This window comes from Pogoniulus pusillus, chromosome 16 (assembly GCF_015220805.1).
Source record: "Pogoniulus pusillus isolate bPogPus1 chromosome 16, bPogPus1.pri, whole genome shotgun sequence".
Taxonomy (NCBI): Eukaryota; Metazoa; Chordata; class Aves; order Piciformes; family Lybiidae; genus Pogoniulus; species Pogoniulus pusillus.
The window spans coordinates 21,765,890-22,919,322 of record NC_087279.1 but is presented as its reverse complement, the minus strand read 5'-3'; the positions used below and the strand labels follow the sequence as shown (position 1 = coordinate 22,919,322).

Genomic DNA, 1,153,433 nt, shown 5'->3' with positions numbered 1-1,153,433 from the left:
CTATGTTTATGTTCTTGTTCTGACACATCTCAGCAAGCCTATGAGTGCAGCAGACATCACCACTGTTTCCTTTTCACAGCCTAGCATCTAATTCTTTCCACCAAAAACATCCCAGCTGGGCTCAGACCAGCCCAAAAGAGAAGACAACTCAGAAATACTACAGTACCTCCTGTCTCAGCCCTAGCTTAAATTTCCCAGAGACTCAACATAAAAGAACTGCAGAGCAGCCCTGTGGAGAGGGCCCTGGGGGTCCTGGTGGCTAACAAGTGACCCATGGCACAGCAGTGTGCCCTTGTGGCCAGGAAGGCCAATGGGATCCTGGGCTCTGTTAGGAGGAGTGTGTCCAGCAGGGCAAGAGAGGTTCTTCTCTCCCTTTACTCTGCCCTGCTGAAACCTCATCTTGAATACTGTGTTCAGTTTTGGGCTCCCCAGTTTCAGAGGGACAGGGATCTGCTGGAGAGGGTCCAGCAGAGGGCTAGGAGGATGATGAGGGGACAGGAGGGCATGGCTGATGAGGAGAGGCTGAGGGCCCTGGGGCTGCTTAGTCTGGAGAAGAGAAGACTGAGAGGGGATTTGATAAATGTTTATAAGTATCTGAAGGCTGCCAGGAGTGGAGGACAGGCTCTGCTCACTGCTCCCTGTGACAGAACAAGGAGCAATGGGTGTAAGTTGCAGCACAGGAGATTCTGCCTCAACACAAGGGGGAACTTCTTTACTGTAAGGGTCCCAGAGCACTGGCACAGGCTGCCCAGAGAGGTTGTGGAGTCTCCTTCTCTGGAGCCTTTCCAGGCCTGTCTGGATGTGTTCCTCTGTGATCTGTGTTTGATAGGATTGTCCTGCTCTGGCAGGGGGGTTGGACTCGATGATCTCCTTGGGTCCCTTCCAGCCCCTAACATCCTATGAGCCTGTGATATATAAAGCTAACAGAACCAATACAGTTAGAGGATGTCTTCCCCTCTCCTCTCTTTTGGAAAGAAAGGAATGAGATGTAGAGAGGAAAAGGTAACACACCCCCAAATAAATAGTCTCACTTCCATTTGGAAGTTAAAAGAGAAAACTTGAACAATAAATAAATGTATTTGAAGCAGGGGAGCTACAAAGAGGTATAGGGAAGGGAAAACAAGATACAAAATATATATATATATAGATATATATATATACACAACCAGATTGATGGCAATGGGTTTGTCCAACTCATGTAAGGATGGCCATGTGGCAAAACAAAGAGCAGCAGCAGGCAGGGCAGGAGAGAGTGAAACAGGAAGTTCTTCTAAGTTTTTATAGGGGGCTAGACAAGAAGTGAGAGTGGGCTAAGCACTAGACCTGGGGCCAGGTTCAGACCCACCCCCGGAGGACCTAGGAGCAAGTTCAAGACCATCCCTCCCAGGTGGGTTAAGCCTTTACACCATCCCTAACACCTGCAGGGATTGAAGGAGACAAATGGATAGATGCACATGGTGCTACAATGAGCCCCAGGAATGAGCTGTGACATGTCACAGAAACACAGAATCAGGCAGGTTGGAAGAGACCTCCAAGCTCAGCCAGGCCAACCTAGCACCCAGCCCTGGCCAATCAACCAGACCATGGCACTAAGTGCCCCAGCCAGGTTTAGCTTGAACACCTCCATACACAGCAACTCCACCACCTCCCTGGGCAGCCCATTCCAATGCCAATCACTCTCTCTGACAACAACTTCCTCCTAACATCCAGCCTAGACCTGCCCTGGCACATCTTGAGACTGTGTCCCCTTGGTTTGTTGCTGGTTGCCTGGCAGAAGAGCCCAACCCCACCTGGCTACAAACTCCCTTCAGGGAGCTGCAGGCAGCAATGAGCTCTGCCCTGAGCCTCCTCTTCTGCAGGCTGCACACCCCCACAGGGCTGTGCTCCAGGACCCTCCCCAGCTTCATTGCCCTAAAAAGACAACTGAAGGGAAAGTAGGGAGATGTAATAAAACCACTGAAGAAGTGGGATGGTGCCTGAGAGAGTGAGAGCCTCTCAGAGAGGAAAAAGATGAAATATAAATGCTAATAAAAAATGGAAGAGAGAAGCATTTTACCCGCAGCTCCTGGCACCTCTGGGCCCTGTGAGACAACTAAGAGTTGTTTCCCCAGCCTGTGTGATGCTTCAGCAGAAGCTGACAACTGAGGGTGCAGCTCAGGGCAGAAGTTTATGTAACTCAGGAACACACAGCACTGATTTTCAAACCCAAGGGGACTTTGGTGCCTGTCGTTGGCGTCTGGGAGAAATGTTTTCCCCTGAACTGGATGATTGTGTTTGATGTGACATGGATGTGACAACTTCACGTGTGAAATAGCACTGCCTTGGCTGAATCCTTGCAAGGCTGGTGCAGTGGGTGCAGCTTGGATCCTATCTCAGCAGCACAGGAGACAAGAATTGTGTCCTTAAGTCACAGGCTCACAGGATGTTAGGGGCTGGAAGGGACCCAAGGAGATCATCGAGTCCAACCCCCCTGCCAGAGCAGGACAATCCTATCTAACACAGATCACAGAGGAACACATCCAGACAGGCCTGGAAAGGCTCCAGAGAAGGAGACTCCACAGCCTCTCTGGGCAGCCTGTTCCAGTGCTCTGGGACCCTTACAGTCAAGAAGTTCCCCCTTGTGTTGAGGCAGAACCTCTTTTGCTGCAGCTTACACCCATTGCTGCTTGTCCTGTCACAGGGAGCAGTGAGCAGAGCCTGTCGTCCCCCCCCCTCCCTCCTGGCAGCCTTCAGATACTTATAAACATTGATTAAATCCCCTCTAAGTCTTCTCTTTTCCAGGCCATCTCAGCATTTTACACTTAACAGATATATTGGAAGGTTTCTGCTCTTGCACATCTTTAGCTCATCTCAAGGAAACATCTTTGGGAGGACAGATCAAATATGACAGTAGATGAGGAGCTCGTTCTCTAGCAGTGATTTAGCAGTGTAGGAAGCCTCTGGAGCCCAGGTTGCAAAGAGGTGCAGGGGAGGGATTTAGCTCATGAAAACCTTTACAGGGAGACGTGAATGAAGATGGCAGCAGTCTGGCATTAGGCAGACTCCAGGCTGTGCCCTCCCCTGTCCCTGCACACACATTGCTATCATGGCTCTGCAGCGTGCTCCTGCTTCCCTCCTCACCTCTGCAAGGTCTTTGGAAGAAAGCTATGAAAAATGAATATGGAAGCAATGCAGGGATGGGATGAGATGAGATGGGCTGGGCTGGGGTGGGCTGGGGTGGGGTGGGCAGGGTGGCATTTCTTGTAGAGGAAGCAAAAAGCAGGGGAAAAACCAACAATGAGACTCTAATGAGTTGTCCCTCTCCCTCCTGCATTAGCACACAGCTGTTTAGATGCAGTCGGTGCCAGCAGTATGCTTCCCCTAGCCAGCAGACGGGTCTGAGCTGCAGGAGGCAGCCACCAGTCCTGTTGCTGCTGCTGCTGCTGCTGCTGCTGCTGCTGCTGGGAGGTGTCAGATGCTGCTGAAATCCGGGAAGCTGAAAGCACCAGCAGAAGTGGGAGCACAGCAAGAGCAAGAGATGCTCTAGGTGATAAAAGGCCTCCTGGCAAAAAAGGTGCTGGTGATTGTGGGCTTTAATCACCTTGGCATGGTGGGTACTGGGTGCTGAGCTGAGAGGAAATGGCTACAGTGGTGGGGACAGGAGCCCTCCAGCATCCCCAGGGCACCAAGCATGTCCCTGCTTAGGGAAGCACCAGCTGAGGTCATGAGTCTCTTGTTTGATTCCAGGTGGCATTTGCTTATGTAAACCTGAATGCTCCTCATCTTCCCAGGGTGGAGGAAGTTTGTATCATCCAACGTTAGGTGGCAGGAACCATGCCTGGCTTCTCCCTCAGGGCCAAAGCCAGATGCAGGGCCCATGGGGATGCTTAATGCACAATTCACCACAGACATCAGCTTGCACACAGCACAGACTCCAAGCACTGTGGTCCTCTGACCTGCTCAAGGAGCTTAGGCTTTTGTCAGGGGTCAGAACTGGGCTGTAGGAATTGTTTCCTTGCATGAACTGTTTGTAAAGACTGGGAATCACAGTGGGACATGGTAGTGCTGCAGGCTGCTGCACCACTGTGCTCACCAGGAGGTTCACAAGAGGCACTGTGCACAGAAATGTGCCACACTGTCACCTTCTGCATCACCCCAGGAACGACATGGGTGGGGGCAAGCAGGCTGTGATGGTGCCAGTGTCTGCTTGAGAGCAGATATTCATGATGAAATGAGTTGTAGGATATTATTAACCCCACTTTATTTTTGTGTTGTTTTGGTTTTGTTTCTTTTTCTTGTATCTCTGCTTTTCTGGCAAGAGGGACAGGGAACTGTTGGAGCAAGCCCAGAGGAAGACATAAAGATGCTCAGAGGGCTGCAGCAGCTCTGCTATGAGGATAGGCTACAAGAATTAGAATCATAGAATCAGCCAGGGTTTGAAGGGACCACAAGGATCATCTAGTTCCAAACTCCCTGCCATGGGCAGGGACACCCTACCCTAGAGCAGGCTGCCCATAGCCTCATCCAGCCTGGCCTGAAACACCTCCAGCCATGGGGCCTCAACCACCTCCCTGGGCAACCCAGTCCAGCCTCTCACCACCCTCATAGGGAAGAACATCCTCCTCACATCCAGTCTGAATCTCTCCTCCTCCAGCTTTGCTCCATTCCCCCCAGTCCTCTCACTCCCTGGGGCTCTGCAGCCTGGAGAAGAGAAGGCTTCCAGGAGACCTTATAGTGGCCTTCCACTATCTGAAAGGGGCTACAGGAGGGCTGGGGAGGGACTATTGACAAGGTCTTGTGATGACAGGATGAGGTGTAATGGCTTTGAATTGGCAGAGGGAAGATTCAAAGTAGATGTTAGGAAGAAGTTGTTTGCAGTGAGGGTGGTGAGACACTGGCACAGGTTGCCCAGGGAGGTTGTGGAGCACAGAAGCACCCAATGTGATCACATTGGGTGCTTCTGTGCTCCACAACCTCCCTGAAGGTGTTCAAGGCCAGGTTGGATGAGGCCTTGAGCAACCTGTTCTAGTGGGAGGTGTCCCTGCCCATGGCAGGGGGTTGGAACTGGCTGAGCTTTGGAAGTGTCTTCCAACCTAAACCATTCCATTCCATTCTATTCTATTCCATGGTATTCATTCCATCCTATTCTGGTCTGTGACTGGACAATGCTGTTTGGTTAGTTGTTAAAAATCACTTTTGTGCTCATGGTGGTTTAAGGATTCTGCAGTTACATCTGTTTAAGATGCAGAGGTCTCTTCTCAGAGCTGCTGTGTTCTCCATTTCCCCACAGCCTGTGACAGAGCCAAGAGGGTCTCTCATGCCTACAGAGAGCTGATGCAGTTCCTTTGCAACTCTGCAGGTGAAAACGAGCTGATTGCACCTGAGAGCCTGGGATCAGGCTCAGCCCTGGCTAACAGGTGGCTTGCCCTCATTTGCAAGCTGAGATAGGCAATATTAGCAGCATGTCAAGACAAACAAAAAGCCCCAAACAAACAAAACCCAACAGAAGAAGCAGGTGGTGCCTTGTAATTTGCAGAAGACAAAACATCTTCCTGAGGCTGATTTTCACCACCCAGCTCTATGCAACTTTGCATCATCCTGGGGGGCAGAATTTGGGTCCCTGAAGGGGGTGGGCAGGAGGCTGCTGCCCTGGTGATGCTGTCAGGTCTTCATGGTCTCCATCTCTCAGCTGGTGGCTGCCACATGCCCAAAAGCAGCCATTCTGGCTGCTCATTGTCTCTGCCTTAATCACCCTGCGACGTTAGAAGTGTTATTAATATCCCTGCGCCCAGCTGGCTCCCAGCCACTGTCCCCAGCTTCCCATTGAAGCTGCTTGCTCAGACCAAGTGGCTGCACTTGGTATTATCTCAGAGACATGACAGAACCAGGGAGACAGAGCAGATGCTTTCCAGCAGCAAATACCCAGGCTACAGGCTGCTGAAGTCCATGCAGCACTACTCTTACTGCTAATAATCTTTGGATGGGGATTTAAGTAAGGTAATTACTGGAAAATAGAGCTTTTTCTCCCAGACCCACGTTTGGCATGTGACTCAGGCTCTGGGCTGCCTCACATTTATTTATTTGTCTGGAAGAGAAACGTGTAGGAGGAGGGTGTGTGGGGGTGGGAAGCGTGGCCTGAGGGCCAGGCTCTGGAGCACCGCCCTGCATCCTTGCCCTGAGCCTGTCTCCCAGACGAGGTGCCTGTCTGATGGACCACGAGCCTCTGTCCTACCAAGGCCAATCTGAGCAGATGGGGAGCCTCACATCATCTGAATTGCAGAGGGGATGTCAGGTTAGCTGTGCCTTGTAGCGTGCAAACTTCATTCTCTCTACTCTTCTGGATAGCATTTGTGAACAAGAGACACTTTGGCAGCATGCTGGATTCAGGTGAAAACCTCTTCATTTCCACACTCAGCTCTGTGAAATGGTTGGCCTTGATTTCTGGTTAGGTGCACACTTTGTACACTGCTGTCACAGAATCATGCAGGCTGGCAAAGCCCCTCAAGAGCACCAAGCCCAACCTAGAACCCTACTCTACAAGACTCACCTTAAACCACAGCCCTAAGCACCACATCCAAACCACCCTTAAACACATCCAGGGTGGGTGACTCCACCACCTCCCTGGGCAGCTCACTCCAGTCCCTGACCACTCTCTCTATGAAAAACTTTTTTCCTAATGTCCAAGATGTCAGTAGATGTATTACAGTAGATGTATTCTGTAGCTGGGCAGAAAGATAGTAGCTGAAGATGAGGCAGCAGTGTGCCCAGGTGGGCAGCAGAGCCAATGGCAGCCTGGGCTGGCTCAGGAGCAGTGTGGGCAGCAGGACAAGAGAGGTTCTTCTGCCCCTGTGCTCAGCACTGCTCAGGCCACCCCTTGAGTGCTGTGTCCAGTTCTGGGCTCCTCAATTCAAGAGAGATGTTGAGGTGCTGGAAGGTGTTGAGAGAAGGGCAGCAAGGCTGGGGAGGGTCCTGGAGCAGAGCCCTGTGAGGAGAGGCTGAGGGAGCTGGGGGTGTGCAGCCTGCAGCAGAGGAGGCTCAGGGCAGAGCTCATTGCTGTCTGCAGCTACCTGAAGGGAGGCTGTAGCCAGGTGGGGTTGGGCTCTGCTGCCAGGCAACCAGCAACAGAACAAGGGGACACAGTGTGAAGCTGTGCCAGGGCAGGTCTAGACTGGATGTTAGGAGGAAGTTATTGGCAGAGAGAGTGATTGGCATTGGAATGGGCTGCCCAGGGAGGTGGTGGAGTCGCTGTGCCTGGAGGTGTTGAAGCCAAGCCTGGCTGGGGCACTTAGTGCCATGGTCTGGTTGGTTGGCTAGGGCTGGGTGCTAGGTTGGCCTGGCTGAGCTTGGAGCTCTCTTCCAACCTGGCTGATTCTCTGATTCTCTGTGTTACATACACATCTGCTTTGTCAGTAGATGTATTTATTTTGCCACAACTGCTGCAATTTTCCCATCCCTTGTGAAATTGAGAAGCAGGGCTCAGACCTTGGAAGCTGAGAGCCACCAGTTTTGTCCCTTTACAAGCTACTTCTCTGAATCCTCTGCTCTCCTGTCATCAGAACCATCCTTCTGTATCACGGATTCACATTTGAAGTAGCCATTCTTGCGTTTGAAGTTCTCTTACTCAGGCAGCAATTACTGCTGCACTTAGCATCTGAATCACCTCAGTGTTTCTCTGGTGGCTTCCTGTTTCTTTCTGCCATGCTCTGGAAGACCTCAGCGGCTGCGCTGCTGCAAGCCTGCCGATAACAGGGTGTTCTCTTAATTGACAGTTGACATCTCCCCTCTCTGCCTTATTGCTTTGGATCAATTTGTTCACTGGTTTTATCCACACAGTTAATGATCTTATGAGCTCTTATGATAATTGAGGTCCCCTTTCTGAAGGGATCTTTTTGGCAAGACGGAAGATAAGGACAAAAGTGCATGTGATGCTCTGTGGATACAGCACATCTTCCTGTCAGCTCTGTCACTGCTGTCCCCACTGCAGCTGCCAGTGCTGGCCTCAGCTCAGCAGGAGCTGGGACACACAGGAGGATTTGCTGACCTACCCAAAGCAGAGCTGAGCACTCCGTATCGACATGTTTCACAATATTGTCTTGTGCCTGAAAATATGAAAGGTCTTCAGGGCAGGGAGTTTTCAGGGGGAGGAAAGAGCCAACATTGCAGATGCTAGCATGGTTGAAAATGATAATCACCACAGAATCATCATAGAATTGACCAGGTTGGAAGAGACCTCCAAGCTCAGCCAGTCCAACCTAGCACCCAGCCTTGCTGCCCTTCTCTGGGCACCTTCCAGCACCTCAACATCTCTCTTGAATGGAGGAGCCCAGAACTGGACACAGCACTCAAGGGGTGGCCTGAGCAGTGCTGAGTCCAGGGGCAGAAGAACCTCCCTTGTCCTGCTGCCCACACTGCTCCTGAGCCAGCCTAGGATGCCATTGGCTCTCTTGGCCTCCTGGGCACACTGCTGCCTCGTCTTCAGCTACTCTCTACCAGCATCCCACAGTACTTTTCTGCCTGGCTGCTCTCAGCCACTCTGTCCCCAGCCTGTAGTGCTGCTTGAGGTTGTTGTGGCCAAAGTGTAGAACAAGTTGGCCTTGTTCAGTCTCATCCCATTGGCCTCTGCCCACCCATCCAGCCTGGCCAGGTCCCTCTGCAGGCCTCTCCTACCCTCCAACAGCTCCACAGCTGCTCCTAGCTTGGTGTCATCTGCAAACTTACTGATGCTGGACTCAATCCCCTGGTCCAGATCATCACTAAAGATGTTGAAAGGGGCCAGACCCATCACTGATCCTTGGGGCACACCACTAGTGCTTCAGAAATCACACTTTTCTCAAATGATCTTTGGTTTCAATATGTATTTGAGGAGTAGGGACCATCTATGTTGAAAAGGGCCATGGTCTCCATCCCCAAGCCCAAGTACTTCAGAAGCAAAAGGAAAAGAAAACAAAAAGGAAAAGCTAGAGAAGAAAGCCTGGGGAAATGTGCAGTGCACCAAAACTCCTCACCCTGTGTTAAAACCTTTGCATGTAGGCACTGCAGTCCTGTGCAAGGACTCACCCTTGAAGTTTCATTTCTGTAACCTATGCACAAAATGCATGGCAAAAAAGGGAGACATTAGAAGCTTCAGAGACTGTCTTTTCCCTGCAGATCAAACCTCTCTGGCCCAGAGTAAATCGGTCAGGAAGCAGGCTCCTGCCCCGTTAAGGATCAGCAGATGCTGGGAGAAGGCGGCAGGCAGCTCCGCAGTGCTCCGCAGTGGAACGAGGAGCGTGGGCGCAGCGCACGCTCCTGCCTGCAGTGCTGCTCCTGCCTCCCGCCTCTCCCATCCCAGCAGCTCTGAGCCAGGACACTGCTGGCTTCTGAAGAGTGTGCCAAGTATTTCCCAGAGACGTTCAGCTGTGTGCACAGGCAAGGAAATTACAACCTTTTGTCTGCCTAACTTTCCTAAGGAGTTTGTTAAAAGCTGTCTGCAGGATCCCATCGTTAGGTATAATTAACGAGCGTGCAGTGCTCAGATCAAAGCTGCAGCAATTTGTCCTTCCTCTTGCAACCAGCAACCATCTCCAGAGCTCCCTTGAGTTGTTCCATCTTTATTAAATGGGCAGGACCTTGGCTGCTGAGGTCTGATAAATCAAGGGCCTGGATGGGGGGGCTGAGGTGCAAGTGTGCATCTCCAAACATTCAATCAGTCGCCAGGATAATGAAAGGAGGGCTGATGATTGCAGAACCCCAGCACATTAACTGGCAAGGAACAACAGGCAAGTTTATATTCCCTCTGGCTGAGAAGGTAAATTGCATTTTCAAGTTATGACAAACTTGACATTTGTTATTATCTATTATTATAATATTTATCTCCTTTAAAGTATCGTTCAGAGGCCCCAGCTGTGGCCAGAGCCTGACCATGCTCTGGAAAGGTTATATTTTAAATCTCTGACATTCAAGATAATATTTCCTGCTGTCTTGGTTCTGCAAGCTCAAGCAGAAGTCAGGCTCATTGGGAATATGTCCATCTGAGCTCATGGAGGCTGAATCTCTCCACCTCCAGCTTTGCTCCATTCCCCCCAGTCCTCTCATTCCCTGGGGCTCTGCAGCCTGGAGAAGAGAAGGCTTCCAGGAGACCTTGGAGTGGCCTTCCACTATCTGAAGTGGGCTAGAGGAGGGCTGGGAAGGGGCTGCTGACAAGGTCTTGTAATGACAGGATGAGGTGTAATTGATTCAAACTGGCAGAGGGGAGATTCAAAGCAGATGTTAGGAAGAAGTTGTTTGCAGTGAGGGTGGTGAGACACTGGCACAGGTTTCCCAGGGAGGTTGTTGAGCACAGAAGCCGCTTGGTGGATGTGGGGAGGCCTGTGGATGTGGTCTATCTGGACTTCAGCAAGGCCTTTGACACTGTCCCCCACAGCAAACTGCTGGCTAAGCTGTCAGCCCGCGGCTTGGATGGTAACACTCTGTGCTGGGTTAGGAACTGGCTGGAGGGCCGGACCCAGAGAGTGGTGGTGAATGGTGCCACATCCAGCTGGCGGCCAGTCACTAGTGGTGTCCCTCAGGGATCAGTGCTGGGCCCCATCCTCTTTAACATCTTCATAGATGATCTGGATGAGGGCATCGAGTCAGTCATCAGCAAGTTTGCAGATGACACTAAGCTGGGGGCAGATGTGACTGAGCTGGAGGGCAGAAGGGCTCTGCAGCGGGACCTTGACCGCCTGTACAGATGGGCAGAGGCCAATGGGATGGGGTTCAATAGCTCAAAGTGCAGGGTGCTGCACTTTGGCCACAATAACCCCATGCAGAGATACAGGCTGGGGTGGGAGTGGCTGGAGAGCAGCCAGACAGAGAGGGATCTGGGGGTACTGATTGATACCTGCCTGAACATGAGCCAGCAGTGTGCCCAGGTGGCCAGGAGAGCCAGTGGCATCCTGGCCTGCATCAGGAATGGTGTGGTCAGCAGGAGCAGGGAGGTCATTCTGCCCCTGTACTCTGCACTGGTTAGACCACACCTTGAGTGCTGTGTTCAGTTCTGGGCCCCCCAGTTTAGGAAGGACACTGAGATGCTTGAGCGTGTCCAGAGAAGGGCAACGAGGCTGGGGAGAGGCCTCGAGCACAAGCCCTACGAGGAGAGGCTTAGGGAGCTGGGGTTGTTTAGCCTGGAGAAGAGGAGGCTCAGGGGTGACCTTATTGCTGTCTACAACTACCTGAGGGGTGGTTGTGGCCAGGAGGAGGTTGCTCTCTTCTCTCAGGTGGCCAGCACCAGAACAAGAGGACACAGCCTCAGGCTGCGCCAGGGGAAATTTCGGCTCGAGGTGAGGAGAAAGTTCTTCACTGAGAGAGTCATTGGACACTGGAATGGGCTGCCCGGGGAGGTGGTGGAGTCGTCGTCCCTGGGGCAGTTCAAGGCAAAGTTGGACGTGGCACTTGGTGCCATGGTCTGGCCTTGGGCACTGTGGTAAAGGGTTGGACTTGATGATCTGTGAGGTCTCTTCCAACCTTGGTGATACTGTGATACTGTGATACTGTGAATGTGATCTTTGATCACATTGGGTGCTTCTGTGTTCCACAACCTCCCTGAAGGTGTTCAAGGCCAGGTTGGATGAGGCCTTGAGCAACCTGTTCTAGTGAGAGGCGACCCTGCCCATGGCAGGGGGTTGGAACTGGCTGATCCTTGAGGTCCCTTCCAACCTAAACCATTCCATTCCATTCTATTCTATTCCATGGTATTCATTCCATTCTATTCTGGTCTATGACTGGACAATGCTGTTTGATTAGTTGTTAAAAATCACTTTTGTGCTCCTGGTGTTTTAAGAATTCTGCAGTTACAACAAATGTTTAAGATGCAGAGGTCTCTCCTCAGACCTTCTCAGATGAAAAATGTCCATCTGAGAGCATGGGGGAGTGTGAGATAGAATATGAAAGACTACAGGTATGTGTTACAGAAACATAGAATCATAGCTTCATAGACTTAACCAGGTTGGAAGAGGCCTCCAAGCTCAGCCAGTCCAACCTAGCACCCAGCCCTAGACAACCAACCAGACTATGGCACTAAGTGGCTCAGCCAGGCTTGGCTTCAACACCTCCAGGGACAGTGACTCCACCACCTCCCTGGGCAGCCCATTCCAATGCCAATCACTCTCTCTGCCAACAACTTCCTCCTAACATAGAATCACTGAGGCTGGGATAGACCTCTGAGATCATCAAGTCAAGCCCATGTCCTAACACCACCACATCAGCTAAACCATGCCAATGAGTGCCACATCCAATCTTTTCTTAAACACCTCCAGGGATGGTGACTCCACCACCTCCCTGGGCAGCCCATCCCAGTGCCTACTCATCCTCTCTGTGAGGAAGTGCTTCCTAATATCTAACCTAAACTTCCTCTGGTGCAGTTTCAGGCTATGCCTTCTTGTCCCATCACAAGTTGCCAGGAGAAGAGCCTGTCCCCAGCTTGACTACAACTTCCCTTCAAGTAGTTGTAAAGAGTTGTAAGGTCCCCTCTAAGCCTCCTCTCCTCCAGGCTGAGTATGTTTGCATCCTCATTTTTCAGCTCAGTTAGTGTTTTGCACTAGACAGGTAGCCAGGATTAAAGCATGATTTTCCTGAGCATTTGCTGCTAGTTTTTCAGAGAAGATTCTGGGCTGGCAGCAATTTTTAGCTGCCCACTCCAGACTCAAGCCTGTTATTTTATATCCCAAATTCTGCAGTGTTTCCATGACACTGCGTCCTGCTGACTATGCCAAATTGGGATGGATTATGCAAAATTAATTGCCTGTATTAATTTTGATAGCCAGGAGATGATTGTTGCTAACTAGGAAGACTGTTTATTAACATTAAAACTCACCAGAAAACTTGTTCACAAGGTTCAAAAATGCACAGGTGGGAAATTTATACATACAGGGCACAGGCAAATCTAGAGCACTTAGCTATTAAAGTGGCACACTCAAACACTACACTGGAAGAGGCTCTTAAGCATTTACTCACAATGTAGAAATCAGACAGTACCCAAAGCATGTGGTGGGGTTGCTGTCAGAGTTTTCTAGGCTCTTTTCTCAAGAAGATGGGGTTCTGGGCCCCTCAATTCAAGAGAGATGTTGAGGTGCTGGAATGTGTCCAGAGAAGGGCATGGAATGAGCTGACCAGGGAGGTGGTGGAGTCACCATCCCTGGAGGTGTTCAAGCAAAGCCTGGCTGAGGCACTTAGTGCCATGGTCTGGTTGCTTGGCTAGGGCTGTGTTCTAGGTTGGACTGGCTGAGCTTGGAGTTCTCTTCCAACCTGTTTGATTCTATGATTGATTCTACCATTCTATGAACTGGCTTCAAGGTGAATCAGTTACATCTGTGGAGAACAGAATCATAGAATCATAGAATAACTTCATCTATGGCTACTGAGCATCATACCCAGGTACAGCTTTCAGCGGGGATGTCCTCCCTGTGCTGGTGTCCCAGGAGCAGACAACCCCCTGCTGCCTGTTCCTTTCTGAAGTTTCCCAGGTGCAGCCAGGACTGAGTGTTCATTTTTATGCTTTTCAGGAGAAAAGCCTTGCAGCAATGACTAAAAAGCCAGCAGCCTCGATAGCACAAGGGGGCTGCTATGGATCAGTCACTTAGCACTGGCCTGCACTCTGTCTTTTTGTCACATATGAGTCCCCTCTCCCCTCAGGTTGCATTCCAAATGAGAGGGTTTATTATCTCCTACAATCTGATTAAAACAAGTGACAAAGCACTGCACAGCACCTTGTGGTCCTTAATCTGAACTTCATTATGGATTGCCCCAGAGAGTAGCTCAACCTCCCTCCTGGCAAACATTTGCAATCAAACACTGCAACCATCCAGGTCTGCACATTGCAGCCACATTGCTGTGCTACAGCAGCAAAATACACAGCACTGCCCTTGCCCCTGACAGCTGCCCAGCTCTGGCTCCATTTAGGGACAAGCTAAACCCAGACTGCCAGTGAGGCATCATGTAGCTTCATGCATGGAGAAATAGGAGTGAGAGGTCCCTTTTGCAGCTATGTCCTTTTGAAAACCTGGAATGAGCTGAACTGCTCACACTTTTCCCAGTTTTAAACCACACCATCAACATCTGGTTCATTTTATGGAAGTGCAATGAACCATTCATTGCCCTTCCATAAAAGCATAATAGTAGTAGTAGTCGTGGTGGTGTTATTGTTATCATCATCACCATCATCATTATTATCATCATCTCACTATTATCATTATTATTTTCATTATTATTATTAGTATCATCATAATTATTCTTGTCAGTAGTATACCTCATCCATGCTCTTTGTTAATAGCTCCAGCACTCATCCCAGGACAAGCTGTTTGCTTGGGATAAAATTAAATTTGTGGATGTAGCAAACCCATTGGTGTGGGAATGCAGAGTGAAGAAGGATGTGGGAACGGAGTGAAGAAGGATAACAACAGGTGGATGCTGACCCTGGTTCCCCCCAGCTGCTGGCTAACCTATCTCAGATGAGATAGATAACAGACACCTCGGTAATGAGGAAAGCAAGGTGTGGTTTATGCTGATGGAGTGGGCTGTCCTTGACTAATTATGCTAACGTGTACAGACCTGTCAGCCTGACCTCAGTGCCAGGGGAACTGATGGAGCAGGTTATCTTGGGGGTGATAAGAGCGCACCTGAGGGATGGCAAAGGGCTCAGGTCCAGCCAGCATGGGTTTAGGAAGGGCAGATCCTGCCTCTCCAGCCTGATCTCCTTCTATGATCAGGTGACTGCTTGGTGGCTGTGGGGAGGCCTGTGGATGTGGTCTGTCTGGACTTCAGCAAGGCCTTTGACACTGTCCCCCACAGCAAACTGCTGGCTAAGCTGTCAGCCCGTGGCTTGGATGGCAACACTCTGTGCTGGGTTAGGAACTGGCTGGAGGGCCAGACCCAGAGAGTGGTGGTGAATGGTGCCACATCCAGCTGGCAGCTGTCACTAGTGGTGTCCCTCAGGGATCAGTGCTGGGCCCCATCCTCTTTAACATCTTCACAGATGATCTGGATGAGGGCATGGAGTCAGTCATCAGCAAGTTTGCAGATGACACCAAGCTGGGGGCAGATGTGGCTTGGTTGGAGGGCAGAAGGGCTCTGCAGCAGGACCTTGACCACCTGGACAGATGGGCAGAGTCCAAGGGGATGGGGTTCAATAGCTCCAAGTGCAGGGTGCTGCACTTTGGCCACAACAACCCCATGCAGAGATACAGGCTGGGGTGGGAGTGGCTGGAGAGCAGCCAGACAGAGAGGGGTCTGGGGGTGCTGATTGATACCTGCCTGAACATGAGCCAGCAGTGTGCCCAGGTGGCCAAGAGAGCCAGTGGCATCCTGGCCTGCATCAGGAATGGTGTGGCCAGCAGGAGCAGGGAGGTCATTCTGCCCCTGTACTCTGCACTGGTTAGACCACACCTTGAGTGCTGTGTTCAGTTCTGGGCCCCCCAGTTTAGGAGGGACATTGAGATGCTTGAGCGTGTCCAGAGAAGGGCGACGAGGCTGGGGAGAGGCCTTGAGCACAGCCCTACGAGGAGAGGCTGAGGGAGCTGGGATTGGTTAGCCTGGAGAAGAGGAGGCTCAGGGGGGACCTTATTGCTGTCTACAACTACCTGAGGGGAGGTTGTGGCCAGGAGGAGGTTGCTCTCTTCTCTCAGGTGGCCAGCACCAGAACAAGAGGACACAGCCTCAGGCTGTGCCAGGGGAAATTTAGGCTGGAGGTGAGGAGAAAGTTCTTCCCTGAGAGAGTCATTGGACACTGGAATGGGCTGCCCGGGGAGGTGGTGGAGTCACCGTCCCTGGAGCTGTTTAGGAAAAGACTGGATGTGGCACTTGTTGGCATGGTTTAGCTGATGTGGTGGTGTTAGGTCATGGGCTGGACTTGCTGATCTCAGAGGTCTATTCCAGCCTCAGTGACTCTGTGACTGTGATTCCTTGGTCTACTACTTTCATTTGAGGCTGTTAGTCCTTTGTTCTCAGCTAACATTGTCTTAAATTCTGTATTTGGCAGGGGCTTTTTATGAGACTCCTTCAGTGACCTACTTTGAGTTTAAAATAACCTTATTAGTAACACAGCACTGATAGTTAAGCCTTCCTACATGCAATTTGTCTTCAAGGCAGTGCTCCAACCCCAGGTAATCTTCACAGCAGCTGTGAGGCAGGTGCTCACTGCAGCATTTTGAGGCAATTCTGTTTAAAAATGACACAATGAAACTTGGTTGATTTTTAAGTCTGCTTTCTACCTCTTCTCTTTTTTTTCCCCCAGTTGTTTCTTTTTAAAGTTTAATACTAAATTCTGCTGGAATCAGGAGGTTATTAAAGGACAAGGAGGTAATGGCTGTCCAGCATTTACTCATAGGGATATTTCATATATGAGCAGCTAGAGTAGGCATAAAACATCTGCTTAGTTGTTACTGGCCCCAAGACCATTCTCTGCACTTCAATCCGTCAGAGGCTCTTTCAGGTGATTTCACACAATGAAGCAGACAAGAACGAGCTGGAAACCCAGGAGACTATTCCCAAGGTCCATAACTGAGAATATGGCTAAGCACTGAATAGGTGAAAGAATTGAGTCTGTTATTTGGATGTTTGTTTCTTCCAAGGTTCCTTGCTAAGTCCTACACTAAACCAAATACCTTGCTTATGCTGGTGAGGGGCCTGGAGCACAGCCCTGTGAGGAGAGGCTGAGGGAGCTGGGGGTGTGCAGCCTGCAGAAGAGGAGGCTCAGGGCAGAGCTCATTGCTGTCTGCAACTACCTGCAGGGAGGCTGTAGCCAGGTGGGGTTGGGCTCTTCTGCCAAGCAACCAGCAGCAGAACAAGGGGACACAGTGTGAAGTTGTGGCAGGGCAGGGTCAGCCTGGATGTTAGGAGGAAGTTGTTGGCAGAGAAAGTGGCATTGGAATGGGCTGCCCAGGGAGGTGGTGGAGTCACTGTGTGTGGAGGTGTTGAAGCAAAGCCTGGCTGAGGCACTCAGTGCCATGGTCTGGTTGATTGTCTAGGGCTGGGTGCTAGGTTGGGCTGGATGAGCTTGGAGATCTCTTCCAACCTGGTTGATTCTATGATTCTATATGGGACCATTGCATATAAACCTTCCCTGACCACCTCTCAGCTGAACACCAGGTCTTGCCAGACTTGATGTTCCTTTGGAAAGAAGCTAGAGAACAGCCAGGGGAAAGGCACTGCTCTATTTTGCTGCTGTGCCTGCACTGCAGTTAGGTCTGAGTAATTGCCAGAGCAGCCAAAAATCCCTTTGCTGTTGGGTTTTTGGACAATGGGAAAGCAGTTGATATGCTAGCATAGGCTTTAGCCTAGAGACAGGCTTGAATGTCAAGCTGAATGGGGACTCTGTGTGTAATCAATGATTCATCTGAACAGCCACTGCATTGGCACATGTTAAACAGCCACAGGACCCGAGCCTCACTATGGAGCACTTGAATGGGAAGTGAGAGGAAGAGCTCCCCTGAGCCTGATGCTACTCGACTGGGCTCTCTGTTTCGAAGCAACAGGGTGATGTACTCAAACAGAAGAGAGTTTGATTTGTTTATGCCTCTATCACAAAGAAAAGAAGTCTTAATTTTGTGTATATCCTGTATGCCCTGCCTGAGGGCCTGGGCAGATCTGAGAGAAGATGTAAAACTGGGGGAGCTCATCTTTCCAGACTGAAGTGAGGGTATTGACATGCTGCCAAAGCATACTTTGCTCTGTGCCTCTATTGCATCTGAATTCTCTGGAGGTCAACCTTAGGATAAGAAATAATACACTTTGTGGTTCACTGCTGCTTGAGTCTGGAGGAGAAAATACCTTTACACAGCACAAAGTATCTTCTCTCTGCACTAGCCAGTATGTGACACCCCCAGGAGTGTCTACCTGAACCAGCTGCAATGAGAAACTGATCTCCTTCCATTTGCACAGCAGAGACTGTAATTACTCCTTATTAACAACCTCCCCTTATTGCATCTTTAAATATTTCTTGAGGAGATTTGCACTTCATGTGAGTATAGAATCACAGAATTGACCAGGTTGGAAGAGACCTCCAAGCTCAGCCAGGCCAACCTAGCACCCAGCCCTAGCCAAGCAACCAGACCATGGCACTAAGTGCCTCATCCAGGCTTTGCTTCAACACCTCCAGGGAGAGTGACTCCACCACCTCCCTGGGCAGCCCATTCCAATGCCAATCACTCTCTCTGACAACAACTTCCTCCTAACATCCAGCCTAGACCTCCCCTGGCACAACTTCACACTGTGTCCCCTTGTTCTATTGCTGGTTGCCTGGCAGAAGAGACCAACTCCACCTGGCTACAGCCTCCCTTCAGGTAGCTGCAAACAGCAATGAGTTCTGCCCTGAGCCTCCTCTGCTGCAGGCTGCACACCCCCAGCTCCCTCAGCCTCTCCTCACAGGGCTCTGCTCCAGGCCTCTCCCCAGCCTTGCTGCCCTTCTCTGGACACCTTCCAGCACCTCAACATCTCTCTTGAATTGAGGAGCCCAGAACTGGCCACAGCACTCAAGGTGTGGCCTGAGCAGTGCTGAGCACAGGGGCAGAAGAACCTCCCTTGTCCTACTGTAGCAGCTCATGCCTGCTGCAAATTCAGGGGCATATGGAGTTCTACTTGATCAATCCATATTCTATTTAATTCTTATCTTCTCCTGGTCCTTTGCACTCAGCCACTGTGGGAGGTGGACCTCATCATGAATCACTACACACTTAGAGGGAAGGAAATTGATGAATAAAGTGATTCCCATATGAAAGAGCCAGGAAGTTGTTCTCCATCTCACAATGTTTTCCAAGTTTTCATCCAACTCAAAAAAAATTTGGCTTGTTAAACTGGAAGCAGAAGTCAGCTCAGAGCAACTGAGGTAATTTATTTTCACTAAAAAGAAATCCTTTTGGAAAGATCTTTGCATGGAGAGGACGGAGTTGAAGAAGACTTCCAAAATGGAAGTTGTTTCGAAATGAAAATCAAGGTTGCTCTTCATCCAGACTGTAGCATCCATGAACCTACCTTTCATTGGTTTTGTTGGCAAAGCTTTTTGCTGCAGGTTTCAGTTTTGTTTCATCAGCTGGAAAAAATCCCGAGAGGATTTGTCTGGTCTTTGTCTCACTGAGTTTAACAAGAGGTAGAATAAGTGGACAAATCAGGAGGGGCCATATGTGAGGGCACCTTGCCCAGGCCTCTGGGAACGTGGCCCATGCACACTTCCAAAACTGACTGCTAAGCACTGTGGCATTTGCCATGAATTGAAGGTTTATATCAAAAGAAGGAACCTGATGCTTTGCAACTCAGCTGCTTGGAGACATCCCTCACTACAGGATCCCCACTTGTGTCCACAAGAGCTGCAGTTGCTCCCTTTGTGGGGATGGACATATCCCTGTGCTAGTTTGAGCCTAGCTGGGATATTTTAGTGAAAGGAATTAGATGCTAGGCTCTGAAAAGGAAACAGTGCTGATGTCTGCTGCACTCAGAGGCTTGCTGAGGTGTATAAAAACAAGAACACAAACATAGATAACAGAGTTTCTCTCTGCCTCTGGCTGCCTTCCTTCTCTCCCTAACCTGCTGTCTGTGTGACTAATCCCTCTGCTTCCTAACCCCCCTGGCTGATTCTCCAGACTCACCTTGAATGTAAGGCCAAAACTGGGATAAGGTAGAGATGTGGAAGGGAGATGGAAGGGTGGTTGGGAGCCCCTCCTGGGGACTCTGGTTTCTGGGAGGGCTGCTGTGTTGCTGTATTACCTTTATAATTCACATATTTCTGTCTGTAGCTGTATAGATTGTAACTCTCTGCTTGTATCTTGTGCTAAGCTGTGAAGATAAAGCTTCATTCCTTGACTTCCAGCTCGGCTGAGTCTAGTCTGGGTGATTTCATAAGAGTTGGGGGGCAGGTAACACCCAAACCATCACAATCCCATAGCATGGCTTGGCAAAAAGCCTTTTCCAGGCTGCTCCACTCTCAGAGGCAGAAGGCAGCCTATGCAAGAGATGTGTGACCACTCTGCTGCTCTCTGGCTTGGTTTCTTCAGGCAGGTCCTTGTTATGGAGGGGTAATTAATTAGTGCAAGATGATTGTTTCCAAATTTAATATTGGTTGTTAATTTTGATACTCAGAACTCTCACTACCCCTGACTACTAATTTTAATAATAATCAGTTCTTCACACAGTCATGGAAACTTTATACAGACAATAACATAGCAACCTGAAATAACTTGCAAATATAATCATTAATTGAACTGGAAGAGGAGATTCTTGTGGCCAAATACCTCTTGCCCACTAGATGGGCTTAAGGAGCTCATTTCTGCTTATGGCAGAAGGCAATGGTGAATTACAAGAGGCTTTAAGTATTTACTCACAAAATAGTATCTCCCAACTCGTGGGGTTAGCTACAGCTTCAGACAGTACCCAAATGCTTTCAGGGAATTCTGTTACTGTCTTGTCAGCTGCTAAGACTTGATTCTTCTCAGGCTTCAGAGTGCTGGGAAAGGAGGCAGACTATCTCTGACCTGGTCCTCTGGGTGTTCTTGGAGGTCCCTTCCAACCTGTTTGATTCTATGATTCTATGATCTGTGTATCCAGGGCTCCTCATCTTGGCAGTGTACTTTCAGGTGTAGGCAGGATGTCTTGTGATGTGCAGTCTTAACATCACATTGGCTATGCAGGCCAATAGCATGGAGGCATTTAGAGCCTGGTCCTAGTAAACTGAAGGCAGTGAAGTTACCAGGCAAACAAACTCAGAACACCAGAGTTCATTGCTTTGTGGCAGAGCTAGCTTAGAGCTTGAGCATAATGATGCAGAAGGCAATGGCAGAATCACTGCCAGAGGTAGAGAGCACCAGCAGCAGACAACAGCAGGCACGAATGCAATGGCAGAGCACTTGTGTTTACCTGCTTATCTCCTTTCATCAATATAGCCCAAGACTAATGGGCCTTTGGATACAGGATAGCCAATTAGAATGGCAGTTAGCCAAGCTTGACCATATTAGGTGAAGCCATAGGCTTGCTTTACCCAAATTTGGGAACAGCATAGGCCTTGCACAAGGCAGGCACAAGCTGAGCCTGTGTACTTTGTTTACCACAGGAGCAAAACAAGTCTGGCCAGGCCAGAGTCCTTAGACTCAGTGGCTCCAGGTTCTTTGTCCTCTTTCCCACAGTTGCTTCTCCCCAAAACAGAGGAGGGAGAGCAGACAAACATGCCTGGGCAAGCCAGGACATGGATAAGTCTCTTTTGGGCTATCAGGCCTACCACAACAGTCCTGTGCTATACCTTCAGAAAGGCTTTTGGGAGATGTGTCACCATGCTTAGAAGCAGAATATGGCACCGTGACTCACTCCATATAAACCTGCTAGTCCTAAGCACAAAGAAATGCATAAAAGTGTTTCCTGGGAAGTTTATTCCTCTGCTCACAGACCTGAAGCAAATGCCATGGCACCACATAACCCTTCCACTACGCTGTGCATTCACTTTTCCCTCACTGCTGCTCTGCAGGTAACTTAAAATGGAAAATATCTGCAGGAGACCTGGTATTTTCAGCAGTGCCACGGAGTACCAAGTGCTTTGGAGAGCTGACCCCTCAGACTTCCAGTAACATCAATAAATTGGCTCTCCTTGAAAGCCCTATTAGCATTGCATTCTCACCCTTGAAGAGCTCTTGGAGTGGTTGCTACATAATGGCAATTAGAGCGCCCCATAGGGCTTAATGAAAACACCTGGCGCCTGCACCGAGCTGCTTTGGCTGCAGCCAAACGCCTCACTCTGTGTTTACCGAGGTGAGTTAACACCAGGGCTAACATTTTCCCTGACACAGAAATTGCCAGGGAGCGCAGGCAAGGCGTGTGGAGCCAGGCTCTCCTCTCTGCCCTGTGGAAAGCAGCAGCTGGTTGTTTAATGAAGGAGAGCCAGGGCACAGCCGTGTGCCTTGAGGCATTCAGAGGGGCAGAGTGTCCCAGGTTTGGGCTGATCCCTCCCCCCGGGAAGAAAATTCACAACGCAAACCCCCCTACTTTTTTTGAAAGTCAGGGAAAGATGAAATTGTATTTTCTTACAGTATAACAATGTAAAGAGAAATAATAACTAGGGAAGGAAAAAGGAAAAAAAACAATACAATAACCTTAAGGGAGATGGGGGAGGGGTCAGGCGGTGGCGAAGCAGCAGAAGCAGCAGCAGCCAAAACAGCAGTGGGGGAAGATAGGCGAAGCTGCAGCAGCCGAAGCCAGCAGGAGAAGGGGGAGAACAAACTGTGCTGCTAGACATTAAGTTCTTGATGCTCCAATGAAATTAAGTTAATTTATCTATTGTTGCCATTTATGTGGCCTATCCCTGGAATGTTCATCTCTCCCCTATGTCTGAGCTAGAGGATCAGCTCAAACGGCCACACAGAGGATTATAGAATCATTAAGGTTGGGGAAGACATCTAAGATTGCCAAGTGTACAGGGTTAACCCTCCAGCATGAGTAACATTGAACCTGACCCTAGGTGGTCTTGATGCCCCAGCCGGGGGGGGGGTCTGCACACTACCAGGTGGTGGTTAGCCCACTCCCCCTTCCTGTCTAGAGATCCATAAAAGCAGGGGGACTGCCTGTCCTCTCTCTCTGTGCTCCCTGCCTCCCTGCTTGCCAGCATCACCATCCTGTTCCTGCTTCTCTTCGTTTCACCACCTGACCATCACCCCCGAGGTGGACAAAGCCATCACCACCAAAATCAGGGTGTATTTACACATTTTGTGCTTGTGTTTTCCCTTCCCTACACCTTTGTAACTTCCCTACCTCAGATACCTTTTTAATTTGTTGTTAAACTTCTCTTTTTAACTTCCAAATCAGAGTCAGATTATTTATATGGGTGTGCTTTACCTTTTCTGTGCTTGCCTTTTCCTCTCTCTCCATCCAATCCCTTTCTTTTGAGAAAGAAGGGGGAAGAGGGAAGGGCACTCTAGAAATTGTTATTTGGTTCTATCAAATACATTTGAGTCTCTGGGAGTTTAAATCAGAATCTAGACACCAAGTCTGACCATCAACCCACCACCACGCCCACCAAGCTGTGTCCTGAAGTGCCACATCTACACAGCTTTTAAACACCTCCAGGGATGGTGACTCCATCACTTTCCAGGGCAGAACATTCTATAAGCAAATGAGTCAGGCACTGTCTGCGCCACCACCTCTGTCTCAGTTCTAATTTAAAGTTCCACAGACTGAAATAAATTTGATAGAGCCAATAACAATTTATAGAGTTCTGCCACAAGAAGCTCCTGGCCAAGCTGGCAGCTCACGGCTTGGACAGATTCACACTGTGCTGGGTCAGGAACTGGCTGGATGGCAAAGCCCAGAGAGTGGTGGTGAATGGGGCCACATCCAGCTGGCAGCTGGCACTAGTGGTGTGCCCCAGGGGTCAGTGCTGGGCACAGTCCTGTTCAATATCTTTATTGATTATCTGGACCAGGGGATTGAGTCCTGCATCAGTAAGTTTCCAGATGACACCAAGCTAGGATCAGGTGTTGATCTGTTGGAAGGTAGGAGAGCCCTGCAGAGGGACCTTGACAGGCTGGATGGGTGGGCAGAGGCCAAACAGGATGAGATTGAACGAGGCCAAGGGCAGGGTTCTACAGTCTGGCCACAAGCAGCACTACAGGCTGGGGCCAGAGTGGCTGAGAGCAGCCAGGCAGAGAGGGACCTGGGGATGCTGGTAGAGAGTAGCTAAAGATGAGGCAGCAGTGTGCCCAGGTGGGCAGCAGAGCCAATGGCATCCTGGGCTGGCTCAGAAGCAATGTGGCCAGCAGGACAAGGGAGGTTCTTCTGCCCCTGTGCTCAGCACTGCTCAGGCCACACCTTGAGTGCTGTGGCCAGTTCTGGGCTCCTCCATTGCAGAGAGATGTTGAGGTGCTGGAAGGTGTTGAGAGAAGGGCAGCAAGGCTGGGGAGGGGCCTGGAACAGAAACACTATGAGGAGAGGCTGAGGGAGCTCGGGGTGTGCAGCCTGCAGCAGAGGAGGCTCAGGGCAGAGCTCATTGCTGTCTGCAGCTTCCTGAAGGAAGGCTGTAGCCAGGTGGGGTTGGTCTCTTCTGCCAGGCAAGCAGCAACAGAAGAAGGGGACAGAGTCTCAAGTCGTGCCAAGGGAAGTATAAGCTGGGTGTTAGGAGGAAGTTGTTGTCAGAGAGAGTGATTGGCATTGGAATGGGCTGCCCAGGGAGGTGGTGGAGTCACTGTGCCTGGAGGTGGTGCAGCAAAGCCTGGCTGGGGCACTTAGTGCCATGGTCTGGTTGATTGGCCAGGGCTGGGTGCTAGGTTGGACTGGACGATCTTGGAGGTCTCTTCCAACCTGGTTGATTCCATGATTCTATGATCACCTTTCTGCTGGCAGTGCTGCCCAGGGACCTTCTGTCTGGGGACACCAAAAGCTGCAGAGCTGCCTTTAGCCTGCTCGAGGCAGAAATCCCAGAGGGCCTCTATGGGAGAGAGATTGCATCGAGACAGACACGGAGGAAGCAGCATTAATTTAAACAGAAAATGAAATTAAGCAGAAAATTTGAGATGAGGGAGATCACTGGCTGTCTCAGCAGGAAATTACTGTCCCTTAATGTAGTTAAGCAGCCAGGCCCCAGGGCCACGAAGCAGATAGCCTTAGATGCCCAGAGCGCAAGGAGGTTTGTGAAGTGGGGTGCTGGGGGTGAGTGCAAGCACTGCAAAGGGCATCATAAACAAGCAGAGCTGGACAGTGAGCTGTTGAATGCTTAGAGGTGGCTGGGATTATTTAGCCTGGAGAAGAGGAGGCTCAGGGGTGACCTTATTGCTGTCTACAACTACCTGAGGGGAGGTTGTGGCCAGGAGGAGGTTGCTCTCTTCTCTCAGGTGGCCAGCACCAGAACGAGAGGACACAGCCTCAGGCTGCACCAGGGGAGATTTAGGCTGGAGGTGAGGAGAAAGTTCTTCCCTGAGAGAGTCATTGGACACTGGAATGGGCTGCCCGGGGAGGTGGTGGAGTCGCCGTCCCTGGAGCTGTTCAAGGCAGGACTGGACGTGGCACTTGGTGCCATGGTCTGGCCTTGAGCTCTGTGGTGAAGGGTTGGACTTGATGATCTGTGAGGTCTCTCCCAACCTTGGTCATACTGTGACATTGTGATACTGTGATCTCCAAAGCTTCAGAGATGTTTCATCCACTTGTTTGCAGGAGGCTGGTGGGGCTCAGCCGATGCTCCAGCACCAGCAGATTACAGGCACTGCGTAGCCCCTGGAGGCCCTGATGTGTGTGGTCACTTCCATGCTGGGCCAGAGTTGGTATTCCCTCACAACTCTCAAGTCTGGACGCAGACAGCTAAAGACTGGGATGGCTTCACCTCTGCAAACATGACTCAGCAATGCCCACCCTCACCTTCACAATCAGCTGCTCTCCTTGGTGCTTGCTCAGATTGGCACTTTCAGGGCAACCAGCTGGCGGTCAGTGCTGACACTGCCTCCTGTGCCATCTCTTCAGGAAAGGTGCTGCAAAATGAGCTCTTCTCTACCCAAGGATCTGACACCTTTACCAGGTTCATTGGGCTGTGACACCTAAAGAGAACCTCATACTAACCCCCTCTGCAGGGAAGACTCTAAAACCCTCCAGCTCCCCAGGAGTTGTAGAAATCACATCAGAGAGTACAGCTGCTGAAAGACAAGGGCTTTCCTCACTACTTTCCTTGGAAGGTTTGAAACACTATCACAGTATCACAGTATTATCAGGGTTGGAAGAGACCTCACAGATCATCAAGTCCAACCCTTTACCACAGAGCTCAAGGCCAGACCATGGCACCAAGTGCCACGTCCAGTCCTGCCTTGAACAGCTCCAGGGACGGCGACTCCACCACCTCCCCGGGCAGCCCATTCCAGTGTCCAATGACTCTCTCAGGGAAGAACTTTCTCCTCACCTCCAGCCTAAATCTCCCCTGGTGCAGCCTGAGGCTGTGTCCTCTCGTTCTGGTGCTGGCCACCTGAGAGAAGAGAGCAACCTCCTCCTGGCCACAACCTCCCCTCAGGTAGTTGTAGACAGCAATAAGGTCACCCCTGAGCCTCCTCTTCTCCAGGCTAACCAATCCCAGCTCCCTCAGCCTCTCCTCGTAGGGCTGTGCTCAAGGCCTCTCCCCAGCCTCGTCGCCCTTCTCTGGACACGCTCAAGCATCTCAATGTGCCTCCTAAACTGGGGGGCCCAGTTGAAGACAATGGAGAGACAGCACAAAAACAACCCTGAGCAGAAAGAGCTATAAAGCAAAATAAATGGGTATATAAAACCAGTCAGCTTTGTTCATCCAAACATGCAGCACAGCCCAAGCCCAGAAAATCTCTGAAGGCAGAGTGGATTAGTGATAACCATCAGGAAGATGGAACAAAGTATATAATTGAAGACAGCATCATCTTCATCACAGAGATAACTCAGCTGGTAAAAATGTCAGCTAAAATGCCTCCTCCTTTTCCTCTCTAGGTCGATGTTTAATGCATGTTTGCTATTAGCAGTGGCAGGTGAGTTGGAAAAGGTCTTCTGGCATGTTCCAAGCTTTCTGTGATGCTTGGACATGTTTCACTTAGCTTCGAGCTATGTTCGTGTTCATGCTAGCAATGCCTCTTCCATATCACCTGAAACACACATTCCTGAAGTTGAAATTGGTCAGATATTTCTGTACATGAGTGCTTGAGTGCTGAAGATCTAAGAACATGCACAGCACATATTGTAGTAAGAGAAATAGCAGCAGCCTAGTGCTATTGGGGACAGAGTGGCTGAGAGCAGCCAGGCAGAGAGGGACCTAGTGGTGCTGGTAGAGAGGAGCTGAAGATGAGGCAGCAGTGTGCCCAGGTGGCCAAAAGACCAATAGCATCCTGGGCTGGCCCAGGAGCAGTGTGGGCAGCAGGACAAGGGAGGTTCTTCTGCCCCTGTGCTCAGCACTGCTCAGGCCACACCTTGAGTGCTGTGTCCAGTTCTGGGCTCCTCAATTCAAGAGAGATGTTGAGGTGCTGGAAGGTGTTTGGAGAAGGGCATCAAGGCTGGGGAGGGTCCTGGAGCACAGCCCTGTGAGGAGAGGCTGAGGGAGCTGGGGGTGTGCAGCCTGCAGCAGAGGAGGCTCAGGGCAGAGCTCATTGCTGTCTGCAACTCCCTGAAGGGAGGCTGTAGCCAGGTGGGGTTGGGCTCTTCTGCCAGGCAAGCAGCAACAGAAGAAGGGGACAGAGTGTGAAGTTGTGCTGGGGGAGGTCTAGGCTGGATGTTAGGAGGAAGTTGTTGGCAGAGAGAGTGATTGGCATTGGAATGGGCTGCCCATTGAGGTGGTGGAGTCACCAATGCCTGGAGGTGTTGAAGTAAAGCCTGGATGAGGCACTTAGTGCCATGGTCTGGTTGATTGTCTAGGGCTGGGTGCTAGGTTGGACTGGATGAGCTTGTAGGACTCTTCTAACCTTGTTGATTCTGTGATTCTAAGTGCTTAGCAAACACAATGGAAATGAGCAGAGAGCACTGAATACTTACAAGAGCTCCTCTGGAAGCATTAAAGACCTCCTTAAAACTATGTGTTTTAAGTCGTTCTTAGGTGAGGACTTGGCAGCTTCTTTTAAGGAGGTAAAGCACAAGATGTTCAATCATGCATTGTGAGATCCAGAGATGCCAGTGAAACATCTTCCAAAGAAAGACTTTGTCAAGATTCCCTGCTTGCTGCCTGCTGCCTATAGGCAGACAAAATACATCTTCATCCCAGCCTTATGCTCGGTGGAGATTTGGATTTATCATACCTTTCTCTGAGTTCATGTTGGAAGGCAATTAGTGAAAGAGCTCAAGCAGAGGCCATCAATATTGCTCTGCTTGATTAAAAAACCCATCTGGAGCTGGCAGTGAACTCTCCTGCTATTGGCAGGGGTTACTTAGTGCATCACTGCTCCTCTGCAAAGCTCTGTGTTTCCTCCATTATCACAGGGTGAGATCCCTGTGGGCAGAAACTGGGGAGATGGTTTAAAAAGTGGGTAGGAAATGGTGTGAGACCATGACACCTGTCAAAGAGATCAGCTCTCCAGGCTGCTGGCTCCCTGCATCTTGGTACAACACTTTCAGCAGAGAGGCTTTAGCATCCAGTGGAGTTTAGCTCAGCATTGACTCCTTTATCTGCCTAGCATGATAGCTGAGGGTGAGTTAGCTGTGTCTCCTGTGCTGAAACCCAGAGCTCTAAGGACCTGAATAGGACAAGACCTGTAGGGAGAGGCAGCACCTTGGTTGACATCATCCAGTTCTGAGCTCCTCCATTCAACACAGATGCTGAGATACTGGAAGATGTCCAGAGAAGGGCAGTAAGGCTGGTGAGGGGCCTGGAGCACAGCCCTGTGAGGAGAGGCTGAGGGAGCTGGGGGTGTGCAGCCTGCAGAAGAGGAGGCTCAGGGCAGAGCTCATTGCTGTCTGCAACTACCTGCAGGGAGGCTGTAGCCAGGTGGGGTTGGGCTCTGCTGCCAGGCAAGCAGCAACAGAAGAAGAGGACACAGTGTGAAGTTGTGCCAGGGCAGGTCAAGGCTGGATGTTAGGAGGAAGTTGTCAGAGAGAGTGATTGGCATTGGAATGGGCTGCCCAGGGAGGTGGTGGAGTGGCCGTGCCTGGAGGTGTTGAAGCAAAGCCTGGCTGGGGCACTTAGTGCCATGGTCTGGTTGACTGGCCAGGGCTGGGTGCTAGGCTGGACTGGCTGAGCTTGGAGGTCCCTTCCAACCTGGTTGGTTCTATGAGTCTATGGCTCTATCTCCAACAGCTGGAAAGAGGCAACACAAGCTCTTTCTCAGCTCTGACATTTTACTGATGTAGGCTGTGTAGGCTGAGCACTGCAAAGAGAACAAAGGGAGGTAGGGACAAAACCCACCTTAAATGAGCTTTTATTTCTATGTTGCTCTTTTACTGGGTCCAGTTTATCTTTGGAGCTCAATTTCTATCCCAGAAGAAGGGCTTGCAGACCTGAAAGCATACCTGCTTGTCTCAGGTGGGCCAGCTGCTCCGTGGTACTGCCTCTGCTTACTGCCTTTCTCCTAATCATGGGTTTGCATGCATGAAGAAACCAAGCTAAAATCTCTTGCCCTGTTCCTCTCAATAGAAATTTCAGACCCAGTGAAATCTTCTGCTGCAGCAGTGGGGGAAAAGCCACAGTGAAACTTCTCTGTCTGTGATTGGTAGCCCCAATTTATCATGCTGGGGATCACTTGAACTCTAACTTTCCCAGGCAGAGCGTGATGGTGGTCAGCATTCTGAATGGTCAGGCAAGGCCAAAAGATCTATTTCCCCTGGCAAGGAGGAGAAGGAGAAGAAAAAATGGGGAAGAAGATGAAGTTAGACACAATGGATATGGTCTCATCAGTACTGGCTTTAGATGTGGTTCCCATTTCCATTCAAAACAATGGATTCCAAAGAAAGCTACTCCCAGGAGTGGAGCCCTTCAAAGCTGAATCACGTTATTTTGGGTGAATCACTGAGCCATTAACAAAGGAAACCAGCTTGATTGCTTATTTTTAAACCTGCTTTTCTCAGACTCCTCTGGAAGTGGAATTTCACAGCTTGCAGCCCAGCCTTTGCTCACTGCCTGCAGCCACCTGCCTAGCAGAGCTGTGGAGCAGCACCTCCATCACCTTCTTCACTCAGACACTCAGACAGGGCCACATTACCCCTCACAGCAATATAAAGGCTATTTTTCACCAGGGCTAGAGCATTATTAAGTCCTTTCCAGCTGGAGGCTGGTACATTTCCTTTCGAGGTTCAGAATGCAAAGATAAAGAACGGGGGGGGGGAATTCTCTTTCAATCACTCAGGCCTTGGATTTGTTCAAACACTTGGACACAGATTTAGCTCTGCCATAACAAGGCATGGCTACTGTTCAAGTGACCCATTTTGGCTGCAGGATGCTCCTCAGTCCTAGGGACTCCAAGCTCATCTCTGCTTCTTTGGTCACTGGGGTGGGGCTGCAGGGACAGATGTGCCCCCTGTGTGTTATTAGCTGCCACAGTGCTCCCCTGTGTTATTCCCTCTATGTTACTGTGATTTTTTTTTTATGTGTAATGCTTTACTGTAGGTTTAGACTGCCCTATAAACCTCTCTGAAATTGCAAGACCTGAAGGAATATGCTGCAAAATAAAGAGACTACTTTCTTCCCAGGACAGCTCTACCTGACCATGAGCCAGTCTCTGTTTGCTGTCAATGTCCCCTGGCCCTTCTAAACTCAAATATCATAGAATCATAGAATGTCAGGGGCTGGAAGGGACCTTGAAAGGTCATCTGGTTCAGCCCCACTGCCAGAGCAGGATCACAGTATCACAGTATCACAGTGTCACAGTGTCACAGTATCATCAGGGTTGGAAGAGACCTCACAGATCATCAAGTCCAACCCTTTAGCACAGAGCTCAAGGCCAGACCATGGCACCAAGTGCCACGTCCAGTCCTGCCTTGAACAGCTCCAGGGACGGCGACTCCACCACCTCCCCGGGCAGCCCATTCCAGTGTCCAATGACTCTCTCAGGGAAGAACTTTCTCCTCACCTCCAGCCTAAATCTCCCCTGGTGTAGCCTGAGGCTGTGTCCTCTTGTTCTGGTGCTGGCCACCTGAGAGAGAGAGCAACCTTCCCCTGGCCACAACCACCCCTCAGGTAGCTGTAGACAGCAATAAGGTCTGCCCTGAGCCTCCTCTTCTCCAGGCTAACCAATCCCAACTCCCTCAGCCTCTCCTCGTAGGGCTGTGCTCAAGGCCTCTCCCCAGCCTCATTGCCCTTCTCTGGACACGCTCAAGCATCTCAATGTCCCTCCTAAACTGGGGGGCCCAGAACTGAACACAGGACTCAAGGTGTGGTCTAACCAGTGCAGAGTACAGGGGCAGAATGACCTCCCTGCTCCTGCTGACCACACCATTCCTGATGCAGGCCAGGATGCCACTGGCTCTCTTGGCCACCTGGGCACACTGCTGGCTCATGTTCAGGCAGGTATCAATCAGCACCCCCAGATCCCTCTCTCTCTGGCTGCTCTCCAGCCACTCCCACCCCAGCCTGTATCTCTGCATGGGGTTGTTGTGGCCAAAGTGCAGCACCCTGCACTTGGAGCTATTGAAGCCATCCCCCTGGACTCTGCCCATCTGTCCAGGTGGTCAAGGTCCCGCTGCAGAGCCCTTCTGCCCTCCAGCCCAGCCACATCTGCCCCCAGCTTGGTGTCATCTGCACACTTGCTGATGACTGACTCCATGCCCTCATCCAGATCATCTATGAAGATGTTAAAGAGGATGGGGCCCAGCACTGATCCCTGAGGGACACCACTAGTGACAGCTGCCAGCTGGATGTGGCACCATTCACCACCACTCTGTGGGCTCTGCCCTCCAGCCAGTTCCTAACCCAGGGCAGATCACACAGGAATGCCTCCAGACAGTTCTTGAGTATCTCCAGAGAGGGAGACTCCACAACCTCCCTGGGCAGCCTGTTCCTGTGCTCTGTCACCCTCACAGGGAAAAAAATTCTTCCTCAGGCTCACTTGGAACCTCCTATGCCTCAGCCTCCACCCACTGCCCCTTGTCCTGCCACTGGACATCACCAAAAAGAGGCTGGCTCCAGCCTCCTGCCACTCAGCCCTTACACATTTATAAGCATTAATCAGGCCATCCCTTAGTCTCCTGCTCTCCAAGCTAAAAAGTCCCAGCTGCCTCAGGCTCTCCTAAGGAAGGTGTTCCCCTCCCTTAATCATTTTGGTGGCTCTGCCAAAAAAGGCTTGGGATTTTAGGGATTTTTTTTGTGTGAAGCAGAGTTGAGAATCCTTGAGGTGTCCCAGCACAGATGCTCACCCCCATGCCTGTTGCCTGGAGGGTTTCTCTCTCCAGCTATAGCTTGTTTATGAAGGTAGTGGGCATGGTGTTATGATGTTACAAGGATATGCTTTTCAAAGACATGATTTCAGGTTTGCCATGCACGGAGTAGTAAAGCATCACACAAGCAGCATGGAGCTTTTGCCCAGGGGATGAATAATGCTGTCATCCTCCTGTTAACACCCTTTTCTTTGTGTTAATTGTCACTAAGTGCTGAGAAAGCAAAGAAAATGCCAGTGCAAGTGGAATTCAGAACAACTGAATTCACAGAGCACCTTGGTCATGTAAAGAAGCAGGAGAAGCAGATGTAGAGCCTGATACGCAGTGACCACATCTCTGTGTTCCTTCATTGCTGCCTACACCTGAAGGGAGGCTGTAGCCAGGTGGGGTTGGGCTCTGCTGCCAATCAAGCAACAGAACAAGGGGACACAGTCTCAAGTTGTGCCAGGGCAGGTCTAGGCTGGATGTGAGGAGGAAGTTGTTGTCAGAGAGAGTGATTGGCATTGGAATGGGCTGCCCAGGGAGGTGGTGGAGTCACTGTGTGTGGAGGTGTTGAAGCCAAGCCTGGCTGGGGCACTTAGTGCCATGGTCTGGTTGCTTGTCTAGGGCTGGGTGCTAGGTTGGGCTGGCTGAGCTTGGAGGTCTTCCAGCCTGGTTGATTCTATGATTCTATGCTTTTGTGATGGTTTAAATTTGACCTTTGGCTGTGCTGGGAGAGAAGTTAGAGATTTCTACCTTCTGTAGCCCACAGAAGCAGGATGGCTCAGCCAGACACAATGACATGGAAATCAAAGCTTGATCTCATGAGACCACCTCGTGAGGAAGGGAAGGGAGCAGAGGCACTGAGAGGGCTCTTTAATAATAGATCTGAGACAACGGTGCAGGATGTCATGTGGAGGGATCTTCTGCACTGAGGGATGATGGAAAGAGAACTGGCTAAGCTGTTTTCCCACCATCTGTTATTAAAGCATCTCAGTTTTGCCAAGATCCTTCAGTTATCTACAGAAGCCTCCCTACAATGCTGCTTTCCTCTCTTTGAGGGTGCTGAGGATCCTGCAGGGCTAAAAATCTGTCTGGACCCTTCCACTTTTGCTGAAGAGCACTCAAAAACATGCTCTGATAGGAGCTTTGTGGCAAGCCAGGCTGTTGGTCCTGCTGCCCAAGGACACTGGAACGTGGCACATCTTGGGTCACAGGTGAGGGGACTCAGATGTTTGTTAAGGGAGAGGAAAATATAGAGGAATGATGGAAAGAGAACTGGCTGAGCTGTTTTCCTACCATCTGTTATTAAAGCATCTCAGCTTTGCCAAGATCATAGAATCACAGAATCAAGCAGGTTGGAAGAGACCTCCAAGCTCAGCCAGGCCAACCTAGCACCCAGTCCTGGCCAATCAACCAGACCATGGCACTAAGTGCCTCAGCCAGGCTTTGCTTGAATATCTTCAGGGATGGCAACTCCACCACCTCCCTGGGCAGCCCATTCCAATGCCAATCACTCTCTTTGGCAAGAAGATCCTTCAGTTATCTACAGAAACCTCCCTACAATGCTGCTTTCCTCTCTTTGAGGGTGCTGAGGAAGCTGCAGAGCTAAAAATTTCTCTGGACCCTTCTGCTTTTGCTGAAGAGCATAGAGCACTCAAAAACATGCTCTGATAGGAGCTTCGTGGCAAGCCAGGCTGTTGGTCCTGCTGCCCAAGCACACTGGAACGTGGCACATCTAGGGTCACAGGTGAGGGCACTCAGTTGTTGAGGGAAAGCAAAATGTAATTAAATATATATATATGTATTCCTGACTTGGCATTTTAACTGACAAAGCTGCTTGGGAGATGAATATTTGTCCTTCAACTCATGTTAAAAGGAATAGAAGTCTGGGACACAGTAACTGGAGATCAGCCAGGCAAAAAAGGACCTGGGGGTACTGGGAGAGAGGAGCTGAAGATGAGGCAGCAGTGTGTCCAGGTGGGCAGCAGAGCCAATGGCATCCTGGGCTGGCTCAGGAGCAGTGTGGGCAGCAGGACAAGGGAGGTTCTTCTGCCCCTGTGCTCAGCACTGCTCAGGCCACAGCTTGAGTGCTGTGTCCAGTTCTGAGCCCTTCAGTTCAAGAGAGATGTTGAGGTGCTGGAAGGTGTCCAGAGAAGGGTGACAAAGCTGGTGAGGGGCCTGGAGCAGAGCCCTGTGAGGAGAGGCTGAGGGAGCTGGGGGTGTGCAGGCTGGAGAAGAGGAGGCTCAGGGCAGAGCTCATTGCTGTCTGCAACTACCTGAAGGGAGGCTGTAGACAGGTGGGGTTGCCAGGCAAGCAACAACAGAACAAGGGGACACAGTTTCAAGTTGTGCTAGTGCTGGATGCTAGGAGGAAGTTGTTGTCAGAGAGAGTGATTGGCATTGGAATGGGCTGCCCAGGGAGGTGCTGGAGGCACTGTCCCTGGAGGTGTTGAAGCCAAGCCTGGATGGGGCACTTAGTGCCATGGTCTGCTTGACTGGACAGGGCTGGGTGCTAGGCTGGACTGGATGATCTTGGAGGTCTCTTCCAACCTGGTCAATTCTATGATTCTATGCTAAGGTTGAAGAGCAGAACATGACAAAATAAAAAGCAAGGAGAACTGACTGAAAGAGGAGCAGAGTGGCTGCCAGGATGGTGTCACAGAGCTGGCAATGCAAACAGCTTCTTTGAGTACACTTGTGATCAAAATCTGCTGAAACCCATTGGTCACACTGGATTTTAATTAGTCTGATGGCCATGCCTAAAATGCTGTCAGCTTTATCAATTAGAAATCTCATTAGTTGTCCTTGTTCTGTGGAGCACTAATTCCTGAAGACCATTCCAAAGCCAACCCTACATTACTCATGCAGTGTATGGCATTTAAATATAGAAAATGCTTCAGGTCTTAACTCTGCAGAACATAACAAGAAAGTTTCAGAGGTATTATTTGACCAATTTGTTTTGCTTAAACTGTTTTGTTTTCAAACAAGCTGCTTAGGCCACATTGGACTTCCACCACTGCTTTGAAAACCCCCAGGATCATTTCTAGGGCTATTTGCTTTGAGAGTGGACATGCCCTTTTCTTTTAGGGGTCACTGACTTTGTCTAGAAGAGAATCATAGAATGGTTTAGGTTGGAAGGGACCTCAAAGCTCAGCCAGTTCCAACCTCCTGCCATAGGCAGAGACACCTCTCACTAGAACAGGTTGCTCAAGGACTCATCCAACCTGGCCTTGAACATCTCAAGGGAAGTTGTGGAGCACAGAAGCACCCAATGTGATCTTTGATCACATTGGGTGCTTCTGTGCTCCACAACCTCCCTGGGCAACCTGTGCCAGTGTCTCACCACCCTCAACCTGTGCCAATGTCTCACCACCCTTGTCCTGTCATCACAAGACCTTGTCAATAGTCCCTCCCCAGCCTTCCTGGAGCCCTCTTCAGATACTGGAAGGCCACTACAAGGTCCCCTGGAAGCCTTCTCTTCTCCAGGCTTCAGAGCACCAACTCTCTCAGCCTGTCCTCATAGCAGAGCTGCTGCAGCCCTCTGAGCATCTTTGTGGCCTCCTCTGGACTGGCTCCAACAGTTCCATGTCCTCCTTGTGCTGAGGGCTCCAGAACTGCCCCCAGGACTGCAGGTGGGGTGTGAGGAGAACAGAGCCAAGGGGCAGAATCCCCTCCCTTGCCCTGCTGCCCACACTGCTCCTGCTGCAGCCCAGCACAGGGTTGTGTCTGGGCTGCACTCACACTGCAGGCTCATGTTGAGCTTTTCATTATCCCAGACCCCCAGGTCCTGTTCCTCAGGGCTGCTCTCAGCCATTCCTCACCCAGCCTGGAGCTGTGCTTGGGATTGTGCCCACTCAGGTGCAGAACTTTACACTTGGCTTTGTTGAATGTCATAAGGTTGACCTGAATCCATCTCTGCAGCCTGTTCATGTCCCTCTTTCTTTGCTTATTTCATCAGGCACATTTTTTTTTCCTCTACATATGTTTATTGTTTTCCATTCAATCACCTACTTATCCATCCTACCCATATTGGTAGCAAAATACTTTGTTCCTTGATGCAGTTAAGCTTTTTTTTTCTCCAGCAGCCTACCTTCTTGCTTGTGTTAAATGCCAATCATGTCATCAGGCAGCTGTGGTGAAAAGTACCATAAATTAAGGAAGAGCTCTGATCAATTCAAGGTGAAAGCACCCCAAAAGCTACCTTAAGACTAGAAAGTCTTCCTTGGAGATGCTCTGTGTTAGAAGGCCATGGTCTGGTTGATTGGCTAGGGCTGGGTGCTAGGTTGGACTGGATGAGCTTGGAGGTCTCCTCCAACCTGGCTGATTCTGTGATTCTATGATTCGTCAGCAGCTGTACCTGTGTACAGGCTGGATGTTAGGAGGAAGCTGTTGGCAGAGAGAGTGATTGGCATTGGAATGGGCTGCCCAGGGAGGTGGTGGAGTCGCTGTCCCTGGAGGTGTTGAAGCAAAACCTGGATGAGGCACTTAGTGCCATGGTCTGGTTGACTGGACAGGGCTGGGTGCTAGGTTGGACTGGCTGAGCTTGGAGCTCTCTTCCAACCTGCTTGATTCTGTGACTCTATGTGGCAATCAGTGGTGACACTACTCAGGTTTTCAGCTGTGAAGAAAATCCAGAAGTTTGTTTTCACTCTAAAGAGAAAAAAACAACCCAACCCAACCCACCAACCAAAAAACCCCTCAAAACAACCCACAAAAACCAACTCCCCCAAACCAAGCAAACAAACTCCCCCAAACCCAACAGGAAACTAACCTGATTTTTTTTTCTGTAAACATGTTTTGTGTTTCCATTGGGTTTGGGAACATGGGAGCCTTTCTGCTCACTTGTATTGAGTCATGTAGTTCTGAGACAGAGCTACCTTCTGCTTCCATAACACAAAACCAGCTATAGTCTGGCACTTACCCTATTATTACAGCTAATATTCTGCTTTATCAAAGTCCAGGTGAAACAGCTCCAAGCTATTATGAAACAAAGTATTTTGACACAATGGAGAAATGAGTAAGTCAAAATGATTCACTTGAGATTTCAAAGTCTTCATCCAAAGCCATCTTTAAAAGAGGAGAAACCTGCTACTTGGGAAATGCTCTGTTATTTATTAGCATAAAATCAGAGCTTCCTTCTGCCAGCTCTCTGCTGGGCTGCAGCAAGAGCAGTGTGGGCAGCAGGGCAAGGGAGGGGATTCTGCCCCTTGGCTCTGCTCTCCTCAGATCTCACCTGGAGTCCTGGGTGCAGCTCTGGAGCCCCCAGCACAAGAAGGACATGGAACTGCTGGAGTCAGTGCAGAGGAGGCTACAAAGCTTATCAGAGGGCTACAGCAGCTCTGTTATGAGGACAGACTGAGAGAGTCAGAACTCTGCAGCCTGGAGAAGAGAAGGCTTTGAGGAGACCTTGGAGTGGCCTTCCAGTATCTGAAGGGGGCTACAGGAGGGCTGGGGAGGGACTGTTGACAAGGTCTGGTAATGACAGGACGAGGAGGAATGGGTTTAAACTGGCAGAGGGGAAATTGGAAGTAGATGTTAGGAAATTCTTTGCAGTGAGGGTGGTGAGACACTGGCACAGGTTGCCCAGGGAGGATGTGGCTGCTCCCTCCCTGGAGGTGTTCAATACCAGGTTGGATGAGACCTTCAGTGCCCTGTTCTAGTGGGAGGTGTCTCTGCCTATTACAGGGGGTTGGAACTGGATGATCCTTGAAGTCCCTTCCAACCTAAACCTTTCTATGAGTCTACGACTCTGTAAATACAGCCTAGAGGAAGGGAACCACGTTTCCCAAACTGGCTTTTCTCCTCTGGCTCCTGCAGAGAAAAGCAGGAGGCAGTCAGTAGATGGTGGTTTGGTGCTTCAGTGGCTGTAGCTCCTGCACCAGGAACACCTGCTGGCCCCAGGGCTGGGTCGGTGCCACTCAAACGCTTCTAGGTGTGCTTTCAGACCACAGGGCACCACCTGCACTGCTGCTAGGAGTCAGCTCTGTAAGGGAGGTGAGATGACTTGGAAAATGATCATGAGGTTTAATCTAACTGCAAAGATTTTCTTTACCTTCAGAAAGGTTCAGGTCCCAGCTCAGCTGATGCCCTTCAAGATCTATGGTGAAACGTCCAAGAGCAGCGATGATCATTAGGTAAATGATCCTCCCTGCATGCAGAATAAGCACAGCAGTTAATACACTCCACCAGTTAAATTTACTTTATTGTATTCCACACAGCCCTATTTACACTTAAAGCCCCAATTTGTTCTCGTCTACTAGAACACATATTGATCTTTTTCAGTTTCAGCACACTGCAGAGCCTCTGGCAGGGCTATTTACATAGCCCTGCTGCTCTGCAACCTGCTCTTTGTGGCTGGACACTGTGCTAGCTTGAGCCTAGCTGTGTTCAGTTCTGGGCCCCCCAGTTTAGGAGGGACATTGAGATGCTTGAGCATGTCCAGAGAAGGGCAACGAGGCTGGGGAGAGGCCTTGAGCACAGCCCTACGAGGAGAGGCTGAGGGAGCTGGGATTGGTTAGCCTGGAGAAGAGGAGGCTCAGGGGAGACCTTATTGCTGTCTACAACTACCTGAGGGGAGGTTGTGGCCAGGAGGAGGTTGCTCTCTTCTCTCAGGTGGCCAGCACCAGAATGAGAGGACACAGCCTCAGGCTGCACCAGGGGAGATTTAGGCTGGAGGTGAGGAGAAAGTTCTTCCCTGAGAGAGTCATTGGACACTGGAATGGGCTGCCCGGGGAGGTGGTGGAGTCGCCGTCCCTGGAGCTGTTCAAGGCAGGACTGGACATGGCACTTGGTGCCATGGTCTGGCCTTGAGCTCTGTGGTAAAGGGTTGGACTTGATGATCTGTGAGGTCTCTTCCAACCCTGATGATACTGTGGTACTGTGATATTTCAGTGAGAGGATTAGATGATAGGCTCTGAAAAGGAAACAGTGCTGATGTCTGCTGCACTCAGAGGCTTGCTGAGATGTATAAAAACAAGAACACAAACAGATAACAGAGCTGCTCTCTGGCTCTGGCTGCCTCCCTTCTCTCCCTAGCCTGCTGTCTGTGTCACTAATCCCTCTGCTCCCTAACCCCCCTGGCTGATTCTCCAAACTGACCTCAAACGTAAGCAAAGTCTGGGATAAGGTAGAGGGGTGGAAGGGAGGTGGAAGGGTGGTTGGGAGCCCCTCCTGGGGACTCTGGTTTCTGGGAGAGCTGTTGTGTTTCTGTGTTGCTTTTAACTTGAATAAGTAATTAACTTGAATAGAATGTAAATATAGGTAAGACATTTGATCACTGCCTGGGCTTTGAGCTGCATCTCTCTCTCTAACCTAAACTGATTAATCCACCTGCTTCCTAACCCCCTGGCCAAGCCTTCATTCTTCCTTGGGCACAAGGCAACGTCTGGGGTAAGGTAGAGGGGAAGGAGAAGGTGGAAGGGCAGTTGGGAGCCCCTCCTGGGGACTCAGGTTTCTGGGGGGGCTGTTGTGTTTCTGTATTACCTTTTACTTTGTCTATCTCTATCTATAACTGTCTATGCTGTAACTATCTGCTTGTCTATTGTGCTAGCTGTAAATATAAGCTTCATTCAATGTCCAGAGCTGGCTGAGTCCAGTCTGGGTGATTTCTAAAGTCGGGGTTGGGGGGAGGGGGCAGGTAACACCCAAACCACCACATGCCCCTAGCCTTAATAAATCCCATCCCATTGGCCTCTGCCCACCCATCCAGCCTGGCCAGGTCCCTCTGCAGGGCTCTCCTACCCTCCAACAGCTCCACTCCTGCTCCTAGCTTGGTGTCATATGCAAACTCATTGATGCTGGACTCAGTCCCCTGGTCCAGATCATCAATAAAGATGTTGAACAGGACCAGGCCCAGCACTGATCCAACTGGCACCAGAGTCTTCTTTAGAGCATAGCAGCAGCCTCACTTGCCTGTAATAGAAGAGCTATTTGCACACCTGTGTGCACTATTCAGCAACACAACAGTTTCTGAGGAAACACAGGGGTTTGTTTGCTTAGTATCTGCAATAGAGTAGTTGACCCTGCAAAATCCACACTGGGGGCTTAGCACTACATATGTCACTGTCACTGTCTAATCCCATGCTCCATGGAAAGCTTTGCTGTGTGATGCAAGAGCTCACTGCTGTCTACCCTTTAAATTGACTCCAAGGAAGCACAGAAGACTAATGAGCCCTTGGGCAGCTGAGTGCTTGCTCTTACACAGCTGTCCCTTTCCTTTACAGTTGTATATTGCAACCTACTCAAAGGTGGCTTGCAGCATTGCTAAAAAACCACGATGGTTATGGCCAAAATTGCCAAAGTTGCCAAAGTCTTTGGCAAAAACTGTGAGTTTTCAGCCCAGACAGCCAACCTCATGCTGTTATTGCCAAAGTTGCCAATTTTTTTGGCAAAAACTGTGAGTTTTCAGCCCAGACACAACCCTGTGCTGGGCTGCAGCAAGAGCAGTGTAGGCAGCAGGGCAAGGGAGGGGATTCTGCCCCTTGGCTCTGCTCTCCTCAGACCCCACCTGGAGCACTGTGTGCAGTTCTGGAGCCCCCAGCACAAGAAGGACATGGAACTGTTAGAGTGAGGCCAGAGGAGACCATGAAGATGCTCAGAGGGCTGCAGCAGCTCTGCTATGAGGACAGGCTGAGAGATTTGGGGCTCTGAAGCCTGGAACAGAGAAGGCTTGGAGTAGACCTTGGAGTGGCCTTCCAGTATCTGAAAGGGGCTACAGGAAGGCTGAGGAGGGACTATTGACAAGGTCTTGTAATGACAGGATGAGGAGTAATGGGTTTAAACTGGCAGAGGGGAGATTGAAACTGGATGTTAGGAAGAAGTTGTTTGCATTGAGGGTGGTGAGACACTGGCACAAGTTGCCCAGGGAGGTTGTGGAGCACAGAAGCACCCAATGTGATCAAAGATCACATTGGGTGCTTCTGTGCTCCACAACCTCCCTGGAGATGTTCAAGGCCAGGTTGGATGAGTCCTTGAGCAACCTGTTCTAGTGGGAGGTGTCCCTGCCTATGGCAGGGGGTTGGAACTGGCTGATCCTTGAGGTCCCTTCCAACCCAAACCATTCTATAATTCTATAAAGATGACCAAAAAGAAGTGGCAATGATGTTTTATTTGGCAAGCAGATTTCATGGCCAAGCAACCCACAGATATCACACCTCAGGAGGAAAAAAAACCCTTCCTTGTTGTGTGCAGTTCAGATCTCTGTATAGCCTGACAGTGCCAATTGACCAAAGCAAAATCCCTGTCAGAACCCACAAGACTAACATGGACTTAAAATAATCCTGTTGCAATGCACACAAGATGGCAATTTATTTCCAGAATCAGCAGAGCAACTCAGCTTTCTAGGGTGTTAAAAAAAAATGAAATGTCTGTGTGGGGACAACCCATACTTTGCTAAATGAAAATGGGATTGAGGGGGAAAAAAAAAAGAGAGAAATATCCTGAAGGATCCTGGCTATAAAAATAAATCCCATGTAGGAAGCTGCACTGATAGAAGAAAAACACCCAAAATTGACTCTTTCACACTACCAACACTAACAACCACTTGAAAAAAAAAAAAGGAACCCTCAGTGCAGCTCCCAACTCCTCTCTGAAAATAGCAGCAACAGCAAATTTGAATCTCAGCGTCGATTACATGGGAGAAAGCACCACCATAAAAAAACCCTTCCCAAAGCTGTTACAAAGCTTGAAAAGGCAACAGGATTTCATCATCACTGCTAGAATGTCTGCTTCTATCAGTGCATGGGTCACAGAATTTCTTAGATGGGAAAAGCCCTTCAAGCTCCTTGTGTCCAGTCATTGGTTTCACACTGACAGGTCCTTGACTAAACCAAAGCCTTCAGCACAACATCTCAGCACTGTGGTTGGAAAGGGCCACCAGGGTCAGCCAGTCCAACCTTCATCCCAGCAGCCTTCATCACCAGGCTGGATGGGTGGGCAGAGGCCAATGGGATGAGATTTAACAAGGCCAAGTGCAGGGTTCTGCACTTTGGCCACAACAACCCCAAGCAGCACTACAGGCTGGGGACAGAGTGGCTGAGAGCAGCCAGGAGGAAAGGGACCTGGGGGTACTGATAGAGAGTAGGCTGAAGCTGAGGCAGCAGTGTGCCCAGGTGGCCAAGAGAGCCAATGGCATCCTGGCCTGCATCAGGAACAGTGTGGCCAGTAGGACAAGGCAGGTTATTCTGTCCCTGTACTCAGCACTGGTCAGGCCACACCTTGAGTGCTGTGTCCAGTTCTGGGGCCCTCAATTCAAGAAAGATGTTGAGGTGCTGGAACATGTCCAGAGAAGGGCAACAAAGCTGGTGAGGGGCCTGGAGCACAAATCCTATGAGGAGAGGCTGAGGGAGCTGGGCCTGTTTAGCCTGGAGAAGAGGAGGCTCAGGGGTGATCTTATTACTGTCTACAACTACCTGAAGGGGCATTGTAGCCAGGTGGGGTTGGCCTCTTCTCCCAGGCAACCAGCAATAGAACAAGGGGACACAGTCTCAAGTTGTGCCAGGGGAGGTCTAGGCTGGATGTTAGGAAGAAGTTCTTCACTGAGAGAGTGATTGGCATTGGAATGGGCTGCCCAGGGAGGTGGTGGAGGCACCGTCCCTGGGGGTCTTCAAGAAAAGACTGGATGAGGCACTTAGTGCTGTGGTCTGGTTGATTGTCTAGGGCTGGGTGCTAGGTTGGCCTGGATGATCTTGGAGGTCTCTTCCAACCTGGCTGATTCTATGATTCTATCACCAGACCATAGCCTCAAGCACCACATCCACTCTCCTCTTAAACACCTCCAGGGATGGTGACTCCACCACCTCCCTGGGCAGCCTGTACCAGTGCCTGACCACCTGCTCAGGAAAGAAAACTTCCTCCCAACAGCCAACCTAAACCTGCCCTGATGCAACTTGAGGCCATTTCCTCTTGTCCTATCATTGGTAGTTTGGGAGAAGAGACCAGCTCCATTCTCACTACAACCTCCTTTCAGGTAGTTGTAGAGGGCAGTAAGGTGCCCTCTCAGCCTCCTCTTCTCCAGACTAAAACCCCCCAGCTCCCTCAGCCTCTCCTCACAGGCCATGTTTGACAGAGCTCTCCTCAGCCTCATCACCCTTCTCTGCACCCACTCCAGCACCTCAATGTCCCTCCTGTGCTGTGGTGACCAAAACTGGACACAGCACTCGAGGTGTGGTCTCACCAGTGCTGAGCACAGGGGCATGAGCACCTCCCTACTCCTGCTGGTCACACACTGCTGATCCAGGCCAGGATGCTGTTGGCCTTCTTGGCCACCTGGGCACACTGCTGGCTCATGTTCAACTATTTGGCCACCAACACCCCCAGGTCCTTTTCCTCCAGGCAGCTCTCCAGCCGCTCCTCCCCCAGCCTGTAGGGCTGCTGGGGGTTGTTGTGGCCAAAGTGCATGACCTGGCACTTGGCCTTGTTAAACCTCATGCATTGGGCTCAGCCCATGGCTCCAGCCTGTCCAAATCCCTCTGCAGAGCCTTCTTACCCTCCAGCAGATTGACACTGCTGCTTCACTTGGTGTCATCTGCAAACCTGCTGAGGGTGCATTCGATCCCCTCAGACAGGTCATTGATGAAGAGATTAAACAAGACTGGCCCCAAAACTGAGCCCTGAGGGACTCCACTTGGGACAGGTCAGACCCTGAGAGCTGCTGCTTCTCCTGAGCTGCCCATTCCTAGGGATAAACCAAGATATAAGGGTGACTATAACCACTGTGGTGTGTCCCAAGCAGGACTGAACCCTGAATGTCCCATCTGAGCTGGAAAAGAGAATCTGACATTGAAAAATAGGTTAGTTTCCATTCATAGACATTGCAAGCAAATATACTGGGGTGACTGGTGGGGCTGGTGGAGGCTCTGGAGCACAGCCCTGTGAGGAGAGGCTGAGGGAGCTGGGATCGTTTAGCCTGAAGAAGAGGAGGCTCAGAGCAGACCTCATTGCTCTCTGTGACTACTTGAAAGGAGGTTGTAGCTAGGTGAGGTTTGCTCTCTTCTCCCAGGCAACCAGTGACAGAACAAGGGGACACAGCCTCAAGCTGCAACAGGGTTTAGGCTGGATGCCAGGAAGAAGTTCTTCACAGCAAGAGTGATTGGCACTGGAATAGGCTGCTCAAGGAGGTGGTGGAGTCACCATCCCCAGAGGTGTTTAAAAGGAGAGTGGATGTGGACTTGATGCCATGATTTAGTTGGTTAGATAATGTTGGGTGCTAGGTTGCACTTGATGATCTCAGAGGTCTTTTCCAATCAGATTAATTCTGTCATTCTGTGACCATGATCCTTGGAATTATCACTCCCTATTTTTTATGCTGTTTTTTGAAGGGACTTTGCACAAATTCCCTGATGTTGCCAGCAGACTCATTACCTCCTCTGGAACTCCATGGCTGTGGAGTGCCTTGCTATGGCCTTCTTCCCAATGAAGGCATTTTCACAAATATGCCAAATGTTTTTAGAGTTTCCCTTTCTCTCACCCATCTCTTACATCATATTGCAGTCTCAGGCAGGAGTGAAAAAATCCCTTTGCTCATGTGCTGCAGAAAAGGGCCCCAGCAAGGACCAGGCAAGGCTGATCTACACCAGCACATCCCCTCTGCAGCTTGCATCCACACCAACCACTGGGTCAAAACTACTACTCCCTTTGCCATAGAATGTAAGGGGCTGGAAGGGACCTCCAAAGGTCACCTGCTCCAGCCCCTCCCCTGTCAGAGCAGGATCACCTAGAGCAGATCACACTGGAATGCATCCAGATGGTTCTTGAATATCTTCAGAGAGGAAGACTCCACAACCTCCTTGGGCAGCCTGTTCCAGTGCTCTGTTTCCCTCACAGAGAAAAAAGGTCCCTTTCCAGACCATTCCAGAGAAGAGGAAAGAAAGGCCAAAAAAAGAGAAGGCAACATTTGGATCACCTCAGAGGAGTTGGTTCTGACCTTTCCAAGCCCATCACTCTGATGGAGAGTGGTTCCCTTACCAGTCTTGATCTGCTACTGGGGCCACAACAACCCCATGCAGAGATACAGGCTGGGGTCAGAGTGGCTGAGAGCAGCCAAGCAGAGAGGGATCTGGGGGTGCTGATTGATACCTGCCTGAACATGAGCCAGCAGTGTGCCCAGGTGGCCAAGAGAGCCAGTGGCATCCTGGCCTGCATCAGGAATGGTGTGGCCAGCAGGAGCAGGGAGGTCATTCTGCCCCTGTACTCTGCACTGGTTAGACCACACCTTGAGTGCTGTGTTCAGTTCTGGGCCCCCCAGTTTAGGAGGGACATTGAGATGCTTGAGCGTGTCCAGAGAAGGGCGACGAGGCTGGGGAGAGGCCTTGAGCACAGCCCTACGAGGAGAGGCTGAGGGAGCTGGGATTGGTTAGCCTGGAGAAGAGGAGGCTCAGGGCAGACCTTATTGCTGTCTACAACTACCTGAGGGGAGGTTGTGGCCAGGAGGAGGTTGCTCTCTTCTCTCAGGTGGCCAGCACCAGAACAAGAGGACACAGCCTCAGGCTGCACCAGGGGAGATTTAGGCTGGAGGTGAGGAGAAAGTTCTTCCCTGAGAGAGTCATTGGACACTGGAATGGGCTGCCCGGGGAGGTGGTGGAGTCGCTGTCCCTGGAGCTGTTCAAGGCAGGACTGGACGTGGCACTTGGTGCCATGGTCTGGCCTTGAGCTCTGTGGTGAAGGGTTGGACTGGATGATCTATGAGGTCTCTTCCAATCCTAATAATACTGTGATACTGTGATAACTCCTCACTCTACTACTTTCTGGGGGTGAAACTACTCATGACTGTGATGGAGAGCAGTTCCCATACCAGTCTTAGTCTGCTACTGGGGATGAACTCCTCACTCTGCTACTTTCTGGGGGATGAAACTGCTCACGATTGAGAACTTGTGAAAGATGTAGAAATAAATCCCTGTGTACTTGTGCTGCTAACACTTAAAATATGTCCCCAGAGCTTTGCCTAGAGAAAGTCTGAACAAGCCATCATGTGGTGACAAGGTAATGACCACTCTGGTCTTCATTTCTTGGTCCTTACTCTGCGTGCCCAGAATACAGCGGCACGCATCAGACCTCGACATGACAAAGCTTCTGAGAACATTTCACTCTAAGTAGACATTTAAATCTTATATTAGTATCAGTGGGACATAGGCAGCTGCTTAAACACTTTATTGAACAGGAACAGACTTAAGCAGGCACTTACATGTTTGGCTCCATCAAGACATAAAGCAGCTCTGAAGCGAATCAATGAATTTCCCCCTCTCTGTGCGTGCATGCATAAAACATGCACCTGAGCTGCACACTAAATCAAAGTGCACTTTCTCCCCTGGTCTAACTAAATTCTTGTTTGCTTCAGGCTCGCTTTCTGCCAGGTATTTTTCATTTCAACTTCACTAACAGGCACAGCAGGCTTGGCTTCAGCCTCTTGAACAAAGTTATTGTGACGGGCGCAGCGGAGCAGGCTCTGCGGGAAGGATGGAGAAGAATGGGTGTGCAGGGGCCATTAACAACAGCAGCTTGCCACAGGGGAGTAAAATAAAGTAGCACAGGTGTGGAAATTAGAATCATCAATCTGTCTGTAGATCCAGGCTTCTACCAGGGCTCAAATGATCATAGAATTGTAGAATCCAACAGGTTGGAAGAGACCTCCAAGCTCAGCCAGTCCAACCTAGCACCCAGCCCTAGACAAGCAACCAGACCATGGCACTAAGTGCCTCAGCCAGGCTTTGGCTGAACACCTCCAGGGATGGTGACTCCACCACCTCCCTAGGCAGCCCCTTCCAGTGCCAATCACTCTCTCTGCCAACAACTTCCTCCTGACATCCAGCCTAGACCTCCCCCGGCACAACTTGAGACTGTGTCCCCTTGTTCTGTTGCTGCTTGCCTGGCAGCAGAGCCCAACCCCACCTGGCTACAGCCTCCCTTCAGGTAGTTGTAGACAGCAATGAGCTCTGCCCTGAGCCTCCTCCTCTCTAGGCTAAAGACCCCATCTCCCTCAGCCTCTCCTCATAGGGTTTGTGTTCCAGGCCTTTGGTGAAGCTTTCTAAAGCACACCTAGCAAATGCCAACCAACACCTATCTGGTTTTCAGCCTGGCTGGCTGGTGGATACACACACAGAGGTGCCCACCAGCTTTGTTGCAGCCAAGGCTCTGTCAGCATTGCCATTATTAAATCCTGGTCTGAGAGTTTTATAACTTGCCTGTGAAAATTTACTGTGGGCTCAGAGCTGACATTTAAAGCCTCGGCTCAGAAGAGATTCATTTTCAAAGTGTATGTTTGAATGTATGTGGCTGGGTCCTGTCAGAGCAGCATGGAAATAAAGGGGAATTGGAAGTTGACAGGTTGTGATACTTTTCCTAGTAATAAACATTTTCAGGCCCCTGGGGAACCTTCTAGGTTTGGGTTTATTGAAGGCAGAGACTTTGTTCTCGCTCCCCAAGGTCATGACCAAACCCAGCTCATTCATTTCATATCAGGCATTGTATCTGGGGAAAGAATTTGACCTGATATGGCAGGTGTCAAGGGGGAATCACTTCACATGCACTGTTTTTGTCTTCTCAGCTTCCTAAGAAGTTCAATCTTCTTATTCAACAAAAAACCATGCAGAAGATATTACAGTATCACACAGCATCACAGTATCATCAGGGTTGGAAGAGACCTCACAGCTCATCAAGTCCAACCCTTTACCACAGAGCTCAAGGCCAGACCATGGCACCAAGTGCCACGTCCAGTCCTGCCTTGAACAGCTCCAGGGACGGCGACTCCACCACCTCCCCGGGCAGCCCATTCCAGTGTCCAATGACTCTCTCAGGGAAGAACTTTCTCCTCACCTCCAGCCTAAATTTCCCCTGACACAGCCTGAGGCTGTGTCCTCTTGTTCTGGTGCTGGCCACCTGAGAGAAGAGAGCAACCTCCTCCTGGCCACAACCACCCCTCAGGTAGTTGCAGACAGCAATAAGGTCTCCCCTGAGCCTCCTCTTCTCCAGGCTAACCAATCCCAGCTCCCTCAGCCTCTCCTCGTAGGGCTGTGCTCAAGGCCTCTCCCCAGCCTCGTTGCCCTTCTCTGGACACGCTCAAGCATCTCAATGTCCCTCCTAAACTGGGGGGCCCAGAACTGAACACAGTACTAGCAGGGACTGGATACCTCCAGCACATATTGCCCACCACTGTCCATGGCAGGAGGGAGATGGAGCCCCATGGGCAGCAGACTACAGGTAAAAGTCACTCAGAAGGTTTGTGTCAGGCATCTGTACTCTCACAAGGACAGAGGAGCAAAGATAACCTACAGTGCAAACCAGGATCCTTGCACTGGTGGCCTCCACTTACAGACTGGGACCCAGCTCTGTCAAAAATGCATGTGAATACTTCTTACCACGGTTCTCAGGTCCTTGCCTGCACTTTTACTCTTCCAAAAGGATAAAATCAAAGATCCATTGCTTACAGGGTGCCAGCAATTAACATTTCTGATGTATGCAGGAAGGTCTTTTAAGTCCTTAGTTGATCCCACACTCTCTAAGAGGAGTATTCCCTTTTCCATGACAGCACTAATAAAGCCTAGAAGGTCAGACACTGTTCCTGCTCCCACAAGTGATTTATGTGCTGGTACCCTTAAATCAAGAAGGTTCCTCTGCAAACTGTGCATCTTCACAAGATCCTGGCACAGCACCTCAGTGAGACACGGTGACACTGCCACTGGTAGCTGAAGCAAGACCAAGGTTCCAACCTTCCCTTCTGCCACTGGTACCTGAAGCAAGACCAAAGTTCCAGCCCTCCCTTCTTCACCAATACCGATGCTCTCTCTCTTGCTGCCTTTGTGATGCAGCCTGACCTCTCATGGCATTCTTGCTGGGTGTGCATCTGCTTTCCAACATTGTCTTCCTGCCCCACTGTCAGAGAACACGTTGGGTGGAGCGCTATGGGAAGATGGTTCTTTGGTCACCAATATGGTTAGATGGTCAAATCCACTTTATTTCCATGATACAATGACTTATATGCACTTCTAGCAAGAGGCTGCTCCACCAAGATTGGTTACAGTCAGAGGGTCCAGAGTTACTTGTAAGGCATAGATAGGTCAGCATACCATAACAATCTGAGGGTCAGCCTCTGGGGCTGGCTAAACTCTGCCCACCTGCAGCTGCACTCCACCCCCTGCAGCTGCATGTGGGGGGAAGCTACCCTGTGCCTGCTATCTAAACTCCCAAGATGGATTCAAGGACATTCCCAGCACGGGTTGCTCATGGTTTATCAATTCTTGTGTGCTCTGCTAAAAAGAATTTCTCCAACACCCCACATTCTTCTCTAATGGTTTCCCTTGATGCAAATTTGAATCCAGGCTGCAGCAGCCCTTTTGGAGAAGCCCCTTTGCCTCCCAGACTAGTGTAGTCATTTTGTGTCTTATGGTTGCTCATGAAAGAACTAATTTAGCCAAGGCCAATCTAAATGACAAACTAAGTTTTTCTCTAGTGGGCATTTAAACTTTTGCAAAAGCAGAGTGATTGTAAAGACAGTTTAGAGCCAAGTGGCTGGCAGACAACTGTATTTGTCACTAGGGAGACAAGGGCCATCAATCTAACCAAATTGCTGTGTCTCTATGAAATACTTGGCAATGATCAGGCAGTGGAAAAAAACAGAAAACAAACTGGAGGCTTTTCAGCCTCAGCCTTGCAGGAGTGAGAATAAGAAATCTCTTGTTGAGCCTTTCCTTTTGCCATCTTGGGCTGTGCACTGCTGGAGCAGTCTGACGTTTGCTGCCCACCCAGCAGCAGCAGCCTGCACCAAGGCAAGGGCTACACTTCCCCACCAGCTGGCTGCAAGAGAGCCAGGAGGGACCTTTCCAGAGCCTGTCAGGAACAGCATTCCTTGGTGTGATGGTTTGGGTGTTCCCTGCCCCTCCACACTTTGGAAATCACCCAGACTAGACTCAGCCAGCTCTGGACATTGAATGAAGCTTATATTTACAGCTGGCACAGTATACAAGCAGATAGTTACAGTATAGACAGTTAGAGACAGAGATAGACAAGGTAAAAGGTAATGCAGAAACACAACAGCCCTCCCAGAAACCTGAGTCCCCAGGAGGGGCTCCCAAACACCCTTCCACCTTCCCCCCTACCCCTCTCAACCTTACCCCTGTCCCGAGGAAGAATGGAGGCTCGGCCAGGGGCTTAGGAAGCAAAGTGAATTAGTCAGAGAGACAGAGGGTGAGGTTAGAGAGAGAGAGATGCAGCTCAGAGCTCCCCAGCAGGAGTAGTGCCTTATCTATGTTTGGATTCCTGTTCTTATACCTCTCAGCAAGCCTATGAGTGCAGTAGACATCACCCTTGTTTTCCTCTCACAGCCTGTAATCTAGTTCTGCTCACCAAAACATTCCAGCTAGCTCCAAACTAGCACACTTGGTAGCAGCTCAGTGGCACAAGGGCCAGGAGCTCACTTGCAGTCTGTCACACAAGTTGCACAGGAACCAGTCCTGCTGCAGAGTTCTTCCTGCTCTAACAAGTAAGAATGATGGCAGTGAGGCAGGATAGAGGAACTCATCCAGGTTTTCTGAGCTGCAGCCACAATTCATCTGAGTGCCTTGGAGCTCCCAGGAAGGCAGCAGCAATCTTTCTCCCTCTTCCAGGTGATCTTTCCTTGCAATCATGCAAGGCCAAACTGCAGCCACTTCCAGGCAGAACTGCTCCAGCCCTGCTGCCCTGCTGCTCATCCCTGGCAGGGGCTCAGCAGACCTTGCCTGTGGTGATGAGCATGGCGTGCCCAGCTCAGCACACCAGAACCAGTGTGCATGTCATGTGAGGATTATGAGGGTTAGCTGTTTAAATCTCTCTGCCTGTTAACAAACACATCCCTCTTCCTCACGGTACTGGCAGTCACCTGATTAAATCCTGCTGATTTGCATGTGCCCAGCACCTCCCTCTGCTGTGATGGGCTCTGAGTGGACCAGTTCATGGCAAATGTTTTCTGCAAGGTGTCCCTGTGCCTGACAACCTTCCACCAGGGCACCCAGACACTCTTCAGCCAAAATGACCACATCAGAGACAGTCATAGAATCATAGAACCAACCAGGTTGGAAGAGACCTCCAAGCTCAGCCAGTCCAACCTAGCACCCAGCCCTGGCCAATCAACCAGACCATGGCACTAAGTGCCCCAGCCAGGCTTGGCTTCAACACCTACAGGGATGGCAACTCCACCACCTCCCTGGGCAGCCCATTCCAAATGCCAATCACTCTCTCTGCCAACAACTTCCTCCTAACATCCAGCCTAGACCTCCCCTGCCACAACTTCACACTGTGTCCCCTTCTTCTGTTGCTGGCTGCCTGGCAGCAGAGCCCAACCCCACCTGGCTACAGCCTCCCTACAGGTAGCTGCAGACAGCAATGAGCTCTGCCCTGAGCCTCCTCTGCTGCAGGCTGCACACCCCCAGCTCCCTCAGCCTCTCCTCACAGGGCTGTGCTCCAGGACCCTCCCCAGCCTTGCTGCCCTTCTCTGGGACCTTCCAGCACCTCAACATCTCTCTTGCATTGAGGAACCCAGAACTGGACACAGCACTCAAGGGATGGCCTGAGCAGTGCTGAGCACAGGGGCAGAATAACTTCCCTTGTCCTGCTGCCCACACTGCTTCTGAGCCAGGCCAGGATGCCATTGGCTCTGCTGCCCACCTGGGCACACTGCTGCCTCATCTTCAGCCAGGCATTTTGCTAGTGCCAGTTGCAGCAGTGTTCTCAGACACACCATTCAGTGACCCAGCACCAGACTACTTTGCGGTAGCAACACATTCTGCTCATATTTACTGGTCAGCCTGTTCCCACAATGAGGTCAGAGCAGTTCTGTCCCTGATGTAAAGTAGCTGCAGAGTCCTGTGGGAGTCTGCTGTGCTGAGTTGCCCTCCAAATGAGGTTTAATTAATGGCTCATGCAGTATAACTCCTGTCTGCTTTTGCCTCCTATTCCCTTGCCTTGCTGAGTGTTGGAATGCAGTTTCATTTCAGGCAAGCTCGCTCAGCTTCTCCACACTTGCTTTCTTTTTCCTCCTTGTCCCAAGTACTCAGGGCTGACAGATAAGGGTTACTTTGAGCATTATTCATAGAAACCCAGTCCTTGCCCAGCCTTCTGCTATAACCCCATCCCCACCCTCTCCCTCTGGCTGCCAATCTGATTTGTAAGCGATACCAATAGTCTTCTTACACCGCTTTTGTCTCACTTTGTAACTCATCCTCCCCTTGTGGCACACTGTCAAACACTTCCCTGAAATCCTGATAGATGATGTCCTCTACTACAAACTTATCTGGAGATGCCCCAGTGTACTCCCAGAATTCAAACACATTTGTCAGGCAGGAGCCTTCCCGCATGATCGCAGCAGTCACTCACAAAGTCCTGGTGATACCTGCTCCAGGCTTGGAGGGCATCAATCCTGCTGCAGGTTTGCTCTGGTTTTGGTGCCTGTTGTCATCTCATTGGGCCTTGTCTTTCAGATGGTAAGAAAACAAACCAGGAGGGGTAGATGGAGAGTCACAACCACCAGGTACCGAATGCTGCTTTTCCTACTCTCAGCAAAGACAAATTACCATTCATAGATTCATGGAATGGTTTGGGTTGGAAGGGACCTTAAAGGTTATCCAGTTCTAAACCCCCTACCACAGACAGGGACATCATCCACTAGACCAGATTGCTCCAGGCATCGTCTATCCTGGTTTTGAACACCTCAAGGGAGAGGGTATCCATGACCTGTTGGGGCAACCTGTGCCAGTGTCTCACCACCCTTACTGTAAAGAATTTCTTTCTAATATCCAGGCTAAATCTCCCCTCCTTTCAATTTATTCCCCCTCATTCCACCACTACAAGCCCATGTAAAAAGTTTCTTCCTGGCTTTCTTGGAAGCCCCTTTCAGGTACTGCAGGGCTGCTCTAAGGTGTTCCCAAAGCCTTCTCCTCTCCAGGCTGAACAACACCAGCTCTCACAGCCTGTGCCCATCAAGGAGTTGCTCCAGCCCTCTGGTCATCTTCATGGCCCTTTGCTTCCACCCAAACTGTCCTTTCCTCCTTGGAGATTTACACATCAACATCAAACTGGATGTTAGGAAAGGGTTCTTTGCAGTGAGGGTGGTGAGGCACTGACACAGGTTGCCCAGGGAGGGTATGGAGCACAGAAGCACCCAATGTGATCAAAGATCACATTGGGTGCTTCTGTGCTCCATAATCTCCCTGGAGATGTTCAAGGCCAGGTTGGACGAGTCCTTGAGCTACCTGTTCTAGTGGGAGATGTCCCTGCCTATGGCAGGGGGTTGGAACTGGCTGAGCTTTGGAAGTGTCTTCCAACCTAAACCATTCCATTCCATTCTATTCTATTCCATGGTATTCATTCCATTCTATTCTGGTCTATGACTGGACAATGCTGTTTGATTAGTTGTTAAAAATCACTTTTGTGCTCGTGGTGATTTAAGAATTCTGCAGTTACAACAAATGTCTAAGATGCAGAGGTCTCTTCTCAGACCTTCTCAGATGAAAAATGCCCATCTGAGAGCATGGGAGAGTGTGAGATAGAATATCTTTCATCACATTGGGTGCTTCTGTGCTCCACAACCTCCCTGGAGATGTTCAAGGCCAGGTTGGATGAGTCCTTGAGTGATCTGTTCTTGTGGGAGGTGTCCCTGCCTATGGCAGGGGGTTGGAACTGGCTGATCCTTGAGGTCCCTTCCCACCAAAACCATCCTGTGATTCTATCTCACTGGCACCAGAAAGTGTGAAACAGCTGCAATCAGGGAACATCAACAAGCTGGTGTGGAAAGGCACATCTTCAGAGGGACAAGACCTCTGCAGTGCTCAGTGCCCTGAGGGATCCTGATGCCAAGAACCCTTATGGCAGACCAGCAGGGAAGTGGTTAAGAAAGAAACATCTCCAAGATGACAAACAGCAGAGCTGGAAAACCTCAGAAGCCCTGCAATATGTAGGCTGGCATATGTTGTCTCCTCATATGGTTGGTTAGGTTATACTGTGAGTGATGATGCATTTGCATGTCGAAGTCACTGTAGACATTAGAAGTGCCATCTGTATCCTCGTGTGACAACTGTCCCTTGTCAGAGCCTGTCCTACATGCACTGCCTGAAACTACCCATGTCACTTCAGTAGTTGTTGCTCCCTGGAAACCATTACCCAAACTGTTCTGGAAAATTGAGCAGGCTTTTAGTCTTGCAGTGCTTTTCTGGTTCTTCTCCCTTTCAGGATATTTGAGCCACTTGTGGATACCATCACTGGTATCCAGCATAGTGCAGACCCTGAAATACATTAAAAATCAGGTCCCAGTGCTCTGGTTCCTATCTGCCAGGCCTACTTCCATTGCACCAGCAGTTTGGATTGGCTGATTAGGTAGAATGAGGGCAAAGAAAATCAAAGCAGAGTATTCAGTGTATCTTCCGTGGAGACCTTTGCTGCTGCTTAGCAGGAGAAATGGGTTGCATCAGTTCCTTCAGAGGGGAGAACTGCAGCCATTTCCCTCTCAGATGTGAGACAAAGGCTCAGTAAAGACATCTTAAATCATAAAATTCATAGAACCAAGCAGGCTGAAAGAGACCTCCAAGATCATCCAGTCCAACCTAGCAGCCAGCCCTAGACAATCAACCAGACCATGGCACTAAGTGCCCCAGCCAGGCTTGGCTTCAACACCTCCAGGCACAGCTCCACCACCTCCCTGGGCAGCCCATTCCAATGCCAATCACTCTCTCTGACAATAACTTCCTCCTCACATCCAGCCTAGACCTGCCCTGGCACAACTTGAGACTGTGTCCCCTTCTTCTGTTGCTGGTTGTCTTGCAGAAGAGACCAACCCCACCTGGCTACAACCTCCCTTCAGGTAGTTGTAGAGAGCAGTGAGGTCTGCCCTGAGCCTCCTCTTCTGCAGGCTGCACACCCCCAGCTCCCTCAGCCTCTCCTCATAGGGCTGTGCTCCAGGCCCCTCCCCAGCCTTGTTGCCCTTCTCTGGACACCTTCCAGCACCTCAACATCTCTCTGCAATGGAGGAGCCCAGAACTGGACACAGCACTCAAGGTGTGGCCTGAGCAGTGCTGAGCACAGGGGCAGAAGAACCTCCCTTGTCCTGCTGCCCACACTGCTCCTGAGCCAGCCCAGGATGCCATTGGCTCTGCTGCCCACCTGGGCACACTGCTGCCTCATCTTCAGCTCCTCTCTACCAGCACCCCCAGGTCCCTCTCTGCCTGGCTGCTCTCAGCCACTCTGTCCCCAGCCTGTAGTGCTGCTTGGGGTTGTTGTGGCTAAAGTGCAGAACCCTGCACTTGGCCTTGTTCACTCTCATCCCATTGGCCTCTGCCAATCTTTACACGCTCCAGAATGGCTTTTGGTAATGAAGAGTTTCTACACCATCTCTCTGTGCAGGCTGTACCTGAAGACAGATGGAACCTCTGCAGGATGAAAGATGAAGGTATTAGTGCCTCACCTATCTGATGATTCCTGTAACCCGCTGCAAGGACCAGGCAGAAAGGGCATCCTGTAGTGCAGACCACACTGACTGTCTGGCACATCCCACATTATTTTTGGACTTGATGATCTTGGAGGTCTTTTCTAACTGAAAAAAAAATGTCTATGATTCTATGAAATACATTCCAGGGCTTTTGTGTGCTGCCCATATCATGGTGCTGACAGAACCTTCCCAGAGAAGCTCTTAGCATGCATCTTGGTGTGCCTTCAAGAATAGATCAGGCATATGTGGGGCAAGCCCAACCTGCAAGCTACCTATTACTTTTTATGTGTGTTATATCTGGAAGTCATTGCCCAAAAAGATGAAGGCAAAGGCAAGACATGGCCTGCATTGGCCCCTTCTGTACTTGGCCTAGGTATGGATAAGTGCTCCAAGAACAGGGCTTACCAGGGTTTGGTGGCACCCTGCAAAGGCTGGCGTGTGACATCCTTTGATCTTTAATGAGAGCAACAAGGAGCAAAGAAGAAAAATAGGTTCTTAGAATGCTCCTCTGTGAACCCTTGTATGCAGCTCATGGTGGGGACCAGCCCCAGGACAGCAGCCCATTGCTGGGACACAGCTGGATGCTCTGCCTCTGCTCCCTTCCAGCTCTCTTGAGAAGTCTGAGCCCCCCAAGCTCAGAAGGAAAATGGGTTCTCAGAATGCTCCTCTGTGAGCCCTTGTACACAGCTCATGGTGAGGACCAGCCCCAGGACAGCAGTGCATTGATGGGACACAGCTGGATGCACTGCCTCTGCTCCCTTCCAGCTCTCTTGAGAAGGCAGCTGAGCCCCCAGGCTCAGACACAGCTGCTTGCTTGCTGCCCCTGAGGGACTGCCTTCTCCATCTGCTTCACAGACGTGCAAGGTGGGTGCAAGTCACTGGATGGAGTGGATAGCTTCACGTAGCTTGTGGGGGCAGTTGGTGTGGGAAGAGAAGAGAACTTCAGCAACAGCTTACAAATGGAGTTGTAATGGCAAGCAAACGGTGAGCGTCGTCGCTGCATCAGAGCCTCCCAACCAGGCTCTTGGCCCTGGAAACCGATGCTGATGGATCCTCTGCATTAAACCAGCTAATCAGCAGGTAGCTGCTTTGCATTTTACACACGCTCCTCGTGGATGTGCCTTCCCTGGTGCAGCAGCTCTGTGGCGTGTCTGGATGGGTGTCACACTCCTCTGACGGACAGGCTACCCTCGGATCACCGCAGGCATCGCTTCAGCTCTCCGTCAAGTGACAGGTGCAGTGAGAGCAATTAAACAAAGAAGCCTAATGGGAATGTTCATCTCCTCCCTTCCAAATGATGATAGATGGCAGGGAAGGAGATGTGAAGGAATATTTGAGCATGGTCCCTGTGCTGTGTCTATGGCTGTGAACAGTTTGAGTTCACAGAGAGTTTAGCTGGCATAGTATCACAGTAGCACAGTGTCACAGTATTATCAGGGTTGGAAGAGACCTCACAGATCATCAAGTCCAACCCTTTACCACAGAGCTCAAGGCCAGACCATGGCACCAAGTGCCACGTCCAGTCCTGCCTTGAACAGCTCCAGGGACGGCGACTCCACCACCTCCCCGGGCAGCCCATTCCAGTGTCCAATGACTCTCTCAGGGAAGAACTTTCTCCTCACCTCCAGCCTAAATCTCCCCTGGCACAGCCTGAGGCTGTGTCCTCTTGTTCTGGTGCTGGCCACCTGAGAGAAGAGAGCAACCTCCTCCTGGCCACAACCACCCCTCAGGTAGTTGTAGACAGCAATAAGGTCTCCCCTGAGCCTCCTCTTCTCCAGGCTAACCAATCCCAGCTCCCTCAGCCTCTCCTCATAGGGCTGTGCTCAAGGCCTCTCCCCAGCCTCGTTGCCCTTCTCTGGACACGCTCAAGCATCTCAATGTCCCTCCTAAACTGGGGGGCCCAGAACTGAAACAGGACTCAAGGTGTGGTCTAACCAGTGCAGAGTACAGGGGCAGAATGACCTCCCTGCTCCTGCTGACCACACCATTCCTGATGCAGGCCAGGATGCCACTGGCTCTCTTGGCCACCTGGGCACACTGCTGGCTCATGTTCAGGTGGGTATCAATCAGAACCCCCACATCCCTCTCTGTCTGGCTGCTCTCCAGCCACTCCCACCCCAGCCTGTATCTCTGCATGGGGTTGTTGTGGCCAAAGTGCAGCACCCTGCACTTGGAGCTATTGAAGCCCTCCCCTTGGACTCTGCCCATCTGTGCAGGCAGTCAAGGTCCCACTGCAGAGCCCTTCTGCCCTCCAACGCCTCGTGGCACCAGCCAGGAACCAGGCGAGCCTGCGGCTTTCCACTTGCGGTACAAAGGTTTCACCTCCTCATCTTTCTCTGCTCAATCGATTTCCTTTCCTTGCTTACTGTCTCCAGTGTCTACAACCCAGCAAAACAAACAGCACTGAGCAACAGTTTCATTACCTGTGTCCAGGGCAATACTGAGGCTGGGTTTTCAAAAGCTCTTGTTGGCTCAGGAAGAGTTTACTGAAGCCATTTGGGTGTAGGACCTTAAAATTGGACGTTTAACTTTCCATGCAGGAAGTTATTTACCTCCCAAGGAAATCTCCTCCCACAGGTTTGTCAAAGCTTGCAAAACATCTCTTTGTTTGAAGGCAGCAGTTTGGAGCAAAGTGAGTGATATCAGCCCCACTTTGGATCAAAGGCTTGAAGAGACATTATGGTGACATTTCAGCTGCTGTCATCTCACAGTATCACAGTATCACAGTATCACCAAGGTTGGAAGAGACCTCACAGATCATCAAGTCCAACCCTTTACCACAGTGCCCAAGGCTAGACCATGGCACCAAGTGCCACATCCAACCTTGCCTTGAACTGCCCCAGGGACGATGACTCCACCACCTCCCCAGGCAGCCCATTCCAGTGCCCAATGACTCTCTCAGTGAAGAACTTTCTCCTCACCTCGAGCCGAAATTTCCCCTGGCGCAGCCTGAGGCTGTGTCCTCTCGTTCTGGTGCTGGCCACCTGAGAGAAGAGAGCAACCTCCTCCTGGCCACAACCACCCTTCAGGTAGTTGTAGACAGCAATAAGGTCACCCCTGAGCCTCCTCTTCTCCAGGCTAAACAACCCCAGCTCCCTAAGCCTCTCCTCGTAGGGCTGTGCTCAAGGCCTCTCCCCAGCCTCGTTGCCCTTCTCTGGACACGCTCAAGCATCTCAATGTCCTTCCTAAACTGGGGGGCCCAGAACTGAACGCAGTACTCGAGGTGTGGTCTGACCAGTGCAGAGTACAGGGGCAGAATGACCTCCCTGCTCCTGCTGACCACACCACTCCTGATGCAGGCCAGGATGCCACTGGCTCTCTTGGCCACCTGGGCACACTGCTGGCTCATGTTCAGGTGGGTATCAATCAGTACCCCCAGATCCCTCTCTGTCTGGCTGCTCTCCAGCCACTCCGACCCCAGCCTGTATCTCTGCATGGGGTTGTTGTGGCCAAAGTGCAGCACCCTGCACTTGGAGCTATTGAAGCCATCCCCTTGGACTCTGCCCATCTGTCCAGGCGGTCAAGGTCCCGCTGCAGAGCCCTTCTGCCCTCCAGCTCAGTCACATCTGCCCCCAGCTTAGTGTCATCTGCAAACTTGCTGTCAGCCCGCGGCTTGGATGGTAACACTCTGTGCTGGGTTAGGAACTGGCTGGAGGGCCGGACCCAGAGAGTGGTGGTGAATGGTGCCACATCCAGCTGGCGGCCAGTCACTAGTGGTGTCCCTCAGGGATCAGTGCTGGGCCCCATCCTCTCTTTAACATCCTCTTTAACATCTTTAACATCTCATTCTAGTGACCTTGTGCAAATCAAGCAGAAACCTCTCCATTTCCTGTAAGGAAAATGCCCAGCAGCTGATTCTCTGATGGCTGAATAAGAACTGAAGAAAGCTGCTGTGAGGAAGACATTGAGGATATGGAATGGTTGGAGCCAGTCCAGAAGAGGCCATGAAGATGCTCAGAGGGCTGCAGCAGCTCTGCTATGAGGACAGGCTACAAGAGCTGGGGCTGTGCAGCCTGGAGAAGAGAAGGCTTGGAGTAGACCTTGGAGTGGCCTTCCAGTATCTGAAGGGGACTTACAGGAAGGCTGGGGAGGGACTATTGACAAGGTCTTGTAATGACAGGATGAGGAGTTAGGGGTTTAAATGGGAAGAAGGGAGATTCAAACTGTATGTTAGGAAAGGGTTCTTTGCAGTGAGGGTGGTGAGGCACTGGCACAGGTTACCCAGGGAGGCTGTGGAGTCCCCAACCTATCCTGATCCCTGGGGTTGTTCTTTCCCAGGTGTCAGACTTAACACTTACCCTTGTTGAGTTTCATTCCTTTTCTCCCTGCCCATCTCTCCAGCCTGTCCAAGTCTGGTTGAATGGCAGCACAGCCTGAGGACTGTCAGCCACTCTGCCCAGTTTGGTGCCAGCAGCAAGCTTGCTGACAGTGCACTCTGTGCCCTCATCAAGGCCATTGCTGAATATATTGAACAGAACTGGTTCCAGTACTGACCCCTGTGGGACTCCACTAGTTACGGGCCTCCAACTAGACCCCATCCCAGTGACCACAACCCTCTAACTTCTTCTGTTCAACCAGTTCCCATCCACCTTACTACCTAATCATCCAGACCATGCTGCCTCAGCTTAGCCAGAAGGATGCTGTGGGAGACAGTGTCAAAGGCTTTACTGAAACCAAGATAAACCACATCCACTTCTCTACCATCATCTAGCCACCTGGTGATGTCATAGAATCAACCAGGTTGGAAGAGACCTCCAAGCTCATGCAGTCCAACCTAGCACGCAGCCCCATTGTCCAAAAACCCATCAGCAAAGGGATTTTTGGCTGCTCTGGCAATTACTCAGACCTAACTGCAGTGCAGGCACAGCAGCAAAATAGAGCAGTGCCTTTCCCCTGGCTGTTCTCTAGCTTCTTTCCAAAAGAACACCAAGTCTGGCAAGACCTGGTGTTCAGCTGAGAGGTGGTCAGGGAAGGTTTATATGCAATGGTCCCATATAGAATCATAGAATCAACCAGGTTGGAAGAGATGTCCAAGATCATCCAGCCCAGCCTAGCACCCAGCCCTAGACAATCAACCAGACCATGGCACTAAGTGCCCCAGCCAGACTTGACTTGGGTACCTCCAGGCACAGTGACTCCACCACCTCCCTGGGCAGCCCATTCCAATGCCAATCACTCTCTCTGACAACAACTTCCTCCTGACATCCAGCCTAGACCTCCCCTGGCACAACTTCACACTGTGTCCCCTTCTTCTGTTGCTGCTTGCCTGGCAGCAGAGCCCAACTCCACCTGGCTACAGCCTTGTCTTGGGTTCAAATGCAAGTTCCCAGAGACTCTAATAAATTTAATAGACCCAATGACAATTTATAGAATTTGTAGAGTGTCCTCCCCTCTTCCCCCTCCTTTCCCAAAAAGATAGGGATTAGATATAGGGGAAGAGAGAGGTAAGCACACCCAAATAAATCAATCTCGCTCGATTTGGAAGTTAAAAGGAAAAGTTTAACAATAACTTAGAAAGAAGGTATTGGAGGTAGGGAAGTTTACAAAGGATAGGGAAGGGGAAACAGCAAAATACAAAACAAAGGGATGGATACAACCTGAGCAACGTGATGGTGTCTCTGCCTCGTGGCTGCCACGGGGTGTGCTGGTATGCAGTGTGTGTGTCGAAAGGGAGCGAAGCAAGAGAGGAGCAAGGAAGCCCCTCTGTCTTTTATAGGACAGAAGTGGGGGGAGTGGGCTAACCATCATCTGGAGTGTGGCCCACCCCTGGGGAGGGGCCAACACCCCTAGGGTCAGGTTCAGGGTTACTCCCCCCTGGAGTGTTAACCCTATACAAGCCTCCCTTCAGGTAGTTGTAGACAGCAATGAGCTCTGCCCTGAGCCTCCTCTTCTGCAGGCTGCACACCCCCAGCTCCCTCAGCCTCTCCTCACAGGGCTGTGCTCCAGGCCCCTTCCCCAGCCTTGCTGCCCTTCTCTCGACACCTTCCAGCACCTCAACATCTCTCTTGAATTGAGGAGCCCAGAACTGGCCACAGCACTCAAGGTGTGTCCTGAGCAGTGCTGAGTCCAGGGCCAGAATAGCCTCCCTTGTCCTACTGGCACTGTTGCAAATAGTGGCATGCTCAGGTGCCCAGCAGTAGGAGTGGGTTAGACAGATAATTGCAAATTAGCTCTCTGTGGCTGAGGTATTAAACCCAGCCACAGCTCCCCAACCACCAACTCATGGCTCCCTTTAACTTTGGATGAGCTGTTCAATGGTTATTAAGCTTGGTGCACTTGCTCCTCAGCACAGAATTGTCATAATATGTCACCAGAAGAGAGTGCTTGAGGAAGAATAGACTCTGCTGACATGCAAGAGGAATGAGCTCCCTGGGCTCTCTGCAGCACCTTCCATGTGGCAGGCCCAGAGGCATCTCCAGGCTCAGAGGGAAGGTGGCAGGAGCCTCTCCATCACTGCCCGCCTGGGGCTGGCGATTGCCGTGCCGCAGGGGCACGCCGGAGTCAGGATGGCAGAAGTCAGATCAGTTATTTGCAGAGTGAGTCATAGCAAAAGCAATTGCTTCCAGAACAAAAGCCTGCAAGGACATAGGGAAGACTTGGGAGTTAAGTAAGCAGTGGAGGAAGCAGTGGGAAACCACTGAAGCTGGCTGGGAAGTTGCTGATGTCTTGGAGCCACATGGAAAGAGGAACAGAGCAACATGATGAGATCACAGAGTCACAGGAGCATCCAGGCTGGCAAAGCCCCTCAGGATCACCAAGTCCAACCTAGAACCCTGCTCTTGACCCTACCTTAAACCATCTCCCTAAGCACCACACCCAAACGACCCTTAAACACACCCAGGGTGGGTGCCTCCAGCACCTCTCTGGGCAGCTCATTCCAGTCCCTGACCACTCTCTCCATGAAAAACTTTGTCCTAACGTCTGATCTAAACCTGCCAAGTCTTGCCTTGAGGCCATTCCACCTGCTGCTGGGGACATGCCGGGGGGGTTGTGCCCAGAAGGGGGCTAGGGAGCAATCCTGTGCCAGGACTGGCATGCCAGGGCTCCTGCTGCTGTTCCTGGTGGGCCACAGGTCAGATGGGAGTGGTTGTGGCCCCAGAAACTTTCAAGCTTGGACCTTTTTGGACCACATTTCTGCGGGCTGGGATTTCCCTTTGTCCTCCCCCTGAACATGTGGAGCTGAGCCTCAAACCTGAGCAGGGCAAAGGAACTGGTGACAGCTCCTGCTTGTGCCTGTCCCTGTGCCACAGCAAGAGTTTGTCCCCTCCATTGGCACTGAGCTGGCATCAGTGCTCCCCAGTTGCCTGTGCTCTCCTGCACCCCCTGCAGTGGGCTGGATCCCAGCCCTTGCCCACTGCAGCAGAGCCCTCACAGCTGTGTGGGCAGCACAGAGCTCTGGCTGTGAATCCAGGCTTGTGCTGGGTTTGTACCCACTGCTGCTAGCAGGGGAAGCCCAGCTGCTTGGATGGTGTCCTGGCTGGGCTGCTCAGGGGGTGCTGGATTCCTGCTGCCAGCCATTGGTGGCTCTTGAGATCAATTACCTGTGAGAAGAGCCCAGCAGCCTCTCCACAATGTCCCTTCAGGTAGTTGTAGGCAGCAGCAAGGTCTCCCCTCAGCCTCCTCATTTTCACACTAACCATCCCCAGCTCTCTTAGCTGCTTCTCATCAGATTTATTCTCCAGGCCCTTAGCCAGCTTCATTGGCCTCAAGATGAACATCTGGAAATGGTGAGCTGGGAGATGGCACTGCTTGGGGCTGAACAGCAGTTGTCCTGAGAAGAAGGAAACAGGAGATTGCCATTGCAGAGTGAAATCTGCAGTTTCCAAAGTGTCTACTTCATCTAAGATTTTTTTTTAAGTATTATTGCTTTAAGTATTAGTGCCAGGAGGGTGGAGCCAGGCCCTGCTGGGTGATGCTCAGTGCCAGGACAAGGGGCAATGGCAGGACAATGGGTCCTGAGGCATAGGAAGTTCATAGGAAGCTGAGGCATAGGAAGTTCAATGGAAATATGAGGAGGAATTTCTTCCCTGTGAGGGTGACTGGAACAGGCTGCCCAGGGAAGTCTCCCCCTGTGGAGTCTCCCTCTCTGGAGATATTCAAAACCCACCTGAACATGTTCCTGTGTGATCTGCTCTAGGAGCTCCTGCTCTGGCAGGGGATTGCACTGGATGAGCTCTGGAGGTCCTTCCAGCCTCTGCCATTCTGTGATTCTGATAGCTAAAGGAGTTTGGCTGCTCAAGCAGCATGGATTTCAGGGGCATGTGAGCAGCTAGGAGCACAGACAGCCCATATGCCTGTGCTAGTTTGAAGCAAGCTGGAATGTTTTGGTGAAAAGAACTAGATAATAGGCAGTGAAAAGGAAAACAATTGTGTCTCCTTCCCTCATCAGTCTGGCTGAGAGTTCTGGGAAGAAGAAGGAGAACATTTGATAACATTCTCCATTTTGTCTTTCACTCTGCTTTGAGCTTCAGACCTAGCCACATCTCCTTAACCCCACTGCCACTAACCTTCCTTCTTAACCTCTTGGCTGCACCTCTCTTCTTCCTGAGAACTGGGGTAAGGTTGAGAGGGGCTGGGGAAGGTGTTGGGATGGTTTGAGAGCCCCTCCTGGGGACTCAGGTTTCTGGGAGGGAAGTTGTGCTTCTGTATTGTTTATCCCTTGTATATTTCTGTATATAACTGTATATACTGTAAATAGCTGCCTGTATATTTGCTGCTGTACAATAAATAGCTTCATTTATATTCCCAGAGGCCTTTCTGAGTTAGCTGGGGCAAATACAAAAGTGGGGGTGGGGGGGGTGGGTAAGAGCCCAAACCATCACAATGCCTCAGTGCACAGAGACCCCCCTTGCACATCTGGATCCACATGTGGTACCCCTGAGCTGTGCAGGCTGTGCCCATTGCCTCTCTGGCAGTGCCCCCTCCCCGAGCTCCTTAGCAGATGTGCCTTGTTACTGCTGGAGCTCAGGGGCTGCCCAGCCATGCAAGCTGCATGCCACTGCCATGAGGAGGTGCCTGGGGGAGCCATCTCTGACCTGTCCACTTCTTCTCATGCAGAAGCTGCAGTCACAAAAGGTTACTCATCTCATCTACCAAACAAATTTCATATCAAATCATCTTTGCCCAGGGAAGGCAAGGACAAATAACATGTACTCTTACGCTTTCTGTGCTGGGAGGGCATTGATTCCCTTAGGCTAACTCACAGCAGGAGCTCAGGTAAGAAGCAGGGACTCCAGTTGTTGGTTCTATAGCTTTTGTGCCATTTTCCCCTATGTTAAACAGAATGTTTCCTGGGGAAGCTCCACTCTTCTCATGCTGAATAACAGCTTAGCAGCACTGCATTCTTCCAAGAAAAGCAGTATTGGCAGCTCTATTTTAAGCCTCAGACCAACAGGCCAGTAGGAGCCCATGAGCAAGGTAAGCCTTTGTGGGGAGGGCAAAGCACTGAGATATGTATTATGCTGCTTGAACCTGTCAGCTGAGATCACAAAAGCCCCCAGAGTGAGAGGCACATTAACTAGAGAGCCAAGAAAACTCCTTCTGCTTCATGAAAAGTGCTTTTTCAGCCTAACATGGCAAGGCTGTGTCCAGTGCTGTGTCCAGTTCCAGGCTCCTCCAGTCAAGAGAGATGTTGAGGTGCTGGAAGGTGTTTGGAGAAGGGCAGCAAGGCTGGGGAGGGTCCTGGAGCACAGCCCTGTGAGGAGAGGCTGAGGGAGCTGGGGGTGTGCAGCCTGCAGAAGAGGAGGCTCAGGGGTGACCTCATTGCTGTCTACAACTACTTGAAGGGAGGCTGTAGCCAGGTGGGGTTGGGCTCTGCTGCCAGGCAAGCAGCAACAGAAGAAGGGGACACAGTGTGAAGTTGTGCCAGAGGAGGCCTAGGCTGGATGTTAGGAGGAAGTTCCTGGCAGAGAGAGTGATTGGCATTGGAATGGGCTGCCCAGGGAGGATTGTGGAGTTGCTGTGCCTGGAGGTGTTCAAACCAAGCCTGGATGAGGCACTTAGTGCCATGGTCTGGTTGATTGTCTAGGGCTGAGTGCTAGGTTGGACTGGATGAGCTTGGAGGTCTCTTCCAACTGCTTGATTCTATGAACATTTACATATGATCATTTAGGTACACTCGTGTAGTCCATCTCTGCCACATCCAAGCATAAGGTCACTGCTAACCCAGGTCCCTTCCCACCTCTGGGACCTCAGCCACAGCTGACCTCAAGGCCCAGAGCATCCAGCTGGCTTAGGAAAGCAATTTTTTCTCATTTTCAACCTAAGTTTGATTGATTTTTGAATTTCTTCTCCCACTGCTTGATAACATAAGTGCCTGCTCTTGGAAAGTAATAAGGCAGGTTTGTAATGCTTAGAGAAATGAGCATCTGTTTAAATAACTGCAGACAGACTTCTCATGAAATTGAGTCTTATAAGTGCTTGTTGGAAGCTCATTAGAGCCCTTCTGGGCCATGTCTACCCCCAGAGCTGTAGAGGAGGATCCTTTTGGTTGTCTTGAACAGGCAGTGGATGAGCAGCAGTGACTAACACTGCTGCTGTTTGCATGCTGAAATACAATGGTGCATTATTGCCCAAGCCATGGAAAGGACAAACCTGCCCTAAGCAATAGAGCAAAGTGGGAATTTCATTTTCCCCTTTGGCAATGTTGTAGCCAGGCTGATGAGGAGCTGGAAGCAATTTGGTGATGAGGATGCTCACAAATTTAAAAAAAAAAAGAAAAAGGAAGAACCAGAAAAAGCAGTTCTGAGCAATTGCTGTGGGGCTTTGCATGCCAAGCTGCTGAGAGAGGTGCTTGTCTGCTGCCCTGACAGTCAAACTGACCACTTGTTCCTGGTCACAACAACCCCAAGCAGCACTACAGGCTGGGGACAGAGTGGCTGAGAGCAGCCAGGCAGAGAGGGACCTGGGGGTGCTGGTAGAGAGTAGCTGAAGCTGAGCCAGCAGTGTTCCCAGGTGGGCAGCAGAGCCAATGGCATCCTGGGCTGGCTCAGGAGCAGTGTGGGCAGCAGGACAAGGGAGGTTATTCTGCCCCTGTGCTCAGCACTGCTCAGGCCACACCTTGAGTGCTGTGTTCAGTTCTGGGTTCCTCAATTCAAGAAAGATGTTGAGGTGCTGGAAGGTGTCCAGAGCAGGGCAGCAAAGCTGGTGAGGGGCCTGGAGCAGAGCCCTGTGAGGAGAGGCTGAGGCAGCTGGGGGTGTGCAGCCTGCAGCAGAGGAGGCTCAGGGCAGAACTCATTGCTGTCTGCAGCTACCTGAAGGGAGGTTGTAGCCAGGTGGGGTTGGGCTCTGCTGCCAGGCAAGCAGCAACAGAACAAGAGGACACAGTGTGAAGTTGTGGCAGGGGAGGTCTAGGCTGGGTGTTAGGAGGAAGTTGCTGGCAGAGAGAGTGATTGGCATTGGAATGGGCTGCCCAGGGAGGTGGTGGAGTCACCAATGCCTGGAGGTGTTGAAGCCAAGCCTGGCTGAGGCACTTAGTGCCATGGTCTGGTTGGCTGGGTAGGGCTGGGTGCCAGGTTGGACTGGCTGAGCTTGGAGGTCTCTTCAACCTGGTTGATTCTATGATTCTGAAAGTAGGTTCAGGAGAACTGAGCCTGGGATGGGCAAGCACTGCCAAGTCATTCTGCTGTCTCGAGATGTGTTCTGCCCTTGCAGGCATTTGTTCTTAAAAGGGGATTACAGGGTAGTTCTAGGGGATAAATCAAATTATTATTGAAGTGCACATCAAGACAAGTTGGTGATCAAAGTGAAACAAGTGCTGTCACACAGAGGGAGCATCTAAATGCAGCGTGATAAGGGCAGCTATCCCTGACCTATTTAAATGCTTCTGGCCTTGGGCAGCAGAGCTTCAGTAGAAAGGAAATGCACAGCAGTACCCAAACAAGAGTCACTTCTGCAATGCTAAATGTGCTTCAGAGCTAGAATTATCTTTAATTCTGGTTTAATCACATTATCCCAAGTGTATGGTACACTGAAAAGTAAAAAGCCCAGCAACTTTATTACATGCACCAGGAGGGTATGCTAGGATAAAAATCTACAGCTGTGTGTAGTCACACATTATGTTGTTGCTGATATCTCTCTGGTTTGCCTTCCTTTTTGAGACACAACAGCTTGTAATTACATTACATTTCCTGGATAACACTGATGAGTAATGTCCCAGTTCAGATGCAAGCTGAAAATATGAGGGCAAGGTGAATTTCAGCCCAGCAGTGACAGTGCTCTGGGTCTCTGGTGCAGTTTAGGGCCATGAGCTACCTGGGGCTGGAGGACTTGAGAGAGTGATTGGCATTGGAATGGGCTGCCCCTGGAGGTGTTGAAGCCAAGCCTGGCTGGGGCACTTAGTGCCATGGTCTGGTTGATTGGCCAGGGCTGGGTGCTAGGTTGGACTGGATGATCTTGGAGGTCTCTTCCAACCTGGTTGGTTCTATGATTCTATGACTGTGATAGTTTTGGAGTTCCCTGTCCCCCCACTCCTATGAAATCACCCAGACTAGACTCAGCTGGCTGGCAGTTAAGGAATGAAGCTTTCCATTCACAGCTTAGCACAAGATACAAGCAGAGAGTTACAATATCAACTGCCATAGACAGACATAGACAAGTTAAAAGTGATGCCGAAGCACAGCAGCCCTCCCAGAAACCAGACTCCCCAGGAGGGGCTCCCAACCACCTTTCCACCTTCTTTCCACCCCTCTACCTTATCTCAGAGTCTGTCTTATGTGCAAGGTGACGTTGGAGGATCAGCCAGGGAGGGTTAGAAGCAGGAGTAGTTACACAGAAGCAGCCCAGGGCACCAACTGCAACAGACACACACACACACTGACACTCCTGCTCTGCCTTATCTATGTTTGATTGGGTAGGGCTGAGAGGTTGCACTGAACGATCTTGGAGGTCTCTTCTTGATTCTATGATTCTTTGATTGATTCTATGAAAGGCAGGGAGGGGAAATAAAAAGAGCTGTATCAGCCAGGCACTGCTCACACTGTGAGCGTGACCCAACACTGGAACAGGCTGCCCCTCAAACTCAGAAATGCATTCCTGTGTGATCTGCTCTAGGTGATGTATCACAGTATCACAGTATCACCAAGGCTGGAAGAGACCTCACAGATCATCAAGCCCAACCCTTTACCACAGAGCTCAAGGCCAGACCATGGCACCAAGTGCCACGTCCAGTCCTGCCTTGAACAGCTCCAGGGACGGCGACTCCACCACCTCCCCGGGCAGCCCATTCCAGTGTCCAATGACTCTCTCAGGGAAGAACTTTCTCCTCACCTCCAGCCTAAATCTCCCCTGGCACAGCCTGAGGCTGTGTCCTCTTGTTCTGGTGCTGGCCACCTGAGAGAAGAGAGCAACCTCCTCCTGGCCACAACCACCCCTCAGGTAGTTGTAGACAGCAATAAGGTCTCCCCTGAGCCTCCTCTTCTCCAGGCTAACCAATCCCAGCTCCCTCAGCCTCTCCTCGTAGGGCTGTGCTCAAGGCCTCTCCCCAGCCTCGTCGCCCTTCTCTGGACACGCTCAAGCATCTCAATGTCCCTCCTAAACTGGGGGCCCCAGAACTGAACACAGGACTCAAGGTGTGGTCTAACCAGTGCAGAGTACAGGGGCAGAATGACCTCCCTGCTCCTGCTGGCCACACCATTCCTGATGCAGGCCAGGATGCCACTGGCTCTCTTGGCCACCTGGGCACACTGCTGGCTCATGTGCTGTGGCAGGGGAGCTGGGCTGGATGAGCTTTCGAGGTCCCTTCCAGCCCCTGCATTCTATGATTCTATGATAAGCTCTGATACCAGAAAGCAGAATAGAACAACAGGATTGCAATACCCTGGGGTGACCAGGCCTGTCCCCCAGGATGGGAGGAGAGTCTCTGTGGTCTTCTTAAGGGAATCTACCCAACCCCCCTGAACTACCAGTGTCTGCAAGTGGGGCTTCTGCCTCTCTTGGCAGCTGTGGCATCCTCAGGTCTGGCAATAAAGCAAGCAAGGCAGTGACCTTTGCATGCAAAGAGCTGCACGGATATGTTATAAACTGATGGCTAAATCATAGATCCTAAACTGCTGCCTTGCCATCTGAATCACAAATAGCTGTAAGGGGTACAGCAATGAGCAGAGTGGATTTTTCTCTAGCTGACCTCCCCAAAGATGCCTGCATCTGTGTAGTTCTGGAACCCCCAACACAAGCAGGACATGGAACTGTTGGAGCAAGTCCAGAGGAGGGTCGTGCAGATGCTCAGAGGGCTGCAGCAGCTCTGCTATGAGGACAGGCTGAGAGAGTTGAGGCTCTGCAGCCTGGAGAAGTCTCTTTGAGGAGACCTTATAGTGACCTTCCAGTATCTGAAGGAGGCTACAGGAGGGCTGGGAAGGGACTATTGACAAGGTCTGGTAATGACAGAATGAGGAGTAATGGTTTTAAACTGGCAGAGGGGAGATTCAGACTAGATGTTAGGAAAGGGTTCTTCGCAGTGAGGGTGGTGAGACACTGGCACAGGTTGCCCAGGGAGGTTGTGGAGCACAGAAGCACCCAATGTGATCAAAGATCTTTGCAGTGAGGGTGGTGAGACACTGGCACAGGTTGCCCAGGGAGGTTGTGGAGCACAGAAGCACCCAATGTGATCAAAGATCACATTGGGTGCTTCTGTGCTCCACAACCTCCCTGGAGGTGTTCAAGGCCAGGTTGGATGAGACCTTGAGCTACCTGTTCTAGTGGGAGGTGTCTCTGCCTATAGCAGGGACTGGCTATAGCAGGAACTGGCTGATCCTTGAGGTCCCTTCCAACCTAACCCATTCTGTGATTCTATGCATGCAAGCACTGCGTATTTGTTGCTGCAGATCTTGTTGTAGCTGTGTGATTGTCAATGGTCTGTGGCTCCAGTCTAAATGTCAAACAGACCTGGAACATTCCTACATTGTTCACAACGCATAAGTTAAGGTATTTAAAGTGAAGTCCCCTCAGGGTGACTTTTTGTGCACGTTAGGTTGTGTTACTCCTCCTGTGCTTGGGATTTTAACGACTCATCCCACCTTGCCCCACAGCTTCTGCCAGGCACTAACTGCTGCTATGCTCCTAGCTGAAGGGAAAATGTGAGGTGAAAGGGCATTATTGCAGCCTCTGTTGAAGGAGGTCTAACACTGACTCACCAAACTCATACTTTAGGTCACAGATCTCTGGCAGTCTTCTTGTGCTTCAGCTAAGTGCCCCAAAACAGAGCAATTACTTGCTCAGAACTAGATAAGCCACAGTGCTGAATAATGACTGAGAGGCAGGGGAATCCTCTTCCCATAGGCTGTGCTGTGCTCATCCCACTGATGAAGAAGAGCTCACAGCAGCAGGATGACTTCTGCCCCTGGTGTTGAGTTTCCAGCCTGGCTACATGCCTCTGCAGGGCACGGATGAGTCACTCTCCAGCTCACCACTGGAAGGGGCATTTCTTTATGCACAGATGATGTTCAGGCAACTGCCTGTATTTACTTGTTTCTTCACTCCTGGCTCAGGCTGGGGCAGCAGAAAAACACAGAGAAAATCTTTTCTGTTGCTTGGATGGTTTTCTTTGTAGATATCCTACTGGCAAGGGTAGGGGAAATCTTCTTTGGGTTTTCATATCAGATTCAAGGTAGAGCTGAGCATGAATTCCCTGGAAATAGCAGGGCCTCATAAATAAAGCTGTTCATGGGAATGGACTAGTTTTTGCTGGATTCTTTAGCTCAAAAGAGAGAGGAAAAAAAGCAGATCTGAAACCATCCCAAGGTTTTGGGGCTGATGTTTATTACATAGCAGAAAATCCTGCACTTCATCTTCCAAGTGCTGTTCACATCAGCTGTGAAACTGGCTGTAGAAATGAAGAAAATTAGTAATGGTTGATACTGAATCATAGAATCAAGCAGGTCAGCAAAGACCTCCAAGCTCAGCCAGGCCAACCTAGCACCCAGCCCTAGACAATCAACCAGACCATGGCACTAAGTGCCCCAGCCAGGCTTTGCTTAAACACCACTAGTGATGGCAACTCCACCACCTCCCTGGGCAGCCCATTCCAATGCCAATCACTCTCTCTGACAACAACTTCCTCCTAACATCCAGCCTAGACCTCCCCTGGCACAACTTCACACTGTGTCCCCTTGTTCTGTTGCTGCTTGCCTGGCAGCAAAGCCCAACCCCACCTGGCTGCAGCCTCCCTTCAGGTAGCTGTCGACAGCAATGAGGTCAGCCCTGAGCCTCCTCTTCTGCAGGCTGCACACCCCCAGCTCCCTCAGCCTCTCCTCATACTGAGAGGGACAGCTTTCAAGAATACAAGTTAATAACCAAAGGGGCTTGCCCACTTTCACGCAGAGTTGTGTCTGGGTGGTGACACTTAGCCACAAGGTTTGCAGTTGCTGTGCATTAAGTATCTATACAAATGTATACACACATAAGTATTGTATGTGTGTGCAAATATACAGACAGATACCTCACAAAGTACTCTTTGAGCAGATGCAGCCTTCTGAAGAACTACCAGGATACAAGCCTGGATCCTGACCCCATGCCCACATCATAGTAGCTCCAAGTGCAGGGTGCTGCACTTTGGCCACAACAACCCCATGCAGAGATACAGGCTGGGGTCGGAGTGGCTGAGAGCAGCCAGACAGAGAGGGATCTGGGGGTGCTGATTGATACCCACCTGAACATGAGCCAGCAGTGTGCCCAGGTGGCCAAGAGAGCCAGTGGCATCCTGGCCTGCATCAGGAATGGTGTGGCCAGCAGGAGCAGGGAGGTCATTCTGCCCCTGTACTCTGCACTGGTTAGACCACACCTGGAGTCCTGTGTTCAGTTCTGGGCCCCCCAGTTTAGGAGGGACATTGAGATGCTTGAGCGTGTCCAGAGAAGGGCAACGAGGCTGGGGAGAGGCCTTGAGCACAGCCCTACGAGGAGAGGCTGAGGGAGCTGGGATTGGTTAGCCTGGAGAAGAGGAGGCTCAGGGCAGACCTCATTGCTGTCTACAACTACCTGAGGGGAGGTTGTGGCCAGGAGGAGGTTGCTCTCTTCTCTCAGGTGGCCAGCACCAGAACAAGAGGACACAGCCTCAGGCTGTGCCAGGGGAGATTTAGGCTGGAGGTGAGGAGAAAGTTCTTCCCTGAGAGAGTCATTGGACACTGGAATGGGCTGCCCGGGGAGGTGGTGGAGTCGCCGTCCCTGGAGCTGTTCAAGGCAGGATTGGACGTGGCACTTGGTGCCATGGTCTGGCCTTGAGCTCTGTGGTAAAGGGTTGGACTTGATGATCTGTGAGGTCTCTTCCAACCCTGATGATACTGTGATACTGTGATGATTCTCCTCTTGCTCTACTCTGCCCTGGTGAGGCCACATCTGCAGTACTGCATCCAGTTCTGGACCCCCAGTTCAAGAGGGACATAGAACTTTCCAGGCCTGTCTGGATGTGTTCCTCTGTGACCTGTGTCCTGCTCTGGCAGGGGGGGTGGACTCAATGATCTCCTTGGGTCCCTTCTAACCCCTAACATCCTCCGAGCCTGTGAACTGCTTGAAAGAGTCCAGCACAGAGCCGCAAAGATGATGAAGGGAATGGAAGATCTCTGTTATGAGGAGAGCCTGAGGGATGTGGAGCTGTGCTGCTTGAAGAGGAGACTGAGAGGTGACCTCATTCATATTTATCAATATGCATAGGGTGAGTGCCAGGAGGCTGGAGCCAGGCTCTGCTCAGTGATGCCCAACATCTCTGTTAATAGGAGAGCCTGAGGGAGCTGGGGCTTGGAGCTTGGAGAAGAGGAGCCTGAGGGGTGACCTCATTCATGTTTATAAAGATGTGCAGGGTGAGTGGCAGGAGGCTGGAGCCAGGCTCTGCTGGGTGATGCCCAGTGACAGGACAAGGGCAATGGGTGGAAGCTGAGGAATAGGAAGTTCCTTGGAAACATGAGGAGGAATTTTTATCCTGTGAGGGTGACAGAAGACTGGAACAGCCTGCCCAGGGGGGTTGTGGAGTCTCCCTCCCTGGAGATATTCACAACCCACCTGGACACATTCCTGCTCTAGGTGATCCTGCTCTGCAGGGGGCTTGGACTGGATAAACTTTGGAGGTCCCTTCCAGCCCTTGACAAAGTAACTGTGAAGATAAGGTGATCATTGGCAATGTAGCTGTGAAGATAAGGTGACCACTGGCAATGTAGCTGTGAAGATAAGGTGATCATTGGCAATGTAGCTCTGAAGATAAGGTGACCACTGGCAATGTAGCTGTGAAGACAAGGTGACCATTGGCAATGTAGCTGTGAAGATAAGGTGACCACTGGCAATGTAGCTGTGAAGATAAGGTGATCATTGGCAATGTAGCTGTGAAGACAAGGTGACCACTGGCAATGTAACTGTGAAGATAAGGTGACCACTGGCAATGTAGCTGTGAAGATAAGGTGACCACTGGCAATGTAACTGTGAAGATAAGGTGACCACTGGCAATGTAGCTGTGAAGACAAGGTGACCACTGGCAATGTAGCTGTGAAGATAAGGTGACCATTGGCAATGTAGCTGTGAAGATAAGATGACCACTGACAATGTAGCTGTGAAGATAAGGTGACCACTGGCAATGTAGCTGTGAAGACAAGGTGACCATTGGCAATGTAGCTGTGAAGATAAGGTGACCACTGGCAATGTAGCTGTGAAGATAAGGTGGCCATTGCCTCTAGTGGCCCCCATGGAGATGCTCCTGTTCAGAGCAGAAGCTCCAGGCTGAGTCTGGCATGCAGATGCTCACAGAGAGGTAACTTTGAGCACATGGCCCCAGGGGCATGCTCAGGAAATAAAACAGTGCTGAAACAATGCGTTTGTGTTAAATAAAAATGCTGGCACTTAGTGAGCCTCATCTTTTCCTGTGAGAGAGGAGTGGAGGAAGATGAGCACTGTGTTTATCATGCTGAAGGCATTTCAGGCTTTGACAGGAATGGAAATGAGAGGAAGGGAAGGAAAAGGATGGAGGTAGGGGAACAATATTCAGCCTAGGGAACAGCTTGCCAGCTTCCTCCGGGAGTTGCAGGAAGAGAGAGATGTTCATTAATGGATAACTGCCACTGCTCTACTTTTCAGTTTTAACAAACCTTCTGATGATAATTGCAGACTTTCTGTATTTATAGAGACCCAGTGCGTGTGTAGACAATAGCATCATCCCCCAAGTCCTTGCTTCTGCTACCACACAAACTCTGCCACTGTCTTTCATGCCCTTCATTAAACTATGAAAGGAGATGGGCAGTGTATAGCCATGCCATTGCCCAGCAGTAGGAAGGGAGCATCAGAATTAACTCTGGCTAAGGAAAGCCAAAGTGAAACCTGAAGAAAGAGTTAGGAAGAAAGGTAGGCAGAGCTGTGCTCACACAAGTTCCTGCTGTCAAGGCTGGCTCATGCTTCTGGGAATGATCAAAGCTGGGGAAAAAAAACAAACAAATGAAAAACAAACAGAGAGGATGATAAAGATACAGAGTTAAGGCTCCAGAGAAGGAGATACACAGCCCATAGGAGCTTTGTCTGCACTGGCCATGACCAGCCAGGCAAAATTCCTATATAGTCATTTTCATTCTTTGTCATCGAATCATATAACCAACCAGGCTGGAAGAGACCCCCAAGCTCAGCCAGTCCAACCTAGCACCCAGCCCTAGACAAGCAACCAGACCATGGCACTAAGTGCCTCAGCCAGGCTTTGACTGAACACCTCCAGGCATGACAACTCCACCACCTCCCTGGGCAGCCCATTCCAGTGCCAATCACTCTCTCTGACAACAACTTCCTCCTAACATCCAGCCTAGACCTCCCCTGGCACAGCTTGAGACTGTGTCCCCTTGTTCTGTTGCTGGTTGCCTGGAAGAAGAGCCCAACCCCACCTGGCTACAGCCTCCCTTCAGGTAGTTGTAGAATAATGAGATCACTCCTGAGCCTCTTCAACAAATGAGCACCTTGGTGGGATAAAAAGCTGAGCATTTTAAACTGTCTGTGCTCAGCAGAATTAGTTGAGAGTCTCCTGTGTGGATTCATGGAGGTAGAAGGGGCAGAAAGCACTGCAGCAGATAACCATTATAGGACATGTAGCATGTACCCAGATCCTGCTCTGGGGAAGGGCACCTTTATGGATGCATCTAAACTCTTCTTGGCCTTCCACTAAACACTTTCCCCCTGAATTCCCCTGGGAGGGGAAAAAGAAAGCTGAAGAGAATTGATGCTAAGTAATTTCTTCCAACGACTTGCATCCTCATGTGCTTTAGAATCATAGAATCAGCCAGGTTGGAAGAGACCTCCAAGCTCAACCAGTCCAACCTAGCACCCAGCCCCACCCAATCAACCAGACCATGGTGCTAAGTGCCTCAGCCAGGCTTGGCTTCAACACCTCCAGGGACAGTGCCTCCACCACCTCCCTGGGCAGCCCATTCCAATGCCAGTCACTCTCTCTGCCAACAATTTCCCCCTAACATCCAGCCTCGACCTCTCCTGGCACAGCTTGAGGCTGTGTCCCCTTGCTGACAGCTGACCCCGATCCTGCTCTGTTGCAGCACACCTATCTGGTTGTAGCTAAACCTCTTGGCCTTCCATCAAACACTTTTTTCCTGAATTCCCCTGAGAAGGGAAAATAAAAAAAGCTGAAGAAATTTGATTTTAAGGAATTTCTCCCAAGGCCTCACATCTTTATGTGCTTTCAGGTGCCACAGGCTCACAAAATCAGTCAGCTTCATAGAGCAGAGAGTCTTAGGTTGAAATGCCTGTGAGACTCCTCTCTTTAACAGTACACCAGCACATTTGCTGTGGATTGTGGACACACTCTCCAAAGCTCCTGGCTCCTGGCTGTCTCAGAGTTGTAAACCAGAGCAGTCATCATTAAAAGGCACTTTAATCTTGGCTGTAATTTTTATACTGCAAAAAGCATTTGGATGATCAATTTGCATTAAAATAAGTCATCTAAAACATGGCACCTGCAGCCTTGGAGCTGCATTGGAGATTAACTGCAGCCAAAGGGCTCTGCAAAGAACATATTTGGGGAGGTCATCCCTATTCCTGTCCACCCTCAGGGCCCACTGGCAGTTTTCTTGTGCTTTTGTATTTTTTACTGCCTTGTTACAAAGCCATAACCACCTCTTTGCTGCAGCCAGCCCGAGCACATCTCTGAATCTTCCCCTTTCTGTTTACCTGAAGCAGTTTCAATTCATATATCATTTCATAGATCAATTCATACATCACAGAAGGCACCCCAAAAAAGGTCACCACGGCACCTGAGACATCAAATGCCTTGTTTGATCTTAACATGTGTGAAAAGAAAGGGCTGTAGCCTACCATCAGCTTTCTACGTGCTTATAGACCCACTATAGTAGGTCCCTGGCAGCAGGGAAGGCTCTGGGGCATTTTTTCTCTCTGGAAAGCAGTAATGTGAATAAATTCACACAGATGAAGTCCCATAGCTTGAAATTGCTTCTCTGGCTCTGAAATCTAATCATTTTCATGTTCTCTGAGTGACCCTAGCCATCTATGGCTCTTGCTTTTAGAGTGATGAACTTTTATCACCAGCACTTTGGGACGCAGACACAGTCCCTTTGCCGGGGGTGCGTGGGAGCTGCAGGGAAAGCTGCCCTGTTTTGCTGGAAAGCCTCTGGATTCTGATGGCAACAAATCCACTGCAGCAGAGAAGGCAGAGCCTTGCATCCTCCAGAAGTGCTGTAGAGGTTGCTTTGCAGCCAGTCACCGTGTGCCGCGCTGGGGTGACGGCGCTCGTCACCTGTCCTTCAGCAAGGTTATCTAATGATAGTGCTTTATTGATATTCCTGATGGCCACAGAAGAGGACACTTGGTGGCAATTCTTCAAGAATCAGTTAAAAATAGCAGCAGAGCTAGAGGGCTAGGCAGGAAGGCTGCAAGGAATCTTAGAGAGGGTTGCTTGCCCACATCTGCAGTCTCATTTCTGAGCCTTTGGTGGCTCAAGCATTATTAGTTGATAAACACCACCAGAGTGAATGATTCGCTGTTCAAGTTAAGGAGGCTGTGGGATGAGGAGGAACCTCACCTGATGGGATGGGGAGGAACCTCACCTGCAGAACTGATGGTGTGTTTTCTCCTTTCTGCAAATCTTAAGCACTTCCAGAACTAGCTTTCTGTTTCGTGTTGCCTTCCTCAAAAGCTGTGAGTGCTTCCAAGCCAGCAGGCATTGCCAGTTGTACTTAGTGTTTGTCCACTCCATCATTCTTCAGCTTGCATTGTAATGACATTACCAGAGGAGGCTGTTTGAAGTGGAAAGGAACTCATGATCTTTCTTTGCTAAGATAAAAGCATTAAAGGAACCCGAGCACAGAAGGTGAATACATTATTATGGGATGGCATCTCTGAGCAGCGAATAAAATCATAGACTCATAGAATCAACCAGGTTGGAAGAGACCTCCAAGCTCAGCCAGTCCAGGCTAGCACCCAGCCCTAGCCAATCACTAGACCATGGCACTGAGTGACTCATCCAATCTTTTCTTGAAGACCTCCAGGGATGGTGACTCGACCACCTCCCTGGGCAGCCCATTCCAATGCCAATCACTCTCTCTGCCAACAACTTCCTCCTCACATCCACCCCAGACCTCCCCTGCCACAACTTCACACTGTGTCCCCTTGTTCTCTTGCTGCTTGCCTGGCAGCAGAGCCCAATCCCACCCGGCTACAGCCTCCCTTCAGGTAGCTGGAGACAGCAATGAGGTCTGCCCTGAGCCTCCTCTTCTGCAGGCTGCACACCCCCAGCTCCCTCAGCCTCTCCTCACAGGGTTTGTGTTCCAGGACCCTCCCCAACCTTGCTGCCCTTCTCCAAACACCTTCCAGCACCTCAACAGCTCTCTTGAATTGAGGGGCCCAGAACTGGACACAGCACTCAAGGTGTGGCCTGAGCAGTGCTGAGCACAGGGGCACAAGAACCTCCCTTGTCCTGCTGCCCACACTGCTCCTGAGCCAGCCCAGGATTCCATTGGCTCTGCTGCCCACCTGGGCACACTGCTGCCTCATCTTCAGCTCCTCTCTCCCAGCACCCCCAGGTCCCTCTCTGCCTGGCTGCTCTCAGCCACTCAGTCCCCAGCCTGTAGTGCTGCTTGGGGTTATTGTGGCCAAAGTGTAGAACCCTGCCCTTGACCTTGTTCAATCTCATCCCATTGGCCTCTGCCCACCCATGCAGTCTGGCCAGGTCCCTCTGCAGGGCTCTACTACCTTCCAACAGCTCCACAGCTGCTCCCAGCTTGGTGTCATCTGCAAAGTTACTGATGCTGGACTCAATCCCCTCATCCAGATCATCAATAATGGTGGTTGTTGCTCTAGCTTAGTGTCATTGGCAGAAAGCCAGAGCTGCCACTTCACTGCTGCCCTAGTCCAAAATGTGTGACCCCGTGGACCACTTAACAAATGTGTATTGCAGTTTGTTGTCTTGTTGGTAGAGGGAAGGGATGCCCTCCTTTGCCCTTTGGCTTCCTGCCCCCTGCAATGGATCAGAGCATGTCGGGGAAGACAGGGAGGAGGTGCAAAGACAGGTATGTCTGCCTGAATGCTCAGTTCCTATTGCATTCATGCTCAGTTCATACTGCACCTGTGGGTTGATGACATTGTTTTGTACCACTTTAAAACTGTGGAAAATAACGTGGTTTCTGTTGTGGTTTGGTATGTATGCAGTGCTCTGGACTCAGAGCAGAGGTCTGCGTGACAGGGAATTGCCTGGTGTGGAGTGAATGTAAATCACAGAATGGCTTGAGGCAGGAAGGACCTTGAACATCATCTAGTTCCAACCCCCATGCCAACACCTCCCCCTAGACCAGGCTGCTCAAAGCCTCACCCAGCCTGGTTTCAGGCAGGCACATCTCCCCCTAGACCAGGCTGCTCAAAGCCTCATCCAGCCTGGTTTCAGGCAGGCACATCTCCTGCTAGACCAGGCTGCTCAAAGCCTCACCCAGCCTGGTTTCAGGCAGGCACATCTCCCCTAGACCAGGCTGCTCAAAGCCTCATCCAGCCTGGTTTCAGGCAGGCACATCTCCCCTAGACCAGGCTGCTCAAAGCCTCACCCAGCCTGGTTTCAGGCAGGCACATCTCCCCTAGACCAGGCTGCTCAAAGCCTCACCCAGCCTGGTTTCAGGCAGGCACATCTCCTGCTAGACCAGGCTGCTCAAAGCCTCACCCAGCCTGGTTTCAGGCAGGCACACCTCCTGCTAGACCAGGCTGCTCAAAGCCTCATCCAGCCTGGTTTCAGGCTGGCACATCTCCTGCTAGACCAGGCTGCTCAAAGCCTCACCCAGCCTGGTTTCAGGCAGGCACATCTCCTGCTAGACCAGGCTGCTCAAAGCCTCACCCAGCCTGGTTTCAGGCAGGCACATCTCCTGCTAGACCAGGCTGCTCAAAGCCTCACCCAGCCTGGTTTCAAACACTTGGTCTTAAAATGCTTGCATCCCCTGACAAGAGCAGAATGTTTTTTCAAGGGCAAGAGCATGTCACAGTGAAACATTGCTCCCCAGGCTTCCAGTGGTGAGGCAGAGGCAACAGTGGTTATTTCCCTCCCTGTGTAGCTGGACTGAGGCTGAGAGACCTCAGGCAGGAGAGATTTCAGCATTTGCTTTCTGCTTCCTCCATGCCATCCCCAAGAGCCCCTGGGCAGCAGGCTGGGTGCCGTGGCTCTGAGCAAACGCTGCCAGCTCACCAGCAGTCCCACACACGTCTGTGCCAGTGGGGCTGAGCCCCAGGAGCCCTGCACACCATCTCCTGCTTGGCTGCTTCAGCCCTGCCAAAAGTGAGGTTTTGGCTCAGAGCAGCAGGAAGGAGAGACGTTTCCGCTGGTAACGAGACCCGCTGCAGGATGAAAACCACCCTGTATCCTCCCTAGCCCCTGCATCAGTAGTTTTTAATTGCTAAATGATTTTTTTCCCCCCTTTTTAGAAGTCTTTTATCTGTTTGTCTTCCTTGGCTGCCTGGAGCCTGGCGCCAGGCTGCTGGCCGGTGCCGTTACACAACCAGCGCCAGCCGCCTGCCTCGGGGGGGCTCACCCTAACCCAGATGTGTCACATGAAAGTTGGGCTGGTGGCACTGGGAAAGGCTTCTGCCTGCTTCCTCAAAAACAAACCTCCCCAGCTGCCTCCTGATAGTAGAGCTCAGAGTGATGCCTGCACAGTGCTCTGAGCAGCTGAATGAAAAGGGAGGTTCTCCTCCCTCTCTACTTCACCCTGGTGAGACCTCATCTTGAATACTGCCTTCAGTTTTGGGCTCCCCAGTTGAAGAGGGGCAGGGATCTGCTGCAGAGGGTCCAGCAGAGGGCTAGGAGGATGATGAGGAGACAGGAGGGCATGGCTGATGAGGAGAGGCTGAGGGACCTGGGGCTGCTTAGTCTGGAGAAGAGAAGACTGAGAGGGGATTTGATAAATGTTTATAAGTATCTGAAGGCTGCCAGGAGTGGGGGACAGGCTCTGCTCACTGCTCCCTGGGATAGGACAAGGAGCAATGGGTGTAAGTTACAGCAAAAGAGGTTCCACCTCAGCACAAAGGGGAACTTCTTTACTGTAAGGGTCCCAGAGCCCTGGCACAGGCTCCCCAGAGAGGCTGTGGAGTCTCCTTCTCTGGAGCCTTTCAAGGCCTGTCTGGATGTGTTCCTCTGTGATCTGTGTTAGATAGGATTGTCCTGCTCTGGCAAGGAGGTTGGACTCGATGATCTCCTTGGATCCCTTCCAACCCCTAACATCCTGTGAGCCTGTGATTCTGGCTGCTGGTTTACACTGCTTTTCAAACAAGGTTTGGGCAATAAGGAGGAAAGATGGAAACTTCAGCACTTGGAGGCTGAAGCATCATCGCCCTCCCTAGTGTCAATCACCAGGTCTTGATCAACTGAACTGCTCAAAGTCATTGATATAAACTGATTTTTGTTGAGCTCTCCCCATAAAGTCCATAGTAAAACACTCACAGATTCACAGAATCACAGAATCAATCACAGAATCACAGAGTATCTCTGGTTGGTAGAGACCTTCAAGATCACCCCATCCAGCCCAGCCTTTGATCCAGCACTGCAAGACCACCACTGAACCATATCCCCAAGCACCTGCTCCACACAGCATTTGAATGCTTCCAGGGATGGTGACTCCACCACTGCCCAGGGCAGATCATACCAACATCTGGTAATCCCTTCAGTGAACAAATATTTCCTGACATCTAGTCTAAATATCACCTGGTGCAGATTGCTTCACGTGGAATCATAGAATCAACAGGTTGGAAGAGACCTCCAAGCTCAGCCAGGCCAACCTAGCACCCAGCCCTAGCCAGTCAACCAGACCATGGCACTAAGTGCCTCAGCCAGGCTTTGCTTCAACACCTCCAGGGACAGTGACTCCACCACCTCCCTGGGCAGCCCATTCCAATGCCAATCACTCTCTCTGACAACAACTTCCTCCTAACATCCAGCCTAGACCTCCCACAGCACAACTTCAGCCTGTGTCCCCTTGTTCTGTTGCTGCTTGCCTGGGAGAAGAGCCCAACCCCACCTGGCTACAGCCTCCCTTCAGGTAGTCATAGAGAGCAACTTCCTGAAGGGAGGTTGTAGCCTAGAGGGGGTTGGTCTCTGTTTCCTCTAGTCCTGTTGCTTGCCTGTCCCTCTCTCTGCTCCAACCAGTCTCCTTTCAGGCAGTTGTAGAGAGCAATAAGGTCTCCCCTCAGCCTCCATTTCTCCAGACTGAAGGGCTCAGTCTTTCTTTTCTCACACAAGAGAGAGCCATGAGGAGAGGCTGAGGGAGCTGGGGGTGTGCAGCCTGCAGAAGAGGAGGCTCAGGGCAGACCTCACTGCCCTCTACAACTACCTGAAGGGAGGCTGTAGCCAGGTGGGGTTGGGCTCTGCTGCCAGGCAAGCAGCAACAGAAGAAGGGGACACAGTGTGAAGTTGTGCAAGGGGAGGTCTAGGCTGGATGTGAGGAGGAAGTTGTTGTCAGAGAGAGTGATTGGCATTGGAATGGGCTGCCCAGGGAGGTGGTGGAGTGGCCGTGCCTGGAGGTGTTGAAGCCAAGCCTGGCTGGGGCACTTAATGCCATGGTCTGGTTGACTGGATAGGGCTGGGTGCTAGGTTGGCCTGGCTGAGCTTGGAAGTCTCTTGCAACCTGGTTTATTCTATGATTCCCTGCTGATGCCACTGAGTATGGGAAGCCACTTCTGTGCCCAAAGCAAACTAGAACAAACTAAGACAAGAGCAGCACTTGTGACAAGTGCATGCCAAGGCACTTTCAACTCAGGCAGCAGATATATGATACAGGGAATGATCCAGGAAGAAACAACCCTTGAAGCCTAATGCAAGAGCAGAAGAAACCTCAGGATAAATTGCCAGATGAGTCAATAAAATTAAAAGTCAGACCCAAATTTACTAGAAATCAATGACTCCTCTCACTGATGCAGTGGATAGGCTCTGAATCAGACCATACATGCACCTCTGAGGCAATTTGATGGATATCAGAAATAAGTCTGCTAATGAGAATATTAGAAGAAAAACAAATCCAGCTTCTAAACAGCATCCTGTGATTAACTCCTCCATGCACTGCATAATGCAAACAAGTCTTTGGCTCCCTAGATAAGGGTACAAATGAGTTTAAAAGGAAATTGCATTATCACCAGCTCCAGCCCTGCATCTCACCAGGTTATTTCTCATCCTAAATAATGACTCCTCCTCCTCTTGTAGTGGGTTAAGGAACTTCCCACACACACTATTAAGAATTTACCAAACCAGCTCATATGGCTTGGAAGTAAGCAGAGGCTGAACAGTGTGGCCAGTAGGATGAAGGAGGTTATTCTGCCCCTGGGCTCATCAATGGTCAGGCCACACCTTGAGTGCTTTGTCCAGTTCTGGGCCCCTCAAGTCAAGAGAGATGTTGAGGTGCTGGAAGGTGTTTGGAGAAGGGCAGCAAGGCTGGGGAGGGTCCTGGAGCACAGCCCTGTGAGGAGAGGCTGAGGGAGCTGGGGGTGTGCAGCCTGCAGCAGAGGAGGCTCAGGGCAGAGCTCATTGCTGTCTACAGCTACCTGAAGGGAGGTTGTAGCCAGGTGGGGTTGGGCTCTGCTGCCAAGCAAGCAGCAACAGAAGAAGGGGACAGAGTGTGAAGTTGTGCCAGGGCAGGTCTAGGCTGGATGTTAGGAGGAAGTTGTTGTCAGAGAGAGTGATTGGCATTGGAATGGGCTGCCCAGGGAGGTGGTGGAGTTGCTGTGCCTGGAGGTGTTGAAGCCAAGCCTGGATGAGGCACTTAGTGCCATGGTCTGGTTGACTGGACAGGGATGGGTGCTAGGATGGACTGGATGAGCCTGGAGGTCTCTTCCAACCTGGTTGATTCTATGATTCTATGATTTTATGATTCTGTATTTACAGCAAAGCTACATTTAAAGGCATATATACACAAGATATTTACAGGGAGTTACTCTTATATACAATTTAGTAATAATACAGAATTCCAAACTCCCTCCCAGTCAAAGAAACTGCCCAGAAGGGACTCAAAGCCACCCTCTCCCTTTACCAGACAGAAAACAAACCAAACAGCAAAGCTTACTTTGTTATCTGGAAAGGTCAGCTGGGGTTAGTGGAAGAGATTAGAGAGAAGAGATCCAGCGCTCAGGAGCAAAGAAGGCAAAAGAGGGACAGGTTGTTTGCACTTTGACTCTTTATCCCTTTCACCAAACCAATGAATGACTTTATCATTGTCAGTAGTGAAGGGGGCTACAGGAAGGCTGGGGAGGGACTTTTGGCAAGGTCTTGTAATTGCAGCACAAGGGGGAATGGGTTTGAACTGGCAGAGGGGAGATTCAAAATAGATGTTAGGAAAGGGTTCTTTGCAGTGAGGGTGGTGAGACTCTGGCACAGCTTGCCCAGGGAGGTTGTGGTGCACAGAAGCACCCAATGTGATTGAAGATCTTTGCAGTGAGGGTGGTGAGACACTGGCACAGCTTGCCCAGGGAGGTTGTGGAGCACAGAAGCCCCCAATGTGATCAAAGATCACATTGGGGGCTTCTGTGCTCCACAACCTCCCTGGAGAAGTTCAAGGCAGGGTTGGATGAGTCCTTGAGCAACCTGTTCTAGTGGGAGGTGTCCCTGCCTATGGCAGGAGGTTGGAACTGGCTGATCCTTGAGGTCCCTTCCAACCTAAACCATTCTATGCTTCTGGTACACTTTTATAACCAATGATCTAATTTCTCTCATTAGAATGTTCTAATTAGCCTCAGACCAGCACACCTGGGAGCATAAGAGACAGTCTATGCACTCAGGGCACATCTCAGATACTGGTTTCAGAGGGTGGGGTGCATGGAGCACCAAGAGATGCAGTTCAGAGCCTGAGATGTAAGGTATTAGAGATCTTGCCTGAGATTGTGAAGGGACTGTGTGACAACAAGCCTGGATTTACCTGGAACTGAAGCATTTAGGCTTCAGTGAGGGGGCTGGAGCACAGCCCTGCAAGGAGCTGTGAGTTGTTCAGCCTGGAGAAGAGGAGGCTCAGGGAGACCTCACTGCTGTCTGCAACTACCTGAAAAGAGATTGTAGCCAGGCAGGGGATGGTCTCTTCTCCCAGGCACCCAGTGGCAGAACAAGAGGACACAGTCTCAAACTGCACCAGGGCAGGTTTAGGCTGTCCATTAGGAAGAAATTCTCCATAGAGAGAGTGGTTGGCATTGGAATGGGCTGCCCAGGGAGGTGCTGGAATCACCATCCCTAGAGGTGTTTAAAAGGAGACTGGGTGAGGCAATTTAGTGACACAGAATCATGGAATCAACCAAGTTGGAAGAGACCTCCAAGATCATCCAGCCCAACCTAGCACCCAGCCCTAGACAAGCAACCAGACCATGGCACTAAGTGCCTCAGCCAGGCTTTGCTTGAGCACCTCCAGGGATGGTGACTCCACCACCTCCCTGAGCAGCCCATTCCAATGCCAATCACTCTCTCTGCCAACAACTTCCTCCTAACATCCAGCCTAGACCTCCCCTGGCACAACTTCACACTGTGTCCCCTTGTTCTGTTGCTGCTTGCCTGGCAGAAGAGCCCAACCCCACCTGGCTACAGCCTCCCTACAGGTAGTTGCAGACAGCAATGAGCTCTGCCCTGAGCCTCCCCTGCTGCAGGCTGCACACCCCCAGCTCCCTCAGAGGATCACGGCAAGGAGATGAAGCTGACAGGAAGGGAGGGAAGCTCTGAAGCCACCAGGCAGAGGTGAAGCTGGGATCATGCCTGTGGTCTGACATCCTGCAAGCATTTGCCTTTCAGTCCGCTAGGAAATTCTGCTGCTCCTCTGCTCTCAGGAGCAGGCAGCATGGAGCACAGGATACAGATGGAAGCTGATTTGCAGCAGTATGGGATTGCAGGGCCAGCCTCCAGGCCTGAAATTTCACAAGCCACTTTGGACAGACTACATAACTCTCCTGCAAGCTTTTCAGCCTCTGGCTGCCTGCTCAGCTACTCCAACAAGAGAAAGGGAAAACAACTGCTGTGTGGAATGTGCCTCCCAACAACACTTCTATTCCTAGAAGAGGGTTCCAAGAAGAATTTGTGAGTAAACTGGCTGGAGGCAGCTTCAACTCCTGTAGTGCTGGCACACATTATGACACCTCATGGCTGACCTGACTCACAGGTGCTTGATCCTTGCCAGAGCGCTGCCATTAATATCAGGATGAAGAAGATAAGAAGCAAAGCAGGTTGAGACCCACTCCCTCCCCACAGCCCTGACTCATCCACTCCCTCAGCCTGCATGGAGAGGCACTCAGAGTATGGCTTTTTGTGTCAAAAGCAGTCTTTTATTTAGCTGTAAGCAAGAGATGCTCTGACCTGTCTGGGCTGGGGTGGGACATGCTGGTGGGTGATCAATGCATGACTCTGATGCATGACCAAGTCAACCAGGCTCCTGAGGGTACAGCACATCAGCTGTCTCTGCACACAGACTCCAGCTGAGGCAATTTACCTCCCAGTTTAGGAGAGCTGAGGGGGGTCTGCGTGAGCATCAGGGGGACGCATGCAACCTGCTGTAACTGAGTGCTTCTGGCAATGGGAGGATGGTGCTGGCAGTCCCAGTGAGCCCGAAGCCTGGGGAGGGAGATAACTCAGAAGGATGACAGGATGACTGACAGCACTGCTGCTGCTGCTGCTGCTGCTGCTCTACAGCCACTGCACCACAGCTGGGACTGGGTCACAGAACTGCAGCAATCGGAGAATCAGCCAGATCTGCTTGGGAAAGATTATCTGACCCACCCCCCCTGGCAATAATTCACAGAATCACAGAACTGGAGAGGTTGGGAAGGACCTCCAGAGATGATAGAATCAGAGAATAGGTTAGGTTGGAAGGGACCTCAAGGATCAGCCAGTTCCAACCTCCAGCCATAGAAAGGGACACCTCCCACTAGAGCAGGTCGTTCGAGGCCCCATCCAATCTGGCCTTGAACACCTGCAGGGAGGTTGTGGAGCACAGAAGCACTCAATGTGATCTTTGGCTTCATTCCTTAGCTCCCTGCTGGCTGAGTCTAGTCTGGGTGATTTCGTTGTGTGTGGGGGTGAGCAACCCCCAAACCATCGCAGTGTCGGACCCTGATAGTGGTAGCAGAGCAACAGGAGGGAGTTAAAGTCTCCTTTTGGATGCTGAGCTTGGTTTATTGTGAGCAGTTTGCCAGGAAAGGTTAATTTCTGGCAGCAGCCTCAGGAAGGCAGACAGGTTGAAGACCACTAAGCTCTGGGAGGGGAAATCAGCTTCACAGACATCACAGTGTCTGACCCTGACAGTGGTGGCAGAGCAACAGGAGGGAGTTAAAGTGTCCTTTCAGATGCTGGGGTTGGTTTGTTGTGAGCAGTTTGTTATCACAGTACCACAGTATCATCAGGGTTGGAAGAGACCTCACAGATCATCAGGTCCAACCCTTTACCACAGAGCTCAAGGCCAGACCATGGCACCAAGTGCCACGTCCAGTCCTGCCTTGAACAGCTCCAGGGACGGCGACTCCACCACCTCCCCGGGCAGCCCATTCCAGTGTCCAATGACTCTCTCAGGGAAGAACTTTCTCCTCACCTCCAGCCTAAATCTCCCCTGGCACAGCCTGAGGCTGTGTCCTCTTGTTCTGGTGCTGGCCACCTGAGAGAAGAGAGCAACCTCCTCCTGGCCACAACCACCCCTCAGGTAGTTGCAGACAGCAATAAGGTCTCCCCTGAGCCTCCTCTTCTCCAGGCTAACCAATCCCAGCTCCCTCAGCCTCTCCTCGTAGGGCTGTGCTCAAGGCCTCTCCCCAGCCTCGTTGCCCTTCTCTGGACACGCTCAAGCATCTCAATGTCCCTCCTAAACTGGGGAGCCCAGAACTGAACACAGGACTCAAGGTGTGGTCTAACCAGTGCAGAGTACAGGGGCAGAATGACCTCCCTGCTCCTGCTGGCCACACCATTCCTGATGCAGGCCAGGATGCCACTGGCTCTCTTGGCCACCTGGGCACACTGCTGGCTCAGTGTGCAAGGGATCAGACTCAGCCAGCACAGATTTAGGATGGGCAGGTCCTGCATGACTAACCTTATCTCTTTTTATGCACAAGTAACTGCCTGGTGGCCGTGGGGAAGGCTGTGGCTGTAGTCTGCCTGGTGAGAGGCCTTGAGCACAGCCCTATGAGGAGAGGCTGAGGGAGCTGGGATTGGTTAGCCTGGAGAAGAGGAGGCTCAGGGCAGACCTCATTGCTGTCTACAACTACCTGAGGGGAGGTTGTGGCCAGGAGGAGGTTGCTCTCTTCTCTCAGGTGGCCAGCACCAGAACAAGAGGACACAGCCTCAGGCTGTGCCAGGGGAAATTTAGGCTGGAGGTGAGGAGAAAGTTCTTCCCTGAGAGAGTCATTGGACACTGGAATGGGCTGCCCGGGGAGGTGGTGGAGTCGCCGTCCCTGCAGCTGTTCAAGGCAGGATTGGACGTGGCACTTGGTGCCATGGTCTGGCCTTGAGCTCTGTGGTAAAGGGTTGGACTTGATGATCTGTGAGGTCTCTTCCAACCTTGGTGATACTGTGATACTGTGTGATACTGTGACTTCAGCAAGGCCTTTGACAGTGTCTGCCATAACAAACTCCTGGCCAAGCTGGCAGCCCTTAGCTTGGACAGGGGCATTCTGCACTGGGTTAGGAACTGGCTGGATGGAATGCTCAGAGAGTGGTGGTGAATGGTGCCACATCCAGCTGGCAGCTGGCACTAGTGGTGTGCCCCAGGGATCAGTGCTGAGCACAGTCCTGTTTAGCATCTCCAGTGATGATCTGGATGAGGGAATTGAGTCCAGCATCAGCAAGTTTGCGGACAACACCAATCTGGGAGCAGGTGTGGATCTGTTCGAGGGCAGAAGGCTCTGCAGAGAGCTCTGCAGATGGACCTGGGCAGGCTGGACAGATGGGCACAGTCCAGTGTCAGGAGTTTTAATAAGTCCAAGTGCAGGGTTCTGCACTTTGGCCACAACAACAGAGTGGCTGAGAACAGCCAAGCGGAGAGGGACCTGGGGGTGCTGGTAGAGAGTAGTTGAACATGAGCCAGTAGTGTGCCCAGGTGGCCAAGAAGGCCAATGGCATCCTGGCCTGGATCAGGAATAGTGTGACCAGTGGAGTCACCATCCTTGGAGGTGTTTAAGAGGGGGCTGGCTGAGGCACTTAGTGCCATGGTTTAGTTAATTGGGAGGGTTAAGTGATAGGTTGGACTGGCTGATCTTAGAGATCTCTTTCAACCTGGTTAATTCTGTGGTTCTGCAGCTCTGGAAGCTGTGACAAGATTGCTGTGCTGTGAGTATTTCCCTGACCAGCTCTCTACCCTTGTCCACATACAGCTCAGGCAGCCTGGGGCCGCATCCAGAGAGGTGCAGTGATTGATTTGTAACACATTTATTCAGCTCAACATAATTCTGTGCTAAACACACCAAAACCAAACCCCCCCCCCCAAAAAAAAAAAAGTCAGAACCTGCTTACTGCCATGATTTCCTGACACCATTTGGCAAAACATCAGAGCTTGGATGCAGGTAGCAGGCGCTGAGCATGGCTAATAAATGTGGTGATCCTGCTGCGGCGTGCAGGGCCTGGGACAGACCCAAGGCTGGGATGGCACAGGCAGTGGCCTCAGTGGCCCCACGCTCCTCAGAGAGCAGACTTCTGAAAGCAGACAGCACAGTCTGGGCTCTAATAGTTTGTAATTCACTTGCAATTTCATTCCTCCAATTAGCCATCAGTTGTGCATTAGGTTCCCTAGGATCTTTGCAGTGCTGTCACTTATTAGGCACTGCTCTGGATTCATATTTATTGTTATTGCTGTGATTATTATTATTCTAATGGCTACTGATAGAGTTGTGCTTATTTTATGTATCATGAACTTCAGTATATTAGTATCTGAGGCAGCACTAGGCAAGGTCTGGAATCACTGCAAGCTGCAGCTGTTACAAATGCTGTCTGCCCCATCTAGATCTAGATCATCTATTTCTGTATCATATCTAGATATAGATTTGTATCTATATATGTATATCTCTGTATCACATCTATATCTACATCTATATCTGTCTCTGTATAGCCAACTGCCACTGCCAAGTCCACCCTAAACTATGTCATAGAATCATAGAATCAATCAGAATGGAAGAGACCTCCAAGATCATCCAGGCCAACCTAGCACCCAGCCCTGACCAATCAACCAGACCATGGCACTAAGTGCCCCAGCCAGGCTTGGCTTCAACACCTCCTGGGATGATGACACCACCCCCTCCCTGGGCAGCCCATTCCAATGCCAATCACTCTCTCTGACAACAACTTCCTCCTAACATCCAGCCTAGACCTCCCCTGGCACAACTTCACACTGTGTCCCCTTCTTCTGTTGCTGCTTGCCTGGCAGAAGAGCCCAACCCCACCTGGCTACAACCTCCCTTCAGGTAGCTGTAGACAGCAATGAGCTCTGCCCTGAGCCTCCTCTTCTGCAGGCTGCACACCCCCAGCTCCCTCAGCCTCACTTCACAGGGCTGTGCTCCAGGCCTTTCACCAACATCGTTGCCTTTCTCTGGACACCTTCCAGCACCTCAACATCTCTCTTGACTGGAGGAGCCCAGAACTGGACACAGCACTCAAGATGTGGCCTGACCAGTGCTGCAGTCACCTGTATTCCACTATCTCAGCATCCCTCTATATCTGTATCTTATCTATATTATTATCATTATAATTAGCTGTATCTGTATCTGTATCTGTATCTAGGACAGTATATATATAGCTAGATCTGTATCTGGAGCTGTGCCTATGCATCTATGTCTAGATGTATCTATATGTATCAATATCTAGTTCTATGTCTAGATCTAGATCTAGATCTCTCTATCTGTATCATCTCTCTCTCTGTCCCTATATCATCTATATAACCTGTATCATCTCCATCATCTCTATCAATCTATCTGTTTCTCAAGCAAGGCCTCTTAACACTCAGATCTCTTTGCCAGTGTGATCAGCCCCTTCAGAGAGTGTGTGGATTCCCAAGCCCCATGATTTTACTCAGCAGATTTCACATTCTCCTTTGCCTTTTTCAAAAGTTGAGATTCAAATAACTAAATAAAGAGCAGAACAAATGCCCAGCAGGGCACAAATACAACACCAAGAGAGGTGAATGTCTTAGCCACACCTCTGCTCCTGGACCAGTGCTTTTGGCCCTTTGGAGGCTCAGGCACGTGCTGGCAGGGTTGGTTTCCCCTGGCTTATGCTCAGACATGTGTGTGCCACTTGTGCTGTATCTGTATCTGCTCTGTGATCAATATGAGGAAGAATAAATAGACCTGTCAGTTAATTTCAGAGTGGAAAACATTTTGTTCCAGCATCTCTCCTTCCTTAAGGCAGTTGAAATAGAGGAGGTTTGATTATTTTTATTCAGTGCTGGAGGTTACAAGACAAATTAAAATAGCAGCACGTTCCAAATGAGATTGCAAGGCATGGATTGAGCTTCTTTCAGTTGATTTCTCTGATGGGAATATTAAACGGAGCTGAGTAGGCAGGGAGTTCACAGGGCAGGGAATTGCTCACAGGAAAGCTTGCCCTGCAGTTCACTTAGCCTCCTGCAGACCCCAGTTAAGCTGCTGTTCTCAGGGTCTGGCAAGCTGCAGCTTTGGGCATTCTGGACTGAATGTCTGCAATGTTCACCACTTGAGGGTCTGCAGCCCTTGTAGGGATCACAGAATCACAGAATGTCAGGGGCTGGAAGTGACCTCGAAAAGTTCATGCAGCCCAACCCCCCTGCGGAGCAGGGTAACCTAGAGCAGACCACACAGGAATGCATCCAAGTGGGTTTTCAATATCTCCAGAGAGGGAGACTCCACAGCTGCTCTGGACAGGCTGTTACAGTCTCCTGCCACCCTCAAAGGCAAAAAATTCCTCCTCATGTTTATATGAAACTTCCTATGGCTTCCTGAGCACCTGATGTAAAGCTGAGCTGGGATACTCTCATAGAATCATGGAATCAACCAGGATGGAAGAGATCTTCAAGCTCAGCCAGTCCAACCTAGCACTCAGCCCTAAACAATCAACCAGACCATGGCACTAAGTGCCTGTCAGCCCATGGCTTGGATGGCAACACTCTGTGCTGGGTTAGGAACTGGCTGGAGGGCCGGACCCAGAGAGTGGTGGTGAATGGTGCCACATCCAGCTGGCAGCTGTCACTAGTGGTGTCCCTCAGGGATCAGTGCTGGGCCCCATCCTCTTTAACATCTTCATAGATGATCTGGATGAGGGCATGGAGTCAGTCATCAGCAAGTTTGCAGATGACACTAAGCTGGGGGCAGATGTGGCTGGGTTGGAGGGCAGAAGGGCTCTGCAGTGGGACCTTGACCACCTGGACAGATGGTGGAATGGTGTGGTCAGCAGGAGCAGGGAGGTCATTCTGCCCCTGTACTCTGCACTGGTTAGACCACACCTTGAGTCCTGTGTTCAGTTCTGGGCCCCCCAGTTTAGGAGGGACATTGAGATGCTTGAGCGTGTCCAGAGAAGGGCAACGAGGCTGGGGAGAGGCCTTGAGCACAGCCCTACGAGGAGAGGCTGAGGGAGCTGGGATTGGTTAGCCTGGAGAAGAGGAGGCTCAGGGCAGACCTTATTGCTGTCTACAGCTACCTGAGGGGTGGTTGTGGCCAGGAGGAGGTTGCTCTCTTCTCTGGTGGCCAGCACCAGAACAAGAGGACACAGCCTCAGGCTGCACCAGGGGAGATTTAGGCTGAGGTGAGGAGAAAGTTCTTCCCTGAGAGAGTCATTGGACACTGGAATGGGCTGCCCGGGGAGGTGGTGGAGTCGCCGTCCCTGGAGCTGTTCAAGGCAGGACTGGATGTGGCACTTGGTGCCATGGTCTGGCCTTGAGCTCTGTGGTAAAGGTTTGGACTTGATGATCTGTGAGGTCTCTTCCAACCTTGGTGATACTGTGATACTGTGATACTGTGATACCTCCAGGGACGGCGACTCCACCCCCTCCCTGGGCAGCCCATTCCAATGCCAATCACTCTCTCTGACAACAACTTCCTCCTAACATCCAGCCTAGACCTCCCCTGGCATGACTTGAGACTGTGTCTCCTTATTCTGTTGCTGCTTGCCTGTCAGAAGAGCCCAACCCCACCTGGCTACAGCCTCCCTTCAGGTGGCCTATGAAGTTATTTCTATGTTTTCTGAGTTCTCTTTCACAGTTTGTCCTGCTCCAGAGTTGTTTTGTAGTGTTAAAGTAGCTTTTGCAAGGTACCAAATAGTTGTGTGGTTAGCTGAGATTTTTTTCCCCAGCTTTTCATAGAATCATAGACTCATAGAATGTGCCTGAGAGAAGGGAGCAACCCCACCTGGCTACAGAGAGTGCACAATGGAGGGTGAGTTTGCCTCACAGAAGTCTGCAGATACTGCCTCTGGCTGGAATTCAGCTGACTAAAGTCTCCCAAGTCACATCTTGTGTACTAAGATGCTCTCAGTCCTTGCAGAAGTAATGGAACTGGAGTTAAGAGTAGCAGATGCTGAGCTCTGCTGAGAACTGAAGAAGCTTTATCCTCTGCCCAGACAATCCAGCATAGAGCAACTGCTTGCTGCAACAGAGACAGATTTCAGCCCAAACTCCTCCTGCTTTGTGCTCGATGCATCCCACTCCAGCTTTCCTCTGCCCCATCAGGCTGACTGGACTCTCTGCTTCTCTTGTGTACATAAAATCTCCATAGCAATACCTTGTGTGCTAAGATGCTTTTGCAGAAGCAATGGATCTGGAGTTAAGAGTAGCAGATGTTGAGCTCTGCTGAGAACTGAAGAGGTTTTATCCTCCACCCTGACAATCCAGCATAGAGCAACTGCTTGCTATAACAGAGACAGATTTCAGCCCAAACTCCTCCTCCTCTGTGCTCGACGCATCCCACTCCAGCTTTCCTCTGCCCCATCAGGCTGGCTGGACCCTCTGCTTCTCTTGTGTACATAAAATCTCCATAGCAATCCCTTGTGTGCTAAGATGCTTTTGCAGAAGTAATGGAACTGGAGTTAAGTGTAGCAGATGCTGAGCTCTGCTGAGAACTGAAGAAGCTTTATCCTCTGCCCAGACAATCCAGTGTGGAGTGACTCCTTGCTGTAACAGAGACAGATTTCAGCCCAAACTCCTCCTGCTCTGTGCTTGGTGCATCCCACTCCAGCTTTCCTCTGCCCCATCAGGCTGGCTGGACCCTCTGCTTCTCTTGTGTACATAAAATCTCCCAAGTCATATCTTGTGTACTAAGATGCTCTCAGTCCTTACAGAAGTAATGGATCTGGAGTTAAGTGTAGCAGATGCTGAGCTCTGCTGAGAACTGAAGAAGCTTTATCCTCTGCCCAGACAATCCAGCATAGAGCAACTGCTTGCTGCAACAGAGACAGATTTCAGCCCAAACTCCTCCTGCTCTGTGCTCAATGCATCCCACTCCAGCTTTCCTCTGCACCATTGGGCTCTCTAGACATTCTGTTTCTCTTGTGTACATAAGAAAGCCTCCCCCCAAAAAAATAAAGCAGCCAATTTGTAGAGCTCCAATTTCCCCAGCTCCAATTTTAGCAGTATTTTCACAGTCACCATTGTGCCAGAGCTCCACATGACACAGAGAAATCTCCTAGGTCAGCGGCTCGGAGAGAGAGTCTAATTTTACATGTAGGCAACTTACATAAGCGTTGGCTAATTAAGAGAAGTGTTTGCCTATCACCCTCCCAGGAAAGGAAAAAAACCACAAACCCAGCCACAGTGCTTGAAAGATCCCTTAAAGTTAAACCAAGAGTTGCTCAGAGCTGCCCTTTCCCATTAAAGATGCTGAGGAATTTTGACAGGGCCACATCAATATTTAAAAATAAGACCAAGTGTTATGTTTGAAAACAGAGTGAGAAATGTGTGGGGTTTTAAGGAGCAGGAGGCTGGGGCTGTTAGCACCTCTCCAACAGAATCTCTGAAGCACTTGAAGGGAGCCAATTAAATGAACAGGGCCTTTTTTGTTTGCTGCTTTTCACCCCGTAGAAGTAATTTGGCTGTCCTTGCCTGGTGATTTCAATGGAGCTGAACCAGTCACCAATTTGCCAGCAAGAGAGAGTCAGTACAGATTCTAAAAGGCCTCGGGTTTTCACTCCACATGAATAATTAGTGGGATTGCTTTTGGAAAAGGAGCTAAATTCTGTGATGCATCTTCAGCCAGCAGGGAAACATAGCAACGTAGCTGCTCCTGGCTGGAGGGTGGAGTGCCAGACAGCACGGTTCTGGGCATGGCAGGGCTGGAAGGGCTCTAGCCTGAGACCTCTGCTTCCTCATGATGGATTAACCCAGACAGAGTGAGGGGGACAACTGCAGGGTGGCTTGGCAGAGTAAGCAGAGGATGGCAGGGCAGAGTAAGCAGAGGATGGCAGGGTGCAGTAAGCAGAGGATGGCAGGGTGCAGTAAGCAGAGGATGGCAGGGCAGAGTAAGCAGAGGATGGCAGGGTGCAGTAAGCAGAGGATGGCAGGGCGCAGTAAGCAGAGGATGGCAGGGTGCAGTAAGCAGAGGATGGCAGGGCAGAGTAAGCAGAGGATGGCAGGGTGCAGTAAGCAGAGGATGGCAGGGCAGAGTAAACAGAGGATGGCAGGGTGCAGTAAGCAGAGGATGGCAGGGCAGAGTAAGCAGAGGATGGCAGGGCGCAGTAAGCAGAGGATGGCAGGGTGCAGTAAGCAGAGGATGGCAGGGCGCAGTAAGCAGAGGATGGCAGGGCACAGTAAGCAGAGGATGGCAGGGCAGAGTAAACAGAGGATGGCAGGGCGCAGTAAGCAGAGGATGGCAGGACACAGTAAGCAGAGGATGGCAGGGCGCAGTAAGCAGAGGATGGCAGGACACAGTAAGCAGAGGATGGCAGGGCGCAGTAAGCAGAGGATGGCAGAGCAGAGTAAACAGAGGATGGCAGAGCAGAGTAAGCAGAGGATGGCAGAGCAGAGTAAACAGAGGATGGCAGAGCAGAGTAAGCAGAGGATGGCAGAGCAGAGTAAACAGAGGATGGCAGGGTGCAGTAAGCAGAGGATGGCAGGGCAGAGTAAACAGAGGATGGCAGGGCACAGTAAGCAGAGGATGGCAGAGCAGAGTAAACAGAGGATGGCAGGGCACAGTAAACAGAGGATGGCAGAGCAGAGTAAGCAGAGGATGGCAGAGCAGAGTAAACAGAGGATGGCAGGGCACAGTAAACAGAGGATGGCAGGGCACAGTAAGCAGAGGATGGCAGGGCGCAGTAAGCAGAGGATGGCAGGGCACAGTAAGCAGAGGATGGCAGGGCGCAGTAAGCAGAGGATGGCAGGGCGCAGTAAGCAGAGGATGGCAGAGCAGAGTAAACAGAGGATGGCAGGACACAGTAAGCAGAGGATGGCAGGACACAGTAAGCAGAGGATGGCAGGTTTGCACAGAGTGGTGGTGAGAATGTTGTAGCAAACAGTGAGTATCATTGCTCTTGGTAGTAAAGGTAAATGTATATAGTAAAGGTAAATTTATAGATGGCAGAGAACCAGCTGCTGCTCCATACATGGCCTGGATCAGGAGCAGTGTGGCCAGGCAGGGCAAGGGAGGTTCATCTGCCCCTGTGCCCAGCACTGCTCAGGCCACACCTTGAGTGCTGTGTCCAGTTTTGGGCTCCTCAATTCAAGAGAGATGTTGAGGCGCTGGAAAGTGTCCAGAGACACCTGGAGCACAGCCCTGTGAGGAGAGGCTGAGGGAGCTGGGGGTGTGCAGCCTGCAGAAGAGGAGGCTCAGGGCAGAGCTCATTGCTGCCTGCAGCTACCTGAAAGGAGGCTGTAGCCAGGTGGGGTTGGGCTCTGCTGCCAGGCAAGCAGCAACAGAACAAGGGGACACAGTGTGAAGTTGTGCCAGGGGAGGTCTAGGCTGGATGTTAGGAGGAAGTTGCTGGCAGAGAGAGTGATTGGCATTGGAATGGGCTGCCCAGGGAGGTGGTGGAGTCCCTGGAGGTGTTGAAGCCAAGCCTGGCTGAGGCACTTAGTGCCATGGTCTGGTTGACTGGATAGGGCTGGGTGCTAGGTTGGCCTGGATGAGCTTGGAGGTCTCTTCCAACCTGGCTGATTCTGTGATTAATCAGTCAATTTTAGAGTGTCAGAATTTAACTACAACAACAACAACAGTTCAAATAAATTGTAGCTGATCACTACCTATATTGCATCCTGTTGGTAGGCTTTGGGAACCATCCACACCACAGCTTTTTGCCTGGCTCTGCTTTCAACTACAAGCTTTAGCTTCAAGCTGCAGGGTAACATGCCCAGCAAGCCAGCTTTCATCCCTTATTAGTATCTTCTTAAACAGGAGGTGAGCTGCCTGCTCATTGCAAAACATTGGCAGAGGCTGCTGAAAGTTTTCTCTTGCCACAGCCCTGCTGCAGCAGCACAGGTTGCCTTTCTACTTCAGTGATTCCTGGTGCTTGCAGGCTTGGCTGAGCAAAAGTGTTGTTCTCCTCCTCCTTTTGTTCTACCACTATCATTAGGGGCTTCCAAACCCTTGCACCACTGCTGACAAATCTGGCCACCTTCACATGCTTTATAGCCTTTTTTCTTTCCCCGAGGTTGCTGAGTCCACTTCATTAATCATCTTTGTTCCAGTTCATTCTGCTTGATAATTAAGTCCATTTATTCCAGCCAGCTCCCTTCAAACACAGAGAATTCATATGTATGAAGGATACCTCTCAGCAGTGAGGAGGAGAAGCTGCTGAATGCTTTAGTCACTTTGGCAGCAGTGAAAAAGGTCATTTTTGGCTTGCTTGCAGGCACCCACCAGGAGTCATAAACTAAGGAACATCTTTTAAAACCATGACAATAATTATTCTCAGACTTTTGTTTTGACTAACTCAAATCTTTTGCTTAGGTGACTTTACTACAAGTAACTGACATTGTTGTTACAGCTTCACTTTCTTCACAGAGAATACCTTCCCTAGAACATCCTGAACTGTCTCATTCCTGCAGTCTGCTCTGCCACTTCTTTTCCAAGAGAGCTTCAGTCTGTGACATCTTATGCCTGTGAAGGTGGTTTCCCTTCCCAGAGCTTAGTGGTCCATCAACCTGTCTGCTGCTTCTGGAAATTAACCTTTCATAACATGGAATTAACCTTTCTGAACATGAGCCAGCAGTGTGCCCAGGTGGCCAAGAGAGCCAGTGGCATCCTGGCCTGCATCAGGAATGGTGTGGCCAGCAGGAGCAGGGAGGTCTTTCTGCCCCTGTACTCTGCACTGGTTAGACCACACCTTGAGTCCTGTGTTCAGTTCTGGGCTCCCCAGTTTAGGAGGGACATTGAGATGCTTGAGTGTGTCCAGAGAAGGGCGACGAGGCTGGGGAGAGGCCTTGAGCACAGCCCTACGAGGAGAGGCTGAGGGAGCTGGGATTGGTTAGCCTGGAGAAGAGGAGGCTCAGGGCAGACCTTATTGCTGTCTACAGCTACCTGAGGGGTGGTTGTGGCCAGGAGGAGGTTGCTCTCTTCTCTCAGGTGGCCAGCACCAGAACAAGAGGACACAGCCTCAGGCTGTGCCAGGGGAGATTCAGGCTGGAGGTGAGGAGAAAGTTCTTCCCTGAGAGAGTCATTGGACACTGGAATGGGCTGCCCGGGGAGGTGGTGGAGTCGCCGTCCCTGGAGCTGTTCAAGGCAGGACTGGACGTGGCACTTGGTGCCATGGTCTGGCCTTGAGCTCTGTGGTGAAGGGTTGGACCTGATGATCTGTGAGGTCTCTTCCAACCCTGATGATACTGTGGTACTGTGATAACAAACTGCTCACAATAAACCAACCCCAGCATCTGAAAGGACACTTTAACTCCCTCCTGTTGCTCTGCCACCACTGTCAGGGTCAGACACTGTGATGTCTGTGAAGCTGATTTCCCCTCCCAGAGCTTAGTGGTCTTCAACCTGTCTGCCTTCCTGAGGCTGCTGCCAGAAATTAACCTTTCCTGGCAAACTGCTCACAATAAACCAAGCTCAGCATCCAAAAGGAGACTTTAACTCCCTCCTGTTGCTCTGCTACCACTATCAGGGTCTGACACTGCGATGGTTTGGGGGTTGCTCACCCCCACACGCAACAAAATCACCCAGACTAGACTCAGCCAGCACGGAGCTAAGGAATGAAGCTTATATTTGCAGCTTAGCATGATTTACAAGCAGATATATGCACAATAGTTACAGTTATATACAAGTTAAAAGTAATGCAGAAACACAATACCCCTCCCAGGGCAATCAGATTGCCAGGAGGGCTCCTGACCCAAACCTCCTCCCCGCTGCCAAACTCTCCCTTGCAGAAAATAACCAGATCAATCCCCACAGATCTGTCTCAGCCCTGATTTAACTTTCCCAGAGACTCAAATATAGTTGATAGAACCAGTAACAACTTATAGGATGCCCTTCCCCCTTCTTTCCCAAAGAAAAAGAATTAGATGGAGAGAGAGGAAAGGTGAAGCAGACCCAAACAAATAATCTCACTGTGATTTGGAGGTTAATAGAAGGGAAAAAACTTTAACAATCAATACAAGGTATTTGAGGTAAGAAAGTTACAAAAGGTATAGGGAAGGAAAAAGAGGATACTATATCTATATACATATACAGCCAGATTTGCTGGCAGTGGTTTTGCCTGCCTCATGGGTGATGGCCACATGGTAACACACAGAGTAGCAGGAATTAGGATGGTGATGCTGGCAAGCAGGGAGGCAGGGTGAGAGAGAGAGATAGGAAGTTCCTCTGTTTGTATAGGGATCTTAGGCAAGAAGGGGCAGTGAGCTAACCACCACACCTGGTAGAGCTCAGACCACCCCTGGGAGGGGGTCAGGACTACCTGGGGTCAGGGTCAAGACCACTCCCCCAGAGGAGTTAACCCTTTGCAATATCTCAAATGATCAATCTGGAGAGATTTGAGGTGAGATGTCAAAAAGATGACAAGGAGGTTAGAGGCAAAAGGGTTAGGTGGGATTCAAGAGTCAAGGCAGAGGCAACCAGACAGACCTGCCAGAGAGAAGGAACAGAAGGGAGAGCTGAGCAGTGTGTGAGCAGTGAGTGTCTTATCTGTATTTTGACCAGTCGTGTTGCTCAGCAGAAGAATGAGGGATACAGGATACTGCTGGGATTTCCTTTCTTCTCATAGCTACAGGCTGGGGACAGAGTGGCTGAGAGCAGCCAGGAAGAAAGGGACCTGGGGGTGCTGGTAGAGAGTAGCTGAAGATGAGGCAGCAGTGTGCCCAGGTGGCCAAGAGAACCAATAGCATGCTAGCCTGGATCAGGAGCAGTGTGGCCAATAGGATGAGAGAGTTTATTCTTACCCTGTGCTCAGCACTGCTCAGGCCATCCCTTGAGTGCTGTGTCCAGTTCTGGGCTCCTCCATTCAAGAGAGATATTGAGGTGCTGGAAGGTGTCCAGAGAAGGGCAGCAAGGCTGGGGAGGGTCCTGGAGCACAGCCCTGTGAGGAGAGGCTGAGGGAGCTGGGGGTGTGCAGCCTGCAGCAGAGGAGGCTCAGGGCTGACCTCATTGCTGTCTACAACAACCCAAAGGGAGGCTGTAGCCAGGTGGGGTTGGGCTCTTCTGCCAGGCAAGCAGCAACAGAGTGAGAGGACACAGGCTCAAGTTGTCCAGGCAAGGCAAGGCATGAATAAGCCTATTTTTTGAGCCTTATGGGCCCTCCATGACAAGTGTGTGAGCAGTGAGTGTCTTATCCACTTTTGACTAGTTGTGCTTCTCAGCAGAAGAATGAGAGTAATGTTGGGTTTAGTTCCTTTCTTCTCACAGATAAGGATTCACTTTCTCTCAGTAAAATATTCCAATTAGCCTCAAACCAGCACAGATGTAAATTTATGGGAACCTTTCTTTAGTGCAACTCTTTTCCAGGTTTTGCTGGCTGGAGAGAGATTTAAAATGAGTATGAGCTAACAGCTGATCTTCCCTAAGGTCTACCTGACCTTCTGTGGCATTCCTCATTGGAATGCACCCTGCATCCATCACTTAATTTCCAACCCAGACAAAGCACAGCAGCTCCTGCCCCACCTGGCTCTGGAGCTCTCATTACAATCACAGCCTGAGTATTAAAAAGAGACAAATACCTCTGAGATCCTTGTCAGTCTAATACATTCTTACTAGAACTAATAAAACACTCAGAGTTTCATCGATGCAGACTTACACTGTCTGCAAAAATATCTCTTGGAAGTGATGATAAAACTATTCACATTCTCCCAGCATCAGCAAGTTTGCAGATGACACCAAGCCAGGAGCAGGTGTGGAGCTGTTGGAGGGTAGGAGAGCCCTGCAGAGGGACCTGGACAGGCTGGATGGGTGGGCAGAGGCCAAGGGGATGAGATTGAACAAGGCCAAGGGCAGGGTTCTACACTTTGGCCACAACAACCCCAAGCAGCACTACAGGCTGGGGACTGAGTGGCTAAGAGCAGCCAGGCAAAGAGGGACCTGGAGGTGCTAGTAGAGAGGAGCTGAAGATGAGGCAGCAGTGTGCCCAGGTGGGCAGCAGAGCCAATGGCATCCTGGGCTGGCTCAGGAGCAGTGTGGGCAGCAGCACAAGGGAGGTTCTTCTGCCTCTGTGCTCAGCACTGCTCAGGCCACCCCTTGAGTGCTGTGTCCAGTTCTGGGCTCCTCCATTCAAGAGAGAGGTTGAGGTGCTGGAAGGTGTCCAGAGAAGGGCAGCAAGGCTGGGGAGGGGCCTGGAGCACAGCCCTGTGAGGAGAGGCTGCGGGAGCTGGGGGTGTGCAGCCTGCAGCAGAGGAGGCTCAGGGCAGAGCTCATTGCTGTCTGCAACTACCTGAAGGGAGGCTGTAGCCAGGTGGGGTTGGGCTCTGCTGCCAGGCAAGCAGCAACAGAAGAAGGGGACACAGTCTGAAGTTGTGCCAGGGGAGGTCTAGGCTGGATGTGAGGAGGAAGTTCCTGGCAGAGAGAGTGATTGGCATTGGAATGGGCTGCCCAGGGAGGTGGTGGAGTGGCCCTCCCAGGAGGTGTTGAAGCAAAGCCTGGCTGGGGCACTTAGTGCCATGGTCTGGTTGATTGGCCAGGGCTGGGTGCTAGGTTGGGCTGGATGAGCTTGGAGCTCTCTTCCATTCTGGTTGATTCTATGATTCTATGATTTTGTGCTTTGTGTTGTTGGTGTATCTGTGAATTGCCTCCAGCACCAGAAAGCAGAGAGAGCAGTAAGGCTGCTGTGGGCAAAGCCCAGCTGAATTTGCAGGATGCTCTGTGTGGTTTTCTTGGAGTATCTGTATTCCTGTACATGGAGAACTCAAATGACAGCAGGCATCATACCAGGTCTGCCAAAGTGAACTTTAATCTGTGCTTCCCACAGATGACAGGAAGAATTCATGACAAGACCTCTGATTTATGGTCAGCAATTCAGTCCTTGGGAAATCTGAGAATTACTAATATCCAGAGGAATTACACAGATTTAAACCAGTGGTGATATAAATCAATGGACAGGGCTGCATAGGCTGGAGATCACAGAATCAGAATTAACCTGGTTGGGAAAGACCTCTAGGATCATCGAGTCCTAACCTAACCCTTCTAATTAACTAAACCATGGCACTGAGTGCCTCATCCATCTGCCTCTTAAACACCTCCAGGGATGGCAGCTCCACCACCTCCCCAGGCAGCCCATTCCAATGCCAATCACTCTCTCTGACAACAACTTCTTCCTAATCATAAAATCATACAATCACAGAATGGTTTAGTTTGGAAGGGACCTCAGAGTTCACCCAGTTCCAACCCCCTGCCAGAGGCAGGGACACCTCTCACAAGAACAGGCTGCTCAAGGACTCACCCAACCTGGCCTTGGACATCTTCAGGGAGGTTGTGGAGCAGAGAATCACCCAATGTGATCTTTGATCACATTGGGTGATTCTCTGCTCCACAACCTCCCTGGGAAATCTGTGCCAGTGTCTCACCATGCTCACTGCAAAGAACCCTTTCCTAACATCTAGTTTGAATCTCCTCTCTGCCACTTTAAACCCATTACTCCTCACCCTGTCCTTACATGACTTTGTCTATAGACACTCCCCAGCCCTACTGTAGCCCCCTTCAGATACTAGAAATCCACTCCAAGGTCTCCTCAAAGTCTTCTCCAGGCTGCAGAGCCCCAGCTCTTGTAGCCTGTCCTCATAGCAGAGCTGCTGCAGCCCTCTGAGCATCTTCATGGCCTCCTCTGGACTGGCTCTAACAGTTCCATGTCCTTCTTGTGCTGAGGGCTCCAGAACTGCACACATTACTCCAGGTGGGGTCTGAGGAGAGCAGAGTAATGTCCAGTGTAAACCTTCCCTGGCACATCTTGAGACTGTGTTGCCTTGTTCTGTCACTGACTGCCTGGAAGATGCCCTGCTGGTTCTGCCTGCAGCAATAAAGAGAGGAGAGCTGAAGGGGGAAGGTAGGTTAGATACCTTCAAGCTATCAGGCACCTCTAAATGTGGTAGAACTCATGAATCAAAGTAGATCTGTGACTTAAACTCTACAGGAAAGATCTGGGATGTGGTGAGTGAACCTGCATTCTAAGCCCCTTGCTATGGGCAGCTTGGTAGAGTAGTGTACAATTAGGACCATAGACATGACACCAGCCTGCGACTGGGAAAGGCATTCACGTTTTGGGCAGCTGTCACCCACCCAGCTGAGGCTTGTGACAGAATCACAGCACTTGACAGGTTAGAAGGGACCTCCAGAGCTCATCCAGTCCAACCTCCCTGCCAGGGCAGAATCACCCAGGGTAGTTCACACAGGAAGACATCCAGGTGGGTTTGAAAGCCTCCAAAGAAGGAAATTCCACAACCTCTCTGGGCAGCCTGTGCCAGGGTTCTGGGACCCTTACAGTAAAGTAAGGGTCCCCCTTGTGTCACAGAGAAGAGGATGTCTGCAGTCCCTTTAATTCCTAGTCATAGTATCATAGAATCAAGCAGGTTGAAAGAGATCTCCAAGCTCATCCAGTCCAAGCTGTCACCCAGCCCTGGCCAATCAACCAGACCATGGCACTAAGTGCCTCAGCCAGGCTTGGCTTGAACAAGTCCAGAGAAGGGCAACAAAGCTGGTGAGGGGCCTGGAGCACAGCCCTGTGAGGAGAGGCTGAGGGAGCTGGGAGTGTGCAGCCTGCAGCAGAGGAGGCTCAGGGCAGACCTCATTGCTGTCTACAGCTACCTGAAGGGACATTGTAGCCGGGTTGGGTTGGGCTCTGCTCCCAGGCACTCAGTGACAGAAGAAGGGGACACAGTCTCAAACTGCACCAGAGCAGGTTCAGGCTGGATGTTAGGAGGAAGTTCTTCATGGGAAGAGAGATTGGCATTGGAATGGGCTGCCTGGGGAGGTGGTGGAGTCACCATCCCTGGAGGTGTTTAAAAAGAGGCTGGATGAGGCACTTAGTGCCATGGTCTGGTTAATTAGAAGGGTTAGGTGCCAGGTTGGAGTCCATGATCCTAGAGGTCTCTTCCAACCTGGTTAATTCTGTGATTCTGTGATCTCCAGGCACGGCGACTCCACCACCTCCCTGGGCAGCCCATTCCAATGCCAATCACTCTATCTGACAACAACTTCCTCCTAGGTCCAGCCTAGGACCAGCCTAGACCTCCCCTGGCACAACTTGAGACTGTTTCCTCTTCTTCTGTTGCTGGTTGCAGTCAAGTGGAGTCCATCAATGCCACCCTCATTCAACGGAGCTCCTCCATCCTATCAAGGTAAGGAGATCCCTCAAGGGCTGCTTTAGCTGAAGACTGGGGAGGGAACATTACAAGCAAAAATGATTTTCATAGCTGAATTGGTGATGGCAGAAGGTGGCAGTATTTCTGGCTGGCTAACATGAGGAGCAGGAGGTCTAAGGTCTAAGCTGTGAACTGCTTGCATTTAAAGCCACATTGTTTGATGTTTGTCTTTGGAGAGGCATAGATCTGAGCATTTTATTCCAGTAGAGAAGCTAAGTTTACACTCAGGCATTTGGCTGATAGAAGTGTTTGGTTGTGCAATAGGCTTAGGCTTTGTTGCAGAAACCACATGCTTGGTGAGGAGAGGCTCAGGGGCCTGGGGCTGCTTAGTCTGGAGGAGAGAAGAATGAGAGGCAATTTAATCAATATCTATAACTATCTGAGGACTGGGGGTCTGGAGGTGGGGTACAGGTTCTGCTCACTGCTCCCTAGGATAGGACAAGGAGGAATGGATGGAAACTGCAGCACAGGGGGTTCCAGCTCAACACGAGGAAGAACTTCTTTACTGTAAGGGTCCCAGAGCACTGGCACAGGCTGCCCAGAGAGGTTGTGGAGTCTCCTTCTCTGGAGCCTTTCCAGGCCTGTCTGGATGTGTTCCTGTGTGCCCTGAGCTAGATTGTGTGGTCCTGCTGTGACAGGGGAGCTGGGCTCAATGATCTGCTTGGGTCCTTTCCAGCCCCTCAGATCCTGTGATCTCATCACCTTTATCCATTTTGTAACCCAAGCTTTCATCTCACAGTCCTCTGGGAAGCACATTGCTTAGAAAAGCAGGGTGAACTCTTCAGGAAGTGTCCTGCCTCCACTTCCTCAATCTTACCTGTGACTGACAGAAAGAGAGGTATAATGAGGCATTAAAAAGTCAGCTCATTATGCTTCTTAATTAATTATGATTTGCCTATTGAGTTAATGTCCTTGCAAATTATTCTGCAGGATTTGTGGTTGCCTATTCCAGACATAATTGCATTGTTTATCTTAGAGAGCTGTTCCACAGGGTTCTGGTAAGCTGAAGGAACTTGTTAATTGTGATGATGACCCATGCACTAAGCTGTTAACTGTGATGATGACCCATGCACTAAGCTGTTAACTGTGATGATGACCCATGCACTAAGCTGTTAACTGTGATGATGACCCATGCACTAAGCTGTTAACTGTGATGATGACCCATGCACTAAGCTGTTAGTTGTGATGATGACCCAGGCACCAAGATGTTAGTTGTGATGATGACCCATGCACTAAGCTGTTAACTGTGATGATGACCCATGCACAAAGCTGTTAACTGTGATGATGACCCATGCACTAAGCTGTTAACTGTGATGATGACCCATGCACTAAGCTGTTAGTTGTGATGGTGACCCATGTACAAAGCTGTTAACTGTGATGATGACCCTTGCACTAAGCTGTTAACTGTGATGATGACCCATGCACCAAGATGTTAGTTGTGATGATGACCCATGCACTAAGCTGTTAACTGTGATGATGACCCATGCACTAAGCTGTTAGTTGTGATGATGACCCATGCACTAAGCTGTTAACTGTGATGATGACCCATGCACTAAGCTGTTAACTGTGATGATGACCCATGCACTAAGCTGTTAGTTGTGATGGTGACCCATGTACAAAGCTGTTAACTGTGATGATGACCCTTGCACTAAGCTGTTAACTGTGATGATGACCCATGCACCAAGATGTTAGTTGTGATGATGACCCATGCACTAAGCTGTTAACTGTGATGATGACCCATGCACTAAGCTGTTAACTGTGATGATGACCCAGGCACAAAGCTGTTAGTTGTGATGATGACCCATGCACTAAGCTGTTAACTGTGATGATGACCCAGGCACAAAGCAGTTAGTTGTGATGATGACCCATGCACTAAGCTGTTAACTGTGATGATGACCCATGCACAAAGCTGTTAACTGTGATGATGACCCATGCACAAAGCTGTTAACTGTGATGATCACCCATGCACAAAGCTGTTAACTGTGATGATGACCCATGCACTAAGCTGTTAGTTGTGATGATCACCCATGCACTAAGCTGTTAGTTGTGATGATGACCCATGCACTAAGCTGTTGACTGTGATGATGGCCCATGCACAAAGCTGTTAACTGTGATGATGGCCCATGCACTAAGCTGTTAGTTGTGATGATGGCCCATGCACAAAGCAGTTGCTTGCCTTATCCTTTCTTGTCCTCAACTTCCAGCCATGCAGGCAGTTTGCAAAACACCCCAAGCTGCCTCTTTGCTTCTCAGGTACATTTTTTTGTTCTAGAAGCTTATTACAAATATCCTAAAATCATTTATAGAATCATAAAATCAGTCAGGGTTGGAGGGGATCACGAGGATCAACCAGTTCCAACCTCCCTGCCATGCCCAGGGACACCCTACCCTAGAGCAGGCTGCCCACAGCCTCAGCCAGCCTGGCCTTAAACACCTCCAGCCATGAGGCCTCAACCACCTCCCTGGGCAATCCATTCCAGCCTCTCACCACTCTCATGCTGAAGAACCATGAGGCAGGGACACTTCACACTAGACCAGGTTGCTCAGAGCCACATCCAGCCTGGCCTTAAGAACTTCCAGGGGTGAGGCTTTGACCTGCTGCCTATGCAACCTGTGCCAGTGCCTCACCACCCTCATGGGGAAGAACTTCCTCACATCCAGCCTGAACCTACCCACCTCCAGTTTTACTCCATTCCCCCCAGTCCTGTCACTGCCTGATAGCCTAAAAAGTCCCTCCCCAGCATATTAGTAGGCCCCCTTCATACAATGGAAGGCTACAATAAGGTCACCTCAGAGCCTCCTCACAGAATATCAGGTTGGAAGGGACCTCGAGGATCATTTGGTCCATCAAGACCAAGTGCAAGGTCCTGCACTTGGGCTGGGGCAATTCCAAGCAGTAATCCAGGCTGGACAGTAACTGGCTTAAGAGCAGCCCTGGGGAGAGGGACATGGGCTTGCTGGTGGATGAGAAGCTCAGCACGGGCCAGCAGTGTGCATTTGCAGCCCAGAAAGCCAAGCAGAGCCTGGGCTGCAGCAGCAGAAGTGTGGCCAGCAGGGCCAGGGAGGGGATTCTGCCCCTCTGCTGCACTCTGCTGAGACCCCACCTGGAGTGCTGCATCCAGCTCTGGAGCCCCTGGGACAAGATAGATCTGGGAGTGCTGGAACATGTCCAGAGCAGGGCCAGGAGGATGCTCAGAGGCTGCAGCAGCTCTGCTGTGAGCACAGACTGAAAGAGTTGGGGCTGCGCAAGCTGCAGATGAGAAGACTCCCAGGTGACCTTCTTGTGGCCTTCCAGTGTCAGAAGGGGGCTACAAGAAAGTTGTGGAGGGATATTTTAGGCTCTGAGGGAGTGACAGGACTTGGGGGAATGGAGAAATACTAGAAGTGGATAGAGTCAGATTGGATGTTAGGAAGAAGTTCTTCAGCATGAAGGTGGTGAGAGCCTGGAAGGTTTTGCCCAGGGAGGCAAAGCCTCATCCCTGGAAGTTTTTAAGGCCAGGCTGGATGTGGCTCTGAGCAACCTGATCTAGTGTGAGGTGTCCCTGCCTGTGGCAGGGGAGTTGAAATTAGATGATCTTTGAGGTCCCTTCTGACCCTGACAATTCTGTTTTTATCATTCGTGTGCTGTGTCCAGTTCTGGGCTCCTCAATTCAAGAGAGATGTTGAGGTGCTGGAAGGTGTCCAGAGAAGGGCAACAAAGCTGGTGAGGGGCCTGGAGCACAGCCCTGTGAGGAGAGGCTGAGGGTGCTGGGGGTGTGCAGCCTGCAGCAGAGGAGGCTCAGGGCAGAGCTCATTGTTGTCTGCAACTACCTGAGGGGAGACTGTAGCCAGGTGGGGTTGGGCTCTTCTGCCAGGCACCCAGCAACAGAAGAAGGGGACACAGTGTGAAGTTGTGCCAGGGCAGGTCTAGGCTGGATGTGAGGAGGAAGTTGTTGTCAGAGAGAGTGATTGGCATTGGAATGGGCTGCCCAGGGAGGTGGCGGAGTCACTGTGCCTGGAGGTGTTGAAGCCAAGCCTGGCTGGGGCACTTAGTGCCATGGTCTGGTTAATTGGTTGGATGCTAGGTTGGCCTGGATGATCTTGGAGAACTCTTCCAACCTGGTTGATTCTATGACTCTATGATTCTATGATTTCTTGGGATGTAGACTTATGTGCTATAATTAATACCCTTTGTATGTTGCATTTCTAGGTCTAGTATCTAGGCTCCAAGCTTCTCATATTCCAGCCCATGGGTTAGATATATTATAGCTACCTGTGGCTGTCAGAAAGCAGCACCACTGAATTTTAAGCTATTTCCCAGGGCCACAGGAAATAAACAGGCCTGATTAAACTCTTCCAGAGGAGAGCAATATTCCCTGTGAGCATACACACATCATCCATCTATGATGACTACTAATTAACAGGGCACATATTGCTGCTACCTGATACTGCACAGAGTATTGCAATGAGTGATTAAGTTTAAATAGCCTGATAATCGAGTGCAAATTAGGAAGGGATGGAACTGGGATGCTGGAATCATTAAAAGCCCAGGCAACCTCCATTTCCTACAGACAGAGGCCTTAGTGGTGTTCTTTGGTGCTTGACCATGCTATCTGCAGAGGAGGTAGTGTGAATGAAAGGCAAAGGCAAGGAGACAACACCCACAGAGACACAGGGGAACAGTACCTTGTGACTCCCACCTTGATGCTGCCAAAGCTGCCTGTCCATACAGTTCAAAGAGCAGGAGGCTCTTACACGAAGCTGCCAAGGTTGTCTTGGCTCTTCTTGAGAAGTGGATCTGATTCACTCCTGAAGGCCAGCAGATGTCAGATATGTGCTCCACCAGGGCCTGGGACCATGCAGGGCCTGATGCCAAGCCACCTGGTGCCTCTTAGAATCATAGAATCAATCAGGTTGGAAGAGACCTCCAAGATCATCCAGTCCAACCTAGCACCCAGCCCTGGCCAACCAACCAGACCATGGCACTAAGTGCCCCAGTCAGGCTTGGTTTCAACACCTCCAGGGATGGCGACTCCACCACCTCCCTGGGCAGCCCATTCCAATGCCAAGCACTCTCTCTGACAACAACTTCCTCCTAACATCCAGCCTAGACCTCCCCTGGCACAACTTCACACTGTGTCCCCTTGTCCTCTTGCTGGTTGCCTGGCAGAAGAGCCCAACCCTACCCTTCAGGTAGCTGTAGACAGCAATGAGCTCTGCCCTGAGCCTCCTCTTCTCCAGGCTAAAGCCTCTACTCCAACCCAGTTGCTTCCTCCATGTGTACAGCTGGGTTGTAAGCCCTACTCAGAAAGGCATTAACAGGCTTTAATCCAGCTGTCTTGATGCCTTTGGTGAGCCTCTGAATATCTCCTGGGGAAGGAAGCTCTCAGCTTGCATTTATCTGGCTGAATGAGGTGGCATAGGCAAATTCAGGTAGCACAGGCAAGTTCAGGTGGCAGCTTTCTATGAGTTAGAGTCCATCTCTAAACCAAAGCATGAAGGCAGCTCCAACTTTTGAGGTTTTCTCTGCTATGCTTTTTGGTTCTCTCAACAACATATGGTTTGATAATGGTTTGGCTCTTCAGCCTGGAGAAGAGAAGGCTTCCAGGAGGACTTGGAGTGGCCTTCCAGTATCTGAAGCGGGCTCCAGGAAGGCTGGGGAGGGACTATTGACAAGGTCTTGTAATGACAGGATGAAGAGGAATGGGTTTAGAGTGGTATAGAGGAGATTTAAACTGGATGTTAGGAAGATGTTGTTTGCAGTGAGGGTGGTGAGACACTGGCACAGGTTGCCCAGGGAGGTTGTGGAGCACAGAAGCCCCCAATGTGATCTTTGATCACATTGGGGGCTTCTGTGCTCCACAACCTCCCTGGAGGTGTTCAAGAGCAGAGTTGGATGAGTCCTTGGGCAACCTGTTCTAGTGGGAGGTGTCCCTAGGGTTTGAGGTCCCTTCCAACCTAAACCATTCTCTGATGCTAGGACAATGAGACACGTTAGGAAAAAATTCTCATTGAAACTCTCTTTATTTCACCTTTCCCCTTCCCCATTCCCAAGATCAGGCAGATCTGCTCAATCCTTTGCTTCTTCCAGTGGATCACTTCTGCTGTCTTGGCTCTTCCTCACATCCTCCTCCTTTCTTGCAGTATTCAGATGCCACTGTTGTGGGCAGAGGGACTCACTGTGCTGAGTTCCGTGGGTCTGAGCTATTTCTGAGCCTAATTAGCTTGTCAGCTCTCCTTGGCAAAACTTGTTAAGTGCCTGCTGAAACAAAACACAGAGCAAAAGCTTTGAACCTTTAGAGAGATCCCAAACTGGGGGTTTGGCACACCCCTCTGCACATCAACCCTTCCTCTGGCACCTGCCTTGTCTCAAGCTGCTGCACAAGACGTGCAAACGTTTTATTTTGCTCTCTGCTGTCAGCTGTTTTCCTCCACATCATTTACTACTTCAAATAACACTTTGAAAAAGGAACTCTGATGCCTGCTTTCAGATGGAAGGTGACAATGCCTGGGTGAAACCTGTTCAAGCACACTGACAGGGAAGCTGTAATTTCAGGATGGCAGCTTTCCTTCTGCAGGCACGAGATTTACTGCAGATAAATGGGACAAGAGAGAAGTCATTTTAGTCACAAGTCCCAACAGGTATGCAAGGAAATACCCTGGTAGACTGTTGAGAAGGTACCTGAGATGTTATTTGTGCAAGTGCTCTCTTAGCAGTGTATCTACCTTCCTTCTAGCATGGCCAGATGCCTTCATAAGTTTTATTCCAGGCAATCTCAAAGAGATGGTTCCTTGTAAGATTTAATCTTACATCATCAAGAGCAGTGTGGGCAGCAGGGCAAGGGACGGGACTCTGACCCTTCTGCTCTCCTCAGACCCCAACTGGAGTCCTGTGTGCAGTTCTGAAGCCCCCAACACAAGGAGGACATGGAACTGTTGGAGCCAGACCAGAGGAGACCATGAAGATGCTCAGAGGGCTGCAGCAGCTCTGCTCTGAGGACAGGCTGAGAGAGTTGGGGCTGTGCAGCCTGGAGAAGAGAAGGATTGGAGGAGACCTCATAGTGGCCTTCCAGTATCTGAAGGGGGCTCCAGGAAGGCTGGGGAGGGACTATTGACAACGTCTTGTAATGACAGGATGAGGAGGAATGGGTTTGAACTGGCAGAGGGGAAATTGAAACTGGGTGTGAGGAAGAAGTTGTTTACCATGAGAGTGGTGAGACACTGGCACAGGTTGCCCAGGGAGGCTGTGGAGCACAGAATCATTGAATCTGCTTCACAACCTCCCTGGAGGTGTTCAAGGCCAGGTTGGATGATGCCTTGAGGGACCTGTTCTAGTGAGATGTGTCACTGACTATGGCAGGGAGTTGGAACTGAATGGTCCTCGAGGTCCCAGGGAGGTTGTTCAAGGCCAGGTTGGATGAGTCCTTGAGCAGCCTGTTCTAGTGGGAGGTGTCCCTGCCTATGGCATGGGTTGGAACTGGCTGAACCTTGAGATCCCTTCCAACCTAACCCATTCTATGATTCTGTGATCCAACCAAAACCCCCAAATAAAACAAGAAGAAAGTAAGAAAGAAGAAAGGGTGCCCCAAGCATTGGCAGCTCTTTGGCTGCTTGATAGTAGAGCTTATCTCTTAAGAGGCCATGATCAACCTGTTGATTGCTTTGGTGAGGAAAGCACACAGGGCACAAGGGGAGTGCTGGCAGCCCGTGAGCACGCTGCCACTTGCACCAGGCTTTACCATAAGCACTCTGAAGAGTACTTCCAGTTATTTTAAATGACTTTATTCTCTGCATCCCCCTGAACTCTGATCACTTGCAAATTGAAGTGCCCTTAAAAACTTTAAGTACTCCATTAATTTTAAACAGCTCTAAGCTGTACAAGCCCAGAAACCCAAAGCACTCTTGAAATCCGAAGCGCTACAATTAGTTTGAGCCACTCCAAAGTAAAACAAAGATGGAAAAGTGGGGTTTAAAATCCATTTCCCCCCACCCCCCTGTGGTGGAGGGTTGCACAAGCCTCAAATGTCTATGTTTACAGACCTATTCATGCCTGGACATGTTGTCCCCCCGAAGGGTGTTGCCCTGCTATACTTGGGGTAAACAAGTTAAAGGGGACAATGGGACACAGTAGCCTTGGTGCCTTCCAGTCTGGGCTGCCTCCTTGAAGGTTGAAGTAAGCAACGTTACATAAGCCCCACGTGCCTAGGGTCGGGAACCCACCTGAGCCCTCTCCATATTTGGGGGTACCGGACCCTCGGACCTCACCTTCTTTGGTATGTTTTGGCCTGTTGCCAAGCCCTTATTGGACAGAAGTGTGGCCAAGGACCATCAATGGCGGGGTCAAAACTCATAAAAGGGACAGTTCAGTGTCCCTGCTACCTACCTACCTGCCTACCTACCTCTCTGCCTCGCATCTTGCCTCTCGCTCCTTGCCACCCTCTACCTAGCCGCTCCCAGCCGCTTTTGGGGACCACCGCCGCCGCTGCATGACTCCAGCCCATGGCACCAGCCCAAGGAACTGACCAAGGCGCTCCTGGCCAGCCGCCGCTCCAGCCTTGACCGTACCCATGGGAGCTCCAGGCAGCACCCCAATAACCCCTGAGCTGAACTATTCAAACCCACGATATTGGAGACCATCAAAACTGACTCCAGCCAGCGAGTAACTGAGTGAACTCGATCTAAGCCAGCATAAACTCTCAATAGCTTTCCAGTGGCACTTTCATGCCACAGACTCACTCCCTAAATCCTTTCAAACCTTTGCTAAATTCCCAATGTGCTGTACATAGACATTCTGTCTAGGTACACCTGAGGGGAGGTTGTGGCCAGGAGGAGGTTGCTCTCTTCTCTCAGGTGGCCAGCACCAGAACAAGAGGACACAGCCTCAGGCTGCACCAGGGGAGATTTAGGCTGGAGGTGAGGAGAAAGTTCTTCCCTGAGAGAGTCATTGGACACTGGAATGGGCTGCCCGGGGAGGTGGTGGAGTCGCCGTCCCTGGAGCTGTTCAAGGCAGGACTGGACGTGGCACTTGGTGCCATGGTCTAGCCTTGAGCTCTGTGGTAAAGGGTTGGACTTGATGATCTGTGAGGTCTCTTCCAACCCTGATAATACTGTGATACTGTGATACTGTGATACTGTGATAACCGCATACAAAGAACGTGTGTGGGGTAGCTGTAAATAAGTTTGGGGAGGGGAGATTCCCTGTGTATATAATATTAAATGATTTAAACCCTTTTAAAATTCAGGCTCATATTTCATTCCCCCAAAACCCCAGATGAACCCCTTCACGACACCCCCCCATTCATATTTTCCCTTGCATTGCAACAAACAAGAGCAGAGACTCAACATCTTCAGCCCACAAGGAAACCCCCAGAGCATTCTGAGAACAAGACTTCGTCCAAACTGGTGAAATGAAAAAGAAACCACTTGGAAAGAATTCAGTAATGCACAACAGAAAATGCAGCTGCCGTGGCCCTCCTCTCTGGCCAAGCCTCAGGAGCAGGCAGGCAGGCATTATGTGTCTTTCCCTTTGCTGATGACTGCTTGTGGTGGAAGGTCCAAATTATACCTAGAACACATATTCAAGTGTGCTAGTCTGAGCCTAGCTGGGATATTTTGGTGAGAAGAATTAGATGCTAGGCTGTGAAAAGGAAACAATGCTGATGTCTGCTGCACTTATAGGTTTGCTGAGATGTATAAGAACAACATAAAACATAGATAAGAGTCTCTGTGAGCATCTCTATCTGTCAGAGTTGGTGTCTGTACTTTCTCCCTGGGCTTCTAACTAATCACTCTGCTTCTAACCCCCCCTTGCTGATATTCCAAACTCACCTTGCAGGTAAGGCAGACTCTGGTGCTGCACTTCTCTCTAACCTAACCTGTCGTCTGTGTAACTAATCCTTCTGCTTCCTAATCCCCCTGGGTGACCCTCCAAACTCACCTTGAACATAAGGCAAAGTCTGGGGTAAGGTAGAGGGGTGGAGAGAAGGTGAAAGGGCAGTTGGGAGCCCCTCCTGGGGACTCAGGTTTCTGGGAGGGCTGTTGTGTTGCTGTATCACTTTTACCTTGTCTATTTCTGTCTGTAGCTGTATATAGATTGTAACTCTCTGCTTGTATCTTGTGCTAAGCTGTGGATATAAAGCTTCATTCCTTAACTGCCAGCCAGCTGAGTCTAGTCTGGGTGATTTTTCACAAGAGTGGGGGGTGGGTAACACCCAAGCCATCACAGGCTGGCCTGCATCAGGAATGGTGTGGCCAGCAGGAGCAGGGAGGTCATTCTGCCCCTGTACTCTGCACTGGTTAGACCACACCTGGAGTCCTGTGTTCAGTTCTGGGCCCCCCAGTTTAGGAGGGACATTGAGATGCTTGAGCGTGTCCAGAGAAGGGCGACGAGGCTGGGGAGAGGCCTTGAGCACAGCCCTACGAGGAGAGGCTGAGGGAGCTGGGATTGGTTAGCCTGGAGAAGAGGAGGCTCAGGGGAGACCTCATTGCTGTCTACAACTACCTGAGAGGAGGTTGTGGCCAGGAGGAGGTTGCTCTCTTCTCTCAGGTGGCCAGCACCAGAACAAGAGGACACAGCCTCAGGCTGCGCCAGGGGAGATTTAGGCTGGAGGTGAGGAGAAAGTTCTTCCCTGAGAGAGTCATTGGACACTGGAATGGGCTACCCGGGGAGGTGGTGGAGTCGCCGTCCCTGGAGCTGTTCAAGGCAGGACTGGACGTGGCACTTGGTGCCATGGTCTGGCCTTGAGCTCTGTGGTAAAGGGTTGGACTTGATGATCTGTGAGGTCTCTTCCAATCCTAATAATACTGTGGTACTGTGATACTGTCCCAGAGGCGCAACTCGTTGCTAGGTCATTGCCTAGATTCAGCCAGATCTAAAGATACATAAAAGCAGGGAGACTTCCTATTCACTTTCTCTGTGCTCCCTGCCTCCCTGCTTGCCAGCATCACCATCCTGTTCCTGCTTCTCTTTGGTTTACCACCTGACCATGACCCACGAGGTGGACAAAGCCATCACCATCAAAATCAGGTTGTATTTACACATTTTGTGCTTGTGTTTTCCCTTCCCTACACCTTTGTAACTTCCCTACCTCAGATACCTTTTTAATTCATTGTTAAACTTCTCCTTTTAACTTCCAAATCAGAGTGAGATTATTTATTTGGGTGTGCTTTACCTTTCCTCTCTCTCCATCTAATTCCTTCCTTTTTGGGAAAGAAGGAAGGGCAATCTATGAATTGTTATTTGGTTCTGTCAAATACATTTGAGTCTCTGGGAACTTAAATCAGAACCAAGACAATTTCAAACAGGAACTCCCTCTGCTTTTATAGACCTTTAGACAGGAAGGGGGAGTGGGCTAACCATCACCTGGCAATGTTCACAGTATCACAGTATCACACAGTATCATCAGGGTTGGAAGAGACCTCACAGATCATCAAGCCCAACCCTTTACCACAGAGCTCAAGGCCAGACCATGGCACCAAGTGCCACGTCCAGTCCTGCCTTGAACAGCTCCAGGGACGGCGACTCCACCACCTCCCCGGGCAGCCCATTCCAGTGTCCAATGACTCTCTCAGGGAAGAACTTTCTCCTCACCTCCAGCCTAAATTTCCCCTGGCACAGCCTGAGGCTGTGTCCTCTTGTTCTGGTGCTGGCCACCTGAGAGAAGAGAGCAACCTCCTCCTGGCCACAACCTCCCCTCAGGTAGTTGTAGATAGACCCAACCCTGGGGAGGGGTCAAGACCACCTAGGGTCAGGCTCAAGGTCACTCCCCCTGGAGGGTTAACCCTGTACATCGTGTCCATGGATCTTCTCAGACAACCTCCTGGATCTGAGCTACTCAAGCAGCAGAACCTTCCCTCATCACCACCACCAAGGGGCTGGGACTGTGCTTTTCCTCATTGACACTTCTACAGATACTTTTGGGTTACACATACTGAGACTAACCAGTGAGCAAACTAACTCTCTTGGCTGAGCTTTGTGAAAGTTCATGTTTGGCCTTTAACCTTGCAGTTTGTGCTGGGAGACTCTCCAGTTGTTGAAATCTCCTGCAGCCTTTCCTACACCGTTTAAAAGTAACCTGACTGCAGAGACACAGCCTGCAGAAGGAGTTTTACCAACCTCGTAACAGAATCTGTCTGTGTTCATTGTAAATAAGTCTGGGGACATTTTCTTTATCTAGTTGACAAACTACTTGATAAGTTTTGTATCAGCCTCATTACAATTCACTTCTAACCCGGGTTCAGACCTCTCCTTAACACTGTTAAACTCCTGAAGAGGCTGGAGCCGCTTCCTTGTGCCCACCAGCAACAGAGCCTGGGCTGCAGCAGCAGAAGTGTGGCCAGCAGGGCCAGGGAGGGGATTCTCCCCCTCTACTCCGCTCTGGTGAGACCCCACCTGGAGTACTGCATCCAGGTCTGGAGCCTCCATTACAAGAAGGATGTGGAGATGCTGGAGTGCATCCAGAGAAGGGCCAGGAGGATGCTCAGAGGGCTGCAGCAGCTCTGCTGTGAACACAGACTGAAAGAGTTGGGGCTGTGCAGGCTGGAGCAGAGGAGGCTCCCAGGTGACCTTCTTGTGGCCTGCCAGGATCTCAAGGGGGCTACAAAAAAGCTGGGGAGGGACTTTTTAGGCTCTCAGGGAGAGACAGGACTGGGGGGAATGGAGCAAAGCTGGAGGTGGGGAGAGTCAGCCTGGCCATGAGGAGGAAGTTGTTCAGTATTGATAGTGGTGAGAGGCTGGAATGGGTTGCCCAGGGAGGTGGTTGAGGCCCCATGGCTGGAGGTGTTTAAGGCCAGGATGGATGAGGCTGTGTGCAGCCTGCTCTAGGGTAGGGTGTCCCTGGCCATGGCAGGGGGGTTGGAACTGGCTGCTCCTTGTGGTCCCTTCCAACCCTGACTGATTCTATGATTCTATGAGACGCCGTAAGCTGCCCTGCTGATGCAGTATCTGATAGGTGCTGCTTGCGAGCACAGAAACCTTCCTCCTGATTTCCATCTGGACTGATGAGAGGCTTCATCCCTGAAAAACAGTACTGAGACTCTGATAAATATTTTATTAAACCCCAGATGAAAGGCAGGCTTGATAAGGGCCTGAAGTTATTGGCAGGATGTATACACACAGTGTTAATGTTCCCACCCTTGGCTATTGCTGGCACAGCCTCATGCTCTGGCTCAGATGCTGACCTCCATTGCTACCACATCCCTGATGAGTGAGCCCAGTCATCTTGAGGCCCACAGACCAGCTTCCTGGCCCACAGACACCAGAGCTAGTTATAGAATCATGGAATCATGGAATTGCCAGGGCTGGAAGGGACCTCAAGGATCATCCAGTTCTGACCCCCCTGCCGTGGGCAGAGACACCTCACACTAGATCAGGCTGTTCAGAGCCACATCCAGCCTGGCCTTAAAAACTTCCAGAGATGGGACTTCCATCACTTCCCTGGGCAACCCCTTCCAGGCTCTCACCACCCTCATGCTGAAGAGCTTCTCCCTAACATCCAATCTGAATCTACCCACTTCAAGTTTTGCTCCAACCCCCACAGTCCTACCACTACCTGACACCCTAAAAAGTGCCTCTCCAGCTTTTCTGTGGCCTCCTTTAGATACTGGAAGGCCACAAAAAGGTCTTCTCAGAGCCTTCTCCTCTCCAGGCTGAACAGCCACGACTCTCTCAGTCTGTCCTCATAGCAGAGCAGCTCCAGCCCTCTGCTCATCCTCATGGCCCTTCTCTGGACACCTTCCAGCACCTCCAGATCTTTCTTTTAATAGGGGCTCCATAGGTGTGGCCATGCAGCTGTGTGGAGGTGTGCAAACCAGTGGGGATGTCCAACAGCTTTAGAGCTGATGGAAGCTTTCAGATTTCATAGATTTTGCTGCTATAATGTCACTGCTTTTTGTGTTTCTCCCATCCTGCCTGTGCACTCTTTGTCACCCCCTTACTTTGATAGTAAACCCCCAAAGAGCATCTTTGGCTTCCACCCTGGAGGTATTTGCTGTGGAGCAGAGGAGATAAATCCTGTCTCACCAACCTGATCTCCTTTTATGATCAGGTTACCTTCCTGGTGAATGTGGGGCAGGCTGTGGGTATAGTCTACCTGGACTTCAGCACAGCCTTTGACACTGTCTGCCGCAAGCAGCTCCTGGCCAAGCTGGCAGCTCATGGTTTGGACAGATTCACTCTGTGCTGGGTCAGGAGCTGGCTGGATGGCCGAGTCCAAAGACTCGTGGTGAATGGTGCCACATCCAGCTGGCAGCTGTCACTGGTGGTGTTCCCCAGGGGTGAGTGCTGGGCCCAGTCCTGTTCAACATCTTTATTGATGATCTGGAGCAGGGGATTAAGTCCAACATCACTAAGTTTGCAGATGACACCAAGCCAGGAGCAGGTGTGGAGCTGTTGGAGGGTAGGAGAGCCCTGCAGAGGGACATGGACAGGCTGGATGGGTGGGCAGAGGCCAAGGGGATGAGATTGAACAATGCCAAGTGCAGGGTTCTACACTTTGGCCACAACAACCCCAAGCAGCACTACAGGCTGGGGACAGAGTGGCTGAGAGCAGCCAGGCAGAGAGGGAGCTGGGGGTGCTGGTAGACAGCAGCTGAAGATGAGGCAGCAGTGTGCCCAGGTGGGCAGCAGAGCCAATGACATCCTGGGCTGGCTCAGGAGCAGTGTGGGCAGCAGGACAAGGGAGGTTACTCTGCCCCTGTGCTCAGCACTGCTCAGGCCATCCCTTGAGTGCTGTGTCCAGTTCTGGGCTCCTCCATTCAAGAGAGATGTTGAGGTGCTGGAAGGTGTCCAGAGAACAGCAGCAAGGCTGGGGAGGGGCCTGGAACACAAACCCTGTCAGGAGAGGCTGAGGGAGCTGGGGGTGTGCAGCCTGCAGCAGAGGAGGCTCAGGGCAGAGCTCATTGCTGTCTACAACTACCTGAAGGGAGGCTGTAGCCAGGTGGGGTTGGGCTCTGCTGCCAGGCAAGCAGCAACAGAAGAAGGGGACACAGTGTGAAGTTGTGCCAAGGGAAGTATAAGCTGGATGTGAGGAGGAAGTTGTTGTCAGAGAGAGTGATTGGCATTGGAATGGGCTGCCCAGGGAGGTGGTGGAGTCACTGTGCCTGGAGGTGTTGAAGCCAAGCCTGGCTGAGGCACTTAGTGCCATGGTCTGGTTGATTGGGCAGGGCTGGGTGCTAGGTTGGCCTGGCTGAGCTTGGAGGTCTCTTCCAACCTGGTTGATTCTATGATTCTATGATAAGTTGTGATGCTTTTATAGAGGGAGAAGGAATACCTTGAGAGAGCTTTGTGCAAAGTTTGCCCAGTTCCTGAGCTCTTTCTGCTCCTGACACAGGCATTAGAGGACTGTGCTGCTGTAGAAACATTCACTCTGCAGTTAAAGCTGCTTCCAAGTGCTTAGGTTGACTTACTGGCTTCAGTGATGCTACATTCCCCTGCACAAGTCTCTGCTGGTAGTTGCAGTGAAGAGCTATGAACTTAACCCCACCACACAGCCTCTGCTGACAGCTGCACTCCACACTGAGCTGTTCTGTCATATGTGGCCATCAAATCCCAGTGCTTAGGCTTTGTCTGAGCCAGAGAGCCCCAGCAGCCACCAGCCTCATCCCCACAAGCAACTCAGATTGGACTGAACACAGACATTGCTCTGTATTCCTTTATGCTGTGAACCTTTCCTTCTTTTGCATCAAATACATAAAATGCTGCCTCTCCTTACACAGTTCCTGCTCTGCTCTCAGAATGGGAATGAAAATGTGGTTACTGAGTGCTGCACAGGCTTCCTTCTCTCAGCACATTCTGCTGGGCACAGAGGACATAGTCTGCAGTGTTGTCTCTGAGTGTCAGCCACCAGCTATGATAGGCAGGGTGGAAAATGCCAGCCCTTATAATCGCAAGGTTGCTATGGACAAGACACTTCAGTTCAAATGAGCACCAAAGAACATCTGTGACAGGTTCCTGGCATATGCTGGGACCCTCTTCCTACAAGTGGGAGAATATAAGAGCTGTAGCTGCTCAAATGCAGCTGAATAGCAAGATGAGATGGCTGCAGCTCCATCCCACCTGGCAGCTTGCCCATGGCTGGACTGCATAAGAACCAGAGCTGAGAGCTTGCTTTTGTAGATACAGATTTTCCAAGGCCACAAAACAAAAGGAAGTCTCAAGGGATCACAGAATCAGAGAAGCAACCAAGTTGGAAGAGACCTCCAAGATCATCCAGTCCAACCTATCCAACCGAGATCATCCAGTCCAACCTAGCACCCAGCCCTGGCCAATCAACCAGACCATGGCACTAAGTGCCTCAGCCAGGCTTTGCTTCAACACCTCCAGGGATGGCAACTCCACCACCTCCCTGGGCAGCCTGTTCTATTCACATTGGGTGCTTCTGTGCTCCACAACCTCCCTGCAGGTGTTCAAGGCCAGGTTGGATGAGGCTTTGAGTGACCTGTTCTAGTGGGAGGTGTCCCTGCCTATGGCAGGGGGTTGGAACTGGCTGACCCTTGAGGTCCCTTCCAACCTAATCCATTCTGTGATTCTATGCATGAGATCATCTCTGGCAGCTGAGACTCCTCTGAGACTCTCTACTGTGCACTTCAGGCCCCCGGGCTGGCTTGGCAGAGCAGAGCTGGGTGCTGGGTGCTTTGTCAGCATGGCAGGGGTGACAGCCAGGAGGGTCCTGCAGCCAAGCTGCTTTCTGCTAACATCTCATCAAAAGGAAATAGCCTTTTGGCAAGGCGTGGGAGGAGCTGACGGTGCTGTGCTGCACCAGGGACAACTCACACTGTGATCTTCAGCTGCTGGAGGAGAGTTAGGGATGACTAACATGTAATAAAGCAGCACAACAGGTTTGGCCCCCTGGTGAAGCCTTTGATTTCAGTGGCAGCCATTGACAGATGAAACAGAGAGATGCTTCACATGCTTAGATAGAGCTGCCTGAACACTATCACAAATAGAAACTTCAAATAGACTTTTCCTCATCCAAAGAAAAAGGAAAGGATGAGACATAAGAGGCATGCAGGAAAGCTTTGGGGGGATCTATCTCTGCTATTTGCTTTGCATTTGTTTTCCCAGACTTTCTCAAAGTACTGTTTCTCACACAGTAAATAATGCAGGGTCTTTGAAATTAGTTAAACAAAGAACTAAAATGCAGTCATGACTTCCAAGAAGCAGTATCAAATATTTAGATCCCCCCCCCCCCCTCTTCCTAAAGTTGATGTTTTCCATCACAGGATCCTGTGGCCTCCTGTGTGGCTGAGCAGTGCAACACTTTTCATCTCCAGTCAAAACAACCAACAAATAGTTTTGCAACCATCAAATAGTTTTGCAACCCTCCCTGCCAGCGGGAAATCTGCTGCTTAAAAGCTCTCTCTACTTTCAGGCTCTGATCTCTCTGCTGTGTTCAGCTCAAAAAGGGGAAAAACACTGGGGGTTTGGTTTTTTTTGGGGGGGGGGAAGCAAATTTTCATCTCTTTGGGGAGATTTTGGCTTTAGGAGTTTGGCATCTCCACTTGCCTTTGGCACAGCCCTAGTTCCACGGGTACATCAAAGTCAGACTTTGAAACCTTCTGCCCTGCAGTGTCCCCTTGACTGCACTCAGGGAAAGATGTGGTAGTGGAGGAAAGATAGACTCATAGAATCAACCAAGTTGGAAGAGACCTCCAAGCTCATTCTCCAAGCTCAAAATAGAGAGGAAAAAAAATGGCTCTGAAACCACCTCAAAGTTTTGGTGATGATGTTTATTACATAGCAGAAAACCCTGCCCTTCATCTTCCAAGTGCTGTTCACATCAACTGTGAAACTGGCTGTAGAAATGAAGAAAACTAGTAAGGATTGATACTGAATCATAGAATCAGCCAGGTTGGAAGAGACCCCCAAGCTCAGCCAGGCCAACCTAGCACCCAGCCCTAGACAAGCAACCAGACCATGGCACTAAGTGCCTCATCCAGGCTTGGTTTCAACACCTCCAGGCACAGTGACTCCCTGGGCAGCCCATTCCAATGCCAATCACTCTCTCTGACAACAACTTCCTCCTAACATCCAGCCTAGACCTGCCCTGGCACAAATTGAGTCTGTGTCTGTTGCTGGCTGCCTGGCAGAAGAGCCCAACCCCACCTGGCTACAGCCTCCCTTCAGGTAGCTGTAGACAGCAATGAGCTCTGCCCTGAGCCTCCTCTTCTGCAGGCTGCACACCCCCAGCTCCCTCAGCCTCTCCTCACAGGGCTGTGTTTCAGACCCCACACCAGCTTCATCACTCTTCTCTGGACACATTTCTGGATGTGAGGAGGAAGTTGTTGGCAGAGAGAGTGATTGGCATTGGAATGGGCTGCCCAGGGAGGTGGTGGAGTCGCCGTCCCTGGAGGTGTTGAAGCCAAGCCTGGCTGAGGCACTTAGTGCCATGGTCTGGTTGATTGGCCAGGGCTGGGTGCTAGGTTGGCCTGGCTGATCTTGGAGGTCTCTTCCAACCTGGATGATTCTGTGATTCTATGATTTCAGTATCTCAGTATTTCAGTATCTACTTGTAGACAACAATGAGGTTACCTCTGAGCCTCCTCTTCTCTTCAGACAAGACTTTGGTGTCAGGGTGCCTGGACCCCCCCAACTAAGACCTGCAGCTTGTGATCCACAGGCTGCAGAAAATGAGCTGCTTGGATGGAAATAGGACTTAAAGCTCTTTAGCCACAATCAGCTGCTAGGAAGCAAAAGAAGTGAAAATCCATCATTGTTGAACAGAAGCCAAATGACTGAAAAATCACTACATGTGCCAGCTATTGAGTGATGCATGATGAGGTGCTTCAGCAGCTGATCATGGAAGAGATGAAACTACCCTGTGGAACAGAGGGAAGGGGAAAAGCAGAAGGATCTGTTGACACCAAGAACTCTCTCCCAGAGAAGAGACACTGCTGTTGTTGCACTGAAGTAACTTAAAAAGAAAACTATTGAACCTGATGTTGGAAAAATTGAGGTCTCAGTTCTGTAGGCAGAGCTCTGACAGCAGTGGCTGCAGTCTCCAGCTGTGCCTTTGCTCTAATAAAAGATCCTGTGTTTTACTGTAAAGCCTGAGGAAAACATTGCCACTGTGAGAGGATCTACCTCATCACTTATGAGCTTGCTGCTGTGGCCAGCAGCCCTCCCAGCACACAGTGGTTTGGAAGTAATTGACTCAGGACCCCTCTGTATTTGCCCTTTAGCCATTTTATACCTAATTACCCATCCTCAAACCTAACTCTCTCTCTCACAAATTGATTTCCTCAGCACCATGTCCCCATGCTTGCCAAGGACAAGTGCCACAATCTCTTTCAGGGCATGACTTTACCTATAACTTGAAGAAAATGTGCATGGTTTCATCCATGGGCCCCTCAATTCAAGAGAGATGTTGAGGTGCTGGAAGGTGTCCAGAGCAGGGCAGCAAGGCTGGGGAGGGGCCTGGAGCACAGCCCTGTGAGGAGAGGCTGAGGGAGCTGGGGGTGTGCAGCCTGCAGAAGAGGAGGTTCAGGGCAGAACTCATTGCTGTCTGCAGCTCCCTGAAGGGAGGCTGTAGCCAGGTGGGGTTGGGCTCTTCTCCCAGGCAAGCAGCAACAGAACAAGGGGACACAGCCTCAAGTTGTGCCAGGGCAGGTCTAGGCTGGATGTTAGGAGGAAGTTGTTGTCAGAGAGAGTGATTGGCATTGGAATGGGCTGCCCAGGGACATGGTGGAGTCACTGTCCCTGGAGGTGTTGAAACCAAGCCTGGATGAGGCACTTAGTGCCATGGTCTGGTTGACTGGATAGGGCTGGGTGCTAGGTTGGCCTGGATGATCTTGGAGGTCTCTTCCAACCTGCTTGATTCTATGATTCTATGATCCCATTCAACTAAGCAGGACCACCAGCCTCTGCATCAAGGATCTCTCCTCTCCACCCCAGCACAGGTCAGCAACCAGCCACATCTGATGGGATTTCATGCAATTTTTTCCAGGTAAGCATTAAAATACTGCTTGCCTCGAGGTCAAGAGGTGCTTTTTGTGCAGCCCCCACTTGAAACACCCCCACATCCACTGGTCTTGGGCAGTGGAAAGCTTTTTGGCTCCTATTTAACTCACTTTGTGGGGCTGTGTTGATGTTGCACCTAACTGGCCTCTCGAATGTTACATTGTGGATTATAAGGGCAAATATTTGGCAGAAGCTTAAATCAACATTATTTCCTTTATTAAGCAAAATTGTCAGCTCATTATTAAACAAAAAGAGAGAGGGAAAAAAAAACTGATTAGGTTTAGAATCACAGAATGTCAGGAGCTGAGAGGGATCTTTGAAGCTCATCCATTCCAACCCCTCCTGCCAGAGCAGGATCGCGCTAGAGCAGATCACACAGCACCACATCCAGGTGGGTTTTGAATACCTCCAAAGAGGGAGACTCCACAGCCCTTCCTGGGCAGCCTGTGCCAGTCTTCTGTCACCCTCACAGGGAGAAATAATCCTCCTTGTGTTTACCTATCTCCTCTGAGGACAGCCTATGAGAGTTGGGGCTCTGCAGCTTGAAGAAGAGAAGGCTTTGAGGGCAATTGTAGTCAGCAGGCTACAGGTAAGGGTGGGGAGGGACTTTTGGCAAGGTATTGTAATGACAGGATGAGGAGTAATGGGTTTAGACTGGCAGAGGGGAGAGTCAAACTGGATGTTAGGAAGAAGTTGTTTGCAGTGAGGGTGGTAAGATGCTGGCACAGGTTGAGGGTGGTGAGACACTGGCACAAGTTGAGGGTGTTAAGATGCTGGCACAAGTTGACGGTGGTGAGACACTGGCACAGGTTGCCCAGGGAGGTTGTGGAGCACAGAAGCACCCAATGTGATCTTTGATCACATTGGGTGCTTCTGTGCTCCACAACCTCCCTGGAGGTGTTCAAGGCCAGGTTGGATGAGTCCTTGAGCAACCTGTTCTAGTGGGAGGTGCCCCTGTCTATGGCAGGGAGTTGGAGCTGGCTGAGCTTTGAGATCCCTTCCAAGCTAACCCTTTCTGTGATTCTGTGATTCTGAAAGACATCATCTTTTAAAGCTATAGGCTGAGGCAGTTCTATAACAGTTTTGCTGCTGTTATTATCCTCTTAACCATCACTTCCCTATAGAAATGTTCTTTGCAGTGAGGATGCTGAGACTCTGGCACACGTTGAGGGTGGTGAGACACTGGCATAGGTTGCTCAGGGAGGTTGGAGTGGATGATCTTGGAGCTCTCTTCCAATCTGGTTGATTCTATGATTCCATGATAGAATCAGTCAGGGTTGGAAGGGACCACAAGGATTATCCAGTTCCAACCCCCCTGCCATGGGCAGGAACACCTTACCCTAGAGCAGGCTGCCCACAGCCTCAGCCAGCCTGGCCTTAAACACCTCCAGCCATGGGGCCTCAACCACCTCCCTGGGTAACCCAGTCCAGCCTCTCACCACTCTCATGCTCAACAACTTCCTCCTCACATCCAGGCTGACTCTCCCCACCTCCAGCTTTGCTCCATTCCCCCCAGTCCTGTCACTCCCTGAGCGCCTAAAAAGTCCCTCCCCAGCTTTTTTGTAGCCCCCTTCAGATCCTGGCAGGCCACAAGAAGGTCACCTGGGAGCCTCCTCTGCTCCAGCCTGCACAGCCCCAACTCTTTCAGTCTGTGCCCACAGCAGAGGTGGTTGTTTTTCTCCCCAGATGCTGAGCCCAGGAATATTTCATTAAAAAACATTTGCCCTTCTGCATAATTATGACCATTTTTATAATGTCCATTTGGTAACAGGCCAACGACACAGTTTGGCTTCTCTTCACCTCTAATATGTCTTAAAGGTTCTGTTTCCTTACTGCTCTTTCCTCAGTAGCTGTAGCCAGTCTCCTGTACTCTTTTCCTTCCCTTATCTAATTTATTCAGTTTCTAATTTCCACATTTCACTAATTGCAAGTTTTCTTTTTTTAATCCCCCCCCCCCTTTGTTTTCTGTTTAGACTCAAACATTTCTCCTTTCATTGTTCCTCTGAGACACATTTGATTTCTGTAAACATCCCAGGGCTCCTCTGCCAGAGGAGGGCCTGGGGCTGGGGCTTTCAGGGACTTTCACAGGTACACCAATAACACTGAGCACAAAATCATATCAGAATCATAATCACAAGCCCTAAATCCATCAAAGTCAGGCTTTGAGCCTGTCTGCCCTGCAGTGTCCCCATGACTGTGCTCGGGGAAAGATGTGGCAGCAGAGGAATTATAGAATCATAGAATCAAGCAGGTTGGAAGAGACCTCCAAGATCATCCAGCCCAACCTAGCACCCAGCCCTGGCCAGTCAACCAGACCATGGCACTAAGTGCCTCAGCCAGGCTTTGCTTCAACACCTCCAGGCACAGCGACTCCACCACCTCCCTGGGCAGCCCATTCCAGTGCCAATCACTCTCTCTGACAACAACTTCTTCCTAACATCCAGCCTAGACCTCCCCTGGCACAACTTCACACTGTGTCCCCTTCTTCTGTTGCTGCTTGCCTGGGAGAAGAGCCCAACCCCACCTGGCTACAGCCTCCCTACAGGTAGTTGCAGACAGCAATGAGCTCTGCCCTGAGCCTCCTCTGCTGCAGGCTGCACACCCCCAGCTCCCTCAGCCTCTCCTCACAGGGCTGTGCTCCAGGCCCCTCCCCAGCCTTGCTGCCCTTCTCTGGACACCTTTCAGCACTTCAACATCTCTCTTGAATTGAGGGTCCCAGAGGCTGGATGTTAGGGGGAAGTGGATGCTAGGTTGGACTGAATGAACTTGGAGGTCTCTTCCAACCTGACTGGGGCTGTGATCTTCTCAACTCAAGTGAAGAAGTAACTGAACAGCCTCTCCAGGAGCCCACTCATTATGATGACCTCTCCATACAGAACAAACCTGATTAAAGGCAGAGTTACTTCCCTGCAGCTTCAGCAAGGCCAGCAGGTCGATCACATTTATATCAGACACTGCGCTTCGCCGGCGAGCTCTTGCGGCAGTAAATGTCAGCATGGCTGCAGCCCAGAGATCCACAGAGCCACTGGAGAAGTCAAACAGAAATGGATCATTTCTTGTGGTTTGACAAAGCTTCTTCCCATTGACATTTCTCCCTAGGCACTTTGAGCTCTGGATGCAGTGCAGGTTGTGCTCTGTGATCAGGAGAAATGTTTTGTCAGCTCAAGTGTCTTAGCACAACAGAGAAGCAAGCACAACGCAGTGGGTTTGGGGATGTGCTACCTTCCCCCATGACACTGGAGATGCTGGTATAGACATCTTCATCTCCACTAGTGGCAGGGCCTCCTTTCACAGCTAGGGAGACAAATCAAGACTGCTGAGGCAGGAGCTATCAGACACATTTAAGGTACCTATCATAAAAGGAGATTGACCGCAGCCTGGAAGCAGCTGCTCTGCTCTCTGCAAAGGACGGTCCCTGTTTATAAGGAGCCAGCAGTTCCAGTGACAGATGGCTCAGAGGCTGCTTGCAGCAAAGCTAACAAGACAGTCAAGGCCCCATCAGCCCCTCCACTCTTTCTACTGTTGCAGATTGCTGTCTGCAGTTGTCTCCTGCTTCTTCCATCCCTTTGCTGCTCTGAAACAGCCCCTGTGCTGTGAGCAGTGTCACTGTTGGTTTACCACTGTGGCTACACAGGCTGGAGACCTGGGAGGAGTAGAGCTTGGGCATTTCTTCTGCCTCGCTTTACAGCCCCAAAGCTGACCTGAAACTTCCATACCACCTGCAAGACCCAAACCCTCCATGAGATTGTAAAGTCTACAGTGCAGTATATTAGCAACATATCACACATGCACAGAATCACTGGCTCAGGAGCAGGGTGGGCAGCAGGACAAGGGAGGTTACTCTGCCTCTGGACTCAGAACTGCTCAGGCCACACCTTGAGTGCTGTGTCCAGTTCTGGGCTCCTCCAGTCAAGAGAGATGTTGAGGTGCTGGAAGGCATCCAGAGAAGGGCAGCAAGGCTGGGGAGGGGCCTGGAGCACAGCCCTGTGAGGAGAGGCTGAGGGAGCTGGGGGTGTGCAGCCTGCAGAAGAGGAGGCTCAGGGCAGAGCTCATTGCTGTCTGCAGCTACCTGAAGGGAGGCTCTAGCAAGGTGGGGTTGGTCTCTTCTCCTGAGCAACCAGCAACAGAAGAAGGGGACACAGTGTGAAGTTGTGGCAGGGGAGGTCTAGGCTGGATGTGGGAAGGAAGTTGTTGTCAGAGAGAGTGATTGGCATTGGAATGGGCTGCCCAGGGAGGTGGTGGATTTGCCATCTCTGGAAGTGTTCAAGCAAAGACTGAACTTAGTGCCATGGTCTAGTTGATTGTCTAGGGCTGGATGTTAGGTTGGCCTGGATGATCTTGGAGATCTCTTCCATGCTGGTTGGTTCTGTGATTCCTCTAGAAAAGTCCTATTCCAGCAGGTGGTTTGCAGCAGCTTTTTATTTGGTAGGTTGCACAGGCTCCAGCACAGGGATGTTCTCATGACTGACAACTGCTCACTAAACTTCATGTTTTGTTTACTCATCTTCATCCTTGTCAGATAAAATTAAGCTTCAAAACACCTTTTAAAATGTGGGACAAATTCAGTATATCATTAAGTGAAGATTCATTATCTGTGTGGCATTATTAAATGTATATCTTATACCCTTGTTATCAGCAGTTCTTTGTAAGTTAATTGCCCAAAGCTTTCCTGCACCAGGAACAGTAATGAAGCCTCCAATGGGTTGTAAACAAGCAGGGTGGGTTATTTTTTAACACAGTGAAGTGCTTGGATCGATGTTTTAAAGGCAGAAAGTGAAGAGCAGTTGCAGGTCTTTGAAGAGTAGGTGTTGTGCTTGCATTTCTAGAGCCTGGCTGGCTCCCTCATCGCTGTGCCCCTGCACTGCTCTTACAGACAGGGTGCCAACGTGGCTGTGTGAAGACAGTGGCTCACCAAAGCCCCCACGGGGCCTGTAAAGCACAGGCAGCAGCAACTGTTTGTGGTCTCATCTGTTGCCATGACTGGTCAGGTGCCAAGCTGAAATTTCAGGCATCATCCTGCATCCAGTGCTGAGCAGCTGAGCCGACTGGTGAGGCACAGCCCAGCAAGGTATGGCCAGCTGCACCTGGGGCATTTGTGGGCCATCAGGGAACGTACCCAGAAAAGCAGGCAAAAATAGAGAAACCACATGAAAAAATATTCCAGTGCTGTTCTTTGACCAGAGCAACACAGAAAGTGGAGAAGCTCTCAGAGCATGAGAAGATACATATTTTGGAAGGAAAATAAACCAACAAACCCAGTAAACAGTAGCAGTATGGGGAATGCATTGCAGTTCCCTGTGAGGAAAGTGGTGGGTCCCATCTTTGTTGTGTGCACCTGCAGAATGCCAGCACTGAAATGCTTACTCCACCTCTCTGAGCAAGCTGCACACCCCAGAGGGCATCAATCCTCTGCACGTCATGGGATCATAGAATCAACCAGGTTGGAAGAGACCTCCAAGATCATCCAGGCCAACCTAGCACCCAGCCCTAGACAATCAACCAGACCATGGCACTAAGTGCCCCAGCCAGGCTTTGCTTGAACATCCCCAGGGATGGCAACTCCATCACCTCCCTGGGCAGCCCATTCCAATGCCAATCACTCTCTCTGACAACAACTTCCTTCCCACATCCAGCCTAGACCTCCCCTGCCACAACTTCACACTGTGTCCCCTTGTTCTGTTGCTGCTTGCCTGGCAGAAAAGACCAACCCCACCTGGCTACAGCCTCCCTTCAGGTAGCTGCAGACAGCAATGAGGTCTGCCCTAAGCCTGCTCTTCTGCAGGCTGCACACCCCCAGCTCCCTCAGCCTCTCCTCACAGGCTGTGCCTCTCCCCAGCCTTGCTGCCCTTCTCTGGACATATTCCAGTATCTCAACACCTCATGTGACACAGCCTATCTCAATAAATACCGGGGATGGAGAAGCTTTGAATCTTCTCCTGCCTCCATGTGACAGTGACATCAGGAAAGGCTGCTCAGAAACCCTGCTGTCCTCTGCTCTCCCTGGCTGCAGGGGCGATGCTCCACTGAGAGGACCAGGAACAGCAGTTCCTCAGCCATGGGAAATTAGGCAGCAAGAGCCAGTCCACTTAAGGATGCTGTAACATGTGCTCTGAGAGCTTGATAAGCTGCAGCACTATTTAGCTGGTCATCTGCTTCTTGTTTCAGAGGCAAAAGGGCAGCAAATATTCAGGAGAGTGGCCTTGTAAGACCTCCCTTTTGCTCACCTACAACTCTAACACTCTCAAGAGGTGAAGGACAGAAGGAAGGCAAGAAATAACCATGACACCTTAGTATTTTTTTAGGCAGAGAAATGTGCTCTCTCATATGTAGGATATAGAACATAAAATGAAGTTGTCTTTGCAGTGCACAAAAAGACTGCAGGGAAGCCAAGCAAGCATCCAATGAACCATCCTGAGCTTAGCATTTTTAGTACTCTGGTATAATTTACTGCCTCATAAGAGGTGACTTGACCAGAGCCTGCACATGTCTGTGCAGGAGGATTACATGCTGTCACCCAGCAGAAAATGGCACAAGGAGATGGCAGCTGCAGCCAGGCAAAAGGCTGAAGAGACTACACTAGAGGTTTAATAGAAGCAGCATTTGATAAGCTGTGCAGGTATGCCAGCCTGCACTGGGACTGGGGATCCTGAACTAAGGCACTGCAAAAGTGCAGAGCTGTTCAGACAGCAATTATTGGGTGAAATTCAGGTTTGGAGGCTGCAGTCAGTACTGGAAATCCATTCTTGTCACTCGTGACCTAAAGCATTTGATTGCGTCCTTCGATTTCACCTCAGGCAGTGCTGTCAGGGGGCAGGGAAGGTAGGGCATATTCCTCTCCCTCTGCAGGGAGGTGTCCTCCCTACCTGCTCTTGTTTTTCTGATCACCCAGGAGCATGTACAAGCTGAATAGCCCCACATAATAATGGTGGAGCAGCCCTCTGGGGCTGTTCTCACTGTCTGTGGTAACAGACTCCCTTCTGCACTCACAGCACGACACTGAGAGGCGATGGGATCCTGTAGGGGAAAAGCACAGCACAAAGCCTGCTCAAGGACAGCTGGCCAGTGTGGCACAAGTGCTGGCTCCTGCAGTGATTAGGCAGCCTACTGCCAGGTTTCTGTAGTCATGGGTGCTCCCAGTGAAGAGCTCCTTCTCTCCCCCTGCACTTCAGGCTGCAGAGATTAACTGATAGCAGAGTTTTTCCAGATGTTTGATATCTAGTGAGCAACGCTGCTTTGCTTCTCCCCTCTGTCACTGCTGGTCTCCCTGGGGCAATAGTTTGGCTGTTTTCCCACTGGCAGATGTGCTTGAAACTCTGGCTGAGCCCAAGGAGCAACTTGTCTCTCTGACTGCCATCACAAATACTACTAGATTCATTTGGCTGAATAGTTATTTCCAGCTCCACACACTCATTGTAAAACACTCCTCTGCCTTCAGCAATGGTGCTAACCCTCCTGCAGCTGCTCCACATTGGTGTGAGCTGTTGCTTGTGGTTTTCACATAGTGTATTTTGCCAGCCCTGCTTCCACAAGCTCTCAGAGAGGCTAGCTGGCCTTCTGTGTGCTGGCTGGACACCGAGTTGGGGTTACTACTCACATAGCAGTCATGGCATGGTGTCGAGGTCTGGAGAACAGAGATTAACAATGTCTCTGTCCAGAGCAGCAAGATCTGTCCTTAGATATTTCTGTGTTGTGAAATTAAGGTGCAAGTGAGACCAGACAGCACCACAAAACTATTTATTAAAGGATAAAGTTGAACAAAACAGCAGGAGAGAGAGAGAACAGCAGAGAAAAAGGGAAGAAGCAGGGAAGGAAAAGAGCAGGGATTACATTACCCTCAGCCACAGATGTGTCAGGGAGAGACAGGCATGTGCACAGCCCAGGGATGTTCTTCTGTGGAGTTGTTCTGCAGGGGTTGTTCCTTAAATTCTTCTGGTGGAGGTGCTCTGGTGGAGGTGGTCATCTTGTCTGGCATTGCTCATGTCTTTTACACAGTTTGTCTAGATCAGTGTCCAGGTGCAGCTCCCCAGAGAATCTTCCTGTGTACTCTCTCTGCCCCTTCCCTGTGCTGCTTACCTGTCCATAGCCCAAATACACAGAAGCCTTTTCTCTTCAGGGTAGCTGATGGAAGGTGTGCACATCTTGGGCATTCAAGCCAGGCTGAGGTCCGGGAAGTCCACAGAGGTGCTGTATCCCTGCTGATTTGCATCCCTGAGCTTTCAGCCAGGCACCTGGGCTGAGTCTGGGAAGTCCACAGAGATGCTGTATCCCTGCTGATTTGCATCCCTGAGCTTTCAGCCAGGCACCTGGGCTGAGTCTGGGAAGTCCACAGAGATGCTGTATCCCTGCAGATTTGCACCCCTGAGCTTTCAGCCAGGCACCTGGGCTGAGCCTGAGAGGGTAACAAAGGCAATCTTCATCTTTGCTGATGAACAAGGGAGAGATGATTTAGACTCTCACACATGGGCTTACAGTGTGCATGCAGCACAGTACACATACAGGCAATGCATGCACCACAGTGCATATGCAGCAGGTGGTGCAGAGCATGTGCAGCTCAGAGGACATACAATAGTGAGCAGGCAGTGCAGGACACAATGCAGGCAGTGCAGGGCATGTGCAGCTCAGAGGACATACAATAGTGAGCAGACAGTGCAGGGCACAATGCAGGCAGTGCAGAGCATGAGCAGCTCAGAGGACATACAATAGTGGGCAGGCAGTGCAGGACACAATGCAGGCAGTGCAGGGCATGTGCAGCTCAGAGGACATACAATAGTGGGCAGGCAGTGCAGGACACAATGCAGGCAGTGCAGGGCATGTGCAGCTCAGAGGACATACAATAGTGGGCAGGCAGTGCAGGGCATGTGCAGCTCAGAGGACATACAATAGTGAGCAGGCAGTGCAGGACACAATGCAGGCAGTGCAGAGCATGAGCAGCTCAGAGGACATACAATAGTGGGCAGGCAGTGCAGGGCATGTGCAGCTCAGAGGACATACAATAGTGGGCAGGCAGTGCAGGGCACATGCAGTGAAGCATGCATGCAGGATGGTGTCTGTACAGCATGATGCAAAGCACATACTGCAAGGTGCTGCACATACAGCACAATGCCCAAGAATGCCTCTAGCAGGCATATACCTGAGGGGCTCTGGAGAAGCTGAACTTCCAAGTAGACTGAGTCCTGAAGGCTGTTACAGTCAGGCTGCCCTGTGCAGCTGGGTGTCTTTCCACCTTGATTCCAGCACATCTGAGGATCACATTTTCTTGTTTGTCCTTACAGTCTCACCATAATGATGTGGGGCTGACTGGAGCTGTTTTCTTCTACCATGTAGCCTAAAGGGATGCACACAGACATGGTCTCCCTGCTCTGCACACAAACAGCTGCAGTATGTCAGCTTGCTGGAGACTATGCCAGTGAAGCAAATATAGCACCAAGTGTTCAAACAGTGTCTCAACCCTGCTCTTCAAACCCTGCTGTTCAGAAGACCTCTGTCTCGATCAGCACAATCCTGTTGGAGAAATGAAGCTGGCCCTCCAAAACTGCCCAAGTTTAGGACCTGTACTTAAGCTATGTGACTGACTGATGCAGAGACAGTGGAGAGGCTCCTGGTGGAGAAGCTCCCACCAAAACTGATGGGGAGCTGGTAGGTGATGTGGCTGCAAGCTGGGCCATGCAGAGCATATGCAGCCCTCCAGGCAACACCATATGGGAAGAGATACATCAGCCCTAGGAGATTAGAGAGGCTGTCCCTGTTCAGTACCAAGACTTTGCTGGTGTCACAGACCAGCTGCTGCAAACCACCTGCTGAAATAGGACTTTTCTATAGGAATCATAGAATCAAGCAGGTGGGAAGAGACCACCAAGTTCAGCAGGCCAACCTAGCACCCAGCCCTAGACAATCAACCAGACCATGGCACTAAGTGCCCCAGCCAGGCTTGGCTTCAACACCTCCAGGCACGGCAACTCCACCACCTCCCTGGGCAGCCCATTCCAATGCCAATCACTCTCTCTGACAACAACTTCCTCCTAACATCCAGCCTAGACCTCCCCTGGCACAACTTCACACTGTGTCCCCTTGTTCTGTTGCTGCTTGCCTGGCAGAGGAGACCAACTCCACCTGGCTACAGCCTCCCTTCAGGTAGCTGCAGACAGCAATGAGCTCTGCCCTGAGCCTCCTCTTCTGCAGGCTGCACACCCCCAGCTACCTCAGCCTCTCCTCACAGGGCTGTGCTCCAGGCCCTTTACCAGCTATGTCACCCTTCTCTGGACACCTTCAGTACCTCAACATCTCTCTTAAATTGAGGAACCCAGAACTGGACACAGCACTCAAGGTGTGACCTGAGCAGTGCTGAGCACAGAGGCAGAGTAACCTCCTTTGTCCTGCTGGCCACACTGCTCCTGAGCCAGCCCAGGATGCCATTGGCTCTGCTGCCCACCTGGGCACACTGCTGCCTCATCTTCAGCTACTCTCCACCAGCACCTCCAGCTCCCTCTCTGCCTGGCTGCTCTCAGCCTGAAGGTGTTCAAGGCCAGGTTGGATGAGTCCTTGAGCAACCTGTTCTAGTGGGAAGTGTCCCTGCCTATGGCAGGGGCTTGGAACTGGTTGAGCTTTGAGATCCCTTCCAAGCTAACCCTTTCTGTGATTCTGTGATTCTGAAAGACATCATCTTTTAAAGCTATAGGCTGAGGCAGTTCTATAACAGTTTTGCTGCTGTTATTATCCTCTTACCCATCACTTCCATATAGAAATGTTCATTTCTTTGTGTACCTGTGTACAAACATACACAGCTTGATATCACCCCAGGATCAGGTTTCTTAGTGAAGGGGAAAATTTTGCATCTCACCTGAAAGATGCTGCTCACCACAGAATATACAGAGGGGGTTGGTGGGGTAATGGGAAATGAAAATGCTGCACAAATGTTTGGAAGAGATCCAACATGATGCTTTGAAAACCTGTTCTGTTGCTGCTGCTTTGTGAGATGTCAAATGACTTAGAAGGCTGAAATCTGTGCAACTCAGCACCTTTCCCATCAGTAAATTAGAGTATCAAAGGGTAATCAAACTATGAGAGGAGGTTTCCATGGTGTAAAGAGGCATATTTCCCTGCATTAGTATCCTTTTAAGGGACAAATTCACCCAGCAGTTGCTTTAACAGCTTGTACAATGAGCACATGAGCACAGCCAACACAGCCAGCAGAACAGACCCAGACCTCTTGCTGCTCTGGAAAATTGCTTTCTCTGTGCAGACTTCAGGAGCTTTTTCAGTCTATGATTTTACCAGGGCTATATTTGAGCTGCATTTCTCTGTGAGGCTGGATCAGCTCTGTCTCATTTGAGTGAGCACATCCCCAAGGGCAGATGGCTGCAAAGGGGTGCACTATAAGAAAGCTTTCTCGTTTGCCTCATCAGGAAAGTTGGAGTCCATTGAAGGATCACAAGTGACCCATGGCACTGCAGTGTGTCCCTGTGGCCAAGAAGGCCAATGGGATCCTGGGCTGTATTAGGAGGAGTGTGTCCAGCAGATCAAGGGAGGGTCCCTTCTCCCCCTACTCTACCCTGCTGAGACCTCATCTTGAATACTGTATTCAGTTTTGGGCTCCCCAGTTGAAGAGGGACAGGGATCTGCTGCAGAGAGCCCAGCAGAGGGCTACAAGGATGATGAGGGGACTGGAGGGCATGGCTGATGAGGAGAGGCTGAGGGACCTGGGGCTGCTTAGCCTGGAGAAGAGAAGACTGAGAGGGGACTTGATAAATGTTTGTAAGTCTCTGAGGGCTGCCAGGAGTGGGGGACAGGCTCTGCTCACTGCTCCCTGGGATAGGACAAGGAGCAATGGGTGTAAGCTGCAGCAAAAGAGGTTCTGCCTCAACACAAGGGGGAACTTCTTTACTGTAAGGGTCCCAGAGCCCTGGCACAGGCTGCCCAGAGAGGTTGTGGAGTCTCCTTCTCTGGAGCCTTTCCAGGCCTGTCTGGATGTGTTCCTCTGTGATCTGTGTTAGATAGGATTGTCCTCCTCTGTCAGGGGGTTGGACTGGATGATCTCCTTGGGTCCCTTCCAACCCCTAACATCCTGTGAGCCTATAAGGAGGGGTGAGGTGGCAGCAGGGCTTCTTTCTGTGGGTGCCAGCCAGTCCACCACGGCAACCTCTTGTCTGCTTGTAGGGAATGTTCTTCACTGACTTTCCAAAGTTGTCCCAGACCTCCTGAAGACAGCAGCCTCCACCAGCAAAAGCAGAGCCATGGGCTTCTTTAGGTGTACACTGTAGTGCCCTGCTGCTGCATTCCTCACTTGTCCACAAAAACGTGTAACAGAGACACTGAAACATCTGTGTGGTTCACAGTGGAAGGCACAGAGCTGAGTTTCTTTGTGTTGTTGTTTGGTGTTGTCAAACTTGGCAAGAGGTTGGTTGAAAGAAGCTTTCAACCTCTTTGAATTGGTGAGAACCTGAAACTTTCCCAGGGAATCTCTCCAGGAATTTCACAGGGAGGCTAGCTGTGGTGGTGCCCACACTGACAACAAACAGGTCATTTGGAGTGGCCAAAGAGGAACTGCTCTAAGAAAACTTAACCAAATTTGACCCAGCAGTTGCTAAACAACTCCAAAAGCTCCCAAGAGCTCTTCTTCCAACATCAAGATGCTCATCATCACTTCCAAAATCACCACAGGAGAAGCAGCCCTTTCCTAGGTGTGTGATCTTAGTCTGAGGAAATCACAGAATCACAGAAGGGCAGGGGCTGGAAGGGACTTCCAAAGCTCATCCAGTCCAACCCCCCTGCCAGAGCAGGATCTCCTAGGACAGATCACACAGGAATGTGTCCAGGTGGGGTTTGGATATCTCCAGAGAGGGAGACTCCATAAGCACCCCTGGGCAGCCTGTTCCAGGGTTCTTACAGTATCACAGTACCACAGTATCACCAAGGTTGGAAGAGACCTCACAGATCATCAAGCCCAACCCTTTACCACAGAGCTCAAGGCCAGACCATGGCACCAAGTGCCACGTCCAGTCCTGCCTTGAACAGCTCCAGGGACGGTGACTCCACCACCTCCCCGGGCAGCCCATTCCAGTGTCCAATGACTCTCTCAGGGAAGAACTTTCTCCTCACCTCCAGCCTAAATCTCCCCTGGCGCAGCCTGAGGCTGTGTCCTCTTGTTCTGGTGCTGGCCACCTGAGAGAAGAGAGCAACCTCCTCCTGGCCACAACCACCCCTCAGGTAGTTGTAGACAGCAATAAGGTCACCCCTGAGCCTCCTCTTCTCTGTCACCCTCACAGGGAAAAAATCCTCCTCATGTTTAAATGAAGTTTCCTATGCCTCAGCTTCCACCCATTGCCCCTTGCCCTGGCACTGGGCATCACCCAGCAGAGCCTGGCTCCATGCTCAGGCCCATACCCTTTACATATTTATAACCACTGATGAGGTCACCTCTTAGTCTCCTCCTCTCCAAGCAGCACAGCCTCAGCTCCCTCAGGCTCTGCTTGTGAGAGAGATGTTCCATTGCCTTCAGCATCTCTGTGGCTCTGTGCTGCACCCTCTGAAGTCCCCCACCCTCTACTTCTGCAAACACTTTTGCTCTTGCCAGCTGTGTTCATAGAATCACAGAACCAACCAGGTTGGAAGAGACCTCCAAACTCATCCAGTCCAACCTAGCACCCAGCCCTGACCAATCAACCAGACCATGGCACTAAGTGCCCCAGCCAGGCTTGGTTTCAACACCTCCAGGCACAAAGACTCCACCACCTCCCTGGGCAGCCCATTCCAATGCCAATCACTCTCTCTGACAACTTCCTCCTAACATCCAGCCTAGACCTCCTCTGGCACAACTTGAGACTGTGTCCCCTTCTTCTGTTGCTGCTTGCCTGGCAGAAGAGACCAACCCCACCTGGCTACAGCCTCCCTTCAGGTAGTTGTAGACAGCAATGAGCTCTGCCCTGAGCCTCCTCTTCTGCAGGCTGCACACCCCCAGCTCCCTCAGCTCCTCCTCATAGGGTTTGTCTTCCAGGCCCCTCAAGTTAAGCTCCTGGGTGGGACAGTTGACAGGCTGGATGTTATTTGCATCCTGCCTGATGGCCACAGCAGAGTCCCTGTGAACAGCATCATCTCTGGCTGCTGAATTAACAGCAGAGACATTGCAGAGTGCTGCTCTCCAGCCGTGCCACCAGCAAGGATGCTCCACAGCACCCGAGAGGTATCACCGGGAAGCAGGCAGGCAGTATTTGTGTCAAACTGTTGATATGTAAGCAGGGAGCATGCTGTGCATTTAAATCACTTGCACACTAAATTTGGAACAGGAATCATTAAATATTTATTCTGTGCCTAAAATACTGCTCCAGCGTCCTACTTAGTGACATTACATATTAATTCCCATAGATTTCGCAGCGCTGATATTGTGTTTAGTTTAAAACAGTGGCTCTGAGGCATTCGTTGTGACTGGGATGCTTAAGAGAAAGGGAAATTCCTGGCCCCAGAGGAATCCCATCTAGCCACTTCTGTAAACCTGAGGAAGTGGCTTGTGTGAAGGGAAGTTTGAGGGTTTAGAATTACCAAGGGGAGAAAAAAAACAACAACCCCAAACCGCTAGCTGGAAGTGTTTTGTGATCTGCTAAAGAGCAGTAAAATCTGCCCTTGCAGCAGGAAGGTACTTCAAAGCACAGTAGAAATTAGGAGTTGTTCTCTTAGCAATGGGAGTCCTGTACGTGCAAGAGAGGCAATCACACACAGAATCAACCAGGTTGGAAGTGACCTCCAAGATCATCCAGTCCAACCTAGCACCCAGCCTTAGCCAGTCAACTACATGTGATGGTTTGGGTGTTCCCTGCCCCCCACCCCCCCACTTTGGAAATCGCCCAGACTAGACTCAGCCAGCTCTGGAAATTGAATGAAGCTTATATTTACAGCTAGCACAATAGACAAGCAGATAGTTACAGTATAGACAGTTAGAGACAGAGATAGACAAGGTAAAAGGTAATGCAGAAACACAACAGCCCTCCCAGAAACCTGAGTCCTCAGGAGGGGCTCCCAACCACCCCTTCACCTTCCCCCTACCACTCTCAACCTTACTCCAGTCCAAAGGAAGATTGGAGGCTCGACCAGGGGGGTTAGGAAGCAAAGTGGATTAGTCAAAGAAGCAGCAGAGAGGGGTCTGGTTAGAGATGCAGCTCAGCCAGTTCCCCAGCAGAAGTGCCCTTATCTATGCTTTGATTCTTATTTTTATACCTCTCAGCAAGCCTATGAGTGAAGTAGACATCACCCTTGTTTCCCTCTCACAGCCTGTAATCTAGTTCTGCTCACCAAAACATTCTAGCTAGCTTCAAACTAGCACACTACACCATCTCACCAAGTGCCTCATCCAGTTGTGCTAGTTAGAAGCTGGGTAGAATGTTTTGGTGAGAAAAAAACTAGATCATAGGCTGTGAAAGGAAAACAGTGGTGATGTCTACTGCCCTCAGAGTCTTGCTGAAGAAGAAAGTAAACATTAGATAGCACTCTCACCATTTTGTGGCACTCTAGCTCTGGCTGCTGACTGAGCTGCATCTCCCTAACCTCACCTGCCACTCACCTTTGCTTCTTAACCTCTTGGCTGAACCTCTTTTCTTCCTTGGGACTGGGGTAAGGTTGAGAGGGGCAGGGGGAAGGTGCAGGGGTGGTTGGGAGCCCCTCCTGGGGACTCAGGTTTCTGGGAGGGCTGTTGTGTTTCTGTATTACCTTTTACCTTGTCTATTTCTGTCTATAACTGTATATACTGTAAATATCTGCTTGTCTATTGTGCCAGCTGTAAATAAATAGCTTCATTTATATTCCCAGAGCCAGCTGAGACTAGTTGGGTATTTCTAAAGTGTGGGGGGGTGGGGAACACCCAAACCATCACACCAGTCTTCTCTAATCACTCAGCCAGAGCATAATTGCTACAGATTGACTGCTGCCTTCCCCAGGTGCTTTCCTGAGAGGTGAAGACCAGCTAAAAACCAAAAACCTTTAAAACTTAGAAATAAGCAAAGAGGGGCACTTTGACTTGCAGCGACCCCAGGGACAGCAATCAGGCACTAAACAGCAGCAGCAATCCAGCCCAGGCTTTTGCAGGAGCCCTGTGCATGCTGGAATAGATCAGCTGCAATTATTTCCAGGCTGTGTGCTAGCAGAGTAGGGTGCATTTAATAAATCTCCCATGGTCCTCCTATCTTCAATAAGCCACAGTCACTTTTAATTATAGACACCTCAAAAGCTGGAAGCCAGAGCTGATTGTGCAGCAAAATATTGCTACAATCCTCTCAGCACTGCTTGGGAAAGGATTTTGGTGCTGAACCTGACACGGATGTGATGCTGCCAGCCTGGCCAGAAAGTGGAGATAAACAGCTCACTTGTGCATTTTGCTGAGTAGCTGCAGACACTGAGTCTGCCCTCTCTCAGGGCCTGCTGGGGCAGCCTAGCTTGGTGCTATTTATTTTAACACCTGCTGTAATAAACCCTAGGAAGAGGCTTCAAAGACCAGAGCCAGTGTCGGAGCTAAGCACACCCTCGGTGGCAAGCAGCCTCTGCCCAAGGCCAGAGGAGGAGAGCAGTGGGGCAGGGGGGCCAGGGTATGTATAATGTTGCCTACCATGGGTACGTTTCCACATCTCCTGACCTGCGTTACTAAAGAACACAATTCAACCTCTCCTCCTCTGCCCCTGCCCTGATATGCCTCTCACGGTTCATCACCCAATCCCTGCCTGCAGTGTTTGCTCTCCCGATGCCTTGGAGCAATAGCAGGCACCTGGGAGAAACACATGAGGTGGATCATCATGAACATCAGCCTCAAGGCACAGGCTGACGGTGCAGAAGGTCTGCAGAAGGTAGAGGCCTGGGGAGCAGCAGCATTGCCTTGGGAGGCCAGGGATGCTTCAAACTCAGCCGCCAGCACCCCACACACAGCCACAGCTGCCATGTGTCTAAATTCAGTGACAGAGGGGAATAAGCACTCCCACCTCAGCACAGACAGCTATTTCTGACTCTGGAGCCTGGCTGCTGTGCAGCTCTCATTTCCCTGCAGATGCTAATCAGGTCTGGAGAGAAGCACCCAGCACCTGCAAAGGAAGGAGCAGCAAGGGGGAAATGATGGCTTAACACACTGTTTTGAAGGACTGAAATCCTCTCTCAGAGCATCTTCAAACAAACTACTCAGAAATAGATTAGGAGGTGACCTCGTTGCAAGCCCCAGTTTCCTGGCAGCTCTGGCAGAATGGGCCACTCTGTCTCTCCTGGCAGGAGGGACCTGCCACCTCCCAGCAAGCAGCTGCCACCAAGCAGGACGCACATAGAATCATAGAATCAACCAGGTTGGAAGAGACCTCCAAGATCATCCAGTCCAACCTAGCACCCAGCCCTAGACAAGCAACCAGACCATGGCACTAAGTGCCTCAGCCAGGCTTAGCTTCAACACCTCCAGGCACAGCGACTCCACCACCTCCCTGGGCAGCCCATTCCAATGCCAATCACTCTCTCTGACAACAACTTCCTCCTAACATCCAGCCCAGACCTCCCCTGGCACAACTTCACACTGTGTCCCCTTCTTCTGTTGCTGGCTGCCTGGGAGAAGAGCCCTACCCCACCCGGCTACAGCCTCCCTTCAGGTAGTTGTAGACAGCAATGAGCTCTGCCCTGAGCCTCCTCTGCTGCAGGCTGCACACCCCCAGCTCCCTCAGCCTCTCCTCACAGGGTTTGTGTTCCAGGCCCCTCACCAGCTTTGTTGCCCTTCTCTGGACACCTTCCAGCACCTCAACATCTCTCTTGAATTGAGGGGCTCAGAACTGGACACAGTACTCAAGATGTGGCCTGAGCAGTGCTGAGTCCAGGGGAAGAATAACCTCCTCCCTTGTCCTGCTGGCCTGAGCAGTGCTGAGCACAGGGGCAGAATAACCTCTCTCGTCCTGCTGGCCACACTGTTCCTGAGCCAGCCCAGGATGCCATTGGCTCTCCTGCCCACCTGGGCACACTGCTGCCTCATCCTCAGCCTACTATCCACCAGTAGCCCCAGGTCCCTTTCTTCCTGGCTGCTCTCCAGCCCCATAACTGATCTCATGATGGAGGGAAGTCTGACCCTCAACTGACTGGAAGCTGCCCTCTGAGATGGCAGTTTGCTAAAGAAACTTTCATGCCTGGGATGTGATACAGGGAGGCCTGTGCTGGAAATACCCAGTGTGCAGGGCAGAGAAGGGGCTGAGCAAACACTACAGCACTGCTAAGAGAAACTCCAGACTGCAGCAGTGACACCCAAGCTCTGGCACTGCCCACAGCTGGGCTGGCTGAGTCTCCTGCAGTGCCTTCCTTCTCCATCCCACGCTGCCTCACTGCGAGGGGTTAAGCAAGGGCAGCAGCCCTCACCGGCCCCTGATCTGCTCCTGGCACAGCCCCGATGCAGCCAGCATCCCAGTGTAAATATTAGCTGAGCGTGCATGAACAGGTGAGAAGAGCCCCAGTTTAAGGCATCCTGTTCAGAAAACACAGCAATCTAGCTAACACTGTTACCAGGACACGAGGGTTGTTTTCTGTGCTATTTCAGGAGGCAGTGAAACAAGTGGAGCTTAGGACACACCAGGATTCCTATTTCCCCTCTGGAATTAGTGTAAAAACAAGCAGCAGTGTTTCACAGTGGCACTCTGTTCATGCCTAAAAGAAAGGATGTGTTGCTTGAACCTACCCACTCACAGCTCCCTTTATCCACAGCTGCTGTTCTTTAATCTGCCCAGCTGTAAGGTGCAAGCCGTTGTGGCCCTCACAGCATATGCTCAAGGACATCATAGCGAGTCCTCAGGAGAAGACACTGGGTGCTACTTGTTGCACACCCTAAATCAGGCTGACCCCCAGCAGCATTTCTGCTTCCTTTCTTCATCTGCTGTTGCAGTGTTTCATTTTTATGAACTGGAAGATATTTTAAGCAGATTCTTTGCCACTTACTTTATCTCTTCTTTTTCCCTCCCATTGTTGCCTGCTATTGTACCAAAATCTGACTTGCCTTGCAAAATTGCTTTTCCAAAACATGAGGTACAGCCAAGCAAATACTTCCTGTCAAAGGGCCAGAGTTGTGGTGAACAACAGCCAGGAGAACAAATGATCACAGATATCAGACTCCTACAAGCACTGTGCGCAGCAGCCAGCAGGCAGTGTGGGATTCCTGAGTGGATGGCACTGGATGGCACCCAAAATGGGGAACTGGTCTCAAAGTGAGGCTGAGCTACAGTTGAGCTCCCTGAACAACCCTCCAGCATATTCAGATCCATACTCAACATACTACAGGCAAATCATCCCTGACTCATTTAACCCACACCATGTGAGCTGGGTGAGGGACAGAAGCTAGCAGCTGTGGTGGGTGCCTAGCAGGGAGAAGCAATGAGCACCCAGCACCTTGTCTGGCCCTTGCACTTTCCAAACCTCATGCTTAGTGCAAGTGATATTCTGTGGCCATGAGGGATCTCAGAAGAGGCTGAACAGCACATGAGATGCACTTTTCTTTCTCTTTTCTCTTCCAGACTGTCTCTGCAACTCATTGCCTTTGGTGCACAGAGATTCTCCAAAGGAGCTAATTGCCTCCAGCCTTCATAAATATTCTGGTTTAGGCCTTTAACTGGGATTAATAAAAGGAGTGTGAGTTTGTTTGCTTTTCATCCACGTGAGCCTCCCTGTGGGAGCTGTTCAGTTAAGCTCTCCCAGATGGCTGCTTGAGATGGAGTTTGCTCTTTCTGAGGGTTTCACTGCCTCGGAAGGCAGTGCTGCAGCACCTGGTGCCACACACAAGCAGCCATTCTCTTTCCAGTACAAGGACCTCTGCTCCAGCTCTGCTTTTCTTTATAGCCATCTCCAAATCATTACCTACACCAATTTTCCCCTTCGAGTGGGAATAAATGGAGAGAGGGGTATGGATGCTACAGTAGTGAGTTCTTCTATTATCAGCAGTTTCCTCCCTGTGGCACCATACAAAACAGAAACACACTGGAAAGGTTTCACAAGATACTTCTCACACCCTTTCACTGAGGCTGCTGCCAGTCTCTGGGGCCACCTGAGATCTCCTTTGCACAGCTGCAATGGTTTCACCCAAGAGAGGCAGGAGGTGTTAGGTGGTCCACAGGGATGGCACAGGCACTGCCTGGTGGGCAAGTGTCTGCTGCTCCTTGTTTCTCATGTAAACAGGAGCTAGCACAGGGGTTGAGTATTCCCACACAGTGTGTGCTGCCTGTTGCTGGAACCCAAACCAAAGCTGGCAGTGCAGGTGCTTCAAACCTTATTAGGTAATTGTGAGGGGAAGTGGTTCAGAAGCAGCAATTAATTTGTGATTCTGGGAGCAAATAGGCAGGGGCAGATCTTTCAGAGCTGCTGCAGCCTGCAGCAGGACCTTGACCGCCTGGACAGATGGGCAGAGTCCAGTGGGATGGGGTTCAATAGCTCCAAGTGCAGGGTGCTGCACTTTGGCTACAACAACCCCATGCAGAGATACAGGCTAGGGTCGGAGTGGCTGAGAGCAGCCAGACAGAGAGGGATCTGGGAGTACTGTTTGATACCTGCCTGAACATGAGCCAGCAGTGTGCCCAGGTGGCCAAGAGAGCCAGTGGCATCCTGGCCTGCATCAGCAATGGTGTGGTCAGCAGGAGCAGGGAGGTCATTCTGCCCCTGTACTCTGCACTGGTTAGACCACACCTTGAGTCCTGTGTTCAGTTCTGGGCCCCCCAGTTTAGGAGGGACATTGAGATGCTTGAGCGTGTCCAGAGAAGGGCAACAAGGCTGGGGAGAGGCCTTGAGCACAGCCCTACGAGGAGAGGCTGAGGGAGCTGGGATTGGTTAGCCTGGAGAAGAGGAGGCTCAGGGCAGACCTTATTGCTGTCTACAACTACCTGAGGGGAGGTTGTGGCCAGGAGGAGGTTGCTCTCTTCTCTCAGGTGGACAGCACCAGAACAAGAGGACACAGCCTCAGGCTGTGCCAGGGGAGATTTAGGCTGGAGGTGAGGAGAAAGTTCTTCCCTGAGAGAGTCATTGGACACTGGAATGGGCTGCCCGGGGAGGTGGTGGAGTCGCCGTCCCTGGAGCTGTTCAAGGCAGGACTGGACGTGGCACTTGGTGCCATGGTCTGGCCTTGAGCTCTGTGGTAAAGGGTTGGACTTGATGATCTGTGAGGTCTCTTCCAACCCTGATGATACTGTGGTACTGTGAAAGCAATAAGCTATAAAGGACCTTGGGTTGTGCAGCTGTGTTGCATCTTGAAAACGAACTGCTCAACATTCTGTGTCCCTTTAACCCAGTCTCTGCTTTAGTATCCTGGGCAAACAGTGAGACACAGCAGTGAAATATCAGAAATGGCTTAGCTAATGCTCTCATTCATCTGCATTTGCCCACTCGTAATGGGTAATTGCACAATTACCCACCGTGGAATAGAGCCACTGGAAGTTACGCACGTATCAAGTTCATGACGCTCCACTTGCGTCGCTTCTCTTCCTGCACCATGCTGGTTGTTGTGCAGATGCTTTGCTGGCTCACCCAGCCCTGTTTCAGGTCATTTTCTCGATGGACACTTCAGGGTTCAGATGCTGTTCATAGAATCATAGAATCATAGAATCAACCAGGTTGGAAGAGACCTCCAAGATCATCCAGGCCAACCTAGCACCCAGCCCTATCCAATCAACCAGACCATGGCACTAAGTGCCTCATCCAGGCTTTGCTTGAACACTTCCAGGGACGGTGCCTCCACCACCTCCCTGGGCAGCCCATTCCAATGGGAAATCACTCTCTCTGTGAAGAACTTCTTCCTAATATCCAGCCTATACCTACCCTGGCGCAACTTGAGACTGTGTCCCCTTGTTCTATTGCTGGTTGCCTGGGAGAAGAGGCCAACCCCCACCTGGCTACAATGCCCCTTCAGGTAGTTTTTAACAGGGAAGTTTCAACACCCTGTCAGCCCCTAGCTCATGCAAAAATACCACAAAGCTGGGTACAGGGAGGCCAACATTGATCAGGAGGATCCTACTCCTCTTCTTGTCATCTTGAGTACTCTGACCAGAGAGGGACCTGGGGGTGGTGGTAGAGAGTAGCTGAACATGTGCCAGCAGTGTGCCCAGGTGGGCAGGACAGAAAATGGCATCCTGGCCTGTAACAGGAGCAGTGTGGCCAGCAGGATGAGAGAGGTTATTCTGCCCCTGGACTCAGCACTGGTCAGGCCACATCTTGAGTGCTGTGTCCAGTTCTGGGCTCCTCAATGCAAGAGAGATGTTGAGGTGCTGGAAGGTGTCCAGAGAAGGGCTGCAAGGCTGGGGAGGGGCCTGGAGCACAGCCCTGTGAGGCAAGGCTGCGGGAGCTGGGGGTGTGCAGCCTGCAGCAGAGGAGGCTCAGGGCAGAGCTCATTGCTGTCTGCAACTCCCTGAAGGGAGGCTGTAGCCAGGTGGGGTTGGTCTCTTCTGCCAGGCAAGCAGGAACAGCACAAGGGGACACAGCCTGAAGCTGTGCCAGGGGAGGTCTAGGCTGGATGTTAGGAGGAAGTTGTTGGCAGAGAGAGTGATTGGCATTGGAATGGGCTGCCCAGGGAGGTGGTGGAGTCACTGTGCCTGAAGGTGTTGAAGCCAAGCCTGGATAGGACACTTAGTGCCATGGTCTGGTTGCTTGTCTAGGGTGGGTGCTAGATTGGACTGGGTGGTCTTGGAGGTCCTTTCCAACTTGGTTTGTTCTATGATTCTAAGACCAGGAGGGATTCTTTTTTTTTTTTTTTGCAGCTGGGGGTGCTCTATAAAGCTGCTTTGCAGTAGGATGCAAACAGCTGCAGGTGGGAGATGTTTCAGAGGAAACCAGAGAGACCTCCCAGGAGAAAAAAAAAAAGTGCTTTGCAAACAGAAAGCAAAAGGCCTGAGACTTTTTGACCTTTCTTCTCCCCTTTGTTCAGGAAAAAAAGCATTAATGCTGTAACCATACATTCAGACACAGCCACTGGGAAAACATGGCTGTGTGAACTAAGGAAAGAGAGTGTAGATGATTCTGAAGGAGATATGTCCCTGTTTCTCTGGGCCCCCAGCACTTCCAGATGAACCTTGTCTAACCCATACCTGGATGTCTAGTCAAGTCAGGCCCTCAGCATAGAATCATAGAATGATTTAGCTTGCAAGAGACCTCAAGGATCAGCCAGTTCCAAACTCCTGCCTCAGGCAGGGACACTTCCCACTAGAACAGGTTGCTCAAGGACTCATCCAACCTGGCCTTGAACACCAGACCTAGGAAAATGCCCCATTCTGCCAGCCATCCTCATTGTCTTCCCTGCAGCCAGCACTGCCACTCACACAGCAAGGTGGCCACCATCACCATGTGCTCAGTTCACACTGTTCATCCCAGAGTGCCAGCCAGGCTGCAGGTTCTCCTGATACAATGTTGGAGTGGCTTCTGCCAGCTTTTGTCAGCCCATGGGTTGGATCAGCAGTCTTGGCAGCAGCTTTGGAGAAACTGGGTCATAAAGAACCATCTCTGGAGGTGGTCTTAGCTGAAAGCAGTAGCTGGGCAGAGAAAGCTGTGAGGCTGTCCCAGCTTTAGACATCTCCACACTGGTGTGCAGCATTTATTTGGCTTGCTGACTGTGCTGCTGCAGAAAATGCAGCATTGCCTTCCAAGAGTTGACAATGAGTTATGGAAACAAGAAGGACCTGAAGGTGAAGCAGGACTGGAGCTGTGTCTGCCTGGTGTGTTGGGTTCACATCAGCACCTGGCATTTGCAGGAGCTCATCTCCACCCCATGGGGTCCAGGGCTCACTGGAAGCAGGCATCTTTGCAGGAGGAGAGGGCTTGGGACTGAGCGACGGACAAAGAATGTACCTCACTAAGACATCCCAGGCAGCACACCCTCCAAGGAGCTGGTCTCAAGAAGACTGAGCAGCAGATGTTGCCAGGCAATGTCAGGGATGAAAGATACCAAAACTCACCCTTTCAAAACAGGATTTCCAAAGGGGAGCACAGGCAAAATTTGCAGAGCTCTGGCAGGTAAATCCAACACAAACGGGGACAGCTGTTTTCCCCCCTGTGCCAATTTTTCAGCCACTTCTTGTGGCTTTCAGAAGTGCAGTGGCCTGAAGTTGTTTTCCAAACTGTGTACAGTTTTGGAGCCCCCAACACAAGAAGGACATGGAACTGACAGAGCAAGTCCAGAGGAAGGCCATGAGGATAATCAGTGAGCTGGAGCAGCTCTGCTATGAGGACAGGCTTTAAGAGTTGGGGCTCTGCAGCCTGGAGAAGAGAAGGCTTTGAGAAGACCTTGTAGTAGCCTTGCAGTATCTGAAGGGGACCTACATGAAGGCTGGAGAGGGACTATTGACAAGGTCTTGTAATGACAGGACAAGGAAAATGGGTTTAAACTGGCATAGTGGAGATTTAAACTAGATGTTAGGAAAGGCTTTTTGCAGTGAGGGTTGTGAGACACTGGCACAGGTTGCCCAGGGAGGTTGTGGAGCACAGAAGCACCCAACGTGATCTTTGATCACGTTGGGTGCTTCTGTGCTCCACAACCTCCCTGGAGGTGTTCAAGGCCTTGAGTGACCTGTTCTAATGGGAGATGTCCCTGCCTATGGCAGGGGGCTGGAACTGGCTGATCCTTGAAGTCCCTTCCAACCTAAACCACTCTATGATCTGCTACACCAAGCTTTTCATTAGAAGAAGGCAAGAAGCTCAAAAGCCCCAGCAGATGTGACAGTCCTGCAGCACGTGGTCTGCAGCAGCAGCCGTCCCCTATCCCGCGAGCGAATCTCACAGCCTCATCACCTCGAATCAGTGTTTACCTGTTCTCCCCAAAAGCAGAGCAAACACTTATTAGCATGTATAATAGGTGACAGGTATTTTGACACTCGCCAAATAAGCCCTGCTAATTGAGCAGAAAAACACAAGCCTTGACAACACCCACCCACCGCTAATACACATCTACACGCAGGCAAAGCTTCCTCCAGACCTGAAAGCCACTGAAAAGTAAGGTGTTGAATGCACACAGACACACACACACAGACACACAGAAACACACACACAGATACACACACAACCACAGACATAGACACACACACAGACATACAGACACACACAGACATAGAGACACACAGAAACACACACACAGATACACACACAACCACAGACATAGACACACACACAGACATACAGACACACACAGACATAGACACACACACACAGACATACAGACACACAGAAACACACACACACACACACACAACCACAGACATAGACACACACACAGACATACAGACACACACAGACATAGAGACACACACACAGACATAGAGACACACAGAAACACACACACAGATACACACACAACCACAGACATAGACACACACACAGACATACAGACACACACAGACATAGACACACACACACAGACATACAGACACACAGAAACACACACACAGATACACACACAAACACAGACATAGACACACACACAGAAACACACACACAGATACACACACAAACACAGACATAGACACACACACAGAAACACACACACAGATACACACACAAACACAGACATAGACACACACACAGAGACATACAGACACACAGAAACACACACACATAGACACACACAGACACAGACATACACACAGACAGACACACACAGAGACACACACAAACACATAGACACACACACACAGAGACATACAGACACACAGAAACACACACACAGATACGCATAGACATACACACAGACACAGAGACACACACAAACACACACACACATACACACACATGCAGACACACACAAACACACACACATAGACATACACACAGACACAGAAACACACACAAACACACACACACACATACACACACATGCAGACACACACAAACACAGACACATAGACATACACACAGACACACAGACAGACACACACACAAACACACACACAAACACAGACACATAGACACAGATGCACACACACAGATAAGCATAGACGCACACACAGACACAGAGACATACACACAGACACAGAGACACAAACACACACACACACATACACACACATGCAGACACACACAAACACAGACACATAGACATACACACAGACACACACAGACACAAACACAGATGCACACACAGATACGCATAGACGCACACACAGACACATAGACATACACACAGACACAGAGACACACACACAGACACAGACACATAGACATACACAGAGACACACACACAGACACAGACACATAGACACAGACGCACACATACAGATACGCATAGACGCACACACCGACACATAGACATACACACAGACACAGAGACACACGCAAACACAGACACATAGACACACACACAGAGCCACATAGACACACACATGCAGACACACACAGAGGCACATAGGCACACACACGCAGACACATAGACACGCACATGCAGACACACAGAGAGACAGATAGGCACACACACAGAGACACATAGACACACACATGCAGACGCACACAGAGGCACATAGACACACACACGCAGACACACAGAGAGACAGATAGGCACACACACAGAGACACATAGACACACACATGCAGACGCACACAGAGGCACATAGGCACACACATGCAGACACACAGAGAGACAGATAGGCACACACACAGAGACACATAGACACACACATGCAGACGCACACAGAGGCACATAGGCACACACATGCAGACACACAGAGAGACAGATAGGCACACACACAGAGACACATAGACACACACATGCAGACGCACACAGAGGCACATAGGCACACACATGCAGACACACAGAGAGACAGATAGGCACACACACAGAGACACATAGACACACACGCAGACGCACACAGAGGCACATAGGCACACACATGCAGACACATAGACACACACACACAGACATATAGACACACACAGAGACACATAGACACACACACACAGACACACAGAGACTCACACACAGACACACATAGACACACACAGAGACACACACAGACACACAGAGACACAGAGACACACAGACACACACAGACACATAGAGGCACAGAGGCACACAGAGAGACATACAGACAGACACACGCAGACAGACACACACAGAGACACACACAGACACACACAGGCACATAGACACACAGAGACACACACAGACACATAGATGTACACACAGACACACAAGACACACACATAGACACACAGAGACACACACAGACACACAGAGACACACAGACACACAGACACACACAGACACATAGAGGCACAGAGGCACACAGAGAGACATACAGACAGACACACGCAGACAGACACACACAGAGACACACACAGACACACACAGGCACATAGACACACAGAGGCACACAGAGAGACATACAGACAGACACACGCAGACAGACACACACAGAGACACACACAGAGACACGCACAGGCACATAGACACACAGAGGCACACACAGACACATAGATGTACACACAGACACACAAGACACACACATAGACACACAGAGACACACACAGACACACAGAGACACACAGACACACAGACACACACAGACACATAGAGGCACAGAGGCACACAGAGAGACATACAGACAGACACACGCAGACAGACACACACAGAGACACACACAGACACACACAGGCACATAGACACACAGAGGCACACAGAGAGACATACAGACAGACACACGCAGACAGACATGCACAGAGACACACACAGAGACACGCACAGGCACATAGACACACAGAGGCACACAGAGAGACATACAGACAGACACACACACACACACAGAGACACCGAGACACTCACAGAGTCATACAGACAGACACGCACAGGCACACAGACACACACAGACACACAGAGACACAGAGACACACAGACACACACAGACACATAGAGGCACAGAGGCACACAGAGAGACATACAGACAGACACACGCAGACAGACACACACAGAGACACACACAGACACACACAGGCACATAGACACACAGAGACACACACAGACACATAGATGTACGCACAGACACACAAGACACACACATAGACACACAGAGACACACACAGACACACAGAGACACACACAGAGACACACACAGACACATAGATGTACGCACAGACACACAAGACACACACATAGACACACAGAGACACACACAGACACACAGAGACACACAGACACACAGACACACACAGACACATAGAGGCACAGAGGCACACAGAGAGACATACAGACAGACACACGCAGACAGACACACACAGAGACACACACAGACACACACAGGCACATAGACACACAGAGGCACACAGAGAGACATACAGACAGACACATGCAGACAGACACACACAGAGACACACACACAGACATGCACAGGCACATAGACACACAGAGGCACACAGAGAGACATACAGACAGACACACACACACAGACAGACATGCACACACACACAGAGACACCGAGACACTCACAGAGTCATACAGACAGACATGCACAGGCACATAGACACACACAGAGGCACACACACACACACTAAATGTCTCCACTGATTCATCCCTTGGAGCTGCTCCTGAAGTCTTCAGCTCGCTCCAGGTAATCTTCAAAGCAGAACACCACGATATCATTACACGTGTAATAATTAGTGACTTGTGTGAAATATTTATTAGCAGTATTGCTTTTCAATTAAGGCTGGGGGTGCAAGAAGAGCTGCTTTGGCACAGAGCTAACACAGTGAGAGCCTCAAGCCTGCAGGGATTCGTGTGGCTCGTGAGGCCACAGGGACCAGTATTGTCTGTGTGGGGCTGAGGACACAACAATGTCTGTGTGGGGCTGTGGGGACACCGAGGACACAGCAGTGTCTGTGCGAGTCTGTGGGGGACACCGACAGACAGCGGTGTCTCAGGAACACCGTGGTCAGTGTGACACCTGTGTGCGGCTGTAGGGATACCGAGGACACAGCAGTGTCTGTGCGAGTCTGTGGGGGACACCGACAGACAGCGGTGTCTCAGGAACACCGTGGTCAGCGTGACACCTGTGTGCGGCGGTAGGGATACCGAGGACACAGCAGTGTCTGTGCGAGTCTGTGGGGGACACTGACAGACAGCGGTGTCTCAGGAACACCGTGGTCAGCGTGACACCTGTGCGCGGCTGTGGGGACGCCGAGGACACAGCAACGTCTGTGCGAGTCTGGGGGAGACAACAACAGACAGCGGTGTCTCAGAGAGCATCGTGGTCAGTGTGACACCTGTGTGTGGCTGTGGGGACGCCGAGGACACAGCAGTGTCTGGGTGGTGACATCGAGGAGGCAGTGGGTACAACCAAGGCACGCTGGTGCCGACCGCCGGCCGAAGCCCCTGCGGCCAGCGCCCCCCGCCCAGCGCCGGCCATGTCGGCGCCCCCCGCAGCGCCGCGCCCCGCGGGCCCCAGCGGGCATGCGCGGAGGGGTCGCTGGCTCGTGCTCGCTCTCCGCCTCTGCCCCCCCGCGCCGTGCAGCACCGCGGCCAGCGCCCGCGCGCTCGGGGCGGGGCGGGGGCGGGGCGGGGCGGGGCGGCGCGGGGGCGCGCGCGGGCGCGGCGGCGAGCGGAGCCGGAGCCGGGGCAGAGCTGCGCCGAGCCGAGCGGAGCAAGCGTAGCCCCTGAGCCGGCCCGGCCTCGGCCGAGCCTAACTGCGCCCGCCGCGATGCTGGACCCGTCGTCCAGCGAGGAGGAGTCGGAGGAGATGGTGGAGGAGGAAAGCGGGAAGGAGCCGCTGGCGCCAGCCGCGGCACGGCTCTCGCCTAGTCGCCCCGGCGAGGGCCCGGGAGGCGGCGGCGGTGGCGGCGGTGGTGGCGGTGGTGGCGGCGGCGGCGGCAGCGCGGGGCTGCAGCCGGGCGGGCGCGGCAGCAGTGCTGCGCGACCCGCCAGTCCCAGCCCCTCGGTGGCCAGCGAGAAGGAGAAGGACGAGCTTGAGCGGCTGCAGCGGGAGGAGGAGGAGAGGAAGAGGAAGCTGCAGCTCTACGTCTTCGTCATGCGCTGCATCGCCTACCCCTTCAATGCCAAGCAGCCCACCGATATGGCCCGCCGGCAGCAGAAGGTACCGGCGCGCCGACTGCCCTGCCCTGCCCAGCCCTGCCCTGCCTACATGGCCAGGCCCGGCCTCCACTGCCCGCGCCCTGCCCCGACCGCTCCCCTGCTTGCGGCTTATCACCCACCCCTGCCTGCAACTCATAACCCACCGCCAGCTGCTCCCAGAGTGACCCTGTCCTCCTGCTCCCTGGCAGCAATCATCCTGCCTGCCTAACCCCAGCCCACTGTCGTAACTGCCCTTTCACCCTTTTGCATGCTCCCCTAAATACCCTGCTGCTTGGATCCCTGCCTTACCCCACTGCGCCTATCCTGCTCTCCAGCAGCCCCGCGGAGGCACTCTTCAGGCCTGCAGCCACCCGGGCATCCCAAGGGCAATCCTGGCACAGGGCACCTTGGGCCTGCACGAGTGCGGTATGTTGGCAGCAGAAGCCCTGTCCTGGGGTGCAGGGAAGCCCCTTGCTACCTGTCCATGCTGCTCCCTGCTGTGGTCTCCTGCATGAAACCGAAGTGCTGACATATGGCACCGCTCCTGGTTACGCAACGTCAGAATTGGGGAAGTTTGGGTTGTTGGCCATGTAAGCGTTGTGGAAAGGAGAGAAGTAGGTTACGCTGTTGGAGAACACCAAGTGCGTGTCCTTGCTTCCTGCAGAGAGACTCTGCAACTCCATGCTTGCTGCAAACTTTGCTCAGTTGAGAGTTTCAGCACTGACTTGGGGAGTTTCCGAGTCTCCCTTCAACTTCTTGCAAGTGTTTCAGCATGGCGAGCTCCCTGATGCTGGTTTCCTGGCAAAACGTGGCAGCAGAGCTTTGTGATGAAGTCGTTGCTACCATCCTGATTCTTCCTCCCTCAGTGCGTCACCGCGGCAGGGCTGTGCGCTGCTCCAGGCAGAGCAGGGCTGGAGCCCTTCACCTGGGCTCTCCATCCCAAGGAGCCTTCTTGGAGCTCTTCTCTGCTGAGGCAAAAGCTCATGGGCTGTGGCAGAAATTAAGTGAAATTGGGCACCTTGCAGTCAAATGCAGCTAACTTTTTCCCTCTGGCAGCCAGAGTTAGGTCTGTGATGGGATGTAGCTCTCTGGAACAGCTGGCTCATGGGATTTTTTGTTTTCAACTGAGCTTTTTTAGATTGCAGTTTTAGACTTGATGCTGCTCTGTGTTCACAAATGACCTTTCCAGATCAGGCAGACTCCTGGCTGTATTGATGCAAACGACATTCAGTTCTGCTACACCACAGGACTATTATTAGTCTTTGCAACATACGGAGGTAGGAAAGTGTATCCGTACTGCACGCAGTTTAAAGGCAATATAGGACAATCTGGTGTTGCTGGAAGGGTGAATGATCTGCTTTTGTTTGCTGAGCAAAGTGCATAGCTGAAAATATAGCTAGGTTTGGAAGTGATTTTTTTTTTGCCTCTCTCTATATTTTTCTCCCCTACAGCCCTTTTCAATAGATTTTGGATTTCCAGAGTCATCTTGGCTTTTTTTTTTCTTTTCCTGTGCATTTTGTATTAGAAAAATATGATGGAATTTAAGTAATTGCCAGTGTTGCAGAAATACAAACGAACAAGCAAGCCCTGCAACTGTCTCTTACATAAAAAAGTGAGCTGAAATTGAACAGGAGTTTTTCCAAAAGAGCAAGCAGCTGCCTGCAGAAGGATGGCTGGGAAGAAGGGTGGATTCATAGTCCCTGAAATCAGAGTACTGTGCTATGAAGAGACAGAAAGAAGAGAGGGAAAGAGAAAAGGAGGGAATCAAGTGCGGGTGAAACAAAGAAATGAGGAGTAGTGAGGAGGATTATAAACTGTCATCAGTACTCAGGGGAGTGGGGAAGTTACATAGGATGTTGGTAGGATGTAATCTGTGCTCTGTGAAATGAACATAAGGGAATTCACCTGAGTTATTTATACAAATAGCTAAAATAGGTGTGTTTCTGGCACTTGCCATCTCCCCTCAATCTTAGCAGTGAGATGGAATTGAGAAAACTAAATTTAACTTAACAACAAATTAAATTCACCCTTTTAAAGGTGAATTCATTCTGGGTTTTGGCCTTCTGTGTAACCTTGTGTTCAGTAGTCATGTTTGCTCCTGGAAGTAAATTCATGCTCTTTTCCCTTAGCTCATTAAAGTCAGCTGGAGGACTGACAGAGCCTGGAGTTGGTTCCTAGGCTCCATGTGCTCCTCTGTTTTTCTTGCACATCTCTCTGGGAAAGCTCAGTCTCACTCCTCTGACTTGAGGAGGGGACCAAAGAATGAAGGTGTGAGACTCATTTCCTCTTGGGTGTCAACTTCTGACATGGTGGTCTGCCATGCAGAACGGTCTCTGTGGGGACTCTGGGTTTTGGTGGGCCCTCACCAGCTGCTCCAAGACTCACAAGGCTGAAGTGAATGCATTGTGCTTCTCAGAAGAAAGGTGGGAGGAAAATAGGTTTTGGTTCTGCTTTGATGGGTGCTGGTACCTCAGTTTCCGTATCAGCATAAGAGAGATAAATGCACTGCAGAGGTGTTTTGGCAGAGCTGTACAGTGGTGAGGCTTGGTGACCTGTCCCCAGATCTGCTCAGCAGGTCCTGCCTGCTGCTGGGAGGAAGAGGTCTGGCTTCACCTGATCCAGCTCTCCCCTGCAGCACAGGTGATGCTGCCACCTCTGAGCACAGCCTGAGTAGGGTGACCATGGCTTTGCAAGTGAGGCTGTGACCTTGCACAGCAGCTGCCTGGTACAATTCAGTTTCTCTGGGCTACCTGATGAGATCCAGTCCAACTCCATGGGGCCTGAGATGGGCTGCATTGCCTGCAGCCCTCACCGAGCTCCTGGAGCTCAAAATGCTTCTGTAGCTTCACCTGTTTTGCAGTTTTCTCGGAGAAGAAAGCAATTGATTTTGTTGCAGTCGCAGCACTGAAGTTCTTGCCTGGCCTGAGGATCACCATGGTGCCTCCCCTGAGGTGTGTAATCCTTCCTCCTTGATCCTGTACTGCTGCCGTATCAAAGCTGGCTGCTCCCCTGAGCCCCGGGGGGGTACAGTGGTGTAACACACGGGCACCGCAGGCACCGGGTGTGTGGCAGCATGCCTGCCTGTAGTGCTCGGGAGCTGGAACATGAAGCCCGGTATTTTACAGCACTCATGAACCACCTCGGAGTAAAAGGAAGTGTGTACTTAAGGTACTGTTGCAACAGAATGATAATTACATGCTGTTTGAAAAAGTGTAGCATATAGGAGAGCAAAGGGAGCAGAGGAAATGTCTGAATGGACATCACAGCTGGGTGTACACCACACGTAGGCATGACAGCCTTGTTTGTTTACATCAGTAGCACACTCTGTTGCAGATTTCGAGATAAACTCAAGCAAATGCCACTCAGAGTTGGTATTTTTCTGATTCTGACACCCCAGAAATCTCAGCAACAGAGCAAAAATAGCTTTTTAGATCAGTGTGTTCAAGCCTACACTTCTGATTCAGGTTTGTCTTGATGTTTATGTGGTAAGGCTTCAGTTGAGTAACTACACATCTGTGATGCCTACCTGGAAATTCTTTTGTTTACATCTCACCAGTGTTGCTTCCTAAGGGAACTTTACAAAGAAGGACTTAGTAGCTCCCTGCCTATGCTGTCTTCCTGCTTAGATTCAAAGCCACTACTGAATTCCAGTTGCATTTGACAAGCAAACAGTGGCCTGCAAGCTACTCAGCCCTAAAAAGCTTGGTAAAGATAGAAAGATCCAAGGTGGGAAGAAGGTGGCAGTGTGCAGGCAGCCCTTAGTAGACACTTGAGAATCTGAGCAAGAGATCTGCTGAACATGTGGCCCAGGAGGAAAAGCCTCCATCAGAGCTTACAGCTTGGCAGAGACTGAAGGCTCCAGCCTTGCAATGCAGCTCAGGAGGAAGGTGGCTTTGCCAGATCTCTTGCCCTCAGAACAACATGTTTTAGTACTGCAGATGGCACTTAGCTTGGTAATTGCCTGCCCAGGATGTATTTAGTGTTTCTCTCACTCATGCTGACTTGTTGGAAGTAGAGTTGAGATGACTGACCGGGCTCTGTGCCTCTTCCTGCTTGATCCCAATTGTTTGAAGCCTTTGAGAGGAAAGCTGGGGAAGTCAGGCAATGTGTATGCCTCAGTTGTGATGCAGAACAAGCACCCATGGATGTGGGGTTTACCTCTTGCTGAATACCTCCAAAGCACAGCAGCCAAAAGGCACAGCACAACCCAGGAATCAGAGTTTGCTCGTTTGAAATAGAGTAAACTTAGAGATCTCCAGATTTTCAGCAGCTCTTTGAAATCACTTAATTGTGAAAGGGGCAGCAGTAACTTGGTAGGAGATAAAACACGGAGAGCACCTTAGGTCAGGCATCACTGCAGTCGTGACTGCCATCACCTCTCTTCCTCCCTGCAGAACGAGAGAGCAGGCAGGCAGCAGGTGGGAGAATAAATCGGTTCCCAGTGGGATAAATGTGGGTTGAAAAGAGTTCCAGCTTAGTTGCAGATTACTGGAGCTACTCCTGGGAGAAGTGGCTTGTGATTTGGGTCCTTGTGTAAGCCTGCGGGATGACGTCGTCGGGTGCATTAGCAAAACCCTCAGTCAGATTCAGCAAAGCACTTAAGCCTGTGCTTTGCTGGGCTGTGATTGATTTAAGCCCGGTGCTTAATGCAGAACAGGTCTGAGGGATCAGAAAGTGATAAATCAGTTACGAGGCATCTTAAAATATCAAATTCCAGCCATTTTGACATGTGTGCAGATGCTGTGGCAGTTAGGAAGATAATAAAGATCACAGTATCACAGTGTCACCAAGGTTGGAAGAGACCTCACAGATCATCAAGTCCAACCCTTTACCACAGAGCTCAAGGCCAGACCATGGCACCAAGTGCCACGTCCAGTCCTGCCTTGAACAGCTCCAGGGACGGCGACTCCACCACCTCCCCGGGCAGCCCATTCCAGTGTCCAATGACTCTCTCAGGGAAGAACTTTCTCCTCACCTCCAGCCTAAATCTCCCCTGGCGCAGCCTGAGGCTGTGTCCTCTTGTTCTGGTGCTGGCCACCTGAGAGAAGAGAGCAACCTCCTCCTGGCCACAACCTCCCCACAGGTAGTTGTAGACAGCAATAAGGTCTCCCCTGAGCCTCCTCTTTTCCAGCCTAAAGATAGGGCAGCTTTCCAAGTAATCATAGAGTCATAGAATGTCAGGGGCTGGGAGAGACCCCAAGAGATCATCTGGTCCAGCCCCCCTGCCAGAGCAGGATTGCTTAGAGCATACTTCTCCCCGTCATGGGTTTGGGTTGTTCCTCTCGTGCCATATTTACACGAGTTCTGCCTTATAACTACTAACAGGTTGTTCTTCTGGGACAGACTATGACTTAGGTGGTGTTGGGACTTGTTTTAGCAGCTTTATGCAGGGTTTATGATCAGATTCTAATTTGCTGACCCCAAGGAACCCCTGAGGGTGTGCTTTGCACTTCTCTGCAGGAGAGGAGAGCTAAGGATGGTGCTCTGCTTGTTGTCTCTCTGTTCCTCGGTTGCTTTCTAGCAATGTTTAAGAAGGAGGTGTAAGATCAGGCAGATCTCAAGTGTGATCGGGACCCCATGCACAGTTCCATAGTTGCAACAAAGTTTGCAAGATAATTATTAGTGCTATGCCCATAAAACCCTGGGAAAGTAGTTAGGGGCTGCCTGTGGTGCTTAGCTGGCTCCATGTGGGAATAGGCCACTGCCAGCACCCGATGAGAGCTCTGTGTGTGGCAGGACTCTCAGCTAGGGCTGTCTCTGGGCCATCTCTGTGCTAACCCTGAGGTGAAGACGAGCCCAGCTGCATTTCACTCCTGCTTGCAGTGCACTGTCGTGAGGAAGGAGGTCTGACACGTCTGAGATGTGGTGTTGGTGGCAGCAGGGAGTGCGGAAGGTGGGAGCTGTGCTCAGGTTGTCTGGAATCTGCAGTGAATGGTTCTTTTCAGTTAAAACACTTCTAATTTATTTTGCCAGTGCCTTAGCTTGATTTAATTCTAGCAGATCTTAAATATTTTCATACTTTGATTGTTTATGTACTTATTGGATTGGGAAGCAGGTAATTAAAGAGGCTGTGAGCTTGCATTTTGGCTGTCGTAAACCTTTGCCTGGCAATCCACTTTTTGTGGGTAGCACTTCTTGGGCCAGGGATGTGTACTGAGGGCAGTGAACACTCGTCAGATTGTGCAGTTCCAGCCCCTGCTAAAGCTTGTTGTTTCCATAAGTTATTATTTATGGCCTTGCTTTGCATAGTCTAGACGCTGTCCCTGAAGCACTTTGCCTTTTGCACAACTTGTAATTCCTTCTGCTGAGTGATGAGTCACTTGTTCTCTGTTCACCTAAGTGGGAAATGGTCATCAAGTTGTTTCCCTACTTAATTTCTTTTTGTTAGCAGCAGCAGTACATAATGTGTTTTTAGTGTGGTTTAGCAGCAGGAACCCAGCTGTGATGGTTTGGGTGTTCCCTGCCCCCCTCCCACTTTGGAAATCGCCCAGACTAGACTCAGCTGCTCTGGAAATTGAATGAAGCTTATATTTACAGCTAGCACAATAGACAAGCAGATAGTTACAATATATGCAGTTATAGACAGAAATAGACAAGGTAAAAGGCAATACAAAAGCACACCAGCCCTCCCAGAAACCTGAGTCCCCAGGAGGGGCTCCCAACTGCCCTTCCACCTTTCTCCCACTCCTCTCCCTTACCCCAGATCTTTGCCTTATGCCCAAGGAAGATTGGAGGGTCGGCCAGGGGATTAGGAAGCAGGTGGATTAGTCACACAGATGGCAGGTTAGGTTTAAGAGAGATGCAGCCCAAAGCCCAGATAGAGAGTGACTCTGTTATATATGTTTTTGTTCTTATTCATCTCAGCAAGCCTATGAGTGAAGTAGACATCACCACTGTTTCCCTTTCACAACCTGGAATCTTAATTCTTCTCACCAAAACATTCTAGCTAGGCTCAAACTAGCACAGCAGCCATCCCAACGCTGCTACTAGCAGTGGATGTAGAGAGCCCTTACAGCTACTGCCAATGCTTTAGTCCAGGGGAATAGAAGGCAAACATCCTATTTCTATTCAATTCTGTAAACCTGATTAGCATGCCAAGACCCATCAATATAGTATAATCAATAAAGCTGTTGCTTGGTTGGTATGGATGTGAATTCAGCTGGGGGCAGCACCAAGGTTTCACCCACACAGTGATTTCTAGCAACTGCTTATCTGTTAGGGTGTCTTAGAAAACTGAAGTAGTGGAGTTCCCTTAAAGCAGTGGATGAGGGGGTCTGCCCTGGGGGTAAATAGATCCTCTCTGTCACCCAGGAGAATGGGTGGCTCCTCAGAGGTGAGGTTTCATGGGTGGCCCCTCAGAGGTCTTCCCATCCTGGCCAAGGACCAGAGTGAGATACAGTGGAAGGCGACACCTCTCTTCCCAGTTCCTGGAAAGCATCATGCAGGCACAGGAGAACAGGCAGAGTTTGTCTTCTTACCTTGGCACCTCCACGCAGCAGGTGACATCACCAGTTCCAAGTGAGTCAGAATTGGGACAGCCTTCTTATAGGACATGCTTTGAGGTCCAGAAGCAGGGTCCAGCTGTGTCTTCATGAGGGTGGACGAGGGAAATGCAAGAGATGGCAGGTTCCTGGGGATTTTCCCTGTGTCATTACCTTGTAGGTACTGAAACAGATACACAGAGCATCCTAATCTGCTGCTTGCTTTGGGAGGAGCTGTTTGTGAGCATGGGATATATGGGGTGCTTTTCCCAAATTTTCCCGTGGATCCAGCATCCAGGAAGAGAAGGCTTTGAGGAGACCTTGTAGCAGCCTTCCAATATCTGAAAGGGCCTACAAGAGGGATGGGGAGGGACTACTGACAAGGTCTTGTAATGACAGGACAAGGGGGAATGGCTTTAAACTGGCAGAGAGGAGACTCAAACTAGATGTTAGGAAAGGGTTCTTTGCAGTGAGGTTGGTGAGACACTGGCACAGGTTGCCCAGGGAGGTTATGGAGCACAGAAGCACCCAATGTGATCGAAAATCTTTGCAGTGAGAGTGGTGAGACACTGGCACAGGTTGCCCAGGGAGGTTGTGGAGCACAGAAGCACCCAATGTGATCAAAGATCTTTGCAGTGAGGGTGGTGAGACACTGGCACAGGTTGCCCAGGGAGATTGTGGAGCACAGAAGCACCCAATGTGATCAAAGATCTTTGCAGTGAGGTTGGTGAGACACTGGCACAGGTTGCCCAGGGAGGTTGTGGAGCACAGAAGCACCCAATGTGATCTCCGATCACATTGGGTGCTTCTGTGCTCCACAACCTCCCTGGAGATGTTCAAGGCCAGGTTGGATGAGTCCTTGAGCAACCTGTTCTAGTGGGAGGTGTCCCTGCCCATGGCAGGGAGTTTGAACTGGATGATCTTTGAAGTCCCTCCCAACCTAAACCATTCTGTGATTCTTAAACTGTATGCAAGTGCAGTGCCTGAATGTCTGATGCAACAGTGTGAAATTGTTGTCTGAAAAGGTGCTTTCAGTGATAATATTTGGTATTGTTTGTTCATCTTTCAGACTCACAAAGTCAAATGTTTTCTAGAATATAAATGCCCGGTTTGTAGCTGTCGTTGTTCCAAGCCTGTCTTTCTAACTCACTCTTGGGTTGGGAGCTTGGACTTTTAGTAGCATGAAGTATATAGTGGCTCTTTGTGAGGGGACATTAGTACAGGCCAGCTCCAGCTTGGAGGGGCTGGAAAACTGCCCTGACACACAGCTCAGTGGCTTGAGCTGTAGGACTGAGTGACTTGACCCACATGCTTCAGGACAATTGTGTGACCATGATTATTTAAGTGCTAAACATACTCAGATTTAGGCTGGAGGTGAGGAGAAAGTTCTTCACTGAGAGAGTCACTGGACACTGGAATGGGCTGCCCGGGGAGGTGGTGGAGTCGCTGTCCCTGGGGCACTTCAAGGCAAGGTTGGACGTGGCACTTGGTGCCATGGTCTAGCCTTTAGCTCTGTGGTAAAGGGTTGGACTTGATGATCTGTGAGGTCTCTTCCAACCCTGATGATACTGGGATACTGTGTGAAATGTGTATGTGAATATGTGCCCATACTCATATGTGTATGTGAGTGTGTGCCCATACTCAAATGCCAGTGTTTGATGAAGCAATGTAATGAAATCTAGATGTGGCCATGTTTTTTCCTAGCCCAAAGGGTGGGTTTTTTCATTATCATGGTGCTGCAGTGTTCATCTTTGAGGACTGAAGATGTAGTGTGCAGATCTTGGTGGGAGTTGGGCTCTTCTCCCAGACAACCAGTAACAGAACAAGGGGACACAGTCTCACGTTGTGCCAGGGGAAGTCTAGGCTGGATGTTAGGAGGAAGTTGTTGTCAGAAAGAGTGATTGGCATTGGAATGGGCTGCCCAGGGAGGTGGTGGAGTCACCATCCCTGGACGTGTTCAAGAAAGCTTGGATGAGGCACTTAGTGCCATGGTCTGGTTGACTGGATAGGGCTGGGTGCTAGGTTGGACTGGATGATCTTGGAGGTCTCTTCCAACCTGATTGATTCTGTAATTCTGTGATCTTGAAGGAACCTGTGATGGTTTGGGTGTTCCCTGCCCCCCAACATGTTGTAAAATCTCCCAGATTAGACTCAGCTAGCTCTGGAAATTGAATGAAGCTTATATTTACAGCTAGCACAATATACAAGCAGATAGTTACAGTATAGACAGTTATAGACAGAGATAGACAAGGTAAAAGGTAATACAGAAACACAACAGCCCTCCCAGAAACCTGAGTCCCCAGGAGGGGCTCTCAACCACCTTTCTACTTTCCTCCCACTCCTCAACCTTACCCAAGATCTTGCCTTATGTTTAAGGTAGTATGGTCATCCAGGGGGTAAGGAGGCAGGTGGGTTAGTCACACAGATGGCAGGTTAGGTTAGAGAGTGTTCAGACCAAAGTCCAGAGAGCAACTGCATTATCTATGTTTGTGTTCTTGTTCTTATACATCTCAGCAAGCCTATGAGTGCAGTAGACATCAGCATTCTTTCCCTTTCATAGCTTTGATCTAATTCTTCTCTCCAAAACATTCTAGCTAGCTTCAAACTAGCACAAACTGCACTGACTTTGCCAGGACTTTGGGCCAATGCCACAATGCATTGGTGTAAATACCCTGGCAAACACTGTACCCTTGCAGCACAGGAGGTTCCACCTCAACAGAAGGGAGATCTTTACTGTAAGGGTCACAGAGCACTGACACAGGCTGCCCAGAGAGGCTGTGGAGTCTCCTTCTCTGGAGTCTTTAAAGGCCTGTCTGGATGTGTTCCTGTGTGACCTGAGCTAGATTGTCTGGTCCTGCTCTGGCAGAAGAGTTGGACTCGATGATCTTTTTGGGTCCCTTCCAATCCCTAACATCCTGTGAACCTGTAACCAAGGCTTGTCTGCTAGTGGTCCTGCAGTGGCCTTTTGTGGTCTCATGTGCTAAATTAGGGTGGCATTTAACAAAGGGCAGGGCACTCTGTCTTCAGAATATGATGAGACAGTCTTCAGATCAAGCTTTGTGTATAGGCTTCCTGTTTCTGCCTCCTACTCTCTTCTCAGATGGGATTTAGATCTGCACTTGATGATTTAGGATGAACACCAGGTATAAAATGGATCTGGTTCTGTAGAAGCATGGAGCAGAGTGACCCTATCCCTGCCAGCCCATCACTGTCTTCAGCTAGAGGAAAGATCTTGGGGTGGTGGGAAAACTCTATAAAGTTTTTGGTAGTGGAAAAGAAACACTTGTCTGGAAATTGTTATTGCCTGACATACCTCTGCAGGAGAAAGAAGCCTGCATCCAAAGTGGCTGTGGCGCTGTGGCGTGCACAGGCTCAGCTTGGTCCCTCAGAGAGGGGCTTGAAGAAGATCATTTGGGTCCTAGTTGCCTGTGTGGTGTGGAGGAAAGGCTGGCTTCTGAGCTCACGCTGTGAGGAACAGGAGCTTTGTTGAGAGTTTTTGTTGAGGCAGTCTCACATGTTGCCTTGTGAAGAACATCAGCAGCGTCTGCTCTGGCGTCTGACTTTGATCCCAAGCACCTGCTGAGCTGGAGAGGATGGCTCTGGGAGTTTGTGGATCCTGGGAGTTCGTAGTAACCGCTGCTGTCTATTAGTGGCAATGTGTTTGCAATCGATGAGGTGTGCAGGGCACGCCAGCTCCTGTGGGAAGCAATTCTCCCTTCCCTGGGGAATTTATCATGTTACCAGGCCAGTTGATGCTAAGTTGGTATTGCCCTGAGATACAAGAGAATGTGTGTGGGAGGGCAGGAGTTTTCCATTTGAAGCACAACATGTGGCCACAGCTGCATTGTGGGGTCCTTAAGCTGATAAAGTCCTGCAGCTGCACTGTGGGGTCCTTAAGCTGATAAAGTCCTGCAGCCCTTTCCATGACTGTTTCACAGTCTCTTGCTTTCCTTAGAGGCACTTGGAGGGGTACAGTGATTTGCTTCCTTCAGGAGGGATGCAGATGTGTGCTTCTGCCGACAATGGACAGACAGGAGGGGACAAGCTGCCTGGTTAGTGGCACCCTGGTGAGATAAAAGGACTTGGGTTTGATGTTTGGCTCTCACTGGGAACATAAACCGATGCTCCTAAATACAGCACCATGCTGACTGGAATGGGATATGATATTTAGTTCAACCAGGGGGGCAGATTTGGATCTATATGGAGAATACATATTTCTGTACAGGACTTCATTGTCCTTTCTGCCACCCGTCTCATTTCCAGTGGAAACAAACCTTTATCCTGAGGAGAGATTCAGGGTAGCCCTGCCCAGCCAGTTGGCCAAATCCTGCAGGGAAGAGGTTTCTGGGCTCGCTGTGGCCAGCCTTGGCTCATAGCTGGCGCAGGTGGCCGTGGAAGGGGGAACCTCCTTGATAAGAAGCCAGCCCGTGTGCTGTTCAGTGCTTCCTTGGATGTCCCTGTCTGTTGGGTGAGGACAAGGTAGGAGGAGGCCTTCGAGTATTATATTTTAGGCATAGCAAATGCTGAATGATTTGGGAAGAGGTAAGTGAAGCTGTTCAGAAGTTCTGTTAAGACTTCTGTTGATGCTGACAGTGGTTAGCTATTGCCAGAAAGGAGTTTCACTTGGGTGTGCTGTGGGAAGGGTCAGCTGCTCTAACACCTCACCAGCAGGCGGTTTGGACAGCTGGGAGGTGATGCAGGCATCCCACAGGCAGAACGACAAATTTCCTCTAAGATGCCAGCTATCCCTTCCTGATTCATGGAGAGAGCAGGGATGCTTTGCATATTGCACATGCCGAGCTTGCTTTTAGTGCCTACGCCCTTAGATTTCCCCTCCCTCCTAACAGACGGCTCCCACCCCTCTTGCAACCAGAGACGACAGACTCATCGCTGCCTCGGAAGGAAGCTAAAGGGGTGACGCAGCGGGAGCCAGCTGCTGCTACCTGCTCGGTGACAATGCAAGGATGAAGGAAGGACGCAGCCAGCGCTCCTTCAGCCACAGGAGAGGCTGCGTGACCTGCCAGCAGTGCGCGCTGCAAACACCAGTGCTGTACCTCCCACCCCCAGCACGGCAGACCACCCTCTGCCAGTGAGACCTCTAGGCAGAAGCCATCTGCTGCTGTTATCTGGGGATGTGCAGCTGTCTGAGCTGCACGGGGTTGGTTTTTGGTGCATAGCCAAGAGCGAGCTGGAGTTAGGACTGCAGAGACTTTGTGTGTGCTCAGTCAATCGCGAGGGCAGAGCAGCTCCCGAGCGTGAATCGATGCTGATGTTCTGTGGCACGAAGGAGCAGGGAGCTAGGAGAGGCATCAGGCCTGGCTGAGGGAATTTGGAGATGGGAAGTGATGGCTTGCTCCTTCCTTTTCTCAAGCCTTTGATGCTTCTGTCTGTAAGTTTTGCCTCTTCAAAAAGGTATCTGTGAAGGAGCCCAGGGCAGGGTGCTGCTCACAGCTGCAAGGTGCGGCTGCATTTTCCTTTCCCATCTCTCACTTGCTTTGCAGCTGGCATGGCCTGAGGCCTTGCAGAAATGATGGGGAATAGTACTGTTCTAGCCTTTAGCTCTCTCAAGAGAGACCTTATGTCCTCAAAAAACTTAGCTTGGTCATGCAGTGGTGATTTATCTTGGCCAGGGATCTGCCGGGTACAATTTCAGCTCATTGTTGGGTTCCCTGGACTTGAGTGGTGCCTTCAGCTCTTTAAAGATGTTGGCCATGATGCTGCAAAGACCCTGTCCATGCCTTCAGATAGGATCTCATGGGTTTTATCTCTTCTGAAGGCTCCTTCTTCTCCAAGACCTCTTGTGGCATATTTCTTCATGGCCTGAGCTGTGTGCCTGGCTGGGAGAATATCTTGCAGCAGTGAATGTGTTTGCGTCAGGCTAGCTGGCATGGAGAGGGAAGGCTGGACAGGGAATGACACCAGAGAGCTTGTCCTTCAAATGGCAAGCTAGCTGCATGTGTTGGCTCCTGTAAGACCAAGACATGGGCATCCCCCGAGTGTTATACCAGCACAGGAGGGGCTTACATGTCTGCAGGGCAGTTGTGTTCCTTGCTTTGAACAGAGCAAGCGTGCCTGAAGCACAGGTAGGGGACAGAAGGACATTAGAGGATGGGAGAGGTAGTTTTGGTGTCTGAATTCTAATTTCAAACCCTCTCTGCTTGCTATTTAAGGCTGCTACAAATGTGTGTGTGCTTATGCAAGGGTTATGAACTCAGCAGGGCAGCAGGCTGTCTGTGGGTGCTGGGGAGCAACGTGGTTAGGGGGTTCTCAATTACTAGTGGCAGCCACTGAACTGCCTGGATTCCAGTGTCACACATTGGTGGCTGGTGTAAAACATATGTTTCTAAGGCTTTGTATCACACAGTATCACAGTATCACCAAGGTTAGAAGAGACCTCACAGATCATCAAGTCCAACCCTTTACCACAGAGCTCAAGGCCAGACCATGGCACCAAGTGCCACGTCCAATCCTGCCTTGAACAGCTCCAGGGACGGCGACTCCACCACCTCCCCGGGCAGCCCATTCCAGTGTCCAATGACTCTCTCAGGGAAGAACTTTCTCCTCACCTCCAGCCTAAATCTCCCCTGGCGCAGCCTGAGGCTGTGTCCTCTTGTTCTGGTGCTGGCCACCTGAGAGAAGAGAGCAACCTCCTCCTGGCCACAACCTCCCCTCAGGTAGTTGTAGACAGCAATGAGGTCTGCCCTGAGCCTCCTCTTCTCCAGGCTAACCAATCCCAGCTCCCTCAGCCTCTCCTCATAGGGCTGTGCTCAAGGCCTCTCCCCAGCCTCGTTGCCCTTCTCTGGACACGCTCAAGCATCTCAATGTCCCTCCTAAACTGGGAGGCCCGGAACTGAACACAGCACTCAAGGTGTGGTCTAACCAGTGCAGAGTACAGGGGCAGAATGACCTCCCTGCTCCTGCAGAGGCTCAGGCCTCTGAAACCTCTGTTGCAAAGTTCCTGCTTGGTGCATATTTCGTGCAGAAGGATGTGTGTGATAGAAATTCTTCCTGCAACCTCATCTCTGTAAACTCTCCTCTGTTCCTGTCTCACATCAGAATATTCCTCTCTGCACAGAAGTCACCCCAAAAGTGAATCAGATCCTGCTGAGCAGGGCAGTCTTCCCACCACCTATTTATAGAGCATGCAATTACCCTCCATGCATCTCAGAATTCTAATTGCTTTTTTATTGCTGTTTAGCAGTGTGTTAAAGGTTTTTGAATGCTCATGCCTTGTTTTCTCATTAGCTCTATTTATTTCTCTTTTGGCTCCCTTCCTCAACCTCATCAAATTTACCATCTCCTTGCCTTAGGGACCTTGAGCACTTTTGCCACTTCTTACTTGTAACCTTTCTGGTGTTACTGCTCCAGATGCTTTGTGTTCCCCAGTCCCACACTGACCTGCTCTCAGGGCCCATCTCCTGGAGAGGACTCTGTGCCTACTGTGATGCCAGTGATCCCTTTGCTGGGCAGGGATGGCTCAGGCAAGATGCCTTGCTGTCTCCTAAGGCAGGGCTGAGCTGGTTAGCAGGAGGAGGCTGCCCAGGCAGTTCAGGGCAGCTACACGATCTGGGAATGGGGAGTGATGGTCAGAAGTATGGAAAGGAGCTGGTAATAGGGACTGTGAATTAGTAAGCAGGGTGAGAGTTAGGCACTGTTGCTTGAGGTCTTCTGTGTGGATTCATTTTTGTCAGGGTGGCCCTGGAGCTGCAGCATCACCAGAAGTCCCCACATGACACGGCCCCTCTCTAAAGCTACAGTGTGTGGAGCTGAAGGCACTTACAACTGGTACCACTGGACTGGATTTGTAATGCTTTTTGTGTATCCTGTACCCATTTTCATCTATCTGCTGTCTCTGATGGAGCATGTCCAGAGCAGGGCCAGGAGGATGCTCAGAGGCTGCAGCAGCTCTGCTGTGAGCACAGACTGAAAGAGTTGGGGCTGTGCAGGCTGGAGCAGAGGAGGCTCCCAGGTGACCTTCTTGTGGCCTGACAGTATATGAAAGGGGCCTACAAAAAAGCTGGGGAGGGACTTTTGAGGCTGTCAGGGAGTGACAGGACTGGGGGGAATGGAGCAAAGCTGGAGGTGGGGAGAGTCAGCCTGGATGTGAGGAGGAAGTTGTTGGGCATGAGAGTGGTGAGAGGCTGGACTGGGTTGCCTAGGGAGGTGGTTGAGGCCCCATGGCTGACGGTGTTTAAGGTCAGGCTGGCTGAGGCTGTGTGCAGCCTGCTCTAGGGTAGGGTGTCCCTGGGCATGGCAGGGGGGTTGGAACTGGCTGCTTCTTGTGGTCCCTTCCAACCCTGACTGATTCTGTGATTCCCATGACGTTTGTGCTTGTACAACATCTGGCACTCTGCATAGACAACTGAGAGCAAGCAGTAGCCTGGGTTTGTCTTGTATGGTCTGTGAGGGCAAAGTCCTTCTCGATGTTATTTGCTTTTGTTGTAGCCTTGTTGTGTGGCATTTCCATAGTTTGAATTAATTATCCCCTAAGGTGCTTGCTTGCTCACAGTTGTCCAGGACTTTATTGCCCTCCTTTTGTGTATTGAGGAGCCCACACAGCTCTGAATCATCAGTTAATGTAACCGTGGTGCTCAGTGTTTGTTCTTCCACGTCCCTGATATATACAATAAATGAAACTGGTCTTAATACCCATCTGTGCCTCCCCTTTGGGCACCTGTCACGTTCCAAAATGCTTCCTCGCTGCGCACGGCTTCGCCACTCAATCCTAACAGCATTTGTATTGACCTGGGAGATGAATATTTGATGTAAAGTTGTATCAGAAGCCTTCTCACCCTGTAGGTAATGCGTGGCCAGAGCTTGCCTGCAACAACCTTAGCACATCTGCTAAGTGTGGTGTCAGCTCAGCAAGGACCTGGTGACTGAGCTAAGCAGCCTCTGGCACTCTGTAGGTCGCAAGCTTGAAGCAGTGAGTGCCCAGCGCTGCCAGCCAGCATCCCTCCCTGTGACCTGCTGGTACCTGTGACATGGGCTGTGCAGAGCTGCCCTAGGCTGTTATCCCCACTAGTGGGCTCTAGCCAGGGGCAGGGTTTTGTTAGTCAAGAAAGAGAAAGTTAACTCAGCTGAAACAGAACTCCCTGGTCTTGGAAAGGTTTGCTGCCTCAAGTTCCTTGTGCTCCTGAGTGAAAGAAGAGGCAGAGCTTGGCAGGTTGGTTACTACTTGGGTTGGGACTTTGGGCTAGGTTAAAGGCTCAGCTTTGCTGCCTCAAGTTTCTTGTGCTCCTGAGTGAAAGAAGAAGCAGAGCTTGGCAGGTTGGTTACTACTTGAAGAAGCAGAGCTTGGTAGGTTGGTTACTACTTGGGTTGGGACTTTGGGCTAGGTTAAAGGCTCAGCTTTGCTGCCTCAAGTTCTTTGTGCTCCTGAGTGAAAGAAGAGGCAGAGCTTGGCAGGTTGGTTACTACCAGGGTTGGGACTTTGGGCTAGGTTAAAGGCTCAGCTCCCTGGTTGCTGCTTTACAATCCTGTGCAATTCACCAGATTTGTCTTAATCTGCCATCCATCAAAAGGTGATGAGGATTTCTTTTTCCTCCATGTATTGCTGGAAGACAGAGCTTATGAGATGCTGAATTAATTGCATAGCACAGGATGTGCACATCCCTGCGAGCACCAGAGCTGGGCCTGGTGACAGTGGCTGTGCTGTAGCTCAGACATACACAGACACTGAGCAACTTCAGGCTGCCTCTTCTATCCTCTGAGCAGCCTTTACAGCTGCTCCCTTTTACAATAAGACAATTAATACTCTTGCATAATTCATGCTTACAAATTGTATGCACTTGATGATAAAAGGAGCTGGCATTTAATTTACACACATGGGACTTTGTATAGATCTGAACAACTCTATGCACAATAGCTGTGTACCCTTTCTTGCTCTCTGCATTTGGGAGGGTGGGCAGCAGGCTGCCCAGTGATTCCATAAACAGGGAAGTGCATGGCTTGCCCACAGCTTGCTCCTCTGTTGTTTGCTGAGCTTGTCACGGGTGTCACCATCCTTCAGGACAGTGCCTCAGGGAGAATTTCACTGTAATGCAGAAGCAGGGCAGCAAAAATCTTCAGACTTGCTGTTTCACTTCTCTCCTTGCTTTTAATGCTCTCCAGCTCAACTGCATCATGAAAGGAAGGTAGCCTGGAGCACTGAGCCTGGGTTTGCATTGCTGAGTGTTTGTGCTCCAGCCGGGTGCCCTCAGGATGCGTATCCATGTGCTCCTGCTGCTCTTGCTTAGGGCATTCTTGCTGCAAACTGTGGCCTCCAGATGTTTGTCCCATGGGGATTGCTGAGGCTCACAGGGACAAACAAAATGGGACTAACAAGAGGTAGGCACTTAAATTAGTGTAACAGTTCAGCTGCCCCCCATGTAAGCCCGTATGAGGAGAAGAGCAGAACTCCCTGCTTCTTTCCTGTCAGCCAAATGCATAAATGGAGTGGCCAGCGAGAGGCAGACGGCTTGCTATTTCTGTGCCCTTGTGTTTGATTGCTGCAGGTCTGGGAGGGAGCTACAGCTGCTCCAGTAGTGTGGCAAATCATCTCCATTTATCTCCTGGTGTTCCGCCTCGGTGCTGTCAGATGGCCTCTTTGCATTGCGTCTGCGTTCGGACTAAGCGCATCGCAGTGCTTTTGCCGTTAATGTGTAGTGCTGAAGGATGGCACTAAAAGGGGTTTCTCTTTTCTCCCTTGGTATTCTCTTTCTTTTCCTTTAACCAACTGTTTCATTTGCTGAATAACCCTGCTGCTAGTGGTGATAATCTCTCCTTGCCGTGGCTCAGGAGAACAGATGTGCCGTTAGAGCTGACGTTCTTTTACCTCAACAGGCAGAGATAGATTTATTTCTTTGACAGGTCTGGTCACTTGCTTTGCTTTTTCAAGGTGAAACCTGTGATAAATATTTGCTTTGGGGAGAGAGGCACAACCACCTCTTTGAAAAGATTAAGGCCTGTCAGGCAGCAGCCCTCATTTCAATTAGACATCAAAATGCAAATCATCTAATCTTCTGAGTGTGTCAAGGTGAGAGTAGAAAGGAGTTGTGCAGCCCAGACAGCAACCCTGTGCTGGGCTGCAGCAAGAGCAGTGTGGGCAGCAGGGCAAGAGAGGGGATTCTGCCCCTTTACTCTGCTCTCGTCAGACCCCACTTGGAGTTCTGGAGCCCCCAACACAAGAAGGACATAGAAATGACAGACCAAGTCCAGAGGAGGCCACCAAGATGCTCAGAGGGCTGCAGCAGCTCTGCTATGAGGACAGGCTACAAGAGTTGGAGCTCTGCAGCCTGGAGAAGAGAAGGCTTCCAGGAGACCTTAGAGTGGCCTTCCAGTATCTGGAGGGGGCTACAGGAAGGCTGGGGAGGGACTATTGAAAAGGTCTTGTAATGACAGGATGAGGAGTGAGGGGTTTAAACTGGCAGAGGGGAGATTCAAACTAGATGTTAAGAAAGGGTTCTTTGCAGTGAGGGTGGTGAGACACTGGCACAGGTTGCCCAGGGAGGTTGTGGAGCACAGAAGCACCCAATGTGATCTCCGATCACATTGGGTGCTTCTGTGCTCCACAACCTCCCTGGAGATGTTCAGGGCCAGGTTGGATGAGGCCTTGAGTGCCCTGTTCTAGTGGGAGGTGTCTCTGCCTATGGCAGGGGGTTGGAACTGGATGATCTTTGAGATCCCTTCCAACCTAAAGCATTCTATGATTCTATGACTTAAATCCATTCTACGACTCAAGGTGAAATCCCTGTGCTTTTTGATTGTTCTTGGTTAGTTATGCTGACTAGGAATGGGGTGGGGTTAAATCAAAACTGTGCAAAGGAGCCCTTCAGTGATATCTTTTTTTGTCATGTGTTAAAAGGCTTGCTGGCTACATGTGGTGCTTGCTCAAAGGACTCTCAGCCCTCTGATGACACAAAAAATGGCTCTGAAAGTTGTGGCTGCAATGACATCTCCTCCAGTTTTAATAGCTCTGTTATTATTCACTTTTGCATGGTGTGGCAAGTGGTGGTGTGTGAGCTGGGCTGAGGCATGCCTGACACAAGGGTACAAGCTGTGCTTTTGGGTTAGCATCCCTGCATCATGTCAGTGGAAAATGTGGGGGCACAGTCACCCCTCTGCCCCACTTACAGTACCCCAGTCACTGTGCCCGGGGTACACAGCGCGAAGCCATGGGCTTGGTGTAGAGGATGTCTCATGTTTTGTCTTCCCACCTGTCTGCTGATGCCACTGGTTTTGTGCTTTTTGACCAGAAAAACAAAGCCTGGAAAGTTTTTAAGGTGGCATCACTGAGGCACATCCTGATTTGGGCATCCCAGCCAGCAGGGCTTTTCAGCATTACCTCCCAGAGCTTTTTCTTACCCAGTTTATTTCATGGGAGGATCTTGAAAAGCAGGCACATTTTAAAAGAAGGAGGAAAAACAGGCAAGTGGAACGTGGGTGTTGTGGCCATACCTCCCCAGGTGCCCATAGGACCCTAGGCCCAAATGCTGAGGTTGCTGTGGAAAGGAGGGGGAACTTGTTACAGGACAGCAGGTGACAGGAGCAGCCCCACTGAGGCCAGCAGCAGCTGCACGACTTGGATGGGGCAGTAATGCTGTGGGAGGCCACAGCCAGAAGCTGCTGAGCATCAGCATCTAGAGAAGCAGTTGGACTTGATGATCTTGAAGGTCTCTTCCAACCTCAACAGTGCTGTGATTCTTTCACTAAATAATAGGACAAGGAATTTTCCCCATGATGCTGGTGCCTGTGTAAGATAGAGTGTATGGAGCCAAGGAAACAGTTTGCTAAACCAGAAAGGAGCTCATTAACCCCGAGACTTTGGGAGCTGAAGGGGAGAATTGGTCACATGGATGCTTGATATGGAGCAAGTAGGTGCTTGGGAGGCTTTTCTTCCCTTTGCTGACTTTGAAAGGCTGAATAGGAAGACTCTGAAATATTTTCACTCTCTCTGCTTGAAGAGCTAAGTTACAGTTTTACAAGAAGTAAATGTAAAGGAAAGATGATGTAAAGATGAGGAAAAATGTTTTCCCTGTGAGGGTGACAGAACCCTGGAACAGGCTGCCCAGGGGGGTGGTGGAGTCTCCCTCTCTGGATATACACAAACCCTGCCTGGATGTGTTGCTGTGTGATCTGGCGTAAGTGATGCTGCTCTGGCAGGGAGGTTGGACTGGATGAGCTTTGGAGGTCCTTTCCAGCCCCTGACATGCTGTGATTCTGTGATTTCTACTCTCCAGTCTCTCTTCTTCATGTATCTGCTTCTCCATCTGCCTTCTTAGCAAACATTAATGAAAAATTGGGGGTGAGAAGCAGCAAAAAACAACTTGGCCCTGTTGAAACCCTGTGTACAAGGTCGTGGTTGTTTATGTAGCAAATCTCACAGGGCTTGAAGAACGTCCTTGGTGTCATCTTGTGCAGTTTATCAGGGGTGTGTGTGGAGTCACAGCACTGCTTTGCACCAGAGATGGTAACCATACGCTGTGGCTGTGCATCCTGCCTTTGTACCCAGCCTGGGTGGCTGAGGTTTGTAGATGCAAGGCAAAAAATAACCCAAATGGGGATTGTGCAGCTGTTTTCCTAGCAAAACAATGAGCTATGGTTGCACACAGACCTTGCATTAGACAAACTGCTGCAGACAGAGAAGCTCTATGGATGTCTGTGTTCTTGGGAGATGGACCTTGCCTGCAGGTTATTTGCATAGCACCCCAGGTGCTGAGCAGCTGGTGAGTCCCCTGTGGCTAGCAGGTCTCCCTCAGCCCTATGGGGTTTTTGCAGAGCAGATCTGGGCATTGTACTTGGCAGTTGGGGGCTGAGCCAAGGTGAGAAGGGCTGCAGACTGGGAGGAAGAGGCAAGGAAGCAACCTTCTGCATCACGAGGGCTGCTGCTGAATCACTGTTTACGCTGCTTCTGTACCTGCTGACTTGGTGCATGGAAATAGAGTAGCTCTATTTTTAGTTCTTACCTTGTGCATTCATGCACATGCACACTGAAATTAGGCTGTTCGTGGTGGAAGCAGTTTCTTGCTTAGACAGGGAAAGTCTTTCAGAACAGTGGCACAGTAACAATTGCTGAATTTGTCCCTTCTTAACGTTATCTGCACGAGGAAAGAGTTGGGGAGAGCCTCTGGCTCATTGTCATGGTAAAGTGGCATGGGATGGACCTGAGCTCCTCAGAGCTGCATCTTGTCCTTGGCGCTGTCCAGCTGCAGACCTGCCCCACTGCCTTTCTGGCATCAAAACTGCAGCTGCCAAATTTGATTCCGTATCCTGCTGGCTTATTTTTCCCTCTCCCTCAGAGCTGATTTTGTACCTAAAGATGATCTATTAACTACTACATGTGTTTTGCTTTGCTGCTGTCAGTTTTTACTCCTCTGTGGTTTCACAGGCTCACAGGATGTCAGGGGTTGGAAGGGACCCAAGGAAATCATCGAGTCCAACCCCCCTGAGAGAGAAGGACCACACAATCTAGCACAGATCACAGAGGAACACATCCAGACAGGCCTTGAAAGGCCCCAGAGAAGAAGACTCCACAACCTCTCTGGGGAGCCTGTTCCAGGGCTCTGGGACCCTTCCAGTCAAGAAGTTCCCCCTTGTGTTGAGCTGGAACCTCCTGTGCTGCAGCTTCCATCCATTGCTCCTTGTCCTATCCCAGGGAGCAGTGAGCAGAGCCTGTCCCCCACTACTGACCCCCAACCTGCAGATGTTTATAAACATTTATTAGATCCCCTCTCAGTCTTCTCTTCTCCAGACTAAGCAGCCCCAGGTCCCTCAGCCTCTCCTCATCAGGCAGTGCTCCAGTCCTCTCACCATCCTTGTAGCCCTTTGCTGGAACCTCTCCAGCAGATCCCTGTTCCTCTTAAACTGGGGAGCCCGAAACCAAACCCTACTCAGTTTCCTTTGCCCATCTCATTGCTCATTGATGCTAGTGGAGCAGTATTGAGCTCTATCAGCAGAAGAGTAGGTCCCAAGATGAATCCAGCACATTTGTGTTGGCAGGAGCTGTGTGTTGGCTGTTACCTGCTGCTGCAGTTAATTGTGTTGTGCAAATAGGCACTACTTTTGCATATGAGCTGGGATGCTGAAGTGAGGTAAAATGGTGAGCTGCCAATGGCACAAAATCACACAGATTTCATTGGAATCTGGTTTACTTTGCTAGTGCTGCAGGAGTGCAAAGGTAGCTGCTGGTGGAATATTCCAGTGACAACAAGCCCTTCACATCCTAGTCTTAGTGAGATTGACAGTGGAATTTTGGGAAGAGAAGAAATGAAAAGTGCTTTTAAATGCCTCTGTCATCCACATGGCAGCAGCTCTGTGGCACTGTCTGTCCTCAGCTGCTGTGGCTTCAGACCCTGGATGGGATTTTCCAGAGCTGATGAGATTATTTGCTTTGCTGATATTAGTTAGGAGATACATTACTCCCTCACTGGCATCCTCCTGGGGTGCAGGGTGCTAGTCCCTGGCACCTGGGAGCTGCTGTTTCTCAGATGAGTGAAAGGATGCAAACTGGTGAGTGCTGTGTCCAGTGCATACAGGGAACATGACAAAAAGCTCATCAAGATTCTTGCCTTAAACCCCCTCCATCTAAACCCTTAATGCAGTATTTGCATCTGTGGTGTTCTTTCAGCTGCCCTCTGTGGGTTGCTGTCAAAAGAAAGTGGGAGGGGAAACCCTGCTGCTCTCAAGTGGTAGGCAAGGTTTAGCGTCAGCTGGTGGGAATTGCAGCTTTGACCCCAAGATCTCTGTAACTTTGGTTTCTGGAAAGTCTGGTGTCTAAATTGCCATCTCCCAGCACATCTCATGTGCTTGCAGCAGAGCCTGCAGCACTCTTGCTTTCCTTACCCAGCTTGTTCAGAGAGTCAATATCCAGAAACTATCATTCAGATCCATTTCTCAAATAACAGTTAACTGTGCTGTGAGAGTTCAGGTTGGCCAGAGGGAATGACATAGTCACTCTGGTGCTCAGTCTGACCCAGCAATGCCTGATGGCTTTTGGCTCCTTGTCTGCCCTTCGTCACGACTGTGCCTTGGCACCCGCCCTCAGCAGAGCACAGTGCCCTTGCGAACCCCTCGCTGGGTGAGTTCCTCCTCTTGTCTTGGGGATTTCAGGCATGAAGCAGCCGCTCACATGGCTGCAGGATTGCCCTCTGCCTCTGGAGCTGCACATGGAGCTGCTGTGGGTTTGTGTGGCACTGGCTTGTGCAGTCATTTTGAAACTTGGTCAGGACAGAGCTTTGTTTCTTCGCCCTTTGTGTTTGCCACTCCGACTTGTGAGCAGGCTGCCAGAACACATGTGCGGCTCCGAGTGCGTTGGCCTCACCTGCACTGGTTTTGCCACTTCCATTTGTGGCTGCTCTGTGGAGGGACATCACCAGTCTGTCCTGGAAACCTCTGTGGCTAAAGGTGGGGGGAAAGGGAAGAAGGGAGCTGAGTCTTCCCAGTTTAAGAGGGGCAAGGATCTGCTGGAGAGAGTCCAAGGGAGGGCTACAAGGATGATTAGAGGACTGGAACACTGCCTGAGGAGGGACCTGGGGCTGCTTAGTCTGAGGAAGAGAAGACTGAGAGAGGATCTAATAAATGTTTCCAAATATCTGAGGGCTAGGGGTCGGGGTGGGGGGAATCATAGAATCAACCAGGTTGGAAGAGACCTCCAAGATCATCCAGTCCAACCTAGCACCCAGCCCTATCCACTCAACCAGACCATGGCACTAAGTGCCTCATCCAGACTTTTCTTGGACAGGCTCTGCTCACTGCTCCCTGGGATAGGACAAGGAGCAATGGGTGTAAGCTGCAGCACAAGAGGTTCCAGCTCAACACAAGGGTGAACTTCTTTCCTGTAAGGGTCCCAGAGCCCTGGCACAGGCTGCCCAGAGAGGTTGTGGAGTCTCCTTCTCTGGTGCCTTTCAAGGCCTGTCTGGGTGTATTCCTGTGTAGCCTGAGCTGGATTGTGTGGTCCTTCTCTCTCAGGGGGGTTGGTCTCGATGATCTCCTTGGGTCCCTCCCGGCCCCTGACATCCTGTGAGGAGAGATGAGAGGAAGGTACTTGTGTTGAAGGAGAAATGCCATTTGCTCTTGGTTCACCTGCCTGCAAAGAGATGAGGATCTTTGGTCTGTGCCAGGGTACTTCCTCTAGCATGTAGAAATAAGGTGGAGCAAGGGATCAGAACATCCAAAGCATGGGATAGTGCTACCAAAGGATAGGGGTAGGTACTGAGTGGGAATCTACTCAGATCCCTCTCCCAGGCATTGGATTGTGGTGCCTTGTACCTTATGCTCTCAGTGCTGTAATGCTGGTGCAGAAGGACATGTTCCTCCTTCCTGGTTCCCTCCTTTCTTATAGACCACTGCCAATCTTATTAATGTCTCCTTAGAGGAGCAGGCTTAGAGGGTTATTGCTAAGTTTGCATTGAAAAGCATATTTGTTAGGTAGGTTTTCCTTAGCTTTTTAGAGATGTATCCACACTACTCTGTTTTGGGGGAAGAAACACTGAAGGTTTGGGCACTTCATGTCCTTGTTTGCTGGACCCCAAACTGGAAGGCAAATCCCTTTGAAGATGGTTTAAAGCCAAGCATCATGAGGGTGAAACCATGTGAAAAGAGCCTCAGTTGTCCCCAAGGTTTCTGTCTCCAGGGTTATTCAGAGATTTGCAAATTGGAAAGGTGCTGGAACCAGCTGCCTTGATGTTTAGTAGAAAAGTGATGGTTTGTGGTATCTTACAGATAACTGCCTGGGCACTATCCTACACTGGTGGTACTTTCCCGTCGCCAATGTTATCAGTGGCTACAGCTCCTTTCTTGGCTAATAACTATGCACTTATATAAGGTACAGAGAAACCAAATCTAGGGGAAGAAAAGCTGTGCACAGTCTGTGTGGGGAAGATGCTCCTGATTCAGTACTGGGCTCTAGCTCTTTCCCCACCATGCCTGAGGCAATGCCAGCGGCTGTGCTGAGGATGCTCTGGTGCTTGACACGGGGTACGTGACACCTTGTCAGACACCTGCACAGAGGGCTGGTGGGTCAATACCTCCTTACAGCAAATTCATGTGGATGGCTTGCCTTGTTGCTCTCTAATTGCCACCTCCTTGTTTCCTATCTGCATCCAGTAAGCATGCTGCTGCGAGAGTTAATTACTCTTCTGGGTCAAGTGCTGTGTTGCAGTCCGGGCTGTCAATACTAATGGTTTCATAGAAATATGAAGTACCACTTTCCCTTCCCTCCAAGGACTCTGAGATGCAGTGTGGACTATAATGATAGTTGGGGGCAGAGTGGCTGGAGAGCAGCCAGGAAGAAAGGGACCTGGGGGTACTGGTAGAGAGCAGCTGAAGATGAGCCAGCAGTGTGCCCAGGTAGCCAAGAGATCTAATGGCATCCTGGCCTGAATCAGGAGCAGTGTGGCCAGTAGGACGAGGGAGGTTCTTCTGTCCCTGTACTCAGCACTGGACAGGCCACACCTTGAGTGCTGTGTCCAGTTCTGGGCTCCTCAATTCAAGAGAGATGTTGAGGGACTGGAAGGTGTCCAGAGAAGGGCAACAAGGCTGGGGAGGGTCCTGGAGCACAGCCCTGTGAGGAGAGGCTGAGGGAGCTGGGGGTGTGCAGCCTGCAGAAGAGGAGGCTCAGGGCAGACCTCACTGCTCTCTACAACTCCCTGCAGGGAGGCTGTAGCCAGGTGGGGTTGGGCTCTTCTGCCAGACAACCAAAAACAGAACAAGGGGACCCAGTCTCAAGCTGTGCCAGGGGAGGTCTAGGCTGTATATGAGGAGGAAGTTGTTGTCAGAGAGAGTGGTTGGCATTGGAATGGGCTGCCCAGGGAGGTGGTGGAGTTGCCATGCCTGGAGGTGTTGAAGCAAAGCCTGGATGAGGCACTTAGTGCCATGGTCTGGTTGACTGGCTAGGGCTGGGTGCTAGGTTGGCCTGGATGATCTTGGAGGTCTCTTCCAACCTGGTTGATTCTATGACCCTATGAAAGAGGCTGGTGTTCATGCTTCTCCTTCCAGTGAGGTGATCAATAGGAAGAGCAAGAACAGCGAGTGGAGGCAAGGTGTTTTATCCGGGTTCAGCCGCATTTTGTCCTCAGTGCTCCAGCTCTGGCATTACTTTCTGTCTTTGTCTATCTTTCCTGGGCTTCATCATTCTCGAGGTCACTACCAAGAGCTGTGAACATGGTACATCTTTTCTATGTGTGGGCTCCAGTGGTCAACTGCTGGTGATGGTTCCTTGCAGGAGGCTTTCTAGTTTCGGTTGTGTTTTTGTTGCTCTAGAGTAAACTCACATTCATTCATAATTAAAGTAAAGGGAATGTGCCCCATGTGTGTTCAGCTTCAGGTTCTGTGGTGTACTTGTAGTGATGAATGTTGTGGGACTGTGCTCTGCTTCTCTTTGCCTAGCTGGAGCTTTTGCTGCTAGCTTTTGTCGTTGGCGTAACTGTGCCGAGCAGGATGAACTCCCAGGTGAGCGCGAGAGATCTGTGCTAAATGTTGTGCAGAGATCAAATGGGAGAGCAGGGAAGGGCTTGGTACCAGGCTGTGAGAAAGGCCCTGCCACTGAGGTGCCCCAGCCCTGATCCTGACTGCTTTGCAGCTTCTTTGCCACTGGTGCTCTGCACAAGTTCCTGCAGAAGCTGCAAAACTGAGGTACAGGTGTGTCAGAGGGGCCAGTGGGATTTCAGTGGAGATGGGGAGGGTTTGGTGGCAGAAGGATGGTTGGCAGTCACCTTTCCTGGGGAGGCAAGGAGGATGAGAGGTGTCTTAGCTCTTCACAGTGTAGCACCTACTGTTTGGCACATGCCTCTGTGTTGCTTGACACAGCTGCAGGTGCACATCTTGGCACTTAGATCAGGGCTTCATCTGCTCTCAGCTGGTCGAACCAGGCTAAAGGAGACAGGATGTGCTGGAAGGGGGCTGGATGCAAGGGTTGATGCTATTCCCCTGTCCTCCCAGGGGATTCATGGAACAGAGCCATACTTAATTGGACTTGCTTTCAGAAAATAGCCTGACTTGTGTTGCTATCAACACTTTACAACAAGAAGCACTGGATGGCAGGCAGAGTGGAGATAGTGCAGACCCACAGGACCAGCAATACTCAGAAACTGAGAACTGGGAGGCAGGAGAGCTGTTCTGTGAGTTGAGGGGTGGTGCCAAGTGACTGCTGGCTACTCCCACTGGCATGTCATGGTGCTGGGACTGATGGATTTCCCCAAGGCACCCTTGTCAAGCTAAGCAATCTTTGTTGAAAGAGTGGAACTGCTGTGTGCAGGGTTAAATTATGTGGCTTTTTCTCTGGAGCAGGTGGAGGAGGCTTTGCATATCATATAGGATTTATAAACCAAACTTAACTCCACTATGGGCTGAACCTTTATTGCATTAAAGTACAAAGTAGAGTGGAAATTAGCTTACAGACTTGGACTTCTCTTGTTGGCCTTCCTCCTGTTGAGGTCTGGATGTTTTTGTAACCAGGGATTTGTTGTTCCATTCAGAGTTCCTGTACAAGGACTTCTGATCCCAGCTGAGTACTCTTTGGACTTCTCTGCTGTTTTTCTCTGCAAGCATTCAGCAGAGTTTGAGGCACTGCTGCTGGCACGTGCAGAACGTCTTGTTTCTGTCCTTAAAGTGCATCCTAACCTCAAAGCTGCTCTGTCTGCAGCTTGAAAAGCCTGTGCCCATGTCCTTGCTGTCATGCCACCCAGGCTTGTCCAAAGCTGCATGTAGATTGGTCTCTGAAAAGAGCTTTCTGGTCCTGGCCACAGATCTAATTATGGTTACATCAGGGAATAGAAGTATGAAAAGCCAAGTCATTACTTCAACTTTTAGCATTAAAGGTCAAGTTCAGTTGATTTTTAGTCCTTTGACATCAGCAGACTCCTGTCTCATACACCTGCAACTTTGTGTGTGTCTACCAAGGCACAGGAAGGGGTGTGGAGATCAGGCACCAGCAAGACCAGGCTTTGCTTCCAGGGCTTTTCTGGGAAGAGAGGTAGGAATGACTTGGCTTTCTAGGTTTTTTTGAAGTGAGGGCCTGGAGCCACCCTCACTGTCAGTGGGGTGCTGGGGATTCAGCCCTGTACTGGATGGGAGCAATGAACCTCACTGTTGGGGACCAGCTCCTGGAGATTCATAGAATCAACCAGGCTGGAAGAGAGCTCCAAGCTCAGCCAGTCCAACCTAGCACCCAGCCCTGGCCAATCAACCAGACCATGGCACTAAGTGTCCTATCCAGACTGTGATACTGTGATACTGTGACTTTGCCTCCAGGGACGGCAACTCCACCACCTCCCTGGGCAGCCCATTCCAATGCCAATCACTCTCTCTGACAACAACTTCCTTCCAACATCCAACCTAGACCTGCCCTGGCACAACTTCAAACTGTGTCCCCTTCTTCTGGTGCTGCTTGCCTGGCAGAAGAGCCCAACCCCACCTGGCTACAACCTCCCTTCAGGTAGTTGCAGACAGCAATGAGCTCTGCCCTGAGCCTCCTCTTCTGCAGGCTGCACACCCCCAGCTCCCTCAGCCTCTCCTCACAGAGCTGTGCTCCAGGCCTCTCACCAGCTCAGTGGGAGTGGGGCTGGCTTCCAGGCCCTGTGGCACCAGACCTGTGTTTTGGGAGGGTGTGGGCAGAGTGCTTCAAAGAGGTCTGAGGCCCCCACACATGGACTGGGGCATGTGCAGCAGCCCGGGATGCTGCCAACAGTACTGCGGGCTTCACATTCATCTCCTGTGTCTGCAGATCTTGGAGTGAGCTGCAGATTCTTCTGTTAGTGTTTTGAGGCTGTTTCCTTCAGTTCCTTATTGAAATCCATGTGGTTTTCCTCACTTCAAAAGATCATTTGTATCAGGAAGCTAATGATCACAATACCTGCCTTCCTTTGCCCCAACAAATATGACAGAGCTGATATGAATCATTCTGTTGCTGATTGTAAAATTGCTACCTTCAGGCACATCTTTATTTTAGGGTTGGATTTTTTTGGCTGCCACAATTTATAAGAGAAAGATAGTTGGAAATTTTCTCCTTTAGTGTATAGTTTCTACAGCTCTGAAGTCTCTTTATCAAGTCAAGCTGCTTTGGCTGCCAGGCTGGAAAGAGCAGAAGATTAGAGTGCCTTTCTTTCCACCCTCCCTTTAATATGCAGCTGTGCATATAAATGTATTGTGGTTTTCCTGGGGTGAGAGAAAGCCATAAAGGTTTCCTGGTGGGCTTCTGTGTTGCTCAGCTATTGTAGTCCTTGCTGCAGCAGACACAGAATACCCTTTCCTCAAAGGTATTGCTCATCTGTTTTAAGCCCCACTCACCTTCCTGTAGTTCCTGGCGTGGTCACTGTGGGACTAAGGACCTTCCTAGCACTGAGCTGCAGCAGCTCCAGCAGAGCTGGCACATGCAGGGTTCAAAGAATGTGGATTTAGGCTGTTAGTTTTTGGAGTGAAACCTCAATGGGATTTTAATGCAGCGTCATGTGGAAACACAAAAGGACTTTTTGGGTTGGTTTTTTTTTTTGGTTGGTTTTGTTTGTTCCATTTTTAGCATTTTTTCCCCCTCCCACCTCTGTGGGGAAGACATAAATGCCTGTCTAGGAAAGTCAGAGAGTATCAGAAATGCCACCACCATCTGCCCACCTCCCAAACGGCTGAGGTCTGTGTGCTCGGTGAATGACGACAGCGAGCCCTGTCAAGGGTATGGCTTGTATTTAATTCTGTGCAACAATCCCTTTAATCTAGGATTATATCCAGTTGTTTTCTTCATGCAGGCTGTATGCTGTCAGATAAAAGCAATAGCAGCTGGGAGGAGAAAAAAAAAAACCCAGCTTCAAATGATGGCTGAAAACCTTGAGTATCTGCAAACGCTTTTGTCAGAGGCGTGGACCTGTCTCACCAAAAAACAGTCCAGGCAGGTGCAGGGGCTGCCAGGACCCTCCAGCTCTGACAGATGAAGACCCTGTGAAGGCAACTGGTTGCAAGTGGAATGGTAATTGCTTTCCCCTCACTGAATGAAATCTTCTCTGAGGCGATTACACAGATTAAAGCTTCCCACTGCAATGTACCAGAATAAATATAGCCTGCACCTCTTGCGGGGGCCGTTGCGCAGCAGCGTGGGGCTGCGAGCTGCCTTCTGCAAGGTGTGCTGGGGTAGCTGGAGTCAGGAGCAGAAATCTCAGGAAAGCAGGAATGGAAGATCATCTTTATCCCCTGAAGCAGGATTGAGTGTGCCCAGCTCATTCTTGGTAGCGTTTGTTCAGCTGGTCCTGCCGACGATGCAGGGACACAGGGACGTGGGCTCCTGGACGTCTGCATCCTTACTGGGGCAGGGATTTTCCTCAGTATCCAGCCTAGCCTCCTGGCTGTAACACATACCTTTCACTTCTTGCCATGGACACAGGAAATCAATTCTTCCCTTTCTCTGCAGCAGATTTTTCCATGTTTCGAGGACTCTTGCCCTCTCTCAGAGCAGTTCTGTGTTTCCCTTCCCCAGGCTCACGTTTCTTGCCTTGCTCACCTTCTAGGGGGACCCTCGAGTGGCTGGTGCCATTGGTGTGGGTCTGCCTTGCTTCAGAAAGAGGAGAATGCTCCCTGCTCCCTCTGCCTGCCTATCTGTGATGCTTACAGTGCAGTACAGCTCCCTTTGCCTGCAGTTCTCTCCACTGACAGCTGAACAGCATTGTGCAAATGACTTAATGCACCTCCAGCCATGCACTTTACATTTTAAGTTAAGCTATTCCCCTCAATAATGGAAACGTTTTGCCAACTTGGTAATTGGTAGTAGATGCCACTTTGACCAAGGTGCAAGGGGAGACTTTGCTATGCCTACACAAAATCGTTTTCCTTGCTTATCACAGCATGATTTAACTACCTGGTGGTGTTAGTGCTGCTTGATTAGGTTATGTGCTATGTAATTCCAAGTGCAGTGTGTGCATGGTAGCCACATAACACAAATTAAACACCTCTGAAGGGTACAGGAGTCGTACATGTGAGAGTCATAGAAATCCTTTTCCACTCTAATTAGCTCCTTTCCAGAAGAAAAGAAAAAGGCTTTAAAAAATGCAGCTCACTCCAGTGTGTAGTAAAAGATAATGTGTTGTGTGGGCTTGGACAGTGCCACATGCTGGGTGATACAAAGCTGTGTCTCCATCCTGCAGCAGTTCACTTCCATGAAGTCTGACATTTCCAAGGTGGTTGGCAAACCTGATGTGGGCAATGATGGGTACAGCAGGAGGGGAATGCCCTTCCCTGCACCCAGCAGGTCCAGACCCCTTCAGCTTGAGCTTAGGCTCCCCTCCCAAAGCTCAGCATCAGTCTGTGCCCGAGGGACACATATTTGTGTCCTTCACACAGCCCTGTGAAAGGTGCTGCTCTTGGCTTTTGTGGATTATTACATGAAGTCATTTGAGTTACAAGCACCTTGGGGCTGATTGGATTTCTTACTGCTTCCATTCTGCACCAAGTGGTACAGAGAGGCCATAAGGGTTTGGTTGTCATCAGCAGAAAGAAGCCCTGGAGCTGACCAGGGTGCAAATGGGAAGAGGCAGTTCCCTGGGAAGCACAGGCTGCTCTAGAGGCATTTTTAGCCAAAGAGATTGGGGTGAGCTGTAGGGGAGCACTCAGTAGTGCTTTGAGTTGGGAAGGTGATCTCAGCACCTTCACTCCCTAATGAATCAACGTTGGGGGAGGAGGGGGGTGGGAAGTAAGTGTTTCTCCAGCTCAGGGCTAGGTAGTTTAATTCAAGGTCTGTTGCTCTCACCAGAAGGTCAGGCAGAATTTAATGTATTCAGCCAAGTTGCTTGCTTAAGTGAGGTGATGTTGTTAGGCCTGTTTTCCTGGAGCCCAGATTTCTCTGGTGTAAGTAACAGGATGAAATGATCTGTTGCTATCTGAGGAGAAATGAGTGGTGGAGGTGGTGGGGAGGCACTTCAAACCGACAGGGGATCTGCTGTGAGACTTGGTGGGTTTGCTGCAAACTGCTAAGGGCCAGGGATGTGCCAGCAACTTGTCTGGTTTGGCACACTCAATAAACGGCCACCACAGGCTCAGCACCTGCTTAATGAACAGTTCTGAAGGAGATAACCTTGCCATCTAGTTTGTCTGCTCTCAGGGGACTGTGGTTTGTGTCTGGCTTTTTCTCTAAAGAAGGAAGATCTCGAGGATGAATTTTCTCTAGGCTTTCACATAACTGATCCCCCAGGGATAAGAGCTGGGCCCAGTCCTGTTCAGTATCTTTAGTGATGATCTGGAGTAGGGGATTGAGTCCAGCATCAGTAAGTTTGCAGATGACACCAAGCCAGGAGCAGGTGTGGAGCTGTTGGAAGGTAGGAGAGCCCTGCAGAGGGACCTGGCCAGGCTGGATGGGTGGGCAGAGGCCAATGGGATGAGACTGAACAAGGCCAAGGGCAGGGTTCTGCACTTTGGCCACAACAACCCCAGGCAGTACTATAGGCTGGGGACAGAGTGGCTGAAAGCAGCCAGGCAGAGAGGGACCTGGGGGTGCTGGTAGAGAGGAGCTGAAGCTGAGGCAGCAGTGCCCAGGTGGGCAGCAGAGCCAATGGCATCCTGGGCTGGCTCAGGAGCAGTGTGGGCAGCAGGACAAGGGAGGTTCTTGTGCCCCTGTGCTCAGCACTGCTCAGGCCACCCCTTGAGTGCTGTGTCCAGTTCTGGGCTCCTCAGTTTAGGAGAGATTTTGCAGTACTGGAAGGTGTCCAGAGAAGGATAACGTGAGGGGGCTGGAGCAGAGCCCTATGAGGAGAGGCTGAGGGAGCTGGGGGTGTGCAGCCTGCAGCAGAGGAGGCTCAGGGCAGAGCTCACTGCTGTCTACAACTCCCTGAAGGGAGGCTGTAGCCAGGTGGGGGTTGGGCTCCTCTGCCAGGCAAGCAGCAACAGAACAAGGGGACACAGTCTCAAGTTGTTCCAGGAGAGGTCTAGGCTGGATGTTTAGAGGAAGTTGTTGTCAGAGAGAGTGATTGGCATTGGAATGGGCTGCCCAGGGAGGTGGTGGAGTCGCCATACCTGGAGGTGTTCAAGCAGAGGCTGAATGGGGCACTTAGTGCCATGGTCTGATTGATTGGCTAGGGCTGGGTGCTAGGTTGGGCTGCTGATCTTGGAGGTCTCTTCCAGCCTGGTTGATGCTGTGATTCTGTGATACCCAGAGGCCTCAATGACTTGCAGTGATTGCTGCCATGATGGACTTCAGTCTGAACTGCTGGACCATACTGGAGGATGTAAATTAGTAAGTGGCAGGTGGGATTTGTTTCTGTGAGGGTGCAATGATTGTGTCCCTGCACTCTGCCAGAAGGCAGTGTCAGTAAAAGCCACTGTATTTCCCATGGTATGATGAATTTACAAGAAACAGAAGTAAACAAAACTGAACCCACCACAGCCATGTGGTGCTGGCCTTGAACAAGGGCAAGCAGAATCTCCTCAGATCCTGAACTTCAAGGTGTCTGAAAACCACTGGGGTGTCTGTAGGAAGCAGAAACCTTAGAGAGTAGGTTGCACAACAAGTACTTTACAGGTTTCTTCCAAGATGTTCTATATATTTACCTGGGAAGCAATAATACTGCTTTCTAGTTGCTTGCTACAGAGCTATGCCAGTGAAGTTAGATATAGCCAAAGAACCTCCAAAACAACAGCTTCTGGTTTTAAAGCTTTCTGGAATATTCTAATGAGAGACATTAGATCATTGGTGGTAAAGGAATAATAATGGTAAAGTTTGTATCATTCACTGGCTTGCTACAAGGGATGAAAAGACAAATTGTCAATAATTCTTTCTACTTTGCTCTTGGATGCTGGATCTCATACTGTGATCTTCATAGTGTGGCCAGCAGGGCAAGGGAGGGGATTCTGCCCCTGTACTTTGCTCTCCTCAGACCCCACCTGCAGTCCTGTGTGCAGTTTTGCAGCCCCCAACACAAGAAGGACATGGAAGTGTTCGAGCCAGTCCAGAGGAGGCCACCAAGATGCTCAGAGGGCTGCAGCAGCTCTGCTATGAGGACAGGCTGAGAGAATTGGGGCTCTGCAGCCTGCAGAAGAGAAGGCTTAAAGGAGACCTTATAGTGACCTTCCAGTATCTGAAGGGGGCTACAGGAGGGACTATTGACAAGATCTTGTAATGACAGAACTGAGGGTAATGGGTTTGAGCTGGCAGAGGGGAGATTCAAACTAGATGTTAGGAAGAAGTTGTTTGCAGTGAGGGTGGTGAGACACTGGCACAGGTTGCCCAGGGAGGTTGTGGGGCACAGAAGCACCCAATGTGATCTTTCCCTGGAGGTGCTCAAGGCCAGGTTGGATGAGTCCTTGAGCAACCTGTTCTAGTGGGAGGTGTCCCTGCCTATTGCAGGGGGTTGGAACTGGCTGAGCTTTGATGTCCCTTCCATCCTAAACCATTCTATCATTCTATGATCTGTTCACTTCTCTCTGTAATCTCTTCCACTAATCTTGGCTAACAGATAACACCAAAGCCTTGCTGGTTGTTTGCTATGTGGGAGAGGAGGAGGGTGACTTTGGGCCCCTTCTGGACTTTTCCTTTGTCCAGGGAGGGAGATAGGATTTCTGTATTATTTCTTTCTTGTGTGTAATTGTAGATACCTGTAAATATATTGTGTATATATGCTTGCAAACTGAACCCTGCTGTAAATACAGCTTCATCTTAGCTGTCTGAGCTGGTCTAGTGGATTTTAATGGGGGAGAGGGGGAGAGTTCTCACCCCACCACATCTTCCATCCCTGTAGAATTAATGTGCACCATATTGTTTGTCTTGTTATGCTGAGTCTAAGCCCTTGCTCTTGCGTACCTGTACTTCTCTTGTGAGCTATCCTATGTTTGCAGCCTTAGTGCCCCATCCCAAGGACCTCAGTGGTGCTGGCAACAGCTGTTCATGCAGCATAGCATCATAGAATCATAGAATCAGCCAGGTTGGAAGAGACCTCCAAGATCATCCAGTCCAACCTATCCCCCAGCCCTATCCAGTCAACCAGACCATGGCACCAAGTGCCTCATCCAGTCACTTCTTCAAGACAGTAGCTGCAAGAAACTCTTTGGTAGCCACCTGCTTTCTTCCAGCTTGTTCCCAAAGTCTGTACCCACCCACCATGTCCAAGGGTAGAGTTGTGCCATTGCTAACACCTCACTGGCTGTTTGCACCACTCCAGCTCTGACTCCCTACCCCAGTGGGGATCCAGCCCTTCTTGGAGCCTGTTGAACTCGAGTCCTGCCTCTTCTCTCGTGCATGCAGTCACTATGGTTTGTGTGGTACAGCAGCTGGGACTGACTTAATGCAGTGCTGCACTTATCAAAAGCAATCATCAGCACAGGAGGCTTTTTGGTTTCTTGGCTGCTGCTTCTGTCAGTAGTTCCTATTAACACTAATGGAAATCAGACTCTGGCATCAGCAGCACAACACCCCCTGCGTGGTGCTCTGCTGTCTGACAGCATGATGCTGCAGGATTCACAAGAATGGGACTGTGGAGGTAATTCCTTCTGCGTCACACAGAGCTTTTGCTGTGAGGGGCCTTGCTGTCACTCCATGCTCACTGTGCCAGCTTCATGCTCTCTTGTTTTCTTTCTCAGGGAATGTTAACGCTGATTCTCCAGGCACGGACAATAAGGCAAGCAAAGTCTTACTTCTTTTGAGCTCCAGCCTCTGACATGGTGCTTTAGAAGGCTTCTCTGTGGCCCTCTGTAGCTACAGGGAATGCTGATCTGTCTTCAGCAGCACAGCAGCAGCCCCTGAGCAGGGAAAGCAGCCTGCGTCACCCGTTCAAATAGCAGCCCAGAGGCAAGGCGACTTGTGCACAGCCTCAGCAGCTGATTTGTGTACAGGCTCAGCAGCTACCAAACCCATTCAGAGCTCTCCTTGGCCTTCTAAACAGGCTGCTGGGTGCCTTGCTCTTACTGACTTATGTTGGCCAGACATGAGTCTGGACTGCTCAAGAAAAGCACCTTCATTCTCTCATATGCTTAGTGTACATCTGTCTGCTGTTAGCCTGCAGTGTGGCAAAGGCATCACCAGTGGTGTGCCCCAAGGATCAGTGCTGGGCCCAGTCCTGATCAATAGCTCCTCATCCTCTGGATGAGGAGACTGAGTCCAGCATCAGTAAGTCTGCAGATGACACCAAGCTAGGAGCAGGTATGGAGGGTAGGTGAGCCCTGACGAGAAACCTTGCCAGGCTGGATGGGTGGGCAGAGGCCAAGGGGATGAGATTGAACAAGGCCAAGTGCAGGGTTCTACATTTTAGCCACAACAACCCCAAGCATTGCTACAGGCTGGGGACAGAGTGCCTGAAAGCAGCCAGGCAGAGAGGGATCTGGAGGTGCTGGTAGAGAGGAGCTAAAGATGAGGCAGCAGTGTGCCCAGGTGGGCAGCAGAGCCAATGGCATCCTGGGCTGGCTCAGGAGCAATTTGGGCAGCAGGACAAGGGAGGTTCTTCTGCCCCTGTGCTCAGCACTGCTCAGGCCACAGCTTGAGTGCTGTGTCCAGTTCTGGGCCCCTCCATTCAAGAGAGATGTTGAGGTGCTGGAAGGTGCCCAGAGAAGGGCAGCAAGGCTGGGGAGGGGCCTGGAGCACAGCCCTATGAGGAGAGGCTGAGGGAGCTGGGGGTGTGCAGCCTGCAGAAGAGGAGGCTCAGGGCAGAGCTCATTGCTGTCTGCAGCTACCTGAAGGGAGGCTGTAGCCAGGTGGGGTTGGGCTCTGCTGCCAGGCAAGCAGCAACAGAACAAGGGGACACAGTGTGAAGTTGTGCCAGGGGAGGTCTAGGCTGGATGTGAGGAGGAAGTTGTTGTCAGAGAGAGTGATTGGCATTGGAATGGGCTGCCCAGGGAGGTGGTGGAGTTGCTGTCCCTGGAGGTGTTGAAGCACAGCCTGGATGAGGCACTTAGTGCCATGGTCTGGTTGGTTGGCCAGGGCTGGGTGCTAGGTTGGGCTGGCTGAGCTTGGAGCTCTCTTCCAACCTGGCTGATTCTATGTTTCTATGATTCTGAGCTAGTTTTATATTTTTTCTGATGCTCTCCTAAAGATTTTTTTGCTTGTTTGTTGTAGCTGGGTGGATTTGGATTCATATTGCTTGCCTGAACCTCATTTGTGTGAAAATTGTCTAAGAAGTTAATTAAATCAGATGGCTCAACAAAGTAGTGCATGGTTTGAAAGGAAGCAATGCAGGTGGTGAATCTGAAATTGGTTTTGCCCCCTCAAGTTAAGAGAAGCTTAAGAGTGCCCCAGGAGAAAGAAATGGAGTTGGAAGAGGCACACTGTAACGTGAATGACCTGAGCCCAGCAATTCTGTGGTTGGATTTGGGAAGCTTTGCCAGGGAGTACATACTCCTGATGAAGGCTTTGACTTTTGAGTCACTGAGATTCCCCCCCTCCAGGCCTGGAGCTGTCCCTTTGCTTTGCAACAGGCAGTGGTGCTGAAGCTCTCAGGTTACTTTTATTTCCAGCTTCCCTGGGTTTTCTTTCCGAGATTTCTCGTGGAGGAAGTTTGCTGCTAGTTGTTGCAAATTCGTGGCTAGTTGTTGCTTGCCACAGCATGCATAACCTCTGGCTTTACCAGCCAGGTGGCAACCTGGCAGCTTTCTCTGCTGCCTGGGTCAAGCCAAGTGCTGCAGCCTGGCTGGGAATGAACTGGAGATAGACAAAAAAAGGTTTGCAGTGCTTTGTTCTTGGCTTCTCAGTGTGGGCAGGGTACTTGCCCACTCATGTGACTGAAGTCTCTGGAGTTTGGAAAGTGCAGGAAAGGAGTGGCTGAACAGCAAACCAGCACTGGCATCACTGAACAAACTCTGCCGGTGGGAAACCACTGCTGCACTGCACGGAACCGACTTGTTCATGCCTCTCTGCTGCTGCTTTCCTTTCAGGCATGGCCCAGCCTTGCCCAGCTTCCTGGACAAAACCTGCCTGGCTGCAGCTCACTGTGGCCCTCTCCTTTTTTATAAGGTTTGGTGCCATACCAGAGGAGCTGCATGAACCAATCAAGCCCTACGAGAAGAGGCTGAGGGAGCTGGGGGTGTGCAGCCTGCAGAAGAGGAGGCTCAGGGCAGAACTCATTGCTGTCCACAGCTACCTGAAAGGAGATTGTAGCCAGGTGGGGTTGATCTCTTCTCCCAGGCAACCAGTGACAGGACAAGGGGACACAGTGTTAAGCTGTGCCAGGGCAGGTTTAGCCTGGATGTTAGGAAGAAGGTTTCCCAGGGAGAGTGATTGGCATTGGAATGGGCTGACCAGGGAGATGCTGGAGTCACCATCCCTGGAGGTATTTAAAAGGAGACTCTGTGAGGCACTTGGTGCCATGATTTAGTTAATTAGGAGGTGTTGAGTGATAGGTTGGACTTGAAGATCTGGAAGGTCCTTTCCAACCTGGTTAATTCTGTGATTCTTGGCAGTGCCTGCCTTTACCTTTGCACCCCAAAGACTCCTCCCCGTGTGGCAACATGCCTCTTCCCTCACCCAGCTGCCCGGGAAGCTTGCTGCCTTATTCCAAGGGGTGTGAAGGCATGTGTAGTGTCGACAGCCATCACTCAGGGCCACCTCCTCCTGAGCAGGCTGTGAGGGCCGCTTTGGCAATATGTCCTGGGGCCATGTGCTGAAGGAGAGGCGAGAGCTGGCAGCGCCGGTGCGTGCCCATCACTTAGCACCAGCAGCCAAACTCCCAGTTCCTCTCATTCAAATATTTTGGGGCACTTTCAGGTAAAATATCTGCTTCCTAGCTGCTCAGGTCTGTGTTTTTTTTATGCAAGCAATGTTTCAGTTCAGTAGTTTTCTGTACCATTTGCACAGGTAACAGTTATCTCTAATTCCTTGGCGTAGGCTAAGTCTTCTAATAGGAATGTTTGAGTTATGAAAAAGCAGGAGTTGAAAAGCAATCTCTGCCGTAGGCTGAGGTGAGCTGGAGCTGCTGGAACTGTGTGTACATGTAGGGTACAGCGTGGGATCTGTTTTGTGGTATTAAAGCACACAGGGTCCTCTGCTCCAGCTGCTGCTGAGCTTTGGGATCTGCCACCGGAGCAGACCTGCTTCCAGGACACAGCCTGTTCCTCCTGCTCGCCAGGAGGAGCAAAATGAGAGCAGTCATTCCATGCATTATGCTCACTTTGGGAGCTTATTTTACCACTTTTTGTAGTTTTGACTCTTGAGGTCTCCATGACCTCTTCCAGGGCTTCTGAGAGCAAGAAGTGAGGCTCCAGGATGGAGAATGCTGTAGGCAGGTTCCATCACAGCTGCCTTTTACACAGAACAGTTTGATTTTGTCTTTTCCTCTTTCTGCATGCCCACGTGTTTTCTGCTCCCACAGAAACTCCTCTGAAATTACATGCTTCAGATCTGCAGAAGCTGTGTTGCTTTTTTGTGGGGGTTTCAATTTGTAGTCTTGATGTGCAGACAAACTCATTACCAGATACAGTAACAGGCAGTTCTTCCATCCTGCTCTTTAGGATTGTGCTCCACTGTTCATGCACATCTTGCTTTCCTCCCGTTGGCCAAGAGAGCCAATGGGATCCTGGGGTGCATTAGGCAGAGTGTGTCCAGCAGATCGAGGGAGGTTCTCCTTCCCTTCTGCTCTGCCTTGGTAAGACCTCATCTTGAGTACTGCCTTCAGTTTGGGGCTCACCAGTTGAAGAGGAACAGGGATCTGCTGAAGAGGTTCCAGCAGAGGGCTATGAGGATGATTATGGGACTGGAGCACTGCCTGGTGAGGAGAGGCTGCGGGACCTGGGGCTGTTTACTCTGGAGAAGACTGAGAGGGGATTTAATCAATGTTTGAAGGCTGGGGGTCAGGAGAGGGGGGACAGCCTCTGCTCACTTGCTCCCTGGGACAGGACAAGGAGCAATGGATGGAAGCTGCAGCACAGGAGGTTCCAGCTCAACACAAGGGGGAACTTCCATACTGGAAGGGTCCCAGAGCACTGAAACAGGCTCTCCAGAGAGGCTGTGGAGTCTCCTTCTCTGGAGCCTTCCAAGGCCCATCTGGATGTATTCCTGTGTGACCTGAGCTAGATTATCTGGTCCTGCTCTGGCAGGGGAGTTGGACTCAATGATCTCTTTGGGTCGTTCCAGCCCCTAACATCCTGTGATCCTGTGACATAAAGGCCATAAGACAACTGGGTTTGGGACTTGGACAACATATTCTAGGAGTGTGCTGGAGAGGGTATTTGTTCTGCTTGTTACGTCCCCTTCTGCAGCAGGTCACTGCTCTTCTACCATCGGCTTGTAGCTCACACACACACACACACAGTATCACCAAGGTTGGAAGAGACCTCACAGATCATCAAGTCCAACCCTTTACCACAGAGCTCAAGGCCAGACCATGGCACCAAGTGCCACGTCCAGTCCTGCCTTGAACAGCTCCAGGGACGGCGACTCCACCACCTCCCCAGGCAGCCCATTCCAGTGTCCAATGACTCTCTCAGTGAAGAACTTTCTCCTCACCTCCAGCCTAAATCTCCCCTGGCACAGCCTGAGGCTGTGTCCTCTTGTTCTGGTGCTGGCCACCTGAGAGAAGAGAGCAACCTCCTCCTGGCTACAACCTCCCCTCAGGTAGTTGCAGACAGCAATAAGGTCTCCCCTGAGCCTCCTATACTGTCCACGTGCACACAACCTGCAGCAAGCGAGGAGTAGCAACAGCTGATCTTATGGGAGGGGGATGGCAGGAGCAGAAACAATGCCAGCAGAAATGCCCAGAACCCATCACTCAAAGCCCTTAAAATATCCTGCATTGAATCTGAAGAGGAAAAATCACACTCTTCTTTTTGAGACAGCCTTCTGTATATTGCATTGCACAGAGAGACTTAAAGCAGCTTTCCTAGCTTTAAATGAGAGTTTTAAATGTGTTGTTATGTGGTTTTGGATCTTCATGCAGGGCCATACACAACTGTTTCACTGAAAACTGCCAGACTTGTGACAGTTTGGGTGCTACTCAACCCCCCTCACTCTTATGAAATCACCCAGGCTAGACTCAGCTGAGCTGGAAGTTAAGGAATGAAGCTTTAAATTCACAGCTTAGCACAAGATACAAGCAGAGATTTGCAATCTATTCAGCTATAGACAGAAATAGACAAGTTAAAAGTGATGCAGAAACACAGCAGCCCTCCCAGAAACCAGAGTCCCCAGGAGGGGCTCCCAACCACCCTTCCACCTTCTTTCCACCCCTCTACCTTGCCCCAGACTTTGCTTACGTGCAAGGTGAGGTTAGAGGATCAGCCAGGAGGGTTAGGAAGCATAGGGATTAGTTACACAGAAGGCAGGTTAGGGAGAAAAGTGCAGGCAATAGAGTGCCACACTGGGTTATCTATATTTGTGTTCTTGTTTTTATACATCTCAGCAAGCCTATGAGTGAAGCAGATCATAGAATCATAGAATCAAGCAGGTTGGAAGAGACCTCCAAGCTCAGCCAGTCCAACCTAGCACCCAGCCCTGTCCAATCAACCAGACCATGGCACTAAGTGCCTCAGCCAGGCTTTGCTTCAACACCTCCAGGGACAGCAACTCCACCACCTCCCTGGGCAGCCCATTCCAATGCCAATCACTCTCTCTGACAACAACTTCCTCCTGACATCCAGCCTAGACCTACCCTGGCACAACTTCACACTGTGTCCCCTTGTGCTGTTGCTAGTTGCCTGGCAGCAGAGCCCAACCCCACCTGGCTACAGCCTCCCTTCAGGTAGCTGCAGACAGCAATGAGCTCTGCCCTGAGCCTCCTCTTCTGCAGGCTGCACACCCCCAGCTCCCTCAGCCTCTCCTCCCAGGGCTGTGCTCCAGGCCCCTCCCCAGCCTTGCTGCCCTTCTCTGGACACTTTCCAGCACCTCAACATCTCTTTTGAATTGAGGGGCCCTTTTCACAGCCTAGCATCTAATTCTTCTCACCAAAATATTCCAGATAGCCTCAAACTAGCACAAGGCTTTAGGTAGGTAATATGTAATAGTGGAACCAAACTTGCTGTCCTGCTTTTAACTCAGCTAGCAGCTGAATCCCAGCAGCCCAGTTACAACAAAAGGGTCTTCTCCTTCCCTGCACTTCTCTTCTGGAGGAAAGCAGCCAAGGAAGCTGGAATGTCAGCTGAGATAGGGAAAATAAGAAGGTGGCTGGTGGCAGCCAACATGGCTTCACAAAGGGCCAGTTGTGCCTGACAGATCTGGTGGCCTATGACAGTTATGGCTCTGGTGGATATGGGAAGAACAACTAACATCATCTCGCTGGACTTGTGCAAGGCATTTCACACTGTCCTGCATGACATCACAGTCTCACAGTATCACCAAGGCTGGAAGAGACCTCACAGATCATCAAGTCCAACCCTTTACCATAATTCTCAAGGCTAGACCATGGCACCAAGTGCCACGTCCAGTCCTGCCTTGAACAGCCCCAGGGACGGCGACTCCACCACCTCCCCGGGCAGCCCATTCCAGTGTCCAATGACTCTCTCAGTGAAGAACTTTCTCCTCACCTCCAGCCTAAATCTCCCCTGGTGCAGCCTGAGGCTGTGTCCTCTCATTCTGGTGCTGGCCACCTGAGAGAAGAGAGCAACCTCCTCCTGGCCACAACCTCCCTTCAGGTAGTTGTAGACAGCAATAAGGTCACCCCTGAGCCTCCTCTTCTCCAGGCTAACCAATCCCAGCTCTAAGATGGAGAGACCTGGATTTGATGGATGGCACTCAATGGATAAGGAACTGGATTATGGTCTGACTCAGAGGGTTGTGGTCAACAAGCTCAATGTCTGAGTGGAGGCCAGTGACAAGTAGAGTTCCTCAGGGCTCTGTTCTGGGTCCAGTGCTGTTTAACATCTTTGTCAGAGACATGGAGAGTGGCATGGAGTGCACCCTCAACAGGTTTGCTGATAGCACCAAGCTGCGTGGTGCAGTGGACTCACCTGAGGGAAGGGATCCATCCAGGAGGATCTTGGCAGGCTTGAGAAGTGAGCCAGTGCAAAATGCAGGAAGTTCAGCAAGTCCAAGTGCAAGGTCCTGCCTCTGGGTTGGGCCAACCTCAGGCAGAAAGACAGGCTGGGGTGGGTCAAGAGCAGCTCTGAAGAAAGAGCCCTGGGGGTGCTGATTGATGAGAAGCTCACCGTGAGCCGGCGCTGTGCTCATGCAGCCCAGCAGGCAAATTGTATCCCAGGCTGCATCAAGAGGAGTGTGGCCAGCAGGGCAAGAGAGGGGATTCTGCCTCTTTGCTCTGCCCTTGCAAGACCCCATCTCAATACTGCATCTGGTTCTGGTGTCCCCATCATAAGAGGACACAGAACTGTTGGAATGAGCTCAGAGAAGGGCCACAAAGATGCTCAAAGGGCTGGAACACCTCTGCTGTGGGGACAGGCTGAGGGAGCTGCCTCAAGAAGAGAAGACTCCAGAGAGACCTTATAGCTGCCTTCCAGTAGCTGAAGAGGCTGCAGAGGGACTTCTCCTAAGGGTCTCCAGCAGTAGGGCAAGGGGGAATGGCTTGAAGCTGAGGGAGAGTAGGTTTAGACTGGATCTTAGGAAGAAGTTCTTCAGAGTGGTGAGACTGGAATAGGCTGCCCAGGGAGGTTGTGGATGCCTCCTCCCTGGGGTGTTCAAGGCCTGGCTGAATGAGTTTAGTTGAGAGATGTCCCTGCCCGTGGCCTTCCAACCTAAGCCACTCTATGATTCTCTATTGCAGGCATATCAGACTACACAAAGGGAAAACAGAAAAGCAGAGGAAAAGGTACCAATGCAGAGAGCAGATGAAACCACAAAAACTGCCAGCACCACATGCAGACTGAAACTGCAGCAAAAATGATGAACCCCAGCCCAGAAACTGGGGAAGAAACACAAAAACCCTGGAACAGGAAGCTTTGGGAGCTACGGAATCCATCACAAGTCCCATAATCCCCAGGCAAGCCCTTCCCTGTCATACAGTGAGCTTGCTGGTAGTGTCCCTGGCTGCAGGCTGGGCTGCAGATGTGTGCTGGTGAGACAGGCTGAACTGGGCCAGGTCTGACTGCATTTGCTCTCTGCGCCAGGGAGCCAGTAGAAGATGTTTTTGTAGTTGGGTCCTGCTGCGTGGGGCTGGGGATGTGGTTCTGAGTCACAGTTGGGCAGCTTTGGGGAATTTGTTTAGCTCTAATTAAACTTGGCAGGAGGCAGAAGACATTGAGTATTCCAGCTGTAGACACCAAGGGCAGAGGGGCAGTCACTCAGGAAGCTAGGATGTCCCTCTCGCTCTGCCAGATGCCCCCAGGCATGGCTCCAAGCACACATTGGGGGTGGCATTGTTTATTCCATTCTAGCAGTGGCTTTACTGTGGGGAAGGTCCAAGTGCCATATGTTGCCTGGACACCTCTCCCTGGAGGTCCCTGTCTCCAGCCAGTGATTCCCCAGCAGATCATAGAATCATAGAATCAACCAGGTTGGAAGAGACCTCCAAGATCATCCAGTCCAACCTAGCACCCAGCCCTATCCAGTCAACTAAACCATGGCACTAAGTGCCTCAGCCAGGCTTTGCTTCAACACCTCCAGGGCCAGTGACTCCACCACCTCCCTGGGCAGCCCATTCCAATGCCAATCACTCTCTCTGCCAACAACTTCCTCCTAACATCCAGCCTAGACCTCCCCTGATACAACTTGAGACTGTGTCCCTTTGTTCTATTGGTGGTTGCCTGGCAGAAGAGCCCAACCCCCACCTGGCTACATCTCTCTGCGTTGCAAGGTTCAGACTGATCACTGCAGCCTCCAGAGCCATCAGCCAGCAAATGGCCTTTCTCTTGACCATGGTTATCTAACTCCACACCTAATTTGATGCAAGCAGCTAATTGTCCTCTCTGCAGATGCCAGCATGGGGCCTGCGCACACTCGATGTGATTTCCCCAGCTACATTGCATCTGTATTCTCAGTCAAAACTGAGCAAATGCCTCTGCTTCCTCCAGCCTCCCCTTTGAGTGAACATGCTCTGCACCTGCAGCTCTCACTGCTTGCTTCAGCTAACCTATCCACCAGGACCTGGGAGTGCTGGTGGATAACAAGTTAAGTATGGTGCAGCGATGTGCCCTGGTGGCCAAGAAGGCCAATGGGATCCTAGGGGGTATTAGGCAGAGTGTGTCCAGCAGATCAAGGGAGGTTCTCCTTCCCTTCTGCTCTGCCTTGGTAAGACCTCATCTTGAGTACTGTGCTCAGTTTTGGGCTCCCCAGTTGAAGAGGGGCAGGGATCTGCTGGAGAGGGTACAACGGAGGGCTAGGAGGATGATGAGGGGACTGGAGCACTGCCTGGTTAGGAGAGGCTGAGGGATCTAGGGCTGTTTACTCTGGAGAAGAGAAGACTGAGAGGAGATTTAATCAATGTTTGAGGGTTGGGGGTCAGGAGCAGGGGGGACAGCCTCTGCTCACTTGCTCCCTGGGACAGGACAAGGAGCAATGGATGGAAGCTGCAGCACAGGAGGTTCTAGCTCAACACAAGGGGGAACTTCCATACTGGAAGGGTCCCAGAGCACTGAAACAGGCTCTCCAGAGAGGTTGTGGAGTCTCCTTCTCTGGAGCCTTTCAAGGCCCATCTGGATGTGTTCCTCTGTGATCTGTGCTAGATTGTATGGTCCTGCTCTGGCAAGGGGTAGGACTCAATGATCTCCTTGGGTCCCTTCCAACCCCTAATATCCTGTGATCCTGTGAGCTAACCTTGGTTGATATGTCCCCAGGAGGGTCTCATCCTGTCTTTGTGCTGCAAGATTTGCCTCTTTCCTTCTCAGCCTCCTGACATAAACTGGGTCCAAAGACTAAGGTTGTGGAAAGAAATGGGATAGTTTTAAGAGCACCTTTGCTTAAAATAAGTAATAACAAATCTCCTCAGGGGTACAACGTTCAGGTAGTGTTTCCTGATGGCTGTGGTGGAGCAGCCTTCATTCTCAGCTCTTTCAGAGGCATAGCAGCCACCACACAGAGCTCTGTTCCTTTGTCTGTGCCTGGCAGTGGGCATGGGAAGTTGTTGTTGAACTGTTCTGTTTTCTTGGAGCAGTTTACTGCCTCAGAAAAAAATTACCTTTTACCAAACTTTTTATTCCAGCTCCAAACAATGTGCCCCTGTAAAATCAGAGATTACTCACTTTAGCAGGAAATGTGAGGAGGAGGAGATGCACTACAGTTTCACACCTTTTCTCTCTTGCTTTTCCATCTAGAAACAAGTTCTGTTCTGGCTTGATGGCTTGACTGAACCTTTTTCAAGTGCTGTCTGGGAAGGAGACAGCTTTATCTTTTGCTAGAGCAGAGAAATGTTTGGCTCTTGAACAAATATTCTTAAAACCTGAGGAGTTTTCTTTCTTTTTGTTTGTTTGCTGGAGAAATCACAGCACCTGCACTGAATGAGGGAAAACTTCAAAGGTGACAAGTTCTAATGGCCTGGCTTAGGAACTTTACTCTCTCCCCACCACTACTGAAATGTACCAGAGCAGCTCAGAGAGCTTGGAAGTGAGCTGAAGCTCGATTTACAGCAAAGCTACATTTCCAAGCATACATACACAACATATTTACAGGTATTTACAGTTGTACAATTGGATTACAACTGCATGATTGTTGGAGCCCTCAACACAAGGAGAATGTGGAACTGTTGGACTGAGTCTGGAGGAGGCCAGGAAGATACTCAGAGAATCATAGAGTTATGGAATCAACCAGGTTGGGAGAGACCTCCAAGCTCATGCAGCCCAACCTAGCACCCAGCCCTGGCCAATCAACCAGACCATGGCACTAAGTGTCTCAGCCAGGCTTTGCTTCAACACCTCCAGGCATTGGTGACTCCACCACCTCCCTGGGCAGCCCATTCCAATGCCAATCACTCTCTCTGACAACAACTTCCTCTAAACATCCAGCCTAGACCTCCCCTGCAACAACTTGAGCCTGTGTCCCCTTGTTCTGTTGCTGCTTGCCTGGCAGAGGAGCCCAACCCCACCTGGCTACAGCCTCCCTTCAGGTAGCTGCAGACAGCAATGAGCTCTGCCCTGAGCCTCCTCCTCTCCAGGCTACACACCCCCAGCTCCCTCAGCCTCTCCTCACAGGGCTGTGCTCCAGGCCCCTCACGTTATCCTTCTCTGGACACCTTCCAGTACTGCAAAATCTCTCCTAAATTGAGGAGCCCAGAACTGGACACAGCACTCAAGGTGTGGCCTGACCAGTGCTGAGCACAGGGGCAGAAGGACCTCCCTTGTCCTGCTGCCCACACTGCTCCTGAGCCAGCCCAGGATGCCATTGGCTCTGCTGCCCACCTGGGCACTGCTGCCTCAGCTTCAGCTCCTCTCTCCCAGCACCCCCAGCTCCCTCTCTGCCTGGCTGCTCTCAGCCACTCTGTCCCCAGCCTGTAGTGCTGCTTGGGGTTGTTGTGGCCGAAGTGTAGAACCCTGCACTTGGCCTTGTTCAATCCCATCCCATTGGCCTCTGCCCACCCATCCAGCCTGGCCAGATCCCTCTGCAGAGCTCTCCTACACTCTGCGAGATCCACAGCTGCTCCTAGCTTGGTGTCATCTGCAGCCTTACTTATGCTGGACTCAATCTCCTGTTCTAGATTCTCAATAAAGATATTAAACAGGACCAGACCAGCTTGTTACATGGAGGAGAGTCAGGAGTTTAGTGATGAGAATGGTACAAAAGTGACTCCAGTGCTGGTAGATGGAGGTTACATTTTTGTTACAAAGGGACAAGTCTGATTTTACTGTTGGGAGCTCTGAAGTTTCAGTGGGGATCCTTTAGCTGTGCTTGTTCCATGGGTTTGAGCCAGCATGAGCCCCTGTACACATGAACCAGAAAGGGTGATTAGCTGCTGTGGTATGTAAGGTCTGCTTGCACTGGGAACATTAGGATGAAAATAGTTCAAAGAGTGATTTAAAAGGCTCTTTCTAAAAGTAGCTTGCCTTTCTTCCTGGATAGCTCACCATCCTGCTCTGAGAGACTCTCAGTCTTTTCATGTGTGTAGCCACTTCTGGAGAGAAGTGAAGTGCTGTTATCCTCCTTTCACAAGCACAAGATGCAGCACAGAACAACAGACAGCTGGGCTGTTGGAGACTAAGGACTTGCCTGGGTCCTGGGACACTGCCCTCCTCTCCTGGAGACCCAGCAGCATGGACCAGCTTGTACTCCCACCCTATCCCTCAGCCACTTTCAGGATTTAACCAGTTTGTGAGTATTTAGTTGTCCTTACTTTGTGTTTGGGCCTGGCCTAACCTCTAAAGCAGTCCAAGAATCAAGATGCTTGGGTAGTACTGTCAGCAATGTGGGTTGCCAATCTTCTGAGTACTGTGCTGTCCAAATAACACTGACCAGGGTGGTGGGAAGAGGTTCTCCACTGTTACTTACTTTGTAGGAGGGGCTCAGAAGTTGTCTCTGGTCACCTGGACACTGGCCACATTGACCATCTCAGTAAAACTCCACCTGGAGTACTGCATCCAGTTCTGGGGCCCCCATGACAGGAGGGATGTGGATGTGCTGGAGTGTGTCCAGAGAAGGGCCACGAGGATGCTCAGAGGGCTGCAGCTCCTCCAGCAGTCAAAGCAAACACAGCTTGACCTGCACCTCTGACCCTTGCTAGCAGAATTTTCTGGAGAAATCTGTGTCAGTTGTTGTGTTTTATTCCCTTGAGACTTGGAGTTGATCAGAAAGGGACTGGAGGGAGCAAAGAAGGTGTTTGGGCTGGAGACAGGAGCAGGAGAGAAGCCAACGGCAGCATCTCACCTGGAGGAGACCTCAAGGAAATAAAGGGATTTGTCTCCTGCCTTTGAGGCAGGCAGTGTTGGGGGACTTGGCATGCTACTCTGCCCCTTCTAGACAGCCTCTGTCCTGTTTGCCTCCTGGTTTTATTTACTAGCTCTATCTCTGCTGGTGTTTTTATGGGATTGTTTTTTCTGTTTTATGAACAGAACAGCCTCACTTTTACCACAGGCAGGATGATGCTGTGCTTTCTGCTGAGAGCTGCCAGATCATGATGATGTGGTTGTTTGCAGCAGAGCTCACCAGGCAGGGCTCCTGGCACAGCAGAAGTGGCCCAGGAGGTTTCTTACAGCAGCAATTGCCCCTCAGCCCATGCTCAGTCACTGGCTCAGTATTTCATCATTAATACCAGAGTTGGGGCTCTTCAGTCTGGAGAAGAGAAGGATTCGAGGAGACCTTATAGTGGCCTTCCAGTATCTGAAGGGACCCTACAGGAAGGCTGGGGAGGGACTATTGACAAGGTCTTGTAATGACAGGATGAGAAGGAAGGGGTTTAAACTGGCAGAGGGGAGATTTAGGCTAGATGTTAGGAGGAAGTTCTTTGCAGTGAGAGTGGTGAGACACTAGCAGAGGTTGCCCAGGGAAGTTGTGGCTGCTTCCTCCCTGAAGGTGTTTAAGGCCAGGTTGGACGAGGCCTTGAGCAACCTGCTCTGCTGGGAGGTGTCCCTGCCTATGGTGGGGGGGTTGGAGCTGGGTGATCCTTGAGGTCCCTTCCAACCTAGACCATTCTATGGTTCTATTTCTTGCTTGTATTTTGTGCTGGCTTCTTCATTCCGAGATCAAAGTCATGTCTTTGTTGATCAATAAAATAATAGAGTATGTATCTGTTTGGTCATACAGAGAAAAATACCCAGCAGGGCCAGATTGGTCTATGGCATCTACTGCAAACTCACTCTGCTAATAGCTTGTTTAGGTAAAATAAGATCAAAGTTGGGAGAAGTTCCAATCTTTCTGTGCTTTTGTTGGGTGGCTTCATCTTGGGGTTATTTGCTTGCACACCAGCTGCAGAGGAGGAACCAGCCAGGAGAAGAGAGAGACCATCAGGAGATGGAAGCTCACAGACAGGAGCAGAAATTCTGCACCTGTCAGAGCTGCCTTTTCCAGTAAGTTTGGTTGATCTTAGTGTAACAGCAGACCTCGTGCAGGGAGGAGATGCAGACTGGCTTATGAGCATCAGATGGGCACACCTGGTACAAAGGTAGCAAGGGAGGCAGGCAGTGGCAAGGTATCTTTTGATGTGCCTGCCTCTAGGCTTGCCTTGTGGTGGCAGGATGCAGAAGGAAGGTGTAGCTTGGAAAGCACAGAGAAGGTTGTCATGGCAAAGGCCCAGTCCCAAATCCTGGATTTACTTTCCTCTTCTACCGTTGTGCATCACTGCCTCAGAAAATAGGAGCATCCCTAATGTCTCAGGTCTTTGTGTGTGTCAGAGGAGTGTGCCTAGCTGGAAGAGAGGATCACAGAAAAGAGATGCTCTTAGGGATTGAGAGGACAAAAAGAGCATCCATGTATTTCAAAGAGAGCATCTCTGAGCCTCTGCTTTGTCTTTTCTGATAAACCTGCTACTGGCTGTAGTCTGGAGCAGAGGAGAGGAGAGATCTGCTCTGCTTGATGTAGAGGCTCTGTGACTGCAGCTGATCTAACAGAAGGGTTTGATGTTTTACTTTCCTGTTTCTTATCCAGCACTTGAGCCTCTTTAAAGAAGAAATGTTCCATCAAGTGCCAAAATCATTTAGCACTCAGCAAAGCTGCTGGAGTTTGCTTGTAATAAGAGAGATATGAGAGGCACTGGCAAGGATTGGAGTTGATGCTGTAGTAGTAGAGTGGCTGGGTGGTAGCTCTGCAGCTGGGCAGAGGAGAGGGTTTCCTTTCCTATGCAAGCAGCTCTGGTGAGTTTTCTCACCCCTGTGGTTGTGTTGCTGAAGCAGACATTTACCATTAGGTTGGGAAGTAGTCTTCTTGGATTGTTGGACTGCTTGGGTGAGAGGTTGGTTCAGTCTCTGAGCTGCAAATCAGTGCTGGGATGCTGTGTAAGCACCCGGGAGTTGTTTGTGTTGCTTGTGTCTGAGCCCAGCCTGGCCCAGGCGAGTGTTGCTCCTTGGAGGGTCCCTGTTGCTCTGACCCATCCCCATGGTTGCAGGTGGGCTGAGCAGGCAGAGCATGAGCTGCTGCCTGCAGGAAGGGCTGTGTGTGCCCTTCTCTGTCTCATGTGTGTAAACCCAAGCAAGGTGATGGCACAGATGTTTTATTCTGCAGCAAATCATCTGGGGACCTCTTCTGAGGGAGGAGAAGGTGTCAGCAGGGTCAGTGGCTGGTGCTGTACAAAAAGGGGTGAGCAAGGCTGAAGAGAGCAGGCAGTGTGGATGCACCAGGGCCTGTAAATCATGGCCAGAGCCAGGAGGCAGCAAATCAAGCACCCATGAAGAGGGAATTGCACAGACAGTGGTGGATCAGTAGGCGTGTGCACAGTGATCCACGTGTGGGCAGGCTGTGAGCGCTGGCTTGCTGTTCCCGAAAGATGCATAGTGGCTAGCAGAAACCAAAGCACAAGGAGCTCTCTGTGGCAGCAAATATTAAACCTCTCAGAAACAACCACAAAAACACACTGCTGGACAGCTGGGAAAGGCTCCTTGAGACTGGCAGTCAATACTGCTCACTTACGTTAGCAGCACAAAGCCAGCAGTGTTCAGCTGTCTGCAAAGCAGCCACCTCTGCCCAGGAGAGCTTGCAGCAAACACCCCAAATGTCACCCCCGGCGTTGTCCTCTCTCCTGCTGAGGGGAAAGCAGCATCAGTGCAGGGAGAATCTGATGTGTTTTCCCAGTGCAAAATAACCTGAGGTTTGGTTTTTTTTCTCTAGTCCCATGCCCATGGCATGGGGCTTCTGACCCAACCCTGGAGGACAGTGCTGAGCTGCTCTGGCACCTCTTTCTCTCCTTCTCACATTATTCATGCCATGGCTGGTTCTCAGAGCATGGAAGCTGTGATGATGAGGGATGCTTTTTAGGCTGGTTTAGCTTTTCCCTACATCACCTGATGCTGAGGAGTAATAAAGTATTTATTAGATGTTACAAAACCAAACCCAGAACAGCAGCAGAGTGAGCAGTGAAATCCTGCTCCTTGGCAGTGGTTCCTGCACAGCTCTGTGCTGCTCTTGCTCCTTGGCAGTGGTTCCTGCACAGCTCTGTGCTGCTCTTGCTCCTTGGCAGTGGTTCCTGCACAGCTCTGTGCTGCTCTTGCTCCTTGGCGGTGGTTCCTGCACAGCTCTGTGCTGCTCTTGGTCCTTGGTGGTGGTTCCTGCACAGCTCTGTGCTGCTCTTGGTCCTTGGTGGTGGTTCCTGCACAGCTCTGTGCTGCTCTTGGTCCTTGGTGGTGGTTCCTGCACAGCTCTGTGCTGCTCTTGGTCCTTGGTGGTGGTTCCTGCACAGCTCTGTGCTGCTCTTGGTCCTTGGCAGTGGTTCCTGCACAGCTCTGTGCTGCTCTTGGTCCTTGGTGGTGGTTCCTGCACAGCTCTGTGCTGTTTTTGGTCCTTGGTGGTGGTTCCTGCACAGCTCTGTGCTGCTCTTGGTCATGTGCTGTAAGCTGGTCTCTCTAGACAGAAGGCAGAGGTACTTCCTCTGGGAATGACCTGGAGGCCCCAGCTGAAGCAATTCCTTTGAGGCATGGGTGACACTCGTGGGCTGGACCATCAGAGACTGGTGTGTAGCACTTTGGTGCATCCTCACATCCTGGCTGCAAAGGAGACCCTTCCAGTGGCATGTATGGGTGCAATGGCATCAGTGCAACAAAAGGCCTAGTCCTCAATCAGAGGTGTTGAAGAATGGCAGTAAAAGGGATCCCCTCTCCACCAGAGGAGTGCCTTTTGCTTGAAAACCTTCTGCAGAGGTCAGACCTGAGTGCAATTGCAGCAGCTGCCTCATTGATGGATATGGTTTTGTTAGTTGGTTTGAGTGTGCTCAGCCATGGGTGAGTTATTCTGTAGCCTGTCACTGGCAAATCAATGGTTAGCACTAGAACACCTGGCAGTCTGCAACCTAGGATGGCCTCTCTTTGTAAGTCTTACAAAGGTGGTTCCTGCACAGCTCTGTGCTGCTCTTGGTCCTTGGTGGTGGTTCCTGCACAGCTCTGTGCTGCTCTTGGTCCTTGGCAGTGGTTCCTGCACAGCTCTGTGCTGCTCTTGCTCCTTGGTGGTGGTTCCTGCACAGCTCTGTGCTGCTCTTGGTCCTTGGCAATGATTCCTGCACAGCTCTGTGCTGCTCTTGGTCCTTGGTGGCGGTTCCTGCACAGCTCTGTGCTGCTCTTGGTCCTTGTCGGTGGTTCCTGCACAGCTCTGTGCTGCTCTTGGTCCTTGGTGATGATTCCTGCACAGCTCTGTGCTGCTCTTGGTCCTTGACGGTGGTTCCTGCACAGCTCTGTGCTGCTCTTGGTCCTTGGTGGTGATTCCTGCACAGCTCTGTGCTGCTCTTGGTCATGTGCTGTAAGCTGGGTATGGTCCTGCCATAGCGTAGTGAGGGTTGCAAGGAACTTCTGAGGAGCTTAAAAACAGGGCTCCCTCCAAAACCAGTTCATGGCATGCAATCAGGCTGGGAAGACTCACAAGGCTGGAGTTGCCAGAGCATCTCTGAGTGGCTACCTCAGTGCTGGACCAGCCTGTGGTGGTTTGGGAGTTACCTGACCCCCCACTCTTGTGGAATCACCCAGACTAGACTCAGCCAGCTGGAAGCTAAGGAATGAAGCTTTATATGCACAGTTTAGCACAAGATACAAGCAGAGAGTTACAGTATTTACAGCTATAGACAGACATAGACAAGTTAAAAGTAATATAGAAACACAACAGCCCTCCCAGAAACCAGAGTCCCCAGGAGGGGCTCCCAACCACCCTTCCACTTTCTTTCCACCCCTCTACCTTATCCCAGCATTTGTCTTATGTGCAAGGTGAGGTTGGAGGATTGGCCAGGGGGGTTAGAGGCAAATTAGTTACACAGCAGCAGCCCAGGGCACCAACTGCAACAGAGAGACACACACACACACTGACCACCTCCCACTGTCTTAGCTATGTCTGTGTCCTTGTTTTTATACATCTCAGCAAGCCTATGAGTGAAGCAGACATCACCAGTGTTTCCTTTTCACAGCCTAGCATCTAATTCCTGTCATTAAAATATTCCAATTAGCCTCAAACCAGCTCACACCCTCACTGCAATATTGTGCAAGAAACTCTTCAAAACACTTCTGAGCCTCTCCTGTCTAGGAGCTTCCAAGGCATGTAATCTGGGGCTTTTGGGCACCACATGCTGTTGGTGTGCATCATACAAAGCCTGCAGAGACAACTGTCCTGCGAATGCAAGTCATCTTGTTTTCTTCACACATGCAGATCTGAAAGTTTACTTTCAAAGAGTGAAAATCTGCACAAGTTGTTCTAGGGCTTGGAAGTGCAGTACAAGGAGGAAGTTCTTCACAGAGAGAGTGATTGCCATTGGAATGGGCTGCCCAGGGAGGTGGTAGAGTCACCATCCCTGGAGGTGTTCAAGAAAAGACTGGATGAGGCACTTAGTGCCATGGTCTGGTTGACTGGATAGGGCTGGGTGCTAGGTTGGCCTGGATGATCTTGGAGGTCTCTTCCAACCTGCTTGATTCTATGATTCTATGGGGCTGTTTAGCTTGGAGAGGAGGAGGCTAAGGGATGACCTCATTAACTTAAGGGGTGAGTGCCAGGAGGATGGAACCAGCGCCGTGGTCTGGTTGATTGGGTAGCGCTGGGTGATAGGTTGGACTGGATGATCTTGCAGGTCTGGTTGATTCTATGATTCTATGACAAGGAGCAGTGTGTGGAAGCTGAGGCATAGGAGGTTCCCTGTGAACCTGAGGAAGAATTTTTTCCCTATGAGGGTGACAGAGCACTTGGAACAGGCTGCCCAGGGAGGCTGTGGAGTCTCCCTCTCTGGAGATACTCAAGAACTGTCTGGATGTGTTCCAGTGGGATCTGCTCTGGGTGATGCTGCTCTGGCAGTGGGGCTGGACCAGATGATCTTTCAGAGTCCCCTCCAGCCCCTGACATTTTATGATTCTATGTAAATCTGAGACCCTGCTTTGAGCCCATCCATAGAATCATAGAATCAACCAGGTTGGAAGAGACCTCCAAGCTCATCCAGCCCAACCTAGCACCCAGCCCTAGCCAATCAACCAGACCCCATGGTCTTTTCTTGAACACCTCCAGGCACAGTGACTCCACCACCTCCCTGGGCAGCCCATTCCAATGCAAATCACTCTCTCTTCCAACAACTTCCCCTAATATCCAGCCTAGACCTCCCCTGGCACAACTTGAGACTGTGTCCCCTTGTTCTGTTGCTGCTTGCCTGGCAGAGGAGCCCAACCCCCACCTGGCTACAGCCTCCCTTCAGGTAGTTGTAGACAGCAATGAGCTCTGCCCTGAGCCTCCTCTTCTCTGGGCTAAACAACCCCAGATGACAATCCATGATGCAGCATGCAGTACCCAACTCGAATCCACCTAACACTGTCATATGGTGCAGGCCCTAAGCTATGGGCAGCACAGCTGTGCTTACTGCACCTGCTCAGACACAGCCAAGCCTACTGCAGAGAGGATGGGTCAGTGAGGCACTTTGCCTCACGTGGATGCCTTTTTTTTTCAGGGAGCATTTCTGTGGCAAACAGCTTCTATGGTGTAGGCAAAGTAGAGTGGAGACAATGTGCAGAGCTGGTGCCAGGTGTTTGCTGGCTGGAGCAGCTCTGGAGAATGTGCCACGGCTCTGCCTGCTCAGGTTTGCATTTGCTCTGGGTCAGATGGAATCTCTGCAAGAACAACACATAAAAAGCAAGCTGCTGGTGAGCATTTGTCTCGAGGAGGCTGGTGTGACACTCGCTGAGATCAGCCTCAAGCAGCTCCCAGGAATTGAATCCACGATTTGCTTGTGACTGCAGTGGAGACATGGCACATGCCAGAGGTTGTTCTGCCCTCTTTCTGGGGTTGCTAGGCATTGCTGGACTCTTCCCCATCGTTTCACAGGATCACAGGCTCACAGGATCTGAGGGGTTGGAAGAGACCCAAGGAGGTCATTCAGTCCAACCCCCTGCCAGAGCAGGACCACATAATCTAGCACAGATCACAGAGGAACACATCCAGACAGGCCTTGAAAGGCTTCAGAGAAGGAGACTCCACAACCTCTCTGGGCAGCCTGTGCCAGTGCTCTGGGACCCTTACAGTAAAGAAGTTCCCCCTTGTGTTGAGCTGGAACCTCCTATGCTGCAGCTTCCATCCATTGCTCCTTGTTCTGTCCCAGGGAGCAAGTGAGCAGTGCCTGTAGCCCCCCTCCTGAGCCCAAATTTAGTCCATTTTGGCAATGATCTCTCTCCAGCAAGCTTCTTATAAAAAGCTGTGCACTCCCCTAAGAGTACCAGCCTAAAACTCTATGGGTACCCTGCCTGCTACCTGTGCCAGGAGTTCATCATCGCTGACTCAGCTACATTTTATTTTGCCTGTGTGTATCTGGGGCAACTTAGATATTGCATGCCTCAGATAGAGCCTGTGAAACTCTCTGCTGCACACACACCACAGTGTTAACTTGTGAGAGTTGACCTGGGTCCAGAGTCACTATATGGAGCAGAACCAGAGGAGGCCACAAAAATGGTTAGAGGGCTGGAGAACCTCTGCTGTGAAGAAAAGCTGAGAGCTGGGCTCCTCAACTCAAGAGAGATGTTGAGGTGCTGGAAGGTGTCCAGAGAACGGCAACAAAGCTGGTGAGGGGCCTGGAGCACAGCCCTGTGAGGAGAGGCTGAGGGAGCTGGGGGTGTGCAGCCTGCAGAAGAGGAGGCTCTCTCAGGTGGGGTTGGTCTCTTCTCTCAGGCAACCAGCAGCAGAAGAAGGAGACACAGTCTCAAGTTGTGCTGTGGGAGGTCTAGGCTGGATGTTAGGAGGAAGTTGTTGGCAGAGAGAGGAATGGGCTGCCCAGGGAGGTGGTGGAGTCCCTGTCCCTGGAGGTGTTCAAGACGAGCCTGGCTGAGGCACTTAGTGCCATGGTCTGGTTGATTGGCCAAGGCTGGGTGCTAGGTTGGCCTGGTTGAGCTTGGAGCTCTCTTCCAATCTACTTGATTCCATGATCCTATGATTCAACTTGGAGAAGGCCAGACTCCAGGGAGACCTTACTGCAGCATTTCAGTACTTAAAGGGGCCTAGAAGAAAGATGGAGACAGACTTTTTAGCAGGGGCTGCTGTGACAGGGCAAGATGTCACGATAATAGATGGAAAGATGACAGATTTAGGATAGAGATAAGGAATAAATACAAGCATTTGGAACGGTGAGACAGTGGCACAGGTCACCCAGAGAGGTGGCAGATGCCTCATCCCTGGCAACATTCAAGGTCAGGTTAGATGGAGCTTTGAGCAGCCTGATGTAGTTGAAGGTGTCCCTGTTTACTACAGGTTGGGTTGGTCTAGATGATCCTTGAAAATCCTTTCCAGCCCAAAGCATTCTGTGATTTTCTGCAGCAAAGTGTTCAGCAGTCTCTGTCAAATGCTGTTCTTTCTTTAGCAGCTGTCAGGCACTAAAGCAGGTTGTAGGCAAAAGCAGTGAGGACTGGGAAAGCAAACCTCTTCCATTCACCACTGCACTCCTGCTTACTCCCATGTCTCTGCCAGGGGCACTTCCCACTAGAACAGGTCACTCAAGGACTCACCCAGCTTGGCCTTGAACACCTCCAGGGAGGTTGTGGAGCACAGAATCACCCAATGTGATCGAAGATCTTCGATCACATTGGGTGATTCTGTGCTCCACAACCTCCTTGGGCAACCTGTGCCAGTGTCTCACCACCCTCACTGCAAACGACTTCTTCCTAACATCCAGTTTGAATCTCCCCTCTGCCAGTTTAAACCCATTCCTCTTTGTCCTGTCATTGCAAGACCTTGTCAGTAGTCCCTCCCCAGACTTACTGTAGGTCCCCTTTAGATATTGGAAGGCCACTTCAAGATCTCCTCAAAGCCTTCTCTTCTCCAGGCTGCAGAGCCCCAACTTTCATAGCCTGTCCTCATAGCAGAGCTGCTGCAGCCCTCTGAGCATCTTCATGCCCTGCTCTTGACTGGCTTCAACAGTTCCATGTCCTTCTTGTGTTGGGAGCTCCAGAACTGTACACAGTATTCCAGGTGGGGTCTAACAAGAGCAGAAGAAATCTCTGCCCCCACAATCCTTACATGCAAGGAGCTTGCAACCCAACAGGGTTTCATCCCCTGCCACAGCTGGTGAGAGGCTGTCCTGGCATACTGAAGGTACCTGAGAAGTGCATTGTGTTGGCTCCTTAGTAGCCACTCTGGGCCTGCAGAAGCTGTTGGCTTGCTTTATGTGGATTTCTAGCTGATCACTGGTGCCTCAAACAGCAAGAGATAAAATAATGCTCCTGCCTTTACAGCACTGAAGTTCTCAGGTGAGCATGCAGGGCATGTTCTCTTCTAGGCCCCTGGATGGGTCAGTGGCATTGCTTGGCCCTGCTTTAAAGTGTGACACAGGGGCTGAGGCTGCTCCCCTGCCTCTGCCGTGCCTCCTGGCTGGCTGGAGGTCTCTTCTGGGGCTTGGCAGCGATGCCTTTGGCAGCTGACAGGAGAGAAGAGGCACAAAACAGGGGATGGAGCATGCCGGGCAGACTTCATTGCCTGGTGGGTCTGGCCACCCTCTGCTTCCCCGCTGCCGCTGTGCTGCGGAGCTCGGTTTGAGATGCAGGCAGCTCAGGCTGACTGCGTCCTCGCTGATGGCCACGGCAGCGGCAGCGGCAGCGGCAGGGGCAGGGATCGCTCCCGCAGCGCTGCCTCACGGTCTGCTGGCCATAGCGGCAGACAAAGGCTCCTGCGAGCCAGGCCCGGGCTGTGCTGCAGCCTGCTGCCATCAGCGGGGATCGCCTTTTTCCCTGGGTGAGGAAAACACCCAGAGCTTGGGGGCGAGGAGAAGGCAGCTGACAGGCTGGGGGAGCCAGATGCGATGATTCATTTCCGCAGTGCCCAGCAGCGAGCTGTGCGCTGGGAGCTTCTAGGAACTGCGAGAAGCATCCCTCCTTTCGGAGGTAGCCCGTGCCGTTCTGAGCAAGGGGCAGAAGCTATTGCTGCTAGGTGGCATTAGAGGCGTGGAGGTTGTCCTAAGAGATAACCTGAAAAGAAGCAGATAGAAAATGCCGTGCACGTTTTAAAGACCCTGAATGAAAAGCCTCTTAGCCGAGATTATCAGTGCTCTTAGCCTGTCTTTTCTTGCACCTCAGCACGCTGGTGGCAGCGTTACTTGTAGTTTTCCTGCTTCTCTCCTTGGTTTCTTACAGCCTCTGCTTCCCTGTTGTCTCACAAGGGTTGCTAATGCAAAATCGTTAATACTTTTAATTAACATCCTGCTTTTCTCTCCTTCCACGTAATTAAATGCTTAATAAAACCAGACCTAGCTCCTTCCCACAGGTGTCTCCAGCCTGAGCTCACTACATTGTCTTTGGCTTCTCTTACTGCTGACACAGTTTTCTTTGCAATTCCATCAGGACCCAGATAAGTTTGGAGCCTGATGTACGTCTGCTGCTGTGCGTATTGCCTCAAGGGCTCATGCTATCTAGAGTGCTATTGGCAGCCACCACAAAGGGCTTAAGGAGCCTGACGTGGCAGATGGACTCTCTGGAGACAAAAATTACATCCTGCCAGCCTTAAAGCTAGGGGGTTTGTGATGGTTTGGGTGTTACCTGCCCCCCTCCCCCCACCCCACTCTTGTGAATAATCACCCAGATTAGACTCAGCTGAGCTGGAAAGCAGAATGGAGCTTTATATTCACAGCTTAGCACAAGATACGAGCAGATAGTTACAATCTATACAGCCAGAGACAGAAATATACAAGTTAAAGGTAATACAGAAACACAACAGCCCAGAAACCAGAGTCCCCAGGAGGGGCTCCCAACCACCCTTCCACCTCCCTTCCACCCCTCTACCTTATCCCAGACTTTGCCTTATGTTCAAGGTGAGTTTGGAGAATTGGCCAGGGGGGTTAGGGAGCAGAGGGATTAGTCACACAGACAGCAGGTTAGGGAGAGAAGGGAGGCAGCCAGAGCCAGAGAGCAGCTCTGTTATCTGTGTCCTTGTTTTTATACATCTCAGCAAGCCTATGAGTGAAGCAAACATCACCATTGTTTCCTTTTCACAGCCTAGCATCTAATTCTTCTCAACAGATTATTCCAGCTAGCTTCAAACTAGCATGTTGCAGACTTTGCTGCTTGTTCTGATTGCTTGCTGCAGGAACTGTGGCCATAGGCCTGCAGATCAATGTGATCAAGGCCTTGCCACACAGGACTCCAGACGATTCAGTGTGCATTATGCCAGAGACAGTTTTGTTGCGTTACAGCTTGAATGTGTAGACACTCAGCCAGTAGAGCACACCCTACACGTTAGCATAAGTAGTCAAGGACAGCCCACTCCATCTGCATAAACCACACCTTGTTCTCCTCATTAACAAGGTGTCTGTTATCTATCCCTTCTGAGGTAAGGTAGCCAGCAGCTGGGGGAACCAAGGTCAGCATCCATCTGTTGTTATTCTTCATTCCGTTCTCACATCCTTCACTTCGCATTCCCACACTAGCACAGGGTTTCAGCAGTGTTTTTCCACAGGGCCCAGTGCAGATAATGCCCAAGACTGAGGTGGGTCAGGTTAGAGGGATGGTCTTTGCTCCAGCCCTGTGATGCTGAGCCTTGTTGTACATGCTGGACTCTGTGAGGCGTGGGGTGCTGTTTTGGGAGCGGGAATGACCCCACTTTCCATAATCTGCAGGGATGGCAAAAGCCATTCCACCTTTTCTGAGGTCTTGCTTTATGTCACTTTGATGAGCACCTCTCCGTAAGCATGAGGATAAACTAATCCCAGATTATCACCTCACACTGGTGCTGTTCACTAACCCCCCTCAGCATGGTGTTGCAGAATTAATTACCAGTATTCATGATGTTTGTTACCACAGCCCCACGTGGAGCATCATCCAGATCCAATAATATTTACCATTATGTTCTCCAAGTGGTCCCTCTCCTGCTTTTTATCACTAGCTGTATTTAGCAGCCCTCATTATGCTTTAGTCCTTTGGATATCTGTAGTTTTTCAAACTTTATTCAAAGCTATTTAGATACTTAGAACCATTCATTTCAGTTTTCTCTCCCATTTTAATGGCCTGTTTTCTTCTGCTGGCATGCAAGTGGGGAAAAAAACAATGCACTCTTCTTCAGCCCTTTTGGTCATTAGTAAATAGTTGTCCTAATTCTTACTGCTTTCTTTTCCCTTTGAGTTTGAAGCTGTCACATATATGTCTTGTTTGTGTCTTTCTCTCCCATCTAAATTAATTCTTAGCCTCAAACCAGAAGCAGTCCCGTGGTTAACCAGGCACAACTACATTTAAATCCCTGCAGCCCTTCTTTAGAATGCAGATAACATTCATGTTGATGTTGTGCTGGCAGTGCTGGTACATGAGTTATGTGCCTGCTGTGACTCTGTCTGCACTACAGGCTGAAGAGGTGGGGTTTTTTAGCTCTATCTGGTTTTAAACTGACAGTTAAATTGACAAACTAATGGCATGTTACCTTACAAGGCTGGAATAAACCCTTATAAACTTCCTACTGATGTCATCGTGCCAAAATTAGAACTGCCTTGCAGGTTATACCAGCTGTACGCTGGACAGAAACTGGTTTGAGCAGCAGAGGCAGCAGAGAAAGCACTTTCTAGAATAAAGAGAACAGATTTGCCCTTGTGTGATTTCTTTAGCATTAAATTCTTTCACCACTGCTCCTGACTGATGCTTTGTGTGTGACAAGCAAGGAAATAAAAAGTCTCAAGGCTCTGGAGTGCTGATGAGTGTCATCTTCATCAGCCAGCTTGCAAAGCTTGCTGCTCAGTGATAAAACCTCATCTTCTGAGATGCTAACTGGGGAAGAGATTGCACTGGAACGGTTTTTCCAGGCATGCAGACAGCAGCTTGCTTTTGGCTTCGGTGAGTCTGAAGCAGTAAAAGTCGTGTGCATTTTGTGGTGTCAGAGATGTTTAGGAATTAAGTTCAAGGTGGTTTTAGGTGCACTCTGGGCCACCTGATCTGATGGAGGATGTCCCTGCTCACTGCAGGGGCGCTGAACTAGCTGACCTTTGGAGTTCCCTTCCAACCCAGATCATTCTATGATTCATGATGCTTAAATGACCTTGCCAGGTTGTGTGTGTGTGTGTACCCATGTGTGCCTTATTCCTCATCTGTTGCTGCTGCCCCCAAAGGAGAGCAGAAGTGCACATTATAAGTACCCCAATAAGACATTGCAGAAGAATTAGCGTTTTGGGGTTTTTTTCCCTCATGCATCAATCTTTCTTGACTAATTTTCTCCATCTGGCTTGTTTTGCAGATAAGTAAGCAGCAGCTCCAGACAATCAAAGATCGTTTCCAAGCCTTTCTCAATGGAGAAACCCAAATTGTGGCAGATGAAGCATTTATAAATGCCGTCCAGAGCTACTACGAGGTAAGGAGAGACGGTACAGTGTCTGTGTGAGTCCCTGTTCCCACCCCTAGTCACAGATGGGGTTGAATTCTAAACAAATGGATTGTCCTGTATCAAATAGCACAAAGCAAAGGCAAGTGCAAGGCCTCTTCTGTCTGTCCCAGACACCACAAGGGTCGTGAGGGTCAGGGTTTGTGTGTGCAACCATGTGGCGAGCGTGGCAGCCCCTACCCTGGCACTGCCGATAGTCGACACAAGCAGCAGCCACCTTCAGATTGATGCAGTGCCTCTTCCTTCCATGCAAGTGCAAGACCCTACTACAGCCAGAGCCACTTACAAACAGTGCATTAACATAAGCCAGATGATGTACAGCCCTGTTTTTAGCAGACTTTATGCCTTGTTTTTCCCATGCCACCTGGCCTGTTATCTCAGACAGTTCTTCTCTCCCACGTGGGAGACATCCTGAGCTCTGGGAACCAAGGCTAGTTTTTTCTCTGCATACAGCTCATTATTTTCCTTCTTATATGTCTTCTTGTATTCCCACACTACCCCATGCTGTACTCTACAGATTGATTAAGGAGAAGGTTGTCCTTCCTTTAAGCTGAAAAATACCTTTCTGATGCTTGAAAGCAGTGCACTCTAAAAAGGGAAGATGACACAGCTTCAAACAAATGTCACATATTGTATGCATAAAAATTCCCAAGAGAAAACTGGGCAGCACCTTCAGTTCTTGCTGCAGCTTTTCCATTGTGTCTCAGTGGCTGTGGGCTTTCCAGCAAGAGCCTTGTCTTCTCTGTTTGGTATGACAAGTCCTGTAAAGCACAGAGGGGAGGAGGAAGATGTATAGCTAGAAAATGAGAAGCTACCGAGGAACATGAAACATCATTCCTAATTCTGCAACAGGATTACTATGCAATTCTATGTTTGCACCTCTTTGTATGCAGCCCATTATGCTGCTTTTCATCTCATTTCTCAAGAGGAAAGAGAGAGCTTCTGCTTTTGAGGGAGATCAGTGTTTGTGATCTGTATGAGGAGCGTCGCTTACTTTTCTTGCTAGCCCTTCCGCAAGCCATTTCTCTTTCTCCCTAGAGCTGTTCTGTCATAGAAGGTGAAGAGTTTGAATTGCCTAGGTGAAATATTTCTCTGGCAGTGGAATCTGAGGGGGGGACCAAAATCAGATAAAATTCTCTTCAGTTTTAGTGACTCTATAAAAAAATGGGAGCAGCTGCTTCTGTGTAAGGAAAGCACAAATTAGCTCTGGATTAACTGTATTAAACCAGCTTAGCAGTTACTGCTTCATCATTCTCTGTGCAGAAAGGAAGCTGAGAGTAATTTACATCTCTTATCAGAAAAGAAATTGCAAAGGGATCATCAGTTTATCACAGCTTCACCAAACAGATTCTCTTAGAAAATGTTTTCAGAATGGCCTGAGCTGCATTTTAGGATGTCTGTTCCAGTAAAATTATTAAGCATGAAAATGAAACTGCTTAAAAACAGGCAAAATACATCCTGGTTTCATTGGTGGGTCTGGCTGAAAATGTGTCCTGAGCAGCACCAGAAGCTACATGCTGTATTCTTACCCCAAGGGATCAAACTTACACTGAGCAGTTGACCAGGACTAGATGTCTGTGTCTGCAGTTCTGCTGGACACTCCACTAGCCCTGTCCTGCTTAAAACAGGCCACAAAAGGCATAATGCATTGCTCTGAGTCCTTTAGCACAACAACTTTTTCTAGCTGTCGGTCTCCTCTAGTTTACAGCCATGTACTTTCAGCTTCTCTGCAGCTGTAGCGTGACTGCCTGTGTCTTCCTCAGCACCACCTGCAGGGGCTCAAGGTAAAGCCTCTCTGCCTCCCCACACTGCCTCATCAGCATTCCCTGCTAGTGGTGTTTTCCTTCCTCTCTTCTCTGCAGAGTGCTGCCCACCCTTGGTTGAGCCATCCTGCAGTCACAGTATCACAGTATCATCAGGGTTGGAAGAGACCTCACAGATCATCAAGTCCAACCCTTTACCATAATTCTCAAGGCTAGACCATGGCACCAAGTGCCACGTCCAGTCCTGCCTTGAACAGTCCCAGGGACAGCGACTCCACCACCTCCCCGGGCAGCCCATTCCAGTGTCCAATGACTCTCTCAGGGAAGAACTTTCTCCTCACCTCAAGCCTAAATCTCCCCTGGTGCAGCCTGAGGCTGTGTCCTCTTGTTCTGGTGCTGGCCACCTGAGAGAAGAGAGCAACCTCCTCCTGGCCACAACCTCCCCTCAGGTAGTTGTAGACAGCAATAAGGTCACCCCTGAGCCTCCTCTTCTCCAGGCTAACCAATCCCAGCTCCCTCAGCCTCTCCTCGTAGAGCTGTGCTCAAGGCCTCTCCCCAGCCTCGTCGCCCTTCTCTGCACACGCTCAAGCATCTCAACGTCCCTTTTAAACTGGGAGGCCCAGAATTGAACACAATACTCAAGGTGTGGTCTAACCAGTGCAGAGTCACAGCATAGAATCATAGAAGCATAGAATCAGAATCAACCAGATTGGAAGAGACCCCCAAGATCATCCAGTCCAACCTAGCACCCAGCCCTAGACAATCAACCAGACCATGGCACTAAGTGTCCCATCCAGGCTTTGCTTGAACACCTCCAGGGACAGTGACTCTGCCACCTCCTTGGGCAGCCCATTCCAATGCCAATCACTCACTCTGTGAAGAACTTCCTCCTAACACCCAGCTTAGACCTCTCCCAGCACAACTTGATCCAGTTCCTGCATATCTCAGAGTTTTGTGCAATTAACCATCCCTTAAATGGATGCTATTTGGGAATTAGCATCTAGAAACTGATTCAGAAAGCCACCTGGTGGCTTGGAAAATGCTAAACCTGGGCGTTTTGCTCAGCAGAAACTGGCCTTCTCTGTGCAGGACATGACTGGTCTTTCTAAGGGGTCTGCTTTGGAACAGTGCAGGTTAGGTTAGTAACCTGGGGAATGATGTATTTCTGCTGGAAAAAGAAAGAGGTGAAGGTGGTGGTGTGGGTCAGGAGTGTGTTTGCATAGCCACATTCTGCTGTTCTTGTTGCTGTCATGGGATAAGCTTGTGGTTGTCAGTCTTAGACTAGTTCGTAGGCTGCTATCAAATGAAAGATTGAGTGATCTAAGCAGACTGTGTTGCAAAGCATTACTGTGCCTGCAGGAATGCTGCAGACTCATGTGTGAAAGACAGGCACAGCACACTTCCAATAGGTGATCCAGGAGAGTTTGTCTCATGTCCTTTTACTTCTAATGACTAAATCTTCATCTGCCAACTAGCACTCTGCAGCAGTCCCTTCAGTGAGTACCATGGAAATGCTTTGCTAGACCCATTTCCATTCTGCTGCTGGCAGATAGAGTTGGGGCCACTCGTGACACTGAGGGCTCATCTATGGATGCAGCAGGAGATGCATGACCCAGTTCATAGAAGCCAGTTCTCATCTGCATGTGCTGCTGTAGCATTTTGCATCAGGAGTCATCCTGGCAGTCCTACTAGGCAGTCTTGCAGCTGAGCAAGTCACTTGTTACCTGCTAAAGAAAAGAGCTCACTCTGCAGGACAAAACATCCCTTTTATCTCTTCTTTTTTATCTTCCTATTTCATGGCCTTTTTCTGCTGCCTTCTGTCTGACTGATGCTCCCACACACAGAATCACAGAGCCACAGAATTAACCAGGTTGGAAAAAGCCTCTGAGATCATCCAGTCCAACCTATCACTGAGCCCTTCTAGCTAACTATGGCACTAAGTGCCTCATCCAGCCTCCTTTTAAATACCTCCAGGAATGGTAACTCCATCACCTCCCCGGACAGCCCATTCCAGTACCAATCACTCTTGCTGTGAGGAACTTCTTCCTAACATCCAGCCTAAACCTGCCCTGGCACAACTTGAGGCTGTGTCCTCTTGTTCTGTCACTGAATGCCTGGCAGAAAAGCCCAGCCCCACCTGGCTACAACTTCCCTTCAGGTAGTTGTAGACAGCAATGAGGTCTCCCCTGAGACTCCTCTTCTCCAAGCTGAACACCCCCAGCTCCCTGAGCTGCTCCTCCTCTACCAAGCCCATCCCTCCTTTGTTGGCTGCTGCTCTTCCCCCTGGGGTAGAGGGTAAACTGGTGCTGAGGGAAGCTGGGAAATTAGGTCCCTCTGCTGACAGTGGCATCAGCCTAGCCACAGGCATGAGGACCACAACTAATAGCTGCTGCTGGTGCTGGCATGTGTGGGAAGTCATTAGTGCTGTCACACGGGGTCAGGCCAAAGGAGCCTGCAGGATGAGTAAAGAGGGGAGGTGAGAGTTGAGGATGTTGCAGTAGGGCCCTTTGCTGTAGCCTCCCACCCTGTCCAGCTGTCAGTGTGCTGAGACCTTCCTGGGCTGTGCTGCCAGCTTGGATTCTTATAGTTCTCATCTATTACCTAAATAGTTCTCATCTGTTACCTATCTATTACCTATCTGTGTGCCCCCAGATGCCATCACTCATATTTAGGTTCTACAAGGAAAGAAAATGTGTGCTGGTATGACTTCAGTGTGGGCCTAACAGACTGCTGGTGGCATCCTGCTTATCTCATCTGCAGAGTGCCTTCACCAGCACAGTGAGGCTGGAAGGAAACAGCCCAGCTCTTCCTCAGTACCATTTCTGGGCTGGTCTTGGAGCAGAATCCACTGCTGCTCCTGACAGCTGCCTGTGCCACCCAGCATCTGGGAACATAGAGTGCCATGTTGCTGAGTGGTATATAAAAAAATCCATGATGTCCTTAGGTCATCCTCAAACTCTTTAATTATTGAGAGCTGACAGATACACCCTGGTGCTGGCACAGCTTCTTCCCAGCCTGCTGTATTCATCTGTTCTCAGCATCATTAATAAAACAGCAGTTCTTGCTGGGCAGTGATTGCTCTCTTGTGTTCAAGGCTTGGGAGAGGAGAGCCAACACAATATCCCCCTGTCCTTTTCTCACCCTTCAGTTCTACATTGCTCCTATGGCATTTCCTGGTGTGCAGGGGTCTGTTGTGTTTTGACCCTTCTGCTCCCACTCCAGTGGGAAAAAGCATCTTCAGCAGATGCCTTTTCCCTCCCTTCTGCTGTCAGTGTCCTGCACCTGGCAAGATGCTTTCTCTGCAGAGCCTTCCCAGGCAGCCTCAGCCCATGCTAAACCATCCTGTGCTACTTCAGCAGGGCCAGAGCAGGCAGGGATTCAGCCTCATGCACCTTTCAGATCACCAGTTACCTTGGTATTTACCCATCAGTATGCAAAGTTCAGGCCATTCCTCCTTGTTCTTTCTTGGAGTGTTTTAATGCTGCTCTTGCAGTGCTAGTTGCCCAGGTTGGAAAGAGAAGTGGGGACACAGACATTATTTAACTGAAGGCAACAATCAATTAATTAATACAAAGTCATTTCTGTCATGTGGCAGCAGGGCAGCCTGCAAAGATCTCGTCTGGTGCAGTAGCTTAATATAAGCACTGGTCAGAGGTTTCCTAGGGGCTTGTCTACCAGGTTAAATTCAGAGCAATGCTGTTAACTTCAGCAGGATGGCTGGGCTCCCTCTGCCAGGGCAGAACTCGGCTAGGTGAGTGCAACTGTGCAATAACTTTCCTTATTAAAACCTTTGGTGAAGCAAAACGTACTCCTGTTTTCCCAAAGGGCATTCCTGTATCCAGTGAGGTGCAGCCAGGACGTCAGAGGAGCCTTAATGGCATCAAAATGTTCCCATTTGAGTGGACACAAAGCAGAAGCTTCACCTGGTTTCATTATCACAGTATCACAATATCACAGTATCACCAAGGTTGGAAGAGACCTCACAGATCATCAAGTCCAACCCTTTACCACAGAGCTCAAGGCCAGACCATGGCACCAAGTGCCACGTCCAGTCCTGCCTTGAACAGCTCCAGGGACGGCGACTCCACCACCTCCCCGGGCAGCCCATTCCAGTGTCCAATGACTCTCTCAGGGAAGAACTTTCTCCTCACCTCCAGCCTAAATTTCCCCTGGCACAGCCTGAGGCTGTGTCCTCTTGTTCTGGTGCTGGCCACCTGAGAGAAGAGAGCAACCTCCTCCTGGCCACAACCTCCCCTCAGGTAGTTGTAGACAGCAATAAGGTCTGCCCTGAGCCTCCTCTTCTCCAGGCTAACCAATCCCAGCTCCCTCAGCCTCTCCTCGTAGGGCTGTGCTCAAGGCCTCTCCCCAGCCTCTTATGCTTCATAAAGTGCAGCTGGAGCCTCTCTCCATCTGGCCACACGTGGTTGAGCGAGGAGCTCTGCAGGCAGTTAGCAGATTGCTTCAGTAGGTCCTGGTTTTGCTCTGAAAGGAAAAGATTTTATTCTGGGTCTTTTCTAGTAGTCAGCAGCAGGACCCTAGTTGGTGGCAGTGAGGGGGAATTGGCCTCTCTCTGCGTTTGAACTGACGCCACCTGACAGCACCTCTCTGCGGCAGGTGTTCCTGAAGAGCGACCGTGTGGCCAGGATGGTGCAGAGCGGAGGCTGCTCGGCCAACGACTCCCGGGAGGTCTTCAAGAAGCACATTGAGAAGCGAGTGCGGAGCCTGCCGGAGATCGATGGCCTCAGCAAGGAGACCGTCCTGAGCTCCTGGATGGCCAAGTTTGACGCCATCTACCGCGGGGAAGAGGACCCCCGGAAGCAGCAGGCCAGGATGACGGCGAGCGCTGCCTCAGAGCTCATTCTCAGCAAGGAGCAGCTCTACGAGATGTTCCAGAACATTCTGGGCATCAAGAAATTTGAGCACCAGCTCCTGTACAACGCCTGTCAGGTAAGAGCTTCCTCCCGGGCTGGGCAGCAGTGGAAGGCGTTTTCCTGGGGCAGGACTTGCCAAGGGGAAAATACTGCTGGTATGGATTGGAAACCTCTCTGGACAGACTCTGAGGGCTTTCCCTAGGGAAGGGGATTTTGGTTCCTGGTGGCACTACCAGTCACATTCTGGCAGTCCCAAGTGAGCCTTCTCTTGCTCATTGTTGTTTTTTTCCTCTTGGTTTGTTGCTTAGGGTTTTGTGCAGATGTTTTAGAAGGTCTTTTATATAAAGTTTTCTTTCCCTAGGGAAGGGGTTTTTGGTTCCTGATGACACTACCAGTCACGTTCTGGCAGTCCCAAGTGAGCCTTCTCTTCCTTGTGCTTGTTTTTTTCCTCTTGGTTTGTTGCTTAGGGTTTTGGCAGATGCTTCAGAAGGTCATTTGTATAAAGTTTTCTTTCCCTAGGGAAGGGGATTTTGGTTCCTGGTGGCACTACCAGTCACGTTCTGGCAGTTCCAAGTGAGCCTTCTCTTGCTCTTGCTTGGGTTTTTTCCTCTTGGTTTGTTGCTTAGGGTTTTGGCAGATGCTTCAGAAGGTCATTTGTATGAAGTTTTCTTTCCCTAGGGAAGGGGATTCTGGTTCCTGATGACACTACCAGTTATGTTCTGGCAGTCCCAAGTGAGCCTTCTCTTGCTTGTGCTTGTTTTTTTCCTCTTGGTTTGCTGCTTAGGGTTTTGGCAGATGCTTCAGAAGGTCTTTTATATAAAGTTTTCTTTCCTTAGGGAAGAGGTCTTTGGCTTCTGGTGACACTACCAGTTATGTTCTGGCAGTCCCAAGTGAGCCTTCTCTTGCTTGTGCTTGTTTTTTTCCTCTTGGTTTGCTGCTTAGGGTTTTGGCAGATGCTTCAGAAGGTCATTTGTATAAAGTTTTCTTTCCCTAGGGAAGAGGTCTTTGGCTTCTGGTGACACTACCAGTTATGTTCTGGCAGTCCCAAGTGAGCCTTCTCTTGCTCTTGCTTGGGTTTTTGATCTTGGTTTGTTGCTTAGGGTTTTGTGCAGATGTTTTGGAAGGTCTATTATATAAAGTTTTCTTTCCCTAGGGAAGGGGATTTTGGTTCCTGGTGGCACTACCAGTCACATTCTGGCAGTCCCAAGTGAGCCTTCTCTTGCTCATTGTTGGTTTTTTCCTCTTGGTTTGTTGCTTAGGGTTTTGTGCAGATGTTTTAGAAGGTCTTTTATATAAAGTTTTCTTTCCCTAGGGAAGGGGATTTTGGTTCCTGATGACACTACCAGTTATGTTCTGGCAGTTCCAAGTGAGCCTTCTCTTGCTCTTGCTTGTTTTTTTCCTCTTGGTTTGTTGCTTAGGGTTTTGGCAGATGCTTCAGAAGGTCATTTGTATAAAGTTTTCTTTCCCTAGGGAAGAGGTCTTTGGCTTCTGGTGACACTATCAGTTATGTTCTGGCAGTCCCAAGTGAGCCTTCTCTTGCTCTTGCTTGGGTTTTTGATCTTGGTTTGTTGCTTAGGGTTTTGTGCAGATGTTTTAGAAGGTCTTTTATATGAAGTTTTCTTTCCTGAAATCCTAGAGGATTGCTGAGATGGGAAAACTTTGTTCCTCCATCTCTGTGTCCTTGATGAACAGGTCTTTGATGGTGCCTAAGTGGGCTGTTTTGCTGTGACTTTCTTGTCTTTCCTCTTTCCCATCAGCAATCTAAATGACAGAGAAACGTTCCTCAGCCTCCAATAACCTTATTTGTACTTGAAGCTCAGATGCCCCCGGGGTGGATGTCTTATGCAAACTCACTGAGCTTGTATGGATTCCCCTTAAGTAGAGGGAGCCTCTTTGATCCCTGAGTGCCTGTGGTGGAAGGAGAGAGCATCCCAACCTCCCATGCCCTCAGGGTGGCTCTGCTTGCACTATGGTTTCCCAAACTGATTCACACTTTTCCCATTCCTCTCTTTTTCTCCTCGGCTAAGAGTCAGTTCCCCAGATCCTTGGAGCTGGGAGTCTGCAGTGCTGCTTGCATTCCTGGCAGCTTTTGCAGAGCGCTGTGTGTGGCTGTCCAGGCTGTTGGTGACCCAGATTATAGTCCCCTGCTATCGGATATAAATATCCCAGGCGGGATAAAGGATGGCAGAGTCACGGGGAGGGTAAGGTAATGCTGTGGAAAGTTTTCAGAGGAGGAGCAGACCTCAATCTCTTCCCTGTAATTCAAGGCTTCTACTCCTGACTGAAATTAATACATTTGAGACCAATTCTGCCTGTCTTCTGTCTAGACATTTCCAATTCTTGTCAAGACATACAAAATTATGTTTGATCTGGTTTTTTCTTTTCCTCCTGTAAAGAGTTTAATTATCTCACATTTGATCTTCTTCAGCTCAGACCTTAGCGGCAGAGTGGGAAGAGGCTAATAAATGTCCCTGAGTAAAGGTGTCCTCATAGCAAAAAGGCAACAGCAAGGACTGCATCAGCCCTCATAAATTGTGTTTACAAACCAGATTTTGTGCCTCCATCCTCTGCTGGAAGAACTGTGTGTTTTTTAAACCAGACCCATAATGTTTTCAGTGATGTGCTGAGAGCTGAGTCAGTTCTGCAGTGTTGGGGGGGGGGGGGTTTAACTTAAACCAACTCAAGCCCTAGGTCTCTCCTTTTCCCTTGGCCTGTGCTTGGCTAAGGAGCTTGGGTGGGTTTGTTTGAGTGTGTGATCTTCTTCCTTTCTGGTTCTCAGTGGTGCAGAAACAATACTTAATTATAGCTGCCCTGATGCCTGCTTATGAGAGCCTTTCTGGCTGACACCACAAGCCCAGTGGCTGCTCCTCACGAGTTGCCCTGTTGCATCAAGCAACCTGTTTCCTTCAGTAGGTCCTGGTTTTGCTCTGAAAGGGAAAGATTTCATTCTGGGTCTTTTCTAATACTCAGAGAGAGCAAACCTGCAATTTAAGCTTTTAGAGAAAGAGGTAATTTCTGTTGAAAGCAAGTATTAGCACGAGAGCTGCTCTGGTTTTAATGCCTGGCTAGTGAGGATTAGCTCTGCAGAAGGGAGAGCCCTTTATAGCAGGCACGGCTCAGAAGCTGCAGGGCCAGCACTCATTCAGCTGTGTGATACTTTCCTGGGGTACAGTATGAATGGTTACTGTGCTGTGCTGCTGGTGCAGTGTGGTGGAAGCCTGCCCTGTGCAGAGACCAGGTGGAAGCAGCTTACTGCTGCTCCTGCTCCCATTAGGTGATGCAGGGAAGGCAGCAGCAAGCACCTAGGGAAGCTGCAGGCTTTGCTGCTAGCTGTGTGTGGTGGGTTAGGAACTCTCCTCCATACACTATTGAAAGGTACCAGACCAGCTCAGTCGGCTTGGAAGTAAGCTGAAGCTCTGTTTAGAATCAGAATCAGTCAGGGTTGGAAGGCACCACAAGGATCAGCCAGTTCCAAACCCCCTGCCATGCCCAGGGACACCCTACCCTAGAGCAGGCTGCACACAGCCTCAGCCAGCCTGGCCTTAAACATCTCCAGCCATGACGCCTCAACCACCTCCCTGGGCAACCCAGTCCAGCCTCTCACCACTCTCCTGCTCAACAACTTCCTCCTCACATCCAGTCTCAATCTCCCCACCTCCAGCTTCACTCCATTTCCCCTCGTGCTGTCAATAGTGCCTAAAAAGTCCCTCCCCAGCTTTTTTGTAGCCCCCTTCAGATCCTGGAAGGCCACAAGAAGGTCACCTGGGAGCCTCCTCTTCTCCAGCCTGCACAGCCCCAACTCTTTCAGTCTGTGCTCACAGCAGAGCTGCTGCAGCCTCTCAGCATCCTCCTGGCCCTTCTCTGGACATGCTCCAGCATCTCCACAGCCCTCTTGTAATGGGGGCTCCAGAACTGGATGCAGCACTCCAGGTGGGCAAAGCTAAATTGTCAGGCATATATACACAATACATTTACATATATTTACAATGATGTACAAATCAGCAATACAGAAATCCAAACTCTCTCCCAGACAAAGAAAACACTACCCACAAGGGGCTCAAAGCCTCTCTACTTTCCCAGACTGACAAACAAAACAAGCAGCAAATCTTATGCTGGTTCTGTTAGGCAAGACTAGAAGGGAGATATAAAAGCAGAGTGAGGAGGAAGTGAACAGATCCAGTGTCCTAGACCAGAGTGGGACAGACTGTTGCCATTTTGGCTTTCCATCCCTCTCAGCAAACTCATGAATGCTGTAGACTTCATCATCATTTTCTTTTCACAACCAATGGTCTGATTGCTGTCATTAAAATATTCCCATTAGCCTCAAACCAGCAGGCTTTGCTTCAATGCTACCTGAGGTCATGTCATCTGGGCTATACCAGAGGGATCTCTGGAGCTCTCTGGCCACACTCAGTCCTTAGGAGAGCAGCAGCAGCTGCTCTGCACTTCTGTCCTTGCAGTGAATCACCAAAATTGCTGTTGACCACTGCTCCTTCCCACAGGAGCTCAGCCCTCACTTGCAGCCAGTGTGCTGCAGGTATGGGTAAAACCTATTCATCTACAAATGGTTCTGCCTGCTTAGCTTGTATGGGGAGTTCCTGGCAAAAGCCAGTGGTGCATGGCACTTGACAAGCATGTTTTCTACAGCAGAGCTGCAAGGCAGGGCAAAAAATGATGTGCAGTGAGCAACGATTCAGTAAGCAGCCCCTTATCCCCGTGAAAGCTTCCTCCTGATCTCTCATGATGAAGTCTTGGCACCAGCCCTGAAACAGGATTTTCTTGTCCTTTTCCTTCCTAGACATTAGTAGCAAATTGTTTCCTAGCCCAGAAGTTCTTGATGCTTGCACAGGGCAGATTTCAAAGCCATAGCAGCAGCTGGATGCCTGCTTGCTGCAGGCTCGAGATGCAAACAAAGCCCTGGACACTGCCCTTCATGGCTTGGAAACTCTTCTGTGCCATGGCCCTTTGGACTGTGCTGAGCTGCTCTGCACTGACACATCTCTGATATGAGAAGTCTGTCAGAAATTAGGCAACCAGAGGCGCCTGCCAAGGCTGCAGCACTAAAGCCAGACACATCTGGAGGGAGGAGAATTGTGTGTACAGCACTGCAGCAGCCCAGATGGACTGGGGGTGGGAGAGGACCCAGGACAGGCACGGGCAGGAACAGCTCCCTGCTTTCTGTGGTACCTGTGTGCTATGGCCAGGTCTGGGACATGCTTCTGCAGGACTTCTTCCAGATGCTCACTCTCTCCCCAAGCACAACCACTTTGCATGTTCATACACTTGCATTTGCAGCATCTGTCTCTCCCTGTTTGACAAGCCATCTTCTGTAAACATCTCTGCTCTGCCAGGCTGGCCTGAAATGAGCAGGGAGCTCCCTTCCCAGGTGGGTTTGCAAGCAGCTCTCAGCTTGTGCCCACACTCAGAGTGCAGATTGCATCCGTTTGCCTTGGGATGCTGACCCCATAACCCCTGCAAATGGTTATTGCCACTGTGCTTTTTAGTTTCAGTCCAGATCACACTTTCATAGAATCACAGAATGGTTTAGGTTGGAAGTGACCTCAAAGCTCAGCCAGTTCCTACCTCCTGTCATAGGCAGGGACACCTCCCACTAGAACAGGTGGCTCAAGGCCTCGGCCAACCTGGCCTTGAACCTGGCTTCCTCCAGAGAGGGAGCAGCCACTGGGCAACCTGTGCCAGTGTCTCACCACCCTCACTGCAAAGAACTCTTTCCTCCTCGTCCTGTCATTACAAGACCTTATCAATAGTTCCTCCTCAGACTTCCTGTAGCCTCTTTCAGATACTGGAAGGCCACTCCAAGGTCTCCTCTAAGCCTTCTCTTCTCCAGGCTGTAGAGCTCAAACTCTCTCAGCCTGTCCTCATAGCAGAGCTGCTGCAGCCCTCTGAGCATCTTTGTGTCCTCCTCTGGCCTGGCTTCAACAGTTCCATGTCCTTCTTGTGCTGGGGGCTCCAGAACTGCACCCAGGACTCCAGGTGGGGTGTGAGGAGAGCAGAGCCAAGGGGCAGAATCCCCTCCCTTGCCCTGCTGCCCACACTGCTCTTGCTGCAGCCCAGCACAGGGTTGCTGTCTGGGCTGCACTCGCACTGCAGGCTCCTGTTGAGCTTTTCATCAGCACAGACCTCCAGGTCCTGTTCCTCAGGGCTGCTCTCAGCCATTCCCCACCCAGCCTGGAGTTGTGCTTGGGACTGCACCCACCCAGGTGCAGGACCTTACACTTGGCCTTGTTGAATGCCATGAGGTTGGCCTGGGCACAACTCTGCAGCCTGTCCAGGTCCCTCTGGATGGATCCCTGCCCTCTAGCATGTTGACTGCCACACAATTGGTGCCAGCTGCACACTTGCTGAGGATGCACTGATTCCTCTCTCTGTGTCACTAATGAAAATGTTACACAGCACTGGTGCCAGCACTGACCCCTGAGGGATACCACTTGGCACTGGTCTCCAGGTGGACATTGTGCCCTTGATCACCACTCTCTGCCTGCCACCATCCAGCCAATTCCTTATCCAGCAGTGCTCCACCCATCCAGACTGTGTGTTTCCAGTTTGGTGACCAGGATGCCATGTGGGACAGAGTCAAATGCCTGACTCAGGTCCAGGTAGATGATGTCAGTTGCCCTTCCCGTGTCCACTGTTGCTGTGACTTCATCATACGAAGGCACTACATTAGTCAGGCAGGATCTGCCCTTGGTGCAGCCATGGCTGGGTACCACCATTTTTGTCAGCCAGCCTAAGCAGTGCTCATTTGTCTCCTCGTGAAGACACACTGCCTCTGTTGGTCCAACTCTTGTCTCATCAGAGCTCCTCAGAAGTGCAATTTAGATCTGTTCATTATTAATTTGATTGAACCTTCTGTTGCCTGTTCCATAAGCACAAAATACTTTGTATATTCTGATTATAAATAAGCTTTAAGTAAAGGAAGACACTGTCTGGCATTCTTCTGGATGTGCTGACATTCCAGCATTCCTGGGACACCATGCAGGCTCCAGCTGTGCACCCGTGGGTGACTTACACATTTGCTTTCCTCCCTTGGGCAGCACACAGGCAGCTCCTGCTGAAGCTTACTGCAGACCCTGGCTCGGCAGTGTGTCCTGGTGCCAGCCACAGGCTTTATGCTGAGACTGAGCAAACCTCTGACACAACTCTGAAGGCAATCACAAGCTTCCCAGCAGGTGGTTGGCATGATTATGTGGTCAGGCTTTGGAATGGGCTGCCCGGGGAGGTGGTTGAGTTACCAGCCCTGGATGTGTTTAAGAGTGGTTTGGATGTGGTCCTTGGGGATAGGGTTTAGGGTGCACCTCGTTGAGTAGGGTTATAGGTTGGGCTTGGTGATCCTCAGGGTCTTTTCCAACCTGATTTGAGCTATGCTCATTTTGACCTAAGCTTGTCTGCCATGCAGAGGAGGAACTGGGAAAGGGAGCCTTTTCCCCGGCAGGCTGTCTGGATGCCATCACTCTGGAGAACAGCAGCACCCTGCTGATAAAGCAGTTTGTCAGTCAATCACCTGTGCTTAGAAGATCAGAGCCTGTCAGCTTCTGCCACTGCTCCTGTTGGCTGGGAGTGAAGAGGCTGACTGGTTGGCTGGGGGTGAAGAGGCTGACTGGTCTGACATTCTCTCTATTCCTTTGGTGGGCAGGGTGGAGCTGTCCCAGAGGCTGGGCAAAGAGGGGTGAGAAAGCTTTGCCTAGTTATTGTCCTCCTACAGCATGAACAGGAATGGTGCTGAGAGCCCCAAACACTTCCTTGAACTCTTGCAGTCAGGAAGAAGATGCTTTTCTCTATTTGTCCTCCTGTGATGGTTTGGGGGTTACTCACCCCCCTACACTGTTGAAATTAGACTGTGTGGTCCTGCTCTGGCAGGGGGGTCGGACTCGATGATCTCTTTCAGTCTGTGCTCACAGCAGAGCTGCTGCAGTCCTCTGAGCATCCTCGTGGCCCTTCTCTGGGCACACTCCAGCATCTTATCCCTCTTGTCATAGGGGCTCCAGACTTGGATGCAGTACTCCAGGTGGGGTCTCAGCAGAGCACTGCAGAGGGGGAGAATCACCTCCCTCACCCTGCTGGCCACAATTCTGCTGCTGCAGCCCAGGCTCTGTTTGGCTTTCTGGGCTGGCTCATGATGAGCTTCTCATCCAGCAGCACCCCCAAGTCCCTCTTCTCAGGGCTGCTCTCCAGCCACTCCCTGCCCAGCCTGGAGTTGTGCTTGGCATTGCTTTGACCCAGCTGCAGGACCTTGCACTTGGTCTTGTCGAACCTTGTGAGGTTGGCTTGTGCTCACTTCTCCAGTCTGTCCAGGTCCCTCTGGATGGCATCCCTCCAGCCTGTCTGCTGCACCAGACAGCCATCTGGAAGTTAAGGAGTGAAGCTATATTTACATCTTAGCTCGATTTACAAGCACATATATATACACAAATATATACAGTTATATGCAAGCTAAAAGTAATACAAAACCACAATACCCCTTCCAGAAAATTAGAGTCCCCAGGAGGCTTCCCACCCAAACCTCCTCCCCCCTGCCTCTTTCCCTCCCTTCAGAAAAAAACAGACCAATCCCCATATATCTGTGATGGTTTGGGTGTTCCCCACCCCCACCCCCCCCCCACTTTAGAAATCACCCAGACTAGATGCAGCCAGGTCTGGACATTGAATGAAGCTTATATTTACAGCTAGCACAATAGACAAGCAGATAGTTACAGTATAGACAGTTAGAGACAGAGATAGACAAGGTAAAAGGTGATACAGAAACACAACAGCCCTCCCAGAAACCTTAGTCCCCAGGAGGGGCTCCCAACTGCCCTTCCCCTACCCCTCTCAACCTTACCCCAGTCCCAAGGAAGAATGGAGGTTTGACCAGGGGCTTAGGAAGCAAAGTGGATTAGTCAGAGAGGCTAGAGAGAGGGATGCAGCTCAGAGCTCCCCAGCAGGAGTAGTGCCTTATCTGTGTGTGGATTCTTGGTTTTATACATCTCAGCAAGCCTATGAGTGCAGTAGACATCACCACTGTTTCTCTTTCACAGCCTGTAATCTAGTTCTGCTCACCAAAACATTCCGGCTAGCACCAAACTAGCACAATGCCTCATGTGAAAGATCTGGAGAGATCTGAGGCAAGATGTAAAAAAGATGACAAGGAGGTTAGAGGAGAAAGGGTGAGGTGGGATTCAAGAGTTAAGGCAGAGGCAACCACACAGACTCAGCAGAGAGAAGGAACAGAAGTGAGAGCTAAGAAATATGTGAGCAATGAGTGTCTTATCAATATTTTGATCAGTTGTGTTTCTGAGCAGGAGTGATACAGGGTACTGTTGGGTTTTTTCCTTTCTTCCCACAGCTGAGGATGTAATTTCTCTCAGTAAAATATTCCAGTTAGCCTCAAAGCAGCACACCTCCTGTTACCTCTCAGTCACTGAATGCATTATGATCATATCACAAGGGTGGGGTTGCCATTCACTTCTGAAGTGGTGTTTTGTTTGGGCAGAAGGAAGAGGATTTCTGAGAGCATCTATTGTTTTAATGCAGTATCCCCAGGTGGTGTGAGATAAGTCTCTTCTTAATGTGGTAGTGGTGATATATCTGGAGCCGAAATAGCAACAGAGCAAAAGGGATTGATGCAGTTGGAAAGGCTTTAAGCAAACAGGGATGAGAAGTGTTGTAGCAGAATGGTTGTAGAGATAAATGGTGGTGTTTAGTACAACCCCTGAGTAGAACATTTTCAGTAGCACACAGAGGCTGAAGGTTTTGGCATAACACACTGTGTGGCTTGGTGTTTCTGCTCCCCTGGAGTCAATGTGGGAATTGAGTATCTGCTCCAGCAGGGAGCCACTGTGCTGTGTGAGAGGCATCATGGAGGAAGAAGCATGTTTCAGCCTTGGATTTCTGGTCCAGAACCTCTTGGCAGGCATAGCTCTTCTGCTTTGTAATTTGTAGCTGTAGAAGGGTCGAACAGGAGCTCTTTTCTCTAAATTCCAAGCAATTCCCAACTTGATTCTTATCTGCAGTTGCCCTTCCCTGAAGCACGAGCCTTGCACTTCCCACTCACCTTTATAACAGCTGAGCTGCAGAACCATCACCAAAATTCAGGCTGTGGTGTTCTCCTCATCTTGTTCTTCCCCAGCCTTAGGGCAGTCACTTACTTTTCTAGCTCAAGCTGTGGTTGGAAGTCGTTTTTAGCTCCAGTGAGCAGAGGGGGAGCTAATACAGTGCTGTTCAGCTAATCCAGCAGCAGCAGCTGATGTCCAGACCACATCTATGATGAGCTGCACACTTCCATCCTCCTGCTTCAGAGATAGCACAGTTCTCTGGTCTGTCACTGCAGGTCTGTTTGAATTCCCAGGCTTCCCAATCAGACTTTCTCTTCTTTCCTGGGCCTGCAGTGTCCCATGCACTGTGGCATTCTTTTATAAATGGGCATAAAACTTCTGCAAAGCTTCCAATTGCAACTCATTCTATTGAAGATTAGATCTGAAAACAAAGAGCTAAAACTATGTGTGCTGGTTTGAGGCTAATTGGAATATTTTAATGACTTTATGGCACCAGGTCTGTTGTGTTTCTTTCTGCTTGTTTATGTATTTACCTCTGGTGTGGGCAGAAAAACATGTCCAGGCAAGGCAAAGCATGAATAAGCCTATTTTGGGGCCTTTGGGTGCACCATAAGAATTAGTCTGCTGAATTCCTATCTGGAGGGGTTCAGCTTCCAAACCTGCACAGTGTGCATGTTGAATGTGCTGAGTGACACACAGCAGGACATGGTTGTGTTTTCTTCAGCACTTCTCCCTGTCCATCCAGGTACAGGCAAAACAGCAGAGAAGTGTGCACGTGTGGCTGACCTACAGCACAGCCCAGGTCCTGCTCTGTTTGGTGGCTGTTTCACAGGAAGAAATTAAAGTCTCTAACCCAGTGCAGTTGTAAACTGTTTCATGCATTTTGGGTGCCTGGGATTTTTGGTTAGGAAACATTTCAACCCAAATGTTGATGACCAGAGCTGACTTAAAACTAGAATTTGCTGTTTTGGCATTTATTGTTGCAGCTGAATTAGGACACTGTGTCCAAAGGTTGACATTTCTCACAAAGCTGAAAGTTCCCCTGCCAAAGAAATTGGTTTCAGAAGTGTTAGCAGAAAAGATATTTGTGATTGCTGTCCTGGATCAAATGTTTGATTCTAGCTCAAGTCAGTATTAGGGGTGCTCTGCTGAGGTGGTGTCTCATCTTCTGCCTCTCTTTCATCTCTGTAGTTTAGAAGGTTTCCCTGAACTTTGTTTCTTGACTCACTCTTGAGCCCATTGCAGAGATGCTGCAGTGGCACTTGGAAGATGCAGCCTAAGTCAGTGCAGAAACAAGCAAAGACAGAATCCTGTGAGGTTCTGTAACAACTCAGGTGGTTGGCTTCAGTGTAAATGTTTGGTTTGTGTGTCCTCCCCAAACCAAGTATTCCTACCTGTGCCTTGCAGTGAGAATTGAGCCCTGGGATTGTGCACAGCGTGGAGTTGCCTGTCTGTGCACATCTCTGTGTCACTTCAGTTCAGAGATCACAGTATCACAGTATCATCAGGGTTGGAAGAGACCTCACAGATCATCAAGTCCAACCCTTTACCACAGAGCTCAAGGCCAGACCATGGCACCAAGTGCCACGTCCAGTCCTGCCTTGAACAGCTCCAGGGACGGCGACTCCACCACCTCCCCGGGCAGCCCATTCCAGTGTCCAATGACTCTCTCAGGGAAGAACTTTCTCCTCACCTCCAGCCTAAATCTCCCCTGGCACAGCCTGAGGCTGTGTCCTCTTCTTCTGGTGCTGGCCACCTGAGAGAAGAGAGCAACCTCCTCCTGACCACAACCACCCCTCAGGTAGTTGTAGACAGCAATAAGGTCTCCCCTGAGCCTCCTCTTCTCCAGGCTAACCAATCCCAGCTCCCTCAGCCTCTCCTCGTAGGGCTGTGCTCAAGGCCTCTCCCCAGCCTCGTTGCCCTTCTCTGGACACGCTCAAGCATCTCAATGTCCCTCCTAAACTGGGCTTTAGGTCAGATCACTCCCTTCTCTTCCATGGTCATCACTTCTAAAGAACATAGAGCAACTCTTTTTCGTTCTAGCATCATAGAATTGGTCAGGGTTGGAAGGCACCACAAGGATCAGACAGTTCCAACCCCCCTGCCATGCCCAGGGACACCCTATCCTAGAGCAGGCTGCCCACAGCCTCAGCCAGCCTGGCCTTAAACACCTCCAGCCATGGGGCCTCAACCACCTCCCTGGGCAACCCATTCCAGCCTCTCACCACCCTCATGCTGAAGAACTTCCTAACACCCAGTCTGAATCTACCCATTTCCAGCTTTGTTCCTTCCCCCCCTGTCCTATCACCACCTGACAGTCTAAAATGTCCCTCCCCAGCTTTCTTGTAGGCCTCCTTCTGAATCTGGAAGGCCACAATAAGGTCACCTGGGAGCCTTGTCCTCTCCAGACTGAGCAGCCCTAACTCCCTCAGTCTCTTCTCATAGGAGAGGTGCTCCAGCCAAAAGAAGAAGGGGACACAGTCTCAAGTTGTGCCAGGGGAGGTCCAGGCTGGATGTTAGGAGAAATTTGTTGGCAGAGAGAGTGATTGGCATTGGAATGGGCTGCCCAGGGAGATGGTGTTGAAGCAAAGCCTGGCTGAGGCACTTAGTGCCATGGTCTGGTTGACTGGACAGGGCTGGGTGCTAGGTTGGACTGGCTGATCCTGGAGGTCTCTTCCAACCTGGCTGATTCTATGATTCTCTGATCATCCTCATGGCCGTCTTGAAACTGAATGCCTATGAAGTGTCCATCTGCAGTTCTGGGCATTTAAGCATTAAGGTTAGCTATAATCATCACCCCAAACAGTGGGAGGTGTGCTTCAGCCCCAGCAAACACAACATCACGAGGGGATGGTGGCAAACCAGGGCAGCTAGAGGGCTATAGGCAAGGATCAAGGAGCCTTCATGAGCTCCTTTCTCCAGAGCTGGATACCTGGACAAGTGGCAGCTTTTGCCAACACAGCTGTCCCCCTTGCAAATCCCCAAGGCACCAGCCAGAACCTTTGGCTTCTTTTACACCCCTCTTACAGTCCTACAAAACACCTTTCAGTCACTCTGCCAATTTCCACACTGTGAGCATTATCCCCACCCTGCACCTTAAAACAAAGCCACCACCAATAAAAACAGGGTTTGAGATGATCAAACCCCTCCAAATCCATAAAGCATCATAGTCTGTTTTCAGTAATTCAGTATTTATTTCCATGGAAACGAAAATGGCAGCCTGGAGCCTTCTGCAAGGTTGTAATTACTCCTGTAGCAGCCAGTGGCAGCTGCAGCATGTGCCTGTCAGGGCTGGAGCATCTCCCACTGACAGTGGTGATTTAGAGCCTGATGGGGAAGTGAAAAAGGGAAGAGCCTTGGGAAGTGAATGAAGTTCTCCCCTTCAGAATAATGAGGTGCAGATACACGTGGTCCTCTGGGAAGGAGGGGGAGTTGCCCTTCTTCCTCAGCTTGGGCTGTGGTGTTGGTGTGGAAGGGCAGAGGAAACGAGAGGGACAGTGCAGCGCCAGAGATGGGGCAAGTGTGATGTCTGCCTCTGCTGCACCCTCAGCTGGACCCCCCTTCTCTGGGAGAGGTTTGCTGATGGAGGTCTGTGATGGTTTGGGGGTTACCCCTCCCCTCCCACACTTTGTATTTGCCCCAGCTAACTCAGACGGACCCTGGGAATATAGATGAAGCAATTTATTTACAGCTAGCAGAATTTACAAGCAGCTATTTACAATCTATACAGTTATATACAATTATATACAGAAATATACAAAGGATAAACAATACAAAAGCACAACTCCCCTCCCAGAAACCTGAGTCCCCAGGAGGGGCTCTCAAACCACCCCAACACCTCCCCCAGCCCTCTCAACCTTACCCCAGTTCTCAGGAAGAAGAGAGGTGCAGCCAAGAGGTTAGGGAGCAAGGTTAGTAGGAGCAAGGTTAATGAGATGTGACCAGGTCTAAGGCAAAGGCAGAAGAAGAGACAAAATGGAGAAAGTTTACTTCTTCCCAGAGCTCTCAGTGAGACTGTGAGAGAAGTTGACATCAATTGTTTTCATTTCACTGCCTGTTATCTAGTTCTGTTACCAAAACATTCCAGCTTGCTTCTAACTAGCACAAGGTCATCCAGGAAGTACAGAACTGTCCCCTGATTGTCCCTGTTCTGCCCCACGCAGTGCAGAAGCAGTGGCTCTGCATGTGGTGCGTTGTTTAGTGCCGTTACATTAGGAGCAGAAGAGATGGTGGTTGAGAGGGGACATCTGCCTGCTTCAGCACCCAGTCTTCTCCAGCCTCCCAGTGGAGAGTTCAGCCTCTTGGAATGGGACGTGGTGAACCTGCCAGCAGGGTGCCGTGGTGCTGCTGGCTTTTATGGAAGGGTGGGTGGGAAATGCTGCAGTCACTCTCTGCCAGGGTGGGACCTGCTCTCCCGAGCTGTTGCCACCGGGTGTCTGACTTGCACAGACATGTGTGCACCTACATGTGCATCCATTAGCTGTGGGATCGGCTTACAGTCTGTGCTGTTACAGAGTTAGAGAGCAATCTTGCCCCCTGTAATTAAATTTAAAGCAAATTAGCTCTTCTATTAAACAAAATAAATCTGATGCAGCCCAATGCTGTGTTCTCCAGCTATGGCTGATCAATCGCTCCCGCAAAGAGCAGGCAAACGCTGCTGAGCAGATGGTCTTGGCTGAGGCATGGTCAATTAAACTAATTAAAGATGCTTTCATTTAATCAGAGGGTGTTTTAACCCTGTTAGCTGCCAGTTGGGGACGTATGCTTTCGTGTGCTAGGAACTTCCAGTCCTGGCCCTACTGTGGCCATCTTCTGGGTTCACAGCCCCTTTACAGAAAGCAGGCAGCTGTCTGGCAGAGAAACGGTAACGTCAAGCCACCAGAGTGAAGACTTGCAGAGGAGAAGTCAGTTGGTTTCTTCTAACACTAACCAGAGATGTTTATTAGGCTGAAGAAGCCTTCTGCACTGAATCCTTCCCACGCTCCCTCCTGCCAGCCTTCTCTCTGGATTTAGGGGTGTGGGTGCCTCTCTGCAGCCTAACCAAGTGCTGCTTCGTTCCAACAAAACAAGCAGTGGCTTCTTGTGGACAGAGAATGGTTTCAGCATCCAGGCAGGTTCTGGGGTGGAGAAGCAGCTTCTTATTTCTGCTCTCTGCTGCCCTGCAAAATGTTTTAATGCATTATTTGCTTCAGAAGTCTACAGAGGCTCCTCTGAGCCAAAGCCCTGATTTAGTTTGCTTGAGAGATCACTTAGTTGGTAGTGGTCACAGCTGGGCACCCTCACCAATTCCTGTCCCCCCTTTCTAATCTGCTGTGCTGCTCCTCTGCCCTCACTGTTAAGAGTGACACCACTTGTCAGCAAGGTGAGGATGAGAGAGCTCTTGGTCCAGTGGAAAATCCTGCAGAACTATCTCTAGAAGCATCAGTAGGGAAAACCAATTCATGCCAAGCACTACTGACCCCCTCCCTGGGCAGCACCAAGGGGTGCAGCATGATGGGACCCACACTCCTCTGCACCTCCAGCTGCTTGCACAGATTAAATTAGAAGCAGATGGCCTTTATCCAGGGGCCATATGGGCAACTTCATGCATCAGACCAGATCTGTCCTGCTCTAGCAGTATTGATCCTTGCAGGTACATTAGGGCAAAGTCAGGATGATTTTGGAGATGTTCATCCTTTGTGAAAAGGTTTTTATGCAGGTATTTAGCCAGGGGATTTTCTGGTGCAACATCAGCTGAATGCTCTTGGTTGTCTGTGTGGACTGATTAATTTTTGCAGTTTAAGGTTTAAATTACCATCAAGCTCTCTCTTCAGTTTTATTTTTGTTTCAATTGGCCCATGAATACTTTTCATCATCTGCATTCATGCTGCAAAGGAATGCATAAAAAAACAACCATGGTTACCTTATAAAATATCCTTGACTTGACATTTTCAATCCACCTTAACCCCTCTATTTGGGGATTACTAATTGTCTGCTTTCACTGAAAATCTAGGTGTTGGCTGACTTTCATGCTGCTTAGCCAGATTAATGTGGTGGGGTTTTTTTTTGGCCATGAAATCAGAAGGCTCATTTCAAATGGATATTTATTAATATGATTCAGTTTCCCTGCCACCACCTTGCATTTTGGAAAGAATAAGTTGAATGGGGAATTACTGGCTCTAGATAAGAGCAACTGGGGAAAAAGGAGGAAGGATTGAAGTAGTTGAGGATGTGCTAATCTGCTGATGCTGGCATTTGCAGGCTACCAGAGGTCTCTGGGAAGGGGAAACACTTTGGCCCTAAGGTTATTAACTGGGTGGCTGCTGCTTTTGCAAGTGCCTGGCTGCTTCCACCTCTGAGCTTTATTTTAGGAATAGGGGTCAGGAAGATAGGAATCACAGAATCAAGCAGGTTGGAAGAGACCTCCAGGATCATCCAGTCCAACCTAGCACCCAGCCCTGGCCAATCAACCAGACCATGGCACTAAGTGCCTCATCCAGGCTTTGCTTCAACACCTCCAGGCACAGTGACTCCACCACCTCCCTGGGCAGCCCATTCCAATGCCAATCACTCTCTCTCTGCCAACAACTTCCTCCTAACATCCAGCCTAGACCTGCCCTGGTGCAGCTTGAGGTGTGCCCCCTCATGTTCTGTTGCTGGCTGCCTGGCAGCAGAGCCCAACCCCACCTGGCTACAGCCTCCCTTCAGGTAGTTGTAGACAGCAATGAGCTCTGCCCTGAGCCTCCTCTTCTGCAGGCTGCACACCCCCAGCTCCCTCAGCCTCTCCTCATATAGCTGTGCTCCAGCTGTACAGAGGGAGATGCTGAAGCAGTGGGGAGGGTTTTGCAGGAGCTAGAGAATTAGGAAAAGTTCTTGAGCATCATTAAGGTTGATGACATTTGAGAAGTATAACTTCAAACTCCTCCAGTGGACAGGTTTGGGATAGCACAAAATTCAGATGCTGGAGGTGTTATTGGCAGAGAGGAGACTCCTAAAAGAAATGGAGAAGGAGTTGTTGAATTCAGGGAAACCATTCCAATGCTTCAATGAAACCTTGGAGTTGCTTTCCAGTATCTGAAGGGAGCCTGTGAGAAAGCTGGGGAGGGACTAGTGACAAGGTCTTGTAATGGCAGGATGAGGAGTAATGAGTTCAAAGTGGCAGAGGGGAGGTTCAAACTGGATGTTAGCAAAGGGTTCTTTGCAGTGAGGGTGGTGAGACACTGGCACAGGTTGTCCAGGGAGGTGTTCAAGGCCAGGTTGGATGAGTCCTTGAGCGACCTGTTCTAGTGGGAGGTGTCCCTGCCTATGGCAGGGGGTTGGAACTGGCTGAGCTTTGAGATCCCTTCCAACCTAAACCATCCTGTGTAAACCCCAATGACCTCCTAGGGCATGATGGCACTTTGCAGAGTGGCCCAGCCTGAAAATACCTGACCAGTCTGCCCAAGGAGCCCATCAAACACTGTACAGCACGGAGGGCAGTGGGCAAGGGCAATACATAAAATCAGCTGTTTATTGTTCTCTAACTATTGTACTCTTTATTGGAAGAGATGAGCCAGATTAATAATGTAGGGCTTTTTTTGGCTCATTTGCCTTGTGCATCTGACTGAGTTAGGCACTGAGGGTGAATCAGTTTCTCTACTTAGGGACTGTTCATGGAGGAACTCTCTGCTAAGTGGAACAATTTGTGAAGCTGACTTTATACTCCTAGGGGAAAATAAAAGGCTCTCAGCATCCTCATGTCTGCATAGCAGAAGACACTTATGTGAATATTAAGGACATGATTTAGTAGTGGATTGGCAGTGCTGGGTTAATAGTTGGGCTTAAGGATTTTAAAGGTTTTTTCCAACCTAAAGGATTCAGTAATTAGAATGATAGAATTAAGCAGGTTGGAAGAGACCTCCAAGCTCATCCAGGCCAACCTAGCACCCAGCCCTGGCCAATCAACCAGACCATGGCACTAAGTGCCCCAGCCAGGCTTGGCTTCAACACCTCCAGGCAAAGTGATTCCACCACCTCCCTGGGCAGCCCATTCCAATGCCAATCACTCTCTCTGACAACAACTTCCTCCTAACATCCAGCCTAGACCTCCCCTGGCACATCTTGAGACTGTGTCCCCTCATTCTGTTGCTGCTTGCCTGGCAGCAGAGCCCAACCCCACCTGGCTACAGCCTCCCTTCAGGTAGCTGTAGAGAGCAGTGAGGTCTGCCCTGAGCCTCCTCTTCTGCAGCCTGCACACCCCCAGCTCCCTCAGCCTCTCCTCACAGGGCTGTGCTCCAGGCCCCTCACCAGCCTTGCTGCTGTTCTCTGGACACCTTCCAGCACCTCAACATCTCTCTTGAATGGAGGAGCCCAGAACTGGACACAGTTCTCTGATATTGCTTAATTTAAAAGATACATTTTGAAATATTTTCTATTCCTTTTTTCTATAACATTTCTCCCCCCAGAATAAACTAAAACGTAACTGTTATGGATGAGAGTGTGAGGTTTAAGTTGGGCTTCCACATGGTGTAGTTCCCAGAGGTGGGACTTGAGTCTCATAATCCTGATTTTGAGCAGCCTCCCTTGCTTCCCTGACTTGGAATTCAGTGCAAGCCACTCTGTGTAAAAAGCAATTCTTCAGCATGTCCTGTGTGTTATTAGGAAAGGAAAATGTCACTCCTCCTCTCTGTCTTTTCCTCCACTAGAGATGGTGAGCAGAAGATGTGACAAAGAAGTGACCCCATTGGCTCCTTTTGGAGAATGTAGTCTTGTTTTTTCCTTCCAGCAGCATTTGTTCCCAGCAGTCCATGTTCCTGTCAATCATCTTGGGAGGCCTTGGGAGACAGAAGGAGTGTTATCCAGACCTCCCCCTCTTCAAGCAAGGAACTGCTAGCTGCAAAAGAACCCATATGTGATGCTTATCTTAAGGAAGGCTGGAATACTTGATAAGACGTAACTGGAGCATGACCCTGCTCTGTGTTAATGCCTTTCTTTCTCTTCCTTTCATAGAATCAAACCAGGTTGGAAGAGACCTCCAAGATCATCCAGCCCAACCTAGCACCGAGCCCTAGGCAATCAACCAGACCATGGCACTAAGTGCCCCAGCCAGGCTTTGCTTGAACAGCTCCAGAGGTGATGACTCCACCACCTCCCTGGGCAGCCCATTCCAATGCCAATCACTCTCTCTGCCAACAACTTCCTCCTCACATCCATCCTATACTTCCCCCGGCACAGCTTGAGACTGTGTCCCCTTGCTCTATTGCTGCTTGCCTGGGAGAAGAGTCCACCCTCCACCTGGCTACAGCCTCCCTTCAGGTAGTTACTGGAAACACAATGCAGCCATTAGCATTTTGGGTTGTAGGTAGGACTTTGCTTCTCGTTTGAATTCCACAGGGAAACATCAGTGCTCAGCCCTCCCTCACCTGTTTTGTCACTGCAATCCTGTTGCTTCCCTGGGGACCTTGCAATGCCTATCTCCTGAGCTAACATGGGATGATACCCCTGTGGTTTCACAGAGCAGGTCTTGGAGCTGGTCATGCTGGAGCCTTGTGGAAGAGCTCTCAGGGCTCCATTGCAACCAGCAGTGTCTTTGGGAATGTAAAGTGAAGAAGGATAATAACAGGTGGATGCTGACCTTGGTTGTCTGAAGTTGTGCCAGGGGAAGTATAGGCTGGATTTTAGGAGGAAGTTGTTGGCAGAGAGAGTGATTGGCATTGGAATGGGCTGCCCAGGGAGGTGGTGGAGTCACCATCCCTGGAGGTGTTCAAGAAAGGACTGGTTGAGGCACTCAGTGCCATGGTCTAGATGACTGGGTGCTAGGTTGGCCTCGATGAGCTTGGAGGTCTCTTCCAACCTGGTTCATTCTATGAAGATACTATCCAAAGAAATGGTAAAGTCTTTAGTCAGATTACTATCTAGCCCATATTGTCTTAACTACATGAAAAAGATGCCACAAAAGACTCATACTTTAAGCACTTCCCACTCCATCTCAGCTTATGCTCCCTTCCCAAAACACATCCTGTCACCTGTAAACACATCCTACTTGCATGTGCTCACATGGCACAAAGGAATGCCATAAAGAGAACTCAATGAGTGTGATCTCTTTGCTGTCTACAGCTACCTGATGGGAAGTTGTAGCCAGGTGGGGTTGGTCTCTTCTGCCAGGCAAGCAGCAACAGAACAAGGGGACACAGTCTCAAGTTGTGCCAGGGGAGGTCTAGGCTGGATGTTAGGAGGAAGTTGTTGGCAGAGAGAGTGATTGGCATTGGAATGAGCTGCCCAGGGAGGTGGTGGAGTTGCCATCCTTGGAGGTGTTGAAGCCAAGCCTGGCTGGGGCACTTAGTGCCATGGTCTAGTGGATTGGCCAGGGCTGGGTGCTAGGTTGGACTGGATGATCTTGGAGGTCTCTTCCAATCTGCTTGGTTCCCCCCAGCTGCTGGCTGCCTTACCTCAGAAGGGATAGATAACAGACACCTCGGTAATGAGGAGAACAAGGCATGGTTTATGCTGATGGAGTGGGCTGTCCTTGACTAATTATGCTAATGTGCAGGTGTGTGCCTTGTGGCCTTGAGGGGATATATTGAGAGCCAAATGATCAATAAAGCTCTCTGGCATAATTCACATTGAATCATCTGGAGTCCATGTGGCATTGCCTTTGATCACAGTGCTCTGTGGGGCCTTGACCACACTTCCTGCAAGCAAGCAAGCAGCTAATTCTGCAGCAGTGTCTGGCTGGGGAACCTGGGCTGCTTTTCACTGAACTCTGCTAGCTTCATGTTGCACCCAACTCTTTCAGCTTTCGTTTTGTCATCTTTGAGAGCTCATTCTTGTGGCATACATCATCCACTAAGTGAACACTTTAGAAGTTCTGCATTAATATTTTAATGAGTTTTTCTCTAATCTCCTTTCTGAAAGATGTGCTTTCTCTGAGGCTGCTTTACCCCCTTGCAATCCATATATGCTCAGCATTCCAGGAAAGAAAATCATGTTCTAAGAAAGATGTGTTATTCACCAGCCCTCTCCCCCACTCCCTCCATTCCATTCTTCAGACTGCCAGGGTCATTCACCAGTCCTCTCCTCCACTCCCTCCATTCCATTCTTCCCTCTCTCTCTCTCTCTCTCATTCTTCTCTCTCTCTCTCTCATTCTTTTCTCTCCTCATTCTTTTCTCTCTCTCATTCTTCTCTCATTCTTCTCTCTCTCATTCTTCTCTCTCTCTCATTCTTCTCTCTCTCTCATATTCTTCTCTTTCTCTCATATTCTTCTCTCTCTCTCATTCTTCTCTCTCATTCTTCTCTCTCTCTCTCATATTCTTCTCTTTCTCTCATATTCTTCTCTCTCTCTCATTCTTCTCTCTCTCTCATTCTTCTCTCTCTCTCTCATATTCTCTCTCATTCTTCTCTCTCTCTCATATTCTTCTCTCTGTCTCATTCTTCTCTCTCTCTCTCATATTCCTCTCTCTCATTCTTCTCTCTCTCTCTCATATTCTTCTCTCTCTCTCATTCTTCTCTCTCTCTCATATTCTTCTCTCTCTCTCATTCTTCTCTCTCTCTCTCTCATTCTTCTCTCTCTCTCTCTCTCATTCTTCTCTCTCTGTACTTTGCCAGACAAACTAAACAAGCAGCAAAGCTTATGTAGTTTCTGTTAGCCAAGATTTGAGGAGAAATGTTAGAGCAGAGTGAAGAGGAAGTGAACAGATCCAGCATTCCAGACCAGAACGAATTCATAGAATCATAGAATCAACCAGGTTGGAAGAGACCTCCAAGCTCATCCCAGTCCAGCTTATCACCCAGCCCTGTCCAGTCAACCAGACCATGGCACTAAGTGCCTCATCCAGTCTTCCCTCTCAGCAAACCTACGAATGCTATAGACTTCATCATTATTTTCTTTTCACAACCAATGATCTAATTTCTCTCATTGAAACATTCCAATTAGCCTCAAACCAGCAGACCTGCATTCCCTACATGTCATTCTTCAGACTGCCAGCATTTCCCTGTTACTTGACGAATGCTTCATGCCACACCTTGGGATCATAGAATCAGTCAGGGTTGGAAAGGACCACAGGGATCATCTAGCTCCAATTCCCCTGCCATGGGCAGGGACACCCTACCCTAGAGCAGGCTGCCCACAGCCTCAGCCAGCCTGGCCTTAAACACCTCCAGCCATGGGGCCTCAACCACCTCCCTGGGCAACCCATTCCAGCCTCTCACCACTCTCATGCTCAACAACTTCCTCCTCACGTCCAGGCTGAACCTACCCATCTCCAGCTTCACTCTATTTCCCCTAGTGCTGTCATTAGTGCCTAAAAGTCCTAGCCAAGCTTTTTTGTAGCCCACTTCAGATCCTGGAAGGCCACAAGAAGGTCACCTGGGAGCCTCCTCTTCTCCAGCCTGCACAGCCCCAACTCTTTCAGTCTGTTCTCACAGCAGAGCTGCTGCAGCCTCTGAGCATCCTCGTGGCCCTGCTCTGGACACACTCCAGATGTGATAGACATGTGTCATTGTCACAAAGAAGGAGCTTTGAGAGTTGGATGGATCAGACCATAGTACTGCACAAACAGAAAAGACAGCTGGCTTATTCTTCCAGTCTGCATCTAAAATAGGGCCAAAATGAAAAGAAAATGGGTGTATTTCTTAAGAGAAATGAAGTGCCAAGAATTCTCTTCTAAAGGATATCAAAGCAGGCATATATTTGCTCCCACTGAGCTGTCTGTAAGTTGGGAAGTGATCAGCAAACTAGATTCCATGCATTTCAAAGGCTCAGCCTCAATATCCCAAACTACAGGGAATGCAACTTATGTAAGCTTTCCCTTACCCCTATTCCAGTGTTGGGTTTTCATATTCCATATACTATGTTTTTTTTCTGGAACATCTGATTCTACTCATGTTTCATGAGAAATTAGAGTGCAAGCTCAATAGGGAATTAGATCCAAGACAGCTTCAAATACAGCTTCTCATGTATTTAAAAGGCAGCTATAATAGCTTAAAGCTGTATTAAAACTGTGCTGGCCTTCATTGTGCAGACTTTGTTGTATAATGCAAGGCAGCAGTGATGTTTCCTAGCAGGAGCAATCTGTGCATGTGGTTTTCATGTGTCACAGCCTTTGGCTCAGGTTTTTTTTTGTCTCTGAAATAGAGGACAGTAAGATAGGGAGGTGGTGGCAGGATATTCTTTGTCATTCAGTGTGAAGTCTTTGTGGGAACGTCATTGCCACCAAAGAGAGAAAATTATGGCATCCCCTTGTTCAGCAGAGAGTGGGATGGTGTGACAGCCATTCCCTCCAAAGAGTGTTTTGAGGTTGAAGGCTACATGGAACTGAAGTTCCTGTAATATGGGAAGATCTAGAAGGCAGCAGAGAGAGCTGTAAGTCTCTCTGGGGCTTGTGCAGCCAGATTCCAGTTGGGCTTCAGGGGCATGTGTTCTGCTGTAGGTGTGGTAAAATTGGAAACTGGTAACCATAGAATCAAGCAGGTTGGAAGAGACCTCCAAGATCATCCAGTCCAACCTATCCCCCAGCCCTAGCCAGTCAACCAGACCATGGCATTAAGTGCCTCGTCCAGGCTTTGCTTCAACACCTCCAGGCACGGTGACTCCACCACCTCCCTGGGCAGCCCATTCCAATGCCAATCACTCTCTCTGACAACAACTTCCTCCTCACATCCAGCCTAGACCTGCCCTGGCACAACTTGAGCCTGTGTCCCCTTGTTCTGTTGCTGGTTGCCTGGCAGCAGAGCCCAACCCCACCTGGCTACAGCCTCCCTTCAGGTAGTTGTAGACAGCAATGAGCTCTGCCCTGAGCCTCCTCTTCTGCAGGCTGCACACCCCCAGCTCCCTCAGCCTCTCCTCACAGGGTTAGCTGTGGTAGGCAAGTGAGGAGCTTTTAATGTTAAAAACTGATAGGTATGGTAGGGAAGTGAGCAGCTTCCCAGCATGGCTGCATGGCAGCTCCAAGTGCAGGTGGCTTAAGAGAGCACATTGTGGAATGGAGGTCTGAGTCCGAGCCCCATGGTGCGACTCTGACACTGAGCTCCCAACCGTGACCAGTTCTGCACTTTGGGGGCTGTTGGGAACTGGGGCAGCTGAGCTGTGTGCTTGTGTGCTCGTGCTTGAGCCTTAAGCCTCCCTTAGGGCGTGCAGAGGGAGAAGCAGCTGAATTGCAGGCATTTCCCACAGCAAAGGAGAACAGAGTGCAGGTGTGTAATCTTACTGTTCTATTTGAGCGTGCAGCCAGGAGAGTAAGGTTTGTGGTGGGAAAAGGCACTGGGAATGAGGCAGGCATTGACAGTGACCTATGGATTATGCCAAGACTTGGACACACAGACTTTGCTCAGTGCTCTGCTGAATTTTGGTTACACACACCTGCTCGTTGTCGTGGGTGCTGGGACGTGCCCCATGCTCATGTCTGCATCCTGACCTGTGTTTACAGCCATACTGGCAACAGCAGCAATATTGCAGGTCTGTGCAGTCATCATCAGTCAACAGGAAGGGAAATTGGGCAAGATCTGTACTGAGAGTATTTTGCTCCAACATAAAAAGGTAAAAGGCAGAACACAAAACAAAGATCAGGTCACCAACAAAGCTGGAAGGTCTTGGCAGGTAACACTGCAGTTCCTACTGGAGATGCTGGAGGGAGGCACCAAGTGTAAGGCTTTACTCCTTGGCTGTTCCTTAGCAGAAGGAGCATCATCAGTGATGGGTTTTCTCGTTCCCAGCTTGAGGACCATGAACTGCAGACTGTTGTGGAGCTAGGTCACAGAAGAAGCTAGTTAAGTCCAGAGGTGACAGCAAGAAAGTCCTTAGAGTGGTTTCAGTTATAAAATTCTAATAGTAGAGTAATGAAATGGCCTCTTGTTTATTCTCAGTGCCAGCCATTTATCCTGCTGATAATTCTGCCACTTTGCTGGCCAGCTCATGTTGTGCACTGTTGGTGAAACGAGCTGCAGGCTTCTCTCTAGCTGCCATTGATCACAGGATGTCAGGGGTTGGAAGGGACCTCCATAGATCATAAAGTCCAACCCCTCTGCCAGAGCAGGACCACTCGCTCAGGTCACACACATCCAGATGAGTCTTGAAAGCCTCTAGAGAAGGAAACTCCACAGCCTGGGGACCAGGGGGTGCTGGCTGACAGGTGAACATGAGCCAGCAGTATGCACAGGTGGCCAAGAAGGCCAATGGCATCCTGGCCAGTATCAGGAGTAGTGTGGCCAGTAGGACCAGGGAAGTTCTTCTGCCCTGCACCTTGAATGCTATGTCCAGTCCTGGGCCCCACCATCTAAGAAAGATGTTGAGGTGCTGGAAGGTGTTTGGAGAAGGGCAGCAAGGCTGGGGAGGGGCCTGGAGCACAGCCCTGTGAGGAGAGGCTGAGGGAGCTGGGGGTGTGCAGCCTGCAGCAGAGGAGGCTCAGGGCAGAGCTCATTGCTGTCTGCAGCTACCTGAAGGGAGGCTGTAGCCAGGTGGGGTTGGGCTCTGCTGCCAGGCAAGCAGCAACAGAACAAGGGGGCACAGCCTCAAGCTGCATCAGGGCAGGTTTATGCTGGATGTTGTGAAGTTCATGACAGAGTGAATGATTGGCATTGGAATGGGCTGCCTGGAGAGGCGATGGGGTCACCATCCCTGGAGGTGTTTAAAAGGAGCCTGGATGAGGCACTGAGTGCCATGGTTTAGTTAATCAGAAGGGTTAGGTGATAGGTTGGACTTGATGATCCTCGGAGTCTTTTTCAGCCTGGTTAATTCTGTGATTCTGTGACCCCAGCCCTCAGATACTTACAAACATTGATTAGACCCCTCTCAGTCTTCTCTTCTTCAGTCCAAACAGCCCCAGGTCCCTCAGCCTCTCCTCACAGGGCAGTGCTCCAGTCCCTTCAGCATCTTCATAGCCCTCCTTTGGACTCTCTTCAGTAGATCCCTGTTCCTCCTGAACTGGGGAGCCCAAAACTGAGCACAATATTCCAAGTGAGGTCTCACCAGGGCAGAGTAGAGGGGGAGGAGAACCTTGCTGGATCTGCTGGCCGCACTCCTCTTAATGCACCCCAGGGCAATCCTTCTCCACAGGGCTGCTTAGCAGGAGTCTTCCATGCCCACATGCAGAGCTGAGGCTGTGTGCTAGTTAGAAGCTAACTAGAATGTTTTGGTGAGAAGGATTAGATCACAGGCTGTGAAAGAGAAACAAGGGTGATGGCCACTGCACTCATAGGCTTGCTGAGAGGTATAAGAGCAAGAATCCAAACATAGATAAGGAAGTTGCTCTCTGTCCAGGCTCTGGGCTGCACCTCTCTAACCTCACCTTTCATCTCTCTGATTAATCCACTTTGCTTCCTAGCCCCCTGGCTGAGCCTCCATTCTTCCTTAGGGCACAAGGCAACATCTGGGGTAAGGTTGAGAGGGGTGGGAGAAGGTGGAAGGGCAGTTGGGAGCTCCTCCTGGGGACTCAGGTTTCTGGGAGGGCTGTTGTGTTTCTGCATTACCTTTTACCTTGTCTGTTTCTGTCTCTAATTGTCTATACTGTAACTATCTGCTTGTCTATTGTGCTAGCTGTAAATATAAGCTTCATTCAATTTCCAGAGCTGGCTGAGTCTAGTCTGGGTGATTTCCAAAGTATGGGGGGGTGGGGAACACCCAAACCACCCCAGGCCAGGGCTGATCAAGAACTGGCTGGATGGCAGAGCCCAGAGAGTGGTGGTGAATGGTGCCACATCCAGTTGGCAGCTGTCACTAGTAGTGTTCCCCAAGGATCAGTACTGGGCCCAGTCCTGTTCAATATCTTTATTGATGACCTGGACAAGGGCATTGAGTCCAGCATCAGTAAGTTTGCAGATGACACCAGGCTAGGAGCAGGTGTGGAGCTGTTGGAAGGTAGCAGAGCCCTGCAGAGGGACCTGGCCAGGCTGGATGGGTGGGCAGAGGCCAATGGGATGAGATTGAACAAGGCCAAGTGCAGGGTTCTGCACTTTGGCCACAACAACCCCAAGCAGTGCTATAGGCTGGGGACTGAGTGGCTGGAGAGCAGCCAGGAGGAAAGGGACCTGGGGGTACTGATAGATAGTAAGCTGAAGATGAGCCAGCAGTGTGCCCAGGTGGCCAAGAGAGCCAATGGCATCCTGGCCTGCATCAGGAACAGTGTGGCCAGTAGGACAAGGGAGGTTATTCTGCCCCTGTACTCAGCACTGCTCAGGCCACCCCTTGAGTGCTGTGTTCAGTTCTGGGCTCCTCAATTCAAGAAAGATGTTGAGGTGCTGGAAGGTGTCCAGAGAAGGGCAACAAAGCTGGTGAGGGGCCTGGAGCACAAATCCTATGAGGAGAGGTTGAGGGAACTGGGCCTGTTTAGCCTGGAGAAGAGGAGGCTCAGGGGTGATCTTATTACTGTCTACAACTACCTGAAGGGGCATTGTAGCCAGGTGGGGGTGGCCTCTTCTCCCAGGCAACCAGCAATAGAAGAAGGGGACACAGTCTCAAGTTGTGCCAGGGTAGGTATAGGCTGGATGTTAGGAGGAAGTTCTTCACAGAGAGAGTGATTGGCATTGGAATGGGCTGCCCAGGGAGGTGGTGGAGGCACCGTCCCTGGGGGTCTTCAAGAAAAGCCTGGATGAGGCACTTAGTGCCATGGTCTGGTTGATTGGTTAGGGCTGGGTGCTAGGTTGGACTGGATGATCTTGGAGGTCTCTTCCAACCTGGCTGATTCTATGATTCTATGATTCTATGAGAAACCAGCTGCAGACTCAGATGTGGTTTCAGGGAGAAGCTGTTGACACTGATTTTATTAACTCAGGTGATGCCTCTTACGTCCGATGAAATGTCCTTGGCCAAACGCAGCACTTTATGTTATGCTTCATATTCACATTAACCCCACCCCAGTGCTCTTTATGTCTGATGCAGGATGAATTATCAGTTCCTGACTGCTGCACCCACTGTCTCCTCGTGGCTTGAAGTCCCAGTTTCTGACCTTCCCTCCCCGTGCAAACCCAAATCCTCAAAACCACGAACTATCGAGCAGCCAATCTCAGTGGCTTTCTAACTCAGTTCTTCAGTCCCCCTTTCTGCTCTTGCATTTTCTCTTTGCTTGACCTTTTTTCTCCCTAACAGCAGATTTTCTCTGGGAACTGTTGTGGTCAGATGGTTAAGTAGCAATTGAGTGTAAATTAGCTGTGCCTGCCACTGTCAAAATGATTCCAAAATGACTTCTGCGGAGGAGAGCGGCTGCCAGGTCAGACAAGAGCAGCAGGGCTTGGATCTGCTTGGAGGGAGGAGAGTTAAAGAGGAGGATACAGGTTAGACTAATAGAAGAGCACTGCACTCTAAATATTGCTTTCTGTGTTAGCACAGATCTGTGATGAAAATGGTGGTGACCACGGGTGAGTATGCAGCAGCAGTATTTGGGAATGGACCTGATTCAAACCCTGTGCTTCACAGGCTCACAGGATGTTAGTGGTTGGAAGGGACCCAAAGAGGTCATTGAGTCCAACCCCACTGCCAGAGCAGGACCACACAATCTAGCTCAGGGCACACAGGAACACATCCAGACAGGCCTGGAAAGGCTCCAGAGAAGGAGGCTCCACAACCTCTCCGGGGAGCCTGTTCCAGGGCTCTGGGACCCTTACAGTAAAGAAATTCCCCCTTGGGCTGAGCTGGAAGCTCCTGTGCTGCAACTTCCATCCATTGCTCCTTGTCTCATCCCAGGGAGCAGTGAGGTGAGCCTGCCCTGCCCCCCCCCCCCACCCCTGCCCCCCAGCCTCAGGTGTTTAGAAGCATTTCCCATGCTCTGCAATGCTCATGATGAGGACTGCCTGGTTTCCTCGAGGCTTGTCCAACAGCTTTCCTCCAGGAAGTCCCTGCTGCATGCATGGTCCTCATCCAGGGGAGCCAAGAAAACTGGCCACCAGTTTTGCTGGTGGTGTGGCTAACTGATGTGCTGCTCTTCTCCCTGGGCTGCAGTGGCTGCAGCCTTGATGCTCCCCCAGCTCCAGCTAGTCAGTGGCAGGAGGTGCCTCTGTTCCTTTCCCCTGCATTTCCTTTGCCAGCCCTCTAACCCCTGATCTTTGTTACCACTTCACATTCAGGGTCATTGCCTGGTCAATCCATTCTGCCTTTATGTATGGTGATGGCAGAACAGCTGAGGATGTCTGGCAGCCACTGGAAGTCTTATTTCTGCTGAAAATAGCCAAAGATACATTCAAGGAGATCATTTGGATCATTAAACTTTTCTGTTGTAATGCCAGGGCAGTTCCATCCATTGTTTGGCTAAAAGCATAGGCAGCATCAATGAACAAAGAAGAGAATCTGTTCCTATCCCAAACACAGGGTCAGAAACAGTGGCAGTGTGATGGCAGAGCCCAGTCTGAGCATCACTGTTAGTCAGCTTGACTCTTCCAAACAAGAGGCATTTCCTGCATGACAACCAAAAGACGTTTTGCTTAGCCCAGATCAGTAATTAGCAGCCTCACACATGTCAGCCACTGCAAGTCAGTAGCTCTCCCTGACACCTGGGAGAGTTGGTGACTCAGTGCCTTGAGTTTTGCCTCCTTTACAGCCAGGGGGGCAGCAGATGCTCGAGATGGTTTAGGGAAGGGCAGCACAGGGTGCAAGGACAGGAGAGCAACCGTGTCTGCCCCTCTGAGGCTTCATGCCATGTCACATGCTCCACTCTCCACTGTTGCATGACATGACTGGATGCCAGAGGAAAGTGCTCCTGTGCAAAGACACAGGGTTCATAAGAATCACTAATGACAAAACAACTCCTGTGCAGAGACTGCTGAGGGGAGGGGCTGTCAGGTGGCTTGACAGTGTCAGTTCAGTATCTTCATCAATGACATTGATGAGGGGACAGAATCTGCTCAGCAAGTTTGCTGATGGCACCAGACTGGGAGGTTTGGCTGATGCAGCTGAAGGTTGTGCTGCCATCCAGCAAGACTTGGCCAGACAGAGCTGGGCACAGAGGAACCAAATGAGGTTCAACAAGGACAAGTGCAGAGTCCTGCACCTGGGGAGGAATAACAAACTGCACCAGTACAGGCTGGGAGGTGACTGCTGGAGAGCAGCCCTGTGGAGAGGGCCCTGGGGGTCCTGGTGGAGAGCATCCATGGCACAGCAATGAGCCCTTGTGGCCAAGAGGGCCAATAGGATCCTGGGGTACATTAAGAAGAGTGTCCTGCAGATCAAGCGAGGTTCTCCTCTGCCCTGGTGAGACCTCATCTTGAGTACTGCCTTCAGTTTGGGGCACCCCAGTTTAAGAGGACCAGGGCTTTGCTGGAGAGAGTCCAGCAGAGGGCTACAGGGATGATGAGGGGACTGGAGCACTGCCTGGTGAGGAGAGGCTGAGGAACCTGGGGCTGCTGAGTCTGGAGAAGAGAAGACTGAGAGGGGATTGAATCAATGTTTATAACTCTCTAACTCACTGAGGGATGAGGGTCAGGAGAGGGGCTGCAGGCTCTGCTCACTGCTCCCTGGGATAGGACAAGGAGCAATGGATGGAAGCTGCAGCACAGGAGGTTCCAGCTCAACACAAGGGGGAACTTCTTTACTGTAAGGGTCCCAGAGCCCTGGCACAGGCTGCCCAGAGAGGTTGTGGAGTCTCCTTCTCTGGAGCCTTTCCAGGCCTGTCTGGATGTGTTCCTGTGTGCCCTGAGCTAGATTGTGTGGTTCTGCTCTGGCAGTGGGGTTGGACTCAATGGTCTCTTTGGGTCCCTTCCAACCCCTGATATCTGTGATCCTGTGATGCTTTTGGGTCCCTTCCAACCTCTAAAATCCTGTGATCCTGTGAGGGGTGCCCCTGAGCGTAGGAAGACAGAAATGGGTCTAACAAATTCCTGCTGGAAAAGGGAGTACATCTCCATTGATGGCATTCAATCAGATGGAACTGGAAATGAACAGGGACAAACTCTGCTGTTGGCCTATGCCAACATGATTCCTGCAGAAGGGAAGAGCAGTGTGGTACAGCAGCTAACAGCAAATAACAGCAAGGGATGGGTTCAGAAATTTCACCCAGCAAAACAGAATCCAGCAGGAGAAGAGAACATTGCCTTTTAAAAGTGACATTAGCTGTCTGCTGTAAAGCCATCTTCAGGCTGAAATGATGCCTGCCTTAAAACTGAGCTAACCCCATCCCTCTGACCTGACAGCAGCTATCTGTGTGAGAGCTTTTCCAGCTGCCCTGGAATGTCTTGATGTGAAACCTTCCCAGCTGCCTCTCTTGGGGAGGAGGTATGGACACAGTTGAAGTGGAAATGAGGCCAGGCCAGTCCTGTATTGTTATAGCTGTTTACCTGCTCTTTTTGCCAGTGTCTGAAACATCTGTGACACCCCTGCTTTTCTCAGGGTGCAAGTTGGTAACCTCCAAGATAACTTCCAGCAAACTTTAGAGGAAGTTCAGCTCCTTTTTTTCATCCTTCCCCTCCTCCTCCCTTTTCATTTTGGTTTTCTTTCTTTCTGCTTCAAGAGGGCTGTCATGGAAAGCAAGCAAGGAGGAAGTATGAACTCTAATAAGTGTTAAAGCAGGAGTCAGACTTGCAATAAGATTAACAAGGTGCCCAAGAAGGTGGTGACTGAGTTGTGAAGGGTTTGCAGAGTGCTGTGCATGATCAGTGCCTTGGGGGCATCATCTGAAGAATGTCAAGAGGTTGGAGTAAGCAAAAAGTACAGAATACAGCCACAGCCTCTGTGAGTATGCTGAGGTCTTCAGCCACAGTCCCAAGCCTTTGGCACACTTGAAGGTTTGGCTCTTGCAAGAGAGCATGAAAGAAGAGCCAGGCTTTGAAGTCTGTGTGCATGAAGCCAGGAGGAAGGCAATGCCAGAGATGAAATGAAGAGTGTGTATCTTCACAAACAGAGTGAAGGGGAAGAGTGCTGAAGAAGGGATGGGGGAGGGTGTTTTGGGATCTGATCAGTGTAAATTAGGGACTATCCACCCCTGTGGGCTGTTGAAGAGACTGCAGAAGGTTTGATTTTCAGAGCACCCTCTGAAAAGACTCTGAGGACAATTGTGCATGAATGAGCCTGAACTCAAGGGCAGTGCTGAGGCTAAAGTGGCTACTCATGTCTTAGCTAAATAGGCAGAGGGACCTCAAGAAACATTGGGGGATACCTCCAGGCACAGTGACTCCACCACCTCCCTGAGCAGGCCATTCCAGTGCCAGTCACTCTCTTTGTGAAGAACTTCCTCCTGATACCAAGCCTATACCTCCCCTGGCACAACTTGAGACTGGATGGTCTTGGAAGAGGTTGGAGGTCACTGTCTACAACTACCTGAAGGGAGGCTGCAGCCAGGTGGGGGTTTGTTCTCTTCTCCCAGGCAACCAGCACCAGAACAAAGGGACACAGTCTCAAGTTGTGCTGGGGAAGATCTAGGCTGGATGTGAGGAGGAAGTTGTTGGCAAAGAGAGTGATTGGCATTGGAATGGGCTGCCCAGGGAGGTGGTGGAGTCGCCATCCCTGGAGGTGTTGATGCAAAGCCTGAATGAGGCACTTAGTGCCATGGTCTGGTTGCTTGGCTAGGGCTGGGTGCTAGGTTGGACTGGATGAGCTTGGAGGTCTCTTCCAACCTGGTTGATTCTATTCCATTCCATTCTATTCCATTCCATTCTATTCCATTCCATTCCATTCCATTCTATTCTATTCTCTCCATGATTTTCGTATTTGAGCTATAAGCATTGTAGTTTCCAGAATACATTTCTCTTTAGGGTTTTAGTATTTGAGCTGTAACAAAGTGTTGAAACTGCACCCAGAGAGGGGTACCCATGTGTGAGAGCATTCCCTGGTTCCCAGAGAACTCACTGGAACAGTTACGAAGTAGGACCAGGATGCACAGAGCGCTAGGTACTGCGTGGTGCTGCAGATGAGGTGATGGCAGATGAAGGGACACTGCTTTGCCAGACGAAGTTTGTTACAAATTCCCATCTGCTTGGAAGCAGAAACTATAAGGTTTGTGCTGTGCAAGTAATTATTTGTTATATGTTTTTAAACACGAAATTCAGTCCAAATGGCAAATATTTTCAGCGTGCGTCACTGCGCAGTTAAGAGAGCTGCCAGCAGCATAAACCTGAGTAACTCTGCACCAAGATAGGGGTGGGCATGAGAGGTGATTACCTTTCAGTGTCAGCCTTGCAGACCAGCTCTTGCAAGAAGTGTCCCATGGGCTGCTTTTGGAGGGTGTCTGCAGAGAACACGGCTCACAAAGAGCAGTGGCAGTTGTGTGCCAGCAGCGGTTGCCCTGCTGATGGTGGCAGGGAGCGCTCTGGGCTGTGGTGGCAGGGAGAGCACTGGGCTGTGGTGGCAGGGAGAGCACTGGGCTGTGCTAGCACACAGAGAACAGTGAATAAATTTGAAGGGAAGAATCTCCTTCTTTGCCCATTTTCCCCTCCCCACATTCAGGAGCTTCTTCCTTCTTCAGCTAGTCATAGAATCAGTCAGGGTTGGAAGGGACCACAAGGATCAGCCAGTTCCAATCCCCCTGCCATGCCCAGGGACACCCTACCCTAGAGCAGGCTGCCCACAGCCTCAGCCAGCCTGGCCTTAAACACCTCCAGCCATGGGGCCTCAACCACCTCCCTGGGCAACCCAGTCCAGCCTCTCACTGCTCTCATGCTCAATAACTTCCTCCTCATGTCCAGGCTGAACCTACCCATCTCCAGCTTCACTCTATTTCTCCTAGTGCTGTCACTAGTGCCTAAAAAGTCCCAGCCAAGCTTTTTTGTAGCCCCCTTCAGATCCTGGAAGGCCACAAGAAGGTCACCTGGGAGCCTCCTCTTCTCCAGCCTGCACAGCCCCAACTCTTTCAGTCTGTCCCCACAGCGGAGCTGCTGCAGCCCTCTGAGCATCCTTGTGGCCCTTCTCTGGACACCCTCCAGCATCTCCACATCCCTCTAATAGGACCTCTATATTACATCCCTGATAGGGGCTCCAGAACTGGACTCAGTAAGCGTCTCCTGCTTGCATTGAGACAGCATGAAAAGTGGCTTCAGAGAAGATGGAGAGGGTTGCTGGTTTTCTTCCAGTGGTATGTGGCAGAGGTAATCTCATGACTCTTAATGTTCAGCAAATGCATCCCATGGAGCAAGCCTGCATGATTTATAGCCTGGGCAGATTTGGGATGAGTGAAGCATTTTTCACATTTCCAAGGAACTGGTCGAGTAGTTTCAGCAGCATTTTACCCTCTACTCTAAATCCTCTCCAGCAAATGTGAGAGAATGGATTTGAAATGGATCTGAGAACAGCTTAAGCTTTTTAGCTTGCAGAAAATGCAGCAAGGAAAACTGTCTGGAAATTAATGCATTTTCTGGGGGGGTTGGGATCTGCTATTGATTTTGCTCAGCCTGTAATTCAGTTACTCCCTCAGCTTTCATGCGAGGTTGCAGTGTGATCCTCAGTTGATTTCCTTGCATCCGCAAAACAAAGCAGCACAGGCAGATATCAGAGCGTTTCCCAGCTGTGCCACTTCCCAGCAAGAGCACTCTCACTCTCCTCCACCCTTCCTTAACAGCTCACAGCATTTGGGTCACCAGTTCTGTCAGAGGCTGCTTTTTGCTGTTGCTTTTCTCTGCAGCTCCAGCTGGAAGGGAAGGGGAATGCAGAGGGCTGACTTTTTGCACAGGTATGCAACTAGGGCAGCAGTCGTGGTTGCACACGAGTTATTTTTTGCCCATGCCCTGAGCACAGCTTTCCTCCCCTTGATTTTCAGAGATTTGCTTGGTTAATAATAAGGAAAAGAGGGGAAGTTTTCAGCTGTAGGTTTCATGCATGTACGTTCTGGGGGTTTATAGCCAGTAAGAGGGCGGCTCCAGCAGTGCAGTTTTGACCTGGTTACAAAGCAGAATGCAAAAGAAGCTGAATCCCACGAGAAAGCTTCAAGCATTGCTTTCCTCTTTAATCTCTTCATTGGGATGTTTTCTTAATTTCCAGAATGAACCTGAGCAGCTGTCTGAGATGGGAGTGCTGTGGGCTTACAGTTACATTTGCACTCGGGCTCGCCTCTGAATTCCAGCTGTATATTCTGCTCTAGTCTCATGCATGTCCTTTCTGCTTATCAAGTGTGTTACCCTCTTAAGCTTAAAGGGAAGACTATGGGTAGAATAGAGATGAAATGGAATCAGAGAACAGGCTATCACTTTATTTTTGCAATGCACTGCAATTTGGCAAGCCCCAAGAGACCTCGACAATAGCAATGACTAAAGCGCTGTGCTCTCAGAGCGTCCAATATTCTTACACTAACTCTGTAAGCAAAAGCCTCCTGCCCTGGTCACAGCCTCAAAGGAAGGAGGTCATGCCTGGCTGAATGCAGTTCAAAATGAAGTGCCTTTCCTCAGAAAGCAGGAGAGGAGAGTGCACCTTGAAGAGGATGTGCCTGGAAGAGTGACTGTGCAGCTACTGTGAGACCTGACCCAACACCCAGCCCATGCTCCAGCCTTATATCACAGAACACAGAATTAGCCAGGTTGGAAAAGGCCTCTAGGATCATCGAGTCCAACCTATCACCTAACACCTTCTAATTAACTAAACCATGGCACTAAGTGCCTCATCCAGCCTCCTTTTAAACACCTACAGGGATGGTGACTCCACCACCTCCCCGGGGAGCCCATTCCAATGCCAATCACTCTCTCTGGGGAGAACTTGTCCTAACATCCAGCCTGAAACTGCCCTGGCACATCTTGCATCCTCTTGTTCTGTCACTGACTGTCTGGGAGAAGAGGCCAACCTCCACCTGACTACAACCTCCCTTCAGGTAGTTGTAGACAGCAATGAGGTCTCCCCTGAACCTCCTTTTGTTCTCCTCAACCTCCTTTCGTTCATGGCACTCTTCTGAGGAGGACTGTGCCATCTCCCCCAGCCCTGTTGTTGATGGCACTCTGCTGAGGAGGACTGTGCCATGCCCTTCAGCCCTGTTGTTGATGGCGCTCTGCTGAGGAGGACTGTGCCATCTCCCCCAGCCCTGTTGTTGATGGCACTCTGCTGAGGAGGACTGTGCCATGCCTTCAGCCCTGTTGTTGATGGCACTCTGCTGAGGAGGACTGTGCCATCTCCCCCAGCCCTGTTGTTGATGGCACTCTGCTGAGGAGGACTGTGCCATCTCCCCCAGCCCTGTTGTGTATGGCACTCTGCTGAGGAGGACTGTGCCATCTCCCCCAGCCCTGTTGTGTATGGCACTCTGCTGAGGAGGACTGTGCCATCTCCCCCAGCCCTGTTGTTGATGGCACTCTGATGAGGAGGACTGTGCCATGCCTTCAGCCCTGTTGTTGCCTGCCCTTCTGGGGCAGGCTGCTCCTTCCAGAGTTTGGGTGCTGGATGCTTCTTTGTCTTCTCCAGCCGTGTTGCACTCTGGCCTGTGCCAAAGCTGAGGTCGTCCGTCCCGGGTTGGGATGAAGTTGCTGGGTTTAACCACACAGAATAATTAGCAAGCCAGTGTGAACAACAGCGCTCTGCTGATGGGATGGGAAAGCTCTGCCTGGAGGCTCCATCCGCACGGAGCTCTAGGGAACGATAAGGAGGCAGAGAGTGAAGCCGGCGGTGGGGACTGGGAGCAAGGCAGCGATGGGTCCTTAAACACAGTGCAAGAGGTTCAGGGCAGCGCTGGGCTCTTGCCTGCCTTGCCCCCGCCCCAGGCAAAGCGCCGGTGTGGCTGCGGCACGGTGCCTGCCGCGGCCGGGAGCCGTGCGGGGCTGCAGGCAGCGCTCCGGGCGGCTCACCCCGAGCTGCCTCCCGCAGCCATCTCCTGGCGAAGGCTGCCTGGGGCTGAGGGCTGCTCTGCACGGACGGACAGGAGGACACCTCGCCCCCCGGCTCCGCCGGCCGCCGGCTCCCCTGCTCCTGCCGGGGCGGCAGAGCAGCTCCAAAGCTTCTCGCAGCGACGTTACACGTGGAGAGGGATGTTAACGGCAGGGGTGCGATTGACTGCCTCTGAGGCTGCTCCATTTACATCGGCTCCCGCCAGCTGCGGCTCCCTTTAACGCTGCCCTTTAACGCTGCCTGTCCACAGTTCCTGGGGTGCATTAAGAAGAGTGTCCTGCAGATCAAGTGAGGTTCTCCTCTGCCCTGGTGAGACCTCGCCTTGAATACTGCTTTCAGTTTTGGGCTCCCCAGTTGAAGAGGGACAGGGATCTGCTGGAGAGAGTCCAAGGGAGGGCTAGGAGGATGCTGAGGGGACTGGAGCACTGCCTGATGAGGAGAGGCTGAGGGACCTGGGGCTGCTTAGTCTGGAGAAGAGAAAATTGAGAGGGGATTTAATAAATGTTTATAAATATCTGAGTGCTGGGGGTCAGGAGCATGGGGACAGGCTCTGCTCACTGCTCCCTGGGATAGGACAAGGAGCAGTGGGTGTACATTGCAGCACAGGAGGTTCCAGCTCAACACAAGGGGGAACTTCTTGACTGGAAGGGTCCCAGAGCACTGGCACAGGCTGCCCAGAGAGGTTGTGGAGTCTCCTTCTCTGGAGCCTTTCCAGGCCTGTCTGGATGTGTTCCTGTGTGACCTGAGCCAGATTGTCTGGTCCTGCTCTGGTAGGGGAGTTGGACTCAATGATCTCTTTGGGTCCCTTCCAACCCCTGGCATAGGTCATAGAATCAATCAGGGTTGGAAGGGACCACAAAGACCATCCAGTTCCAACCCCTCTGGGACACCCTACCCTAGAGCAGGCTGCCCTCAGCCTCATCCAGCCTGGCCTTAAACATGTCCAGGCATGGAGCCTCAACCACCTCCTTGGGCAACCCAGTCCAGCCTCTCACCACTCTCATGCTGAAGAACTTGCTGGGAGCCTGTGATCCTGTGCTGATACAGCTGAGCTTTTAGGCTGTTCATTTTCAGCTGCAAATCACTTGGTTGTGTCTGGCCTTTTACAAATGTTTGCAGTGTGAGTTAACATTTTCTACTACGTGCAAAACACACCCTGGGGGAAAAAATATAACTGTTCTTGCTGCTGTGCACCAAGATCTGGCAAGAGTCCCCAGAGCCTTGGTGCACTCTTACCTGAGGGCTGTTTGTGTTTTACAGCTGGTGGGTCAGAAGCTGAGGGCTGGAGCTGGCTGTGTGTTATGGTCAGGAAAGCTGTTAGGATTTATTTGGCTGCCCAGCAAAAGGAAAATGTTTATTGTCCACAGCGTGGTAAGAGTCAGCACTGCTGGCACGGCGTAGATGTACTGCTGCTGCGCACCTGCACAGTGCGTCAGTGAGAGCTGTGGAAGCTGATGGCTCTTAGCTTAGGGAGCATTTGAAACTGTGCCATGCTCAGAGGGCTGCAGCAGCTCTGCTATGAGGACAGGCTACAAGAGTTGGGGCTCTGCAGCCTGCAGAAGAGAAGGCTTCTGGGAGATCTTAGAGTGGCCTTCCAGTATCTAAAGGGGCTACAGGAGGGCTGGGGAGGGACTATTGGCAAGGTCTGGTAATGACAGGACAAGGGGGAACGGGTTTGAACTGGCAGAGGGGAGATTCAAACTAGATGTTAGGAAGAAGCTCTTTCCTGTGAGGGTGGTGAGACACTGGCACAGGTTGCCCAGGGAGGTTGTGGAGCACAGAAGCACCCAATGTGATGTTCGATCAAAGATCACATTCTGTGATTCTGTGCTCCACAACCTCCCTGGAGGTGTTCAAGGCCAGGTTGGATGAGGCCTTGAGTGACCTGTTCTAGTGGGAGGTGTCCCTGCCTATGGCAGGGGGTTGGAACTGGCTGATCCTTGAGGTCCCTTCCAACCTAAACCATTCTATGATTCAGGGACTTTGAACCCCAGGACTCTGAAAACCCTTCCTTGTTCTCATAGAGGGATGCCTTCTGCTCATCCTCCCATGCCTGAGCAGGGCTGTCTGTGGTCTGTGCCCAGCAGCTGTGGTTATTTATCTTGATGAATTCTCTTGCAGGATATATGTAGTCAAGGGTAAAGGACCAAACATCTCAGCTTTGTATCTGCCCAGGCCCCATCTGTGGCTCCTCTATTCATGGATGTGCTGAGTGAGGGACAGGGAGGTGAAGGAGTACAGCTACAAGGGCAGCTCCCAAGCTGCATTCACCATGACACTGATCTTTAGAGCTGCCTGGAAGCCTTGACATGTCCACAGATCCATTGGTGCTGAAAACCCCTGCAAGGTGGCCAGCCTATGACAGCAGCCTGCAGCTGGGACAGCAGGAAAGGAAGGAAGCACAAAGCACCACCAGGATGTTGGTGGCTCATCGCTGTTGAGATGTGTCTCTCCCTGGAGTAGTGCCCTGTCCTTTGGGGTGCACTCACAGCCCCACTCAGTGCCTGTGCTCCCATGTGTGACTGCACCAGGTCTAGCTGGAGCTGGTGAGCTTTGGCACAGCTGGAACTGGTGAGCTTTGGCACAGATGTGTGTCAAGGGTAAGCCAGGCAGGCACCAAGCACAGGTCATGGTGGGATTGTGCAATATCCAGGCTATCCCAGCTTCACAGCTGCCACAGTTTGAGCTGGTTGGAGTAAAGCCTGCACAGATGTGGGGGGCACTGGCACTGTGCTCCCCAGGCTGCTGTGCAAAGGGAGGTGGAGCATCCTGCCACACTGTGGGAGCTGCTGCTTCCAGGCTGAAGTGTTTTATTCTGGAGTTATTATAGTGTGTGCAGGCATAAATTATTCATCACACATTTAATATGAACACGTAATAGCATTTTCCATGTAGTGTAGATGGCTTTCTAGGCTGGCCATCCTCACCAGTGGGGTAATGAGGGTGGTGTAGCCCATGGGAGGACTTGCCCCATCTGCTGAGATCTCCCCCTGCGTGGTACCTTGTGCTGAACTCCTCTTCCTCTTGCCTTATGGACTAGCTGCTTTTACAAGCAGCACACTTGTTCTTCCCCTTGTTTATTTCTTCATAGCTGTGCCTCTTGCCACTTTTCTGTGTCTGCTTCAATTCTTCTCACATCTTTGATCTTAATACAGGTGCCAGAACATCTTGCAAGGGTATTGTGCAGGGTTAAATCCCACACGACAGCTTGGAGCTCCACATGGCTGTGCTCAGAGGTGCCACACATCCGTTTGGTGCCTCTGGTTCTTCGGAGGCAGAATAGGTCCTGTTGGCTCTAAGGAAAAGAGGTGGTGGATGTTCCAAATTAGCAGAGCTAGGATCCAGTCCCTATTCCTTGTGGGTTTTTTTCATGTTTTGAATACTAATTATTTAAAAAAGAAGTGGCTTTTCTGAAGTGCAGTGATAAATTAGATAGGATTGGTGTGGCCAAGGGTATTGCTGCTGTTTAAAACTGCCCCCAAGGAACAATTCTCTGAGACCTTTGAGTGACTCTGAGCACAGCTGTCAGGATGCTGTGCTAATAAAGGTATTGACCTTTTAATCACCATAATATTGCAATTAGTATAATAATTATAATAATAATGATTACTTATTAAACTTTTTTTAGTGTTGTTGTTATGTATTGGCCCAAAGTATTTAAGTATTTAAGTATTTAAGTTGAAGAGGGACAGGGATCTGCTGGAAAGGGTCCAGCAGAGGGCTAGGAGGATGATGAGGGGACTGCAACACTGCCTGATGAGGAGAGGCTGAGGGACCTGAGGCTGCTTAGTCTGGAGAAGAGAAGACTGAGAGGGGATTGAATCAATGTTTATAAATATCTGAGGGATGGGGTTTGGGGTGGGAGGTGGGGACAGGCTCTGCTCACTGCTCCCTGGGATAAGACAAGGAGCAATGGATGGAAGCTGCAGCACAGGAGATTCCAGCTCAACACAAGGGGGAACTTCTTCCCTGTGAGGGTCTAAGAGCACTGGCACAGGCTGCCCAGAGAGGTTGTGGAGTCTCCTTCTCTGGAGGCTTTCCAGGCCTGTCTGGATGTGTGCCTCTATGATAATTGGGATGAGTTAATTGCAACTAATTCTAGGTGCTTGGAATCGAGCAGTGGTTTGTTGTTGTGCGTAGGAAATGCAGGTGGTTCTTGTCCTGTTAACTGCTGTGACCCTCAGCACATGACAAGCAGTAAGGAAACACAAGCAAGCTGAATGTACTGATCTGCCTCGGGCTGCATCAACCAGCCGGAGCTCCAGTTTCTCCTGTGCTGCCGCAGCTCAGTGTGTACCGCGCACACGCCTTCCAGCAGCCTTATGCAATGCCCTAAGAAGAGGGTATTAAGGCATGCTCAGAGGTCGGAGCCTCTGGCCAGCTTAGGTTTTAAGCCCTTTTCGTGTCATACACCTCTCATGGATGATCTTGCAGAGGGATTTGAAGGGTTCAGAAGTTCTCTGGCCACAGATGGAAAGGATGTGCCTGTCGAGTGGAAGTGCTTCGCCATCCCTTTTCTTCACAGCCTGCAAAACATTTGCAAAGGCAGGCAGTGCTTTCTTCCTTTGCCCTCCCTGTTTTGCTGAATCTGGTGTTTCATTTTCTTTGATTTATCATTGCACATGAATCTGGAGGTATCTTTGCCCAACCTGCTAGAAATCTGCATGCTGTGTTTGCTTGTCTCAGCTTTCCTCAGCCCCGCAGCGCAGCCTCGCAGAGCTGCAAAGGGCTGTAGTGGCAGGCAGGCAGGCAGGCAGGCTGGTAGCTGAGATGGCACAAGGGCTGTCCACTTCTGCTGCCCAGCATCTGTGCTGATCACCTGCCTGCCCTGGCTGCACAACCACCCATGCTGGGTGGTTGGGCAGCACTCTGCAGAGGAGCAGCATGTACCCACGGGTGCTGCTGCTGCCAGCAAGAGGGGCATGGGAGACCTCTGCCTTCAAGTGCCACCAGCACTCCCCTGAAATATGCTGGAAACCAGCTCAGCTGGTGGCATCAGCAGGAGTCCTAAAGGCAGCCTCTAGACTGGAGTTAACGTGGGAGTGGATCTCTGGTGAGGCAGGCAGAGTCCCGGCGCCTGCTGTTGGATGCAGTGGGCAGAGCCCGCGCAGCCCAGGTGGCTGGTGAAGCGGAGATTGATGGCAGTGTTGTAAGACTCAGTGCTTGGCCAAGGAGGAGCTGCTCTACACCCTGGGGAATATTTCCACCCATGAGTCTAGCTCATCCCTACAGTTTGTGAACCGTGAAATAAGATTTCTCTTACAGAGGGAAGCGTCAGCCCTCACTGAATTATCCAAGTCCTCTCTGTTGCTCTAAACCACACATTCCAGGACCCCCTGGCCTCTCTCTCACGGCAGCAGTGGTTCATTAGATAACCCAGAATAACAGGAGCGGGCACCCATCTGTGGCAGACAACCAACAATGTGCAGCCACAGCTGGAAGCAACTAAATTTCTACAGCAGGGCTGATTTTCACCTACACAGGAGCAAAAGAGTGTGGGGCCTTCTCCAGGAGGAGAGGTTTCATAGAATCATAGAATCAGTCAGGGTTGGAAGGGACCACAAGGAGCAGCCAGTTCCAATTCCCCAGCCATGCCCAGGGACACCCTACCCTAGAGCAGGTTGGCTACAGCCTCAGCCAGCCTGGCCTTAAACACCTCCAGCCATGGGGCCTCAACTACCTCCCTGGGCAACCCATTCCAGCCTCTCACCACTCTCATGCTCAACAACTTCCTCCTCACCTCCAGCCTGACTCTCCCCACCTCCAGCTTTGCTCCATTCCCCCCACTCCTGGCACTCCTTGACAGCCTCAAAAGTCCCTCCCCAGCTTTTTTGTAGGCTCCCTTCAGATCCTGGCAGGCCACAAGAAGCTCACCTGGGAGCCTTCTCTTCTCCAGTCTGAACAGCCCCAACTCTTTCAGTCTGTGCTCACAGCAGAGCTGCTGCAGCCCTCTGAGCATCCTCCTGGCCCTTCTCTGGACACACTCCAGCATCCCCACATCCCCCTTGTGATGGGGGTTCCAGACCTGGATGCAGTACTCCAGGTGGGGTCTCAGCAGAGCAGAGTAGAGGAGGAGAATCACCTTTCAGGGGGTTTGTCGCGTTTCAGGGTGCTGGGGCCCTGTGCTGTGCAAAAAGGTGTGACTGATAGGAGGGAAAATAAACATTTTGGTGAAGTAGCTAAGTGTGGGTTGTAATTCCTTGAATTTAAAGGAATGCTACATCATGCTGGAGATACTCTGAATGACTCTGAGCCTAAAACAATGATTTGGGGAAGGCTGACTGGCCAGAGGAGAGGTGGTCTTGATCATGCCTGTCACACAGTAGCATTGGGAGAGCGATCCTTCTAGAATGCATGGGGATAGCACAGTATTGGCATCTGAAGAGCTGCTGGAGAGTACATGGCCTGCTGGTTGCCTCCAGCTCTTCCAGAATGCTCTCTTGGACCACATGAGCAATGACTACTGAATCCACAGTCAGGCTGTGCTGGTGCTACCAGGCTGGCTGGCATGAGGAGATGTGTAACACAAGGAAGCTGGTTTGGTTTCCTCTTGGCTTCCGTTCCTGATCTCCAAGGCAGCTGCTGGTCCATGGGCTGTAATTTGCCACTCAGAAGATTAACATATCACCCAGGTACCCTACTGAGGCAGCTTAACATCCTGACTGGGGAGGGAGTGCTGAGATCCAACTCTGCTTTCAGCTGCAGAGACAGTGGCAGAGGTCAGGACCTGAAGCTCTGAGCAGCCTCCTTGACTCTTTGCTGCTCGTGGAGAGGAACATTTGCTACTGGTGGGGAAAAAGATGCTACAGAGCAATCAGTCACAGTGCCCTGCAGCATGTCTCAGGAAGCTGGTTCATGGTGCACTCTGTCCTGTCTCTTGTCACTTTCTCTTCTACAGCAGTTGCTTTCCTGTAACAAACAGAGGGCTCCCATGCAGTGAGTCACTTTGGGGGCCATGTGTTTGCTTCAGCTGGAGCACCCCATGCTGCTTCTGCTACAAGTTGTGAGTACAGGCAGGCTGATAGATGAATTATTAATTGATGGGGGCCTATAAATTTTTCAGTATTCTCTCTCATTGTGCATCACAAAGTGAAGCCCCCTTTTATGAGACACAGATCTCTCCTAAAGCCCTGCATCAAAGCTGCAAAATTGTCACCCATGTTGTGATCTTGTTCAGCCTTCATGTCCGCTTTGAAATACTTAATCAACCATTTTGCTGAGCTGCAGGGCTCCCAGCATGTCAAAGGATGAGCTCCTTGAAACCTTCTCTTTGAGGCTTTTGGCACCTCTAACCAAATACATGACACAGGTGTTTTGACTCTGTTAACTGTTTTGGAAGGGCTTAAACAGGTCGTAGAAAGGATATGAGTGGGTCACAGCTTTTGTCTTTGTCTTCCACCTGTGGGAAATAATTCACAAACTGAGATTTTTCAGACCCTGCAGCTGCACAGTGGTGTGCTGGACACAGGGGCAGAGAAAATTAGTGTTGGAGACTTCTAACCCTATCCCCAGCCGGGACAGCCCCTGCTTGGGAGCAGCCTGTCTGCTCCTGCCTTCAGTTACACAGGAGGGATTGTCTGTCCCCAGGTGCCAGTGCTGTCACTGGGGGGCAACCAGCACAAATGGTTTTGTGGAGAGCTGGACTAAAGGCATTCATTTGTAGAAGGTGAAGAGCTTGGGTTTGTTTCTGTTGCCAGTGCAGCACAGAGCAGCCTGCTGCAGCTCAGCGTTCACATTACCAGAGCATTTAAGCTGTGGTTTTCCAGAACCACGTCACCAGTGCCTTGTCCTCTGCAGGAGCATATGGCATGGAAGGACAGCTGGATTCAGGACCTCCTTCTAACCTTTCTCAAATTGAAGGGAAGTGCCTTCAGACAAGATCCAGTTATCCTTCAGGAATGTGGATGCTGTAACAATTGCTGCCCTTGCTGGGAAGCAGGGATCAGCATTAGCAGTGACTGGCAGGAGGGATTCAACTGTTAAATGGTCCCAGTGGTTTCTGGCTGGGGCTGATGCTGTCATACCAACATGTGCATGGCACATAGCATAAATGCCAGGCTGATTGTTGAAAGTTGGATCTCTGTGTTGTCATTTGAGCCTTGTAGCTCACAAAGTTGTTTCATTACAAACCTTAGTGATATACAACAACAAGAAGAAGATGATTTCCAACTGTGCTGAAATCAGAGCACGAGTATAGCTCCCACAGCATGTATAGCTCACCTCTGTTTGCTGGAGTGTCACCAGCAATGTGTGTTTGATAGCATGGCCAGATCCACTCTTCTGTCACTGGCCAGCTGAGTGCTGTGGACAGCCTGTCACCAGCACCACTAACACTGTGCCCAGGCTGGGCTGGTCAGCCCTGGCTGCAGCCCTGTAACTGATAGCATGAGAGTTGCACCCTGCTTGGTCCCCTGGCAGATTGGTTTGGTTTAGGTGTTAATTTGAGTAGAAGTGCTTTGGGCAGAGCAAAGAGGGAAGAGGAGGGCAGCCTATGCTGCCCCAGCATCACACTGGGAGCCAGGGCTGTGATTAGAAATGGTTTGGCTGTAAGCTGTGATAAACTGAAGTTGAAGCATTAAATATAGAACACTTTGGCTCCAAAACAAGAGGAATTTAAAGTCTCCCTTAACACTGTTTGTGTCCTTGAACTACCTCCAGCGTTTCCTGGGGTGAGTGGAGGAGAGCCTGGGCTCCTGGTTTAGGCACTACAAGGCTTAGGTGGGCGATACGTGGGAGGTCTCTGACACAACAAACAAATAGTTTAGGCGTGGATTTGGAAGGTGCCAGTGTGTCTTACTGCAGATAGTATGACTTAGGCTGGTTTGTTTCCCTCTGCTTCTGCCTTTTAAGAGTGTAGAGAGGTTGTCTCCCACCCCCCTGGGATGACAGGAGTAAAAGTCTCACAGTGAATTTGTTTCAAGGTCTTGGAAGCAAAGGATCTGCTTCTGTGGACCAGCAGCTGGGTCTTCCTGAAGATTAAAAATGTCAGACTTGCATGATGAACACTGTTAATTAACCTCTTTCTTTCCTTTTCTAGTGCCCATTAAAAAATATTCCCTAGTAAGTGTTTATATGTAAAAAATTGCAAATCATCTTGAATGTGCCCAGAGAAGGGCAGCAAGGCTGGCAAGGGGCTGGAGCACAGCCCTGTGAGGAGAGGCTGAGGGAGCTGGGGGGGTGCAGCCTGCAGAAGAGGAGGCTCAGGGGAGGCTTTATTGCTCTCTACAACTACCTGAAAGGAGGTTGTAGCCAGGTTGGGGTTGGCCTCTTCTCCCAGACAATCAGTGACAGAACAAGAGGACACAGCCTCAAACTGTGCCAGGGCAGATTTAGGCTGTGGACGTTAGGAAGAAGTTCTTCATGGAAGGAGTGATTGGCATTGGAATGGGCTCCCCGGGGAGGTGGGGGCAGCCTGGAGGTGTTTAAAAGGAGGCTGGATGAGGCACTTAGTGCCATGATTTAGTTAATTAGAAGGTGTTAGGTGATAGGTTGGACTCGATGATCCTAGAGGTATTTTCCAACCTGGCTAATTCTGTGTTCTGTGATATAAGGATGGAGCATGGGCTGGGTGTTGGGTCAGGTCTCACAGTCACTCTTCCAGACACATCCTCTTCAAGGTGCACTCTCCTCTCCTGCTTTCTGAGGAAAGGCACTTCATTTTGAACTGCATTCAGCCAGGCATGACCTCCTTCCTTTGAGACTGTGGCCAGGGCAGGAGGCTTTTGCTTACAGAGTTAGTGATCTTCTGCAAGATCTTTTCCTTGCAGTTCATGGATCACCAGGAGTTAAAGCAGACACATGGCCCACACCGCCTTCAGCCGTGGTCTGGCAGCATTGCAGGTCAGCTCTGAGTTCCCCTGAGAATCTGATTTAATTTTGGGGATTTTTTTTTGTGTGTTGGGTTTCTTTTTCATTTTGATTCTTTTACTTTAGCAACTGTTAGACTACCATCGATAATCTCTGCAGGGCAAGCAGAGAGAACTAATGTCGTACGCGGGTAGAAGTATGAAAACATCTAATTTACCAGCAGGCAGTTGGGTAATGATCAGTTGAGAATTGCAAATTACATATGTCATATAGCTGCTGAAGAAAAGCCCAGAGCATGTGACAAATCATACAGCTGCTGAAATTTATAATACTTTTCACATTTAATTGACTGGGGCAACCTCATGATTTATATCTTTGCTTTATTCCTAGCCAACCCATAACGCAGTCATCATGCAGAACAAAACTAATTCACTTTCCCTTTGACTTTGTAAATCATTTATGTATTTGGCTGTCAAGTGTTTGAATATAAAGTGGGCATGCAGATGGCAGAAAATAAATAGCTCGTTCTCCAGTTAAGAAATTGAGTTTTAATGGTATTAAGGTCTGTCTTGCTCCACGTGGATGTTCAGCCTTGCTTCGGTAGCGTGCTTTGCGTTTGCCTCTTGCCTTCCTTCACAAAGTGTATTTTATGGGCACCAGCTTTGCTCTCTCAACAGCCTCACGTAGTGTTACGACTGTGTAAAATGCACTCCACTTGCTTTGAAGGCAGCAGGAGCCCTCCCCAGGCTCAGCAGCAGTAAGTGGCTGAGCTGCTGGGCTGTTACTCACAGTCGCAAGAATCTTAGTCTGCTTGAATGTGCCAGGTGGACACGCAGGGGCTTCATCAGTATGCAGTTGGCACTAGGGGTGTCCCCCAGGGATCAGAGCTGGGCCCAGCCCTGTTCAGTATCTTTGTTGATGATCTGAACCAAGGGATTGAGTTCAGCATCAGCAAGTTTGCAGATGATACCAAGCTAGGAGAAGGTGTGGAGCTGCTGGAAGGTAGGAGAGCCCTGCAGAGGACCCTGGACAGGCTGGATGGGTGGTCAGAGGCCAAGGGGATGAGATTGAACAAGGACAAGTGCAGGGTTCTACACTGTGGCCACAACAACCCCAAGCATTGCTACAGGCTGGGAACAGAGTGGCTGAGAGCAGCCAGGCAGAGAGGGACCTGGGAGTGCTGGTGGAGAGGAGCTGAAGATGAGGCAGCAGTGTGCCCAGGTGGGCAGCAGAGCCAATGGCATCCTGGGCTGGCTCAGGAGCAGTGTGGCCAGCAGGACAAGGGAAGTTCTTCTGCCCCTGTGCTCAGCACTGCTCAGGCCACCCCTTGAGTGCTGTGTCCAGTTCTGGGCTCCTCCATTCAAGAGAGATGTTGAGGTGCTGGAAGGTGTCCAGAGAACAGCAGCAAGGCTGGGGAGGGGCCTGGAGCACAGCCCTGTGTGGAGAGGCTGGGGGAGCTGGGGTGTTTTAACCTGGAGTGGAGGAGGCTCAGGGCAGAGCTCATTGCTGTCTACAACTACTTGAAGGGAGGCTGTAGCCAGATGGGGTTGGGCTCTTCTGCCAGGCAAGCAGCAACAGAAGAAGGGGACACAGTGTGAAGTTGTGCCAGGGGAGGTCTAGGCTGGATGTGAGGAGGAAGTTCCTGGCAGAGAGAGTGATTGGCATTGGAATGGGCTGCCCAGGGAGGTGATGGAGTCTTTGTGCCTGGAGGTGTTGAAGCCAAGCCTGACTGAGACCCTTTGTGCCATGGTCTGGTTGATTGTCTAGGGCTGGGTGCTAGGTTGGACTGGATGAATCTTCCAACCTGGTTGATTCTATGATTCTATGATTCTTCCACACATCAGAAGAAAATATCTTCTTGGCCACAGCAGTGACTGCTTTTCCAGAGATCAGTTTTCACCACAGAGCTCTCCTACAGAATCTGAAAATACAGCCTGGGAAGATCTCTTTCCTTCCCTTTAAATACCAGCTTGCCTGGCTTGGCCTCGCTAATTAACTTTGAGAAGCACAGCAGAAAATAGCTATTAAAGGAGCACCTTACCCACTTGACCACAACCAAGGAGGCCACTGAGGGTGATTGTTGCTTCCTAAGAAAAATCATCCCCTGCAGTCAGACCTTTCCCTGGCATGGCTTTTGTCACCTGTAGCATCACCGGAGAACAGCTGCACAATCAAGATAGCGCCGAAGCGTGAGGCAGTTCGACAGCTCACAGTTATCAGTGCACAAAACCAGCTCTCCTCCACAGCAGCATCCTCCATTGCTAAATTTAGGGTGAGAGTTATTTTGGGCAGCTGGTGATTAACCTCAATTACTGTAGCTGGGATGGAATTCAAACAGTGCCCCCTCTTTCTGAGTTGCAAAGAAATGGGAGTCTGTACCTTTCCTACGCTTAGCGAGGCAGCTCTTGGAGATGTTTGCACACTGGGGAAGGTTTCGCCATGAACAAGCAGGGACAGCTGTAGATATGTTAGATTTATTAGTAACAACATAGCTGAAGGTATGAGAGGTGCTTGTGTGGCAAATGCAATGTGCCACGTTCTTCAGCATCCCTACTCCAAGCCCTTCAGCCTCCTCCCTGGTGAGCTCCATAGAGTTGGTTGTGCCTTTCCTATGCCTAGTGAAGCAGCTCTTGGAGATGTTTGCACACTGGGGGAGGTTTCTCCATGAATAACTGGGGATGGCTGTAGATATGTTAGATTTATTAGTAACAACATAGCTGAAGGTATGAGAGGTGCTTGTGTGGCAAATGCAATGTGCCACGTTCTTCAGCATCCCTACTCCAAGCCCTTCAGCCTCCTCCCTGGTGAGCTCCATGGAGTTGGTTGTACCTTTCCTACACTTAGCAAAGTAGCTCTCAGAGGTCACACACACACACAGAGTATCATCAGGGTTGGAAGAGACCTCACAGATCACCAAGTCCAACCCTTTACCACAGAGCTCAAGGCCAGACCATGGCACCAAGTGCCACGTCCAGTCCTGCCTTGAACAGCTCCAGGGACGGCGACTCCACCACCTCCCCGGGCAGCCCATTCCAGTGTCCAATGACTCTCTCAGTGAAGAACTTTCTCCTCACTTCAAGCCTGAATTTTCCCTGGTGCAGCCTGAGATGTTTGCACACTGGGGAAGGTTTCTCCATGAATGACTGGGGATGGCTGTAGATATGTTAGATTTATTAGTAACAACATAGCTGAAGGTATGAGAGGTGCTTGTGTGGCAAATGCAATGTGCCACATTCTTCAGCATCCCTACTCCAAGTCCTTCAGCCTCCTCCCTGGTGAGGTCCATAGAGTTGGTTGTGCCTTTCCTGCGCTTAGCGAAGCAGCTCTCAGAGATGTTTGCACACTGGGGGAGGTTTCGCCATGAACAAGCAGGGACAGCTGTAGATAAGTTAGATTTATTAGTAACAACATAGCTAGAGGTATGAGAGGTACTTGTGTGGCAAATGCAATGTGCCACATTCTTCAGCATCCCTACTCCAAGTCCTTCAGCCTCCTCCCTGGTGAGCTCCATAGAGTTGGTTGTATTGTCAGGGAGGTTGTAGAGAGGTAGGCAGTGGTCTCTTGTCACAGCTAACGACAGGATGAGAGGGAATGGCTGCAAGCTGCGTTGGGGAGGTTTAGGCTGGATGTTAGGGGGGAAAAAAATCATGGGAGGGGTTCTCAGCAACAGGAAAAGGCTGTCCAGGGAGGTGGTTGAGTCGCCGTCCCTGGGCATGTTTAAAAGCCACATAGATCTGGCAGCCATACAGACCTGGTGCCTGGGACATGGTTTAGTGACAGGCTTGGTGGCGTGGGCAAAATGGCTGGACTTGATGATCTCAGAGGTCCTTTCTGGCCTGGAGGGTTCTGTGATTCTGTGCAAGGTGCCAGTGGTTCATGGCTCTGCACTGGGTTTGGGAGCAGGATTATGCAGATGAAGGCGGCAGGTTAAGTGGTGCAGCTGATGTCAGTGAAAGCTGTGTGACCCTGGCAGAGGTCACTGAAGCTTTGGTGGATGTGGGTCGTGGTCAGGACACTTGGTAGTTTCCTTCCTCATTCAAGTCGGTAATGGAGGCTAATCAAAACTTCAGCTTTCCCACAGTCTTCACCATAATGGATGCCACTCTCTGGAGAGTCATCAGTGGTGAAGCAATGTGCAAACACGTGTGTGCACATGTGCAGAGCTGCACAAGTGTGAGCAAGAGAGGGCAGCTGCAGGACGCACAGGCAGACGCCCAGGAAGATGCTGTGGAAAGTGCTGGGGACATGTGGTGCATTTCAGCCCGCCTGGGGAGTGCTAATGGCTGAGCTCATCATTCATCAGGCTGAGAATTGAAACTTTGGTTGGTGCTGTAGCTGTAACTTTCCAGACTGCACTGCACCAGCCAAGCCTTTGTCTGTCAAGCAGTTTGTCTCCCGAGGAGGATAAAACCCGGGGAGGTGGTTAGCGCAACCCAAGCCAGCCAGGACAGCTCATTTGTGTGTAGCAGTCAGAGGGACAGCTGAATGACAGCAGGTTGTGGCAATTGCTTTGCCTGATGGGCAGAAGGGGTCAGTACTTTGCAAAGTGGTGTTTATCTTGGGGAGCAAGCTCTGAAGTCACATTTGCTCGAGGAGGCGAGCCAAAACGGTGAGGCTCTGCACCAGACTGGGCTTAGTTTGGTGCTTCTTGGCAGCACTGTGAGCACCTTACTGCTGCACATTTTGCTGTGGCCACCCCAAAGAGTGGCTAGCCTGGAAAGCAGCTCTAAAATTGCCACCTCATTACAGCAGCTGTCAACTTCTTTGTTGATTTTGTGCTTTTCATTGTTCAGTAATTTATGTCTGTGTGTTCCCACTAAAAACAACAGCTCTGCCCCGAGCCCTACCAATGGGAAACTGTTTGCAGCAGTTACTGTGCCCCTTCCACGTGTTCTGTAATTACTTGCTTAACTGGTAGAAACAACATTTTCCCCTCAGAAGATATTTCAGGGCCAGACAGACACCGAGCACTGACCCTCAGAGCTGTGGGCAATGTGGCGCAAAGCAAAATAACTAAGTCAAATCTGCTGAGGGCTGCAGGAAAAGGAATTGCACAACTTGGGTGGAGGCACAGGGATGCAGCAGTACCAGGGAAAGAAAATAAGCAAACGTTATTGCTGTGCAGTTCTGCTGAGCTGCCTGCTGGAGTGTTCTGGATGGCAAGCAGGAGATGGTGACCTGCACCTGCTGTGTGTGTCCTGCCCTGCCGCTGTGCTGCTGTGGCTTCCCAAGCAGCAGCAGCAGCAAGGCTATAGCCTCTGGAGGGCACTCTGCTTTTCAAGCCTCTAGGGTATCACTGGACAAGGCTTACTGGCTCACAGGGTGAAGTGGATGTGAGACCTCGGGATGAGGATGCTCAGCCCCAGGAAGCAGCTGGCCAAGCATCAAACCAGGGTCTGCACAGCCCCCTGGTTATACCTGCTTTGGGATGGTGAACATTATGTGTGTGCTGTGGTGGGGGCTCTTTCCCAGAGCAGAGCCCATTGCCACTCCATCTATGCTGTACTTAGTTGAGGCTGTAATACAACTTGTGCTAGTTTGAGGCTAATTGGAATATTTTAATGAGAGGAATTAGCAATAGAACAAGGGGACACAGTCTCAAGTTGTGCCAGGGTAGGTATAGGCTGGATATTAGGAGGAAGTTCTTCACAGAGAGAGTGATTTCCCATTGGAATGGGCTGCCCAGGGAGGTGGTGGAGTCACCATCCCTGGAGGTGTTGAAGCAAAGCCTGGCTGAGGCACTTAGTGCCATGGTCTGGTTGACTGGATAGGGCTGGGTGCTAGGTTGGACTGGATGATCTTGGAGGTCTCTTCCAACCTGGTTGATTCTATGATTCTATGATTCTATGATTCTATGATTCTATGATAGGCTGTGAAAAGAAGACACTGGTGATGTCTGCTGCACTCATAGGCTTGCTGAGGTATATAAAAACAAGGACACAAACATAGATAAGACAGAGTGTATGTCTCTGTCTCTCAGAGTCTGTATTTCTCCCTGGGCTTCTTCTGTGTAGCTAATCTGCCATTGGAATGGGCTGCCCAGGGAGGTGGTAGAGTCACTGTCCCTGGAGGTGTTGAAGCAAAGCCTGGACGAGGCACTTAGTGCCATGGTCTGGTTGATTGGCTAGGGCTGGGTGCTAGGTTGGACTGGATGAACTTGGAGATCTCTTCCAACCTGGTTGATTCTATGAATCTATGATTCTAATCCTTCTTCTTCTAACCCCCCTTGCCAATCCTCCAAACTCACCTTGCACATAAGGCAAAGTCTGGGATAAGGTAGAGGGCTGGAAAGAAGGTAGAAGGGTGGTTGGGAGCCCCTCCTGGGGACTCTGATTTCTGGGAGGGCTGTTGTGCTTCTGCATCACTTTTAACTTGTCTATTTCTGTCTATAGCTGTAGAGATTGTAACTCTCTGCTTGTACCTTGTGCTAAGCTGTGCATATAAAGCTTCATTCCTTAACTGCCAGCCAGCTGAGTCTAGTCTGGGTGATTTCATTAGAGCGTGGGGGGTGGGTAACTCCTAAATCCTCACACAACTGCTCGTGCTGAAGAACTGAACTGCTTGTAGAGTTGCTGCACTGGTTGATTATTCACCTTGACTTGCCTTTTGCTTTTGCACAGCTGGACAACCCAGATGAACAAGCTGCACAGATCAGACGCGAGTTGGATGGACGTCTTCAGATGGCAGAGCAAATTGCCAAGGTAAAAAAAAAAAGGCTTCCCTGTTAATAAGCTCTTCATATAGAATCACAAAAGTAGTTTGGTGCAGTCCCCAGGTCCTTCTCTCACAGGTTTCTTCTCCCAGTTAAAAATTATCAGATTTTTAATTTGAAGTGTTAGCAGAGTTTTAACTACAAACTGAACAACAACTGCAGACAAAGGTATTGTGATGGGCAAAGTCCCTTAGGAATCCTCAGAGGTGGGGGAGATATTGTCCTGAAGTGCTCCAGCTAGATCTGCATGTACATGTCTGAGCACTCTTTGTCAAACCTCTGTGTTAGGGACTAAGGCATGTAAAAAGGACCCAGGAGTTGCCCTGACAGAGTTTGTGCCATTTGCTGGCCTACTGGGAGCCACAATTCCCTGCCCTTAGGAAGATGCTGCCTCAGTAGAGATGCTCCAGAAGTGTTGTCCCAAACAAGTCATAGAATCATAGAATCATTCAGGGTTGGAAGGGACCACAAGGATCAGCCAGTTCCAACCCCCCTACCATGCCCAGGGACACCCTACCCTAGAGCAGGCTGCACACAGCCTCATCCAGCCTGGCCTGAAACACCTCCAGGGATGGGGTCTCAACCACCTCCCTGGGCAACCCATTCCAGGCTCTCACCACTCTCATACTGAACAACTTCCTCCTCATGGCCAGTCTGACTCTCCCTACCTCCAGCTTTGCTCCATTCCCCCCAGTCCTGTCACTCCCTCAGAGCCTAAAAAGTCCCTCCCCAGCTTTTTTGTAGGCCCCCTTCAGATACTGACAGGTCACAAGAAGGTCACCTGGGAGCCTCCTCTTCTCCAGTCTGAAGAGCTCCAACTCTTTCAGTCTGTGCTCACAGCAGAGCTGCTGCAGCCCTCTGAGCATCCTCCTGGCCCTGCTCTGGACACACTCCAGCATCTCCACATCCCCCTTGTGATGGGGGCTCCAGACCTGGATGCAGTACTCCAGGTGGGGTCTCAGCAGAGCAGAGTGGAGGGAAAGAATCACCTTCCTCACCCTGCTGGCCACACTTCTGCTGCTGCAGTCCACACTTCACTTAGAGCAGTCAGGTTACCAGCACCATGCAGATGTCACTGCCATTTGGAGCAGCAGGCATGGGACCTCTCCACAGTTTTCATGAGGCACACAGCCAGACTGCCTAGAGACTCCTCTGTAAGGAGGCAGCTCTCTAGCTAAAATCACACCCTTACACAGCACAGATTCATGTGGCCTCTGATGGATCATAGATGAACACAAACCCTCAGTCCTGGTGACATCAATGTGGCTGAATTTGTTTCCTTGCCTCTTTCTAAGTCACCACTAAAATCTCATGGGCCTGAAGCCTTCAGACTGTTCCTGAGAATCAAGAAACCATTACAAGAAGGAAAATCAGAGATATGTAGTTCAAGCTATAGGCTTCCCTTTCAGCAGCTGTTCCCCCAGCACTGAGCTGTGTCCAAATTGTTTGGTTTCTTTTTCCTGAGGTAGTATCAGAGCCGTTTGCAGCCATAGTGGTATCCCTGAGCCTGAAAAGCAGAGTGATTTCATTTATAGGCAGGTGTTAGCAAGGATGCTGGCAACACCTGTTCAGCTAACTGCACAGTAATGCTTCCACTGAGCAGCTACAGGCATTGCATCTTTGGGGAGGCAGGTCCTGCTTTCCCCCACTTCACTGACAAAGACAGCAAGGTGGCCAAGGACCAGGTGGCCAGAGGATGGCTCAGCGAAGCAGCGAGCCGACTGCAGCTCCTTTGTTCAGCAGCTGGCCCTTTGCCATTTGACTGCCAAGAAAACCCATGGTGTTTTTTATCTGAGCTGCAGTGTGAGCCCCTGCACAGAGCACAGCTGCCCTGCCTCTGAGAAAGGCAGCTGGGCACTAGGTGCCAGGGTGAGATTGCCTGGTGCCATCGTTTTGTTGTCTCTCTCTGGCATGGGGGACAAGAGTGTGCTTGGTTCAGCAGCAGGCAGCAGTGGCAGCAGCTGCTTGAATTATTTTTTGCAGGTGAGAATTTACCCTTTTCAGTCTTTCCCCTAGGATGCTAAAAACAAACCATGCTGCTGCTGGCCCTGTGTGAGGCAGTCAGGGGAAGGCCCCCAGCACAACCTGATAGTTCCCCTGTGCATAATTCATCTTTCAAAATGCAGCTGTGCGGGTTGCAGGCTGGTGTGGAGTAAAAGTGACTTAGCTGTGATCCACTTGACAGGTATTGATATTTAATCTCTTTCACAGTGCTGCTGCAGGCTTTCTCTCCAGAATGTCAGGTCCCTTCAGCACCTGCCTAGAAGAAACCTTGTTCTTTCAGGTCCATGAATACTATCTTTTGAAGGCATCCAACTGACCTTTTGAGTCCCCTGTATCCTCCTTTCTGGTCAAGGTTGCTTTTCCTCTGGCATAGGGCAGGCTCACAATTCAGCTCAGGGAAAGGATAGCATTTCCAATTTTATCTCCAGTTTGCAGCTTTTAATGCAGATTGACTGCCCAGGGAGGCTTAGAGTGCTGATGAAACCAGCCCTGAGGTGGCCTTCTTGGAGATTTGGTGCTAAAGGCAAATTAATACCTCGTTAATAAATGAAGAAATTCACCATGGGACATTTGTACTTCAGAGACAACAAAGGCTGTGGAGTGTTGTGACCTTGAGGAAGGCACTGTGCACACCAGCTTTCTTGCCTCTGGATGCTGAGGCACAGCTCTGGGGCTTTTTACTTCCTCGTGTATCTAAGAGAGAGCAGCTCAGCACAGTGCCAGTGCAGCACTAGGCAGGGTTCCCTGCTGAGCCTGACTTCATCAAAGCATGTAAGCCCAGCCTTGGAGCCAGCCAGCTCGAAGATCATGCTGGAAGTCAAGCAGATGTTTTAGAGCTGAATGTGGACAGGCTTTTCACTCTGCATGTTGTGCTTTTCCAGCAGCTCAGTGAGAGCAGCATTACAGCTGCAAGCTTAGCAGTGCCAAGGCATCACTCTGTTTTTCTCTGCAGTAGCAAGTGCTCTGGTCTCCTTTGCTGTCTTTCCACCCATCCAGTCACCTGGCCTCAAGGGCAAGGGGGATGTGTATGGGTAACTAAATAATACCAGAGTAATATGTCTGTTTGGGGTCATAGAATCATAGAATGGTTTAGGTTGGAAGGGACCTCAAGGATCAGCCAGTTCCAACCCCTTGCCGTAGGCAGAGACACCTCCCACTAGAACAGGTTGCTCAAGGCCTCATCCAACCTGGCCTTGAACACCTCCAGGGAGGGAGCAGCCACAACCTCCCTGGGCAACCTGTGCCAGTGTCTCACCACCCTCACTGCAAAGAACCCTTTCCTAACATCTAGTTTGAGTCTCCCCTCTGCCAGTTTAAACCCATTCCCCCTTGTCCTGTCATTACAAGACCTTGTCAATAATCCCTCCCCAGCCCTCCTGTAGGCCCCTTCAGATATTGGAAGGCTACTCCAAGGTCTTCTCAAATCCTTCTCTTCTCCAGGCTGCAGAGCCCCAACTCTTGTAGCCTGTCCTCATAGCAGAACTGCTGCAGCGGGTCAGACCCACTCTCTATCCTACTCTACTGGTCATTCCTCTGAGTCTCTTAACTCAGCATCTCACCACACTTGTCCCCATTTCTGGTCCTTTTCATGCTCCAAGTACATATGGAGATGACTTCTACCCTTTCTAGATTGTTCCTTCCTCCAGATTTCCCCCAGCTTTACCTGCAGCCTGGTGGGTGAGTTAGGATCACATCTGCATCTCTGCATTCCAGTTAGACCCAGCCCTGGTTAAATTGTTATGTGTCACTTCAGACTACCTGTTCTTATCCTCAGTGTGAGAAGTTGCTGGTGGCACACAGTGAAATGTCTCAGCACACTTCAGAAGAAGTTTGTGGGGCCAGTGCTAAAATTTTAGTCCCTGAAGAGATGAACAGCAGCAGAGTCAACAAGCAATAATGTTTGGACATAATTTCTTCAGCAATAGTTCTCAGAATCTACAAAACAGTTGTGGGTTTTTTTTTTCTTGGGGGTGGCTTGTAGCTTATATGAGGCATAGGCAATAAACCAGACTGATTAGGTAGTTTATCTTATGCCAGGTCTAACTTGCATGAAGGAATTGCTTCCCGAGATTGAGACTGGAAACAGAAGACTAACTGCTTAGTTAAGCAGCAAGGGCTGCTGTGACCAGTGCCTGTAATGGGTAAGCTATTGAGGACTGATGCAAAAACCAGCAGAGTACTTTCTCAGCATCCTGATGACAGCCTTCTAGAAGAAACATGACCTTGTTTTCTCATCTTGCATACATTTTATGAACTGCATTTTACAGTGCTGTGAATTACCACTAAGATACTTTGCACAGCAGCCTCAAGTTCCCTGGCTGCAGACACTGCTTTGCAGTCGTATGCCTTACACAGTCTCTTATAACCCACTGAGAGACATTCAAACCCTGAACAGATTCAGGGACATGGGCAGAGTTGTCAGAAGGCATAGGACTGAAGCCAGTGATGCTTACCAAGCTGGAGCATGTGCAGCAGTTCAAAGCTGAGAACACACATGAGGAGCATCACATCTTGCTCTCAATGTCACCTTTGGTTGTAATGCTTAAAGATCCTGTTAACAACAGGCAGCTTTGGAAGGTCTCACAGTGCAAAGTTGTCTGGTTAGAGGGAGACATGAGCATAGCAAGTCATGAAAAGGCTGGTTTACTCCTTTGTCCTGCTGGAAGAAGGACCACATATGTCCACATACCCATTGCTGGTTTCCCCCTCCTTGGGTTCCTTTCACACCTAGAAAAGTAATGAAGCCCCAAAGTGTTTTAAAAAGAGTTGGCACCTATGAGAGACTGGTCAACAGCTGCCTGGCTGTCAGCATCCTTTGACTCATCAGTAAATTGCTGTCAGACACAAAGTTCAGCTCAGGCCTGACCTGGAGTGTCCTCTCCTACGAGGAGAGGCTGAGGGAGCTGGGATTGGTTAGCCTGGAGAAGAGGAGGCTCAGGGGTGACCTTATTGCTGTCTACAATTACCTGAAGGGTGGTTGTGGCCAGGGGGAGGTTGCTCTCTTCTCTCAGGTGGCCAGCACCAGAACAAGAGGACACAGCCTCAGGCTGCGCCAGGGGAGATTTAGGCTGGAGGTGAGGAGAAAGTTCTTCCCTGAGAGAGTCATTGGACACTGGAATGGGCTGCCCGGGGAGGTGGTGGAGTCGCCGTCCCTGGAGCTGTTCCAGGCAGGACTGGACGTGGCACTTGGTGCCATGGTCTGGCCTTGAGCTCTGTGGTAAAGGGTTGGACTTGATGATCTATGAGGTCTCTTCCAACCTTGGTGGTACTGTGATACTGTGATACTGTAGTCGTGAGTACATATATGTGAAGAAGGCCATTAGCAGAGAGAGAAATCAATGCAGTGCAAGCGTGGGCAAGGAGCAGTACAGCTGGATAAGTACCAAGCAGTAGTTCTGTGGGAAGCTAACAATAATGTTTCTCCCTTACACAGGCAGAAGCTTTAATTTGTCCTCTACTTTGTGGGAGCTCTGTGCTCTCAGAGCTCTCTGCATGTGCTGCTGGGGTGTATAGGGTTAACACTCCTGGGGGAGTAACCCTGACCCTGACCCTAGGGGTCTTGGCCCCTCCCCAGGGGTGGGCCACACTCCAGGTGATGGTTAGCCCACTCCCCCCACTTCCTGTGGTATAAAAGAGAGAGGAGCTTGCCTCAGTGGTAGAATTCTTGCCTGCCATGCAGGAGACTCAGGTTTGAATCCTGACCAATGCACCTAAAAAGGGGAGCAAGGTGAGAGAGAGAGCAAAGACCAGAAGCAGGAAGCCTCTCTCTTTTATACCACAGGCAGTGGGGGGAGTGGGCTAACCATCACCTGGAGTGTGGCCCACCCCTGGGGAGGGGTCAAGACCCCTAGGGTCAGGGTCAGGGTTACTCCCCAGGAGTGTTAACCCTATACATGGGGATTCACAGGAGGTCGCTGGCGGCCGCAGCCATTGACTCTGTTGTTTTTGTTTCCCCCTCCAAGGAGCGCAAGTTCCCTAAGTTTGTGTCCAAAGAGATGGAGAACATGTACATCGAGGAGCTGAAGTCCTCTGTCAACCTGCTCATGGCAAACCTCGAGAGCATGCCTGTGTCTAAGGGAGGCTCCGAGTTCAAGCTGCAGAAGCTAAAGCGCAGCCACAACACCTCCATCATTGACATGGGAGAGGAGAACGAGAACCAGCTTTCCAAGTCGGACGTCGTCCTGTCCTTCTCCCTGGAGGTAAGCAGCAGCCAGCATCTCACTGCAAACCCTTAGTGGCTAGAGGGACTTCCCCCCCACTCTTGAAATTTACCAGCCCAGCTCAGGTGGCTGGGAAGTAAGCTGAAGCTGTATTTACAGCAAAGCTGCATTTACAGGCATGTTGTGGTAGTTTGAGGCTAGCTACAATGGTTTGGTGAGAAAACTAGATCACAGGCTGTGAAAGGCAAACAAGGGTGATGTCTACTGCACTCATAGGCTTGCTGAGAGGTATAAGAACAGGAGTATAAACATAGATAAGGCAGTTTGAGCATAGCCTGAGCTCTGAGCTGCACTTCTCTTTAACCTCATCCTCCATCGCTCTGATTAATCCACCTGCTTCCTAACACCCCTGGCTGAGCCTCCGTTCTTCCTTGGGGCACAAGGCAACATCTAGGGTAAGGTAGAGGGGTGGGAGAAGGTGGAAGGGCAGTTGGGAGCTCCTCCTGGGGACTCAGGTGTCTGGGAGGGCTGTTGTGTTTCTGTATTACCTTTTACCTTGTCTATTGCTGTCTATAACTGTCTACTGTAACTATCTGCTTGTCTATTGTGCTAGCTGTAAATATAAGCTTCATTCAATGTCCAGAGCTGGCTGAGTCTAGTCTGGGTGATTTCCAAAGTATGGGGGGCCAGAGAATACCCAAACCACCACACATATGTACACAAGATATTTACAGGTAGTTACAATTAGAAATAATGCAGAAACCCAAACTCCCTCCCAGACAAAGAAACTGCCCAGAAAGGGCTCAAAGCTACCCTCTCTCTCCAGACAGACAAACAGCCATAGAATCATAGAGTGCTTTAGATTGGAAGGGACCTCAAGGATCAGCCAGTTCCAACCCTCTGCCATAGGCAGGGACACCTCCCACTAGAACAGATTGCTCAAGGCCTCATCCAACCTGGCCTTGAACACCTCCAGGGAGGTTGTGGAGCACAGAAGCACCCAGTGTGATCTTTGATCACATTGGGTGCTTCTGTGCTCCACAACCTCCCTGGGCAACCTGTGCCAGTGTCTCACCTCCCTCACTGCAAAGAACCCTTTCCTAACATCCAGTTTGAATCTCCCCTCTGCCAGTTTAAACCCATCCTCCTTGTCCTGTCATTACAAGACCTTTTCAATAGTCCCTGCCCAGCCTATCCCCTTCAGATACTGGAAGGCCACTCTAAGGTCTCCCAGAAGCCTTCTCTTCTGCAGGCTGCAGAGCCCCAACTCTTGTAGCCTGTCCTCATAGCAGAGCTGCTGCAGCCCTCTGAGCATCTTCATGGCCCTCCTCTGGACTTGCTCCAACAGTTCCATGTCCTTCTTGTGTTGGGGACTCCAGAACTGCACACAGGACTCCAGGTGGTGTCTGATGAGAGCAAAGAGGCAGAATCATCAAAGCTTACTTGTTATCTGTTAGTGGAAGATATCAGATCGGAGCAAGGGCTCTGAGACAGAAGAGGGACAAATTGTTTATACTTTGTCATTTTATCCCTTTTAGCAAACCAATGAGTGATATAGACTTTATTATCATTCTTTTAGAACCAATTATCTAATTTCTTTCATTAGAATATTCCAGTTGGCCTCAAACCAGCACAGAAGTGAAGTTAGATGGAGAGAGGTCAATAGAAATCTCTTTCTCATCTCCATAGGAATGGTTGCTCTCTGAATTACTAGAAGCTTTCCCTGTGGTCATATACTGTGTCCTTTCTGGTGTCTCACTGTCTTGCTGGAATAAACTATGTGAGATCAACTGTCTGGCATTTCTTGCTGACATGTAACAAAAGCCTCAAAACTCTGCATTGTGGTAGTGAGTGAAGCACCTTTGAGATCATCGAGTCCAACCTATCACTGAACCCATCTAACTAACTAACCCATGGCACTAAGTGCCTCATCCAGTCTCCTTTTAAACACCTCCAGGGGTGGTGACTCCACCACCTCCCTGGGCAGCCCATTCCTATGCCAATCACTCTTTCTGTGAAGAACTTCTTCCCAACATCTGTTGCAGAATTAGCTGCTTGCTTGCCTGCGGGAAAGGTGGTCAAGGCCCCACAGATCAGTGTGATCAAAGGCAGTGCCATGTGGGCTCCAGATGATTCAATGTGAATTATGCCAGAGAGCTTTATTGATCATTTGGCTCTCAATATATCCCCTCAGGGCCACAAGGCACACACCTGCACATTAGCATAATTAGTCAAGGACAGCCCACTCCATCAGCATAAACCACGCCTTGTTCTCCTCATTACCGAGGTGTCTGTTATCTATCCCTTCTGAGGTAAGGCAGCCAGCAGCTGGGGGGAACCAAGGTCAGCATCCACCTGTTATTATCCTTCTTCACTCCATTCCCACTTTGCATTCCCACAGATATCCAGTCTAGACCTCTCCTGGCACAACTTGACACTGTGTCCCTTTCTTCTGTTGCTGGCTGCCTGACAGAAGAGCCCAACCCCACCTGGCTACAGCCTCCCTTCAGGTAGTTGTAGACAGCAATGAGCTCTGCCCTGAGCCTCCTCTTCTGCAGGCTGCACACCCCCATCTCCTCACAGGGCTGTGCTCCAGCCCCCTCACCAGTCTTGGTGCCCTTCTCTGGACACCTTACAGCACCTCAACATCTTCCTTAAATGAAAGGGCCCAGCACTGAGTTATTGCCAGTTAGAGATGTGACTGCACTTCCCTGCACACCTTGCTCCCACTTTGGGAAACTGTTAAAACTTGCTGGGGTTTGAGTGCACCCAACAGATTGGTTTGCAGTCTGTGTGGAAATGCTGTGCTCTGCCAGCTTGCTCTTTGCCTTGTGTTGAGCACTGACTTTCTTCTCAGCACTCTGTTGAGCAGTTTGTCTGTAGAGCTCAGGGGAAGGCAGAGTGCTGCAGGGGCCTGCTGCTACTTCTGACATGGGCTGTCTCAGTCCTGGAAGAAGTGTTGCTGCAGTAGCTGTTTTCAGACAACTTAATCATTCTGTGCAAATGTATCTGGGGTCTAGGCAAGACTTTTACCCCAAGGAGTCATCAGCACACCCATACAGGATTGTTGTTGTCTGTCAGCGAGTGGGTTTATGCTATGTTGTCAAAACAGCTACCAGGCTGGGGTCAAAAATGTAGGATGCAGGAAAATAGAAGTATTCTATTTTTGTTTGTTTTCCTGTTTATTTCTTTTCCTAAGGCATCTCTTATTATATGTATCAAAATGTGCCCATGCAAAACTTAATGCTAGCTGTTCAGTCTCAGAGTTTAGCTCATTAGATAGCTGAAGCCACTCAGTCTTATTTTAAAATAGGGCTATGAACCCAGGAATGATGCCTGCAGCAGCAGCAAATCAAGCCTGAATTCTCAGCATTCCCACAGGGAGGAGCAGGGAACTATCACAAAGCAGTAGAGCTCTCCATTGCACAAGCTCTGCACGAAGGGACTCGCCCTTACAGCCGAGTGTGTCAAACACTTTGCTCCAGCTGAACCCCATCTGGTGGGGAGCAGAAGCTCAGTGAAGCAGTGGCTGCAGGAGCTGGCAGGTCTGTGCCCTCCACTCTTGCTGCAAGAGAGCTTTAACTGAAAATATGTTCTCATCAGAGGCTTTGTGGAGGTCTGTGTGCTGGGCAAGGGATCCTCAGCACAAGGATGAATCAGAAGACCTGAGGAGAGGAATTTTAAACCTCTGCATATATACTTCATAGATTGCTGTAATGAAACATGAGCAGAAACTCCCACAGTGTTCTTGTAGACATGCTTAGGTATGTGGATGTATTGGGAAAAGAAAAAAGGTAATTACCTGATAGAAACTTTGATCAGAGAATCACAGAATCAAGGAGGCTGGAAGAGACCTCCAAGCTCATCCAGGACAACCTAGCACCCAGCCCTGGCCAATCAACCAGACCATGGCACTAAGTGCCTCATCTAGGCTTGGCTTCAACACCTCCACAAACAGTGACTCCACCACCTCCCTGGGCAGCCCATTCCAATGCCAATCACTCTCTCTGCCAGGAACTTCCTCCTCACATCCAGCCTAGACCTCCCCTGGCACAGCTTGAGCCTGTGTCCCCTTGTTCTGTTGCTGCTTGCCTGGCAGAAGAGCCCAACCCCATCTGGCTAGAATGTCCCTTCAGGTAGCTGTAGACATCAATGAGCTCTGCCCTGAGCCTCCTCTTCTGCAGGCTACACACCCCCAGCTCCCTCAGCCTCTCCTCACAGGGCTGTGCTCTAGGCCCCTCACCAGCCTTGCTGCCTTTCTCTCGACACCTTCCAGCACCTCAACATCTCTCTTGAATGGAGGATCCCAGAACTGGACACAGCACTCAAGGTGTGGCCTGAGCAGTGCTGAGCACAGGGGCAGAAGAACCTCCCTTGTCCTGCTGCCCACACTGCTCCTGATCCAGGCCAGGATGCCATTGGCTCTGCTGCCCACCTAGGCACTCTGCTGCCTCATCTTCAGCTCCTCTCTACCAGCACCCCCAGCTCCCTCTCTGCCTGGCTGATCAACCCCCAGCCTGTTGTGCTGCTTGGGGTTGTTGTGGCCAAAGCATAGAACCCTGCACTTAGCCATGTTAAATCTCATCCCATTGGCCTCTGCCCACCCATCCAGCCTGTCCAGGTCCCTCTTTGTGGCTTTCCTGCCCTCCAACAGCTTCACAGCTGCTCCTAGCTTGGTGTCATCTGCAAACTTGCTGATGCTGGACTCAGTCTCCTCATCCAGATCATCAATAAAGATATTGAACAGGGCTGGGCCCAGGACTTATCCTTATGGCACACCACTAGTGCCAGCTGCCAGCTGGATGTGGCACCATTCACCGCCACTCTCTGGGCCCAGCCCTGCAGCCGCTTCCTGACCCATTTCAGAGTGAAATACAGAGTGATGATGAGATCTTAACAAAAATGATTTCTTACAAGAAGGCTGGAGAGGAACTTTCTACCAGTGTCCGTAGTGACAGGATGAAGAGTTCAGTATAAATAGCTTCAATATCAAGAAGAAAACCTTTACAGTGAAAGTGATGAAACTGGAACCGGTTGCCGAGAGAAGCTGTGGATGCTCCACCCCTGGATCTGTTCAAGATCAGGTTGAATGGGGGACTGAGAAACCTGACCTAGTGAAAGAGCTCCCTGCCAATGGTCTTGTGGTTGGACAAGATGGTCTTCAAAGGTCAGACCCCAAAACTATTCTGAGATTAATCCTAAAAATAGGCATTTGTCACAAGCTGAGCAGCTGGGTAAGGTTTTCTCCTGGATTTCATGTATTAAGACCACCTCCAAGTGGGTTTGTGAGACACATCTCCTGAAACTTGGTATAGCCCTGAGCACTCAAGGGTTTCACCAAGTCCATATACAGTCAGAGGGAAGCCTGCTAGTCTCTGTACAGTGGTGTGGTCTCCACTGAGCCTGAGCAGCAGCACTATCTGTGCCCACCTCTTATCATGGACGTTCAGTAGCACATAGAGGACTCTGGTGCTGCATGGCCCTGCGGGGTCAACATCCAGAGCAAAGTCTGAAGGAGGCTGCTCCTTTTACACTCCTTTGTCTTTGCCCTGCAGGTTGTCATCATGGAGGTGCAGGGTCTGAAGTCACTGGCCCCCAACCGCATTGTGTACTGCACCATGGAAGTCGAAGGAGGGGAGAAGCTGCAGACTGACCAGGCTGAAGCCTCAAAGCCAACGTAAGTTTCCCTTTGCCTTTTGCTCTCTCCACATGATCACCTCTCCCCTACCTCTGCACTACCGAGTGGCTGAGCAGAGCTCTGTCACTGGCTTGGTGAGGCCAGAGGGGACTCAAACTCAGAGGAGAAATGTGGCCTTCCATGTATGCAGAGTGTTGTCCTGTGACTAAGAACGGCACATAAGCCCTGGCTGAGAAAAACAGTGCTAATGACAGGCTTATGTCCCTTGTAACCTCTTGTAGAGACAGAAATGTGTGTCTAAACATAAGTGCTTGGCTAAGTAGGGATGGAGTTAAGCATGTGCTTAGATAAATGCTTGCCTGAGTGTGAGTCTGAATCAGTGCCATCAAGCATAGGTACATAATCTCATCCGCACTATCAGGGTTTTGGTGGTCCTATGAGAAACAGGAACAGCTGGTGGGGACACACTTCAGCAGCCACAACCAGAAGTGGGAGAGGGGAGCTGGGGAAAGCCTCAAGACAGCCAGTTAAAGCCTCATGTGAAGTCTCTCTGCTTTTGTCCAGTTCAAAGACAGAAACTTGTTCTGTTCTCTTTGCCCTGGGTCCCCAAGTCCTCAGCCTTGGCACCATGTGTGGCTTTTCCATCCTACCTAGATAATGTTATAAGTAGTGATTGATCTTTCTTAATTTGTCTGCTGGGCTGAGCACAATTTGGAAGGAGAAAATGTTGAATTGCTTATTTCCTTTCCAAGCTGTGGAATTAGTTACTTTGGGGCACTGTCTGTAGTCAGTTCCTCTCTGCTTCACTGCAGAGATTTTACACTGAAGTTCTCCTTGTACGTCCTCACGGTGGAGAATTGCCAAGGCAAGATGAAGCTTCCTCCAGCGGTTGGGAGCAGTGCAGGAGGGGTCGTTGCTGCTCTGTGTTCCCATATTCCATTCCCTCTGAGTGACTACTCCCCAGCAGCATTTCACCAGGAGCTTGGCAGGCTCGTGGAAAGAAAGCCAAAGCCACCCGACTGCATTAAACGTGAGTGCACAAGCGCTGCAGGCAGGCAGTTGAACCCCGCTGATGCATCAGGAGAGCAGAGCCACAGGCAGGCTGCCTTCCCTCTATGGTTGCCCTCCCGTGGAGGCATAGAAACTGCTGATGCCTTGTGCCCTGCACTGAAATCTGCAGTAAGTGGCTTAAAAACAATATTCCCAATCAGGGAACGTGCTGCAGCTTGGCTTACTTTTCAAAACGCTTCAAAATCTGCCACAAAGGAGGAAGTAGGAGAGCTATGCTTGGAGGAAAATTTCCATCAGAACCTGCAGTTGTCACTATTTTAGGTATTTTTATTGCTTCACTGGAGAAAGTTGAGCTCTGTTTAGGGGAAATTACTCCTAGCCATACTGAAAAGCACACTTCTGCTGGGTTAGCCTTGCTTGTTTAGCTTGCTCTCTTCATCCTACTTTTGCTGAAGGAGACTGCCCTTTCTTATGCAAGCTCTCTTGCTGTCAGCCAGAGAGCCACTTATACAAGCATTGTTTTGGAAATAAGGGCTACAGGAGTGAGCTCTTTAATCGAATGGGTCTTTTTATCATAATGAAATGTACAGTGTCTGGGCACCAAGCCATCAGCCCTCGGGAAAACGCAGCCAGTTCTGAATGCTGCGGTGTGGGATGAGTTATGCAAGTCCCTTGCACTCACCTTCTCTGTGCACTGGCTGCCTGGAGAATCAGAGAATCAACCAGGTTGGAAGAGACCTCCAAGATCATCCAGGCCAACCTAGCACCCAGCCCTGGCCAATCAACCAGACCGTGGCACCAAGTGCCCCAGCCAGGCTTTGCTTCAACACCTCCAGGCACAGTGACTCCACCACCTCCCTGGGCAGCCCATTCCAATGCCAATCACTCTCTCTGGCAACAACTTCCTCCTAACATCCAGCCTATACTTCTGGCATAACTTGAGACTGTGTCCCCTTCTTCTGTTGCTGCTTGCCTGGGAGAAGAGACCAACCCCACCTGGCTACAACCTCCCTGCAGGTAGTTGTAGACAGCAATGAGGTCACCCCTGAGCCCTGCTTTTAAGAGCTGGGGGGGTGGGTAACTCCCAAACCATCACAGGTGGCAGCAGGGTTAGCAGCCACGCACACCAACTGACCAGGTGAGTCCTGTCTGAGGAGTGTGGCTCTTGGGGCAGCAGTAGATATTGCTCTTCTGTTTCTTCTCAGGCTCCATCTTGGATTCCTGACATTTTAAGCCAAATCCTTTCGTGTCAGGATTATCTGCCTCAGCACGGGTACAGGGGATGGCACAGATCCAGAGAAAGCCAGGCCTGAAATAGCAAAGGGTTATTTCAGATCAGCCTTGCCATGTATTATTGGTAATGCTTTTAATAAGTTGTGTAAGAAAAAGCCTTTGTGTTACGCCCTAACCCACAGATGCCTCTACAAAACATCCCAAATCCCAGTGTGAGCAGGATTTCATGGGATCACAGGATCATAGGATGTTAGGGGTTGGAAGGGACCAAAGGAGATCATTGAGTGCAATCTCCCTGCCAGAGCAGGACCATACAATCCAGAACAGATCACAGAGGAACACACCCAGACAGGCCCTGAAAGTCTCCAGAGGAGGAGACTCCACAGCCTCTCTGGGGAGCCTGTTCTAGTGCTTTTTATGCTTTTTTGTGCTAGAACTGCGTTGTTGCAGAACACTGAGGGGTTTATATCCCCCTGCTTCCCCAGGTGTTGCCTGGTGTCTGCCCTCTGCAAAGCACAGTGGTTAGCTTGCTCCGCACAACTCACGCCCTGCCCGTGCAGGAGCTGTGTTAGCAATGCTGCTGTTTGCACAGGCTCAGAACAGCACAGAGGGTCCAGCCACAACACCTCTGTCCTGTGAACTTTAGAGATACATTTAAGCTGTGACCTGTGCTTGGAGCAGTCAATCATAGAATCAACCAGGTTGGAAGAGACCTCCAAGATTATCCAGGCCAACCTAGCACCCAGCCCTAGACAATCAACCAGACCATGGCACTAAGTGCCTCAGCCAGGCTTGGCTTCAACACCTCCAGGGATGGTGACTCCACCACCTCCCTGGGCAGCCCATTCCAATGCCAATCACTCTCTCTGACAACAACTTCCTCCTAACATCCAGCCTAGACTTCCCCTGGCACAACTTGAGACTGTGTATTAAAAGCAGTAAAGAACTGGTGGGCAAAGAAGCTGGCCAACATTTCTGGGCATTCTGGGATGCTAAAGAAGAGTTGGAGCTGTTTAGTTTGAAAAAGAGGAGGCTGAGAGGAGACCTCATTGCTGTCTACAGCTACCTGGAGGGACATTGTGGAGAAGCTGCTGCTGGTCTCTTCTCACAGGTAATTGGAGACAGAAAAAGGGGAATAGCCTCAAGGTGAGACTGGGGAGATTTAGATTGGCTGTTAGGGAAAAGTTTTTCATAGAGAGAGTGGTCAGGGACTGGAATGAGCTGCCCAGGGAGGTGGTGGAGTCACCCACTCTGCCTGTGTTTAAAGGGTGGTTTGGATGTGGTGCTTGGGGCTGTGATTTAAGGTGAATCTTGTAGAGTAGGGCTCTGGGTTGGACTTGGTGATCCAGCCTGAATGTTTCTGTGGTTCTGTGTGGGCTGCCTCTCTGACTCTGGAAGTTTCTTTGTTTTGAGGCTGTATGCCCCTGCCTTTCATAGAGGCCTCCTCAGTCCTAGTGCAGTAGCTCAGAGTATGAGAAGCAAGCATGGAACTTGTTATTTTTGAAGGAGGAGAGAAGACTCTTTAATGCCTGAGCTTTGTTTTTCGCCATGCCATTTTCTTCCGTATGTGCTGTAGGGCAGGGCTGGAGAGTGTACACTCAACGAGTCTCATCTGACTCCATTTTTAAGTTGTTTGTCATGCCCAAGAGCTTGGGCCTTGTGCCCTCTCCAGAAATTCACTCTTGATAAAGTAATGTCTTTATGAAGTTATAAATCTCTCCATCTCCATTCCTTTAGCCACCGCACTATGAAACAGAGGTGCCCTACTTTATCTTTGTGCTCACTGCTGATGCTGCTCCCTGGTTTCCTTTCAAGGTGCTCTAACAGCTCAGCTGCTTATCTCTGCTACAACAGGCTGCCCTTCTTTGGATTCCTACAACAAACCTCCAAGCTTACCACTCAGTTAGGGTCTTCATTTCAAATTAGTGTCTTGCATCCATCAGAGGCCCCTGCCTGCCTGTGATGCAACAGGAACTCCATAGCATCCTTCCGTTCAATCATGTCTCCTGGGAAATGAGCACTGAGTGGCAAAGGGAGAAGCCATGCAGGAGGGGAGGGTAATGAGCAGGGATGTCCTTTCTGTCTTTGTGGAAGGGGATAATCTGGTCTTTTCATTCTGGAATCCCCTGCCTCAGGCCCTAGAGTTTGAAGCGATGCTCAGTGGTTGTGCAGAGTAGGAGCATAATAGGAGAGTTTTACTGCAGGCAGTGTTTTGCTGCCATGGTTAGCTGGGAGATGCTGTGAACACTTCCCTGGACTCTTGTGAGGCTGCATCTGGAGTACTGTGCCCAGTTCTGGACCACTCAGGTCAAGAAGGAGAGTCCAGCATAGAGCTACAAAGATGATGAAGGGAATGGAACATTTCTGTTATGAAGAGGGCCTGAGGGAGCTGAGGCTGTGCTGCTTGGAGAGAAGGAGCCTGAGGGTAGACTTCATTCATGTTTATAAAGATGTGCAGGGTGAGTGCTAGGAGGCTGGAGCCAGTGAGGCCCAGTGGCAGCACAAGGGGCACTGGGTGGACGCTGAGGCACAGGAAGTTGCATGTAAACATGAGGAATTTTTGCCCTGTAAGGGTGACAGAACACTGGAACAGGCTGCCCAGGGGGGTTGTGGAGTCTCCCTCTCTGGAGATATTCAAATCCTGCCTGGGTGTGTTCCTGTGTGATCTGCTGTAGGTGATCCTACTCTGCAGGGGAGTTGGATTGGATGAGCTTTGGAGGTCCCTTCCAGCCCCTGACATGCTGTGATTCTGTGTGGCTCTGTGATAAAATGAGAAAGGTTCTTTTTGTGACTTATAAATTGCAAATAAATACTCCACATGCTGTAGAACTAATTTAACTCCACTAAAACAAAGTGGCTTGTACTGATGTGAAAAACAACAGAGTTTAGCCCATGATTCATGTTGTGTGTCTCTTGATGCAGCTATTGGTGCTGTGCCTGTTAGGTCTCTCGCTGACAGGTGGTTCTGCAGCCCCAGAGGTTGCCCACCAGTCTCAGCATCACTGTCCTGACAGCTGTGGCAGCCTGATGGACTCTGAAGACAGGCAGAAGAATCAGCTGCCTTAGACTTACCATGCTCACCTGAGTGCTCTCAGCCCATGCTACACTCAGAGCTGTTCATAGGATCACAGGATGTTAGAGGTTGGAAGGGACCCAAGGAGATCATCGAGTCCAACCCCCCCTGCCAGAGCAGGACAATGCTATCTAACACAGATCACAGAGGAACACATCCAGACAGGCCTTGAAAGCCTCCAGAGAAGGAGACCTTGCAGCCTCTCTGGGCAGCCTGTTCCAGTGCTCTGGGACCTCCCTTACAGTAAAGAAGTTCCCCCTTGTGTTGAGGCAGAACCTCTTTTGCTGCAACTTACACCCATTGCTGCTTGTCCTATCCCAGGGAGCAGTGAGCAGAGCCTGTCCCCCCTACTCCTGGCAGCCCTCAGATACTTATAGACATTTATCAAATCCCCTCTCAGTCTTCTCTTCTCCAGACTAAGCAGCCCCAGGTCCCTCAGCCTCTCCTCATCAGCCATGCCCTCCTGTCCCCTCATCATCCTCATAGCCCTCTGCTGGACCCTCTCCAGCAGATCCCTGTCCCTCTGAAACTGGGGAGCCCAGAACTGAACGGTACAGCACAGCAGAGCTCAGGCAGAAGAGCTGTGTGGCTACAGGATTTTAAGCACTCCTTAGCTAGTTAACTTTCGTGCCTAGCTGAGCCCTGTGTAAGCAGAATTCATGGTGCTGGGTGGAAGAAAGCCCACAAAATCAAGAGGTAATTTTAGGAAATAGCTTTTCATTAATTTTAGCTTGCCTTTCCAGTTGTATGGCTTCTTTTCACAGCTGTGCAGATGTTTACAGCTCTTCTCCTCAGGAAACCTCCAGGAGCATTATGTGTGTGTCTAAGTAGCTGACTGAGCCCTGGAAACAGCTGACATCAGGCACTGTCACTTCTGAGATACAGTCCTCATCCCTGCCGTGAGGCTCTAAGCAGGGGCTTGGTCTGCCCCAAGACATCTGTTGAGGGAATGTCTTCCAGGAGAGATCTTTGGCTTTTCTCTCTGTGAGCAGAGTGCAGACACTCTGTGTTGCTGAGCTAAAAGCTAACAGTGACAGGAACTTGAGGGGAGTTGCTTTTAGCCTCTCTGTCCCAGGCTGAAGGGTACAAAGCAGTGTCCGATCCCCCACACAAGATTTCTTCACCTGTAGTGTGTCTGGGAGCCAAATTTCTGATGAAACTGTGCATGTCTTTGCACCTGAAGGGTTCTGCTGCTAGTTTGGTCTGACCTGCTCTTCAAATCCTCTTTTGTGCTTGTGATAATATTTCCATAATGGTCCTGAGATTTATGTTACAACATTCCCATTTCTTAAAGTGGAGGCTGTGGACAAGTCATTAAGCACAGCAAAAAAAGCACTACAAAGTTATTACCCAGGTGCAAGCCTGTGATCTGTTATGGGAAGTCTTCACACAAGTGATTTATTGGCCTTTTTAATTAGGAAGTCAGAACTCCTCCTGCTGCTTCCTTCTAGCTGCTCTGCAGGAGTGGTTCTTGCACAGCTCAGCAATCAGGGACCATTGAGGGACCAAAATTCTCCTTTAGATTAAGCAGGTGAAATTTTCCCCAGAATAAAAGCAAAGCCCCATAGAGATTCCTGCACCTTCAGTGGCACTCAGATGGCTCCATCACCAGGGTGCAGCCTCCCAGAGAGTAGTGCAGCAGTGCTGGGACTGTAAATGGTGAGCCCAGGCATGGTCCAGCCCCCAAAAGCCTTAACACAGTCCCTCCTCTCTCCTGTTACTGTAAGTGTTATAGGAGAACCTGTGTTGAAGAACACAGACTTGTTCACAGTCTCAAGCTGTGCCAGAGGAGGTATAGGCTTGATATTAGAATAAGAGAATCAACCAGGTTGGAAGAGACCTCCAAGATCATCCAGTCCAACCTAGCACCCAGCCCTAGACAATCAACCAGACCATGGCACTAAGTCTTTTCTTGAACACCTTCAGGGATGGTGACTCCATTCCAATGCCAATCACTCTCTCTGACAACAACCTCCTCCTAACATCCAGCCTAGACCTCCCCCAGCACAACTTGAGACTGTGTCCCCTTGTTCTGTTGCTGGTTGTCTGGGAGAAGAGCCCAACCCCACCAGGCTACAGCCTCCCTTCAGGTAGTTGTAGACAGCAATGAAGTCACTCCCGAGCCTCCTCTACTTCAGGTTAAACCACCCCAGCTCCCTCAGCCTCTCCTCACAGGGCTGTGATCCAGGCCCCTCACCAGCCTTGCTGCCCTTCTCTCAACACCTTCCAGCACCTCAACATTTCTCTTCAATTGAGGAGCCCAGAACTGGACACAGCACTCAAGCTGTGGCCTGAGCAGTGCTGAGTCCAGGGGCAGAAGAACCTCCCTTGTCCTGCTGCCCACACTGCTCCTGAGCCAGCCCAGGATGCCATTGGCTCTCCTGCCCACACTGCTGGCTCATCTTCAGCTACTCTCTACCAGCACCCCCAGCTGCCTCTCTGCCTGGATGCTCTCAGCCACTCAGTCCCCAGCCTGTAGTACTGCTTGGGGTTGTTGTTGCCACAGTGTAGAACCCTGCACTTGGCCTTGTTAAATCTCATCCCATTGGCCTCTGCCCACCCATCCAGCCTGGCCAGGTCCCTCTGCGGGGACCTTGGAGGAAGTTCTTCACAGAGAGATTTGCCAGGGTTGCCTAGATCACGCAGGGACCAGAGCAACGCTGTGACACCAATATGATGCACAAGTCAAACCTTTATTGCAGCTAAAAGCAATGCTTATACAGAGAGCTAATACAATGTGTATAATTCTGATAGGTTGCACAACAGATTATGGGCTGTGCACACAGCCTAGCAGCAAATCTGCCTGACTGCCCCCCCTTAGTCCTCTCACACAGCTTACTTTGCAGCTTTTCTGCCAACGTTTCAAGGTTGTTTTCCCTGAAGCTGCACTCCTTATCTCATATCCTTCTCTGTGTCCTAATGTTACCCCTCTTGCTCTCTTATTTCGAGTCACTCAGCGCTGCCCAAACCCCAACAGCCATTGGAATGGGCTGCCCAGGGAGGTGGTGGAGTCGCCACCCCTGGAGGTGTTGAAGCAAAGCCTGGGTGGGGCATTTAGTGCCACGGTCTGGTTGATTGGCCAGGGCTGGGCAATAGGTTGGACTAGATGAGCTTGGAGGTCTCCTCTAACCTGGTTGATTCTATGATTCTATAGACTTACCTCTTGCTCTGGTGACAAGTGCAAGTTCTGGCTGTGTTTGCCTTGACCTTTAGAGCATACACAGCATTGCTTCCACATGGGTTCTCTGGTGTCTCGGAACGGGTTGAGCTCCTGCACCTTCGCTTGCACAGATGAGTGTCTCTGTTTTCTTGCCAGCTGTCTTAATTCCTTGAGTGCTCCTATGCACTTGGGAATTATGTATTCCTGTGCTAGCACCTACATTCACATCTAAGTATTCCAGGAGGTGTGATGATGCTCAAGGCAATTTTCATCGACACCCATCTGCTTCATCGCTCCTCTGCATGTGACCTTAAGATGGGATGGTAAAGACCAAAAGGGCATTGCAATGAGAGAGATTCAGTGATCTGAAATAGTACTAAATTAAGAGGAGGAGTGCAAAACAGAAGCCCTAAGATACATTCAGTGGTCTTTTTTAATGCTCATGTTTGGTGTCTTGAAATAAAATTAGGCCATGCCTTAGGGAGACGTCCAAGAGACCTCCAAGCTCATCCAGTCCAGCCTAGCACCCAGCCCTAGGCCATGGCACTAAGTGCCTCATTCAGGCTTTGTTTGAACACCTCTAGGGATGGCATCTCCACCACCTCCCTGGGCAGCCCATTCCAATGCCAATCACTCTCTCTGCCAACAACTTCCTCCTAACATCCAGTCTAGACCTGCCCTGGCACAGCTTGAGACTGTGTCCCCTTGTTCTATTGATGGTTTCCTGGCAGAAGAGACCAACCCCACCTGGCTACAACCTCCCTTCAGGTAGTTGTAGACAGCAATGAGCTCTGCCCTGAGCCTCCTCTTCTGCAGGCTGCACACCCCCAGCTCCCTCAGCCTCTCTTCATAGGGTTTGTGTTCCAGGCCCCTCACCAGCTTCATTACCCTTCTCTGGACACCTTCCAGTACATCTCTCTTGGACTGAGGAGCCCAGAACTGGACACAGCACTCAAGGCATGGCCTGACCAGTGCTGAGTCCAGGGGCAGAATAACCTCCTGAATGAATCCCTAAGCGGTGCTGTACCCGAAGCAGCTATACTGATGAAGCACATACAGTAGGAAGCCCTTGGAAAAGCATTTATGTTTTCAGTTCAGACTTCCCAGTATAAGGTTTCTGGGCTTACATTTCCATTTCCTCCTGCTGAGCTTTTCTCTTCCAATTGTGCTATCCCAGTATTAAGCGAGAGCACAGGCGTTTGAGTAGCAGTCTGCATTCAGATCACGCTAGGTAGTCGCGCTGCCTGTTTGCCCTGTGCATAACCCCACGCCTGCCGTGAGCAGCGTTGCCATCAAGTCTTACCCCAACCAGCCACGGGACTGCTGCGGCGGAGCACAGCCCGAGAGCAGTGTGGTCCTGGGAGGTGAGGCAGGGCTGGGCGAGGCATGGCAAAGGGACATCTCTGGGGCAGGAATGCCATCTCGTGGCCGTAAATAGCTATTATGCGGTTAAATCCACCTCCCATCCCTTCTCGCAGCTTCTCCCGCACATCAGCTATGCTTAGGAAACACATCGCACTGAAACTGAGCTCTGTATTTCCCGTACAGCACAGATCATCCTTTTCTGGGTTCCCAAAGCTGTGCCGTCAGCCTCAGCAGCTCTTCTTGGCTGCGGTGCCCTGACAGCCGAGTGACACGGTGCTGGCACAGGAGCGGGGTCTGCAGGGACTGTGTGAGAACCACAAGCAGATCAAGAGCAGACCTCCCCAGGCTTTGCTTTGCTGCAGCCTCCTTCAGCTTTACCCTGTTCCTTCTGCACCTTGCACACTCAGGCGCAGATGTGATGCTCTCCCAGACACATTTCTGTCTCAGCCAGCAGCCCTTGCCTTGCCGTAGCCAGTTTGAGGATGTGGGAGTTGCAGCTCCTGGATGGTGCCTTTTATCAGCTGTCTGGTTCTGTCGACTGCATGATGTTAAGCAAGATGTTGTCTGCACACACGACACCTAACATTGTGTCTCAGAGCCTTGGGAATGAAAAATGGACAGTCCATGGCATGCTGGAGGTTGGAAGGCATCCTCAGCTGCTGCTAGGAGATGCTCAGTCCCTAGGGCTGTGCTGTCTCTGCTCACCTTTTGGGTAACACCAGAGTGTTTTCTGAAGGGTTGTTTGGAGGCAAAATACCCCCCTTTTTTAAACAAAAGAATTACTGCTGGTGCTTTTTTTTTAGCAGAGGGAGCATTATATGCTCAGCAGGGATTAGAGTGTCGTGAGAAATGGTGGATTCACTCAGAGAGCCCCTGGGTTATCCCATCGGAGCAGATGTCAGTACTCTGTGTGGAGGCTTGGCCTCACTTGGTGTAACATAGCTCCAGGGGCAGGCAGGTAACAGCCACCTCTGCTGGTGAGTGCTTGCAGGGATTGATGACTTGCTGGTCACCTGCACAGTAGCTGCACTGGTGAAACCAGGCTTTGCCACCCTTACAAAGTCTGCTTGGGAAAGTCTAAGAGGAATCAAATCTGTTTGTGCTGTCACTCCCACTTCAGCTCAGCCTCTTCCGAGTGGATGGGACTGAAAGCCTGTTCTGCTAGCAGAAAGGGAGGAGAGGAAACAGCATGAACAAAAATAGTCCCCATTGTCACTCTGTGTCTGATCACTTTGGTTGTCCTGATCTGAAGATGAGTAAACACATCCAACTTTCACTGTGGGAGGAATCTCAGAGGAGGCTGAGCAGCTCTTGAGAACTCAATCCGTTTGCACAGGCAGAGCAAGAAGGTGCCTTCCTCAGCACCTGAACTCTATTTCTTAGCCAAGGACCTTTTCACAGGAGCAGAAACACAGAAGGTTCTCTCCATCTATGTATAATCTTGGAGGTTTTTCATTTGGGGTCTTTTCTGTGCCCCCTGCACATCTCCAGCACCCCTCTCTAGCAGTGGAAAGACAGGGGTGCTCTTAGGGTAGGCTTCATTTCATCTGCTTGCTGCCTCTGAATTGAAGTGAGGCAAATGAAAGTCCAATTCCACTGAGTATTAATTAGATCTCTTCTTGTTACAGTATCAGGATTCCAAGGCAGGTGACACAGCCACATGTGCAATGTATTACAGTCCCTTAAATTTGTGGGTTTCCACAAGTGTGATCAATCTCATATCACAGTATCCTCTCCTGACAGCTAAAGATTCAAATCCTTTCCTGGAAGCCATAGTTCCATTCAAGGCCCTCCGCAGCATGTGAAACCCCAACTCAGTCCCACAAAACCCACCAAAGGCATTAAATGACTTGCTGCTTGGCCAGGGGATAGCTGCTGCTGGGGGGGGGAACCAACACCTGCTGTACTTAGAATCATAGAATCAGTCAGGGTTGGAAGGGAACACAAGGATCATCTAATTCCAACCCCCCTGCCATGGCCAGGGACACCCTACCCTAGAGCAGGCTGCCCACAGCCTACAACTACCTGAGGGGAGGTTGTGGTCAGGAGGAGGTTGCTCTCTTCTCTCAGGTGGCCAGCACCAGAACAAGAGGACACAGCCTCAGGCTGTGCCAGGGGAGATTTAGGCTGGAGGTGAGGAGAAAGTTCTTCCCTGAGAGAGTCATTGGACACTGGAATGGGCTGCCCGGGGAGGTGGTAGAGTCGCCGTCCCTGGAGCTGTTCAAGGCAGGACTGGACGTGGCACTTGGTGCCATGGTCTGGCCTTGAGCTCTGTGGTAAAGGGTTGGACTTGATGATCTGTGAGGTCTCTTCCAACCCTGATGATACTGTGATACTGTGATACCTCCAGGGATGGGGCCTCAACCACCTCCCTGGGCAACCCATTCCAGCCTCTCACCACCCTCATGGTGAAGAACTTCCTAACATCCAGTCTGAATTTGCCCATTTCTAGCTTTTTTTCCATCCCCTCCTAGTCCTATCACTACCTGACAGCATAAAAAGTCCCTCCCCAGCCTTTTTGTAGGCCCCCTTAAGTTACTGAAAGGTCACAAGAAGGTCACCTGGGAGCCTTGTCCTCTCCAGACTGAGGAGGCTTCCTCCACAATGTGATGCACCCTCTGAGCACGGCAGAGCAGGCAGTGTGCACTCTCTTCTTTGCTGCCTTTGCTCAGCATCCTGCTTTGCTTCTGACTCAGTAGTTTTTCATCTTCCAGTAACAGTATCTCTTCAGATGATGTATTGCCCACTGGGTTAAGTGTTTTAGATGGACTCAGCTGACCTCATCTGAGGTTTACATTGAGCCACAAACCAGTCTGTAACTGTCTCCAACCCAAGATCCCCAAACTGGCTGTGGTTCAATGCATTCTACCACAGCATCACAGGATGTTAGGGGTTGGAAAGGACCCAAAGAGATCATCGAGTCCAACACCCCTGCCAGAGCAGGACCACACAATCTAGCTCAGGTCACACAGGAACACATCCAGACAGGCACAGAAAGGCTCCAGAGAAAGAGACTCCACAAACTCTCTGGGCAGCCTGTGCCAGGGCTCTGGGACCCTTCCAGTCAAGAAGTTCCCCCTTGTGTTGAGCTGGAACCTCCTGTGGTGCAGCTTCCACCCATTGCTCCTTGTGCTATCCCAGGGAGCAGTGAGCAGAGCCTGTCCCCCTGCTCCTGACCCCCAGCACTCAGGTAGTTATAAACATTGATTAAATCCCCTCTCAGTTTTCTCTTCTCCAGACTAAGCAGCCCCAGATCCCTCAGCCTCCCTCATCAGGCAGTGCTCCAGTCCCCTCATCATCCTCCTAGCCCTCCCTTGGACTCTCTCCAGCAGATCCCTGTCCCTCTTCAACTGGGGAGCCGCAAACTGAAGGCAGTACTCAAGGCGAGGTCTCACCAGGGCAGAGGAGAACCTCGCTTGATCTGCAGGACACTCTTCTTAATGCACCCCAGGAACTGTGGACAGGCAGCCTGTCCCCCACTACTGACCCCCAACCTGCAGATGTTTATAAACATTTATTAGATCCCCTCTCAGTCTTCTCTTCTCCAGACTAAGCAGCCCCAGGTCCCTCAGCCTCTCCTCATCAGCCATGCCCTCCTGTCCCTTCATCATCCTCATGGCCCTCCACTGGACCCTCTCCAGCAGATCCCTGTCCCTGTTCAACTGGGGAGCCCAAAACTGAGCACAGTCCACAAGATGAGGTCTCAGCAGGGCAAAGTAGAGGGAGAGGAGAACCTCTCTCCATCTTCTAGACACAGTCTTCATAATGCCCCATGCCAGTGCCATGGACAACTTGTTAGCCACCAGTGAACCACTGAAACATATTTGTGTGTGGACCTGCATACCGTGGGTCTCCAGCTGTGTGAACCATCTGGGGCCTCTCTTGGAAAGCCAGGAAAAGGCCTGAACTCTCCTGTTGCCTTTGGGGTTTTTCAGAAACCAAAGGCACAAACCCAGACCCTGCTACCTGTTGCCACCACCCGTGAGAGCTGCACAAAAAGGCACGTTTCCCAAAGGCTCTGGGATGCCCTATTCCTTTTTACTGTGACTTTATGATCCAGCTGGTGCAGATGTGAGCACCTGCCACCACCACACACTGTGGGCACATCTGTGCTGTCACAATGCCAGTTCAGTGCTCCCAAGGACAGCTGAGCTGCCAGCTCTAGGTGACTTTGCTTTAGCAGGGGAAGGATGAGATGTTCTCCAGAGGTTCCTCCCAGCCCTTACCACTCTGTGATACTCTGTATGCAGCCACCTGGCTGCTGCAGGAAGACAGATGCACTGGGTGCTGGGTGAGGTGGCTGTGCCCCTGTGGGGATGGAGCCAGCTGCATGACATGTTCTGCATTCCAAAGACATGCTCCTGGCCCGGGAGGAGGCAGCACTGCTGCTGATTCTGTTACATTTAACAAAGGACAAGAGGCAGATGGCTTGACAAATTAGTGCAGATCTGATCAACGTGCAGGAATCACAGAATCATAGAATCATAGGTCTCTGGGAAGGGGAAACACTTTGGCCCTAAGGTTATTAACTGGGTGTCTGCTGCTTTTGCAAGTGCCTGGCTGCTTCCCCCTCTGAGCTTTATTTTAGGAATAGGGATCAGGAAGATAAGAATCACAGAATCAAGCAGGTTGCAAGAGACCTCCAAGCTCATCCAGGCCAACCTAGCACCCAGCCCTGGCCAATCAACCAGACGATGGCACTAAGTGCCCCAGCCAGGCTTTGCTTCAACACCTCCAGGCACAGTGACTCCACCACCTCCCTGGGCAGCCCATTCCAATGTCAATCACTCTCTCTGTCAACAACTTCCTCCTAACACCCAGCCTAGACCTGCCCTGGCACAGCTCGAGACTGTGTCCCCTTCTTCTGTTGCTGGTTGCCTGGCAGAAGAGACCAACCCCACCTGGCTACAGCCTCCCCTCAGGCAGCTGTAGACAGCAATGAGCTCTGCCCTGAGCCTCCTCTTCTGCAGGCTGCACACCCCCAGCTCCCTCAGCCTCTCTTTGGAGGACTTTTTTACTTAAGCAGTAGACTTGTGGGGATGAGGCAGAAGGGCAGCACCTCCCACACAGAGGAGGATGCTGCTGCATGTGTTGAGCATAATGCACACTGGAGCAAACCCACCAAGGGCAGGTCACAGCTCTCCCTTTACAGACAGTTTTGCTTCCATTTTCTGGTGGTTTTCATGGTTATCTGATGCAAGCTGGCAAGCAAACCCACTTCAGTAAATCTGTCTGGAGCAGGAGAAAAGCTGTCCTCTGGCAGTTTGGAAGCCCATGAGAACTGGTCATAGATCATGTTTAAATGTCAACCCTGTCTAAAGCACATCACTCTCCAGCTGCTCCCATGTTAGCCTGCTGACAGGCTGAGCTGGTTAGCAGGGCTGATTCATGGCCCAGCAGTATAATTCAGTTACACTTGTTCATTATTTATAGGACTCACAGACATTGATGTTCTGGCTTGATCAAGTTACAGGGGCAATGATGAAGGCAGGGTTACTGCTTCAGATTAGTCAGTGGCTAAGGACACTTGCTGGAGACCACAGTACTTGAGAGAGTTGAATGCATTCTCATAGAATCAACCAGATTGGAAGAGACCTCCGAGATCATCCAATCACCCAGCCCTAGCCAATCAACCAGACATTGATTAAATCCCCTCTCAGTCTTCTCCAGACTAAGCAGCCCCAGGTCCCTCAGCCTCCTCTCATCAGGCAGTGCTCCAATCCCCTAATCATCCTCGTAGCTCTCTGCTGGACCCTCTCCAGCAGATCCCTGTCCCTCTTCAACTGGGGAGCCCAAAACTGAAGGCAGTACTCAAGATGAGGTCTCAGCAGGGCAAAGTAGAGGGGGAGGAGAACCTCTCTCAATCGGCTGGACACACTCTTCTTAATGCACCCCAGGATCCCATTGGCCCTCTTGGCCACAAGACACACAGGATGTAAAGCACTCCACATCCCTAGAATGAAGACAGTTGCTTCTGCAGTGATCTCATGGCAGGAAAAGATCACTTTTCCCACAGCAACAAGGCAAGGAGCCCAGGTGGTCTTCTTGCTTTGTCTGCAAATTGCCAAGGACTGAGTAGCATCAACCTGAAGGTTTGCCAGGTGATCACCAACATGCTGTTTGAAGCAGCTGACAGCAGACTGCTACCAATGGTGCCACTTGCCCTCCATGTGCCAGTAAGGACAGTGCCTGTGAGAGCTCCCAAATGCTCCTGAAATCAGATAGGTAAGGCTTCAAGTGCTCCATGTTAGATGAACCCATGGAGGTAGTGCAAGACAGGGCTGACTTTTGTTGCACGTTGTTTACTCATGCCCTCTGGGTATGTGTCCTTTCATGCTCATTGAGAAAAAGCTCTCAGTGCTGCAGGCTGTTTGGTTAGTAACTGTTGGCAGCTTTAGATGAATGTGTGGGCACAGAGTCTGCAGTGATGTTCTGCTTATTTAACTTGGGAAAGGTAAAACAAGGACACAGCATTTGTCACCAGCACCTGGGGAATATCTCATCCTCTGGCTCTTTGCAGCCAGAAGGTTCATCTTGAGTTTCAAGCCAAAGTAGAAACTCTGGAGTTGCAAGTAGCTCCTACTGCTATCACTGAAACAGCAGAGATGCCGTAATTCTAACAAAGTCCTGAGGCACAACAGCACTTCTTGTTTAGTTCCAGGCTTTGGGATGCACTGGACAATAAGTGATGGGCTGTTGGATTCATGTGGGGTTCAGATAGTTATTACAGTCTGAACTGAGAAAGCACTGTCAGGAGTTTTCTGCTGGTGTACTTGTCTGTGACTGCATGTATAAGTGTGTGTTTCTTCTTTGGCCAGAACACTATAGAACCATAGACTCAACCAGGCTGGAAGAGACCTCCAAGATCATCCAGCCCAACCTAGCACCCAGCCCTAGCCAATCAACCAGACCATGGCACTAAGTGCCTCACCCAGGCTTTACTTGAGCACCTCTAGGGGTGGTGACTCCACCACCTCCCTGGGCAGCCCATTCCAGTGCCAATCACTCTCTCTGCCAACAACTTCCTCCTAACATCCAGCCTAGACCTGCCCTGGCACAACTTGAGACTGTGTCCCCTTGTTCTGTCGCTGCTTGCCTGGCAGCAGAGCCCAACCCCACCTGGCTACAACCTCCCTGCAGGTAGTTGTAGAGAGCAATGAGGTCTGCCCTGAGCCTCCTCTTCTGCAGGCTGCACACCCCCAGCTCCCTCAGCCTCTCCTCACAGGGCTGTGCTCCAGGCCCCTCCCCAGCCTTGCTGCTGTTCTCTGGACACCTTCCAGCACCTCAACATCTCTCTTGAATGGAGGAGCCCAGAACTGGACACAGCACTCAAGGGGTGGCCTGAGCAGTGCTGAGCACAGGGGCAGAAGAACTTCCCTTGTCCTGCTGGCCACACTGCTCCTGAGCCAGCCCAGGATGCCACTGGCATACTGTTTGTCGCTGTTGGCAGATGCGTTGTTGCTTTGAGGCATCAGTGTGAGCTCTGACAAGAAAGGATGGCTACTTCATGAGAAGATTTTGTCCAGAATGGGTCCAAAGGCACTTTCCCAACAAACAAACTCCTGCAGTGATGACTTCCTTCATTACTAACAGTGGAAGTGGCAGCTTTACACCGTTAGCCTTTCAGAAGGTCCCAGTACCAAGCTGCTGTCCAGAGCTAATGTTCTCAGCAATAATTTAATACACAGCCCAGATAAAGTGTGTACTGAGATTGAATACAAATGATGCCTCAGTGCCAGGAATTATGGCCTTATGCTGAGCATCACTATGGCAACTAATGACATCACTGCAGGCTTCAACCTGCACAAACCCCAACTTCTGAAGGTTGCCTTTGTTGGCATGGATCTTTTCAGGTCTTTTGGGGGGTATGGGGGCATAAGCACCACGGGCATGGTGCAAGGGTTGGCTGTGTATGTTTGCTGCCATTTGAAACGTTTATTCCCTTTGTGGTTAGTGTTGTTCCCATGAAGGAAACCTAATGAAAATTACTGTTTGTATTTGGTGAGTAACATTTGTTGATAACATATGGTCTGGGAATGCTTCAGCAAATAAGAGCTTTTTAATAGTAAACAGAGATATGAGTTCTATAAAGCAGATGCTGTCAAAATACACAGCCTAAAGTTAGATATGTTCTTACTTTTGCCTCTTGCCCAAAGCAAGATTATCCTCCTGATTTCCCTGCTTGTGACAATGCAGGGATTTTAAGAGAGAAAACATAACCTGTGACTTGAAGCTGCAATTAGCAAATAAGGCTGTGTGGTGAGTTTAGGAACTTCCCTCCCACACCCACCCACCCCTCCCCTCCCAAAGAACTAAAATTTATCAGCTCAAATGTCTTGGAAGTAAGATAAAGATATATTTTACAGCAAGCTAAATATACAAGCATATGTACAAAATATATTTGCAGTTACATACATAGAGTCATAGAATCAACCAGGTTGGAAGAGACCTCCAAGATCATCCAGGCCAACCTAGCACCCAGCCCTAGACAATCAACCAGACCATGGCACTAAGTGCCTCAGCCAGGCTTGGTTTCAACACCTCCAGGGATGGTGACTCCACCACCTCCCTGGGCAGCCCATTCCAATGCCAATCACTCTCTCTGACAACAACTTCCTCCTAACATCCAGCCTAGACCTCCCCAAGCACAGCTTGAGACTGTGTCCCCTTGTTCTGTTGCTGCTTGCCTGGCAGCAGAGCCCAACCCCACCTGGCTACATAGAATAGAATCATAGAATCATAGAATCAAGCAGGTTGGAAGAGACCCTGAAGATCATCCAGTCCAACCTAGCACCCAGCCCCAGCCAGCCAACCAGACCATGGCACCAAGTGCCTCAGCCAGGCCCCACCTGAACACCTCCAGGGATGGCAACTCCACCACCTCCCTGGGCAGCTCATTCCAATGCCAATCACTCTCTCCGCCAACAACTTCCTCCTAACATCCAGCCCACACTTTCCCCAGAACAACTTGAGACCGTGTCCCCCTGCTCTGCTGCTGGTTGCCTGGGAGAAGAGCCCAACCCCACCTGGCTACAGCCCCCCCTCAGGTAGTTGCAGACAGCAATGAGGTCTGCCCTGAGCCTCCTCTGCTGCAGGCTGCACATTGGGTGCTTCTGTACTCCATAACCTCCCATAACTGGCAATCTGTGCCAGTGTCTCACCACCCTCACTGCAAAGAACCCTTTCCTAACATCTAGTTTGAGTCTCCTCTCTGCCACTTTAAACCCATTCCCCTTTGTCCTGTCATTACAAGACCTTTTCAATAGTCCCTCCCCAGCCTTCAGATACTTGAAGGCTACTATAAGGTATTCCTGAAGCCTTCTCTTCTCCAAGCTGCAGAGCCCCAGCTTTCATAGCCTGTCCTCATAGCAGAGCTGCTGCAGCCCTCTGAGCATCTTTGTGGCCTCCTCTGGACTGGCTCAAACAGTTCCATGTCCTTCTCATGCTGGGGGCTCCAGAACTGCACACAGGACTGCAGGTGTAGCTCACAATGAATTATATTTAAAAGAAAAAATACAAAGAAAGAGGGGAAAAAAGACCCAAAGAGAATCTTTTATCCACTAGTTTCATGCTGGTCCTCTGCAGGATCAGATGTTCAGGAGCATCCTCTGTGCAACAGTGCACTCTTCCCAGGTCTTTTTTCTGCCCTTTGCCTTTGGCCAAGCTGTTCTCTACTAACAAAAGCAAGTGCATGTTAGGAGTCTTTTGCTTAGTTCTGCCTGGAAGCTTCTGTCTGGCTTTATTTTAACAAGTTTCTTGGTTTTGAAGTTGTAGAAATAAAGCTTGAAACACAGCTGTGAAGTCTCAAAGATAAAGGCATCAAGTCTTTTTACCTCTTAGTATAGATGCTACTTTCAGAACTGATTAAAGCTTGCAAATAGACATCAGTTCAAGTTCCTTTTAACTCTTCTTCCATGACTCTCTTCAGTCAGTGTCTGCTTGCCAGAGGAAAATGTTTTCCTCTATCTCAAAAGCCTCAGCGGAGGTCATTTGATATGTAGGTGCAAGAGGCACCACTTGTGGAGGCTCCTGATGAGCCTGTTTAAAAGGCATGGTCCTCAGGAAGATGAACAGATTTGGTGTTTCATGGCTTTATTTTCCCTGTGATCTCTCTCAATCAAAAAGAGACCTTACACCTGCTGTGTAAGATTCAGGTATCTTTAAGAGAACCCCAGGAGCATGCTCAGCAGTGCAGCTCAGATGAGCACTCAAGGATGTCACAAGGCAGCAGGTCCAGCTGTGACATGCTGCTTTCTGAGATGGGAAAAGGGCCCAGAAGGAAAGTCTCTGAAACAGAGTGCAGTGAGCTGTGGCTAGACTGATGCTGTGTCCCCAAAGCTTCCCCAGATATCAGGGATGAGAGAAGAAACCTCTAGCGTGATGTGGTCAGGCCCATCGCCAAACCTCCTTCCAGCAGCCTACGGTGCTGCTGCAATTCCCACACTCTGGTGGGGAAGGTCAGCTGTGGGATGGGTTCTCCTTGGAAGACTTAAAAAAGCAAGTTTGACCATAGGCATCAGCAGACTGGGACTGGGACCCTGTGCTGCGAGGTGTCGCATGGAATGAGTTCATGTTCTCTGCACACTCAGGCAGCCTGCACTTGCAGGAGCTTCAAGATGTCCTCTAGAAACAGGCAAGTCAGAGGGAGTTTCATGTACTGTGGGTCATTCAGCTTCCTTAGTGCTCATTTCTGAGCCATGGGGAGGCTCATGGAGAAGAGGAGGCTCAGGGGTGATCTTATTACTGTCTACAACTACCTGAAGGGGGATTGTAGCCAGGTGGGGGGTGGCCTCTTCTCCCAGGTAACCACCAATAGAACAAGGGGACACAGTCTCAAGTTGTGCCAGGGGAGGTCTAGGCTGGATATTAGGAAGAAGTTCTTCACAGAAAGAGTGATTGGCATTGGAATGGGCTGCCCAGGGAGGTGGTGGAGGCACCGTCCCTGGGGGTCTTCAAGCAAAGCCTGGCTGAGGCACTTAGTGCCATGGTCTGGTTGATTGGATAGGGCAGGGTGATAGGTTGGACTGGATGATCTTGGAGGTCTCTTCCAGCCTGGTTGATTCTATGATTCTATGATTCTATGAGACCATCCAGGGAATGGCTCATGGGTATGACCAGCAGTCTTGGTTCAGTGTGCAATTGGAGGAGTGGCCACTTCCTGCCCGCTACTGTCGCATCCCCCTGGAGCTGATTTGCTTTGCAGTTCCAATTAAGATTACTCCAGATTACTCCATGGGCAAGAGGGCTGGGCTGGGACTCAGAAGAGGACCCAGGTTAAAGCACTGTGAGCTGTTCAAGGCAGGATTGGACGTGGCACTTGGTGCTATGGTCTAGCCTTGAGCTCTGTGGTAAAGGGTTGGACTTGATGATCTATGAGGTCTCTTCCAGCCTTGGTGATACTGTGATACTGTGAGCCTGGAAAGAAGGGTTTATAGCTGAGATAAAAGCAGAGGCATGACTGATGACAGATGTCCTAGGCACAGCTGTCCTCGATGCTCAACTTCTGTTGCGACTGCACAGGCCATCGCTGCAGGACACACATTGTTCTTTCTAAACAATAAAGTTCTCTGCAATTTGGCTTCATGCTGCTCCCAAATACGCTCTTTTTTTCCCCTGAAGAACCACCATGGGTTTTCCAAACATCTGTCCCACACTTCCCAAGGAAGATAATGAATGCCCTTGTCACTCAGCCCAGCCGCCTTGGCTTGTGCCAGGCCTGCAGGACATTTTCAGTTAACCGTTGCATGCCCAGGTGGAAGCGCTGCTGAGCAGTGTCACACTGAACATCTCTGTCCTTGTTTTCACAGCTGGGGCACCCAAGGAGACTTCACAACGACACACGCACTGCCTGCAGTGAAGGTGAAGCTGTTCACGGAGAGCACAGGAGTGCTGGCTCTGGAGGACAAGGAGCTTGGGAGGGTAAGGAGGTGTTGAGTTTAGTAACGTTGCCTTCTGGCCCTGCTTTTGGAGAGAAATCTCTCCTGGATGGAAATATCTTTGGAGCACAACGTGCTCTGCTTTTTTGCCAAGCTTCAGGAGGGGGGAAGAAAAGCAAGCTCCTCACTGCTGGGGAGGAGTGCACCTCGCATGCTGGCTTTGTTGTGAGCTTCTGATGGCAGCATTTCAGCTGGCTGTGCCTGCGCCGCACAGGCAGAGAGCTTCTGTGCCGCACTGGCGCTCCGGAAAGCCTTACAAGTCGCTTACGGAAATGGACATTCCTGAGGCAGAAAGGGGGATTATGCTGAAGCAAAAAGAGGGGATTTAAGTTTGGCAAGAGAGTGCTAAGCTGCTCTCATATCTGCTGAGCAGCCGGTGTATGGCTTGAGCATTTGAAAGCACTGACTGCAGTACTCACTGCAAAGGGCTTGGAGTCCTGGGGATTGTGGCCGAACTGGCAGCTTCAATGGGGCTGGACACAAGGGTTCATTACCCCTGGTGTAATAGCAAAGAGCTCAGATTCCTGGGTACTGGCCACAGAACCAACCTTCCCACTGTCATAAATAACAGGCATAAACTTGCATTCATGCAAGTTAAGGCTTTAATAGAGTTGCAGGAATCAAGCAGTGTACAGGCCTGGGTGCGTGGGGAGGCTCTGCTCTACCCTAATGCACAGCCTTTGCCTTCAGTTTGCTCTTTTTATGCCCTATTCTATTACAGATTCATTACTAATTCTAAGGAAAGGTTGGGTTTTCCTTATCAGTTCTAAGAATGGGAGGTGTTTCTTCCACACATGTCTCTTTTTATCCGGTGGTCCCTCTGGTGGTCTTTCAGTGATGAAGTAAGGGGTCTTCCTCAAGTGTCCTTACCATGAGCTCCAAACTAGTAGTGTTCTTTGTATGACTCTTCCTCAGTTTGCTCATGCACAAAGGCTGTCTCTGCCACCTGCCTCCCTCCTCCAGCAACCTTTCTAGTTTCTAATTATTTATTGCTGTTATCTTAAGCCAAGTGTATACTCTTGTGATGGCTGTGCAAGGAGGAGTGCAGCTCCACTCAAAACCCCCCTTCCTCCCTGTCTGTGGCCTCTTGCCATGAACTGATCGGATCAAACATGTATTTCTCACACCACCTCATCTCTGTCCCTAAACCAGCACCGTGGGACTGCTGGCCCTCCTTCCCTGCAGCCCACAACTCCACAATATCTGTGGACAGCAATTTCTGTGGCTTTGGGATGCTTCAGCTAGTCTCTGTGGATGTTTTGCAGCTCTATCATTTGTGTTTCCTCAAGTGTAAGTGACAGCAAACTTCCTGTCCTGCCTTCTGCAGGTCTTCAGAGGTGTGAGATCAGCATGGAAAAGGCCCTGTGAGATCAATGGGGGGTAAAGAAAGGCTGCATCTTAACACATAGGCTTGGCAGCTCCCAGGTTACAGCTCAGTGTGGCCTGAGCGATGTCCAGGGGCAGGGTGGGCTCTGTCTGCAACACGTCTTGCCCTTCAGCTTGCCTTTATGGCTATGGCCAAGAAAGCCACTGGTCCTGTGGCAAGCCCAAGTGCAGGATTTCCAGTTGTGAGCTATCCTGTTGCTATATTTCCTGCTGTCCCCATGCTGTACTGTGCCTTTGCACAGGAGAGAGGGTGTCTGCACAGGAAAGAGTGTGCATCTGCACAGGAGAGAGTATGTGCACAGGAGAGTGTGTGTGTGCACAGGAGAGAGTGTGTGTGCATTGGAGAGAGTGTGTGTGTGCATTGGAGAGAGTGTGTGCACAGGAGAGAGTGTGTGCACAGGAGAGTGTGTGTGTGCATTGGAGAGAGTGTGTGTGCACAGGAGAGAGTGTGTGCACAGGAGAGAGTGTGTGCACAGGAGAGTGTGTGTGTGCATTGGAGAGAGTGTGTGTGCACAGGAGAGAGTGTGTGCACAGGAGAGTGTGTGTGCACAGGAGAGTGTGTGTGCACAGGAGAGAGTGTGTGCACAGGAGAGTGTGTGTGCACAGGAGAGAGTGTGTGCACAGGAGAGTGTGTGTGCGCACAGGAGAGTGTGTGTGTGTGCACAGAAGAATGTGTGTGCACAGGAGAGAGTGTGTGCACAGGAGAGTGTGTTTGTGCACAGAAGAGTGTGTGTCTGCACAGCAGAGTGTGTGTGTGCACAGGAGAGTGTGTGTATGCACAGCAGAGTGTGTGTGCACAGCAGAGTGTGTGTGTGCACAGGAGTGTGTGTGTGTGCACAGCAGAGTGTGTGTGCACAGCAGAGTGTGTGTGTGCGCAGGAGAGTGTGTGTGTGCACAGCAGAGTGTGTGTGCACAGCAGAGTGTGTGTGTGCACAGCAGAGTGTGTGTGCACAGCAGAGTGTGTGTGTGCGCAGGAGAGTGTGTGTGTGCACAGCAGAGTGTGTGTGCACAGCAGAGTGTGTGTGTGCACAGGAGTGTGTGTGCACAGAAGAGTGTGTGTGTGTGCACAGAATAGTGTGTGTGTGCACAGGAGAGTGTGTGTGTGTGTGCACAGCAGAGTGTGTGTGCACAGGAGAGTGTGTGTGTGTGTGCAAAGCAGAGTGTGTGTGTACAGGAGAGTGTGTGTGTGTGTGTGTGTGTGCACAGCAGAGTGTGTGTGCACAGGAGTGTGTGTGTGCACAGGAGAGAGTGTGTGTGCACAGCAGAGTGTGTGTGTGCACAGAAGAGAGTGTGTGTGCACAGGAGAGAGTGTGTGTGCACAGCAGAGTGTGTGTGTGCACAGAAGAGAGTGTGTGTGCACCGGAGAGAGTGTGTGTGCACAGCAGAGTGTGTGTGCACAGGAGTGTGTGTGTGCGCACAGGAGAGTGTGTGTGTGCACAGCAGAGTGTGTGTGCACAGGAGAGAGTGTGTGTGCACAGCAGAGTGTGTGTGTGCACAGAAGAGAGTGTGTGTGCACAGGAGAGAGTGTGTGTGCACAGCAGAGTGTGTGTGCACAGGAGTGTGTGTGTGCGCACAGGAGAGTGTGTGTGTGCACAGCAGAGTGTGTGTGCACAGGAGAGAGTGTGTGTGCACAGCAGAGTGTGTGTGTGCACAGAAGAGAGTGTGTGTGCACAGGAGAGAGTGTGTGTGCACAGCAGAGTGTGTGTGTGCACAGGAGAGAGTGTGTGTGCACAGCAGAGTGTGTGTGCACAGGAGTGTGTGTGTGCGCACAGGAGAGTGTGTGTGTGCACAGCAGAGTGTGTGTGCACAGCAGAGTGTGTGTGCACAGGAGAGAGTGTGTGTGCACAGCAGAGTGTGTGTGTGCACAGAAGAGAGTGTGTGTGCACAGGAGAGAGTGTGTGTGCACAGCAGAGTGTGTGTGCACAGGAGTGTGTGTGTGCGCACAGGAGAGTGTGTGTGTGCACAGAAGAGAGTGTGTGTGCACAGGAGAGAGTGTGTGTGTGCACAGCAGAGTGTGTGCGCACAGGAGAGAGTGTGTGTGCACAAGAGTTTATGTGTGTGCACAGGAGTGTGTGTGCACAGAAGAGAGTGTGTGGGGAGGTGGGGGCAGCCTGGAGGTGTTTAAAAGGAGGCTGCATGAGGCACTTAGTGCCAGGGTTTAGTTAATTAGAAGGTGTTAGGTGATAGGTTGGACTCGATGATCCTAGAGGTCTTTTCCAACCTGGCTAATTCTGTGTTCTGTATTCTGTGCACAGGAGTGTGTGTGTGCACAGGAGTGTGTGTGTGCACAGCAGAGTGTGTGTGTGCACAGGAGTGTGTGTGTGTGCATAGGAGTGTGTGTGTGTGCACAGGAGTTTATGTGTGTGCACAGGAGATTATGTGTGTGCACAGGAGTGTGTGTGTGTGCACAGGAGTTTATGTGTGTGCACAGGAGTTTATGTGTGTGCACAGGAGATTATGTGTGTGCACAGGAGTTTATGTGTGTGCACAGGAGTGTAGGCCTTTTTTTCTCCTCTCAATCTTGCAGAAGAGGCAGAGTGCCTCTGGACTTTCCTTTATTCTCTTCCTGTCCTGCTCCCGTTGTGGCAGAGATGACCCCACTGGGCTGCACTGCTCCACCTGAAGACCTGCAATTGCTTTGCTGCACGGCATCAAAGTTACCCTTTCAGTGCTGAGTGAAGGGTTGGCCTAGATGAGCTTTGAGGTCTCTTCCAAGTGGATATATTCTGTGATTCCATGATCATAAGCAAGCCTCCTCCCTCAGACAGCCTGGCACTCCTGCCTTTATCCACGGAGGCATGCTCAGCAGAGCTTTTCACCCAGCCAGCTGCGATGCCATCCAAAGCTTTTTTCCCCCCGAGTGGTTACACAGGGTGTAGACCCCTTTGCTTTTCTAAGTCTTGTTTCCATGGCCAGCCGTGAGCAGTGCTGACTTTGCTGGTCTCGGGAAGCAATTAGCTGTGCATGTTGTTGTGAGAGAGATGTCAGGCCCCAGAGCAACTCCTCTTGCCCTGGGATGCTGATGTGCCAGCCCCACCAATGCGCTTTCATTCCCAGTCCAGTGGGAAGCTGTCCCTTGGCTCCGAGCTTCTGCAGGCTGAAGGAGGTGTGCCAGCAGTGGTGAGCAGGGGGAGCCAGGCGGTGCTGTCCCCTGGCCCGTGGCCACCAGTGCTCTCAAAGCTTCAAAGGGCTGCTTGGTGTGCCCAGAGCGGGCGGGGGGTGACGCGTGGCTGCTCAGGCTGCATCAGGATTTCTTCTTTAGCGGGGCAATGAAACCAGGAGCGTCTTAAGCTCCCAGTTTAGCTGTCAGAGCGGGCATGAACCTGTGTACTCAGAGTGAGGAGGGAAGCAGGTTTTGTACACAAAGCTGGCCATGCCCAGCTGCCCTGTGGGAAGTGGCTTTGTGCTCTGCCAGGCTTGCACAATGCCCACTTTCTGTTGCGAGCGTGAAGCTGGCAGCCAGCCGGCACTCCTGCTTTTGCCACTTCTATTGAAGGGAGAGCTGGAAAATGCTCCCAAGCTCTGAGCTGGTGGATGGGCAGCTGAAGGCATGGGAATACATCCTGGCCCTATTGAAGCTAGTGGCAAGGCTCCCATGGACTTCCTCTGCTGAAAGCGAGGAGGGGAAGAGCCAAGAACTACAACAACACTAAGCAAAGTTTGTGCAGTCTTTGATGACAAAGAGTTAGAAATCAAAGCAGAGAGCATCCCAAACACCCTGCGTGGCTGCTGCCTCACCAAGACATGTGGTTCACTGCAAGTCTACGTGCTTGCATGACCTGCCTTGCAGCGGGGAGGGGGGCTTGGATGCTGGTCAGAGTTTGAGTCCATCCACAATGTCCCATGTGAAGGTTTCACTCCAAATGTGGGATTTTGTAGCAAGAGTGATGCAGTTGGTGTTGCTCAGTTAGAGCCTACGGAAAGGCTGTGCAGGGACTGTTTACAAGGGCTTGTAGCAATAGGACAAGGGGCAATGGTTTGAAACTAGAGGAGGGTAGATATAGACTGGACATCAGGAAGAAGTTTCTTTTACTGTGGGGGTGGAAAACCACAAAGATGTTGTCCAGGGAAGTGATGGAGGCCCCATCTCTGGAAACAATCAAGATCAAGCTTGGTGGGGCTCTGAGCCAGCTGATCTATTTGGGGCCATCCCCAGTTCCTGCAGGGAGGTTGGACCTCTGGAGGTCCCTTCCAACCAGGCACTTAGTGCCATGGTCTAGTTGACTGGATAGGGCTGGGTGCTAGGTTGTGCTGCATGAGCTTGGAGGTCTCTTCCAACCTGGCTGATTCTATGATTCCATACAGCATCAGATTCCTGGCAGACAAGGCATTAGTCTAATACAATAAAAGTTGTGATAAGTAATGTTGATGAGTAAGAGTGAGTCAAGACTCCACTGATGTTAACCTCAGGCTTTGGAGTAGGCAATAAAATGAATGTTTGAATCATTCACCAAAAGATAATAGCATCAAGGGTATTTTGGTGGAGAACAGCTCCTAGGTTGTTGACTCAACAGTAAAGTTGCAGAGCAGAGAAATACAAGGTTATATCTGGGCTGGAGTTTGACAGGAGCATACAGCACGCTTGAGCTATGAATGAGTGACAGCAGCACATCAAATAGCTGCTGCTCTTGAACTGTGTCTGTACTGCCATTAGTGAAATCATTTGTTTGCAGAAAGGTTGATGGATTTAAAGGAGATTCATCACACTGCAGGACAGTGCAATCTTAAATTAATTTAGAAGCATAGAATCAGTCAGAGTTGGAAGGGACCTCAAGGAGCATCTAGTTCCAGCCCCCCTGCCATGGTCAGGGACACCCTACCCTAGAGCAGGCTGCCTACAGCCTCAGCCAGCCTGGCCTTAAATACCTCCAGGGATGGGGCCTCAACCACCTCCCTGGGCAACCCATTCCAGCCTCTCACCACTCTCCTGCTGAACTTCCTCCTCACATCCAGTCTCAATCTCCCCACCTCCAGCTTCTCTCCATTCCCCCCCAGTCCTGTCACTCTCTGAGAGCCTCCCTTTAACTTTGTTGCTTTTGCCATTTGCAGGTTGTTCTCCACCCAACTCCAAACAGCCCAAAGCAATCAGAGTGGCACAAAATGACTGTTTCCAAAAACTGCCCAGATCAAGACCTGAAGATCAAGCTGGCTGTGCGAATGGACAAGCCTCAAAACATGAAGCACTCCGGGTAAATGCTTGTCTCCATCTTAACTCTTGAAGTCTCCATCTGCCCTTTTGAATGCACATTAGGAAATGCCTTTTTTTTTTTTTTTTTAAGGTCCTGGAAGAGAAACTCTATTCTCAAGTTTGCAGGTGGTTAAAAGAAAGACAAATACAAAACTGGCGTTAGTTCAGTCATCCATGAGGCACTTTACATATTAGAATCATAGAAGGGTTTAGGTTGGAAGGGACCTCAAAGCTCAGCCAGTTCCAACCCCCTGCCATAGGTAGGGACACCTCCCACTAGAACAGGTCACTCAAGGCCTCAGCCAACCTGGCCATGAGCACCTCCAGGGAGGTTGTGGAGCACAGAAGCACCCAATGTGATCTTTGATCACATTGGGTGCTTCTGTGCTCCACAACCTCCCTGGGCAACCTGTGCCAGTGTCTCACCACCCTCAACCTGTGCCAGTGTCTCACCACCCTCACTGCAAAGAACTTCATCTAGTTTAAACCTCCTCTCCTCCAGTTTAAACCCATTACCCCTCATCCTGTCATTATAAGACCTTGTCAGTAGTCTCTCCCCAGACCTCTTGTAGGTCCCCTTCAGATAGTGAAAGGCCACTCCAAGGTCTTCTTGAAGCCTTCTCTTCTGCAGGCTGCAGAGCCCCAACTCTTGTAGCCTGTTAGGCTTGAGGTGAGGAGAAAGTTCTTCACTGAGAGAGTCATTGGACACTGGAATGGGCTGCCCGGGGAGGTGGTGGAGTCGCCGTCTCTGGGGCAGTTCAAGGCAGGACTGGACGTGGCACTTGGTGCCATGGTCTGGCCTTGAGCTCTGTGGTAAAGGGTTGGACTTGATGATCTGTGAGGTCTCTTCCAACCCTGATGATACTGTGATACTGTGATACTGTCCTCAAAGCAGAGCTGCTACAGCCCTCTGAGCATCTTTGTGGCCTCCTCTGGACTCATTCCAACAGTTTGATGTTCTAAGCATGGACTTTTTACCACACAGCAGCCAAAGAGTTCACCTTTCAAACAGTATTCCTCAGGAAATTGCTGGGTTAAGGGAATCTTAGGTGAGCTGCCTGACTGTTGTTGAGAATGGTGTCTTTTCTTAAGTTACTCTGTGCTTCCCTCTATTGCCTTCTCAGAAGGGAAAGCACAGTGCACCTTCCACTTGAAATAGACTCCATTGTGATTATCATTATTGATACAGAGATAAACACACTTAAGCACTAGTTGGTTAGTCTAAGCCTTCTCAGAAGGGAAAGCACAGTGCACCTTCCACTTGAAATGGACTTAATTATGGTTATCATTATTGATAGAGAGATAAACATACTTAAGCACTAGTTGGTTAGTCTAAGCCTTCTCAGAAGGGAAAGCACAGTGCACCTTCCACTTGAAATAGACTCCATTATTGTTATCATGATTGATACAGAGATCATCACTACATTTCAATACTAGTTGCCTGGTGTAAGCCATTGCCAAGAGTAGGTCTGAAGATCTGGAAGGTGAAACAATTAACTCCTGCCCTCCAAACATGAGGGCTTTCACCTTTGTGCTGTACAAATGGAATCATCCTTGGGTAGATCTAGCTAACATCACTGGCAAGCTTCTTTCTGTCTGCTCTTCAGAGCTGAGGGTGTAAAAAAAATAGAACCTCTCCAGGAAAGTCACTGTTTTGATTAAGTCTTTCTGCAGTGCATTTTCTGGTGCTGTAAAAGTGACTTTGTTTCATTCTTATTTTCACAGTGTTTTGTTAGATTCAGTCTGTTATTAGATGGTTTGGATCACTCATCCTTTTTTTCTTCAGTTCCTCCTCCTCCTGTTGTCATTGCTGGTGAGATCAGAGCCAATAGCAGCCACGTGTGAGGTTTGTTTCTCCACCATGATCACAAGCAGCAAAAGCAAGAAAGGACAGGGGTTTATTTCCTTCACCACAACTGACAGCCATGGACCTGAGCAGTCCTGGGTTTTCTTAGGCTTTCATCAATTACCATCTGGTTTGCAAGAGGCTGCTTAAACCCCTGTGCTTTGTGATGCCAGCTTGCTATCAGAACTGAGGTGGTCATTCTGGTGGTGTTAGCAGCAGTAGCAAAAAAGGACAGTTATTACCCTGTCCTTGATGTAGCCAAGAGCTCAGCACCCACATTAGCATGACCTGGGAGTTTTGGGGCTTAAACACTCACCTAGATTATGCTGGATCTCTTCTGGCCTAAGGAACCCCTAAGGTAACCAAAAAGGATTTTATTTCTCTATTTATGGAGCTAGAACCAAAGTAATCATAGAATCATAGAATCAGTCAGGGTTGGAAGGGATCACAAGGGTCATCTTGTTCCAACTCCCCTGCCATGGGCAGGGACACCTCACACTAGATCAGTCTGGCCAGAGCCTCATCCAGCCTGGCCTTTAACACCTCCAGGGATGAGGCTTCCACCACCTCCCTGAGTGCTGTAAAAGTGACTTTGTTTCATTCTTATTTTCACAGTGTTTTGTTAGATTTGATCTATTATTAGATGGTTTGGATCACTCATCAACCCGTTCTAGGGTCTCACCACCCTCATGGTGAAGAACTTCCTCCTAATGTCCAGTCTGAATCTACTCATTTCTAGCTTTGTTTCATTCCCCCCAGTCCTATCACTACCTGACAGCCTAAAAAGTCCCTTCCCAGCTTTCTTGTAGGTCCCCTTAAATACTGAAAGGCCACAATAAAGTCATCTGGGAGCCTTCTCCTCTCCACACTGAGCAGCCTCAACTCCCTCCGTCTCTCCTCATAGGGGAGGAGCTCCTTAAAATGCTGCATAAAACATAGTGATGCTGAATGGAGTCCTGGTGTTTATTTTCAGTCTGGTGTTTCCACTGGTCTTGCCAGTGCTCCTATTACAGTGTCACAGTGGCCACTTTGTCATATAGATTAAATGCTGGGTTTGGCTTTACCTTTTAAAGTTCATTCTTCTATTGTATAAAACAGTAAATTCCCTCCTCCTTAGAAATCACAGTCATAGAATCAGTCAGGGTTGGAAGGGAGCACAAGGAGCAGCCAGTTCCAACTCCCCTGCCATGCCCAGGGACACCCTACCCTAGAGCAGGCTGCACACAGCCTCAGCCAGCCTGGCCTTAAACATCTCCAGCCATGGGGCCTCAACCACCTCCCTGGGCAACCCATTCCAGCCTCTCACCACTCTCCTGCTCAACAACTTCCTCCCTACGTCCAGTCTGACTCCCAGGGAGTGACAGCGCTAGGGGGAATGGAGCAAAGCAGGAGGTGGGGACCTCCTGCTTTGCTCCATTCCCCCTAGCGCTGTCACTCCCTGACAGCCTAAAAAGTCCCTCCTTAGCTTTTTTGTAGCCCTCCTTCAGATACTTAAAGGCCACAAGAAGGTCACCTGGGAGCTTGCTTCAGTATCTGTAGCCAAGGAAATGTCTAGGAATTAGTCTTAAGCTGTTCAGTGGGGTGTCCTGCCCAGTGGATACTGGGAACCTGGATACTGGTTTTGATGCACTAAGTGTCCCTCTGTTTGACATCTCACCTCAGGCAAATGGTTTTGTGAAGGTTTAATGCAGTGTTTGGGGTTTCTCTCCCTTAATTCTTCCTTTATAAATATATTCTTCACTTATCTCACCATGTTGTTGCTGTTAACTGGCACTAAAGGGCTTCTAATTTCAGAGCAACTCATGAAAGAGGACACTTAATGTGTGGCATTACTGTCTGTGGGAGCTTTTTGTGTCCCTTTCTTTGCAGGTTGTTTGGGCTAGAAGTGAAGGTATTCATGAAAGCTTCTTTGGTTAAGAGTTGCAATGATTCCTGCTTATGCATTAACTTGACTTTCTAGGTATAAAGAAAGCATGCTGAAAAGCAAGAGAAGAACATATCCTCACTTGTGTGCTGAACTCACCTCTTCTGTTCTCCTAGGTATTTGTGGGCCATTGGTAAAAATGTCTGGAAGCGATGGAAAAAACGATTCTTTGTCCTGGTCCAGGTAACAGATTTAACTAGAAGTGATCTTAAATCACAAGATGAAATATTTAGGTCTTTCCTCTGGCTGCTGTTAGTGCTGTGTAATCGATGCTGAGCTGTGGTTCTGCCTAGGGTGTCTGTTGAGTCCTGGATCTTCTCTAAATGGGTATGTCTTCTCAAGGGTATCCTAGCTGCAGACCCCTAGCCATGAGTTTCCTGGTGCACATGAATCATAGAATCATAGAATCAAGCAGGTTTCAGATTCTCCAATAGGTAAATAATACATGATAAAATCTACTGAAGCTATGAAACCCTTGACTAGTACTTTTCTTTAAATATTAAACATTATTTTTGAAGCTGTTTGCACTATGTACAGTTCCACACAACAGTTTTCCTGTTAGAAGGGAAATATGCCATCCTCAGCCAGGTTTTTGTTTGATGTCCATGAATACCAATAGTATGTAGAATCTTTTATTAACTGTAGTAGTTCAGGATAAACTCTATGCAAGTTCTCTAATTATTTAATTCTGTGTAAAGGGGAAGTAAACAATTCTGAGCCAGAGCTGCAAACTTCATGCTTGTTACTTGCTAATGCAATTTAGTTTAAAAAAGAGGAGACCACCTCATTGCTGTCTACAACTACCTGAAGGGACATTGTGGAGAAGCTGCTGCTGGTCTCTTCTTACAGGTAATTGGAGACAGAACAAGGGAGAATGGCCTCAAGCTGAGGCTGGGTAGGTTTAGATTGGGCATTAGGAAGAAGTTTTTCATGGAGAGAGTGGTTAGGCACTGGAACGAGCTGCCCAGGGAGGTGGTTGAGTCACCCACCCTGGATGTGTTTAAGGGTCGTTTGGATGCAGTGCTTAGGGATATGGTTTAAGGTGAATCTTGTAGAGTAGGGTTATAGCTTGGACTTGGTGATCCTGAGGGTCTTTTCCAACCCAGATAGTTCTGTGATTCTGTGATTCTGTGATTCAGGTTGGAAGAGACCTTCAAGATCATTCAGTCCAAATAAGTGCTTGGTGAAATGGAGAAGTGATTTTAGTGAGGAGTTAATGGGATGAGGAGAGACTTCTGTCTGTCTTGGCTGGAGGTACTTAAGCGCAAATGCTCTCTTAGGAGCCTCCATGTAATGTTTGAAGTCTGTTGAGGTGTGTAGAAGTCTCATCACAGGCTACATCAGATTCAGTATATTGTTCTTGACATTCATTCTGCCTTCACTTTCATTGCTGCCTCTCATTGTCTGTAGCTCTCATCAGTCTTTTGTAACATCTTTGCTTTCTTCCTTTCTTCATTTCTTCCTTTCTTCCTTCTTCTGGCTTTGGATTTGGTTTGGGGGTTGTAGCTTTCTGCTCTCCCAGTTTAGGTAGACCTATGTGTTTGACTATGGTTAAGAATTGCAAAAGAAACGTGCAGAAGATGTCCTGTGTGATCTAAAAAAAAGGTAGGCATTACTTGGTGTGTTAGAGTGGCCCTCCAAAGGCCAATTGAAACTGCTTTGTTGGCCACAGAAGTGCAGGGGTCCAGTCTGAGCAGCTCCATCTTCACACCAACCTGCTAAAGCCACAGAGTCCTCTTGGGTCACTCAGGCTCTCCCTTCTCTCTGGCTTCCTTAGGGTATGTTGTCCCTGAGTATGAGACATACAGGCTTTGTGCAGGGTCCTGTGGTGAAAGCATGCTCTGATGGAATAACATGAGATCCAGCTGGGATCTTGTGCCAGCTTAGATCCAAAGTGATCATGTCAGAGGGTGAAATCCTACTGTCAATGAAGCAGATGTTAGATCTGCCTCAGAACAGCCAGGAATTCACCTGTGTCTAAGAACAGAGGTGGTGTAAACCAGATGCACCAAGCTCCACGTTTGGGATGGAGCATGTTTGTGTACCAGAATGGGGAGGAGTCGATGCAGCTCTTCTTCCACCTTACACAGCTGGCTTCTCTGCTTCTAAATCTGGTGTAAACTGGTTAGTTTGATTTGAGTTAATCACAGAATCACAGAATGGTTTAGGTTGGAAGGGACCTCAGAGATCATCCAATTCCAACCCCCCCACCATGGGCAGGGACACCACCCACTAGAACAGGTCGCTCAAGGCCTCATCCAACCTGGCCTTTAACATTTCCAGAGAGGGAGCATCATTAGTCCAAATTCAACTGTCACAGTAGAAAGCTTAATTGCATTCCCTGTTTGTATGTCACTGCCAGGTGACCTGTGTGGCACATAAGAAAATCCATCCTGGAGAGGTAAAAGGGATTTGAAACGTGTGGCACAGGTGCTAGGTCTCTAAGAGGAGCCTCTTTGGAGAAACCACTTCAGTGTCTAGTCAAATAACCAAGTATGACCAGGAGGGACAGTTCAAGTTCATTTTGTACTCCAAATGGAATCAAATTTGTCACAGAAATGGGTAGTGTAGAGCAGCCACAGGAGATGCCTCCATCTGCCCAAGTAGTCTATTTAAATTTAGCTGAAAGTGGTGGGTTTAGGATCTGTGTAATCCATTCCTAGAGGCAGCTGGTTTGCAAATGCACCCTGCAGGGGCTGGCCAGGTCCCTGGCAAGGCAGGGTGCTTTGCACATCACAAGGGAACCCAGCATCTTGCAGAGATAGACCACTGGAGGCAAATTCCAGATTGTCTCCTGGGTAAGAAGCAAGCAGAGGCCATAATGAAAGAAGCATTATGCAATGACTCTGGTCTTGGGCAGGGATTGAAGGATTGGGTTTGTCTGTATGTTTCCTTTATTATCCCCTGAAATGAAGTTAAAAGCCTGTATTGCTTTTCCCTGAGAGACAGTTCCTTCCTGTTTGACCAGGTTCTCAGACCCTTTTTATACATTCACAGAATCACTGAGGCTGGAAAAGACCTCTGAGATCAGCAAGCCCAGCCCATGACCTAACACCACCACATCAGCTAAACCATGCCAACAAGTGCCACATCCAGACTTTTCTTAAAAGCCTCCAGGGATGATGACCCTGGGCAGTCACCACCTCCCTGGCAGTCCATCCCAGTGCTTAGTCATCCTTTCCACGAGGAAGTGCTTCCTGATAGCCTATCTAAGCTTCCCCTGGCACAGCTTCAGGCCGTGCCCTCTTGTCCTGGCACAAGTTGCTTGGGAGAAGGGCCTGACCCTCACCTGTCTACAGCTTCCTTTTAGGTAGCTGTAGAGAGTGATAAGGTCTCCTCTAAGTCTCCTCTTCTCCAGGCTGAACATCTCCAGCTCCCTCAGCCTCTCCTCATAATACTCCCCCGCCAGCCCCCTCCCCAGTCTTGTTGCTCTCCTCTGGACACGCTTCAGGACCTCAACATCCTTCTTGCAGTGAGGGGCCCACAGCTACACACAGTGCTTGAGGTGAGGCCTCCCCAGTGCCTGTCCAGGGCAAAATGACATCCCCAGTGCTGCTGTGAAGAGGGATCCTCCAAAGCAGAGAATTCTCTTTCATAAGATAAATAACTCTACTGATGCTCCTCTGCACAGGTTTAGCTGTGGACTCCCTCCTGTCTCTCCTGGCCAACTGCTTGCAGTTACTTCTCCAGTTCTCAGTTCCCATCTATTTTTCAGCTTGCTGAGGAACTGAAGCTCGGAGTTATTCCATGTTTTCTCATGTTACTAGGTCTGCCTTCGTCAGTTGGCATGGAAGAGCAGGATTTGGCCAGAAAAGCAGTTCATTTGAATAAGATGAGCAGACTTTTGCCCTCAGAGAGTCTCTGTAGCCCACCTCAGAAATTCCAGCTGCCACTGCAGCTTCTCTGTTATGTTACCGTTTGCTCAACATTTGGTGCAATGTAAAGTGTTCTGCCGTACATCAAATATAAACAAGAAACACTCTCTATGCAGTCCCTCAGATGTAGTTGGAGCATATTGAACATGTCAGCAGGCAATAAAGATGGAATAAAAATACTTTGCTGTCCGTATGTTTGTCATTTGCTTTTCATGCAATGCAAAGGATGGGTGCTGATATGAACAGGGATTGGCAGCAAAGGTGTTGATGTCCAGGATGCTGTGAACTCTGCTAAACCAGAGACAGGAGATAATCCCCACAGGAAGGTGTGCTGACTCCGTTAAATAAAGAATGGGCAGGGAGCAGCCCCTCTTTCAGCAGATTGCTCATCTGCACCAGGCTCTGGCTTGCACCGGAGCTGAGAGATGGAGTCCAAAGCATGAAATCCGTTTGGGATGTAGTGGTCTGGTCAGACTGTGATGCTGCCAAGAGGGCAAGGCAGTATGTTTGAATATAGCTAAGCATTTCCTTTCTGATCTCTTGTCCCTGTCCCTTACCTGAAGCATTTTCTATTGCAGCTCTGTCTCCTCTGCCATCCCCAACTGTGTAACCTCCTTCTTCTGGTCCTGCACCCTCTCATGCTCCTCTTTCCCCATTTCAGAGGGACACTGCCTCAGTTCCTTCAGTGCTGTTGGGTGGTAGAGCTCTGCTTTCTGGTACCAGTGGTTAAGAAGTTCATGATAATAACTACTCAGACTCTTCATAACTATCTAAACAAGGCAACAAAGGTGCCAAACTGCATGGGCGGCCCCAGGGAGGAAGGTGTTGATGGCAGTTTATCTCTTTTGTGCCAGCGATGGCTCACCGGTATGAACGAAGGGTCTGCCTGCATGTGTGGGAAAAGGACCTCTGCTGGGGGCATTTCCACTGCCGTTTGGCTTGTGTTAGTCCTGGAGAGAAGGGGAAAGGAGCAATAACTGCCTTGTCATTTGGGTGGAATAATCCCTCGCACCTTCTGTGTCTGTATAGCTGCGAGGGCTGTACAGAAGTGGAGATGGTTTGTTTGGGTGTAACAGATGAGAGCAGTTCCTTTGTGCCGTTTCTAGGACCCGGCCTCCCCTCTGCAGTGCATGCGTTGCTGGGTGGACTTGGTTCAAGCTCTCCGGGGAGGTTTGCAGCATGGCACAGCTGGCGGTGCTGATGCCTGCACTCCTCCAGCATGCACTCCTGCATTAAGAGGAGGTAGTTTTCTCCTCCGAATGAATCGCAGTCCTCTCTGAACGCTGCCCACCCTTCTCGTAGACACCCTTTGAGATGAGCAGCAGAAGAGCAGAATACTGATTAGATGTAAATTACATGGCAGAGACTCGTTACTTGCCTAATTTTAAATCCTGAGATATGCAGTGTGAAAGTGATGGCAGAATATGGCCCTGAGCTTGGATGGAAATGGTCCGCAGCATCACAAGTGAGGAAAATGCTTCGTAAAGGCAACAGTGAGGCCAGTGGCAGTGGTAAGCCAAAGCAGCAGAGCAATTTAGGGCAAAGTTGTCTGTGACTGGTTAAGAAAGAAACTGTGCATCCATCACAGAGCTTTCAAGTATTTCCTGAGTTGCTGTATCAGCTGCCTGAGCACGGTGTACAAATCTCAGGCAGTTTGGCAGCTAGAGCCTTGGTTGTGCAAAAGCTGGAAGTTTTGATAGCTGACAGAGCTTGTATTAATTCTTTGCAAGGTCTGCTGTGCTGCACTGGCAACAACACAGCTGTTGGTTCTGGTGGGTTTGCTCGGCTCTGCGATAGGAAATGTCATGTAACGATTCTTAAGGGCAAGTGAATTAATTGCATCGAGATTTCAGACTGAATCTCTTCTCCCCTTGTCATAACCCCGTCCCTGCGCTCTGGCAGCATATGGGAAGTAACACTCCATGGTACCTGGATAACATGTCTGTTGAGTAGCTTGAAGCAGTCTTCAGCTGATTGTGTCTGATGGTGTTTGCAGAACGTTGCTGGAACCAGATCAACTCTCTGCAGATTAAAACCAGTTGCAGTGTCTATGCCTGGATCTATTGTTCCAGTGACAGACTCTCTGAACTCATTATAATTTAGACTAACAGTGACAGTTCCTGCTCTTAGCAAAACTCAACTGACTCGAGAGCAAGTGAAATGAAGTAAGTGTTCAGTAACTCCAAATAACCAACAGGATTGGAATGTAATTCAGCAAAACTGCGGTGCCCTGCACCGCTGGTCATAGAGTGTGGTCCTCGAGTCAGAGCAAATGACCCGTAGCTGGTCCTCATAATCATATTAAATTATGTTTTCAGTTAGACCCTCGCTGAGAGCTGAGCACAGGCAGTTGTAGAGAAACCTGGAGTGCAGGATAAACAGATGCCACAGCTTGTTCCACCTGGCTGCGGTAGGTCCTGCATGCCCGGTCTGTACTCGAGGGATGGCTTCCCATCGCACAGCCCTGCCCGAGGAGAGCCTCCTGCTTGAGGGAAGAAGTTAGGACAACTGCTAGGTGCAATTGCTTAGGGCTGGATGGGTGTGCTGAGATGTGAAAACTCTCGTTTTCACATTTGTTTTCTTTGAGCTATCTCATTTCCTCTGCTCATTTGTGTCAGGAAAGGGCTTGGGAGGCAACATGCAGCTGCAACCAGAGGACAAGAGTCTCCCGTCAAAGAGGAAAGCTGTATTACAAATGGCAGTATCTTAGCACAGTTTCTCTCCCTTGGGACAAAATGCACGCTGTTAGTCCAGGAAAGGGCCATCTGAGAATTCAACCCAAGTGGGGCTGCGTTATGTCAACAGCAGGAGAGGGGGAGGCAAATGACTGAGCTCGGAGTCTGAGGCACAACAATTAACAGGTTTGAGCAGGATCCTGGGGAAAGTGGTGCTCACCAGAGCAGGAGTCTCTGGTGGAGAAACAAGGACAAAGTCAGGACTGTTTAATACATATCTACTGTATTTATTAGTCAGATTATATAGCTGGTGACAGAATATGGTCAAGTGCCAAGAAAGTCAGATCTAATTTAGCAGCCTGAGAATATTGAACTTAGGCATTTGGCTCCCGCTGTCTGCTTCCCCTTTCCTGAATTTCTTTGTCTTCTCTTTTTTTCCCCCACTTTTTTTTCCTTCTATTCTTTTGTCTCAAATAATTTCTCAAAGCATTTTCCCCCTTTTTTTTTTTTTCCTGATAATGAACCAGCCAGGGCAGCCTTGAATTATTTTCCTTCTTTTAGTTTCTCTCAGTTCACCATCCTTAGATGCTCCTTTCCTGGCCTTCATCAAGTCCCTGGATGAAATCCCAGCTGCTTTGTGAGTTTATCCCTCACTGGGCAGAGATTTCTCCTCTATCTTCCTTCAGTTTCCTCTCCGTATCTGTGTTTTTTCCAATTACTCAAACCATTCATCTTGCCCATCCCATCTGCTCGCTCACTCTCATACTCAGCTATGGTTCAGTGTGAACTCAGCAGGCTGTAGGATTAATTTCTGCTATTAACTGTTTCCCTTGTCTGGCCACTTCTAAGCTTCTGCAGAAAGCAGTCTCTGCAAAGCACAGTATTTTTAGAGGGCTGATGAAAGGCAAGCTGCCATCTCCACTTGACCCTATAGTGCTGTTCAGCGATAAAGCATGACCTTGACTCACTGAGCTTTCTAGAACCTCATTTTGTCTGATTTTGCTTTACCATCACTTGTAGATGGAAGGAGCCAGATTGCACTGGCAGCCAGGGCATTGGCTTCAGCATCATTCTGAGCTTGGGCAGTAACTGCTCTAGGCATCAGGACAGATAGGTTGGTATGCCAGTGCTTGAGGTCAGTAGCTGGAGTTGTTTAGGTTCAGGCACTCAGCATGGCACAGTTGGCATCTTTTCCAGAGGCCACCGATGGCTGTCTCTTCCCTCCAGGCTGATCCTGGCCTGCCACCTGCCAGCAGGCTCCTGAGTGGTCCTAAGCTTGAGCTTCACAGAACTGTATGAGCAGAAGAGGAGCAAGGCGTGAACTCAGACGGGCTTATCATACATTGTAAATCTCCCTGTGGATTTCTCTTAAAGGTGCCTTCTAATAAAGGTGTAAGGCAGCTCTCCTAAGGAAGTCATCTGAGTGTTAGCAGGAGAGACTGGTTTGCTCTGCCTCTGTCCCAGAGTGGCTGTACCAGAGCCTTCTATCTGCACCCATCTTTTATAACTTTGAACATCAGAAGAATAAGCTCTGAGTGTGTTACTGTGCATTACTGTTGTGTTGCTGTTGTTGACTAATTAATAGGCACAAAGAGTTTTTCCTACCTTCCAAAGATGAGCGAAATTATTTTGACATGAAGAGCCTGAAATTCAAACCTCAAGCTCAGAGTCAAAGAAGAAACAGAACCATTGGATGAATTTTACCTGTTGCTATGGAGCATGCAGGAGAGGAAGGCAAAAAACCCCCAAACATTCGTTGTATTCATGTTTTCACTCACAGCTCAGGAATTAAGTTTGTCACGCAGTCCCTGAAGCTCAGGCTGTCTAACAGAGAAATCAAATCCTCACCACTCAGCCGAAATCTCCGGGATCTTACCATAAATAAAGCACATTCGAGGGTTTCTCCAGGAGATGGCAGCAATATACTGCGAGTGCGGCTGAATGAACGCTGCGGGAGCCGTCTGAGTGTTGTGCTGTGGGGCACTAGGTTATTTTTAGACGGCTTCGTGTTAATCTTTTGGATTTGTGTGTTGCCGGTACGGTGGTGTGCATTCAAAGTTCAGAGCATGGAATATGCACTGGGGTGCTCCTGCTATTGGTCTGTTACTTGTCAATCTTTCGTCAGTGCTGGTAGTTTTAAGGAGGATGCAAGATGCTTAAAGCATCGCTTTTAGTCTTACTCCCACAAATGTGTTAATGATAGGGTTTATTCTTAGGTGGCTTTTGGAGCTGTTCCTGGAGGAAGGCACGGTGCAGGCAGGGCTGCTGAGAGCGGGCTGGCAGCTAGCGGGAGCCCATAGAGGGCAGCAATAAGCCGAGCGCCGGCTGGGAGACGCTGTGCCCATGGATGGGTCCCCTGACTGAAATAAGTGGCATTTGTATTACTGATCGATGCCACCAAAGTGGGCGCCGCGTGTGTATTCGTGGCCGAGTGATTTGCCTAGAGTTTGAAGGCAGAATTCCCCAGCCCACTCTCTGCCGTCTCCCAGAAGCTCTCTCAACTTCTAAAACCCGACGAGCACCCCCACATCCATCGGCACTGCATCCACCGCCCCCCACCAGCGCTTTAAAGTTTCCTCCAGAGGTCAAGAAAATGTCCAGAGACATAAAACTGCGTCAGGCGTCCAGGATGTGACACAACCTTAACAAAGTCGTTTGAAATCGTTTGACAGTAAATTTCCCCGTGAGTTCCTAGCCTGGGGACACGGAGAATCCTCTCCTCCCTGGACGAGCTCCTGGCCGACCGTCCAGATTGCAGCACGCCGAGTACGCGCGGGGTCTTGATGCAGCCTGATGGCCTCCTAAAGGCGATGCGGGAGCCTGGCAGAGCCCCCGCAGCTGAGTCGGCTTCCGTCAAGAGCTTGACATTGAATGTATCGTGTCATGCAGATGGTACCTCAGAGGAGTGAGAGCTGCCATTTACAGCACTGATGACAACAACTGCCGAGATCAGTGGGATCTTAAGATTGCTTTAATATGACTGGCACCTAGCAATTTAGCTCACATTGTTTGTGACAGGGTGTCACTCTTGCACTTGTCTGGGGATGAATGATAGAGGGTTTTAGAGCGTGGAGCTTCCTCTTACGGAGGAAATTAAACCGCTGTATCTACTGATGCAGAGAATTAGATGCCTGCTGCAGCAGGGTGTGTTAACAGAGAGCTTTAGCAAAAGCCTGGTTGAAAGTTTAGTCTGTCTGGTATGGGCAGCAACCATCAAAATTACCCCCACACCTCCTGGGTGTCTGTAAATGTGTATCAGCATGCAGCGTTTGTAAGCACTTTGGATTGCCTTCTTGTGACCACCTGGTGCCATCTTAGCTTTGTGATTTTCTTCAGGTTAGTCAATATACATTTGCCATGTGCAGCTACCGGGAGAAAAAAGCTGAACCTCAAGAGCTGCTGCAGCTCGACGGATACACTGTGGACTACACCGACCCGCAGCCAGGTATGGGGATACTTGTGGCCAGGCACCGGGCTTGCTGCTGCACCCACAGGTGCTCATGCTCCCCGTGCTGCCTACAGCTCCCAAAGAGGAGTCCTCTCCCTCTCTCCCTGCTTACAGCTGAACTGTGGTCAGCATTATTAGAAATGCGTTTGTGCTTATGCTGAGCATTAGCTGTGCATGACTTCACTATAAATAGATCTAAGGAACTCTGCTAGGAGTTGCACCAGAGAGGGGAAAGGCTCAGTCTCTTCTGGGGAGCCTGAGTTAGACACTGAAATCACAGTACTGTTTGATTGTTAACTGAATGCTCAAATCAAGTAACGATCCTAACCTGTGCCCTCAGGTTGTATTCCCTAAATGAAAAGTTAGCAGCTATGTTTGTCTTTATTATAGAAAATATTTCTGGGGCCAAACCAGCATTTTTGCCTGCCCTGTTTTCTCTCTGATGGATGAGTGAGTGGAAGGGGCAGGCACAGGAAGCCCTCTGGTACCTGGGGGTACCTGTTGAGTGGTGAGACCGTTCAAGTGGACAGCGCCACGTTTATTTCAGTGGGGTGATGTGCTGAGCATGGTGATCCTCGCCGTGCCCTCAATAGCAGTATTCCCACAGGAGATGAAGAAAGGCACAGTAGGCTGGTTGTGGAGACTGTGATTCCAGGTTAATTCCCATGTTGGGGAGATGGGAAGATGGGCACTGGATCAGGGCCAAGAGAGAAATAAGCACATCACCCAAGCACCTTTTGTGCAGTCCAAGCACTGATGCGCTTGGTCTAATGAGAAACCTCCTGCCACATGCCCTAAACCCCCATTTTCAATGGGGCTCCAGCAGTGCAATTCACGTGGGCCCGGCACAGATGGGGCTGTAGGTGAGAGAAGCAATTAATGCCAGTGTGGTGGGGCATATTGTTGGGAATGGTAATATTAAATGTAGTGATTCTATAGAATTGCCTGAATATTATACACTGGAACATAAGACATGGACAGGGGAGAGTGCAGGAGCTCAGAAGTGCTGAGTTGAGATAAAGTGGAAGGTTGGAATGAGCTTAGAGAATGGTGTAACAAATAGAAACCAATGTCAGGCTGCAGCCTGTGGTTTTCACCTATCTCTGCTGACTTAGATTGCTTAGGCAATGCTAATTAGTCTATGCTAATTAGTATGTAATTTCTAACACAAGTTCATGTAACCGATTCAGTAATTGCAGCACAGGGCCCTACCTGGGGACCTGGTGGGCTGTCTTGCAGCTGAGTTTGATTCAGGCAAGGGGACCGAGCTCAGCTGAGATCTGGGGACACTTGGGGTGGTGGCAGGCGGGTGGCTGGGGAGATCCTTTTGCTGGCCTCAGAGCCTGTGAAACTCTGTCACCACTTCCTCTCCTGACAGGTTTGGAGGGCGGCAGAGCCTTCTTCAATGCGGTGAAGGAAGGAGACACGGTGATTTTTGCAAGTGACGATGAGCAGGACCGCATCCTGTGGGTCCAAGCCATGTACCGAGCCACCGGCCAGTCCCACAAACCTGTGCCGCCCACTCAAGTGCAAAAGCTAAATGCTAAAGGAGGAAATGTGCCCCAGCTAGACGCCCCAATCTCTCAATTTTGTAAGTAAATAAGCTCTCTTACAGAGCAGAAGTCTTTGACAGCAAGATTCTCTGCACTGATGTAAATCAGTATTTGCTTACATGTTTCTGACTCCAAAAGGAATTGGTTGGGTTTTTTTCTTTCCTTTATCATTAAGCTGCTTTTCCCATCAGTGGATCCAGAAGCAGATAACCTGTTTGTTTAGCACAACCAGACCCAAGAAGCAAAATTCCTTGGGGAGCTTGCCAATGAGTGTTTTAAAGTGCAATACTTGATGAAGGAGAGACTGGGATCGAAGAGCCTGAGACGACTCAGCTTGCTTTCTGCAAGGCGCATGTTTTACCCCCACACAATCAACTGCACGCCCAGATCAGAGCGATTCATTAGTGCCATTAGCTGTCTGTCAAAGGCATCACGTGCTCAGAACTACAGGTGCAAATCTTGCAAGTACGAAATGCACACACAAAAAGAGGTCTCCTGTTGAATATTCAACTGTAGGAAAGCATATGGTATTTTTAACAGGTTGCTTTGCAGGCCAGTTAGATGTGAATTTAAAGCAATCATCTTTTAAGTCATAGCTGTGCTGCATGTCCTGTGCAGTTAGACCCAGTTTGCTTCATTTGAAATTTAGAGCAATTTCTTTTGTCTTGCAAATGTAATTTGATTGTAAACCAGGCAAATGCCTCCTCCCTCAATTTTTCCTGAAGGTCTGGAGCCCCCTTTGTTATGTAACACGTTAGCAGTTCTTGCTAGTTTCAGCAAAATTTAAGAATTAGTATCATTAAATACAAGCAGAATGAGGGAAAATGGTAAATATTAGCAAATTCTTCTAATTAAATCAGATTTTAACATTTAAAATAGTCTCTGTAAAGCTGTTCTGGAGTATTTGGTTGTAAAGAACTCAGAAAATCTGTCCCTTGCTTATCTCTTTTATGTTGGTTTAACTTCTTCATGCCAGTATTTATAGAAAATAGCAATGCAAGGCATAGAGCTGTGTGTTCCATGTTACAGCTATCTCTGCTGCTGCTGTGGGGTTTTTGTATCCTCTTGCCTCCTGCATCATTTGGACTCCCTCCTGCCTCCCATTGCTACTGCCGTCGTGGAGGATGTAGCCCCATGCGGTGTGCTAAACCACTCTTCGTCTCAGTCAGATCACTGCCTTTGGGGCTGCAAGGTGTTAAGGATTGGGGTCGGGAAGGAAGGATGCCTCTCAGGAAAGGAGGTAGGAATTGGGCTCTTGCAGACGCAAAGTTTGCTGGCTGTGATGAGTCTCCAGACCTGGCTGAGTCATGCTGACCTGCGAGCAGTCCCAGGGCTGATAAGTCTCTCTGCCCAGGTTTTCAGATGTAGCCGGCACAGGTCCTTCTACAGCTGCTTTTTAACATGCTAAAAGCCCTTACAGTGTAGCAAGGGAGAGCAGCAGAGAGGTGCTGCTTCTGCCTCCCGCTCCTAAACATGCAGCGCTGAAGAATGCTGTTAGTGTGCCATTGGTGCAAAGAGGATGCACTCATCCCGGCGTGATCCCTGCGGGTTGAGGTTAGAGCAGCAAGAGAACATCAAACTGCAGAGGCACTTTTCCTTCCAGTCTTCTAGTCCTGCAGACATCAGGCCTGGAGCGTTTTGCTACTGGATTTATGTTTCTGGACTTTTTACTTCTCTAGACTAGTATGTGGGGTCAGGGAAGAGTCCTTTTCCCAAACACATAATAATTGTCTGGCAGCAGCAGCAGCAGCAACAAAGTCTTCCAGGAATGTGGAGAGAGGGGATGCCCAGGCCCATGGGCCTTTGAGTTACCATCCCCATGCACAGCCAAGGTTGTTTGTGTAGGGTGAGCTGAACCCCCTGCTTAGGCTACCTAGGATGGAGAAGAAGCAGCTGGCTTTTCTTAGTCCTTGCCAGTGGTCTGTGAGGTTGGTGACTGAGCTCAGGAGTCTTCTCTGCATCTCACTACAGCCGAGCACATCCACCAGAGACTTGTGCTGCTCATGGTCTTGCAGACCTGTGTCAGCCTGACTCTGCTCAGAGCAACAGAGATGTCACAGCTTGGACTGTGGCTTTTCCATCTCACTTGTCTGCCAGGATGCAGGGATCCCTCGTCCTCAACTCTGGTGAAAACAGCTGAGACTTCACTCCTTGGTCCTTCCAGGGCATCTGAAGGGGTTAAGATCTGAACCCAAATTTCTTTCACTTGTTCTCATGCCAGTGCTAGCTCCAAATCTGGATCATTTCGCTTCTCTTATGCCACCACCCTCTTAACATCCACAATGTTTTCCCCATAAGCTTAGCAGCTTCAGGCTCCCCTTTTTGCTCCAAGCAGTAGGAAACCCCCTTGGGTGTGTTGTGCCAAGGCCTGGAAGGGGAAGAACAGTTGGCTCATCAGTCTGATCATGACTTGGTACTTCAAGCATGCTCCGGGCTAGGGTTCTTTGCCCTTAGTCTTCCTCCTCCTCCCTTAGGTCTAGATCCCTCTGGCAGCTCTTTGTGCATAGGACTTTCATCGTGCAAGAGGAGGAGGGCAGCATGCCATAGTACACCTGCCTCTCAACAGCAAAGGCTGCTTGCTTTCCATATTTCAACATTTGCACATGGCAGTGCTCACTGCAAAAGTCATTGGACTCAGCAGTTGATAATTAGAAGCAGAAGTGAGTCATGCATGTCACACATGATGGCTTGTTGGGAGTCTTAATGCACAAATACATATCTCAGTTCCCTCAGTCTTGAAATTCAAACACATCAAGTATTGCATTTTTAAAAGGGTCTTGGTTTGTTTGGGGGTTTTGGGGTTTTCTTTTTGCTTTGGGTTTTTGGTTTTTTTTTGGGTTGAGTAGGTTTTTTTGGTGGGTTTTGTTTGGGGTTGGTTGTTTGTCTATTTGGGGTTGGTTGTTTGTCTGTTAGGGGTTGGCTATTTGTTTGGAGTTGGTTGTTTGTCTGTTAGGGCTTTTTTTTTTGCCTGCAGAAAGGTAAGGACTTGCGTGAGATATTTTAACCTTGTACATTTATCTCTATACCTGTCATCATTTTTGTGCTTGTTAGAGGCTATGGTGAATGAGGATGTGCAGAGAAGTAAATGTTAAGCCATTTGAGAAGTAACTGTTGTTCTAGCTTTCATGTTGTAGCAGTCCAATATGGCACTTGCATGCACACGCAGAGAACTCCAGCCTTCCGCTCCTGGGATGGAGCTGTCTGTTAAACAGAAACTCGGCTAGAGTGGATTTTACTGCTGGGGGAAATTTGGGAGGAACAGTGAGCTCATTTGGTTCCCACCTCTTCTGTCACTGCAAATACAAGCTTTGAGCAGTACTCAAAATTCCCACCTGCAATTCCATAGCAGCCCTTGGCTTGGAAGTAAACAGACAGCTCTGAACCAGGATGGAGTTTATTTTATTTGCCATTTAACTCCTCAACAACAACAACAGCAAAAATCGATCCTGCTATTGGTGACTTTATGTATGGCTCTACAATTCCTTTCATGTGGGTGAACAATACCTGTCAGAGGGAATAGTTTTGCTTTTGGGTTTTGGGGTTGGTTTTTTTTTTTTGGTTCTGTTTTGTTTTGCTCCGATTGGAAAGCAAACCTCCATTCACGCCAGAGCTGTGCTTTTCTCCAGTCTTTGCATCATAAAGGGGGAAAAAAAAAGAACAAAACCCCAAACCTGTTCTTGTTTGCTGTTGAAATCGTGCACAGTATTCCAGCCAACGGTGCTGCCAATACATATTACACCTTTTGGCAATATTTAAGTTACATAAAAGTGGTCACTTGTCTGAAAGCACCAATCTTTGTTCCTTCTGTATTAGCCATGCAGCCAACAACCTCCCCAAAAGTGCTCAACCTTCTGGTTTGGTTGGTTGTTCATTTCTCTTTTTTCTTTTTAACCCTCTTTTCTTTTTAACCTGAAAGATTGGTCTGTACTTGTTTTCACATTCTCACTTGTTGGTTATATTTCAGTTTTTAATGTCTATTTCTATTTAATGACTGTTAATCACACCATATACTAAGAGTTGGTTGCTTTGAGAATTTGTAATGATTTGTTCCCCCGTAATACGTAGCGAGGTTTATTGAGCTGCTTTAAGACATTTTTCAGCTGTAAGTGGATTTTTTTTTTTGTTGTTTGGTTTGGTTTTCTTTTTTGTTTGTTTGTTTGTTTCTCGGTTGGTTTGATTTCTTTAAGTTTCTTTTTCATTCTTTGCTTGAACCCAAATATTTAGCTGCTAGGTTAGGGCTCCTGTCTGCTTTCCTGAGCCTTGTTGCTAGTCTTTATGTTATTCTGGTTTGTTCCTTCTTACCCTGCTAACTTCTAGCTGGACTCAAGGGTAAGTGCTTCCCTGTAGCTAGCACAGCTCAGATAATCAGACCTAGATTATCTGACACATGCAATGTGCTTTTTTTCTCCTTTTTTTTTTTCTTTTCTGTTTTCCTCTTAAATCTTTCTCATGTTTAGATTTTGTAGTACAAACTTTTCCATGTTATTTTCCTGAATTGAGATTTGAAATGTAAGTTTCCATACTGAAATTAGGATGCATGTGATGTCTGCATAATTGCCTTCTCTCCCTGGCTTTCACATTGGCATCAATTGATCCTCTTAGTAAAGCCAATCATTAACATTTCTATTTTTTTTTTTCATTCCAAGATGTAAATATTAATTAACATCACAATAAAACTGTAAATAATACCTTCTTTTGTTTCATGGAATTTACATCTAGTTGACTGCTTCCTGCCTGAAAACAGATCATTTTGCACTCTGACAATATCCTTTCTCTCCGTGCCGATGAGTAGCTTGGTGCAGCGCACCAGTGTGTGTGGGGCTAACCATGGACACCTCAGAGCGTAGAAAGGTAGGGCAGGAGACCCTCAGAGACCTAGGCAAAGCGTAGGACTCTGCAGCAGCCCCCTAAAAAAAAACCCTTGTGACAACAGTCTTGAGCTTTGGTAGCTCCTCCTCGCATCAACTCAGTAGGGAATGATTTTGGCAGCACGTAGCAGTTCTCTGGGTCACCCTGGTTTTGGAGATGCTGACCTGCTCCGACTTAAACGCATTAATCACGGAGGGGTGCTGCCACTCCCCCAAATTAGCAGAAATTAACGTTTTAGCGTGGGTCTCAATCAACAATCAAAACCATACTTCCCAAAGAATAAGCCAGAGGAATTCTTATTTTATCTTCTCCCACTGTAATACCTACTTTGGAAAAGATAAAAGCCCAAACTCGTGCCGTAAAAGAGCTTCTCCTTAGTCCTCGTTCAGTCTTAAATCCACCCAGTACAAACCCGTTACTGGTGTTAAAGGCTGCTTCTCTAATACCTGGTGAGTGCCTGCTTTCCTTTAGGAGGGAGTAGCATCAGTGGGTCATGAGAGCTGGCAAATATGTATCCAGAGTATCTGAATGCAATCATGAGAAGGAACAGGCGGTGTCATCCCTCCTGGCCATCAAACAAGACTCCTTTTGCCTTTTTTCTTTATTTCCTTCCTTCTTCCTCCTTTCGTTTCTGTTTTCTTCTTTTGGTTTGTTTTTTTTCCTCTCCCCTGTGCGTGAGTACATGTGTGTGTGTATAAATACAGCAGGCAGAATTCCTTCTCAGCAGACACTTTCTTTTTTCTTTCATTTTTTGGGGTTTGGGGGGGGGGGGGGGGTGTTGGTTTTTTGTTTGTTTGTTTGTTCGTTATTTTGTTTGGATTTTCCAAAGAACATTTTTATTATCACTTACCAAAAAGTTAAAAAAAATTAATAATATTAAAAAGAATCAACAACAAGAAGAGGAGAAAAAAAAAGATTAATTGGATGGAAATACAGATTTTTGCCACTTTGAAAGAAAGAAAGAAAGAAAGAAAGAAAGAGTGAATGAATGAATGAACTTGGGTCTGGCAATGTTACATGTATTTGCACTCCCAATGCATTGCTACCCTATTAGAGTGTTAGTTTTGTGCTTTAATTGCTTCGTTTATTTTGTTTGTAGATAGTTAGAGGTATCATGAGAACGCTGCTGTGTCTTCTGTATTGTCAACTTGCAGAAGCTTCGTTGCAGGAATGCAGAATTAAAACGTTCATTCGATTCTTACATGATCTTGCATGGATTTGCAGCCAGCCTGTAAATCACTTCTACGTGCTTTAAGAAGCATGGGACTCTTAACTTATGAAATACAAATTCACAGGTTTCCAGTCGTGCATTTCAAAACCCGGTTTTAAATAGCTGTGAAAGTGCTGTGAAACAATGTTTGCTGTTGCAAAGAGCTGCTCTAACACCATGTTTCTAGCTGGTCGCACAAGGAAGGCTGCAAGTGCTTGCCACAAATTCTTTCACCTTGAACTCCCAAGCATTAGCTAGCTTAGATTTCAATTCAGTGCCTCTCCTGTCTGCTGGTTTACAGCAACATTCGTTATCATTTGTTAACACTGTAACTTGAGTGGAAAATAATTTTGTTTGCGGCAGGGGAAGAGCCATAAAGCACAGGGATAAACAGCCAATTAAATGTAAAAGCTATCTCCTAAGGTGGGATAATATGAGGAAGGGAAGAAAAACAGAGAGCTCTTAGATATCCAGCTGAGAAGCGAGTTCAGCTGGCTGCAGCGGCTGCAGCTTGCCGTGGGGAGGAGGTTTGCACAGCCCCAGACGCAGGTACACACATCACAACACTGTTCAGAGGTGGCAATGCTGTGGTATACAGCAAGGAGGTGACTTGGTAAGTCACCAGCCAGCCACACGTACGCACATGACAACACTGTTCAGAGGTGGCAATGCTGTGGTATACAGCAAGGAGGTGACTTAGTAAGTCACCAGCCAGCCACATGTACGCGCATGACAACACTGTTCAGAGGTGGCAATGCTGTAGTATACAGCAAGGAGGTGACTTGGTAAGTCACCAGCCAGCACTGCCAGCAGCTTGCTCTCCAGCAACAGCCTGGCATTTTAAGTCCTAGCACAGAGTTATTCTCCCTCTCCAGAACACCAGTATTTGCCGATGATGCCTCTGGCTTCATACAGCTGAACAAAAAGAGGTTTCTAGATGCTCCTCTGGGTATTTCTTTCCCGAGTCACATCCCAAGCACATCCCATAGCTCCAAACAAGTGGCCAGAGCAGGAGGAGACCCGTGCAGGCAGCAGGTCAGGGCAGGCGCTCCAATGCCCGCCTGCCACGCAGCATTGCCAGCAAGCGCCGCGCGGGCTGGAAAGCTACTCCTGCTTCACCCAGCCAGGCCAGTGAAGAGTTTTCTAGAAAGATCTGTAAATGAATAGCTGCCATCAATCATTGTCATTCCTTTATTTCATGTCTCCTGATGAGGTTGACTAGTGTCATTGTTTGTTACTGTCCAAACCACATCTTCATTCTTGTAATGTCAAGCAGATATGACAAGCACACATTTTCCAGATGAGTAAGATACAAAGTCACCTTTTAATTTACAGTTCTTTGGGGTTTTTTTGTTTGTTTGTTTGTTTGTTGGGTTTGGGGTTTTCTGTTTGGATAAGCAAACGTGTCGTAAAATTCGCTAGCTGTTCAGTTGCCTTTGGTATCTAAGGCAAAGTCACTCATGAACGTAAAGAAATAAATCTGGAGTGCGAAATTCTTACACTGAAATGGCTACCTAAAGCCTTTTGTAACAAGAATTCTTCCGTGGAGCTTGCCCCCTGCTAATATCTTCACTGCTTTCACAGCAAAAATCTGCCTAAATTATTGCTGAAGCAAATTAAATGCAGAGGGTAAGAAATACGTTATTAACTAAAAGAAAAAAAGAGAGAGATTGACCCCTTTGGTCTTTTCCCTTTTAAATAACAGATAAATAGTGAGAGGACCAACTGGTGGGACAGCCCTTTGGTTTTCCTTGTGGTGGTTGTAATCTTTGCGTTCCTGAAACCGGCAGATTTTAAAGACTCTGGTTTCAAACGCTTGTAGGGAAGGGGCTAGTTAATGGAGTCAGTAGAAAACACTACCAGGGTGAAAAGGAGCAAGAGAAACCTGTCAGTGTTAAACCCCTCCATAACGTCAGTGTCCAAGTGTTACATGAAAGGCCAGAGTCAGCAGTTTCCCAGAAGGAAGGTTGGTGGAGTTTGTGTTGCCCATTTCCCTCTGCTGGCAGCCTCCCACCCGAGACCACCATCAAACACTTTTCAGCTGCAGTTGTGTGCAGCTTGTCTGAATTTGCAAGATAACTTCTGTGGGTCTGCAGCAGCATTTTGGCTGGGGCCCCAAACAAAGAAGCACCAGCGAGCTTGGCACAGCACGTTGGGAAGGGATTGTAAATTACTGGAGCATCATATAACTTTCTTTCTTTGATTTCCCAGTTCTTTTTAGTTGGAATAACAGAGCAGGGTCAAAAAAGCAACTGTATTTGACTGGACCAATTAGAACTACTTACAAATGAGCTGTACAGTTTGGATGTCAATATTGGGCATTCTCATTTTGAACTTTGTTTATAATCTCATTCAAACTGAACAAGCTCTTTTCAAAGAGGGTAGAATGTGCATGAAAGTCATTTCGTTTACAGATGTAGGTATTGTTTTAGTTCACAGATCAGCTGTCTGCCATGGAATAATATATTTAGATCTATCTTCTTTTTTCTCTTTGGTTTTTTGGTGTTTTTTTTCCTGGTGTTACTGAAGAAGTTTAATGCCTTTGATGTCATTTGATTCCTAAATTTCATTTACAAAAAGCGAGACCTTTGGAAAAAAATCAGATGCAGAAATCAACTGCATGTTGCATGGGGTGATTAGATCTAGAAAAGACTGGATGAGGCATTTAGTGCCATGGTCTAGATGACTGGATAGGGCTGGGTGCTAGGTTGGACTGGATGATCTTGGAAGTCTCTTCCAACCTGGCTGATTCTATGATTCTATGATTATTCAGTAAGGGAAGGTGAGTTTAGTGTAAGATTGTCCTTTGTAGCCTGCTCCTAGTTGTTCTTCAGAATTTTAAACATCTGGCCAAGGCCAAATAATCCATTTAAGAGAAATACACGTGTATATTACCAAAGACATCTCCTGTCCACACCGTGCCAGCTTTATCCCCTGGGTGGGCACCCACCCAGCTCTGCAGCTCTGCCAAAGCAATGTAGGTTGACCATAGCAGAACTGCAGCACTGGGCTGCTGCAGAGAGTTGCAGCTGCTCATCTTCCTTCCCAGGGCCAAAAGCCACCTTTCAAACCACCAACTGAACAGGAGTCATAGAATCATAGAATCAACCAGGTCAGAAGAGGCTTCCAAGATCATCCAGTCATACAGTTCATACTTTTTTTTAAGTCACTTGAGCTCATGCAGAGTCATGTCTGATGCCTCTCTCTTCAGGTGTTTTGTCTGAGGTGGGGAGATTTGGAGCAACAGGCTTTTGAGCAGGTGCCAAAGAGGATGCCCAGTAAGGTGTGACTTCAAAGGGTTACTGAAAGTTAAATTGCCCCTGGTTATGGACAGTTGTGAAGGCTGCTTAATCATTGTGTCTGTTGGACCAGTTGGTGGGGAGCTGTCTGTGGCCTTGCCTTGGACAGGGAGATCTTAAAAAGCCCAGGACAGACTCTCAGCTCTGTAGAAGCCAGGAGAGCTTGACCTGGTTCACACCAACCAAAAGTCCACTCTGTGCCCACCTTGCCCAGAAAATGTAAAGTGAGGAAGAGCTTATTAGCCTGGAATAAAAACAATAATCATTTCAAGCATGCTTTCTAGCACATATGCTCAAAAAAAAGTTCACCAGCTAAAGGGCTAGAGGACTCTTCAAATTTCCAGCTGATTTACTCAGCTCTCGGAGCCTCGTTGGCTGAGCAGGACGATTGACAGTGTATCAGGGCTTCTAATTGAAAAATAATCAAATCTCTGAGCGAAGCTGGCAAATGAAGGCCTCCAGCCAATTTGTCAGCTTGCAGTCAACTCTGAGGAGCCAGGCAGAGCAGCAAGCCATTAAAAATAGTCTTCATATCTGTTAAAACATTTTGCGGACACTAAGGATGGAATCGGAACCAGCACAGACAAACTCCTCAGGAGCAAGCACAGTTGGCTTGATCTTGGCCCCGAGGGACAGAGATGATGGGGCAGGAGGCTGGCAAAACAGACAGGAGCCAGCCCATACCCTCAGCCGCAGGGCTGGGTGGGCTTCGCATCCCAAGCCCAGGGGTGCTGGAGAGGTGCGATGGAGGTGATGCATTCATCAGAGAGGTTGTCCCCATCCCCCAAGCCAGCCCTTGTGCTGCCACATCGCTTGGCACCTTCAGCAGCTTCTTCTGTCCCCATGTTGAATACACGGAGCTGCCAGCGGAGGGGGGACTGGGGACCAAGGATGGAGGCAACGGGACCTGGCACACGGAGCAAAACAGGGTAGCAGACCCTCAAAAATTAACCAGCTGTAGGGGAAAAAAAAAAAAAGAGTGTTTATTCAGCAGGGTTTTAATGAGGAAAATTGCCAGCTACAACTGAATTAAGTATTGCTAGCAGCTAATTGAAATGTTACATGTTTTAATTTGTCTGATTTCTTTCCAGTGGGTGATGTTATTTATGTAGTTTGTCTATAGCTAACGACAGACTATACAGAAAATTTAAAGATCGCTTCCAACGCTCAGGAATAATCTGAGAGCACAAGACAGGAACGATGTATTTAGGAAGAGCTGCCATCCTTCACAGCTTAGTATTAAAGAGTAAAGCATATATCAGAGAGCACTGCCTGGTTATCATTTAAGGATCTTTAGTTTTGTTTTGTTGTAACGAAGGATTTCTGTCTTTGCTGGTAAAGAAGGATTTTGTTTTAAAACAAATACAGTTACCGCATACTACCCTTGCAGAAAACTGCATTTTTGTGTCCTTTCAGCCACATTGTTTCAAGGCCACCCAGTTCCCTTAGGAGGCTATAAACAGGCAAAGGATTTAAATCTTGCTTTCTTTGTCGAGGATTTGGCAAGAACCCATATAGTAGGAAGCTGAGCATAGACAAAACCGAGTGAAAGGTGTCCTTTAATTCCCGGGCTGCTGGTAGAACAAAGCCTGCTCCCAGCGGGGTCCCGGCTGGCCGCACCCCGGCCGGCTTGGCGGCTTCATTGCAACTGCTGAATTCGGTGTATTTTTAGTTAACCATGTTGAGATTAATTAATTAGCCCCTAGGAGTTAGTGCCCGTAAACGTCACCCAAAGCAGGGGAAGTGTGAATACGTTGAGGCAGTTAATTCACCCAAAAATGGCAGCTCAGCATCCGGGCAGAGGAGGTTCAGTCCCTGGGCCGGGATGAGTGGCAGCTCCGCCGCGCTATCAGGTTAGCGCCTGAGTGACAACAAACTGCATATCAAGTTAACTTCTGGCTCATGTTTAAAAGAGCATCTTTTTATTTCAGGGAGGTAGCACTGAAAGTTGCCATTAGGGAAAATACTGCCATGGGGGTGACAAACGTTGGCTTTTGGCTAAAGAGCAACTGATGTGGTACCTAGAAAACCTCGGAAACATAAAGCGCTGCAGCCGTAGCTGCAAGAGAGTGGCAAAATCTGGTGTAATTAACCACAACTACCTAAATAGGAGCTAATTTACCTCTGCCAGCCAAAATCCTGTTAACTCACAACGTATTGTAAGATACAGAGTAAGTTCTCGGGTTTGTGTTCTGGTGTTCAGCACAGAGTAAATGCACTCTCAATGAGCAGTTGCCAAGATGCTAATTCTCAAAGGTTTTTGCCTAAATGCGATACGACAGTGCACAACTGATGCAAGTTGACAATGGGAGGTGAAAAGTGTACTGTATAGCCTGCAAAGAGAAAAGTTAATGGCAATGTAAGAAAGAGGAGATATTTAGCTTTCATGCTTCATACTGTATTATTTTTTTTCTGTTGTATTTGTCAACTAAAATGTCTTATATCTCTCTAAATGGTGTCTTTCTCTATATGTATAAATGAACAGATGCAGATAGAGCTCAAAAGCATGGCATGGATGAATTTATCTCTTCCAATCCCTGTAACTTTGACCACGCTTCACTCTTTGAGATGGTTCAGCGCCTCACTTTGGACCACAGACTTAATGATTCCTATTCTTGTCTGGCAAGTATATTCTTTGGTCTCTAGTGATATAAACAACAAGCAGCAAAGTCAAAGCTAGCGCGAGTGGGGGCTAAACGCCCTTTTGCTGGAAGAGTGACTTCTGTTTACACCAGGTTTGAACTTGGCCCAGAGGTATTTTCTTTTGAGAGGCTACCTGCAGTGAACTGGCTGCTGTTCTTCTCCAGTTGCACTGTCTTTGTCATTTCTGTTTGCAATGCTTAAAATGTTTCTTCCTTGAAAGACAAACTTCCGTGTGTGGATGTGAAGTGGAGAGTAATGTTTTGCAGCCTCCCACACTGCCTTCCAGAGTCTTCTGGAGGAAAGAACAGGGGGAAAATGATGATCTGCCACCACCTCCCATATCAGTGGAGTCCCACCAGGAATAACAGTGGCCCAGCTTTGTGTTTCTTTTACGAGCAGGGAACCCAAGCAGGCAACAGATGGGACTAGGTGGATAACTGCAGTGCTGCTGCAGTCCATCCATGCTCATGTAGTTAGTTGCATGTCTGTCCTGATTACTTTTACTAGCTCAGGTTGCAGTTCTCAGCCCACTGCTCTGTAACATGGTCTATAGGACAATGGCACTGAGATGCTCCAGGAAAGCTTGCAGTGCTTGGGGACTCTCAGGGCATAACTGACAAATAACCTTTAACAATGCAACTTGAATAATTAATTTTTAGCAGTTTCAGTCAGGAGGATGAAGAGGCTCTTAGTTTTAGGAGAAAACAATAGGATGAAGCCTTTCTAGAAGGGCCTAAAATAGAGGTCCTGTGCTGAATATGGACAGATCCTGAACTGTCATCCTCTTAGTGTTGCACAGAAACCTCCACATTGGGGTGTCTTTGAGGGCTTCTTCAGCAGGGGGACCACTCGGTGCCAGTAGTCTTCATCTTTTGCCAGCTGTGCAGTCCCTGGATCTGGGGCTCTTCAGTAGCTTGCTATTACAAGCAGCAACCTGGGAACACAACTGAGCAGCTGACAGTGAGGCTGTCAGTCTCAATTCTGGTCCTCCATGTCCCTCTCCACCATGGTGCTCCTCTCACCTGCTGTGCTACTTGCACCACATGCAAGAGCTGATCACTTGGGAAAGCTAAGACCCAGTCAATGCCACTAGTGATAGTGAATTGTCACATTCCTGACAAAAGGCAGGGCTAGGAGGAATGGTTGTGGATGTCCTCTGAGGTAAGGTTGGGGTGGGGGAAGGCGGAAGCTTGCACTTTACTTGCAGATACCTAAGTGGTACAAGTAGGCTTGGTGGGAGCATTGTCAGACCTGCAGCAGGTTTCTCACCAGTTCCATTGAGGTCTTTGCTCCAGCAGGCAGTGAATTTGGCATGCAGCTTCTGCTCCCCACGCATGGCTGATCCTAGGAAGACCATCCCCATCCATGCATGTGTGACAGGTTGGCTTGCAGCTGGTTTGTCTCTGTGCAGTCTCGGGCCTGGTGAGAGAGCCATTGAATTAAATTGGTGGAGAGGTGCAAGGCTGTCACTGAAAATGATTAACAATGTTTCTCTTCAAGAAACCCACCAGCCACACTTCTTGTTACTGAGCTGTTTAGGCCCTTGCTAGAAGCTACTGAAGTGGTGGATCTCCCCTCAGCACCAAGACTTGTGCCTCACCGCAGCAGAGCATCACCAATTAACCATCTTCTTTCGAATCACCTATTGCAGAGTGTTATGGAGAAGAGAATAATCATCTGTGATCACCTGTGCTTAGATTTCACATGCTTCTTTACTTGTTTTAATATGGTTTTGTCCTGATTATGGCATAAAAAAAAAACCCAGACTGACCTCAAAATCTAAGTTCAACTTCAAAGAGCTCACATAGCTCTCGATATATGTGGGACATTGGTGATACCACTGCACTGACTTGCCTGGAGGAGTGGTGACCCCACGGTAAGCCTGCTCTGTCCACTCTTTGTGCTGCTGGGCAATTGTTATTCTCCCTACAGGACGTTTCCACGCAAGCTCCCACAGAGTTTTGCATCATCACACCTCTTCTTGCTCTCAAATGTGGACCTGGAAGTGCCAAGGAAGGCTTTCCCAGACATAGTGGCTTACCCTGACACAGAGGACAACTTGGCATCACCTTCTTTCCATGGAACCAGGTTAAACAACGTTGTTCAGCCCCCCCCTCACTGGTGGGTCCAGGCAATCCTGTGAGAATAAGCAGGCTGGCTGAGCAATCACAGATGTGTGGAAGTGATGTTTGCTGGCAAAGAGGACCAACCATGCTGGAAAAGGGGAAGAGTGTTTTCTGCAAGCTGCAGGCTGCTGCGCATCATCTGCAAAACGGTAGCACAACTGCACTCACAGCTCTTCCTGGACCTTTGGGAGGGGTGTGCAGCTCTTCCAGCTCAGTGTGCATCCTGCACAAATGCAGGCCTCCATTCCTTTAGCTTGGATGTGTGTACTGTTTCTGAGACTACCCTTCCTCTCTTCCCAAGATTTCCCACCCGCTGCTGGCATCGGGCTGATGCAGCCAGGTCCCTGCCGGAGCTGTATTTCCCATGATCAGTCAACGTTGGTGGGATTCACATAATGCAGCATAGCATGGGCTGAGGAAAGGTGGTCCCCCAGCCTGCCCAGCCTAGCCACGATGATGTGAAGGAGTCAGGTTAAAAAGTTCATTAAGCAGGCCACGAAAATTAAATTCAGCTTTCCCATGGTAAATAGGAAAATTCAGCTACTGCAAAGTGAAAATTTTCCCTTAAAAAAATCTGTTTCTCACAAAAGCTGCATTTGGCATCAGAAAAATTGCCAGTGTTTCACCAGCCCTGACCAAGCCTTTGCTTTACCCAGCTCCAAAGCTCCCATTGCACACCACGCTGGTGCCTGGGACATGCATTCCCATCTGTGTGCAGTTCAGCTCGTTGAACACTGTCAAACTCCCTGTGCTCTGTAGCCTTCCTCCATTGTCCCCTCCAGGTTTCCTTGTGCTATTGAAGACCATCTGGGAGACCACACTGAGCTACACCTAGCTGCACTGGGGAGAGACACCCGGTGTGTCATCACTATCAGCTGCGTTTGCCAGACTGGCTGGTTGTCAGCTGGTTGTGCCAGGCAAATCTTAATCAAGAGCCAAGATCTGCCTGAAGATGTGGGAGATTTATCTGAGTACCACCTTTCAACAAACCTTAGATTTTTTTTCTGGCACTGTGGGTAGCAGCATTTACTGCTCCTTTGGAACCCCATTCAGCAGCAGGTTTCTTATTTCCTACCTCTGCCATGCAAAAGAAGACCACCTGGTGCCTGTGGGCTCTGGATCTCTTTGCCCGTAGTCTGCTTGCTTGTGCTCTCATGAGATATGAGGCTTATCACAGAACCTCTGAGCTTCTGCTCATCCTTCCTCTCGTTGAGCCGTGGCAGCGATCTTGAGTGTTTGCCCCCGTCCCTTCTGTCTGCCTGAGGACCAGCACTTCTCAGACTGCAGCACAGGAGAGCAATATGTGGTGCTCCAGATCACTGGGTCCAGCCTCCTGCTTCCTTTGCTGCAAATTCTGAGTTTGATACTTGGCTCCACTGAAATCAGTGCTAGCCTTCCTACTGATGCCAGTAGGGCCAGGATTTCTTCCCCTAGGGAAGACTAAGTCCTTTGTCTGCATTAGGTGATTGCTGCACTTCTCCCTCAGCAACCCAATGCAGGCTGTTTCCTATTGCAGAACAATCACGGCACTGCTGTATTTTTTTCTGTGCCAAAAACTTCTGTGAGGAGAGGCAAGGTGAAGAGACAGTCAAAGGGTGTAACAAACAGACAACATAAATCCGGCACCGAGCGTAGTGCCCCCAGCCACAATGCAAACATCAATACCTTTAGAAGCGGTGAAGACAAATATACCCCTCCCCAAAAAAATAACCTTCCAGAGTGCCATCCCATCTGCATTGTTCTGTGTCTTCATTTTGAAATGTGCACTTCTAGTGATCCCAGCTCTGTAGCTACTCCCTATATCTATCATTTTCCCCTCATTATTTTAATTCTTTTCTCAATCTGTTTTGGAGTTGGCCCAATAAGGATGAGCAAATTCTTCTCTATGTCTTTGAGCTCTTAATTGATATTTCTTCAACTCTTTTCAAAGCAGCTATTTTGGCATCTAGAAAAGATTTGGTGTCATCTGAGTGGTAGAAAATATATTTTAATCTTTCACAGCAGTGTTGTTTCTAAGATGTAGCATTTGGGGTAACAGATGGGGTGGCAAAGAAGTTGCCTATAGGGGCAGTGCTCTGCCTCAACTACTCTCCCGCCCGCTGCAGGAACTTTTCAATTAAACGATGAAAGATTTTGCAGCTTGATGCATTCCAGAGCTGCGTCTTAGCAATTGTTTAGCACCCAATTTTCCATGTAAATATTGATGGTTTTGCAGCATTTTGCAAAGCAGCCTACAAGAATAGTCTTGTTCTAGCTAGCGCCTTTCCCCAAGGCAGAGGCGCGCTCCTCTTCGACTGTCCCAGGACGTTCACCAGAGCTGTCCCCTCTCCGGCACAGGTGGCCCTCTCGGGAGCCTGGGCCATGCACTACAAGCCACCTGTCCCTAGGCCCTCAGGACTGACAGACAGAAATAATCTGAGGTTTCTGGATGGATAAAGACACGCTGCTCGTCAGCAGAGCTTCCCCTTGCTTCAGTGCCGAGGAGCTGGGCGATGGCAGAGCACCAGCATCACCAGCGGTACGCAACAAGGACAATGGGAAACGTCGCTCTCTGATACTGCAGAGCTACCTTCCTCTGTCTACAACACATTCCTGCCTGCCAGATGCAGGAGAAGTCATTATTCAGCTCTCCCCAGATCAGTCTTCTCACTCCTGGCCAAATGCGCAATCCCATCTCCAAAAGGCAGCTACTGTTTCACGCCGTTTGAATAACCAAACCTTTGTCATCTCTTAAAGGTGTACCTTTTTTTCCCCCCCCTTTTTTCCTCTTTTCACTAGGCACTGACATAAACTGGCCTAACTTTTCAGCATTTTAAGTGACATTTCCCTTGAACGGTAGCGTGATATGTTGTTGTTAACGGTTGCACCGAGTGTATGCTGTGTTTTAGGTGATGATATACAGGTTGTATTATTTAACAGTGACCTCTCTCTTTTTTTTTCCTTCATGTAGCCTTAGGTTTGTATTTCTTTTATTAGAACAGTTGACCACTGCACCTCCAAATCTGATAGCCTTCGCATTTAATAACTCATATTTAAAATCAAGTCTCTTTATTTCTAAACAGGGCTGGTTTAGTCCTGGCCAGGTCTTTGTGCTAGATGAGTATTGTGCACGTAATGGAGTGAGAGGCTGTCACAGACATCTCTGCTACCTCAGAGATTTGCTAGAGCGCGCAGAAAACGGAGCTATGATTGACCCCACCTTACTTCACTACAGCTTTGCCTTTTGTGCATCACATGTTCATGGCAACAGGTAAGGAATTCTTCTTGGCTAGCAGCTGCCTGCCAGCAAGGGATGACTTTGTCAAATATAGGTTTCCTTGGATAATGCACAACAGTCCCCAATTTGTTTTCACAGTGGATGTTTGGCAGCAGCGCTTCTAGTGGCGTAGTCTGTTTGTTTGTTTGTTTCGTTGCTTGTTTAATGTAAGCAATAAAAATGCACATAGAGGATCCAGAAATGAGGGGGTTTAACTTTCTTACCCAGGAACCTGCTAGATGCAGTTCTGGACAAGCTAGAGTCGAAGTACACGTGGCTGTCAAAGGTTGAATGAATAGAAGCAAACGATACGCTGTACTGATTTAATTGCTGCGCGAGAGGATCTGACAAGTTGCAGCAGTGAAATTTTCAGCAGGCTCCAACTTCAGTGCTCGGAAGGGCTTTAAGCCCTCAGGCACCCATGTCTCATTTAAAGTCCGCCTGACGTCAGTTTGGAAGTTGCTTAGACATAATGAAAATTTCATCTTGCTGCTGTTGCAAAGCAGTTTGAGCTTCAGCAGCAGCCCGTTCCTTCCTCTCAAACGTGGCAAACCTTTGGTGGGGGGAGCTGGAGCTGTGCTTTTGCCTTCTCCGTTTGCTTTGTGGACAGCTGTAGCACCTAGCGCAGCTTCTTTTTCTGCTGTTCTCTGCTAAATTACTTTGGGATATCGCTCTCCATCTTGCATATGCTGCTGAAGGAAGGAATGCTATCAAATGATGATGTTTTCATAATTACAATAATGGTAAATACATCCTGAATTATGACACACATGGCCCAGGTTTCACGTTGCAAGGCTGCTGCTTGCTTTTGCAGTTACTTTCATACATCTTGTCATGGAAACCGAGTTTTTGCTTCCTTGGTTTCTTTTTTAGTTCTGACTTTCTTTTGCTTGTTTGTTCTTTCTTTGCCAATTGTTACTTGATTTCAGTTGTTTCCTTTCAGTTTAATTTCCTTTTGGTTTATGTTGAGTTTTTTCATGCTTTCTTCTTGTTTCTTTCACTTTTGCTGCTGGCCTTGCACCCCCACACGTTTCAATCACTCCCCAAAGCCAGCTCATGGCAGAATTACTTGGTGGGTCACAGCCAAGTGCAGAAGGCGAGGGGGGAAAAGTGTCTCATGCCCCTGCCACTGAAGCAGAGACAAAAAAGGATTCCAAAAAGGAGTCCAAAAAACGGAAAGATTCCAAAGCCCAGCCGAATCCAGAGCCAAAAAGGTAAGCAAAAGCGCGCAGTGCACAGCAATGTGTTGTAGAGGGCACTGGGCTCCCTGGTCACTGAGCACACTGGGCAGTTTGCATCATCCCCGTGGCATGAGGAGACCTATGGCAGCACTAGCATTTGGTCTGACACTCTCCTGGGAGCTGGATGGCATTTGGGCACCCAATTCTTGTACAGGGTCAGGACACTGGGTTTTACAGGTGCGTGTTTAGGAGATAGTTCACACAGCATGGAGGCGATGGGACTGGGCAGGTGAAATTGGCTGCCACGATTGCTCCTCTTTCAAAGGCAGGGCTTGTGCCAGCAGGAGGCTGTTGTGAGACAGGACCTGGTTCAGAGCCCTTTTGGCCCTTTTGACACAGAGAGGAGCTCAAGTGTTGGTTATATCTATCCCATCTTCACAGGGTTCAACATTACCAGAGCTGGAGCCTTCTTCTGAATTGGTGGCAGGAGGTTTCTGGTAGCACTGGCCAAGGGAACACCCCATCATTGCCTCTCCAAGGGGCTGGAGAGCTTTGGGTTCAGGGAAATGCCTTGCTTTAAAAACTGTGTGGTGTGTCCTGTGCCTGCTCAGCTTCCCAGAGCTGCGTGTAGCTGCTGCACCACACCAGGAGACTACTGGGCACTCTTTAAAGGGGCAGCTCGGCTGTGGATGGAGTCTTTGAGTATGAACTGAACATGTTCCAAGAGCAGAATAAGATGTTGTGTGATGGCTTAGGTGTCTTTAGCTGCTGGTTGACTTCTCATCAGAAGGTTGAATGTTCATATTCCTTCTTGTTCACCGCTGTCTCTGTGTTGTCTGGGGGCTGTGGCAGGCTCTGTGGTGGAGCTGCGCGGCTGTGGCATCGCACTTTGTCCCCAGGGGCAGGCTCTGCACAACGCCTGGGAGTTTGGTGCAAAGTCTGTGGATTCTGGCTTTTGCTATCATACGGTCACAGAGAGGGACCACGGGGGGTCTGAGGGAAGACACAGCTCCATGTCTACGCTCAGAGAGCTGAGTATCAGAGCAGAGGAGTCATGATGTCTTTTCAGGAAGCAGTTAAGGACTCATGCGTCGTGCGTTTGCAGGCTGGCTGGCGGAGAGCAAGGAAAAGCCAATATTTACTCATGCAGTCTTTAGTGACAGTTGTGACGTGTGTAAAGCTGGGGTCTCTTTAGCTAACCCCTTTATCTCCCACCTGCTGAGCCTATGCATTGCTCATTGTCATAGGGTTGGCCCTGCTCCTCCCCAGGAAACCTGTAGCTCATGGAGGAGCTGAAAAGTTGCCATGTAAAATTCGTAGAGGCGGGAGCGCACCTGCCCCAGGACCTGGCTCCGTATCCAGCAGAGCATCTTGGAGCAGCTGCGCCTTGTGTTGTTGTCAGCATGCACAGCTCTCTGGGAAGAAGTCAAGTTAGAAGACTTTTTTCCACTCAACGAAGGCTTCTTCTATCCAAACTGAGAAAGTGTCACTTTTCTTTACAAAAGGAAGTTCCTCTGCTTTCAGACAGTAAAAAACCCGAACGGGTGGTTTAGCTTTCCCCAGAATGAGGTTGGCTGTCAGTCAGAATATGCCACCCAGTAATGAAGGTTGAGCAGGGAGATAATTTCATGTGGCTATCAATCTCCTGGACTAGCAGCAGACAGTGATGGAGCTGAGGTGGGCTGTCTGTTTGTATCGTGTTTGCGTAAGGTCAGGCAGCGAGACAACAGTCGCTCGCAGTCAGCGGGGAAGTGCAGGCAGTCTGTGGTGCGGATGCTGAGGACAGCCTGAAGGTCAAGGCTGACAGGATGACAGGCGTCAGCATGGGGACGATGCCTCCTCGCTTGTCCGGCTCCCGCCTCAGTGGCACAGCCGCCACACTGCAGCTAGGATGGTAGCAGGATGGCTGCTGGTGGAAATGCACCTCCAGCTTGGGGATGACCCTGCAGCCGCAGCAGATGAAATGGTCAAAACGGGATCCAGGGGGACATTTTGGAGCCCTCTTGCTACCTGTGTCAGGGTTTGGTCTCCCTGCCTCCTTTGGGCTCGTGTAGCTTATTCAGACCCCTGAAAGCCCAACATAAATCTCTCCAAACCAAGTCTGTAAATCACTGCTACTTGCGTGACGGTCCCCTTAATTTTTCTGTTATGTTCATCCTTCTCCAAGTAAAAATAGAGTTAAATGTCAATTCCTTGTCCTAAGTTTCACCTCCTGCAGATACCTGAAGGCTGTCAGGAAGACAGGGATCAGCCAAAGTTGCTTGCTGAATACCTATATGGTTCTCTGCTACCCAGGTACTGTCTCTCCACTAAGACTGAGGAACTCGAGGCTTTTTGACTGCTGTGGTCACTAGGGAGTTGATAGCAGGATGCAGGATTTTGTCCACAAGGTACCACTGGATGCCTTTTGTAAAATCCTGCCATTATGAAAGCTCTTGGGATTTTTTGATGCGTTTACCTAGGTGACAGATAAGAAAGGCATAGAGTTACTCAAACACCCAGCAACACACACCGGGTGTTTATTGATGTGTGTTTGCATTTGCTACCACCACCACAGTGATGAGACTGTCACTTTCCTCTCTGGGTAGTCTCCCAAACACCAGTGAAGGCAGGAAACTGGAATGGTTTTAAGAAGATGTCATGATTTGGGGTAACATTCTGAAAGATTTCACATGATCACTCCAGTCTTTCTCTGTCTTCTGTTTCCATGTTTGTTGGTGTGCCCACGCTGGAGGGCTCTCTGACACACAGAGAGGTGACGTATTAGAGGAGCCTCACTGCTTCCATCTGTGTATGGGAGAGGCCCTGGGGAGCAGAAAGTTGAGCTCACCTTACCCAGACCCAAAGTCAGCACCAAAACATTGATCGGGGACTCCGGCCCCTTTTGAAGGAGTGGCTCTGAAGAGTGGTCTTGGTTTTGCATGTGCTGGTTTGGGATTTACACATGTAATAACTTCAGTTTTAAAGTTTAAACCCCCCAAAAAAAAGCTTCTTTCTATACTCCCTAGCCCCAAACCTTTTAAAATAAGACTGAAATACTGAATGTGAGTGTTAGCAACCCTTGGGCTTATCAAATCAAGATGCTGGACTGCATCTCCTCCAGTGTAAAAGCACCTGAACAATGTCATTTTGTGTGAGTGGATAGATGGCAATTTACCCAAGGTCCAAGTAAGTTCCAAGTCTCTCTGTTCATCTGGTGCATTAGCGATGTGACCTTTCCTCTGTAAGCTATATTTTACAGCATCAAACTTGTTTTCAAGAAGTAGCAGTTTCATTAGCCAACATGAGCATCAGCTTTCATTAGTTTTTCACAACTAGAAGCTGGCAGAACTGTTGTTGCTGTCATAGACCTGGAGGAATTGGAAAACCTGAGTAGCATCACTGTAATTTTTTCTGTTCTGTTCTAAGACAAATCTGGCTGTTCCACATAAATGCAAGATTCCCTTTACACCTAGCTAAAAAAACCCAAACAGCACGTTCTTGGTCCCTCAAAGGAAGTAGTGGATATGGGAACGCTTTATCACAGCAGCTTCGTGTGCTTCCCGTAGTATTTTGTGCTTAGTTTCCAGATCTCGTTCAGAATTAGCAGCCTGGGTGCGGTAAGGCAGGGTAAAGCCTGGCAGGGCATGATACCCTTAACCTTTCGTTAGGTGCTGTCTCCGTGTCCCGGGCAGCTCCGCCGCAAATCCGGGGTGACACAGTGTGCGTTACGGCTGTCTGTCGGCTAGGATCCGGTGTCTGTGCTGAAGGGTGGTGGGTTGCCAGCCACCAGCAGAGCACCAGCTCCGTGCGGACACTGACATGATTCATTACAATGGGTGTGGGATGGCAGTGCTCAGAAACCATCCGGTTCAGCCGCGGTGCGTCACGGGTGCAGATCGCACACGAGGAGCGATGCGCCGTGACTTGGCTCGGCGCTGCGCTGTGGAGGAGAGCCCAAGCCAAAGGAAGGCAGGAGTTGGGAGGACGAAATGGCTCCCGTGCTCTGCAGCATCTTGAGCAGGCTGCCGGGGTGCGCCCAGGAGAGCGAGAGGAGGGTTGGACTGAACAAAGGGCTTTCAACCAGATTTTGCTGCGCGGTGTGAATCCCCAGAAGAAAGGGGAGTCAGGGAAAATCGATGCTTGCTGAATAAACTTTGTTGGGTTTTTTTTTTCAAGGGGTATGAACAGGTGGGCTCTTTCAGGTCAGATTTGCTGGGGGAGATGTAGGGGGCAGCCGGCAGGCAGCTGTGGTCCTGCCCACCTCCCCCAGAGCCGGTCCCCATGCAACCGGTGGGACTTCGCGCAGGCAGTTCTTCCTGCGAGGGATCCTTTGAAAGCCTCTCCTGACACATGCCGTCCAAGGCACTAATCATCGGTGTTTGCTGTATAGCTCATATGTGCTGCACCTGGCAAGCAGCAAGGGAGCTGAAGGCAGCACGTGTTTTAGATTGGAGTTGTTACTCCAAAAATCAAATTATTTGCCTCAGTTTTTGACATTGGGTTGTTTCCTTTTCTTTTTTTTTCTTTTTTCACTTGGTTCTTCATGCCAGGGCTCACAGTGCGTGCAAAAGATCTGTTTGCTGTGCCTAAGCAATGTTTGCCTCAGTTAAAAAAGAAAGTCTAGACAAGTTAAACATAAAAGGTGTAAAAGAAGATAAGGTCCTTTCATTTAGAAGCCTCCACGGTGTTTCACACAGGCTTATGTCAAAGAGATTAACCCGCTGGAGCTAGAGTGTATGTTTATAATTGCATCCAAATGCATGCTATTGCTTCAGATATTAGTCTTTGTTTTAAAGAAAAATCATTTTGATATATTTGTTGTAGCAGCATCAGTAGCCCTGGGGGCACTGGGTATAATTAGAAAAGGGCATGGGGTGGGGGGAGGCAAGACTCGTAGAATAAAGCAGTGGCCTTAGGATCCCAGGTCCTAATTATAATTTATAATTAACCCTGGAATTTGCAGAACCCATCGAAGCTAAACAAGGACTATCATATAATTTTTTTTTTTTTTTGCTATTTAAATGGCAACCTTTTTTTTCTTTTTTTTTTTTTTTTTACCCCCATTTTTTATTTCTTTTTATTTCACCACCTGCTTTGTTGATGCTGTTTTCTTGGCTTAAAACTTAAAAACAAGGGGGATTAGGAAAGTGGCATTTAAAACTTTCCATATGAAATATTTACAGTGGGAATTTACTAGTTTAGAGCCAACACAGTGAATCTGCAGCAGAAGGAGTCATCTGAAACTTGTTTACTTATAATTAAAATTCTCCTTATTTATTTTTCTTGCCTTTTTTGCCCTTCTGCTTCCCTCTGTGCCCACAACTTCTGCCATACACCTTAAAGCATCCCTGAGCAGGAGCTGTTGAGAATCAGATGAAATGGTGCCTCCACAAAGGTGGAGATGCTTGTGTGATTTGTTGACCCAAATTCGTAGACTCAAACTCGTACATCTGTAGGTACCATGCACCTACAGAACTTTTTTTGCCCCTGTTGCTCTCCTCTCATCACAGCTTCAGTGCACTAAGGGTTGTGTGTGCCAGCATCCATTTCCTCCAGCTGCATTTTAGCCAGCCTTGCTGCAGCATTGCTGCTCACTGGTGGAGGAATTGATGCTTCTGTCCCTGAGCTCAAAGAGCAAATATCAAAGTTGGTCCGGGGACCTTGGCTGAAACCAGAATTGCCAAGAAACATCAGAATGAGCTTCTGCTGGGGATTTTTTTTCCAGCCCCATCAGCCACATACTGGAATTGTCTAGAGCACAGAAGTGAGTCTTAAATCACAGCGATGCTGAGCTCCATACCCTTTGTGTTCTTGCAAAAGGGAAAATAAATATGTTCCCTCAAAAAGATTACATTTTAAAAGTGTATTTGACTTGAATATTTAATTAGGTTTCAAAATTATCAAGCTAATAAATTAAGTGCAGGGCTTTGGGTAGTGTTTTTCCAGTTCTATGTATATCCTGCATTTGTCACTAATTAATGAGTTCTTAATGCTTCAGCTTCTGGGAAGATGAGCAACAAAGATTAACATAACTACTAAGTCTGAAGATGTGCAGCTGGGTTATAGTATTTGAAATTTGACAAAACCATTGGAAGTATTATTGTTTGTGACATGGCTCAAGATGGGGGATTGTGAGGAAAGCAAAGATGACAGAACTGGTGCTAACCACTGTGACAACAACTTGAAAAGCAGCCGACATGACATCTTTCCTATCATGCTGCCGAAAATGTCAACTTTGTGAAGGACAGTGAGAAAATGGTTTGCCGAAAATTTGAAAGGTAGATTCAAGAGATGCTCATCATGTCAGATGCAATATAGTCCACAGCTGGGTGAGAAAGGGAGTCCTTGCCATGGTGATGGCTCTCAGTTGGCAGGCCCTTCCAGACATCCACGCTGCTCCAAAAATGGCTACAGCTGACCTGTAGATTGTCTCAAGTTTGCAGCAGCGTGATACGTGAGAGCAAAGCGCGTTTACACCGTGCAGCGGGCCCTGCCTGCAGAGCCACTGGGTTTGGTGTCCTCCTGGCTCACAAACACCCTGCAAAGGGTCAAAACATGGGGATTAAGATTATATGGTCTATGTAGTCAGTGGGCATCCCTTGGGGCATTGTGACTTGGGTGAGAGCTGAATTGGCCGGAGATTCCTTCCCTGGGGCCCAGCATTCATCTTTGTGTGAGTCGGTGTTTTCAAAGTGATGCTGCTGGAGCTTCCACTGCCCAACCAAGAGGTGACTGATGCTGGTCAGCTGGTTTAGGTGTCTACTATGAGTCATTATGCTGTGAATGCTAAAGAACGAGCCCTGGCAAAACTGAAGCCCTTCAAATACAGTGAGAAGCTGTGGTTCATGGGAGAGGGCTGCAACCCAACCCGAGCTGTCAGATCCTGCCATTAAATCTTGCCGGTTGAGGTTATTGACCCAGCAAAGGGTAACATAACTTGCAGACCATTTCCAGTCCAACAGCAAGTCGCAGCCAGGGCAGGCAGCTTTTCCTACCTCGTTTGCTAGCGCTGATACAATTAACCTAGTGACACTCCGAGAGCTGTTATGGGTGCAAGGCAAGAACCAAATGCCAAAAGTCAAACAAGGTCTTCAACCCTGCCCCTCTGTGTACAGCATTTGTTGCGGTCTAAGTTATCTGCTCCTTTGCTTGGGAGCAAACCAGCACTCTGGGGTGGGCAGCATTGCAAAACCCACGAACAGCTCTGTCTGAATATTAAATATTTTATGGAACTTTGGAATAAAAATACATTAAGCATGTTCAAGACATTAATTTTTGCTTGATATCTAATTTAGTTGTTTTTTTTTTTTCTTGTGGCTTGCTCATTTCTTCAAAATAACTAGTCCTAATTAGGTACTAATGAGACCAGATCCATACTTCCAAACTTGTTTATGAAATGTGTTCCCCAGCTGAGACATTTTATCAAAGTTTCAGCCTAAATCTCTTTTTTTTTTCTTTTTCTTTTTTTCCCCCTTAATACACAAATGAATTTGGCAAATACTCAAGTAAAGATTTCTGATTAAAATGCTGTTTAAATTTAAATGCCTGCCCTGGTATTCAAATCTCTTTCTGTGTCCATGCTGCAAGTTTTATTAAATGTATATTTAGCTTTAAAATGTTGCACTAAAATACCACGGGTGGTTTGCAAGTTCCTCTTCCAAAGTGCTTGTAATGGTTTATTCACCTGCGTTGGAATATCAGAGTTCATGTTTATGATATTAAGAGCTTACTAACTGCAGGGTCAAGGAGAAGTGGTTGCACAGATTTTATAGCTTCCAATTTTTTGTAGCCTGTTGGTTGGTTTGGGTGGTTTTTGGTTGTTTTTTAAGTTTAGGGCCTTTGATTCTTTAAGAGGAAAATAAAGCCAACCAATTAACCCCTGACAGGAGGTTCATTAGAAGCTTTGTAATCCCTTGCCAAGTCTTTTGTATAGCCAAACCAGTCTAGTACTGTGGATTTATGCAGCTTAGGCTGAACACTGGAGGAGGCCTTTAAGTAAGAACATTTGTTCAATTTTAAGATGTCTTGCATTACCTAAAGAGTGCCTGTGCCAGCAGAGTTGCCCAGGAGTACACAAATCCATGGACTTTGCTTGCCGGCAGTGGGAAGCGGCGCGGTTGATTGTCTGCCTGGCTGATTCCTTTGGTGGGTGGCTTAGACTCGCTGCCTCCTCTCACCCGGGATCCTGCTGCACGGCAGAATCTTGCCTTGTGGGTGTGGGGAGAAGGAGGGGGTCCTTTCCAACCATAGCGATTCATAGCGATTAGATGTTGTGCTGAGGGATTTGGTTTAGTCAAGGACTTGTCAGTGTGAAACTAATGATTGGACTGGAGGAGCTTGAAGGTCTTTTCCAATCTAAGAAATTCTACGATCCTGGGATTGCTGCTTGCAGCTCTCGGATGGGTTGGCACCAGCGGAGATACGGGGTGGAAGAGCACAGGGACCAGCGCATCATCCAGCCCCAGGAGAGCTTCATCAGTGTTTGCCTGCACACTGTGCTCTGTGAAAGATGAGCAATACCCCCCAGGCAGCGGGACCTGGGTGTCTCACAACACACTCCTGTGCACTCCTGAAATACCAGAGCGCCCTAAGTGGGCTGAGAACACCTCTGTTAAAACGTATGGACGTGGTACTCCGTGCAGATCGCAGTGACGTGAGAGGGAAGGCGCTGCGCTTTCCAACGCAAAATGCATGCCACTCCAGCAGAATGTATTGCAGAGGGCTCACTTCAAGAAATCCCAGCCATGGGGTGATTCAGTGGTTGTGAAGGAGTGCAGAATCTATGTTCTGTTTGCATATGTGCCTGTGGTCGATACTCTTTGATGCTATGAGTTGGGTAAAAGTAGCAGCTGAATTTCCCTAGGGAAATTCACTCCCTGGTTTGTCAGCAGTGGACCAAATCCTTCAGTGAGAGCTGGCACTGTGCTCCCTCTCATATACCCATATGGAAAAGGGCATTCTGCTTTTTCCAACTTCTCTATCTCAGAAAAAAATAAAGGGGAGGGAAGCTCACATCCAGACTATCCCTCTGAGAGAAGATGGTTTTGCCTTTGTTTATTTGTTTATCTTTTTGTGATCCCTTGGCAGTTGTCCTGCTGTGACCATCCACGTCTCAGTGTGGTACATCCTCTGTCCCAGGTCTCGTAGTTGGTGACATCTCTTCCCAAAAGGGCAGTGTGGTGTGTGCTGTGAGGATGAGTTACCAGGGTGGTGAGGTGAAGTCTTTGTCATTCATGGCATTTCCCCTGCAGGCCTGACGGGATAGGAACTGTGACCGTGGACGAGAAAGAGCGCTTTGAAGAGATCAAGGAGCGGCTTCGCTTGCTTCTGGAGAACCAGATCACACACTTTAGGTAAAGGCAGAGAACCCAAGCTGAGTGTGAGAGGACTCATTTCCTCCCAGCTCCCTCCTATACCCAGCAAAACCAAAAGGCAGGTTTTGAAGGCATATGGGAATTCTGTCTAAGTGGCACAGACCCACACAGGGCAGTGATGCTTCCACTGTTGCAGGCCTGTAACTGGAGAGTGATTTTAAATGTGTAACCTTTAAAGGATCTTTAAGCCATTTCCTTCTCACAGGCATGGTAATAAACTATAAGAACAGTACAAATCCCTCACCCTCTTATTTCTCTGTTCCCTTCTGCTCAGATATTACGTGTTTCTTTTCCCTTCTCCCTATGATACATCACTTACAACCCAAAGTATTCTGCGATTCTGTGGTACCATCAGGCAGGGCTTTCTGCAAGGACATCCTGGTTACAGAAAGGATGGATGCTGCCCTCTCCAAAAGGGTTGCATTGCCCCCAGGAGTGAGGACATTGCCCCCAGCACAGCAGCCGGGTCCTGGGCAGGCTGTACACATCTGCATGCAGTCAGGTGATGTGCAAATCCACACACCTGCACTTCCACACGCAGAGTTCCTGTGGGAGCCCCGAGGAGCTGCCCCTTCCCGGTGGTGGCAGCTCAGTCACCTGCTTACCTACGACCAGCTGCATTGCCAGGACCGTGACTGGAAGTAAATGTCCCTTCCAGAGAGGCTTTTTTGTCCCTTTTCTTTACAAGAAGATGGTATTTAACTCTCCCCTGGGAGACCTAGGAACTCCCCAGGTGACACCCAGACTTAGTAAGCTGCTAAAACTATCACCTTATTACTACCCCATATTCCGTTTTGCTGCCTTAGGGCGCACACCACCAAACCCTTTGAGCAAGTTACCTAGCAGAAACCCTGCTCATTCCGAGCAGAGGGACTAGAGAATTACCTGGGCATATGTAGGAAAGCCCCTTTGTAGCACCGTGAAGGCACCTGCTCTGATGTTAACACGATGTGGTTTTTCTAGGTACTGCTTTCCATTTGGCCGTCCAGAAGGTGCACTAAAAGCTACTCTATCGCTGCTGGAAAGGGTAAGCTAAAGAACGACAGAGAGTAGTTAAAATTACCTGTGTTCATGCATCCTTCCAGCCAGAAGAGCTTGGAGAGCTGTCAGTTTTGCATAGCACATACATAATTAACGATAGTGAGTACTGGAATGTGGGGGTTTAGGTGGAGTTGTTACCTCTGCTGCTTCAGCTCAGGGGCCAGTGTGTAGCCTGGCCGCCAAAGGCAGCACAGCACAGCCTGTGTCTGTGCTGGTGGACAAAGGCGGAAGATCTCGCTGCCAAGCAAAGCCTTGTAAGTGATGCCTGGCTGATATCTGCTGAAATTCCTGTCTTAAGGCAGGATTGTTCCCCTTGAGCACAGGAAACCTGCTCACAGTCATCCTCCCCATCGCTATTTCAGCCTTCCTGCTGCCCCAGCATCCTTCTCACCTCTGCTAACTGTAATATGGCCAAGCCCAGACTTAAACCCAAGTCAATCAGCAAAGCCTAGGAAGGGTTTGACACTAGGCAAGTTATGATAGATCTTAATGTCATGTCCTGGAATATCAGAAGCATAGATTTTGGAGCATGCCTTAGGATATAGATGCAGAAGTGGAATAATACAGCAGGGATAGGTCCCGCATCTCAAGCTAGCTAAGGTGACCTTGTAGCGGATCCTGTATATTGTACGCATACTCCAAGAGCCACAGAGCACTAGAGCAGGAACAGATACATGTGCTAGGCTTGGAGAAAAGCAGTCCTGCCTGCCTGATGCCACAACAAATCAGATTTTCTTGTGTCAAGGTTCTGATGAAAGACATAGTTACTCCAGTCCCTCAAGAAGAGGTAAAAACAGTGATCCGTAAATGCTTGGAGCAAGCAGCTCTGGTCAACTATACTCGGCTGTCAGAGTATGCCAAAATTGAAGGTAAGGCTCTTTCTTTGTGCAGTTAGAATTTTGTGATGTTTCTAGGTGGCAGCAGTGGCTGGGAGCTATTTAAAAGAAGCTCATTTGTTATGTGTGTTCACTTGTCAATAAAACTGATGCCATTCCGAATCCTTCTTCGTGGCGTTGGCTTTGGAAGCAGTTAAGAATGGGAGCTATGCAAAACGTTTCTTTTTCTGGAAAAGAGACAGGAAACGGTTAAAAGGAGCTGTGGCTTTTGTTTTTTGTCGTTGTCTGATCGTTAGTGCATTTGGCCAGTGGTGTAGTGTTCAGACTCACGCCGTGGTTTTAAAAAGCAAATCGAGAAATGCTTGGGATGTCATCTTACAAGATGAGGGTACAGTGTAGCTAATTGCTTGTGACAGTGGACTTCGGGAAGCAAATGAAAAATAAGAAGCTGGAGAACTCTTTAATCTATGTTTGATCATTTGTAGCCAATTTAAAATGTCTTTTTTTTTTTTTTTCCTTTTCCTGGGAGTGTTTCATTGTCTTTGCAGTATATACGTAGCAGTCATTGATCAGTGATCCCAGACTCACATCAGATTTCTTTCTTGTCACTCTAAATCTGGCATAGCTGATATTGTTGACCTTTTAAATTCTGGGAGGGTAATAACCAGTGACCAGAGACACATGTAGGCATCAAAAAGGCATTTTCAAGCTTGCTGGAGGATATGTGTTAGCAGAAGCTCTACGATCCAGTCATTCTTTATATGTTAATCAGTTTTATGTTGGTACCTTGTTGCCTGCTGTCCCCAACTTGAAACTCCCACCCAACTTTATCCGAGTTCCCGACTGCTTACACCTGTGTGTTCCAGATGAATGGTATGTTCTGCTCTAGACTTTGGGTTTCTGTTGTGTGTGATGTGAAGCTTTCCCACAGCTGAGATTATCGTTGTATGCCTCTAGGACAATATTGAGAGGAGAGGAAAAAAGAACCAGAACCCCAAACCAGAACCAAAACACAACACCCCAAACTCCCTCTGATTTGTTCTTTGTTTACATGAAAAAAATTGGGTTATTATATGACAAATTGTCCAGGTTCTGTACATGACATGTCCTCTCTTTTTCCATTTTTTTCTGTCTAACGATGCAAATTGTGTACCAGTGGTAATGAATTCATTGTTATGCATCCAGTGAGAAACACTTAAGAATTGGGCACTAAAAGGATGTTTATCAACTCTTGACTTGGTAATGAGTGACGAAAATAGAGGAGGAAGGAAGGTTTCATAAGCACTGTATTATCAGGCAATTTATCCAAGTACTCAACTTCACAGGACATTTTAATTGGTGTATTCTGTAAAATGCAATGTTTAAATATACTTGACGAGGCTGGAGAAGGACCGAGAATCAAAAGCAGCTTTTCTGTTGATGGATGCTTCTACCCAGGGCTGGCTCCCTTAGGTTCTCTGTGTAAATATCACTAACTCGTTGGTAAGATTTGCTCTCTTCTTTCAGATAAATCTATGCAAAAACAAACTTTATGATCTGTAAGTAAAAATGCATTCATTTCCAAAGTAGAACAGTTAGTGTGTACTTTTCCTTTTGTGCCTCAATTCTTCTCGGTTGTGTGGATTATCTGCCCTCTTTTTCGCACTGTGACTTTTAGGTCTGGGAATACTTTGAAGCAACAAACCTATTTTTTTCCAGCTACCTTTTCAGAGAAATAGTTCATTCCACACTACCTGCTCTCTTCTGCTTTCCTCCTCTTTTATCCGTGGTTGGCCACAGCCACTTTTTGGGTGCTGTCTCTATAAAAGTGGTTGTCACACCAAGCATGCTGGGATTGTTAACTGGAACAACCCAACATCTGCCGGCTGCATGCATCAGGTTTTCTCTCATGAGCATAGACCACTACTTGCGCAAAGGCTTCCTTAGAAGAGCAAATAAGCAATTCGCCTTGGTGGGACGCGTCTCTGTGCCGTACGGGGCCTTGAAATCTTGCATTTAAAAGCTGACACTTGAACAGCCACAGGCTTGGAGAGAGTTGTGTCACTTATGTGGAAGCAGATCGGTGGCAGCAGTGCTCGAGGCTATGCTTATGAAGAAATACCTGTGAGAGCCTTAGATACTGAAGGCTGAAATCCTTAGTATCTTGGAGCCTTAAACCAATGATACTCTATTTCCCTCTATTCATGACGTTTTGATCATTATATTCTTGCAAACGGTTCTGAGCAAACCTCTAGAGTCATGGTCACAGCTTCTCTTGTGACTCATGGGCATGCCGAATGGTTAATCCAGTAAATCTCCAATTTTAACCTTCCTTTTTTTTTTTCCCTTTACTTTTCCTTCACCCCACCCCCCACCCCACCCCGTTTCTTCCTTTTATTCTGTGTGTATCCCAAAATACTCTACGGCTACTTTCCTTTTAACCTAATAAAAAGTTTTCCTCTGACCTATAACCTCTTACCTTTGACCTAAGCCTCTTGCATGCCCAAATCCTCTTTTATAGGGAAAAAGAGAGAAATGTATGAGCATCCTGTCTTCTGCTTGGCCTCTCAAGTGATGGATTTAACCATTCGTGAGTACCTACCACCCTCCTCTCCATGCTGTCCTCACTCTTTCTGTTTTCATTACCTCAAGAAAGTCCAGATCCAAACCAACTCACTCTCCTTGCTTCAAGTCCTTTAGCATTGGCTTGTCTGTTGCTTCTGTCTGTGAAACCCAGTGTGAGAAGTCCAGTCACTTTTTAATCAACCAGGTTAGGCAATGAACCCATCTGTTTGTGATAAACTCAGATCCGTCTGTAAGTTTTTTCAGTTCTTCTTTATGTCCGTGACCTGAATGCATTTTTACTTTGCTTCTGTGTAACCCCAATTTGTAAAGTGCTTGTCACTGGTACACAATCAAAAGGTAGCAGCTTCACTGGGGAGAAGTGAGCTAGAGGTCAGATAAAGGACACTTGGAAAAAGCCGTCCCTTTTGCCTGCCTATTGAGATCTTTGCCCAGTCCTGTGTACGAGATGGTATGAGGCTGTCCTTTCTCTGTACATCAGATCTTACATGTCTCCTGTCTGTTAGCTCTCGAGCGGAAGGATGTGCTTTATACTCACTCTCCTCCTCGCTATTTTTGACTGAGTCCTTTGCACCGAGCTCTGGAAGGGACACCCCAGCCCCGCTGTCACTTGGAGATCCCCTCCGTGTCCTCAGAGCTCGCCCTCTCTGGTTTTCTCTTTGTGCAGCGTTTTCTTTCACCTCCGTGAAAGGAGCTTCTTTTGGTAACCCCATGCTCTGGGGGGGCGGGGGGCGAGTCGGGGCGACTTCTCTTCTTTCAAATGTCATGTATCACGCATAACTGGGGGGCTGTGCGGTCCACTTGCTCATTAATCCTGCATATCTGTTCTTGTTTCTCTCTTTTCTCTCCTTGTTGCTTTCTCTCTTTCATATAGAGAATCAAAAGGACGCAGGTGAACAATTGTATATGCATTATAAATTGCTAGGACTGTTGAGTTATATTGATTTTGTTTTCTTTTCTTATAGCTCCTTAAGATATGTACTCCTTCAGGCTGAAAGTGGAGATGCATTGATACTTAAGGAGTTAATTTGTGCTGTCTGCGTAATCTCCTTTTCCTCCTTCCTTAGAATAGAGCCTAGATTAGAAACACCTCATAGAAATGTAGTGCCCTCTTAGGAGACACTTTGAGAGGAGAACATAGCCTTTGTAAAGAGAAACCTTCTCCAAAAGCACTGCAGCTCATTTTGGGTGAAAAGATGTCGGTGATTTGGCCATTAACTTAACACACCTAACACAGCACATTTATAGCTAAACTAACGTTCATTTTTGGTTGTCATCCCTTCTGTTTTATGGCCTGATGGGAGGACTGGGGGGTTTTATTTCTCTTTTTTATTTTAGTGTTGTGTTAATGTGTAAAAAACTACCTGGTGGGACAGAAGTTGTGTTTGTCTCTCGTTTATAACTTGTGGTGACATGTAACAAGGCAAAAGGCTCAGCTCGAGTGCCCTTCTCTTCAGAAGGGAGGGTGGAGCTCTGCAGCCCCTGTTCTCGTTTCTGTTGTATCCCAGAGTCCTAGTTTGAAAGTCTTTGAAGCCTGAACTGTTCACTTCTTTTTGTGAGTAGATTGTTCTGTTTCTGTGGATTAAAACAACAACAAAAAAAAAGGAAAGAAAAACAAAAACCAAGGACAGAGGTAGAGTTGGTTTCAGCTCTGGTTGCAAAGGGAAATGGCTTTTCAAAAGGTTCTGCCCTGGCTTCCCCAGCTCTCCTCACCTCAAAGCTGGCCCACGATCTAGAGCTAATGCCTGACATCAAAATGAATTTTCAATGCAGGAAAAAAACACTTATAAAACAGAGAATGATTTTTCCTTATGGCTACAAGAGGTGCAAGTAACCCAGCAGCAAATAGAACAATCCCAGCCGTGACCATTACAGCGAGCGCAGGCTGTTGTGCACCAAGCTCTTGTGCACCAGGCTCTTGTGCACCAAGCTGTTGTGCACTGAGCTGTTGTGCACTGGGCTCTTGTGCACCGAGCTCTTGTGCACCGAGCTGTTGTGCACTGAGCTCTTGTGCACCGAGCTCTTGTGCACCGAGCTGATGTGCACCGAGCTGTTATGCACCGAGCTGTTGTGCTCCGAGCTCTTGTGCGCCGAGCTGATGTGCACCGAGCTCTTGTGCGCTGAGCTGTTGTGCACCGAGCTCTTGTGCACCGAGCTCTTGTGCACTGAGCTGTTGTGCACTGAGCTGTTGTGCGCCAAGCTCTTGTGCGCCAAGCTCTTGTGCACCAAGCTGTTGTGCACTGAGCTGTTGTGCACCGAGCTGATGTGCACCGAGCTGTTGTGCACCGAGCTCTTGTGCACCGAGCTCTTGTGCGCCGAGCTGATGTGCACCGAGCTGTTGTGCACTGAGCTGTTGTGCACCGAGCTGATGTGCACCGAGCTGTTGTGCACCGAGCTGTTGTGCACCGAGCTCTTGTGCGCCGAGCTCTTGTGCGCCGAGCTGATGTGCACCGAGCTGTTGTGCACTGAGCTGTTGTGCGCCGAGCTCTTGTGCGCCAAGCTCTTGTGCACCTAGCTGTTGTGCACTGAGCTGTTGTGCACCGAGCTGATGTGCACCGAGCTGTTGTGCACCGAGCTGTTATGCACCGAGCTGTTGTGCTCCGAGCTCTTGTGCGCCAAGCTGATGTGCACCGAGCTCTTGTGCGCTGAGCTGTTGTGCACCGAGCTCTTGTGCGCCGAGCTGTTGTGCGCCGAGCTGTTGTGCTCCGAGCTCTTGTGCACCGAGCTGATGTGCACCGAGCTGTTGTGCACCGAGCTGTTGTGCACCGAGCTGTTGTGCGGTGACTGGCAGCAGCAGCCCATCATGTGCTCACAGTTCAGAGATTCAGAAGGACATTTCTGTGGCCCAGCTCATTTTAAAATAAAACTGCTGCTTCTCGGTGTTTGGAGTGACTGAAAGGACACAGAGAGTTGTGACTCTGCTCCTTCATGCCCACAGATCTCCCATTGTCTTCAATGAAAAATATTCAGGCAAGGTCAGCAGGGCTCAACTTGAAACCAGTTCCTCAGCTTAAGTGGAGCCGAAAGTGTCCGGGTTTTTGGCCTGACTTTTTATTTAGTTTGCCAGAAGCAAGAATAAAAATGAGATACTATTAAAAAAAACCCTTCTTAACCACACAAATGTCACCCTTTGATGTCCTTTCTCCTGGAAAGTATGTAGTCTCTTGCCTTGCTTTAAAAATATTGATTTGAAATAGGGCACTAAACAGAACACTATGCTAAAACAATTAAAGATGAATGACTTGTTTTAATTATTAGTCAGATAAAGCTACTAACACCCAGATTAATAAGTGCAACCTTTTAGTAAGCATTCGTCTGCTTATTTATGTAAGTCAGGAATCCATCAGTCCTTTAGAAATGAATCATTTCTCCATCCCTTAAGCAGAGGCTTTGTGAAATGTGCTGCACTGCGCTGTGGTGCTGGGGGATCCCAGGAACCCAAGTGCTACTTTGCACTGCAGAAGTTGGGTTCAGTCAGATCTGGAGGTGATGCCAGCCAAGGTGATAGCTGTCAGCTTGACAATTAGTGTAAGAGGCTTTCTTAAGTTTTCAGAAGAAGTATCTCTCATACCGTGATTTGGTTTTGGTCTCTCTAAAGAGAGGCTTCTTGTGCTGCTGCTGAGTTGGTGCATAGAGATGAGAAGCAAAGGAGATGCAGGGATGGAGGCAGCTTACATCGCTGCTTGGTGCCAGGGCAGCTGAGCAATGGGGCACAGACTGCAAAAGTCAAGTAAGTGGAGAGAGATGGACCCACTGAAGTCTTATTGCTGTGCTACCAAGATGAAACCAGCTACCCTTGGGCTATCCAAAAATGCCAGCTTTTTACTTGTCCCACAGACTCCTCAGCCCTTGTGCAGAGCTCAGGGTGTCCAGCATCACACCAGGCTGGATGGCTTCCACCATCCTCCCTGGATCTGTCTGTCCCTCCTGGCCAGGCTGGTGGGGAAGTCTGACTTCCCTCCAAAACCCACCCAGTGATGCAAAGCCAAAACCAGGTCAGTGCAGGGATCAGAGACAGACACAGTCCCCATGCAGAGGCAGCCATCTCTCAGATGCCTGCATCAGACTGGTGTGCACCTGCCAGAGAGGGACTGAGAACAGCAGCTTCAGCCACATCAGCCTGGGCTGGCACCAGCCACGGAGCATCTTGCACATAGCACTCGACCCAGCAGGCAAGGAAAATATCTTCAGCTAAGGAAGCCTCTGCAGAGAGGTTGGGTTTTGACTGGAGCAACACATCAGGTTGTTCAGAAGCAGTGGTATTTTTCTGGGCATTCATACTGGGCCTCCTCACAGTCCCCAAGCTCACTTTGTTTCAGTCTCCTTCCCTGTTTCTGGTTCTCAGCCTGGCAAGTTCTGTGCACGCATCTGTAACCCAGTGAGTGCACTGAGGAGTTAGGGCTAAGCTGCCTGTGGATTAACCTGGTCCCTGTCAAAGAGAGGTCCTGTGTGAGCAATCACTCTCAGCATTTGTGATAAACCACAAAGCTTAAAGAGAAAGTAGAAATATGACATTATCCAAATAAATAATAGATGCAGAATGTATGAAAACATCAGTCTTAGTATGTGGGAGTGGAGAGTGGAGGTGTTAGTAGCCCATGAGCTTTAAGTCAGGTGTAGCTGCAACCTGTCTTTGAACAGCTGCTTTATTTGTTCCACCCCTGAAGTGGCATTCGGTTGCATTTAACGAAGAATCACTTTTGAGATTTCCTCTTGCCCTTTCAAAAACAGGGTCTAAAGCAGCATGGATGTTATTACAAGAGCTTCAGAAATCACAGGGATCTGCACTGTGCTGTTATCTTTCTGCAGGTCTCTTACCAACTGCAGAGCAACTTGGTGCCAGAGGCAAGAGGTAGAATTTGGGTACACAAAATTCCTTGCTAGGCTGAATAATGAACAGAAAGTCAGGAGTTCTGCTTTGCCACTATGCTGAGTTTTGAGAGCTAAATTAGAATCTTTCTGAGTTGGAAAGGACCAACTCTGTGAATTTTGCTTACTTTTAAGGCAAAACATCTTATTTTGAAAGAGAAAATGATACAATCACAGAAATCCTTTTTGAGAAACACACCAATTCATGCCATGGTTATAATAAAAGGCTGCTTTGCCTCATCCTCAGGCAAAGTCTGTTATTCTCCATAGTTATCTTGAGAACAGCAGCTCTATTTTATCATTTCCATGAGTGGCTCACAAAATGAGCACACACATAACACTGGCAGACTAAAGCCTTTAGCAGAGGTCAGATCTTTTAATTATGCACCAGGAAATCATTGAATCAGTGGCTATGCTTTTTAAAAGACACCGAAGATCAACAGCACTCCTCTCCTACTGCAAGTGCAATCCTCACTGTCGCTGCTGTGCTCATAGCCCACCTAGCAGAAATCACAGAATCACACAATTAAATCATGATACTGAGTGAGAAATCTGTAAGTTGGAACAAAAAGCAGACCACGACAGACAAGGAATTGTATGTAACAGGGATGGATGCCCAGAGTAGCACAGATATTCTAATGTACCTGTTAAACTCACTGCAGGCTGAAGCTTATTGCAAGCATGACCCCAGAATTTGCCAAGTAATTTGGCAAATTCTGCAAGTGTTCTATTTGCAAGTATCATGCAGAAGCATAAAGACCTTTGGTGGAAGTTTGTCTGGGAAAGCCCTTTGTCAGGTTTTTAGTAAGGGAGAAACTGCTTCTGCTGCTGATTTCAGTGATGGAGGTGTTTAGATCTTAGTCCATGTGACACACGAGCAAAAAATACAGGAGTATTTCTGATGCTGAACTGTCTGTGGCAAGGCACTAGAGAGGAAAAGGACAGGGAAGAGAGAAAATCCCAAGTGAAGGAAAACCTGCCACGGTGCTGCAGCTGATCACAGGCAAGTGCTGTAAAACTCATCCAGCCTCACACATCTCCCTTGCTCCAAGCAGGAGCTGAGTTGCCCAGAAAAAGGGACCTCACATATGATTTCCAAGACCCAAATCCAGAGAAGCATTTAAACTCCAGTGCCTCACAGGGCTTTGCAGTCACAGCCCCATTTCTGTTTAGGGAGGAAATGGATTATTCTCCTTATCCAGACTGTAATCTTTTACGTTTTCTTCCAGTAAAAAGATAACAAAGAAAAGTATAGGAAGGGACTCACAAGACCTTCAATATCTCTAGGAGGAGCAAGAATTCTTCCTCTCCTCTCCTTCAGCTCCAGGTTGTTTTGCAGCCATCATGCAGCCCTGGATTTGGGTCTGAAAAATGTAACTGAACAAAAGCTCAGCATATTTGTGCAGATTGGGCCAGGTCAGAATTACATCAAGAGTTTGTGGCTTAACCTGCTGTAATCCCTTGTTTTCAAGAGCCAGTGGAGGCAGGGAGATGCCAGAAGCAAGGCTGAGGTGCTGGGGGGAGTCTCTCGCAAACTCCCAGAGAAGTGAAAGCCACCCTGGAGCACTCTGCTGACAACTGCTCAGCAGGAGCCTGCTCCAAGCTGTTTGCTACGTGCTGCAGTAGCGATTCGTGAAGTCCCAGTGCTGCTGCATCTCTTGGCTTTTCCTCCTCTTCCTTTGCTGGTGACGACTTTTCCCTAGCACAGAAAACACTGGCAGAGGATCAGCCCCATCCCATACTCTGTGGGTCTGGAAGTCCATGAAGTCTGAAATCTTTTTCGATGGGTAGCTATTTGGGATGCAGGAGCTGGATTCACATTTAAGGGTGCTTGAGGGTCACAGCCCTATGAGGTGTGGAAAATCTGGGATGCATTTTTTGTTTTGCTTTGACGCTTCTAGGAGCAGCTCTTCCTCTTTGTCACTCTCAACTTTGGAGCCCAACAGATTCACTTGGTGGGAAGGGGTTCCCACCATGCAGCTGCCAGGTGTGAATGGGAGACGTGCAGTCCCCACTCCCCATGGTCCCTTCCCATCTAGGGATGTTCACACAAACTGCTCTCAGGAGCTACGGGCAGTAAAATGTTCTTCCTACATCTACATGTTGAGCTCAGGAGCCATCAGTGACGAGCCAAATTGAATTCTTGCTTATGTTTTAAATTGGAGTGAAAGCTGTTAGGCCAGTGCCCAAAAAAACAGTTATTTTTGCCACTTCAGGCTGAGAGGTTTGTTTCTGGGGACAAAGCCACCCCTGGTAAACATTGAACAAGGATCAGGATGACTCTAGAAAAGAACAAATAGATTTGTTTTTCCTGTTACCAGAGAACAACAATAACAAAAAAAGCCAGAAATCAGTAGCTTGAATCTGAGAGCCTGAAATAAATCATTATACAGCTTAAGAGCCTAAAAATATGTGTGTGTGTGTGTGCACGTGAGCATTGTATGTGTGTTTATGTATGTGTGTGTATCTATCTCAATGCATGGAGAGGGGAACCAGCTTAACTCATACTCTTTACCTAACGGTTTACTTGATTATTCTTTATTATACTTTGATAAATGTTATAATTCTGTGACAACTGAAAGCAATCAGAAATCTTCTTTGCACAAGCCAACCGATTCCACCCCACCCCACTGGAAAATGCAATCAAAATGGCAAGGACTTTTGGCAATAGAATGTCCAGATAAATATGCCAGATTCCTCGCAAATGGCATTATCAAAAATAGGCACAAGGCTGCTAAAAACTGTTATTAAATGGGACAGGAACTATTGTGTTAATATATTCACAGTATATAATTTATTCCCTGGAGTGTATGTAAAAGGAAAGGCTATTTTCTTTGAATTTTTCCTATGCTGATATTGTAAACTATATGACAGATGGGTCAAGTCCTGATTGCAGTATTCTAACATTTGGAATAGCAAGTAACATATTTGATAGAGCTGGCAAGTTTTTATATATGATTCAACCCAGAATATAAAAGCCACTAGAATTTCCAAGTTGAAAATAATTAAATGAGCTGGAAACGATCAGGAACCACACATTTTTAAGTGACAGATTTAATTTTTTTTTTTTACATGTTTAAATTGCACGAGAATATTTTATAGCTCCCTTTAACCAACAGTGACGTTTAATTCTGAACCGCGGAACTGATATTTGCAAAGCAATTCATTCCTGCGGCTCGTTATTCTGTGGCTAAATCACAGTGTCACAGTATCACCAAGGTTGGAAGAGACCTCATAGATCATCAAGTCCAACCCTTTACCACAGAGCTCAAGGCTAGACCATGGCACCAAGTGCCACATCCAACCTTGCCTTGAACAGCTCCAGGGATGGCGACTCCACCACCTCCCCGGGCAGCCCATTCCAGTGTCCAATGACTCTCTCAGGGAAGAACTTTCTCCTCAGCTCCAGCCTAAATTTCCCCTGGCGCAGCCTGAGGCTGTGTCCTCTCCTTCTGGTGCTGGCCACCTGAGAGAAGAGAGCAACCTCCTCCTGGCCGGGGCGCTGGCTTCGAGTCAGCGCTTTTCACCTTTGCTGAATGCCAGTTTTGACTGAAATCACCTGTTTCACTTTCCCCAAGTGCCTGCCTGAAGTGCAGATTCCTCCTCGCGTTGCATCTTTTAGCCTTCTGATTGCACAGTGCCGTAGGACATGGGAATCCGTTGGCTTCTAGAATATTGTGTTGTCCAATGGTGTCATCCCCGTGTACCACCTCTAGTACCGATAAGCAAAAACCCAGCAGCTTACTCCATTAGTAGCCGACCATTTCTGCTCATGTTCCTTTCGAAGTTCCCATCTTTATGTCACTGTTGACGAAGTCATTTGTCTCTTTACTTTTGGCGTCTCTCTCTGTCATGCGCAAGCAGCCCGTCCGTCCAAGCCTAAGCCGCCGGCTGGGCCACCATCATCTCCTCAAACGCAGACTAACATGATAAATCATATGCTCAAAGGCATGGCCAAACAGCCGCCAAGTACTGTAATAGTCTTCCTTCCTTCTATTCAGTGGTTCGCTAGCCTAGCAGTTGCTTGCGTAGCGCTAGAAAGCTAGTTCTGATGTGCAGCTCCATGCAAACTACCTAGCGTGACGTGGTAGGCTCTAGAGACTTAGAGGTAGCATTTCTTTCCAAATGTCCACATTTTTTTTTTTGTCTAGCAGTGTCTGACATATGCAACATTTTCAAATATCAACGTCAGCACAAAATAACATTGTTGTTGCATAACATTTTGCATGAAAACTATAAATATGTATGAGCTTTACATGATGTTGGATGAAATGTTTGATAAGTATATCGTATACGTTTCATGTAACTGTCAGTGCTCCAGCTATCTTAGCGGAATATTCTGATGTATAGTAACTTAACCAGGGAAATATTTAAAATAAGAGGAAAAAAAAAATTAAGATTGACATCTGCTGGCTGCCAAAGTTGTATAAGCATCAATATTTTCTTTAAAGACAGCATCTCTGAGCAGTTGTTCTTATTAACACTTTTGTCTTTTAGTTGTATTTGAGAGCAGATCAGTGTTGCAAATGAGAATGGGCCTGATGCTGCTCTGATCAATGGAAAAGCTTCCCCTTGGCTGTGGAGGTGCAGGAGCAGCCAGAGCTTGCTGAGGGATGTGTCTGTGCGCTCCTTTTGCAAATGAAAGACGTTTCCACTTCCTGTAGCTGAACCGAATGGGAGAAAGAATGAGGAGTTAACCAACAGCTCTCCAATTTCACTGTTTGCCCAATAAATTTTAGAGAGGGGAACCTGGACTTCTTTTTTCCAGTCTCAAATAATAGAAGAAACAAAAGGGAAAGTGGAGAAGAGACTCTCAGGACCCCCATGTCTGGCATAAGTCGGCAAAAATGTTCATTTGCTTGGTGCTTTGCCACGTTGCATCTCTTAGCCAAACTGAGCCTCTGCAATGCCAGCCCCCAGCTGGCCAGGTTGCTGAGCTCCTCTGAAAACCAGCCCGTGGACCCTTCACTGGCCTGTCCCAAATGTGTGAAATATCCAGCTTTGCTTTGCTTTGCTTTGCTTTCCGTGGGAAATTGGTTACCTGTAACAAATATGAGGAGAAACTAGGAGCAGGCAAGATTTTGAGGGGAGTGAATTAAGTTCTCAAAGCTCACTGAGCCTTCAGCAAGGCAAAGACTTCTCCCTAGGTGACCCAGTAGAGTGGCACAGTGCCACCTGTGTCCAAACCATGTTTCAGAAGACCTAAACACTAGCGAAAAACTCATGCAGGCAGGAGGCTGGAGTGAGCTGCCTGGCCAGAGCCTTGCATTCTGGCTTATCTAGGCACCTTTGGACATTCCAGGGTGGTTGCTGGTAACCATGCTTCAGTGCACAGCATTTTGCTGTGGTGGGGACTCAGGTCTGTTGTCCACTCTGAATTGCAGATTCATTTGGCTCTTTGATTTGGGGCACGTTGCCCACTTTCGCTATCCTGGAGAGACCAAACTGTACAGCGGTGCATAGGTATGGTGTAGCTACCAAAGCGCAGCGCTGTGCTTCCCTCTGGCTGCACTGGAGAGCCAGGATTGGCACCGGGCTGTTAACCAGAGGGACACACCTCTGTACTTAACACGGTGATGTGCTGCAGGATAGCTGCATCCCCAGGCACGGACGGGAAGAGCAAGCAAGGAGACGTCCCAATATGAGCTATGCTATCCAAGCAATCCAATTCTTTATTGAGAGCATCAGACTCGAAGTTACAGAGCACATACTTTTCAGTTAGGGTGAGAAAAGTGAGCACACACAGCATGCAACGTGGTGCTTTTCACTAGCATTTGGTGCATCTAAATGTTTGAATATGCATAATCCTCCCTACTTGCGGTTACTGCAAAAGCATTTAGTGCACCTAGATATTGGAATTTGCATGGTCTTCCTATTTCTCTCCTACTCTGGACACAGTCCCACAGAAGCTCTTTATCAGAAGGGTCAAGGACAAATTCCTCTGAGCTTCTTCACACACAGAGCTGTGGTTTACTGCAGTTCCAGTGCTCAGACCTCACACCCAAGGCTTGATTGTACAAGCTTCTATAAACTCGTGCCCCCTATTTTTCAGCCAGTTCCCAACACCCAGAGAGCAGGTCTCCTGCTCCACTTCTCCCCAAGGACATCTTACACACCTCAGGGAAGCGATCCATGGCGTCAGCTCACAGAAACCTTTTTGGTTGCCCTCAGCCAGCTCTGCAGAAGCTGCCTTTCAATCAGTGAAAATTTTTCTCTGTATTATTTCTAGTGGAATACTCCAAACGCTCCAGACTGATAGTGCCTCGGACACTTAACGTGTTCTGAACAATACAAATTACCTGGAAGTGTCATCAGAAAACACTGCAAAATAGCTCAAGGCAGCCAAACACCAAGCTCCAGGATTTAAACTCTTTGGTTTGTTTGCGGGGTTTTTGCTGTAAAGTTGCATCTGTTTTCCCATCTCAATCTTACCTGAGAACACCTAGTGCGGGATTTATCACCTTCCACTCCCTCCAGCATGCGTAACTCCTCGATCTTTGTGGAGTTAAATCCTGGAGCAAAGGCAGACCTGCAGGTTGTTGTGGTTTTTTTTTTCCCTTTCAGTAGCAGGTGACATTTAAATCGCTCGAGTCTGACGATTTATTAAAAGTACAGACAGATTTGTTTGAGTTGATCTTCAATTGATCTTCAGATTCTTCAATAATATAGGCATGCTTTCTATAATGGCATCATCTCCATTGAAGGATACATATTGTTCCTATATTAGCAGCCAGATGCTGTCTTTAGGGAATGCAATGTTCTTATTTGAGCTAATAAAGTGGCACCATCTCACCATAAAGCAAAACAACTCTGACAGTATTGTGAGATTTGGAGCTGGAGCACTGTATTTTTCATAGTATAATAACGAATGTGGCTTTCTGGTTTGCTCAGTACTAATTATATAAGCATTTAACATATGCATGAAAAGATCTTTAAAGCTGCAGAATATTATGGGAATTTGATTTTTTTTTCCTTTTTCTTTTTTATTTCTTTTTTTTTTCTTTCTTTTTAAACCTCTAAAATAACTTTACTGTACGCCTAGCTTTTCATTCTGCCTCCCTTTTAACTCAAGTTCTTGTACTACAGAAAATGTAGGCCGGTTAGTCACACCAGCTAAAAAGTTAGAAGACACAATCCGCCTGGCAGAGTTGGTAATTGAAGTCCTACAGCAAAACGAAGAACACCATGCGGAGGTGAGCAGCGGTGCCCGGCGAGGTCGTGTGTCATCCCCCCCCCTCCCAAGGTCTTAGCAGGCTCCACTGGCTTGCTTTGTATATTTGTGTGATGTCTTCCCTCCTGATGCTGGGTTGTCTTCTTCAAAAGCCAAAACTATTCGGAGACGGTGGTGTTTGAGCGTGATGAAGGCAAAGTCCAGTCCAGGATGACTGTTTTTTGCAGAGGGGTGGGAGGGCTAAAGGAGGGGCTCGTTAAGTTATGCTCTCCTCTGCGTCAGTCTGCAGCCTTTCATAGAGTGCCAGCAGGAGCCAAATCTGGCCAACTGCGTTCATCACCAGCTACATACAAGAGCAAGGCTGTCCACTTTTCAGAAAGGTTGTATTTCCGAGTAGCATCCTGTGTTTGTGCCTCCAGACAGCACTAGCATGGCCCCTGCAGCAGCTTGCTGCTCCTGCTACCCAGAGCTGGAGCAAGGAAAGCCACCACAAACCAAAACCATTCTGTTTTTATCCCTCTCTGAGTGTTCAGGTTGTTTCCAGGGATTTCCCTGGGCCCCTGCAGTACATGATTAACTCACCTGGTTTCCTCTTGGCCTCTTCTGCCTTGGCTTATTCAGAATACCTCAGTTACTGGTCACAGAGGTTAGGATGAATTATTCTCCATTACTCATTATTTGGGTTATCTAAGGCCTAATGCAACTACTTTTAATTCTTCAAAGCACTTTAACAAAGAGAGTCATGTTTTATATCCACCGAAACCATGTCATAGTCAAACACAGACCACAAAATGGTGAGGCTTGATCCTGGAAGCACTTAACCTCACAGGCAGCTGACACTGGTGGCTGTAGTCCTGCTCTCAGCCCAAGCAAGTGACGCTGTGTAAGTATTTTCAGGATTGAGCCCTCTGTTCTCTATAAATCTGGAAAGTTAATCAACTTGGAATTCAGAGTGAGCAATTATTGGTTATGCCTGTAGGTAATGTTACACTCATGCACTATTTTCTCTTTTCCTTCCCATTTAGGTAGATAGATAGGTACATAGATAGATAGGCAGGCAGATAGATAGATAGATAGATAGATAGATAGATAGATAGATAGATAGATAGATAGATAGATAGATGGTAGATAGATAAGCAGATAGATAGATACACAGATAGATGATAAAGATAGATAGGCAGATAGATAGATGATAGATAGATACATAGGTAGGTAAATAGATACATACATAGATAGGTAGGTAGGTAGGTAGATAGATAGGGAGAGAGAGAGAGATGATAGATAGATACATAGATAGATACATAGGTAGATGCGTAGGTAGATAGATAGATACATAGATAGATGATAGAGAGAGATAGATGATTGATAGATAGATAGATAGATAGATAGATAGATAGATAGATAGATAGATAGATGGATGTATAGATAGATAGGTAGATAGATAGATGGATGGATAGATAGATAGATAGATAGATAGATAGATAGATAGATAGATAGATAGATAGATAGATAGATAGATAGATACATAGGTAGGTAGGTAGGTAGGTAGGTAGGTAGGTAGGTAGGTAGGTAGGTAGGTAGGTAGGTAGGTAGGTAGGTAGATACATAAATACGTAGATAGATGAGAGAGGTAGATGATAGATAGATAGATAGATAGATAGATAGATACATACATACATACATACATACATACATACATACATAGATGATAGAGATATAGATAGATAGATAGATAGATAGATAGATAGATAGATAGATAGATAGATAGATAGATAAACAGATAGGTAGGTAGATAGATAGATAGATAGATAGATAGATAGATAGATAGATAGATAGATAGATAGATAGATAGATAGATAAACAGATAGGTAGGTAGGTAGATAGATAGATAGATAGATAGATAGATAGATAGATAGATAGATAGATAGATAGATAAACAGATAGGTAGATAGATAGATAGAGAGATAGATGATAGAGAGAGAGAGAGAGATGATAGATAGGTAGATAGGTAGGTAGACAGATAGATACATAGATAGATGATAAAGAAAGAGAGAGAGAGAGAGAATATACTCACTGTATTTTGCATTAAGAGCATTTGATAACTTCAGTCACCTAAAAATCATGCCAGTGTATATTACATTTGCAGTATAACTTAACTGATAATACACAAGAATCCACAACACCCAACTAATGCCTGATTGCATATTTAAATTTCCTCCCTGTTTTTCTACTGTTCATTCAATCTTGGATGATCCTGGCAGGGGAAAGAGGTATGTGACTAAACCCAACGAAACGAGTCACTCCTGTCATATTCCGTGCATGCCCTCTCAGTGCCATGTTTCCTACTGGGATTTTACCCGGGTTGCCCTCGCTTCCATAACTTTTGACCGAGGAATGTAACAGCAACTTGGAGTCGGCTGCTTGCAGAGCTGGTAGCCTGACACAGGAGGGTAAATGTGGCATAGCAGTCCGGTCCATGCATGTAGCAATGAGTATCTTTTACGAGCGCTGCAGTTACATCCCAACACAACCCTACCTGCCTGGACTCTCTCCTCAGCCTGTTGTTACCTCTGTCGTTTTGCATTCACCTGACCTCTAGAACACTGTGGTAGAGGTGGATTCAGTATTACACCGGTGCCTAGAATGGTAGTGGTCTTCCTCTGGTTTTGTCTGTATGTGCCTTGTACTGGATATACAGTATTTATATGTAGAGAGAGAATATATGGGGTGAGGAGGGAAATCAAGTGCATTTTTACAACAGCCAGGGGTGCTCGAGAGTGCTGTGCTTGTGCACCACCTCCTGCAACCCCTCCGAGGGTAACGAGGGTTTTACCCCGCTCATCGCCAGCATGGGCTCCAGGAAGGAGCTGGTGTTAAAACAAAGGTGATATCAACAAGAGTAGACTTCTGAAAGAAGCTGTTACAAGGCTGGTTGCATTTAGCCAGCCACGTTGCCAAGATCCTCACCAGGAGGAAGACTCAAACATGTTCTCCAGCACCCTTTGTGTCAGAAGCTTTTGATTAGAGACAGAAGGTTAATGCCATCACAGACAGGAAACATCTTAGTCCCTTGTTCTGAATGGTGACCTGGAAGGGTGAAATGAATCTCTCTCCAGAAGCCCAGCACACTAATGGTACATTATTGAATCCCTATCCTGAGGGTGGCTGTGGCATTTCAGCAGTGTGCAAGCAGCAGGCCAGCTATCTGCACACTTGCAATTGCACCCAGAGGAAGAGAGAGAGAAGAGGCTGGGTGCTGTGTCACTGATTTTTATTATGCAGTTACAAGAGCATGTTATATTCTCACTGTGCAGTGAGAATTGCTGAGGTATTGCATTTTTTTCCCCTCAAATTATTCCAGGTGAGGGTTTTCTGACACGGTGTCCATCCATCCATCCGGAGGAGGTTCCACCTGCAAGGTGCAGTTTTTTGGTCCACTTTGGATGTGAAGCAAAACCAGTAAGCTGCACCACTTGCTGAAGAAATGCCCTCGTTTACTAAAAGCCAACCCTCTTTGCAGTTAAAGCACCCCCCTTTTTTTCCCCATGTGGACATCCAGGCAGAGATGAGAAGATGGTTCCTAGCGAGAACCCAGGAAATAATACTCAGGGCACGGCAAATATTCAAAACCCTGTTTCAACAGAGGTCCTGTGGGCAGTCAGTTGGGTTTGCCTTACCCAAAAGAGAGAAGCAGACCAGCCCAGGAGAAATACAGCAGAAACCATGTGCCTACCTCTGTCTGTAGTCTGTGAGAACAGCAGGTCTCTGTCATTGTGCCATCTCTCCCATCAGATGTCTCCTCGCTGCCTTTCTGTTCCTCTGGATGACTGATGGCAAATGCCAGAGACCTGTTTTGAAACCTGTGCATTCTGGAGAGAGCCCAATAGGGGGCTGCAAAAAATGATGAGGGGACTTGAGCATCTTCCTGATGAGGAGAGGCTGGGGGTCCTGGGGCTAGAGAAGACAGAGCGGGGTTCTTACCTGTATCTGAAAAGCAAGTGTCGAGAGGGTGAGACCAGGCTCTTCACTGGTGCCCGGTGACAAAGGACAGTGGGCACAAACTAGAGCAGAGGAACCTCCCCCAAAACGTGAGGAAAATCTGCTTTCCTGTAAGGGTGCCAGGCTGCCCAGAGAGCTCGTGGAGTCTTCTCTGGAGAGATTCCAAACCCCTCTGGATGTGATCCTGTGCAGGCTTGAGCAGGCATCAGGAGCAGACATGAGTCTTGATGTTTTCTCTCTCTATGTATACATATGTGTATATGTATATATGTATTTTAACTCCTGGAGGTCATACATATATACATGTGTATCCATGTGTAAAACATACACTAATAGGTGTGTTTGGCTAGAAAGCACACTTTGCTTTTCTTTTGTTCCCCTCTACATTGTGTCTGGAGCACTGCAGGTAAGTGGATGGTAAATCAAAGCTATGTTACCATCTTGAAGGACATTTTCAAAGTATGATGTTACTGCTGCCACTGCAGGAAGGTGCTGCTCACTGAGGCTAGGCAGGAGGAGGAGGAGGTTAGGAATCCTGATGTAAGTTAGGGACTTTCAGAACTAAAATATGACTTTTTCCAGCTAAAGAGAAACTATGTTTGGCCTTTATTATTTTTTTTTCCACAAATGATCACATATTTCTCATCTTCATTTCTCTTAAGAGAGGTTTGGGTTTTTTTTTCCCATCCTTTTTTCATGGAAGCAGATTTTTACTGCAGGATTGAAATGTTTATGATGGAATTTACTGCAGAAGATATCCTTTGACCTCCTCTCTTTTTCTTCCCCACAAAATGCCAGTTGCCACTGGTCTTTCCTAATGATTGCTCTTTGCCTGCAGACCTGTGGGCAATATCTGATGGGGACACAGTGTGGCAGGCCCTTGGCAGTCAGGGGCACAGCCATTGAAAACACATCTGTGCAAGGACAGCTTTGGCACCCTCCTTGAAAACCTCAGATGAGCACTACTCATTTTAAGAGCATCCTTCACAGCTGCGTGGCTCAGCATCCACTCCTTTCCCAGCTGCACTCTGAGGAGGAGGCTCGAGCAGGCATCAGGAGCAGACATGAGTCTTGATGTTTTCAGTTCCTGTGCATTTTGCAATGGTTCAACACGTCCTGATGCAGCACTACCAAACGTTCAGCCCTGCACTCAGTTGGACACCAGGACCAGATGAGAGAAGAACTGAAGAGCATTGCCACATGTGCTCAGCCCTCCAGGCTCCTTTGCCTCATTCTCAGCTTGTACACAGTAATCACTCTGCAAACACCCAGGGCCATCATTACGAATGCTCTTGAGCTCCCCAAGCACCCCAGGACAGGTCTTGCTGCAGTGGTGGCTGATGACTTCGTCCCCATTCGTGAGGCTGGGGACAGTTTGCAGATGAAGGAGCCCAGTGTAGCCGCACTGTCGGCATGCCATGGCCACAAGGACACCGTAACTTGTTGGCATTGCTGCTGCAGGCACAGCGTTTGCCCAGCCTGCCCCTAGGTGCACTGAAGCCATGCCTTCATGACATAGCCCTCCTCATCCACATCATAGAATCACAGAATCAACCAGGTTGGAAGAGACCCTCAAGTTTGTCCAGGCCAACCTAGCACCCAGCCCTGTCCAGTCAACCAGACCATGGCACTAAGTGCCTCAGCCAGGCTTTGCTTGAACTCCTCCAGGGACGTCAACTCCACCACCTCTCTGGGCAGTCCATTCCAATGGCATCTTCACTCCCATGACAGGATGAGCCCAATCCTAAGATTAATTTGGGCATTAATTGGTAATTTTTGTTATTTTTCTATCTTGGATATGTTCTGGATGCATAACACCCAGCACCATGTCCAACCTGTCCATGTCTTCAGACCAGTTTTATTTCAACGCATGGAATAATAGAATCATAGAATCAGTCAGGGTTGGAAGGGACTGCAAGGATCATCCAGTTCCAACCCCCCTGCAATGCCCAGGGACACCCTACCCTAGAGCAGGCTGCCCACAGCCTCAGCCAGCCTGGCCTTAAACACCTTCAGCCATGGGGCCTCAACTACCTCCCTGGGCAACCCATTCCAGGCTCCCACCACTCTCATGCTGAACAACTTCCTCCAAACATCCAGGCTGAACCTACCCACCTCCAGCTTTGCTCCATTCCCCTTAGTCCTGTCACACCCTGCTAGCCTAAAAAGTCCCTCCCCTGCTTTTTTGCAGCCCACTTCAGATACTGGCAGGTCACAAGAAGGTCACCTGGGAGCCTCCTCTTCTGCAGACTGAACTGCCCCATGAGCAGGGACACCCTACCCTAGATCAGGGTAATGGCAAGGAAACGGTGGAACAAAGGAGTGGAAATAATCCCAAGATAAAAACCCTGCCAGTATCAGTGGCAGCTAAGAATTAGGGGCAAAATAGGAAGAATTAAAGAGGTCCATGGTAGTAACCTGGCTGGGTGCACTGCTCCCCTCTCCACATCCAAGTGAACCAGCAGCTAGAATTGTACTCTGCACATCAGTACAGTTCTTCATCAGCAAATCAAAACCAAACCGTGAGAAATTCCATTCTGCTTATTTATGTCTACCCCTCCCCAGCTGGCAGTTCCTCTTCAAATGGATTCATCTATTCCCACTCTTACCCATTTCAGTTCCAGTCTTGCGCCTATGCAAGAAGTTTCTTTCACTTGTGAAGTGCCAGGAAGCTGTTTCTTAGATCTTTTTAAGTCCCTGAGTAGTTTCCTATCACTTCAAAATGACAGCACACGGTCCTAACCACAGCACTTCCCAGCTTGCATGTTCCCAGCCAGAAGCAATTACTAAACACGCATGCATGCGGCCGCAGCATTCACATCTGAGCCGTGTACGATGTGAATGCCACCTCCAGAGACCCCCGCACACTCAGTTCCAAGGACCCACGTGCATGAGAATGAGTGACTTCACTGGTATTTTTTGGTTTTCAAGTTTAGATACGTTGGGTGTGGGGTTTATTTTTTGTTTGCTTTGAATTTTTTTTTTTCCCCTGCCTCTGTAAAAATCTAGGCTTGCTGCAGACCTTTTATTTATCTGTTTGTTTTCTCTTGGCATGTCGATAATAGAGCTTTGGAATCAGTTTCCTACTTAACAGCATTATGAAGGTGGTAGTGTCTCTAGCTAAGCATGTAAAATGAACAGTGCTGTTTACTGGTGATGCTTGGACTACCTCTAAAGGAGAGTGTGAGTGATTCTTAAGAGAGTTTTTAATGTTGTAGGCTTCTCCTTTTTTTTTCAAGACAAGTAGAAGCAGTGAATCCAAGTGAAATTTAAACTGTTGAAAACCACAACAGACAGCCCATCAGCATGGTGAAGAAACTCCCAAATTTCTATCCTTCAGAATGAGTTGCTGTTTTGTTGGTTGTTGGGTTGTTTTGGTTTTTTTTTCCTGATAATGAGCATAATTAAAGATGAATGAAGTCGTTTATTGTAAATTGAACAGGTGAAACTTTCTCTGCCGTGTTACAGCTGCGTGCCTTTACGGTGGAGCTCTGAACAGATCCTCTGCAAGAAGAAGAAGCCTTTATGTTAAAATAGCAGTCCCTAGCTGCTGTGAGGAGCACTCTGTGCAGGCTAGCACTTGAAAGCACTGTTCTCTTTACAATAAAAGTAGTTTCCATGGGATGCACTTCTTTTAACTTTGTTTTTTCTTACTTTTTCTTTGTTTCTTGGTTGTTGTTTTTTTTTTTTCATGAGATATGGGGGCCTAACATCTTTCCTTTTGCTCCAATAGAACTAATACACTTCTTTGTTATCTCTTTCTACCAACTCTGAAGGCCTTTGCTTGGTGGTCAGACTTAATGGTTGAGCACGCGGAGACCTTCCTGTCACTGTTTGCAGTGGATATGGATGCTGCGTTAGAGGTGCAACCCCCAGACACCTGGGACAGCTTTCCACTCTTTCAACTCCTAAACGATTCCCTCCGTAGCGACTGTATGTATTGTATTTTGATCATTTCTCTTCCAGTGGGCAGCTCAGGTTACTGATAACACTTTCAGCCTCTCCGCGCTGCACAGCGAACTAAGACGGGTAGAGATTTGCAGTGCATCCTCTGTTAGCATCAGCTTGATTTTGTTCCATCTCCACTAGGAAAAAAAGCACATACACACCCTTTAAATTGAATGTCTCAGTCAAAGAGGAGAAGCTGAGCGTTTATTTGCTTCATCTTCTCAGGACTCTTGGTGATGGCTGCCTGAGAAGCAGGGAATTAAGTAGTCTATCTCGCTGTCGTTAAATGTGCCTGTTGGTTTATGTGTGTGTACTGCATGTATTAGCATGGCATAAACCAGTCCCTGCCTTAAAAGACTGTATTGAAGGGAGGAAAATATTACAGTAAATGGAAACAGGGGCAGTTCAGAATAGTGCTTTGGACAATAAAGCTCTGCTTCAAAGCACGGTGTGCCTGTGCCTTCAAACCCTGGGAGGATTTGTTACTCTCCCGGGTGGTCTGAATGCTCCCCGGGGCACTGGCAGCAGAATTGGCCTTGACTCCAGCGAGGTCCTAGACCAAGGTACCAGGGACTCATCCTCAGAGAGCAATTCCCAGCATTGTGGGAGTGAGTAACCAAAGATTAAGTGATTCTCCTACCTGCTACAGCCATAGTGTTTGCCATGCTGTCTTTCTTATGTCCATTTTATTCGCAGGAAGTAATACTGTGTTTGTAAGTCTCACGTGAATGGAAAAGAAGATCCGTTGTCTGTTTATTTGTTTGGAGTAAGAAGCCATTCCTGCTGTCTTTGTTGTGAGCTGGTGCCTGATGCCAGCTCCTGTTATGTCCTTGAAGTTCTTCCTGTTTGCTGAGAGATTCGTTGTGTGATGAAGTGCCACGCTGTGGTTTGTTGCAGAGGTTTTAGCAACAGGAGTGTCTTACTATACTTTTATTTATCTATTCTAGATAATTTGTTGAATGGAAAATTCCACAAACACCTCCAAGACCTGTTTGCTCCACTTGTTGTTAGATATGTCGATCTGATGGAGTCCTCAATTGCACAGTCAATTCACAGGGGCTTTGAGCGGGAGTCATGGGAGCCAGTAAAGTAAGGAAACCTCCTTTGATACAATCGCAATTTGAGTGCAAATGGATGGAGATTCGCAGAGATGAATTAGCAAATGTTAGACTGGACATGCAGAAAGTGCTGTAGGTTTTCTAGTTCGATGCTGAAAGTAGAAGGCCTTATCTCTTCAGGATTTTCAAGTTAACGAGGGAAATGGTATTTGCTTTTTTGAAATGCATTGCTGCCTCAGTTTGAGCTTTTGGACATGGAAGCACGAAAATGGGAAAAACCTCCTTAGCAGGCATGGCTTTTTGGATCCCGTTCTAAAAGGCCTTTTCCAACACTGCTTTTGAACTTGAATAGCTCCTTTTCAAAACAAAAAAAAACCCCTCTTTCACTGTGTTCAGCCCAGCCCTATAACCTGTGTAAACCATTGATACACTTATTCTTCCCCATACTCATTTTTTTCCATCCCTCCCACGGAGGGACAATGTAGTGTTGTGATTCTCGTGTCAGCCCCAGGGCTGATGGCTGCACCTGTCCCAGGGTAGCCCTTGCTGCAAGATTAGGCGTGCACAAATCACAGTGAAATGTGGTTTCACAAGCAGAATCACTGATTGAATTTGGAGAACTAGGAATTTACCAGTGAGAAATGAGTAGCCTGAGAGAACCTAGAGTGAACTCAAGAGCTGGTGACTGATAAAACTGTGGTGTGTGCTTTGGATTATTCTTGGTGTTTCACAGGTTTGGAAGCATTGCTGACCCCTGTCATGCTTGCTTTAAAATGCCATGTCAAGTCCCAAGGAAAAGAGTTGAGTTTTCCTTCTGATAAAGGTATTAAAACCCCTTGCAAACAGCATGACTCTGACAGTGCCTCAGACAGGGGACTGGGAGCAGGTGACCTCTGGAGAGACTATTTTCCCTGCTTGTTTGTGATTCTGTAGGCGAAGTTCAGTGGTGCTGTGCTCTTGGAGGTTGCTGTAGAAAGGCAATGTGTGGTCTTTCAGGACTTTTCACACCAAATATGTTCCATTTACAAGGAAGAGATTTTGTTCAGCAGCCAGCCTCCCATATGCAACCTGGAGCCTGAGTACCCAGGTTTTTTCCTTTCTTTCTTTTACATCCTCAGCATCCATAAGGGCTCTGCCTGCCAAATCTGAGGCCTTTTCTTGACACCTGATCATCCCCTCTGTTTTGAGTGGGGCTAAGTGGCTGGCGTTCAGGAGGCTCTCTTACTTTCCATTTGCTGTCTTTGGTCTGCAGGCTAACAGGATTCAAAAATCCTAAAAAATCTTGTTTCAAATAAGCAGATGTGACCCAGAAAACACACAAGAAATAGATCTTTCGAGTAGGAGAATGCCATTTTTACAGCCAGTCCTTCAAGCAGAATTGCACTTTGAAGTTAGCATTCACTTTCGTTTCAGAGCTCTGCTTTAGTAACAACTATGTTTGTATTTCCTGGTTTCTTATGAAACAGAGGCAGTTCATTCCATGGACCTGTCCACCTCAGTCAAGAAGTCAGTAAGCAATACATTCTGGTTTTTCTTTTGTCAGAAGCTGACATCGTTTTGGCTTTTAATGATCTTAGTGGCTTAACGATAGATGCCCGTAAGTACGTGGCTGTGGTACTTGCCTGGCAAAATGCTTTGTCCCTGGGTGTGCCTTTACCTATCGTGTTCAAGTTATTGTTGATAGTTATAAAAGATCTTTTCTTAGTTCTCCTGTAACAGTTACTCTGTTCTGGAATGGCCTCAGATTGCTCCAGGGGAGGTTTAGATTGAGCATTAAGAAACCTTTCTTTACCGAAAGAGCAGTCAGGCATTGGAGCAGACTGCATAGGGAGGTGGTGGAGTCACCATCCCTGGAAGTATTCAAAAAACAGGTAGACATGGCACTCCAGGTCGTGGTGTAAAGGGCCATGGTGGTGTCAGGTCAATGACTGGACTCAGTGAGCTTAGTGACCTTTTCCAATCAAACCGATTCTATGATTGCAGCATGCTTTGAGCGTTGCAGTTTCAGACGAAAGCCCTGGACGGACTTGAGCACTTACAAGATCTCCAGAAGGAAAGTGGGTGCTATTCACAAGGAGCTTGTGTCCATCTGGTGAACAGATACACCAAAATGATTATTTTTTTCACTAGTTAGCATTTTGTTCTTGTGTCTTGCACACAAGAGTGCAAGCTGCAAACGCTGCTTTACTGCCATGAGAGCTGGCAACAAAAAGCGCCAGCAGATGCAGGGAGGTGGCAGGTACAGTGCAAGGAAAAGAAGGCTGTCATTCCTGGGCTCTTAGGACACTTTTGGTGTGCTGCTCAGAACTGAACGTTAAAACTTCTTCCTCTTTTGCCTTCTGAGCAGAATGCCTTCTCCTCTTTGTCTGTCTGACAGTGATCGTGCAGACAAACTCAGCTCAGAGACTCATTTTGTTCGATTCCTCCTTCTGGATCTGCTGCCTTCTCATGTCCGTGCTGCAGCACAGTTGAATTTTTGGCCACTGATTCTCAATTACTTTGGACCAGCCTATTCCCATCCAGGACATCACCTCCAAGCAGAGGTTTTTTGGGTTTTTTTGAACTGGCAACACTGCAGTTTGTGTTTTCATGGGTCTCCTCTGCTTTGAAGGAAGGCCAGAAAAGGCAGATAATTGTGGTTGTCCATTCCACCAAGCTTGCAGTTGTCCTTCCTTGGATCTCGACAGCAAACCATGGGAAAGAAATCTCCTTAACTCCCGTTAACCAGGAAATTATTCCACTATATACAGCATAGTCCTTTGCAAGAGTTTCTCTATGCTCATGCTTGCAGTCAAGGCTGAAATATGTAGCCCTCCATAACCTGACCAGATGGCAGTTTGCAAGCATGTATTTCTTCTATTTTCATTGCTGAATACTCTGCACTTTATGCTATGAGGAGTTAGGTATAGAAATCACAAACGGGGAGAGAGATACTGCTAAGTATTGAAAGCATTGAGTTTTGGGGGGGGGGAAGCATCGATGTAATGTGCTCATGAGGGCTATGTAATCTGCCTCTGCAGAGCTGCTGAATTTGCAGGGGGTCCGTGCCCTATAGCTAGAGCAGCTGGTGTGCTTGTATGAATCCACGCAGAGAAATGTGGAACACTTGTCCTTCGCACAGTCATCCAAATACGGAAGATACAGAGTAGGTCTGTTCTCTGGTGAGTTGAGAGGTCTTGGAAAAGTAGGGTTTGCAATGGGTTGGGGTTTTTTTTTTCATGCTAGCTTCTCAGAGAACACTGATGTATCTTGCAGCCAGCAGACACGTACGTGTGTGTGTGTGTGTGTGTGTGTGTGTGTCTCTCTCTGTGTCTGTGTAGAAAGATCTCTTGAGGAGAATGCTAAAGCTGGTGCACCGACAGCCAACTTCGACTGCTTGACAAGGGTGTTACTGACTGCCCTGTGGCTGTCTCTGCTGCACTGTACTCCTGGCTTTAGCATCTATTAACGACTCACTAACCCTCTGCCAATTATTTATAGGCCTATCATTAATATAAATGTGTGTGATTGTGCTAATTGTTTGCTGAGGTTGTATTACTACAAGATGCTAGTGAAAAATGTTTCCCCTGAAAAGGCACACTGTGGTAGTGAAAATGAGTCTCTTTGTTACTACAGAGGAAGAGCACAGATTTGACTGCCTACTTCGCTATCAAGCTCTTTGCTTCGCATCAAGGGCATTGACAAAGATTTGCTCTTGAGCATTTGCTCAGCCTAGGCAGCAAGGTAGTAAGTGTTTATAGTGATGGAAGAGGCAGGAGTCTGCCTCTTCCCTCACTAAATCATTTCAGGCATCCCATAGGAGCTGAGCATTTAAGTATGGACAAGAATCTCAACTCAGTGATTTTTCTGCCCTTCTTTTAATACCAGGGCAGCTCTACAGGGGCAGGCCCCATGCAATTGGACTTGTGTCCTGTGATCAGTGCTACAGTACAGCGTGAGCGTTGGGATGTTGTCCAGGGGCACGTTGCCAGTCTGTTTGTGCTGAGAATTGCCCAGCAGACAGTACAGGTGAACACCATTTCCACAGCTATCAGGCACAAATGGGAGTGAATCAGTAGCAAACAAGCAGCACAGCTCCAGAGCGCGTCTTTTACCAAACCTATCAGGATCCAGCCCTGAGTCGTCTTAAATCAGACAGCCCTCATCTTGTTGATGCAAATGCCCACATTCCCTGCCTGATGGCTGAGGTTATATTTAGCCATCTATATTAAATAGGCATGGCTGGCTTCTAGAAACAGTTTCCCATCTTGGACCTCTACTTTTATGGTCTGAGCAACTGCAGGCTGGAACATTTGTTGGTAATATTAATCATTTTTTTTACAGGTCTCATTGCAACTGTTAGTCAGATAATTAGATTGGTTGAACCTGCAAAACTGTGCATGTCAATTCAGGGGGATGGTTTTAAAATTAGTTACTGTATGTTAAGATGATGTACTCCATTATTTTGCTGTTTTGTTTCATTTTCAGGCTACTAACTTATTCTTGCAACATATCCTTGCATCAGCAAAATAATGTGTTGTATGAAAGAAATATGTTTCTGTGTGAATATAGTATACTGTTTACTCTAGAAGTCATATTTTATTAATACAGTGTTTTTATTAATATAACACTGTCACTTCTTGAATTTTAATATTAAAACCAAAGGTCCTCTGATTTATGTATTTACCATCTGGCTAAGCTATTTAAGTTGCTTTTCCTTATACATTTATATGTTGTCCACCTCTTGCTATTTCTTTATTTATTCCATATCAGTATCTAAGCACATGCACTGCCATTTCTGAAGAGTTAACACTCTCTCAATCACTATGGAGTCTGTGTCTCATTCAATAATCACATCGTCTTAACAGCAGATACAGTATGAATGGAAACAATGGATAGCTTTGTTACGTTAGTAAACTCTCCTGCCCCATTACTGCCTGACAAAGAGAACAAGCAGACAGCATGAAGTCAGAGCTGCTGAGGAACTAGAGACAAAAGAAAGCAAGAACATACTCCTCTCTTTCTTTTTAGTTTTGTCACTGAAAAAAAAAAAAGACTTATTTTATTCACAGAGGGAGGAGGAGAATAAAGCCACTCTGGAGACATTCAAAATCCACCTGGATGCATTCCTGTGTGATCTGGTATAGGTGCTCCTGCTCTGCAGAAGAGTTGGACCAGATGATCTTTCAAGGTCCTTTTCCAGCCCCTGACATTCTGTGAAAGCCTATTCCCCATCACTTGCCACCAACAAGAAACTGAGCTCTTGAGGGGTGAGGTTCAAATCTTCTGTTGCATTAGGAAACGTTTATTCAGCGTAGCCAGCTCAATTTTGATATATAACATTGGGACTTTGATATATAACACTGGGATTTTGATATATAAAATTGGGAATTTGATATGTAAAACTTTTGATATATAAAATTGGGATTTTGATATATAAAATTGGGAATTTGATATGTAAAACTTTTGATATATAAAATTGGGATTTTGATATATAAAATTGGGAATTTGATATGTAAAACTTTTGATATATAAAATTGGGATTTTGATATATAAAATTGGGACTTTGATATGTAAAACTTTTGATATATAAAATTGGGATTTTGATATATAAAATTGGGACTTTGATATATAACATTGGGACTTTAATATATAAAATTGGGATTTTGATATAGAAAATTGGGACTTTGATATATAACATTGGGACTTTGGTATATAAAATTGGGAATTTGATATATAAAACTTTTGACATATAAAATTGGATTTTGATATATAAAATTGGGACTTTGATATATAACATTGGGACTTTAATATATAAAATTGGGATTTTGATATAGAAAATTGGGACTTTGATATATAACATTGGGACTTTGGTATATAAAATTGGGAATTTTATATATAAAAATTTTGATATATAAAATTGGACTTTGATATATAACGTTGGGACTTTGATATATAAAATTGGAATTTGATATATAAAACTTTTGATATATAAAATTGGGATTTTGATATATAAAATTGGGACTTTGATATATAACATTGGGACTTTAATATATAAAATTGGGATTTTGATATAGAAAATTGGGACTTTGATATATAACATTGGGACTTTAATATATAAAATTGGGATTTTGATATAGAAAATTGGGACTTTGATATATAACATTGGGACTTTAATATATAAAATTGGGATTTTGATATAGAAAATTGGGACTTTGATATATAACATTGGGACTTTAATATATAAAATTGGGATTTTGATATAGAAAATTGGGACTTTGATATATAACATTGGGACTTTAATATATAAAATTGGGATTTTGATATAGAAAATTGGGACTTTGATATATAACATTGGGACTTTGATATATAAAATTGGGAATTTGATATATAAAACTTTTGATATATAAAATTGGGATTTTGATATATAACATTGGGACTTTGATATATAAAATTGGGAATTTGATATATAAAACCTTTGATATATAAAATTGGGATTTTGATATAAAATTGGGATTTTGATATATAACATTGGGACTTTGATATATAACATTGGGACTTTGATATATAAAATTGGGATTTTGATATATAAAATTGGGGTTTTGATATATAACATTGGGATTTTGATATATAAAATTGGGAATTTGATATATAAAACTTCTGATATATAAAATTGGGATTTTGATATAGAAAATTGGGACTTTGATATATAACATTGGGACTTTAATATATAAAATTGGGATTTTGATATATAAAATTGGGACTTTGCTATATAACATTGGGACTTTGATATATAAAATTGGGATTTTGATATATAACATTGGGATAAAATTGGGATTTTGATATATAAAATTGGGACTTTGATATATAACATTGGGACTTTGATATATAAAATTGGGATTTTTATATATAAAACTTTTGATATATAAAACTGGGATTTTGATATAGAAAATTGGGACTTTGATATATAACATTGGGACTTTAATATATAAAATTGGGATTTTGATATAGAAAACTTGCAGTAAGAAATGGAGTTTAAGATATGACTCAAGGAATTTGCTAAGATTTTCATATTCCTTGAAGGACATAGTGTATAATTTGGTAAGTTTCCAAGAACCCAGGCAGAGCTGCCTGTACAGGAACTAGTGTAATCCAAGGGAATGGAAGAGACCTCCCTAAGGTGCAGTCACTGAGAGCACCGACGTTTGAACACTGAAGCTGTGTCCTTGTACATCGATGGAAAAGCTTTCAGTAGCTCCAGCAGCACAGGGTGAAGGTGAAATTCTCAAGTCCTGATATTGAGCCCAAAGAATGATTCAGTGAAGATGGTGTCCAAGCACCTGGCCTTGTTCCTCGAGTGGGGCTGTAAAGCTGTCTGTGGATTGTGCCCCAGCGTACTGTGTAGTATTACTAGATTAAGCTTCTGAAAACAGCTTCTGATTCCCAAGTCCTGGGACAATTTTTATTTGCGTAAAATCTAACTGTGATGGCATAGTCATTAAACCAGAATTAGACCAATTATAACATCCAGGGACCTAGCACACTAAAATACATCAGGTGTTTTTGAACACTTTGGGCATGATGAGCTGCTACACCCCAGTTGCTTCTAGAGAATTATGTTGCATTAAATTGTTATGCTATACCCCATTTTAAAGAGCTCTGCTTGCTTAGTAGTTTTGTGTCTGAAGGCATGATGCCCAAGTGGGCTTTGCTTGCTGAATTAACTTTTGAATGTCTTAATTACCCCAAGACAAATTTCCACCCAATAAAAATATTCATATATCACTCTTGGATTTCATAGAGCCATCAATGATGTAAGTTGAAAGTAACCTTAAAGATCATCTAGTTCCAAAGCCCTGCCATAGGCAGGGATGGTTTCCACTAGACCAGGCTGCTCAAAGCCCCATTCAGCCTGGCCTTGAATACTTCCAGGGATGGAGCATCCACAACATTCTGGGCAACCTGTTCAAGTGTCTCACTACTCTCATAGTGAAGAACTTCTTCCTTACACCTAATCTAAGTCTATCCTCTCTCAGTTTAAAGCCATTACCCCTTGCCCTGCTTATTAAGTTCAGTTCATTCAAGTGCATGAGTAGAGCTGGGCAACCTGCGGGACCCATTTTCTCCACACCCAGGAAATGCAAGAGCAGGATCAGGGCAGAGATCTACACAGAGGAAGACCCTTGAGCTTCACCATTTAATTGCTCCAGGAGAGCACATCTTTGTTCTTTGTAAAGTACAAAATAAACAGAGGTTTTGGATTGAAATCACAACTTTTGGACTTGACGGCAAGAAAGATTCTCAAGGACTTCTGCAGGGCTGAAATCTCAAACCCTGTGTTTATCATTTTGAGTCTCCCAGTTCTCCAGCAGATCTCTTAGTTTAGCTCTTTCATCCAACATTAACTAGTGTAAGAACTCTACAGGCCAGTGTTAAGAGCTGAGGCTCACTTCCTTACAAGAGAGCTTTTTCTGAGGGAAGGCTGCTCTCTGCAATCTGAAATGGTGTCGGGACTGAAAGTTGAGTTCTTTTCCGGGGGTGTTTGAGTATACTCTGTTAATTTGCTACTTTGTGATCCTTTTCATCTTTTATTTTTTACCTTTTCAGTAACTTGCTTTATACTGCAGACTGCAAACCCAGTACACTTGAGCTTCCATACTCATGCTTCTTTCTGAAACGTTTTGCTTTAGTTTTGAACTGTCCTCATGCCTGTGAACTTTGCAGATTCGTTTATGAGTGTCATGTGCTTCTGCTACATCTGCATTGTCACTGTTATGGTATTTTTTCTTTCTGTCTGTTTCTTCCACAGGAGTTTAACAAGTAATCTGCCCAATGTGAATCTACCAAATGTGAATCTCCCTAAAGTACCAAACCTACCAGTTAACATCCCACTAGGCATCCCACAAATGCCTAGCTTTTCTGCACCGTCATGGATGGCTGCTATTTATGATTCTGAGTGTGTATTCAGTTCAAATTAGATCTCATTTAAATTTAAAGTCATCTTGGCATGGATATGTATTGTTTGTTTCTCTGCATTATATAAAACTTTAAAGAGTGATGCAGTTAATTAGATGTTTTCTGAATGAGCCACGAGTGAATTTCTGGCATGTGTATTTTGAGGGTTGGGGTTTTTTGGTTGGGTTTTTTTGGGGGGGTTGGTTTTTTTTTTTTTCTTTTTGGTATAAATCTTGAAAATTTATCTGACTCCCACTGAGAGTTTGAGCAAGTATCTGGCTTAACAAAATAGCTGTCAACAATGGGGCATGACCTGAACAACATATGAACCACTGAGCGTAGAATGCGACATTATATGTCTCAGCAAAGAGTTTTGCCCCAAAGAGGAGATGATACAATTTCATTGCCAGTCAACCATTTTCTGTGGACCAGATGTAGATCTAAAAGTGAATTTTGTATAAACCAAGCTCTGTGTTCTCCAGATAGTTGGGGGTTTTTTTCTTCTTTTGTCTTGATTTTGATGAAATGGATTAACAAAGACGAGCGCCCTGTAACAGTTTTTATTCATTCTGGGAGAGGCCCCAGAGAGCAAACAAAGCTCTGCAGCCATAATTACAGCCTGAATAATGCTGATGCCAACCAAAGAAAGACATTTTCAGTGTGAGCTGTAGATTGTGACCTGGTGTCAATGCGGTCAATCCGTAGGAGCCTTGAGCTCTGTGCTCCCACTCCATGTCCAGGCATCCCAGGGTGCACAAGTGGAGCTCGGGGAGGGCATACCACAGATCCTGAGCACAGATTAGACAAGTTCTCTTCTTTAAAGCAGCTTTCCCTTAAATGTCCCTGCCACCAGGCAGTGTGAAGAGGGGCCTAACCTGAATCTCATCATTTGAGATAGCTCATCATCCCAATATATCATAGAATCAACCGGGTTGGAAGAGACCTCCAAGTTCATCCAGTCCAACCTATATATCCTAGCAGGGGAGCTGAGATCTTGCCAGTTCTCCTTCTGAATTCCCAGATGATTATTTAGGGTTAGATGTAGTATTTTGGATTACATAGGGTGGTCTCAGACAGCACTGCACAGATGTGTTGCTTTTTCCTTACCTTCTTTTCAATGAAAAGATAAAACTACCTCCTCTACCGTTACTGAAATACCCTCAATTACACGACAAGATAAAACTACCTCCTCTACCGTTACTGAAATGCCCTCAATTACATCTACACCTGGAGTCCACCAAAACACCTCTGCCATTAGCCTCATGCAGGCTGTATTGCAGAGCAGTGGTGATGAACCAAAGCAAAGCAAACATCTAATGGTCGATTTATATAACGAGTCTGTTTAAATCCTCTTAAATATTAGCACGCTCATTTATGCTTCAAAGCTATACAACTCATATTCATGCTAAGATAGCTCTATTAAAGGCTAGCTTAGGCAGTTGTCTGTAAAGAGTACTTGAAAGTTTTAACCTTTCTCTGTGCATGCTTTGTGGTATTGCCTGCGAAAAGATAAGAATCATGTCATGTCAGAAAATTGGGCAATCCCTCCGAAAACCCTTGGGCATCGATGGTACATCCCAAGCTGCTCGCCTGAGTAGAGTCCTTGTGGTGCTCACAAGCAGAACCTTAACAGTGCATCTTGGAGATGAATGTGCTGTATTGTTTCCTAGCGTGGAGCCTGAGCAAAAATGAGGAGAAAAAAACAAAGGCCAAGAACAATGCTGCTAAAATTCTGCAACCCAACCGCTGCCGTCGAGTTGCTGCCATAAATAGCGACCGGTGTTATTTGTGCACGTTTGGTGACTTCAAACAGAAACCTGGGCAGCTCCAAAACTCAGTGCCCGATGTTAAAGCTCATTTATGCCCAAGCACAGGTTTGAAACAGGCACAGCTAAAAACTGGCAGAAGATGAACGTTTGAGATTGTCGTTCAAACTGGTCCCCTGGTTAAAGGAAATGCCTGATTCTTTATCTTTTCATCAACCTGGTTTCCTTTTACTCACCTTCCCCTCCATCAAGGACATGTTACCTGTTGCCTAGTGTCAGATACGTTTCTCCTACAACCGAGACGATTCATTCCTTTCCTCATTAATTCTGTTAGCACAGGAGCCCAACAGGACCCCTCTAGCATGTTGGGACCAGGGTTCTCGCCTTGCAGTAGCCGTGTGTGCATTAGCTCTGACCTCCTCTAGCATTAACTCAATGCGGCTGGCATCTGTCACAATAGAAACACCCTCCCTCACCTGTTTCTATAGATGATGTCAGCACAAGTGGTAATGCATGGTGTGTTAAGTATCTTCTAAATTACCGTGTTAGCACTAGTGGTATGCGAGGAGGGGGTTGAAACTCTTGAGGCTCCCTTGGCAATTGTTCTGGGGGGCAAAAAAAAAATGAGGGAGAAGGAGAGAGGGAGAGAAAAGAGCTACGGATGCATCAATTCCTTTGCACAAGCAGAGTGCAATCCAGTTCTGTATTTTTATTCTGTAAGTGGAGGTTTGAGATATAATTATACTGTGAAAAGAGCCGGTGTAGCTACACACTGCAGGACCAAAGACTTCCATCTGGGCAGGGGTGTGGGAACGAGAATATATGCTCGGGAGAGAAATTCAGTTTTGTGACAGACCAAAGATGTTTCGAAAATCATTCCTTTTAAAGATGGATAGTTGTGGCCCTTTGATTGATGCCTTTGCAAGAGGCAGATCTCTGAAAAGGTAGGGTGGTCAGTCCTGCCAAAACTCCTGGACGTGTCTAGTGCCCTTAGTCCAGTTGATTTACCCTGATTTTTTTTTCAGCTGTTCCAAAGTGTGCCCTCGCTCACCACTTGTTAGCACTGACCCTTACCTGGAAATGGGGCCTCACCAGCGGGGGGTGGGAGGGAACGAGGCAAACTCAAGGTATAATTCAGAGGTGGGGGAGAATTGCATGAAGCCCTAACTCTTAATAACTGCATACAGTCTGGTATGGCAGTTATTAGTGATTGGGGATTTTCTACCACAGTTTCAAGCCTTAATTCTTAATAATCACCTACTTCAATGTGGTTATTAACTAAGGCTGATTTTTACCATACGCACATTCTTCCTGTTAATATGTGTAACTCATAACGTTGTCTTACTCATCTGGTCTGGAAAGTTTTGTGGGTTATGACAGCAAGGTAGATTAGGCAACTGTATGGTAAAACTCAAAATCCTGATGGTGGAGATTGCCAGCATTGTCCTGTGTATGAAACTGCTGTCTGCTCTACACTCGTTGCAGGGATGGTCTCCACATCAGGTTACAAAGACCCTGGTGCCGCTTATGACTTTTGTTCTCGTTTTGCCCTGCCAGCAATGGATCAGGCACTTCAGAAGATATGTTCTGGAAACTTGATGCCCTACAGACCTTCATTCGGGATTTGCACTGGCCTGAGGAGGAGTTTGGAAAACACTTAGAGCAGCGCTTGAAGCTTATGGCGAGCGACATGATCGAGTCCTGCGTTAAAAGGTGCGTGCCCAAGAGCAAACTACTCATGGTTCTCAGAGAAGCTCACTGGATGCAAAGGGATTTTTTTAATGTCTTGTGATCAGTTAAGTTTCATTTCACTCACCATGTATTAGTGGCCCCAGCCCACCTCTGCCCAGCACAGCTGTGAACTATGGACTCGCCCAAGCATTTCTCTGTTGATAGAATCATAGAATCAGCCAGGTTGGAAGAGACCTTCAAGCTCAGCCAGTCCAACCTAGCACCCAGCCCTAGCCAATCAACCAGACCATGGCACTAAGTGCCTCATCCAGGCTTTGCTTGAATACCTCCAGGGACAGCAACTCCACCACCTCCCTGGGCAGCCCATTCCAATGCCAATCACTCTCTCTGGGAAGAACTCTCTGTCAAGACTCTGCAGAGTGCATATTCACAGTAAGGCAATAAATCACCCATTCTTTCAAGCTTTATGGGCTATTACTTCTTTTCAGTGCTGCACATGCAGCCAAATCATCTGAGGCACAGGAAGTTTCATATAAACATGAGGAGGATTTTTTTCCCTGTGAGGATGACACAAGACTGGAACAGGCTGCCTGAGGAGTTGTGGAGTCTCTCTCTCTGAAGATATTCAAAACCCACCTGGACATAGAATCATAGAATCATAGAATCAACCAGGTTGGAAGAGACCTCCAAGATCATCCAGTCCAACCTATCACCCAGCCCTATCCATGTTCCTGTGTGATCTGCTCTAGGTGATCCTGCTTTGGCAGCGGGGTTGGACTGGATGAGCTTTCAAGGTCCCCTCCAGCCCCTGACATTCTATGATTCTACTCTAATTGTAAATGCAGTTTGGTGTCAGTGGGGTTGAGTGCTGAAGGCATAGCCCTGAGTAAGATCCCAGCACCCACCTAAAAACCACAGATCTGTTAAAAAAACAGTCCAGAAAGTGATCCCAGACAGAGTATAGCTTGGCACACAGGCTTCACATCTGCTGCTGCCACTTGAGAAAAGCTGTTGTATCTTCAGCCACATTATAGCATATTCACCTGCAGATCTTCCAAAGCAGAGAGATTTCTTTTTAACAACTTTCTAACCTACAGGCAGCTGTCATTTTGAAAGCAAACTGTTGAGGTTAGATTTCCAGCCTTTCCATGGTCACTTACGTCCATCCAGCATCAGAAGTGATGAGGCAGGAGGAAGAAGTGAACGTTGCATTCCACTGTGCAGAAATCAGTAGGCAAAGACACAGACCAAAGGGAAAATGGCTGTCAAATGCAGCTGGTCCATGCTAATATTAGCTGCAGTGTGTGGTGGCACAGTTCTGTACCAGGACTGCTGGCCACCATGCCAGTGTGAGCATGGCATTTCTGTTCACGTGTTCCTCACAGCCTGGGTGTGCAACGGCACTGCAGGAGAAGGCACATTCGGTCCTGGAGATGTAGGCAGGAGGCTCACCCACTGGAAGCCAGGCAGCTCAAGCCTTGCTCTTACCATTCTGGCATAAACCCCAGTGTGTTCTGAATGCAACAAGATGGTGGAGATTTCTTTGGCTTTGAGCAAATCCTCTTTGGCTGCATTGATTCGAGATGGTGGAGATGTCTTTGGCTTTGAGCAAGTCCTCTTGCTGCATTGGTTCGAGATGGTTGAGATGTCTTTGGCTTGGAGCAAATCCTCTTTGGCTGCATTGATTCGAGATGGTTGAGATGTCTTTGGCTTTGAGCAAGTCCTCTTTTGCTGCATTGGTTCAAGATGGTTGAGATGTCTTTGGCTTTGAGCAAGTCCTCTTTTGCTGCATTGGTTCAAGATGGTTGAGATGTCTTTGGCTTTGAGCAAATCTTTTTTGGCTGCACTGGTTTGAGATGGTTGAGATGTCTTTGGCTTTGAGCAAGTCCTCTTTTGCTGCATTGGTTCAAGATGGTTGAGATGTCTTTGGCTTTGAGCAAATCTTTTTTGGCTGCACTGGTTTGAGATGGTTGAGATGTCTTTGGCTTTGAGCAAGTCCTCTTTTGCTGCACTGGTTTGAGATGGTTGAGATGTCTTTGGCTTTGAGCAAATCTTTTTTGGCTGCACTGGTTTGAGATGGTTGAGATGTCTTTGGCTTTGAGTAAGTCCTCTTTGGCTGCATTGGTTCGAGATGGTTGAGATGTCTTTGGCTTTGAGTAAGTCCTCTTTTGCTGCATTGGTTCGAGATGTCTTTGGCTTTGAGCAAATCCTCTTTTGTTGCATTGATTTGAGATGGTTGAGATGTCTTTGGCTTTGAGCAAATCCTCTTTGGCTGCACTGGTTCGAGATGGTTGAGATGTCTTTGAGCAAATCCTCTTTTGCTGCATTGGTTCTTTGGCTGGCACAAAGGCTGAACTTCAGCTGTCCTCCAGTTGTCAGAGTGTCCTCTGTGAGCAAACCCAGTGCTGGAGCTCTGCTCTCTTCTCTGCCTCCTGCACCACCAGCAAAACACTTCCTCTTCATTTGTTTGCTTTAAATTGGAACCAGGGCACCTTTGTTGCAGCTGCAGTGCAGTATAGATGTGATGATCTGCAGAAGTCAGACCAGGTTAGCTCAGCTGAGGTGACTGGGAAGAATAAAACAAGTTTCCAGGTACACCAGAAGAAAGATTTCTATGCTTGGAAGCCAGGACTTTTTTCCCCCAACTGCTTCAACCTTTCTTCAAATATGTTGTCCCTCTGTAAAAGCCTGGCCCAGCCTGTACTGCTATGACTATATATAATGGTTCTGAGCATAAGTAAGTAGGAACATGCTCATCTCTGCGAGGAGATGGAAAATCCCAGTCACTTTGGGTCCTTTCAGTAATTATCAAGATTCTAGTCCCCAAGTCCAGGCTAAATCTGGCACTGGTAATTAAATCAGTTCAAATGCCACTGCTGATGTAAACCAATATGCTGCCTTCCCTATTTATATCACCTGCAAACAGGGCCTGGCTAAGGTTTCTTTAGCAATTTCAGTTTGACACAACATTTTTCTTCGCGTCTGTCTCTGAACTGTTGAATACCATGGAGGAGCCACCCTGCCTTCCACGCTGGGTTGTATTTCAGTGCTGTCAGGGAAGCAGCCCTTGCAGGAAGGCCTGCTTCACTAGGAATTTGGGCAGAAGGACCTTTGTACCAGCTCAGATCTGATCCCAAGAATGGGAGTTTCACGTTCATAAATGAGTTTTCATTTGCATAAGCCTTGGGGAATCATTCAGGATCAGTTATTCCTGAGCTGCAGCTGATATTGTTTGTTATTTCCAAACTGAAGCTCCTGTGTTAATTGGTTGGCAGACTCTGTCTGATGTGATAATTGTTCTGGGTGGGTTGGATTAGTGAAGCACCTCTAGAATCTACTGAGGGGCTCCAAAGAAAGGCAGGGTAGTGCTCATCATGCTGCAGAGTTTCTTAGAGTCACAAATGCCTTAGTGTTTTAAAATATGATATGGATCACAGGCCCACAGGATGTTAGGGGTCGGAAGGGACGTCCAACCCCCCTGCCAGAGCAGGACAATCCTATCTAACACAGATCACAGAGGAACACATCCAGACAGGCCTTGAAAGGCTCCAGAGAAGGACACCCCACAACCTCTCTGGGCAGCCTGTGCCAGTGCTCTGGGACCCTTACAGTAAAGAAGTTCCCCCTTGTGTTGAGGTGGAACCTCCTGTACTGCAACTTACACCCATTGCTCCTTGTCCTATCCCAGGGAGCAGTGAGCAGAGCCTGTCCCCCTCTCCTCGCAGCCTTCAGATACTTACAAACATTTATCAAATCCCCTCTCAGTCTTCTCTTCCCCAGACTAAGCAGCACCAGGTCCCTCAGCCTCTCCTCATCAGCCATGCCCTCCTGTCCCCTCATCATCCTCATAGCCCTCCGCTTGGACCCTCTCCAGCAGATCCCTGTCCCTCCTAAACTGGGGAGCCCAAAACTGAAGGCAGTACTCAAGCTGAGGTCTCAGCAGGGCAGAGTAGAGGGGGAGGAGAACCTCCCTTGATCTGCTGGACACACTTTTCCTAATAATAAATCCCTAACGGGATCCCCAGGATCCCATTGGCCTTCTTGGCCACAAGGGCACATTGCTGTGCCATGGGTCACTTGTTAGCCACCAGGAACCCCAGGGCCCTCTCCACAGGGCTGCTCTCCAGCAGATCACCTCCCAGCCTGTACTGGTGCAGTTTGTTATTGCTCCCCAGGTGCAGGACTCTGCACTTGTCCTCATTGAACTTCATCTGGCTCCTCTGTGCCCAGCTCTGTCTGTGCAGGTCTCTCTGGATGCAGCACAACCTGCAGCTGTCTCAGCCAAGCCTCCCAGCTTGGTGTCAGCAGCAAACTTGCTTAGCAGACTCTGTCTGTCTATGCCCTCATCAATGGCACTGATGAAGATGGTGAACAGGACTGTCCCCAGCACTGATGCCTGGGGGACATCACTGGTCACAGCTCTCCAGCTGGACCTGGCACCATTGATCACCAGGGGATCCAATCTCTGCAGTCCTTGGCCTAGCAAAACTCTCGCTGTAACATGGTTTGTAACTGCTGGAGATATCAAATCTGAGCTCACCAAAACCTCAGGGGAGCAGTGAGCTGCAGGCTCTTGCAGTGTGTGTGTTCATACCTGCACAGCTGCTCCTGCATCTGTGTTTCTTTAGGGAAACCAGGTCTGTGAACTCAGGAGATAATCAGAAACTCTCAGCAAGCAAATACAATCCTGTAGACCTAAAAATGCAACAGGTCTGGCAATGTCCTTTCAGTCAGGTGTTGGTAGTTACTGTTGTAAAGCAAGAGGAGTCTCCTTTAATTGTCAAGCATGCTGTTTGTGCTAACAAATCAGTTCATGCACCCAAATAGTCATTTCATAATAATAAATGAAATAATCATTTAAATAATTAGCAGGTTTTATTTTCAGTGGAGTGTTTGGAAGGTGTTTTCATTTGGCAGCCTTATTTTTTTCCTCTTCCCTCAAAAACTGGGGCACCTCCTCCTTGTAGTGGGTTTTTAGTGGATGTTTGGAGGATGTTTTCATTTGGCAGCCTAGTTTGTGTTGGTTTCCCCCTCCTCTCAAAAACTGGGGTTTAATCATTGCACCTCCTCCTTGTAGTAGGCTTTTAGTGGATGCTTGGAGGATGTTTTCATTTGGCAGCCTGGTTTGTGTTGGTTTTTTCCCCCTCCTCTCAAAAACTGGGGTTTAATCATTGCACCTCCTCCTTGTAGTAGGTTTTTAGTGGATGCTTGGAGGATGTTTTCATTTGGCTGCCTCGTTTGTGTTGGTTTTCCCCTCCTCTCAAAAACTGGGGTTTATTCATTGCACCTCCTCCTAGTAGTAGGTTTTTAGTGGATGCTTGGAGGATGTTTTCATTTGGCAGCCTGATTTGTGTTTTTGTTCCCCTCCTCTCAAAAACTGGGGTTTAATCGTTGCACCTCCTCCTAGTAGTAGGTTTTTAGTGGATGCTTGGAGGATGTTTTCATTTGGCAGCCTGGTTTGTGTTGGGTTTTTTCCCCCTCCTCTCAAAAACTGGGGTTTATTCATTGCACCTCCTCCTTGTAGTAGGTTTTTAGTGGATGTTTGGAGGATGTTTTGATTTGGCAGCCTGGTTTGTGTTGGTTTTCCCCTCCTCTCAAAAACTGGGGTTTATTCATTGCTCCTCCTCCTTGTAGTAGGCTTTTAGTGGATGCTTGGAGGATGTTTTCATTTGGCAGCCTGGTTTGTGTTGGTTTTTTCCCCCTCCTCTCAAAAACTGGGGTTTAATCATTGCACCTCCTCTTTGTAGTAGGTTTTTAGTGGGTACCTGGAAGTTGTTTTCATTTGGCAGCCTGTCTGGGTTTTTTTTTACCCTCTTCTCAAAAACTGGGGTTTAATCTTTGCATCTCCTCTCTTTAGTCGTTTTTTAGTGGAGTGTTTGGAGGGTGTTAATTACTGCACCTCCTCTTTTTAGTAGGTTTTTAGTGGGAGCTTGGAAGATTAATTCCTGGAATAAGTTGGTTTTAATGTTTTCAACCTAAAAAAAAAATCATTTCTGGATGGTTGATGCAAAATCTTCCTACAGGAACAGGTTGCCCAGGGAGGTTGTGGATGTCTCCTCCCAGGAGGTGTTTAGAGCTGGGTTGGATGAGGCCTCGAGCAACCTGATGCAGTGGGAGGTGTCCCTGCCCATGGCAGGGGAGTGAAACTAGATGGTCTTGAAGGTCCCTTCCAGCCCAAACCATTCTCTGTGATTCTCTGTGAAGTTATAAGTGTGCATTGGCTCTGCTGTTTGTAACATCATCACACAGCACAAGGAAGCAATTGTTCCCCTGAAGCCACTGCACACTTTATAAGCAAGCATAAAGGAAAGTGGGTTCCTTGTTCAACTGGGAGATCAGTTTTGGGTAGCAATTGTGCTCCAACCCTCCCAGCAGCATTTGACTTTCTGATTTCTTGGCCTCTTCTCAGTCTTGTACTCTGCACTGGTTAGACCACACCTTGAGTACTGTGTTCAGTTCTGGGCCCCCCAGTTTAGGAGGGACATTGAGATGCTTGAGCGTGTCCAGAGAAGGGCAACGAGGCTGGGGAGAGGCCTTGAGCACAGCCCTACGAGGAGAGGCTGAGGGAGCTGGGATTGGTTAGCCTGGAGAAGAGGAGGCTCAGGGGAGACCTTATTGCTGTCTGCAACTACCTGAGGGGTGGTTGTGGCCAGGAGGAGGTTGCTCTCTTCTCTCAGGTGGCCAGCACCAGAACGAGAGGACACAGCCTCAAGCAACACCAGGGGAAATTTAGGCTGGAGGTGAGGAGAAAGTTCTTCCCTGAGAGAGTCATTGGACACTGGAATGGGCTGCCCGGAGAGGTGGTGGAGTCGCCGTCCCTGGAGCTGTTCAAGGCAGGACTGGACGTGGCACTTGGTGCCATGGTCTGGCCTTGAGCTCTGTGGTAAAGGGTTGGATTGATGATCTGTGAGGTCTCTTCCAACCTTGGTGATACTGTGACACTGCAATACATCATTGTGATTTTTATTGTTAGCAACTTGGGTATGTTTAACAGCAACTGAAGCATCCTTTTCTCCTTCCCTTCGCAGAACCAGGATTGCGTTTGAAGTCAAGCTGCAGAAAACCAGCCGATCAACAGATTTCCGAGTCCCTCAGTCAATATGCACCATGTTTAATGTCATGGTGGATGCCAAAGCTCAGTCGACAAAGCTTTGCAGCATGGAAATGGGCCAAGAGGTAAAAATGCAGGTTCTTCCTCTCACAGCTCTTAAAGGCAACCTCATGAAATTTCCTCTCTCCTGTCGCGTTAGTTTCAGAGACGTTCTGTCAGTTGCGGATTTAGCCTTCCATTATAGGTTGAGCAGATGAATATGCAGGGAGTTGATCTCAAATAAGTCTAATGAATATAAACTTTTGGAATCCCTGTCACTTAGGAGTGGCTTTTCGCAAGGACTGTGGTATGCATAAGGTATTTTTTAAGCTTGGTTGATGCATGATGACCATACGTATCGAGTCATTAACTGCACCTTGGAGCCAGGTGTTGGCAATGCACTTTCTGTATGTGACTATTTCCCGTAGACAAGCATAAGGAACACAGAAGTGCCAAGTTGTTGCTGTGGTGCTTGTAAGGAGAAGAAAAAAATCAAAACCGACCAAAAAAACCACAAAACAAAACAAAAAAAACCCACCACCACTGCCCCCCCACACACACCAAAAATAGATAACCTCCAAAAGCAGATTGCAATTCCAGCCGCTGTGACTTCATTGAGGACCTGTAATCAGCACACTTGATGAGCCTAGATTCCCAGGTTCTTAATAACAGAAGCTGCCAAACAACAAACCTGTTTGCATTAATGGCTGATACTTGTTTTTTCCTTCTGAAGCCAGGTCGAAGTTCACTGCTCTGTGAATTAAAAAGACCTGGTAAATTGGACCATATTAAGTGCGTTGAAATGATTGTTTTGCTATGGTGGCTTCCAGCCAAATTAAATATTCATATACCAGTCTAGGATAAATTCACAAATGCTGTTTGACTCTCCTACCCTGCTGCTTGTCAGCATTTCCTGCATAAGACCTTTTGCTACAACTTCCCCTGGTCAGATGTTGCAGTGAATCACTGCAAGTCGTTTGGGGTTTGTTTACTTTTTCAGTCAGGAGAGGACTTGCTCCAAAGGCCGCTGGATGCAGCAGGGATCCATGCCCTGATGTCAGTGGGGTTTGGATGAGATCCAGCTGTTCTTTTTGCTTTTATTATGCACATTTCAGTTAAGATACTTTATTTGTGGCGGTCACGTGGCGAGAGAGGTTTCATACTGCTCATCATCAGGTTCTTCCCTTGTGCTCCAGGTCACCAGAGGCAGATCTTGAGTGGGCTTTTGCTGTCTAAGCCTGGACGTGACCTTCTCTACCATTTTCTGTTCTTTATCCATACCCATTTATCTCCCCAAATCTCTCAGCCTGCAGCTGCTGCAGCATCAGCCCTGACAATGCCCTGCCAGCCAGGAAGGGCCATGGTTGCGATGCTCCCCAGTGCAAGCCAGAATCAAACCCCATTACGCTAGCTGTCCCTGGTTGGTGGGGATGTTTTGGAGGTCAAGCAGACTCCAATATCATGACAGAAAAGCTCATTGCATTCATAAAGCTATCAGGTTAAGTATTCAGATGGCACGAGGCTGGTAACATCAACAGTGTCTGAATATGGTGTGACCAGGCACACACACTGCATCTTTCCATGCTGACTCGTGATGCTCTGTGCTTGCCACAGTTTCCTCCAAACCTTGAGCATCAATCACAACACACATTCAGCCTGAGTCAAAGTGCAAGCGAGAAGGGAGCAGGCGGCAGCGTGGTCGTTTCTCTGCCAGTCTCAGCTGCAGCGGGGGTTAGCTCTGCAAATCTGCCTGTGCCACTTCAAGAAGGTGTTTGGTACGGCAGCTTGGAGACAGCCTAGCTCCTGTGGCAAGCAGCAGTTGCCAGGGCATGAGGTTTTTAACAGATAGCTGAACTAATAGACCTGTAAAGCAGATGTAAATTCTCAGTGCATAAGTTACTGGTTAGGGCTGCAGAATTTTATCCATCCTCCCTTTTTCTTTTCTTCCTTTTAATGAGTGCTCCTGCCTCCCCCTCCATTCACTCATGCCACTCCATATTTCAGCTACCTCCATCTTTTCCTCTTGAAGCTGTCTAAACCTGTGTGCTGAGATGGCTCTGCTGGAAGGGTAAAAGTCCAGATATAGACCAGTTCTTACAGTGGAGGTGAAAACCACCCTACCTGTAGTAGTCCCTGGAGGAAATGATGAGACAGATGGCAGAGGAATGAGAAGCCTCCATAATTCTGGGAGCTGGGTCTGTGCATCTCTAAGTCACTCTGTTCCCCTGCCCCAGCGTGTAGCAGCCACACAGCTCTGCCAAGGCCACCTGCAGCCCAGCTGGGGAGGGACAGACAGGGAGGAAGGGACAGGCAGAACTCATTGATGGGACCTTCCATCAGTTCCATGTGGCTCCTGAAATACACGGCGCCTGTGCAGGCAGTTCAGAGGGCTCACATTGCCCAGCACAGTGTTCAGGCAGGGGTGTTTGCCCAGACCCAGCTGAAGACGTTTTTACTGGAAACAAACCACTGAGTTTTCTGCTAGTGCAAGCTGTGTGTGGGCAGAGACTCAACACTTCATTTGACCTCACTGCTGCTGTTTCCCTCCCACCCTAAGGGTCTTCCTTTGAAGACTACCTTCAGTTACGCTCACTTTAACAGATACTCGAATGCCTTTTGCAAGCATTCCCCAGTGAAACAAACACCCATCATTTCATTTCCATTTCCTTGTCTCTAAAGGCAGCTGTTAAAACATTTGGTAAACATACTTTACCATCTTAAATATTTATTTTTCCTCTGAATTTTTAATACATCTAAGGGGATAAATGTATGTATTAAATGTTTCTCAGTTGGTCTAGTATGTTTCTATTTAATATCTAAGGTCAGATGGTCCTTAGAGAAATACAACGTACACACAATCTGTTACATGACAAGGCAAGATACTCATCACATAAAGTCAAGTTGAATCATTGTAGTGCACTGATTATGGATTGTAATAATTCAGCTAATAGAAAGCTGTGATGAACCCATTGGAAACCTGGGGCTGTGCTGGCTAAAGCAAACCAGCTATGTGATCTTTAACCTCAGGCATTTCCATAAGGAATGTGGAAGGAGCTGTTGGAATGGCTGGTTTAGGTGCCAGGTGGCTGTGAAAGCAGCACCCAGCAGCCGTGTTCCCAACCACCACCTCCTCTGACCCCGTTCTGGCCAAGGCTCATTTTTTGAGGTGGAGCCTGTGGCACAGGCAGTGCAGGGTGCACGTTGCTGTGGCTGCCTGGGGCAGGACCCGCAGCCTCACAGGCCCAGTTCCACATGGTCACTGGCCCTGGCTCCAAGTCTGCCCCAGGGATTGCAGCTGCAATGGGAATGAGGCACCAGAGTCCTGCGACACCGCCTTGGTGTGTGCACAGGGTCCTCTCCTGCTCTCCAAGCTGCAGTTTTGTTCCATCGGGGCTCTTAATTTGCTTTTCAAACAAGCTTTTAAGTGACAAGGCACCACTCAGTGCATCCCAGTGTGTTGTTGTGCATGTAGCCAGCCATTTTTCAGTTAAAACTCATGACTTGGTGAAAGCAGTTAGCTAAATCCTTGGTTGTGAGGTCTTACACCCACGCAGAAAATGCAGTTGCAGAGGGAAAATGTAGTGGGGAAGACACCCCCCAGTACCCCAGTATATGCTTCTTCATCTTCTTTAAGAGCTCCTGGATGTGTATGCCAAGGACATCAGCAGCTCCTACCGGTACCCAGCTGTTACAGGTCCCCATCACCCTGCAGCTACATCCACAGCTGTGCTGGGAACTGCCAGTTCAATCCTGGGAGCTGATAAATGTTAACTCTGCATTAGACAGACTAACCATAACTAGATCCCACAAGGGAGTTGTAAGTGTCTTGACCTGCAAGGCAGGACATGGAAGTGGGAACTGCAAATGCAAATAGCTCTTTTCAGCGTGTGTTTGTTCCTCTGAGCTGGCCCAGCAGGTCGCAGCCTGTGGCATGGCAGCACCAGCCTGGGTGAGGCTCTGAGCGGCTCCACCCGGGACTTTGGCTGGGATGTGCTGCACCACATACCCTGCCCTGCCTGTCCTGCCCTGCAGCAAGGCTCACCCCACCAGTGCATCCATCCCTGGTGAAGGCTGTGCCCCGATGCTGAACCCAGCCTGTCACCAACCACCTGCCTTCCCCTGCAGAGTGACATAAAGCCATGAGACTGTCAGCGGTTAAGAGCAATCCAGTCCCTCCCCACTGTTCTCCTGCAGGTCTCACAGGTAGCAATCTCTGCTATTTCAGTGAAAGGAGGTTTTGATCACATTTCATTTTCCATTGCTTCTTGTTTCTGTGCATGCTGCTGCTGTTCTCATATGTCCCTTTTTTTAAAAGATTTTGGTTTATTTATTGTTTATCTTCATATGTTCTTTTTCCTGTCTTTTGCACTTTCCTCTTTATTTCTGTCCCAAACCATCTGAAAAGTTTGCTAAAGAGTGGGTAAGTGTGTCCTACTTTTATTTTCTTTTTCCCAAATTCCTGTATTAATATGTTGCTGCCATAGGAAAAAAAAAAGAATCCCCCAGCCTAGAGCAGTTCAGAGACCACCGATCAGACACTGAAACCAACATCTAGCATTGGTAAAGCCTTGCAGTCTTCCTTCCCAAAGTCTGATTAGTATTTAAAGCAGATTTGTCTCTTTCAATGTGATTTGATGTTAACATTTTAAAACAATATTAATGCCAAGTGGTAATGAATATAGTGACTAGCACCAGTGCTTGAAATGTTTGACTGAAAAATCACATGTTTTGTGTTGGAAAGCAGTCATAATCAGTATTTTCTCAGTCCATTGAAAATAAGAATATACTGTATGTTTTCACTAATTAAATCTTGTATTGGAAACAGGTCTTATCTAAATTAGTAGAAGACTGTATTTTAGTACCTATTCTAGCCATATTGCAGCTGAATGCATCAGAGCTCCCAAGCTAAGCAAGGTTTGGCATGTGCAGAAATTGGGTGGAAGACTCAGAAACGCTGATGCTGCAGGCACTGGCATTGGTCAGCCGGTTCTGAGCTCGTGCCACGGGATCTGCTAACACCCAGGGCTCGGGGATGCCCTGCTACTGGCTTTTGCATGGGACATGAAAGACTCCTTTTGGTTTGTTGGGTGGTTTTTACATCTATCTTAGAGCCACTGGGCAAAGCACTTAATGAATGCTTAATTTGAACCAACGTGCCTGCTGAACCCCGTGTGTTAACACAGGTTCAAGTGCTTTGCTGCGGTAGATGGGAAGGGTGCAATGTCATTCCTGGTGGTTCCACCCACTGCAAGCTCCCCTGGAGCAGCAAACCCTCCCCCGTCCCCCTCCAAGGCAAGGGCTGCCCGTTGCCCTCTGGCAGCAGGTGTATCGCATTGTGCCGTGTGATCCGTGTGCCAGACAACCAGCATCATGTCCACAGAACTGAAGCGAAAGGACTTCAGGGTCTCTAGGAGCACCGGGTGCTGGTGCTCACTGGGATGGCAAAGCCTCCCCTCTGACATCTGCTCGTGGCTCCTGGAGCTGTGGGCACACAGAAGAGGGCAGGGTCTGCCCACGCTTGGCAAACTGATGTAAGATCCTCCTGAATTCAGGGTCCCCCCCCGCGAGTTTAAGCCATCGCTGGCCACTGTGGTGGTGCACAGGGCAATAAGCTACCTAAATCTTTGCTTTACTACTGCCTATTGTGGTTTACCAGGGGAAGAGGCTGACAACCGCAGAGCTCCTGTCTGTGACCACTGCTAATATTTTCCTTCCCTTCTCCTTTTATTTTTCTTTAGCACCAGTACCATTCAAAAATAGACGAACTAATTGAGGAAACCGTCAAGGAGATGATAACACTCCTAGTGGCAAAGGTAACCTTGGGCTTCAGGTGCAGCGATTCACTGTTAACATCGTGGTTTTAATACGTGCCTTTCCATTAAAATGTGACACATGAAGATGTTGAATTGGCTTCTTGTTTCTCACAGGCAAGATCATACATCTCCCAGTCCTTTCATGGTGACTCTTTGATGATTAAGAACTGCGTGAGATGTAATAACTCTGCTAGCAGCATTGCCATATCGGGCCAGAAGCGGGTTTGAGGAATGGGTGTTACGTTAATGGGGTAGCACCCCATGGTCAGCATCGCTCCGTGACACCGAGGGCAGCTGCAGTCAGGGGGTGGCACCTGCTAAATGCTGCTGTGTAGCTCTTGGGGTGGCACGCAAAGGTGGCCACCACTCCTACACATAAGGTTGTGGGGACAAACTCACTTGTGGTGCGCAAGATCGCCATATGCTCTTCTCAGAAATTAATTTAGAGGTGACAGTAGTGGGAAATACATTCCAAACTGTCAGGTTTAATTGTTTAGAAATTGTTTTTCATCAGAGTGAGGTCCTGTAGCTCAGCTGTCAGCATTTCCCATGGGTTGTTGTGTAGGTCTGGTGCGCTGTGCTAACACAGAGGGGAACTGGTACGTAGGGAGAAGGATGGTGGGGTTTGTTTTCCTCTAGTTTCAAACTTTCTGAGAACAAGTCATCCCTATTATACAGTGAAGACCTTTAAACATAATCCACCAACATATGCCAGTTCGATTCTTCTGCAAGAATACCCAGCTAGCTGCATGCTTGACACTGCATACTGGGAGCAAGAGCCACCAGCTTCTCGCCTGGAGGGGCTGTGCTGGCTCCCCTGCCTCCCGCACCCACTGCCTGTCCCCAGCATCACCCTTGACATCCAGGGGTGGTTCCCACACCACATGGCACCCAAAAGGCAATGCTCTTGTTCAAGGCAGGATTGGACGTGGCACTTGGTGCCATGGTCTGGCCTTGAGCTCTGTGGTAAAGGGTTGGACTTGATGATCTGTGAGGTCTCTTCCAACCTTGTTGATACTGTGATACTGTGATACTCTTCCTCCCCACTCCCCAGCCACCGTGCTCTGGGACGCGTTGTCCGTTCCTTGGGCAGTGCTGAGAGCTCCACTGGCTGCTGTGAGGCTGATGCTGATTTCTACACCCTTGCTCACTTATTAAAAATAATTGTAGTACTTTTTTTGTCTTCCTAGTTTGTCACCATTTTGGAAGGAGTCTTGGCCAAACTGTCTAGATATGATGAAGGAACTTTGTTTTCTTCTTTCCTGTCATTTACTGTAAGTACAAACAGTATTTTCCTTTCTCTTTCTGTTTGGTTTGTTATTTTTGCTCCTGAGTTGTAGTCTCAGGTTCTCCCAGAACTAGAACAGCTACATAGTAATTCTTTCATGCTGGAACGTTTGAACACTGTAACCCCCTCATGAACAGACAAACAGACCTGTACGCAGATACAAGGTGTACAAACATGTGAGGTGCACCGGTGTGGTAGCACAGAATAAAACCATCTCCAGTCATCATCCATGTTGGTGGAGTTTATACTGATGAGGATGAGTCTGAAGATGTGAAACAAAAACCAAACTATTGCACTGTACACAGTTTCCCTAGCTGCCACCTTGCATGATGGGTGCATCGTTCTCAGTACTTTGGCCATAACAGTGACCACTTGGAGAGCAGCCAGGCAGAGAGGGACCTGGGGGGACTGGTCAACAGCCAACTGAACACGAGCCAGCAGTGTGCCCAGGTGACCAAGAAGGCCAATGGCATCCTGGCCTATATCAGGAATGGTGTGGCCAGCAGGACAAGGGCAGTCCTTCTGCCCCTGGACTCAGCACTGGTCAGGCCACACCTTGAATGCTGTGTCCAGTTCTGGGCCCCTCAATTTAAGAGAGATGTTGAGGTATTGGAAGGTGTCCAGAGAAGTGCAACAAAGCTGTTGAAAGGCCTGGAGCACAGCCCTGTGAGGAGAGGCTGAGGGAGCTGGGGGTGTGCAGCCTGCAGCAGAGGAGGCTCAGGGCAGACCTCATTGCTGTCTACAACTCCCTGAAGGGAGGCTGTAGCCAGGTGGGGTTGGTCTCTTCTGCCAGGCAAGCAGCAACAGAACAAGGGGACACAGTCTCAAGCTGTGCCAGGGCAGGTTCAGGCTGGATGTTAGGAAGAAGTTATCCACAGAAAGAGTGATTGGGCTGCCCAGGGAGGTGGTGGAGTCACTATCCCTGGAGGTGTTTAAGGTGAGGCTGGATGAGGCATTTGGTGCCATGGTTTAGTTAATTAGAAGGGTTAGGTGATAGGTTGGACTCAAGATCCTAGAGATCTTTTTCAGCCTGGTTAATTCTGGGATCTGTGATCCTGTGATCCACCCTAAATAGTCAAAACCAAAATAAGGTGCACCTAGGAGTGCCTTTGTGATTGTAAAAGAGAACAAGGTAGGGGAAAATGCCCCAAGGTGCCTCGAATACCACATGTCTCCTTAACATTGCAGAAGCCATCCACAGCTCATTCCATTATGTATTTCCTAGCAAGGTACAGGACAAGGACTACAGCTGTGCAAAACCAGACTCAACATCCATCCAGGCTTTAGCAGTCTGAGCTTACTCCAGAAAAGTGTTGTGAGCCCTTCTTAGGACAAATACATAGCAGCTGATTTCCAAAGGCTGTCTGAAATTGCATGGCAGGAGATTCATGAGAGTATCTCTTTGCAAGCCTGGCTCCTCTTAGCTCACACAGAGGTGTGCACCCAAATGCACGTGTCTGGGGTTACTTGAAAAGCTGCATTAACACCTTCACCCACCATCTCTGCTGCCTGCACTTGCAGCCTGTCCTGCACTCACTTGTTCACAGAGACTGGGCAGGAGGCAGAAGGTCTCTCCAAGAAAGGCTTGCCAAAATCTCCATCAGAACTTGTCTTAGCTACTTGCAGTTGTCTGTTGTGTGCTACTCATGGGCCCTTTTTGCTGAGTTTGAGGCAGTTTTGTAGGATACTGCAAGACACTGCTCACAGGCAGCTGTGTGCACAGCGAGGCTGGCAGCTTGTCTGAACCACCATGAGGGTCAAATGGAGTGTCCTGACTTTCCTGTGTGCCAGAGGCACTTTGCTCTTCAGAAGGAGGGGAATGGAGAGTGTCTCTATCACTGCCCCACAGTGCAGCTGTTCTGCCAGGATAACCCCTGTGCTGTTACATCCCCAGGGCTGTGCCCAGCTCAGCTCAAGTTGATGCAGGGTGTGGATCGAGCTGAGTACCTTTCCACAGTGCTGCAGAGGGTTAGGAGATGCTGGCGTGCCAGCAGCGGAGGACGTGGAGGCGGCAGCTTTCCAGGCATAGGAAGTACCAGCATCAGCCCGGGTAGACAGTGCAGCCCTTTCTTCTCCATAAATCCAAGCTGTTCCTCAGCTGATGCTGTATTGCTCTCCCCATATCCTACTGTTTACCCTGCTGAGTTCTGCTCCCTTTAATTGCTGAGCAAACCCCTTGCCCATGTCTGGGCTCTGGGGATGTGGCATGTAGGTGCACAGGGTTCAAGCATCCTTACTCTGCTGCACCACCAGCAGCAAAACAGCCTGTCCCACTCTAACATCCCTGCAGCCTTTGAACCTGGCCCTACAGCTTCAGTTTCCTGAATTTCCACCTGGGAAGGGATGTGCATCCAAATAGTTAAGTGCGTGTGGTGTGTGCCTGTCCTCAGGAAGGTGCTGGGCCCTTGCTCCCAGCAAGGAGTCTGGGGACACTGCCAGTATTGCTCCTTTTTGAGCAAGGGGCATCTCTCTCTTGGGCCTGCTTGTTTGCTGAGAGCCATGGCCAGCACCAGCCACAAGAGGAGGCTGAGAAACAGCCCCGACCCCTTTGGCACAGGGCTTAGAAAGTCTCCCTTGCCTGCAGTAGTAATGTGATTTGCTGTGTTTAGTCTTTGGAATGATAAATAGAGAAACTCTCTCTTGTTACAGCATGCTTGCACCACCTCCCACGTTTTCTCTGTCTGAACAAATACAACAAAGTGTGATGGTCCAAGCCACTGAGCTCTAGAAAGCATTAGTCTCCCACCTCCTTCCACCGGCGTCTTTCAGTGCGTGTTTGCTAGGCGCTCTGCAAGTGACATGTAACCGGGGGTCTTGTGACAGACAGTTTTATCACCTAGTGGGATATCCTCATTTCCAATTCTTGCCTCGAAATTCAAGATAAAATTAATGCATCTGTTGTCCTAATAAATTCTCACTAGCCACTTCCCCTCGCAGAGGGCTTGGAGAGGAAAACACTCTTCTAAATTTGGCCGGACTCTATTTTGTTTTCTGCTTGCTGCCACATTTAAGTGCGTCTCGGAGGCAGCAGCCCAGGCCTTGGCTGGACATCTGCATGTGCAGATCCACTGAGTCACAGAGTGACAGCTGCTCAAATTCCTTTTTTAATCTGGGTGGCCCCTGTGAGTGGAGAGCTAAACCTACTGTAATTAAGACTAAAGACTCTGTGTCACCTGAGCGAGGCAGAAGTAAAAGATCTTATTTTTGTTCTCTGCAGAGTCTGTATGGTAAACTGAGAGCTTTGGTGGCAAAGCCACATCCTCCGTGAAGAATGGCAGCCTAGCAAAAAAATCACACAACATCCGGCGCCTGGGAAACGTCTCTCAGTGCAGCCAAATCTGAGTTCAAAGAAAAACAAGTAATTATGCTGCTTAAAGGGGAGTGGGCAGGAGAAGCAGCTCAGTTTTTTGTGGGTGGACAGGGGGAGATCACCGGAAGCCAACTGAGTTATTCTTGTCACCTCTTGGCTTTGGGAGGAAGGTGGTTTGAGTTGGTGATGCTCAGCTGGACCTGAAGGAGCTAAACCCGTGCTCAGCTCACAGGTTTCCGGAGGTGCCACCGCAGTGCTTCATGCCCTGTGTGGTATAGGAAGGTCCATGGCACGGTGCAGCCCTGAGTGCTTGACCCCAGCTCGGATTCTGTGGGCTGCTGAGCTGCAGCATTTTCCAAGCTTTCCTCTGGTTGCTTAGCTTTGCTGTTCAGCAAAGGAGCTGGTTTGGAGCTAGCTCGGGCAGCCCTGCCTGCGGCTGCTCCACGCCGGCGTGGGTGTGCCGTGAGTGCCTGCTCCTCCGGAGCCGCAGTCGTTGGCTGGGCTCCAGCTGCCTTCACGCATGGAGGCTGGGGCTCCTCCACTCCTGTTCAGCAGGAGCAGGGGATAGCACTTTGCTACCTCCCAGGAAAGTTGTGAGGATAAATGCAGCGAAAGGGCGAGGTGTCCAGACGGATGGAAGCATGGATACCTGCAGGAGAGAAGAGCCTTCGCTCTTTGCTGGGAGCGAGGGCTTGGCGCTGATTTTGCCACCTCCTTCCTAAACTCGTGTGCTGGGACATGCCCTGTCCCCTCCATCCCTTCCAACAGCCAAACCCCGGGTCGCAAGGCAGTGGCAGGCGCTCGGCGCCCTCCTCCTGCCCTTCCCTCCGTTCTTGCCCCCCCAGCTCGGCAGTCGGGGCGCTGCCAATGCTTGCAGCGTTCACCTCGGCAATTACCACCAGTCTGGTCTTTTGTATCGCCTCATTGTGCTTAATTATGCACCCCCCACACACACCATATGAGTGCTTCCACCCACTCTCACATTCTGTCTCACACATACATTCATTCTCTCATTCGGGACACATAATTTATTCATCCCAAGATGCAACTGTGTGCGTTTTATATTTAGGCTGTTTTAATGGTAGCTTTAGAAATATTTAAAAGCAGGTGAGCTTTTACACCCAAACAAAGATGGCCGGCAACACTTCCCCTCATTAAAAGCAGAAGCGTTGTAGAAAAGCCCAGCCCTACTCTTTCTAGACACAGTGCCTTATGCTACAGTGGGAAAAAAAGGTCTCTCTGGCCAGCTGGGCATTGCTCAGTTGGAAAAGTTGTCCCCTGACATCTGGGGCCACCCCGTCTCCTGTGCCAGGTGATGTGCAAGCCGACTGCATGGCAAACAGGAAGCAAAGGTGCTGTCTTTTAGCCCCCGCTGGCTGGTGAGGACAGCGCAGAGTGCAGTGTCCCCTCTCTGATACCCTCCCTCAAGTAACATCTTTTTAAAGGGGTGGAGAATTTTAGGCTGGACATTAGGAAGAATCACAGAATCGCAGTATTATCAGGGTTGGAAGAGACCTCACAGATCATCAAGTCCAACCCTTTACCACAGAGCTCAAGGCCAGACCATGGCACCAAGTGCCACGTCCAGTCCTGCCTTGAACAGCTCCAGGGACGGCGACTCCACCACCTCCCCGGGCAGCCCATTCCAGTGTCCAATGACTCTGTCAGTGAAGAACTTTCTCCTCACCTCCAGCCTAAATTTCCCCTGGCACAGCCTGAGGCTGTGTCCTCTCGCTCTGGTGCTGGCCACCTGAGAGAAGAGAGCAACCTCCTCCTGGCCACAACCACCCCTCCGGCAGTTGTGGACAGTTCTAGACGGAGTGATTGCCCACTGGAATGGGCTGCCCAGGGAAGTGGTGGAGTCCCCATCCCTAGAGGTGTTTAAGAGGAGGCTGGATGAGGCACTTGGTACCATGGGTTAGCTAATTAGGAGGGTTAGGTTGGATAGGTTGGACTCGATGATCCTAGAGGTCTTTTCCAACCTGGTTAATTCTGTGATTCTGTGATCCCAGGAAACTAACATTGCTCTTCAGGGTCTGGGGAGCAGAAAAGCTTTGGGGTGCTTCTCTGTTGTAGGGCATGGGCACACCACCCCAGCACAGTCTGTGAGCTCCTGCCAGCATGGGGGCCAGCAAAACCAGGGAAGTCAGGGGAAGCACGCCGCATGTGGAACTATGGGCAGGGGGCAACAGTAGTGTCCTTTAAGCGCTTTCCGATGGCTGCTGCGCTGCCATTGTGCCCATGCTGCCCTGCCAGGGAAGCTCCCATGATCCCCAGGATGCAGGTGCCAACGGGAGAGGCACGCATTGCCTTCCGAGGCACGTGGCATCGGGCAGGGAGTGAGGCCTGCAAAGCAAATAACAATGTCTACTTCTGAACCCCCTCTTCCCCCGCTCGCTGAAGTAGAAGAGGGAGAAGCATAACTCCCACACTATCATCTGTTGCTATTAGAGCTTTAGCAGCAGTAAAGTTACCTCTCATCAAAACAAAAACAACAACAAAAATACCACCACCCTCGTCTAATTCTTTTAGACAGGAAACGTAGTTTTCATCGCCCTTTTCCCCTTATGCTGTCCCTAGACTTGGCTGGAGAAGCTCTTACAGGTGTTCAAAGAAAAAAGCCGAGCCCCTGGTGGTGTAAACTCTCTTCTTGTTCCTTTCACAGGTGAAGGCTGCCTCCAAATACGTGGATGTACCCGTAAGCACTCTTTAAACAACTTCTGTCACGGTGACTCGCGTCGCGCTCCGGTTGGCGGCTTGCGTGGCAGCCCACGCGGTGTGCGTGAACAGCCCACGCGGTGTGCGTGAACAGCCCAGATTCAGCCGTGGGTTCTAACATTTGAACTGGAAAGAATATCTCCACCCTGTTAATAATGAGCAGTTACCCTCTTAAGGAGACCTACCAGGCTGATTAGGCAATAAATTGCAGATGGTGTCAAAAAGGTGCCATATTTATGCAATTGGCTTGAATCACTTTTTAAGAAGAGAGAAAGAGGAGGGGGGGTTGGGGGGGTGGAAAGGAGCAGTGCATTCTGTTAATTCTTCATTTGGACTTGTACAAACAGAGTATAATTTCCAAACAAAAAGGTCCAGGCATGTAAGAACTGAGCCAACACACATCTAACACATTAGCTAATCTATTTTATTTTTGTTCTTCTAATTGTTGGTTTGTTTTACTCTCTCAGAAAAATGACTTCTCTTTTCTTTTTTTTCTTTTTTTTTCATTACTTTGAGGAAAGTGGTGATGAGCTAGCAACATGTGTTTGCAAAAATTGGTAGTGAAAATAGTTTGGGGTTTATTTTCCATTTTGCTGTAATTGGCATAGGAAAACTGTACATGGTCTCCTCTAATTAGACCTCGATTCATGAGCAAAGAGAGCCCTTAACATTCTTAGACAGAGCACTTAACTTGCCAGAAATTTACATTTAAATCGAGTGGAAGTGTAATATAGGGATGTTGGCTGGAATAAGGGGTTACTGTAGCATTTGCAGGCAGAGAGATCCTGAGCAATTACAAATGAGAAAGAAGGAGTAGATCTTCATGTGCCACACCAACTCCTGCCTTCAGCTAAACCAGGCGCCATAAGTCAAGAATAATTCAGTTGACTTTGGTGGCCTCTGCCTATTATCTTTGTATGGACTTTTAGCAGGGATGCAATTGCTCTTCATGCTCTCACTTGAGAGTGTGATAAATTCAGCAGGCAGTGGCCTTCCAGTATCTGAAGGGAGCCTACAGGAAGGCTGAGGAGGGACTATTGACAAGGTCTTGTAATGACAGGATGAGGAGTAATGGGTTTAAACTGGCAAAGGGGAGATTCAAACTAGGTGTTAGGAAAGGGTTCTTTCCCGTGAGGGTGGTGAGACACTGGCACAGGTTGCCCAGGGAGGTTGTGGAGCACAGAATCACCCAATGTGATCAAAGATCACATTGGGTGATTCTGTGCTCCACAACCTCCCTGGAGGTGTTCAAGGCCAGGTTGGATGAGTCCTTGAGTGACCTATTCTAGTGGGAAGTGTCTCTGCCTATGGCAGGAGGTTGGAACTGGCTGAGCTTTGAGGTCCCTTCCAACCTAAACCATTCTATGATTCTATCTGTGCTCATGGTATCCATCTCTTTGGCCCAAAAGAAGTCTCTCCTTCCAAAGTGCCCAATCTTTAGCCCAGCATGAGAAAGACAAACTCTTAAACACTAAGAGATCTTCCTTGGTTTGAAGTGTCCTGGTGCAGAGATTGGCATCCATGGAGTAACAGAAAAAGAAAAGAGATATTCAAAGCATTAAAACAGGAGAGGTTCAAAATTCATTTCTAGCCCTAGAAAATGTGGACATCCTTCAGCTGAAATTCCTAGTTGTTTGAGTGCACCTCAGGAATTTGAGCACACAACAGATATTTTAAGTAGCTTTTAGAGCAAAGTGTGAGGTTTTTTTTTTGTCTGAGGCCTCTGCATTCTTGGAAAATCATGTATCCCCAGGGAAGCAGCCTCAGTAAAATAGCCAAATTCTGCCTAACTGTTAGAAGCTTTCCCAAAAGCTCCCTCCTGGGAGGTCCTCAGCATCGTGGCCATCCAAGAGGAGCAAGGCTTTGCTCCCGCGTGCGGAGGCGGGATTTGGGAAAGTCAAGAGACGACTCAATATGAGTTAGCTACAAGACAGACCCGAGTTTATTGCAAGCATCAGGCTTTTATACCCCAAGCACCAACGTGCATGTAAGCGCGAGCACGTTCTTGCTATCCAGTGATTGGTGCATCTAAGGGTTAGTATTTGCATGATCCTCCTACTTGTGGTTTCTTGCTAAAACTAGTCCCTCTTTCTTCCCAGACACAATCCCACCAGAGTTGTTTATCTAAAAGCTCGAGGATGAGTGTCCTTGAGCTTTATCACATACACCACTGCAGGCTACTACATCCCAACATACTCAGAACTCATGTCAAGGCCTGGATTGTACAAGACTTCCAGGCACCCATGTCCCCTATCCTTTAACCATTTCTCAACACCCGTGCATGGAGCCAGTTGGACACTCCAATTCTTTGCATAAAAGAAAGCACAGATCTAAATTATTTCTTTTTCACTGCTCCTCCACCTTCCCCTGGAGCTAAAGCCACACTGCAGGGGTTCCCTCGACAGCCCCAACATTTTTTTGCAACATGAAATGAAGCACTGGCTCCACTCAGCATCCAGACCTATGCAGGACAATTCCCCATGAACCCTGAGTCACTGCCCTTTCTGAAAGGAGAAAGAAAACCATTTTTGACTAGAGGACAAGAGGGGACATTCTGATTTTGAGCAGAAAGCCCTCAGTTAAATCGAAGTCTGCAAATGCTGTTGCAGTTGTCTGGGCACAAACCAATCTGTTTAATGCCACCTTGGAACGGGCACGATCAGCGTGCTGAAAATTGCTTGAAAGTGTAACACTTGACTACTGCCACATTCATGTTGTCCTCATTGTTTTTCAAATTAATACCTTGTCATTGTTGCAGTAGGTGTTAAGAAATGTTACTGGCTTCCCAAGGGCCAAGCACTGGCCCTTTGCTTGATAATTGTTTGCTTTGTATTAAAAAACTCCCTTCCTCCTGCTTTCCAAACTGTCCTCATTTTCACCCTGGAAATTACACAGATGTGTTAACTAACTTCAATTTGCAGCGGCTGACAATCGTATCTTGCAGAGAAGTGATACTCTGTGATCTGAGGTAAATCACAGTAATGGAATCTAATGACACTGGTTATTAACAAACTTACAGTGTGCCATGGGAATTTAAGATTGTGTGGCAGGTCTTGTAATGACTCTTGTTACAGTAGTTTAATGGCTTTCCTTTGAGGTAAGTTTGATTCCAACATATCAAGCAGTGTGAACTCAAACAAGAATTTATTGGGGTTTTTGTTTTCCTGTCCACCTGCTTCAGTTCCCATTTTCTTTAATGGAATGCTGCTATCCCTGAATTCTTGCATGCTTCTAAGTTATGTTCTGCAGAGAGCCACAGAGGTGTGACAGCGGAGGAAAGCTTCCTGCTGTTCAATGGCAGCTTAAACCTACAAGTAGACCTCAGTTCCCTGACTTAACCATTTACCCAATTTATTCATAAGAGCAGAAATAAATTTGACCTGAAGTCAGGGGGCTAAACAGAAAAAGAAAGGCTGATTTGGGGATGACTCCGGCAACAACAGCTGCTTGCTTACACAGCTCTCACACTAGAAGAACCAACAGCCCAGTTTGAAGGTTCTGAGGGTTTCTGCCTTCAGAAAGGTTTCTACCTTCAGAAACCTGAGGGCTTGCATAGAGAAGATGACCCAGAAAAATAACAAGTCCCTATCCCAGCTGGACTTACTAGGTCAACAGCACCAAAGGCAGCAAGACAACTTCTCAGTGTCGATACGCTGAGGAAGAGCTTTATTCCTCTGACCAGCTGCTCTAGCCGAAGGAAGAGAAAGAGCAAGTATCTTTGCATGGTCTTGTGCTGCACGCAGTGCTTTCCTGGCCATGGGACACAAAGCAGCAGGACTTGGTGTCCATCAGGTAAGGAAAGGGCAGACTGCAGAAGGACAGCAGGAGGTGGAGGAGAAGTAGATGCAGCAGCCTAAAGCTACACAGAGGAGCTGCTCCCTGTGCCGCTTATTCATGTTTCTCTCTCTCTCTCTTCTTCTCTCCCCCATGCAGAAGCCGGGGATGGATGTTGCTGATGCCTATGTGACATTTGTCCGCCACTCTCAGGATGTCCTGCGTGATAAGGTCAATGAGGAGATGTATATAGAAAGGTTATTTGATGTAAGTAAATGCCTTCTCCTCCTTGGACGCCAAGCAGGAGAGATCCAAAATGTGACAAAATAAGACAGGAGGATAAGTCACATTTTGAGAACATTTATCGGTTATAGCTTTAAAAACTAAATAAATCTTTCCTTTCTTTCTGACTAAGGCTCGTATCTGCTCTCTGCCTGCTTGAAACCTCTACTCTAGTCTACTGTGTTTTGGTCTGTCTGCAAGTGGATTTGAAGGGAACAGCATCTTCTAAGAGAGCTCTTTACTGTGTTTAAGCTTGCAGAAAATCTCTCTCTGTAACAGAACATCTTGGTCATTGTTCTCGTTGCTAAAATTTGAGCCAGCATTGTGGCAGATGCGTTTGCTGAGGGCCATCTCTTCTGCACACTTTGCAATGAGCTTCATTGACAGGCACTCCAAAACTGGCAGCAAATTAAGAGTATTAAATTTTGATTTTAAAAGCTAACCAAAACAGAGGTGATTAGGAATGGACTTGGCTATTTCAGGAGGACCATCTTTTGGTGTGTGACACCAAAGGTGAGATGTGGTCTCCTGGATTAAGATGGCAGGGGAGGCGCTGGCCTGGATGCCCAGAGCTATTTTTCTGTTGCATAAGATAAGTCCAGCAGACTGGAAGAGAACAGTGACCTGTGATGCCCATTTGTTTTGGATTTGGATGCATGTTAACTGATATCTCTGTTTCTGTTGCTCTTGTTGCGTTACAGCCTTTCTGTCCTTGCAGCTGTTCTATAGCAAAGGTTTTCTGTTATGGCCAGCCTGTAGCATTAGTCTTTCAGTCTCCTCTAGGGTATTTGTCTATATACTGATTTCTGTTTGAAGCAGCTTCTCTTCCTACTTTCCTTCCTTTCATCTTTCAGCAGCACCATTTCTCAGCCTCCCACCTCTGGAACTGCAGCAACCTTCCTCGCTTTCTCTACTCACTCTTTTGCTTCCTCGGTGTGCAGAGAAAGCTGCTTTCCTTCCCAGCCAACCTCCTCCTCCACTCAATGCCTCTCTTTCTGCGCATTGCCTGTCCCTCAGAAACCTCTTCCTCCTTTACAATTCCCACTCTTTCTTTCCTCCGTTCCTTATCGGATTAAAATGGAACTTATCTCTCATGTCAAATGTTTTATCACATTATATCAAGTGGCATGAATTAGAGTCAAATAATCTTACTGTGTACATCTACTAGCATGACCCATATCCACTGAGAATGCCTCATTCATGCACGGAGCACGGCCATGCCTCCTCTGGGCACCAGGCGTGCTGGCTCCGGGGAGAGTTTGCAGCGCAGAGCACCAGCCACAAATCACCCATCAAGCAGGCATGGGGAGGCAAAACAAAACATAAAACAAAAGCCTGTCGCTTCCATCTGCAGCCGGCCTGCCAGTGCATTGCTCGTTTGTGTTGAAATTTATTCCATGAGCAGTTACATTTCCAGAGCTCATCTGGACTGTTCTTTTCAATGCCCACACTGCCTTTTCCCTCATCCTTTCCCTGTGATTCACAGTTGGTGTGTTTGTACCCTTTGGGCCATTATTGCCTATTTTCAAAAGGCTGTAATTAGCACAAATATTGATTTCAGTTTGATCTGCTCGCACTTAGTTTTACCAAGCTGTACTTTAAACAGTTTAACAGTTGACATGAAAAAAGAAAGGAGAGAAAAAGAAAAGAAAGAGAGCAGCTACCTTGGTGGGAAGCAAAAAGTGCAAGATCTTTCTTTCCCTCCCTGCTTTCCTCATGTCTCCCTGGTGCATGCAGACTGAAATAATCAAGAGCAGGATTTTCACATGGCTCTGCTTGTCCTGCACACCAGCTGCAAGTGCATGGGAGCTGTTCCCGTTCCCATTCCCCACAGCTGCAGGGCAGTGGTGGGACCCGATGGTACCCGATGCCAATTCGCACATCTCGCATATGTGAACGTGTGCCTGTTGGAGAGGTGAGCTGGGGGGCCCTTAGTTCTCAAGGAGAGAGGGAATGTGCCAAGCCACAGACAGCCAAAAAGTAGGCTTATGTTTTGAGCAGTTGTGTGTCGTCTTTGCCAGGTTGCAGCTGAAGTGAATTGCTCCTGAGGTCAGGTCTCAGCACAGCTGAGGTGGTGCTGGTGGGTCAGTAGCAGCACGGTTTATGAGTGTGTGAGAGTCATCTGGACCCACACCCCATTTAAACTGATGCTGTGTGTTCGCCTCCAGGAGCAGATGTTTAACTCTCTTGTCCTGAGCTCAGCCACAGCTTTGCAGCCCTTCGTCCCACTCACCTCATGCAGCAAAGCACCATGGCCAGAGGATCCTTAAACTCCTTTGGTCTCTGCAACTCTCCAACCAATGGTTGCATTTTCCAAGGACATTTCAGGTGCTAGTGACCTTATTAATCAGACAAGGAGGAAAACTCGAAAATGGTATTTATGATGCTGAATTAGACTTGAACCTGATTTTCTTTTCACTTCCCCCAGCACGGCAGAGGAGCAATCCTCTTAGCTGCAGTTTCTCCAGGCAATGAGATTATTAACACTTTCGAGGCTGGTTCCTTGGCTGGCTTAGTGCAGCAGTGCTGGCTTAGCCCAGCCAAAAGCTTCATCCAGTTTTAGGATGTTATATGATGCTACATGCAACAGCGACAGGTAAACAGCTGAAATCTGCCTGCAGGCAGTTGCTGTGCTCTCACCAGGATCACATTAGAGACACTTTTGAGTTGGGGCCATATCCCCTTTCTGTGCAGCCACCAGGAGTGCCAGCACAGAGGCACATAGTAGAAGGTTGCCTCTTTCTTGCACGTTCAGTGAGGTTTGCAGCTCCCAGGATATTACTAATCTCCAGGCAGCCCTGCCCAGTGTTTCCATTTATTCCTCCTCTGTTTCCTCCCAGGAGCAGAGGCTGCAGAGTGTTAGGCCATGTCCCAGCAGAAGTTGGGTTGATGCATCTCTTTTAGCATTTGCCATGATGTCTTAGCTTGAAACCATCTCTCTTCGCCTGCACCCTGTGCCCTGCTTGCACTTGCAGAACAGGGCTCTACCAGTCTTGGTGGAACATGACTGCAATATTTCTGTGTGGTCTGTGTGTTAATCCTCTTAATTATGCAAATTAGTCCGGGGAGTTCCCCCTCCTCCCCCTTCCCACCCGAAAACCAGATTCATCTTCATTTTAAAAAATCTGTATTCTTGGGATCATTGAATTAACAGATTGATTGTGGAGTTCTGCTGGTAATCAAAACCTAACTAGCTTTTTGGCAGTGCTGTTTACTGCAGAGTAGCATGACTTATTTACTTGGCCTGGCTTGCCAATCCCATAACATTTAAAGCTAAAATGGTGTAGTAAGGCCCATTGGTAGAGAGCAGCGGCAGCAGAGAGGTTTCAGAGCAGGGTCGTGGCACCTGCTCCCTGCCATCCTGAGCATGGCTGTGGGTCCTTTGGGGTTTAAACCACTGTGCTACTTTACACACAATGCAGAAGGTGACAAACTCTGAGTAGTGCCTGACAGAGAGCAATTTCATTGTAGTGACTGGCAGAAAGTAAACTTTTCCCCCTTTTTCCCCAGGAAGGGGGCAAAGCTGAGCTGCAGAATGTGACTGTTCATAGGAGCAATGGGGCAGAGGCAGGCTGATGTTCCTTAAACAAGGGAAAGTGCCTTCAGAGAGATCTTGTGTCTTCAGACCAATCCTGCAACATTCCAGTCCCTGGTGGCTTGGGACACAGAATTTTGTAGGGTCAGAGTCTATATATCTGCAATGAGAGTTTCACTTGTAAGGGCTCTGCCCTTTAGTGGAAGTTATTTATAGCTGTGTACATGTGTATATCTTTATACATACCCTTAGATATTCACAGTATAGAATCATAGAATCAACCAGGTTGGAAAAGACCTTCAAGATCATCCAGTCCAACCTAGCACCCAGCCCTACTCAATCCACCAGTCCATGGCACTAAGTGCCTTGTCCAGACTTTTCTTGAATTCCTCCAGGGATGGTGACTCCACTACCTCCCTGGGCAGCCCATTCCAATGCCAATCACTCTCTCTGTGAAGAACTTCCTCCTAACATCCAGCCTAGACCCCCCCCCAGCACAACTTGAGAATGTTTCCTCTTGTTCTGTTGCTGGTTGCCTGGCAGAAGAGCCCAACCCCACCTGGCTACAGCCTCCCATCAGGGAGCTGCAGACAGCAATGAGCTCTGCTCTGAGGCTCCTCTTCTGCAGGCTGCACACCCCCAGCTCCCTCAGCCTCTCCTCACAGGGCTGTGCTCCAGGCCCCTCCCCAGCCTTGCTGCCCTTCTCTGGACACCTTCCAGCACCTCAACATCTCTCTTGAATTGAGTGGCCCAGAACTGGACACAGTACATGTGTGATCCAGAAAGGCTATGACTGACTAGTCAATAGCATGAATGCCAGCCTTTCTTCCTCATGAACTGGTGAACTCTAGTGTGAAACACAGTGAGAGCATTTCCTCCCCAGCCACAGGCCAGTAGCACATGCACAAAAGGCTACTCAACGTGGAGTGAGCTCCCCAAGATCCTGCAGATCCCAGCATCCTGATGCAGTCCCTAAATAGCACAGATGGCATTTTTTTCTCTCTGATGATTAATTCAATATCTTACTCAAAAAAAAACCAAAAAAACCAACCCCCCCAAAAAAACCCTCAAAACACCAAAAAAAACCCCCATGCTTTTGATATGAGAGATCAAAACACCAAGAGAAGCTCCTAAGATTGCAAGGACCTAAAAAAAAATTTAATTTCTTTTTTTTTTTTCCTCCTTGTACTTCTTGAAGACACCAGCCTGAGTAGAAGATAAGGATTAAACCAGATGTGCTTAGTGCTAGTTCATCTGCTTAAATCTAGCAGTCCCTGAGATCAGTGATTAAAAAGCCATTCTCTAACTCTGATGAAATCCACTGCAGTGGTAATGCTGCCTCTGATCGCTTTCTTATGGGCCTCATGTCTGCCTAAACCGGACACAGAAAACATTTCACTGGAGATGATACATGGATTATATGGGTCAATTATACACTTAATCTGCCTTCTGGGGATTAAACGTGCATAGATTGACCCTGCGTATTTGGCTTGTCCTTGGCAGTTATCAGATCAGGAAGGTTGCCTTTACCGGAAAGTCTGGTAAGAACTTAATCACGCAGTGATCCAGCTCGCTGAGGTGGCAGCAGCCACCCTGCTTTTGCAGAAGGCAGTTTTACCACTTCACTGTCACTCTGTGTGTTCGGCTTCCTCGAAGGTCTGTGCCGCAGCCGGGGTTCCAGAGGGAGCATTTTCTCCTGGAACGAGGGAGCGAGCGAGCCCCTTCGGCTCCGCAAGGCAGGGCCGGGTGGGGGTTATTGTCTTATCATAGAATCATAGAATCAACCAGGTTGGAAGAGGCCTCCAAGATCATCCAGTCCAACCTAGCACCCAGCCCTAGCCAGTCAACCAGACCATGGCACTAAGTGCCTCATCCAGTCTTTTCTTGAACACCTCCAGGGACGGTGCCTCCACCACCTCCGTGGGCAGCCCATTCCAATGCCAATCACTCTCTCTGTGAAGAACTTCCTCCTATCATCCAGTCTAGACCTCCCCTGGCACAACTTGAGACTGTGTCCCCTTGTTCTATTGCTCATTGCCTGGGAGAAGAGCCCAACCCCCCCACCTGGCTACAATGTCCCTTCAGGTAGTTGTAGACAGTAATAAGATCACCCCTGAGCCTGCTCTTTCCCAGGCTAAATAACCCCAGCTCCCTCAACCTCTCCTCATAGGGTTTATGCTCCAGGCCCCTCACCAGCTTTGTTGCCCTTCTCTGGACATGCTCCAGCACCTCAACATCTCTCTTGAATTGAGGGGCCCAGAACTGGACACAGTACTCAAGCTGTGGCCTGAGCAGTGCTGAGTACAGGGGCAGAATAACCTCCCTCGTCCTACTGGCCACGTCCAGGCAGGCATAGCAGGAGAGCAGTGGGGGGGCACTGAAGGGTTGCTCTGCCCTGCACCATTCTCAGTGCAGAGGGTGCTCTCTGAGCAGCAGAGGAAAAGCCATGGCTCAAGTATTAGGGGAACCAGCAGAAGGCAGCTTGTCCTCAGGGAGGCACAAGTCCTCGGCTGGAGCTCTGGTGCCAGGTCCTGTCCCTCAGGCTCAGCTCAGCTGGGTTTTTAGGAAGCCTCAGCGACATGTCCCCAGGCTGCTGCTGCAGCTGGTGGATTTTTGTTTCCTTTCCCCAGCTGGGAGCGCAGCAGGATCGCCGGGCCTGAGGCCACGGCTGAGGACTGTCCTGGCATTTCCCAAGGTGGCTGCCCTGGCTGTTAACTGACTCGTGAATATCAGGACATGAGTAACAGGGATGCAGGGCACTGCCAAGGCTCCACTTCAGCCACATCCTCATGTAAACTTTCAGGCACCTGACCGAGCACTTCTCACTGGTTTGCTGGCGGATCCACGGGCACGTCCCTCAGCACCTGCTGGTCTGGAGCCTGATTCCACGCCACAGTACGTGGGAAAATTGAAAAGGGCACGTGGACAGCTAGGCCATTTAATTCAGCAAGTCCTCTGCAGACACTTGGGCATCAGCTTATTCTTAGAATCAAAGCTTTTGCCTTCACTTACCCACTTGAATTTTGGCAGCTCCTTCAAGGCTTGCTTACAGGATCATGGCATTTCTTCTAGTGTAAGCCTTGCATGGCACAATCAAATGCCAAAAGAGAGCCCTTCTCACCCTCCCTTCTCCTTCCCCTCCTTGAACCCAAAAGCCTGGTCGTGAGTCAGTGGAGCTACTCACTGTGCGTTAGGATTACTCACAGGAGGATGGGTTGCAGGATCAGGGGAAGAACGGATATCAGACTGCACACCGGGCTCCCTGCTAATATCTGCTTGGAGCCGCACTCACCGCTTTCTCTTAGACAGACAACAACCTGTTTCCCCTCCTACGCAGCTAGACTGCTCATTAGGGCACTAACTCTCTCCCACTCCCATCCTGATATGGCCTCCACTGAGCTATTTCTTCTGCCTTGTTTTTTGCCTTTTTTTTTTTCCTCTTTCCCCCTCTCTCCCCCTTCCCGGGTGAGTTGTGAAATGAAGACAATTAGGCAGACTGATCCCAAGGAAGTGCAGCTTGCTTTTTTTCTCCCATGCATCTTTGGTCCAGGAGCCAGACCAGCATAGCTTTTGCTACAGAGGCTGCTGCAACCCTTGGTTGGCTCGGAAGGGTTCAGACCTGGGTCTGGTGTCCACTGGAGGGACCTTTGCAGTGAGAAAAAAATAATTGCTGTGGCAGTTGTCTGTATAGCTTCTAGGAAGGGACAAATTCTCTTTGTCCTGAAGGAGCACAGTGTGCATTGTCTTTCTGCATCTTCTTTTCTTCCCAAGTGCCCTCCCAGAGCCACACAGGAGTGGTGAGAGGAGCTCAGCACCGACACCTCTCTTCAGAGCCCAACCTCATCCTTTTATACTCCCATGCGTGAGCTGCCAGTTGCAGCAAGCATGGACTCGCATGTGGCCTCTTGCCTCTCCTGCATTCCCCTGGCTTCTTTCCTGAAGTGCTCATTCAAGTAGGCTCCATTTAATTTATTTTAGGGAGAGTCTTAATAAAATAAGTCCTAGATCTGTCACTGGATTTTACGTGCTTGCAAGGGTTTGGGGGGTTTTTTCCCTCCTAAATGTCTTTATCGGAACAGCTTTTCGTGTTCCAGTAGACATTTGGTTGAAGACAGTTAATTTGATTTCTTTTCCAGAGGAGATTTTCCATTAATCATCCTAAGAAGGCAGACTGATTGCTCCGTTACTTTAAGGTCAGCATAGGCTTGCTAGCATCATCCACACAGTGCCTTTGAGCATCAGAGACCTTTGTTTTAGGGCCAGTGCTGAGTGAAAGATCATTTATTCCCCAAAAGATGTGAGCAGCCAAGGCAGGCTATGGGGAAGGGGGGACCATTGTGCTGTACTGCAGGCAGCAAGGCATCCTGAAGCCAGAAAGAGCCTTTTTCTGAGCAGCCAAGGCAGGCTATGGGGAAGGGGGGACCATTGTGCTGTACTGCAGGCAGCAAGGCATCCTGAAGCCAGAAAGAGCCTTTTTCTGAGCAGCCAAGGCAGGCTATGGGGAAGGGGGATACCATTGTGCTGTACTGCAGGCAGCAAGGCATCCTGAAGCCAGAAAGAGCCTTTTTCTGAGCAGCCAAGGCAGGCTATGGGGAAGGGGGATACCATTGTGCTGTATTGCAGGCAGCAAGGCATCCTGAAGCCAGAAAGAGCCTTTTTCTGAGCAGCCTCTTTGCTCCCTGATGGGGAGCTGCCCGTACACATCTACGACTGAGTACTCTTAGTGCTCTGAGCCGAAGCTGCCTTCCAGCTTCCTTTAAGAGGCCTTAGCTAATTGTAGCTCAAATCTTGTGGGTTGTGAGGGAAGAGACCCTGAAGGTGCTGATATTCCCTGTGAGCCCTGACCCAGGCAGGTGCCAGCTGAGCCTGGGGGTGCGAGGAGCGTGGGAAGGGCTGGGATGTGCCGGCGCACACAGATGTGCGGGGCTGAGCCCCTCGCTGCTGGCAGCTTTGCTGCCTCCCTCCGGGCCTTTGCCCAAAGAAACTCACGGTGCACGCAGGGGTGACCAACGGCCCCTGCACGGACAATGAGGAATTGTCTGATTTCCAGCAGCGCCTCCAATCCCCCTTTTCCTTTTCTTCCCCTGCAACCCAACCCCACACAATCACTGCCATTGCCTGCGCCAGCCAGCGGTGCATGCCAGATTAGCCGTCCCAGGTCACTTCGTTTCTCTTGATCTGCAGCTCTTTCCTTTCCTGGTGCTCCTTTAAACCTCACCCTGGATGTATGATATCAGCATTCAAATATGCTTAGCAGGACTCAGGCAGGCAGTGTGTATTCTCCAGTGTGTAACCCCAGCAATGATACGAGGGATGCTTCTCCTTCCTGCACTCACAAAACCCTCAGGACTGAGGTAGCTGGGCAGCCTCTTCCAACTTGATTTCATTTTGCAGCCACAGCCTACCAAGTCCCACTTTGTGACAGCTTTCAGTTAATCCCAATGACAAGTACAGTGCAAGTACTCCACAGCCTGCAGTACTGTACTGCATCTTCTTCATCACCTTGGCATCCAGTTGTACCATCTTTGCTCTAGCAGGGCACTGGAACAGGGACAGAAAAAGAAGCAGCACACTGTGTGGATGTTGTATTTTACTAACCTGCTTTGTACAGAAGCTCAGATTTTAAGGTGTCAACTTCTTTTCTTTTTCTTTTCTTTTTGAAAAATGGAAATAAGCAGAGAATATTTCATAGGTTAAAAAAAAGTATCTGAGAACTAACATCCATGCAGAACTGGGGTTGTGTGTCTGTGCCTTTGTGGGTTTGTTTTGGGTTTTTTGTGTGTGTGCAGAAGCTCTTTCATTTACAGAAATCAAGGTCTGCAAAATACTGCAAAGCAGCAGGGCTTTGGGGGGGGATTTATTTGACAGTTCCCAACAAGTGCTGTGTGAGTGGACAGAAGGCTCAGCAGCCAGACCCAACCAGTCGTGCCCAGGGCTCTCTTCAGAGCTCAGCCTCCTGCATGCAGGTACATGGGACACTGTGTGCCATGTAATGGCAGCGTGCTCCAGCTCAGTCCCCTGCATGCAGGTACATGGGACACTGTGTGCCATGTAATGGCAGCGTGCTCCAGCTCAGGGATGCACATAGGCATATCATAGAATCATAGAATCATAGAATCAACCAGGTTGGAAGAGACCTCAAAGATCATCCAGTCCAACCTATCACCCAGCCCTAGCCAGTCAACTAGACCATGGCACTGAGTGCCTCATCCAGTCTTTTCTTGAAGACCCCCAGGGACGGTGCCTCCACCACCTCCCTGGGCAGCCCATTCCAATGGGAAATCACTCTCTCTGTGAAAAACTTCTTCCTAACATCCAGCCTATACCTACCCTGGCACAACTTGAGACTGTGTCCCCTTGTTCTATTGCTGGTTAACTGGGAGAAGAGGCCAACCCCCACCTGGCTACAATGTCCCTTCAGGTAGTTGTAGACAGTAATAAGATCACCCCTGAGCCTCCTCTTCTCCAGGCTAAACAGGCCCAGTTCTCTCAACCTCTCCTCATAGGATTTGTGTTCCAGGCCCCTCACCAGCTTTGTTGCCCTTCTCTGGACATGTTCCAGTACCTCAACATCTTTCTTGAATTGAGGGGCCCAGAACTGGACACAGTACTCAAGGTGTGGCCTGACCAGTGCTGAGTACAGGGGAAGAATAACCTCCCTTGTCCTACTGGCCACACTGTTCCTGATGCAGGCCAGGATGCCATTGGCTCTCTTGGCCACCTGGGCACACTGCTGGCTCATCTTCAGCTTACTATCTATCAGTACCCCCAGGTCCCTTTCCTCCTGGCTGCTCTCCAGCCACTCAGTCCCCAGCCTATAGCGCTGCTTGGGGTTATTGTGGCCAAAGTGCAGAACCCTGCACTTGGCCTTGTTAAATCTCATCTCATTGGCCTCTGCCCACCCATCCAGCCTGTCCAGGTCCCTCTGCAGGGCTCTCCTACCTTCCAACAGATCAACACCTGCTCCTAGCTTGGTGTCATCTGCAAACTTACTGATGCTGGACTCAATGCCCTCGTCCAGATCATCAATAAAGATATTGAACAGGACTGGGCCCAGCCCCAAGGATTGGGGCTGCCCTGTCTCAGAGAGGAAAGGAGACACCTGCTGGGTCTCTGAGCCTGCAAACCTGCAATGCCTGCCTTTGCTTGGGCATGGAGTGTACCCAGTTAGGCATGGAGTGATGCTGGTCCTGACAGCACCTCTGATCTCTCTTACACACTGTGTTCAGTGTATAGGAGAGATAAGAGGTGCTGTCAGGACCAGCATCACTGACCTTCCTTTCTGAGCACTGGCCACCACATCCACTCATTGAGCCAGTGTTGCAGTAGGTTTTCCAGTGAGATCTGCCCCAGGGAAGAAAGCTTAGGGCATCAATGTCCTGGCCTTTGGTTCTGTGCCCTCCCCTCTACCAGGAATGAGAGTATGTGACCGTAGCCTAGGCAGAGATGTTGGTGTCTGGCAAGCAGAATAGCTACCCTACTATACTGCTTGTGAATGCCCACATGGGTACAAGCCATTACATCTGCAGCAGCAGAGCTGTTTCTCCTCTGGTCAAGGTGCAGTACCACCTGCAGGTCCCTTTTAAGCTCTGGCTGGCTGTGTACCTGCCATGGGAAAGCTTTACTCATGTGATGAGAGCACACAGATTGCCTGCAGAGCCACTGATGAGTGGAGTAAACAAACCTGCTCCCACTGTGGCGCAGGGAGTCGCAGCTGCACAAAGCACACATAAGTGCTACCTGCTTTTGCGCAGCGCTGAAAGCAGGGACTGTTGGAGATGATCTTCTTAGGCACGTTTGTTTGCTGGGGACCTTGGCCCCAGTGACACAGAAGGTATCAGCCCTCCTTTGCCTGCACAAAAAGGAATAAGGCTATTTTTGAGTTAAGAGTGGAGAGGAATTTCCAGCGAGGAGCATGCAGGCTAAGTTGTGCCCCTCTGGCAAGCTGGAGATTTGTACGATCCCACCATCACAGGCAGAAAATGTACCCAGAAGGAGGCCCACGCCTCCCTCCCATTAACACCCGTGGCACCGACCCGCCGGGCCCAGCGAGGCCAACTTCCAGCCAATTAAGGGTGAAGCAGCAGGCTGAGCGCGCCCCGCTGCCGAGCTCCCCGAGCAGTGGGTGATCTCAGGTGCCATATGTACTGCAAAAATCATGCCGTGCGTCGCTCTGCCCGGGTCTGCGCCTCGCCTTTCCTTCTCGGCGCTCTTCCCTCTTCGAAGGCAGAGCTCTCAGGCGACTCAAAGCTTTTTTTCCTGGATAATTTTTTTGTGAGGGGGGGGAAAGGGGAGGTGGAAGAAAAAAAATAATGTAATTCGGTGCTGCCATTTGCATCCTAGACAGATGATGAGTTGCTCTGGCTAGCAGCTTAACCTGATTATGCAATGCTGGGACTGTGACTTTATTAAATAATAATACAAATTATTTTCATATCGAGCCCCCTTGACTTTGGCACTTCCTTGTATAGCTACGTTGTCAATGTGAATGAATCTTTTGTAGTTGAGGAATACAAAGTAGGACAAAAGGCATCCAGAAATCACAGCGCTGGGGTGGATGTTGCCTGCACCCTGTGTACTTCTTTAATAGAGAGTCCCTTTGGCTTTGTCACTTCCTTGTACAGCTACCCTGCCAATGTGAATGAAATATTGTAGTTGAGGAGTAAAAAAATCATAGAATCCTAAAATCACAGAATCATAGAATCAGTCAGGGTTGGAAGGGACCACAAGAATCATTTAGTTCCAACCCTCCTCGCCATGGAGAGGGACACCCTACCCTAGATCAGGCTGGCCACAGCCTCATCTAGGCATAAAGTAGGACAAAAGGCATCTAGAAATCACAGCACTGGGGTGGATTTATTTAATATCTGTGAACTTCTTTAATATCTAAAGTCCCCTTGACTTTGTCACTTCCTTGTATAGCTACGTTGTCAATGTGAATGAAATTTTGTAGTTGAAGAGTAAGAATCATAGAACCAGTCAGGGTTGGAAGGGACCACAAGGATCATCTAGTTCCAACCCTCCTGCCATGGGCAGGGACACCCTACCCTAGATCAGGCTGGCCACAGCCTCATCTAGGCATAAAGTAGGACAAAAGGCATCCAGAAATCACAGCGCTGGGGTAGATGTTGCCTGCACCCTGTGTACTTCTTTAGGATCAAGTCCCTTTGGCTTTGTCACTTCCTTGTATAGCTACGTTGTCAATGTGAATGAAATATTGTAGCTGAGGAGTAAGAATCATAGAATCATAGAATCCGCCAGGGTTGGAAGGGACCACAAGGATCATCTAGTTCCATTCCCCTCTCCCTCCATGGACAGGGACACCCTACCCTAGATCAGGCTGGCCACAGCCTCATCTAGGCATAAAGTAGGACAAAAAGCATCCAGAAATCACAGTGCTGGGGTGGATGTTGCCTGCACCCTGTGTGTACTTGCAGTGCGAGCATTATAGTGATGCAAACAAAATCCCAGGAGGGGGAAATAAACAGTACAGCCACTTATGTCTGTAACAGTTCGGTGTGAGTGTTACCTGAGAGGCTCTGAACAGATATACCAGGCTTTGATAGAATAAAGTAATAAAATTTAAGGGGGAGGGGGGGGAACGAGCCTGAGATTTCAGGCTATTTTTGTTCAATTTTTAGCACTTTGCTGGATCTAGGTTGGACTCAGTGATCCTGAGGGACTTTTCCAATCGGGATGCTTCTGTGGTTCCGTGATTCTGTGATCTCTAGAATTTAATGTGGAGTTTCATAGAGAGGTTTTGCTCAAAAGCTGAGGGTTGTGTTGCCTCTTGTGAGGACTGCTGGCCCAGGCAGCACTGGTGGAGCCCAGGCAGGGCAGGTGGAGGGTTTGTTCATGCAGGCAAAGTGCAAGGGTATAGAGTGCAGGGTTTGGCAAATGGTTCATGTACCCCAAACACTTTTGCTTTGTGTGCTCTGTTTCTGAACACGCCAAGCCAAAGACCCTATGGAGAAGTTAAATTAGCACAATGCAATCTGTTACCCAAACTTAAAGATTTCTTTGCTGCAAAAGAAGATACTTTCCTAAAAAGTGTGTGAATCTGGGCTGGGGGGTTGGGGGGGAATTACCTTTCTCATGGCAAACCGAGGGCTGCCTGCAGCCCCTATGGTGCTTTGCTGTTGCGTGCTCCCTAGGGCCGCACCGAAAGACCCACTTTTGATGTCTACTTTTTGCATCCCTAACAAGAGTCTCTGCACTTAAAAAGAATTGTGGAGCATAAAAGCTGCCTGATGACAGGGTGGTGTCATTATCTGGCGTGCGGCGGTGTAGCAGGCTGGGAACTCTGTATTTACTCTTTGCAGATCGTGTTCTGTTATTTCCTAGGCCCTGGCAATAGCAGGAGAACATCTGATATATACAATATTGGTGTGTATCCAATTGTTTGTGAACATCCCAAGTTTTGAAACACAGTCGTGAGAGAGGAATATAAGCTTAAGCTTGAAAGGCTAAAAAGCAGAAAGCCCCACACGTAAATGCTATTATGCACTTAATGAGGCAGGGGTTTAAAAAGAGAGAGAGAGAGAGAGGGAGAGAGAGAGAGGAGGGGGGAAAAAAAATCAGCCACACAAGTTGGGTTTTATCAAAGAAAATGTATAAATAACAACCAGTGATTCAAACTGCCTCACAAAGGGAAAAGCAAGGACGGGAAGCTAGCACTTCACTTGTGGCATTCAGATAATAGTATTTACTACACTAATCTTTTTGGGCTTAGCAATTGACAATCAATATATTATCATCAGCAAGCGCTAAGGCAAACAAAAAAGCTTCCATTTCTTTTCTTTCACTGCGCTCTCCTAAGTCCCTTAAATTTAATTAAAACCGGACAGCTCCCTCTCTAGCACAAATTAGAGGTAAATTCATATTAAATATTTGTTCTAGGGGAAAACAAAAGTGTCAGCTTGCGCTGCTGGGTTGTTGAGTTTGGGGGTTTTTTTTTCCTGCCTCTCTTTTTTTTTTACACGCAGAGGGGGGAGGAAAAAAAATGCCAGCTACTCAAAGTTAAAATAAAGTCTCTCTCCCTCCCTCCCTGTCTCCCAAGACTACTGTCTATAACATGTTGTTCCTTATAGAAAGTGGGATATGGTGGCATTTGCTTGATTAACTTGCTCGACAAAAGTGACAGCTGCTGTGGGTGCATGTAGCTAAGCTGCACAGCGCAGTTCCGCCTTTGTACATCTGTCAGCAAAAAAGGAGGAATAAAGAGTGAAAAGAGACAAATTGGTCCCAAAAGGCAATCCATTCAACTCAGGAGGTTTGCTCTATTCAAGCACTCGCTGGGAATCTCAAGTGCTAGGTAGCTTATTCAATTTCATTCATTCTTTAGAATGAGCCCACAAGTGTTTAATTTCTTATTCTGTTGAATAAAAAAGGGGGAGCTTTTTATTTTTTTTTTTTTTATTGGAAGCATTAATTGTCAGACTTAGCTGATCAATGCCCCTGATATTAACTCATTGCTTATTTTCTGGTTAGCTGTGTGCTCTTAGACACACGGCCACTAAACTTCATTTCCCTGTCGCGGGCAGCGGCACACCGATTTCACTGCTTCCCGGAGCAATGTTCGCTTCCCTCAGCCTTGGCTCCTGCCAGGCCTGGGGGAATGGACCAAATCCTTGGCAGGTGTAAATCGAGAGCCACTGGGTTATTATTGATGCCACCCGTGGCCACGGCTGGGATGCAACTGAGACAGATGCTCTTTGCCTGGGAGGGGGTTAGCCACTGACCTCACTGCAGGTTCAGCCCCCTGCAGCAGAGGAGAAGGGTTCATAGCCCAAAAATGCTGATCTGCCTTTGGATGGCTCTTCTGGACCCGTGGCAAATAGCAGGGGAAGGGGAGCCTGTAAGAAGGGCACCGTGGAGTGATCCTCAGCACAGAAGATGGGTTTGGTTGAGTAGTGGGAAGAAAAATTGATGACCATGCGGTGTGGAGTCACAGCATGGGCAGGGCTCTCTTTGCCACCCAGAAAACATAAGCTTGCATGGGAAAGCTGTGCCTCCTCCTTCACTGTGCGGCAGATGCCCAGCTCCACTTCCTCATCAATACTCAGGACCAGAGCACCTGTGTGCCTGAGGGACCATGGCTCTTCACCCACCTTGGCTGTGCCATATTCTCAGGGGCCACTGCTATGTATCTTAACTCAAGAGCTTCAGACACTTTGCTGTCACCAACATCCTGTCCCTGTTTTACTCCTACTCTCCTGCCTGGAGATGTCACATCTTCTGCAGCAAGGCAAAACTCAGGTTTCCAAAACACAGCCTAAGGAGTAGCCCAGGCTCAGCTCTGGCAGCCTGGCCAAGACCTTAGTAGCACCGACAAGAAGCAGGGCAAGAGGCACACTTCATCTCACCACTAGTCTCATCCACATCGGTGTTCCAGCTGAGCTGGCCTTCAAAGGAGGCTCTCAAGCTGGGATCATGGATGCTGCCACGTGTGTTCAGGCTTGCTGGGAACATCTCTTTTAATGAAAAGAGTAGGACCCTGCCTTAGCCATGAGGCTTTGTACTGCCTGGGATCAACAGCAAGAGAAACATTGAGGGAAGGTGGAGAGGAACACTTTGGTGGCCACAGAAGATTGGAGGGACAAGAATGGGCCACCCAGCAGCCTGGGCTTTAGTTGGAGGCCTGCAGCCAGCTTCATGTGTATGGAGCACGTCACAAGCAAACACAAGAGCACGGCCCCATGGACAGGCAGACTGCACCAGAGGAGCTCCTGCACCCACTTGCTGAGCACTTCACGCAACTGAGCTTCACGCAACAGCGGCAGCTGTGTGCACAGTGCTGATGCCCACAGAGCGTGGTCCTGAGGTGCTGTGGCTGCATCCCTACCTTCCTCGTGGAGATGACACCTGCCAAGGGGAGGTGGCTGCTGTGAATGCATGTGACAACGCCGAATACCCAATTTGATCTTGGAGCTGCCCAGGATGGTGATGGACGTGGCCCTGTCAACTGTCACCTACTGTCAGCAGTTGTAAATCAGCACAGCCCCACTGTGCTTTCCACCAGCTGAGCTCCTGGCCCATTGGATGGGGACACAAACAGCAGATACACAGGGTCGGTAGTCCTTTCAGTTTCATTTTTTCCTGGCTGGTTGAGTCTCTCTGAGAGAGGGCTACTACCTGAGAGCAGGTTCAGCTTCCTTCGGGAAATTAAGACTCACACTCAGCCCACTTCCCCTCTGCCCTCCCACCTCTGTGGTCCCCTCACTCCAAGCTGGCTGGCTCAGGGATGCTGCAGTCCCCACCTTTGAAACACCTTGAATTCAAGGCTTCATTTCAAAGCTGCCTTTCAGCCTTTCAAAACAAGTCCACGTCTCGGACAAAGAGAGGGAGCCAGCCGGCGTTCGGAGCCTCCTTCTGCAGGCTGTGCCACAGTTTTAAATAGATTTGCCCTGCCTGGATTGGTTCTGGTTGGAAAGGGAGTACTGAAATGAGAGGTCAGAGGGGAGAGTTACTATGGTAATTGAGTAGTATCACCAGTAGTTTTGCTCTTATGAGCATTAAAGCACATCATAATAGACAAACAACAGTGGTTAAAGCAAGCAGGTAGGATTACTATGTTCTTTTGTCAGAAGTATATAATGTCTTGTAGTCAGTTTTAAAGACTTCTCAACCCCCAAATCCACCCAGCAGTCACCTGCTGGGTAATTTTGTATGCCTAATCTCTAGCCCTTAACTACAAGCTTTCTGCTAATTTGAGGCAAATGGGTATTTTTGACACTAAATAGGGCAGTAAAGAATCCCTGACCTAGAAAAACTCCATTCCGAGGCACTGAGAGCAGAAAAAATATTCTTTCAGCATCCTTGTGAGACCTTTGGAATGACATAAAATAGCTTTGACTAAACTGTGCTGCAGCCTTCGATTAATGGTTTGCTGAAACTTGCTGAACATCCCTACTACAACTTCCCCCATAAAACTTGTCACTTCAGATTGCCATCAGCCACCACAACAATAATCATTTCATGCCTATTGCTAATTGCAAGCACAGCTGAGGCTCAGCGGGGTGCTCTTGCACAGTCCCAGGCCTTTATACCAGCCTCAATCTGTTGTATGGCACTTGTTCACACACAAAAAAACTACCAGTAAAGGCAGAAAGAGGCAGAGTCACAGGTTCCTTGTAATCCCTCTGCTACCCTGCTGACAACCCAGCCCTATAAGCATTCCTGGTTTTGTCCCACTCTTTACAAAAGCTGAAGTGACCTTAAGCTACTAGGATGTAAGCTTTTGAATGAAGAATACAGCTCCTTCAGGTGCCTTAAGAAGCAGTGTTGCATCTGGCTTACAAGATTCTGTTTGCAGCACCCCCGGGGTGAGCTGTGGCTTCCTGTAACATGTAAAATATGAGTGTGAACTCAAGGTTCATGGCAAGGAACAGGAGGTCATGCTTCCATTCAGCTCACACCAAAGAAGACGGGGGTTTGCAGATGTTCCTGGGTATGTGTAATGACACCACCTCCCGGAAAGCACAGGAGCCCAGCACAGGGCTTTTCTTCTCGATAAAATGTGCCACACTCAGTGTGTTACTTGCAGATTTATTCATATCAATTTATGTATTCAGAGACAAATTTGCTATTTCAGCAACTTATTGATCATACTTTTGCATTAAAAAAAAAAGGAGGGGGGGGGTGAATATGGAAACTCATTGCTCAGGCTGGTTGGGGTGTTGGATGGACAGCCATGGAAGCCCAGCCCTTGGCGTGATTCACCTCTGCCCATCCAGAAGCATCCCAGTCAGCCCATGGCCTGCCTCATCTACCCAAGCTACCAGATAGCAAGGAAGGTCACTATGAAAGATGGGGAACAAGAAACCTAACCTGGAAAAGGGATTAAATTCCTGGCCCTGCAAATACAGTATCTACTTGCTGTTACTGCGCTTTGATAGCACCCAAAGAGCGCCTATTTGCATTCCCTCTGCTGTTAGCCAGGTCACACCACGCAGCAGACAGTGAGGCCTGTGGCATGCCTCTGCAGGAGCCCTGCTTCCTTCACTGCTGGCATCCCAGCAGATGTGTGGCATCCACTAGGATGCAGCTGCTACTGCCAGTCCTCTCCCCCATGCCCTTGTCCTCCGAGTGCTGGGCAGGGATGCCAGATAGCATCAGTTATATATGTGCACAGCAGTGAGTTAGTTAAATGTGGAGTTGAGTGTCACAGGTTTTGGAGCATCAATGAGGTCTACTCATTCTTTACAACCAGGTGTGAAAAGTTGTCACAAACCATATTTATAACAGTTGCTTTAGTGTATCTCCTTCCCTGGGGATATTCAAAACCCACCTGGATGTGATCCTGTGCCACCTGCTGTAGGTGAACTTGCTTGAGCAGGGAAGGTCAGACTAGGTGATCTGCTGCGGTCCAAGTGCTCATGCCACAGCTTAGCTGGTGCCTGGGATCCAGAAATGTGCCTAAAATGTATTGTGCCTCATGGCAGGTCCCCAGAGTTTGGTATGTGGGTTGTATGCTCTGCATCTTGTGTACAGGGACAAGCCAGAAGGCTGGAACTGGAGCCCTGCACTCCCCAGCATGTACCCCGCTGCCCTTTGGGGAATGGCACAGCCACCCAGAGGGAGCAAGGTGGCCTGTGTCCCGACAGGACCACACTGTGCTCTTTTGTCTGAAACCATCACGCTTCTGTTTCAGAGCATTTGGCTTTGTTGTTGTTTTTTTAATAATATAATGATATGCAAATGTTTTCTTCTTTGGTAGGTTAGTCATGAATCAGAGGGCTTGTGCGTCTTATAGCACATCAACACTAGTGATAGCTAAAGGGAACATTTAATTTATGGGCTAACTTATTTTTATGAATATGCAGGGCTTAAATTCAGCAGTTGGTGTGTGCTCTATGAAGTGACGTGACGGTTTTGTGTATCAAGATCAATGAATTAGACTTTGTCTTTTCCTCAGAAAGCAGAAAGTCTTTGGAGTAACTTAGCTCTGAGAGAGCTCCTTTCATGCCGCCGAGCGGTACGCCTGGCTGAGCCCTTGTGAGCCAGTGCTCGAGAGGAGAGGGGGACAACTCAGCTTCAGCTCAGGGGCATCTCTGTCTCCCCAGCAGCCAGCGTGTTGGAGTGCCCAGCAGAAACAGAAAAAACGTTTGATGATGCTTAATCTGAAGGTCTCAGAGCAGCAGAGTTGCCTTGCCCATAACCTCAGTGCATGGGTTGTATTTCTCTCTCAGCTCCACGTAGCTGCGGGATGGCATGGGGCAAACAGGAATGGCAGGATCTGCCCCCGCCAGAGACTTCTCATCTTGTCTAGAGGTGACATAAACACGCAGCAGATCGTTGTGTGGAACAGGAGAGGCAGCAGTGGAAGGGAGAGGGCGTGTGTGTGTGTGTAGCATACGGTAGCTTCATTGCTCTGGGGGGTTTGATTTAAAGGGATGATGGAAGGAGGTGGTTGGGTGACCTGGGCGTCCATGTGCCAGCGCAGCCCTGGGTCACAGCTAATGTCACTCAAGAGCATGGCTCGTCTATGCATGCAGAGAAGTGACCTTATAAACGTGAAGGATTTCTCTCTGGTTTGCCCACATGGGCCCCCAGCATTACAAGAGACTGCAGGCAGATCCCCCAGTGACAAGCAGTTACTCTGTGTCACCCCACCCAGATGGCTGCTGACTGTCTTGGGTCATTGTCCCAGAGCCCACAGGCAATTGGGGCTCTGTGGCGATATCCTGGAATGTTCTGCTCTCTCAGACTAGTCTGAGGGATTGGAAGGTATGAAGGTCCACCAGCCCTTCATGTCTGCTACGCTGGTCAGTCCCACACCAGCTAACCAGGGTTCTTCAACTCACAATTCAACCCCAATCTGATGCCAGAACCTCCAGTGACAGCTAACAGTATCTGAGCCTGACTTCCGTTATGGAGAGAGCTGCTGCTTGCCTGCCTCAATTAGTTTCATTCATGCTCTTAGCTCTTGTCAGGCCTCCATCCTGGAGATGAGGGGCCAGCAGGAATCGCTGCTACAAGTTGCAAAGGATGTCAGCATCCAGTAAAAGATCACCACCATTTGGTGACTCTTCCATCTCTTTATTTCCTCCATTTTAGTAAGAGGTGATGTAGAAATAGAAGTACAGGAACACGCTCATTGAAGTGGGGGAAGAGCCCTCCCTGTGAAGCATGACTAACCTCTGCTGTCTGCTTCTGGTGGAGGGGAGTAGCTCCCAGGTGTGGTACTGTACGGTTCGGTCATCGAGCCCACGTGTTTGTGGTGCTGGGCTGAAGACATTTGCTTTGGTGTGCCTGTGCTAGCTTGTGGGTACTGCAGGAGTGTCTGTGGGCCCCAGTGCTGCCAGCTAAACTCTGTTGGAGCCACACGTCCAGCAGTGCCATCTACCCTCTGCTCACAGGCAGGCACTGGCCCCTCGCCTGCCATTGAATGGTAGGAGGGTTACAAGTCACCAGCCTCAGCACTGAAATTACAGAGTAGTCAGCTGTGCCTCTTCACCTGCTGCACCAGCAGCTCCAGCACTTCTGCTCAGACCTCCAGCCGCTGCTGCAACCTGGGAGGGAGGCCACAGTACCTCCCTCCCACTGTTTTAGGCAAGCTGGGAGGAAGCTGAGTTTCAGACTAACCTGGCTAGTGTTCAGTCAGGTTTTGCATACACCGGTCCAGTAGTCTCTCTTAGTCTGTAAGTCGTTCTCGATCAGTTGCAGCTGATCTGCAGTGCAGGTTGTGCTCTCTGTGCGTGTAAGGCAGACTGCAAGGGAAGGGTGCGACTGCACGCAGAGGCGTGATGGCTTTCTGTATGCAGACCACTTTGCAACCAGCCGTTGTGCTGAGTGCCTTGGGCAGGTTTTGTGATCCCCCCGCCTCCACAGCCCCTGCTTTTCCTTCTCTCGAGGGCTCGCTGCTCGTCTGTGTGGCGTCAGACGTGCCATGCCAGCCCTGCGTGAGCAGGGCGCTGATCCACAGCCCACCGGAGCCACCCTGCGCTGCGGGGCTGGCAGGCTGCTGCCACACAGCTGCAAGCCTTTTTCACAGGCAGCAACATTTCAGCCATGGGAGGGGCCCTGTGAGTTCAGCAGCTTGAAACCAGCTCGGTTTGTTGCTGCTTTGCCCTTTTTCCTAAGTGCGAGGGTAGCAGCAAAGCGCTGCCTGCGCAGCCCGGGCAGGCGCCTGCAGGTGCTTACGGCACCGTCCTCACCCGCAGCCAAACCTTGCCCCGCAGCAGCCTCCCCTCTGCTCACCGTCAGGGAGCCAGACTCGCTCCGGGGCTGGTTCAGTTTGAATTCCAGGACGGTAAGTAGCCTGAGTGTGGGTCTGACACACGTAAAGGCAGGACTGTGCTCTCACTGCGGGGGAAGAACGGGTTAAAAATTGGACTGGGCCAAAGACACACCACTGCTGGCAAGTCCCATCAACGGCAGAATCAGACGACAAAACCCTGGTGGCGTTGCTGGCGGCCGTCGCCCCTCCTATTGCGTTTGTTGTTATTATTAACGTTAAAAAGCTCTTGCATGGAAATTCTGTGCCTAGGAGGGTGCCTGTGTCACATCCCCCCCTCCCTTCTAAGTCTGTGGTAGTCCATGAAGAGGCTGGCTGGCGGGCAAGGTTGGTGCTGACTGAGTGCTGGGTGCAGCCCTGGTGATCCAGGGCACAGCACGCAGCCCTTACGTGGTTGCTGGAGAAGTCCTGTCTCTCTTGCAGCAATGGTACACCAGCTCGATGAGTGTTGTCTGCACCTGGCTGACAGACCGCATGGACCTGCAGCTTCACATTTACCAACTGAAAACTCTCATTAGGATAGTAAAGGTAATCATCTGCCCTGTTTTCAACACCAGTTTGCTGTCAGAAGCAGCTCGTGTGCTTGTGTGTGTGCGTGTGTGTGTGTGTGCCTGCGTGTGTGTGGCATCTTCTCTTAGGAGAACTGTCACTGGCAAGTAAGTGAAGCCATTCATTAACAGTCTTTAAAATGAAGACATTTGTGTATCGCAAGGGATTAACAGAACCTTGACGTGCATAGAGATGCAAAATGCAGGTGTGCAGATGAGAACAAAGTAGCTGCTTTCAGGGAGAAGGGAAGCTCTCTTGCTGTTTGACCCTGCGTGCACGGTAAGTGCACCACAGTCGGCCGTTCTGTGGCAAACCGTGTTGATCACACCGATAAACTCCAGCGTTAAAATGGGTTAAATAAAGCAAAAGTTTTTAACACTGTTTTACTAGAAGCATTTAAGCCCAGCTCTGGCTTGTGATTATCATCAGAATGCAAATGAGGATTGTTCTCATAGTTAATTGAAGTAGTTTTCTTTTACAATGGGTGTATGTAATCAACTCCAAGAGATCACAAAGGTGAGATAACATACCCCGAAAGTAGCATTTTTTTCCCTGGAGTGCACGTGTGTGTGGTGTGTGTGTGTGTGTGCCTGTATATGTGTGTGCCTTGGACTAATGATAATTATTTCAGTGTGAAATCACAGTGGTTTACATGAAATAATAAGATCACAGAAGGGGGTAAATATATTTTTGATCATTTTAGGTTCTATCTAATGCTTTTGGGTCTAGTATTTTATAATGTTTATGGTCTTGTGTGCAGTGAACACATTGAAGGCATGAATAAATTAAAACCAAAACGTATTAAATGTGCTCTTCAGAACTGAAAACAACAGGCACAGACAAATTATTGCTACTTGTCAGCTAGCTGAGGAAAGCTTTCTTCCTCGTGCTTTATTTATACCAATATTGCATTCAGAAGCAGCTACAACAAATCCAAGGACTTTCTGAAGCAGCAGAACAGTAAATAGTTTCCACACACAGCACACAGAGCAGAAATAAATGACCTATGAGGCCAGAGTCTTATCTCTCGAAGTCGAGAAGTTTTTCCACACAAATTCAAATGAAAAGATATTAATTGTAATAACAAGGGAAATAATAGAGCTAACCATGGAAATACAATCCCAGTCTCAGAACTAGGTGAAGAAAGAGAGGTTTAAGAAACACATACTGTGTGCTGATGTTTATACATCAACAATTTTCTCTGGTATCCTGGAGTTAGTTTATTTAATCCCAGTACTGCAGATAGGATTGTTTAATGTGGAGCATTCTGGGACCGTGTATCACATCTGTGGTTATGGGCAGTAAGTGTGAAGAGAAGAAACTGTCACTAAGGGCAGGATGAATGCAGCCAGACACAAGGGAAGATAGTTGGGGCCAGAGCCCTTATTTAATGCTTCAGTTTAGACCCCAATGTACCATGAGCAGAGCTTTCCTAAGCAGCCCCCGGTACAGCCCTGCTTTGAAGCCTGAGCACAGCCACACAGCCTGGCCAGCCCTGAAGTCACAGAGATGGAATCTGTTGTTGCCCAAGGCACCCTGAAGGGACCTCTGCCATGGCAAAGCAGTGGCTAGCGGAGACCCCCCCACTGCAGCCTCGGTGCTGCCCAGCATGACACGAAATGCCCCTGGGGCCAGGACTTACCCTGGCTTCCCAGCATCTTCCATTAGTGGCCCCAAACCCTGGGCGCAGGGGCAGGGTCTGACCCCTGCAATGAAGCCGGTGTCAGCCCTGACCTCTCTGCTGTCTCCTCCCTCCTCCATGCCTCTCCCCACTTCAGAAAACGTACCGGGATTTCCGATTGCAAGGCGTGCTGGACTCCACCTTAAACAGCAAAACCTACGAGACCATCCGGAACCGGCTGACGGTAGAGGAGGCTACGGCATCGGTCAGCGAAGGCGGAGGGCTCCAGGGCATTACCATGAAGGACAGCGATGAGGAAGATGAAGAGGACGACTAGGGAAGCTGGCCCAGAGGACCAGCTGGGGGTTGCCTGGTATCCGTGCATGTACCTCGTCTGTAACTCAGTTAGCCACATTAGGAGTTTTTCTGTCAGCTCTAAACGCCCATGAGAAGTTTACCAATACAATGCCATGTTAGCTGTGCGGTAATAAGAGTAGCACCTCTCTTTGAATCATCGGTTTCCTGGTTTCATCTCTATATGTTCATAAGCAATATGGAGCACCATTGGTTAATACTGTTAATGGAAACAAGAAACTACATAGAGAACATGCTAGGTGTGTCCCTGTTATAATTAAACAATGCTTCATTAATGTACTGTATATACATTGATGGTAAATTGTCGTGAAGATGAGTGAATCGAGTCCTTCCATTTCTTTGTTTCTCTTCTGTGGATGCCAACTGCTTAAAATTAATTAAAAAAAAAAAAAAAAAGGTTAAAAAAAATAATACAGCTTTGTTTTTAAAAGAAGAATGAGTCAATTACAGATGATTTTTTTTTTTTTGTTCTCTCTGTTCATTTAAAAACCAGAAAACAAACAAACCCAGACAGCCGTTTGAAATCATTCTGCATCCTTGTTAATGTACCAGGCTCTTCCCTTCAATATGCAGTTAACTCCATAGAGGCTACATCCCAAAGGATTAGTCATTCTAATTGCCACAGCAGATTAATCCTATCATTATGGATATCTCATGCCACATTACAAGTCCAAAGCAGTTGTTTTATGTTGACGTTTCCCTCCTCCAAATGTTAACGTTTTGGTTTGACTTTCAACTAACCGCCTATGTACAAAGACAACTTTAATTACGACCTTAGACTATACAAATGTGTTTATAAGAATATATCGGATATTTATTTCAGTAGGCTGTAACCAGCATTTCCCATTCCTCTGTTTCACAATGGGTTTTCTATCTTGTCATGTACATTGCATTTTGACCGGTTAACTGCATGTCCATCCGTCCCCTCCTCTGGAGCTTTTACTTTCTGTGTAAAATAGTGATCCATCTTGCTTTTTTTTTTCTGCCTTATATGAGCCGACAGTTGTAAAAGTGTGAGAACTGTGGCTTCTCAATAAATAACTATTCAGATGTCCTAAGAATAAATTATGGAGTCTTTTTATGTCTGCCTTAGGGAAATAAATCAATAAAGTAAAATTACCAGCTGAGATGTAAGAGCCCCCACCTCTCGGAATAAAGGCGTTTTCTTTTCTCATGGCTGTTTTTACAGTTTATTAATTAAGAAGATCATAGGATCATAGCATCAGTCAGGGTTGGAAGGGACCACAAGGGATCATCTAGTTCCAACCCCCCCTGCCATGGGCAGGGACACCCTACGTTAGATCAGGCTGGCCAGAGCCCCATCCACCTCCCTGGGCAACCCATTCCAGGCTCTCACCACTCTCCTGCTGAACAACTTCCTCCTCACATCCAGCCTGAATTCACCCACCTCCAGCTTTGCTCCATTCCCCCCAGTCCTGTCACTCCCTGATAGCCTAAAAAGTCCCTCCCCATTTTTTTTTGTAGGCCCTCTTCAGAAACTCAAAGGCCACAGGGAGGTCGGCTGGGAGCCTCCTCTTCTCCAGTCTGCACAGCCCCAACTCTTGCAGTCTGTCCTCACAGCAGAGCTGCTCCAGCTCTCTGATTGTCCTCGTGGCCCTTCTCTGGATGTGCTCCAGCATCTCCACATCCCTCTTGTAATGGGAGCTCCAGAACTGGATGCAGTACTCCAGGTGGGGTCTCAGCAGAGTAGAGGGGGAGAATCACCTCCCTGGCCCTGCTGGCCACACTTCTGATTCAGCCCAGGCTCTGGTTGGCCCTCCGGGCTGCAAGTGCACACTGCTGGCTCATATTGAGCTTCTCGTCCAGCAGCACCCTCAAGTCCCTCTCCTCAGGGCTGCTCTCCAGCCACTCACTGCCCAGCCTGGATTTGTGCTTGGGATTGCCCCAACCTAGATGCAGGACCCTGCACTTGGTCTTGTTGAACCTCCTGGTTTGCTCCCCAAGGTCAGGGTGGGACAGACTGTCTGTTCCTCACATTCCTGCACTCACCTCCACAATTGTTTCCACCATTATCTGCACTCTCTGTCCCATGATTTGTCACCACACATCTGATCAATGGTTTGTCCTGATACAACCCTTCTTGTTTGGGCAGCCTTGCTCAGCACCTTCCACCAAAAGGCCTCAGTTTGTATTTTATCTTCTCCCAAAGCAGCCAACAGCAGCAGCATGCAACACAGGGCAAGCCCTCAGGTGAAATTCCAACCAAAAACTGAATCCTGCTAGCCTGTGTTTCAGTCAGTTTTTCAGAGGGAAAAGCCTAAGAGCTGCTGTCCTTCACCCCAAGCACAGCAAACTGCTGCCACCCCAGGGAACAGGGACAAAATGTTCCCCACTAACAAATAAAGACAGGTAAGTGTTGGGAAAATACCCATCCTGGATGAACCTACCTGGTGTGATGAGCCTACCTGGTGTAATGAACCACTAAACTAAACCATCTTCCAGTGCCCAAGAGCCTGGACAGCTGAGAAGAGGAGGGGGCCTCTGGGAAGAGCTTGTGAAAGGGGCATTGAGTCCCAAATGGGGCTGGGATAGTTATGGAGCCTGCAGCACATTTCCCTGCAATGGTGAATCTTTGGGTCCGTTTCCTCTGTGGCAGTTTAGCACCTGTCTCTAGAGTGCTCTGCAGCCTCATCTGGATGGCCATACCCTACACATTCAACACCTACCCATGATCTAGGTATGCCACCCCTCTTGGAACTGGGACATCTGCAAGGTACTCACTTTGTGAGAGAATGGCAGGTATATCTAGCACCACTTAGGTGTTGCCAAGCCACTTGAAGCACTGGAATAGATGAGTTTTGAACCCTGGCTGTAGCCCAGCAGACCACTTTTTGATGGCTTCACGATGCTGATAGAGTGAAGCATTGGCAGGAAAAGTTCTCTCTGAGGACTCAGGCAGGAATGTGGCCTCTTGGCTACTGACACTGGAAGCTCTTCCCCTTTCTTACCCATACACCAGCTGCGCACTAACTCCCAAGGGGAACTGAGTCAGTAGTTGGGAGCTCAAATCATGCTAGTTCTACTAAAGCCAGTTCAGGTGCCTCTACAAGCCTGTCGCTGAGCAGCATACAAAAACTCTCTAATCCTGACATTGTTATGCTTGGAGCCTTAAGCTGCCCTCCTTGAGCCCTCACGGAACCTGCCTAACAAAACAAAAAAGGCCTCACATGACATAAAGCAATGACCAAGACACAAGCATCACCTGGTCCCTTCTTTCTAGGTGGTGGAGATTCACTTGAGACCCATGCATACATGCCCTCTTCATCCTCTCCTTCAGCTGTCCTCAAGGGCAACAGCTCCAAGAGGAGCTCAGAAAGCCTTACCTGGGGTGGTCATCAGGCTGGCAGCAAAGGACACTGGAGGAGACTTGAATTTGTAGTCCTACTCTCAGTCAGGCAGAGCAGAGCTGGAGAAACAGCTTGATTCTGCTCTGGAAATGGCTCCCTACTTTTTTTTTTTAACATGAAATATTTATTGGGTAAAAACACAGCCCACTTCCACCTGCCACCTTTCAAAACAGTGAGCCCTGCTCAGTTTTTTGAATGAAAGAGTGTGGGCGCAGCCTTCAGGAGATGATCCTTGGCTCTGCATCACTAACACACATAGGTGCCTCCCTGAAGCGGCGGTGATGGACACCCTCGGCTGGGTTTCTGTCATCAGCAGTCACCCCGCAACCTCTGGCAGCAGCATTTTGTGTGTCCTCAAACCCCAGCAAAGCACCTCAGAGACTCCCTAACGACCCTGAGGAGATGTCAGGCTTGACCACACATTCAAAACAAGGAAGCAGTTGCCAGCTTACTGCTTTTTAAGGAGTTTGGATCCAAATGATGAGCTTCAAGTTACATACTTCAGTGTGAGCGAGGAGAAGAGCTCATGTACAAGCAGTGCTGCAAAGCAGGAATTAACCTCCCACTCCAGAGCCTGCAGCCTGTGTCTGAGCAAAGGAGCACATTGTACCCTGATCCTCACTGCCTTTAACCTTGCAAATGGTTACGTGAGTGCTGGTAGTCCAACCCTGTCCTGCGTGGGGGTGGCATTGCGGTACCAGGAGTGGGAAGTGTCACCTTGGCTTAATGCTGCAAAAATGTTGAATCCAAAACAGTTTAGTTTTGTCTGAAAAACACAGCTCCACGTTTAAAGCCATCTTGGCCACAGACTGTGCTTTGGCCAGGACTCAGGCTCCCACAGAGCAAAGCTACAGCATCTAAAAAGGCTTGCTGATGAACAGGAGCACTCTGGCAAACCCAGCCGGGGAATGCAAAGGTCTGCTGCTGATTTTGCTTCAACCCATCGCTGCGGCGGAACAAGCTCCAACAGTCAAAGGACTTTCTGCCAGTACAACTGCACCTAGCTGGAGAATCTGCCAGTACAGTTATGTCAATCAGTTTGGGGGAAAGAGGGAAATTTCATTCTTCTGCCAGCAAAATTTTAAATGATAGATCAGGCCAAAACTTCTCTTGTATTTACAGGGAAGTCCAGCGAAAATATCCCTTTTTTGACAGACTTACTTAAAGCATGTGGCATGGAAACTGAAAATGCTATCAACTATTTGACTGACAAGTGTCAGCAGCTGTTCATCCAATTTGTTTTATATCTCAGCAACTAACAGATTCTTTCCCCTCTGCTGTAATGCATGTCTCCCGGCCCATAGGCATCTTAGAAATTGCTTTTCTGTCTTTCTAGTGACCAAAACGTCAAAAATATTAGCAGACAATTTGTGTTCAGAAGCATAAAGAGGCACGCAGCAAAGCGAAGATGATTTCATCAACGTTCAGGCTGCCTTCCTTTTTAAAAAGTCACAGCAAACCTAAGGCAAAAATCACCTCCCTCAGCTTTAAAAGAAAAAAATCATAGAATCATAGAATCATAGAATCAACCAGGTTGGAAGAGACCTCCAAGATCATCCAGTCCAACCTAGCACCCAGCCCTGTCCAATCAACCAGTCCATGGCACTAAGTGCCTCATCTAGGCTTGGCTTGAACACCTCCAGGGATGGTGACTCCACCACCTCCCTGGGCAGCCCATTTCAATGCCAATCACTCTCTCTGTGAAGAACTTCCTCCTAACATCCAGCCTAGACCTCCCCTGGCACAACTTGAGTCTCTGTCCCCTTTGTGATAGTTCGGTTGTTCCCCACCCCCACACACTTTAGAAATCACCCAGACTAGACTCATGATACTGTGATACTGTGATCTGGCTCTATAAATATGAATGAAGCTTACATTTACAGCTTAGCACAACATACAAGCAGATATTCACAGTATATACAGTTATATACAGAAATATAGAAGGTAAAAGGTAGTACAGAAACACAACAGCCCTCCCAGAAACCTGAGTCCCCAGGAGGGGCTATCAACCACCCCTTCACCTTTCCCCCTACCCCTCTCAACCTTACCCCAGTCCCAAGGAAGAATGGAGGTTTGGCCAGGGGGTTAGGAAGCAAAGTGGATTAGCCCAAAATGGAGGGTGAGGTTAGAGAGTAAGATGCAGCTCAGCCAGCAGCCCAAGCAAGAGTGGTTATCTATGTTTTTATTTCTTGTTCCCATACATCTCAGCAGGCCTATGAGGGAAGTAGACATCACCCTTGTTTTCCTTTCACATCCTGTAATCTAGTTCTTCTCACCAAAACATTCTAGCCTGCTCCAAACTAGCACACCCTTGTTCTCTTGCTGCTTGCCTGGGAGAAGAGCCAGCTTCAGGTAGTTGTAGATACAAACAAAGCACACAATAAATCCGCACAGGTTCAATCATCCACTGCCAAGGGGGAAAGCAGCCACCTAATGGCCAACCAAAAGACAGCTGAGCCAGACTCCAACCACTGAACTTTGCCTGTGAAGTTCACCGTTCTGCATTACCACCACCACCACCACTGCTTGTTCATGAAGCTGCTCTGTGACATTGTGGCTCAATAGAGCCAGCCCTGATGTATCAACTTGAGTCCAGCTAGAAGAATCCCTTAAGCCACCCCACTGCCCTGGGTTAGTGTTGTGCTTCCCAAAGAGGACACCTTCTGGGTGATGCTTCAGTCAGTGATATGAACCCGAATGTGGTGTTTGGAGGAGTCAGTGGCTGGCAGCTGGGGCAGGAGCAAAGCATTTGCCTCTGTACTTTTCCCACTGAGATAGGGCTGAGCTCAGAGTTGTGTTTAAAAGGAGGCTGCATGAGGCATCTGGTGCCATGGCTTAGTTATTAGGTGTTGGGTGAGAGGTTGGACTCGAGGATCTCAAAGATCTTTTCCAACCTGCTTAATTCTGTGATTCTGTGATTCTGTGATTCTCAAAACCCAACCACCTTCATCTTAGCTCTAGCAGTGCTTTCAGAAACTCTCTGATCCCTGGCTGCATGTAAGTTGCTGTTATTGAAGCTGCCACCTATTCAGAACTTGCTGAACTAACAAACCTGTGTGACACCTTCCTCCACTGAGCTTCATTCAGTGACAATTCCTTTATCTGAGCATGCTTAGGCTCTTAAGCTAAACCTGAAGTGCTATTTTCCTCAGCCTTTCTAAATGATAAATATTCCATTTCGAGTTGTAAATCTGCATTTGTTGTAACTATGCAAAATATGGGAGAAAAAAAGTGCAGAGATTATATGCAATCTGCCAGCAGAGTTGTGTGCCATGAGGAAAATGCCTCACAGGTCAAAACAAAGAAAAACACTGAGCAACAAATTAGTTGCAGGCAGTAGCTAATATGGAGATCAAAAGATTAAAATCAACATGCAACGATGAAATCACTGGAATAATAGGAGCACTTAAGAAGATTAAGTCAATAACAGAGTCCAGTATAAGATAAAAATAAGATTTTGATTATGCTGTAAAATTTGATATTGGGAGAGCAAAAGCAATTACAACCACGACATGCTTTGCTCTCCCTGCCTTAGACCATCTTGGCTCATTTCCTATGCAAGGAATACAGTTGTTGAAATAAACAGAAATGTTATGACTCAAGTGCTCGATTCAAAAACAAACCAGGTGGTCAGATCAGATTGGGGACTGACAAGAGGGGGTCTGTAAAAGGAGGACTTGTTGCGGATCCCAGAGGACACGACAGCTGGGGGGAACAAAGGCCACACCGTTTTAGGACTGCGTTCGGCAGAGAGAGCTCCGCAAGCAGCTGATCTTGGGGGGCTGTCCCAGGCTGTCAGCTGGAGAGGAGAGGCACGCACTGGAAGGGCAGGAAGAAAGAAATAGCTCAAAGGCTTGAACTGAAAGAGGTGGTGAACTCTGGTAACAGAGGAAGGTTTTCTTCCATCCAGCTACAACAGCAAAGATTGTAGCTTTTGATTTGCAATGTACATCAGAGGCAGAGGAATTGGCAGCCTCCAAGCTCATCTAGACCCTCACATGGAGGACAAAAACATGTCCCATAGCCATGTTCATTGCGCCTGGGGGATCATCCAGTAGCACGGCCCAGTGGTAACTGGAGTAGTGACCTGCACCGAGGGGCAACTACTGCTCAGTGTGGCACATCTACCCTTGGTCAACCCAGCTGTGTACACAAGAAGAGATGAGCCAGTCCCTCCAACACATACTTGCCACAGCCATAGGACACGACCCTCACCCACAGACTACAGGGTTGAAGGCTCCTCAGGGAGAAATGGTTACGCTAGACAGGTCCTCCTCACTCAAAAAGCCTCAGAACCCTCAACTTCAGCATTCTGCATTTCATGACAAAGTGTCTAAGCAGCTCCCCTGCTCCCCAGAGATGATGATTTGTCTGGGATTTTCTCTAAATCGGGTTTTCAGCATCACTAAATCCAGCCCCACTCCAAAATCACAAGCTGGGCTCATAATTAAATCAAATAAATAAATGATCAGCTATTTTTACAGAATTTGTGGGTGTTCTTGAACATTCAGGGAATACTTGGGTCGTGCATTGAAGTTTTTTCCTGCAATAATGAGGTCTGAAATTCTAGTCTGGGCTCTGATTACTGGTGAGATTTTTAGTGGTTCTCCTAGATTGTATTTTCTGGGATGAAAACTGCACTTTTCTTGTGCTCGAGTGGTACAGCAACACTTTCACTGGTCAATCTGGGGGTTTTGCCAAGCTCTGCGTGACTTGACCATCCTGACCAGGATGGGATCCTGAAGCCTCGCAAGTCCTCCATACCCATCAAGAAAGAGGTAAGATAGAATCATAGAATCAGTCAGGGTTGGAAGGGACCACAAGGATCAGCCAGTTCCAACCCCCCTACCATGGCCAGGGACACCCTACCCTAGATCAGCCTGGCCAGAGCCCCATCCAGCCTGGGCTTAAACACCTCCAGGGACGCGGCCTCAACCACCTCCCTGGGCAACCCATTCCAGCCTCTCACTACTCTCATGCTCAACAACTTCCTCCCCATGTCCAGCTTGAACCTACCCATCTCCAGCTTTGCTCCATTCCCCCCAGTCCTGTCACTCCCTAAGAACCTAAAAAGTCCCTCTCCAGCTTTTTTGTAGCCCCCTTCAGAAACTCAAAGGCCACAAGAAGGTCACCTGGGAGCCTCCTCTGCTCCAGCCTGCACAGCCCCAACTCTTTCAGTCTTTCCTCACAGCAGAGCTGCTGCAGCCCTCTGAGCATCCTCCTGGCCCTGCTCTGGACACGCTCCAGCATCTCCACATCCTTCTTGTAATGGAGGCTCCAGAACTGGATGCAGTGGTGCTATCCACTGTCACCTCAGTACCTCACAGCCCATAGAGTCCTACTCTGCAGAGGATGGGGACATCTGTGACAACAGATCAAACCAGAGCAAATAAAAACCTCAAACGATGTCACATATGACATACTCAGAAAGACTGGCCAGGACCGAGCAGAGCTAGCTGCAAAAAGATGGAAGGATTGACTTTTGACAGATTCTTACTCTGTTTGAGGTCTTTTCATTGAAAAAAAAAAGCAAGTGATTTTGAAAATGAGATGTTTTCTCTATCTCATTAAGGGGAGAATAATTCAAAACACGTGGGGTTTGTCCCACTTTTTTTTTTTTTTTTTTTTTTTTTTGCCATCCTTCTTTCAAGCAAAAAAGAGAAGGAATAGGAACACAAAACTGAAGTGGGTTTCTACCCATTTTCACTGTTTTTTGCTCCTCTTTCTGAAATGTTCTCAGTAGGAAAGTGAGAACAAGGCCATCCCCCCATTATATTCTCCTTCTCTACTTCCTCCTACCTTTTCTCCTAAATAGAAAATAAGGGGGGAAAAAATAAACCAACCAAACAAAATTAAAAAAAAAAAACCACACCACAAACCCAGGAAAAGTTACAGGCTCCCACTCTTTCAAAACAAAAAAGTACAACGTCTCAAAATGTTAGGAAAGGACATCACCCAGCTTCAGCACTCAGAAATTCAATACAGCACTGTTCCACCGCTGCAGTGTAAAGAATGATTGTTTCCAACAATAAGGATGGAGAACGGTGCTCACCCCTTCAATAGCTTCTTGTTTGCCTTACTGGCCCAGTTGACTTCAGACATGATATGGACCCCACCAACACCTTGATTGCCTCCTGGGCCAGAGCAGTCTCGCACCAGGAACTAGACTTCACCCAAGATGTCTCTCTCCACTCCTCACAGCAGGCAGTGCTTTTGGGGCACAAAGCCTAGCTGGGATCGAGCCGTTAGTTACCATTCCTGTTGACAGGCAAACTAGAATAGGCTCTGGCTCACTTTCTCCAAGCTGCGGAAGGAGGAATGAGCCGAGAAAAGAGTTCATTCAATTGCTTCTGTTTGGCAGCTCTGCAGGACTCTCTGCATAGACAGAAAGAGATGTGGCAAGTAAGGAGATGCCATTTTTAGACTTACATAAGCCAGTTTGATTGCCATTGAGGCACTCCAAGCAGCTCCTAACACGGTGCCCTGCAGTTGCTCTGCAGTGAGGCTAGATTTCAGACAGCTTTAGGAGCAGGTCTGATACTAGCTCTTAAAATTAGACTCAGGTTAAAAATGTCGATCATCTGCCATCACTAAAGGAGTCGGTCAGCACAGTCAGGCAAAGATTCTGGGACAGTGTGCTTCAAAAATCCCACTAACCACATTCGCTCTGGGATCCATACAGTGCTCCAAAACCTATCTCCCCACAGTGTTTCATTAGTTGAAAAAAGTAAATCCTAAAACATCAAACACATTCAAATCCACTGCTTTCATAGGTGCAGCCATGTACGTGTAACTCGGTGACTGGGGTGAAGAGTATTCCGGAGGGACTCGGCACCTCTGCTCCAGCTAAGGCGGCCTCACCATGCACTGCCCCTGCCTCAGGCGTAGCTACATTAGTCTCCATTAGTCTCTTAAGAGTTCTGCAGATGACAGCGACTGCCTATGGGGGCTGCCTTTATGGTATTTCTATTACTCCAGGTGCCATGGTTTCAAAGAGCTAACAACTCCAAACTTTGCAATCCTGATTTCCTAATTCATTGCCGGCTACTTTGTCCAAAGTTTCTGTCTTTGACCACTGCGAAGCAAACTCCAAACACCTTGGGGTCATCCCTGGGTGCCTTAGGAGGTGTAAATTGCTGCCTTACACCAAGCCAGACACAAATCCAGTGTGGTTGTGCCATGGTCCACACAGCACTGCAGCCCAACTCGCTTCCCAGATTGGCCCTGGACCCTGCCACTGCATCTTACACCTGCCACAAAGCTACAAAACCCACATCGTAAGCTGTGCCCTCTGCCCAGCTCAGAAAGGCAGCCCCATCCTAATTGGCTGGGCTGGTGCCTCGCTTGGTCATCCACAACCTTGTGCTATTAAAAAATAAGCCAACAACAAGCATTTACAGAAATATGTGTAAAAAGCAAAGCAGTAAAGAAATCAAAGCCACCATTTCAGAGAGATCGAAGCATAATGCTAATAACTTTCGGCAGCTTCCACTGTGGAGTTTAAGCAGCTGCCAAGTTAAATAATCAGGAAGATCCTAAGTTATCATCCAGTGGACCATAAATGCTCAGTGTCGGCTACCCAGGCAGGGGTGGCCCAACGGGCGTGGGGAGCCTGGCCGGGCCTGTATGACCCAGTGCTCCCCAGCTGGCCAGGACGGGCCCTCTGGAGCCCCTTGTAGAGTGGATCTGGTTATGTGGGGGTAAAAGAGAAACCCCTGCCAGTTTTCGATGTCATCGACCGGGGAGCATTTTGGGCTGGGGCTGCCGGGCACATATGGGGCAAAGCGATGAGAACAGGCATCGTATGAGCCCCGGGTCGAGCCCGGAGAGTTTCGTGATGGGGCCGGTCCCGTCCCAGCCAGGCGAAAACCGCAGTCGTTTTTCTGGGGAGGGAACGGCGCAAAAATAACCTTAGGAGCGATCGCGTCTGCGCTACGAGAGGCTTTGCGACGTAAGCCTTCTAGGGAAAAATCCGCAAAGCGTTTCTCCCCTCCAGACGTCGGGGGTGAAGTATTAAAACCCCACGGGAGGAGCAGAAAGAGGCACTGAGACGGGATTCGGCAAGCCCCACGACGTGCAGCCTCTCCTGCCTGCCAAAGCCGGGCTGGGCCACCTCTAAACCTCTAACAAGCCGCCAGCCCCGTTCGGCGCTGACGGCGAAGGCACGGCGGAGGGCCGGGCGGCGTGGCCGGGGCAGCTGTCTCAAAGTCAGTCACTTGTGATTTGCTCGCCGGAACAGCAGAAGTCAAATCGATAGAGACAGCCTCCAGCTGTGCCTAAACCTGTGATTTCAATTAAAATACTGAGCTCCGATGCCCGGCTCCTGGGTAGGATCCCAAAGAACGAATGCACAGGGAGAGCTGTACCCCGGTTCTTCACCGGGCAGGAGGCAGCGGCACAGTCCGGCACAGCCCGCATCGGAAGCCGCTGCCCGGCCTCGGGTTCCATGGGGGCCGGTGCACGGGTTGCCCGCCGCCGCTCTTCGCCCCCGGGTGCACCGAGGCCTGCGGCACCTGCACCCCCGAGGAGGGCGGTGGGAATAGGAAGTGCGGGCCGGCAGTCGTGCCCTCCTAAATGGAGGCAAGCAGGGAGAGATCCGGCCCAGAAAACAGCCCGGCGAGGAAGAGGGCGGCGTGGGGAAGCTGGCAGCGAGCTCTCGGCCCCGGCTCCGCAGCCCTCTTTTATCCTGCCCGAAATCATCTCGTTTACAGAAAATATTTGTTTGCACTATTAGTTTGTACTGGAGTTAATTACTCAACGTGTGAGCGGGGAGTAATATGGATAAAAGCAGCCCCAGTGTTTATTGTGTGGGTGAGCTGTTGAGCAGTGCTTGAATAAACTGCAATTAGGGTTAGATAGAGATTAATTAACATGTGAGTGGCAAGGTGTAAAATAGTTCCCAACCCTCCACTCAGTATAATCTGCAGGCGAGGAAAAAGAAGTTTGTGGAGGCTAATTAAATACTTTGCTAAAGCCGGCGAGCCCCGGGAGCGAGCGGAGCCCCGCCGCCGCTGCCTGCCTACTGCTCGGCTCGGCTCCCCGGGGCTCAGCCGGGCTTTCTCGCAGCATAACTACCGGACGCGGCTTGTGCCGCTGCATGTGGCTCTCCGCAACCCCGTCCCACTCTCTTTCCCCCCAAAAGCGGGATGCTTTCCTCTGTCCTTCACACGCTGACCCATCAAACCCAGGCAGGGAGGACGGAGTAAACAGGGCTAGAGGGATGCCAACACCTGGAGCTCCAGGCAGAGGGACCCTCCGCGTGTCCCTCTGCCGGAGGCAGGGTGTGCCCTGGCCCCGAGCGCGGCCCAGGCAGCCTCGGGGCAAACTCTTCCCTCCGCCCGTCAGCAGCCCGGGGCGGTCGCCGCTGTCAAAGTTTGTTTCTGGAGCGTGTTGTGGTTCGCAGGTGAAAGAGCCTGTCTGCAAACAGCCGGCAGCGAGCTGCCCTGGCGGGGAGAGGAGGCGCGGCTTTGTCAGCGCCGCACAAAACCCCCGAATTCCTCTAAACTTTCTTAGGCGTGCTAGGGAGGAGGACAAAAAATATATATATATATACGGGCCTTTTCATTGCTTGCTTTACCTCTGACCAGGCTCAATCTAAACCCTTTCGCTCCCCCCCCTCCACCTCCCCCGGATAATCCTCCCCTTTATTTTAGAAACACACAAAACCAGGTTCCACGCAGCGCTATAGTGGCTACAAGTGAAAGAGAACTGAGCGCCCTGAATCGCCGGGGGAAAATTGGTTCGGCTGAATAGCCCGGGCGAGGGATAGGGAGGCTAATCGGGGCCAGGGGAGGTGCTGCTGCTGCAGCCGGGCCCCCCAAAACAGGTGGACACGGGGCTCCCTCAATTACCGCCTCCTCGCTTCTGAGGTTTCTGCAAATCCTCCCCTCCCGCATCAAGTCGTTTTAATTGGAGTGAGCAAGGGAAGAACCCCCGGCATCCAGGCGCTATAATGTAGCCTCGCCTAGTTCTTTTCTTTCTTTCTTCTTTTTTTTTTTTTAACCGGGGAGGGGGTGCTGGTGGGGGGGTAGTGTTGGGGAGTGTCACGACCAGGGCTAAAAGGGAAGGGGAGAGCCGCCCGCCTGACCTCCTGGGACGCGGGCACCTCTCAGGGGTGACATTTTGGAGAACTCCCGTTCGCAGCGCACGGATCCTTTTCTTTTCTTTTTTAAACCAGCGAAACCCCAGCGCTGGACTCGACACCCTCCGCGTTTATTTAAGGCTAATCACCAGCTAGCCTGAGAGGGGTGGAATTAAACTTAGTTTAATTAACATTAATACACTGTCCTAATTAATGGGTTGGCTATTAATTTATACATGCTGGGGAGGCTCGCAGATAAGTGACAATTTATTAATTATCTTCCAGCTCGGTTGCAACGGAGCTGATTGCAGATGGGTTGCCAAAATAACTCGAGCATGGTTGCGTGGTAGTTGCTTTAGGAAAAAAAAATCATTCTCCTCTTCTTGAAAAAAAAAATAAGAAGAAGAAAAAAAAATCCTCACGCTCACTCGGAGTGGCTCTTCTAACCCCAGCAAGAACTGGAGCACTCTTTTCCACCCAACTTGTGAATCGCACTTGCCTTCTAATTTGCCACATGCAAAACGATTCCTCTGCTTTGCAAGTTGCTTTTTAAGAAGGGAGAGAGAGAGAGAAAAAACCTAGCTCGCACACGAGCGATTTGTGCTCTTAAACTGGAAGGAAATTGTGCGTGGAGGGGGCGGGGGGGGGGGGGGGGGGGGGCTCTTTTTCCTCTCTGCCCCAACCCACCGCACTCCAGCCCGGCGCCTCGGCTAGGGGAAGATCCATGGTGGCATCCCCATGTCATTCTGCTCGAAGTGACTTCATGTGATGTCAGCTTTAAATGTACGAGACCGTGATCTGACGCTCAGGAAGATGTTTGCTATCAAAATGTGACTGTGGCCACACTGCGCTGCTTGGATGAGTCTCGCCGGAGCTGGGCAAAGGTAAGTGGTCCCAAGGCGAGCCCCGCCGTCTCTCGCCGTGCCCCCCCGCCCCTGCCCCCGCATTTACCGCACCGTGGCCATCGGTGGGGCTGGGCTGGGTGGCATTGAGCTGGGGAAGGCTTTTCTTTTTCTTTCTTTTTTTTTTTTTTTCCCCTTTTCCTTTTAATACTAACAAGGTCTAGCTTGCATGTTACTTTAACGTGTTCCGCTTAATGAGCAGTAATCTGGTACCCTACGTGCCATTGTTCTTGGATATGTTCATTTGAATGTAAATAGGGAGGGGGTGCTGGGGAGGAGGGGGGGGGGCGACGACGACGACAAGGGGGTGTGGGGGGAGAACAAGGTGCTTATTAAATTGATTTGTCTCCTGGCTTTTCTGGAATGCAGAGCCGAGAGCAGGAGCAAGTCGCTGCTCACACCAAGTTCCCGCACGGAGGAGCGACATGGCAAGCTCGGGGTCGCTGGAGACGGTCATGCCTTCCTCCTGCCCCCGGCACGATGGCAGGGCCGCCGCCGCTAACCCCTCCAAGACACTGGCCTTCTCCATCGAGCGGATCATGGCCAAGACGTCGGAGCCCAAACCAGCCTTCGAGCAGAGACACGGCGGGCCGGTGCCGGAGCCCGGGCAGGAGCCGGAGCCGGGGAAGAAGCCGCTGAGCCTGTGCTCGCCCCTGCCCTGTGTGATCCCTATCCCGCCGTTGGGCTACGAGGTGCCCTCCAAGACTCTCCTCAACTATTCGGAGCTGTGGAAGAGCAGCCTGCGGGGCGGTGCGGGGCTCTGCAAAGCCAACTGCGGCGTCTGCTGTAAGGCAGAGCTCGCCCTGGGCCAGCCCAGCGGCCGTCTTATCAAGCCACAGGTCATCCACCAGGCCGGGGCTGTACCGGCAGCCCCTCGTTCTCTCTACTACTTCAACTACCTGGACGCCGCGTACCATCCGGCCGACATCCTGCACGGACAGCTCTTCCCTGCCGGCCTGCTGAGTGCCCCGCCACCGGGGGGGCTCTCGGCCCATCAGAAGCTTTTCTTACTGGAGAACGCCAAGCTGGCGGGGCTGGCGGCCGAAAAGCTGCCGCCGCCGCCGCCCTTCGCCCATAAAGAGCGGCTGCCGGGACACCTGGATCAGGTGATGAAAGAGGCGGCGGCGGCGGAGCGCGGCGGCCCCCCTAAGGGTCATGCCAAGCTGGGAGGCGGCGGCGGGGCGGCGGAGGGCAAGCCCAAGAACTTCACCTGCGAGGTCTGCGGCAAGGTAAGGGGGATTGCCGGCCGAAGAGCGTGAACCGGGGTGGGAGGCCAGGGGACCTGCTGTGCCTGACCTCGCCTTTCTGGCGCTTCCCCGCAGGTGTTCAACGCGCACTACAACCTCACCCGCCACATGCCTGTGCACACGGGGGCCAGGCCGTTCGTGTGCAAGGTCTGCGGGAAGGGCTTCCGTCAGGCCAGCACCCTGTGCCGGCACAAAATCATCCACACCCAGGTAGGTGGGGGGCAGCCGGGGTGCGGGAGGCGGCGGGCTCTCCCCCGCGCTCTCCTCGCAGCCTCCCCTTGACGGGCCTCTCGCCCCCCGGTGCAGGAGAAACCCCACAAGTGCAACCAGTGCGGGAAGGCGTTCAACAGGAGCTCCACGCTCAACACCCACATCCGTATCCACGCCGGCTACAAGCCCTTCGTCTGCGAGTTCTGCGGCAAGGGCTTCCACCAGAAAGGTGAGCCGAGCCGGACCGAGCCAGGGGGCCCCCGCGGGGCCCTTACCCATCATTAGCGGGGATTAAACGCTGCGAGCCCTGCCCGGCTGGGGGAAGAGACGGGCGCGGGCAAAGCCGCCGCCGCTCCCAATTACTTTCCTTCTAAGCCGGGCCACATCGCCCAGCACTGCTGCCGGTTCTCCCTAAATGCTTTTTAAATGAGAGGTGCCGGGCCTTGGTCCTAATCCAGAGCCCTCCATTTGTCGCGGGTCACCGGGCTGACCCTGCCTCTCATTTGTGCCGTGCCAGTTGCGCGCTGCTCCGCCGTGACGCGGACCGAGTTTGACAAGTCGGACGGGGGTGCGGGGGGAGACCCTTCCTAACGCCCACCACCCTGTCCCGCCCTGCCTTACCTGTGCGCCGTGCGACCCGGGCACCTTCAGATAACCCCTTTTATGCCTTTTTCCTTCCTCACAGGCAACTACAAGAACCACAAACTGACCCACAGTGGAGAAAAGCAGTACAAGTGCACCATTTGCAACAAAGCCTTCCACCAAATCTATAACTTGACTTTCCACATGCACACCCACAACGACAAGAAGCCCTTTACGTGCGTCACTTGCGGGAAAGGATTTTGCAGAAACTTTGATTTAAAGAAGCACGTCCGAAAGTTGCACGACAGCGTCTCCAGTGCTGCCCCGCCACCGCCGCCGCCGCGGGACCCTGGGCGCAGCGGGCAGAGCTAAGGGCCTACCACATCGCCTCACTCGGACCTGCTCCATCAGGCCACCATTATTTATCCAAACCAGCCTTCGTTTCTCTGTCTTTTCCCTTGCGAGCTCAGCCGTCGGTAGCAAGCGATCCCGAGCCGCAGTTGTACATAAGAGGAATCTTATTTAACGGCGCATCCGCCGCCGGAATGGGCCAGGAGGGGCCGGGCGGGCCGCCCCCCACCAGGACAGCGCTCTTTATACGTGTCTGTAAATCTTCATTTTAAATGTACACTCGAATAAGTAAGGAATATATATATATATATATATATATATATCTCATGGGACAATAAACCGGCCCTTCGCAAGTGTGTCATTTCCCAGCTCGGCCCCAGTCCGAGCGGGGATCGAGCTGAACGGCGCTAATCCCCCAAGTAAACGCGGTTTGCAGGAGCTCCGGGAGCAGAGGCCGGCGGCAGGGAACCGGGTCCTACCGCTCTAGAGCCTGCTGTGGGTTCCGGTGGAAACAGAACGAGGGCGGGAGGGAACCGGGCGGCCTCAGAGGGCTGCTGCGCTCCGGGAGAGGGGCAGCGGCTGTGTGGGACCCCGTCCGGCAGCGCAAAGGGCGGCTCGGAGTTTCCCAGCGCTGCTCTCCGGGGTCGGTTCATTACAGCGTGGTTAAGCCGCTCCTTGAATGACTATCTTTTCCTGCATGCAGATGAAATGATCTCACGCTTGCTTTGCGAGTAATGACCCAAATTAAGAGAGAAAACACAGACCCTTCAAACCACATTACATTAATTTAATCACTCCCAGCAGGCCTCAGAAACTCTTTTTGATCAGAATATGGATAATCAAGCAGTTGGATTACACTAAATATTCCCTTCTCCTCTCCTCCCCTCCCTCACTTTTAATATGCAAGTGTCTATTCCGGCCACGTCGTTAGGAACAATATTATTCTATCGGAGAGAGGAGATGGAGCCGGCCGTGAGTGTGCGTGCTGCTCGGGCCGGGCTTGCCAATGAAGAGGGGAACTAGCGAGGCACCCAAATGCCTGGGGACGGCGTAACAGCCAATTCACCTTTCTCCGCTTTATTGAGTGGTTAAATGGTGAGAGGCGAGGACGAGCACAGCTCGCCGCCGAGTGCAGGACTGAGAGCCGACCCCTCGCTCCGGCTTTCTGGATTCATTATCGAGCTGCGACGCTCCGCGCTCCCTGAGGAGCAGGATAGGTTCGGGGAGCTGGCGAACTCCGTGCACCCGCTGCCGTTTAAGAGTTTCTCGGGATCTGTATTTTCAAGTGCTAGAAGTAACGTTCTGATGGTTTGGGCCGAGTGAGGAGCGGGAAAGGATGGCCAGCGAGCCCGACAATGGGAAAGGATGGTGCCAGAATTTGTTAAACGATTTGGAGAGAGTTTCAGGTTAAAAGAACAATAAATACATTTTCAGGAAAGAAAAAAGGAAAAACGCAACCCCCGTCGCCCTAATTCACCGCTCTGGGAAGTGTTGACGGGGGAAAGACCGACCCCCAGGCGCAGGGGCCATAGCTGAATCCCTTGTAGGCAGGTCGCGGCTACACGCAGCCAGTAAAGCCAGGCTCCCTCGCGGCCGCGACAGACGGGGCGGGAGAGCCCACGGGCCGGGGGCAGCAGGATGGGCCTCCCCCCCCCCCCATCTCCGTGAGGACACTGCAGAGGGAAGCTACGGCAGGACGAGGTCCCGGAGAAAGGGAGCTGGGAGCGGCGGGGGGGCCTGCGCAGCCCGCGGAGCCGGTCCTGCTGCCAGGTCCGGGGGATGCGGCACTTCCTCCGCACCTCGGGCGCTGGGAAGAGGTCTGGGCTGCCAGCCGGGAGCTGAAAGCGGGAGCCAGGCGCGGCTGCGGGCCCCGCAGACAGTGTGCAGGCTGCTTCCCCAGCCCTCCTGACGGGTGAGAGCAGTGTGAAACCTGCTCCCGGGAAGGCAACTAGGGAAGCGCGTTCCTTCCTCCTTTTTATAAAAAGCGACGTTGTTTACAGAGCCGTCTGTGAAAGGGGGAGAGGCATCTTCGTCACAACTGAGGGCATCCTCGGGGCACTCCAAAGGCCCGCCGCACCGGCCGCCGTGGGGTGGGTTTGGTCCCCTCGCCCCTCCTGGGGAACAGCGGGCAGACCAGCCCGGGCCGGGTGTCCCTCCGGCTTTTCCCGGACCTTGGACACACTGGGAAGGGCCACCGCAGCGCTCTTGCCACCGTCCGGCCCCAATCCTCCCCCCTCCCTTCCCCAACAGGGGATTTCACCCGGATCCCGGCACACACAAGCCGCAGATCGCGGGGGAGGGGCGGGTCTGTCAGACACACACACGCCAGAGACTCCAATTATCTTCTCCCTCACAAGATGTTTCTGCTGTCCACGACTGCTCACACTTCGGCACTCTTGCCAGCAAGCCTCAATAATAACACAAAACCCGCATTAAAAAAAAAAAAAAAAAGAAAAGAAAAGAAAAGAAAGAAACCAAACAACTCTCCCGGCGCCGCAGCCGCGCACACAACAGATTGAGCGGTGCCGGTGCCTCGGGGGGGTTAGAGGTGCCTCTGCGCAGAGAGAAACGTGCCAGCATCTCCGGGCTTCCCCTCTCGGCCCGCCCGGCCCAGCTCGGCGGTTCCCGGAGCAAGCGGTACCCAGGTGCGTCCCGCCGGGCCCCGGCAGCGCGCCGGGCACCGGGAAGCGAACAACCTAAAGGCAGCTGCGTTGCCCTTTTCCCTGCACTCCGCTCTCCAAACGTCTGAGCAACCAGTTTGCTGCTAGAAACATGTTAATTGCCAACGGAGCTCATTAAGGCATGCACATGCAAAACACAGCGAGGGAGATTAAATGGACAAAAGCGCAATAATGAACTGTCAACAATCGGACCCATCTACACGACCAGGAGCACTCAAGAATGAGGCATTTAGAGGCAACAAAGGATTGTCTGGGACAGGAAGAAAGGACGACCTAGACTTTTGTTTAGTCAACACAATTGATTACAAATGAGAGATTAACAGGATAGCTTCAGAGTTTTTTTGAAGGAGGCAGAAGAGAAAAGTCCAATTAAGTGCACCGAATGTTAACTACATTGATTTCCACGGCCAGCCCTAGAGAAATTCTCATTAAACCATCCCTGGCGATCCCTTTTGGAAAGTAATTTGTCTCCCTGATGGAGCAGAGAAAGGGAGCCGTGTAAAGAGAAAGAAGCGCTAGTTCTTGGCACAATGAGCTTAGGAGACACACTGGAAAGAGCCAAAGGGGGAGTTAATGAGCATCTGACAAGCCGCTTGGACCCGGGCCTGGAGAGCAGCGATGAAAAGATGGAATTGGCCAACAACTATTCTTTATATCAAACATAAAAAGGCCAATCTGAAACAGGGCTGCTCAAAGCTGGTGGGGAAGAAAAGAAAGGCCCCCACTGGGGGGTGGAGTGGAGCGCTCAACTGCCCCATTGGGACGGGGAAAAAATACTCCGTTGGCATGTCCCTCTCCCAGGCGAGTGGAGCTGGCGGACCTCAGCACCACCCCCGGGCTGGGCACGGTCGAGGGGGCCCAGCAGCCCCGCTGCAGCCGCCCCCGTCCCGGAGGTGTGTGCACAGCCCTACTTCACCCCGCTGCGACTCTCGGGAAAGGGCACCCCACGCCAGTGGAGATGGGTACAGTTTAAGAGGTTATCCCGCAGAGGTAGATCACCGGCTAGCCCAAATCACAGTGCCCCGGCTCTGCCCAGGAGACAGGCCCGCCCTGAAACCCGCCTTCTGCCCCAGCCCCGGGGCTGCAGTCACCCACCTGCGCCGACCCCTTCCGCTGCCCCGTCGTGTAGACGCGGCTCGCCTGGAGGCTCTTAAATCAGATTAGAGCTCGTTAATAACAATTTTGGCGTAAGTCTGTATTGACTTGGGTTTAGGAATGGCTTAGCACTTTCGCTTAAGTCAACACTACGACTAAATTGACACATGCCTTCTCCAACCCGCCCGGTCCCCGCGGATGCCCAGGTGCCAGCAGGACAAATGTCCTTTTCACGCTTTGACCCGTTTTAGGGAAGTATTTGCATTAATTTTAAGCGAGCCTGCCGAGCCTCAAGTGTGCCAGCCCGCCCCTGCGTGTCACCCACGAGGTTCCCTCCACGGAGGCGTTTCGCAGGCGCAGGGTTGGGATGGGAGCATTTCTGCTCCTGGGCATCGCCCTTTCCACCTTCCAGCCCTTCTGGCCCTTCTAAAGTGCCCGATGGCGCGGCCAATGCCCACTCCCTAACACCTCTTTCCCTCTCCACCTCTTTTCTCAGGCCTCCTCTACCCCTTCAGATTTGGATCTCGGACACTCCCTGGAGGCCCGGGGCTGATCTTCCACCCACGCCCGAGCTCCGCGGACAGCAGCTGTGCCCGCAGCCGAGGGGAAAGCGACACGGCGGGTTCCACCGCCAGCATCGCCCTTCAGCCAGCGGCCACGACGAGGCTACGGGCTCGCCTGACGCGTTTGACCCAGCAGCAGCCCGCATGAGAAAGGGACAGCCATAGGGCAGGTAGGCCCTGGGGCTGTGGGGCAGAGTGGGCGAGCAGCGTGCCACGGCTGGGCGAGATGGGAGGGGGCTGCAGTGTTGGTGAGGGGCTGCTTGGTGACACCCTCATCCCAGGCGCTTCTTCTCCCGCGGGTTCCAGAGAGCAGACCTCACACCCTGGTTTGCCCCAAAGCATTTGCATCCCATCGCTTCCCTCACTGACGCCCTCCCCACTTGCTCTAGGGCTGCCAACCCTGTCGCTGTCCCGGGTAGACCTGGCGTGGTCAGTCCTGCCCTCCTGCAGGCTTAGCGAAGTACTCGCCAGCATCTGACACCATCCATCATCAAGGGTCCTTGGCAAAGACGTAACAAGGGGGAAAGCTCTCACCAGGTGGCCTTTACTTTCCAAGAGACCCTTCCCCACCTCTTAACCCCGCTCCTAGCCGACCCCCACCGCTAACCCTGCCTAGTTACAAGCCGCAGGCTCATATTCATAGTGATGTCATTTATCTCTTGCAGTTGCATAAATTGATGAACCCCAAAAGGCGAGCCAGCACCTGCCCTCAGTTTACAAAAGCAGGGGGAAAAAAAGCACCAAACCACACCAAAACATGGCGGGGGGTGCGGGGGTGGTGGTGTAGAGCGTTCCGTCTTGGGGCAGTCTTCTTTTCCCTGGCTGGTGTTGAGGTTGCGGCCGGGCCGTGAGGCTCAGCCCTCGAGAAGCCCCGGGCCGGTGCCACAGGGCAGTAGAGCACCGGGAGCTGCGGCTGAGGGAGGATGAGCAGCCTCCCAGTGCTGGTGCTGAAAGCCACCGGTGCTCTTAAAGTTTGTCAAGATCTGCTTTCAACCCAGTAAAATCGTGTTTAGTCACGGAAACGCCTTGTTGTCACCAGCGGGGATGGGAACATAATGCTGTCAGGCACGGAGCACCGAAAAAGGTAGTCTACTTCTAAAGTTCTGAATTTGTAAGTTAAAAAACCCACAACGTTTGACTTTCCCTACAAATATTTGCATCTTTGCCGCCTTCTGCGTCTGTAGAAGAGCGGTCTGGCCCAGGGCAGGAGCACATCCAGCTGATGGAGCAGGGACCGGGCACCTGCCCAGATCTGCTTCTCGGACCCGGCTTCGCCTTTTCCTGGCTGGTCACTGAGGTTTCGGAGCATCCTTCAGCCCCCCGCCAAATAATACATTCCCAAACAAGCGCCGCTGTCTCCTTTCCATAGACAAGATCGTTATTTGAAGGGCTCAGGCACTGAAATCGTCCAGGGAGCACCTGAGATCTGCAATCGCGTTCCCAAAGTCCCGCTAACTGTCTGATACTCCTGCTACTGTCTTCCTCGCTGCTCTCAGTTGCCAAGACATTTCACATAAATAGAAGCTTTCTGATTTATAATCAGCCTCTTCCTTCTGATTCATTATGGTAATGAATTATGATATTACCAACATTGGATTATCGCACCACTGAATGAATCCAGCAAAAGGAAGCTGATTGTAGAGGGAAAAGCCAAGTGTACCCGTAAACTTAATAAAAAGGGAAGTCCGAGAAGTAGTGTAAAACGCTGCACTCTAAACACCGTTCACAGATGACAGGGAATGAGACGGCTCCGGTCACATACACAAACCTTTCGGATTTACGGACACATTTTCCACCGTTATGGTTATTATTAACGTTTCCACAGAACCAAACCCGCTGACCAAAGCTTCCCTGGGAATCCCGGCGCCGTTAAGTGGGAGAGGACACACACAAGATGCTTCCCGTCCCTTCCTCAGCCACCGCTCCCAAGGATGCGCATTCCCAGTGCCCCAACACGTCCCGGAGCCCGTCCGCCCACCCAGACCTGCCCCGCGCTCTTTTCACACTGCGAAACGACAGGAAAATGCTCTTCCTTCCCCGCCCGCCTTCTCTTTCCTAGAGCTGCCTGGCTAAGGCTTTCCCCCCGTCGGGAGCAGCTCCAGCCTCGGGCAGGCTCAGCAAAAGCCCTGGAGTGGAAGCGAGCTGCCGGTTAAGCCGCGCCTGCCAGAGCTGCGGTTCGCTCAGCGAATTGTCCTGCGGGAGCTGTGGCTGAGCAATAGCTACAGCCCCGCCAGTAACGCCAGTGGGAGCACGCACAAAATAAACGGGTAAAGAAATACGAGCCGGAAACCTGAACTACTTTTCCCACCACCGCTGTGAGGCAGGTACTAATTTACTGTGGTTTCAAGCTATGTAATTAGTCCAAGAGACTGCAATTTATCTAAAGGACAGCAACATTTCCCTTTTATTAATCTGCAATAGATTTGCAAAATAATCTTACGGCAGCTGGCTCTGCTCGAATCTGTTTCAAAAGTGTGATGTAAATACCGTCTCACACTATTTTGTTGCCTATTAGGGCTCCCTAGTAGGTGATATGACAGAGTAAGGAGAAAGAACACACATCTATTTTTAAGATTACCATCCTTATTGACAAAACTTAGGGGGAAAGAGAGTGTACTTGTACCTGTTTGCATTAAAACCAAATGGATGGAAAATAACTGAAATGAAAGAAGACACAGCTGGAAGGTTAGGTACAGAGTGGGTACAATTTAGAGCATTTTCATGAGCTGCTGCTGTTGTGATTAAAAGGAGTAGCATATTCCCAAATTTAAGCACCCTATTTATGGCAAAGACAAAGAGCTTCAGACAGCAAGAGGAGGTACTAAAGAACTGTGTGTTTTTTTCCCACCTGTTTCCTTTGCATGAGTTCAAGTATCTCTATCCATATCTTGCTAGTAACCACATACCTGAAGTAATTTAGCTCACAATTCTTGTGAAACAATAGGAAGAATACAAATAGTCAATCTGAAGTTCATCACACTTGGATTTTTCAGCAGCAAACTTCTGACATCCTCATCTTGATTTAGCAGATCAGAATCTCAGATCACCATCAGATGAAAAATCATTCCCTAAGCAAGCATTTATCACTGGCCTAGACCCTCTTTGCACACTTGGTCACAGCAGGCACTAGGTTACATCCAACATAAACACACACACGTAACACTGAAACCCAACAGGCTGTGACTACAGGATCAAAGCTTTATTTCAGCTATATATCCATGGAATATAATCAGAGCAAACAGAACGTTATTGTAATGAAGACCTCAGCATTACAAACATGTTAAAACAGCTTGCATTTGGGGTGACACAGAAGGTCAACCTGTATCTGCACACTATTCAAATATACAGAAAACTGCCATCATGGAGTAACAAATGTTTTCTTTCAGAGGTAACATCTTAAAGTGCATCATTTTTCAAACTTGGTTTTTACTTTTCAGCACCAATAAACTCAAACCGGAGCATCTACATCCCTGATCTACCCTACATGAATGAGTAAGACAGAAATTAAGAACAGGAAGATCAGCCTACAGCCTAGCTCCCAACATGTATGAAAATACAACCCTGAATAAATACAATCAAGAGGATACCAGAGTAAGTGTCAAATATCATGCATCTAAACCCTCTTATTATTTAATGTGCACTAGCAAATTAAATTGATAGGCTTGAGGAAGATTCTGCAGAGTAAGAAGTTTCTTATCCTAGGGAAAACTAACATGCCTTCTGCTACTGCCCCCACAGCCAGAATAACTGAGAAAGCAAAAAGCTTGAGAAAGTGATGGTAGAGGTGACAAGATGGGTGAACAGGCTGTGCTCCTGGGTTAGTACTGTGGTTACTCATCTCTGCATAAACCTAAAAAAAGATGACTAATTATTTCTTCTTGTAAGATACCCAAAGATTAACTTAAGAGCAGGCAAAACCTTTGGTTTTCCTCACTGTTGTTCTCTCAATTGCTTTCCCCACCCACCATGAAAGCACAAGAAGCAACTCTTAGGCTCTTAGGACCACCACAATTGGTGCATAAATGTCTTTTAACAAAACAGGGCAAGCAGCAAGTTAAGAATGCAGAGTAACAGGTTATGTTCTGAGGTAAAAAACACCCAAACATTTACCTAAGACGGTAAGAAATTATGATATATATATACACACACACTATACAATGTAACATATGTATGGAGGGGGGTTATAAACAGAACTTGATGTAAGATAGGGTATAACTACATAGAATCAATACATTTAAAGCCACAGCCTTGAATTGACGACTACTCATTCAAGATCACATTTAAAGCAAACATTAAGCCATATCAGTATCAATCAGTTTGGGGGATGCTTTGCTTAAAATACCTTTCAGTATAAGCAATATTTGCTTTCTCATATTTGTATCTATCAAAAGGCAAGTGGCAAGCTAGCTCAGGCATAGGAAATTAAACTGTGTTCTCAACAAACCCCAGTGTAACAGGAGACACCATATAATCACGTTCCCTGCCACTGCGGGGTTTGGCACAGAGCTTGGGGCAAGAAGCACAGGCTTCCTGCACCTCATGGCCATGCTGTGCTCCTCCCTGCCCCAGCTGCTGGGTTATTCTGCATCAGATATAAATAATCACATCAGCCTACAGGCCTAGTCTCTGAAAGCAGTCACCTACACACATACCTGCCTGAAAAGTTTCTCTTGATTTTTTTTTTCTGCTTCTGGACATGCTCCATTATTAACTATATATAACAACATACACTTATCTATATATTACATGAACTATTGTTCCTAAAACTACTCTGCAGGGTGGGAAAGAGAGTGATTTCCTTCTTTGAGAAAAAGACCATTTCACTTTAACATTAATTTTGTTGCCCCGAACCAAATAACCAGAAGCACACTATCTGGGCAGTTAACTGCAGCACAGAAACGACACTAACGGTGCTTGCAGGTGCATTTTCCAGCAGCTACAGAATCCTCACCCATGCAGCTGCCATGCCTTCACGATCTGCACACTTTACTTCCCTTCCACAGGAAATGAAAAAGGGCAAGGAGACAGCATCTGCATTGTGTCCCAGCGTTTAGGCGGAGTAGAAAGCGATAAAGACCCAGATTATTCACACATAGAAAGTACTTAAGGGCTGAGAATTTGGTTTAAGTGATTTCCCTTCCCAAAGACCAGGATGAATCCTAGCCTTTGTTAGTAACTGACTGCTCATGCATCCCTTCACCTTCTGCATCATGTCCAATAGTTTTTCCCTTGTCTGCTCAACTGCTTCCAATTATTTCCTTTTAAAATGTGAGATCTACAGTTCTAAGACCCATACACATTCCTGCTAAATCAGACCGAGAACCAAACAGTGATTTTACAGAAGAAAATATTACCAAGTTGTCTCTGTGACAGAACTGAGTAGGTATAAAATTACAATGGTCTCTATGCCAGTTTTTTTTTTAAGCCCTCTGCTTGGAGGATGAAAGCCTAATTTGATATTTCTGTAGTTATATAACAGTTCTAATATTTTGTGACATTTTGTATTGTGACACTATAGATGAAATTGTCATCGGACTGACACCCTTTACTGTTTATTCCTTAATTACAACTGTTAACAACACTGCAGAGAAGCGTGCTAATCTGCCATCACATATTATGAAAACAACGTTATTGTTACAAACACCAACACCCACTCAACAGGAGACTTCTAAGATGGCAGCTTCTGTAAAAACTTATCAGTTTAATGGACACCTCAATAGGAAAAGTTTTAAATGAACTCTCAGTATTCCTGCGGAAAACAGAACGACAGTTTTACATCACAGCTGAAATCCTGATTTTATTGTGGCAGTGACTCTTCATGCTCCATAAAGATGTGATTTTATTTTTAATAGTAGGGTGTATCTCCATGAAGCATAGAGATGCACAGGTCAATTCATCAGTAACCCAGAAAACTTTGCACTCATTACATTTTTATGCTGGCAGAGGTAAAACTTCTTACTCCTACTTGCAGGTCAGGGGTGCGAGTATGTTGCTGCATATGAGGTTTAATTTTAACACTATACAGACTCTCATGCAAGTTCCTCATTAAAAAAATAAGGGAAAGAAAGAAAGAAGTATTCTTTTCTAGGCTTGCTTTGCTATAGAAGGGATGAAATTTCTGCAGCCCAAGTCAAATACCTGAAGGACCTTCTACTGGTCTGATACCTTTTAAAAGCACTGCGTTACAGCAGTGACATTTTCATGCCCAGTCAGCCCACTGTACAACCAAAACCAACGATTCTGCACCTCTACAGGAGGAAGCAGGAGCTCTTCAGTGGCTGAAAATATCACCTCCTCAACTTCTATATGCTTGGTTCTTGGACAACCACTAGCAGCTACTATTAGTTTCTTCCAAACTTTTCATGCCCAAGTCAAAGTCTTCACTTGTAGATTATACCAAAAGAAAACAGCATTAAAAGCAGTCTAAAAGTAGCAAAACATCCTAGAGATTAGTTTCCTTTTTCTTGTCTTTACTTGTCCATTGGACAGGAAATACAGAGTAGGCTGCAGGAGGATAGGAAAAGCAGCAGTGGTTACTGGAGTGAGGTGTAAAAACAATAGGAGTAGCAATGACAAAAATCAGGGAAAACAAGACATGGAAATTCAAAGTGTGTCTTCTACAACTGCTATCCTGAGGGTTTTCACAGACTCCTAAACCAAGCTTACTCAGTGAGATGCAAACGGCCTGCCTATACTGTGAACGGCAAATTCCTCCTTTCTCCCTCATCCACAAAGAGGAATACAGCACAGATAAACTGCAGCAAAAAAAGACAATGTGTGAATCTGTCTTTGCTTATTGCACCTATATGTAAAAGCAGAGGATTAAAAACAACCCAAAACTCTTTTCGTACTGAAAAGGCAATTGCTTTGTTTGGTTTCTATACATCAGTATTTCTCACTTTTCATCCTAAAAGCTCTTTTGAGGATTGTGCTTCTAATACAGAACAAAAAGGAATTGCACACAACTCAACAAACAAACAATCCAACACAATTCATTTGCATTTAAACAATTTACATTACAACTTAATGGCACGATACTCTGTTGCCTGAGCTGGGCGATCTTGTCTGTTTAAGCCATACATTACAAAACAAAATGAAACTAGAATGTTTATTTTCGTGACTCTTCTTCTGGGTAGCTTATGTTCTGCTTTGTAGTTTTCATTTTCTTATAACCAATAGGAACTTCTGCTCTTCCTAAAAGAAACTGTTCCCACTTGGGAAGAGATTCTTTTACTGATGCCCAATAGAGAGTCTGAGAAGGATATAAGAAAAAACAAACAAACAAGCTTAATTTCAAAATCTGTGTCAGCCTGTGCAAAAACAACACAGCTATGCAATGCAGTACTAAATCTTGCCTGATGAGTGAAGCAATTCAGAGAAGAACGATGTACTTACACACGAAATTTCAATCACTTGCACGATATCAAATACCAGCCTGGAAAGCTTTCGTTCTGCAGCATGAACTGTGAAGTGACTGAATGTGCCCTCTTGTGGTAAGCAACAGATTCGTTTAAACCCTCACAGTACCTTTAATAAAATACTTCCCCTGATAACAAACTTTCCCACAAGCAGCTTTTATATCGAAGTACATATGTTAGTGGAATTGAATCCTGAAGTGGAAAAAAAACCCCAAACTGTTTAATGTTATAAACGAAAAGTGCTATGTAAATTGGTTATCCTAGAACAGCTTGCTGTAATGTCGTTCAAAACATTTGAGTGAGATTTCAGATGTGATAAATCCCTGATGAAGTAATCAGCTCCAGCACTTGCAGCACAAATAAAAAAATAAATCTGAAAAAAAGCTCCATACTTATCCTGTGCCTCTAGGAATCCTATTGGGGATGATCTAGCTTTTCCCTTGCATTACCCCATGCCTCTGAGTGCTAACTTTAACTTCTTTTTACCTGTGCAGTGGACATGCCACTCATCATTTTTGTGTTGGCAGCCTAAGGATAATTCTGTTGTTTAAAGAAAAAAAATGGAGTGCTCTAATTTCTTCCTCCTCAATTTAATGTGATCAAAGAGCTGTGTTAAGTCAATACCTCCATCCCTCTACCAATCTATTTTCAGACACTGATACCCATTCAGAAAAAAAAGAACCCCTTACTTCTGTAGTAGAAAGCATTTATGGCAGGTATGTATTAAGCCTTTCCTTAAGTACATCGTGCAGAAGAAGCGTATCACAAAACTGAACATCTCCCTGCAGAGGATTAGATTCCTCACTAATCACTTTGATCCTCAGATGTAACTCAGATATAACTACGGCTCCTGAGGATTTACAAAAATATTTTCTTCAACAGATTTACTCCAAGAATCTTTTTTGACAAGCATATGTGCTGTCACACAAAACTACTCCGACTTAGCAAGCTGGGGATCCGTTATAGCCATAACTTTCAAAGTATATTAATACAGACACATATATGGCTGAGTGAAATATGCTCAGAAGTGTTTTGGAACAAAGCACGTACAAGAATTTTGAACCATGAAAGAAAGTTTTCTTTTTCCCACTATTTATAGCACTCTTCTCTAGAAGTATAAAAAAGGCTGAACTAGGATCTTCTCCTTCAAATAGTAACTCTGTTCTCTCTAAAATTCAACTGCTGCTGCAGAGTAGACTTCTCTGCAGTCATAAGCAACTGCTTTGCCTTCTCCAGTTTGCCCGGACTTGGGTCTACATGCTGCGAGCAGCTTTAACACCTAGCACAGGAGAGAGGGAAAAGCAGTCCAAAACTGATCCAAACAACTCTTAAAAAGGTGTCTTGAAAGTTCTCCAAGAGTCTAAAGCTGCTTCTGAACACAGTTGAAATATGTTCGGTATTAGTAGCTTGGCATCTTTCTTCGCATCATTCAAGATAGAGGTATCTAGGGAAAAAAATGCACTCTTTTGCCTAAAATCTCTAAAATAATTTAGGAAAAAAACCACTGAACAGGCTTGCTCAGCATGTCCCCATCACAGGGGTAGGAGCAGGCTGTTTACAAAATGCAACTGCAGACAAATACCTCTTCACGGCAACTAGACCAAGAAGTGATGCTTCTCATTTAAGTAACAGCCTAAGCATTACAACACTTGCTCAGGAATGCTCAGATCTACACCTTTCCCCTATGGTGTCATAGTGGAAGGCACTCTGCCACTGTGCCCGTGGAAACTAAGTCACAATACAACAAAGAATCCACAGACTAGTGGTGCAAGTAACAAATGTGGCCTGTAGTTAAGATGTTCAGCTCGCATCAGGAAGAGCTGTGCTCCAGTTCCTGCTCCCAGGACTGTTTCTGGCATCACTTATTCAACATCACATAATACTGATAAAACAGTCTTGAGAACTGAACTTATGTTGTATGAGGATAATACCTAGTTCTTCGAATAACTGGCTGCTCTAGATTTTTACCTTTAAATAATGTTTTAGGGACTACAGGTTGAGAAGTAAAAAAAAATGGAGTATTCCTGCTGCAGTGGTACTTTTCCTAAGGTCTCATGTAGCCATAAACAACTGAGAAGTGGCAGTTTCTCTGTTCATGCTGATAAACTGTTGACCCTGAAATGTAAAGATGACAATCTGTAGCAAACTGAAAACAGGATGATCATATAAACCAGGCTAAGATGACACAGTAAATACAGTTATCTTCTGATATTCAAACTATTCGTTTTCATATTTGACTTGATTAAATACAAATTTGTATTGATCTGAAAGCTGCTAATTCTTTCCACCAGAATGCTCCAGAACCTAGGGATTTTGCCCCAGAATTTAGGTTCAGCTTGCTCCACAGTACACAGGCCTTCGGCTATACCAGTCACTGGATTTTAAAATCAATTATTTTCACTTAAAGAACATGCTTCAGGGAGGGGAAAAAAAAAAGGCAAAATATTTGGTAAACAGCAAATGAAAAGACAGAGTTCTAGAACTTACTTCTAATTTAACAGTATCGGGATGTGGAAGTAAACACACTCTTTCTTGCAGTTTTTTTTCTGCTGCCTTTATATCCTAAAACACAGGCAAAGCACATTTTAAACACTGAGACTTTTAAAAGGAAAATGCACACTCACATAAAGACATTTAATTAAGTACAAAAACCCACTAGAGCTAAACTGCACTCAGATAACAGCACTAAAGTGAAATCCTTTCTGTTGAGTCATTCTGAAATCCAACTTGTACCAATAAGGCTGACATCCTACAGTTTCTAAATACATTTGCTCTACCTTTTTGATACAAGAATGGATTTCATGACCACAGAATACTGTTGCTGTAAACATCAGTTGTTCTTTTTGGAGGGTAGGGTCTAAAGAGCTGAATTCTATTCTCTAAGACTTCAGAAAATCGAGGGGAACAGAATGGTTATCTCTGTGCTGCAGGAAGACTGAAGGATGTATTCTAGCTACTGTAACTGTAAAGTAACTAGGCAAATTATGTGCAAGATACTCCTCAAGACAAAGATGACTTGCTAATATGCATGCATAACATGTGCACAAAAATGTAGAGCTGCAGCAAGCTGTTCACCAGACAAACTTGGATGACAATGCACCTCACAGAGCTTTCTTTAAAAAAAACCCTAGTATTTGGGTTTCTGCGTGTCCAGTGGATGTGTGCTGGATCCAGAGAGGCCTAAATGACTGTGTTTTGTTTTGAAAAAGAAACAACCCAAAAACAACAGCAACAAGCAAATCAAAACATTCCCCCAAACTAGCCACCCTCCCCCTTTAAAGTTCTGACCCATTCTTGTGGGCTTAGTTCCATACCCAAACATTGAAGAGATTGAGTGGTGGGCAGATGAAGAGAGACAGAAAGGGACGTGGGAGTGGGGTGTGAAGAAGCCAAAGCTGAACAGAGTGGAGGGGGAAAAAAAGTATAGCAGATGGCAGAGTTGGGAGCAGAGAGCGGGTGTGAAGAGTACAACAGAAAAACTAAATGAGAGAGGAAATTCCCCAAAGGGACTTCCCAAATATTCACCACCACTGCCACTGAAAATAAGAGTGAGATTCTGGAGAAGCATATCCACAAGAGAGACCAAACATGATTACTCGTACTGAATAACAGCCAATCTGAATACATCAATAAGCAAAGGGTAATCAACTCTAGTTTAAAAAACATGACTCAAACTCAGTAGAGTATGATTAATAAAAGCAAAAACCAGCCTCACTGGTAGCTGAAGTTTAGCTTAGTGAGACGGATACACTCAGATCATTTACAGTGTTCATCTCATTTCATTAATTCCTTTTACAGCATGACTGCATTCTCTTGCACATAATTATAGACCTAATCCAAGCAAAACTGTTCTCCCTTTTCGACAGCAAAGTGCACACCCTCATAAGCTAAAGGGTGTCTGAGAAAGAGCAAACTAAATCTCAGCTTTATTTAAATCCTCAGAAGTAGCAAGTGGCTGCCTGCTTTTCAGGTGAGGAAAGATTAACAGGATAAACACGAAGGGGAATAAACACGAGCAAAGATGGCAGCTATCTGAAGCTTAAAGTAACAGAGGACAACACAGACTTTAAGTAACCTAAACTAGAAATTTCTCTGTGACATGTAGTTTGAAGATACACCACAGATAGCACCAAACTAAGCTCCTATCAGTACAGTCCAGACCAAGTCTGAAGAAATTAGCACACTGAAAAAGAGGATCAATCAGCAATGTTCACTTCAGTCTTCCATGAGATTTTCCTCCTTTCCGATTCCTTCTTCCTAATTGCTGTGGGAATTTTCACAGGAAGGGAGAACATCAGTCAAGATGATTATTTCTTTATACATTCATTTCAGTCATTGGAATGTTTATGGTGATAGGAAATGAGAGTCTTTCAGGCAAGAAAGGAGACAGCAGTTGTGCATATATGTTTAGTAGAGAAGGTCACTTTGGCATAGCCTAGATATTGGACGTGTCTTTTTGTTGATCACTCTCGTTTGTGCGTTGTGCAGTCTATTGTCATTCAGAATACTGATTTAATGACAGACAGTGAAAGACATTTTTGCTGGAAGGTGTAGCATGCTTTAGAAAATAACTGGAACTACTGCAAGATTAGATGGCATTTCTTGTGAGTCTACACAACTGAAAAGGTTTGTATGAAAAATAAATTCCCATCAGTATAAAAATAAATACATCAGCAGTGTAAAATTGCTTTGGAAATAAAACAGCAAATCTAACATGTCACAGCACTGGAAAAAAAAAAAGAGAGCATCTTACAGCTCTTCCCCTAAAACCACAAGGACTGGAACAAAAACAATTCAAGACCCTTCCCTAGAGGTAAAATAGAATGCATGACACATGCATCACTTTTGGGGGACAAAATTCAGCTGTCACATAAGTGATATCAGTCTGGCAGAATCCCACTGAAATAATTCTCGAATTACATGCCTGTGAATGAAAGCAAATTTGGTCTAAATTACCTTCCCAATACTAATTACTTTACAGCATACTCTTTATTTCCTACTTCATGTTACAAGCTGTTCTGACAGAAATACACATTTCTAAATAGAAGAAATATTATCGACAAACAGATCTAATGAATGAGACTACAACAGCCTAATTTCTGCTTTTATTCCAACAACATTATAGAAGTACCAAATGACACAGATTTCCCTTATCTGCAGTCTCCCTCTAAAGACATGGAGGAAGATACTCTGCTAATTATGTTAAAATGCTGAACAATTGCTTAGAATGTTAAAATTTCAATTGAAAAAAAAAAAAGAAATAGCTCCCTGTTTCCTACTGATCAGAAAATAATGTTGAAATGCTTTCCTCCACATAAGTATCAGCTAGCAGAGAGAAAGCAAAACGCCTTTTGCTATGATCACATACTCCAAACAACTGATTTTGCTTACACGCAGGAAAACCAGAAATGCAAATAAAAAAATAACACTTCATCATGTCCATGTATTTTTGAGTAGGCCAAATCAACAACTCTCCACATGGTAACTGTGAAATGTACAGTGCCTGGTATCAGGAACAATATTCTGAAGCTGGCACATTAATCAGTCTTGTTTTCAAGCTTCTCATATATTATTCTGCATAGATTTTTTTTTTCCACCACCCCCCCCTCCCTGTTTTCTTCTGTTATCAGAAAGCATCTGCAGGAGTGCATGCCTGTTAAAACTAATATAAAATTAATAGATTTAAACTGATTTATGCTACTTTATCCTGCAACAGAATTTGTTTTGATACATATGTTTTTGTCTTTTCCCCGTACAAACACCAACATTTTTGACACTTGAAAGGAACAATTTCGAGGATGTGACAGAAGACGGCAAATATCTGTTTAACTGCAAAAATATTTACACTCTGTATATGTTGGAGCTATTGTTAACATCTCCAATACAACAAGCCTTCAGCAGGCAGAAATATGCACTGCATTTATTATATTTGCCTGTCTATGTAAACTGAGAATTTATAAAATAGGAATATTTTATTAAAAAAAAAAAAGCTATTTACAACATAAGAATCTATGCTAAAATGCACATGGAAAATGGGAGTCAGCATGGCTGAAATTACTAAATCGACAGAGCTTGAACTACAGGAAAAATAAACAAACCATCCACTTCTCCCCAGCCTCACACTGAAGCATCTGTACTCATTGCAGAAGGGTTTGGCTGTCCCAGGCCAAAATGCACCAGAGTCCATGCTGAAAAGTCTTCCTTGTTACAGAACAGTTAAAGTGGCATCCCCAGTCAACTCTTCTGCCTGATCTGCCATTCCCTAAACATAACTTCAGTTTAAATACAAAGAGGGCCTGCAGTAGAATTATACCCAGCCAAAATGTGAACATTTTAGATCTTAACCAGCCTTTGAAGGAATAACTAAAAAAAAAAACTCAGTGACACAAACTGATCTTGTAATTTTCTAGAGTAAAACTTATTTATTGAGGGTGCCCACTGCATGTATTGTGTTTGTGGAAACAGTAAGTATATATTAAAAAAAATGTATATTCTGCTATTTCCTAACAGCAGAAAAGCATTTTTCAGTTGTGTGCTCATGTCAGTAGTTAAGTGTAACCTCTTCAAACTGAGATGCTCAAGCCACAGGTTTCAGGAAAGGTTTCAGTATTCTGGTCTCTGCCATCAAACATAGATCTTTTTGAATTGCCCATTTTCAAAGATCTACTGAATTTATCTAAGAAAAACAAACCTTACCTAATTATGACAACAGGTATGCAAAACAGCTATCAACATTGCTAACAGTACCACTAGGAAGAGCCAGAAACACCAAACACTGCTTTTACAGACTTGCAAGCAGGATTCTTCAAGTCATTCTACACCTTTTTAACAAAAAACATTCAAGTGAGAACTTCTTCCACAACTTCACACAACCATAGTGGGAGAACAGCTCCTACCCTAGACTAAAAGCATTACAGGCTAGTCAGCCTCTACTTCCAAACATAGTCCTGTATCTTGAATCAAAGTGTAGAGGTGTTGTGAGTCTTGTCAGACTCTTAATCTCTTTTCAGCAGATATGCAATAGCATGTTGTTGCATTTCTACATGTACTTAAAAAAAAGAGAAGGTAGTAGCAGCTGCCACCACAAGGCCCATGTAAGAAGGGCATGGGAAATAGGTAGTGATGGCATCAGATAATAAAGACTTGTCAATTAATAGTTTTGGTCAAGTTCCAAAAAGAGGGAACTGTGTATAGGAGAGTCCAAATGATAACTATAGAGCAAACACTTAAAAACATTCTCTCAGCTACATAACCTTGACATTTCAATGCAGTTCACGGTAGTTGCAGAAACTTACATTTAAAAGTGCTGCATTTCTTTTATGAGCTGCATCAGCTGCTTGAGTTTGCCATGTCTTTTTAGTCTTTTTGTCTCCTCGATAAGTCTCCATCTGCTGTAGCAGCTCTAATCTCTGAGACAGTCTACAAAGGAAAACATTTTGCTAAGTGGGTAGAACATTTTGCTCAGGAGCTAGAAAATAACCTTTTTACCTTACTCAGTTTTCTCAAAACTATGGGGCTAATTAAGCCGGCTGCAGGGTGGGTGTGCTGGGGGAGGGAAAAGGTACAGGCAGACACCACCTGCTGTGCTTGTATGACGTTATAACGTTGCAACCAGCAGTCCTCATATGCTAAGGTGCTTGGAAGCACCGAATCTCCCAGAACAGTAAAGACAGGGTGGGTTGGGGTGACTTGATCTGTACCACTCTTGCTCATTGGCAAGTACAGTTCTTACAAGAAAAGCAGATTTTTCTGAATCATTACTGTATTTACTTCACAGTCTGAGTTTACAGGGCACCAAAGAACCAATTCTATATTCGAGATGTAGAGAGAATCTAATTACCTTCCCCGAATAGGAATTTAATAGTGACAGGAGGTTAACAACGCAAATCTTAAATCGGCACCACCACTGGAAGTCAAAAACCTCATCAGCCTAAATACTCTCACGGCAAGCCAGGACGCTGATTCTAATAGTTCGTGAAGGAAGAGTGCCACCTCCTGGAACACCGACCCCATCCTGAAATGCCACTGTGCTCTGTGCAGTGCACGGATCCACTGCTCACAGGATGCTCCAGCAAGACCAACTGCTGCGAGGCAGGCCACAGTGCTGAACAACTACTTACATCTCTTCCTGTCTCCTAGTAAGGTGAAACTCCTGAGCCAGATAAGATGACATTTTCAGCTGTTCGCCCCAGCTCTGCCACTCTATCAAAAGGAAAACCAAGTGAAATTAGCATCTTCCAAAGACATACACGAACATACACTTTTCTCTATTAAACAAGCTGCACACATGCCACTTTTACACCAGCTATCCACAAAACCTAACCTGCCACGTTAGGCTCTGAATACATGCACACCGCTAACAAACATGCACTACGTGGCTTAGGATTCAAACCATTTTATCAGAGAGCTAAAATGTGACTTTCAAGTCTCAGACTCAGCATTCTCAAGTTTCAGATGCTTACAACGGCACATGCTCACATAAATTTGTGTGCTGTTGCTTACACTTGTCATTTCTGGGTTTTGTCATGCAACCCTGAGCAGAAAGTTTTACTTTCAAGTATCATTCATAACTACCTCTCACAGATACAGCACTCCCTTCACAGGACTCTAAGCATAAGCACAGGCAACTTAAGCTACTAAACCAGTTTAATCTTTGAGTGCTTGAAAAGCTCAGTGCAAACTTCTTGAACTCAGCTCCCTAGTACTGATGGAATATATGGAATAGGTGATGGAATATACAACGATTAGCTTACAGTCTACTGATTCTTCTTTGAGCTATAAATTAGTTGCCCAATGCATGTAAATCAAGATCCTGCAGCACTTGTCAGATGGCTGTTTTACAGCCTATTTTGTCACCTCAGAGGTGACTGCACTGTTAACAGTTACATAAAGTTAGCTAAAATGAAGGAACCTGCCACAGGTTTACAGTGGTGGGAAATCACAAAGACCTGAAGATGGGAGAACGCTAGGGAAGGCCTCTGCCAAGAGTCACACTGACTTTAAAGCTGCCTACAGGTGCACTCAGCACTTGAGCAGAGACGCACCCTTCAACACAGCTGGCCCACTGCTGATGCTTCCTCTTTGATTAACACGGAACACGTTCCCGCTGTGCTCCTTCCCCCAGCCAGAGAGCTTCACTCTGCGAGTCCAGGCAAGACCCCTGCTCGTATGGCAATGCCTTTACTGGCAGGACAAACTAAAGCTCGGGCAGCAGAACCGCATGCACCTCCTTTCTCTCGGGGAGCCCACCAACAGAGACAAGCACACAGTGCGAGCCCCCTCTGCACCAAGGGAGCTTCACACAACTTCATCTACAGCTCCCATAGTCAAGGAGTGAGGTAAGCCGGGCCGGGCCACTACAGGTAGGCTCCCTCAGCAGCCCCACGCTCACCCTCTGTGTCCTAGGAGGACGCTCAGGCCGAGGGACGTCAGGGACGGGCACTGACCCCTCAGGCCGGCACCACAGGGAAACGCGGGAGAAGCGGGAGAAGCGCGGCCGCGCAAGCCAACGCGAGCAGCTGCGGCGCGCCAGAGGGCGCGAACAGGAGCCGCCCTCAGCCCTACCATTAGGGAGGGGAGGGAGGGAAGATACACGAGCCCGTCGGGATGTACCATTCCGTAAGATTAAAAGAAAGGAATATGGGGGGGCAAAAACCCCGGTTACATAGACAGACCTAATTTACCTGTAGCCTGGGTAGTTTCGAAAGGGAAAACGATCACCCACTATGGTTTCCTCGAAGCCTTATCCCACCCCCCCTCCGCTGCCATGGAGACAGCCGGAAAGGCGGCGCTAACCCGTACATGCTGACTGGCCCCGTGGCGCCTCGGTAGGCGGACCCAGGCAAGGTCGGGATCGGCCTTCGCCACTGGGGTTGGGCGAGGCGGGGACGCAGGGACCAATCATTGCCGGCCGGTGGGCGGGCCGCGGTGGAGGGCGGTCCCTTGGAGGTGTCGGCAACGTGGAGCGCCGTGGCGGAGCCTTTGCGCTTGGGGACTGGCGGGGGGCGGTAGTGTTTGGGTACAAGCCATGGTAAAGTTCATCTTTCGAACTGCCTTCCGCGCAAGCAGGTGATATTTGGCAACAGCAGGGACAGAATTCTGGGCTGTGCGGCCCAAATAAGGCTGCGAGTCGATGAGTTGCTGCTGAAGAGAGGCAGATCGGGTGTCTGGAAAAAAACCCCACCACTCACACTGTCAGGCATTGGGATAAACTCCCAAGGGAGGTGGTAGTTTCCTCTACATTAGACAGTTTCAAGGCCCAGCTTGTCAGGATGCTGAGCCATCTCGTGTAAAGCATTCTTAGCCTGAAAGGCTGTACTAGATGATCCTTGAGGTCCCTTCCAACCTGGTGTTCTATCAATCTGTGAATCCCTTCCCAGTAACACGGAGTTGCTGCTGAGTGTTGAACTTCGTTTCCTGTTTTTCCTCCTTCCCTGAGGCGGTTCATCCCAAGGCCGCGATGTGTTGCTTTAGGAGGGCAGGCAGGTTTGAAGCGAGCTGCTGGTGTGCTGGAGAAGGCACATCGCGATGCGTCTGTCGCGGGAAGCCTGCTGTGGGTGCCAGCCGGGCTGTCCATGTGCACTTCCAACCCCTCTGCTGTGGTCTTGCTGTCTGTGTTTGAGAGCAGAATTTCTCCCAGGCCTAAAAAACTGAGCTTACTGCATCTGATTCTAGTGCTTTATAGTCAAGCTGTCATCAAAACATACCTTAAGAAACCCACAATTAATCCACTTTTTTTTTTTCCCCCCCAGTGAATTGTTTGTCCCTCGCAGAAGACACAAACCAAACAATTCTAAGTGAAATGCAGCTAAATGTTCACAACAACCCCAAGCAGTGCTATAGGCTGGGGACTGAGTGGCTGGAGAGCAGCCAGGAGGAAAGGGACCTGGGGGTACTCATAGATAGTAAGCTGAAGATGAGCCAGCAGTGTGCCCAGGTGGCCAAGAGAGCCAATGGCATCCTGGCCTGCATCAGGAGCAGTGTGGCCAGTAGGACAAGGGAGGTTATTCTTCCCCTGGACTCAGCACTGCTCAGGCCACACCTTGAGTGCTGTGTCCTGTTCTGGGCCCCTCAATTCAAGAGAGATGTTGAGGTGCTGGAAGGTGTCCAGAGAAGGGCAACAAAGCTGGTGAGGGGCCTGGAGCACAAACCCTATGAGGAGAGGCTGAGGGAGCTGGGCCTGTTTAGCCTGGAGAAGAGGAGGCTCAGGGGTGATCTTATTACTGTCTACAACTACCTGAAAGGGCATTGTAGCCAGGTGGGGGGTGGCCTCTTCTCCCAGGCAACCAGCAATAGAACAAGGGGACACAGTCTCAAGTTGTGACAGGGTAGGTATAGGCTGGATATTAGGAAGAAGTTCTTCCCAGAGAGAGTGATTGGCATTGGAATGGGCTGCCCAGGGAGGTGGTGGAGGCACTGTCCCTGGGGGTCTTCAAGAAAAGACTGGCTGAGGCACTTAGTGCCATGGTCTAGTTGATTGGTTAGGGCTGGGTGCTAGGTTGGACTGGATGATCTTGGAGGTCTCTTCCCACCTGGTTAATTCTATGATTCTATGATTCTATGATTTCATTGATACCTGACAGATTTACAGATGTTTGCAGCTGCAGGAGATTTCAGGGCTTGTCTTCCCTGTTTTCTTTCTAAACATTGTCTGGTCTTAGTGTTTAAGATGCCACACCGTAAGCATCTCTTACTGCTGATCAGTTTTTGCTTGTGCTTCTTCATCTCTTTATCTTTTCCATTTTTTTTTCCATTCTCTGATCTTATATTTCTGCAACAAATTCATATTAATTGACTTCATGATATCTAATGAAATAGAAGCTCTCTAATGCCCTTGTCAACTTATCCCTGCCTACTGCAGCGGTCAGGATAATGAGTATTTAAGATCTTACTTTTAATTGTGTGTTAGTTTGAGGCAAATTGGAATATTTTAGTGAGAAAAATTAGATTATAGGCTGTGAAAAGGAAACAGTGGTGATTCACAAGGCTTTGTAATGACGGGACAAGGGGTAATGGATTTAAACTGGAAGAGAGGAGATGTAAGGAAAGGGTTCTTTACAGTGAGGGTGGTGAGATGCTGGCACAGGTTGCCTAGGGAGGCTGTGGCTTCTCCCTCCCTGGAGGCATTCAAGGCCAGGTTGGATGAGACCTTGAGCAACCTGTTCTTGTGGGAGGTGTCCCTACCTATGGCACGGGGTTAGAACTGGATGAGCTTTGAGGTCCCTTCCAACCTAAACCATTCTATGATTCTCATAGGCTTGCTGAGATGTATAAAAACAAGAACAAGACATAGATGAGGCAGAGCAGGAGTGTCTGTGTGTGTGTCACTGATGCAATTGGTGCCCTGGGCTGCTTCTCTGTAACTAATCCTTCTGCTTTCTAACCTCCCTGGCCAATCCTCCGAACTCACCTTGCACATTAAGGCAAACTCTGAGATAAGGTAGAGGGGTGGAAAGAAGGTGGAAGGGTGGTTGGGAGCTCCTCATGAGGACTCTGATTTCTGGAAGGGGAGTTGTGTTTCTTTATTACTTTTCCCTTGTATATTTCTATATATAGCTGTATATATTGTAAATATCTGTTTGCATATTGTGCTGAGCTGTAAATATCTCACAGTATCACAGTATCATCAGGGTTGGAAGAGACCTCACAGATCATCAAGTCCAACCCTTTACCACAGAGCTCAAGGCTAGACCATGGCACCAAGTGCCATGTCCAACCTTGCCTTGAACTGCCCCAGAGACGGCGACTCCACCACCTCCCCGGGCAGCCCATTCCAGTGTCCAATGACTCTCTCAGGGAAGAACTTTCTCCTCACCTCCAGCCTAAATTTCCCCTGGCACAGCTTGAGGCTGTGTCCTCTTGTTCTGGTGCTGGCCACCTGAGAGAAGAGAGCAACCTCTCCCTGGCCACAACCACCCCTCAAGTAGTTGTAGACAGCAATAAGATCTCCCCTGAGCCTCCTCTTCTCCAGGCTAACCAATCCCAGCTCCCTCAGCCTCTCCTCGTAGGGCTGTGCTCAAGGCCTCTCCCCAGCCTCGTCGCCCTTCTCTGGACACGCTCAAGCATCTCAACGTCCCTTTTAAACTGAGGGGCCCAGAACTGAACACAAATATAGAGCTTCATTACTTAACTTCTAGCTCAGCTGAGTCTAGTCTGGGTGATTTCATTTAGAGTGGGGGTGCGGATAACTCCTAAACCATCACAACTTGTTTGTTTGTTTGTTTGTTTGACATTGTGATTTAAAGATGAGACTTCCCAAGGAATTCTATGGAGAAATAGGAGTCCATCCTGGTTTGTTAAGGTTGTGAAAAGTCAATGGTTGCAGTCTAACTAAATTTATCGTACACCCTAAGTGTTTCCAAGTTCTACTTCGAGCTACACCACTTCTTTGTAATGGAGGTGATCTTTCTTTCTTGTAGCATTTAATGACAAATTGAAGGTTGGTTTACAGAAACCCTTTTATATGCCATTTGCAGAGAGAATGCAAAGAGCATTTTAGTTAAGCTACAGATACTATCAATTGTTCAGCGTTGTGGAAAGAGAGGCAGGATGGAAACCATAATTTCTCAATGACTGCTTAGAATCATAGAATCAACCAGGTTGAAAGAGACCTCCAGGCTCATCCAGTCCAACCTAGCACCCAGCCCTAGCCAGTCATCTAGACCATGACAGTAAATGCTTCATCCAGGCTTTTCTTGAACACCTCCAGGGACAGAGACTCCACCACCTCCCTGGGCAGCCCATTCCAATGCCAATCACTCTCTCTGACAACAACTTCCTCCTGGATGCAGCCTAGACCTCCCCTGGCACAACTTGAGACTGTGTCCCCTTGTTCTGATGCTGCTTGCCTGGTAGAAGAGACCAACCCCACCTGGCTACAGCCTCCCTTCAGGTAGTTGCAGACAGCAATGAGCTCTGCCCTGAGCCTCCTCTTCTGCAGGCTGCACACCCCCAGCTCCCTCAGCCTCTCCTCACTCCAGGGCCCTCAGCAGCTTCGTTGCCCTTCTCTGGACACATTCCAGTACCTCAACATCTCTTTTGAATGGAGGATCCCAGAACTGGACACAGCACTCAAGGTGTAGCCTGAGCAGTGTTGAGTACAGGGGCAGAATAACCTCCTCCCTTGTCCTGCTGGTCACAGTGTTCCTAATCCATGCCAATTTACAACCAATAATCTAATTCTCTCATTAGAATATTCCAGTGAGCTCTAAGCTAGCACAGCATCTTAGCAAAAAACCCCACACAACATTCTTATAAAAAGTCCTTTCCTCCCCAGATATTGTATCTTCATTAGACACTTCTAACTTTATGTGAACTTCACAGAATCAGAATCACAGAATCAACCATGTTGGAAAAGACCTCTAGGATGATCGAATCCAACCTATCACCTAATGCCTTCTAATTAAACCATGGCATTAAATGCCTCATCCAGGTGCCTTTCAAACACCACCTCCAGGGATGGTGACTCCACCACTCCAGCGACCTGGGAGTGCTGTTGGATAACATCCACAGCACAGAAACATGCTCTTGTAGCCAATAAGGCCAGTGGGATCCTGGGGTGTATTACGAAGAGTGTGTCCATCAGATCAAGTGAGGTTCTCCTCCACCTTTACTCTGCCCTGATGAGACCTCACCTGGAATATTGCCTTCAATTCTGGGCTCTCCAGTTTAAGAGGGACAGGAATCTGCTGGAGAAGGTCCAGGGGAGGGCTACGAGTAAGATTAGGGGACTGGAGGGCATGGCTTATGAGGGGAGGCTGAGGGACCTGGGGCTGCTTTGTCTGGAGAAGAGAAGACTGAGAGGGGTTTGAATCAATGTATTTAAACATCTGAGGGCTGGGGGTCAGGACTTGGTGGGGAGGGACAGGCTCTGCTCACTGATAGGGCAAGAAGCAATGAGTGTAAGTTGCAGCAAAAGAGGTTCCAGCTCAACACAAGGAGGAACTTCTTTACTGGAAGGGTCCCAGAGCACTGGCACAGGCTGCCCAGAGAGGTTGTGGAGTCTCCTTCTCTGGAGCTTTTCCAGGCCTGTCTGGATGTGTTCTTGTGTGACCTGAGCTAGACTGTGTGGTCCTGCTGTGGTAGGGGGGTTGGACTGGATGATCTTTTAGGGTCCCTTCCAACCCCTAACATCCTGTGGTCTGTGTCTATTGCCCAACTGTGTCAAGTGTACACTTTGACACCAGGGTGGTCTTTCTCTTGCTTGGTCGCAGCCTGCAGTAGAAGTGTGACACACGAGATTGTGTTCTCCCTGAGTGCCTGGATATGGATTAAGGACTTACTGGTAGCACTGAAGCGTAGGCATCATCAGCCTAGGTTCTCCTGAAACCTGCAGTTTCCTTTTACTCTGAAAAATCCCTTTTCCTCTGGGCGAAATGGGTGAGTTGTAACACTAGGTGGCACTTAAACACAGCTTAACAAAGCCTCGTGTCTTGCAACACAGAAACCCAGTCAAACACATTCTGTTCCAACATGCAGTTAATTATATCCTCAAAATGATGTCTTGGATTGATATTACTAAACAAACATGTATAAAATGTAATTACAGGCAAGTGAAAAAAAAACAACCCAACATTGTAGGCTTCTAATTGCAAGATATGTTGGATTTCCCCCCCCCCCCCCCCCCCCCCCCTTGTAATATGCTACACACCTGTGTGCAGTTTGTATAGCTAGTATTTTATTTTGTCATTTTTACTAACATTTAGAATGGCAGGATTTAAGCTTTATGTGCTTTTATTTGCTGCTAGCAGTTTTTTTTTCTTGCCATATGTCAGTGTTGGAAAAATGGAAAATTTTCTGTGTTGGGATTTTGAAACAGGAGTACTTGAAAGAGGAAACTATAAGAAAAGAGAGGTTTATATTAAACCACTTCTAAAGTTTGTTGGTTTTTTTTAAAATGTATACATATAAAAAATATATATATTATATTTTATATATTTCTTTTCTTAGTTGTTTTGCTCTGTTCATAGAATTAACCAGGTTGGAAGAGACCTCCACACTCATCCAGTCCAACTTATCACCCAGCCCTATCCAATCAACCAGAGTATGGCACTAAGTGCCTCATCCAGTCCCTTTTAAACACCTCCAGGGACAGTGCCTCCACCACCTCCCTGGGCAGCCCATTCCAATGCCAATCACTCTCTCTGCCAACAGCTTCCTCCTAACATCCAGCCTAGACCTCCCCTGGCACAACTTGAGACTGTTTCCCCTTCTTCTGGTGCTGCTTGCCTGGCAGAAGAGCCCAACCCCACCTGGCTACAGCCTCCCTTCAGGTAGTTGTAGAGAGCAATGAGGTCCCCCCTGAGCCTTCTCTTCTCCAGGCTGCACAACCCCAGCTCCCTCTCTGCCAGCCTCTCCTTATAGGGACTGTGTTCCAGGCCCCTCACCAGCTTCTCTGGACACATTCCAGTACTTCAACATCTCTCTTGAATTGAGTAGCCCAGAACTGGACACAGGACTCAAGGTGTGGCCTGACCAGTGCTGAGTACAAGATCAGAATAATGTTCCTTGTCCTGCTGGCCACACTGCTCCTGATCCAGACCAAGATGCCATTAGCTGTCCTAGCCACCTGGGCACACTGCTGGCTCATCTTCAGCTACTCTCTACCAGCACCCCCAGGTCCCTTTCTTCCTGGCTGCTCTCCAGCCACTCTCACCCCAGCCTGTAGTGCTGCTTGGGGATGTTGTGGCCAAAGTGTAGAACCCTTCACTTGGCCTTGTTCAGCCTCATCCCTTTCTTTACTTATCTTTTGGAGGTATACCTCTATTGCTACAGTGGCTTAATATCCTCTTGGAGGTCCAAAGTCTGTATCTCCATATATATTTCTGAAGTGATACCATTGCTAAAATACCCCAGGCCTGAGGAACAGTGTTGAAAGCTGTGAAATCCCATCAGAGCAGCTTGCAGCCATGGTCTTGTACTTTGGCAGGTTTTCCTATCAACTGCAGAAGTGATTGGAAGTCAACTGCACGAGCCCTGTATGAAGCTGCTTTGACTTACAACAAGATAAAAAGGTGAAGGTATGCAAGGAAACATCTTTCCAGGCTAGGAGCAAGCTACTAATGCAAAAAATGGACTTGGAGTTCCTTTTTGACCTCACGTTCCAGTATTCAGGGAGTTACTGTCAACCTTAGCATTGGAATGTCCCATTCCATTTTATGTTCAGGGTTACAGATGGTTGTCTTCTCTGGGGTAGTCCTGCAACAGCCTTCCCAGGTAGTTGTAGATACAGCAGGAAACTATATTCTAACCTAGACAACTCTTCAGGCACTTTACTGGATACACCCACTTGGTATTGTGCTAGTTTGAAGCTAGCTAGAATGGTTTGGTGAGAAGGATTAGATCACAGGCTGTGAAAAGAAAAACAGGGTGATGTCTACCTCACTCATAGGCTTGCTGAGATGTATAAGAACAAGGATCCAAACATAGATAAGGTTCTTCTTCTGGGGGAGCTGGCTGAGCTGCATTCTCTCTCTAGGCTCTCTGCCTTCTCTCTGATGAATCCACTTTGCTTCCTAACCCCCTGGCTGAACCTTCATTCTTCCTTGGGACTGGGGTAAGGTTGAGAGAGGTGGGAGAAGGTGGAAGGGCAGTTGGGAGCCCCTCCTGGGGACTCAGGTTTCTGGGAGGGCTGTTGTGTTTCTGTATTACCTTTTACCTTGTCTATCTCTGTCTCTAACTGTCTATACTGTAACTATCTGCTTGTCTATTGTGCTAGCTGTAAATATAAGCTTCATTCAATTTCCAGAGCTGACTAAGTCTAGCCTGGGTGATTTACAAAGTGGAGGGGGGTGGGGGGGGCAGGGAGCACCCAAACCATCCCAGGTATCCTCAAGGGGACACATGCCCTAAGAGGTGCTTCCCATCAGTAGTTTCTGTGATGTAGCTACTTCAGTTTGAAGATTTCAGGAAAATTGTTTGGCCCTTAAGTAATAACATAAAGCCTTCTCTTAAAAAAACCCAAAAACTAGAAGTCTACAGGCCTCAACTGACTCCAGCAGCAGTACAGGTAGTAGGATGTTTTACTAGTAATTATAAAAACTATTTACAGTAATTAGCTTGCATCTAATTGCTTCCCAGCATGTTAGGATAGTAAATTACAGCTTTATTTCAAACAACTGTTGCCTGTTTTCCCTAAACTGAACACAGGAAACCCAGTGAAAATGAGCACTTGGAGAACCACCATTCTCAGTTCCTGTTTGGAGTATGTGGAAGGGGGATGCTTAGCTTTGATCTCACAAGCAGCACTTCACTTAGCTGTGTAGGCTACATCTCTCTTCCCCTGTGCACTGAGAATATTCATCCTGAGAGCAGCAAGAGGCTGCGTGTGAACAGAGGGACAGAAGTACACCTTTTGGCTCTGAAGCAGGAGAGTCACATCAGATGATTTATGCATGAGAAGGCTGATTTTCCTAGGCTCTCTCCCTAATCAGTGCAGAGAGATAAGCTCTCCTTGGCAGTGATGCAGGGCATGAGGCTGAGCATTTGCAGTTGCTCTGAAGGACCAGAGGTCTGTTCCTCTGTGGCCTACAGGAAGGCTGAGGAGGGACTATTGACAAGGTCTTGGAATGACAGGATAAGAGGTAATGGGTTTGAACTGGCAGAGGGGAGATTCATAATAGATGTTAGGAAAGGGTTGTTTGCAGTGAGGGTGGTGAGACACTGGCACAGGTTGCCCAGGGAGGTTGTGGCTGCTCCCTCCCTGGAGGTGTTCAAGGCCAGGTTGGATGAGTCCTTGGGTGACCTGTTCTAGTGGGAAGTGTCCCTGCCTATGGCAGGGGATTGGAACTGGATAATCCTTGAGGTCCCTTCCAGCCTAAACCATTCTATGATTCTATACAGGAAGCTTTGAGAAACTGGCATCCTGCAGCTGAGCACTATCCAACCATAGAATTCCAGGTTGGAAGTGACTTCAGGAATCATCTGCTCCAGCCTCTCTTGGCAAAAGCATAGTCTAGACATGATGACTGAGCACCCTTGTCCAGCTGAATATTAAAAGTGTCCAGTGTTTCAAAACCAACCATGGCTTATGTCTGTCACACCCTAGTGAAGGTTCATTGGAGATCCTCCAGACACATCTTGCCTGTCAGCCTTGTCCTGTTTTGAGATGCCTATTTAAAACTATAGCAGGTTTACTGAGGAGCAAGTTCCTGCCCACTAACATTGGGCTCCTCACTTCAAGAGGGACCTAGAACTGCTTGAAAGAGTCCAGCACAGAGCTGCAAAGATGATGAAGGGAATGGAACATCTCTCTTAGGAAGAGAGCTTGAGGAAGCTGAGGCTGTGCTACTTGGAGAAGAGGAGACTGAGAGGTGACCTCATCAGTGGTAATGAATATGTCAAGGGTGAGTGCCAGGAGGCCGGCACCAGGTTCTTCTGGGTGATGCCCAATGACAGGACAAGGGGCACTGGGTGGAAGCTGAGGCTTAGGAAGTTTCATGTAAACGTGAGGAAGATTTTTTCCTCTGTGAGGGTGACAGAACACTGGAACAGGCTGCCCAGGGTGGTTGTGGAGTCTCCCTCTCTGGATATATTCAAAACCTACCTGGATATGCTCCTGTGTGATCTGGTACGGGGGATCCTGTTCCGGCAGGGAGGTTGGACTGGATGAGCATTTGAGGTCACAGTATCACAGTATCACCAACGTTGGAAGAGACCTCATAGATCATCAAGTCCAACCCTTAAAGGTTGGACCCTTAAAGATCCCTTCCAGCCCCTGACATGCTGTGATTTGTGTGTATCCAGTCACATGCAAGAACTGTTGGTTACTTAAAGTCTTCCAACTGCTTTCCCATCCTGCTTTGAATGGACTGAAGTATTCAGCTTTGTGTCCACTCTTGCTCTGGGATGGTGGTAGACATTGTCTTCACTTTTAGTCCATTTGGCTATACAAGTTAGCCTATACCTTATACACTATAAGTAAGTAATGCAATTGCCATCTGGTCTTGCATTAAAATTGCCTTACTCTGTAGCGATGATACATCTACAGAAGCAAAAAGCACTTTGAATTTTAATATATATGCATTTGTGTGACTGTCAAGATGCCTGATATTAATAGCCTGACTTCTACTCTAAGCAGAGGTAGCAGAAATCACACCACCTTCAGAGTTCTGCACAGTTTCCTTGTGCGCCGCATTCTCAGCCCATAGTTTCCGCCTCTAGCTCTCGCCATACCAACCTGAGCAGGAGTGTTCTGCTTTTTATTTCAGCTTAGATTTCAAATGGTTTTATTAGCAGCTTCTTCAATCCCTGAGAGAAATTAGAGAGGCAACAATGCTTGTGTTATTGCATAACACCAACATTTACTGAAAATAAAAATAACTGAACTTGCACAAGAAGCCAGTTCCCAATAAACCCTTTTTTTTTTTGGGCTAGGTTGTTGTTGTGAAGGTTGAGCTTTTCATTTCTTACAGAAAACCCACTCTTTTTACAGAAAGGTCAGTCAATCTTTTTAGAGAGATTTAATAAATGACTTTTCCCCCCTTTACCAAATTTAGTCTTTTGTTGAATTGTTTCAGTTCCTATTAAAGCTTCACAAAAATATACCTTCTATTGTATTGCTTCTAATAGGTTTCTCAGCCTTATAACTGTAATAAATTTGTCAGTCTAGCTTGGCTGAACACTGGACTTGAAAAATCCTACCACAACAGATTTCTAAACCCTTTCAAGAAGTTTTTACCCTTTCTTTCAACACATTTTATATACTCAGCAATTCAGTGAAAATAACCTTTCAGAGTCATTATTTAAACTCCCTTTCTTGGCGATAGCACAGTCGAGTTATTTGATCAGTCAGTCAGAAAACCTGAGTCCTGTTCCTGTCTCTACCAGGGTGGATTCATAGTCTGAACCAACTTGCTTAAAGCCAATGTTTTCTTAAGTGTTCATTCAGAGGGAAATGACCAACTTGACCCATACAGGGCCTGATTTTCAGAGTAGCTGAGTGCTCAGAGTAGCAATTTAAATACTTTTGAGTAGCACCCTTAGCACTGCCTGGGGAACAAAAATATTGTAATGCCATCATGTTAGAGAGCCAGGAATGAAGACTCTCAGCTGTAGCTTTTCTAGCAGTTTTAAAAGGATATATGAATATCTTCTTTTGCCTTAACTGTGATGAATTATGCAAAAATCAACATTCTGTATGAATTTTTCTATCCAGGTGAAGATTGTTAACAACTATGAAAGCTGTTTATTAACATCAAATCTCACCAGAAAACTCATTCACAAGGTTTGAAATGCAGGGTTTGGAAATTCATACACACAGAGAACAGGCAAAACTAGAACACTTGCTTCTTAAAGTGGCAAATGCAAACATTAGACTGGAAGAGAAGATTCTTGCAGTTAATTATACCACTTATCCACTAGATGGACATGGGATGCTCCTTTCTGTTTATGGCAGAAGGCAATTAGGGAATTACAAGAGGCTTTAAGTATTTACTCACAAAATAGTATCAGACAGTACCCAGACCACATTGAGGAGTTGCTGTCAGTGATCTTGTTAGAGGCTTTGGAGTTTCCCAGGCTCTTTTCTCAGGAAGCTGGGAGTCTATAGCATAGTCTCTGACCTGGTTCCTCTTGATTCCTGATTCAACAGAAGCCTTACGAAGGGACAGGCAGGATGCCATGTGCAGTCTTGGCACAATGTCAAGCTGGCTGATCACATGCAGGTATTTAGAGCCTGCTCTGGTAAACTTGAGTCAGTGGAGTTTCCAGGCAGTTCAAGATGCAATGAGGCAGCAGCAGTACCTGCTCATCCCTTTTTATCATAGAATCAACCAGGTTGGAAGAGACCTCCACACTCATCCAGTCCAACCTAGCACCCAGACCTATCCAGTCAACTAGGCCATGGCACTAAGTGCCTCATCCAGTCTTTTCTTGAAGACCCCAGGGACGGTGCCTCCACCACCTCCCTGGGCAGCCCATTCCAGTGCCAATCACTCTCTCTGTGAAGAACTTCCTCCTAACATCCAGCCTAGACCTACCCTGGCACAACTTGAGACTGTGTCCCCTTGTTCTATTGCTGGTTGCCCAGGAGAAGAGGCCACCCCCCACCTGGCTACAACCTCCCTTCAGGTAGTTGTAGACAGTAATAAGATCACCCCTGAGCCTCCTCTTCTCCAGACTAAACACCCCCAGCTCCCTCAGCCTCTCCTCATAGGGTTTATGCTCCAGGCCCCTCACCAGCTTTGTTGCCCTTCTCTGGACATGTTCCAGCACCTCAACATCTCTCTTGAATTGAGGGGCCCAGAACTGCACACAGCACTCAAGGTGTGGCCTGAGCAGTGCTGAGTACAGGGGCAGAATAACCTCCCTTGTCCTACTGGCCACACTGCTCCTGATGCAGGCCAGGATGCCATTGGCTCTCTTGGCCACCTGGGCACACTGCTGGCTCATCTTCAGCCTACTATCTATCAGTACCCCCAGATCCCTTTCCTCCTGGCTGCTCTAGATTAGCCAATCAGAATGGCACTTTTCCAAGCTTTACCATGTTAGGTGAAGCCAGGGCTTTCGTTTTCCTTTCCTGCAGTTGCTTTCCCCAGCACAGTAGGAGAGGGAGCAGGGGAACATGTCTGGGCAAGCCAGAGTCCTTAGACTCAGTGGCTCCACATTCTTTGTCCTCTTTGCTGTGGTTGCTTCTTGCAGCAGAAGGGGGAGGAGAGCAGAAAAACATGTCTGGGCAAGCCAGGGCATGGATAAGCCCATTTTTGGCCTATCAGGCTTAGCATGACACTGACCTCTTTCCTCCACTTGGCCTCTGTGAAATTTGGTTGTTGGGTTTGGGTGTTGTCATGTTTTTTATGATTTGGTCTTTGGGGTTTGTTGGTTGTTGTTGTTTCCATGAGAGAAATGACATTTTTATTTGAGAAACACAAAATACTCTTTGGATAAACAGTTCTTCAGGACACATTTAAAAGGTTGAATGAATGAATGAATGAATGTAAGCAGAGTGCAACAAAACCTTTAGGACATTAATAAGCACACTAAGAGAGGAGAAGCTAGCAGCATGATCAGACAAATCTAAGAAAAGCATAGAATCAACCAGGTTGAAAGAGACCTCCAAGATCATCCAGTCCAACCTATCACACAGCCTTAGCCAATCAATTAGACCATGGCACTAAGTGTTTTGAACACCTCCAGGGACGGCAACTCCGCCACCTCCCTGGGCAGCCCATTCCAATGCCAATCACTCTCTCTGCCAACAACTTCCTCCTAACATCCAGCCTAGACCTGCCCCAGCACAACTTGAGACTGTGTCCCCTTGTTCTGTTTCTGGTTGCCTGGGAGAAGAGACCAACCCTCCCTGGCTACAACCTCCTTTTAGGTAGTTGTAGACAGCAATGACATCACCCCTGAGTCTCCTCTTCTCCAGGTTAACCAACCCCAGCAATCAAAGTATCTCAAGCCCTGGATCAACTTTGCTTTGTAACAGTATGTGAAGAATAAATGGCAATGCATCATATTTGCTGTGTATGGATGAGTGGGAAGAGAGAGAGGCAAGGATTATCTAAGTAATATAAGAGTGTGGTTAACACATATTTCCAAGGGACACAAATAACCTGCACCATTCCCAAATTGCAGCACATACTCTATCCTGCTGTTTAAACTCCCTTCTCAGAGTTGCTGTGATGGTTTGGGAGTTACCCACCCCCCCACACTCTTATGAAATCACAATCACCCAGACTAGACTCAGCTGGTTGGAAGTTAAGGAATGAAGTTTTATATTCACATCTTAGCACAAGATACAAGCAGGTAGTTACAATATATACAGCTGTATGCAGAAATAGACAAGTTAAAAGTAATACAGAAACACAACAGCCCTCCCAGAAATCAGAGTCCCCAGGAGGGGCTCCCAACCACCCTTCCACCTTCTTTCCACCCCTCTACCTTATCCCAGAGTTTGCCTTCTGTGCAAGGGGAACTTGGAGGATCGGCCAGGGGGGTTAGAAGCAGAAGGATTAGTTACACAGAAGCAGCCCAGGGAGAAACACAGACTCTGAGAGCCAGAAACACTCACTCACTCACTCACTATCCATCTATCCATCTATCTATCTATCTATCTATCTATCTATCTATCTATCTATCTATCTATCTGTCTATCTATCTATCTATCTATCTATCTATCTATCTATCTATCTATCTATCTATCTATCTATCTATCTATCTTATCTATGTTTGTGTTCTTGCTTTTATAGCAAGCCTATAAGTGAAGCAGACATCAGCATTGTTTCCTTTTCACAGCCTATCATGTATTTTTTCTCACTAAAATATCCCAATTAGCCTCAAACCAGCACACCTGCCCATAATCAGCAAATGGAGGAAAACATAGACTGCCTCACTCCTCTCTCCTTCAGTGGGAATTGTTCAGCTGAGCTTCTTGCAAGTCTGTTATGGATCACTCTACTTATTTGACCAGCTGCAATTGTTGTGGTGTGTTTCTGGTCACTTGAGATCCATAAAAATGAAGAGGTATTGAAATGACTTTTGAGATGATCTTGTTTTGTGAGAAGAGATTAAAGTCTTTGACGTGTTTGTCAAAACAAAAGCAGGAAGAGTATCTGATTGTTTTCTTCTCACATATGAGTAGTGCTAAAGTCAGAGAAGAAAAGCTTTTAGAAGAAAAAGATGGAGCTAGCAGAAGGACAGATGGATGTAACAAATAAACCTTCTCTGGAACAGAGGAGTATGAGGAAAGTGCTTGAGCGTCAAATAAGCAAACTTTCAGGACAGCCTCCTAGACAGAACAGTGAGAAAAGGAGAACAAGAGAATTAATTAACTTCAAAACAGGGGGGACAGAGTGGCTGGAGAGCAGCCAGGCAGAGAGGGACATGGGGGTAGTGGTAGATAGTAGTTGAAAATGAGCCAGCAGTGTGCCCAGGTGGGCAGGACAGCCAATGGCATCCTGGCCTGGCTCAGGAGCAGTGTGGGTAGCAGGACAAGGGAGGTTCTTCTGCCCCTGGACTCAGCACTGCTCAGGCCACACCTTGAGTGCTGTGTCCAGTTCTGGGCTCCTCCAGTCAAGAGAGATGTTGAGGTGCTGGAATGTGTTCAGAGAAGGGCAACAAAGATGGTGAGGAGCCTGGAGCACATCCCTGTGTAAGGAGAGGCTGAGGGAGCTGGGGGTGTGCAGCCTGGAGAAGAGGAGGCTGAGGACAGACCTCATTGCTCTCCACAACTCCCTGAAGGGAGTTAGTAGCCAGGTGGGGTTGGTCTCTTCTGCCAGGCAAGCAGTGACAGAACAAGGGGACACAGTCTCAAGTTGTGCCAGGGCAGGTCTAGGTTGGCTGTTAGGAGGAAGCTGTTGTCAGAGAGAGTGATTGGCATTGGAATGGGCTGCCCAGGGAGGTGGTGGAGTCGCTATCCCTGGAGGTGTTGAAGCAAAGCCTGGCTGAGGCACTTAGTGCCATGGTCTGGTTGATTGTCTAGGGCTGGGTGCTAGGTTGGCCTGAATGATCTTGGAGGTCTCTTCCAGCCTGGTTGATTCTATTATCCTATGAAGAGAGACCTTTGTAGGTTTGTGACTGGGATTCAGACATGGTTTACTGTGTGACCATCAGAGGGAAGCCAGACTGGCAGAGCCTTTCCAGTGGCAGGTGGCAGGTCTTTCATAGCAGCCACATTCTGCTGAGCAATGCTCAGCAGAAATTCCAGAATCCCACCACCAGCACTGGTGTCACAATCAGCTGCTAGTCATCTCAGAGAGAAAACTTGGAAATTAAAGCTCCAAGTCACCTGCTGCTCTGTGCCTCTGTTTATGAGTAGTATTGCAGGGAGAAAATAGGCAATAAACCATTTAGTGCAGAAGTTCTGCAGGCTGCTTGGCTTTGCATGCCCAGCCAGCAGCCTGCTTGCAGTTGCCATCAGTGCTACGTAGGTGCATTCAGGCAAGGGAAGGAGAATGTCTTTAACAAAACAGCTCTGTCTTGTGAAGCTCTTCCTGTCTGCGTGGGCTTCCAAATGTAAACTTCTATTTGCTGTCATCTCCCTGTGAGCTTCAGAGTAGAAAATCCTACATGACATTATTTGTGGCTGGCTGTATGAAGCCATTTCATAGCCTAAGGCACAGAAAGGCAGGTGAACTTCAATTTTAGTTTCTGAGTTGGTTTTCAAACGCTGTCAGTTTAAAATATTAAAACAACACCAAGTTCTAACAACACACTCAGATTTTCTTGCCCCACTGACTGGCTTTGGCTTTCAAGAGCAGGTCTTTATTGGTGATGAGAACTACAGACAGCACTATAGAGTGGAGGCTTTAGAAATAACTGGCTTAAAAAATGTCAGTGCTGCCATGAAGTTGGAAAGGGCCAGTGCTTGGGGTTCTGTCATTTCTGTTTCAGCTTAGCAATAATGTAGTAAAGGAGATTATCTTTGGAAAGATGAACTGTGTGAATGGTGCCACATTCAGTTGGCAGCCAGTCATTAGTGGAGCTCTCTAAGGATCAGTGCTGGGCTCATTCCTTTTCAATATCTTTATCGATGACCTGAACCACGAGATTGAGTCCAGCGTTAGTAAGTTTGCAGGTGACACCAAGCTAGGAGCAGGTGTGGAGCTGTTGGAGGGTAGGGAGCCCTGCAGAGGGACCTGGTCAGGCTGGATGGGTGGGCAGAGGCCAATGGGATGAGATTGAACAAGGCCAAGTGCAGGGTCCTGCACTTTGGCCACAACAACCCCAAGCAGCACTACAGGCTGGGGACAGAGTGGCTGAGAGCAGCCAGGCAGAGAGGGACCTGGAGGTGCTGGTAGAGAGTAGCTGAAGATGAGGCAGCAGTGTACCCAGGTGGGCAGGAGAGCCAATGGCATCCTGGGCTGGCTCAGGAGCAGTGTGGGCAGCAGGACAAGGGAGGTTCTTCTGGCCCTGTACTCAGCACTGCTCAGGCTACACCTTGAGTGCTGTGTCCAGTTCTGGGCTCCTCAATTCAAGAGAGATGTTGAGATACTGGAATGTGTTCAGAGCAGGGCAGCAAGGCTGGGGAGGGTCCTGTAGTACAGGCCTGTGAAGAGAGGCTGAGGGAGCTGGGGGTGTGCAGCCTGGAGAAGAGGAGGCTGAGGACAGACCTCATTGCTGTCTACAACTCCCTGAAGGGAGGCTGTAGCCAGGTGGGGTTGGGCTCTTCTGCCAGGCAACCAGCAACAGAAGAAGGGGACACAGTCTCAAGCTGTGCCAGGAGAGGTCTAGGCTGGATTTAGGAGGAAGTTGTTGGTAGAGAGAGTGATTGGCATTGGAATGGGCTGCCCAGGGAGGTGGTGGATTTGCTATCCCTGGAGGTGTTGAAGGAAAACCTGGCTGAGGTACTTAGTGCCATGGTCTGGTTGCTTGTCTAGGGCTGGGTGCTAGGTTGGGCTGGCTGAGCTTGGAGGTCTCTTCCAACCTCGTTGATTCTATGATTCTAGTAAGTTCAGTAAGAAATCTTAAAAACCAAACCAACAAAAGAACAAATACATTCCAAGGAATGAGAAAATTCCTTTCCTTAGGGAATATAATATATTTTCTTCATGAAACCATATCACAGAAGGATATGAGTTAATGATTCGCTTTTCAGGTCCTGAAATGGGCATGATTGACAGAAGGTGTAGAGCTAAAGCAGTTTCTATCAGCTTTCTAAAGAGCAGGTGCTTCTGATTAAGTGAGGCTTCTGCAGTCATGCTCCAGGTATCTGGACGTAGCTATGCACATATGCATACAGCTTTCAAGTCTCCTTTCACAGGAGTTTGGGAGGCTGACCAGTTGCAGCCAAGTTCTACACCAAGTTCACTAGTCTCAAAGACAAGACAATTCTAAGAGATTTGTGAAAATTGGTGGAGCAGCCAAACAGAGAGGGATCTGGGGGTGCTGATTGATACCCGCCTGAACATGAGCCAGCAGTGTGCCCAGGTGGCCAAGAGAGCCAGTGGCATCCTGGCCTGCATCAGGAATGGTGTGGCCAGCAGGAGCAGGGAGGTCATTCTGCCCCTGTACTCTGCACTGCTTAGACCACACCTTGAGTGCTGTGTTCAGTTCTGGGCCCCCCAGTTTAGGAGGGACATTGAGATGCTTGAGCGTGTCCAGAGAAGGGTGACGAGGCTGGGGAGAGGCCTTGAGCACAGCCCTACGAGGAGAGGCTGAGGGAGCTGGGATTGGTTAGCCTGGAGAAGAGGAGGCTCAGGGGAGACCTTATTGCTGTCTGCAACTACCTGAGAGGAGGTTGTGGCCAGGAGGAGGTTGCTCTCTTCTCTCAGGTGGCCAGCACCAGAACAAGAGGACACAGCCTCAGGCTGCACCAGGGGAGATTTAGGCTTGAGGTGAGGAGAAAGTTCTTCCCTGAGAGAGTCATTGGACACTGGAATGGGCTGCCCCGGGAGGTGGTGGAGTCGCCGTCCCTGGAGCTGTTCAAGGCAGGACTGGACGTGGCACTTGGTGCCATGGTCTGGCCTTGAGCTCTGTGGTAAAGGGTTGGACTTGATGATCTGTGAGGTCTCTTCCAACCCTGATAATACTGTGATACTGTGATATTTCTAGAAAAAAAGAAAGGCTGATGACACCAAACTGGGTGGAGTGGCTGACATGTGTTAAAAAATGCCCTGCGCTTTTCCTGCACGCTCCACGAGAGCAGAGCGCCACGGCCAGCCCCCATGGCATTGTGTCTGCCTGTCACCCAGGGAAATGGGAGAGCACTTTGTGGCCATGTTAGGAAGAGTCACTGATCCAAGCTAACCTGGTCAGATGAGCAGACATTCATAGAATCAAAGAATCAGCCAAGTTGGAAGAGGCCTCCAAGCTCCTCCAGTCAACCTCTCACCCAGCCCTAGCCAGTCAACCAGACCGTGGCACTAAGTCCCCATCCAGGCTTTGCTTCAACACCTCTTTGTTCTGTTTCCCAAAACTCTCCTCTTAAATCCCCAGCTGGAAAGAAAACTGGGTGGAGTGGCTGACAGCCCTCAGGCTGTGCTGCCATTCAGCCAGACTTAGACAGACTGGAGGGGTGGGCAGGGAGAAACTTAATGAAACTGAAGAGGGGCAAGTGTAGAGTCTTGCACCTGGGAAAGAACAACCCCATGGAGCAGCATAGATTGGACACTCACCTGTTGGGAGGCAGTGAAAGGGAAAAGGATCTGGGGGTCCTAGTGGATGGGAGGTTGACCATGAGCCAGCAGTGTGCTTACAGCCAGGAAGGCCAGAGCCATTCTGGGGTGTTATTAGAAGGGGTTTGGTTAATGGATCAAGAGAGGCTCTGCTTCCCCACTACTCTGCCCTGGTGAGGCCCCATCTGGAGTGCTGTGTCCAGTTCTGTCTCTGCCCAGTGCAAGGGCACAAAACTGCTTAAGTCCAGTGTAGAGCCACAGGAATGAAGGGAATGGAAGATCTCACTTATGAGGAGAGCCTGAGGGAGCTGGGGCTGTGCTGCTTGGGGAAGAGGAGTCTGAGAGGTGACCTCATCAGTGGTTATAAAGATGTAAACTCTGAGCGCCCAGAGCAGGGAGCCAGGCTCGGCTGGGTGATGCCCAGTGACAGGACAAGGGGCAATGGGTGGAAGCTGAGGCATAGGAAGTTTCATGGAAACATGAGGAGCATTTTTCCCCCTGTGAGGGTGACAGGGTACTGGCACAGGCTGCCCAGGGAGGTTGTGGAGTCTTCCTCTCTGGAGATATTCAAAACCTGCCTGGACGAGTTCCTGTGTGATCTGCTATAGGAGATCCTGCTCCAGCAGGGGAGCTGGACTGGATGAACTTTCAAGGTTCCTCCCAGCCCCTGACATTCTGTGACTCTGTGAGTCATGGGCACCTGATCAGCCAAGACTCAGCACCTTCCAGTTCCCAGCAAAGATCAATGACTGTTCTCTGGAGAGCCATGGAGCCAGGCTCGGCTGGGTGATGCCCAGTGACAGGATAAGGCACAATGAGGGGAAGCTGAGGAGGATTTTTTTCCCTGTGAGAGTGACAGAACCCTGGAGCAGACTTTCCAAGGCAGCTGTGGAGTCTCCCTCTTTGGAGATATTTAAGACCCATCTGAATGCATTGCTGTGTGATCTGCTCTAGGTGACCCTGCTCTGGCAGGGGGTTTGAACTGGATGAGCTTTGGAGGTCCCTTCCAGCCCCTGCCATTCTGTGATTCTATAAGGAGACCTCACCACATGCTAGATGTCAGAGGGTCCCTGCAGAATTTTTTCTTACCAGCTCAAATCCATAGGGAAGCAGCTTCTTTGGTTCTGTTATTCATTGAGCTGTTTATCTACTTTTTTCTTTTCTTTATTTAAAGCAAGTGAGATGAAAGTAGTTCATATAAGCAATCAGGTAATCTGTTGCTTACGTACAGCCTCCTGTATAAATCAAGCCATTAGTGAGCTGCCCTAAATTTCCTCTCTGGAAATGGCTCTCTGTAATTGGCTAATCTCTCAAAATAATTTGTGATACCTTTTTCATGCATTGTGCCAACTGGAATATCAAACAGGGCTGATGAAAATTGTGCTTCCCCTGTTCTATTCAAAACTTGTAGCTCATTACTTTTATATACTTTGAATTGTCTTAGACTTACAGACTCTGAGGAGGGACTATTGTCTCTGCACTAGAAGATGCACAACCAAGTGGAGTCTCTGCTCATGCACTAGAGACTGTGGGTGTTACCTGTAGGAAAGGTCAGGAATGTATTGCTAGGATCCATGGCCTAAATCCCACATGCCATGCTGAAGGCAGCAAGGTACATCACCAAGAGGTGCTGAAGGTACCTCCTAAAAATGTGAGGGATGCTGCTGGACGAGAAGCTCAACAGGAGCCAGCAGTGTGCACTTGCAGCCCAGAAAGCCAGCCAGAGCCTGGGCTGCAGCAGGAGAAGTGTGGCCAGCAGGTCGAGGGAGGTGATTCTCCCCCTCTATTCCCCTCTGCTGAGACCCCTCCTGGAGTACTGCATCCTGCTCTGGAGCCCCTATTACAAGAGGGATGTGGAGATGCTGGAGTGTGTCCAGAGAAGGGCCAGGAGGATGCTCAGAGGGCTGCAGCAGCTCTGCTGTGAGCACAGACTGAAAGAGTTGGAGCTGTTCAGTCTGGAGAAGAGGAGACTCCCAGGTGACCTTCTTGAGGCCCTCCAGGATCTGAAGGGGGCTACAAAAAAGCTGGGGAGGGACTTTTTAGGCTCTGAGGGAGTGACAGGACTGGGGGGAATGGAGCAAAGCTGGAGGTGGGCAGGTTCAGCCTGGATGTGAGGAGGAAGTTGTTGAGCATGAGAGTGGTGAGAGGCTGGAATGGGTTGCCCAGGGAGGTGGTTGAGGCCCCATGGCTCGAGGTATTTAAGGCCAGGCTGGCTGAGGCTCTGTGCAGCCTGCTCTAGGGTAGGGTGTCCCTGGGCATGGCAGTGGGGTTGGAACTAGATGATCCTTGTGGTCCTTTCCAACCCTGGCTAATTCTATGATTCCATGATTCTAATCTCTGGCAGTAAAGGATAATTTTCAGTGTAACTTGATTATTATTTATCAAGCACTTTTGGACACTAGAAGAATAATTCCTGGGGCACATTTCCCACCTGAGATATAGCATCAAATTAAATATAGTTTTCATTTAAAATCAAAGAGCAGATGAAGAAAAGAAGCTGTAGGGATTCATTCTGAAAGGGAACAGAGTAGTATTTGAAAAATGAAGGGCCAGTAAAGTTGGAATGGTACAAGGCTGAGGGAGCTGGGGGTGTGCAGCCTGCAGAAGAGGAGGCTCAGGGCAGAGCTCATTGCTGTCTACAACTACCTGAAGGGAGGCTGTAGCCAGGTGGGGTTGGGCTCTTCTCCCAGACAATCAGCAACAGAACAAGGGGACACAGTGTGAAGATGTGCCAGGGGAGGTCTAGGCTGGATGTTAGGAGGAAGTTGTTGTCAGAGAGAGTGATTGGCATTGGAATGGGCTGCCCAGGGAGGTGGTGGAGTCACCATCCCTGGAGGTGTTGAAGCAAAGCCTGGCTGGGGCACTTGGTGCCATGGTCTGGTTGATTGGTTAGGGCTGGGTGCTAGGCTGGCCTGGGCTCTTCCAGCCTGGTTGATTCTATGATTCTATGATTCTGAGAGAGGGCAGTAGAGGATACCCAGGGAAAGTGATAAGGAACAACAGACATTAATTCTTGCCAGAATCTGACAGTTTGCAGAGTAGGCACAACCTGAACCAGAGATTGTATCCACATCGTTGTGTTTACTCCTCAATTTAAACTCCTTTGCATAAATGTCTAAGGATAGGGTAAAGAGCACCAGACATAAATAAAGAGGAAACCTGTCTCTTTATTATGCACCCACACACTGCTGCTGCTGCCACACATGGGTCCACAGCGAAGGTCCCAGGGTACTACTACAAAAGAATAATTACTACTCCTCATAAATATCTTTGTCAGAGGACTGAAATAGATGCACCTAAAATTGCTCAGGAAAATATGCAGGGATGCTGAGAGCCAAGATTTACTGAGAAGGTGACAGTAAAATCTTGGCTCTGCTAAAGTCAAAACGAACTTTGGCAGTGGCTTCAGTAAAGCCCAGGTTTTTGCCCTGAGAATCTGCCCAGACCAGCTGCTCTCCCTGGGTGTCCTGAGAGTGTCTCCTGCCTGAAGGGGCTCCAAGGAAAGGTGTGCTGTCATGATGGATTTTAACAGGCCTGTGTGCACCAGGATTGCTCCTTTTGTGAACACCCTACACTTCCCAGCTCTGCTAGTGATTCTCACAAAGGCAGATCCTGTGGCTGGATGCTCATGGTTGCCAGTACTTGCACTGCACCTCATGAGGGAGAACTGGCCAAAAAATTCAAGTGCAGGGGATTTTTGTAAAAAAATGTTGATCAGCTGTATGGATAGCACCAGAAAGTGACTGCTGTGAAAAATGAAACACTTGAGCAGGATCAGTGCTGGGCTCAGTCCTGTTCAGTATCTTTATTGATGATCTGGATCAGGGGATTGAGTCCAGCATCAGTAGGTTTCCAGAAGACACCAAGCAAGGAGCAGCTGTGGAGCTGTTGGAAGGTAGGAGAGCCCTGCAGAGGGACCTGGCCAGGCTGCATGGGTGGACAGAGGCCAATGGGATGAGATTGAACAAGGCCAAGTACAGGGTTCTACACTTTGGCCACAACAACCCCAAGCAGTGCTACAGGATGGGGACAGAGTGGCTGAGAGCAGCCAGGCAGAGAGGGACCTGGGGGTGCTGGTAGAGAGTAGCTGAAGATGAGGCAGCAGTGTGCCCAGGTGGGCAGCAGAGCCAATGGCATCCTGGGCTGGCTCAGGAGCAGTGTGGGCAGCAGGACAAGGGAGGTTCTACTGCCCCTGGACTCATCACTGCTCAGGCCACACCTTGAGTGCTGTGTCCAGTTCTGGGCTCCTCCATTCAAGAGAGATGTTGAGGTGCTGGAATGTGTTCAGAGCAGGGCAGCAAGGCTGGTGAGGGGCCTGGAGCACAGCCCTGTGAGGAGAGGCTGAGGGAGCTGGGGGTGTGCAGCCTGCAGAAGAGGAGGCTCAGGGCAGAGCTCATTGCTGTCTACAACTACCTGAGGGGAGGCTGTAGCCAGGTGGGGTTGGTCTCTTCTGCCAGGCAAGCAGCAACAGAACAAGGGGACACAGTCTCAAGCTGTGCCAGGAGAGGCTAGACTGGATGTTAGGAGGAAGTTGTTGTCAGAGAGAGTGATTGGCATTGGAATGGGCTGCCCAGGGAGGTGGTGGAGTCACTGTGTGTGGAGGTCTTTAAGCAAAGCCTGGATGAGGCACTTACAGCCATGGTCTGGTTGGCTGGATAGGGCTGGGTGCTAGGCTGGACTGAATGGTCTTGGAGGTCTTTTCCAGCCTGGTTGATTCTATGAGTCTATGTAATCACTCTTTTTTGTTGTTGCTTGGAGTTTGTTTTGTTGGTTTGGGGGTTTTATTTTGGTTTTGTTCATGTTTTTTTTTCCCCTGAGGCTTTCCATTCTCTGTGCCAATCAGAAGAACCACCCCAGGTCCTTATTTGGTGACATCCTACTGAGCAAGCTCAGGAAGTGTGAGATAGAAGAACAGGCAGTGAGGTGGATTAGCAACTGGGTCTGGTGCTGAGATAGGACAAGGAGCAATGGATGGAAGCTGCAGCACAGGAGGTTCCAGCTCAACACAAGGGGGAACTTCTTTACTGTAAGAGCACTGGCACAGGCTGCCCAGAGAGGTTGTGGAGTCTCCTTCTCTGGAGCCTTTCCAGGCCTGTCTGGATGTGTTCCTGTGTGACCTGAGCTAGATTGTGTGGTCCTGCTGTGGCAGAGGGGTTGGACTGGATGATCTCTTTGGGTCCCTTCCAAGCCCTGACATCCTGTGAACCTGTGATTTCTCCAGCCACTTTACAGGAAGTGCTTCAGCCTTTTGTTCTGGCCATTTAGGAGAAATTAATCTATTAAGAGCATGAGCAACATGGATGAGAAATGTGTTTTAGTGTCCTGTTGAAGAAGCTGTATCTTCAGACACTAACAGAACTCCTGCAAAAGGTGGATTGAAGGTACTGGCTCAAAGATGTTGATGGTTTGGGTGTTCCCCTTCCCCCTCACACTTTGGAAATCACCCAGACTAGACTCAGCCAGCTCTGGAAATTGAATGAAGCTTATATTTACAGCTAGCACAATAGACAAGCAGATAGTTACAGTATGGACAGTTGGAGACAGAAATAGACAAGGTAAAAGGTAATACAGAAACACAGCAGCCCTCCCAGAAACCTGAGTCCCCAGGAGGGACTCCCAACCACCCTTCCACCTTCCCTCTATCCTTCTCAACCTTGCCCCAGTCCCAAGGACAATGGAGGCTTAGCCAGGGGGTTAGGAAGCAAAGTGGATTAGTCAATGAAACGGTAGAGAGAGGTGAGGTTAGAGATGCAGCTCAGAGCTCCCCAGCAGAAGAAGTAATTTGTCTATGTTTTGATTTTTGTTTTTACACATCTCAGCAAGCCTATGAGTGAGGTAGATATCAGCCTTGTTTTCCTTCCACAGCCTGTAATCTAGTTCTTCTCACCAAAACGTTCTAGCTAGCTTCAAACTAGCACAAGGTGGGAATGAGAGCAGAGAGGTCCAGGTCTGTGGCATCCCCACTGCATTTGGCCCTCAAACCTGTGTAGAACTTTATTGACTCTGACGACTGTTAGCAAACTCTGGGTCTTGTTCCCAAATCTGTCTATTCCAATACAACAGCAAGAGCAAAGCTCCTGCTACAGCCATCACTTGCCATGTGAGCAAATGCAGTGCATGGATTATTGATAACCATGTCCTAGGAAGAAGCAGAGCCCTCCAAAATATCAGCAGTTTATAGTAACATCTAAACAAGGAATTACAGTATCACAGTATCATCAGGTTTGGAAAAGACCTCATAGATCATCAAGTCCAACCCTTTACCACAGAGCTCAAGGCTAGACCATGGCACCAAGTGCCACGTCCAATCCTGCCTTGAACAGCTCCAGGGACGGCGACTCCACCACCTCCCCGGGCAGCCCATTCCAGTGTCCAATGACTCTCTCAGGGAAGAACTTTCTCCTCACCTCCAGCCTAAATCTCCCCTGGCACAGCCTGAGGCTGTGTCCTCTCGTTCTGGTGCTGGCCACCTGAGAGAAGAGAGCAACCTCCTCCTGGCCACAACCTTCCCTCAGGTAGTTGTAGACAGCAATAAGGTCACCCCTGAGCCTCCTCTTCTCCAGGCTAACCAATCCCAGCTCCCTCAGCCTCTCCTCGTAGGGCTGTGCTCAAGGCCTCTCCCCAGCCTCGTCGCCCTTCTCTGGACACGCTCAAGCATCTCAATGTCCCTCCTAAACTGGGGGGCCCAGAACTGAACACAGCACTCAAGGTGTGGTCTAACCAGTGCAGAGTACAGGGGCAGAATGACCTCCCTGCTCCTGCTGGCCACACCATTCCTGATGCAGGCCAGGATGCCACTGGCTCTCTTGGCCACCTGGGCACACTGCTGGCTCATGTTCAGGTGGGTATCAATCAGCACCCCCAGATCCCTCTCTGTCTGGCTGCTCTCCAGCCACTCCGACCCCAGCCTGTATCTCTGCATGGGGTTGCTGTGGCCAAAGTGCAGCACCCTGCACTTGGAGCTATTGAACCCCATCCCATTGGACTCTGCCCATCTGTCCAGGCGGTCAAGGTCCTGCTGCAGAGCCCTTCTGCCCTCCAGCCCAGTCACATCTGCCCCCAGCTTGGTGTCATCTGCACACTTGCTGATGACTGACTCGATTGATAATGAAGCTGGGATTAGCTGTACAGAGAAACTTCTTAGTGCTTGAGCAGTGCCTGTTTGTGCTGTACTCTGCCACAGCTCATGCTGCAATCTTATAATGAGGCCACTTTATACATTATTAATAGATAATATGAGCACCTAACAGATAAGAGTAACATGGGTTACAAGCTCATCAGCAGATAGTGCTCTGTGGCAGTAATAATCGACCTGCTGAACTCTGTAATCACCGATAACAATTGAGACCTATTGGTGAAAATATCTATTAGCTCAATTCTTGCTGTTATAAAAGTGAGTTTAATACAAAACATGGCAGTAATGGGCACAGAATATGAGATCCCTTTTTAAATACTGTTTTGTCTTTCAGCACTTGCTCAGGCTTGACAGGATCTTTCTGTAAATAGGAAATGTGGCAGCTGAAACTCATGGACAAGGAGAGGGAGAGATGTATTTCTTGTCTACTGCTGCATTGTTAGGAAGCTCAGGTTTTGAGCTGTGCAGAGGCAACAATGGTTCCATGAAAACCACAGTTACAGCAGTGCATAGAACAGCTGTGCAAGTGAGTTTGGTTACATGAAATGGCATCCTCTGGAATTCATCCCCCAGCAATCACCATTCCATCTTGATCAAAGCATAGCCCATAACTATGGGTGAAGAATTGTAGAATCAGGCAGGGTTGGAAGGGACCACAAGGAGCAGCCAGTTCCAATGCCACTGCCATGGGCAGGGACACCCTACCCTAGATCAGCCTGGCCACAGCCTCAGCCAGCCTGGCCTTAAACACCTCCAGGGATGGGGCCTCAATCACCTCCCTGGACAACCTATTCCAGGCTCTCACCATTCTCATGGTGAAGAACTTCCTCCTCACATCCATCCTGAACCTACCCACCTCCAGCTTTGCTCCATTCCCCCCAGTCCTATCACTCTCTGAGAGCCTAAAGTCCCTCCCCAGCTGTTTTGCAGGCCCCCTTGAGATCCTGGCAGGCCACAAGAAGGTCACCTGGGAGCCTCCTCCTCTTCTCCAGACTGCACAGCCCCAAGTCTTTCAGTCTGTCCTTATAGGAGAGCTGTGCCAGCCCTCTGAGCATCCCAGTGGCCCTTCTCTGGACATGCTTCAGCACATCCACATCCCTCTTGGAATGGGGGCCCCAGAACTGGCTGCAGTACTCCAGGTGGGGTCTTAGCAGAGTGGAGTAGAGGGGGAGAATCACTTCCCTCCACCTGCTGGCCACACTTCTGATGCAGCCTAGGATCTGATGCTAGCCCAAGAGCTACATATCTAAGTGGGACGATGGCTTCCTGTGCCATCCTGGTCACCAGGTACCTCATACCTGCCTTGGATCTCAGGTTCATGTGGATATCTGAGAAAGACTTTAGGGTTTGTGTGCTTAAAGCAAAAATCATAATTGCAGAAAGGCTAAAACTGCACTCTTCTGAAGCTTGTTTGCTTCTGAATTGCCTCAAGTCTGGGGCTCAAAATAGTGCTTTTGTGCCATAGTGTGAGCTGTAATAGGTGTAATGACATGGTGTGAAACCAGTCATCATCCTGTTTTGCACAAGTTGGAAACGAGTTTATAAAGCCCAGCAAGAACTTAAGAGTAAAAATGAAATAGTTGGAATTCTTTTATTGGGAGATCTTGAGCCATTCAGTTCTGGAAGACTACAATGTCCCCAGTGCTGTGGAGATGCCACCCTAGGAAGGCTGTGGATTTGGTGCCATAATGTTCCAAACCCAGTGCTGACTTTATAGCTTTACAGCTTTCTATATACACATTCTCATCCTCTCTGAGAAGCTGAACAGCAGTGGTGCTACCTGCTCTGTGCTGTGGCTGGGACAAACACTTACCTGTGGGTATGCAGCTGGTCTTTAGCAGAGTAACTGCAGGTCTTTCTTCATACTGCTCTTCAAGAGCATCCTTCACCAGTGTGCTGGTATGAGGCTAATTGGAATGTTTTAATGAGAGAAATTAGATCATTGGTTGTGAAAAGAAAATAATAGTAAAGTCTGTATTGTTCATTGGTTTGCTGAGAGGCACAAAAAGCCAACATGTAAACATTCACTCTCACCTGAGGCTGTGTTGCTGGATCTAATCACTTCCTCTTAACTCCTATCTGCTCTAACAGCTCTCTTCTATTCTCAGCTAACAACTAACACGTAAAATTTGCTGGCTTTTGGGTTTGTTTGCTTGTCTGAGATAGAGAGGGAGGAAGAGTGGGTAGCTTTGAGCCCTTCTGGGCAGTTTCATTGTCCAAGACGGAGTTTGGATCTCTGTATGAAAAGCTCAACGTGAGTCGGCAGTGTGCATGCACAGCCCAGACAGCAACTGAGTCCTGGCCTGCAACAAGAGCAGCATGGCCAGCAGGGCAAGGGAGGGGATTCTGCCCCTTTGCTCTGCTCTTCTGGGACCCCACCTGGAGTCCTGTGTGCAGTTCTGGAGCCCCCAGCACAATAAGGACATGGAGCTGGGGTTGTTTAGCCTGGAGAAGTGGAGGCTCAGGGGTGACTTCATTGCTGTCTACAACTACCTGAAGGGAGGCTGTAGCCAGGTGGGGTTGGGCTCTTCTGCCAGGCAAGCAGCAACAGAAGAAGGGGACACAGTGTGAAGTTGTGCCAGGGGAGGTCTAGGCTGGATGTTAGGAGAAAGTTGTTGACGGAAAGAGTGTTTGGCATTGGAATGGGCTGCCCAGGGAGTCTCTGTCCCTGGAGGTGTTGAAGCAAAGCCTGGATGAGGCACTTAGTGCCATGGTCTAGATGACTAGATAGGGCAGGGTGCTAGGTTGGACTGGATGATCTTGGAGGTCTCTTCCAACCTGGTTGATTCTATGATTCTGTGAACTGTTAGAGGAGCCAGTCCAGAGAAGGCATTGAAGATGCTCAGAGGGCTGCAGCAGCTCTGCTCTGAGGACAGGCTGAGAGAGTTGGGGCTTTGCAGCCTGGAGAAGAGAAGGCTTCCGGAAGACCTTGGAGTGGCCTTCCAGTATCTGAAGGGGACTGCAGAAGGGCTGGAGAGAGACTATTTATAGGGTTTTGTAGTGACAGGACGAGGGGCAATGGGTTTAAACTGGCAGAGAGGAGATTCAAAGTGTATGTTAGGAAGAAGTTGTTTGTATTGAGGGTGGTGAGACACTGGCACAGGTTGCCCAGGGAGGTTGTGGAGCACAGAAGCACTCAGTGTGATCGTTGATCACATTGAGTGCTTCTGTGCTCCACAACCTCCCTGGAGGTGTTCAAGGCCAGGTTGGATGATGCCTTGAGCAACCTGCTCTAGTGGGAGGTGTCCCTGCCTATGGCAGGGGTGTTGGAACTGGCTGAGCTTTGAGGTCCCTTCCCACCTAAACCATTCTGTGATTATTTTCTACTAGCATATAATTGTAAATATTTATGAATACAGGTAAATATATTTATATATATATATGTGTAAAATAAAAGATATTAATATATATAATAAAATATATTAAACAAAATAGATACTATATACATATATAACACATATAGATGCTTGCAAGTTTTGCCATGCTCTCTATATAGCTTTGTCTTACTTCCAAGCCATCTGAGCTAGTCTGGTAAATTTCAAACAGTGTGGGAGGCAAAGTTGCTAACCCACTGCAACTAGAACCCAAGTCAACAAAGGAATGAACAGGAAGGATTTTAGTGAATAAATTGGCTTAGCTCCTGATATTACAGCAGTAGATAAAATTAAACAGGAAAAACCCTGAACCCAGAAGAAACCAGAAGAAACCCCTTCCCTGGAGGAAATAGCTTTTTCAGTCATTACACTGGGAGTGACATGCCACAATAGGATTATGATGACTGCAAATGCACCATATTGAAATAAAATGAGTTTAAAAGGCAGGAACAATATCGTCATCAGGTAGCTTTCTTATAAGGTGGAAAATAACTTTAATAACTTTATTGCTGGAAGTAGCCTAAAAAATAGAAAGACTCTCCTCTACACACCCCTCACCCCCACCAAGACAAGAGTGATTCTATTAAAAGCCAGACCTTTGGGTCTAGAAGGTTCTCTTGGTGTTCCTAGCCTACGAAAAGCATAGGCTATGGCATGCAGCTGAAAATCAGCACTGCAGGCTGGTGAAATCTCATTCAGAGAGGGCTGTACTTCAGAGTACAGAACCAAACAGGAATGTTCATTATGTGGCCAGTTAATGAATAATGCTGCCTGGGAAGGATGCTGAGAGTGGCACAGGAAAATCAGTGAAGATTGAAATCTCTATGAGCACAGGCAGAATCATAGTATTGTAGAATTAATCAGTTGGAAGAGACCTCCAAGCTCACCCAGTCCAACCTAGCAGCCAGCCCTGTCCAATCAACTAGACTGTGGCACTAAGTTCCTCATGACCTGGACCAGGGGATTGAGTCCAGCATTAGTAAGTTTGCAGGTGTCCAGAGAAGGGCAACAAAGCTGGTGAGTAGCCTGGAGCACAGCCCTGTGAGGAGAAGGCTGAGGGAGCTGGGGGTGTGCAGCCTGCAGAAGAGGAGGCTGAGGACAGACCTCATTGCTGTCTACAACTACCTGAAGGGAGGCTGTAGCCAGCTGGGGTTGGGCTCTTCTGCTACCAGGCAAGCAGCAACAGAAGAAGGGGACACAGGGTGAAGTTGTGCCAGGGGAGGTCTAGGCTGGATGTTAGGAGGAAGTTGTTGGCAGAGAGAGTGATTGGCATTGGAATGGGCTGCCCAGGGAGGTGGTGGAGTCACCATCCCTGGAGGTGTTGAAGCAAAGCCTGGATGAGGCACTTAGTGCCATGGTCTAGATGACTGAACAGGGCTGGATGCTAGGTTGGGCTGGATGAGCTTGGAGGTCTCTTACAACTGACTGATTCTATGATTCTGTGATTATTCCTCCCCAGGTGCAGGACTCTGCACCTGTCCTTGTTGAACCTCATTTGGTTCCTCTGTGCCCAGCTCTGATCCTTTCCAAGGCTCACTGAAATATCTGTGACTTTATGATGGTTAGCTTTATAGCACTGTGGAATGTGGACTTCCTTCCAGGAGGAGCATAAAACCAGGGATCACCAGGAGAAATAAAGGCATAAAAAGTGAGGGTGGGGAAGGATTCTGAATGCCCCTTATGTATGAATCTGGGTGTAATTTGAACAACTTGCTGTCATTTATATTAAATCACCATCTTCTTGGTGCTTGACATTTTGGAGCATGCTCTTTTTTTCTTTTTGTCATATCTTTTTTGTGACAAATTCAATTTTAATATCTATATTGGCAGTTACATAGTTAATCTTCCTGGTTCCTGAATATAGCAGCACAACATGTTTCAGAAACCATTAGAGATGACAAATCAGAGAACAGTCATTGATCTTTGCTGGGAACTGGAAGGTGCTGAGTCTTGGCTGATCAGGTGCCCATGACTCACAGAGTCACAGAATGTCAGGGGCTGAGAGGAACCTTGAAAGTTCATCCAGACCAACTCCCCTGCTGGAGCAGGATCTCCTATAGCAAATCACACAGGAACTCGTCCAGGCAGATTTTGAGTATCTCCAGAGAGGGAGACTCCACAACCTCCCTGGGCAGCCTGTTCCAGTATTCTGTCACCCTCACAGGGGGAAAAATGCTCCTCATGTTTCCATGAAACTTCCTATGCCTCAGCTTCCACCCATTGCCCCTTGTCCTGTCACTGGGCATCACCCAGCCGAGCCTGGCTCCCTGCTCTGGGCGCTCAGAGTTTACATCTTTATAACCACTGATGAGGTCACCTCTCAGACTCCTCTTCCCCAAGCAGCACAGCCCCAGCTCCCTCAGGCTCTCCTCATAAGTGAGATCTTCCATTCCCTTCGTCATTCCTGTGGCTCTGCACTGGACTCAAGCAGTTCTGTGTCCTTCTTGCACTGGGCAGAGACAGAACTGGACACAGCACTCCAGATGGGGCCTCACCAGGGCAGAGTAGTGGGGAAGCAGAGCCTCTCTTGATCCATTAACCAAACCCCTTCTAATAACACCCCAGAATGGCTCTGGCCTTCCTGGCTGTAAGAGCACACTGCTGGCTCATGGTCAACCTCCCATCCACTAGGACCCCCAGATCCTTTTCCCCTTCACTGCCTCCCAACAGGTGAGTGTCCAATCTATGCTGCTCCATGGGGTTGTTCTTTCCCAGGTGCAAGACTCTACACTTGCCCCTCTTCAGTTTCATTAAGTTTCTCCCTGCCCACCCCTCCAGTCTGTCTAAGTCTGTCTGAATGGCAGCACAGCCTGAGGGCTGTCAGCCACTCCACCCAGTTTTCTTTCCAGCTGGGGATTTAAGAGGAGAATTTTGGCAAACAGAGCAAAGAGGTGTTGAAGCAAAGCCTGGATGGGGACTTAGTGCCATGGTCTGGTTGACTGGCTAGGGCTGGGTAAGAGGTTGGACTGGAGGCGCTTGGAGGTCTCTTCCAACTTGGCTGATTCTTTGATTCTAGGAATGTCTGCTCATCTGACCAGGTTAGCTTGGACCAGTAACTCTTCCTAACATGGCCACAAAGTGCTCTCCCATTTCCCTGGGTGACAGGCAGACACAGTGCCATGGGGGCTGGCCGCGGCGCTCTGCTCTCGTGGAGTGTGCAGGAAAAGCGCAGGGCATTTTTTAACACATGTAAATTGTGTTGAAACAAATCTGCAATGTGTTATTTTTGTGTTTAAAACTGTGTCAAAACCACAGATGTTGTAAAACTATACTGATACCCTGCATGAAAGCAATTAGAGAAGTTTGTAGTGCGCCTCGTGCTTTCCAAATATATGACTATGAGATATGTGAACCTATCAGATGAATAAATCCCTGCCTACTGCACATGTTCTTGTGATGAAAAAGAGAAAAGATTGAGAACGAGTGAACTCATGAGGCAGCAGTGTGCCCAGGTGGGCAGGAGAGCCAATGGCATCCTGGGCTGGCTCAGGAGCAGTGTGGGCAGCAGGACAAGGGAGGTTCTTCTGCCCCTGTGCTCAGCACTGCTCAGGCTACACCTTGAGTCCTGTGTCCAGTTCTGGGCTCCTCAATTCAAGAGAGATGTTGAGGTGCTGGGAGATGTCCAGAGAAGGGCAACAAAGCTGGTGAGGGGCCTGGAGGACAAACCCTCTGAGGAGAGGCTGAGGGAGCTGGGGGTGTGCAGCCTGGAGAAGAGGAGGCTCAGGGCAGAGCTCATTGCTGTCTACAGCTACCTGAAAGGAGGCTGTAGCCAGGTGGGGTTGGTCTCTTCTGCCAGACAACCAGCAGTAGAACAAGGGGACACAGTCTCAGGTTGTGTCAGGGGAAGTATAGGCTGGATGTTAGGAGGAAGTTGTTGTCAGAGAGAGTGATTGGCATTGGAATGGGCTGCCCAGGGAGGTGGTGGAGTCACTGTCCTTGGATGTGCTCAAGCAAAACCTGGATGGGGCACTTATTGCCATGGTCTGGTTGATTGTCTAGGGATGGGTGCTAGGTTGGCCTGGATGATTTTGGAGGTCTCTTCCAACCTGGTTGATTCTATGATAATGGCACTATGAGCTAATGCAATCATCTTAGCTTCATAATATAAGAGCAACATCATTGCTAGGAGGTCAGTCACATTTCTTAAGTGCATGCAGGATCTGTAGCCTGATATTAGACAATCCACCTGCATCTTTTCTATTGCAGAAAGGGAAAAAATAATAGGGGGGAGAAAATGAGGAGAGATTTACTTATGGCCAATTTCATGGGCTGCAATGAATTTCCAGGTCAGTAGGAGACTTTCAGGCAGAGGCATAACATAAGTCTAACAGGCTCAAAGTAAGAGGCTGTCTAGAAAATTTGATTTAAGTAATAAGGAAGCTTGCTCAAAGCACTGAAATTCAGGAGGCAGAGCCCTTTAGTTTGCTGAACTTTTTAGAGGTTTTATGGTGGTTTTCCCCTCCCCCCTCTCATGGTGTTTTTTTCATCTTGAAGATTTCAAGCAAAACTCTCATGGTGTTTTTCATCTTGAAGGCTAACATTAAGCAGAACTGAGGCCATCCTTTGCTAGTTGCAAAGTGTGAGGCTCTTTCTGTACCTAGCTAAATAAGGTGTTAAACAGCTGACCCTCTTTACGCTGTGTCACCTGCTTTTATGCAGCTTGCTATTACAGCCACAGTAGCCAGGAGCTTGTTTTGGTCACAGTCACACCCATGGCATTTGAAGAGGCTGGATGTTCTGCAACTTGATGATCTCTACAAATGTCACTTCGCAGTGCTGTGAGTGAAATGATATTTCATTTCCATGGCATTAAATGATACTTTAAATTGAAGCTACGGCTTGGACTCGGAATGTTGCCTGAGGATCGGACTCAGCCTTCATCCAGCAGTTCTGACACTGAGCCAGTACTCTTTGTGATTCATAGAATCAAGCAGGTTGGAAGAGACCTTCAAGATCATCCAGTCCAACCTAGCATCCAGCCCTGTCCAGTCAACCAGACCATGGCACTAAGTGCCTCATCCAGGCTTTGCTTCAACACCTCCAGGGATGGCAACTCCACCACCTCCCTGGGCAGCCCATTCCAATGCCAATCACTCTCTCTGACAACAACTTCCTCCTAACATCCAGCCTAGACCTCCCCTGACACAACCTGAGACTGTGTCCCCTTGTTCTACTGCTGGTTGTCTGGCAGAAGAGACCAACCCCACCTGGCTACAGCCTCCTTTCAGGGAGCTGTAGACAGCAATGAGCTCTGCCCTGAGCCTCCTCTTCTGCAGGCTGCACACCCCCAGCTCCCTCAGCCTCTCCTCACTGGGCTGTGCTCCAGGCCCCTCACCAGCTTCGTTGCCCTTCTCTGGACACGTTCCAGCACCTCAACATCTCTCTTGAATTGAGGAGCCCAGAACTGGACTCAGGACTCAAGGTGTAGCCTGAGCAGTGCTGAGCACAGGGGAAGAAGAACCTCCCTTGTCCTGCTGCCCACACTGCTCCTGAGCCAGCCCAGGATGCCATTGGCTCTGCTGCCCACCTGGGCACACTGCTGCCTCATCTTCAGCTACTCTCTACCAGCACCTCCAGGTCCTTCTCTGCCTGGCTGCTCTCAGCCACTCTGTCCCCAGCCTGTAATGCTGCTAGGGGTTCTTGTGGCCAAAGTGCAGAACCCTGCACTTGGCCTTGTTAAATCTCCTAACATTGGCCTCTGCCCACCCATCCAGCCTGTCTACATCCCTCTGCAGGGCTCTCCTACCTTCCAACAGCTCCACACCTGCTCCTAGCTTGGTGTCACCTGCAAACTTACTAATGCTGGACTCAATCCCCTGGTGCAGATCATCAATAAAAATGTTAAACAGGACTGGGCCCAGCACTGATCCTTGTATTTGAGTGTTAGGATCTGGAGAGTGAAGCTATGTGGTGCTGATGGGCCCATCAGGCTACATGTAGGGGAAGGTCTCCATTTGTTTTTCTTCTCTGCTTTTCTGTTCTTGACTGTCTACTGCTGGAACTTGATAAGCACCTTGTTACAGAAAATTGATCCTTTATCTAGTACATGCAGGACACTCCCATCCCATCCCTCTAAAGGGTTAACTCTCCTGGGGAGTGGTCTGAACCTGACCCCAGGTCCTCCTGACTCTTCCTTGGGGAGGGGTGGATATTGAACCTGACCCCAGGTGTAGTGGTTAGCCTACGCCCCCACTCCCACTTCCAGTCTAGGGCCCCTATAAAAACACAGGAATGAATTTCCTTCCTTCCTTCCTTCCTTCCTTCCTTCCTTCCTTCCTTCCTTCCTTCCTTCCTTCCTTCCTTCCTTCCTTCCTTCCTTCCTTCCTTCCTTCCTTCCTTCCTTCCTTCCTTCCTTCCTTCCTTCCTTCCTTCCTTCCTTCCTTCCTTCCTTCCTTCCTTCCTTCCTTCCTTCCTTCCTTCCTTCCTTCCTTCCCCTCCCTCCTTCCTTCCCCTGCCTGCTTGCCTACTAGCAGCATCCTTTGTTCCTGCTGCTCTCTTTTTTAACCAGGTGGCCATCCTTCCACATGGTGGGGGACAAACCCTTCCTGATTCTACCTCCATTCATTGCCACTCATCTGGTTGTATATATATGTTTTTGTATCTTCTTTTCCTTCCCTATACCTCTCTGTAACTCTCCTACCTTACATACCTTTTATTTATGGTTGAAGGTTTTTTCCTTCAAAGAAAGACTCTTTTATTTGGGTGGTTTACCCTCTTCCCCTCTACATCTAATTCCTTTCTTTCCAAAGGGTGGGGGGAGAGGGGAAGGCATCATATTATTGTATTGGTTCTGATAGATATATTTTGAGTCTCTGGGAAATATAAACCTGAGCCAAGACATGCACCATGAGGAAAGCTCTTTGCAGAGCTAAACCAGCCAGGCTTTCTGGAAGAGATCACCATTTTCCTTTCATGCACTGAGAGAGCACTAAGGATCTCATTTTTATCCTGCAATCAAGCTTAATGGTTCACCCTTTACTGTTCCCTCTCAGCAAGGAACTGAAGAGGATTGCAGTCTTTCCTCTCGCTCAGACAGGAGGAGCAAGCAGCATCTCAGAGCTCTGATGTTGAACTACAACTCTTGCTGTGCCATGTGCCAAATGGATCCTATTTTGAAGCAGCATTCTCTGTCCTTCGTGGTAATTGTCACTGTCACTAGGATTTGGTGCCTCACTAAAAGTCTGTGAGAAGGAAGCTCTCAACCAGAGGATGGGACCATGCTGAGCACCATAAATGCCTGTGAGACATGCCAATTTCTTCCTCTGCCAGTCTATCAAATCTTCACCTGTGTTCCACACACAGGCTACTGATTACCCAGAGTGAAGTTCAACGTGAGGCAGCAGTGTGCACGCACAGCCCAGACACAACCCTGTGCTGGGCTGCAGCAAGAGCAGTGTGGGCAGCAGGGCAAGGGAGGGGATTCTGCCCCTTGGCTCTGCTCTCCTCACACCCCACCTGCAGTCCTGAGTGCAGTTCTGGAGGTCCCAGCACAAGAAGGACATGGAACTGTTAGGGCAAGTCCAGAGGAGGCCACAAAGATGCTGAGAGGGCTGCAGAAGCTCTGCTATGAGGACAGGCTGAGAGAGTTGGGGCTGTGCAGCCTGGAGAAGAGAAGGCTTTGAGGAGACCTTATAGTGACCTTCCGGTATCTGAAGGGAACTACAGGAAGGCTGGGGAGGGACTATTTATAGGGTTTTGTAGTGACAGGACAGGGCATAATGGGTTCAAAATAGCAGAGAGGAGATTCAAAGTGTATGTTAGGAAGAAGTTGTTTGCATTGAGGGTGGTGAGACACTGGCACAGGTTGCCCAGGGAGGTTGTGGAGCACAGAAGCACCCAATGTGATCAAAGATCACATTGAGTGCTTCTGTGCTCCACAATCTCCCTGGAGGTGTTCAAGGCCAGGTTGGATGATGCCTTGAGCAGCCTGATCTAGTGGGAGATGTCCCTGGAGGTTTCCTCTGTTGCCTCAATGTCTTGTTCCCCCACAACTAGCTTCTGAGGGCTTGTGTGATGCCAGCTAGCAGGACTGCACATTGCTTTTTGCACACATGGGATGCCTATGGCTAGAGCAGCATTGCATTTTGTGGGGCAGCACCAGAAGTAGCCATCAGCTGTTTCATAGAATCATAGAATCAACCAGGTTGGAAGAGACCTCAAAGATCATCCAGTCCAACCTCTCCCCCAGCCCTGTCCAGTCAACTAGACCATGGCACTAAGTGCCTTATCCAGTCTTTTCTTGAAGATCTCTAGGGATGGTGCCTCCACCACCTCCCTGGGCAGCCCATTCCAATGGGAAATCACTCTCTCTGACAACAACTTCCTCCTAACATCCGGCCTATGTGCTCACTCCAGGCTGCTGGTATCATCCCCTGGTGAACTCAGAGAGAAGTGGGACCCATAAAGCCTAAAGGCTGCAAAAATCCAGCTACATTTCAGAGGAGGTGTCTGGCCCTCACTTTTTCTGATGGGACATAATCTCAAATCCTAAGAAACCAGCAAAACAGCTGGTGGAGGGTTGTGCCACATTCCCTTCTATCAAACCTTGGGCTTCCAGCCAATAAGGGTATCATTCCAAGACAAAAGACATATACCTTCTGGCTTGCTTCTGATGTTGACTCAGAAAGTCTCTCTGTCAGCAGCTCCTTAGATCAAGGAACAAAGCATTCCTTACTAGATCCTATGTAAGAACACCCTGTGACATGGGACATACGAGGAAGGCAGGTTGAGTTTGGGAGTGACAGGAATGATGGGCTGTACAGAAAGCATGGCTCACAGACACAGGAAACATTGGGATCTGCTCCCATAAGAGACAGGGAACAAATGCAGCAGCTTTTCAAAATTCAGAAGCGTAGCAGAAACCAGTAGCAAGGCAGGCATCAACTCCTAAACATGGATTTCAAGCCATAAGGAAGATAACAACTTTAGAAGAGAAACTCAAGCCCAGTGACTGTCAGATTAATTGAACACAGTGTCAAGAAAGATTGCTTTGTGAAGTGTTGCTTCTTAAAGCCTTACAAAGGCAGAAAGACATCAGAAACATTGGTTGGCAGCAAAGAGGGAACAGAAACCACAAGTGATCAATAAGGCAGTTGCCAGCAGGTGGGGGATGACACGACAATGTGTGGAGCACTTCTTGGAGCTTCAAGCAGCTAAGTAATAGGTCTGGGACCAAACCATTGATCGAAATCATTTTTATGTTGCAAAAGGTCTTGAAAGTGCACCTTCTGGCATTTGAATTCATCGAGGAGAAATGCTGCTATTATTTGTGCCTGCTTAGCATGACTGCTGGCAGCCTCTGGAAGCCTTCAGGGCTGAACTCGTTAGCTATTCATTGCAGAAGAAGTTGGGATCTCCTGATAGCACCAATTAATTCAGGCACGTTGTTAGTAGTGGGAAGTGTGGCTAAAGCGAAGTAGTAATGAACTACTCGCTGTGTGTTGTCACTGAGGATAGGTCTCAGCCAGGCCTCTTTGGCAGCATAAGCACAGAATCCAAGTACTTTCTCCAAGGCTTTGCCTTTTCTCCTCTCCTCCGCTGCCACCTTTGTTGCTCATCATGACAACTCAGCAGAAGCAGGGACTCACGGAGAAAACAGCTCACTGCATTTATGTGCAGTTTAGGGAGCTGCTTATAGCAATAACTTGGAGAAGAACATCTGCCCTACATCTGCAGCCAGCTCTGCCCTGCCTGTTGGCCATGCTCATGCTGATCTGGCTGGCAGCAGGGTGAGGGCTCCACCTCAGGGCTGCTGCTATCTAACAAAATGCCATTCTTTCATTTAAGAGGTATTTAAGGGGCTGCCACTGGCATGCTCAGAGGGCCCCATCGCTGGAGGTGTTTAACGTCAGGCTGGGTGAGGCTGTGGTCAGGCTGATCTACAGTCCCTGGCCGTGGCAGGGGGGTTGGAACTAGATGATCCTTGTGGTCCCTTCCAACCCCTTATCTCCTGTGATGTGATCCTGTGACTTCCAGATCACTGACCATTCCTGGTGCTCTCCTTTTGCCTGTCTCCAGCAGGGCTTTGGCTTTCTCCTGTGTGATTTTCCCTCTCAAGAGGAGACAGTTTTAACTGTGCTGTGAGTAGGCTGTGAGGGTTTGCTTACCTAGTCCCAGGTTAGATCTGCCAGGCCTGTTTGCCTTTTTCTTGCAGCAGGCTTCTGCTCAGCTTGCCAGCAGCTTTGTCTTTCAGACATTTCCTGTACAAGTGGCTTTTAAGCAGCTTTCTCCTATTCATAGAATCAAAGAATGGTTTGGGTTGGAAGGGACTTCTAAAGGTAATCTAGTCCAGCTCCTCTGCAATGAGCAGGGACGTCTTTATCAGGTTGCTCAAAGCTCTGTCCCTCCTGTTGTTGCCAACCCACCTACTTGGATGTGCAGAGGCTGCCATCTTCTCCATGGATGTGACAGCCAAGGTAGGCACAGGAGCCTCTCTTGAGTTCCCAGCCACAGCTGCCAGTCCCTGACCTGAGCACCATGCAGAGGGCACTGGGGTAGAAACTCCCAGGACAGGCTTGGCAGGCAGGGAAGCAACTCCCTCCCCTCCCCTTCCATGTCCATTTGCTGCTGGAGCAGCACTGTGGGTAGATGCTCTCTGTGAGCTAGTGTTCCTGGATTGCAGCACATGAGGCACTGATCTGAGCAAGGGCTGTGGGAAGCACACTGCAAGTTCAGGGGCTTTTGCAGGAGTCAGCAGGCTGTGCTGCTGGCACTGTGGTGCCACACTAATCACAGTCCCCAGCTACTATCCTCTGTGCCTGCTTTGGGCCCAGTCAAGAGACATAAGGACTTTACAGGTGAGAGTGCAAGAACACACCTTGAGTGCTGTGTCCAGTTCTGGGCCCCTGCATTTAAGAAAGATGTTGAGGTGCTTGAATGTGTCCAGAGAAGGGCAACAAAGCTGGTGAGGGAGCTGGAGTACAGCTCTGTGAGGGGAGGCTGGGGGTGTGCAGCCTGGAGGAGCCTCAGGGGAGACCTCATTGCTGTCTACAACTACCTGAAGGGAGGCTGTAGGTGGGGTTGGTCTCTTCTGCCAGGCACCCAGGGACATAACAAGAGGACACAGACTCAAGCTGTGGCAAGGCAGGTCTAGGCTGGATGTTAGGAAGTTGTTCTTGGCAGAGTGATTGGCATTGGAATGGGCTGCCCGGGGGGGGTGGTGGAGTCACCATCCCTGGCCTGGGCTGGATGAGGCACTTAGTGCCATGGTTTAGTTGATTAGAGGGTGTTAGGTGCTAGGTTGGACTCGATGATCTCAAAGGTCTTTTCCAGCCTGGTTAATTCTGCGACTCTGTGAACACCAAAGGCAGCTGGCAGGTGCTGGGGCAGTCCTAAGCTGCACACAAACCTGTCAGCAATCAAACTCCCTTATTGATGCAGTTTGTCCATGGCCGGGGTGGTGGTGCAAGTATTGCTCTGGGGGCTGTGTGCTGCCTTGTTGCTGAAGGCTCCATCAGCCCAGGCAGCTGCTGTGCCCACAGACGTGTCTGTGCCTCACTGCCAGCAGCGAATCTGCCCAAGAACACATCCACAAAGCTTTGTGCTTTCCCCAGAACAAGGAGGAGAAGCAAGGCAAGCACTCAGTGCAGGGGTGGGACAGGAGGGGCACTCGGAGCTGCCAGGGCCTTGAGGCAGAGCAGAGAGCGCTAATGGATGTGAGGGTGGGGGGGAGGCATGGCTGATAACATGCCCCAGCAGAAACATTTGCTGCTTTAGCTCTGGATTTGGAACCTGGCCATCTCAGGCATGAGGGAGGACTTTTGCCTGTTCTGCCACAGCTCTGGGGGCAGTCAAGCAGAGATGAGATGCAGGTTATCGCAGTAAATCAGGGCACAGTGGCTTGCTGGAAGGCTCTCTGCCTCCACAGACAGACATCTGCTGATAAACCAGAGCTAGAGCTAAGGGAGGGCACACCCAAAGGAGCTGGCCCTCAGCTCCAGTTCTGGATGGATCACAGATCACAGGCTCACAGCATGTCAGGGGCTGGAAGGGACCCAAAGAAATTGAGAGCAACCCCTCTGCCAGAGCAGGACCAGACAGTCTAGAACAGGTTGCACAGGAACACATCCAGACAGGGCCTGAAAATCTTAACAACCTCTCACACAGTATCACAGCATCACAGTATCACAGTATTATCAGGATTGGAAGAGACCTCACAGATCATCAAGTCCAACAGAGCTCAAGGCCAGACCATGGCACCAAGTGCCACGTCCAACCTTGCCTTGAACAGCTCCAGGGACGGCGACTCCACCACCTCCCCGGGCAGCCCATTCCAGTGTCCAATGACTCTCTCAGGGAAGAACTTTCTCCTCACCTCCAGCCTAAATCTCCCCTGGCACAGCCTGAGGCTGTGTCCTCTCGTTCTGGTGCTGGCCACCTGAGAGAAGAGAGCAACCTCCTCCTGGCCACAACCACCCCTCAGGTAGTTGCAGACAGCAATAAGGTCTCCCCTGAGCCTCCTCTTCTCCAGGCTAACCAATCCCAGCTCCCTCAGCCTCTCCTCGTAGGGCTGTGCTCAAGGCCTCTCCCCAGCCTCGTCGCCCTTTCTGGACACGCTCAAGGGCAGCCTGTTCCAGAGCTCTAGGACCTTACAGTCAAGAAACTCTTCCTCATGTTGAGGTGGAACTTCCTGTGCTGTAGTTCATACCCATTGCTCTGTCTTATCACAGGGAGCAACTGAGAAGAGTTTGTCCCCTTCCTCTTGACCCCCCCAGCCCTCAGATATTTATAACCATTGATTAGATCTCCTCTCAGTCTTCTCTTCACCAGACCAAACAGCCCCAGCTTGCTCAGCCTCTCCTCATAGGGCAGTGCTGCATTCCCTTCATCATCTTCGTAGCCTTGCGTTGGACTCTTTCAAGCAGGTCCCTGTCCCTCTTGAACTGGGGAGCTCAAAACTGAATGCAGTAGTCCAGGTGAGGTCTCACTGGGAAAGAGTAGATGGGGTGGAGAACCTCCCTTGAATGGTGCAATAATCCCCTTTCCAAAAGGGATATTAATGGGTCACAACAGTCTGGAGAGGACCACATGTTGTGGGGGCAGGGAATTCATGTGGCCGAGTCAGGAATGGAATTATTGTATTTTCCCCAAAACCCACCCCCAAAACTACATACAGAGATTAATTTAGCTTTAACTAGCAGATTCAGTTCGGTTGAGAAGATCTACAAGGATACCATAGGTAATTTGGCTATTTGGAAGTCAGAAGTTGGAGAAAGGCTAAGCTATTAAATGATAGCATTCCCCACTTAATAATAAAGCTGAGCCCAAGTTACTCACAGGTGAGTTGGCTGGCTGAAAGGAAGGGTGGTCCAGCTGCCTGTCCCCTTGCTCTCTTTCAGAGGGTCTGAGGGTCCTTAAGGCCTACTGAGCCTGCATAAAGGGTGCTAATGGGTGGAAGTCCTTCGGAGCAGAGCGCCAGGGGCTCCTGCTGCAGAGTCTATCCAGCGGGGGAGAAGTCTAAGGCGTGAATGGACTCCCAGGCAGGGGCAAACTCTAAGGCAGGAACCCCTAGGCGGGAAGTCCCCCAATATTTATGCCCCGTTCTAGCCAAAGAGCAGAGTTACCACTGCCTAGGTGCAAAGAGCACAGCCAATCCCAGCTCGATTGCAGCGCGGGCACTGCCCGTGTCCCCCCTTCTTCACGCCTGCAGGGCAGGGTGGGGGGGAACAGGTCTTTTCAGGCCTTTTCCTCTCCCATTCAAACCACAGAGGGAGAGGAATTTAGGGGTATACAGGACTCCAGGACATGAGCCAGCAGTGTGCCCAGGTGGCCAAGAGAGCCAGTGGCATCCTGGCCTGCATCAGGAATGGTGTGGCCAGCAGGAGCAGGGAGGTCATTCTGCCCCTGTACTCTGCACTGGTTAGACCACACCTTGAGTCCTGTGTTCAGTTCTGGGCCCCCCAGTTTAGGAGGGACATTGAGATGCTTGAGCGTGTCCAGAGAAGGGCGACAAGGCTGGGGAGAGGCCTTGAGCACAGCCCTACGAGGAGAGGCTGAGGGAGCTGGGATTGGTTAGCCTGGAGAAGAGGAGGCTCAGGGGTGACCTTATTGCTGTCTACAACTACCTGAGGGGTGGTTGTGGCCAGGAGGGGGTTGCTCTCTTCTCTCAGGTGGCCAGCACCAGAACAAGAGGACACAGCCTCAGGCTGTGCCAGGGGAGATTTAGGCTGGAGGTGAGGAGAAAGTTCTTCCCTGAGAGAGTCATTGGACACTGGAATGGGCTGCCCGGGGAGGTGGTGGAGTCGCCGTCCCTGGAGCTGTTCAAGGCAGGACTGGACGTGGCACTTGGTGCCATGGTCTAGCCTTGAGCTCTGTGGTAAAGGGTTGGACTTGATGATCTGTGAGGTCTCTTCCAACCGTGATAATACTGTGACTGTGATACTGTGATACCGTGGTGGAGAGGGAAAGAGTTTATGGGCAGGTCTTTAATAGTAGATCTCCACCATCAACTGACTGAGAGACAGCTCCCAGCTGAGCATTGCTTGGAAATCTGAGCTCTAATTAAAGCAGGCCTTGGATCTCATCATTCTTCCTGCACGCCTGGGACAATGAAATACTGACTGGTGCATCTGTTCTCTCTGTGTGTGTGTCTGCTTGACGCAAATAAGGCAGAAGTCTGTAAATACATCAAAAACCATACTTTATTTTATGTATAGCAATACAATTTACATATTAAATAACACTATAATAGAATGATCTGATATAGTTCAACAGAACAAAAAAAAAAGAAGATTCTTCAAGTTACAAAACCCCCCTGAAACGGAAAAAAAAACCCACCCTAAACCCCAAACTGAACAAAAAAATCTCCCTCAAAACCCTCCCTCCCACCCTCTCCCCAAACCAAACACCACATTTGTTTATTTTTTTTTGTTTTGTTTTTAATCTTCTTTTTTTTGTTTCCTGAATGGATCAATGAGACAAACGTATCCAGTGACTGGGCTAAGTCTAACTCCTATTGCACACACTGACAATGGAATCCAAACCAAAAATGGAACCCAAAAAAAAAATGATTTAATATATATAGATATATTAAAAAGAAATGAAATCCAACTTTCACAATCACTGCCCCCAAGAAATGACATGTGTGGAAATCTGTTTGTTGAGGGGTTTTGTTTTTGCTTTGGAGTGGGATGATGGTGTCTCACTACCTGGGTACACAGAAGGTATGTAGTTCACATAGCCACCACAGTAACTAGGAAGGAGGTGAAACTAGAAAAAAATTAGCTTTATATGAAAATATAAAATTCTATGATTATATACCATAGATACAAAGTTCCCAGAAGATGCTTATCCAAGCAACAAAATATTTACAGGTTTAATGACTTTGCTAGTTTAAAAATGAAAGAAAAGAAGACAGGGAGTAGAGAAGGGGAATGCTTCGGTCCTTAGAAACGATGGCTGCTTGCTAGTTTCAAATGTTCTAACAAAAACCCAACCAAAAAGGTCACTACCCCAAATGTTGGAGAGTTGTGACGTTGTATAAAATTGACTATCTCCTCTTTTGGAGACGTTTTAGTATTCTTTAAAACTCAAGACATTGTTCTTGAAATTAATTCTCCTCTGTAGAAAACGCTTCCCTTTGCAAATAGTTAACAAAAACACTAAAAACAGTTTGACAGCTAAGACAAAGTAGAGGCCAAATCTTTTCATTACACTTCCTTCTCTTTATTTCTTGTTGTTGTTGTTCTGTTCCTTCTCCTTCAATCATAGAATCATAGAATTAGCCAGGTTGAAAGAGACCTCCAAGATCATCCAGTCCAACCTAGCACCCAGCCCTAGACAATCAACCAGACCATGGCACTAAGTGCCTCATCCAGGCTCATCTTGAACACCTCCAGGGACAGCGACTCCACCACCTCCCTGGGCAGCCCATTCCAATGCCAATCACTCTCTCTGACAACAACTTCCTCCTAACATCCAGCCTAGACCTCCCCCAGCACCAACTTGAGACTGTGTCCCCTTGTTCTGTTGCTGCTTGCCTGGCAGAAGAGACCAACTCCACCTGGCTACAACCTACCTTCAGGTAGTCGTAGACAGCAATAAGTAAAGCCAATGTAGTTCACATTGTTAGGATGGCAACAAAGAGAAGAGCAGCAAAGGGATAACAATAAGAGTTGAGTTACATCTGTAGGGAAAAGGGGGAAACAAACCAAACCCTAACCAAAAGCAAAACCAGGGAAATAAAAAGGAAAAAAGGATAGAAAAAAACCCTCACTGCAGTGGATTAACAAATGGGTATCTTCCCTTCATATAAAAATTCACTGGCACCACTTGAACAGAAACTTCAGCAGACAAGATCTGATGTCAAAAGACATGAATTTGAGAGCGACTGCTAAACCTTTAAGACAACTAGCTTTAAGTTTTATTGGTTTTGTTTTGTTCCTTGTTTAAATCAAGTTGGTTTTGTTCTGCTGAGAATTAGTAGTAGGCATCTTTGGTAGAATTGGTATTGATAAGTTTGGTTTTTTTTTCAGCTTTGAAATAAAATACATCAGCTCAAAGGGAAAGAAAGATTAATAAGAAGGCAGTTGTGCTGTGTCATATTCTTCTCCTAATGTTCCAATGTGTCACTCTGGGTTCAAGCCATTCGAGCAGTCAGAAACTGGATAAACAACTGAAAGTTTGCAGATCCTGTAAATGATTCCACTAACCTAGAACAGACCCACAGTACAGCAATGGTCACACACCAGGAGTATTTGAAGGGGCTTGGACTTTTGTGTTTCCTGTTCCTAAATTCATGTTTGGAAAAGAGACACTAATGTGAAATTCTAGGGACAAAGGCTGTTCAGAATTAATCTTCTTTAGACCTTGGCCCTGCAGAAGAATTGGTGCTTAGCCTGCACAGCTGAGCAGTCCTGCTGCCTCTCCCAGACCTGCCTGCTGATGCCAAGGAGTGTTGGTAGGGTGGGGCACTCGCCCAGGTATTTTAGCTAGGAGGCTGCCACAGCAGCTTTCCAGGCATTCCATCTTGGAAAGCTTGGCAGCTTTCCTGGGCTCAACGCACAGAAGTCTCTTATGCCTTTCCCGTGGTCTGCAGGCGCAGTACACATGCAAGACATGGAGCAATGCTAAATGCAGACTGGGGTACTTCAGGCCTTCCTTTCCTTGTTTCTCAGGGCTGGTGCTGAGGACCACGTTTCATGGCAATGGGTTCTCTCAGGTTGCAGGCCTGCACATGGTCTGGGAACTTCTGCTGCTTGAAAGACATCCCAGTCAAATGCCAGGGAGTGGTACGGTGCAGAGGAGGGGGTGGGGTATGTCAGTGTGACAAAAGCAAAGTGGCAAAATGCAGAGAGAGGGACTTTGGCCAGACACTCATCAGAGCATCACGGCACACATCTCTGAACACAGACTTGCTCCTTCTGTCAGTCTCCCTCGGTCCCAGGGAAGGGAGCAAATCCATGTAAGAGAGCAGAACTGCAGCTGCTTACAGTAGGGTAGATTTGGCTCTTCCACACCCTTAATCCTGACCTTCACGAATGACTCCTAGCTTCATCCACTGCAAGCCTAATGCCCTGCTAGTAGCTACTGGCTATCTGACTGTCAGCACAGCACTTCACACTCAGCTTGAGCCTCCTTAAGGAAAAAAAAAAAAATCCATGGAGAACTCATAGAACATCAGTGTCAATTATTTCCCTGTGGATTAACCCCCAAGCAGGTATTTCAGGTGTGGAAAAACGGCAAAGCAAATGCATGGATTTCCAAAGCATCTACCAAAGTTCAAGCCCCACAGCCTTCTAGCACTGCTCTTTAAAAACTGAGAAGGTAAGGGATCAAACCAGGATATTCAGGCAATGTGTCATGAACCAGTTATCTTCCATCATGCCAGTGACATGAAAAGTAATCAGCTGAAAGTACTCAACAAATCCAACCCTCTTGATGCCTGCAGTAATCTTTGTGTCACTTAGTGCCTGTCAGGGTTTGGATCCTTAACTTCTCCCTACACCCCCCCAGGAACTTAAGTAGTTCAGATTGAACTGATCCAACTCATCAAAGTCCCTTTGTACTACTGGCCAGAATTGTCTAGGGCTGGGATCACTACTGGAGGAAAAAGAGGGGACTCCTCAGCTTTAATGCTGATGCACAGTGGTCAGCAGACCACTCAGCAAAACCTTCCAGCCCTTCCAGGCGGCAGAACTTCAAACATTAGTTAAGCAGTTCTCATTACTGGGTTGCAGGCCAGTCTTAACCCCTAGCAGACATGAACTGACTGCCTCCTCGGTGCTGCGTTGTCCCAGCTGCAAAGGGGATGCAAAGTACAAAGCATTCTTTGGAATCATTTTGTGCATCTTTTATTTGGAACAGCTGGTGCTGGACATGGGATTTTCCTTCCTGAAACCACAGCTATATTGTACTGTTCAGCAGTAGCAGTTCTTTGGATCACTTGGATGGAGGGATTCAACAGACTGAAAAGTGAAAGGTGACTGTAAAGAGTTGCTGATGAATTCTTAAATACTTTGGTGCTGGAATTAACAAAGTGTATCCATACTAGGACATCTTTCCCTTATTAAAAAGCAAAGGCCAGATGTTAGCACACAGCAGTTTGCACACCTCCTCTGCTCTCAGCGAGGCTGCATCAGCTCACTACCTCTCGAGGTTCCAAACCAAAATACCTACTCTCAATGTAACCTTAAGCAGTTTGCTTTCAGCTTCCTTGTGTGTGAAAATGCACAGAACCTTTCTCTTAGCTTAGCTTCCTCCTTGCCCTCCCCTTCAACAAAAAGAATCATAGAATCAACCAGGTTGGAAGAGACCTCCAAGATCATCCAGGCCAACCTAGCACCCAGCCCTATCCAGTCAACCAGACCATGGCACTAAGTGCCTCATCCAGTCTTTTCTTGAACACCTCCAGGGACAGAGACTCCACCACCTCCCTGGGCAGCCCATTCCAACGGTTTTGCCTTGCCAAATGTCTATTTCAGTGAGAGTGGACTGGCAAAAATGAGTAGGTTTACATTTAAATGGAAAAAAAAAAACCCAACCCAAACCAGAAGAAAATGCTGGAACGTTTTGACAGCTCCTGAAAAATCACAATGCATGTTTTGTGCAGCTGAAATGAAAGAGACTAACGCTAGCCGTAAGGGATAGTAGTGCCTTCATCTGGGCACCAAGCATCAGGATGGATGAATTGACACATTTCCTTCTCCAGGCAGATTCAGTGACCCTTCCCTACTCAGCTGAGCTACGAAGATCATGATTAGCTTTGACTTCCAGGAGGATTAAGCACATGCTTACTCCTTTTGTTAAACAGAGATGGACCTTGTTGTAGGGTGCCAAAGCCAAAGGGAGCCAGTGAGGATATATACTTAAATGCTCCAAACCGGAGTCCAATTATTCATATTGCCTAGGGGAAAGCATTTTATTGGCCTTGGAGGGAGAACACAACAGGCTAGGGTGGTGCTAAAGAATTAGTCTGGCAAAAAAAAAAAGAGGGAGAATGTAACTTTATAGGTAGTTTTTTTTTATTAGTTTGCTTCACCAGTAAATATGGATCAGTACTTTATGTTTTAGCACTAAAGTATGAAAATTACACACCTGTAAAAATGGCATCTAACAGTTATGAAATTAAGAAACGCCTGTCATCATGTAACATACCATTAGGTGTGAGGTCATAGGCAAGAAATAGTAAGGAAATTAATGTGTTTAAAATATTGAATAGCTTAGTAATGTAAAATATTGCTCCCCTTCAATATATCTGGAAACAGGTCTGATTTGGGGGGGGGGGTGTAGTAGATTTCTGGCTGTATTGGCTCTGATGAGAGTGAAATGAAAACACTTTGCCATCGCAGGGCTGGTTGAAAACTCAAATTGCCATTTTTTTTCTGGCTAGGTGGGGAAGCTGTGACATTTTAAACCCCAGACCTATCACTGCGTCCCTCATATCAATTACACCTCATTGGTAATTCTCTTGTAGGTAATTTATGTACTCCATGTGAAGCAAGTCTTAGGCCTGTAAGTGTACGAAACAGCAACTGGAAATGATACAGAAGGAATTGTTTCAGCTCCACAAGGCTACTCCACCTTCACTCTAGCTAATCATCACCTGCCACTTTTGTCACCAAAGGATGAACACTGCTCATCCCCTCCACTGGAATGCAGAATACCATTAGCAAAACTGTGACATGATCATTAAAATAATAAATATGGTATGAAGGGGTAGAGTATTTGTCGTAGAGAGAATCCATCTGGCCCTAGCATTCAAGATTTAAGATTGGAGGGGTCACTGTAGTTAGCAAAACTTCACTGCATGTAGACGAAAGAGAAAAAAGCAGATGCTTGTTGTCATGGAATGTCACATCAGGGCTTGTCTTGTATTAGGATATTATAGGCAGTAACACTGATCATATAGTGCAAACTAGATAAAATTGCGTTTCACTGTGTGAAATAAACAGAGGTGCAAATGCTCAGTAGGATACCATTAAGACATAAAATGGCAAAAAATAAATATCAAAACTTTTATCAGTGTAAAAAAGTAATTGGGTTATTGTATAACCTAGAGTCTGGCAAAAAAGGCCTCAAAAAAGTTCGCTCAGTCTTCAGAAGTTCTACAAATTAAGTGCCTTTTCAGGTTTCCAATTAGACAAGAGACTCCATGCTTTCTGCGGGATCGGATTCGTCACTGGCCATCACAGCACCGTTTTTGTCCAGTGTCATGGGACCATTTCCGTTTTCCTTAGTGCTGACCAAGCTTAGCATTGCCTTATAAAGAAACTGGTACTGTTCCTGGAAAAGAAAGGACAGGTGATTTCAATCCTTTCGTAATGTTCATAAATCAGTGGCACTTCACATTTGGCATTTCCAAGGAAGGGCACAGAAATTCATTACTAGAAGCATGCGTACAGCAAAGGACAAGACCTGGGCAGCAATTACCTCTGTTAGGCTGGTTTAACTCTGTCAACCCCAAACCTCCAGTTTTGGGCAGATGATATTACTCCTGATACATTATTAAACATTATAGGAGGGCAGGACAGTGCCTGAGCCCTAGATCTGGCAGAGCCATGCACTGAGGCAAGGGTGCTGCACACTGAGTTAACAGTATCACAGTATCACACAGTATCATTAGGGTTGGAAGAGACCTCACAGATCATCAAGTCCAACCCTTTACCACAAAGCTCAAGGCTAGACCATGGCACCAAGTGCCACGTCCAACCTTGCCTTGAAGTGCCCCAGAGATGGCGACTCCACCACCTCCCCGGGCAGCCCATTCCAGTGTCCAATGACTCTCTCAGTGAAGAACTTCCTCCTCACCTCAAGCCTAAGGTCAGGTTTAAATAGCAGAGCTTAACTTACCTGACCACACTAGGTCAGGTTTAAATAGCAGAGCTTAACTTACAGGGCTGGCAGGGGATGATGACAAGCTGAAAGGCCACTCTCAGCTAGAGCTGCCTGAACAGTGCCCCTCCCCCCATCTCTGTACAAGAAATAAGCTTAACTGCAGGGCAGAGACTTACAGTGTGGGTTTGAGGTGTATAACAAAAGACAACCATACAAAACCAGCCCAAGTGTGAGTTCTGCTTGGTACAGTTGCAGTAGGGCTTGCTAACACATGCAACATGTGTTTTGGTTCATGCTTTTTGGTCTCAGATGAAAACCTTGCAAACTACCCATTTATATTCCATTTAAAGACTTACAATGTCTGTAAATACTCCAGGCCGCATCAGATTTATCATCTTTGCCACCTGGAAAACATCGACAGCATTTTCATTCTCCAGCTGCTGGGACAGGGTGGTAAGGGCACATAGCGTTCCTGCTGACACAGCTCCATACCTGCAAAACCACCCAAAATGCTGTTACTCAGAACCACACACGAGCACAAACACAGAGTCATGAACACGTTGATGCATGTGGTGGGAGGTCCAATTTATACCTCAAATACATACCCAAGACCTGTCCTAAACACCTGCCTGAATACCCACCTTGCCCTCCCCCACCCCTTCTTTCTGGGTTGAAGAAAGCAGGCAAAGGCTTGGTGCCTCTCAGTCTATCACAGCCAACATATTTGGCCTTGCTTTGCAGCCTGCTTTGCCTTTGGTAAACACAGGTCACAGATGGTAGGTATGTGCATCTCCCTTTGTTGGTGACATAACTTAGGACTGGTTCCAGGGGTGTTTTGTCTGTTGCTGTTGGTCACTGACACTCATCAAAATGCCTCAACCCCTAGCCAACTTGTTTGTTTGCTGCTGCCACCTTTGTTTTGTCTGCTACCCGTTTGCCTTGCATGCCTTGCACTGCCTAGCTGGGGACTTGCCTCCCCCATGAAAGGCAGCCCTGACCCTGCCTGTCTTCCACGCTGAGCCAAGGGACTGGAACAGCTTGCCCCACACTGGGATATAGTTGCCCAGTTGAGCTCAGCCAAACCCATGTCTGTGTACCTCTGGCCAGGTCTAGGTGACAACCTAGCAACAAGTTGCACCAGACGCTGCTCCAGACCGAGGGCTGACTCTGTTGCTATACACAGCACCCAACTGGACTGCTTCAGCCTGCAAACCTGAATCCTGCTTTGCCCAAGTGGCTGAGCACTTTGATGACCTCCTGAGAGCTACAGAAGACTTGCCTTGTGTTCATAGATCTTCCCAGATCTGCTCAATCTGAGCTACACAAGCAGCAAAGCCCCACTGCACCATCACCGCGTGGAAGGCCACCACGGGGCTGGGACTATATTCTTCCTCCTTTATACTTCTATGTATACTTTTGGATTACAAATACTGAGACTCTAACCAGTGAGTAAACTAACTCCCTTGGCTGAGCTTTGTGAAAGTTTAAACAGCAGTTTGTGCTCCAAGACTCTCCAGTTGTAAACATTTCCTAAAGCCTTTCCTAAACCATGTAAATTTAACCTGACTTTATAGATACATCCTGCAAAAGTAGTTTTACCAACCACATAACAGAATCTTTCTGTGTTCATTGTAAATAAGTCTGGGGACATTTTCTTTATCTAGTTAATAAACTACTTGATAATTTTTGTATTGGCCTCATCACAAGTCACTTCTAACCCAGGTTCAGAACCATCCTTAACACTGTAGTCTTAATTCATAGAATCAGAATCATAGAATCAGTCAGTGTGGGAAGGGAACACAAGGATCATCTAGTTCCAACCCCCCCTGCCATGCCCAGGGACACCTTACCCTAGAGCAGGCTGGCCAGAGCCCCATCCAGCCTGGCCTTAAACACCTCCAGCCATGGGGCCTCAACCACCTCCCTGGGGAACCCATTCCAGGCTCTCACCACTCTCATGCTCAACAACTTCCTCCTCATGGCCAGTCTGAACCTACCCACCTCCAGCTTTGCTCCATTCCCCCTAGTGCTGTCACTCCCTGATATGCTGAAAAGTCCCTCCCCAGCTTTTTTGTTGGCCCCCTTCAGATACTGGAAGGCTACAATAAGGTCACCTGAGAGCCTCCTCTTCTCCAGACCGAACAGTATTTGCCTACTGTAATTCACCTTTGTGTCTATTAAATGCTCGTTTGCTACTGGCTAAGTTTGAGTCACTTGAATCTCTAGGAGAAATTCGGTGGCACACCAGTCAGGTCAGGATGTCTGCAGCATTCAGCCCCGAGAGCTGTATCAGCAGCAGAACGTGAGCCACTTCAGAACACCCAGTGCAACCCTGAAATCAGTTCTCAGATGGCACTCGGACTTTGAAAGCACCTGCATTATAGCCGAGTGGATTTGAAATTCATTAGTGGGAGCTCAAGCAAAACACAAACGATTAGAGAGAAATGAGACTCTGCCTCTTCCTCCACATCTGACAATTACAGAAGACTAACAACGGCTACGAGGTGCTCACCAGCAAACGGGGCACAGCTCAAAAAGTCTTCCTCAGGTCTGACTCATCGGCAAAAGGCAGCAGCCCTGAGCTGGGCACCCAGGAGACATTACCAATTCTGAAGAGTTGAGCTGTGCTGTCACTTCCTAAGAACCTGAGCAGCGGTTATTCGTCAGGAGCACAACTCAACGTGTGCCTGAGATACTGCTCAGGTAGAAATCTCACTGCTGCTAAATCTCTGGGCACGTCTGAATCACAAGAGCAGCACTGGGGCATGGCACAGAGGACTCCAAGCAGCAAGGGCTGTGTGCTAGTTTGAAGCTAGTTACAATGTTTTGGTGAGAACTAGATCACAGGCTGTGAAAGGCAAACAAGGGTGACGTCTACTGCACTCATAGGCTTGCTGAGATGCATAAGAACAGGAGTATAAACATAGATAAGGCAGCTCAAGCACAGCCTGAGCTCTGAGCTGCACTTCTCTCTAACCTCACTCTCCATCTCTCTGATTAATCCACTTTGCTTCCTAACCCCCTGGCTGAACCTCCATTCTTCCTTGGGGCACAAGGCAACATCTAGGGTAAGGCAGGGGGGTGGGAGAAGGTGGAGGGGCAGTTAGGAGCCCCTCCTGGGGACTCAGGTTTCTGGGAGGGCTGTTGTGTTTCTGCATTACCTTTTACCTTGTCTATCTCTGTCTCTAACTGTCTATACTGTAACTATCTGCTTGTCTATTGTGCTAGCTGTAAATATAAGCTTCATTCAATTTCCAGAGCTGGCTGAGTCTAGTCTGGGTGATTTCCAAAGTTGGGGGGGAGGGGCAGGGAACACCCAAACCATCACAGGCTGGAAAGAGTTTCTGAAGAGCCTTCACTCTCCTCTGCTCTCCCAGTACTCTAGAGACCAAAGCTGTGTCCTGGCTGTGCTCTGTGACTTAGGGAAGCCTGTGTCCAGATAGGCTGGAGGTTGAGCAGGGAGAAATTGAATGAAATTCAACAGGGGCAAGTGTAGCATCTTGCACCTGGGAATGAACAACCCCACAGATCAGTACAGGTTGGGGACTGACCTGTTAGAAGGCACTGAAGGGGAAGAGTATCTGGAGGGTCCTAGTTGATGGGAGGCTGATCATGAGCCAGCAATGTGCTCTTGTGGCCAGGAGGGCCAATGCCATTCTGGGGTGGATTTGAAGTGGTTTGCTTAGTAGATCAAGAGAGGTTCTGCTCCTCCTCTACTCTACCCTGGTGAGCCCATATCTGGAGTACTGTGTCTCAAGCAGTACTGTGTCCCTCTTGAACTGGAGGGCCAGAACTGCTTGAGAGAGTCCAGTGCAGAGCCACAGAGATGATGAAGGGAATGGAACATCTCTCTTATGAGGAGAGCCTGAGGGAGCTGGGGCTGTGCTGCCTGGGAAAGAGGAGACACAGAGATGACCTCACCAATGGTTATAAATATGTAAAGGTGAGTGGCAGGAGGCTGGAGCCAGGCTCTGCTGTGTGATGCCCAATGACAGCACAGGGGGCAATGGGTGGAAGCTGAGACATAGGAAGTTCCATGGAAACCTAAGGAGGAATTTTTCCCCTGTGAGGGTGACAGAAGACTGGAACAGGCTGCCCAGGGGAGCTGTGGAGTCTCCCTCTCTGGAGATATTCAAGACCCATCTGGATGTGTCCCTGTGTGATCTGGTACGGGTGATCCTGCTCTGCAGGGGGCTTGGACTGGGTGAGTTTTGGAGGTCCCTCCCAGCCCCTGACATTCTGTGATTCTGTAGATGTGCCCAGCTGTAAATAGGGACATCAGTGCTGACCTGCTCTGTAAAGTGCTCAGAGAAGCAGAGAGGAAAACTGAAATAATCAGCAAGAGCTGCAGTGCCATCTGGTACTGTAAGATTACCGCTCAGATTTTCCACAGCACTCCTGTGGAAACCATGACATATGCTGACTCCATTTCATATGGGTTTTGCAAACTCAATTTGCCTAGATATAGGAAGCAGAAATCAGATCACAAGAGATCTGCTGTATTTGATGAAGAGTCTATAGAAAGGCTCCTGCATCACTGGAGAGATGGCTGTGACTGGTCATCTACAGGGACAGAGGACAAAATGGACAGTGCCTGTGCCTGGTAGGACACAACTAAATGCCTCTGAGGGTCTAATGGCCTTATTTTCACTTGGGCTGATAACCTCCAGCTCCCAGCAATCAGAAGGCTCCTCTGGTGGAAGATTATTCAGCAGATCTTAGTCTCTAGCTGCCTACATATGGGCAGTTATATTTAAAGATCTTGACAACTGCCTCAAGTTGGAATTTCTGAATGTCTTTGCAATGCTGTTACTGAGTTCATCCTACCATGTACTGCCTAAATACCACATGAATTTCCTATCTGCAAACCCATAGAGTTGGAATTAATCTGCAGATGTAATTATTAGTGGATTATGTGACATAGTTGTTGCACGTAGAAAAGGGAAATCTTCATTTTCAGCTACATTTGCTTAGGCTCCAGTAAAAAAAAAAAAAGCAGAATCCACATTATGTGTTTAGGCAGAAAAATAAAATCATTGAATAGGACAAATAAACAAAAAAAAAAAAGTAATTTAGAGAAAGAATGACTCAGCACTGTTAGGAATGTGATTTTGATTATTATATATATATAAAATATCTTTTTTTTGGCTTAGCATGAAATGCCCAAATCAATAATGGTTCTAATTTTGTAAAACATAATCTTAAATACTGCAAGGGTAGCAAAACCTCACTTCAGACTACCCACAGCATGAATATTAAAACTAGCTTGGAATTAATCAGTGCTTGCAAAAAGCAACAGAGCTTACACTGCGCACAAGCCTTACAAGGAGAGGCTGAGGGAGCTGGGGGTGTGCAGCCTGCAGAAGAGGAGGCTCAGGGCAGAGCTCATTGCTGTCTCCAACTACCTGAAGGGAGGTTGTAGCCAGGTGGGGTTGGGCTCTTCTCTCAAGCACCCAGGGACAGAACAAGAGGACATAGTCCCAAGCTGCACCAGAGCAGTTTCAGGCTGGATGTTAGGAAGAAATTCTTCACAGCAAGAGTGATTGCCATTGGAATGGGCTGCCCGGGGAGGTGGTGGAGGCACCATCCCTGGCCTGGACTGGATGAGGCACTTAGTGCCATGGGTTAGTTAATTAGAAAGTGTTAGGTGATAGGCTGGCCTCGATGATCTCAAAGGTCTTTTCCAACCTGGTTAATTCTGTGATTAGCATAGCAGGAGATGGTGGGAAAAAACTACTTGCTGCAGACCCAGGCACCATTTGCAGGAGTTGGTTGGGGAAAACCTGTTGCAGCAGCAACACTCTGGTGTGAAGTGAAAGCTCCCCCAGCAGCAGATCCGAGGTTGTGATCGCACATCAGTACAAAGGCTGATCTGGCCACTGCAATACTGGGGTGTGGTGACAACATGTTTGTACAGAAGGTGAAGATTTCCAAGACTTCCCCACTGAGTGTTTTGTGTAGCAATGACAAAACACCTAACAGGGCTGTGGGTGCAGCAGCTGCTTACACTGGCTCAGTGTCTGCTCTACGGGCAACTCGAGTAGTGTCAGAAATTGGGCTTCTGTGGGATTTTAACAGCACAATGACCCTGGGAAGTGCTCTGCCCACCAGGATGTCTTCAAAGAGATCCTGTTACACCTAGGCTCCAGCTTTACTATTATATTTTGCAGCTCCATAATATGTGCAAAATAATAATGGGCAATGCAGTATTTAGTGCCCTTGTAATGGGGCACTCAAGCATAGCTGGCAAGACAATGCTCAGCACTGCACTACAAGAGAGACAATACTGGGGCATGCTGGCCCTCTGTTAGTTGGCTCCTTCCCTCCTGCTTGGCGTCATATGGGCCCCTTGGAGTGTTTTTTGAGGAAGGAGGAGGAAAAATAAATCTGCTGTCATTAAAACTGGACCCCTTTTCACAAGAGACTCCTGCTGCTCATTGCCAGACACAGCTGAGACGAGCTTGTTCTGTCTTACATACACCTGAGGTGCTAGACTGGAGCTCAGGCTGTTTCCTTCAGCCCATATTGGGCTGCATAGAGTCTTATCTGAAACAGGTTGTAGTATTTGTATTGTATGCTTACAGGTGCAAAAGAGTCCAAAATGTTTACAAAGCAAATGGCCTCACATTCTGAGTCCATCTAACATTATGACCAATGTAAAAATGTCACTAAGCAAAACGTATTTGGCCTCAGATGCCACTTGAAAGCACATCTCTGGAAATGTAAGCATCTTGAACTTGTTCCCTATAGCAGTAAACCCACCCACTCCATGCAAGAATAGACATCACCCCTAACAAGTGTTCTGTGGCTGAGTAACTCCTTGAACATACAAATAGGAGTAAAAAGATGACATACTCATCATGAACTATGGTGGGGCCATCCCTTGTTAAGGCCTCTTCCTTGATTACATTGATAAGTTCAAAGGTACTGCTTATGGGAGCATCTGGGTTTGGCCATTTAGGACACTGAAAGTGGCGGACTTCCAGAACGTAGTCATCCTGTAACAAAAGAGCAGCCTGGGTGTTAGCTACTTCAGTTTAACATTTATCCACTCCAGGTAGAAAGAGGGAAGTGCCTCACTACCAACTGAAGAGATGCCTTCTTCTTCCAAACAGTTTGTGTAGGAAGAAGACAGACACGCAACGCTGGCATCCCTTACAGTGAAATAATGCAGCTTTAACAAAATGTTCAACTGAGAAAAGCTTCTGTGTTTTGAGTCCAGGGCTTATAGCCATAGAAACCTACCTCAGAGACCTTACAGCCCAAAAGTCAAACAAGAGAAGACCAAGCAAAGAATTAAAATTTAAAAGGGCTTTCAAACAAAGGTTTTACAGCAAAATGCAGTTGCAGTCTAGACGGTGAACTAGAGGTAGGTTTAGAGCTCAGAAGAAACTTGCTTATGTAAACCTTTTTAATTAAGACCCCTAAATGAAGTGTAAATGCTGAATTCTACAAGCAGAAATAGAGCAATTGGGGTACTTTACAAAGAACGATTCAATCGAGTGGTTTCAAAATGAAACCCCTTCCCTTTCAAGTAATACAAACAACTAATGCTAGGATCTCGCCAGCTAGAGCAATCTACCTGCAAGCAGGCAGGAGCAAGAGCCAACAAGAATACCTCCCCCTGCCAGCAACATCCATGCACATGTGTTTGCAAGTAAATCTTTTTCCAAAGTGTTTCTGAACTCTTCTTCTGCTTCCATATTTAAATGACATCAGCAGCATTTTGGTGAAAAGCCAAGACCCACATTTGGAGCTTTATGTTACCTGGGTAGCTTCAAGGATAAAGTCATGGATGATAATTTGCTCTTCGTTAGAGAGGCACAGTCTGTCTTTGCTGATAAGGGTCACAGTAAAGGCCTCACAGTTCATAGATTCTTCACGACTTGGCCAGTACACAAACTCATCTTCTGCCTGGAGGAACGAAACAAAACAATATTGCAGCCTTTCAGATACCTTGCCTGTGACTGACAAAAATCCAGTGGATCAAAAAATTGGATTGATAAACACAGGTGATCAGGAGTTGACCTTTAAAAAAGACTTCTGTCTAAACCAAATTGACTATTGCAACAAGCAGCAAGCCTGTTGGATCCTTCCTTTGTGTATCCAAACAAGTAACATCTGCCTTTTAATTGGTTTCATAGGGAAATAGTTATCTTATATTTAACCTTTATATTATATCCTGGGTTTTATTACCACCAGCCTACAGGTTTTGCATTTAAGTCAGATATCTGTTTAGGAAAAACCTCACTGACCTTTAAAAAAAGGCACTGCTTACTATTTTTAATTTGCTTCTATTGTGATCTAATCCAAAATTCAAGGTCTGTGGATCAAGTCTAGGTAGAAGATTGATGGATACTTATGTAGGGCTTGAATTTTTAGGAGTGAAGGGGAAGGAAGAAACTCAGATATTCTTATCCTTTAAAAAAAAAATCCCTGGCTTAATGCAAGTTCTCCATCAAAACTCCTCTGCTGAAGGAACACTAAAATCTCAGCGAGACTGTGAATGGTTGAAGAAGCTCAGTGCTTAAGTAGCCTAACTGACAGGATGTAGATAACATCCTGTCAAAGCTATTCCTTAGAAACATAACTGTGAATTCCTAATTTACTGCAGAGAAAGGAAATTAGGCTCTGTCACCACACACATGCAAAGCCTGTTCCTCCTCCTGGGCTTTACGGGGTCTGCTGTCCCTGCGGCATAAGCAGAGAGGCTACCCTGGCAGCATGCACAGCACTGTGAACAGCCCGTGAGAAAACACGAGCTGCAAATCTTCTTCATCCTGCTGAGGCCATGAGCACGTCTCCAAAGCAGGCTTATTTCTGTGGGCCTGGAGCTTTGATGCACATGATGTGCAAAATGCTGCTTATTCTGAGAGTGAGACTTAGAGTCCTGTGTCCCCTGAGCGCCCTGACAACTCTGCCCTCAAAAAGCAGAGGGGCCAGCAAGCAGTGGACTATCGCTGGGTGCTGGGGGAGTGATCTCTGTGGCTACCTGACAGGTTTTCATCTTATCCTTTGGCATTAAACATGCAGCAACCTAATGCTGTCTCAGTCCCGTGCCACCCCTCCTTGCCAGCCAACACAACCCACACCGAACACTGAGCCAATGCAGAGATGCCACTGCCCTGCCCACCAGCTTCCACCCTGGGAACAGCGACGCTGAAAGGAAGGACCATGTGTCCCTGCAAGGGATGTGGCTGAGTTTAATGCTTCTCCTTTACCTTTTAACCACTATTGCTCTCCAGAGCAGTTTCATGTACTCCTAAAGACAAGATCAGTCTCTTCATTTCCACCTGACACACTTCCATTTCATTAGCACCTTCTGATTCGATCGGATTTCTCTGAATGCTCTTTGCCTTGCAGTGCCTGCAATCCCTTTCATCACACCACACATAGGAAGCATATTGACTGCTGCCTCCTTAGTAGCCCCTCATGACTGCTATTTTCTTGCTGTAATGAAGGTGTTTTCTCTTCCACTCCTGGCTACAATCGCCTGTTCACCTCGGTGATGCGTGCATGAAAAAACGAACCATTTAGTTCTTAATCCTTTTCAACGTGCCCTCTTGAGATGTGCTAGCAAATCTGGAAGTACTGATTAGCACTTCACCTGTGTCTCCTCATTCTCTCCCTCTCATTATTTCCACTTAAATTAACATAGGTGTTTGCTTTTCGCTTTCATCAAACCCAGCATTTGTAACCTTGCACAGCCACGCTCTTGTGTGGGCTGAGTCTTAACCTCCCAGGCAAATAATCACAGAATCAGCCAGACTGGAAAAGACCTCTAAGATCACCGAGTCCAACCTATCACCTAACCTTTCTAATTAACTAAACCCTGGAACTAAGTGCCTCATCCAACCTCTTCTTAAACACCTCCAGGGATGCTGACCACCACCTCCCCGGGCAGCCCATTCCAATGCCAATCAGTTTTTCTGTCAAGAACTTCTTAATAATATCCAGCCTAAACCTGACCTGGCACAGTTTGAGACTGTGTCCTTTTGTTCCATCACTGAGTGCCTGGGAGAAGAGACCAACCCCAGATGCCTATAGTCTCCTTCCAGGTAGCTGTAGAGAGCAATAAGGTCTTCCCTGAGCCTCCTCCTCTCCAGGCTGAACAATCCCAGCTCCCTTACATTCTGCTCCTTTCCAAGTCTTCACCCATGGCCACTGTGCTAGTTAGAAGCAAGCTGGAATGTTTTGGTAAAAGAACTTGATAACAGGCAGTGGAATGAAAACATGGTGTCTCCTTCTCTCACAGTTATGCTGAGAACTCTGGGAAGAAGAAGTAAACTTTCTCCATTTTGTCTTTTTCTTCTGCCTTTGCCTTCACACCTGGTCACATCTCATTAACCTTGCTCCTACTAACCTCTTGGCCGCACCTCTATTCTTCCTGAGAACTGGGGTAAGGTTGAGAGGGCTGGGGGAGGTGTTGGGGTGGTTTGAGAGCCCCTCCTGGGGACTCAGATTTCTGGGAGGGGAGTTGTGCTTTTGTATTGTTTATCCTTTGTATATTTCTGTATATAATTGTATATAACTGTATATATTGTAAATAGCTGCTTGTAAATCCTGCTAGCTGTAAATAAATTGCTTCATCTATATTCCCAGGGTCCGTCTGAGTTAGCTGGGGCAAATACAAAGTGTGTGTGGGGGGGCGGGTAAGAGCCCAAACCATCACAGCCACCCAGTAACCTCAGTGCCTTGTGTCCTACCAGCCAGGTAGCCCTTAGGAGCTCCACAGAGGTCATCATCACCAGTGTGCTGCCTGTAAGCACTGTGGTCCATCCAGCTCAGGAGGTCTTTCCCAGAGGTGAGGGCAGAAGGGGAGAGCCACAAATGGGCCCCACATCTTGGAACTTGTCTTTTGGTAACAAGCTTACAGCAACGTTTGAGACAGTGGGTCAAAACCTGAGTTTTTCTTTCCTCCAGGAAACAGCCATAGCCTGTAGGTGAGTGAGCCCGTGCTGGTGGCCAGCTGGGCTCAGTGCCTGTGGCACTGTGGAGGGAGGGACACCTTTGACTCACCAGGCTCTGGTTGTCTGGCAGCATGACGATGATCTGCGCGTTGTGATCCCAGATCATTCTCCAGAAGTCTTTAGTTGTATGTGGCAGTGGATGTTGGGTTATGATGAACTCGTTGCTCCTGTAGTAGCCCTTTTGCAGCAAAACAAACCACGCAGTTATTTACTACCTTCAATACTTTCAAAGCATTAATTTCATCTTTGGGGACACATAATGACCCTGTTTCGTTTTATTCCACAATATTTGCACACAGGCTGTAATTTTGCAGCTCCATTTTCATTCTGAAGAGTCCCTGTTGTTTTCATTTACTCTAAATCCCAGTATTTATTTGCCTGTATCTCATGGCAATACACACTCCACCTAAATGCATCTTGTGTTCAATTTTTTTTTCAGGCACCAATCTTTAATAAAACACCCTTAATAGCTTTACATTATGGGGAAAGTGTTAAAATCTCATCTGTTAATACACAGCCATTACATACAGAATTAAGACAATTACAGGCATCTGGTATTTAGCACCTTAGAATTGATTTTACTTTGTAATTAGGTGTTGGCTTCCTCACCATGATATAAGAGGCATTAATGTAATCTGTTCCCTTCATTCCAGGCAGCGGTGCCAAGCCCACTCTAGCACGCTCAGCTGTGAGGGTTGAAGAAAGGAAAAGGAAACAAACAAAGGAAGGAAGGGGAAAAAAAAACAATCAAAGTCTGGTCATGGCACAATGCAGAAAGTAAGAATTTCTCAGACGTTAACAAACCAAGCAGTGTGCAGCTCCCATCTCCCGCAGGAGCAGGCCAGCACTTTAACTGTGTTAAAGCACTGCCTGCTAGCACAGGATATAAAAGAGAATGTTGCACAATATTCCCACAAGGACAAAGTAATTTCAGGAATCAAATTTTACTATAGCAAAGATTTTCACAGCAGGCTGAATTACCAAATAACAGTATATGCAGGGATAACAGGGGATTTCAGGTAATTCTTGGCTCTAGCGTTCCATTTGTCTCCAGCAGCACACAAACCCAGCTCATGTAGTTTGCTTCCCCTCCTGCTCTGTAGCACTACCATCGCTTAACTCCTCCCAGCTAGAGGGTGAGAGAATCATAGAATCATAGAATCATAGAATCATAGAATCAAGCAGGTTGGAAGAGACCTCCAAGCTCATCCAGTCCAACCTAGCACCCAGCCCTAACCAATCAACCAGACCATGGCACTAAGTGCCTCAGCCAGGCTCTTCTTGAAGACCCCCAGGGACAGTGCCTCCACCACCTCCCTGGGCAGCCCATTCCAATGCCAATCACTCTCTCTGTGAAGAACTTCTTCCTAACATCCAGCCTATACCTACCCTGGCACAACTTGAGACTGTGTCCCCTTGTTCTGTTGCTGGTTGCCTGGGAGAAGAGGCCACCCCCCACCTGGCTACAGCCTCCCTTCAGGTAGTTGTAGACAGTAATAAGATCACCCCTGAGCTTCCTCTTCTCCAGGCTAAACAGCCTCAGCTCCCTCAACCTCTCCTCATAGGATTTGTGCTCCAGGCCCCTCACCAGCTTTGTTGCCCTTCTCTGGACATGTTCCAGCACCTCAACTTCCTTCTTGAATTGAGGGGCCCAGAACTGGACACAACCTCCAGAGAAGAACCTCTTCCCTACGGGGTAATCACCCAGAAGCATGTGTGTGCTCTTCAGCAGATCTATGTGTGCTAGTTTGAAGCTAGCTAGAATGTTTTGGTGAGAACTAGATTACAGGCTGTGAAAAGGAAATAATGCTGATGTCTGCTGCACTCATAGGCTTGCTGAGATGTGTAAGAACAAGAACACATAGATAAGGGAGTTGCTGCCTGTCTCTCTCTGGACTTTGGGCTGCACTTCTCTCTCTAACCAAACCTGCCATCTGTGTGACTAATCCATCTGCTCCCTAACCTCCCTGGCCAACTCTCCACACTACCTTGAGCATAAGGCAAAGTCTTGGGTAAGGTAGAGGGGTGGGAGAAGGTGGAAGGGTGGTTGGGAGCCCCTCCTGGGGACTCAGGTTTCTGGGAGGGCTGCTGTGTTTCTGTATTACTTTTTACCTTGTCTATTTCTGTATATATTGTAAATACCTGCTTGTATACTGTGCTAGGCTGTAAATATAAGCTTCATTCAATTTCCAGAGCTGCTGAGTCTAGTCTGGGTGATTTTCCAAAGTGGGGCAGGCAGGGAACACCCAAACCATCACACTGTGCTTCTCTGTGTTTGAGGGCTGGGCTCAACAGCATCCTCAAACCAGCTGACAGGTTTCCCAGTGCCAAACTGAAATGATGGCAGCTGCGTGACACAACCTTGCATGGACTATTTCTGTCCTGATCACATCTGGTGGTTTGGACAGCTTAAGACACAGAAGAGGGTCATGAATATGATCAGGGGACTGGAGCACCTCCCCTCTGAGGACAAATGTGGAAAATTCACTGCAGCAGAACGCAGCTGAACATAACATTTAATGAACAGTGATGCTGTTCATTTGCAGTTGAGATACTCCAGATGTCTACCTCTTAAAATGTCTGGACAGTAAAAAAAAACAACCCAAAGACTACTTTACTGGACACTGGACCCATTGTCGTGTGATCTGGTATAGGTGATCCTGCTCTGGCAGCAGTGGGGTTGGACAAGATGATCTTTCAAGGTCCCTTCCAGCCCCTGACATTCTGTGATCCTGTGACAGACTGACAGAGTTGGGCTTGTCAAGCCTGGAGAAGGGAAAGCTCCAGGGAGACATTACAGTAGCTTGCCGGTACTTGAAGTACAGGTTGGACTCGAAGATCAACTTGGGTCCCTTCCAACCCCTAACATCCTGTGAAAGATGGGGAGGGACTCTATCAGGGAGTGTAGTAATAGGACAAGGGTAACAGTTTTAAACTGAAAGAAAGGTAGATCTAGACTAAGCAAGAAATTCTTCATTCTAAGGGTAGTGAGGCACTGGAACAGATTGTCCAGAGAAGTTGTGGATGCCTCATCACTGGAAGTGTTCAAAGCCAGGTTGCATGAGGTAAACTGGTCTAGTGGCCCATGGCACGGGGGGTTGGAACTAGGTGAACTTGATGCCATCCAGAGGGGTCTGGACAGGCTGGAGAGGTGTGTCCAGGCCAGCCTCATGACATTCAACAAGGCCAAGTGCAAGGTCCTGCACCTGGGTGGGCGCAATCTCAAGCACAACTCTGGGCTGGGTGGGGAATGGCTGAGAGCAGCCCTGAGGAACAGGACCTGGGGGTCTGGGCTGATGAAAAGCTCAACAGGAGCCTGCAGTGTGAGTGCAGCCCAGACACAACCCTGTGCTGGGCTGCAGCAAGAGCAGTGTGGGCAGCAGGGCAAGGGAGGGGATTCTGCCCCTTGGCTCTCTCTCCTCACACCCCATCTGCAGTCCTGGGTGCAGTTCTAGAGCCCCCAGCACAAGAAGGACATGGAACTGTTTGAGCCAGTCCAGAGTAGGCCACAAAAATGCTCAGAGGGCTGCAGCAGCTCTGCTATGAGGACAGGCTGAGAGAGTTGGGGCTGTGCAGCCTGGAGAAGAGAAGGCTTCCAGGAGACCTTGGAGTGGCCTTCCAGTATCTGAAGGGAGCCTACAGGAAGGCTGGGGAGAGACTATTGACAGGGTCTTGTAAGGACAGGAGAAGGGTGGTGAGACACTGGCACAGATTGCCCAGGGAGGTTGTGCTCCACAACCTCCCTGGAGGTGTTCAAGGCCACTGTGGATGAGGCCTTGAGTGACCTGTTCCAGTGAGATGTGTCCCTGCCTATGGCAGGGGGTTGGAACTGGCTGAGCTTTGAGGTCCCTTCCAACCTAAACCATTCTATGGTTCTATGACTTTGATTTTTATTAACAGACCTCACAGGGGACTGTATCTGTGCCATGAGGTACTTTGTGCTAGCTTGGCTATCACCTCTATGTCCTGTACTCTGGGTAATGTGATGGTCATGAGCTTGTGCCCATGCTTTGCTGGTGCCAATTTGTACTGCTTGGTAACTGTGCAGATTCCATATTCATGACGCTGAATCTGTGGCCTCAGGCACTAAACACCCTCAAATCTGGGGAAGGCTCACACATGAAATTTGAGTGTAGCAGCTGAATTTCAAGCAACTTTTGCTAATCACACTGGGAGATCTCACCTGAGCTGAGAGCAATATCAAAGTAACTCTCTCAGTATCCCAGAGATTTATCCCCCACCTAATTATTCAAGTTTTTAAGCACTTCAAATTAACATTTCACTTGGACAGTCTATCTGGCTGGCACTGTAACTAGTTTCCTTTGTTCAGTCTCAGCAGGATAATTCTGAAAGACAAGACATCTTGGTCTGAACAAAAGATTACATTTCTGCTTCCTAGTGGCTATGCCTTTTCATGCACACCACTGGAGGAATGCAGTACAAAACAGTTGTGCCTGGCAGTAATCAAACTGAAGATGTGATCTTACACGGCACGACTGATGAGTTCCTGTTCTTCTCTTTGTTGCAGTCTTTCTGAGCACTGAAGCATTCCACGTATTTTGCATTACACTGTGTAACCAGCTGAAAGAGAAGCAAGTGGCAAGTCAGTCCTCACGGCACACTAAACAAAGAGAGGCTTCTTTGCCAACTCCTGCGAAGATGCATCAGTAGGAGAATAAGCTGAATTGTTAAACCTGCTTAAAGTACTCAAGATGCAAACTGTCCTGCTCATACAACATGCTTAATGGAGAAAAAAGAGCTCTGCTGCACTCAGCTCCAAAACATCCTGACAAGGAAGTTCCAGAGAAAGGTATTTCAGAGAACACTCCGTTTAGTTGTCTTTGCAGGTCTCAACAACACAACTTTTATGTTTTCTTCTGCAATAAAAGCCAGATCATTCCTCTAGAATGTCTTTTTCTGCCAGGCCTTTGAGGAACCCATCATGCTAGTACCTGAGATTGGAGATCACAGTATCACAGTATCATTAGGGTTGGAAGAGACCTCACAGATCATCAAGTCCAACCCTTTACCACAGAGCTCAAGGCCAGACCATGGCACCAAGTGCCACGTCCAGTCCTGCCTTGAACAGCTCCAGGGACGGCGACTCCACCACCTCCCCGGGCAGCCCATTCCAGTGTCCAATGACTCTCTCAGGGAAGAACTTTCTCCTCACCTCCAGCCTAAATTTCCCCTGGCATAGCTTGAGGCTGTGTCCTCTTGTTCTGGTGCTGGCCACCTGAGAGAAGAGAGCAACCTCCTCCTGGCCACAACCACCCCTCAGGTAGTTGTAGACAGCAATAAGGTCTCCCCTGAGCCTCCTCTTCTCCAGGCTAACCAATCCCAGCTCCCTCAGCCTCTCCTCGTAGGGCTGTGCTCAAGGCCTCTCATGATGAGGTCTCTTCCAACCCTGCTAATACTGTGATACTGTGATACATGCTCTGGTTTGCCAAGCTCATTCTGGGCTGCTTATGAGGCAGGAAAACAAGTCAGGGAGGCAGGTTTGTATTTAAGGATTCTCCCTGTGTATGGGGAAACTCTTATCAGAGCAAAGAGAGTGAAGGTGGCTTTTCCACCTCCTGCACCAGCCACTCATTACTCAGAGTAATTTTACTCTAAGATGGTTGAATGTAAACTACTGTACCAGAGCATGAGCTCTTTAATGCTGGCTTTGTGGTGGCAACAGAAACAAGAGAAAGATTTAATAATTGCTGCTTGTCACATCCCAGTTTCAAAGGCATTCTAAACAAGACAGCACCCAACTCATCTGTGTACTGGCATGTGTATAGTTGGGTTTTTTTTAATACAGACATCTTTTTTCTTCTGCTGCACTTTGTGTGCAAATGTGTGTGCTTGTGCTTGCTTTTTTTGTTCAGCAATTAAGCATCTGGAATGTCTTGACTGATGGAGAAGTACTGAGATTTCTGCAAGCACATTCAGTCTGTTCGTGGTTTGAATAGCTTGGCACCTGGTATAACTCAACAGTTTCAGTTCCTTAGGTAGTTAATAGCTGAGTGAGCTTAGCTATGAAAACAGATGTCAGGTACAACCTTCTTATGATACATAGTCTCACAAAATATTAAATGCATTCAAATAAAATCCAGTCAGAAAAAAACTTAGGTTTCAATTAGGAGATCTGGGAAATGAAAAAAAAAAAAGAACCCAACAACCCAACCCAAAAAAAACTCTTTGGCCAGGATGAAAGCAGCTATGGGAAAAGCAGCAACCAAAGTTATTAGCAGTAAGACAGGCACGTTGTGTCTCCTGGCCTTACAACATTTACAGTTCTTTATCAAGTGCCTAAAGAATAGCAGTGCTAAGAACCTCATTTTCTGTCTTTCTCCATGTGTATGCATGAGAGCCACAGTTTGGAAGAAGACTTCCAGCCAAGTCTATCAGAGACTCACAGTATCACACAGTGTCACAGTATTATCAGGGTTGGAAGAGACCTCACAGATCATCAAGTCCAACCCTTTACCACAGAGCTCAAGGCCAGACCATGGCACCAAGTGCCACGTCCAATCCTGCCTTGAACAGCTCCAGGGACGGCGACTCCACCACCTCCCCGGGCAGCCCATTCCAGTGTCCAATGACTCTCTCAGTGAAGAACTTTCTCCTCACCTCCAGCCTAAATTTCCCCTGGCACAGCCTGAGGCTGTGTCCTCTTGTTCTGGTGCTGGCCACCTGAGAGAAGAGAGCAACCTCCTCCTGGCCACAACCTCCCCTCAGGTAGTTGTAGACAGCAATGAGGTCTGCCCTGAGCCTCCTCTTCTCCAGGCTAACCAATCCCAGCTCCCTCAGCCTCTCCTCGTAGGGCTGTGCTCAAGGCCTCTCCCCAGCCTCGTCGCCCTTCTCTGGACACGCTCAAGCATCTCAACGTCCCTTTTAAACTGGGGGGCCCAGAACTGGACACAGTACTCAAGGTGAGGTCTAACCAGTGCAGAGTACAGGGGCAGAATGACCTCCCTGCTCCTGCTGACCACACCATTCCTGATGCAGGCCAGGATGCCACTGGCTCTCTTGGCCACCTGGGCACACTGCTGGCTCATGTTCAGGCGGGTATCAATCAGCACCCCCAGATCCCTCTCTGTCTGGCTGCTCTCCAGCCACTCCGACCCCAGCCTGTATCTCTGCATGGGGTTGTTGTGGCCAAAGTGCAGCACCCTGCACTTGGAGCTACTGAACCCCATCCCATTGGACTCTGCCCATCTGTCCAGGTAGTCAAGGTCCCGCTGCAGAGCCCTTCTGCCTTCCAACTCAGTCACAACTGAGTCACAACTCAGGAACCTCCAAGCCCCCTTGCAAACAGGGAGCCCAGTGGTATGCTTCAAACCAGTGTCTGTGTCTGCTTTCTCACCTCTGACTACAAGCGTGTTAGCACTGATTTCCAGCAGTGTAGCTAAGACTATTGAGGACTCAACTTCTCAAGATGCTGTGCTAATCAAGTGTTCTGGTTTGGTTCCTTATCTCTGACAACTGACAGTGAAGTCAGGCCATACCTAAGAGAGTAGGGAAATTAAGTCCTTCTGGATGGCAGTGATAAGCCTTACCTTAAACTGTTTTTCTAGTCGTGTCTTCCCTCCTATGCCAGGTATGAGGATGCTGTTGACATAACTATGCAGCTGGTTTGCAGACACTTCAGTCTCTTTCCCAAGGATGGCTTCCAACAAGGCATCATGAATAAAAATGTACTGCTCCTAGAAAAACAACAGCATGTCACGTAGGAGCTTGGAATAAAATAAACAGTTGGCTTTAAGAGAGGGGTAGAGCACACTGAAAGAAAGGGTGTGCAAAACAAGCCACCCATGCAAACACTGCCAGGTCCAGAATAAACAGTTACAAGTGTAGCACATACAACCAAGTAAATCAAAGGCAAAAGCTGAAGTTTGTGGTCTAGGAAGAGAGACATTCCAGTGCAAAAAGGGCCTGGTGATATATTCAGTTTTCACAGGGATGTAACTGTAAAATCCATTTTCTTTTTGATTACAACATAAAAATGGCTTTAAACTCAATCCCGCTGCAATCTTTACCTCTGTCTGGACGAGGTAGTTGCGCTGTGTCCTGATATGTTTCAGGAAACCCAGGACATTAACTGTGCTTTTGTCTTTTATCTGTTGCAGCATACTGTCTATCACAATGTAGGTACCAGTCCTGCCAACACCAGCACTGCAGAAGACATAAGAAAATCCCATGTCACACAGCTGGACCAAAGCGAATGTTCACCACAGCAGAACAGAACTAAACAAGGATTTCTGTTCACAGACTCTGATTTCCTTGCCAGTCCCAACCATGAAAGTTTCTAAACAAAATATTTGGGGTTGCTGGGAATTTTACCAAGTACATATTTTGTGGCCTGACACTTGGCTGTCCTGTCTCCACTGCTGCTGTTACTAGGTGTTGGCTAGAAGAAGCCACAAAGAGATCCACCCCATGCCAAACTGCTGCTGTCCTGGACCACCAAGTTGCTCCAGGGTGTTGGGCTTCAGTTTTGAGGTGGTAAGGCTTAAACTTTACAGTGGAGCTGTAATTCAGCTCTGGAAATGCAAGTGATACCAGCACTATGGAAAGGCATAAAAGTGGGGTAATCCTGTGGAGGCAAGACTCCTTGAAGAGGAGCAGGGTGAGCAGGGTGGTCTTAGGCCTGAGAGAGAGGACTGAGAGCAAAACTCTTCAGAGCTTCCCAATTTCTGCTCGGGAAGGAGCTCTGCCTCCCACCATCCCCTGCTTTTGGTTATGGCTATGGCTCCTTCATACACGGTGAAGATAATCACATCCCTTAGGGGAATTTAAGGGAAATCCTCTGTTGACTGCAAGTTCCAGTGAATGTTAGTGTGCTTCAGTAGCAATCACGTGCCCAGCTGTCCATCTGTTCACATGGCTGGCTGCCAGCAGAGGTGATCCTGCCCTGCCCATGCACTGAATGGGCAGGCTACAAACAAGCTTCGTACGAGCAGCTGCGCAACCACATCCATGCAATCAACGCTCAGCAGCTCAGTATCACAACACAAATGCAACTGGGAAGCTTTTGCATGGGAGCTGTCTGAAGATGTAGGTGAAGTAAGCTGAGATCTCCCTGCACGCTCCTTGTGTGTTAATAAAGTACGACGTTTGCCTTGGCTGGCACGTAAGGAAGGGCACATGCTGCGCACAAAGAGTTAATCACAGCCATCCTACCTGCAGTGCACCACCACTGGTCCCATGTCCGCGGTTCTGGCTGCAGAGGATCTCCTAACGAAGGTTAGCACAGGCAGAGCATACTCTGGCACACCCATGTCAGGCCACTGAGTGTAGTGGTACTGAATAACCGTTCTCTCGTTCTGCCGCCCTTTGGGGTTTCCTTTCTGACCCTGCGTGCAATGTGTGCACAGAAGGAAGAGAAAGATGAGGGAGGGGGAGCTTAGAAAGATACTCAATCCTCTTGGCTTGCTCAGCTGGAAAAGTGCTGGAAGAAATCTTCTGCAGCTCTGCCTCCTGCTAGGTGGAGACAGAGTTCAGTTTAAAACCACATGTGGGGACAGGTAATGAGGGCAGCAGCTGCGACACCAAACCAGCGGTGAGCTCGAGAAAATGAAGTCACCTCTTTCCCCAGGTCCCTTGTCATCCTGCCGTGATTTACCCATTTCCCACCCACCTGCTACTTCGAGTTGCCTATGCAGATGCTGAGTTTTGCTCCTGCCTCCTACACAAAGCAGAAGGCACCTGGATGAGAGCAGTGAAGGCTTTCTCACCTTCTTCATCTTTGTGTTCCTGACTGTAAAGCGGCGCACAGTGTAGCAGGCGTGAACGTTTGTGCTCTTCAGCGTGACGATGATGTTGCCATACTCCTCGCTGTTCTCCGTCGGCCAGTACTGGTCGCACTTTCTCTGAACAAGGACAGAGTTGAGTGGGTTGGCTAAGGGTTTGACCTGCTGCTTTATAGTTGCATTTAGAGCTTGTTAAAAGTAAAGCCAGATTGTGGCTAGCTATGTTAGCATCTCTGCTATGAGGACAGGCTACAAGAGTTGAGGCTCTGCAGCCTGGAGAAGAGAAGGATTTCAGGAGACCTAACAGTGGCCTTCTAGTATCTGGAGTGGGCTACAGGAAGGCTGGGGAGAGACTACTGATAATGTCTTGTAATGACAGGACAAGGGGGGATGAGTTTAAACTGGTAGAGGGGAGATTCAAAGTAGATGTTAGGAAAGGGTCCTTTATAGTGAGGGTGGTCAGACACTGGCACAGGTTGTCCAGGGAGGTTGTGGCTGCTCCTTCTCTGGAAGTGTTCAAGGCCAGGTTGGATGAGGCCTTGAGCAACCCATTTTAGTGGGAGGCGTCCCTGCCTATGGCAGGGGGTTGGAACTGGATGAGCTTTGAGGTCACTTCCAACTGTATAGGGTTAACACTCCTGGGAGAGTAACCCTGAACCTGACCCTAGGGGTCTTGACCTCTCTCCAGGGGTGGGCCACCCTCCAGGTGATGGTTAGCCCACTCTCCCCCACTTCCTGTGGTATAAAAGAGACAGGAGTTTCCTGTCTCTTCCTCTTTTGCCTTGGCTCCCTGTTGACACACACACCCATACTGCATACCAGCACACCACGTGGCAGCCACGAGGCAGAGACACCATCACCTTTTCTCGGGTTGTATCCATCCCTTTTTTGTATTTTGCTGTTTTCCCTTCCTTGTCCTTTGTAAACTCCCCTACCTCCAAATCGAGTGAGATTGATTTATTTGGGTGTCCCTACCTTTCTCTCTCTCCCTGTCTCTTGGGAAAAGGAGGGGGAAGAGGGGAGGGCACTCTATAAATTCTATAAATTGTCATTGGGTCTATTAAATTTATTAGAGTCTCTGGGAACCTGCATTTGAACCCAGGACACCAACCTAAAGCATTCTGTGATTCTATGTTACCCCTCTGTCACGATGGTTACATGAGATACACCAACATATATCATCCCAAACCATTTAAAACCAAATTCATCCCATGCAATTCGGGGAGGTGGTAAGGAGTAATTTCTAAGAAAGCAGAAAATCCTCTTACTCTTCCTTTTTCAACAAGGTTTGTGATCATGACAATGATTCCTGTATTTTGTTCCCAAATCATCCTCCAGAAATCTTCAAAGGTAGACTTTAAAGGTCCCTGGGTAGCAATGTAGGCTTTCGCTTTGTTGTAACCCTTCAAAGAAAACCATAATGCCAAGTGAGATGAAAGCAGCATCGTGGCAGACATATTAATATTTTAAGGGTAACAAAGAAAGGTGCCTTTCTCATTCAGAATAGTAGCAAAATTATCAGGTGAAGTTGGCAAACACAACCACTTCTCAAGTGGCAAGACTCCCTCCTTGTGGAAGGGCTCAAAGTTAGAGAAGAAAAAAACGATTCAAGCAACTTACATCGACATAATTAGCATTAATGTAGTCACTGTGCTTAGAATCTTTTCCTGGTAAAGGCCTTAGCTTCACCCTGCTGTGATCATCTGTGGGAGAAAAAACAGACCAGCAAGGCATTATGGAAATAGTGCAGAACTGCAGGTAAAAAGCCCATTTCCTAGGCATTGGAGTAGCAGTTATTAATACACAGAAGAAATTGGTCTTGGACAGAAGTCAAGGGGGAGGTGGGAGTACCTGCTCTTGGTCATCTGCTCAGAGTAGCAGGTTTTCATGCTTCACATCCCCTAAAGCATGTGGTTCATGCTGGGACAGCTTGTTTTGAAAGGACACTGGAGCCTCAGCAGCATGATCTCTAGGATCATCCACATGACAGAGTGTAGTGTGATTCACAGAGCCAGGGCTGTGTAACACCATGCAGGGACAGTGGCTAAGCTCTCACAGGCAGCAGAGCTGCTTTTGCTTGGCTCAGTGTCTGAACTCATTGTCCTCCACTCAGTGCTGAGCTCTGCTGGCACTGGCAGCTGAGTGAATGTCCTCATTCCTTCACTGCCTTCATCACATCAAGAGGATTCACTTTAGATTACACTCTTCAGCTCCTCTTTTTGTTCCCCGCAAATGCTTGACTTTGGATCAAATCAGAAAGAAACCTGCAGTCCCTCTCTGGCTCCTCCTGCAGCAGCATTGGGCTGTGAGGCCCTCGCAACACATGCAGAGATGAGACACCAGCTAACTTTAAGCACAAAGAATCTGTTTTCAGTTGCTTTCCTTGAGCATCAACGAGGAGAGAGAGGTTCCTCCAGAGGCAGTCTGGAGGACTGGAGTGTCTGCTCCAGTTCTCCTCCAGTGGTACTTTGCACTTTGACTAGAGGGACCAGACATCTACGTCTAAAATCAAAGTTAGGACGACCACGATGATTCCCTTTGCCTGAGGCTAGATGGGAAGTCTCTTGCAGGTCTGGCACCTTGATTACTTCTGAGAATCTGTTAGAGACATTTCCTCCTCGTGCCATCAAAAGTATTCAAGATTTACTGCAATGTTTATGAACATTGTGAACTTCTTTATCCGCAGCTTCCCATTTTTGTTCCTAACCCACAGCGACTGCTGCAGCTGTCATTTGCTCCACATCAGAGAATGATATGGAAAAAGTTACCCCATTTCCATCCCAGACCTGCAATAATCTGCATTCTAGAGCAGAATCCAGATTTGCAGTTCCCAAAGGAATATGGGCAGAGCCAGCAGTATGCTACAAAGATCCCTGTTTGTCCAAGTCATGCACACTGCTGAAGCAGTTTGAAATACAGCACACCTCCTGTAAGATTTAGCACCTTTGGGATTATAATAAAGGAATCCCAGGGACCATCAATCAAACTCTTTTGCTCCACCATGCACTTCCTTTAGATGGGCAGAAGAGCCTATCAGCAACTTATCCATTATCCCTCCACCAAATTTCATACCAAACCAATACTTCAAAAAGTACACTTGGACCCATCAAACTGCAAACTACTTTAAAACAAAAAGTGGAGCCAAACCCTGGCCCCAGGGAAGCGAAAATGTCCACTGCCATTAGGAGGGAAATGATCTCCCAGATGCACTTTCAAGTGTTTGTTAATTACTGTGCAATAAGGTAACTTGAAGCCACCTGCCCTCCCAGTCACACACAGCAAGAAGAGAGGGACTGTTTGGGTTGATTCTCTGTGTTTACTCACAGGCTAAGATGTTGATGTATCTGTTCTTGTGCTTGTTGTCAGGGTGGTTGGAATGCTCTGCAGTGATGTTCATGTCGGCCGTACAGCGCTGCACTTCCTATGCGTAACAGTCATTGGAATGGAAAATGGGTCAGTCCAAAACATTTCATCTCCTTTTAGAACAGCTTGCAGAAACCATGTTTTAAATATCGATATCTTATTGATGGATTGACCACAGAATCCTGCAGGATTATCCTGTCATCGTGTCCTGCTTGAAACAAACTGTGTTATCTGCTCCCTGCGGTATGTTATGCTCCTTTCTGCAGGCTTGGTGATGGAGGCACTTTGGACACCCTAAGAGTTGACTGTCCCCTCTTACCAGCAGTCCATCTGTCTTCTGCACTGCATCTCCTGTGATGCCCCACTCTGCCCTGTCTTGGGAAGGGAAGAGAGTCCCTTAAAAGCAAGAGTTTTAGGAGGAAGTTCACAGAGAGAGTGATTGGCATTGCAATGGGCTGCCCAGGGAGGTAGTGGAGTGGCCATCCCTGGAGGTGTTGGAGCAAAGACTGGATGAGACACTTAGTGCCATGGTCTGGTTGATTGGCTAGGGCTGGGTGCTAGGTTGGCCTGGCTGATCTTGGAGGTCTCTTCCAACCTGGTTGATTCTATGATTCTATGATAAGAGTGGCCGGTACAGTGTAAGAAACTAAGCACAAACCCCAGTTCAACAAAAGGCTTTGACCACTGGACAACTTCTCTTCTTATAACCTCTCAGAACAGAGTTTTCTGACATTTAAGTTTGGCACTGACCTTTTGTTAGTTCTCTGCAGAGAGATGCCTTTTATAAAATACAAATAAAACAGATCTCTGCAGATAACAGTGAGTGCTTTAAATACCACTGCTAGGACACTGATTAACAGCCCACCACACAGTCAACAGGAGGAAAGCTGGTATCCATCTACACACACATCCACAAAGCTGAAAGAGGCCAGGCTTGCCAAGGCATTTGTGAAGCCAGAGATGCAGATTTCTCTCTAGCTGAGTCTGTAAGGTAGATACCTAATTCCCACTGATTAACCTACCCCTTTACTTTCATTGTCCAACAACAGAACATCTATTCCTGAAACAGCTAAGGCCATTCTTATCAGCAGTGTAAATATTCTTAGTTAAACCCCCAGATTTTGGGGAACAAAATCCAAATCGATATTTGGAGTTCACAAAGTTGTGGAAGAAATGACATTTATTCAAGTCTTTTGTGAGCCCCAGAAACTGCACCAAACAGAACCAGTTCCCCCCAAGGATATATGGGGAAGTGCCAAATTACTTTGTACTTCAGGCTTTAAAAATAACAGTGTAGAAGCTGCCCGAGAGGGAAAGTCATTAGGAGCTTGCAGCTGCTCCAAAGATCACGAGCTAAGTGACAGAGAAAAATTATCAAGAGCAATGCTATACAAACAGCAGATGTAACCCAGTTCAACATTATGCAGCCATCTCACAAAGGACCTGCACAGCAATTTTGATAAGTTCCCCAGCATTTACATTTCAGAAGTGCAAAGTATACTGAAGGCTTGAACATTTTATAGCTTTTATATTCACAGGACATTCCCAAATAACAATGGCTTCTCTCTTTCCCCCTCCTCTCCAGAGGGAGAGAAGTGCTGCATTCAAAGAGCTGAGCTGAGCAAAGAGAAAGAGGAATGAAGCAAAATTCTCAGCTGGCCCTAATAGAATTTTCATAGTTCCATTTCTATCACAGAAATAAAAAAACCCTCCACATTACAGAGTGTGCTTCCCCTAATTCTGCCTGTCAGCTCCAGTAAGCAAGAGACTTTTGATTACACAATGGGCAGGATCAGTTCAGCCTAAGCCATAACTGGAGGAGTAATATTACTTACATGTTAGGTTGATTTGATGTAATTTTATCTCTTTTTTCTTTTGCATTTAGAAATCATGTAACATTATTGCTCTGCCACTGTAGGTCACTCCTGAAAACCAACCTCCTGCTTCTGAAAAGCCTCACTTCAAACCCTACATCACCACAGATTTCTTTTCCAGAAGTTATTAGCATTGAAACGTTGATGCCAAATGCTGTAGAATTTAATACAGATGAATCCAGTAAGGTTCTGTGGAGAATACTCTAAAAAGTTATAGAATTTAATAGGGAATTACCTCCCTGCTAAGGAATTTTCTCTGACAGTTTAAATACTAGATAGTAAATGTATCACTTTCTATTAAATTCTATAGGATTTTTCCATAAGGGAATTATTGGTGAGGTTAATCATTTTAATTAACCTTTTTATGTTGATGCTGACTGTTTTCTCAACAGTACACATTTCCCAGCTGGCCAATATGAAGTTAATAGAAGGGGAAGATTAAGCTAAGATGGTGAAAAACACAGCAATGGAAAAGAAGGTCTGATGCTGTGAGAGCATCTGAAAATGGCTTTTCTTAACACATAACATTCTAAATGATTTTTAATACTCTGGGAAGCTGCTCTAATGGTGGATTCCTGTGTCTGCACACTGCAAAGCATAGCTAAAGGAGAGTGTTCAAGGAAAGCTCCCTGTTGCCAAGGCACCTCAACTCTTTTTATCCTTTCAAAACTCAACATGGAACAATAAAAGGCCATTTTGACTTCACTTTCCACAGCCCAGGACACAACTAATGCTTTAGGATGAAGAGATTGTTGAACGTGAAGGTGACTGAGGACATCCTCCAGCTCTGTGTGTGTTGGCTACTCAGAATGTTTGGCTGTGCTGCAAAGACAGATCAGGCTGAGAGCAGGGCATTGTTATCCACACTCTCTTACCCTCCTAGGTTCATCTCTCCAAATTCTACTGGCAAATTACTAAACCACAGGCTCCCCTCACCAGACAGTAAGGCATAAGTTAACATTCCTTTGTTATTAAAGTCAAAGGGGTTGCCTTTCATCAATCTACAAAATGCTGCTGGAAGACTAGTTGCAGCCTGTTATCTATGGCCTCTGTTCAGAGCATTGTTCACCCTTTGGCAGAAGAGGACAGACTGGTGTTAATAAATATCACCGTGGAGAAAGCTCCAGAAAGTAACCAACCTAATCTCTACAGGGCACAGAGTGGCTGGAGAGCAGCCAGGCAGAGTAGGACCTGGAGGTGCTGGTAGATAGTAGGCTGAAGATGAGCCAGCAGTGTGCCCAGGTGGGCAGCAGAGCCAATGGCATCCTGGGCTGGCTCAGGAACAGTGTGGCCAGCAGGACCAGGGAGGTTCTTCTGCCCCTGTGCTCAGCACTGGTCAGGCCACACCCTGAGTCCTGAGTCCAGTTCTGGGCTCCTCAATTCAAGAGAGATGTTGAGGTACTGGAAGGTGCCCAGAGAAGGGCAACAAAGCTGGTGAGGGGCCTGGAGCACAGCCTTACAAGGAGAGGCTGAGGGAGCTGGGGGTGTGCAGCCTGCAGCAGAGGAGGCTCAGGACAGACCTCATTGCTGTCTACAACTACCTGGCAGGAGGCTGTAGCCAGGTGGGGTTGGTCTCTTCTGCCAGGCAACCAGCAACAGAAGAAAGGGACACAGTCTCAAGTAGTGCCAGGGGAGGTCTAGGCTGGCTGTTAGGAGGAAGTTGTTGGCAGAGAGAGTGATTGGCATTGGAATGGGCTGCCCAGGGGACGGGTGTTGCCGCCGTCCCTGGAGGTGTTCAAGAAGAGCCTAGATGGGGCACTTAGTGCCATGCTCTGGTTGATTGGCTAGGGCTGGGTGCTAGGTTGGACTGGGTGAGCTTGGAGGTGTCTTCCAACCTGGCTGATTCTATGATTCTAATTATTCCACTTTACCACATTTACATATATTACATATTTACTTGCCCAGCATTTTCTCTTGCTTATGTAAGGGACGCTCTGGGATTTCTAAATCTTACTGGGTACTAAGTCTTTAATTTGCATTTAAAACATCACCATGATTATATTATTATGGTAACTTAATTTTTCATGCAGGTCACCAGGGTCAGGTCTGATCCCAGTCTGCTCAGTGCAAACACCTCTCCAATTAGCACAAAACTACCACTGGCACTTTGGAGTAGGACAGATAGCATCCATAGAACCACAACCAGAAGGCTCAACCACAAACCCTTCAGCTCTGGACTCTTTCTTTAACCCCATCGAGTCTCTTCCCCTGCTTTTGCCAGCAGCTGGCTAGCACACTGCTGCTCTTCACATCTGACTCTGCAGCACACACAGAGTGGCCAAAGATGAATGGATACAGGCTCTTACTCTGTCCTTTCAACTTACCACTGACAACCCAAGAAAGTAAAGTACATGCTTGCAAATGACTGTTAGTTACTGGAAAAAAGTGTTCTGGTCTTTGCTATTATGCCTAATTTACCTTTTAATTATATTGTCCATGCTAATGCTAATTGGAATTTGATACACCCAGGTTTAACGACCCATTTGCATTGCCTTTCTGAAACAAGTTAGAGATTAGTTCCTTCTAAACCTCAAAGAATTTCCATTTAAGTGTAAAATCAACTGCTCCAGCCTCTTGCTGGCAATATAAAGGTCTGGGCAAGAATTTTTGCTACAGTGACTGAGCAGGAGCTTGCTTTCTTGATTTGTCTAAGGCATAAGTGCAGTGCTGCTGTTGCTTCCCATTACTTCAGTCTGATGTCCTAGCAGGGGCTGAACTGTGAAAGCCTATGAATAGCAATGAGGAGGAATCATGAACAAAGGAAAGATCCTAATCTGAGGGACTAAATTAGCAAAGATGCAGATATTATTGTCATATTCTTCCAGCGTGGAGGCAGTGAGTTCATCCCCCCCTGAAATCACTGCTGATCTATTATTTTAAGCCCAAATTAGAGAATTCTGTGGTACTGCTCTTGTGGTTTGTTTTATCACAGCAAACATGAAGACTGGCATGCCAACAGAGACAGCAGATAGTATCTGAAGATATCCCACAGGAATGGAGTAGATCTTTGCAGTAATTTAGCACTAGTGTAAACTCTCTGATGGCACTCAAGGGAGAGGTGAGCTGGGGACAGCCAAGAAAGAAGGGAAAATATACAAACCAAAAGGGCTCCACACAGGGATAACAGTGGAGATAGCTAAAAAGTCGTGTAAATGAATGAGAGGAGAGGATAGTGGAGGATTATCTGCTTGAGGTATGCTGCCCCTCCTTAGGCAGAGTCTAAGTGAAACCTTGCAGCACCTGTGCAGGGCTGTGGCTCCTTTTGAGCAGGGCTTCCAGGCAGAAACGTTGGGTATGGCTGCAGTACTGTGGTTAGGAACAGAAAGCCCAGATGTCTGAGCTCCTTTTATTGCTTCTTTTCAACCTTACATCTTAATTCACAATGCCAGTTTCTTAGTGTAGTTCAAGTGGTGAGATAAGAATCAAGAACTCCGAGAAGACCTTCTTCTGCAATCATCCTTCCTCCTCCAGCTTCACAGTGCTGCTTCCTTTTGGTTTCAGTACAGCAACTGAGAATACTTCTAATTATGGCAATTTTGGGCCAGGGTTATAAAACATTCCCCAGTGCAGTAATGTCTGTTAGCAGCATGCTTTTGAAATGGCATCTTCCACTGCCAAGTTCCATGGTGTAGATGCAGTTATGAGCATGTGTCTGGTGTTAAGCTGTGTCTAATCTGTAAAGGATGGCAGTATAACTACACAGTGTTTTTAGTGTCTCAAGAAATGTGCAAAGTGCAGCCTTATCTGTCTTCAGTGCAGCCCTTCTCTGGAGAATTACATTCTGAGGTCACCGGTTAAAAACCACTGCTGACCCCTGCCTGGAGCTGGAGCAGCAGCAGCAGCAGCAGCAGCAGCAGCAGCAGCTGCCATGAGAATAGCGTTAGCAAATCCCTGCCACATCACTGGAGATATAGATTTATGCTATTTTCTTACATTTTAGGACATTTAGAAGAAGGTGCCACTGGAGTATAAAGATATTTTCAATTTATGTGACGAGGGAGCTAGACAGCCTGCCTCTGAGTTCAGCGAGGCTGTTCAGACTCCAAATTGGCAATGAATCATTGCACTCACACGGCCAGAGGCAGGAGAGGTCTGCCGAGATTGCATTCACCCACTCTAATCGCTCCCGCAGCAGCACTGACCAACCCGCTCCAGAATTAGGGAGGAGGCAAATAAAACTGCCTGATCTCAGAAATCCAGATGCTGCATTGTACTATAAAAATTCAGTTAGCTTTGGGGTGGGGAATGATTTCTTGGCTTGCTGTTCCTTTTGCAGAGTGAAAGGACACTGTTTGAAAACCTCACTGTGTTACTGCAGTAACTGGCCAGGGGGAGGGAGAGCAAAGCTTTGCTGTGGGAGGTGGCTCTTCACCCTCTTTTTGGTACAAGAATTCGGAGGGAACGTGCCCTGTATAGGCAGGCTATCAGGGGAACAGCAGATGACAAGTGTGAGGTGAGTTTTAAAGCTGAAATCCAAAAGGGATTTCAGGCACCACCGTCTGCTAAGTCTGACTTCTCTGCAGGGCAGACTGCTAGACGCTGTCATAAAGAGCAGAGATGGTGAACGTCCTTAAAGGAGCAGGTAAGAACAGTCTGGATGAGAAGAGCATATCTGGATTTCCAAAATGGTTGTGAAAAGGCCTCTCAGAAAACACTACCTGAAAGATTGATCTGTCTTGGAGGGAAAGAAAATGACACCAAGCTGGGGGCAGATGTGACTGGGCTGGAGGGCAGAAGGGCTCTGCAGCAGGACCTTGACCACCTGGACAGATGGGCAGAGTCCAAGGGGATGGCTTCAATAGCTCCAAGTGCAGGGTGCTGCACTTTGGCCACAACAACCCCATGCAGAGATACAGGCTGGGGTCGGAGTGGCTGAGAGCAGCCAGACAGAGAGGGATCTGGGGGTGCTGATTGATACCTGCCTGAACATGAGCCAGCAGTGTGCCCAGGTGGCCAAGAGAGCCAGTGGCTTCCTGGCCTGCATCAGGAATGGTGTGGCCAGCAGGAGCAGGGAGGTCATTCTGCCCCTGTACTCTGCACTGCTTAGACCACACCTTGAGTGCTGTGTTCAGTTCTGGGCCCCCCAGTTTAGGAGGGACATTGAGATGCTTGAGCGTGTCCAGAGAAGGGCAACAAGGCTGGGGAGAGGCCTTGAGCACAGCCCTACGAGGAGAGGCTGAGGGAGCTGGGATTGGTTAGCCTGGAGAAGAGGAGGCTCAGGGGAGACCTTATTGCTGTCTACAACTACCTGAGGGGAGGTTGTGGCCAGGAGGAGGTTGCTCTCTTCTCTCAGGTGGCCAGCGCCAGAACAAGAGGACACAGCCTCAGGCTGTGCCAGGGGAAATTTAGGCTGGAGGTGAGGAGAAAGTTCTTCCCTGAGAGAGTCATTGGACACTGGAATGGGCTGCCCGGGGAGGTGGTGGAGTCGCCGTCCCTGGAGCTGTTCAAGGCAGGATTGGATGTGGCACTTGGTGCCATGGTCTGGCCTTGAGCTCTGTGGTAAAGGGTTGGACTTGATGATCTATGAGGTCTCTTCCAACCTTGGGGATACTGTGACACTGTGAAATCTGGGCTTGTACACTAACAGCTTAGAGGTGCGACTCACTTGCCCAGGAACTGTCAGTGTTCAGATTTCATCACAGGGTCCTAATCTATTAATGAATGGACTGCAGAGGAGATAAAATGTGTTTGTGATACAAAATTATTCAGGATAATTAGCACAAAAACTGTTTGTGAAGGGAAGCAGAGCAATCCTGAGTGGCTGAGTGATGAAATGGCAAATGCAATTCAATGGAGATATATGCAAAGTGATGTGCTTGGGGAAAACAACCCTAACTATACATGCTGACAGGATCCCAATTTGCTCTTGCCATTCAGTGAGGAGACCTTGGGGTCACAGCTGGTAGTCTTCTGGAGGTGTCAGCTGAGTGCTCAGCAGTTGATAGAAAACAAATAGTATGTTAGGAAGAAGGAAAGTAATAGAAAACCAAACAGAAGACATCACTGTGCTCCTGCAAAACTCGGCAGCAAACCCACTCATTAAATACTGTGCACAGTTTGGGCCTTCCCATCTTGAAAAGGAATTAAAAAGCACCACAAAGAGAACAAGCTACTCTAAGTCCAGAAGGGTTTCCTCAAACAAACAGTTTAGGCTTCTTTGGATTTGAAAGCAGATGATTAAGGGGGAATATGAGGGAGGCAGATGTGACCAGGCACTTAGTGCCATGGTCTAGTTGATTGGCTAGGGCTGGGTGCTAGGTTGGACTGGATGAGCTTGGAGGTCTCTTCCAACCTGGTTGATTCTATGATTCTATAATCATATGAAACATTTAAGAGAGCAGGGATGTAGTCTGTAATGCAAAAACCAGGAAGCACCAAGAGCAGTTCTTAGGCATGAGTTACAACCAAAAGGAAGTCTGCTCTTGTGAAACAAATTGTGGAATTCATTGCCATAGGATGCTTTGGACACCAGAAGTCTAGAAGGGTTCAGGAGGCAACTAGAAATGTATGGAAGATGGGTCTATCAAAGACTATTGAAGGTAATGATGCCAAGACAATAATGACAGGAAGGCTGGGGAGGGACTACTGACAAGGTCTTGTAATGACAGGACAAGGGGCAATGGATTTAAACTGGCAGAGGGGAGATTCAAACTAGATGTTAGGAAAGGGTTCTTTTCTAAGTGAGAGTGGTGAGACACTGGCACAGGTTGCCCAGGGAGGTTGTGGGTGCTGTCTCCCTAGAGGTGTTCAAGGTGGTGAGACACTGGCACAGGTTACCCAGGAAGATTGTGGCTGCTCCCTCCCTAGAGGTGTTCAAGGTGGTGAGACACTGGCACAGGTTACCCAGGAAGGTTGTGGTTGTTCCCTCCCTGGAAGTGTTCAAGACCAGGTTGGATGAGGCCTTAAGCAACCTGTTTTAGTGGGAAATGTCCCTGCCTATGGCAGGAGGCTGGAACTGGCTGATCCTTGAGGTCTCTTCCAACCTAAACCATTCTATGATCCTATGATTCTATGGCTAGACAAGGAGTAGATGAATCTCTGGCTCAGGAAACCTCTCAGTCACCAATCAGTCTTGCCACCAAGTCCTGCCCCTGTGCCTTCCTGTAAAAGAGGGGCACCTCACCCTGTGTGTCATAGCTAGAGGGTGCAGTAGCTGCCTGCATGTCAGCCACACAACCTCCCTGAATGTTTTTCAGGCTTAAGGTGAGCAAATTCCAAGGCAGCACACAAAGGGTTGTACTTCAGACCAGCACTGGCGAGGCAGAATCGTGGACTTGATTTTAAAAAGCTATTTGCTGTTCTGTATTAAATTGGTCCCTGTATTTCTAGTTTATTCCAAAGATTGGAAATTCATGGGACTCAAAGGAAATCTTAACAATTCTGTATATACAAGAAAGCTCAGCTATCACCAGATAATAAAGATGCCTACCTGGGCTATGATTACCCAAAGGGAATAAGAATTCATTTTAGATGTACTTTCCAAGGAAAGATTTGTGAGTTCAAAGTCCTTCTTTCCCTGCAAGTAAAATGCTTCCTAAGCACATTCACAAAATATTTAGCTGTAATTACAGCTCATTTTACAAGAAGGAAGGGCTATCCACACAATTTACTTTCAAACAGATCTTCTGCCTGTAAAAATCAACCCAATGCAACACACTGCCAAAACCAAGCAGTTCACAGGCTCACAGGATGTTAGGGGTTGGAAGGCACCCAAGGAGATCATCGAGTCCAACCCCTCTGTCAGAGCAGGACAATCCTATTTAACACAGATCAGAGAGGAACACATCCAGACAGGCTTTGACAGTCTCCAGAGAAGGAGACCTCACAACCTCTCTGGGAAGCCTATTCCAGTGCTCTGTGACCTTTACAGTAAAGAAGTTCCCCCTTGTGTAGAGGCAGAACCTCTTTTGCTGCAATTTACACCCATTGCTCCTTGTCCTATCCCAGGAGCAGTGAGCAGAGTCTGCCCCCCCCGCTCCTGGCAGCCTTCAGATACTTGCAAACATTTATCAAACCCCCTCTAAGTTTGCCCTGTATTTCAGGCAGTGTGTGTGTGCCTAGCTCAGTCTTTCTTTCCATGGGTTCCACTAGAAAATACTGAAGAAATTTGTCAAGAAATTATAGATCCTTTTTTCCTTAAAAAAAAAAGCCCCATGTGCTGCCTATCTTTGGGAAGATTTATTTATTCTGCAGTATTGATCACATCTTTTCTTTTTTAGCATCTCCTTGCCATCTTGTTCTCTCTTCCTCTGAGATGTAAAAAACAGATTTGTTTTTTTCTGGGTGGAAAGCTCACCTGACTGCAGAACCTAATACCTTTCAGAAGCTCCTTGGGCACGAAGGCATGGTATAGCTGTGGTACTTCCCACCTGAGGCTGGCAGCCTGTAACATTGGGTTTTGTTTCAGCTGGAACCCTACTGTTTCTCTGTAAAACTTTAGCCAGGTCTTCACTGGAGCTGGCATATGCAATTCCAGTTGTACCCCATGGCTAGATCTGACCAGACATGAGAAGTTACAGCACTATCCACTTTCAGCAGCCCCTGTACAAACGCAGGCTCAGGCTCATCTATCCCTCAGTCATTTTCAGAACTGGGATTCTGATCTCCAAGGCATTTCTGACATTTGAGAAACATTTTCCCCGCAGGCTCTGTGAAAAATCCTGGGTTTCACTCTTCATTCCCCTCCCCATGAACCATAAGGAAGAAAATCGAGGCAGAATGTAAGCAATCAAAAGGAGCCGGATGGTTTAGCCCAGACAGTGATCGCCTTGTTCCTACTCCTCCTTATTCTAGGAGTAGATTTAATTTAGTCTTTAGGAAGCCGAGACCTCAGCTATGGAGACGTACATCTGGAGTAGCTACACTGACTTCAAAGCAGCCACTCCAAACCTTAAGCTGGCACGGAGAACAGAATTTGGCGCGCGCAGCGCAGTCGGAGGAGTTTAACTTCCCTTCGGAGGGGACCCTGCGCTCCCCAGCACAGAACTAATTGGCCAAAGCCATCCCTCTGACTGGCTGCCACGGCTTGGCACTCGCGGCAGGGAGCTCCAGGAGGAGAGGTAAAATAAGGCTATTAGAGCAGTGTTTTGCTTTGCTAAAACACAGGCAGAAGGTGTCCAACGTTTGTTAATAGCAGTGATTTTGCGACAGCTGAAGCAAAGCCTGCTTAAAGCCAGCCCAAGTTTACAGATGTGTCGCTGATTATTTGGAATAATTAAATGGTGTAAAACCCAGCTGTGATGAATAGCACTGGGGTCACAATTCATAAATAATTGAGAGGAGTGAGTCACATTTGATCATCCTGATCAAATTCTACTCTCTGGAGAATAAATGTTTGTCCTGAATACCATCAACATTGTTAAATGCCTCAATATTCCTGCTCAGCCAGCCAGCCAGCAGTCAATTGAACTAAATCACTTTAACACCTTACACATTTGCCTTCCTCATGAATACAAAATGTTTCTAACTCACACGACGGGTTTGGGGCATCAGACAAAGCAGCCACTCTTTATAGACACTAACCAAACAGCACCAATAAATGTTTTAAATGATCCCATTAAAAACAATTCCTGCGTATAGCCTCGTCTGTACTGCAGTAAGTGAAGGAGTCATGGATACTGGGCCACCTATTTTGTTTCACTGCCTTGTCTGTAAGTAGATCTGCCACTCCGTTTCCCATGCAGCACACAAACCACAAGTCCTTCTGCTCGTGGGGAGGCCAAGAGCACAGCTCCACGCAGCATCAGAGTATCATTGAATTGTTTTGGTTGGAAGAGACTTTTTAGTTCATCAAGTCCCGCTGTGAACTTAGCACTGCCAGGTCTACACTGAACAACGGCCCTCAACACCACATCTACATGGCTTTTAAATACCTCCAGGGATGGTGACCAAAGCAGTTCTCTGGACAGCCTGTTCCAGGGCTTGATAAGCCTTTCTGTGAGTAATTTGTTCTAAATCCAGCCTAAACCTCCCTGAGGTTCTTTCCTCTTGTCCTATCGGTTGTCACTTGGGAGACAGGCTGATCTCCCCACTTTGCTCCTATCTCCTTTCAGGTAACTGTAGACAGCAAGAAGGTCTCTGTGTCCAGTTCTGGGCTCCTCAATTCAAGAGAGATGTTGAGGTATTGGAAGGTGTCCAGAGAAGGGCAACAAAGCTGGTGAGGGGCCTGGAGCACAGCCCTGTGAGGAGAGGCTGAGGGAGCTGGGGGTGTGCAGCCTGCAGAAGAGGAGGCTCAGGGCAGACCTCATTGCTGTCTACAACTACCTGAAAGGAGGTTGTAGCTAGGTGGGATTGGGCTCTTCTGCCAGGCAAGCAGCAACAGAAGAAGGGGACACAGTCTCAAGTTGTGCCAGGGGAGGTCTAGGCTGGATGTTAGGAGGAAGTTGTTGGCAGAAAGAGTGATTGGCATTGGAATGGGCTGCTCAGGGGACGGGTGTTGCCGCCGTCCCTGGAGGTGTTCAAGAAGAGCCTGGATGATGCACTTAGTGCTGTGGTCTGGTTGATTGGCTAGGGTTGGGTGATAGGTAGGACTGGGTGATCTTGGAGATCTCTTCCAACCTGATTAATTCTTTTCTTTTCTTTTCTTTTCTTTTCTTTTCTTTTCTTTTCTTTTCTTTTCTTTTCTTTTCTTTTCTTTTCTTTTCTTTTCTTTTCTTTTCTTTTCTTTTCTTTTCTTTTCTTTTCTTTTCTTTTCTTTTCTTTTCTTTTCTTTTCTTTTCTTTTCTTTTCTTTTCTTTTCTTCCCTCAGCCTGCTTTTCTCCACGCTAACCCACCCCAGTTCCCTCATCTGCACCACATGAGATTCGTGCTGTAGATCCTTCACCAACTTCATTGCCCTTCTCTGAACATGCTCCAGCACTTATTTCCTAGCCCTCATCTTGCTGCTCAGTATTCTCAAGTTCATCAGTGACTGTGATTAGACTGAGTGAAAGAAATGCCTAAAAACTAGCAACAGTTGCTAGTTTTGTGCTTATTAAGGCCTGACTCTGAAGCCTCTTCTCATACTGGGTGGTATTTACCGTGCTTGCACAATATGGGTTTGGTAACCCAGAGGTGGAGAAACTTCTTTAATTTAATTGGAATTATGTCTAATTTGTAGCAGATTTATAGGTCAGAAGATGTCCTAAACAGGTACCAAGATACAAACCTGAAAACAGTCACATTAGGTAAATGTCACCAATTAAATCTTGAAGCTCATTTTATCCTGGTTTTACTCAAACAAAAAGACCAATGACTTCAACAATGATCTTTCTTGCCTGAACAAAGCATGAGCAAGGACTCCAGCAGCTGACCCATAGTTTGGGTTTTCATATAATACCAAAATCCACTCTTACTCACAGTAAGCACTATTTCACTCCTTTGAGGCTATTCAGGGGGACATGAGACTTCTGGGTGTGACTAAGAGGAGCAAATTCTGGGCCAGCAAGACTAAAATAAACTGCAGAAAAGCCTGGACTTGAAAAACAAATGCTTGTATCTTTGTGTTGCTCCTGGGGGATTGTAGGCAGCTTTGCCTATTTAATAAAAGACTAGGATGGTCCTGCATCTGGGGAGGAATAACAACAGGCATCAGCACAGGCTGGGGATGGCCTGATGGAAAGCAGCTCCATGGAGAAAGACCTAAAGACCTCAGAGTGCTGCTGGACAGCAAGTTCTGCATGGGCCAGCAATGTGCCCTTGTGACCAAGAGAGTCAATGGCATCCTGGGGGGCATCAAGAAGAGTGCATACAGCAGATTTAGGAAAGATCTTCTTCCCCTCTACCCTGTCCTGGTGAGGCCACACCTGGAATAGAGTGTCCAGTTTTGGGCTCCCCAGTTCAGCAGAGACAAAGACCTGCTGGCAAGAGTCCATTGGAGAGCCACGAGGATGACTGGGGGACCTGCGCATCTTCCTTACCAAGGGAGACTGAGAGCCCTGGGGCTGTTTAGTCTGGAGAAGAGAAGACTGAGAGAAGATCTCATCAATCTGTACAAATATCTGAGGGGTGGGTGTCAAGTGGCTGGGGCCAATTTCCTTTTGGTGGTCCACAGTAGTAAGCCAAGGAGCAACAGCTACAAATTGGAGCACAGAAAGTTTCAGCTCAACATGAGGAGAAACTTCTTCACAGTGAGGGTGACAGAGCCCTGGAACAGACTGCCCAGAGAGGCTGTGTAGTCTCCTTCTCTGGAGACTTTTAAACCCCACCTGTAGGTGTTTCTGTGTGAACTATCCTGGGTGACCCTGCCTTGCAATGGGGTTGGACATGAGGGTCTCTGGAGAACCCTTCCAACCTCTGTGGTTCTGTGAGAGCTCCACCCTTAAAGGCATCCAACAATGAAAGAATCTATGAGAGAATCTACAGTACATGAGCAGGAACCCAGCATCACCTGGGAGTCCCTGTTCTCTTCTCATCTGTGAGGAGACAAACTGTTCTGAGCTTTTGAATCACCTACATCTGAGATAGCTGGAATGAAGTGTGAACTGAACTTGTAATATCCATTAGTGTAAATATTGGTTTAGATTAGATCAGATCTCAGCAATACTCTGAGTGAAGCTGACAGGGGTGGATTGTGCTAGTTTGAAGCTAGCTAGAATGTTTTGGTGAGAAGAAGTAGATTATAGGCTGTGAAAGGAAAACAATGGTGAAGAACTTGGCTCACAGTCTTGCTGAGGAGTATGGGAACAAGAAATGAAAACATTAGATAACACTCGCGCCATTTTTCTCTCTCACTCTCTTGGCTGAGCAACATCTTACTCCCTAACCTCACCCTCCATTTGGGCTAACCCCCACTTTGCTTTCTTAACCTCTGGCTGAGCCTCAATTCTTCCTTGGTACTGGGGTAAGGTTGAGAGAGGCAGGGGGAGGGTGAAGTGGTGGTTGAGAGCCCCTCCTGGGGACTCAGGTTTCTGGGAGGGCTGTTGTGTTTCTGTATTACCTTTTACCTTGTCTATTGCTGTCTGTAACTGTATATACTGTAAATATCTGCTTGTATATTGTAGCTGTAAATAAATAGCTTCATTCATATTTCCAGAGTCTAGTCTGGGTGATTTCTAAAGTGTGGGGGGCGGGGAACACCCAAACCATCACAGGCACTAAATATGTGGTGGTTAGAAAGCATCTGTAAATGTCCAACAGTCCCACATTGCTCATACCCGGTGGCAGATTGCTATTTCCCTATTTCTTCTGACACTTTTGAGCACTTCATTGACCTGACATGACAGTGTCACACAGACGCCACATTAATGCTATTAATGCTATTAATACACAATTAGCTTTAGGAAAACAATGTTTCATTGGTGTATTGTTAAATCATACCTCAAAGTCTTCTGAAAACCCATGCTGGTTATTAGAATACAGCTCACTGATGTGTTTGACAAACTGCTTGACTGGAATTGCTTCCATATCATCTGTGGAAAGAAAGAGATATATTCAGTTGCCATTTGTCTCATACATAAAACTTCATGAGAGAAAATATCTCCACTCGATACCACTCATCAGATCTGAGTTCCCAGGGGCACAGCTAGGTCAATATGCAGCAGTATGAAATCCTGATGAATCTGACCAATTCTGAAGTAAACTCTTGATGTTATATTTCTAATTCTAAGTGCTACAACAATGCATATGAGAACCTATTCCCTGGGAAGCTAATTTACAAAGTTCATTTGAAGTTCAAGGATCACTTACTTCTTGTTGCAGTTTCAAAGTGGATGTGGATGGGCTGAAGAACTGAATGACAACTGAAGAGACTCAGAATATCAAAGTACAAGTTGACAATTGCTCCCAGGAAGTTTTTACCAGACTAAACAGAGGCTTTTCTCCTGAAAAGTCATTAACTTTTCCCTTTGTACATGACAATGCAGAATCCAAATGGACTTATCATGGAACTGTCTGTGAGCAAAGGAACAGGCAACACAGCACCCACACTAACTTGAGTTGTCTCTCATGCCAGGCCCTATGTGTGGGAATGCAAAGTGAAGGATGTGAGAATGGAGTGAAGAAGAATAACAACAGATGGATGCTGACCTTGGTTCCCCCCAGCTGCTGGCTAACTTATCACAGAAGGGATAGATAACAGACACCTCGTTAATGAGGAGAACAAGGCGTGGTTTATGCTGATGGAGTGGGTTGTCCTTGACTAATTATGCTAATATGTAGGCATGTGCTCTACTGGCTGAGTGCATATACATTTGGGCTGTAATGAAATAAAGTGTCTCTGGCACAATGCACATTGAATCGTCTGGAGTCCTGCGTGGCAAGGCCTTGATCACATTGATCTGCAGGCCTTGACCATGGTTCCCGCAGCAAGCAAGCAAACAAGCAGCAAATTCTGCAACACCTATTCATGACATTGAATATGTATTCTACTGGACCATTTGTTCTTGCTCAGCACACTGAAAATTCCATCCAATGTATCAATAAATCACCCACAGACATCTTCTTAAAAGAAGGAATTCAAAGGCTTGAACTGAAGACAAAGAAAACTGTTTCGAACACCTGGGATTCTGGACAGATTCTAACAAAATCACAGAATCATGGAATTGGCCAGGTTGGAAGAGATCTCCAAGATCATCCAGGCCAACCTAGCACCCAGCCGATCCAGTCATCTAGACCATGGCACTAAGTGCCTCATCCAGGCTTTGCTTCAACACCTCCAGGGATGGAGACTCCACCACCTCCCTGGGCAGCCCATTCCAGTGCCAATCACTCTCTCTGCCAACAACTTCCTCCTAACATCCAGCCTAGACCTCCCCTGGAACAACTTGAGACTGTGTCCCCTTGTTCTGTTGCTGCTTGCCTGGCAGAAGAGCCCAACCCCACCTGGCTACAGCCTCCCTTCAGGTAGTTGTAGGCAGCAATGAGGTCTGCCCTGAGCCTCCTCTTCTCCCGGCTGCACACCCCCAGCTCCCTCAGCCTCTCCTCAGAGGGTTTGTGTTCCAGGTCCCTCACCAGCTTTGTTGCACTTCTCTGGACATGTTCCAGCACCTCAACATCTCTCTTGAATTGAGGAGCCCAGAACAGGACACAGCACTCAAGGTGTGGCCTGACCAGTGCTGAGCACAGGGGCAGAATAACCTCCCTTGTCCTACTGGCCACACTGTTCCTGAGCCAGGCCAGGATGCCATTGGCTCTCTTGGCCACTTGGGCACACTGCTGGCTCATCTTCAGCCTACTATCTATCAGTACCCCCAGGTCCCTCTCTGCCTGGCTGCTGGGATGTAGGATGGCTGCATTATTTCCCTCTCCTTCTCCCCTCCAAAAAAAGGCCTAGATGCTGTTATCAGCACCGCTGGTGTTGGTGAAACACTGCGCTCGCCAAGAGTCATTAGTTAATATTTTCAGTCTGGCATTTAGAAAACATAAATTGCCATACAACTGTGATGACTTTCAGCACGTGAGATAATCTATTGCCTGATGGCTACTATTGTCTGCTTGCACCATTTTATGGCAACTCTCTGCTATTTATTTATTCCATTTAATACCCTCCTGAAGATCACCTCCGGTTTATGTTTACTCGGCGGTGTATTTTTGCAGCCATATGGTTTGGTGCTACAGCTGCATTATAATCTGGATTCTTTTCCTTTCATACATCTACATTATGATAGAAAAAATCCAAATATTTCTACAGATAGTTAGCAAAATTTAACGATAAATAAATAGATGTGACATTTACTGTATTCAGAGTGAAAGATCTTTGGCAGCTAAAACCCCTAAGCTGTCACATATGCTTTTCTTAGCAAAGGGTATGAAGATCTGTATGTGCAAATGAGGTTCTACTTTGGCAGGAATTATATAGATCCCTGACACTACAATTTCTTTCCAGCTGATGGCAGTTAATATTGACCACATCATTACTTCACTACTCTTATCCTGTAAGGTGGCTTTTGGCATCAACCAACACGTTCAGATTTCAACCATCTCTCTTCTCTCTTATTTACCAGAGCCAATTGTTAGAGATAGGTTTGCAATCTGATCACCTCCCAGTATAGTGATGCTACTTTAATTAACCACATGCTCTTTTACTGAATAATAAGCAATTCAAACTGTTTGACAAGAGTAGAGTATGCTTATCTTAGCAAAAAGCTGCAGCAAGAGGCAACGCTGGCACTTTAAAATCTTGCAGTGATAACATTTATTCTATGGAATATTGAGAATGTCATCATCCTATAACAACATTTGTATCACTCTTTTTCCAGCCAAAACTTTGGAGTGGAATGTTCTATAGGAACAAGAGCCTGGAAAACAATAGCAAGAGCCTGGTAAAATGTTGGAGAGATTCTTGCTAGCAGAGGACACAAAATGATGAACATGAGCAATCTGTGCTAGGAACGTCCTTGAGCCCATCTTGGGAGTTAAGATACCAGGCCCTGGGTAGCACCCCCCACATGCAGCTGCAGGGGGTGGAGTGCCAGCTGCATGTGGGCAGAGTTAGCCAGCCCGAGCCTGACCCTCAGATTGTTATGGTGTATTCATAGTAGTAGTATCATAGTATCATAGTATCATCAGGGTTGGAAGAGACCTCACAGATCATCAAGTCCAACCCTTTACCACAGAGCTCAAGGCCAGACCATGGCACCAAGTGCCACGTCCAATCCTGCCTTCAACACCCCCAGGGATGGCGACTCCACCACCTCCCCGGGCAGCCCATTCCAGTGTCCAATGACTCTCTCAGGGAAGAACTTTCTCCTCACCTCCAGCCTAAATTTCCCCTGGCACAGCCTGAGGCTGTGTCCTCTTGTTCTGGTGCTGGCCACCTGAGAGAAGAGAGCAACCTCCTCCTGGCCACAACCTCCCCTCAGGTAGTTGTAGACAGCAATGAGATCACCCCTGAGCCTCCTCTTCTCCAGGCTAACCAATCCCAGCTCCCTCAGCCTCTCCTCGTAGGGCTGTGCTCAAGGCCTCTCCCCAGCCTCGTCGCCCTTCTCTGGACACGCTCAAGCATCTCAACGTCCCTTTTAAACTGGGGAGCCCAGAACTGAACACAGCACTCAAGGTGAGGTCTAACCAGTGCAGAGTACAGGGGCAGAATGACCTCCCTGCTCCTGCTGGCCACACCATTCCAGATGCAGGCCAGGATGCCACTGGCTCTCTTGGCCACCTGGGCACACTGCTGGCTCATGTTCAGGTGGGTATCAATCAGCACCCCCAGATCCCTCTCTGTCTGGCTGCTCTCCAGCCACTCCGACCCCAGCCTGTACCTCTGCATGGGGTTGTTGTAGCCAAAGTGCAGCACCCTGCACTTGGAGCTATTGAACCCCATCCCCTTGGACTCTGCCCATCTGTCCAGGCGGTCAAGGTCCCATTTTACCCTATCCATGCCTTGCATGTAACTCTGTACCCTCTATATGTAACCAATCTTGGTGGAGCACACCTCTTGCAAGAAGGCATATAAGTCTGCATCACGGAAATAAAGGGGACTATGACCATCTAACTATACTGGTGAACAAAGGGTCACTGTATCCAGGTGCTCCACTGGCAGTAAAACAGTCTTTTCTCCCCTGAAAAATAAGCCACACATCCTAGATTCCCTTGGAAATAACTTGTGCTCTGATAGCAATTTCACATATCTTCCCAGGAAAAGTTCCACAGTTATAATTTGGTTTTCTTTCTTCAGTAGCCTAGCTCAGCTGAGACCAACCAAGATCAGGGCTTCACTGCAGCAGACCAGTGTGTCCAATTTAATTTTGCAGAAGGCAGAATTTAATTTTAATTGTGATCTGTGAGCCAAAAAACACATTAGAGATAACGTGCTCTCTGGTCCATTGAATCCCCACCAATTTCAAGGATGGGTCTGCACCAGAGATCCAGGGCACAATATGGTTATTTCCCTTTTGTCATCGTCGCTGCATGGTGGCAGTATGTCTCCACCTTTACAGCCAATGCTAAGTCACTTCTCTGCTCTTCACTAGCCTTTATTGTTCTGCCTCTTTTTCTCTCCTGCATTTACACTTCTGCTTTCCTCCAGAAGGATTAACACAATGCAGCTTCTTACTGTGTCCAGTTTTGGGGCTCTAAATTCAAGAGAGATGTTGAGGTGCTGGAAGGTGTCCAGAGAAGGGCGACAAAGCTTGGGAGGGGCCTGGAGCACAGCCCTGTGAGGAGAGGCTGAGGGAGCTGGGGGTGTGCAGCCTGCAGAAGAGGAGGCTCAGGGCAGAGCTCATTGCTGTCTACAACTCCCTGAAGGGAGGCTGTAGCCAGGTGGGGTTGGGCTCTGCTGCCAGGCAAGCAGCAACAGAACAAGGGGACACAGTGTGAAGTTGTGCCAGGGGAAGTCTAGGCTGGATGTCAGGAGGAAGTTGTTGGCAGAGAGAGTGATTGGCATTGGAATGGGCTGCCCAGGGAGGTGGTGAAGTCACTGTGCCTGGAGGTGTTCAAGAAAAGCCTGGATGAGGCACTTAGTGCCATGGTCTGGTTGATTGTCTAGGGCTGGGTGCTAGGTTGGCCTGGATGATCTTGGAGGTCTCTTCCAACCTGCTTGATTCTATGATTCCTAACTTTGAGCCTGACATTCTCCTATGTACCTTTGGTAAATAAGCACTTTTTTCCTCTGACTGGCATGAGCTATTCTGAATGGCATCCAAGTTGGCTGCCAGGGGTGGCATGGAATAGAGGACATGAATGTTCGCCAGGGCTGGGTGATAGGTTGGAGTGGATGAGCTTGGAGATCTCTTCCAGCCTGCTTGATTCTATGATTCTATGTGGCAATGTGAGCAGCGACTGAACATGAAATAAAATTAACAGGAAATATTGTTAGAATCATGTGCAGCCCAGACACAACCCTGTGCTGGGCTGCAGCAAGAGCAGTGTGGGCAGCAGGGCAAGGGAGGGGATTCTGCCCCTTGACTCTGCTCTCCTCACACCCTACCTGGAGCACTGTGTGCAGTTCTGGAGCCCCCAGCACAAGAAGGACATGGAAGTGTTGGAGCCAGTCCAGAGGGGGCCAGCAAGATGCTCAGAGGGCTGCAGCAGCTCTGGTATGAGGACAGGCTACAAGAGTTGGGGCTCTGCAGCCTGGAGAAGAGAAGGATTTGAGAAGACTTTGGAGTGGTCTTCCAGTATCTGAAGGGGGCCTACAGGAAGGCTTAGGAGGGACTATTGACAAGGTCTTGGAATGACAGGAAAAAGAGTAATGGCTTTTAACTGGTAGAGGGGAGATTCAAACTAGATGTTAGGAAAGGGTTCTTTACAGTAAGGGTGGTGAGACACTGGCACAGGTTGCCCAGGGACGTTGTGGCTGCTCCCTTCCTGGAGGTGTTCAAGGCCAGGTGGTTGAGGCCACCTGTTGTAGTGGAAGGTATCTCTGCCTATGGCAGAGGGTTGGAACTGGATGATCCTTGAGGTCCCTTCCAACCTAAACCATTGCATGGTTCTGTGATATGTACAGACCCAAAGGGACAGGTGGCCTAAAGCTGGGCTGTGCTGCCATCTTGCCCTCTGCTCAGAGGCACAGGAAAGCAGCTGTGCATGGTCTGTTACAGCAGCCAGTGAAACAGGAAAGCACTACAGCAGTCTGGGCCTGTACTTTTCTATTTATGAGCTCCAGCTCTAAACTCCCAGCCAGGGACACAAATTCCTTTAGCTGGGATATGTCCATGCTCAGCCATGGGTGAATTGGCAGATCTCCAGCAAAATCTATACCAGCACTCTGGAATGGCATCTGCTTTGATATCACCTTAAGATAGCTGTGACCTTCCCTGAGAGAAGCAAGAGCTGTAGCTAGCTGTACAGAATACAGCTTTCCTCACACCATCATCAGCCCAAAGGCTTTGGTTAAGCCTTCTTTCCATCTTAAGACAAATGGACCTCAATGGCTATAATTCCTTTAGTCGATTGAAGAGATTAATGGAATCCTATAATGGCTAATTAGGAGCCCTCATAGCTCTTCCCTGCATATTCCCTTTTGCACCATATACTTTTCTCCATCCAGAAGCTAGAGTGACATTTGATAGTCAGTATGATGCTTACATTTTACAAGACCTAGACATTACTCAAAGAGAAGAGGGAACTGTTTTAACAACATACCCTCACCTCTAGCACCCCAGCTATAATTACAGTTCTGCCTAGCTCGGGTTTGGCCATCTGTTTTATCAGTGCCAATAAAGTGATTCTGGAGTTATGTCACTCCAAAACAGGAGCTGAACCTGGCACCATATTAACCCTTTGTGTTGTGCAGAGAATGAGGTAATCTTAGATGGACAGAGGAAAAAGTCTCCAGAATTCTTAAGTGCTTGTATATGTTGTCATTATTATATATTAATCATAGAATCATAGAATCATAGAATCAACCAGGTTGGAAGAGACCTCCAAGATCATTGAGTCCAACCTATCACCCAGCCCTAGCCAGTCAACTAGACCATGGCACTGAGTGCCTCATCCAGTCTTTTCTTGAAGACCCCCAGGGACGGTGCCTCCACCACCTCCCTGGGCAGCCCATTCCAATGCCAATCACTCTCTCTGTGAAGAACTTCTTCCTAACATCCAGCCTATACCTACCCTGGCACAACTTGAGACTGTGTCCCCTTGTTCTATTGCTGGTTGCCTGGGAGAAGAGGCCAACCCCCACCTGGCTACAATGCCCCTTCAGGTAGTTGTAGACAGTAATAAGATCACCCCTGAGCCTCCTCTTCTCCAGGCTAAACAGGCCCAGTTCCCTCAACCTCTCCTCATAGGATTTGTGTTCCAGGCCCCTCACCAGCTTTGTTGCCCTTCTCTGGACATGTTCCAGCACCTCAACATCTTTCTTGTATTGAGGGGCCCAGAACTGGACACAGTACTCAAGGTGTGGCCTGACCAGTGCTGAGTACAGGGGCAGAATAACCTCCCTTGTCCTACTGGCCACACTGTTCCTGATGCAGGCCAGGATGCCATTGGCTCTCCTGGCCACCTGGGCACACTGCTGGCTCATCTTCAGCTTACTATCTAACAGTACCCCCAGGTCCCTTTCCTATAATATTATAACCTATAATATTATAAGCTATAATAATATAGCTTATAATAATGTGCTTTATAATCAGACACTGCTAAAGCTGACAGATGTTGGGGGGGGGGGTATGTTTAACTATAAAACCACAAACCCAAAGGAGATCACATCCTGCCACCAAGGGAGAACGTCAAGGCTGTCATGTTGGCTTGAAAAAAAGCGATTGCAGAGGAAACCTTCACTTGCATCTCACTTTTAAAGCAATGGCAAATGGCAGTGTAGGATACTCAATAAATTCCTTCAGAAGACAGCCACCTTCAAAAGAACCCCAAAGTGTACAGAAGCAATAAAGTTTGAACAGGGTTACCTTTAAACTTTGGCTAATTAGTAATCATTCCAGGAAGGATTTCCCCCCTATCTCCCACTTAATAAGCTGCCTTTGTAACGTTAAAGCAATAGGGACCAATCTCAAAAGAAAAATGGGATACTGTATCAGAGATGACATTTCCACATAATAAGATCTCAGATTCATTTTGATTCATTTACAGCCTGAGAGCTCACTGGGTAGTTTAGTAGCATTGGATTGGAATAGATGGCTTGGGGTCAGGAATTAATCCAGAAGGTCAAAACCAAAGTGCTTCCTTATCTTACCTTTGTCTAGTTTGGAGATTTGGTGTTTCTGAAGACCAAATGTTTGACAAAGAAGTCTTGGTAAGAAAATTCTCCCAAGTCTTTCATTCTGTTTGTGAACTCTGTCTGGTTTTCAGCTGTTGTCTTACCCAGTCTGCTAAATCCCATATACTCTGTGTATCATATGCCTTACTTTTAATGTGAAAGCTTGTTTCATTTGTTAGCTAGTCACTGCACTCCAGTCTTTCATTTCCAAAGCCACCTGGATTCATCTGCCAGAGCTGTCGTGTGGCTTGGGCCCATCTGCTCCAACAGCAGCCACTTACTGAACTGCTCAGTGCCCTGTGCCATCCCTTGCATCTCAGAAGCGCCTCCATCAATTCTCAGTGTGCTCTTCACAGTTGGCTTCAGCCAAAGGACAAGGGGATTCTCCCACTCCCTTCTCCCTGCCTGCCTGCGGGGCTGAGCGGTGATCTGAATCAGTCTGCTGCTCTGGCTGATGAATATAAGAAGGGATTAATTGATTTGTGGGGAAGAGGAAGAAGGATTAGTTGTCAGTGGGGTAGATGAGTTGATCCTACTCATTACCATAAGGAACAGGAAAGTGACACTGAAACTGTCCTTTCTGAAGGCAACACAAACTGAATATGGTTGTGACAATCATGAAACCAGAGGCAATGTTAGTGACATTAATCTTGGGGAATTCACTTCTAGTCACATATCCTTACAGACCTCTGCTTCTGCAAAAATGCTTTCCTGATGGGAAAGAAGTATTGACCAGTAGCCTCACAACAGGATAGGATTGGACCTCTTAACTCACTGAAAACAACATATCTGGCAAATGATATCCCACACCCATAGCAAACAGCACCTTCCTGTTCTCAGCAACACTCAACTTGGGGATGTCAAATCATCTTCCACCCTCTTATTCTCCACTGCTGGAGAGAACACTGCCAGCAATCCCAGTATTTCAAAACATATGTTTATTTTATTGTTAACCACATTTAGTGGGGCTCAGGAATCACTTTTCTCTAAAGAAGGATGGAAAAAAAGCAGTTACCAATCTCTTTTCAGCGCTCCACAGCAGTAAGACAAGGAGCAACAGCTACAAACTGGAACACAGAAGGATTCACCTCAACATGAGGAGGAATTTCTTCACAGTGAGGATGATGGACCACTGGAATAGGCTGCCCAGGGAGGTTGTGGAGTCTCCTTCTCTGAAGACTTTCAAAACCTGCCTGGATGTGTTCCTGCATGAACTACTCTAGAGGATCCTGTCTTAGCAGGGAGGTTGGACCTCTCTGGAGGTCTAAGGTTCTGTGATTCTGTGGAACACCTATCATCAATATTTAGGATCCATATTACTTATAACTGAACCTAACAGACATTTCTTAAGTTACAATAAGTGTCAGAGTGAAGGCTGCAGAGCTTTGGCAAAAGCTTGCCTTCAGATGCAGCACTGTAACCAAGTAACCACATGGAGTGCAATTCCAACAGATTCCAACAGCCAAACCCTGTGCTGGGCTGCAGCAAGAGCAGTGTGGGCAGCAGGGCAAGGGAGGGGATTCTGCCCTTTGTTCTGCTCCCCTCAGACCCCACCTGGAGCACTGTGTGCAGTTCTGGAGGCCCCAACACATCAAGGACATGGAACTGTTAGAGCGAGTCCAGAGGAGGGCCATGAAGATGCTCAGAGGGCTGCAGCAGCTCTGCTAAGAGGACAAGCTAAGAGAGTTAGGGCTCTTTGGCCTGGAGAAGAGAAGGCTTTGAGGAGACTCTGGAGTGGCCTTCCAGTATCTGAAGGGGACACACAGGAAGACTGGGGAGGGACTATTGACAAGGTCTTGTAATGACAGGATGAGGAGTAATGGGTTTAAACTGGCAGAGGGGAGATTCAAACTAGATGTTAGGAAGAAGTTCTTTACAGTGAGGGTGGGGAAACACTGGCACAGGTTGTCCAAGCAGGCTGTACATGCTCCCTCCCTGGAGGTGCTCAAGGCCAGGTTGGATGAGTCCTTGAGTGACCTGTTCTAGTGGGAGGTGTCCCTGCCTACGGCAGGGGGTTGGAACTGGCTGAGCTTTGAGGTCCCTTCCAACCTTAACCATTCCAGGATTCTATGATTGTATGATTTCCACAGCCAGCAACAGACCACTCATAGTCCAGATCTGAGTAGAATTAGGCAGCTGTACCATGCAATAAGAAAGTGCACACAACATACAGTACTAAATGGGGATGTAAAGCCCAAATGTCTGTATTTGATCTGTCTCTGGTGGCTGATAGCAAAGAATATTGGAAGGATTAATAGCATACCCTTGGGAAAAATTCTGCCTCAGCAGAGCATATTGAAAAACTACTGTCAATTCCACTGAGGGCAGGTGTTCCCTCTACAGAAAAGCTTAGACAAAATTCTCTGACCCCACAGTTTGAGTGCACACCCTGAAATGCACACACAAGCATCACAGACTTCAAGTGCAGCTCAAATTTTGAGACTGGCCTCGAGGGTAATCCCACAGATAAATCCGGGTGTGATGGTTTCAGGCTAATTGGAATATTTTAACCAGAGAAATGAGATCACTGGTTGTAAAAGGAACATAATGATGGAGTCTAGATCATTCACCGGTGTGCTGAGAGGGATAAAAGTCAAAATGCCAACCATCTGTCCCACTCTGGTCTGTGACACTGCTTCCTTTTGCTCCTCCTTCAATCTCCTCTATGTCTGCTTGTGAATTTTACTTTGCTGTAAACAGAGCTTCAGCTTACTTCCAAGCTGTCTGAGCTGCACTGGTTAATTCCAATAGTGTGTGTGTGGGAAAGTTCCTAACCCACAACTGGTAGACAGTAGCTGAAGATGAGGCAGCAGTGTGCCCAGGTGGCCAAGAAAGCCAATGGCATCCTGGGCTGGCTCAGGAGCAGTGTGGCCAGCAGGACAAGGGAGGTTCTTGTGCCCCTGTGCTCAGCACTGCTCAGGCCACACCTTGAGTGCTGTGTCCAGTTCTGGGCTCCTCAATTCAAGTGAGATGTTGAGGTATTGGAAAATGTTTGGAGAAGGGCAACAAAGGTGGTGAGGGGCCTGGAGCACAGCCCTGTGAGGAGAGGCTGAGGGAGCTGGGGGTGTGCAGGCTGGAGAAGAGGAGGCTCAGGGCAGACCTCACTGCTGTCTGCAGCTACCTGAAGGGAGGCTGTAGCCAGGTGGGGTTGGGCTCTGCTGCCAGGCACCCAGCAACAGAACAAGGGGTCACAGTCTCAAGCTAGGCCAGGGCAGGTCTAGGCTGGATGTTAGGAGGAAGTTGTTGGCAGAGAGAGTGATTGGCATTGGAATGGGCTGCCCAGGGAGGTGGTGGAGTTGCTGTGCCTGGAGGTGTTGAAGCCAAGCCTGGATGAGGCACTTAGTGCCATGTTCTGGTTGCTTGTCTAGGGCTGGGTGCTAGGTTGGCCTGGGTGATTTTGGAGGTCTCTTGCAACCTGGTTGAATCTGTATTTCTATCTGCACAAACAGTGAGAAGGCAATACAGTAGGGAGGGTTCATTCTAGGAGATCAAAATACCTCCTGAAACCCTTTAAGGCTGACAGTCACTGACTTCAGGAGCTAAGACAAATGATAAATTAAAATAAATGATAAAATTACTAAGAGCTGCTTATTGAGGACCTTATTCCTCAGTAATGCTCACGGGTTTGTTATCTTGTGTCTACCAGATCCCATTTTCAATAAGAACACCTTCTGGAATGGAAAGGCACAGAAAGCACTACAAAAACACTTGACAGTCCTGGGTAGGTGGGCATGCTGACAGAAGAACACAGAAGGCCTTCCAGTGAGATAATTGCTATCTATTTGTTATAATCATGTCAAATGAACACAAGGGCAGGTTTCTGATAAAGGGGAGACCTATGAAAAAGCAGAATATGAAAAATCACCTGTGTAATATTGTAGCTACATTCATCTCTCTTGCTTCCAGATTTAATCTACCACAAATGCTATTAGCCAGGTGTCAGTCAGGAATATGAAGATGTTAATGATAAAATTTTATATGTGTCAAAATAAGAGCTCAGTTTAAATCTGGTTGCACAAATCTTAGATTGGGTTATCATTAATTATAAATGCAATAGCAATACACTTCTTCCCTTTAAGCAAAAAACCAATTTCACTCCTAGAGAATGAAATAATGGGAACCTTCCTTTAGCACAGACATTAAACATGATCTTATTTGGCATTGCCTGCTAAGGAACACAATTTTAATCTCACACATTTCTGTCCTGGGGTCCCAGTCGTGCCATCAATTACATACATGCCTTACATTTAAGCCATCAATTACATACATGCCTTACATTCAAGCATGGAGAGGCTCAACTCCAGGGCTCTGCAGCCCAGCGTGATGGCTCTCATAAAAGGATCTATCCACATTCCACAGGGCCACCACAAAAAGTCAGGTTTGGGTGATTCAGCCAACTGCTGAAGTCTTCATTACAAGTCCCATGATGACACACCATACCATAAATTCTTCAGTGTGCTGCAGCAGTAGCAGTTTGTAGCAGAGAAAAAGGAAGGTTCCCTAAAATACCTTGATATTTTCTTGGCTGTGTTTGCAATACTGCATCCATGAATTTAATTGAAGCTGAAGATAGGTACAATTCACAATATGGTGCTGGAACATAAATCCACAGGGAGCAGAATGCAGAAATAAAGTCTTAAATAGCTGAAGAGCTCTACCCCTGTGCTCAACGAAGAGCTTTGTGCCCTTGAGAAAGAAGTCCTCAGCTGCAGTTAGCGCTTTTCCTTGTACCTTGCCAGTCTCTAGCACAGAAGACAACTGTGCATGGCCACTGTAGTGGCTACAGACATGTCCTGATGCTCTGCTCTTGGGATGCAACTTGAGACAGCTACATCTTGGCAGAAAATGCAGCTTGGTAAAGTACCAAGCCTCTGTTGGTAACCTGCAATTTCCCTGTTACAGTCTCTTAGCGCGGATGCTACCAGAAGATCTCAGAAGCACAGGAACTGAGCTTCTGCAAAATGCACTGAGTCTAACCACTGATGGTTGTCAGCAAAGGATGAAGGCAACCATGGTTATTGGAGGGATAAAGAAGCAGGCTTCAAAATTCTGCAGAGATTTAGCAGAAGTTAGGAGTTAATAAGGTGAATGTTTGATGGACTCCTTAAATCATGAGAAGACAGAGGGAACTGAGGGAGGATCATGGCTGTGTTGGCCTCATACCCGTACATAACTGCATGAGGGGGACAAGACACATCTTCACTGCAATGTACTTGTTTCCTGAGTCATTTTTGAAGAAGCATGACAGTGTTTCTCCATCAGATTCTGCCAATGGTTATTTTAAATACAGAATTCATCAGCTCCAGTACTAGTTAAAAAATTAACTTGCTGTCCTTCACACTTAACAACTCTATGCACCTTGATCCAAGTGCTGGAAGGTGCTTCTCAGCCTTGCAGTCTAGGCACAGCTGAAATGGCTGGCATCACAGCTGAGACATCTTCCTTAGACTAAAAATGGTGAAAGACATCTGGAATGATGTGCTAAATGAATCAGCTGCATTGGCCAGCCATTGTGCTCTTTATGAGCCATGTTTCCATGGACTGTGGGCAAGATGATGCAGAGTTTTGAGTTTTGCCACGGGGCCAAGCCTCAGCTATCTCTGTGCTGATCTCATAGGTCCTGCTGACATGAGAGCCACAGTGTTCATTGGCTGGGCAAGGAACCAGTGAAGCCCAAGCAAACTCCAGAACAATAACAAGGCCAAGTGCAGGGTTCTGCACTTTGGCCACAACAACCCCAAGCAGCGCTATAGGCTGGGGACTGAGTGGCTGGAGAGCAGCCAGGAGGAAAGGGACCTGGGGGTACTGATAGATAGTAGGCTGAAGATGAGCCAGCAGTGTGCCCAGGTGGCCAAGAGAGCCAATGGCATCCTGGCCTGCATCAGGAGCAGTGTGGCCAGTAGGACAAGGGAGGTTATTCTTCCCCTGGACTCAGCACTGCTCAGGCCACACCTTGAGTGCTGTGTCCAGTTCTGGGCCCCTCAATTCAAGAGAGATGTTGAGGTGCTGGAACATGTCCAGAGAAGGGCAACAAAGCTGGTGAGGGGCCTGGAGCACAAATCCTATGAGGAGAGGTTGAGGGAGCTGGGCCTGTTTAGCCTGGAGAAGAGGAGGCTCAGGGGTGATCTTATTACTGTCTACAACTACCTGAAGGGGCATTGTAGCCAGGTGAGGGGTGGCCTCTTCTCCCAGGTAACCAGCAATAGAACAAGGGGACACAGTCTCAAGTTGTGCCAGGGTAGGTATAGGCTGGATGTTAGGAAGAAGTTCTTCACAGAGAGAGTGATTTCCCATTGGAATGGGCTGCCCAGGGAGGTGGTGGAGGCACCGTCCCTGGGGGTCTTCAAGAAAAGCCTGGATGAGGCACTTAGTGCCATGGTCTGGTTGATTGGTTAGGGCTGGGGGATAGGTTGGACTGGATGATCTCGGAGGTCTCTTCCAACCTGGTTGATTCTATGATTCTATGAATACACCACCCAGGAGCAGGAAAGCTGTGAAACAAAGGATAGGAGGAGGGTGGAAGTAGAATCCGTGTGGTTCCATTATTTGATCTCATCTAAGTTGCGCAGCGGTGCACGTCTGCACTGCTGTCATGGAGCAAGTCTTGGCAAGGGGAAGAAAGAAAACTGATAAGGGATGCATTTTGTTTTGCAGTGCTGCAAAACACACAGGTCTGCAGGTATGATGCTGCTGTTATTTTTGCTTATCCAACTCTGCTGAAAAAGATAAAGTCCAGAAGCATTTTAATCAGATACTGACTCAGCTGGGAGAAAACATCAGGGAAGAACAGGAGCTGGTTTGCTGAGAAAGAGAACTTAACAAGACCAAACATTACAGTGAGGGGATCCAAGCAAAGATGATAGGGACCTGGCCAAAATCAACTGTGTGAGGAAGAAAACAGAGAAGATAGCAAAGATGGGATCAGGTTTAACATGGCCAAGTGCAAGGTTCTGCACTTTGGCCACAACAACCCCAAGCAACACTACAGGCTGGGGAAAAAGTGGCTGAAGAGCAGCCAGGCAGAAGGGGTACTGGTAGATCGTAGCTGAACATGACCCAGCAGTGTACCCAGGTGGCCAAGAGAGCCAATGGCATCCTGGCCTGGATCAGGAGCAGTGTGGGCAGCAGGACAAGGGAGGTTCTTCTGCCCCTGTGCTCAGCACTGCTCAGGCCACACCTTGAGTCCTGTGTCCAGTTCAGGGCTCCTCAATTCAAGTGAGATGTTGAGGTGCTGGAAGGTGTTCAGAGAAGGGCAACAAAGGTGGTGAGGGCCTGGAGCACAGCCCTGTGAGGAGAGGCTGAGGGAGCTGGGGCTGTGCATCCTGCAGAAGAGGAGGCTCAGGGCAGAGCTCATTGCTGTCTACAACTACCTGAAGGGAGTTTGTAGCCAGGTGGGGTTGGTCCCTTCTCCCAGGCAAGCAGCAACAGAACAAGGGGTCACAGTGTGAAGTTGTGCTGGGGGAGGTCTAGGCTGGATGTTAGGAGGAAGTTATTGGCAGAGAGAGTGATTGGCATTGGAATGGGCTGCCCAGGGAGGTGGTGGAGTCGCTGTCCCTGGAGGTGTTGAAGCCAAGCCTGGCTGAGGCACTTAGTGCCATGGTCTGGTTGATTGGCTAAGGCTGGGTGCTAGGTTGGACTGGGTGATCTTGGAAGTCTCTCCCAACCTGGTTGATTCTATGATGCTATGATATGGAGGAATAATTTTGCTGGGTGAACTGGCAGGGGAGTTTCAGAAATCTGCCACTGATTACAGATGCGTTACCGTCAGGCGCAAGGCTTGTGTGAGTTTAGATTTATACCTCTGTTGTACTATCCAGTGGGTGCCTTGGTTAATGATAGCTCCTTTGTCCTGTGTTTCTCTAGATCAAGCAGTGCAGATAATTATGAATAATGACAGTGATTTGGATCTCAGAGCAAATCTGCACAGATAAGCACATGCCTATGGGTGATGTGGCTTTGTGCGCAATAATTAAGCGTGCATGCCATGGGAGGTGAAATAGAAAATGAGCAAAATCATTCCTTTGCAAGATGTTTTTTTTTAAGGTTTTGGACCTGAAAACCTGTACTGTGTGCCTACTGCAGGTGGCTGGCAGATTGATTTTTGAGTTCACAGACCTGAGAAAACAGAGGGTTTGCCTGAATGAGAGCAGAGCGTGATGCTGAAATGAAAACAGAAGCTACCTCGGAGCATGCTGGTGTGCCACGGAACAGAGCAGTGACACGAAGAGACATCGAGGTGTATCAAGATGTGATTGTGCCCAGCTCCCAGACACCTGGCAAAGCCACCCCACACCTGGGCCAGGACCAGCCATCCCAAACCTCTGCTTCCTCCAAGCGGCAGCTCACTGCATGCTGTAGATGGGCTTTGGCGAATCTACTAAACGTCTTCAGATGTACTGCTCTAAATTGCCACCAGTGTTGCTGCTTGCTCCTAATTGAGAGTAGAAGCTGGTCCACTGAACTGGAGGAGGTCCCATAGGGATCTGCTGAGGTTTCTTTTTCAAGGACAGGGATTCACAACCTAACAAGGTTACTCTGAAAAACTTGCTTCTGTGAAAACACTTCTTATATTCTGCTTCTAGGATCAACATGGCAAGTAAGACTTTCTCACACCCTCTGGCAGCTTCCAGAGGAAAAGTTCAGAGGTTTATCATTTCATCAGCTGCAACCAGTTCAAAGAATTTTGTCACTCAGTGTTTTAAAGGCAGTTCAGTGGGCTGCCTATGTGGGAGCAGCAGCTGACGTCAAAGACTGTCATTTAGCAACAGGTATATGGAGGGAACAGGCTTCTTCTACTTCTCCAAACAAGGAAAATAATTAGGAGAGCTTCAAGATCTTTCCAGGCAGTATCTTCCATCTTTGGTAAAAGCCAGCATAGCTGGAATTTATCTCTACCAGCTTTGAGTCTCATTACAGACTCCCTGTACAGGTAACAGTTAACACATACACACATACAGAGGCACTCCAGAGAATGGCTTTGGTGGCTTGAATAGCTTTACTGTCGGTGTCATGATCTTCAAGTTCATTAGTTCATTGTCTATTAAGGCTTTCTGGGCATGATTCAGCTTTAGAATAAAGCACCCCCACTTGGATGTCAGTATGCAGGTGTCTAAATGTCCATTTTACCCACAAAAATCTCATGGTTAGGTTGGGAATTCAAGAGATGGATTCAGCTTTGCATCCAACTAGACTAACCCTCTCTCTAAGGCCCAATTCTTCATGTGCTTTAAAGCTCATCAGCAGTCCTTGCAGATTTTAAACTACAAAGCTTCTTGAGGTGTCATGCAGCACTGGCTCAGCAGGTGTCTTAACCTAGGGTGGCCAGCTTTTTCTGAGCACTGCTGGGGCTGAGCAGACCCCAGTGAGCACTGCAGTGATGGCAGCACCACGTCAGTGCCAAAGCTGCTTGTTCTAGTCATGGGAAGATGTCCCCAAAAGGCAGTGTTCTTTTGTTCTCACTCACTGGTGGTTACATGCATTAGTGAGTGCTGGGGAGACGTTAGTGCACATGCTGGCCTTAGAGCACCTGCCAGGTGCAGAGGTTCAATGCAACCTCCTCAGCCTATGTTACAACATCTAAGAATGCCAGCCAGTCTTTAATGGATTGACCATCAAAACATCCCTGTGGAAAAGGGAAAAACCAACGTCTCAACAACACAGGCTGCAGCACACACCCCCAAAAATGGAGCTTTCTGCTGTTGTTCTCTTTATCTGAGAAAATATTGTCTCAATAACAGTAAAAAGCTATACACTGGCCAGAGACTTCTCTCTGAGGGGAGAATTTACCTCCTCCCACTCTCTTGTGTTTGGATACTGCTCTGTGGAGTTCAGGCTAGCACACCCTCCCTTCTCTCACAAGCTCTAAGGAAGTATCACAGAAGAGCAGGCATGCTGGGACCACTAAACTGACTGCTTGAAGCAGCCCCCACGGCACAGTGCTTCTGCTTTTAGAGTACCTCCTGGTAACAGAGTTCTCCAACTGTTAGGGATCTTTTGTGAACACTGACTGCAAGTGGTCAAAGACTAAAATCTCCTATCTCCTGACACCCTAAAGGAGAAGGGGAAAGGTGTTTTTTTTGCTAAGGAAATGAGGTGGCCAGGACACACATCTTAGTCTGCTGAAGAAAGGAGAGGAGATGATACATGTTTTCTTCTATTTTCAGTGGCACAGCATCAGACTGCAAGGCAAAGTGCCTGAAGTTTTCTGTAGGAATGTAATTGCCAACCTTTCATACTAGCTCCCATGGGTACTTTGAAAGACTCCTTCTAGAAAGAAGTCACACATGTCTATGAAATAAAACCAAGGCAAACATAATTGAATTCTCTCCCTTTTCTAGGAAGCATGTTTCTTAGTGTCTCAAAGATGTCTTTGAATGGGTGTGGGGTTTTTTTTTGGTAAAATGAACATAATTAGCTGCAGATTGAATCCTAGAATAATGACACAAATTACAGAATATGACAAGGAAACTTAAAACACCTCGAAGCAATAAGTACAAGCATTTGACAGCCTGAGGTCAATACATTTTGAGTATCTTAATGCTGCCTGTTAAACTTAGCAGCATCAACCAAGGCAGTGGCTGCAAAGGCCACTGTAACACCAAGCTGCAAAGGCCACTTTAACACCAAGCTGCTCTCTGTCATCACGGCTTAAAGGGAGCTGGGTCCTGCATTTATTAATTCCCAGGGGAAATGCTCCATGAAGAGAGAATAGTGCTCAATTCTGCTTCCAGCTTCTCTCTCAGAACAGCTGAGAGGAGAATTTGACCTTTGGTAACTCGATTAATACCAAATTAACGGAAGGCTTTGGACTTTACTTGAGATTGTTTGCTTATCCTTGTGTCTCACTCCCCTCCCCGACACCCAGCAGTGGTGCACTGAAAGTGAGGCGCAAGACCCCAGCCTTAAGAGAGCAGTGGAGCTACACATCCCTCCTATACAACCTGTCCCCGTGGAGCAGCTGCTTTCACCCTGGATGCAGTGCCTTAGTGTTTTTAAGAAGCGTTGCTCATGTTTTTGACATTTTACAAAGGTTGCTCTGAAATGTCTATGAAAACAGAGTGGGAGAGCTGCCTATGCAAAAACAAAGCCTTGGCACTCAGAGTCCCACTGCAAAGCACCTGAAGTTAAACGAAGCATCAGCGACATAACAAATTACTAAAGAAACCCAAGTGTTTGATTTATCACAAGCAGAATCTTTTTTTTTTTTTTCCTTTCTATAATTAAAACAGACTCCAAGCAGCACAAACACAGGAGATTAAGCCTGTCTTACCTGGGATAGGTATAATGGGAATACTTTCATTGGGGACCACACGGGGGGAACTGCTGTCCTCCACATAGAAATGGGCAGTCTGAAAGCACTTTCTGTTGAAAAGAAAAGAGAGAGAGGAGAAAAAAAACAACAACACAGATTCAGGCTGTGAAAAACTGCCCTCTGGGGGATAAAAAAGAAGAAGAAAACCAAAGCTGGAAACTTTTGCATGTGTTCTTCCCCATTTCCGTTCCATTTCTGCCTGCATCCTTTCAGATGTTAGTTTTAAAACACTAATGTGTGGCAACATATGGGCAGCTTCTACACCTGCAATCCTAATTCTGGATTCTGCCGTGCTTTCTTTGGTTGACATCTGATATCTGGTCATCATAAATGCCTCTACACATCTCTTTTTTTTCTGCCAAGCACTATTGGATACAAAGTTATACACGCAAAAGTTAGTGGTTTCAAACACATCGCTCAGACACTCAGCACGCAAGAAACACATTCAGCATACAGTTCAAAACAAAACAACCCACCTAAGACACCAGAATTTCCAGAGAAAACACACCCACTGTAAAAGTTTCTGCTGTGGACCAGCCAACAGACAGGGATGTAGCATCTGTAACTGCTGCATGCCATGATGTCCTGCTGTAAAAGTCATCCTCCAAACATTATGGGGCTTGCTTATGTTTGTTTTTCAGCACCCAAGCCAAATAACCCTCATCCCATCCTCCTCCTGCAAACTCCTATTACACATGCTCCCAAGAAAAAACACAGCAGGCACTTAGCTTGGGCCCCAGGACTCGTCTCTGAAAAGGCCTATCAAGAATAAGAGAACTTAAATCCACCTGACCCTGTTTTACCTGTATTTAATGCAAAGCAGAGAGCACAAGCTGGTCATCACAGAAAAGGTACTGAGCAGAATAACATCAAGGGATCCGAGGAGACTCTGCATGGTGATGTTAACTGAGGCAGGGTTTTCCAACACCAGCGTCACTGCTCATTGCTGACTTAATGAGCTGCTTGAGGCTGGAACTGAATATTTAATGAGTCTTGCTTGGTGTGAGCAGCTATTGTGGCAGGAGAAGGGTCTGCTCTCGTCTGTCGGGGTGCTTAACAACAGCTTCCCATGCTGAAAGATCTCCTGCACTGCAGCCCTTAGTGAACTTCTCCTCAACACCTGGGCTAAGTTCACAAGCAGCTTTGTGAGCTGTGCCTTTTCTCGATGTGCTACTTCCCTTGCTGACATATTTGCACATAGTGGCTTCTAAGTTGGTGCCCAGCAGCCTGCTCCCCTGGACTTTAGGCGCCGTGCAGACAGAAAGCCCACCCTGCACAGCCAGCTTTGCTGACTTGGTCGGACTAATTTGTGCTACTTTTGCTTTCAACATCCACAGACATCAGAGTGCAGAATGTCACTGAAGATCAAACCACTCTCCTAGGCAAACCCAGAACCTAAAATAACCACGGGTGCTTGCTTTCCATGCGTTTGTGCTTTCTGCTGCACACTCACAACGCTCTGTAATGCAGGCACAGGCTATGGCAGCACAAGTGCAACTTAAGACAGTAGAGGAGCAGGAGAGAGCAGATTTCACAGCATGCAGTAATCGTCTCGGAGCAGCTTTCTACTTTCAGGCACGATGTCTTGCATGGTGCTGAACTTATTTGTTTAGTGAGCATGCTTTTGTTAAGGAACACCATAAGGTGAATTCACACATAAAGATGCAAGATGTGCAATAGTCTCCCAGCATTAAAAGATATCACTTGAACTCCCTCCATTCTACTTGCTCCTTGTTCTCTTTTTTAGGGGGAGGCTTTCTTTTTTTGGCAGCCTTTATTTTGGACAATGCACACCCTGGGGGCACGCAGCAGAATAAATCAGTCACACATAAAGGAGAAAACTATGAATATGAAACAGGCAAAATGCTCCTGATTTTGATGTATTTGGGGCTCTTTCCCTGGAGTTGATACAGCAACAACAACAACCAAAAAATCCTTGAATGGCTTCTCCTGGTAATGAAGGCCTTAAGAAGGTGTTTGATAAGAAGAGAGACCTTTACACAGGGATTTACAGGATTTTTTAGAGCTGATGATAAGTAAGAAAAGCAATTATTTTTTGTTAATTTGTTATTTTATACTCTGAGAGGCTCTGATAGGCTGGCATTATGGGGCTTTTTTATGCAGTCATAAGATAGCTTTTTCTTAATAGCCTCAAAACATTGTGTTGGGTAATCACGTTGTGAGATACTGTAAAACTCATGATGGCAATAACTGAATACCCAGCCCAGCATATCTCTGCTCAGCACAATCTTGGAATACCAATGTAGTAAATGAGCATTTCACATTGCAAAGTTTTGTTACAACCATTAATGTCATTAATAATTTGTTCTTGGAAGACTTTCTGCAGCTGTTTTTAAAAGGCAATCACCATAGAATTCGACTAAAGGTTTCCTCACCCAGGACACTAAAATGCACTCCTCTCTTACGTGTACAGATACATAATGCAGCACACTCATTCCTGTACCATATGGATACTGGTGCAGTCAAGCCTCTCAAACCCTGCTTTTTCACTTGCTCAGAATTACTGTGAGTATTCCAAGCTTAGCCTCTATGGCTGGCATAGGCCACTGCAGCCCTGTCCTGGTGACTCCCCTCATGTCTCCATGAGAGCAGAAGACACCACTGATGGCTAAACTGCATCACCCTGTAAAAGACCTTGTTTGATGTGTGTCACAAATGCACAAGTTCCAGCAAGTTCAGATCACAGAATTAATCAGGTTGGAAAAGACCTTTGAGATCATCGAGTCCAACCTATCAAGTTCTGCTGACTGGGTCTGTTTCCTACTCTCACATCTCTCCTTTGCGTGGATCTCAGGGTGCCAGGCAGATGCTGAGTAAGAAAGTGCCCAGGCCCAAGAAGAGCCTTTTGCAAACTCGCTGTCTAGCTTGTAGTAATAAATAGTGATAGCTGGGATCAAGGCTACTAAGAGGCATTTCATACAATGTAGTATCTGCCTTCTCCCCTAGTTTAGGGTGCTCCTTTCTATCCCACGGAGTTTCCCCTACCCATTACCTTTCTCTCAGGATACAAACCTCACATGGCAGCAGTTGCTAAGGCTACAAGAGGCTGCAGTAAATCCCTGTGTACAGGGAGGGCTGGATAAATGAAAAGGATGAGAGTAGAAAATAGCTTGTTTCAAGTCACTAGAGAAGCAGCCATGAAGAGAGGTGTGTGGATGAGGGCTACAAAGGGTGCAAGTCTACAACTGCTTTCAGGTAAGCACATCAGCCTGTAACTTTCACCCTCAGTGTGTAGACATCTGCAGGTGTGGACATCTGCAGAGGAAACCAACAGCGTCAGCAGAAAAGAAAACAAAGCCCAGAATTTCTGTATTTCTTTTTTAATACAAGTAGTCTTTAAGGACTGGGCAACTAAGATTTGCCAGTGTCACAAATGGTTATTAAAACCTTAATAAGCAAGACACTGATTTTAGAATAGTTCTTGCATTTCTGCAGTAGAGGTTGAGGAAAAGCAAATCCCTTCCAGAAGATTTCAGACAGTGAAACACCAAAGAGTCTCTTGGCCCTGAAACACGCCTGTGTGCAATGAAGCACACCATTTTCTCTAGCCCCATATGTTTTTTTGACTCCCTTTCCCTGAGGTACAATAACTGTGTGAGATTGTGGTGATCAGCCACACGGTTGTCACATATGGACCGAAATGCAGAAAGTAAAACACTGTGAGATTAGCATCCCCCCCAGAGACGCAGCAGAGGCAGGGTCTAGAATGCAAAGACAATGGGAGGAAGAACATCTCCCTGCCCAGGATCATTTTGCAGAGATACTGCCAGTTAGTTATTAAAGTAAACTAACAGGATGCAAGGTCCAGAGCAGCAGCACCTTATTATCAAGCTGAAAGCATAGAAGTATGCCAAGAGATGGCCTGATTAGCTAGGTTAAATGCTCATTGCATCTCCTCTGAGCAAAACACTAGATTAGCTTCTTTAGAAGAGATGCCTCATGAGATTTTTGACACTCCAAACAGGTTTCCTTGGTTTTTAGTTCATAAACCTCAAGCAGCTTCTCCTTTATACTCATCTGAAAGCAAGAGGGAGAACAGATCATATAATGGCCTGGAAGCATAGATGTATTTTATTTTTGTGTAGAAGACATCACCTTAGTGTTTAGTTAATACTGCCTCTAATACAGACACACAGTGATGGGAGGGCTGGGAATAGCTCTGTGGGCAGTGTTTGGCCTTTACTGCTCTGTTCTCTGTCTGACACAGGCAGCATCCCTTGATCTGTGATGACAGGCGAGGGATCTGCTGTGCTCTGGAGCAGCTGAGGCAGGAAGAGAAGGAGCAAGGGATTATTGTGAAGGGGCAAGTGATTGCCTCTGCTGCAGCTGGTTCAAACCACCTGGGCAGTGGCTGAACATAGGAAAACCAAGGGGGAGTGCTTCACTTTCTGGGGACATCCAAGAGCCATGTCCAGCTTCACATGCTGAAGCAATAGGCACATTCATTGCTTCTTTTGTTCACTAGGGATCTACTCCTCAACCCCTTGCAGGCATTTCTTTTGGCTAGAGCAAAGGTTTCTGTTTCCAAAGCTAGCCAGATTTATACTGCTTTATTTCTGTAATATCATTTAAGCTCCCAGTTTTTTTGCAACTACTCTCTTCTTGGGTCATTACCTCCTAAAGCATGACCAATTTGGAGGCTGATGTCTTGAAAGCATCCTGGAGGCCTATTCTCTACTGTGAGAGTAGAGCGAACCTGGTCCTCTGGGTATCCTTCCTCCCAAAACAGCCTGCTACAGATAGGAGCTTTGCAGAATGTGCCTTCATTAACAAAGGGGCCAACAGTCCCTGCAGCCACCCTAGTCTCTCACACAGTTCTCAGCTGGTGAGCAAAACAGGATCAAAGAGGAGACAAACTAGAATCCATAACAGACTTCTGAAACAAGGCTGCACAGAATATGGCTCAGACTTTGTCAAATGCAACCTGGATACAGGCACTCATTCACCATGCTCCTCCACCACAGGGGAGTTTGCAGATAACTTGCAACAAGGGATCCAAACAAAAGAAACGATCCCCTTCGCTACCCCTGCACATTGATGCTCACTTTCGATAGAAGAAAAGATGCTTCAGATTCTTGTTGAACTGTTTTGCATGTTTTCCAGGAGACACAATTAAGATTGGTTTCTGCTGGCACCAAAACCTGAGCACGTATGCAGTCAAGTGTACTAGTAACACATGGCTCTGCACTTTAAACTAGCTCCACTACTCCTTGGCAAGCATTTGTCACTGTCAGAATTGGCAATGACTCCTCAGAAAAGAGCTGCAGACTATGGAACAACAGAAGCACTGCAAATCATGACCATGTCACCAGCAGAGCAGTGGATGGGAGCCTGGACAACAGCTGTCTGCAGCCTGCACTGCTCTAGCTGGGGTCATCAGTCACTGATTTTTATGAGCAGTAAAACTGACTCAAGCGTTAAGAAGAAAAAGAGAAGAGAGAACCACATGAAAAAAGCTGATCTTATAAATATGAATAAGTGACCAGCATGCAGCAGTGATATTACATTCAGTCTATCAAAGGGACATCTGCATTTACTTTTTTTTGGCTAGAAAATGGCTTTTATTGCCCCAATTTTCTACAATTATTTTCCTTCCCAGGTCTTAATGCTTAATGATCAGAATTCAAAAGCCAGGTTATAAAAGAACCTCTGCTATGCTGGAATGCTAAGAGATTGCAGGCTGATGGAACTTGAGCTTCAGGAGGATGTACAAAGCAGGAATGCATAAAACCAAGAGAACAAAAGCAAGCTGAGAAAGGAGGGAAATTTCACTACAATAATGCTGATTCTCCTGCAAATCCCTTCTGAAGACAATTTGCCTTCTTGCCACAAAACAACTTCTGCCTGCAATCTTCTTGAGCAGTGTTAAGCACTGCACAAGTAACGTGAGAGGTTTAGATGGTACATGGAGAGGTTTCAGAAGTCCACAGCTTGCCAAGTCCTTGGCATCCTTTCCTAGACAGAATGGTGTCTGTCCCTTTCATGGACTTCTTCTGAGCAGGGGAAAACTCTTTTTCACATTTGTGAGGTTTTGTGCACCCACACAGCCCTGCAAAAGCTAAAAGCAGCCAAATGCTAATCACCAGTCCAATCGCTCACAGCCACACATTCTGCAGTAGCATGGAGAAATAAAGACAAGGAAAAGGCTGGGAAAAGACAGATGGGGAAGAAAATAGAAGGTGGACAATACTCTGAGGCAGTGTTTCTTATGAAGAACACACCACTAGAAAAATTGTCCATCTGAAAAGGATAATCTGCCAGCAAGATTATGGATTTCTGACACAGACAGCTAATTTAATATTTATGGCCTAAATTTGCCAGCTGACTACACAGCTCTCCACAAAATTAAAAGCTCTCTTCTCCCAATCCTCTGAGATCCTACCATGCACCAGAGATCAGACACCCATTTGTATTACACACGGTATCAAATTCAAGCATTATAGAGGAAATATTCACTTTAGAAAGGTATTCAAACAATTGAATAGTAAAGAAATGGTAAGACACCCCAAGATGACCTGCTCTGAAGCCCTCCCCTCTTCATCAGCCATGCAACCAGAAAGTGCCCAGCTGGCCAGTGCAAAAATGCACTTAGAAAGCTCTTTAACTGCAAATTCTAAGTGGATAAATCTTAGATCTGATAAATCTGAGATCCTACCATGCACCAGAGACCAGACACCCATTTATATCACACATGGTACCAAATTCAAACATTATAGAGGACATATTCATCTTAGAAAGGTATTCAAACAATTGAGCAGTAAAGAAATGGTAATACACCCCAAGATGACCTGCTCTGAAGCCCTCCCCTCTTCATCAGCCATGCAACCAGAAAGTGCCCAGCTGGCCAGTGCAAAAATGCACTTAGAAAGCTCTTTAACTGCAAATTCTAAGTGGATAAATCTTAGTTTAACTGAGCACAAACATTTTCCACGCTTCCTTGTCCCATCTTCCTGGTGTCCCTGGAGAACAGCAAAGGCAATGGTCAAACCTCATTTGTGATGCCACTTGGCCCTGTCACACTTGGTAGCTAATTACTCTCCTGGTGACCTCTGACAGGGCTAGCAGCATCAGACTTCCCCTCCTGCTTTAATCAATACTCACAACAGCTGTGTTGGATACACTCAGCAGTTTTACAGATGATTGAATGGGTTTACTCATCAGCATTTTCTACTGCTAGAGAACAATGCATTACCACTCAAAAAGTTTCCTGTCTTCAGGCAGAAATGGGATGGAGAAACCTAGAGGTGGTACCTTAAAATGGGAAGCTTGATGCATTAATTTTCCTCTGCCTGAGTCAGTTGGTTATTTAATGCAACATTCATGCCAAAGACTAGAAAATCACAGAGAAAAACAAAGGCATGTCTTTCCCAATCAAAGCACACCTTAGGCAGTTCCTATAAAATGTGTGCTTCCACTGCCCTAAACATCATGTAATATTAACAAGGAGCCTAAAACTTTCTCACAGAGTGAAGCTAAATTTAACCAAGTGAAGAGTTGTTCTGTAATCACAAGAACTGCAGCAATCAATGAAGATTGCCTCTTACTAGAGTGAGGCTTTTAGTAGCACCTCTAAGAACTCAAAATTGGGCATACTTGATATTATTATTTCAGGACACGAATTCCCTTTGGGAGGAATCTCAGGGAAGGGAAGAATAAAAAGAGGGTGGCAAGCTGAGAGGTTAAAATGCAGGATTTTTAAATGCAGAGTGCAATTCACCTGGACTGAAATCCTGTTACAGGAAAACAAACATGGAGATCATCTTATCTAAGCGGGGACAGGAGAAACTAAGTCATTCTTTGGAACATTCACCTATTGTCCCTAATTATTCCCACCTAATTACTCTTAAAATGGAAGAGCCCTGTTCCTTTGCAAATATATTCTTTCCTTCCTCTGAATAGGAGGAAAGGGACCTGGGGGTACTGGTGGATAGTAGGCTGAAGATGAGCCAGCAGCGTGCCCAGGTGGCCAAGAGAGCCAATGGCATCCTGGCCTGCATCAGGAACAGTGTGGCCAGCAGGACAAGGGAGGTTATTCTGCCCCTGTACTCAGCACTGGTCAGGCCACACCTTGAGTGCTGTGTCCAGTTCTGGGCCACTCAATTCAAGAGAGATGTTGAGGTGCTGGAAGGTGTCCAGAGAAGGGCAACAAAGCTGGTGAGGGGCCTGGAGCACAAATCCTATGAGGAGAGGCTGAGGGAGCTGGGGGTGTGCAGCCTGCAGAAGAGGAGGCTCAGGGCAGAGCTCATTGCTGTCTACAACTACCTGAAGGGAGGTTGTAGCCAGGTGGGGTTGGCCTCTTCTCCTGGGCAACCAGCAACAGAAGAAGGGGACACAGTCTCAAGTTGTGCCAGGGGAGGTCTAGGCTGGATGTTAGGAGGAAGTTCTTCCCAGAGAGAGTGATTTGCATTGGAATGGGCTGCCCAGGGAGGTGGTGGAGTCACCATCACTGAGGATGTTCAAGAAAAGTCTGGATGGGGCACTTAGTGCCATGGTCTGGTTGACTGGCTAGGGCTGGGTGCTAGGTTGGCCCGGATGATCTTGGAGGTCTCTTCCAACCTGCTTGATTGTATGATTCTATGACATACAATTTTTTTAGGTACTCCAAGCCACTCCTTACATCTTCCTAAGCATAACTAAAAACATGCTAAAAATTAAAGTGCAGATGCACATCTTTTTCCCCCTGTGTTCTGATGGCTCTGCTCATCTTCAGGGAGAAATGACAGTTTGTCAAACAGAATGAAACACTCCATGGGAAGCTTTTTCAACAGACATCTCCACCTGCACCTGGGCTAAAGCTCCATGGAATGATTAGGAAGATTTCCCAACGCTGCTGGAGATATTTGGGGCCAGGATAAAATATTAAAAGTGTGATTATTTAATTTCTCTTGACATCATCATCATGTATTTGGAGGGTGGGCTCTTTTCATTAGCCATTTAAAAAGAAGGAAAAAAAACCCCTCAGTCACTTCAAAAAATGTTTATGGGCTCTCTGCTAAGTCTGTTTAGAACACAATTAACAAATGGCACTAAAAGATACCTTTGGAAGCAAAGCACAAAGGAAAAGAAAAGAGCAGCTGGCACCAAGAGCAGAGAAGCAAATTATTTAGTACCTGGCAGATAATGAGAACACAAAATACACTACTTAATGCTACTGCTCTGTACGTCACCTCATCATGCTAATAGAGACAGACCGGGTGGCAGCCAGCTGGTCCTCCTTCTCCACCCAGCTCCTCGGAAGCAGAGATTTGTGAGCCGCCAAATAATAAACCTGGACAGAAGTCTTGGAGATCATTAATCTCACTATCAATCAACCCCTTTGGAGATTGGCTTCTTGCTGCTGCTGATACTAATCTGGTAGTGACTGTTGTGGTAGGCCTAACAGACCCAAAATAGGCTTGTACGTGTCCTGCCTTGCCTAGGCAGGTTTTTCTGCTCCACCAGAGAGGCAAGCATGGGAAATGGACACAAAAGAGCCTGGAACCGCTGAGTCTGGCCTGCCCAGGGTCCTGTGGTGTAAGGGGCACACACTTAGCTTGTGCCTGCCTAGTGCAAGGCCTGTGCTGTTCCCAAATCAGGGACAAGTGAGCCTGTGGCTTTGCCTGATATGGTAAGATTTGGCTAACTGCCATCCTGCTTGGCTGTGCTGTGTCCAAAGGGCAACTAATCTCAGCCCACATTGATAAAAGGAGATGTGCAGGTGAACAACCTGCTTTTGCTTCCCTGCTTTGCTTCCCTGCTCTGTGCCTGCTCTCTCTGCTGTGCCCAGCCCTGCTGCCATTGCTCACTGCCTTGTTGCTGCCTCCTGAACTCCACTGCCGCCAGTTACCAGAGCAGACCCTGGATGCCTGCACACGATCAGCCTGTGTGGCCAGCTGGCATCGTGCTGAGACTGCACCACATCTGCCTCTGCACCTGCAGGTCCTGCCTGGAATCCCTGGACATGTACACAGGTGGTCCAGAAGAAGCCAGGAGACAAGGGCAGAGATTGTCTGCATCCTGTCCCCAGAAGCTGGGAAGATTCAAGCCTCAATGTCCAACAAGGCAGAGTCCCCTGACAGCATTTGGGCACTGTCTGGGCTGTGGCCAGCCCCTGCAAGTGGGCAATAATAATCATCTGTGAGTAAATGATTAAATGCCTCTTTGTAATTCTTCACTGCCTTCTGCCACAAGCAGAAAGAGCTCCTCGGGTCCAGCTACTGGGCAAGCAGCACATTGACCGCAAGCAGCATTTGACCACAGGAATCTTCTCTTCTGGTTTAATTAAATGCTTATATATTTTGCTGGTTATTACTAGATCTGGATATTAGCCACAGAATGTTTCCATGACCGTGTAAGAGCCAAAATATTATTACAATCAGTGGTGGGGGGGGTGGTGAGAGTTCTGAATAGCAAAATTAATAAACAATATTAATGTTGGAAGAAATATCAGCTTGCACGAAGTCATTTTCCCCTCTGCAACAGCAACTTGAGAGCTCTAGGGAAGACTGGAGTATGTGTGCCTGAGGAACTGCTTTAATGAGTTTCTTGCATGCAAAGGTTAACAAATGTGACAAGGAAACAAAAGTATCAGAGACAATAAACTACCATCCACTGAACCAAGCTGCTGAGAAATTCCACATTGTGCATTCTGCTGCAGTATGCTGAATATATCTCTAACAAGCTCTGTAAAAATACCCCAGTCAGACCCCAGTGACCTGTCTCAGATGCCAGGAGACATATAGGCATGTTGGTGTGAGCTCTGCCTGCTCCAATACCCCTTACCTACTGGGCTGAGTACCTCAGGCATAGCTCTGTGTGAATAGAGCCATAGAATCACAGAATCAACCAGGTTGGAAGAGACATCCAAGATCATCCAGGCCAATCTATCACCCAGCCCTGTCCAGTCAACTAGACCATGGCACTAAGTGCCTCAGCCAGTCTTCTTGTGAACACCCCCAGGGACGGTAACTCCACCACCTCCCTGGGCAGCCCATTCCAATGCCAATCACTCTCTCTGCCAACAACTTCCTCCTAACATCCAGCCTATATTTCCCCAGGCACAACTTGAGACTGTGTCCCCTTGTTCTCTTGCTGGTTGTCTGGGAGAAGAGACCAACCCCACCTGGCTACAGCCTCCCTTCAGGTAGTTGGAGACAGCAATGAGGTCTGCCCTGAGCCTCCTCTTCTCCAGGCTAAACAACCCCAGCTCCCTCAGCCTCTCCATGTTCCAGACAAGCAGTTTGGTGTGAACATATCCACTGAGCTCCCTTCATCAAATGCAACAGGCCCACATCAATTAGTACATCAGAATAAAACCCCTTTGTATCAGTGGAACTTTCCAGGTTGAAAGAGGTTGTCTGCTTGAGAGAGTCCAGTGCAGAGTCACAAAGACGATGAAGGGAATGGAACATCTCTCTCAGGAGGAGAGGCTGAGAGAGCTGGGGCTGTTCTGCTTGGGGAAGAGGAGACTGAGAGGTGACCTCATCATTTGTTGGATATAATAGTGGTACACTGAAGCACAAGTTGTGGGCAGGCCAGTAGAAATGTAAGATCAAAGTGCCTCAATATGACAATCAATGTTTATCAATATGTAAAGCTGAGTGCCAGGAGGCTGGAGCCAGGCTCTGCTGGGTGATGCCCAACGACAGGACAAGGGGCAATGGGTGGAAGCTGAGGCATAGGAAGTTCCATGGAAACCTGAGAAGGATTTTTTTTCCCTTTGAGGGTGACAGAACCCTGGAACAGACTGCCTGGGGGGGTTGTGCAGTCTCCCTCTCTGAATATATTCAAAGCCTATCTGGATGTGCTCCTGTGTGATCTGGTATGGGCGATCCTGCTCTGGCAGGGGGGTTGGACTGGATGAGCTCTGGAGGTCCCTTCCAGCCCCTGACATTCTGTGATTCTGTGGTTTTCATGAAACCCCATGCTATTTTCTGTGATAATGTTCCTAAAAATTAAATAGGAAAAGCAGCAGCACTAATATCAAACAAATAAGATCCTGGCTGGGGCACTTAGTGCCATGGTCTGGTTGATTGGCTAGGGATGAGTTCTAGGTTGGACTGGATGAGCTTGGAGGTGTCTTCCAACCTGGCTGATTCTATGATAATTAATAGTGTAAGAAAAATTTCATTAATGCCAAAAAGCAGCAAGCATTATTAAGCATATCTAGGTATAATAAAGGGGAAAAAAAGAGTAAGTTTTAAATTACCATCTGCACAGACTAAATAAAAATGCTAGCAATACTCTAAGCAAGTTTCAGAGGCAGAACCCACTACACCACAAGACACAGGGAACTAGAAGGATGATTCTAGGAGTGCCTGAAATGGAAGTGAGGAAGAGTTCTCTTTTCATAGCATTTATTAAGGACTTTTTGGAACTTTCAGGTCTGTAACCCATTCAAAGCACCTTGAATTTCAGTGCCAAGGAAATACCAATTTATCAGACAAAAAGGCATACCAAGAAAGTTAGCATCAAGTCTACTGGCAGGCCTCCAATCACATAGAAACATCAAGAACTGAACAATCACAAAGTAACAGAAGTAGAAGAGCCTTTGCCTTTAAGGAATCAATCATAATCAGTCTGAAAACGAGAAGCTGCTTTCGTCCTCATGACAAACTCTTTCCCAGTAAGTGCATGCTTGGGCAAATAGATTATTGCTTTCCCATTGTCTTAATCAGTGTGTAGATACAGCTAACAACAAAACAATCACAGGAGGAGAACATTTTGATTCAAGATAGAAGTTCAGTGCAGATAAGCAGAACAGGAGAAATTCAGCCAACCTCTGTTAATTATTAGATCCTCTAAGACCAGATATGGTTTAATATTTTTACTATTTATAGACTATTCTCTTTCTTTGTGCTAGTTCCAAAGCTTTAATCTACCTTTTGTTACACTCTTTATAACCTTACAGTGTTGATAAATGCAGGACTGGTGAAAAGGAATAAAAAAGCTCGCAAGAACTGCAGTTTGCATCTTTAGCTAAAGCATACAAATGCTTCTTCATTATAGAATCATAGAATCAACCAAGTTGGAAGAGATCTCCAAGATCATCCAGGCCAACCTAGCACCCAGCCCTAGCCAGTCAACCAGACCATGGCACTAAGTGCCTCAAACAGGCTTATTTTGAACACCTCCAGGGACAGCAACTCCACCACCTCCCTGGGCAGCCCATTCCAATGTCAATCATTTTCTCTGGCAAGAACTTTATCCAGCCTAGACCTCCCCTGGCACAACTTGAGACTGTGTCCCCTTGTTCTGTTGCTGGTAGCCTGGGAGAAGAGACCAACCCCCACCTGGCCACAGTCTTCCTTCAGGTAGTTGTAGAGAGCAATGAGATCACCTCTGAGCCTGCACCTGGAACCATCAGACACTTGCTCAGAAGCAGACATGCCCACTAAAGACAAGTTCTTAGCCCAGAGTTTCCTCTTCTTGAGGATCATGAAGTGATACGGCTGCACAGGCAGGCACTAAGCTCAAGAACTGCAGGAGACACTTAGTGCCATGATCTAGTTCACTGGATAGGGCTGGGTGCTAGGTTGGACTGGATGATCTTGGAGGTCTCTTCCAACCTGGTTGATTCTATGACTCTATGATTCCTAGGTGAAATGCGCACTGCTGACACCTCTAGCAAGTCAGATTAATTTTCCTCCTACTTTATATATGCATTTCATTTCCACGTTCTGATGTGATCTTTGGTGCCTTTTGCTGCCCTATAGTGTAGCAATTACAATGACAGCTAGCTTGGGAGCAGAACAGACAGCAATCACTACGGCAAACAGAGGTGCAGGTATGCAGGCAAAGGGCAACTCCAAGATCCTACTCTCAGACCCACTTCCAACTACTCTCTACTTGCAACTGAGAACTGTAGTAACAAGTCCCTGCTTAATTCCAATATTTCAATTCAAGGACTTTTGTGAGCTAAAAATGTTTCAAATGCAGACTAAACAGCAGAGTATTTTGCCACTATTTCTGGTAGTTTTGTCCCAGACATTTGGTTTCAGATCTGTGATTTGCTGTCGAGAACACACAAGTGTGAAATCCTTGTTGATCCGTTTATTCATTTGCCTCCTGGCTGATCGCTGCCATTTTGACAGAACAGATAAATAGACTTGCTCCTTGGGTTATTTTTCTGTCGTTGTTTTTGTTTCTTCCTTCCACATGCTTCTCCACCAGCTTGGAAATACAGCCCCAGCTTCCTAGATGCCGCGGTAAGGTCCTTGTCACTCCTGCACCCTCACTTCACATCCTCCACCCTCCTTTTAGAGACTTGTTAAGCCAATTTCACACAATACTCAGGTTGTCTGAAATGCCACAAACAAACTCTCACTGTAACAGCTTCTGCAACTCCATCTGCCAGATGAAAATGATACACAATATTTAGAGAACCTATTTTTGAGCAATTCAAATCCAGTGAACGCTCCACATCACTCTTTAGGACGTGAGATGTATCTGTGACAATTGCACTTGGTTACTCCAGGCAGCATTTAACTGTTTATCTACAACACATCTCAGCAAATCATCCAAGTCATAAACAAAGACTGCAATTTGGAGAGGGAATGACTCTTGATCATTCTTGTTGAGGCACTGGCAAAGGTAACAGCTTCAAGTGATTAGGAGAAAAAGCCTTGTAAGATCAGCACAAGGTTTTCAACGCCAAGTAATTTCAGCAGGCTAACAAATGAGTCCCTTTTCTCCCAGGAACGTGTAGCAGAGCACAGAGCACTTAATTGATGTGCCCTTTTATTGCAAAACATAGTGGGTCCCTCCAATTTGACTAGAGCAGTGGGATGCAGCAAGACCAGGAAAGAGCTGAAGAATGCAAACTTGGCACCACACAGTAACTGAATGTTGATTCATGGAGACGTTCAAGCGGACAGGTCCCAGGCTCCAAATTATGCTCTGCTCTTGTATTGCCCCCATGTGATTATGGCAACTTTGCTTACAATTTGCTGCTCACTCTTCTAATTGGATTCCTGCAAAGGGCAGTTTGCTGTGCCACGAGCTTGTCACTTTATATCCTGCTTTAACTCCAAACCACTCAATTAATATGAAATCCCATTTATTAGAAAAGCATTTGTTTCTAGCCCTGCCATGCCATCAGCAGCCATCTCATTAATATTTATTCCCACAAAGCAGCCCACTGATGTTAAGATCTCCAATACAGCTAGTAACTTTAAAAGGAGAAAATATGTGGAGCCAAGAAGGTCAAAAGAGAACATGAGCTGTAACAGAAAACATTCACCCCGAATGAGTTTAACTCCTTTGTCACAGAAAACTGACTAAACACAGTAAGTCTGGCTGAGAGAAATCACAGTGCTAAAGCTCATTCAGTCACAAGACAAAAAAAATTAGGAGGTTGCCAATGCCTCTCTCTCTAGGGTGGGGAGTTGCTGTCTGGCACATGAAGGGGAAAAGATGCTGGAAGAAAGCATGGAAGTGGAATGCTCACCACTGCCTTATTCCTCGCAGGAGCTGAGCTGTCAACTTTCCAGGCTTATAAAAAAATCCAGTGAAGAAGTGTGGACAATTTTAAACCCTGGCCTAGGGTTTGTTCAAAGCCTCTTCTCTGCAGCATCCTTTTCTGTGCTGAACACAGAGTAAAATTAGTACAGTCTGTCCCAGCTTGACAGTGCAGAAGCCAGCGAGACTCCCGCCCATTCACCATCCAAGAAGAGAAGGAGGAGAGGGCTGCAGATGGATTAAGGGTATCAGAAAAGCTGGTATAAAGCTCAGGGATTGTCTTGCACACTTTCAGTACGAGAAAATATTGCCAAGAAAAGATAGACCATCCAAATGCAAGCTCAAATCCTACAGACAACACTGCAACCCTCTGAATTCTCAGAGTAGCAATAAACCACAGACCTTTCATTTCCCTGTGGGCCAAGTTGCAGCTTGAGTTCTCACAAATGCTGGTGAAATGGGAGCGTTCCTTGTGTGTTTGGAAGCACCCAGCTGCTTTTCAGGCTGAAAGCTCCCAAGAGTGAGATTACACATTCAGACATGGTGAGATGAAGCAGTTGCTGAGAATGTATATCAAATACTGTGATTTCTTCTCTTCTACTCCCTTATTCTGTGCATCTTAGAATCATAGAATCAACCAGGTTGGAAGAGACCTCCAAGATCATCCAGTCCAACCTAGCACCCAGCCCTAACCAATCAACCAGACCATGGCACTAAGTGCCTCATCCAGTCTTTTCTTGAAGACCCCCAGGGACGGTGCCTCCACCACCTCCCTGGGCAGCCCATTCCAATGCCAATCACTCTCTCTGTGAAGAACTTCTTCCTAATATCCAGCCTATACCTCCCCTGGCACAACTTGAGACTGTGTCCCCTTGTTCTATTGCTGGTTGCCTGGGAGAAGAGGCCACCCCCCACCTGGCTACAATGCCCCTTCAGGTAGTTGTAGACAGTAATAAGGTCACCCCTGAGCCTCCTCTTCTCCAGGCTAAACAACCCCAGCTCCCTCAACCTCTCCTCATAGGATTTGTGCTCCAGGCCCCTCACCAGCTTTGTTGCCCTTCTCTGGACACCTTCCAGCACCTCAACATCTCTCTTGAATTGAGGAGCCCAGAACTGAACACAGCACTCAAGGTGTGGCCTGACCAGTGCTGAGTACAGGGGAAGAATAACCTCCCTTGTCCTACTGGCCACACTGTTCCTGATGCAGGCCAGGATGCCATTGGCTCTCTTGGCCACCTGGGCACACTGCTGGCTCATCTTCAGCCTACTATCTATCAGTACCCCCAGGTCCCTTTCCTCCTGGCTGCTCTCCAGCCACTCAGTCCCCAGCCTATAGTGCTGCTTGGGGTTGTTGTGGCCAAAGTGTAGAACCCTGCACTTGGCCTTGTTCAGCCTCATCCCATTGGCCTCTGCCCACCCATCCAGCCTGGCCAGGTCCCTCTGCAGGGCTCTCCTACCTTCCAACAGATCAACACCTGCTCCTAGCTTGGTGTCATCGGCAAACTTACTGATGCTGGACTCAATCCTCTGGTCCAGATCATCAATAAAGATATTGAACAGGACTGTGCCCAGCACTGATCCTTGGGGAACACCACTAGTGACAGCTGCCAACTGGATGTGGCACCATTCACCACCACTCTCTGAGCTCTGCCATCCAGCCAGTTCTTGATCCAGCACAGAGTGAATCTGTCCAAACCATGAGCTGCCAGCTTGGCCAGGAGCTTCTTGTGGCAGACAGTGTCAAAGGCTTTGCTGCAGTCCAGGTAGACTACATCCACAGCCTGCCCCACATTCACCAGGCAGGTAACCTGATCATAAAAGGAGATCAGGTTGGTGAGGCAGGACCTGCCCTTCCTAAACCCATGCATCTTGAATAAAACTAAGCTGTGGGGACAACAGGTCTCTTTCTAAGCAGTCTCCACTTATTCCTTTAAACTATACAACAGGGAGCTTGTTCCATGTCTCTCTACGGATGCAAAGTCAATGAAGTTGAACTCTAACCTTCTGCTTCCAGAAAGAATTGAATTAATTCCCTACAGCATATCAGCACTGCTTCTGAAAAGGCCCAGGCTCTGCAAAAAACAGATGGAAATGAAACTTATGGGCCTTTAAAGACACCAAGCATTTCCCTGCAGTGGCAGCGTAAGAATCTTCTTCTTCCCATCAATTTTTTCATTAAGCAGAGCACACATGGCAGCTCCCTGTGTGGCACCACTCTGGGCTCACCCCATCAGCATAAAATCTTGCAAAGCTATCACCTCAGCTTTACCACTGGGATAACAATGCTTTCATACCTAGAATTAGAAAGAGGAATTGTCCCAGCCTGGTAAATCAATGTGCAAGAGCAGACAACTAACCCCAATACTACTGGAGTTAGTGCATGGCAGTGTGAGTGCAGCCCAGACAGCAACCATGTCCTGGGCTGCAGCAAGAGCAGTGTGGGCAGCAGGGCAAGGGAGGGGATTCTGCCCCTCTGTACTCTGATCTTGTCAGACCCCACCCAGAAGTACTGTGTGCAGTTCTGGAGCCTCCAACACAAGAGGGACATTGAACTGTTGGAAGGAGTCCAGAGGAGGCCACGAAGATGCTCAGAAGGCTGTAACACCTCTGCTATGAGGACAGGCTGAGAAAGTTGGGGCTCTTCAGCCTGGAGAAGAGAAGGCTTTGAGGAGACCTTCCAGTATCTGAAGGGGACCTACAGGAAGGCTGGGGAGGGACTATTGACAAGGTCTTGTAATGACAGGAGAAGGGGGAATGGGTTTAAACTGGCGGAGGGGAGATTCAAACTAGATGTTAGGAAAGGGTTCTTTGCAATGAGGGTGCTGAGACACTTGCACAGGTTGCCCAGAGAGGTTGTGGCTGCTCCTTCCCTGGAAGTGTTCAAGGCCAGGTTGGATGAGGCCTTGAGCAACCTGTTCTAGTGGGAGGTGTCCCTGCCTAAGGCAAGGGGTGGAAATTGGATGATCCTTGAGGTCTCTTCCAACCTAAACCGTTCTATAATTCTATTTCACTGCCTAATTTCTTCCTATAGATTGTTCTCACATTTGCTACAGGGGCTGGCTTAGAGACCCTGAGGAAGGACTCCTGTTGCACTGCTGTTACCTCCCTGCTCTTGTTTTCAGAACCACAGTCCTGGATATTTTGAAGAACAAATGCATTTTGGATAGCAGCAATGCCAAGCCTCCAGGCTCTCGCTTTGACAATTAGAGAGCTGCAGAGCCCTTGTAGGTCCCTGGATACCACCACCACATTATGTGGAATGGAAGATTCTCACTTGCCCATCTTCTTGAAGCTCTTTGTATGAGAAGTGAAGTTACTCCTTCTCCCACCATGAGCTGAGCTGACATTTTTACCATCAAGAGAGTGGTGCAGCTATGAAATGCCCAGTCACTGCTGAAGTGGCACTGGGGACCTGGTGCCAGGTCCTTATTCACAGTCACTTCTGTAAGCATATAAAGAGGGGTTCTGCCCTCCTGGCTGCAGCCAAGTGCTTCACATGGATTGGCTTTGCAGTGATAAATGTCATGTTCACAACTGGGTTTGCAACATGAAAGTCTGTAATTTGCTTTCCGTGGACCCGTGCTTGATTATCAGGAGAGTTAGAAGCATTCACTGAAGTCTAATGAATAGAATTAACACATAATTTAAACAGGGACTAATATGTATGCAAATGAGAGAAAAGTTAAAACCAAGAGTTCAAGCCATAATTTCAGAAAATGTAGACTGCATGCTTATGAAATATAAATGTTTCCATTCACCTCCTATCTTTACATCTGTGTTCACTGCTTTGCATCTGAACAATAAGATGCAGCAAGCCCATTCTGATGGTTTTTAGACTTGAACTTGGGAGTTGCAAAATGGATTATATTGGAACATGAATAATATATATGCTAATTAAAGGCTCCACTTAATGACATAAATAAAGACAAAGACCAACACAGGCCAATTTCCATTTGCAAATTTCCTAATTATTGCATTTTCCTTTGCAAAGCCAAAACTTTATTTCCACAGTCTCAGGGAAAAGGGAAAAAAAAATAAAGACAGACATTTGCTTCGCTCAAATTATACATAAAAAAACAAGTTTCCAACTTTTTTTTATCCTTTAGAATTGACCTCCAGAGAGATAAAGCCTCGATGGACTCAGTGTTATGTATCACCCAAGTCAGACTGCAGTGATTTGTGCATGTAAATGATGTCACTTAATTATTAATTGTTAATAGATTTTTTGTCTGTTCAAGAGTTACTCCTGATAAACAAAAGGTGTATACTTCACTAACATCTCAAAGCATGTTCAGAGTAACTCTGGCAGAGGTAAACCAACCCAATTCACAAGAGATGTTGAGATACTGGAATGTGTTCAGAGAAGGGTGACAAAGCTGGGGAGGGGCCTGGAGCACAGCCCTGTGAGGAGAGGCTGAGGGAGCTGGGGGTGTGCAGCCTGCAGAAGAGGAGGCTCAGGGCAGAGCTCATTGCTGTCTACAACTACCTGAAGGGAGGCTGTAGCCAGGTGGGGTTGGGCTCTTCTGCCAGGCAAGCAGCAACAGAACAAGGGGACACAGTCTCAAGTTGTGCCGGGGTAGGTCTAGGCTGGCTGTTAGGAGGAAGTTGTTGTCAGAGAGGGTGATTGGCATTGGAATGGGCTGCCCATGAAGGTGGTGGAGTCACTGTGCCTGGAGGTGTTGAAACCAAGCCTGGCTGGGACACTTAGTGCCATGGTCTGGTTGCTTGTCTAGGGCTGGGTGCTAGGTTGGCCTGGATGAGCTTGGAGGTCTCTTCCAGCCTGGTTGTTTTCCAATGGTGGTTAAAAGCTGGTCTCAGAGTGAATCACTGTGCAGAAAGACATCCATTTAAGTGATAATTTGGTCAGAAGGAAAATAAACCCCAAATTTGAGTCTTTGGGGAACACAACATTTGTCGCTGAGAAACGTTTTGATTCATTTCCTTTTTCTTTTAACATTGCCATGTTAAAAAAAACAAAATCAAACTGAGCTTATTTCTATTACTTTACACATGTCACTTTGTCAGAGTTTTCAAAACACTTTTGTTCTGGTTTGGAAAAGACAGGGATTTCTAATCCCTGAAACAACCTACCCATTGGGAACCAGGCAGGCGAGCCACCTACGCCTGTGTCAGCTTATGAGCTAGAACCCAAATGGATTTTAACCTGTAAGTCAACAGAGTAAAACACATGCTGTTCAGAGCAAGAGAGGAAATGTTTCCTCCTGAACAAACAAACTCAGTGCTCTCCAGTGAACCAAATGAATTCTCCTACATGCAGCACTTGTAACAGCAGCACAACATGAGCTGCTCTTCCAAGGTGGTGTTGCACAGGTTTTAAGAGGAATAAGATTAAATCCACCCCTGCTTGTTATTGTTTTAGTAGTCTGATGATTCCTGCTATTAATCCAAGCAGTTAAGATTGCTAAATGGATTTAATATTCTTAGCCTATAATTTTACACTCAGACCACATCATGCTGTGAAATAGCTACTGCTAATGCTCGTCCAAATGCTGCTGTGGGACTTAGGACAGCACAGGACCCTTCAATAGCTATATTTTATGGTTACAAGGAGAGAGAAAGAGATATAATTTATCTGGTGGCTGTAGTTAATTCACAGCTTCACAGTAGAGGTATAGTGTTCCCTCTAGCTACATCTTCTTCTATTATAGGATATTTCATTCACAGGTTGTCCAAAACATTCACAGAATCATAGAATCAGTCAGGGTTGGAAGGGACCACAAGGATCAGCCAGTTCCAAGCCCTCTGCCATGGGCAGGGACACCCTACCCTAGATCAGCCTGGCCACATATTCATCCAGCCTGACCTTAAACACTCCAGGGATAGAGCCTCAACCACCTCCCTGGGCAATCCATTCCAGCCTCTCACCACTCTCAACCTTACCCCAGTCCCAAGGAAGAATGGCCAGGGGGTTAGGAAGCAAAGTGGATTAGTCAGAGTGATGGCAGAGAGGGGTGAGATTAGAGATGCAGCTCAGCCAGCTCCCCAGCAGAAGTGAGACTCCCTTATCTACGTTTGGATTTTTGTTTTTATACATCTCAGCAAGCCTATGAGTGAGGTAGACATCAGCCTTGCTGTCCTTTCACAGCCTGTAATCTAGTTCTTCCCACCAAAACATTCTAGCTAGGCTCAAACTAGCACACATGTGGGATTGGTGACTCCACCACCTCTCTGAGCAGCCCATTCCAGTGCCTGACTCTTACTGGGAAAAAAAAAATTACCTAATGTCCAGTCTAAACCTACCCAGTGGCAGCTTGAGGCCATTCCCTCCTGTTCTATCACTACTTACCTATGAGAAGGGACCAGCACCAACCTCCCCACAACCTCCTTTCCTTTAGTTCTGGACCTACCAATTTGTGAGTCGACTGCTGCCACAGCTGTATACACACTTTAACATACACTTGTACACACTAAGTCTATTATAGGAAAGAGATAAACTAGCAACAGATGGAACAAGAATGATTTAACATCACAGAATCAACCAGGTGGGAAGAGACCTCCAAGATCATCCAGCCCAACATAGCACCAAGCCCTAGACAAGCAACCAGACCATGGCACCAAGTGCCTTATCCAGGCTTTGCTTGAACACCTCCCGGCATGGTGACTCCACCACCTCCCTGGGCAGCCCATTCCAATGCCAATCACTCTCTCTGACAACAACTTCCTCCTAACATCCAGCCTAGACCTCCCCTAGCACAACTTGAGACTGTGTCCCCTTGTTCTGTTGCTGGCTGCCTGACAGAAGAGCCCAACCCCACCTGGCTACAACCTCCCTTCAGGTAGTTGCAGACAGCAATGAGCTCTGCCCTGAGCCTCCTCTTCTGCAGGCTGCACACCCCCAGCTCCCTCAGCCTCTCCTCACAGGGCTCTGCTCCAGGCCTCTCACCAGCTTCACTGCCCTTCTCTGGACACCTTCCAGCACCTCAACATTTCTCTTGAATTGAGGAGCTCCAGAACTGGACACAGTTGAGAGGAGGAACAGAGAAAGGAGGCATCCATTTTCTTATGAAAAGTTTGTGGTTATTTTTCCCCCCAAGTGACCTAATTTCACAAAAAGCATTTATACAACTTGTTTTTACAGGCCAGAGTGCAAAGATTTCTGTAGCAGTTTAAGAGCTCCCTTTTGGTTCTAAATTATAAATGAGAGAGAGGAACTTTCTGGACATTGTTCTGAATATAGAGTGCATGTGCAGGGCATTGTGAAAGGAAAATCATGATAAAGTCTCTGTCATTCATTGGTTTGCTAATTGGTATTAAAAAAAACAACATATATCACAGTATCCCCAAGGTTGGAAGAGACCTCATAGATGATCAAGTCCAACCCTTTAACACAGAGCTCAAGGCTAGACCATGGCACCAAGTGCCACGTCCAATCCTGCCTTGAACAGCTCCAGGGACGGTGACTCCACCACCTCCCTGGGCAGCCCATTCCAGTGTCCAATGACTCTCTCAGTGAAGAACTTTCTCCTCACCTCCAGCCTAAATTTCCCCTGGTGCAGACTGAGGCTGTGTCCTCTTGTTCTGGTGCTGGCCACCTGAGAGAAGAGAGCAACCTCCTCCTGGCCACAACCACCCCTCAGGTAGCTGTAGACAGCAATAAGGTCACCCCTGAGCCTCCTCTTCTCCAGGCTAACCAATCCCAGCTCCCTCAGCCTCTCCTCGTAGGGCTGTGCTCAATTTCTCACTCTTTGTTCCCATTCCTTCTCCTTTCCACCACTCCTCTGTGCATGGCTCAATACTAACCTTGACTGATCTAAAGCCTTGCTGGTTTTCTACCTTGGGGGAGAAAAGAATCGTAGAATCTTAGAATCAACCAGGTTGGAATAGACCTCCAGAAGTTGGTGTTGGCCCTTTCTGGCCTTTCTTTGTGCAGGAGGGAGGACTGGATTTCTGCATTATGATTGTAAATAATCATATCTAAGTACATGTAACTATGTTTTGTATAGACGTGCCTGTAAATTTTGCTTGCTGTGAAACACAGCTTTATCTACCAAACCTTCTGAGCTACTCTGGTGATTTCAATTGTATTTGGGGGATAATTTCTCAAGCCACCACAATTTCAAAGTCATGTAAGACTTTCCTGCAGAATACCTTTCAGAGGGCCTAATGGATGGGTAGAAGCCAGTGGCACCTTGCATCCCTTTATCAGAAACCCCATTCTCCTCCTGGCGCCTGTGAATCACTTCTTAGAATCATAGAATGGTTGAGGTTGGAAGGGACCTCAAAGATCAGCCAGTTCTAACTCCCTGCCACAGGCAGGGACACCTCCCACTAGAACAGGCTGCCCAAGGTCTCATCCAACCTGGCCTTGAACACCTCCAGGGAGGGAGCAGCCACAACCTCCCCGGGCAACCTCTGCCAGTGTCTCACCACCCTTACTGCAAAGAACTTCTTCCTAACATCTAGTTTGTATCTCCCCTCTGCCAGTTTAAACCCATTACTTCTCATCCTGTCATTACAAGACCTTGTCAATAGTCCTTCCCCAGCCTTCCTGTAGGTCCCCTTTAGACACTGGAAGGCCACTCCCAAGATCTCTTTGAAGCCTTCTCTACTCCAGGCTGCAGAGCCCCAACTCTTGTAGACTGTCCTCACAGCAGAGCTGTTACAGCCCTCTGAGCATCTTCATGGCCTCCTCTGGACTTGCTATAACAGTCTGTGCTACTGTGAGGCTAGCTGGAATATTTTGGCAAGAATAATTAGATGAATAATTAGATGAATAATTAGGCTGTGAAAAGGAAAGAAATGGTGATGTCTACTTCACTCACAGGCTTGCTGAGATATACAAAACCAAGAACATAAACATAGATAACACAGTGGGTCTCTGTTGCAGCTGGTGCCTGTACTTTTCTCCCTGGCCTGCTTTCTGTGTGACTAATCCTTCTGCTTTCTAACCTCCCTGGCCAAGCCTCCAAACTCACCTTGAACATAAGGCAAAGTCTGGGATAAGGCAGAGGAGTGGAAAGAAGGTGTAAGGGTGGTTGGGAGCCCCTCCTGGGGGCTCTGGTTTCTGGGAGGGCTTCTGTGTTTCCATATCACTTTTAACTTGTCTATTTCTGTCTATAGTTGTAGAGATTGTAAATCTCTGCTTGTATCTTGTGCTAAGCTGTGAATACAAAGTTTTATTCCTTCATTTCCATCTGGATGAGTCTAGCCTGGGTGATTTAATAAGAGTGGGGGGGCAGGCAACTCACAAACCATCACACAGTTCCATGTCCTTCTTGTGCTGGGGGCTCCAGAACTGCACACAGTAGTCCAGGTGGGGTCTGATGAGAGCAGAGCTTAACTAGCACAACAGAATGCTAGAAAAAATATTCATTCAAGCTGCTGCCTTGTAAACTACTGCCTTTAATCCACTTACTGCCCAGATAAAATCTTGTTCCTTTCTTCAAGACCTCACCATTACAGCAGGATTGGGAAAGGCATTTCCAGGAAAAAAAACACAAAATAAACTATCTGCAATTAATCCACTTAATTAGCTTCACAGCAACAAACCAGAAAGATCAATTGCAGCTGTGCCACAGATCTGTCCTTGCCTGACCTCAGCTGCCCTTGCCTGCTCCTCTCTCTTCAGAAGAAAGTATCTCCAGAAATGGTGGGCAAATATCACAGTATTAGAATACCACAGTATCACCAAGGTTGGAAGAGACCTCACAGATCATCAAGTCCAACCCTTTACCACAGAGCTCAAGGCTAGACCATGGCACCAAGTGCCACGTCCAGTCCTGCCTTGAACAGCTCCAGGGACGGCGACTCCACCACCTCCCTGGGCAGCCCATTCCAGTGTCCAATGACTCTCTCAGGGAAGAACTTTCTCCTCACCTCCAGCCTAAATCTCCCCTGGCACAGCCTGAGGCTGTGTCCTCTCGTTCTGGTGCTGGCCACCTGAGAGAAGAGACCAACCCCCACCTGGCTACAGCCTCCCTTCAGGTAGTTGTAGACAGCAATAAGGTCTCCCCTGAGCCTCCTCTTCTCCAGGCTAACCAATCCCAGCTCCCTCAGCCTCTCCTCGTAGGGCTGTGCTCAAGGCCTCTCCCCAGCCTCGTCGCCCTTCTCTGGACACGCTCAAGCATCTCAATGTCCCTCCTAAACTGGGGGGCCCAGAACTGAACACAGCACTCAAGGTGTGGTCTAACCAGTGCAGAGTACAGGGGCAGAATGACCTCCCTGCTCCTGCTGACTACACCATTCCTGATGCAGGCCAGGATGCCACTGGCTCTCTTGGCCCCCTGGGCACACTGCTGGCTCATGTTCAGGCGGGTATCAATCAGCACCCCCAGATCCCTCTCTGTCTGGCTGCTCTCCAGCCACATCTAAACAAAGCAGCAAGCAGTTGTGGCAACAGCAGGTTTTAACTTGCTGCCTTGTGCATCAGCCTCACCTCCTTTAGGGGGTGAATTCTATGCTTCTACAACTGAAGCACATATTCTGCTGTTGTTCGACTTAGGATTGCATGCTTGACATTATCTTTTGGAATAAAGGTGATGCAGATCCAGGCTCCCACTGAGTTCAGTGGCCATATCCATAGAAGTGCCTGCAGAAAAGATGTTCACACAGTTGATCCACGTGGTACAACCATGCCAGGAGCTTAGGAACACTCAAGAGTTTCAGAGTGTGAGTTCTCGTTGAAAGCAACTGTTAAAAAGGATGACAACCCAGCAGACACCAGGAGTGCTGGCACTGGATTCACAGCTGTGAAACCTTGGTTCTTCAAGCAATTGCCCTTTCCTGTCTCCTTTGCAAGAAAATACTTTCACAGAACAACCTCTTCAAGGATATCTAGGCTGAGTTACCCTGGGTGTGAGAGGTGGCCTTCTGCTGGGACTCACTACTGACGACAGGCAGTATGGACACAAGCAGCACAGACAGTGTCTTTGGTAACACACCACAGGTCAGCTATACCAACCCCTTCTCTCTTGTTTTGTTCTCAAACTTCAAGTCATTGTTACACTCTCAACTCTTCCCTTCTTTTAGGCTCCCTGCTGCAGGAGAACAGATGGAACAAAACTCCAAACAGATTTTCTTCCACCAACCTGCAGGTCTTCTGACACAGTCGTCCTCTGCAAGCTGCCTTTGCAGTTTCTTTCCTGCCCATTTGTCTCTCTCTCTCTCTGAAGCTAGAGCCCTCCCTCTCAACTCCTCACAATTTGTAGATGTGCGTTTTTATTGGTTTCATGTCATTCACTTTAAACACGGTACATTTAAATTGTGTCTTCCAAATGCCTTTTCAGCCTTCTAGTCTGTGATTTACAGGACAATTTATCACACTATGCCATTCCTCCTCCTCCTCCTCCTCCTCCTCCTCCTCCTCCTCCTCACACTTGCATGTGTGCTTTAAACCTCACACTGCAGAGCTGTGGAGAACAGGCCTCGAAGCTCCTGTGCAGGATCAATGATTCCTGTGGTGCTCCTGTTGCTGCTGTAAACTTGTTTTGGAACCTATAAATGACAAACACTCTGTAGACCACTTCTTTACTGTCTTTCCTATCAGGAACCTTTTTCTAATGTCACACCTAAAGCTCTTTGTTGCTACAATTTAAACCAAAGACTTGTCATCTCCAGCACAATGGGTGCAGAAGATCATGGATTGCTTGCAGACCCCTTTCATGCTGAAGAGCTCTCTGCTAACAACCCTGCCTGCCCTTGTGCTTTCACAGAATCATAGAATCCACCAGCTTGGAAGAGACCTCCAAGATCATCCAGGCCAACCTAGCACCCAGCCCTAACCAATCAACCAGACCATGGCACTAAGTGCCCCATTGTGCTAGTTTGAAGCTAGCTAGAATGTTTTGGTGAGAAGAACTAGATCATAGGCTGTGAAAGGAAAACAATGGTGATGTCTACTCCCCTCAGAGTCTTGCTGAACAAGAAATGAAAACATTAGATAACACTCTCACCATTTTGTCTCATTCTGGCTTGGGCTGCTGACTGAGCAACATCTTACTCCCTAACCTCACCTTCCATTTGGCCTAACCCACTTTGCTTCATAACCTCTTGGCTCAACCTCCATTCTTCCTTGGGACTGGGGTAAGGTTGAGAGGAGCAGGGGGAAAGTGCAGGGGTGGCTGAGAGACCCTCCTGGGGACTCAGGTTTCTGGGAGGGCTGTTGTGTTTCTGTATTACCTTTTACCTTGTCTATTTCTGTATATAACTGTATATATTGTAAATATCTGCTTATCTATTGTGCTAGCTGTAAATAAATAGCTTCATTTATATTCCCAGAGCCGGCTGAGTCTAGTCTGGGTAATTTCTGAAGTGTGGGGGGCAGGTAACACCCAAACCATCACATCCAGGCTTTGCTTCAACACTGCCAGGGACAGTGACTCCACCACCTCCCTGGGCAGCCCATTCCAATGCAAATCACTCTCTCTGCCAACAACTTCCTCCTAACATCCAGCATAGAGCTCTCCTGGCACAACTTCACACTGTGTCCCCTTGTTCTGTTGCTGCTTGCCTGGGAGAATGGACCAACTCCCACCTGGCTACAAGCTCCCTTCAGGTAGTTGCAGACAGCAATGAGCTCTGCCCTGAGCCTCCTCTTCTGCAGGCTGCACACCCCCAGCTCCCTCAGCATCTCCTCACAGGGTTTGTACTCCAGGCCTTTCACCTGCTTTGTCACCCTTAGGCATATTGCACAAGAACAACCACAGTCCTCCTTTATTTACACCTGGAGTCGGAGTGGCTGAGAGCAGCCAAACAGAGAGGGATCTGGGGGTGCTGATTGATACCTGCCTGAACATGAGCCAGCAGTGTGCCCAGGTGGCCAAGAGAGCCAGTGGCATCCTGGCCTGCATCAGGAATGGTGTGGTCAGCAGGAGCAGGGAGGTCATTCTGCCCCTGTACTCTGCACTGGTTAGACCACACCTTGAGTGCTGTGTTCAGTTCTGGGCCCCCCAGTTTAGGAGGGACATTGAGATGCTTGAGCGTGTCCAGAGAAGGGCGACGAGGCTGGGGAGAGGCCTTGAGCACAGCCCTACGAGGAGAGGCTGAGGGAGCTGGGATTGGTTAGCCTGGAGAAGAGGAGGCTCAGGGCAGACCTTATTGCTGTCTGCAACTACCTGAGGGGTGGTTGTGGCCAGGAGGAGGTTGCTCTCTTCTCTCAGGTGGCCAGCACCAGAACGAGAGGACACAGCCTCAGGCTGTGCCAGGGGAGATTTAGGCTGGAGGTGAGGAGAAAGTTCTTCACTGAGAGAGTCACTGGACACTGGAATGGGCTGCCCGGGGAGGTGGTGGAGTTGCCGTCCCTGGAGCTGTTCAAGGCAGGACTGGACGTGGCACTTGGTGCCATGGTCTGGCCTTGAGCTCTGTGGTAAAGGGTTGGACTTGATGATCTGTGAGGTCTCTTCCAACCCTGATGATACTGTGATACTGTGAGATACACCAGCCTGCTTCAAATCTGGGTTTGATTTTCATCTGCAGCACAGCTGAGGAGAAAGCACTGATTCAAAATGCAGATGCAGGCTGGACACGTGTGGCACAGGAAGCAGCTGGTTTCAAACAGCTGGCAAGAAGTAACTTGCTATTGCAATTGCATACTCTTCAGAATTCATTTAAGGCGATACAGGTTCCTTGGTAACCCAGACTCAAATTTACAAGGACAAGGGCTGACCTAGGTAATAGTAGGTATTCAGGAGTCACTCTGCTAACACCAGTGCAACTACTCAGATTTAAATCTGAAACAAAAACTAGACTGTGCTATTTTCTTGAAACGGGACATTCCTGGGTCAAAATGTGCTTAGAGGTTCTTGGTGCTGCTCCTGCTCCTGTATAATTAGGATTAAAAGTACTATTTTCTGAAGACAGCCCTGTGAGGGGAGGCTGAGGGAGCTGGGGATGTGCAGCCTGCAGAAGAGGAGGCTCAGGGCAGACCTCATTGCTGTCTACAACTACCTGAAGGGAGGCTGTAGCCAGGTGGGGGTGGCCTCTTCTCCCAGGCAAGCAGCAACAGAACAAGGGGACATAGTCTCAAGTTGTGCCCGGGGAAGTACAGGCTGGAAGTATAGGAGGAAGTTTTTGGCAGAGAGAGTGATTGGCATTGGAATGGGCTGCCCAGGGAGGTGGTGGAGTCACCATCCCCCCTGGAGGTGTTCAAGCAAAGCCTGAACGAGGCACTTAGTGCTGTGGTCTGGTTGACTGGACAGGGTTGGGTGCTAGGTTGGCCTGGATGATCTTGGAGGTCTCTTCCAACCTGGTTGATTCTATGATTCTAGGATATCCTGATAGTTCAGGAAATCACCACTGATCTGCACTTAACATTGGCAAATCCCTCTTTATTTTCTCAAGGCAAAAATGACTTGCTTGTCAAGTGTCAGCTCACTGCTAGCCTCACCAGTAAGGTAACCCAAATCTTGCCGGGTTCTGGTTTACAAGAAAAAGTAAATCTAGTGTTAATTAAAGAAGAGTAAAAGTAACAGGCATATAATGAGAGAACATGCCCCTTTCCACAGTCTAGCTCTTAACAGATCATCCAGCATGCTTAAAAAAACAACTTTCCATCTGCAAATCTGTCTCTCTCTCTCTCTCTCTCTCTCTCTCTCTTTTTGTCTAATGAGCATGAGTTAGGCTGTTCAAAAGCCCAAATGGGCATCTCAGGGCCAATTCAGCAGCAGGGGGTCTGTTACTATAACAACTGACAACTGTGATTTCTGAAAGGCCCTGAAGTAGCCATTTGGGAGACAGTTATTGAAGGAGAAGTTGCAAAGGAATGGCAGGGTGCGAGGGCTCAGCCACTCTTGCGCGCAGCTGCGCTCACCTACCTCAGCCCTCCACGCACAGAGGAGACCTTGGTGCCCCAGCACACCTGCAAACGGCTGGGCTGGATCCTTTTCAGCTCACTACAAGAGAAGATAAAAGCCCACAAGCGGACACCAGGAGGAACAGCAGCGGCAGGCTGTGATCCGGCGCTAGTGGAGCTCCTTGTGGGCGCTCCCCTCCTCACCCCAGGCTGTGCCTTGCTGGATGAAAGAGCACGGATGCTGCCAGAGAAGTCTTTGCATTGATTCTCCTCGTAATGGAAGAATGATGAGCGCTTAAAGAATGATACCAACAGCTAGAACAAGCAACTGGCAGCTCTCCTAAGCTTCAGGCTTGAAAGCAAACTGCCTGCCATCAACACAAAGGATGAGCTTGGTTCCCCACCTTGGGATAAGAAGGAGCTGACCATAGGAGTGCTCCACTTTAATGAAAACGAGCAGCACTTTGAGGTACAGCACACAAAAGGGCCCAGTACGGAAAATCAAACACAAATACAACCTGGATCTTCTGCAGTAAAAGCTGAAATGCTTTTTCTGCATTGCCTGGGTTGAAGCAGAGACAGCAGAGGACCCCAAATCAGGCCAGGCTGCACACCACTTGTCCTGTGCCCATGCCTCTGAGAATGTCTGTCATCATACAAAACTAGATGTGGCCATTGCCAGAGGAGAATAAAGGCATGCCCTGTTCAGCATGAGCAGGGCACATCTGGCCACTAGAAAGGAGATAAAACTGCAAGAGGAGTCAGGCATGCCACTCACCTCCACACTTCTTGTTCCCCTGGGGTGTTGCCTGTCTCCCGGCTTAGGAAATCTCTTGCCCTTGTTGGCTAATTCTCCTCACTGCCTGTGATGGCTCAAGTTGTGTTCTGGGGCACTGCCATCCCCAGGCTGAGCACAAATGCCTGGACGTGGTCCTCAAGCATCCCTGGAGGCAGTGTCAGCATGAACATCCCCATCCCTTCTGCTCATACCTGCCTTGTGCTGGTCCCTCGGTTGTACTGCTAGAGCTCTGGACTGGGAGCTAATCTGTTTTAAATCAGGGCACAGAAGTCTCTCTCTCTCTTTATTTTTTTCCCCAAACATGGATTATTTCTCAATCCAGCTCCTCACACAGTTGTACAAACATTTGCATTGGTATCACAGAGGGCAGAACAAGGGCAGAAATGGAGGAGGCTGCCTGAACCACTGCTGCTGAAATAAATACTCATGCAAGTGCACCCGAGGCATTCTTAAAATCAACATGCAAGCTCTCAGACACTGTTAGCACCTAGCATCCTCCACAAGGAAGAATCTGAGCAGAATCAGGAATATTATCCAGTAAGCTGAGAGCAGCTTTTATCACTGTAAGCAAGCAATTTTACAATGCTCTGTAAATCGGCAATGTTCCCTCTTCAATCAGTACAGTAGATGAACCAAACATTGGGTACTCATAAAATAAAACCTAGAGATATGTTCAAATAACAATTTCAGCACTTCCCACAGTCCACTACAGGACGAAGAGAAGGGCAACAAGGCTGGTGAAGGGCCTGGAACACAAACCCTATGAGGAGAGGCTGAGGGAGCTGGGGGTGTGCAGCCTGGAGAAAAGAAGGCTCAGGGCAGAGCTCATTGCTGTCTACAACTATCTGAGGGAAGGCTGTAGCCAGGTGGGGGTTGGTCTCTTCTCTCAGGCAAGCAGCAACAGAAGGAGGGCACACAGTCTCAAGTTGTGCCAGGGGAGGTCTAGGCTGGATGTTAGGAGGAAGTTGTTGTCAGAGAGAATGATTGGCATTGGAATGGGCTGCCCAGGGAGGTGGTGGAGTCACCATCCCTGGAGGTGTTGAAGCAAAGCCTGGCTGGGTCACTTAGCGCCATGGTCTGGTTGACTGGATAGGGCTGGGTGCTAGGTTGGACTGGCTGACCTTGGAGGTCTCTTCCAACCTGGTTGATTCTATGATTCTATGAAGCTGGGCTTTTTTTCCACACTGAAGTTTTAACACTGTCTTAGCCATGGTGCTGTGCATGTTCTCCAGAATTTAATACCAAAAAGGTGGTTTCCCAAGGTGTGGTAACTACAACAGTCCTTGGCCTTATGTTGCAGTTTTCATTTCTACATTGCAAACTGATTTACAAAGATAATTGACCAACCTTCTTCAGTGCTGTTTTACCAGTGACAGGCTCAGATGCTGAAATACTGAACAGCCGAGCTTGCTCTTGGTGAGGTCTTTGACACAGAGTTCAACAACAATACTGTCAAACCGTAAGTGACTTGGCCCTGGGTCACAGAGAAAATCAATGATTGAGTCAGAGAAAGAACCCACATCTCCTGGTGCTCAATGTGATTTCTTCTGCACTGCCAGAGATGTACGAGGCTCTCGCCATAGGAGCCACCCCAAGGATTTTGTTCAGTTCAACAGGATGCTTAACAAAAATCTAAGAGAGCTCTTACTGTCTACTGAATTCCACAAGGTTTTGCCTAAGGAAAATTAAAGGCATCTTTTTCCCAAGCTGTCTCATATATACACATGACTATAAACAAGCAATGCAAGCTTGCTTGCTCTTTGAAAGGCAGCAGCTGTGTTGTTCCAAAAATCCCTCCTGAATGTAAACATATTAGCACTGTATAAACAGCTTGATTTAATAAGAAATGCAATACAATATTCCCTCTTTGTCTTTGGGATCACAATGTTGATGGCAGCAATAATTCAGAGGTGAATTATGGTATCTGTTCAAAAGGAAGGAAAAGAAAACTCTCCAGCTATAGTTGTGAATTAATTTCTCCCTCTCAGCTGAAAATGAGAAATAGCTATAATTTAGTTCCCATTTAAAAGTTGCTGTTGGCTAAACTCTAAAATTTTAATTGCTTCTTAATATTCTCTCCTTATTTTTCCCTTGGAAACCACAGTCTATAGCATTGCAGTGTTTAGATTAAAAACCTAGCCAGTGGAAGGTCACCAGCCACTCCCCAAATATGTTGTTTCCCCTAAAATAACAGAACTTAATGTTCATCAAAGGGTTTTAATTGATTTCCCATCTCTAGTCGCCCTCTTGCATCCCTCTGTGAAACAGAAGGTGACACTGACCCTGGGTTTCCCTTGAAGTGTCAATACTCAGGACTTGTTCAATTTGCAACAGAGTGTAGTGGAATTCTCAGAAAATATATGTTTGAAGCTCAGCATGCTACAGAGATTCGCCTTGTTGCAAAAAAAAACAACTCCAAACCCCAAGTCACACTCAATCCCTAAATAGTTTGGAGGTCACCACCAAACACACACTGCAATTCTCAGGGCTGGTAGAAAAGGCTGTGAGAGTAACAGGAGCAAAGGCTGCAGACAATCCATGTGAAATTTTAAACTGACCTTGAAGAACTGCAGAAGGATGTCATGATACTGAGTCTGGGTATAAAATCACAGATGCAAAACAAATGCCCTGAGATGCAGAACTGCTGTGCTTGGGAAGCTGCACCTCACAATGCACATGTTTTAACAGGCTCTAGAGGAGTTGGTAGTGCTCCAGCAAAAGATCTCAGTGTCAGTTCTCAGAAACACTTAGTTGTGTCCCTGCAGTACAGAACCAGCACGAAAGGAGTGAAAGCACAGAAAGAACCAGCACTGTGCCGCTGCGGGAGCGAATGGAGAATCTACACAGTGAAGCAAATGAGGATCTGATCTCCTCATTTTTCAGCCTGCTAAGAGTCAAATTATTGACTCCATGCTAAAAGAAATCAGTTTCAATCACTAGAGGTCCTGAGAGCAACAGTCCTCTTCATTGTGCCCATGACAGCTCAAGGATCAGCCAGGCTAGCTTTTCCTCAAGAGGAATCAAAGATGCACAGAAGCAAACTTAAACTACAGCCATCATTGTTCCATCTGCCCAGGAAGCTCAACTGCCAACGAACCCCAGCAGACATTGTGGCTCCTGGTCACCCCGCGACAGTGCTCTCCTCATTGTTCTGGGATAAAAGGCAGCACCATTTTTGCAGCTTCATTATGCTGACCTAGTTTATTTTCCACTCTGCCAACTTAAAATGACATAGTCCTCTTTGCACAGCAGTGCCATTAAAAGTACCACATTCAGGGAACTTTAGTAGAAAGCTAATTCAGAGCTGCTGCTTGCCTGCAAGCTCCCATCCATTTTCATTACTGAGATGGCCACCATGTTTAAAAGATGGAAGTGACCACTTCTCAACATCAAACATATCCTGTCACCATTTGGTTAGGATCCACATGGGAAAGAAACTAAGACAAGAAAATTACCTCTGCAAATAAGAGAGAATCGCTCATAGAATCATAGAATCAACCAGGTTGGAAGAGACCTCCAAGATCATCCAGTCCAACCTAGCACCCAGCCCTAGCCAGTCAACCAGACCATGGCACTAAGTGCCTCATCCAGGCTTTGCTTCAACACCTCCAGGGATGGCGACTCCACCATCTCCCTGGGCAGCCCATTCCAATGCCAATCACTGTCTCTGACAACAACTTCCTCCTAACATCCAGCCTGTACTTCCCCCAGCACAACTTGAGACTGTCCCCTTGTTCCGTTGCTGGTTGTCTGGGAGAAGAGCCCAACCCCACCTGGCTACAGCCTCCCTTCAGGTAGTTGTAGAGAGCAATGAGGTCACTCCTGAGCCTCCTCTTCTCCAGGCTAAACAACCCCAGCTCCCTCAGCCAGATCTGTGCTCAGAAACAGCACAGATTGTTTCCAAATATATTCAATTACAAGAAGCCTCTAATGAACACAGCATGGAAGCTCCAGAGATAAAGACAGGAAAAGCTTCATCAAACAAGGACTGCTTCCTATCTCTCTCCTTTTCAGATAAAGAGAAAACAAAGCTTCCTTATGACAAGACATCATCACAAAAACTTATTGCTGTATCACAGAATGAGTTACAAACAGAGATAAAGGCTTTGCCCAAACTTCACAAGCAACATTCCTAGTCCTGATTTTGGTCCCTGGATAATTGGGCATCGATGCAATGCAAACAAGCAGAAGGCTTCTCTCTGCTTCATTGTTCCACTTATGTCACCTCTGGTCTCAAATCATCTAATCCCACAAATGCTCAAAAAGGCAAAAGTGAAAATATCATTTGTTTTACCCTCAGAACGTACTGCCAAAGGGTAACTGTGTCTCTTTTGCATTTTCTACTTCTCTGGGTTTTGTTTTGTAACGCTTTTTTCTCACACCAAAACAAAGAACTGCAGTGCAAAAAAGGACCCCTTGGTCCAGCACGCCTGTCCCCTTGAGGGTTAGCCTTTCATAACAAGTGTTTCTCTGCTGTGCACTTCAGCACCATGTTTCCCTCACTGAAAAATCTGTCTCCAACTCGTTTTCATGCCATTTGCTTTGATGGTGTTATTTAGCAAATTATTCCATATGTTGCCCATTACATGTTAAGCTAAGTATTTCTCCCCGAAAATCCACATCACTGTTCCTTTCAAACTCATAAATTAGACTCCACAGTGTTTGAGGATCTGTTTTAAAACAGTCACAGGGATAAGCATTTTGTTTTTCCTAAGGAAAGGCAATCACACTGAAAAGGGCACACAAAATGCTGTGTTGCCACTTCAGTGACATGGTCTGTACAACGTGAAATGTTACCGCGTGGACAATTTGTGCTCTATTTGCTTGTTGATTTATCCTCTCAAACATGAGGATATGTCATGAGGCTGGTGAGAGGCCTTGAGCACAGCCCTACGAGGAGAGGCTGAGGGAGCTGGGATTGGTTAGCCTGGAGAAGAGGAGGCTCAGGGCAGACCTTATTGCTGTCTACAACTACCTGAGGGGAGGTTGTGGCCAGGAGGAGGTTGCTCTCTTCTCTCAGGTGGCCAGCACCAGAACGAGAGGACACAGCCTCAGGCTGCACCAGGGGAAATTTAGGCTGGAGGTGAGGAGAAAGTTCTTCCCTGAGAGAGTCATTGGACACTGGAATGGGCTGCCCGGGGAGGTGGTGGAGTCGCCGTCCCTGGGGCTGTTCAAGGCAGGATTGGACGTGGCACTTGGTGCCATGGTCTGGCCTTGAGCTCTGTGGTAAAGGCTTGGACTTGATCTATGAGGTCTCTTCCAACCTTGGTGATACTGTGGTAAGTTTACTTTTTCTGTACAGCCTCTGAATTTGTTCAGAAAACCCTCAGAACTACGAAGGTGGACCCAGGAGTGTCTTTTGCTGACTGTTCCTCAGTAAACAAACTTGATTTGTTTCTCATCTTTACCAAGAACCTTCGGCTCCTGCATGACATACTTTCTAACTCTGTATTAAATGTTAATCTCCACCTTTTTTCAGTATCAATTATACACCAAAAAAATCAATCCACTGCTGTCAAGGGTATTAATGACACTGCTCATAATTCTACCCAAGCCAGTGATGGATGTTACACACTTGTGCATATTATAGAGAGCAGATAAGGACCAAGTATTGCCCACATGCAAAAGAACAAACATCGCTGGAAAAGTAATTTGGTTTCAGTTGAAGTCTCCGTTCCTGTATCTTCCTGGACTTAGGTTGGTTATCATGAAGCAAATAATTTTTTTATGAGGTAGACAGTTAAGAATTTTGAAGATAAAAGGTATGTAATTAATATACTATGATTTTGGACTTGACTCATGCCATGATCTATAGCAGAAGCCATATTTAGAATAGAATAATAGAATAGAATCAACCAGGTTGGAAGAGACCTCCAAGATCAGCCAGTCCAGCCTAGCACCCAGCCCTACCCAGTCAACTAGACCATGGCACTAAGTGCCTCATTCAGGCTTTCCTTGAACACCTCCAGGGGGGATGGTGCCTCCACCACCTCCCCGGGCAGCCCATTCCAGTGTCCAATGACTCTCTCATTGGAAAGTGAAGAACTTTCTCCTCACCTCCAGCCTAAATTTCCCCTGGCACAGCCTGAGGCTGTGTCCTCTCGTTCTGGTGCTGGCCACCTGAGAGAAGAGAGCAACCTCCTCCTGGCCACAACCACCCCTCAGGTAGTTGTAGACCGCAATAAGGTCTGCCCTGAGCCTCCTCTTCTCCAGGCTAACCAATCCCAGCTCCCTCAGCCTCTCCTCGTAGGGCTGTGCTCAAGGCCTCTCCCCAGCCTCGTCGCCCTTCTCTGGACACGCTCAAGCATCTCAATGTCCCTGCTAAACTGGGGGGCCCAGAACTGAACACAGTACGTCTATTTACAGTAAAATCAGAAATTTAGTAGAGGTTTGGAAAGATTTAGATAGAGTCTGTGGCATGGAAGTGCCACTGGTAAAATTACTGATAGCCTCTGCTGCTCAGTTACTCACTGGCTGGAGCCACAGCCTTGGTGATCCCAAACGTGTGTAGCAAAAGCCACGTTGTTGACCCTCGTGGGTCTGAATAGTTCAGTTCAGGGATTATTGGGGCGCGCTGTCTGGAGGCTCCACGGGCATGGCCAAGCTGGGAACGACGGGCTGGGGCGGCAGCTGGCCCGGAGCGCCTCAGTGGAATTTTCCCTGGGCCGATGCGAAGCGCCGTGGGTCAGAATCATGCAGCGGCAGTGACCCCAAAAGCGGCAAAGTGGCTAGGAGCGGCGGGTGGAGGAGAGGAGAGGTGGCAGGAACACTGAATTGCCCCTTTTATGAGGTATGACCCCGAGTTTGATGGTCCTTGGCCACAATTCTGACCAATAAGGGTCTGGCAGCAGGCCAAAACATGCCAAATAAGGTGAAATCCACAGGTCCGGTACCCCCAAATATGGATAGGGGTCAGGTGGATCCCCATCCTGAGCACGTGAGCTTACATAACGTGTTTACTTCAACCTTGCAAACAGGCAGGCCAGACTCAGAGGCACCAGTCTTATTGTGCCCCTTTGTCCCCCTTAATTTGTTTTCCCCTGCTTTGGGCAGGGCGACACCTTTTGGGGGGGGCAATGTGGAAGAGTTTCTCACCAGTCGAGGACATAAAGTCATAAACATGGGTAACTGGCGCTGAGAACATCCTTGGTTCCCAGCGGGGCTAGGAAATCGAGATGTAAACAACTGAGCACCCCACACACAGCTGCAGTGGGCAGAGACTAGATAACCAAGGGGCTGGAGTGGGTGGTCTGGGAGGCTGACCCTTAGAATGTTGTGATAAGTTAACCTATGTGCACATTACATGTAACCTTTCAATTATCACCTGTAACCAATCTTAAGCTGACCCTTAGAATGTTGTGATAAGTTAACCTATGTGCACATTACATGTAACCTTTCAATTATCACCTGTAACCAATCTTAAGCTGACCCTTAGAATGTTGTGATAAGTTAACCTATGTGCACATTACATGTAACCTTTCAATTATCACCTGTAACCAATCTTAAGCTGACCCTTAGAATGTTGTGATAAGTTAACCTATGTGCACATTACATGTAACCTTTCAATTATCACCTGTAACCAATCTTAAGCTGACCCTTAGAATGTTGTGATAAGTTAACCTATGTGCACGTTACATGTAACCTTTCAATTATCACCTGTAACCAATCTTAAGCTGAGCACGCCTCTGGCTAGAACGCATATAAGTCACTGTATCACGGAAATAAAGTGGATTTGACCACCTAACCACATTGGTGAACAAAGAGTCATCTTCCCATAGCGCTCCACCCAACGTGTTCTCCAACAGGGCAACATGTCCAGGCATGAATAGATTTGTAAACACAGCCATCTGGGGCCTGTGTGACCCCCACCACAAGCCTCTAACTCCGTGTTGCTGTGCCAGTAGATACTTCAGGGATGGTATTGCTGCTCTTTGAGCAAATGAAACACTAGTTTTGCAGTTACTTTTCTAGATCCATTAGCGACATTTCAGGGAATGGAAATGTTTTCCAAACAATCAGAGGTACCAACATCCTTCTGGATAACAGCTGTTAGCATTTTATTTCAAAACCTTGCCTCCTCAGAAGAGCATTTTGCATCAATGCAACGGAAGTGTTACCAGCTTGTCATTACAGTGCTTCAGGATATAACACATCCTTCAAGGGCTTGCCTGGTGTAGATAAGACCAAGTTTAGTCCTTCAAATGAAGAAAATATATTGAAGGACAGGACACTACAATGGGATCATGGGATCATAAAATCAGAGAATCAGCCAGGGCTGGAAGGGACCACAAGGATCAGCCAGTTCCAACCCCTCTGCCATGGGCCCCAGAGCAGGCTGGCCACAGCCTCATCCAGCCAGAACTTAAATACCTCCAGGGATAAGGCCTCAACCACCTCCCTGGGCAACTCATTCCAGCCTCTCACCACTCTCATGCTCAACAACTTCCTCCTCATGGCCAGTCTGAACCTACCTACCTCCAGCTTCCCTCCATTCCCCCCAGTCCTGACACTTCCTGAGAGCCTAAAAAGTCCCTCTCCAGCTTTATTGTAGGCCCCTTCAGATACTGAAAGGCTGCAATAAGGTCACCTTGGAGCCTCCTCTTCTCCAGACTCAACAGCCCCAACTCTTTCAGTCTGTCCTCGTAGGAGAGGTGCTCCAGGATCTGCAGAACCTTTTCAATTCCAGCTTCTGAACTCATATCACTGCAGTTCTATTAACTGCCTTACTACAACGATGTTAATGACTTGCAAATGTTAATGGTAAAGATTTTCACAAGACTATTGTCATCTGTTTATTAATATCCTTTCAAATGTTCCCAGCCTCAACAATTTGGCCAATCAATTGTCAGTGAAATGAAAGTACCAAAAACCAGCTTGGTAGTGTGAAAATTGATTCTGCAAATACAATGATTGTTGGACTGCTACTTCTCATCAAGGACAATTTTCTGTGTTCTATTTCATCAGATTTTGAAATAATTCCTAAACATATTCTATGAGACTAATCTCTGATTAACTTTTACTACCAGACAAATGAGGTGTCTTTGGGTTCTGGTTCTGGCAAAAGAAGTTGCTGTCACAGAATCATAGAATCAACCAGGTTGGAAGAGACCTCCAAAATCATCCAGCCCAACCTAGCACCCAGCCCTAGCCAGTCAACCAGACCATGGCACTAAGTGCCCCAGCCAGGCTTTGCTTGAAGACTTCAAGGGACGGTGCCTCCACCACCTCCCTGGGCAGCCCATTCCAATGCCAATCACTCTCTTTGTGAAGAACTTCCTCCTAACATCCAGCCTAGACCTCCCCTAGCACAACTTGAGACTGTGTCCCCTTGTTCCGTTGCTGGTTGCCTGGGAGAAGAAACCAACCCCACCTGGCTACAACCTCCTTTCAGGTAGTTGTAGGCAGCAATGAGGTCTGCCCTGAGCCTCCTCTTCTGCAGGCTGCACACCCCCAGCTCTCTCAGCCATTCCAGCACCTCAACATCTCTCTTGAATTGAGTAGCCCACAGAATTGGACAAAGCACTCGAGGTGTGGCCTGACCAGTGCTGAGTACAGGGGAAGAATAACCTCCCTTGTCCTGCTGGCCACACTGCTCCTGAGCCAGCCCAGGATGCCATTGGCTCTCTTGGCCACCTGAGCACACTGCTGGCTCACCTTCAGCCTACTACCTATCAGTACCCCCAGGTCCCTTTCCTCCTGGCTGCTCTCAGCCACTCTGTCCCCAGCCTGTAGTGCTGCTTGGGGTTGTTGTGGCCAAAGTGCAGAACCCTGCACTTGGCCTTGTTAAATCTCTGCCCACCCACCCAGCCTGTCCAGGTCCCTCTGCAGGGCTCTCCTACCTTCCAACAGATCCACACCTGCTCCTAGCTTGGTGTCATCTGCAAACTTACTGATGCTGGACTCAATCCTCTCGTCCAGATCATCAATAAAGACCAGTGTCAATTTTCATTTACTCTAAATCAAATGGATAGAGTTTTGTTGATGCTGATCATAGTCTCCACCACTGCACCAATGCCCACTGGTGTAAAACACAGTATGTCTTTGTGAGAGGCAACCTTTACTTCCAAGATCTTGCAGGCTGCATTTCTAACTGTTCACTAATGCTACAGAACTCCTCCTTAGAGCATTGCTATGTAATGTGAAACAAGCTTATCCTTCTTTCTTTGAGCACAGCCAACAGAAGAAAGGAACTGCTTAAGATTACACAGGAGGTCTGCAGCAAACCATTCACAGAAACAAGCTTAGTCTCTCTGGGCTTTTCTCCCATGATGACCTTTTCTGAAGGCCAGGACAAAGATATCTTTTCATAGGTATATTAGAGGGACTAATTGTGAAAATACCTGCCAACCTTACAGCTGGCTTTACTATTGCTAGAGCTCTATCAAGCTCATTTTCATGACACAAAAATCAATATTTAAGTCAGCAGAACAGTTAACCCCCAGAGCCATTCTAGCGTCCAGAGTTATCCAACGCATCTATCACTGTAACGTCTAATGAACTAAAGAACACAGGACCACATTAAAACACACTAGCTGAAATGTGGTTTAAATTATAATCATTTTCCAGTGGAAAGGAAACAGGCTCACCTCCAGTAGACAAGCACAGCAATGAGAAGAATGAGGCACACGAAGGTCAGTGCTGAGACCACAATAAGAGGGATGATCCATTCCATTTTACCAGGAGAAGGTCTTGTGGCCATGCTGGAACTGTTCTTGTCAGCTGTGTGTTAAACACATAACAAAAACAGTCACTAAGTGGAAAGAGAATTACTGGATAGAAAAACGTGTAAGAAAAACAAATAGATTGTCCATTTTACATGGTACGAGTAAACAGAGCAAGGATCTTCTAGATGCAGGGTGGAACTCCATTTGTCTTTAGTCTGAGACATGAGAGCACAAAAGTCTGGTGTTTATTGCCACATATGGCTTGGATTTTACTGCTGCCTTTAATTACAGTCTCACAGAAAATTTTGGGACTCTATTGTGCAAGCATCTATTATCAGACGCAAGGTACCCCAACAAGTAACTTAACCCGGGCAGGTAAGAAAGTAAACACCTTGCTTGGTCATCAGTGCATGCAGAGAAATGCACTCTGTTTCTCCACACCACAGGACAGCCCTGTTTGCAAAGCTGAGTGTAATAGTTCAGAAATACATTTCTTGGTAACCATCTTAAAATAAAAAAGCCTCAACATGTTGGGTGTCATGTCACATCATTTGCAGGATTGGCACAATCTGCTGAGTTACTGCATAAGAAAGCACTTTTTAGCATATGGATTGTCAAGATGGATGGAAGGATGAATGGATAGGATGTGTTGTAACTGACAGAAGAAATCATTATGCCACAGCTTTTGAACAAAATTAAAGTTGGTCAATACTCCGAGATTTGGCCGAGCAACTCTGTTTCACTTTCACATGACATCTCGTTAAAATCACTGTATCACATGTAGGATGACTCTCTAGAGGTTCTCTAAGTACTGCAGCCAATGAGCACAGACACACTATCACCACATTTGAGAAGAGATCTAATTTGTGCAAATGAAGGTAGACTTGACGAGCAGAAACGGTTTAGCCCTGAAATAGAGAAGCGGATTCCGCATCTTGCTCGTGTTTCCTAACAAACAGGCAGGAGTCGATCAATTGCCTGTCAACAGGATGGAACGGGAGAGGATTAGTGTAAACAGCTTCAGATTTCAATGAGGACTGAAAGACACACACTTGAGTTCTACTGCTTAGCCCCTCTGAGTCTTTCCTCACCAACGTGCTCCCCTTGTTCAGTATTGTATTATCGTATCTTCTGAAACTGCTGCAAAATCCTACCAGAAGAACATAATTGCCTTTTCACCACAGGCAGGCAAAACACAGATAATTGGAAGTCACCAGATGTCACATAATATGAAGTCATACTCTATTTTAATAGCATTTAGATTATGCTCCTCTATAGGCAGGAGTAAAATTCAACTAACATGGAAGTAAAGGTTAATTGTAAATGCTTTTGCCTGACTGCTGAAAACAGAGCAAGGCTGCAGGCTGCTGCAAGCCCAGCAAGAAATCTTTCTAGTTTTAAGAAGTAGGCTGATGGAGGCAATGCCCTTTAGCAAGCAGTCTAAATGAGGTGATAATCAGAAGGATGTTTGGGGGAAAGTGAACGTGCAGTGTGTATAGAAGTGATGAAAAGAGAGATGAGTGGCCAGTTGTCTCCAACTCCGCTAAGAAAGGCTACCGAGGTTACCAACAGTGCCACTTCAAGGAATGGGCACACAACCCTGTGCCTCGAGCTTGTGGTGAGCTTCCCCCTTCACACCTTACTAATAATACACAACACACCCTTTTTAAGACAGGTCTTTGATTTCCTTGACTAGCAAAGAATAAGGGAAAGAAGACCCCAAAAATTAGAGTGAAGACTTATGCTCTCTATTTGCCAAACTTGCAAGAACCATAAGCCCTGAGGCATCGTTTTTTATCAGTGCATTTCAAAGCATTGAAGAGCACGAAAAAATGAAGCCCCTGAGGTGTTACTAATCAGAATGGTACAAAGGACAAAGCAAAAAAAAAAACCCAAACCACTATGCAGCATAATAAAACTTCCTAGGAGAGCTAAACACTTCCACCACCTTACATCCGATAGGGTGTTGCTTTGTTTCTCTCCAAGGACAGTATTCTGTTTAGTTTCACCTCCCAAAAACATATGTTTCTATTTGCATGGGAAGAAAATTAAATTCCATTGTAAGCACAGCATGGGCTGGAGTCCCAATGCACACTATTAAATTCTGCAGCGCTCACAATGCTTCTCTTAGTCAGTCTACTGTGGAGAACACACTCAGCTGACCCTGCCAACTCCCTCTACCACAGATGTGAGGATAAGAAAACGTTCAGTATGCTGAGAACCAGAAGAGCAAATGTCATTCCTGCATGCTGATGGCTGGCCCTTAAATTCCATTTGGGAATGTCCAACCAGCGATGTGCTTCAGAAAAAAGAGACTGCTCCTATGTTGGCTTTGAAGAAAAAGTCTTAGATGTTTTCCACTGCTTAAGTAGTTGAGAGAGCTTAAACATACCAGTGCCAAAAAAAACTGTAACACAATGACACTTGGGCCAGAGCTGTCTCTCGAGCGACACAGCAGAAGGGTCTAAGAAAAGGCAGCACACTGGGTAGCTTGAAAAAAGAGCTGAGGAACATACAAATGAAAGATAGGACAAATCTGGGCCTTTACAGCCTCTCTAACAAAATACTACAAAATAAGAAATAGTCAGCAAGTCATTCTTTTCCAAAGCAAGAATGTTGAGCCTCCATAGTGTCAGTAGCATAGCCTTGTAACGGTGCCCACCATATGCTGTACTTGGGAGGGGTGGGGGGGTGGAAAAGCTTAAAAAATGGACCAGGAAGCTCCATTTTTGCTAAGAAATGTAAACAGTTTCCAGTGGCATATGCCTTCGTTGAATTAATTCAGTTTGCCTTTTACTGGCTTGGAATTCATCCCAGTAGGAAGGAATAAAACTTATTACAGCGTATCTGTTTCAGGAGGTCCCACACAATACAAACCCTGGCACTGCTGAATCCATTCCCGCGTCTGGAAAAATCTGTAGCTCCTGTGAACCACCCACTGAGCAGTTCCATCCATGTCCTGGATGGATGGATGAGGCCCTGACACAGAGTATTAGAGGGCATTAGGCAGCGAGGGAGGCTTTGGCAGCACAGCTCGAGCACAAAGGTCAAGGCAAGAAAGCGGCATTCTACAATTTGTGCAATGTACTCTTTTCCTCTGCATTCTTGGTAATTGGTTCCTGAGAATGGAAACATGTTTATTTCCCTTTAGTAGCACTGCTTGCTATAATAAGCAGCCAAAGCTGTACTAAATAACCTAGCTAGCTTTATCATCCCTTGCCCTTGCACAAACCACCAGGCCAAAGTCCTGTTTGTTGTACCGTGGCAGATACCGCTACCTACGACAACACAGGTGTTCCGCAGGCCAGAAGAAAACCCCTGCTGCTGCACTGCCTCCAGCCACCTGGGCTTGCATTTCCTTTGAGGAAAGGAAATGTTATGGATTCACACAAAGGTATCAAGTCATTCTGGAAAATAGCACTGGTCATACTATTCACCTACGAAAAGGCAAACACGCACGCTCTGAAAAAGAGGACTACCTCTGGCACAAGCTCATGTCATTGTGAAGCTATTTTCTTCCCACTTATTTAAAGGCATCCCTGCAGCGGTCATAGGCACAGGCTGTGCACAACTAAGCATGGCTTTCCACTGCTTTGCAAACAGATGCCAATCATATTTAATCCTGATGTCAGACAGCTGAACTTCATACTGGCAAACATCAAATAATTCAGTCCTTTTATTTTTCAAGCCATTCTGCTGTTTGCTCCTGTAAGTTGTCAGGCGAAATGGCTCAAGTGCCACATGAAAATACAGCTTAATAATCCTTGCCATGTATGGAGAAAGAAAGAATTACACAGATGTTTAATTATCTTAATGAGGTTATCCCCAAAAGGCTTTTGTAACCTCAGACCTGGCAAAGACTGTTCTAAAAACCAGAATTCGGTCTCTGCTAAAAGCATACTCCAGGGCTGAGCTTTATCCCTGCACATCATGGTGTCTCTACAAAGCCTTCTCATGGAAGGAACTCAGCAGAAGTGGGCGAGTGCTGAGGGATGGGAGGACCTGACTGGATCAAGGGCCAAACCCACATCTCTGTTCTCAGTTCCAGCTCACCATACAGGCAGAAGCCCCAACCGGACAGCTACTGCTTTGCTCACAACGACTCATTTGTTATCTCCTGTCAAAGGATCTGTTTAACTGCCCAGCCAAGCCAAAATTCTCTGGGATAGTATCTACTCTAGCCTGATTAAACTGCATCATGCTGGGCTTCTTTTTTTCCTTCCCTTCCATTGTTTTTTTTTTACCATAGAGCATCACTTTAATTGCTGTTTGTCTAATTTTCGGGTTTCAGAGTCACGGACAATGCCGAGCAGCTGCGTGTGTAACAGTTGCAGATCAAAGGTACAATTAGTCTGATGTGGGCACCAAAACAGAGAGGAGGATGATGGGGAGAATGAAAGAGGAGAATGCAAGCGAGCGTTCAGTGACAGAGGAAAATCATTAGTGCTGGCTGATATCACCACACAAGAAGAGGCCAGTGCCACTTGGAAAATAATGACATGGCCTCAGGAGAGGTGTGTGTGTGTGTATGTGTGTGTGAAATAAGCACTAAAAGAAAATGAGCCTTGCTGTACTAATTGGCCTCACACTTTCCCTGTAATTTCTCATGTGTTCCCTGTTCTCCTCTAATCATCCACGCTCATGAGTACTTCCCCATTCAGTTATCTCCTTACAACTGCTAATTTGATGCTATACAATTAATTTTACAAGTGTACATTCTTATGAAACAATTTTCTACTCTTCAAAATGATTAAACTTCCTACTCACAAAAACGTTTTTCAAACCTGGACAGCTTTTTATAACTGCTTTCCTGGAGAAGAGATACATCCAAAGAAGTCTCTGCCCGATATAGGGTGCGGGAAGCCAACGGGTTTCTTTCTGCTCACTGTGGAAATGGTCTTCAGCCTCTTTCAAACTAGATGTTAGGGAAGGGTTCTTTCAAGTGAGGGTGGTGAGACACTGGAACAGGCTGTTTCCTTCCAGTGAGGGTGGTGAGACACTGGAACAGGCTGTTTCCTTCCAGTGAGGGTGGTGAGACACTGGAACAGGATGCCCAGGGAGGCTGCGGATACTCCCTTCTTGGGGATGTTCAAGGCCAGGCTGGATGAGGCCTTGGGCAGCATCACTGAGTTTGCAGATGACACCATGTTGGGAGCAAATCTGTTAGAGGGCAGAAGGGCTTTGCAGAGGGACTTGGACAGGCTACACAGATGGGCACAGTCCAATGCCAGGAGTTTTAACGAGGCCAAGTGCAGGGTTCTGCACTTTGGCCACAACAACCCCAAGCAGAGATCAAGGCTGAGGACAGAGTAGCTGGAGAGCAGCCAGGTGGAGAGGGAGCTGGGGGTACTGGTAGATAGTGGCTGAAGATCAGCCAGCAGTGTGCCTAGGTGGCCAGGAAAGCCAATGGCATCCTGGCCTGGATCAGGAACAGTGTGGCCAGCAGGACAAGGGAGGTGCAGCCTGTTCTAGTGGGAGGTGTCCCTGCCTATGGCAGAGGGCTGGAACTGGATGATCTTTGAGGTCCCTTCCAACCTAAACCATTCTATATTCTATTCTATATTCTTTCAGCTGTCCTGTGTGCTAGTTTGAAGCAAGCTGGAATGTTTTGGTAAAAGAACTAGATAACAGGCAGTGAAATGAAAAACAATTGATGTCAACTTCTCTCACAGTTACGCTGAGAACTCTGGGAAGAAGAAAGACTTTTTCTCCATTTTGTCTCTCACTCTTGCTTTTGCCTTAGACCTGGTCACATCTCATTAACCCTGCTCCTACTAACCTTGCTCCCTAACCTCTTGGCTGCACCTCTTTTCTTCCTGAGAACTGGGGTAAGGTTGAGAGGGCCGGGGGGAGGTGTTGGGGTGGTTTGAGAGCCCCTCCTGGGGACTCAGGTTTCTGGGAGGGGAGTTGTGCTTCTGTATTGTTTATCCTTTGTATATTTCTGTATATAATTGTATATAACTGTATATATTGTAAATAGCTGCTTGTAAATTCTGCTAGCTGTAAATAAATTGCTTCATCTATATTCCCAGAGGCCGTCTGAGTTAGCTGGGGCAAATACAAAGTGTGGGAGGGGCGGGGTAACCCCCAAACCATCACATCCTGATACTCAAAAATGCTTCCAGCAATAACCTCTTGGCTTTGCTGGTCATTGTCCTGATTTCAGGTATATCTTGTTATAGAAACCTTTAAGTCCCTTTCTTGCTTATCTCTGGAGTTTCATTGAACTCCACTGTTTGTGTAAGCTAGGTCAGGTGTGCCTGTGCAAATCACAAATATCTGTATTTCTGTGGAAAATAATTATGCTCAAGCAACTACTCCTAGGCTTTGTGCTAGTGTTTGGCTGATGGGCCAATACACCAGCTGTGGCTTTGGTAACCTAGATCCAGCCTGGTAGGAAAGCTCCTTCTGCATTCCTAGGAGTCTTCTCAGAAAGGTATTACTTTGAACAGGCCATCCAGGTCTTACTCAGACATCTTGAGCAAAATATCTTGGCAAATTCTAGGTTAGGCAGACCTCAGCTATCCACTGCAAAAGCATGGTCAGATGAGCTGCAAAGAAAAGGACTTGCCTGAACAGTCTCACACCTGGTACAGAGAGATTCACACTGAAAGGCTCTATCCCAAAGCCAGTAAAAACCTCCTCAAAATGTTGAAAAACACTAGACAGCCCCAATGTCTGGAGAGGGAGTGGAGTCACCAGGTTCATGACTTCTCCAACCTGGAGGTGGACAGAGAATGAACCTCTACTCTAAGAAAAATGTCACACAGGAGCTCTCCTTCATCTCTGAATAACCATTCTGACTTTTTGCTGCTGAGTGGCCTCTTCTGTACACTGAGGGACCTGGGAGAGGGTTGTCTGGGATGCTGAAAATGTGGTACACCTTCTTCTCCTCATCTTGGGTATCACACAGTATCACACAGTATCACACACAGTATCATCAGGGTTGGAAGAGACCTCACAGATCATCAAGTCCAACCCTTTAGCACAGAGCTCAAGGCCAGACCATGGCACCAAGTGCCACGTCCAGTCCTGCCTTGAACAGCTCCAGGGAGGGCGACTCCACCACCTCCCCGGGCAGCCCATTCCAGTGTCCAATGACTCTCTCAGGGAAGAACTTTCTCCTCACCTCCAGCCTAAATCTCCCCTGGCGCAGCCTGAGGCTGTGTCCTCTCGTTCTGGTGCTGGCCACCTGAGAGAAGAGAGCAACCTCCTCCTGGCCACAACCACCCCTCAGGTAGTTGTAGACAGCAATAAGGTCTCCCCTGAGCCTCCTCTTCTCCAGGCTAACCAATCCCAGCTCCCTCAGCCTCTCCTCGTAGGGCTGTGCTCAAGGCCTCTCCCCAGCCTCGTCGCCCTTCTCTGGACACGCTCAAGCATCTCAATGTCCCTCCTAAACTGGGGGGCCCAGAACTGAACACAGGACTCAAGGTGTGGTCTAACCAGTGCAGAGTACAGGGGCAGAATGACCTCCCTGCTCCTGCTGGCCACACCATTCCTGATGCAGGCCAGGATGCCACTGGCTCTCTTGGCCACCTGGGCACACTGCTGGCTCATGTTCAGGCGGGTATCAATCAGCACCCCCAGATCCCTCTCTGTCTGGCTGCTCTCCAGCCACTCCGACCCCAGCCTGTATCTCTGCATGGGGTTGCTGTGGCCAAAGTGCAGCACCCTGCACTTGGAGCTATTGAAGCCATCCCCTTGGACTCTGCCCATCTGTCCAGGCGGTCAAGGTCCTGCTGCGGAGCCCTTCTGCCTTCCAACTCAGTCACATCTGCCCCCAGCTTGGTGTCATCTGCAAACTTGCTGATGACTGACTCCATGCCCTCATCCAGATCATCTATGAAGATGTTAAAGAGGATGGGGCCCAGCACAGATCCCTGAGGGACACCAGAGCCTTAAGGGAGATTTAACCAAGGTAAATTTGGGTGAAACAGGTAACTTTTCCACATATCTTTTCCCCCAGCTAACATGTGCTGGTTATTCCAGATGTCATTTCTTACACATGGAAGCCAGTTTTGTGAAAACAGAGTTATCCTCCCTCTGTATAAAAAGATGGAAAAAAAAAAAAGACAGAAAACCTAATTTGCAGAGTCCTTTCAAGACTTGTCTTTGCATGCAGTCTTCAGGCAGGGTCATTTCAAGCCTCCAAGCCTGCAGGTGAGCTGAGTTCTCAAAAGAGGCTGTCTAGCAGGAGGCAAAGCTGTACTGAACCACTTCCAGTGACAGTTCTCTGCATACCAAAAAGAGAAACCACTGCAGACTAAAGGGATACAATTCACAATAACCAGTAAGTACTTCTTAGCAATATTAACAATATTTCCCCATCTCATTGATTTTCATCTTTTTCATCTTATCTTCACCACAGAATAATATCCAATCTAATAGCAATACCTTTGTGGTGAGCCAAGAAACAAGACCAACTACTCATCCTGCCTCCAATTTATTATGGCTGATAATAAGCCATGAGGCTCTTTCTAGATCTCACATGAAGGATATTGTACTTGGACCATCCAAGAATCTGACATATGAGAAACAGGGAAGCAGAAGGCAGGAAGAACTGAGAATGACTATATCAGAGTCATATTCACCCAGACAGATTGAATTGCTGGGGTTTGAACCTAAATGGTGCTGAATTCTTACTCCCAACATTACAAAGCATGTCCAGGACAAATTCTCCCCTTCCTGATGAAAAGGGCCCCTCAATTCAAGAGAGATGTTGAGGTGCTGGAAGGTGTCCAGAGAAGGGCAACAAAGCTGGTGAGGGGCCTGGAACACAAACTGTATGAGGAGAGGCTGAGGGAGCTGGGGGTGTGCAGCCTGCAGAAGAGAAGGCTCAGGGCAGACCTCATTGCTGTCTACAACTGACTGAAGGGAGGTTGTAGCCAGGTGGGGTTGGTCTTTTCTCCCAGGCAAGCAGCAATAGAACAAGGGGGCACAGTCTCAAGTTGTGCCAGGGGAGGTCTAGGCTGGATGTCAGGAGGAAGTTGTTGGCAGAGAGAGTGGTTGGCATTGGAATGGGCTGCCCAGAGAGGTGGTGGAGCCACTGTCCCTAAAGGTGTTGAAGCAAAGCCTGGATGAGGCACTCAGTGCCATGATCTGGTTGACTGTCTAGGGCTGGGTGCTAGGTTGGGCTGGATGATCTTGGAGGTCTCTTCCAACCTGGTTCATTCTATGATTCTAAGTGATTAAGCCAAATGGCATGCCGAAAGCTGCCTGACAAGCATCTCTCACCATATTCAGTGGGAGCACCAGACTTTGAAGAATATTTCCAGTGTAGGAGTAAGAAAAACAGAAGTAACAAATCAACACAACCTGGTGCAGGTTCCTTGGCTTCCACATTGCTAATCTGCTCTCTCACAGAACAGTTATGATTCACAGCATTAGAGTCAGGTCAGCATTTCTGTAACAAATGCTATTAAAGATTGGATGTAGCTTTGTTTTTAAATTGGTTCTGAGCTATAACAGAATGCACAGTGTCTGCATTCTTGTGTTTATGAATGCAGGGGAAAATTAACATAGGTTTGTTTTTTTTTTCCACACTACTCTTGAGTAGCTTTGATGGGAAAACAGAATTACAGAATAGTCTATAGATTACCAGAACAAACAATAACAGTAAAACAAATAATCAAGCAAACAGAGAGAAAAGTGCTCTACCTTATAAATGCTGTGGTAATACACAGAATCACTCGGCAAACTCATCATGGTACTGAAATCTCAGCCCTTGCTCTGCAGATAAACCCATACACATGTACTCCATTTGCTCCTCGCAGTTACAAGATCTGTTTTCCCCACCAGTGCCTGCAGCTCCCCAGGCAGAAACATGTGCACACGCAGTGGACTTCCTGCACAGCAGGTTTGGATCGCTGTGAGATACCTGTTTACACAGGCCTGTGCAGCAAACTCTGACCACACAGGGCTTGCTGCCCATGCAGATCATCAGGGCAGGCTTCCAGAAAGTCCTATTTGCTGTGCAGTTGGTAGGCACACAACCAGAGTTGGTGTGTACAGGAGCATTCTCATCAAGACAAGCAGAAAATACATGCACTCTGCCTGGCTAAGGTTTATTTTTCATAGGGGGGAAAAAGTGCAAAAGGTGCCTTGTCTTGGAAGATCATAGCATGTAGACTTTGTAGTGAGAAACAAACTAGTGCAAAGCTGGGAGCCTGTGGCTTGGACAGGGACACACTGTGCTGGGTTAAGAACTGGCTGGATGGCAGGCCACAGAGAGTGGTGGTGAATGGTGCCACATCCAGTTGGCAGCCAGTCATTAGCTGTGTGCCCCAGTGCTGGGCCCAGTTCTGTTTAATATCTTCACTGATGATCTGGATAAAGAGATTGAATCCAACATCAGTGAGTTTGCAGATGACACCAAGTTGGGAGCAAGTGTGGATCTGTTAGAGGGCAGGAGGGCTCTGCAGAGGGACTTGGACAGGCTGCACAGATGGGCACAGTCCAATGTCAGGAGGTTTAACAAGGCCAAGTGCAGGGTTCTACACTTTGGCCACAACAACCCCAAGCAGCACTACAGGCTGGGGACAGAGTAGCTGGAGAGCAGCCAGGTGGAGAGGGACCTGGGGGTACTGGTAGATAGTAGCTGAACATGAGCCAGCAGTGTGCCCAGGTGGGCAGCAGACCCAATGGCATCCTGGGCTGGCTCAGGAACAGTGTGGCCAGCAGGACAAGGGAGGTTATTCTGCCCCTGGACTCAACAGTGGTCAGGACACACCTTGAGTGCTGTGTCCAGTTCTGGGCTCCTCCATTTAACAGAGATGTTGAGGTGCTCGAATGTGTCCAGAGAAAGGCATCAAGGCTGGTGAGGGGCCTGGAACACAGCCCTGTGAGAGAAGCTGGGGGAGCTGAGGGTGTTTAGCCTGGAGGAGGCTCAGAGGTACCTCACTGTCACCTACAACTACTTGAAGGGAGGCTGTAGGCAGGTGGGGTTGGGCTCTTCTGCCAGGCAAGCAGCAACAGAACAAGGGGACACAGTGTGAAGTTGTGGCAGGGGAGTTCTAGGCTGGATGTTAGGAGGAAGTTGTTGTCAGAGAGAGTGATTGGCATTGAAATGGGCTGCCCAGGGAGGTGGTGGAGTCACCATCCCTGGAGGTGTTTAAAAGGAGGCTGGATGAGGCACTTAGTGCCATGGTTTAGTTAATTAGAAGGTGTTAGGTGATAGGCTGGACTCGATGTTTTCAAAGGTCTTTCCCAACCTGGTTAATTCTGTGATCCCATATTTGGGAGACTATCTCAAAGCCAAATCAGGGACAACCCTGCAGATAAATGAATGTGGCTTACAGCACACATAGGAACCTTTCCATGAAATACGAGCTTGGCACGGCACCTGGACTTCCAAATTAATTTCACACTTATAGTTCAGCACATTTCCCTTTGGGTTTTTTTTTAAGACTGAAGTCTTAATTCATCACGTCAGGGGGATAACACTTCTCCAAATTTTGTCTTCCCGTAAGCAGTACAAGGAACAGGAATCTGTCCCAATAAAAAAAAAAAGATGATTCCTTTCTCCCTTCCCCCAGCAGCACTCTGTGGGTTGGGTCCTGTGACAGCCTGCCCGTCGGATGAAGCCATGCACCACAGAAATGCTGCACCTACTGGAACCCAGTAAGGACTGGTGTGGGAATGCAGAATGCAGAAGCGTTGTGGGGTGCAGGCGCAGGAGAGCTGTGGGCCACAACAACCCCATGCAGAGATACAGGCTGGGGTCAGAGTGGCTGGAGAGCAGCCAAACAGAAAGGGATCTGGGGGTGCTGATTGATACCCGCCTGAACATGAGCCAGCAGTGTGCCCAGGTGGCCAAGAGAGCCAGTGGCATCCTGGCTTGCATCAGGAATGGTGTGGTCAGCAGGAGCAGGGAAGTCATTCTGCCCCTGTACTCTGCACTGCTTAGACCACACCTTGAGTGCTGTGTTCAGTTCTGGGCTCCCCAGTTTAGGAGGGACATTGAGATGCTTGAGCGTGTCCAGAGAAGGGCGACGAGACTGGGGAGAGGCCTTGAGCACAGCCCTATGAGGAGAGGCTGAGGGAGCTGGGATTGGTTAGCCTGGAGAAGAGGAGGCTCAGGGGAGACCTTATTGCTGTCTACAACTACCTGAGGGGTGGTTGTGGCCAGGAGGAGGTTGCTCTCTTCTCTCAGGTGGCCAGCACCAGAACGAGAGGACACAGCCTCAGGCTGCGCCAGGGGAGATTTAGGCTGGAGGTGAGGAGAAAGTTCTTCCCTGAGAGAGTCATTGGACACTGGAATGGGCTGCCCGGGGAGGTGGTGGAGTCGCCGTCCCTGGAGCTGTTCAAGGCAGGATTGGACGTGGCACTTGGTGCCATGGTCTAGCCTTGAGCTCTGTGGTAAAGGGTTGGACTTGATGATCTGTGAGGTCTCTTCCAACCCTGATGATACTGTGATACTGTGATACTGTGAAAGGAGTGAAGAGAAGAGACAACAGGCAGATCCTTGTAATAACAGACCTTGGTTCTCACATGGAGCTGGCCACCTTATCTCAGAAGGGGTAGATAATGGACCTTCGCTAACGAGAATAACAAGGTGTGTACTTATGCAGATGTGGTGGGTCGTCTCTGACTAACTATGCCAATGTGTAGGCCTGTGCTCTACTGGCTGAGTGTATAAATTCGGGCTGCTAATGATCAATAAACAGCTCCTGCATAACTCACAGTGCCTCGTCTGAAGCCCCTCGCGGCTGGCCCACCACCATCCTGGTTTATGGGCTTGTTTGCCGTGGTCCCGCCGACAAGCAGCCTGCAACAGACTGGGAACTGTGACATCTCCCAACAGGCTATGCTGATAAAAACAGTTTCCCCGAAGGTCACTCACCTGGGTTAATGGTGATGAATTTGTTTTCTGAAGGGTACTCCTCTGGAAACCTGTCCTCCTTTGAAGGAGGTCTTTTTGTTGTCTCTGGTCTTCTTGGGATCTTCCCCAGGTACAGTTCGTTGGTGAACGCTGGCGGCACTTGGGTGGAAGGGAGCGGCTGTGGCTGAGCGTCTGCTTCGGCAAAGCTCTCCTTCTCAGCGCCTCCAGCCGTGGGGACAACGTTTTGGTCTGACTCTTCACTCGATATGGTTTTATTTCCCTCCTCCTCAGCAGTCCGGTTGGGGGAGGCTGTGGCCACGCTGGGCTCCGTGCTATTGTGTGCCTCTGCGGCTGCCGTTGCCCTGGTTTTCTCCTTCTTCTCGGCATCCTTTTCTTCCTCTTCCTCATGCTCCCTTTCCCCATCTTCGCTTTCACTCTTTTCATCCTTCTCCCCCTCCTCAGCTCCTTCACTGTCCTTGCCCAGCGCCGAGTCCCGCTCCGGCCCGGGGGAGGCGGCAGCAGCCTCGGTGGCAGCCACCACCGTCCTGCCTGCCTGTTTGCTGGGGGCAGCCGCCGCGGGGGGCCGCGTGGGCCACACGCTGCTGGGGAAGGAGGAGATGCCACCGCCGCTGAAGCCCAGCCCTGCCAGCAAAGTGCTGGTCACCACTGAGGCCACGGTGGCCTGGCTGCCGCTGGAGGAAGGCCCCATCCCCGTGGCCATGGACACGAACGAGAAGGGGAGCCCTGAGGAGGTCCAGGTGGAGGAGCCGGAGCTGATGGGAGCCATGTCGGCTGAGGATGCAGGAGATGCTGTGGGCTTGAGGAGGTCACCAGCACCAGAGGGGAAGAAAACAAAGCAGAGAACATGAGCGGAGGGCCCCAACATGCTGCCCAGAGTAATTTTTCTTTCACTTTTCCCTCCTTTTCCATGCCCAAACATGCCATTCTGGTTGCTATTCTCTTAAGACTGAGAGACTCACACCAGCTGGGCACAGGACCAAACCAGCAATGGGACGTGTCACAGAGCTACAGGGCAAGCCAAGGAGGGAAGAAAGCTCCCTGCATTCACCCCTTTCAAACTATCATTATCATCAAAAACCTCTTTATCCTTATCTGTACTTTACAGTGAGATCTTCTCCACTCACGTCACTGGTGACTTGTGAATAACATCCCCTTTCAGGGGTGAGAAGGATGCAAAGGAGTGTAATGAGTTTAGCTGCATTACTCACAGTGCTTTAATCCTCAGAATACAGAAGTTTAAAAATACAGCCTTACATAAGGGCTGTCCCAAAATAAGGGCTGTGCTGCCAACGTGAGCATCCGTGGCTGCTGGGTGTGCTCTGACAGGGAACTCTGGCACAGAGTTCACACACACATTGTCAAGGCCTCGAACATCACTATTTTTATCTCCTCAATTTACCCACAGGCATCGTCTTCCTAAGGGTTGGTGCTGCCGGGAGGTGTCACTCTCATTAGAAAAGACCCGCAGCACAGCCAGCTGGGGACTCACAAAGGACCTGGAGAACATCGGTAGCCCTTTGGCAGGTCAACACAGCCTCTAACCAGGCCCACCAGGCTGTGGCACTCATGTATAAACTCATCATTCCTCACCAGCAGACAAATAATTAACCTTCCTGAAGCACACGTGGAAAAAGACACTGAAGTGAGTCGACTAAGGACAAGGAACAACTCTGTGTAAGACCTGGGGCAGCAGTTCTTCCTGGCTAGCCTGACCATGCTCCCTCTGGCTCACTGAAAAATGTCTCACCCTAGTGAGTTCATCAGCAAGAGGAGCATCAGCTGGAGAGGTACACATCGCAAGGACAATAGGTGCTACTGAACATTACAAAGTGTTTCTTTTTGGGGCTGAACATTGTGACTTGTTTCTGTACCTTTCTGCAGTTCCCGGGTTTTAGTCAGCCTGTACAGCTGAAAGGCTGCTACAAGCCCAGAAAGGTTGTTTTCTCACACCAGTTTTGACCCGCTGCCATCACACAGAACCTGAGATCTCAGAAGAAAACCTGTGCTTCAGAGATTTCAAGCCAAAACTTGAAATAAGCATCTCAACTTTCAGATACTTATCAGTGTGAATCCCTAAGGCACCGTGAGATTTGCTATTTGCTGGCATGTACAGTCTCAAAGCTGGACCAAGTATTGGAATTGGACAGCAGATTTTGTATGTCTAGAATACCTCTATATGGCATTAAATAATGATTAATCAATTAAATTCAAGCCTTGTACGTGTTATTTGCTTACCAGGGAGTACATCAAACCAGAACAGAATAAAACCAGCAGCAGTGTACTTAGAGTAAATTCTACAGTATGAATCCAGGCCATTAAGGTGACTGCAGAATTCAGCATGCCAAGTGCCAAGAATTTCAGGCTATGGATAGTTTATGTTAAACAACCTAAAAAGGTTTCCCAAACTGAACTAATGTATTCCAGTTTTACTGTACGTGCATCAACATTTCTGATTCTGGAGCACAAAATCAGTGTCGGTGACTCATTACAGTCTGGCTTGAAGTAAAACGAAAACAAAGAGCTTCTTAAGGACTTATTCAGACAATGGCAGGCATCCTTAAGGCACCAGAAGAGCAAAGATGCTGTGTGTGGAGGCTTATTCTTACTGCATGTACTTCTGGCTATGCAGTTAATAAAATCGAATTTGTTTCCACAGTCATTATTAAAGTTACAAATCCCCTCTACATGAGCTCAATACCTACACGGGAAGAGTTTCTTAGTACTTGACCCCGCAGAGCTCAAAGCCTCTTGGTGTCTGAAGCCAGAAAAGCCAAGCCCTTCCAGCAGTGCGTTACAGAACCTTGCCGTGGCGAGTGCCCACCAGCATCTCCCAAGGACAGCTCGGTCCTGCCGTGCATTCCCAGCCCCGTGCTGCCACCTGGTGGGAACACCGCCCCCCCGGCGCCCCCGCCCCCGCTACCGCCGCCCACCCGTGCTCCCCCGTCACTTACCACTCCTGTTTTCACAATTCTGGTCCCCTCGAAAATTCGAGTGGTGTTAGCTGAGAAACAAAGAAGAAGGGCGAGTCAGCGCGCTGGCAGGAGGCACGGCCGAAGCTGCTGCACAGCTGCTGCAGGGGGCTGCTGCAAAACGGGCTGCACGCACGGCTCTGGAGCAAGGGCAGCTCAGCTGGTTTGCAGTCACCGCCTTACCTGCTGCGTGTATCTAAAGGCGAATTCGTTTGTCTTTAACAACTCAGGTCTGCACTGCCATAAAACACACGCCCTCCTTCCAACGCAAGTTGGATCAAACGTCCTTAACTTGTCTTTGTCTTATGTGACAAGAAGGAATGGCCTCATGTTTCAGGGGAGGTTTAGGATGGATATTAGGAACATTTATTCACAGCACTGGAAAAGGCTGCCAAGGGAAGTGGTGGAGTCACCATCCCTGGAGCTACGTTAAAGGACGTGCAGATGCGGTGCTGAGGGACGTGGATTTAACGGTGACCTTGCAGTGCTGGATTAATGGCTAGACTTGATGATCTAAAAGGTCTTTCACAACCAAAACAATTCTATGGCTTACACAAGAAGCATGAGCACCTGATAATAGTTTTTTCTGCCCTTCTGCTAGTACTACCATTATTTGTTGCTATTTGTCTCAATTACAACTATAATTAGCCTCTGAAGAATGCTTTGAAAGTTCAAGTGGGTTTTTTTTTCCAAGTTAGACCTTGAGTACAGCCAAAAGTCAGAAGAACAGCTCCTTTTGGGGAGATACAAAGGGAAATGCAGCATCTACTCCCACTGCATGTGTCTATCACTTCCATTGCTTTGAACACCAGGTTAGAGTGCTCAGAGAGTATCTGGCAAAATTGTCAATACTAATTTACTCCTAACTGTAATTAAATAAGCATTATGGTCAAATCTCAAAGAACTTTTCCAATCTATTACCTGTCAAAAGAGGCCATAATCAGTAACATACAATGTTCTGAGTTCTGCCAGGCACTTAAAAGTGAAGTACAAAACAGTGCTGAGCTAGTAAGAAACTAGGAGCTACATATGAGATGGACATTTCTTGTCTGCAGTGTTGCTAACACTGTGCATGACACTGCCACAGACCTAAGTTTGGTCCAGCACCTGACATCCTTCAGATGCTAAATACTAGCAGAGCAGGATTAAAGTATCCACTCTGAAGACCACTTCTGTTATTTTGTTCCATATAGTGTGGGTCTGTTCTTAAAGATTTAATTTTTAAACTCCCTGCTTGCTTTGTTTTTCTGCTACCCATTCTGAGGTTTCTATATCCGTAAACTGGAACGGGAGCTCCTGAGCATCTACTTCTCCTACCAAATCTCAACTTTCATCAGAGTTCTCCAATAAACTTAAAGGAAATTCATGACAAAGGGCATCTTAACCACCCAGTTCTTTTCCTTTCATGTAAATATACACATTCTGGAAAACACTGAGGTTATGTGCATGGTAAAACCTGAATGCCTCCACACATGATTTGTCAAGGTAAGACTAATCTCCTTTCTTCTTTTCTTTAAACAGACACCACACACAAATTCACATTCCACTACAGATGTGCCTCTGATGCATAAGCATCTGAAAACTAGTAGCAAGAAAAGCTCTGAATTCTCCTAAACTCCAACAAACCCTCCAAGCAGTGGCTTGGGCAACCCTCTCCAGCACTTGAAATGGGATTCTGATGAAGTCACCAGCCGCAATCTGAAATGAGCATTGTCTACAAGCATTCAAACATCTTCTGAAATCATTCCACACCACATTGCACTCTGCAAAGGAAACGTTCAACCAACAAAGAGTCATTCAATGTAAAAAGAGGTATGTGGGTTTTTTACCTTGAAAGAGCATAGTCTGGCTAAAGTCACTACGCATTTCATTTCGGCAAACTGCTTGAACTCTGAACAGATAAAGGATGTCAGGTGAGACATGGCTAATGATGGCCTTCTGTTTAAAAAAAATAGATATTATTCAGTTTTTTACCCCCACAGTACTGTCCACGATGAGTTTGAAATATAAAAAGCATTGTGCTAACACAGGACATTTATGCCACGTAAGACAAACTTATTTCTACACAGAAATATTCCCAAGGCCCCTGAGAGAGGGCAAGGCCAAAGTGATGCACTCAGACTCTGCCCATGAGAAAGAAATGAACACATCCCCGCACAAGATTCTTGTGACAGACTTCACACCTGAAAGTCTCTGCCTAAAACCTAAAATCATTTGACCTTGCAGGAATTAAAATAAGATTTTTAAAGACGGAGAGCCAAGTCCCAAACAGGGGATAGGGCCAGGAAAGTTGCTGCACATTCAGACTGACTACTTAGTTTGCAACAGACCAGCCATGGCAATTTGGTGCTGGTGGACTGCATGACACAATGGCATGGCATCCTGGGCCAAGATGTGTATTCTTAGACCTGAGACACTGCCCTGCTGCCTTCCAGATACTCTTTCGTGTTTCTTTAGTCCACCACTGCATCAGTTCACGTCTTGCAGCAGACGTCGGCAGTAGCTGTGTGGGTCACTTGAAATACCAGTGATTTGTCTAGCTCTGTTCAAGGCAGGACAGCCAAACTATCTCTGCTAGAGCACTGAAAGCAAATCACACTTTCCTCTGAAAAAGAGTTTCTTGATTCCCTTGCCCCTAAAATAGACTAAACTGTCATTGCTTTCTTAACCTCCAAGCTCTGCTGCACAGCACAGGGTCTCACTGCAATTTACTTCCAAGCTATTGCTCCATCACATCCCCTGCATTTTTAATTGTTTCTTTCACATGAAACAGGATGCTTTCACTGTGCCCACCTCAGTTTTGCTGATTAAGGCTCTCCTCGTTATACCTCATTAAAAATTCTCCCTTAAGAGTGTAAAGTTATGACAAGAGAGAGGTTACAATGCATCATAACCTTGGGTGCCTTTCAATAGGTTCCTATTCTGATTTCGTGAGGCACATCGGTCCCTAATGTGACCCAGATAACAATGTCTAGTGGGGAAATTGAAAATATAAATGGAAATGAAGTAAAAGAATCTTCATCTAAGGGAATAAGAGAAGTATTATTGTATAACTGATTGAATGGGCCCAGAGGACTGTGCATTTGGAGAAAAAAAAAATATGATAACAGTCATTAGGAATAACACTCTGTGCTGCTGCATTTTTCATGTGCATATACAATTACTGGTTTCATTATTCTAGAGGCTTTCTTTGATTAACAATAAATGGAGGCCTTTCAAACCTGAATATGTCACTTCGATTTTGTATGCAGAGAATGTTAAAGACTGGTACAATACTTGCTTCCACTTAGACAAGAATGACAAGCAAATCAAATCCTAAGTGGAGGAGATAGATCAGTCTTTCCATCTGTAATGGAACTATCTTGCTCTTCTCTCTTCCTTCCGCTGCCAGACTTAGGCAGCGTTTGTACAGGGCCACTTCACAGTAACCTTTTAGCCCTGGACCATGCAACTTCTACTGCTGGCAGTACTTGTTGCCAGAAACTGCTCCAAAGACTGCAAAGGGCTATGCAGAGTGAAAAGCCTGAGCCTAGGAAGAGATTTTGGGGGATCAGACTTCTCATGTAAAGATCTGTGAGCTGAACAGAAGCCAAAAGGTGTTCACAGCCTGACTATTTCCCAAGGCAGCTGCTTCTCGGCAGCAGCACATGAAAAAGTGTCTACAGATGTAGTCCTTTATGCACTCACAAACTATAAATCCAAACCCCAGTGTTTCAGATAGTCTGTTACACAATGTTCAACTACTGCTGAAGATTTTAACAGCAATTCATTGTCAGTCAAGCACTACCCTGTCTATAAGGTCACAACTGCTTTTCTCCTCTAACTCCTTCCACTGAGAAAACAGCAATGTAAGGACAGCTAGATACAATGTCTGTGATTGATGCTGTGGTTTTACCAGGTCCTTGTCACTGTCCTTGGTGAAAGTCTTCTCCTTTTCATCTTCATTTTTAGTCCAGCTATATGAGATCATGTAGTTCATGATCGGAGGATGGTAGATGGTTTCTGGTTGGTTCCAGGTTACAAGTAATGCCGTCCTGTTCACAGGCTGCACTTTCATGTTGACTGGGGGAGTGCTGCAAGCTAAAGAACAGAAGGAAAATATATTAAGCTTTCTTAAATAAAGGAGAGAAAACAAACACAAAGAACTGTGCCTGGCTGACTCTAAGAGCCAGTTTTTTCTTCAATGCCCCTGCCTACAGTAATAGCTTAGATGGCAATCCACTGAGACCAATGGGATTTAATACCACCTGCAGCTGCTTTCTACTCTCCAGGGTGAAGAGAGCAAGAGAACCTATTCTCTGCAGGCAGGTTGCTTAATTTTCAACTTATTTTCAGTCCTGATGTTTGCACATACACTTTAACTTGGTCACTGAAGAGCTCTGCAATGTAACATTAAGAACTCAAGTCGAACTGAACCTCAGCTTCCCTGGCCCACAATTTCCTGCCATATGAAGGGCATAACTACACTCCAGTATGACCTGCAGGCCCTGCAAGTTGTTTCAACCTCCTAAGATGTCACCACTACTGGACCAATAATTACTTCCATCATAATCTAGTATGCTGTTCACATGAGCAGAGATTACTCTACACTCCTCTTATCTATCTTTTTTGGTTTCATACATTCCCAACTATGTGTCAGAAACGTATCACCAGTGCAGGGATGAGTGGCACTCAGTGGCCCTTGGCCATCTCCTTCTTCTGGCAGGCATGGGAGCCCACCAGCCAGCCTCTGAAAGCTGTGCCTCCCTAACCCTGCCCACATCAAGGAGGCACTGGTTACTTCTCACTCAAGCCACATCAACAGAGGAGCATCTTAGTTTTCAACTTATTTTCAGTCCTGATGTTTGCACATACACTTTAACTTGGACACTTAAGAGCTTTGCAATGTCACATTAAGAACTCAAATCAAACTGAAGCTGAACTTCCCTGGCCCACAATTTCCTGCCATATGAAGGGGATAAGTACACTCTGGCGTGTTCTGGACCTCTGAAGATGTCGACACTATTGGATCAATAATTACTTCCATCATGACCCAGTACATTGCTCACATCAGCAGAAGCTACACTCCTCTTTTCTATCTTTTTTTGTTTCATAGATTCCCAATCATTTGTCAGAAATGTATCACCAGCACAAGGCTCACAGGCTCACAGGATGTTAGGGGTTGGAAGGGACCCAAGGAGATCATCGAGTCCAACCCCCCTGCCAGAGCAGGACAATCCTATCTAACACAGATCACAGAGGAACACATCCAGACAGGCTTTGAAAGTCTCCAGAGAAGACTCCACAACTTCTCTGGGGAGCCTGTTCCAGTGTTCTGTGACCCTTACAGTAAAGAAGTTCCCCCTTGTGCTGAGCAGAACCTCCTGTGCTGCAGCTTCCATCCATTGCTCCTTGTCCTGTCCTAGGGAGCAGTGAGCAGAGTCTGTCCCCCGACCCTAGCCAGCCTTCAGCCTTCTAAGTCTTCTCTTCTGCAGACTAAGCAGCCCCAGGTCCCTCAGCCTCTCCTCATCAGCCATGCCCTCCTGTCCCCTAATCATCCTCCTAGCCCTCTGCTGGACTCTCTCCAGCAGATCCCTGTCCCTCTTAAACTTGGGAGCTCAAAACTGAACACAGTATTCAAGATGGGGTCTCCAGCACAGGATGAGTGGCACTCAATGGCCCTTGGCCATCTCCTTCTCCTGACAGGCACGGGAGCCCACCAGCCAGCCTCTGAAAGCTGTGCCCCCCTCACCCTGCCCGGAGGCACTGGCTGCTTCTCACTCAAGCTGAAGTCGGTGGCCACATCAGCAGCAGAGCAGCTTAACCCGCGGGCAAAAACACAGTTTGTGCTTACTGCAGACACCAAACCCCGAACTTCGGGAGGGAGGACCAAGCCCAGGCGCAAGCCCAGCACCTGCAGCAGCAGAAGCAGGCGTTGTTGAAGGCACGGCGATGTGAAGGTCAGGGTACCGAACGCGGAACACTAGATGGCACTCATATGCTACCGAAAAAGCGCATCCTGCGCTTCCCAACCGCTCACATCTCTCCCCAGCCCTAAAAATCATGTCTAAAACACACAATTCAAGACAGAGTCTCACATTCTCTTCCCCAATATAAACTCTGACCCAAGAAAAATCACTTGCAATGACACCTGAAAACATGTGCCATGGCAAAGGAGCTGGTCTCTTCTGCCAGGGAAAGCCAAAGTGTCACCCAGCCCATCACGCTGAGGCTGTTTGCAGAATTGTTTCTCCCAGTAGGACTTTTCCATTTAAAGCCAACACATTCAGCCTGTTTGTGCTCTGCGGGTATGTGAGTGCATGTATATTCGGCCTTTATTTCACTTCTAAAGAGTCCTGACAGCACTGAAGGGGAGAAATGTCTGTTCCTAATGCCTGGACTTGCAGGCTGGTCATGTAGCTCTGCTGTTACACGGCTGAAATAGCTCCAGTTCCTAAATAAAAATGATTAAATGCTGTAAACACCAATATTGCCAGCACAATGGAAAAATATCTGTCAAGTATATTTGTGCAGTTGTAACTCACATTTTGTAGCTAGCTCGGTGGAGAGAACATTTATTAGAGGTGGGCAGGAAAGGTCTTTGCCATTCGCTTCTGCCATGAGTGCAGACAATCTTGCAGTTTTGCTGGAGAACTTTCTGTGTGAACCAGAAGGATGATCCAGAAAAGCACACAAACCCTGCAGTATCTCTGACCATCCACAAAACAAGTAGGAGTTTCTACTGGCACTGAGTTGAAGGGACCAAAATGGCATTCTGCTGGCAACGTCACAGAGCTAGAAGCAACACACTGGCCTGCTGCCCACAGACCCCTTCTCTCTGCAGGGCGCCTGCAGGGCCGTGGTGCTGTAGAGCACAACAGGAAGGTGGCCAGGGCTCAATCAAGAGGGTACAGCTGAAAGAAGTTGCTGTTGTCACTATTTACAGAGCTCCACAATCCTTGGTATGCCTCTCCATGCTCACCTCTTTCCGCCGAGATGGTCAGATCAATTCTCACTGACATCACTGTTTATTGATAACTGCACCAATAAATCAGGACTGCCCCCTTTGAAGCCCTTTGTCATCACAGAATTATGCTTCAAAATGCCAGGCCAGCCTTTATCTCTCCATCTAATCAAATCCTATCAGAGACAGGAGTGCAGGGTGAAGGACTACCCAGACCTATAAGTCTTACCCAGTCCTCCTCCTTCAGGAGGACATGCAGGGATTTATATATTTAAAGTAATCATGCATCAAATTGTTTTAGTAATAATTCAACCAGGTAACCTTCACAAGAGACTAAGAGATCTACTTTAATTGCAACCCCCCTCTGAAATCAGCCAGCTGATTTTCTGCAAGGACCACAAGCCATCCTAGGGAGGGTGAACATTCATGTCCTCTATTCCATGCCACCCTTGGCAGAGAAAAGAAGTGGTTATTTCCCAAAGGTAAATAGGAGACTGTCAGGCTCAAAGTTAGGAATCATAGAATCAACCAGATTGGAAGAGACCTCCAAGATCATCCAGCCCAACCTATCACCCAGACCTGTCCTATTAACCAGACCATGGCATTAAGTGCCTCATCCAGGCTTTGCTTGAGCACCTCCAGGGACGGCAACTCCACCACCTCCCTGGGCAGCCCATTCCAATGGCAATCTTTTTCTCTGGCAACGACTTCCTCCTAACATCCAGCCTAGACCTCCCCCATCCAGCCTGTCAAGGTCCCTCTGCAAGGCTCTCCTACCCTCCAACAAATCCACACCTGCTCCAAGCTTGGTGTCATCTGCAAACTTACTGATGCTGGACTCAATCCCCTGGTCCAGATCATCAATAAAGACACTGAACAGGACTGGGCCCAGCACTGATCCTTGGGGGACACCACTAGTGACAGCTGCCAACTGGATGTGGCACCATTCACCACTACTCTCTCAGGGAAGAGACCCTCCCTGACCCAGCACCCTGATCCAGTGCAAATTCATGAGCACTTTCAAGGAGCTGAGTGACTCCAACGACTTACCTGAGAGATTTTGAAGAGGACAAACCCCATTCACAGCCTGCTAAAGGGAGACTAAATTTACAGCAGTGCTCTTTCACAGGAAATATTACACATTTTTTCATGACTTGGTATGACTTTGTTCCAGTTACTCCAAGGCACATAGCAGTACCTGAAGTAATTAAGTAATAACCAACCATTTCTCTTCAGTCACTTCTCTCTCTCTCTCTCTCTTTTTTAATGGCTTACAAATGGGCAAAAAGAAATCTTTTTTTCTCTCAAATGAAACCTATGGTTTTATTAATTTAACCAAACCTGCTCAGGACACAATGGAATTAAAAAAAAAACCACACCAAAAACAACAAAAAACCCTCCACTTGATCTAATAATTCAATGTGATGATTTAATTAAAGTGATACATAATAATGTAGCAATATCTGAAAAGGAAGGAAAGAAGTGTAATGATTTGACCATCTCTAAAAGAACTGGTGTTTTAGAATCACAGAATCAGTCAGGGTTGGAAGGGACCACAAGGAGCAGACAGTTTCAACCCCCCTGCCATGGGCAGGGACACCCTACCCTAGAGCAGGCTGCCCACAGCCTCATCCAGCCTGACCTTAAACACCTCCAGCCATGGGGTCTCAACCACCTCCCTGGGCAACCCAGTCCAGGCTCCCACCACTCTCATGCTCAACAACTTCCTCCTCACATCCAGCCTGAATCTCCCCACCTCCAGCTTTGCTCCATTCCCCCCAGTCCTGTCACTCCCTGACAGCCTAAAAAGTCCCTCCCCAGCTTTTTTGTAGGTCCTCTTCAGATCCTGGAAGGCCACAAGAAGGTCACCTGGGAGCCTCCTCTTCTCCAGACTGAACAGCCCCAACTCTCAGTTTTCCAGAGCTCTACTTTTCCTTTCAACACTCTGTGTGCCTTGGATTTTGGAAAGAAGATTAAAAGAAGCACAGGTTCCTGGCCTTTTCTTTTTCCCCCTTCTCTTTTTTCTTTCAGATATGCAGCCAAAGGACAAACAGAAATACACAGAGGTTGGGACATGGAGGGAGAAGTCTGCATCTTCCTCTAAAGTGGAAAAAAAAAGACATACTGAAAAGAAAGGTCAGATTTTCCTTTTCATTTTTCGTTTGTTTGTTTAAGCTAGGCTAAATAAGCAGAAAGAAAAAAGGCTGTGAATTTGGGATGGCTGAAGAAAAAGAACTGAACTCACTAAGCAGCAGCATCTCACACTGAAATAGCAGACCTCAGCTGCTTTCAGGAAGAAGTATTACTAATGCTCTCCCTTAAAATCAGACCCTAAGGGGTAACAGAAGCATAGAATAGAATCATTGAATGGTTTAGGCTGGAAGGGACTTCAAAGCTCAGCCAGTTCCAAGCCCCTGCCATAGGCAGGGACACCTCTTACTAGAACAGGTTGCTCAAGGCCTCATCCAACATGGACTTGAACACCTCCAGGGAGGTTGTGGAGCACAGAAGCACCCAATGTGATCAAAGATCACATTGGGTGCTTCTGTGCTCCACAACCTCCCTGGGCAACCTGTGCCAGTGTCTCACCACCCTCACTGCAAAGAACCCTTTCCTAACATCTACTTTGAATCTCCCCTCTGCCAGTTTAAACCCATTACTCCTCATCCTGTCATTACAAGACCTTGTCAATAGTTCCTCCCCAGCCTTCCTGTAGGTGCCCTTCAGATACTGGAAGGTCAATAAAAATATCTGGGGAGGGGCTTTCAGGATGTCTTTTTGTGATGCAGTGCAATACTGAATGTAGACCTGACCTCACAAAGCTCTAGCAGGACACCAAAGCCACCATGCCCTGCCCCAGCAGACCACTGAAGGCAGAAAAACCTCACTAGGGTCACAAGGGTAGATGCACACAACAGGCAAGTACCATGAGCATGCCTCACAGCAGGCAGCAATGTGCTGAATGGGACACATCTTGGAGCTCTTGGAGCGAAAACAAGAGAGGGACAGGAGATGCTGGAGAGGCTCCAGTGGAGGGCTGAGAGGATGATGAAGGGACTGGAGCACTGCCTGATGAGGAGAGGCTGAGGGACCTGGGGCTGCTTAGTCTGGAGAAGAGAAGACTGAGAGGGGATTTAATATATGTTAACTATCTGAGGGCTGGAGGTCGGGGCCAGGGTGGGGACAGGCTCTGCTCACTGCTCCTATGACAGGACAAGGAGCAATGGGTGTAAGTTGCAGCACAGGAGGTTCCAGCTCAACACAGGGGGGAACCTCCTTACTGTAAGGATCCCAGAGCACTGGAAAAGGCTCCCCAGAGAGGTTGTGGAGTCTCCTTCTCTGGAGACTTTCAAGGCCTGTCTGGATGTGTTCCTCTGTGGTGTGTGCTAGATTGTACGGTCCTGCTGTGGCAGGGGGGTTGGACTGGATGATCTCTTTGGGTCCCTTCCAATCCCTAACATCCTGTGAGCCTGTGAGAACAATCCCCCTCGCCCTCCTGTTGGGGATGACCTGAACAAACACACTGGCTCCTGCCTATGGAAAAGTTCTGCAGAACAGGCAGGGCTGCATGGGTGCATCAGGAGGAATCACAGAGTCACAGAACGTCAGGGGCTGGAAGGGACCTCCAAAGCTCATCCGTGTAGAGCAGGATCACCCAGAGCAGATCACACAGGAACACATCCAGGTAGGTTTTGAATATATCCAAAGAGGGAGACTCCACAACCTCCTTGGCAGCCTGTTCCAGTCTTCTGTTGCTCTCACAGGGAAAAAAATTCCTCCTCACGTTTCCATGGAACTTCTCATGCCTCAGCTCCCACCCATTGCCCTTTGTCCTGTCACTGGGCATCACCCAGCAGAGCCTGGCTCCATGCTCTGGGCACTCACCCTTCACATCTTTATAAACATGAATGAGGAAGCCCTCTGACCTGAGCAGGGCAGCCTCAGCCAGCGTTTCCAGCTGCTGGCTATGTGTGGGGGCTATCTGGGAGCTTGACACGGTCATTGCCAGGGAAGGTAGGGGGCAAACCAGCATCTTGGCTTAGCTTTGTCTTCCCGGGCTCACTCAAGCCAGGAGCAAACCTGTTTGCCACTCACAGACAAATGTAGCATGCTAATACAGCCCTGAGTGCTGGCCAGGCCAGCCAGGCAGCAGAGAATTATTTTCTTCATGTTAAAAACATTCCAACGGCCTGGAACAACAAAATTAATTAAACAACTCTGCATTATTCATCTCTCCCTTAATTTGATTTGTATGTTGTATTTGGCTACGTAACCTCCATGAGGCTTTCCTAACTGAAGCCTGATAAAGCTTTATCCAAAAGCTCCTGGCAGCTCCATTTCAGAGAGATGAAAGGCAAACAACAACAACAACAACAACAACAAAAAAAGGGCTTATTGTTTAGCAAAAATTAATCACTGATATTAAGATACACCCAGGAATGCAGAAAGGGCATAGAGGGGAACGTGACAGTTTGGGGTTGTCTTTATTCAATCACTCTGCTTTTCCCTTTCAAAGGCAGAAATGCAAACTCAGCCACACTGTCTGGGTTTCATGGTGCTTTTGGAATCTGCTACCTGTGGTTACAAAAAGAGCTATTCAGGGAAATTCTGAGAGAGCACAAGAACCATGCATTTGCTTGTTTCTTGAATGCTTTCTCCCTGTAAAACAGGTGCCTCCTAGGAGGAATCCAGTGGCACAGGGCTCAGAGGCATTTATAACGTCCTCTAAAGCTGTTCTAAGTTAGCTCTTCCATACATAAAAATGTCAACACTTTAAAGGTAGTTATTTCTAGCTGTGCTATGCCCTCTTTTGGAAAAAACTCTCCCTCCTGCTGCATGTCTCATAATGCAAAACTGTCATTCCTCTTCTCAGTGCTGTGGGACAGACGTTGTGGGATGAAACCCTGGCAACTTTCAGCACGGAGAAGGAACATGCCAGTGGAGTCCTGAATCCCTCACAGTGAGATCAGCAGGGATCTGCTAAGGCAATTTATACCTGAAATGAATAACTACTGGCACCAGGATATAGCCACTGGCACCAGGATATGCCCACAGGCCATTGCTGGATCAAAGTCTTGTTTGGCTGGAGCTCTTGGCTGTAAAGTGAGATGTCAGCACAGGGGTTTCATGCCCTGGACAAACTTGGTGGCCAAGCTTTTGGAGGAGAGAGGATGCTCCTTTACCCACTAAGCAGTTGGAGAAGCCAGTCCTGCTGAACAGACAGACCACTTGCTGCTGCTGTAATAAGACCCAACTCAGCCACAAGTTTCTCTTCTCATTTAAGAGAAGCCTGAAAACTGTGGTAAGTTCACTCAGCTTTGTAGTCCCCAGGAACCCAACTGAAGACAAGATGAAAGTGATGCCATGAACAGAGAAGGGAAGAAGAATACTTTCAACTATATAAACACATATAAATACACAGATACATATGTTCCTCCTCATCATTAGACCCTCAAAACTTCAAGTAAACTCTGATATGCAGAAAGATGAACTATATACCGAAATCACAGAACCTGCACTTGCTTTCAGTGCCATGCCGACAGTGCCATGGTAGGAGAAGTGATACAGTGCCAGATTCACAGTATCACAGTATCACACAGTATCACAGTATTATTAGGATTGGAAGAGACCTCACAGATCATCAAATCCAACCCTTTACCACAGAGCTCAAGGCCAGACCATGGCACCAAGTGCCACGTCCAATCCTGCCTTGAACAGCCCCAGGGACGGCGACTCCACCACCTCCCCGGGCAGCCCATTCCAGTGTCCAATGACTCTCTCAGGGAAGAACTTTCTCCTCACCTCCAGCCTAAATTTCTCCTGGCACAGCCTGAGGCTGTGTCCTCTTGTTCTGGTGCTGGCCACCTGAGAGAAGAAAGCAACCTCCTCCTGGCCACAACCTCCCCTCAGGTAGTTGTAGACAGCAATAAGGTCTCCCTTGAGCCTCCTCTTCTCCAGGCTAACCAATCCCAGCTCCCTCAGCCTCTCCTCGTAGGGCTGTGCTCAAGACCTCTCCCCAGCCTCGTTGCCCTTCTCTGGACACGCTCAAGCATCTCAATGTCCCTCCTAAACTGGGGGGCCCAGAACTGAACACAGCACTCAAGGTGAGGTCTGACCAGTGCAGAGTACAGGGGCAGAATGACCTCCCTGCTCCTGCTGACCACACCATTCCTGATGCAGGCCAGGATGCCACTGGCTCTCTTGGCCACCTGGGCACACTGCTGGCTCATGTTCAGGCAGGTATCAATCAGCACCCCCAGATCCCTCTCTGTTTGGCTGCTCTCCAGCCACTCCGACCCCAGCCTGTATCTCTGCCCCCAGCTTGGTGTCATCTGCAAACCTGCTGATGACTGACTCCATGCCCTCATTCAGATCATCTATGAAGATGTTAAAGAGCATGGGGCCCAGCACTGATCCCTGAGGGACACCACTAGTGACTGGGCTACCTTGCACTGGTGTGATTCAGCTGGAGATGCTTCAGAAGAGATTCTGATCCATAACAAACACCAGCAGCCTTTGGGCTGTTGGGTTCAATCTCAGAGTTCAGCCAGGGCTGTACTCCCAAGAGATAACAAATAGACTATGAGGATCACACACAGAGACAACACAGGTTTCAACGCACAGAGAAGTGCTAAGAGGCATCCTTAGAACACTGTTCCCCCTTCTCCTATGACTAAATGTTTGCAATATTTTGGCTTTACTTTAGTGTACACTGCTCACTTCTCAGAGTGCTTATAAACAGCATTATTAATTTATAAGGACAACTGCTTTAAAGTGAAGCATGCATTTTTCCTTTACCTTTGCCTGCACTTCGCCAGCAGGCATTTGCAAGCTCTGGAGCATGCTGTGCACACAAATATTTGTGTTGATCTACTTCAATCCACAGGCAGAATGTAGCTAGGAGACAGACTATTTATCTTCCCTGCTCTTACCTTCCTCTATGCTTCAAACAGACAGGGTTGTTTCTTAAGGTGTGAGAGACACTGACAGCCGCTGCACTTGTTTTATGAGCCCAGTGTAAGAACCTCCTGAGCAAACTGGCAGGTGGGGCACTTCTGATAGAGGGGCTCTGGACAAGCTGGGGTTTGCCCCTGTGTTGCATGCCTGTTTCCTGAGGTGAACACAGAGCCAGCCAGCATTTGGATTCACTCCTGCATCGCTTTCCTTGTAGCATTTGAGTTTCCATGGCGTCACAGCAACAGACCCAGTCCTCCTGAAAGCCACGGATGGACTCTGTGGGGTTGGAGCCCAAACATTTGATATGTTTGACAATTACTGATTCTACAGCTGTGGCCCAAATCCTTGGCAAGTGCAGATCAGCCTCGCACCATCAGCTGCCAACAGTGGGCTAAACTGATGCCTGCCAAGGATCTGCCCTGCAAGTTTAGTGTTTGTACTGCACACAAGCAGGCAGGCACACAGAGGGCAACCTGTGTTTAAAGTGTACACCTGTGTCCTTATTTACACTGTGCCTGATGCAACGTGTGACCACGTTCAGTGGCATGTGTGACCACGTTCAGTGGCATGTGCTGTGTCAACAGAGAGACAGAAGGATCTCCTGCCAGAACAACATGTATTTACCATGTTAGCCAAGCCACCCTTTCCCAGTGCCTTGGCGAGGGCTGCTTGGACAGGGGAGCATAGAAAGAACAAGCCAACAGGGCTGGTGGAACATCCCAGTGTGTGACTGAGGGATGCCCAAAATCAGACCAGGAAAACAGGTTCACTTTCATAGCTTCTGGAGACTTTTTCCAACATAAGAGATGGGCTGCAGGCACTCATGGTCCAAAGCAGTGTCAAGATTGAAATTAAAATCAGTACTTCTGCAGGCCAAACAGCTGGACTGGAAGGTTGGCAGTGCAGAAAGGAATCCCCTGCAGGTGTAAATGGAATAAATCATCAAGCTCCCTTACAAGCACTCAGCTCCTCCAGCTTCAGTGGCAGCTGTGAACTCAAATCATACTTAAACTTTCACACTGAATTTCTCTTGCTCTTTTGCTTTGGGGTCTTTATAATCTCTACACAAGTGCAAGTTTTCATTAATAACTCCACTGGCAAGCTGTCTGCTGCATCCAGGCGCAGACACACATGCTGCTCCCGTTACAGCCACACAGAAGTCAGTACTAGTGAAACCAGAACCTTGCAGAACAGAGCCACAGCAAGTGGAAGCACAAGACCTATGTCAGGTATGTCACAAGCCCACAGGATGTTAGGGGTTGGAAGGGACTTGAGATCACCCAGTCCAACCCTCCTGCCAGAGCAGGACAATCCTATCTAACATAGGTCACACAGGAACACATCCAGACAGCCCTTGAAAGTCTCCAGAGAAGGAGACTCCACAACCTCTCTGGAGCCTATTCCAGTGCTCTGAGACCCTTACAGTAAAGAAATTCCCCCTTGTGTTGAGGCAGAATATATGTACCACATCTTTTGGTATCTGATCCCCCCTTAAAATGGGTCAGATGATTTTTTTATCCCTAAACACTTTGCCTTCCACTTGACTGATCTGAGACTCCTCAGAAGGCAGCAGCCTTTCCTTTTCTGCTTTTGCATGATATGCTCCAAGACAACTGCATAGATGAGGACCCAGCACTGCAGAACAAGATGTGGATGAGCTGGAAGGAATGAGATACGGAGAATGAACACACTGATTTCTGCCTAAAATGTGATTACAGCAGGTACTTGAGGTGCACAAGAAAGGAGACTCTCCCAGCAACAGGTCAGTACATTTACTTGGAGCACTGAGGCTCAGTGGCAGCCAGGCAGATCTGTAGTGCAAAGAAGATGCAGAGCAGGCAATTAGCAGCATGGTGTTACCAGCCTCAAGTGCAACCTTTTGCACCGAGCCAGTCTGCTGCAGCAACAGAAATGCTAATAATGATCCAGAGATTTATCTGCACCTGCAGATTGTGCTAAGGTGCTGGCCTGATTAAAGGGGAATGGGAACCAGGAGAGGACAATCTTCATAACAAAATGAAATAAAAAAGGAAAGTAGAAGAAGAATCCCAGTTAACCAAGGAAATGTGGGAGAAGTTGTTCATTTATAAACCCTCCAGGATTCTTCTAAAGGACAAGCTGCAATAGTACACATATTGTAAATTAAACAAAAGGGCTCTTGCTTATTTCCATTTTCCCTAAGATACTTAAAGAAAATAAATAATCCTTGTTTTGCTCTAGCAAGCCCAAGTTAGGAGCTCAACAACGTATCATTTAACATTTCCATTTACTGTGTTGTTGTTTTGGGTAGATTACACTTACTGCTACAGAGTATTCTGTGGCCATTTGGGTTTGACTGAAATATATAAATGGCATTCTGCAAGAGCAGAACTTTTCTGGCCTCCCAGAGAGAACCCCAGGGCATGAAGAGACTGCAAAGTTGTTTTGAAAGGGTTCTCATAAAACATGGACATTTAGAAAGCAAAACCAAATTACTGGGAGTAATAACAGAGGCTATAAACGAGACAAAGAACTTATTCTCATTCAGAAACACTGCTGCCAATGCTCTAAACTATCTGCCTCAAAATGGTGATGTCACTGCTCTGAATCTCCAGAACTTTGGAGGCTGCTGCACTGGAGGTGCACTCTAAGGTGACGGTGCCACAACTGTGCAGAAAGGGCAATACCTTCATTGGAGGCTTCATTTAACTTCAGACATCATAAGCTGTGAAATAGTATCACACACAGTACCACCAGGGTTGGAAGAGACCTCACAGATCATCAAGTCCAACCCTTTACCACAGAGCTCAAGGCCAGACCATGGCACCAAGTGCCACGTCCAACCCTGCCTTAGTGAATAAGAACTAAACTGCTTTGTGTGAGCAGAGCTGCACCTTTGGCTGCAGGTGGATAGCTGCATAAGGAAACTGAAAATCATGAACTTGCACTATTTATTACTGTAAATATTGGTTTAGATTAGGTAGTACACAGCAAAACTCTGGATAATACAGAGGAGTGGACTGTGCTGGTTTGAGGCTAATTGGAATATTTTAATGAGAGAAATTAGATTATTTGCTGTGAAAAGAAAGTAAGATGATAGAATCATAGAATCAACCAGGTTGGAAGAGACCTCCAAGATCAAGCCAGCTGGGTTAGTCTGATTAATCTAGTGGAAGGGGGAAACTCCAAACCCACTACAACTATCTGCCTTGAAATGGTGATGTCACTGCTCTGAATCTCCAGAACTTTGGAGGCTGCTGCACTGGAGGTGCACTCCAAGGCAATGGTGCCACAACCATGCAGAAAAAGCAATACCTACACTGGAGGCCTTCATTTAACTTCAGACATGAGGAGCTGTGAAATAGTGAATCATAGAATCAAGCAGGTTGGAAGAGACCTCCAAGATCATCCAGGCCAACCTAGCACCCAGCCCTAGCCAATCAACCAGACCATGGCACTAAGTGCCCCAGTCAGGCTTTGCTTCAACACCTCCAGGGACAGCAACTCCACCACCTCCCTGGGCAGCCCATTCCAATGCCAATCACTCTCTCTGCCAACAGCTTCCTCCTAACATCCAGCCTAGACCTCCCCTGGCACAACTTAAGAATGTTTCCTCTTGTTCTATTGCTGGTTGCTCAGGAGAAGAGCCCAACCCCCCTTGGCTACAGCCTCCCTTCAAGTAATAGCAGACAGCAATGAGCTCTGCCCTGAGCCTCCTCTTCTGCAGGCTGCACACCCCCAGCTCCCTCAGCCTCTCCTCACAGGGCTGTGCTCCAGGCCCCTCATCAGCTTCGTTGCCCTTCTCTGGACACCTTCCAATACCTCAACATCTCTCTTGAATTGAGGAGCCCAGAACTGGACACAGCACTCAAGGTGTGGCCTGACCAGTGCTGAGCACAGGGGAAGAATAAGAACTAACGTGGTTTGCTTGAGCAGAGCTGTACCTTGGACTGCAGGTGCATAGCTGGAGCTGCAAAGCATGCAGGAGGGAAAATCCAAGTGTCTTTTATCCACAGTTTAGTGGCATTAAGTTACGAGGACTTGCAAACTGTGTGCCATTACTGTGCAACGAAGAACACTGCTAGAGAAATGTCCCAGCTGTTCATTTAGAGTCCAAAGCTAAGGAAGTTTTACTAGAGTGAATTTATGACTGCTCATTATTTAACTTAGTCTAAGATCATAATTAAAGATGGTACTCTAAGGCGAATTCCCACTGATGGGAAACAGCATCATTTGAGACTCCAGCGAAGAGTAATCAGACACCTTTGGGGAAGTAATCAGGCATCTGTGAAAGAAAACTCTGATGTCAAGAGCCCCTCACATGGGATGCTTGTTTAAGTGTTGTAAGGCTTGCAGCACATTTAATGAGACTGAAAGGTTAAAGGGGTTGTTTTTCAGCATTGAAAAAACATAAAGAGAAAGAGACATTTGATGGTGGTAATCAGCAGCAAAATAAAATGGGCAAATACTGTTGCATATGAGGTACATCTCAACAAGGAAATGAAACACCTTTTCCTCCAGATTTTCCATGCCTACACCTTTACTGAAGCAGGTAGTATTTTGTAAATACATCTCTGCTTGATGGGACAACATGTGAAAGTAGTAAGGAGCAAGCAGACGTAGGTCCTTGAACTGGATGGAGTTTATGTAAGGATTCAGTTTGTCCCTGAAGAGCCATGTACACTATCAAACTGAGAAATAATTAGCAGTGCCTCTAGCACAGCTGCTTGAAAGCAGCCCACCAAAAGGCTGGAGCACATATGTGATGTGACAGAGTGACACAGTCCTAAGCCACAGAGGACAGGCCAGAAGAGAAAGTCTGGAGAAGAGAAGACTGAGAGGACATCTCATCGATCTGTACAAATATCTAAGGGGTGGGTGTCCAGTGGCTGGGGCCAATCGCTGGTCGGCAGCAATAAGCCAAAGAGCAACAGCTGCAAACTGGAATATAGAAGGTTTCACCTCAACATGAGGAGAAACTTCTTTACAGTGAGGGTGACAGAGCCCTGAAACAGGCTGCCCAGAGGGGTTGTGGAGTCTCCTAGTCTCCTTCTCTGGAGACTCTCCAAACCTAACTAAAGACCACAGAACCAACCAGGTTGGAAGAGACCTCCAAGATCATCCAGGCCAACCTAGCACCCAGCCCCGTCTAATCAACCAGACCATGGCACTATGCCCCATCCAGGCTCTGCTTGAACACCTCTAGGGACGGCAACTCCACCACCTCCCTGAGCAGCCCATTCCAATGCCAATCACTCTCCCTGTTAAGAACTCCCTCCTAACATCCAGCCTAGACCTGCCCCAGCACGATTTGAGACTGTGTCCTCTTGTTCTGTTGCTGGTTGCCTGAAAGAGACCAACCCCACCTGGCTACAACCTCCTTCCCATCCTGCCTGGATGCATTCCTGTGCGAACCACCCTAGGGGATCCTGCCTTGGCAGGGAGGTTGGACTTGATCTCTGGAGGTCCTTCCCAACCTCTAAGGTTCTGTGATTCTGTAACAGGAGGCAATTTTAATAGAGACAGTCATGTGCAAAAACTGACCCAGTGTCACTGATACTTACAGTGACTGATGAATACAGTGCTGGTTTAACACATCTGTACAGAGAACCTCTAACTTCTCAACACTTTGTATAAGTCAGTACTGCAACACTGCTGAGTGACAAACTTCACAGGGCTTATCACCTGCATGGTTTCACAACCCAGCACGATCCACTGTACACCTTGAATTCCTCAAAGTTTCACCTTGAAAAATATTGTTGTGTGATGGTTTATTATTCATCCTCCAGTCTCTACAGTCACACAGCTGAACAGTATTTATCCTGAGTGGTATATTTCAGAAGTAAGGAACTGCATGGGGTTGGGTTTTTTTTTGTGGAACAGCTCCAGGGTCAACTTAAAAATTAAGCTCAGCTCCTGGGCTTCAATTGAGCACAAGTCTTAGGCATATCCTTCTATCCCAGGCATACAGACAGTCCTCATGAGAGCTGCTTTAAATCTGCTTTTGTCAACAGCAGGAAAAAATGAGATAATGAAAGCAAAGCAAACTCTTCTTGTTAAACTGCAGGGAAGCTGGTGTTTTCACCCCCAAGTGAAGAATTAGCCCTCTACACTATTTCAAATTAGATGAAATATCACAGAATCACAGCATGTCAGGGGGTGGAAGGGACCTCCAAAGCTCATCCACTCCAAGCCTCCTGCAGAGCAGGATCGCCTAGAGCAGATCACACAGGAACACATGCAGGTGGGGTTTGAATGTCTCCAGACAGGGAGACTCCACAACCCCCCTGGGCAGCCTGTGCCAGTCTTCTATCACTCTCACAGGGACAAAGTTCCTCCTTGTGTTTAAATGAAACTTCCTATGCCTCAGCTTCCACCCATTGCCCCTTGCTCTATCATCAGGCATCACCCATCAGAGCCTGGCTCCAGCCTCCTGGTACTCACCCTGCTCATATTTATAAACACTGTCACCATCTTGTATTCCAAGGATTGAAAACACTGCGCCTTTGTGCTAGTTTGAGCCAGCTGGGATATTTTGGTGAGAAGAATTAGATGCTAGGCTGTGAAAAGGAAACAATGCTGATGTGTGCTGCACTCACAGGCTTGCTGAGATGTATAAGAACAAGAACTCAAATATAGATAAGAGAGTCTCTCTCTGGGCTTTTTGGGTTGCACTTCTCTCTCTAACCTGCCTGACTAATCCATCTGCTTCCTAACCCCTCTGGCCCACCCTCCAAACTACCTTGACTGTAAAGCAAAGTCTGAGGTAAGGCAGAGGGGTGGGGAGAAGGTGGAAGGGTGGTTGGGAGCCCCTCCTGGGGACTCTGGTTTCTGGGAGGGCTGTTGTGTTTCTGTATTACTTTTAACTTGTATATTTCTGTCTATAGCTGTATAGATTATAAATACCTGCTTGTATCTTGTGCTAAGCTGTGAATATAAAGCTTCACTCCTTAACTTCCAGCCGCTGAGTCTAGCCTGGGTGATTCTCCAAAGTGTGTGTGGGGCAGGTAACACCCAACTATCACAACCTTCCTTCATGGCCTCTTTAAAATTAAAGAAATTAAAAAAATAAAAAGGAAGAGGAAGAAAAGAGCAACTGCAAAACAAAAGGCTGGTAACATTCATACCAGCTACCAAACCGCATCCAAATGTACTGACAGTTTGGCTGACCTAGAATAGCCTTTCCCAGAAGATGTTTTCTTTACCAAGTGCCACCACTTACAGGGCTTTGCTAAGGAAATGCTCAGAAGGCTGCCATCGAGTGAGAAACAGCTTTCCTCCAGTGTATCTGCAGGTTATGCTACTGGGCACAGCTCTGCGACCCGAGATAGCTTCGATAGCTGGGAGCTGTTTGGTGCCAAAGCGTTAAGGGTAGGGTGTTTGTCAAGGGGCAGTGGCAGAGCTGCGCCGCTCCCTGCTGAGCTGAGATTCCCTACTCACCAGGCAAGTCTGAAACTTATTCTGAGCATTATGCAAATTGTTCTGGGCACATTTTCCTCCAGAATAAGAAAGACTTACATAAGGAATGCTACGCTGTTGTCTAGATTAGCCATACTGCCCACGGACTTAATGGAGTGTGACAGAGGAAACAGGCTGCAAAAACTCACACCGACAAACCAGCCCAAACTTCCCCTCCACAGCTGAAGGCCATCACGAACCATATCATCCTGCAGCAAGTAAAAGCCATTTTCCTGACCTTGACTCTTTCTGCAATGCACAGAGGTAAGTACAGGGGAGGGCAGACAAGAGGCAAGGCGTGACAGCCAGTGGTCACGTTGCTTAATGCAATGTGGAAAGCACTGAGATGCAACCAGGAGGTGTGCAGGAGAATCTGCATAAAATACATTTGTTATGCAAGCCTCCACTTTCGTATTTGTATGCTAGGCTGGCTGGGAAGTGCTCTGCACGCTCAGCTCCTCAGTACTTGGGCATGAATAACACTATATAAAGAAGTACTGTATTTACTAGCTGAATAAACAATAGGTTTTGCTTTCACTCAAGTATTACGACTTCAACTCATTTTAGTTATATGTCAGTAGTTCAGAATGTGCAGTGGACCAGGCACATCATCACTGTTCACCTTTGTCAAAAGAGGGGCCAGAAACATCCACGTTGTTGTATCTCTGGAACAGCTATAACTCATCCCTGTAACCTTTGGAGAATACGCTACAATCCATTTTCCGTTAGCGACACAGCAGCAACCTATTTATTTTTAAGTTCATGAACAAAATGCACCTATTTTCAGTCTCCCCTGGTGTGCACACAGCCCAAAAAGTGACAACTTGACAGAGCCGTTACAAAAAGGCTGCCTGCCCGGCCATTAGCCTCCTATAGCAAAAGCTCAAGGGGACAAACCAAATCACATCCCACGCTCTGTGTTGTGAGACCACGGGAAATGCATGCCCACCACCTCAGGGGCTCACCTCAGCACTCATAAGCTCAAATTCCTGGCAGGCAAACCCACAGAGCATTATGGTATCTGGATGTGATGGGAGATGATCTGCTCAGGAAATCGGGGACTGAGCTATCTAACCATTGGTCAGGCCACACCTTCAGTGCTGTGTCCAGTTCTGGGCTCCTCCATTTAACAGAGATGTTTTGATGCTGGAAGGTGTCAAGGGAAGGGCAGCAAGGCTGGGGAGGGGCCTGGAGCAGAGCCCTGTGAGGAGAGGCTAAGGGAGCTGGGGGTGTGCAGCCTGCAGAAGAGGAGGCTCAGGGCAGACCTCATTGCTGTCTACAGCTACCTGAAGGGAGGTTGTAGCCAGGTGGGGTTGGGCTCTTCTCCTAAGCAACCAGCAATAGAACAAGAGAAAACATTCTTAATTTGTGCCAGGGGAGGTCTAGGCTGGATGTTAGGAGGAAGCTGTTGGCAGAGAGAGTGATTGGCATTGGAATGGGCTGCCCAGAGAGGTGGTGGTGTTGCCGTGGTGAAGTGGCCTCTTCTCAACCTGAATATTTCCATGATCCTGTAATGGTTGTGCAGCTCCCTTTCTCCTGCAGACTGGCTCACATCATGACAACTAAGCCATATGTGTTTGGTTGAATCTGAGCCCTTAATCTGACTTCTTAAAGACCAAAGTCAATGAGAATCTTCCCAGTTATTCAAGTGTTCCTTTGGCACCAACACTTCTGATTTCAATATCATCCCATTAACTACAGACCTTAGCATTTGCTATGCTCTGGCAAACTCATGGGATTCAGCTATTTACTGTGGGGCTGAAAATCACCCAAAGCATTTTTTCATAATCTTAAAAACCATCCAGTGAGGTGAGGAATAGGCAGGCAGATGGCCAAACCAGTAAAAGCTTCTTAAATATTACACCACATATACCAGAAGTATTTTGGCTGCACCCAAAATACAGACTAGTTGGTTTTGTCACTTTTAACATAATGGAACCTATTAACTTCCATCACTATTTTGGGTAAGTAATAAGGGCAGAGGATAACTGCAGAAATAAATATTGACATGTGTTGCTGAAAACTGCAGGCCAGAGCATCAGAGCAGAGTAGGTTTTCTTCACTCCCAAGATCTCCCTCTCACCTTTGATGTAAATTCTCTGTCCCAAGGCTGCCTTTAATGTGCATGAGGTTTGTGTACGTGTATATTACACATATAAAAATAAGCATGCTCACAGAATAATGAGCCCTGAGAAATCCACTCCTCCAGCACTCTCCTGGGAGGGTGAGCTTGCTGAACACAGCTGTTTTCACAATTCATGTCCTCTACAAACTACACTCTCTGTGCCTGGCCAGGTGAAAATGCCAGGCACAAAAGGGAAGCTTGTAAATCTGCTTAGCTGTTTCCTTCTGAGAAATTGCTCCTCTCCTCCTTAACTCTACTCAGAACTGGTTAAACACCAGGTATTTTTTAAATAGAGTGAGGTTTAACAAGGTTAAGTGCTTGCAGGGTTCTACACTTTGGTCACAACAACTCCAAGCAGCACTACAGGCTGAGGACAGAGTGGCTGGAGAGCAGCCATGCTGAAACAGACATAGGGATGCTGGTAGTAGTTGAACATGAGCCCCAGCAGTGTGCACAGGTGGGCAGGAGAGCCAATGGCATCCTGGCCTGGATCAGGAACAGTGTGGCCAGCAGGACAAGGGAGGTTATTCTGCCCCTGTACTCAGCACTGCTCAGGCCACACCTCGAGTACTGTGTCCAATTCTGGGCCCCTCAATTCACGAGAGATGCTGAGGTACTGGAACGTGTCCAGAGAAGGGTGACAAAGCTGGTGAGGGGCCTGGAGCACAGCCCTGTGAGGAGAGGCTGAGGGAGCTGGGAGTGTGCAGCCTGCAAAAGAGGAGGCTCAGGGCAGAGCTCATTGCTGTCTACAACTACCTGAAGAGAGGATGTAGCCAGGTGGGGTTGGTCTCTTCTGCCAGGCAAGCAGCAGCAGAACAAGGGGACAGAGTCTGAAGTTGTGCCAGGGGAGGTCTAGGCTGGATGTTAGGAGGATGTTGTTGTCAGAGAGAGTGATTGGCATTGGAATGGGCTGCCCAGGGAGGTGGTGGAGTCACTGTGCCTGGAGGTGTTCAAGAAGAGCCTGGATGAGGCACTTAGTGCCATGGTCTGGTTGATTGGCCAGGGCTGGGTGCTAGGTTGGGCTGGCTGAGCTTGGAGGTCTCTTCCAACTTGCTTGATTCTGTGATTCTATGATTCTAAATACAGGTCACTCCTCCTACCTAAAACTATTCAAGCAAAATAAAGGTAAATAAAGGTAGCAAATTATACTTTTTTCTAGTCTAATTTTATCCAGCACACATTTCTCTCAGTTTTTTATGTGCTCCTGTAGCCAGGGCTGCCTGTGTCAATGCAAGGACTGCAACCTTCCTCCATCCAGCTCAGCATCCAGCATGTGACAGAAGCAAGCACCAGCTGCTCTATAAAGGCACATGCAACGTTTTAGCCAGACTTCAGAAACTAATCACCTGGCTGGAAGGAAGAGGTCTTCTCCCTCAGTCACCATTACCAAGAGATTGATACAAACATTAAATTAAAAGGTGGACAGTTCTTCAAAGGTCTTGTTACTGCAAAAAACAAAACCTTTAACCACATCTGGATACTCTGTTCCCACTTGAACACTCAATGAGTCTGTGCTAGTAGGGCCAGAATTTTACCTCTGACCTTGCCCTTTCACGTTTCCCTTTTGTCAGGCATCTTTAAGGTCCTACATCCAGCTGGCAGAAATGGGAACATTTCCAGTTTGATCTTCATGGCCCTTGGGGCTTTATTGCCATGGCTCCTTTTGACAGCAAGTTTCAAAGATGGTTAGAAGCACCCAAAGGATTCGTTAGTTTCTTGACACATACCTACAAGCAACACCTGTATAACCTGTGTTATTTCTTTGGCAGTTCACACCTAACCTCAACACTACCTGATGATGAAGCAGACAAAACCATTTCTCCCGTTAGTCAAGTGAGCAATTCTTAAGTGTCATCTACCTTTGGAAGCCTCTGTGCCAAGTGGATTTTCCAAGATGTCTGTCATATCTTGGCTCCAAGCATCCTTCACAGCAGACTTAGACACCTTCCTGTTGTTCAGGCTTTGCTGCGGTCGGAAGTTATTCCTCAGGTACTCCACGGACTTGACGTGGTCTTGCTGTTCAGTGGTGAAGATGGAGTAGAAGGCCTCCAGCTGATTGCAGCCATCATGGCAGGAGAGAGAAAGAACATTAATCAGAAAAACAATGTGGTGAAATCTGGGTGGCTGATAAGAAGGTAAAATGGCAGGAAGTAAAATGCTGATGCCAAGAGTAATAAACTGCAAAGGAATTCAGGCTGCCCACTGAAATCACTGCCAACTGCTTTATCTCTGCACAGGGCTTATCCTGCCCAACGAGGGAAGGGCATTCTAGCAACCTGGGGACGTCTGTACTGGGCAAGGAAACATTTCAGACCCATTGTCTGGAAGAACAGAATCAAAGGATCATAGAATAAGTCAGGGTTGGAAAGGACCACAAGGATCAGCCAGTTCCAATCACCCTGCCATGCCCAGGGACACCTTACCCTAGATCAGCCTGGCCACAGCTTCAGCCAGCCTGGCCTTAAACACCTCCAGCCATGGGGTCTCAATCACCTCCCTGGGCAGCCCATTCCAGGCTCTCACCACTCTCATGGTGAACAACTTCCTCCTCACATCCAGGCTGAATCTCCCCATCTCCAACTTCACTCCATTCCCCCCAGTGCTGTCACTCTCTGATATCCTGAAAGTCCTGCCCCACTTTTTTTGTAGGCCCCCTTCAGATCCTGAAAGGCCACAAGAAGGTCACCTGGGAGCCTCCTCTGCTCCAGCCTGCACAGCCCCAACTCTTTCAGTCTATGCTCACAGCAGAGCTGCTGCAGCCCTCTGAGCATCCCAGTGGCCCTTCTCTGGACACACTCCACATTCTTCTTGTAATGGGGGCTCCAGAACTGGGTTTACTTTTATTTTTGTTGTTTGGGGTTGTTTGGTTTTCATTTATCATAGAATCATAGAATCAGTCAGGGTTGGAAGAGACCACAAGGATCAGCCAGTTCCAACCCCCCTGCCATGGCCAGGGACACCCTACTTTTGATCAGGCTGCACATAGCCTCAGCCAGCCTGGCTTTAAACACCTCCAGGCATGGAGCCTCAACCACCTCCCTGGGCAACCCATTCCAGGCTCTCACCACTCATGCTCAACAACTTCCTCCTCTGGCTCCAGAACTGGATGCAGTACTTCAGGTGGGGTCTCACTAGAGCAGAGTAGAGGGCAAGAATCACCTCCCTTGCCCTGCTGGCCACACTTCTCCTGATGCAGCCCAGGATTTGATTGGCCCTTTGGGCTGCAAGTAATGCACTTGATGCACTTGAAGCAGTTTCGATGGTGCCAACTAATAGGGCTTCAGGTTACTTCATGAAAGCTACGAGAGCTCGGTTAGCAACTGCTTTTTCTGAAGCCAACTCTCTCAGCTTACGCACAGCCATGGCATTAATTGAATTTTTAAACTTTGAGAGAGAAGTTTTAAAACATTTTCCTCTGCCATGCTACCTTGGGGGAGGTATAATTGCATTTTAACAACTGCCAGTTCAAACGTGCTTTTTAACCTCACCCTTTCTACGTGTCAAAGTACATGTAAAGTAATTTCAACTTCAGTTTGACTACAGAAAAATATTCTCTCCCACAAATGAGAAATTAATTTATCTGTAGCTGCCAGAAAAGCAAAAAAAATAATATAATAATTATAAGAGCTGCAGTCAAGGAGCTCCATTCTTGCTCCTCAAGGAGTACAAGAGCTTCCATTCAGAAGAAGAAAGGAAAAGCTGTTGTAAGCCTACTGCAGACACAGGGAAACCCGATCTAAAACTCAGAGTCCTGTAATTACAAAACATTAAAGCCTGATGTGAGGTTTTCTAAGGGCTGGCTATGCAAACGGCAATTAAAAGTACTGAAACCATCCTAAGCACAATGAGATAGTCTGAGGTATGCATTAGGAGAGATAATGCCGCGCTTTGGGTCACTGAATGCACTTAGCTTTACAATGCATCTGCAGGGTGACACAGCTTGTCTTGCTTTGTTGTCTAATTATCGGGGAAGATGAGGATGATGAAGCGCTGGGAGTAAAATAGGGAAGCCTCCGCAAATGGACCACTTCAGTGCTGTTCTTTTTACGGCAAGGTATTTGGCACAAAAGCAGGGATTTAATTGGAACGGCAACAAAGCTTAAACAATATCACTTTCCTCCTCTGGGATTACAGGCTGCTTCGCGGGGTTTGTGATAAAGAAGGTTAAACTACGGCAGTGGATTACGTTGCAGTGTTTCTGGTAGAAGAACAAATAATAATCATGGCAATAGCAGGGTGGTAGACTCTTAAAATACACCCATCTAGAGCTGCCCACGGGAGGAATACTACTGTTTATTCTACATGTGTTGGAGCATCACTCCTGGCTACAACTACCTGAAGGGAGGCTGTAGCCAGGTGGGGTTGGGATCTTCTCCTAGGAAAGCAGCAACAGAACAAGGGGACACAGTCTCAAGTTGTGCCGGGGGAAGTATAGGCTGGATGTGAGGAGGAAGTTGTTGGCAGAGAGAGTGATTGGCATTGGAATGGGCTGCCCAGGAAGGTGGTGGAGTCGCTGTCCCTGGAGGTGTTGAATCAAAGCCTGGATGAGGCACTTAGTGCCATGGTCTGGTTGACTGGATAGGGCTGGGTGCTAAGTTGGACTGGAAGAGCTTGGAAGTCTCTTTCAACCTGGCTGAGTCTATGATTCTATGCTTTACAGAACGAGCATATTTTAAAAGTTTGTTTTGAGTGGCTTATCCCAGAAAAATAAAAGGAAAAACTAACTCCAGCAGGACAGCTTCCTAAAGCCAACAGTCTTCCAGTGTCAGAGTACACTTAGCTGGGAAACGCCTGACTCCATCTAGCCATTACTTTATTGGGAGTGTTCCTCTCCAGACAAATCCCAGACACTGCCTCTATTTGCATTAAAAGCTGCTGTGTGCTAATTTTAAAGATTTGTGCACCAGCTCTTTGAGCACATAATGGCAGCTTTACTGTGATGTAAAAACAGTTAAGCATGGAGAATTAATGGAAAGATGTCTTTTCTAATGTAATTAGTTCAAATTACTAAATCTGAGCAGAACTGAAATCGCTCACTTTACTTTGAAAGGAAAGTGTTCAATTAAAAAGAATAGAAAGGAACTCCATGTAAATATTTACATCACAGCTTAATTTAATCTTAACTAAAACAATACCTAATAAATCACTGAGAGGAAACTGGGTTTCATGGTGTACTGTCTTCTTAGGGCTGACGGCTCATGTTCAGGAACAATATTGCTTAAGAGACAGAAAAGAACCACCCGAACCCCACTGACACTTCCTCTTTTGTCAACAGAAGCATTTCTCTTGCTCTTACAACGCCAGGTTTCGACAACACTGTCTGGAAGAGGGCAAATCAAGGTGTGAGAAATATATAGAATCATATGTTTGATCCGATCAATTTGTGGCAAGAGGTCACAGACAAGGAGGAAAGGGGGGTTTGAATGAAACTGCATTCCTGCTTGCACCCCCATCTCAATAAGCTTAAAGATAAGAGTAATTAGATTGGCGAAGGAGGGAGGCATGTGGAAGAGACAGTCTTTTGCATATTTAAATGGAAATGCATTCCTCCTGGTGCCACCTTTCCTGTATGAGCAAATAGAAGAACCAGGACTTTGAAGTTCATGAGGAAGACACTTAAGCAAGACCCCTTACTTCATCAAAGATTACCAGAGGGACCACCGGATAAAAGGAGACCTGTGTGGAAGAGACATCTCACATTCCTAAGAACTGAGAAAGAGAACCCAACCTTTTCTTAGAACTTAGTAAATATGTAATAGAATAGGGTATAAAAAGAGAAAGCTGAAGGCAAAGGCTGTGTGTTGGGGTAGATCAGAGTCTCTCCTCGCACCCAGGCCTGTACATTGCTTGATTCCTGCAACTTTATTAAAGCCTTAACTTGCATGAACGACAGTTTGTGCCTGTTATTTATGACAAAGGGATTTGCTAGCAAAATCAACACACCTGATGGTAAGAAATAGGCACAGGCTTCCGAAAAACGATCCACTCCACAATCTCGCTGCACGGAGGAGTCGTCAGCGAACCTGCGTAGCGGTAGTAACTCCCCAGCGAGGTCGGCAGGAGGTCCCTCAGCACAAAGGGATCCAGGAAGGTCTCCTTCTCTGCAGGGAAGATTGACAAGTAGAATGACACGTGTTTTTTTTAACATATTGTGATGGTTTGGGTGTACCCTGCCCCAACACACTTTAGAAGTCACCCAGCTAGACTCAGCCGGGCTTTGGGAATATAAATGAAGCTATTTATTTACAGCTGGCACAATAGACAAGCAGATATTTACAGTATATACAGTTACAGACAGAAATAGACAAGGTAAAAGGTAATGCAGAAACACAACTCCCCTCCCAGAAACCTGAGTCCCCAGGAGGGGCTCCCAACCACCCCCTGCACCTTCCACCTGCCCCTCTCAACCGTACCCCAGTCCTAAGGAAGAAAAGAGGTTCAGCCAAGAGGGTAAGAAGCAAAGGTGAGTGGCAGGTGAGGTTAGGGAGATGCAGCTCAGTCAAAGCCCAGCCCGAGAGTGCCAAAGATGGTGAGAGTGTTATCTAATGTTTTGCTTTCTTCTTCAGCAAGACTGAGGGTAGTAGACATCACCATTGTTTTCCTTTCACAGCCTATGATCTAGTTCTTCTCACCAAAACATTCTACCCCGCTTCAAACTAGCACACATATCTTTAAAACAGACATGACACTGATAGGCAGCCTAACAAGGTGAGGAAGGCTTCCTATCAGGAAGAGCTGATTATTAAAAGAGCAGGCAAAATGCTGGTCAGTCCTATACCCAACAGGAGTTTGAATGTGTGCAGGTGTGAAAAGCCCTTGCTGTCCCAGGGGGTTATGCTAGCACAGAAATAACACCAGGTTCAGTGGTTTCAGCATGCAGTAAGTGGCTCTTCAGCTTGATGTAATGCACCCATGCTATTCCCACCAGCGCAGCAAAGGGATGTGAGGAGAGGGTCGGTTCCTCTTGTGCACTGCTGAGATGGAGGAGGCAGAGCCATGCTGCTCAGACAAACCTCTCTGGGAACTGCCAGTGGGGTGAGCTGAGGAGCACTGCTGAAAGGCACTTCTGAAGTTCAATGTGCTACTTGAAGTAGCATCCAGACAGTGCTCATTTAAGACTGCCTGCATCTGGCCACACAGGCATTACCAGGGGTGCTCTTAGATGCAGTCAGCGCAGCACCAGAAATGTTTCAGGGATAAAGACTCTTCTCCTTAATCCAGGCCTTAGAATCATAGCACCAAGCAGGTTGGAGGAGACCTCCAAGATCATCCAGGCCAACCTAGCACCCAGCTCTAGCCTATCAACCAGAGGTTGAGGTGGTGGAAGGTGTCCAGAGAAGGTCAACAAAGTTGGTGAAAGGCCTGGAACACAAACTTTATGAGGCTGAGGGAGCTGGGGGTATGCAGCCTGCAGAAGAGGAGGCTCAGGGCAGACCTCATTGCTGTCTACAACTACCTGAAGGGAGGCTGTAGCCAGGTGGGGTTGGTCTCTTCTGCCAGGCAACCAGCAACAGAAGAAGGGGACACAGTCTCAAGTTGTGCCAGGGGAGGTCTAGGTTGGATGTTAGGAGGAAGTTGTTGGCAAAGAGAGTGATTGGCAGAGAGAGTGTCATGGTCTGGTTGATTGGCTAGGGCTGGGTGCTAGGTTGGACTGGATGATCTTGGAGGTGTCTTCCAACATGGTTGATTCTATGATTCTATGACCATGGCCCTAAGTGCCTCATGCAGGCTTTGCCTGAACACCTCCCTGGGCAGCCCATTCCAATGCCAATCACTCTCTCTGGCAACAACTTCCTTTCTAATATCCAGCCTATACATCCCCTGGCACAGCCTGAGACTGTGTCCCCTTGTTCTGTTGCTGGTTACCTGGCAGAAGAGACTAACCCCCACCTGGCTACAACTTCCCTTCAGGGTTTGGGGATAGTTTGAGGATAAACTATTTCCTCTGAGAAGCTCCTTGGATAGCCAGAAATCCAAACCTAAGATCTGACAGCATTTAGCTTCAAACAGCAGCGATAAGTTGATAATATTTAACACTGTGAAGGTAAATAAATAAATGAACAGGGGGGAGAGCTGCAGGTGAGACAATTTCCCTGCCATCCCTCAGCATTTATCCTCTGCAATTTATGTTGACTCACAGGCCAGAGCATCTTCTCAGCCTGTGCAAAGGTGTTCACTGCCTCAGGGCATGCTGACATGCAAGGCTCTCCCATACATCTCTATTCCTCACTTTCTACATTCTTTGTGCCTCAAACACGAATCCACATTTGTGTAGCAGGAACTCACTCCTCTCTCCATCTCATCAGAGCTGCTGAGCAAGCCCACACCCCCTGCAGCAGAGTGGAGAGGTAGGTAGGCTGGTGATTGACACACACATCTTCCAAAGCCAGAAGGAAAAGAAAAGGGATGAAGTCTGCAGAATTAAATTCCATAGCATCCCACAGTTTCCTGGAAGTCTTAATAAAATCAAGAGCTGCCTATACCTCTGCGAGCAGCAGCCTGAGAATCAGAGGGACTTTTTTTCTTCCACTGCTGCTGCAAGGTGAAAATACCTGATGCACTTCAGGCATCCTCTATTCTTCTGAACAATGTCAACAGGTGTGCAGTGTTTTCATAGCCTTTAGCATTCCAAAAGGTGAGTAATTAGAATGAAGCCAAAGTGCACACTGCAACAGAATACTGCAGTCTCTTCATTGACAATTCTTTCCTTCTAATCCATGCAGACATCACCTACTTTGTATGTCCAAAATGGAAACAAATAATGAGGGGCCTGGAGCACAACCCCTATGAGAGGCTGAGGGAGCTGAGGGTGTGCAGCCTGCAGAAGAGGAGGCTCAGAGCAGAGCTCATTGCTGTCTACAACTACCTGAAGGGAGGATGTAGCCAGGTGGGGTTTGATATCTTCTGTCAGGCAAGCAGCCACAGAACAAGGGGACAGAGTCTGAAGTTGTAACAGGGGAGGTCTAGGCTGGATGTTAGGAGGAAGTTGTTGGCAGAGAGAGTGATTGGCATTGGAATGGGCTGCCCAGGGAGGTGGTGGAGGCACCGTTCCTGGAGGTCCTCAAGAAAAGCCTGGCTGAGGCACTTAGTGCCATGGTCTGGTTGATTGGCTAGGGCTGGGTGCTAGGTTGGACTGGATGATCTTGGAGGTCTCTTCCAACCTGCTTGATTCTGTCATTTTGTAATAAACCACTTTTTTCCCTTTTCACAACCTATGTCTGGGGAGGGAGAGGAGTGGAACCAAACCAAACGTGCTTAGATGATAAACAGTAAAATATATATGATTGGCCAAAGTTCAAAGAGATTCTAATCAAGAAGTCATAATCACAGCAAAAGGTCGTATTTAATTTGATTGGCTTATTTTTATGCAGGAAAAGCTGGTTAGAAAACCTGCAAATTCAGGCACAGGATTTGGTTTGGGAATGCAGCTCACACACACACATATCCTTGCAGCAAAATGACAAGGGGCTTTCTATTTCAGAAACTGCCTCTCTCCACATGGAAGCTGAGCACACAGTGGGCTGCTATGAATCTGAACAAGTATTTGAACTTACAAATATCCTCTTTGCCTTGACAGCCAGTGACTATGCATGGAATAAATGGGAGGCAGGGGCACATTTTCATAGAATCAGTCAGGGTTGGAAGGGACCACAAGGACAGAATCATAGAATCAACCAGGTTGGAAGAGACCTCCAAGATCAGCCAGTCCAACCTAGCACCCAGCCCTATCCAGTCAACCAGACCATGGCACTAAGTGCCTCATCCAGGCTTTTCCCCAACACCTCCAGGGATAGCAACTCCACCACCTCCCTGGGCAGCCCATTCCAATGCCAATCACTCTCTCTGCCAACAACTTCCTCCTAACATCCAGCCTAGACCTCCCCTGGTACAACTTGAGACTGTGTCCCCTTGTTCTCTCGCTGGTTGTCTGGGAGAAGAGATCACAGTATCACACAGTATCACAGTATCACAGTATCATCAGGGTTGGAAGAGACCTCACAGATCATCAAGTCCAACCCTTTACCACAGAGCTCAAGGCCAGACCATGGCACCAAGTGCCACGTCCAATCCTGCCTTGAACAGCTCCAGGGACGGCGACTCCACCACCTCCCCGGGCAGCCCATTCCAGTGTCCAATGACTCTCTCAGGGAAGAACTTTCTCCTCACCTCCAGCCTAAATTTCCCCTGGTGCAGCCTGAGGCTGTGTCCTCTTGTTCTGGTGCTGGCCACCTGAGAGAAGAGAGCAACCTCCTCCTGGCCACAACCACCCCTCAGGTAGTTGCAGACAGCAATGAGGTCTCCCCTGAGCCTCCTCTTCTCCAGGCTAACCAATCCCAGCTCCCTCAGCCTCTCTAGTTCCAATCCCTCTGCCACAGGCAGGGACACTCTACCCTAGAGCAGGCTGCCCACAGCCTCATCCAGCCTGGCCTTAAACACCTCCAGGCATGGAGCCTCAACCACTTCCCTGGGCAGCCCATTCCAGCCTCTCACCACTCTCATGCTGAACAACTTCCTCCTCACGTCCAGCCTGAAGAGAGCTTTCCACTTGTGTTGAGGAAAAAAACGTTTCAGTTCCAATGAACAATTTAACTCTTCTTAACTTTTATACCGTTTTATTTAGGATGATGGAATCACTTGAGATGCTGGATGAATGTTCTGTGAGAAACTGAGAGTATGGAGTGTCCCTTTATCAAAGGCTGGCAGGAGGACGAAGCTCATTTTATGCTTTCAAGGATTTCTGTGCCATATGCTGACAATATTATATTTTAATAATTAATTGTTCATCAAAGGAAAAAAAAAAAGATGAAGAACAGGGATGCTAAATTCAAAGTTATTCAAATTGCAGGCATGAATAATGCATGACTTTTATATTAAACACACACTGTATTAAGTAGTCTACATTTCATCCAACTCTGTCTTTCATTTTTAAACATTCTGAACTACAATATGAATAATCAACCAAGGGAAGCTTATTTAGACAGAGAAATATACCTTATTTGAATGCAAACTGGAAGTATCCAGCTATGATTAAATTCTGGTTATCAATTAGGGTGGCTTTTTTTTTTTTCCCTGAGCATTTGGGAAGTCACAATCAGCTGTGAAAAAAAAAGAGTATGTTTCTTGAGGAAAAAGTAGCTTTCCTAATCCATGGTTAAAGTAGGGCAGGGTGTACTTGAGCTAACTCTTCATGGCTGTGAGCAATGCTTTGAGTTTTCATTAATGAATTCCAAAGATTAAAAACTTTAAAAATACATATAATTGGATTAAAGTGACTACTAAAATAGATTATGATCAATTGGTTACTTCTGGGCCCAGTCCTCTTCTTCGGGGACACAGTCTCAAGTTGTGCCAGGGTAGGTATAGGCTGGATAGTAGGAAGAAGTTCTTCACAGAGAGAGTGATTGGCATTGGAATGGGCTGCCCAGGGAGGTGGTGGAGGCACCATCTCTGGGGGTCTTCAAGAAAAGACTGGATGAGGCACTTAGTGCCATGGTCTAGTTGATTGGATAGGGCTGGGTGCTAGGTTGGACTGGCTGATCTTGGAGGTCTCTTCCAACCTGGTTGATTCTATGATTCTATGATTCTATATCTTTATTGATGATCTGGACTAGGAGATTGAGTCCAGCATCAGTGAGTTTGCAGTTGACACCAAGCCAGGAGCAGCTGGCAATCTGTTGGAGGGTAGGAGAGCTGTGCTGAGGGACCTGGCCAGGCTGGATGGGTGGGCAGAGGCCAATGGGATGAGACTGAACAAGGGCAAGTGCAGGGTTCTGCACTTCGGCCACAACAACCCCAAATTGCTCCTCTCTTCCTTAACTCTACTCAGAACTGGTTAGGCACCAAGTATTTTTTAAATGGGGTGAGGCTTAACAAGGTTAAGTGCTTGCAGGGTTCTACACATTGGCCACAACAAGCAGCACTACAGGCTGGGGACAGAGTGGCTAAGAACAGCCAGGCAGAAAGGGACCAGGGGGCACTGGTAGATAGTAGCTGAACATGACCCGGCAGTGTGCCCAGGTGGCCAAGAGAGCCAATGGCATCCTGGCCTGGATCAGGAGCAGTGTAGCCAGCAGGACAAGGGAGGTTCTTCTGCCCCTGTGCTCAGCACTGCTCAGGCCACACCTTGAGTGCTGTGTCCAGTTCTGGGCTCCTCAATTCAAGAGAGGTTGAGGTACTGGAAGGTGTCCAGAGAAGGGCAGCAAAGCTGGTGAGGGGCCTGGAGCACAGCCCTGTGAGGAGAGGCTGAGGGAGCTGGGGGTGTGCAGCCTGCAGAAGAGGAGGCTCAGGGCAGAGCTCATTGCTGTCTACAACTACCTGAAGGGAGGATGTAGCCAGGTGGGGTTGGGCTCTTTTGCCAGGCAATCAACAATAGAAGAAAGGGACACAGTCTCAAGTTGTGCTGGGGAGGTCTAGGCTGGATGTTCTGAGGAAGTTGTTGTCAGAGAGAGTGATTGGCATTGGAATGGGCTGCCCAGGGAGGTGGTGGGGTGATCATCCCTGGAGGTGCTGAAGCAAAGCCTGTCTGGGGCACTTAGTGCCATGGTCTGGTTGATTGTCTAGGGCTGGGTGCTAGGTTGGACTGGATGAGCTTGGAGGTCTCTTCCAACTGATTGATTCTATGATTCTATGATTTACTGGTAGGGTCTCAGAGCACTGGAACAGGCTCCCCAGAGAGGTTGTGGAGTCGTCTCCTCTGGAGACTTTCCAGGCCTGTCTGGATGTGTTCCTCTGTGATCTGTGTTAGATAGGATTGCCCTGCTCTGGCAGGCGGGCTGGACTTGATGATCTCCTTGGTTCCCTTCCAATCCCTAATATCCTGTGAAAAGAAGGGCTTCTAGGGAAGTGAAAAGCAGAATTCTGTTATTTGAGAATTACACTTTAAATGGTATATTTGTGCCAAATATCCAGTGGCTTTGATGGGGGTTCCACTGATCTGTTCTGTGTTTAGTTCTTTCAGGTGCCTATGAAAAGTGAGCTATTGATTGCCTTCATGAAGCACACAAAGGTCCCTTCCAACCCCTGACATCCTGTGAGCTTGTGATTATGCTTTAACAGCCTAACACTTTTGAAAAGAGACCATTCCTTGGCATCAGTTCCATCTAGATGCACAGTGCAGAGTTTCAGAGACCAGAGTCACTAACAGTTCATGTGAACCTTACACGAAAAGGGAGTCTATGTCCCATGCTTTCAAGGGTAAGTGAAACAGTACATGCCATGACATTGTCTTCCTAACAGCCTGAGATGGTTCTGAAAACACCATTTTGAAGTCATGCTGCCTTTGAAATGTCCATTTGCAACCAGTTATTGTTGTGGCATAACTGTGAGGAGAGTAATTGTGAGCTAAAGCAACAGCTTTCACTAAATATGGCAGAGATATTTTCTTTACATATACATCCACTCATATGTGTGCATACAGAATTCCTACCAAACAGGAGAGAACAAGCTTGGAAATGATACCAAACTCTTGGCTCCACTGTCTTTTATGACCAGCTCTTGCTTTCCATTTTCAGTGCGTGGAATGGGCATGAGCTGCGCCCAATAGGATGGGAACAGATTGAGTAGGGTAAGGAGTTTCTAAAAGGGAGAAAGTGAACAAGCCTGGGAATTACACAATCTGCAAGACAGGATTTCCTGACAGGAAATAACTGGCAAAAGTAGTAAAACACACCAATGAAAACATGCTTCCACCTGCAAATACCTGTGAAGCACTGCAGTCAATGCTGCAAACAGATCCATGAGCCACTTACTCGTTCTTGCAACAGAAACCAGAAGCTCACACCAAAGCAGCCTCTCCTGCTGTTCCCTGTCCTATTATCTCAGCACACAAATGCAGATGGCACCCAAGCATTAAAATAAACAACCAGGAAATCAGAATATCAGAATCCCAGAGATCATGACCCTAATGATGGGCCTCAAACTAGAGAACATTGCTCTGGGAAAGCAGCAATAAACATACTGCTGTGGCCACCACTCCCTGGCAATGCAGGGAAGAGTTCAAAATATCTACAGGTGCTCCATTGCAGGGAAGAGCAGTGCTCAAAATATTTAGAGGGGCTCCAATGCAGGGAAGAGCAGTGCTGAAAATATCTAGAGGGGCTCCAATGCAGGGAGGAGCAGTGCTCAAAATATCTAGAGGGGCTCCAATGCAGGGAAGAGCAGTGCTCAAAATACCTAGAGGTGCTCCAATGTAGGGAAGAGCAGTGCTCAAAATACCTAGAGGTGCTCCAATGCAGGGAGGAGCAGTGTTCAAAATACCTAGAGGTGCTCCAATGTAGGGAAGAGCAGTGCTCAAAATACCTAGAGGGGCTCCAATGCAGGGAAGAGCAGTGCTCAACATATCTAGAGGGGCTCCAATGCAGGGAAGAGCAGTGCTGAAAATATCTAGAGGGGCTCCAATGCAGGGAAGAGCAGTGCTGAAAATATCTAGAGGGGCTCCAATGCAGGGAAGAGCAGTGCTCAAAATACCTAGAGGGGCTCCAATGCAGGGAAGAGCAGTGCTCAAAATATCTAGAGGGGCTCCAATGCAGGGAGGAGCAGTGCTCAAAATACCTAGAGGGGCTCCAATGTAGGGAAGAGCAGTGCTCAACATATCTAGAGGGGCTCCAATGCAGGGAAGAGCAGTGCTGAAAATACCTACAGGTGCTCCAATGTAGGGAAGAGCAGTGCTGAAAATATCTAGAGGGGCTCCAATGCAGGGAAGAGCAGTGCTGAAAATACCTAGAGGGGCTCCAATGCAGGGAAGAGCAGTGCTGAAAATATCTAGAGGGGCTCCAATGCAGGGAAGAGCAGTGATGAAAATATCTAGAGGGGCTCCAATGCAGGGAAGAGCAGTGCTGAAAATACCTACAGGTGCTCCAATGTAGGGAAGAGCAGTGCTGAAAATACCTACAGGTGCTCCAATGCAGGGAAGAGCAGTGCTGAAAATATCTAGAGGGGCTCCAATGCAGGGAAGAGCAGTGCTGAAAATATCTACAGGTGCTCCATTGCAGGGAAGAGCAGTGCTGAAAATACCTAGAGGGGCTCCAATGCAGGGAAGAGCAGTGCTGAAAATATCTAGAGGGGCTCCAATGCAGGGAAGAGCAGTGCTCAAAATATCTAGAGGGGCTCCAATGCAGGGAAGAGCAGTGCTGAAAATACCTACAGGTGCTCCAATGCAGGGAAGAGCAGTGCTCAAAATACCTAGAGGGGCTCCAATGCAGGGAAGAGCAGTGCTCAAAACACCTAGAGGGGCTCCACTAGATGCAGTGCAGCCAATTATTGTGACAGTCAACAAACAGCAATACTTTGTTTACAGCACCAAGGCTCTTAAGAAAGTGTTCACTCTAATATTTCCAAAGGAAAAATTAGCAAGTACTGCAGACTCATTGCTGGCAATTAAGACAATGAATGTGACATTTAAGCTGCTGAGTCTTCCACGCCATAAAAGGACAATGTTGTGTTTTAACTCTTACATTCACAACAAGACCATTAGCAGAGCCAGCTGTTACATACCTGACTGTCTGACGTCTACCTCATGGTCCTTCTGCCCTAGCAGCAACATGAAAAGTGAGCCTGGTCTACCTCCTCACTGTTCTGCAGGGGACCAAGGGCCGTTTTCCACACAGCCCAAAGGCAGAGCAATTGCAGGCTAGCCTTAGAAATGTGGCCTGTTTACACTCTTCATTTGTCAAGGCACCACCAATAGTTGTAAACTAATATGGTCTTCTGAGCAGGAGAAAAAAGACAGATCTTAAAACAGATCTCAAGCCAGGCAGAAAGGGAGCTGGGGGTACTGGTAGAGAGTAGCTGAACATGAGCCAGCAGTGTGCCCAGGTATCCAGGAGAGCCAATGGCATCCTGGTCTGGCTCAGGAACAGTGTGGCCAGCAGGACAAGGGAGGTTCTTCTGCTCCTGTGCTCAGCACTGCTCAGGCCATACCCTGAGTACTGTGTCCAGTTCTGGGCTCTTCAATTCAAGAGAGATGTTGAGGTGCTGGAACGTGTTCAGAAAAGGGCAACAAAGTTGGTGAGGGGCCTGGAGCACAGCCCTGTGAGGAGAGGCTGAGGGAGCTGGGGGTGTGCAGCCTGCAGAAGAGGAGATTCAGGGCAGACCTCATTGCTCTCTACAACTACCTGAAGGGAGGCTGTAGCCAGGTGGGGTTGGGATCTTTTGCCAGGCAACCAGCAACAGAACAAGGGGACACAGTATCAAGTTGTGCCAGGGGAGGTCTGGGCTGGATGCTAGGAGGAAGTTGTTGGCAGAGAGAGTGATTGGCATTGGAATGGGCTGCCCAGGGAGGTGGTGGAGTTGCTGTCCCTGGAGGTGTTGAAGCAAAGCCTGGATGAGGCACTTAGTGCCATGGTCTGGTTGACTGGACAGGGCTGGGTGCTAGGTTGGACTGCATGATCTTAGAGGTCTCTTCCAAGCTGGCTGATTCTATGATTCTAGGAGACAGCAGTAAGGTGTCCAGCAGCTCCTGCAGTTTGCACAAGCTGACACCACCAGGTACCACAGGAGCCACCAGTGGAACGTGCTGCATTCAAGGACTGACTTGCCCAAAGCACGTTGTGTAAAATGCTGGGTAAGACAGATCTGAAGAACTGTAACCAAACCACTGTAGATTAAGAGGCTTCTTGAGATATGCAGGTAAACAGCACACAGCTATCTGTGATCAAAATTCCCTTCCCATCTAACAGAAGCTTGGATTGGAGATCACAAGAAAGTAACTGCATGCCAAGTCCATTTATATCTCTTAGAAAGCTTTGGGACTTTTGTCATGTTTCGCCGTCAGAAAACAGGAACTTGGCTGCATTGAAAACAATATCTTAAAAGGAGCTTCCTTCCAAAATTAACCTATGTGCAGTGCCTGATAGGTGGAAACGTTACCCAGCTCCACTTTGAACAACTGAAATCTGCAACACCAACATGAAGAGCTTTGAAAGCCTCCCAAATTTGTTAAACAGCGTCACTGCCAACTTCACGTTCGCCGTGAGCCAAGTCATCCTAAAGCTCCTGCATCCAAACACTGGAAAAGCAAACACACAAAAACAACCAAAAGGACACTGTGCCACATGCCCACTGAGCCAGAACTCCCCAGATAAAGCAGGCTGCACACGAGAGCCAGAGCCCAGGCTTACAGTGCTGACTTTAAAGATGAGCTTACAAATAGTCTATGTTACTTAACTGAAAAGGTCAGCAGATGAGTACTTGCTGTGTAAATACAGCATGAAAAGCAGTTGCTGTCAGGCCTCTGGACTCAGGGTAATTCTTGTCATTTATTGTGCAATTACTTTTCTCACTTTTTTTCTTTTTTGTTTTAATAAAACAGAGCCTCTGCTGAAAAATATCAAGGTACTGTAAGGACAGAGAAGGCACAGCATGGTGGGGAGGAAGGGAATAAGGTAACAGCATAGACCTACAGTCTAATTTAATATGAGACAACCAGTAGGTGGTACCAAAAAGAGAAGGAAAAAAAGGTAGGTTTCATAGAATCATAGAATCAGCCAGGCTGGAAGAGACCTCCAAGATCCTCCAGGCCAACCTAGCACCCAGCCCTAGACAATCAACCAGACCATGGCACTAAGTGCCTCAGACAGCATTTGCTTCAACACCTCCAGGGATGGTGACTCCACCACCTCTCTGGGCAGCCCATTCCAATGCCAATCACTCTCTCTGCCAACAACTTCCTCCTAACAGCCAGCCTAGACCTCCCCTGGCACAACTTCACACTGTGTCCCCTTCTTCTGTTGCTGGTTGCCTGGCAGAAGAAACCAACCCCACCTGGCTACAGCCTCCCTTCAGGTAGTTGTAGACAGCAATGAGGTCTGCCCTGAGCCTCCTCTTCTGCAGGCTGCACACCCCCAGCTCCCTCAGCCTCTCCTCACAGGGCTGTGCTCCAGGCCCCTCACCAGCCTTGCTGCCCTTCTCTGGGCACCTTCCAGCACCTCAACATCTCTCTTGAATTGAGGTGCCCAGAACTGGACACAGCACTCAAGGTGTGGCCTGAGCAGTGCTGAGCATAGGGGAAGAAGAACCTCCCTTGTCCTGCTGCCCACACTGCTCCTGAGCCAGGTCAGGATGCCATTTGCTTTCCTGCCCACCTGAGCACACTGCTGCCTCAGCTTCAGCTACTCTCTGCCAGCACCCCCAGCTCCCTCTCTGCCTGGCTGCTCTCAGCCACTCTGGCCCCAGCCTGTACTTGGCCTTGTTAAATCTCATCCCATTTCCATGCCTGTTGCTGGTCTCAGGATTAATTATTCTCACTCCTCTTGAAATAGAACTTTATTTTACATTAAATAAGTAAAATAAAATTCTGAACTTTTACTGCTTATCACTGCTGATGCAGAGCTTGGCAGAGAGGCTGTTGCCATTGTAGGCTGGGATAAGGATACTCCAGGTTTCACAAAACCTACCCCGAGGCAGAGGTACACACAGAGCCAAGGCCACAGGGACATAGAAACTAAGAAATACAGAATGGGTCCAGCAATAGGAGGAAAACAAAATTATGAGAAGATGTTTAGAGGAGAAAAGCATCCCTGGAGCAAGCTACACTGTGGCAGAGGTAGGGTGAAGTAAAGTAGAGGCAGATAGAGAAGCATGTAAGCTGAAGATGAGCCAGCAGTGTGCCCAGGTGGCCAAGAGAGCCAATGGCATCCTGGCCTGCATCAGGAACAGTGTGGCCAGTAGGACAAGGGAGGTTCTTCTTCCCCTGTACTCAGCACTGGTCAGGCCACACCTTGAGTCCTGTGTCCAGTTCTGGGCTCCTCAATTCAAGAGAGATGTTGAGGTGCTGGAACATGTCCAGAGAAGGGCAACAAAGCTGGTGAGGGGCCTGGAGCACAAATCCTATGAGGAGAGGTTGAGGGAGCTGGGCCTGTTTAGCCTGGAGAAGAGGAGGCTCAGGGGTGATCTTATTACTGTCTACAACTACCTGAAGGGGCATTGTAGCCAGGTGGGGGGTGGCCTCTTCTCCCAGGTAACCAGCAATAGAACAAGGGGACACAGTCTCAAGTTGTGCCAGGGGAGGTATAGGCTGGATGTTAGGAAGAAGTTCTTCACAGAGAGAGTGATTGGCATTGGAATGGGCTGCCCAGGGAGGTGGTGGAGGCACCGTCCCTGGGGGTCTTCAAGAAAAGACTGGATGAGGCACTTAGTGCCATGGTCTAGTTGATTGGATAGGGCTGGGTGCTAGGTTGGACTGGATGATCTTGGAGGTCTCTTCCAACCTGGTTGATTCTAGGATTCTATGATTCTCACAGCTGCTGCAGTGGAGCCAGAGCAAAACTGCATGTTCTCAGACTTCCTCACCCCTCTCTTGTCAGCAAATACCCTCAATCCCAGCAGCAAAGCACCCAGCTCCTTTCCTCTTCTGATGTTTAGTTCACCTTCAGCATCCACCTAAATTTTTAACTTTAAACAACTGCAATCTTCTTTTTGTTAGTTTGAATTACCTTTTGTGTTCAGTATATTAATTCTGTGTCAGCTCAGCGGTCTTTAGTCAGCTGTGACCAGCACTGCTCTCTGCAGAGCAGACAGGTGAAGGACCAGAGATTTTCAACACTTCCATCACTTGTTCTTTTAAATGATACAGACCCCTGCAGCTACGTGCAGAGCTGCCCTATATAAAGGTGTGAACTTATCACCTCTGCTCACATCTTCATTTCCCACTTCCCTCCTCCTCCCCTTTGCTCCACAGCAACTGTGTCCTGGCCTCTTTCACGCGGCTACCCTGACTGTGAACACAAGAACAGATTGGAAAACAAAAGAATATATCCAGATCATCCCTGAGGAAAAAGAAATACTCCTCCACATTTCCCTCTGAGTTCAGGACATCGTGCTGCTCTCCCTTTGATGGCCTTCCTCGTTCCAAATTGGGCTGCTGCTTCCTTCAAAGTTTAGTCTAGAAGATGCGGTCCCACGGTTTCACATCTCACCCCTCTCCCTCACATCTCTTCTCTGCAACCCCTGGATACTTGGTGTAGACAGCAAACAGCTTGTCAGGTGGTGTTATGGTTAAAGTTAAAACCAAAAGCAAAAACCTGTCATGCTGCTAATGGTGTTTTCTTGTTGTTATGCCTGCTGGAGTGATAGATCCACAGGGTAACTAACACTGTCGAGATTGCTTCATTTTTAGTGCTGATTTATTTTAGCAGCTTATTCATTGCCTTTTCTTTTTTATTTATTTGGGCTTTTTTTTTTTTTTGCCTAGAACGTCTGGAGAGAAGTGCAACATATTTGTCTTCTATCCTTTTTCATTATTAAAACAGAGTATCTGCTTCCATTCTACCGTGCTACAGGCTCCCCAGTAGCCCCTGAAACTTTGCTGGTCACCACCAGCTTGCCCATCTCCACAGAGACCTACAATAACACTCTCTTCCATACTCAGCTTAAATTATGGCATCTTAATAATACAAAGGAAGAAGGAAAAAATAAGATTTGTTTCCAAACCCCCTTTCAGATAAACAAAGGCTCCTCTCTTCCCCTCACCCCACCCCATGTTTGCAAACAAGCAACAGATGCCATCGATTCGCTTTGTACCTAAGCTTTTGATCTGGCTGCACTTTGATTTTCAGTGCTCATTTTTGACAAGGAAGGGAACAAGAGCCCCATTTTGGTGACATTAATAGAGGCTTTTCTGCTGTGGTAATTTCTTTGTGCTCTGCTAATAAGGTTTTTTGCTGATCTGTGTAGATTCTTGGTGACAAAGGCAGAGAACAGGACAGAGTGACAAAACATGGTTTCCATCACCATGAAAGATTTTTCCCAGGGTCTAGGGGTAGGGTGGGCTACTGCTCCTTCTGTCATTTGCCTGTGTGGTGAAACAGGACTGCAGTGCATCTGTGCCCTGGAGCATCTGTGCCCTGGCTGGGAGAAGGCAAATGCTGCATAGCCGCCAGCTCTGGGCACTGCCCTCAGAACTGACATCGGGACAGGAGACTCATTTTAATGCCTTTCAAGCAGCTGGTAAGAACAAGGAAAAAGCATCTCTAGGAGGCTTACCTACAAAATGGTACCAAAAAGGGCAAACCAAAGACAGTAGAAGTAGCAAAAAGCAGTGTTTCTGTGCTATAGCTCCATCCTGCTAGGTGTTTCTCTGAGATCTTGCTGAAGCAGGCAGCAGACAAAAGCTTTAGGAGCCATTTTAATGCAAATCGACTGCATAAAACATAACCTGGCATTTCACATTCCCCTGTTGCCACAAGGGCACAATTAGTCTCTCGGAGGTCTTTGGGAGTCTCTTCTACCCTTGCACAAGAGCAGCTCTGTCCTGCCCTGTGCTCCTGAGCATCATGAGGAAGGACAAGGAGCAGAGAGGGGCTCAGGGAACTCGGCTGACCACGTCGGCAGCAAACCAGAGGCAGTCTGATCTGCAGCACCAGACTGTCCCATATGTAGCTCAAGTGCAGCCAGGTACCCGTTATTTTATTCCTTTGCCTAATGAGCCACCTTCAACTAAGGACATGCATCACCCCACCAGAACCAGCACTGATAGAGACCTTTCCCATCAGCTTTTGTGATGAGAAAAGCATTTGAAGGGGAGCTGGAAAAGACCTCCAGCAGTCAGAACGGAAAGATGCTAGCCAGTCAGCAGGAGACAATTCCTGTCACGTCTGCCCGTGCTCCATCCCTTCCGCAGGGAGAAGGCTGCACGCCCCCAGCTGTCGGTCCCCGGCGGGCCCCGCGGCAGACGCGCACTGCTCGGGGTGCGCTGCGCAGCAGGGGAAGCAGGAGTGCCAGTAGCAGGCACCTCGCTGGAGGGAGGTGTGACAAATCCTTGGCAGAGCACAACACCGAAAGCAATCTTAAAACCAGCAACAGGCTTCTGACAGCTCTGGAAAGAGCCTCCTCGGCGCTCGTGTGCCTTTACAGCGCCTTGCGAGGGTGGGTGCGGGAGCTGGGGACCGCTGATGTGATGGGAACATACTGCTCGGCAGGGAGGCGAGGGGCAAACCCGAAAGCTTTACTGCAGATCCAAACATTTCAGGTGGTTTGATGGTTTTCCCTCCAGCTAAGGAACTTTATGTGCTAGTTTGAGCCTAGCTAGAATGTTTTGGTGAGGAGAATTAGATTGCAGACTGTGAAAGGGAAACAGTGGTGATGTCTACTGCACTCATAGGCTTGCTGAGGTATAAGAACAAGAACACAAACACAGATAACAGGTGTTCAAGGTCTGGGCTTTGAACTTTTCTCTCTCTCTAACCTAACCTGCCATCTTTGTGACTAATCCATCTGTTTCCTAACCCCCTTGGCTGACCCTCCAATCTTCCTTGGGCACAAGACAATGTCTGGGGTAAGGTAGAGAGGGGTGGGAGAAGGCAGAAGGGTGGTTTGGAGCCCCTCCTGGGGACTCAGGTTTCTGGGAGGGCTGTTGTGTTTCTGTATTACCTTTTAACATGTCTATTTCTGTCTATAACTGCATATACTGTAACTATCTGCTTGTACATTGTGCTAAGCTGCAAATATAAAGCTTCATTCAATTTCCAGAGTCGCTGAGTCTAGTCTGGGTGATTCACAAAGTGCGTGTGTGGGGCAGGTAAGACCCAAACCATCACACTTTATATGGATGCTCATGTAAAATTGAGCTTAATGTGGCATTAAGACTCTACAAAATTACACCTGAAGAAGAAGAAATAAAGCAAACTCTGAGCAGCAACTAAGCCTGTATTGATTTTTATGTGGGCACTTCTCTATCATCGTTACTAAGCTGGTGACACTGTGAAGGGCATAATTATTTATGTTCCATCAAATTAGTAAGTAATTCAAATCCCTGACGAAACCTCAAGAAAAAAAAATTGCTTTCACTTCCACAGAAAGTCTTTCTGACACTGAATTGTTCACCTACCCCTGGAAGGACACTGTAGGAATGCAAAAGCTTCAGAGGAATAATGAAAAGCTATGCAGGGAAAAAAAAATCAAAACCCAGCTCACCACTTCTGGATGGGGCACTTAGTGCCATGGTCTAGTTGTTTGGCCAGGGCTGGGTGCTAGGTTGGACTGGATGAGCTTGGAGGTCTCTTCCAACCTGGTTGATTCTATGATCATGCTCTGCTTTGCCTGCAACAACTTTTAAGACAGACAGAAATCCCTTCAAGTATTCGGGTACTGTCTGATACTATTTTGTGAGTAAATATCCAAAGCCTCTTTGTAAGAAATTCTGTAACTAGATTCTACTGTGCCTTCTGGCACAAGGGAAGGGCAACTGATGTCATCTACCTGGACCTGAGTGAGGCATTTGACTCTGTCCCACATGACCTCCTGGTCACCTAACTGGAAAGACACAGACTGGATGGGTGGAGCACTCACTGGATAAAGAATTGGCTGGATGGTGGCACACAGAGAGTGGTGATCAAGGGCACAATGTTCACTTGGAGACCAGTGCCAAGTGGTGCCTCTCAGGGGTCAGAGCTAGGACCAGTGCTGTTTAACATCTTTGTCAGTGATACGGGCAGAGGAGTTGAGTGCACCCTCAGCAAGTTTGTAGATGACACCAAGCTGTGTGGCACAGTCGACTTGTTAGAGGGCAGATGCCATCCAGAGGGACCTGGACAAGCTGGAGAGGTGAGCCCAGGCCAACCTTAAGAAATTGAACAAGGCCAAGTGTAAGGTCCTACACCTGGGTGGGCACAATCTCAAGCACAATTCCACACTGGGTGGGGAATGGCTGAGCGCAGCCCTGAGGAACAGGACCTGGGGATCTGGGGTGATGAAAAGCTCCACATGAGCCTGCAGTGTGAGTGCAGCCCAGACACAACCCTGTGCTGGGCTGCAGCAAGAGCAGTGTGGGCAGCAGGGCAAGGGAGGGCATTCTGCCCCTTGGCTCTGCTCTCCTCACACCCCACCTGCAGTCCTGAGTGCAGTTCTGGAGCTCTCAGCATAAGGAGGACATGGAACTGTTTGAGCCAGTCCAGAGGAGGCCATGAAGATGCTCAGAGGGCTGCAGCAGCTATGCTATGAGGACAGGCTGAGAGAGTTGGGGCTCTGCAGCCTGGAGAAGAGAAGGCTTTGAGGAGACCTTGGAGTGGCCTTCCAGTATCTGAAGGGGACCTACAGGAAAGCTGGGGAGGGACTACTGACAAGGTCTGGTAATGACAGGATGAGGAGTAATGGGTTTAAACTGGAAGAGGGGAAATTTAGACTGGATGTTGGGAGGAGGTTTTTTAGAGTGAGGGTGGTGAGACACTGGCACAGGTTGCCCAGGGAAGGTTGTGGCTGATCTCTCCCTGGAGGTATTCAAGGCCAGATTGGATGAGGCCTTGAGCAACCTGCTCTAGTGGGAGGTGTCCCTGCCTACGATGGGGGGTGGAGCTGGATGATCCTTGAGGTCCCTTCCAACCTAAACCATTCTATGATTCTATGAGTCTGTCTTAGCAGCAGAAAGGAGCCTCTCGAGTCCGCTAGTGGGCAAGCGATATAACTGAAACTAAGAACCTCTTTCCAGTTTTAAGCTTATATTTGCTAGTTATTTCTTAAGTGTGCTAGGCTGTCTATTCCCTGTCTGTATAAATATCCAAACCCTGCATTTTGAACATTGTAAATAAGTCTTTTGGCAAGATTTAATCATAGGATGGTTTAGGTTGGAAGGGAACTCAAAGATCATCCAGTTCCAACCCCCGCTGTAGGCAGGGATACATCCCACTACAGCAGGTTGCTCAAGGCTTCATCCAACATGGACTTGAACACCTCCAGGGAGATTGTGGAGCACAAAGGCACCCAATGTGATCAAAGATCACACTGGGTGTTTCTGTGCTCCACAACCTCCCTGGGCAACCTGTGCCAGTGTCTCACCACCCTCACTGCAAAGAACCCTTTCCTAACATCTACTTTGAATCTCCTCTCTGACACTTTAAACCCATTCCCCCTCGTCCTGTCATTACAAGACCTTGTCAATAGTCCTTCCCCAGCCTTCCTATAGGCCCCCTTCAGATAATAATTTTCATAGTTATTAACAGTCTTCACCTGGATATCAAAATTAATATAGATTATTAATGTTGCATAATTTGTAACACTCCAGCCAGCAGAGGATGCATGGATATGGTCTAATTTAAATGCAAGGCCATCATCTATATGTTCATATGTGTTCTTGACTTCTACATAGAATCATAGAATCAACCAGGTTGGAAGAGACCTCCAAGATCACCCAGTCCAACCTAGCACACAGCCCTATCCAGTCAACCAGACCATGGCACTAAGTGCCTCAGCCAGTCTTTTCTTGAAGACCTCAAGGGACAGTGCCTCCATCACTTCCCTCACATTGTAGGCATGTGGCCCTGTATTGTGAGGGCCACCTCAAAACAACATAGGCATGGAAGCATTAAAAAAAAGGCAAAGAAACTTAAGGTTTCAATTTTTGCCCTTTTCCAGTTCCCTTTTGTCAGCTCCCAGCTTGATCCAGACGCTCCAGCCAAAAACCACAAGAGTTTTCCACTCTAATTCAGCCAAAAAAATCCATGTTGCCTTAGGGTCCCAGTTAAATGCAGCCAAATGGAAGGCAGGAAGAACCTTTCCAGATAAATTCATAAAAATAGGCTCACACAAGACCTAAGTAAATTACATCAAGAAAAGAAATGAGTGTCTGGAATAAAAGCTCGCCTCTTAACTATTATTCTATATAATAATGTTAAAAGAGAGAGAGAATATGGATATATGAATATTTGCAGCCTGGGGGGGCAAGCAGAGCCTGGGCTGCAGCTGGAGAAGTGTGGCCAGCAGGGCCAGGGAGGTGATTCATCCCCCCTACTCCGCTCTAGTGAGACCCCACCTGGAGTACTGCATCCAGTTCTGGAGCCCCCATTACAAGAAGGATGTGGAGATGCTGGAGTGTGTCCAGAGAAGGGCCAGGAGGATGCTCAGAGGGCTGCAGCAGCTCTGCTGTGAGCACAGACTGAAAGAGTTGGGGCTGTGCAGGCTGGAGCAGAGGAGGCTCCCAGGTGACCTTCTTGTGGCCCTCCAGGATCTGAAGGGGGCTACAAAAAAGCTGGGGAGAGACTTTTGAGGCTGTCAGGGAGTGACAGGACTGGGGGAATGGAGCAAAACTGGAGGTGGAGAGATTCAGCCTGGCCGTGAGGAGGAAGTTGTTGAGCATGAGAGTGGTGAGAGGCTGGACTGGGTTGCCCAGGGAGGTGGTTGAGGCCCCATGGCTGGAGGTGTTTCAGGCCAGGCTGGCTGAGGCTGTGTGCAGCCTGCTCTAGGGTAGGGTGTCCCTGTCCATGGCAGGGGGTTTGGAACCAGATGATCCTTGTGGTCCCTTCCAACCCTGACTGATTCCAAGATTCTATGAATATTCTTCACTGAAGCATTCCATCAACATTTAAGTTACAGAGAACAATTTCTCTGAACAATTACTTTGTAGGAGGAAATTCCCTAACTCAAGCCACCAAAAAAGCTTTCATCAGAGCCTTTGAAACAGGAAGGAAAGAAAGATTTCCTTTTTTTTTTTTTTTTGTTTCTTTTCCCTCCCTGAATGTTTTGAAAAGGAAACAAGCCATTGAAAATAGATCAAGTGATTTCCTTGACTTGAAACACCAGCAGCCTGCTGGCATGCTGAGCAAAACAAAACCAAACACCTTATATATCCACCCAGACTTGCCTGTGGGTAGGCAGCACCAAGAAGGACTGATCATTATGTGGTAAGGGAATCATAACCTCAGGACCATGTCACATCTCTCCCCAAACAATTATTTTTGGGAATGGAATAATAGTCTTAGGAGACAGCAGTGTAATTATGCACCAGTTGCTGTTTTGGCTGCAGCAGTGAGGAGCAAGAGAGAGCAGAGTAAAAGTTGCGACGGTGTCCCCGGTTAGGGTGGATCCCTCCCCCAGTAAAATCAACTCACCACAACATGGATTTTTTTGGAAAGTCAGGGGAAAATGAAATTGTATTTCTTACAGTTTAAATATAACAGTATAGGGAGAAATAAACTACTCGAGAAATAGAAGAACCTTAACGAAGGTGGGGAAGCAAAAGCAGCAGCAGCCAAAAGAGCAGCAGGGAAAGATAGCAGCGGGCGTAGCAGAAGCAGCAAGGGGAAGGTCCAAGCTGTGCTTCTAGACATAAAGCTCTTGATGCTCCAAAGGAACGATATTAACTTATCCAGTGTTGCCATTCCCTTTTGTTCCCCAAAACAGCAGTGGGGGAAGATAGCAGCAGGCGCAGCGGAAGCAGTGAGGGGAAGATAGCAGCGGGTGCAGCAGAAGCAGCATGGGGAAGATAGCAGCGAGCACAGCAGAAGCAGCAAAAGGAAGGAACAAGCTGTGCTTCTAGACATAAAGCTCTTGATGCTCCAATGGAATTATATTAACTTATCCAGTGTTGCCATTCCCTTTTGTTCCTCAAAACAGCAGCGGGGGAAGACAGCAGCAGGCGCAGCAGAAGCAGCATGGGGAAGACAGCAGTGAGTGCAGCAGAAGCAGCAAGGGGAAGGTCCAAGCTGTGCTTCTAGACACAAAGCTCTTGATGCTCCAATGGAATGATATTAACTTATCCATTGTCGCCATTATATGTCCTCTCCCTAGAATGTTCACCTCTCCTCTATGTCTGAGCCAGAAATCTAGCTCAAATGCCCACAGATAGCTAAAACATTGTTGGTGTTTGCAAGGGGGTGGAAGTCTTGAAATAGAAAGCAGGTTGAAAACAAAGCTTAAAGAAGATCCTGGTCCACAACCAGAGAGGTTGTGAAGTCTCCTTCCCTGGAGCCATTCAAGGCCTGTCTGGATGTGTTCCTCTGTGACCCGTGCTAGATTGTGCGGTCCTGCTCTGGCAGGGTGGTTGGACTCAATGATCTCCTTGGGTCCCTTCCAACCCCTAACACCCTGTAAATGGCAGCTTGACTTGAGTGTCAGGCTAATGTAGCCACTGAAAAATCCTTGCAGCCCAACTCATCCTTGCTTTCTTTTGGCCAGCCTGTTTTGTAACCCAGTGGGAGCTAGATAATAACACCTAATTTTGCAGAAAACAACCCGTTTTCTCAGCTCAGTGTGGTGTTTTTATTTCACAGCAGCACACTGCAATTTATAAACAGCTAAACCTATGGAAAATTCTTTAAATTGAGGACTTTATGGTATGTTATTATTTAACCCCTGTTTTTCACTTGCCTTTGCATTTATTAGCGTTCCCTGTCGCAATGTTAAATGGCTCTGGGAGCAGAGCAATTAATCCAAAATCCTATTTGTTTTAATCCAACACTGTCAACTACTTTTAAGTTTGCAGTCAAGAGGAAAAAGAAAAAAAAAAAAGAGTTTGTTAAGGTCTGCAGCACCAGCTAATGTCTAAAGACAATCCTGAGAAAAGGTGCAGAGATGTTTTATCACGGCGCTAGAGATGGGACGGAGATTTATTACAGTACCTAGCACCATTCCAGCAGCTGCCTTTTGAATTACAATGAGACTATTAAAACTTTACAAATCATCATATTAAAACCTGACAAGAGTACTTTGGGAACTGCAGCATCTTGATGTCATTGCTAACCATTCATTAACTTTGATTAGGTTTTGGGACAATTCCTGAGGAAAAAGAAAACAACCCTGGTTACAGAAGTATAAAAGATATTCATGTTTATTTCAGTGCCTGATGGAAGTTCAAAGATAATAGAATCATAGAATCAAGCAGGTTGGAAGAGACCTCCAAGATCAGCCAGGCCAACCTAGCACCCAGCCCTAGCCAATCAACCAGACCATGGCACTAAGTGCCTCAACCAGGCTTTGTCATGGTCTAGCCTTGGGCACTGTGGTAAAGGGTTGGACTTGATGATCTGTGAGGTCTCTTCCAACCTTGGTGATACTGTGATACTGTGATACCTCCAGGGATGGCAACTCCACCACCTCCCTGGGCAGCCCATTCCAATGCCAATCACTCTCTCTGCCTACAACTTCCTCCTAACATCCAGCCTAGACCTCCCCTGGCACAGCTTGAGAGTGTGTCCCCTTGTTCTATTGCTGGTTGTCTGGGAGAAGAGACCAACCCCCACCTGGCTATACGCATCAGAACAACCAAATGATCATATTCATGTCAGCACTAGAAAGATGTTCATCATCTGCTGCAAAGTTTACTTAATTTTCCTAGATAGTCAATTTTCTGTTTCATTATCAGCTCCCTAAATTCAAAAGGCAAATAATTTATAAACAAATAGAAACTTCTGAGAGGAGTATTTTTAGAGCAAAGAGAAGACAAATAGCAGGACTGGAGCATCAATGCTGCCTTCGAAGTGCTAATATGAGTGATCCATTGTGGTGGGGTTTGATTGATAACTTAGGTATTCCAGAGCACTGACTGAAAAGAAACAAATTGTTTACTGTTAACCCCAAACCATTTCCAGGTAACAAATGACTCCGATCTTTACCAATCAAATAATGGCTGTGATGCCCTTAAACATCAGTGAATGAGGAATGTGCAGGCTGGCTACGTCCTCCCAGGGGTGACCTGATCCCTTAAGGATGATATTCCCTGCCCTTCTCCCCTTCCTAGCAAGAAGAAAGTTTAAGCGGCTACTTACCGTGATGTACGACGCCCTTCAACCCGTGGATAATGGGATCCAGTGCTGGATTGTCCCTCTGACTGACCTACATGCAAAGGATACAGGATTGGTTACATCTATTCTGGCATCAGGCAGAACAGTCTCAGTTTAATCTTCTAAAGAGAGAAAAAAAAAGAGATGTTATCTAACAAGCCGCTTAGCTCTCACATTTACAGTGGCTCTTCACCAAATGCCAAAGACACGTGGAGTGATAAAGTAAAGTAGGGAAGGTTAAATCAAAAGAAAGCACCCTCTGAATTCATTAAAACATTAGCCACGTTATCAGCTCAGCAAAGCCTAAAACGAGGGAAAAATGCAAGCTGCTGCTTCTCCATCTCCTGCTTTTCATAGAGGAAAACTGCTGTGAGAGGGCCTGGGGAATAATCTTAGGAGGAGCAACTGAAGGAGCTTTGGATGGTTAGTTTGAAGAAGATGAGGCTGAGGGCAGACCTCACTGTTGTCTACAGCTACTGAAAGGACCTTGTGGAGGGGCTGCTGCTGGTCTCCTCACACATGTAAATAGTGATAGAACAAGAGGGAATGGCCTCAAGCTGCCACTGAATAGGTTAATCATAGAATCAAACAGGTTGGAAGAGACCTCCAAGATCAGCCAGGCCAACCTAGCCAATCAACTAGACCATGGCACTAAGTGCCCCATCCACTCTTTTCTTGAACACCTCCAGGGATGGTGACTCCACCACCTCCCTGGGCAGCCCATTCCAATGCCAATCACTCTCTCTGGGAAGAACTTCCTCCTAACATCCAGCCTAGACCTCCCCTGGCATATCTTCACACTGTGTCCCCTTGTTCTGTTGCTGGTTGCCTGGCAGAAGAGACCAACCCCCACCAGGCTACAGCCTCCCTTCAGGTAGTTGTTTAGATTGGACATTAGGAACAAAAAATTGCTAGCAAGAGTGATTGGCATTGGAATGAACTGCCCAGGGAAGTGGTGGAGTCACCAATCCTGGATGTGTTTGAAAGTCATTTGGATGTGGTGTTTGGGGATATGGTTTAGGGAGCACTCTGTAGAGTAGGGATTTTGGTTGGACTTGGAGATCCTGAGGGCCTTTTCCAAACAGAATGTTTCTGTGGTTCTGTGACAGACAAAACTTGGACCAGCTCAGCCCTTACTGATACAGAAACACATCTGGAGCTGCCACTGAAATCAGTGAAGCTGGGTCCCTTTCAGCAGTAATGGAGCTGGGGCTTGGCATCTCGTTGCTATTCATGTTTTTTGCATTCATTAATTTTAGTGTCATTTGGACAAGAGGAGGGGAAAATAGCTTTGAGAGAGGATCTAGTTTTGACAATGTAATTGCCTGCATTGCCAGACCAAAACCTGGTATCCTGCTGTACTTCTTCTATCACCCAGTAATCACCTGTGCTCACATGAGACCCAGCACTAGGGAGAGGAGGGGAAGGGGGCAGGAAAAATGAACACTGTTGAGCTCCACAACTTCCAAATTAAACCCATCACTTCAGTCACTTTCTTGTGACACAGCCAAGGAGTTTAGAACCAATAATGCAGCATTTTTTAACCTTTTGCCTCTTCAGAGGTATTGAAGGGATAGCTCACAATCTGTGTGAACAGATTCCATTATTTAAGATACTTGCTGATTTACTTTTGGGAAATAACCACTGGCCTGTACCCTCTGCCATCTTTTCTGGCTTTTTAGTTATTTGGTTTTGCTTCTTTGGGGTTTTTTTGTGTGTGTGCTTTGTTTCTTGTTGCCTTTTTTTCCTTTTCTTATGTCACCAGTCAGTATCAGAAGCCTGAGCAGTGTGGACAATTTTTTTGCATGCACTTCTCCCAGTGGGTGAACATATCAAATCCAAAAGAGCTCCTCTGTATTTTGCTGCCTGCCTGTGATCTTAATGTCATGAAAACCAGAGTTTAGTTCCTTTAAGGCTGTGGATTAGCCTCTGAGGAAATGAGTAGTGACAAAAGGAGAAACCCTTGAGAGAGGACCTTGTGCCCAGCGGGAAACACACTGTTGTATGAAGTGCAGAACCATCTTGGGAAGAGGACAGCACTGACTGCAGCAGATCCAAGGCAGGTACTGTCATAAAAGGATCATGAATTTTAGTGGCCTGAGGAGAAAACTGGAATTCATTGCCCATGTTCCACAAGCACAAGCATGTCTCTTCTCACCCTTCCTCCCCAAGGCTAATTAGGAATCTTAGAAACCTCGTTATGGTCTTATCCAACAGCAAACCACCTTTCCTTTTTCTTCTGATCTGGCCTTTGAACTACTCTGCTGTGCTCAAGACACATATCCATGCTCATCTAGAGGCAAAATGGTTTGTGTGCTAGTTTGAGCCTAGCTGGGATATTTTGGTGAGAAGAATTAGATGCTAGGCTGTGAAATGGAAACAATGGTGATGGCTGCTGCACTCATAGGCTTGCTGAGATGGATAAGAACAAGAACACAAACATAGATAATGCAGAGAGTTTGATCTCTGGCTTTGGGGCTGCACTTCTCTCTCTCTCTCTCTCTCTCTCTTTAACCTGCTAATCCTTCTGTTTCCTAATGCCCCTGGCTCACCTTGAACTTAAGGCAAAGTCTGGGGTAAGGTAGAGGAGTGGGAAGAAGGTGGAAGGGTGGTTGGGAGCCCCTCCTGGGGACTCTGGTTTCTGGGAGGGCTGCTGTGTTGCTGGATTACTTTTAACTTGTCTATTTCTGTACAAAGCTGTAAATACTGTAAATCTCTGCTTGTATCTTGTGCTAAGCTGTGAATATAAAGCTCCATTCAATTTCCAGCTGCTGAGTTTAGGCTGGGTGATTTCCTAAGTGTGTGTGGGGGGTAGGGAACACCCAAGCCATCACAGTTTGTCTTGGCTTGGTGTTTTCACCGGGCACAGACGATCCTTTCGTCATCACAGGACTCCAGAACTTGCCATGATCAGGTAGGGGCAAGATATGCAGCAGCAGTGAAATTAAGAAAGTAGCAACAGCAGCTCTGAAATATATACAGCTTAGATGTTACTGGCAGTGGTATTATTAGCCCGGAAGGCTGTAAGCTCTTTGAAGCATGAGCTCTTCTATGTCCACTTTGCATTCTGTATAAATAACAATCACAGTATGCTGAACCCAATGACCCACTTTGTAGGTTCTGTCTAGCTTCTGGCAAACCAACAGCAAGCACAGCAAAGTGCAGAGATGCTGCAAGACACATTCCTGAATCTTTTTCCATTTATTCCAGGTTTTCCAAGCCATGGATACCACAAAACAAAATTAAATACTACTACCACTACTACTACTACTACTACTAATAGCAGCTAACAGCAATTTAGTATAAGACTATAAGTAAACCCCCCACTGGATGTGAACAACTTTGAATTGTTTGCTTTACTATTTCAGTTACTTTATTTCTTGTTTCCTTGCCACAAACTGCAAAGAGTTTCATCTGCTTTGTTTTTATTTATTTCTGGTGACAGCTGCAATAATTTTGAGGAAAGCAAATAGATGGGAAGAATCCTAAAGGTTAAAACTCTTCCTTTTGGGATTTTCTGTCAAAGCAGATCAATTTTTAACCTCAGCCTTGGCTGTGCTGCTTTAATCTGCTGAGGTGGCATGTCTGTAGAGATCCAGCCACACAATCGTCTTGATAGCGTATTCTGCAGAGATGCTGTGCTCCTCAGCAGCACGACATCAACAGCTCTACTTAGCACTTTGGGGGGCTGGAAAGCAAAGCTCAGTGTATCTGTAACCATGTTCTCTCAAAAGGGGTGGGGAGTGGGATCATAGAATCATAAAATCAACAAGGTTGGAAGAGACCTCCAAGATCATCCAGTCCAACCTAGCACCCAGCCCTATCCAGTCAACCAGACCATGGCACTAAGTGCCTCAGCCAGGCTTTGCTTGAGCATCTCCAGGGATGGCGGCAACACCACCTCTCTGGGCAGCCCATTCCAATGCCAATCACTCTCTCTGCGAACAACTTCCTCCTAACATCCAGCCTAGACCTCCCCTGCCACAACTTCACACTGTGTCCTCTTGCTCTGTTGCTGGTTGCCTGGCAGAAGAGACCAACCCCCACCTGGCTGCAGCCTCCCTTCAGGTAGTTGTAGACAGCAATGAGGTCTGCCCTGAGCCTTCTCTTCTGCAGGCTGCACACCCCCAGCTCCCTCAGCCTCTCCTCACAGGGCTGTGCTCCAGGCCCCTCACCAGCTTTGTTGCCCTTCTCTGGACACGTTCCAGTATCTCAGCCTCTCTCTTGAATTGAAAAGCCCAGAACTGGACACGGCACTCAAGGGGTGGCCTGATCAGTGCTGAGTACAGGGGAAGAATAACCTCCCTTGTCCTACTGGCCACACTGTTCCTGATGCAGGCCAGGATGCCACTGGCTCTCCTGCCCACACTGCTGCCTCAGCTTCAGCTACTACCTACCAGTACCCCCAGGTCCCTCTCTGCCTGGCTGCTCTCAGCCACTCTGTCTCATGTCTCTTTAAAAATCACAGGCAAACAAGTACCACTTGTGGAGATGTCAGTTCAGGCCTGTATGGGATATTGTGTTGTTTTCTTTCCAGATGTTTTTCCTCTTTTAACCTTACACACACACACACACACTATTCTCCCACACTTCATGACAACTGTTTCAGGATCTTGATGAAACCCTTAGAAAAGTTTTGTCATTTTGTAGAATGGTTTAGGCTTCAGAGCACAACTTCTCTTACATCTTTTTTTCTTTAACTTCTTAAAGAAATCCCAAACAACTACCCCCTGATTTTTATTTTTCACATCCCCCCCCCCACTCCCCACCCCACTTCTCTGTATCCTTTTCCTGCCTGCATTCATAGAGAACAGGAGGGTTCTGAAACCCAGAATGTCAAGCTCTATCGCCACTGTTGCATGTCTCTGGTTTAGCTGGCCTGGAGCTACCACACTGGTTGAGATCAGAGATTTATCCACAGAAGAAATCTGTCTCTGACAACAGCTGATACTTAAAAGAAAGGAAGAGGGGAGAAAAAAAAAGAGGTAAGGAAAAAAAGGACAAAAAAGTGTTCTTCTGACCTCCTTTACGACTCCATGTCATGAAGTTTGAGCTTTTATCTTTCTACAAACTCTTTTTATCTTTCTCTGTTATATAATCTGGATTACAGTAGTGTTGGGGTTTGGTTTTGTTTTGGGTTTTGGGTTTGTTATTATATGAGTATATCCTAAAGGAAAACAGCAGTGAGTTGTTCAGTCTTGACTTTACATGCCACCTGTATGCTTTAGCCACTAGGGAAGGACAATGTGTCTGTAATTGGGTCTTAGCACTCTGGCTTCATGCAACACGAGTTACACAAATAAGTACATGTGGCACTTTGGTACATGACCAAGTGGTCATGGAGGTACTGGCACTTTGGGACATAGTCTAGTGGTCACAGAGGTGCTGGATAGAAGGTTGGACTTGATGGTCTTGGTGGTCTTTTCCAACTACAATGATTCTATGATTAGAATAGAATAGAATCATAGAATCAACCAGGTTGGAAGAGACCTCCAAGATCATCCAGGCCAACCTAGCACCCAGCCCTAGACAATCAACCAGAACATGGCACTCAGTGCCTCAGCCAGTCTCTTCTTGAACATCTCCAGGGATGGTGACTCCACCACCCCCCTGGGCAGCCCATTCCAGTGCCAATCACTCTCTCTGACAACAACTTCCTCCTAACATCCAGCCTATACTTCTCCCAGCACAACTTGAGACTGTGTCCCCTTGTTCTGCTGCTGGTTGCCTGGCAGAAGAGCCCAACCCCACCTGGCTACAGCCTCCCTTCAGGTAGTTGTAGACAGCAACGAAGTCAACCCTGAGCCTCCTCTTCTGCAGGCTGCACACCCCCAGCTCCCTCAGCTTCTCCTCATAGGGTTTGTGCTCCAGGCCCCTCACCAGCTTTGTCACCCTTCTCTGGACATGTTCCAGCACCTCAGCATCTCTCTTGAATTGAGGGGCCCAGAACTGGACACAGTACTCAAGGTGTGGCCTGAGCAGTGCTGAGTACAGGGAAGAACAGAATAGAATACCATAGAATAGTACAGCATAGAATAGAGTAGACTAGAATAGAGTAGAAGAGTAGAGTAGAATAGAATAAAATAGAGTAGAATAAATAGAATAGCATAGCATAGAATAGAATAGAATTAACCAGATTGGAAGAGACCTCCAAGATCATCCAGTCCAACCTAGCACCCAGCCCTAGCCAGTCAACCAGACCATGGCACAGAGTGCCTCATCCAGGCTTCTCATGAACACCTCCAGGGATGGCAACTCCACCACCTCCCTGGACAGTCCATGCCCAACAAAGCTGAGGAAAGGTTTTCTTTTCCTTGTGGGAAACAGGTAACGAGTTTCCCTTTCCTCCTTCAAGAGGCTAAACCAGAAAAAACATCACAAATGCCAATTTCTCAAGCACAGGAATTTCCCATGCAACCACAAGCCTGCTATGCTGCTGGTCTTGAGCATGCTGCAAGGAGTATTAATGGACAGATGGAAAACCATCCTGAAATTGCCATAAAATACCCACACTGTCACTACTACAAATGTTGTTTCCCAAGCAAGATGCTTTTGCTCAAGACTGACTAACACTCTACAGGTCTGCAGCGAAGAGGATAAATAATGCTTGCCTGCATCATTTGTAATTGAAAAATGCCTGTAATCCTCTTCAGCAGAAATAAACACAGCAGAAATAAACACAGAGATATCATTAAGCAGCTCCTTGTGCTAACAAAGCTCTCACCATAGGGTAAATATGGGATGAAAATGACATGAGGAAGCAAAATCTCTTTGTTTAGGTGAAGTCAGTATCTGGTGCCCATGCTGTTCTGAGTGAAATGAATGGCCTGACGTTAACACAATGAATACAGCAGGCAGATGCAGTGCAGGGGAAAGTAATGCCCAAGTGACCCCATACCCCACTCATAAAACAGAGATGTTCAAGTGAAGTCACGGTAGAAATCATTACTCTAGACAGGTTGCATTTGCTTACAGCTCCTGCACCTAATGCAAGGACTTAGAAATGATTCATTCCCTGGTGAACAACAAGGCTGATCAGTCATGAACTCTATCGACAGCAGCGTTAGCACCTCTCAGCAGCACAGCCTGTTGCTCCTGTGCTTTAAAGTTCAGTTCCTACAGCCTAACCTTCAAAGTCCATAGGGCAGGAGACAGGCCAGGGAGCTAAGCACCTCCTCAGGATAGTTATTAATACTCCTAAGAGGAAAGTTCCAGTGAAGTAGTGAACCAGTAGTGTGATAAGAGAGTAGACAGCTCCACAGCCAGGTTCACCATACTGGTATGGGCACCAAGGCACAGCAGGCAAAAACAGTCTTTAATGGGCAAGGCAGCACTCTATAGAAGGCCCCTGTGCTGTGGCAGTAACTAAGCTCAGCATGTTCCAATGAGTTAAAAACCCCCAGACAATTCTCACTCTCTGTCCTCCACTGTACATTAAGCAGCTGAGGCATTCCCTTCGTCTGATTGGTTTATAGGACAAACTCAGAACCTCCTGAATCTTACAGACCCAGCAGAGCTGTAAAGTGTTAAAATTTATACCACATGCTACATAATTTAAAACATATGCTAGAGTCAAACTCCAGGACCTGTCTTCCTGATGGAAACCGTTCTAAAATGCAGGGGAAAAAAAAATGATGTCTCACAGACACAAAAAACTGTGCTTACAGTGCCTATTTTAGGAATAGCAACAAAGAGAAAGGAAGGATCCCCCAAAAATACACAATGAGGCAGTGTTGTGGAGGGCCTGTAGGCTCGAAAATAGGCTTATGTATGCCTTGCCCTGCCTGGACATGTTTTCCTGCCCAAACCAGAGGTAAACACATTAGATGGATAAAAGGGGCACAACAGACCTGGTGCCACAAGGTCTGGTCTGCCAGGACCCCTGTTTGTAAACATGTTGTGTAAGCCCCCCACACGCCCAGCTCATGTCTGCCTAGTGCTAGGTCCGTGTGATTCCCATATCTGGGAGAATGCAGGCCTGTGGCTTTTGCCTATTATGGTAAGGTTTGGCTGATTGCCAACTTGATTGGTCATTCTAGTGGCCAAGGGCCATTAATCTCGGCCCACATTCAATAAATAGAATCATAGAATCAACCAGGTTGGAAGAGACCTCCAAGATCATCCAGTCCAACCTAGCACCCAGCCCTATCCACTCAACCAGACCATGGCACTAAGTGCCTCAGCCAGGCTTTTCTTGAACAGCCCCAGGGACGGTGCCTCCACCACCTCCCTGGGCAGCCCATTCCAATGGGAAATCACTCTCTCTGTGAAGAACTTCTTCCTAATATCCAGCCTATACCTACCCTGGCACAACTTGAGACTGTGTCCCCTTGTTCTATTGCTGGTTGCCTGGGAGAAGAGGCCACCCCCCACCTGGCTACAATGCCCCTTCAGGTAGTTGTAGACAGTAATAAGATCACTCCTGAGCCTCCTCTTCTCCAGGCTAAACAGGCCCAAATAGGGGCACACAGGTAAGCAACGTGCTTGGACTCACTTGCAGCTCGGCCTCTCCCGATGGCTTGGACTCCCCTGTTTGTGTACTCACTTGCAGAGCTCACTTAAGCCTGCCTATATACCTGTGAAGCCCATAGTCTCCCAGCAGCCGTGCACACCTTGCACACCTGCTGCCTTGTCATTGCCTGGTAAGCGCCATTGCCACTAAGATAACCAGGAGCAGACCTACTTGTCTGCACACGATTGGCTTGCTAGCCAGAGTTACATCATGATGAGACAGCATGACCATCCTTCTCCTGCGCCTGAGGTCCTGCCTAAGAATCCCTGGGCAGAGCATCCAGAAGAAGCCAGGAGACAAGGGCAGAGATTGCATCTTTCACCCGGAGAATAAGGTCAGGGACTGTCATTTTCCCCACAAGCTGTGAAGAATCTCCTTTCCCCTTGAAGTTGGGAAGATTCCAGCCTCAAAGTCCATGGGCAAAGACTCCCCTGAAGTTTGGACATTAGTAATAGGCTGCGACATAGCCCTGGAGGGTGATTGATAATTAATAAGAGTTGTAAGTAACTGCTTTAATGCCTCTGTAATATCTCTTGCCTCTGGCCATAGAGCAGAGCTTTCAGCCCACTCTGATGGGCGAACAGTATATAGACCCCAAGCGGCATTAAGCTGCGAGGAAAACTCCTCTCTCTGTTTATAGTTTGAATGTTTGCTAGTTATTAACAAGTTACTGTAGATATTAAGCCTAGAACGTTTCCATGACCGTGTAGAATCTTTTTAATATTAAATATACGGTGGTTGGGGGTGGTGAGAGTTCAGACTATTAATAAATATATATTTTTATGGAATATTATCTCGCACCAATTAATTTCTCCCCTCTGCCACAATCGGTGTAGGCGGCAGAATACCCCTCTGCGACAGGCAGCTAGAGAGGCTATACAGGACTGGATGATCTTGGAGGTCTCTTCCAACCTGTTTGATTCTATGATTCTATGATCAGATTTTACCTTCAAGACCCCTGCCCAAAGTGCCAGACTCTCCCCATTTCCCATTGCTCTGGGCAGCCTCTCCAAAAGCCAAGTTATCCTCCCACCAACAAGAACGAGAGGGGCCAGGGTGGGGAGCACCACAAGGCTCTCTAACGATCACTGGTACCAGCCACCCTTGTGAAAAGTAGGTGAATATTAATAGCTGGAACACCTCAGGAGTAGGGAATATATTTTCCCTTTTATAATTATGTTTAAATAGATATGTTGTACCAAAAAAAAAAAAAAAAGGGCACAGGGTAAAAAAAGACCAAAAGAACCCTCACCTATTCAGGGTGATAAAAAATATACATTTTCCTTTCCACCTTAAAAAAAAAAAGGAAAAAAATTAATAATCTGGCATTCAGACTTATTAAACTGTCATAAATTTGCAGCAAGTGCTTTCAAGCTCATTAAGTGGGCTCAGAGAGAGTGTTGCAAAGCATCTCGGAAGGCAGGAGAACGCTACAGCGCAAGGCACAGCGGCATGCGTTTTGTGCTAGTCAAAGGAAAATGAATGGCAACAATTTCGTGATACAGTACCTGAGCCTTTCCCCTCCCAATAGTGATATAATTTACTTTTCTCTCCCTCTGCAACATTTGGCCCTTGACTTGGAAGCTAAATCTTCAATCTATCAAGCCTTACCCATCTGCTAAGTAAAATGGCCAAGACAATCTGCATGCCTTGAATTCGATATAGCCAGCTGCTCCCAGAGCGCCGTGGCATTAGCATCCAGAGACCATCCTCTTCTGCTCTAAAGGACGGTGTCTGCCAAGGATGAATGACTACATACTTAACCGTGGCAGCTGAAGCCAGTGACAATGGCTGACACAGAGAGATGCCAATGTGTCAAATTCTACTTTCAATTACAGCAGTGAAAGTCAGGGGTAATATTCCCCCAACCAGGCGCCTTCCGCTCCCATTCAGCCTGCGGTTAAGATCTATAGCTCACCAGCCAAGTACTCAAGTCTCCAAACACTCTGTACAAACAGCTACGAAGAAAAAGAAAACTATTCTAAATTAACTAGGTTGCAGAGATTAAATTGTCCTGTAGGGTTTCAAGACAATCAACATGGTTAAACAATTTATTCTCTTATCAGCTCAGCAATGTTGGAGAGATGCCAGTCCTCAGTCTCTATGGGAAAGGACCTGATTTTCGCTGTTCTGTTCTGGTTTAGAACAGAAATGGGAAGAATCCTATTAATGCAAACATTATGCTACACAGTATGTATTTTAACATCACTGCCACAGGATTTTAAACCATCCAAGACAATCACACAGTCAAAAGAAACATACTTTTCTTAGCAAAGGAGAAGCACTGGGGATATCGCCTGTTAAACTCTGGGGACAGACTGCCTCAGCGCCAGCTAACAGCTGGGCTAGGTCTACTCCTAACCCTTCTGAACAACGATGCCTGAACTCTGCATTGGTCTGCAGCACTGAGAAAGGATCCACATCCTGACTTTGTGGTATGCACCCTTTCGCTCTGCACAAAGCCCATTGTCCCACCTCCCTCTTCTCTCCCTTTTGAAGTCCACGTTGTAAAATCTGGTAGTGGATAAATATATCACTTCTTAAATATGTCTGAGTAAACGGAAGTGAAAGATTTCAGCCAGCTCGGGAACGTGGATGATCAGATATGAAAAGTTTACATGTGCTTTGCTTTGAAATACAGTGGGAAATATTTACTTGGACCTTTTCAGGAGGACTGAGGGTAAGAAGAGATATTGGTCGGCACCACAGCACACTGAGCAATCTGTGGAGCTAAGAAAATGCCTGCAGAGCTCCCAACACAGTTTTTCACCTTCACAAGCACTAAATGATCCAAGAATGATATATTCCTGCTCCTCCACAGATGATATTTTCTTCCATCTCCCCCATATATGCTATAATTGCACATCTCCCATACGAGCTGATGCAAAAGGACAAACCTGGCCAAGAGCCTGCAGCCTGACAGAGGTGAGCTGGGAGGCAGGAAGCATTTGCCGTGTAACGAATGGACTGCCCCAAGTAAGCATTCTGCAGAATATGTTTGTAGGGGAGAAGCAAGAAATGGGAACAGCCCCCTTAATACTTCAAGCTGCTGCTCATGTGTAAAATCAGAGAAAATAACAGGTACCCAGGCAAGATGTGACACTAAACCTTATGCTAGCACACATGCTATTTCACACAGATGCTGCCATGACCTTTGATTTTTAAGAGCGTGCATTAGAGCTGAGTCTGCCCTTGCCTGCGGCAACTGGTTTCAGGTTCAGTGATTTGAAGGCAAATTATGTTGAATTAAATCTCAGTTTTGGCCTTCAGGTGTTAATAATCCTGCTATGAATGAAAATATACCGAAGCCACAGAGGTGCATATCCTGGTGGAAGGGGTGTTCCTAGATGTCTCATTCACTGTGTTGTTTGAAGAGAGGAGGGAAAAAAAAGTTAATGAGTCTTCCAATCATTATTTTAAATAGAGTAATGGGTGTGCATTGATCCTTCTAGCTAATTCCACTTTGAATAATACATCATTCTGACTGAAAGCTTGCTAGTGATGTATTAACTTCATATTTCATCACAGCTTTGGAGGGTATCTACAGTGAGGCATTAACTAGCGGTGCCAAAGAGGAAGCTGCACTTTTCCCTTCTTTTATTTTTACCTTGAAAGTCCAAAAAAGGTTTTAAAAGCTATCAAAGTGACTTTAAGGTCTGGTGTTCTGGCTGTCACTCATCCTTGCTTCAGTGCAATGCAGTTGCTTGTAGCCACAGTTCCTCTCTGCCTTGGCTCATCCTCTCCCTCACTTTGCACCTGCTGCCGCTGGACTTGAGTTACTTGCAGACATCCAGCTTAAGAGGGACAGGGATCTGCTGGAGAGGGTCCAGCAAAGAGCTACGAGGATGATTAGGGGACTGGAGGGCATGGCTTGTGAGGAGAGGCTGAGGGACCTGGGGCTGCTTAGTCTGGAGAAGAGAAGACTGAGAGAGGATTTGAGAAATGTTTATAAATATCTGAGGGCTGGCCAGGAGTGGGGAACAGGCTCTGCTCACTGCTCCCTGGGATAGGACAAGGAGCAATGGATGGAAGCTGCAGCACAGGAGGTTCTGCCTCAACACAAGGGGGAATTTCTTTACTGTAAGGGTCCCAGAGCACTGGCACAGGCTCCCCAGAGAGGTTGTGGAATCTCCTTCTCTGGAGACTTTCAAGGCCTGTCTGGATGTGTTCCTCTGTGATCTGTGTTAGATAGGATTGGGGGTTGGACTCAATGATCTCTTTGGGTCCTTTCCAACCCCTAACATCCTGTGAGCCTGTGATCATGGGACAAGCATGGGGCAAACTGGTCACAGATCAGCAACGTCCAGCAGGGATATGTGAAAATGCAAGAAGCAAAAAAAAGTCAGTTTTAGACCACAGGTTGGCTGAGATATCAGTGTCACAAGAAGAGCAAAGGGACAGGACAGGCTACCTCAGAAGATCCTCCAGCAGAATTTCAGCAGAACATTGCAAGGCAGCATGCTGATATAATAGACTGCCTCGGAAAAGAGCAAGCGTATGAAACTCGGAGGCAGAGTTAAGCGCTACTTAATAACTCAAGTCAGAGTATGTTGTGTTTGCGCACACTGAGTGTCTTTGTTAGCAGATAGAAGCATTGATTGTGCATTGTACACAGGCTGGCAGCTGACTGATCAGCTCACCGGGCTGAGGAAGGCTGTGCAGCCTCCCCCGCCCGCAGCATTACCTCCATTCACCGCCACGAGATTTGCAACCGCCAGGATGGCAAGGAACAGCCAGCAATGTATTTTCCTTTCTTTTCGTAAGCCACTTGTCAGCCTAAACTTCACACACTCCATTGATAAGGCAGGCATTAATTTCCCTGAAGTATTCCTGCGTTTTGAAAGCACGATGCAGCTAATTTACTGCAAGTGAATAGCATATTCAATTAACAAATTACTGAAAGACCTTAATGCGCATATAGCTGAGCAAAACCACAAGCTATCTGCAGCCCAAAAGCACAATCTGATTAGCAGCAACAGTATATCTGAGATTACAAAGCTCTGCAAACGACGAAAATGGAGCTGCAGCAGAGAGGAGAGACAGCTTCAGTGGCAGATTCTCAAAGCTGGGAAAGCTTGATTGATAGACTGTGCCATCTGCAGCTGCGCAAAAAAAAAACCCAAGTCTGGAGTAGCTGCAAGTTTATTTAAAGCAATTTTGGTGCACTGAGCCTACTTGTTCTCCTTTGAGAAAATAGGATGATTTCTTCGTGGAGCGTGTAGTCTACTTATTTAAGCAGCAGTGTGCAAGATCTCTCAATCCTACCAGCAGTTCAGCTGGAAAAAATGACACACCAGGGGGTAACATTTTATCAGGATGGAGGCTATTTTATAAAAACTGCCATCAGTTATAAACTCTTCTTCACCATCTGAGGTACCAAAGGAAAAAAAAAGAAAGAAAGGAAAAAAAAAAAAGAGGAGCCCCTTTGAGGTTTCCCACAATTTGCATGATTTACAGGAGTTTTTAGGTAAATATAACTAACTAAATTCTATATATATATATATAAACATTTCAATATATAAATGTATAAATATTATAGCCAAATATAATATATAATATACATCATATAATACATTATACATATTATATATATTATATAGAGTATGTACATATTATATAGAGTATGTACAGATTAGGTTAGGTTTGACAAGGCCAAGTGCAGGGTTCTGCACTTTGGCTACAACAACCCCAAGCAGCACTACAGGGTTGGGACAGAGTGGCTGAGAGCAGCCAGGCAGAGAGGGACGTGGGGGTACTGGAAGAGAGTAGCTGGTAGATGAGGCAGCAGTGTGCCCAGGTGGGCAGCAGAGCCAATGGCATCCTTGGCTGGCTCAGGAGCAGTGTGGGCAGCAGGACAAGGGAGGTTATTCTGCCCCTGTGCTCAATACTGGTCAGACCACACCTTGAGTCCTGTGTCCAGTTCTGGGCTCCTCAATTCAAGAGAGATGTTGAGGTGCTGGAACATGTCCAGAGAAGGGCAGCAAGACTGGTGAGGGTCCTGGAACACAAACCCTTTGAGGAGAGGCTGAGGGAGCTGGGGGTGTGCAGCCTGCAGAAGAGGAGGCTCAGGACAGACCTCATTGCTGGCTACAACTACCTGAAAGGAGGTTGTAGCCAGGTGGGGTTGGGCTCTTCTGCTACCAGGCAACCAGCAACAGAACAAGGGAACAGAGTCTCAAGTTGTGCAAGGGGAGGTCTAGGCTGGATGTTAGGAGGAAGTTGTTGGCAGAGAGAGTGATTGGCATTAGAATGGGCTGCCCAGGGAGGTGGTGGAGTCACCATTCCTGGAGGTGTTGAAGCAAAGCCTGGCTGAGGCACTTAGTGCCATGGTCTAGATGACTGGCTAGAGCTGGGTGCTAGGCTGGCCTGGATATCTTGGAGGTCTCTTCCAACCTGCTTGATTCTATCTCTCTGTGAAGAACTTCCTCCTAACATCCAGCCTAGACCTCCGCTGGCACAACTTGGGACTGTGTCCTCTTGTTCTGTTGCTGCTTGCCTGGGAGAAGAGATTGACACCCACCTGGCTACAGCCTGCCTTGAGGTAGTGTAACCAAAACAGAAGTCATCTTTCTTTTTCTTCTCCTCCTGGCTTGAATTTGGTTCAAATATTTGTAGCTGACAAAATAGATCTTCAGCTTTTGGGTTTTTTTTAATAAAACTGTGAAATCTGGTGGCTAAACAAGAAAATATGCTCAGCAAACTCTAAAAAGTAGAAGAGAACAGCTCAGATGGGCATCTGGAACCTCAGTATTTTGCAGGGCTTTGTAATTTAATTGCTCCACATAAGCTTGCCTAGAATGCAGCAGAGATTTCACAGTATCACAGTATCACCAAGGTTGGAAGAGACCTCACAGATCATCAAGTCCAACCCTTTACCACAGAGCTCAAGGCCAGACCATGGCACCAAGTGCCACGTCCAATCCTGCCTTGAACAGCCCCAGGGACAGAGCCTTTTTCCCTCGTTTTCCAACCCAGAAGACTTGGGTGAGACAGGACCCAACAATTGCCCCTTTAAAATGAAGAAAAGGAGTTATCTTTTAATCATTCCACATGAAAAGTTGTTGGGTTTTTTTCCCTCTCCCAGCACTGCCCTCACCTCACTTCCCCACAAAAGCAGTGGCTCCCTCCAGCCAGTGCAAGATGACTGCAGGCAGCAGCTAACGAGTCACAAACACAAAGGATGCAGAAATGTCAATGAAGTTACACAGCCACTACCACACCTCTGCTCACAATGAAATCAGAAATCCAGTGAAAACAAAAGGGTTGTGGGGCAGATTTTTAAAATGATTATTCTTATTTTATTAATTTCCTGCTGTGAAACATCAGGCTCCAGCCTACTTTGCTGGCCAATTCTTTTTACCTCGTTTTTAAGGAGGATGGTGTGGGCTGATCGATTGAAACTGCTGAGGGAGATTTTTGCTACAACTAATTAACAACTAACTGAAAGAGTTGGGGCTGTGCAGTCTGGAGAAGAGGAGGCTCCCAGGTGACTTTCTTGTGGCCTTCCAGGATCTGAAGGGGGCCTACAAAAAGCCAGGGAGGGGTTTTTAGGCTATCAGGTACTGACAGGATTGGGAAGAATGGAGCAAAGCTGGAGGTGGGGAGATTCAAACTGGACGTGAGGAGGAAGTTATTGAGCATGAGAGTGGTGAGAGCCTGGAATGGGTTGCCCAGGGAGGTGGTTGAGGCTGCATCCCTGAAGGTGTTTAAGGCCAGGCTGGCTGAGGCTATGGCCAGCCTGTTCTAGGGTAGGGCATCCCTGCCTATGGCAGGGAGGTTGGAACTAGATGATCCTCATGGTCCCTTCCAACCATGACTGATTCTATGATTCTAATTCCTCATATCTAATGTAGCAGCCATGGGCTGGGAGTGCCCTCAGGTCTCCAGGCATCTTGTACCAGGCAGTACAAGAACCCAGTGTTAGACCAGTGGTGTTCATTAACAGCTTTCTGGCCCAAGATGATAAATCTGTTGACTATGATACATTTTTGTATTTGAAATTCTCTTTCAAGCAAGTACTTCCATTTTTACTTCTCTTTTATATATTTTCAGTGTCATTTAAGTTCTTGCAGATGTGTGCAGCTTTGCAAAATGTTATGAACTCGCATGGTGCTCACAGTGCCTAAGGCAGCAAGCAGCAGCTAATCCTCAGCTTCCTCACTTCTGCCTCCGCTCTCATTTCTGAGTTGCCTCCTTCTTCCCTCACCCACCTGCCACATCCTCCTCGCTCCCTCTTCCCACCCAGTGAGCTGTTTCTGTCTCCTCCAACACTAAAGCATCCTCTCTTCCCAAACTGTTCCACATATCTTCTTCGCACACCCTTGCAAAACTCTGCTACCTCTTCTTCTCCACCCACTACCTCCTGCATCACCAAGGAAGCTGCTCTGTACTGCCACCCTCATTTGGGCATCCTTAATGGAAACAGGAGAAAGAAGTAGTCTTGGCTACTGAGGGTGGAAAGTGGGCCTGTCCAGGGGAAACCTGGGATGCCAGCAGCTGGGGTACCATCTGCACCCGCTGCAGGACTGTCAAGACCTCCACAGCTAGCAGGCATGAAGTTCAGGTGCACCAAGAGCCACATCTTTGAGTCAGGGTGGGTACCAGCAGCAGGGCACTCAGCACTCACAGCAATAGAGCTCTGAGAAGTAAGGAGAGATGAGACAGTCTTCTCTCAGTCTCCTTTAAACCACTGAATTCAGAGTGGCAGGATGTGGCCTGCAATTTTCTTCTCAACTGCTTCTAAGCTACTCAAGTTCCTGCAGCAACAAAAGTACAGCTCAAACCTCCCCCTATTTCACCTGGTGTAACGCTACACACAACAGTGAAGAGCATCTGTCAAGCTGTTTATTTTTCACTTGCTTAGAATGACCCAACATCTCACTCAGCTCCTTACAAAAACATTTCAACAAGTATCAGGGCTCGTATTTAAAGGGAAGGGGGAAATTATTGTGCAGGAAAAAAAAGCACTTAGAACACAAGTGCATTAAAAGCCTGGGAAACATTCTGTTTGTGGCAGCAGTTTCTTCCTCTTGAAACACAAAGAAACACAAAAACTAACATGACATGTGTGCTTGTTTCAGGATGTTCTACATTTCAGCAGTGGCAAAGTGAATGCTATTCAATCACTGTGAGTAGCTGATAGTCTTAAAGCCACAGAACTCCTCAGGATGCTCTAAGCCTTCATGCATCCGCTCCATGGGCTTCTTCTAGCTTTCCGGTGCTCCTGTGGAGCATGACCCATCTATGGAGGGGGTTTTCAAGCTCTGTCTCTGGTTGGGAAGTCCTCCTCCTACACAGGATGTAACTTCAAAATTGCCAGAATCTCAAAATCTCAGGGAAAAGTACAAGAAAAGAAATAAAATGCAACTGAACACAGTTTAAAACAGGACTTAAAACACGCGTAGAACAAAAGGTGCTCTTTGAACAAGTCTAGTCTGACCCAGAGCAATGGAGATGCTTCCTGCAAGTGGGTGTAGAGAGGAATGCCCTCAGGAAGAGTCTTCCGTCTCCTCTCCTCGCACACACTCTGTGAATCTGCTTTTCAGAGAGCCTGCCTATTAATCTGAGATATTTACTTCCTCCTTTTTTACCTCTCTTCACACCCCAGTGCTTTGCTGCCTGCGTGTCCAGCAATCACACATGCTGCTTAAGATCCCATCACCAACGCTGTGGCCACTCAGCTGGAACATCCACCAGGCTCCCGGCTCATGCTTTGCCACAAACCAGTTTTGGTAGCCACCTCTAGAACGTTTCTCATCTCTGTTCTCAAAAACTGGCAGGCTGCATGGTCCTTTGGCATCACCACCCACGAATGACACAACAACCTCCGTTAGGCTTTTCTCTGCCAAATGCCTGAGCTTCATGGAGTGAGCTAAACCCCAGTGCTCCGTAAGGGCAATCCTCAGAAGTCTGGCACGGAGGCACGTGTTCACTGCCAGGCTGCACAGGCAATTCTCACCAAAATGCCTGAGTCCTAGCACAGTTTGAATTCTGTCCCAGCTATAACATGCATATGAGGAGCACAGCACTGATGGCTGCTCTGAGGATGAGAGACTTTCCAGAGCAAACTGAAGCAAGCACCAGTGCTCAAAAGCTTGATGCTGCAGCATCCTGTGTTCCCTGGTGCCTGGCTTGTAACTCCAGCACACTGGCAGGACACATCTGCATTTGCAGCTCCATGTACACTAAGGAAGGCAGCAAACGCTTTAACACATGGCATGAGAAGGTAGGCATTAAAAAATCTCTTGTTTTCAGGGGTAAGACACTAGTTATATGCCTCAGAGGAAAAGCAAGCAGTAAAAGAAGCAAGTGAGTGCTTCCTAAAAGGTAGGCACAGGCTGGGCACTTAGGACATAACTGCAGCATTAAAAAAACCTTGCTCCTGACACAGGAACAGCTGACAGAGATAATCTCCATGGCTCAGCAAGAATTTATGTAGCCTTTCAGCAACTCCATTAGACAGGTGTGGTAGCAGCCAGCTGTATTGCATGCACAGAACAAGCTTCTGAGTGCCCATATGGCCCTGCAGCACACCGAGGTGGTGCCACCTGCCCGGGCATCACTCCTCTCTCCCACCACCATCTGTCTGTAGAGATGTATTGGAATCAGCCTGAGGTAATGCAGAGCGGGTCTAGGTAACAAGTGAGTTCAGAGTCAGAAACGATGGGTGTTTCCATCCACAACACAGGGACCACCAAACAGCTCTAACCAGACAGGTTTAGAAGCCAGCTTTGCTTCTGGCCTTGGATTCTGTGCCCAAGTTATGAGAAGAGACAAGACGAGCCATAGGGCAGGGTGGGCCACGTGCTAGCAGAGAAGGTAAGCTTATTAGATGAACCATACTAAATCTCTGCAGATACCTGGAACAGCAGAAGGCAACAGTTTGCTTAGCCATATCACCAGTAACGGGCTGGCAGGAAGCAAACACTCTGAAACATTAACCTAAAGTTCCATTTGACTGAGAGCACTTTGGGAGAGTACTCATCAAGACTGGCTCACCCAGGATGGGGCACTCTCTGGCTGCTCATGTGTCCCATCAAACGCAGCAGAATACAAAGGCATGTGTTTTCAGCAGATGAGAACACAAAATGCATGGAAAAAAGCCTCTTTGAAAAGTGATTGATGTTGTCTAATCATGTTTCACACTGGAGCATTTCAGATGGGCCAACCAGATCCTGGGCTACAGCAGGAGAAGCGTGGCCAGCAGGTTGAGGGAGGTAATTCTCTTCCTCTGCTCTGTTCTGGGGAGACCCCATCTGGAGTACCGCATCCAGTTCTGGAGCCAGAAGAGGAAGTTGTTCAGAATGAGAGTGGTGAGAGCCTGGAATGGGTTGCCAGCACCAGAACAAGAGGACACAGCCTCAAGCTACACCAGGTGAGATTTAGGCTTGAGGTGAGGAGAAAGTTCTTCACTGAGAGAGTCATTGGACACTGGAATGGGCTGCCTGGGGAGGTGGTGGAGTTGCTGTCCCTGGAGCTGCTCAAAGCAGGATTGGATGTGGCACTTGGTGCCATGGTCTGGCCTTGAGCTCTGTGGTAAAGGGTTGGACTTGATGATCTATGAGGTCTCTTCCAACCTTGGTGATACTGTGATACTGCCCAGGGAGGTGGTTGAGGCCACATCCCTGAAGGTGTTTAAGGCCAGGCTGGATGAGGCTCTGGGCAGCCTGACCTAGGGTAGGGTGTCCCTGCCCATGGCAGTGGTGTTGGAACTAGATGATCCTTGTGGTCCCTTCCCACCCTGACTGATTCTATGATTCTATATTTTAAATCAACACTATTGGTTGGAATCTTTCCTGAATAATATCTCTCAAGAAAAACTCTGCTTTTAGTGGCTTGCACTAATGTCCAAGTTTGCTTCAGGCAGACAGGGAAAGTCAGTAGCTGTCCTAAATAAGAGATGTGATCAAAGCAAAACAATTTGTGATGTGCTGCTAGATTTCAGGCTGATCTCAGGCAGGCTGATCTCGGGCAGGCTGATCTCGGGTAGGGTGCTCCTGCCCATGGCAGTGGGGTTGGAACTAGATGATCCTTGTGGTCCCCTCCAACCCTGACTGATTCTATGATTCTATAAAATGATGTTAGAAGTTTTGATAGGATCTAGATATGATGAAGAAGGTTTTCCAGGTGGCAAGGTAGGCAAAGAGGAGGAAGAAGCAAGGAAATGCTACGCTGACTGCTTCTAATACACAGCCCTGTGCATAATGCTATACAAACCACACCAAAATAAATTTACTAGCTTAGCTGTTAGGGTTATGGAGCTTTGCTTTCTAATCAAAGCTTCCCCACATAGCTGTTTTTAAATATTGATCTGGTAGCACGATCCTGAGGGAAAATAAATATCAAAAGGGGTGATTTAATTCAATCACCCTGATTTCTGCATAATAGGATCTTGTTTCTTCGAAAACCCAGAAAGCAGTAACTTAAGTGAAGCTTACAGATCAGCTAATATATTTACAGCCTCAAAATAACACCAGACACACCATAAAATGCACTGAGATCCAAAGTTAATCTCTTTTAGCAATATTCTTGCAGCAAGTAAAGATGAATTTTACGCTGAAAAAATCCATTTTGTCAGGAGCAAGACTGAGCTTTCTAATAACCAAGCTACTTTCTAATGTGGTACATCACTTCACTTTACTCATAAAGAACAGTTTGCCAAACCTCCAGTTAGGCTTCATTTGATACAGCACAGATGCTGCAAGCCCAATACCTTCCTCCAGAAAGTCTCTTCACTCTTGGTAATAACTGCACTACAATGCATTTTGGACGGGCAGAAACGGTGCAGTTACAATCAGCAGCTAAATACTTTGCTGATGGTATCAGGCAGGCAGCTTTTATCTGGCTTCTCAGTGCTCCCAGAGCTGTGAAACAAAGACTGTAAGCTCACAAGAAAAAATCCTGCTCCATCTTGCAGGCCTCTGAAAACTCACTGTTCAGAGGTGCTGTGAACAGATTTAAGCAGTCTTTATTTAACACATATTTCAAATGTTGGCATTGAATAAAATGGTGATTGGCACTCTTGTCTCTCATCTATCTCCAATGGAGCTCACTGTGCTTAAAGCACAGCCCAGCTTCTTTGCTGGTTTTCTTCAGGGAACTCTGATTCAAGCACACCTCAACTTAAAACAGAAGTTTTAAGTTAATATCACTCAGATTGGCACTATTTAGCTTATTTCAGATTCATCACCTCAGTCATAGAATTGTAGAATCAAGCAGGTTGGAAGAGACTTCCAAGATCATCCAGCCCAAACTAGCACCCAGCCCTAGCCAATAAACCAGACCATGGCACTAAGTGCCCCATCCAGGCTTGGCTTCAACACCTCCAGGCACGGCGACTCCATCACCTCCCTGGGCAGCCCATTCCAATGCCAATCACTCTCTCTGCCAACAACTATCTCCTAACATCCAGCCTAGACCTCCCCTGGCACAACTTCACACTGTGTCCCCTTGTTCTGTTGCTGCTTGCCTGGCAGAAGAGACCAACCCCACCTGGCTACAGCCTCCCTTCAGGTAGCTGTAGACAGCAACGAGGTCTGCCCTGAGGCTCCTCTTCTACAGGCTGCACACCCCCAGCTCTCTCAGCCTCTCCTCACATGGCTGTGCTCCAGGCCCCTCCCCAGCTTTGTTGCCTGTCTCTGGAATTGGAGTGGTGTGCTTCTCAGTGAATCTCAGAAGTAGAAGACACACCTGAGAGCTAGTAAAATTGTGTCGTAAAAGGGTTCCCAGGCTTACATATCCTCATCTCCACCTCACAAACTCGAAGATTTCTGATTTAGATTCACAAGAGGTAAAGCATCAGATGCAGGGATTGCTCTGGGCAAGCTGCCATCTCGGCTGCAGAATTATTTTGGGGGGTGATATGCCATCAGCATTATCAGCTAAGCCATCAGCCATACATACAAATGTCTACCTCTGTACAAAGACATAAAGAGAGCTACCAGACTAGACTCTGATTTACTCTCATTGCCTTTCTCTGACCCCTGGAAAGAAAAGCACGGGCTCAGAAAACCCTTGATAATCATCTCTCCCACAGCTGTCCTGCAGCACAGAAACTACAGATGACAAAAGCCAGCAACAACTCGACCCTCCGGCAGTAACCTGTAACACTGCCTTTGCAGCCATTCAGGACAGATTGTAATTAAATTAGTGAGGGATATTTTCCTGCATGCTTGCTCTGCATCATGTGTAATGGTTAGGAATGGCACAGGAAACCACACATATCACTGGTAATGACTGGGGTGGTGCTTGCACGGACACGCCAACCTGACACTGACCTGTGCTGTCCCCAGAAGGGCTGGGCAGCTCCCTCTGCTCCCAGCTGCTCCTCTTCCCTCCTTTTGCATACTTCTGTGTTTTCTCTTTGCTTACAATCCAGGAAAAACGCCCTGACATTTCAGCCAGCCCTGTCCTGTAACTTGGCTAAGGATGGATGGGGTGGGCAGAATTAGGATGACTCATAACCACCTCTCCGGTGGTACCCACACGCCACGTTCCATTTACTTGTACAACGCCAGCCCTAAGTGATTCTTACATCTCACAGCAACCTATTAATGAGAAGAGACTTTGTGAATGGAGTAGCTGGGTAAACACTTCAAACAAATACATAAATTATGCATAGTCAGTATACTTTTTTCTACCTCAGGGATCAAACTGAAACGAGACTAAAGAATTATGCTTTATTTGTATTAAAAATGTATTAGCTGCTGTCCGAGCAGGTTTCCTACAACATTTGGTATGCTACCCAGGAAACTCTGTCTGAAGCTTGCATTGTTTATTATTGCCAATGCTAGGAGAAACTTGGCACTGTTCTATCAGAGAACTACAGTAATAATTCTTCAGGCAGAACAGCTTAAATTTAACAAGAATAACTTTTTCATCTGAGCCAGAAGATCTGAAGGCAAAGGAAGCCCCAATTTTTCCCATCTATTTTATACATTCAGGCTTTACAACCAATCTCTCTTTTATGGTGTGAAGTGAAACAAGGCAATCATTTAGGAATAGAAATAGATCCTGTGCTCACCTTCACTTAGAATGTGCCATAACAATAACTGGTAACCAGAGGCGTACAAAGACAACACTTCCATGGAAGACACAGAGGATGAAAGCAAGTGTAATTTTTCTAGGGGGTAAAGCCTGTGAAAAACAGTACCACAGTATCACCAAGGTTGGAAGAGACCTCATAGATCATCAAGTCCAACCCTTTACCACAGTGCCCAAGGCTAGACCATGGCACCAAGTGCCACGTCCAGTCCTGCCTTGAACAGCCCCAGGGACGGCGACTCCACCACCTCCCCGGGCAGCCCATTCCAGTGTCCAATGACTCTCTCAGGGAAGAACTTTCTCCTCACCTCCAGCCTAAATCTCCCCTGGCGCAGCCTGAGGCTGTGTCCTCTTGTTCTGGCGCTGGCCACCTGAGAGAAGAGAGCAACCTCCTCCTGGCTACAGCCTCCCCTCAGGTAGTTGTAGACAGCAATAAGGTCTCCCCTGAGCCTCCTCTTCTCCAGGCTAACCAATCCCAGCTCCCTCAGCCTCTCCTCGTAGGGCTGTGCTCAAGGCCTCTCCCCAGCCTCGTCGCCCTTCTCTGGACACGCTCAAGCATCTCAATGTCCCTCCTAAACTGGGGGGCCCAGAACTGAACACAGCACTCAAGGTGAGGTCTAACCAGTGCAGAGTACAGGGGCAGAATGACCTCCCTGCTCCTGCTGGCCACACCATTCCTGATGCAGGCCAGGATGCCACTGGCTCTCTTGGCCACCTGGGCACACTGCTGGCTCATGTTCAGGCAGGTATCAATCAGCACCCCCAGATCCCTCTCTGTTTGGCTGCTCTCCAGCCACTCCGACCCCAGCCTGTATCTCTGCATGGGGTTGCTGTGGCCAAAGTGCAGCACCCTGCACTTGGAGCTATTGAATGCCACCCCCTTGGACTCTGCCCATCTGTCCAGGCGGTCAAGGTCCTGCTGCAGAGCCCTTCTGCCCTCCAACCCAGCCACATCTGCCCCCAGCTTGGTGTCATCTGCACACTTGCTGATGACTGACTCCATGCCCTCATCCAGATCATCTATGAAGATGTTAAAGAGGATGGGGCCCAGCACAGATCCCTGAGGGACACCACTAGTGACAGCTGCCAGCTGGATGTGGCACCATTCACCACCACTCTCTGGGCTCGGCCCTCCAGCCAGTTCCTAACCCAGCACAGAGTGTTGCCATCCAAGCCATGGGCTGACAGCTTAGCTCTGCAGAACTGGGCCACATGTGGACTGGAAGGATGGGTGTTGGGAACTGGCTGAAGAAGAGGTCTGTGTATTGAAGCGCAGCTAAGCTGCAGTAGTGTATGTGAAGAAGCTCAAAGGAATTTGTCCTTGAGCCTTCTGATAAGCAACTTCTGTGGGACTGTGTCCAGATTAAGAGGGAAATAGGAGGAACATGCAAAGTCCAATCTTTAGATGTACTGCATTGCATGCTGGGTTTGCACTAACTGGGTCTCACTAACCTAAAAGTCTATGATCTGTAACTTGAAGCCTGATGCTCTCAATAAACGTTGGACTGCCTTGCAAGCTAACTCATACTGAGTGGTCTCTTGGCTTTCCCAAATCCCATCTGCAGATGGGGGCTTCTGGTTGGTATGGTGCATTTCTCCATCTGTGCCCCATGGATGTAAACCACAGGTAACATACGTGCTTGGTCCTCTGAGAGAGAAGTGGATCACAGAATTGTTTAGGTTGGAAAGGACCTCAAATCTGATCTAGTTCCTACTCCCTGCCATAGGCAGGGACACCTCCCACTAGAACAGGTCACTCGAGGCCTCATCTAACCTGGCCTTGAACACCTCCAGGGAGAGAGCAGCCACAACCTCCCTGGGCAACCTGTGCCACTGTCTCACCACCCTCACTGTAAAGAACTTTGTCCTAACATCCAGTTTGTATCTCCCCTCTACCAGTTTAAACCCATTACCCCTTGTCCTGTCATTACAAGACCTTGTCAATAGTCCCTCCCCAGCCTTCCTGTAACCCCCTTCAGATACTTGAAGGCCACTCCAAGGTCTCTTGGAAACCATCCCTTCTCCAAGCTGCAGAGCCCAAACTCTTGTAGCCTATCCTCATAGCAGAGCTGCTGCAGCCCTCTGAGCATCTTCGTGGCCTCTTCTGGACTCGCTCTAACAGTTCCATGTCCTTCTTGTGTTGGGGGCTCCAGAACTGCACACAGGATGGCTACAGAAGATGTTTTTTGCAGAAAAAGAAACTGAAGTAAATTTAAAGAAGAGGTAGATAGGCAGACAGACATAAAATATGATCTTCCTGGAATCCAAGCTGGATGTTTAACAACAGGAACGTATCAAAAGTATTAGCTCTGTTTGGGAGAAAGGAAAGGAGATGAACATACAGCTTTATGCCTCCCTTGACTCTGTAACTAAGACCAATTCTAACAAAACTCTCCAAAGACCTGGATAGCAAAAAATAGATGCTTGATATCCAGTTTCTTTCTCTCTCTCTTTTTCCTTAAACAAAGAAAGGTCAAGTAAAAATGCACCAGATTTGGAACTTATAAGAAGGCTGAGGATGAAGCAACTGTTGCTGTTACAGAGAGGAGAACTTGCAGTACAGAAAAGCCACATTCAATGGCCTCTCAATGCTCAAAGACACAAAGAGAAACTCTACAAGGGGCTGTTGTAGTCCCTTTAAAGCACCAACAAGCAAATGATGGGAACTTGCGTGCAGGCTGAGGGTCCAGCTCTCACGGAATCCTGCTCTAGGTCTGCTTTGCGATGCTTCATGCAATGAAAGCTGATGCATCCACAAAGCACACCAGAGCAAAAAGCACTACTGTAGTTAGGGAACTAATTTGTTTTTCAGTCTAATGGTTATAATCAACAGACTTCCTGAGTATCAATCTTTCTGAGCCACAGAGGGGGTGAGATTTTAGACTGAAGACTGTAATTTCTACATATTAGATATCTCAGTGTCATTTTCAGGAGCCTGGTAATGAAAACTCCACAAGACATTTTCCTGTCAATTTAAGGATTTTTACAGCACAGCTACCAAAGTGATTCTTTATACTTTTTTTTTTTTTTGGGTGTTGTTTTAGACAGGATATTTTTAAATCAGAGAGAAGTAAATCACTGTGTTTAAGATGCTGACATTAAATACTATTAATATTCGTAAACTGACTCAGCTTTTGAACATTGAAGGTGAGAGGAATGAAAGGGAGGCAAAAGAATACACAAATGCATGCTGGGCAAGCTATTGAAATAAACCCAGTCCAATATAAGGGGACAATCATAAGAGTTAAGGCTAATAAACTGGTATATAATTTAATGAAGCAAGTTAATAATGCCACCCCACTTGGGATTAATTATCATACATTAATCAATTAATAAGCATTGGGATAGCAAAAAATCTGCAAGTCAAAACCACTTCCAGTGTTGTAAACTGAAAGATAGTGATCCTGACATTCAAATGAACATTAAACTAGAGAAGTGCAGGCATCTATTCCCCATGCAGTGCACGCAACCAGCTCTCATTAACTGTTACAACACATAGCTTGAGATACTGAGCAGAGACTCCACACCACTCACACAGAGCATGATGCAAGTTTCTAGCATTGCCCAGCCCTGGGGGTCAAAGTTTCTCAACAGCAGGAAAAGTTTACATCTCCTTCTTAGCATCAATAATTGTGATGCTTCCATTAAATAAATCAGAGCAATGGACTGCCATCCAAGCAGTGCCACCCAATGAGATCTTGTGCTGCCATCCAAGAAGAGCTGGGCAGTATGAGTGCAGGACAAAGGCTGGCCACATGAAGGTCAATAAGGACAAGTGCAGGGTCCTGCATCTGGGGAGGAATAACAGCAGGTACCAGTACAGGTTGGGGGCTTCTCCGCTGGAAAGCAGCTGCGTGGAGAAAGACCTTGGAGTGATGGTGGACAGCAAGTTCTGCATGTGCCCTTGTGGCCAAGAGAGCCAATGGCATCCTGGGGGGCGTCAGGAAGAGTGTGTCCAGCAGGTCTGGGGAGGTTTCTTCCCCCCCTCTACTCTGCCCTAGTGAGAGCACATCTGGAGTACTGTGTCAAATTCTGGGCTCCCCAAAAAGAGTCCAGCAGAGAGCCATGACTGGGGGACTTGAGCACCTCCCCTGTGAAGAAAGACTCAGAAACCTGGGGCTGTCTAGTCTGGAGAAGAGAAGACTGAGAGGAGATCTCATCCATGTGTACAAATATCTGAGGGGTGGGTGTCAACTAGATGGGGCCAATCTCTTTTTGCTGGTCCACAGCAGCACAAACTGGAACACTGAAGGTTTCAGCTCAACATAAGGAGAAACTTTTTTGCAGTGAGGGTTACACAGCCCTGGAACAGGCTGCCCAGAGAGGTTGTGGAGGCTCCTTCTCTGGAAGCTTTCCGAACCTGCCTGGATGCATTCCTGTGTGAAGTACCCTGGGTGATCCTGCCTTGGCAGGGAGGTTGGACTGGAAGTCCCTTCCAACCTGTAAGGTTCTGTGATTCTGAGACTGTGTTTTATCACAAAAAAGGTCACTCAATAACCCATCACCACTGTTAGCCACCTCCACTGCCAATGAAGAGAAGAGACAGCACAAAGTTATGATCTCAGACTTGGCAGCTGAGAAAGCATTTACAGTGCATTTGGAAATAAACCATTTATACATATATATATATATATATGTAATTTTAACCTTTAATTAGAGATCTTTCAGACACTTCAGAAGTTGCATTTATCTGGATATCTTTGAGGTTAAAATGAAAACAAGTCATAAACTCTGAGCATTTGGGTATTGTGCTCTGCACTGTAAGAAGTACTGCAGGATGCTGCTTTCTGTACAGCCCATATTTAAAATAATCAACCTAACTAAAAGGCTTTAATTGAAAGGACTGCATTTTGGAGGTCATCTGACACAAAATCTGGCTTCCTGCTCTTCTACCTTATTGGAAAGTACCACGGATGAGTTGTTAGAGCTGTAGAGAAGAAGGGAAAGGAAGATGATTGCTTGGGCACTGAAGAAGATAAGTGTGCATAAAGTAGATTATCTTTCTACATTGCACAGTCAGCCTGTGGATAGAAAAGTTTCAACACAGCAGGTTGCAGCCATCATGATCTAGAGACTGCAAATGCCTCTTGGCAGAACATAGGCAAGCAGAAGTGGAACGATGTGTTTGCTTCCAAGAACGATCTGTTTCAGCCGCCCTGTCAGTCTGTCTGCCTCCAAATCCAGCCCCGCTTTCACTCACGAATTTGTACTTCATTCCTTCAAGCACACTTACTCAGGCTGCTCAGGCTGCTGTGTGAACACCTCTGCTCTCAGCAGTCCTAGACTTAGCCATGTGGACTCATTCTGATGACAAATGTGCAGCCATGTGAATAAGAAAGCCCCAACCCACGGTTACCCTGCAAATCAAGCAATCTTTGTGCATGAGATGTGAAATGAGAGACTACCAGGAACCTCTGCACAGCAACCCCAGCAGCAAAGCTGCTGGTGTCCACAGACATCAAATTTGGAGTACTCAAGATTATTCAACGTTGGAAAAAAAAATCCACATAGAATCAGCCAGGTTGGAAGAGACCTCCAAGATCATGCAGGATGCAGGACTCTTCAACAAGGACAAGTGCAGAGTCCTGCATCTGGGGAGGAATAACAAACTGCACCAGTACAGGCTGGGAGGTGATCTGCTGGAGAGCAGCCCTGTGGAGAAGGACCTGGGGGTCCTGGTGGATAGCAAGTTCCCCATGGCACAGCAATGTGCCCTTGTGGCCAAGAAGGCCAATGGGATCCTGGGCTGTATTAAGAGTGTGTCTAGCAGACCCAGGGAGGTTCTCCTCCCTCTCTACTCTGCCCTGCTGAGACCTCATTTTGAATACTGTGTTCAGTTTTGGGCTCCCCAGTTGAAGAGGAACAGGGATCTGCTGGAGAGGGTCCAGCAGAGGGCTTCGAGGATGATGAGGGGCCTGAGAGAATGGCTTATGAGGAGCCTCTGATACTGTCTGCCACAACAAGCTCCCGGCCAAGCTGGCAGCTCGTGGCTTGGACAGATTTACTCTGATATGGGTCAAGAACTGGCTGGAAGGCTGGGCCCAGAGAGTGGTGGTGAATGGTGCCACATCCAGTTGGCAGTTGTCACTAGTGGTGTGCCCAAGGCATCAGTGCTGGGCACAGTCCTGTTCAATATCTTTATTGATGATCTGGACCAGGAGATCGAGCCCAGCATCAGTAAGTTTGCAGGTGACACCAAGCTAGGAGCTGCTGGAAGGTAGGAGAGCCCTGCAGAGGAACCTAGACAGGCTGGCTGGGTGGGCAGAGGCCAAAGGGATGAGATTTAATAAGGCCAAGTGCAAAGTTCTGCACTTTGGCCACAACAACCCCAAGCAACACTACAGGCTGGGGACAGAGTGGTTGAGAGCAGCCGGGACATGAGGGGGAACATGAGGGGGAAGTATAGACTGGATGTTAAGAGGAAGTTGTTGGCAGAAAGAGTGATTGGCATTGGAATGGGCTGCCCAGGAACGTGGTGGAGTCACCATCCCTGGAAGTGTTCAAGACTGGATGAGGCACTTAGTGCCATGGTCTGGTTGACTGGCTAGGGCTGGGTGCTAGGTTGGACTGGATGATCTTGGAGGTCTCTTCCAACCTGGTTGATTCTAGGATTCTATGATCAGCAACCCTCTGCCGTGAAGAGAAAGATTACATGCTCTGAAACATGACACACATGTGCAAAAGTATGGATGGGAATTAAGTTGAAGCCTCATCACTGAGCACTTTAAACTCAATAATCACCAAAATGAAATTAGATATGTATCATTTTACTCACAGAGCTATTCCCCATCTGTTCTCCCTCTTCCTTCTTTTACATAACACATTCAGAAACACTCGCATTTCCCAAAGAAAGTTTCAGCAGAAGTTGAAGCAAAAAAGCTGAATTTTGAGCTTAATTTTTCTGAATGGAAAGGTGGAATATATTTCTTAGACACTTTTCTATGAATGTTTCTACCTAAACTCAACATCTAGTCTAAAGACTTCAAGTACAATTTTTTTGACCAGTATGAATACCTGTTGTTAGTCACCCAAATATCATAGAATCAACCAGCTTGGAAGAGACTTCCAAGCTCATCCAGTCCAATCTATCACCCAGTCCTGCCCAATCAACCAGACTATGGCACTAAGTGCCTTATTCAGGTATTTCTTGAACACCTTCAGGGATGGAGACTATCTTTTGGCTGAAGAAACCATCTTTGCAGGCCGTTCAGTGCCATTCACATACTGAACTCAACCCAAACCCAACAGGCTTTAGGAAGCTTTCACCATTTTCTGCTGAAATTCTCCACGACTCAAGATCATTTTTGGTTTATTGATAAATTAATTTCCATTTATTTACTGGAAAACCAAGAAACTTCTTTTCTTTTCCAGAGATGCTTCATAGAATCATAGAATCAACCTTTCTTTCCTCTTCTTCATTCTTCTGATAAAATAAAGAACCACATCATTTTTTTTAGATCATAGAATCACAGAACCACAGGTTGGAAGAGACCTCCAAGATCATCCAGGCCAACCTAGCACCCAGCCCTAGCCAGTCAACCAGACCATGGCACTAAGTGCCTCATCCAGGCTTTGCTTCAACACCTCCAGGGATGGTGACTCCACCACCTCCCTGGGCAGCCCATTCCAATGCCAATCACTCTCTCTGACAACAACTTCCTCCTAACATCCAGCCTAGACCTCCCCTGGCACAACTTGAGACATATTTCTACACATCATTGTATGCTCTGTTGAAGCTGTTTCTCAGGAAAAGGTAGTCTCAGTACTGCATTTACCATCTCTGCCTACTCGAATTTGCTCTTGTGTTAGGCTAGTTTGAGCCTAGCTGGGATATTTTAGTGAGAGGAATTAGATGCTAGGCTGTGAGAAGGAAACAATGCTGATGTCTGCTGCACTCATAGGCTTGCTGAGATGTATAAAAACAAGAACATAAATAAAGATAACAGAGATGCTCTCTCTGGCTTTAGCTGCATGCACTTCTCTCTAACCTGCTAATCCTTCTGCTTCCTAGTTCCCCTCGCCAAGCCTCCAAACTCACCTTGAATGTAAAGCAAACTTTGGGATAAGGCAGAGAGGTAGAAAGAAGGTGGAAGGGTTGTTGGGAGCCCATCCTGGGGACTCAGGTTTCTGGGAGGGCTGTTCTGTTTCTCTATTACCTTTACCTTGACTATTTCTGTATACAGCTGTAAATACTGTAAATCTCTGCTTATATCTTGTGCTAAGCTGTGAATATAGCTTCTGTCTTTAATTTCCAGCTGCCAAGCCTAGTCTGGGTGGTTTTCTTAAGTGTGGAGAGGCAGGTAACACCCAAACCATCACAGCTAGCTACTAGTATCTCTTATTACTCTTCAGCTATTTAAAGGCTCTAGTATTCACAGAATCACAGAATGTCAAGGGCTGGATCATCCAGTTCAACTCCCCTGCCAGACCAGGATCACCCAGAGCAGATCACACAGGAAAACATCCAGGCAGGTTTTGAATATCTACAGAGAGAGACTCCACTGCCCCTGGGCAGCCTGTTCCAGACTTCCATCATCCTCACAACGAAGAAATTGCTCCTCAGCTTCCACCCATTGCCCCTTGTCCTGTCACTGAGCATCACCCAGCAGAGCCTGGCTCCATCCTTCTAGCACTCACCCTCTGCATCTTTACAAACATGAATGGGGTCACCTCTCAGTTTCCTTCTCTCCAAGCAGCACAGCCCCAGCTCCCTCAGGCTCTCCTTGTAAGAGAGATGATCCATTACCTTCATCATCTTTGTGGCTCTGAAGCAGTTACTGCTTTCACTAGTAACAACTAGGAGTTTTAAATAGCTGTGACACTTCCAAGAAGCTAGGAACATGGACTTCAGCGAGTAAGAGCATGCTTCACATTACTTTGCTTTTCTTCTCTTCCATGGAAAGCTACTAACAAACAAACATACTTTTGGACAAATATAAATCACACTTTCCAAAGGCACTGAGTTAAGTACCTTCAGCCTGCACACATTTTCATGTTATGGAGACAATAAAAAAAAAATCTCTGTGCTAATTACTAAATAACACTGCAAATCAATAATAATAGTTTTATTATTCATAAGCCACTATTAATAAAAGGACCATGAGTTCTAATGCAACCATTAAAAGAATTAATACTGTAATTTAATTTTAGGGTCTTTACATGTATCTGAAGTCTATTAAAATAAATGAAAAGCCTCTCAATGACTCTGGATGATGCCCTGCATGTTAATGATGCTACACAGTATTTGCACTACTACAAATCACCTTTAAGGTATTGCATTGATTGTGCTTCATGTAGGTAGAGCTAAGGCCTGAGGAAACTTCCCTCTTAGTTATCATTTTCAAAATGAAGGTAGTTTTGCTCAGACTTTCCAAAAGCTTTGCAGCAATGGAGAGGTGGAACTAGGGAATTGCCAGAACTTGAGATGGAGAAATGGAAACCTGGTCCACTACCTTTAGATAATCAAGTAACTTTCATTAGATAACTTTATCCAGGTTGGAAAAGACCTGCAAGATCATCCAGGCCAACCTAGCACCCAGCCCTAGACAATCAACCAGACCATGGCACTAACTGTCTCATCCAGGCTTGGCTTCAACACCTCCAGGGATGGTGACTCCACCACCTCCCTGGGCAGCCCATTCCAATGCCAATCACTCTCTCTGCCAACAACTTCCTCCTCACATCCAGCCTAGACCTCCCTACTCAATGGCTACTAAATTTAATGCACTTATTATTTGGGTATGACAGAAAACACATGAAAGTCAATGAAATGGTGAGACCTCATCTTGAGTACTGACTTCAGTTTTGGGCTCCCCAGTTGAAGAGGGACAGGGACCTGCTGGAGAGGGTCCAGCAGAGGGCTATGAGGATGATTAGAGGACTGGAGGGCATGGCTTGTGAGGAGAGGCTGAGGGACCTGGGGCTCTTTAGTCTGGAGAAGAAAAGACTTAGAGGAGATATAATAAATGTTTAAAAATATCTGAGGGCTGGGGGTCAGGAGGGAGGACAGGCTCTGCTCACTGCTCCCTAGGACAGGACAAGGAGCAATGGATGGAAGCTGCAGCACAGGAGGTTCCACCTCAATACAAGGGGGATCTTCTTTACTGTAAGAGTGCTGGAGCACTGGAACAGGCTTCCCAGAGAGGCTGTGGAGTCTCCTTCTCTGGAGACTGCCAAGGCCTGTCTGGATGTGTTGTTCCTCTGTGATCTGTGTTAGATAGGATTGTCCTGCTCTAGCAGGGGGGTTGGACTCCATGATCTCCTTGGGTCTCTTCCAACCCCTAATATGCTGTGAGCCTGTGAAAAGGAATTAGGGGGAAAAGAAGGGCTTCTAGGGAAGTGAAAAGCAGAATTCTGTTATTTGAGAATTAGACTTTAAATGGTATATTTGTGCCAAATATCCAGTGGCTTTGATGGGGGTTCCACTGATCTGTTCTGTGTTTAGTTCTTTCAGGTGCCTATGAAAAGTGAGCTATTGATTGTCTTCACGAAGCACACAAAGGACCACTAGCAAAAAAAAAATCAGACAAAAAGCAAGGCCACAATTACTGTTTTGCTGAAGAACAAATCTCTGTTTTGCTGAAGAACAAATCTCTGCATCTGCGAGTTCGCTGTACATACAAAGTCGCTTAGACTCAAACACCACTCACAGAGATCTAAGAGTTAGAAGTGCTACCAACAGCCTTTAAAAGAAAAAGATGTTAGTGCTGGAATGGAGAATTATGAATGGCATCCCAGAAAAGGAGCTGTAGAATGCTAGATTTTTGTCTCACATACTTTTCAAAGCCCTGTTAGTTCACAGAATCAACCAGGTTGGAAGAGACCTCCAAAATCATCCAGTCCAACCTACACCCAGCCCTATCCACTCAACTACACCATGGCACTAAATGCCTCCATCCAGTCTGGAACACCTCCAGGGCTGGCAACTCCACCACCTCCCTGGGCAGCCTATTTGCTGCCAAGTCCCTAATTGCCTTTAAAGATCTAGCCCTGTACTGCTACAGCTCTTGAGTGATCGAGGTATCAACATCGCTCATCATTATGAAGCTAATTTTAATGATGAAAGCATTGCTGAAAGTTATTTTCAAATTCATTTTTACTTTAACTTCTTTAGAGATGATTTGTCTGAGCACCTGAAATGCACTAACTAATCACTGACAGTTTTCTTTGCAAATAATAAAATAGATTTATATGCCCTCCCTGCAGGAGCAAGGATTCCATCACCTCCTCCTGAATTTCCGAGCTATCGAATAGTTGATGAGTGCTCAGGGAATCAGTGCTGTGTCTTTTCACAGCAGTAATCAAGGAATGAAGCATTCTCTGCCATAATGAATGTACAGCAGGCCCAAAAGATGAATTATTTCAAAGTGCAAAAGCAGTATTTTTGTTTTGAATGTGTTTAAGTTTGGCTTTAATAAAGCAAGTGGTGAAGTGTGCAATGAATTACACCCTTAGATGGTTAAAACAGAGCCCTGTGATATGTCTTAATGCATTTAATCCAAGCAACTACTCATTTCAAATGTGACTTGTAAATAGGTCTTACAAGTGTATAGTTTGAACAGATGACTCAGGAACCAGTGAGAGATCCTTCCACTCCTGGCTTGCTTCAAAACCAGCTCAGCCTGACAATTAACCAAGGCCTGGAGCCAGAATGTCATTAAGTACAAGTTGAACTCTGTGTGGGCTGAAATTAGGCACGAGCACCAACTAGTCAAGATCGTTTAAATGAAAACTGAAGTGCCCCTGCTAGACTGGGAGCTGCTGCATGTTGCAGCAGAGTGCTGGGGCTCATGCAACTTCTGAGGATCCACAAACCACTGAACCCCTGCAGATGAGTCCTGTCGGTTGCTGCAAATCCAGAAGCAGCCCAAGAGGATACTCCTGGTGAGAGGTGACTGACACGGGGAGAATGCTGAGTGCTATGGTTGCTGCAAATCCAGAAGCAGCCCAAGAGGATACCCTTGGTGAGAGGTAACTGACATGGGGAGAATACTGAGTGCTATGGTTGCTGCAAATCCAGAAGCAGCCCAAGAGGATACTCTTGGTGAGAGGTGACTGACATGAGGAGAATCCTGAGTGCTATGGTTGCTGCAAATCCAGAAGCAGCCCAAGAGGATACCCTTGGTGAGAGGTAACTGACATGGGGAGAATATTGAGTGCTATGGTTTGTGCAAATCCAGAAGCAGCTCAAGAGGATACTCCTGGTGAGAGGTGACTGACATGGGGAGAATCCTGAGTGCTATGGTTGCTGCAAATGCAGAAGCAGCCCAAGAGGATACTCTTGGTGAGAGGTAACTGACATGGGGAGAATACTGAGTGCTATGGTTGCTGCAAATCCAGAAGCAGCCCAAGAGGATACTCTTGGTGAGAGGTAACTGACATGGGGAGAATGCTGAGTGCTATGGTTGCTGCAAATCCAGAAGCAGCTCAAGAGGATACTCCTGGTGAGAGGTGACTGACATGGGGAGAACGCTGAGTGCTATGGTTGCTGCAAATCCAGAAGCAGCCCAAGAGGATACTCTTGGTGAGAGGTGACTGACATGGGGAGAATGCTGAGTGCTATGGTTGCTGCAAATGCAGAAGCAGCCCAAGAGGATACTCTTGCTGAGAGGTAACTGACATGGGGAGTTCCATCTTCCACTAGCATGAGCTTAATTTTGAGAGGAAGCACAAGTAATGCCAATGCTGACAGAAATGGTTCTGTTGTTTTTCCCCAGAAGAACTTGTCAGGAAGCAAAGAAAAATCGCTGGCATTCTCCTGTTTGTCTCCAGAACATTTTGATTTTGGCTGCAATAACAACTCAGTTCTCTTAAACAACAAAAAAGCAGGACCTTGTTAGCTCACATTGCTGTTTAACACTCTGAGCTCCTCTCCTTCTTGAAACATGCTGACTTATTTTTCCCCACAATCATTCCCACCTTAAGAAAAAACAGCTATTTTTCCCACTAATTCCTCCACCCTCAAGAGGCTTTCATGTAACTATTACACCTGGCACCAGCATGCTGGAGCTCCATTCTGCCCTTTCCAGCTTGTTTCAGCTGAATAGCTTTCAAAATAAACTGAACTAAAAAGATCTAAGTCACTTTGCTCCTCTATCACACTCTCTGGGCCCCAGTGGTGATGAGAGAGGATCTTGAAGGAAACACCACAGCACGGTGCAAGGTTTTGTTTGCCTGCTGTCTGGTTTTTGCACCGGTGAGGTGCTTCATTCTGCCCCAAAGATGCAGCTCCTGAACAAAAAGTCTGCAGGAATTTTCAGCAGAGCCAAACCATCTGTCACTTTGTGATTTGCTGCGCTCCCCTGTATGTACAATAGTCCCCAGCAAGATGCTCGAAGTGATGCTACAGTCAGAAAAAGACCAAGTATTATGGGACCCTTTTCCTCAACATATCTATTAACTGTATCACTTTTACTCCATGTGAAAAACAGCTTTTGGAGCCCAGTCAGAGATTTCAGGCCAGCACACAACTTAAATTAGAAAAGACCTTCAAGATCCTCGAGTCCAATCATTAGTTTCACACTGACAAGTCCTTCACTCGAACAAATCCCTCAGCACAACATCTAATCACTATGAATTGCTCATTTCATCTCATCGCATTCCAGTTCCGGGCTCCTCAGTTCAGAGAGATGTTGAGGTGCTGGAAGGTGTCCAGAGAAGGGCGACAAAGCTGGTGAGAGGCCTGGAACACAAACCCTATGAGGAAAAGCTGAGGGAGCTGAGGGTGTTTAGCTGGAGAAGAGGAGGCTTGGGGCAGACCTCATTGCTGTCTACAACTACCTGAAGGGAGGTTATAGCCAAGTTGGATTGGGCTCTTCTGCCAGACAAGCAGCAACAGAACAAGGGGGCACAGTGTGAACTTGTGCCAGGGGAGGTCTAGGCTGGATGATAGGAGGAAGTTGTTGGCAGAGAGAGTGATTGGCATTGGAATGGGCTGCCCAGGGAGGTGGTGGAGTCGCTGTCCCTGGAGGTGTTGAAGCCAAGCCTGGATGAGGCACTTAGTGCCATGGTCTGGTTGACTGGCTAGGGCTGGGTGCTAGGTTGGACTGGGTGATCTTGGCAGTCTCTACCAGCCTGGTTGATTCTATGACTCTATGATTTGCAAACTGAGAATACTGCTACAGTGCTATGGTACGTGAGACCCTCTGAGTTCTCTCCACAATGAAATAGAGAGATGAGCAATTACAGCAGTTGATATATGCAAGAACTGCTGCCTGGCTTTAGCTAGCCATATTTTTTCTTTGTCAGGTCAGCTAACGTGCAGCATGCAAACAGAAACAGCATTCATAAACAGACTTTACAACGAAAGCAATGAGAAACCCACAGATTTAATTAGCAATTACAACAAAGTTCCAAGTGCTTCAATTATCCAAGTTCAGAACCAATGTACTTTGCCTGGAAATTGCCCCTGAAACAGCGAATTCAATAAGGAAAATTCTTACATAGTCCAAGTTGAATTATTTAAAAAGGAGGAAAGAGGGTTCTTAATTATTTAATGTTTCACCAATAATTATATAGCTCAGTATAATGTTCACTCACTGGAGAACCTGATTTTCAGAGGAACATTTGTGAACATCAGTCAAACAAAAAACACCTGCCAGACTAGAAACTCACTCAGTGCACTACATATTCTTTCCAACACAGCATTAACGCATTAGCAACAATCCAAGCCTTGACTAAATGGCAAACCTATCCAATAATTTGTGTGTTAAAATATTTACATAGCAAAGCAGGCACAATTCAGTTCTCTAATGTCTTTGTGACAAACACTATGACCTCTATGATGTTTTTTGTTTGTTTGTTTTGGAGCTGTGTTCTACATAAATGAGTTAGAGATGGAAGTGCAGCTCTGGAAAACAGCAAACTATGAAATTATTGCTGGAATAGTTAAAGCTGCCATTCAAAAATGTGGCTATGGACAACTTGGGGCCATTTCAATCAGAAGTTACTAAGAATCATTTTTAAAAGACAGCCTTTAAATTAGCTACATGCAATATCAGCCATGGCAAACTTTGGCACATAGAATCGACCGCGTTGGATGAGACCTCCAAGCTCATCCAGTCCAACCTAGCACCCAGCCCTAGCCAATCAACCAGACCATGGCACTAAGTGCCTCAGCCAGCCTTTGTTTCAACACCTCCAGGGACATCAACTCCACCACCTCCCTAGGCAGCCCATTCCAATGCCAATCACTCTCTCTGACAACAACTTCCTCCTAACATCCAGTGTATGATTCCCCCACGACAACTTGAGGCTGTATCCCCTTGTTCTGTTGCTGGTTACCTGGCAGAAGAGACCAACCCCACCTAGGTACAGCCTCCATTCAGGTAGACGTAGACAGCAATGAGCTCTGCCCTGAGCCTCCTCTTCTGCAGGCTGCCACCCCCAGCTCCCTCAGCCTCTCCTCCCAGAGCTGTGCTCCAGGCCCCTCACCAGCTTTGTTGCCCTTCTCTGGTGACACGTGTTCCAGTCCAGCACCTCAACATCTCTCTTGAATTGAGGAGCCCAGAATTGGACACAGCACTCAATGTGGCCTGAGCAGTGCTTGTGGGAATGCAAAGTGAAGAAGGATGCAGGAAGGGAGCGAAGAAGGATAATAACAGGCGGGTGCTGACCTTGGTTCCCCCCAGCTGCTGGCTACCTTATCTCAGAAGGGACAGATAACAGACACCTCGGTAATGAGGAAAACAAGGTGTGGTTCATGCTGATGGAGTGGGTTGTCTTTGACTAATTATGCTAATGTGTAGGTGTGTGCCTTATGCCCTAAGGGATATATTGAGAGCCGAATGATCAATAAAGGTCTCTGGCACAATTCATATTGAATCACCTGGAGTCCATGTGGCATTGCCTTGACCACGTTCCCACAGCAGGCTAATCAGGGTTCTGCAACACCTGAGCTAAACCAGGTATTTTGCAACAAGTGCTGAGTGGAGGGGAAGAACAACCTCCCTTGTCCTGCTGGGTGGGGAGCAAGGCTAAAGGAACACCAAGAATTTCTGTACAAAACTGCCTGCAAATGTTATTCCACACTGCGGTTCACCAGCTCCAGCCTACAATGTGCAGCTGAGGGAACTAGAACGGCACCTTGAATGGCAACTACATTGGCTCTGCAAAACCCTCCTGATGGCCAAAATAGCAGTTGCTAAGCTGAAGCCCTTGGATCTGTCTTACACGGGCCAGAATTTTGCACATGCCCTTCCAGAACGGGGACTTTGGGCTCTACAAATCTTCCTTACAGCTTCCTGTCTTGGAGCACAGCTACCCAGAAGGAGGACCTGATACACTCTGAAGTTTAACGGCACATCACCGATTTATCATTTCAACCCAAAGGCAAGGGAAAAAAAACCACCAGGAAGGGAAGCCATTTCCTTGCAGCCGCAAAACAGGTTGTCCCTGGGTCACTTTGCCAGAGAATTACCTTACCCCTACACTCTGGAAGAGATCAGTGACTGTTTTATCAGTAATGGCTTCAGATTTCATGGCTCCTGGAGCAGAGAAGCCCAGCTGCACCATCATCCTGACTTTACAGCCTAATGTCCTGTGGCCTGCAGGGCTAGAAATGATGAAAAGTATAGATTTCTGCTTCCCTGAGGGGACTGCAACACTTGATTGTAGTCTTAAAGAGCCTGAGGTCTCCTACAATCAAAGGTAGCTTTTTTTAACAGCATTACAAACTATTTTAGGGTATTTTTAGTGAGTTTAACAGCTCCCTTGGAACAGTGCAAAGTGGGACCTGCAGTAAGCGCAGCACCTGGCTTTGCAGGTGGGGCAATACAAAATACAGTCCCACTGCAATTTTAGGATCCTCTCAAAACAGCCTTTACGGAATTAGTGTCACATACAGAGTAGGAAACGGTGCGAGGCGTGGCGGTGCTTCACGTGGCTTACATGAGGCACATCAGGGTAATCCAGCAATTAAATTCCAGCCAGAGGAGGTCACAAGGCTCACTGCACACCACGGCGTAACGCACGCTCCTCCTGGCACAGCACAGGCATGTACCGAGCAGCCCTTCGCTGCGGCAGGCGTCGGGTAACAGCGCCTTTGGTTATTCTGTTTCTAAACTTCTGTCTTGTAAGGCCAAATTCAATTTGCTCAGTGCTTCCCACAGCACATTAAGATTAAGAAGTCTGGGGAACCATCCTGCTATGCCACTGTAAATTATCACAGTCGCACCGACTTTACCTTAACATGAAATGCCACAGAGGCGCTCGGGATTCAACGGCGACGAATTTAACACGCCTGCTTCCACTGGCCTGATGTCAGCAGAGTTAGTGCAACTTATGCAATACAAGGATCTGTCTTTTTCTCCTTATCAAAGCATTTGATCAAAATCAGTGACATGGAAAAAGACAGCCTTACTTAATTTGAGCAGGAGAGTCAGGCTTGTCACTCTAACATCATAAGAAAAAGAGGGAGCTATTTGCATACGGGTACTTGCATATTCTTTTTTATCTAGCTTCACAAGATAAGTTAATTTTCTTCTACAATAAAAACTAGTGTGAAATGTTATGGAGGATGAGCATTTTCCATTCCCCTTCCCTCCTTTTTCCCCTCTGCCTTTGAAAAAAACAACACCTTGAGATATTTCAAATCTTCATTAGCCACTTCTCTGCTGCGACACCACGGCGGGAGGGAGTTGCTCCAGCTCCCTCCTGTGCTAGTTTGAAGCTAGATAGAATGAGTTGGTGAGAAGGACTAGATTACAGGCTGTGAAAGGGAAACAGAAAGATGTCTACTTCACTGATAGGCTTACTGAGAGATACAAAAAGAAGAATCCAAACACAGATAAAGCACTTCTCCTGCTGGGGAGCTCCGAGCTGCATTTCTCTCTCTAACCTCACCCTCCGTTTTTCTGATTAGTCCACTTTGCTTCCTAACCCCCTGGCCAAGCCTCCGTTCTTCCTTGGGACTGGGGTAAGGTTAAGAGGAGTAGGGGGAAGGTGAAGGGGTGTTTGGGAGCCCCTCCTGGGGACTCAGGTTTCTGGGAGGGCTGTTGTGTTTCTGTATTACCTTTTACCTTGTCTATCTCTGTCTCTAACTGTCTATACTGTAACTATCTGCTTGTATATTGTGCCAGCTGTAAATATAAGCTTCATTCAAACTTTCCAGAGCCGGCTAAGTCTAGTCTGGGTGATTTCCAAAGTGTGGGGGGTCAGGGAACACTCAAACCATCACAGACAGTATTAGTTCTCAGGCAGAAAAAGCTTTCTGCATTTATGCTGAATTATTAAAGAAAAAACCTAATGCAATGAATCTCTCCCAGCAATTCAAACCCCCCAACTTAGCGCTGATGCTGCGACTCCAAGTCCTGACATCCCAAATGACAGTCAGAAGGCTAAGCTCTGATTTAGAGGTTCAAGACCTGCCAGTTCAAAGCAGCAGAGGATTTTATGAATGGCTTAGGTTTTCCAGTAATTTCTTTCACAGGTTTTTGCTATGCAAATTATTACATGGAACATGACCTACACCTTTTACCTTGTATATTTCCGTCTATAAACGTATATACTGTAAATATCTGCTTGTGTATTGTGCTAAGCTGTGAATAATAAGCTTCATTCAATTTCCAGAGCTAATTAACAATCACTCAAAATCAATTTGCCCCACGCTGGAGTGCCAAAATAAAAGATGTGATGGTTTGGGTGTTACCTGCCCCTCCACACTTCGGAAATCACAGTATCACAGTATCAGAGTATCATCAGGGTTGGAAGAGACCTCACAGATCATCAAGTCCAACCCTTTACCACAGAGCTCAAGGCCAGACCATGGCACCAAGTGCCACGTCCAGTTCTGCCTTGAACAGCCCCAGGGACGGCGACTCCACCACCTCCCCGGGCAGCCCATTCCAGTGTCCAATGACTCTCTCAGGGAAGAACTTTCTCCTCACCTCCAGCCTAAATTTCCCCTGGCACAGCCTGAGGCTGTGTCCTCTTGTTCTGGTGCTGGCCACCTGAGAGAAGAGAGCAACTTCCTCCTGGACACAACCACCCCTTAGGTAGTTGTAGACAGCAATAAGGTCACCCCTGAGCCTCCTCTTCTCCAGGCTAACCAATCCCAGCTCCCTCAGCCTCTCCTCGTAGGGCTGTGCTCAAGGCCTCTCCCCAGCCTCGTCGCCCTTCTCTGGACATGCTCAAGCATCTCAATGTCCCTCCTAAACTGGGGGGCCCAGAATTGAACACAATACTCAAGGTGTGGTCTAACCAGGTCAGAGAAAAGGGCAGAATGACCTCCCTGCTCCTGCTGACCACACAGACTAGACTCAGTCGGCTCTGGGAATCAATCCACCCTCAATCTCAAAAGGAAAAAAAACCCTGTTCCTGACTCAACGTGACAAAAAGCTCGCGTTGCTGAGTGCCACTGCCACGTGGTGTGACCCACCAGCCACAGCAGGCAGCAGCTTCTACCCCAAGCTGCAGCTCTCCAGCACGTCAAACCAAGAAGGGAGCGAAGCGAGCAGTCACGCTCCTGAGGATGTATTTTAAGGAAGAGGATTCATTAATTCACTCATCGGGAAACCTTCTCTGTTCAGGAACTTGTTACTATGACAATTTAGGAGAAATTGCTACGGATAAGACTGATGAAACTTATTGATTAATTTTCTCTCCAGCTCTGTTTAAGTCTTCTCCAAACAGAACCAGCTCGTATGAGTTTGTTAGTATTCCAGAGACCGCAGCAACGCGCCTCGGCAGGGAAAGAAAGTTCCCATGATGAATGTGTGCTCCGATCTGCGTCTGTAAAGCAGCTATAAAATCAGAACAATTCATGCAAAATTCTTCCACGATGTTTTTAAATATACTTATTTACATTTTAAATCACACACAGACAATAACGAAGTATCTTTCACTTAGACAGGTGGGAACAAGGAAACAGATGCATCCATTAAGCTTGAAACAATTGGATGTATTAAACAGCGCTCGGCGAATGCTTGGCTTTATGGATACAGCCTTTGCTTAAACTTACTTGGAAAAACACAGCCATGGCTCCTACTACCCTGTTTTCTAGAACTGCTGTTCCAAAACTGTCAAAGTCATCGGGATTGTAGAAGTAAATCTGCATCTGTAAAAATGGAAAACAGCAAAATCACATTAGTGTTGATTCATGCTGCTCTCAAATAAGGCAATGCACACAAGTCGTCTGTAAAGCTGGCATTATGAATCTGAGATAAAGGAATTCTGCTGAACAATATTGTTTAACTAGCATCTTGATTAATAGCATGACTGCCCTACTGGGACAGTAACCAGGGAACGGAGTAAATGCAGTGCATTTTAATACCAAACCTAAGGATAAATAGTGTGGTCAGTCTGTTTATATGGTAAACCTGGTGGTTTTGGCCAGGATCTCCTCATTTCTTTCCTTGTTGCAGCCTCATCTGGCCTTTCAGTATCTGAAGGGGGCCTACAAGAAATCTGGGAAGGGACTTTTTAGGTTCTCAGAGAGTGGCAGCACTAGGGGGAATGGAGCAAAGCTGGAGAAATTTTCTAGCCTATAAAGATAGACAATAATACATTCTCATGAGACCAAAACTGCAGTCTCTCAAGTCCATCAACTGCAGCTCTAATAAAGGCATTGAGTTACCTCTCCCATGAGGACAGACTGAAAAAGTTGGGGCTGTGCAGTCTGCAGAAGAGGAGGCTCTCAGGTGACCTCACTGTGGTTTCCCAGTATCCGAAGGGAGCTTTTTAGGCTCTCAGGGAGTGACAGAACTAGGGGGAATGGAGCGAAGCTGGAGGTGGGGAGATTCAGACTGGATGTTAGGAGGAAGTTGCTCAGCATGAGAGTGGTGAGAGCCTGGAATGGGTTGCCCAGGGAGGTGGTTGAGGCTCCATGGCTGGAGGTGTTTAAGGCCAGGCTGATCTAGGGTAGGGTGTCCCTGGCCATGGCAGGGGGACTAGAATTAGATGATTCTTGTGGACTCTTCCAACCCTGACTGATTCTATGACTCTATGATCTCTTGCTCTGTTAAATGTGCTAAACACATTTACCTCAAAAAACAGAGAGACTTTCTGAAAAGAGTTTCAATGTTTAGAGCAATTCCTTCACTCCTGAAGCAATTTGTAAGATAAAAGTCTGTCTCTGTAGCAATGCATTTTTATGAGCCTCTGATATTCAGAACTATCAGTTCGGGTCAGACTTCTCCCCAAGTTCAGTTGTATTTCCTGACTTGTATTTCCAAAGCATTAGTATATTGCAACATTTAAGAGACAAACCCAGACCATCAAGACCCCCATTCAGTCTTTTCTTGAACACCTCCAGGGACAGCAACTCCACCACCTCCCTGGGCAGCCCATTCCAATGCCAATCACTCTCTCTGACAACAACTTCCTCCTAGCATCCAGCCCAGACCTCCCCTGGCACAACTTCACACTGTGTCCCCTTCTTCTCTTGCCGCTTGCCTGGCAGAAGAGCCCAACCCCACCTGGCTACAGCCTCCCTGCAGGTAGTTGTAGACATCAATGAGGTCTGCCCTGAGCCTCCTCTGCTGCAGGCTGCACACCCCCAGCTCCCTCAGTCTCTCCTCACAGGGCTGTGCTCCAGGCCCCTCACCAGCTTTCTCATCCTTCTCTGGACACCTTCCAGTACTTCAACATCTGTCTTGAACTGAGGAGCCCAGAACTGGACAGAGCACTCAAGGTGTGGCCTGAGCAGTGTTGAGTACAGGGGCAGAATAACCTCCCTTGTCCTACTGGCCACACTGTTCCTCATCCAGGCCAGGATGCCACTGGCTCTTGTGGCCACCTGTGCACACTGCTGACTCATGTTCAGCCTACTATCTACCAGTACCCCCAGGTCCCTCTCTGCCTGGCTGCTCTCCAGCCACTCTGTCCCCAGCCTGTAGGTCACTGACTCTAGAAAATAAAAAAGCAATCCATTCCTGGCTGTAAAAAGAGGAAGGGACCCATCAGGCTTCTCTGCCACTGGCCCCTTGCCTGAACCTGTACATTTGCACCTGCTTCTTTGCCCCACATCACCTGTTACCTGGCCTATCCAGGCTTGTCCAAGTAATCTAGGTGGTAAGAAACAGCCACACCATACATCGCTAACTAGAGACATAAGGGCTGGCTGAGAGTGACCCTGCCTCCCAGCGCACTGCCGCCCTGGCCCTTGCTCCATCCTACAAGTCTGAGCACATGCAAATGCTCTGCTGGCACCAGTAACTTCTTGGGGGCTGTTTTCTTTCCCCAAGATGGTGCTGCACGACAAATGCAAGTGCTATTCCATATTCTGAAATGGTCTATATTGCCAGATGAAATGATTCCCTTTTATCTGGCTCAGATGTGTGACTACTCATATTTACTGACAGCCAGGTTTCTAGCTGTATCTGTTTGCTGTAATGTATAATGCTGGCAAAGCACCTACATGTCTAATAAAACATCACCACATAGAGAAAAGGCCAAGATGAAGATCAGTCTCTCCAGAGGTGGAGGTACTTTTATCAGCAGGAGGATAAAGTAAGTTCACACTCCAAATGACTCACACACACACACACACACACACACAATAATGTCTGGCACTCACTTTAGCTTCATAAAACTTGAAAGCAATTTTCTACCACTAATTTGGTCTTTCTATTTTCCAAGTATATCCACACACAACAAAGTTGGTGGTGCCTCTGGGTTCTGACAACTTCTGCTTTGAAGAAAGGCAGACCAAGGTACAGCCACTGATGTAGAAATTAGAAACAGTTTGTTTCAGGTGGAATTGTACTCATAAGTCATAGAATCAACCAGGTTGGAAGAGACCTCCAAGATCATCCAGTCCAACCTAGCACCCAGCCCTAGCCAGTCAACTAGACCATGGCACTAAGTGCCTCAGCCAGGCTTTGCTTGAACACCTTCAGGGATGGCAATTCCATCACTTCCCTGGGCAGAACATTCCAAAGCCAATCACTCTCTCTGACAACAACTTCCTCCTAACATCCAGCCTATACTTCTCCTGGCACAACTTGAGACTGTGTCCCCTTGTTCTATTGGTGGTTGCCCAGGAGAAGAGACCAACTCCCACCTGGCCACAACCTCCTTTCAGGTAGCTGTAGACAGCAATGAGCTCTGCCCTGAGCCTCCTCTTCTGCAGGCTGTACACCCCCAGCTCCCTCAGTCTCTCCTCATAGCGTTTGTGTTCCAGACCCCTCACCAGCTTTGTCGCCCTTCTCTGGTGACACGTGTTCCAGTCCAGCACCTCAACATCTCTCTTGAATTGAGGAGCCCTGAACTGTACACAGCACTCAAGGTGTGGCCTAATTGCTTAAATTTAGCCAGCAGAGACAAAAAGCTCAAACGCTCACAAATTACATCCTACTCCCCCTTAAAATACAATCTAAAATTAGGCATACCTTATACAAAACACTGCACTATATAGTCCTCACAGGAGCTTATGAAGAAAAGCATCACTGAGTGAGTTCAGCACATGCCAAAACCGTTTTGGATCAATTCTGTGGCTGGCGTTTTAAGGAAATTAATTTTTACAATCCTCTTTTGGATAGCAGAGCAAAGGGCTTTGGTAAAAAAGTGCTGCATTCAGATCCCTCGTCTCAGCAGTGCAATTTCCCAGACTAATCAAGAACCAGGCTCTGCCCTGATTACCATACACAGTGAAACATTTTACCACTGCTCCCTGGTGTTTCTCCAGAGAGCCTGGCTCCTCTTTCTGCATCCATCAAGTCGAGGGGAACTGTCTCGTATGAAAAATTATCGTCATCTGTCATACAGTAGCTTCCTTATGTGCTCATACAGCTAGAAGGAACATTTTAGGGGTAGAATCTCCCAGGAATGGCTATTATATAATTCACACAAGCATTCCCTGCAAAAACAATGTTAAGAAGATGGTGAAGTTACATCCTCAAAACTCCACGGTTCAGGCTGCTCATAAAACCAACACCTGGACACCTCTGAGCATTACTATTATGACAGCGTTATAATGATGGGACCGCAGATTGTTCTCTTCCACAAGACAATCTCAGCTGTTTTCCCTAATTTCCAATAAAATGTAAATATATCTAATGTATTTTTTCTTCTTTTCTCCATAATGCACCTCATATTGAATGCATTTATCAGTAGATATTCCAGGGGTGGCGTGATGGTCTTTATGAACAAATTGGGAACAAGACAGTTAACCATAAAATTAATTTCACTGCGTACTTAAGTGGTCTAAACATGCCAGAAAATGTTCATTATTACTCCTTATTATATAATTAGGATATACAATGTATGGTGAATTTTGCATATAAATTACTTTGACTGTCTCTGCCTGGTGCATACAAAGCAGCAGCACAGGACGCAACGAAGGGGCGTTGAAGCTGCAGACAATGTGAATCTGACTTGGACACTGGAATGGGCTGCCCGGGGAGGTGGTGGAGTCACCGTCCCTGGAGCTGTTCAAGGCAGGGTTGGACGTGGCACTTGGTGCCATGGTCTAGCCTTGAGCTCTGTGGTAAAGGGTTGGACTTGATGATCTGTGAGGTCTCTTCCAACCCTGATGACACTGTGATACTGTGACTTCCAGCATGCTGTTTGTGAAGTGCAGAACCAAGCTGGCACATCCCCCCCTGACCTGTGGCAGGGCATGATTTCAGCACCACGAACATTGTTTGCTTGTACACTTCTGTGTGTTGTTCCACAGTAGTTTCTATTTTCCATAATCAAAACCAACCAACCAAACCATTGTTAAGGGCTCTGAATCGTTAAGCAAAGGAAGACACTGAAATATCCACTGTAGCTTCTTTAGTATCACACAAACTGGCTGAAGTCAGAATACTCTTTCCTATACATCCCTGCTGATGGTGCTCCAAATAGCCTTCCCAGTGGCATAGGTCCCAGAGGGCACTACAGTGGTGTTCTCTCAAGCACAATATACTAGATTTATAAGCCTTTCATATCTAGCCCTGTTACAACTAACAAGGCTGAGAAAGGCTTATGTGGACTTCCTTCACCTCAGACGTGCAACACAGCGGTGTGCTTGTGTGTGCCTTGCAAAGGTCTGCCATAAAAAACACCTAGTGTCCAACCAACCTCAGCTTTTCATAGAATCATAGAATAGAATCATAGAATCAACCAGGTTGGAAGAGACCTCCAAGATCATCCAGCCCAACCTAGCACCCAGCCCTAACCAATCAACCAGACCATGGCACTAAGTGCCTCATCCAGGCTTTGCTTGAAGACCCCCAGGGACGGTGCCTCCACCACCTCCCTGGGCAGCCCATTCCAATGCCAATCACTCTCTCTGTGAAGAACTTCTTCCTAACATCCAGCCTAGACCTACCCTGGCACAACTTGAGACTGTGTCCCCTTGTTCTATTGCTGGTTGCCAGGGAGAAGAGGCCATCCCCACCTGGCTACAGCCTCCCTTCAGGTAGTTGTAGACAGTAATAAGATCACCCCTGAGCCTCCTCTTCTCCAGGCTAAACAACCCCAGCTCCCTCAACCTCTCCTCATAGGATTTGTGCTCCAGGCCCCTCACCAGCTTCGTTGCCCTTCTCTGGACCTGTTCCAGCACCTCAACATCTTTCTTGAATTGAGGGGCCCAGAACTGGACACAGCACTCAAGGTGTGGTCTGACCAGTGCTGAGTACAGGGGAAGAATAACCTCCCTTGTCCTACTGGCCACACTGTTCCTGATGCAGGCCAGGATGCCATTGGCTCTCTTTGCCACCTGGGCACACTGCTGGCTCATCTTCAGCTTACTATCTATCAGTACCCCCAGGTCCCTTTCTTCCTGGCTGCTCTCAGCCACTCTGTCCCCAGCCTGTAGTGCTGCTTGGGGTTTTTGTGGCCAAAGTGCAGAACCCTGCACTTGGCCTTGTTCAATCTCATCCCATTGGCCTCTGTCCACCCATCCAGCCTGTCCAGGTCCCTCTGCAGGGCTCTCCTACCTTCCAACAGATCAACACCTGCTCCCAGCTTGGTGTCATCAGTGTTTTGATAAGGCTAAGATGAAACAATCTGTCCCTAGCGACACAAAGGCACTTTTCTTTCAGGAAGACTCTCCATCCTAACATGCAACCAACAACTACTGCAGCTGCAGAACTTCACCAAGGGAGAGAGGGGGCAAAAGTTTGCCTTAATGGAAAAACTTCATGCTTTGACACTCTTCACACTAAAATAGGAGAATTGTTTTCACACAAACTTGAGAGAGATTTGCTGTACAGCACAGATTAAGCCTGGAAAAAACATAACACTGAAGGGGAAAATCTTCAGCATGTTATAAGTGCCTTGAAACAGAGGATTATAGAGAAAACCCTCACTCTGCCACAACCCAGGAGATAATTGCCAGTCACCCTATAAAACCATGTCATGTTTTCCAGTCAGTTCTGTTTGGGAAGATCCAGTGCCCAGCCATTTCAGTTTCCAAGCACTCCAGGCCTTTTTCCAGATGACAATGCTTACACAAATGAATACAGCACATGCAGCCAACACCAGTAATTTCCCAGCCCAGAGCATCTTTGTCATCATGCTCCTACCAGCTACAACACCCCTCTACCATACCCTGAGGCAGGCAATCCCCCCCTTCTTCAGGTCAGGCTACCCTCTGCAGAAACACCTTTCTTCAGATGCATTCTTCCAGTCTCTGCTGAAACCTGGTCCTATCCAGATCTGGCAAAATATTAGACCCTGCCCTGTGCTTAAGAGATTTTAACTTAAGACTAGGCAGCCACCACACTAACAGTGTGGCCAGCAGGACAAGGGAGGTTATTCTGCCCCTGTGCTCAGCACTGCTCAGGCCACATCTTGGGTACTGTGTCCAGTTCTGGGCCCTTCAGTTCAAGAGAGATGTTGAGGTGCTGGAAGGTGTCCAAAGAAGGGCAACAAGGCTGGGGAGGGGCCTGGAACACAGCCCTGTGAGGAGAGGCTGAGGGAGCTGGGGGTGTGCTCAGGGCAGACCTCATTGCTGTCTACAACTACCTGAAGGGAGGCTGTAGCCAGGTGGGGTTGGGCTCTGCTGCCAGGCACCCAGCAACAGAACAAGGGGACACAGTGTGAAGTTGTGCTGGGGGAGGCTGAATGTTAGGAGGAAGCTGTGGCCAAAGAGAGAGATTGACATTGGAATGGGCTGCCCAGGGAGGTGGTGGAGTTGCTGTGCCTGGAGGTGTTGAAGCAAAGCCTGGATGAGGCACTTCGAGCCATGGTCTGGTTGATTGGCTAGGGCTGGGTGCTAGGTTGGGCTGGATGATCTTGGCAGTCTCTTTCAACCTGGTTGATTCTATGATCTTGTAAGGGCAGGCTGTGCAAAATGTGTATTACTGAGAAATACTGTCCACCAGAGATCAGCTCTGATTTTATTTAGCACAATTGCCTCTGAATGATTAAACCCTCTTTACAGAATGTCACTGGCTTGCAAAAACTGAGCCTGCTTCAAATGAGTGAATTCTCCCCACCACCCATCTACAAACAGGCCCTCTGCTCAGATGCTCCTCCTCTGCTTGGCAAGACATCCAGACAGAAATCACCATTCCAGTGCACGACATCTTTTTGCTCTTATTACCCCACTACAAATACAGAAAAGCTTACATCCAACACTAACTATCAGGGCTAAATTCATTCAGCACTTATGAGAGAAAAGGCACAGTGAGCATCTGATAGATCCCAGAAGATGTGTGCGAGTTCAAAGCGGTTCTAAGAGCCTGGAAAGCAACGCAAGTACATTTTCCATAGACAGATGCCAAGTATCTTAAAAGCAAATAATTGAGACTTTTAAATTGGGCTACTATCACCCTCTGCAACCTTCCACAGCAGATTTCTCTCTGGATTAAGAAGAATAAATAATGAACAAAGGCTCATTGTGCTGTCACAGATGTGGAGGACAGAATATTCAATAGCATCAGGAATTCTGGTGGAAGCTTTCCGCTCATTTCCTTCCAGCCATCCGAGGACTACCATGCAATTTGAAGCTAAAAAAAAAAAGAGAGTGTTACAGGCCAGCCAATTTCCTGATGAATCAGGTGGCAAGATGCAGAGGCACCCATGGCTATGTGCTTTATTATGTGCTGCTTTCACAGACCGCGAGTGTTTTCACCGGAGCAAAACGCTCAGGCACGGCAGGTAGCTTGCAAATCTTTGCTGAGCGGTGAAACAAAGACTCTGAAACGTTTGCTTTAAGTGATGGAGTTAATCACTGAATATCCCCATCCTTAATTAGTACTTTTGCTGCTTTATGTTGTAAGAATAAATCTTTCTTGGCCACTTTTTCAACTGGATTGAAAAACCTCTCGCACAAAAGCAAATCCTGGGTTAATGTTATGAATCATGCACGAGGGGTGGGTTTTTTTTTTCTTCTTAATTGAAAGCTCACATGGACTTACTTCTGCTTTAAATGTGTACATAGATTTTTAGCAAACTGGATGATGTGATCCATTTGGCTGGAATGAAAATGTGCTACAGACATAACGTAATCTCCGCTGCAGCACTGAAAACTCAGAAGCGCTGTCCTGCACTCTCTGTTTACTGGAATATAAGATGCACACCGGAGCAATAAAGGCTGAGGTTTGACTTCTAGTTGCATTTTTTCCTTTTCAAAATCCAGGAAAGTTATAATTTCTGACATAGAATCAGTCAGGGTTGGAGTGGAATCATAGAATCAAGCAGGTTGGAAGAGACCTCCAAGATCAGCCAGGCCAACCTAGCACCCAGCCCTAGACAGACATCTAGACCATGGCACTAAGTGCCTCAGTCAGGCTTTGCTTGAACACCTCCAGGGACAGCGACTCCACCACCTCCCTGGGCAGCCCATTCCAATGCCAATCACTCTCTTTGACAACAACTTCCTCCTAACATCCAGTCTATACTTCCCCCGGCACAACTTGGGACCACAAGGGTCACCCAGCTCCAACCCTCCCTGCGATGGGCAAGGACACCTCACACTAGATCATGCTGTCCAGAGCCTCATCCAGCCCGACTTTAAACACCTTCAGGAATGAGGTTTTGACCACCTCCCTGGGCAACCCATTCCAGGGTCTCACCATCCTCATGGTGAAAAACTTCTTCCTAACATCAGGAGGCAGCTTATTGTGACCTTATAGTGGCCTTTCAGTATCTTGAGGGGTCCAACAAGAAAGCTGGGGAGGGACTTTTTAGGCTGTCAGGCAGTGACAGGACTGGGGACAAAGGAACTAAGCTAGAAACAGGCGGATTCAGACTGGATGTTCAGATGAAGTTCTTCACCATGAGAGTGGCAATATCTCCTATGAGGAGAGACTGAGAGAGTTGGGGCTGTTCAGGAGAAGGCTTATTGTAACCTTATAGTGACCTTTCAGTATCTTAAGGGGGCCAACAAGAAAGCTGGGGAGGGACTTTTTAGGCTGTCAGGCAGTGACAGGACTGGGGACAATGGAACTAAGCTAGAACTGGGTAGATTCAGACTGAACAGCCCCAACTCCCTCAGTCTCTCCTCATAGGAGATGTTGAAAATCTGCTTAGAAAGCTGACTGGGGAGAAGGCAGGGTGAATTGTGATGTTTTCCAGTTCTGCTAGAGCTCAGTGTAATAACACAGAGTATACTGCATTCTTTGTAAAAGATAAAGTTGAACAGGAGCAGATAATGGCATGTTTTTCCTGACTAGTCTATTATTCATCAGTGCATTTTTAACTATAGTTAGGCAGGTACAGAGATGTATTTTGAATGTCATAACTTAGCATTTCACAGTGCCTAAAAGCGTGCTGGGTAAATTGCAAAACAAAGAGTCAGACAGGGTCTTTGCCCTAATGTAATTGCAATCTGATAATGAAGACAATGCTAGGCTGAAAAAAAAACCAAAGGAGATGAAACAACAGGAAGAGCAAAGATCATGTAAGTGATATAAAAGAATTTAACTCAATTTAGACATTCACATGCCTTAGATTTAGGGCGAGTTTCCTTTTAATCTTTTTTAATGACAAGCATTAATTATTGCTTTGTTGCCTACAAACAATGCAGGAGGTGTATCTGCCCTATTAGGCAAGCAATTTCATACTTGTTTTCCACCTGAAAACGGGGAGCTGGTGCACATTCCACCCCTAGCTGTGCACAGCATTTACATCTGTGAGTGGTCCAGTAGCAGCCTGTTCTGGAGCACCCCACATTCCTTTCTTCCCCACCATGGGGAGGAGAAGGAGGCGCCTTTCCGCACCTGTGCTGACCTGTGTGGCAGCCTGTGCTGGTACTTGTCTGGGTTACTGTGCCCAGTATGAAATGGCAAATGGACACTTTGTCTAGAAAAGCATAGACAGAGCAAGGAAGGAGGCACGAGGAGATTCCTGCCTTGAAAGAGATTCCCGCCTTGAAAGAGATTCCCACCTTGAGAGAGCTCCTGAGATGACAGGTTCCTGCTGTGCCCAGTATGAAATGGCAAATGGACACTGTCTAGAAAAGCATAAATAGAGCAAAGGAGGAGGCACAAGGAGACTCCTGCTCTGAAAGAGATTCCCACCTTGAAGGAGTTGCCACCTTAACAGAGCTTCTGAGAGGACAGGTTCCTGCCATGACAGAATTCACATTTTGGACTATCCCCACTTTTGGATGGCTCCTACCTCCTACCTTTTGCATAGCTCTTGGTTTTACACTGTCCCTGCCTTCAGATGGTTCTCCTCACCTTTGCACCATCCTGTGCAAACTTGCAGGCTTGGCAAGTCCTGGAGTCCCTTGAGAGAGCTGCCGGCAGCACCTGGAGCTGGCTACTCTTGGACCATATCACAGCCAACTTCCTGGCTGCCTATCCAAACTGAGGAGATCCCAGCAGTTTGGCTCTCCCCTGCTGCTGCTGAGGCAGCATCGTCTCCCTGAATCCCTGTCTTGTGGCAGCTGTGTCTTGAGACATTTCTGACTTTGGCAGCTTTGCCACTCTCCTTGGGCTTCTGCTGCATGGATCCAGACTATTGGATATTGCTTGCAGCGTCAAGAGCCAGCTGAGAGCAGAGAAATCCAGCAAGGGATCACTGCCCAATACCTCTCTCACCTCTGCGAGTAAAGCCTGCTCCATTCTCTGCTCAGCCTGACTGCTACTGGGGTAAAGCTGTGTTTAGAGCTTAGCCTTTTCCATTTCCTGACTGCCTAAATCTCTGCATTTGCCCATAACATCCTTTTGAAGATTTCCTGATTGAATTAGAATCTCTAAAGAAACCAAACTAGTTTTAAATATATATCTATAGTTTTGGGGCAGGGTTTTCAGGAAAATAAAATAGTCCTATTTCTGTAACTCCTGACATCACAGTATCACAGTATCAACAAGGTTGGAAGAGACCTCACAGATCATCAAGTCCAAGCCTTTATCACAGAGCTCAAGGCCAGACCATGGCACCAAGTGCCACGTCCAATCCTGCCTTGAACAGCTCCAGGGACGGCGACTCCACCACCTCCCCGGGCAGCCCATTCCAGTGTCCAATGACTCTCTCAGTGAAGAACTTTCTCCTCACCTCCAGCCTAAAAGTCCCCTGACGTAGCTTGAGGCTGTGTCCGACATGGCCATGTTAATTCCCTGCCTCCACAACACAGCCCAGCAGTAACAGTGAGGCAACAAGACACCCATAGGAGTGCCCTGAGCTTCAGTGTGCTGCTGGATCACAGCCAACGCACTCAGTACCTCGAGTGTTAAGTCTTGAATGTTAAAAGTACCTTGGCAAGCCTGAAACTTTCCTGATCTCTCCCGCCAGCAATAAATAGCCCTTAGGGCCTGCTCCCACCCCAAACAAGAAAATCCATCTCATGTATACACGCAGAGCCATTCCCAGTGAGGGCACATCTGATGCTCACAGGCTGGATGTGGCACTCATTTGTATCTCAGTAATATGAAAATAAGGGTTTCGGTGTTTATGCCTTCCATAACATGAAACTTCTTTCCCCCCCCCTTCCCCAATTGCTTTGTGCTCCAAGTAACAGCCATATGATTCACCGTGAAATGAAGTCTGGAAAATCGTTTGGGATAAATGGAACTATAAATTCAATAGAATTTCCATGACAACATGGATTGCAACACTCCGCCACGAGTGAAACGTTATAAATCATTCACAACCCACAAAGAATCAGCAGTAAGTCTTCTATTTCACAACACACCAGACCCCTGAATTACAGAGCTGTGGTTATTACCTCCCCATGCAGCGCCACTCATTCCTGATCCTCCTCCTTGTTGTAAGTGTTGTTTCGTAGCTGACCTCCTTCCAAACACAGGAAACTCCAACACTAACACTTCCTAACTACAACGCAAACAAGACTCGAAGCATAATGACCAGGAGGCCTTTTTGCTTGGTTGGTTTTGGACCTTTCCTCCTTCTTTCATCTTCTAAAGGTATTTGAGTATCTTCAGCCTGCAGTAATTATACCTGTGTACCCAGATACAGCACAGCATCTTGTCAGACTCAAAATCTAGAAGGCTCTTTTTCTGGAAACTTGGGTGGTAGAAGTGAGATGCTTGAGCATGTCCAGAGAAGGGCGACGAGGCTGGTGAGAGGCCTTGAGCACAGCCCTACAAGGAGAGGCTGAGGGAGCTGGGATTGGTTAGCCTGGAGAAGAGGAGGCTCAGGGCAGAGCTCATTGCTGTCTACAACTACCTGAGGGGAGGTTGCAGCCAGGTGGGGTTGGGCTCTTCTCTCAGGCAATGAGAAACAGAACAAAAGGGACACAGTCTCAAGTTGTGCCAGGGGAGGTCCAGGCTGGATGTTAGGAGGACGTTCTTGCCAGAGAGAGTGATTGGCATTGGAATGGGCTGCCCAGGGAGGAGGTGTTGAAGCAAAGCCTGGATGGGGCACCTAGTGCCATGGTCTGGTTGATTGGCTAGGGCTGGGTGCTAGGTTGGGCTGGATGACCTTGGCAGTCTCTTCCAACCTGGCTGATTCTATGATCCTATGAAGCACCAACCTATTAGCTCTTGGAGTGCACAGGCTTTTCTTCCCAGACTACTAGAGAGTTTCTGCTGCCTTGCATAGATCACTGCCCACTTCTGGGCCTGGCATCCTCATGTGCAAACTATGCTCATTGCTCATCCCTCCCTTAACTGGATGTTTTCTGAAAAAAAAAACCAAAGATTGGAAGTAAATGGGAATAATGACAATTAATAAAAGCCATGTGAAACAAACTAACATTTGCAGTGGTGCTGGAGGGAAAAAAAACACCACTTCAGGGTTGTTGTTTATGTGCTTGATAATGCAATAAGGAAGAATCAAATGAGTGCCTCGTGGAGACAGTAATATGTGCCTGCTAATACTGGTAGCAGCTTCTAAACAGCTCACATTTGGCACAGGGCTGATGACAGAATTCAGTGCAGATGCTTATTGCAAGGTGCTTCATTCACGTACCCAAGGGTATCCTCCTGGGCTTCTGGAGGCCACCCAAGGTCTTTCACTGGTCATCAGCTGCACTAACAGATTCTGACTCCCAGAGATGTTTCGCTTTATTCACCAAGTAGTTCTGAGTCTCACCCACAGAAAGCAGCAACATGCAGTCCTGATCCTCCCACTTCAGTGAGAGACGAGATTTGATCTCTAGAACTGTCCAAATGGAAAAATTAAAAGCAATACTTAGCTGCTGGCAAGGGTGAAAAACTGAAACAGGCAATTTAGGAAGTGGCTAAGCACCAAATGCCACAGCAAACAAAATCAAGCCGGATGGACTGACTGTATGAACAGAATAGCTCTGAACTCAAAGCAGAAGGGACTGCTTCAGATGATAGCTTCATCTCTTTCCTGTGGTCTTCACATAAGAACTAAACTATACAAGAAAGAGTTTTTAACTTTCAAGTGTCCAAACAGTCCACAGTTCAGCTTCCCTTTCAAGAACCCATTTACTTTCCTAAACATCAAGGAGTGCTGCTAGAACAGTGAGAACTGCTGGGATTTCCTAGCTGAAACACTCCAGTGCTCTCCAAGGAAAAGAACTGCACTTCAACAATAAACTACAAAAGCACACTTCTCCTAGCATGGGTGATTAATACCATTTCATATACCATTCACTTCAAAGATGCACTAGCACAAGCATTCATTCCTCCGAGAGCTCACACCTCAGCACAGACTATTCTCTTTCTGCTGTGGAATTCAGAATGTCCTGGGTGGTTTAGTTGGTTTTACAGGTGAGGGTATTTTTGTTTTTTGTTGTTTTGGTTGCTACACAGAAGAAGTTCCATGTGGTTTAATGATCTTCAAAATGCCCCAGAACAAAGGTTGAGATTTATAGTTTTGTTGCACCTCTGGATTCAAAGATGTGCAGCAGATGGGGCATGTTTTCTGGAGTGTTTTGCTGGGCAAAAGGCCATTCCCATCTCTGAAGGAATGCTAAACCTCCCAGGCTCTACACTTGCAGAACTGTTTTTATTTATGAAGTATATAGTGTCCAGTTCTGGGCTGGATGGGTGGGCAGAGGCCAATGGGATGAGACTGAACAAGGCCAAAATCAAGGTTCTACACTTTGGCCACAACAACCCCAAGCAGCACTACAGGCTGGGGACTGAGTGGCTGAGAGCAGCCAGGCAGAGAGGGAGCTGGGGGTGCTGGTAGAGAGCAGCTGAAGATGAGCCAGCAGTGTGCCCAGGTGGGCAGCAGAGCCAATGGCATCCTGGCCTGCATCAGGAACAGTGTGGGCAGCAGGACAAAAGAGGTTATTCTTTCCTTGTACTCAACACTGCTCAGGCCACACTTTGAGGACTGTGTCCAGTTCTGGGCTCCTCAATTCAAGTGAGATGTTGAGGTATTGGAAAGTGTCCAGAGAAGGGCAGCAAGGCTGGGGAGGGGCCTGGAGCACAGCCCTGTGAGGAGAGGCTGAGGGAGCTGGGGGTGTGCAGCCTGCAGAAGAGGAAGCTCAGGGCAGAGCTCATTGCTGTCTACAACTACCTGAAGGGAGGCTGTAGCCAGGTGGGGTTGGTCTCTCCTCCCAGGCAAGCAGCAACAGAACAAGGGGACACAGTTTCAAATTGTGCTGGGGGAGGTCTAGGCTGGATGTTAGGAGGAAGCTGTTGGCAGAGAGAGTGATTGGCATTGGAATGGGCTGCCCAGGAACGTGGTGGAATTGCCTTCCCTGGAGGTGTTGAAGCAAAGCCTGGCTGAGGCACTTAGTGCTATGGTCTAGATGATTGGCTAGGGCTGGGTGCTAGGTTGGCCTGGATGATCTTGAAGGTCTCTTCCAACCTGGTTGATTCTATGATTCTATGAAGGGATGTTAAATTTTCCAGGCTCTACACTTACAGAATTACTTTTATTTATGAAGTATATGGTGTCCAGTTCTGGCCTTGTCTATTCAAAAGAGCTGTTGAGATACTGGAAGATGGGAAGTGCCCATAAATATTAGCTTTATTTTTGCAAGTAGTTGCTTTTTCAGCAGCAGAGTAGCTGTAACCATAAAAATGCTTAATAAGAAATGCTTTCTGCCTCCCTCTTTATATGGTTAAACATTAAAAACTACCCCATTTTGTATTTCCTGTATGGCCTGGGACATTCAATGTAAGGTCTAAGCAACTGCTTGTCTGTGGTTTGGGGATTTTCTGCAGAATTACTCTGAGTGTGGAAGGCTTTTTTTTCTTTTTTCCTTTTCTTCTGAAACTGCTGAGCAACTCTGAGAGTTGAAGATGTAGATTTTCAGAATGAAGCAACTTAAAAGAGGCTCCATGCAGATGCTACCTCAGCAAGCTGTTTTAATATAGATCTCACCAAGCACAAGTGAGGCAGTTTCAAAAGAGAGGGACCTGAGGATGTTAAGGTGCTGGAATGTGTCCAGAAAAGGGCAATGAAGCTGGTGAGGGGCCTGGAGCACAGCCCTGTGAGGAGAGGCTGAGGGAGCTGGGGGTGTGCAGCCTGCAGAAGAGGAGGCTCAGGGGTGACCTTATTGCTGTCTACAACTACCTGAGGGGAGGTTGTGGCCAGGAGGAGGTTGCTCTCTTCTCTCAGGTGGCCAGCTCCAGAACAAGAGGACACAGCCTCAAGCTGCACCAGGGGAAATTTAGGCTGGAGGTGAGGAGAAAGTTCTTCACTGAGAGAGTCATTGGACACTGGAATGGGCTGCCCGGGGAGGTGGTGGAGTCGCCGTCCCTGGAGCTGTTCAAGGCAGGATTGGACGTGGCACTTGGTGCCATGGTCTGGCCTTGAGCTCTGTGGTAAAGGGTTGGACTTGATGATCTGTGAGGTCTCTTCCAACCTTGGTGATACTGTGATGGCACCAGCTTCTCTGTGAATCTGTTTCTGCACGAACATTAACGAGTCACTGACCCTGGAGGTGTTCAAGCAAAGCCTGGATGAGGCACTTGGTGCCATGGTCTGGTTGACTGGATAGGGCTGGGTGCTAGGTTGGACTGGATGATCTTGGAGGTCTCTTCCAACATGCTTGATTCTATGATAAGTCAAAAAGAACTAGACTCCAGCACAGCAAGAAGCAAAGTATTCAAGTAAGCCTCAAAACTGACAGGCCTGAGAGCTAGAAATTGTGTAGCCTTTCCAGGTTAAAATCTTGTGCACAGTCACATAGAATTGTTTAGGTTTGAAAAATCCTTTCAGACCATCAAGTCCAACCATCAACCCAGCACAGCCAAGTCTACCACCAAACCATGTCCCTGAGTGCTACATTTGAAATCCCTACAGGTACCCATTTTAAATTCTAACAGGAACAGTGACCCTGTTGGGAATGGTAATATTAAATGTAGTGATTCTACAGAATTGTCTGAATACTATACACTGGAACATAAGCCATGGTCAGGAGAGAGTGCAGGAGCTCAGAAGTACTGAGTTAAGATAGAATAGAAGGTTGGAATGAGCTTAGAGAATGGTGTACCAAATATAACCCAATGTAAGGCTGGAGCCTGTGGTTTTCACCTATCTCTGCTGACTTAGATTGCTCAGACAATGTAGGTGTTGTTGAGAGAATATGATGAATGTCTACACCAATCAGTATGTAATTTCTAAGGCAAGTACAGGTAACCAATTACAGTTTAATACAATTTGCAGCCTTCTGATGAAAGGTATAGAAACACATGTTAGAAATGCCATAAACGGATCGAATTTGCTTGCATCAAGCACCTCCTTGTCTCTTCTGATGCCTGTGGCATTGTAGCCCATGGCATGACCCCACCACTTCCCTAGGCAGCCCTTTCCAGTGACTGATAACCCTTTTGGTGAAGATGTTTTTCCTGGTGTTCAAACTAAACATTCTCTGGTGCAACCTGAGTGTCCTACTACTTGTTACTTAGGAGGACAACCCTCACCTCAATACAGGCTCCTTTCAGGTAGTTGTAGAGAGCAATAAGGTCTCTCCTGAGCCTCCTTTTCTTCAGACCAGATAACCTCAGTTGCCTCAGCCACCCCTCGTTAGACACATGCTCTAGACCCTTCACCAGCTTCACTGCCCTCCATTAGCCATGCTCCAGCACCTTAAACCCATTTGTGAACACATTCTGTAATGGTCCTTTGTTAAATGTCAAAGCTGTTCTTTCATGCCTATGAAACAGAAACATCAATCTAACTCGTACCCCCTCCCACTCTCACTCTCTGCTACCTGTCTCTGGATGCTGTGTCGAGATTCCCCTGGTGCATCTGACTCTGCTGCTCACTCCTGGCACCACCTTATATAATGGGAATAAAACAACTTCTCAGCTTTAACACTTCTGATTTTTTTAAAGGTCCACTGATGTTAAAAAAACCCCTCCAAACTTGGCATGTTGAACTTCTTCAGACTCCTGATGAACACAACAGTGCTCTCAGACTGGCTTTTTGAGCCCCTGTTTTACAGTACAGTTTTCAGCATACCCTCCTTGTGGGAGGCATGCACAGTTGTGTCCTTGCTCAGCCAGGCTCTGCGCCAGCCTCATCCCTTCCTTTTACTCTGACTTTTAACAACAGAAACGAATTTCAATCCAAAGAGTCACATTTCCACCTTGACTCACATCTGTGTGTGCCTGAACTCACCTATTCTGCACCAGCACCTCATTTTTGACAATTCACCTGGATAATGGACATCACAGAAGCTCTGGATTTCAGTGTGACAGCTGATGGCTTTGCTCCAGACTGTGGGTATCTTCAGCTCTAGAAGTGCTCAACCAAATTAATTCTTGCCCATGCCACTGCTGTCTACACCAGCCCAGATGTTTGGTTTGTGCCTACAACCACGAATAGAAACTGGAAATGCTGTAAGATGGTGCAGCCTCTTCCTGTCATACAACACAGAAAGCATTCCACTTGCAGCCTAGGGCCAGGGCTGGGGCTTTGGAGGGCAGGGAAGGCATCACTGGTGATGCAAAACCTCACTGCTGGACCAGTGCCTTCATCTCCTCTGGCACTGTTCTGTCACTGTACAAAATACCTCAATGGAACAATTGAAGTATGAGAGCTACACAAGTAAAGTCTTTATCATAAGTCTGATAATTAACCTGCATAACTAATTTCCCTTTTGGCAGCAGGCAGAGGTTGGAATAAATAGTCTATTTAATACCTACTGAGAGAAGACTCCTATATTTCATGTTTACTTTAAGGGAGTATAAAAATCCAGGGACAAGGGGCCTGAAAGAGTCAAATTCCTTGCAGTTTCAAGAGAGTGCCCTGAATAATACATAAAGCAGCTATGCTCTTATCCCTAAAACCACAGGTGAGAACCAGATGTCATGCTTATCTCCTCTTGAGATTACAGCAAACAACTGCACACCTTCAGAATACAAAGTAAGCTTTGGCTCAAGAAGCCTGAGACATTAAAAGTGGAGCACCAAAGTTTAAAATTCAAATATTCACCTACAAATCACTGATTCATTTAAGAGCCTGTTTGTAGCCTGCATTCCATAAAAGTTGCATTTCTTTTATTTAACTTTTTTTTTTTCCTAACAAGACATATTATGAATCACAAATCTGAGATAAAACTACATGCATAAAATTCTCAGTCTTGGCCAGCAAGGTATTGCCAAACAGATTGTTCAAATACATCACCACGTATGTGAAACACACCATGGCTGAAAGAACAGAACTGAAGTTAAAGCCTTGATCTAAATGTTAAACTTTACTATTATTGCAATAAAGATTTAGAAAAAGAGGAGTGAATGCTGCACTCAAACACTGAAAAGAGATGAAACCCAGAATGGCCTCTCAAAGACAACTTTAAGGTTAATAGGCTAGTTTGAGCCTAGCTGGATGGGTGGGCAGAGGCCAATGGGATGAGATTTAACAAGGCCAAGTGCAGGGTTCTGCACTTTGGCCACAACGACCCCAAGTAGTGCTACAGGCTGGGGACAGAGTGGCTGAGAGCAGCCAGAATGAAAGGGACCTGGGGGTACTGATAGATAGTAAGCTGAAGATGAGGCAGCAGTGTGCCCAGGTGGCCAAGAGAGCCAATGGCATCCTGGCCTGCATCAGGAACAGTGTGGCCAGCAGGACAAGGGAGGTTATTCTTCCCCTGTACTCAGCACTGGTCAGGGTACACCTTGAGTCCTGTGTCCAGTTCTGGGCCCCTCAATTCAAGAAGGATGTTGAGGTGCTGGAGCATGTCCAGAGAAGGGCAACAAAGCTGGTGAGGGGCCTGGAGCACAAATCCTATGAGGAGAGGTTGAGGGAGTTGGGCCTGTTTAGCCTGGAGAAGAGGAGGCTCAGAGGTGATCTTATTACTGTCTACAACTACCTGAAGGGGCATTGTAGCCAGGTGGGGGGTGGCCTCTTCTCCCAGGTAACCAGCAATAGAACAAGGGGGCACAGTCTCAAGCTGTGCCAGGGTAGGTATAGGCTGGATGTTAGGAAGAAGTTCTTCACAGAGAGAGTGATTTCCCATTGGAATGGGCTGCCCAGGGAGGTGGTCTTTGAGAAAAGCCTGGCTGAGGCACTTAGTGCCATGGTCTAGTTGATTGGATAGGGCTGGGTGCTAGGTTGGACTGGATGATCTTGGAGGTCTCTTCCAACCTGGTTGATTCTATGATTCTATGAATGCTTTGGTGAGAAGATGTGCTAGTTTGAAGCTAGCTAGAACGTTTTGGTGAGAAGATGTGCTAGTTTGAAGCTAGCTAGAACGTTTTGGTGAGAAGATGTGCTAGTTTGAAGCTAGCTAGAACGTTTTGGTGAGAAGATGTGCTAGTTTGAAGCTAGCTAGAATGCTTTGGTGAGAAGATGTGCTAGTTTGAAGCTAGTTAGAATGTTTTGGTGAGAAGATGTGCTAGTTTGAGCCTAGCTAGAATGCTTTGGTGAGAAGGGTTAGACCACAGGCTGTGAAAGAGAAACAATGATGATGTCTATTTCAGTCATAGGCTTGCTGAGATGTGTAAGAACAAGAGTATAAACATAGATAAGGTATTCACACTTGGGGTGCTGCCTGAGGTCTGGGCATTTCTCTCTCTAACCTCAGCTGCCGTCTCTCTGATTAATCCACTTTGCTTCCTAACCCCTGGCCGAGCCTCCATTCTTCCTTGGGGCACAAGGCAACGTCTGGGGTAAGGTAGAGGGGTGGGAGAAGGTGGAAGGGCAGTTGGGAGCCCCTCCTGGGGACTCAGGTTTCTGGGAGGGCTGTTGCGTTTCTGTATTAGCTTTTAGCTTGTATATTTCTGTATACAGCTGTATATACTGTAACTATCTGCTTGTATATTGTGCTAAGCTGTAAAAGTAAAGCTTCATTCAATTTCCAGAGCTGCTGAGTCTAGTCTGGGTGATTTCTAAAGTGTTGGGGGACGTGGAACACTCAAACCATCAGAGATAACCTATTGCATAGCAACAAGATACGATGCAAACGGTGCCCTTACCATATAACCTTGATCGGAACCAACCACCTAAGAGTGCATTAGCCAGCAGATACTCCAAAACACCCAGTTTCAGGAACATAATAGGTTTTTCAATCAGCAAATGTCAGTGTTTGTTCCTGGGGGCATTGCAGAAAAAGAACAATGAGGTCCTCCTCACCAGACGCACAAAATAATCATGTCCCAGCATGTTTTAAAGGTCATGCTCATTTCACAGTATTTTCTCTAACAAACAAGATCCTAGCATCACCTCCTGACTTCTGTGTCAACAGGAGCAGTAGTGCTTGCTGCAGAGGCTGAGGTTCTGCTGTTTCTGATTGCTGGGTCCAGCCCTATTTCGGTTTACCCTTAGCCTTTCTCTTCCATGCTGGCTAGCTTCCTTCTTTAATCTAGCATGCCTGGTTTCCTTCCACAATTTCCCCTGTCAAACACTCTCCAAAGGCTGTCAGCATCTAATACTAATGCTTCACTAAGAGAACTCTTCCAGGTCAGTTTATGACAGAAATAGAAGAGGTTTGCAATTAGAGCCCTGCATAAGAAAGTCTCATGTTTACTCAGTAATACCCATACATGCTCACTAAAAGCACGCGTCTCACTCTCGCAGCTGCGGAGGAAAGGTGGTGAATGTGACCTAGATCAAACAACTGTAATATCATCTGCTTGATATTGAGGGAGTTGAACTGCTCTGTTCATGTAACAGTATTCACCAGTGACCCAGAACTTTGTTCTGCCCTCCAGCAGCAGAGCCTGTGGCTCCAGGGGGAAAAGCACCAACATCTTGGCTCACTCATGGAGTAGGAAAAGTCATAAGCTAAGGTGTTAATGTGACCTTGTCTGCAATGCTGAACAGCTCAGCTTGGTTTGAGTTGAGAGCACAGACCCAGGCTGCTCAGCTCCATGGCAACACTAATGATTTCATAGAATCATAGAATCAACCAGGTTGGAAGAGACCTCCAAGATCATCCAGTCCAACCTAGCACCCAGCCCTATCCAATCAACCAGACCATGGCACTAAGTGCCTCATCCAGTCTTTTCTTGAAGACCCCCAGGGATATAGGATAAAAGTTAACATCAGTACAGGAAAATAAAGAATTTAAGATTCAAGCAATTGAGTCTTTTGAGTTTCCCCATACACCTTATCCCCACCTCTGGTAGCAAACAGGTTTTTCTTACAAAGACAACTTTTGGATGGTCTTGAGCATGGCAAGAAACATTCTTCTTCAGAAAAAAAACCCAACAGGTGAGATAGGCTAGAGTTAGTTTAGAATCCAGTCCTAATTTCTGCAGAAAATGACAAAACAAAAAGGCAACAGCAAAGAGAAAACAAGAGCAAACAAGAGCACAGGCAGATAATGCAGCACCTGCAACTTCAGTCCAGCAGAAAGCAGGCAGTGAAAGTGGCTGTTAGCAGCCCCTCCAGCACCTGCTAACTCCCATCAGGCGGCACAGAGCACAGCATTTCCCTGCCTCACCAATCATGGGATTGCAGCAGCACTGTGAAAGGGAGTGCTGGCTGGGCTCACTCTGCTGGCTTGTATTAAACAGAAGGAAGAAGGAGATAGGAAGGAAGGGAGATGGGGTAAGAAAAGGAAAAATGAAGAAGAGTTACATCCACACCTCTCACACCAAAGGGCTGTTGAAGATTTAGATGAAGTCAAGTGGCAGTTTTGGTAGCATCCCACACTGCTGCTCTGAGCAGGTCAAAACACGTTCAGGATGATGACAGTCTTCCCAGAACACCCAATCATACAGTGATTGGTATGCTGGTGTTACTGGGTGCCAGGACCCCAGGAGATCATGATGCTGCAAGCAGTGCATTTTGTCTCCTCTTTATCAATACATCACCTGGTCCTTTCTCTCACAAGAGCTTCCTTAAACAGACTGCCAGCCAAGAGCTATGGGTGGCATAAGTGCATCTATTAATTACGTTCAGCAGTGATCTACAAAGCACCAGTTATGACCCCCTCTTTTGCAGCTCCATTCACTTCTCAATTAAGCACATACCTTGGAAGGCATTAGCAATGATTTCTGGGCTATTTTAACCTCCCCTCTTTCTGTAGAGCTTCTTAACAAGGCCACACACTGATCTTGTCCAGAGCCATGCTGCTGTGGATGCTGTGTGATACTTGAGGCTGCATTAATACAGCCCTGGAGAGCCCCCATCACTAGGTGTACCTCACTCTCATCCTGTCTCAAGTACCAAGCACTAAGAAAGTAAAACTAAGACTGTGTGTGCTTAGATGGACAGACAGCAGCTATCCCAGAGCTACATCCCTGCAGCTTCCAGCAAGCCCCACAGGCCCTTTGGAGCTGAGAGGCACACAATGACTGTCCTTTGACTGGTTTGTCTAAAGCTCTGTTAAATCCTCCTTCCAACATTTACTTGCTGCTGACCACTAGCAGATAATCTCACAAGGGCTTTCACACCTCTTCAAAGTGCACAAGTGTTTCTTTCTGTTGAATGTGAAGCTTCTGTCTTTTTGAGCTCACATCCTTAGTTAGAACACGAAGCATAATGAGTAACATCTAACTTGAGATGTCCCAAACCTTTGTAACCGTGTGCTGAGTCACTTTTCCAAGCTGAGATGCCACAATTACTTCGCTTCTTGTCCCATGGAAGGTGTTTCATATCACTGAAAATCTTCTATATTTATGGGATGTACAAAGGGATCTTACAGGAAGGCTGCAGAGGGACTTTTCCTAAGGGTGTCTAGCAATAGGACAAGGGGGAATGGTTTTAAGCTGAGGGAGAGTAGGTTTAGACTGATCTTAAGAAGCAGTTCCTCAGTACAAGGGTGGTGGAACTCTGCAATAGGTTGCCCAGGGAGGCTGTGGATGCAGCCTTCCTAGGGGTGTTCAATGCCAGGTTGGATGAGGCCTCGGGCAGCCGAGTTTAGCTGTGAGGTATCCCTGCCCCTGGCTGGAGCAGATGATGTCGAAGGTCCCTTCCAATCTAAGCCATTCTATGAAAGCATTTTTGCCCCACTCATATGTCCTGCAGAGCAAAGATTCTTCCTGTTGCTCACAATCATTTTCTAATAATTTCTCATCTTCTTGTTTGACTTTTTTGCTACTGCTCAGCACTGAGCTGATATTTTCAGACAGCCCTGCCTAAGGATTCTGGGACCACTCTCTTGAGTGGCAATAACTAATTTAATGTTCATTACTATATGTACAAACTTGGAATCTTCTTTTTACTGCAGTTAAACTAGAAAATGAGATATATATGATTCTGCTTTGTGTGTGTGTGTCTGCATCAGACACGTCAGCCCCTTGTGATAACTTCAGAGCACACTGACCAATTTCATCAAAACCTGATTGCTCACTCAGGTCCTCAAAGACTTTACACTCATGCAAGTCCCTCTGTAATTAAGGGGAGAAGTTCAAGACAGATCCAATTAGTTTCACAATTAGGAATCAAATATTGAAGACTGTCCCTGTTCTATTTCACAAAGCACTTCATGATTGTGGTCAGCAAGGGCAGCACCACTTCACCTCCTGTCATGTGCCCTCCAAACTCAGCAGTGCTGTACAAGGGTAAGGTGGAGATTTTTTGTGATTTAAGAGCTCTACTGCACTTAATTCTGCACTTGGGGCTGTACCAGGTCACAAAATGCACCTGCATGCTTTACTCAGTGGGACTGATTATCAGTGGGTGTGGATTCTCATGAGTCACAGAGAAAATAGCAGCACTGGGATCACAGAATCATAGAACCAACCAGGTTGGAAGAGACCTCCAAGATCATCCAGTCCAACCTAGCACCCAGCCCTAGCCAATCAACCAGACCATGGCACTAAGTGCCTCAGCCAGGCTTTTCTTGAACACCTCCAGGGACGGTGACTCCACCACCTCCCTGGGCAGCCCATTCCAATGCCAATCACTCTCTCTGACAACAACTTCCTCCTAACATCCAGCCTAGACCTCCCCTGGCACAACTTCACACTGTGTCCCCTTGTTCTGTTGCTGCTTGCCTGGCAGAAGAGCCCAACCTCACCTGGCTACAGCCTCCCTTCAGGTAGCTGCAGACAGCAATGAGCTCTGCCCTGAGCCTCCTCTGCTGCAGGCTGCACACCCCCAGCTCCCTCAGCCTCTCCTCACAGGGCTGTGCTCCAGGCCCCTCACCAGCCTTGCTGCCCTTCTCTGGACACCTTCCAGCACCTCAACATCTCTCTTGAATTGAGGGGCCCAGAACTGGACACAGCACTCAAGCTGTGGCCTGAGCAGTGTTGAGTACAGGGGCAGAATAACCTCCCTTGTCCTGCTGGCCACACTGTTCCTGATGCAGGCCAGGATGCCATTGGCTCTCTCAGCCACCTGGGCACACTGCTGCCTCATCTTCAGCCTACTATCTATCAGTACCCCCAGGTCCCTTTCTTCCTGGCTGCTCTCAGCCACTCTGTCCCCAGCCTGTAGTGCTGCTTGGGGTTGTTGCGGCCAAAGTGCAGAACCCTGCCCTTGGCCTTGTTCATTCTCATCCCATTGGCCTCTGCCCACCCATCCAGCCTGGCCAGGTCCCTCTGCAGGGCTCTCCTACCTTCCAACAGCTCCACACCTGCTCCTAGCTTGGTGTCATCTGCACATCTAAGCACACACAATATTAACAGAAAACTACCATTCTGTTAAATATTGAAATAAGATAACTTTAATCACAAAGCCTCCCAGGCTTTAAATACTTCAGGCATTGTAGACATTTATACAACTAGCAGTAGATGTATTTTCAAATAGATACTTCTGAGTAATTATCCTCTTGAGACAGCACCAACTGCTAAATAATGTCTCACTTTAATAGCACACAGCTCTTAAAAAATGAACCATTCTAGGGACTATTAAATCTCTCAGAAACATAACAAAGATGGTGATAAGTACCTTAGACTCCATTTTAGTCCTAATGTGGATGAGGAATAGGGCATTTCTGTCATCACCTGTTAGCTGGACTTCAAGACAACTCCCTAGAAAATCACAGGGTAGCTCATCCTACTTCCTCTAACACGGCAGGGCGTCCAAATTTGTTCATCCAGACATCAGCAAAGGTTCCTTAGGAGCAAAATTAGTAGTCAGACTCATGGAGAAAGCTCTCTTAGCAGAACATCTCAGAGGAAGAGTAGCTAGATGTGGATAGCTGAGTGGGAACTCCTGGAAATGCTATGATTATTAAGGATTAAAACTGATGAGGAGTAACTGCTCTGTTCCTCCAGAACATCTCTCTGTCATTCCAAGGAAGAACTGCAAGAGAGCAGACAGCCACAGGAGTATTTAATCCAAACTCACACCAGCGGGACTGGGAAGACACTTTTCAGATACACCTGCTTGTAAGCAAGACACAAACCTCTAGAATAGAAACCTCCAGAATTTTCTAGAACATGAAAATGCAGACCTCTTGCTCACATAAAACAATGCAGACCTTTATTTGTGTTCCCTAAAGATATTCTTCCTGAAACTTCACCTGCTTGTCCATTACTTACGGCTAACAACAGAGCCTAGGGAAAGAAATTTGCATTCTGTGCTCACCAGAGATCTGTGCATGTCACTGCAGAGAGGAAAAGATCAAGACCACAAATATGGAAGCAAAAGCCATAAAAAAATTGCCTCCTCATCCTCACACTATGCTAACCCTTGGGGGCAGGCAGAACCGCCTGAACATGAGCCAGCAGTGTGCCCAGGTGGCCAAGAGAGCCAGTGGCATCCTGGCCTGCATCAGGAATGGTGTGGCCAGCAGGAGCAGGGAGGTCATTCTGCCCCTGTACTCTGCACTGGTTAGACCACACCTTGAGTACTGTGTTCAGTTCTGGGCCCCCCAGTTTAGGAGGGACATTGAGATGCTTGAGCGTGTCCAGAGAAGGGCGACGAGGCTGGGGAGAGGCCTTGAGCACAGCCCTACGAGGAGAGGCTGAGGGAGCTGGGATTGGTTAGCCTGGAGAAGAGGAGGCTCAGGGGAGACCTTATTGCTGTCTACAACTACCTGAGGGGAGGTTGTGGCCAGGAGGAGGTTGCTCTCCTCTCTCAGGTGGCCAGCACCAGAACAAGAGGACACAGCCTCAAGCTGTGCCAAGGGAGATTTAGGCTGGAGGTGAGGAGAAAGTTCTTCCCTGAGAGAGTCATTGGACACTGGAATGGGCTGCCCGGGGAGGTGGTGGAGTCGCCGTCCCTGGAGCTGTTCAAGGCAGGACTGGACGTGGCACTTGGTGCCATGGTCTGGCCTTGAGCTCTGTGGTAAAGGGTTGGACTTGATGATCTGTGAGGTCTCTTTCAACCTTGGTGATACTGTGATACTGTGACCTTTCAGATGTGATGAGTTCTTCAAAGCAAGCCATGTCAGACTGTGATTACTTTCATGCTAGCTGACCCAAGTGTCCCAGCTTTGCTCTGTAGTACCATGTCCCAACCTCGCTGTGTATCAATAATACACAGAAAAGGACATCTCCTTTTATGCAGAAAGAGGCCGCAAAATTTACTGCAATAAAGCCAACTTGTAGCAGCTGTCTGCTCCCTTGCATCAAGTGGTTTCATCGTCATCTGACAGCGTGTCCTGTACTTAATTCTGCTCTGATCGACGAATGAAAACAAGATGAATGATTTGATAACTTGGTGATCAAAAGTTTCCATTGTACTTCTTTCCTCATTAGAAAAAAGTTCCATTAAAAAAAGGAGAAAGATTAATATGGAAGTGCCAGGTTTTAAGGAATGATTGAACACTTCCCTTTAAAAAATAGCTCAAAAAGTAAGGACAGTGTAGTATTTTATAGGTGTGCAATAAAACACAGCATTGAAATATATATACCTTTGTGTTTGTGTTCAGTGCAAGATAAACCTCCATTAGCAATGCCACATCCAGTTGGCAGCTGTCACTGGTGGTGTGCCCCAGGGATCAGTGCTGGGCCCAGTCCTGTTCAAAATCTTTATTGATGATCTGGACAAGGGGACCGAGTCCAGCATCAGTAAGGTTGAAGATGACACCAAGCTAGGAGCAGGTGTGGAGCTGTTGGAGGGGAGGAGAGACCTGCAGAGGAACCTGGCCAGGCTGCATGGGTGGAGAGAAAGATGAGATTTAACAAAGCCAAGTGCAGGGTTCTGCACTTTGGCCACAACAACCCCAAGCAGCACTATAGGCTGGGAACAGAGTGGCTGAGAGCAGCCAGGAAGAAAGGGACCTGGGGGTGCTGGTAGAGAGTAGATGAACATGAGCCAGCAGTGTGCCCAGGTGGCCAAGAGAGCCAATGGCATCCTGGCCTGGCTCAGGAACAGTGTGGCCAGTAGGATAAGGGAGGTCATTCTGCCCCTCTACTCAGCACTGCTCAGGCCACACCTCGAGTGCTGTGTCCAGTTCTGGGCTCCTCAATTCAAGAGAGATGTTGAGGTGTTGGAAGGTGTCCAGAGAAGGGCAACAAGGCTGGTGAGAGGCCTCAAGCACAGCCCTGTGAGGAGAGGCTGAGGGAGTTAGGGTTGTTTAGCCTGGAGAAGGCTCATTGCTGTCTACAGCTACCTGAACGGAGGTTGTAGCCAGGTGGGGTTGGGCTCTTCTGCCAGGCAAGCAGCAACAGAACAAGGGGACACAGTGTGAAGTTCTGCAAGGGGAGGTCTAGGCTGGATGTCAGGAGGAAGTTTTTCCCAGAGAGAGTGATTGGCATTGGAATGGGCTGCCCAGGGAGGTGGTGGAGTCACCATCCCTGGAGGTGTTCAAGAAAAGACTGGATGAGGCACTTAGTGCCATGGTCTGGCTAGGGCTGGGTGCTAGGTTGGACTGGATGATCTTGGAGGTCTCTTCCAACCTGGTTGATTCTATGATTCAGTGACAACTGAATCCTGGCTGAATACTAAATAAAGCCATGTGGCTGTTCTGTTGAGCCCCCTTGTAGGACAGAATAAAGGTCTGAAAAATATAGGAAAAACAGTCTCTGGGTGAGGTTCAGTCACAAACACTTCTTGTGTGGCCACTACAGGAACAGAAACAGAGGGACTTGGCCACCCAAGAGCAGACTGCTACTGCATGATGTCATCTTGTGTCCGTGACCTAAATGTGGCCTTCACCTTGACCCGTGCAGTTTCCCTGCAAACTGCTCTGTTACATCTAGCCTCAGTTTCTGTATGTCAGTAAGATCTCCAGAAAAACAGAAGCAGTAGCTCCATGTCTTCCCATCCTGAAAGGCAATCAAAGCCTAAGATTAATTTTCAAAGCTTTACATAGAAGAAGCTTCCTGAAAGCTGTGGTGCTGAGACCTTCTGGAGTGAAGCTCTGGTGTAAAGTGGAACAGGTAAAGTCTCCTCTGAACGCTCTCTTACGATTTTGGCTAATGATGGTTCAGTAAGAAAGGATGGCCTCAAGCTGAGACTGGCTAGGTTCAGATTGGACACTAGGAAAAAGTTTTTCATGGACAGTCAGGCACTGGAATGAGCCGCTCAGGGAGGTGGTTGAGTCACCAACCCTGGATGCATTTAAGGGCCGTTTGGATGTGGTGCTTAAGAGACACGGTCTAAGGTGCACCTTGGAGAGTAGTGCTATAGGTTGGACTTGGTGACCCTAAGGGGCTTTTCCAACCTGGATGTTTTCGTGATTCACAGTATCACAGTATCATCAGGGTTGGAAGAGACCTCACAGATCATCAAGTCCAACCCTTTACCACAGAGCTCAAGGCCAGACCATGGCACCAAGTGCCACGTCCAATCCTGCCTTGAACAGCTTCAGGGACGGCGACTCCACCACCTCCCTGGGCAGCCCATTCCAGTGTCCAATGACTCTCTCAGGGAAGAACTTTCTCCTCACCTCCAGCCTAAATTTCCCCTGATGTAGCTTGAGGCTGTGTCCTCTTGTTCTGGTGCTGGCCACCTGAGAGAAGAGAGCAACCTCCTCCTGGCCACAACCACCCCTCAGGTAGTTGTAGACAGCAATAAGGTCACCCCTGAGCCTCCTCTTCTCCAGGCTAACCAATCCCAGCTCCCTCAGCCTCTCCTTGTAGGGCTGTGCTCAAGGCCTCTCCCCAGCCTCGTTGCCCTTCTCTGGACACGCTCAAGCATCTCAATGTCCTTCCTAAACTGGGGGGCCCAGAACTGAACACAGGACTCAAGGTGTGGTCTAACCAGTGCAGAGTACAGGGGCAGAATGACCTCCCTGCTCCTGCTGACCACACCACTCCTGATGCAGGCCAGGATGCCACTGGCTCTCTTGGCCACCTGGGCACACTGCTGGCTCATGTTCAGGCGGGTATCAATCAGCACCCCCAGATCCCTCTCTGTCTGGCTGCTCTCCAGCCACTCCGACCCCAGCCTGTATCTCTCCATGGGGTTGTTGTAGCCAAAGTGCAGCACCCTGCACTTGGAGCTATTGAAGCCATCCCCTTGGACTCTGCCCATCTGTCCAGGCGGTCAAGGTCCCGCTGCAGAGCCCTTCTGCCTTCCAACTCAGTCACATCTGCCCCCAGCTTGGTGTCATCTGCACACTTGCTGATGACTGACTCCATGCCCTCATCCAGATCATCTATGAAGATGTTAAAGAGGATGGGGCCCAGCAGAATCACAGACCTTTAGAAGTTGGAAGGAACCTCCAGAGATCATCCAGTCTAACCTCCCTGCCAAGCAGCATCACCCAGGGTAGTTCACACAGGAATGTATCAGGGCAGGTTTCGAAAGTCTCCAGAGCAGGAGACTCCACAGCCTCTCTGGGCAGCCTGCTCCAGGGCTCTGTCACCCTCACTGTACAGAAGTTTCTCCTCATGTCGACGTGAAACCTTCTACGTTCCAGTTCGTAGCTGTTGCTCTTTATCTTATTGCTGCTAACCACCAAAAGGAGATTGGCCCCACGCACTTGACACCCACCCCTCAGATATCTGTACACAGAGATGAGATCTCCTCTCAGTCTTCTCCAGACTAAACAGCCCCAGGGCTCTCAGTCTCTGGCCAGGAAGGAATACTGTGCCCGTAACAAATGCAGCGACTTCATTACTATGATGTCTTCACGTACCCTACGAGGTTGCAGACCTATGATTTCTGCAGCTACAGTCCTTAGGAAACCACACTCCCATCTGCAGATGTTCAAAAGCCTTCATGCTAGAAAAAAAATCATGCTAGCTACACTATGTGATATCAAATTTAATCTTCTAGACAAATGCAGGAGTGCTCATGGACACATACACCGAATGCTGCCTTTATTGAATTACCTCTTCAGAATGTAAAGCATTTGAGCAGTGCTCCAGTCCCCTCATCACCCTCCTAGCCCTCCGCTGGACCTTCTCCAGCAGATCTCTGTCCCTCTTCAACTGGGGAGCCCAAAACTGAAGACATTACTCAAGATGAGGTCTCACCAGGGCAGAGGAGAACCTTCCTTGATCTGCTGGACACACTCTTCCTATTCCTTGAATACTGTGTTCAGTTATGGGCTCCCCAGTTGAAGAGGGACAGGGATCTGCTGGAGAGGGTCCAGAGGAGAGCTACGAGGATGATGAGGGGACAGGAGGGCATGCCTGATGAGGAGAGGCTGAGGGACCTGGTGCTGCTTAGTCTGGAGAAGAGAAGACTGAGAGGGGATTTGATAAATGTTTATAAATATCTGAGGGCTGCCAGGAAGGGGGGGACAGGCTCTGCTCACTGCTCCCTGGGATAGGACAAGGAGCAATGGGTGTAAGCTGCAGCACAAGAGGTTCTGCCTCAACACAAGGGGGAACTTCTTCACTGTAAGGGTCACAGAGCACTGGAACAGGCTCCCCAGGGAGATCATGGGATCTCCTTCTCTGGAGGCTTTCCAGGCCTCTCTGGATGTGTTCCTCTGTGATCTGTGTTAGATAGAATTGTCCTGCTCTGGCAGGGGGTTGGACTCGATGATCTCTTTGGTTCCCTTCCAACCCCTAACATCCTGTGAGCCTGTAATACACTGCAGGATCCCGCTGGCCCTGGCCACAAGGGCACATTGCTGTGCCATGGATGTTACCCACCAGCACTCCCAGCTCCCTCCCCACAGGGCTGCTCTCCAGCATAAACACCTCCCAGCCTATACTGATGCAGTTTATTATTCCTCCCCAGATGCTGGAGTCTGCACTTGCCCCTGCAAACTACAGGACTCCTGCATGGTATTTTCAGCTGGGATAAAAGATCCTTAAAAAAAGAGGCAGGAATTGGAATATCTCTGGCCTGGGTAGACACAAGCCCTATGAGGAGAGGCTGAGGGAGCTGGGATTGGTTAGCCTGGAGAAGAGGAGGCTCAGGGCAGACCTTATTGCTGTCTACAACTACCTGAGGGGTGGTTGTGGCCAGGAGGAGGTTGCTCTCTTCTCTCAGGTGGCCAGCACCAGAACAAGAGGACACAGCCTCAGGCTGCGCCAGGGGAGGTTTAGGCTGGAGGTGAGGAGAAAGTTCTTCACTGAGAGAGTCATTGGACACTGGAATGGGCTGCCCGGGGAGGTGGTGGAGTCGCCGTCCCTGGAGCTGTTCAAGGCAGGACTGGACGTGGCACTTGGTGCCATGGTCTGGCCTTGAGCTCTGTGGTAAAGGGTTGGACTCGATGATCTGTGAGGTCTCTTCCAACCCTGATGATACTATGATACTGTGACATTTCTGGGGGGAGGAAGATTTAAGGAAGACCTAATGCATCACAAACTACTGAAGCATCACAAACTACTCAACTCAGCTTAACTTTGGTGAGATTTCCTCCTCTATCCTTCTATGCTGCAGCGCAGTAACAGTCACATACAAATCTGACTTTGTAATCACTATCATCTTGCTCTTTCCCACGTTAAGAGCAGCAGGGTATAAGTCAAGATGAACTTTCCTCCACAATAATAATGTCAGGCATTTTACTAAATCCATGATATAAAGAAATTTCCCCCACTGTTAGATCCTTGTTATCCCACGCGGAATTTTGGTGGAGCTCACCAAGAAACAGCAGTTAAATGCAGATGGTTTGAAAAGAGTCAGACCTTCAACATAAATAAACACACACATAGAACCCACCAGCTCAAGGAAACAATAGACTCTTTTTCAGCAGGATTCTGTGGAGAAAAAAAAAACAACCCCAATGTTCCTTTCCCCTGAAATGTGTGAAATTACAGTAACTGATTTTCAGACCACCGCAGTCTGCTTATAAAGCAGGAGGAATTTTAGCTGTTTGCAAACTAGTTCTGAACAACTTCTGAAGGTCTTTGTTAATGCCTGTCCCCAGAGAGGATGGAGATAATGCAGGAATCCTGCCTGCCACAAGAACAAATCGATACTTTAACATTCTTGCCACGATATTGTTGATCCAGACCTCACAAAGAGCCACCAGGGAAGTTAGCTGCAGCATATTCTGTAATTTTAAACCCATCACAGACCAAGATAAAGGTGTACAGCTGTTATTTTGGTTGGTTTTGTCTGGATTTTCCTAGCATATTTCACAGATTGGCACTCTAGGCTTTTAAAACAGCAGCAGCAGGCAGTGATTTGTTTGACCAGACCTTAACCCCTCAGATTCCAAAATTTAGCTTTCCTGCCATCTATAATTATTGGGGGCCAAACTGAAATTAGGTTGCCAAGTGACAGTAATGGGCTCTCTTTCTCCCTTCCCCTGTCCTCTAGGATGGATGCTATCACAGGTTCACAGGATGGGAGGGGTTGGAAGGGACTCAAGGAGATCATCGAGTCCAACCCCCAGCCAGAGCAGGACCACACAATCCAGCTGAGGTGACAGAGGAACACATCCAGACAGGCCTTGAAAGGCTCCAGAGAAGGAGACTCCACAACCTCTCTGGGGGCCTGTGCCAGTGCTCTGTGACACTTACAGTAAAGAAGTTCCCCCTTGTGTTGAAGCAGAACCTCTTTTGCTGCAACTTACACCAACTGCTCCTTGTCCCCTCCCTCCTTGTCCCCCACCTACTGGCCAGCCCTCAGATATTTATAAACATTTATCAAATCCCCTCTCAGTCTTCTCTTCTCCAGACTAAGCAGCCCCAGGTCCCTCAGCCTCTCCTCATCAGCCATGCCCTCCTGTCCCCTCATCATCCTCATAGCCCTCCGCTGGACCCTCTCCAGCAGATCCCTGTCCCTCTTAAACTGGGGAGCCCAAAACTGAACACAGTATTCAATATGAGGTCTCAGCAGGGCAGAGTAGAGGGGGAAGAGAACCTCCCTTGATCTGCTGGACTCACTCTTCCTAATGCACCCCAGGATCCCATTGGCCTTCTTGGCCACAGGGGCACATTGCTGTGCCATGGGTAACTTGTTTTCCATTTAAAGCAGGTCCTTATGTGAGATCATCTAATCTGCTGGAACCTCAGTAAGATCTGGCAGTATCCCTGCTGGAAAATAGTTCTAACATTAACAATAAAAAGACCTTTCAGTTTAATGCTTTGGCTATCACAGACCCCTAATGGTGCACTTCACACAAGTCACAGTGTCACAGTATCAGAGTATCATCAGGGTTGGAAGAGACCTCACAGATCATCAAGTCCAACCCTTTACCACAGAGCTCAAGGCCAGACCATGGCACCAAGTGCCACGTCCAGTCCTGCCTTGAACAGCTCCAGGGACGGCGACTCCACCACCTCCCCGGGCAGCCCATTCCAGTGTCCAGTGACTCTCTCAGGGAAGAACTTTCTCCTCACCTCCAGCCTAAATCTCCCCTGGCATAGCCTGAGGCTGTGTCCTCTTGTTCTGGTGCTGGCCACCTGAGAGAAGAGAGCAACCTCCTCCTGGCCACAACCACCCCTCAGGTAGTTGTAGACAGCAATAAGGTCTCCCCTGAGCCTCCTCTTCTCCAGGCTAACCAATCCCAGCTCCCTCAGCCTCTCCTCGTAGGGCTGTGCTCAAGGCCTCTCCCCAGCCTCGTTGTCCTTCTCTGGACACGCTCAAGCATCTCAATGTCCCTCCTAAACTGGGGAGCCCAGAACTGAACACAGTACTCAGAGTACTCAGACGGTAGCAGAGGAGAGGAACAAACACAGGAATCACAGTAGATTCCTCACTGCCATCCAAACACAGCCACTTGAAATGCAGTTGCATATCAAACAGCCAATTTTATTTCACATTCTCTTTCTGTGAGGCTTCATAGAATCATAGAACCAACCAGGCTGGAAGAGACCTCCAAGATCATCCAGTCCAACCTAGCACCCAGCCCTAGCCAGTCAACTAGACCATGGCACCAAGTGCCTCATCCAGTCTTGTCTTCTCAGTCTTTGCTCATACAAACAAGTCTTTAAGGCAGTGCAGTAGGAACAAAGGCTCCTTTTCTCCTCTCTACGTACAGATAAGAAGTAGTTGAGGCTTGTCCAAGGACTGCAAAATTGAGGTGCCAGGGCACCGCTTTCGAACCCCTGTCGTTTCCAACTAAGTAGGAAGACAATAATTAATAGCTTAATTTGTTACATTCCAATTAGTTATAATTCAATTTGGCAAGCCCTAATACAGGAAAATGTCTTCCTTTCCCATCCTGCAAGTTTTTAGAAGACTGTGAGACTGCATGATTGATGGAAGCTCCCAAGCTTTTAAGCAGTGGATACTATAACATTTTCCTTAGATAAATCATTTCCCCAGTGTGAAAACGTTAGTTTTAATGAAATGAAATACCCTTAATTGCTTGTGATGGGAAGTAAACCCTGAGATAAACATTGCATAAATAATTCACATCTTTCCATCTGGGAAACTCCTTCCTGAAGTGCAAAGTGCCTCCAATCTGCAATGCAATATGCATTACGTTAGCAACGACTGGGAAAGAAATGCAGACGTCTTCCAAACCACTGCATCTGGAGTGGAGAGCATCTGCTCTCTGGAGTTGAGCATTTCAAGACACAGGTTTAGAAATCTAGTTGGGTTTTTGGGTTTGTTTCTTTTTTGATTCTGGATTGGAACATTTTCTCCTAACACATGGTCTTCCACAGAACCACTGTAGCTGGATCTAATTTTAACACCTTGATCTGTCTGTGCAAATTTGCATTTCCCGTGCTGGCTCAACTGGAATATGTAAAACTTTTCTCTCTCTTCTCATTTAAACAATGCTGTGGCCAAGGCAGCATCTGGGAGATGTTTGGGAATAGAGCTGTAGCATTTTTTCACATTAGATTACCACAGCAGTGTGCACTTGCAGCCTGGAGGGCTAAGCACAGCCTGGGCTGCAGCAGGAGAAGTGTGGCCAGCAGGTGAAGAGAGGTGATTCTCCCCCTCTGCTCTGCTCTGGTGACACCCCACCTGGAGTACTGCATCCAGTTCTGGAGTCTCCGTTACAAGAAGGATACAGAGATGCTGGAGAGTGTCCAGAGCAGGGCCAGGAGGATGCTCAGAGGGCTGCAGCAGCTCTGCTGTGAGGTCAAACCGAAAGAGTTGGGGCTGTGCAGGTGGAGCAGAGGAGGCTCCCAGGTGACCTTCTTGTATCCTGCCAGGATCTGAAAGGGGGCTGCAAAAAAGCTTGGGAGAGACTTTTCAGGCTCTCAGGGAGTGACAGGACTGGGGGGAATGGAGCAAAGCTGGAGATGGGGAGATTCAGACTGGATGTGAGGAGGAAGTTGTCGAGCATGAGAGTGGTGAGAGCCTGGACTGGGTTGCCCAGGGAGGTGGTTGAGGCCCCATGGCTGGAGGTGTTTAAGGCCAGGCTGGATGAGGCTCTGGGCAGCCTGCTCTAGGGTAGAGTGTCCCTGCCCATGGCAGGGGGGTTGGAACCAGATGGTCCCTTCCAACCCTGCCTGATTCTTTGAATATGACTCTTGTATCTGCAGTTACTGCTCATCAGTTTTAAGAGTTAGTCTGCTGCTCAGTAACAGCTTCAGAACAACTTTTCCCCTAAGCATTTGCTGCCAAGATCCATTGCTGGCAAAGGCACTCAAGGTGGGCCCCTCAGTTACAACAGAAAATACATCTGATTGCAAATTCTCTGCAGAATTTATGGCAATTACTGCACCCTGTACACCAAAATGAAAGGGGGGTAGCAGAATGAGACATCGAAGCAGTGAACCACAAAACTCATCTACACAACCTGATATCACGCTGTAATATTCACTATGGAGGACATGGAATCACAGAATTGTTAGAGCTGGAAGGGACATCATGGATCATCCACTTCTAAGCCCCTTGCCATAGGCAGGGACACCTCACACTAGATCAGGTGGCTCAAAGCCACAACCAGCCTGGTCTTAAAGACCTCCACGGATGGGGCTTCCACCACCTCCATGGGCAAGCTGTTCCAGTGCCTCCCCACCCTCATGGTGAAGAACTTCTTCCTAGCATCTAAACTTCTAGGTTTTGTTCTATTCCCCCTAGTGCTGGCATTACCTGACACACTGAAAAGTCCTTCAGCAGCTTTTTTGTAGCCCCCCTTCAGATACTGGAAGGCCACAATAAGGTCTGCTCTTCTCCAGACTGAATAGCCCCAACTTTCTCAGCCTGTCCTCATAGCAGAGCAGCTCCAGCCCTCTGATCATCCTCCTGGCCCTGCTCGGGACATGTTCCAGCATGTCCAGATCTTTCTTTTGTTAGTGGCTTCAGAACTGGACACAGTACTCCAGGTGGTGTCTCACCAGAGTGGAGTAGAGGGGAAGAATGACCTGCCTCACCCTGCTGCCCATGCTCCTCTTGATGCAACCCAGGTTCTGGTTGGCTCTCTGGGCTGCAAGTGCATGCTGATGGCTCCTGTTGAGCTTCTCATCCACCAGCACCCCCAGAGCCCCTTTCCCAGGGCTGCTCTCAAGCCACAACATAAGCAAGACATAAGCAACCATGTGATGATCTTCTGGATGTTCTGCAAAGGAAATCTAGCAGCACATCACAAATTGTTTTGCTTTGATCACATCTCTTATTTAGGACAGCTACTGACTTTCCCTGTCTGCCTGAAGCAAACTTGGACATTAGTGCAAGCCACTAAAAGCAGAGTTTTTCTTCAAAGATACTATTCAGGAAAGATTCCAACCAATAGTGTGGATTTAAAACATAGAATCATAGAATCAGTCAGGGTTGGAAGGCACCACAAGGATCATCTAGTTCCAACTCCCCTGCCATGGACAGGGACACCCTACCCTAGAGCAGGCTGCCCACAGCCTCAGCCAGCCTGGCCTTAAACACCTCCAGCCATGAGGCCTCAACCACCTCCCTGGGCAACCCATTCCAGCCTCTCACCACTCTCCTGCTCAACAACTTCCTCCTCACATCCAGTCTGAACCTACCCACCTCCAGCTTTGCTCCATTCCCCTTGGCCTGTCGCTCCCTAAGAGCCTAAAAAGTCCCTTCCCAAGAGCCTAAAAAGTCTCTCCCAAGTGTTTTTTGTAGCCCCCTTCAGATACTACAAGGCCACAAGAAGGTCACCTGGGAGCCTCCTCTGCTCCAGACTGCACAGCCCCAACTCTTTCAGTCTGTGCTCACAGCAGAGCTGCTGCAGCCCTCTGAGCATCCCAGTGGCCCTTCTCTGGACACATTCCAGCATCTCCACATCCCTCTTGTAATGGAGGCTCCAGAACTGGATGCAGTATTCCAGATGAGATGTCAACAGGGTGGAGAAGAGGGGGAGAATCACCTCCCTTCACCTGCTGGCCACACTTCTCCTGCTACAGCCCAGGCTGTTGTTGGCCCTCTGGGCTGCAAGTGCACACTGCTGGCTCCTGTTGAGCTTCTTGTTCACAAATGCATGAAAATGAAAACCAAACAATCACCAATCACCTCTGAAGTGACTACATCCTATGGATACACAACTTTGTAAAAAGTATGTACTTCAACCAGCACTTAAAAAGGGAATCTGCTGGACACATTTCTCCCCCCTGCCTATTATACAAAATAAATATGGAAGCATAATGAAAGAATATTCTATGCCTGCTTGTGCTCATTGTCATGAGTTTTATAGGATCAAATCAAACAGAAAATGGAAATGAGTTTTGCAGTGTCACTATGCTTTCTGGTTATCAAGTGATAAGTTCCCAGCTGATGACCATTTCATTTTTTTGGCTGTTTGTTTTGTTCTTTTTTTTTTTCTTTAATGAAGTCTCAAAATAAACAATTCCAACACATGCAGTCAAACTTCTAAAAATAGGTTCTCCTCTCCCTGTAAAAGCTTGCAAGTGATTGCACTTTTAATGAGGGCAGGAGAGAATTTTTGTTGAGGATTCAGTTGGGGTTTTTTTTGCTTTTCATAAGATATTCTGGGACTCAAATGGCAGAGTTTACTAAGTCAATCAATCAGAGAATCAATCAATCATAGAATCAGCCAGGTTGGAAGAGACCTCCAAGCTCATCCAGGCCAACCTAGTACCCAGCCCTGTCCAGTCAACCAGACCATGGCACTAAGTGCCTCATCCAGCATTTGCGTGCACACCTCCAGGCACAACAACTCCACCACCTCCCTGGGCAGCCCATTCCAATGCCAATCACTCTCTCTGCCAACAACTTCCTCAGAACATCCAGCCTAGACCTGCCCTGGCACAGCTTGAGACTGTGTCCCCTTCTTCTGTTGCTGCTTGCCTGGCAGAAGAGCCCAACCCCACCTGGCTACAGCCTCCCTTCAGGTAGCTGCAGGCAGCAATGAGGTCTGCCCTGAGCCTCCTCTTCTGCAGGCTGCACACCCCCAGCTCCCTCAGCCTCTCCTCACAGAGCTGTGCTCCAGGCCCCTCACCAGCTTCATTGCCCTTCTCTGGACACATTCCAGCACCTCATCATCCTCAGGTCCCTCTCTTTTGAAACTGCCTCACTTGTGCTTGGTGAGATCTATATTAAAACAGCTTGCTGAGATAGCATCTGCATGGAGCCTCTTTTAAGTTGCTTCATTCTGAAAATCTACATCTTCAACTCTCAGAGTTGCTCAGCAGTTTCAGAAGAAAAGGAAAAAAGAAAAAAAAGCCTTCCACACTCAGAGTAATTCTGCAGAGAATCCCCAAACCACAGACAAGCAGTTGCTTAGACCTCACATTTAATGTCCCAGGCCATTCAGGAAATACAAAATGGGGTAGTTTTTAATGTTTAACCATATAAAGAGGGAGGCAGAAAGCATTTCTTATTAAGCATTTTTATGGTTACAGCTACTCTGCTGCTGAAAAAGCAACTACTTATAAAAATAAAGCTAATATTTATGGGCACTATAGCTCAGGAAGGGACCTCTTTTATACGACATTTACTGCAGCAGCCATGGCAGCTGAATCATGTTATTGCACCAAAATGAGGCCTTTTTTAAACCCAGGCTAACATTTAACAACTTTTAAGTAAATGATAACACATGAAATTAACTTTCAACAGTGGTTAAAAAAAAGACACCAAACCAGAACAGCAAGGACCAAATCTGCCAGACAGCGATCGTCCTCCCACCGCCAAAGTGGCTGCAGTGGGACCAAAAAGTAGGGAATGTTGTGACCACCACAAAAGGGGATGACTGATGGAGCTGTGCAGGCAATGAATAAATTACTGTGTACAGGTGTGGTGGTTTGTGATGGATGCACTGGGAGCTTCCCAGCTGGACGGTGTTAGGTGGTGGATAATATGCAGTGATGGGGCAAAGGAGATGGAACTGCACTGGCAGGAGCAACTTGAACCACTCTAGGGCTTTATTGCACTCTTGATCAGGGAGGTGATTTTCCCTCTCTACTCCACTCTGCTGAGACCCCACCTGGAGTACTGTGTCCAGTTCTGGAGCTGCCATTACAAGAAGGATGTGGATGTGCTGGAATGTGTCCAGAGAAGGGCCACTGGGTTGATCAGAGGGCTGGAGCAACCTCTCCCATGGGGATAAACTGAAAGAGTTGGGGCTGCTCAGTCTGGAGAAGAGGAGGCTCCCAAGTGACCTTCTTGTGGCCTTCCAGGATCTGGAGAGGGCCTACAAAAAAGCTGGGGCTATCAGGAAGCAACAGGACTAGGAGGAATGGAGCGAAGCTGGAGATGGGTAGGTTCAGGCTGGATGTGAGGAGGAAGTTCTTCACTATGAGATTGGTGAGAGCCTGGAATGTGTTGCCCAGGGAGGTGGTTGAGGGCAGGGTGGATGTGGCTCTGGCCAGTCTGATCTAGGGTAGGGTGTCCCTGGCTGTGGCAGGGAGGTTGGAACTAGATGATCCTTGTGGTCCCTTCCAACCTTGTCTGATTCTATGATTTTAATTGTCTGAGGGCAAAAGCCTGGGTGGCTCCAAGAGTCATCCTTCTTCCCAACCACTGCCATCTGGATCTCTTAGGAGGGACTTCAGATGCCTGTGGATCATCTCAAGGCACTGAAAACACAAACAAATCTCTACTGCAGCCTTCAGAATCATCTAGCATGATTAACAGTCTACATCCTGGCAGGGGCTTCAACCACACTGGAAAGTGGGGTTAGGGTCTTAAATCATTTGTGCACCTTTAAAAAGTGACCATAGTCTTTGTCATGGCTCCTGCTCTGCAGACTTTCAGAACCTGCCTGGATGCATTCCTGTGCAGATTAGTGGTCCTGCTGTGGCAGCGGGGTTGGACTCCATCTCTGGAGGTCCCTTCCAACCTCTAATACTCTGTGATTCTATTGTTTGCATGTTACACACACACACACTTAAGTAAAATCACCCAGACCAGGCTCAGTGGCTCTGGAAATTGAATGAAGCTTGTATTTACAGCTTAGCACAATATACAAGCAGATAGTTACAGTATAGACAGAAATATACAAGTTGGAAAAGGTAATACAGAAACACAACAGGCCTCCCAGAAACCTGAGTTCCCAGGAGGGGCTCCCAACCACCCTGCCACCTTCTTCCCACCCCTCTACCTTACCCCAGACTTTGCCTTACGTTCAAGGTGAGTTGGAGGGTCAGGCAGAAGGGTTAGGAAGCAGAAAGATAAGTCAAGCAGCAAGTTAGAGAGAAAAGTGCAGCCCAAAGCCCAGAGAGAGACTCTGTTATCTATGTTTGTGCTCTTATACATCTCAGCAAGCCCATGAGTGAAGTAGACATTATCACTGTTTCCTTTTCACAGCCTATCATCTAATTCTTCTCACCAAAACATCCCAGCTAGGCTCAAACTAGCACAACAGGGCACTTCTCCTCCAAGTGGCTGCAGCCCTGGCAAGGTCAAAACTCCCCTCCTCATTACTCTCCCCCAGTATCAAGAGCACACCTTGCCTTTATAGTCATCATAGAATCATAGAATCATCAACCAGGTTGGAAGAGACCTCCAAGATCCAACCTAGCACCCAGCCCTATCCAGTCAACTAGACCATGGCACTAAGTGCCTCATCCAGTCCATTCTTGAAGACCCCCAGGGACAGTGCCTCCACCACCTCCCTGGGCAGCCCATTCCAATGCCAATCACTCTCTCTGGGAAGAACTTCTTCCTAATATCCAGCCTATACCTCCCCTGGCACAACTTGAGACTGTGTCCCCTTGTTCTATTGCTGGTTGCCTGGGAGAAGAGGCCACCCCCCACCTGGCTACAATCATGAAGCCTGCAGAAAAACACCTCACAGTCCCTCTTCCCTAGAGTTATGTCCTGATGTTTTTCTCTCTTGGTAACTGCTGGCAGCCTCATTTGTGAAAACTTCTGTTCTACAGCATTCATTATAGCCAGCCCTAATTACAGAAGCAGGCACCTAGGTGACATGATCTTTAAAATACAAGTTCAAGGTCACACTTTTAATTCCTCCAAAGTCCCCAAGATGATTATTTTCCAACGTATGCACTAATCAAAGTCATGCTTTAGGATTTGGCAGACAAGCTGTTCTGTCTATCAGAATAACTCACAGATGGTCTGTATGTGACACAACATATTCATCATGGTATATTCTTAGGATATGCAATTTTCCCCCTTGCTAAATTTTCCAGCATTCAGCAAGGGCTCTAAAGAAACTGCTGGTGCCTTGGAAGAGATACCCTTCCAGCCTTGCTGGCTTTAAATTAACAGAACCAAGAAAGACTCTAAAGGTTGCAGAAACTCATTCTCCTGTGTAATTGTAAAACATATTGAAGTTGATTTTGGCTTTTTTTTTTTTTTCACCTTAGGTACTATTTTTTAACTTCTATTTTGCAGCTCCTGTTTGTTTTCTGCTCTCGGTTTACATATTGTACTTCCTTTTTACTTGACGTGTGCCATATTGTGTTAGCTTTTGCTCTTACTTCTGCTTATTTATGATCCTCTTTTTCTTTTTTTTTGACCAAATTCTCAGTAAGATTTGCTTTAGGGGCATTTTTTTTTTCCAGGTAGTTGCATGCATAAGTGAACCATTAAAATTGAATCAGTTCAGTGAATCAAACTGAATGACAACAAACTAAAATGAGCAGAAACATGCCTAAAGCAACAAGGAGATTACTTCTTTTACTTATTTGTAACGTTGTCTTTTTCCCCCTTCCTTTCTTTCCACTTCATTCTTCTGATGAAATAAAGAACCACATCATTTTTTTTAGATAATAGAATTGTAGAATCAAGCAGGCTGGAAGGGACCTCCAAGATCAGCCAGTCCAACCTAGCACCCAGCCCTAGCCAATCAACCAGACCATGGCGCTAAGTGTCTCATCCAGGCTTTGCTTGAACACCTCCAGGGACAGGGACTCCACCACCTCCCTGGGCAGCCCATTCCAATGCCAATCACTCTCTCTGCCAACAACTTCCTCCTAATATCCAGCCTAGACCCCCCCTGGCACAACTTGAGACATTTCTACACATCACTGCATGCTCAGTTGAAGCTGTCTCTCAGAAAAAAAGGTACTCTCAGTACTGTATTTACCATCTCTGCCCTGGAACAACTTGAAGCTGTGTCCCCTTCTTCTAGTGCTGGTTGCCTGGGAGAAGAGACCAACCCCCACCTGACTACAACCTCCTTTCAGGTACTTGTAAACAGAATGTAGATGCTGGGGTGAGCTTTAAATCTTCAATGCCATATAGATCCTATAAGGGAAAATGCACAAAGCAAAGAGGCACTGGGACAAGGTTAGGTTTCAGAAGCTGGCCCAGCAGCCAGCCTGCTTTGAAGCTCATCATCTGGAGGAGTTAACCAGCAAGCATGGGCAAGAGTTCATGAAATAATCTTCCCGCTTCCCATTTCCCTTGCTCCTATTACATCTGTCTGCCATTTACTCCCACTTTGCTTGTGTGTAAGAGCCTCGAGAACAAAAGTCACCTCTACTGCTAATCCCTCCTTTGCACAGAGTGCTGGTTTGGATTAGTCCTTGTTAGGTGAGGAGAAGAGCACAGAGGAAAGTAACTGAAAATTAGGTTCTATGAGTCGCGAAGAGCAAAGCAACAGCAAACAATCCACTACACTTTCTGTTGCAGAATGATAAATGTGACTGCCATGGACACAATTTTTCAGTGGTATTCAGTGTTTTAGCTTTTATGCTGAAAGCCAAAACATTAATAAAGCAATTGAAGCAGCAGGCATATAAGTCCAGGAATGTCAGCAGCAAGGTTTCACGTATGTCACTTTGCAGTAATAGAAGACTTCATATATAGTGCTAGGACTGGATGCGACTGCTGCTGGTTTTATTTGGTACGAGGAGCTAAGGACAGGAATGCAGGCAAATGGAGGAGACAAATGAAGGCAACTCCAATTAATCATTTCCCCTGGTGACGTTTTAATGCATTATTGTTACAATTACTCCAAAATGTCCTCAAAGGATCATCACACCAGCTCTTCCAAACTCCATTTTTCACCAAGACTTAGCAAGCACCTTTCTGTACAGTTTTGGTTTCTGAAAGGACAACACTCATTCATCCTGCTCCCTTCATGGGAAACAAGGCTACTGCCCACACTGGAAAAAATCTGGAGTGTTATGTTACAGGGGTCACTTTTCATTGCCTTATGCTTTCACTGGCTTGAGATTCTTGCCTGCCTTTGTTTCTTTCTTATTCATAAATCATAGAATCAGCCAGGTTGGAAGAGACCTCCAAGATCATCCAGGCCAACCTAGCACCCAGCCCTAGCCAACCAACCAGACCATGGCACTAAGTGCCTCAGACAGCATTTGCTTGAACACCTCCAGGCACAACAATTCCATCACCTCCCTGGGCAGCCCATTCCAATGCCAATCACTCTCTCTGGCAGGAGCTTCCTCCTCACATCCAGCCTAGACCTCCCCTGCCACAACTTCACACTGTGTCCCCTTCTTCTCTTGCTGCTGGACTGGCAGAAGAGCCCAACCCCACCTGGCTACAGCCTCCCTTCAGGTAGTTGTAGACAGCAATGAGCTCTGCCCTGAGCCTCCTCTTCTGCAGGCTGCACACCCCCAGCTCCCTCAGCCTCTCCTCACAGGGCTCTGCTCCAGGCCTCTCACCAGCTTCATTGCCCTTTTCTGGACACGTTGCAGAACCTCATCAGGCTGAGGGACCTGGGGCTGCTTAGTCTGGAGAAAAGATGACTTAGAGGGGATTTGAGAAATGTTCATAAGTATCTGAAGACTGCCAGGAGTGGGGACAGGCTCTGCTCACTGCTCCCTGGAGGGAGCAATGGGTGTAAGCTGCAGCAAAAGAGGTTCTGCCTCTACACAAGGGGGAACTTCTTGACTGTAAGTGTCACAGAGCACTGGCACAGGCTGCCCAGAGAGGTTGTGGAGTCTCCTTCTCTGGAGACTCTCAAGGCCTGTCTGGATGTGTTCCTCTCTGATCTGTGTTAGATAGGATTGTCCTGCTCTGGCAGGGGGGCTGGACTTGATGATCTCCTTGGGTCCCTTCCATCCCCTGACATTCTGTGAACATCTCTCTTGAATCGAGGAGCCCAGAACTGGACACAGTACTCAAGGTGAGTACAGTGCTGAGTACAGAGGCAGAATAACCTCCCTTGTTTCACTGGCCACTAATTCACTCCCTAATGACCTCCTTAAATTCTTCACTTTCAGAAACCAACTTAAACTATGGCAAGACAGCAACGTATCAGTCAGGCTGTGGGGATGGAGGAGAGGTGGCCTGGGGTTTTCTCAGCTCTAAAGCTACTTTAATATTTTTTTTTTCCATTTTACAACACATGAGTAAAATAACCTCTTCTGTCTCAGCATAATTAGTTCCCCAGTCCTGGCATGCCTAAGAGCCTGGTGTTGTTTGGGGTGCTGTTTGCCAGGGAACACTTAATATTCTCATCTATCACATGAATCAATAAAATGCAACCCTGTTTTTCACAAGGTGGCAGTGTATTAGGAAGAGTCATATGGGCTGAGTTAATTTAAAAGTAATAGACTGAAATTGTCCACATTACTTTTATTGAACTGACAGAGCAGGCCCAGTGCTGCTAAGAAATTAATCCCATTTCAGGGAATCAGCAAGCAAGGCTGTTGGAAGTTACTGGCTTATCTTCAAAAAGAATTCAAGCAAAAATCAAACTCATGCTCTGATTTTTCCTTGCAGAATGTGTTTTTGGTTTTGTGATTGTTGGTGTTGTGATTTTTGGTTTGGTTGTTTTGAAGATGCTGCTCAGAAAATGAAAATGAGCACCAGAGCTGTGCCAAATCAACCACACAGCCACTGGGTTAAAGTCACGCTCATCCCACACACACACACAAAATCTTCCTGGTGGTTACCAAAAAGTTAAAGATTGAAAATTAACTTTGGGCACATTCCACATGTGAGAATGATAGAGTGAAGTTCCCAGAATTTCCCTTAATCCTTAGTGGAAGGAGAGGGCTCCTTCAATTGGGAAATCACAGAATCACAGAAACAGGCAGGTTGGCAAAGCCCCTCAGGAGCACCAAGTCCAACCTGGAACCCTACTCTACAAGATTCACCTTAAACCATAGCCCTAAGCACCAAAAACAAACCACCCTTAAATGCATCCATGGTGGGTGACTCCACCACCTCCCTGGGCAGCTCAGTCCAGTCCCTGAACACTCTCTCTCTGAAAAACCTTCTCCTAATGTCCAATCTAAACCTTCCCAGCCTCAGCTTGAGGCCATTCCCCTTTGTTCTGTCTGCAGTTACCTGTGAGCAGAGCCCAGCAGCAGCCTCTCCACAATGTCCCTTCAGGTAGCTGCAGACAGCAATGAGGTCTGCCCTCAGCCTCCTGTTTCACACTACCCATCCCCAGCTCCCTCAGTCACTCCTCATAAGATTTATTCTCCAGGCCCTTTCTCAGCTTTGTTGCCCTCCTCTGGACCTGCTCCAGTACCTCCACATCTCTCTTGTATTGCGGTGCCCAAAACTGAACAGAGTACTCAAGGTGTGGCCTTACCAAAGCTGAGTCCAAGGGGACAATCACCTCCCTGCTGCTGCTGGCCACAGCATTTTTGATCCAAGACAGGATGCCACTGGCCTTCTTGGCTGCCTGGGCACACTGCTGGCTCATATTCAGTTGCCTGTTTATTACAACCCCCAGAGCCCTTTCTGCCAGGCAGCTCCCAAGGGCTCAATGACCCTTGGAAAGGTGCAAGTTGTCACTGAATAAAGAGGAAAACCACAGTGAAGAGCTCAGAATTAGGGAGCCTGGCTTGGTCCACTTCCCTGGGCTTATCCTAAGAAGGCTAAAAAAAAGAGCAACAAATTCTCCCCCAGATTGACAGAAGGCAGGATGCTGCACTCTGCATCATGTTGGGGACCCTTCTGACTGCAAGAAAAACTCAGCCACCCACTTCAGCTCCACTTTGGTTTGTTAACACTGTTATAGCTGTAATGCTTTTTAATGGTTTTTTGTCCTGAACAGATTTTTCAGTGCAGGAGACAGAGGAGGCACAGTGCCAGCAAGAAGCATGGTGAGAGCTGTAGGACACAAGCATTATCAGGATCTGTGTCAGCAAAGCAGATTTCACCTTTGATAATACCTGTTTTGTCATTACTGAATGCCAAATAGGAGTCTAACAGGCAGGAAACCTTCAGTGCAGCATATGGTGATGCCCTCATTAAAGCTGCAGCCCCACACCATGCCCTGAAATTTTGACCCTTGTTTTCCTAAGAGTTTAGTCCTCATATTGATAAGATTTCCTCAGATGTGAAATTAAAAGTCCTCAGCACCAAAACCCACATTTGCATCCAAGGATACATGTCATTTCTCACACCCTGCTATTTAAATCATTTGACTTTGAGTGAGATATGGGAGAAATTTAAGTTTCAGTACATTTTAGTCTCCATCATGTCAAATTTACAACCCTGGAGTAAATCACACTGCCGAGACAAATGTCTTCACTTAAATCAGATTTGTTGCTTCCTTCCATACTTCAGAACATTAATAAAATTGGAGTTCTAGTTCATAATAATAGTTTCATCCTCACTGTGCCAGGAAAACCACAAGAAGCTCACAGGAACCTTAGTTCACCCTCCACATGCTCCCTTCTCTAGGTTAAGCAATTATAGGTCCTGAGTTTTATTAGCCACGTGAACGTGCGTGCATCTGATCAAACTCCTGCGAGCACATCGGCACGCACACAGCCAGTCCAGGCACACCATGATTTGCATTAAATGCCTTCTCTAAATGCCATTCTCCTCTTCAGACTTCCTGAAGATTGAGAAGCACTAAAACCAACAAAACAGCTCTCTGGGAAAGGGGCAAAGGCACCCAGAAGTAAGCAAAATGGCAGGGATGTTTACAGCTTGCTGAAATTACTTGGAATTTCTCCCCTAGGTAAAAGACATTTCTAACAATTGTTTTTTTCCTGTCATCTTTCCAGCACCTCTTACATCTGTGCTCTCAAGAGAACCAAGGCCCTCTTCCACTTCTGCATCTGCTGTGCAGTTATAAGAGCTACTATGGATGAGAATTACAGATGCAGTCGTTTCCAGCAAATGAAAGAGAGAGGATGGCTTCATGTTTCCCCATTGCAGTAACACCCTGGGACTCCAGGCAGAGGCTAAGGCATGCTGCTTTAGCCTTTATGAAAGCCTAAGGAGACCTCCACCAAGGCACACAGCAACGAGACAGGAGTGGAAACAAGAGTATGAACTGCATCCATGCAATACTAAGATCATAAGCAGAATCACAGCATGTCAAAAAAGGGAGATCATTTCATTTACTGCTGGTGTTTCCTCACCCACTGCTGGCATGATGATTATTCCCGAACCTACACTAACATAGTTGGGATGACACAAACCCAGATTTCTAGCACAGAATAAGGAAAGTGAACATATCTATCTCAATTCAAGAGAGATGCTGAGATACTGGAATGTATGAATGGGCAATGAAGCAGGTGAGGGGCCTGGAGCACAGCCCTGTGAGGAGAGGCTGAGGCAGCTGGGGGTGTGCAGCCTGCAGAAGAGGAGGCTCAGGGCAGAGCTCATTGCTGTCTACAACTACCTGAAGGGAGGCTGTAGCCAGGTGGGGTTGGGCTCTTCTGCTGCCAGGCACCCAGCAACAGAACAAAGGGGCACAGTGTGAAGTTGTGGCAGGGGAGGTCTAGGCTGGATGTTAGGAGGAAGTTGTTGGCAGAGAGAGTGATTGGCATTGGAATGGGCTGCCCAGGGAGGTGGTGGAGTTGCGGTTCCCGGAGGCGTTGAAGCAAAGCCTGGATGAGGCACTTAGTGCCATGGTCTGGTTGATTGGCTAGGGCTGGGTGCTAGGCTGGCCTGGCTGATCTTGGAGGTCTCTTCCAACCTGGTTGATTCTATAGTTCTATGATCTGTCACCCACTGAAAGCCCCCATGACACACACAGCTCCAGTGTTACGCAAGGCTTGTCAAAGCCCTCCATAACAGGAGGCACCTGTCAGTGGAATGCGACTCAAAACGCTTACTGCAGCATTATTACAGTAATCTTTCAGCCTGCTTTTGCTCCCCAACCTCTCCCCATTTTCACACAACCATCCTAAGCCTGTATTAACACCAGGGTTTAATGAAAACCATACATTTTGTGATGAGTGTTTGGTCATGCATGGGAGATTTGTTTGAAATCGGGGTCACTTCTGTCTAGGAATATGACAAGAGATTAAATCATTAAAAATGTATAGTCTGTAATTAGTTTATCATTGCCAGAATTGCAGGAATATTTTCCAACCTAAAACTGATGCCACTAGCAAGAGATCATTTGGAAAGATCAATGTTGCTGAGGTATCAGAAAACAAAGTAATTAGGAGACAGCATGCACGCTGCTCCTCTCTCTACCTCCTTTTCTCTTACACACACACAGAGGAGATATATGTAAATAAATGATCTAATCCTCTCTTTATAAATCCAGTCAGTGATGGGATGGCTACTACGAGCCACAGAGACAACATTAGTGATTGTGTTAACTGATGTGAGATTCTTCCAAAGCACCACCATCTTCTGAGCCCTGAGGATTTTACTAACTGCATATATTTCTGGAGCAAGCAGCACAGAGCACCACAAACAGGATCTTGGTATTAGTTAATTATGGCACTGCAATATTGTCACCAGAGGCAGTTCAGAAACAAACTGCAGTACAGCGATGCTGTTTGTATTGCAACAGTTAAGGTGGTTTCAAACCATAAATTACAAAGCTCATTTTTCTCAGACTTTATGACAGGGCTATAAAAGAGGAACCAGTCCTAGCCAGTTTTCTTCTACGACACACAAAAAAATTAGCTGTTTGAAAGCTATACATTTATGCATGAGTTCAATGGTTTCAAATCATTTTCCCCCTCCCACACTCTCCTGTTCTCAGTATGTGCAAAGCCACAGTCACATGTGATGGGCACTCTCCTCTTCCTCCATGCTGTGCCCCATGCCCTCATGCATATTACTGCTTAAAACCAAAGGCTTTTGTTTTTCAGTGGGAATTAGCAATCTCATGTGAGTCAGCATCCCTGGACAACTCTAAGTATTAGGTAAGGAAATATTAAAGCTCCAAGTGCAGGGTGCTGCACTTTGGCCACAACAACCCCATGCAGAGATACAGGCTGGGGTCGGGGTGGCTGGAGAGCAGCCAGACAGAGAGGGATCTGGGGGTGCTGATTGATACCTGCCTGAACATGAGCCAGCAGTGTGCCCAGGTGGCCAAGAGAGCCAGTGGCATCTTGGCCTGCATCAGGAATGGTGTGGCCAGCAGGAGCAGGGAGGTCATTCTGCCCCTGTACTCTGCACTGGTTAGACCACACCTGGAGTACTGTGTTCAGTTCTGGGCCACCCAGTATAGGAGGGACATTGAGATGCTTGAACGTGTCCAGAGAAGGGCAACGAGGCTGGGGAGAGGCCTTGAGCACAGCCCTACGAGGAGAGGCTGAGGGAGCTGGGATTGGTTAGCCTGGAGAAGAGGAGGCTCAGGGCAGACCTTATTGCTGTCTACAACTACCTGAGGGGTGGTTGTGGCCAGGAGGAGGTTGCTCTCTTCTCTCAGGTGGCCAGCACCAGAACAAGAGGACACAGCCTCAGGCTGCACCAGGGGAGATTTAGGCTGGAGGTGAGGAGAAAGTTCTTCCCTGAGAGAGTCATTGGACACTGGAATGGGCTGCCCGGGGAGGTGGTGGAGTCGCCGTCCCTGGGGCTGTTCAAGGCAGGACTGGACGTGGCACTTGGTGCCATGGTCTGGCCTTGAGCTCTGTGGTAAAGGGTTGGACTTGATGATCTGTGAGGTCTCTTCCAACCCTGATGATACTGTGATGGTTTCAAATCATTTTCCCCCTCCCACACTCTCCTGTTCTCAGTATGTGCAAAGCCACAGTCACATGTGATGGCCACTCTCCTCTTCCTCCATGCTGTGCCCCATGCCCTCATGCATATTACTGCTTAAAACCAAAGGCTTTTGTTTTTCAGTGGGAATTAGCAATCTCATGTGAGTCAGCATCCCTGGACAACTCTAAGTATTAGGTAAGGAAATATTAAAGCTGTCATTTTCAATATGAGGTCCACAGACCCCTCGGGGACTAATTTAAAGGGGTCTGGAGAACATAATTAAGAAAAGCCAGTTTTCAGTCAGTAGGACTGAACTCACTGAAAAGGGGCCTGTACTTCAGCAGGAAAATGGGTAGGAAGCTTATCCAAGCCTGCACTGAAATACTAGATTGTGTTCTCTGAGGAGGATATGACTTTAAAGCAGCAGCGAGGACTGATGTCAGCTTCCAGTACAGAGAGTTCTGTTCAAAAGCAGATGTCAGCCTTACAAGCATGCAGCTTGCATGCAGCAGTTGTAGCAGCAACCTTCACATGCCAGCTCTGCCTTTCAAAGGACTGGTGAATTTGCACCATACCTGGCTCACTGGAGAGGTGCCTGAAGATTGGAAGCTGGCCAATGTGATGCCCATCCACAGGAAGGGCTGGGAGGAGGACCCGGGAAATACAGACCTGTCAGCATGAGCTCAGTGCCAGGCAAGCTGATGGAACAGGTCATCCAACTGACAACAGAAGAAGGGGACACAGTCTCAAGCTGTGCCAGGGCAGGTCTAGGCTGGATGTTAGGAGGAAGTTGTTGGCAGAGAGAGTGATTGGCATTGGAATGGGCTGCCCAGGGAGGTGGTGGAGTCGCCGTCCCTGGTGTTCACAACAAGACTGGACGAGGCACTTAGTGCCATGGTCTGGTTGATTGGATAGTGCTAGGTCGGCCTGGATGATCTTGGAGGTCTCTTCCAACCTGCTTGATTCTATGATTCTGATTCCTCCATCGCCCAGGTCAGCACTTCACCAAGCTGTCACAGAATGCTTCACCTCCTGCTTGTAAATGGGATCAAGCAGTGGCCAACACATCAGTTTAATGTCCTTTGGAATTGAAATAGTTACTCTCTGGAATTCAGTTTCTTCGGAGTCACACACAGGATAAAGAATATGTCCTCCACTTGTACTTAAAACCAGACTCTGCCCTTATTTCACATCACTCATCCTTTGTCCCTTTGGACTGTGGTGGGACAGGCTGCCTGAGAGAGACTGTTCTGTTTTTAGGTACTTTCTTGCACAAGAGAGCTGGGTTAGGAACATAAATTAATACTAGAGGTGCCAAGAGTTGAGAGCATGGTCTTTCTGAGCTAGATAGTTGTGCTCATCTTGATTACTGTGTTCAGTTTTGGGCTCCCCAGTTTAAGCTTGGCTGATACAGCTGAAGGCTGTGCTGCCATCCAGAGAGACCCGGACAGACTGGAGAGCTGGGCACAGAGGAGCCAGATGAAGTTCAACAAGGACAAGTGCAGAGTTCTGCACGTGGGGAGGAATAATAAACTCCACCAGCTCAGGCTGGGAGGTGATCTGCTGGAGAGCAGCCCTGTGGAGAGGGACCTGGGGGTCCAGCTGGATAACAAGTTACCCATGGCACAGCAACGTGCCCTAGTGGCCAAGGAGGCAAATGGGATCCAGGGGTGTATTAGGAAGAGTGTGTGCAGCAGATCAAGGGAGGTTCTCCTCCCCCTTTACTCTGCCCTGCTGAGACCTCATCTTGAATACTGTGTTCAGTTTTCAGCTCCCCAGTTGAAGAGGGACAGGGATCTGCTGGAGAGGGTCCAGCAGAGGGCTATGAGGATGATGAGGGAACTGGAGGGCATGGCTGATGAGGAGAGGATGAGGGACCTGGGGCTGCTTAGTCTGGAGAAGACTGAGAGGGGATTTGAGAAATGTTTATAAGTATCTGAAGGCTGCCAGGAGGGTGGGACAGGCTCTGCTGCCTGGGATAGGACAAGCAGCAATGGGTGTAAGCTGCAGCACAAGAGGTTCTGCCTCAACACAAGGGGAAACTTCATGACTGTAAGGGTCCCAGAGCACTGGCACAGGCTGCCCGGAGAGGCTGTGGAGTCTCCTTCTCTGGAGCCTTTCAATGCCTGTCTGGATGTGTTCCTCTGTGATCTGTGTTAGATAGGATTGTCCTGCTCTGGCAGGGGGGTTGGACTTGGTGATCTCCTTGAGTCCCTTCCAACCCCTAACATCCTGTGAGCCTGTGATCCTGTTGATGCTTATGGGCTTGATGTTCATGACCTGAGGAAGCCACCATGCACTGACCTGTAAGTATTCAGAGCCACGTGCCAAGTAAGTGTGTAAATGTGACACAGAATCCTAAGCCATGTACAGCTTTTATGTTTTCCCCCACTGCTCATTAATATTGTCAAATGGCTCTATGATATTCAGCTGGGAAGTCGCACACATGTGAAATGGTCTATGACAATCAAGCCATCTTACAGCACACATTGGTTTTTATCTGTGCTTTCCACACTCATGCTGCTAAAATGCTCCAGGCAGCAATAAGTTTGTTAAAGATAAAACAGTAGGTAATGGCAAAAAAAATAATACTTGCCTGACCCAAAAGCTGATCACTAAAAAAAACCAGTTCAGCTGATGGCTTCTGCTGAACTGTGATGAGATGCAATAGAATCATAGAATCAAGCAGGTTGGAAGAGACCTCCAAGATCATCCAGTCCAACCTAGCACCCAGCCCTAGACAATCAACCAGACCATGGCACTAAGTGCCTCATCCAGGCTTTTCTTGAAGACCTCCAGGGACGGTGCCTCCACCACCTCCCTGGGCAGCCCATTCCAATGCCAATCACTCTCTCTGTGATGAACTTCCTCCTAATATCCAGCCTATACCTACCCTGGCACAACTTGAGACTGTGTCCCCTTGTTCTGTTGCTGGTTGCCTGGGAGAAGAGGCCAACTCCCACCTGGCTACAATGTCCCTTCAGGTAGTTGTAGACAGTAATAAGATCACCCCTGAGCCTCCTCTTCTCCAGGCTAAACAGGCCCAGCTCCCTCAGCCTCTCCTCATAGGGTTTGTGTTCCAGGCCCTTCACCAGCTTAGTTTTCCTTCCTTCCACAGCTAAGCAGTCTTTCACCATGGTCCAATCCTGGCTAGCATCATACACTTGGGCCTGTCACAGCCTTCTTCACACAGTGGTAAATCACTACTGAAACAGCATCGGTGTAAGCAAATGTTCTATCTCCACCCTGCAGTATTAATCAACCATGCTTGGCTGGCTTGCCCCTGTCACAGGAGACCCTGAACACCCATTGTAGGGAGGAAGGATTTCCATTTGGGCTCTGCATTTCAGCATTTGGCATATGCAGTGACGCCAGTCTTGGTGAGCACAGTGTTGCCCACTTTTTCGATCATTTGCCCCCCTGCATTCAGCAGAGTTCTGCAAGAAAAGGTGCTTGGGGGAATGGGGAATCAGCCTGTTTTCAGAAATCCACATCATGGCTCCCACTCCCTCAGCTGGTAACCTGAGATGACAGAATCAACCAGGTTGGAAGAGACCTCCAAGATCATCCAGCCCAAACTAGCACCCAGCCCTAGACAATCAACCAGACCATGGCACTGAGTGGCTCAGCCAGGCTTGGCTTCAACACCTCCAGGCACAGCGACTCCACCACCTCCCTGGGCAGCCCATTCCAATGCCAATCACTCTCTCTGACAACAATTTCCTCCTAACATCCAGCCGAGACCTGCCCCAGCACAACTTCACACTGTGTCCCTTGTTCTGTTGCTGCTTGCCTGGCAGCAGAAGAGACCAACCCCACCTAGCTACAGCCTCCCTTCAGGTAGTTGTAGACAGCAATGAGCTCTGCCCTAAGCCTCCTCTTCTGCAGGCTGCACACCCCCAGCTCCCTCAGCCTCTCCTCATAGGGTTTGTGTTCCAGTACCTCAACATCTCTCTTGAATTGAGGGACACAGAACTGGACACAGGACTCAAGGTGTGGCCTGAGCAGTGTTGAGTATAGGAGAAGAATAACCTCCCTTGTCCTTCTGGCCACACTGTTTCTGATCCAGGCCAGGATGCCATTGGCTCTCTTGGCTACCTGGGCACACTGCTGGCTATACCAATATCCAATTGCTGCACAGCAAAACTACAGAAACAGTGAAGCTTACCATTCCAGGTTGACACCAAATGCATCACAAAGACTTTCATGGCAGACAAACACCCTTAATCACACTCAACATATACATGCAATATAGCTTGGATAGGATGATCTTGGAACTCTCCTCCAAACTGGTTGATTCTATTTGTCTTTCAGTTTATGTGAAAACTAGGCTAGGGCAGATCTATATGACAGGTTGGGCTGGATGATCTTGGAGCTCTCTTCCAACCTGGTTGATTCTATTTGTCTTTTAATTTATGTGAAAACTGAGCTAGGGCAGACTTATAGGACAGGTTGGTCTGGATGATCTTGGAGCTCTCTTCCAACCTGGTTGATTCTACTTGTCTTTTAATGTATGTGAAAACTGATCTAGGGCAGATTTATAGGACAGGTTGGGCTGGATGATCTTGGAGCTCTCTTCCAACCTGGTTGATTCTACTTGTCTTTTAATGTATGTGAAAACTGATCTAGGGCAGATTTATAGGACAGGTTGGGCTGGATGATCTTGGAGGTCACTTCCGACCTGGTTGATTCTATGCATGCACTTCTCAGATGTTAGCCACAACTTCTTGAAAGGGATACCATAGTTCTGCTTGAACCACACTTTAAGTACTTCAAATTGAGATACTGCAACCTCTTCAACATCATTAACCTGGATTGAAAATAATCAATAAATAATCATTTTGCATGTAAGTATGAAAGGCAAATATCTGATACATTAATCGTGAAACCCCTTTCTGTACTAATGGTTGCCATAACCTAAGGGATCGATTCCATTATGGATATTTACACAGTGACCTATTAGGAATACAGGGAAGTATCATTTTTTTACATTGATTATCCATCCTTAAAATGGATAGTAATGTATACTTAAATGCATGGATTGCAGAAAGAATTTTTAACCTTTATGATGTACTCTTTGTTGAAAAGGAAATCGTTCAAGCATCATGGTACGGAGGACACGGTTTCAATTTAAGTCTTAAGAACAGAGCACAATTATGAATGCACATAAGAGACAAAGTAAATCTGTTATTTGTAATAGCTGGGGGAGTGAGTTAAACACAAATATTTCTAATCTGAACCCAAGCAAACAGTGCAGACATTGCTGGGGAAGCAGAAAGTAGATACATATTAAACTTTTACAAGTGGCATCGCCTCTCGGAGACGCCTGAAGTAAAATCCCCTTTCTGAACAGCTCTTACATAAACCAGCACAAACTCTAATAAGCATACCTGATGCTGGAAGCAGTGTGTTTCATTTTGACAGACCTGTCCTGTTCCAAGTTTCCATAGTAAATAGCAGGGCCAGCAAAGAGATAACTGTAAACCCAAGTGGGAGCTGCTCGAACAGCCTAAAGGTTACACGGAATGGCACTGGAGGGAAATGGCTTCCAGCAATAGCCACCTGCCACCCAGGCTGCTCTCACCTGCCGCCTTCCTACCCTGCTGGCGTGGGACTCGTGCAGCAGCATCTATTGTGTGCCACTAGGGCAAGGAAAAACCTCCACTTTGTGCTCTGAGAAGGGCGACGAGGCTGGTCGTGTCCAGAGAAGGGCGACGAGGCTGGGGAGAGGCCTTGAGCACAGCCCTATGAGGAGAGGCTGAGGGAGCTGGGATTGGTTAGCCTGGAGAAGACGAGGCTCAGAGCAGACCTTATTGCTGTCTACAACTCCCTGAGGGGTGGTTGTGGCCAGGAGGAGGTTGCTCTCTTCTCTCAGGTGGCCAGCGCCAGAACAAGAGGACACAGCCTCAGGCTGCGCCAGGGGAGATTTAGGCTGGAGGTGAGGAGAAAGTTCTTCCCTGAGAGAGTCATTGGACACTGGAATGGGCTGCCCGGGGAGGTGGTGGAGTCGCCATCCCTGGAGCTGTTCAAGGCAGGATTGGACGTGGCACTTGGTGCCATGGTCTGGCCTTGAGCTCTGTGGTAAAGGGTTGGACTTGATGATCTGTGAGGTCTCTTCCAACCCTAATGATACTGTGATACTGTGAGAAGAGGTAAAGTGCATGGGTTACAGGGCCGGTTGGAAAAGCAAAGCTGAAACAGGAAGGAGGACAGTTATAAAAGGCTCCTACTGTCAAAGGCTGGCTGTGATGCCAAAGCTCTTTGTGTAGAGAAGGCAATGATGATGAAATGCTGTGGTCCTGTCAAGAGGGCATAAACATTACAGACCGACAACGATGATCACCACTATATGATCCTATCTGGAGAAAATGGAGAAGTTAACCTGGGTCAGCAGCTCCTTTGTACGAGTAATGTCTGGTCATGTTCAAGTTAGCTTTATGAAGAGGAAAAACAGCTTCTTTAATTTGGAATTAACTGTGTAGCACTCTCACCAGGCAGAGAGAAGGAAAAATCAAGTAAAGCCTCCAAGTGCCCTTAAAACAAGGTGTCACTAGGTTAACCAAGCCCCAAAGAAAGCAGGAGCACCTGCTTTTAGCAAATTCACTTACTGATTATCAAATCAATTCAGTGACTTGCCAAAGTGCCCATCATCCCTCAAGGCCATCACCACACCTGTCAACAAAAGGCAGGCACTGGCTCCTCTCTTAAGAACATAACGTGTCAAATTGAAGGTCCTATTCAAATCACAGCTTCCTGCCGGTTCTGATCTCCTCTTTCATCCTTCATGCCATAATCTGCTTAAAATGAACAAAACCCCCTGGTTTTGAATGTGCTGAACTTTCCACCCTCCAGCAAGGCTGGTGGTGAGGTGGTGGGGATGGCATCAGTTCCCCGGGCTGCTGCAGAAAAGCACCTGTCAATACCAAGAGACAGAGGTACAAATAATTCCTCCCGGGCACTCAGAGGGCAGCCACTGATCTTTCTGGTCTTTATCAGGAGCAGGATTCCTTTGTTGCTGAAGTTGTTAGATAAACAGGTCTTTTTCAGCAGAAGCTTGTCCCTTGATAGAGACAGAACACAGAGGTGGTGCAATCACAGAAATGATACTGCCCTGCTGTACGCCTCCCACCCTTCACAGCACTGCTTACTAAAACCGAACTGACCAGCCCCGTCCAAATTCTTTCAGAATGCTGCATGTGGGAGGATCTGCTCAGGCTGTACAGAGGAAGCAGACCCAATTCTCTTGCTGTACTTGCGCAGGGGGTGCTCATCCGCATGAGCGTTACTGTAACCAGGCACCGCTACTGCTGAGTTCTGGGGTGTGCATCTCAGTCTCACGAACAATTCTCCACACCATAGAATCATAGAATCAACCAGGTTGGAAGAGACCTCCAAGATCATCCAGTCCAACCTAGCACCCAGCCCTAGCCAATCAACCAGACCATGGCACTAAGTGCCTCATCCAGTCCATTCTTGAAGACCCCCAGGGACGGTGCCTCCACCACCTCACTGGGCAGCCCATTCCAATGCCAATCACTCTCTCTGGGAAGAACTTCTTCCTAACATCCAGCCTATACCTACCCTGGCACAACTTGAGACTGTGTCCCCTTGTTCTATTGCTGGTTGCCTGGGAGAAGAGGCCACCCCCCACCTGGCTACAATGCCCCTTCAGGTAGTTGTAGACAGTAATAAGATCACCCCTGAGCCTCCTCTTCTGCAGGCTGCACATCCCCAGCTCCCTCAACCTCTCCTCATAGGGTTTGTGCTCCAGGCCCCTCACCAGCTTTGTTGCCCTTCTCTGGACATGCTCCAGCACCTCACCATCTTTCTTGAATTGAGGGGCCCAGAACTGGACACAGTACTCAAGGTGTGGCCTGACCAGTGTTTGGTACAAGGGAAGAATAACCTCCCTTGTCCTACTGGCCACACTGTTCCTGATGCAGGCCAGGATGCCATTGGCTCTCTTGGCCACCTGGGCACACTGCTGGCTCATCTTCAGCTTACTGTCTATCAGTACCCCCAGGTCCCTTTCCTTACCAGACGGAAGCAGCGTGAGGCTTCACCCGGTGACACTCTGAGGAACGCCAAATCTCAGCTGTGCCTAGCTGCCCCTCCTCACCGCAAGGTCTGCGCAGCCAGCACCACGGAAGCTTTGCATTCACAACGCTGCTTGTGCAAACACCCTGCCATTGTGAGCACTGTAAACTCCCAAACCTGTGCTGCATGAGGCCCCTTTTTAATCTTTCGAGCATCCTTTCTTTCTAAAGCATAAGCAGATTAAACTCACTGAGTATCCTTCCCCAGCAATCACGGCAGAGGCATTAGAATACAGGCTGTAAAGAAAGGCTGATAAGGCTGCAATGAATGCATTATCTCCAACCCCAGACTGCTGTAACTTTACAGAGTAAAGAAATGAACCTAAGAACAGACTTTAAATACTGTTTCAAGGATATAGTATCGATGTATTGATCTGATGAGTGCTATTATCAGATGGCTATCTCTGGGTGTCAGGTGAAGCCATTCACTGCTTCAGAGACACGCCAGGCTGTCAAGGCCTGAAAATTATCCTTGCTAATTATTTCTCTCCTACTGCCCTTTCCCGGTTCCAGCTTCTGATTGCTGCCCATTTTTTCCCTGCAGTGTGTGCTAGTTTGAAGCTAGCTAGAATGCTTTGGTGAGAACAGCTACATTACAGCACTGTGAAAAGGAAATAATGGTGATGTCTACTTCACTCATAGGCTTGCTGAGATGCAGAAGAACAAGAACACAAACACAGATAAGGGAGACACTCTCTGGGCTTTGTGGGCTGCACTTCTCTCTCTAGCCACGTTCTTCCTAACCCCCGTGGCTGACCCTTAAACATAAGGCAAGATCTTGGGTAAGGTTGAGGGGTGGGAGGAAGGGTGGTTGGGAGTCCCTCCTGGGGACTCAGGTTTCTGGGAGGGCTGTTGTGTTTCTGCATTACCTTTTACCTTGTCCATTTCTGTCTATAACTGTATATACTGTAAATATCATAGAATCATAGAATCAAGCAGGTTGGAAGAGACCTCCAAGGTCATCCAGTCCAACCTTTCCCCCAGCCCTATCCAGTCAACCAGACCATGGCACTAAGTGCCTCATCCAGTCTTTTCTTGAACACCTCCGGGGACGGTGACTCCACCACCTCCCTGGGCAGCCCATTCCAATGCCAATCACTCTCTCTGTGAAGAACTATTGTGCTAAGCTGTAAATATAAAGCTTCATTCAATTTCCAGAGCCATTAAGTCTAGTCTGGGTGATTTCCAAAGTGTGGGGGGGCAGGGAACACCCAAACCATCACACAGTGCTACCAGAATGTTTTCTCCTTCTATCTTACTTGATCATGACTAGAAAACACCTGAACTCTGCTAATAACGCAGGAATATTATGTCAGAGACCACGTGTGGACGTTTTGCTGCCTCGGGTGTTCAGCAGGCCAAGATGGTTTGTTAGGAATCTTTCTTTGACATGACAGCATGCTTTTCTTCTACAGCAAACATTCATTTCCTCCTACATGGTCTCACCTTCCAGCTCCTCAGGGGTGAGCCCTCACTTCAGCTTTCACACTTTTCGTACATATTTCATGTGTTTGTCTCTAAAACAGACCAATGTAACAGCTGTTTGAGCTGCAAGCACCCAGAAATTGCTGTTTTCAGGTTCTTGAAAGACTAACTTGCAATCCTGTATGCTGGAAATACAGCAACTCTCTTCCAGGGAGTTTCCCCAATAAAGAGGAATACAGCTCAGAACACACCCTCCTTATACTACAAAGGGGATAGAAGCAGGAACGTAGAGTCATAGAACCAGCCAGGTTGGAAGGGACTTCCCATATCATCCAGTCCAACCTAGCACCCAGCCCTAGCCAATCAACCAGACCATGGCACTAAGTGCCTCATCCAGGCTTTGCTTCAATACCTCCAGGCATGGTGACTCCACCACCTCCCTGGGCAGCCCATTCCAATGCCAATCACCCTCTCTGACGACAACTTCCTCCTGACATCCAGCCTAGACCTCCCCTGGCACAACTTCACACTGTGCCCCCTTCTTCTGTTGCTGGGTGTCTCAGAGAAGAGACCATCCCCACCTGGCTACAGCCTCCCTTCAGGTAGTTGTAGACAGCAATGAGCTCTGCCCTGAGCCTCCTCTTCTGCAGGCTGCACACCCCCAGCTCCCTCAGCCTCTCCTCACAGGGCTCTGCTCCAGGCCCCTCAACAGCTTCATTGCCCTTCTCTGGACACCTTCCAGTACCTCAACATCTCTCTTGAATTGAGGAGCCCAGAACTGGACACAGCACTCAAGGTGTGGCCTGAGCAGTGCTGAGCACAGGGGCAGAATAACCTCCCTTGTCCTACTGTTCCTAATCCAGCCCAGGATGCCATTGGCTCTGCTGCCCACCTGGGCACACTGCTGCCTCATCTTCAGCTACTCTCTACCAGCACCCCCACGTTCCACTCTGCCTGGCTGCTCTCCAGCCCCTGTGTCTCCAGCCTGTAGTGCTGCTTGGGGTTGTTGTGGCCAACATGTAGAACCCTGCCCTTATCATCTTAGCAGAGACAACACAACCAATACTCATTTTTTGGTTCTGGGTCTTGCTACTACTGAACAGCCTGAGAAACCACCATATGGTTCAGTGGGAGGGCTAACAGGCCTTTCATAAATGGTATGCCAGCAACAACAGCATGCAGCTTTCAGTGTTACTTAGCAAACAGCAGGAGGTTTAACACCATTGACTAGCATGATTGAAGGTACCTACCAAAGGCATCTCCTGGACGCAAAGGACCCTAAAAGTTTTCCTAGTTAAATGAGGGGCACGGGGAATTAGATGAGGTTGGAGAGAAAGACAGGAATATGGATTTGAGAAGGGGGTGACTCCATTCATGTTCAGGGAATAATAGGTTTTACTCTCCTGAAATTTCACCTTTTGAATGCAGCTCATTAAGTGAGCGCTCACACTCCTGCCTCCCAAACAGAATGAGACCTCTCAAGCAAAGAATTGAAAAGGAATCTCTTTAAAAACCCTTCTGTTATCTCCAATCTCCTATTTTGAGCTAGATGTAATGACATTTCTTTTTCTTAAGGGATATTATGGTCCTGCCTGGTACGTGCCAGCACAAGATTAAATGTGTCACTCAACTCTCAGCAAGCCACCTTCTCTTCAAGAGCACCAGCCTGCCCTAAGAGGATCTAGACCTCAGAGAAGGGAGAATAGAATTTCCCTCTTAACCAAGGCTGATGAGGAACAAAGAAAAGAACTTTCCTCTTCTTTTCAAATGGATTTTGTAATTTGGGGTATTTTTGCATTTTGAAAAGTTTAAGTCTGCTCCTCTTTGATAACCCTTGAGCACTGCATGCAGGCACTGAGCAGTGGATTTGTTCTCTTGCTTGTAGGCATTGCCACCCTGCAGGAATGGAAGGGATTGACGTAGGAATAAAATTCAGCTTCAACCACACTTAGATTCATCTGGTTCAGGTAAAGAGCAAACACAAGTGGCACTGCAGGTATGAACTCCCAAACACAGAATGTAGTGAGAAGCTCTATAAAGACAAAATTCACAACGTTCATGAAATGTAATCCATTCCTGGCACAATGAAATCCTAAAGACCTCTTTCCTTCCATAACAAGTGCATGACATATCTTGTGCTGTCACATGTTTTTAGTTCTCAAGTTACCTGCACCACTGGAGGGGAGCAAGGTTCCCTCTCCACCCTTTGTTTGCTGAGAGTCTGTCCAAAGCTCAGGTTTATGCCCAGTCCCAGCGAACGATTCATCCTTACCAGGGAAACACTTCCCATCTTTTCCTGGTCCCCTCTTAGAGACACTGCAGATTTTTTGGCAGACCATGTGCCATTTTCTGTGCTGGAATAAACTATCAACAAACAGCCCACTGCAGGGAGAAAAGCTCTTTCCCACCTGGTAATGCTACTTCTAGTTCTGATGAGATGCCCAACCTTGTATTTCTTACACATCTGTAGAGCAGGAGCTGTGTTTTGTGGAAAGCCCTCTTGAATGGCAAATGGACAATGCTACCCAGGATGTCATTTACCTGGACCTGAGCAAGGCCTTTGCCACTGTCCTGCACCACATCCTGGTCTCCAAGTTGGTGACACGTGGGTTGGATGGGTGGAGCACTGGATGGATAAAGAACTGGCTTGATGGCTGCACCCAAAGAGTGGCTGTCAATGGCTTCATGGCCAAGTGGAGGCCAGTGACAAGCAGGGTCCCTCATGGATCAGTCCTGGGACCAGTCTTGTTCAATATCTTTGTTGATAACATGGACAGAGGCACTGAGTGCACCCTCAGCAAGTTTGCTGACCACACCAAGCTGTGTGATGCAGCAGCCAGACTGGAGGGTAGGGATCCATCCAGAGGGACCTGAACAGGCTGGAGAAGTGGGCACAAGCCAATCTCATGAGGTTCAACAAGAACAAGTGCAGTGTCCTGCACCTGGGTCAAGGCAAAGCCAAGCACAAATCCAGGCTGGGCAGTGAGTGGCTGGAGAGCAGCGCTAAGGAGAGAGACTTGGGGGTGCTGCTGGAGGAGAAGCTCAACAGCAGCCAGCAGTGCACTTGCAGCCCAGAAAGCCAAGCAGAGTCTGGGCTGCAGCAGCAGGAGTGTGGCCAGCAGGGCCAGGGAGGTGATTCTCTTCCTCCACTCCGCTCTCCTGAGACCCCACCTGGAGTACTGCATCCAGTTCTGGAGCCCCCATTACAAGAAGGATGTGGAGATGCTGGAGCATGTCCAGAGAAGGGCCAGGAGGATGCTCAGAGGGCTGCAGCAGCTCTGCTGTGAGCACAGACTGAAAGAGTTGGGGCTGTGCAGTCTGGAGCAGAGGAGACTGCCAGGTGACCTTCTTGTGGCCTCCCAGGATTTGAAAGGGGCCCACAAAAAAAGCTGGGGAGGGACTTTTGAGGCTGTCAGGGAGTGACAGGACTGGGGGGAATGGAGCAAAGCTGGAGGTGGGGAGATTGAGCCTGGAGGTGAGGAGGAAGTTGTTGAGCATGAGAGTGGTGAGAGGCTGGAATGGGTTGCCCAGGGAGGTGGTTGAGGCCCCATGGCTGGAGGTGTTTAAGGCCAGGCTGGCTGAGGCTGTGGGCAGCCTGCTCTAGGGTAGGGTGTCCCTGAGCATGGTAGGGTGTTTGGAACTAGATGATCCTTGTGGTCCCTTCCCACCCTGACTGGTTCTGTAATTCTAAGGCCTCTCTGAGGGAGAAGATAATGAAGGCTTTCCCAGCCAAGCAGTGAGTGGCTGGAGGCAGCTGCAGGCAGGAGAGAGAATGGGCTGGAATGTCCAGAAAATCCAAGTCTGCTTTGCCTCCTCTCTGAAGCCAGAGGATGCAGAAAAGCTCCCTCTGAGGACTGCCAGCCTAGATGGGATAACAATAGACAAGCACATTATTGGCCTTTTGAGGTATGTGCTGAAAACCCCAAACTACTTTGAGACTAGAGAATTTGGCTTATTAAGCTGGGGAGAAGAATATGAAGCAAGAGGACACACATGTTCAGGAATATAATAACTTTACCCTCAGTTTGTTGTCTCTACAGAAACCTGAGTGTTGTGTGCCTCAAAGCATGAGCAAACACACACCACTTTTCTCCTTCTCAGCCACTTGATGGCTGTTTCATTTTTACCAGACAGTAAACTCTTGCTGTGTTTTAGATCCTTTTTCAACTTTAGTTAACCTTCCCATCCTGTCTGGAAACACGATGCCTGTGAACTGGGGAAATAACAGGGACTACACTCATATTGCTGCCTGATCTCTTACATCAGGTGAAGCTTTATCATAGAAGAAACAAAGCAATTCATCCCTGCAAAGCCTGCGGTTATAGCAGCAGTGCTGCTCTATCCCAGAGCGTGAATGCCACGGGGGCAGGCACTGCACAAACCCAGCAAAGAGACAATTCTTTGTCACAAAGAGCTTTTAAACTCAGCATAAGAGACAGCAGAGGGATTTAGGTGGGAGGGCAAGAATGTAAACATGATTACTACAGATCAGCACAGTCCACAGCGAAGGCATTGCACAGCCTCTGTTACCCTAGACAGAAAAAGACTTTTAGTGACCCATATTGTAAAATCAATTTTAATTAAAACCTTTTTGGACACATGAATAACCAGACTGAAAAAATACATTCTCCTGTCTGGATTACAAGAAGCTTTTGGCCATCATCCCTTGAAAACAGCTCTTTACCTGCAGACATGCTGGAGGGCAGGGATGCCATCCAGAGGGACAGGCTGCAGAGGTGGGCACAATTTCAGGAGGTTCAACAAGAACAAGTGCAAGGTCCTGCAGCTGGGTCAGGGCAATCCCAAGCACAATTCCAGGCTGGGCAGTGAGTGGCTGCAGAGCAGCGCTAAGGAGAGAGACTTGGGGGTGCTGCTGGAGGAGAAGCTCAACAGGAGCCAGCAGTGTGCACTTGCAGCCCAGAAAGCCAAGCAGAGCCTGGGCTGCATCAGGAGAAGTGTGGCCAGCAGGGCCAGGGAGGTGATTCTCCCCCTCTGCTCTGCTGAGACCCCATCCAGTTCTGGAGCCTCCATTACAAGAAGGATGTGGAGAAGGGCCACAAGGATGCTCAGAGGGCTGAAGCAGCTCTGCTGTGAGCACAGACTGAAAGAGTTGGGGCTGTGCAGGCTGGAGAAGAGGAGGCTCCCAGGTGATCTCCCTGTGGCCTTCCAGGATCTGAAGGGGGCCTACAAAAAGGCTGGGGAGGGACTTTTGAGGCTGTCAGGGAGTGACAGGACTGGGGGGAATGGAGCAAAGCTGGAGGTGGGCAGGTTCAGCCTGGATGTGAAGAGGAAGTTGTTGAGCATGAGAGTGGTGAGAGCCTGGACTGGGTTGCCCAGGGAGGTGGTTGAGGTCCCATGGCTGGAGGTGTTTAAGGCCAGGCTGGATGAGGCTGTGGCCAGGCTGATCTAGGGTAGGGTGTCCCTGGGCATGGCAGGGGGGTTGGAACTGGCTGATTCTTGTGGTCCCTTCCAACCCTGACTGATTCAATGATTCTACGATAAATCAAAACCAAACAACCCCAAAACAACAACAACAACAAAAGTAAACCCATAATAAATATACTACATTTTATAACTGCAAAAACCATATCCTGATGTAATTTATTCTCTTGGCATGAAGTTATAGAAGCTATTTGGAATTATTCAGGGGAAACAAAAAAAACACCAACACAAAACACCACATAACAAACCAAGCCCCAAAAATGCAATCAGTAAAGCACCACTATAATGGACAACTTGAATCATTTCCTGATTGCTGCCTTGAATCATGATGAACATTGGTGAAATTTATTCCCTCTGTTTGAAGCCCAGTGATATGCCTTTCATGGGAAATGCTGGCCAACCAGCCAGCAACAAGCCCATTAACCACATTAAGGTTTTATATCACTTTTTTGTGTGCCAAGGAAACATTATCACTTCTTAACACATTGGTGCAGTGTTGTTGTTTGGTTCTGCTTTTTACTTTTCTTTTCCTTCCTAACAAAACAAGGGGGAACAGTCTCAAGTTGTGCCAGAGGAGGGATAGGTTGGATGTTAGGAAGTTATTCTGCCCCTGTGCTCAGCACTGCTCAGGACACACCTCGAGTGCTGTGTCCAGTCCTGGGCTCCTCAATTCAAGAGAGATATTGAGATACTGGAACATGTCCAGAGAAGGGCAGCAAAGCTGGTGAGGGGCCTGGAGCACAGCCTTGTGAGGAGAGGCTGAGGGAGCTGGGGGTGTGCAGCCTGCAGAAGAGGAGGCTCAGGGCAGACCTCACTGCTGTCTAAACTACCTGCAGGGAGGCTGTAGCCAGGCAGGGGTTGGGCTCTTCTGCTGCCAGGCAAGCAGCAACAGAACAAGGGGACACAGTCTCAAGTTGTGCCAGGGGAGGTCTAGGCTGGATGTTAGGATGAAGCTGGTGGCAGAGAGTGATTGGCACTCCTGCCCAGGGAGGTGGTGGAGTGACCATCCCTGGGGGTGTTCAAGAAAAGCCTGGGCGAGAGGCACTTAGTGCCATGGTCTGGTTGATTGTCTAGGGCTGGGTGCGAGGTTGGACTGGATGATCTTGGAGGTCTCTTCCAAGCTGGTTGATTCTCTGATTCCATTTCCAGAAGGCCTATTGGAATAACTATGAAGGGCCATACATCTCCAAGAGAAGACATCACAAATGGAGGAAAGCAGCGCTGAGCACGCAGCAAACTTCAAACGCTGTAACAAAACTTCCTGTGCTTTAACAAACATCCCAGGACACAACCTGGCACAGTAAGGCATGCAAACACACCTGACCTGCACACTCCTTGCATCCACACACAGGAGCTGAGGCCACAGACCAGGATAAACTGACTGACGTGCAGCCCATGTCTCTGCAAGCCTCACACTCTTCTGATTGTGCATTTAACTCTGAAAAAAATACACCTCCTTGGATCTAAGTTTCCAAACTTAAAAAGGAATGAGCCATTTTGGACAACCTGGCTCTCTGTTTAAGACTGAGGTAGCCATTTCCACTAAGCACAATAAAATAGCCCTCCAATGGCTCCACGAGTAAGTTTCTTTCCCCGTTGCTACTGAAGCGCCCATGTTAAATGAAGTGGTGCTTTTGTTTCAGGTGTATTTGCACAGAGGGGTGAAGAGGTTCACTGACTACTCACCTCTAACCTGGGTTGGGAATCCTCCATGCACAGCCTCCCTACCTGTGCTCACCTCCCACCATTGCTGCTAGGAGAAGGAGGCTGACATGAACGTGGCAGAGAAGAGCTCTTGCTAAATGTCCCCTCCTGTCAAGCCCTAGCCCATTTCTCACAGCTAGGGCCACATACAGCTGTCTCCACATAATGAAATATTTTACCTTGCAGAAACCTGCCAGATACTCTAACATGGTAGCTACCTGATGTGGTGAGGCAGCAGAAATAGCTATCAACTGCTGTCCTTCTCCTTCTACAATCAAATATCTATTCCAGAAGAAGACAATATATCAAGCTCCCTTTCATGCTTCCCCCCCCCCACCCCTTGCCACATTGAGTGCCCAGAGTAAATGCCAGGAAATCCAGTGGCCTAAGTACCCAGCAAGCTCAGCATGTGAAGTTCACCTTTACAGCTGGGGAGGGACAGTCCCATTTTTCTAACTCAGACAATCCCACATTTCAAGCAACAATCCTATTGAATCTGCTACCTTTCATTAAAGTAGCTCTTATAACTCTGTCAAATTCTCCAACCTTTGTATTGATTTTTTTTCTCCTATTCAAAATAACTCTCCTTTACAACAAGAACTGGCTGTCAGCCTCTTATCTCTTATTTTCACCCCATCTGATCCTCCTTCTCCTTGTCAGTCTTTCCAGATTCCAATTAAATCACACAGAAAATCAGGGGTTTACGTTAAGAGGAATGAACAACTCTTAGCTCACCATTAGCATCCTGTAATTATGGTGTAGTGCTGCTGCCTCTGACCTTTCCAACAGGTCGGTGGAAATCCTTTGGGGAAAGCAGGACATTCCCAGCCAACAAGGAGAGAGTTAGATCTGGTTCATGTTCCTAGATTGTTATTTCAAGATAAAACTCTGGATGAATCACACTCTAGAAATTAGTGGGCCCTGGCAGGCAGCAGGAAGATGCTGCCATAAAACCAAACTGCTGTTACATCCCTGAATGCCGTCTGGATCTCTACACAACCAGTCCCAAGGCAGGTTAACCCTCCACTAAACATATTTTCATTTCAGACCATCCTCTCGTGTTTCTTCTTAATTATCATGGGGCATTCACAGAAAAGATCAGCCAGATGGAGACTGAGTATTTCACTACTACGAGATGAAGCCTTCTGTGCTCAAATGGAACCTGGATCGCGATAAAGTCATTAATTAAAAGTCTCAACTGATTCTCCTGTCAGTAGATGGGAGGCACTAAAGACAACTGTGAGGAGGCAGTGTATCAGCTACTCCCAGGCAGATAAACAGTACACATGACAGTTATGAGATGATGTTTAGCTTGCACTGCTGATGGTATTTACAGTGTAACATGACAGAAACTCAGCCGTATGCCCAACATATCCATCCACTTTATGTTTAAAAGTTAGGACACACTGATTTCCTGACAATGAGAAACCTCAACAAGCTTTAAAAGTGGTGAAGAGCAAAGAAGAGTAGAGTCTGGAAACTCCTGGAGGAAAATCATACTTTACAGGAGGTAAGACAGAGCAGCAGCTTTGACTTTTCAGCATCCTGTATTCTTAGAGTCTTTTAAGGCTACCTAGACCCCTAAAGACTATGGGGAAAGAGGAGACAGAAGACTGTCAAGAGAATATGCTGGGGAAAAAATACCATAGCAAGTGTCAGCATTGGGGGGGAAAAAAAATTAAATGTGAATATCCCCAGGCCATCTTCCTTGTCTGACTGATTAAGTCAAGGTATTGTAAGAGATGTAGAAGGGATGAGCAGTGCATGTTAAATTCCCTGCATGCTCTACAGCGCAGACACCAAGAGGATGGAGCCAAAACCTCATTCAGACTTTCACCAACACATCTCCCATCAGAGTCACTGGGAGCTCTGTGTACACCAATCTAAGTGTGGGTTTGGTCCTTAAAGTGAATATTAGAGTAAAATTATTTCAGACAGCCAAAATTTCTCACTGTGATATATTCCCAGTGGTCCTCTTTAAGTACCTCCATCATTTATTACTTCTGCTTTGCTACATCCTGCCAGATGGAGGGAAGGAAATTTGAAGAGCAACCAGCAAATGGAATATAAGGAAATAAAAGCAGTGCTGGCTCCTTGTTTCACAATTAGTCTTTACTTGTGCTTGAAGCAAACACAAGAGATCTTTGCAAAATTACAATTACCAGATACGCTGAGTGCTAGAAACAACAAACCCAGCTGCAACACAGGGTGTTAGCTCAGTCCTGCTTACCAAGAAAACATGCTGTGATACAGCCAGCTTTCACTCTCAAAAAGGGGCACAAAGCTAACTAGACTTACAGAATGTCAAGGGCTGGGAGTGACCTCATCTAGTTCAACCAGAGCAGGATCACCCAGAGCAGACCACACAGGAACACATCCAGGCAGCTCTTCAGTATCTCCAGAGAAGGAGACTCCACAATCTCCCTGGGCAGCCTGCTCCAGTTTTCTGTCACACTCACAGGGAAAAAAAAATCCTCCTCATGTTTACATGGAACTTCCTATGCCTCAACTTCCACCCAGTGCCCCTTGTCCTGCCACTGGGCATCACCAAGAAGAGTCATAGAATCATAGAATCAACCAGGTTGGAAGAGCCCTCCAAGAACATCCAGTCCAACCTATCACTCAGCCTTAGCCAATTAACCAGACCATGGCACTAAGTGCCCCAGCCAGGCTTTTACTGAATACCTCCAGGGACAGCAACTCCACCATCTCCCTGGGCAGCCCATTCCAATGCAAATCACTCTCTCTGTGAAGAACTTCCTCCTAACATCCAGCCTAGACCTCCCCTGGCACAACTTCACACTGTGTCCCCTTCTTCTCTTGCTGCTTGCCTGGCAGAAGAGACCAACCCCACCTGGCTACAGCCTCCCTTCAGGTAGTTGTAGTCAGCAATGAGGTCTGCCTTGAGCCTCCTCTGCTGCAGGCTGCACACCCCCAGCTCCCTCAGCCTCTCTTCACAGGGCTGTGCTCCAGGACCCTCAACAGCCTGGTCACCCTTCTCTGGACACCTTCCAGTACCTCAACATCTCTCTTGAATTGAGGGGCCCAGAACTGGACACAGCACTCAAGCTGTGTCCTGAGCAGTGCTGAGTACAGGGGCAGAATAACCTCCCTTGTCCTACTGGCCACACTGCTCCTGAGCCAGGCCAGAATGTCATTGGTTCTCCTGGCCACCTGGGCACACTGCTGCCTCATCTTCAGCCTACTATCCACCAGTACCCCCAGATCCCTTTCTGCCTGGCTGCTCTCAGCCACTCTTTCCCCAGCCTGTAGCACTGCTTGGGGTTGTTGTGGCCAAAGTGTAGAACCCTGCACTTTGGCCTTTGTTCAGGGTGGCCTCTGCCCACCCATCCAGCCTGTCAAGGTCCCTCTGCAGGGCTCTTGATCGACGCCTGATTGTAGCTTGGTGTCATCTGCAAACTTACTATTGATGGTCTGACTGCACCAGGAGTAAATCTAAAGAACCAAAAATGCTCTGATTCTAGCACTAAAAAAAATAAATACCCCTGCCATTGACAGCTGAATAAAAGGCTGGACATGTACTGTAGATGGCTCCAGGTATGACAGAAAGACTTAGCACTCAGGGTAAAACAGACAAAGTAAACCCAAACATTACCTATTCTCAGTTAATTCATTGTACTAAAGGCTTTTGTGCAGTGAATACCACCTATTTTTTCCACAGACATTGACTTCTGCCTGTGATAATACAGAAAGAACATGACAAATTAAATGATGCAACAAGAAGTAAGATAGCACACGGTGATAAACTTTGGCAAGGAGATCTGAGCATTCAAATTAGAACAACTAGCTGTAGATCTAGCCCGTGCTGAAGTTAGGATGTAGATTCAAAGGCAAAGGAAAGGCAATCAAAGAAGCAATAAGAACAAAGACACCATTACAACTTGGAAAGTCTTCCCCAAAACAGGAGAGCTAAAATTCTTAATGCAAATGATTGTTTTGTAATAATAATTTAGTGAAATGATAATGTAAAAGCTCATTAATTAACATGAAAGGGTGTTGGCTCTTCATTTTCTGCTGGGATGCTTTGTGGGGTTTTGTTGGAATCTTTCAGGGATTTTTTTGGTTGTTATAATTATTAAAATGGAGAAGAACTTGAGATCTCCAAAAACATACGTGTTGGCACTTGTGGGTACAAAATCACATTGCCATTTCTGAAGCCAAGTTGAAAGGATGCTGTGGAGAGGCTGCTGCTGGTCTCTTCTCACAGGTAAATAAGTGATAGAGCAAGAGGGAATGGCCTCAAGCTGCCACTGCGTAGGTTTAGACTGGACATTAAGAAACTTTTTCCTAGCAAGAGTGGCCAGACACTGGAATGGGCTGCCCAGGGAGGTGGTGGAGTCATCAGCCCTGGATGCGTGGCCAGCAGATCGAGAGAGTTGATTCTCCCCCTCTACTCTGCTCTGGTGAGACCCCACCTGGAGTACTGCATCCAGTTCTGGAGCCCCCATTACAAGAGGGATGTGGAGATGCTGGAGTGTGTCCAGAGCAGGGCCATGAGGATGCTCAGAGGGCTGCAGCAGCTCTGCTATGAGGACAAACTGAAAGAGTTGGGGCTGTTCAATCTGCAGAAGAGGAGGCTCCCAGGTGACCTCCTTGTAGCCTTCCAGGATCTGAAGGAAGTCTACAAAAAAACTGGGGAGGGACTTTTTGGCTCTCAGGGAATGACAGGACTGGGGGGAATGGAGCAAAGCTGGAGGTGGGGAGATTGAGACTGGACGTGAGGAGGAAGCTGTTCAGCATGAGAGTGGTGAGAGGCTGGAATGGGTTGCCCAGGGAGGTGGTTGAGACCCCATGGCTGGAGGTGTTTAAGGCCAGGCTGGATGAGACTCTGGCCAGCCTGCTCTAGGGTAGGGTGTCCCTGGCCATGGCAGGGGGGTTGGAACTGGCTGATTCTTGTGGTCCCTTTCAACCCTGACTGATTCTATGTGTTTAGAAGTCATTTGGATGTGGTGCTTGAGGATATGGTTTAAAGGTGAGCTCTGCAGAGCAGCAGTATTGGTTGGACTTGGTGATCCTGAGGGTCTTTTCCAAGCAGAATGCTTCTGTGATTCTCTGTTTCTGCTCCTATTACCAGATTGGCCCAGACTCTGCAAGTTTGCTCGTGTAAGATTAAAGGGATGAGCTCCCTATGGCATAGTGCAGCCTGGTCCTTGGAATAAGATTCTCATTTACTAAATAAATTACTGTATATTACTGTATAATGGCGCTCACATTATAACTGACAATTAGCACCATTAAAGAGAAAGCTCATAAACAGCCAAAGCTCACATCAAATTAACACAGTCATGATTAAAATCACTCTTCTGATTTCTGCTCTTCACAGAAATAATCAGCATTTAGCACAAAAACGGGTGCGAGGCAGCTCGAAGCCTCCCTGGCAGTTAGGCTGGGACAGTGGTGCTGAGCTCTGCCACATCAGCTGCTGCTTGCCTGGGAAACTCAGCTCCGGCTCTGCCTCCTAGCAGGCAGCCCACGCAGCGTGCCCTCTGCGCAGGCAGGCAGGGCTGGCAACCAGTGCCACGACACTGGAGATTAAAGCCCTGCAATTACTCCTCTTGGCTTTAATGAGGGGAGCCTGCCTTCTCTCCTGGCCCGAGGGGAGCTCGTCATCTCTGCTTTAATTCTGTCCCTTCACCATTTCAATGCTTTCTAGCCTTTGCACGTTCATTTGTGCTGCCTCGGCTTCAGAGGGAAAGGGGAAAAACCTGAGTGGTTATAGAATCATAGAATCGTAGAATCAGCCAGGTTGGAAGAGACCTCCAAGATCATCCAGTCCAACCTAGCACCCAGCCCTAGCCAGTGAACTAGACCATGGCACTAAGTGCCTCATCCAGGCTTTTCTTGAAGACTCCCAGGGACGGTGCCTCCACCACCTCCCTGGGCAGCCCATTCCAATGCCAATCACTCTCTCTGGGAAGAACTTCTTCCTAACATCCAGCCTAGACCTACCCTGGCACAACTTGAGACTCTGTCCCCTTGTTCTATTGCTGGTTACCTGGGAGAAGAGGCCACTCCCCACCTGGCTACAATGCCCCTTCAGGTAGTTGTAGACAGTAATAAGATCACCCCTGAGCCTCCTCTTCTGCAGGCTAAACAGGCCCAGCTCCCTCAACCTCTCCTCATAGGAGTTGTGCTCCAGGCCCCTCACCAGCTTTGTTGCCCTTCTCTGGACATGTTCCAGCACCTCAACATCTTTCTTGAATTGAGGGGCCCAGAACTGGACACAGTACTCAAGGTGTGGCCTGAGCAGTGGAGAAGAACAATAACAAAATACAAGAGAGTCAGCAATTCATTCAAATTTAGAGAAGGCAACGTCAGAAAACTTTTCTTAACTTGAAGAAAAAAAGAAGAGAGACTTTTTCTGAGCTGGCACAGAGCCTACAACCTCATTAGGATTCAGGCTCTACTCTCCCAGCAATACACTAATGGTATTGCTTTAATCTTCAGCATCCCAGCTCTAATTCCTGGCCTCATCCAGATGATGATGTTAAAACGACAAGAAGGAGAGGAAAAGAAACTTCAGGCCAGTGCTGCCCGGGCCTGGTAATGAGCTGGAATTTGACTGAATGTTTGAAGCACACGAATGTTCACCAATGCTGCTTCAGAGACAGTCAAACTCATCACAGTGCCTGGCTATCAGCAAAGAAAATCTAATCAATACATCGAGATCACGTAATTAAAGAACACCATTATGAATGCCACGGCTTGGAAAGGAATCACAACATGCTACATATGCATAAAAGCATGCCTTTGATCCAGCATGCCTTTAAAGCAGGAAACAAAAGGAGGTTCTCATATATCTTACCAACTAATTTACCATATAAATCACCCAAAAAAAATATGATCCAGATGGGCTTCAACGAAGGAAACCAATTAACATAGACAGCGTTACCATCTGACACATTAGTTGTAATAATAGAAACCAAACATGGTCAAACAATAATCCTCTGTATTGCCTCTGACACTGCTAATTGGTATCTGCAGCCTCTTCAAGGAATAAAAGAATACCAGCAAGCACTTTGCATCCCAGAGGAAAAACCATCTAAACCTCATGTGCAGAGCAGAGTCTGTGGATGAAGCTGATCTAGCTGTGTTCCCTTGGGATGTGCTTTGGAACTAATGGGGTTTGCATCTGGTTGGGCAATTAGACTCGGAAAGTGCTTCCTTTCAGCTGTGTCCCACTGCAACAGCTGCAGACCTGGAACGCCAATACCTGCCTGTTCTTAAAGGCTTCACCTCTGTCCATAGGGGCAGAATAATCAGAATGACTTCAACTTTCCTTTCTGCAGGATAGGATTTTGTTTTTCCCTTCCTAGAAATGCCACTTCTCAAATGAAGAACACTATTTCTGGCATAGACCTCCCAGCAGCAGGCAATTAAGGTTGGATCAGACAGTTGCAAGCTGCACTACAATTAGCATTACAGATTAAAAGCTCCACCGCGCACACGTGTACGGTTACTGTTTGAGAGCTCTAATCTCAACTATGCAGATTGGTTTTGCATGTATCAGCAGGAAGGACTCAGCTTCATAACTTTACACTTACTGGACCCTTCAAAGTCCACCCATGAAAGCCTTTTTGAGTACTTGACTGCAATTTGGGATTCTTGGGCAGGAGGAGAGTCAACAGCATCCTGGCTGGCTCAGGAACAGCATTGTCAGCAGGACAAGGGAGGTTATTCTGCCTCTGTGCTCAGCACTGGTCAGGCCACACCTTGAGTGCTGTGTCCAGTTCTGGGCTCCTCAATTCAAGAGAGATGTTGAGGTACTGGAAGGTGTCCAGAGAAGGGTAGCAAGGCTGGGGAGGGGCCTGGAACACAAACCCTATGAGGAGAGGCTGAGGGAGCTGGGGGTGTGCAGCTTGCAGAAGAGAAGGCTCAGGGCAGAGCTCATTGCTGTCTACAACTACCTGAAGGGAGGCTGTAGCCAGGTGGGGTTGGGCTCTTCTCCCAGACAACCAGCAACAGAACAAGGGGACACAGTGTGAAGTTGTGCCAGGGGAGGTCTAGGCTGGATGTGAGGAGGAAGTTGATGGCAGAGAGAGTGATTGGCATTGGAATGGGCTGCCCAGGAAGGTGGTGGAGTGGCCATCCCTGGAGATGTTGAAGCAAAGCCTGGCTGAGGCACTTAGTGCCATGGTCTGGTTGATTGGTCAGGGCTGGGTGCTAGGTTGGCCTGGATGATCTTGGAGGTCTCTTCCAACCTGATTGATTCTACCATTCTCTGATCATCACAACAGGGAAAGTCTTCATTCAAAAATTGCTCTTCCCTTATAAAACAGCAAATAAAAGGCTGTGGAACTTCTGCTAATGCCAGAGAAGAGAAGTTGAGGTCACTGCAATGAATACAAATTGCTTTAAAAATTACATTTCATTATTAGGATTAACACTAAACCTATCTTATGCTGCAATTTGATTTTGGCAGCATATGTAAATAAGTGACCTACATTCCAAAAAGAAGTCAACTTTTCCCCCACCCAATTTTAAAATAGAAAAAAATCACTACTCCAACCAGCTGAAAATGAAAAATACTTAAATCAAATGAACATTATTTCCTAGGAATTTGCTTTTTCTTAAATAGCTTCCATTTATCAAGACAGCACCAAATAGCCTTAGCATCACAAGAAGGAAATGGAAATACTTATGGAGGTGGAGAGATTCAGACTGGACATGAGGAGGAAGTTCTTCACCAAGAGAGTGGGGAGAGCCTAGAATGGTTGCCCAGGGAGGTGGTTGAGGCTCCATCCCTAGAGGTGGGCCAGAAGGATGCTCAGAGCCTGGAACAGCTCTGCTATGAGGACAGATTGGAAGAGCTGGGGCTGTGCAGTCTGGAGAAGAGGAGGCTCCCAGGTGACCTTCTTGTGGCCTTTCAGTGTCTGAAGGGGGCTACAAAAAAGCTGGGGAGGGACTTTTTAGGCTCTGAGGGAGTGACAGGAGTGGGGGGAATGGAGCAAAGCTGGAGGTGGGGAGATTGAGCCTGGAGGTGAGGAGGAAGTTGTTGAGCATGAGAGTGGTGAGAGCCTGGACTAGGTTGCCCAGGGAGGTGGTTGAGACCCCATGGCTGGAGGTGTTTAAGGCCAGGCTGGCTGAGGCTGTGGGCAGCCTGCTCCAGGGTCGTGTGTCCCTGGCCATGGTAGGGTGTTTGGAACTAGATGATCCTTGTGGTTCCCTTCCAACCCTGACTGATTCCATGATTCTATTCTGATCCTCCTTTACCATCTCCACTCCCTGAAATTTCAGAAGAGGAGGTGACTGGCTTTGGAGACTTTCTGGGTGTTCCTCCTGCCACCCAGAAACATAGTAAGAAACATCGGTATTGCAAACTAAACCAGAGCAGCACGACAACGTTTGGGCCTTTGCTCCATGAGTTCAGGGGTGAAATCACAGATGCATCAGAGCAGAAGCTGTTGGAAACGTTTGTTGAAATGAATACAAAACCACCTCTGCCTCACAGAACATCCAATGCTCATGCTCAGAGCTGGGAGACAAAAAATGGCTTTTAATTCTAGTGTGATGGGGCGGTTGGAGCAGGAAGGTTTTGGTCACATACCAAAGTCTATTACAGTCTCCCTTTGTGCTTTGAAAGCACTTTCTCACCTTCTGAAAAATACGAATTGGCTGAAGCCACATGTGACAAAACATGGCAAGGCAGGGACTCAAACAAGTTCTTGCAAGACCCAGCTCACAAGACAACTGTTTCTGCCTACAGGTGAGCTTTCTGGGCAAGCTGCTCACATCCCCATGCCATACTCTTAAAGTGCTTGAGTTCTTACTGAAAGGCAAAGGTAATCCCAGATAGCATCTGGTTTATCTCACCATGCAATACTTTGAACGTAGAGTGAAAAGTATCAACAGACTCTATTGACACAGAAAACATTGCACTGACGACAGAGAGACCGAGGACTATCAGTCACAAGCCAGGACCCAATGGGACCAGGCTGCACAGCAGCCCACAGCACCAGAACCCTCCCTGCCACCTGAAGGCATGCCCTTGGGGTCAGGTGCATGCCACCCACCGCCATGCTCTGAACACGGCTGCGTTGGCAGGGTGCTGTGCCCGAGCCGAGCCCTTGCTGGTGCTGCAGCAGGGAGAGCTGGGTGGCTGTCAGAGCAGCGCTGGCTCGGCTCCAGCTGGCTCCTGCACAGGCAAAGCAAACACGCAGCTATCTGCACAGATCTCCACAGACGTCCTGCTAGTACGAGGCAAGGGGCTGCAGCTGAACACAGGTAGAGAGAAGGCTCTGTGTGTGTGAAAGGTAACACCACGGAGGAAAGCCAGGCAGCTCAGCACAGCAGCTCCCAGACTGCTGCTATTTGTTTGTGAGCCTTATGGGAAAGAAAAGATTTGGAGGACAATGAGGTCACTTTGTGGATGTTTACAAGGAGATCCTCCCACACATGAAAAGCTTATGGGAGGAAGGAGAAAAGTGGTTGTTTGCAACTCAACCCATGGGACATGAGAGCTGGCAATGGCAGCAGAGCTGAGCTGAGAGCTGACACTGCAGAAGCACACAGGAGGTGACAGACAGAGCGCTGCGAGGGCTGGAAGGGCCTCGAAAGTGCTATGTTGGCTGGAGGAAACACTGCCCTATCTCACAGGCGTCTCAAGCCACGGCGATACAGCCTGGTTTGATTTGCTGTGCACAACACAAGCAGGTGTCTTTCCACTCACCTCAACGGGGAATCTCTTGCCGTTGATGCTGTGCTCAGAGCCAGCCGATCCGTTGCTTTGACCCCAGTGGAACTCCACTTTCTCTGCCTTGAATCTGCCTGGCAGCCCAGCGCCGCTGACGAAATAATCATCCTTCAGCAGGATAGCAACTGCACACACACAACAAGGAGAGAGCCATCCTTAGCATGCCTTTTCTGAAGCACTTACAGGTTTCACACATTATCTCCAGCACATTGACACATTTTCTTTCAGCACTGCTCAGGCCACACCTTGAGTGCTGTGTCCAGTTCTGGGCTCCTCAATTCAAGAGAGATGTTGAGGTGCTGGAAGGTGTCCAGAAGGGTGACAAAGCTGGGGAGGGGCCTGGAGCACAGCCCTGTGAGGAGAGGCTGAGGGAGCTGGGGGTGTGCAGCCTGCAGAAGAGGAGGCTCAGGGCAGAGCTCATTGCTGTCTGCAACTACCTGAAGGGAGGCTGTAGCCAGGTGGGGTTGGTCTCTTCTGCCAGGCAAGCAGCAACAGAACAAGGGGACACAGTCTCAAGTTGTGCCAGGGGCGGTGTAGGCTGGATGTCAGAAGGAAGACTCTTGCCAGAGAAGAGTGATTGGCATTGGAATGGGCTGCCCAGGGAGGTGGTGGAGTCGCTGTCCCTGGAAGTGTTCAAGAAAAGCCTGGCTGAGGCACTTAGTGCCATGGTCTAGTTGAGTGGCTAGGGCTGGGTGCTAGGTTGGCCTGGATGATCTTGGAGGTCTCTTCCAACCCGCTTGATCCTATGATCTTAAAATATTTCTTCTAATGCAAATAAAATAGTTGGTGATAATTTTACTTTTAACAGGGATTGGCTTGAAAAAAGTAGTCTACAATTAATAGAAGTGATTAAGAAATTGCATAGACTACAGAAAAAGCCAAAGTTGAAATTTCTGAAGGACATTTTACTCTCCCTACTGGACTTTGATTGAAATTTGAATGGCAAACTCCATTCAATATTACACACAGAATCAGGCAGGTTGGCAAAGCCCCTCAGGATCACCAAGTCCAACCTCTAACACTACTCTGCAAGATTCACCTTAAACCATAGCCCTGAGCACCACAGCCAAACCACCCTTAAACACACTCTGGGTGATTGACTCCACCACCTCTCCGGACAGCTCATTCCAGTCCCTGACCACTCCCTCTGTGAGAAACCTTTTCCTAATGTGCAATCTAAACCTCCCCAGTCTCAGCTTGAGGCCATTCCCCCTTGTTCTGTCTCCAGTTACCTGTGAGAAGTGACCAGGATCAGCCTCTCCACAATGTCCCTTCAGGTAGCTGTAGACAGCAATGAGGTCTCCTTGTCACTCATCAGATGTATACTCTGGGCCCTTCCCTAGCTTCCTTGCCCTCCTCTGGACCCACTCCTGCATATATTTAATGTGGTTCCAGAGCTGACCACAGCTGACCACATTCCCTGTCTGCACATCCCTGAAGGTCTCTAGAATACAAATTAGGAAAAGACTGGATGCTCTGTTTTTTGATTTCCTCTGTTTTGGTGTGTTTTGGGCAAGCTTTGTGTCCTACTTCTATTGCTGGACATGGCAGGTGCTTCCCTTAGCCTCCCTGCTTCTACTTTCTGCAAAATGGGGAGAGTAACAATAATGCTTTTCAGACAGAATCACAGAACCTGAGAGGTTGGAAGGGACCTCCAAAGGTCATTGAGTCCAACCCCCTGCCAGGGCAGGATTCCCCTGTTCACACAGGAATGCATCCAGGCAGGTTTGGAAAGCCTCCAGAGGAGGAGACTCCACAACCTCTCTGGGCAGTCTGCTCCAGGGCTCTGTCACCCTCACTGTAAAGAAATTTCTCCGCATGTTGATCTGAAACCTTCTCTGTTCCAGTTTGTAGCTGTTGCTTCTTAGTTTATTGCTGCTGACCAGTGAAAAGAGCATGGCCCCAGCCACTTGACACCCACCCCTTAGATATTCACACACATGGATGAGATCTCCTCTTGGTCTTCTCTTCTCCAGACTAAAGAGCCCCAGGTTTCTCAGTCTGTCTTTGTAGAGGAGATGCTCAAGTATCTCAGTTGTCCTCGTGGCTCTCTGCTGGACTCTTTCCAGCAGGACCCTGTCTCTCTTGAGTTGGGGAGCCCAAAAGTGGACACAGAATACCAGGTGTAGTCTCACTAGGGCAAAGGGGGAGATTCTTCTCCCCAGCCCTGCTAGCCACACTTCTTGATGCACCCCAAGATGCCACTGGTTCTCTTGGCCACAAGGGCACATTGCTGGCCCATGCAGGACTTGCTGTCCACCAGCACTCCAAGGTCTTTGTCCTTGGAGCTGCTTTCCTGACAGGGAAGCCCCAACCTGCACAGGTGCCTGTAGTTACTCCTCCCCAGCTGAAGGACCCTGCACTTTTCCTCATGAGGTGCCCTCTACACAAAACAGGGTTCTACTACAGTAACTGTGGTATTATTAGGTGATCCAGTAAGAGCCAAAAGGATCTTGTTTGCATTTCTTTTCGTTTCCAAAAGCCCTTGTATTTTATATGTTGATCAAACTGTATCTGTAAACAGAGGGCAAAATTACATGGTGGAAGCTGGTATGGGGGAGACCTACAGTCCAACTAAGAACCTGACCTATAGTCCCACTAAGATCCTGACCTAGAGTCTACCAAGAACCTAGCTTTCCAAAACTCCCTGTCTGCTGCTTTGACTGCAAGATTACTTCCAGTTCTAGCATCCCTCCTTTTTAATATGCATGGTTCCTAAAAAGTACTCCCTACAAAATCCATCCTAGCATCTCTTACAAGCCTATTGCTTAAAAATAGAACTTTTCCCTTGTAAAAGCCATTGCAGACCACTGCTTGCTGTGCTCAGAAGCCTGTGATTATGGATTTTGGGTTACTCTGTTGGTTTTGTTCACTTATGCATTTATTTATGTAGTTCAAATGGGAACAGCATGGCTCACCAGGATTTCTGTGTGACAACTGTGTCATCACAATTAATATGACATTAATAGAAACCCAATTTTATATAACATTGTGCTGTAGTGATCAAAGGCACAATGTCCACCTGGAGACCAGTGGCAAGTGGTGTCCCTCAAGGGTCAGTGCTGGGACCAGCGATGTTGAACATCATAGTCAGTGACTTTGACAGAGAAACTGAGTGCACCCTCAGCAAGTGTGCAGATGCCACCAAGCTGTGTGGCACAGTCACCTTGCTAGAGGGCAGGGATCCATCCAGAGGGACCTGGACAGGCTGCAAAGGTGTGCCCAGGCCAACCTCATGACATTCAATAGGGCCAAGTGTAAGGTCCTGCACCTGGGTCAGAGCAATCCCAAGCACAGCTCCAGGCTGGGTGGGGAATGGCTGAGAGCAGCCCTGAGGAACAGGCCCTGGGGGTCTGGGCTGATGCAAAGCTCAACAGGAGCCTGGAGGGTGAGTGCAGCCCAGACACAACCCTGTGCTGGGCTGCAGCAAGAGCAGTGTGGGCAGCAGGGCAAGGGAGGGGATTCTGCCCCTTGGCTCTGCTCTCCTCACACCCCACCTGCAGTCCTGGGTGCAGTTCTGGAGCCCCCAGCACAAGGAGGGCATGGAACTGTTTGAGCAAGTCCAGAGGAAGCCACAAAGATGCTCAGAGGGCTGCAGCAGCTCTGCTATGAGGACAGGCTACAACAGTTGGGGCTCTGCAGCCTGGAGAAGAGAAGGCTTTGAGGAGACCTTGTAGTGGCCTTCCAGTATCTGAAAAGGACTTGCAGGAAGGCTGGGGAGGGACTACTGACAAGGCTTTGTAATGACAGGACAAGGAGTAATGGGTTTAAACTGGCAGAGGGGAGATTCAAACTAGATGTTAGGAAAGGGTTCCTTGCAGTGAGGGTGGTGAGACACTGGCACAGGTTGAGGGTGGTGAGACACTGGCACAGGTTGCCCAGGGAGGTTGTGGAGCACAGAATCACCCAATGTGATCAAAGATCACATTGGGTGATTCTGTGCTCCACAACCTCCCTGGAGGTGTTCAAGGCTAGGTTGGATGAGGCCTTGAGCAACCTGTTCTAGTGGAAGGTGTCTCTGCCTATAGTGGGGAGTTAGAACTGGATGAGCTTTCAGGTCCCTCCCAACCTAAACCATTCTATGATTCTATTCTACGGCTTAGATATAATATTAATATAGACATCAATATCAGCCAAATTTTTATTATATAAGAGGGAGGATTTTATTCACTGATGAAAAAAAGCCAATACTCTAAAAAATGAGTTGTGAAAGAAATGGTTCCTCAGCTGCTGCATCAGTGGCAGACTTTTGAGCTGGGCTTTCTGCTGCACCAGGGCAGCCCTCCCATCAGCACAGAGAGCTGCCTACAGCAGCCTCAGCTCAGGTGCAATTTAGACACATCTCTACTTTTAAATCATTCATGGTTTAAATATTCACCTGAACTGCATGGGATGTTCAGGTATATCTAAATCACACCAGCCACATTCCAGGGCTCCTTTCTTCCATGATTTCTGGTTCTTTCAGCACTCCCTTTGCATCAGAGTGTTTGTGTAGGAAGAGAGGTGGTGCAGGACTGGCTCAGTATTGACCTGGGTACTGCTGGTGGGTGGTCATTGGCTTATAACACTATAGCTGTGAAACTTAAACGACTTAAAGTGTCACTGCTCTTTTCCTCTCTTAAAAAAATGTCCCTGGGCTAACTAAAGTCTCACTCAATTGGTTATAAATTCCATAGATAAAACTGTAGGAGAAGAGGAATACAGGAAAGCAGATTAGGAGAAGAGGAATACAGGAAAGCAGATTAGGAGAAGAGGAATACAGGAAAGCAGATTCGTGTGCATCTGTTAAAAAACCTCTGTGGGGATTCAGTTGCATCTAATAAATATTTGATAGTTCCTAAATAATTTACAGCTCTGTCAGGGGTCATTTTACTTGTTTTAGATGAATAATTAAAAGGATAATTAGGAGGATGTACAATCTGAAATGTTCATCTAATTGTTCATTTTACAGCGTTTCTTATGCTGCTGAGCTCTCTGACACATGCTCCCATCACCTTTCTAGCTTAGCAGCATTCCCTCACTGCCACTGCTTGGGAACCTTCCCTCCCTTCCATGTGTCCTGCAGTATCAGGGACTGGAATAACCAAACATCATGTCCCTGGGCACTGGCAGCCGCTGCTTGCCTCCAGTCACTGCTGTAGATCTCACAGCAAGGAATCAACCCCCAAGGCTCACTAATTTGAAATACTAATTGAGATTACAAAACCAAGGAAGGCTGTGTACAATCACTGGGATCACAATTGCTTGATGCCATTTCCAGGGTCAGGGCTGGAGCTGTAATGGCCTCAGCAGAGCAGCTCTGATGGTCTGGACCAGCACATCGCATAGGAAAAAAGTACTTAACAAAGCCATGTTTCTGGCAGAGATTTCAGCAGATTTCTCTAAAAGGAAGGAGTTTTTTCAGAAGTTCTCAGTGACCTGAAAAGGGGTAAAGTGGCAATGTCTGTATAATGCTGGTAAGGGTATTGTTCCCATGGGCACTCTTCCCAGGGGGCAGGTCAGACCTGCAAAAGCCTTGTAAGCCTCAGGCTTGCCTGACACCAGCTAAGGCTTAATTGTAAGGTGGCACAAATGGCACCAACTAATGAAAGTAAACTATGAAATGTGCATATATCCTCCAAGTGATCTTTACCACTTGGGAACCAGCTACTGTGGTGATGAAATCAAACCCACATTAGGGCCTCTGCCAGTGCAATCATGCACAAAAGCATTTCTAGTCGAGACAGAGGCTGAGCAAAGCCCTTTCCATTCTCTGAATGAAATGTTGTTTTCTGTACATTGTCTGCCCTTTACCTGATAAGGCAGAAGAGGGGGGAACAAGAAAAAGCACAGCAAATCTAAAGAGCAATAACCTCTTTACCTTTTAACATTTCAAAAGCAGAAAAATAACTAATTGTTCTGTCCTAAAAAAAACAAACAACAATAAAAAACGGCCCAATAGCAATAACAATAACCCAAGGAACACATTTCCTGCCAGTTAATGAGCATCAAGGCTAAGGGCCTTTGGCTTTCCCTCGGACCCCTGTCTCTTTTAACCAGTCATTAATTGCTGAGAAATGCCCTCTACGTCCATCACCATTGCTTAAACAGATATTTAGTTTACTGTCTCTGTCAGTCTGCAATATGAAGGTCTCAAGTGGCCATCTGCTCCAAGGCTCTGTTGCCAAAATGCTTGACAATTTATGGCACAACCTGCCTCTATGTTCTACCCACAAGCCAAAACACCCTACTTGGTTTGCTGCACTACCACTTACCACCTTAGAAATTAATCCCAGGCAAATGTCTTCAAGAGGCCAGAAAACCAAGCAAAGGAATGAGACTTGATAAAACAAGGGAGGAGTTAAGAGCTCAGCAGAAGAAATGAAGGATGACAGCAAGGCAAAAGGAGTCTTCACGTTACCAGAAAAGGGTCGTAAGTTACCAGGAAAAGTGACAGTTACTGTGGCTTTGTGAAGCAATAACTTGTCAGCAAAAATCCATACCCCAACGGGTGAGGAAATCAAATATAGCAGCAGTGCTAAAATCACCCAGCAGAGAAGACTCAAGGCACAGCTTTCACTGCCAACTGCATGGAGACTGGAAAATTTGCTGGCCCGTTTCGGTTCAGCGTGGTTTCCTATTAGATGGGCAGCAATATGTTCCTATTACACACTCACTACAGCATAAGCATCTTTCTTAGAAGAATAGCACCATCACTTTTTTGTGGTACTGCTCCTTGCATTTATTGTTGGCTGCTACAGACATCCCTTTGTGATGAAAAGGGCAGGGCGCACGACGTGCGTAGATTAATTAAGCAGCGAATCTCCATTGCGTTCAACCTTGCCTGACCCTCGTGGTGCTACTAGGGGCAGCTAAATCAGGATTTCAAAGCAAACAGGAGCTTTTTCTTTTTGTTTTTAGTGAAACTGGGTGGGAAAAAAAAAATATCCCTCAGTAATGCATCAAACTCCCAAGCTATATTTGGTCGTGGTTTATGTTAACTGGATTTACTTTGTGGTGAAAGAAAACAGGATCACACCCTGCCACTCCATCTCATCTGAGGGGCAGTAACTCTCAGCTCCTGCTAAGATCCTGAATTGCTGGAACTGGATCTGAAGTGCTGGCTGGACTGCAGGTTGTGGCTGAGTTCCAAAGTCCCCTGGAAGCAGTGGGTGTATCTGAGGTCACGCTGTGTGCACAGCTGTGTTGCAAGTGCCCAGAGAAGGTACGAGCCCTGCTCCGTTTTGCTAGCGGATCTCTGACTACAGCCACGTTACACAGAGCACTACAGAGATGCGAGCTGAATGTTAATAAAGATGAAAAAAAAAACCCCCACATTTCCAATAAATAAAATTGAATTAATTAGTGGTTTAATCCAATTCCCTAAAAATATTTGACCTTGTCAAATGAGGAGGGTGGCCTTATAATTTCTGCTTTTTAGGTTTTTAGAATTAAAGAGTAATCAAATGCGTGAGGCTTTGCATATAAATCAACCTTGACCTTTTGGTGAACTGTTGTGGTAAAAATAAGCACTACTCTGACTGCTCTTTTCTCTAAAATCCAGAGCAGACAGAGCAGAAGAGGATTCAGTTCAGTGAAAAACACAGTGCTGTGATCATATCAGAAACACATTAACAAGCCCCCCCACTATTCTGAGCAGTTATTGCTCTTTCTTCTCTAAAACCTTCTAATTCTGAAGACTTTCCCTTTCCTTTCCCCCCTGAGCCTTGCATCTCAGCATTCTTTTAGATTAGATGTTACAGCCTCCCAAAGCTGATAATTCAAGGTTACACCTTCAAAACTCTGATACAGCCTTTCATTCTGAAGAACAACTGGCTACCAAGAGAATTGTTTTATACTGAGAATCACAAGCACCTACGCACACAAAATCCCTTAAACCCAACCTGCAGAAGTAGCCTTGCAGAGAATACGGAGACAGGTGACTGCTGCTGGAAAAGTATTAAACAAACAAACAAAACCAACAGGGGAAAAAAACCAAACACCACCACCAAAAAGAAAACCAGCAAAATACAAACAACAGAACAATTAAAAAGGAGAAGGGTGGAAGATGGCCTGAATTTCTAATTGCTTGCAGGCAGACACACAGAGAGAAGAACATACCTGTTTTCCCTGTGTTTTTCATCCAAGTCTTGTTTGAAGATTCATTGTCAAAACCATCAAGCTGCAGTTCTTGATATTCATCTCCCACATGGGCCTGATGGTCTATGATGTCTATGGGAGACTGCTGAGAGCCTCCACATTTCTCGCTGGAAGTAACCCAGTGCTCGGGACCATAGGTACCTGTTAAGAAACAGCAATGCCAGTTAACATCCCAGTGGCTGGACCAGTCTGGATAACTCTTAAGTAAGAGGATGAAGCAATTAAGCTCAACAGGCTAACTCCACTTCTTTTTAACATCTTTACTGACAACCTTGATTCAGGCATAGAGAGTGTCATCAGATGACTGCAATGACCAATTTAGGTGGCAGTGTGGATTTGAATGAGGGTACAGAGGTTCTGCAGAGGCACTTGGATAGGCTTAGATCAATTTGCCAGCATTGGTGGGATGAGTTTCAACAAGGCCAAATGCCAGGTCCTGCACTTGAGTCACAACAACTCCAAGCAATGCTACAGGCCTGGGGCAGTGTGGCTGGAGGTGCCTGGCAGAAAGGGATTTGGGGGTTGCAATAGACAGGAGCTGAATATGAGCCAGCAGTGTGCCCAGGCAGTCAAGAAGGCCAATAGCATTCTGGCTTGTATTAAAAATGCTGTAGCCAGCAGGAGCAGGGAGGTGATTGTCTCCTTGTACTTGGCTTTGGTGAGGCCACACCTCAAGTACTGCGTTCAGTTTTGGGCACTGCAATACAAGAGAGATGTGCAGGTGATGGAGCAGATCCAGAGGAGGGCAATGAAGCTGGGGAAGGGCCTGGAGAATAAATCTCATGAGGAGCAACTGAGTGAGCTGAGGATGAGTAGTGTGAAAAAGAGGAGGCTGAGTGGAGACCTCATTGCTGTCTACAGCTACCTGAAGGGACATTGTGGAGAGGCTGCTGCTGGGCTCTGCTCACAGGTAACTGGAGACAGAACAAGGGGGAATAGCCTCAAGCTGAGGCTGGGAAGGTTTAGATTGGACATTAGGAGAGGGTTTTTAACAAAGAGAGTGTTCAGGGACTGGAATGAGCTGCTCAGGGAGGTGGTGGAGTCACCCACCCTGGGTGTGTTTAAGCGTGGTTTAGCTGTGGTGCTTAGGGCTGTGGTTTAAGGTGAATCTTTCAGAGTAGTGTTAGAGGTTGGACTTGGTGCTCCTGAGGGGCTCTGCCAACCAGCCTGTTTCTGTGATTGAACCAAAGCTACACTTATCACATCTGAAAGAGGTTAGAACTCGCACACTTAGGAGGAGACTGAAATCCATCAGCTTTGTGCAGCAGTTGAGCTTTGCCTCCAGCAGTAACGAACAATGGCCTTTTTTTAATTACTATTCAATAAAACTATCAGCAATTCCCAAGTAGCCCTTGTGCATATGGTATCAATTAGCATGGTGCTACAGCAACTTTCCTAATGCTGCAGCCTTAATACATTACTTTACAGTTTACCTTTTCACATGAGACAAATAATGGAGCAGCTACCCATTAACTCGTGTTTCTGCAACACTCTGCTTAGATAATATGATCTTTATTAATGAGCTCATTTCTTTTGGAGGTTTAGGAGCCAGAAAAAATGGGAGAAAAAAAGAAAAGGAAAAAGAAAGGGAAGAATTAAACTCCAGAGTATATTAGTCAATTTAAAGAAAGCAACAAAGGGGGAAAAAAAACAACCCACAATGACTCTGGATGGAGGAAGTAAAGAAGACACTGACCTGCCAGAAAAACTCTAAGCTATTTTTTTTGCTGCTCTTCTTACACAGGTTTTCTGCTTTCCCTGTTAGCACAAACTGTTCCCACTCGATGCAAACTCCTCTCTCAAACAAGTCAAAGATCAGCAGCAAATAAGAAGCTGCAAGGACTGATGGGCAGTGCCTTGCGTATGAGGCTGTACCTGGGCACATCAGTGCCACCTACATGACGTGGCTGCCAGCCAAAAGCAGGCACGGAGCCTAATACTGTCACCTCTCCTTCTGCTCTCTGCTTAAGAAAACCTGAAGAGAATAGCTGAAGTCCTGGAAAGCAATATAACATTCTGTATTTTATTAGGCTATCACTACTCACCATCCAAGGTCAGTAAGAGAAGACCACACTACAGCTACAAAGGGAAACGACAGCACCAGCCTCTGTCCCCAGCATGTCAGGGGCTCAGCATAACAATGTAAGGTATTTTTAAGTGGTTTAAGATACTGCTATCACAACTGTCCACCCAACTCACAAGCCACAGGAGGAGTGCAGCATCCTGCTCCTGTTCCAGAGCTTTTGCCAGCTCCAGATTAGTGAGTATTAATGAGTTCTCAACCCCCTCATGACAGGACTGCACCAGCACTGCTGCTAGGAGAAGAAAAGCAACAGCTTGTTATGGTGTGGTAGTAGAGCTGACAAGAGGTAGCATTGCAAACCAGTACTAAATGTGCCAGCAGTTGTCTGCCACAGCCCAAACTCACTCTGCCTGTTCTGTGAGGATCTGCAGCACAGTTAAAAATAGTATGGAAAGGTAGAAGGTTTGGGGCAGAGACCTTATCATGCCTACCATAAATAGCTCTTGACAATGAGCATCTTCCCTATGAAAAGAGACTGAAAGCCTGAGGTGGTCTAGCCTGGAGAAGAGAGGACCGAGAGGAGCTCTGATCAAGGTATACAAATATCTGAGGGGTGGGTGCCAAGTGTCTGGGGCCATGCTCTTTTCACTGGTCAGCAGCAATAAGCCAAGGAGCAACAGCTACAAACTGGAACAGAGAAGGTTTCACCTCAACAGGAGGAGAAATTTCTTTACAGTGAGGGTGACAGAGCTCTGGAGCAGGCTGCCCAAAGAGGTTGTGGAGTCTCCTTCTCTGGAGCCTTTGAAAATTCACCTGGATGCATTCCTGTGTGAACTACCCTGGGTGACCCTGCCTTGGCAGGGGGTTGGACTCAGTGATCTCGGGAGGTCCCTTCTAACCTCTGAAGTGCTGTGATTCTGTGATAATACCAGCAACCCTCAGCAGCACACGCAGGAGGATCTCCAGCGAATTGCAAACTTTCTTGTGACCTCCCTACCCAGCTCTTAAATTCTATTAACAGAGACTAAGAGATTATCTTCCTATGAATGCAAACAGTGGTGTAAGCTCCTGAAATAACACTGCAGAGTTCTTGTAAAGGACTTTTCACTCTTGAAATGCCTTCTAGCAGGGATCTGTGATACATTCTCACATACAGACAAGGAAACTGATGGTCCAAGAAGGGAAACAATTAGGTCAAGCTCATCTACCAAACCCAAGTTGCAACTGAGAGTTGAACTCTGCTCTTTCTGAGACCCTTGATGTCACACCTGAACCTTTGAACCCTTCTGAACTACAGTCAGCATGTCTAGCCAACCATGTCCTGGGCTGCTGTAAGAGCAGTGTGGCCAGCAGGGCAAGGGAGGGGATTCTGCCCCTTTACTCTGCTCTCCTCAGACCCCACCTGGCGTCCTGTGTGTGCAGTTCTGGAGCCCCCAAAATAAGGAGGACATGGAACTGCTGGAGCCAGGCCAGAGGAGACCATGAAGATGCTGAGAGGGCTGCAACAGCTCTGCTATGAGGACAGGCTACAAGTACTGGGGCTCTACAGCCTGGAGAGGAGAAAGCTTCAAGGAGACCTTATAATGGCCTTCCAGTATTTTAAGGGGACTTAGAAGAAGGCTGGGGAGGGACTATTGACAAGGTCTTGTAATGACAGGACAAGGGGGAATGGGTTTGAACTGAAGGAGGAAAGATTCGAACTAGATGTGAGGAAGAAGTTCTTTACAGTGAGAGCGGTGAGACGCTGGCACAGGCTACCCAGGGAGGCTGTGGAGCACAGAATGATGAATCTTCAACCACATTCTGTGATTCTGTGCTCCACAACCTCCCTGGAGGTGTTCAAGGCCAGGATGGATGAGGCCTTGAGTGACCTGTTCTAGAGGGAGGTGTCCCTGCCTGTGGCAGGGGGTTGGAACTGGATGATCTCTGAGGTCCCTTCCCACCTAAACCATTCTATGATTCTGTGTTGAAGTAGACATCAGCAAATGATGCACCAATGAACATTTACCACCCTTGCATCTGAGAAGCAAATGTAAATTGAATTAATGGCATCCAAGCCCAGCAGCTGTGAAAGCCAGTTTATTTGGCCCCTAGGTTTCAATCTGTCCAGTTGCAAAATTCATTCTTCCTGACTTCCCCTGGGCTAATGCAGAACACTTAATCAATAGCACACAATAGCTTCACTCATAGCACACAAAGACTGGATGGTAACCAAAACAACAAGACAGTGTTTTACTTTCAACTGCAATTATGCAAATTGCAGCATCTTTTAAAAATCATTTACATCATTTGTCCAGGTTAAAAATCAGTTTCATTTATCTCATGGTTCAACTTCTGTTGTCAGCAAAAGCCACTTCCAGTTAATTTCCCAATGTATCACAACTAAGGAGAACAGAGTTATTAAAAACCCTACACATGGAACACCAAATGTGGATGTTAGGAGGAAGTTGTTGGCAGAGAGAGTGATTGGCATTGGAATGGGCTGCCCAGGGAGGTGGTGGAGTTGCCGTCACTGGAGGTGTTTAAGCAAAGCCTGGCTGAGGCACTTAGTGCCATGGGCTGGTTGATTGGATAGGGCTGGGTGCTAGGTTGGATTGGATGATCTTGAAGGTCTCTTCCAACCTGCTTGATCCTATGATCTGCTCAAACAGATATTTCTTCTCCTAGGAACCAGTTTGCAGCAAATTAACTGGCAATTGAGGTTTACTTTTCACACAACCTTGCATTTATTCTGTGAAATTTAGGAATTTGCTTTCAAATGTCTAGCACTGCACATAATCATCAAACCTGCCAGCTCTCAGCTCTTGGCTTTGCTATAAACACAGGGTGAGCTTTCCCAAAGCACTCTGCCCATAGAGGCTATCGCAATGGTTTCAGCTGTGCATTCAAAAAGGAGCTGTGCACTCAATTTGTTTCTTTCTCAAGTATTTCACTGTCAATTGGAAATATTTTTTTTTGGAGGGGGGAAGGATGAGGCAGGCTTTATTTTACTAAGGACTGTAATGTTTCTTCCATGGATCTTGTTGCAAAGACTTCTTTTTTTCCCCTCTCTAAGTCTAGCTAGCTTTCAACCAATTTGCAGTGAAAACTCTCCTGTCAACATGAATAAAGCCAGCCATAAATGTAACCAAACAATCCACTACGTTGAATTAAAACTTCCAGTGACTAAGGTACCAGGACTGACTCTTGCTGCAATGTAGCTTTTTTTCCCCGAGACCTTTAAAGGTTTGTGTAGCCTTTGTATCATCTAAAAACCAATAAAGTCTATTCAAAACCAGCCAAAGGAAAAAAAAAATCAACTTGTTTGGTTAATTTAAATAGAAATACATCTCTTTCTAGAATTAAAACAGGAGCTTTGCTTGCTTCTAAATCTATAATTAATGAAACGAAACAAAACAAGCCCAGGAGTTGTTTGCGGTTCTGAGCACCCTGCTCTAATTAGGAATGTCCTCTCTTACTGCAAGGGGTCGGACTGGATGACCCAAAAAAGGTCCAAGCCAACCCAGTCTGTGAGTTCATTTGCTGCCTTTGTGTGATAGTGTGCTAGTTTGAAGCTAGCAAGAATATCTGGGTGAGCAGAACCAGATGACAGGCTGTGAAAGAGAAAAAAGGGTGATGTCTACTGCACTCACAGGCTTGCTGAGAGGTATAAGAACAGGAGTATAAACGTAGACAAGGCACTTCTGCCTGGGAACTCTGAGCTGCACTTTCTCTCTAGCCTCTCTGCCATGTCTCTGATTAATCCACTTTACTTCCTAACCCCTGGCCGAGCCTCCATCCTTCCTTGGGACTGGGGTAAGGTTAAGAGGAGTAGGGGGAAGGTGAAGGGGTGTTTGGGAGCCCCTCCTGGGGACTCAGGTTTCTGGGAGGGCTGTTGTGTTTCTGTATTACCTTTTACCTTGCCTATTTCTGTCTCTAACTGTCTATACTGTAACTATCTGCTTGTCTATTGTGCCAGCTGTAAATATAAGCTTCATTCAAACTTCCAGAGCTGGCTGAGTCTAGTCTGGTTGATTTCCAAGGTGTGGGGGGGTCAGGGAACACTCAAACCATCACAGACAGTATTAGTTCTCAGGCAGAAAAAGCTTTCTGCATTTATGCTGAATTATTAAAGAAAAAACCTAATGCAATGAATCTCTCCCAGCAATTCAAACCCCCCAACTTAGCGCTGATGCTGCGACTCCAAGTCCTGACATCCCAAATGACAGTCAGAAGGCTAAGCTCCGATTTAGAGGTTCAAGACCTGCCAGTTCAAAGCAGCAGAGGATTTTATGAATGGCTTAGGTTTTCCAGTAATTTCTTTCACAGGTTTTTGCTATGCAAATTATTACATGGAACATGACCTACACCATTATGGCAGCAATTCTAGACAGAAACAGAGGCCACGACCCAAGCATCTCCATTCCTGAGGCCACCTCAGCTTTAACAATTAGTGTGAAAAGGCAAAACAAGGTGAGAGGGTGCAAAGGAATTTTTTATTTTAGGGCACCAAAGTAAATATATTATATCCCCTACCCAGAAAAAAAAATAAACTCACCAAACCTATAAACTGTCATCAAGAATAGTTTAAGAATAGAGAGGCTGAGGGAGCTGGGGGTGTGCAGCCTGCAGAAGAGGAGATTCAGGGGTGAACACACTGCTGTCTACAACTACTTGAAGGGAGGTTGTAGCCAGGTGAGGTTGCTCTCTTTTCCCAGGCAACCAGCAACAGAAGAAGGGGACACAGTGTCATGATGTGCTAGGGGAAGTATAGGCTGGATGTTAGGAGGAAGTTGTTGGCAGAGAGAGTGATTGGCATTGGAATGGGCTGCCCAGGGAGGTGGTGGAGTCGCCGTCCCTGGAGGTGTTGAAGCAAAGCCTGGCTGAGGCACTTAGTGCCATGGTCTGGTTAGACTGGATAGGGCTGGGTGCTAGGTTGGGCTGGCTGAGCTTGGAGGTCTCTTCCAACCTGGTAGATTCTATGATTCCACTGCAGTGGGATTCACTTCTGCACTGGCAGGCATCAGAAGGTTTAGGTCTAGCTGCCTGCATTTTTTTCCATGAACATTCAAGTGCAGTTTTAATTGAAACTGATCTTCCACTACAGACTTCAAATTAATTCTTCTTCCAAGTGTCTCATGCTCCAGACATCCTTGCCTTGCAAAAAAACCCTATATCATTAGAGGAGGAAATAGAACACTTTTTCTAAGCTTGCAGGTATTGATTACCTATTCCTTCCATCAAGGCACAATTGCCATTCTGCACTGTATAAATCTCTTCAGCGTTGGACACTTATAAAGTACTGAGAATTATATCATTAATCATTTGCAGTTACACCTGTCTTGCTTTATTGAATTCTTTGTTTTTTAGAACTTTAAATAAATGCTTTTAAATAAAAACATGACACTAAATAAAGACTCTGTTTCACTTAAACCTACCATAAAAAAGAAATCCCTTCATTTTGTGTGCGACATTTAAACACCTAAAGCAGGGCAACTTAGAATCATAGAATCAACCAACTTGGAAGAGACCTCCAAGATCATCCAGTCCAACCTAGCACCCAGCCCTAGACAATCAACCAGACCATGGCACTAAGTGCCTCAGCCAGGCTTTGCTTCAACACCTTCAGGGACAGCAACTCCACCACCTCCCTGGGCAGCCCATTCCAATGCCAATCACTCTCTCTGCCAACAACTTCCTCCTGACATCCAGCCTAGACCTCCCCTGGCACAATTTGAGACTGTCCCCCCTTGTTCTGTTGCTGGCTGCCTGGGAAAAGAGAGCAACCCCACCTGGCTACAACCTCCCTTCAGGTAGTTGTAGACAGCAATGAGCTCTGCCCTGAACCTCCTCTTCTCCAGTCTGCACACCCTCAGCATCTCCTCACAGGGCTGTGCTCCAGGCCCCTCCCCAGCCTTGCTGCCTTTCTCTGGACACCTTCCAGTACCTCAACATCTCTCTTGAATGGAGGAACCCAGAACTGCACACAGCACTCAAGGTGTGGCCTGAGCAGTGCTGAGTCCAGGCACAGAATAACCTCCCTTGTCCTGCTGGCCACACTGCTCCTAATCCAGGCCAGGATGCCATTGGCTCTGCTGCCCACCTGGGCACACTGCTGCCTCATCTTCAGCTACTACCTACCAGCACCCCAGGTCCCTTTCTTCCTGGCTGCTCCAAGCCACTCTGTTACAGCTGTTTGTATCTCACTCTTCTAACCATAAGCTTCGTGCCTTTAATCAAATAAAATTAGGAATTAATTTGGACTGGACTTTAAAGGGCTGACCAAAAAACTCTGTTTTCAAACACTCAACCCAGTCAACAGCCTTCACCTGTGTTAATAAAGAACATACATGTCCCCTGAGCTGGTGAGGCAACATGAAAGTCCAAGGAAGCAGCCCCATCCCAGACCTGGACTATATGATGCAAGAGCAGCAAAGAAACAGTATGAAGTGGTAACATTTGGCATCTGCAGATACTGAAGTCAGTGTCCTGCCTCCAGAGCATGTGGTTGGGCGCAACAACTAAGTGCAGACTCTGGGGAAGGAAGGTTGGATTCACAACTCAGGTCAACTAAATGCATGGTGGCAAAACGAGATGGTGACTGGAGAGTGCCTGAGTGATGGGATGGGGCCAGGAGGTAAAAAATGCAGTGAGCAATTGGAACGTGACCAGAGTGACCCCCTGAGTGTTAAGAGGAAGCTCTCCTCTCCCAGCTTCTACAACATGTTTCCTCACATGGAGCTATATGGACACCTGTTTTGTTCTCTGGCTTGAGCTGGCACAAAGGAAGAAGCACGTCTCCACTGCAGTCCCAGAAGCTCTAGCCCCCAAAACCCTACCCTGCACCCACTTGCAGCTCAGGGAGGTGCAGTACCCATTGATCTCCTGGGGCTGGCAGCCCTACAACTGTATTTTTAGGGTAGGTTTAGACTGGACATTAGGAAACATTTTTTCTCAGCAAGTGGTCAGGCATTGGAATGGACTGTCCAGGGAGATGGAGGAGTCACCAACCCTGGATGTGTTTAAAAGTCATAGAATCAACAAGGTTCAAAGAGACCTTCAAGATCATCCAGGCCAGCCTAGCACCCAGCCCTAGACAATCAATCAGCTCTTGGCACTAAGTGTCTCATCCAGGTTTTTCTTGAACACCTCCAGGGACAGCAACTCCACCACCTCCCTGGGCAGCCCATTCCAATGCCAATCACTCTCTCTGTAACAACTTCCTCCTAACATCCAGCCTAGACCTCCCCTGGCACAGCTTCACACTGTGTCCCCTTCTTCTGTTGCTGCTTGCCTGAGAAAAGAGACCAGAAGTCGTTTGGATGTGGTGCTTGAGGATACGGTTTAAGGTGATTCTTGTTGAGTAGGGTTCTCTGTTGGACTTGGTGATCAATATGGTTTAAGGTGATTCTTGTTGAGTAGGGTTCTCTGTTGGACTTGTGATCAATATGGTTTAAGGTGATTCTTGTTGAGTAGGGTTCTCTGTTGGACTTGGTGATCCTGAGGGTCTTTTCCAACCAGAATATTTCTGTGATTCATTTTGGATTGACATCAGTTGTCTGTGAGATTGACCTTCCACTGATATCAGGGGCAAAATGGCTGCTGGCTTTCAAGGAGTGAAAACAGGACTGGGATCAGGAACCTCAGCAACACTGCAGCTTGTTAGATGAGATGTTTCAGCCAGCACTTAACACTAGAGATGTTATCACCCACCCTCATCTGAAATTACTTGATGCCTCCTCAGTGGATTTTGCATTCTTTTCTCATGCAAAATCTTCCTGCCAATGCCTGCAGTATCTTTAGCACATTTTTAATACACAGGCAGCTCTTTAAATAGAACTCAAGATTACTTTTCTTCCCAGCTTGTTACTGCACAGCCAAAACAATGAGCAGTTTTCAATAATGAAAAACCATTAAAATAACCTATTCCACCAAAACCTAATTAAAGCCTGGAGAAAGACTTCCACTTAGAAAAAAAACCCCAAATCTATTTATTCTTCAACCAAATCCTTTGTTTAAAACATCTCTTATTAAAACCCCTGGCATTTTCATAGAATCAGACAAGGTTGGAAGGGACCATGAGGATAGTCTAGTTCCAACCCCACTGCCAAGCCCAGGGATGCCCTACCCTAGAGCAGGCTGCACACAGCCTCATCCAGCCTGGCCTTAAACACCTCCAGCCATGGGGCCTCAACCACCTCCCTCGGCAACCCAGTCCAGGCTCTCACCACTCTCATGCTCAACAACTTCCTCCTCACATCTAGCCTCCTCTTCTGCAGGCTGCACACCCCCAGCTCCCTCAGCCTCTCCTCACAGGGCTGTGCTCCAGGTCCTTCACCAGCTTTGTTGCCCTGCTCTGGACACCTTCCAGCACCTCAACATCTTTCTTGAATTGAGGAGCCCAGAACTGGACACAGCACTCAAGGTGTGGCCTGAGCAGTGCTGAGCCCAGGGGCAGAAGAACCTCCTTTGTCCTGCTGCCCACACTGCTCCTGAGCCAGCCCAGGATGCCATTGGCTCTGCTGTCCACCTGGGCAAACTGCTGCCTCATCTTCAGTTACTCTCTACTAGCATCCCCAGGCCCCTCTCTGCCTGGCTGCTCTCAGCCACTCTGTCCCCAGCCTGTATCTCTGCATGGGGTTATTGTAGCCAAAGTGCAGCACCCTGCACTTGGAGCTATTGAACACCATCCCCTTGGACTCTGCCCATCTGTCCAGGTGGTCAAGGTCCCGCTGCAGAGCCCTTCTGCCCTCCAGCCCAGCCACATCTGCCCCCAGCTTGGTGTCATCTGCAAACTTGCTGATGACTGACTCCATGCCCTCATCCAGGTCATCTATGAAGATGTTAAAGAGGATGGGGCCCAGCACTGATCCCTGAGGGACACCACTAGTGACAGCTGCCAGCTGGATGTGGCACCATTCACCACCACTCTCTGGGTCTGGCCCTCCAGCCAGTTCCTAACCCAGCACAGAGTGTTGCCATCCAAGCCATGGGCTGACAGCTTAGCCAGCAGTTTGCTGTACTCTGCACAAGTTGGCAGCTATGACCTCTTCAACCATCTCAGCATTTAGCTGAACACCGCTAAAGATATGAATCTTTCCCTCTTGGTCTGTCATACTTGAACTGGTCCAGCATGAGTCCAATCTCAAGAAACACTGAAAAGAAATGTCACCACCAGTAAACAAAACCAGTTTCTTTTTTTCAGGAAGGAAGTGGCATCCTTGCTTAACTACAAAGTAATGAACTTCAACAGCAGGCTGAATTTTCAGACAAGAAAAAGGTTATTTGGGACAGTCTCAAGTTGTGCCAGGGGAGGTCTAGGCTGGATGTTAGGAGGAAGTTGTTGGCAGAGAGAGTGACTGGCATTGGAATGGGCTGCCCAGGGAGGTGCTGGAGTTGCTGTCCCTGGAGGTGTTCACAGCAAGCCTGGATGAGACACTTAGTGCCATGGGCTGGTTGCCTGGATAGGGCTGGGTGCTAGGTTGGACGGGATGAGCTTAGAAGTCTCTTCCAACCTGGTTGATTCTATGACTCTTTAAAACAACCAACTATCACTAAGATTCACTACAGAACTACATACATTTTAAGATCCTTCAACAATCTCAGTCTGGGGCTTCTCTCCACCACCTGGGACAAAAAGACTTCAACTGTTAATTGCCATTTGCCATGAACTGGACAAAGTCAGTCAAGAAAGGCACCAAAGGAAGGAGCTTGTGCCACTAGGTGCAGCAGGAGGAAATGTGCACACTACAGGTCCAAATCAGCTGAACAATTTTTATGCTCTCTTTCACTTCCACTTCCCTCCTACAAAGAAAAAATAAAGTGACTCTTGTAGGATAAAGCCTAAAGACTGCATTTAGGTATAAGGCAGAAAATAGCTATTTGAACAATGTATCTCTGGGAAGAACAATCTCTTGGCCAGAGAGAGCAATTTGCCCTTGGAATGGGCTGCCCAGGGAGGTGGTGGAGTCGCTGTCCCTGGAGATGTTCAAGCAATGCCTGGGTGAGGCACTTAGTGCCATGGTCTGGTTGACTGGCTAGGGCTGGGTGCTAGGTTGGACTGGATGAGCTTGGAGGTCTCTTCCAGCCTGGCTGATTCTCTGATTTACCGTGGGGCTGCAAGGGTGAAGGTATAAAACTCCCTCAATGAAAATCAGCAGCATCTTTGAGGGGCCTTCTCATTGCAAAGAAAGCAATCAAGTTGTTGAATCATTACATTAGGAGAAAAATAGTTGCTGAAATCATACTGTCTGGCTGTAAAATGACGGTATAGCAAAATCAAAGAGATGGAGAAGGAGAGCCTGTAGTTAGAGTTCACAGTGCTGTTTTAAACAAAGATTTCAGGCTTTCCTGCCCTGAGGGAAAAGGGCTTTTCATTTTATTATTCTCTGTCATCATTCTGTTTAACATGAGACACTCATGCTTGCAGAAAATTCCAATTACTACTTGAAAAATGAGACCAAATACCAAGAGCAAGATCCTGAAGAGCTTTCCGAGACCCAGACAGGTCTAAGCACCATCCAATCTGCAAGCTCAATACAGAAAAGCGTGCACAAAACACGTGAGAGTCCTAAACAGCCACAGAGAGCTCTCAGGAGAACTGAAAGAAAATTTCCCCAAGAACAATCTCTGATAAGGGATATCTTAACAGGCAGTTGTTGGAACAAACACAAACACAGGAAAACAGAACAAAAAGGAGTTGGGCTTAGATAACCTTTGAGCAACTGCTAGCAGCGACAAGAGAAGTGCCAGTGACTCCTTTCTGCACTAATGCCACCATACCCACAAAAATGCCCAGCTATAGAGCTGTAAAACCAAAGCTAATCTACAGAATTGATTTTGCCAGTGATGCTGTATTGCTGCCAAAACGTGGCAAATGTGAAAGGCTTTAAATCACCCTCCCAAATATAAGCTATCCTACAACATCTGTAGCTTTCCAAACTGAATAGAGAGTGGGGTCCATGTTCTCCTGAAATTTTCTATTCCACAGATGCTGCAAGCATTGCTGGAAACCTTCTAACCTTCAGTTATCTTTGGCAGAAACGTGAGGTGTGCTTGCATCACCTTTGCATTACTTGGCATCTCTGGGAACATTTGTATTACACTGTCACAAACACACTAGGATTTGTTAGGTGTGTATAATATATTATAGATGTATGTTTATATTTACAGATAATATATTTTATATAAAATATATACATTTTTGAGTGAAAAAATATATTAATTTTTGTATATAAAATTACTCTCCATATATATGTATATACGTTATATACAAAATTCTCTATATATACACCCCTCCATATATGTACACACATCCCTGTATATACACACCCCCCCATATATATACACACCCATACACCTCTACATATACACACACCCCTATATACACACCCATACACCCCTATGTACACACCCACCCCCATATACACACCCACACACCCCTATATATACCCACACTCATATACATACACACCCATACATCCCTATATATACACCCACCCTTATATACACACACACCTATATACACCCACCCCTATATATACACACCCATACACCCCTGTATATACACACACACCTATATATATATATACCCCCCCATATATGCACACCCACACCCACCTATATATAGGCACACCCATATATATACACACATACACTCCTATATATACACACTCATATACCCCTATATATACACCCACCCCTATATACACCCACCCCCATATACACCCACCCCCATATACACCCACCCCCATATACACCCACCCCCATATATACACTCCCATACACCCCTATATATTACACCCACCCCTATATATGTATACACACACATAGTTACACAACCAAACCCACCTATATATAGGCACACCCATATATATACACACACATACACCCCTATATATACACCCACTCATATACATACACACCCATACACCCCTATATATACACCCACCCTTATATACACACACATCTATATACATATACACACCCCCATATATACACACCCACACCCACCTATATATAGGCACACCCATATATACACACACACACCTCTATGAATACACACCCCCATATATATACACAAACATACACCTCTCTATATATACACACTCAAATATATACACACCCATACATCCCTATATATTACACCCACCCCTATATATTACACCCACATATATACACACACCCCCATATATACACATCCTCACCCACCTATATATATGCACACCCATATATACACACACACCTCTATGTATACACACCCCCATATATATACACAAACATACACCTCTCCATATATACACACTCAAATATATACACACCCATACACCCCTATATATTACACCCACCCCTACATACACACACACCCATATATACACATCCTCACCCACCTATATATATGCACACCCATATATATGCACACCCATACACCCCTATATATATACACACACCTCTATGTATACACACCCCCCAAATATATACACAAACATACACCTCTCTATATATACACACTCAAATATATACACACCCATACACCCCTATATATTACACCCACCCCTACATACACACACACCTATACACACCCACCCCTATATATACACACCCATACACCCCTATATATACACACACACTCAGATATATACACACACATCCCCATATATACACACCCATACTCACCTATATATAGGCACACCCATATATATACACACATACACCCCTACATATACACACACAGCTCTATGTATACACACCCCCCATATATATACACAAACATACGCCCCTATATATATATACACTCATACACATATACACATACAGTCCAATATATACACCCACCTCTATATACACACACCTCTATATATATACACACACCTCTCCCAATATATACGCACACATGCACCCCAATATATACACACACACCCCTCTATACATATATGTGTGTGTGTATATATATATATACACAAAATTCTCTCTATATACACACCCCCCCCATATATGTACACACATCCCTGTATATACACACACCCCCATATATATACACACCCATACACCTCTACATATACACACACCCCTATATACACACCCATCCCTATATACACCCACCCCTATATATACACACACCCCTACACCCCTATGTACACACCCACCCCCATATACACACCCACCTATATACACCCACCCCCATATATACACTCCCATACACCCCTATATATATACACACACCTACATATACATACACACCCACATCCACCTATATATAGGCACACCCATATATATACACACATACACCCCTATATATACACACTCATATACCCCTATATATACACCCACCCCTATATACACCCACCCCCATATATACACTCCCATACACCCCTATATATACACACACACCTACATATACATACACACCCACATCCACCTATATATAGGCACACCCATATATATACACACATACACCCCTATATATACACACTCATATACCCCTATATATACACCCACACCTATATACACCCACCCCCATATATACACTCCCATACACCCCTATATAATACACCCACCCCTATATATGTATACACACCCATAGTTACACAACCAAACCCACCTATATATAGGCACACCCATATATATATATACACACAATATATATATATATGGGTGTATATATATATATGGGTGTGTATACATATATAGGGGTGGGTATATATATAGGGGTGTATGGGTGTGTATGTAATAAAGGTATCTGACACCTCACACCATTCAGTTTATAACTGTCTGAGGCCTTTTTAAAACTGCTCACCCCTGAGCAGCACATAATAAACGAGGTGATAACTTACAGTATAAGGAGAAAACAGGAGATTAATTTATATGAAGCTACCGTAAATTAACTTTCTTCTATTCCTATACTACTGGAGTAAAGCTCCAAGAAAGCTAGGGACAGACATAAAAATAGATTTCTCCCCCCCCTTCCTCCAATATATTTTAAAAAATAGTAAATCCTAATGGAAATTACTGAATGAAGATGTGTTACAAGCCAGTGCTTTAGCTCAGTGACAGCACTTTGTGTTGCTGGGAGGAAGACATACACTTCAGTAATGGGTGCCTTGGACAGGGCATGGGTGCCTCGGACAGGGCATGGCCAGGTCAACTTTCTCTGTGGAAGGGTCTCTCTCATTAAACCTCTATACCTTTTCTTCCCCCCCCCCCCCCTCTTTTCTTTTACAAAGTATTATCTGTATAATGCTGGATCTTGGCAGCAGAGTAACACTGCTGTAGTGTCCAAATGCTGCAGAAGGAATAGAAAGTCCACTCTTCCATACACTGAGCAGCAAACAGCTCCTGCTTTGAAAAGGCAGCACTAGGCAGAGCTGCAAGCAACCTGTAAAGGGTTAACCCTCCTGGAGGAGTAGTCTTGACCCTGAGCCCAGGTAGTCCTGACCCCTTCCCGAGGGTGGGTCCGAGCATTACCAGGAGTGGTGGTTAGCTCACTCCCTCTCCCTAAGATCCCTATACAAACAGAGGAAACTACTGTTTCCCTCTCTCACCCTGCCTCCCTGCTTGCCAGCATCACCACCCTAATTCCTGCTACAATTTGTTTTACCACATGGCCATCACCCACGAGGCAGACAAAATCACTGCTGTCAAGTCTGGTTGTATTTACATACTTTGTACCTTGTTTTTCCCTTTCCTATACCTTTTGTAACTTCCCTGCCTCAAACACCTTTTATTGATTGTTAAAATTTTCTTCTTTCAACTTTCAAAGATTATTTATTTGGGAGTGCTTTACCTTTCCTCTCTCTACATCTAATTCCTTTTCTTCAGAAAGAAGGGGAAAGAGGGAAATGCATCTTATAAATTGTTATTGGTTCTACTAACTCTATTTGAGCCACTGGGAAATTTAAACTAGAACTGAGACACAACCCACCACAAAGCACCTCACTTTTGAAAACAGGCAGTCCTTCTGGGCTAACCCTCCCCAGCTCTAACAACCTTGCTTCATGCTCTCTTCTCCAAAGCCATCTCCCTGAGCTGTACAAACCATGAGCACAACAGAAAGGCAATCAACCTTCCCACGGGTCCTCCCAGGCAAACTTTACCTATTTGTAACAACCTTGCTTCACGTTTGCTTTTCCAAAGCCATCCCCCTGAGCTGTACAAAGCACTAGCACAACAGAAAGGTGATCAGCCATCCCATGGGGCAGAGGAGAAAAGGAATGCCAGGCCTTCCAAACAGCAGAGATAAAAGCAGTGAATCTGTTGTTTCATGAAATCAAAGAGATGAAGAAGGAGCACAAGTACATATAACACTGATATAAACCATGGGAAGGAAAAAGTGCAGCAGGTATAAAGCTCTGAGAAAATGAAATAGAGGAATTAAGAATAAGAAGTATTGGCTGGATGTTAGGAGGGAGTTCTTCACAGAGAGAGAGTGATTGGCATTGGAATGGGCTGCCCAGGGAGGTGCTGGAGTTGCTGTCCCTGGAGGTGTTCAAGAAAAGCCTGGATGAGGCACTTAGTGCCATGGCCTGGTTGACTGGCTAGGGCTGGGTGCTAGGTTGGACTGGATGACCTTGGAGATCTCTTCCAACATGGTTAATTCTATGATTCTAAGAAGAAACTGGGCAGAAAACTTTCCTGTCCAAGAGTTGTTGGATGAAGATGGTGGACTTCAAGAAGACTGTTTAAAGAATAGGAAGGAAGAAAATCTGAACTGGCTTGGTGCTAATTACAACATTCCCTGCACTCACCCAGAGCAGGCAGACACAATGGGCTGAGCAGACAGCTTGCAGCTCTGTGCCTGTGACCTTACCACCAAACTGTGGGTGAGGGCCCCCAGAGGACACATCCTGAGATGAAAGTAGGCAGCAGGCTGGGAGCAGCTGTTGAACCGAAACTGCTAGGGAGACCATAGGCTGCAGAAGTGAGGCAAGAGGAAAACCTGCAAGAGCAGGCACGGTGGGCTAAGGAACACTTTTACAAGGGTGTTTTGTCTTTAAACCAGAGATCTTGGCTTGTCTGAGGGCTCGACTGAGCCTCTGCTGAAGCATCAAAGCTCCTGTGCTGCTGAACCTGCCCAGCGGCTCAGAGAGGAGCGCTGAATGACAGTGACAATAACAAGCTGTGACATTTAAGTCAGGAAACCTCAAATTCCCATCTTGCTTCTCTGTCTCCTTCCTACCACCAGGAGCTACACGCTCCATTTCACTCCCTTCTTTTATAAAGGGAGAAGTTCACCTGTCTCATCAGAACATCTGCAAGGATTGCTCAAAAGTTGAGGAGAGCTGCAGAGATTAAAAAGCGCAGCAACTGTGCAAGACTCAACTGTCCCACTCCAGACCTCGGTGCCAGGCTGCCAGCAAATGCACTTAGGAAAAACACAATTCCAATTATTTCTTAGAGCACCATGGACTCAAATCCTACTGCTTCTCACATGCACCCTTAATAGCCTTGATCTCACCAAAGAAACTGCTAACGTAAATGATGCCTCACTGTAACTTAATTATCTCCAATTTAGGTGGGTATGGGAACACAAAGTACCTTGAGTCCCATCTGTTCCTCCTAACTAACCAAAAAAGCCTTCCCCAGAGTTCTGTCTTTGAGAGCCAGCATGGGGGGGGGGGAAAGAAAAAGAGGAGGAAAGAAAGGAGAAAATTGTATATTTTTATTGAATTTTTTCTGGATGCAGGTTAATAAAACTCCCAGAGAGAGCACAGAGCAATATAGAAAGGGAATAAAAGGGAGGGAGGGCTGATGCCAATAAAGTCTCTCCAAAGGCACCAGTGGAGTCCAAGTACTGATGATTTCAAAAGAAACTTGCTACAAAAATGATTTTCCAGGCTGTTTTGGCTCAGCTTGAGAATTTAGAGAAACCAGCAGCACCCTAAGCAGAGAGTGGCTTACAAATTAGATCAGGAAGATAAAGGCATCTGTTGCTGAAACACATCACCTTCAGTCCCTCTGTTCATCCTAAACTTGACCAGAAGACTGCCACCGTACTAGGACCTTACTGTTTGTCAGAGACAGCACTGCAGCCCCCCCAAATCACTCAGTAAACCTTGCAAAGCACTGGCTCTGCTACTACACTTCATTTTTAGGTGAAAAATCAACTTTTGCCCAACTAAGTTCTTCACAGCATTCCTGTTACCACAGTCCTGTGAAGCCAGCTGTCCCTTTTGCTGAAATGCAGCCCTGGTAGAACAGCTCTGGGGAGAGTTCCTGGGAGATGGCCAGCTTTTACTTAACGACACATCGTGAGCCCTGGCCTCAGCTTCCATTAACATTCAGTCTATGTTTCTGCCATTAATTCAAGAGTATCAGGAGTAGCAATAAACAGGAAGGCAATAAGCAGGCAGAGCATCCAGCCTGAGGTACTCTAGCAGACGGAACTGCTTCTGTAGCTGACAGAGAGCACTCACAACCTCGTGTTTTATTCCACATCTGCCATTTTCTGTATGTTATACAAAATAGCTTGCAAGTACTCTAAACCAGCTTTAGTTTTCCAACTAGGAAAGCCCAGAGTTTCAAAAAACCCAACACAACCAAACCCCCAATCAAACCAAACCCCAACAACTGGAGAAGAGAAGGCTCAGGGCAGAGCTCATTGCTGTCTACAGCTACCTGAAGGGAGGCTGTAGCCAGGTGGGGTTGGGCTCTGCTGCCAGGCAACCAGCAACAGAAGAAGAGGACACAGTGTGAAGTTGTGCCAGGGGAGGTTTAGGCTGGATGTGGGGAGGAAGTTCCTGCCAGAGAGAGTGATTGGCATTGGAATGGGCTGCCCAGGGAGGTGGTGGAGTTGCTGTCCCTGGAGATGTTCAAGCAAAGGCTGGATGAGGCACTTAGTGCCATGGTCTGGTTGACTGGCTAGGGCTGGGTGCTAGGTTGGAGTGGATGATCTTGGAGGTCTCTTCCACAGAATCAGTCAGGGTTGGAAGGAACCACAAGGATCATCTAGTTCTAATCCCCTGCCATGGTCAGGGACACCCTACCCTAGACCAGGCTGGCCACAGCCTCATGCAGTCTGACGTTAAACACCTCTAGGGATGGGGCCTCAACCACCTCCCTGGGCAACCCGTTCCAGCCTCTCACCACTCTCATGCTGAAGAACTTCCTCCTCATGTCCAGTCTGGATTTCCCCACCTCCAGCTTTGCTCCATTCCCCCCAGCCCTGTCACTACTCTTCCATCCTGGTTGATTCTATGGTTTCCTAACAAACCAGTGTTAGCATCCTAAGATGGATCCTACTGCATTGCATCCCTCTTGCTTGGACGAGTTTTAAGTAGAAGTACGCTCCTGTTGGAGAGGAGCACTGGGAGCAGCCCCCTCCCAAACTGTTGTCCCCTGGCCCCACAGTTTTGCTCAGCCAGCACAAGCTAAGCCTCTTTCCTCTGCTGGCGCTGCCCTGCGGCAGGTAACCTGCACACAAATGGCTGAGCAGCTGCTGTGGGCAAAACCCAGCTGCTGCTGAGAGCTGGCAGCAAAGCGGCTGCTGTGATGGATGGAGTCAGGGCGAGTGTTGGAGGAGAGTCACTCCCTCAGTACCAGTGGTGCACATGCAAATACTGAGTGAAACAGAAAGGGAAAAAAAATAAGGCTGGGGTAAAGGTTCTTTTCTCCAGCACTGCACAAACATTTTGTCCAGGAATGGGCGCCCCAGAGCGCAGTTTGCAGGCTTCAGGTCACAACTTGTCACAGGGATGACTTTTTCCAGAGCAAAGTAGGAGCATCACCTGTACCTTCACTTCCCTGCCTGCAGCTAACACAGCTGCCTACTCCCTCTGGATGGGAACATCTTCAGGTACCCCTGGAAAGGATGTTCAGGAGCATGGCAGGTGCTTTTCCGTAGCATTTCCCATCCCTTTCAGCCCATGTGATTAAGGCAGCAGCCAGCTTTCACCACACTTCCCTCTGCTGTTTAGTCACAGCAGCATTTGGGCAGCCCACGGTGACATATACCATAAAATGGAATCTGGAGTGTATGACTTAACTGTGAAATCTGTGAGATATTGGATTTCTATGGTGTCTGCAGAGCACATTAGAAGATCATCATCATCATGTCTTTTCGAGACAGCCATAATTACTCAGGCTGTTATTCTATCTCACCGGTGCTCCGGGAAAAAAAACCTGCTTAATATTAGCAAACCCTCACTAAAACCAATGTTTTGGTTGAGGGACTAATCTTCCTATCAGTACACAGCCATACCTAGTCTTATCTACATTACCAATTCCCTGCTGATTGAGAGGATTCATTAACAACACAATCCCTGGCGACTGAAATGAAGTCTCATTCTTCGTATCACTGGTGCCTTGCTGTTTGCTTTTCCTTCGCAGTATGCACACAAGTAATTAACTTACTATGCTCTGCTAGCTCCTGACACATTACCTTGGCATAAGAAAAAAATCACCAGCAGGTAGTTAAGCATGCAAAATATTCTCAGTCAAATGAACTTCACAACAAAGCATCGAGCATTAGGAGAAATGGGGCTCTTTCTGACACAACACTAGCACGCACCACACTGCATGGACCAACAGGAGCTTATCAAGTGGTTAAGGGAAAAAAAGGCATCATTTTTTATCATTTTTGCTCAATATCTAGGAAGTTTAGGGGAGAAAAACTGGAAAGCAGCAGAGACATTCACTGAAACATAGAATCAGAGATTCAACCGGGTTGGAAGAGAGTTCCAAGCTCATCCAGTCCAACCCAGCACCCTGCCCTAGCCAGTCAACCAGACCATGGCACTAAGTGCCTCAGCCAGGCTTTGCTTGAACACCTCCAGGGACAGTGCCTCCACCACCTCCCTGGGCAGCCCATTCCAATGCCAATCATTCTCTCTGTGAAGAACTTCCTTTTAACATCCAGCCTAGACCTCCCCTGGCACAACTTGAGACTGTGTCCCCTTGTTCTGTTGCTGCTTGCCTGAGATAAGAGACCACCCCCTACCTGGCTACAGCCTCTCTTCAGGTAGTCGTAGACAGCAATGAGGTCACTCCTGAATCTCCTCTTCTGCAGGCTGCACACTCCCAGCTCCCTCAGCCTCTCCTCACAGGGCTCTGCTCCAGGAACCTCACCAGCCTTGCTGACCTTCTCTCAACACCTTCCAGTACCTCAACATCTCTCTTGAACTGAGGAGCCCAGAACTGGACACAGCACTCAAGCTGTGGCCTAAGAAGTGCTGAGCACAAGGGCAGAATAACCTCCCTTGTCCTGCTGGCCACACTGCTCCTGAGCCAGCCCAGGATGCCATTGGCTCTGCTGTCCACCTGGGCACACTGCTGGCTCATCTTCAGCTACTCTCTACCAGTATTCCCAGGTCCCTCTCTGCCTGGCTGCTCTCAGCCACTCTGTCCCCAGCTTGTAGCACTGCTTGGGGTTGCTGTGGCCGAGGTGTAGAGATCAACTGGAGAGGTCCTTGTGAAGGTCTGATGTAACAAGGACAGATACAAGATTCATATGGAATAGAAGGAAATAAAGGGGCAAAAAACCCAAAGTAAAGAGGAGATTTGCTTTAGTGAAGCATTACTGAGATGACTTGTGTCTGAAGTACAGGAGTGCGTTTCAACTTGTACATCAAATGAAAAAAAAGGTAATTTGATATTTTAAAGTTTAGAGAGTTTGTAAGCCTGGAGTTCAGTGACAGTGAAAACTCCCTAAATAAACCCATGCAATTTATTACACACGCCACCTAGGAATGTGACCCAAAATACGAACTCATCTCAGTAATGCCAAAAGGTAAAACTAGAAGAAAGTTACTCCTGCAATTCCCTGTCTGCAGGATGAAAGGTTATGGTGGTGACTTGCGTCAAGGATACTGGGTTGCCCCAGCTGCAGACTGGTGAGATGAAACATAAAAGGCAGTCTTTGCCCTCCCAGTCTTTGATAACATCAGGACTTTGCCCAGGCAATACAAAGACACCAGGGAACGCTGTGGGCTGCTCCCCTGAACTGAACATGCTTTGAACTGTGACTTTAATTGCCCTAATATCTTCTCAGTACCAGAGACCACTGGTGTAGTCTGGCTAGTGCCATACAGCACCTGCTCTGCACTGCCCTGGTCCTTCCTTTAAACCAAAAATGGCTGAAATTCCAAAAAGTACATACGAATACTAAAAAAAAGGGCAAGAAGTAGAGACTTGGCTAAGACCAAGAGCCAGTCACAGTATCATTAATCCTAATTCTGGCCTTTCGTGCCATAGTCTAGTTGACTGGCTAGGGCTGGAGGATAGGTTGGACTGGATGATCTTGGAGGTCTCTTCCAACCTGGTTGCTTCTATGATTCTAATCCTTGCTCAGAAGTTCTATGACTGACTTGCCCCAGAACACTGGAAGTGGTGATCTTGAGACTTCCTTCTCCACAAAGGAAATCCTTCTTTATGTCCTGAAAAATGAAACATTTCTTTTGCTCAGTTTTGTCCAGAAGACATTTGCTCCTTTCCCCTCCATGTACCACTGGCATGTACCTTTGCCCAACTCAGACTGTTGTTTTGACTCATTTGGTCACAGGAGTTACCTCCTCATGTTCCATCCCAGCAATTTTTGATCGTGACAAAAGAAAGAGATCCGTGGAGGACAGAATTCACTATGGTTTGTGTATATCATTTTCCTCTGTTCCTGCACTGCTTTCAGCTGGGCTCATTTAAATATAGCTCCTGTCATATCTATCATTCTCAGTTCACCTGTAAACCAGAACCACACACCGCACCTCCAACAGAGCAGTCTTCACCTTGGCTGCATAATTTAGACAGATTCTCTACTCCAGGACTGAAAACCTTTTCATTTACAAACCAGATGTTCCTGAAACACTATTTCCATTTGCTTGACAGGCAGAGCCAGGCACAAAATAGCCAGTTTTGGTTATTTCTAATTTTCATCAAAAACTAACTACCTCACCTAACGTCCACTGGCATCCTTGATAGCTACTTGTGTCTGTAAACAGTTCACTCTATGAAAGGAAACCTTATTATATCTCCAAAAGGCAGCTGAACTTGCTGTGTTCCAGGGAGAGGAACTTGAGGTTTTGTTTGTTTTTCCATGTTTACAATATCAGCAAACAGATTTTCATGGCAGAAGAAACAGTTGGGGAGCACATATGGACACGATGAGCATGACTCATCACACTCCAGAGTTACTTCTCTACAGAGCCTTAAAAACAGTCTTCACCTTCCTCAGAGAGGTGTTCAGCAGTGAATAAATCAAGACTGGAGGAGTTTTGTTTTTTCCCCATTTGTATTGTTTTTTAAAGACTATTTCATGTTTAATTGCTCTCCAAGTTTTGATCTGCAGCTCACTTCACATCAGGTTTCCAGCCCAGTCTTCATTTGCCTTCTAGTGGTAAATTACAGGAGTTTTTCAGGAGACAGAAAGATGCATACTTCTCGAGGGACTGACACATACTTTGTAGTCATCATTAGTAAATGCAGCTGGGGCTGGATAACTTTCTCCTAAGGGAAGGTCATACATTGCCTAGAACCATCATCCAGTGAGGAAGTCAGCCAGGCTGGAAGTTGAGTGGAAACACTGAATAGACCTAAAAAGAGCCCTCCATTGCCTAGAACCATCATCCAGTGAGGAAGTCAGCCAGGCTGGAAGTTCAGTGGAAACACTGAATAGACCTAAAAAGAGCCTTCCATGACTTTAGATGATGTTTCTTGGATCAAAGATGAACAATGGAATCCTGTCCCTCCTAAATTACAGGCATCCTGCAAAAGCCCAGATTTCCCCTTTTGCCTGTGATGCAACTTGCCAATGGACTTGCAACAGCCACAGGGAAATAGAGGGGGAAAAGAGATCAACACATTCAGATTAAGTACCACTTACATCTCTTTTTTTCCCCTTTACTTCAGCCCTTAGTAGTTTCATCTACATAAATGTGGATGCCAGTTAAGGTCACCATGGAGGTGAGATCACTGCCTACTATGCTAGGCAATGCAGTCCCACCACACCAGTGCCCTCATCTGCATTTCTTTGTTAGCTATTATCTTACACTCTAGTAAAGAGCTTTTTGAGGAGCAGACTGACTTTGGGTTTGTTTGGCTCAGAGTAAAATACAAAACAGATTTCAATTGACAACTGGAATTTCTTGTCAGTGCAAACCTACAGAAATGAGTTTAGCATATTCTGACTATTACAAATGTAGCCACAGAATCAGTGTTTGGGAACAAGGACTAAAATAAACATACATAACCTTCCTGATTATAGGGCATGTCCTAAGGTAATCATAGAATCAGTCAGGGTTGGAAGGAGTCGCAGGGATCATCTAGTTCCAACCTTTTTGCCATATCCAGGGACATCCTACCCTAGAGCAGGCTGCCAACAGCCTCATCCTGCCTGGCCTTAAACACCTCCAGCCATGGGGCCTCAACCATCTTCCCTGGGCAACCCAGTCCAGGGTCTCAACCACTCTCATGCTCAACATCTTCCTCCTCACGTCCAGCCTGAATCTCCCCACCTCCAGCTTTGCTCCATTCCCCCTAGTCCTGTCACTCCCTCAGAACCTAAAAAGTCCCTCCTCAGCTGTTTTGTTAGCCCTCTTCATATCCTGGAAGGCCACAGTAAGGTGCTTATGCTGAACTAAATTCTGGATGTAACCACTCCTACCTCCACTAACACTGAGAAGTTAGTAAATCACTAGCAGAAGTTTATTAATTTAGTAGTTACTGAAACACATCTTATCGATCTTCTTTATTCACACTCAGCCTCTGGAGTTTACCTCCCAGCTCCAGTTTATGCCTTGATTAAGAGGTTCAGAGAAGTCCTGCATTTTATAGCACACACATCATGCAGCATAATGCTCCTGCTATGACGACTTGCAAACTAAGCAGTGGTTTTACCACCAAAGAGACTCCAGTTTCACTCACCCAAAGGTAGCCAGTGTGAGCACAGAGGAGCAAAGCTGAGAGCCTGGGGCTTTGCTATGAGATGCACAGCACAAACTCAGCCAGCAACGCTCTTGTGCTCAGCTTTAGCTCATTGTGCTTGCGACACAACATCAGTCAGCTAGAGATGAGTTTCCATTTTCAGCATTCACATGTTTTGGTGAACGTTTCTTTTTATAGGCTCTGATTCAGCAAAGTATTTAAGCATATGCTTTACTTTAAATAGCTGAATAATCCAAGGTCTTTTCAGCAAATGTTTAACTTTGACTGTGTGAACAGTTCCAGTTGAAGGCTTCCTCCTATCTTGGACACTGAACACTCACTCACATCAACTGCTCGCTGCACAGGTATAATATTATTCATGGGCTTCACATTACGCATTTACTTAAGTGCTTTGCTAAACAATGTCCCTAAAGCAAATAGGCCATAGTCAGGTTTTATTTAATAATGCTTCCACAGATTCAGTTCTAAACTGTGGAGCATTTTAAAAAGGAAAGCTGAGTGACTGTAGGAGTTACTGCAATTTCACATCGAATGGTTTAGGATGGAAGGGACCTCAAAGCTCATCCAGTTCCAACCCCTCACCACAGGCAGAGACAATTCCCACTAGAACAGGTCACTCAAGGCCTATCCAACCTGGCTTTGAACACTTCCAGGGAGGGAGCAGCCACAACCTCCCTGGGCAACCTGTGCCAGTGTCTCACCACCCTCACTGCAGCCACATCCTCCCTGGGCAACCTGTGCCAGTGTCTCACCACCCTCACTGCAGCCACAACCTCCCCGGGCAACCTGTGCCAGTGTCTCACCACCCTCACTGCAGCCACAACCTCCCTGGGCAACCTGTGCCAGTGTCTCACCACCCTCACTGCAGCCACAACCTCCCTGAACAACCTGTGCCAGTGTCTCACCACCCTCACTGCAGCCACAACCTCCCTGGGCAACCTGTGCCAGTGTCTCACCACCCTCACTGCAGCCACAACCTCCCTGGGCAACCTGTGCCAGTGTCTCACCACCCTCACTCCAAAGAACCCTTGCCTAATATCTAGTTTGAATTTCCCCTCTGCCAGTTTAAACCCATTCCTCCTCGTCCTGTCATTACAAGACCTTGTCAATAGTCCCTTCCCAGCCATCTTGTAGGTCCCCTTAAGATACTGGAAGGTCACTGTAAGGTCTCCTCAAAGCCTACTCCTCTCCAGGCTGAAAATCCCCAGCTCTTGTAGCCTGTCCTCATAGCAGTGCTGCTGCAGCCCTCTGAGCATCTTCATCGCCTCCTCTAGACTCACTCCAACAGTTCCATGTCCTTCTTTTGTTGGGGGCTCCAGAACTGTACCCAGTACCTTGATTTGGCAATGACTACAATTGTGGCAACAATAATACAGTAGCATTGTTTTTTCTCCACCTGTTTTAGATGTGCTTGCTCCTTCAATTGAAAACCTGAAAGCACATTTGTGTTGAAACCATCTCTGCAGAGGCTCTTTGCCATAGCCCAGTCCTGCAGAGCCACACTTTTGCACAGGTGCTTCAGCCAGTCCTACAGCAGGAAGAAGGGGCCTCTTTGGAGAATTTTCCTCTTGATTTAGGGTACTCCCAGTCCCACCATGCATTTCAGTCTCCAGATTATGATATCTGATTACAAATATATGACTGGTGGGTCTGGAGTGCTTTTCATACAACTTCACACACACACATTCCACTCAAAGAAACACTTGGGATAGACTTTCAAATTCCTCTCCCACAACCACTGCTGCACTTTCACATGGAAGCAGATGATTTTTCCTCCCTCAGAGAACTCCAGCAGCTATAGGTCTGAGAAAAAACACCAAATACTCCGAGACTAACAATAAAAGTGCCAGATGTGGCTGTGCTGCCTTAGCCCTTTGGGCCATTTCCATTCTGAGCAGCTCCTCATTGAACCATGCAATCCAGGGCCCCTTACCAGTTTGTTAGCTACTGACTTCAGAATACAGTGCTTTGAATTATTAAAAGAAGATATGCCAAAAAAAGCACAACTTTCCAAAAGAAAAAAGGAAAGAAAGAAAGAAAATAGCTCTCTAAATCTGTTAGATAAAAAGGCAAAGAGTTCAATTCACACTTAAAGTCCCTTTCTTTCAGATGAAAGACTCTGCCCTGGCCTTGCAGATAAAGTAAGTTTATATTCTAAGCTGACTGAGGAAACCAATTTAAATGGGTAAAAAAAAATGTAAATAGAAACAGATGCACCTGAGAAAAGAAAAACTAGAATTGCTTTAGAAGATAAAAGGATTAAGCTCTTCTGACCAGTAGCTGTAAACCAAGTAATGAATTTAGACACTTCTTTTCCAAAGGAAGAAAGCTATTTAATGAGATAAGTGTTATTAAGATAGAGCAGAATAACTATAATGTAGAAAACTGCTCATTAATGGGGGTTTAATTGCTTTTATAGTTGGTGAAGCAGCAATTACTATGCAAAAATTATATATATGTATCTATATTTAGAGATTATTTGGTTTTATGCACAGTACCAGAACACTGCTTGGGTATTAAACCAAAATTCAGCCAGAACACATCCAGTGTCATCCCACTGGAACTGAACACTGATGCCAGTACAACTCCCAGTGAAAGGAACACAGAAGTAGTGATTATAGCAAGGAGTGCAATTGTAGTTAATGCTGAAACAGAGCTTCAATACACTTAGAGTTATTTATTCACTCTGGTCTCACTGTATGCCTGCTTTGTTTATAAATATTTACCATGCATTACCTCCATATAATAACTATTATTATTCAATGTGCACAGTAAAGAGATGACATTACAGATCTGGCTGTGTGTTTTCCCATTCTCATCTGCATGACAGCATCTTAATTCCATTTTAACATTCAGGTCCTTACAGCTGAATGTCCTGAGCTTTCCTTGCCAGGTTGAGTGCAAACATGTAGAGAAAAGTGCTATCTCTCTTTGTGTAGCTGCCCATCTGACACAGCTCAGAGGATCAGCAAGGGGTCCCTGCAGCAGATCATAGAATCAACCAGGTTGGAAGAGACCTCCAAGATCATCCAGTCCAACCTATCCCCCAGCCCTATCCAGTCAACCAGACCATGGCACCAAGTGCCTCATCCAGATTCTTCTTGAAGACCTCCAGGGATGATGCCTCCACCACCTCCAATGCCAATCACCCTCTCTGCCAACAACTTCCTCCTAACATCCAGCCTAGACTTTCCCCAGCACAACTTGAGACTGTGTCCCCTTGTTCTGTTGCTGCTTGCCTGGCAGAAGAGACCAATCCCTACCTGGCTACAATGTCCCTTCAGGTAGTTGTAGACAGCAATGAGGTCACCCCTGAGCCTCCTCTTCTCTAGGCTAAACAACCTCAGCTCCCTCAGCCTCTCCTCATAGGGATCACCAGCTCCTGTAGGAGAGCCTCAACTCTGGAACACTTTGGTGCTGCTGTAGAGGATGCCAGTGACCACAACATTTTCAACCCCTACAAACAGCCAGTAATTCTTCACAGGAGTATTTAAAGAGGCACTTAAACAGCAGCTTCTTAACTGGTGCACAAATCAAATCTGCATACAAGTGCTGAGCCAGGAAAGGCTTCACCCTGAAACGCTCCCATGAGCAGCTCCACCACCGCTCCAGATGAAGGGGTCAGTGGTTCCCGTGCCAACAGGACTTCTAAGCCAGACTCACATGGCAGGACATGCCTTCAAGTGATGAATTAACCAGTGCTTTGGAGGAGGCAATGCTCTGCTCTTAGCAAGGAAGGCAGAGGTCTGGCTTCTCTTGCAGACTTGGAAAGCTTTGGGTGAACACTGCAGACTCAATTCCATTCAGGCCTGCAGCACTCTTCCTCAGCAGCTGCAAGCTTCCTTTGCAGACATTACAAGGACATAAAGCTTAAAAGCATGTCCCTATATACTCCTGTCCAAAGCAGCATCCAAGCTCACTAATGGTAAAAAAGGTAAAAGGAGAATTTCTTTGGATTTATCATCACTATCTGGCAAGGATCAGCAGCACCAAAAAGCACAACCAATGTGGTGATATATGTATCACCTCATTCTCTCATAAATCACAGGTATAAAACAAACACTGGCAGGACAACCAAGGTTAGAAACAATAAAAGACTTTTAGTTCAGCTTTTATTTAATTTGATTGTATTTCAAGATAATGATACCCCTTTAACTACGGGAAACATGCTCCATCTGTTCTCCAGACCCTCTATGGGCTTGCAATTTCCTTCCATGTGCAATTCCAGATGTTAACTGGGACCCTGAAAGGCCCTTACGACCCAGGTTCCTTGTTCTCGCTCCCTCAACAGCACAAGGGAAGCCTGCAAGAGTGATGATGACTGCACAAAGCCCCAAGCACCAGCCCAAAGATTTAAATGAGATTTCAGCAACGCAGAGGTTCTTTTGCAAACCTTCATTCAGTGCAAGCTAAAGAGATCATCAGCTCTCTTGTATGCTGAACCCAAGGGATCAGAGCAGGGTCTTTTAAATGATGGACCACCAAGCCCAGATATACAGAACTCTGGTTTTCTTCAGCAAATGGAACCAGAATAACCCCACAGACATGGCCCAAGGCTGTGCCCTACACGGCAATACATACATAAGGTTTCTTTTTGGAAGTCTGTAGCTCTCTCTCAGCAGCTTTTAGTAAATCATAGAATCAACCAGGCTGGAAGCTCATCCAGGCCAACCTAGCACCAATCAACCAGACCATGGCACTAAGTGCCTCAGCCAGGCTTGGCTTCAACACCTCCAGGGATGGCAACTCCACCACCTCCCTGGGCAGCCCGTTCCAATGCCAATCACTCTCTCTGCCAACAACTTCCTCCTAACATCCAGCCTAGACCTCCTCCAAAATCTCTCTTGCTGAGGCAACAGAAAGGGAGGAATATTTGAAAGGAATAGGTAAGTTGCTATGCTGGTTTTACAAACTGGGAAATTTTTCTCAGCTTCTAAGTTTGCACTTAAATAAATCTCTCAGTCCAATCAGCTTTCTTTATACAGCTTTCAACTTCATATTGCTTGTGTAAATCACACTTACTCCTCATGCACAGCAAAAAGGGCTCATCTGGGGGCTTTTTGAAGCCAGGAAAGTGGCACACCTGTGCTAAGGGCTGGCAGCTGTGGGTGGGCTGCTCAGGTGATAAGGGCAGATGAAGCACCCCAGAGCACACAGCTAAATGAGGCAGAAACAACCACACCTGAGAAGAAGCCTCAGAGACAGACAGCAGTGACCCACTGCTGCCCCTGCCCTGAGCACAGAGATGAGCTCAGTTGATTTTAACTGGTCCCCTCCCAGAAGATGACCCAGCATGGTGACCGTGCAGGTAAAAGCCACTGCCAGGAGGAACGTGGGCACACAAAGGAGTTCCCTGACAATCACATAACCAAGGAGAACGTGCATCCTTTGCTGGATGCAGGGGAGAATCAGGAAGAGGCTGACTCATTTAATGTCATCTTTGCCTTCAATAGGCAGACTCGTTATCCTCAGGGAATTCAGCCTCCTCACAGGAATGGTGAGCAGCATCAACTCCCCAGTATCCAGGAGGAAGCAGTTAGCAACCTGTTAGGACACCTGGACACTCACAAGTCTATGGGCCCTGGTAGGATTCACCCAGGAGTGCTGAAGCAGGTGGTGGAGGAGCTTGCCAAGCTGCCCTCCATCACCTATCAGCAGGCCTGGTTAACAAGGGAGATGTTAGACAACTGGAGGCTTGCAACGTGGCACCCATCTACAAAAGAGAGGCTAAAGGAGCTGAGGTTGGTAGGCCTGGAGAAGAGAAGGCTAAAGGGAAATCTTACTGCTCTCTGCAACTACATGAAAGGAGGTTGTAAGTGAGGCTGGTGCAGGTCTCATCTCCCAAGCAACTAGCAATAGGATGACAGGAAAGAAGTTTAAGTTATGCCAAGGAAGGCTTAGAGTGGACATTAGGTAAAACTTCTTTACTGAGATTGGAACAGGATGCCCAGTGAGGTGGTGGAGTTACCACCCCCAGAGGTATCCAAGCATTGTGGTGCTCCAGGATATAGTTTAGTGGTCACAGCAGTTGGGTTATGGCTGGACTTGATCTTAAAGACCTTTTCCAACCTTAATGATTCTATTAGCCCACATTTACGGATGGGTTTGTTTTGTTTTATGCTTTAATTACCATTAATAGCAGAGCAGATTAAATATTATTCCAAATTTAACTAAAATCTGCTCATCATTATGGTCATTAGCTAATGGTTTTATCTTCCTTTGGGACCTCAGTAAACATTAAAATTCAATTCATTTACCATGGACTTCTCATGAAACAAAAAAAAAAAAGAGCATCATTTCCTTGCTACAATAACCAGCTCCTGGAGGCACAAAACTCATGAGAAGTAGGTTTAAAAACCAAAAAAGATCCACTCTTTTCTTGAAGACTAATGAGGTAGAGCAGAAAGGTTGTACACACACACAGGAGCTCCCACACAGACTATGTGTCTAATCCTGCACCTACTGCTTTTCTTACTGCTACAAATGCTGTAAGGCTTGGGGCTTTCAGTGTTTGTGATCTGTATAAGGTAAAACACCTCACAAAAGGGTGCAGATCCCAGTAACTGTGGAGCTAAGCACACTGATAATTGGATTTCTTTTCTTAAGCGTCATTCATAGAATCAACCAGGTTGGAAGAGACCTCCAAGATCATCCAGTCCAACCTAGCACCCAGCCCTATCCAGTCAACCAGACCATGGCACTGAGTGCCTCATCCAGTCTTTTCTTGAAGACCCCCAGGGACGGTGCCTCCACCACCTCCCTGGGCAGCCCATTCCAATGCCAATCACTCTCTGTGAAGAACTTCCTCCTAACATCCAGCCTATTCCTACCCTGGCACAACTTGAGACTGTGTCCCCTTGTTCTATTGCTGGTTGCCTGGCAGAAGAGGCCACCCCCCACCTGGCTACAATGTCCCTTCAGGTAGTTGTGGACAGCAATGAGGTCACCCCTGAGCCTCCTCTTCTCTAGGCTAAAAAAAACCCCAGCTGCCTCAGCCTCTCCTTATAGGGAGAGAAAACCCCTTATAAAAAAATATGGATCCTCAGAGGTCCACAAAGCCAAACCTGGGACAGATTCCAGCAGATGTACATCTATGTATGTCCAGGATGACACACAGACACCAGCACACACACCTGTCCTTACAATGAGCACCACTTTCAACAGCTGTGTGCAAACCTCTGTTTTCCCTGTGATGTATCTGCATCGTTTGATCAAACTCTGATGAATGCATTCTTTTCCCCCTAAATGGATTTTTCTTCTCAAACCTCCCTTTGTCAGCTGATTTGTTAAGTGCTAGAGGACTGCACATCACACTGACTTGTGCTCCCCTGGGTATTCATCCTCTTTACAGGTTCCCCTACAGGACAACCATGACTTCAGTGATTACTTTTTCAGCAGCCACTTTGTTAGACTACTTACAAACACACCAACTTAATTGCTTTTAATTATTCCAGTGGAGTCTGCTTTTACAGTGGCTATTTGCTTCCACACAAAAGAAGAAATACTACTGTGAGAGGCACTGAAAAATCCATATGCCAGGCTTCTCTCTGAAGCCTAAATCAATCAGAAGTTTAATGCAGACTGTAAATGTTTGTGTGCATGTGTATCTATTGTGCATGTATGCATGCATTATATAGGCCTGCTTTACATCTACACCCATCTGTGAATCACAGGAGCCAAATGGGGCTAAGAGGATGGAGAACTCATTTAACTCTCAGAGACAAAGTGTTTTCTTAGCAGCTCTGTGAAGAATCCAAGTAAATTTGGTGTTTTCACTTTCTTCCCTAGCACTTGTTTAGAAAATTATTCAAATCTTAGATATTCAGCCAGCCTGGACAATCACATATTTCTTGTATGCTAACTGTATCAGCATCACCGCTTGAAACAGATCAAAAGCAGAAAGCAGTTACTCTGCATCTCCCCTTTTTAGCAGGTATCCCATCTTCAACTGCCGTAAAATCTGCCAAACATCTCCTGTGAACGCCAGGGTGGGTTGGACTGTTCATGTAAGTGAATAGCTCCACAAGAAATAGTTCACCAGCAAAGCCAAGCTGATGTGTAGCTCAACAGGGAAATCCGTGGGGGACAAAACTGGGAAGAGATGATGCATGGAAGTCAGAGAATCAACTAGGTTGGAAGAGACCTCCAAGATCATCCAGTCCAACCTAGCACCCAGCCCTACCCAGGCAACCAGACCACAGCACTAAGTGCCTCATCCAGGCTTTGCTTCAACACCTCCAGGGACAGCAACTCCACCACCTCCCTGGGCAGCCCATTCCAATGCCAGTCACTCTCTCTGCCAACAACTTCCTCCTAACATCCAGCCTAGACCTTCCCTGGCACAAATTAAGACTGTCTCCTTGTTCTGTTGCTGGTTGTCTGGGAGAAGAGACCAACCCCACCTGGCTACAACCTCCCTTCAGGTAGTTGTAGACAGCAATGAGGTCAGCCCTGAGCCTCCTCTTCTGCAAGCTGCACACCCCCAGCTCCCTCAGCCTCTCCTCACAGGGCTGTGCTCCAGGTCCCTCACCAGCTTTGTCACCCTTCTCTGGACACATTCCTCTATGTTATATACACTGCTGTCTGTCCCATTCACACTTCAGAATTAGCAGCAGGCAGAATCATAGAATGGTTTAGGTTGGAAGGGACCTCAAAGCTCATCCGGTTCCAACCCCCCCCATCATAGACAGGGACAACACTTCCCACTAGAACAGGTCGCTCAAGGACTCAGAAATCTCAGTGTGCTTTGTTACTACAAATTAAGAATTCTTTTTTTCCACTTTGATGAAATTTTAAAAGCCAAACATGAACAAGGAAAAGAAATAGAAGGAGGGGAAAAAAAAAAAAAAAAGAGAAGTTGTAGGAAAGTGAAAATGATAGCAGATGGTGGAGGCACCACAGACATTTCTGCTAACTCCCCATTTCACTCTCTAAGGACTGTGCAATACACAAGAGACCACAAGATGGAAAGAGGAAATACCTATGCTGGCAATAGTTTGCTGCCCAGAAGACAGCAACAGGCTGAAAGCAAGCCTCAGCTTCCTTCAGATTGTATATTCAAACACCAAGAGAGGAAAAACAATGTTATTATCCACAAACAGAACTAAACTCATTTCTGAGAATCTTTTTCAGCCACACTTTGGGGTTTTGTGTGTGTATGTGTGTGAAGTGAGCAGCTTGTGTGTTATTCTTATCATTCAGATTAATATTTTTTCCAGCAAGGGAAAAAAAAAAAAACAACCCACACAACCCCACCAATGAAACAACAAAAAAGGCAGAATGTAGCATTTCAATTAAAACAAACAAATGAAAACAAAATAACACCCACAAAATGTCTGTGAAACTGTCCCTCCTGGAATGGAGAAAGAAGGAACCTGCTAGCTAATCACAGAATCAACCAGGTTGGAAGAGACCTCCAAGCTCATCCAGGCCAACCTAGCACCCAGCCCTAGCCAGTCAACCAGACCATGGCACTAAGTGCCTTATCCAGTCTTTGCTTGAAGACCTCCAAATCTCTTTTTGCACGCGTTTTACAAAGCAGTTCACTTGCAACAAAGCAAATCCTATCTTGACAATTACTAAAGCAGTTTCACACTCTGGACACATTCTCATTCTCATGAGAGTTAAATGAATGTGTTTCATTTTAGTTCTTAAATCATATTATTCTGGTAAGAATCTTCTTTTTCAAGTTGCAAATAAACATTTCAGCACATGGCAGCACTGACAATTTGCCTAGTGCATGACTTAGTGTGCTGCTCTCGGTGCAGCTGGGATTACTCCCAGAATTTAACATCTTGGAAGATATTTCCTGACCTTCAAGCAATAGGTGTGTGGAATGACATTGCTCAGAATGCTGCAATTCCTGTTGAAAGAGTTTTCACTGTCTGTACACCCTGGGACCTTGGATCTAATCACCGAAACAGCTCTGTTAAACAGCCGGAGATCATAGAATAGAATCATAGAATCAACAAGGTTGGAAGAGACCTCCAAGCTCATTTGGTCCAACCTAGCACTCAGCCCTATCCAGTCAACTAGATCATGGCATTAAGTGCCTCATCTAGGTTTTTCTTGAACACCTCCAGGGACGGTGACTCCATCACCTCCCTGGGCAGCCCATTCCAATGCCAATCACTCTCTCTGGCAACAACTTCCTCCTATGCCTCCCCCGGACACAACTTGAGACTATGTCCCCTTGTTCTATTGATGGTTGCCTGGGAGAAGAGACCAACCCTCATCTGGCTACAGCCTCCCTTCAGGCAGATGAAGGCTAACACCATCAGATATCTATAGTTAAGGGACTTCACAGAAAGCAGCTTCTTAACGCTTTGCCAACTAAGCTGGGCACTGAACATGCCCTGACTCCAATCCCCTCGCTCATGGCACAATCCCACAACACTCCAAACATCCTCAAACCATTTTTTTCCATCAGCCTTTCACTGAAGGTCTGAGAGTCAGTCTCCAGTTCCAGCATCTGACGCAATGTAAGACCACCTCAGTAGCACGAAGCTGCCCTTGGCCAGCGCTCAGGCTGCAGAGGCGCAACTCACATTCAAGATGCAAAATGTGCTTTCTCATTAGAGCATCTTTGGGGTCTTCAGCCTTTCATAACTGCTGTTATTGTACTATTGATCACTGTCCAGCAGTGTGATACAAAGTGATCCTTCAGGTTCGAACAAAGCTATGTGCCAGGCGGGTTTATGAAGCCTATAAAACTTGTACCATGATCGCAGCATAACCAAAAAGAGAGGGGGAAAAAAAAGAGATTCATCCATAAATTTAATTATTCCTGGCTTCTGTTCTTGGAGACCTCTCCCCAGGGCACAGTCTAAGGTTATTGAATACCACTCAGCTTCCTGGATCAAAGTGATACAAGTTTTTACAAACCTCAATGGCAATTAATAGAACAATTTCCTCCCATCCATGAGCCTTTCCTAAACACAGTGCTGCTATTCCCTGACCTCCGTGTGAACAGGCAGATTCAGAGGTGGAAGAAATGCCAAGTAGTTCTGCAGGGCTTCTTCTCCACGGCTGGCTCTCATCACTGTCCACTGCCTCCATGAAGCCACTGGCAGACAGTGACTGATGACTTATTTCAGGCATTTTGTGCAAGCTTCCTCCTAATAGGGGAACAGATGGTTCCCTTGAACTAGAATATTCCCACCCCGCTACCAAAACCACCTCCACCTATCTGCAATTAGAAACATGGGATTGTTGAATGCCTCTACCCAACACTGCATACTGCTAACTTCTTCTCTCCATTTTAAAATCACAGGCTCACAGGATATTAGGGGGTGGAAGGGACCCGAGGGAATCACAGAGTCCAACCCCCCTGCCAGAGAAGGACAATTCTATCTAACACAGATCAGAGAGGAACACATCCAGACAGGCCTGGAAAGGCTCCAGAGAAGGAGACTCCACAACCTCTCTGGGGAGCCTGTGCCAGTGCTCTGTGACACTTACAGTCAAGAAGTTCCCCCTTGTGTTGAGGCAGAACCTCTTTTGCTGCAGCTTACACCCACTGCTGCTTGTCCTATCCCAGGGAGCAGTGAGCAGAGCCTGTCCCCCATCTCTTGGCCAGCCCTCAGATACTTATAAACATTTATCAAATCCCCTCTCAGTCTTCTCTTCTCCAGACTAAGCAGCCCCAGGTCCCTCAGCCTCTCCTCACAAGCCATGCCCTTCAGTACCCTCATCATCCTCCTAGCCCTCCGCTGGACCCTCTCCAGCAGATCCCTGTCCCTCTTCAACTGGGGAGCCCAAAACTGAGCACAGCATTGAAGATGGGAATGTTACTTTACTCTCAACAGAAGACAAAGAAGCAGGATTTTCTATGGAGGCACAGCAGTTAACCTGGCTTTTGCTCACATACAGAGTTTATTTGCTTTAAAAGGCTACTTTTGTGGACTCTAACATTAATCTGATCCAAACTTGTCTAATCTGCTGATTAGTATCAGCTAAAAATAACAATTTTGAAAAGCTAAGATGGTCACTTGGACTGGCCTTAAGTTAAATGTTGCTTTTTTTGGTTATAAGATAGACTTACACCCATGCTGTGAGCACAGCATGAAGGGGAGCAAGCATCCTGGTTTGTACCAACAATAGTAGCATCACCCCCAGGTAATGGTGAGGTCATGCCTTAAGGTACTGGGTTTAGTTTTGGGTCCCTCACTAGGAAAGAATCAAAGAATCATAGAATCAACCAGGTTGGAAGAGACCTCCAAGATCATCCAGTCCAACCTATCCCCCAGCCCTTTCCAGACACTGAAGAAAGACACTGAAGTGCTGGAGCATGTCCAAAGAAAGGAACAAAGCTGGTGAAGGGTCTAGAGCACAGCTATTCTGAGAAGCAGCTGAGGGAACTGGAGTTGTTTAGCCTGGAGAAAAGGAGGCTGAGGGGAGATCTTGTTTTCCACAGCTCTGAAAGGGGGCTGTAGTGAGGTGGAGGTCCATCTCTTCTCCTAGGGAAGGACAGGAGGCAACATCCTCAAGTTGCACCAGGGGAAGTTTAGGTTGGACAATAGGAAAAAATTCTTCCCTGGAAGGGTTGTCAAAGCCCTGAAACACGTTGCCCAGGAAAAGAGCACTGGAGGGACTGAAAAGTCATGCAGATGTGATACAGAGGCTCGTGGTGGTGCAGTGGTGATGTGGCTGTCCTAGTAGGGCATAAATCCTGCCAGGCAGGCTTAACCTGTTATGGGGTCCAGGAATTAAGTTAGATGAGCAAACAATAAGGGCTTGGCCTCAGCAAAGCCTTGAGGGCTAGGGAGGCTTAGCACCCTGTGTCAGGCATCTTGTGCTGGGCTCAACGTGCCTGCATGGTCATGGGAGGCAGGAAGCTTTGAATGCATTAGCTGGAGCAATGGTGCTAGTGCCCATTGGCCAGTTTGATTTTCAAAATGAAGTATTTAAAGGGGGATGATTTAGAAACTCTGCCTTTCTGCATCCAGCCTTCCTGCCTCTCACTGCTTGCAGCTCCTTAAAGGCAGCCATGTGTATGCAGCTCACACCTGCCAGCTCAGCAGCACCTCCTTCCTCTGCCTGGAATATTTGGTATGTTACCTTGGGATCGTTATTTTGAGTTTGAAAGTGTCTTTGATACAGGAGATTACTCAGGGACAGTTATGGAGGGTGGCAAAGCCCCTGAAAGGTCATGAAGGTTACAGTGTCATGAGTACTTATGCTGGAGTGAATGCCAAGACTCCATAAGCATAGGCAGAATTTTTCCTGTTTTCACATTCTATTTTCCATGTTCTGATTGTTTAACCTGTTTAACCCTGTGATATTACTTCCTCTTGACAAAAAAAAACCCCAAAGAATCTCAGGGAATCTTCCAGGTGTTTAAATATTAATAAGAAATAATATTCATATAGAAATTCATATTCATAATAACTATTTACTAGTTTCCAGTAGACTGGCAGTACTGGGCTAATGGTTGGACTTGATGATCTGAAAGGTCTCATCCAACCAGAATGATTCTGTGATTCTGTTTTTGCAGTGGAGTTACCTTTTGGAAAAGGATTAAGAATACCTTTTAAGGAGGTATTTTGTATGGCTGAAAAGATGCTGGTTCCATGTAAAAACAACTCTCAGTACTCTTCTTTCCAGGATCAATCCAGTGCATTTCTTGTCTCCTCTGTTTGCCCAGTGTCTCAAGAAATGAACTACTGACACAGCTACCAAAAGAAGATAATCTCAGCTGTAAAAATTTAGTCTAAAGGCAGAGTCAGATAAAAGACTAGGGATCTTGATTCAAAACACAACCAAACAGGCATTAGGAGGCTTTGCTGCACGGATTACAATGGATTCATTTTAAACAGCCTTAATGCTTAAAAGAAGGGGGGGGGGAGGGGGGATTCATAGGGAAGACACCCATTTAAGTCAGGGGGTTATGGAAGGGAAGTGGAGCAAGAGATTACATATTTGCTTCATTCTCAGACCACAGCAGACATGAGTCTGTCCTCGTGGGCTGCACTCTTCCTTCCCAATGACCTGCAGCCTTTTCCCACCTGAGCCATTTGCCCTGATTCCAACATACAAGCTCCAGCACCAGAAGTGCAGTTTTCTACTGTGGCAACTCAATAGCAGATGAGGGTGGCAAGCAACAAACAGATACACTGCATCTACAGCTCTCAACGTTGCAAAATTGCCACTAGCTGCAAAGTTCCCTGCATGTACTGTGGTTTCCCAGGAAAAAAGGCAACCTAAAGGAAGTTTTTCTGGCTCACTCTTTCTGACCCTCAGCAACACTACCAATAGTTTAATCTCATTTCCTTAGAAATAATGTCCAAGCTATTTAAATAGTAACTGAAAGGAAACATTAATACACTGTTGGGGGAAGGAGGAGAAGCTGATCTCCCACCCAGTAAATCTTCCTATCCTTAATCCTAAACCCTATTACACTCAAATCAGGATTCTGAATTCTCACAAACACATGCAGAGGGCAGTTAAATGACCCAGCAGATCTCATCTGACATCTTGGTGCTGTTAAAAAAAGATGGCCCTGTTTCTTTCTCCTCCCAGTCCTTAGACATTTGCCCCTGCAATGACAGGAACCCTGTCGTTCCTCCCGCCCTTCCCATCTCACAGAGGCATCTATGGTCCTTACTAACAGCAAAGACTTTTAACATTCTATTGCATCAAAGGTCTCATCATATGAAATCCTTTTGCAGCATCAGAATCTGATTCTCAGATAAGCTCCTAAGGTATTTTCACAGATTAATTGAAACTGAATAAATTTCCTGGACGTTTTAAGCCCCGGTACTTTATGTGGCAGTTTGCCATTACAGACAGCTCAGCAGAGCGCAATTAAACTTTCCACCAGCAGTCACCCAAGGTCTCCAGACTGGCTGAAGACTCCTTGTTACAATTTACCACTCGGTGAGAGGCTGCAAGAGCAGTGCTGCTCCTGGGGCAGCGATGATATTGCTGTCCTTCGCTCTACAAGAAACAGAACAAAGAAGTCTGGGGTCCAGGACTAGTGACTGCAGACTGCACAGCTGGTTGAAAACTAGGAGGGAGGAAAATCATAGAATAAACCAGGTTGGAAGAGACCTCCAAGATCATTCAGTCCAACTTCTCAACCAGCCCTGTCCAACCAACTAGACCATGGCATTAAATGCCTCATCCAGGCTTTTTTTGAGAGGCTCTAGGGACGGCGACTCCACCACCTCCCTGAGCAGAATGAGGGAAGATGCTGATGCTTGGGAGGAATAAGGCATCCTTCAAGATACATAAAGTGTAACACAACACACCTTGTCCTGCTTCTGCCTCTCTGCTTTACCCTCAAACACAACTGTCCCAGACAAGCAGCCAAAAAGATGACACTAAGTGTTTGTCATTCCTTGGGGAGCTGCATTATCATCTGAGCTTTCCAACCTTCTCCTCCTGCTTATTCTCCACTGAAGATCATCTCCCTCATGTTAGTGCTTACATTTTTCAAGTCTCACACAAGTGGCACAACACTATCAACTTGGGCTTTGAAGATGGGAGGTAAGGCCCTTTTTCACAACAAAAATGCCATGAGGAATTCTCCCTGGAAGCTTCCGAGATGAATTCTCTCACTACAGTCCAAAGAAAAGGTTACCTGACGACAATGCACTTTGTGCTTGCACATGTTGATAGGAAAAGGGAGAGAAATCCCCATCCAGACACAAGTGATATCTATTTATAGCTTACAATTTCCCAAGTAGTAACTGTTCATGCCAACAATACCAGTACATACTGGTATGAACAGCTACTTCCACCAGGGGAAGGGTCACAGCAGAATTAAAACACATGGTCCCAGGTATCAGGATAGAACTTCATGTTTCAGAGGTAAAAGGACTCACAATAAAACAGTCACTTTGAGAGAGGTTTTCTCCCCACACTGAAGACAATTTCTCACTTACTTTCAAAGTCTTATGAGACCAAAAAAGTACAGATGCAGAACATCATCATTAAGGCTCAGAGCTTCAAAAAATCTCCCATCCTTAGTGCTACAAAGCAAATAGGCTCCAAGCTTGTACATGTTTGGAGGAGTTGCTAAAACTAATATATTGCCTTGTAAGAAGTGCTCAAGATGCAGGTGGGAGAGACGAGGGCAGAAACGCTGTGTTTTGTTTCTGTGCCTCCACCTCGTTCATCAGACACATTGAAGCCAGCACATCTTTCTCTCCCAAGAGAAATCTGTTTCCATGACTTTGCCAAAACTTTTATATATGGCAGTGGCCAGCTGGCTGCTTGGAGAGCCATGTGTCAGTGGTCCTGGCGAATGCTTAATGTGCGATATGGATCTGCACAAACTGCAAGCGCTTGGTTTGCAAACATTCCTGCTTTATGCATTTACAAAGCAGCTAGCAAAGGGAGAGGCTTTCGAGGCAAAGCCATGCAACACAGCAGACAGCTCACATATTAAAGCAATTCCTCAATGCACTCAATATTGTGGTAACTCAACTCTCCTCCCTGGTGCGCTCTGCCCGCACGGGCTGCAGACAAGCGGTTCTGTCTCTCTCTCCAAAATACAGCCACCACCTCTTCTGCAGTCACCACTGTTTCTGCACAGGCAGGAATTGAACCCTACCAAGGTTTCTTCAACCAGATGAAATATGGGAAACCTTTGCACCCTCTCTCCAGACCTGCTGGACGGCTGAATTCCAGGAGGGGCAGTGGCAGTGCCAGCAGATGTGACCACAAGCAAGTATCCTCTCCTGCACCCCAACTGACATCACCCTGGGACCTGGGCTGCTCCTAGAGATCTGTCTAATGAAGCTGACATAAATACACAGAATAGTCACAGTGGCTGGGGAGCAGCCACAAAGAAAGGGACCTGGGGGTACTAGTAAATAATAGGTTGAATGTGAGCCAGCAGTGGGCCCAGGTGGGCAGCAGAGCCAGTGGCATCCTGGCCTGTATCAGGAGCAGTGTGGGCAGCAGCACAAGGGAGATTATTCTGCCCCTGTGCTCAGCATTACTCAGGCCACACCTTGAGTGCTGTGTCCAGTTCTGGGCTCCTCAATTCAAGAGAGATGTTGAGGTGCTGGAAGATGTCCAGAGAAGGGTAGCAAGGCTGGGGAGGGGCCTGGAACACAGCCCTGTGAGGAGAGGCTGAGGGAGGTGGGGGTGTGCAGCCTGCAGAAGAGGAGGCTCAGGGCTGACTTCATTGCTGTCTACAACTACCTGAAGGGAGGCTGTAGCCAGGTGGGGTTGGGCTCTGCTGCCAGGCAAGCAGCAACAGAACAAGGGGACACAGTGTGAAGTTGTGCTGGGGGAGGTCTAGGCTGGATGTTAGGAGGAAGTTGTTGTCAGAGAGAGTGATTGGCATTGGAATGGGCTGCCCAGGGAGGCGGTGGAGTCACCATCCCTGGAGGTGTTGAAGCAAAGCCTGGATGGGGCACTTAGTGCCATGGTCTGGTTGACTGGACAGGCCTGGCTGATAAGTTGGACTGCTTCAGCTTGGAGGTCTCTACCAACTTGGCTGATTCTATGAGCTACAGGAATCAGAAGGATAAGCAGCAGAGCAGGACAGAGCTGTGCTTTGAGTCAATGTGGGTTTGAGCTACATATTTCTGTCTGTACCATCTCAGAGCAGATGTGAGAAATGCATCAACTGACATGATCTTTACAGAAAAAAAGCAGCAGAAGCTGAGTGTATCAGGAGAGCTCTGTGGCTACATTCCCTGTGTATATACAAAGTGCTCATTAAGTTAAAGCAAGCCATCTATTCAGGGGTTTGTTGATGCATCATCCCATGTGGTCTGTAGGCTTGTGTACAAGAATATATATGGCTTATTGACTAATGTCAGGGAAAATAGACTTCCCACCCTAGATTAAGTTTATCACAATCTCTGCAATCAGCCCAGTGAGCAAAAGCACAGGTGATAGATGAGCCTGCCACACTCTCCCGAATGCCAGCAGACACCAACTGACAAGCCACTGGGGGAAGGTAATTCCAAGCTAAGGCTGCTTGAGTGAATGGATCCTCCCTCTGACATTTAACACACAGGCTTCTTGTTGGTCCCCCCATCCCTGACTGCTCTTGGCCCTTGCCAGCCAGACCCCAAACAACAAAGACCAGTACAGATCAGTATCAATAGCAAGAATTGGCCCCAGAGGTGAAGGGAACCCAGGGCATTCTCCACACCACCTCCAAGACAGGCTCTGCACAGCCACAAACAGCTGTCTTCTGCACTTCCCACAGCTGGCATCCCTTTGGAAGGTTATCTTGTCCAACTCCCCTGCAGTGAGCAGGGACACCTCCAACTAGATCAGGTTGCCCAGGGCCCAGCCACCACAGCTGAGTGCTAAAGGTTTACAATTTGAGATGAATATGGCAGATATTTTGACTGGGTACAGTTAAGGGGCATCTGGGATGGAATAAAGCTTCTTGCTCTCCACACAAGCAGAAACAGTTGATTTTAACATTCCAAATCGAGATGTATCACCACTTCAGGTCACAGTTCTATGTCAGTGAAAAAAGCAAAAGAAAATAGAAGGCAGAAGATGCAAAATTGAAGGGAGAAGTTTTTGTTTGCCCTGAACACTACAGCCCAAAACAAAGTTTCCCTGGTGGTCAGCTCTTCTCTTCTGCAAAATAATCCTGGGGACACTTCCAGTGAAACCTACAGCTGTTTCCCAATCCACTATAAAAACTCAGGCAAACCTATAACACAAGAAACCAAGAGTAACTATAAAGATCTAAACAAGCAGTTCATGTAAACTTGACTGTCTAGAGGACACAGAACACTGTAATAGCCTTTGCGTCAAAACTAATCTTGATTTGAACAGGAAACCAATGTGGGATGCAGTGCTGATGTCCTGCAGGTTATCATTAAGTACTGGCTCCAAAGAATCTGTTCTTCCTCAAAATTAAGATCAAGGATTCTTTCTTTCCTGCCTAACATTGCCTTAAAGCTTGTTAACAACATCAGTACTTTGTAAAGATGGAAAAAAAGAAAAGCATTTCACTGGCCATTGTCATGGGGTTAGGAACTGCTAATAAACTCTCAGAGGAAGTTTGGAGGAGGAACATTCACCCATTCATAGCTGGAAGGGGTCCAGGGAAGGGTGACAAAGCTGGTGAGAGGCCTGGAATACAGCCCTTTGAGGAGAGACTGAGGGAGCTGGGGGTGTGCAGCCTGCAGAAGAGGAGGCTCAAGGCAGAACTCATTGTTCTCTGCAGCTACCTGAAGGGAGGCTGTAGCCAGGTGGGGTTGGGCTCTTCTCCCAGGCAACCAGCAACAGAACAAGGGAGCACAGTCTGAATTTGTGCCAGGGCAGGTCTAGGCTGGATGTTGGGAGGAAGTTGTTGGCAGAGAGAGTGATTGGCATTGGAATGGGCTGCCCAGGGAGGTGGTGGAGTTGCCATCCCTGGAGGTGTTGAAGCAAAGCCTGTTCAAGTGCCGTGGTCTAGTTGATTGTCTAGGGCTGGGTGCTAGGTTGGACTGGATGATCTCGGAGGTCTTTATCCAATCTCACTGATTCTATAATTCTAATTCCACAAAAGTCAATTCTATAGGTAGTTGCCAGCCATTGTTACACAGAATTATTTCTATAGCAATTATTACTTACAGAAATTATCTCAGTAATTACACAGAAAATGCTATGTGTTCAATTTCTTTCAAAATCCAGCTACAAATGGAGACCTGGAAGACACGAGGGTGTAGTGCCCAAGATGGGCTTTCTTTCTCAAAATCAGACATTTCATTGTTGCTGCATTATGGTTGCACAGAATTTTGGCCAATATGCCCACAGATGTCAACCTGATAAACACATTCAGCACCAAATCCAGCTGTAGTCTTCAGAGGAGCTGTAATTCACGCTTTATGAGTTGTATCTATTATGTGACATTCTCATCAGAGCTGGAAGTGGAAATTCAAGCAGAAAACCCAAAAGGAGGCACTTGCAGATTAAAAATGACTTTGGGCAGCACAGAAGACGGGTCGTTAGAAGGGAGAAAAGTACAAGAATCAGCTACACAATAAAATGGATCAGCAGCAGTGACAGAGGCAGTGGGGATTACAGCTGTCTGCTCAGCCTCTGCTACTGCATCTGGTTACTGCTCTGTGCCCTGTGGAGGAGAAAGAAAAAAAGTCTCCATCTGATATGACTGCCTCGCCTGTTTAAGATTCAAAAGCTCCACTGCAAGCTTTCACAAAGCTGAAGGGAGCATGATTTACACAAAGAGCTACAAGCCTTTTACAGTCCATTTTGAGCAGAATGGACATCAGTGCTACCTGCCTTTTGAGAATAGTACTTCCTCTTTTATTTACATTTGCTCTTCATTATGCTTTTAGAGTAACTTACCAATCCAGCCAAATCAATTCCAACTATTTTGCAAGCATTTCAAGTCATTTCTTAGCATCACCCCGCAGGCATTTGCTTCTGTGTAGTTATAATCATTTTTCTGCAGAGATTTTCTTCATTCAAGTGGCTTTGCCAAGCAACAAGAAACAAAAGAATAACCATGTCTAAAAATAGGCAGGGAAACATGGAAGAATATTACAACTATATTGAATAGGGTCATCAGAAAGAGAGCAGGGGAGAAACGTGTCTGCCCATGCCCTTCGTGGGGAGAGCTGTCAGCTCAAAATAATGCTGTTCCAGGTTTGATAGCTGAGATTCTATACTACAGTATCACAGTATCACCAAGGTTGGAAGAGACCTCACAGATCATCAAGTCCAACCCTTCACCACAGAGCTCAAGGCCAGACCATGGCACCAAGTGCCACGTCCAGTCCTGCCTTGAACAGCCCCAGGGACGGCGACTCCACCACCTCCCCGGGCAGCCCATTCCAGTGTCCAATGACTCTCTCAGGGAAGAACTTTCTCCTCACCTCCAGCCTAAATTTCCCCTGGTACAGCCTGAGGCTGTGTCTTCTTGTTCTGGTGCTGGCCACCTGAGAGAAGAGAGCAACCTCCTCCTGGCCACAACCACCCCTCAGGTAGTTGTAGACAGCAATAAGGTCACCCCTGAGCCTCCTCTTCTCCAGGCTAACCAATCCCAGCTCCCTCAGCCTCTCCTCGTAGGGCTGTGCTCAAGGCCTCTCCCCAGCCTCATCGCCCTTCTCTGGACACAATTGCAACTTATACTTAGTAAAAAAAAAACCAAAATCTATCCTCATGTTTAACATTTTCAAGTCTTCTTGCCAGACCAGAACTAATCTGGCTAGTTTGTGCTTCTCAGCATTCTGCTGCTGCACATTTAACTACTTAAGAGAACATCTTGAGTGCTGTGTCCAGTTCTGGGGTCCTCACAGTTCAAGAGAGATGTTGAGGTACTGGAAGGTGTCCAGAGAAGAGAAACAAAGCTGGTGAGGGGCCTGGAGCACAGCCCTGTGAGGAGAGGCTGAGAGAGCTGAGGGTGTGCAGCCTGCAGAAGAGGTGGCACAGGGCAGACCTCATTGCTGTCTACAGCTCCCTGAAGGGAGGCTGTGGCCAGGTGGGGTTGGACTCTTCTGCCAGACAACCAGTAACAGAACAAGGGGACACAGTGTCAAGTTGTGCCAGAGGAGGTCTAGGCTGGATGTTAGGAGGAAGTTGTTGTCAGAGAGAGTGATTGGCATTGGAATGGGCTGCACAGGGAGGTGGTGGAGTTGCTGTCCCTGGAAGTGTTCAAGCAAAGCCTGGATGAGACACTTAGTGCCGTGGTCTGTTTGATTGGCTAGGGCTAGGTTGGACTGGATGATCTTGGAGGTCTCTTCCAATCTAATTGCCTCTATGGTTACAAAGAAGTGCCTCAAACAGGAAAATATTACAGTTTTGTCCTGGTCAAGTATCTAAATGCTGTGGTCTCTTCCCTTCCTTTCAGCAAGTAACTTGGCATTAGACTTGAATTAACCTGTCTGCTGAGAGGGCCTTGCCCCAGCCCTCCTGCTCTCACCCCTGACCACGGCACTGAAGTACAAAGACAGGGATTTTAACAACATAAGTCTAGAAAAATGGGATTCTGCAGAAAGTTGCAAGTGTTGAATCCCAGCCATTTCCCCATGGAAGAAATTCTTGCTGAATTCACCACATATGAGTTCCTAAGTGCCCTAATGCTAACTGCAAGTCCAATGTTTCTCTTTCAAGTACAAGGTACTATTTCCTCTCTGGCAGCTCCCCCCTTGGTTACTGTCACATTTGAGAATGACCTAGTCAAAACCTTGTAGACTATTGGCAGCACCCAAATATCACACAGACTTACAATTTAAGCTAGTTTTAAGTCTGCCTTAAAATAAAAGCCATCAGAGCGCTTCTTAACCCTGAATATCCTGCCCCTACTCTACATATTGATGCAGTCACTAAATCCCACTGGGTAATCTCCAGAATCCATCTGCTCCTTTACATTCTCATCCTGAGAAGCCTCTCATAGCCCCTGATTATTTCTCAACTTGTCTGAAGAAATATCCTGTTGTCTTGGCTTCCCAGACGCTTGCTTCACTCCTTTCTCCCCAGAGGTTTGCTGGAAAAGGCAGCTGCAAAGATTATCCACTCCAACATTGTGCCCAGGCTCTCTTCAAATCCCTTGAAGGAGGAGACATTTTCTCTAAAGGGGAGAATGTTTAGCAGAGGAGAATGAGTGGCCTTCAAAAATGATTTTCTTCCCAGTTTCATCCTGGAAGCAAGATGCAGCTACAGATCCTCTTAAACAAGCATCTCTTACTATGTGGTTAAGGGAAATGGGAATTTGAGTTCTACACTGACCACCTCTAGACTCTCCATGAAGAAGAAGATGCACTACGCCTGAGCCACGTCGCAAGTGAAGCACTACATTACTCAGCACCATGCGTTAATGGGCTTAGAGGTACCGGGAGCATTCACCAAAGGTCATCATCAAATAGCAGATGTAAGCATTAAAATGATGACATTTTCCTAACGAGCACGAAGCAGCTAAAATTATAGGAATGCATATCTCCTCCTTTTTCAGGTCAATACAGCCAGCATGGCTCTGCATTTAATGTATCAAACACAGCTGCACAAAACACCCTAAATGCCTCTCATTGAACTGGAGGGCTGTTAAAAGTAGTGGAGGAAAAACATACCTCTCTATTACTTGTGTTGTTGCATAAAATCAAAACACAAGAAGGAAAGCCACAGAGGACTTGAGATTTAATCATGCAGTTGTATTTTGTTATTGCTTTATTTGTAACTTGAAGCCCCCCCAAGGATTACAGACATGGTACTCTTTATAGATTTCCAGCAGCCCTCTACGTGCCCTTGCACCAATCAAAGGAACCAAATATCTAAACAGCAAACAGTAGTCCACAGTTGGGGTTTTTTATCATTCCAACATTACTGCTGCTCGAGTTTTATGAGGATGCCAAAGGGTTAACTTCACTTGAAATTTTCCTATTCATTGTCATTTGCTTCAAATAAGGCAGCTGCTGCAGGAATTTATGATGCCCAAACCTGACAGTCACTGTATGGCCAACAAATCTTTCCTTCTGTTTTCAAAACAGTTTTTTGTGTTAATCTCTCAGGTCACTATCAAAGACAGTTTAGCATCTAATTTATCACCTTTTGGGCAGAGATCCACGCTGAAAAATCTACATTCAAACTGTAATTTGGTTCAGTTAATGGTCTTTTCCTCAGAGGAACTGGACAATTAAAAACATATGGAAATAGAATAAGCTACTCACTTTTTCAACTAAATGTTAGCTCTATGTCTTGGGGAAATAAATTTGGGATGAACAAGTTGAATTCAGCCAATGCATTAAAAAAGAGGATTGGACTCCTGCTGTAAATCATCTGTCCTCCTTTCACAAGAACATAGGAGGGGTTTACATTCCTTTTTTAGCAGAACATCATGTCCAACAACGGAGAGAAACCTTCAAGAAATTGTGGGTTCCAACAGGATTGGTGGTTTGGGGGGTTTTAAAAAGGCAAAAGCTCTTGATGCATTGTAAGCATTTGACATCTTTAGGCACCTAGATACAGTAATCAGAAATGTCAGGTTAAAACAAGAAAAGCAAAAAGGCAAAAATCAGTTTAAAATGTGTACATCAATGTACACTGCCTTTCATTACAGTGGCAATCAATCACAGGGTTTTTGGTAGAACTATGACATTCTATTATGTCTGGAAAATATCATGGTGCAGTTGACACCTTTAAGGAATTACAAAGCTTGGAAACATATATGGCATTTTAGCAGTATTTCATTCTCTTTTTTTTTCCTGCCTGTGTAACAACTCACAAGTGACACAAGCCCCTGAAACATGTCCTGCTGGACTTCTCCCATGGGCTTTAGAGGATGCTGAATGAGGACAGAAGGAGAACACCCATGCCACTGACATTCCTCCACTGGCTACTTCTTTTCTTGCATTCAGTGTTCTGAATGGCTGTGTACAGTCATTAGGAGACCTCATTTGTAACACAGAATCCTAGAATCAAGCAGGTTGGAAAAGACCGCCAACATCATCCAGTCCAACCTAGCACCCAGCCCTATCCAATCAACCAGACCATGGCACTAAGTGCCTCAACCAGGCTTTGCTTCAACACCTCCAGAGATGGCGACTCCACCACCTCCCTGGGCAGCCCATTCAAATGCCAATCACTCTCTCTGCCAACAACTTCCTCCTAACATCCAGCCTAGACCTGCCCTGGCACAACTTGAGACTGTCCCCTTGTTCTGTTGCTGGTTACCTGGCAGAAGAGACCAACCCCTACCTGGCCACAGCCTTCCTTCAGTTAGACAGCATGCAGCATGAATTAATTTAGTCACTTTGTACCTCCAAGTGAGGTTGGTAATCCTGGTTTCCTTAAGAGCACCTCAAAGTTCTCTCATTATATTCTGAAGATGTTCTGAGTCATGTACCCTCTCTTCTTAGTAATACATGTGCTTTTTGTCACCCTGCCCTGTGCTTTGCCAGCTTCATTAGCAATTACAGCTACTGAGCACAGCTCTGGCCACCAGCTGCAGGAGAAAGACCAAAGGACCTCCCAGGTGAGAAGCATGTGCCCAAGGTGAAGGCCATAGGATTACACCTTGTTTCAACTACACACAGTCACCCTTACAACCAAAAAGAAACTGGAAAAATACATGATGCTATCATGCTGGTTTGCTTCTAACACTGTTTTGGTCAAAACAAGGGACTGGACTGGAATGGGCTGCCCGGGGATGTGATGGAGTCGCCGTCCCTGGGGCACTTCAAGGCAAGGTTGGATGTGGCACTTGGTGCCATGGTCTAGCCTTGGGCTCTGTGGTGAAGGGTTGGACTTGATCTGTGAGGTCTCTTCCAACCCTGATGATACTGTGATACTGTGACCTGACCCTTCTGGAGCACAGCTGTGGTGGGACAACGTTCTGCAGGACGGCGGCAATGGGAACACAGCAGCGCATGGCTTGCACCGATTTTTTCAGTTGAAAACAGAAAACATGGCCCTTAGCAACAACAGACACAAAATAAATACAAACAATACTAACAATAATACAAAACACACAGGAAGAGAGCGGAAGCTACACCCTTGAAATGCCTTTTGATGTTAATACACTGCAATGAGTCTTAATCTGTGTCACGAAATGCTGAGAGTAAATAAAGACCAGGAACATGAGCTTCTCTCCCCCCCCCACCCTTCAAGAATACCTAATGCCTTCAGCCTTCCTTGTGACTCCATGGGTGTTTTTTTCCCCTCTTGTAGCCAGTATAAAAAAAGTCCTCAAAGTACCCTTTTTCAATTCCTCTCTTTAATGAAAAATTGCTGATAAGATCAATTAAGTGAGTTGAGAAACAAAACCCAGGCTGTTGGCTCAGTAAGTCCTCTGCTTACTGTGTATTTCATAAAGACCAAAAGGTTTGATGTTAATTTTCTGTGATGCATTTTCCAATAATCCATGAGTATGAGCTTGAGCACTGACAGAAAGCAGTGTTGTATTTCACAGACACACAGGAGCAGACAGTTTTAGGATCATTTATTTAATTATGCAAATACTACTCTTGTGACAACAAGAGACAGACTCAAGCTGAAACCATACATTGGATAATAAAGTTCATATCCAACTGAAGATTCATTACCTGCTGCGTCAACTCCAGCTATTGCCACATGACTATAGCTTGGGCTGCTGTGTAGTTAAAGTTGAGATAACACTTCCAATCTAAACCTCTATTTTTAGGACAGTTGGAAGTAAACATTTGTTATGTATGTTTGCCTTAATTGACTATCCTATGAGCAGCTCAATGTACAAATTACAAACCAACCCCAACCACTGCTCTGAAGCTAATCACCGCTGAATAAACAAAGAGGCTTTTTAATCAACATAAACTTCACTTCTTTGCTGCGTTTTACAGCGATGTACACCCAGAAGACATGTAGAGTTTCTCCCAGTTCTCACCTACAGGGGTAGTAAAAGCAACGGCAAAATACCACCTCAGCAGGAGATGGATGATTCCCCTAGCAGACACATGATGTAACTGGTACAGCATCAGACAGGCTCGGCCAGCAGGCTGATGAGCAGGGATGTAAGAGGCAGGTGCTACGTTCATTTTCAAACCAGTGCTCAGTCAATTGGACAATCCTTTTATCACCTTTCTTAGAGCTGTACTGCAGTGACTAGCAAGGAAAAGGCCAGGCAACAGAAATGCTACTCCTTCATTCTACCCACTCCTCTCAAAGCATTATTCTGACCCAAATGCAATGCAAATGCAAAAACTCTATTTTCTTCCATGTCAAAGAGTTCCTTATACAGCAGTATCAGCCCAAACACACACTGAGACATCACAGACTGTGGTGCTTAAGGATGATACTCAACTATATATGCTTGAGCCATCCTTACCAGAATCTGCTGCTATAATGACTGCACCTTCCCTCTCCTATGTACCTACAACCTGGAACATGTCCAGAGGAGGGCGACAAAGCAGGTGAAAGGCTTGGAACACAAACCCTGTGAGGAGAGGCTGAGGGAGCTGGGGGTGTGCAGCCTGCAGAAGAGGAGGCTCAGGGCAGAGCTCATTGCTGTCTAAACTACCTGAGGGGAGGCTGTAGTCAGGTGGGGTTGGGCTCTTCTGCCAGGCAACCAGCAACAGATCAAGGGGACACAGTCTCAAGTTGTGCTGGGGGAGGTCTAGGCTGGATGTTAGGAGGAAGTCGTTGGTAGAGAGAGTGATTGGCATTGGAATGGGCTGCCCAGGGAGGTGGTGGAGTTGCTATCCGTGGAAGTGTTCAAGCAAAACTGGATGAGGCACTTAGTGCCATGATCTGGTTGACTGGCTAGGGCTGGGTGCTAGGTTGGACTGGATGATCTTGGAGGTCTCTTTGAACCTGCTTGATTCTATGTATCCTCTCCACTGCTCTGGCCACTGGGCTGATCCCACAGGGACCTGAAAGTTCATCTTTTCCCAAGCTGAATTATTCCTAAGGAGACTACAAGGGAGGTCACAAGAACTGAGCCAGAGGCAGGGGCACGTGGCTGAGACAGCAGACAGAACTGCGGCACAAGCTTGAATGGGCTCAGGTGCATCACAAACCTGTGACTCTAAGGTAATTATACTTTAAAAATCTTCCCACTGAACTAAAAAAGCTTTTGCATGTAGTGAACCATTCCTTTGCAGCTGACAGACCAACAGAGGATAGGAGGCATGTTTCAGTTACACTCAGGTGTTTAAGGCTTAAAAGCTAAAGCACTTCATCTCAAGCACCACATGCACCAGGAGAACGGGTAAGAAAACCAGCCTAACCTCTGCAGCAAAAATTTGTTTGCCCACATTAAACAGCTCTCCACAAATCTCAAGTTGCTTAAATTACAAGATTCAGAGGTACTCTAACATGTAGACTTGGCATCTTTTTAAGTAGTATATTAAAATACCACTTCTCAATATGCCAGAGAGTAAAACTATCATGCAATAAATACTTAACACTTGGCACTTCTTTTTTAATAGATAAAGAATTTTATTATCCAAATGCTCTTGGTAATATGCAGCTATTGCATGCTAAGCAATGTGCATGAAATACCTTCTCTGATAGGAAGATTAATGTGCTTACTGTTACTGTGTGAACAATTTCTTTAACGTCACCGAGAAATAAGGCAAATACTTCAGTACAAAGCACTGCAAAAACCTTACCCAGCCTCCATTTTTCAGGGCTGAGAAAATGTTATTGTAGGCATGTATGTTTAGGTACACAGGCAGAGCTAAGGAAAAAAAAGCTTTCCACAAGATGAATGATATGGAGAACACACAGCTGATCTCCCCACTTGAAAAATGCTCTCGCTGCTGAACTCCCTTCGCTGTTACGAGCTCCTCCTGTCCCTGCTTTGCCTGCTCTGCACAGCAGCACTTAACATGGTGCAGCGGCTGCTCAGGATGCAAGCGCCTGACTTCAAAGAAAAACAAAGGTAAGCAGATCTCAATCTCACCAGAGCTAATGGATTTGGCCCTTATCTTCTCTTACTGAAGCATCCTGAATTCCAAGAGACTTATCTAAGCATTAGGAATCAATATTAATATTATAATGCAATATTCATGTATTATTCTCTCATCAGTGTTTTAGCTCATAGACAACACTTCAATACAGGAATTTTTCATACATATTTTTTTTTCCCCATCTACCTTATTACACCTTTCCTGCTGAATGCAAGAGAAGTATTTGAATGCATCAGATATGTCATCTGCTGGAGTTTGATGAAGAAAAGAGCTATTTTTTACCTGGCATAGTTCCCAAATCAGTTCATCACGTAGCTAAAGAATTGGCACAAGAGGAATGCACGCAGCTGGGTACAAGATGGGGGAGGAGGGGTAAAAACCACTTATACCCAATTTGTCATCAATAAATACAACCAAAAGAACACATCCTAACACAGAGAGAAGCTAAAGGCCCAGAAAACACATCTAACAATACAGAGACAGATCTAGCTGGGATTTCAAGTATACCTCTGGTAGCTGAGGCACTGTTTTCAACAATTCCATGAGATTTAGATGCCTAAATCATTCAGGTGGTTTGTGAATTCTGTACACCATCTCTTTCCATCCCGGCCCCCGCTGACTTCCAAAGTCTGAGCAAAAGGTCAAGAGCAAAATTCAGAGCAGAACGTGTGGCTCCTGAGCCTGGGAAGGGAAATGGCTCAGCTGAGTGCGAGCCAGTAAAGCCACCCCAAGTTTCATCAGCCGCAGCCCTTAAGTCACAGCAGCGACAGCCATTGTAATTTGTCTGCCCTGACCAAACTGAAAGCGCTTAGAAAGTTCTGCTTGTGAAGAGACAAAAAGATGAAGCACCTCGGGCCTCCCTCCAGACTGTGGTCTTCAGATGAAAGCACAGCTTGCAACCAAGGGCTAAGCGGGAGCTCCCCTCCATCAGCATCAGGCACCATTGCAGCACAGCACACCAGACCTGCAAGACTAGGGGGGAAGCTACAGGCTCAGCATTTAAACACTATTTCATCCCAAGGTTCCAAAATGATAATAGACTTTATTCTAATTGGATTGTCTGCAATGAGCCAATTTAAGTGCTAAATGCTGCGAATTATTCAGCATGACATAGCAATGCAATGATCTGAGCCACTGCAGGGCAGGAGGCTTGTTGAAAGCTACAGTTCCTGAAGCATAATAAGGAGATACAACTCTTACTTGGCATGTCTCCATCAACCCAATTCATATTGTTCCAACAGCTGCAGCGTGCCCACTGAGCATTAACTAATGCTTTGACCTAGAACACAACCACTGTCAGCCAGCACACCTGATTAGAAGATGATTTTTCTGAGCACAGCTTTGAAGTCCATCTCACTCCGACTGCTGGCTTTCAAAGAGACTAAGCAAAGGCGACACATACGCTACACAGGGCTCTGAAATACTCATCCACCCATACGCTCAAAAATATTTAACTATCCGAGTCTGTACCTTCGTTGTCAGGGTAAGAATGTCACATTTATTCATGAAGAGTTCAGGGACAGCAAGAGACAGATATTTAAAGCTTTAGATTTCAGTCTGGTGCGATTACAGCAGCACGCATTACAGATGCAAATGAAGGACTCCTGGGCTCGGTCCTGCACTTAACACACAGTCCAAAAGACAATTGTTTGTAGTGATTGTCAACATATATTTTTACTGCAAATCACACAGAATCTCTTAGATTGGAAAAGACCTTCGAGATCATTGAGTCCAATCATGAGTTTCACACTGACAAGTCCTTGACTAAACCAAAGTCCTCAGCACAACATCTAATCACTAGGAATTGCTATGGTTGGAAAGGACCACCAGGATCACCCAGTCCAACCTTCATCACTAGACCATATCCTCAAACACCACATCCACTCTCCTTTTAAACACCTCCAGGGATGGCGACTCCACCACCTCCCTGGGCAGCCTGTTCCAGTGCCTGAGCACCTGCTCAGTGAAGACCTTCCTCCCAACATCTAACCTAAACTTCCTCTGGCACAACCTGAGGCCATTTCCTCTTGTCCTGAAAGAAAAAGCAAGCTGTAGGGTTCTCTTCTGGTTTAAAACTTCAGATTACAGCAATGATTGACAAAACAGAAAACAAAAATTCAGGAATCATACTGCCAGTTTTTAAAGCAACACTCTAATAGATGGAAATTCAGGAATCATACTGCCAGTTTTTAAAGCAGCATTCTAATAGATTCAAGAACTCAGGAATCATATTATCCTTTTTTAAAGCAGCACTCTAATAGATTCAAGAATTCAGGAATCATATTGCCAGTTTTTAAAGCAGCACTCTAATAGATTCAAGAATTCAGGAATCATATTGCCAGTTTTTAAAGCAGCACTCTAATAGATTCAAGAATTCAGGAATCATATTGCCAGTTTTTAAAGCAGCATTCTAATAGATTCAAGAACTCAGGAATCATATTGCCAGTTTTTAAAGCAGCACTCTAATAGGTGGAAATTCAGGAATCATATTGCCAGTTTTTAAAGCAGCACTCTAATAGGTGGAAATTCAGGAATCATATTGCCAGTTTTTAAAGCAACACTCTAATAGATTCAAGAACTCAGGAATCATATTATCAGTTTTTAAAGCAACACTCTAATAGATTCAAGAACTCAGGAATCATATTGCCAGTTTTTAAAGCAGCACTCTAATAGGTGGAAATTCAGGAATCATATTGCCAGTTTTTAAAGCAACACTCTAATAGATTCAAAAATTCAGGAATCATATTGCCAGTTTTTAAAGCAACACTAATAGATTCAAGAACTCAGGAATTATATTGCCAGTTTTTAAAGCAGCATTCTAATAGATTCAAGAACCCGGGAATCATATTGCCAGTTTTTAAAGCAACACTCTAATAGATTCAAGAACTCAGGAATCATATTGCCAGTTTTTAAGGCAACACTCCAATTCCTCTGCACAACCACCATGGGATGCCAAACAGAATTCTCCCAAGACTTCAGAATTTTATAGGACTTGAGGTAAGTCACAATTGAAATCCAGCCTCAAGTGACAGTGCCTATGCTATTGCACATAAAAGCTATGAAGATCTGCAACTAATTTCTGGTCACTGACTTGTGAAGCTAAAATGCTGGACCTAACAGAGTTGGAGAGACAAGAGTCTCAGAATCAAAGACTGAGTAGTTTTACATCTTGCCTCTCAGCTGGGTATGCATCTCCTTCAAAACAACTAAGCAGCACTCATCTTTAGTGGAAATCAACTCCTCAGCTCTGCAAGGACTCTTGGATACAAGTTATCTGTCCCCACTGATATAGAAGTGATGGATTTTAATACCTTCTGTCTAATATCATGCCTACTTGTCAGGCTGATGGTATGTAGTTAATCACTAACATCTAACACGAATACATCATCTGATTTACTGAACAGAAATATTTATTAACAATTTCTGCCCTAACTTGACTTTGCTTCTTGGCTTCTGGATTTATTAGAATTAACTCCAGGAGCTGAGCAGTTTACTGTATTTTATTTTCCCACATATTTTCTAATCCACAGAGGCACAGGAACATTAATTCAGGAATTGGCTGCAATTATTTTTTTTTTTTGCTATTCAGCTAGGGGCAGTAAATGCAAACAGAATTGGCTGCAGTTCAATGTCATTGCCTCAGATTTGCTCCATTGTCCCCTTCCTTGGAGAAGTTAGGGCGCGTAACGCTAAATCAAAACGGTGGCAGTGTCATCCTATGCACTTTCTAATGGGTTCCCGGCAGGTTGTGTTTTCTTGCTGGGAAAATTAATTTCATTTTAACCTAAAAACAATCACAGAATCGTGGAATTCAGACCACTTCTACCACCATCACCCCTAAAAAAAAAAGAAAGAATGCCTCAGCTGCACATTTCTCATATAAAGCTCAGAGCGTACTGTAAAATGAAGGCTGCAAGCTTCAAGCATTCACCTTAATCATGAAGGCAGGGAAAACAAGAAGATAAATAAGATATTTCGCATTGCTATTTAAACAATGATTCTTTCTCTTGCAAATGCCAATTCCTTTCGCACCAAAAGCACAAGAGGGGCCTGAAAAACATGTACGTTAATCAGGATTTCAGTACAATTCTCCAGGTTCTCAAACCAATCATCAAGTAATTTCTCTAGCTCTTTGGAAATGCTGAGGGCAATAAAAACCAAGCTAAGGCAGCCCTCTCCTCTGCTGCCTTTATTCAAGATCATTGTTTTGTCTCTCAAAAGAGACGCGGGTGACGCACTGCTGCTGCTTTTTCCTCCTTCTCTGGGGGGGTGGGAGGTGGGGGTAGATGATCTGCAGATCGATATTATTGCTGTTTATCACACAAAAGCCTCTTCTCCAAGGAGCAGGCCATGTGGGACAGCACAGAGACTGAACAGGCACTGCAGGTCCTCGCTGCTCTAGACCTAACCGCAACTGAAAATACCAATTATCTTCCCAAGCAAAGCTCCTCTGTAGCTGCCATAAGCCCAAAGAGGAGCACTGCCACAAAACCCCTGAGGACATCCAGTAGGCTTTTACTCTTTTCTGTTTGCTCGTTTTAAACGCTGAGGAAAAAATAAAGGAGAAAATTATGAGATCACAAGACAAAAAGAAAAGGCTTTCACTGTGCTTGCCCCTCCCCACAGAAATAAAGACAGGAGCAAACAAAAAAACCATCTATCTTCCCTCTGTTGGGGTGCTCACTCTTCATAGTCTTCTGAAGACTGTCACAGCCACAAGTTCCTATCAGATTATCAGGAGGAGGAAAAGATGCTGCCAAAATTGTGTACAGCACACCATACCCACAACCCTTCACACGCTGGCTGAGCACCGCCAGGCAGCTGCCAACAGCCCAAGCTATACCTTCCTTACCTCCAAAACAAGTCCATAAGCACACTCCAGAGATAATGAGCTCTCCAGGGAGGAATTGCACATCCTAGCTTGAAAGAGGTCCACCAAGAATAAGTTTTTATTTACACTCATTTCAAACATCCACAGTTCTACTGCAGGAAGCTATAATCTTTATGTTCTCAAGGTGTCGCCTCCCACACTTCTAAGCCTTTTACTACTGACCCTCAGTGGCTCTTTAATTGTGAGTAGCACTCCTGATAAAAGGAAAATATACATTTTAATGGATCAATCTAGCTTTATAAAATGAAGATGAAAAGCCATGCACTGCAATTGTGACTCATGGCCTGGCTGCCCAGGCTGATCTTCTTGGTAGTTACTTTCCACTAGGCTAATACAAAGCAAGCTAATGCTTTCAATAAAATTTCATTGCTGCTTTTCACTTAAATTGTACAAAATAAAAGAAAAAAAATAAGGGGGGAGAGGGGTTAGGGAGTTTGAAAGCAGCTGTAGCCTGTGCAGAAGGGAAGGCACCAAATCTCCCTCTGCCATGGGTTAGGCTAAGTCCATTTGCCTGGAGAAGTGGAATGGCTGCTCTGAGCACAGGATCCCAGGACAGTCATGAGGCACTATCAGGAATTCAGCCTTAAAAACTGGACACTACTCTAACACTAAAATTCAATGCTTATCTGGCATGTCATGTAAAGGCAAGAGGGCACAGCCCATTTCAGGACTTGAGTCCTGAACTCTACAAACAGGTCTCTATAGACTTCTGGATCTCTGAAGTGGGCAGAAAGGGGTTACAGCTGTTCAGCATCTCCTAACTCTAGCTGAAACACAGGGAAAGTGACTGCAGACCATTCATAGACTAGGAGAAAGAGGAGCATGCAAGAGGAAATGAGCAAGCTCAGTAATCACAAAGCTAGCTCAAACTCAGGCTAACAAGATTAACTTATTACACCACATGAAAAAGCTACCACTTAAGAGCCTGTTTATTACCTGACTATTAGAAGAGAGTCAGTTCTTTGCACGTACATGTCCCACTCCAACAACACCTTCAGCAAGTGACACAGAGCTATGAGCTGCACTGTGCCCTTCCACTTGGTTCTCTTCTCTGTATGCCACAAAGGTGGCATACTTTTGTTAATTCATTTCCTAAGTGTCCAAAATAACATGTGTTCAGCAAGCATAAGCAAAAGCATCTAGTAAAGCATAAGCAGTGCTCAAGTGGGCAATTACTCTGCAGCTTATGCCCAAATTAGCTAAGGAAGACTCAAAGATTTGCTTCAAGGACTACCGCACAGATGTGAAGAGCACACAGGCAGCAACAAGTCAGGCAGCAGTCCACCCAAAATAAATCTCAGGCAGGGACACAGAAAACGCTAACAAGAGATGAGTGAGGGTGTGAGCTTTGACAACATTGCCTGCCAGCACTTAGAATCTTTTCAGAGGCCAAGAATGATGCAAACAGGTCCTTCTTGACAGCTTCCTAAGGGCTGTAAATACAATGAAACCATAGAGGAGATGACTCCCTGGGTGCTTCCTCTTGCATTCATGCTGTGGGCTCCCAAGAACCTATGTTGTCACATACAGGTGGGGAGTGAACACACTGCAGACAGCTTTTATTAAGATAAACATGCTAAGAAAAACATAACCAAGAGAAAGAGCAAAAGTACACAGAGATGGAGTAGCTGAAACTCCAATGCTGATAAAGAGTCGCACAGGTTGGAAGAGACCTCCAAGATCATCCAGCCCAACCTAGCACCCAGCCCTAGACAATCAACCAGACCATGGCACTAAGAGCCCCAGCGAGGCTTTGCTTCAACACCTCCAGGCACTGCGACTCCACCACCTCCCTGGGCAGCCCATTCCAATGCCAATCACTCTCTCTGCCAACAACTTCCTCCTAACAGCCAGCCTAGACCTGCCCTGCCACAACTTCACACTGTGTCCCCTTGTTCTGTTGCTGCTTGCCTGGCAGAAGAGCCCAACCCCACCTGGCTACAACCTCCCTTCAGGTAGCTGCAGACAGCAATGAGCTCTGCCCTGAGCCTCCTCTTCTGCAGGCTGCACACCCCCAGCTCCCTCAGCCTCTCCTCACAGGGCTGTGCTCCAGGCCCCTCCCCAGCCTTGCTGCCCTTCTCTGGGCACCTTCCAGCCCCTCAACATCTCTCTTGAACTGAGGAGCCCAGAACTGGACACAGGACTCAAGCTGTGGCTTAAGCAGTGCTGAGCACAGGTGCAGAATAACCTCCCTTGTCCTGCTGCCCACACTGCTCCTGAGCCAGCCCAGGATGCCATTGGCTCTGCTGCCCACCTGGGCACACTGCTGCCCCAGCTTCAGCTACTCTCCACCAGCACCCCCAGGTCTCTCTCTGCCTGGCTGCTCTCAGCCACTCTGTCCCCAGCCTGTAGAGCTACTTGGGGTTGTTGTGGAGCATTTATTGAACAAATGATGCAGTGACAACAGCTTAGCTAAACAGAATTAAAATAAATAAATAAATCAGTGTGGGACTGCTACATCTTTATGCATTTTTCTTCAGAACCTCCATTATGTTCTGCACTGCAGAAGTCATCCAGATTGTGAGCTCTGCCAGCTTCTGTAACTCAGAACTTTACAGATGTAGGATGATTTGTTAAACAGGAGGGGAAAAGAAAGAATGATTACAAATGTTTGTTTTTAAAGCTACTAGTCTTGATTTAATGTTAAAGGATGCAAAGAAAAGAGCTAAAATTGTCTTGGTTTATGCACCATTCTAAGAGAAAATAAAAGCATCAAAGTGTCTTCAAATCTCATTGTTTTTAGTATAGTCAAGTCAATCACAATGAGAAAAATGGGTAATCTGAAATTAAAGTGCAATTGTTTTCTCATGTGGAATTTGTGGTTACAGTTTCATACAGAAAAAAAAAACTAATGCTGAAATATTATGAACTCTGGAATGTGAATCTGTAATTAAATTTTAATTAAAATCAGAAGGAATCATTAAAAAAGCCAAACCTCTAAAGTATCAGTTTGCTTTACAGGCAAAAAAACCTCTCACATTTATTTGCTCAGTAATACAACAACAGCACCAAGGGCAAGTGTCATGAGGAAAGAGCCAGGCTCTTCTCTGTGATGTCCAATGATAGGACAAAGGGCAGTGGGTGCAAGCTGCAGCAAAGGAGGCTCCATGTCAACAGAAGGGAAAATTCCACTGTGAGGGTGACAAAACACTGGAACAGGCTGCCCAGGGAGGTTGGGGAGTCCCCTCCTCTGGAGACATTCAAAATCCACCTGGATGTACTCCTGTGTGTACTAAGTGGTGCTGTTCTGGCAGAAGGGTTGGACTCAATGACCTTTTGAGGTCCCTTCAAACCTCTAAAGTTCTGTGAGCAACACTCAAACCCAGTAGCTGGTAGGTAGGTAGAAGCAGCATGAAATCCTGCAGTAAATGCTTCTCCTCACCTAAAATGAAAACATCTCCAAATTCCTCCCCTGAACACACTTTCCAATAGTGAAGGAAACCTCTCCAAGAACACTGATACATAAATATTTAAGATTGAAACACCACTGGGTCAAAAGGTTAGCATAATACAACATTACTGTTATGCTTTGCATGATTATCGTTACAGCTATGCTTGGTTTGCATTTTTACAGCACATGAAATCAAATCAGTTTGCTCTTCTGTTAAGTGCACAGTTCCTGGTGGCTGTCTGACTTACAGGTCAGGAAGAACCTGGAATCTGCCAAACAGGTCTTATTTCCAGAGGCTCCTATCACCTATAAATCTGATTGCAAAGAGTGAAAAGGAGAACAGCTCAATATGTTTCAAAATTCAGCTCTGCTACCCAAGAAACTTGGAACCATAACGTTACTTGAAACTGCTGGATGAGAACCAGAGTGGATACAAAGTGCCTGAACCCTTACAGAATGAGCATCTCTTACCTACCACAGCAATGAAATTCTCTGGCATATTTCCTGGTAAGCTTTCTTTGAAGATTATTTTGTGGAAAGAGATGTTGTAGGGTTCAGAGAACCCTGGCTACAACCATTCTGGGCAGTTCCCACCAAGCTCTCTAGTGACTAACCACATAATCACCAAAGTCCTGATGAGACCTTGTGAATACACCATACAACTATTCCATCCATCCCGGCTCACCCCGCTTAAAATGAGCAGATACAATGGTATGACCTCCAAAGGAAATTAGCATTCAGGTCACACTGACACTGCTAACATTATTTTTATATCAGTATCATTCATTTTTTTAGGTAGATTAATTATAATAAATATGTGCTCTATCAACAGACTTTTCACTATGGTCCATTTAACCTCATAAAATATAATTGATTCCTATTTGCTCTATCTGATCGATGCTTAGGGCTCAGTGCTGAACCATCTTAGTTAAGAAGACAAGGTGGGAAAGGGCCATCTCTCTGTAAGATAAATACCATGGTTGATATCCCATGTAGCTCTGATTGTCTGCATAAATATATGTCTATGCACTTATGGAGAACACAGAAATTAATACTGATGTTTTATGAACTCAGAAAACACATCCAAGAAACCTGTAATTTATGAATCTCTAGTATTAACTAGCTTGCATTTTTAGGGGTGAACACTAGAACTGGACTTCCTCTGCTACATAAAAGGAACAGATGTACAACATTCAGCTTAAAGAACTCCTTTCTTTGGCTCACATCCTCCCAGCAATTTAGAAGATTGGTCTAAAAGTAGTTATGACCTTTTCCTCTTCAGAATAGGTCACAAAATGTGAGAGGGGAAAGGGAGAGAAAGGCAGCTGCTTCACCCCGCTGTGCCACGTCCCTTGCTGCAGACTGCTGCCTTCTCACTAACTGAAAAGCTCCAAATTTAATTCATTAAAGAATGGTGATCACTGCCTTACATGAACCTTCATTGCACCCACCCACACTGAAAAGCAACAGGAAAGAGCACACAAATGACTGAACCGTGGGATGAGATTCACACAGCCTGCATTTCCCAAGTCCACCCTCCCACGATTGGAGTTTTCTGACAGATGTTTAGACTCTGGGAAATCAACTCAGTGTCACAAGATGAGCTGGTAGATCTGAAGAACTACTCTGATTCAGGCAAGGCTGAGAGATATTATTTGAACTACTAGGATCACAGTCTGACTTTGATCTGTCACAAAAATATGTATGGAAGCATGTAGAAAATTCCTGTATGAATACAAGAGTGGCACATCCCTTTGATCTCTCAATTATTCGAGGCCATGTCTAGAGTTGAGCACTTTCATAACTTGTAAACAAAAGAACTGCAATTATACTAATGGAGTCTGGACATGGACATTGCCCCAAATAGTTCACTTCTAAGAATGAAGGCACTAACTTCATGTTGCTGAAGTTAATTGGATATTCAGCTCATCTCTTCAAAAAGAAAGCAATTTTTTTAGACTAGATCTCAGGAAGAAGTTCTTCAGTACAAGGAGGGGTGAGACTCCAGAATCATTTGCCCAGAGCAGCTGGGGATGCTTCCTCCCTCAAGGTGTGTAAGTCCAGATTGCTGTGCTGGTTTGAGGCTAACTGGAATATCTTACTGAGAGAAATTAGTTCTTTTCTTTTCACAACCAATGATTTTGGGGAAGCCAAGAAGTTAAGAAGCAAAGGTGAGTGGAAGGTGAGGTTAGGGAGTAAGATGCTGCTCAGCCAGCAGCCCGAGCAAGAGTGACAAAATGGCAAGAGTGCTATCTAATGTTTTCATTTTCTTCTTCAGCAAGACTCTGAGGGGAGTAGGCATCACCATTGTTTTCCTTTCACAGCCTATGATCTAGTTCTTCTCACCAAAACATTCCTGCTAGCTTCAAGCTAGCACAGAAGTCTACCCTAGGCTGAGTACCATGGGTACAGAAGAGACGGGGCTATGCTTAACATAGGCAAGTTCCAATCCAATCTGTTTATTGCACCCCAAGCATGGGCTCATATACTTTCTATCAGAAGGCTACATAACAGGGTTACAAATCATGTTAAACTCTAATTGTTTGCCTACATTTGCATGAGGACTACGTTAGGATTACACACTAATTAGTGTAGACATTCTTCATATTCTCTCAACAACACAGATTTTGTCTAAGCAGAGATAGGAGAAAACTGGATGTGGCACTTGGTGCCATGGTCTAGCCTTGAGCTCTGTAGTAAGGGGTTGGACTTGATGATCTATGAGGTCTCTTTCCAACCTTGTTGATACTGTGATACTGTAAAACCACAGGCTCCAGCCTTCCATTTGTTTATATTTGTTACACCATTCTCTAAGGTCATTCCAATCCTCTATCAGTACTTCTGAACTCGTGCACTCTCGCCTGTCATAGAATCAAGCAGGTTGGAACAGACCTCCAAGGCTCTTCTCCCAGGCAAACAGCAACAGAACAAGGGGACACAGGGTGAAGTTGTGGCAGGGGAGGTCTAGGCTGGATGTTAGGAGGAAGTTGTTGGCAGAGAGAGTGATTGGCATTGGAATGGGCTGCCCAGGGAGGTGGAGTTGCCATCCCTGGAGGTGTTGAAGCAAAGCCTGGATGAGACACTTAGTGCCATGGTCTGACTGATTGGAGGAGACCCCTAGGCTCATCCAGTCCAACCTAGCACCCAGCCCTATCCAGTCAACCAGACCATGGCACTAAGTGCCTCAGCCAGGCTTTGCTTGAACACCTCCAGGGACAGCAACTCCACCACCTCCCTGGGCAGCCCATTCCAATGGGAAATCACTCTCTGTCCATGGCTTATGTGCCAGTATTTCAATTTCCAATAGCTGCACCACAGTCAGACAATTCTATACAATCACTACAGCTACTATTACTATATCCAACAGAAGTCTACAGCATTCATTGGTTTGCTGAGAGGGATGAAAGCCAAAACATCAATAGTTTGTCCTACTCTGGTCTGAGATGCTGAATGCATTCACTTCCTCTTCACTCCACTCTAATATCTCTCTAATCTTGGCTAACACATAACAGTGTAAGTTTTGCTGCTTGTTTTGTTTGTCGGTCAGGAAAAGTAGAGAGAGAGGCTTTGAGCCCCTTTGGGGCAGTTTCCTTTGGGAGGGAGTTTGGGTTTCTGTACTATTTCTAATTTGTATACAATTGCCAATACTTGTAAATATTACATATATATGTGCTTGTAAATGCAGCTTTGCTGTAAATATAGCTTCATCTTACTTCCACACCATCAGAGCTGGTCTGGTAAATTTCAATAGCATGAGTGTGGGAAAATTCCTAACATAGCACAACCACAAAAAGCCTTTGACACTGTCTGCCATGAGCAGATCCTGGCACAGATGGCACCTCATGACTTGGACAAATTCACTCTGATATGGGTCAAAAACTGGCTGGATGTCCAGACCTAGAGAGTGGCACCATTCAAACACATCTGATTGGCAGCTGTCACTAGTGCTGTGCCCCAGTCCTGTTCAATATATTTATTGATGATCTGGATGAGGGGACTGAGTCCAGCATCAGTGACTTTGCAGATAACATCAAGCTAGGAGCAGGTGTGATTCTGTTAGAGGGTAGGAGAGTCCTGCAGAGAGACCCTGACAGTCTGGATGGGTGGGCAGAGGCCACTGGGATCAGACTTAACAAGGCCAAGTGCTTTTTTACACTTTGGCCACAACAATCCCAAGCAGTGCTACAGGCTGGGGACAGAGTGGCTAAGAGCAGTCAGGCAGAGAGGGAGACGGGGGTGCTGGTAGAGAGTAGCTGAAGATGAGGCAGCAGTGTGCCCAGGTGGGCAGCAGAGCCAATGGCATCCTGGGCTGGCTCAGGAGCAGTGTGGCCAGCAGGACAAAGGAGCTTATTCTGCCTCTATACTCAGCACTGGTCAGGACACTCCTTGAGTCCTGTGTCCAGTTCTGGGCTCCTCAATTCAAGAGAGATGTTGAGGTACTGGAAGGTGTCCAGAGAAGGGCGACAAAGCTGGTGAGGGGCCTGGAGCACAGCCCTGTGAGGAGAGGCTGAGGGAGCTGGGGGTGTGCAGCCTGCAGAAAAGGAGGCTCAGGGCAGACCTCATTGCTGTCTACAATTATTTGAAGGGAGGCTGTAGCCAGCTGGGGTTGGGCTCTTCTGCCAGGCAATCAGCAGCAGAACAAGGGGACACAGCCTCAAGCTGTGCCAGGGAGGTCTAGCCTGGATGTTAGGAGGAAGTTGTTGTCAGAGAGAGTGATTGGCATTGGAATGGGCTGCCCAGGGAGGTGGTGGGGTCTCCATCCCTGGAGGTGTTGAAGCAAAGCCTGGCTGGGGCACTTAGTGCCATGGTCTGGTTGATTGGAAGAGACCCCCAGGCTCATCCAGTCCAACCTAGCACCCAGCCCCACCCAACCTGCACAATTGTGATTCCTAAGGGCTTGAACACCAACCCTAGCTGAGAGAGACATCCCTGCCCATGGCAAGTGGTTGGAGAAGAAGACCTCTAAGCTCTCTTTCAAATCTAAGCCATTCTATGAGTCGATTAAGCTTGCGATGGAAAAATAATCTTACGTTAGTATAACGCTCTTAATAGTGGGTAATTATTTCATAGCCAAGTTCTAAACATTCATATTTAACTATGAAAGAAGCTCATTCAATATTTTTAGGAAGAAAGAGTGTTTAGCAGAGCCAACTCATTTGCTATTTGTTGCACAGAGTTTCAGTGTGACAGACGGGAACAAAATGAACAAACAGAGGTATAAAAGGAAAAAATTACTGAATTGTATTTCCAACTGTTCCTTTCTATAATTTCTTAATTACAGAAAGAGAGGAGGATGCATATTTCTTGTACAAACATTGGGAGTGCAGGTTTGACCTCTAGGTCAGTCAAAACCCACTTATTTGAATTTTAAATGATTTTTTATCTTCAACTTCCCAGAAAATGTATTACTAATAAAGAGTGCTGCATCCAGTTCTGGAGCCCTCATTACAAGAGGGATGTGGAGGTGCTGGAGTGTGGCCAGAGAAGGGCCACGAGGATGCTCAGAGGGCTGGAGCGGCTCTGCTGTGAAGACAGACTGAGAATTGGGGCTGCTCAGTCTGGAGAAGGCTCCAGGTGACCTTCTTGGGGCCTTTCAGTGTCTGAAGGGGGCTACAAAAAAAGCTGGGGAGGGACGTTTTTGTCTCTCAGGGAGTGCCAGGACTGGGGGGAATGGAGCAAAGCTGGAGGTGGGGAGAGTCAGACTGGACATGAGGAGGAAGTTGTTGAGCATGAGAGTGGTGAGAGGCTGGAATGGGTTGCCCAGGGAGGTGGATGAGGCCCCATGGTTGGAGATGTTTAAGGCCAGGCTGGATGAGGCTGTGGGCAGCCTGATCTAGGGTAGAGTGTCCCTGGGCATGGCAGGGGGGTTGCAACTGGCTGATCCCTGTGGTCCTTTCCAACCCTGACTGATTCTTTGATCAAACAAATCAGTCTCAGTTAGCTTTACCAAGTGAAAAGCCCCACAGTTCCCAGTACATATAAACTACATTCAATGTTTCTAAGAAGCCATTAGTTGATAGCTCACCTGCCCTGCATTTTCTCTTAATGGGTTTATCAATTTTTAGAACACCCAGGGTACAGTAATATTTAATACTATTTACTAAATGTTAACCAACATTTCAAAGCAATAAAAAAAAAATGCCAAGAGACAGTTTCAGATTTCCAGATGCCAAGCTTGTCCAGTGAGCTAATCATCTCACAGCACAAGAAAAACAACAGGAAGACTGCTACAGCACCAAGACTTGGCAATTAATTTAACTCTTCCAGATAAGCACTTTAGCAGGAAAGTCCAAAAGCACAATTAAGGGATGCTGGAGAAGGATTTCTAAAGAATCCTTGCTGTGAGATGATGCTAGACCCAAAAGCTTTTACTTTCCTCTCCACTAGGGCAGAAGCAATTTCCTTTGATTAGGGACTCCAGCAGCCCCTTAGGTCAAGATGAAACACTCAGTTTTTTTCTGGGTGAATCTGACATGCCAATCACCCAGTCAGACTCAGTGGAATAACATTTGGCAACCAAGGCACTAATGGGTAGACACAGCTGGCCAACAGTTCTTCAAGAGGGGAAAAAGGGAATGTGTGCAGGGTCTAGAGAGTCAGCCTGCTTGCAGTGGTTCTGGGTGTCACCTGCCCCCACATGCAAGGATTCACCCAGACTGAACCCATCTGCCTGGAAGTTGAAGAATGAAGCTTTATGTTCACAGCCTAGCATGATTTACAAGCATATCACAGTATCACACAGTATCATCAGGGTTGGAAGAGACCTCACAGATCACCAAGTCCAACCCTTTACCACAGAGCTCAAGGCCAGACCATGGCACCAAGTGCCACGTCCAATCCTGCCTTGAACTGTCCCAGGGAATATATACACAATACAAATATTTACAACTATATATAGTGATATACAAGTTAAAAGTAATACAGAAATACAAGACCCCTCCCAGCAGTCAGAGTGCCCAGGAAAGGCTCCCAATCACCCTTACACCTTTTTTTTCCACCCCTTCCCTTATCTCAAAACCTCTCTTACATGCAAGGTGATCTGGAAAGGTCAGCAAGAGGTGTTAGAAGCAGAATGATTAGTTGGAAGATGTACCACAGTATCATCAGGGTTGAAAGAGACCTCACAGATCATCAAGTCCAACCCTTTACCACAGAGTTCAAGGCCAGACCATGGCACCAAGTGCCACGTCCAATCCTGCCTTGAACAGCTCCAGGGACGGCGACTCCACCACCTTCCTGGGCAGCCCATTCCAGTGCCCAAGCAGGGTCAGGCAGCATGTGCAGGGTCAGGCAGAAGAGTTAATATGGCAATAGGCAGGAAGAAACTGTCTCATCTTTCTTTGTGTCTGTGTCTTTATATGTGCCAGCAGAATGATTGGGTAATACAGATACCACTACATTTTCTTTTCACAGCCAATAATCTAATTTCTCTCATTAAAATAGTCTAATTAGCCTCAAACCAGCACACTGCTCCAACCCAACAATGCCTGCACATCCTTTCACTGCATTTCACAAGGGCTGTGGGTAGGGAATTACCAACAAACCCAGCTATTGTGAAAAGCCTGGGTGCAATTTGCTCTCCCCAACTGGGAAGTTCATCTTATCTGAGCAGCATCAGGTTGATCTAGACATCAGGCCAAAACCAAAAACAGCAGCAAAAGCCAAACACAAACAAAACTCAAACTCACCCACAAGAAAAAAACAAAACAAAACCAACAACAAACCACCAAAACAAACCTCCCCCCCCACAAAAGAAAACCTTGCTTTCACAGTGCAATTGCCCTTTATTTATGAGAATCATAGAATCAACCAGGTTGGAAGAGACCTCCAAGATCAGCCAGTCCAACCTAGCACCCAGCCCTATCCAATCAACCAGACCATGGCACTAAGTGCCTCATCCAGTCTTTCCTTGAAGACCCCCAGGGACGGTGCCTCCACCACCTCCCTGAGCAGCACTCTTTTGTTGTGGCAGTCATAGCTGCTATAGGACATTGGGGCTTGCAGGGCTGAGATTTACTCTTGCATGTGTAAGGCACAAGTGCCCCTATGTGCTACGCACTCAGTGCCACAAACTCTGCAGCAATGTAGCACACATGTGCACCTAACAGCTGAAATATGGATGTTACAGTTTTATTTGAACATCACTCTGTGCAGACTGCAGACTTTTTGCCAGCATAATGCCTCTATGGGTTGTGAAAGGTAATCTCAAAGGTTATAAGGGGTTAGAAATTGTAGGCGTGAGGCAAGTAATGAATGTCTCCTGTCCTCTCTGCTCATCTGCTCTTGCCCTTCAAGAAAAGTATTTCCTTCCTGCTTCTCAAATCTCATCCACAAATAATTCAATACTGCTATTACCAAGAGATTTTTCCCCTTTGATTTCTTAGGTAGATAAGCATGTAAGACACCTTGTACTCCAGTGTCTAAAGGAAAGCAAAGAAAAGCCATGCTTCAGACAGTTCTTTCCATTTCCCTCTCTCATCACCGCAGAGTTAATTATCTCCTGTTACTTATCCCAGCAAAACTACCCAGCCAAAGAACATGCATCCATCTCATCAGAGCATTCCCACATTCCCAACCCCTGGGCCCAAGGCTGTTCAGAACAGTCCCTGCCTGAGAAAGCCCCTTTGTAGCCAGGGACAAGCAGCACATTAGGACATCAGGACTAAGAGGCAGTCTCATGGCATCTCACAGGCACACGCCCACCCCCAAGCAGAGTTCAGTGCTTGCCTGGCTTTCTGCAGGCTGTATATGAAGTTTCCCACGTCCCATATCCAGTGGGTGTGGGAACTAGCGCCAGAGCAGGAGAACTCAGCTTCCAGCATCACTTGCCATCTGCATGAGGTCAGGAAGTTGTATACCAGAATAGAGGATCATAAAAACAGATTCTATCAGAATCCACAGGGATTCATCCCTCTATCTGCAGTCTATTTACCCTAATTGCTGCTTTGACTCAGAGATATTTCAGCATTTCTCAATTTAAACAAAACTTTTAACATTGGTTGAATGTACCTAAATGCATTCAGAAACGTAATGAAGTCCCACTTCCCCCAGAATTCTGTGTCTGAATAGTTCAGCTGAGGATTTATGTGAATTTATAGGCAGCAACTAAGTCATACATGGCTTTCTTAAATGCCTTATAAGCAAAAAACTGCATTACTGAGACACAAGGATTTCAGCATAACAGCAAACCAATGCTTCATAAAAAGCAGTAATTCTATAAAGCTTTTTCCCCCCCCCCAAAGAAGCTTTTAAAATAAAATTCATTTTTACTTTCTTCAATATATGAAGGTGATCAAAAGCAACCTAATGAATTCCCCAAGCCACAGTAATTTCTCTCCAAGCACTGTTTGGCTATTCCTTCTACCTTGCTGCTCGTCCATTAGGAACTCACCTCACCCAAAGCGCCGCAGCGCCCAGAACTTAAATGGTAACAAATTGCTGCCTGTGACTTTCTGTCAACAAGGCAACATGCTAATGCTCAACTAAAATGAGGCCAGCTCTTGAAATACTGTCTGTGTTTTCCAGGCTTAGGGCTTTCATTGCAAAAATGCAAGGTCATGCACCGTGGCTCAATCTGCAAAATTAGCTCCCGATCGTGCGCTGTATGGAAATGGAGCAAATATCTGCTGCCTCCACACCCACGCAGCTGAAAGCAAGAGGAAGCCACACCACAGCTTCAAGTTTCATGTCTACGAAATGGAACTAAGTACACAAGAAACTTTGGAGTGTTTTCCAAGTTCATGATAACTTGCCAGCATAAAAGACTTTAGAGATGGTTTGGAAAGGTATCACAGTATCAGAGTATCATCAGGGTTGGAAGAGACCTCACAGATCATCAAGTCCAACCCTTTACCACAGAGCTCAAGGCTAGACCATGGCACCAAGTGCCACGTCCAACCTTGCCTTGAAGTGCCCCAGGGACGGCGACTCCACCACCTCCCCGGGCAGCCCATTCCAGTGTCCAAGTGTCTCGGTTCTGATTTTAATTCCCAGAGGTTCAAATATATTTGATAGAACCAAATAGCAATTGATAGAACCACAGAATCAATCATGTTGGAAGAGACCTCCAAGATCATCCAGTCCAACCTAGCACCCAGCCCTAAACAATCAACACAAACCCTGTGAGGAGAGGCTGAGGGAGCTGGGCTTGTTTAGCCTGGAGAAGAGGAGGCTCAGGGCAGACCTCATTGCTGTCTGCAACTACCTGAAGGGAGGCTGTAGCCAGGTGGGGGTTGGCCTCTTCTGCCAGGCAACCAGCAATAGAACAAGGGGACACAGTCTCAAGTTGTGCCAGAGGGAGGTCTAGGCTGGATGTTAGGAGGAAGTTCTTCACAGAGAGAGTGATTGGCATTGGAATGGGCTGCCCAGGGAGGTGGTGGAGGCACCGTCCCTTGAGGTGTTCAGGCAAAGCCTGGATGAGGCACTTAGTGCCATGGTCTAGTTGACTGGCTAGGGCTGGGTGCTAGGTTGGACTGGATGATCTTGGAGGTCTCTTCCAACTGGTTGATTGTATGATTTAGAATCTTCTTTCATCTGTAGAGAGCTGATGAATAAGCTAAAAGTCATCTCATTAAGAAACCTTAAAACGCAGGAAATGAACTAGACCATAGCACTAAGTGCCTCATCCAGCCTTTGCTTGAACACCTCCAGGGACAGAGGTAGAGTGCCCTTCCCTCTTCTCCCTTCTTTCCCAAAAGAAAGGAATTAGATGTAGAGAGAGGAAAAGGTAAGCACACCCAAATAAACAACCTCACTCTGATTTGGAAGTTAAAAGGAAAAGTTTAACAATAAATTAAAAAGGTATCTGAGGCAGGGAAGTTACAAAGGGAAGGGAAAACAAATACAAAATGTGTAAATACAACCCAATTTTGATGGTAATGGTTTTGTCCACCCCATAGGTGATGGCCACATGATAAAACAAAGAGGAACAGGAACAGGGTGGTGATGCTGGTATGCAGGGAGCACAGAGAAGAAGAAAACAGAAATTCCCCCTGCTTTTATTGACCTTTAGAGAGGAAGGGGGGAGAGAGTTAACCATGAATCACCTGGTGGTGTTCAGACCCACCCCTAGGTGGGTCAAAACCACCTAGGGTCAGGTTCAAGGTTACTTCCCCTGGAGGGTGAATGCTGTACAATGGGACATTAAACTTTGTCCCATGTTAGGATGGATCCCTCCCCTGGTAGAATAAACACCACAACATGGATTTTGAAAGTCAGGGAAAGATGAAATTATATTTCTTACAGTTTAAATGTAACAGTATAAGGAGAAATAAAGTACTAGAAAAAATATAATAACCTTAATGAAGATGGGGAAGGGGCCAAGAGGTAGCAAAGCAGCAGCAGCCAAAACAGCAGTGAGGGAAGATAGCAGCAGGCACAGCTTAAGCAGCAGAAGGCAGCAAGGGGAAGATCCAAGCTGTGCTTTCAGTCATAAAGCTCTTAACTTATCCGTTGTGGCCATTCTATGGCCTATCCCTACAATGTTCACCTCTCCCCTATGTCTGAGCTAGAAATCTAGCTCAAACAGCCACAGCGTTACCAAATTTACTGAGATCAGTTGACTTAAACATTTTTTGGTGCTGGTATTTCATGCAAGTGAATAAAAAAAACAAAGAAGAAGAAAAACCAGTGTTTTAATAAGTCAGATAAGAGTTTCTACATTTTAAGCACACACAGATGTAAGCATGTTCCAATGAAGGCTTCTTCACCTCTGCAACATCATATCCCCAGGGTATTAAATGCACTTAATCAACAGTTGTTGATAATGTAGTGTCACCTATCAAGATAAAAGTCTGCATGTACAAACATCTGTTACATTCCTTTGTTAGGAAACTGGTAAGAGAGCTCTTGAACACATAAAATTTGACTTTTAATTACTCTCCTATACCTTCTGTTCAGCTGTTAACCAGCATTAACTCATAAGGCCATTTAACACATTAAGATCTATAAAACTAAGCCTTGCGATGGTTCTACATGAACAAAGCTGAGAAATTTTAAACACAAACTTAATGTTATCTGGTTTTGTCAAATCAAATTAGGTCTTCTGCTTTTGCACTGGAGAACAGAATGTTGTGCTACCTTCCATAAAACACCAAAAATAACAGCTCCAAGAGCCAAGTGCTGCACTTTGGCCACAACAACCCCATGCAGAGATACAGGCTGGGGTCGGAGTGGCTGAGAGCAGCCAAACAGAGAGGGATCTGAGGGTGCTGATTGATACCCACCTGAACATGAGCCAGCAGTGTGCCCAGGTGGCCAAGAGAGACAGTGGCATCCTGGCCTGCATCAGGAATGGTGTGGTCAGCAGGAGCAGGGAGCTCATTCTGCCCCTGTACTCTGCACTGGTTAGACCTCACCTTGAGTACTGTGTCCAGTTCTGGGCCCCCCAGTTTAGGAGGGACATTGAGATGCTTGAGCATGTCCAGAGAAGGGCGACGAGGCTGGGGAGAGGCCTTGAGCACAGCCCTACGAGGAGAGGCTGAGGGAGCTGGGATTGGTTAGCCTGGAGAAGAGGAGGCTCAGGGGTGACCTTATTGCTGTCTACAACTACCTGAGGGGTGGTTGTGGCCAGGAGGAGGTTGCTCTCTTCTCTCAGGTGGCCAGCACCAGAACAAGAGGACACAGCCTCAAGCTATGCCAGGGGGAATTTAGACTGGAGGTGAGGAGAAAGTTCTTCCCTGAGAGAGTCATTGGACACTGGAATGGGCTGCCCGGGGAGGTGGTGGAGTCGCCGTCCCTGGGGCTGTTCAAGGCAGGACTGGACGTGGCACTTGGTGCCATGGTCTGGCCTTGAGCTCTGTGGTAAAGGGTTGGACTTGATGATCTGTGAGGTCTCTTCCAAGCTTGGTGATACTGTGGTACTGTAAAAACAACTGAATAAAAACACTGCATGTGCTAGTTCGAAGCTAGCGAGACTGTTTTGATGAGAAGGATTAGATCACAGGCTGTCAAAGAGAAACAGTGGCGATGTCTACTCCACTCATAAGCTTGATGAGATGTATAAGAACAAGAATATAAACATAGATAAGGCAGTTCAAGCACTGCCTGAGCTCTGGGCTGCATTTCTCTCTAACCTCACCCTCTGTCTCTCTGATTAATCCACTTTGCTTCCTAACCACCCTGGCCAAATCTCCAGTCTTCCTTGGGGCACAAGGCAACATCTGGGGTAAGGTAGAGGGGTGGGGGAAGGTGGAAGGGCAGTTGGGAGCTCCTCCTAGGGACTCAGGTTTCTGGCAGGGCTGTTGTGTTTCTGTATTACCTTTTACCTTGTCTATTTCTGTTTATAAATGTATGTACTGTAAATACCTGCTTCTATATTGTGCTAAGCAGCAAATAATAAACTTCATTTTCCAGAGCCAGCTGAGTCTAGTCTGGGTGATTTCCCAAGTGCAGGGGGGGTGGCTAACACCCAAACCACCACACTGCATGGAGTGCTAATTGATGGGTCCAAATACCATCACAGCCCAGTAACTTAAATAGCACAGGATAACTTTTCATACTTCTCTTTCATCACAGGCATCTTTTAGAAACACAGTTCCTGCTTCCTCAGCAAGCAGGAAACTAAACAAAGCACACAAACTCAGAAGTGACTTATGCTAGAATTGTGCCTCATGTTATTCCCTTTCTTTTTGATTGGGCTGAGGTCTCCATTCATAATTGTAGCAACAATAGGTAACTACACAAAGCATCCTTCTTCTCTTTCCAACAGCTGTTTGCATAGTACAATGATCCACAAAGAGGTTAGCAAAATACAATGCCTTAAAATAACTTCAAAAACACAAAGGGGCATTTCCATATTATGATCTGTTTTAGTAACATGAAAAAAACAGGTTTGCTATGCACACACCTGGTAGGACACAATCATTCCCTAGAGACTCTTTTTTATCACTCCCTTCACAGAATCATAGAATGCCAGGGGCTGGAAGGGACCTCAAGAGATCATCTGATCCAGTCCCCTTGCCAGAGCATGATGACTTAGAGTAGATCACACTGGAACACAGACAGAGTTCTTGAATATCTTCACAGAGAGGGAGACTCCACAACCTCCCTGGGCAGCCTGTTCCAGAGCTCTGTCATCCCCACAGTGAAAAAAATTCTTCCTCAGGTTCACATAGAACCTTCTATGCCTCAACTTTCACCCACTACCCTTACCCTGTCACTGGGCATCACCAAGAAGAGGCTGGCTCCAGCCTCCTGGCACTCACCCCTTACATATGTACAAACATGAATGAGGTCACCCCTTAGTCATCTCCTCTCCAAGCTAAAAAGCCACAGCTCCCTCAGGCACTCCTCATAGGAAAGATGTTCAACCTCCTCAATCATTTTTATGGCTCTTCAGTCCTATTCTCTTGTGTCTCAAATTATGTGACTTTTACTGAAGACTCATGTCTTGGGCTTTCTGGTACCCAGAACACATGGGCTGGTCTCAGAAGATGGCACAGGAAGTTTTTTTTCTGCCACCACACACAATAGGGTTTTTGAATCAAATGCATATACAGACACAAACCTACTCATTTGTACTGCAGGCATAATCTATTTCTTCACCATAAGAGTGGTGAGAGGCTGGAATGGGCTGCCCAGGGAGGTGGTTGCGGCCCCATCCCTGGAGGTGTTCCAGGCCAGGCTGGATGAGGCTGTGGCCAGCCTGATCTAGGGTACAGTGTCCCTGGCCATGGCAGGGGGGTTGGAACTAGATGATCCTTGTGGTTTCTTCCAAACCTGACTGATTGTATGATCTTCATATATAAGGAATAAAAGTGTTCAAGAAAAAAATGATTCATTGCAACAACAAACACTTCACGCAATGATAGGGTAATCCACACGAAGTGCCAGCTACTCACAGCCACACTGGTGCCACAGAAACTAGACAGCAGATACTCTGTTCTTTGAGTGGGGAACTGATCACTGAGAGACCAGATCTATGTCTTTATACTACCCAGGCAGCCAGACCACCCTACAGCCAAACGCATCTCAGTTGCCTCAGCCTTGATTCACAGACAAGTCCAGCTTCATGTAAGTACCTGAGGAACTTCTACATTAGTCATGCAAGCTTCACCCCAAACAGAGAGAAACAGGAACCTAGAAAGAGTATTTAAATCTACCTCACCTTAGGGAAAAAAGGAGCTTCTACCATTTTCCACTCTTAGAGCAAAATGCAGTCAGCTCCACTATCACTGGGGATTTCAAACTCTGTTATGTCCAAGAACCTGGACAGATTTAACCTTCATCTGTCTTAAGGCCATGGATGTGTCTGAAGAATGGAAATTACAGTTCATGTAATTGATAATGACAGTAATTATAATATTTTTTCCCAAGTGCTAATATTGTTACTAACATCATCTCCATGCACAACATCACTGCCTACTGATGGCTCTTTGTTGCTTGCAAAAGAAGTACAGTGCACTGCAAATTCCAAAACTTACTCCAAGCACCTAATCCTTCAGTGATTTCATGACAAAATCCAGCCACACTGCACCATTACTAGGTGTGCAAAGGAATCATTTCCCACAAGTGCTGCTGACAGAATTGCTACACTGTAGGGCACACAGAGCGCAAAACAACCCAAAGGCTCCAGCAGGAGCTGTGCAGAAAGAAACCCATAGCATTACAAGTATGAAACACCTTGAGTATCATAGAATCAACCAGGTTAAGAGACTTCCCAGATCATCCAGGCCAACCTAGCACCCAGCCCTAGATAATCAACTAGACCATGGCTCTAAGTGCCTCAGCCAGGCTTTGCCTGAACACCTCCAGGGATGGTGACTCCACCACCTCTCTGGGCAGCCCATTCCAATGCCAATCACTCTCTCTGCCAACAACTTCCTCCTAACATCCAGCCCAGACCTTCCCCAGCACAACTTGAGACTGTGTCCCCTTGTTCTGTTGCTGGTTGCCTGGCAGAAGAGACCAACCCCACCTGGCTACGGTAAATACATCACAACTTTTGTTAGTTCTTTTTGCATCACAGCAAAGTGATTTGGAGTGATTTTTCAAAAACCTCAACAAAAATGAACATTTTGGAATGTTAGATTTCAACCACCAAGTACAGCAATAATCTAATGCCTGTAGATCTATAGACACTTCTAATCAAAGCTAAAGGGATTATTACTGAGAGATTACCAAAGGACATCACGTAAAAATGCACTGCGGTTACATTTCCAAGTGGAAGGCCAGGGACCTACTTCTGCTGCATAAAAAAACAAAAGCAAACATTCCTGTACAGTCACTTAACCATATGGAAGTGAAAGGTTGCCAAAAGCAAGCATCAAAATCTTCACGCAAGTGAGATGCTTATAATGATGAATGCGATGATCCACTGAAACTTCACAGGGGCAAGAGAGGTTATCTGCTGGACCTCCTCATAAAGAACAACAAGAAAAATAAGACATTACTGAATCACTTTAACATAACAATATCACAGTATCATAAGGGTTGGAAGAGACCTCACAGATCATCAAGTCCAACCCTTTACCACAGAGCTCAAGGCCAGACCATGGCACCAAGTGCCACGTCCAGTCCTGCCTTGAACAGCTCCAGGGACGGCGACTCCACCACCTCCCCGGGCAGCCCATTCCAGTGTCCAATGACTCTCTCAGGGAAGAACTTTCTCCTCACCTCCAGCCTAAATCTCCCCTGGCACAGCCTGAGGCTGTGTCCTCTTGTTCTGGTGCTGGCCACCTGAGAGAAGAGAGCAACCTCCTCCTGGCCACAACCACCCTTCAGGTAGTTGTAGACAGCAATAAGGTCTGCCCTGAGCCTCCTCTTCTCCAGGCTAACCAATCCCAGCTCCCTCAGCCTCTCCTCCTAGGGCTGTGCTCAAGGCCTCTCCCCAGCCTCGTCGCCCTTCTCTGGACACGCTCAAACATCTCAATGTCCCTCCTAAATTGGGGGGCCCAGAACTGAACACAGTACTCAAGGTGAGGTCTAACCAGTGCAGAGTACAGGGGCAGAATGAGCTCCCTGCTCCTGCTGGCCACACCATTCCTGGTGCAGGCCAGGATGCCACTGGCTCTCTTGGCCACCTGGGCACACTGCTGGCTCATGTTCAGGCGGGTTAACTTTAACAAGTTAAAGGAATCTATAAATGTTTTGGTTTTCTTTTTTGGGGGAGGAATTTTGTTTGCTTTGTTTCAATTTTTGTTTGTTTCCTTCTAGCATCAGGAAGATAAAAAGGCTTTATATTTAATATATTACTAGTTCTTATAGGATACATCTATATCCAAGCAGTCTGTGGCCGCTTTCCATGTTTCCCTCAGACTGTAACATTAAGAATTCACAGCCTCTTTGCCAGAAACAAAATGATTAAAAAGTGTCAGAAAAGAGCAGTGAAGAGGTCTCCAATTTCTGCTGTTACCTTCTCTGTCAACCTCTCTGCAGATTCCAACTCTCGCATACATCTCAACCCTACGCAATCCCTTTTGGAGTTCAGTGGCTCACATCCAACGCTGTCCACATTACCCAGCGAACACAACAGAGACATTCTTCACCCTCACAATACACTTAAACTTGGGCTCCCAGTAATTTGGCCAAAGGAAGGCTTGCATTCATCCAACTTCTGAAGCAACTCCTTGTCATTTTGGCACAAGCGCTTTACAACTCAATTTACAAGAAAAGTAGCAGTTTAGCTCCAGCTGCAAAGCTCCAGGAGTAATATTAGGAAAACAGGAGCCATATTTCACCTTTTATTGGCAGGGTACACATAGCACTTCATTAGTTTACTTAGCACCCAGGAACCACCAGCATGTATCGATTGGTGCTTTGATCAAGCTTTCATTTATTTAAAAGAGACCCATCCCTTCTTGGATCAGTTTTCAAGTGCAGATGAAAAGCAGGCATGTAAAGAAAGAAATAAAAGCCCCCAAAAAGGTAAAAACCAAGCCATCATTTGTTTACACTTAATTAAGCATAAAATAACTGCAGTTCTCCTTTAGGAAGAATATAGATTAAAATATGAATGCAAATGAAAGACCAGCTGAGTAATCACCACAGTTCAAACAATATTTCATGAGCAAAACAAGTGTGGTAAGATTCAGTAGCCTGTGGCAGACGTTCATTTGAGTGAACAACAAGATCATATTTTCATACTTTTGGCCATCTCTGTAGTCCAAGGCAAACCGCCAATTCCTACTCTCTACTGTCAACCTCCAGACCTAATGGAGATGAAAGGCAAAATATAGCTTAGTTCCAACTGCATTATTGATTCCAGCAGGGCCAGATTTGGGCTGACAGGGCTGAGGTCATAATTTAGCCATTAGCACTAGGAATGGCAGAATTTGTCTACCCAGAGCTGCAGGACTATGGGCCATGCTCTCCCTTTTATGCCCAATCAATACTGTATTTTGTGGTTGTCTCAGCGGGCTAATGGAAGAAGAGCTGCAGCACTGGTTTGAAGAGCAGTTCTAGCAAAAGGCAGAGACAAGATTCTCTCTTTGGTCAAAAACCTCATCCCACTTCTGTTTTTCTACTGGAATCCCTTGGCCATATTAAACTCTGTCTTCTCTCCACAAAACTCCAGAAAGAGTATAGATTCTACTTGGTAAGAAGTCGTGCTGGTAAGAACAGCTCTGCTTATGTCTTGGGTTTTTCATACCTCTGCAATGCTGCAGGCAGTTTCTCCTACTTAAACATGAAAAAACTCAATCATAAAATACTATAACCCCAAATAAGCCCTATTGCAATATAATATGATGACATTTTGGACACAAGTACGATTTATCACGATCCTGCAGGATTTTTACTTGCCTGCAGGCAGCCAGACCTATATGCTCCCCACAAGGAGCTCTTTCCACAGCCATTCCCAGGCTTGACACGTGGAGCAAAAGGCTTGCAAACCCACCTTTGCCAATTCCCTCGTGGAACTACATTTTCCTTCTCACATTTTACAGCAACTTGCAGGTGGTCATTAAAAATGTGTCTGAATGCAAGCTACTCTGAAAGCATTTCCTTTCTCCCTTAAATGGATCCTCCCTAGCAGGATGTCCACTGGAGGTGAAAAGTTCCAAAGGACAATCCCTTCTCTTTGCTCTTTCAGCCTTGAATATCACTTATTCTAAGGACTGCTAAGTGGACTACATGCACTAAGCAGGATCAAGGTAAGGAAATTCAGTTTCACACTTCTACAAATGGCAAGATGGTACTTGGTTTTAAATACCCATTTAGGATGAAAGTCATGTCTTCTTCACAGCTCCTCAACTCACACAGATTACTAACTATGCAATTTAATCCTGCCGTTTCCCCAAGGACCTTTCATCCTCTCTTCCCAACCTTTTCAGGTCTAGTCTGCTTCTACTGGCTCAATCAGAGCCTGTAAGGAGAAAGAGATGAAGATTTGCAGCATTTATGTGTCATTGGTTATTTTTAGGTTTGGTTTTAACATAACAATATAGAAGGTCCAGCACTACCCTGACTTCAAAAATTGGCTGCTGAAGTTTAATGCTTTTAATTATTTGATGAAGAGAAAGAGATCTCTAAATGACAGCTTCTGAGATCCTTAAAAAGTAATATATGGTAGTGTTTCATTAAATGTTGAAATATTTAGGTGAATTCAGTGACTCCAACAAATCTAGAGAATATAAATTCAGAGCAGTAACTTTAGATATTAAAGAGCTCCCTTAAGGCCCCAATTTAGTTAAAAATATATTTCATTGATTTTTCTTGCACATTTTGGAATTAAATGTTACTGCAAGCTCCACGTGTGCTCATCTCTGTAAAGGTTTCTCATGTGCTCTGATACCAACATAAACTAATCTGTTAGCATTAAACTGGTACAAAACCTAGCAGAGAAAGCTAGGAGAGTGAATGAACTTAAACATAGTTCCACTTAATTAATAGAATCAGTCAGGGTTGGAAGGGACCACAAGGATCATCTGGTTCCAACCCCTCTGACATGGCCAGAGACACCCTACCCTAGAGCAGGCTGCCCAGAGCCCCATCCAGCCTGACCTTAAACACATCCAGCCATGGGGACTCAACCACCTCCCTGGGCAGTCCATTCCAGGCTCTCACCATTCTCATGCCCAACAACTTCCTCCTCACAGACAGCTTGAATCTCCCCACCTCCAGCTTTGCTCCATTCCCCCCAGTCCTGTCACTCCCTGGCAGCCTCAAAAGTCTCTCCCCAGCTTTTCTGTAGGCCCCTTTCAGATCCTGGAAAGCCACAAGAAGGTCACCTGATAGCTTTCTCTTCTCCAGCCTGCACAGCCCCAACTCTTCCAGTCTGTGCTCACAGCAGAGCTGCCGCAGCCCTCTGAGCATCCTCCTGGCCCTTCTCTGGACATGCTCCAGCATCTCCACATCCTTCTTGCAATGGGGGCTCCAGAACTGGATGCAGTACTCCAGGTGGGGTCTCAGCAGAGCAGAGTAGAGGAGGAGAATCACCTCCCTGGCCCTGCTGGCCACTTCTCCTGCAGCAGCCCAGGCTCTGCTTGGCTCTCTGGGCTGGAAGTGCACACTGCTGGCTCATGTTAAGATTCTCGTCCAACAGCACCCCCAAGTCCCTCTCCTCAGGGCTACTCTCCAGCTACTCACTGCCCAGCCTGGGTCTGTGCTTGAGATGGTCTTGTCCCAGATGCAAGACCTCACTCTTGGTCTTGTTGAACCTCACAACCTACTTTTACCTAAAATAAGGATACCCTAAGTGGAGCAGCACTAATGTATCAAACTAAACACATGTTCACATGGCATATTAAATCAATCCTGATTAAAAATAGGGAATGGCAGTAATAAGTGGGTAGGTTCTTCCACAGAAGTAAGTTGACACTGAAGAGATTCCCACTAAAGACAGATGCTCAAATCCTACATGGGAAAAGGAGTTTAAAAGTTATCTGTGGATAACTTAAAAATAGATGAGTCTGGTGACTGATAGATCTTGCCACCTGTCCTGCACCAAAAATGACTGCAAAGAGTTGTCCAAGGATTTTGCATCATTGTGCAATAAATAGCAGATGAAATTCAATGACAATCAGTGCAGAATCAACCCTAATTATGTATACAATGATGGACTTGAAATTAGCTGTTAATATTCAGGGAAGACTTCAGAGTAATCACTTAGGCTGGCAGTTCTCTGTGTGTCACCTCCATGATCCACAGCAGCTCCAAAGCAAACAGAACTCAAGGATTTACTATGAAAGAATGAGAGGAGTGAAACACAATAACTACTATCTTTAAAATCCATGACCTGAACATTGAGAGCAGATCTGCTCACTCTGCTCAAAAAAAGTATGGATAAGAGTTTTCAGTACAGGGATGAAGTACAAGCACAGGTATGCAATGGCTTCTGTCTGCAAAAGGAAAAGAAGTGGTCCAAGGTGGAGGGAAAGGAATACACTACCAATATTTAAAGAGCAAAAACTGTGTGGAAAGGATGAACACAGAGCTACTGTTCATGCTTTGTGCCAACATGAGCTCCAGAGCATCAGGTGGAATTACAAAGCAGTAAGTTAACAATAAAATACTGCTTCTCCCTTTTGCCTAATGAATGCACTACCATGAGACATTGCAGAGGCCAAACCCAATAAAATGGTGCAAAAAGTCATTTAGACAAATGCCTGGGAGAAAATCGAATCTTGGGCTATTAAAAACAATGATACAGATACACATTCTGGCTGCAGAAGCCCCTCATCCACAGCCCATCACTGTCTGGCAGGGCAGACTGCAGACACATTGCCGCCTCCCCACACTCCGCCCTAATCAGGAGCCTGTCTTACTGAGGCACCAAAAGATACAAAATGCTGGGCTAAGCAGATCTCTAAGTTGGACCACTATGGCCATTCTGCTGTTCTTCTGAAGATGTATCTGAGACACTTCATTATGGGGCACTGTAATCACATACTGGGAAAAGCAACACCTACAGCACCATCGCCTCCACTGGAACATGCAGAAGATGTGAAGAGCCATTTTAAGGCAATGTGCAATTCATGCTAATACTGACACCTAAGCTCTCTAAGCTCTTCTTAATTCACCAAATAGTTCACCCTCCACATCCTTCTGCAGGCTGAAGCTAGAACTAATTTGTGCTGATATTGTGGCAGAAGTTAGAGACCCAGGTGAGCCCAGGATCTTATCATGTCCTTCACAAACAGGGGAAGAGACAGTTCTTGTCCCACAGAGCAAACATGCAGTATTAAAACAATGTAGTAGAAGGATCATAGGGAAAACAAAAATGAAGATGAATTTCCTCTTTTCTTCTGAACCAGGGCATTTGGAATAGAATTCAGCTGTTTTAAGTTCATGCCTGTACACTTCTCCCAGACTGTTTCAGAGATATGAGAGATGTTCTGTTCCCTTCATCACCTTTGTGGCTCTGTGCTGGACTCTCTCAAGCAGTCTGAATCATAGAATCAATGAGATTGGAAAAGACCTCCAAGATCATCCAGTCCAACTTATCACCCAGCCCTATCCAATCAACTAGACCATGGCATTAAGTGCCTCATCCAGGCTTTCCCTGTGTCCCTCCTGAATTGGGGTGCTCAGAACTGGGCACAGTACTCCGGATGCAGCCTCACCAGGGCAGAGTAGAGGGGCAGGAGAACCTCTCTCAACCTACTAACCGCAGCCCCTCTAATACATCCCAGAATGGCATTGGCCCTCCTGGCCACCAGAGCACACTGCTGGCTCATAGTCAACCTCCCATCCAAGAAAGGACATGGGATTTTTTTCCATACAGACATACTAACACCCGTGGTGAACCAACTGAAACACTCATGCAGATAATGTGCCACATCTGAAGAAATGTGATCCACCAAAAGATCATTATTTATTTCACATCTGCACAAACCAGGAGAGACTCCAACAATAACCCTCTTGTGTGTTTCAGACACCATGTCCAACAGTCTGGTGCTGTGAAATCTGAAGAGATAGGAAAGAGGTCAGTATGAAGAAGCAGAAGACATACATGCAAAGACATCTGGTATAGATTTCTCAAATGTCAGATTTCAGCACTGTCAGCAATAAATAGAGTGAGTTTCTTTCCTTGAGAGGTCTGATTCTTCACTGTTTTATCTTGTAATTTCGACTGTCCTGAATCCATCAGAAAGCACATGATAAAGAACAGACACCATCTGCACTATAAATCAAAAAAGTTCAGGCTTCAGGAAAGAACAAAATATATCAGCTGAGAGAAAAATAATAGGGCTTCTAGACAAGTCACTTGCTGGTTTTTGAGGGGCTCCTTTCCTTCACATCAGCTTGCACCTTAAGCAACAAGCAACACAGACAAGAGCCCAGTGTTGTAAAGAAGCATGCCATTCTGCACAGAACCTGCCTCCAACTCTGCAATGCACTCACTGACTCCTGATATTTGTCAAATGTTTTTGGTACAGCCTTTGAGATCTAGTCTCCAACAGTCCAAAAGTGACACGAAGCAGCACTGTCAGTATTCTATTCTGAAGAAAACCCCAGAACTCTAAGATCCATCACAATGATGCAGTCTAGCAATCACTTTAATTTAGGTGACAACATGAATGAGTCACAGGCAATTGCCAGGTAAGATGAGGAGCAAAATTGTCTTCAGTCAGCACTGTAGTCCTTCTGCCAGCTACAGGCATTGGAAATAGTTTTCTGCAGTTGGAAAACAACCCAGAGAAGTAGAACAGAGATAATCAGAGTTGAGAATTCATAATGAACTGATGTTTAATATGACTGAAAAGATTTGATGAAAGGATTTCATTATTACAAACCCCTCTCGATGATATTGCCTGTAAGGGTTCTTATTCTCCATATTAAGAAGGGTAATTACTTTGCAACTAGCAGCAGCAAAAATGGATCCACCTCCCCCATCCAGGTTTGAAGCCCCCATTACAGGGATGTGGAGATGCTGGAGCATGTCCAGAAAAGGGCCATGAGGACCATCAGAGGGCTGGAGCACCTCTCCTATGAGGACAGACTGAAAGCGTTGGGGCTGTTCAGTCTGGAGAAGAGAAGGCTCCCAGGTGACCTTCTTGTGGCTACAAAAAAGCTGGGGAGGGACTTTTTTGGCTCTCAGGGAGTGACAGGACTGGGGGGAATGGAGCAAAGCTGGAGGTGGGGAGGTTCAGGCTAGACATGAGGAGGAAGTTGTTGAGAGTGGTGAGAGGCTGGAATGGGTTGCCCAGGGAGGTGGTTGAGTCCCCATGGCTGGAGGTGTTTAAGGTCAGGCTGGCTGAGGCTGTGGGCAGCCTGCTCTAGGGTAGGGTGTCCCTGGGCATGGCAGTGGGGTTGAAACTAGATGATCCTTCTTGTCCCTTCCAATCCTGACTGATTCTGTGGTTCTTTAGAAAACTATTTCCTTGCACAGCTTAAGGCAGGAGTAACTGCACACTGATTTGCTCCCAGTTCCCTCTGAAAGCTCTGTGAGATTGCAGGTACAGTTCTGAGCAATATGTGAGTCCTGCCTCTAGCACCTGGTAAAAAGATGCATCACTATCTCTTTAAATATTTAGTTTTCTGCCTAAAATTAATACTGGAATACCAAATGAGAACTCTATGACACCTTCAGTGAAAATCTCTCCTATTGAAGTCCCAATTTTAACAACAGAGATCTCAGGAACTACTTCTCTAACTTAATGAGCCTTGGCAGCCATTCAAATTAAACACTCTATTGTGCAAGGAGCTAATTATGCTGAGATTAAACCCGGAGAACGATAGGGACATTTACTGTACTTCTGGCAATTAGAAGAGATCTCAGTATTGGAGAATACAGTTTGTGTTTCATAACTCTGAAAGATGTCCCTGCTAATCCAATAAAAAAACCCTGCATGCACATGCACACACATCCAAGATTAATTCCATTTTTAAAACATTTTTCAACCATTCCTGACACAAACATTCACAAATTACCAATATTAATTTTATTTGTTTTGCACTATTTCTCTCCTGCATCTCAATCTTCAGCCCTTGCATCCCACATATTCATTTGTCACAATCCTCCACCATTTCTCTGATAGGCAATTAATGTTAAGTTATCTCTTTTCCTAGGAAAGCTTAAGTAATGACAGTAAAATATTTGCTCATTTAGTATTCTAATTAACTTTTCCAGTATCTTCCTTGATAATGCCCCTTTCTTTCCCAGAAAAATCAAGTGGTCAGCTATCTTTTTCATTGCTACCCAAAGACAATGCATTGAAATATATGGAGCTTTCCTTACTTGGCACACACAGGCAAAAGCACTTTCACAATTTCATGACTAAAACCTATCATAGGATGATTTCCCACATCCTCTTCACTAATGCCTGCTAAGAAGAGGTGTGATTACCCCTCTAAATCCCCCTAAGACCCAGGAGAGGCTGAAGCCAAGTGAACAGCAACCATCAGGCTCCTCTTCAGCTAAAGGTGTTCTGCATCTCACAGCAACACCTCCTTGTAGTCACCATGGGAAGCTGGACAGCAAAACTAATGGAACTTGGATTTTCAATGGATTTTGCGTCCTGTGGTTAGCTTCAGCAGTGTTTAACAGCCTGTGTAATCTGATTTAGGGTTCCCCCATCCTGGAGGCAAGGCACTCGCAGCAGCTGTTTCCCCTAGGGACTGCCTGATGTCTGCTGAAAGCACAGTACCATTCCTCCTAGGGAGTGGTGTGAATAGAGCTGCTTTTCTCTACCCTGGCTTCTGCTTTCCTGAAACTTGCTGAACTGCCATCAGCCCTGCTTTTCCTGTCCCATCACATCCAAGAAGGAAAGATTTTAGGGAGTACAGAAAGTTGGCCAGGAATATCAGCCTACAAAATAAAGCCAGGTGACCTGCTCTGTGAATTGGTCAAAAGTAATGTTTCCAGTTTTCAGCCAAAATAAATCACCTGGCAGAACAAAAGCAGTCCCTATCACCTTGATATAGCTGGGATCCCTCAAGGAAGGACCTCCAGAAGCGGTAAAGCAAAACCCACAGGCAGAATTTACACCCAAATCCCACACCATGCCTTTTTCATACTCTGCTTTCTATCAGCATACTGTTTGCTTCAAGATGGAAAACACAAATGTGAAAGGCCTGACCTCGCTGGGGCTGAACGGGTGTGAATCAGGGCACAAATGAGCTGCATCTGCAACTAATTATTGCTTAAGCAAGTCTCCAGAGAGTTGCAGGCAAAGCAAGGTTGCTATTATTAAATATAGCTTACTGTAAAACAAGATAAATCAGAAAGAGTTACAGGTAATGATTAAGATGTTGTCATTGGTCAATCAACAATCTGCATTTAAGAAACTGTGATAAAATGATTTCATAATTAACTGCTCATCATCAAGACTTTTAGAGAGAATAGTGAGGATGAGCTAATTGTTTCAGTAAAAGCACAAGATAAACACATTTACAAGTGTCAAAAAATAGATGGTACAGCAGCACACTGAATTAATGCACTTCCAAAGCCTGCACTTTGTGCTTCCTAGTTTTGTCTCTACTGCAAAGCAGGCACATGGAACACACCAAGCAAAGCCCACTCCAGTTAGGAGAAATACTGCTGCTCAGAAGCATTCAGGAAGCAGTCTCTGCATTTTCCCTAGTGGGGGTATTTTAACCCAGAGGACAATCCACATTTACACTGCTTTCACTCACATCACCTCCTGCTACCCCTCCAGTTCCTGTATTTCTGGTGACACACAATACTAGGAACAGAGAATCATAGAATCAGCCAGGTTGGAAGAGACCTCCAAGCTCAGCCAGTCCAACCTAGCACCCAGCCCTGGCAAATCAACCAGACCATGGCACTAAGTGCCTCAGCCAGGCTTTGCTTCAACACCTCCAGGCGACTCCACCACCTCCTGGGCAGCCCATTCCAATGCCAATCACTCTGTCTGCCAACAACTTCCTCCTAACATCCAGCCTAGACCTCCACTGGCACAACTTCACACTGTGTCCCCTTGTTCTGTTGCTGCTTGCCTGGCAGAAGAGACCAACCCCACCTGGTTACAGCCTCCCTTCAGGTAGTTATAGACAGCAATGAGGTCTGCGCTGAGCCTCCTCTTCTGCAGGCTGCACACCCCCAGCTCCCTCAGCCTCTCCCCTCACAGGGCTGTGCTCCAGGCCCCTCAGCAGCTTTGCTGCCCTTCTCTGGACACCTTCCAGCACCTCAACATCTCTCTTGAATTGAGGAGCCCAGAACTGGACACAGTACTCAAGGTGTGGCCTGACCAGTGCTGAGTACAGGGCATTATAACCTCCCTTGTCCTGCTGGCCACACTACTCCTGATACAACCAAGGGTGCCACTGGAGCAGAGCAGAGACAACCAAACCCAGGCAGCACAACCCTGTGCAATGCCACTTCCCATTGCAGCCCAGGGCTCCATTACAAAGCAATCTATAATCTACCACACCATAGGACAATCTCTTACCATACCTTTTTGATTCACGAAGAGCCACATCCGACTGGGTGCTGAGCCACTGCCTCTCCTGCTCTGCCAAGCAGCCTTTTCAGAACAAGCTTTTCAAACCTCGTGGCTGCTGTTATAATCACCAGCTTATTAAAACCACCTGGAAACTCTGGCTGTGAACTTGTCTCAGCTGAACATACAAGTTTTGCTAGTTCCTTCCCCACCTGGGTTTTATACGATTGCTTTTAAAACAAATGAGAACTGAAAAACACACAGCTTGATGAAGGTGAGGCTCTTAAAGGGGTTAGCTTCATGAAATTTTTGTTACATGTGAAAGAAAAGGCAAAGACTGCAGGAGAACCTCACTCTGGAAAACTTTCCTCTCAATTATGTAGTCAAAAGAAGGAATTAATTTGGTTAATTAAAACTTGATAGAATTTTTACCTGTCACCATTCCCACCAGCTGTTTCTCCTGCCAGGATGCAGGTTTGAAAACCCCTACATAACTTCTCCATTTTCTTACATCTAGCTAATATCACCTAACTATATAGCCCTCTGTGTCCCTGTGCACACACTTACAGTCAGAGAATCATGTGAGGTGGTGGAGTCACCGTCCCTGGGGCTGTTCAAGGCAAGGTTGGACGTGGCACTTGGTGCCATGGTCTAGCCTTGAGCTCTGTGGTAAAGGGTTGGACTTGATGATCTGTGAGGTCTCTTCCAACCCTGATGATACTGTGATACTGTGATAGAATCAACCAGGCTGGAAGGGACCTCCAAGATCATCCAGGACAACCTAGCACCCAACCCTAGCCAATCAACCACACCATGGCACTAAGTGCCTCATCCAGGCTTGGCTTGAACACCTCCAGGGATGGTGACTCCACCACCTCCCTGGGCAGCCCATTCCAATGCCAATCACTCTCTCTGACAACAACTTCCTCCTAATATCCAGCCTAGACCTATCTCAGAACAATTTGAGACTGTGTCCCCTTGTTCTGTTGCTGGTTGCCTGGCAGAAGAGACCAACCCCACCTGGCTACAGCCTCCCTTCAGGGAGCTGCAGAAAACAATGAGCTCTGCCCTGAGCCTCCTCCTCTCCAGGCTGCACACCCCCAGCTCCCTCAGCCTCTCCTCACAGGGCTGTGCTCCAGGTCCCTCACCAGCTTCGTTGCCCTTCTCTGGACACATTCCAGCACCTCAACATCTCTCTTGAATTGAGGAGCCCAGAACTGGACACAGCACTCAAGGTGTGGCCTGAGCAGTGCTGAGTACAGGGGCAGAAGAACCTCCCTTGTCCTGCTGGCCACACTGTGTTCCAGACCTTTCACCAGCAGCCTTCCACTAACAGTGGAGTGTGAATGCTGCAAGGGAATAGTCTAAAGCATTTGTTTAATTTTTTATCATAACTTTGGTTGATGTTTCCTTTTATCCCCTCTGACCTCAAGTGTTGGCAGATGGACTTTTTCCTTTCCAAGTACCAGGAGGAAGAATGTTCTGGTCTGTTTTCCTCTGCAGTGGATGTATTCTTATCTAAATAGATTTCAGTCTTTTTTTTATTCTTCACCTCTTCCTTGGAGGTTAACTGCTTACTTGCTTGGTGATTTTAAATAATACTGACTTTTCTTTTCTCCTTGGACAGACAGGTTCTAACATTCTTTTCTTTACGTGACTTTTGATGTCATTTGACAACTAAAAAGTATTAACATTAAGAAGAGTGAGTCCAGCAGATCAAGGGAGGTTCTCCTCCCCCTCTACTCTGCCCTGTTGAGACCTCATCTTGAATACTGTGTTCAGTTTTGGGCTCCCCAGTTTAAGAGGGACAGGGATCTGCTGGAAAGGGTCCAGCAGAGGGCTAGGAGGATAATTAGGAGACCGGAACACTGCCTGATGAGGAGAGGCTGTGGGACCTGGGGCTGCTTAGTTTGGAGAACAGAAGACTGAGAGAAGATCTAATCAATGTGTAAGAATATCTAAGGGGTGGGTGTCAAGTGGCTGGGGCTACTTGAGTGCTGAGTGCTTGGGGGTCAGGAGTGGGGGACAGGCTCTGCTCACCTGCTCCCTGCGACAGGGCAAAAAGGAATGGATGTAAGGTGCAGCACAGGAGGTTCCAGCTCAACACACAAGGGAACTTACTAACTGTAAGGGTCCCAGAGCACTGGAACGGGCTCCCCAGAGAGGCTGTGGAGTCTCCTTGTCTGGAGAGTTTCAAGACCTGTCTGGATGTGTTCCTCTGTGGCCTGAGATAGATTGTGTGGTCCTGCTCTGGTAGGGGGGTTGGACTGGATGATCTCATTGGGTCCCTTCCACCCCTAACACCCTGTGAAGTAAGAGAAAGGTAATTCTTCTGTATCAGTATGTGGACTTTCAATATTGTATGAAGAAATACATTAGAAAAAACACCAAATTGAGCAAACCACTGACACTCTATCAAAGCCATGCACCAAGGAAAGTCATCTCTTCATCTGTTCTCCAGCCTGCTGTAATTGAAGCACAGTTTCCCAGATTAATAGATACAATATCACCATTTAATCCTCTCCTCAGTGACAAGGTATAATGATCTGCTGAACATGCTACTTAATGGACTACGTGATGGTATTCAAATACCATGGTTAGGAACACAGCCTAGAAAACTACAGACACAACAGAATAAGCATGAAGTTTTATTCAGGAACGTATGGAGCTTCTCTTTTCCCATAATAATTCCCATTTTCAAGTCCTTTATTAATATTTCATTCTTCCCACAGCTTGATGTGAATGCATTGGAACCATAGAAGGAATAATCTAAATTATCTTGCAGACCAAGGTTGACATCTCCCACAAATTAATATTAGCTGGGTAACTTGGCAGATTGTGTGTATAAATCACCAAAGATACATGGTGCCTCCCTGTTTCAGTATAAATATCATTTACTGGGAATTTATTACTTATATTACAACATGCCAGCACCCTGGAGCAATTATTTATTTGTTTTTAATTTTAATGGGGCAGAAATTAATTCATCAGCCATACAGGCTCCTTGAGCAGTAGCTGTCTGCTGGGCTCCAGGAGCTTCTAGAAGACATTCAGTTTCAAGCTACTCCAGAGTATCTGGGGCAGAAGTCAGCTTAACCTAGCAGAAAAGGGAATTAACTAAGCTATTGAGGTCAGGCTGCAAGAGTTGGGGCCCTGCAGCCTGGAGGATATCTTATAGTGGCCTTACAGTATCTGAAGGAGACATACAGGAAGGCTGGGGAGGGACTATTGACAAGGTCTGGTAATGACAGGACAAGGGGGAATGGGTTTAAACTGGCAGAGGGGAGTTTCAAACTGGATGTTAGGAAAGGGTTCTTTGCAGTGAGGGTGGTGAGACACTGGCACAGGTTTCCCAGGGAGGTTGTGGAGCACAGGAGCACCCAATGTGATCAAAGATCACATTGGGTGCTTCTGTGCTCCACAGCCTCCCTGGAGGTATTCAAGGCCAGGTTGGATGAGGCCTTGAGCAATTTGTTCTAGTGGGAGGTGTCCCTGCCTATGGCAGGGGGTTGGAAGTGGATGATCCTTGAGGTCCCTTCCAACCTAAACCATTCTATGATTCCACTGTAAAGTCAGTCTGTAGACAAAAACTGTGTTCATGCAAAGGACAAACATCCACAAGCACTACTTGGCTTTGGAAGTATTGGATAGATTTTTATGTCTATCCCACCCAGGGGCTCAGGCTACACAATACTGCCATGATCCCCAGAATTACTATGAACAGGAAGAAACTGGTGTACAGTCCCTTAAGTAACAATGCAGTTCTGTAGAGTTAACTGCACACCACTCACAGCCTTCTACTGCAGGATGCCACCCCCCAAAAAGCAAAGCCTAAAGCCCAAAATTACAGAGCTTACTGTGTATGACTCAATAAATGCAGCCAGACCTCTGTGGATCTTTGCCACCTGTATGTTCAAATCAAAATTCATCCATTCAAGGGAAAAACCTCAACTTCTAAATAATCCCATGGGTATAAGATTTAATGTCTTAGAATGACTGTGAAATGCTGATGTAAAGCAAACCTCCAAAACTTTACTGTTCTAGAGTGGGAAACACTAAATTATCAAGCACCTTATATCTCAGTCAAACTCTGTTTTAGTTTCTGCTGACATTGAGACTATCAGGACTGCTTTAATATAGAAACAGGGCAGAATCCCTTCACATTTTGAATCACAGAATTGTTTCAGTTGGAAAAGACCTCTAAGATCTTTGGGTCCAACCATCAAGCTAACACCACTAAGACAACTAAACCATATCCCAAAGCACCATGTACACATATCTCCAGGGACAGTGACTCCACCATCTCCCTGGGCAGCTTGTTCCAATGCCTGACCAAATCCATTTTGGAAGCCATCTGTAGCACAGCTCTGCCTGCACTGACTTTAGCATCATGCTGTGCTGCCTGCACCAGTATCTGGCTCCGTAGTTCCTAGACCGGGGTGCAGGTCAAGCTCTTTTAAGGCCAAAGGTGGGCACAAGACTGCCCCTCCCCATGTCATCATCAAGCTACGTCAGGGGAAATTTAGGCTGGAGGTGAGGAGAAAGTTCTTCACTTGGAGAGTCATTGGACACTGGAATGGGCTGCCCGGGGAGGTGGTGGAGTCGCCGTCCCTGGAGCTGTTCAAGGCAGGACTGGACGTGGCACTTGGTGCCATGGTCTGGCCTTGAGCTCTGTGGTAAAGGGTTGGACTTGATGATCTGTGAGGTCTCTTCCAACCTTGGTGATACTGTGATACTGTGATCAATGCAGGCATGGTGGGGATGTAGCATCAGGCACAAGCCTTGCATCCCTCAGGTTGTCACAAAGGCCACTCAGAGCCCTGAGAATGGTTTGGGTTGGAAGGGACCTTAACGATCATCTACTTTCAATCCCCCCTGGCATGGGCAGGGACACTGGAAGGCCACTCTGGGGTCTCCTTGAAGCCTTTTCTTCTCCAGGCTGAACAACCCCAACTCTTTCAGGCTGTCTCCATAAGGGAGATTCTTCAGCCCCCAATCATCTTCATGGCCTCCCCTGGACCTGCTCCAACAGTTCCAGGTCATATAAAATCAAATCATTACACCCAGACATGAATCAAAAGCAGAAGAGTTTATACAACAAAGATCTAGTTACTAGAAACATTTTGTAAACCACAGATTGTATTAAAAAGCCTATTTTTAACACAGTCACAGTTAGATCACAGCTGTGCATGATCTGTACACACATGCTATACCATGCAGAACTCTTACCCAAGAACTAATCTGATTAAAACTCTAAGACAAAAGGCATCTGCCAGTTTCAGTGGACACTATACTACTTCCCATGTGTCTTATCCTTACATACTCCACTCATCAAATATCCACTGCTTTCCCCCCAACAATCTCAAAGGGCTCCACAGAGTGTGTTACTTTGAGCCTTAGCTAGAATGTTTTGGTGAGAAGAATTACACTATAGGCTGTGTATAGAATAGAATCATAGACTCATAGAATCAAGCAGGTTGGAAGAGACCTCCAAGATCATCCAGTCCAACCTAGCACCCAGCCCTAGCCAATCAACCAGACCATGGCACTAAGTGCCTCATACAGGCTTTTCTTGAACACCTCCAGGGACGGTGCTGTCTGCTGCACTCATAGGTTTGCTGAGATGTATAAGAACAAGAACATAAACAGATAAGGGAGTCTCTCTCTGTTCTTTTTGGGCTGCACTTTTCTCTCTAGCCTAACTTGCTGCCTGACTAATCCACCTGCTTCCTAATTCCCCTGGCCAACCCTCCAAACTCACCTTGAACATAAGGCAAAGTCTGAGGTAAGGTGGGTGGGGAGAAGGTGGAAGGGTAGTTGGGAGCCCCTCTCTGGTTTCTGGAAGGGCTGCAGTGTTTCTGTATCACTTTTTAACCTGTGTATTTCTGTCCATAGCTGTATATGTTGTAAATACCTGTTTGTATATTGTGCTACACTGTAAATATAAAGCTTGGTTCAATTCTCCAGAGCCACTGAGTCTAGTCTGGATGATTATCTTAAGTGTGAGGGGGTGGGTAACACTCAAACCATCACACAGAGGCAAGCAAAAATCCATTTTACCAATAGGAGAATAACAACAGGGAGCAGGGAAAGAACCTGAGGTCAAGGTCTCAAGTGCAGGAAAGGATCATGAATCTTACTAGCATATATGTCTCCACCAAAACACATCATTATACATCACACGTTAAAACATTTATACATTAAAACATCATCCTTGATGCACCTGACCTGCATGAAAAGCTCCTTTGAATCAAAAACCACAAACAAAAATATTCCTTTAAACAGATGGCTGAGATATTTTCCAATCACAGCTTCTAAGGTTGATAGTTTAAAAGCCAGCACAAGAGATGTGTACTTTGCACTACACGGAACGAACAGGGATCGCCTCTTAATGCAAAGCAGCTGATGTAGAAACTTTTACTCAAGTCAAAACAGGACTACACTTGCATGGTTACATCTGTCTGGTACTTTCTCAATCACAGTATCACAGTATTATCAGGGTTGGAAGAGACCTCACAGATCATCAAGTCCAACCCTTTACCACAGAGCTCAAGGCCAGACCATGGCACCAAGTGCCACGTCCAGTCCTGCCTTGAACAGCTCCAGGGACAGCGACTCCACCACCTCCCCGGGCAGCCCATTCCAGTGTCCAATGACTCTCTCAGGGAAGAACTTTCTCCTCACCTCCAGCCTAAATCTCCCCTGGCACAGCCTGAGGCTGTGTCCTCTTGTTCTGGTGCTGGCCACCTGAGAGAAGAGAGCAACCTCCTCCTGGCCACAACCACCCTTCAGGTAGCTGTAGACAGCAATAAGGTCACCCCTGAGCCTCCTCTTCTCCAGGCTAACAAATCTCAGCTCCCTCAGCCTCTCCTCGTAGGGCTGTGCTCAAGGCCTCTCCCCAGCCTCTTCGCCCTTCTCTGGACACGCTCAAGCATCTAATCAATGTAATCTTCACTTTTATATTCAGAAAACTGAAAAATAAAAGCTAAAAACAAACCCCCAAAACAAATAATCAAACCAAAACACCCAAACAACCGAAACCAAATGACCCCTAACACCCTCCAAAAACCTCAGCCACACAAAAGACCCAAACCAAAAGAGCACCAAAAAAAAAAAATCCAACCCAAACCACAAACCCCAAAGATAAAAACTTAAAAAAAAAAAACCAAATCCACAAAAAACAAAGGCAAAAAAAGGGAAATCCATGAAAAGTGTTAAAATCAATCAGCCTTGCAAGCTACAGAGATGAAAAAAGGCTATTATCTGATTAAGTTCATCCTTTCCTACCTAACAGAATACATTTGAAGGATCAGCATTTTTGTCAAGTTTATGAATAGAATAAGAGCATGCCTTGCAATTTATTTTTTTAGTCACTAAAACATATAATTGCATTCATTCCCTCACACAAAAGGAAGCCATAGTGGTTTCCAAACCCTCTGCTTATTAAAAATACCAGAATCACTTCACAGCTTTAGAGTAATTTGGTTATAAATAACTCTGTTTCATTTATTTTGTAGAGCCACAGCCAATGATAAACCACTTAAGCACAGCAATGGGTATAAGGTCATAGAAGTTACTGTCAATAAAGTATCTCAACTATGATTCAATATGCATAGTCATGCTATTTGCAAACACACAGAGGGCAGAAATTGAACTGTACAGCTGGCCTGGCATACAATTTATCAATGATCAACAGCAAATGCATGCTGTTGAATAGGGCTGTGAATCCATGCCATTGCTTCCCATCTTCAATGTCTGCATTAGGAGGTGCAGTTGCAGCAACTGGGTTGTGTTCTAATGCAAGAGCATAAGATGCATTAGCAATAAAATGCTTAGAGACATGAGAATTGCTTTTTGTCACCTCACATCTATTTGGTAAGTTAAAATAATGACAGCCCCAGGTTTTATTTCTAGTAACAGATGCAGCCCTAGGGCAACAGTACACGTTCTGTCTATGCCTTACTATCCTATTTACCAGTCTCCACAATGATCTGCATCTGCTTGGCCCTTCTATTAAGGCTCTCTTTAGATTGCAATTTGTGCCTTTCAGTCAAGCTTCTCACCACTTGGCAAAGAGATGAAGAAAATGCCAGACACTGACACTGGTTCAGGACCTAAGCAGTCCCACCAGGCAGCGAGCTTGTGTGTCCAGATCAGATAACTCAGAGCCACTGGTTAGGAAGGAGGCTCATTATAGAATCACAGAATTGTTTTGGCCAGAATAGACCCCTAAGATCGTTGAGTCCAACCACCAACCTTAGGATAGGTTGGACTGGATGATCTTGGAGGTCTCTTCCAATCTGGTTGATTCTATGATTATGTCTACTACAGGATCAGGTTTCACAGGCTCACAGGATGTTAGAGGTTGGAAGGGACCCAAGGAGATCAAGTCCAATTCCCTTGCCAGAGAAGGATAGTACTATCTAACACAGATCACAGAGGAACACATCCAGACAGGCCTGGAAAGGCTCCAGAGAAGGAGACTCCACAACCTCTCTGGGCAGCCTGTGCCAGTGCTCTGGGACCCTTACAGTAAAGAAGTTCCCCCTTGTGTTGAGCTGGAACCTCCTGTGCTGCAGCTTACACCCATTGCTCCTTGTCCTATCCCAGGGAGCAGTGAGCAGAGCCTGTCCCACCCTCCTGGCCAGCCCTCAGATATTTGTAAACATTTATCAAATCCCCTTTCAGTCTTCTCTTCTCCAGACTAAGCAGCCCCAGGGCCCTCAGCCTCTCCCCATAAGCCATGCCCTCCTGTTCCCTAATCATCCTCCTAGCCCTCTGCTGGACCCTCTCCAGCAGATCCCTGTCCCTCTTAAATTGGGGAGCTCAAAACTGAACACAGTATTCAAGATGAGGTCTCAGCAGGGCAGAGTAAAGGGGGAGGAGAACCTCCACTGATATGCTGCACACACTCTTCCTAATGCACCCCAGGTTCCCATTGGCCTTCTTGGCCACAAGGGCACGTTGCTGTGCCATGGGTAGCTTGTTAGCCACCAGGACCCCCAGGTCCCTCTCCACAGGGCTGCTCTCCAGCAGATCACCTCCCAGCCTGTACTGGTGGAGTTTATTATTCCTCCCCAGGTGCAGAACTCTGCACTTGTCCTTGTTGAACTTCATCTGGTTCCTCTGTGCCCAGCTCTCCAGTCTGTCCAGATCTCTCTGGATGGCTGTATCAGCCAAGCCTCCCAGCTTGGTGTCATTCTAAGATGTTTCAAAACATCCATACATAACAGACAACGTTAAGGTAACAAATTTCATACTCCTCAGACTTCCCACCTCATTAAAAAACCAGCCAACTCCACCTCAAACCCCTTTTGGTCAGACAACAATGGCTTGAACAAAAACAGCTTCCAGGGCTGTCTCTCCATATAATTAAAAGACTTAATTTTCAGTCAGCTGCATTTATGACAAAACTTAAGCCTCTGTTCAGCTAGTCAATAGCTCAGATTACCTCTGCAAAACTATTCTGAGCAAAGGTTGCTGATATGTCAACCCACTCTGCAATATTTTATGCAACTGGTAACCTAAATTGGTTTAGGTATGACATGATACCATCCTTTGAAATCAGATGCAGGGATGTGGAGATAATTTGGATTGATTACAGGACTCAACTAAGTAGAAATAAAGACAGGCAAATTATGATCAAAGAGGGAAAAAATTTGGGAGCTTTTTCTGACCAGACCATGAAGTCACAAAGAAGTGGGAAAAATATACTCTGGACTGGGCATGGAGTCAGTCATCAGCAAGTTTGCAGATGACACTAAGCTAGGGGCAGATGTGACTGGGTTGGAGGGCAGAAGGGCCCTGCAGCGGGACCTTGACCGCCTGGACAGATGGGCAGAGTCCAAGGGGATGGCTTCAATAGCTCCAAGTGCAGGGTGCTGCACTTTGGCCACAGCAACCCCATGCAGAGATACAGGCTGGGGTCGGAGTGGCTGGAGAGCAGCCAGACAGAGAGGGATCTGGGGGTGCTGACTGATACCCACCTGAACATGAGCCAGCAGTGTGCCCAGGTGGCCAAGAGAGCCAGTGGCATCCTGCCCTGCATCAGCAATGGTGTGGTCAGCAGGAGCAGGGAGGTCATTCTGCCCCTGTACTCTGCACTGGTTAGACCTCACCTTGAGTACCGTGTTCAGTTCTGGGCCCCCCAGTTTAGGAGGGACATTGAGATGCTTGAGCGTGTCCAGAGAAGGGCAACGAGGCTGGGAAGAGGCCTTGAGCACAGCCCTACGAGGAGAGGCTGAGGGAGCTGGGATTGGTTAGCCTGGAGAAGAGGAGGCTCAGGGGTGACCTTATTGCTGTCTACAACTACCTGAGGGGTGGTTGTGGCCAGGAGGAGGTTGCTCTCTTCTCTCAGGTGGCCAGCACCAGAACAAGAGGACACAGCCTCAGGCTGTGCCAGGGGAGATTTAGGCTTGAGGTGAGGAGAAAGTTCTTCCCTGAGAGAGTCATTGGACACTGGAATGGGCTGCCCGGGGAGGTGGTGGAGTCGCCGTCCCTGGAGCTGTTCAAGGCAGGACTGGACGTGGCACTTGGTGCCATGGTCTGGCCTTGAGCTCTGTGGTAAAGGGTTGGACTTGATGATCTGTGAGGTCTCTTCCAACCTTGGTAATACTGTGATACTGTGACTGTAAAAATCCCATTTTTGCCTACAACACATCTTCTGCTGTACAACTCTGTGGCTGAGGTGCTGCAGTGTCATTTTATGCCTGTAACAAGGATGCTGTTCACTATATTTTACTGATTTGAATTTTAGTTATTTATACTCATCTAGACTTTAAGCACAAACAAGCCATTAAGAGAGAAAAAAACCAAACCAAACCATGCTGCTCCAGGTGCTTCTGCAGGGTATAGATCAGGTAACCAAGACAGATCAGACATGTGCTATGGCCAGAGGGGATAAGATTTCAAGCAATGCAAGAGGGATCAGGCCAAGCTAAAGCCCTATATATGCTCTCTAACTTCAGCAGCATTTTTAGACAAAGAATCTACCCTAGGAAGTCAACCAGAGGATTTGTTTCACTGCACTGAAATTCAGCTGCATGCATTGGCTTTTCAAACCTCTCAAGAGTGGGATAAGCTCAGTTTGACCTGTGCTTGGTGAGGTGAAGAGCACACCTTGTATGTCTTGAGTGCTAGCCAAAGAATTGTTTCTTACAAACACTGTCCTAGCCTGATTCCCAAGTATTTCTGCTTCTGTTAAGCACCCAGAGTGGCTGGAGAGTAGCCAGGAAGAAAGGGACCTGGGGGTGCTGGTACAAAGCAGCTGAACATGAGGCAGCAGTGTGCCCAGGTGGCCAATGGCATCCTGGCCTGCATCAGGAGCAGTGTGGGCAGCAGGACAAGGGAGGTTATTCTGCCTCTGTACTCAGCACTGGTCAGGCCACACCTTGAGTGCTGTGTCCAGTTCTGGGCTCCTCCATTCAAGAGAGATGTTGAGGTACTGGAATATGTCTAGAGAAAGGCAATAGAGCTGGGGAGGGTCCTGGAGCACAGCCCTGTGAGGAGAGGCTGAGGGAGCTGGGGGTGTGCAGCCTGCAGAAGAGGAGGCTCAGGGCAGAGCTCATTGCTGTCTACAACTACCTGAAGGGAGGCTGTAGCCAGGTGGGGTTGGTCTTTTCTCTCAGGCACCTAGCAACAGAAGAAGGGAGCACGGTCTCAAGATGTGCTGTAGGAAGTCTAAGGTGGATGTTAGGAGGAAGTTGCTGGCAGAGAGAGTGATTGGCATTGGAATGGGCTGTCCAGGGAGGTGGTGGAGTCACCGTCCCTGGAGGTGTTGAAGCAAAGCCTGGATGGGGCACTTAGTGCCATGGTCTGGTTGGTTGTCTAGGGCTAGGTTGGACTGGATGATCTTGGAGGTCTCTTCCAACCTGATTGATTCTTTGACTTCTGATCCTTTCTCAACTTCTTACAGGAATAGGTCCATTTGTAAAGCAAGTAAACAGCACACAAAAAATGAAAGCAAGAATTAATCTATCTCCAGCCAGCTTCAACACTCACACTTCAAACAAACAGCTACACAGCAACTCAGTGTGTCTATCGGTGGGAGTCCACCACGCATTCCACACAGGTACAGCTGTCCTCCTGCCAAATTAAACTTTAGGGTAGTAACACTTCAGCTAAACTGCAAAGAGGAGGATGTTCTGAATTGTAAGAAATCTGCATCAGTTTAACTACAGCAGGATGATTAAGACAAGTAAACCTGCTGGTGCTGCTCTTAGATTTGCTAGGCAGCTCCTGTTGTGTTAACCACGCTACAGGAGTAACACATGCTCAAACAATGGCAACAACAACCCCGAGAAAAGGACAGCAGCCAGTTCCCAGCCTCCTCCAGCAAACCTAAGAGCTTCAGAAGTTCATGTTTGCAAGGACTGTTTCAGCAGAAACAAGGCAGAAACTCAAATAAGGCACAAAATCAGCTTGAGAAGCTGGACTGAGTAAGCCTATCAGAAGCTATCATCTCTCCTCTCCCCCTCTCCAGCTGCTGAACTGAGTATTTTTCCCTTGGAGAATCAAGTATCAGTGACCTGTTTCTGACTGAAGATATCAAAGATACCAGACACATTACATCCACACTATATTGCATGGAGCATGGCCTGAAAATGACAGATTGGGAGAGGAAAAGGAACTTAGGTTTCTAAATCTGGAATCAGACCAATGAACTTACTCCAGATTTACAGCAGCATAACTACAAATGAAATTGGACTGTAATCTCTGCTTTTATAGCCATTGGAGTGGCAAAGCAGGTATTGGGCCAGCTGCCACAGACCATATTTGTTAGGGAGAGTTTCTTTTCCTCATAAACCATATGAACCAATTTCACTAGTCAGAAAATAATTATATGGGTTTGCATACTTCAAAAGCCTGTGCAAAAAAAAATTATATGTTGGCTGTCAATTTGGAATTTGAGTCTATTGTTTTACTTTATTTTGTGCAGTTTATAAAGCCATTACATGACCAAAATTAAATAAAGCTGTTTCCTTGAGAGTTGTTTAAAGTATTCTTATGTATTTGTCTTAGAGCTTCATTAATCCATTTCTAATTCACTCTGCAGGTTTACTCAACAGCTGTGCCTGATGTGAACTACAAATCTGGATAAAATTAAAGCTGCTGTACCATGATATCACTTTATTTTCAAAGACGTAACAAAAATCTTCTGCTACTTTTGATCACAGTGGCTTAGAGGTTGTTCTACCTATAAGCAAGAAAAAGTGACTTTGCTGTAAGATAGGAACAAGCAAGCACAAACATTAGAGTTTAAGAGTGACAATAATTACAGTAAGTATTCTATCCTACCACCTATCATAAAATCATAGAATCAACCAGGTTGGAAGAGACCTCCAAGATCACCCAGGCCAACCTAGCACCCAGCACTAGCCAATCAACCAGACCATGGCACTAAGTGCCACAGCCAGGCTTTGCTTCAACACCTCCAGGGACAGCGACTCCACCACCTCCCTGGGTAGCCCATTCCAATGCCAATCACTCTTTCTGCCAACAACTTCCTCCTAACATCCAGCCTAGACCTCCCCTGGCACAACTGTAATCTAGCTCTTCTCACCAAAACATTCTAGCTAGGCTCAAACTAGCACAACTTGAGACTATGTGTCCTTGTTCTGTTTCTGGGAGAAGAGACCAACCCCACGTGGCTACAATGTCCCTTCAGGTAGCTGTAGACAGCAATGAGCTCTGCCCTGAGCCTCCTCTTCTGCAGGCTGCACACCCCCAGCTCCCTCAGCCTCTCCTCACAGGGCTGTGATCCAGGCTCCTCACCAGCTTTGCTGCCCTTCTCTGGACACCTTCCAGCACCTCAACATCTCTCTTGAACTGAGTGGCCCAGAACTGGACACAGCACTCTACACATTTTTAGGTCAGAGATGAGTTTTCATTTCTGAGCTTCCATGTGCAGTGTTAGAACAAAGCTGGGACTACCTTTGTCATTATTATTTATAGTCTCGCAGCAGCTATCACAACCTGCAGTTTTTCTCAGAAGAGACTGGATTTCAAAGGACAGTAAAAAGCAGCTGTAACTAAGTACTGCTTATGTCAAAGATGATTTACTGTAACAGACACCCATTCCTCTTTCTGTTCCAAGTGAAAACATAATTAAGGAGCCTGGTTATGTAACATCTTCTAAATACAAAGAAATGATGCCTTTGCAGCCTTTTTGGTGATTCCCAGCACTGCAGTATCTGCAACAGCAAAAAAAACCCAACCTCTCCAGGCTCACCATTCACAGTATCACAGTGTCATCAGGGTTGGAAGAGACCTCATAGATCATCAATCCAACCCTTTACCACAGAGCTCAAGGCTAGACCATGGCACCAAGTGCCACGTCCAGTCCTGCCTTGAACAGCTCCAGGGACGGCGACTCCACCACCTCCCCGGGCAGCCCATTCCAGTGTCCAATGACTCTCTCAGGGAAGAACTTTCTCCTCACCTCCAGCCTAAATTTCCCCTGGCACAGCTTGAGGCTGTGTCCTCTTGTTCTGGTGCTGGCCACCTGAGAGAAGAGAGCAACCTCCTCCTGGCCACAACCACCCCTCAGGTAGTTGTAGACAGCAATAAGGTCACCCCTGAGCCTCCTCTTCTCCAGGCTAACCAATCCCAGCTCCCTCAGCCTCTCCTCCTAGGGCTGTGCTCAAGGCCTCTCCCCAGCCTCGTTGCCCTTCTCTGGACACGCTCAAGCATCTCAATGTCCCTCCTAAACTGGGGGGCCCAGAACTGAACACGGTACTCAAGGTGAGGTCTAAGCAGTGCAGAGTACAGGGGCAGAATGACCTCCCTGCTCCTGCTGACCACACCATTCCTGATGCAGGGCAGGATGCCATTGGCTCTCTTGGCCACCTGGGCACACTGCTGGCTCATGTTCAGGCGGGTATGTCTTGGGGTGCAAGTGTTCAAGTAAAGAGTTAAGGCAGTTCATTGTGAATGGTATCTCTGCAGCCTTCAGGCTTTGCTGTAGTGTTGCTGTATGGCTGAGCTCCTTTCCAATTTAGGAGACGTTACACTAATTGAGTATGCAGGCACACGCTCTCCCCAGCTCTGATTAATTAGCACCACTCTAGCTCTTCACATCAATCTTGTGAAAACCACTGTGACTGATCTTGTCTCACTTGGAGCTGAAAATTACTTTGCCAATAGCATAACATAATACTTTGGTATAAACAACAACAAAGATGGGATTCTGTGGTGGTCCCATGGTCGTTCCTTTTATGCTGCACATCTCTCTAGTGCTTTTGAAGACAAAGGACATGACTTTACCAACAGCAGGCAAGTAAAAGTAAGAAAAATTAAGACAGCATACTGGATGCCCTTTATTGTTTGAAATAGTGGCTCTGATCAACAGAGCCACATTTTTTTGCAAACTCTGGTTCAACAAGAAAACTTCAAAGGTCACTTTTGTCTCCCCACCCTTCCTTGTGATGAGGAAAAGACCCATTCAGGAAACCATTCAGGAGCTTCAGGCATTCCAGAGCAACTCCTGAAGGATTACCGTTAAAGCTTGACACTGCCAGACTGCAGCATGACCCAGGGTTTCTCTGCTCTGTTTCCCTTTCCTAAACTTTGGGAAAACATTTTGTCCTCCCTGCCCAGAAGCCATTTTGAACAAATGCAAAGGAACAACATGAATTGCAAAATGTTTTTTCTCACGTTGTCTTCTGCCAGTGACAAGTCAAACCACTCAGCCAGGAGATGTCGCCGACAGAGAGATGAAGGCTGCTGATTACAGGGCAGAAGTGAAGTTTTCAGGCAGAATTTCCCTACTGGACCAGGTTGCTTTCATCACATGTATCTCAACTTCCAGGCTAGCCTTAGGCTGCACAGCTCTCCCTGCGTGTTCCCAGCCTGCTACCAGCTCCATTGTTTCACTGCTTCTGCTTGCTTGAAGTCATCAGCCCAGATTTCACAGGCCATACTGTCTGCCTTTGAATTCACTTGCTAGTTTTAACCCAGAGTTTACTAAGCTGCTCAGGGTGGATGTTTCTGAACAAACCAGCAAGCAAATCTGCCCAGCTAATACCAGATGCCTTCTAATTGCTTCAGAGCTGCAGCCTCCCAGCTGAGTGTCCTGCTATGTTCATGCTCCAAGATAGGAAACAAGTCACAGGAGATGAGCTCTAACACAGCTCTTCCAACACTGTATTTTAGCAACACTACCAGGAATTTCTGCATGTGCAATGGTCTGGTTGACTGGATAGGGCTGGGTGATAGGTTGGACTGGATGATCTTGGAGGTCTCTTCCAACCTGGTTGATTCTATGATTCTATGATTCTATGTGAAGGTGCAGCACACTGGTGGGAGCCCAGAGCAGTCCTTGCAAGCCAGGGGTTACTTGTATGCCTGCAAGCCCTCTCCCTCTCTCCTGGCCGTGGTGGAAAGCAGTTCATATTGAGGAGAGGATGTGCACTCTACCCACAGCCCTACAAAAGCTAACAGAGCTCCTCTCACAAAGAGGCACCTGGACAGGATCACAGATCAGGGCTCAGACCTGTGTGTGAAGAAAGAAGCATTTGTTTTTTGTATTTAGAAAGTATAATGGGGATATGTACTACCTAGACACAACATTTATGATCCTCTACTTGTTAACTTCCTTTTTAGTGCTTAGGGGTTTTATAAATTATGTGACAATTAATCACTTTTTTTGTGCTTGGGTTTTTTTAGTTGGTTGGTTGGGTGGGGTTTTGTCACCTGTGCAACCTAGGTATTTTTAAAGCAGCAAATACTAACTTCCATCATATTTGAAAGGTCCTGGCAGACTGGTGAAGTTCCTGCTGACTGGCCAAGGGCAAACATAACACCCAGCTTCACGAAGGAAAAAAAGGATGAGCCTGGGAACTACAGATCAGTCTCACCTCTGTGCCTGGCAAGATCATGGAGCAGATCACAGTATCACCAAAGTTGGAAGAGACCTCATAGATCATCAAGTCTAACCCTTTACCACAGAGCTCAAGGCTAGACCATGGCACCAAGTGCCACGTCCAGTCCTGCCCTGAACAGCTCCAGGGACCGTGAGATCCTCCTGAAGGCTCTGATAAGACAAATGGAAAACAAAGTAGAGGTGACTGGTGGTAACCAGCAGTTCTAGACCTACATGAAAGGTCACATCAGTAAAGAACAGGGACTCAGAGACAGAACTTTTGAGTGCTCCCTGTGCAGTAACACAAGGGAATCCTAAACCAAAAGGAAAAATAGCGACATTAAGAAACGCTATGGTTAAATTCAACCTTGCTTCCTCGTTTGACCTATGAAATTAAGCTATGCTCTGTGCCTCCCAACCCACACACAAGGTTTACATGAAAATACAGTCAAGGTTTATATGAAAATGTCTCATCTGCTAAGAGTCACTTGGTTACAATTGGTTTCATAGGGACCCAAAGCAGGATCACCACCAGCCCAGCCTGCCAAGGAGAAAACGCCAAAGCAGCATTTTACCATAATTCCCCAGACCTCTATTTTCCACTATCCTGACACTGTAAGAAAGAAGATTCAATTAAACAGACTCTTTAGGCTTACTCATCCAGCATTTTATGAACCATCTCACCTCTTATCAGGCTAAACCAGATATTTATTATAACAATAAGGAGATTTCATACTAATGTTTCACATTCACTGAAGCCCAGAGATACTAAACAAGATCATTTACTGCTGTCTGCTGCCATTTATAAAGAGCATTCAGAACACGTGAGATGTTCAAAGGTTACTTTGGATTAATGGCAATGGATTTTGCTAATTTCTCCCAGTCCCTGACTCCTGTGCTTCCTTAAGGCCATAGAGGTCTTCCAAGTTCACGGGGAACAGAGCCTGGGTATGCAGAGATAGAGATGCCTCTGCCACTACCTACATGCCGGAATGCTCTTGCTCAATCCAACCCACTCAATCCCTCCAGGCAGCTCTAAATACTGCTTGAATTTTCAAGACATTCAGCTTGAATAAGCAGAGGAGACTTCTGGACTTGTTTATAAACCCTCACTATCTGGATTCCCTCACTGTGCCATACCACTCCTCCCAGTGCACCCAGGGTAGCTCAGTCGAGGACCCAGCTCTGCCTGCTCCTGACCACCTTCACACAACAACCTCTGCTCTCAGGGGTGTTATGACAGCCGCTGCTCTCCCCTTCCTGCCACTGCAAGGGATTCAAGGAGGTTAACCTAACCTTCAGCACAAGCAATTGCTGTCACTGCCTTGTCCCTGTAGAAGGAAGTGTCCTCAGCCAGGAGAGTTTCTTGGACCAGAGTTGCTGAAAACGAACAAGTGGGTGTGCACAAAGCCCTGACCCAGTGCTGGCCGGTGTACAGCCTGCAGCTGCTGGCCTTCTGCTCAAGCCATAGAAGCAGCACCTTTCCTGCTGCACAGAGGGCTAAAATGCCCAACGACCTCTGGTCAGCAAGGAAAAACTGACACCCTGCCCAGCACATGCTTGCTGCACACTGAGCTACCAGCCATCAGCAGGCACTAACGCAGAGCACAACCAGACAGGACCAGGAAACACACAAAGAAGACACAAATGAACCTAAACTCATAGAACTTCAGAGGTTGGAAAGGACCTCCAGAGATCATCCAGTCTAACCTCCTTGCCAAGCAGGATCACCCAGGGTAGTTCACACAGGAATGCATCCGGGTGGGTTTAGAAAATCTCCAGAGAAGGAGACTCCACAACCTCTTTGGGCAGCCCTGTCACCCTCACTGTAAAGAAATTTCTCCTCGTGTTGAAATGAAACCCTCTGTGTTGCAAATTGTAGCCACTGCTTCTTCCCTTATTGCTGAAAAGAGCTTAGCCTCATCCACTTGAAACTCACCCCTCAGAAAGTTGTATACATTGATGAGATCTCCTCTCAGTCTTCTTTTCTCCAGACTGAACAGCCCCAGGTTTCTCAGTCTCTCTTCATAGGGGGGATGCTCAAGTCCCCCAGTCATCCTCGTGGCTCTCCACTCGACTGTCTCCAGCAGGTCCCTGACTCTCTTCAACTGGGGAGCCCAAAACTGGACACAGTATTCCAGGTGTGGTCTCACCAGGACAGAGCAGAAGGGGAGAAGAACCTCCCTAGACCAAGTAGGGAATGAGTAACTACACAAAATTAAATACTGAATTTGCCTCCTCTTCTTTAGAGAAAGGTAAACTAACAATATACAATGGTGCCAGATAATGAGAAAGCCAGATGGCTGAATCTCATGGAATTTGGGAGATGAGAAATGGGAGAAGCATACAGAGAGGGAAAAGCAATAGTATTTAAAACACATTCTGCTGCTGCAGACAAATTCCAACCTATTAAAACCATATGCCTTCTCTTCCTAAAAGAGTACCACTCACCAGCATATAAATCATGCTATATGTGCTTTAAGTACTAGCTCAGTATCAGTTGTTATAAAATACCAAGTACTCAGACACTATTTCTATATAAACCAATTGCCACCTTCACATTTGTTTTCCCTTTGCTGGATCTTTTAATGTCACCATCATGTCCTCCTATCAAACAAAAAAATATCCACGGGCAAGCAGCCATACTGTCATTTGCCCTGCTCTCTCATGGTTCTTAGGAGTGCTCTTGTTAGCACAGCAGTTATTTATGTGCAACAGCACATTCTTTTCCCCTCCAGCTCTCAGCCACACCACTGCAAGCAGGCTGCAGGCAGGTTATTTTTCACCAAAGTTGGTTTCAGTTTAAAAACAAGCTGCACTTTACTACCAGAGCTTACAACCAGCTTACAAGGGCAAGTAAACTATATCTTTAGCAACAAATAAACAGAAGTGGTTTTCTATGTTGCTCTCATTAGTTAAGTATGAGGTTGTGCTATGGGACATGCTCTGGGCCAGGCTGCCTGTACAGAAGTGCAAGATCACCACTATCGCCCTTCTATAGCTCCCAGAGCACAGTGGATCAGTCCCACCCAGCGCTGTGCTCTCCAGCTGCTGCTGCTGCAGTACAGAGCACTGCTAAGCTCAGCAGAGTGGAGGAGTGGGAAAAAGAGAATCCTTCAGGAATAAAGGTCACTTCTGCAGAGGTCTCTGGCTTGAAAGCTGATTCAATAAACAAGTATATATGGGGAGGAGATTGTGGGAGGAAGGTAAGGCAGTACACAGGATTGCTGTTTTGCAGAGAGATCTGCTACGCAGCAGGGTGCAGCAGAGAATGCATTTGGATGCCCAGTGCATAAATTGCTTTGGTGGCTCCTGAAGTGCTTAAACTACAGAAGTGTCCTCAGACAGCAATGCAAATTACACTACTATGTGAGTGCTGTCCCACTGTGGCAATTGCAAAAGAAATTCATGTTCAAAGCCTTCTTCCTGAGCTAGTGAGCAGTGAAACGAGTTTCACTTTGCAGGGAATAGAAAGAGGAAAGCAGGCACTTAAGTCACTTATCTGGCTAAAAGGGTAATTCCATAGTACAAAAACCATAACATTGATGTGGTAGCATGGCATTAATATTATTAACACACTATGGTCTATGCCTCCATTAGCACTGGGCTTCTCTGGGCTTGATGCTGCACAGCCATGCAAGAGAGAAACTCCTGTACTGCAATGAACTCTGCAGGAGCAAATGCAACTGTGAGGCAATCTGCAAGGTAGAATTCCTTTACTCAGTGGTGCTGTCTTTTAGAAGACAAGGAATGACTTCAGAAAGCATCTACAAAACAAAGTAAAACCAGCTCTCCACTTCAAAACCTTTCATTTCCCCATTTAGAAATAGTCTTCTCTTCCCTCTTCTGCAGAAATGCCACAGTATAAATCTGCAGCATCATGACACATGCCTGGGACACATGCCTGGCTATCTGGGAAGGAGTTCAGCCAGCACAGCAGCTCAACCACCACATATTCCAACCCTGCAGTTTTCATTCTTGACCTAACCATCAAATACTTTCCAATGCCAGAGAGCATTTACTGCCAAATAGCTATTTTCTGCCTTGTACTCATCATTCAAATAAACAAGAGAAGAAGAAAAGGAAATAGAGATTAGCATAAGGTTCTTGAACTTCAGAAACCAGCAAAAACAAAATTATATACTGTTTTTGTAACATGCATATCTAAACATCATGGAACAATTTTAGAGGGTGAGAGGCTCTCTTGTTTTATTTTTACAGCTAACAGAAAGCAAAGATTCTCCTTGATGATTTTTCCATAGACTGCAACGACCCAAGAACACACTGGAGCCAAAGTTCAAAAGATTAGGTTCCACTTCTTACTAAGACCCAGCTGTGGGGAAGAAGTTTCTGGCTGCTTTGGTTTCGTCAGATACAGCCAAGAGTATCTTTTTAGCAAAACAGCTTCCTAACCCTGCAATCCTAAAGATTTTCAGTCACAGGACTTTTATCTTCAAATCATTCACTGCTTGTCCTGTAATACTGACCTCATACTTCAGCACCAAGGGCATCCACATTGACTAAAATTGCCACTCCAAACTTGGCAGATCCTAGGAATTTGGCTCAAGTGCTGAGTGATGTTATTCTACTGCATGGGCTAAGTAAAAGAACGTCACAAAACTATCTGTCGCCCTATTGAGGGAAAGAAGTTGCAGTCTTGGTCCCTGGGCAGTCATTCACAGTCCTCCCCTTGAAAAAGGGCACACACAAGCCCTACGAGGAGAGGCTGAGGGAGCTGGGATTGGTTAGCCTGGAGAAGAGGAGGCTCAGGGGAGACCTTATTGCTGTCTGCAACTACCTGAGGGGAGGTTGTGGCCAGGAGGAGGTTGCTCTCTTCTCTCAGGTGGCCAGCACCAGAACGAGAGGACACAGCCTCAGGCTGTGCCAGGGGAGATTTAGGCTGGAGGTGAGGAGAAAGTTCTTCCCTGAGAGAGTCATTGGACACTGGAATGGGCTGCCCGGGGAGGTGGTGGAGTCGCCGTCCCTGGAGCTGTTCAAGGCAGGATTGGACGTGGCACTTGGTGCCATGGTCTGGCCTTGAGCTCTGTGGTAAAGGGTTGGACTTCATGATCTATGAGGTCTCTTCCAACCTTGGTGATACTGTGATACTGTGATACAATCTCAACTTGTCTAGGCTGGGTGTTAGGAAGAAGCTCCTCCCAGAGAGTGTAATTTGCCATTGGAATGGGCTGCCCAGGGAGGTGGTGGAATCGCTGTCCCTGGAGGTATTCCAGAGAAGACTGGATGAGGCACTTAGTGCCATGGTCTGGTTGACTGGATAGGGCTGGGTGCTAGGTTGGACTGGATGATCTTGGAGGTCTCTTCCAGCCTGGTTGATTCTATGATTCTTTCTGAGCTAATGTTATGATTTTATGATTCTCAACACCCAGAACAGCAAGAAGAAATATGAGGTCCTCTGCCCAAATAATACCACTTGGTTGTACCTGTCTATCAGTGTGCATTGGATGGACTCAGTGCTTACTACTCCTCAGACACAAACTAAGAAATTACATGGGTATTTATATCCTTTCCCAGACCACACTGCATCATTCCATGTGCAAAAATGCTTTTGATATTTTGTAAAGCTATGGTTATACTTACTTTGTTAAGCTGTGGTTATGTTTAGTTTACATTCCTGAAGTAATTTTATGACCTACGATTCTCAGCAGATATAAAATTAAAAGACTCAGGAAAAAGTTCTTAATGGTTTTGTGCAACATAACAGTGAATATTTGTTCCTTTAATTCGAACACTTCATTCCTTAAGGGTCCATAATATCATCTCTAACTGAAGATGTAACCTTCTTTCTAACCTGTGCTTAAATCCATTAGTCTCAATGCTAACTAGTCTAGTCTAGTCCCAGACCCAGTGCATAGGAATCACAGAATCATAGAATCAACCAGCTTGGAAGAGACCTCCAAGATCATCCAGTCCAACCTAGCATCTGGCCCTGTCCAATCAATTAGACCATGGCACTAAGTGCCTCAGCCAGGCTTTGCTTCAACACCTCCAGGGATGGCGACTCCACCACCTCCCTGGGCAGTCCATTCTAATGCCAATCACACTCTCTAGGAAGAACTTCCTCCTAACATCCAGCTTAGATCTGCCCTGGCACAACTTGAGACTGTGTCCCTTGTTCTGCAGCTGGATGTCTGGGAGAAGAGCCCAACCCCACCTGGCTACAGCCTCCCTTCAGGTAGTTGTAGACAGCAATGAGCTCTGCCCTGAGCCTCCTCTTCTGCAGGCTGCACACCCCCAGCTCCCTCAGCCTCTCCTCACAGGGCTGTGCTCCAGGCCCTCACCAGCTTCATCACTCTTCTCTGGCCACGTTCCAGTATCCCAACATCTCTCTTGAAGTGAGAAGCCCAGAACTAGACACAGCACTCAAGATTGTTTTCACATAAGGAGTTGGTTGTCTTCATTGTTCTTTGTAATAAAAGGCTTGCAAGTTCAAATACTGAATGCTTGATAATGAAGTAAGTTAGACAATGAACTACACTCATTAAAAAAAGGGTAAAACAATTCCTAGACCACTATCATAATGTCACATCGTTAGCTGTGGCTAGTAATTTGAAACAGGGACATTATCTATTTTCATCTTGAAGAAATTTGGGAGAAGCCAGGGTTTCCTGTTACAGGGTGTTGTCCAAAATTGCTACCAGAAGCCTGCAAAAACAATCTTTCTAGTTCTGTTTGAAAAGAAATGCTTGGAGCTTTTCCCATTAAAAAGGAAATGGGCTTGTCTTAAGTGCAGAACCTCCATGGTCTTCAAAGAATACAGGCAACCAAAGAATGTAAACCTTCCTTGGGGGAGTCGAGGGAGAAGGGAAGCTCTTATAACGTAGCATGACTGGGGAGTTTATCTTGATGCTCTAAGTAGACTTAAAAATGCAGCCTGCCTAATACTTGTTTAATTCAGCTTTGCTAAAGTAGTTAGTTTACTACACAGCACCCTTAGATGACAAAGCAGCAGGAACATTCCATTTTAAATACAACAATGAAACGAAACTTTCCCAAGTAACTCCTAATCTTTGAAGATAAAGCTGCTATCTAGGTTTACACTAGCAGAATACAGAATGGTTTCCTGAGATATTTTGGACAGTAACTATGTGTTATAAAGGAGCTGCGAGACAAGAGCCATTTTTTATTTTAAATTACCCCAGCCAGTCACCTCTCTGCATTCTTGTGGCTGTGCACTCTCTTGCTTTAAATGCTGCAGGTGGTTTTCATCATTCTGTTGCTGCTTTTCAGAAACACAGGATGGTGCAGCCAGGAAAGGAAGATGACTCCAAGCCTAAAAAGTGGCCACCACCCATGCAGTGTCAGAGAAATCTACAGAGATGTCTGAGATAGAGGGGATGACATGAATCATAGAATTATAGAATCAACCAGGTTGGAAGAGACCTCCAAGATCAGCCAGGCCAACCTAGCACCCAGCCCTAGACAATCAACCACACCATGGCACTAAGTGCCACATCCAGGCTTTTCTTGAACACCTCCAGGGACAGCGACTCCACCACCTCCCTGGGCAGCCCATTCCAATGCCAATCACTCTCTCTGCCAACAACTTCCTCCTAACATCCAGCCTAGACCTCCCCTGGCACAACTTGAGAGTTTGTCCCCTTCTTCTGTTGTTGGTTGTCTGGGAGAAGAGGCCACCCCCCACCTGGCTACAATGTCCCTTCAGGTAGTTGCAGACAGCAATGAGATCACCCCTGAGCCTCCTCTTCTCCAGGCTGCACACCCCCAGCTCCCTCAGCCTCTCCTCATAGGGTTTATGTTCCAGGCCCCTCACCAGCTTGGTCGCCCTTCTCTGGACACCTTCCAGCACCTCAACATCTCTCTTGAACTGAGAGGCCCAGAGCTGGACACAGTACTCAAGGTGTGGCCTGAGCAGTGCTGAGTACAGAGGCAGAATAACCTCGCTTGTCCTGCTGGCCACACTGCTCCTGATGCAGGCCAGGATGCCATCGGCTCTCTTGGCCACCTTGGTTCTGCCATTCACAGAAGCATGCACGAGTGAGGGGCTATGTGGTGCAAGATAGGAGTCACGATGCACTTCAGGTTTCTCCTGAACTGTTCTCCCCATTTCACACTTCCCTTGTCATTAAGAACAAAAATGTACATGTTTTCTGCCAGCCACTCTTTCACCCAAAGTAAATGGTGATCCACGTAGGAGAGACCAGGTCTTCTGTAACGAAAAGAGCAACAGGAAAATCTCAGCAGAAGGACTACCTCTGCAGGGTGTAAAATGACTAAAAGAAAAGCTAATGAGTGCCCAGGAAGAGGGCCAGCCATAGCTGAGAAGTACAATCTGGAACTTGGAATGGGGGGTGGTTTTGCTGCCAAACATATGCCACGAGCTGTTCCAGTGACTGTCTGTCTGCTCTCATCTACAGGAGCCAGCTAAAAAAGGCAGTCAGGTCCCTGCAAACAGCCTTCCAGTTTTGACCTAGAGACTGCGAAGCAAAGGGATTACTCCATTTACACGAAGATTGTGCCTGAAGCAGTGATGAAAAACTGCAGCAAGGAAATTCTAATCTTCTGGTGTATCTGTAGCTGAAAAGAGAGCTTGCAAATGAAAACCCCAAAACGTTTCAAGAGGGTTTTGCAAAGCAGGCCAATTTCAGCCATTTCCTATGACTGCATAAAGATGCAGCACCATAAAAATGAATCGTAAAACCTGTGACAAAGACGACTGATTAGTTCATCTTCTTCATTTCCTCCTGTGGCAATCTTTTTTCTCTCCAGAGTACATTTAAAAGCACATTTTAGATCTTAATAAAATTAGTAAACCCTAGAACTATGTGTGACATAGAGAGAGTAAGTGGTGTCTTGCACAGAAATGGTCTAAATGTTACAGACAAAAAAAAAGGGAAATAAAAAGGAGAAGAAAAAGAAAAAGATCTTGCTTGCCATGGATCTCTTCTTGCTACAAAATCCCCCAACACACAATGCTGGGATAGTGCAGCTGCCAGGAAGTCTGTTCAGGTTGCAGAGCCAGCCCATTTTACAAGGTTATGGAAAGCACGATGGAGGACAAGGAAGCAACAAAGGACTCCAGTGAATGAGTCATCCAAAATTTTCAGGGAGTGGGAGACTGAAAATTTTGTTTTAAACAAGTGGTCCAACTTCTGCACTTAACTTCAATCCTAGTGTGCATTCTACTCACTAACCAGCTCCTGAAACAAGTCATAAAAATCCCTGCACTGGGTAGTGGTCCTGCCTAACCTCCTGGTCCACAGATGTTAAAAGACACAGTATCACAGTATCACAGTATCACCAAGGTTAGGAGAGACCTCACAGATCATCAAGTCCAACCCTTTACCACAGAGCTCAAGGCCAGACCATGGCACCAAGTGCCACGTCCAATCCTGCCTTGAACAGCTCCAGGGACGGCGACTCCACCACCTCCCCGGGCAGCCCATTCCAGTGTCCAATGACTCTCTCAGTGAAGAACTTTCTCCTCACCTCCAGCCTAAATCTCCCCTGGTGCAGCCTGAGGCTGTGTCCTCTTGTTCTGGTGCTGGCCACCTGAGAGAAGAGAGCAACCTCCTCCTGGCCACAACCACCCCTCAGGTAGTTGTAGACAGCAATAAGGTCTCCCCTGAGCCTCCTCTTCTCCAGGCTAACCAATCCCAGCTCCCTCAGCCTCTCCTCGTAGGGCTGTGCTCAAGGCCTCTCCCCAGCCTCGTCGCCCTTCTCTGGACACGCTCAAGCATCTCAATGTCCCTCCTAAACTGGGGGGCCCAGAACTGAACACAACACTCAAGGTGTGGTCTAACCAGTGCAGAGTACAGGGGCAGAATGACCTCCCTGCTCCTGCTGGCCACACCATTCCTGATGCAGTCCACCCTTCGTATGCCACCGTTTTCTTTTCTGGGCTCTAACAAACACTCTGTGTAGTTAATTGTGCTAGTTTGAGCCTAGCTAGAATGTTTTGGTGAGAAGAACTAGATTACAGGCTGGGAAAGGGAAACAGTGGTGATGTCTACTACATAGGCTTGCTGAGAGGTAAAAGAGCAAGAATCCAAACATAGATAAAGCACTTCTTCCTGGGGCATTGCCTGAGCTCATTTCTCTCTAACCTCACCCTCTGTCTCTGACTAATTCACTTTGCTTCCTAACCCCCTGGCTGAACCTCCATTCTTCCTTGGGACTGGGGTAAGGTTGAGAGGGGTGGGAGAAGGTGGAAAGGTAGTTGGGAGCCCCTCCTGGGAACTCAGGTTACTGGGAGGGCTGTTGTGTTTCTGTATTACCTTTTACCTTGCCTATGTCTGTCTATAACTGTATATACTGTAACTATCTGCTTGTATATTGTGCCAGCTGTAAATATAAGCTTCATTCACATTTGCAGAGCTGGCTGAGTCTAGTCTGGGTGATTTCCAAAGTGTGTGGGGGGTGGGGAACACCCAAACCATCACATTAAGCTTTAATCACTCCACCTGTAAGCATCTTAACTCATCTTCTTTGTATTGTTTCAACCTTCCCTGCACAAGAAAACATGATCTAACAAAGCTCTGCTTGGCTCTCCAAATACTTCTCTGGAGTGCCCTTTTGGCAGGTTGCATGAGATTGATGGTTTGTGCTCCACAGCTCCTTCCTTGGGCAAAAGCTGTAAAGGAAAGTCCCTGGGCCTACCTTAATTTTTTATCAGTAGGAATACAACTGCTTCACTAAAAGGGAAACCCTCCATAATGCCAGACATCTTCTCAGTGCTTTCTTAACACTGCTCTCACAGGTCTTCAGTGCGTTTCCACCGCGCACAGAAATGATTTGGAGTGCTCTGCAAACAAAGTAGTTCTAACACTTAGGCTCTTATTGTGACGAAGCAAAGCCAGAAGTCAGACAGCTAAAAGAAGTCAAAGGTATTTCCAAGAAGAGGTATGTCTGGGATATTTCTGTTGTCAGCTTTCATTTAAATCCCCAGAAGCTGTTAAATAGCAGGCATTCCAGCGTGTGAATAATACACACAGGATATGAATGTTTTTCCTAAGCATGTAAAGGGTTCACACTCTCTGTCTTAAAAAGCACATTCTTGCTGTCTTTGATGTTGTAAATCTCATTATGTAAAACAGGCTGTTGTGTAAAATAAATGATGGTGCACGATCCTGCAAGGAGCTTAGTACCAATAAGTCGTTCTAAAGCCAACAGGAGAAAAAAGAGCTCAGCATCAAGCAAATTTCTACTGTGAACTCATGCTAGACAGCTGCTGAATGAAACATCTTCTGAGAGAATAAACATTACAGTGAACACAACTTGCCATGCTTGAGAGAAAAACTACTGTTCAGGAAAGGAAAACAGATCTTTCAATTGCTCAGGAGAAGTCCAAGTCACCAGGAAGGTCACTCCTCTTCAAAACCAGAGTCCAGTGCAGAGCCACAAAGATGATTAATGGAATGGAGCATCTCTCTTAGGAGGACAGCCTGAGGGAGCTGGGGCTCTGCAGCTTGGAGAAGAAGAGACTGAGAGGTGACCTCATCAATGGTTATAAATATATAAAGGTGAGTGCCAGGAGGCTGGAGCCAGGCTCTGCTGAGTGATGTCCAATGACAGCACAAGGGGCAATGGATGGAAAGTGAGGCATAGGAAGTTTCATTTAAACATGAGGAGGACTTTTTCCCCTGTGAGGATGGCAGAAGACTGGAACAGGCTGCCTAGGGGGGTTGTGGAGTCTCCCGCTCCAGAGATATTCAAAACCTGCCTGGATGTGTTCTGTGTGATCTGCTCTAGGTGATCCTGCTCTGCAGGGGGGGCGGACTGGATGAGCTTTCAAGGTCCCTCCCAGCCCCTGACATCCTGTGACTCTGAGGTGCAGCACACCATTAGTTTTGCACTGCAACCCTTAGAGATGTAATGAGAAGATATGGACTTGTGAACATGAGCAGTATACTCCAAAAGGGGCTCACAAGGTGAGCATCATTCAGCTCCATCAATAACTATTTGATGACTAAAATGAAAATGGCAAAACTTCCACTGTTGTACAGAAGCTCAGGGGCCAGGAGGAAAGCCTTTAAAGAAAGTTCTGTATTTCCTGTTAAAAACTGAGGGATTGATTTCACCCTCAACTGATGCTGAATTGGGAAGGCAAGCTATAGCTCCAACATGCTCACACTCTCCTCAGAATCAGAGAATTAACTAATCCTTTAGCCACGGAAGTCACTGTGTTCTGCTAAACATTCCTTCTCTACAGAGTCTCCAGACAGGCATGATTAGAGCAAATTGCACTATTAGGAGCTGGAGTAGAGCCATCAATTCATTTGTACTGTCCCCACAGCCTCAGCACTGACAACAGCTGCCCCTTTGCTGCTGCAGGTAAGCTGGTGGCCCAGGGCAAGAAGACTACTTGAACTACCTACCAAATTGTCCTTCTTTTTCTCTTTCCTGTAACAGGACCCCAGATACTGGCTGAAAGGATAAACATTGTGAATCTTCACCTTTCAATCTGGGCCACAGCAGGAGACCACAGCCCTGAAACAAGCAGCAAGCCTGTATTTACCCTGAGCCACGGAAACGACGTATGCCAAGTAGACACTTATTTTTAGCTGGTCACTTGGCACAGAAAGGAACACACCACATTTATTTGCATTTTTAGCTTAATTACCTCTAGCCTCCTGTTAGACTTGAGAGAGTCGCAATAAGATGCTAAGAGAGAAGCGGTTCCCTACGTACACCGCCTCAGGTTAGTTCAATGCCCCATTAGCCCATTTAATGGTTTCTCCTCTACAAGCTTGTGTGTGGGTGTCCTGAAGTCAATGCCAAGAAAAGCATGGAGGCCAAAGGAACATAACTTAGTCTTCCTGGACCTTACCTACTCAGTCATACATGTTTTAGCTACCCAAAAACATTGCTGGTCAGAGTTAAAAAGCTCACCCCTATGGAGATATCAAGAGTTATCAACTAACTCAGAAAGACAAAGAGTTTCAAAAGCTTTAGTTGCCTTTTTTTTGGGGGGGAGGGGAAAGAAAAAAGAAAAAACCCCACAAAATCAAGAAAAAACCCCACAAAATCACCAAAAAACCCAAACCCACAGCAACCCCACCAGAAACCCAAAATATAATGCTTTTATTGTGATGTTTTCATGAGGTGGCAGGAACCATCATATTTTGTAACCACTGCACTGTTCTCAGATACAGGACATGTAATGGGTTTTTTTTTTCACTGCTTTCAGTAAGAGAATCCTTTCTGCTTCTACTGTGGTAACAGAACCCACTTTGTGGTGCTTATGACCAAGACTAAGCTACTTAAAACTGGTATTTCCAACAGAGAACCACAGCAGGAGTCCTGCTGAGAGCTCTGTAAAGTAACGTCTCACTTTCTCACCTTCCCCTGTAGATACCACATGGGAATAGCAGAAAACATGATATGTTTAGAGTCCACTGCTGTCCAGCAATGAATAGCTGAAGTTGTGAACTCAGCTCAGGAATCAGCAAGAAGGAAGTTCTTTGTTCTTTAGCAGGCAAGAGAACTAGAACATCCTTGCTATCGTTCATCATGCAGCAAAAAGTCAGAGCTGTGCTCTGCCTATTGTCCTCCTGCAAGGCTTAAGGTGTTACAGCACTGGCCCTCAGTTAGATGTAGAAAGAAATGTCACAAGGAGGCAGAAGCTCAGGCTTCAGTATTTTGGTTCATGATTTGGCTTGTTAATACAAATATTCACTATTGCTGCTGGTCAAAGCCCACATATCATGGTATGGAGCAGCCAAGAACCAGTCTCTCCCTCCTTTTACCAGCCCAGGGACAGCGCTGATGAGCTCCAAAGGAGCATTAGAGACAATCATGCCTTCTGCTACTGTCTCCACGTTTAGGAAGTTATCCATGCAACAGTTCACAGGCCAGAAAAGTGAGAGTTGGGGTTTCCACCCTCTGCAAACCTGGCTGTGGGAAAGGAGACAGAGGCACGTGGCAGTGAACAGCATGTTGGCTTGGAAGAACTTTCTGAAGACAAGATCCAGTGGCACCTGTGACAAGGATGGCAAGACCATTTTGCTTCCCAGATTACAATATCATTATCAATATCATTCAATTTCAAGCAGTTTTTAAAATAACTATGATCAAGAGTGTAAAAGTGCATTTCTGAACCTCTTTAGATCCTTGCCTTGCTTTGATCATATGTCTCCTCAGAGAATTTAGCCCTTGGAAGCATTACAAACAACCAAGTCAAGCAGGGACGTGGTTGTCCTCCTTTCCTTCATTCATTTGAAACAAAACCACTTCTAGATGCTTAAAAGTACATCACCTATAGGACAGCTCAGTTCATCCACATAAAACACTTATTAACTGCTGTTAAGTCAACAGATTTACAGATTACTGGTTCATTATTTATTCCAGTAGGAGAAAAATAACAATCAAGACACATTTATTCGAAGCATAATTGCACACACAGGGTGTGACCTTCACAGTAAGAGCCACCTCTAATGCCAAGTGGTTTGGGTGTGCGCAGGGAACAGAGTAACTACAATCAAAACATCCCAATAAACAAAACCACCAGCACAAAGACTCCCCCCCTTAGCTAATAAGCATTTTCCCTGTCATAATCACTTATGAGGAAAGAAAGCATTCACTCAAATCATACTGAGGCTTGGAAAGACATATTTAATCTATGAAATTCCAAGTCATCAACACATGTTCTCCCACAGATCTGGCACAGAATCATAGAATCAACCAGGTTAGAAGAGACCTCCAAGATCATCCAGTCCAACCTAGCACCCAGCCCTAGCCAGTCAACCAGACCATGGCACTAAGTGCCTCAGCTAGGCATTGCTTCAACACCTCCAGGGACAGTGACTCCACCACCTCCCTGGGCAGCCCATTCCAATGCCAATCACTCTCTCTGGCAGGAGCTTCCTCCTAACATACAGCCTAGACCTCCCCTGGCACAACTTCACATTATGTCCTCTTGTTCTGCTGCTGGCTGCCTGGGAGAAGAGCCCAACCCTAGACCAACCGGGCTACAGCCTCCCTTCAGGTAGCTGTAGACAGCAATGAGGTCCCCCCTGAGCCTCCTCTTCTGCAGGCTGCACACCCCCAGCTCCCTCAGCCTCTCCTCACAGGGCTGTGCTCCAGGCCCCTCACCAGCTTTGTCACCTTTCTCTGGACATGTTCCAGTACCTCAACATCTCTCTTGAATTGAGGAGTCCAGAACTCGAAAGAGTACTCAAGATGTGGCCTGACCAGTGCTGAGTCCAGGGGCAAAATAACTTCCTTTGTTCTGCTGGCCACACTGCTCCTGAGCCAGGCCAGGATGCCATTGACCACCTGGGCACACTGCTGGCTAATGTTCAGCTACTCTCTACCAGTGCCACCAGGTCCCTTTCTTCCTGGCTGCTCTCAGCCACTCTCTCCCCAGCCTGTAGAGCTGCTTGGCACTCAGTGCCTCATCCAGTCTTCTTTGGAACACTTCCAGTGACAGCGACTCCACCACCTCCCTGGGCAGCCCATTCCACCGGCACAGAACAAGCAACAAGGGCAAGGCCCTTTCCTGTGCCTTATAACCTCAAATGCTCGCTTTGGGTCTAAAATTTTTGTCGGAAAAATTGATCTGACTCAAAAATTCTTTGATCTGCTTCCAGCTCCTGCAAAGAAAGTGTCAGCCCTGAACTCCAGGCATCATTCTGACTGTCTGCAGGAACCTCACACTTCAGAAAAAGAAACTTGGGGCGAGGTCCTTTCCTGTGCTTTATAACCTTAAAGGCTCATCTTCTATATGCAACTTTTGGCCAAAACAGTTCTCGGCCTCAAAACTGCTTGTATCTGCTTCCAGCTCCTCCAAAGAACGTGCCAATCCTGATCTCCAGGCATTGCTCTGACCATCTTCAGGAGCCTCATACTTTGCCAAAAGAGATCTGGAGCTAGGTCCCCTCGTTCCGCCCACGACATTGAATGATCACCAAATACCTGTGAGTTTTGGCCAAAAAATTACTCTGCCTCAAACTGCTTCAGTCTCCTTCCATCTCCTGCAATGACAGTGCTAGCCCTTAACTCTAGGCATTGCTCTGACCATCTTCAGGAACCTCACTCTTTGGCAAAAGAGATTCTGATGTAGGCTGCTTCGTTTTGCACGTAACAGTCTAGGGTCGGAGTGGCTGAGAGCAGCCAAACAGAGAGGGATCTGGGGGTGCTGATTGATACCCACCTGAACATGAGCCAGCAGTGTGCCCAGGTGGCCAAGAGAGCCAGTGGCATCCTGGCCTGCATCAGCAATGGTGTGGCCAGCAGGAGCAGGGAGGTCATTCTGCCTCTGTACTCTGCACTGGTTAGACCACACCTGGAGTACTGTGTTCAGTTCTGGGCCCCCCAGTTTAGGAGGGACATTGAGATGCTTGAGCGTGTCCAGAGAAGGGCGACAAGGCTGGGGAGAGGCCTTGAGCACAGCCCTACGAGGAGAGGCTGAGGGAGCTGGGATTGGTTAGCCTGGAGAAGAGGAGGCTCAGGAGAGACCTTATTGCTGTCTACAACTACCTGAAGGGTGGTTGTGGCCAGGAGGAGGTTGCTCTCTTCTCTCAGGTGGCCAGCACCAGAACAAGAGGACACAGCCTCAGGCTATGCCAGGGGAGATTTAGGCTGGAGGTGAGGAGAAAGTTCTTCCCTGAGAGAGTCATTGGACACTGGAATGGGCTGCCCGGGGAGGTGGTGGAGTCGCCGTCCCTGGAGCTGTTCAAGGCAGGACTGGACGTGGCACTTGGTGCCATGGTCTGGCCTTGAGCTCTGTGGTAAAGGGTTGGACTTGATGATCTGTGAGGTCTCTTCCAACCCTGATGATACTCTGATACTGTGATACTGTAACTGTGGATGCTCACTATCTATCTGTGACTTGGGCTGAAAAAACTCTCACCCTCAAAACTGCTTCTATGTGCTTTCTGTTGAGAATCATATAATGATACCTTAAAAAATACCATACAGAGTATTTTGCCTCATGCAAACTACCCTGAGTGATGCCTTTGTAAACAGCAACATGTCTGAGATGAAGCCTAGTAAGAAGAATATAACTCTGTTCCTTTTAACTCCCCATTTCTTCTGACTCAGAAGGAAAGGGAATGGTGTAGTAAGAGAAAAAAACTTCCTAAACTCATAATGTCATTTAGCTTTTTTGGAGTATTTTTCAATACACAAAGTACCAGAAAACATTGAAAATACAGACTAGTTATCATCTAAAGCTTTTACTGAAAAACAAGGCAAAACTTAATGCTGAATAGCAGTAATTCAGAGTGAAGCATTTTAAGATACATTTAGAAAACCAGATACTTTAAAGTGTCTCTTTCTTGAACCAGCTCTGTTAGATATTTTTGCAGTACTAGCAGCAAGACAATTTCACTTTTAAAGTGGAGAGAGGAAAACAAGCAAACAAATTGTTTTTGACAAATGAAGGACAAAGATCTTTCATAGACTCACAGAAACATGCCGGCTGGAAAAAGACAATCAGGATCACAAGTCCAACCATTGTCTCTACTCTACAAAGTTCACCCTTAAACTGTATCCTCAAGTACCACATCCAAATGACCCTTAGAATCAACCAGATTGGAAGAGACCTCCAAGATCATCCACTCCAACCTAGCATCCAACCCTATCCAGTCAACCAGACCATGGCACTAAGTGTCTCATCCAGGCTTTGACTGAACACCTCCAGGGATGGTGACTCCACCACCTCCCTGGGCAGCCCATTCCAATGCCAATCACTCTCTCTGCCAACAACTTCCTCCTAACATCCAGCCTAGACCTCCCCTGGCACAACTTCACACTGTGTCCCCCTGTTCTGTTGCTGCTTGCCTGGCAGAAGAGACCAACCCCACCTGGCTACAGCCTCCCTTCAGGTAGTTGAAGACAGCAATGAGCTCTGCCCTGAGCCTCCTCCTCTCCAGGCTAAACAACCCCAGCTCCCTCAGCCTCAACATTACTACTCTATCACAGATTAGTTATTCACTGTCTTTTAGGTAATGATGAACTCCCTACTCCTCATTAAGGGAGGAAAACATCATGCATTTTCACCTGAACTCACACTGTTCTTTTTTTATGCCTTACATGAAACAGTAAAAGCATTTCAGTTCGGTGCTTCAGTTATTTGTAGTCATTTAGAATATCTGTGGAATAAGACCATTGTGATTCTAGAAGTACTGTCCACTTCAGCTGATCTTACATGTCCCCCTTAAATACATCCAGGGTCAGCGACTCAACCACCTCCCTGGGCAGTGCATTCCAATGCCTGTCCACTCTTGCTAGGAAAAGCTTTTTCCTATTGTCCAGTATAAACCTACCCAGTGGCAGCTTGAAGCCATTCCCTCTTGCTCTATCACAGGCTCACAGGATGTTAGGGGCTGGAAGGGACCCAAGGAGACCATTGAGTCCAACCACCCTGCCAGAGCTGAACAATACTATCTAACACAGATCACAGAGGAACACATCCAGACAGGCCTTGAAAGTCTCCAGAGAAGGAGACTCCACAACCTCACTATTTACCTGTGAGAAGAGACCAGCAGCAGCCTCTCCACAACGTCCTTTCAGGGAGCTGCAGACAGCAATGAGTAGTAGACGTATAAAAATTACTTTGTAATTCTTTGAAGTAGATGACATAAAAATTAGGTGAAACCAGCATAATTCTGTGGTTTTCTGCAATATGTAACACAGAGAGGCCACAGTAAGGATACAAAAATCACCAGTTTAAAGCAATGACTGTAAAAAAAAGCAGACTTGTTGCTGTTGGCAGAGATATGCCCAGATGCGACACGAGCCAAAATCTGCCTGTTTAGTTGCTGGGAGCCGGTCAGATATTTATGCTAATCTAGAACAACCTTGGGCATCTGAATGTCACAGAGACACAGGATGTGTGTGGAGAGTTGAGGTTTTGGATAAGCGAGGTAATTTTCAGAGTAATTAACTAATGTCAGGGGACAGAACCGTGCTCCAAATAACAGAGGAGGTTAGATAATCGAATGCTGCTGTCTTACCACTTATCTTACTGAATACTGTAAAGGTTTTTATTGAAAAGCTTTTACTGAAACGAGTTCAAGATCAAATGAGCAGAGAGACCATTAATTTCACATGCGAAAAGCACTGCTACAAGGTACTCTGTGCCAAACCACACACTGCCCTTCTGCCAGGCAACAGCAAAGTGGTTTGTGCCTTGAAAACTCAACTCTTGCCTCGGAAGAATTTACCAGGCACACCTCATCCCTTTCAGTACTAGGAGATACAGCAGCACCCATCCAGCTGCCTGAGTTCCAGAGCAAGGTCCAAAGAATCATAGAATCATAGAATCATAGAATCAACCAGGTTGGAAGAGACCTCCAACATCACCCAGGCCAACCTAGCACCCATCCCTAGCCAGTCAACCAGACCATGGCACTAAGTGCCTCAGCCAGGCTTTGCTTGAAGACCCCCAGGGACGGGGGGGTGCCTCCACCACCTCCCTGGGCAGCCCATTCCAATGCCAATCACTCTCTCTGTGAAGAACTTCCTAATATCCAGCCTATACCTACCCTGGCACAACTTGAGACTCTGTCCCCTTGTTCTATTGCTGGTTGCCTGGGAGAAGAGGCCACCCCCCCACCTGGCTACAATGCCCCTTCAGGTAGTTGTAGACAGTAATAAGATCACCCCTGAGCCTCCTCTTCTCCAGGCTAAACAGGCCCAGTTCCCTCAACCTCTCCTCATAGGATTTGTGCTCCAGGCCCCTCACCAGCTTTCCTTTTCAACTCCAAAATCAAGCCTCTCTGTGTCACCTCAGCTTCAAGTGCTGAATCTGCTGGCCTCAACCTCATGTCCTCCTTCAGAAACACCCTACAGAATCCAGAATTTTCTGTTCCAAGGCTGTAAATCATAGAATCATAGAATCAACCAGGTTGGAAGAGACCTCCAAGATCATCCAGTCCAACCTAGCACCCAGCCCTGGCCAGTCAACCAGACCATGGCACTGAGTGCCTCATCCAGGCTTTTCTTGAACACCTTTAGGGACGGTGCCTCCACCACCTCCCTGGGCAGCCCATTCCAATGGCAATAACAAAATAACAAAAGCTTTCCAAGAACAAGCTGGGTGGCAGAGCTTGACCAACTGGCAAGCAGCAATAAGTTACCTTATTATCTGCTGTGGCTGCACAAATTCAGCCTGGACCATGCATGCTGCTGCAACTGCAAGCACAGCTTCAAGACCAACATTTTTTTATCAGTAATCTTTCCATTCTCATGGTCTGCACTGAAAGAAGATCAAGTGCCTCCTGGGTCATGTTCTTACAGTGGAAGAGATATTCCCATCCACGTCTTAACATGGTCTAGTTGATTGGACAGGGCTGGCTGCTAGGTTGGACTGGATGATCTTGGAGGTCTCTTCCAACCTGATTGATTCTACGATGCTATGAACAGACATGAAATGTTTTCTGCAGCTTTCAGTTAACTTACAGGAGATAGGGTGAATGCTGCTCTGCTGCAGCATTCCACCTCTCTCTGCTTTTGTTCAGCTACATCTCTTGGTTAGTCTCTCTGAAACATTTGCAATAATAGCAGAACAATGGCACCAACAGCATTGTGTCTATTTTCTAAGGCAATAATCTGCTTCCCTCCTTGAGATAAACTACTAGGGGGAACAAGCCCTGGGTTACTGGCTTGTAAAACAGTGTGATGATAATATTATCATCTAAATTTATGCCATTTAACGCTTTATGCCACAGTTCCAGAGGTCCCACCTCAAACATTAATAACACATTCTGCTTTTTTAACATGCCATATGGGAAAAGACTGACTTCTGACATCCAGGGATTGCATCAGTAAAACACAACCAATCGGTGCAACCTGCAAGAACAAACCAGGAAACCTTGATTGTTCCTAAGAACAGTTCAGATACTTCACTCTCCCACCCCATCCTAACCTTTCCCTCGCTCTCCCAAATACAATCTGGTTTGTTCTTTACATTATTCATTGCTGAACACTACAAGCAGCTAAAAATGTAATTTCTTCATATACCTTTTCTGTGCTGAAAAGCATATGCATTACCTCCTCTGAGCTACCTTGTTCTCATTCATATATTCTACCCCATTTACCACTGGAAGAAATTGAAGCTTTACAAAGGAATCACCAAGTTAAAAAAAAAAAAGAAAAAGACAACAAAACAGCCTCTGCATTGCTAAGACACAGCAAACAAGCCCTTGGCTGATAAATTTGCTTATGACAATATTGGCAGTAATTTGATTCAAATTCCTGCAAAGTCAATTTTGAATTCCAGCAGCCAGGGACAGAAGAGAGTTGCTTTTCTTTGCTGTTAACCCCATAAAACCTCCTGGTTGGGCTGGGTTTTTTTTTGTTTTGAACCATAACTTAAGTTCAGGATATTTCTCTGGTGGTGGAGCTTAAACCAGTGATCAGTATAAGTGAAGCATGATAAATAGCTACTGCATTACACCCCCATCAGCTGAAGTCTGCACAGGTCTAGCTGTGGAAACAGAAAGGTCATTCATTACTCAGTGTGAACAAACAGACGGCACATTTATGATAAATAATAGCTATTACAGAGCTACAAAACACACTGAGGCTTTCTGCTCTGGAGCTGTGCATGACTTCCCCTCTATTACTCTTTAAATAGAACTATTTAAAATTGGCTTCCTTGATAAAGAGCTTAATATGGATTAAACTCCAACTTCAGCCTGACTATGCATGTCTGCGCGTATACATATATAGAATCATAGAATCATAGAATCAACCAGGTTGGAAGAGACCTCCAAGATCATCCAGTCCAACCTAGCACCCAGCCCTAGCCAATCAACCAGACCATGGCACTAAGTGCCTCAGCCAGGCTTTGCTTGAAGACCCCCAAGGACGGTGCCTCCACCACCTCCCTGGGCAGCCCATTCCAATGCCAATCACTCTCTCTGGGAAGAACTTCTTCCTAATATCCAGCCTATACCTACCCTGGCACAACTTGAGACTGTGTCCCCTTGTTCTATTGCTGGTTGCCTGGGAGAAGAGGCCACCCCCCACCTGGCTACAATGCCCCTTCAGGTAGTTGTAGACAGTAATAAGATCACCCCTGAGCCTCCTCTTCTCCAGGCTAAACAGGCCCAGCTCCCTCAGCCTCTCCTCATAGGATTTGTGCTCCAGGCCCCTCAACAGCTTCGTTGCCCTTCTCTGGACATGTTCCAGCACCTCAACATCTCTCTTGAATTGAGGGGCCCAGAACTGGACACAGCACTCAAGGTGTGGTCTGACCAGTGCTGAGTACAGGGGAAGAATAACCTCCCTTGTCCTACTGGCCACACTGTTCCTGATGCAGGCCAGGATGCCATTGGCTCTCTTGGCCACCTGGGCACACTGCTGGCTCATCTTCAGCTTACTGTCTATCAGTACCCCCAGGTCCCTTTCCTCCTGACTGCTCTCCAGCCACTCAGTCCCCAGCCTATAGCACTGCTTGGGGTTGTTGTGGCCAAAGTGCAGAATCCTGCACTTGGCCTTGTTAAATCTCATCCCATTGGCCTCTGCCCACCCACCCAGCCTGTCCAGGTCCCTCTGCAGGGCTCTCCTACCTTCCAACAGATCAACACCTGCTCCTAGCTTGGTGTCATCTGCAAACTTACTGATGCTGGACTCAATGCCCTCGTCCAGGTCACCAATAAAGATATATGCATCTCCACACAGACACTTTCAAAACAGTTGTTCTGTGATGGGAAGCAGGGCACAAATTGGTTCATCTCATCTACTACAAAATGAAAAGGATGTATATTTGCATTTATTTGGACTTCCCTCACAGTCACGATGCAAATCTCAGCGCTGCAATAAAGGCAGTAATTAGTAAGCCAACCTCCGGTCAGGAAATTCCTAAGATGTCAGTTCTCAGTTGCTGCTTCCAAAAAAAAATTCACACCAAGCAAGCAAACAAATTCCACACAAGGTTTTGTTTCCCTGCCACCACAACCAAAGGGGCGAGTTATGCCAGCAGAGATTTCACTTGCTGGTCAGCCTTCTAAGTCATATATAACTTCTTAAGAATGGAAAAGGTTTTAATATGAGGTCAAACCTGGCAAGCACAGCAGGTTCCCAAGAGTCATTCTGAAACTGGACATGGACAGACCATCCTAACTCTGACAACTGGAATGTGTCCACTGATGGGCGACAAAGCTGCTGAGGGGCCTGGAGCACAGCCCTGTGAGGAGAGGCTGAGGGAGCTGGGGGTGTGCAGCCTGCAGAAGAGGAGGCTCAGGGCAGAGCTCATTGCTGTTTACAACTACCTGAAGGGAGGCTGTAGCCAGGTGGGGTTGGGCTCTTCTGCCAGGCAAGCAGCAACAGAACAAGGGGACACAGTCTCAAGTTGTGCCAGAGGAGGTCTAGGCTGGATGTTAGGAGGAAGTTGTTGTCAGAGAGAGTGATTGGCATTGGAATGGGCTGCCCAGGGAGGTGGTGGAGTCACTGTCCCTGGAGGTGTTCAGTCAAAGCCTGGATGAGGCACTCAGTGCCATGGTCTGGTTGACTGGCTAGGGCTGGGTGCTAGGTTGGAGTGGATGATCTTGGAGGTCTCTTCCAACCTGCTTGATTCTATGATTCTATGAATGTGAGCGACTGCAAAAGCCACAGTCTAAGACATCTCATCACACTGACACCAACAAGATTGCACTTCCCAAGTGTTTCTAGGAAAATAATGGCATAATTTATAGCCTTCCTGTGAAGTAAATCACTGCCACAGAAAGTTAATATACTAAAATACATTTTCTATTGATCTGCCTTTGTCCAGCATGAAGGAAGGAGAAGTGTCTGCAGTGCCTGTTGCCATCTCTCCCTTACAGGAGCATTAGAACTTCCCTGTAACAACATCAATTTCACTTACAAATCTGCTGGCTCTACTGACCCCCAGAATACCCCATCTTGATGGGTTTCTGCTGCCTGTGCCACAGCTTAATTCTTTTGTGACAACAGCCAGCCAGCCAGCCAAACTTTTCCAAACCACATTAAAGTTTTGGAAAGATTTCCAAACGTCTTTAGCAGCAAAATGTTTTCTCTCACCAACATACCTAGGCACATGTTGTGTTGGTTTGAGGCTAACTGGAATATTTTAATGAGAGAAATGAGATCATTAGTTGTGAAAAGAAAATAATGATGATGCCTGTATCATTTGCTGGTTTGCCAAGAGGGATAAAAGGTTAAAATGTAAAGAGTCTTCCCTCACTTTGCCCTGGGACTTTGCCCTGTTTGTTTCTCCTTTGATCTGATCTAATATTTCAGCTGACAACTAACAATGTAAGCTTTGTTGGCTTGCTTGGTTTGGTTTCTGGCTGGGAAGGGAGATAAAAAAGGGAGAAAGAGGGGGCAGATTTGAGCTCTTCTGGGGAGTTTTCTTTGTTGTGATGGTTTGGGAGCTACCTGCCCCCCAACTCTTATGAAATCACCCAGACTAGACTCAGCACAGCTGGAAATTGGAGAATGAGGTTTATATTTACAGCTTACCACAATATAGAAGCAGAGGTTTACAATAGTTACAGCTATATACAGAAAAATACAAGTTAAAAAGGTAATACAGGAACACAGCAGCCCTCCCAGAAACCTGAGTCCCCAGGAGGGGCTCCTAACCACCCTTCCACCTTCCTCCCACCCCTCTGCCTTATCCCAGACTTTGTCTTATGTTCAAGGTGAGTTTGGAGAGTCGGCCAGGGGAGTTAGGGAGCAGAGGGATTAGTTACACAGACAGCAGGTTAGGGAGAGAAGGGAGGCAGCCAGAGCCAGAGAGCAGCTCTGTTATCCATGTTTGTGTTCTTGTTTTTATACATCTCAGCAAGCCTCTGAGTGCAGCAGACATCAGCACTGTTTCCTTTTCACAGCCTAGCATCTAACTCTTCTCACCAAAACATTCTAGCTAGCTTCAAACTAGCACATTTGTCCAGGAGGGAGTTTGGGTTTCTGTGTTAGTTCTAATTTGTATATAGTTGCAAATACTTGTAAACACTGTGTACATATGCTTGTATAGTTTGCCATGCTGTAAATACAGCTTCATCTTACTTTCAAACCGTCTGAGTTAGTCTGGTAAATTTGATAGAGAGGCAAAGTTCCTAACCCATATCACAAATGTTAGCTCTCACAATACTGTATCACAGTATCACAGTATCATAAGGGTTGGAAGAGACCTCACAGATCATCAAGTCCAACCCTTTACCACAGAGCTCAAGGCCAGACCATGGCACCAAGTGCCACGTCCAATCCTGCCTTGAACAGCTCCAGGGACGGCGACTCCACCACCTCCCCGGGCAGCCCATTCCAGTGTCCAATGACTCTCTCAGGGAAGAACTTTCTCCTCACCTCCAGCCTAAATTTCCCCTGGCGCAGCCTGAGGCTGTGTCCTCTTGTTCTGGTGCTGGCCACCTGAGAGAAGAGAGCAACCTCCTCCTGGCCACAACCACCCCTCAGGTAGTTGTAGACAGCTTGGACTTCATTAAGTCTTAGCATGAAGAAAAGAACTCAGGGCTGACCTCATTGCTGTCTACTACTACTTGAAGGGAGGCTGTAGCCAGGTGGGGTTGGTCTCTTCTGCCAGGCAACCAAAAACAGAAGAAGGGGACACAGTTTCAAGTTGTGGCAGGGAAGGTCTAGGCTGGATGTTAGGAGGAAGCTGTTGCCAGAGAGAGTGATTGGCATTGGAATGGGCTGCCCAGGGAGGTGGTGGAGGCACCATGACTGCAGGTCTTCAAGAAAAGCCTGGCTGAGGCACTTAGTGCCATGGTCTGGTTGATTGGCTAGGGCTGGGTGCTAGGTTGGACTGGATGATCTTGGAGGTCTCTTCCAACCTGCTTGATTCTATGATTCTAAGCATAACTTCACAGTGCCCACTGGCTTCCACCTCTGCACTCCTGCTTGTTTTCAGACAAGGACAATTCACCCTGTTCACAAGGAGCACCTCCAGGCACATGCATGCAAGGGAAATTAATTGTTCACCATGTGAATGCAAGGGCATGAATGCTTGAGTGCATGAATCTGATCACAGGAAGGGAGTCCAAGCAGCAACTTGTTCCAATATTCAGCAGGAAATTATCTCTCCTGCATTTCCATCTCAGGCCTCTGCTGAATATGCAGCAGCAGCAATTAACTTCTAGATAGGTGGAGAAAGAAAAGAAAAGGGCAAAAGTTTTCAACTTTCACCAAACTTGTACCATTAGTTGAAAGCTGTAAATTCAGATGAAGAGACCAGAGAAGCAAATGATTTCCTCTAAATTTCAATTCCTCATTTACATGGCAAACAGGGGAAAAAAAAAACCCACCTCTCCTAACTCATAGCAACTGGAGTGCAAACTATCAAATTAGCCCAACAGAGTATGTCACTGTGCAGCTTCAGAAACAAACAACAGCCAGCAATGAAGCCTCCTGAAAGTCAGAGATATTCAACTGAGCATAGTAGACTGTGCAAGGATGAGTGCGGTGATTACTGGGAGTAATGACATGAATAGCAAAATGATACAGAGCATTTATTTCAGCCATAGAAACCAAGGAAGCCTGCAGCAATTGAAACCTTAGGCTTTCCAGCTAAAGGCAAAGTAAATGCTATTTAAGAAAACATATCCTAACACAAAGGAAATTAGCACTGCTTACTTTCTGTTAGGTGTATTTTTCCAAGGTCTCTGTGGAAATGGTACAAAGGCTTGAAAAATAAAGTTGAAGTACAGGGGAAAAAAAAACAAAACAAGACTGGATGTGACAGTTAGTGACATGGTCTAGTTGATTAGAGGCTGTCTGGTAACAGAATCATAGAATCAACCAGGTTGGAAGAGACCTCCAAGATCATTCAGGCCAAGATAGCACCCAGCCCTAGCCAATCAACCAGACCATGGCACTAAGTGCCCCAGCCAGGCGTGGCTTGAACACCTCCAGGGACAGCAATTCCACCACCTCCCTGGGCAGCCCATTCCAATGCCAGTCACTCTCTCTGACAACAACTTCCTCCTAACATCAGCCTATACTTCCCCTGGCACAGCTTGAGGCTGTGTCCCCATGTTCTGTTGCTGGTTGCCTGGCAGAAGAGACCAACCCCCACCTGGCTACAGCCTCCCTTCAGGTAGTTGTAGACAGCAATGAGGTCTGCCCTGAGCCTCCTCTTCTGCAGGCTGCACACCCCCAGCTCCCTCAGCCTCTCCTCAAAGGGTTTGTGTTCCAGGCCCCTCACCAGCTTTGTTGCCCTTCTCTGGACACCTTCCAGCACCTCAACATCTCTCTTGAATTGAGGGGCCCAGAAGTGGACATACTACTCAAGGTGTGGACTGGCCAGCATTGAGTACAGGTTGGACTTGATGATCTCTAATGTCCTTTCCAACCTGGTTAATTCTGTGATAACCTTCTGACAGGCACATGCAACATGTTCTGTCTGTATGCAGCACATGTGTTAGGTATAATGCATGCACAGAACTGCTCTGTGTGTGCGTGTGCATCTGCATACAAAAGGTACACAGCTGACATCACTTTTATAAGCAAAGCCCATGTTTTTGATGTGCAATTGATGGAAAGGCTTTCAGGCTCTTAGATTCCCTTTTGCACCTCTCAGCAAATTTTGCAGTAAACAGGAGATTCAAATGAACAAGAATATTTGCCCCACATATGGAGACTTCTAGCACTGCATTCAGCCCCTAGAGCCCAGCTTGATGGTCAAGAAGGAAGTTACCACAATACTCAACTTGAAAGCAGCATAACTGCATCCACTTCTGGAGCCCCCATTACAAGAAGGATGTGGAGATGCTGGAGTGTGTCCAGAGAAGGGCCAGGAGGATGCTCAGAGGGCTGCAGCAGCTCTGCTGTGAGCACAGATTGAAAGAGTTGGGGCTGTGCAGGCTGGAGAAGAGGAGACTCCCAGGTGACCTTCTTGTGGCCTGCCAGGATCTGAAGGGGGCTACAAAAAAGCTGGGGAGGAATTTTTTAGGCTACCAGTGAGTGACAAGACTAGGAGGAATGGAGCAAAGCTGGAGGTGGGGAGGTTCAGGCTGGACGTGAAGTGGAAGTTGTTGAGCATGAGAGTGGTGAGAGCCTGGACTGGGTTGCCCAGGGAGGTGGTTGAGGCCCCATCCCTGGAGGTGTTTAAGGCCAGGCTGGATGAGGCTGTGGGCAGCCTGCTCTAGGGTAGGGTGTCCCTGCCCATGGCATTGGGGTTGGAACTAGACGATCCTTGTGATGTCTTCCAACCCTGACTGATTCTGTGATTCTAACTTCAGGAGTCTGAGTGTCCATTTCCAGCACAACTTGCCCTGAGAAAAGGGATGGTTGCATTGGCAACAGCTTCTGCCACAGCTACCCAGGCCAGGCAATAGCTCAGATGTTCTTGACACTTCCACAGCTCACCACCTGTAATGCCTATAGCAGAGTCAAAAGGCAAAACCCACCCAGTTTATCACAGTGGGTTGGCACCTCTTGCCTGACACCTTTGCCCTAATATGTTTATTTGCTTGTCAGTAAGAAGCATGTGGCACTTGCCATAGAGCATCCAGTCCAATCAACTGGAAGCCATAGCAAAAAGGCGAATCCACCTATGACAGAGGCTGCTGCCAATGCAGCCACCCCTTTTCAAAGGTCAGACTGCACCAGGGAAAGAGCAGAAGCCAAGAGTGACATCCAGTGAGAGGAGTCACTGAGACAATCTCACCAGCTTCTACCCAAAATGAAATGAAAATAAAATCATAGACTCACAGGATGTCAGGGGCTGGGAGGGACCTCCAGAGCTCATCCAGCCCAACCCCTGCTGGAGCAGGATCACCTAGAGCAGATCACACAGGAACACTTCCAGGCAGGTTTTGAATATCTCCAGAGAGGGAGACACTGTAACTCCCCTTCAGCAGCCTGTTTCAGTCTTCTGGCATCCTCACAGGGAAAAAATTCCTCCTCAGGTTTCCATGGAACTTCCTATGCCTCAGGTTCCACCCATTGCCCCTTGTCCTGTCATTGGGCTCACCCAGCAGAGCCTGGCTCCAGTCTCCTGGCACTCACTCTTTACATCTTCACAAACATTGATGATGTCACCTCTCAGTCTCCTCTTCTCCAAGCAGCACAGCCTCAGCTCCCTCAAACTGTCCTCGTAAGAGAGATGTTCCAGTCCCTTTATCATCTTTGTGGCTCTGTGCTGGATTCTCTCAAGCAGTTCTATGTCCCTCTTGAACTGGGGGGCCCAGAACTAGACACAGTACTCCAGATGCAGCCTCACTAGGGCAGAGCAAAGGGGCAGGAAAACCTCTCTCAACCTACTGGCCACCTACTGGCCTTCTAATACACCCCAGAAGGGCATTGCTCCTCCTGCCCACAAGAGCACACTGCTGGCTCACGGTCAACCTCCCATGCACTAGGACCCCCAAATCTCTTTCCCCATTGCTGCCTTTCAATAGGTCACTCCCCAACATGTAGTGATCTCTGGGGTTGTTGTCTCCCAGGTGCCAGACTCTACACTTGTCCTTGTTGAACTTCATTCAACTTCTTCCTGCCCAACCCTCAGCCTGTCCCAGTCTGGCTGAATGGCAGCACAGCCTTCTGCTGTGGCAGCCACTCCACCCAGTTGGGTGGTACATTGGAGATCCTCCAGTTCCTTCAATAAGAACTATATTTCAGGAAGCTTTGTTCTTCCAGGCCACAAGATCCAGCTGCCTCACTGATCCAGGAACTTTGAGCAGGATTTTGCTCACTCTAGTTCAGCTTCTCAGCTTAGAAACTCAGCTCTGCATGCACTGCTAAGTAAAGCCACAACATAGCATTTTGTAAGAGATACGTTATTACTGCAATAAAAGCAGAAATCATTTCCAGTTCTAGAAATGCCTTCCCCCTGCTTTACTTAAACCAAGCTGTAAAAGTATCAGGAGAACAGCAACAAGTGCAGAGCTGAATTATTTTTCATGTGGCAAGTCAGCCAGAAAATGTTTTACCTGACAACAGATTGGAGGACTCAAAAAAAAAAGCAATTAAAAAGGGGGTGGTGGTGTTTGTGTGCAAAAAAGGAAAGGCACCATCAAAGCTCTTTGACACCTGAAAGCTACAGCCAAGTTCAACCAAATGAAACCAAAAATACTCCGAGGTATGGAAAATACTCTTCCATACAACTTTGGAGTAATGAAATCTCTGGAGCACTGAGTCTAACGGCGCTCATACAATACAGAATACATTCCAGGATCTCTTGCCTGAACTATCTTCCTTCTTGTAAATGCCTGGTGTAGATTTCTTCTCTCACTAGTCCATGAAAAGATTCCCTGGAGACTACAAAAGATTCTCTTTTCATTTGCTTAAGAAATTATTTACATAAGTAATGAGATCCCATTCTGAGTGTTTCCTTTTGGAAAACTCAGAGGCATAGTTTCAGGGGTCAGAGCTGCAGCCCTGATACACACTTCACAATCACACTGATTGCAACAAGCCTCAGGCAGTAAGAGGCAGGGAGCAGGCTGGGGAAGTGTGGACCTTAAGGTAGGGCTCTCATTTACATTAAGATAATTTTCAATCACTCCCAAAGGGCAAGGAGCAGCGTAAATGGCTTCTGTGTGGGACTAAATTACATGTGTACAAAGGATCAAAACAATGCCAACACCATGCATAAAAGGCGACACACTTCTTATTCAGGCTTTGCAATTACTTTAATCTCTACCTTGCTTACAATTCCTCCTAACAGGCACTTCTCTTTCCAAAGGAACTGCAGACCTACCTCTGCAGAGACCCTTATTTAACCAGGGTATTCACTTGGTTTTCAAAGCTCAGCTAAAAGAGGAGTGCTGAAACAAACATACAAAGTGTGATGGTTCTCTGGATCAAAACAACAACGTTCTAGAGAACTGCAATTCAATTATCTTTCAGCATAGTGCTGGGCAACACAGCCAGAGGCCTGTTTATAGGCTCCAAAATACTGATTTCACACCCAGCTTCTACATATTCAACATATTGCAAAGTTCTCAGGCTTTCCCACTCGTTTTACAAGTCTGCAATTTCAAGAGCTTGAACATCTCAATGCTGTGCTCAGCACTGCTCAGGCTACATCTTGAGTGCTGTGTCCAGTTCTGGGCTCCTCAATTCAAGAGAGATGTTGAGGTGCTGGAAGGTGTCCAGAGAAGGGCAACAAAGTTGGTGAGAGGTCTGGAGCACAGCCCTGTGAGGGGAGGCTGAGGGAGATGGGGGTGTGCAGCAGAGGAGGCTCAGGACAGAGCTCATTGCTGTCTACAACTACCTGAAGGGAGACTGTAGCCAGGTGGGGTTGGGCTCTTCTGCCAGGCAAGCAGCAACAGAAGAAGGGGACACAGTGTCAAGTTGTGCCAGGGCAGGTCTAGGCTGGATGTTAGGAGGAAGTTGTTGGCAGAGAGAGTGATTGGCATTGGAATGGGCTGCCCAGGGAGGTGGTGGAGTCACTGTCCCTGGAGGTGTTAAAGCAAAGCCTGGCTGAGGCACTTAGTGCCATGGTCTGTTTGACTGGCTAGGGCTGGGTGCTAGGTTGGACTGGATGATCTTGGAGGTCTCTTCCAACCTGGCTGATTCTATGATTCTCTGTTCCTAGTATTGTGTGTCACCAGAAATGCAGGAACTGGAGGGGTAGCAGGAGGTGATGTGAGTGAAAGCAGTGTAAATGTGGATTGTCCTCTGGGTTAAAATACCCCCCTAGGGAAAACACAGAGACTGCTTCCTGAATGCTTCTGAGCAGCAGTATTTCTCCTAACTGGAGTGAGCTTTGCTTGGTGTGTTCCATGTGCCTGCTTTGCAGTAGAGACAAATCTTGAACACTGGAGGTGTTGAAGAAAAGCCTGTCTGAGGCACTTAGTGCCATAGTCTGATTGATTGGATAGGGCTGTGTGCTAGGTTGGAGTGGATGATCTTGGAGGTCTCTTAAAACCTGGTTGATTCTACGATGATCTCAGTCATGATCTGCTTTAAAATAAGCTCCTCAACACGAGCCTTTTATTATTATTATTTATTTGAACTTGATTTAATGTTAAAATCTGTGATTTACAATCACCACAAATACTTTTTAACTCACACCGCTGAGGATGAGTCAATTCATTTGAAGATCCAGGGTCAGAATGCCCAGGTTAAGGTGCAAATCACACAGTGGGATTTAGTTCTGGGTTCCAGCCACAGAAGTACAGAGTGAAAAAGCCAACACAGGGACAAAATTATCCCTGGCTACCTAAAACAGAAAGCCATTTTCTCCAATGAAGTTGCACACCATGAAATTTAAGTGGGTGAGGTCTGCTTCTTTGTAAATCCTTTCATTCAACAATCATCATCTGGAAGAAAGAGGCCTTACACCTCCCCCCTGCCCCCCTCATTAGTAGGGGTAGTTTGTTTTAAAAGTAGAATAAATCATGGTGTGAAGAAGAGTGCCTGACCACAACCTGGCATACCACCAGCTTTTAATGGTAGTCTGAATGGCTCCAACACTTTCCTTTCCTCCCAACTGTCTACATATTCCTTTTGGAGTTTATTCACAGATTGCTTAAAGTAAAAAGCCTGAGAATGTTAAAAGTTTGCTATCTGAGTCATCTCTACATGATTTGGGTGACTGAGTCCTTCATTTCCAGTCCTTTTTAGAAATAAAACTCTCTAACAGAACATGGTTAGATCTGGAGTGGGATTTGCCTTTCGATCACCAAGAGAGATGTACAAGAGGGAGGACCAACAATGGCAAATCGACTTTCTGCTTGGGGTAACTCAGAGTTTGAATGACAGAATCATAGAATCTGTCAGGGCTGGAAGAGACCACAAGGAGCAGCCAGTTCCAACCCCACTGCCATGGGCAGGGACACCCTATCCTAGAGCAGGCAGCCCACAGCCTCAGCCAGCCTGGCCTTAAACACCTCCAGCCATGGGGCCTCAACCACCTCCCTGGGCAACCCATTCCAGCCTCTCACCACTCTCATGCTCAACAACCTCCTCCTCACGGCCAGTCTGAACCTCCCCACCTCCAGCTTTGCTCCATTCCCCCCAGTCCTGTCACTCCCTGTTAGCCTAAAAAGTCCCTCCCCGGCTTTTTTGTAGCCCTCTTCAGATACTGGCAGGCCACAAGAAGGTCACCTGGGAGCCTCCTCTGCTCCAGCCTGCACAGCCCCAACTCTTTCAGTCTGTCCTCACAGTATAGCTGCTGCAGCCCTCTGAGCATCCTTGTGGCCCTGCTCTGGACACACTCCAGCACATCCACATCCCTCTTGTAATGGGGGCTTCAGAACTGGATGCAGTACTCCATGTGGGGTCTCACCAGGGTAGAGCAGAGGGGGAGAATCACCTCCCTGTCCCTGCTGGCCACACTTCTGCTGCAGCCCAGGATCCAGTTGGCTCTCCATGCTGCAAGAACTGAGAGAAGCTGAGCTAAAGTGCAGAAGTGCAGTCTGCTGGTGAAAGCACAAGCCTGGAAGGCAGGCCTGCAAGCCTCAGTTCCCAGCCTTGCCAATGACTCACTAAGCCCCATTCCACAAAGCACTTGCAAACATTTAGGATGTGCATAAAATTGCACTCCCTGAAGAACCTCAGCAGCTCCAAGCCCAGATGACTCGCGTCTGATCTAACTTCTCTGCAGCTCAGTCTGTGGTGTATGCAGTAATTCCTTCAATCTGCAGCATGATTTGAGATCTCCAAATAAATATGCAATCCTTATAAATATTCATAACTTTATTAAGTAAGTGCTTTTGGCCTCTAACTGACCTGGTAAGTTCTGAAGTATCTGTTACTGGCATCAGGAGGAAATGTTTAAATTTATATGAAAGCTTGTTAGCAAGTTCAAAAGGTATGAAAGATCTGCTGCCTGGCTCTTTGTACAGCAAACTCTGCTATAATGAAGCAAACCCTGAGACATCCATAGAATTATCATAGAATCATAGAATCAACCAGGTTGGAAGAGACCTCCAAGATCATCCAGGCCAACCTAGCACCCAACCCTAGCCAATCAACCAGACCATGGCACTAAGTGCCTCAGCCAGGCTTTTCTTGAAGACCCCCAGGGACAGTGCCTCCACCACCTCCCTGGGCAGCCCATTCCAATGCCAATCACTCTCTCTGACAACAACTTCCTCCTAACATCCAGCCTAGACCTACCCTGGCACAACTTGAGACTGTGTCCCTTTGTTCTATTGCTGGTTACCTGGGAGAAGAGGCCAACCCCCACCTGGCTACAATGCCCCTTCAGGTAGTTGTAGACAGTAATAAGATCACCCCTGAGCCTCCTCTTCTCCAGGCTGCACACCCCCAGATCCCTCAACCTCTCCTCATAGGATTTGTGCTCCAGGCCCCTCAACAGCTTTGTTGCCCTTCTCTGGACATGTTCCAGCACCTCAACATCTTTCTTGAATTGAGGGGCCCAGAACTGGACACAGTACTCAAGGTGTGGCCTGAGCAGTGCTGAGTCCAGGGGCAGAATAACCTCCCTTGTCCTGTTGCCCACACTGTTCCTGATGCAGGCCAGGATGCCATTGGCTCTCTTGGCCACCTGGGCACACTGCTGGCTCATTTTCCATGCTGCACTTTTTTTGCCCCTCAGACACCTTCAAACCTAATTCTAAACACCCAAGACAGCTCTGGCCCTCCAGACCACTGACAAATCCAATGAAGAGCAGAATCTTGTGGCCTCTCCCCTGCTGTGATGGTTTGAGGCTAATTGGAATATTTAAATGAGAACAATTAGATGACAGGGTGTAAAAAGAAAACAATGGTGGTGTCTATTTCACTCATAGGCTTGCTGAGATGTATAAAAACAAGAACACAAATAGATAAGACAGGGTGTATGTGCATCTCTCAGAGTCTGTGTTTCTCCCTGGGCTTTTGCTGTGTAACTAATCCTGCTTCTAATCCTCCTTGCTGACCCTCCTTGCATGAAAGTATACTCTGAGGCAAGGTAGAGGGATGGAAAGAAGGTGGAAGGGTGGTTGGGAGCCCCTCCTGGAGACTCTGGTTTCTGGGAGGGCTGCTGTGTTTCTGTTTTTCTTTTAACTTGTCTATGCCTGTATATGTTTGTGATATGTTTGCCCTTGGAGTGGGCTGCCCAGGGAGGTGGTGGTGTCACCGTCCCTGGAGGTGTTCAAGAAAAGACTGGATGAGGCACTTAGTTGGTTGATTGGCTAGGGCTGGGAGATAGGCTGGACTGGATGATCTTGCTGGTCTCTTCCAACCTGGTTGATTCTGATTCTGATTCTATCTGCTTGTATATTGTGCTAAGCTGTAAATATAAAGCTTCATTCCTTAAATTCCAGCCAGCTGAGTCTAGTCTGGGTGATTTCATAAAAGGAGGGAGGGGGTAATTCCCAAACCATCACACCTGCTCCATCCAACACAGCCCATGATGTCCCAGCAACAAAACACCAGATGAAATGCACTGACAGAATCTTTATTCCCCTTGCTTCACGCAGATTTCCAGAACAGCACAACACATTTCAGCAGCAGCTGGAGGGTTGCTGGACACATAATGGCACTTCATAAAATAGCATCTGACCTCCTGCGCTCCTACCACTAGAATGCTCTTAATTAGCTGCAGCCTGGGAATGGCTAGAGATTCCTAAAATAGTCAGTTAATGAAGACTGACATGCACCAAACTGGAACAGCAAGGGGAGCAGTGAATATGGCAGCCAGCTTGGGATTAATGCATTGCACATGTCCAGGACTGCTGTCAAAGCTCCACCAGGTTTCCTGAGCTACATGACCTCCATAAAAACAAACCAAACACACACATCCCCCTCTCCCCAGTAAAGTTGGTTTCCTCAATTGCTTTAGTCACATTAACAGTTCATGTATAAGCACTCACTGGGTACAATGCAATCACTTTCAGCATCCGTAAGTTTACATAACAGTCACTCTCAAAAGCATGCTTCCAGAGAAGGGCGACGAGGCTGGGGAGAGGCCTTGAGCACAGCCCTACGAGGAGAGGCTGAGGGAGCTGGGATTGGTTAGCCTGGAGAAGAGGAGGCTCAGGGGAGACCTTATTGCTGTCTACAACTACCTGAGGGGTGGTTGTGGCCAGGAGGAGGTTGCTCTCTTCTCTCAGGTGGCCAGCACCAGAACAAGAGGACACAGCCTCAGGCTGCACCAGGGGAGATTTAGGCTGGAGGTGAGGAGAAAGTTCTTCCCTGAGAGAGTCATTGGACACTGGAATGGGCTGCCCGGGGAGGTGGTGGAGTCGCCGTCCCTGGAGCTGTTCAAGGCAGGACTGGACGTGGCACTTGGTGCCATGGTCTGGCCTTGAGCTCTGTGGTAAAGGGTTGGACTTGATGATCTGTGAGGTCTCTTCCAACCCTGATGATACTATGATACTGTGATACTATGATATTTATTGCCAGAGATAACCCAAGAACTTCATCTTGATAGTTCTTACAACGAGAGGCAGTAGATTTAAACACTACCCATGTAATCCATAAAGGCAAAACCAAATAGATACATTAAAAGAATAATAAAGGAATAAAAATAAAGAATCAAGGGCTTCACTGATATGTACTGCTCCAAACTTTCCACTGACATTCCTACAACTCAAGACATGGCAGTGAACAAAAAGAAACACTCGACTTCAAAGTCCTGCAACTGCAAAGAGAGTTAGTAACAGACACAGCAGATGAGAGAACAAAGTCCCTGGTATTAATCAGAATTTGTATTTAAGAAACAGTGGTTGTTAAGTCACTCCTCTGAATCCTAATCACAACCAGGAAGGTACCAATTATTCTGACTCTGTTACTATTCATTAATATCATGCTGAAATCTTATTTGCTTTCACAAGCTGTGGGGAGTGTAGGAAATCAACGTTGAGGGGGTTGCTTTTCTCTCTCTTTTTTTCTTTGCACTGCATCTGTACCCAAACCAGCCTAACCCATAGAGCTCAGCTGATCAGGATACAAACAAGGATCCACACTGGACTAATTGGGAGGTCAGGTAAACAAAACTCCATTATCATAGCAAGAAGATATGTGGCACTTCCCCCTAGATGTACCATTATTTTTAATGCATCTCTTGCCTTGACAACAAACAAAGTCTCTACTGAAATGAAAGAAATATTATAATACCATTCCCTACATATTACTTTATGAAAGGCTTTTCTCCTCCAAAACTGACCTGATGCTTAATTAAAGCTACACAGAGCAGCAGAAGAAAAGATCTAAAGCTCTGAGCCAGGGACAACCAGAAACTGTTAGATCTCAGTTCCAGTATAATGATATTCTCTTATTGGCACAAGGAAAACACAAAACCAAACGTGAGCTGTAATAATGGTCAAGGTGTGCTAACACACTTTGGGGAAGGCTTTTTTGCTTTTCATTTTAAGCCTCTGCTATTTTGGAAGGTACCCAAAGTATAATTCTGCCTCCCTTGATTGACAAAGCCTCCTATACCTTTAATTAAATTTGTGACTGTACAGCACCTTCTCCAGCAAGACTAAGGAATTAAAACATCATTTCAAGGAGGAAGAATGTCTTCTCCTTACAGATAAACAGCCTAGTTTTTTTGTATCTAGAGAGAGAACATGATTAGCTGAGATTGTGTGCATGGCATTCCAGAAGAAAACTAATCAGTGCTACCATGTGCTCCATCACACTACTCTATTTGCATTTTTCTCTGGAAGGCTTCCAGAGAAAGAGGAAAATTTGCTTAGAAAGAGGCAAAACTCCCTGAACATAACCATGAGGAGGACAACGAGCAGATAACCTGATTGGTTCTATGATTCTATAACAAGGGGACACAGTCTCAAGTTGTGCTGAGGGGAGGTCTAGGCTGGATGTTAGGAGGAAGCTCTTCACAGAGTGATTGGCATTGGAATGGGCTGCCCAGGGAGGTGGTGGAGTCGCTGTCCCTGGAGGTGTTCAGGAAAAGCCTGGATCAGGCACTTGGTGCCATGGTCTAGTTGATTGCCTAGGGCTGGGTGACAGGTTGGACTGGAGGAGCTTGGACATCTCTTCCAACCTGGTTGATTCTGTGATTCTATAACCAGACCCTGCTAAAACTAATTTTTCCTTCCACATTACAATCTATGTCTCTCTGACAATTCTTGTGAGAGCATCATCAGACACAGGCAGGTGTCCTGATTTGCAAAGCACATGCAACAACAACAGGTCTAGCCAGGCCTCTTACAGATATGCAACAGACTGCCAGCTCATAAGACAGTGTCCTTTTGCCTCCTGGGAATGCATCCATGGAGGATGCATTGCATAGAAGATCTGAGATGCAATCTGAGGGCCATCATTTGTTCAAATGCATAACAGAGAGTAGTTGTGGCCATGAGCTGACCACCTTAGAAGAGATAAGGACTTCAGTAACTCTTCAAGCTCATGACAGCAAAATGAAACTGATTGAAGGCATTTTATACCACATTTATATGGTAGCTGGTAGTACCCTGTGGTTATGGGAGGATCTTATCAACTTCCAGTCAGAAAATGAGATGCAGAAAATGACATTTTCCCAAAAAAGCAAGAGAAATACCACCCAAAAGGCTTAGAGAACAACTCAAAAGAGAATCAGAGGATCTGGGTTTTTTTTCCTTTCTTCCTCTCAACAGAGTGATTTTTAATACCAGTCTCCTGACACACTGGGCTTTCCATGGATTAGGGCTGAGAGAGCAGCCTGAATCTGAGTCCTTGCAAGCCTCACTGGAGAGATGGGCAATATAACAAAATGAGGAGCAAAGTTTTTAGGCATCTTTCACCTGTATTATGGGAATTATCAGGTCTGCAAAAATCTCTCTACTCCCTTGAGTACCTATGGGAATGGACAGGCTAAGGACAGGGCAGGAGAATCCTGTGTTACCTACACTATCCCAAGGAGAAGAACTTGAGAAACCTATCCCTAAATCAGCAGTGAACTCACTAAGGAATCAGGGTGAGGGCTCATACCTGTGCCTTTGCTACTACTGGTTCTCTAGAAGCGAAGCACCAACTACTAGACCTAAAGTGAGCATCCTGAGAAGGAAGAATTGCAGTTGAGAGGTAGTCATCTGCAGGCCCATCAGAGAGGGGAATGGGACAAAGTCTGGTGCTCCAGCACATGATCATGTCCTGGCAGAGAACATTTGCTCCTACAAGCAATGACAAGCAGTCACCAAGTGACAAATATGCTCACAAGGATTCAATGTCAGACTTGAAGGGTGTGAAACAAACCTGACATCAGCGCTAAGCATGAAGTTCCCCGAGGCATGTTTTAGGGGACCTTTGAGTATTATTTGCTGATTTTGGAACCAAAGTATTGCTCTAGGAAGCTTTAGAGGGTGCCCAGTAGGACAAGGGAGGTTATTCTGCCCCTGTACTCAGCACTGGTCAGACCACACCTTGAGTACTGTGTCCAGTTCTGGGCCCCTCAATTCAAGAAGGATGTTGAGGTGCTGGAGCATGTCCAGAGAAGGGCAACAAAGCTGTTGAGGGGCCTGGAGCACAAATCCTATGAGGAGAGGTTGAGGGAGCTGGGGATGTGCAGCCTGGAGAAGAGGAGGCTCAGGGGTGATCTTATTACTGTCTACAACTACCTGAAGGGGCATTGTAGCCAGATGGGGGGTGGCCTCTTCTCCCAGGCAACCAGCAATAGAACAAGGGGACACAGTCTCAAGTTGTGCCAGGGTAGGTATAGGCTGGATGTTAGGAAGAAGTTCTTCACAGAGAGAGTGATTGGCATTGGAATGAGCTGCCCAGGGAGGTGGTGGAGGCACCGTCCCTGGGGGTCTTCAAGAAAAGCCTGGATGAGGCACTTAGTGCCATGGTCTGGTTGATTGGATAGGGCTGGGTGCTAGGTTGGACTGGATGATCTTGGAGGTCTCTTCCAACCTGGTTGATTCTATGATTCTATGAACTGAATGCATCTTGCGCCACACAACTCTTACTGAACAGCAACAATATTGTTGCATAACGCAGATGGCAAGATCCAAAAAATCAAGCTTACAGAAAGTAAGCTTTTGTGATTTAGAGATGAAGTGCCACTCCTCTTTCTCTAAAGCAGCAGAGTCAGTGAACATTTCTTCACCTATCCCTGCTACTGCTGCTCATCACTGAAGGAACCGAGAGCTCTTCCACAGAATGAACCTGCTGCAGACAAGTGGACAGATGACTCTGAAAGCATTTCTCCCTTTATATGTTTCAGCTCTACCTAAAGTGGAATCTTCTTGACTAAGGAAGAAGGAAAGGTCTGATGAAGTTGCTTTCTTGGGAATGGGGGAAATACTTGATCAGAGACTTTTGCAGAGGTTACTGACTATGGCTGGACTTCAGGCTCCTCCAACCTCCTTAAGTTACTAAATGCCAGGTTACATTCAACTGGTATATCATCTAATAACTGCAGGGAACTAAACGTGTTACAATCTTGGCTAGTCAAACAAAATCAGTTTATCTGAGAAACTTAGAAAGCAGCCTCATATCATAGTATCACAGCATCATCAGGGTTGGAAGAGACCTCACAGATCATCAAGTCCAACCCTTTACCACAGAGCTCAAGGGTAGACCATGGCACCAAGTGCCACGTCCAACCTTGCCTTGAACTGCCCCAGGGACGGCGACTCCACCACCTCCCCGGGCAGCCCATTCCAGTATCCAATGACTCTCTCAGGGAAGAACTTTCTCCTCACCTCCAGCCTAAATCTCCCCTGGCACAGCCTGAGGCTGTGTCCTCTTGTTCTGGTGCTGGCCACCTGAGAGAAGAGAGCAACCTCCTCCTGGCCACAACCACCCCTCAGGTAGTTGCAGACAGCAATAAGGTCTGCCCTGAGCCTCCTCTTCTCCAGGCTAACCAATCCCAGCTCCCTCAGCCTCTCCTCGTAGGGCTGTGCTCAAGGCCTCTCCCCAGCCTCGTCGCCCTTCTCTGGACATGCTCAAGCATCTCAACTTCCCTTTTAAACTGGGGAGCCCAGAACTGAACACAATACTCAAGGTGTGGTCTAAGCAGTGCAGAGTACAGGGGCAGAAGCCTCACATCCCTTTTTGAGATGGATAGCAAAGGGGACAGGTCAGAGGGAGAACAACCACACACTCCTACAATACATGAACTGAGATTCAAACCCAGAGAAAGTATGAGTTGAATTCTTCCTGGTTTCAACTTCCTGATGAACTTCAGAGAAAATTGCTCATCAGCTACATTTACCCTCAAAACTCAGTGAGATAATCCTTCATTAATTCTGAGGCATTACTTTTTCTCTTAACTGATTGTCAAATTCTTTTCTTTCCAGATATTATGCTAAAGTCTTATTTTAATTCCTTAAGCAATTTGAGACACTTTTAATTTGATCTTCAACGTAATGCAAAGACAGTGTTTGTACTGCTTCACACATGATGCAAACACATCTCAATGAATAAGCTAAAAAGAGGTAACCAAAATGAAAAACTAATCCACACAAAGAGGACAAAGAACTTCAGGTCTGTTCTCTAATGCATACTAATATCCACAGAGCCACTTCTGTCCATCAAGACTGTGTGCTAAGTCTAGCTGTACAGTTCCCATCAAACTCCACAGCAGAGCACTGCTTTGGCACCATTCACCAGTGAATCCCAAGCATGGCTTATTTTCATCCTAGCAAGACTGATTGCCTGACTCCCTACAAGCAGCTTTCAAGGGAAAGAGGTTACCAGCATGGCACTGAAGATCTGACCATCACTCACGACTTGCAGCTAAAACTTCCCACCAGCTTCCACATGTACCTGAAATTCAGACATTGACAGCAGAGCACTTTGGCATTCAGAACAGCATCAAAGCAGCAGGAAACTATTCCCACATAATTCTCAAGACAAATGTTGCATCAGACGTTGCCTAAAATCTAATAATCTAGACTTGCACATCTTGCTTCCTCGAGGAACCAGCCACCATATTTTCCAAGTGATCTGACAGGTCCATCTTAATATTCAAGTCAATACACATAACCTAATTAAATTCCCAATCTACTCTCTGGGGTGACTAAGCTCATCTACTGAAGCCTGCAATGACTTACAAACTACAGGATGTGATATGGAAAGGCTACTAAAAGACTAGTTCTCACAAACATATCTGTTGACCAGACAGGGATGGGTGCTAGGTTGGACTGGATGATCTTGGAGGTCTCTTCCAACCTGGCTGGTTCTATGATTCCATGATCCTGTTTTTTTCCTGAGGATAAGGAATCTGAGACCTCAGTTTCCATCTTTTCTCTGTACAAGCAGCTGTCATCCTTGAGCACTGCCTCCAAAAGACACAGACTTCTGTCTAGATAGATAAAACATCAATCTAATAAGCAACAATGACAAACACTAACTTGTTTCATTACCAAATTAATACACAGTTTGTAAAGCTTAGCACATATCTTCTCACCATGTCCAAACTACTTCTGGCAAGTTAAAATTGTCAGAGCAAAGGAGCCAGTGATCAGGAGGACATCGAGGAGAGAGATAATTAGCCCCAACACTCAGACTCCCCTGTTACCACTGCAGTTAAAGTCAGGGCAATAACAGAAACTGATTCAGATTTCATGTGTCTCATCTTTCAAAGAGGCATGCACATGCATAATGTAGTTAGCACAGCTCACACTAGCAAAGTTGTACAAACACTTCAGCAATTCCAGGATCAAGCTTAAGTTAGGACCCTGACAAGATGAGCTATTATGTGCTACTCCTCAATATTCCACCCCCCCCTCCATTGCACTTCTCCCTAAGACACAGACTAAAAGCATCTATTCTTTCACTCAGCAACCCATCACTACAACGACCTGCTGTAAGCAAGGAGATTCCTCAAACAAGTTTGGAGTTTGGAAATCAAACAATTAGGTTTTTATCAGAAGTTCTTTGCTTGCAGGAAGGCAGCCAGCAGGCCATTTCATTATTTATCTGCCAGAGGTCTTTTAAGGTGACTCTTGGAATATCTGAGCATCTCCTTTTGAGAAAGTATTGATTAAGACAAAGTCATTAACAAGTGAATGTGTAACTGCAGGAAGAGCCTTGGCAGGTCTGTAATACACACTCAGGCAGCACTATCACAGTATCACAGTATCACCAAGGTTGGAAGAGACCTCACAGATCATCAAGTCCAACCCTTTACCACAGAGCCCAAGGCCAAACCATGGCACCATGGCATCTTGGAGGTCTCTTTCAACCTGGTTGATTCTATGACTCTATGATGCAAGTCAGGATACTGCTTTTCAGATTGAAAGGGATGGTTTCTCTGAAGCTGAAAAATCGCTTTAATGTGTGGGACCACTTTAACCAAAGCTAAGAGCTGAAATAAAACCCAAGGTGTTTCAAACCAGGAAAAACACAGGCTGACATCCACAAACCTAATTTTTATTCACACATCAGCTGCTGAAATGCACAAAGGATTTCTATTTCAGGGAGCAGCTGGGAAAGGGCTACCAGCAGCCTCCAAGGAATATAGCAGTTCCATAAACAGTCAAGAAAATGTTGCACTGAGCTTTGTGCAACTATGCATTAGAGTGGGCTGCTTTTTCTACTCCTAGCTCATAGAATCATAAAATCATAGAATCAACCAGCTTGGAAGAGACCTCCAAGCTCAGCCAGTCCAACCTAGCACCCAGCCCTATCCAGTCATCTAGACCATGGCACTAAATGCCTCATCCAGGCTTTTCTTGAACACCTGCATGAACATGACTATATCTTTTAAGATAGTAAGTGGTGCAGCCATGCTTCTTCACTAGTGACAGTGTAGCCTTGACTAGTGTTAATGGAAAACAAAAAAAGAAACATGAGAGAAAAATGTAGGAATAGTAAAAACACAGTGGAAACTTGACAACAGGCCAGTCTGAGGCAGAAGGGGAGGTCATGTAAAGATGCAACTTTCCTGTGCAGATTTCCATCTGCGTATGAAAAATGTATCAAAAGGTGCTCAAAAAGGCAGAAATATTTTGGGAAGAGAACAGCCCTGCTTCTTGCAAGGACTTCAGAGAATACTGCAGGGGCTAAACTCAAGAGGCAAGACAAGTATTTAACATGCTGTCTCTCCTACATCCCTCAACATTGGCTTCTTGTGCCACATTCACCTCTTGCAGCACATGATCCCCACTAGAAGAAACCTGCTGAATTTCCCTTCAGGCTGCTCTAGCAGCGTCTGTCGATGAAGAGTCTGCTTCTGTGTTGTGATCTGTAAGTCACTGCAGCTCAGGTCAGAAAGAGAAGCCTGTTTCTTCTGCTGTTCCTTCCTATTGTGCTGCAATTTCCTGGTAATCAGTGCTCTTCCCTTCTTTGTTTTAAGCCTTTCCTATTTGAAGCAGGGACAGGTAGTGGGTGTGCTACTCATAGGAACCGTGCAGGGTATCCACCCATTAGTGAAGAGGCTTTCCATCAAGGACAGATTGTAATTCCTGTCACATTTTGAACGATCTTCTCTTTCCACCCTAACAGCTTCCTCTGCAGACAATGGGCAGTCTTAAAAAGAAGCTCCAGCTCTCAAAACCTCTGAAAATTGCCAGTCCTAACTGCCCCTGCAGATGCTCCAGCACAGGCTGCAGGATGCTGCTTGTTTCCACACGTCTCTTGATTTTGCTCACTTTGTCAGTCAACCAATTCACTCACACATGCTGCAGCCATCTATTTTAGGAAGATGTATTACTGTCTCTTGACACACAGAGGCAGCATACATAAAGGTTAGAGAAGGAGACTGCAAGTCACCACTGCTGGGCTCCAGTGGTAGCTTTCTCATTGCCTCTTTAGCAGTAGGTGGGTCAGGTGTTTAACCCAGTGGTTTTAAATTGTGGTCAGTGGAACACCAATTGTAGAAGGAACATTTGCTGGTTGATGTTCTGAGAAATTGGCTGGCCAAGTACTGCTGGCTGTCCTTGTTCCTGCACACGTGAACATGGGATTTACTGCCAAGGCAAAGGCAAAAAGCTATCAGATATTTCCCTAATTATACTCCACATAAACAGTTACCACTGTTGTTTGTAAGGGTGTCATCAAATAGCAAGTGGCTACTGCCTGGGATATGGAACTTGGGAACCAACAGAGTCAGTCACTGGGGAAAAGATCACAATTCCTGCTCTAAAATATTCCAGGCTTCCATTTATTTGTCCAGAAACAAAAGGTCCATTTCTGACATGCCTAATAGGAAGCTATCATTCTTAATTGAGTTCTGTTTGGCCTATCCTTTGAAAACCACAGGGTTTGCAGAAAGAAAACAAGTGGTTTGTGACCATAAATGCCTTCCAAAAGCTGAACTGGGAAATAAAGCAAAGATTTGAGAGGAATTCTGCTGAGCCGATGTTACACAAGGGCTCATCTGTGCTGATGTGTATCAGCAGTGCTCTATTGATTATATTGATTTTACCCAGCTAAAGATTTGACCCACAGTCTCTGAGGAAGACCTAGAGCTAAACAACCTCTAACTAAAACCAAACAATAACTATCAAAGCAATAACTATCTTTAAGAAAATAAGAGGGAACAAAAGCAATGACCATGCAATAACAGCAGCACAAGAATAAACAATACGCGTGCCTAACCCATACAGACAGACCCAAATCACAAACAGCTCTAAGTGAGAAGAAAACACAATATACTGAAACAACATCAGCAAACTCTGAGGGACTGGGGTGGCCAGAAAGGTGAAAAGAAGGAAATGGCTAACACTGATACTGAACTGCAACAATTTCATCTAGTGCTGCAACACAACAGACATCTTCAGTATGTTTCTCATTCAAACCAGGAAATCAAGACTAAGGACCACAGCCTTCCAAGTCCCTTTTGATACGTATTTTAACCCCCCAAATTAATTTCCATCTATCAAATTTTCAGTCAGCATGAGGATCAGCCCTCATGGTTTATAGAGATGTTCATATCCTTCTAGGGCTTTAGCCTAAGAAGCATCAGTGCTAGGGTCTATTGCTGTGCCCAACACAGCTTACTACTCTGGAGGTTTCCCTAGTCCATGCCAACACTCCAAGCCAGGTTTAAGACTCCCAGTAACCACTGAGCAACAACTGCTTTTAACCTAGCTGTTAAATCAACTGCTAGTGCCTAACTCTGGCCTCAGGAGCTGCTGAATTTGAAGCTGGTTGGAGAGCTTTTCCTTTTACATACAAGGCCAGTTTACATACATCAACAGAAGAGATATGAGGAGGAGGTTTTTCCCTGTGAAGGTGACAAGACTGGAACAGGCTGCCCAGGGGAGTCATGGAATCTCCCTCTCTGGAAATATTCAAAACCCACCTGGATGTGTTCCTGTGTGATCTGCTACAGGCAATCCTGCTCTGGCAGGATCTAGGGGATCTTTTGAGGTCCCTTCTAGCTCCTGATGTTCTATGATTGTATGATCTATGATCAGAATGCAGCATTACACTTGCATGTAAACAAGCATCCTTGCTCCTGCTATCACATAAATGTCACAATCTGTGCTGTTAGTCTGCAGAGACACTAAAAACACACACATCCCCCCAAAACTCCCAGCAGAAAACCCAAAGCAAAACCACCCAGGCGACCTCCTTAAAGCCTCCCAAACACTACCTTCACTCTGTTCACTTTTAATCTCTCTGTAAAAAAGTGGAACTCCTTAAAACATATCTGTACACCAAACCATTTTCTGTTAAGACAGTGCCATGTATCTTTGTTCCCAGCTGAATAATTGACTGTACCCAAGTTCTGTCGAACCTCTTCACAGAAAAAGACCCACCAGTAAAATCAGCCTGCATTCTATGCTCTGTCAGCAAGAAATGACATTGCCAGACACATGTGCTGACCATACAATTCTATCTTCCAAAATACCAAGATTAAATAGATGACCAAAGCAGCCTAATGCTCAAACATAAGTTGCTCCCTGCTGTTTCTTCTCATTTGGCTTTGGTCAGATTTTACTGTGACTGGGTTCCCATATGATGCTGTCTAATGGGCCGAGCTGTCCTGGTGGGTCAGAGCAATGCCCAGCCAGCCTGCTGTTTGTTATTTCTCCAGCAGGAGCAACTGAAGAAGCTCTTTAGGAAGGGCACAAAAGCACGTTGGATCAGAAACATTAAAAGCTGCACCTCTGACAACTAACATTAGCTCTCGCTCACAGGTCTGTTCTTTCAGTTAGCTATACTCTAACTTTCTTGAGGTGCAAACACCAGAACTACACAGAGCATCTGATACAGGTATAGCAACAGGTACATGAACACCAAGGTTTTATGTAGCAGCAACATGAAGAAAACATACAGATATGTCTTTCAGAGACCTCCTTAAAGGTCTTTTCTAACCTCAATGATTCTATACTTCTGGTTTTGCTTCCTTTCCCACTTTTCATTTCCAGATGTGTCTTGTTAACCTCCCTGTTTTATCTTAACACTTTATCACTGACCACAGATACTCAACACAGGGCCAGCCTGGCCACCCAGACTACTTTTTAACAACATTTTACCCCTCTGGAGGCTCTTCCTGAAAAGAAAGGGCAGCTTTTATTGATGAAACTGCAATACAAGTTCTGCAACACTGACTCATTTCAAGAATCTTTTAAGGCTAAATTTCAATAGGTACTAAGATAGGTAACTTTCAAGATAGCTGCCTAACTATCTTCAGAAAACATGCATATACAAGAAACAAGAAAGTATAACATACAGAATAGCTATTACTGGCAACAGCAGGGTTCCTGACCTCCTGGGCTGGCCCTACTTTACTGTGAGAGGGTAATTACATATGGAACATTACTAAGCCAAAAGAAGGTCTATGCACTCACGATTCTACTGCCACCTGATGAAGATTACTGGCACAAAGAACAGTAATCACCTTAAGCCTACTGTATCAATCATCTTCATCTTAAAGGGTCCCTGAGAAGAGTCTTTAACAGTCCCACAGGATGGCAAGGCTGTACATTCTGCCCAGGAGCCAGACATTGAGGCACTACCATTAGGGATCACGAGAGCTCTAAAGGCGCTGTTCCGGTCCACGGTCTCAGTGATCTGGCATTAGAGAGTTCCCAGACAGGCCTTAATGTGAGACTTTAATGAGCAAGTCACAGGTTGTTGTGTCATATCCTACTTGGGGACACTTTCATTCACGGATCACTTAAGTGAAAGGCAGTAAAGGCAACTCTTCAGAACTTCCATCAACCAGCCAGCCATGCAGGAATGCCAACTCCTTTAAGGCTTACAGGAAAAGTGAAAATGCTCTGTTCTTTCTACCCTGCTTTTGCTGGTAGAAAAAGATCTTAGATCACAAATGAAGCATCCCTTCATTTGTAGCATCCTTCTTGAGCCACCAATAGATGACATGAACGTAAAAATATCATTAATAACTAGTTTGCTCACTGTAATTAACACCTTTGCAGTCTTCTTACCGGGGAGAAATTGGCACACTCTCAGAGGGCTCAGCAAGGTGTTATTTACTTAAGGAAAAAATAAAACATTAAAGCTTTATGTGAAGGGAAATTATCTGTTATCTCTCACAGCTCTCAAATACATTAATTCAGACTGCACTTAGAAAAAAAAATAATCATTTAAAAAATGATGTTTAAAAATCCATTAGGAACTTAAAAGTATTATCCAGCTCTCTGCTACACTCTCTCCATTTAAACTACCAACAAGAAATTCACAAGATTGTTTCTTGGGTTGGTTGGTTGTTTAGTTCCCCCATGCTGATGACAGACAAAAGGCACCAAACCTACTGGGTGTTTGTGATGCCTGGTACACAATGTCAGCATGCAGGAGCTGCTCTGCCCATGCTTACCCCACCACATACAGAAGGCTCCACACTCCACCACAGGAAGAAGAATGGCATCTAGGATGTGAAGACTGTGATGATGAGTGGGACATGATCCTCTGCCACTGACACAGCAAGTCTCTGTGGAGATCCTAACTGGCCACCAGAGAAGCACTGGGAGAGCACCGTGAGGTTGGTCACAGCAAAGCCTCAGCTCCTAACTGAACATCAGTTTTCTCCCTGTGCTGCAATTACAGATTAGATTTGTCCATAGATGAAGTGAGAATGGAGAACTCAAGGAGAGCACACACTGTTGTGGCCAACTTGGCCACATCAGACAGAACCCACCAGAGGCTGGACCTTGAACTCATTCCTCTCAGTAAGAGGGAGAAGGAATTTCCTTATTCTACAGGTTGACAGAATCACAGAATTAACTAGCTTGGAAAAGACCTCTAAGATCATTGAGTCTAACCTGTCACCTAACTCTTCCAATTAACTAAACCATTAAGTAAATCAGGAGGGTTTCTTACCTTCAGTGAACCCTTAACTGTTGGGCTGAAATTAGCATCTCCTGTTGTCACAGGGCATACATCTGCCACCTGTTGAGACCCATATTGCCTCTGTGCTGTGGGTATGATGAACCTCACATGCTTAGCTGTTCATACAACCTGCCTAAGCCCAGGACAGGCAAAGAATCATAGGAAGAGACCTCCAAGATCATCAGACAGGAAGATGACAACCCCTTACATATGAGCCTCCACCAAGGCAATCAAAACATCAGATCATACCAAATCATGGACGCAGCTGTCCCGTGGCTTGGAGCAAAAGCATATACATCATGAACAGGCTAAGCTGGCAAACCAGGGAACCCAGGGCAAAGCTTCTCTTCTCTTCCCTCTCTACCAGTCATCAGGATCTGAAAATGGCATTGTGCTAGTTTGAAGCTAGCTGGGATATTTTGGTGAGAGGAATTAGATGCTAGGCTGTGAAAAGGAAATAATGCTGATGTCTGCTTCATTCAGAGGCTTGCTGAGATGTATAAAAACAAGAACACAAACATAGATAACAGAGCTGCTCTCTGGCTCTGGCTGCCTCCCTTCTCTCCCTAACCTGCTGTGTAACTAATCCCTCTGCTTCCTAACTCCCCTGGCTGATACTCCAAACTCACCTTGAATGTAAGACAAAGTCTGGGATAAGGTAGAGGGGTGGAAGGGAGGTAGAAGGGCGGTTGGGAGCCCCTCTTGGGGACTCTGGTTTCTGGGAGGGCTGTTGCATTTCTATATTACTTTTTAAACTTGTATATTTTTGCATGTAGCTGTATATATATATTGTAACTCTCTGCTTGTATATTGTGCTAAGCTGTGAATATAAAGCTTCATTCTAATGTCCAGCTCAACTGAGTCTAGTCAGAGTGATTCTCAAAAGAGTAGGGGGCAGGTAACACCCAAACAGTCACAGGCATTTTAACAAATCTGTTGTTCTTGGGTTTATTTGAATTCTTTGCTGTATAAGTAAGCAGCTTTTTAAGAGAGAGAGATTTGTTTGCCCAAATCCAGAAGATGAACCCCCAGAGATTGGTATAATTTCAAATGTTGTTTTTAAAGCAGCTGACTGCATGGTTTTGGAAAAGAAAACACCATCTTCCTCTAGTTGTACACAAAATACAGTACATGCAAATGATTTTTCAACATACTTACACAAACACTGAGACTAGTATGGAATTGCATTCATGGCTTAGAATCACAGAATCAACCAGCTTAGAAGAGACCTCCAAGATCAGCCAGGCCAACCTAGCACCCAGCCCTAGACAATCAACCAGACCATGGCACTAAGTGCCTCAGCCAGGCTTGGCTTGAACACCTCCAGGCACGGCGACTCCACCACCTCCCTGGGCAGCCCATTCCAATGCCAATCACTCTCTCTGACAACAACTTCCTCCTAACATCCAGCCTACACCTGCCCTGGCACAACTTGAGACTGTGTCCCCTTGTTCTGTTGGTGGTTGCCTGGCAGAAGAGATCAACCCCACCTGGCTACAGCCTCCCTGCAGGGAGTTGTAGACAGCAATGAGCTCTGCCCTGAGCCTCCTCTTCTGCAGGCTGCACACCCACAGCTCCCTCAGCCTCTCCTCACAGGGTTTGTGTACCAGGCCCCTCCCCAGCTTTGTTGCCTTTCTCTAGACACCTTCCAGCACCTCAACATCTCTCTTGAATAGAGGGGCCCAGAACTTGACACACTATGAAACCATAAACCTCCCCTTGCCCCACCCTTTGCTGCTGCACAATTACAAGTGGCAGGCAGTCGATCATTATTGCCACCACCTGCCAAACAGCTCTCCCCCATTTCAAGGGTTACAAGGGTTTAGAATCTACACAACTCTGCAAAAAACCCCAAGTGCATTTGAAGAAAAGATCAATATCTATTTAGATATCATCTTGAGGAAGCTTGCATTTGATTAATTTTCTTGGCTCTTAAGAAATCTGGTAACAGGAAGAGAGAAAGAATACTTGTGTTTGTAAATTGGCTTGTCTAACAAGTCTGAAGATTTCCTTTCTTTCAGCCCTCGTTTTGCACAGAAGTGCTTCTCTTCCTTTGCTGAAGATCCTCTGCCATATGTTCCTGTGAAAGGTGTTCTTTTGAATGCCAGAGAAAAATAATTTAACTCCTATTCAGGCAGTGGATTAGCTCTTTCAGACTATGGTTTTTTTTTTCGGTCCAGATAGCAGAGTGCTTTCATGTTATCAGCCTGGCAATGACCACATTAATGTGGTTTGCAAGGTATTTAGGGGAATGGTATGATAGAGGTATGGGATTCACTGCCAAATTCACAGAATCACAGACACATTCCAGTTGGAAAAGCCCCTCAGGATCACCAAGTCCAACCAATATCCCTGCTTTACAAGGTGTACCCTAAACCATATCCTTAAGCACCACATTCAAGTGACTTTGAAACACATGCAGGGTTGGTGACTCCACCACCTCCCTGGGCAGCCCATTCCAATGCCTGACCACTCCTGCAGGGAAAAAAATGTTCCTAATATCTAGTCTAAACCTACCCAGTGGTAACTTGAGGCCATTCCCTCTTGTTCTATCACTGTTTACCTGTGAGAAGAGACCAGCAGCAGTCTCTTCACAACCTCCTTTCAGGTAGCTGTAGACAGCAATGAGGTCTGTTGTCAGCCTCCTTTTTTTCCAGCTAATCACCCCCAGCTCCTTCAGTTGCTTCTCATAGGACTTACTCTCCAGGCCCTTTCACAGCTTTCTTGCCCTCCTCTGCACTCACTTCAGCACCTCCACATCCCTCATGTACTGAGGTGCTCCAAACCAAACACAGTAAGACTTGAAGAACAAAACAAAACAAACAACAAACTCCAACCCTCAAAGTAAGTTCAGCTCTTGCCCTCTGTATTTAGAAGCATTAGCACTTACAGGATACTCAATCCTGATCCCACCCCACATCTAACTCAGCTAACTACTCCTCTCAAAGAGATGTCACCTCCAAGCAGCACAGCCCCAGCTCCCTCAGCCTCTCCTCCTGAGACAGATGTTCTATTCCCTTCAGCATCTTTGTGGCTCTATGCTGGACTATCTCAAGCAGTTCTATGTCCCTCTTGAACTTGGGGGCCCAGAACTGGACACAGTACTCCAGATGTGGCCTCACTAGGGCAGAGCAGAGGGGCAGAAGAACCTCTCTCAACCTGGCCACAAGAGCACATTGCTGGCTTATGGTCAACCTCCCATCCACTAGGATGCCCAGGTCCTGTTTCACTTCGCTGCCTTACAACAGGTCAGTCCCCATCCTACACTGATCCCTGGGGTTGTTCTTCCCCAGGTGCAAGACTCTACACTTGCCCCTGTTGAATTTCCTAGCAGCCAGTGCATAAAATCTTGCCAACAGAAAACAGACCTCTGACTTCTAAAATGTCCATGCAGGAAATGTCTTCTCAGACCTAGAATAGATTGAAAGTCAACCTGCATGGTACTAAGATACGGTGTTAGTGTATCTATTTCCCATGCATTATGTTTCACTTGTTCCATCCCTATTAGAGAGGCAGCAATAATTTTCAGTCCTTAGGACACCTTTTTGATGTCACTAGGAACAAATCAGGTATTTTTCCCCCCCCTTCTCAGTTCAGTGCTCTTCTTTGAAAAAGAAAAAGAGGCATTAATCTGGTGCACAGAACGAGCTGAAAGATGCTCCTGGCAATCCCGCTGCGGCAAGTATTGACAGCAGTTAATGCTTAAACAATATAGTTTGCTTTAGTCAGAAGAGAATAATGGATCATGGCCTATGAATTCTTTCAGGTGCCTCACTCCTGAATTTTCCTATATGTTGTCTGTATAATAGCCTTTCTCTTTCTCCCTTAAGACATTTGTCAGTGCCCAGATGTATTTCTACCCTATATAATCACGGCAGACAGGGACAACGTATTGATATACTGCACTGCTTCAGACCAAGGTATGAATATTACATTAGCTGAGTTATCACTATGGGGTTCTGACCTTCAACTATCCAATTTTAAATTCATTCATTTTCAAACTATTAAACTTTTCTCTATCACATCACAGAGATGGACACCACGATGCTAAGTTTTCCTGACAGTGTTTATGTCAAAACAAACTATGATGTATTAGTAGGACTTGTGAAAACATGTTCATGCTGTTAAAAATCAGGAAGGACTCCGTAGCCTGTGGTCATGCTTTGACTCTGAGGGGAGTGAGAGCTGTGCAATTGGTTCCTACCCCACATCTGACTGCAGATCAGAAAGTTCAGCTGTTCTGCCCAGTACAGAAATCTGGGCAGCATCAGCACTGAAAAAAAAACAAGAAATCATTCATGTGGATAGGCTCTGCTCTGAGGAGCAAGTCTCAAATGAAAGTAAAGAGCAGATTATGAAGAGGGCAAAGGGAAAAAGATTAAATGGAATCTTCTAGCCAACACGACTGGCAACCACAAAGAGGATCAGGGAGCCAAGAAAAGCCTTCTTCCTCAGTTTGCTGCCCTCATCCCCTAGGCAAGACCCAAACTTGCTAACATGTCTCAGTGCACTCACTTTTCACAGCTTCATAGAATGGTTTAGGTTGGAAAGGACCTTGAGGATCATTCAGTTCCAACCCCCTGCCACAGACACCTCCCACTAGAGCAGGTTGCTCAAGGCTGCATCCAACCTGGCCTTGTACATCTCCAGGGAGGTAGCATCCACAACCTCCCTGGCCAACCTGTGCCAGCATCTCACCACCCTCCCTGTGAAGAATTTGTTCCTAATACCTAATCTAAATCTGCCCTCCTGTAGGACAAATTAAAAGGCAGAGAAGCTATTTCTTAGGGGAGGTGATACACTCTTCTGGCATTTAGCTAGAGTTGGCTGCTTTATATTCCTGAACTACAATGCATGAATTCAAAATGAAAAAGCCAAACCAATGTAAGATCACACTCCGAACTGAGCCAACTGCTTGCAAACATGTATCAGGGAAGCCTTCAACTCATCCTTAAGCAACAGAAGAGTTAAAGAGAAAAGGAGCAGCAGCAGCAGCAGCACTTAATATAAGAGGATCTGCCAACATAGCACTTAAATACAGCTACACATCCCCTTGACTTCTCAACGCCTGCTACCTGCACAGGCCATTGGAGCTAACTGTTTGCTAACAGCAACACCCTTAAAAGGCTTTGCAGGAGATGTGCACAGAAACGTTTAGATGCCAATTAGAGAGATTTTTTTTTTGGCCAGATTAGTCAATGTGTTTAAAACAGCCACCACCTATAGCCATCAAAAGTTTAAACTGTGAGAGTCTAGTAAAAAACCCAAAATATGCAAAATGCAAGAGACTGGGTAGGAACATGTGGCATAAAAGGCTTTGACAAGCATTGGAACGATACTGACAGAACCACACAGCATTTTTTTTGCTTCTGTTTCACTTGTAGAATCAAAAGGACTCAAGATGCAAGTTGCTGGGAGGAAGCCCAACTGCTTTCAGCAGCCTCCTGCTAAGGGCCATAGATCTGATGACCATTTCCCTCCATTCAACAAACAGTGCCTGAAAAGACAGAAATATATCCAGATAGGAAGAGAAGCCATAATTTTATCAAATCGATTGCTGCTGAAACCTCTGAGCTCTAAACAAGTCTTCACTAAAGTCCTATTGGCATCTGGGTTAACAATTATCTTTTTACAAGTTCTGAAGACATACTGAAAATAATAGCACCCCTGGTTCAGAGAGAGCTAATTGATGCAAGAAGGACAGGCAATGGGACTCTGTGATGTTACTATGAGAAACAAATCAGTTAACCAGTCTGACTTTGCTCTGAACAGCAGCAGAAGAAAAGAGATTTTCAGGATTTGCAATGAGCTGCCCAGAGAGAAAGCTTGGAGGTCTCTTCCAAATTGCTTGATTCTATGATCATCCAGTCCAACCTAGCACCCAGCCCTAGCCAATCAACCAGTGCCTCAGCCAGGCTTTGCTTCAACACCCTCAGAGATGGCAACTCCACCACCTCCCTGGGCAGCCCATTCCAATGCCAATCACTCTCTCTGGCAACAACTTCCTCCTAACATCCAGCCTAGACCTACCCTGGCACCACCTGAGACTGTATCCCCTTGTTCTATTGCTGGTTGCCTGGCAGAAGAGACCAACCCCACCTGGCTACAGCCTCCCTTCAGGGAGTTGTAGACAGCAATGAGCTCTGCCCTGAGCCTCCTCTTCTGCAGGCTGCACACCCCCAGCTCCCTCAGCCTCTCCTCACAGGGCTCTGCTCCAGGCCCCTCACCAGCTTCCTCACCCTTCTCTGGACACCTTCCAGCACCTCAACATCTCTCTTGAATTGAGGAGCCCAGAACTGGACACAGCACTCAAGCTGTGGCCTGAGCAGTGCTGAGCACAGGGGAAGAAGAACCTCCCTTGTCCTGCTGCCCACACTGCTCCTGAGCCAGCTCAGGATGCCATTGGCTCTGCTGCCCACCTGGGCACACTGCTGCCTCATGTTCAGCTACTCTCTACCAGCACCCCCAGCTCCCTCTCTGCCTGGCTGCTCTCAGCCACTCTGTCCCCAGCCTGTAGTGCTGCTTGGGGTTGTTGTGGCCAAATTGCAGAACCCTGCACTTGGCCTTGTTCAATCTCATCCCACTGGCCTGTGCCCACCTATCCAGCCTGGGAAGGTCCCTCTGCAGGGCTCTCCTACCCTCCTGCTCCTAGCTTGGTGTCATCTGCAAACTCAGTGATGCTGGAGGTCTCTTCCAACCTGGTTGATTCTGCGACTGCCTTGTAAGGAAGGGACTGCTTCCTTACTCATGAAATCCTAGACAGAGCAGTGCAAAAGGGAACCAAACCCAAGGGAAATGTCAGACTGTTTCACTAGGAAAATACAGAATGAGTTGAAGAGAGGGATTTCCCTTTAAGAATTCAGGCTGTAGGCATAACAGAGCTGTAGTTGTCAATTTTAGGTGGGTGGCCCTTTTAATCAAACTAGTTTAGTATATTTTGCATGTCTGTATTGGAAATAAGAATTCTTCCTAAGTACTTTCTGAAAAGCTCTTTGAATTGAGACTGTCTCCTCTGCAATGTCTCCTCTGAGGGTCAAAAGTCAGTGGCCTGGAATTATAAGAATATAGGCTAAAAAATAAACTCTTCTACTGGGTAGCTCTCCAGAAGCCCAAGAACTTCATCCCAGCTCAGAAAACAACAGCAGTTTTTGAACTTTGGTGTATGGCAACATAAATTTCCTGCTTGGCTGAAGATCTATCAGCTCTTAAACCTACAAAAGTGTCTTTCTCAAATCCAGTCCTCTCTATTTCAGCATCCTCTTCAGACAACACAGCTTGTTCCAATTTTTATAACCTTTTTTTTTCTGAGGGGGTCTTAATTTATGCCAAGAAAAACACTGTCTGTTAAATGGCATCATTAGACTCACATGATTTCTTGTGGTGCATGTGAAGTTTTTGGTCTCCTGCATACTAAATGATCCTTATGGTATGAAAGAAAATGGTATAAACAGCTGCTTTATTTTGTGCTCTGATAACTGAGGAAAAACAGCCCTCAGTGAAGAAGTCATCTTTTGCTTGGGGGAAAACAAACAGGCAAGTAAGGAGTACATGAAGGAAATGAGCAGCTTGGGCACTGATTTCTTCCCCAGCATACCTATGGCATGAAGGTGGATAACCCAGCAGCCATTTTCACAAGCACAGCTCTAGCTTTTCTCAAAGATTAATGTCAGATAAGGCTCTTCACCAGCTTTAGTTGCCCACAAATACAATGCAAAGCAAGAAAGAAGCCACAGACAAGGAAACACATATTCACACTTCGGCTTCAGATGTAGGATGCATATACACAAAGCCCCAAACTTAGATCAGGTCACCAAGTCACTGATAATGGGACAAGAGCCATTCATCACACATCTAGAAAACAGCCTGATGATGACATCCATTTGCAGCCTGATGACATTAAATAGATATAACTGGGGAATGGCCTCACTGTAACACATACTATAATCTATACATCACTATAATATATACATATACATAATATATACATTCAGTGCCAATAAGCAAACTGGGAAAGGAAAACTGGGAGAACAGAGAAAGGAACAATATGAAGTCATGCCATTACTTTGTTAGAGGATTAGAGGTGACAGGCAAGAAAGAAAAAGTTGTGTTCCCTTCCTAAATCTGAGCACACAGGCACACAAGAAATTAGGGGGACAGACTCTCACTTCTCCACAATAGCCTGCTGCCAAGGATGGATGGTTCTCAAACATCCAAACCTTTTTTTTTGGGGCATACTTTGGGTCTCATCCAAAAGTCTGACACAGCTGCTAGAAATGGTTATTGGATTAAATTCTTAGACAGCACAGAAAATAGCAGGCTCAAGAATCTTAGCGGACTTTCCAAGAGTATTCTTGCATCTCTAGCTTGGGAAAAGCTTGTGAAGTGTCAGACTGAAGGAGAACTTTGCCAGGAATATGTGGGTTTGAACCACAAGAGCAGCTGTCTGTAACAGCACTGCCCAAAGAGATACCCAACAGGTGGTGCAATAACAGTGACTTTTAAAAAGACAAGCAATGACACAATTATTAAGTGCCCTGTTTCTCCATCGTGCACAACAAAGCAACAACTGAGAGAAACTCTTGAAAGGCATAACTATCAATTTAACACCCTGCTCAAGCTGACCTTCAGAAAAGGGGTTTTCATTTTCACAACTGTTTTCTACAGGAATAGAGAACTCCTTTAAAGCCTTCATCCTGGAGGTGCACAAGCCTTGGGAAAAGAATAAGCCTGGTAACCCCAGCAGTAGTGAATTTCCAAACCAGTTCAGTCAACTGCAAGCTCTGCAAGTGATGTGAGCAGAGGAAAAGCAAGCCTCCCTCTTCTCATCCACCTCTTCAGCTATCCCAGTCTCCACATCTGTTAGGCATCTTGGCAGGAGTGAGCAGAGTTACACCCCAGGAAGAATTTGCTCCAGTGAGTCATGTTTCTCCACAACTGCTAGCGAAGGGTGAAACAACGACAGCTTTCAAAATTCCCATGGCAACAGCTCCTTCTCTCTGCAGACTCCTCTGGCAGCCCTAGCACTGCACAAAGTAGCAGAACACAGAGGCAATTCGAAGCCTGCAGTCAGGTAGCATTACTTCTCTATTGAATAAAAAATTCACAAGCACAAAGCACTGACTGTGGCTGGAGATGTAACCTCGAACAAATGTACCTAATCGCTGCTCCAGTACAGATCCTACTGTGCTCCTGTCTTTGCAATAATGGATTTATCTAAAACTTTGGAAATCAGGTTTTTAAGGTCAGTAGGAGACCTTTAAAAGCTCTCCAAATAGAACTGAGGTCATGGCTGCTTGTGGTCATTGATATTACAGCAATTTTTGTAAGTATAGGGATATTAATCCCAGGAGTCTGACAATTTCAATGCTAGTGATGACATTCTGTTCACCTAAAACTTTTAGCCAAGTTTAATATTCTTCACTCCACAGACTGATCTTTTTTGTGCTTTCTTAAGTGCTGTTTAACAATTGTTGCATTTCACTGTGGAGTTGGCTGATCACATTTCAGCCATGCATGGTGTGAACTCTTATATTGCAGCATCACTCCTCTCGTGAGATCTTAGGTAGTTGGAAAACGCTGCAATACTCTCTTCTTTAAATCAACTACATTTTGCAAGAGCAGCCAATTATTTCTCTCTCACTCTGTGCTAGCTTGAAGCTAATTGGAATATTTTAACCAGAAAAAATAGATGATAGGCTGTGGAAACAGTGGTGATGTCTGCTTCACTCATAGGCTTGCTGAGATGTATGAGAACAAGAACACATATGTAGATAAGACAGAGAGAGAGTGTGTGTGTCTCTGTCTCTTGGAGTCTGCTTCTGTGTAACCAATCCTTCTGCTTCTAACTCCCCTTGCCAATCCATCTTGTACATAAGGCAGACATTGGGATAAGGTTGAGGGATGGAAAGAAGGTGGAAGGGTGGTTGGGAGCCCCTCCTGGGGACTCTGGTCTCTAGGAAGGCTGCTGTGTTTCTGTATTACTTTGAACTATTTCTGTCTGTAGCTGTATATATTTGTAATATACTGTAAATACCTGAATGTATCTTGTGCTAAGCTGTGAATATAAAACTCCATTCCTTAACTGCCAGATGGCTGAGTCTAGTCTGGGTGATTTCATAAGAGTAGGGGGGGGGCAAACCATCATGCTCTCAAAAGAACACCCTAAGAGAATTAATTATGCCATGCCTTATTGCTGTCTACAACTACCTGAGGGGTGGTTGTGGTCAGGAGGAGGTTGCTCTCTTCTCTCAGGTGGCCAGCACCAGAACGAGAGGACACAGCCTCAGGCTGCGCCAGGGGAGATTTAGGCTGGAGGTGAGGAGAAAGTTCTTCCCTGAGAGAGTCATTGGACACTGGAATGGGCTGCCCGGGGAGGTGGTGGAGTCGCCGTCCCTGGAGCTGTTCAAGGCAGGACTGGACGTGGCACTTGGTGCCATGGTCTGGCCTTGAGCTCTGTGGTAAAGGGTTGGACTTGATGATCTGTGAGGTCTCTTCCAACCCTGATGATACTGTGATACTGTATTTTAAAATAGAAAAGGTCCACTGTAAAAGCTTCTATTTTATCAGTAATGACATCACTTGTGTTGGATTGGTAGTTTTTTAAACAAGCTTCAAGAGGATGACAACAATATTCACATTTATTTCATGCACAGTTGGATGGCACTGCCACGACAGCATTAAGAACATAGATGCAGTGTAATACACAACAATAGTTTTGCAGAGTTACTGACAGCAATTCAATGTCATGACTGTTTATGTGACTGGGAAGCTTGAGCTCACCAATCTATCCCATACAGGTAGGATTTAAACCAAAATTCACAGAAATCTTTCCAAATGTAAATGCTTTTGCTCTGGAACAAGACATGCCTGTTGAGACATATTTGGCTGAAAAAAACTCTTGTCCTCAGCACAGTTAACAGCATCAGCATGGGCATCTAATCTCTGTATCATACTAAATATTTTCCTCTTTGGAGTGATAAAAAACGAACTGTCAAGCATTGCTTGATCATAGAATCATAGAATCAAGCAGGTTGGAAGAGACCTCCAAGATCAGCCAGTCCAACCTAGCACCCAGCCCTAGCCAGTCAGCTAGACCATGGCACCGAGTGCCTTATCCAGTCTTTCCTTGAAGACCTCTGAGGAGAGCTAATCAAAAAGAATTCTTACAGGCTCCCCCTACTTAAATCCACCCACCCAAATGAGCACAAGTTAGAACTTTTAAGAGGTTAAAAGAGGCTATGTTGCCACAGCCCAGTGCTAACTGGCACAAAGGTTTGAGAATACCTTAGTTTTACTGAACTGCTTTGATTTCTAGACTTCTGAGCTGAATTCTCTTGCTTCTTCAGAATCTTGTCTTAGCTATCACTGAGTTTAAAATGAGAAAGAAGTTTAGAGAGATCTGTATATGTGTTTATTCATGCCAGACTGCTGAATTTTCACCTCAAACAGGGTTGGAAAAAATATTCAGATTGAGAGTAGAAGTAGCAGGGGAAAAAAAAGAGGGAATGCTAATCCCCTGTTCTGTTCTTGTGGGAGCAAGTGATGATTAGTCATTGGCCAAGTCAACAGCATCTTACTTTCCTCTCCAGCTCCTCTAGACAAGGGAACAACAAACAAAATTCTCATCCCTTTCCCCTCCCTCTTGGGGTTTGTTAGAGCATATGCAATGACAGAGTGCACTTGAGGCCTTTGCAAGACCATCTCCCAGGACACTCAGATCCCAAGCACTAAGTGAAGTAAGAGCATTGACAATTCAGTTGTGAAATACGTCAAAGAAGATGCAGCTCTGATTTACCTCCTTTCCCCAGTTTTGTACCAGTATGCCTTTATCTCATGCCTCTAGCCTTACAGCATTTCATTTACTTGTGTTTAACATCACAGCTCTTTGGCTGCTTCAGCTCCAAACCATGCCAAAAGTACTGCAAAAGTCTGCACTTTCACCACGGAAAATATCATCAAGACTATAGAATATAAACCACCACAGGTTCACCTCCTATTGAAAAACAAAAGCCAAGATGCAAAAGCAGTACACACTCCTCCCAGGTGTGTGCTTCTACCTGTTATCAACTGGCTTCAACAGAGGTGATGAAACCCCAAATTAACACTACAATATGAGCAAGAGGAAACAGCACTGCTTGAGGACTGACATTTTGCAGCTTACCTGGAAAACTGTCAGTGATGGATAAAGCACCACTCAGGTTCAAGAGCTATCTTGGGTTTTTTCCCGTATACATTTTCAGCCACATATAAATATTTGACATTATAAAATTCCCTCTGCAATTACAAATGAGCACTTTGCCTGATCCTCACACCTATGACTAATTAATGCAAGATTCAAACCACCTCTAGGACTGAGAACAGAATTTTCATTTTCATAGAACCATTTCCTGTGGGATTTCATTACCATTGTTTTTTAAATGTGAAGTATCTGATGAAAAGGAGTTCAGGGGTCACATTTCATACCATTTACCATGTAGCTTTCCTTTTCTTTCAACTCATTTTTATTTATGCACTCAAAGGGATAGATTTTCTTCCTCCTTATTTTCATAGAGCTGCCATTACTTATAAGCATGTAAGATCCCAATCCTACCAGCCTTGCTTATCACATTAAAGCCAAGTGTAATAAAATGACTGTTCACAGAATCATAGAATCAAGCAGGTTGGAAGAGACCTCCAAGATCATCCAGTCCAACCTAGCACCCAGCCCTATCCAGTCAACCAGACCATGGCACAATTGTTGGACAACAATTTTTAACAAGGTACCCAAACACTATCATCTTCATAATATTATGCTCCCATTAATAACTTCCACCCAATTATTTTCTCAGAAACTTAAGCTGGAAAGCCTACCAAAGACTGCCCAGACCTTTCAACACACAATGCACTAAGTTTAATCTTATTCTACCTTTTTCTTTATAGGAACCTTCCAGTGTTGAGTAAATATTATGTCTCATCACAGTCATTCAACTAATTGGAGAGTTCTATTAAGATTTCTCCTAAATTCTCTCTTCAGCAGCATTTATTCACCCAAATTCAACCACCTGAAAAAGATGCCCTACACTTTCTCTGTATTATCAATTTCTGTAGGAGACCCTGGTATCATTTTGGATTAAATGAGCAAAAAAAGCTTTAAGTCTGCAGAATTTATTCATGTCACAAGGCTCTGAAAGCATCTTCTAAAGCCACTGAAGACAAAACTCTCAATCCATTTTAGTGCTGTGGAATACATATTTCTCTTTTCTGTCAATTGGCTTTTCCTTAATATCCAAATTCAGTGTAAAAAAAAAACAACACACACACACAAAAAACCCAATCTAACAAAACAAAGCAAAAAAACCCTAACAAAACAAACAAACAAAGAAACTCTAACAGAACAAAGCAAAAAAAAAATCACTACTAAAACAAAGAAAAAAAAACCTAACAAAACAAAGCAGAAAAACTCTAATAAAGAAAAATAACTGTAACAAAATAAAGAAAAATTACTCTAACAAAGAAAAAAACCCAACAATACAAAGCAAAAAAAAAAAAACCCTAACAAAACAAAGCAGAAAAACTCCAATAAAGAAAAATAACTCTAACAAAATAAAGAAAAAATTATTCTAACAAAGAAAAAAACTCGAACAAAACAAAGCAAAAAACCCCCAACAAAACAAAGCAAAAAAACTCTAACAAAGGAAAAAAACTCTAACAAAACAATGCAAAAAAAACCTAACAAGGGAAAAGAAGCTCTAACAAAACAAAGCAAAAAGCTCTAACAAAACAAAGCAAAAAAAAACTGTAACAAAGAAAAAATCTCAGACAAAGAAAAAAATCTGTAACAAAGAAAAAAACTAACAAAACAAAGCAAAAAAAACCTAATATAGCAAAAAAACTCTAACAAGGAAAAAAAACCTCTAACAAAACAATGCAAAAAAAAACCTAACAAGGGAAAAAACCCTCTAACAAAACAAAGCAAAAAACTCTAATAAAACAAAGCAAAAAAATCTGTAACAAAGGAAAAAATCTCTAACAAAGAAAAAAAACTGTAACAAAGAAAAAAACTAACAAAACAAAGCAAAAAAATGCTAACAAGGGAAAAAAAACTCTAACAAAACAGAGCAAAAAAACCTGCAACAAAGAAAAAAAATCTCTAACAAAGAAAAAAATACTAACAAAACAAAGCAAAAAAAAACACCCTAACAAAGCAAAGCAAAAAAAACCTAACAAGGAAAAAAAACTCTAACAAAACAAAGAAAAAAAAATCAAAGAAAGCAAAAAAACTCTAACAAAGGACAAAAAACCTAACAAAACAAAGCAAAAAAAAAAAAACCAATAAAACAGAGCAAAAAAACCTGTAACAAAGAAAAAATCTCTAACAAAGAAAAAATCCTGTAACAAAGAAAAAATCCTGTAACAAAGAAAAAATCCTGTAACAAAGAAAAAAACCTCTAACAAAGAAAAAAACCTCTAACAAAGAAAAAACTCTAACAAAACAAAGCAAAAAACCCTATCAAAAACAAAGAAAAAAAAAACCTATCAAAATGTAAAAAAATACCTAACAAAAACCCCAAAGCCACATAAAAAATAACCCAAACCAACAAAAAGAAGCCCCACAGAACTAAACATCACACTGCAAGGATCGTGGAGTACTAGGAGAGAAACTATCAAATGAGGAGCATCATTTCAATGAATTTATAATGCATTGTAATTATAAAAAGGGCTCTTTATCGGAGCACTAAACACTGAAAACCTCATTCCTCATCCACACAGGCTTGCTCATGAGTCACCTGCAGGAGAGGAACTGAGATAAGGCAAGTACAAACCCAAACAAACAGCCTTTCACTCTGGCCATCCACCCAGCGACTTCAATCTGCTGTGGCAATGTTACATGATACCTCTGTGAATTCTATCAACGCTAACTGATCTAAGAGCAACCTTCTCCTCAATCCTCCCTTCACTACCTTAAAGGTAGCTGTTATCTCATAAATCAAAATCCTTGTCTGATTGTCCTGGAGGTCTGCATGTAAAAAAACTCCACTTATAGAAGTTGCCTGCGGGAGATGCCTCTTCCTTTCATAGAATCATAGAATCAACCAGGTTGGAAGAGATCTCCAAGATCATCCAGTCCAACCTAGCACCCAGCCCTAGCCAATCAACCAGACCATGGCACTAAGTGCCTCAGCCAGGCTTTGCTTGAAGACCCCCAGGGACGGTGCCTCCACCACCTCCCTGGGCAGCCCATTCCAATGGGAAATCACTCTCTCTGTGAAGAACTTCTTCCTAATATCCAGCCTATACCTACTCTGGCACAACTTGAGACTGTCCTTTTTGCAGGTGAACACAGACCTGGGCCCTGACAGTTCAATCTGTGTGCCATTTAAATCTACAGTCTAACAGTTTCACACAAACCATGCAGAGTTTTGACTCAAGGATTTGGGTTTTTGCCCACCTCCACGTAGCAGAGGGAGTGAAATACTCCTAGAGCACATCTTGACATGGTCCCACAGCCCAGCCTACCGTAACACAATTTATAGAACACAGAATCATAGAACCAACCAGGTTGGAAGAGACCTCCAAGATCATCCAGTCCAACCTAGCATCCAGCCCTATCCAATCAACCAGACCATGGCACTAAGTGCCTCAGCCAGGCTTTGCTTCAACACCTCCAGGGATGGCAACTCCACCACCTCCCTGGGCAGCCCATTCCAATGCCAATCACTCTCTCTGTCAAGAACTTCCTCCTCACATCCAGCCTATACCTACCCCAGCACAACTTGAGACTGTGTCCCCTTAATTTCTATCAGCATACGTTGGCAGACTGCACAGGTTTAAATCACACCAGGAAGCAGGCAGGACAGGTGGCTGCAAAAAATAAAGGCTTCCAGGGAGCCAAAACCTGACTCTTTGGAACCAATTTTGTTCAAGAAGTAAGATTTCCTTCTCAGCCCACATGAACGTAGCTTGCTTTAGAAACACTTTCTCAGAGGCACTGGCTGGCAGGACATTGTCAGATTGTTTCCAGTAGCCTGGCTTTAAAACTACGTAGGAATGGAATTTACAGTTGAATTGATTAAAAATCATTTCCCCTTCATTTAGGGAGACAATGTCTTCACATCAAGATAACAGGATCTAGTGTCTACTAAGTCAGCAATGTTTCTTCTGGTGAAAGCAAAAGGCACAATTACTCAAGAACGTATCTGCAGGAGAGACTGAACAGTGCAAGCAGCTGGGGATCCCTGGTGTTCAAAGGGAAAAAGATGAGTGGTGGCAAGGAAACTGAGGAGTGGCAAGAACAGATAATGAGACCTAAGTCTGTCACCTCTGGTTGAAGTCTGACCTAGGCTGAAATGAAGCAGAAAGCAGAAGTGCTACGTATTGGGAACTGGAGGTCACCTCAGTCGATTTCTGCTAAGCATCCTCATCTCAAAGGCATCTGTAAGGCTCGGAAGGCCCTTGTGAAGTCTGACCTGTTTCTCTGCTGGACATGAAACCTCTGATTAGGGCAGAGGCCTTCTGTTGGGGCCATGCAGGTGATGCAGATGTACAGATTCCCACATATGTTTTTTCCCTCTTCCAAACTTGGCAAAACCTCCTCTTTTCAGAAGTGAAGTGTCTGCATCTGCAATGTGCTCCCTGCTTCACACCATCACTGCTCTCCCACAGCCTGGCTAAGTTCGGTCAGCAGCACGGTATTTGTTATTTATTCATGCAAACACTCCACTGCAATGGGTCACAGAAGTCAGGAACCCACACAGAAAATATGAAGGGTTGTATTTGCTTTCCACAGACAAGCCAGTGGATGCTGGTGAGAGTAGAAGGCTTTTTCAGGGACAACAGGAAGACTGAGGAGCTTTTTAATGACCTGAACTATGCAAAACCTCAAGAGTGATTTAATAAACAGGGTTTCTAAGGGCCAAGCAGCATCCAAAAGACGCTTTTAAATAAAGCAGGAAATTAAAATTAATAAAAGTTTGGAGATCTGCAAAGTTTTAAAATGAAAAACAAAACAAAACAACACCACCACCACCCAAACAAACAACAACAAACCAACCAAACCAAACCCAAAAAGCACCCCATCACCAAAAAACCCACAACACCAACCAAACAAAAAACCAGCTACATGTGTTGTGAATACAGAAGTAATCCTGTCCTGCCTGCAGAACCACTCCACCTCTTCCCACTTCCACAGACCCAGCACTAACAGACAGGAAATCTCCTCCTGCCTGCTCTGCAGCCTCCATAAATACTCACTGGGAGAACTGGGAGCCCCTGCTCCAGCCAGCCAGAGCCTCAGTGACTGAAAAATACACAAAGCATCTGCTGCCCTGGGTGGATCAGACATACAGCAGTAGCCTGTCTTGAAAGGGTTGAAGCACATCTCATAGAAAGCCAGGGGCTGGAAAGGAGCTCGAAAGCTCATTCAGTCCACTCCTCTTGCAGAGCAGGATCACCTAGAGCAGATCACACACAAACACATCCAGGCAGGTTTTGAATATCTCCAGAGAGGGAGAGCTCACAGATCCCCTGGAAGCCTGTTCCAGTCTTTTGTCACCCTCATCTCAGGTCTAGTCTCAGCTTTCTCAGGCTTCTGGATGGCTAGAAACAGATAATAGCTTTCTTTTCTCTCTTACAATGTCAGGGGGCAATAATCTGTGGCTTTACAAAAAGTGTTACAGGTAAGAATATTTTGGGTATTTCCACAATGAATAAATGCAGAAACCACTGCCAGGTCAGTGTGATTTTCATGGCCCACACTCTACCTTAAGACTTGATGGTAAAACACAAATACTTTCCTTGTGAAGCAGCATGCTAGAAATGGAAGCAATAGATACACTAAAGATCTTTAAAACTGCATTAGTGCTGTGTTCTGGGTTAATCAGGCCCATGCAATTTGGTACAGAATTAACCATCTAGGACCATAGGAATAAAACCTCACTTGGAGGCTGCATCTCTACTTGGCATAGGCCCAGGCAGGCACACTGTGACAGACTGCTGAAACACCATGGGCAGGAAACAGAAATAGTGCTGTGTCCAGTTCTGGGCTCCTCCATTCAAGAGAGAGGTTGAGATGCTGGAATGTGTCCAGAGAAGGGCAACAAGGTTGGTGAAGGGCCTGGAACACAAACCCTATGAGGAGAGGCTGAGGGAGCTGGGGGTGTGCAGCCTGCAGAAGAGGAGGCTCAGGGCAGAGCTCATTGCTGTCTGCAACTACCTGCAGGGAGGCTGTAGCCAGGTGGGGTTGGTCTCTTCTGCCAGGCAAGCAGCAACAGAACAAGGGGATACAGCCTCAGGTTGTGACAGGGGAGGTCTAGGGTGGATGTTAGGAGGAAGTTGTTGGCAAAGAGAGTGCTTGGCATTGGAATGGGCTGCCCAGGGAGGTGGTGGAGTCACCATCCCTGGAGGTGTTCCAAGCAAAGCCTGGCTGAGGCACTTAGTGACATGGCCTAGTTGACGGGATAGGGCTGGGTGCCAGGTTGGCCTGGATGATCTTGGAGGTCTCTTCCAACCTGGTTAATTCTATGATTCTAAGTGCCCCAGGCATTCTCTCCATCACACCAAACAAGGAGACACAACATCTCTCACCATCTTTTGCTGAATGTAGTGCAGGTACAAGACACATTTTCTGTGCTCTTTCCATCACACGGCAGCTAAGAGAGAGTTTCATTACAATGATGCAGCATTTCTATCACAATTAGCTCTATTTGCTACTAGTTCCCATTCCCAAAAGGCACACTAGATACTAAAATAGATAAGACTGGTCTAAAATAAAACATTAACTCTTAGCAACTGCATAATTTTCTCATGGACAACGAAACAAATGCAGTCTTCACAAAGTTAAAGGCTACTGACTTCTCTGTTAAGCTTCTAGTAAATTGGTTCTGCTAATTGCTATTAATTCTAGCTTAGTTATAATTTTTGGTGTAAGCAGTTGTAGTACTTTTCCCCCAAAATGTATCAAACTCAGACATGCTCTGTTTCCTATTGATGTCAAGTCTTGTAGAGCTGGGGGCACACACAGACTGGAGGCATCTGTTATGCACACAACAGGGCCACTGCATGCTTCTCCGGTTCAGGCAGCCACTGCCCAGGGGTAGGCTGCAGAGGTAAACCAAACAAACCACCGCCTTTCAGTCTCACTGTGCCTCTTATTCCCCTTCAGCTCCACCAAGGATGCCAGAAAGCCTTTGCCTTTGGACATCAGGGATGGCAGGAAGAGGAGCCTGCTCTCAGTTATCACTCTAGTAATGATATTTGGAAGCAGGAAGAGAGAGGAGCACTCATGCCTTCTTCCTTTCTTCTCATCATGAGCAGGACTAGACATGGGCTCACACCAGCTCTACACAGTAATTTAAAATCAATATAATCACAGTGAACTTTGTCACCTCTGCTTCAGCTGAGTAGGTTTTTCATTTGGGTCCCTTGCCATTTTTCTCCCTGAAAATAAGTTCTTCAGTTTCTAGTCTGCCTTGAAATGAAATAAAGCCATCCTTGGCTTCCAGGAAGCACGTAAGCAGTCTCACAAGGCATGCAAGACAGAGCAAACTCTCATCGTCTGCACATCCCTACGTTCAAACACAGTGATTTCCATTAAATATTTAGGACTCAAATATTTATATCCAGTCAATTAAATTCAGCATTACTTATCCTCCAGGGAATTCTTACCCTCCCTCAGCACAGAAAGAGGACCAAAGAGCATTTCCTGTGCTTACTAATAACACAGTAACACCTGAGGTTATGAAGAAATCCTTCCCACTAGATGCAAACATACGAATGCAGCACGAAAGCCTTGTTGCTAGCCAACATGTATTACCATCTCTGCCAATCTCTTTTTGGTGGTGCCAATCTCTTTTCAGTGGTCAGAAGCAATAAGACGAGGAGCAACAGCTACAAACTGGAACACAGAAGGTTTCACCTCAACATGAGGGTACATTTCTTTATGGTGAGGATGACAAAGCCCTGGAACAGGCTGCCCAGAGAGGTTGTGGAGTTTCCCTTCTCTGGAGACTTTCAGAACCTACCTAGATGCATTCCTGTGTGAACTACTACCCTGGGTGATCCTACTTGGCAGGGGGTTGGACTGGATGATCTCTGGAGGACCCTTCTAACCTCTAAGGTTCTGTGAGTATAGAATCATAGAATCAAACAAGCTGGAAGAGACCGCCAAGATCATCCAGTCCAAGCTATCACCCAGCCCTGCCCAAGCCCTCCAATTTGGAGAGAAGGTTATTGTGGGCCCATGTCAAAGGCTTCAGATAAGTCCAGACAGACAGCATCCATCACTCCTCCCTTCTCTGCTGGAACAGTCACTCCATCCAAAGTGTCACACCACAAAGACGTGACTTGATGCTCCATGAGGTACAAGCCCAGGAGCCTTCAGGTGGGAGGGAAGGAGGCAGAAACATCTCAGGCTGCCCACAAGCCCTTTTCCAGAAGAGGCACAGCACAAACTCCAAGAGAAAGGAAAGCATAGGGGAAACAACATAAAAAAAAAAGAGGTGAACAATGCTGGAGACATTTTCCACAGATGTGCATTCAGGACTGCAGGCAACCAGCAAGGCTGACAGACTATAGAGCAACAAGCAAAGCCTGGATGAGGCACTCAGTGCCATGGTCTGGTTGACTGGCTAGGGCTGGGTGCTAGGTTGGACTGGATGATCTTGGAGGTCTCTTCCAACCTGGTTGATTCTATGAACCTAAGAAAGGAACAGTAACACCAGTCCCAGGATGTCCTATGTCAGACCACCACTGCAGATCCTAGTGGGAGGATTCAGAGGCAGCATTTTGTACAGAAGAAATCACCAGCCTGACTTTGTTAATCGTTGTTATCACACGCACTAATTCATACATCTCTCCTACAGCAAAAACCTTTTCATTGCTGGTTTTCAAAAAACCAATACTTGAATTTTAAACTTTAATTTGAACTTCCATTTTCAAACATTACATTATCCAGCCAAGCGGACGTGCATGTGGGGAAAAAAAAAGGCCATTTCCTCCATCATTTCATTAAGTTTGAAAGTACTTATTTATTTTAATAAGTTGAGATGTCCATATGCCAGGAAATTAACATCAAAGAATGTTAAATATGCCCAGTATCACTTAAAAGCCATGGAATATTATGCAGTTTCAAAAACAGCCTAACTCAGCAAAACTACTTTCCCAGCAGTTACTTTTTATTCGAGTTTCCAATACCACCTCAAGGAAAAGAGCTGAAAAGGTTGATCAATATCCTGCACTCAGGTTCACACAAGTATCATAAGATGCAATGTGGAATCACAAGTCCAGGCAGCACACCACAACCATCTTCCCTATTTTAAGCTCTTCTGTTAATGCCAAACAGATGGTTGGCTACCATGTGCTCTTCCAGTGGCTTCTATGCTGACCACCTTCGTTGGCACATATGATTAAGCCCATGGATGGCCTCAAACAGAAAGGCTGCAGGAGCCCAGACCGTTTCCTCTGAACAGTTACACTTCACTTAGGACAAGAGGACAGAAATTCAGCTTACATTTTGATCAGTGGAAATACCCAGGTGTTCTCCAGTCTAAAGAACCACCTTGAAATTACAGGGACTGCCTTGCAGAAGAGGGACTTAACTGGCACGTCCTCTGAAAAGCTACTCCTGAGAGCTTGCAGCATTGAACAGGGGCCCGTAATGGATTAGCCTAGTTTCCTAAAGAAACAGGCTTAGGCACTTGAGGCTTCTACTGCAGCTCATCTAGCAGCTCCCCTGCCAACTGCCTGCCAAGGCTTTCAAACCTGCTGCCTAGCTCTGACCAAACGTGTGAGAAGTGGGTGATGTCACAGCACAGCCCCAGTCCTGTGCAGCGCACACACTGGCATGGGCAAGCGTGGCAGGGAGCTCAACTGAAGGCCATGAAAGAAGTTCAAATCTTTAGCTATCAGAGACTTTTCACAACGTCTGAAGCACTTAGCTGCGTATAGAGCTACACAGTTCTGGCCTTTTTAACAGCAGAGAAAGGAAAAGCTCTTTGAACCTTCTCCAGCTCATAGTCCTCACCTCATTAAACTCTGCTTCAGCCATTCACGCATTTAACACCAAGTCATCTCTCAGGTGGCTTGTACAAATTTAAGGTAGAGGTAGCTTCTCTGTGTTTGCACTGCGAGCAATTAAGTCTTGCAGACATCTGGGGATCCCTTGTGCAATATAAACAGTAACTGAACCACATCCACCTAACCCTTCTTTACAAAAGTCACATCCAATTCTCTCTGCAAACTTATCTTCGCATAGCGAATCGCCTTCCTCAGAGATCAGCACAGGATAACGCTGCATGCTGCAGGTATGTGCCTCACTTCCAATTCTTTAGCAAGAGAAATCTAAAATTAAAAACATGACTTGAAGTGCCACAAAAGCTGCCAAGTCGGAATCTATCTGGAAAGTTCACGTCACCTCTGGTTAGGAACAACCATAGGATCTGGCACATAAAATGGTTTTTCGTACCCCAAAGGGCCAGAAAGCAACAGCGGCAGCCTAAGCCCAGCAGCCTGAGACACACCACCACACCTCGGGAGCAAAAGGCAGCATGTAAAACTGAACATGAAGTGATCTAAACTCTCCATGACTTCACTGCCATAGTTTCCTCAGGGTAAATCTTATTTCTGTACTCGAGAAATATATTCGCTCAAACAGAAAGCAAATCAAGGAACATTCAACCCTTCCTCCTGAGTACCTACACTTATCGCCTTGTTCATGCTGCAGCTTGGAACACAGGATTGACCTCAGTGAGGTCCTGAGCCAGCACTGTGCAAAAGCACATGATCAACATTTAAGGGACCTTTGCCACCTCAGCTCTAGCTGTATTGCAAGTTCGGAAGGAGACAGGAGACATTTCAGAAGGAATCATAGAATCATAGAATCCACCAGGTTGGAAGAGACCTCCAAGATCATCCAGTCCAACCTAGCACCCAGCCCTAGCCAGTCAACCAGACCATGGCACTAAGTGCCTCAGCCAGGCTTTTCTTGAACACCTCCAGGGACAGTGCCTCCACCACCTCCCTGGGCAGCCCATTCCAATGCCAATCACTCTCTCTGTGAAGAACTTACTCCTTACATCCAGCCTAGACCTACCCCAGCACAACTTGAGACTGTGTCCCTTTCTTCTGTTGCTGGTTGCCTGGGAGAAGAGCCCAACCCCACCTGGCTACAGCCTCCCTTCAGGGAGTTGTAGACAGCAATGAGGTCACCCCTGAGCCTCCTCTTCTCTAGGCTGCACACCCCCAGCTCCCTCAGCCTCTCCTCATAGGGTTTGTGTTCCAGGCCCTTCACCAGCTTTGTTGCCCTTCTCTGGACACTCTCCAGCACCTCAACATCTCTCTGGAATTGAGGGGCCCAGAACTGGACACAGCACTCAAGGTGTGGCCTGAGCAGTGCTGAGTACAGGGGAAGAATAACCTCCCTTGACCTACTGGCCACACTGTTCCTGAGCCAGGCCAGGATGCCATTGGCTCTCTTGGCCACCTGGGCACACTGCTGCCTCATCTTCAGCCTACTCTCTATCAGTATCCCCAGGTCCCTTTCCTCCTGGCTGCTCTCCAGCCACTCAGTCCCCAGCCTGTAGCGCTATTCCACACAGGAAAAGCAACAGAAAGTACAGTCCACATGCCAATATTCAGCTCCTTCAGGCATTCAGCTGCATGGATGTTTCCTCTTCTGTTTGCTTCTGGGGAAACTTATACACCAAGACAGCAGAGAAAGTCTCAGCGGTGAGTAAAAAATAACGAACCCCATGTGAAACAGCTCGTCCTGAGCTTTCTGGCTGCTGCACAATTCAGATGTTGGCTTCAATGCTCTAATTACAGAGAGATAGAAACAAAGGACAAAAAAAAAAGCACTGAAGGCCAGCTTCATAGCACCCAGTTCAGCCCTCTGCTCAGCCACACTTGGGCACCCTGAAACACAGCACCCAGCCCCTCCATGACCTCCTGGTCTTTACAGTTGTGATCAGAATATGACCTTAGCCTTACAGCAGCTATGCTAGGATAGATGTGTATCTGCACACATGCCTGCAAGGCTGCAATCCTATAGCAGCGGGGAGCAAACATGCATGAAATAAGACTGCACTCAAAGAGAAATGTAGATGAGGAAGGGTTTAGTTCCTCAGGGTAGAGCAGACTGGTTTATGTTAAACTGTTTGGAGAACAGCAGACAGGATGTTTCTGAGCTGGAGAAAGACAGATGGTCTAATACTCATGGTAGACGGTAGCAAAGACTTCACTGGTGGAAGAGTTACTTCCTGGTCCAGTCCACTTCAGTATTTTTAAGGCAGATGTGTCTCAAAGGTATCTCACCCTGCTGAGGTTTGACCATAAGGACTCTGAGTCAGTGATGCCCACCAGCCCTCACCGTGGCAGCCCAAGGTACAATCTTCACATCTCTTCAACAGAGACATAGGGCTCCTCACTCTTCGTGAATGAGATGAGTCATCAGGCTAACTGTCCTGAAAACATTATCCACCATAGTCTCACTTACCTCACAACTGGGTAGCGTTAAGAGAAGGCAGTGGGTGGGAATACATACTTAGAAAACATTAATTCAGGGTTCAATTAAATTAAACCCACTTGCCTTGCCAGCTCTACAAAAACAGAAGCTTGGTACTCAGCCCCCCAGTAAGGCTTGACATTACTTTATACTGCAGAGCAACATAACTCTTCACTAAGTCATTCAAGTGCCAACAGCCTCCCTCAGATAGGAAAGCTAGTGAGATGACCCTTAAGAGTTCAGGGGAGAGTTAAAAACATTTCCAGAAAATCATTCAAGTGCTGTTTAAAGATGTAATTTATATGCACAGCTCTGCACTCCATTGCAGGATTTCATATTTATTTAATTTGATGATTAAAAGTGTGCCCGTCCAACTCTTTGGGCACAGGCGGTCTTTAATAAAAGACTTTGTAATTCAGAGCCAAATGTTTGGTGCATTGAATAGGAAAAGAATGTCTTCTCAAGCCCAACACAGTCCCAACCCCACAGGAAAAACATTAGAGCAACAAACAGAGCAAGAGCTTCAACAAAGCAGTGAGCACAGCGAGTTCAGTTTGCTGCTGTATCATAGAATCATAGAATCAACCAGGTTGGAAGAGACCTCCAAGATCATCCAGTCCAACCTAGCACCCAGCCCTAGCCAGTCAACCAGACCATGGCACCGAGTGCCTCATCCAGGCTTTTCTTGAACACCTCCAGGGATGGTGCCTCCACCACCTCCCTGGGCAGCCCATTCCAATGCCAATCACTCTCTCTGACAACAACTCCCTAAAAACATCCAGCCTAGACCTACCCCGGCACAACTTCACACTATGTCCCCTTGTTCTAATGCTGCCTGCTTGGGAGAAGAGACCAACCCCACCTGGCTACAGCCTCCCTGCAGGGAGTTGTAGACAGCAATGAGCTCTGCCCTGAGCCTCCTCATCTGCAGGCTAAACACCCCCAGCTCCCTCAGCCTCTCCTCATGGGGTTTGTGTTCCAGGCCCTTCACCAGCTTTGTTGTCCTTCTCCAGACACCTTCTAGCACCTCAACATCTCTCTTGAATAGAGGGGCCCAGAACTGGACACAGTACTCAAAGTTTCTCCTGACCAGCGCTGAGTGCAGGGGCAGAATAACCTCTCTTGTCCTACTGGCCACACAGTTCCTGATGCAGGCCAGGATGCCACTGGCTCTCTTGGCCACCTGGGCACTTTAGTTCCACAGATGGATCACCTCCAGGAAGGCCTCCTATTAGCTCAGGAGCTTCACAACACCTGTGCTCCTGACACGTTCTCCCCCGAGGAGAGGCTGTCTCTAAGGTAAACAAGACCTCTTCAATTATCATGTGGTAAGGTTGGATATGTGGTCTAATAAATAGCGCACAGCACTGGGACCTGGGCTGAATTTCCAACTCAGTAGGCCACGCAGGGTGTACCAAAGAAGTTACTTAAACCACTCTGACCTTCACTTCCCACCATGCAAAGACCTGTCTCAAAGATATTATTAAGAACTAGAACTTCTGTAACTGCTAAGCACTTGCACTGCAGTACCAAAGGACACCTCAAACAGAGGTGGAACACAAACCCTATGAGGAGAGGCTGAGGGAGCTGGGGGTGTTTAGCCTGGAGAAGAGGAGGCTCAGGGGTGACCTCATTGCTGTCTACAACTACCTGAAGGGAGGTTGTAGCCAGGTGGGGTTGGTCTCTTCTCCCAGGCAATCAGCAAGAGAACAAGGGGACACAGTATCAAGTTGTGCCAGGGTAGGTATAGGCTGGATGTTGTTAGGAAGTTGTTGTCAGAGAGAGTGATTGGTATTGGAATGTTCTGCCCAGGGAGGTGGTGGAGTCACCATCCCTGGAGGTGTTCCAAGCAAAGCCTGGCTGAGGCACTTAGTGCCATGGTCTGGTTGACTGGATAGTGCTGGGTGCTAGGTTGGCCTGGATGACCTTGGAGGTCTCTTCCAACCTGCTTGATTCTATGATTCCATGATAGATGAGACTCTTACAAATTCTACCTTCCTCTACTAGGCATGTGGCATTCACCACAGAAGAAATGGATGGCACCTCTACCCACCAGACTGCTTCACTGCAGCTGACAAGGCAGTGGATGGGAATGCCCTGCCAGCAGCCCACCACAGCACTTCTGCTCGCTCTTCCGTTCACAAAGGAAGCCAGCTTGCAGATGTACTCCCGAAGACAAGGACTGCTTTTTCAAGGATCCTAATTAAAAACTGCAAGTCTTCAATGCCACATTCTGCGAGACAGAGACACTTTCTGGGAAAGGGAGAGATGGGGTGATTCCTGAAGCAGAGATACTGAAGTGAAGATTCTCTTCTGAACAGTGACTGGAACAACACAAAGCAGCCATCTGACACTGCAAAAATAACAGAAATCATTCCAGAGCTACTGCATCAACTGCAGAACTGGCCTTGCTCAGCCCCTTCATACAAGGCTCCACTTATATCCTGCAACTAGAATTCTGATTCATTCCTTGATTATTTCATGCTTGGACTATTGCAATAATGTTTGTGCCAAGCTACTTTTTTTTTTTCAATCCACACACTACAGGCAATTCAGAGCTTCCCTGCTTGCTTCGTTTCTCACTGCCATATCCTTGCCGTTTGCATACTTTTGTCTCCATTGTTATTCTCCTCTCTGCATTCAGTTCCACAAGAAATCAAGACTGGAAGTTCAATGTATCACTGTAATCATTCAAGAACTTCAAGGCAACAGCAGACTCCGACCTTCTGCGTATTCTCCAGGCCATTTGCTGAGCCTGTATCACAGCTGCTACCCAAATAGTCCATATTTCTTTTTGGATGTTTAAAATATAGGTGTTTCACATGTTTTTATGTCTAAAGAGCTGGAAATATTTTATACTACTTCCTATTTGAGTGCCTAGAAATCAGCTAAATTGACAACTTTCTGCTGCACTTCAGCACACTTTCAGCTTTATGAAACAGTGCACTGGTTGTTGCCATTCCAGAGGATTTCTACAAATGTCCCAGTGTTCACCCTGAAAATAAATGCAACAAAAAGCACAGCACATTTAAAGTGAGAGGTCTCCCCTTCCCATCAATAGTAGCTCTTGTGCCTCCTCATTTCGGCGTAGATATCCAGAGCTGTGATTACAGCAGCACAAAGTGAAAGTACTTTGATGTAGGGTTGGAACAACTGTATCTGAAGCTTGAAAGATTTCATCTAGCATCTGTTGCAGTTACTTTATACTTTTGTGCTGTGGTAGGGGAAAAAAAACTTCATGGAAAAAAGAAAGCTGAAGAAATATCTCTTTGTATCTCTTATGTTTAAGCATTTCCAAATTGGTCATGTGCCAATGATCTATCTGCCCACAAACCACAAAGGAAAAAAAATCAGAGTATTGCTTTATTGTGTTTGTGATGAAAAAAACACCAACTTCCAGAAAGAACCTTGTTAAAAACCATAAAAATTCCTTCATTCCTTCACTTCCAGCCAGCTGAGTCTAGTCTGGGTGATTTCATAAGGTGGGGGTGGTGGGGTGGGTAGCTCCCAAACCATCACAGGTAACTTCACCACAGCTGTGTCTAACACACAAAAATTCAGTCACATATTGACTGGATACAGGATACCAGCACTGGATGCCAGGACTGACTACGGCAGTAGCTGGAATAAACTGTAAGCGTGACATGCAAGAAAAGGTGGCAAGAAGAGAGAGTAAGCAGTATTAATGGTGTTCAATAAGGAAATCATGTCTGTGTCTAAGCAGAAACTAAATTACCATCTGAGGTTTTCTTAGTAGATTATTTAGAAACTTGCCAATAGGCAAACAAAGTAAGTGACAAGACTCTCAATCAGGGCTGTGTTCCCCAGCACAATGGCTCAGTAAAAATGATACAGACTACTTGGACCGCTTCTGGCACGGCTGGCTCTCCTTAGAAGACTGCTAGTGTGAAATACTCAGGGAGATGCAATTGTGAACTCCTTATTTATGCAAACTTCTACTTAGGAAGATACATCCTGTTCTCAGGGATAGGAACTTGAAACCTTATTTCTTCATTCTCATAACAAACCCTAAAGATAGCATTTTGTATTTGTTCCTTCACAATGCAGAATAGCTACAGAAAGATAAAAAGCATTCTCTCCCTGACATCTTCCTAGTAAGCACACATCTTGATACAGATTCTGCAGACAAGGATGTGTCTAGTGCAGGTTTGTACAGTGCCTAGCTCATGGACGTGAAACTCATGACCCAGTACCGTCAGAATACAAACGATCAAGATACAGAGATGATTATTTCCTGTTCATTTGAGAGAACACAGCAGTATACAACATGCTTGAGCTGTGCACATAAAAACAATAGCATTAAAAATCAGGGTTCATGATTAGACAGGAACAGCAAACTCTGAATTTACGGTTTCCAGCGTTTCTCACGTGCAAGTGCAGCACTGATTTCTGGAACAACTGCTCCTCTAATAAGACTGCAGACAGAAAAGAATGCACCACAGCTGGTTTCAGCAGGGTTCAGTAAAGACAACCATTCATCTCAGTTTACTGATCAGATATGGGAGTATCTTTTGTATTTCTCTCAGCTTAGTTCCACTTCATAACGTTAGTTTAGAAGTGTGAGGAAGGGAAAGAGCCAGAACATGCTCGTTTTGACCATCTGCACTTAAGGGAGAGGAGAACTCTTACAGTGTAACAGTGGATAGCTGTGCACACAGTATGCCAGAGCTTTGGTCAATATCAGGATTTATTATTCAGAGGGACAGAAAGAGTGAAATACTGACCATGGCAAATAGGCCATTAGTTAACTCTCAGCTCAATAAGTCTTGATGCTTTCCTTACTATGTGCTGCTTATTTCCTGTCCAATTCACATTAGCAGCTTATTTAATGAGAACAATCTAAGCAGAGAGAGAAATTCACACATTTACAAAGGACATCACCAAGTTACATTTCATCACAGTTAACGCCATTTGCTATTCTTTCAGGAAATAACCTTTACTGATCTTTCCTGTTTTAATGCCAGCAATTGCTTTCCAGAAGAACACTCAATTCTTCTGCTCACCAACGGTTAGATTTTAAATAATAGCACCTCAAAGGACAGCAATAACTGCCTAAGTGTTGCAGGACAAAGAATTCACACACTAGTGTCCACTAGCATGACAGGGTGTCTACAGTTCTTGTTCTTAATGGACACTTTTCCTCTCACACAGGGTCATCCCTGCTCTTGTGAAGCTTATTTTTCCTCTATTAACTTCTCTTAATGTTCGCAATAGGTGCACAGAATCTTGGGGAGAAAAGATCCAACGTTTTAGACAGAAAATGCATCAGTAAAGACACACATGAAGAAGTATTATAAGTAGTACTAATAACTTCACACAGAAAATGAGAGATCAAAGGGACAAAGTGGAAAGGGATGCCTTGAATATACCATAAGATTAAAGAGAAAAAAAACAACAGCATGCATTTGCTGCACAGGGTTCTGTTTACAAAGCCATAGCTACATAAACAAGGAAAAAGAACCCATACACATTCTTGGCCAGCCTCTGCTTTTCTGTTCCCTAAGAAACCCAAATGGTTTTGATTACTTAAAAGAGTATTCTTTGAACTAGTCAGCCTGCAGCACAGACTGATGGGCAGAAGGGCCATCAAGACAGCAGGGTACATCAGCACCACCAGCTCCACAGCTCAGCCGGGAAACTCCAGTGACTAAAGCACAGTTGCCTACAACATCCCGCCCCAAGGCACTGCAGCCTCCCATTACATACCCATTGATCATGTGCTAATACTGGCAACAATTAGCCATCACATCTTAGATCTCAAGACCTCAAGTTTCCTGATTTGAGTAATACAGTAAGGAGCAACTTCTGGGTTTCCACAATTTCATGGGGCATTGTCACATTAAATTTGCACAACAGTTTCTCAGAGAAAGAAGTATAAGTAGGTCTAGGCCACTCAGATAAAAGCATCTGTATCAGCATGTCATACCCTCAGCATCTCCTCCTAAAATCTTGGCCCTCTCATTAATCACTTTTCAGGCTATTGCAAGGCAAAATAGGGTCTGCTCATGTCACCAGCAAAGCGTTCTCAGCACTGACAGATGCAACACTTGACATTAAGAGGCATCTTTAAATATCCCGAGTATTATGCTCTGTGAAGCAGCATAATATTAAACGAGGGAGGGCCAGCCAGAAAGCCCTGGATCTGGCAGACATTCCCATTGCATATTTCTATATATATATATCTTTCAAGATTTGTTCTGTTGTGGATTTGGGGGGTTTGTCTGTTTGTTTCAAAACAGTTTATATATTTAGAGAAGTATTTCCCCACTGGTGACAAGGCACCTCGACTATTACAGATATAGAAAAACACTGACTTCTGTGGCCACTCTGAAGATGGGCTAAAAATACTTTCAAACTCGTCCATTCGGTGGTCACCATAACAGAGAAGGCTACTGTGAAAAAGACAGACTGTGATGAAGCACATTCAGGATCCAAACTTGCTTTGCTTTGACTGTGCTGTGCCTATTCCACATTCCTTTTACGCTGCAAGTAATGTGGCCAGTCACAACTTAGGAAGCGTTTGGCAAACCATAAGACACGATCGTGGAATAAAATACTTTGCCAAAATATACAGGAATACACACACCCAGAGAAATCCCCCTAGAAATATACTTTAAACTTCCTGAAAAAAACCCTAAAAAGAACATCTAGGAGATCTCAGTCTCTGTTGAGTCTTGCAATTCCTATTTAAAGACAAGTTAGTCTTCTGTTTTCAGTGTTTGTTCGCTTCTGAATTTGGTTTAAAGAGCTGCTAGCGGAGACTTAACGAAGTTTCTTCTGAAAGGCTGATTGTGTTTCCTTCTGTCTTTTTGACAGAAGCCATTTAAAACAGGCCTTCTTCATTTCATTATCTAGTCTTTATTTTTGAGAGTTTTATTTCTGAACTGGAATAAATGTAACAGTCAGAATTGTGTCTGTAGACATCAGGCTGATTTTATAAGGCTGAAAAAATCCTTTCCTTTACAATCAGATGGGGAAACGAGAGCTCTGTGTTGCCAGCTCTGAGGCTTTGTCTAGGGCACACACAGTACAAGCAGAGGACACAAAAGTTCACAGGGTCATTTAGATACATAGGTGCCTCATAGCAGCGTTACACACCCAAGGATTGTCTGACTCCTGTGCAATAATTGAAGTTTAACCCTTCTAAACTCCCATGCCCGACAGAAGCAGCATTACTGGGCAGTACATAGTAATGCTATAGATGACTCATGAAACTGGGACAATTCCTCATCTCCAGGGTTAATACCAGCTCCTGGACCATTCACCCTCTCCAAGAGCACAGAACAGCAGAAAGGTTTCCTAAGGACGAAGAAGGAATTACTCTAAAGGCACAGCACAGCACAGATATCCCTTGTGGAAGACAACAACCTGACAGCTCTCTGCAATATAACCGTGTCCTTTTTCCACCTCCAGGCAGGAAGACCAGAACTGGCTGGCTGCTTTCAGACCTCTCACCCCCCACAACTCAAGATTTATTATACAACAGTTAGGCTCAAAACTACACAAGCTCTGCAAGCAGGATGGCACTACCACAAATGTAGAGATGCCTCAACTGCGATAAATCAGTACAGCTCAAATGAAATCAATACAAAGCTATAGTTTAGCCTGAAGGCAGCCCAGCATAGACACGGGCACACTGGTCAATACTGGAGATCAATGCATGGCTGTCCACTGACAGCAGCTGTCCTGGTCTTACTTACTTCAGTTGGCAAATTCCCTTAGAAGAAACTTCAGATGCACCAAGTGCACAGCCTAGCATAACTTCTTCCCTGCCCATAATTACTGGGGCTGGGCCAGCAGATGTTGTACAACTGTCTGGAGGGGATCTAGCCTAACCATTAGAGGATAGGGAAGGAAGCAGTCTACCAGATAATGTCTATAAAAGAGCTTGGAAACCATTGACACAGGCTAATTGCTTACTGCAGAGTAAAGTTTCCGCTCTCTGTAGGCTCATTTGATGTAAACTTCCTAGTCATGTCCAAAAGCTTACCCGCAGGACAAACGTTGTTAGTACATAAACCGCTTAGCCAAGCCCTGCTAGGGGTTCCTGGGAAATATTCTAGGGAATGAGGAAGCAAGGAGAAAAGAACAGATAGCATAATCATCCTTCCTCACTGTGCCCAGCTAGAAGCAAACATCTGTCTGGCATCTGGGCTTTGCCACCCACCATTTATTCCCATCTTCAACCGAAACACAGAAGCTAGGCATTTTTATCACCACTCGTCCCCTTAGTGAGAAAATATGGACAGAAGACAGATAAGAGAGGCTGAGCCAGCAGAAAATCTCACACGGAGCTGGAAGAAATCAAGTGAGGGGAGGAGAGAGAAGCTCCTACATATAAAAGCCATAACAAAGCAGCAGCCTGTTGAAACTTCCCATTTGTAGCAGAGCATGGGCTCCTTTCCTCACCTAATTGCTCATCTTAATTTCCTCCCTTTCTGAGGGAGATGCTGGCAATACTGAGACTGCTGCATCAGAAAATTCCATTAGAAATAACCATCTTTCCCAAGTCTCTACTTGCCTTCACTTTTTTCCCCTCTCAGACACTACCCAAATCATTGCTTTCATCATAGCATTCACGCTTAGCACACATCCCTGCCCCTCCTGCTCACAGGCACTCTCTGTGGGGTTTGGCAAGTCACAGGTGCTCCTCCTTACAGGCAGAGACCATATCATGACTCCAGAGGACACCAGATCTCCATCCACTTCACACACCGGGGCAGGCAGTACCTAAGCTGTTTGCTGACACCTGGATTGCAAGTCGTGAAACCTCGGCAAAGACTTAGATTCAGCAGCTAAATACTTTGTTCCAAGCAACATTCCACTGGAATAACATTTCAAGTCACCCTGTCCAAACAGTAGGCTGACAGAGCATCCTGAGGAAATGATACTGCATCTTCTTCTGGTTTCTTGGGGAGTGCCAGTAAACAGATCATTTCCACCTTCTCCATCTCTTTACTCCTTCCATCGGCAATAAAGACAAAAAGACTCTAATTAGATAGCTCTAATCAGGTAGAATGCCAGGTGACTGACAGCTCAGAAGTCACTGTCTGCTCTCTGAAAAACAGATGGGCTATTTTCCTGATAGAAGCCAGAGATTTATCAAAAGACAAAAGGATGCAAAACCTCCAAAGGTGTAATTACACATCAGGTCAACATGTTTTATTTTGACATAAATCTAAAAGGGTTCGTGGGTGGTAAAAGCTTTTTTGGTGAGGCGAAGCAGTGATATTACTCATAAAGGAAGAACAACATCATCACAAAAATAGAATGAAGAAAACTGTCTGTGCATTAACTGGTGTGTGGTGGGGGTTCAGGATTGATTGTTTTGAGAACCGTGGGTGTTGTTTGCTTTGGGTTTTTTTCCCCCCTCATAGACTTTTAACAAAAAACCAAACCACCAATAAACAAAAAGTCCAGTAACCCCAGGAAACAACTTTGACAGATATGACAACAGAGTAATTCCACCAGTGCTTTATCCTTTCCAAAACAGTCAACTACCTGCAGTGAACATTCCAAATACAACAGAAATGAAATAAAGCTGTCAAGCAGCACTTAACTGCAGGGCGGTCCAAAATGTGTAGACTTCATGAACATTAGGATGCCTGAGTAACAATATTTCCTAGCCTGCACCAAACAACTCACAGGCCCCAAGGAGGGGCAGATACCCTCCCCATTTTGGACCAGGGTGCTCCTCTGGAGAGCAGGAAGAAAGGTCCACAGCCCAGCTATCATTTAGCACCTTCACACATAGAATCATAGAATCAAGCAGGTTGGAAGAGACCTCCAAGATCATCCAGGCCAACCTAGCACCCAGCCCTGTCAAATCAACCAGACCATGGCACTAAGTGCCTCATCCAGGTTTTGCTTTAACACCTCCAGGGACAGCAACTCCACCACCTCCTTGGGCAGCCCATTCCAATGCCAATCACTCTCTCTGCCAACAACTTTCTCCTAACATCCAGCCTAGACCTCCCCTGGCACAACATGAGACTGTGTCCCCTTGTTCTCTAGACTGGAAAGGGCTGGGTGCTAGGTTGGACTGGATGATCTTGGAGGTCTCTTCCAACCTGGTTGATTCTATGATCACACAGTATCACACAGTATCATCATCAGGGCTGGAAGAGACCTCACAGATCATCCAGTCCAACCCTTTACTCAAGACAGCAGACAGGAACAGGCCACGCATTCCAATACACAATTCTCCCCTGTATTTACTCATTCCTATTCTTCAGGAATAGGGGCCTTAAACACCCACCCCCCCCTCCAAAAAAAAACAACCAACAAATAAAAGCTGTTTAAAGTTGCAACATGGAAGTATCTCTTGCAGCAACGTTTGTCTCTCTGGTAACTCTAACAAAAAGTGGTAATTTGTCCTACTAAAACTTTCAGATCTGTTTTCCTTGTGTGACCTTATTTGTAAATGAGCTAGCTGATGTTCTGAGATCTAACAGAAAAAACTTGCAACATCTGCTATTTTGTGTATTAACAGAAAAACTCTAAGCTTACCTACAGCCACTCCTCTCCGATGAAATGTGTGGTCTGCATAAAAGAGGAGGTGGCAGTTCAAAATTAACATGTGCCTCTTTATCTGCTATCAGTATTCAGCTTTCTTAGGAGTTGTTTTGGTTTTGAAGAGCAGACAGAAATAACTATTATTTTACTCTCAGAGGAAGTAAAACAAACCCTCTCTTGCTGAATTGGAGAGGAATGCAGAGAACTCTATTTCACACAAACACAGAAACATGCAGGTTAGCAAAGCCCCTCAAGATTGCCAAGTCCAACCTAGAACCCTACTCTATGAGATTCACCTTAAACCCTAAGCACCACATCCAAAAGACCCTCAAACACATCCAGAGTGGGTGACTCCACCACCTCCCTGGCAGCTCACTCCAGTCCCTGACCACTCTCTCTGTGAAAAACGTTTCCCTAATGTCCAATCTAAACCTCCCCAGCCACAGCTTGAGGCCATTCCCCCTCGTTCTGTCTCCAGTAACCTGTCAGAAGAGCCCAGCAGCAGCCTCTCCACAAAGTCCTTTCAGGTAGCTGCCGACAGCAATGAGGTCTGCCCTCAGCCTCCTCACACTACCCATGCCCAGCTCCTTCAATCACTCCTCATAAGATTTATTCTCCAGGCCCTTTCTCAGCTTTGTTGCCCTCCTCTGGTCTTGCTCCAGCACCTCCACATCTTTAAAGATGGACAGGAAAACAGGGAATAGAGGAACCCTCAACACCTAACACAGATACAGGATACATGAGAACTCCCTCAAAACCTTCCTCCCAGCCAAGCTCAACCTCAAACCCCAGTGCTCCTTTTCTCTCCCCTCCAAGAGGCCTTGACTGCACAGCAAGAACTTCACTGCAGCCTTGAAGGCCACAGGCAGGTTACTCCCCCATGGCTTTACCAGATAAGGACTCCCTCTGGAGAACCAAATGGCTTTACCAGATAAGGACTCCCTCTGGAGAACCAAAGGAAGGGAGATAAAAGAGAGATTCTGCTCTGCTGCCCACTTACCAAGCGAGAGCAGGGCTGTGGGACTGAATAACAACAGTATGATTTCTGGGGTGCACCTCTTGGCCCTCTCTGGTCCTGCTGAAGAACTCGTTCTTAAGGAGACCTGGGCCAAAGCACCACAGAAGTAAGATCTTTCCTTCAGCTAAAAGTAGGCCTGCACAATATTCCTCTTGGACGAGCACCAAATGTTTGAAATGCATCTGAGATCTTCCAAAAAAGCAGGCACAAGTTCATTGTGATGCTTGAACTCTTCCAAACAACTGTCTGGATATTGGACATTTCTCTCCACAGAGCCAACACAGCTATTAACATGAGTTCAACTTGCTGGGGGCTTTAACAACTTCAGGAGACAGGCCTAGAATGTTCTAGACCTAAACCAACTGTCAAAGCATATTATCAACAACAGCATTTGCAAGTATATTTTGATTTGTGGCATTTCAAAGTTGTGCAGACAAATCAGATGTTCTGTAAGGCTTGTAAGAGCAATGGGACAAACAATAAACCACTCTTCCCTCAGCCTACCTTCTCAGCATTGCACATCCCAGCCGACACCTCCCCTGGCACAACTTCTTCTGGTGCTGCTTGCCTGGCAGAAGAGACCAACCCCACCTGGCTACATCCTCCCTCCAGCTAGTTGTAGACAGCAATGAGGCCTGTCTTGAGTCTCCTCTTCTGCAGGCTGCACACCCCCAGCTCCCTCAGCCTCTCCTCACAGGGCTCTGCTCCAGGCCCCTCACCAGCTTTGGCGCCCTTCTCTGGACACGTTCCAGCACCTCAACATCTCTCTTGAATGGAGGAGCCCAGAACTGGACACAGCACTCAAGGTGTGGCCTGACCAGTGCTAAGCACAGGGGAAGAATGACCTACCTGGTCCTGCTGGCCACACTGTTCCTGAGCCAGGCTAAGATGCCATTGGCTCTGCTGCCCACCTGGGCACACTGCTGCCTCATCTTCAGCTACTCTCTACCAGCACCCCCAGCTCCCTCTCTGCCTGGCTGCTCTCAGCCACTCTGTCCTCAGCCTGTAGCATTGCTTGGGGTTGTTGTGGCCAAAGTATAGAACCCTGCACTTGGCCTTGTTCAATCTCATCACATTGGCCTCTGCCCACCCATCCAGCCTGTCAAGGTCTCTCTGCAGGGTTCTCTTACCCTCCCACAGATCCACAACTGCTCCTAGCAGCTACTATCTATCAGTACTCCCAGGTCCCTTTCAGTCTTGCTAGAAGGCTCGACAGAGTAAGCAAATAGTGAGCTTGTGGATGTACTGACCAAACAGGGAGAGAGAAGAAAAGGTTGTGGGAATATGAAGAAATGAAAACAAGACAGAGAAAGAAGAGAGCAATAAGGCAAATCCTACAGGTAAACGACAGGAGAGCTAGGAAGGAGGTATCTGTAAAGGAAGTTTGTGAGGAAGTCAGCAGAAGAAAATACACTACAGGACTACTTTAAACTATTTTTGAGTGCAGTATTAACAAAAAGCAAGTAAGTAATTTAATTTTGGAGGTATTTTATGATTCAGTCCTCTGAAGAAGTCAACTCACCCGAATATGCCCAGTAAGGATCTCCCGAAGCCTTTCGCCTCCGTATCTGCACAGAACTACCATGTCTGTTTTCATGCAGAGAGCCAACATAACCTTCAGTCAGAGCTGGGAAGAGAAGAAGCAGGAATCATTAGCAAAGTGGCATTTACTCCCTAGAATTTACACTTTGAAGCTTAAGTCTTTGCTGAACAGAGACTACAAACTTGGCATTGCTTAGAAATTTTAATGATCGAGTTCCTCACCCATGAAAACTCAGCATCCAAGGATGATTTACAGAAGCCAGCACTCAATGATGTCATTATTCTGACCTAGCAGATGCCTGCCTAACACCAGTAATTCCCACAAGGAAATTCTGATAGAAACAAGCATGAACCAGAATTCAGTGCTTAAGCTTTCTCTGTCTAGACCCAAAAGACAGCTTATTTTGCTAGGGGATATCTAATTAGTAATTGCAAGTTCAAGACAGAAATTATCAAGATCCTTAAAAGAAGACAAATGCAGGCACATGGAATATGCTGGTACAGTCTTATTCTGCTTATCATAATTGCACCTATTTAAAATCACCTCAGAAAAATTCCAGTTTCAGTCAGAATTACAGAAATGTCTTAGATTGGAAAAGATCTTCAAGCTCATCGAGTCCAATCATTAGTTTCACACTGACAAATCCTTGACTAAACCAAATCCCTCAGCACAACATCTAATTGCTATGAATCGCTATGGCTGGAGTTGGCCACCAGGATCATCCAGTCCAAAACTCAAGACCAAATGGATCCCCTCCACGTACAGCCTGCAGATCTGAGCCCACTATACACTGGGCAACACTCTCAACATGAGCAAGGATGGAGTAATGTCACCTCACATCATTCAGCCGAATTGCAGATGTGTAGCACTGTTTTCTAGCCAGAGTAGGGTTGCGTACATCAGACACAGACCAAACACAGAATACCAACGCCTTACAAAATGAAAGGGAGAGGCCAGCAATGAAGAAATCTTTGTAAAGCTTCACAAGCTAGAAGGAATTAAATTCATCAACAAACCCAGAACAGAGCACATCCTACACTGCGTGCCAGCACCATTCTTTTATACCTCAAACCATGTATTACTGTTTTTTTCTCCTTGCAATGGAATGCACAGCTTCCAGGAGAATGGGAGCTGGCTGGGTTTCTTATGTGCAAATTTTGCTTGTTGTTTCTGTGCATCTGATTAAACCCAACTGGAGGTGTGTGGATTCATTAAAAAATAGTTCAAAAAATCAACTACCTTTGTCAGAGCACCACAGCCAAAAAACACTTTGTGCTGTAATAAATACACAGGAACAACAACAACCCCAAACCTCTTAGATCTGCAGGTGCAGAATGTGAAGGACAAGTATGCACCGAATAGCTCTATGGAAATAGAAGCTCAGTTAATCCCAAACCACTTATTTGATCAGGAAGAAATTAGCTTTAGAAAACCATGTAAAGCAGTGCTACCTGTATGCAGTCATCAAGCACTCTATTCCTTTCTGTTCCCAGGCCAATTACAGCTGGGCTGAAACGAAGCTTGTAACAGGACTTTATTGAACATCAGGCACCACTAACTCAGCACTTGGCTTTCTTTCCCTTCTGAGTGACACTCTTTGTACCACAGCAGCAGAGAGTGGGCTGTGCCTGAGGGCTATCCACCTATGCTGAACAGGTCTAAAGACAACCTTGACTCTGCAACATGGCTCATGGATTTCTGCAGGTTTGGGAATCCTGAATTGCTAGGAAAAGTCATGCAATTGCAGGAAAGACATTACAGGTTTATCCCTGACAAATTCTCTCCTGCGTGAGCAAAGCAACTAATTGTGCAATTTATTATGAGCCTCTGCTTTGAATGAGTTTTACAGATTTCTTGGCAACTATTTAAATGCTAATTCTCTCCAGGCTGTGAACTAGAAACACTGGAACACATCGTGCTACCAGCCTTTGAAGGCAGCATGATGTCACATACCTTGTTCTCCCCTTCTGATTTACCTTAGTACACCTACCAGGCTGGGAGGCAGCAGACACTCATTTCAACAGGAAAGAGGAAGTAAAGTAAGTGGATACTCAAACTCTACTGGAGAAAAATAAATCTGAGACCATCAAAATCCCAAGGAAAGAGAAATTATTTGAATGGCCAGAAAGTTTATTAGAAAAAAAAAGTCATTTAAAAAAATGCCTGACTATTCACTTAATTGTATGTGCTGAGAATTACACCTAAATTCCACCCTTACTACAAACTGAAAGACAACAGCAATGTTCTTCCAAGCATCTGCCCAGGGAGGTGGTGGAGTCGCCGTCCCTGGAGGTGTTCAAGAAAAGACTGGATGAGGCACTTAGTGCCATGGTCTGGTTGACTGGATAGGGCTGGGTGCTAGGTTGGACTGGATGAGCCAGCAGTGTGCCCAGGTGGCCAAGAGAGCCAGTGGCATCCTGGCCTGCATCAGGAATGGTGTGGCCAGCAGGAGCAGGGAGGTCATTCTGCCCCTGTACTCTGCACTGCTTAGACCACACCTTGAGTCCTGTGTTCAGTTCTGGGAACCCCAGTTTAGGAGGGACATTGAGATGCTTGAGCGTGTCCAGAGAAGGGCGACGAGGCTGGGGAGAGGCCTTGAGCACAGCCCTACGAGGAGAGGCTGAGGGAGCTGGGATTGGTTAGCCTGGAGAAGAGGAGGCTCAGGGGTGACCTTATTGCTGTCTACAACTACCTGAGGGGTGGTTGTGGACAGGAGGAGGTTGCTCTCTTCTCTCAGGTGGCCAACACCAGAACAAGAGGACACAGCCTCAGGCTGCGCCAGGGGAGATTTAGGCTGGAGGTGAGGAGAAAGTTCTTCACTGAGAGAGTCATTGGACACTGGAATGGGCTGCCCGGGGAGGTGGTGGAGTCGCCGTCCCTGGAGCTGTTCAAGGCAGGACTGGACGTGGCACTTGGTGCCATGGTCTGGCCTTGAGCTCTGTGGTAAAGGGTTGGACTTGATGATCTATGAGGTCTCTTCCAACCTTGGTGATACTGTGATACTGTGATCTTGGAGGTCCCTTCCAAGCTGGTTGATTCTATGATTCTGTCTTCTATATAGAAGCAGCACATAGTTGTGAGGGCTTCGCTGCCTGGAAAAACTGATCCCTGCAGGCAGAATGAAGATTTCACTCTGCCTCCTCCAAGAAACAACATACTCCTGCAGATACCTGCTCAGGAAGCTCTTCTGTGTGCCTCACCATCAGGGGAAAGAAATGATGCCTAAATAACCTATAATTGTCAAAGGTAAAAAAGGCTCTGAGTCAGTGCAAAACATCTGAAGTTGTAAAACCCTTTGTGCTCCTAGCCTGAGCCATCAAAAAGCCACATGGCAATGGTGCTACAGCTATGAATCATACCATTGATTTTCAGTATCTCCTGTGCAGAAAATTAAATTATGCAAATCCAAGCCTTTATGAATGCCTGACTTTAATGTGAAATTGAACATTTGCTTCAGTCAGCATCTTACTTATGCAATTAAACCCCAAACAGTCTTGTGAAAACATGCAGGTTTAGTCTTCTGTGTAGACACTTCATAGATTTGTGTATTTCTCTATACTTGTAAGTGGTGAAGAGCTAATTCCTTTCCACCAAAAAGGATGTTACAAACCAAAAGGGGAGTTCAGGTATTTGTCATGAGAACTGCAGTAAGGAACTTGCTGTAGGATTGGAAAAGAAATCATAGAACGGTTTAGGTTGGAAGGGAACTCAAAGATCAGCCAGTTCCAACTCCCCACCATAGGCAGAGACACCTCCCACTAGAACAGGTCGCTCAAGGTCTCATCCAAACTGGCCTTGAGCACCTCCAGGGAGGTTGTGGAGCACAGAATCACAGAACGTGATCTTTGATCACGTTCTGTGATTCTGTGCTCCACAACCTCCCTGGGCAACCTGTGCCAGTGTCTCACCACCCTCACTGCAAACAACTCTTTCCTAACATCTACTTTGAATCTCCCCTCTGCCACTTTAAACCCATTCCCCCTTGTCCTGTCATTAGGAGACCTTGTCAGTAGTCCTTCCCCAGCCTTACTGTAGGTCAGGCAAAAACTTCAGGCAAAAACTTCCAGATATGTTCCTTCCACCTGAAAACTCCCCTTGCATTTTCCACTTCCAGCATTACCATGCTGTGCATAAACCTGGCACAGCTGGGGTAACCCTCTAGATTAAAAGTAGCAGAGATCAGGAGTTTGTAGTGATATTACCTTTTCCTTTCCCAGGGAGGAAGCATCCACAACCTCCCTGGTGGATGCAATTGCACTTGCTAGACCAAAAGATCTGCATAGGACAAAGACTTGTGGGGTTTTTTTTCCATCACTACTGGGTAACAAATGCAACAAGATACCTTCCTCGTCCTGTTTGTCCAAGTAGCAATGGCACAGCAGAGTTTCTGAAGTGCACATCCTGTTCTAAATAAGATTCTGCCTCCCTGTTAGACAGCCCAGCATTAATGTCAGCAGTCCACTTACAAATACGCAGTACTTCAGAAGTCATTAGCAATTTAAGGAAGATATACATTTACTGGATAGCTGCAGAAATTCTGGAAGGAAGGATGAGAGATCAGGGTCTCTGGTCATGCTGACAACTGTAAGGGTAATGGGTTTGTCTGTATCAAAACAGCAGGAGCAGGGAGGTCATTCTGCCCCTGTACTCTGACCTGGTTAGACCACACCTGGAGTACTGTGTTCAGTTCTGGGACCCCCAGTTTAGGAGGGACATTGAGATGCTTGAGCGTGTCCAGAGAAGGGCAACGAGGCTGGGGAGAGGCCTTGAGCACAGCCCTACGAGGAGAGGCTGAGGGAGCTGGGATTGGTTAGCCTGGAGAAGAGGAGGCTCAGGGGTGACCTTATTGCTGTCTACAACTACCTGAGGGGAGGTTGTGGCCAGGAGGAGGTTGCTCTCTTCTCTCAGGTGGCCAGCACCAGAACAAGAGGACACAGCCTCAGGGTGCGCCAGGGGAGATTTAGGCTGGAGGTGAGGAGAAAGTTCTTCCCTGAGAGAGTCATTGGACACTGCAATGGGCTGCCCGGGGAGGTGGTGGAGTCGCCGTCCCTGGAGCTGTTCAAGGCAGGACTGGACGTGGCACTTGGTGCCATGGTCTGGCCTTGAGCTCTGTGGTAAAGGGTTGGACTTGATGATCTGTGAGGTCTCTTCCAACCCTGATGATACTGTGAAAACTCATGGCACTCCCTTCTTCCCTAAGCTAGCTCAGCTCCCCAGCTTGTTCACAGCATGGCAATGCATTTCTACATGGGGCTACACAAACACTCCAAGAAAACACCGTGGGAACAAATAGCTATTGTTGGCAATACAGGTAAAGTCATCAGGAATGGTGCTTTTGTTTTGTGGTGTCAGATGGGGTCAATGGGCTCTCTCACGCTGAAGAGGTGCAAGGTATAGAACAGAGCATGCACTGGCTTTTCAGTGAGAACTTTCAAAGGGCCAAAGCGTTCAAGTTGTTACAAAAAGAGGGTGCTTTATGTATCAAAAGCATCTTATGTTACAGGGAGATTCATTATGTTTTTCCACAGGTTGGTAGAGGCTGGGGTTGTACCTTCTGACTCAAACAACTTGACACCACCAATGAAAGTTTCACAAGCATCTCAGCATTGCTGAGTTGGCTTCTTGCCCTGAAAAAAAAATACACACCTAAACGACACCGTTCAGTCCCACTGATTAGAGCACATTTATCTATTTTTGTTAAATGCTCTAATTCCACAGCTTCAGAAATTATACAAGCAAATGAGTGACTCAAACTCAGTTAGCTCCTGTCAAGGTGTTCCATCTAAACAAATTGTGCAGAGAACACTGAGGAAAGGTAAGCTATATTAGTACCAATCGCTACAAGTTTCCACAAGCCTTTTTCAGCTGAGAGACAGTTAACAGTTCAAGAGCAGAGAGCAGCCAAGAGGCTTCCTGCTCCACTCCTGCAGAATGGGATGCTGGAGAAAAGCCAGCAATTACGATGGGCTGGTCCAGCATGGAGCAAACAGAGGGGAGGTTCCTCTCTTCTGGGAACTCTGGAAAATTTGGGGAAGTGGAAATCGGGACAATAGGAGGGGCGGTGACGTGCTCCAGGAAAGCTTAAAATGAGGCTGCCAAAATAGAGGGGTGGGATGGGATATAGGTGGCCAAGAGAGGCAATGGCATTCTGGCCTGCATCAGGAATGGTGTGGTCAGCAGGAGCAGGGAGGTCATTCTGCCCCTGTACTCTGCACTGCTTAGACCACACCTTGAGTACTGTGTTCAGTTCTGGACCCCCCCAGTTTAGGAGGGACATTGAGATGCTTGAGCATGTCCAGAGAAGGGCGACGAGGCTGGGGAGAGGCCTTGAGCACAGCCCTACGAGGAGAGGCTGAGGGAGCTGGGATTGGTTAGCCTGGAGAGGAGGAGGCTCAGGGCAGACCTTATTGCTGTCTACAACTACCTGAGGGGTGGTTGTGGCCAGGAGGAGGTTGCTCTCTTCTCTCAGGTAGCCAGCACCAGAACTAGAGGACACAGCCTCAGGCTGTGCCAGGGGAGATTTAGGCTGGAGGTGAGGAGAAAGTTCTTCCCTGAGAGAGTCATTGGACACTGGAATGGGCTGCCCGGGGAGGTGGTGGAGTTGCCGTCCCTGGAGCTGTTCAAGGCAGGATTGGACGTGGCACTTGGTGCCATGGTCTGGCCTTGAGCTCTGTGGTAAAGGGTTGGACTTGATGATCTATGAGGTCTCTTCCAACCCTGATAATACTCTGATACTGTGATAGGCACCCACAAGGCGAAGAGGAAGAGAAGGGACAGCAGAAGCCCTTGCCCTGCAAGTTTTCATTTGATACTTCACGCCAGTGCTGATGGCAGAATGGGTAATGAATACCATAATATATGGCCTGAGACTTGCAGATAGAGGACTGAAAGAGGACCAATCTTCACACTCAGATACACAAGCGTGAAATTAAATCCCGAGCAAGTCCTGTGGCTGCCGGTGCCGTATCGGTGCCTGCGAAGCGTGACACCTGCAGTCAGCGGAGTGGCGCTTTGCCCAGCAGAACCACTCCTGCAAGGACCAGAGGACCCTTCAAAGCTGAGACGGAGAAATCTCTCACACACAATTTCCTATCGCTTTAATCGGTACTGAGCGCTACACGCGTTTAGATGATGTGCTAAATGAATCAAGCCGCGCTGCACATCTGCAGGCAGCAAGCCCGACGCAATGCTGGGGCATGCCTTAGCATTCCGATCAGCTTTCCATTCGCTCTCAATGTATTAACTTCCCAATAAAAATTATGTGGTAAGTGTCCTCAAAGGTACAATAAGGTAATTCCTGCCTGAATATCTTACTGGCATTCACAGTTCAGGTGAAAACACAAAATTTTATCCCCAATCTACCTTAAATATAAAACTATTACACTATTCAGGGAGATTATACCCTCGGCATTAGTGTTTAAAAGGTATCCAGCCATCAGCTGCCTAGGAAAGAAATCCTTTAAGGTCAATACTTTATGTCTGAATAGTGAAATCATTACTTATGATGGTAGATTAACTAGATTGTGTGCCAAACTCAGATTCATTTAAACCTTCGTTCAAGACAAAGATTGCACACAAATTGTTTCCAGCTGCTCCAGTTGAAACAGTACCGAGTCAAAGGTATGCACATTGTCCAGCTCATCATCATTCTGTGGCTTGCTACTGTGGACTACACTAGCAGTTGGATAAATTTTAGTCCTAGTCCATAGTGCGGATACACTTTTTAGCTGATAGTAGTTCAACTAGGTGCTACAGCTGGAGAGAAATCAGCCTTTGCTTGGCTATTAGAATGTAGTCACTTGACTACACTATATTAATATAGTTACTTGACTATTAGAATCTAGAGCAGCATCACACCAAAAACAATTAAAGCAGGGAGGGCAAAAATAAAGTCTTGTTAGTGTGTAGCAAAAAAAACAACCCTACATTATAAGGAATGTTAGCAATTAAATATGAAACCAATGCTTGTAGAAAGGAAACTTTCAAAAAACCCAAGTAAACAACTATTTTCCTGAAGTCTGCACAACACCACACTGTACAAGGGGCAGGGGGCACAGAAACATTACCTGAAGGGCTTTAGTATCATCCTTAAGAGATCAGTGAGCCGAGACACTTTGCCATCTGCAAGCCTAAAGCTTCAAGCAAGACTCGCTGACAAAAAGCAGCATCTTTATCCAGGTGAATTGACTGTATTTTGAATTGGACTGTGCTAAAGAGAAGCAGGTTAAGCTGAAGACACTGCAGTGCTACAGCCTGCAACACATTCTGCTGAGAAGGGTTTAAGATTCCAGGCAGTCTCTTAGAATAAATGTCACATCATAGAACCATAGAATCAACCAGGTTGGAAGAGACCTCCAAGATCATCCAGGCCAACCTAGCACCCAGCCCTAGGCAGTCAACAAAACCATGGCACTAAGTGCCTCATCCAGGCTTTTCTTGAACACCTCCAGGGACAGTGACTCCACCACCTCCCTGGGCAGAATATTCCAATGGCAATCACTCTCTCTGTGAAGAACTTCCTCCTAACATTCAGCCTATACTTCCTTGGGTGCAACTTGAGACTGTGTCCCCTTGTTCTGTTACTAGTTTTCTGGGAGAAGTGACCAACTCCCACCTGGCTACATCCTCCCTTCAGGTAGTCGTAGACAGCAAAGGGCCAGAAGGGGGAAAAGAGAGAAGGGGAAAAAAAAAAACTGATAGGAAATTAATGTATAATTTGGAACAATTAAAATACATTTTCTACAATTAAAACAAATAATGGTTAAATTCATCTCTCTAGGCTCTTTCATGGATGGCTTCCTAAACAAAAATAGGCTATTTGCCTTAAATATTTCAGCATCCTTTGACCGCACATCAAACTAGAAGTATTTCAGGCACAGCTAATCCATTTTGATAGTGCACTGCTTTAAAACAGACTCTTCAGCCACCATTTCCCACATTTTGCAGATTATTTTATATGTTGCCAAAAAAAGGTGAAAGTTAAAACAGCATATGGTGGTCAGAAGGCATCAACAAATTATATTCTGAATGAGACTCCCTCCTTTGATTATGCTGCAGAGATTTCTTCTGATTATCAGATAAAAGACCAAATCAATTCTCCTACGAATGCACATCAATTTCTGCAGCTGTCCATTAATGAAATCTGGGAGTTAACATGTCTCAAGTTTCTCACAAGTAAGTGGCACCCAGATGCTGCCTCTGCCAAGAGATGTATAGTCCTTTCCCAGATGACAGTCGCCCAGGCAGCCCTTTAATTCCTGTACAAGCATAACCCACAGGTCTGTTCCTAAGGATGTGTGCTGGTTTGGAGCTAATCTGAATATTTTAATGAGAGAAATCAGCTCATTGGTTGTGAAAAGAAAATAATCATAGAATCAAGCAGGTTAGAATAGAGCTCCAAGATCATCCAGGTCAACCTTTTACCCAGCCCTGTCTAATCAACTAGACCACGGCACTAAGTGCCTCAGCCAGGCTTTGCTTGAACACCTCCAGGGACGGAGACTCCACCACCTCCCTGGGCAGCCCATTCCAATACCAATCACTCTCTTCTGCCAACAACTTTTTTCCCTAGTCATTTTATTATGAATAAGGACAGTAGGTGACACAAGGGAATAAAAAAGTTACCTTTCAAATAGAGCAATCAGATTAGTTTTGGCCACAATTAAATCTTTTGATCACACAGTTCAAAATCACCTAGCTCTATTTTTCAAGCAAAGCCTGGATGAGGCACTTAGTGCCATGGTCTGGTTGACTGAATAGGGCTGTGTGCTAGGTTGGCCTGGATGATCTCAGAGGTCTCTTCCAACCTGGTTGATTCTATGATTCTTCTGCAACTCATCTGTAAAACTTCCTCCTAACATCCAGCCTAAACCTGCCCTGGCAGAACTTGAGACTGCATCCCCTTGTTCTGTTGCTGCTTGCCTAGGAGAAGAGATGATGTCTGCATCATTCCTTGGTTTGCTGAGACAAATAAGAAGCCAAAATGTAAGCAAATTTCCCTCAGTCTGTCCTGGGGCACTTCCCTTTTCACTCTGCTCTAATCTCTCCACTAACAAATAACAAGGTAAGCTTTGCTGCTTTGGTTTTTGTTTGCCTGTTTGGGACAGGAGATAGAGAGGGAGAATGAGTGGGTAGCTTGGAGCCCTTCTGGGTAGTTTCTTTGTCCAGGAGGGAATTTGGATCTCTGTACTATTTCTATTTTGTCTAAATTGTACATACTTGTAAATACATTGTGTGTATATATGCTTGGAAATTTTTGCCATGCTGTAAATATAGCTTCTTCTTACTCCCAAGCTGTCTGAGCTAGTGTGGAAAATTTCAGTAGTGGGGAGGGGGGAAATTCCTAGCCCACATCAGGATGACATGGAGACTTCTCACACCATTCATCCTCTGCTGCTCGCGTGCCTGACAGACAACGTGGTCAGAGCGCAAACCCTAAGAACAAGAACATAAATGCAGAGCACAGCAGGGCTTTACAGGAACTAACCAGCAGACTGCAATTTGAAGATGAAAAATAGTCCAGGGAACATGCTGTCAAACTGTGGGGATTAAATTAACTAGCAGAATTAAAAGGCCTTATCCCAAACACGAATGCACCAGTCACCAGGTGCATTAACCCTTGGTAACCTGTTGGGTTCAAAGCCAGCAAGCATAATGCAATTTTATATTACTCCAATGTATCAACACAATGCAATTCCCAAAGCATTAGAGCTGATGTAGACAAGCAACAGAGAACAGATTTTCACTGCAGTCTTCCTTACATTACAAGGGAGGGAGCTTAAAGGCAACAGGAATGTCTCCTACTTCAGAGCAAGCCGTATGCCAAATCCCAACAAGGACACACAAGGGTACCACAACGTCCAGAGCTATCAGCCACTCTCCAGCAGAGCCAAGGCCTTTCCAAGAAAAAGCAGTCTCTTGTCATGAGTTGCCACAGATCCTTCTCTCAGTCTGCCTGCCTTTATAAGCAAGATGAGCAAAGCTCATTAGCAAGATAGTGAGGCAACTTCAAGTTGTATTAATGATGCCACATTAAGGAGACTCAGAAAAAGAAGCTTGGGAGGCCAGGAAAAGACAGATGCTGCTAGACAATTAGAAAGGGTAGATTTTGCATTTTCATGGCTTACACTCTCCTGGCATTAGCTCTGAATTTGGACCACTGATACCAACTGGCATCATCTGCAGCAGTCCTGCCAAGAGTAACCAGAGTCAGATAAATAATGAACAGTGCCAAAAATTTCCATCTCAAGATAAACCACACGAATTAGACCAACTACAACACCATCCCTTTCAGAAGGACAGTGACCTGCAGCAAAGCTTCTGCCAGAGAGCTTGGAGAATACCCTCAGACTAGGTTGTTCTCAGAGTGCCTGAGCTCAAATCTACCCATAGGTGCATGCTGTGAAAAACTCCAGGCTGTGGTCTTTTGAAAGACACAGAAACGTTGAGCAGACCAAAATAGCCCAAACAACTGCACTCCTCCCCCAGGGTGGAGGGGCTGCTGCTAGTGTCACATTCACCATTCAATGAAGTCTGATGACCCCAGCATCAGAAACACACATCCCCCATCACTGGGAACCGCAAACACACCCAAACCAGCTGCATTTGGTCCATTCAGAGTAAAACCTTGATCCCACTGAACTGTTGCCTGTGCCCTCCCTGCACACAGAGATACACTCCTTTTACCTTGAAGACAAAACTTTCAAACAGACTGGTCTTCCTCCAACCCTGATGATACTGTGATACTGTGATAAGCTGAGCTAGCTTGAAGACAACCACTGCATGTTACTTTCTAAAAATCAGACACCTTTCAGACACATCCAATTTGGGTAGTCAGACAGAAAAATAATTGGGAGCACTTGAAAACTCTGTAACCTTGAAAACTCTTGGTCTGTGCATACTTCACAGTTCCTCAGACTTCTGTTAACCATCATTATCTGCATTTCTTAAAAGCAGGCACCCTCAGCCTTGCTCAGCACCTCTCTATGCTGTATTTCAGAAGGGTCACACATGGCATCTGAATTTTATTCATAACAATGTGTAATGCAAACGCAGAAATGAAACTTCAGAGCAGAGGTTCATAAGCAAGGTTGACCATCACAGGAAAGCTGATGCTCTCTCAGACAGTGCTGACTGATTTGCAGGAGACAGAGGGAGAGAACAGGTAAGTTAAACTCAACTCTCCAATACCTAGGGTAGCTTGGACAGAGTGAAGCAAGGCAATGAAAACACAGGTATGAGGGTAAAATGACTGCTCACATGGCCAGGTCCAATGAGATGTTGAGGTGCTGGAACGTGTCCAGAGAAGGGCAACAAGGCTGGTGAAGGGCCTGGAACACAAACCCTATGAGGAGAGGCTGAGGGAGCTGAGGTTGTTTAGCCTGGAGAAAAGAAGGCTCAGGGCAGAGCTCATTGCTGTCTACAACTCCCTGCAGGGAGGCTGTAGCCAGGTGGGGTTGGGATCTTCTGCCAGGCAATCAGCAACAGAACAAGAGGACACAGTCTCAAGTTGTGCCAGGGGAAGTCTAGGCTGGATGTTAGGAGGAAGTTGTTGGCAGAGAAAGTGATTGGCATTGGAATGGGCTGCCCAGGGAGGTGGTGGAGTCACCGTCCCTGGAGGTGTTTCAGATCTCTTCCAACCTGGTTGATTCTATGAATGTCTTTGGATTATTTTCCCAAGGACAAGCTTGAAGTCAAACTTAGAACAAGAGGGGAGCCAGATGAAGCACGATGTTATTTGTGCCAAAGGGACTGGGTTCTGTCAATGCAGCACAGTGAGAAGAGGCCATCCTGGTCTCTTCATTCTTGGCCTGGTTTATCCAGGAACTGTAGGAACGACACATGTTGGAGACTTGTTTGCATGACCAATTTACAGCAGCAACAGAGGGCTTTATTTCACTTGTTGCCTTACTGCAAGACCTAAACAATTCTGTTGTAAAAGAGGGCTTTTACAGCAAAGAATGCCATGGCCAGAACCCCCTGTGACTCATGCTCACATAATCAGGTGCTGCAACATGCACGCTGCTAGAAGAGCAGCTTCTGAATAGCAAATAAATGTGATCTTAATGGAGTATTTTGTATTTTTGAATCCTTCTTTAATGCAGGATCACAGAGTTTTCATTTCACTAAAGCAAATAATACTCAAGAAAATGCACAAACTCATGCAAAATCACCAATTTCACCTCTCTGCTCCAGAAATAATCTGCTTGTATCTACTGCCAGCATTTGTCCTAGTAGAGTCTTATTACATTTCCAAACTGGATTATCTTAAGTCACATGGGAAGTATCTTGGTTAAAAAATATTGACTAGACTCATCAAAGAAGCCACAGAAAAGACCATGTGTTGCAGACCTGCTTTGTGCATGACTTGTCCACTCCAGATGCCATCGTTCCAGACATGTTGTAATAGACAGGCAGCTGAATATGAGCCAGCAATGTGCCCAGGTGGCCAAGAAGGCCAGTGGCAACCTGGCTTGCATTAAAAATGCTGTGGCCAGCAGGAGCAGAGAGGTGGTTGTCCCCTTGGACTCAACTTTGGTGAGGCCACACCTTGAGTACTGTGTTCAGTGGGCACTGCGATACGAGAGACGTGGAGGTGATGGAGCAGGTCCAGAAGGACAATGAAGCTGTGGAAGGGCCTGGAGAATAAATCTTATGAGGAGCTACTGAGGGAGCTGGGGATGGGTAGTGTGAAACAGAGGAGGCTGAGGGAGACCTCATTGATATCTACAGCTACCTGAAGGGACATTGTGGAGAGGCTGCTGCTGGGCTCTTCTCACAGGTTACTGGAGACAGAACAAGGGGGAATGGCCTCAAGCTGAGGCTAGGGAGGCTTAGATTGGACATTAGGAAAAGGTTTTTTTATGGAGAGAGTGGTCAGGCACTGGACAGAGCTGCCCTGGGAGGTGGTGGAGTCTCCCAGCCTGGATATGTGTAAGGGTGGTTTGGATGTGGTGCTCAGGGCTATTGTTCAAGGTAGAGTAGGGTTCTACAGTGGACTTGGTGATCCTGAAAGGCTTTGCCAACCTGCATGTTTCTGTGATTCTGTGACTTCATGAAGCCAGTGGAGCTGCTATCACTGCATGGCACAGAGCATGGCACGTTATAAAGTCTCCAGTGACAGGGGCTCTGTCAGCTAATAAAAATCCCTCATTCCTTGCACATTTTTTTTAACCTGTGTCCTTTGGCCCATTTAACAACTTATTGACTGTGGGAAATAAAGTGAGGCCACATCAATCTTTTGCTGGTTATTTGGTTCAGGCTTTCAAATTAACATAGAAGGTAGAATGCTCAATAGAGAACCTTTTAAGAAGAGAAAGAAGAAAGGCTCTAGTCCTACAGTGTGCTATCTTCTCAGCCTGCAGTCTGGTCTCAGCATTTACAGATGTGAGATCTCCTGAAGGAAAGATGGAAGGACATAAACCAGCTTTCTCCCCTGGGTTGAGCAGAAATCACTCTGCACCGAAAGAGATCAGCAGCACTCAGGTGGCCAGATTCAGTGCCTCCAGCATGTGACAGCAAACCCAGCCAGATCCACAAAAATAATTTCTGGGTCAAACTTGTGTGGAACTCAAAAAAAAAAAACAAGCATTCACTTCTGTTTGTGTAAAAAAGCACTAATTTGGCTTCTGACCTACAAACCAGGGACTTCCACCTTTTTTATGCTTACAGCTTGCCTTCTGTACAGGTTTTGAAGCAAAAGGTTTCATGTGATCTACATTTATTTCCCAAAATATACATCTAAAGTGAAAACCTGAGGTAAATAAGGTTTTTCTTCTGATGAGTGAACAAATTTAGTCAGGGATGCATGCCCCAAAATGTGACCTACCATCTTGAGAGCTCTTTCCTTTGCTCCCAAGTTGCACTGTTCAAAGGGAAAATACACAATGAATACCAGAGACATAGAACCACAGAAGGAATCAAGCTTCCATCTTTGTTTTGCAGACCTTCATTAATTTTTCACCCAGGCATGATTTTTTTTTTGTCTGGATATTTCCCAGCAGAAGGCTCTAGTGTGGTTTAGGATCCAAACCTAATACTTGACTCCTTAGTCATTTGTCTCTGGAGAATGCAGTAAAGATGTTGACACAAAACTTCACACTACTAAAAGCAAGAGCACTAAGGCTTTTGGCAGCAAGAACACAAAAAAGGGATAATAGAGCTCAGATGAAGTAAATAGATAACAATTGCCAGCATCGAGGCACACTTGGTGAGCATACATCAACAGCCTGCAGCACAGTCTGAAAAGGCACAAGGTCACTGTTCTTTCCTATACAACCAGCTTACCTACAGGACAAAGCTAACACCACACTCAGGAAATGCAAATGATGCTAAAGCAAGGAGAAGCAAGCAAGGATGTCTCCAAAATATTTGGCTGCTTGGCAAATTCAGCGAAATGGGCTGATGTAAGTGAGACATTCCACAGCAGATAGATGTAAGGCTATGCAGTTGGGAAGAAATAATCATCAGTACAGGAATGAAGCGAGGGACTGCTGTTTAGAAAGCAGTAATGCAGAAAGACTTGAGCATTAGGGTGGATAATGAATTAGATGAAAGTTCATGCTGCAATACCACTGCAGAAAGAGGCAATTGCTATCCTGGGGCACATGCAGAGATACTGGAAGCAATAAGTCAGTTTTAGACAGTCTTTGGCAAGAGTGTCACTGCAGTGCCACATGCTGTTTGAGACCCATTACTCAAAAAAGAGACAATTAATAAAGAAGATCATTTTTAACCAAAAACATAAGACCCGAGGCAGGGGAAGGAGCAATGTAAAGGGATCACACGTGACACATGGAATGCATCAAGTCATCTTTAACAACCACCTTGTGCCCTGCTCTGTGCTGGCCTGGATAGCCTAGCCACAGGCTGCTCAGCTCTTCCTGGCCTTGCCTTGGTGTGCTCATGCTCATGTATTTCCCAGCCTCAAAAGCTCCACTCTCTACCTCCTTGTTTCATAGATCAATTTTCATAACAAGCCTCATAGTTAGATTTTAGAGCACTGAGAAGTGTTGATCTTCAGACAAGAAGTGCTCTCATAGCACGAGTGAAAGAGAAGAGCTCTGTAAGGAACAAAGGGATGCTTTCACCTTGTAACAAGCACGGTGGGAGCTCAAATGCACACTATCTTTTAAGCCAGGGGCAGGTTTGAGAGGAGATATTTAGTGCACACAAGTGCTGGGAGCAACACATGCTTAGCTTGAGTGCTACTGCAGATAGGTTATGGTCTCTATTCTCAGCCAGAGCCTAAGTGATCAGCAGCAGGGAGTCACGCAGCCTCTCTGACCAGTTTGAACAGGTCCCATATTGCCAGGCCAACAAGACAGAAGTCAGCTCCGGCATGGGTAGAAGAAAGCTGGAGAGCTGCACACTCAATGCCAGAGCTTTCACTTGCCCTAGAGCCCCTCTTCTCAGGAAGGCTCAGACACAGAAGCTTGCTCCTTTCCTAGCCCAGATGCAGCCAGTCGGCCACATTCCCCAGCTCCTAGTGTTACTAATCTTACAGCTATTACAAGCACTTAAGCTATTAAATAAAAAAACACAACAAAAGCACTGTGTGGTGGAAGACAGACCTAGTGCACAGCCCACAGCCTGACAACTGCAATTGTTTGCTCAAGAATCACAGGAATCCTCACGGACACTACAGAAAGCAAGGTTGTTGACTGCTGAAGGTTTCTCACTTGTCTTGGCTGTCTAATAACAATACAGCTTTGTACTCAGTCCCCACTTGACTCAGAAAGCCCCAGAATGGTCCTCAATACCCACAGAAAATTTAATTACTCAAGAAAATAAGTCCCCTTAGGCAAGTTAATTCCAAGGTATGTGCATGTGTTCCACAGTTGCTATTGCCACATTTTATGCTGCTGCTTTTATGCTTTCACTGTGAGCTGTAACAATATTCCATCTCCTCTACAGCCAGGTGTCAGCATCAGAAACAGATTCACGCTCTCAGACAATGCTTAAAACATCTCTTCAGGGGTGATCTTATTACTGTCTACAACTACCTGAAGGGAGGCTGTAGCCAGGTGGGGGGTGGCCTCTTCTCTCAGGTAACCAGCAATAGAACAAGGGGACACAGTATCAAGTTGTGCCAGGGTAGGTATAGGCTGGATGTTAGGAAGAAGTTCTTCCCAGAGAGAGTGCTTGGCATTGGAATGGGCTGCCCAGGGAGGTGGTGGAGGCACCGTCCCTGGGGGTCTTCAAGAAAAGCCTGGCTGAGGCACTTAGTGCCATGGTCTGGTTGATTGGATAGGGCTGGGTGCTAGGTTGGACTGGATGATCTTGGAGGTCTCTTCCAACCTGGTTGATTCTATGATTCTATGATTCAAGGCAATATCCTATGTTCTGGTTAGTTCACAAAAGGGAAATATTAATATCACTAAAGATATCCTCTCATACTCTAAACAATGGAAAAATACATTTGAATAAGGAAATTACTTCTTAAATAACAAATGCCTTAAACATTGACTGCCTATCAGTGCTTGTTCCGTGACAGCATTCATCCTACCCCTGTAAGATGCAAAGCTGCATCTTACAACTATAAACAATCTCCAGTACTGCAGGCTACCAACAATTATTTTTCCTCCAAAAAGCTGCTCACCATTAAGTAGCTTTTATTCTTGTTTTCTTTTTTTGCATTCTCCATATATACACCAGTCTTGGCTAGAGAAATCAAAAGTCAGACTATTCATAAGGAAACCTCACGTTGTCATCTTTCTTTTTTTAACCCCCCGCCCCGTTCGTATGTTGTAAACAAGAAGCTCAAAGCAATCAGTTCCAGTCAGGCTTTTCAGCTTTGGATTTAAATCCTTTCATGACTTCTTCAATAAAAAAAACACACAGCAAAATTTCAGGGAGCTGGAGAAGAGGACTCTTGACATCGCCGTTTTCTCTGATGAACAAACTGATGAATTACAGAAGCATCTGTATACTCAAGCTACTTGCCAACTGCCAACCAAATCTGATTTGAACACAGGACTTTAAATAGAGATTTAAAAAAGTTAACAATGGTTAGCAAAATATCTATTGTATGTGATTACATTTAAAGCCACAGGAAAACAAAACCGGCGCAGAGCGCATTTGGCAGTTGGTATTATCTGTGCTCATGTCATGCATACAGAGACCATCTTTGCCCACATGGTCTGTCATTACCTCACTGCTCTGAAAAGAGCTAAAGATACAAACATGAGATGTTAGCTGGAGCAGATCTGCTGAAGTACCAAAAAAATGCAAGCTTAGCTCCTGGCAGAGCTGGTTCTAGTCATTATTCTATTAATATGGATACTAGGACCTGCCAGGATTCTGGAATTCCAAAAAGCAACCATCCACCACTCACAAAAATCCCAGTGAACAACCCTCATTTTCCTCACAGAACAGGGCCACAGAGACTAAGGCTTAAAACTGAACAGCAGCAATGGGCCAAAGCCAGCCCCAGCTGTAATAGGGATATGTGGGACAAGACTAAGCCCCAGAGATCGTGAAGGAGGTTGATGCAACAGAGGCAAAAGGTCCCAGACTCCAAGAGACTTGCTTAAAAAAACAGTCTGCCCAGCAGTCTTCAAATTAAACACAAGATCAGCACAGATCACTCACACTGCTCAGGTTTGAGGTGGTTTGACAAAGCCCTGGGGAGGGATGTAGCAAGGCTGATGGAGAAGAAGGACTATTTCTTAGAGATGCCATGCAGAAAGAACCCAGAACGCTCAGACGTGGCACAGCTATGCTAAGAAAGGACTGGCCTGAAGAACATACTCAGGTGGCAGGTCTGACCTGTACCCCTGAGCTGTGAGTCTGTTACACTGCATTTGTATTTTGTACCTGTTCAGAAGATGTAATTAGAGATTACAAAGAGAAGAACTTAGAGTCTGGCAGGGGGGAGGCTCTTTAGGCTTCCAACATCCCCGAGTTTGGCATCTGGCTTTGAAAACAAAAAGCTGTGACCAATGACACAAGTGCCCTCCTCACACCCACCAGCATAAAATCTCTGCCTTCTGTTAACAAAAAAACTTATTATAGGTGTTCAAGAAAAGCCTGGATGAGGCACTTAGTGCCATGGTCTAGTTGACTGGATAGGGCTGGGTGCTAGGTTGGACTGGATCATCTTGGAGGTCTCTTCCAACCTGGCTGATTCTATGATAGATCAGCAGGACAAAAGCACTGCTCAGAGCAGTTGAAAAAAATGAATCATAGAATCAGTCAGGGCTGGAAGAGACCACAAGGACCATGTAGTTCCAACCCCACTGCCATGGACAGGGACACCCTACCCTAGATTAGGCTGGGAATGAAATGTGTTGGGACAGGAACACAAAGCCTCCTCAGCCCAAGGTAGCTGGAGTCAAAGGGTGGACAACATGAAGTCAAGACTGCAGAGAAGCACTGCCACAGCAGATGGGAAATACAGCAAAGAGGGCAGGACCTGTCCAGTCCAAACACAAACCGAATCAAATAGTAAAACACATCACATTGACACATTCCACTTGGCACCAGTGACAGCTGAAGTTATTCACTTGGCACTGTGTACCCTTCATAAATTTAAGATGGCACCAACTACTTTCTTATCAGTAACCCACTCACCTAAGTCTAAATATTGGAATAACAGAAGCAGAGACAGAGCAGGAGGCTGCTTTTGCAATTTTCAGTCACTGCAGTGCAGCAGAGCAGCATTAACTGCAAACGAACCAAGCCTCGATTCATCTGGAAACACTTCATTGTGAGATTTTATTGTAAGTGTGAATTTATTAGAGCCCATTAAGCAACATGTAATCAATAAGTATTCATTATGGTCTGTATGGGTAAGGAAAGCTAAAAAGAAGCAGCGCTTCGCAGGTCACAGTAAGGAATATGTCAAGTCAGGAAGAAAGAAATCCTTGAGGAAGCTGCAAGTTCTTAATTACAGCTGAGGTCTAAGCAGCTGAGATTCAGCATGTGCTGCACTCATGCCCCTCCAAATTAGGTAAGTGAGAAAGTGTTACACACATGCTAAGCCACTCACAGGCAAGAGCCTGGGCTTGGGGAAAGTTTATTTGTACCACATCAAAGTCAAGTGACATCTAAGATCGTTTTCACAGAATCATGGTTGGAAAAGACCCTCAGAATCACCAAGTCCAACCTAGCGTCCTGCTCTACATGATTCACCTTAAACCATATCTCCAAGTACCACATCCAAAACACCCTTAACCACATCCAAGGTTGGTGACTCCAGCACCTCCCTGAGCAGCTCAGTCCAGTCCCTGACCACTCTCTCCATTAAAAAACTTTTCCTAATGTCCAATTTAAACCCCCCCAGCCTCAGCTTGAGGCCATTGCCCCTTGTTCTGTCTTCAATTCCCTGTCAGAAGAGCCCAGCAGCAGCCTCTCCACAATGTCCCTTCAAGTAGTTGTTCTTATTCCACACAGATTTCAATTACAGAGGAAAAAGGGGACAGAAAAGAAATTATTTTCATCACTATTTATTTACACCTAAGATAATTTTGTTCCTCTTCCACACTTTTCCATTAAATTAAATATACATAGTGATGCCAGGATATGCTAGTAAAAGCTTGGTGCTATCAGAAACTTGACTTCTTTAAAATAAGATCTGCTTTCATAGAATCATAGAATCAACCAGGTTGGAAGAGACCTCCAAGATCATCCAGTCCAACCTAGCACCCAGCCCTATCCAATCAACCAGACCATGGCACTAAGTGCCTCATCCAGGCTTTACTTGAAGACCCCCAGGGACGGTGCCTCCACCACCTCCCTGGGCAGCCCATTCCAATGCCAATCACTCTCTCTGTGAAGAACTTCTTCCTAACATCCAGCCTATACTTACTCTGGCACAACTTGAGACTGTGTCCCCTTCTTCTGTTGCTGGTTGCCTGGGAGAAGAGGCCACCCCCACCTGGCTACAATGTCCCTTCAGGTAGTTGTAGACAGTAATAAGATCACCCCTGAGCCTCCTCTCCTCCAGGCTGCACACCCCCAGCTCCCTCAACCTCTCCTCATAGGATTTGTGCTCCAGGCCCCTCACCAGCTTTGTTGCCCTTCTCTGGACATGTTCCAGCACCTCAACATCCTTCTTGAATTGAGGGGCCCAGAACTGGACACAGTACTCAAGGTGTGGTCTGACCAGTGCTGAGTACAGGGGAAGAATAACCTCCCTTGTCCTACTGGCCACACTGCTCCTGATGCAGGCCAGGATGCCATTGGCTCTCTTGGCCACCTGGGCACACTGCTGGCTCATCTTCAGCTTACTGTCTATCAGTACCCTGAATTGGCATTAAAAAAAAATGGCTATGCCCTAGAAAAAATTTGCTATTTCCAGCCAGCTGAATTCATCTTTCAACTTGGTAAATCATTCTTTAAAATAAGAAAGTGTTTCCAATAAAGCAGCACTTGCTGCATGTCTTTTAATAAGATTAGATTGCTATTTATGATGTTATAATACATTGTGCTAAAAACAAAAGGAAGGTTACTATGGGAGGAATGGAGATGTCTTCCTTCATTTGAAATTTAATATAAACCAGATGAAAAGGATTTTTTTTTCCTTTAAAATTAATATTTCCCTTGCAGTGTTATGAATCTTAGCTTCAGCTACTGAATGAGCAGCAGGTTAGGAAACCACCATTTTTATGCAAACTCAAAGCAAAAAATTAAACATCATTAAGCCTCAGACACCAAAAAGTCAAAACCTGCATATTTGCATAGTCTTAAGGGCAAAGGTCCAAAGGCAAGATGCATGTTCTGCCTGTTGAAGTAGAGGACAGCAGGTGGAGCTTACTGCTCTGTATTATTATAGCCACTACACAGTATCACAGTACCATCAGGGTTGGAAGAAACCTCACAGATCATCAAGTCCAACCCTTTACCACAGAGCTCAAGGCTAGACCATGGCACCAAGTGCCACGTCCAGTCCTGCCTTGAACAGCTCCAGGGACGGCGACTCCACCACCTCCCCGGGCAGCCCATTCCAGTGTCCAATGACTCTCTCAGGGAAGAACTTTCTCCTCACCTCCAGCCTAAATCTCCCCTGGTACAGCCTGAGGCTGTGTCCTCTTGTTCTGGTGCTGGCCATCTGAGAGAAGAGAGCAACCTCCTCCTGGTCACAACCTCCCCTCAGGTCACCCCTGAGCCTCCTCTTCTCCAGGCTAACCAATCCCAGCTCCCTCAGCCTCTCCTCGTAGGGCTGTGCTCAAGGCCTCTCCCCAGCCTCGTCACCCTTCTCTGGACATGCTCAAGCATCTCAGTGTCCCTCCTAAACTGGGGGGCCCAGAACTGAACACAGGACTCAAGGTGTGGTCTAAGCAGCGCAGAGTACAGGGGCAGAATGACCTCCCTGCTCCTGCTGACCACACCATTCCTGATGCAGGCCAGGATGCCACTGGCTCTCTTGGCCACCTGGGCACACTGCTGGCTCATGTTCAGGTGGGTATCAATCAGCACCCCCAGATCCCTCTCTGTCTGGCTGCTCTCCAGCCATTCTGACCCCAGCCTGTATCTCTGCATAGGGTTGCTGTGGCCAAAGTGCAGCACCCTGCACTTGGAGCTACTGAACACCATCCCCTTGGACTCTGCCCATCTGTCCTGGTGGTCAAGGTTCCGCTGCAGAGCCCTTCTGCCCTCCAACCCAGTCACATCTGCCCCCAGCTTAGTGTCATCTGCAAACTTGCTGATGACTGACTCCATGCCCTCATCCAGATCATCTATGAAGATGTTAAAGAGGATGGGGCCCAGCACTGATCCCTGAGGGACACCACTGGGTGAAAAGCAGAGCAAGGGAACAGAAGTCATCCCCAAACGAGTCAGGCCAGTCAAAAGAGAAGCAAAATACCTGCAGTCTCTGTCCACCCTGCTCCCTCTTGCAATGGGAAAACAGGCATGTCTTGCCTGCAGTGCTACCAGGGACAAACTGCCCTCATCTGTCAGATAGTGACATTTTCAGATCCTGGTTGATGAGAGCAATGGGAACACACTGGAGCTTACGGACCGGGAAATAGCAGCAGAAGGCCACAGAGCTTGGTTTACTCTACTGCTGAGTCAGCAAAGCAGAACCCAAAGCAGCACTCAAGACCCGACCCACACTTCTGCTGAAGTGATTAAGCACCACCAGATTCCAGATAGCTCACACCCTCCCAAGCAGAAAGGCTGGTTCCCTTGCTCCCATCAAGTGATGGAGGTTTTCTATCACACGTGGGTAAAGCAGCTCTTGCACAGACCTGTGCTATAGCAGATACCATAACGCTTAGCAGAGATTGCCAGCACTAGAAAAACAGAGGTGCAGAGAAGAGAAATCACTGTTCTGTAGCACCTGATGGCTACCAGCCAAACCAGGATTAAAATGCAGGATCAGGCCTGAATGCCAGTGGAATATTCCATTCAAGCAGTTGTGCCACTTTGTCCTCCAGAAGTTAAACACATGGTGATGACTGAAGTTCAGGGACTGCATTAGTTCAGAAAGTGCATCTAGATGTTCAGCCACAGATGAAACCAAGTGGGTTTGGGTGGCAGAGGGATAACTTCATGCTGCATGTGAATGTGCAACACTTCCCAACAAGCAGGAGAAGCCTTTCTGTGTAATTTGCCACACTGTAAAAGATGATCATTTTTTTCTCTTCTATTAGGTCCCACTACAGTTTGCAGGAACCTTCCAGTCCAGACTCAAAATAAACTTCAGCCAGCCATTACAGGGTAAAAACACACTCTAAAACAAATCACCTATGGCCCGAAATGGAATGGGACTAAGGGGAAGAATTACTGTCTCTGAGTAGAAACCAAACTAGTGCTCAGCCAGAACATCTGAGAATTCACAGAATAAAATGAGCAATTGTGCTCAGAAATTCAGTCACAGGAATACATTCTTGATAAAAATCAGTGCCTGTGATACCACAGGCTCACAGGATGTCAGAGGTGGGAAGGGAACCCAAGGAGATCATCCAGTCCAAACCCCTGCCAGAGAAGGTCCATACAATCTAACTCAGGTCACACAGGAACACATCCAGACAGGCATTGAAAAGCCTCCAGAGAAGGAGACTCTACAACCTCTCTGGGCAGCCTGTGCCAGTGCACTGGGACACAGTCAAGAAGTTCCCCCTTGTGTTGAGCCGGAACCTCCTGTGCTGCAGCTTACACCCATTGCTCCTTGTCCTAATCTCAGGGAGCAGTGAGCAGAGCCTGTGCCCCACTTTTGATTCTTCCCAGGCTGCTATGGAAAGGAGGCAAACAAGCTCTGACCTAGTCCTAGCTCCTCTGGACTACCTGTGTATCTAAGACACAGGAGACTTTCAGGTGCAGGCAGGATGCCTTGTGCTGTGCAGTCTCAGCACGATGTCACGCTGGCTATGCAGGCCAATGGCGTGGAGGCATTTACAGCCTGTTCCTGGTAAACTCGAGGCAGGCAGTTTTCAAGCAGTTCAGGATGCAATAAGGCAGTGAGCAAAGGCAGCAGGCACAAATCATAGAATCAAGCAGGTTAGAAGAGACCTCCAAGATCAGCCAGTCCAACCTAGCACCCAGCCCCATGCAGTCAACTAGACCATGGCACTAAGTGGTGATCTTATTACTGTCTACAACTACCTGAAGGTGCATTGTAGCCAGGTGGGGGGTGGCCTCTTCTCCCAGGTAACCAGCAATAGAACAAGGGGACACAGTCTCAAGTTGTGCCAGGGTAGGTATAGGCTGGATGTTAGGAGGAAGTTCTTCACAGAGAGAGTGATTGGCATTGGAATGGGCTGCCCAGGGAGGTGGTGGAGGCACCGTCCCTGGGGGTCTTCAAGAAAAGACTGGCTGAGGCACTTAGTGCCATGGTCTGGTTGACTGGACAGGGCTGGGTGCTAGGTTGGACTGGATGATCTTGGAGGTCTCTTCCAACCTGGTTGATTCTATGATTCTATGATTCTAAGTGCCTCATCCAGCCATTGAAACAGAGCTCTAAGTTTCAACAGAAGGAAACTGACTGGAGAAAATGAAGCATCTGAAGTAATTCTGAAATTAGAGCAAATTTTCTCATTAAAGCTTAGATCATTTCCAAACTGATTTAAAGCACTCCTACAGAATACTTTTCTTTATTTTTTCAGTCCTGAACTATTGAGAACCTCGCCTTGGATTTACAAGTATTTAATTATTACTGCCATCAATTCCCTCACTGAAATGAAAACACTAAAACACAAGAAGTTCCATCTAAATAGAAAGCAACTCTTTTTTCACTTTGAGAGTGACAGAGCACTGGAACTGGCTGCCCAGAGAGGTTGCAAAGTCTCCTTATCTTGAGAATTTCAAACCCCACCTGGGTGCATGCCTGCACAACCTCAGCTGGACAAACCTGTGTGTGACCTACTCCAGGCTATCCTGCTCTGGCAAATACAACAGCCAAGCACGTTGTGTTACCTGCTCATCTCTTTTTATCAATACAGCCTGAGACTAATGGACTTTGGGATGCAGATTAGCCAATCAGAATGGCAGTTAGCCAAGGCTGACCACATTAGATGAAGTAATTGGCTTGCTTTACCCAAATTTGGAGAAAACACAGGCCTTGCAGAAGGCAGGCACAAGCTCAGCTTCTGTGTACCTTGTTTACCACAGGATGTAAACAAGTCTGGGCAGGCCAGAGTCTTTAGACTCAGTGACTCCAGGTTGTTTGTCCTCTTTCCCACAGTTGCTTCTCCCCAAAACAAAAGGAGGAAGAGCAGAAAAAGCTATCTGGGCAAGCTAGGACACGTATAAGCCTGTTTTGGCCTGTCCAAGCCCACCATGACACTAGGGCATCCAAAACTGAACACAGTACTCAAGATGGAGTCTCACCAGGGCAGAGTAGAGGGGGAGGAGAATCTCACTTGATCTGCTGGACGCACTCTGCTTAATACACCCTAGGATCCCACTGCCCTTCTTGGCCGCATGGGCACATTGCTATCCACCAGGACTCCCAGGTCTCTCTTCACAGGGCTGCATCATTCCAAGGAAATGGGATGCCAGAGCCTTGGAGAGTAGGCTACAACCATGCTGAAAAGGGGGTAAGGAGGACGGGGGAAGTCAGAGACAAAAAGAGGATGTTTTACAGAGAAGTCTTTACTGGTCCTTGATGGTCAACAAATTTGCAACAGCTGTGCCTCATTGTGAGTGTGGAGAAATGAGTGCTGGTAACTGTTATTGTCAGGACAAATCAATTGGAGCCATATGTCTGCAGCAGCTGACAGCATCATGAAAATCTCAAGCAACACACAGACATTAGGATGTTGCTGAAAATAAGAGCTCTCCCGTCGTGGAAAGGGCCTTTGGGAGATGCCTCTCTCTTCAAGAGAGCTTTGTGGGAATTAGCTTATATATTTTGATTCTTTCAAATGCTTGATTGTATGTGAGACTTTAGACTTTACCCTCTCTTACTGATTCCCCAGGCGCAGCAGGTTATAATTAACAGGAGGCAAAATGCTACAAATTAATCATAGGACACATCTCATTAGGATTCCTATTTTATCTAGATTAAATAGGAAACTGCCATGACAGAGAACAGGAATGTTTTCTAACCTTCTCCACTACCCAACTCTCCCCAGCCAAATGTCAGCCATTATTCCCAGTGACAGAACCCAGGAGGAATGCACAACTCACAGTGAAATCATAAATGATAATAAACCGAAGTTATGCTTTTAGAGCATCTCCTCCTACCGTGCATCCCCTAGATTTTGTTCAGAATGCAAACTGGTGGTTATCAAACAGCTGTGCTGGAAAATAGGAACAGACATATAGACATAGTGGAACAGATCCATGGCCCTTTTTTTTTGCCTTTTGGTCAGCATGCTAGACCAGAGCAGTGAAACATGCATTACAAGAAAAGGAAGTAACTAACACTGTCAAGTCAGCAGGGTCTCATGTAGGTTAAAATGTAATGCAAGATCAGTGCCATAATTATCCACAGCAAGCAGTTTTTTAGTTTATTGACTATGCTGCAGTTCCTGAATTTATGCCTTCAGGCTTAAATTGCAAAATATTATTGCAACGTGGCAGATGATACAATCCAGATATCGGTAGCTACGCAGCAAGGCTTGGTGCCTCTCTGAACAACCAAGCTCCTCCAAAAGCACTGCCTCTCTTTTACCACTGCTGGTGTCCAAATCTGCCTGAACATCAGCATGTGCATTTCTCTGTAGAGCACACATGGACCAAGATTTTCAAGACAGAACTAATGTCCAAAAGAACTGTAATTAGCTCATAGAGATCTAACTCTGCTGCTTCATATCATGATGAGGAGCAGCTTACAAGTTACGTGTTCTACCTGTTTTCAGTTTCCCTACTCCTCTAACTCATCATTTCTCTACATCACAACTCTTCAAGGCTTTTCTTCCCATGAGGTCACCATTTCTGGAACACAAACCCTATGAGGAGAGGCTGAGGGAGCTGGGGGTGTGCAGCCTGCAGAAGAAAAGGCTCAGGGGTGACCTCATTGCTGCCTACAACTACCTGAAGGGACATTGTAGCCAGGTGGGGGGTGGCCTCTTCTCTCAGGCAACCACCAACAGAACAAGGGGACAGTTTCAAGTTGTGCCAGGGTAGGTCTAGGCTGGATGTTAGGAGGAAGTCGTTGGCAGAGAGAGTGACTGGCATTGGAATGGGCTGCCCAGGGAGGTGGTGGAGGCACTGTCCCTGGAGGTCTTCAAGCAAAGCCTGGATGAGGCACTCAGTGCCATGGTCTGGTTGATTGGCCAGTGCTGGGTGCTAGGTTGGACTGGATGATCCTGGAGGTCTCTTCCAATCTGGTTGATTCTATAATTCTATGATTCTGACTCAGCCCAGGTTCACCCATCTGACAGCCCTTCCCATGAGATGGCTGCATCAGAACACCTGGTGACAAACAGTGGTAATTAGCATTCACTGGGTGTCTCAGCAGGGAAGCCAAGCAGACTTTCCACTCCTTTGCACCAACTCCCCTACCCTGCAAGGATAAGGCCTGGACATAATGAAGCACACACTTTGAATCCTTCCTAAAATTTGAAAAGAGGGCTGAGAAGAAAGGCTGACCAGCCCCTTGATCTGCCATTAGCCTGAAACTAAATGCAAGCCTGAAGCAGCAAACCAGAGAAGCTTAGAGAACTAACACAAAAACTACTGCTAGTCTCTGTTTTCCCTCTTGAAGGAGAGGGCATCATTTTCCTCGGGAGTTACAGCGCAGGTAAGGGTGGGCATAGGATTGTTTGCTCCATCTCAAACTCTGAAAATGTAAGAGCTGCCCAGGAGCCCAGAGGAGGCAACAGCAGCAAAGTGAGAAGTGCCAGAACGTTCAGTGGACCATCCTGAAAGCAAGCATGAGGATTTTCAGAACAGAACTCAGTGTTTTGTTCTTGACTGTTCTCTGCAAGTAAAAAGACCATGTTCACACATCCCCGTGGAAAGACTGCTGTAGCAGTAGGATGAGGCTTGGTTTGAATGCTAATATATTCTCAGCCTTCCAGATCTCTATCAGGGCAACTGCAACAAAATATACTGCAGTTTTTCCAGCCCATCGTTAGGAAGTGATGGGGTCAGAATAGTGACTGCTGCATGCTGTAAAGCAGTCCTGCAACTCGAGGCACCTACACCACCTATCTGCTTCAAATGTCAGCCTGATAATACAGGAGTAAGAGGGCAGGATTCTGTGGTCTGTGCTTTGCAGGAGGTCAGACCATAATTTAAATAACGCCTCTAGCCTTAACTTTGAGTTATTTTGTACTCAGGCAGGCACGTGCAGATATATCATCATGTCGCAATCTTGCCAAGATAAAAAAGAGGGAGGAATAATCAGAACTGACTCAAGAAGAATGAATCCACACAAATAAACATTTGGCACAGGGAAAAGACTGCATTCACATTAAGAAACTCAGCCATACATCTGCTACAACCAAGTTCTTCTTTCCTTGGAGGTGGAAGATTCCATCACTTGTGCTGGGCTTTGACTACTGACTAAGTTATTTTCCCTCTGTGTCCTTATGTTGACACATGGTTTCAATGCTCCACTGCTGCATTAATCCTATTTTGTCTTGCAGATAATAAGGATATTGTTGTTACTAAGTACTATGCTAATTGTTTTTGTCTAGCATTAAAAAATACGTTGCACTGCCTTATTCTAATTAACTTGAGATTATTATTGAAATAATGGTTTTATTATTTTACCACCAGCATTTCACTGCCTTGGAGTCTTAGTTGTGCTCAAGCTATTATGACTTTGTAGCAATTGACTGACTACAATTATTCCATTATCCAGCTTCTAACATTTAATTGGGTGAGTGCAGAAAATACTTACCCATTACAAGATCTTTGCTTCCTGATTTATTAGAATTAACCTTCAAAATACAGAATCTAAATTCGGTTCATTTTTCCCTCCCTTCAAGAAAATTCCCATCAGGATCACCATAAGCTTTGTTTGGTTTAATTGGGGGGGGGGATTAATATATATGAGAAGATTTATATTGATGCCCTCCAGCACACATTCTTTATTCCACACTTTGTGTAAGATTCCAATAGCCAATACACTTCCCTTCTCCCTGAATGAGAGCAGACTGCAGGGCAGGACTCTTAAATGTCATTAGCATGAACTGGTTTTTTGTATTGATTTTTGTTGCTTTGTTTCTCCTCTGCCCATTTAATGTGTTGCAGAGTTCAGATTTAAGTTTTAATTGAAATACTTTGAAGGCTTAATGCTGTATCAGGCTACATTTTTGTCTGAGTTACAGCTACAGAAATCCATCAGGTTCCATAGCATTGGGTAGGTAGCAGCAGCAAAGGGAGGCTCGGCAGCAATTTTAAAGTGTTTGCCATTGCTTTTACTGACTTTAAGTGGAGATATTCTGAGAGGCTCCAAATAAGACCATTCCACTTGGTGTGCTCCAACTCCCAGTGGAAAACCTGTTATGCTACCAGATGCCTTTTAAATAAAGGCATAAGTGATTGGCATGCTATGAGGCAACTCAATCACTGATTGCCAACAGGGGCAGGGCAGGCACCGACTGTTGGCTGAAGCGTTGGTACAACAAGCGAGGCACACAGAAGGCACCCAAAGAACAGCACCAGTTGGCAAAGGAGAGCAGAATACCAAAACATTTGTGCACTGCCCAGTCTGAGGGCATTTGTCATGCTCTGATGTGTGAACCTAGGCACAATGCGTGCAATACAGGGCGGGGAGGGGGTTGTGGAGGGGTGTGGGGTGTTAAAAAAAAAAAGAAGTACAAATCATTAAGACAAATAAACCAACCAGAAAGCCTGAAAGCTAAAGAGTGCTACACTTTGAACTTCTACACCCTCGTTTCCTGCTTTTATTGGCATTAAGTTAGGTCATTAGCATTTTATCAATATATTTTGTGTATATAAAGTTACTGAGATTAATGGACACAGGCAACGCCTGTCTGAAGGCAGAGTTCTGCAGTAAGTTATATGCTTGCTCTTCCAACAAGCTGCTTGCTGGTCAGGATGCATGGATTTTTAAACACCTCGAAGTTTAATATGGTAGCATTAAAATTGCAGCTACACTGCAGAAGTAACTTTAAAGGAACAGATAGCTTAACCCAGATTTGTATGCTGCTCCTGAACAACTGAAGTTTTGAAACCCAAGTAGTTCAGACCAGCATATGCTCTAAGTCAATATGTATTGAACTCCAAGCCTCTGCTGCAGCTGATTAAGGACAAAGAAAGGACATGATACAATGCTACAGGAATCAAACCCGTTCCTTTTTCTGTGTTGTTCCCAAAGAAAGAACATTGCTCATTTTTATTAAGTCTTAAACTTTCTGTGATCTGGCTACCTAATACCAGGTATGTTTACTTCTTCCTGCTTTTAAGCTTGAAGTGTGTGGCCTCAGTTGTCATTCTGCTCATATGCTCCCGTTGGAGGTTGCTCCCATTTCATCATAGAATATCACAAACTATCATAGAATCAACCAAGTTGGAAGAGACCTCCAAGATCATCCAGTCCAACCTAGCACCCAGCCCTAGACAAGCAACCACACCATGGCACTAAGTGCCTCAGCCAGGCTTTGCTTGAACACCTCCAGGGACAGTGACTCCACCACCTCCCTGGGCAGCCCATTCCAATGCCAATCACTCTCTCTGGTAACAACTTCCTCCTAACATCCAGCCTAGACCTGCACCGGCACAGCTTGAGACTGTGTCCCCTTCTTCTGTTGCTGCCTGCCTGGCAGAAGATCCCAACCCCACCTGGCTACAGCCTCCCTGCAGGGAGTTGTAGACAGTAATGAGCTCTGCCCTGAGCCTCCTCTTCTGCAGGCTGCACACCCCCAGCTCCCTCAGCCTCTCCTCATAGGGTTTGTGTTCCAGGCCCCTCACCAGCCTTGCTGCCCTTCTCTGGACACCTTCCAGCACCTCAATATCTCTCTTGAATTGAGGGGCCCAGAACTGGACACAGCACTCAAGGTGTGGCCTGACCCGTGTTGAGTACAGGGCAAGAATAACCTCCCTCCTCCTGCTGGCCACACTGTTCCTGATGCAAGCCAGGATGCCATTGGCTCTCTTGGCCACCTGGGCACACTGCTGGCTCATCTTCAGCCTATTCTCTACCAGTACCCCCAGGTCCCTTTCTTCCTGGCTGCTCTCCAGCCACTCCGTTCCCAGCCTGTAGTGCTGCTTGGGGTTGTTGTGGCCAAAGTGCCCAGGCACATGCCCACTGCTCTCCTCTTCTGCCTCCTACCTACTCTACATCCTGCTGCTCTGGGTGCACTCCCATGGAATATTTTTACATTTATTATGAAGATCATTTACAGTGCCACAGGGACACCCTACAGTTTAATATGTTGACATTGAAGCTGTTAACTATTAAGATTCCCACAGTAGCACTTAGCACTTACATTACAGAAATGAGACATAAGCTCATATCTCCTGGTTAGCTTCCAACCAGCACTACAAAGGAAAGGAACACCTCAGCCATGGTGATATAGCATAAAAAGAGTCTTGTGTCACACTGTAACAGGCATCAGCGTGATGCATTAGCTCTCCCTCAAAAGTCTTACAGCCTTTTCTCCTTCGACCACGGCACACATTCAGGGAGAAATTTTAATTCAAAACCCTAGGAGAGGAGCCTCACCATGCCATCAGAAATACTTCCTTGATGGAAGCTTTTATGGCTGCCTTAACAGCAGGAGCACTCTCCTGTTCCCAGAACACTTGGTGACAGAAATGCTGAACAGACTCTGAAACCTCATGAATTGCTGTTAATCAAAGCTCCCTAAATACAAGGCCACAAATATATAGCTCATTTTATCCTCAACTGCCTGCAAACTCCACCTGTGCTCCTCCTCATAACCCACACAGCCCTACTGGTTTACACTGAAGAAATGTGCTGATCCCTGCTTTTTTCCCTCCACAGTACTTGACAGTTAAGCAACTCCACACAACCATTTCCTAAACTCTCATCACTGTCCAACTTGCATCCACTCTGCCAACTACTCTATCTGCACTTTCCATCCACTGCTGTGTCCCATAATATTAGCAGGGAAGGAAAGGAAGGAACTAGGTTTCAACTGAAATTGTTGCTTGGAAGATAAACTGGGATACATTTCTTCCTCTTCAACACCCCAGCCCCACTCTGATGCACAAGCTGCTCTCTCTAAAATGAATCACTTTGGATAAGAAAGGCTCATAGGCTGAGTCAGTTAGCTTGGAAGAGGTAGTCTTCCCCCTCAAGGTTTTTAAAGGCTGAGTTTTAAAATAGCAGTCCTGCTTTTTAACTTATGATCACCGTAAAGGTTCAAGAACAGTTTAATAAGTGAACTGACTAATTGTACCAAGCAAATCACCTAAATCCCAATCACCAGCACTCTCACCATCCTGACAGTTTTTTTTCCTCTGGAAAGCACTGTGAAAATTAGATGGGAGTTTTCAAAAGCTTCTGGGAAGTATTTCCTATGTTTTAAGAAATTACCTGAAAACATTACCCAATAGAAGACTGATCTGAGAAGATCTACAGAGGGCTCTGAAGCAGCTGATACTTAACCAGCACTCAGTAATTTCACCATGGCAGGAGCCCCTTGCTAATGGTGAGGTGCTTCTCCTTCCCTCCCTCTGTTTCTCAAGGAACCAAACACCACTGCCTCTCACCATTCAGTAGTGCATCTGACATCCAAGTGGTGGAGAGCTCAACAGCACCTGAAACTACAGCACAAGCAACTAAAATTTTCCACCTTGTCCATCATAATCCCAAGATTTCCTACTATGAAAGAACAAGGAATAAGCAGCAATCAGTCAACGACACTGCAAATGTGTCTCCCCTGTGATCATAATGACATAATACCTAAATCTGTTCATCACAGCATAGGTGCATTAAAAATATCCACAGATGTGTCTTTCACAGCACCACTAGCAAGGTGCTCCCCCTGCATTTGCTCCATTACAAGATGATACCAATTTGCATTTGTATTTTGATTACATCTGACTGTCTGCACTGCGCAGTGGATGAAATCTGACACTGAAGTGGGGGAGCTCTGCCGTTGACTTCGACAAGGATGTGATTTCATCCTGTGCTCTGATGAGCAGAGCTCTAAAGAAAAACAGAAGAGCATAGCTTTTCTAAACTGCACAATGTTGAGTCTGGATAACCCCACTGAATCTACAGATTGATACCAGTAAGAGCAGAGCTCCCTAAACTATTGCTACACTTCAGATAAAGTTGATTGCGCTACAGTTGAATGGTATTTCATTGCTGTGTCTTCTTAGTATGTAAAATGTCACAGACTGCAAGTGCAGATGGAGGATCCTTCCATACCTCTGGCCCATCTCTGAAAACACTTGGAAGATTTTGCATTCAGTGCTAGTTAAGGAAATGGGGGAGTCTTCACTACCTGAATCTTCAGTTCCTTGATGCCACTGATACCACAGTCACAGAATATTAGGGGGTGGAAGGGATCTCCACAGACAGAATCGTAGAATCAACCAGATTGGAAGAGACCTACAAGATCATGCAGCCCAACCTAGCACCCAGCCCTAGACAAGCAACCAGACCATGGCACTAAGTGCCTCAGCCAGGCTTTGCTTGAACACCTCCAGGGATGGCCACTCCACCACCTCCCTGGGCAACCCATTCCAATGCCAATCACTCTCTCTGCCAAAAACCTCCTCCTAACATCCAGCTTAGACCTGCCCCAGCACAACTTGAGACTGTGTCCCCTTCTTCTGTTGCTGCTTGCCTGGCAGAAGAGCCCAACCCCACCTGGCTGCAACCTCCCTTCAGGTAGTGGTAAACAGCAATGAGGTCACCCTCAACTGGATGATCTTGGAGGTCTCTTCCAACTTGGTTGATTCTATTCCTATCTCCATTGCTATTCTATTCCTATTGCTATTTCTATACCATAGAATCACACAGGAATGCATCCAGGCAAGTTCTGAATATCTCCAGAGAGGGAGACTCCACAACCCACCTGAGCAGCCTGTTGCAGTCTTCTGTCACCCTCACTGTGAACATATTACAGCCAGGGACAACACTGCTATCCTGGCACCTGCTTGCAAAGCTCCAGGTTAACTATAACTCGCTTTTAAAACGTGTTCAAATTATACTACCCTGATGTAGTACCAACCATTTACCACCGTGTAGGTCCAATGTGGTTTTGACTGTCTGCACAGAGCCTTTGGGAACTGCAGCCCAAGGTCAGACAGACTAAAAGCACCTTAGGAACATTTCTGTGTAACTTAGAATAAAAAAGGCTAAGATGGGTACGCAGTATCTCATGTACCTTACTCCTGAGTACAAGAGAAGGCTGAAAGACTCAGGAGCATGTTCTTCAGTGATGTGCTGGCAACTCACTTGATCAGTTTGCTTATCCAAGAGATGCTGTTTGTTACCAAATTCCAAGGGCAGCAACCTTTCTAAATTCCCCTGTGCTGCTCCTAGCAAACACATTGGTATCTCTGTGCAACTTTTTATACATACAGGCATGCAACATTCCTCCATCTTCCTTAACTTTCCAGTGCCTTTGGCAACAGACAAGGACTTGAATGGTTTAAAGTTTTGCTTTGTTGGTTTTTTTTAGTTTTGCTGTTGTTTTTTTTTAACCTCAGAAGAGTTTTTCCCCACTGAGACAAGCAGACCCTCCCGAAAAGCACCAACTCTAATTGCCCCAGGCAGTTAGATCCATTCAAACTTAATGCCTTGCAATCACTGGTCTTAGGACTGAATCCACTTGTCAGGGGGAGAGCTGAAACTGTCTGCTCCTCTCCTACAGCCCAACACATCACCTCTGAAATCCAATATATATATACCACTTTCTGAGACCTGAATCAATAATTTGCTATCAAGCATTCACCACCATGATGCACTGAGCAGCTCATCTTAATGCCCAAGTTTTCTGCCCCCATGAGACTATTGCTAATTCAGAAGTCAGCCAGGTTCAGCCACAGGTCTAACGCCCCCTAAGCCAGGTGTCCTGTACTGTACCCACCACCCTGCCCCTCACCCTCTCAGGTCTCCCTGATGCTCCTTCAGCTGACTCCTCACTCTCAACCTAAATAACTTAGTGTAATTACCTGTCTTTTGTTCAGCTCACATCAAAATGGAATGCAGTATCAGGAGCAGCACAGGGATGACCACTATTAGGCTTTTCCCCAGTCTAAAGCTAATTTTCTGTTGCTTGGCCAGGTTTCAGTCCTGAGCTGTGAGGCAAAAACACCGTGAAGCTTCAAATCTCTTGGAATATTTAACAAGGTGGGAGTTAGTTATTGGGGAAGAGTTTAAAAGGCAATTAGAGAGGCAGAAACTGGACATCTGTCCAAGTAAAGGCAAAAAGATTTTAATGCAGTTGTGTAACATTATTGGGAGTATCATTTTCATCAACAAAAACTAAGTTAGACCCTTTATCTGGGCTGCTTTCAGCAAGGTTCATGCTGAACTCACAGAAAGGAGGCAGCACTCTCCTATATAAAGTCTGGTAAGAATGGGATCAGAGCTGTGACATACAGGAGACAGCTAGGCAGAAGAGATACCCTGTACCAGGCCAAAAAGTCAGCATCTCCCCAGGAAGCTGCACTGCATTCATTTCTGTTGGAACATCCCCTGAAACAGCTACTGGGACTACTGTTACATCCATGAGGATTCTTATTCTGGAATAAAACCATCTAAATGGGATACTGGTACAGCAACATAAATAAACCAGTACAATTGTACTGTTTCATTTCCTTGAGAGACCTTTAAAATGATAAACCCCTTTTTGTCCCTCAGAAGACAAGAAGCCAGTGTCATTTCTTTATGCATTATGTACACAGAATATTTCTGTTTGGACACTGAGACACTTAGAGAAGAAGAGAAAAAGCTTCAGCAGCCCAAACTTGATGCACAGAACAGTATGGAATATAAATGAACATAACTATGCTTTTCTAGTTGGAAAAATACCATGTTGAAACACACTCCTCTAGTAGGTAACAAACACATGGAAGCCAAGGAGCCTAATAGGGCTGAGCCAACTGGGAAAAGCCTATCTAGAGAATGAACTTGTTTATGAGAATAAAACCTCACAGAATCTTTCAGCTAAGTTAGCAAGAAAATTAGGACAGTGGAAAGAAATAACAACACACTGGGATTTTTCCTCCCCTTCCCCCTAAACAAATGGCTTCATCTTTCAAACAAGCACAGGAGATGCCGGGGGGACTGGTGACAATCATCACTGATGCGAATGATGGGATATGTCAAGGAGAGAGAAATGTCATGTGGGAAATGTAATTAGCTGCTCTGGGAGGGGGGCAGACACCTCCCCACCTACTCACATGCCAAAAAGACAAGCCCAAAATTTATCAGTACAGCTGCTATTCACTCATTTACTGTTTGATATTCCTGTATCAGATCCATGCATAAATACACCAGCCTTTCTTGGAGCGCTGCAGCGTTCCAGCTACTCCCGGTCCACATACAGTCACTGTTGATTTTACCTAAAGCCATTTAACCTAATGGGAAAGGGATACAAGCTGATTGCGTGCCCAACTTGTTTGTGTCACTTGAAAATAAATAAGTTTCTGTCCTCATCAGGGTAGCTAAAAAGGCAAGATGCATCCACAGTCGTGAAATCTAAAGGATTCTTCCTGCGCAAGAGCTTTTTAGACTGCACTGATGCTCCCTACTCATTAGCTACTGTCAGATCACATAACTGTCTTGAACAGCAAGAGCAGAGTGACAGCTGCATTTTCTCTATTAAAAGCCCTGGCTAAATGTTCTGATGTAGATTCAACAGGTTTCTAGACAGAAAGGAACCTGGCATCCATCCTTTGTAGCTGCTCAAAGCTATCTGATGTTCGCAGGACATAGCTCAGTGCGACATACTCATGTTACCATTGCAGGGTGAAACAGGTAGGGGGGCAGAGGGAAGGGGGTTTAAAAAACCACAGATACTGGCCTTGCAGGGTTAAGCTGAATGTGGAGGGAGAACTCCTCCCCAAGATGTTTAGGAGGTGTCCTGGAATCAGGATCTGCACATATAGCAGATGTATTGATGTGGCACTAGAAGAAGCTTAAGGAGAGGACCCAGTGGCAATCCATTGCACTCTGCATTTAGTAGTTGTTACAAGCTCTGTAATCCCCTGCCCTAAGCCAGTCTCCAAGCAGACCCACAGAAAGTTAACAGATTCAGTAAAACCATCATCTCCAGTATCAAGAGAGGATTAGTTGCCATCACCCTTTCTCTGCCTTCCCTTCCTGATACACTGAATAAAGGTTCAAACAATCTGCAGAACTCCTCACCAGATAAGCAAGCCCTCAAGTCACTGTAACATCAAGGCACTGAAATGCCTCCTGACTTCCTCCGTGTCAGCTTTGCTCACCCACTATGGCCCCCACACCCTTATGAATGTTTTATGCAGAAGATGCAGCACATCTTTCCCACACCCCATTTCTTTCATCAGGACTAAACTCCATCTAAAAAGATACTCATGTTATTATCACAGACAGAAAAAGGTCCTGTTTCACTTAGACACTGTAGTATCATCTCTCCCACACTCCATTTCTTTTGTCAGGACTAAACTCCATCTAAAAAGATACTCATGATATTACCTCATAGACATGCAGAAAAAGGTCCCATTTCACTTAGACACTGAACCCTTCAACAAATTCACAGCTCAAATAGCTCTGAAGGGTCTTGTTCAGAGCTACCCAAAGCCCAAGAACTGGCCCAAATTCTTTCATTTCCATTAAAGCCATTGGTCATATTCTCACACTTGAAATTCCTCCTTCCTCAAGAGCAGCCCATGCTCCAAAGATATCAGAACACAACACTTGCCTCACTGAGCCTGGGTCAGGCTCACCTGTCAGTCACTTGCCAGGCAGCCCTACAGAAAGTAAAAGTACAGTGAAATGGGGATTACAGTGATAGAGACACCACAGAGGTGATGTTACAACATGGAGCAGCTCAAACCTCTGAACGTTGTGGAGCTCTCCGTGCACAACTGCTTCTGCCATGAGACAATAATGAGAGCTCTGAGGAAGGGGAAATCATGCATAGCCACTTTCAAATGTCAGGCAAGTAGGCTCCAGCAGCACAAAGAGATAATTCACACCAAAATTGTTCTAAAAAGGTGCCTATAATTTTCATCTCTGAAGAAAAACCTGTATGGAAATTATCTAAAACACTCCTCAAATGCTTCAGTGCTCCTGTAAATGGGGTAAAGGTGCAGTGCTCAGCAACATCAATACACTGCTATTTAATCATTTCCCCCCCCCCCCCCTTTTTCTTTTCTTAGAGACCTTTAACTATTGTTTCTATACTTCCTCCTCCTTCCCCTACTGCATCTCTATCAATGTTATTTGAGTCCCTCAAGTTTACTTATTTGGGGTCACATTAAGTTTTAAGTAATGCAGGGGAAAAATGGCCGTAAATAATGTCCTTGTAAATACATTTTGCCAAGAAACTGATTACATGCATCCGTGAAACGTGCATCCAGCCATGAAAACTAGCTCCAGAATATCAACCAAAAAACCTTCAGCAGAAACAGCCACCCTAACTCTTCCCTTCTTTTAAATCATATCAAGCAGATTGCTTTTAAGTGCAGCACAATTTTGTTGTTATGCTGTCTTTTGGGGCACCTGTCATTGGGTGGACGGAGAGGTGAGAAGCTGCCTATGGAAATGCTCTGTGTTCTGACAAGACCACAAGCAAATGCAGAGTCCCCAGAGATGCACAGGCCTTTGCACACAACCCTGCTGAGTGCTAGAAGAAGGCAACCATATGGCAAGACAGTGGCATGCTCTACAAGTACACGGTGGGAAGAATGTAGCTTATTAGGAACTGCTGATAAAGGATAAAGGGAAACAATCATAGAATCAACCAGGTTGGAAGAAACCTCCAAGATCATCCAGGCCAACCTAGCACACAGCCCTAGACAAGCAACCAGACCATGGCACTAAGTGCCTCAGCCAGGCTTTGCTTGAACACCTCCAGGCACGGTGACTCCACCACCTCCCTGGGCAGCCCATTCCAATGCCAATCACTCTCTCTGACAACAACTTCCTCCTAACATCCAGCCTAGACCTCCCCTGGCACAACTTCACACTGTGTCCCCTTGTTCTGTTGCTGGTTGCCTAGCAGAAGATATCAAACCCCACCTGGCTACAGCCTCCCTTCAGGTAGCTGTAGACAGCAATGAGCTCTGCCCTGAGCCTCCTCTTCTCCAGGCTGCACACCCCCAGCTCCCTCAGCCTCTCCTCACAGGGCTGTGCTCCAGGACCCTCCCCAGTTCTATTGCCTTTCTCTAGACACATTCAACATCTCTCTTGAATTGAGAAGCCCAGAACTGGACACAGCACTCAAGGTGTGGCCTGAGCAGTGCTGAGCACAGGGGCAGAAGAACCTCCCTTGTCCTGCTGCCCACACTGCTCCTGAGCCAGCCCAGGATGCCATTGGCTCTCCTAGCCACACTGCTGCCTCATCTTCAGCTACTCTCTACCAGCACCCCCAGCTCCCTCTCTGCCTGGCTGCTCTCAGCCACTCAGTCCCCAGCCTGTAGCACTGCTTGGGGTTGTTGTGGCCAAAGTGTAGAACCCTGCACTTGGCCTTGTAAAATCTCATCCCCTTGGCCTCTGCCCACCCATGCAGCCTGTCAAGGTCCCTCTGCAGGGCTCATACCCTCCAACAAATCCACACGTTCTCCCAGCTTGGTGTCATCTGCAAATTCACTGATGCTGGACTCTACCTACTGGTCCAGATCATCAATAAAGATTGAACAAGGCTGGGCCCAGCACTGATCTAGAATCTGCTACATGTATGGATTATTCATTAGCAGTTCAGTTATAGACTAGTGCATTTCTAGTTACTGACATTCATTAAAGAACAAGGCTTTTTCTAGATAGACTAGAAAACTTCCATCCTTATCATTAAAACAATAATTGAAATCTTGTTTCCATTAAAGTTTAGATGGCTTTAAATACCTTCCTTCAAAAGCCTAACAGCATATAATTTAATGCTTACACAGCAACAGAATACAAATTGCATGTTTGCTAGCTGACAGCCAGCAGAGCTGCATGCATGCTACATACAGCCTCTGTGGCACACCTCAAGTCAACAGCTTCCAAAGCTGTTCTATTTGAGTGGTGTGCCCTGGCTGGGGGACCTCCTGGGCTGCAGCAAGCCATGGCTTTTCTGGCACAAGCAGAAGTGCAGACATCCTTCAATCTCTCCCATTCCATTCAAGCCTCTCTCCCTGCTCAAAAACCCCACTTAGGCTGGTACAGCTGTCTGTGGGTTCGAGTGGGGAACCACACATGAGCCAAAAAAAGCCTTTAGCAAAATAACAGTTTTCTTTAATGCTTACATCTAGCTCAGCTCACTTCATTGACCTGGGTCACCATGTGGGCCTATAAACATCACTTAGTGCCTAAAGCAATACCAACACAAGTGAGGAGGAGGCAGCAGAAGTGAACATGCACTGCACTGTATCAAAGGCAGCAAATCATGCCCTGAGCAGGTAGGTAACAGACTCCTCTTGGTATGCTTTCTTGGAGTCAACAAGAGCTCCCTCCTACACCTTTGTAGCAGCATCACTTCTAGCCATGACAAGTTGCCTGGCCAAGACCTGGCTCTCACAGTAACTACCCAGACACAAGTACACTTCTCAGCACTCCAGCAGAGGAGCACAGACTCACCAAGATGTTCTCAGGCACATGCAACACTGTGAGCAGGCAGACACACAGCTTTTGTAAAGTCTTCCAGCATGACTGTTGGTACTGGGGCTGGACAAACACATGGATATGGATAAAGCATGTACCCACTCATGTCACTTTGTGCCAGGTTCACAGCATCACTCCTTGAGCTCCAGTGGGAGCAGGCTCAGTGAGCGCTGGTTTAGCAAGCACATGACTCACTAAGCATTGCTAATGGGTGGCTTTCATGCTGAGAAAGGCTGAATTCAGCAAGGCTGTAACCTCATCTGTAATTCACAGTAAGCAGCCAAAAGACACCAGATTTATCACACCAAATCTCACTTGCCTCCTGTTCAAGCTTATCAAACCTTTGGCCTCTCAAACGACCTAGCCCAAATATTCCCAACTTTGCTATTCGGCTTTTCACTGTAGCTTACCATTAAATTGAAGCTTCCTTCACCAAGAATATAGAGACTGGATTTCTCTTAAAGTATATCATCACACCTCCTGCCAGCCTTCTTCAGGGTAAGCACCCTCAGGTCAAGTCAGCTTGGTAACTTCACCTTTTCTCTTGAAGCTCAGTGTCCCAAACCAGCTGCAGTAACCTAACGTGGGTCTCTGGAAGAGTGTGAGGCAAAGGGATGAAGGCAGGTAACCTGCAGGCAGGACAGCCAACATGACTGCTGCATCCCTCACAACAGGGAGTTTTGATTTCTGTGAGAAGTGTTCTCACAGCAATGGCATTGCTGACTCACATTCAGCTTGTGACTTACCACAGCTCCAGATCTTTTTTTTCCCCAAGGATTATGCACAAATCCAAGAGACTCTTCCTACATTTGTCTTCAAGGAATTGCATCCAAGTTTTTTAAAGATTATTATTGATGTGGTGTATTTAGAGCCCATCCCAGATTCCCATCATCTGCAAGCTTAATTGCAGAATCATAGAATCAGTCAGGGTTGGAAGGGACCACAAGGATCATCTAGTTCCAACCTCCCTGCCATGGGAAAGGACACCCTATCCTACAGCAGGCTGGCCACAGCCTCATCCAGTCTGGCCTTAAACACCTCCAGCCATGGGGCCTCAACCACCTCCCTGGGCAATCCAGTCTAGCCTCTCACCAATCTCATGCTCAACAACTTCCTCCTCACATGCAAGCTGAACCTACCCACCTCCAGCTTTGCTCCATTTCCCCCAGTCCTGGCACTCCCTTATATCCTGAAAAGTCCTTCCCCAGCCTTTTTGTAGGCCCCCTACAGACACTGAAAGGCCACAAGAAGGTCACCTGGGAGCCTCCTCTTCTCCAGACTGCACAGCCCCAACTCTCTCAGTCTGTGCTCACAGCAGAGCTGCTGCAGCCCTCTGAACATCCTCGTGGCCCTTCTCTGGACACACTCCAGCATCTCCACATCCCTCTTGTAATGGGGGCTCCAGAACTGGATGCAGTACTCCAGGTGGGGTCTCAGCAGAGCAGAGCAGAGGGGGAGAATCATCATCTCCCTTGACCTGCTGGCCACGCTTCTCCTGATGCAGCCCAGGCATCAGGGCTCCAAGTGCCTTTTAAAGTGGAGTGATAGGTCTTTAGGAGGGCATCTTAGCATCTCTGTTATGACTGATGAGTACATCCTAATAAGTTCACTCTCTTCTGCATCAACCAAATCATTACAAACACAGAAACAGTGAACAGAACTGGTGCCAGGGCAGACCTTTTCCTCATTCTCAGTGCATCACATCCCACATACAACACTGGTAAGTAACCTCTCATGACCATTATCCAGCCAGGTTTGCACCCAACACCCAGCAGCATTTCCACAGCATGAAAATAAAGTCAAGAGGTGCCACAGCCATTTGCAAGATCTGCAAAGGATATTATCCTGATGTAGGAAAAATATTAGCTTGACATACCTGAAGGAGCCTACAAGGACAGAGAGAGACCATTTACAAAGGCCTGCAGTAACAGGACAAGGAACAATGGCTTCAAACTACAGAAGATTTAGAGCAGATTTAGATTGGATATAGGAACAGATTCTTTACCATGAGCATAGTGGAACACTGGAACAGGTTGCCCTTGGAGGTGGTTGGGGCCCTATTCCTGGAGATATTCAAGGTGAGGCTCAACAGGGTTCTGATCTAGTTGAGCATGCCCCTGCTGGCTGCAAAGGAGGTTGGAGGACTAGGTGACTGTTGTAGGTCCCTTGCAACAATGACCATTTTATCTTTCTATGATACACCTGATCTAGCAAGCAACAATGATTGCAGTACAGATATAACCTGGTTAGAAAGTGATGGAGAAACATTAGAGAGAAAGATGGCTAATACAAGCCAGAGTGAAGCACTGCAGCTCACCCTACTGCCTCGCTCTACGGAGGTGCCACAGGATCAACCTTTTTAGCTCTGTCCTTCATGCAGCCCATGGAGAAGAACAGCATCAACAGGCTCACTATCACTGCTCTGGAGTGTATAATAGGGATGCATTTTCAAGGAATCATAGAATCAACCAAGTTGGAAGAGACCTCCAAGATCATCCAGCCCAACCTAGCACCCAGCCCCATCCAGTCAACTAGACCATGGCACTAAGTGCCTCATCCAGTCTTTTCTGAACACCCCCAGGGATGGCTGATTAATTACAAGTTTAAACATGAAGTTCAACCATCCAATCCCCCCTACTTGCAGTATTGCCACTGGCACCAAGAAGTAGTGCAGGTAAAAAAGCTTTGCTGCAAGCTTCAGGCACACAGCTGTCACTCTGTTCCTCCTTTCTTTCTATATATAGTTTGCAAATGCAAAAATAGAGCAACAAGAATCCACTAAAATCACAACACTTGAAGAGGAAAAACAGCATGGCAAAGATACTTCTAAAGCTTTGTGTATGTTCTTCACCACTTCCACAGGGAAAGAAAGTGGAGCTCGCAGGGAGTTTCACAGAGCATTGCACTGAGGTCCTGGTAAGTCCTCAACTCATAGAATCAACCAGGTTGGAAGAGACCTCCAAGATCAGCCAGCCCAACCTAGCACCCAGCCCTAGCCAGTCAACCAGACCATGGCACTGCCTCACCCAGGCTTTGCCTGAACACCTCCAAGGACAGTGACTCCACCACCTCCCTGGGCAGCCCATTCCAATGCCAATCACTCTCTCTGCAAAGAACTTCCTCCTGACATCCAGCCTAGACCTGCCCTGGCACAACTTGAGACTGTGTCCCCTTGTTCTATTGCTGGTTGCCTGAGAGAAGAGACCCTTCCATAATTCAGTAACACACAGCTTTATATCCTCCATTCAAGTCTGGGAACACAAATATCCACCACAGGAAGCCTAAATGTCCAAGTGTCTGCAAGATCAGGGCTAAATTTCTGGAAACTGAGATAGTTTGCTATATCCCAGTATGTCCCAGTGTATCTTACAGCCCTAGGAACCATCCATCTGGTTGATACTCATTTCATATCCAATACCAAATATTGATAAATCACTGAAGAAGTTAAAATAGGAAGTCTTAGAAGGGACTGCAAGTGCTAGACAGAAGCAGTGTGTGACATTTTCACAGTGGTAGGGAGCCCTGGCTGGCTGACAGTGCTGGTAACTCATAACTGCTTATCTCAAAGGCGAGCACCTCCTTTCTTCTTGAAAGGAAAAAGAGTTTCTGATATCACTGCTTCAACTACACATCTCTAGTGTCATCTTTTGGCCTATGCCATGTCTTCACTATCAACTGAAAGCAGGGAAAGAGCAGATTAGCCAGTTGATCCAGTGGCAAGCAGAGGAATAAAGGTGGCAAGAAATGAAGTGGTCAAGAATTGGTTTGGGCCATCACTTCTTTCCTTCTCTGCCAGCAGGACTTTTAGATGGACATGTTACTCCCGATGCTGCCTTCGAGGCTCCTCCTCATACAACAGGAGGGTGGTTCTGCTCTAGAGCCCACAAACCTATTCCCCCATGCTTGTTACCACAGTGCCTGAGCCCCCTTGCAAAAGGGAAACATCTCTGAATCCATTCAGTGTTTCAACCTTATTCCACGAATCCCTTTCAAGTTGTTACTTGCATGAAGTCAATGAGACTCTGCTATTCTCCCCTCTTTGTTCCTTTTGTTTCACTGAGTTAAGCTTATCTTTTGCTTTTGTTTTCCTACTGTAGTAAAACTCTATTATGATGCTTGGCAGACAATTTAAGCTCCTGTGACAATCATCTTAGAAAAAGGAATCTGCTTTCATAAACTCTTTCTACATGACTAAATATTCATTTCTGAGCTAGAAGCAGGCGAAGATTCTGCCCTCCTCTCTCTCCAGCTCATGATTTTAAAGCTACTCACAAACAAAAAGAGGAGCAGCAGCAGCTTGCATAGGAATGTTAATTCATTTAAGATGTACACAACACTTCACCTCTGACGTTTCTTTGTTACTTCTCCCTCTTGTTTTTTTTCCTCTTTGGAAAAGAGAAAAGCAACACAACAAGATATAAATCTGCAGGATCTCCTCCAAACTTACCTCCCAGTGCACTCTGCAGCCCAGACCTCTCACAAAAAGCTTCCAAGAGTCACAAGAGGATTTTGTGCTGTTGTGTTTTTATGTGGAAACAACACGTTTTTCAACTTCTCCTGCAGGTTTTGAACCTTACTGGGTGACATTTTTTAAGCTTTTCTCTTAAGCTCTAAGGACCAAGGGTTCTGTTTCCACTAAAAGGCAAACAAATCACACACAAACACAACAACTCCAGACAGCCTTCTGATAGAATCCCACATCTCCAGGAAACAGGGCTTTCAGGGAAGCAGTGCTGTAGCTTTCTCATCAAATATCACAGGATCACAGGGGTTGGAAGGGACCCAAAGAGATCATCGAGTCCAATCCCCTTGCCAGAGCAGGGCCATACAATCTAGCTCAGGTCACACAGGAACACAGACCAGACAGGCCTTGAAAGTCTCCAGAGAAGAGAGACTCTGGGCAGCCTGTTCCAGTGCTCTGTGATCCTTAGAGTAAAGCAGTTCCCCCTTGTGTTGAGGCAGAACCTCCTGTGCTGCAGCTTACACCCATTGCTCCTTGCCCTATCCCAGGGAGCAAGAGAGCAGAGCCTGTCCCCCCCCTTCTCCTGACCCTCAGTCTTCAGATAGTTATAAACATTAAACCTCCCCTCAGTCTTGTCTTCTCCAGACTAAAAAACCCCAGGTCAACCAATACAAAAGGGTGAAAGCACAGTAGGTCGTTAAACCCTGCAACAGCTTTTCCTGCACACGCCTCTGTCCTATCCACCTGTGATGAATTGTTCTGCACTAACACACAGCAAAAGCACCGTGCAGCATCATAAACATCACACCTGGGACTTCCCAGGAGAAGATGCAACAGTTTTGGCACCGAGGGTAGCGCAGACTTATCTCCATGAATTAGAAAGAAGCAGCAGTAACAACATATGGTGAATAAAACTGAACACAGAACCAGCAGAAAATTAGCTGGATGTAGGAGGGAGCAGGGAAAAACAGAAATGTGTCAACTCCTTTCTGGTGGGTTACACCAGTAAGAAGATGGAAACCTTTGCTTAGTGCTGCACACAACTGGCTCGTCCACAGCAGGTTCTTCTCAACTTGACAGGGAGGCAGCTGTTGGAGTACTAAGTAGATGGACAGAGCCAATGACTTTTACTAAGGAATGACTTTTACTGAGCCAAAGACCTAAAGCAGCAAATAACACAACAACCCCAAGCAGTGCTATAGGCTGGGGACTGAGTGGCTGGAGAGCAGCCAGGAGGAAAGGGACCTGGGGGTACTGGTAGATAGTAGGCTGAAGATGAGCCAGCAGTGTGCCCAGGTGGCCAAGAGAGCCAATGGCATCCTGGCCTGCATCAGGAACAGTGTGGCCAGTAGGACAAGGGAGGTTATTCTTCCCCTGTACTCAGCACTGGTCAGGCCACACCTTGAGTAATGTGTCCAGTTCTGGGCCCCTCAATTCAAGAAGGATGTTGAGGTGCTGGAACATGTCCAGAGAAGGGCAACAAAGCTGGTGAGGGGCCTGGAGCACAAATCCTATGAGGAGAGGCTGAGGGAGCTGGGCCTGTTTAGCCTGGAGAAGAGGAGGCTCAGGGGTGATCTTATTACTGTCTACAACTACCTGAAGGGGCATTGTAGCCAGGTGGGGGGTGGCCTCTTCTCCCAGGTAACCAGCAATAGAACAAGGGGACACAGTCTCAAGTTGTGCCAGGGTAGGTATAGGCTGGATGTTAGGAAGAAGTTCTTCACAGAGAGAGTGATTGGCATTGGAATGGGCTGCCCAGGGAGGTGGTGGAGGCACCGTCCCTGGGGGTCTTCAAGAAAAGCCTGGCTGAGGCACTTAGTGCCATGGTCTGGTTGATTGGTTAGGGCTGGGTGCTAGGTTGGACTGGATGATCTTGGAGGTCTCTTCCATCCTGGTTGATTCTATGATTCTATAAAGATGTAGCAGAGTGGTGAGAGGGGATGGGAAGGTTCTTTTAATGTGAGTCTCACACGGCCTAATGTAGGTCACACAGGAATGTCAAAGGAAAAAGGAACACACAAAAAAAAAACCACAAACACAAAACCAAACAGGCTCACTCCACATTAAAATGAACAAACAAACCAAAAAACACCATTAAAAATTAATGCTTCATTATACAACTGCCAGGAATTCTTCATCATGGGGAAAAACCCCCAAAACTGTCTATAATGGAATATTAAGCTGGTGGGGAAAAACACAGAAGGACCATCCATTTTCTCTCCTAGTCAGATTTTTCTTCCATCAAGGGCTTTTTTTCCTACTAGTTATGTCATTAGTGAATAACACAGAGAAAAATCAAGCTCAGGCTCTGTTCACAACCAGAAATTCACCAGACTTGGTTTTTCATGGCAACAGAGATGCTAAGATGCCCTCCTAAAGACCTATCACTCCACTTTAAAAGGCACTTGCAGCCCAGAGGGCCAACCAGAGCCTGGGCTGAGGCAGGAGAAGTGTGGCCAGCAGGGCCAGGGAGGTGATTCTCCCCCTCTACTCTGCTGAGACCCCACCTGGAGTACTGCATCCGGTTCTGGAGCCCCCATTACAAGAAGGATGTGGAGATGCTGGAGTGTGTCCAGAGAAGGGCCACAAGGATGCTCAGAGGGCTGCAGCAGCTCTGCTGTGAGCACAGACTGAGAGAGTTGGGGCTGTGCAGTCTGGAGAAGAGGAGGCTCCCAGGTGACCTTCTTGTGGCCTGCCAGGATCTGAAAGGGGCCTACAAAAAAGCTGGGGAAGGACTTTTCAGGATATAAGGGAGTGCCAGGACTTGGGGGAATGGAGCAAAGCTGGAGGTGGGTAGGTTCAGACTGGACGTGAGGAATAAGTTGTTGAGCATGAGAGTGGTGAGAGCCTGGAATGGGTTGCCCAAGGTTGAGCCCCCATGCCTGGAGATGTTTATGGCCAGGCTGGATGAGGCTATGGACAGCCTGATCTAGAGTAGAGTGTCCCTGCCCATGGCAGTGGGGTTGGAACTAGATGATCCTTGTGTTCTCTTCCAAACCTAACTGATGCTATGGTTCTATGAGATGAGGATGATGAGGTGAACAGAAACAGAGGACCACATCATGCAGTTATGTAAGTACTCAGTTTAGGTCAAAGAGGGAGAGAAGGTAAGGACTTGACAGACTTGCTGAAAACATTTAGCAATATTAGGTGGAGGTTAAGATTCAACAGCTGATGACTTAGAAACAGCAGAGGTCACTTTAAGAAAACCAACTCTGCTCAACAAACTTTGGTGCAAATGGTCTGAGTTGACTACCTCTGAAAAAAAAACCCCAAACCAGCTCCATAATTACAGTGTAGGCTAAACTCCACTGAATTTACAAAGCTCTTTCATAGCATTTCTGTAGACATGGCTGGACACTGCACACAGATTACTCAAAACCTCAGTACCTTTAAGTTTCCACATGTTTAATTCAGCCACTCTTTCTCCCTGGAGTGAACATTATCCTGTCTTAAAGGTTTGATGTAAAATCAAACAGCATGTTGTTTGGCTAGGCTCTGGTCCTCCTTTTAAGACTGCTATTCCTCCAAAAGCCATTTCAAAACACAAATATACCAGGGCATCTACATAGAACTGACCCTACTTGGACATAAGTTCTCCTCACATCTGTCATCTCTCCCTCAGATCTTTTTAAATTGCACCTACTGGGTAATAAACTATGCTCCCCTGCTGGATGAAGGCACTGCTGCTTCCTTCCCCCAGTCTGGCAAGAGGCTCAGCCATAAGCCCTACAAAGGCTGTCTGCTGAGTGTATGCTCTGTGATCGCTCCAGCGAATGCTTGGCTTAGGCAAACTCACAATTATGTTTAAATTCCCTTCAAGAAGTCCCCTTAGAGTCATGGTTTTCTGGGCTAATTCTAACCAGCAGCACAGAGCACTTGCAACCAGCAGTGCAAACCCACTGAAGCTGCTGGCTCAGGGAGAAATTAGCAACTGGAAGCAGCCCTGCACTCTCAGCTGGCTGTGCCACAGGACGTGCAAAGCCTTTGGTCACAAGTGCCGAGCCTGTGCAGCAGGCAAGACCCTGAGCAAAGCTCAGCCCACACCTTCTAGGTGACCTGAGCTTCTCTGCAAATAGTTAAAGCATAGTAACCTCCAAAACACCAAACGATGCCCAACCCACACACTTTCTGCTGTCTGACAAAGAGCTCTTAAAATAGCAAGGCACAGATTGAAAAAGCAACCCAGCAAAACTGAGCTGCACTGGAACTCGCTGCTGGCTCTAGAAAGCTGTTTCCAATACTCCAGACTGGCAAATGTTAATACAGAACTGGGGCAAAACTGAGCTGCAGTGTCAAATATCCCTTTCTTGCTCTGTATCACTCGAGCTTTCATAGCCCAATTCCCACACTGACAAGGATTTGAGACAACAGCTCCAAGGCTTTTACCAGAGATGAGAAAGTTAAGCTTTCTTATTTGCAGAGCCATTTGATCAACTGAATTATGAGATATACTGCTGAATATTAACATCATATCCCAAAACCATGGCTGTAATACTCTCCGTTGTATAAGTCTGCTGGAGGCATTCAACTGTTCTTAATACTCCCTACAACTCTGTACCAAATGAGTTTACCTACACTGACCTAGAAATTCTTCAGACTTTTGTTAACCTAATACATAAAATACACAAATGACACAAGCAAAACACCAAACAGTTCTTCAGTACTTAAATTAAATAAAGAAATTATTAAAATAAAGAAAATCTGTCAACTGAATCTAAGCTGCTCCATCATTACAGATGCTGAAAAGTTCTTGACTAAGTTCTTGAATACACTCAGAGAGACTTTCAAGATCATTGAGTCCAATCATTAGTTTCACACTGACAAGTCCTTGACCAAACCAAACCCTTCAGCACAACATCTAATCAATAGGAATCGCTATGGTTGGAAAGAGCCACCAGGATCATCCAGTCCAACCTTCATCCCAGCACTCTTCATTACTAGACCATAGCCTCACACACTATATCCACACTCCTCTTAAACACCTCCAGGAATGGAGACTCTACCACCTCCCTGGGCAGCCTGTTCCAGTGCCTGACCACCTGCCCAGTACAGATCTTCCTCCCAACACCCAACCTAAACCTCCTCTGATGCAACTTGAGGCAATTTCCTCTTGTCCTATCATTAGTAATTCGGAAGAGGAGACCAGCTCCAGCCTCACTACAACCTTTTATGTAGCTGTAGAGGGTAATAAGGTTCCCTCTCAGCCTCCTCTTCTCCAGACTGAACAACCCCAGTTGCCTCAGCTGCTCCTCACAGGCCATGTTTGCCAGACTTCTCCCCAGCCTCGTTGCCCTTCTCTGCACCCACTCCAGCACCTCAATGTCCTTCCTATACTGAACTTAATAAAAATCAAACTCTAGTAGAGATCCAGAAGAAAAAGCTGAGAACAGAAATCCAGTGCTTCTTGATTCCATGAAGGAACCCTGCTGATTATCCTCTGAAAACCCACTGTGGTCAGTCAACACACAATTGACACTGGATAGTCCTGGCTCTTAATGGGTGAGCTAAAATAATAAAGTATGATGAATATTCTGGGTTACTTTCCAGGAAGACAGAGGACAAAACCAAGGACAAAATTCCCAGCTCTCTACCACAACAGCTGCTTCAGCTCTGAGCAAGTGCATTATTGGAATGCTGGTTTTGGCTGAGAGCAAGGTTTAACTTGGGATTGGGGAATAGTTAACTTTAGAAGAAAACACTTAGTTAAGCTTCAAAAGACAGTGTTTCAGAACATGCCAGCTCTGATGTCTCTTCCAGCTCAATCAAATTTACTGAATTAGAGATTTGTTTTGGGAAGGGTTTTTCTTGTGCCCATTCTTTTCCTACCCCCAGCTTGGCACAACAATTCAGAAGGACAGTTAGTTTCAGCCAAGATAAATAGAAGGTCTTCAGAAGAAAAGAAAGCTTTCTTTGAACCTTTTTGATTGAACAGAAAATATGCACATTGTATCAGCACCTTCTTCCAGTGACAGATGAGTCTGAGCCACTGATTTCAGTTCAAGGGTATGCAGAAAGAGTAATGTGTTTCCTGGTACGCTCTGTTGTTTCGGGCAGCACTGCTAGCAAGGTGACTGCCAGACTTGCAAGGTATGTGCTTGTTTGCTGAGAAACATCCATAGTCATCAGCATTAAGAGGATTAATTAATAGGCAATAACAGGTTTCAATCCTGAAAGTCCAATACTAGAGTGAACAGTATTAGATGACGCTGCCCTATGAGCCAATGAAGAGTAATTACCACTGGCAACAAAGGCAGGCAGTGTTTTTAGTCAAGCAAGATCCTTTCCAAGACAAAAAGCCCTGTGGCCTAATATGGTGCATTTTGCCACAAACTCTCACCAGGTACCTCTCAGCTTTTTCAAAGACCTAAACAAAACAAAACCCCACACAAACAAGAACCTTACACCGTTACTTGTTCCTCAGAAGTCTTTTTGTTCACTGTAAGTTGATGGTTCAGTACTAAGCCAGAAGTGTTTGTTTGACAAGAGAGTGACATTGAAACACACCTACATACTGGAACATAACATTATTTTTTTCCCCACCATCTATGAATATAAAACAATGGAAAGCAATAGGAAAAAAATAGCCACTTCTTTTAAACCCTCTTCCAGCTTCTTTTACTCCCTCTTCTTACTTCTGATGGAAAGGGGTTAGGCAAATAGGTTAAGGGCTACAATGGCATTTAGCTCTGCACCAGTCTACCAAATCATGAATTATGCAATATGACCTAAATTATCATATATGGTGCATGCCAGTTTTCATGTCCTTAAAAAGAAGTGATGAGGCTAGAGCATTCCAATCTTATGGCTTTCTGCATTACCACTATCCTGCCCTTCCAGGTTCATGTAGAAGTATACAGGCTGTACAAGTACAGGCATAAGCTGATGAGGTCCAAAATGGCCTTCAAGTTATAAGGAACAAAAATTCTGCATGATCCTGTTCCAGGGCACTCCAAAGTGAAGAAGGTGCAAAAACTATAGTTTGGAGGTGGAATTTCAGGAAAATAAAGTAATTCTGTTTTTATAATCCCTGTCTTAGCCCCATTAATTCCCTGCCTCCATGACAGATCTTAACAAATTGTGCCAGAGGAGGTCCAGGCTGAATGTTAGTAGGAAGTTCTTCACAGAGAGAGTGATTGGCATTGGAATGGGCTGCCCAGGGAGGCGGTGGAGCTGTCTCCGAAGGTGTTCAAGCAAAGTCTGGATGAGGCACTTAGTGCCATGGTCTGGTTGATTGTCTAGGGCTGAATGATAGGTTGGACTGGATGATCTTGGAGACCTCTTCCAACTTGGCTGATTCTATGCAATCCAAATAAGCAACTATAACACTCACCTAGAGACTAGCAGGCAGGAGAACCAGTGGCATCCTGGCCTGCATCAGGAATGGTGTGGTCAGCAGGAGCAGGGAGGTCATTCTGCCCCTGTACTCTGCACTGGTTAGACCACACCTGGAGTGCTGTGTTCAGTTCTAGGCCCCCCAGTTTAGGAGGGACATTGAGATGCTTGAGCGTGTCCAGAGCAGGGCGACGAGGCTGGGGAGAGGCCTTGAGCACAGCCCTACGAGGAGAGGCTGAGGGAGCTGGGATTGGTTAGCCTGGAGAAGAGGAGGCTCAGGGGAGACCTTATTGCTGTCTACAACTACCTGAGGGGTGGCTGTGGCCAGGAGGAGGTTGCTCTCTTCTCTCAGGTGGCCAGCACCAGAGCAAGAGGACACAGCCTCAGGCTGTGCCAGGGGAGATTTAGGCTGGAGGTGAGGAGAAAGTTCTTCCCTGAGAGAGTCATTGGACACTGGAATGGGCTGCCCGGGGAGGTGGTGGAGTCGCCGTCCCTGGGGCAGTTCAAGGCAGGATTGGACGTGGCACTTGGTGCCATGGTCTAGCCTTGAGCTCTGTGGTAAAGGGTTGGACTTGATGATCTGTGAGGTCTCTTCCAACCCTGATGATACTGTGAATGCTCTTACACTACTAAGCCACAGAATATTCTCAGAGCAGATCATCACATAGAAGCTACTCACTCTGCCTAACAACTACTTGCAGATGTATGTGCTGGAGCTCTAGCATTATCCTGCTTCCTCGCTACCAGCACACTATAGTAAGCATGGGCATATGGAGTTATTCTTGTTTGCTCACTTGTTCTCAATTAATACATAGCAAATATTAGTATAAAATGTTTTAATATTCATTGGATCAGAAAAAAAAGCTGAATTGCCTGGTGCTTAGAGGCTTGCCAAGGGCAGAAAAAGGGAAAGAGAAAAGAACTCATATGCCAGGTTCTGCTAAAATGACTATTTAAATTCAAGAGTAGAATAGCTTCAGTGGAAGCTAACTAATAAAAGACCTACTCTGGAAGAAGAGAAGACATACTTGGTAGGCTTGAAATACTTCATGTCCATGGAATTCTGCTGTTTCAGCCTAGGTCTTCTGCAGATGTGCTAACTTGTGCCACCTTCATCCAGACAAGTTGATGACTTCATCTCAGTAAGTAAATTAAAAACCCAACAATAGACACCCGTCAAAGCACAAAGCACTTCTTGTCCCTCTGACATAAAGAGACCTGGGAATCATGCACAGCTCAGATGGAAATCGTGCCAAATCATCACAGCCCGTGCAACCTGCTGACACTAAACTGCTGTTCTATGCAGCCTTTCCACAGCCTGCTCAGAGGTGATGTGTATAATGGGGTGCTGCAACCACAACACAGAAGGAATAACAGAGGAGCAAAAGGGTGAGGTTTAGTGCCCAAACTGATTTGCAGTGCCTCCTTGAATAAGAAGAGACACCCCTTGAAGCTCTTGATTGTGAGAAAGGATGTAAAAGAAGAAAAAAGGACAAAGAATAAGGAACATGAGTAGTCTAATAGAGCATTTTGGAAAACAGACCTAAATTATTACCAAATCATATATGGGAGGAAGTGAATTCCTTTGGAATCAAGGTAGAGAAGAAATACACTTCACTCTTCAAACTGTATTTCATTTTGAATTTCTCCTATGGGGATACATGGAGGGAGCTGGGGAAGAGAAGGCTCCATGGAGACCCAATCACAGCCTTGAAGTACCTGGATAAGGCTACAAGGTGGCTGTGGAAGGACTGTTTCCAAAGGCCTGGAATGATAGGACAAGGGGCAGCGGTTTGAAATTAGGGGAAAGTAGATTTAGATTGTTAGGAACAAGTTCTTTACCATGAAGGAACATGTTGCCCAGTTGAGGCCTCATCCCTGGAGAGATTCAAAGTGAGGCTCGAGAAGGCTGCGAGCAACCTGATCTAGTGGAGTACGTCCCTGCTCATTGCATGGGGTTTGGACTAGATGACCTTTGGAGGTCACTTCCAACCCAAACCATTTTATGATTCTGTACTTGTGGGTACAAGGAGCTGTATAGGCTCTTCATTATCTTTCTATCATCAGAGAGAAGGTCAGAGTGATACTGTGATACTGTGATACTGTGAAGATTGGAATGGGCTGCCCAGGGAGGTGGTGGAGTCGCTGTCCCTGGAGCTGTTCAAGGCAAGATTGGGCGTGGCACTTGGTGCCATGGTCTAGCCTTGAGAATTGTGGTAAAGGGTTGGACTTGATGATCTGTGAGGTCTTTTCCAACCTTGGTGATACTGTGATAATGCTTCACATCCCCACAGCATCCCAGCTGTTGGAGGGTAGACCTCTTGTTCTCAAGGCAGTGGGAGCAGCTGCACTTGCTGCTTTGGTTACTCTGAATCTCTTGATCTTCCTCTGCTGGTTTAAGGCTCATTAGAAGAGTCTAATAAGAGAAATTAGATCACTGGTTATAAAAAGAAAATAATGGTAAAGTCTGTATCATTCATTGGTTTGCTACAAGGGATAAAAAGCCAAAGTAAAAACGATTCTGCCCTCTTTGTCTCTGAGCGCTGGGTCTCTCTGCTTCTCACTGGCATGGGCTGCCCAGGGAGGTGGTGGAGGTGTCCAAAAAAACACTGATTGGGGCACTTAGTGCCAAGGTCTAGTTGATTGGACAAGGCTGGGTGACAGGATGGACTGGATGAGCTTGGAGGTCTCCTCCCCTCCCTGGCTGATTCTTTAATTCTAATCTCTTCCACTAACCTTGGCCAACAGATAACAATGTGAGCCTTGCTGGTTGCCTGCTGCCTGGGAGAGAGAAGGTGACATTGAACCCTTTCTGGGCTTCTTTTCTTTGTCCAGGAGGAAAGTTTGGCTATCTGCATTACTTCTAAACGGTATATAATTGTAACTACTTGTAACTGTATTGTGTGTATATATGCTTGGCAATGGAGCTTTGCTGTAAAGACAGCTGCTTTATCTCACGTTCAAGCCGTTTCAGCTGGTCAAGTAAATTTTAACTGGGGGGAGTGAGGGAAGTGCCCAACCCACTACACTTCACACAGGAGAAAACCTTCTTCTAAGTGAGGTCACTGGCACCACAGACAGGAGGATGGATTATACCAGCCCTTGAGATAACAAACCCTCAATCCAAGTACATATTTTAAAGGAAAACCAAAGACATGCAAAATCTGGCAGGAGGCAAATTTAGCATCTCTTTCAGCCTCCAAACTCTTGTTATTCTATCAGGAGAATGAGTGCATTAATGTTGCATTGAACAGTCACTGATGCCCCAAGGAAGACTTTGAAAAAAACATTCTATTTAAAGACAAGCCTGTTAATGTGTCATCTACAATATGTCTCTCTTACTCCTGGGAAATTTGCATGAAAACAGGATTGTTATTGCTCTGACATTCTTGTGTTCCTAACGCTTATTCTCACTGGAAGGAGGATGCCAGCTACCCTGCCAGCCCTCCATAACCAGGCTCCCACCAAAAAGGGGAAAGAAAAAAAGAGTTAAGTGCAATCCTACTTCAGTTTCAGCTCATGTTTTCAAATCTCAGTTTTAGTGGCAGAGAGGCTCACACGCCAAAGGAAACAGATGCTGTAAAAGCCAGTAAAAAAAAAAACCCTACACCAACAAATAAACATAAATAAATAACATTTTGTCACCATTAGTGAAGGTTTGTGATTATGTGAGCATTCAACAGGAGCAAATACATTTCTGACATGAAAAAAGCACCAGCAAGAAATACGTACAATGAAATTAAATGTAAAAGGCAAATGAAATGTCAAGCTTAGACAAGAGGGAAACAGACTCGTTTAAGGACAAGGTTTCCCAGGTAGGCAATTTCTTGACTACTACCTACTGCCACACCTAACTAAAGTCCTTCTCTTCATGGAGTGGAGGAAGGAGAAGGAAAGCACCGAGAGGATTTAAGGAAAGGGAGTTAAGTCCTAAGAACAGTGATATTTTTTTCCAAGCTCACTTGGTTCAACAAGACCAAGCCAGGGCAATCCCAAGCATAAATATAGGGTGGGCAGTGAGTGTCTGGAGAGCAGCCCTGAGGAGAGGGATTTGGGGGTGCTGCTGGGTGAGCTCAACAGGAGCCAGCAGTGTGCACTTGCAGCCTGGAGGGACAACCAGAGCTTGGGCTGCAGCAGCAGAAGTGTGGCCAGCAGGGCCAGGGAAGTGATTTTCCCCCTCTGCTCCACTCTGCTGAGACCCCACCTGGAGTCCTGCATCCAGTTCTGCAGCCCTCATTACAAGAAGGAAGTGGATGTGCTGGAGTGTGTCCAGAGAAGGGCCACAGGGATGATCAGAAGGCTGGAGGACAGACTGAAAGAGTTGAGGCTGTTCAGTCTGGAGCAGAGGAGGCTCTGAGGTGACCTTATTGTGGCCTTCAGTATCTAAAGGGGACCTACAAAAAAGGAGGAAGTTCTTCAGCATGAGTGGTGAGAGCCTGGAATGGGTTGCCCAGGGAGGTGGTTGAGGCCCCATGCCTGGAGATGTTTAAGGCCAGGCTGGCTGAGGCTGTGGCCAGCCTGATCTAGGCTAGAGTAGGGTGTCCCTGCCTGTGGCAGTGGGGTTGGAACTGGATGACCCTCATGGTCCCTTCCAACTCTGATTCTATGATTCTACGCTCAATGGGTCAGCACTAGCTGGAAGCTTCTCTGCCTTACATTTTTGTGCATTCCTATCTCCTTTTCACTGCTATGCATTTCTTCCTTCTGCACTTTCCAAGACATAGAGAAAAGCATCACAGAAGGGTTCATTGTTTAAGAGTTCATTTGAAACAGACTGGGCTGCAGCGTCAGTGCAGCTGCCTGATATGCAGCATCGCATTCTAAAAATCCTTATGACATTTCTCTTTAGACATGAATCAGCAGACTAACAGATGTCTCATTCACACCATGTTTGAGTTTCAGTTTTACTAATGAAATTAATTTAGGGCCAAATTGCATCTTGAGCTGCACACAGAACTCTTGTTGACTTGCATGTCAGCCAAGTATGTGGATGGGAGAAATGGAAATCTGACCTTAATTTTAACTTGATCTTTGTAGCAGATTGCTAATTTAGACAGACAGCTTGTGATGTGCCTTACTTGTGTCACACACTGCTTTACACCACAAATAATCCCACTATACAGAACCAGACTTCCATCTACTCCTGGAAGGGCCAAGATCTCACAACCTGCATGTTATTAGTACAGGCTGCCTCTAAATCTTAAGAGGTATTAGTGGACAGCCTTCCAAGCTCTTTTTCCTGTGTGCAAGCCAAGTGTGCAGTCCTGAAAGACCTGCTGTGTTGTTGCTTGGTTCTGTCATGCAGCACTCAGAACAGGCAGGAGTCCTTCAAAAGAGAGATGAAGAAGCAGCAGGGAAGCTGCTCTTCCCTACAGGTTGTTCACATAGGCTTTTGCAGGCTGATGCAAGTTTGCCTGGACCAAAGTCTGCGCAGTCACAGTGACCAAATTGGACTTAACCCATCCCCACCCTTTTAACCACATGATCACAGCTACCCGGTGCAGCTCAGAGAGTAGCCACATCTGTCTGAAGCAGAGCATGAATTCACACCTGCTCAGAAAACACACTCAGTCCCTGACTGAAGTAATGTTGAGAAACAGAGCAGCTCCGTGAGAACCCATTGCAACTGAGGACACTCTTTAACTCCCTCTTTTCTCAAAGGCATGGCTCAACCATGCTCTGAGCAGATGTGTTTGTCAGGAACTTAAACACAGAAAACACAGTCAAAACCATGGGGTTTAACATTGCTGTAACATCCAGTCCAACACTCCCTCCACCTCAAATCCCTTCTGCAATTTGGTAGACAAGTAATTTACATGCAAATGACACTATGGGGAGAGGGAGAGGGAGAGGGAGAGGGAGAGGGAGAGGGAGAGGGAGAGGGAGAGGGAGAGGGAGAGGGAGAGGGAGAGGGAGAGGGAGAGGGAGAGGGAGAGGGAGAGGGAGAGGGAGAGGGAGAGGGAGAGGGAGAGGGAGAGGGAGAGGGAGAGGGAGAGGGAGAGGGAGAGGGAGAGGGAGAGGGAGAGGGAGAGGGAGAGGGAGAGGGAGAGGGAGAGGGAGAGGAAAAGAAAAACTGAACCGAAGAGCCACTGCTGGCAGAATATTCAGCAGATAGCACATGCATGACTTCAGATCCCCCATCACGTTAGATTTGAACACATCCACACTTTTAAGTCCCATACTGTTTCTGCCTATTCCAAACCAACATCTGTTCATTTGGAATCAAGAGAAATCACAGAACATCAGGGGCTGGAAGGGATCTCCAAAGCCCATCCAGTCCAACCCCCCTGCAGAGCAGGATCACCTCTACCAGATCATACAGGAACACATCCAGGCAGGTTTTGAACATCTCCAGAGAGGGAGACTCCACAGTCCTCCTGGGCAGCCTGTGCCAGTGCTCTGTCACTCTCACAGGGTAAAAAATCCTCCCTATGTTTCCATGGAACTTCCTATGCTTCAACTTCCACCCATTGCCCCTTGTCCTGGCATTGGGCATGACCAAGCAGAGCCTGGCTGCATGCCTCTTTGGGTTTGAGGTGTTTTTAATGAAACTCTTGCCTTCACAGGTGACTGCAAGGACCCAGACATACAAAAATGAAGTCTTGTTCCAAGAAAGTGAAAACAAGAGTCCTTAACAGGCAACACACATCAAGAGCTGAACGCAATCTCTTAGCTGAAAAATAAGCACCTGGAGGGCAGTAGGTTGTAAGTACTGATAGGGCTAAACATAGTAAGGAGTTAAAGCACAAGGTCAGTGAACTCCATGCATTCAGTATCTTAAGTCTTTAACTTCCTCAGCAATATCAGTGGGGTGTTTTTTTTGCTCAAGCCTGGTAGCCAGGTGTTATTTCTATACTTTCACAGTAGGTCTACTCTTCACATGGCTGCTTCCCATCTGCCTAACGGTCAGTGGTTGCTCAGAGAAGAGAGAATCAACCTCCATTCTTGCACACTACATAAAACCCTCTGTCAAAAATCTAGTACTGATATTAGCAACGTTCAGAGTGATTCTTGATTCACTTATTAGCTGAGGCTAATTCACTAGCACCTCTCTGGATACCTGCAGAAATCACTGAGCCATATTTCTGCTCCTTTTTGTGTGATGTTCTGAGATTAAATTCAGCTATGACATGATGATAGATAGCCAAAAAGCCAATGGCACCTTGAATTTGTGGCTGGGTTATCCATTTCAGCAGAAGATCAATTTCTGCTATGATTACCTAGTTACAGATGCAGAACATATTGTATGGCACTGCCTTGCAGTTACTTTGTGATAGGCTATTTCCCTAAGCATATGGCTTTTACCATTTCAGACAATTACTCCTAACGGTTCATCACAGGATCACAGAACCACAGAATCAGTCAGGGTTGGAAAGGACCACAAGGATCAACCAGTTCCAACACCCCTGCCATGCCTAGAGCAGGCTGCCCACAGCCTCATCCAGCCTGGCCTTAAACACCTCCAGCCATGGGGCCCCAACCACCTCCCTGAGCAGCCCAGTCCAGGCTCTGTCCACTCTGACTCTCCCCATCTCCAGCTTTACTCCATTCCCCCCTGTCCTGTCACTACCTGAGAGCCTTAAAGGTCCCTCCCCAGCTTTTTTTGTAGGTCCCTTTCAGATACTGGAAGGGCACCTTGGAGCCTTCTCTTCTCAGGATGGAATGCTTTGGTAGTCTATAAGCTTGACAACTACAATGTACAATTTAAGAATACCAATCCAGAGGAAGAAAAAAATATTCAAGGAATTCTAGGAACAAAAACTCTGGACAGTCTAGCACAAAAACTGTGCAGACCCTTAAATGTGCCTGCTTTTCCAGGTATTTTTGTCACACTCTTCTTTCCCCAAACTTCCTTTCACATACTAAAACCTCCACTTGGGCTTCACATCCTATTTCCTATTACATTTTGAATTGTTACATTTATATTTAAAATTGGTCTCAAATAGTTCCAAGATATATTAATGATCTCTTAATAATTTAGGATGCACTCAGAGCATAAGGTGCACCTCTATCTTATACTCCAGAACTCTGACATAAGGTCAAGATTTGGATGGTCCAAGCAGATACTGTTTCACGGAATGACAGCGGTTGGAGAGCACCTCTGGGGTCATCTAGTCCAAGCCCCCTGCTAAAGCAGTGTCACTTACAGCAGGTTGCACAGGAACATGTTCAGGCATGTTCTTTTCAATGTCTTCCTTGGCCTGTGTTAGCTCATGAGTGGGTCAAGATTCCTCTCTGTTTTTTTCCCTTGTAAATAGCATGAAACAGCTTTCATGTCTTTTTTGTTTAAAAGGAGAGTATTGTTACTCCCTCGGCTACACCTGGGCAGATTCAAAGCCATACAACATCCAAAGTGTTAGCTGATATTGTCTACCTGTAACTTACTTGAACTTCACACAACACAGGGACCCTGAATGATTGATCCCAACCCCCCTGCAGAGCAGGATCACCTAGGGTAGGTCATAAAGAAACATGTCCAGGTGGGCTTGAATGTCTCCAGAGGAGACTTCACAACCTCTGGGCAGCCTGTTCCAATATTCTGCCACCCTCACAGTGACTATTTTTTTCTTGTGTACATGTGGAATCTCTTCTGCTCCAGTTTGCATCCCTTGCTCCTTGTGCTGTCATTGGGCATCACTGAGTAGCGCATGGCACCACTGCTCTTCACATCTTATGCACATGAATGAGGTCATCCCTCACTCTCCTCCAAGTTGAAGAGACCCAGCAACCTCAGCCTTAAAAAGTGTCCCACTCCATCTTTGTGGCTCTGTGTTGGACTCTCTCAAGTAGCTCCCTGTCCTTCTTTAACTGAGGGGCCCAGAATGGGACACAATATTCTTGATGCAGACCCAGCAGGACAGAGTAGAGGGAGGGGAGAACCTCTTTTGACCTACTAACCACTCCTCTTCTAATACACCCCAGGATACCATTTGCCTTCTTGGCCACAAGGGCACATCGCGTGCTCACAGTCATCCTTCTATGCACCAGGATCCCCAGATCTCTTTCACCTAAACTGCTCTCCAGCAGGTCGGTCCCCAGCCTGTACTGGTACACCTCAGACATTATGGACACACACAACAGAAACATGAAGTGCAGAAGGGGCCTTCCTGAAAAACATGCACAGATACAGATTCATATATATGCACAGATGTGCTTAGATACACTGGAATCCTTCTGCATCTTCACACTGAAGCTTGAGCACTGCTCAGAGCAGCAAGTCTGAGGAACTGCAAGAGAGGCAAAGAAAGTATTTTGGCCTCCAGCCAATCTTAAGACCATTGAAAGCAAAATAAATAAATCAGGGAAGATATCAACAAGAGATGTGTCTGAAACATGAGCTGCACTAAACCAAGTCCATCCTAACATGACTACATCTAACCAACCCTAGTAGACTATGGGCTAAAGCCCACTTACAGGCTAGAAGTTTTATGTCAGGTGGAGAACTACAGTCACAGAGCAAACAGCTCAAAGTCATAGATTCATAGAATGGCTTGGAAGGGACCTCCAAAGGCCATCTAGTCCAAACCCTTCTGCAGGAAGGAGAGGCATCCTCAAGTAGACCAGGCTGCCCACAACCCTGTTGAGCCTCACCTTGAATATCTCCAGGGATGGAGCCCCAACTACCTCCCTGGGCAACATGCTCCAGTGGTCTGCTAACCTCATGGTAAAGAGCTGTCCTAAGCCTAACCCTTGCCTAAAGCACAAATAACTCAGTACAACACAACCAGACAGATGCACAGGACATTAAAAGCAATAGTATTGCCAGGTAACAATCAGTGAACTACTTCTCACCTGTTTCTAAACACATGCTGCACATAACAACTGCCTCAGCCCATAACTGCTGTTCATTCCTGCTGATTTCTAGCACATAAGTTTCATCTTTATCATCAGCAAGAGAGCACAGTTTACTGGAAGAAGAATCAAAATACACACAGCACTGCTTCAGAGTGGTTTCTGGAGAAAAGAGAAGTGGTTGTGATTGCAGTAAGCTGCAAAGTCTCCAGTGGAAGAAGCTGAGTATTGTGCTACAGGATCTACTAAAACAAAATCACAAGCAGAGCTTTACAGCCATGGTGAGAGCTAACAGATTGGTTTGTCTTGAATCAATATTTGAGGCAGCTTTGACTTGGTTCTTGATACTGATCTGCAAGCATTAAAAAAAAGAGGAGAGGGGAGGGTTGTTAAAAGACCTCAGGGTCATTAGCCACACAGCTCTCTCAGATCAAGAGCAGAGAACATGTCCCCATAACACAGGATCCCACAGTAAAAGCCAGAACAGACAGTGCTGCATTACAAGCTGTATCACACCAGATTTCTCTCTGAGGTTCCATGCATACCCTGTAAACAGTTTCAGAATGTGCCCAATAAAAGTTAAGTTTTCATTGGCAATTTGTCAATAAATCATGATTTACTACACCTACCTGTCAAAAGCTAGTTCTGCCCAGAGAGAGTGACTGGCATTGGAATGGGCTGCCCAGGGAGTCTCTGTCCCTGGAGGTGTTCAAGCAAAGCCTGGATGAGGCACTTAGTGCCATGGTCTGACTGGCTAGGGCTGGGTACTAGGTTGGACTGGATGAGCTTGGAGGTCTCTTCTAACTTGCCTGATTCTGTGATTCTATTACTTTTACAGAGCTGTATGTCTGTATAGCAAAGTGTGTGTGTCTCTTCCTACTTGGTTGATTCTGTGATTCTCTGATACTTCCTTTCAAATATTACAGGAACTAAACCACAAGTTTTTTAATTAACTTTGGCATAAGAGTAAGAGTTGCTCTAAAACTGCTCTTTTCGAAGTACTGAGGTTTAAAGCAATAAATATCCCCTCAGAAGTAGGCCAGCTTGAATTTCATAGGCACCAAATAAATATTCCCTCAATTAGATGTGTTCAAGTAAAAAGCTTTATGTTATGGCTTATAGCAATTTCAGATAAAGAGCTTGTGTGATGGAGTGAATCCAGCTACAAAATGATTGCAGCAGTGCAACGTATTTTTAGCACAGGAGAGCAGAGAATAGCACTCACCACAAAAATAATTCTGATTTTTTTTTTTTTTTTTGCAATTTTGAGATCAGTTTTCAGCCAGACTGCCATGCTTAAGAGATTTCACAAATTACTCCCCCCCAAAAAAAATTAATAAGGCAAATTAAGGGTCCTTGTAATGAATCATGTAACTTCTCATCTGGCAGAATTATGCCCCTTTTTTTTACTCTCTGAGCAGGAGCCATGGTCTATGTTGCATCATTAGCCACAAGGCTGAGAGAAATAAAATCAAATCATAAAACTACTGTGATTAAACTTCTATATCAGCACTACTATGTCCAGTTCTGGGCCTCTCAATTCAAGAGAGATGTTAGAGTGCTGGAATGTGTCAGAGAAGGGTGATGAAGGTGGTGAGGGGCCTGGAGCACAGCCCTGTGAGGAGAGGCTGAGGGAGCTGGGGGTGTGCAGCCTGCAGAAGAGGAGGCTCAGGGCAGAGCTCATTGCTGTCTACAACTACCTGAAGGGAGGCTGTAGCCAGGTGGGGTTGGGCTCTTCTGTGAACAAGGGGACACAGTCTCAAGTTGTGCCAGGGCAGGTCTAGGCTGGATGTGAGGAGGAAGTTGTTGGCAGAGAAAGTGATTGGCATTGGAATGGGCTGCCCAGGGAGGTGATGGAGTCGCTGGCCCTGGAGATGTTCAAGCAAAGCCTGGCTGAGGCACTTAGTGCCATGGTCTGGTTGATTGGCTAGGGCTGGGTGCTAGGTTGGACTGGATGATCTTGGAGGTCTCTTCCAACCTGGTTGATTCTATGGTTCTATGATATTCCACACAAAATTTCTACCCATCAGTTTGACTGAAACCTAATTCTGTCTTCACAACTAATGACTTTAGTTGTTACTACTGCAGAACAGCTGTACCACTGACTCATCTGATTCAAGAGTATAAGTCCAAAGAATACTTAAATAGAATAAACCTTTAAAAATAAAGTGCATAATCTAAAACTTCATCTAATACTTTTTATATATCAATCATCATGAAACTCCTTTCTGTATTACATCTTAAACACTGACTATCATATGTCAGATACCATTTGCACTGTTGGCTTCTAACAAACATTGTCCAAGGAGTTACACAGCCTCCATTGTATATACATCCAGAGGTCAGCAGGCACTGCAGTTGTGTAGAGCAGCTGCAGGTATCAATACACAGCATGATTGGCCTGGCCAGGCTGTGCTACAGGCCACTGAATTAAGCAATGGGTTTTCCACTAAGTCTTGTCAACAGATCCATAGCCATTGCCAAGAATGAGGTCTTAGTTGGAAGAAGTGCCTTATACCCAGAAAAAAGCAGTAGTGGAATGCTCCAAAGGTCAGTAAAGGTCTCTTCTAGAAAAGGGAGTTGTTCCAAAGAGTAGTGACTACTTCAAGCAACAGAAGTCAATATTCAGCCTGCTGACCTTTGCAAAGATGCCCTCATTCTTACAGAGAAAAGAGATCAGGCAGTTCTCAGCCAACACAGCCTTTGACAGCTGCTGCAGGGAGCAACTGGGCAGCTCTTCCCAGCCAATACCTTAACTGCTGAGGGAGATGGAAAACATCTGGACAGACTTGCCTGATCAAAAAGACAGGAGAAAACATATTGCATCTCTTTGCTCTCCTTTATTTTTCTCCAAGATCTGTTAGGCTGGCCCAGTTCACCTTTTCCCTGACCAGTTTTGCCTGATAAAAACACAGCACTGACACACTGTAGCCTTCAGCTGGTTATTTGCAAACCTGTGTTGCTGGCTGTCAAAGCAGCCCTTCTTTTTGGTCCCTCTTTCAAAACCATTTCTTGAAGCCTGAAAAATGGCACTGGAGTACAACATTAAACTGGTACTAATACTCTCTATCCCCTGGAAGAGGTTAGAGAGAAACACATTTTGGTAAATTAATGGAAGGGAGGAAGCAGGAGGGAAAAAAAGGCAAAAGCAAACACCACCACAACTCCACAAATCTAAACACATCTAGGAGGTTAACTAATAAATTGAGGAGCAACATCATGTGGCACTTTCAGTTCCTTAATGCAAGACCAGGTTTGCAACTCACCCAGGGACTGCAGACCCTGCATTTCTCTTGAATCACAGAATGAAGCAGGTTGGAAAAGAACTTGGAGATCATCGAGTCTAACCTATCACTTAACATCTTCTACTTACCTAAACCATGACACTAAGTGCCTCACTCAGTGTCCTTTTAAACACCTCCAAGGATATTAGGAAGAAGTTCTTTAAAGTGAGAGTGGTGAAATACTGGAACGTGTTGCCCAGGGAGGCTGTGGCTGCTCCCTTCCTGTAGGTGTTCAAGGCCAGGTTGGATAAAGCCTTCAGCGACCTGTTCTGGTGGAAGGTTGGAACTAAATGATCTTTGAGGTGCTTTGCAACCTAAATCATGCTATGATTCCATGTTGTCTCCACCACCTCTGCAGGCAGCCCATTCCAATGCCAATCACTCTTTCTGTGAAGAACGCTAGCAGATACTGTGGATCTTTAATGCAGGAACTGCTACCCAAGTGTGATGGTTTGGGAGTTCCCTGTCCCCCCACGCAACAAATTCACCTAGACTAGACTCAGCCAGCTGGAAATTAAGGAATGAAGCTTTATATTCACAGCCTAGCACTATATACAAGCAGACAGAATTACAGAATCAACCAGGTTGGAAGAGACCTCCAAGATCATCCAGCCCAACCTCGCACCCAGCTCTAGCCAGTCAACCAGACCATGGCACTAAGTGCCTCAGCCAGGCTTTTCTTGAACACCTCCAGGGACAGCAACTCCACCACCTCCCTGGGCAGCCCATTCCAATGCCAATCACTCTCTCTGCCAATAACTTCCTCCTAACATCCAGCCTAGACCTCCCCCAGCACAACTTGAGACTGTGTCCCCTTGTTCTGTTGCTGGTTGTCTGGCAGAAGAGACCAACCCCACCTGGCTACAACCTCCCTTCAGGTAGTTGTAGACAGCAATGAGGTAATGATAATAGTTGCAATCTAGACAGCTATAGACAGAAATAGACAAGTTAAAAGTAATACAGAAACACAACTGTCCTCCGAGATACCACAGTCCCCAGGAGGGGCTCCCCACCACCCTTCCACCTTCTTTCCACCCCCCTCTCTTATCTCAGAATCTGTCTTACATGCAAGGTGAGTTGGAAGGATCAGCAAGGAGGGTTAGAAGCAGAACAGTTAGTTGAGTTACAGAGACCCAAGCAGAAGCAGTTAATACAGCAGATGCCCAGGGAGAAACACAGACACCGACTGCCTTATCTACATTTGTGTCCTTGTTTTCATACATCTCAGCAACCCTGTGAGTGAAGCAGACAACAGCATTGTTTTCTTTTCACAGCCTAGAATCTAGTTTTCCTCATTAAAATACTCCAATTAGCTTCAAACCAGTACACCAAGTGGCCCCAGTTGTACAGACTGTTTGCTGGCAAACATTCCTAAAGGATGCAGTTGCCAGTGTGGCCCCTTCTAAAACACTGAATTTATTCCTCTTGTGGTATCTGCCTCAATTCACAGTTCACACTGTTTCTTCCAACATCAAGAAACTTCCCCATTCAGCGTCTTGTGCTGGCTCTGAACATGTCAGTGGAGCAGCTGAAGTGAAAATGACAAGTGGCTTCAGCACTACTTTGGACCAGGGCTTGTGGAGAGAGAGGCAGAAGACGAATGTTGGGCAGCTCTCCTCATCCCTTTGCAGCCCTTTGTTCTATGGGGAGGGGGATCATTGCCTGTTATTAGCCTAACTCAAGAAATTCAGCTTTGTCTCATTTACTCTTAAATGATTTAGAATTCATCTTCTAAATGGAGTACAGTCTGCTGTAAGCCTACATCTATGACAGTAAGAAGGATCTGACACGAAGTTCAATCTTAGGCTGCTCATAGCTTCACTTTTCATCAATTATTTACCATCTGTTCACAGCACTGTCTATTTAGCCCAAGATGATTCAGCCATCCATGCCAGGAGTTACAAGTGGAGAAATTGTACCAAGCAGTCAGACTGATTTCCACTTCAAGTATTAGTGCTTTGTGGGTGCTGCCAGCAAATATAGATGCGAGGCATTTTCCAAACACTCTTCCAAACCTTGATTCAGAGAGCAGTCAGCAATTTGTACATCTGTCAGCTCGGTTCACTGAGCAGCACAGTGCACACAGGTCTTCAAGAGGGACTCACAGCACAGACAGGATAGGGACCTGTGCATACGAATGCAGCGAGGTCACAAATTAACATATAGGGAGCCGCAGAGAAGGTGACACAAAGATGGATCAGGAAACATCTGACGAGCAAGTAGCAGAGCAGAAGTGACAAGAGACCTTGGAAAGCCTGGCAAGTGAAGCTAAATGCAGAGGGTCACAGTTATGTATAGCTTTCTAGAGTGACAGAAAGTATCCATCAGATACTCCAGAGTTCACAGGGGAGTTCTAAGAAGGGAATTTCATGGACAAGCAGGTTAGAAGAAGTCTTTTGGCTGGACCAACCGAGGTAATGAATGTGACTGGAAGACACATTTACTTAATATACAGACTGGATGAGGCACTTTGTGCCATGGTCTGGTTGACTGGCCAGGGCTGGGTGCTAGTTGGCCTCAATGAGCTTGGAGGTCTCTTCCAACCTGGTTGATTCTATGATTGCATGCCTTGGGTGTACTGGTGGACAAGAAGCTGGACATGAGCCAACAATGTGTGCCTGTAGTCCAGAAGGCAAATGCACCCTGGGCTGCATCAAAAGAACAGTGGCCAGTAGGTTGAGCAGGGTGATTGGTGATTCTGTCCCTCTGAGGTTTCACCAGAGCAGAGCAATCTGGAGTACTGTATCCAGCTATGGGGACCCCAAAACAAGAAAGACATGGACTTGCTGGAGTGGGTGCAAGGGAGGGTCACACAGATGATCAGAGGGCTGGAGAACCTCTCCTATGAAGACAAGCTGCAAGAACTGGGGCAGCACAGCCTGGAGAAGAGAAGGCACAAGAGATACCTTCGAGCTACATTGCAATATCTGAAAGGGACCTGCAGGAGGGCTGGGGAAGGACCATTTAGAAGGGTTTGTAGCAACAGGAGGAGGGGCAACAGTTTTTAACTGGAGCAAGGCAGAGTTAGGCTGGACATTAGGAGGAAGTTCTTCATAGTGAAAGTGGTAAAATACTGGAACAAGTTGCCCAGGGATGCAGTTGAGGCCCCATCCCTGGACACATGAAAGATCACAGTTCATGTGGCTCCGGGCAGCCTGATCTAGTTGGGAAGTGCCCCTGCTGACTGCAGGGAGGTTGGACAAGATGACCTTTGAGGGTCCCTTCCAGCCCAGTGCCATCTGTGAGTAATGCCTGAACAAGCAGATACCCTGGAGAGATGAAAAAGGTTCAGTACTATCTACCAGGTGTGCTCCTGAGTCAAAGGAGACGCTGAGGCTTTCTATAACATCCTCTTTCCTCTGTGCAGACATTTGTGAGGCACTTTAGAGAAACAAGCCAATAGACTGGTCTGAAAAGCATCTTAGCAGAGGACAGAGGCACACTTTTACAAATCATCTCCACAGAGAGAAGATAGCCTCAACTGTCACTGATTCAGCTATGAATTGAAGACATTTCCTCAGGATCAAGGTGAAGAGCAAAGGAGCCAAGAACAAAGCCTTAAGGAACAATCTCCTCCCTTCCAAAACCATTGGGGAATGCTGCAACTGAAAATAGCAGCACCTCAGAAAAGAGGAAAAGTGTCAAGGCTCAAACACTAGGCCATTCCAAACAAGTCTATTGTGATTTTTATTACAACATTTTTAACCAGCAAAATAGATGCCCAGTACTGGCAGGAGCAGCAGAGCACATGACTACAGCTATCATAGAATCAAGCAGGTTGGAAGAGACCTCCAAGATCATCCAGGCCAACCTAGCACCCAGCCCTGTCCAATCAACCAGACCATGGCACTAAGTGCCTCATCCAGGCTTTGCTTGAACACCTCCAGGGATGGCCACTCCACCACCTCCCTGGGCAGCCCATTCAAAAATAACCCCACAGCAAACACAGCATAAAGACCTGGTCCCTAAACACTCCAAACATCCTTCCCTCCTGGAGGTACCATGCAGCTTTTAACGTGGTGTCTCCCTTCCCTTGGCCTAGGATGTTCTTGCTAATCCCACTGTTACTAATCCCCATGTAGAGAGCACAACAGCAGCAGCTCAGAGGCTGATAAAAGGAGATAACACACATCCCTTCAAACACAGCATTATTTTCTCAGGGATTTGATCTTATTTATTAGGCACCCTTATGCTACTTGGGAGATGGCTACATCTGCTGATCTGACTTGCATGCTAGAGAGTGTCTGTCAATTGCTGTAAGGTTTTACATTTAAGCCAACGGAGTTCAAAGTGTTCTGTCAGCTACTAATTACAGAGCAGACAGAGTCCAAGAGGGTGACAGTCACTGCCACCAGTCCAAGTTTTCTTCAGGCAATGAAATCACAGAAATTCAAGGAATTATTCCAACTCTAGATATGCAGGAAAACCTCTTACAGGTCTCCTAATTTTTTATTGTCAAATACAAGCATGCACACTTAGAGCTAAGCAAGGAATTCTACCATGAGCTTATTGTTCTCTACTAGCAAAAAAACAATGAAGCTTACAGCCATTTTTTAGCAATTTTGCCAGAAATAAAGCACAAAGAATATTCTTTCCCCTTAATAAAAAGGCAGCAAATTGACAGAAGATTTGAAAGAGGCTCTGAAAGTACAAGTACTTGAGACAGTTCTTAGAGTGCCCTGCCATGGGCAAGAAAAACACCTAAACAGAGTAGTTTTAACTGCACTTCCTGAATAGGGAAAAATAAAGACAGACTATTGAAATTATTCTTTAAGTTAGTGGCCCATTGCCACCCAGATGCCATCAACTGAGCAGCAGAGAAGCAAGCTGACTTGATATGAGATGTCTTTCTCCTTTATGAAATGCTGATATTGGTACCAAAGTTAATAAAAATGAGCTATGGATGATGAGATCCAATTTTGCTTATGTGGTACCCAAGCTGTGCCAAGTTCCTTCTAATAGACAGATGAAGATATTTCCTGTCTCCATCAGCACACGAGCCAGAAATTGCATGTCTAACGTGGGCAGAAAACACATCAAACTGGAGTTTCTCATTCATGTGCCAACTGAGATGCTCCTAAGATAACTCACCAAGGTCTAGAGGCTGCTTCAGAAGAATGCAGGTATCCTACAGGTCCTGTGACAGATTACTGACTCTCAGACTGAATGTTCTACAGCATTTCAAAACATACTGAACAGGCACAGAAGAACTGCCCAGGCTGATCCTAAACAGCATACACATGGCTAAGGACTAGCTTTTCAGAGCAGACTGAAACACATTTGAGAGTAGCCACTCTCCTTTTTCCCTCTCAGGCAAAAGCAGCTGAGAGCCAAATTCCCACTCTGGTAGTAGAATCTAAGAAATTCCAGGTGATGAGAAAATTTTAGAGGTCACACCACAGACCTCACCTCTCTGGATGCAAAATCCAGTGCTAAGTACAGCACCAAACACCAGGAAGTTTGAGCTACTTAAGTAGCTCAATGGGTGGCTGAGGGAGTTGGGGTTGCTCAGCCTGAAGAAGAGGGGGCTCAGGAATCATAGAATCAACCAGGTTGGAAGAGACCTCCAAGATCATCCAGGCCAACCTAGCACCCAGCCCTATCCAGTGAGACATTATTGCTCTCTACAACTACCTGAAAGGAGACTGTAGACAGGCAGAGGTTGGTCTCATCTCCCAGGCACTCAGTGACAGAACCTTGAACTACACTGGGGCAAGTTTAGGCTGGGTGCTAGGAAGTTCTTCCCAGCAAGAGTGATTGGCATTGCAATGGGCTGCCCCACTGGGGAGGTGGTGGAGTCACCATCCCTGGAGGTGTTTAAAAGGAGCCTGGATGAGGCACTTAGCGCCATGGTTTAGTTAACTAGAAGGGTTAGGTGGTACATTGGACTCAATGATCACAGAGGTCTTTCCCAACCTGGCTGATTCTGTGTTCAGCAAGGATGAGGAAGAAGGGAGCATTTCCTGAGTTCAGTATATGGAGCTGTTTCTGTGTAGGTGCTTTCTTTTGTTTGATTTTCTTTCTCTTTTAAGCCAGAATCATCTTTAAAGATAAGAAATACACCAGAAGAGTAAGCAGAAATATTTACCATTGTACTAAAGCAATGCCTCCAAGCACACTTGCAAGCTCAGAGCCCTGCTGTGCAAGGTGTAGGAGGAACAACAAACGACAACACTTCCCTTCCAGGAATTCACTGGTTCCTGGCCAAGATAGGTCATAACCCACAAGGCAGACAGGACAAGCTGGAGACTAAACATGCAGAAGGGGCAAGAGGTATTGGGAGGAGGAGGAAACAATAAGGTGAAGAGCATCTAACAGAAGAATAACATAAATACCAAGAAGAAAAGAACAAAAATCTTAGTAGTGAGTGCTCAAATCTATTTCTGATCTTATTCAAAAGATGACAAATATTCTCAAGGGAAATACCAGTTCCTGACACCACACCCACACATCGTTATGCTAAAGCTTTAGCATTTTCTGGCTGCTAAAAGTCATTCCAGTTTGAGGGAAAAAAAAACACCACCACAACCTGGAAAATTCAAAACACAAGTTGGAAGCTTCTGGCCCTATTTGTGCTCCCACACCCCCAGCCAGTTCTCATGTTTCATAGTTATGTTGCTCTCATTTCCCAAGTCTTTCTACACTGCTGTACAAGACAAATACCACTTTAAATGGGCAGACTACAAAGAACATTAAATGGAACAGAGTACCTAAACTGCAAATAGATCACAGACTCTAGCATTCATTATCATGGTTTTAAGCTCTAATACTGATGATTCCAATGATTTTTTTTTGTGATTAAATAACCATGTAATGTCAGTGGGACCCTTCAGCAGCAAGCAAAACTGCTTTCAAGCCTCATCCCATCATCCTCAGTTGTACTTTGTCTGCAACAACCAGGCAGCAGCCACTTCTGCTTCAAACTGATCCACCAGCCCAGACTACTTCACAGATCAGGGGATACCGAACTTGGCAGTGTCTCACCTCACATTAGCTTGCCAAAGCACTGCATTTCAAAAGCAGTCACCAAAGACAACAAGACCCAAATTTGTTTGCAACATCTAAACTTCCCATCTACCAAATCCCCTTTTCCATACAAAAATGGAGGCCCTCCACTTCACCAGTGTCTCCCTTACACAGACAAAGCATTGAGCCCTCTTTACATGGGGATGAGGGAGGGAAAAGTGAAAGAAAGTAGGCAAGAAAGCACTCATGGGAGGCATGTTCCTTGGCTTGCCAAAGACCCACTGCTTCCCAGCATGAGGCCAATGAGCCCCACAACAGAGTGGGAGTTCCTCAGATCATCACCCCCCAGCCACTCTGCTAAACTTACAGAACTAACCAAGCTGGGAAAGACCTTTGAGATCATCGAGTCCGACCTATCACCTAACACATTCTAATCAACTCAACCACAGCATCAGGTGCCTCATCCAGCCTCCTTTTAAATACTTTCAGGGATGGTAACTCCACCACCTCTCTGGGCAGCCCGTTCCAATGCAAATCACTCTTGCTGGGTAGAACGTCTTTCTACTGTCCAGCCTAAACCTGCCCTGGTGCAGCCTGAGGCTGTGTCCTCTTGTCCTGTCACTGGTTGCCCAGCAGAAGAGATCAATCCCTCCTGGCTACAACCTCCTTTCAGACAGTTGCATAGAGCAATAAGGTTTCCCCTGAGCTTCCTCATTTCCAGGCTAAAGCAAGCACAGCAGGCGAGCCTACAGAACAAAGTTATACACTAGTTGCTGCTGTGTTTCACCTCCATATATTTCTGGTGAAAACTACCTAACCAAACAGCCAGGGGAGAACTCAGAGTTGATGTACTGGAAGCCACCACTCAGAAAAACAGCCACCACTCAGAAAAACAGCCACAACTGTTAAGTTGATCAGAGAAGGTATAGCACTGGTTTCAGCACTGATGCATATGCACAGATAGAGTCATAGAATCAGTCAGGGTTACAAGGGACTACAAGGATCATTCAGTTCCAACCCCCCTGCCATGCCCAGGGACACCCTACCCTAGAGCAGGCTGCACACAGCCTCATCCAGCCTGGCCTTAAACATCTCCAGCCATGGGGCCTCAACCACCTCCCTGGGCAGCCCAGTCCAGGCTCTCACCACTCTCCTGCTCAACAACTTCCTCCTCACCTCCACTCTGAACCTACCCACCTCCAGCTTTGCTCCATTCCCCCCAGTCCTGTCACTCCCTGACAGCCTCAAAAGTCCCTCCGCAGCCTTTTTGTAGCCCCCTTCATATCCTGGAAGGCCAGAGTAAGGTCACCTGGGAGCCTCCTCTTCTCCAGACTGAACAGCCCCAACTCCCTCAGTCTGTCCTCATAGCAGAGCTGCTGCAGCCCTCTAATCAACCCAGTGGCCCTTCTCTGGACACACTCCAGCATGTCCACATCCTTCTTGTAATGGTGATGATGCAGACCAAAGGGTTGGTCTCTTCTGCCAGGCAAGCAACAACAGAACAAGGGGACACAGTCTCAAGTTGTGCCAGGGGAGGTCGAGGCTGGATGTTAGGAGGAAGTTGTTGGCAGAGAGAGTGATTGGCATTGGAATGGGCTGCCCAGGGAGGTGGCGGAGTCACTGTCCCTGGAGATGTTGAAGCAAAGCCTGGCTGAGGCACTTAGTGCCATGGCCTGGCTGACTGGCTAGGACTGGGTGCTAGGTTGGACTGGATGATCTCGGAGGTCTCTTCCAACCTGGTTGATTCTATGATCATCTCCAGTCCCATCTATTCTGTACCATCTGAAAGACAGCAGCAAACTTGTAGCCTAAAGAAACAAAAATACTCTTGCATCCTACAGAGGATGGAAAGCAGTTAATGCAGCAAACCAGTACAAATTAACTTGGCTTTTATACCCTGTAACTTGCATGTAAATAAAGCTAACTTTATTATGATTCTTGTGTTAACATACAGCCTCTGAATACTTCATCATGGATGAAAATGGAAACAACTTGAAAATCCCATGCACATGATAATAAGCCTTTGCAATGCACTCAAAGAATACATATTCACAGACTTAAACTCCTTGTTGAAAAACTGGATGTAAAGCTGGAACAACTTAGAATTAAGCACCAGATTTTAAGGATGAAAGAAAATTCTTCTTCAGTTTTTCATTTGGTTTTGGGTTGAGTTTTTGGGGTTTTTGGGGGTTTTTTGTTTGTGTTTTTTTTTCTATTTAAAAAGAGAAAGTCAAGTTCAAAAGCAAAGGTTAAGTTCAGAGGAAGAAAAACTGGTTTTCAAAAGTAGAACTATACTAAATACATCTCAATTCATTGTTAATACAACTACTTACTAATCTAACTTGCTCTCTACTAATCTTTCTCTCCAGAATCATGCTGAGGTATTCTCCAGAGGTCCAAAAGGAGAATTACACTAACAACACTACAGCATTAATTAGACTTCAGATAGGACAGAATGTCCTTGCATTCCTTCTACTGCTATTCCTTCCCAGGTGTGTCAGTTTTGCTCCAGAATCACAACATAGAAGCATAGAATGATGACATAAAGCTTCACATTAAAAATAAGAGTTGAACCTGGAGAATAACAAAATGCTAAACTAGAGCCACCCTAGCCACATGTCTCAATGCAGCCATTAACCATAATCCAACACTACTGGAGTGCAGTTCAGGAGTCCCCAACACAAGAAGGACATGGAACTGTTGGAATGAGTTCAGAGGAGGCTGCGACGATGCTCAGAGTGGTGCAGCTCTGCTATGAGAAGAGGCTACAAGAGTTGGGGCTCTGCAGCCTGAAGAAGAGAAGGCTTCCAGGAGACCTTATAGTGGCCTTCCAGTATCTGAAGGGGACCTACAGGAAGGCTGGGGAGGGACTATTGACAAGGTCTTGTAATAACCGCACAAGGAGTAATGGGTTTAAACTGGCAGATGAGATATTTAAACTAGATGTTAGGTAAAGGTTCTTTGCAATGTGGGTGGCGAGACACTGGCACAGGTTGCCCAGGGAGATTGTGGAGCACAGAATCACCCAATGTGATCAAAGATATTACAGAACACAACAGCCCTCCCAGAAACCAGAGTCCCCAGGAGTGGCTCTCAACCACCCTTCCACCTTCTTCCCACCCCTCTACCTTACACCAGACTTTGCCTTATGTTCAAGGTGAGTTTGGAGATCAGCCAGAGAGGTTAGGAAACAGAAGGATTAGTCAAGCAGCAACATAGGTTAGAAAGATAAGTGCAGCCCAGAAAGCCCAGAGAGAGACACTCTCTTACCTATGTTTCTATTCTTATTCTTACACATCTCAACAAGCCTATGAGTGCAGCAGACATCAGCACTGTTTCCTTTTCAGAGCCCATAATCCAATTCATCTCACCAAAATATCCCAGCTGGTCTCAAACTAGCACAAGTACAGCACCAGCATATTTCAGAGAGCACCAGTATTAACACTGCAATGCTTCTGCATTTTTGGAACTACCACAAGTTTTTGAATCCATCTTCAGTTCCAGCTCAAGAACTAAAAGAAAATGACTTTTTTTTTTTTTTCCAAGTGAGAAATGTGTTGCTGCTGGCACTTCTCTGGAATCTCTGCTTGAGGCTGGCTTTAGCCAAAGCCAACCGAGATTCCAGATGGGCTGCTGAGTGTTTTTGGTGTTTAAAAAAACATGGCAGCCAATGCACCCATCTGGCTGCATACAGAAGTGATGCAGGAAAAGAGATCAAGCTCTGTCCCTGTAATTGAGGTTGATAAATCAGGCGCTAAAATTGTGCACAGCAGGGAAGAAATATAAATGTATATACAGAGAGGAGAGCAAGCACAATTTATCTGCATCATTAGAGTATGTGTTACCATTGAGTGACTGCCACCACCTTCCTCAAGCACACACACACAAAATAAACTCCAGACTGCTGAATCACTGTTCTGATGTGAAAGAGTTTTTTCCACTGTACTGGTATTTCAATGTAGTTTACTACAAAGATGAGCAGCTTAAACCGTGCAAAGCTCCTACATAAAGAGCAAAGCAGCAGACAGTAGAAGGTCCCAGATTTATGCTCCATGGGAAATCAGAGGTCAAATTATCTTTGCACCTTGTGTTATTTTCAACAGTGCTAAGTTAATACCAGATCATTTTTTCAGCCAGCTTAGATTTACTTGCAGCAATAAGTATTCCCCAAACTGCACGAGAGTAGAAAGCTCAGCAGGTCTAGCCAAGAGGACATTAAGTCAATGGCACAGCAGATGAAGGCAAAGGCCTCGAATTACTTAGCTTTGTATCCACAGCAGTAATTCTCAAGTGGGGGCAGCTACCTCATAGGAGGGCCACCACAAAAAAAAGAAAGAAAAAGGAAAAAAGAAGCAGATTTTGTCATTACTATGACCTTTATGTGTTCTTTATTGCCACACATTGGAATATTGGAAAATTCTTTTTTGGTTCCCAGAATGTAAGGAGTAAAAGGAGACAGAGTGAGTCAACATCCACTCATGCTGTGTTTAATGAGGCCACTAGTGGTGTAAAGATGCTCACTAACAAGGTCTCTTCTGGAAGATGACTCCTTTTTGACCCCAGATTTTTCTTTCCAATGCTTTCACCAGGAAGTGCAGAGCAACACCACCAAAAGCCTCACTCAAAGAAACCCTCAAAATCCCATGCCAGTAAACGTCACTGGTCTATGACCTTCAATTTGGACAACCCTTGGTAGTCTGAAGGAGATGAAGTTAAGGCTGTCACTTCAGTTTAACAAGAAAATGTCTCCTCTCACTTGCAAATTACCAGACCTGTTGTTTCCCAAAGAAGTTTGTTTAGAAAAAGGACCAAGATCTTGTTATTTTTATGTATTTAAAAAGAAGAGGCTCAAGCCTAATTCTGTTCTCACTTAATGCTCATTTAGTGGCTTCAGCAGAAAAGTTTCTAATTTACAGTGGCATAAGCAAGAGGCAAGTGAGAATGACAAAACTCTCTGGAGGAACACTGATTAAGTGAACTCTTGGAGATGCCTCTATGGGTCCAAGTTCACCGTCAAGGCATATGACCACCAGAGTGTCACATTCCTTCAGCTTCTGTGCAGGATGATGGCCGAGTGACAGCTTAAATTACATGGAGCTTGCCTGCTCTTCTCCTTTCCTTGAACACTTCACTGCAATATTGATAGAAGACAAAAAATAGAAGTCACAGCAACTAAGACACAGGAAGAAAAAGCTCAAGCATATTGGAATCAGTGGGAGTTCTGCCATCCGGTTTGCTGGAGCCAAGATTTCATGCATTGTCTCACTCTATTAATATTAAAGAAGCAATGAGCACAGATTCACACCCAAAAGAACATCTCATTCAAACTCTTAAGACCACTGGCATCTGCTAAGCAGCCAGGTGTTCCAAAATCATACCCTTTGCATCCCGAAGAACAGAAACCATTTTATGCAGCACCCACTGCAGCACTCAGAAAGATTCAAGCCAGACCTGTACCAAGAATCAAATGGTTTTGTCTCTCTGAAATGGCAGCTTGCTGTGAGTCTGCCTGCTCAGGAGATTCAGGTCTATCAGCAGAGACTATTCTCTTCTCTTTGCAGCTTTTTGACAAAGCACCAAGAATAAAAAAAATTAAATCCTTGATTCATGGAAGGCAAAGCCAAAGCCTCTTCTCTAGATTACATAATCCATCTAATAAACACTTTATAACTAAAAGCAATATATAATTTCCTTGGATTCATTAAAATTTGAAACTAGATAAATAGCTGAGTGGCAAGTAAAAGTAACAGTGTGATCAGTCCTTGCTGAGAACCCTGCTTTATAATTCTAGGTCTTTTTTGTGCTATTCCATCTCTACCCGAAACAGAGCAGTGATTATCAAGTCAGACCTGCTCCAGCTGTACCTGCCTTCATCCTAGAGGTCAGAGGTACTAAGAGACTATGGCCTACTGTATTTGTTGAACACAGAGCTGCTGCTTCTTTTAACAAAAATAAACCACCAAGGCCCAGTATTGCTTCTTAACAGGGGATTAGGGATAGCTAAATATAGACCCTTGCTGTATAAACAAAGACAATGGTGAGTCTGCCATCATTCTGACAACTGGAAACATCCTGCTTAGTTCAGACTGTCAGACCCACAACTATCAACAGCAAGATTTCAGTCCCACTACCAGCACTCTCAGAGCTGTTCCAGACAAAGAGAGGACACTGGAACCAGCTGTACTCAGCTAGGTTTGGTTTTGGTTTTTTCTTGTGTCAAGAATACTCTAATCTACTTTATCTTTAGCTCTATCAGGACACTAACAATCATTTGTAGGAGGATATTCATAGAATCAACCAGGTTGGAAGAGACCTCCAAGCTCATCCAGTCCAACCTAGCACCCAGCCCTAGACAAGCAACCAAACCATGGCACTAAGTGCCTCAGACAGGCTTTGCTTCAACACCTCCAGGGACAGCAACTCCACCACCTCCCTGGGCAGCCCATTCCAATGCCAATCACTCTCTCTGCCAGGAACTTCCTCCTCACATCCAGCCTAGACCTCCCCTGGCACAACTTCACACTGTGTCCCCTTGTTCTACTGCTGGTTACCTGGGAGAAGAGCCCAACCCCACCTGGCTACAGCCTCCCTTCAGGTAGCTGTAGCCAGCAACGAGGTCTGCCCTGAGCCTCCTCTTCTGCAGGCTGCACACCCCCAGCTCCCTCAGCCTCTCCACACAGGGCTGTGCTCCAGGCCCCTCACCAGCTTCAACACCCTTCTCAGGACACCTTCAACTACCTCACCTTCCCTCTTGAATTGAGGGGTCCAGAACTGGACACAGGACTCAAGGTGTGGCCTGACCAGTGCTGAGTACAGGGGAAGGATAATGCTATTATTACTATTTCACAGGAATTTCAGCAGAGCTCTGTAAAACCTCAGTATCAATATTTATCAAAGATGAAAGTGGGATCAATTTGGCACCTGTGTGCCTTCCCCACTTTGAAGTCACAAATAGATATACAGAAATGGAGAAATTTAATTTTCCTGATTTTATGTTTCAGTAAGCTTTAGCTGCTCTTTTGTAAAGCCACCAAACAATGACCAGCAAGTCAAAGGTGAAACTAGGAACTTTAAGTCAGTCCAGAAATAATGGACTTCTGTCCCAAATCATCCCTTTAACTACAGAGGTACAATAATGTAAGATAACTAAAGGCTCCTGCACCAGAAAGATCACCCAAGAAAACTCTGCTGGCACTAAAAGCAGTGGCTGCAAATAGCTTAGCTGGCTCTACATAAACCAAAAGCAATTAAAAAAAGTGATGAGGCACAGTAATTATAGCTGTCACCCTGCTCACCTCCCTGACATGTATAGCAGGAAGAGGTCAGGAACCTCATGAAGGAAGAAACGCTTTGCCCACTACTTTCTCTGATCTCTTCATATCACTTGGAACACTGCATTCACATGGGCTCTGATGTCACATGAAAAAAAGAAGTGCAATTCATCACTGAAAACAAATCTTGAAAGTCTAAGAACTGAAAAGTAAGTACGAAATAGACAAAGTGAATAACCCTCTGTAGCTTGAGATGTTATGAATGCACAGGGCAGAGTGATTCAATATTTGAGATGCTGGATTTGGGGGTTCCGGGCTATGCTTGGAAGAGTCCAGCTTGCACCTGATCCAAATGTGGTACACACAGGGGAGCACAAAGAATTCTCACAAGAATACATAGCTAAGGATGCCTCTAGGGAGGCTTGCTAGGCTGAAGAGATAAGGACTGCTGAGATTGACAAGATAAAAGGAACTTGTGCAATCCAGAATGTCAGGACAGTAAGCTATAGCCAAGCTGGCCTTGGGGCTGATAAGGTATAAGAATCAAACCAAAGAACCCAAGGAGCATGTGCAAGGTGTCGGTTGCATATTAATTAGTGTCATGAATATGTTAATGAGTTCTTGGAAAACTAGTGAATATGCACAGACTGTCAACATACATTCTCTGTATGATGCTTGTTTGGCACATTTAGGTGACATTATCTCCCTGTGTGGGCAGCACTGCAACGAAGGAAGTGTCTGCTTCCTACTACTGTCATTGGTCTTGGGGAGTTTCTTTGCTGCTTTTGGTAAGAAACACACCAACTTTTACACACACAGGCCCAAGTGGAGGAAGTCTTGCTTTTTACAAGTATATTGTTTGAGTTTATTTCTAGGGCTCACTCAGAGGAACATGGATTTTATTTTCATTATACACAACTGTAACATTTGAAGTTAAATATTATAGTCAAGAAGGACACAATTTTCCTTTTTAGAGTAGACTTTAAATATATTTATTGTGGGGGGTGGCCTCTTCTCCCAGGTAACCAGCAATAGAACAAGGGGACACAGTCTCAAGTTGTGCCAGGGTAGGTCTAGGCTGGATGTTAGGAAGAAGTTCTTCACAGAGAGAGTGATTGGCATTGGAATGGGCTGCCCAGGGAGGTGGTGGAGTCACCATCCCTGGGGGTCTTCAAGAAAAGACTGGATGAGGCACTTAGTGCCATGGTCTGGTTGAATGGATAGGGCTGGGTGCTAGGTTGGACTGGATGATCTTGGAGGTCTCTTCCAACCTGGTTGATTCTATGATTCTATAGTTATTATATATTGTTATGTATATGTCACAATCACATTTGTTAGTGGAATCATAGAATCAACCAGGTTGGAAGAGACCTCCAAGATCATTGAGGCCAACTAGCACCCAGCCCTAGCCAGTCAACCAGACCATGGCACTAAGTGCCTCAGCCAGGCTTTTCTTGAATACCTCCAAGGATGGTGACTCCACCTCCCTGGGCAGCCCATTCCAATGCCAATCACTCTCTCTGCCAACAACTTCCTCCTAACATCCAGCCTAGACTTCCCCCAGCACAACCTGAGACTGTGTCCCCTTGTAGTAGTCAGTGAACCACTCAAAGCTTTCATGAAACACGTATGAAATACAGTGAAAAGTAACAGTCAGCTCCTCAGATACCTGTACCCTTGTTTAGCAGAAAACTGGAACACTGTCAGCAACAGGCTGAGAACAGCTGGGCTCTTGGTCTGCTCTTAGCAGTACATACTCAGTATTCACATCTCGAGTGGTAAATCTTGGTTTAGCATCCAGAGGGTCTGCAACACAGGCTCCTCTGTACCAGCACAGAATCATAGAATCAGTCAGGGTTGGAAGGGACCACAAAGATTATCTAGTCCCATACCCACCCTGCCCTAGATCAGGCTGGCCACAGCCTCATCCAGCCTGGCCTTACACATCTCCAGGCATGGGGCCTCAACCACCTCCCTGGGCAACCTATTCCAGGGTCTCACCATTTCCACAGTGTTTATCCCAGGGCTGGCATGACATGGATAATGTTTGCATGGGGAAAGAAAAATGTAAGTGGGACAGCATTTTCCTCAGTTCCCTGGTAGCTCTTTCCTTTGGAAAGCAATCGACTATTGGGATTCACTGCAGTGCTTCTACTGGGGAATCACAGCACCGAAGACAAAAGACACCAAGTAATTGGTAGCCAACAGAAATGTTCTAGATACAGTGCAGTTTGTTCTGTGGGTTTTTTTTCCCCACCCTGCTCATGCGTATGCCCAACTCTTGTGAAGCAGTTTCTGTCAGCTCAGATGCTAAAGCTGCATCCCTCTGCTGCTGGCAGAGAAGATGCCATTCAGCTACTGAGCAACAAGCCTCTGTGAAAAACAAGGGCTTTGTACTCCAGATGCTCCACAAGAGCACTTAGGATTCTGGTGTGCTGATTGAGAGAGACTCCTCTGCCTGGCCTTTCACTGCTAGACAATCCCAACATGATCCCCAAAAGGCAGCTGTGGGAAACACACAGCCTCCCTTGGGGCAAGCTGAGAAAGGTCCCACACAAGGGCAGTGAGCACACAACCGACCAACTGCACAATGAAAGCAACTGAATGAGCAGCGTGAACTCGATTTAACAATGCTTTTACAAATCGAAGGCTGGAGAGCTGGAGGCAAAAAAGGCACATATTAGACGTCTGGGTCAATGCTAGCCTGATAGTGAGCAATTTCTCTGTAAAAAGAGAAAGCAGTAAGAACTGTTTTGGAGGTAAGATTTAGTAACATCTAGTTCCTGTACTTAAAATGAACAAAGTCTATCTGGAATGAGTAAGCACATCAAATTTGTCCACCAGACACAGAGAAAAGACTTAACCCACGTCAGGTCCTTTCTGTGATTTATCTGCAGCAGAGGCTACTGAAGTCATATATCAGACCACTCATTCACAATTATCAGGATGCTCCCACACAAAGGGGACTCACTGACTTATTGAATACAGTTACAAGCCAGATAAGAACCATCAGTTTTGCAGCACAGTTTTTGCTCACAGGAAGGAGTTTATTCATGCGTACACACACACAGATATAAAAACCTGAACAATTAGAGCTACCGACAGCACTTATAAATTCTGCTATTCATCATCCCAAATGTTACATTTGGGAGCTGGGGAAGGAAAGAGCCTACAACCAGTCAGATTTAATCATAACATCTGCTAAGAACTCCCAGCTTTCGATTTCGTTCCAACGAGAAGTAACCTTTAAGCAGAACACACACACACAAAGAAAGCTACACTCACTTCAACAAAACCCAGTTGAAATTTTTAATGTCAAGGCACTGATAAATTTAAGAGAAAAGGTTGGGTTATTTCAGTATCTGCATAAGGCAGCTGAAGCAAGTTGCAGATTTGCAGTGTCTGGCCAGAGTTGGAGGATGTGGCATTAAGGATAAAGAGGCTCAACCCAATGTGCTGCTTAAATCCAAACAAGCTTTGATTTGTATTAATTCCTTCAGATAGTAAAGATTCTGTGCCAATCTAACACCTATCAATGCACTTAATGGCAAATTCACCCAGGAGACACAACAAGCTGAGAGGATGTCATGGCAGGAACAGTTATTCTCAACCTACATAAAGCTTGGGAATCTCATCAGCAATCCAGCCCAGACACAGGTTGAGTACTACCAAGTAAAGCAACGAAGAGGCAGAAAGAAACAAGTCCAACAGAAGTAGAGAATAACGATGCCTTGCCCAGGTGGCTATGGGCCCTGGCTGCATGATTCTTGCACTGATGCTCATCACAGACTTTCTCTCCCACTGCCCCAGAACAACGCAAAAAGGTTCTGCACACTGGATTGCTCATGGAGAAAACAAGAGGAAATGGGTTTACAATTACAGAGGAAGGAAAGGTCTGCAGAGTGAGAAGAAAGTTTTTCCATCCCCCTTCCAAAACCCACACAATGCTGGAATTATACAACTCAGAAGTTTCCTAACAGCTTGAGCTCCACTCTTTTTAAAGGGACATTCATTTGAACTGAAGCTTTTAGCAAGAAAGCACCTCCATAGATCAAGTAGATCCACTACAGAATCACAGAATTAGCCAGGTTGGAAAAGACCTCTAGGATCATCGAGTCCACCCTATCACCTAACCCTTCTAATTAACTAGACCCTGGCACAAAGTGTCTCATCCAGCCTCCTCTTAAACACAAAAAATGTATAAGGTTATGCAGTAAAAGTGGGTTAACAAATTAACAAGACAATCCAATACCTTAAGATGGCAACACAGTCTCATCTTCAGTCAGTTCAAATGAGATGAGCTCTCCTGCAGTCACCATTAGGTTCAAGGTCAAACCCCTTCACCAAAGGCACACACCAATGTAATGCCACCAGCACTCAGGTAATGATGGAGAACATCTAATAAAGACAATCCTGATTCATCTCCAAAAGACTTCAGGGAGCTTTTCCCCCACCCCTCTGAATCCTCTCTCAATCCTTTCCAGTTTATCTCAACGATATGCTTCACAGACTACAATATTATAGTTTAATAACATTTGACACAAATGTGTTCTAACAACGTTGATGCATTAAAAGGATTACACATTGACAGATTACTGGGCAGGTTCTCCCTGGATGTCTGCTGAAAAAAAAAGCCCTGCAAATATTCTGGCTGTAGGCTCTCCCAGTTACACTCCAGCATTCATCTTCATAGGTTAGTGTAATCGGTTTGCACGCTACTGAATGATCTGAAGCAAGCAACTGGGTTGCTTTTACTAGAGCCAAGCAGAGTTATAGAACCTGAATAAATCAAAAAGCAGGTTAAATATCAACTAATTCTACTTGCAACACACTGCTGTTTATTCTGGCTTTGTCAGTTTAGTAATCCAGCAAAACCATATATGTGACTGTTATCTCTTATGTGCAAGCAGGAGATGATTAGGAGAAGGAATTGAAATTGTATGTAATAACAAAGCTTGAACATTCAGAAAGAAAGGAGAAAGCTACCAGATAAATTAGATTTGCAAAACTGAAATAAAGGTTTCAGGTTTGCTTTTTTTTTTGCTTCAAGCAGCAGAAATGCACAAATTCTGAAGCCAATTCTACTGAGAACACAAGGGGAGATAAGCAGACAGTAGTAGAACCTGCCTGTATGTCTCTCAAGCTGCTGGCTGAAGAGTGTCTTAGAGGTAAAAACAGGACTGTAACTGTGAAACAGATTAGTATAGACCACTCTGAGGGCTTGCTGCGTTTCTACTTCTGCCATTTCAAACTGTTAGCCTTAATTTGAACTTCTGTTACCTTGAAGGTGAATTTGGAAGCAAGTCTTTAATCACATCAGGATACAACCATGTGTTCCATCCAGGCATAGATGTTTCTCTCAAACCTGGTACAAGGCAGAGGAACAGGGTGGGGAAGTATTGTTTTATGTTAGGAACTCAGATGAGAAAGAATGATGAAATAGTTAAACTCACACACACCCTTCCTGCCTCTCTGGGAAAGGAAGAGTGCATTTATTTATATATTCCATTCAGAAGGCTTTATTTGAAAGCTATTTTAGGGTTGCAGATTGCAATGTTCAAGCAGCAACATCAAAGCAACTCTGACAAAAGGGACTTTTCAGCCTGCTGTATTTGCATGATACTATGATCCCTGGGTGAATTACCAAATCATGTCTTTTTCAAAGATCCATGCCATGACCAACACACCAATGGAATGGGAGCAGTGATGAACACACCACCACACCCTGAACTACACCTCTGAGTTTCACAGCTGTAAAAAAACCATCCTAGTAGAGCACTGCAATCGTGCTTCAAGTTAGGCTGCAGTTCAGAAAGCTCATTCTTGACAGACTTCACATTTCTGCTTCTTTTCAATAAGTGTTATGACCTTAGCAGTTGAATTTTGACATACACACATATCCCTTGAAAAGAAAAAAATTCCAAAGACTCTGTCAGGAAGATGAAGGAGGAACTTAAATACTCAGTGTTTGATTGAGGTGTCATAAATGAGACAACAACTCCTTTGTATAATCTGACACAGTGAACTGCTCTCTTCTAACATTGAATATTTCCCTCCATGGCACATAGAATGACATGAGCAGATCCTGAGTAACCAAGTGACTTTCTTTTGGTTCTGTAACATGCAACAAGTCCCATTTTAACAACCCACCAGTCTTTGGAATTACCTCCACTTCTGCTTTCCTTCCCTCATTCATTCTACCATTATTCTCTTACTGCATCCTTCAATTTTCAGCCTGCTGCATCAACCAAATTAAAAGAAGCATTCAGAACTCAAACTGCTAATCACCTGCTTGTTCTATTGATCAGCAGCTTTTAAGACCTACAACAACTGAATGATAAACAACCACAGAAATTTAACAGCATGCTACATTTAAACCTCTGGAAGCAGACATCCTTCCATGCCTTTCCAGTTGTAAATTCCCTCACTGCTATAGCACAGTGGTTTGAACAGCTGTGCAATGCACCTGATCCATCTGGAAAAGGATGCATTTTAACAGGTTTTGGTTCTTCCTCACAAAATCTGATCACTGCCCTGACATGGAGAATAATTGTGCCAAGACAGGGTGGAAGTCTGCATATAGAGCTAAGGGTGAACAGGCAACCACAGCCAGAACAGCAAAGCCTCCAGCAAAAACTCAACAGAACTACAGGCTGATGAACACCAAAGAATCACAAAATCATTCCAGTTGGAAAAAACCCTCAGGACCACCAAGTCCAACTGCTCTCCCTATTCTACCAGGTGCACTCTAAGCCATATCCCCAAGCACCACATACAAACAACTTTTAAACACATCCAGAGTTGGTAACTCAACCACATTCCTGGGCAGCCCACTCCAACACCTGAAAGGATGGACCATTTATCCACTCCTCTTCTTCAAAATAACAACATTTGCAGTTATAACTACTGGAATCTATGTTGATCAGATGTAAGTTACTCATAAAATCAACCAGGTTGGAAGAGATCTCCAAGCTCATCCAGTCCAACCTAGCACCCAGCCCTAGCCAATCAACCAGACCATGTCACTAAGTGCCTCAGCCAGGCTTTTCATGAACACCTCCAGGGACAGCAACTCCACCACCTCCCTGGGCAGCCCATTCCAATGCCAATCACTCTCTCTGACAACAACTTCCTCCTAACATCCAGCCTAGACCTCCCTCAGAACAACTTTAGACTGCGTCCCCTTGTTCTGTTAAGAATCATCTTCAGGACTCCTGGACAGTCTACACGGATGGGATCTTCTTTGTTTGGGTTTTGTCTTAAGAAAGCATAGGAAAAAGGAGTTAAGTGCCACAGTTTTATCCCATAGACTGCTGTTACCTATCACAAGCACAAAACCAGAAAGCTTTGAGGTGTGCAACAAGGATTTAAAAAGACAACAGCCAACCCACTCCCACAAAAGAAACTGAATAGAAAAGGGGGAACAAACACTCTTGCTTGAAGACTTCCCCATGAAATAGAGAAGAATAACATAAACACCCAGGCTGTAAAAGCCCCTCAGGATCACCAAGTCCAGCCTATAATCCTACTCCACGAAATTAACCTTAAACCATATCCCTAAGCCTCCTAAACTCCTCACTCAACCGAAGCCTGCAAAGAAATTCTTGTGGGATATAGAATACAAAACTTCGGGGGGTAAAAAGCACAGCACTCAACATTCAAACATCTAATAACACCTAATAAAATTTAATAAAGAAAAAAACATAGATTTAAAGAAGGGAATGGAAAAAGAAAGTCACTTGATGTTAGTCATCACTCTCTCTTCCGAAAATGGCCAAAACCAGCTTTTTTTCCCCACATCTATGCAGCAGGTAGGGCTCCACCATGCAATGTGGACAAAAAAAACCCTAAGCAGCAACCTGCCAACAACAAACAGACAGTGATTTCACACACCATTAAATAATTAAAGCTAAGTGTCCAAAGGACTCTTCTAACCACACGGTTTGACAGGTTTCAAGAAGCAGAACTCAATATTTCACTGCATATTCAAAGAAGAGCTCATGTATGCTTTACAAGGTCTCTGCACTCCTGTGAACCTTGTCCATTATAAATATAGGCTTGAGATATGTTCTCACTTTGAGATAACTTCCACAGTTGACTATTTGCAGGGCAAATGAACGCAATCAAACACTAAAGCTTCAAGGAGATTAGAGAGCTGCCAAGGTCTGAACTATATCAACAGCTTGAAGTCAGCTCATTCAATAAAGCTTTGACAGTATTACACTAGCAAAACAAACAACATGATGGCATTCACATTGGCCATAGCTCCCTGTCACACCAGCTCTTTCTGCTTGCTTCTGCAGGGCAAAAAGCATCTGTTACCTGCCCTCTGAGAGAATCACTCTGATCCTACCATCACAGGAGCACTGGCCTTTGGGGCAGCACCCAAACTCGGTTACAGTCCAGCAGGGATAAAGAGGCAAAGGGGTTTTGCTTTATTTCAGGGTTAAATTTGCCCACTTTTAGTTCTTGCTGCCCTTCTATCCCATGGAGAACTAAGTTAAACATCCTACAGAAATATAAGCACATAATAGCAGTGTTTCAGTCAAATGTGAAGCTTCACTACAGAATCATAGAATCAGCAGGTTGGAAGAGACCTCCAAGATCATCCAGGCCAACCTAACACCCAGCCCTAGCCAGTCAACCAGACCATGGCACTAAGTGCCTCAGCCAGGCTTTGCTTCAACACCTCCAGAAATGGCAACTCCACCACCTCCCTGGGCAGCCCATTCCAATGCCAATCACTCTCTCTGCCAATAACTTCCTCCTAAACATCCAGCCTACACCTCCCCTGGCACAACTTGAGACCGTGTCCCCTTGTTCTGTTGCTGCTTGCCTAGGAGAAGAGACCAACCCCACCTGGCTACAGCCTCCCTTCAGGTAGCTGTAGCCAGCAACGAGATCACCCCTGAGCCTCTTTTTCCAGGCTAAACCACCCCAGCTCCCCCAGCCTCTCCCCACAGGGCTGTACTCCAGGCCCCTCAAGTGGTTTCCATAAAACAGCAATGATCAACATGAATTATGTCACTTTAATTCCTATTCACTGCTTCCCAAGCCTGCTTTGCTGTATTTTTCCCCTGGAATGGCTCAGGCCAGCACACACCTATATTTTAGTCACTTGAAAATAATGGTACTTCTCCAACTTTCTCATGCCCCAGTGTCCCAGACAGTACTAGATGTCTTAAAAGCTTTGAGGGTGTAAACTAGTATATAAAAATGTTTATCCTCAACAGTTATTTGTACATAAACTTCATGTCTTCAAGCTCATGAGACTTTCATATACAAAACGGCATGAACTCTTAGAAAATCTCAAGTAGATTTGCTGAAAAAAAATATCTACACTCCACCACCTTCTACAGACATCACTGATCCTGCCACTCTAGGTTTTGTCCTCCAGCACTTGAAAAACAAACTAGAGGAAGTTCTTGACAGAGAGAGTGATTTGCCATTGGAATGGGCTGCCCAGGGAGGTGGTAGAGGCACTGTCCCTTGAGGTCTTCAAGAAGAGACTGGCTGAGGCACTTGGTGCCATGGTCTATTTGACTGGATAGGGCTGGGTGCTAGGTTGGACTGGATGATCTTGGAGATCTCTTCCAACCTGGTTGATTCTATGATTCATTCCATGTAGTTATGATCTATTCTGTGATCTTTTGCTTTAAGAGCAGCTCAGCTGACCTTGAACATCACAGTGCACCCCAAGGACCAATACACAACATTCAATGTTTAGAAATGCATTGTTTTCTTGCAGACCTAAACCATCTAAGTTGAGTTCTGACTCAGTATCTCTTGGCTAAGTATCACTTTGCTTATTAGCATGATGCAGATTTATGCACTGATGAGTAGGGAGGTGATTGTCCCCTTGGACTCAGCTTTGGTGAGGCCACACCTCAAGTGCTGGGTTAAGTTTTGGGCACCTCAATTTCGGAGAGATGTGAAGGTGCTCAAGCAGGTCCAGAGGAGAGCAAAGAAGCTGGGGAAAGGCCTGGAGAATGAATTTTATGAGGAGTGACTGAGGGAGCTGGGATGGTTAGTTTGAGTAAGAGGAGGCTGAGGGGAGACCTCATTGCTGTCTACATTGGGGCACTGTGGAGAGGCTGCTGCTGGGCTCTTCTCACAGGTAACTGGAGACAGAACAAGGGGGAATGGCCTCCAGCTGCGACCAGGGAGGTTTAGATTGGACATTAGGAAAAGGTTTTTCATGGAGGGAGTGGTCAGGGACTGGAATGAGCTGCTCAGGGAGGAGGTGGAGTCACCAACCCTGGATATGTTTAAGGCTTGTTTGGATGTAGTTCTTAGAGATATGGTTTAAGGTGAATCTTGTAGAGTAGGGTTCTAGGTTGGACTTGGTGATCCTGAGGGGCTTTTCCAACCTGGATGTTTCTGTGATTCTCTAACAGACTTACTTTCATTATTACTATAGAAGAAAACTGCTCCAGGAACAGCAGGGCTGGGAGCTGGTTAAGATTTGGTCCCACAGAACACAGAAGCAATACACTGCACATCCACTTCCTCCACAACCTAAACCATTACTTACTGTGTGAAGTACACTTCCACACATGGCAGAAAGCAGAACCACCATTTCCATAGCTCATTAGTAAGCAATTTCCATAGTTCATTAGGAAGCGACAGGAATGTAAACTGACACCTTGAAAAATTGTTCTCTGCTCACTAATAAACTTCCATTTCTTTCCAGTGTCAAGGCAAACGTGCACAGTACATACACCTCAGATTTGAGTTTCATGAATTTAACACTAGCGTGGCAGAAAAGCTGAGTAACTTCAGTGGTCTGTGGAATATAATACTCTAAGTTCTGGCCTTAGCTAGGAAACCAATCACTTCTCCATCAGATTTTGGACATTTGAAGCACTTGGGAACTCACAAAATTGTGGTTCTTTCCTCTGCAAACTGTAGAGCCTAGCAAAACACATAACCTACTTAGTACATCATAGCTTGCATAAAATGTTTTCATTCAGGGCTCTCTGAGCAATTGCCAAGACAAAAAGATTAAATCTTGGAGCATTCCTGTGAAGGACACAAGTGCTGGAAACAGATCTTGAGGTAACAACTGTGCCAGGCATGCACTAATCACTTATGGTGCACATATCCAGAAAAAATTAGAACTTAAGCAAATGGGAAGAATTGGTTGTAAAATTTCTCTCTCTTTCTTTCAAATTTCCCTTCTCCACTTAACTACTTCAGTGTCATGGAAACCCACAGTGCAATGAATCATAGAATCAACCAATTTGGAAGAGACCTCCAAGATCAGCAATATATCAACAGTAGGGAACACCAGTTCACACCTGAATGTTGACAGCAAAGCATTTGCAAGCTTAAGTAGTTGTATAGGGGTAACACTGCAGGGGGAGTAACCCTGAATCTGACCCTAGGTGGACTTGACCCCTCCCCAGGGGTGGGTCTGAACACCACCAGGTGATGGTTAGCCCACTCCCCCTTCCTGTCCCATAAAACCAGAGGGACTTTGTTTCATTCTCTCTCTGCACCTCTCCCTGTGCTCCCTGCCTCAGTTATACCACCATTACCATCCTGGTTTCTCTTCGCTCCTGGTTCCTCTTTTTTCCACCACCCATGAGGTGGACCAAGCAATCACAACCAGGTTGTATTTATCACAGTATCACCAAGGTTGGAAGAGACCTCATAGATCATCAAGTCCAACCCTTTACCACAGAGCTCAAGGCTAGACCATGGCACCAACTGCCACGTCCAATCCTGCCTTGAACAGCCCCAGGGACAGCGACTCCACCACCTCCCTGGGCAGCCCATTCCAGTGTCCAATGACTCTCTCAGGGAAGAACTTTCTCCTCACCTCCACCCTAAATTTCCCCTGGCATAGCTTGAGGCTGTGTCCTCTTGTTCAGGTGCTGGCCACCTGAGAGAAGAGAGCAACCTCCTCCTGGCCACAGCCACCCCTCAGGTAGTTGTAGACAGCAATAAGGTCACCCCTGAGCCTCCTCTTCTCCAGGCTAACCAATCCCAGCTCCCTCAGCCTCTCCTCGTAGGGCTGTGCTCAAGGCCTCTCCCCAGCCTCGTCGCCCTGCTCTGGACACGCTCAAGCATCTCAATGTCCCTCCTAAACTGGGGGGCCCAGAACTGAACACAGCACTCAAGGTGTGGTCTACCCAGTGCAGAGTACAGGGGCAGAATGACCTCCCTCTCCTGCTGGCCACACCATTCCTGATGCAGGCCAGGATGCCACTGGCTCTCTTGGCCACCTGGGCACACTGCTGGCTCATGTTCAGGCGGGTATCAATCAGCACCCCCAGATCCCTTTCTGTATTTGCTATTTTCCCTTCCGTGACCTTTGTAACTTCCCCACCTTAGATACCTTTTCAAGTTGTTAAACTTCGCTTTTTAATTTCCAAATCGAGTGAGATGGATTTGAGTGTGCTTACTTCTTTCTCTCTCCATCTAATCCCTTTCTTAGCAAGAAGGGGAAGAGGGAAGGGCACTTTAGAAAATTGTTACTGGTTCTATCAAATTTACCTGAGTCTCTGAAAATTTAAATTACAACAGAGGCAGTAGTGAAAACAGGCACAACTCCACTGACTTCAGCAGGACCCTGCTCATTTTGCCTGATGGTAAATTTGATCAAGTGTCTGTGTGTAGGCTCTGTATTCAAAGAGATGCTTATTTTAGGCCCATCTCCATTTCATCTAGCATTTGTCTTCCAATGTAGAACACCACACCTCTTCACCACCACTGAAGGCATCCAAGCCAAGAGAATCATCACTGATGACAACACACTGAGTGATTCCATCACTTCAAGGAAGTGATTCATGGCATACTGTGGTTTTAAAACTGCTCGTCTATACAAGACTGTTTTTCTCCTTCTACTATTTCTCTGCAGTATTACTATTTAAACATTTTAATAATAAATTCTCATCCACCTTTCACTAAGAAACAATATTTCTGCTTTGAATGCTCCTTTGAATCCTTAATCTTGTCTTCAAGAACATTATCTCTTCCATTAAAATGATGTGTGTGTATATACACACAAACAGTCATTCAATCATTCATTATCGTTTTAAGCTTACTATTGCAGAGATACTCCAGAAAGGCTCTTCCCATAGCTGAAATTTTCAGGTAAAAGTCTTTTGACAGGACTATACAACATGATCTGTTTGATGAAGAAGCTGAAAAGCTTAAGTCATTTACTTCCATAACACTGGTTAACTCTGGAAGCCTCAGTGAGATCAATTTTAATCTGCCATTTATTACTACTTCAAGAACCCTACATGCCTTCAAGAGAATCTACAGCAAACCCTTGCCCTTTTTATCTCCTTCGTACCTGAGATCACAAAACTAATATAAGTCACAAGCTTTAAGAAGATATTGCTTTCCTGTTGACTCAGATTGCTTCCAAGCAGCTTTGCACACAAAGGTATCATCGCATTACATCACGCAGACCTTTTAAACTTGCACTGAGACGCAGCAATAATGCATACAAAACAGCTGGGGAAGAGGTTTCATTTCAGTAGGACATTTTGGTGATTCTCTGCAGAGGAAAACCTTTGTCTTCCTGCTAATGGATTGGTACCATAAATGTTTCATGAACATAATGTTTTATGCGGGTGCTAAGTCAGGGAAAGACAAAAAAATACTTGCTACTTCCAGTAAAACAACTGATCCTTGAGCTACTGAATAAAAGTATTCAGAAAAAAATATGTCTGCACATAGGCAGACACTGTAAAATATTCTCACTGAGCAGCTAGAACTTCACTGGATTACTCTTCTCAATTACACCTTATTAATATGTCTCACCAAAATACTTCATAATGGAGCTGTGCGAACCTCTACAGAACTGTGTAAGGCAGAAGCCAGAACCTATCCCTCAGAACAACACAGAGACTCCACCAGAGTTGTACCTGAGCAAACTGAGTTGCAATGGCACATCGATTTTCTTCTGTCTGCAGCGTGTCAAAGGGTGTTGGAAGTGGACACGCAGCAAATCACATCAGCAAGTATTTATTTTGCCAAATTAGAAGGGTAACACCAAGCAGCAAAACCATCTACACAGCTTGAAAAAAAACCCTTTTAGTTTTCATTTAAGATAAATCAGTTAAAAGAACAATTATCTATTTGTTTAGTGAGAAACTTCTCACTTGGACCATTTTGGCTCCAATTCAATAACACACTTAAAGAATCTGAGTTAAGTTCATTTTTAATTACATTCCTGAGTTAAAGCCAAGAGGTGAAAAGCAGTTGTTGAGCCAATGCTGAAGGGACACAGCATTAAAACAAAAGCAGTGATGGTTGCAACACAACAACCTAGGTGGGCACCCAGACATTGAGCCGGCAGTGTGAGTGCAGCCCAGACAGCAACTGTGTGCTGGGCTGCAGCAAGAGCAGTGTGGGCAGCAGGGCAAGGGAGGGGACTCTCCACCTTTATGCTGCTCCCATCAGACCCCACCTGAAGTACTGTGCGCAGTTCTGGAGCCCCCAACACAAGAAGGACATGGAACTGTTGGAGCCACTCCACAGGAGGCCACAAAGATGATCAAAGGGCTGCAGCAGCTCTGTTATGAGGACAGGCTGCAAGAGTTGAGGCTCTTCAGCCTGGAGAAGTGAAGGCTTTGAGGAGACCTTATAGTGACCCACTAGTATCTGAAGGAGGCCTACAGGAAGGCTGAGGAGGGACCATTTGCAGGGTCTTGTAATGACAGGACAAGGGGGAATGGGTTTAAAGTGGCAGAGGGCAGATTCAAACTAGATGTTAGGAAAAGGTTCTTTGCAGTGAGGGTGGTGAGACACTGGCACAGGTTGCCCAGGGAGATTGTGGACGTTCCTTCCCTGGAGGTGTTCAAAGCTAGGCTGGATGAGGCCTTGGGCAGCCTGCTCTAGTGGGAGGTGTCCCTGCCTATGGCAGGGGCTTGGAACTGGCTGAGCTTTGAGGTCCCCTCCAACCTAAGCCATTCTATGATTATGAAGCAGTATTATCATGAAGCAAGTCTGCCATGTATTCGCAAGGAGCTCCTGCTTCAGTCAGCAACATAACAATTCCATCCACCGTCATTTGGCCATGCCTTGAGCACTAAGGCAAAAGGTCACACACACAGGCTGTAGGCTTGTGCTACCTGCAAGCATTCAGGGCTTCTGACAATGCCTGCAGCCATGCTGCTCCAGGACAGACGCTCTCAAACCCTGTGTCACACCTGGCCTCTCACTGAACTGGGGTGAAACTGCAAAACCAGTTTAGGAGTCTGCCTCCTCTGCAGATTGTTCCTTACAAGGGCAAACTACCTCACAACTCAAAAAGTTCTAGAACACTGTTTTACAAGCATGATTTGTTATCTAGTGGGAAGAAATTGTAATTGACGAGCAACTGAACATGAGTCAGCAGTGTGCCCAGGTGGCCAAGAAAGCCAATGGCATCGCAGCTTGTATCAGGAATAGTGCGGCCAGCAGGACCAGAAGGACTCTGCCTCACTACTCAGCACTGGTCAGGCCACACCTTGAGTACTGTGTCCAGTTCTGGGCCCCTCAGTTTAAGGAAGATGTTGAGGTGCTGCAATGTGTCCAGTGAAAGGTGCCAAGGCTGGTGAGGGGGCTGGAGCACAGCCCTGTGAGGAGCGGCTGAGGGAGCTGGGGGTGTGCAGCCTGGAGCAGGTTCAGCAGAGACCTCACTGCTGTCTACAAAACCAGCACAGTTTCCCTGGATTCCAAGGTGACTACTGAGGAGTGACAGGCACCTATAGGTATTGGGCAGCTTCTTCCTTATCCTTGTGCAAAATGGACCAAAACAACGGATGGAGAGGAGACTGCCATCCTTCACAAAGGAAGGAGGCAGAGAGTACCTTCCCTCAAAGCTATTTGTACTGCTGCGGCAGTCTAAGCCCCGGGAGCGCTGCAGACAGGGAAACAGCCTCTGCCCCGAACAGTTCCCACCCGTGGCATGCCAGACCAGCCCGGCTCGCTTCCGTCTCACTCGCTTACAAATCCAACCAGCAGCTTCCAACCGCTGATACTGAAGCAAGTGCAACCCCTCCCACAGCCCTCTCAGCTGCCTGTCTCTGTCTGCCTTTAGCTTGTCAGGACAGCTAAGCCAATTACAACCAGAGTTACGATGCTCACAGCCTTTCGGCATCAGCACCACTCACGGAACGCCCACCAAAAAGCCCAGTCTGACAACCCCAGCAAGGGCTGTGGCCAGAGCAGCTGGAGCTGCGCCGCAGGGAACGCTCCGGCGGCTCCGCTCGCAACAGGCGCTCCCTGCGGCGCACAAGCAGCCCTGGAGCTGCCTGCTCCCTCCCCCCCAGCAAGGCCCCGCAGGGACTGCATCACAGCTTGGCTTCAGAGCATTAAGCCAAGCTCTGTCTCCAAAAGCTCAGGCTCTAATCAGCAGCAGGGTAGTAACTGCAGGTAAACCAGAGATGTTTTCACACACACGCCCCCCGCTTTTTGCTTTCTGCCACTTGGGAGCAGATTCCTACACAGGGGCATGAGGTTTAGCCTTTGCATCTTAATCACTGGCTGTGCTGACTTGAAATGGAAAAAATTGTAACAGAAAATATATTTATGAAACCAGAAGCACTTTCCCTACATTCTATAATTACTCCTATTCACACTTTTAAATTGCATAGCATTTAATAAGGACCACACTCCAGTTGAAATGGAAGGCAGTTTACAACTGTGACATTCACTGGTCCAGAAAGAGGAGAAAAACAATGAAAGCAATAGTAAAACAAAGCCACCCAAAAAATCCATGCCCTTAAATCATCATTTTCCTGTCACCAACAGTTTGTTCAGCCTATACTAACACTAGGATGTCATAGTATCACAGTATCACCAAGGTTGGAAGAGACCTCATAGATCATCAAGTCCAACCCTTTACCACAGAGCTCAAGGCCAGACCATGGCACCAAGTGCCACGTCCAATCCTGCCTTGAACAGCCCCAGGGACGGCGACTCCACCACCTCCCCGGGCAGCCCATTCCAGTGTCCAATGACTCTCTCAGGGAAGAACTTTCTCCTCACCTCCAGCCTAAATCTCCCCTGGCGCACCCTGAGGCTGTGTCCTCTTGTTCTGGTGCTGGCCACCTGAGAGAAGAGAGCAACCTCCTCCTGGCCACAACCACCCCTCAGGTAGTTGTAGACAGCAATAAGGTCTCCCCTGAGCCTCCTCTTCTCCAGGCTAACCAATCCCAGCTCCCTCAGCCTCTCCTCCTAGGGCTGTGCTCAAGGCCTCTCCCCAGCCTCGTCGCCCTTCTCTGGACACGCTCAAGCATCTCAATGTCCCTCCTAAACTGGGGGGCCCAGAACTGAACACAGTACTCAAGGTGTGGTCATTCTCCCCTCGCTTTCAGAAGAGGCAAGGCAGAGCTCCACCAACATGAAAGTTACCATCAGGCACATAAAACTGCACCCAGCATACACAGAAAATCCTGCAGTTCCCTGGCAGGCCAAATTACAAATTCAGGTGACAGGCTGGGGAGGGGATTGTCACACTGCCACAGCTTACAAAAGCACATGCATCTAATGCAGAAGCACATTAGTTTGATCATAGTTCGACTGGAAACTCTTCAGGGCAAAGTCTTTGTTTCTGTAGACGTTGTGAAAAGTCTCTCATACATCTGATGTGCTGCAGAGCATCCACAGAGTCGCTACTACAAATCCATACATTAAGAAGTCGTGTCAAAGTACATTTTGTTCTGTAATTTCCTAAGCCTCCCCAAGAAGCACTACCCCAACCATTTTTTCACTTCCCAAGAAAATAAATCACACAAGCCCTTCCTTTCCCTAATGAAGTCTGTGGGAACAGGCTCAAGCTCAGACTTTGCATACTTATTATTTGCCATTAGCCATTAACTCCCACTCGGAGTGAGCCTCTGCTACTTCCATAGTCACCTGAATAAATATGCTTTGTCAAACCACAAAATTGCAGGGGAGGGGGGAGGGGGGGGGAAGAATGCATGACCATTACAAATCCATCTGGGCTACATCATTATCATTTCAGACTACAACCAAATCCCATTTTCCCTTTGCAAATTCAATTCCCATCAATAGCCCCATACATCAGTGGCTGTTCATGTTTGTGGCCTCATTTTTTAACATTAAAAAAACTGGAAGATTACTGCCAGTGTATAATAGGCAAACTGCATTTTCAATTCCCAACACATGTGCTTCAGGGGAAAAAAAAAAAGAAACACAAGGTAAGGAGCAGAGATGCAAATGAGTGCACTGCTATCAGCTGTATATTACCCTAGTGACATTACCATACTTCATATCTCTGGTTACGTACTTCAGAGGAAAAAAAATTCACTGTGTTGTCATTCAAATAAATTCTGTTATCATTCCACTGAATATTAGTATACTTCTTGAGTTTCTATTTTATGTACCCAGGGGCAACCAAATCCAGCAGAAATGCATCTTCCTGCACATAAGAGTTTTTATTTACTTTGGCTTTTTTCCACCCCCTACGTGACCAACATGGGTAACATGAGATAGATTTTAGGTGAAGCACTGCTTTCCACCTGACAAGGCAAAGATCTAGAATACAACACAACACCAAACAAAACAAATTAAACAAACAAATGAAAAACCCAACACCACCATAAAGTGTGCTAGTTTGAGCCTAGCTAGAATGTCTTGGTGAGAAGAATTAGATTGTAGGCTGTGAAAGGGAAATAGTGGTGATGTCTGCTTCACTCTTAGGCTTGCTGAGATGTATAAAACAAGAAGAGAAATATAGATAACAGAGTTGCTCTCCTCTCTTGGGGCTACATGAACTTCTCTCTCTAACCTGCCTGGCTAATCCATCTGCTTCCTAATCCCCCTGTCTGACCCTCCAAACTCACCTTGAATAGAAGGCAAGATCCGGGGTATGGTAGAAGGGTGGGAGGAAGGTAGAAGGGTGGTTGGGAGTCCCTCCTGGGGACTCAGGTTTCTGGGAGGGGAGTTGTGTTTCTGTATTACTTTTAAACTTGTATATTTCTGTATATATTGTAAATCTCTGCTTGTACATTGTGCTAAGCTGTAAATATAAAGCCTCATTCAACTTCCAGAGCCACTGGGTCTATCCTGGGTGATTTTCCCAAGTGGGGGGCAGCTAACACCCAAACCACGACAGAAAGCCATAAAACAAAACTCCCACACTAAAAAAAGGCAATTCCTTCTTTCACACCCATTCTGCAGAGCATCACAGAGCAATGAATTCTGCAGGAAACAAACCTCTAAAATCCTCCAGAAGTAAAAAGTGTGGTGCATCTTTATTAGAGCTACAAGTATCCAGCATAGTGTGTAACTTGCATTACATTTCACCATCTGTGCTGCATGGATAATTGGGGCATGCTAGCTGGTCGCTTCTGGTAAACACTCGTTTCATTTGTGATGTGCTGCAATGCAACAGAGCAGCTCTTCAGGGAATTAGAGCAGCCAGGTAGTTCCTGCCAATCACTTCAAGGGTCCATTCTCACACCAACAGACAGAAGATTCAGACGCAACTCCAATTAGTGCTAATTGTGTTCTCTCCAAGTCCCTCTGCAGCCAGGGATGGCAGAGACTTCATACAGGGTTCTTAACAGAAGTGGCAACACTAATTTTGTTCACTTCAAAATTCTTTCTGGACACAAAGCTCTAAGCTTGGTAAATAAGTTTAGCAAGCTCTCAAACGGCAGAAGAACTCTTTATTTCTAAGGATTCTGCACACACTTTTTTCTTCACCTCAAGTGTCACAGCTATCTGACTAGAACATGGCTGTTTTGTAGCTTTCTGTGCTGCATTCCCCTAAAAACAAGGTGGTAAATCTTAAGAGACCTCATTCAAGTTCTAACAAGTGAAAAAGGTGTGATTTTCAAGTGCACACTGCAGCTATGTGTCACTTCATCCCACAGCATCCCACCTTCAAACCCCACAGACAGCTCCCATAGAGACACATACCCCAGTGCTGCACACAGGGCCAAAGGACTCTCAAGTGGCACTACCCAGTTCTGCTAAGAACAGGTTATGTCCTAACTGCCCTGGGAGCATAGCAAGACACCAGGGCTGCTTCCATCCAGGCATAAAGCATAGAATGCATTGGGCTGGAAGGGACCTTTGAAGGTCATTCAGTCCACTCCCCTTGCATTAGCAGGAACATCCTCAACTAGATCAATCTGGTCAGAGCCCCATCAAGGCTGACCTTCAAGGTCTCTAGAGATGGCCATCCACCTCTCTGGGCAATCTGTTCCACCCTCAGACTAAAGAGCTTCTTTCCAATGTCGGATCTAAGTGTACCTTTCTGTAGTTTAAAAATCTTTGCCCCTTGTCCTGTTGCTACATGCCCTTGTCAACAGTCCCTCCCCAGCTTTCTCCTAGGCCTCCTTCAGGTACTGGGAGGCAGCTATATTAAATGCATAGGTCCCACACAGACCCTTGTGGAACACCACTTGTTACCCATGGCTATCTGGACAGCAAGCTACTGACCACTACCCTCTGGATGTGACCATCCAGCCAAGTGCTTATCTACCAAAAAGTCCATCCATCCACCCAATCCATCTCTCTAACTTAGAAAGATGGTGTGGGCAACTGTGCCAAAGGCCTTGCAGCAGTCCAGAACAATGATATCCATTGCAGTCCCCCTGTGCACTGAGGTAGTCCATTGTGGAAAATCACTACAACAGTCAGACAGGACATGTCCCTTGGTAAAGTCATGCTGACAGTTTTCTGTGTGTCTTATCAGAGCTTCTAGGAGGATCTATTCCATGATGTGTCCAGGCAGATGTGAGTGGTGAAGGTTCTTTCCCTTCAGCATCACAACCTCCTCCCCCAGCAGACTTCCACTGGACATGCTGTGGCACTACAGGAACCAGTTCCTCCCAGACATTCAAAAAGATTTCAATGATAGGAACAACACACCCCAGCTTCTCCATCCCTCCTCCGCAGGCATGGATCTGTTCAGCTGTACAAAGCACTACCCACAGCTTCCTGAAAGGCCATGTTGGTTAACCACTCACAGAGCACACTGATCAACAAAAAACAGGAGAGTTAAGTTCAGGTAAATACAGAATAGACACATTCATCAATAGAGAACTCTCAAGGTAGCAGCAGTCTGGTACTAAAAAAACTCTGCTCTCCACCATCTGTGAGACCCAGAGTAAAACCATAAAACCAACCAGGTTGGAAGAGACCTCCTCCAAGACCATCCAGTCCCATTTATCACCCAGCCCTAGACAATCAACTAGACCATGGCACTATGATTCTACGACTAAGTGCCTCAGCCAGGCTTTGCTTGAACACCTCCAGGGACGGCAACTCCATCACCTCCCTGGGCAGCCCATTCCAATGCCAATCACTCTCTTCTGCCAACAACTTCCTCCTAACATTCAGCCTAGACCTCCCCCAGCATCACTTGAGACTGTGTCCCCTCGTTCTGTTGCTGGTTGTCTATGAGAAGAGACCGAACCCCACCTGGCTACAACCTCCCTTAAGGTAGCTGTAAACAAATAAAGGCAGATACAGTTTACAAAGGACACTTTGGAAACATTTCTTCCACACTGCAATTTCCCAGCAGTCCTGCAAAGACTCCCAAAGATGCTCAAAAGTCCATCCATACAAACAGACCCTGTCAAGTAACTGATACAAACTCAAACTAAAACCATATCAGCTGCCAACATTCCATGCCTTAATCATTGTATGTTTAAGACAGACACATCTACAGATGTCAGTGTCCATAGACCAAAAGCCTATAAACAAAAAAAATGTTCAGTTTAAACAATTAATTAAACCAGTTCTCATTACTTCAATTTCCATCTGCAATTATAATCATTTCTCATTTAAAATATCTACCACATTTTATTCTTAATTAAAAATGACATCCTTGCAATGAAGTGCAATATGAATTAACAATTCAAATGTTATCTATGCAAATATGTTAGTCCTTTGATTCTTCCCTCCCCCTTATGCAAAGTCATGTGTAGGTTTATTTTTATTAAGGTTGTATAACTTCACTCAACATCATCTGCTCTAAACTCTACACATTTCAATTCAAGGATGTAGAAATAAGTTGTAAATGGTGCAATTTCTTTCCAAGCCTCATGCCATTCATTTAAGAATCAATACATGTGAAGAGGTAGCTTTCCTAAATATTTTCCTGTGAAAGTTCTGTGCAATTTTAGGATTTAGGTACTTTACATTTCCAATTTTAACAGCAGCCATTACTTTGGACCCTGCTGTGTAAAGGCAACAGAGAAGTTACTTCAACACAACAAACCCTACCTTTGATTTACTCCTGAACACCTAGAGTTCCACTGACTTCACTCTGCATGACAGTCTGCCTTCAACTTTCCCATGGGCATCTCTTTGCCTATTTGGTTTTACCTTCCTCTGCAGTGTTTTGAGCTCACATTCCAGCTAACATATACACCTTACCAACAATGATCACTGCCTTGCCCAAAGCTCTTATATCCCATTCCAGCAGGAAATTCCCTTTCAGTACAGGACCAGATGAAGCAAAGCTGTTCATAGAATCATATTATGATGGAGATTGGAAGGGACCTCTGGAGATAAAGTCCAGCCTCCCTGCCAAAGCCAGATAACCTAGAGCAGGCCACACAGGAACACAGCCAAGTACATGAACAGTGCTGGGGGCTTCCACAGAGTTGCTGAGGCTGGAAAAGACCTCTGAGATCATCAAGTCCAGCCTATAACCTAACACCACCACATCAGCTAAACAATGCCACCAAGTGCCACATCCAATCTGTTCTTAAAGACCTCCAAGCATGGTGACTCCTCCAGCTCCCTGGGCAGTCCATTCCAGTGCCTAATCACCTTCCCTGATAGCCAACCTAAGCCTCCTCTGGTGCAGCTTAAGACCATGCTCTCTTGTCCTGTTACTAGCTGCAGATTCTGACCCCCCACCTGACTACAGCTTCCCTTCAGGTAGTTGTAGAGAGTGATAAGGTCCCCTCTAAGTCTCCTCTTCTCCAGGCTGAACACCCCCAGCTCCCTCAGCCTCTCCTTATAAGACTTACCCCCCAGCCCTCCCCCTAATCTCACCACTTTGTCAGCAAGGATCAGCCAGCTCCTGACAAGAGGATGCCTGTCACTGCTGTGTTCCAGCTTCCCTGCCAAAAGAGGACATCCTGCAAAAGGGAAAAACTAAGGTGTCATGCAGTAAGCTTTCTTCAGTTGGACTGCAGCAAAAGGCTATTTGGAGCAGCAATGAGCTGTGTGTACTTAGTGAGGAAGCAAGCAAAGGTGGCCAGCTGCTTCACAGACAAGATCTATACAGAGATTATCATTACAGACCACAAAGTGAGTTTCTCAAGGTCCAGAGGGCTGGGCAATGGCTTTAAACTGAGTATATACTTATGAGGCAATTAGACACATCAATATTAGGCACAAGAAAAACGCAATAGATCAGAGCAAGAAGTGCAGTTTACCAAATTACAAGGACAGATCTTGAAGTCAAATTACACTAACACAATTACACAAATTACACAGTAACCTTCAATGGAAGAGGTCTTCATTGTACTCCAAAAACCTCATTGTGTTTTATTAATAAGTTCTGGCAAGACAAAGTTTGAAGTCATACATTTATTTGATTGGCTAGTTTCAAGTCCCCTTTATTTAATGATCTTTTTCTGTCCTAATCTCCTTATCTAATTTAAGCAGAGTGCATTCTCTTGCTAGGAGTATAATTTCCATTTAAGCTGCTATAACTTGTGCACAAAAGAATATGTCAGTTCAACTCACCAGCTGAAACAGTGTTCTGTGCTGTGGAAGAACTAAATTTGTGTTATTTATACACCCCAATCTGAGGGTCGCTTTGTATTTCTTCTTACAAAAAGGCCAGGTGGCATCAGGACCTGCACAGCACACCTATGAGAAGCTGCAAAAAGCTTTTACACAAATACTAACCCACCTTTTCTTCCCCCTAGCCTGCAAAGCCTGCTTGAGATGAAGGCATCCAGAAATTACTAAGACTTCCAAAGGCAATTCATTGCCACTGTTGTCCTCTCATTTCTCTTAGTCTTATAGAAGCAAGCAAGAATCTCTCTCTCCCCCTCCAATTATATCATTTGTCCTCTGCTAACTCTTATCTACATCTAGAAAAAAATAGAAACCCTTCTACCCAACACTCTAACTGGAGGAGCTGTAAATAGGTAATTTAACCTTGGGAGGATGTTCATTTTCACTTAGCATATCTCTCCAATCTATGAAACAGACAAACCCTTTCACCTGAGCATGCTGTTCTTTAATTGTGACAGAACTCAGAGATAATTCATCTCAAACAGTTCATCAGCCCTGGGGGAAGATGAATGCCCAAATGTTTAACAGACTCTTTAAATGAACACTCAGGCTTGCAAAGGTGGTTGTTGCATGATCAGCAGCATCCTAATACCATCACCCAGGGACAAACACCCCAAAAATCGTCTTTTCAAAAACTATTCAGGGCATGTATAATTTTTTATCTGTCTCAGCCACTGCACATCAGTTCACCAGATTCTGGCCTCTCTCAGGAGAAAGCTGACTGAAGTGGAAAGACTATTTGCTCTCTTTCAAACAGTCTACCAGCTCAGTATCAATGCTGGCTTCATGATTACGGAGCTCAAGAGCAAACCAGGTTTTTCCAGAAGCCAGTCTTGTGAAGGTGTTGCTGTTATGTCCTCTAGGGCTGAAGAACAGCTTTTTTCTGAAGTTTTGGGGGGTCTAATACTGCAAATAGACTTCTGAGCTAGTCTGGCCATTTTATTTGGGGGTAATTTTAAACCAAACAGAACCTAAAGAAAATATATCCGGGAATATACACCATCTCTTACTCTTTGAATGTCTCCTAGTGCTACAGTGCCATAAACAGTGCCCACACACACCACAATCCTCACAAGCATCTTAAATACACTCAAAACAGATCAATGCTTTGTTGCACAACACATTTTGTCTTCATATTCAAGTAAAGAAATCAGCTAGGCTGATATGTTCATGTGCTACCAGCTAAAGTGGCTGACAGTCATAAAAATCAACCAGGTTGGAAGAGACCTCCAAGATCATCCAGTCCAACCTAGCACCCAGCCCTGGCCAATCAATCAGACCATGGCACTAAGTGCCCCATCCAGGCTGTTCTCGAACACCTCCAGGGACAGCAACTCCATCACCTCCCTGGGCAGCCCATTCCAATGGCAATTCACTCTAATATCACTGCATCAAAAAGGTGCTTTTCTCTCCCTGAGTGCCACAGTACCCTGGCTGCTCTCCTGCTCTTTGTCTTCACAGGGATTACAGCAGGAGGAAAGTCTTGCCAATCAATATCTACACTCATCTGAATCCACGCCACAGCACAGGAGTTTGCCTTTTCCTTTGTTACAACAGTGAGAGAAACAATCCTGGCTTCAGCAAGCTGGTTCAGTAAGCTTTGAGTGCATATGCCTGGGCATGCAACAGCTCATCTTTGTGCATCAAGTCTTGAAAACACCATCAATAATCTCACTAGCACCCTGCTGAGCCAGAGTCTAGGAGGCAGAAAGCACAGCCACCCTCATCAGAGCTGCTTCTCCAAACACATATCTTCAGTTACCCAAGCTCACACATAAACCAAACCAGAAACTCTGAAGCCACACTGACACAGCTGGGAGAATGCAATTAGAAACCTCACACTGTTCCACAATCCATGTCACTGAATGCAAGGAAACAACTGGATGCATTCCTTGATGTCTCTTTTCACTCACACAATATGGAGGAACATAAGGAGCCAGGAAAGACTGTCTATTGTGATGAACACTGTCCAAACTGCTGCAGCCTAACCAAGTTTAAAAGATTCTCTTTCAGGACTGACTTTGGTCTACGGAGAAGAAAGGAGTTCAGTTTGACAATCACAGCTGCGACGTGCTCGCACCAGCCTTTGCTGCAAAGGGGCAGGGTATCAGATTCTGCTTCTCTGTAACTGTCAGATCCAACTCCAGTAACAAAAGCTAGACCAATTCAACCAGAATCAACATCCTGGAAGTGATGAAAATCCAGACTGTCATCTGAGAAGTCCTGGTTACACACAAGCCAACCTATGCAGGTATTTTTAGCGTGTTTGTCCACTTTTGTCATTTCAAAAATAGCTACAGCCCTGTCCATTGGTGCCCTGCTCAGGGATACTGGATCTTCAGGTGACATCAAGGTCTTCAGGAGTCACATCCTCTCGCTCTTAAAGACTTGTGCTTCTTCCACGTAGGATTGAAATCAGGACATCAGAAACTACAAGGTTCTACAATACACAGTTCCCTAGAATCAGTTGGGTTCTTTCCTACATCCTCTATCACATCATCTCAATTATTTTATGACTTGGGCAAATTACCTGTTGTCTGCTGTATTATACCATACAGTGTTCTTACTGTCACTTGCACGGTTCTCATGTGTGGCATAATAAAAACTTTGAGCTTCACAAACACTCCTGGCATGGAAGGAGACCAACTCAACTAGGGGAAAAAGAGGCAAAGAAAAATATAGCTGAAGTTTCTGTTAAAACACATGCTGAAGTTAAACTGAGTTTCCTAACACCAATATGTATTTTACACAGATTCCATGCCACAGTTTCTATTGCCTGTTCAGTCTCTCTTGAAATGCTACAGGAAACATAGTTGGTAAAATGGAGCATAAACTGCAAACATGATTGTACAAAACTGTTTGCTGCTCCTTTGGCTTTCCTCTTGGGGAAGGGAAAAAAAAAGTCTATATGCGTTAGTGTTTGCAAACAAGCAATCTCCACACACTTACCCTCTCTGACACAAGCTGCCCAAACTGATAAAGCAACATGTAAACAAAGAAACATCAATGCCACTCTGGCTTTTCAAGGAAGAAGCTACAACGAAGTATCATTGTCCTCCATCAGTGTATCCTATAGTAGACATTTTTTTCCTTGTCAGCATTGCAATAAATCACTCACTAGTCAGATTCCATCTGACAAAGTGCCATCACAGGCAAAGTGGAAATATCCACTCAGCTGAACAGAGAGGTTTTTCCCCCAGACCAAAACCCATGTAACTAATGCCCTGCTGCTATGCAATAGAGCTTTCCTCCATACCACTCCAAGTTGGGTGCAAAAGGCAGAGCTGCCCTCAGCTTTCACACAAACCCATCCATCTCTGTCTTTAGATTTTACACAAAGCCATGAGCTGAACACACTGCACCACAAGGGCATCTGACTTCAACGTCACCCACTGAAGAAGTGATCTACTCTCAAGTAGCCTCATCTATTCTGTGGAGAGGACTACTCTTCAAAACATAAACCCCAGAAAACTCAAACAACACTGTTCTCATTTCAGTTTGGCCTATAAGCATAGATTCTGACACACATTATGAATCCCAAAGGTGAAGTCAGTTCTACTCTACTACTACAACATCTGCTAAATATTCATTCTCATCCACCTACTGACTGCTTTACTAATGGAAGAAACCTATTTGGGTATAGAACTCCTAAGCTTAATTACCACTAGGCTAGATTTTAAAACCAGTATTACTCCTAGATAGACATATATATCAACACAGCAACTGGAATGCAAAGCAGCACCTCAGAAGTGCTCAACAGCCCAGGCAAAGCAGAGGGCTGATCCTGAAGCATCAGAGCTTCCTCCTTAGTAGTAAGAGTGAGACACAAAATACCCCAAGTCAGGCCCCTATGTCTAGAAGGCTGCTTCAGCTGCTCAGCATTAAGGGAAAGAGCAACACAGCTTCAGCTTACACACCCAGGCTCCAGCAATTTCAGCTTGGAGCCCACAGCAGGCCTGGAGAGCAAACACTGCATTAGCATAATGGCCAAGCTACACCAGAGAAGGATACTGAGAAAAGAAAGGAGCCCTCAGCCCAAATGAGAGCCTTCAGGCAAAGGAGAGGCAAACACCTACAGCAAAGACAATGCAATGCTCAGGAAGGCAGCACTGCAGCTTTGGCTGGAGTTTGGTTTTGCAGCAAGGCTAGTGGCTCAGGAACCCACATGGCAATGACTGAATGACTACAAAGGCCATCAGAACAATTCATCAGTGGAAGACAGTCAAGATGAAAGAAAATACCTGACAAAGCAGTTTCCTAAAGCTATTAATAGTTCTGAACAATAGACATTGCTTCAGAACAAGCTCTTTTTTTAAGAGAATGCGCTTTCTAAGGACACTGACAGTTGATTATCCTTAGAGTCCAGCTCAAAGGGTTCTGGGGCTTTTGGATGTGTACATATAGGTATACAAACACACATACATGTCTACACACAAAACCTCAATGCTGGTGTCTTCCCAACCAGCTTGGCACTACTGAAACATCATCCTGAGAAGGAGAAACAGCAGAATCACATAAGGAAACACAAACAGCCAAGCAGGCCTCTCAGATAGCACATCTGAGGACAGCATGGGCTTAAGCAGCAAACAACTGTCCAGCTTTCTCCACTTGACTTGTACGCATGAGAGCTAGAAGGTAGTTCCAAGTGTTGTGATGCTGCTTGTATCGATCATAGAAATGACTGAAAAGCATCAAGGGGAGCACTGTGCAAATTCATCAGCTTTCCACAACAGACAGGATTTGATCTTTTATTTTGCTCAGTATTGTAGCAGCCAGACAGTGAGAACAGAAATGGTGTTCACCAAAATGATGTGGTTTATTTCCAGCTCATCAAGAGAGTACTTTCAGTAAGACCTATGTGCCTCAACATAATTTCCGTGGAGTACAACCAAACGTAGCAAGCTCCAGGACAGCTTGCTTAACAAACACAAACAAGCAAAAAGGCTAATCAAACTGCATGCCCTGTCTGTCACTCAGCCTATATGGCTTAGAAACATCTAGAGGACTGCTTTATTCCAGGGAGTGCTCATAGCCTCTCAGTTAAATGGAAAACACAACTGTCAGGTAAATTAAAAAGTGAAGATTAGAACAGAATTATTTAGCAAGTGATTTTGCAACTAATAGAGTGCAAATGAGACAAGCTAGAGCTGTTATCCACTGACAGCATGCATCTCACAAACCTCAACTGGCTCTGCAGACAGAGTCTGCACCCAAAATGCCTGAAGATGTCTCCCAAATACAAAGCAAACAGGAAGATGCAAGTTCAAAGTACAGACATGAAGAGTCATCGATCAAGACAGCAATGAACACTGTAAAGCATGAAAGTCTAATAAGGCTACCAGAAAACTGTAAGACTCCTCAAACCCAAAGAAAAAAGTTGGTTTTCTCCTAAGTTGGTTTTCACCTTGAAAGCTGATTGTTGAAGGAGAAAAAGTCCCACTGCTTAATATCTTGAAATAAATAGTGTTTGACATGAAGTATTAATTACTTATTTGACAGGGAACCTTTGTGCTGTGTCGCATGGGATCCACTCAGGTAAGTATCAGGAGTGTGGGCAAGTGACTTCCACTTTACATTCCTAGATCACTGTGTATCAGGTCTGCTCACATAAACTTAACACAACTGGCTTCTTGGCACAGAAAACAAATTCCTGTGTGGGTTTAAGTGATCAGTTAATAAGAAATGGTTTGCTGGTTTGGTATCTATTTGAAGAAATTCACACACAACTTCTACTGCCTTTAAGGATGACAGAAATGTCTTCTTTGTCAGTGTCATCTAGTTACTAACCCTGTTTAGTTGCTACAAAACACTGCTTCATCAGCATCACAGAAACATTCAGATGGGAAAAGACCTTCAGGATCACCAATTCCAATCCAACCCGTATCCCTACTCTACAAAATTCACCTTAGACCATAACCCCAAGCACCACAGCCAAACAACCATTAAAAACATCCAGCATTGCTAACTCCACCGCCTTCCTGGGCAGCTCATTCCAATGCCTGACACTCTTGACACGAAAAAATGTTTTCTAATGTCCAGTCCAAACCTACCTAGTCACAGCTTGTGGCCATTCCCTCTTGTTCTATCACTACTGACCTGTGAGAAGAGACCAGCAGCAGCCTCACCACAACATCCTTTCAGGTAGCTGCAGACAGCCATGAGGTCTCCCCTTAGCGTTCTCTTTTAATAGTTCGCTTATGGGGACAGACTCTTGCTTTGAGTACCAGAGTAGCCAGGGCTGCCTCTTTTAGCCCATGGTTTGCCCTTTGCCTTGATTCATTAACATATCTAAATTAAAGCAAGCAGAAGTAAAAGAGAAAGTGAGAGAAAACTGAATCCAAGAGATTAAAGCAATGGGTAGTTCAGAATACTTGGGAGCTTCCAAGGAAAACTGAACAGGCAGCAAGATTCAGAACATCCAAAAGGTCTTGTGTTTGGAATTGAGAATTCCAGGAATTTTTGAACTTTTTTGCAACTGAGAAGCACTGGGTAAAGTCACAGCAACCTAGGGAACCAGCTGGTAAAAATACTGGCATGCATTTTTTTCCAGGGACTGAAGTTTCACCTTGAACAACCTGAAAAAGATAAAAAAAAAAAAACCAAACATAAATGCTCACATAGACACTGGCCCAAATTTCAATGAGAAGAGGGAGGGCAAACACCTTAGCAAAAACTTCTGCAGCAAGAGCCAGGTTCTCAGCACAGCAGCTAGTCTGGAAATGCTCTCTGAGATGAACTATTTCTTCCAACTGGATACCTACATCAGTGTCAGGGAACTGTGCCAGTGGAAAGTGTACTTGCATGAACTTCATAATAGCCACTTTCTGTGTTTACAAAGACATGTGTCCATTTCTGTCCATCTGGGCAGCCTGTGCAGCTACCTAAACAGGATGATTTCCTGCACCCTGTGATCAACTCAAAGTAGCAACACCAACACGGCTTATTTTGGACACTTGACCAGAGCACTACTGTGCTAGTTTGAGCCTAGCTAGAATGCTCTGGTGAGAATTAGATGACAGGCTGTGCAATGGCAACAATGGTGATTTCTGCTGCACTCATAGGCTTGCTGACATGTGTAAGACCAAGAACAAACATAGGTAACACAGTCACTCTCTGGGCTTTGTGGGCTGCACTTCTCCAACCTAACCCGCCATCTGTGTGACTAATCTGTCTGCTTCCTAAACCCCCCGGCCAACCCTCCAATCTACCTTGGGCATAAAGCAAAGATGAAGGGTAAGGTAGAGGGGTGGGGAGGTGGAAGGGTGGCTAGGAGCCCCTCCTGGGGACTCTGGTTTCTGGGAGGGCTGTAGTGTTTCCATATTACCTTTTAACGTGTCTATTTCTGCCTACAGGTGTATATATTCTGTAACTATCTGCTTGTATACTGTGCTAAATTGTAAATGTAAAGCTTCATTCCATTTCCAGCTTGGCTGAGTCTAGTCTGGTTGATTTTCCAAAGGCGGGGGGCAGGTAACACCCAAACCATCACAACTATCTTCACATATTCTAATACTAAATTATGATTCACCAATGCTTTATCTAGGAAGCACCAACATTGCTTCAGTCTGAACTCGACCCAGGTTAATTGCTACTGCTGGCAATCTGCTGGCTGTGTGGTAAAAGCCAGTTGACATCATGACAACAGCCTCTCACATGAATTGGTGTGATGCAGAAATGTCCAAGCCAAGGACTAAAGACAGAGTTAGTCAGACTCTGCTTTTTTTCCTCTGGAAGTTATCCTTACAGAACAATGCCCAAATGTGCTGGGGGAAGCCTTTGCTGCCCTGCCAGTGCAGGACTCCTGGGTCAACAACATTCACCACAGCCCACAAGCATATGCTTCCTCCAAAGAGGCTTTTTAAACTACTTTTAACTGCCAAGTATTCTTTACCACATTTATTTCTCAGTGTTGATTTAGAATAAATACTTATTTTTAAATCACATTTGACATTTTCTTAGGTACACTGGAAAACAAACCCATTCCTACATATGCAAAAATTAGGAATTAATGAGGTCTGGCAATTATCTTGATGGAAAGAACCAAGTGACTTAGTTGAACATGCATAGGTTTGCTAAAAAAGGAAAGCCTGTGCTAGTAGTTAAAAAAACAAACAAAATTGCTTCTCATTGATTTTAATTCAGGTTGAAACACTAGCTGTCTCTCCAACAAAGCCAGAAATGGAAACAGCTATAAATGAGTACAAGATGTGGTAAGATAGACGGATTCTTAAGCAATCTAGTACAGAGATGACCTCTAGTTTAGACAGTAAAGTATATCGTACATATGGATCAGTAAGGTTACATCTGTCTTGGATCCAAAACCTGGCAAGCTACAGGTCTGCTTTGTTACTCCAAAATGTTGTCCAATTAAGCTCTACTGTTTTTGGTTTGTTTTTTTTTCCTCTTTTCCTTACAGACCCTGTAGATCCTAATTTACAAATAAAATCAAGGGAAGCAATTAAATGTTAAGTACTATCAGCATGTTTCCCCAAGTGATGCACACGTGCAAATGAAGTAGTCCAATCTTGATACAGAAGACCAGGTTACAAATTGAAATACACTTGTATAACCATTACTTGCTGGTGCCATGCTCTAGCAAGTAGTAGCATTGGGCATCAGGCTTCCCTTCCACACACAGAAGAACTTGGGCCATGAGTCTCAGGCTGCTGCAGCAGCACCACAGATCCACCTCACTCCTCCAGTCTCCAGGGCAAGCACAGGGACAGTGGGGACAGGCAGGACCCTAGGGTTTACAGTAAAGAGTATATGCAGCACAAAACCACGCAGGAAGGGAATTTTGGTGATGGCCATCTAGTCCACTTCAAAGGCTAGTTAAAACCTTCCTGGCCCACTGCCTAGTCACTCATCCTTTGTGCAGGCAGCATGCACTGCCCAGGCCTGCCTGGTGCAGAAAGGACCCTGTCCTTCTGAAGTACATGATAAATAGCAGTACTGATCAAGCACAACAGAGTTTTTGATCCTTTTGGCATGCCAGAACTTGACCCAATACTACCTGGATCAGTAGTCTCAGCTTTTTTTGTTCTTGCATTTGGAAGCCTGCACTTCCTCTCTACATTAATCATAAGGATCTCTTCACCTTCTCATCCGCTTTCGCACACACCAGAGCATCTTCACAGACAGGATAACAGCTGGGGAGAAGGGATTGGTTTTACTCATTGGATGCATGGTGCAAGTTTGCCCAATTAAGGTGAAAAGCTGAAAGCATTCAAGGGAAGCCACACACAGGAAAAAAAAAAAGGCAACAGAGCAGATCTCCTGAATTCTTGCAATTAGCTCCATAGTCATTCACTCACCACCATCAAGCAGCAGAAAATGAGGACACTACAAGAAACACTTTCTACTAAAAGCAGCAGCATGCATAAGGATAACAGGGTTTGGGAACAAATGGGAAAACCCAACAAAAGCCCCAAAACACATTCCCAAGAAGGCTACTGACTCCTTGGAATTACATCCAAATCATAATCCCCACTCCAAGCTTCTGATGAAGCTCAACTGTGATACTCACACTAGTGTTATCCACACATGAGTGACAACTGTCAGAAAGTCACAGACATATCATTCTGCAGCTGTGTGAAGCTTTCAGTTTACAGTAGGTAACACAAGTCAAACCAAGACACCCATTTTAGATAACTCCACAAAAGGTACCTGGACTATTATGGGATGAACTGAATGCTGCTTCTGTAAAAACTGTGGGGTTGCAAAAGGATGTGAACTAAAACCAAACAAATGATGCATCTAAGACACTAAACTCACAGAGAACTTCAGTCAGAGGCTTCCCTTTCTTTCCATTGCTAAAAATCACAGTATTTGACCCACATAAAAAGATACATTTAAGGAGTTTATTTCAATAAAGATAAAACCCCCAAGAGTTAGTGATCCAGACCACATCCACTGAACAGCAGCCTGTTTAGTTCAGCAAGGACTCCAATAAAGGATCTAAAAGTCATACCAGGCAAACAATCAACATGAGCTTTCTGGCTGTGGCAGGAAAATAGGCCACTGAAAAGCCCTGGACAAACAGAAAGGGCAATAGAATCACACAAGTATGATATGAATAAGACCAGCATTCAGTTCTGGTGTGTACCTTTCTAAATAGAAGCTGAAAACCAGTTGGAGAACAGGCAAAAAGAGGACTGCTAGAAAAATTACTCAAGAACTGGATGAAATGTGATAGCAAGAGGCTTGTTCAGTTCAGGTCACCGAGTTAATCAGGACATTGTGACATGGTTTTATTGTCACATGCAATCACTTCCACAGCAGCAAATTATCAGAGAAAGGCTCTTTAATAGAGAAAAAAATCAACATACAAGACAGTTGTGAGAGTCACATTTGAGCTTCACAGCTACAGCAGGTAATTTGAACAACCATTTCATTGGCCTGATTGTTTTGGCAACTACTTACAAAAGAAGTTGAACATGACTTGAAAATGGACATCAAGCTACTGATTAAAAAAATGTGACAGCACTTGACAAAACCTCACCTTTGCAACAGCCACAGCTTTGGTCAAAAGATGACAGTATCACCAAGGTTGGAAGAGACCTCATAGACCATCAAGTCCAACCCTGTACCACAGAGCTCAAGGCTAGACCATGGCACCAAGTGCCACGTCCAATCCTGCCCACCTGAGAGAAGAGAGCAACCTCCTCCTGGCCACAACCTCCCCTCAGGTAGTTGCAGACAGCAATAAGTTCACCCCTGAGCCTCCTCTTCTCCAGGCTAACCAATCCCAGCTCCCTCAGCCTCTCCTCGTAGGGCTGTGCTCAAGGCCTCTCCCCAGCCTCATCGCCCTTCTCTGGACACGCTCAAGCATCTCAATGTCCCTCCTAAACTGGGGGGCCCAGAACTGAACACAGCACTCAAGGTGTGGTCTAGGCAGTGCAGAGTACAGGGGCAGAATGACCTCCCTGCTCCTGCTGGCCACACCATTCCTGATGCAGGCCAGGATGCCACTGGCTCTCTTGGCCACCTGGGCACACTGCTGGCTCATGTTCAGGTGGGTATCAAGCAGCACCCCCAGATCCCTCTCTGTCTGGCTGCTCTCCAGCCACTCCGACCCCAGCCTGTATCTCTGCATGGGGTTGTTGTGGCCAAAGTGCAGCACCCTGCACTTGGAGCTACTGAACACCATCCCCTTGGACTGTGCCCATCTGTCCAGGTGGTCAAGGTCCCGCTGCAGAGCCCTTCTGCCCTCCAGCCCAGCCACATCTGCCCCCAGCTTGGTGTCATCTGCAAACTTGCTGATGACTGACTCCATGCCCTCATCCAGATCATCTATGAAGATGTTAAAGAGGATGGGGCCCAGCACAGATCCCTGAGGGACACCACTAGTGACAGCTGCCAGCTGGATGTGGCACCATTCACCACCACTCTCTGGGTCCGGCCCTCCAGCCAGTTCCTAACCCAGCACAGAGTGTTGCCATCCAAGCCATGGGCTGACAGCTTAGATCTAGACATGTCTCCACAGACCCATTCTAGGGACTGGAACAGATAAGCATCCTCCAAAAAGCCAGACACCACTGCTTCAAAGCAAGCAGACTGAAATACATGGCTTTGTGTTTGACCACACAGTAAAAGAAAATCCTCCAAGAAGCACAATGACTGCATCAAAACTGTGCACCTTTGACACAAAGCCAGCCCACAGAAACACTGAAAAGAACATGCACAGTTGTTTTTCAGAATGATGTCATGGTGAGGGTTACAGTGCAAAACCTCACCTGGTAAAAGCTGCCACAGAAAACATGGTGCAGTGAGCTTTTGCAGCAGCTGAGCACCTGCCATTATGCCAAGACAAAGCATTACAAACTTGCACATTTTGTGCCCCAGGTTTACAAAGGCAACAGCAAATTAATTCACAGTAAATAGGGGGAGAAAAAAGTGCTTTACAATGCATAAACAATGTAGTAAGAAATTACTTTACAAGTCAGAGTTTCCAAAACTGCTGTCACTGAGCACTGAAGTAAAACTGCACAAAGGTGTGGCTTTGGAACACAAACAGTTATACAGAAGCCATATAACCTGATGCAAAACCCTTGGGCAAAGGAGGAAAAATACACAACTAATTTTAGAACCTCCATTAGCAGGTCTCACCAATTAAAATATGAAGCAACTGCTGTCAACAGGCAAATTTTAGTTGTATTTAAGCATAGATTTAAATACAAAATAGAGAAGCTACCACACTATAAGAATAATGAAATGAACTAGTTACAAGTAGCTTGGAAGCTAACAAAAGAGAAATTTGACTGGTTATTTCTGCCCACCTACTAAATTGATGCAACATTAAAGTCATGTTGCACAAACTCTCATTACTACTTTGCAGTAAATCTATACCATAATCTCCCAAAGTCTGAAAGCAACTTAAGAATCTAAATACTAGGGAATGTCTATTGAAAATTTAATCCCAAAACTCACTTGAGGTAGCAATGAGATCTGCACTCAATTATCTGTAAGCTACTAGCTATCTTTGTCTCAGCTTGGAGCTCCCAGATGGTGAGGAATAGGATAGAGGGCCCCAAGTCTCATGCTGAGGCGCTCTAAATTTAGGGTTAAACATACATCACCCCCACACCCAAAACAGAGAGTTAAAACACAAGTAGGTAAAAATCACTGAACTTGCTCTAGAAGACTTGACCAAGCCTTACTTTGAGATATGTATTATTAACTTCTCTACTTCCTAACAAGTTTCTTCAATCCAGGGGGGGCTGTGTGTGAAAAAAAACCCTACCAAAACCACAAAAAAAACCCCACCACCCCAAGGAGATTTAGCAGTAGAGCGTTTCTAAGCATGCCAGCCTGGCACAAAAACAGGCAGTGGTTCTCAGCAGTGCAGGGGTTAATTCAGAGACATCCTTGTTTTCAATGTAAGGAGGCTCAAAGAGTGTAACAAGCTTTGCTGTTTAGGACCAGCAAGAGTTAGGACATAATTGTTTATATTTACCTCCCCACTTCAAAAATGGCCTATCCCCTGTAGCATCACAAGTGAGCCTGCTTAGTCAGTGTTTGCCACACGTTCAGAGTGAAGTCCTTTTCCATTCTGGGACAACTAACTCTGCTGTTCAGCCTGACGAACTGATAAAAGGAACTTCGTGTCTAAGACCACTAAACAACAATAATGCAAATTGTAGATGTGAAGAAAGAGCAAGGCAATACTTGAATTAAAGCAAGTATTGTAGCCTTCTGTATGTCTCCCACAAGCCTGCTACAAGGATGGAAGATGGAAAGAGTGAACTGGGGGGAATAAACTCCTTGCAGGCAAAGCGGACTGTTGGTTATCAGATAGCTTTCCTTGACTGTCAACAGAATAAACTGACTCCCAACAGAAGAACTTCAACAGCACTCACTCAGAGAGACAGGTATATTTTATTTCAAAAAAGAGAACAAAAGAGCTGCCACAAGACCAAATAACATCCCACACTGCTTCTAAACACCGATTCAGGACTCAAGGTCTCATTCATTACATATCTGCAAAGCAGAGAAAGGGATTTTTTCAAAGCAGCTTTCCTAGGCGAAGCATCCGAGTCTCAAAACACCTAGATTTTCTTCAGCAAGGCCTCCATGCTATGAATGCAAAGTCCCTCCAAGCAAGCACTGGCACAGGATAAACATACTCAGGCATCACTGCAGCATTTAGGCATAGAGAAACTGCAACACCCACGTCAGTTGAGATCTTGTGTGTCAGTACTGCTGGCAGAAGCACCGTGCGGTCAGGTTTTAAGTTCCAGAAAATGGTTCATCATTATTCAAATGACTTGGTAATTAAGAGCTCTAGTACTTCAACTCCCTAGCTAACTTAGAGATGCATAATAAAACCACATAAAAAAAAACAATAAGGCCACGGACTACCTGATTTTACTTGAACCATAGTTCACTTCAAGACTAATTCAAATTGCTGTAAGAGGAGCCTGTTCACTGTAATAAAAACTTATCTTCGTGATTGCACAATTTCTTTCTTCCTTTACTGCTCTGTATCCTCCCTCCTCCTCCAGTCAGCTGGAGAGTTCATTCAACACCACCACTCCCTTCAGCTTTCCATTAGTATTGCTAGCAACCAGAGAAAAGTAATAAACCAAAGTGAAACGAGAACAGCAATACCCATGGAGTACTGCAGCTATCTTCACTGTGCGCCTGCAATCTGCACCCTCATTCATTTGTTCGCTTTCTGGGTGGGAAGAACTTCTGCTCAGGAAACACGAAAGTGACAGCTCAAGGCATAAGCCAGGAAGTCACTGTGTCCTGGCAGCTGTGCCTCAACATGACAACTGTATATTGAATGACAAACATCTGAAGACATGAGTAGTGCAGCCCTGATTCGTGTAAGAGTACACCTGTCCTCACTCAAGTGAGGCAAGATGACTTGAGAGCCATACCATGTGTCAGCAGTACTAAAAGAAGCCAGTCTGGCTTCTCCAGGGCAAGTAATATGGATGGATAAACATCAACATACAAAACAGATAACATGAGCAAGTACTGGAAGACAGTGAGCAATGGAAATTTTAACAGCAACTAAGGATCATTTTCCTGCAATTCTTTTTTCTCTGAATGTAGTGACATGGATATAGAAACTAACTGCCTTCATCAAAAGCTGTCCTCTAGTTGGGCATCTCCAAGTTGGTCATGCTCCAGGACAGTCTGCTTCGTATGGAAGTGTGCATTAATTCACGTCTTCCTTCTCTGCTTTGCTTCCAGCCCTTGGATGTCTCCACCAAGATGATACAGGCCAGTTTTCCCTGGGAGTAACTGGCAATCAGTGAAGCAACATCCCCATCAGCTTGCTGTAAGAAGATGCATGTTCCCAATTTTCACTTGGAAAAAACATCAACAGGAGTTTACCTCTCAAAGAAGGGGGGAAATTGTAAGGATTTTTAGGCACCTAAAGCAGCAAGCAGTTCCCAGAGGGGATATTTTAAATCCTAAATTAACCCATCTGATGCATATTTGCATCCTCAAACAACTCCATATCTTTTAAGCCAAGAACCTCATTACCTGATGAGATTCCACTTCCTAAAATCCTCTAAAACTGGTGTTCAGAATTAAACTAAGTAGCAAGGGCTCATAACTATAAACAATTACAACTTCATCAACACACAGGAGCAACTCCAATCTTAAAAACGGAAGCACAGAGAAATTAGTCTTTTTCATAATTTCTCAGATTAAAGTTATGTATTAGCTAAAGTACGGTGTTATTACTATACCCTTAGGCTTCAGAGCACATCATATTCATTTGGCTGCTAAAGAGCAGCAACCAAATGATTAACATTTTTCCCAAGGACAGTTGAGATGCATCGTTTGAAGTCATTTCTGTAATTTAACCATGCAAGTTGCACACTGAAACTGCAGTCAACCCTAGTAGCATTTTATTTCAGAAATGTTAGTCCCTCAGCACCGATGATAAGATGAAATAGCGTCCACACTGCTACCTGTCTTCTCTAATGGGAAACAAACCCCAACTATTACATTTGCACACCTTGGTAACAGCACAGTGTTGACTCAGGACACATGTAACTTCAGACAATGCTCATCCCTGCAACGACCCAGGAGCTGAGAGTGAAACCATCACCCTACTAAAATCAGTTGGTGTTTTCCAGTGGTTTTTATGGTACTAAGAAAACTATTTGTTCAGCAGAGGTTCTCAGCATGGATGCAGAAGAGACAAGCATTAGAACATCTCTGTGCTAGAGTCATGGAAGCTCATGACTGCTCTGACCAAAACGTCCATTTTCTGACCAGAGCAAAAAAAATAAAGCTTTAATTTCCTAGACAAAAATGAGAGAAGATATAGAGAGAGCAGTAATAAAAAAATCCTAATTCATACACAGAGGCAGAAACCCTCTGCGTTCTTCCAAGGAGACCAACACCCCATCTGAACACAGGTTTTGCAGACACTGCAAACAACTCAATATAACTGAGGGAACTCCTTTTATCCTCAAACTGAATTTCTTTTTGAATATACCAAAATCTCTTCCTAACATGCTGCTTCTTCCTCCCTCCTTCATTAAGAAAGCTACCACTTTCATGCCTAGTGCAGACAGCTCCTGTGACCACTTGCAGACCTTCCACGGCTGTTCCCAAGCTCCGTTAAGTGTAAATCAGTTCCTGTAAACTTCCTAATGGATAGCGAAGCTCTCCCTTCAGTTTTGCCCCTCGAGAAACACACCAGCAAGCTTAGCTCTTAAGGCCTGGGAAGGTTCACTTGGCATTCGTTCTGCAAGAACTCCATTAGCAACTTCCTGTAACGTAAGGCATATTTTAAACAGGCACTGAAACTAAGGGATAATTAAAATGTAAGAAGTGTCATCTTCATAAAAGCCAGAGGACTAAATAAAGTCTTGGAGGGCCCTCTCCTGTACATTCCATATTCCTCCACGTGCACCATGTACCTTCTTCAGAAAATCTCTAACAAACGAAGCCAGTCTTCTCTGCTCCTCTCAAAAAAAAAAAGAAGTCTGAAGTAGCATTTCGTTAGTTCATAGGGAAAAGCTCTCATCTATTTGTTTTCCTCCAAGCAGAAGACAGATAAATGCAAAATTAACTCTCAACTCAGAACTATAAAGACTCAAAATCCAAAACGCATTTACAGGCAGTTACCAGGTCAGCAACAATTTGATCCATTACCAAGGAGTTAGTCTAGACTCAAGAAAATTGCTCCCATTTATACATCCAGCCTAAGAGAACGCTAACAACTGTCACTGCTTCCACCGGCTTGTCACAGCAACAGTGAGGAATGGCATAAATATTTGTATTTTTTCTATGGCAAAACCACACACTCCCTGGGCAAAGTGTTGGAAATGAGGTAGGAAGGATACCACAGTAAAGGTAATATTTGTGTCTCGACGATTTTTGGTCCTGTGAATTTAAATTACCGAGCAGGCAGACCCCATGGAAACAACCTCTCTTACCTTGTCTTAATTTGATTTATTAAGCAATGCAATTACCAGTGACAAGCCCACAGAGAAATGCACTAAACTTAACGCTTGAGAAAGATCCGGGTAACGTTTTGCTCTTTCTGTGCAAGGACGACTACTTCCTTTTATTGCAAGCAAAGTAATGGCAACAGAAATACCTACTTAAACAATGAAAACCCACCACAATCCTCCTAACAAAGGAACCCTGCACGGTTCATTTATTGTTCCTGAACAAAGAAGAAGAAAAAAAAAAGTAGCCTTTTTGTTTCTTCAAAAAGCGATTTGCAGAGGAGAAAATAAACAGTAGCCTCTCTTTAAAAGAGAGGCTACATATGAAGCCGAGAGAAGCAGCACAACTGTAAATTAACGCAAGTAGCAAATACTTCGACTCTCTAATCCTCAAAAAAAAACCCCAAACACGCTAGGAAGAGGTAATGAAGCATCTTGTGGTAGATACTAAACGGTTAATATCTGGCCGGGATTCCCCGCCAGCACAAATTCCGATGATTTGCCATTGGATGTTGTCAGCACCAATGTCCTGTTACAGTCCACTGAGATCCTCCCTGCAGCTTTCCTGCCTCGGGCATCTCTGATGCACCGGATCAGAGTCTGGAGCGTCCCCGCTCATCACGGTGTTGCGCTTACCACCCCTTTGCTCGCACGCACACAGCTATTACCGCTTTCCTGCAGACAGCAGAAAAGAGCAAGCAAGTCACTGAGATTAAACATGGTAGCTCTGCACAAAACTGAATGCGTGAAAGCCCTCTGGAAAATAGTTCGCTCCCCAAGCAAACCTTTAGCTACCAACAGCCCTGAAACGTTCCCAAGTATTCCACGGCTGGTTTATGGCTTCGAGCATTAGAGGCTTCACCTACACACAGCAAACGTCCACAGACCTCCTACTCTCCGCTTGCATTTGTCTTTATACTCAAACCATAATGCGAATACTATCGGTTTCAAACACACTGATCGAAATCAGCAAGTCATACCACACTGTCATATTACACCTGCACCGCAGCTTGTTTCTCCTGAAGCATTCCTGGAGCCTGCCTTCCAGATGTAATTACTGCACAACATATACCAGAACCAGAGAGAAAGGCTTCACTCTGAGGGCTGAAATTGAGAAGAAATCAATATAAAGATGATAAATGTTTCTTCAACAGCTGCAGAGGTATTACCCTCCCTCTAACTTTTTTTTTGTGTGTGCTTCATGTAATTTTACCACACGAGAAGCTGCTACAAGGACTGGGATAGGCTAGGTCTGTCCACATAGCTACCTTTTGGGTTAGGAAAAGAGGGTATTGGAGGAAAAGAGAAGGAAAATGAAGCGGAAGGGGAAGTTCCCGTGAAGAACTTCCAGAAATAAAGCCTCCAACACGCAATTATTTGTGTCCGCATGCACACACCTGGAGGCAGCCAACAACGCGGCTGCATCCCGAGCTCACGGAAGGGACAGGAGTCGCCGCGGGGCCTCAGGTCCTCGCAGGGGGATGTGGGGCTCGCCCTGCCCACGGCCCCTCTCACCACAGCCAACCCACGGCTGCCAAGAGCGGGGAAGCGCCGTCAGCAGCAACTCACAGGGCGCTGGAGCGCTCCGCGGGGCCGGGCGCAGGCGGCGGGGGGCGCGCACGGTGAGAGGCGCTGGCGGTGCCCGGGGGGCGGCTCGCGGGGACTGCGCGCGGGCCGCGCTCGCGCTGCGCGCCAGCGGAGCAGTGGGCGCGCGGCCCCGCGGGGGCGCCGGCGGCCCGGGAGCGCCCCTAGCGGCTGGCCCACGGCACTGCGGAGGCGGCGGGAGCCGAGCCCCGCGCGGGCACCTCCAGCTCCCTCGGGCCGGGGGCGCCCCCGGGGCGGGGGGCCGGGAAGACGAGGATGTGGGGTTCCACCGCAGGGCACGGAGCGGGCCGAGCGCCCATCCAGCCCCGTTTTAGGTAGCCCATGTGTTTCCGGGCGAAGGGGAAAGGGGGCGGCGAGCGGCGATGCACAGATACAAGCCACGGGGTGCACAGGCGGGTGGGAAGCAAGGCGGCCGCCGGGTGCCCCGCGCCCTCAGAACCCCTCTCCGAGGGGCATGGGGGTGGCTGCAGGGAGCCAGACGCGGGTGCAGAGCGGGAGCTCAGCCCTTGCGCCCCTCCCGCTCTACCAAGGTCAGTGCGCCGGCACGGCGATACACCCACCGCGGACACGAGTGGGATGGTTAGGGCAAAGACCCGCGCACAACTAAGTTTTTGGCGGGGGACGGAGGGGTGCAAGCAAGAAATCGGAGCAGAGTCACACTCCCCGCGAGGCAGCGAGCGGCATTCCCTCAGCACAAAGGCATCCCCGCGCAGCAAGGGCAGCACACAAGAACCCCCCTCCGCCCGCCTCATGCCGTCGGGGGCTGCAATGCACCGGAGAGAGCGAACCCCGAGCCGCGAGCGCGGAGCCCGTACACCAACAGCCCCGCTCGCGGGCAGCGCTGCCTGCAGCCGGGAGAGTGCTACGGAGCTAGGGGAAACCCAGCGTTGGGGCCACCCGCGCAAAGGGGCCGCCACGGTTCCCGGCGCATTATTCGCCCTCACATGGTGCCCCGGCGGCACCCCACGGTGGTCGCAGACACGTGTGGCGGAGGCAGCAGGAAGCCCCCCGCCTGCCGCGCTCACTCACCGGGAAAGCACACCACATCATGGAGCACGGAGCTGGTGATTTTCAAGAAAAAGATCCACCAACACGGTTGCAGTAGCCTCCGCATGTCCAAAGCCGCACATCGAAAGGGCAAGAGGGGCTAAAAGAACTAACGCGCAGGAGAAGGGGGAGGGAAGAAGGAAAAAAAAAAGGGGGGAAAAGGAAAATTCAAAAAAAAAAAAACAACAACAAAAAAAGGGAAAAACCCCAAACTTGTTGAAAATAAGTTTCTCCCCGCGCCCTTCTTCCTGCGGGGGAAAGCGGGTAGGCTCCGGCTCGCCTCCTCAACGGGGGAAGAATGCCGCGGAGCCGGGGTGCAAGGGGAAGACGAGGCGGGCGCGCCGGCGGGGCGCGGGGACACCCCGCGCAGCGGGGCGCGGGACAGCGCGGCTCAGGCGGGCAGCGGCGGCGAGGCGGGCGGCATGCCGCGGACGGGGCGCTCAGAGCCGCCTCCGCGCACGGGCGGGCGGGCGGCGGTCAGCCGGGGCCCCGGCGCGCTCCATCCTGCCGTACAGGAAGTGGCGGGCGAGCCCGGATCCTGGCGGAGACTTTAAAGCGGGGCGAGGGAGAGGGAGCGCGGCGCGGCGGCGAGGCTAAGCGAGGCGGCGGCGCGCCGGACGCCCCAGCGGCGCGCCCCCGCCGCCCTTAAAGCGGCCGCGGCAGAGGGGGCGGGGGCGCGCGCGCGTGCGCCGCAGCCCCCCCCCCCCTTCCCACTCCACCCCCCACACACAGACACACACACGCTTCGTGTGCGCGCAGCCTCGCCGCTGCCCGCCGCCGCACCGCGTCCCGAGCGCTCTCCGCGCACTGTGTGTGGGTGGAGGATGGCGAGGGTCCGAGGGGCATCGTGTCCCTCAGCCGAAGCGATCTGCCGCTGGCAGGGTCGGGGTTTGCTCTCCCCTGCGCGCCCTGCCTGCTTGAAGTTACGCGTGGCATTGATGCTGCCCGCGGTGCCTGCTGCAGGAGGCCGGGGCTTGGTGTGAGCGCCCTTGACCTCCCGCCGCAATGTGGTTTGCAGAGGTGTCCCTGTGTCCCCCCGAAACCATCCAGCGTCCGCTGTTCCCTCCAGTACCAAGCATCACTCTGCGTATTGCCAGCGGTCCTCCACGAAATCTTACAGCTCAGCGCTGCGCTGGGTACTGCTGAGAATCCTCACCAAAATCATAGGGCTTGTTTTCTCCCCCAGGACTGCACATCACTCTGGGTATTGTTCTATGTCCCTCACAGAATCTTTCAGCCTTTTTTCCCTCGGTGTTGTACTGAGTATTGCCAGATGCTCCTCTCCCTTCCCTCCCCCCCCGCAGCAAATCCCTTAGCCTTCCTCCTTCCTAGTACTACACACCACCCTGGGTGGTGCTGCCAGAGGTGCCCCACAACATGGCTGGGTTTCCCCCCCCCGTACTTTGCACTTTGGTATGTATTTCCAGAGAGCCCCCTCCAAATGAAGTGGTCGTCTGCTATTTTTACACAGTCCGGTGGAGACTGTCCCAAGTCTAATCCAAA

General features: G+C 47.5%; 5 protein-coding genes and 1 long non-coding RNA gene across 30 annotated transcripts; 2 read left to right on the top strand and 4 right to left on the bottom strand.

Moving 5' to 3' along the window:
- Positions 1-151,754: 151,754 nt before the first annotated feature.
- LOC135182178 (keratin-associated protein 4-3-like) lies at positions 151,755-152,489 on the bottom strand (the record flags this gene model as incomplete). Its single annotated transcript, XM_064156027.1, has 1 exon — positions 151,755-152,489. A coding segment is annotated over exon 1 (735 nt), but the record flags the coding sequence as incomplete, so codon positions are not given.
- Positions 152,490-153,710: 1,221 nt separating this feature from the next.
- Positions 153,711-447,768, top strand: CADPS (calcium dependent secretion activator). Of its 13 annotated transcripts, XM_064156982.1 has the most exons (31): positions 153,712-154,227; positions 216,699-216,812; positions 223,220-223,552; positions 276,619-276,699; positions 282,677-282,913; positions 288,430-288,551; positions 310,162-310,273; positions 316,726-316,865; positions 320,751-320,817; positions 330,521-330,629; positions 332,011-332,223; positions 344,049-344,185; positions 349,395-349,582; positions 360,003-360,104; positions 361,089-361,152; positions 361,912-362,035; positions 364,503-364,571; positions 365,439-365,456; positions 376,520-376,626; positions 384,380-384,536; positions 385,499-385,640; positions 394,398-394,544; positions 397,867-398,022; positions 405,030-405,177; positions 409,497-409,511; positions 410,830-410,904; positions 412,095-412,178; positions 418,168-418,200; positions 422,154-422,261; positions 444,473-444,577; positions 446,377-447,768. In XM_064156982.1, the coding sequence occupies exons 1-31, from the start codon at positions 153,835-153,837 to the stop codon at positions 446,554-446,556; spliced, it is 4,080 nt and encodes a 1,359-aa protein (XP_064013052.1). In that variant the 5' UTR covers positions 153,712-153,834; the 3' UTR covers positions 446,557-447,768. The 13 variants fall into 13 exon arrangements, with proteins under 13 accessions (XP_064013060.1, XP_064013063.1, XP_064013052.1 ...); XM_064156990.1 differs by lacking the exon at positions 394,398-394,544 and having other exon boundaries at positions 153,711-154,227; XM_064156986.1 differs by lacking the exon at positions 364,503-364,571.
- LOC135182239 (uncharacterized) lies at positions 212,819-213,836 on the bottom strand. Its single transcript, XR_010305117.1, has 3 exons — positions 213,736-213,836; positions 213,561-213,653; positions 212,819-213,457 (listed from the first exon to the last, which is right to left on the bottom strand). It is a non-coding gene; the product is annotated as an uncharacterized LOC135182239 (long non-coding RNA).
- Positions 447,769-460,719: 12,951 nt separating the features above from the next.
- On the top strand, positions 460,720-464,135 carry FEZF2 (FEZ family zinc finger 2). 2 transcript variants are annotated; one of them, XM_064156973.1, is made up of 5 exons: positions 460,720-460,927; positions 461,315-462,174; positions 462,268-462,402; positions 462,499-462,631; positions 463,088-464,135. In XM_064156973.1, exons 2-5 carry the CDS (start codon positions 461,371-461,373, stop codon positions 463,354-463,356), a joined length of 1,341 nt encoding a protein of 446 aa, XP_064013043.1. In that variant the 5' UTR covers positions 460,720-460,927; positions 461,315-461,370; the 3' UTR covers positions 463,357-464,135. The 2 variants fall into 2 exon arrangements, with proteins under 2 accessions (XP_064013043.1, XP_064013044.1); XM_064156974.1 differs by lacking the exon at positions 460,720-460,927 and having other exon boundaries at positions 461,297-462,174.
- Positions 464,136-470,858: 6,723 nt separating this feature from the next.
- CEP15 (centrosomal protein 15) lies at positions 470,859-484,884 on the bottom strand. Of its 9 annotated transcripts, XR_010305255.1 has the most exons (7): positions 484,319-484,465; positions 483,213-483,294; positions 482,388-482,511; positions 477,580-477,654; positions 477,061-477,207; positions 475,782-476,371; positions 474,846-474,926 (listed from the first exon to the last, which is right to left on the bottom strand). XR_010305255.1 is itself a non-coding variant. In XM_064156979.1 (6 exons), exons 3-6 carry the CDS (start codon positions 483,263-483,265, stop codon positions 474,783-474,785), a joined length of 396 nt encoding a protein of 131 aa, XP_064013049.1. In that variant the 5' UTR covers positions 483,266-483,294; positions 484,319-484,339; positions 484,371-484,416; the 3' UTR covers positions 470,859-474,782. The 9 variants fall into 9 exon arrangements, 6 of the variants coding, with proteins under 6 accessions (XP_064013049.1, XP_064013046.1, XP_064013051.1 ...); XM_064156979.1 differs by lacking the exons at positions 475,782-476,371; positions 477,061-477,207 and having other exon boundaries at positions 470,859-474,926; positions 484,319-484,339; positions 484,371-484,416; XR_010305256.1 differs by lacking the exon at positions 475,782-476,371 and having other exon boundaries at positions 474,839-474,926.
- Positions 484,885-529,276: 44,392 nt separating this feature from the next.
- On the bottom strand, positions 529,277-1,152,322 carry PTPRG (protein tyrosine phosphatase receptor type G). Of its 4 annotated transcripts, none has more exons than XM_064156968.1 (29): positions 1,151,913-1,152,322; positions 1,028,398-1,028,502; positions 835,193-835,372; positions 827,069-827,217; positions 748,698-748,793; positions 705,172-705,238; positions 681,647-681,804; positions 677,563-677,755; positions 656,137-656,321; positions 654,071-654,179; positions 652,224-652,273; positions 649,273-650,068; positions 636,354-636,486; positions 594,719-594,810; positions 575,172-575,263; positions 559,963-560,059; positions 558,259-558,341; positions 557,907-558,041; positions 556,624-556,758; positions 556,070-556,242; positions 554,926-555,061; positions 554,446-554,592; positions 551,386-551,479; positions 547,508-547,584; positions 546,948-547,076; positions 543,696-543,842; positions 542,784-542,926; positions 536,285-536,420; positions 529,277-535,376 (listed from the first exon to the last, which is right to left on the bottom strand). In XM_064156968.1, the coding sequence occupies exons 1-29, from the start codon at positions 1,151,995-1,151,997 to the stop codon at positions 535,230-535,232; spliced, it is 4,269 nt and encodes a 1,422-aa protein (XP_064013038.1). In that variant the 5' UTR covers positions 1,151,998-1,152,322; the 3' UTR covers positions 529,277-535,229. The 4 variants fall into 4 exon arrangements, with proteins under 4 accessions (XP_064013038.1, XP_064013039.1, XP_064013040.1 ...); XM_064156969.1 differs by lacking the exon at positions 1,151,913-1,152,322 and adding an exon at positions 1,150,277-1,150,382; XM_064156970.1 differs by lacking the exons at positions 1,028,398-1,028,502; positions 1,151,913-1,152,322 and adding an exon at positions 924,995-925,154.
- Between the last annotated feature and the right edge of the window lie 1,111 nt (positions 1,152,323-1,153,433).

Coding starts and splice junctions, on each gene's coding strand:
- CADPS (XM_064156982.1), top strand. CDS start 153,835: ATGCTGGACCCGTCGTCCAGCGAGGAGGAGTCGGAGGAGATGGTGGAG. Junction 362,036..364,502: donor AGAGTATGCCAAAATTGAAG/GTAAGGCTCTTT, acceptor CCTCTTTTATAG/GGAAAAAGAGAGAAATGTAT. Junction 418,201..422,153: donor CCAAATACGTGGATGTACCC/GTAAGCACTCTT, acceptor TCCCCCATGCAG/AAGCCGGGGATGGATGTTGC.
- FEZF2 (XM_064156973.1), top strand. CDS start 461,371: ATGGCAAGCTCGGGGTCGCTGGAGACGGTCATGCCTTCCTCCTGCCCC. Junction 462,175..462,267: donor CCTGCGAGGTCTGCGGCAAG/GTAAGGGGGATT, acceptor GCTTCCCCGCAG/GTGTTCAACGCGCACTACAA. Junction 462,632..463,087: donor CAAGGGCTTCCACCAGAAAG/GTGAGCCGAGCC, acceptor CCTTCCTCACAG/GCAACTACAAGAACCACAAA.
- CEP15 (XM_064156975.1), bottom strand. CDS start 484,403: ATGAAGTTGTGTGAAGCTCCCTTGGTGCAGAGGGGGCTCGCACTGTGT. Junction 477,655..482,387: donor GAAATGCAGCACTTTTAAAT/GTAAGTTTCTGC, acceptor CCTGTGTTTTAG/GATATAAAGGCAGCAGAAAA. Junction 474,927..477,579: donor CCGATACTGTTAAATTAGAA/GTAAGTTCTAGA, acceptor TATCCTTCTCAG/ACTCTCTATTGGGCATCAGT.
- PTPRG (XM_064156968.1), bottom strand. CDS start 1,151,997: ATGCGGAGGCTACTGCAACCGTGTTGGTGGATCTTTTTCTTGAAAATC. Junction 827,218..835,192: donor GAAAAACACAGGGAAAACAG/GTATGTTCTTCT, acceptor GTGTGTGTGCAG/TTGCTATCCTGCTGAAGGAT. Junction 536,421..542,783: donor CCCACCATAGTTCATGATGA/GTATGTCATCTT, acceptor GTGGTTTTGCAG/GTATGGAGCTGTGTCAGCAG.